The following is a 1,153,433-nucleotide window of genomic DNA, read 5'->3' as shown; positions in this document are numbered from 1 at the left end:
GGCTAGCGTCCAGGATTAAGGACAACAAAAAGTCCTTTTTCAAGTACATTGGGAGCAAGAAGAGGGCACCAGGCAATGTAGGGCTCCTGCAAACACAAACGGTAATCTTGTGGCCATGCCAGACAAGAAAGCTCATATTTTTTAACAGTTTCTTTGCCTCTGTTTTCCTGAACAGGGACCAGGATATCCCACCTACCAGAGGTAGGGACAATCTTGAGGATAACTCTATCAGGCCTTCAGTCAGTGCAGATATAGTTAGGGATCTTCTGGAAGGGCTAGACATTTTTAAATCTGCAGGTCCAGATGCCCTCCACCCAAGGGTGTTGAGGGAGCTGGCAGGGGTCATTGCAGAGCCCTTGGCCCAGCTGTATGAGCATTCGTGGTCATCTGGCCAGGTGCCGGGGGGATTGGAAACTGGCTAATGTGGTCCCAATTTTCAAGAAGGGGAAGAAGGAGGACCCAAGTAACTATAGGCCTGTAAGCCTCACCTCAGTGCTCGGGAAGATCTTGGAAAGAATCATCAAGGAGCACATCTGTGGCGGGCCTGCAGGGGAGATCATGCTCAGGGGCAATCAGCATGGGTTCATCAAAGGCAGGTCTTGCCTGACCAACCTTATTGCCTTTTATGACCAAGTAACTAAATCCTTGGATGATGGTGTTGCCGTGGACGTAGTCTTTCTCGACTTTAAGAAGGCCTTTGACACTATCTCTCACCCCATTCTCATCAATAAATTAAGCAACCGTGGCATTGATGTCTGCACAGTTGGATGGGTTAAAAATTGGCTGATGGGGCGCACCCAGACAGTAGTGGTGGACAGGTTGTACTCAAACTGGTGAGATGTGAACAGTGGGGTACCCTAGAGCTCAGTCCTTGGGCCGCACTGTTTAACATCTTCATCAGCGACTTGGACAAGGGAGTGAAAAGCACACTGTCCAAGTTTGCTGATGACACTAAGATGTGGGGCAAGGTGGACACGCTTGAAGGGAGAGAGAGGCTGCAACTAGATTTAGACAGACTACAGAAGTGGGCAGACAAGAATAGGATGGGGTTCAACATAGATAAATGTAGGGTGCTGCACCTTGGGAGAAGGAATCCACAGCATACATACAGGCTGGGGAGTTCCCTTCTTGAAAGCAGAGAGGTGGAAAGGGATCTTGGAGTCATTATTGACTCCAAGATGAACATGAGCTGCCAATGCCAGACTGCAGCCAGCAAGGCCAGTCATATCTTGTCATGCATCCAAAGGTGCATGTCAAGCTGGTCCAGAGAGGTGATACTCCCCCTCTATGTGACTTTGGTCAGGTTGCAGTTGGAGTACTGCGTCCAGTACTGGGTGCCACACTTCAAAAGGGATGTGGCCAGCTTGAAGAGGGTTCAGAAGAGGGCCACCTGCTTGGTGAGAGGGCAGCAGGACAGGCCCTACGAGGAGAGACTGAAGGACCTGAACCTGTTCAGCCTCAGCAAGAGGAGGCTGAGGGGGGACCTGGTGGCTGCCTACAAACTCATCAGGGGGGATCAACAGCAAATAGGCAGAGCCCTTTTCTCCCCAGCACCACCTGGGGTGACAAGGAACAATGGTAATAAGCTGATGGAGAATAGGTTTAGGTTAGAGATCAGAAGGCAATATTTACAGTTAGGGTGGCTAAAATCTGGAACCAACTGCCCAGGGAAGTGGTCCTCGCCCCTACCTTGGGCAAATTCAAGAGGAGGTTGGACGATCACCTGTCTGGGGTCTTGTGAACCCAGCATTCATTCCTGTCTGTGGCAGGGGCTCAGGCTAGATGATCTGTTCAGGTCCCTCCTGACCCTAGCGACTATGAAACTATGAATTCAGGAATTACATATCCTGAATGAATGATTTAATCACTAAGCTGCTGGATAAAAGCACAAGCCCTATCTCCTCATTCTCCAGGTGTATTTTTAAAGACAACTCTGCCCTTACCCTTGCTTGGGGTTTAGTTTTTTTGGGGGGGTTAAGAAAAGGTATAGGCATCTAACTCCAGAAAGTTCAGGGCTGTTTCCCCCAAGGAGAGGAAGGAAGTATAACTTACAGTAAGTAACTGAACCGTGGAGTCATGGGGTTTTAAAATCTACCCTCAACATTTCCTGTTCAATAGCTTAGGCAGCTCCCTGTTCTGTCCGCTAGCTTTTGTGGATCTCAAGACTCCACTACACCTTACATTTATGCTGTAATTAACATGTTAATCACAGCATATATGGCATGGTAGACCCATATGCACCCAATTTCAGGCACCATAAAAGGGTCTATAATGTAAACATTTTTATAGCTCATTTCTGTGCTCCCTTATATTTAACATGTGGTCAGGGCTGACAATCAGTCCCGAGGCCAGGACCATACCAGGGTCTGAACTGGCCCTCATGCATTGCCATCCCAGGACTGATAGTCACACCAACAGCCATGATAGTCAGCTGCAAGTGCAGGTGGGGGAGAGTGTCTGAAGGGCTTTACCTGGTGGAGACTAAAACCTGTGCCCTCTACCTGTGCCAGAGGCTACCAAGCCTCTGATCTCAGGGGGACCAGAGGCTTCTGGCAGGGTTTAAAGTACTGCAACAGAAGCCCTTTGGCTGCTTTCACCTGGAGCCTGTGATCCCAAGGCAGAGTTGCCCAGTGCAGGGTTTTGACAATCAGCTGATCGTTGGCCACAGCCCTGACAAGTCTTAAACCAGACCCATGGCAGTTTGGGCTGGGGCCAACAATCACCTAGTATAGAAAGAGCCTGGGATTATGATCTTGGGTTCTCCCTGCACTGGCAAGTAGTAATGGCATGGTTGGGATCTGATTCTTAACCCCAAAATTACACTGCTTGCTATGCATATATGGCATGGCAAGAGGCACAGTTGTTAGGATCAGGGAGGAGATCCCATCATGCCATTAAATGAATGTGTGCTGGGGCCTCAGAAAACTCTCCCCATGCACTGTAGAGAGACTTTAAGGGCCCTTCTACACACCCAGGTAAAGGCACAATGGGATCTAATGTGCAACCCACACAGTCATACCTCCTGCCATGCCACATGGCAAGAGGCATGATTGAGGGATTGTGCATTAGACCCTATCACACTTTCTTGCCAGTGCAGGGGAAGGCCAATCCCAGGCTCCCCCTGCACCAGCAAGAAGCTAGCTCCCAGAGCTGAGAGCCCCCTCAGCTGAGGGGGCACACCATATGCTCCTGTTGTGAGAGACTGCAGCTGCTGTGATCTCCCAGCTGTGGGGCACCCCACACACCTCCAGCACCTTGCAGCTGCTGCAATTTCCCAGCCGTGGGAACAGTCCACTGGGATCTCCCAGTCCTAGGGGTGCATGGGGCACCCCCAGTAAGTAGTAAGGGTATGGTGGGATCTAATCCCTAATCCCAAAATTGTGCCTTCTGCCTTGCACATGTGGAAGGATTTGGCCCTGAATTAGAGTCTCAGCTTCTCCCAGCAAAGGAAAAGACAGGAATATACAATAAGAATATTAATTTTAACAGGAAACTCAGATTGGCAATAGCTTTTCTATATAAACAATTAATGGTATCAAGGGACTAGTCATTCATTGCCCAGAAGGAGAAAAAAAGAAAAAAAACAAACAAAATGCAAGAGTCTTTAAGGTCCCTTATTCTCAAGAATGCTCTTCACTGTTGAACACAGAACATTTGCTTTCTGCTTCAGCAAAAATCAAGTACAGAAAATATCTTTCCTTTCCAACGTTCTGAAGCTGTAAATATCTAACAGGTCCCAAGGGCCCAAGCTCCTTGCATGACCTCTTCTACCCATGTTCTGTTCACATTTTTAAAGACTGTATTGCAAAAAAGATGATAGCTACCTCAGCATGGTTCAGTTAAGTCCTGGGGGTCTCCATACATGGTTGATCCCAGTGCCAGTTACATACATATTATAAGAACTGCAGGGTCAAGCCCTGTCAAAGTCCTACTTGAGCTGTGCCTTGTACATACTCACCAGTCAGCTCTGTCTAGGCTCACATGCTAGAGCCAGAATCTTCTAAACTCCCCTACACCTTGGCAGGCTTCAGCCAGTCTTCAGTTTCCAGGTGTAGACTTTGTCTAGTGCCTGCTCTAGGGACTGCAGGCAGACAAGGTTTCTTGGGTGAATCTGATATCTTTTATTAGACCAACCCAAATGGTTGAAGAATAGTTATTAAGCAAGCTTTCGGGTTCAAAAACCCTTCGTCAGGCTAAGGACGCTGCAGCAGTTGCTGCGTGCTCTTCCTGGATGGAATGAAAAGTAAAGAAGCCAGGGGCTGGGCTGGGGAGTCAGTTGCCAGGCAGATTGTAATGTATCAAAAATCCAATGTCTGTGTTTAGTCCCTGATCTCTAGTATCCAGCAGGTTGATGAAATGGAGCTCATAGGCTCATCTCTGGGATGTGTTGTGTAAATTTCCCTTGAGGATCAGGACTGAGAGATCGGAGAGAGAGTGGCCCTCCTGTGAGAAATGTGCCCCCACCGGTAATTGGGTGTTTCTGTCTTTGATGGATTTCCGGTGTGCGTTCATTCTGGTGCGCAGTTGTTGTTTGGTCTCTCCTACATATCTTCCATCAGGGCATTTGGTGCATTGGATGAGGTATATTACATTTCTGGAGGTGCAGCTGTAAGATCCTGGGATGCTGATGCCTCTGTTGTGGGGTGTAGTAATAGTGGGGGTGGTGGAGATGTGGGGGCAGGTTTTGCATTTCTTGTCCCGGCACGGTCTGGATCCTTTTGGTGTGTTCTGGGGCTGAGGAAGTTTGCTTCTGGTGATGAGGTTGGTGAGGTTCGGTGCTTGTCTGAAGGCTAGGATGGGTGGCTCTGGGAAGATTTTTTTAAGAATAGGGTCTTTTTCTAATATGGGTTGCAATTTTTTGAGGATTTTCTGTACAGGTTCAAGGGATGGGTGATAGGTCATAACCAGCGGTGTGCGATTTGTGGGTGTTTTTCTTCTGTACTGCAGCAGGTCTTCACGTGGTATCCAGGTGGCTCTTTCAAACGTGCGATCTACCTCTCTGGACAAGTGTCCTTGCTGGGTGAAAGCCTTTTTCATATTGGTGAGGTGGCGATCCCGGGTGCTCTCTTCAGTACAGATGCGGTGGTATCTGAGGGCTTGGCTGTATATCACAGCTTTTTTGGTGTGTTTCGGGTGATTGCTGGTTCTGTGCAGATATGTGTGTTGGTCTGTGGGTTTCTTGTATACTGTGGTCTGTATTTTACCCTTCTGGATACTGATCATTGTGTCTAAAAAGGAGATGTTGGTGCTGGAGTATTCTAAAGAAAGTCGGATGGAGGGATGGTGACTGTTGAATTTCTGGTGGAACTCAATTAGAGATTCCTGGTTCTCACTCCAAATGATGATGTCATCGATATATCCAGGAAGAGCAGGCAGCAACTGCTGCAGCGTCCTTAGCCTGACGAAGGGTTTTTGAACCCGAAAGCTTGCTTAATAACTATTCTCCAACCATTAGGGTTGGTCTAATAAAAGATATCAAATTCACCCAAGGAACCTTGTCTGCCTATGTCCTTAGACCAACATGGCTACAACCTAAACCCCTGCAACTAGGGAATGCAAGCTTTCATGAGTGACTGGTGCCTCCTGAGTCAGAGAGGCACTTCCCCCCCTCAGTGAACAGTCAGCAACGGGGGGAGGGGGTCCCCCATGGCTGGTCCCACAGGCCGGGGGAATCTGCTGACGTGGGGAAGGGCCCCCACGGCCAATCCTACCCACCAGGGGGTAGTTCCCCCATGGCCGATCCCGCCAACCTGCAACTGGCAGCAGCATGCCGCTGGCACTTCTGGGTCGGCGGGATCAGATCCTGGGGGACCACTTCTCCTGGTGCACTCCCCGGCCAGTGCTCTCGCCTGCCCCCCCCTGCCCGGGAACACTGCTGTCAGGGGGTGCACCAGTGCTCTCAGGGGGTGCACATGCACCCCTGTGCACACTGTATGTGTTGCCACTGCAAGCTTTGAACCGATTCCTATTCCACCCAGTACCAGTGCTGAATCTACTAAGTCTCCCCAGTTACTGAAGTGCACCTTCCCAAGAGCCCTTCCCATAGGAGCACTGTAGTTTATAGTTTAACCTTTGAGGGGTATGTAATGGAAGCAATGCGGGGAATGTTCAGAGGAGTTCCTAAACTGGTCACATGTTACTACTCTGAGACAAATCACAGGAGATAGATGGATCTAAGCAAAAATAATAAACAGCTGCACAAAAAAAAATCCTCGCTCAAGTGTTTTTACCTCTGCAACAAACCTTTTGAAACAGGTCTGTATTTTGGGTTAGGTCCGTCCTTTTTCAGGTTGCAGATCCTCTCCTGGGACCTCATTCCTCTTACCTGCTTTCTACCTAGTCCTGCTTTCTTGTTTGAAAACTACCTACTAAGAGTAGATTTTGTCCTTCTCATATTGTATCTCTCACATGTGTCACCCTCTTTCTTCTTTGTCAGTCTCAAAGCCCCTCGTGTCAGATCACCTGGTTACCAGCAACATGAAAGCCAAACTGGAAAATCTGGTATTTGCAACTTTGGCTGTGCTGTCTGGTATATCATGGTATCATTAGGACAAACTCTAGTCATATAGCTAACTATCTACTCTTAACTATCTTCTCTGGGAAGAGGGGGTTTTTGGCTCTACAGTACGATTTGTCCCACGGTGCAAGAATTTTCAGGGAAGAATTTTAATTGTATAGCTGACAGATACCCATATTCTGATATTTTAAAGAAAAGTAACATTTTATGCCAGAGAATAAAATATACTCAAACAATCTGCCACAAAAGAGGCCATTTTAAGAATATGATCTTATTTTACACTTGAGTACTCTTGAGTTGGTCCAAAAAAAGTCCCACTGGAACATATTTCTCCACAAAAACTAGCTAAGTCTCATTATGTCTCTTTTTTTTTTGCCTATACAAAGATGAGATGCAAATGTGTGCACATCCTATAATATTTCCATCTAAGTGCCGGCTAAGCAGTCACTGAATAAAAAGAACAAGAACCCTAATGTGAGTCAGCCAACTGAATCTAGCATTTCTATTCCTTTTCATTTCAAGGCAACCTGCCTTTTTTGGCTTCAATTCTTCGTCAGTTTTCCCTTTAAAAACTCTTGTCATATCTCTTTCTACCTGGGGCTAGACAAAACTGCCACCAGGACTAATTTGGAAGAGATTAAACTTCACGTCATACTGGTGACTAGGTCTGAGGAAATGTGCACGCCCAGTGTTATTGAGGAGATTGGTACAGCCTTGATGATCTGTGGTCTAAGTCACTCAATAATCAATTTAGAGTAACATTCCTTCTGCTTTAAAAATTAAAATTCACAAAATTCAGCAGACATTGCTCTATAATAGTACATGTTATCTTGGCTTGTTGCTCAGCTGCTGTGAATTGGCCTAGTCTGTTGATGTGAATGGAATCAGGCAGATTTAAACCAACTGAGGTTCTGGCCCGAATGTCTGCAATTGGCTAATTAGAGCTCACCTTACAGAAGGAGCATTTTGTGCCATTTTACATACAAAGATAAATAACTATGTATTCTTAAGGACTTTGATTTGTTTTCCTTGCAGACAGGGAGTAAATCCAGAGACAATAACTCCTTATCGTTCTGTATCAGTCACTCCAAATCTATTTTTTATAGAGCTTATCATTTCTCTGACGCTTGAATTCAAAATAAAATCTGTCTCAAGCTATATTCCATTTAATTAAGCACACATGTAGCAGATTCAGGGCTATCTGTTTCCAAATACCAAGAAATGGTCACTTCTTGCAAACTCCGATGACTATCTATATATTAATTAAAGCACGTGTCATATGTATATTGTCTTTATGACTTAAAGGCTATATATTTTCCCCATGTTTTCAAACCTCTAAAAACAAGTGTAAATAGTAATTCTTATTAATTGCAGTAACACCTGCACTGATATGGTCAAATCTGGTCAACAGCAGGTTCCCCTGCTGTTTTACTCAGCCAGCAACATGCTCTTGTCTCCGGCAGATGCTTCTGTTTTGTATTTCTTTTAGGCAGACAGTAACTTTATGGACTTTTTGAAGTTCTTTTCAGGAATTAGTGTCCTTCTGTCTAATAAGCACTGTTATCCTAGAACAAAGCAATGAAAAGATCAGGAATCTGAAATCCAGTCTCTAAAATTTCTGGCAGTATTTATAATTGTTTTCATATAAACACACAAAGCTTCTTTCAGGTGTAGTTGGCAGGAACAAGGACTTGATTAAAATAAGTCTGGGACCCCCTTAAAACTAGGAAACATTTCCAAGCTAAGCACTCACGCAGAAATTTTTGGCTCACTAAATACTTTATCTGTACACCCTCAATAGGCAACACTTGCCTACTCACAAGCATTGAGTTTGTACAAAACAAGGAGCACTACAATAGGAGGAAAGGGAATACATCATAGACATGGGGAAAAAAACAGCAATAAATATATCTAAATTAATTATAAGTAGAGCATTCCCCGACAGCAATTTTGGCAGCAGTCTGTTAACTAATTCAGTTCATAGAAACAGGACTGGAAGGAACCTCCCCTGGGTCATCAAGTCCAACCACTTGCTATCACAGGTGACAACTTCATGTGATCCCTCTCGCAAAATAATCAAGCACTGTCTTCAAACTAGTTAAATTTATTCCACTCCCCGAGCAGTCATTCTCTGTTATGTAGAATAATGTTTTAATGAATTGTAGAAACCAGGATGTGGACCCTACACATTCAGAAAGACGCAAACAGTAACCACCATTAAAATAACACTTTCTGGAAGAAGTTTCCTAGTCTTTTCCCATTCCAGAAGCAAATAATGTAGCATCTTGAAAACTGTTTTGGTTGCTGACAACCATAGTGGTTTTATACCTGTGACAAACTTAGAAAGTTCTGTAGTCTAAGTCTCAAGAGCTGGATTCAGCAGGTCACCTCATGTATAATAAAAGTTGTAGGTAATTTCTTCTTGGAAAAAGACATTGGATAGATAAGGATTGCTTTTCAGAGGTGCTGAATGCCCATAGCTGAAGTCAGAAAAGACTACGAGCGCTGAAATTCAGGTCTTTGGAAACTGTAAAGCCCACTCCCAGAGCTCCTTATTTTCACCGTTCTTTCTGATATAGACTGGAATGTTCCAAATTACGATATTGTTGGAAAGTCAAAGTGGCCCTTTCATGCTTGCAGGCTTTTAAGTAGGTCTTTATGAAGCTTTCTTGCTTGACTTTATTTTTCCTTCATTTTTTTTAAATCTTATATTTCTCTTTTTAGACCACTAGAACCTGTGCTGACTGAATAGTATATTGTTTGTGAATGATCCTACTGAACGGGCTAAATGGCATCCTGAACACACAGCCAATTGGAAGAAGCAGCATCACCTGCCTGAGCATCCTGGGGGAAGAAATGTGTCACTTAATTAACACATTTTCTCAACATCACCATGAAAGAAAAAAGGGTATGGAGGTCAACTGGATAATCCAGGATTGCTCTCAGTATTCTGAAATGCTTATGGAGTTTAGTAATTCACTATGCAGAATATGTTAAGATTAAGAAACTACTTTTTACTTTAGGGTGATTTGGTTGTAGGGAGTTTATGTTTGTCTTATTTTCATCTTGGAATATACAGGTATTATAAATTTTTTTAGGCTAGCTGTGTATCTTAATAAAAAATCAAGACTAATAGATTTATCTAGGTTCTACAAAAGACATGCCATCATGGCAAATTCAAAGTGCATAGAAAAATGAATATGAGCAGTGCAATTAAAAGACAGCATTCTTAGAATTGTTAATTGTATGGTAATTGGAAGTCAAAGCAGAGTCTGTTTAAAAATCCAAGACATCTATTAGGAGTCCACAAACCAACAGCATGTCAACAAAAATTAGAAAAGAAGGCCAGATTTTAATTGTAAATGGGATACTACTCATCAGCAGTTTGGTTTCCCATGTGTAAGTCAGAGATAGTTGTTTGGCATTTTACATTTTACTCTTAGCTTAAAAAAAAAGAAGCACAACTGGCCTGTGTGTGGGCAGGTTTCTATTAGTTAGTAGTTAATGTACATTGAAACCAGGTCATATAAAAACATATCAGGCCAAATTTCCAACATGTGGCCTCTGACTAGGTGAATCCAAATGTAATAATCATTTCAATGCAGATAGTATGCAGTAATGATGGATGCTGAAGCAATGTTGTGTATATTTATTACAATCGCTTTTTCCTACACCTCAGCTTTATTCCTTTTTGAAATGCAGGCCAGCATTCTGGCTTTTCAGGATGTTTTACAAAGCATTACATTGAGCTAAACATTGGGGCTAATGTATATAAAACTTTTAAATGTTGACCCCCAGGTAATACTTCCTGGCCAACTTTCTTTTCTATTCAATGAAGTTTGTGCACAGCGAATTTAAAAGCACCAGCCCATGAAGACACTTATTTAGTACAAGGTGTGTACTGAGGAGCTGACTAATGCAGAGCTCCACTGTAAAACATCAGCATCTACATGTGCAATGCTGTTAGGGGAGAGTAAACTAATTTACTCCACCTCAGGATTGTATTTTTATATACAAGTACTATCCTGCAGCAGAGTACTTTACTCCACAGCAATACACATGTAGACAGGGACCAGGCTGGCTGGGGCACAAAAGTACTTCAGTGTGGCAGCTGCCTACCAGCTAGCCGCACACTGCAGCACTTTTGTGACCCAGCCAGCCCCTCTGCAGCATGTTGATCTGGGTCACAGCAGCCCCTAGCTGGCAAGCTGACCATCCCAAGCTCTTTGCCAGTCAGGGACGCTCCAACCCAGTTCAACGTGCTGCAGTCCTGGGTGCATATATAAATGTGACGTCCAGGAGCAATAAACTCTGGCATGATATAGAACTAGAATTTACTACTTCACATTAATAGCACATGTAGATGTGCCCACCAAGGGCTTGTCTACAAGGGCAGGTTACCACAAAGTATTCTAGGACATAAATTAAGTAGCTACTCCATACTAACTTCCTGTATGGACACAGTGCAGAGGAGCTTGAAGGCAGCTTAGTCCCTTTAGAAAGTAGCTATATAGCATGACAGTGCCAGATCAGGATTGGTTTTGAAAGTGAGGTGAGCTACCTTGCACTTACTGCATGCTAAGGTATCCACATGGTAGTTAGGGCGGAGCAGCTTATGTACTGTAAATTCGCATCTGCCTTCCTCAGCAGCAACTGCTGCACATTGACACTTCCCAAATATGAGGTAGCTTGCTCCCCTTTGAACAAACTTTGCACATTAGTGCCAAGCACCTAACATGTTGTAAATTCACATATACCCAATGCTAGCAGAGGAATTTGGCTCAAACCAAAGTACCCAGCTTGGTGAAGATGAGCTTAGAGAGATACAAATAAGGGAAACTGCAAAAGATGAACTTTCCACTCAAGAGCAGATGAATTAATCTAATCTCACCATTATAGACACCGCTACAGAAATATCTTTTAGACCTTACAGAAGAGGTAGAAGACAGCTACCCATTTCCTGTCTCTACAACTGCTTTGGCAATCTTCTATTACGCAGAAATGTATCCTTTACAGGTGAGTGGTCTGACACTAATTTGTGAGTAGTCCCACTGAACAAAGTGATGTGCATGCCAAACACTCTCAGCAGAAAAGGGGAGCATATTGCTGCACCACCCCCAGAACCTCCTGGTGAAGCCCATCCTCATCTACACCACAAACAAGTATTAAGCATGATAATTTCTTCCTTGGGGTTGGGCAGTTTAGAACACCAACTCTACAGACTCAACAGAGGACAGAAGCTAGGACAGGTATTTAGAACTCCGTTCTCATTCTTAGGAAGAAATTCCTTAGCAGGGCTCTCTTAGGCTATTAAATGAATAGAAGAAGATAAGCTACCTCACATTTATCATGGGGTAACTGTGTTCACACATGCAGTTCCTGTGGAGTAGACAATGTGCTGTAAGTTCACATCCTATCTTATCTCATGATAACTCCCATACTCTTAGATGTATGTAGACAGAGAGCCCATCTAGATCATCCAGTTCCTGCAAGCTTCACACCCCACAGGTATCAGGGGTAAGGATTCCATAAACAAAAATTTAACTAGAAACACAGGGCACATCTACATGAGACACTTTACTGCGCAGTAGCATAGTTTACTGCACAGTAAGTGCCCGTGTCTACACGTGTGCATGCTTACTGTGCAGTAAATGACACTACTTGTGAGTAAATTTGCTACCTGCAAATGCAAGTAGCAAATTTACTTGTGAGTAGTTACTGTACAATAATGCATGTGTAGACACCAATCAGGAGCAGATTTGCTCCCATGCCTCTGCACTGGGTACCACAGGCAGCTGCCCAGGCCCAGCAGCATGGGGATAGTCACACAGAGGCCCAGAGAGCTGGCATGGGAGCCCCAATGGCCTCGTTATTGCCCATGCCAGTGCCTACCACCCGTCCCCAACTGCTCACAGGAGGAGACTGGCATCCACGTGACACTGTGGGGCAAGGTGGAGGTGCAGCACTAGTTTGCATTGGGCAGGCACTCCAACACCCGTGTGTATGAGAGGCTGTCAAGCCAGATATGGCAGCACAGGGACAACTGCTTGGCACAGCAATGCCACATAAAACTCAAGGCCTTGTGGACACAGTGGGTCACCATCACTGACAACAATTGTCAGTTGGGGAGTGCCTACGAGTCCATGCCCTTCATGTGGCAACTGACAGAGATCCTTGTGCCCTGGAACTCAGGTCACAGTTGTGCTGCCTGCCTGAGCAGCATGGGCTGCCTGTCTGAGCCCCCACCCTGGCCTGGCACCCCCAGTGACGTGTCCCTGGAGGAGGGTCCCTCTGGGCACCAGCAGCTAATCCCACTGAGCTCCCTACCTGCAGCCTCCACCAACAGCTTGGGGAGCCTGGGCCAGCAACTGCCCCAACAGCTCAGCAGCCACAGCCCCAACCATGAGGTGTGGCCAACCATGTCAGCACTGGCCACCAGCAGTGCCAGCTCCTCTGTGGGGGTGGCCTCTGCCCAGGCACGTCGCACCCTGTCATCCGAAGGGTCCACCTGGAGCCACACATCATTGCCGCTAGCTGGCACCAAGCGGAGCTGGCAGGCACACCAGCCCCAACCAGAGGCTACACTGGGTGGGAGGGGGCACTCTACCCCTGCCACTGCCCCTGCCCCTGCCCCCTGCTCTTGTCCCGCTTCCCACCTAGCCCAGCTGTACTCTCCTGGGCCCTGGGTTCCCTCCTCACAGCACATGGAGAGGTGAGAGACAGTGCAAAACTTTATTGAGAAGTCCATGCCCCTGCAGCTGCTCAGGCCCTGCCATGCCCCTGCCACGCCCCTGCAACTGCAGGCGACCGCAGTCCTCTCATGCACTGAGGAATGTGTCAGTGCCAGCTGTGATGTCCTCCTTGGCTGTGGAGGGGAGAGGGGGAGAAGGGGCAGAGACATGTATCGCAACCACAGGTAGCCCTCTAGGGGGTGGTGGAGGTTGGAGGGCAGCCTGGGCTTGCCCCCCATGCCAAAGCTCAGGGTCCCATGCCAGTTGTACAGATACACCCGGGGCACCATGGTGATCAGCGGCAGCGGGCTGTAGTGGGTTGGGTACCCCTCAATCCGTGCAAACAGATCCTTGTGCAGCACCCAGGACATGCGCAGCAGGGGCATGCTCAGGGCACAGTGCTGATGTGGAGGGAGCTAGCCCCAGGGTGCCTCCCTGGAGAGCCCCCCTGCAGGGAGGGTGGGGGCGCAGGTAGCTCCTTGTCCTAGTTGTCTGGGAGCTCCACACCCCCCAAGCCTGGGCACCATGGGCTGTGCAGCAGCACAGCAGAATGGCTGGTCTGCAGGAGGAGAAGTGGGCAGCAGAGTCTGGAGCTATGGCATTAGATGCTGCTAGGAGCCTGGCCTTTCTTTTTCTGGGAACGAGATGGAATCAGGCTGGCTGCAGCCAGCACCCAGCAGCTTACCTGCCCAGGGGAGAGAGGGGGCATGGGGGGTTTGGCTAGCAGCTGCCTGGCCTCGGGCCCACCTGGCTGACTTACCAGGGTCCCTTGGTACCTGTACATGCCCGACCCCCAATCTGAGGCCTGATTGAAGGCTGGGGGTCATGCACGTGGAGCACCATGTGCCCCAACACATTCTGGAGGGCACCATACATCTCCAGGATGGCCTCCCAGACAGTGGCTTTACCCATCCCAAAGAGACAGAGGTGGCGAGGAGAAAGCTGCCATGTGCTGCTCCTGCACTGTACATGGTGCTCCTGGCCAGAGAAGTGGCTGGCCAGTGAGCAGAGAGCAGGGCTGGCTTTTCAAGATGGCTGCTGGCAGTTCCCCTGGCAGGGGCCCATTGCAGGGCCAGCTAAGAGCAGCAAATCTTCTGCCATGTTCCTACACGTATAGATGCCTGCCCAGGAGCATTTACTCGCAAGTAGTTTACTTGAAGGTATACTGACCTTGGACCAACTGCATGTGTAGACGCTCCCACATTGTTCCTAAAATGGATTTATAATTGCTACAACTTGGATTAAGAATTGCAAACTTTTTTCGTGTGCAAATTACTTATTCATTCAAATTTCAGTTGGTTGTACAAATCTATCACTCCATTTATCTACTTATACTGCACCCACCATCACAGTATCTGAGTGACTTGCTCATGTCCCTTCATATAGTCACTATTTATAAACACGTGTACCACTGGACTTTGTTCCCATGGATATTTCAGTAATTACTGTTTTTCAAACAAATACCCATGTTAACAGTAGTATATATTAACAGTAGCATTTATGCATGTATAGAAATGTTAATTATACTCAACTGCTGCTATTCATCATTTCTGTTATGGTTCACTCATCCCATCACGAGGCTTTGTGACCAGTTAAACAGCACAAAGGGTGACTAGTACCTCGTTCTGGTGGCATGGACACTCAGGTGAGTGTCTGGATGTTCAGAGGTCAAGAATTCAAGGCCATAGCAGAAATGTTCACAGTGTAGCCATGTCAGATTCCAACAAATCTGCAAATTCTGCTAAATACCTTGTCACAGAGACACAAGAAAGGATGGAAGGGTAACTAGTCAAAATGAAGAGTTTTTAACAGCCCTTAGATATCAAAAATCTGCAGAGCGCTCTCTGGCAAAACTAGGCAATTGTCCATAACTGGGGTTCTTAGATACTCCTGCGACACAAACAAGAACTTAAACCCGGCGGGCTTTAAACTAGGCTCGTCGGGGGGAGGGGAGTACGAGGGCAGGGGAAGCTGTGGACCACCAAACCATGTGGCACCCACAAGGACAGCCCAGCCTGAAGAAGGAGAACATTGGGAACCTGAAAGCCATGGGGAGGCCAGCACTACAGAACAGGTAAGGAACAAGAAGGTAAGAAACAATGGGCCCCATGGGACTGGGAGCGGGGGGGCAGCAAAGGCACCAGTCGCAGGGCTCAAGTGCCTATATACTAATGCTAGGAGCATGGGGAACAAGCAGGATGAACTAGCGCTCCTGCTTGCACTAAACACCTATGACTTAGTGGGGCTAACAGAGACCTGGTGGGATTCATCCCATGACTGGGCGGTACATATTGAGGGCTATAGATTGTATAGAAAGGACAGGTCGGGGAAGAAAGGGGGGGGGGGGTTGCACTTTATGTCAGTGAGCAATACACATCAACCCTCATCAAGACAGAATCCGAGGTTGAGGAAGTAGAAGGATTGTGGGTTAGGCTACATGGGGGGCAAGGAGAAAGGGATTTGGTGGTAGGGGTCTGTTACAGACCCCCACACCAAGGGGAAGAAATAGATGCGGGGCTCCTGAGGCAACTCTCGGAGACCATAAAAGCTAAAGAGGCGGTAGTCATGGGGGACCTAAACTACCCGGACATCTGCTGGGAGACGCAGACAGCAAGGTCCCATCGCTCACGCAGGTTTCTAACTTGTGTACAGGACCTCCACCTGACACAGGAGGTACACGGTCCCACTAGGGGGAATGCCATACTGGATCTGGTATTGGCAACGGGAGATGACATGATAGGGGACCTCCAGATCGGTAGCTATCTGGGAGACAGTGATCACCTTATAATAGAATTCAACATAAGACGTCGAGTGGGTAAGGTAACTAGTAGGGTGAAAGTGCTAGACTTTAGGAAAGCTGATCTCATTGCACTCAGGCGATTAGTCAAGGAAGCACTGCAGAGTAGGAGTTTTGATGGTATGGGTGCCCAAGAAGGGTGGCTGTGCCTAAAGGAAACGATCCTTGGGCACAAAGCAAGACGATCCCCGAGCGAGGCAAAAGAGGGAAAGGGGCCAGGAGGCTTCCATGGCTGACCAGAGAAATCCAGGGCAGCCTAAGGGCCAAAAGGGGAGCACATAAAAAGTGGAAACAGGGTGAGATCACTAAAGATGAATATACCTCCTCTGCTCGTGCTTGTAGGGAGGCAGTTAGGCGGGCCAAAGCTACCATGGAGCTGAGGATGGCAACCCAAGTAAAAGACAACAAGAAATTGTTTTTTAGATATATTGGGAGTAAAAGGAAGGCCCAGGGAGGAATAGGACCGCTGCTAAATGGGCAGAAACAATTGGTGACAGATAGGGGGGACAAGGCTGAACTCCTCAACGAGTTCTTTGCCTCAGTGTTCCTAAGCGAGGGGCACGACAAGTCTCTCACTGGGGTTGTAGAGAGGCAGCAGCAAGGCGCCAGACTTCCATGCGTAGATCCTGAGGTGGTGCAGAGTCACTTGGAAGAACTGGATGCCTTTAAGTCGGCAGGCCCGGATGGGCTCCATCCGAGGGTGCTGAAGGCACTGGCCGACGTCATTGCAGAGCCACTGGCGGGAATATTCGAATGCTCGTGGCGCACGGGCCAAGTCCCGGAGGACTGGAAAAGGGCTAACGTGGTCCCCATTTTCAAAAAGGGGAGGAAGGAGGACCCGGGCAACTATAGGCCGGTCAGTCTCACCTCCATCCTTGGTAATGTATTTGAAAAAATTATCAAGGCTCACATTTGTGAGAGCCCGGCAGGACAAATTATGCTGAGGGGAAACCAGCACGGGTTTGTGGCGGGCAGATCGTGCCTGACCAACCTAGTCTCTTTCTATGACCAGGTTACGAAACGCCTGGACACAGGAGGAGGGGTGGATGTCGTATACTTAGACTTCAGGAAGGCCTTCGATACGGTATCCCACCCCATACTGGTGAACAAGTTAAGAGGCTGTGATGTGGATGACTGCACAGTCCGGTGGGTGGCAAATTGGCTAGAGGGTCGCAACCAAAGAGTCGTGGTAGATGGGTCGGTCTCGACCTGGAAGGGTGTGGGCAGTGGGGTCCCGCAGGGTTCGGTCCTTGGACCGATACTCTTTAATGTCTTCATCAGCGACTTGGACGAGGGAGTCAAATGTACTCTGTCCAAGTTTGCAGATGACACAAAGCTATGGGGAGAAGTGGACACGCCGGAGGGCAGGGAACTGCTGCAAGCAGACCTGGATAGGTTGGACAAGCGGGCAGAAAACAACAGGATGCAGTTCAACAAGGAGAAATGCAAAGTGCTGCACCTAGGGAGGAAAAATGTCCAGCACACCTACAGCCTAGGGAATGACCTGCTGGGTGGCACAGAGGTGGAAAGGGATCTTGGAGTCCTAGTGGACTCCAAGATGAACATGAGCCGGCAGTGTGACGAAGCCATCAGAAAAGCCAATGGCACTTTATCGTGCATCAGCAGATGCACGACAAATAGGTCCAGGGAGGTGATACTTCCCCTCTATAGGGCGTTGGTCAGACCGCAGTTGGAGTACTGCGTGCAATTCTGGGCGCCACACTTCAAGAAGGATGCGGATAACCTGGAGAGGGTACAGCGAAGGGCAACTCGTATGGTCAAGGGCCTGCAGACCAAGCCCTATGAGGAGAGACTAGAGAAACTGGACCTTTTCAGCCTCCGCAAGAGAAGGTTGAGAGGCGACCTTGTGGCTGCCTATAAGTTCATCACGGGGGCACAGAAGGGAATTGGTGAGGATTTATTCACCAAGGCGCCCCCGGGGGTTACAAGAAACAATGGCCACAAGCTAGTAGACAGCAGATTTAGACTGGACATAAGGAAGAACTTCTTCACAGTTCGAGTGGCCAAGGTCTGGAACGGGCTCCCAAGGGAGGTGGTGCTCTCCCCTACCCTGGGGGTCTTCAAGAGGAGGTTAGACGAGTATCTAGCTGGGGTCATCTAGACCCAGCACTCTTTCCTGCTTATGCAGGGGGTTGGACTTGATGATCTATTGAGGTCCCTTCCGACCCTAACACCTAACATCTATGAATTTATGAAAGAACAACAACAGAAATCAAGATTGGCTTGTGAATAAGTTTGCAAATGGAATAGCTGATTCAAAATGCATAATTGTACCAGCTACACTATTCTGCTGCTAACTTGGTCTTTTTCGTGAAATATTATGATCTGCTCTTTCATGTGTATTTTCTTAATAAAATGAATTATAGAGAAGTGAACACAAATTTTCAAATATTTGGGGAAAAGGATCAAAGTGAAATACGAATTTTAAATCTGATAAACCAAAGCCAACATGTTCAAAGATGAATGCCTAATATTACACTCATGTTTTTATTTAAATGTCTTGTTATGTGATCTGATTTGTACAGGTGTTGAATATCCTGCAGCAACCAGCCGAAATCAATAGGAACTACTGGCTGCCCAGTACCTTTGAAAATACCTCACTTATTCACATGTACAAAAATTGGGTTACAAGCCAAATGTTTAGGTCCTATTTTCAAAATCCTATCCTGAATAAACCTCTAGAAACTAACTGTGATCTAACTGTAAGCAGTGCAAAATGCCAAACCCCAAACAGATTCCTGGATTCCAATGTGAAAACAAGAAGAAAGAACAAAATAACATTTAAACCAATGGAAAGAGCTGATTCTGACAAATAAGATTAATGGAAGCCACTACAGTAATAGCACACTTCAGTCCATGCAGTCATTAAAATGAGAGGCTGTAAGGAAATGTTGTGATCTTGCTAATTAAAAGTACAGTAGGAGTCACAAAAGAAAAGTCTGTTTGCATTAAGAAGGCATTATTTATAATGATGCCCAGGCCACATAAAGCCAGAATAGAGCATGGGCAGGGCAGAATGCAGTAAGAGACATCTGATGATTTGTGTGTACATCTTTCTTCAAAATATATGAAACTAAGACACCACCTGTTTGCTTAGTAGTGATCAGAATCTATGAATTAATTTAAAAGGTGACTTTCAAAAATATTTAGTAGGAGGAAATATCATTGAAAGAGAGCTTAAATCTTACAGAGCTGTTATCTCTGCAGCATGAAACTTGCATGGCCTCCACAGTTATCCAAAGTGGCAAATGTTTCCCAGAATTCTTAGGGAAAGCTGACATACTGAACTAATCTTTAATTTATTGATGTCCTACTTCTCTGAGAGATGTAGTATATCAATAAATGGCTTTAGTTAAGAAGCTAAGGTCTAAGAAGCAATGGTAGGAGCCTGCAAAAGTACATCAAGGCTTACAAAAAATAAAATCAGGAGCTTGTGGGAGAAAATTGATGTCTGGGAAGGACAGAAAGAACAAACAAACAGCTCAAACTTTTAAGATCCACAAGAACAATTTTCTGCAAAAGAGCAGTGCTGGGTATCTTAATAACTCATACTTTCTGAATGCTTGATCAATCATCATGCTATTCCTAGAATATTACTATGAATTAATTAGTGGCCACCATTAAGAAAAACATCCACTGCTAGAAGGCAGAATAGAAAATAACCTCATTGTCTTCGACAAAATGTAGCCTGGGCAAGTGATGACCTTTTCTTGGCAGCTGCTGTTGGGCTTAAAATCCTTTGATCCAACTCAATAGATGACAGTGCTTTGCTTAGCACCTTGTTTGACTTGGTAACAGGCTCAGGAGAAAGGGCAAAAACCAAGAACAAATCTGAGTTCATGGATATGAGCTCAAAGGTCAATATTTGTTCTTTCACTACTTTCCCCATCATTTTTTTTCCAAAAATGAATGAAAATGCAAATAACAAGGAAGTGCATCCACAGCAATGGTAGGGATAAACAAGCGCTAGGGTGACAACGACTACACATCTGCCTACACATGATGTAGATCTTTGTATGTGTAACCCGCTAGTAAGCATGTGTTACAGGCTTCCCTCTGCAGAACAGGAGACATCAGGAAGCAATGGACAATGAGACATGCACTTACTGTTGTTGCACTGCATTCTTCATTGTCCACTGCTTCCTGACACCATGCAAGTGAACCAGGTTCCCAAAGTCATGCATAGTGTAGCTCAAAAATATATCCTCTTATTCACTAGCAGTGGAGGAATGACCCTCTTCTAAGGAATATGTCCCGCATGGATGCATGTGGTTCAGAAAATAGAATCAGCCAGGAAACCACTGGAACAAAGAAATCTGCAAAAATTTACTCTCCACAGGACATGCAAACACTGTAATATCTATGGATTAACCCCTTCAGGCACAGTACAATACTTCCATGAAAATTGGAAAGAGCAGTGGTGGAAGGCAGACCACCAAATAAAAGGTGAAAAAAGTCTCTAGTTACAAGACAAGGTTTTCAAGAGTCATTCCTTCGTCCTATGGAAAGATCATTAAAAATTCTCCAGTGGGCAGTTTCCCAACCAAAAAAATGCTGATTTTATAAATTTAACATGTTCCTATGAGAAATGTGGGAAAGAATGTATTTGTCCCCCCCTAGAAGAAAGACTACAATAACAGACTAAAAACATCCTTTCTCTCAGTGCTGTATTAAAATGCTAAACTTTTCATTTTATACATTTTTTATAAGCCTAAAAACAAAATTAAAAACTAGATAAAGTAACCTGGATTTAATCTGGCTTTTAGGGAACAAAAAAGAAACTTTCAGTACCTGATCAGTGCCTGAAAAGTAAGGAGGATATTTATATTAAACGTTACTAGTTAGAACCTTTCTTGTTCAGGTTTTATCAGGGCTCTAATTCTAAGTCAAAGAGAATTTCAAGGAAACTCATATTCTGCTGTTTTTCTAAAGATATGTTTTTAAACCCCAGATTCCTTCGATTATCAAATGCTTCTTCTGCCCCCTCCTTCCAACCTCTGATATGTTGTCAGTGTTTCTATCTGATTCTATTTACAGACATCACTCCCTAAACTGTAAGTCTGTGTTGAGATTTCTCAGTACAGCCTCAAAGCCAAAAGTCTTTACATAACCTGGAAACAGAAGAAAGGTAGCTGTGAGTGACTGAATGAAAGAGAAAAAATGTGATTGTGAGTGCTGAGTATTTCACGTGTACAGGGAGAAGGGGTTCGTACCATTATTTGCTTTTTTATAATTAAATTATTTTCGTTTTATTAAGTTTGTTGTTTTTTTCTTCTTGTTAAGAATAATTAAGCCATGTCTATCTTCATTTTCCAGGATGAATTTGTAGAGGACTGGAGAGTTAGTAGGGTTATCAAAAGTACCAAGAAGTGTAGCTTGAGTAATCAAGAGGGTGAGATTTTTTAACTACTTAAAATTCTTGTTAACACTTACTTGCTATAGCTCAAATGCCCAGTAAAACACTGGGAGAAAAGATTTCTTTGTTAAATATTCAAAATTCTACAATTTCAGTCACCTACTAAAATCTCCAAGTGTTCTTCATTGGTCTTCCAAGCAGATGTCCAGAAAAATGAGAAAGAGTCAGGTTTATACTAATGGTATTTCTATAGTTAAAAAATAAACAGAAAAAATTAGAGGATTGAGAAAAAAAAACAAGGTATTTTTATTGTATTCTTTATCATTCAAAAAGAAGGATGTGACACTTTCTATTCCATTTTACATGATATTTTTAATGATGTCAGAGTATTTTCCTTCTTCTTCCCCTAATTTTTAATCAGACTTTACTTTCAAAAAGTCTCAGTCTGAACTTTTCCAAGTCTAATTTACTTAGAGGTGAACTGTTGGAATAGTCTGAGGAAAATTATTCACTGTTTCGACATTTCACTCATAGACTATAATGGGGAAGCACAAAACTGCCTATAACTTTGTCATTTCTTGCCTGATTTGGATGAAACGTGCAGGGATGTTAGCCTCTGCTGAAGCCACCAAGCCTGGCAAGTTTCAAGGAGATAGGTGGAGGAGTTTCTGGGAAACTGCACCTCAGGCTGCTGACAAGCAAAACTCATGTCACACGTGTGTTAAGGCACAGCAGGGTGAAAACTGCAGGGATGGTAGCCCCTGCTGAGGCCACAAAGCCTGCCAGGTTTCAAGGAGATAGGTAGAGGAGTTTCTGGGAAACCTCAGGCTGCTGACAAGCAAAACTCGTGACATGTGTGACTGTGTGTGTTTTCCATCCCTCCCCCAAGAGCACTGGGATTGGAAGGGACCTCAGGGAAGGATGACAGTCACCGGCCAGCTACACAGTCAATGAGAGCAGTCCTTCCCCCACTCTTCCCCCTCCCTCTCCTTACTTTCTGTTTCCCTGCAAGCAAGCCCAGCTTGAGCTTCAAAACTCAAAACATTTTGAAACGTTTTGACTGCCCTTATTTCATGTTGAGGCTGTTTCAAAGCCCTTTATTTTGATTCCGGTTTTGTGCTCAAAACAAGTCAAAACAGTGTTGAAGCGAAACAGCCAGCAAAATTTCTCACAGCCCTAGTAGGCAGGCAGGACAGTTCACATTTGCTGCTGTGCCCCTGTCATCTGGCACAGAAAACTGGCCCTGGTTCTCTTTAGGAAAGCTGATGTCCAGAGGATACATTTTTTTTACCCAATTTTTTCCTTGAATCAATGTATACTTCAAAGACGGAGTTAACACTGACCTCTTTATATATCTGTAGTGGAGCCAAATAAAAAACAAATATCACGACAATGATAGGTAGGAAGGACCATGGGCCTACTGTATGCAAAAAATAACAAAACAGATGGAAGCTTTGTTTAAAGTGTTCTTGCTATGCTCATTTTATTTCACCTGTGAACTAGTTAACAACCGGTATCTGTGGCTTAGCAGTTCATTGCTGGAGGTGAGGTAGATAAGATGGAAATGGTACACAATCTGAAAGTAAATTTAAAATTAAGTTAGCAATGATAATACTTTTCATTCTACTATGTTCTTTTTAATCCAAGTGCTTTACAAACAACTAACACCTTAGCTGCTGAGTGACATATTATTTTTTCTGATTTCCAAATGAACAAATTGAAGTACCAAAAGCTTAATCACTGTCTTAATTGAATGAAGGCAGCCAGTGGCAAAAAGGGGACCACAGAACTCCAGGTCTAAGCCCAGCCCACTGTTCAGTAAGTCTGGGGTTTTCACTCCCTTTTTATTTCCACACTGGAAACTGGTGCACAGAAATGCTGTCTGCTAATGGACTTTAGCTTACATCAGTGATTCTCAGCCAGAGTACATGGCTTTCAAGGGTGCCACAGTGTGCCACACAATGTGTGATGTGGAGATAGGATTTACAAAATAAACCTAAAGGCCTCATCCAGATGAGCATGGACATATGGTATTTGGCACCACAGGTGTTCTGTGCACTGCTACTTTGCAGCATGGGGTGGTTTTTTTGACCCCAGAAGATCCCAGGGTCAAAAAAATGCACACTGGGAAAAAAAGTGGGCCAGCACACGTGGCAGCAGCACATGCTGCCCAAATCCAGAACCTGGCTGGCTGGATCCATGCTCTGGCTGCTTGTCAGTCTCACTGCTGCAAGAGTGCTGCGGCTGCAGATCCCCGAGGCCCCCAGGACCCAGGTAAGCCTCCTGGGGCCAACACAGTTGCTGAGCCCAGCCTCTTCTACCCCATCCGTGGTAACCTGCCAGACGCCAGAGCATGTGTGGCACAGGCTTTCCCCAGGGACAAGTAGCAGCAGGACACCTTGTGTTGCTGCTACTTGTCCCCAGGGAAACACACGTTCCTGCTTGCCTGGACACAGCCAAAGACTACAAATAGAAATCCACAATGTTAAAAGCATCCCTTCCTCTTGTGGAGTTTCTAAGTTCTTGCAACAAAAAAAATGCTCTCTTCTTCTTCTATAGTGAAAAAAATAAGTGACAACAAAAAGCTGGTATTCTCCGAGGTGGCCTTGAGTGGGGCCTTGAATCTAAAAAGTTTGAGAACCACTGACTTAAGTGATAGTGGTCTGGGCTGCTATACCAACTACCCCAGGATTCAAACCTAGGATTCAAACCCAGCCATTCACTTGGGATGGGGATCGTCACAAAATGTTTGCAAATAATTATTTTTTTTTCCCACCTTCGTGACTAAAGCAAAAAATCAAAAAGAGAATGTTTAAGTTCTCTTACTAAACTGACACCATAGTCCTAGATTGATTTGGTAGAATAAAACATTTAATTTTTATTCTTGCACCCCCATTGAGCCCAGGGACCCCCAGGAGCCCCCAGCAGACCCCGACCCAGACCCCCAACACAGCCAGATGTAGGCGGGGCCACAACAGAGAGGGAGGGAGGGACCCCAACCCCAACCCAGTCAGCTCTGGGGCAGCTGAGTGGGAGCCGAGGAGGGACATGTGCTCCCCCTATCTCCTACTTTGTCCAGCCTCCAGGGAGCCATGCGACTGGAGCCTCACAAACAGGCATGCTTCTGGGCCCAGCGTGGGAGTTTAGCATGGGAGTTTAGAACAGGAGGGCAAGTGGGAGGGCCCAAGCCCCTGCCAGTGAGCCCCCTAGGGTAGGTAGGCACAGTAGTAGCCAGACTAGCACCAGTACAATGCGGATGGGTACTTGCTGCACCCCCAGGGTCCCCTCAGAGTCTGAGGCCTCCCCCTCTGGCACTTCTGAAGTCTCCACCCAGACGGAACCTATGGTTCTGGGCTCCACTCAGATGGAGCCTCTGGCTCTTGGCTGTGGGGGCTGCCTGGCACGATTCCAGTCATGTGGGACCGGGAGCATGGCCACCTCCCCTTATCAGGTCTGCTCCACTTCAGAGTCTCTGGGGCACCAGATAGACGAGCTCCAGGCGGGATGGTGAACAGGAGATGGACTCCTACTACCAGGCCCTTCACCCCCTGGAGGCGGAGGGTAGACCAAGGTCACCTTCCAGGACAAGGGAGGACTCAGCGATCTCCCATACTGTCCAGCAAGAGAGTTGGACCAAGGTGGTCAGTGGCCCTAAGGGCTGCAGCACCAAGGTGACCACCCCTCTGGAGCTTTGCAACAGGTACGAACCTCTTGCAGCCCCAGTAGATCCTGCAGAGTTGCCAACTCCTGCAGGCAATGCAGGCTGACCCATAGCTGCCACCCCTGCTCTCCCTAAGGCCACTCAGAGTGGTTGTTGTGGGAGTCCCCCCCCGAGGGGGACTGAGGGCGCAATCTGCCACCCCAACCCCTTAGCCCAGGAGGTCTGCTACTTCCCAGGAGCCCATATCCAGGACATGGCGGAGAAGATCCCAAAACTCATCCAGCCCACACACCACTACCCTATATTTCTTATCCATGTGGGCACTAATGACACGGCTCAGAGCAATCCCAGCTGGGTCATGATGTGCTACAGGGCTTTGTGAGCGGGGCTTAAGAGGTAGAGGGTGCAGGTGGTGTTTTCCTCAATCCTCCCAGTTTTGGGCTATGGGCTGAGGAGGGAGAGGAGGATCAAGGTAGTCAACCAAAGACTGCGGTGCTGATGTCATCGTGAAGGCTTCAGCTTCCATGATCATAGTCTGCTCTTTGGTGAGGGAAGCAGTGGTCTGCTGGGGAGAGACAACCTCCACCTCACTGCACTGGGGAGAAGGCTCTTCTCAGCCAGACTGGCTGACCTGCTCAACTGGGCTTTAAACTAAGCCCAACGGGGGATGGGTGGATAACCACCAATGCAAGCCCACTAGGCAACTACTGCATACCTGCAGGGAGAGGATCAGGGAAGCCAAGGCTGCAACCAAATTCCATCTGGCTTCACATATAAAGGATAATAAAAAGTCATTTTTCAGATATGTAGGGAGTCAGAAAAGAAGCAAGGGTAACACTGGACCCCCGTTAAACCAAACGGGGCAGCTGATAACCAACACCCAGGAAAAAGCCAACCTGCTTAATGGGTACTTCGCATCAGTCTTTCATCAGCCCGAAGGGACCACCCAGCCTAGCATGACACAGGACGGCCAGGGTGAAGGTGTATTTATACCCAACACTGGTGTAGACCTTGTAAAGAAACACCTTGAGAGGCTGAACACCTTCAAGTCAGCTGGTCCTGATAGATTACACCCTAGAGTACTCAAGAAGCTGGCAAGTGTCATAGCCCAAACATTGGCAAAAATATTCAAAAACTCGTGGCACTCAGGTGAAGTACCTGAAGACTGGAAGAAGGCCAATGTGGTACCCATCTTCAAGAAAGGGTGGAAAGTACATCCCAGAAATTACAGGCCAATCAGCTTGACCTCAATCCCTGGTAAGATTTTGGAGAAAATTATCAAAGAGACCCTTCTTGACAACATCCTCACGGACAGCCAGCACAGGTTTGTCACGGGTATGTCTTGCCTGACCAATCTCATCTCCTTCTATGACCAGGTGACATATCACCTGGGCAAGGGAGAAGAGATTAACATCATATATCTGGACTTTAAAAAAGCCTTCGATCTGGTGTCCCATGAACTCCTCCTGGAAAAATTGGCCAACTGTGGCCTCAGCTATACCACAGTCCGATGGCTAAGAAATTAGCTTCAAGGTCAGACCCAGAGAGTAGTAGTCAACGTTAGCAAATCATGATGGCGCTCTGTGAACAGTGGTGTCCCCCAAGGCTCTGTCCTTGGACAGGTTCTCTTCAACATCTTTATCAATGATGTGGACACTGGTGTCAGAAGTGCACTGGCTAAGTTCACCAATGACACTAAACTTTGGGGCATAGCATCTACACCTGAGGATAGGCTAGTTATCCAGGCTGACTTGGATAAACTTAGTAAGTGGGCAGATACAAACCTGATGACATTCAATATCGATAAACGTAAGGTACTGCACCTCGGGGGAAAAAGACCTGCAGCATGGTTATAGGCTCGGTGGTGCTACATTTGCTAGCACCACGACTGAAAGAGACTTTGGGGTCATAACTGACCACAAGATGAACACGAGCCACCAATGCGATGTCACAACTGGTAAAGCAAACCAAACTCTGGCTCGCATCCATAGATGCTTCTCAAGTAAATCCCAGGATGTCATCATCCTGCTGTACTCACTCTTGGTGAGGCCGCAGCTGGAGTACTGCATCCAATTCTGGGATCCATAATTCAAGAAGGTTGTGAAGAAGCTTGAGAGAGTCCAGAGGAGAGCCACATGCATGATGAGAGGACAAGAGAATAGGCCTTATGAAGAGAGGCTGAGAGCCATTGGACTCTTCAGCCTGGAGAAGTGCAGGCTCAGGGGGGACCTGGTGGCTGCCTATAAGTACATAAAGGGTGTGTATCAGGATCTGGGGGCATGTCTGTTCACCAGAGCGCCCCAAGGGATAACAAGGACCAACGGTCATAAACTCCTTCAAGACCATTTTAGGCTGGACATAAGGAAAAATGTCTTTACTGTCCGAGCCCCCAAGGTCTGGAATAGACTCCATCCAGAAGTGGTGTAGGCACATACTCTGGACACCTTCAAGAAACTTTTGGATGCTTATCTTGCTGGGATCCTTTGACCCTAGCTGACTTCCTGCCCTTGAGGCAGAGGGCTGGACTTGATGATTTTCGAGGTCCCTTCGAACCCTCACCTCTATGAATCTATTAATTTTACTCTAAATGAAACATTTCATTTTATTTTGGGTTTTTGACTTTTAATTTTTTACTATGAATTAAAATAATTTTTGCTTTAAAATAGAAAACCTTTTATTTTAAAAACCCTGGACCAATATACACTTTTAATTTTTTTTAGCTAGGACTATTCACAGAATTTGATCTAAATTTACAAATAGTTTCAGTCAACCCCAAATTGCCTTTTTCTTCGTAAATAAACTATTCAACCAAAAATATTCCCATATCTACTTGTAACATGGCAATCAGGACTACATTTTAATTGGGAATCTGAAAAACAAAAGCTTTTCCCAAACCTTCTCAATACAAGAGTCATCAGAAAAAAACAATACCAGGATGATCTACAATAGACATACAGCAAGTACCTGCGGGAAATCTTATTAAAGAGCTGATTTAATAGGTGATGCATAACAGCACCTTCTCTGGGGAACTAGGAGAATTTCCTTAAAGAAAAAGAAAATTCTAAACAATCTTAAGAACATATAGGTGTCCTCATTAAAAAAATGAAAATTGCAGTATTTAAGTGACCAGTTCTGGTGCTTTTTATATGGAGGAGAAAGAGAGGATTGTTTTTTAGAAGACAGTTATTCAATACTTCTTATGCGAACAGTTTGCTGTTCCAGAGGAAATCTTTGGAGAGAAGAATGGATGCAGAAAGACCAACAACAGAGGTACTAGCAGCAACAGGCTCCTTACATCTAGTTGACAGGTTTTGGCAAAGCGAAAGACCAACTGGGGTTAGAGTGTCATCAGCTATTTCTGTATATTTATTTATTTATTTATTTTATTTTTGCATTTTAAATAAAGTGAGGGAATAACAGTGCCTGGTTATATACTACAGGGTGCATTCTTATTATTGTCTAGGCAGTTTTGTGCCCACAACTCAAGCTAGCAATTAACAAGAGCAGTTAAATTCCCCTTCCCCACTACACGCTCCAATTCTGCTCTTCTGCAAGAGACACTCTTATGGAGAGGTGAGTGTTATTTAGGAGGGGAGGGTTTCCCAGGGAGAGAAAAGATCACTTTGACCTCCCAAATGACCAGCATTGACTGACCTCCTATTGACCTTGCTGCAGTTGTAGACCTACTGCTTAAGAACACAAAGTCACCCTTGAAAATGATACCACTTGAATGCTTTGCTTGGGGAACATGGAGTGGGGGGCCTTGTGGAAAAATCAGTGCTTGTCAGGTTGTAACATTTTTACTAACTTGCTGGAACATAGAGATTGAAGAAACCAAGTGTGGGGGGGAGGGGAGAGGGACATCTAGGCTGGGGTTTTGTTTCCATTGTCAACATACCTAGTCTCTATTGTGAGCTTTTGCATTATTTTATTCCAAAACCAAGACTGAAACTGTGGAGAAACTAGGGAATGGTTCACTCATTGCAGGCACTCAACAAAATATAAGGGTTTTTTAAATAATTTTTTTGCAATGGAGTTTACCGAATTACATGTCTTTGTTAAACAAAGTCTGGACAGAAAGAGAGTATGAGCACAACTCATAGGATATAAGACAAATTCATTCATTCATTGAAGCCAAAGGAGCTCTATCAGGATGAATTTGGTCCTGTGTGACTTAAGTCTAAATTGTTCCCTTCCACAACTATACACCAGTATTCCCTGACCATCTCTCTTTAAACACCTGTTCTTGAGATATTGTTTTATAATACCTTTGAGTTGTCCCCTACCTCTTCATTTCACACCCCCACGGTTCCCCTTTTTGATAGCCAGGGACAAAGTGAGACAAATGTACTGCGTATACAATGCCCAGGAAATAGTTTCTATAGCAACAGTAACTACATTAAAGCATTTTGAACTTTCTTCCTACTCATGATATTTAGAGACTGTAGATGTTGAGAACAAACAAACTCTGTTCCCTTTATACAGCATTCTGCCCAGATAAAGCAACTATGTGCTAAGGCAAATTCTACTCATTCACACCATTGTAAATCCAGAGTGTATGTACTGCTGGTAGAAGATTTACTCCAGGTTGACAGCTGCACAACTCAGAGTAGAATTTAGTCTGTTGCTTCTGCATTACAATACATCAAACCATAGTTAGACTTTTGTTAGGACAATACTTCTTCACACTGCCAAGGACAGCTGCTATTTACGCTACTGTAACAAAGATGCAGTGCAAAAAGATACTGCAAATATTATAGTCAAATTTGTTGGAGGAGGTGGAAGACTGCTTTGTGAGCAGAACCTACCCCATCTGCTGTCTCTCTTGTTCTCCAAGAGCCTAAATTCTTTTCAAGTACCTCAGGTCATTTCTTTGGGGTATCTGTTTTTACCACCTGCAAATGTTCACTTCCAATGTTAAGGGATGAGGGGAGAGAGAAGAATTATTAAAGGTAATAAAAAGGCATATAACTTAGAGTAATGGGAATGAAACCAATAAAATAAAGGAAAAATTTAACTGAAAAAAAAAATCAGGAAAAAAGCTTTCCAACAGTTCGATCTAATAAGCCATGAAAGAGTCCCAAAGGGAAACAGTAGAAATTGTATCATTTGGGACAGTTACGCTCAAACTTGACAAAATACCAACAGATATACAACAGGAAGCAATCCTTTCTAGCCAAGGTGGGACTGGACTAGAATGACCTAGGAAGAAAATTCCCTCTCCAGGTCTTATGAACCACTTGCTCTGTTGCTAAAAGGCTAATAGTATTAGTAAATGGACCCTGCTGCAACTCACTGAATCTTTTAAGGAAAGAGAAGGAATGGACATTTGTAGAACTTAATATATTACATGGGATTACCATTAGTTTATACTTAAATCTGTATTGTATACAAACCATGCCCGTCAAATAAACAGAAATAATACAAAAGTGTGTATTTTATGTGGCATTCACCTTCTTCAAAATCTTGCAGATGTTTGGGTCCCAGTGATATTTCTTAGAGGATGGAGTTTGCAACTGCTATAATTAAGCAATACAGTACCATTAAGTCACTTGAGAGGAAATTAGGAACTAAACTAGCGCTGTGTGCCGAAGAAGCCAAGATTGTGAGCTGAGATCTTTATTCAGTGCACGAAAGTCTGCTTCTTTCAAGTTTATTTTAAAATAGGTGTTATTCCTAATATGCACTGTCAGATGATGTAAAAAGTGAATTAAATCTGTATACAATGTTTATTTTACGTGTAAATAGGGATCCTAAATTGTGCGAAAATATGTTTTTGTCAACAGTGCTCTCAGTTTTGGTATTGCTGTATTAGTTTTTAATGGGCAGGAGAAATGTGCAGATTTGGAGTCTTTCCAGAGATTTGGCTGTATTCCACCGCATCAGCACTGAGTAAAAAAAAAGAGATGTTAGTCCTTCTTGTTGCAATAAGAATCGGATAAAGGTAATGTCACTTCACTGAGTTGTCCTGGCAAAACTGCATCTAGAGAGCAGCAGTTAGACCAAAACAATCACAGTATGATATATGGAAATGATATATGATAGGATATGAACTCCCAGTAACAAGTATGGAACACTGATACCAACGCTGCTTATAGAAGTCTGTTTCAGCAACAAATAACCCAATGGGGTCAAAGTGTTGTATCTAATGGAACAAATGACTCTCATATAGATAACACTGAATGATTAGATCTTGGATAAACTACTGTCACTAGTGCCTCACATCAGAGAGACTGCTAACCTATATGGAGATTTACAAAGCAAAGGAAAGCTGCTCTGATTGCTGTTTCTTCACCTTTGATTTCATTGTACTTTAAGAAACATGGGGTAACCCATATTCACACAGCTCTGGCTATACACTCCCCTCTGCTTCCTATCAACAGTTCAGCAACCCTGCTAGATGACCATCCTCAATTTTATTTTCTGTCTGCAACTCTTTCAAGACCTTTTGTTTTGTCTTCAGTGGCCAGTTGGTCACTTGTCAATTGATTATTTGACTCTGAAGATAAGACCATCCCCCAAAAGTCACACACTATTTTGGCAGATTCCACAAATGATTCACAGACACCAACTTGTCAAAGAGTATTGACTTCCCTCTCTTCTTTTCAGAGGAGCTGTCTTTATTCATCTCTATACAGAGATGCTGACAAGCTATTGATGTTGCACGTTTTCAATTTAGCCCTTAGACCAATCTTTCTGCACCTAAATTGCTGCTTCAATGAATTGCTCTTCTCCCCAGTCTTGACGTATGTCCCTCCTGATCTCACAGTTTGCTACTATTTGGCAGCCTGAGCAGATGAAGTTTTCTATTCTTCTTCCACTTTCTGTCCTACACATACTATGCTGCTTCTCTCCATTTGTCTAGCCTCACTCAGTTTGGAACTGGTAGGATTTATACAAATGGGATGCTATCAGTTGACCTATGAAAGGCCAGTCAGTTACTCTACTTTAACCTAAGTGGTTCTAAAGTTTCATTTTTAACCACCTACTGCCTTCTTGATAGGCTATTCATGAACATGTCAAAATAAGACAACCAGGTGTGCCTCCCTGTCTTATTGTTCCTTATTGTCTTATTATTCATTAATTGTTTATAGTATCACCAACAATCCACAATCAAGGCTGGGTTTTTTTGTGCTCAAAGCTGTACAACACATCATAAGAGAGAGAACTTGCCCTGAAACCCTTAAAACCTCAATAGATAAGACAAATGAGATAGTGTAGTAGAAAGGGGATATTGTTTCTTCCATGTTACAGAGAAAGAAGTGAGGCACAGAGAGATCAACAGATATACCAAAGGTCACAAAATAAATCTGTAGCAATGCTGGGAAGAGAAACCAAATTTCTCAGCAGCTCAATCACAACACCCTTCCTCTCATTCTAACAGGCAAAACCACGTCAACTTCAAAAGAAACTAAATTGTAAGGGGCAGTATTCCACAGTGCATGGAGAATGCAAACTACTTATGTCGTTGGCAAGGTCAAATTAATCACATCCGTTATTGGAACACCAAACACTGCTCAAAGATTTTCAAAAGACAAAGCTCTGCTTCACCTTGTACAAAGTCTCTGCAGATAAAAAAGCCTGTTTGCCAGCCTGCCTCCCTGATTCTGTTCAAGATGAGTACACAGTGTTGGTTTTATTTCACTTGGCAATTTCTGTGTTGCTATGACTTCCCTAATCTTCAGTCCATAAATCATTTGAGTAAACAATACACCAACAAGCTCAAATCCAGCAGAATTTTTTTCCAAGCCTCTTTTTTCTTTTCTTTCTGTTTTCAAACCAGAACTCAAGAGGTTCTTCTCCATAGGATGTCACCATCAAAGGAAACTTCTGGACATTTCCCAGATTGAGCCTCAAATCATATCATTAAGTGGAGATATTAAGTGAATCAAGAATAGCATCCAATGGACAGAGGAATCTTTCCTCTCTCTCCCCCTTGACCCTTAGATGATGATCCCACTATCAACTCGAGAATCTCTGTTTCCCTTCACCCTTCAAAACTCTTCCTCCTAGCAACAGAAAAACTATTGACATTTGGAAGCTTTTGGGACCACCCAAGGCTGTGTTCTGTTGAATGTAAAAACAGGTTGGGATCATAACTACAAATCAACCATCATTTTAGTTAATAATATATTTCTTAGTGGTCTCAATCTAGCCTGTATTAGATAGATAGATAGATAGATAGATAGATAGATAGATAGATAGATAATCTCCTCTTCATGGCTTTAAGTAAAACAACTACTCAATGAAAATAAGTCTTGGATTACAAAATTGTACATTAGCTTCATATCATAACTTAGAGTGAGCATAGGTGGAGGAAGAAATAAAATTGGGGGAGGGGGCTGAGCGCACCCCCCCAGCAGGTGAGTCTGTGGGGGAAGTGGGAGGGGCTGGAGCAGGCGCTGCCCAGCCAGGGTGGGGTGGGGCATGGGACAGAGCCACAGCTCATCTGGGAGACGTGGAGAGAAGAGTGGTGGCTCCCACTGCTGCATGCGCCCTGGGAAGGCACAGGGGGCACATGCCCCTGGATCTGCATTGAGCAAGGCAGGCTGCCACTGCGGGCTGGGGCCAGGGTTGCATTGGGCTCTTCCTGGTGGGTGGCGGCAGCGCTAGGAGCAGGGGTCAGTCAATTTACTCTGAACGATCATTTTATTTCCATTCACCCCACCCCTTACCTAAATTTAGCACAATACATAAAGCCACAGTATCTGGCCTGGTGGGCTTTTCACAGGCCCAGAAACCTGACAGCAGGGAAGAGGTTAGGGTTTGTCATCTTAGTCAAATTCCCTAGACTGCAGGTAATACATTTGTGTGTGTGCAAGCTGTGCATCCTGTTACAAGTCTCTGCACGTGGTTAAGTACAGTGTCAAGCTTTATACTGTGACAACTTCTGGACCATACAGGTGTACAGTAATCTGCTGGGTTATATACCATTTCAAGTGTGGTGGTCTGGTGCACTTTGAAGTTGGTACTCCATGTCTTAAGGCAGATACCTATGCAGAGACTTTCTCAATACTGGTGACCTTCTCAATATGGTGTTTAGAGGTGAGGGTACAGTCTAATGTGATTCCATGTTGGGGTACGCTCATGGGGAAGGCTGTGGTTGCCTACTCTGATATTCAGTATGCTCTTGGTTCAACAGATGTCCATGTGGAAGACTGATGATACTGATTAATTGATCCTCCTCACTGACCTCTTGCCTCTCAAACAACCACCCCTCAGCCCCCATGCCACTGACCTGGAACGAAGCAGAGGTGCCAGGCTCAGCCCCTGCTACTGCTGTTGAGGGCTTATCAGTCTGTATTACATTGAGTGGACCCATAAATCTGGATAATTGATAACGGACCCATCCCTCAAGATTGCATTGCTTTCCTGAGAGAGGCCAGAGAATTTACCTGGATCCACCTGATGCAAGCCATAACCCAAACAGACCCTGATGTACACTGAAAGCTTTTTTCAAGCCCCAAAGCCGAGGTGTAACCAACAGGCAAAACTGTGCATTTTTTGCTGGTAATCCTCCAGGTGCCATTTGGCAGAGCAACTACAAATGACCACCACTGCAGGTAAGGCACAGCAGGAAATGTGAATTCTCTCTAGCAAACTCCACCCAACTCCCTCCCTCCCTCTCTTCCCAGAGAAGGCTTCCAGGCCCTGAAATTTGGGTTTCCTAGATCTCTCAACTCCCACAGCAGGAAAATGAAACTCAGGCATCTGGGTTTCACCACCTGGGAGGCACAACACACCAGGTCATGAGGAACTGCACAGGGAAAAAGGCGGGGTAAAGGGTCCAGACAGGGGACTCACCAGAGGTTCCTCCATGTCTCCCTTGTCTGCAGACTCCATATTTGTGCGTGGCAGTCATGGAGCCCAAGACACTGGATCCAAGATAGTCACCCAGACTCCTGCAGAGCTCTGGAGATATGTGCATAGATGGTGCTGGCGACAAAGGGTACTTTCAATGTGGGGGGGCGGGGTTAGAATGGACAGGTTGATGACTGCTTGCACCTATGGTGCTGTAGCACTTGAATGAGCCACCCAGGCTCAGGAACATGCTATGAAAGTCCAAGAACAAGGTCTACAGATAGCCAGCTGCTCTCCGAGGGATGCCACACATTCTGCTGAGAGTTGCAGCAGGACCACTTGGTATCCTGCTGTGACACCCCTGAGTGGCACCAGTGCTACCTCCCAAAGGAAGACAGTTGCCCTCCCAGGCCAAAGTGGTGGAGCAGGCTGCCATCTACCCCTGGCATAGAGAGCCCTTATCCAAGGACTCCTCCCTGGAGCAACCAAGAATCCCATGGTAGGGACTGGATGGAGGTCATGGGGGAATGCTCCATACCCAGCATTGATTAGGAGATGCTGAGGTGTGGGGGAAGCCCTGGACCAGAAGATATGGTACATGGGAGCTATTGATCTGTGATCCAAGGAGCCAGGAAAGCATCTGGCTGGGCTCAGTCTGGGAAGCAGCAATGGGGAGGGAAGGGGGACCAGGCTGCCCCAAACCCAATGCCAGGGCTGACATGGACTCAGCCAGCCTTCCACAGCCAACTCGCTAGCCCCAGCTGCTGGCAGTCAGCGACATAGACACAGGGCCCCAAAGAGGTTCCAGGGCAGTCCCAGAAGTGGGTAGGAGTGCTCAGAATGAATGAGGGGCAGTCTACCAGTTCACTGGGCCGGGCCACTGAGGGCCCGGGTCCCGCTGCATGGAGAGCGGCACAGCCTCTTTGAGGATACGCAGCCCCCTGGGCTCTGGTCCAAGTTCTGAAGCAGGCAACATTCCACAGTTTGTCTTTATTATGCACACAAAAAGTTTGGCAGCTGCAACATTTAACTAAACCTAGGGTGGATGTTTTGTGTGCAACATTCCCCTCACCACCCCAAGCGTACATGTTTGTTGAGACCTGCAACTGCCCTCTCCCTCTCCCCCCTCAATGGCATAATTGCCCACTGCATCTAGGGTCTTTCCCCACTCTCTCAGTGTTAACTGAGAAGATGGTTCCAAGTTCCAGAGCAGGCAAAATTGCATGGCTTTTGTTTAATAAACACATTAAAAGTTTGGCAGTTTCAACACTGAATTAAAATAAGGCACATTTCTTCCTTGTACCACATTACCTTACACATTCCCCAGTATGTGCCCCTGGCGGGGTTGGGGAGGGAGAGGAGAAGGGAGATGGTGTGGGTTGTAGACAATGGTGCCTGGGACACAGGGGCAGAGGAACCCACGGCTGGAGACCCACAGCCCCATGCCAGGGCAGGAGCACTTAAAGCCTTCTAGCCCTACTCATCCAGGAAGGGCTCCAGGTCCACATGGGTGATGAGTTAGTCAGCTAGGGCTTTGCTGATCTGGGCAGCCTGCTGCTGTGCATGACTGGAACCACTAATAATCAGTGGGGGGTGGCGGGAGGAGGGGGGAAATACAGGCATCCTGGACACACACACACCCCCCCCCACACACACATACAAAACCCAAGCATCTGGGATATACACACACACAACCCAGGTGTCCAATACACACACACTTGGCAGGTGCAGGGTGCTCTGGGTGCAGGATGGCTGGCTGATGGCTCGTGGCCACGATAAGCTGCAGCTGCATCCGGCCCAGGTGGGCAACCATGATGTCCCCACCTGCCACAGGGGTGGTTCAGCCATTCAGCTCCACTTGAGAGTCGTTGGCAGTCCAGGAAACCCTGGGGCATGTTGGGAGGCATGCAAAAACTCCCTCCTACCTGCTAGGTTCAGGCCATGAGGCAGGTTCTAACCTCCCCTCCCTCCTCATCCCCATAAGGGCTAACGTGTGTTCTGCTTCCTTCCAACCTACCCATGGGCACCTAGAGTAAAGCTCAAAAGTTATAGTACTTCCACCGTGGGCTACTTAAATGTATACTTAGCCTCAGTTTCCTCATTCTCTAGTATTGGTTCTTAGTTCTTTTCAGCATTGCCCCAGGTCCAGTCTGTCAGTTTTAGAGAAAATTTGCTCAGACACATCCTTAAGAGATTGCTCTCTCCATTCTAGGAACAGTGAGGAATCCCCAGGATGTGACAGTTTCAAGGATGGTAATAGGATAGAGACCCACAACAAAGAAACCTTGATGTTAGAAAAGCTCCAAATCACCAGTCTCTGGTTTTGATTCTTTTATGAATATTTCCACATTGTTTATTATATTTCTGTCCTCTCTCTCTAAGGTAAAATATTTCTTTAAACTCTCCTCAAGTGTTCATGAAACTTTTATTGAGTATCCCTGGGGCAGAATCCAGTCCCTAGTTTATAAGCTCCCTCTGCCATGAATGCAGTTTCTGAGGGGGTTTCCAGTAAAAGCCTCCAGTAAAATCCAAAGTCCTCAAAGCACCTTTAAGTAAACACAGAGCAGATTTGCACCCTGACCAATGGCACTACCCCAGGGCACAATAATGGTCAGGCCAGCAGCTAGGGCTGACACCTGTCTCCCCCTCCCTGCCCGTGACCCCTTGATTGTGCCCTGGGTAAGCAAACATTATTCAAGTATTGCCAGCATTTCTTGAGTTCTCCTGGCAAAACTGTGAATTCATTCACATTGAAAGCCTTTTCATTTTTCCAGAAGAGTTACTCCACAAATTAAGGCTCCAACCCCTGCCCTGCAGTGACTGGAGGCACACAGAAACAGTCCTGGCTGCCTATACATGTGCTCATTTGCATTCTAATTAGAATGCATCAGAGCAGACTTGATTAATCTCCGTCCCTGCGCATAAACTCCTTATCCTGGTGCTGGGACTCTCTCAGCTCTGTAGCAGCACATGTGGCATCCCTCAGAAAGCAATTAATCAAGTCTGGTCCATGTTCTAATTAGAACGCTCCACCATCACCTCACCACCACGTGTATTAAGCCCCCCTCCCCAAGTTTCAAAATGGCCCTGGTAGTACTTTATCTAAACCTTGTCAAATGACCTTTAAATAAAGCATCCCACAGACATTTCCAAACTCACAGGGGCTTAATATCTGGGATGGTAAGCCATTTTAATTAGACCAGCTGAACCATTCTAATTAAAATGATCCCCCCCACCCTTGAGCACATATATAGGCAGCCTCTGTGCCTTCAGCTGGCCCCTGCTGCCCACTGAGCAGCTGGTAGCTTCCTAGAGCGCCCTTTGAGCTCCCGTAGCATAGCTTCTAGATAGATGGAGTAGCACAAAACTGCTAGATGCATGCTGATGACTTGTTGGAGTGAGATCTTGGAACTCTATCCCTTCACTGGTCCAGAGGCCGTGAAAAATATTTGCCTCTGACCTTTCTGCCATGAGAAATGTTTGCCTCTGGACCAGTGGAGGGATAGAGAACCAAGATCTCACTCCTACTATGCATTAAAAGCACTAGAACACTATCATTACAAAGCAGAAGTAGGAACAGTGAGAAAACAGCCCCTTAATGCTAACCTTACAGGTCACAATTACAAGTCATTAAAACCAGATGATTCTGCAGGTAACGAGTTCTCTCTTTTTTCCACACTTTTAAGACTGTATTGAATGCTCAATCCTGGTTGCTCATCATGATTTGGGGAAGATGTTTAATTGAAACTTTCTTTTACTGAGAGTCATGATTCTGTTTCTCTGAAAAACATCCCAGTAGAATCCTCTTTTGCATATGGTAAGTCCTCTGCTGCAGGAGACTTTGCAGCTAAGCTTATACAGAGCTCTGTGCAGCCTCTCTTAGGGAGTCAGTATAAGAGAAAATGTAAACAGAATTAGAATATTTAGATAGCAGCTGCATGCATCAATAAAATTAAGAAAGAAATTAAGATTTTGATAAAAAGGGCTGATTTTAGCCATCCCTTTCTGGAGCACTCTAATCTTTCCTTTGCAGATCTCATCCACACACTTCATGACCTCTCTCATCTGCTTCCTGCTTTCCCATTCCTGTGTCTCCCTGACAAAAGATGGTTTAAAAGCATATTGCATGTTGCTAAGTACCACGAAAATAACAATAATCATATTCATACACACTGCCCTTCAAGAAATAACAAAATAAAGTACACAATCTCTTCATAAAATAAAACATTTTTTATATTTTCAAGCAAACTGTCCAAACCGTTACAGTAGACATGTAAACCATTTAAAGCTATTTGTGTGTGTAATGAATATGGGACTTAATTCTGCTCGCCCACCAGTTTTTACTTCGGCAAAATTCTGGTGAATTGAAAAACATTACATGAGAAAATTTCAAAATCTTTACTTTCTTTTGAGTCATTTCATGTTACTTCATCAAAATCTGGATTTCTGTTTTCAAAATGATTACATTGAAAGCCATTGTGAAAAACCACAAAAAATCTTGACAGCAGGGACTGCAATGTAGGTCTCTCCTCCCCTTGACTCCAGCCGAGTGCCCTAATCAGTAGGCTACAGAGACTGCTTACCGCAGGGGTGGGCAAAATGTGGCCCGGGGCCAGATGCAGCCCTCCAGGCCATTCTGTCCAGCCCACGGGGCCCCTAAAAAATTTAGAAAATTAATGTTTATCTGCCCCTGGCTGCCTGTCATGTGGCCCTCAATGGCGTGCCAAAACTCAGTAAGTGGCCCTCTGCCCAAAACAATTGCCTGCCCCTGGCTTACTGTCTTTCTGACCCAAAGACTCCCACACTCTACTCTATCCGCACAGTGCCAGGCTATTCTACAGACTGTGGATCAGGGCACTCACCTGAGGACTGAAAGATACAAGTTGGAAGCCCTTCAAGCTGAGGAGGGCCAAGTGACTCACTTCCTGGATGAATGCTCTCCCAGCTAGACTATGATATACAAGGTAGACACCAATGCTTTTGGGTGAACGTGACCAGGACTGTCACAGGATGCTAAAGCAATCCTGCTCCTTTATCAACAGGAACAGCCTAGCTAGAGAGCCTGGAGCTGAGGCAGAGCTCCACACCTGCAGGTTGCCTGGGCAGCAGGCTAATGAGGGAATTAGCTGGCACCTGCACCCGGTCAGCTGACCGGAAGGAGGCAGCCAGTAGGAAGGGCACACTTTTGCATTCAGAATTCAGATGAAAGATCTGAAGCTGAACACTCATCTGTAGGCAGGAGGTTTCCCTCTAAAACTACCAGAATTGCCAACTTTCATGCACTGATCCTGAGTCACAGGGTAATGGTGCCTGGGTGAAGAGCTCTTGCAATGAAGCAAGAGACTCTTTCATTCCCACAGTATTTGGGGCTGGGAACATGAACAAAGTGATGTCCAAGAGGTCTGGTAACAGACTTTGGAGCAAAAATCCCCTGCCTTCTATTGTGCCAGGGATTCTTTCTCTCTTGACCAAGAGCAGCTTTTCTAGGACTCCTCGCTCTACTTTGTCTTCTGCCTGTTGCCTTCCACTCAGCCTGTATCCTGGGGTGACAAGAAAACAGCCAATAAAGTGCTGTTGAGGTCCCAGGCACTTGTACACATGACAGGGTTCTAGTCCTTAGAGTTGCATTCAATGCTCCCTAAATTGAAATGGTGAGTTTTTAATTAAAATGGTGGATTTTATTTTTCTGTCACTTTATACATGTTGTTGTCCTGGCAGCTGCAGGCGCCTGCTGAAAGCAGAAGTAGCGAGGTGCCTGAGCCTTTTTTATTTTTTTGGCAGAGCCCACCCACCTCCCCCACAGCTGGGGGGCCATGAATCTGTCAGCTTGCCCCCTGGCCACTAGAGAGGCAGGCAGGCTCCACAGAAAAAAGGGATTGGGCCCCTCACCACTGCCTCTTTCAGCAGGCTCCTGCAGCTAGCAAGACTCCTGGGGCTGCCTGGGAACAGGCTGGCTTGCCCCTGAGGCAATGTGGGGAGGCAGCAGGAGGGCAGCTGGGTGTGCTGGCAGCTGGAAAAGGTGGCAGGGATGGTGCACGGGGTGGCAGGCTCAGGGAAGATAGCATCCCACCCAGGCGGCCCTGCACCCCATGCACCATCCCCACCGCCTTCTCTGGTGGAATTATTTTGCAATGATGCAAACTCATTTTAAACCCCCAAAACTCTCATATGTGTAATGTGTGACGTCATTAAGTCACATAAAGGGAAATTTTCATCATGTGTACATCTTGACATCATCATGTGTACAAGCACCCCCAGAGAAGAAGACAAGTCCCAGGACAGTGAAAAGGAAAGATAATTAAAATACAAACTCATTTTAATGACTAAGACTGCTGATTCTCAACCAGGCAACCTGGGATGTTGTGACATCCTTTTAGGGGTGCCACAGGGTGCTGCACAATATTAGCAGTGTTATACATGAGAATTGGTTATATTAAAAATAAAGATCCTAAATATAATTACTCCACAGAATTATAACGCTTTCTGTATAGGTTAAGGCTTTTCAAGTAAGGAAAATAGTTGCTGCTGCAATAAACATATTACTTGTAAAGAACTTTGCAGCTTTTATGAATCTCTATTGAAAAATAACTAGAAAGCTTGATAAATGGAGAGACTTCCTGGTGTAATTTGGACATTCTTTGTTCATTTGTCAGCCCCATTTCAGAGATCTTGTACAGGAAAGCAACATATAGGAAAGGTGGGGACACTGGACAGGAGAAAGGCAAGCTAGAGACAATGGAATAACTGTTTCCTATCTTGAATGTGAGCAGGGGGTGTGCGGAGCCTCCATTTTAACAGTCAGGAAGAGGAGTTTATTTCTGCGGCCAGCAGAGGCTGACTTTTTAACTTGAAATTAGTATGTGCACGCATATTGTCACAGGCGTAGAAAGGAATTTTTAAAAAACCCTTAAAAAGCATGATTTGATTAAAATGAATCTCAAGGCTTAAGAAATATCTGATCTCTTGAGACCGTCTGACTCACGATTGTGATCTGTTGAGGTTGACAATACTGGAAACAAATGAGAATGCTTTTATAATTGCTGGACCAACCAAGCAAGAAGAAATCTAGCTGCAAGGGGAAAAATAACTGTGATTCAGAGAACTAACTACGTGTAGAACAGAGGATCTTAGATTCCTTAAAAGATTCTGATGGAAGCCCAAAGAATGCTTAAGAGTGGTAAGCAACCTACAGCATGAAAATGCATGCAGGGGTTTATTGTTTTTTCTACATCTGTGTACTTTCTGTGCTAGTTAAAGTGAAGAGTTTTGGAGCCCTTAAAGACTGTGGTTCTGTTTGTTTTTAATAGTCCTTGAAGAGATTAACTAAATCCAGAGTGCCCACGAAGTGGGAGTTCTGAGAAAGGATGTGCTTAAGCTACTAGCGAATCTGAGAGTCAGCGCTGGTCCTGGCTGCTAAAGCGTTGAGCCACGTAGTTCCATTTCTAGAGTCTTTGCCCAAGAGGTAAGTCACAAACCCCATCAGAGGAGATCATGGGGTGTCATAGAGATTTTCTCATTTTTGTTACACTAATGTAACATGTGTGGTCTTGTTGAAAAGTCAGTGTTGTGCTGTATCCATTTGTGTTGCTTTTATCACTATGTAGATTATATTATGCTGTCTGGATATATGTTTATGATTTTGGAAATGGTTTAGTCAAAGGAACTGAAGGATGAGTACTTAAGGAAAAGGTAGTAAGTGAAACTGCTAAGTAAGTAAGTAGCTCTTCTTGTCAGTGTTTCAGGGCAGAGAACTGCCACTCGCAATAGCCAACAGAGGGAGCCACTATTGGGATGGGTTCCAAAGGCAGTGCTTGCTTGTAATGGGAAAAATCAACCCTGCAATAGCAAAGGTATCTGAGAGCAGGGGCAGATTAACACATGGGCCCACATGGCCCCTGCCAATCCGTAGGTAAAATTCAGAGGGGACGAGCTGTGACCTGCTGCCTTGCTGCAGGCACCATGGCACTGGAGGACATGAGACACCAGGCTGAGGCTAAAGCAGAGCCAATGCATGCAGGGGCTGGTAAGGACCCCACCCCAGGCTGCAGGCAGTGCTACCTGTGCTGCCAGTTGCAGCACTGGTGCGTGGTTGGGGGCCTGGTGGCACTGCCTGGCACACACCCCTACCTGGCAGCCCTGTGGCTGGGGCAGCGTCTTCACCTCGTGCTGGGTACTCAGGCTGTGTACTGTTTGCAGCACCAGCACCAGCAAGGCTCCACAGGTGGGTGGATGGATGCAGCTCTCCAGGCAGGGCTGGGCAGGGAACCAGCGGCCCCAGCAATGACTGTCTGTGCCCAGCAGGCCCAATGTCTCTGAGATTAGGGTCAGGCTTGGGCTGACCTACTACAGCACCGACATTCATGGGTCCATGGAGCTGCAGGTGGAGAGCTATGTGGTCCACGACAGCTACTCCCAAGCCACCAAACACCACGACATCAGTGAGCCCCTGCCCCAGCCATGGCCACAGGGCCTCTCCCTCCTCCCCAGCCACACAGGGCACCCCCATGCCTCCCCTTGAACATTCGTGCTTATGATAGGGTATGGGGAGCCTCCAATTTTCTGTTTGCCTAGGGCCTCACGAAATCTTAATCTGTCACTGTCTGAGAGACATGGCCCATTAGCCAGAGGAAGGCCAGATGCCCTAGGGAGAGACATTTCTAAAAGATTCTGAGACTTATAAATAATTAGAACAATGCTGATAGGGCAGGAGGCAGGGAAGGGGAGGCTGGCTTGAAGGTATTTGGAGGGCTATCTGTGAGTTGGCCAGGGTCAGGCAGGAGTCAGGGCTGGCAGGATCAGCAGGAAGGCTGATTTCTGAAAATACTGCCAGGTGTCTCTGAAAGTAGTAGTCATACTGGGTAGTAGTCAGATGAGAGGGTACAAAACTTTACTGACCTTTTTGTTCTATCTTCAGACTTTAAGGTCAGTTGTTCTTGTATGATTCTTTTCTCCTATATATTAAACATTGTGTTGTTTTGTCACCTTACTAGTTGCTTATGGTAAGTAAAGTATGGTCTCTGGGAGAGTGATATACATTCTACAGAAAGGGGGACCTAACGTTTCTTTCACAACCCAAATGGAAACCACCAGGAGCTGGTAGAGATTTCCTTGTTGTTGCTGTGAGGTCTGGTCTAAGGGCAGTGGATCTGAGGCTTGGGGGGGATAAGGAGTTATACGAGGGCAAACCCTGATCTGTTCCTTGGGACAGGCAGCAGGACAGTGGGAAGAAACTCAGAGCTCCAGGGGTACCCATGGATGGGTTTGTGACAAGGTGTACCAGAGGGGCCAAGGAAAAAACCACTGCTGCAACCTACTCAAGAAAATGCTAGAAGCACGTGGGCCTGGGTGGGATCCAAATCCAGTGTCTAGTGAATGTCCAGCTGGGGAGTTTTAATAGAGTTGTGTAACACTGTATCAAATGCTGTATAATCTAATCACAAACACAGAGATCCAACATCCAACTGGAAGAGCCTCAGTATTTTATACAGACTTTGGATCAGGCCTCTGAATAAGAAGCTAGAAGAAAGAACACTTTGAAAACAGCTGAAAATGCTCTGAAAACTATGGGGATAAAAACTGCTTCCAGAAGCATTCCAATAGCTGAGAACTTGAACCAGGGAAGCCCAGGCCTTGAATGTTGCACTGGATTCAGTGGCACGCTACTGCTACATGAGGGACACCAAACTTGCCCTTTGTTGTCACAGTAGAAGGACATGTGCTTTCCACAAAATATGAGGCCAGTACCTGGACTGCTTTGCACAACTGCGCAGATCTATTAAAGGGCGATTTCTAGTTGGCTCTTTTAGAAAGCTACCCATGCATCCAGAATGCTTGCTGTGGCTATGGATAGCTTATAAAGTAGGAAAAGTCTACATGAACCCTCACAAATCTGTAACAGGCAAAGTCACTAACACAAAAAGTTTAATCGCATGTGGCGGGCATGCCAGTAGGAGCCTGGCTTGCTGGCTTGAAAGGGCTTCAAGCCATTGGTGGGACATTATCTCCAATCAGGTGGTGGTGGAGGAGAGGCTGCCCTGCTCCTGCTTGGGGCAAGGCAAAGAGCCTGGACCTGGGGGCGGGCTATACTTTCCTTCACCCTGATTGGTCCTCTTGCAATCGGGGGGGGGGAGGCAAAGCCTCTGAAGGGTATAAAAGAACAGCATGCCTAGCACATGGACACACTTCAAAGGATGAAGAAGAGAGCAAGACTAAGAGGAGAGCTGCCCAGCAGGGCAGAGCAGTATCCCTGAGGAGCCAGGCGGCCTCCTCGCCAGATGGGAGTGGCAAGTGGTGCGGCCCACAGCACCAGTGCACAGTTCGGTGCATGGAGCAGAGACCCTGGGAGCCGCACAAGGCCACTCGAGTGCACAACCCCTGGTATGAGTCCAGGGGCTCGGTACAGGCAACACTGCACAGTGGTTCCAAGAAGGACCAGGCTCCTGGGAGCTGCACAAGGCAGCTCGGGTCCCCAACCCCTGGTAAGTGGACAGAATCTTGGTGCATGGCGTGGTCCAAGTGGGACCCAGGCCCTGGAGCTATATGAGGTGGCTCGGGTCTCCAACCCCTGGCACAAGGACAGGAAGATTCGGTGCAGGTGGTGCTGCACAGAGGGTCTGGAAGCAGACCCAGGCCCTGGGAGCCATGTGGGGCAGCTAGGGACTACCACCCCTGCCTCCCCGCTGGCATGAGGTCAGGCATCTAAAGCTGAAGCCTCGTATGGAGGGCCCCGGTTGAAACCGAGACCCTGAAACCCTGCAAGGTGTCTCGCAGCCCCAACCCCGAGCAGAAGAGTAAAGCCCTCAGTGCACACCACGGTCCATAGGGCCACTGATGACGGTGGGCCAAGAGGGAGCCAGAAACACCTGGAGCCTCAGCAGGAGAGGTGGAAACTTGCTAGGAGAGAGATGAGGACCTGTCACTTGGCTCCCTGGAGTTGAGAGTTCCCAGGGAAGGGGATTCCTACAGGGGAAGGGGAATCCACCTGGGCCAGGGAAGCCAACCACTGAAGGGGAAGTCTAGAAGGATAGGGCTCCCCAAGTTTGAACTTTTATTTTGGGTTAAAGGATATATTGGCTGGGTTAGAGAAAGTCAGAAGGGAACCAGGGGAGCTCTCCCCCACCCCCCACCCCTTCCCCACCCCCCACAGCCACAGGAATGCAGCCAAGGCTCCACAATAGCCTGGGCCTTGGAGTTCCTAGAAGAGTTAATTATATTCAATGGTGTTGCACCTTATATTTTGTGACTGGGCACTGGGTATTGCGTGGTTTATATTTCATGTTTTATCAGTATAAATTGATAAAGTCTAAAATTATTGAGTTATATTGAAATCCTTAATCTGATATTATGAGGCTAAGTATTTGATATATATTTGTAGATTTATATTTAATACCTAAGTAGATTTAAATTTTTATAGAGTTTAAGGTTATAAAACACTTGTTGAAACTTAGGTTAGAATATTATTATAATAGTTAACTGTATCCTGAGAGAGGTGTAGAACTGTGTAAATATAGCCTATAATCCTTGTTGTTGTAAATGGTGTGTGTGTGTATTCTTTTCATCTTTTTCTTATGTATATTGTAATACTGATAAACTTGTATACAGTTAAGTTATAGAGTGTGTTGGTCTGTCTCTCTATAGGGGAAAGGGAAAACTGCATGCTGCCAGCAGTTTTCCCACACAGCACACCTACCCTGCTAGTATCTTTCTTCAGTTGAAGTAGGGAGTACACAACCAGGTACAACTGGATTATAGACACAAAAAAGTACACCAGGTAAAAATACAGTTCAAATCACAGAAGCTGTTAAAGAACAAGCCAGATGTTGGCTGGCACTTCTCAGGTGGCAAAGCACTAAAAGCACCGGTGCAGGGGACAAAGCAAGATGCATATTGCTTTTGTAATATGGAGAGTAGCCAGTGCAACATAGGTCCAGCCATTCCCCATCCTGCCTCCAACACGTCCCTTCTCCCTGGGCTCCCCTTTGGCACAGCTCTACACCAGGGATTGTAAAGAGAGAAATGAAGAGATACATATAACAGCCACATGTTTCCCTTGTACTGAAGGAGATCCCCAAGAGGCTTCTTTACAGCCCTATTCACTGCTGGAGTGGTGTAAAGGGCCTATGAGGAGGACCATGTCCATTATTGTTGCCTAGGTAACTGCAAGAAATAAATGGGGTTTAAGGATTGTATCACTGAACTGCTTTGCTGTTTCAGCTGTCTCTAACAGTCACTTGCAGCCGACTTCAGGCCTGAGAGTAACTCTACTAGAGATAATAAGAGTAAACAGGTGAAAAACTAAGTTAGGCCCTGGCTGTCCAAAAACAAAGCATTGTGCTAGAAAACTTCTATTAAATTAAATCCTCACCTGCTCCACACTTAAGACCTAACCCATATTTCTACTTCTGTGATCCTGTACTAGCCAGAAATCAAACCCTGCTGCAGCCACAGGCTGCCTCAGCTAAACAGTCCCTTCTTTCATATGGGTGGCTGGTTTTATAGTACTCAAAATTCCTTTGTATCAGAGGAAACCTTCTACCAATTATATTGACCACCAGGTTCAGTAAAAAGTAGGTATACTAGGAATGAGAAGAACTAACACTAAACTTTATTTGTGGAGCAGTAGGCAACTTCTGCAGAGCCTTTGTCTGGCTCTAGCTTAACTAATGGACTATTTCCCGATTCCCTAACCTCTGTAGTTTAAGTAGGGGACTGTCTCCAAACTAAAAATTGATTGCCACATCTTCTCTTTTACAATCATTACAAAATCAATTCACACCCATCTACAAAGGAGAGGTTACTAGCACTTTACTCTTACCACTCGCTTTCCTGTTCCTCCTTTCCTGCAGTTTTTAGCAAGCCTCTGCGAGTCTTTCAGGAGGTTTCTTTTCAGACTGACAGTGTATCAGATTCAGTTTCTGATTTCTTTTTGGTGGGAAGCTTTTTCTCCAAGTCTTGATAGACTGGAGTCCTTTTGCTGGGATCCAACTGACTTGCACTTTTGGAAGCTATGTTTCTGCACAAAGCACAACCACGTTCGTTAGCTACAGCTGCTGAGGCTGGTTTCCTCTTTCTGCATGATAGTATTTGCATTTGTGCCTGTCGGTACATTTCTTCCTACAAAGACATGCTTGCTTTCTGCATTTTGGAACAATGAGGCTTCAATGCAACCAAAAAATGTCCAAATTTGGGCTGTGATGGCCAAGAGGATCATTAGGAGGCACAAATATTGTGCCTTCTTGTACTATAAGCACACACTTAACTAGGTTCAGTTTCTCACAAACAGTCAGACTCAAAATTGGTGTCACCTCTTTGAATACTATAATGAGTTTGCATACTCTGTTTTTATATTAGTTGCTAGCAATGCATCTTCCTTTCACTTGTATATTTCTTCTGAATAGCTAGTTATTTTGATGTTTGTTGGACTCACTTGTGGGCTCAATTTTAATTTTCATGCTCTGGTAAAATATTAACCTGTGCTCCAATAGCCAATTTAAATGAAACCACCATTCCTGCTTTCACTGGCAAAATCCAGTCCTTCTCATTGATTTTGCTTGATTCAGCCGCATCTATAAAAAATATCCTCAATATATGCACTTGAGGTTTTTGAGATAGAGATCTGCAGCACCTGGCAAAATGGTTCCTCTTGTTACAGTTAAAACAGATGCAGTACAATGTCTGGGGCCATGTTGCCTTTTCAGACTTGGTACACATGTATTTGTTTGCTCTCTGTCCCTTAGCGTTCTCCTTGTCAGTGGAAAATTGCATTCTGTGAGGTGGCTTCTTCTGGCCACACTCTTGCATGCCTACTGCACAGACAACCACTTTTGGTGCATTCAGCTCTGCAGCTTGGGCCTTCACATTTTCTGCTGCACTGAAGGTTTGGACAGCCTCTTCTTAGGCTTTTGCACAAGGGAGACTTTTCCTTTCTTGTAATGCAGTGTCTGCAGTGCCACAAATAATCCTAACTCTAATCAAAGATTCTGACTCATTCCCAAATGTACAGCTCTTACTCAGTCTCTTTAGTTCAGTAACATACTGATTTATACTTTTCTCCTGTTGTCTGTTCACACATAAAAAATCTTTTAAGGGTCTCATTCTAGTTTGGCACGCAGTACTCATCAAATTTGGACAGTATAACCTTTAACTGCATATTTTGGCTTTCTAAAAAGGTAAAGATTTTATAAACAGCCAGCGCTTCCTGCCCTTCCCCTCCGTATGGAATGACTGTTTGTCATTGTTGTCTTTTGCCCCTTATGGGGGCACTCAGAGGCCACTCAAACCTTTGTCTGAACACCCTCTGGTTCTCTGTTACATTGCCTGACATCAGAAGGGCAAGTGGAGGTTGCAAAGTTTTATTCATACTATAACTGTGCTGGAAGGTCACTTACAGAGGGCCTTTGTCCTTCATATGGCTACATTGCCCCATTTTCTAAATTCTGCTTTGGTATGGACTTCAAATGCTTTCAGTTTGTTTCTCATTCACCACTTCTAACACCAGGTAACGATTACTGGGTTCAATAAATACAGGCATACTATGTATGAGAAGAACTAACAATAAACTATCTGTGGCACAACATAGCCCCTGCACACTCTTTGCCTGACTTAAACTAGTTCAGCGGAAGGACTGTCTCCCAGTTCACAATCTCTGTAGTCTAAGTAAGGGAGCATCTCCAAACTTCAACAGCGATCACCACACTATTCACTTGGGCCAGTAAAGCAGCCAGAACCAAAACTAAGAACGGAGAACCAAGAATTTTAGGGTACTGTTTTCAAAGATGCATGAGTGCCATTTTCTACCCACCTGCCAACATTCCCCATTACTAACCCATTAGCTTTCCCCTAGCAGTAGTCCTATGTAGCCACAGAAGCACCCCTGTTTACCAGGGCTAAAGACATAACTGCTTTAGCTCACCTGCTCTTCTCACACAGGTTGCTCACAAACACTGAAGGGAAAAGTGCAGGGAGGTCTTCTGCATACAGGTCCTGGCTATACTGCCTGCAGTCAGAGTCGATGATAGAAGGAGACAAGTGATGGGCACGGTTCCCAGAAGAGCTCAGTTTGAGGTTCCTATTTCTCTTCTTCTAAGAATCAATCCACCCATTTCTTGTTTGTTGAGGGTGAGCCCTCAACCCACCCCAAAACAGAGGTGTAGACATGCCCTTAGATACTCACTGACTCGCAGTGAGATTTCATGTACTAAATCCCTAATTCACTTTTGAAAATGGATCTTAGATTACTCATTAGTAGTGTGTTTGCCAGTTTCTTCCAATCTCTATGCAGTATCATTGTAAAACCTGTGGTTAGCCATCGCAGGCACTGATACTTTACTTTGCAGATCAGAAGGGCCAGAGCACTGCCAGTTTTCCACTGCACTATACTATTTAGTCTTTGTTCCAATACGAGGCCCATTGGTCCTCACAAAAAAGTAAATTCAGCCAGAGCTAGAGAAACTAAGGAGCAGATGGCAGGCTACAGTTTGCAGAGGGAAATGCAATAATTCATTCTAGTCTATAAGGAAAAATGCCGGTGTTGGCAAATAAAATTGCTGTAAACCAGGACAGTAAAGGGGGGGGGGGGGGGGGGGGGGGGGGAGAGAGAGAGTTTTATTTCTGGGTGGACCAATTTTGAAGGAACTGGAATAAAGACTTTTTAAAGATCCTTAGTGGATCCCTGCTATTGCCTGGCTGCTGCTGCACCTGGACAGACTCCCTTGTATTAAAGATAATCACTTGGCCTTCTGGAGAATGAGAGCACTAATAATGAGGCTTATAAAACCATAGAAAACTGAAATCAATCTCTCAAGTAATGGCTTTTCTAACTCTTCACTTTTGGTTCTCTCCAACTCAAAGAGCCCCTTTAAAAGTAATGTAAAAGGATATTACCTATAACTGTTTGGGCAGCAATTCCATAACTATTTTTGTCATTAAGAATTTGTCCAGATTTCATAAGATCCTTCTGCAAACCAAGCCACCTTTGTTCAGTTACCTACGTATGGCATGGTGTATGTAACTAGACAACTGGAGATTTCTGGCCATTCAGACCGAAACAGAAAGAACATGTTCCAAAATAATGAAAAGTGGATGTACTGCCCACATAGCTGAGGTCCTAGTTTTAAATGCTTACTAATATACCTCTTTTGGATGTAGCAAAATATTGTAATATTCAGAACTTAAGTCCATTTTCATTTTCTGTTACTTGACTCCTTAACACCAGGTACCATGATGGCTTAGTTGTGACATGGCATATTTCATTGCTTCTTTATGGCATACTACTGGGGTGAGTGTAAATCACCTTCCAAGAATTTTACTAGGGGGGAAGAAATTCAGGAAATACAGTCAGGATTGCATCTCTCTAAAAAGGCACCCAAGCAGTTTAAGTTATGTCCCCATAGTGGTGCCCTGCTTCCCCTTCTTGGAAGGAGGGTGAAAAGAAGTTTTTACTTGGCTGTGTGCAGCACTTAATACATTTTAAATGCGCAATAAATAAATGTTATTGATACTCTGCCATAGCTAATGGGACGCACTGAGGGGGCAGAAGGAAGCCTAGACTCCCAATTGCTGATTGTATACATATATGAACTCCTAAAAAAAAGTTGCCTGGTTCATTGGAAGGGGCTGGGGGAGGGTGTTAGGAATACTTGCATGGTTTAGCAAGGTGGAAGTGGGACTGATCTTAGGTGAGTGATACTGTCACCCACAATAGCAGACTATTCTCTTGCTGCAGTCTTGCCAACATATCCCTAACAGGGAGCCTAGGTCCTGGGAAAGCTTCTGTCCCACATCCTCACAAGGGCTTGTCTACATTATAGGGCTGCTGCAGCTTACATATGCTGCCAGAGCTATGGAGACAGAGCTCCCTGCTGGAAATGTGGCATATGACAGCAGAGATTTACTACCAGTTTAGCTACACTCCCTCCCCAAGTGACAGAAGCTCACCCAACAGAAGCTGTCTTCTCTTGGCAGTTTTGCATCCAAGCAGGGGATTTTGCTGACACAGCTGTCACAATAACTTTGCTGTGTAAATCAAACCAAATTCTCTTCATTTCTGGGTGGGCCTGGGGATTCCGGTAGCAAGAAGCAATAATGCAAGGGTAGTTCTGCAGGCCTCTAGAGAAGAGATTCCTAACTCATTCCTGAGGGAGGGCCAGCATTGAAGAGACTTCTATAGATGCATAGCCTAGCAATGAGAGCAGGACTATATGCAAATGCTAGCTCTAGCAAGGGCCTAGCTGTGCCTAAATCACATTGAAAAGTCCCCATCATCCTGAAGCCAGCATGTAACTCCATTCACTCACCCATCATGTCCGTAATGTAGCAAGGGGTGGGTGAGAGGCAGAACAGCCCTGGGTGCCAACTTAGAGGGGACACCAGAATGGCAGCTCTGCAAAGAGTCCTTGGCTCTGTTGCAACAGCAGCCCTGCACCATGACTGTAGCAGCAACAGCCAAGTTCAGGGACTCTGCATTGCTGATATTAGCAGTTGCAGCATCTGGGACAGGATCTAGGTGAACATCGCCACACCAGGAACCACTGAGGACTTTTGAGTCCACAGAACAGGTAAGACTCGACTCCCCTCCCCTCCCCTCCCCTCTCAGATTTCCAGTGCTTGGCAGCACTCCCTCTCCTCCAGCAGTATTTTGCCCAGGGCAAAGCTTGCTAGTTATGCCTCTGCACCATCCCATCGACCGGTGACCCTAGACTCAGCTCAGCCATTAAGCTGGATGCTATGGAGGGATTTCTCTTCTCTCGGAGAACTGCTGCTGCTGCAACAGCATGCTCCACTCAGTCCTTGTCATCACCAAAAGGGTAACTCCAGCATCTGTCTTCAGTCTGGAAGGGAGTCAGGGAAACAAGACTTATTCTCAAATGTAAACTTTATTTTTGTACTACAACTCTGAGGGATATCGGCAGGACTCACACTAACTGCTCTGCTTTGGTCTTCCAAGTATGAAGATCTAGCTTTTATAGGGATTTCTATGGTACTCTTTCGCAATAATATCTGAGTGCATACTGCTTTTTGGTACTCTTCTGGCTTTGCTTTCCATCCTAATTTCAGCTCTGGCACTATCTCCTCCCTCTTGTGTCTGATCAGACTAAAAATAAATGATAAGAAACCAAGACGACTCAAATCAGAAACAAAATAAATTATTTTAACTCTTTGGACCAGCTGTTCTCCTCCACCTGCATATGCAAATGACAGGAGAAGCATGATTCACAGAAGGGTAGAGAAAACTCTAGGGGGAAATTGCCATTGAGTCTAATGCTATTCAGACTGGCATAAACTCTTTCATGATGGCATTAGCACCCCTGCAGAGAGCTTGTTGTGTACAACCAGTAATGGTACAGAAGACAATGGCATCCCTGATCAAGAAGCAATAGTACCATTAGAGGAAAAATAGGATACCAGGTCCTTTGGAGAGGTATTTGCTCCACATCTGAATGCATGAGTTTGGGAGACAGTTTGTCCTGTGGATTCCAAGCCTGACTGGGTTCAGTCTAGTTCTGCAAAGCAATTTCCCCTCCTAATTCAGGGGGCAACATGGGATGGAAAAAATATGGAGGGATAGTCAGGCTCTTGGAGAAAGTCCCTCTTTTGTAGTTGCTTCTGTCAAGGGGAATAAACAGAAGAATGCCCTCGAAGAAGTCAGATGGAAATCTGCAACAGTACAGGATGCCATTTTTCCCCAAAACCCAAGCAGTTTGTCTCCCAAACAATAGCTTGCAGGTAAACTGAAAATAAAAGAAAAGCCTTGATCTTGGATCCTGTTTGCAAGAGCTGAAAACTGTTATCCCAATTGAACGTGGAGGCATATTCTGGCTTGATTTCATGCTTGCAGGTCTACTAGCTACATACATAAGAGTATGTAGCTCTTAATACAAGTGATTGTTAAAGAGCTAGTTGCTGATTCTGGAAAGTCAAGAAAAAATATTCTGCTTAGAAACAATTTTGCTCCCATAACATATTAGCTGTATTTCCCTTCTGTCATAGCTGTTTACAAGGATATTGACATATAAGCGGATATTTGTTTTGTTGAGCTCATCTTCTCTTGCTACTTATTTCCCACCTGAAATCACTAGGTGAACTATTTGCAGCAAACAATGTATTTGCCTAATTTACTGCCTTTTCCTTTTCACAAATTATCTGTGAACAGACATTGATTTTTATGACTCTGTTCATTATCAAAATTATTTGCCAAATTGTTTATGGTAATATTCAAAACTATAGATTGCTCCCCAACTATTTGCCACAACTATTGTTATTATTAATTTTGTATTGCTGTTCCTTTAATTTGTGTCAGAGGAACCTAGAGCCTTATATAAGCACTCCTTATATTGCTGCATGAATCTGAAGCTATTATTATTATTAATTTGTTTCTTTTGTTGGATCAGGACTTCCTTATGCCAGACACTGTAAACACACAGAAGGAAATGACCATACCTATCCTTATGAGTTTACAATCTAAATATAAGATTTATATAAAGGGAAACGAGTGGGTAAAGACAGACAGGACAGCACAGGAAACCAGAGGCAAAATTGGTCAGTTTGATAGATGCTAGATGAGCCAAATAATCAATTTTTTTCTTGGTAATTCAGCAAAGAGGGGTTTTAAGAAGGTTTCTGAAGAATAATGGTTTAGTTTACATAAATATGTAAACAAATAATGGTAGTGTAAGAACGATGTTGTAGCCATGATAGTCTAGAAATTATGCAAGAGGCAAGGACTTCTTAGTTGGGTATCTTTTACTGGCCCAACTATATAGTTGGGACAAAATTAGACAAGCTTTCAAGAGCAAAACATTTTCAAAGACCTGACAAAAACTGTCTTGCATGTGAAAGCTTGTCTAACTTTATTCCAGCTACATAGTTGGTCCAATAAAAGATACTGGCCTAAGAAATCCTTGCTTCTTGCATAAACAATAATAAACTAATAATGCTAATCAACATTCCTTAGACATCTCACGTGCCAATCACCTAAGGGTATTTCAGTATTGCTACCCAGGGCTGCCACCAGGCCCACCCTTTAGCCACAGACCCATAGACCACTCACATGACAAATCCTTTGACTCACACTCCCAGCAGAAATCCATCCTATCCCTACATGCTTTCCTAAGCATTCAGACCTGAAGTCAAATTTCCTCCTAGCTCCTCTTCCACAATGTGTTTGAAGGTTAGCCCAGTGCTGCAGCCCAATGTAGCATAGGAAATCACCAACTATAACACATCTGCACTTCCACTGTCCCTATTGCCTGTAATTAGTCAAGCACTGAAGGGCAGAAAAGTTGTGGGTGTGATTCCTAAAAAGGCTCCAGCTGAGCTTTCTGTTCTGATTTTTCTAAGAATCAGACCGCTCATAATTTCTCTCTCTTTCTGTGCTTCCCACATGCTGCCACAGCAAAGTAAAGTAGATGTAGATGTGGATAGGTCATGTAGCTCAGGATAGTTGAAGGCAAGCATTCAAGTCTCCCCAAAATAAAGGTGTAGATATACCTATATTCGTATGATTTTGGTTTTGTTCATCCAAAACCTTTCAAGATGACCACGTGAAAACTTCAGATATTAATAATCATGAATTAAAACACACAAATATTCATGACATCCTATTACTAACTTTTGGGACAATATTTAAAGACAGTAGAAACTGGTTACAAATACGATCAGAGAAATGAAAGCGAACATTTTTACACATACTTTTGCAATATTCATCCATCAGTCATTTTCATAGCAATGGAGATGCCACCCAAGGCTGTGGCCTGCAATTTTGGTTTAGAAAGCAAAGTGTGTGTGTTTTTATACAAAATATTGTAAGCAGCAAAGACAGAAGGAAAGGCTTGGAACTCTTTGAAAAACATTCTCCATTGTTTTATACAAGTGGCTCACAGCACTATAAAACTTAACTCACAATCATTGTTTCAGTATATAAAATCAAACTTCATCAGAATCAGGCTCATGATATGTGACTTTGGGGGTTATATAATAGGGAAGATCTCATTGATTTTTATAAAACATTAGATTCTGGAGATTTTAAAATTAGGCACTGAGGTTGACCCAGTTTGGGTGGAAAAAGCTCACAGAATCCCAGGGAAGAACACAGCCCAGGGAAAAGTCTCTGGAGATGCAGTTATTTTTAACCTTTCAGACCTGCATGACAAGGAGTGAATTCTGAAAACTACGAGTAGAAGAGAGATTTTTAGTTTAGAAATTTTAGTATCCTTTCCCCCAATATTTTGCCTTCATACAGAACTTCTAAGGCAAACTTTACTTCAGATTAATCTGGAATACTTAGAATAAATTGAAATAGCTGGTGCATACCCAGAAAAATAACATGCAAGACAAAAATAAAACTTACTTGCTGGGACATGACTTGACTAACAAATAGCTGGACAATAGGTAAAGAAAGTAAAAAAGAAAATCTAGCAATAAGAATTTTGACACCTACCAAATGTTTAAGCAAAAAATGCATTTATTATCGAATTAAGTTTGAGGACTGTCTTAAGAAATACCATTGTTTTGCAAAGAGTAAACATGCCTTATTAGATGATCCAGAAGGAATTTGAGCTGGTCCAGTACCCTGTTCAAATTGTAACAGAATTTGGTTTCAACCTACTGCACGTGTCAGCCGTTCTTAGAAATGCGACTGGGCCACTAGCTAGAGAGAAACTGTGATACTTGTCGGACAGAATTTCATATCAATGTGTATCTATTTGTGGCAGAGCAACATTATTAAATGGATTTCCGTATTTCCAACAGGGTGGAGCAACAGTGTTTGCATGAGTATCTGATTTTATCCTATTGATGCATATGTTCTTAGCTCCTATGAGGGGTACTCAAATACCTTTTGAATGCCTAGTTGTAGTACCCAATACTTATGGGGTGATATCCTCACTCTCTTTCTAGCTACACAGTGCCATACAAAATGGCTGGAGCAATTTCAATGGACTCTAAAAACTATACCTGGGGCCCCATGGGAGGAGTTTCCCCAGGACAGACTGCAAGACTGCAATAGGGATGTTTTCTGAAGACCCCTTCACAAGTCCCAGTACTTTAGTTCTCTCTCCTCTTGGACTATGAATTCTTGACTGCTACATCATAGGATTTCAGTTATGGATTTTAATGTTGCCTTTTCTGTGCTGGAGGGAAGTAACTTTGCAGGTCTTAGCTTATTTAAGCCAGTGTCCCCTCCCCAAACCATGGCTTGTAGGCAATGTATTTTTCATATGACCTTCCAACATTGCTCATGGCCACAGGAAATTAAAAGTTAAATCTGAGCTTGCCAGGAAAAGCAAACTATAGTGATGCCTGGAGCCTATTGCTCACTCAGTATTGTTGTCTAGAGGCCAACAAATTTTGGGAATTGCTGATTTAAACAGTGTTGTGACCAATTGCGGCTAGGAAACATTCATGGCTATGGAGATGGCCCTATAATAAGAGTTTCTAATCTGTACAGAAGAAATCTCAATCTCATATAACTTTGCTTAGTAAGTTAGTGGTGAGAGAGAAAATTCTATATTTGTAAGGAAATATTACTGTTTTGATATACTTGTATTGCTAAGTCCCAGGAATCCCATACCATCATGCAAGACTGTGCAAACAGGGTAAGAAACAATCCCAGCCACAGTAAGTTCAGTCTAAAATTTACACTAAATAGACAAGACAGTGGGTGGAAGCAGAAACAGCTGCATGTGGTGAAGTGACTTGCCATTTGTGACACAATAGGTCAGCATCAGAGTTAGGAAATAAGTCTCCTGTGTTGCAGGCTAGAGCCATATCAACCAAAAATCTCTGCCTTCTGTATATTAAACCAAATATTTTAACTTAAAAAAAAATCAATAAACAGTTAATGTTAACATGCATCCTGCCTCCACCTATAACCTCAAGAATTATACAAGAAAAAGTAGGCCCCCATGCATTATCTGTATAACTCTGAGGCCACATCTGACTGGTTAACTTATCGTGCACCAGAGTGGCATTCCCAAATACTCTGCACTACTACAAGCTGCTTTCTAGACTGGAACCGGTGTAACCACATCTATGCAGCATCACAGGAGGACCAACTGCCACTGTGGAGTGACGGTGCCAATTAGCTTTTCCCCATGGTAATTAGCCTGCCAGCAGTACCACAGACACAGGAACACTGCTTCCAATTTAGGAAGCAGTTCACCTGGAACATTGCACACTCGAGGATGCCACTCTGGAGAGTGGAAAGTTTACCACAAAGACATGGCATGATAAACTTGTAGGGTTGTATTTCTACTGAGAGCATAAGCTCTCGGGAGCAAGTATTGTGTCTTTTCTTGTGTTCAGTGGATCCATTTCACAGTCCGGGGTGTTCGATAGGTTCCAATTATCTCAACATTGCAATGCTTCTATTTGTGCAAAATGAATTCATCTGGTGACATTGACTAAAACAGTGACACGCTACTTCCAAGGGAGTTCAACATGCAACACAGTTTGATTTTGTTGATCTAGAACAGTATTTGAATCTGCTGTTATATTTTCTACTCATAAAGAACAACCTAGTGCTTATCATAATGAAATCACTTGACAAATAATATCTAAGTAATCTTCCCAAAGATAGGTAACAGATAGCTCTAAAGCCTATTGAAATCAATGAGACCTGCCCCTAAATGTGAAATATTGACCCTTATTTTATAGATGAGTAAATGTTTCAAAGAGGACCTAGTCCAAAATCAAAGATGGAGCTGTTGCCAGAGCCAGAATGCACATTCAAAATGAGTTTCTGATCCCCTATTCCTTGAACAGGCAACTAGACTATGCCTCTATCTATACTGAGCTGAAGAGGATTCATTCTGGTTCAGTGTCTTAGAAATTAAAATAGTGTTGGCATAATTGTCATACTTAGCTCTTACCACTTTTCACCCTAGATCTGAAGATGCAACATGCATAATAGAGAGAAAACTGCAGTTCTTTATTGTCCAATCCCATCGATAGTTAGCCTCATTCCATTAAAGATATTTAGAAGATTATACTAATACACAGCACATGACCACAAAAATGGGCTCAGGAAGATTTTATTTTGAGGCATAAAAAGCATTCTCGTCTCATTAATCTACAACTTGACATTCTATTCCTGCAAAAAAGAAAAAAGCATTTATAACCTATTAAAATCCCAAGGATGATTTTAGGGTTTTGTTTTTGTTTTGTTTTGGTTTTTTTTGTGTGGAGAAATCGGTCTTTCAGAATAGCCTGAGAGTCATGAATAAAGAAAAACTTTGCTGTGTTTATTTAGAGAATCTAACCCCTTGGAGCCAGCGTTTGCACTAATGCATTTTACATTAGTGGGCTACATCAGGAAATCCTGACTTTTGGTGCCAGGGGGGTAATTAATATCAGATCATGTTTGCAAAATGGTTGTGTTTATGTGGGAATGAGGACTAAGCGCTATCTTGTATGGTTTGAAGTATTCAACCTTGCTAAGGAGCTGGGGCTGGCTGAATAGAGGGAGGCTAAAATGAACGTATGGAAGATAGGATTTGTATGGGTAGGAAAGGCACTGCTGCTGAGGAAAGTTACTGCATTCACCAGTCCACTCTTAATTTGTAGGTAGTGACTGAACTATTTTCCCTAGAAATCTTATTTCCACAGGGGAATGATAAATAGAAACTTGAAAATGGTGCATGCTTTTTTCTTCCTGTAACTTCAGGAGTCCCATGAAGTGGCTGAATTAGCATACTGTGGTTCTTTCCTTGAGTGTCCCCTCACAGTATACTTCCTTCCACAACTGGATGTTTACTGTCCAGGTTGAATCTATGTATGCTCAAAAAACACTTGCACATAAGACATGAGCACTTGTTAGAATGTGAAAAGCAACAGGTGGTGTCACATGGCAGACCGCAACTTGTGTCACAGGTTCTGCAATCAGACCCAGGCTGAAGAGATGGCTCTCAGCAAGACATTTCCCCGACCTGAATCTCAACTTGAAATACGCGGCAGTGATGTCCAGCCTTTCAAGCACATGGGATGCAAACACTATTTCAAGTTGGCCAGGGTCCACAATCAGGAAGGATGTGAGACCGTTTAAGGCTGCCTTTTTGCCTCTTTAGATTAATAGATGTTAGGGTCAGAAGAGACCTCAACAGATCGAGTCCGACCCCCTGCCCTGGGCAGGAACGAGTGCTAGGGCCAGATGATCCAGCCAGATGCCTATCCAGCCTTCTCTTAAAGACCCCCAAGTGAAGGGAGAGCACCGCCTCCCTTGAAAGCCCATTCCAGATTTTGGCCACCTTACCATGAAGAAGTTTTTCCTGATATCTAGCTTAAATCTGCTCTGTCAGTTTGTGACCATTGTTCCTTGTTACCCCAAGACATGCCCTGGTGAACAGAGCATCTCCAATCCCTTGCTGCGTCCCCTCCTTGCTCTAGCTCCTCCTCCTTTACTCTCATACTTTCCATATTTTAAAGAAACTGAAACAAGTGCTCAAAGCAGCGCCCAGCTCAGGTCCCTAATACCAGACATTAAGTTCAAAAAGCCATTTTCAGTACATTAGCTTGTTTGAAATACAGAAGTGCTGGTTTCTTCTCTCCAGGCTGGTTTTTAGTCTCCTACCCTCCCAAGGCCATCACTGCCTATAAAGCTATCCTCCAAAGATCAACCACTGAGGGAAACATCTGCTTCTTTCCTCAGGAGCCACAACCCTGCCTCTTTCTCTTTCCACGCATGACCTATTTCCCCATGTACATACCCTACCTCCCAAATAACTCCTGCCTATCCTGGTGGGCTCCTCAGGAAAAAACTCCAGCCGTCAGACCTCCCTCTCTTTACTGCTTCTGTTCTCATGACTTCTTCCATCGCCTGCCAAATCAATTCAAGTTATTTACTGAGCCTGCCACACCCTCCAAAATGAACTGCAATATGCCAGCCCCTCAAATCAATTGCTGTCAGCCTCTGCTCTTGGGGTACTCTGCTTCTGTTGATGATACCCCACTCCCTAAACATCACTGCCTTAGAAATCCCAGGCCCTCCTGCTCCAAACATTGTGCTGCTTGACAGATCCATTTCTTCTCCCTCCCACTTCCTTCCCATGAGGACTACAAGGCTCCAAGTCTTTTGAGTGCTTTCTTGCTATCTATACCTGAATTCTTAAAGCAGTGGGGGACAACCTTTTTGGTAGGCATGCCACAAATTAGCCCCACATCCCCCAAGTACCACCTGCCCACTCCCTTTCCCTGCCCACTCAGCTGCTCTGCTTTCTGTGGCCTGCCCTGTGTCCGTCGTCTGCTCCTCCACTTTCTGCTCCCTGCCTGCTCTGCTCCTATACTTTTCTGCTCTACTTTTTGCTCCCTGCCCCATCTGCAGCTGTTGTCTGTCCCCGTCCTTGTTTGCTGCGTGCCACCCAGCAACTGCCTCTGCCACGTGTAGGCAAGGTTTTTGAGTAGATGTGATATCTTTTATTCGACTGAGTATTTGGAAAACAGTTCTTAGCAAGCGCTCGGACACAAACACCCTTCTTCAAGCATAGGGAGTCTCTGTTCTGAGACTCCAAGTCGGTCACCCCAGTCTTAAAGGAAGAGGAGCTCAGAGGCTGGGGAATGGCTGTATGTTGAATTTGTAATCATCAGGTGGATGTAATTTTCTTCTTAAAACAGCCAGTACAACTTGGACATCTGTGACATTGCAATATACAGTTGGTTAAACAAACAAGTTGTATAGGGATACCTAAATGGCCCATGAATGTCAAGTGTTCAAAATAAAAAGTAGATGACTACAGAATTCAGCATTTACGGAAGGCCAGTTTAGTAAGTGGACCTTTGATTTCTCACTCTCTCAGAAACCAGTTTCTTAATATTCAGTTCTGAGTCCACTTTAAAAACCCAAGGTTGAAAATCACCCCACTCTATAGGTCCCAAGCATTGCCTTCCATATAATTCAATCCCTAGCACATGGTTAAAAAGTAGATTGGGGAAGCTGGTAGGGATCTTCCCTGAGAGACCCTTGACACCTAAATGTACTCTGCTCTGTCCCCATCACTTTTCTCTTAACTTAAACTTCATGGTTCTTTGGTGCCAGGGGAGGATTAAAAGCAAATGGCAGTTGAATACACAGCACTAATATAGGTTTGCTGCTGTAAGGGGCAAATGTTAACTAGTCATGTGTTTAGTCCACTCCATTTCACACATATTATGAAAGCTACTTTTTACCATTGACATTAGAATGTATCAAAGAGGCTTGATCCAGAGATCAGTATTTAAAATTATGAATTGTATTAACCAAACGATCAGTGAGAAACTGATTGTGCACACTTATCATTGAAAACCAAGCATCCTTCACTGTCTCGTGGGGCACAGCTTCCGTAAAGAAAGTGATGAACATAAACCTTGTCAGAAGATATAACAAGAGCGCTGGCAATGACGACACAGAAGTCAACTTTTAAAATCATACCAGTGGGGAAAAATACTTCAAAATGAACTGCAGAATAATCAAGAGATACTGCTCTGAAAGCCGCTCAAGTGGGACCATGTGCGCATGCACGTGTGTGCACACACAGCAAACAATCAAACAAGTCCCATGTCAGGACAAGGAGAAAATTACATAAACTATGTTAATTTTAGAAAAATGCTTAATCTTTGAAAAAAATACCAAATGAATGGCTAGGTACAGCAAATGTGTGGAATCAGAATATTTGAGATGGAGAAAGATCTTTTCATTGATGTCAATCTCATCTGAGCAGCCACACCTTACACAGCATTATAGAGTTTACATCTAACACTGAACAGATGCACCAATGAATAGTAATCTACTTTTAACTCATCAGTGCACAAGCACAGTGCTAATACTGGTTGTAGATACTAATCTTAGTTGGGAGATCAATTTGCATTCCTAAAAAGCCATTCACCACCAGTCCAAGCCACACAAGATGCAGCAAGTCTGTAGTACCGCACAAACTTCTGCTCGTTCTTTAAGGTGTCATGAAGAAGTGCCAAGTCAATTAGTGATTTTCTACAGTGAAAACTAGTTCTCTGGTTGTAAGAAGTTAAGAAAACCTTGCAAGGAGTATTTACAGCTGACATACTATATAAAAAAAAAATATTGTTAATAGGAATCTCATGGCAAAAGGCAAATATTTCATCCCAGTAGAGGAAACAGTCTTGGGAGCAAACAGATAACTGCAGTTATCTACACTGTCAGATAAAAATATCAATGGAACTAAAAAGAGACGCACAGATCAGAGTTGGACACCTTGGAGATTGACATCTGATCCACATATCAATTGACAAGAAGGTATCACAACAAGTAGGGCAGTAACCAGGGTTTAGACAGATACTGAGCAAAGCTATGACACTTAGTTATTCTATACTTTGCAAAAAAGAAGCAACAGTCTGAAGGCTCTGGGCTCGGAACCAGAAAATCCAATCACCAGAGAAATCAAAGAGCAACTTACATGACTGCAAATCTAAATTTTTCACTTGGCTTAAAATTAGCTGAAAACGAGAAACTGGTGAACCCTAATTTAGCTTAATTTCATGAAGATAAAATTGGTATTTCTACTACCCAACCTGCCCCAACAAACGATCTTTTTCTACAAAGTATCTGTAATGGACCTATTCTGAGATGCCAACATACTGCTCCTGGCAACACCCTACTGCAGCAGGAAATTAGAATTTATGCAGTGTAAAATTAACTTTTAGCTGAAATGAAAATGATAAACCAAAATAAAAAAGGGCCCGTAAGGCGATTCACCTACACTGATTGCTTTCAACAAAAAATGCCAAGTCAAGTAAACACAATGCAGCATTCTAAAGATTTCTGAAACAAACTAACAGCTTTGGGTATGCCAGCAAGGGGGGGGAGAAAAGATAAAACAACACAAAAACCAACCCCTTCCTCTCCCAAAACACTGAATAAATGCATTTCTATAATATTCACAAAGTGACTGACGTACTTCCTTCATTTGTTTGGCTTTTTGAGGAATGAGTGGAGAAGCAATCACAGTAACTTAGAGCACTGAAAAAAAGAAAAATAAACTCATAAAAAAATGATCAAGTCCCAGGCATGCAAGTCACACATTCTGCTCAACCAGTCCAGTACATTTCTTGAAAAGACATGTCCTTTCCTCCTGTTTTTTGTAGGGAAGCTTGCCTGTAAGCTTAAAAAAGCAACAGCAGAAAAACAAGGGTTAGAGCTTTTCCTCTAGATTAAATTAAAAATAGGTTTTTGCATTTAAATAGTTCCAATTAGGAGCTGAAAACTGTCCTGTAACACCATCCTCAACCTAATAGCTCAGTTCAAGCAACCTTTTTAAGAGTTTTGTCTAGCAAAACACTTAAAACTCCTGCTTAACTTTGAGCATAAGTCTAATGCTACTGAAGTCAATGAAACTACTCAAATGCTTACTGGAGCAAAGCAGCTTGACATCTTGCAGAGTTGAATCCTGAAGAACTGAATACGGGGAGAGGCTGTGGCTCTGTGGCACGCCAGTCTCCTTGGGGGACTCCAGGAGGCTTTCTGTAGGACTTCTGTATCATGAGTTTAGGTGGGTTGAACCTGAGGAAGAAGCTGTTCTGTGATATGTTGCCTCTTTGAAGAGCCCAATCCAACGCCGGTTGAGGTCCACAGGCTGAGTCAATGGACAGATTTTAACAAGCATTGAATTGGGCCCCGCATGGGAGTGACTGATAGAACCATGGCCTCTTAGTGAATTTACTACCTCAATAAAGGGAAAAATAAAAAATAGCAAAAAGATTTATAATTTTCCAGGATCCCCAACAAGTGGAGACAGAAATGACCAAAGTAAAAATAATCTGAGTTATTAGCACATTTCATCAGACTAGTTTTCAGTATAATTGTACACTCAAGAAAAAAAAATTGTTCAACCCAAGTCCTGAATGCTGCCTTTGCAAAGTTTTGATGTAATATAAAGTTAAAACATTTAGTCACATCATCATCATCATCACACTTCATATTTTCTTAAGTCTGTATGTCAAATCTTTATTTTACTAAGCACTGTGGAAGTGAAAACATTTATCTATCATCATGATAAAATAAATTCTAAAAACCTATATGTGTTGCTGTGTACTTTTGGTTTTCTTTGCACATGATGGGTGTGTGATGGGGGGATGTGGTATTTGCAGGAAGTGGGTGGGAAGGAGTGTGGGGGAAGGCAGGTGGGTGCGTGGAGGGCTGTGGGTTGGTGTGGGGGTAGGTGTGGGGCAATTGCTGGGGGGACTATGGGTGTGGGGGACCGCTCAGGAGGGGTGGATCCCCACAGGGTGCAGCCCTCCCCCCCCCCCCACAGCACATGGAATGCACCCCCCCCCAGGGTCCCATGCACCCTGGAGGGCCACAGCACTGCTGTCCAGGGCCCATAACTTACCATTAGCAGCAGCAGCAGCAGGAGTGGGGTACTCTGAGCAATGGCAGCAGGACCCAGTGCAGCACACGGGAACCGCGCGCTAGGTTCTGCTAGTCCTGGGGTGTGTGTGCCGCCCGGCAGGGCTGGGTCATGGTGACAGGACCCAGAGCAGGATGCAGGGACCCTGGCAAGTGAGGACTGCATGCCGGGCTCAGCCACCCTTGGGGCCTTTCTGCTTCCTGGCCAGGCCTGGCCATGGTGGCAGGACCTGGCGCGGCACATGGGAACCGCATTCTGGTCCCAGTCGGGTCCTGCCACCCTTGGGCCCCTCTGCCACCCAGCTGGGAGGAGCAGCCCCAGGGCTAGCAGGACCCATCTGGGCGCACTACACGGTCCATACGCGTTGTGGGTCCTGCCACCATGGGAATGGCCCAGCGAGGTGGCAGAGGGGCCCCAAGGGTGGTAGGAATTGGCTGGGCCTGGCTCATGGTCCCCACATGCCACACTGGGTCCTGCCACCAAGAGCCCAGCCCCAAGGGTGGCAGGACCCGGCTGGATGTGGTGCGCGGGCCCCAAACGCTGTGCCAGGTCCTGCCTCTGCCCCACTGTGCCTTCAGGGGAGTGGCACGTGGCAGGGCTTGGGCCAGCCCCATGTGGCTTGCTAGTCCAGCTTTGCACCAGAGTGGGTCACATGGCTCTGGGAGGCACAGGTCCTATGTGTGCCTCCCGGAGCCCTGTGACCCACTCTGGCTCACTAGTCCAGCTTTGCACCGCATGGGGCTGGGTCCATACCCCACACAGCCCCAGGGCCATCCTCCCTGCCACTCCCCAAGGCCCCCCACCAGGCTCAGGCCAACACCAGAGTGTCTCTTTTGAAGAACTGACTCCCTGGCACTGTCTGCCTTGCTCCGCTCTTCTGCGGAGCGGTTTTTTTAGACCCCTGTATATCCAGAGGTCTAATTTTCTCCCTGCGCTGCAAGATTGCAGTGTGGGGAACATTTTTTCATTCCCACACATGCCTCTTGCCTCGCCTCAAAGGGGTTTGAGACGGGGAAGAAGCATGTGTGCACTCGTCTGGATGTGCCCACTGAGCCTCTGACCTTAGTGATGCGTTGTTGATTGAGTTTTACAAAGATCCATTTCATAAGATTTCCTATTGTCAGTTTAAAAGTATTACCTTTCATTTTTATTGACCATTTCCTTTGTTCTTTCACTATGTAGAAAGATGACTCAGTACATCTATAATTTTTCCTATGCTATTTATAATTTTATATACCTCTATAATAACCACTAGTATTCGCTTCCCTTCTGAATCAGTTTCAAATCTTTTTAGTATCTCGTGATACTGAAATCTTTTCTATGCTACTATAATCCATGCTTCTAGGACCACTACTATTTCTCCTATATCTTTTTTGAGTTAGGGATAATCAGCCTTTCGAGGAAAATTTTAGATGAATACATACCATTTTTTAATCATTGCTTTTCTAGCATTGTTGAGTTTTTGACCCTACTAAACACTGAGCTAAAGTTTTCACTGAACAGTCCAGAACAAGGGCTTGGGTCCTTCTTCTAACCAGTTCAATTAACTTAGAAATCAAAACAGGTTTAAAGCTGTTCATATATGTGCGTTACCTTGCATTTCTCAACTGTGAATTTCTTCTGCTATCGTTGCTGCTCATTTGCTTAGCTTTGTTGTGTTCTTCTGAAGTTCTTCAAAGTACCTAGTTTTGACTGACCTAAATAACTGTCATCTCAAATTTTGCTACCTCACTGTTGATCCTTTTTCCAGACTATATGATAAACACGTGCTAGTACAGAACACTGGTACAGCCAATATTAAACTTTACTATGTTATACATATAAGATTTATTCCTGTTGTTTTCCGCATTTGAGTTATTTTCCAATCAGTGACAGTATATCTCACCTTGAGACTAGTTTCCCTAATAGCTGCTTCTAAAGGATTTTGTCAAGAATGTTGAAAATTCAAATCCATATTAAATAGGTATTTATTCATAATATTCTTGACAGACTGAGAGAGTTTTAGTAGATTGAGGAGATATAATTTTACTTTGCAGAAGCCATGTATATCTTATTCATGTGTCACGGGTACTAACACCCCAGGTTGTGGGCCAGATACAGTGTCCAGCATCATATTATTCCCCTGTAGGTTATGGCCTTGTGCACTAGATCAGATGCTTTGGGGCTCCCAGAACTCAATCCCAGTATGCAGGACTGGGTGGTAGAGCCTGGTCCTGGTGGCAGGGGCTCTGGAATTCGATCCTGGCGCACAGGGTTATTTTTTGCCCCGGACCGCCCGAAACCCTTAATCTGGCCACAGGACCAAAAGGTAGAGTGCCTCTGATGCAAGTGATATACTATTTTAAAATCACTATTTCAACAACTTCAGGTTCATTTGGTGTGTATTCTGTAGGACTTCCCTTCTAGTCTTCAGACAGGGCAACTGATTTTGATGAGACTGCATGTAGAAGCAGCTTCTTAAATTCACTTAGAGCTGTTAGATTCATTCCATCTGGTCCTGGTGATCTGTTGGTTGTTTTTTATTCCAACAGTTTGGTCAAGTCCTCTTTTGATGCCTCAAATTCTGGTACCACCTAATCTTTATTATCTGAATCATGATGAAAAAAGTGGTTATTTTTTTCTTCAGTATCCTTAAATCTTTAGCAGGTACACCAGCTACTTAAAAATCACTTCTTATTTTGATATACTAATGTTACAGTTAAATTAGTTTAACTGGGATCCTTTCCTTTAAGGAAAAGGTGTATATGTATATAGTTTCAGCTTGTTTGTCTTGGCTTTAGATGGGACTTTGTATGTGGTAAGTGTCATCATTTTACCCACCCCAAGTGCTTAGGTTTCTTGGTTTTGTGAGTCCTTCCCTTAGCCACAAGGAACGGAAACCTATTATTTCCATGAAGGAAAATGTAATTGTAAATATAAATATTGTAATATGAGAAAATGCTTTCAAAGCATTAGTTGCTCCTCCCCTCCATCACCCTTAATTTATTTCTAAGCCCTTAAGAGACTCTTTTTATCAGGTAATTTTTTATATTTTGATATGCACTTCAAATGTCTTTCAGCCCTCTTATTTTCCAGAGTTTGTACACAATACATACCAAACTTAATGTTTCTGTTATACTCTATTCTCATCAGCTGGATTACCATTTACTGAAAGTACCTAGCTCAAATGACCTCCTGCCCTTCTATCTTGCCATTTCACCATACCGTTCCTGTCTCTCATTCTTGCTTCCTTTTTCTGTTTAGGGAGATCTGAATAATTTATATGTGTAATTTAAATGTGAATACGAACTTTTGAGGGGAGCTACCTCCCCTCAAGGGTTCCTCAGGCAAGGTACCAGAGGAATAAGGTAATTTTTGTCACCACCAATTAAAAACTTTTACGAAACAGGACCGTTATAAAACAATTAAACCTTGCAAATGTACTAGTCTCTAGGAGGGAAACCCTGGAGGAAATTCTGCTTATTAAAATTGCAATTTTAGTTTCCATTAAAAAAGAGAATAAGACAACAGAAGATAGGTTGGCAAGACAAATTATTTCTTAATGTCAGTTGAGCTTATTTCAAATGAGATAACGTATCTACACCAGGTTGGGTTCAGCACATTTTTGTCTCCTCAACTCATTTATCTAATTCAGTCATCTTGATTATAGCCTCATGGACCTGCATTTTCCGAGGAAGAATTTTGTAACAAACAACCTACACAACACGCTGATTACTGAACAGTTAATTCTAATTAACTTGGCTATGACAAGAGAATTTTGATAAAGTCCTAGAATACAAATACAGTTTGGTTATCCTGGACCAACTTCTAGAAAATAAAAACCCACAGCAGAGTCTCCAGATGAGACATCAGAGTGATAGAGATCTAATTTAAAGAAACAAATGAGAAAATTAAAATCACAAATAATTTATTCTTCCGTTAGAGTTGATGGAGTACAGTTTTAAATAGCAATGAAGTACACAGTGGTGGAAAATTGGCACAGCACCTACAAGCATTTCATTCATAATAATGCTCCTCATGCTTTATCTGTTCAAAGCTTGATGTGCATTTTCTATCAGTCAATTTAAAAAAAAAGAAAATTGCTTCCCTTTAAAAATAATGGACAAATTGAAACTTTTGCTTTTCATGTATAACAGTTGTTTTTTTTCCCTGTTAAAACATCATAGCCAACTGTGAAAAAATTATTATTTTACTCCTGGGCAAATTTAAGTTATGTCTTTCATAAAGATTGCTAAGAATTCTTGAATATGTGTATTCCTGCATAAGAGAATATCCATGAACATACTTGAACTATAGCTGCAGGACGGTCTCGAAACCAGTTTGTGTACTATGCTATTGATCAAGGTGCTGCCTCTATCGCACATGCACCACTATAAGCATTAATGCAGTTCACAACAAAATTTGGCATTTACCTCACCAACAGTTTTATATTTGATATCCTAAAACATCCCTTGGTCTCATAATTAACCAGTAAGAAAATGGACACACACAAAAAATACCCCCTTTCTAAAAGATATTAACTCCCAGTTAAGAAAGTTTAGATAGAGGTTTTACAAAAGTCTTCTAGGCTATTTTGTTACATACAAATTATTCAACTAAAGATTAAAATACAGTTATACAATACAGTTTGACCTGTTCTCAATATTAGGTTTTTAAAAATTTTTTGCATATTCAAGCCAGATAAAATTAACACTTGTCATACTCTTTGTTACTGCAATTAGAAAGGGATTACAGCCTGCTTTCTTGGAAGCTGTGACAAAACACAGATCCAATCCAAACACTTCTTGTTATCAAAAAAGTTGAAGAAAATTGTCAAACTATGTTAGAAACCATCTTTACAAAAATGATTTACTCAGAAAAATCTGAAAGCTTAAAAAATTAATCTTTTGCACAAGACTATGTTATACTTTCCTCGATTACCTTCCCATTTAGATAATTGGAATTCAAATTCATTGTACAAAACCTTCTCAGTGATGTATGGTGCACTTTGTTTTCACCTTTATCTTTATTGTACACCATATTGAGACCGACAATCAAGCATTTATTTAATTTATTTACCACGTCCTAATCCACATTAACAGCAGATTTCTGATCCTGCCCAGTGAGTAGTGTACGTCTTGCATATTCACCACATGAAAAACATAATATACAAAATATTGCTGTTGTAAAAAGTGTGCATTTCCCCCTTCCCCTTACAAAAAAATCTGTGGAAAAAATATTAAATTCCCATAACCTTCATAAACATACAAAGCTGTTCACACCTTTCAGTCTGTAACAGTCTATTTGATACACAGTTCTGAACTCACTGAAAACTGGTTATGTCAAGGTATTTTCTGTCCAATATTGCCATCTAGAGTAGAGATGTGAAATTTGAGTATCTGAGAGTCGACAGCCTTTAATAACTAGCCCATAAAGACCGTATACTGTAGAACAGCCGTTTATGCACCAGATTTTTCCAAAAGCTAGATGGAATGAGAGGTTCTCTTCACAGGGAGATGTCCACAGTGCTGAGGAGACACATGGCTGCTAAATAGATACTGGCTACTGGAATGTTAAGTACTCTCTCTCATTGCTGATAGTTTCCATACTGCCCCTACAAAAGAAATTAAAAGGACAAACAAACAAGCCATGATTAAACATGATTTTCTTCACCATCATGTAAGCCCGGGGTGTCTGTTAAACATTAGGTCTGGGGGAGAGCTCACTGCCATGGCTGCCAGAGTCCCGGAGGCCGCAGCAATAATCCCCAGAGCCAGTGTGGCTCTGGAACCCAGTAAGCTAACGTCACTTGCCTTCCCTCTGCTTCCCTGACTGAAATTGTGGTTTTAGTCACCCCTGGGGACCAAGATCAGCAGCAATGTTGGGGGAGCAGTAGCAAGTTCACCTCTACAGGTTTTAGAGCTGCACTGAAACAGCTGCTCTGGCAGCCATGGGGATTAATGTTGCTGCCACCACTCATAAGCCATCTGGTCCATGGGGAAGTACCATGGTCCAGATCCAGCCCCTAGGGTCCAACAAGTTTGACAATGCTGGTGTAAGCTAAAACAAGGTGGTCTCCAAAGAAGTTATAAAATGAAGAAACATACACATACTGGATAACATTCCTGATATCAATTCACGATGTAGTAAGTTGATACGTGTTGTTTCATCTCGAAAGTATTTAAATACTGATAGTAAATTACACAACTAATTATAAAGGTTTATGGCCTGGAACTTAGACCTGTCTAACTGGTATTCTTTGAATTGAATACGCTATGGAGAAACTTGTGAAATATCTTCTTTGCACAAAAGAACAAAATGAAAACAACATCTTCTAAATTTCCTCTCTGTGCCCCAATAAGCCAAAAGACTTAAACAGGGTAACTGAATTCACAGAAGGGTATGAAAAGCTGCTTTTTGTGCAGTAGTATATCTATCACTCCCCAACCAATGTGGAAGCCTCGTAGAATGGACTGATGCACAAGTCTCACGAATCTGTGCAAATCAAGGCGCATCCAGAGACCTGTAAAGATGGAGGCAGATAAACTGTCTGACACGAATCCTAATTTGCTGATCTGTTCCATAGAAATTGATGGAAGGCTCTTACATGGGAAGTGAGAGCAGTGGCATTAATACATGCTTCCCATGACCCATCACAATCCCCTTTGCAGTGTGGAATTGAGGATTGGCAGAGTGGACAGCACATGCCTGAGACTGATCACTCTCCACAACGCTGTTCTCTACAATCCCACGTAGCTAACGCAGCACAAAATAAATGTTGATAATGCCAACATTACCATACACCATCACTTTCTTTTACTGTAAAATGCTACCTGCCACAGATAAGGCTTTCAATGATGCTGCCAAGAGAACTGGACAGCTGCTGCTACAGAGAAGTGGGAAGGCTTTCCACAAATAGACTTCCCCTTGGAACTTTGGTTATTTTTGCCAATTGGCTATTGGCTATTTTTGGCTACTGGAAGACAAGGATCTTTCCCTCTTTCAGTTGAATAATCTGTAGGAAACTCAACAAGTTGAAATGGACTTCCCTTGCCCTTTCTTCCTTCAAAGCAACTATTTTTCTACACGTGTTACCTGCATAGCAAACTACTACTTCCCTGCACAAAAGCTATAAATGTCTCTTTTTTTTTCCTTAAGAATTCAAGCAAAAAAACCAGATGCACTTCTAAGTGCTTAAGTTGAAGGCTTTGTTGTTCCTTTTTTTCCTTCCCTTTCTAACATATTTCTAACAGAGCGCGCAATGTGTTCCCCTTGAAGGAACATAACATAATTCTAGCCCCTGTTGCTTCCATGGGAAATGTTTTTTCTTGTTGAAACTCCAAATCGCTGCTTATGAACAAACTGCAGTTGCATATATGTACCCAAGAGAGAGACTATACCCTCAAAATTCATTAATAAAACCTACTCCAGCCAGATATAGTAGTAAAATAAAAGGTACAAGAATTAGTAAGTTTTACAAAACAAAATTGTACCTGGTCATATCCATAAGGCCTCTGTTGTGGTGGCTGTGGTGGCCCAGGCTGGGTGGGCCTGTATCCCCCATACTGCTGGCCTTGCCCTTGGGGGTAATTAGGATACTGAGGTCCTGGACCACTCTGTGACGGACCTGAAAATGAAAACAAGTTGAGAAAAAGGGAAAGCAAAATGGTAAAAAGACTGAATGAACTAGAAACGCACCAAAAATATCACCATTCCTTAACGAGATTAATGAGGTCACTACCTACATCAAACAAGTACCAGAGCCCTCTTGCATTAAAACATAATTATAAACATAATTCTGAGGCAATAAGAATGTTCTCTGTGCAAAGGATACATATCTTTTAGCAAATTTTGCTAAATAATACTTTTCACATTTCAAAATGTATAGTTTTGGGGTTTTTACATAGAAGATGAACTTCAGCAACTTGAAATAAACAGTCTGAATTTTAATTATTGAATCCTTATTTTTAATCAGAGCAAAAACGCAATTACAGTGCAATTAAGGTAATCAGTTATCTGTTCTGTTCTGGTTTCATCGTGCCCGTGTGATTCTCTTCAGAACATGCCTTAACTCTAGTTAGCAGATGTCTACTGTAGGGTAAGGAGAGGGACAATCTCAACCATTCAGGTTGTTTGGAGAGCTGGGAGAGGGAAGGAAGAGAGACAGCCTACCCTATCCTTTCTCTGCTGCAATTAGGAGAAAATGCTTTTTGTTTCCCCTGGAGGCTCCCTTTTTATTACCGCTCATACAAGGTTGTCTATCATCTTTCCAGCTCATCTACCCAAAGGAAGACTGTATCTTGCTACTGACAGGCAGAGCAGAGATGCTCAAAACAAAATGTACTTCATTTCCCCCATGATGGAAAGATAGGGTGGAAGACCACAGGATTCATTACTATTCCTTATGAAATAGAGGCATTAGGGTCCTTTGTGATAGTTACATTCTGTGGTGTCTTTTCTTAAAGGCCAAGTTTGCAACTGGCAAATGAATTCTTGCTGTTACCCAGGGAAGAAGATCTATTTTTATAGAAAACTAGAGCAGATGAGAAATTAACTTGATTCAGTGCTGGCAGGTGTATATTTTTTATCTATATGCAATGAGCACTGAGATGTCATCAGATGTTACTGTTTTGGTAATTATGGACTTGTGAAGAAGTTATGATATTCAACCTTTTCCCTCTGCAAGCTGGATAGACAGTGCCCAGTCCATCTGTAGGCCAGATCTTCTTGATGGCCCTGCCCACAGATGGGTGCACTGGGCACCCTCTGCATGGCTGGATGAGGGAAGGGGAATAGCCCAGCCCTACAGGGAAAAGGGAGCATGGCTTGGCCCTGTAAGGGGAAAGGAGGTGTGGCCCATCCCCAACCCAGCTCTGCAGGGGGTGGGAAGGGAACATGGCCCAGCCCCAGCTCAGCCTTGTGAGGGGAGAGGGGGTAAGAGCCAGCCTGGAACCAGATGTGGAGGGGTTGAGGGGGTGTGGCCTGCCCCATGGCAGGAGGGATGCACAGCCTGGCTCTGACCAGGCTGTGAGAGGCTTGGAGTTTCAGAATTTGGTGGGGTAGGGAACGTGGCTTTATTAATGGCCACTGCTCCCCTGCTGCCAAATTTCCTGACTCAGGGGAAGCTCCCAGGCCAGATTCCAAGGCTTTGCAGGCTGCATTAGGCCAGTGACCTAGAAGTTGAACATACTTGATCTAGAGGAGAAAAGCTCCATGCCCCATTACCATTCTTCTCAGGCATTGAATTGATTTGAACTATTCAGTTTGAGCTCTGTGCCATACTTATAATGGGACAAAACCTTGAAGATTGATAATAATGACTGAGATCCTGATTGCAAATTAAGTAGTTTTGCAAATTAGCAAGCAGATAAATATTAATAAAGCAAGGAGACCAAATGTACTTTGTTTAGCTGACAAATGTAGCTCAGTCTTATTTATGATGATTCTTTTAGTATAATAGCAAACACTTGGTAATAGATTTCATAAAAAAAAATGATATCTTAATCTGAGACTTTGTTATCCGTTTCTGCTAAAAATCAGAAATTGAAAAGTGAACTGGTTTGGGTATGCAAATTATGGGATGTGTGGATAGGTAGTTCTATAATATTGTTTCATCCCTTTTTATAGTTCTTATATAGAACCAAGATTTTCAGAATATAAATGCAAGAAAAACCTGAGAGATTATTTATTGGCATTTTTTAACATGCATATAACAGAGAAGCCTCAATTTAGAGAAGTTTCCTATTTTAAAATCTTACTCCAGGCCTTAACACTTTATCACAACCATCAGTGTGCTAGATCTGATGTGAAGCTAGGATTTGTATATGCAATCAAAATTGTGCAAGCACTCCCACATAAAAATCAGGTATGTATCTTTCTATGTTTCTAGTCCTGAACATCCCAGCACTTCATTCCCTAACAAGGCTAAAAGAAAAAATATGGCATTGATTTTGAGAGTCACTTTTGGAAAGGATGTTTCTCTTATGATAATTGGGCAATTTGTTACATTATGCAAGTAAGAAACATTTAGAGTGGTCCACTTTGGAATGCTGTTCTGGTTCAAAGTATTAAGGGAAACCCTCCCCCCCCCCAAAAGACATAAGCTACCATGCTGAGCTTTTTGCAAGGAGCGTGTTCTTAAACACCAACAGTAAAAAACTTCTCAATGATAAAGCTAGTTTTTTTTCCATTATGGTAGTCCTGCAAAAATTAATTAATAAAAAAAGCCGGACCTTTTAAAATTTAAGTTGAATCCTGGTAAACATACTTTGGATGATATTTTGTACTAATCTTTACAGGTGCAGCACAGAAATTTCAGCCCGAGGAAGGTGGGATTAAGATGGCTTTATTCTACCTTGGTGCCATTTCCTGATTTAGGGGTTCCTTCAGGGTCCGGGAAGACCCCAGCATAATTTAGGGCAGTGATTTTCAACCAGAGTACTACAAGATCCTTTTAAGAGTGATACTGTTAGGTATGCAAACACCTACCTACACAATTCAAAAGATAAAGAGGAATCCATAGTGTCAAAACCATTCTGACCTGTTGTGATCTTTCTGAGTTCTTTGCAATGAAAGAATTGCACTATTATTATTATTATTTTTTTAAATACATAAAAAGAGTGAAAACAAAGAGCTGGTATTTTCTGAAGGGTGCCCTGAGCCTAACCTAGGGTGTCTTGAGTTAAAAAGGTTGAGAAACATTGACTTAAGGCTTGCCTACATTGCAGAGCTGTATTTCTATAGCCATGTTGGACTTTCGTAGTGGAGACCAGCACAAGGGGCTTTTCTGCTAACAGTAATATTACCACTTTAAAACATGTTCTGGGCCACGTATGTGGCACCACGCACTGCACATGCAGTCATTCCCCATGCTACTACCTTGCAGCACAAAGCTTTTTTCTGACATAGGGAGATCCTAGGGCCAAAAAAAACCCATGCCAAAAAAAGCAGGGCAGTGCACATAAGGCAGCACATGCTGCCCAAAACTGGAGCCTGGCTGGCCGGAGCCACACTGTGGCTGCCAGCCAGATTCCCAGCTGCAGAAGCACCACAGTGGTAGTTCCTGAGGCCCCCAATAAGGCTACTGGGGCCAGCACAGTTGCTGGCCCCAGCCTCCCCTACTTCACCTGGGGTAACCTGCCACACACCAGAGCACACGTAAGACAGGTGTTCCATAGGGACAAGTAGCAGCAGCACAAGGTGTGCCACTGCTACTTGTCCCCAGGGAAACAAATGTCTGCACTCATCTGGATGTGGCCCTGGATTCAATTACAGATGCCTTCTTTATGGGCTGCAACACTGCCTGAAAAGTCTGCAGCTGTGTGTGTTGCAGCCATGCTCTGCCCAAATGTCCCTAGCTCCATCTTACCAGCTGGAACCAGTCCTCCTCTTGCCCCCGCAGAAGACATCTTCTGCAGTGCCTCTGCTGGAGGAGTTCTATACCAACCATGGATGTGGCATCAAGGGCCAAATTATCTAACACCTTTTATCCAGTGCTGAGACCCATCCTGAAGTCAACATTGTGTAAATTATCTTGTCTTCAGCTACTTACCATAACCCTGCTGTTGTCCAGGATAGCCTTGCTGGCCTGGGTATTGCTGCTGTTGTGGTGGATAACCTTGCTGCTGAGGTGGTCCTTGATATGCATCTTGTTGTTGACTGTACTGAGAGTTTCCTGTAAGATGATTGCAAGAAAGTACACAATTAAAGATATCTGCTACTTTTCCTTATTGCTGCTAAGATGCACAGCCAACACCACAAGAACAAAATGAAAATGCAATCTTGATTTCAAAAGATGAACAAAACAAAGAAAACTCAAACCAAACAGAAGGAATTCGGCCAAACAAACTGCAGTTAAAGCCAATTTTGCAAGGGTGAACTGCAGCATTTTCAGCATCTCTGCCAAACGAGCATTACATTTACTGGAACATCACAGTCATAAGATCATGACTATGCTAAATAAAATAAAAAAGACAAAAATTAAAGACAGCTACAAGAGCACAGACTAGCTACACAAGATCAGCAAGCTGTTTCCTAATAGCACTATATTTATATACACACACAAAAAAATACAACTGAACCAATGAATTTATGTTTAAATTAAAAAAAAAAAAAAATTCCATTGAGGGGGGAAAAAAAATTCTCTAACAGTGTTTAGTCATTTTACTGTTGTTAGAAATGGCAAATTATGGTTATACATTTTAGGTGTTTGCAATAAATTATTTTGAATGCTTCAAGATCCCTGCAGTTTTCAAGACAGCCAGCAACTAGTATTCTACAAGAGCTTTGCATGGGTATAAGTTCTCTTGTGCAAGAATTTTTGTTCCAGTTTGGGGTGGGGAAGGAAAGGAAATGTATGTGCGTATGTGTGTGAAGGTATATAGATACCTCCTTCGTAGTAATGTTGTGAGGAATCCTCATAAGGCCTATCGTAGCCTTGTTCAGGATACGACGGTTGCTGATAACCGTAATCATTATGACCTACATCAATTCGACAAGAAACAGGAAGAAACGTTAATGGCCTCTGAGTGAAAACCCTAAAAAGTATTTCATTTTTCAGAAAAAATGAAAAAAAAAAAATCAACTGGAAATGCATAAAAATGAGTTTTCAATTTTATTAGCCAAAGATTTACCAATATGATTTCATTTCATATTGAATTAACATGTGACGGGGGAAAAAAAAAAAAAGCTTAATGCAGTAGTTTTATCAACATCACAGCAAGGGATGGTCTTAACCTTCTGATAATCCTTGTTGGGGGAAAAATACTTTATCTTTTATTCAAAAAAATGAAAGCATTTAGGCCTTTCACATGTAAATAACCTGAATTAAATTAGAATGAACAAAGGAAGCAATTATCATACTTTGTCTAACACCTGTTCTGCTGATCTCCAATTCAAAAGCATATGCTAAAAGCAGTGTGAAATATAACAAATAAAGCTCAATGAAGTTATGAATCACATTCTATATTAATTTTTTCACTGAAGTGTCAGAAAAAAAAATTCTCAAGGCTGATTCTTCCCTACAAACGGTATTCATGGGCATCTTAAGAAACTTTTCCCATAGAGAATCTTCTGTCAGTATAATCATTAGGAAAGAAACTTCATTTTCAGAGGCTGTGGGTACCTCCAGTTTAGGAACAAATACATGAAAAACATACACTACCTGTTAGCTGTTTTAAGACCCAGTATATTTCTCCTGCAGATGACTATGATCTACTATGTCATTACATCCATGTTCTACCATCTATTATGTCATACCATCCTCCTGTGAAATTAAGTCCTGAGACCAAGCCTAATATTTTGTTAGAACTTCTAAAATTTTATCCACGTGGGCAAATTGTGGAGGGAGGGGAGTGAGCATGGGGTGGGTAAGGACTTCTACAAATAAATGGTTTTCACATTTTGTTCTCCACCTGTACCTAGGCTCTTACACAGTCATTAGCACAAGTTTTGTAGAGTACTATTATATCCATTTCCGTTTACCAGTAATATCTCAAGTAAATGGAATATTAGAAAGGAATGGATGTTGTGAATTCCTCTATGCTGCTATGCAATTCTCAATGCTAATGTTCAGTTAGCTATATTAAAATGGTTATATGTAACTTGTGTTTAAGTTACACAGGTCATTCAATTAACTTGTATATTTTTGTACAGAGTAAACAATCAGGTCATGTGTATAACATAACAGATCCAAAATTAAAGCAGAAAGTTCTAGTTTAACTTAGCTTCTGAAATATCCTTGAGTAACTTTGTTTGAAAACACTACATATTAAGTCAATATGCAGTCGTTTTGAAACATGACTAAATTAGCTTATTTAAAAAAATTAAATCTTAAAAAATGAAGTACATAGTTTAATTTGGTTTATTTTCAACAAACAGCTATTCTACAATGTTCATAGGTTAGCTCCACACCTGTTTATAGAACTACTACAATATACAGTGTTCTTCATGAGACAGCATTAAGTAGAAAGCAGGGTTACCTACCACAGTACCCACAAATCAACCAGTATTCTTCTACAAATAGATTCTGTTCTCCCTATTTCTCCTCAACCTAAATGCAAAGCTAACCTCCCTTCTAGCTTATAGTTCAGCCTCCTCTACTTTTTCTTATTTCAAGTACAGTATATATATGGATCCCCAACTTCAAAGAGATAGTAAGACTGATATATGCAATTGTAACTCAAAGCCTGGTTCTGAGAGCACAGGGGAAATTCCACCAGAGGGGACTTATAGAATCAAGCCCATAAGTTAAGAATTTTTAAGAACAGGGGCCTTCATATGCCTTTGTAAAATGTTATACATACTTACAGCTTGTGCCAATAGCAGCATCAAAATGTTTGTGAAATTTGTTTTTAAAATGAAAAGAAGTGATGGGGTAAGAACAATAATAAGTTTCCATTTCTATATATACCTGATTAAAATGCTATCTCCCCATCTCTCTCTGTGCAATATTATCAAATACACCAACAGAAAGCAAATGAAACCATGGATGCTTTAATTCTGATAAACTATTCTAGATATACTGAAGAACCCACCATATTTGTAGCTAAAGAGAATAATGAGAATTCTCATTATGGAATAGGAAAAGCAATGTTATGTTGTCAAAGTAGAAGTATTACAAATGATGTACTTTGAGTGAGTTAGCCAATCTTAGTGTCTTAAACTACAGTAAACTTACTATGGTACCAATTCTCAATTTGGAAGCCTTTGAAAATGCAATCTATTAAGGTGATCAACGACTACTTTGCCCCATTCTACAGTTTTTGGGTAGCTGGCTACAGTAATATTGGGCAGGTATAGAACATGGGAAAGTTAACATTACGAGAAATTACCATCAGGGTAATATTGCTGGTTCATGCCTTCTGGAGGACCTTGTCCACCATGACTGTATTGGTCCCCATAATAGTCTTCCTGGCCTGAGTACTGCTGTGGTGGGCCTGAAAAACCACAACCAGTCAATACGTAAATATCTTGTTTGTCTTTTTTGTTATCAAGTTTGCTAATTTCTGATTTTAGTACGTGAAGTATTTCTCAGATTGAATTCCCAATCCCAACATATGTTGCATTTCAGCCAACATATGTAATCTTCTGCTTTAGTTTTCAGTTTTTGTTAATATAAATATACAGTTGCTTGACTGCAGTTGACTACATCATACATGTCAATCTATCTCAGAGTACATTTTAATAACAAGTGTACAACAGCAACAGCATTAAGATATGTATTAGAAAAATATATGCTATCTTTCTAAAAGGGCTGCAGTTAAGAAGGAAAAATAAATAAATAAAATCAGATCACGGATTATATTTTACCTTACTGTTTTGAGAAAATTTAGTGTTTGAAATAAACAGAAAATGAAAAAATAGTGCTTGAAAAAATTTAGACTCAAGTGAGTTGCTTTGTTCCTTTCTATATACATCAAGCTTTTGGGGAAATCAAACTGAATTCTACTTCATACAGTAGTATATCTGGCACACACACTTTTTGGAAACCCTTTTTATATTCAGAAAAGAGCTCGAAACAGAGGGATATACATGTTTGTATAACTCATGTTGAAACGTGTAATATTTTCTGCTAAAAGAACTATTCTTACAAGAAAAAACTGGAGACAAAAGCAACCCTGAAATGTTACTTGATAACACCAAAATATGTCAAGTGAACAAGAAATAGATTTAAAATATTTTCCAAGGTAGTTATTTAAACTAATGTAAAAACCTTGCCATACCATCTTACCTTGCTGGGGTGGCCTGTATGGAGGAATCTGTCTCTGACCCATCAAGTGATTTCCTTGGTTAACCTGGCCCATCATTCCCATTGGTGGCTGCTGTCCCTGGTAATGTTGCCCACCTCCCTGTGGCATATTGTATTGTTGGGAAGGAGGCTGCTGGTGCATCATTGGACCTGCATAAGAAAAAACAAAGCTATATATTTTCTGTAACACCTGATCTGCAATTAAAATAGTTTAAATGTGATGGTTAGATAAAAAAAAGAAACAATCTAGTTATTGAAAGCTACCCTGCCCCCTCCCCAGAAAAAGCACCTTCTGCTTTTGGATCTACAAAAATTGAACTAACTAAATTAATGACAAATTTATTCAACAGATAATGTGCAAAATGGTGAGGATCAATTTTGCAAGATTTTTTTGCTACTGAACAGTGAAAAAATTATATTTAAAAGCAGGGTGGAGGGGGGAAGGGAGAGCGAGAGCAGATTACATAGGCAGACAAAGTTCCTTGGGTGAATTTGATATCTTTTATTATTATTATTATTATTATTATTTTATTGGATGGAAGTCATTCCATCCAGGAAGAGCACACACCAACTGCTGAAGCTTCCTTAGTCTGACGAAGGGTTTTTGAACCCGAAAGCTTGCGTAATGACTATTCTCCAACCATTTGGGTTGGTCTAATAAAAGATATCAAATTCACCCAAGGAACCTTGTCTGCCTATGTCCTTAGACCAACACGGCTACAACCTAAACCCCTGCAACATAGAAGATTACATAGTTATTTTTGTTTATAATAGAAAAATCATCTTTAAATAGCAATCACAGGTGAAAACCTGATATTAATTGGAAATCTTAAGTCACTAGCAAACAAACAGAGGGAGTTAATACACATATGTTTATTCAACTTTTAACTGCGGCTTCAATGTAGGAATGTTCTGAAAATGTTCGATTTATGGCTGGATATAGGTTATCTGTAATTTATGGAAAGATGCAGTCTACAAATGTTACTTAGACTGTAAATTCATTGGGACCAGAGGCAGTATTTTTTGTTACAAGTTGAGCTCAAACAGGTTATAGTTAATCGTTGGGTGTTACCCACAATACAAATAACTATAATAAGTCTAAGAGCAAATCATTACCAACTCAGACAATTCAGTTAAGACTAACCCCAAAAAAGAAATTTAGAAATATTAAGGCATAAGACTGGCTCACAACAGCAACTAAGTAACTGTAACTTTGCTCAATGTTGTTATCAGACAAAAATCATACAATTATGATTAAACCATTTTATTCTATATCATTACATAAGAGATTGAGCCAGTTATAAAACAAAAGAAAAAAACCCCAAATACTAAATTTTCCACTTTTCATGGCATCACTATATAACAGAGTTAAGATACAAGATATGAGAAAGTTTTAAACAATATTAAAAAAGTTAAAGAGCCTATATATTATGTCACTATTACAGTATTAGGAACAAAAATATCTAACATGGCAGTAGATTTCTCAAATAATATTTTAAAGTTAATTGCATTGTCTTGTATTGCATGTTGTTTCTTTTGCCTTTTTTTTTTTTTTTTAAATGGTCAGGCATTAGAGCAAGAACAGAAAAATACCAGAATAGAAATTTAGTGGTAACAAACTAACCTCAGTAAATTAATACTGAAAATATATTAGTAGGACAAAAGGAGAGTTAAGATCACATAGGATTTGTGTATATGAGGAAGCTTACGAAAAGTAAGGTGCTCTTTAGCTAGAAGTATGAATGTAAAGCACATCAAACCCAATGTAGAATCTCCCATTCAGAAATAGAGGAAACTTAGTTCTACGTTGCTTCATTTTCCTCTAAATTTAAAAATTGGCCACTCTTGAAAAAATCTAGAACATGCTTGTGTTTTCCAGTATGACAATATCTCTGTACCAATGTTTAAACCCTGATTTAAAAGACTTAAAAATGGAAATACTGAAAATATTTTTTCACTTAACTGAAAAAGTATTTTATATTGCTGATATTTCTGAAGAACTGGATAATTGAGACTATTCTACTTCACAACTGTTATGTTTAAGGGTACTGACAAATATTATGCAGTCTTAAAAAAAACTAGTTGCCATAATATTCCTAGATCTCAGTAAAGCTTGTTAATTAACAATATTCATATTAGTCACAATACAATGTGATAAAATGTGTTGGGTCCCCATGGTGCAATGTAGAGGTTTTCTGTTTGCTTTTTAAATTAGAACTTCATTAATGCTTTGTAGAGCCACAATGAGAATTCACTTCTCTGTGTTAGCCTAACCATGTATTATGTTAATAACGGAGCACTTGGATTCTTTCCAGTTTGGTTCGAGTCACTATTAATAGGATGGAACCAAAAAGGTGAACCACTGTTTCTATCAATTTATAGTATAAAGCCATTTTTTGCTCCAGTTGTGTTTGCTTGTTTTTTTTTCCTGTTACAAAACTAAATATAAAGGTAAAACTGTATTTATTTAACATACAAGTGCATCTTATTCAACAGGGCTGTAACAAAACACTCCTTCCTCCTGCACAGAAGCAAAATGAAAACAAGAAGTTATTCTTGTTCTGTTTATTTCCTTTTATTGAATTGAATAGTATATTTAGAGCAGGGATGCTCAAGCCTTGGCGCACAGGCCAGATTTGGCCATGTTATCCAGACTGCAGGGCTTCCTACAGGTCTGAAAATTTGGCAGTGGGGGATAATTAAATTGCTGCTGCTAAATATCTGGAAACCTGGGGAGCCCCACAGGCCAGACAGCATGGCCCTGTGTACAAGACTTGTGAACAGTGAGGTGTGGTGCCCAAACTCAGAACGTCGGGCTGGGCAGGGGCAGCTCAGTGCCGGGGGGGAGCAGCCAGGGTCCAATACCAGTGCAGGGGCCTGATCCTGGCACATGAAGCCAGACAGGGGTGGTGTGGAGCCCAACCAAGCACACAGGATCAAGTGGGGTACCAAGGCCTAATCCCAATACCATGCAGGGACAGCATGGGGTGCCATAGCCCAATCCTAGAACGCAGGGCCCGATATCAGCATGCAGGGCTGGGAACTGATCTGATTGTACAGGGGCCACCTGAGGCCATGCAGGGCCCAATTTAGCCTGTGAACTGCCCCCAAACTACTTATCTGGCCTGTAGGGCAAAAAAGCTGAGGACCAATGGTTTAGAGTCCAGATGATAATTTGCCACTCTAGACTATGTATGCAACGTATGGACTTCAGCATCTTACAACAAACAAACTTCTGAGATTTTACTAAGCTTAAAATATGCATAAGGATAACTACCGACTCTTGTAGAAGACTAAAATCCCCTTTATTCCAAACAGTGGAGATGATTGAGAATTCTTGCAGGACTACTTAAGGGGCAGTTGTGTCATCCAGTACATTAAGAGCATATTCGGGGCCTATCTGATTTGTAACTGGTCTCATTCCCAATTGGAGATAAGGTGTCAGACAGAACAGACCAGGAAACTATGCCAGCGGTTTTCAGCCTGTGGTCTGCAGACCCCCGGGGGCCCACACACTTATGTCTCAGGGGTCCATGAAAAATTACTAAGATCAATCAAAAGTATATGAATCCCCAACAATTGCAATTCAAAGGGAGCCACACCTCCATTAAAAAATTTTTAGAAGTCTGCAAATGAAAAAAGGTTGAAAAATCACAGGACTATGCAGTGTAAGAAATGACCACCTATCTTTCAGGGCTCTTTCACTCATATACAGCATGCACCTTTTCCTCAAAAATCATACCCCTCCTCCCCCAAAATAGGATGCGTGATTTTCTAATCAGGAATATAAGTTCTGTCAGGAACAGAAACTTTGATTCCTGCTTTACCCAGCAGCAGCACATTTCTACTCAGGCAAGCTGAGAGTCAATGGACTTAATGGCCCATGTTCTCCACAGGTGTTAATAATCGCCTCTGCTCTTTAATAGTCTTGATGTTCTACTAATCAGGCTAACCTTTGTTTTGGCAATTTTGCTGTCTGCTAGTCACTTCTGGTCTCCCTGCCCCCTTTCACAGCATTGCAGATGGTTTTTAGCTCTTTTCAAAATTGTAGATCCAGCTATGGAAACCAGTCATCAAGTAGCAGATAGGGCAGCAGGGGCCAACCTTTATGGCAGGCTCACAAATTAAACTTCTTGCCCTCTGTGACTACCACTCCGATCCCTTTCCCATTTCTGATCAGCTGTTTTGTTTTTGCTCTCAGCCCTGTGCTCCCTACCCAATCTGCTGCTCTACTTCTTGCCCAATATGATCTCTGCTTTCTGCTGCCTGCACTATCCTTACTGCACTGCATGCCCTCTTCCCCATCTGCCATGTGCTGCCTATGCCATAAAGGCTGCCTGTCATTTGTGACATGTGCTGCAGGCTGGCAGCCCCTACTTTGGGTTAAGCAGGAAAGGGAGAGTTAGTGGGTGCATCTACACTTGCTATCAATGCACAGCAATAAACTCAAATGCATATCTCGCCAAAGTTTATTGCTCCCAGGCACATAATTTGAATGTGTGTCCAGTACCACACCATGCTGAGACAGGTCGGAACAGCCCCAGATGGCAGGAAGTTTGGGGGGGGGGGGGGGGGGAGGAGAGCAAGGGGAGGCAGGGCAGAGGGTCAGCTTGCTGGCTTGGGGCTGCTCAGACCCAGCACAATGTGTTGCAGAGGGGCTGGCTGGGGCATGAGAGTGCCTAAGTGCAGGACTAGCCAGCAGGCAGCCCCCACACTGAAGCCCCCTCATGCCCACCTAGCCCCATCAGGGTCTACACGTGTGTCGCTGTGGAGTAAAAAACTCCATTGTAGGATCGTACTTGTATTTATAAGTACTAACCTGCAGTAGAGTTAGTTTACTCCATCCTAATAGCACTGCATGTGTAGACACTGATATGTTTACTGCGGAGCTAATTAGGCAACTGCAGTAAATGTCTCATGTAGACATACCCAGTATGCTGCAGATTAGACTCTGATGCATGCAGCCATGACTGGAAATCTTTTTTTCTTCACTCTGCCTTTCACAGAACAAGATTCATGTCTTATTTGTGGGTGTGTGATGTGAGAAAATATGGTAACTACTGAATAAGCCCTGGAAAATGTCTTCATCCATAGTAATATATTAAGTTTGACTGCTGCACACTATGTTTGCTTTGTCTATACCCAGTGCTTACTAGGAACTGGTGTTATCCAATGTATCAGATTGCTAAATTGGCTGCCTTCATAGTGATATTAAATATTTTGGAAACATCAATCCCCTGCTTTTGCTAAGGTCTTTGTGAATACAACTTCACAAAGAGATTCTTGGTAGGAATACTTGGGGCTAGAGAGACTGAAGGAAAAACAACTGTGAATTAGCAATACTGTGTGTCCTCTGAAGAACATAGATCATTTTGGTGAGTTAATCTGGTGGTGACATGAGATGCACTTCTTGTAGTCTGAGATACCTAAGCCAGTCCTGAAAGGCAAGTGAATGGATGGAAGCATCAGCATATGGAACTTGAAATTTTTCTTATATTTGTTCAATTTCCTTAAGTCCATAATGTCCCTAACACATGTTTAGTTAAAAGCATCTTGGGATCTAATTCCCAGCCATAGCAATCATACTTCCTACTGTCCCACACATGCACGGCAGAAGGTGCAACTGTGAAAGCACAGATCAGATTTCAATTACACCCCTTCTACTTGCCCAGGTAGGGGAAACCATGGATCATTACTCTGAGTTCATCCTGCACTAGCAAACAGAAAGCCAGATGCCCACAGCCTGGCATGACCTGGGGTCATCCTGGGGATAGGGCAAACAATCAGTTTCTCAACCTAGTGCTGGGACAACCAAGGGCAATTTTGAGACTGGGGTGGCAGTCAGCAGAGCTATTGGTTCAGGGGATCAAAGGCTCCTGGTGGGGAGCAAGCTGAATGGCTTTCCCCACTGGGACTTTAAACCCCAGGTACAGGGTATAATGTGTTAATTGTGGCATAAGTGGCAAGGACACTACATATGCATGCAATTTAAGGCACTCTGGGTGCAAAGTTTGAAGTTCCCAAGCAGGGAAAGACCTTTGGCTCCCGCACCAGGAACCTCCGATTCCATTCTCCCTCTCCCACCTCAACAGGGCAGCCCTGGGCCTAGCTAGAGAAACTGAAGCTGCCATGCAGGCAGATGCCAACAATCAGCTGACTGTCAGCACTGACCCCGAGTCAGCCACCTAACCAGGTGGGCACCAGGACTGCCCCAGGCCAGCACCAACACTAGTGGTCACACACAGGTTGGAGACCAGGGGGCTGATTCTGACAACCAACTGATTGTCAGGCATCAGCCCCTGAGAATCCCAGTGTATGGATACGCCACACGCCATAAACTATCCATAAATAGTCTACATTATTATGTGGAACATTTTTTATGGCTGGCTTACCATTTTATGGCACCTTAAACTGGGTGCATATACAGCATACCTGCCCATTATACCATGGTTAACATGTTAGCATGCTGGCTTATAAAAATCAGCTGAATATGAACCAGCAGTGTGCCCTTGTTGCCAAAAAGGCTAATGGCATACTGAGCTGCATTGGTAGGTGTGTTGCCAGTAGGTCAAGGGAAGTGATTATTCTCCTCTATTCAGCACTGGTGATGTCACCTCTGGAGTACTGTTTTCAGTTTTGGGCCCCCACTACAAAAAGGATGTAGACAAATTGGAGTGTCCAGCAGAGGGCAACAAAAATTGGTGAGGGGGCTGAGACATGTGACTTATGAGAACAGGCCAAGGGAACTGGGCTTATTTAGTCTAAAGGAGACGGAGGGAATTTAATAGCAGCCTTCAACTACCTGAAGGGGGGTTCGAAAGGGGATGGAGCTAGACTGTTCTAAGTGGTAGCAGATGACAGAACAAGGAGCAATGGTCTCAAATTGCAGCAAGGGAAGTTTAGGTTAGATATTAGGAAGAATTTTCTCACTAGGAAGGTAGTAAAACACTGGACCAGGTTACCCAGAGAGGTGGTGGAATTTTCATCCTTGGAGGTTTTAAAGACCTGGGTAGACAAAAATTTGGCTGAAATTATCTAGTTGGAGTCCAATCCCCACTTAGAGCAGGGGGTTGGACCAGATGACCACCTGAGGTCTCTTCCAACTCTTATTTTCTATGATTCTATATTAATCATGGCATCAAAGTAACACGTAGAAGGGCCCAAAGGCAATCTCTCCTCCTGCCTCCACCTGTTGTTTTTTTTTTTTTTTTAAATGAAGAGACATGGAGGCCTTCAACATCTTTTTCTGCCTCATTTTACTCCTGAGGGAGATGACATAACACAAATATAACTGACATCTACCCATGATGAGCTGATAACTGGTGACATGATTTCCTATAAGAGCTTTTGCAGTATTGAGGAACTCCAACAAGGTCTTAATTTCTAATATCTCTTATGAGTTTAGCGGGCATCTCTATGAGTGTCCAGAAGCTCAGTCACTTGTCAAATAGGCTCAAACTCTGATATCTCTTGCAAGTCTTGCTAATGTTAAGGGGAAAATACAAAAGATTCTCCAGGAGCACTTTTTAAAAGCCCTCAATGTGGCACAGGATCAATATGCTACTTCTGACTCACTTTCACATCACACTGAATTTTAAGTTCCCAGGCTTTCAAATGTGTAAGAATTTTTAAAAGAATACATTGTATAAAATAAGAATTTGTAAGATGAACAAAGCACCTAACCCTGCCACAGCAGTCTTTAATCTAGTTTCCTCAAGGGATGCTTACTTTAATGTGCCATATAGGTAGCTACTCCAGAAAACTGGTTCTCAGAATGTAGAAGCAGGATCTTTTTTTTTTTTTTTTTTTAAAAAAAAACACATGAATGGGTCATACCTGCATTTGAGATTGTATTGCCTTTTATGCAATACCATGACAATTCCACTCAGCTGAGGTGTACAAACTAAGAACATCTGGCAGGACATTTAGAGCAATGTAACCTCAATACTGAAGATTATTCCCCTGATCTGACAGAGCTAGAATAGGATATTCAGGATATCATCCTAAACTCTTTTATCTTCCCAGTCTTTGTCTAGCTGGAGAAGGCAGAAGAGAAGCAGGGGAGTTATACTGGTTTTTTGTGATCTCCTCTATGGTTTTCCTATAATTACTACATAAATGATCAGAATGTTGAAGGAAGATTTTGTAAGTTTAAATAAATAAATTAAAAATATTACCATCAAAATCAGGAAACTTTTGTACAACTGAACAAGCCAGCTAGACATCCTGGGCTATGCTCAACTGTTAAAATTGGGCAGATGAATGTTTGATGCTTAGTGCATGAAGACTGACTCAATACTATGTAATTCTCAAACCAGCTCTTGCAGAGAGATATAGTTCAGTGTTATGATCCTCAGAAGAAACTGGGAAAAAAAAAAAAAAAAAATCAGGATTCCTAAAAAGGCTGGGCTATCATTTTTTGGCCCTTTCTTTAAGGAGTACTTTGATTCAATAGTTATCACTATAATGCAGATATGAAAAAAATCCATGCAAAGGTGAGGTGGAGTTTCCAAGTAAACACAGACTTCACAGTTGGTTGAAAATTCTGCTCGTATCAGCCTTCTTTCTTTGGAAAGTCAAAGGGTACATGCATTTTACGTTACATTTACATTGACTTAACTAGGGCTAGGGTCCATTTAATGCCAATCTGTGCAGACATTCAGGGAGGTGAGTTAACTTAGATTGAGGAATGGCTTCGCTCGATTTAGTGAATGTCTGCACACATTCACAGTGTAGCCCCAGGGCTGGGAAAGCCCAACTGCTTTTCCTATCGCCTCCTACAACCCTGTTTGGGCAATTTTTAGCTTCTTGATCCTCCCACCATGGAAGGACAACCCATGTGTGGACTCACCAACCAAACACCCTGCAGACTCACCAACACCTCCTATAGACCTGCTAGCCCCAATGCCACCCACGCCTCCCCCTATCCTGAGTTACTTACACTGGTTTCCCAGCACGCCTCCTGGCACCAACAAATGTTTATACACACTGCTCCAAATCTAAAATCATGTGGCTTAAAGTAAGCTGCATGCCTGTAGACCAGGTGCGGCAAGTTTCTGCACGTACTCAAAAAGTCTTATTAACCCCTACTGGAAAGTCATACTCCACTTAGGATATGACAAGCAACATGATTACTGTGGTATAACTCACCCTGGATTTTACTTAGCAATTGGGAGAAGATACGACCAGCTCTCCCAAGCTAGCTGCCTGAAGTATGCTCTTTTATAGTGCCCAGACAGTAAGTGGCAACTGCACTAGTCCCCAGTGAGCAAATCCAGGATGAAATTGAGTGAAGAAGCAGACACCAGTGTATAGTTACCCCTTATTTTCTGGGTAATTTTAGTTCAGAGCAGAATGCATTACAGTAGTGAAAAGATGAGCAAGCAATTGCCTGCTCCAATTTTACTCTGGAGTGAAGCCAATTTACTCCAGAGAAACCACGTCATACATCTGTGTCTTCAGTTATCACCTCAGGGGATTTCATGCAAAAAAGTAAAGATAAAAGGGTTTTGTTACACATTCACAAAACCAATCCTCATTACTCATCTTCTTCATAGGAGGTAGATTAATATTCCTTACAGGTTTCTGAGTGCTGCAACAGCTTCATAATTGAGTATCACCTGTGGAATCTTGTTCTTTAACATTCAGTTTCCTCAGCCCAAGAAGACTAAAATTCTCAGCTGTAATTGGATTGACCTTGTAAAACAATATTGTGAAGGCTTTAGATTTTCATGCACAGTACTCCATCAGCTGGTGTTTTATAAACTGTTACAAATCAAAGATTAATAGCAAATGAGCCACTACTGAACTTTCTGCCACACCTACATGTTTACACTTCTGTCCTACTAATACTATGACTCGGATAATAACTTCTTTAAAAGGAAGAGTGTGTGATGCTACACTAGTAATTACGCACAAAGCCTACGTCAAAAGAAAGGTAAAGTGTTTGACTCTCTTACAGTTTTCAGCCCTGTGTGTATGTTATGATATGTATGTTTAGTTACCTGATGTGTATTCACAAATTTTCAGTAACAGAAGTATCATATCGTTGTTTAACTAGTTTGGGAAGCTTAAATTTATAGCTTCAAAATATCATAACTTAAGTTATTATTTAACTGCTTGTTATCAGGAGTATTTTCTGCACACTTTCTAATGAGGACTTTCAAAGTTTGGTAGGTAGGGAAAAATCAATATACAGACCAAATGCTGTAGGAAGAAACATCAGCATATACTGTGAGGAAGCATGAAATATACTACTTGGAAATATGAGTCACTATTCTATAAATTTTAAGTGGATGAAATACCACTGAAGCAAAACTTAGCAGGATTCTTTCCATGCATATACTGCTAAGAACATAATTTACTTTTATTAGGAATCAAGTTTTTACAACTAAGGTATCATTTCAGCTGAAGTTCTCTAGTAAGTTTCTAAAACATCTCACAAATGCTATAAAATACACCACAGGACCTCTTGCCTAGAAGAGACAGAAAATTTACCAATTTACAGCTATAGGTATATTTGTTCTGACTTGTGACGATACATTTATCCTTTCTTAACTACCAGACTTTTTAACAACTGTGCCATTACTACTCATTAATATCAGAATCAGTTTTCTTACTTTTGCTATTCATAAACAAACAAACAAACTGGTCTGGTTGGATTCTCTTCTGCTCTATTCTGACTGGATTTTCCTTCTGCTTTGAACCTCTGACTAATAAAGAGAGAAAGTATTCCCTCATGGACAACAGACAGATGTGCGACAAAACATGAAATAGTAGCCAATGTTGTTGAGTAACACTCAATCACAATTCACACTGCTGTAAAATCATTACATGTATTAATGACCAAAGAAGAAAAGAAAATACTTTCTTTCTCAGAGTGTGAAAAGCAAACTGGTTCCAATTCAGATCTGAAAAAAGCAATTAGTTTCACTGGTTCACATTGCATTTGAATATGGCTCAGTGCTTACAAATAAACTATGAAGTCATGAAAACACAGGAGAAAATAGAACAAGATCCTTAGAGGCATACAAATAAATTAGGTTTAGAGAAGGAAACAGTATTTGCCAAAAATACCGTTTAAGGTTTATACGCGAGCCTTCTGTTTTGCAGCTCACTCCAGTTAATAGTGGAGTTGATCATTCTGTTGCATTTACCTTGGTTGGGTTGCATGTTCATATTTGGTCTTGGGCCATAGTTGCCCATAGGCTGTCCTTGGCTCATAGTCATCTGATTCTGTACTGGCATGCTCTGTGAAGATGGCACTGAGTGATTATAACCTCCCATGGACCCATGGCTACTTGAAGGCATGTTCATGGAACTGTTTGTCATGTTGAGTTGATTAGGTCCAGGTCCTTGCATAGGCATATGGTTAGGTCCTTTGGAGAGAAAAAGGATGTTACAGTAAGTACCCTGAAACACAATGCTAATTCTAATTCTTTAAACTACATTGACTAAAATATGGAGTTTTGCTCATGATTTGTTGACCTGGTTAAAACCAAGTTAGCAACTGTCATTAAGCTTATTTCCATTAGGACACTGCACTTCATCTCATACAGAAGCTAAGACTATTAAAATAAAAATTGCAAATCATCATTCAGCTTTTCTTATATCTACAGTGCATGCAAAAATTAACCCTTCCAGCACTAAGCTCACACATCCCTTAGATTTCAACAGATGACCTTCTTGATTAGTGTTACAGTAGGCGCTGTAAGAGTCTAGCTATATAGATTTTATTTTATTTAAAATAGCTAAAATAAATAATCTTTTGAAATTGATATTTAATAATGAAAAGATATTTATATAGTGTTCTACAGACCTAACGTTTATACAGTGCAAAGAGATGTATACAATAAAAACTGGTTATAAACATATTTAACATTAGGTTCTAAAAAATAAAATTTACAGTCAAAAGCACATAGCTATATTTAGAGATTACAGGAGGGGGGGAAAAAAAAGTTCACCTCTCACCATTGCTCCTTAGTGCAGACCCAAAGGATGAACAACCTGGTCACACACCCATATGGCCAGTTATAACTCTTCACCCTTTACTCCTCCCTTCCTCGCAAGACAGGCTGGAGTTTTATTGATCTCTTGATTATACCCATTCTCAATGGATATTTTAAAGAGTATGAACATGACAGCTTGATAGAACACCATCTGACCAGTTTACCTGTTATTTCAGCCAAGCAAAATTTAAGGTCCCCACCCCCCCCAATTTAAGTATTAGTTGTTCATATGCTGAATATTTCTTCTCTTTTTTATAACTGGAAACTGCCCCTGTATGAAGGCTATTTTTCTTTGCCCTTCTCTGGTAGCCACAAAATGCAACATTATTTTCTACAGTCTTTTTTAGACAGGTTATATCCCCAAAACTTTAAGAATGAAATAAGATAAACCTAAAGTGAGAAATGCAAACAGAGAGAAAATGAAGAGTCCATGAAAATGAAAAAAAAAAATTATTATTAGATAAGAAACTTGATTAAAAGGTAATGAAGTAAGAAGATATATGCAGATGATACACAGGAAGAAGAAAATATATCCTGCTACTAGTAACAAGACAGGGCAATTTTGAAAGTAAAAACCTGAACCATGTCAAGTATAAAAGGATGCAATGGTTTGGCTAATATATGTGAAAATTATATATAAGCACTATATTAGGGCAGAGTCTGCAACCTATGGCTTGCAGGCTGCATCCAGACATGAGGGTTCAGCGGCATTCAGCGGCTTTCCTAGTGTCATTGTGGGAAGCAGTAGTGGCAGCAGGTGTTCCCCCCCCGTCAGGGTGGAGAAACAGTGGTGGCAGCACCAGGTCCTAATGCCTGCCTTCCTGTCTCTAACCCAAGCTGGGTCCCACCGCTGAACTAAGGTCTTAAGAGCCAGGTCTTGGCCAAGGAACAGAAACTGTAACAGTGAAAGATCTTTGATAGATGTACTATTTGAAGTGCTTCAAAGGGTAAGGTACTCATCCTTTGAAGAGCTCCAAGATGGCTGAAGTGTTCCCTGTTATGTTTGTCTGCTCTGCAGAATGTCTCTATCCTCTGGCATCCTACAGCCCTCCACTCTCCCCCTCCCTCAGCAAAGGGAGAGATGGTGGGTAGCAGGGCAGAAAGTCAATGAGCACTCTCCTGTGCACTTGGCTGTCTTCAGGGCTAGAAAGCAAGAATCCTTGAATGCCTTTTGATATCTGGTCTCCTGGTTCAAGTGTGTGTGTTTGAGGGGGGTGCTTTAGGAGATGGGTCACTGACAGTCTGGGTGGAGGGGAGGAGACGGAAAAGGGGACAAGGGAACACAAAGGGAAGCTACAGGACTGGATAATCCCAGTGAGGTCAGAGGCTGGAAAGCACTAGTTGACAGCATGCCTTACTCCCCCCACCTCCTCCTGGAAAGCATAGATGGAGGACAGAACAACCCTGTGCCATGTCCCTTGGCTACAAACAATCTCCTGTATGCAGCTGTTGTAATTTTGAAATGCTACAGCTAGTGGGCATGGGATGGGCCTGTGGCTGAAGTGCTCCATTTTTTGAACACCTCAAGGTACAGCTGCATTCAAAGTACTTCAAATAGAATGTCAGTCCAGGGCCAACGTGAAAACATTAAGGCAGCACTTTATGTGGTGTTACAGATTACTGGCAAATCTGCAGACAAAAAGATGGAAGGAAAAAAAAAATAAGACTATGGTCAAGAATCAAAATCTTGTATTTTCTTGCATAAATTATACCTTCAAATAAGATACACACCTTGTTTCTGAAAAGCAGAATAAAGAAAATAAGGTATTTCCTTGCTTCTACAGGAGGAGCCTCAGGGCAGGGGATGTCCATAGCCAGCAGCTAGGGAGTCCCAAGAGCAGCACTGCAGTATTACTTTCACTCATCTCCCCTCAGCCGACAAAAACTGCTATTATCATACTTTCTTGCTTATAAGGCACTGAATTTTGGTGGGAAAAGGGTATGCGAGAAAATACAGTAATAAACCAAATGGAAAAGAAATGAAGATTATGGGATTATGCTTAGGGAAATTCCTCTTGACCAAAGGAAGTCTTTTGTGTGCCTGATATTTTGTTGAAAGAAAATTAAACAGCTTTTAAGTCTCCTTCATCAGGCAAACAAAAAAATTGAAAGGGTGAGGGCAGAAGACGTGTCATGCCCAGTATAGTCTCACTGCAAAACAAGTATCTAAGATAATGATAGAGAAAATAAGTGGAAAATATGGGTACAGAGGGGGTTGCTGGCACAAAGGAAAAACCACTAGAAATCCGTAAAGAATATTTTGGTAAATAGGAATATAATCAGGGAAAAAGTTAATGTAGTCTATATTGTTTTGTCTTCAGGACTGTCTAAGTTTGGAGTGGAGTAAGGAAAATGCAGAAGTAGATCTGTAGGAAAAAAGGAGGTCATCGCTTACTATAAGGATGAGGTAGCTGTCAATCTGGCAGTCAGAGCAAAACCCAGACTCAAGGATATTGTAGAAGAAACAACTGCAGGAATGACAGAAGGCTACTTTCTCATGAACATTACTGAGAGAGGGAAGAAGAGCACAGAACAGTAATTTGAGTCGGGACCTACAGAGTTTTTATTTGCTTTTCATTCAAAGAAAAAATTGTCAATACCAGATTTGAGAGAGCTGAGAAAGACAGAAACAAAGGAATTCTGGACAAGGAGCATTAAAAGGAGCTACAGGAGAAAGACAAAAAAGATAGCGAAAGAGAACCAACAGAATGAAAAAAAGAAAGTTGGCTGGCAAAAGACCGAGAAGTTGATAAAGTAAAGGGGGAGAAATAGATTATTCGCAGGTTAGAAAATGAAAAAAGTGCTGAAATGTGACAAAATAGGATCTCTTGAAGTGAGTCCCAGTATTCCCATAGGTGAGATCATGTCCCAAAATACTTCTTAAGTCTCCCTCTAGTTTGACAGTGACACAAGACTATTAAAAATGATGAGTAAGTTTGTTTAAAGAAAACTGCTCGCTTTGAGTATAACAACTCATTCAAAAACTCATGGAACAAATGCTTTAAGTATGAACTTGAGCTCTCTTCTGTCTTTTGACCCATTATGAATGGTGTGTTAGTGTGAAAGCAAAACACTTGTAACAGGGTAAGTCCAGACAAGACTAAGGTTATGCTCAGAGGAAGGGAAAGGGCATTTGGAGCTTGCTGGTAATTTACAAACATCTATTATTCAAGAAGTGCAGCTACCACTGGAGACAGTCACAGAACTTTCCACCTGGAGGCCCATATTGAAAAGGTGGTAAATATGGTTATTGTCAACTCCTTCTTATCAATATATTACACCCAATTTTCTCCAGGATTATCCATATTGCAACTAATGCAACTTCTTCAAACTGGCCTTCCTTCTAACTCAATCCAGATTTCTGCCCTAGTGTAGAAGGCAACTATATTTCCTCCATAAGGTAAAAGGAAACTGGTTATGGCTGTTTTCTCTGGCTACTAGATAACAGTGCCAAAAGATTCAGTAATACATAAAACCCTTTATTATCTACATCAGTAGGGCCAATGATTCATGGTTTATTGGTTGCCACAAGTTAGCCGCATACCCTCCTCTAGTGCCACTCTGATCCCCTTCCCCAGCCTGATTTACTGTTCTGCCTTCTGCTCCCTGCTCTATGCCACCTGCCCCATCTGCTGCTCTAGTTTCTGCTCTCTGCCCTGTGCTGTCTGCCCCTTCTGCTGCTGCTTTCTGCTCCCTGCCCTGTTTGCCTTCCCCCACAATGTGCTATAAACAGAGGCCATCCATGCCATTTGTAACACTGCAAGCTGACTTCCCATGATCCTAGACAGTAAGTGCTAAGTTAATCAACCCTTACTCAAAAGTTCTTTACCTAGAAGGGAGTGACCTACAGTGAGTCCTTAAATTTCTTCAGGACTGACCAATACAAGGTGGGTTTTTTCCATCATGATTCCTTCATTGTAGATGTTCCATCCCATAGAAAACTTCCAAAGCTCCTCAGAGTCTGTGCACTAATCATTCCAGGTAGGTCTATTCTCGATTATTTTATCACAACTCCCTTGTTTGTACATGTTCTTGACTATATACTATTTTTTGACTGATTGACTTTTTTTTTTTTTTAAGGAATTTAGTTATGGATTAAGCTTCCATTGCAAATATTGCACAGTAGGTACCCTCTGAATACATGAAACAAACACATGTATACAAAATAAAGTAAGTAACTGAAAGCACACATGCCAATGCATATAAAAGGCCTGAATTTAGGAACCTAACAACACTTGCAGACAAAAAAATTGTCACATTTCAAATTGTACAATTAATATGATAATTCTACTCTTTTTCTAAAGCATAGGAAGAGCTATTAAACTCAGGGCACAATCCTCAAGTTAGAGCTCTATCTTGTTTATCTTTATCTTCTCAAAGAATCTTAAATAGATTACAAAAGGGAAAAAGCAGACCTAAAAGAAAGTTGGAGGTGATAAGTTCAAAAATGTGTTTAATGTCTCTCCAATGGAAAACTACCCAAACAAATCTATACATTTTTCACATATTTTTATAAGCCTTCTTTTATAATTTTATGTAATTTGCATAAGATACATTTTAAATAGTGATTTTTCTCCTCTTTTTGTAGTGAAGTCACGACACTGAAATTGTGATTTTGCAATCAATTTTCTTTGAAAGTGATGATCATCATAAAAAAACTAGAGGCTGGGGGACTGAACTGTGAAAGATGATGGTATTCCCTGTTGCCATGTCTACACAGTAAACTTACCATGCCTGGCTAACATGTTCCCACACTGCACTGCTCCAGGAGGTTTGCCTCCTAAACCACAAGTAGTGTAGTACATCCACAATGAATTGAGGGCAGGGTAATAATTAGCATGGCAGTGGGCTAAAGAGCTCAGTATAGCTGTGTCCATACAGCACTGTAGATGTTTGTGGTTTTGGAGACAGCTCAGGGGAAGCAGCACAGCATTTGAGGATATTGCTGTCTAGAATAGTAAGTTTACTGCCTAAGAGTACTGCAGAGAGACCCTGGGAAAGACGGGATATTCTCCATCCAAAATACCTCTGCTCCACCCTGGGGAGCAACAGGATCTCCACTGCCAAATTCAGACTGTGTAGAAGTAGAAGACGTAACTAGATTGTGCTCCAGTTCTCTAGGGGCTGGCCAGATAGCTGGTCACAAAGTTGATGGTGTCCCCATCAGATCAATTAAACTGTATTGTAAGTGAAAGTAAGAACTTGAGAAACTACTATGTTTTTACCCTTGTGTTTCAAATTCTACGTGGTTATTTATTACGTTTGCTCTCAGCAGAGTTTGCCCATGTACTTATTTGAGAAGGGCGAGGAATCCTTTGATGACAATGTCCTTTCTCTGAAAGAATCACTACCTCAAAAAAGCCTTGGTCTGAAGAGTACTCTTGTCTCCACTGGGGGAGAAGGATTGAACTAAGGGAACGTAATTTTAAGTTGACAACTAAATTATGGGAAGTAGGTACTAGGACTTTATGAAAGGAAATTCTGGGAAACAGCATCCCTATAAAGAGGCAAGCTTTTCCAGGCTCCTTCATTCTGACTAACTGCTGAAGGGAGCAGTTATCTCTGTTGTCAGGACTGTGCAGTGTGAAATTTTATCATCTTATGTCATTGCTTTTTCTACTTCCCCAACACTGACTTTTTATGCCAGCTTGTTTTGTAATAAAAAACTGACTTTAAATTTACACCTGAAACAATGATCTTGAGGCAGTTTCTTCACAAACCTCTTAACATTCAATGTTTTCCAAGATACAGAATATAGAAAATTAGTGGAAATTTGATTATATTCTGTATAAAAGTGTTCATATTTTTAAAGCTTACCCAAGCTTGAAACACCTTGTTTAAGATATAACAATTTTATTCCTATATCATTTTTAGCTATGATGATTTTAGATTGTTTCTTTATGGAAGGATTTGTATTCATTCAGCCACAGGCCAATACCTTTCCCAATAAGCCTTCTAAAGCCAGCTGTACTGCATGGTTTCAAACAGACTAAATTTAGCCAGTTCTGTTCATCAGAAGAATGCTGTGTGTCAGCTACATCAAAGCCCAAGGGCAGCCTGATAAACACTGAATACAGGTCACGTAGCTCTGTAGCTAACAAACTCTAAGAGAGCTTGTACTCGGGGGCATTCAAAGCAGTTTTGTCATCAACAATCTAGTATCCCTTGAGCCCCCATGTCGTTTCTGTTGCTAAGCAACGCTGGTGTTAATGTCTTAGAGGAGAAAAACTTACCAGGCATCTGGCCGTTCATCTGGTTCTGCATGTGTGGTGCAGGAGGGCCCCCACCTACCATACCATCTGAAGACATGTTGTGAGAACGTGGAGGTGGGGGAGGGCCACTCTGACTCATTCCTCCAGGACCCATAGGCATATTCTGTGTGGGTGGCTGAAAGGAGACAGTTTAGTCAAACAAGAGAAGCAGTTAGTCTGACAAATATATTTATGTACATATGGTACAGCAGTTGCCTATATTGTTAGGTGGGGTATGAAGGAAAGCACTGAAAAGCATTTTGTTTCTTCTGATATGTTTAGCTACCCTTAGTAGTCATTTTAGGAAAACTTTTTCTATCTCCTTTGATTTTATTACATGCGCACAGCACTGCAGCGTCTTCCAGCATGGTTTTTAAATACCGCACCACAAATCAATGCCTCATTAAAAATCAGATTAGAAGTTTTCAGATTGCTAAAGAAGTTACCCTTTCTGCATAACCTTTTTAAGGTACAACCCCTTCATAGGAATTTAAGGCACTAGTCTTCTACAGCTGTGTTTTCAAAGCAGTATTTTTTACATCAAATGCAAACCTTCTATAATCTTTTCTATCTAACACAGTTTCTGGTACACCCATAAAGTTTGCAGCAGGAAAAAACACTTATATCAAAGTGAAAGTCTCCAAATGCTTGTGCATGGCAAAATAATTGCACCTAGATATGGTGAAAGGTTTGAGATCTCTCCCTCTGAAGCACAGACGGCCTCGTTCATAATTTTGTGCCAAACACCCCCTACAGACTAGAAGCACATTAGGGCTGGCCTCCAAAGGTCCAGAGACAGCTGCCTAGAACGGATGTTTTTGGCAAATTTCCTAATGAAACTGTGAGGAAAATAACTAAATAACCTTGAGAGTTCAAATAGGGAGAGCAAGAAAACAATGTACACAAGAGGGAATTTACCACCAGGTACTACTAAGAGGGACATATGGGAGTACAGAAACTGATGGTAGTTAGTTTCATTCTCCCCTTCAACTCTCAAAAGACCATATTCTTCCCCCAACCCTGATGCCTCAGTCAAATGCTTTCTGAGATAAAATTGTTCTCATTTTTCAGAAGAGAATACAACACAGTTGCAGCCAGGGGGTTACCCAGATGGACTGGGGGTAGGCAGACAGGTACGTGAATATATCTGCAGGGAAAAATGCACATACGATGGAATTATCCAGTAAGCTCTTTCAACATTATATTATGGCAGAGGCCACCTCCTTAAGCAGATCTTTTCTTTCCTTCCTATCTATATGGGCTCTGAGCAACAGTTAAGTTTCTTCAAAATTTCACTGGAAAATTTGTGAAAGTCCTTCTTTCTAGACAGCAGTTTCTTACAAATCACCAATGTACTCCCAGCAGGAAAAAAAAAAAAAAGCAAAAGGGAGAGAGCATCCATTATGAATGCCACTCTCCATCCCCCACAAAGATACAGAGAAGGGGATAACCTTCCATAATGGCATTACCCCACTTTCTGCAAAATAAATAGCAGGACATGGAGTGGATAAGGAATGAAAGCAGCTACCATTTTACTTGATTTGCTACTTTTATTAAAGGGGGTGGAGGGAAGGGAGGAGAAAAAAAAAAAAAAAGCCTCTCTGGGAAGCTCTTGTTTCCCTTCACTCCAGCGGGGAGCTTTGTTGACACTAATTGAACAAGAATTACCTAAAAAAGATATCAAGTATGCATCAAGACAAGAGAGTCATTGACATTATTTCCCATTTTATTTTTAATAAACTAGTTTTGGAATACATGACTAAGGACCACTGGAATTTGCACTGGCAGTGCACTGCATAGTGGCTCCTTTAATCTTACAGTTTCTGCTGTGCACCTCCTCGCCACTGGTTGGCAGAGAGGCCCAGCCAATCGCCCCCGATTAGCAGGGAGGTGAAAACTGCAGTTTTAAATATGCCATGGTTTTTGCTTCCCGCTGCTGATTGGCCAAGGGGCCATGGCAGCCCTGCTACATGCTGCGGACCAGATGGGAGGCAAAAGCCATGGTGTGTTTAAAGCTGCGGTTTTCGCCTCCTAGCCATCAAAAGCAAGTGGCAAGAGGTGGGTCCAACAGGGCCCCTCCGCCAATCAGCAGCAGGGGGTGCGCAGTGAAAACTGCAAGATTAATGAAGCCACTGCACAGCACACTTCTGGCACGAATTCCAGTCATCCCTATACATGACACATGAGGATAGTGTTCAATACCTGTGTATAAAAAGTCAAAGCATGGAGCACGACAATAGCTTAGCCTCTGCAGTCTCAGGGTAGACCCAGAACACTATACTAATTGGAATGAAATAAACTACACAAACATTTTGTTCCCAAACTTATTTCAAACATAAATCATTAGCAAACAGTGTTTAGAATGAACTATGAATGAAAAATACTAACAAGCGCTACAAGTCATAAGGCTATGTTTAAGCATGTTTAAAGGTTTTCTAAAATTCGAGGGAAAGTATTTGTAATACAGCTAAAATATAACCATAGAAGTTAACATACCTCTAAGCAAGAAGAAAACAGATAGGATGTCCAGAGGAAAAGTTTGGCTAAATCACAAGATTCTTATGATTATTTGTGCTGAACAGGGAGGGAAAATGTAAACTCAAACCAAGTTAACTCGTAGAAAAGGTCATAAACAATGAGAGAGAGAAATGCAAGGGAAATTAGAAGGTCTAAGAGAAATTCTGCAAAGAAATATTCAAAGACAATAAAAATACACTGAAAGAATTTTGTATTATATCAGTAAAAGAAACCCTGCAAGAGACTTTGTGAATCGACTGAGAATAACCAGGGAGGTAAGGGAACAGATAGGGAGAACAAGGATATAGCTTCCTTGCAAACTGATTTAGAAGTTTTCATCACGAGATTCTAGCAAAATATGCATCTTGAGAAAAGGAAAGACTCCTGGAACATGACTTAAAAGACTAGCTAAATGAAGACTAGGAAAATAAATGATATTTAAGAACAATACTGGGTTTAGAAGAATTTGTCCAAGAGTTTTGAAGGAATGCAACAATGAAGTGTCAAAGCTACTAACACGTTCAAGCTCTAATTAAAATAAACTTTTCTACCAGAAGATTGGAAGGCAAAAGCATATTTTTTAAAAGTGAGACATGAGGGCTAATACTAGGAATTACAAAGTTGAGAGTCTTACACTTCAATACTGGGTAAACTGATTTAAATAATTAAAAACAGAATTATAATATACCAAGCCAGATATAGGATAAAGACAAATTAGCAAAGCTTCTGTAAAAGGAACTCATGTCTCTCTAATCTATAAGAATTCTTTGAATGTGTCAACAAAACAGCAGATAAAAGAGGACTAGATGTCTTAGTTTATTTAAACTGACAAAGGGCCTTTGACAAAATACCTCTGCTGAGAAAACTAAACAGACCTAAGGTCCATACAGTCATAGATTAGAAATTGTTTATGGGCGTTGGCAGACATTAATTTAATCACGACTAGGATCAGATTAATATCATCCCATGATGTTGCAGAATTTCTGTCAGGTCTTAATTATGCAAATTTGGGTCCATGGGGACCTTGGGATCAAGCACTTGGTCATGTGCCCAGACATTCAAGGAGTGCTGTGGGAAAGAAAATTGGGGACCAGTCCAGGATCCCATGGTGTTCTTGCAACCTGCTGGAACAGGAAGATCCCAGCATCAAGAACCAACCCACAATGCAAAGCTGCTTGCAAGCCTGAACCTTTAAAGGGATGGTGGACACACATGATCAGGGAACCAGGCAAACATACAGGCCTGGAGGAGCCCAGCATCAGGGAACTACTCCTCAAATGTCACGGAGTGACATTCAATTAAACTGAAGGAAAAGATGAATACAACCAACAGCCGATAAGGAGAAATTCTTCCTAGTGACATAATTATACGCTATTGGATTTCTAACACTTTTTTCTGGCTTCTTTCTATCAAACATGGTAAAAGAAAAGATCACTGGGTTAATCTGGAAATATCTTTTCTACAAATAGCAGGAACAGCAGGACCTTATTAGAAGCTGGTCAACCGCTTTCCAGCCTATTTTAATAATGATCTAACCAGCAAACAAATCAATGGTAATTTTCATATTAAATCTTCTCTTAATATTAAGATATAAGTTTCTGTTTTGTAAAGGAAGATGAAAAGTAGGTCATAAAGTTTTAAAGCTTGTTTTACAAATTAGGCTCATTCATAGCAATGTGACTATCCCTGGCTACAGGTAGTAAAATACCAAACAGGAAGAACTTATTTCAAATACACATTGATGATATATTGTTAAAACACGTGATAAAAACAAACAAACCAATCCCCACCCCACCCAAAACAAAACCTTTCTTAGCAAGTAGATTGACACAACCTGAAGTCCAATGATTGACCCAGCCAAACTAAACAGATAGGATGAGAAAAATTCATGTTAATAAAAGGTTTAGACTTGAAGAAGATAAAAATAAAGGCTCCTTGGACAGGAAGTTTTATTTCAGGATTAAGTGCAGAAGAAAAAGGAAAACCTTTGCTATTTCACAATTTGAAAACTGGAATCCAATTCACTATTTTGGGGAAAATGGATCTTACAATAAATCAGGTAAGTCAAAAGGCATCCTGAACTGTGCAGTCATACCAACCAGTTCACCAATAATTTTCCAATTTCTTTCATTCCTTTGAGATCTCAGAACAACAGCAGAGACTACCTATGCCTGAAGAAGGGGGTTTGTGCCCAGAAGCTTGCAAAGAACATTTTTCTAACTACTCCTGAGGCAGGCAAAATACAGCCCGTGGGCCACATTCAGCCTGCCAAGCCATTTTATCTGGCCCGTGGGGCACCTACAAAGTTTAGAAAATTAATATTTATCTGCTCTGGGCAACCTGTCAAACATGACAGGAGCAGGGGCAGAAGGACCCAGGGGAAGCTGACAGGAGTCCGAAGAAACACCAGCCTGCCAAGTCTGACCTCCAACCCGTCCCATCCAGAAGCGTCTGCCTGCTGCAGCTTTCCCTGCATGTGGCTGCTCCAGCACCACATGGCCCCTGGCTGCACCCATGGATCACAGGAGCAAGGGCGCACTGGTACCCTGAAGCCAGGAGTGGTGTGTGCGTGTGCGCACGCGCGCGCGCACACACACACGGGAGAGGGAGAGACAGAAGTGAGGCACGCACATAGTGCGTGTGTGTTCGTAGGACAAGTCTCATAAGCACCCCCCACCATACACACACACAACCACACGCCCCCTCACAGTGCCATACACACAGACCGCACACCCACACCCCCTCACACAGCCCTGCCACTTCTCCCACACACATCCCACCACATACCCAAACCCACCCACACCCCACATATCCACACACACTCGCATGTTCCCTGACCCCATACCCACCCCCCACACCTATCTACCCCAACACATACCCACAACCCCCACAAAACCTATACCTACACCCCATGCCCCCCACGGTTTAAAAGAGTAAGGCTTCATTTTAAGCTATTGTACAATCACCTCTGTGTACAATACACAAGCACAGGTAAATCGGGACAAAAATTTTTTTTGAAATCAAATTAATGAATGTTTGAGTTGTTTGATTTTTAGAACGCAATTTAGTATTTTTTTGGTTCCGAGATGGCAAAACCCTTTGCTGAAAGGAGTACTTGCGGGGGCAAGGGGAGGGACTTCTGGTGGCAAAGGCTGGGGGCTAGAGGGTAGGACTTCTGGTCCCAAAATGGCAACTAGGGGGGCGGGGCACCTGTCAAGGGGCAGGGCTACCCATGTGGCCCTTGACAGCTTGTCAAAACTCTGTGAGTGGACCTCCGCCCAAAATCATTTCCCACCCCTGAACTACTCAGTTGGTTTAATAAAAGATATCAAAGAACCCTGCCTACCAATTTTCCAAACCGCATTTGAGGTGTTTCTTCAAGACACAAGCCAGATTCTGATACAAAGAAGAAGGAAAACTACAAAAGAGTAGAATTCCACTACAAGAAACCATCAGCCTACAAATGTTCTTTTACCAGCTCTGCTACAACTCATTTAACTTAAAACTACTATAGGGTGCTTCATGAGGCCAGGGAAGGCAATTAATTCAGCAGGAGGGCCACTTAATGAGTTTTGACAAGCTGTCGAGAACTGCAAGGGCCTCATCCCTTGACAGGTGCCCCACCCCCTAGTTGCCATCTTGGAACTGGAAATCCTGCCCCCTAACCCCATGCACAGCCCCAACTGGGCCCATCCAGCACCTGGTCTGCACTGCCACCCCCTGGACATACAGCAGGGCTGGGGCAACTACACAGCTAGACTTCCTTTCTAGGCAGCCCAGGTGGCCCCTTCTGGCTGCTGCTGCCATGGTACCAGCAGGGACCAATGCACACAGCCCTGACCCCGCATGCTCCACACCTGCTCCAGGCTTGCCTGCCCAGGCTCAGCAGTGGCAGCAATAGGAAAAAAGCTGCTGCTCAGCACAAGAGGAAAGCACTCCCTCTCCCTCCCAGTGCCAGCAGTTCCCTGTTGCAGCTGCACAGAGCCCATGTGGGGCTGCCCAGCATCTGCTCTGGGCAGCCTGGAGGCAGTGCTGACAGCACCATAAATGCAGGGCCGCCCAGTGCAGGCTCTGGGTGGCTGCAGCAGGGAACTGCCAGCAGTGGAAGGGGGAGGGGCCACTTTACCCCCAGGCACTGAGCATCAGCTCTTGTTCCCCACCACTGCTGCTGAGCCTGGGCAAGTGAGACCGGAGCAGGTGCGGAACATGCAGGGTCCAAGCTGTGAGTGTGGGTCCTCACCAGTACTGTGGGCTGGGGCCAGTGGCGGCAGCAGCTAGAAGGAGCCACCTGCCCACCCAGGCTGCCTAGAAAGGTAGACCAGCTACAGAGCCACCCCAGCCCTGCTGCATGCCCAGGGGGTGGCAGGGCTTGCCATGGCTGTACTGCGTCTGGGCCAGGGGACTGAGGGACCTACCATGGGCCAGACAAAGACCTGCTGCCGGCCAAATCCAGCCCATGGGCCATATTTTGTCCACCCCTGCCATAACAGCATACCTTCTGTTGATAGGCAAGGCCACCTGCATGGCACTTGCAATGACTGTGGATCAAAACTCAGGTGCCACGAGAACCTCCCAGGGACACCATGATGGTTGTGTGGCCACCACAGGGCCAAACTGCCCCACACACCTCTTGAAAAGATACACTGGAGCCAAACTGAAAAATGGTTGTGGCAGAAAGGCGTGCCTGCTTGCTTATTATGCAAGCAGCTGCACTGCTTCTCTTGATGTTCCTCCCAGGTTAGCTCCAACATCCCTCCTGAAAATGGAGTGCAAAGGGCAATTCTGGCTGGTGGCAGCAATATTTATTTCAGGCTGCCACTTGGAAACAAGCAATTGGAGCAAACTACCACGCACCATGATTTTCCAGAGATACACTGGAGCGGAACTGGGAAGGAGTACAACAGAAACAGTGCACTTGCCTGCATAATGCAATGCAGGAAGGTATGCCTTTCTGCTACAGCTTGTTCTCAGTTCAGCTCTGATGTGCCTCCTGGAAACAGAGGCATGCAGGACAATTCCATCTGTCCTGCATGCCTCTGTCTCCTGGAAACGGCATGCAGGGTCAGACCAGGAAAGGCTGCAGGAAGACCATGTGCTCCTGTCACACACTTTCCAATCTGGCTCCGCAAGAGGCGCACAGAGAACTTCCACTTGGCTGTAGCAGCAGTAGCACCCCAATGGCCTGCCCCTCTCCCATCTATGGCCTTATTTATCTTTTTGCCAAACCCCTGCCTCTGCCACCCTCTCAGCACTCGCACATTGGATGTGCAGCCCCGGATCTTGTCCTTGCTGGCTGGGGTCAGCAGACCCTGTCCTTTACATCCCCAAAGCTCAATATTAATAACACTATAATATAATATTATATAATATTTTAGTTTTTAAAAAGAGGTGACACTAAATTCTGAAAAGTTTTGGCAGGGTGCCTCGATTCTAAGGTTGAGAACCGCTGTACTAAGGTGTCAGAGTGGAAAAGAAAACACGCAAACAAGTAAACTTCCACGAATTGAAAAAAGTGAGATCTGTGTAAGCAGAGTTCTCTCTATTCTGCTACTCTTAAAGTAAAGCAAAACTTTTAAAAAAGTTTCAAGGAAAAAAACCCACCCATTAGTTCAGAATGTGACCTCTACATATAGTGAGACACATTTATGACATGAATGTGTCTATAAATTAAGTTTAAATTAGAAACATAACATACAATCTTGCTATTGAGAATCTTTTTACTGAAAATATCATTTGTGACCTTGGCAGCCAAAAACTCCAAAGGAAAAATGACAACCAATTTCCCGCCTGCTTTCATATTAATATTTTCTGATAACAAAAGAACTTTGATTTAGTACTTGGACAAAATGTTTAACATTTACATGGTAAATTTTTCTTCATTAAAATCATTTTAACAATCTGTCGGATTTTAATCCTAGAACACTTTTTAATGTTTGCATAGCAAATAGTCCTTTTGATGATAAAAAGTATGAAATCAGGATAGCAACTGGTTTATGATTATAATTCAAACTCTAATCTGCTGGCCTCACTACAAACATTTTAAATTGAATTTATATTGGATACTTAGACTTTCAAATACTTTTATTGCTACTGGCAAGAATACACTTCAGAGGTAACATGAGGACCACTAAGGAATCAAAGTTGGACAGGTTTGTGGGTGCTCCATGACAGTTATGTAAATTGGATAGTTCACTGCTATTCTTGCAAACTGAAGGTGTCCTCCCTGAATATTTAGTTGGGAGAAGTCAGTTGGAGTGTCTCCAAATCAGAGAACTTTTTAAATAATAACACCTCTGGTTTTAAAAACAATTGTTCAAGTTACAAGACACAGGGAAATCTACACGTGCATTTACTGCACAGCAAGTGGTTTTTATGCCAGTGTCTACACATGCAGGTGTTACAGCGCAGTAACACTGTGTGTGGACTGATTTGGGACTAAGGTTAGTCGCAAATCAGTCCATACACACAGGATTACTACACAGTAAGGCATCTATACGTGCCTTAATGCAGAGTAACAAGTCGGCATAAGTTGCCATAGTTACTGTGCATCACGGACACACATGTAGACGTGCACCTGTACTACACAGTAATTTTTGGTTACTTCACAGTAACTGTGCATGTGTAGATGTACCCACAGAGAACTTCTGATCTATAACTGTAGCTTGAGATTTCCCAGCATTTCAAAGCCAAGTTTACAGTCCAGTTTACATTGAGAAGTTTTGGTGGCACAGCCGTGACATTTAGGAAGGGGAGGGGATCCACACTTACTATCCAGTATGTTAGCAAAGGTCTTAACACAGATGCAGTTATGCCTGAAAGAGTCCTTTAACCTACACAATATTTTTTCCCTTATTTGAAGAACCAGCAATAAGGTTGGATCTCCACTAGGAGGATGTCCTGGGATAGATGCATCTGCATAGATGCACAACATAGATCTGAGCTGGCTCCGATTAACACAGGGGGGATAAATATATGGCCCCCAAGCTCCCACCGTCCGTATTGCTCTGGCTGTAGTAGCAGCCAAGGGCTCTGGGCTCTCCTTCCCTCCTCCAAGCTCTGTTGCATACCCCTGCTCTGTGGGGCAGGGCAGTGCAGCCACGCAAGAGCCAGCAGCCTGTAGTGTGCATGCTGCATGGTGCAGCAGGGGAGCCGAAGGTGAGGAATGCAGTGCAGGGGGGTGGAGGGAGGGGTGCCCATGCAAAAAGTGTGCAGTCTGCGGCCTCCTGTGTGCAGCCCCCCACAGTATAGAACACCCACTACAACAGGCCAGGTGGTGTGCGACCCAACTGCTTAGAGGTTAAACAGCCCTGACACAGATAATATGTAAAAGTGCATCACCAGGAAAATGTATTTTAAGAAAGTTTAGATACTGCATACGACTAAAAGGTTTCAAATAGATTTGCTAAAATGGAGAAGCTGCCTTTAAGTGAGCAGTCCAGAATAATCTGAGCAATTAGTGTAAATAAGGTCTTATCTACACAGGGACATTAGGTGTCAATTAGACTTAATTTACAGCGCACTAGATGCTCTGGACTAACTTTCCCTTGTGAATCCTCTTGCTGAGCACAAGGAGAGAGGCAAAATGCTCTGCTTAGCACACACCAAGAGTGGCCACAGGAGGAAGCAATACAAAATAACTGTTAATCACTATATATCACAAACAGTAATATGCTAACCTCCTAGTGCAGACAAGCCCTCCTTGAAGAATGGACAAATTAGGAAAGTGGTACACATGAAGATCAGGAGTACTGCAGACTCTTATTGCCGAAGGTTTGCGTTTTAAAAATACATAGTGGGTAGAATTCTCCACTGCTACACCAGTGTGTCTGCACTAGTCCCAGCACAAACATGCCAGCATACAATTGGTGTAAGCGCAGTACAAAAAATCAGACACAAATGGTCAACTCCAATGGGGCCATTAAATAAAAACAATAGGGATTTTGGGGGGGGGCGGGGGGGGGTTGCCTTCATAAGTTTTCAGTTCTTCAGTGCTCCCAGATTCAGTTAGTCTGCAGATAAGAGTATTTGCTGTGCTTTTGGCCGAAACATTTTCCCCTGATGCTCAGCAACAGAATTGACCCAGCTGTTTAAAAAGGGTATGTCCTCTTTTGGAAAACACTCCATTAAATGTGGACACATTTAAACAGAATGAAGTCACAGAAAATTATAGTGCTTATAGCACTTTTTGTAAGGCCAAAGATCACATATGGTCTAAAGCCTATGATATACAGAAAACTGACTAAGCGGGATGACATGCTGGCTTCAGAACAAGTACAACCAGTCATCATGGATACACAAGATACAATATGACTAGACTATATATATAGGATGGTATTCTGATGACTAAAGGGTTGGTGGTTCTAGTCATATCTAGAAACTAGTTAGTAAGCAATACTAAAAGGTCTTAAAGGTGGTCTCTCACCAGAAGGCTCTTACCCATCATGTTGCTGAACATGAATACAGTCTTTTAATATAGTCACTTCAACACGCTGTTGGGGCCAACAATACATAACAGCATTTCTATTCTTCCACAAATTTGACTATCTGCTCTAAAGAAATGTTCATGCTACCAAGCTTGGATGTCCCAGAATTCTCAAGCTTTTAGTCTCTAAGGATAAGTTACAGCAGACAGTTGACATAAAACTTGTCTCTCCATTCCCTATTTATTGGGGTCTGGACTGGATAGTGCAAGCAAAAAAAAAAAAGAGAGAGGAAGGGGAGATAATTTAAGAACCTACCAAAGTTAACTTTTCTCAGTTCTTGAATGCATACCATCTGGATACTTTCTGTATTGTACAACAGCAATTCATGAGCATACAGCTCAACTAGTGTAATTTCTCCAAGTAGGGCTGTTCCCATACATGTAGCTTGTTCAAAACACAGCAGAAACTATGCTACATTCTTTGAGTGATCCTGATGCTATACCCCATCCTATTTCTTATACTGACAAGCATTAAATCTAAATCAGCACCATTTATTCCCAAAGCATTTGCAACATCTGTCTCTGCATATTCCAAAACTGCTTCTTGGACTTTATACTCATATAAAAACAATCACCCACCATAGCATGCAAGGACATTTCAACCCCTTTCCTTTCCTTTTTAAAATGTGTACTCATTTTTGCGAGTTCTATTTTTTTCTGCTAGCACACTTTTTTGTTTGTTTTTTCACTTTTCTTGACTAAACTCTTCCAAGAGCTTCGTACATAACTTGCTTTTTTTAACAATGGCTATTTAAACTGCTCTTGAAAAGCTCTGGAAAAGAGAAAGCACAAGTACCTACCCTTGGAAATCCTGGCCTGCCTTCTAACAGACTGGATGACAGTATTCTTTTGGTGAGTGGAGCAGCCAAGAACCATCTCTTTACCCCCTATTCTCAGGTATTTGTAAAATGAATTAATAAGAGACAGTGGTTATTGGTCTAATAAAAGATATCAAATTCACCCAAGGAACCCTGTCTGCCTTAATAAGAGACAGTTGCTTAACAAAGTCTTTAAATGATAGAGCCTCTGATAGGGTAGTACCCTGCTAGGGATTTAGTGTACTTTTTCCATTTAGTTTTAAACTACATACGACAGGGGTCTGCAACCTGCAGCCCGTTGACCGGCCGTGGCCAGAACCCGGCAAGTAGAGCCCGGTGCAGCCCTGGCTCCAGCCTACAGCTGCAGCCCATGTGTACTGCCCTGGGCAAATCCACGGGCACATAACCCATCATGCCCTCCTGAGATGTGCACAGCTTCAGGAGCTCCCCCAGCCCCAACAAACTGTGGATTTGTCCCACACCCCGCCTGGGCAGCACCTACCCCTGTCCCCTCCCTCACCGCAGGGGCGGGGGGGAAGAGAGGGAGGGTTGATCTGCCCCCCCACACCCCTTCCCTCCCCCCTCTACTTCCACCACAATGGACTTGCCAGCTGGAAGCAGCTCTCCATGTTGCCCGGCTGTGCTCCTCACTGCTGGAGTGCTGTGCTGCAGCCACGTGCACACACGGGCATTTATTGGCCAAATTATCGGCCTCATTGGGCCAATTTCCAATACAGCCAATTTTCTTTATATCAGTACCAATCTGATATCAGACCGATGTATTGGTGCATCTCTACTGCCTACCTTTGACTTGTGCTCGGTCACTCCAGCCCTCCACCAGAAAATGTTGCCAACCCTACACCTCAGAGAATAAAGCATGGGGTTTAAAGCTGCTGACTGTTTCACACTGATCATGGGAAAGACCCCATCCACAATGTACGGTGTGATGTGCTACCTCAAAGCATCAGATCTCCCCACTTAAACATGGTCAGAACTGGATGCCATCTAAGATTCAATTCTTTATAATTTATTACATCTACCTAGCGATTAAAAGATAATAATTTATTAACTGGAGATTTCCTGCCAGCCCCCACCTCCATGCTTTTGGCAAAGCAGTGGTATTAATATTTATGTCCCAGTCAAATTCTTCTTATTGAAAATTCTATGCATTAAAGTATGGAAAATGCCCAGAGTAGAATTTATTCATCATTCCTGGTTCTACATAGCAATGCATTCCATTCAAGGCGTCTACAAAGCTGAAAATGAAGCCTGTCCTGCAGACAGGATATCCCATTGCCTAGAAAAATGCTATATGAATACTATATTACAGGGTATGATTATTACTTTCATAGGTGACAGAACCTTTTTTTTCCCTTTCTTTTTAAGAACAAAAACCACCATTACCTACAAGAGCCTGTACACTTATCTGGCTTCCACAGGGTTGGGGTTTTTTTGTCTAATAAATTATTTGCCTATAAAGCATTTTCTTAGTGAGATGCTGCTTGTAGTGTTCAGTAGTTTTACTTCTTGAATCAGTGACTTCAGATCCCCATTTGCTTCTGAAGGTTATGACTATCCAAGTTCTTAAACAAACCAGCCACTCTTTTGCACTGTTTCTGAAAGCAGAGACCCTGTCCTGCCATCCTTCTCCAGGCAGCACGCCCAGGCTTCATCAGACATATTACACTGAAATACAGTGGGCCCTCCAAGAAGCATTTTTTCAAGAGTTAAGTCTCTCACAATACCATTCTCAATTGTTCACTGTGTGATACAGAAAAGAAAGAGATTTTTGCGATGTTTTGGAAACCCAAATAACTATAATGAATCAAGTCACATGCAAAACACTAAAGCAACCCAAACTCTTAAAAGTGAGACAGCTAATAGAAGATAAAAATTGGGCAGTTTTAAAAGTGAGAAAGAAAGCACATTTCAGATTTTTGAAACATACACTGAAGTGAAATGCTCTACATATTCATTGAAATTTCACTGTATAAAAAGGAAAAGTTCTGTAGACATAATTACCTCCTGGGCACAGTTTGAAAAACAAAAACACTCAATACCCAACTGAGATGAAATCCTGTAGTTTGATTTCAGAACTAATCCACAAAAGAAGTTTGAGAAACAGATAGTAAAAAAAAATTAAATAAAAAAAAAAAAGTGTTCTCAGATTGTTTTAAACTGGACTGTTATCTTTTGCAATTTTTTTGCCAAGTAGCTCTGAACACAAAAAGGATGGGAGCAGGAAAAATGCATTTTTGACACATTTTGTAATACAGGTGCTATACAAGTATAAGACATGGCAGTCTCTGCAGAAAGCAGAGTCTAAAAAGAAAAACTAGAAAAAGGGTCAGGGAGGCAATATATAAGCACTGAGGCCAGGGTGGTGTGTACCCCTATTTCTAAATATTTTAAAAAATATTTTCCACATTCAACGTATACCAAAATTCCCCTTTACCCCTCATTAGGGACCCATGACAGTCTCTGCCTATTCCAAACTGCAATTCTATCCCCACTTCACCAATATATAATTGCTACAATTAAACTGGGTTAGTTCAGCACCACTTGTCCCACCCCTGCTTCTCCTCCTGTCAAACTTCTATCTGACCCTCTTGCCTCAGAAAAATGGGTTCCTATTTCTGACCCAGATTTGTCCTCACAGTCCACGTGGTCCCTTTTCTGGTGACCTTCTCTCACTTGATCCAGGACAGATCCCCCTTACCCTACCACATTCTGTGGAGTCCCAAAAGTAGAGAAAACCTGTATCTATCCAGGTGAAAGACATCAGAGTCCAAAGGTCAACTGAACAGTACTGTTCTGACTGCACTAAGGCAGTGGTCCTCAACTAGTCAGAGCCTGTGCTCTTCCTGCTGTCCTTCCCAGTCTGTTCCCATATGCCCCTCCCACAAACAGAGGTGTTCGGGGCATGTGGGACTGTCTCGCACCCCATTTCCAGGAGAAGGCAGGGTTGGACAAGGTAGGGCTCTGGCAACAGCATACATTCTGGCCATAGCCCTTTGCACTAATCCTCCAGAAGGGGCAGGGTGAGCTGCAGCAGCCCTTTAGACTGTTCAGACAGCATCATCCCACTGTCCTGGAGCAGCTGTCTGCACTGCTCAGCCAGAGAAGCTAAGTGCAGGGACACACACAGCAGGTTAAAACCACCCTCTTTCCCACCCTCCCATACCAAACGTGTGCACATGTACACACATGCACATGCAGCCCTCCCCTCCTCCAGGGCACATGGGCACAAAACCTCTGCTCCTGCCTGCTTTAGGGTTATCAGAAAACCTTAATATAGGCAGAACCGTGGTTGAGAACCAACCGCTGAGGGAAGTGGAGGCGGCACAATAGTGGTTCTCAACCAGGTGCCAAATTGAAAAATTATGGAATGTTATTGCCTTGACATTAAAGGAAGTTGTGAACCACTGCACTGAATGCTTCTATTGGAGAAGACAGTCCACAGTAGTCCTTTGCCTAGATATGTTTCTTTTTCCACACCTCCCTTGCTGGTCTACGGAAACGGAAGTCCTCGCACTACAGAAATAATTATTATGTAATAAGTGATTCAGCATGTTATGTTATGCATGCAAACATAATAGGGGAGGGTTCCAATTATTCTACTGGAGAGTGCTCAACCCCTGGCATGCAGGCCAGATCCAGCCCTCAACACTGTGTCATGCAGCCCATGGTACTCCCTGTAGACCACAACCCTGGGCATTAAATCAGGTATGGGGCCCAATCCCAGCAGGCACAGGGGCAGTGTGGGGCCCAATCCAGCCTGTGGACTGGCCTCGCATCACTCATCTGGCTCATGAGACCCAAAAGGATGCCACCATACAGGTCTCTGTAACCCATCTAAGTGAGTGTTACTCACACCTCATTCACTTCAAGCCCCATTACAGGAACACACCTTTCCTTTATCTTACACACCAACAGATAAGTGTGTGTGTGTGGAGAGGGAAGGGGGGGAAGAGAGAGAGAAGAGTAGCTCCACCTGTCCACCATCCTACTGTTTCATGTGAAGAAACAGTCTTGTTACCCTATACACACAAAAACTTATTTTCATTTTAAAATATGGAAAGGAAGCTTTAGCTCTTTTATTCATGCTCTTCAGAGCAAGAAGTATACAGGTTTCCCTCTTTGTGGGTTCTGTATGTGCAAGTTCGCTCTTATCCAATAACCCTTTTTATACCAAACATTCATTATATCAGAGGTAAATTCACTCTTATGCAATCAGCATGGTGGAAGCCCAATCAGCTGATTTGTGCAGTGTGTTCTGGGAATGATGCATACCAAAATATAGTCTCCTGTGTGAATCTCTGCTCCACACTCATCGTCGGTGATGTGTTTCTGTAGTTGCAATCCCTATGATGGCTTCTAAGCGTCCCACTAGCTTATCTCCTACCCCTCTCCCTGCTCCATCAATGAAGCGCAAGAGAATTTCACTAACACTGGAGACAAAATTAGAAAGCCTTCACCACCCTCTGTTCATACCAACTAAACATTCATCACTACCACTGTGTGTTCATGTACTGTCTGTCTGCTGCTGGCGAGTACCAAAATTGTCTTGTAAAACTGGTAGAAGTGGGTCTGGGGGTCAGTACAGTCAAGGTCTTGGAATGTATCCCTATTTGTTACATTGTAAAGTGGATTCCCTTTATGTGAATTTGGGTTAAGCACCGTTTTCCAGGAATGCATGTACAGCATAAAGCGAGTGAAACCTGTACAAGCAGCTGAATGCTTCTTCTATAAGTCCAATAAATTGTGCATCATACACTAGTGAGCAGGGGCAATGCCCCATGTCCCTGGCCAGTGGGGGACATAGTTCATGAAAGGAATTTGTCCTTACCAAAAATGTGAAGACAAAGGCTTTTATCTGGCATTAGATAACCAGATTTGAGCATCACCATTGGTCAGATGGTTAACTGCTTGAACAATATTCTAGAACTGCTATGCCTGTGGTAGCTTAATTCTTAAGAAAAATAAACCAAGTTAAATTATTGGTGTTACTGCATCAGATAATGTAACAGTTAATTACAGTACCGAATCACTGACTTGTAGCCCCCAAATCTTAGTCACATTTCAAACTAAGCAAATTTAGGCAGCCATTGTCAGTTCGCAGCAAGGATAACAAGTAGTAATAGAGTAAAAGCCAGATGACTGGTATTGAGACTGTTCACAGTGAATCACTGAATTAAGAACAACTTGCTCAGCTGTGTGCTGCAGTTTTTATACAAGTTACTGCTTCTCCAATCAGCTGGAACTCATCAACAATCCCACAATGCTATTCAGAGAACCAATACAATTTGAAGTCAAAGCTACAGAGAATCACTGGATTCCCAGGCAGCTATTGGCTAGTTCTGTATACCCCGAGGTACTTCGCTAGCCACCATCTTTATATGGGATTAGGCACCTAGTTCTGTTAGTATCTTGGTTCTACTCTATGAAGGAGAGTGAAAAATAAGTCTTGCAAATCCAACTGGTTTAAAAAAAAGGAAAAATAAATAAATAAAATGTGCATTTTGTGTGAGAAAAATTAATCCCCAGAGCCAGACAACATGGCCCTGAACACAGCCCTGGAGCACTGGGTCCAACCTGACACATGGCCCTGGACCTAGTGGGCAGTCCCCAACTCAGTCCAATCTGGCATGTGGCTTTAGAGCCAGTACACAGGGTCAGACTCAGTGTGCAGCCCTGGACCCAGCACACTGGGTTACTGCAGGCCAGTGTGCAGGGCTTGCAGCGGGTATGGCTCCCTATCTGCTACTATTCCAGGGGTGGGCAAGATGCAGCCCACAGCAAGTCCCTTGGCCCCACCTAACCTAGGCACAGGGGGCAGCCTGGGCCATGACATGCAAGGCCAGTCCTGCCGCCCCAGTTGTGCCATGGAGCAGAGGCGGCATGGCAGCCCCTGCAGCAGCAGCAGCTCACTCTGCCTGACTGCCAGTGCCAGCATCTCCACCGCCAGATCCGGCCCCACTGCCTGTACACCCCAGTCCATCCACCCTGCACCCACAGCTGGGAGTGCTGGATGGAGCAGGTGGGCGGTGTCTTTCTGGAAACTGACCTGGGCAGGGCACACTCGGCCAGGAGGATGGGCTGGGGCCGCCGGGTGCGGTGCCTGAAAGCAAGATGGGCAGTAGGGGCCAGGACTGTGGGGCAATGATAGCACAAGGCCAGGCCCAGAGCAGGGCTCTAATTTGTTCCTTGTACAGCTCTATGACAGTCACTGGTTCCAAAGGCAGAGACATGTATGGAGTTGATCACAGCTCTGCCCCAGGCCCTGGCTCTGCACTGTCACTGTCTGCCCGTGGCCCCATCTCATCTGCCCAGTCAAGTGTGCCTTGCCCACAGGGGTCCTGGCCAGTCTTGGTAGAGACCCCACCTACTTAATCTGGTACCCCCAATGGTGTATGCAGAGCAGACTGGCCCAGAGAGGATCTCCAATCCTGGCAACAGCTCACCAAAGCTCCTTAAGTGGCCCTCCAGCCCAAATAATTACCTAACCCTGTACTACTCACTTACTACATATAAAGAACCTTTTTTCTTCCCCTCCTGTCAGATTCCCTCAAAAAACAAAGTGCATACTACATATAGGGACATGTTGTACGTGTGAAAAAACAGTACTGTGTGTTCAACACTGATTTTAAGTATGCAGTGAACTATTTTCTATCCTCTGATCAAGTTACCACATAAATCAGATACTTGAAAATTTGGCCAGAATGTCACACATTTGGACACAACTGCCCGCTTCATTTTTTTTTCTTTAAAGCCACACCATGAGTTGCAATTCATTTAAAAAAAAAAAAAAAAAAAAACCCAAAAAGAAAAAAGGCTAATAAGATACTGCATGTAGCTTATTTATAAATGTAGGGAAGAAAAAGAAGATACTAGCAAGAAATTGACATTTCCTGGAAGATTTCCTATATAACTTGAGAACCACAGCTCAAACTCATCTTATCCCAATACTGTTTTTCTTGAGTAGGAACTGCCTCCAGATTTAACTGCAAATAAAGAACTGCCCACTAATGACCAGAGCAAGATGAAACTCCTCTCTACTTATGATCAGGACCAGGATATAAATTACAGAAGACCTAAACAATAAAGGAGGTAAATAAATTAATTGCATATTATGCAATGCTCAAAAAGAGCACCAATAAGTAGATTTCTTTGGACAGAAGACCATGTTCCTATAGTCCTTTTGGTTGGCAATTCTTAACCAGGGTGCTGTAGCAATCTAGGGTGCCTTAAGATCCTTTCAAGGATGCTATGCAATGTTAGCATTATTAGGTGTCCAAACATATTTCACAAGATAAACCCAAATATTTCAAATAAGACTCCATTGTGCTAAATACATTCTGACCTCCTGTAATCTGTGTGGCCCACAACAGAAAAACCACTTTCTTAGTGAAAAATAGGAGTTGACATTTTTGGCAGGATGCCTCAAGTCTAATGAAGTTGAGAGCCACTACTCTAGGTACTCAGTGAAAGAATGCTCCACCCCTGATAAGAGCAGAGCTCTCCAGAGACACCAGAATTTTAGTTTAAAAACTGATGTGATAACCTCTTGTCATAGAAGTCAAAAAGAGCATGTTGAAGCAGCTGGTTAAATTTCAACTTACATTACCAAAAATAAGGAACTTCCTAGAGTTATTCAACATTACAGACTTTTTTGTTTGGGTCTATGTTGTTATACATAAAGTTACCAAGGGAAGCAAAGAGGTGGAAGCTATTATCCCTCACCATTCTCTTTGCTTTCCCATACATTACAGCAACAGTCACTAAATGACCAGGTTATGAAAATAAAAAAAGGGGTGGTGATGGTAATTTATATCCTAAGGAGAGTTGCAAGAATATCTATTCGCAAAAGTTCCAACTAAAAACCAGTTTCAAATCAACATCAAGATTTTAAAACTGAAGCACTGAAGATCAAACAAGAACTCAAAGGTGAGCCCGTGCAAATTATCTTTGACTTCTTTATCATAATACAGTGCCATAAACTGATGATGCAGAAATTACGCAAGAGCCAGTTAGAGGCCAAATTAATTTTTGCCAACTGAGGTTGCCATAATGTCACTCTGTGGCCATGACTTCTCCCAACTCAGCACACATATATAGAAGACAGAAAACTGTTACAGGAGCTGGCTAAACCTGCAGCAGTGGAACAGTTTCACACCAAGGACACCCTTAGTTCAGGAGGTGAGAGCTTTCCATTGTGTCAGGCCAAAGGCATCTGCATGCTATTTTTAAACCACAGGACTAGTTTTAACTTGGCTTGAGAGAGAAACATAGGGGAAAAAAAAGCTGTGCAGTGAGAGCTACTGGCTCCAAGGACCTACATGAAGAGATTCCCTTATCCAAAAATTTGTGTAGTCTCCTGTTGTTTTCTCATACTATCAAAATTCCATATGGATGACTGTCTCAGTTCTAATATTACTGCAAAAGGTACTCACTGCTGGTAGTAGAGACTGCATATTTTGATTGGAGTCTGCTATAGTGGCTAGGTAGACCAAATTCGTATGCAACATCTGCTGATACCTATCAAAACAAAGCATGACAGGTTTAAAAGGAGCTAAGAGACAACAACTTTTTCATTCACGTTCTCCAAGTTTACATATACAGTAGATACTATATGGTAACTCCACTACTCCCATCAAGGTTCAAAAGATCCTGGGAATTATTTTATGAAATCGCCCATTTTCCACATTTCCATCTCTGCCACTAACCTATGTTTTGACAATTCAGAAAAAGGTTATGCCTGTACATGTTCTATGCATTCTTCTAGCACAACAGAAACAGAGGAAGATTACATTTAAGTCTCTGCTCCAGGTAAGTAAAGGAAGCTAAGCTGCATAAAAACGCATATGCATTGTTACCGCTTGACCCACTGGGTATCTACAGTGCTGTGTGAAGACATAGTGAGCCTCCTTCACACAGGGTAGCTCCGTCAGGCACAGTATACCTCAGCACAATACTGGCATATGCTCTGGAGACACACGCATGGGTACTACTTAGCATAGAACTCATTTCTCTCTTATTTGCATGCCTCAGCAGCAAGAAATGATACCTACATGCAAATCAGGATCAGGGATATCATATGCAAATGATCAGGATTTGCCACAATTTACCCCCTGTTGCTGCTGAAGTGCTCTACACTCTGGCTCTTGCCATCAGCAATAATTGTTCATGCAGTCAAGTTTTTAAGCCTCTATTTAAAGGTTACAAAGAGCCTGAAACAGTGACTTAGGTGTGCAAACAGTACTCACACTTGGAGCCACATGGACTTTGTGATTCCAATTGGGGCAATTTGGTTATCAAAAATCACTTTCCACAAAATGCATCTTTTTGTTGCAAAATGGCTGCACGTGGTACAACTAACATTGTTTTGTTTTCTCTCTCTAGAACTTCTCTCCCCCTAGCCCCGCCTTTAATACCTCCTGCTTTGTATTTTTCACAAAATAGAAGAGAATTTATAGGGTTATAATACATGATTCTGACACACTTCTACAGAACCAGGCAATAAGTGACTAAGGGTCCTGGAATCTAGATTATAGTTCAGGAGCAAAAGGAACCAAGAAACACAGACCAGGCATCTAGGCTGCCAAAAATTAAGCAGCAGTAGGAGAGACAATAAACCACTGAAGATTATTGTAAATTCCCACCTTCCCTGGCAAACAGAAAGCAAGAAAAGGTGATTTAAAGCTAAGTACCCAGCCAACATTATAATTACTGAAACCCATAAACAAGACTGTGCAGAGAACACCAGGGAGAATTATTAAATATACCTATTAATATCTGGTAGAGATATTTTCAGCTACTGCATGCACGCATTTAGCTTATAAAATGCAAATCCAACCAAAGTCCTATTATGCCTCAGTGCTCTGTTGAGAGACCTGGATCTCTTCAGGCTATACAAAAGACGGCTGAGGGGTGACCTTGTGGCCGCCTATAAATTTATCAGGAGAGGACAGCAGGGAATTGGGAATGCGTTGTTTACCAGAGCGCCTCAGGGAGTAACAGGAATAATAGGTGCAAACTAGCGGAGAGTAGATTTAGGTTAGACATTAGGAAGACATTTTTTACAATAAGGGTGGCCAGAGTCTGGAATGGGCTTCCAAGAGAGGTTGTGCTGTCACCTAACTTGGAGGTCTTAAAGAGGAGGCTTAACAATCACCTGGCAGGGGTCATCTGACCTAGGTCCTCTTTCCTGCCAGGGGCAGGGGGTCAGACACGATGATCCACTGGGTCCCTTGCGAGACTATAATCTATGAATCTACAAATGCTGCTTCCCTAGTAACCTAAAACACTGAAAATTAAAAGCACCAAATTCCTGCTAATACTACTGTTAACCTTATGTGCAGAGATACAAGCACGATCTTTTAGTGGGGCAGCACTCAAAGAACGAGCAACAGCAGCAGGAAGGAGTTGTTTGAGTGTCACTCTCCAATCAAGCAGCATTTGAAAGCAGCACAAAGTAAATGCAGAAAGTTAAGATGAAGGGGTTTGTGTTGGTACTTTCTTAACATTAATTAACTAATTCCAAATGGAAATATAACCAACTCTTCTTGGCCAAAAACAGGCTTGTCATTATGCATTCATTTATAGCAAGAAGAGGTCACATTTGGTTGGGCGTAAAAGTTTTGGATCCATTTCAAGTTTCCTCTTCCATACTCTTGTTTCTTCCCAATTTTTTCAAGTAATCTAACCCTTCTCTTCAAGATATGATTAAGACACTGAAACATATGCAAGAATCTATATATTTTTGGTTCTACACATTTTATTCCATCTAACATATGCTAATCAAATTAAAATAGAACTTCTGTCGCTTTGAAAAAGAAAAAATAAATATTAATAAGCTAAATTTAAAAAAAAAAAATCAAGAACACAGCATCATTAGGAATGTTTTTACAAACTAGTTGGCACAATTCTCTCATGGGAAGATGTGAGCACACTGGAGTTTAGTTACATCGTTGATTTTACTAATTACAAAAATACAGTCAGATTAACATCTTACTGAGAGCACTCTGAGGTCTTCCCTTTATTCTGATAGTCCATTATACACTGGATGAGATGGTTATTTTCATCCAACATCTGAAATAACAAAAACATAAACATGGAATAAGTTTAAACACTCTTTGAAAAGGAACTGAAAAAGCGATACTGACTTCCACTTCCTAACCAACATGACTGTTCAAAAAGTGCTTTTATAAAAGGGGTCTGCTACTGCATCTGTAGAACTTTCCCCTCCTCTTATCCTTCTCTCCCCACTTTCCATTTTTAGGGCTGTGTGTCAAGTCACTACTAAAGTTACAGTTGCCAAAGATTTTCTATTTGAGCATCTATTGTCTTCTTATTTTAATGTTTCAAAAGACTCCACATTTGATCTTTGCTCAGATGCTTGTTTTGGAAACTCTATGAAAAAAAAAAAAAGTCCTCTTCCCTACTAGAAAGCAATGTTGATTTAAGAACAACAACACATATAGGCAAAAAAAAAGTTAAAAAACTTACTTACAAGTAGCCCTCAACACGAAGTGCTTTTGAAAAACAAAATCAGAAATTATGAAGCATTTTATTAATAGTTGGCATAACTGGTATGATTTTTCTACCAGACTGTATATGCCTTTGGGATTGTGAGTTCGCATGTATTAATGTTTTAGTCAGAAGCTATTGTCATGAAATAGCACAGCTCCTACTTATCCACAAAAAGGACTCTTACAAGTTTCTCAATGAGTGCACACCAACTGCAGGTGCTTCCTCAGCCTGATGACGGGTGTTTAAACCCGGAAGCTTGCTAAGAAACATTTTTTTCAACTATTTCAGTTGGTCTAATAAAAGATATCAGATGTGCCCACAGAAACCTTGTCTGCCTATGTCTTTAAACCAATACGGCTACAACTTGCACCCCTCCAAAATAATGAAAGTCATAACAGCCAGCCACACGCATCTCCAGGAGAAAATTTCTCCTCCCACTGAACTTGAAATTTACCCTGAAAGGCAAAGAGAGGTGGCAATACCATGGAGCTCATTAGGCGCTTGGCTACTGCTGGAAGTTTTGCACCAATGACTCTCAAGCAGGACGTTGCAGCGCCATGGGGCACGCCACCTTAGCGCAGGAGGCGTGCAAACACGGCTCCTCACGCAGGAACGAGGGGCCACAACACAAAAGCAGCAGGTCTTCCGTTCAAAAAACAAACACTAAGTTTTTTTTCCACCCAGCCTGTCCCTGGAGAGCCGAACTTGCTGCCCCCGCGTGCTGCGGAAGCCGACGCTTGAAGCCAGATGCCCAAAAGAAGGAGTGGACACGTTCCCGGAGGAGAGGGGCCGCGGTACCCATTGAGCCGCCCGCCGGGGAAGCTGCGCGGCTCTCCTTCCCGCCGGGGGGAGCGGAGGCAGGGCCGGGCGGACGGGACAGCCTATCCCTCGGCACAAAGGCCGGGAAAGTGCGGGGCGGGGCGGCGCGGGCCGAGCCCCGGCTATGCCCACCTCCGCCCACCCGCGGGCCCCCGGGGGCAGCGCCCGACCGCGCCTCACCTTCTGGATGGCGGCTGGGGTGATCTCGCCCTTCCCCCGCTGCCTCGGGGCCGCGAACGCCACCGACATGTCGGGCCCCGCGGGCAGCTGCGGCCCCAGGCCCGGCGGATGGGGGCGGGGTGGGGGAGGCGGCAGCTCCGGCCCATGAGCTCAGCGCCACGGCAAGCGGGGGGAGGGGCGGGCTGTCGGGCCGCACCATTCGCATCCCGAAGGAGGGGGGTGAGTGCACACCCCGGCAGTGTAACGCCTCTCCTCCGCGCCCTGCAAGCAGCCTATGAGGAGGCCCCGAAGCCACAGCTCCTCCGCTACGCGCGGGGGTAGGCGGGTACCGAAGGCCGGCTTTTAAGTGCGTTATTTTGGTGGATCCATTTCCTCTCCTCGCCTCTCTTCTCCTCTTGGGACGTGGTACGTTCCTACCCGACGCTCGTCCGGCTCAGAGTAGGCGGCAAGTGGTACGGCCCGGGGGGGGCAGGATGTTCATGTGACAAGGGAAGGCGCGATGTCTCCCCCCTCCCTCCGACTTGGTTGCACCCAGGCAGGGAGCACGCGGGGGCGGGGCCTGCTGGCGCGCTCGCAGCTCCGCGCTCCTTTGACTGCTCAGAGCCCGAGCCCGATGGCGCATGCGCAGAGCCCACGCCGGGCTCCCAGCGAACCTCAGCCTCACGCGTCTGTGACGCGCGTGGGCTTCAGTTCTGTGCCACGCGGGAGAGGGCAGGAGGCATCTGCCCCACAAACCTGCCCTTCACTGGCGCCAGCTGCTGCTCCATCCCCTGCTCTTCCAGCTCCCTCCCCCGTCTGCGGCAGAGATGCCCATTCTCCAGCCATGCCACAGGTGGCTGCCCTGGGTCCAGGAGGCTGGTGCCAAAGAGGAGAAACGTGCCAAGCTGCCACGTTCTTTGAAGTCAGCTCCTGTTTGCTAGAGACAGTGGGAGACCCAGGCGCTGCCTCAGGCTCTGGCTGAGACACTACAGGCTTGCCTTACTCAGCCTGCACTGTCTCCAGGGCCAGATCCAGGCAGGTGCAGTGATGTAGCTGCATGAGCGTTGCCAAGTCCTAAATATGAAATTATCATACTGGAAGTTCAAAATTATTCTATTTGCTGAAAAACTATGGTATGCTGAAAAAGATGCAAATAAGTCTTCTTATTTACTTTATATTGCTCACTATATTATCTGCAGTGAGTGAGTGAGAACTGGGTCATCAAAGTTGAAACATTTCTTTATTTTGAGACAAGTAGTAATACAAAAGTACTAGAAGCAAATCCAGAAGTAATGGATAGAGGATTTATATATATATATAACTTTATATAAATAAATAAATATAATTACAAAAACAAACAAACCCAGAAGTCATTTAAGACTCCCTGACAGTGACTTGGGTTTTGCATATGCTGCAGCAATAAGCTGTCTCAAAAATTAGCATACGTTTTGGGGGTTCAGGTTGTTGCTGTGTTGGTCTAGGGACACAGTCAGACAAGGTTTTTTTGGTAAATCCAGTATCTTTTACCAAACCAACTTAAATACTTGGAAAAAAATCTTCTTAGCAAGCTTTCGGGTACCAACTGAATGGCTTTCTTGCATAGGTACTGGCCTCTTGCTGCTTTACCACTACATCCAGGAAGAGACCAGACCATCTGAAGATGCTTCCTCATTCTGACAAAGGGTGTGTGTGACTGAAAGCTTGCTAAGAATTTTTCCAACTATTTGAGTTGGTCTAATATATCAGATTTAACCAAAGAACCTTGTCTGCCATCATACATGTTGCAGGGTGAACACTTTTACTATTATTGATTGTACATCATACAGGGGTTGAAACTCATACAAATATGATAATTATCATACACCTGGCAACATTTCGCTGCACACACCACCCCTGGCCCCCACTTTGATTCCTGGCTCCACCCAAAGTTTAAAACCAACAGGCTGGCAGTAGCAACAGCGTTTCTCATCTGGCAATGCTAAAGGTGTCAATTGATTTCATTGCTCATTCGTATCCACCTGATTCCTTCCAAATTCTTCATCCCATTGGTGCTAAACTACCCTCTCTCCTTTGAATTGCCTTGATCTACCCATGAAGCTCACCTTTGTTCTACAACACTGCTGTCTGTTTGCTGCTCCTAGGAATGTAGCTCCTATTGCACAGCCCTGCAGACTCTTTTTAACTCATTCCAATGAAGTTATACTTGTTTTTACATCAACCTCAAACAATATCACAGCCCTTGGCCCCTAGCATATTAGTAAAACTTGTAGGTTCTTTTTACCTGAAGAAAAACATGGGTTGTTACATGTGATGATGCACCTCACAATGTGCACCTCCCTTTTCAAAATCCTAGATCTACCCACTACCTCCCAAACCCCAAGTAGGCTATGAGCCCTGGCACATGCTCAATGCCACACTACAACTGCACTGCTACTGGGTCTGTGTGCTGTTGGAAGTTACTATTGTATTCACCCAATATCCTCACTTCTTTCATGCCGGCTATGGTTCTCTCTGCTCTCAGAATGGCATTTCCTTTGCCAGGCCTCTGAATTAGTATCCTCAGTTGACCTGATGCTCATCTGGCTGGCTGGCTGTACTAGAATTGCCTTTGGTCCAATCCTTTCAGTCCAGGTCATTCTAGGGAGGTAGGATAGTGCAAGAAGATTCACTACACATTTGCCTAGGATGTTTCACTTACTGTATTTAATATTTTACTTATCACCATGTTATCTGCATTAACTTTACCTCTCTAGTTCCTCTCCTTTGCCTTCCTCACACAGTTACAGTACTATTATTATTATCCTTTCCTTAGCAATCTTTTGTTTTCATATTATAATGTAAAGTTGTAAGGATTCCATATTCATTAACAGTAACTAAACTCAATGAAAATATAGGCAAGATACTGCAGGACTGTTTTAGCATAGAAAAGAACATTCACACTCAAAGCCTACATTTAAATAATAGCACAAGATCACACAAGCAAGAAAATAAATAGCTACAATGAAAATGTGCCACATGTCTCAGAACACATAACCACAACAGGGTGTCTTCTTTATGACTTTCTTAATGTACTACAATATGCCTAGATATTGAAGGACATATGGCATATTTTCTCCTTAATTGCACATTTCTTTTCTAGTGTGAGTTAGTTACCACCTTAGCATTATTTAATTGTAATTTGGATGTGTAAATCTAGATCACCACCAAGAGTTTAAAACGTGAGTATATTTTATTCAGTTGTTTCTCCCACCTCTGCTCACCTCACTTTGAAAAGTATAGCCTCCTTATTGTTATGAAGGATTTTGATGTTTTCACATCTTTTTTTTTCTGTCCGTTACTCTATTTCCAAGATGACAAATAGCAAGGAGAAATTGTCTGTGAAGCTAACCTTGGCAGAATAGTACATATGACCTCCTGAAAAAACTACCTATTGGGATTGAGTTAATGGCAAGTGAGGAATTTTAGCCCCTTCAGGACAGGACCAAAACTCATTTAATTGAGACTACTTTACTTTTGAAGAAATCTTTCTTCACTTTACATATGAAGAAACCTATGGATTGTTTCCTACTGAGATCTTGTAATAGTACTGAAAAATGTATCCTGCTGCCTAGCTCTTGACTAAGTCCACTGTCTCTGTGTCAGCTTTATTTGAACAAAATTATCTGAATTAGAAAAGCCAGGCAAGAAGAGGGATGAAGAAAAAATCTACTTCATGACCAAGCAGGCACAGAGTTGCTGGCTAGACATTGTAACACTACCGTTTTCAAAACTGCCAGGCAAAAAAGAAATAAAAAACGGGAAAGTTTCAGGGTGCCTCCACCTGCTTTTACCTTTTTGATAGAAGGTTCCAATATCCATTATAAACTTTAGAAGGACTCTAACAAACTGTGTGTTTATCATGACTCCCCAGTAAAAGCCTGGATATATTGCTGACAATGTGCAGTGCTTATTGTACATTTACCTTGGATGGGTGAGAAGCAAGCAGAGTATCTTTAAGAGCTTGTTTTGATACTTTGGGTTTATTAGCTCTGGTTAATTTAGAAAAGTTAGTGTATTTGAAGCCCTTGCCAGGTAAGACTGTTTTCTCATCTTGACATGAAAAAAAGAAAACAGAATATTTTAAATTAACAGCATGAGCACAAAACAGCAGCAGCCAGTTCTAAGGGAGTGACAGGAATCAAAATTTGATAGCTGTGAAGGAAAATCCAAAAAAGAAGAAAGATTAATTTTGGCATAGTTTCTCCCCAAGTTTTCACTGACTGCTGTAAGCCTGATCCTGGAACTGTTTGCTGTGTCAGTGAATTCAGTTGCAATGCAGGGCCAGCACTTTGAGTTCTGCCTATTTGAAGGGGTGGGTTTTTTAACATAGTCCAAACTGTGTTTCTAAACATTTGTTTGTTAACAATATACGCAATGAAGAAACACAACCTGACTGGGGGGAAATGCCCTTTGATTGTGATTTGGTGCAACTCTTTTGGTGCTTTTTACACGGTAAAAGGGATTATATCAGGAGTAGAAAGTTGTCTTGAATTTATTGTATTCATTGGCTAGTTTCTTTTTGCCTAGTTCTTTCCATTTTGACATTTATGTTTTGCTTTGACATTTGTGTAGAATATTAATAAAGAGCAATGCTTAAAATATGAACCTATGTGTTCTGATATAAAATGAACAAGCCAAATACTATTGCACATTACAATGGTATTGGTGGCTCTATCGTCTTCCAGGGAGACTATAACAAAACCAGAAAAAATCCCTGTGATGCTAAATTTTTACTATAGTATCTGTCGTGTTAGTTGCAAGTGTTAATATTTAGAATAAAAAATGCATGCCATGTTGAACAGTCAGCATTAATGGGAGCAAACAGCACCATTGCAGAGAGAAAATCTTTCAGAGTCCTGATTTTATTCTTCAAAAGGGAATCTCAAACTAGTAGGAATGTATGCTATAAATAAAGAATAACATAAGAACGTCTGATGTAATCCTCCTTAGAGCTGAACATTATATAAGAATTCCTAGAGATTAACATTTTATTTCACAACACACAGGGAAAGTACTACAGTGCAGTGACTTCACTTGTGAGCGTCAGTAACAAATCAGAAAAGACACATAAGGGATGCCATCTACTACCAAGCATTCCTGTAGCAAAAATAGCAAAGATGTTGGTGACTTGCCTGCTCCTCTGAAAGGCAATAGGATTGTGGTGAAGAGACTTTCCTGCAGGGGTTTGTGGCCCAACATAATTTAGACCTATAGCTGAAAATAGAGGATAAACATAATCATGGGATAAGAGTGGAACAAGCATGCTATTGTTTCTTGTATTTGAATTTAGCATACTATGGTGTTATGTATTATAAGGCATAATGTGAGAGACATCCCATAAAGCATTCACTGCAAACTAGTACACTGTATTGAAACCCCAAAAGTTTGGCTGGAGGGCAGCGCAGGAAGCATAGCACTGAAGCAGCAGAGCCCTCCCAAGAATCACAATAGAAATCAGCCAACCTGGTCCTTACCTGAGGGGAAAAAAGGACCGTCAGCAATCCCTACAGATAGGTAGTAATGGTACTAGACACAGCATCAGCCACAGAAGTCCACACCACCTTTGCAGATCCCTCTTCTTCCTTCTCCCATTCTCAGTCTGATTTGATTTCCCAGTTTAACTCTAACTCTAACATGTGCATCCTTTTGGCTTTCTACTTTTCAGTTCACTTCCTTTGTTCATATTACCTTTACATTGCTTTTTCTAATCTCAGAAGTGCAATATCATGGACATTTTTACCATATGTTCTTTTGTGATAAAACTTAATTTCTATATATAGTACCAACTCAGAGTCACTGTGTATTTCATTAGCACATCTTCAAGATTATTTCTTTTGCTGTTAAATGAAAACATGCAATGAAACACAGGAGCACGAAATACAAAAATAAATCACCTCAATGTTTTTGTCAGTGTTATCATCAGTGGTGCAGTTTTTTTTCTATGGGACCTGAGTGGCAAGGAAAGCAACAATACACTGAACTCCTACAAATATGCTTTATGAGTATTACTATACTTGAAAAGAGTTTGAGAAAATCTGCTCTGTAACTAAAACCTCCAATGTGTATTTAGTAGTAGTGGAGTGATGTGGTAGCTGTGATGGTCCAGGAATTATGTGAGAAGCCAGGATTTCTGTGGATGATAAACTCTTATTGGACCAGCCACATGGCTGAGATAGACTTAAGCTTTCAAAGGTAAAGCAGTCTTTATGAGGAACATTTATTTATTATTTTCCACTCCTTAAGATCCTTTATGTCCCATGTGATTTATGTATTTAAAATGTTCAGATAATCTTGGAATTGGAAGCATTTGGATTCACCGGATACATATATACATACATACATACGTACATATATATGCATCCGGTGAATCCAAATGCTTATTGGAGGTTTATATATATAAATAAATAATAAATTAGTGTGTGTGTGTGTGTCACACATACCATACATTATATATATATATATATATATATACACACACACACACACACACACACACACACACTAATCCTATAATACATATGTGATATATGATAAAATATATAACTATACATATGTATAGATGTGTGTGTATACATACACATCTATACATATATGATAGATACACATATGTATCTATCATCTGTCATTGGTCCAATAAAAGATACCACCCTAAGAAATCCTTGCCTTGCATGATTTCTGGACCATTTCAGATACATCACTCTTACACTACTGTAGGTATGTATAAACACACACACATCTATACATATGTGTATGTATGTACGTATGTGTGTGTGTGCATCTCATCCAATGCACTAAATGCCCTGATGGAAAATACGTAGGAGAGACCAAACAACAACTGTGCACCAGAATGAACGCACACCGGAAATCCATCAAAGACAGAAACACCCAATTACCGGTGGGGGCACATTTCTCACAGGAGGGCCACTCTCTCTCCAATCTCTCAGTCCTGATCCTCAAGGGAAACTTACACAACACTTCCCAGAGACGAGCCTATGAGCTCCATTTCATCAACCTCCTGGATACTGGAGATCATGGACTAAACACAGACATTGGATTTTTGATACATTATAATCTTCCTGGCAACTGACTCCCCAGCCCAGCCCCTGGCTTCTTCACTTTTCATTCCATCCAGGAAGAGCACACACCAACTGCTGAAGCTTCCTTAGCCTGACGAAGGGTTTTTGAACTTGAAAGCTTGCTTAATAACTATTCTCCAACTATTTGGGTTGGTCTAATAAAAGATATCAAATTCACCCAAGGAACCTTGTCTGTATACATACATATACACACACGATAATATGTGATTTATTATACCCAGTGTTATTAGCATTACTATACTTGAAAAGAGTTTGGGAAAGCCTGCCCTGTATCTAAAATCTCTAACATACTTACAGACAAGGTTCTTTGGGTTAATCTGATCTCTTTTATTAGACCAGCTCAAATTTGTAGGACCAAATTTGAGCTGGTCTAATAAAAGAGATCGGATTGACCCAAAGAATCTTGTCTGGCTGCATCCTGAGACCAACACGGCTGCAGCCAACACCCCTGTAACATACACGGGTCTCTGAGCATCTCCACCTGAATGCATCTATACACAGCAATACCTAAACACACTCGTGTATTTATCACATCATAACACAATGCCATATAGATGTCTGACACATCTATCAACAGACGACATGGCATTCTATAAAGGCAATCAGGACTTGTAGTAGAGATGATATCTTTTATTAGCCCTTCAAGCTTTTTGCAAAAAAAATATTTTTTTAATTTCATTTTTAAAAAAAGATATCATCTCTACTACGAGTCCTAATTGCCTCTTCCTCTAGCCCGACACGGCTACAACCTGACTGCATTCTATATACACGCATACCTATACGCGCGCACACGCTCAGTGATGGCGCACGCGTGAGGCTGCGGCGCGCAGCCCACGCCCGCCGCGCGCCCAGTGCTGTGAGCAGGACCCCCGGGACAAGGGGAGGGGCCGATGCGGCCACGGCCGGGCCCCGCCCCGCCCTGCCCCGCCCCGCCCCTGCCGCACCACGTGCCGGCTCGGCTGGGCAGGGCTGGGAAGAGCATGGCGGCCCGCTACGATCGCGCCATCACCGTGTTCTCCCCGGACGGGCACCTCTTCCAAGTGGAGTACGCCCAGGAGGCGGTGAAGAAGGGCTCCACCGCCGTGAGTGCCCCCCAGGCGGGGAGGGTGCAGGCGGAGCCCCCTGCCTGCCCCAGCTGTGCTCTGCGAGACCCCGCTCCTGCCCCGGGGCTGAGGGGGAGCTGGCCCTGCGTTTGCCCGCACCCGGGCTGGGTGACCACCTGCCCCCTCAGACCAGCCGGGGTCTCCTCCTGGCAGTGGCAGCCACTGCTCCTCCACCTCGTGTTGACCTGGGATGCCCCACTGAGGCACAGGCTTCGGGAGAGCTGACTTTGTGTCTTGTCCCATCTACTGAAAAGAGAGGGGGGAGTGCCTCACACAAGGACCCAGGGGAAGGGTGGGTGCCTCACACAAGGGCCTTCCTTCAGGAGGTTGCCATACGGCCTCACTGGTTAGGCCACGGAGATGAGGACCTGTAGATGAGGCCAGGGAGGTCTTTTGCCAGGAGCCCAAGCCCCCCCATACATCTGAGGTAGCAGACCTCAGGCAGGGCACCTCAGCTGTGAAATGGGCAAGTGTGGCCTGTAAAGAGACGCTGGCCTCCCTCTTTTTTGGTAACGTGGCACCCAAATCCGGGCTTGGCTAATGACAACTTTGGGAGGAGAGCCTCTCTGCCTACTTCGTGGCAGCCCAGCGGGAAGTGCTGTATGCTTTCAGGGCTAAATGTAGTCACCCACAAAGGGCTCAGAGAGATCTGGCATTAAAAGAAACGTGCTGGATAGACAAATTGACTTGACTTATGATCCGAATGTTGTTGCTGGTATCAGGGTGGAAAATTTAATGGTAGACCCTGTGTTTCTCAGACGCTCCCCATGTATTGAAAGGACAACTGTGGGACATGTAGGACCATATGAGCCACATGGGAGGCACTAGGCAAAAAGGATTAATGACAATTTACTGACAAAATGAACAGCTGTGAGAAGAATCTTGAGCTAATATTTAGCATTCACTTTGTTGTAAAGCAACTGCAATATTCTCTGTCAGCGTCCCTATTTAGGTGCTTCTTGCACGAAATGTTAACTTTTGGCAGTAATGTGACAGTTTTATTTGGCAATTCTAGTTGTGGTGTTTTGTTGCTGTCAGTCTGTCTGGGACTTCTGTGTAAAACAATGCTAGCTCTTCAAATTCAGCGTAAAAGTCAAAGTGGGTCCTTTTGGGTATCGTGTCATCACCAGTAATGAAAATTTAGCTTGACTAATTGTGTCTTTGTTGATGTGGATGGTGAGTCAGACTAATCCTCAGGTCACTCTTGCACCTGTACTGCCTCTGTCTTCACTTGGAGAATTAAGTAAAGGAGCATTCAGTTATCTATAGTAGTGGTTCCCAATCTGGCATGTGTACCACCACTGGTACCCAGACAGTCTGTCAGTGGTACACGTTAACGGATATATTATAGTTACTTTATATGACAAAAATTTGCTGGTGGTACTTAAGGTTATATTATTTTAGATTGGTGGTGCGCAATCTGTCAGAGTTTGGGAACCACTGATGTATAATAGAAATAAATGCGACTGAGAGAGGTTGCCTCTCTAGTCACTTTTCCGACCACACCTGCAGTTTAACAATTAGCATAGATTTGTAGGAGAATACCTTTTTGTGACTCAAGAAGAAAAAATCCTGTTTTGAAATAGATGGTATGCTCTCCCAATCTTTAGAAAATCATGGAAAAAAATAAGGATTTGATGCTGCAAATGTTTATACCCAAGTAAGTCCCCTTGATTTCACTGACATGGTTGCAGGGGTCTGTCAGTGGAGCATTTTGCAGGACAGGGGTCTAGGCAGAATACAAAATGCAAATGGGAGATGAAGTAACTAGCATGATAAACTACCTACAGAAAACCTTTCTGACCTCATTAATTGGCTTGGAAAGCTTTCTTGGTTCCAAATTGGTTGCTAAATATGTTTTCAGGATTTTTAGAAGGTAAGATAATTGTACTGTTTGGATATACAGTGGAGGGGTAATATCCTGAGTGTATATCTTTCTTAAACATTCCAAAATTTCATTTTATACTGTAACCTTTGACTCTTCCTGTATCTGAAATGCATTTATACCAAAATGTCATAGAAAATATTGGGAGAAACTTGTCACTCGCTACACACATTACAGTTTTAACTTTAGGTGTGTCATAGTGGTAGGGGATGATAGTAGAAGGCTTGTTGCTAAATTGTGAATGTAAGATACAAGAAGTTGGGATCACTTTTCACTGCAAGGTTACCTGCTTTCCTGGACACTAGGGGAGAAGCACCCTTGCATCTAGGAAAAAGGCAGCTCAGTTCAGCTATCTTTCTGCTCTCTTCCTACCTTCTCAACAGTGAAAGAAGGCTTTATTTCTTTTCTGTTTCCATTTTCTGCTCATGGGTGTGATAGATTTTTACTTAGCAACTCTGTCTTGGAGGAGAGGAGAGAAGCTGTCCGTGTATTCTCTAAATCTAGAATCCCCAGCCTCCTTGTGTTGTTTGCTCAGTACTTTCTACTTTCTCTTCAATTCATTCTCCCCTTCATCATGGTTTGAAGCCTGTCAAAGTGCTTAGCAGAAGTTTCCTCTTCTTTTTAGCTTTCACTAATTTCTGTCATCCAGAAAAAAAGGTCCTACTAAGAGTGGAGAGAAAATACCAAGTCATAAAGAACAATAACATAAAGATAGCAACACAACTTTTATCCTCTATTAGAGACCCTCTCTCCTCTGCACCAGAGCCAGCCTTTTCTCCTATCAGTGACCTTTTAAGCAAACATAATAGCAATTTCTCCTCGTCTACCTTTAACACATAGGAGGAGTTTCTCATAAGCATCCCAAAGTATATCATTGTCTTCCTTCAACAAGGATGGCAACAGTTGGGCAGCTGGTGTGCTGAAACCACTCCCTATCACGTTGACCAGCATTACTGCTTGGAAACAACCACTTATTGTCCACCATATGTACTTGCAAGCTTTTGGGGAGGGACTATGGGACCTTGGTCAATGAGTGGCTAGTGCTAGTGCTATTGCAATACTAACATCATAATAATGTGACCTCCATAGCTTCTCACTGTGACATTAGCCACATCATACTATCTTCCCTTCTTAGATGCCTACTAGTTGGGTGCTGTCCCAGTCTATATAACAAGTCTTTGGCCTTGTCAGAGTTGTAAATTTAGGCACATAGGTAACTTTATTCTTACAGCTTGGAGCCTAAATGTAAAAAAACAAGTACCATGATATCTTATTATGTTATCAATGATGACTCAATTTTCTATGTTCTATTTAACAATTTTTTTTGTGGTTTAACAGGTTGGGATTCGAGGGCTGGACATAGTTGTCTTGGGGGTAGAGAAAAAGTCTGTTGCCAAGCTTCAGGAAGAAAGAACTGTAAGAAAGATATGTGCACTTGATGATCACGTCTGCATGGCTTTTGCAGGTATCACTTAGAAGTGATTTTGTTCTGTGGAACATCTTATTGCAGATGTAGGCTGTGTAAAGGCCTTTAAAGACTTGTGTGTACATGGGGAGGATGGTTCAGGAGATTGGTAAAAGCATACAGAGACCTTCAGTTCTTCATCACAGGTTTGAATGTAGAAAGAGGTAGTTAACCACATTAGCCTGAAGACAGGCAAAAGGCAGGACAGACTGACACCGTAGAGGCTAACTGGCTCAGAGAAGTATATGCTTTCTGTCCCAGGGGGGGACGATAAGAAAGGGGCGGGAGACTGCTCCCACGGCGTGACACACAGCGGGGACAACCCGCCACAACAACAAGAAGAAAAGCCCCGAGAACAGAGCAAATTTACCTCCCTCAGGCACAGTTGGGCCAGACAAGCCACAGAGGGGTGGAGCGCCCATGCGGTTCACCAGCCGCTTTTCTCTGTGGCTGGGCTGGTACGTCCTGATGACGCCATCAAAGAACGCTGCAGGGATAAAAGCCAGCAGCGAGAAATCAGCAGATGGTACGCAGCAGAGAGGAAGATGCGGGACCATCCCCTGGACCAGATGGAGACCTCCTGATGCCAGCAAGGAGGGGCCAGAGAAAGACCTAGCAGGAGGGGCCAGAGCCTGATTTAAAGTTGGTCCGAAGGAGGACGCCAAGGTATGGCGAAGCCAGCAAATGCAGGATGCATGATTAGGGAGGTGGTGGAGGACCCTCCCTGGAGTTTTGGTTCTTTATTTATATTTCAGTTTACCTTGAAGCCCCGGGGCCAGAGAAAAGTCCAAAGGACAGACATTGAGGGCTGAGTGGGCCAGGGCTGCTCAAATGATCCCAACGTGGCTAGGCTAGTCCCATCATCGAAGTCATCTCACCACCCCAAGCACATCCGGGCAGCAGGGAGAAAGGCTGTTGCGACCAGAGAGGGAGTGGGACACCACATCAAAGCGGAGCTGAATCGTCCATCATTCGGCAGCCCCGATAGGCTGGCACATGGCTGGGGTGTAGGGGAGGTGGAGCCCCAGGAACACGCCTAGTGACAACGCCTGTTGTGTTCCCCATGACAGAAGAGAACTCCACTACTGAACATAACACTCAAGACGTGGCAGGAGCATATTGGGGTATCTTTCGGGAGAAAGTGACCCTGCTTCACGACAGCAGGGGTTGTCTCCACAGCAGACTCCTAGCTCATGCTCCAGGGCTGTGTGGGAGAGGCTCCACAAAGTCAGATGGGCACGCTTTCATAGGTGACAGCCTACTTCCTCTGAAGAAATAATCTGCAACCTACAAATGCTTGTGCCTCTCTGAACCAGTTAGTCTTGAAAGGGCCACCCTGCCCTCTCTTCTGCCAGGTTTGAATGTCGTAACCAAAAATCACTGGAGGATTATGGGAAACATTTTAGTCATAAAAAACTCTGAATGCCTCTTGCTTGACCTTTTCCTGTGGTCCCATACATAATGCCCTCACCCCCTTCAAAAGAAGCTTGGATAGTATTTGAAATACCAGTATGAGAGTGGGAGAGACAGTACAGGGCTAGAAAAGTACTTATGTACAACTTTCCTTTACTGTATCCACCTCTGGAATTATGTTTTGGGAGTGGGGAAGAAAATTCCATAAACTGCTGTCATGGCAATCAGTGTGGTAAAAGCCTGGGAAATGAAGCTACTTCCAATATCAATTAGTTGGTTTGCATATGCTGAGAAGATCCTGCCCCCTGCTGCAGAAGAAGGCAAAAGCACCCACAGTTCTTTACCAATCTGATGTAGGAGAAAAATTCCTTCCTCACTTCAAATTTGGCAATTGATATGACCCTGAGTAGAAGAGCCAGGGACCCTATGAATGTTCTAAGTACTGGTATGAAAGTTAGCACACCCCAGTGAAAAATCCTGTCTTAGTTTTAATCAACATCTCAGTACTTCAGAGGAAGGCAACTTTCAGTAGGATTCATGAATAGGGGAAAAATTCATTCCTGACCACTGTAGGTGACCAACAAAAGCCCATGGAATTACCAGACACCTTCCTCGCTAAAAGAGAGTTACCTGTATAAACCAGTCTGGGGAGTATATATTATTGATTCTACATACCACAAGCATATTTTTGTTGAACCAAGAACTCCCTTTCATATCATACCGTCCATTTCATAAAATTATTAAGTTCAATATTAAGTTCTCAGCCTACAAACTCTTATGTGTTTTAAGCATCTGAATTACATTATCAACTGTGTTAAAATAGAAGGATTTTGCAGATTATATCTTACTTTGGGAGAAGGTATAATATACTTTGGTTGTCATTCCACCTTTGATAATTAGAGAGAGTCAGGTAGCCATGTTAAACTGAAGTTAGGTGGAAGACAGAGCAGGGTGGCACCTTATAGTCTAATTTGTTCAGAGGGGCATGAACAGATTAGACTACATCCAACTTCATCCGATGCTGAATTAAAGATATACAGTTAATTTAAATCAGTAATAGGCAAGATATTTTCAGAACTCTAAAGAAAACACTGAAGAGGGTGTTCTTCACAAATTAGTGAAAAATATTTTTCCATTTTTTTCTCCTCTTCCCTATTTGTTTACTTTGACTTTGGCCACACTTAGTGTATGGTCATTTTTAATTTTCCTTTTATAATAATTTTTATTCTGGGTAAGTCACAAAGTAAGAGGGGAGGAAAAAAACACAAGGAAAAGGTAATAGGATAGTAAAAATTGGCAGGAGACTTAGAAACTGATTTTCAACACTTTTTAAAATGAAATTTCAAGTTGACAGGAGCCTCCTTTGAAGTTCCTTAGTTTCTTTTCACTATTAATGCAAGTGTCCATTAAATCCATATTTTGTGAATTAAAAGTTTGCATAACCTGAAGTTTTACTTTAAATACTGTTTTCTGAGGTGAACTAATTTGTGTTACTTCTATTTTCAGTTTAGAGTAGATGCTTTTTATCTCTCTATGCTCCATTTCTGAGCAAATTGTTTCTCATAAAACAAAATGTTCTCTTTTTCATAACAGTATGTTGCTTCTTGAATAAAAAAGTCTTTGTTTGATAACGAAAACACCTTTTATGACATGTTTCATAATTATAATTATTCAGGTCTGACTGCTGATGCCAGAATAGTAATTAATAGAGCCCGTGTGGAGTGTCAAAGCCATAAACTTACTGTTGAGGATCCAGTCACAGTAGAGTATATAACACGCTATATAGCAACTCTAAAGCAGGTGAGCACCTTGGAGTTATGTTTTCTATTAAGACATTCAGGCAACACTTCAGGTAACACTTTTAAAAAGCAAAAAAGCTGCATCCAGAAATCTATTACACAAGAGCAGAAGTAGGAAATGTGTCACATTACCAGTAAAGAAGGGAAATAAGCCAAATTTTCTAGCACAGGACTTTTAAAGAAAAAATAATATTTGTAAGAAACAAAGTTAGTAATTTTCAGCTCTTCTGGGGAGTATCTGCAGATGTCTTTCCCTTCCTACTTTCATGTGTTAAGGAAATAGACGAGAGCTTTCCTGCTTTGTTTAGAAATAATAATGGACAAGTGTAGTGTGATGGGGAGAGAGAGATGCATATCCATATGTAGCTTTTAATCTGGCCTCACACTGATGCTGCATGATTTTTATTATTGTCCACTTAGTATTGCCCTCTAGTGTTTTCTAGTGAGTGTGGAGGACCAGGAATCTATGATCATTCCTAAAACAAGGACAGATTACAGCATTATTATATAAAGAAAATTAAGTTAAAAGCTCCATTTTGATAACATTTTTAAAATCAGTAGTGTGAAAGGCTGAACTGAAGGTAAAATTTATAAACATAGAGCCTCAATTTCAGAATACCCTTTTAAAGCTTAACGGAACAGTTATGAGCAATCTAATCAATCAAATCTGTTGGGTTGTGCCCACTGGAATCTGCTTATCACAATGCCCACTCCATGTCTATAGTGGCTTTAAGTAAAAATATTAAAAAGTTAGCTGATTAGTTTTTAATTTATATTGTCTATTATTGTCCTATTATCTAGTTGTAAATTAAACATCTACATGACTTTGGGTCTCACTAAAAGTCAAAATTTACTATTAGTTATTTCTGTACAATATCAGTAAGGTTATGCAAATGTAGAAGAGGACAGAATTTAATCCCAAATACTAGGAATTGCTTTTTTCTAATGGCAGATCAATAATGATCAAATATAGATTTAGTTGTTGTTCATAACCTTTTCAACATTTGGTTTCACATGAATCGCACAGATAATATTTTCAGTATCTAGAATGTTAAAACTGTGCAATTTGTTCTTAGCGTTACACACAGAGCAATGGACGTAGACCATTTGGTATTTCTGCCTTGATTGTGGGCTTTGATGATGATGGTAGTCCCAGACTGTACCAAACAGATCCATCTGGCACATATCATTCTTGGAAGGTAAGCTGCAGCTCAGTTAATAAATTATACTGTTATAAAACTTAGTGGAAATCTTTGCATAGTGTATTTCAGTGATTCTGATGCTACTTTTAATATCAGGGATCCACAGACTTTTGGAATCAGCAAGCAGGTTAGTTGTTTTGGCAACTGAAGTTTACTTAGCCTAAGAAGTAAAGCAGTAATGACCTTAAAGCAAAATATAAGAAAACAGACTAAAATTTCTTAAGAGCAGTAATCATATTAGTTGTATAATATGGTGAGTGGCTGTATAATGTCACTAATTTTATGAAGAGGCAATCTCTGCATAACAAATGTTGAAACCAGATTTCATTGTAAATCTCTATTTCCCTATTCTCAAACTTTAACATAAAAATGAGGAGTGGCTTGAAAATTCCCATATTTATTCTAAAAACAGCAGAAAATGTATTTTTGTAGGCAGTGAGTCAAACTTTCTGTTATAGGTCATTTAAGACTGTCATGATTTGAAATTTGAATTTTTGTTAATGTTTTTCACCCTTCTAAGATTTCTATAGGATCATAGAAAAGTAAGGCTGGAAAGGACTTCACAAGGCCATCTAGTTCAGCCCCCTGCTCAAGACAGGATCATCCCCAGCTAAACCATCCCAGCCATGTGTCCATCTAACCTACTCCTGAAAACTTCCAAAGATATAGATTCTGTGTAGTTTAATCTTGACCACTTACATTCTGACTTTCTTTGAAAGCAGATAAAGGTTGCAATTAATCATAGTTACAATTTTTGTTGTAGATAAATTTGGGTTAGTGTTGCTTACAGCTGCTGTTACTAGGAATTCTAACCCTTGACTTCAAGTGCAAGAAATGGGGAGCAAGACAGAAGGCGGTACTTCAACCTGTTCTACAAATTCTTTACCTGTAATATTCTGCTGTTGCTACTGACCTAGTCGGAACTCTGGTAGCCTTTCTGACTGAAGGTGTTGTAAGAATGTATTTGTCTGGTCTTGAGTTGCATTAAGCAGAAAGCAAAAAGAGAGAGGAAAGAGGCAAAAGAATTATATTTGGTTTGCTCACTTTATCTGATTCAGTCAAAACATATTTCAGTGTCAGGAATGTGGAGTGGATGGCTCTGGAATGGCAGGGAGCATGGATTGAAAGGAGATGCCAGTTAAGAGAGAGGCAGATCAGAGCTGGAACTCTTGGAGTGTGTCCAGATGAGCGCAGTTGGCAATATGTGGTGCCGCAAACACATCTACAGCACCATATACTGCACAGTCAGCCTCCCTTGTCACCCCTGGGGTAACTTGCCACATGCCAAAGTGTGCTTGGCACAGGCATTCCCTGGGGACAAGTAGCCGTGGCGTAAGGTGCACCACTGCTATTTGTCCCCAGGGAACCAAACATCCGCACTTGTCTGGACACGGCCTTGGACAGTGAACTAAAGGACTGAGCTGGCAGAAGGCATTGTCAGATCTAACTGCTTTTGGAGCTAACTGTGCTGATCGTGGGATACATCTCTATTAGAATCCCCACTATAGTTTGGTATCTGTTTAGTTATAAAACAAAAAAGCGTAACTCAACGTAAAGGCCTTCATTTAATGTATTTCTGTAATTTCTGTTTTTTGCTTATTTGTAGATCAGAATTTAATTGGTTTTTCTTGTAAATCCTCAGTGTGGAATTGAATTTGTTTACGCTTTCTTTCTGGTTCTGTTTTAATCCAGGATTGAAGGCATAGTTGCTTTGAGGAAAGGAAAAGGTGTGGAAAGGGTATGAGAGCGCTGTGAGGTATACTAGCACACGGTTTACAAGGTCTTTGTTCTGTTTGAGGCTATTATTAAAAAAACCCCACATAAATGTTTGGTAGAGAAAGTTGAGTAGCAGGTATTATTTTCAGATCAAGATGATGTTGCTTCCAGGTGAATATTTTTATTGATCAAATCTTTTCCATTGTTGTGTTCACTATGTAACTGGTGATTTTACAAATGTAATTCTTTGTTAATTTTCAACACATCTTAGATCATGACCTTAAAGCCTCACTGCTGCCTGCCACAGCATTTGGCTTAGTTCTGGTATATGATCACACTCATAAGTAAACAGCTTGAGATATCTGTATTCAGGAATCCTAAGCAGTGAATTGTATCCGTAGGGTAATAGATATGTGAAGTAAAAGCTATTCTTACTCTTCCCACAATGTTGGTTCTTCTTTATTTTCCTTTTGTTTTAACACTGAGGTTCTTGGCCTTGGAATTTGTGGGTAGGATTTAAGCAGCAGTCCCAACCACTCCATTTATTCTAATTTCTTAGTTTTTCTTCTTTTTTTTTTAAATGTAGGTTGCTGAGATAACTTGATGCTGTTAATGGAGCATTTTTGCTTTGGAATTTGCTGCTGTTCTTCAGCTAGGTGCCCATCCTATTTTTTTTTCAGTCTCCCTGCTGTGCTGGGACCTGCCTGTTACCTGCTTGTGATGCTCCAACGTTTTCCTCAAGGGAGGTTAATTGGATTGCAGTCCATGGTCTCTGCTCTATTCTTTAGACTCAGAAAGCAGGGCAGTCCTAAACACCATCTGTTTCTTCCCTGTCCTGTAAATCTGCTTCATGCATCCTGACTTTCCTCTCTAGTGAACTCAGACCAAAACACACGTCAGCAGGCTCATGAGATAACACAGTACTTCAAAGGAGTTGTTGCAATAGCTGGCAAAGGAGTCTGGGGTACGCATATGGATTTTAAATGGATTGAGCACTGAGCCATTTGGATTCTTGTGGTGAAACCTTGTGTGTTTACAGAATCAGGCTGTTTTATTAATGGCAATGTTGTAAACATGGCAACCTTCTGAAGATGTTTTTCTTATTTTGAGTAGTGAAAGATGCCAAACCTCGTAACTGGGAAAATGCTGACTGAGTCCTTTGTTATCAAAGTTTTATACGGAGATCAGTTGCTGGCAGTCAAGTTAAAGCTGCATATACTTCCAATGATATAGTAAGCTAACAAATTCATGACATGGGTGCAGATGCTCAAAAGCAGATGTTTAGAAGAGTTCAAGAGATTCAGTACTTAATGCAAATGGGATGACGTTACAGATATGCCACCTCCTGCATAACTTTTAACCTTTGTTCATTCTGAACATGAATGCTCCATATACAAAGCCTGTCTTTTTTATTCTCCACTACACAGGGAGGGAATACCATCTGTAGATATTTGCACTGATAGTACTCAAGCTGTGACAGGAAAAACTAACAGCTTTATCACTAAGTATCTAGCTTTTTGCACATGAGACTATTTAGGTACATCATCCAATTCACCAGCAGCAAAGAAGTTGTAAGGAGGACTGAAACGTTTTGTATTTTATTCACCTTAATCCCATTGCATTATTTTTCTCTGTTTGATGCAAAGAAATGTGAACTGAATATCAGAAGTTTCTCTTGAAATTGAATTTCTTGGCTTCCACACGGCAAAATATTGAATTGCTAAATGTGATCCTGCTTTGCAGAATACGTCTCTGACTTGCTTGGCTTTCTCAGAATACTTTTTTTCAGGGAAAACATATGACATAGATTCTCAGCCTGGTGGTCACAAGCAGATATCAAGGGGTCTTGAACATCTTGTCCCTTCAGTATTGCTAAATAAGAAGAGGACCTCAGGGAGGAGAAGCTCTTAGCATGGTGTGAAAAAGAGATTCTTATATGAAGAGTTTAGAAAACCACTGTTCTCATATATTCATATCCTCAGCTACCTCAATACCTGGCACCACTCACAATATTTTTACAGTTTCAAATTAGCAAGCTTTTATTATATTGTTTTTACTTCTTTTCTGTAAAAAACTTAATGGTCTGAGGAAGGTGTTGAAAATGTGGTATTCAACATGCAAATAGTGAAAGAACATCTTTTTTCAGCAAACATGAAAACCTAAATTGCATGTTGCATAGTAATGGTAGGGGGATTGATAAATCAAAGCTGTAATGAAGTATGATTCTTGTCTGTCTGTCTTAAACAGGCTAATGCAATTGGTCGCAATGCTAAAGCTGTGCGAGAATTTTTGGAAAAGAATTACAAAGAAGAAGCTATAGCAACTGACAGGGAAACTATCAAATTAGCAATAAGAGCTTTGCTAGAAGTAAGTGATCCAATTCAATATATACAATAAAGCTTTAGAGAAAAGCTCGTATTTCTTCACGTTATGAAAACACAAAATGTTTTGTAAACATACTTGTTTTGATGTTCTTATTGTACACTAGGTTGTGCAGTCTGGTGGAAAAAACATTGAACTTGCCATAATCAGGAGAAATCAACCACTGCAGGTATGAGTTATTGATTTAATAGGAATAAAAAGATAACTTCTGACAAAAAGTATTCTAGTTGACACCTGTGCATTTCTGCTTGATGTATGAAGTGTCCCCTAACATCTGGTGGTAAAATGTTATGTGACTTCTGTTGTGTCCCTGTAGATTGATAGTGCTGTGAGCTATAGTACCTGCTGCTAATTTATAATATACTATAAGAAACTGTGTTGGGGATTTTCAGTGGGGAAAACAGTTTTGAGGAAACCTGCAAAAGTGTGTGTGCGCGCGCGTGTGTGCATGTGCTGGGGGGAGAAAAATACTATTTTAAGTTAATTGTTGAAAAATAAAAGTAACTTTTATTATTGTACAGTTCTAGAGAACCATTTTTACAATGTAATCCTTCCTAGAAACATATCGTGACTTCTTCACAGTTGCTGTTTTCATGGAAAAGACAGACTCCTGGCTCAAAAATGTAAACTGAAAATAAGACTTATGCTGTGTTTCATTTCATTTGCAATGAACAACTCCATTTTTAATTCTTGACATACAAGCATACATAATCTTTTTCTAAAGAAACTTAAATAACTACTTGAGCTGTCTGAAATGGTACTAAGATGTAAAATTCAGTCTTTAGTCCCAAATGCCAAGGTTTCTTTGGAATATTGGAGCTTTCAGTTATTTCTGCTGTACCTTGAAGAAACGCAAATCTAGAGGCAAATCTTGGGAATGCAGTCAAAAGATTTTGACTGATTAAGATAAACGATGGCTTGTCCACTGACTAAATATATCTTCTGCAAAATGGCATTCATCATTGCAGCCTGAGTAGCTCATCCTCCTTTCTTGCAGTCAGACTCACACCGTGTAGATAAAGAGACTGCTTCATTCAGTCTCTTGCTAAATTTATATTGGTCCTTACTTGCCCACACATAACAATTAGAACAGCTGCTGCCCTTTTGAAATGTTCCCTTTGAAATCACTACAGATTTACTTGTGTCCAGAGAGAGAATCTTTGCAAAATTCTCCACAAAGTTTCTCCAGTGTTATTCTGTCATGACAGGACAGAGTATCCCCCAAAATAAACTGTGGAACATCCCTGCTAATCTCTACGATGTTTTTCTGTAGTGTTTAAGATATCCTGGAATCCATGGATGGCAAGAGCCATCCTTGGCTCCTGCTTTATTCCTATGGGATTTTAAAGAATAAATTCCCTGCACTTTGGTACTGAGTATTTGATTTGCATGGTTTCTTGGTAATATATGGTAATGATGCAAATCTCTTTTTAAAAATTGATTGGATAATTTTGGCTTTTTAAAATTGACCACTAATCCAGCAGGAAATTCTGAATACTGGAGTTTGTTTATACTAGCAACATAAATTTCATAGATTTCATAGACATTAGGGCTGGAAGGGACCTCGGAAGATCATCGAGTCCAGCCCTCTGCACAAAGGGCAGGAAGTCAGCTGGGGTCATAGGATCCCAGCAAGATAAGCATCCAGTTTGCTCTTGAAGGTGCTCAGTGAAGGCGCTTGAACCACCTCCGGCGGCAGGCTGTTCCAGACCTTGGGGGCTCGGACAGTAAAGAAATTCTTCCTTCTGTCCAGCCTGAAACGGTCTTGTAGTAGTTTATGACCATTCAACCTAGTCGTCATCCCTAGGGGCGCTCTGGTGAACAAACGTTCCCCCAGATACTGGTGGTCACCCGTGATAAATGGTTGCCCTAACTTCTGAATCCTTTTGGCTGAAGTTAAGAAAATTCTAATGTTATATGAAAAAGGAAACATGATAAAAAACCAAAAGAAATCATATAAATGGAAGTTCAAAACAAACACTTTTTCATCCTCTATGTGCGGGCCGGGCCCCGAGCCCGCCCTCGTCGCCAGGCGCGGCGGTGATTCCGATCCCATTCTGGCCACCATGGGCAAGCCGGGGGCGAACCGGGGTCGTACCGGACCCGTCTCCGGTGCACGCGGGCTGTGGCCGTCAGCCCGGACACGTGGGTTGGGAGAAACCGTGGGATGGTCTTGTGCACGCGAGTTAGAATTAGTCACGGAGGCATAACAGTTGATTGAAAAGATTGTTTACTTACACCCAAAGATGGTATTGGTGTAGGCTGGATAAGTTTCCAGGCACAGCTCCCACTTGAACCCTCGTTGGAGGACTCTGACAAAACGATTGCTCCCACGGAGTTTGCTAGGCTCCGTGGGTCCGGTCAAGTTGAATTCGAAAAGTTTCCCCGGAGCTGTTCAGGCTCCGCGGGTCCGATAAGTTTTCCCTGGAATTTGCTAGGCTCCGCAGGGTTCGAAATTATAGGAAAGGGATACGTCCAGGATTGTGCTCGGCGACAGGGAGAGGTGAGAAGCGAAAGCTCCGTAGGCTCGGTTCTATTGCCTCTCTCTGCCTGCTTAGGGGAGGCGCACCAGGTCCGCGAGGGTCGACAGCGCTTGGAGATCTTCACACAGAACATCTCTCTCTCCTCCCTCCTCCGGTGTTATTGGAGTCTTCCAACTTGGGCGGAAACTACCCAAGCCTTATGTACGGCTAGCAAGCCAATCGCTAGCCGCCACGTGTGCCTAAATTAGCAGTCGGCCAATAACATGGCGTGGACTCTAATACAAATGGCGGAAACTTCTTTGCGGCGAGCATCACTACGATGCAAAAGGAATGCACACTGCAAAGAATCTGTAATTTGGCAGGAAATCCCCCGTTGCACCAGAGCTGTCTCTAGCAGCAGAGAGCTCTACCGTGCAAAGAAAGCAACAAAAATGGCGGGAAATAATTTAGCAGTGCTGAAGCACACACACAAACAAAAAATCACAACTTTGGGTTGTGACACTCTAGTCCTGTTTTCCCTCTAGGCACAGAAAGGTGACCTCCTTTATTCCTATTCCTACTGGTCAACAAGTTTCATACTGTTCATACTACTACTATTCATACTGGTTTTCTTGTCTTATGAAAACCCTTATACCTCTCTCTTCATGTTATTAGTTTATATTGGAAGAATCCCAACCTCTCCCCTAAATCCATGTTTGATAATGGATAAGTAGCCATGTTGATTTTTTTTTTTTACCCTAAAAATACTTTTTTATAAATTTTAGAATATTTGCACCTCTATATTTTTCAGTTGTAGAACTTAGTCGTGCAAAAGACTGAGCTTCAAAAAAGAAATCTGTCATTTTATTAGTTAATTACTTTTCCCCAGTCAATATACATTTAGAAAATAGTTTCTTGGGCATTGCAGGTAGCCAAACCACAATTCTCTGCAGAAGAGAGAGGCTTTGTAGCAGGATACTGAGTGAACATAGGACTCCCCTTTGAAGATGTCATGCAGAACACATTCCAAAGCACAAGGTTTGTAAAAATGTTTTGATCTGTAGGACACTAAGCCACCCAACAGCAAATGCTGAAGTTTGAAATTCTTTGTCTCTTGGACTCAGGTTAGGGTCTATATGAAAAAATTCATACCACAAACTGCCACATAGGCGTACGCACCTGAATCATCCTTTCACGTAGATGTGACTGGCTTGCTATTTTTGAAGCATATCTACCAGTGGTGATGATGTGTGCCTACCTGACTCTTACATTGTAGCTGAGTGTTTAGAGCATTTGCCCAGGAAGTGGTAGACCTGGGTTGTAGACCTGTTTCAGCCTATGAGCGTTCAGACTCATCTTTCTGATTTCTCAGGACTATGTTCTAGCTACCAGGCCTAGTCTTCACCCTTCTGTAGAAGTTGGGCCACAAGAATCCAGAACAAGAGTAATCAAGATGGAGTCTGATTCACTAGGCCAGTGATGAGGACCTTGCTATCAGAGGGGGAAAGTCCTGGGTTCTGGTCCCTATTCCCAAGACTCCACATTTTATGATGACTACTACAAAATTCATACCAGTTGGGAATGGGGATCAGAACTCAGGATTTACACATTCTAGCACCCCCAGCCTAGCCTGTAGCCAGATGATTGTGGCATTCTCCTGGGACAAAATAAGGGTTTCAGTCCAAGCAGGCTGAAGAATCCTGTAACCTAGGACTCCCACTCTCTTGGTGACTGCTCTGGCCATTAGGCTATCATGTAAAAGCTGGGCACACCTGTCCTTCCCCCCCCCAAGGATGCTGAACATGGTGGTGCTGTTAGTGTTAATTGTCTTCACAGAATGCTGACTGAGTTGAACCTCACCAGGGACTTAAGTACATGGCTGCTTACTTAGTTTGTGACTTGCTGGTAGTGTGTGTTCATGGGTGTGTATGTTTAAAAAAACCCAAGCAAAAAAAGAAAGCCCACTGAGTTTTCTTCACAAGTGGAATTAAAAATCCTTCTATCAGAGGAGTGCTATCCTTTATTATATGAAAGATTTCTTGTGTTTTGAGCAAAGCTCTTCTTGAGCTTAATACGAGTATCAGTGTTCTTTTGATAGCTGACTGTAAATGGTGCAAGTTCTTCCAAGTGTTACTGAAGAATTGGTTCTTTGCCTACATTCATTTAACTGTCAGGCGGACCATGAAAGTTCAGAAAGACTTGATCAAGCCCTTGAACTTTGAAATGTTTTATCTTTTCTCAACACATTTTAAATAGTGCTTTAGATTCCTATGAGTGAAAAGTTTAGGATAAGTGTTTTTCTTTTGCTCCACTTCAGCATTATTGATGTTTATATGATTTCACTAATGCTCTGGTCCCCCTGTTTTCTTCCAGCTTGGACAGAGTTTGAATTTTTAATCTAAAAATAAGAGAGAGAAGATTTTTGAAGGGCAGAGAAGAGGGAAATAAAACCATATGATTGTTCTTTATTAGTTATCACAAAAAAGTAAAAAGTTAAAATCAATATGCTTTTCTTTGCAGGTCAGAGTCAGCAAATTCACCATACTTCACTCATACTTTTGATTGTTTAAAACATGGGGTTGAAAAAGGGGGAGTATAGATCCCTTTTCAGATTCAGAAAACCCATGTTTTCAAATAGTGATTTATCTTCAAACAGAATGCATGAAAACAAATTATAACTTGCCAGTTTAAGGTTGCTGGCTAGTAGTTCAGCCAGAAATGATCTATATGCATAATCAAAGACAGGGGGATAGAAAGTACAACATTTGAGAATAAGCTTTTGGCTGTAAGGCCCTATTAAAGTGGAACCCAGCAGGAGCTATCCAGGACGTGGTGCTTCTGGGGACTGAAAACACATCATCACTATTTGAAAGAGAACGTCATGCATTACACACATGAAACTGACTCATAATATTCTTTCCTGTTATCTGGGTGATATAACATTCAAAGGAAAAGGTCACCCTGTGCCATAGGCACCCCGCTTTCTAAAGAAGGGGTAGTAAACAGGGCTTTATTCTTGTATGTTCTGTTTTCTTACAGTAATAATGTACATATTTCTAACACCCCTAGTCAGTCTGAAGACTTGAGTAAATATATATAAGGAATGAAAGGAAATCTATTCCAGCTAGAGGTCTGAATGACTGACTGCTGAATTCATTTAATTACTACTGTTCAACCCAAGAAAACAAAGCCATCACACAACGTGACAATCTGCTTTAAAAAATAGTCGAGTTCCAGTGTGAACATTAGGTTATCTTTTGCAGTTGCAGTGTTAGTGAAGTTGCTCATAGTGAAGTTGCTTTTCACAATATCCGGCTTATGAATTCTTTTGGGGAAAATGGTCATCTCTAACTGTCTCAACTACTCAGGTTTAGAAACATACATCTGATGTGTGGATAGACTCAGCTCCTGTTCCTTTTGATTGAAGGTTTGTTTTTGTTTTTTAACCTTAGCAGTACTCATGCTGAGTGGTTTAGCTCTTCCTCTCAGGCCTCCTTCTCAGATTGAGGGGATAAAGGCAAAGTGCATACCCTGCTCATCAGTTCCTCTCCACCACCTGGCTGAGCTGGAGTACTCTTCAGCCATGATTGCCCATAGATTCATTGTTAACAGATGCCTCAAATCAGTTGGGCAGCACATGTTGACAGAATGCAGTTTAGCCCCTCATATGGCCCTTAAAGTAAATGTGCTCAAGCTGAGAGCAGTCGGACAGACTTTCACAGTGTTCCTACCATCCATCTGGAGAGCTTCTACTTACAAATGTTGATGGACAGTACTACATCTATGAATTCTGTAAGCAAGCAGGAGGCACCAGGTCTTCCCTATTCAACAAGGAATCTACCCAACTGTGGCATTTGCCATTTCATCCACATTTCAGGAGTTCACCTGTATGGCCTTCACAGTGAGACAATGGATTTTTTGAGTACAGTACATCACAAATGGGAGAACAAAGACTCTGCTCTCTCCCAGCTTTTTCCTGGTGTGAGGTTTTCTGAAAATAGCCTTGTTTTGTGATGAGGCAGAATACAAAGTATCCATTTTTCTACTCCAAGGCAGGCCTCAAACTGGGCTGGTTTTCCAGTGCCTTTAGGATGCTGTACTATAAGGGCCTATTATATTCCTCTACTAGTTATAAAAGTGCAATAAGACTGAGCCTGAATCATTCTGAGAGCACCAGCCTGACCTAGATCATCTGGGTTTCAGGATCTTATGCTCTTATCAGCACAGGTTTGCATTCTCCTACCTCTGCTCCCTAACCTGCTCTCTCAGAATGATGACTGAGTATACCACCAAGACCTATGGTCAATCCATCTGACCACCTGGATCCTAGATGGCTCTGACAGCTAGCGTATGTCTGGTCCATCCCCATTGGGAGCATCCTAACATATCAGGAGGGCATCTGCAACATGCACCTGCTTTTTCATTATTTTCATGGTGTCTAACATGTCATCAACTCCAAGTATCCTAGACTTTAGACTACCTTGTTGGACCCAAGGGCCCCTGATACCTCTCCTTTAAGGGTCATTTGTTTCCAGCTAAAAACTGGCTAGTTTTCTTTCATGCTGTCATGCTGAAGCTTCTAAAAACAGTGGCAAATACCTTCTAGTGCACCAAGGACCCAATTCCTCAATATGGTCTGAACCTTGTCACTAATGTCTGTACCATTTAAACCAGCAGTCAGCAATCTTTAACAAGCTGTTAAAGATTCACTGCCACTGCTACCTGTCCCCAGTCTGGGCACAGGCACAAGCAAAGCCCTCAGACTCCACAAACCGGATTTAATGGCTCCATGTGCTGTATGTTGCCAACCCCTGTTTAAGCCAGTGGCATCTTCCACTCATTCCATTATAGGTCTGTGAAAATGGTCTTCTAGTTTGGTGGACTTAATCACCACCAAGTTAGTGAGATCCAAGTCCTAATGTATAGGGCAAGCCCTTGCATCGGCAAGTCCTCTGTATAGGACCTTCTGTACCCGTCTCAGATTCCTGCCAATTCCACCTCAGCCAATACATTCTGTGATTGGTCTTTTTCCCCAAAGCCGCATGATTTAGAGACTGAGGCTGTTCTTCACAGTTTGAATGTGAAGAGGGCTCTGATATATTTTTTGCACAGGACCAAACTCTTTTGGAGGTTTCCACCCCTATTTGTGGCTATAGCCAGGAGATCCAAAAAGTCAGTTATTTCCTCCTGAAGTCTTTCCAACTGGGTTTCCAGTTATACTAGACTCAGTTACCCATTGGCTAAGGTGAACCCTTTTTCCATAATGTGAGTGTACTCTGCCAGGGCTCTGGCTACCTCTGCTGCCTCCTCCGTCATAGTCTCTGCATCAAACATTGGCAGAGTACTAACAGGGAGTGCAGACGATACTTTCACTAAGCCCTATACAGTTGTGGAGGATTCCCCAAATGATATCAGCTGTGTTAGAGCGGTACTTCAGGGAATCTGTGCCTGAAGAGACTCTGGAGTCCCATCTCCAGGTGTTTGTGGGCACTGCTTTTGGAATCACCCACAGGTGAGAATGTCTGTATGTGAGAACAGCTATTCAAAGGAGAAAGGAAAGTTACTTCCCAATAATTGGACTTCTTTTGAGAAGAATTATCCATGTGCACTTTTGAACCTTGCCTTCCTCACCCATTTCCTTCAGTCTCTCTTTGAAACTCTCCTGTGTTTCCTGTCAGTTACAGCAGCGATAGACACTCCATCCTTTACCTCGTGGAGGGAAGGGGCTGAGGTGCTCTTGTGCGCAAACTGCTAAGACAAAAATGTGTTTGGTCAAATGGCTTAGTGGCTGAGGTCACCTGTATGGGAGAATGTGTGTGTGTGGAAAATTACAGTTACTGATAACTTCCCTTTTTTACTTTAATAAAAGAAAGTGAAAAAAAACAACAAAAATCTGATTATTGATTTGTAATTCAGATAGTTTTCCAAACTTTTATAATGCATTAGTAGTACATTTTAGAATTGTAATACAGAATTGAATTTTACAGATAATACCAGAGCTATTCAACTGCTGGCCATCTTTCCCACTGCCATGTGCTGGGGGAGGACCTGGGCCCCTAGTAGCCCCCAGCCCTGCTGAAGTTGAACAGTCCTGAATTATAGGATTGCATGTGGAATCTACATTATTTACACTTATACTGTACTTTGTCCCATTCAGATTTTTAGTGCAAAGGACATCGAATCACAAGTTGCTGAAATAGAGAAAGAAAAAGAAGAATCTGAAAAGAAAAAGAAGAAAAGTATTTAAATTTCAGCGAAAAGAAGATAGCTGCTATTGAAATGTTTCTGGAGTTGTAACAGCTGCTAATTGACAGTGTTTACCATTGCTGAATAATCTTATCTATTTAATTATTGAATACATTAGTTTTCTTAAACTGTGTTACAGATGTGTTAAATCCAGTGTGCTTGTTGTATTCACTACCATGTGCATACAGGAATATATTTGCATTTTGCTGTTCCTCCAAGTTTAATGTGTATTCAGTATTCAAAGGCATTGGCACATTTCCTGTACACAAATTATCACCAAGCTATTTGGCATATCTCTGTACAAGTTATTTAAAGGTTTCAGGTTTTCTTCTTGTGTAAGTTTTTGCAAGTCTAATATTTGTTTGCTTTTACTAGCATGATACATATGTAGTCCAATAAAAATTAAGAATTAAATAAAGTTTTGATTTGTTCTGACTGGCTCTTTTGCCTACGTATTGTTACATTTGTCCAAACCCTTTGCACAGCTTGCCTTTTTTTGTCTGTCAAAGAAGCCACAGCACGTGGATTGGCACTGCTGTCTGGGTGACAAGAGACCCCTTTCCTTTGATCAGTGGTTTGTACCAGATAGGGGATGGTATTTTTCTTAGTACATTAGTACTATTTTTAACTTTTTAAAATTTGACAAATCTATCATGCCAGTACTTAATTGAGAACATGTATCTGTACCTAGGTAATCATTTAGCACTACATGCTTCTTCTCAGGTATATTTTTATTTGTACCTCTCCTGTTATTAGGCACCTTTCAGCTACCTAATTTCCTTATTCCTGCTATTTTTTATTTCCCTTCCTTTTATTCTTTATCCTATTTCCCCCTCGGTTTCTCCTTGTTTACCTTGTCCAACAGTCCTATCCCATCACTCTTGCTCCTCACTTCAAGCCCAACCAGTGAGGGTGCTCATGATTCCATCACCTTAATGTCTCAGCAAACCGTATCAGTGGCAGCACCAGGTGGCTTCTTGTATTTACTGCAGCAAGAATTATAGGTGTATTTCCAGGCAGACTTCTGCTGCTAAGGGCCAGCTGCCCTAGAGTACAGCAGTGTAAACTGTCTTGGCTCTCAGCTAAATCAAGCTTCTGATCATTATCTTTAACTCTGAATGTTCACGTGTGTTGTTTAGCTTAGGTCAGAATTTTATATAAGTGTTGGTTTAATTCTTTTCATGTTGTATTTTTAAACATTTTATCTGAAGGTAAAGTTACACTATTATGGCTGATCTATTAATTTGACGTTTATAAACTTGCATAAATTTAATACTCAGTTTGGCATCTACCAGCCTGACTGTCCAGAAGAGAAGTCCATCTGCATAAGTCAGAACAGGAAACGGAAGAAGGAGAGACAGGTGAGAGAATATTGTGACATCAGATTTGAAGTTAAAAAGCTGAGATGATATACAAATGGGTAGTTATGCATCCAGCTGGCCATATCTTTGGCATAATACCTGTTTTTCATTCTTCTCTCCATCCTCTTTTTTTCAGACTAAATGGGTGTTGTCTCTTTTGTATGGAATCTCTTTTGTTTCCAGATTTTTCTGCTCTAACTTGCTGTCTCTTTAAGCACTTCTTCCCTAAAGACCTCAGGTTCTCTGGCATGAATTTGGACTGTCACTTAAATCTGGAATGTTGGTAAATCTAGCAATGTTAATTTTTTTTCCATAAATATATACTAATTTTAGTTTCTCTAGTGAAGTTGATTCTTCAAATACATTTCAATTTCTTTATTGTTATAATTGTGTGCATACATAAAATTAAGTCAGAAGCACTGCCAAGTCCCCTTCATTTAAAAAGAAAAACTTTAAGGCAAACATTAAGCATGTCTTACTCCAACAAAAACCTTTGCTGTGCACGCTCAATCAAAATTATAAAATATAACTGTTGTAAAAGGGTCACTGTCAGATTAAAAATCTTAATTTAAATTGTGGAAAATGTTAAGTAATATGGCAAGTTACTGTCATTTTATCTATGGGGTTGTGAGAAGTAAAACCTATTGAACATGAGACTATGACATAACCTCTGAAGGCTCAATAAATGTCTCTGTGTTCCCTAGTGTCGTGGACGCTTTCTGAGATTCCCCCCCGCGAGGGGTGGCTAGTTAGGCGGGCCCTCTTAAGGTGCCTGCCACATCAGGTTGGGTACTTCGATGTGTGGAGAGGAACTAGGCACGGATGCGTATGGTTTACAAATAGATTGTTTACTTACGCCGCTGATGTATGCAGCGTAGGAAGAAGCTGGCTTTGATTGCAGTTACAAACGTAAGCAGCGGTTACAGACTAGGTAGCCGGGTCGGTTCGGTTTTGTGCACCAGGCGGGGTTACGTCAGGTACGACCGGTGACGGGGAGTTGTTGGTGGGTGATCAGTCCGCCAAGTTTACTCCGGGATGTGTACGGAGTTCTCCAACGAAGGCGGAAACTGCTCTTACCTCTGTATGTTTAGCAAGTCAATCACTAATTGCCAAGTGGGTATAATTTTAGGTCGGCCAATGGGCAGTGTTTAGAAGAAGCCAATCGTAAGTTATGTAGCAATTTTGCCCCTTGGCCTCAGCCAATGCGGCCTTGGTTTACAACAAAGGGCCGGGGCTTTACTGCGCATGTGTAGTGTAGTGCACTGCCACTGTTAACTCTTCGTGATCAGTGCATTACTGTGACATGGGCAGATGTATGCGGATTGGTCGGTCGTTTTTTATTTCCTGACACCTAGGAGACACCATGGATCATCAGCTGGGTGAGAAACAATGGAAGATGGTTTAGATTTGCAGCTTCTGAGAAAGACAGACATGAGAGCTGGCATCTACAGCAAGAGTTTCTTGTGGCTTAGTAAAGAGAAGTAAAGAGGACACCTTTAAATGAATATGAAATGAGTTAATTCATGGGTTGTTAATTATTTAATATAATAAAAGGCTTAGTCTGCCTGTCTGTCTGTCTGTAACACTTTTGCCCAACTGCACATGCGCCAATTGGCTGAGTTAAAATGGGAGCTCTGCTGGCACCGCCACCTCCTGCAGCCTCAGGTGTGGCGGCTCCCTCCTCCCCACCTTCACGCGACAAAAAAAATAAATTGGCATGAGCACTTTACAAGCAGCAGGGCCAGCTGAAGAAAGGCAGGCTCCCCTCTGCTGGCCCCACCTCTTCCTGCAGCCTCCAGTGTGGTGATTCCCTCTGCCCCACCTCCACAGAGGCAAAAAAAATAATTTTGCACAAGCACTTTTTCTCAGCTAGCCCCGCTCCTTTTAAAGTGGGAGCCCCTCTGTCATAGCAGGGTCAGACCTGAAGGCGGGGAGGAAGAGGAGCAAGGTTGGACCCAAACGGAGGGGAGGGAGAAGGAGGGGGGGACCTGAAGCAGGGTGGGGAGCGGGGTCAGACCCAAAGTGGGTGGAGGGGGTGGAGTGGGATCAGACCTGAACTGAGGCAGGGTGAGGGGCGGACCCAAAGTGGGGTGGAGTGGGGTCGGACCTGAAGCAGAGAGGAGGAAAGGAGGGACAGGGTCAGACCTAAACCAGGGGGGAAGGGGGGTGCAGGGCTGGATGTGGGGCTCCATCCCTGCCAGCTCCCCTTCCCCTGTCATTCCTGATGAGCAATTTGCTAGTATACAATAAAGTTCATTCACCAAGCATGAAGAGGAGTGAGGGTGACTAGATACTCCTGAAGCAACCTATGAAAAGCTCCTCCAATATTGATCAGCAGCTACTCTGTTGGCCAAAAAAGTGCAGTGATACAGAATTTTCAGGTGTAAACATTTGGAGGTTGTAGTATTCTGAGTGAAGGCCATAGGAGACTAGGCTTGTAACAAAAATAATATCCTTACCTAGAGTTATGGCATCATAGAGAAGTATTGCTGGAAGGGACTTCCAGAGGTCATCTAGTCCAACCCCCTGCTTTAGGCAGGATCATCCCTATTCAAACCATAACGTAAACTCTGCGTAACACATAACCCTGACACAACATAGACCTAACATCCTAACCTGCCACAGGTAAAGCAGGAGAACCACAAGAGCCAATGTCTTGCTTCTATAAAATGTTGTCAATAAATGCTCAAGAGGTCCAGGGTTAGAGGGCCATGCTCCTCCTTGCTGTAGAGGAAGACAAAAAAACCCAGTCCATACAAATCTGACCATGGGTTAAAATTCCTTCCTGATCCCAAATATGATGATCAGTCTGACCCTGAGCAGTGGGGCAAGACCCTGTAGCCAGGAACCTCCAGCTTTGGTCCAAGCAGGAGCACTGGCATACCCCAAAGTCCCAAGCCTTGGCTGTACCTAACAGCCAGTGCCTCTGGGAAGGCTTCAAAACACCCTGATGTATAAAGAAGAAAAAAAAAAGTGTGTGGGGGTGGGAGAGGAGAGAAGGACAGAGACAACCAACAAAGCCCAGAAGCATGGGAAATAGCCAGTCATAGCTACACCTAGATCATCCCTGACCAGTGGCCTTTTCTTAAACACCTTCAGTGATGGAGAGTCTGTAACTTCCCTAGGCAGTCTATTGCACTGCCTCACTGTTCTAACAGTGAGATTTTCCCAATAAACTAATTTTGCTGCAATTTCAAGCCATTTGTCCATGTCCTCTCTGCAGCAAGAGAGAAAAGATGTTTTCCTTCTTCATGGCAGCCCTTCAGGTATTTGACTGCTATCATGTCCCCTCTTAAGTGCCTTTTCTGCAAGCTGAACATGCCTAACTCCTTCAGTCTCTCCTCATATGACTTGCTTTTCAAAGCCTTTCTTATCTTTGTTGCCCACCTCTTGACCCTCTCTAACTTCCCCATGTCCTTTTGAAAATGCGGAGCTCAGAACTGCACAAACCATGCCAGAAGAGGCCTAACCAGTGCCAAGTAAAGAGGCACTATCACCTCCTGTGTCTTGTGATCCTATCCTCCTTCTGTATTGATCCTTCTGAGATCCTATACTCCTTATAAACTCTTAGGCCACTAAAATGGAAACAATGCTCCTGCTTGGAAAATGAAGGCTGGCTAATTAAATTGTTCTTTGTTATAACTGTGGCTTGACATTTTTACTAGGGCTGTGCGAAACAGCACCGTTCTGTTTCACCTTGAGTTTTAACAGTTCGACGGAACAGCGTTTCGTTTCTAATTTCATTTTGATTTGAAACAGCTGTTCCATTCCGTTCCATCGAAATGGAAAGGCTGTTTTGACACTGTTTTGAAGTTTCAATGGGGTGGGAAGTCAGCCCAGCTGTGCTGACTTCCCATCCCCAGTGCTAGATCGGGCCAGGGTCTGGGAGTCAGCCCAGCTGGGCTGCTTTCCCATCCCCTGCACTAGATTGTGCTGGGGGTGGGAGGCAGTCCAGCTGGGCTGCTTCTGCATCCCCCGCACTAGATCATGCTGGGGGCAGGAGGCAGCTCAGCTGGGCTGCTTTCCCATCCCCATGCTACATCACGCTGGGGGGATGGGGAAAGCAGCTCAGCTGGGCTGAAGCCCCCATTCCCTGCCGGATCTTGCGCTGGGGATGACTTCCCATCCCCAGCCTATGGCTGAAATGTTTAGCCTTTCAAAACATTTGAACTAGCCTCATTTTGTTTCGAGGCTACTTCGACAGCCTTTGTTTTGTTGCAATTTTGCTGTTTCAACCTCAAAATTAGTCAAAACAGTGTTGGAACAAAACAGTCAGCAAAATTTTGCATAGCCCTAATTTTTACCCATAACCATAGGAACTAAACTATCTATCCAAAGTGAAAAAAATATTCCTTTCCTGTGATTTTAAAGGAATCTATCTAGCATGTGCATTGAGCAGGAGTTTAAGGTCAGTATGGATAAGTGATAGTCTGTGTTAGGTACGTGAAAAGTTGTCTAGTATCCTCAGCTGGAGTTGTCTAGTTCAAGTAGATAATTGTGTGTCCATCTGACCAAATGAAGTGGAGTGTGTTGATTGGCAGCATGGATGAGAGCAACATCACTTCTGTATGTTCTCTCCCTCTTCTCTCCATTTGTATTTCATTCTGAATAGCCCTAGACAGCAAGATGACTATCATGTGTCTGTGTAAATGGCTGGTTGACCCAGATCTGGCAGGGCTTATTTTCTGATGCTAATTTGGAATAGCTCATATAAGTCTGTGATTTAAAGACCTCTACCCTACAACTGTGCATAAGTTCATGATGACAGCATGGTATCATCTACATGTGGCAATGTGGGACCCCCCGCCTAGCCACAGTGCTAGGTTCCCCACTTGCCTTTGGGCACGCCCCCCAACTGACTCATCTGCTATGCCTTGTTCTTACTTAATTAAGATGTTATGGAGCCTTGCAGCCAGATGATGTTACTACCTTCCAAGCCAGCAGGGAACTGAGCCGTTTATATAGGCCGCCAGCGATCTAAAATGGCTGCCTCAGTCAAGCACCTGCTGGCTGCTTGGCTCTGATCTTGAAGTGGCAGGCACCCACAGTGCTCTGCCACACACCTCCCCCCTTTAAATGGTACCAGGGGAAGGTTTCCCCAGCTGCTGCTCCAAAGCAGGCTCCCAATGGAGCCCATGAGAGCCCTCAAGTAGCGAGCACCCCAAAGGTGCTCCACCACACACCTCCCCCCTTAGAATGAGATTTGAGGGCTCTGCTTGGCTGCTTTCCCAGCTGGGCTCTGCCCCAGCCTACTGCAGCCCCTGTTATGTGGCAAGCACCCCAAAGGTGCTCCGCCACACTATGATACCAGAAAAAACATAACCACCACAACTATACTTGGGCAAAGGTGATTAGCACGTCAAATCCGCTCACTTGACAACTCCAAGCCTCTTAACCTTCACTGTAGCTTGTAAGCAGATGATGTCAATGTTATGTTGACAGGTAAGTACACTGTGGTTGTCTGTCAACAAACCCTTGATGTTTTGCTGCATAATTCAAAGTGTCAAGCCAACAGCTTGAAAGATATATGGTGACACACAACCCAATTGTCAGTGGCCCTATGACAGGGATTCAGTGAATTTGGTCTGCTGATTGGCTCATCAGTTTCTCTGGTAGGTACAAGGTACTGATGTGAAGTCCAATGTGAGCATGGATCCAAGTAATTTAAAGCAATAATACTTTCCTATTGTTTGCAGGATGCTCTGCGACAATGTTACAATTACAATCAATTATACTGGATTTTTAAATAACTTCCTGCTATGTTACCTTCTTTCCCTTATGAGCTGTATTCACTATTTTAATGTTGTATTTTGTAGTGTCTTAAGTGTCATTTTGTCTGTTATTTTTTCTCCCTCTCACATTTCTCTCACTACATTCTGTTCTTTACTTATTCTCTTAAACAATTCTCTCTCAGAAACTTATCACATACTCTTTTCTCTCTGCTTCACCTTACTGTTTCTACCTGCCTTTTCAACATTACACTTTCACTTCTGTTCATTCACATATGGGTGATGGAAATTTTACCAAACAGCTAGTAGTCAGAGGATTAATTTTAGCCAGAACTGATATTAAAATTGAGTATTCTCAAGTCTGAGACACAATGTGCAGGTGTGACAAGCTAAATCCAGCTCTCCCCTAAACTGCTGGAAGAGGAGAGCATAAGGTCAATGTTTTTTCATTCTTTTGCCTCTCCCTTCAGTTATCATCAGGAGTCTAATAACTATTCTTCTGGTTGCTGAGAAAGAAAGAAAACTGCTTTTTAATCCTCCTAAAATACCCCAGATTGCCCTGCTTGTGGGATGTTTTACACTATTTTCTCCTCTAGTCTTCTAGCTTTTCTAATGGAGTCTGCTACTCTATTCTTATCTACCCTGTCTTTGTGGGTATGTCTACACTGTAGCAGATGTGAATCTAACTTGAGTAGGCATACTGTTGCTAGCTTTACAAAGTGAAATGTCAGTAGAAATGTTACAACATGAACTGTAGTGCAGACTGCTGAAGTGAGCTGGGGAGCGCATGTATCTACTTGGATTGTTAGTCCATACAGCTGCTGCTTTATTGGTGTTAGCTAAATGAAAACTAGATGATTATGCTTACACATACTTCACTCAAACTTTCAATTGCAGTATATATACCTGTTGAGTTCTCTTCTAGAGTGATTAGCTCCACCAGTGCCTCTGCTGCTGGTTATAGCCCTCCTATGTGGCAGTAGAGTGAATTAAGTAAGGCACTGAATAGAAAAACTGAAAGGACTATTCAAATTTCATCCTAGTGCAACTTGGCAAATCTAGTAGTGGCTGGGTTAAGGAGCTATCTCCACACAAGGAAAACAGCACCACATCATCTTACACATTCAGTTCATGTTTTGTATTTTCTTTATTTTACAAGCAATAGGCTTTTTGTTGATGTTAATAGAGGCTTTGCCAGACAAATGGTTAGTTGTAGTGTCTTTATGGGTTTTGTATCCTCTTTTAATTCTTTGCATTTTTCTGGGTTTTTTGGGGGGTGGAGTTTAAATAAAAGAGCCCTCAACATCTTTTCACACACAAGAGATTCTGTCTGAAAACTGAACACACTTCTGAAAATGTGGTACTTAGCATAGTTAAAATAAGCACCCAAGATTGCCATAAAAGAAGAAAAACACTTTTCTGCAGTAATTATGTACTACACTTACCATCAGTTTTCTCTGTTGTGTACAGCAGGCATTGATTCTAGAATCACTGATTCATAGATTCATAGATGTTAGGGTCGGAAGGGACCTCAATAGATCATCGAGTCTGACCCCCTGCATAAGCAGGAAAGAGTTCTGGGTCTAGATGACCCCAGCTAGATACTCATCTAACCTCCTCTTGAAGACCCCCAGGGTAGGGGAGAGCACCACCTCCCTTGGGAGCCTGTTCCAGACCTTGGCCACTCGAACTGTGAAGAAGTTTTTCCTAATGTCCAATCTAAATCTGCTCTCTGCTAGCTTGGGGCCATTGTTTCTTGTAACCCCCGGGGGCGCCTTGGTGAATAAATCCTCACCAATTCCCTTCTGTGCCTCCGTGATGAACTTATAGGCAGCCACAAGGTCGCCTCTCAACCTTCTCTTGAGGAGGCTGAAAAGGTCCAGTTTCTCTAGTCTCTCCTCGTAGGGCTTGGTCTGCAGGCCCTTGACTATACAAGTTGCCCTTCTCTGGACCCTCTCCAGGTTATCCGCATCCTTCTTGAAGTGTGGCGCCCAGAATTGCACGCAGTACTCCAACTGCGGTCTGACCAGCGCCCGATAGAGGGGAAGTATCACCTCCTTGGACCTGTTCGTCATGCATCTGCTGATGCACGATAAAGTGCCATTGGCTTTTCTGATGGCTTCGTCACACTGCCGGCTCATGTTCATCTTGGAGTCCACTAGGACTCCAAGATCCCTTTCCACCTCTGTGCCACCCAGCAGGTCATTCCCCAGGCTGTAGGTGTGCTGGACATTTTTCCTCCCTAGGTGCAGCACTTTGCATTTCTCCTTGTTGAACTGCATCCTGTTGTTTTCTGCCCACTTGTCCAACCTATCCAGGTCTGCCTGCAGCTGTTCCCTGCCCTCCGGCGTGTCCACTTCTCCCCATAGCTTTGTGTCATCTGCAAACTTGGACAGAGTACATTTGACTCCCTCATCCAAGTCACTGATGAAGACATTAAAGAGTATCGGTCCAAGGACCGAGCCCTGCGGGACCCCACTGCCCACACCCTTCCAGGTTGAAGCCGACCCATCCACCACGACTCTCTGGGTGCGACCCTCCAGCCAATTCGCCACCCACCGGACTGTGTAGTCATCCAAGTCACAGCCTCTTAACTTGTTCACCAGTATGGGGTGGGATACTGTATCGAAGGCTTTCCTGAAGTCTAAGTATACGACATCCACCCCTCCTCCTGTGTCCAGGCGTTTCGTAACCTGGTCATAGAAAGAGACTAGATTGGTCAGGCACGATATGCCCGCCACAAACCCGTGCTGGTTTCCCCTCAGCATAATTTGCCCTGCCGGGCTCTCACAAATGTGAGCCTTGATAATTTTTTCAAAGACTTTACCAAGGATGGAGATGAGACTGACTGGCCTATAGTTGCCCGGGTCCTCCTTCCTCCCCTTTTTGAAAATGGGGACCACGTTAGCCCTTTTCCAGTCCTCCGGGACTTGGCCCATGCGCCACGAGCGTTCGAATATTCCCGCCAGTGGCTCTGCAATGATGTCGGCCAGTGCCTTCAGCACCCTCGGATGGAGCTCATCCAGGCCTGCCGACTTAAAGGCATCCAGTTCTTCCAAGTGCCTCTGCACCACCTCAGGATCTACGTATGGAAGTCTGGCGCCTTGCTGCTGCCTCTCTACAACCCCAGTGAGAGACTTGTCGTGCCCCTCACTTAGGAACACTGAGGCAAAGAACTCGTTGAGGAGTTCAGCCTTGTCCCCCCTATCTGTCACCAATTGTTTCTGCCCATTTAGCAGCGGTCCTATTCCTCCCTGGGCCTTCCTTTTACTCCCAATATATCTAAAAAACAATTTCTTGTTGTCTTTTATTTGGGTTGCCATCCTCAGCTCCATGGTAGCTTTGGCCCGTCTAACTGCCTCCCTACAAGCACGAGCAGAGGAGGTATATTCATCTTTAGTGATCTCACCCTGTTTCCACTTTTTATGTGCTCCCCTTTTGGCCCTTAGGCTGCCCTGGATTTCTCTGGTCAGCCATGGAAGCCTCCTGGCCCCTTTCCCTTTTTTGCCTCGCTCGGGGATCGTCTCGCTTTGTGCCCGAAGGATCGTTTCCTTAAGGCACAGCCACCCTTCTTGGGCTCCCATCCCTTCAAAACTCCTACTCTGCAGTGCGTCCTTGACTAATCGCCTGAGTGCAATGAGATCAGCTTTCCTAAAGTCTAGCACTTTCACCCTACTAGTTACCTTACCCACTTGACGTCTTATGTTGAATTCTATTATTAGGTGATCACTGTCTCCCAAATGGCTACCGATCTGGAGGTCCCCTATCATGTCATCCCCTGTTGCCAATACCAGATCCAGTATGGCATTCCCCCTAGTGGGACCGTGTACCTCCTGTGTCAGGTGGAGGTCCTGTACACAGGTTAGAAACCTGCGTGAGCGATGGGACCTTGCTGTCTGCATCTCCCAGCAGATGTCCGGGTAGTTTAGGTCCCCCATGACTACCGCCTCTTTAGCTTTTATGGTCTCCGAGAGTTGCCTCAGGAGCCCCGCATCTATTTCTTCCCCTTGGTGTGGGGGTCTGTAGCAGACCCCTACCACCAAATCCCTTTCTCCTTGCCCCCCATGTAGCCTAACCCACAATCCTTCTACTTCCTCAACCTTGGATTCTGTCTTGATGAGGGTTGATATATATTGCTCACTGACATAAAGTGCACCCCCCCCCCTTTCTTCCCCGACCTGTCCTTTCTGTACAATCTATAGCCCTCAATATGTACCGCCCAGTCATGGGATGAATCCCACCAGGTCTCTGTTAGCCCCACTAAGTCATAGGTGTTTAGTGCAAGCAGGAGCGCTAGTTCATCCTGCTTGTTCCCCATGCTCCTAGCATTAGTATATAGGCACTTGAGCCCTGCGACTGGTGCCTTTGCTGCTCCCCTGCTCCGAGTCCCAAGGGGCCCATTGTTTCTTACCTTCTTGTTTCTTACCTGTTCTGTAGTGCTGGTCTCCCCATAGCTTTCAGGTTTCCAATGTCCTCCTTCTTTAGGCTGGGCTGTCCTTGTGGGTGCCACATGGTTTGGTGGTCCACAGCTTTCCCTGCCCTCGTACTCCCCTCCCCCCAACGAGCCTAGTTTAAAGCCCGCCGGAGGAGATCTGCCAACCTAGTAGAAAACACACACTTACCTTTGGGGGACAGGTGAAGCCCATCCCAGCTGAGCATGTCCCTCGTCGTGATGTGCGGGTCGTTGTCCAGGATAGTTGTGATTAACATGAAACGTATATTCAGTGTCACTGAGCTTGCGTATAAAGACAGGTATGTGCATAAAAGTTCACAGGATTAGGCTCTAAGGCTGCAGAAATTTATCTGTGAACTTATCTTTACTACTTTATGGACATGCCTCATAATAGTATCCTTCTTTCTATTAAAGAGGATGGAGAAATTGAGGTTGAGAAATCATGCTTCCACTTTGAAAACTATTTGTAAAAAATCCATTGTTTGTTTTTCACTTAAAAGAAATATGCTCCATTTACAAGGGTAGAGAAGTTTTTATTTTTTCCTATAACTTCAAACTTTTTTTTCCCTTCTCAGCCTCATCAAACACAGGCCAAATTCCAGTTCTAACTCCCATCCTGCATCAAGTTCAGAATAGGTACAGAGTTCATGTTGGACTCAGGCAGACAAGGTTCCTTGGGTGAATTTGATATCTTTTATTAGACCAACCTAAATGGTTGGAGAATAGTTATTAAGCAAGCTTTCGGGTTCAAAAACCCTTTGTCAGGCTAAGGAAGCTGCAGCAGTTGGACTCAGGACACTAGTTACATCTTTGCAACTACTCTTTTTTTGTCGCTAAATTTTACTAATATCACCTGTTTCTTTTAGGACAGTGGTGTCAAACATACAGTCCATGGGACAGATCCAGCCCATGGAGCCCCATAATATGGCCCTTGATGTTGTGTCATTGACCCACGTTGCATCAGTCAGCTCTGTGCCACATTCGGGCCAGGTCCCAGGCTGCGGTGCCCATGGCACCCAACTGAGCTGGTGTCCTGGATTGGTCAGATGAGTGTTACATGCACTGCATTAGGCCAGGCACCATTGATCTGGCCTATGGGGCCAGGTAAGCTTGCCAACCCTGTTTTAGGAGCTAGGGGCCAGGTGCTGCATCAGAAGCATAATCCAGCAGAGGAAATACAACGGTAACTGTGAACACTTATTTTGATTCTGAAAACAGGCAGAAGTAAGCAAGAAGGTGTAGAGCCCAGGCCTGGAACACAATGAATCTTCTCAATTCCCATATACCTTGTGGGCTCTAGCAGATGCAGCTTGGCCAAGCAATGGTTAACTTGTTGCGGGGCTAACCCTAGCTCTACCAGAGCCTGCCAGAGGAGCACGTTTTAATGGTGATCCCTTTCCCCAAGGTTCATTAATATTTTTAAGGTTGTTGGTTGCAGCTGTGTCGGCCTAAGGACACAGGCTGACAAGGTTCTTTGGGAAGATGTGATACCTTTCATTAGACCAACTAAATAGTTGGAAAAATTGTTCTTTGCAATCTATTGGGCACAAACACCCTTTTTCAGGCACACAGAGTCTGCTGGTAACCATTTTTAATGAACAGGCCTGACTAGGCTTCTCTTGGCTTCTGAGCCCTTGTCAGAAAAATAAATATTGATTTTTTTTTAAAATAATATATTTTGTGTTCCAGGTCAAATCAGCCAAATCATATCAACTGAGCAGAACTCAGTCGTTCCAAAAACTGTAATGGTTGAGCAGGCAGAACTCAATCGTTCTAGATACAACGTATGCTGCTACAACCAGTGATCATCCTCCACCCCCGGCTCTCACCCTGAGACTTTACATGCTCCCAAACCCATTGGCAGGCATCCTAGGTGCAGGCCCAAGCCCCGCAGGTCTTGGGATTCAGGTGCCCCCAGATACTCCAGACTCCCAGACTTACATCTGGGACTTAAGATGCTCCCTAGACTTGATCTGAGCCAATGTTGAGTTCCTTGAAAGCCAAATGATATTTATTTTCTACCTAAGTGGACTTTTACTATCTTGGATTTCCCCTCAGCCTCAAGAAGGCCATGTGTGCCCGAAAGCTTGCATCATTTTCTTGATATTTTCCACTTGGTTTAATAAAAGAACCAAGAGTTTTTTAGAGTTTTGCATTCCTCTTGGAAACCCAGCGGTTTGGCCTACAACCCGCCTCCCAACTCCAGAAAAAGCATAAGGCTTCACCAACTCTCCCTTCCCCTCTGCGCCCAGCCTCCCTGCCCCAGCTTGAGGCTGGAGGGGGCACGTGGAACGCAGCCCTCTGTGACGCCACAAAGCACCGCCCTCCCCGGATTGTTGGCGCAGCCAATGGGAAGGCAGAGAGCCCCGGGAAAGCCCGGCCGCGGCCCGTGAGCCTCAGCGCGTGCGCCCGGGGGCCGCGTGGCCACATAAACATGGCAGGGGCAGCCTCACGCCGCCGGCGCTGGGGGTAGGCACGCAGCCGGCTCGGGCAGGGCAGGGCAGGGCAGGGCAGGGCAGGGCAGGGCAGGGCAGGGCGCCGCCGGAGCCGGAGCCGGAGCCGGAGCATGACGCCCGCCCGCTGCTGACTGGAGGCCGGGCCGGGTCGGCCCCACGTGTGTGCTGCCGCGGAGCCGGCAGGGCATGGATGCCCATGTGGTTTGGCAGCTGCAGCGCTGCCCGCCGCGCCGCCTCTCTCCTCCTCCTCCATGAGCACCACGGTGCGGGTCATGCCCGCGGGCGCCCCGGAGCCGGCGGCCGCCGCGAGCGGGGGGCCGTGCTCGCAGCCCGCCCCTGGCACGGCTCCCCTGGGCGGCCCGGCGGGGGCCCCGAGCGGCGCGGCCGCCCCGGTTCCCGGCAGCGCCGTGCCCGCCGCTTCCCCGCAGCCCCGCCTGGTGCCGGCGCCCGCGGGCGCGCTGGTGGCCGCCGTGCCGGCCACCCAGCCGCCCGCCGCCGGCCCCAAGCCACCCGCCGCACAGGTCGTGGCGCCCAAAGCCCCGCAGACCACCACCATCCAGCTCCCCGCCAACTTTCAGATCCCACCAGGTGAGTCTCCCGCGCTCTCGTGGGGGTGCGGGGAGGCGGCAGTGCCAAGGCACCGCTCGGGACCCTTCGCTTTGCACCCTAGGCACCTTCCATGGCTGGTGGTCCCGCCGAACTGCTTTCCTGCGCCTGGAGCTCCAGGGTCTCCTGGCTGCCAGGAAACTTTGCTGTAGTTAATGATGCCCTTAGCTTTCTCTGGAGTGTGGATAGTTCCCAAATTTGCAGCCTCCCCCATCCCCCCCCTGCCTTCTCTGCTCTTAACTTTCTTCAGAAAAAGGATGTTGCTTTGAAGGCCTAGCTACTGGACTTGCAAAGGCAAGGTGAAAGGAACGGGCAGTAATACTGTGAGTGTGACTTTCTCTCACAAGTTTGACATTCTCCTCGGGGGGACAGAGTCAAAATTTCCTTCCAGTTAGGAGGCTGCATTCCAGACCTCAGAGATCCGGGTCTGGATGCATGTGACATTCTACTGCCCTGAGCAGTAATACGATTATACCACTGATTTAATTTCAAGTGAGGTTCTCGGGCTGCTTGATTACAGTTGGAAGGCTTCTTGCTTGGGTAAGACCTCAGGGGATTCCACAGCCCTTTCAAGGTTGGTGGTAGGAGGGTTAGGAACAGGTACATCCAATATATCCTGGTGGTTCAGGGGATTCAGACACTTGGCTCCATAGAAATCAAACTACCAAGTCTGATAGTCAAAGACTTGGCATTCCAGTTTGCAAGGGCTGGCTTCTGACCCTTTAGTGTCATAGGCTGTAGCAACATTTAGACTGATGAAAGGCTGGGGCAATGTGTGTAGCATTTTCAAGCCTGAGCGTGGCTATGTCTAAGTGTGGGCAATACCACTCTAACGTCTTAGCTATTAGTGATAATATAAAAATTCTTTATGTGCTTCATTTTGTTTTTGCTAGGTTTTTCAGGTAATAAAAATGAGGTATTGGCAGGGATGAGGTGTCCGGTGCTGAAACAAATCAATAAATCTAAAGAGGAAAAAGTCACTAGGACTGGGTGGTATGCATGTGGAAGTTCATAAGGAGGAAGAGTTCATAAGTATGTGGCTAGAGTTGTCAGCAGAAAAAGTGTCCTCTTTAAATCTGCTGGTACAGCAGGGATTTGGAGAGTAGCAAATATGCTTCCTGAAAGATGCAGAGGGTGGGGTGGGATGGTGGTTCTTGGCACTGGTGACTAGCAAGCTGTACTTCAGTGCCAAGGAAACTAATTAAACACATACTAAAAATAATTATTACTATACTCCCCTGCTTAGTGTATTTGGGGGTTTTTTGGGGTCTTCTTTTGAAAATAGGGACACATCAGATTTCCATTTTCAACAAATTGTGCCTTTCTAAACTCAAATGTTCTTCAAGCATAGGGAGACATTAGTTTACCTGTGGGTTCAGGCTAAGTCAAACTTTTGGGTTTTTTTTGTTTTTTAAATCAATAGTCTTTTGGGGAGGGAAAGTACCATTATGGACAAAAGTCAGCCAAGGGACCACGATAACTGAAATAAAGTAAGAGTAAATTATAAACTTGTTTATAAGCTGAATATTGAATCTCCTTCATAGATTGAGGAAAAAAGAACCTCAAGGTTAAGGTACTGAACTGGGTATCAGGGTGCACCTACACATGCGCTTTATTGTGGGGTAGACTAATAAGCTCAGCAGTAAAGCATCACCATTTACATGTGTGCCGGTATTAGGATGCAATACATGAACTCCGCCATAAGATAGTACTGTCAAGGACAGTACTCTTACAATGGAGTGCTTGCATGTGCTGAAATGCATGTGTAGATGGTGACGGACTGGTTGGGGCACGAGGCTGCTGCAGTGCAGGGGCTGCCTTGTGCCCCAGCCAGACCTGCTGTCACCTGGAGCTCAAGCTGACCCATGCCCCCTCTCCCCCAAGGCTCCCTGCCAACCTGGGGCTGCTCTGATCCAGGTCAAAGTGCTGCAGTCCTGAGCGTATGTGAAGATCAGGTGTGGGCAAAATGCGGCCTGTGGGCCACATGGGGCCTGCCAGGCCATTCTATCTGGTCCGTGGGGCCCCTAAAAAAAATTTACAAAATTAATAGTTATCTGCCCCTGGCTGCCTGTCATGTGGCCTTTGATGGTTTGCCAAAATTCAGTAAGTGGCCCTCCGCCTGAAATAATTGCCTGCCCCTGGGGTAGATGCGGCGCTGGGAGCAGTTGACTCCTGTGTGAACTGTGCCGGAGTTTTTCTCCTCCTTAATTGCACATGCAGATGCACCCAGATATACCACAAGATTTGTATAGTACCTTGGGCAAGGCACTTCTCTAAGGTTTTCTGTAAAATAAGGTTACAGAAAACTACTTTACAAATTTGTCTAGAGTTAAATCATTAATGGCTTAGGTGCTTGGAGAACACGATGGGGCGCACAAGTGCTTGCATAGGCCATTTTTAATTTTAATCAAATATGCAGAAAGGGTGGTTACCAACAAGCAGTAATATTTGCACATGAGAGAATGAGTTTAGTCTGAATTTTTAAAAAGTTTTGTCATTTCAGAGCAATCTAAAAAAAAATGGGTGAATGGGCAGCATGATGGCAGATAACTCCAGTATTGACTGTTGTCGAGTCAGTTTGTATTGGAAGACGCAACATATGCTACAGGTGTGCTTTGGGGTTGTAGATTAACTGAGAAATAGGCTAATTTCTGGGAGAAGGATCTGGGTGCTGCTGTGGACAGGTCATTGTGCAGTGATAGTGAAACAAAAGTCTCATTTCATTCTCTTATGTCTGTATGTGACATACTTGTATTTAGCTTTAGTGTCCTTGTCCCAAAAAGCATATGTCAGAAGTAAGAGGGATTCGGAGGCATACAAAAAAATGATTGCCAAAAAAAAAATATGAAGAAAGATTGGGACTTCCAGTTGAGCTGGGAGACACAAATGGTGATAAATTGGGGCATACAAAACATGGAATAAGCTAGTTAGTTGTGCTCCTTTTTCTGAATGTCGAATATGTGTCTTTAGTGGCAGCCCCTGAATACCTTGCAGGCACTACATAACCTTTGGAGCCTTTGGACATTGCCTGTGACTACAGGGAAAAAAAGAATTAAAATTGAGTTGGTCAGGGAGAGCAAATCTGATGCTGCCCTAGCATGTTACTTATGCAGTGTTATTTTCTGTTTGGCCAGTAAAGGCAGGAAACTGCTGAGTTACTCTTGTGAGTCCTGATTTTATTCTTAAGGTTATAGAGGACTTCTTATCCACTCTCTCTTTATATCCTGGAACTCACTATCACTATAGAGACCTCAAGAGTTTGGGATTAGACATTTCTTTGGGCTAGAAGGGATTTATAAGCAGCCATGGTTTTGTTGGTGACTTCTAACTTGCACCATAAAGGTCTTAAAGACACATTTGCTATTTTCAGTTGTTTCCAGATTGCCCCTGTCAGTACAGTCTCTTCCTTGGGTCCTGGACGCATGAGGCTTTTATGCCAGTGTAAGCAATCTCTGCACCCATGTTTATTTACTTAAATGTAGAGTTCACCTGTCTGTATTGATATAATTTTCATTAAATCTGATGTTGAATTACTCTAGTGAAAAATGAGGTAAAACTGCACTGATGTAAACTGCATCAGTGCACATGCTATGTATCTGTTTTTCCTTTGGGGGGGCACTTTCCTCAAGGCTATTTATTATACCTCCTCTTCTGCCTCTATGGTAGGGAATCTCAAATGCTTATCACTTCATTGGTATTAGTGAAGTTAGCAAATGTTGGGCCACCTCCTGTCAGCTAAGGAGCAGAGTTAGATGATGCTTTAAAATGGTGGCAGTGGCCTGGTAGGGTCTCTAACACCGTTGGCTCAGTGATGCCAAGCAGATGTGTGAACAGCCAAGTTCTTGAAGGAAATGCATCCAAAATGGGTAAAGCCTATCGTGTGTGTGACCTGCTTTTTTGCCCTTGATGCACATAGAATGACTAAGCTGATCGAATCCTTGTCAGTTTCTCTGTAGTAGAGTCCGTTTGTCAAAATACTGTTTCGTCTGCTGCAGGTGAGTTTGCTGCCACCCAAGGTCTGTCCAGGCTAGTCACTGAAACCTATTGAAAAAGGTTAATGGTATTTCTCTTCTTGCCCTATGCGTTCTGGTCATGTACGCAGCACCTAAGTAGCTGTGAGACAGAAGGAATTAACACAAATACTACTTGGTGGTGTTGGTCGGTTGTTTTCTTTGGTATCCCCCTTACCTCCCTCAACCTTTAGGTCAATACATTCCTCTGGATCTCCCCATCTATCCTACTCATTGTCTCAAGATTGTAAGCTTTTTTTTTTTTTTTTTTTTTTTTTTTTTTGAATGAGCTGTACTTCTAGGCTGGGGCAACCCCCGAGCATGGCACGTGAGGCAATTTTGCTTGGCACGCCACAGCCAGCCCCAGCTCTGGGTAGCTGCTGCCAGCGACAGAGCCCGGGCTGCTCCCAGCAGGGCTTGCAGTGTCCCAGCTGCCTGCTGGGAGCAGCCTAGGCTCCCAGCTGGCACCAGCTACCCAGAGCCAGGCCTGGCTACAGCCAGGAGGCTGCAAACAGCTGTGCTGGGCTCCAGAGCCCCAGCATTAGCTCTGTACCATGCAGGTGTGCCTCAGAGCAGGCAGTGGGGGAGGGGCCTGAGGCAGCACAGCCCCGGTCTCTCCCCCGCTCCTGGCACAGAGCTGGTGATTGGGCTTTGGAGCCCGGTGTAGCTGTTCTTAGCCAGCCTGGGCTCTGGGTAGTCACAGCAAGCAGCGGGTAGGCTGCAAACGGCTACGCCGGGCTCCACAGCCCTGGCATCAGCTCCATACTGGCAGTGACTGCACATGTACCTCGGAGCAGACAGCGGGACAGCACAGCCTGCCCCTAGGTGTGTGTGTAGTTGCTGCCAGCATGGAGCTGATGCCAGGGCTCCGGAGCCCAGCACAGTTCTGGGTAGTTGCTGTCAGCCAGGAGCCCGGGCTGCTCCCAGCAGGCAGCTGGGACGCTGCAAACCCTGCTGGGAGCAGCCTGGGCTCCAGCAGCTACCCTGAGCTGGGGTAGTTGCTGATGGCCACAGAGCCTAGGCTGGGGAGCAGGGGCTTTGGGTGGGGGGCAAGGGGCACAAGCAGGGCATCCTGCCATCTACCCCTTGCCCTCATTTTGTTTTTCTGCCTTGCTGGCACTCCGACACCTTCCACAATGCCTACCTTGGAGTTGTTTGGCACTCGCGCCGAAAAACATTGCCTACCCCTGTTCTAGGCCCTCCTAATATAATATGGAGCATGGTGTTGATGCTTGGAAAAGTACTTTCTAAAGTGAAAGGAAGTAATTTAATTTCTTTTGTATTGTTTTTCGTGGGGCTTTGGTGTAGAGGCTTTTTTTTTTTTTTTTTTTTTTAAATCCTATAAAAGAGGGTTGTACTGTTCCTGTCTACCTTTCTTAATTTGTTTCTTGATGTGAAATAAAGGGCTTTTTTCCCCCCAAAAGCTACCTTTTTGTTGAATCTTCCTAACTTTTTTGTGGTCAGAACAATAGGAATGCTGAAATTTGGAGGAAATGGGGAAAGGCTAAACTTCTGTTTCATCTGTGGTAATGAAGTCTCTCTCCCCTATATAATCTTCTGTGTGCATTATGGTACACTGTGATTTTTGTTCTTGTATATAAAGGATACGGATGTGATCTACTGCTCATGACCGGACTGGTATGATGGGGCATGGCTCACACTACATGTGCCCTGTTTTTGGTAACTTTCCTTTAAAGCTGGGATGTCAAGCTTGACTGGACCATAGGGCTCCTTCTTCCCTGGGCTGTCACAGTTGTTGCTTGTCCCTTGCTTCTTATGTCTGTCCCCAGTGGGGCTCTGGACTTGGGAATTCAGTGGTGGGCCCCATCCATGAATTCCTAGACCCTCCAGGAACCCTATGACACAGGTGAAATGGCTCTGCAGGCCAGATCTGGCCGCATAGGCTGCATCTTCGATTCCCCACCCCCAGTTTAAAGTGTCTGCTACTTGTTACTGTCAGAAGGGGCTCTGAGTTAGGTGGACCTTTGGTCTGACCTACTATAGCAATTCGTAAGTTCTTATAGTTGCCACAATTAATATATCAAAATATTTCTCTCTTAATAATGAGACTAGATTAATACACTTCACAGAAGTCTGAACAACAGGATTTATTCAGGAGTCTACCTGTATGCTTTGACTAGAATAACATGCAATATTTTCCTGAAATCAACTTCATGGAAAGAATTCCTTCTTCGTGTAAGCTCTCTTCTTATGTGGCCCCACTGTTCCAAAGGATATCCAAGCAGTAAATTTCTTTCACCTACCTCAAGTCCATGAGAAGCTGTTTTTAAACTTTTCCCATTAAGATACCAGGGAAATAATCATTGGTGCATCCTTGGAGTTGGAGTGGGGGCGGGTATGGAAGTGGTGTGGAGAGTCTTCTTCAATAAATGGGGCAAATTTTATCCAACAGAGTTATAATAATAGAAATAATAGTATCCTCTAGGTACATGCTTCCATCTCCTTTGACTACCCTAGTCAGAAGTGGTAGATTTGCATTTTGATCACCCAGCTAACACTTTACTGAACTTTGACACAAGCTTTAAACTTGATGGGAGTTATGTTGGTTCATGGGCTGCTTATGGATGTAACGAGAGGCAGGTTCTCTTCTTCCTCCTTTCCGCCACCTAAACTACACTTGGCCAGGTGTACTGGCATACAGGAAAACTTTCCAGTCTGGAAGTAACAGATGGGTTATTGCATTGTGTTCTACTTGGCATGGCACCTTAAATCCACTCAAGCTTCAGCTTGTACAAAATGCCAGCTGCTACTTCAGTGAAACTTTTCTTGGATAATCTGTTATAATTGCACCTGATTCTTCAGACTATATGGATGATAAGTTACTTCTTGAATACAATTAAAGGTATGGTTTGGTTTTTGAAACGTAAGTATTTTGTGTCATGGCTTCTTATGCGTGGCTTTACTTCTTAAGTGATACCATGGCAAATGACACGAAGGCTGCTTACAGATGTTAAAATCAAAATGGGGGAAAAAAAACCCCCACCTGGTGCTTTACTTTAAACTTTGCATGATCCTGTGCCCAGCGCAGTGCATGCCCAAAAGAGGCAGCATGTTAGTTGGACCCAGCTCACCTAATGTCTGCATAGATCAGGTGCTTTAATGGGGCTTTTTTGGTGCTTATATCTAATAGCTGATTGAATCAGTTTTAGATAAAAGTGCCAAAAAGCCCCACTGAAGTGCCTGATTTATACAGACACTGCAGAGCTGGGTCAAGCTAACATGCTGCTTCTTTCAGTAAAGCGCAGTTTTGTTTAATGTCTGTAAACACCCAAAAAAATGCAGCTTAACAATACTGTCCATCCCCATCTCCGTAACCTCTTTGGTGCCAAGCAGTTTCCTCATGTATCCTGTTCAAGTATAGCATCAGCCTCTGACTACAAAATCTTGTCCTGACATACTGCTTGCTTAGGCTGTTCATTGTTTTGCTTTATGAGGCCCCTTGTGAACCTAGCCTAAGCAAACTCAGGAGTTGGTATATGTGTGCTGATATATAGGCAAGTCTGGGTTTGTCCGCCTAGGGAAATAGACCAGAACAAGTCATTCCATGGTAGGTCCACATATGGAAACAACATAAATCAATGTCTCTAAAAGAAGCTATTCCAGAATAATTTATGGTAGTTATTTTCCCCTTTGTCAAGCTTGGTATTTAAGTAGTTAATATAATCAACTTCTGACAGACTCAGTCAAGGCTCAAAAATTGTTCTCTGCTTCTACTGGACTGGCCTTAATATATGTTTTTTGTTCTGATTAAGTCTTGGATGAAATTATCTATCTTCTAAATGCCTCTGTTCTTCACCTCTGGAGTAGGGAATTAGAGGTACAAAAATTCCTGTTCTCTGACCACTTCTAAAACTTATTTGCTTTATTGTGACGAGACCTTCTGACAAAAAAACAGCACTATCCAAGATTGTTATGGGGACAGAAAGCATTTGTATAGTGTATTTGCATTAGCTGTATGCTGTTTTTAAGCTTCGTGTGCCAAATAGGTGACTTCCTTTCTAAAGCACTTAGTTGGCATAAACAAATACTGGCAGTATAAAGCAGAATGGAGTGAGATGTGGCTTGCAAATTGTATGCTTCATGGAACAGACCTTCTTCTGAAGGGAAGCACATGGCAACCTTGGTTAACAGCAGCCAGTTTAGTCAATAGAAATGTAACTGCAGCCCAAGAACCAGACTTCCTCAGCTGGTAACCTGGATTCTTGAACTTGAATGAATTTTTTCTTCAGTCACTTCCAAGTGATTTAATTGTTTAGACCCTGTTACATGAGTTTTTAGTTTCCTAGCCAGCAAACCAATCAAAGCTATCTTAAAGCAAAGAGGGGGGATGTGAGTGCTGACAAAACTGTGCAAAGGCTTGGCTGTAGAACTATACCTGGAATGGATGTCCTGACCTTTGTCAGATGCAACTTGGATCCAGGTGGAAATTTAAGTTTGGCTTGAACCCCATACTAGCTTGTGTGCCTCTAATTTTGAAGCAAAACTTTAAGAGCAGTTATTTTGTATTGGATTAAATGCAGTAGTTCTGGGCTGGAACTATAATACCAAGTACATTGTTCTTAGGGGCTTTTAAATAATTAAGATGTACTAAAATGTTTGGCTCAGCCCATACTTATATTTATGTGAAGCTGTTACATTGGTGATGAATAAAACTATGCCATACTAAATTAGCATTGCTTAGAATTTGGACAGTTACAGTTTTCATAAGGTATGGTAATACTTCTGCAAAATGTGATGGGTGTAAATAAAAAATCCAGCTAGCAACATAATGAAGATAGCTATAGCTTTCCAAGAAAAGTGGAAGTCTGTTTTCCTATACTGCATATCTAGCAGAACCAATGATTTTTATACATCCATATGGGGAAAACTGATGCTAATGTTTTACACCTGAAGAAAAGGTAGGTACTTACCAAGTGTGCCTACCCAAGACATTTACTGCACAGTTGACTAACTGCTCACTAAAAGTCTCAGCATCTACACATGCACCCCCTATTAGTCTGCATGAAACTAAGCTCTGCAGCAGAATAGGCTATAAGGGGGAATTATGAAAATGCCTATAACTTTGTCATTTCTTGCCTGATTTGGATGAAAATTGCAGGGATGGTAGCCCTGCATGAAGCCTGCCAAGTTTCAAGGATATGGATGCAGGGGTTCTTGTGAAACTGCACCTCAAACTGCTGACAAGCAAAACTCTTATCGCTTGCCGGGAGCGACAGTCTGCTGTTGTTTTGCACACAAAACTGGGGACCTGTGCCGTGCCCCCCCCCCCCCCCCCCCCCCCCCCCCCCCGGGAGGGCTGCAGGGCTGTGCTGGACTGTTCCTGGAGGTTGTGGGCCCCAACATCTGTGTGCAGGATAACAGCATGCTGCCACTGGCAGCTAGGGCCAGCACCAGCACCCATGTCTGTCTGGCACAGCCTGCACTGAGCGCTGGGAAGAACCCAGTACTAACCTTAGCCAGCAGCCTGCTGTCATCCCACACGCAGATCTGGGAGCCCATGCCCCCTGGGAGGGCTGTGCCAGACTCCTGGAGGTGGAGGATCACAGGGGGTGGGGTGGGAATTATGGACAGACACAAACACACATAGGATAATATTTTCACAGAACACTCGCCCACTTTCTGACCTCACTATCCTCATGGTAAAAGAAAAATTGCAAAACACTTTCAAAAGGTTAGCCTGAAAACAAACTTTTATAAGCTTGTTGGACACTAAGGGCATGTATACATGTACGTTGAGGCTGCTCCAATGTGGTGTTATTGCAGTGTATCGGAACAAACTTGATTAATAGAGTCTGCTGGAGCATGGTAATTACCGTGCTGCAGCGCACTGCAGCATCACAGGTGTCAGTGTCCCTGCACCAAAAAATGGCAGTGAGGGCGCTTTAACTAAAGCTCATTTGATTTAGCTTTAGTTAAATGGTGGTGGGAGCACGTTTTCAGCATGGGGCACTGATGCACGATACTCTGGGAGCTTTAATTTTAGAGTAGCTCTCAGCCATTCTAACTGGAGCCCCTCACTCCCCCCCCCCCCAAAGCATGTGTATAAATGTCCTAAGAACTGGGGGCTGAACACAGACATTGACTTCATGGCTCAAAACCTGCCTAATTCCTGTTACTCTCTCTTTACTCCATAGGCATTTAACAGCCCTCTCCCTTTTCTTAATACGCTTGATTAGTGGATGACTAAGACATCTTTTCTTCTGATATGTTCTTGTCCGTTATCCACTCCTGTCTCTTCTCTGATTTTACAGCCTTGCAGGCTGCTTTTAGCTCTAGCTATGCCTGACTTTTTTTTTTTTTAATTATTCCATGGTTGGGATAGACTTGGACAAGCTTTTGAATACTGTGCATTTTGCAGGTCTGAGGGGAAAAAAAGATATCGCCTACGAAAAGGCAAGGGTAAATCCCACTTGATGTTTGGTCAGAGGGAATTTTTCTTTTGGTGATGAGCAGGGATCCTGGTTTTATTTTCTCCACAGAAAAATGGAGAAAACCACGGATTTCCCTGCTTTTGCAGAGAGCTCTGCATGTGCAAACAGCTCTTGTGGGCTGGAGCTCAATCGGGGCAGGAAACTCCCAGCCCTGCCTGGAGAGAGAAGGGGAAGGGCAGGACCTGAGGCTCTGTCAGCCACAGCTCTGCTCAGCTCAGCCTCACTTCTCGCTCCTGGAGCCTGAGGTTAGTGGGGCTTACAGAGGGCTGGGGGCCCCGGTGGCAGGTTGTGGGTCACAGCTGGGGGGAGCTGACCCCGCCCCCACCCAAGCAGGCAGAGCAGTGGGGAATCTGGCTCCATGCTGCTTCTGCTGCAGCTGCCTGCTGTTGGTGGCAGGGAGCTGTAGACTTGGGTCCCTCACTCCATAGCCCTGGCAGCTGGGGGCTCCCTCCAGCAGGGGCTGTGGGTGGGGGCAAGAGGCAGGAGTAGGGTAGGAGGCTGTTGTGGGGGCAGTGAGAGGCACCAGCAGGGTTGGGAGGGCTCTGGGGGCAAATAAAGGGCACCATCAGGGCTGGCAGGTCATTGGGGGGGCGAGTGAGGGGCACCGGCAGGGCTGCAGGGGACTTTTAATTTTAATAATGGATTTTTGAGGTTTTTGTCAGAGTGTTTGCTTGGTTTTTTTTTATCAGAGAAAACCAGGATCCCTGGTGATGAGTTAGGCAAGGATAGGGTGTTGTTTGAAAGCCAGGACCAGGAGGTCTGGGGTTTCTTATGGTCTGGTCGTCAAGTCTTTGAAAGCTCACTGAAGTTTCCCAGCCGTGCAGTTAGTCCAATAAAAGTCATTGCCCACAAAAACCCGTGCCTCTTCCTGGGCCATCACATTACAACATCGCTTCAACACTCCAGGCTCTGATTTGAGGTTTTTCTTCTTAAATGTTCCCGGAGATCCTTGTATATTGATGTACATCTATCTAAACCCAGCCACACCATCTTTCTGTATGCTTACTATCCGAGTGTTTTTCATTTGCAGGATTTTAAAAAACCCAGACAGATCTAGCTTTTTCTCTTTCCCCCCCCCCCCCCCCCAAGCTTGAGGAATTAAGGCCGAAAAGACTGTTTACATTTTAATTTGGTATTTGATCTTAATGCTTTCTGGGTAGGCTAAACACTTCAGCCCATGCTTCTGCCCAGTTTTAAATCAAGATAAATATTTTAGAAATTCCTCATACAACCTGTGTTATCAAACATCACTTCTTACTTTAGCTAAGTATTTCTAATATTCCCTGCTGCTTTGAGTCTAATGTAGGAGACAAACATGATGCAAAACTTGGATTTTGTTAAGGGAAAGTGGGGTGACTTGAATGATTAAAAGTACAAATATTCTTTCTAGACCAGAAATGGGCAATTTTTTTGGCTGGAGGGTTCCTTAACAAGTTTTGGTGAGCTGTTGAGGGCTGCAAGAGTAGCCCCGCCTCATGGTAGGTACCCTGCCCCTGGTTGCCATCTTGGGATTAGAAGTGTTGTCCCTAACCCCTGACTGTTGCCACCAGAAGTCCCTCTTTTCTCCCCAGAAGTACACCAAAACCATGTCATCTAGTACTTCATCACTGCTGCAAGCCAAGTCCCGCTTGCTGTGATTCTTCCTTGTGGACCGCAGCCCGGGGCGAAGCGGCCTGCGTGTGGGGGTCCCCGCTCTGTCCCCCGGCACACTGATGCGGACGCATAGTGCACCGGCACACTGACACAGTTTATTTGATTAACTGGCATATTTGATTAACCGGCATCCCCCATTCCCAGGGGGTGCTGGATAACAGAGCTTTTGCTGTACTCTTTTTGGGAGGGAGGGTGGTGCTATCTTGAAACCAGTGAAAATCAAACATCTGCTATAACTTATTTTAATTTTATTTTAAAAATATACGCTATGCAAACATACAAATAGGACAAAAATATATCGGGGAGGGCAATTATTTCGGGCAGAGGGCCACTTACTGACTTTCTTGGCAAGCCATTGAGGGCCTCATGACAAGGAGCCAGGGGCAGATAAATATTTAACTTCCTAAATAATTTTTTTTTTTTTTTTTTTTTGGGGGGCCCTGCAGGCTGGATAGAAAGGCATGGCAGGCCACTTTTTGCCCACCCCTGGTGTATCTAGAAGTGATTGTATAATAACTCAAAATAATCTTACCCTCCCCCTCCCCCAGTATACAAGAGTAAGGGGGTGTGGGGGCTGTGGGGTGGGGGTGGGGTATATGGCTGGGATGTGGATGTGTATTTGGGGGGGAGGGCTCCTTGGAGTCCCTGGATCTGTATGTGGTGGCAGCAAGCAGGGCCAGCACCACCCAGCCCCATAGCGCACAGCTCCCTGCACTCCCACCCTAGTCCCTGACCTCAGGTGGCAGCAGTATGTGGGACCAGGCACGCCCAGCCCCATAATGCAGCCAGGGACTTGGGTAGGAGCTGTGCATATGGTGGCATCGTGTGGGGCCAGTCCCACCTAGCCCAGTAGCACTTCCACTCGAATCCCTGGCCAAACATTATAGCAGTGTGCAGGGCCAATCCTACCTGGCCCCATAGGTTGCAGCTCCTGTAGTGTGTGGGGCCGACCCAGCCCCATAGCACTAGGCTCCCACACTCCCAGCCCCCTACCCCCCCTGTGGGAGTCCACGGCCTGGCCCGATGCGGCCCTTACTTGAGTTTGCCTGCTTGCAGGCAGGGAGCCTGGGAGCAGCCATGGGGTGGCCAGGCAAAAGCCTCTGCCAGGCAGCGGCATCTTGTCTGCAGCACCCCCTAGCTTGGGTCTGGGGATGGGTCAGGCCAGGCTGGGGTAGGGGTTGGTTGCTTAACAAACAGCTGTACCTCCTGTATGGAGGCACTGGCTTGCAGAGGAGCAGCCCAAAGCCAGCACTTATGGAGGGGCCCCACAGGCTGGTGGGTTGACTCTGGCCCGTGGGCTGTATTTTTGCCTGTCCCTGGTCTAGACGCACAGATTTACTGGTTCAGACCCTGGAAACTTCTTTAAAAATCTTAGCAAAAAGTATGTAGCCCCTTTGCCTTATTCCCTATTTCAATCACTTCTTAAAGTAAACTTTAACAAGGTTGGCAACAAACATCTAAAACAAAAATGTTTTTCCTACTGGAATAAATTTTAAGTTATCTGTCTGTGAAAGCATTACTGTAATTCCTGCTGTTAAGTCAGTTGGGTCCAGTTCAGCTTAATCTAATTTGTATTTTATTGTTGGAACTATGAATGGAAAGCACTTTATTTTGTAGAGGACTGCTTTTATTTTCATTTTGTTAGTATTGGTCCGTAGGCTTCTGTGGCAAGTAAAAGGTTTAAAGCCTCACTTGTTAAATCATGAAATCCAAATAGTGATTTTAACTTGGCAGTGCAAGCTTAAATGTGAGAAGTTCCCTGAATGCCTCTATGTATCCTAAATCAAGGTGAATTAACTCAAGATATGAGTTGAAGTGCATTTAAGTCCCACATGAGTGCTCTTATTGGGAAATAGTGCAGTCTACACTCCAAATGTGTATTAATTTCCCTTATTTTGGGAGATACTTGTGTATGTCCAGACTCGGTTTTGAGCTGTCCTGGCCAGAACGCTGCATTCATTCTGATCAAGTTAAATCGCATTCCCAGATTAGTTTACCTGTTTTACCAGGGGAATACTGCTGGTACAGTACTTGTGTATGCACTGCATTTGGTGGTAGTCTCCCTGCAACAATCCTGTGCTGCCCCTGTTCCCTTGGAAGTCACTACTCTAGTCATAGGAGCCTGAAGCTCATGTTTTCATCATTCCACTCCTCCCTAACATTGAAAAGGCTTCACTTTACAGGGTTTATCTTACAAGTGCCTTTTCACTTGCCTCACGAGTAGAGGCATGGGACCAAGTGCTGCAGCTTTCAAGTACAGGCCAGCTGTCTGTCCCAGATGTATGAAGAAAGGTCCTGGGTGTCTTCTTCCTGTGAAGACGGAGAGAATCAGTGGAAGTCCACAGCAGGCATTCACAGGTGTGTTCAGGCATCACAAAAGGCCCCTAAGAGGCTCAACAGTGAGGAGCAGTATCTTTTTTGGGGAAGAGGAGGAAATGGTGATATTATGAGAAGGCACAGGAAATGAGCAGAAAACCTGTGCCTGCCCACTGTCATACAGAACTAGATGTAATATTGGGCAGGGGTACACATGCACCGTATGAACAGGCACCACATGACATTTGGCAAAAGGAATCCCAGACCACTGCAAGCTATTCAGTCTGCCGAGGAAGCTGACCTTGCAGGAAGCTAGGATCTCTTGCATCCTGCTGAATGCAGCTAAGGTGAGCCCCACTAAGAAGAGGAAGGGAGCTCAGGTGGGTGGTGCACTTCACATTTCTTTCCTTCTGCTCCTTCTCAAAATGGCACCCAGTCACATGTACAGAGCATGAATTAACTGCTTCTTGAAGTAGTTGCCTTATTTTGAGTATGACCTGGTGTTCATCTTAAAAGATGAGCATTTCCCAGTGCATACACAACACGCATTCCTAGTGCATGCTTTTCAGGGTGGGGGCACACAGTTTCTGGTGACCTGAATCAGTGCAGTGCAAACAAAAATAATCTGGAACAGACACCTGAGAGAACTAATGCTTGCACATAATCAGTAGCTCATCATTTGGGTTATAAATGTATAACATATATACATATGCATGTAAGTGTAAACAAGCATATAATTAAAACATCAAAATGCAGCGCCATGGAGGTTTTTAGTGGCTTCCAGTTTCTGGTAGATCATGGTATGAATAGCCATTTTTACTGTCTAGCACAATTCCAATAAAACTTCCAAGCAGGTGTTTTTTGTTTTGTTTTTAACCTTTTGCACACTTCTAGGAAGGGGCACCTTGTTTTTTGCTGTGACAAAAAGGTACCTTCCAGTACCACATCTGAAAAAGCTGGTGGCTTCCTTCCCTGAGCTTCTGCCTACCTTTCGCTGCTCATCAGAATTGTTGACGCAAGCTTAGCCAAATGTATTGCACTGTTCCTGCACTCACTATCCAGGATGATTGGCAGTTCCCTTACCTGATCCTCATAACCCAGAGACATTGAAAAGTGCCTCTGTATACTTATTATAATGGGAGCTGCTGAACTGCCCCAGAGCAAGTTTGACTTGATTTACTGTTTGAAGATCTCTATAGGGAAATCTTTAGAGTTTTGCTAGCTTTTCCACTCTTAAATGTAACAATGCCCAACTTGTGTGTTCGAAGGAAAACATACTCCCAAAGCCACTAAGATGGTACCTCCAAACCTGTGGGAAGATGGATATGTAGTTCTATTCTTGTACATCCCCCTACAATCTGTTCTGTACAGGAGGAAGTACTTGATAGCCTTAATTATCTGGATAGTTGCTTCTGCTGTAGATCTTCCATCACCACAGTACTCACCAAGAAATTACAAACTAAAGTTTCCAGCATCGTATTGCCCACATCTTCACTGTCATTTTGCCCCAGTGCTGGAAGGCTGTGGAGAGCTCAGCAATCGGTTACAGCAGGGATGTAAAGACGATCTGAAGGCTGGATCCAGCCTGCAGAGCCATATCATTTGTCCCCTGGTGCTGGCTCTGGGTCAAAAGTTGATCCTCATGCCATGAACTGTAGGCGTCAGACCACCCCTGTGCATAGGGCCTGGGATCTGCACTGCATGTTGTGCCTGCTATGGGACCCATGCTGCACATCATCACCTATCTTGGACCAGCTGGAACAGGCACTGTGTGCAGCTCATGTCCCACACCAGCTTTGAAATGGGCACTGGATCCAGCATGCAGAGGGAGGAATCCATGGTTCCAGTCTAGCTGGTGTTGCTGGCCCCATGCTGTTCATCAGGCCTGTGAACTAGTTCTGTGCCAGCCTTGACATACAGGAATGTGGCATGCTGCATTGGAAAGTTTTTAAGTTGCTTGCCTATTTATATTAGACTTGCATTAGGATCTAATTCTGCTACTAAATTCTCACATGAACCCAGAAATGCTGCTCCAGTATGTGCAGCTATTGGTGAATGCCCACCCCACCTGCTCTTCAGCATGCCGCCTCAATTGTCTCCTTTTACTGTAGTCACCATGATCATGTGGTGGTTGAAGTTCTACAAATACATATATGTTGGGCACCAAATATGTAATGAAGATGTGTGAGTGCATCAGCTGTGGTCAGCAGCCCCATTTTCCTGAAACGGATATGGCATACAAAGGAGAAACTATCAGAATGTTGAAAATAAATGTGCAAAGATTGTGGAAAGGCACAGAGGAGCACGTGCAGTTCTATAGGGAAGTTCTGGTATCCTGTGCTGTACTGCTAAGTGTCTTTACCTTATAGTAGACAAAATTCTTTGGGTAAATGTGATATCTTTTTATTAGATCAACTAAATAGCTGAAAAACAATTTCTTTGCAAGGTTTGGGGCACAAACACCCTTCTTCAGGCATAGGGAGAGTCTGCTGTTTTTTTGTATTCTGGATGGAATAGAAGCCAATATGCAAAATGCAGGTCTGTGAAACGCAAACGCATGGTAGTGAGGATCAGAGGCCACTGGAGACAATAGGTGGAGGTGTTGGCTACAAAGGACCAACTCATAGGATCATCATAAAATTCTAATTTATTGGACGGATGCAAAAGTCAAACCATAAACCTTGGTGCTGATCTCCACACGCACATACGCTAGCTAGCTATGAACACTAAGCACTGGTATCAAGATATACCTATCCCCAAGCACTGGAGTCTGCCGTCGATGGCCAGTTGAGGCTTCTTTCAGTGTGATGTTGCTTCAGGAGGGAGTCGCCGGCTCATCCTTCTGGCTGGACAGACGGGTTAGGTCAAAGAGGGTACTATTGGTGGTGGTGGTGGGGGGTCATTCTTTGCTGCCTTTTATCCCTCTCTGGCAGACTTTGGTGACTCCCCAATTCTCAGGCTTACCCAATCCGGAGGTCATTGGCCTCAAGGGACATCCTTCTTGGTAGTTGCTGGATGGCATCTGTTAGCCCCGGGGGTCACGTCTGCAGGTACGTGCAGTCTCAGGAGTCCGTTGATAAATTTTGATTCACTGCCGTGATGAATAGAGCTCTGGAAGTGGTTGATCAGGGGGTATTTCAGCCCCAAGGGTCTGTTTTCCAGCATTGATTTAGTTCAAACCAGGGCTTCTGTACCTCTAACAGTAAAGTTTCACAGAGTTCCTAGCTCTTTATCGATTCTTTCCTATCCTTGGTCTCTGATTTTGTAGGTATTAATTGCTTCTCGTTAACATGCTTATCCAGACTAGCTACTGCGTTACACAAATTCTATTTTCACTACAAGTACACCTTGTATAAAAATAATAATAATAATAATATAATAAAAGAAAAAGAGAGGAAGGAAGAAAAAGTACAAAAGGGAAATATTGCAAATGGGGCTTTTTCCATATGGAGGAGCTTCACATTTGGGGGGTGGGTGGGGCAGGCATAAAAGGTTTCTTGCTGCAGTGGTGGGGGAATGTTGACCTGGTGATGGAATGTAGCTGGTAAAATGTAGAGAGGTTATGTGGGGCCAGCAGCAGTCACTCAGCACAGCCTGGGCTGCGCTCTAGGAAGACTGGTGCTGCTGCTGCTGGCCCCAGCCTGCAGTAGCAGCCTGCTGGAACCTGGGGCGCATATCCAGAGGCCTGCGCCCCCCAGGAAGAGCTGGGGGCATCAAGCCAGGGCTAGGAGAACGTTTAGGTCTCTGAACATTCCTTGAGTTCCTGGTTCAATTCTCCACCTCTCTGCTTGCTTCTCCCAGCTCTTCCCAGGGGGCGTGGGCTCCTAGATGATGCGGGATGACAGTAGGCTTCCGCAGCCAGCTGCAGATGGCGGTGGGTCTGGGCTATTGTCCCCAGCCAGCAGCAGCTGCCTGCTGAAACCCTACATGCAGATCCAGGGACCACAGCTCCCTGGGAAAAGCTGGGGGGATGATCAGAGTGCTTGGGAATCAAACCTGAAGCTCTGGCTGACGAGTAGATCTGCTCCAGCTCTGGGACAGCACACAGTGCCTTGCCAAGGTACGCTGCACCTGTTTTGATGGAGCAGCTGCTGTGCGGGTGCCGGGGGGGGCACCCCCGCACTGTGCAGGGACCTCTGCCACAAGTGCCCAGAGGCCCCAATCACTGCTGCCAGAGCCAGTGAGTGCGGGGCTTTTTTTTTTTTTAGAGCTCTGCTCTCACTAGCTGTGAAGCATGCAGATGACACCATCCTGCTGCTGCCAGCTGGGGCTGGTGCCAGCACCAAAGTCTGCCTGGCGCAGCCTGTGCCAAGTGCCGGGAAGAACCCACTGCTGGTGCTGGCTCCAGCTGGCAACAGCAGCCTGCTGTTGTCCCACACACTGGTCCAGTGGCCTGCGCCCCCCGGGAGGGCTGCGGGGCTGTGCCAGACTCCTCCCAGGAGGAGTGGGTCCCCAGATCTCTGAGTGGGATGACAGCATACTGTCACTGCTGGCAAATGATACTAATTTTGCTTTGAACAGTTTGAGGTGCAGTTTCACAAAAACCCCTGTACCTACCTCCTTGAAACTTGTCAGGCTTCATGCCCTTAGAAGGGGCTACCATCCCTGCTGGTTTCACTTGAATGGGGCAAGAAATGACAAAGTTCTAGGCATTTTTGTGATTCTCCATTATAACCTATGGGCGAAACATCGAACAGTTTTGACAAAACAGAACAGTGCTTTGAAACAGCGAAACAAAACGCTATCCCTTCGAAATGGCAAAATGGAAGTTGAAACAGTGCTGTTTTGCACTGCCCTAGTATCCGGTAGATTTATGAAGTGAAGTTTGTAGGCTTGTCTATGAAAGGTGGTTTGTAAAACTACGATGTAGTATACACCATTGTTTATTGGGGGACTCTCAGAGACCTGCCTGTTGTGCAAGAAGTCTTTAGTTTTATATGCCAGTGGTTGAGCGGCACTGCTGTGCTGCCAAAAGCAGAATGCTTTAGGGAAAATGGCAACTTTAGCATCTGTGCATAGGCAGAAATGCTACAGAGAGCACTTACTACCCTAAATGTGGCTTCAGTTGGCTGTAGTAAGCAAACACCCTGTACTCTTGAATGAGCATCCACCGGGGGGGGGTGTTATATTTTACTCTTTCATTTATTTTAACTTTCCTGAGTGTCTATGTGTAAACAAACTCTTAATTTTAATATTATACAGAAAAACACTTAATATTTCATATTTCCAGTAGATGGTGCTATTGGGGAACACTAGTGTCATGATCCAATGTAAAATGACTTCTGGAATTTGTCCATCTTTCGAGAGAGACGGACACTTTTTTTTGTTTTATGGGTTGTGCTATACTTGAGACCTAACTTCTCAAAGTTTAAGGGATTTAATTGGCTTTGCTGTTTAGGGTTAACTGGCAGTAATTCCTCTTAGGTTGAACTGGAAAGGCTGGTGGTGGCTATAAGTGGCTTGGAGATGGAATGGACTGTTTTTGGCACTATTTTTTTTTTTTTTAAGCGTGGGTAGCTATGAAGTGGGATGTAAAAGCAGACTTGTTACAGATTTTTAGAGTTGTGGTGGTGGTGTTTTGGCAATTTTTATACAATTTGGAGAGGTTGAAAGTACACCTCTTAAATAGGTCAGGGAATACCCACATTTATTAAAATATACATATAGGTATACATTTTGAAAATGTTTGCATAATACAATTTGGCTGGTATTTCTTGGGGGGTTTTTTGGGTTTTTTTTTTTTTTCTTCAAATTTGGGCAATAAGCACTCTTGCAGTTAAACATGGGGGGAGAGGGACTTTCAAAGAAGGAGAAATTGGTGCTCAGATTTGTTTATAAAAATAACCGCTTGTCAGCCTTTGGAGTAAGATGGCACCGGTAACCTATGGCCTTCATTGCTTGGTGTACCCAAGTAAGTGTGTGTGTGTGTGTGTGTGTGTGTGTGTGTATTCACAGAGGAGAAAACAAAACTTTTAAAAGCCTCTAGGACAGTGTTTTCTGTTCCTTAGAACTGCACTGGAGACTGTTTTCCTCTGAAGGTTAGAATTGAAATGTCAGGTTTCCTGGGGAGGGCACTTCCCAGCAGGGGCTAGGCTGGACTGCGCTGCACATCGGGGGTGGGGTGCTATGGTGAATTTTGGGGTGGCTGCACATGCCCCCTCCCCCCATGCCCTTCCAGGGTGTGTGCAAGGCAGGAGCCGCCCCCTGAATGAACTGTTCACAGCTCTGTCCTGTGTCCTGCCCTGCCCCAGCTAAGCAGTGCCTGCCCCTTCCCTTCCCCCCCACACCAGACTTACCAATCCAACACTGGTCTCCAAGCTACCCAGCTGCATATCAGCATTGGATTGGTATCAGTTGATATGGCTCCTTAAATCGGTCACTGGTATCGGCCCCAAAAATCTCCATCTGTGCATCCCTACTGCCAGTGTTTCTCGTTGTTACATCCATTAAATATATATATATAATTGTATTACATATCCAGTGACATTGTGCGAAATCTTTGTGACCAGTGTGACCTAAAATGGAACCACTCCAGGATAGCCGTGCAGTTGAATCTTCACATGTACATGGAAATATTATCAATTGGCAAAAGAGCCTAAATGAACTTAGTTTTTCTGTAGTACGCATCCAAAAATGGGCAGTGGGAATTTGGGTGATAGAAAATACTTAGTATTTATAAACGTCTTTCAGTTTCTTAAATAAAACTAAGAAATATAGGACAAAGGAGGTGATGTGCTCTAATTATCCATTGGTTGCTGTTTGGATACAAAATTATTTCAGAAGAAAGTACTATAAGTACCAAATGCATGGTGTCATAATCAACTCTTTTCTTCACTGGAATTTGCCACTGGGTGATTTGAATTGTTAAAAAAATAACACGTTTTGACTGCATAGTAAGCTATAATGCTGTGCATCACTAGCAAAATAAAACATGGTACGTATAATATTGAAAGCTTGGCACACTTGCTGTGATTTCCAGGGATTCATTAACTTAAAAGATCTATTTGAGGCTAAACAAAATGAAATACAAATGCAAAAGAAAGCTCAACTGCAGTTATAACAGAGTAGGTAGAAAGCTGACTTGGCAGAAGAGTTACTTTAACATTATTTCCTGCTATGCAACTGTGCTGTGAATCTGTCCTTATCATTTAAAGGACACCTTAGGGAAGGGAATTTATTCCAGACCCACCAGTTGGCAGATATTTAGTCTGAATATTCAGCGTTCCCTACAAAAGCGCAATCTCCCTCCCAAAATACTCTGGATGTTTTCACAAAACAAAGTTATAATTATCTCGCATATTAAATGTAGTGAATAAAAGATTAATTCTAGGCATTCAGTTTTGGCACGATTTACAAAAGTACTTGAAGTAAATGCAAGACTTTAAGCTTTCTTCTTTCTGTGTAGGAACTTGTTTGTAAGTTTACATTAATTTTAATTTTAAATTGTCAAATGTAGTCCAGATCTCTGTGTAGTTATCTACCCTTGCACATAAAACTTTAAATAGTTCTGTGTTAGGGTCCTGTCAGATTACATTTATTATGTAATTGCCATTTCTGCCACCATTGACATGTTAACATGCCATATATTCAGCCAAATTATAGTGTAATAAAATGACAAACCAGCCACAAAGATGTACTGTTTTTAATGTGGAGTATCTTTGGTTCATTGATATTAGGAACATAGATTCAGTGTGTGGCATTGTGCATCCCAGGCCTGGGGCTACTGCGTGCCCCACCCCACTGATCTAATCCTCAGGATTGGTAATGGGACTCTTCCAGTAATCAGGACATAGCTGCTTCCCCTGCCCAATCTCTTTAATTGGGCAGGGGCTGGCACCATGTCCTGAACTGGGACTTGGGGCTGCTCCATTCTTCATCCTGATGCTCAGGTAAGCTCTCAGGTGGACTCGGGACAGCTGTTCCTTGCCTGGGATCAGGCACAGGTCTGGATGATGGGATGTGTAGTTTTTTTGGATGGGACATAAGTCCTCAGATCCTAATCACACCATTATTTTAACATTTGTCAGGGGCTTCTGCTTGAGTTTGGGTAGTAGTAAGCTACTTACTTCCTTTTGTCATAATTAGACCACCCAATATGATGATTTTTAGAGAAATAACCCCAGGTGCTGGATGAAAATGAGAAATTTAAAACTTTGTGCAGAAAAAGACTACTTTCATTGAAATTAAAGGTTGAACTTTCTTTGGTAGATCTTCTGCTTGCTTTTATAGAGCCTTCGGACTTGGCAGCATTTTCAAAAAGTTTTTCATGCTTGCTTTTGAGTACCATCGCCAAGACTACACAAACTCGCTTGAAATTTATTTTGTTGTAAGAGTTGACTTGCAGTTTTGTTTACTTTTATAAGGTGTTTGCATATATGACATTGGTCTACTGCATTGCAACCCAAAACAGAACTACTTGGGCATGTCTACACATTCACTAATGGGCTTTAGGCAGTACGCATTAACTCTAGTACTTCCATTGTGAAGTGCTAGAACAATGCACATTAGCTAAAGAGCACAGGGTTTTTGTGACACTTCAGGCATTTTTACAGGTGTTTCCAACACAGTGCTTTTAATTAGCCAGCCACACTAATTAAAAATGCCTGGCGCTGTGTTTGGGAGCAGGTGTATCAGTGGCGCTGCACACATCAGTCCCATTCCTCCCCCCCCTCCCCCCCCCCCCAAAATAAAATAAAATAAAAAGAGAGAGCTGTTGCATTACTGGGGACTCCAGTTGAAAATGGAACATCTTGTAGTGTTCCCTCCTTGTATGTACAAGTCCATTGTTGAATAGATCTCTGAAATCTTGATGGGATTAGCATGTATATGTGCATTGACTGTAGGTACTACCAAAGGCAGCTATCTTGTTGAATAAATGACAGTGACTTTGATACAGGAAAGCCAGGGGAGAAGTTTATACCTGCTTCAAAGAATTGAAAGCAGTTTGGACCAGTGCTATTACATATGGCCTGCAGGCTTGAATCCAGCCTGCATTTTGTAGTTACATGGCCCATATAAGGTATTTGGAATATCCAGCATCTAATCTTTTTAAAGAAAGATGGCATTTATAGTCTTGGTTTTCAGATCAAGCCTTCCAAATGTGAACAGAACATAACAGATGTTGTGATTTTCCCCCTCCAAATCTACAGACAGCCTGAAATGAGTTGGGTTTCTGGACCATCAATACATTAAATCTCAATAATAGTATGTTATGAGTGAAGTACTAGTTCATCTCTGAAAACCTGTGGAATGGGGACAGGACTTGGAGTAAAACATGCTCAGTTTGGCTAGTGGGAGTTGCTGCAGGTAAAGGAACAGAGAAGGAAGGGGAGGGAGGGAAAGGAAGTTTAAAGCTGCCTGTTTAAACACCTCTTGAGCCAGTCTGAGAACTTTAGTCTTGTTGAAGCTCTCAGAATTTCTAACTTGGCTTGGCTTTCACTGTGGCCTGTTGCAGTCTAATTTTGAAATGGGTATAAGACTTTTTTATTAACACTGAATACTCTGCTTTTATAGTGTGTAATATCCATTTATAAACATCACCTGATCAGTAGGTCCTCACTTCAATACAGATGAATTGAAGCATATGCTTGGTCTTTAAACCAAGTGCTGCTTTTATTTTCAGATTGGAAAATGCTTGGTAGATTTGGAAGCTGCATTATCTGCATAAGAAAGCTTTAACCTACTGCTACCCAACTAATTCTCATTCTTTCTTTAAACAACTCAAATGCTCTTGGAAACTTAACTCTAAGTTAATCTATACTGTATTGTATATATAGCTGAATAGTGATATTTGTCTAAACTGCATTGAATTTTGCTTTTGTTGAGTTGCACAAAGTGCAAAATTTGTGGCTTGTGGCAGGACAACCAAGTAAATATTAGTGTTGGAAGCTTGGCTTTTGTGCATTTTAACTCTCTTCACTTTTCCTCCAGGCAGGAGGATACACAATCTTAGTTTGTATTAGCAGAGTTCCTTAAACCTCTAATATTCCTTAAACCCCCTTAAATATTCTTCTAAGTACTTCTTAATGCAGTTCCTCCTCTTAATCATGTGTTCATTATTCTTGTCAACAGGAACAGTTCTCATCAGAAGTAGCAATGGTCAGCTGATGTTAGTATCTCAACAAGCAATAGCTCGAGCACAGAGCCAGACGCAAAATAATACAAGTGCAAGACCATCGATACCTACAAGCACACCTGCAGTCAGAATATGTACTGTACAGGTAACTTCTTCAGACAGATGCTTCAAAATCAGGCTGTACTTTACTATATTTCTTTTTAATGTAATATATTCAGTGTGCATACTTTGTAATGAGGAATTCATCAAACCTCATTTGAAATCTTGGTGAACACAGACTGAATGTCACAGTTGTATTTTGTTTTTTTTTCATAAAACTGTATGTTACTATATTTTGCTTTTATAGTTTAAAATGCTCTTCTTGATATGTAATACATAGCTCATGGTGAGATGACCTTTAGAACAATGAAAATTAGCATCTCCTAACAACCGGCCATATCTTCTTTTAAACACTATTTTAACTTGAAAAAATGTCCTGCAAAGATCATTGGGACTTTCTAGTTACAGTAGTTCCCAATCTTTCTGGGTTCACCCATTGTTTGGGGATCACTGTTCCCAGGGGTATAATTTTGGTAGAATTATCAAATAGTTGGAAGTACCTCTAATAAAACAAGTAAAAATAGGAGGAACCAGCTTATTATTCATAACATACCATTTGACACTTGCTATACAGACGGGGAGACATGCCTATACTGTGTTTATTGGCTTTCTTGTCTTGTGTCTTTTGTAATGCTGACTAGGTAAAATAGACTTATTTAGCATTCAGTATTCATGCTAAAGTCACATATGTTTAATTTAATTAACTTTTAAATATTACAGTGGATGAGAATTAAATGTTAATTTCCTGACATGTTTGAGATTTGATTGATTTGTTGACGTGCTATTCTTTGCATCCTATATTTTACGTATTTTATTCTTTTTACTTTTAAAGAATCCTGGCACCCAGTTACTAAAAAAAGTCATAGCAACTCCTGTGAAAACGGTATTGCAAACCACAAATTCTGTGACCTCTACTGTTCAGAGACCTGCTGTAGTACAAGTAAGTCTGTAACTGCATACATTTGCTGACACTGAGGGGTTTTTTTTTCATCTTTACTCAAAAATATTAATTATGCAAGCATGCTTTAAAAAGTTAATTTAACAGGTTATTGCTAAGCATCTTGCTAGATACAAGATTGGATCTCATATATCAGTATTGGTGGCACAAACTACTACCGTGTTTTAAAAGAAATATTTGGATGCTTATTTTGCTGGGATCCTTTGACCGTAATTGATTTCCTGCCCCTGGGGCAGGGGGCTGGACCCTATGATCTTATGAGATCCCTTCCCACCCTAATATCTGTGAAATCTATGAAAAGCTGGATTTGTGTCAAGTATGCATCTGTTCCAAGTTAATTGGGTTGCTTGATGCAGGACTGATTGATACTTCTACTATGCTGATAAATGCTGTATAAAAACCTGTAGAGAAGAGAATCTTTGTGTTAGAATTAATAGAAAATGTTTCAGTGTACAGTTTCATTTTCCACTGCAGCATGTTGTCTTTAGGATGTGTTGTTGTGTGTGTGTGTGTGTGTGTGTTTGTTTGTTTGTTTGTTTTCTCTTGGTTCCTTATTTCCTCACCTCATTCCCCATTTTTAAATAGGGTCACTTATTTTCCTGTACTTGAGGAGCAAATGTTCAAGATTAACATGCAGTGGTTAAAAGTAAGCCACTCCTTTCTATAGCTAAAATAACAATTTCTTTTTAATGACGTAGAGGTGTGGGTGAGAGAGTCATTTGGGAGGAAGTCTGGTATGTTACCCCCGGTCTTTCCCCTACACCGAAGGAACGGCATAAAAGAAATGAGGCTCTTGTAGGTAGCCTTGAGTAGCACTGTTCATTCACTCCAACTTTGCCCTTCAGCTGTGAGGAAAGGGACTTGGTAGTCCAACAGCAATAGTTAACAAATAGACTTGTGCAACTGCTACAGAAGGGCAGTTTTTTATCGGCAGCAGAAAACTGCCAGCAGATCTGTTTGATGTGGTGAAAAGAAAGTGGGATCTTCTGTCCGCAGTGAAGAAAAATAAGAATGATGAAAATGTAGATCAGTTATTTTATTTTTAATTTTCTTCTTTTTTTCCCTACAAGTAAATGTACAAGTAGAATGTTTATCTTGCTTCCAGCAAGAAATAGATATAGGGGTTTATACATCGTCTCTCTTCCTCAGTATGCACTCATTAAAAGGGTTTGCCTGTAACAATAGGGCATCTTTTCTCTAGGTTTTTTTTTGTTTTGTTTTAGTATCTTACCCCCAGAAATACTTGGTGAGGATGGACCCTAGGTCCACCACCCTTGGTGAGGATGCCTTTTATGGCACAAAGTGCTGCTAGGAGGTTCTGGTTCTGTCTGGGGTGTAGAGAGAATACTGGACACTGCATGAATTATTGACTAGGATTTAATCAGTAATCAGCCAGAAGTATTACTGCCTGAAGCATGACTGACTCCCTTAAAAAAAAATCTGTTTCCCAAAGGCTGTATTGCAATATGAGCACCACTGCAGTAAGGGGCAAATACTCTTGCCTAATTATAGTGATTCTTGGATTGGCAATAATTTTGACAGCATTGTAAAGCTGTAGACAGGAAGTTTAAAAAAAATATCGATCAAAAACAATGGGTTCAGCAGCAAAAATCAGTAAATATGGAAGGATAACATACTAAGACTTCTATAGTGGTGTGTAAACAGATTGGCCCAGTGTTCTGGGAAGTAAGTAGATTATCACCTCATTATTTTTCTCAGGTCTAACAAAAGTGGTGTCCTTATTCATTTGCTGCTATTTGTCTTTGTTCCAGCTCTAAACTAAAAAACAAAAACAAAACCCTTGACTTTTCCTCCGTCTAAAATGTGCAGGTATTTTGTCCTCTTTGTCCCTAGATGCGGTCACAAAGTATGTAATTAGCGTCATGCTGGGGTGTTTTCATTTGGATGCGGAGTGGTTGCTCTCTTGAAACCTCTTCCCAGTATGCAGGATAATGACACTTTGCTCTTCTGTGAATGTTTCTCAGACTGAGAATGAGCTTGGTGTCAGTGTAATGGAGAAAGTTGAGGGGCAGGTGAGAGAATGTAATTCCCATATATTCACTTTCACAGGACAAAGGCTAAGCCAGTTTTTCTCTCCTCTGTTTCCCCAGTTTATAAAATATTGGTCTCATCTTGACCTATAAATATGCCAGAAGTCACAAGACAGCAGCTCCAGAGCACCTTTTGTTTCAATTTGTAAATAACCCAAACACTGTAACTTGACAGTTCTGTTCTCTGTCCCCTTCCATCCTCCTCCTTTCCATCTGCTTCTGGGATTCTCTGGCCCAGTCAGCATCCCTCTGGTCATAGATCTGTTGAGCTGCATCCTTGGAAGAGCCAATGGTGGTGGCAAAGATCCTGCAGAGAGCTATTAAAGTGTACCAGCACCAGGAAGCTATGCTGAAATGCTATCTTGAAACTGCCTGCTGCTTGTCATATTAGTAGATGGATGCACCCACAACAAACAAATTGAAAAGATGGCTAAGTTGGTGTTTTTGTTGTTTTTTCTGGAAGTTTTATTGTTAGTGGGGTTATTTATTTATTTATTTATTTTTTAAGGCAGCTCTTCAAAAAAAAAAAAAAAAATCCCACTCAATAGGTTTGTGCTCAGTTTGGGTGCAGACAGATGTTTGGGGAGGGTAGATCACCCTTAAAAATGGGCACCCAATCTAACTTGGTTTGCCCAGATGCGGTCCTTACACTTGGGTCCCACAGTAGGTTGATCTAAATTCACACTGTACAGAAGTTCCAGGAAAGTTAGATCTGTCTAAAAATGACTGACATGATCAGAGTTAACCCTACCTCTAAGGTGGTCTGAGTTATTGGGTTGGTCTTTTTCCTTTTTCTTTTTTTTAAGATCAGTACAACTGTCCTGAACTTGTGTATAGCTCCCAGGGCTGGGAAAGCCCAGCCACTAGCACCAGCCCTGGGGCTGTGCTTTTTCCTACCACCTCCCTGTCACCAGGATATTTTTAGCCCTCTGGCCCCTCACCTCATCCCCAAAGTAGACAACCCTGTTTCCCCTCTTTCCCCTCACGCCATGAACCAGCCGGGCCCCAGTCCCCCAAACCTCCCATCCCACAAGTTGCTCTCGGTACCAACTTTATCAGTATTCATCCAAGCTGGTAGGTGAAGAAGTAAGTCTTAGTGAGAGGAGGGGCAGGATGGATGGGGGTTTGTTTCTTTGGGGGTGGGAAGGGAGGGGTCAGGGGGCTAAAAAGTAGCTAAGCAAATCCCCTGATCCCATTGCAAACTCCTGGACACTTTCCCTATGGTTTTATGACCCCAGCAACTCTCCCATGTACCCTGTCTTCCCCCTGTTTGTTCCCGCCCCCCATCCCAACTTATGTTATATTGAGTGGTTATTTCTAATTCCTTCTAACCTCCCCCCAACTTCCCTAGATGTCTGTATGCAGCCTGTGTATTCAGTCATTGCTGCTTGCTTCACTTTTAAGATTAGTTTCTGCTGTTTCCATTTGAACTTCAGGGCAAACGCAGCTGCAGAAGAGTAAGGTGAACTCTGTTCTAACACATCAAGTATTAAGTTCTAATTGCTGAGGAGAAATCCCTTTTATTTGAAGGTTTTGAGCTTCCCTGTAAGAAGCAGCTGCCACATGTAACTGAGGTGTGAACGGTGAGAATTTTTAGCCTGCAGAACCAATCCTGTGAACCCACACTGTTCAGTTAATACACTTTTTCTCCTTTTCTTGACCCAGTGAAAATCAGTGTGGTGATTTTTTCTTCCAAGTTGGTAGTTGCATAAAAGCATTATATCGTCCCAGTGTATTAATGTAGTTTTAATGTCAAAGGCAGGAATGTTTTGATGCACTTCTACCCTTTACTGCTAATGCAAATGTTGGTGAAGTTGTGAAGGCATTGGTAGAAAAAGAGGGGTTTTTTTGTTTGCTTTTTGTTTTTGTTTTTTATTCAGCCAGCAGCTGTAACTGCCAGTGCTACTACTATTACTGTTGTGAAGCCTTCAACTACTGGAGCATCTGTAAAGCCTCCAATTACAGGACTGCCTGCACAACCTATTTCCCAAAAGGCTGCCTCTGTCAAAGCAGAGAGCATAATGGTAGCACAGGCCAATCCTTCTACGGTAAGGCAAGAGGCAGTAGTTTAATTAAAATAACATTCTATGTATATTCAGCTGAGGTTTTAAATTAAATCAGCACCTAACTAAATCTTCCTCTAACTTCCACAACTAGGAAATGTTAGAGAATGTGAAGAAATGCAAGAATTTTCTTGCAACATTAATAAAGCTGGCATCCAGTGGAACTCAAGCCCCAGAAATGGGACAGAATGTGAAGAATCTGGTACAAAATCTGTTGGTAAGACTGCTCTATGTATCTTTTGTATCACCACGTAAGAACACATGTTATACAGAGTTATCACATTCTTCTCTTTATCACTGTCCTCCACTATTGCTACATGATAAGTTGTTTTTTTCTAATTATGCACCAGAATATTCCTAAAAACATTCTCTAGTGTTTTTACAGATTTATTTCAACAGACTTCTGCAAGCACTGTCTTAAGGGCTATTGTAACTCAGATGGATAGTTTGAAAAGAAAAGTGTGAGATAAGTGAGGAAGTGAATGGGAGCTTCATTTTGGCAACCTTTTAAATTTGAGCCCTGAAAGGCTATGTATTATGGTTTAGGCTTTAATTTTATTATGGTTTAGGCTTCACATACTTCTCTTTCCTTCTCCCTTTCTGTGTGCATGCATGTACTCTGTCAACAAAAAATTTCTGTTACTGGGTGGGATCAAGGGACTAGATCAGGGATGAGTAAAATATGGCCTGTGAAGCCCCTAAAATTTTTTTTGAAAATTTAAAAATGATCTGTCTTTGATTCCTGTCAAATGATGGGAACCAGGGGCAGTAGGACCCCGGGGAAGCCTGGCAGGCTTGTGCAACAGCAGGGCCTACCTGGCCCTGCTGCTGAACCGGAAGCCTGGGCAAGGGCTTCTGGCTTGGGACCATGTGGTGTTCCTGGTGCGGGAACCTCAGGTAAGGGGTGGGCAGGGAAGGAGCTGGTGTAGAGCGCGGGGAAAAGCGGCCCCGCCCCATGGCCAGCGCTCCCTGCTGCAGCTGCTTGCAGCCTGTGCAGGGCTATCCTGAGCAGGCACAGGCAGCCCCACACGGGCTGCGAGCGGCTGCAGTGCAGGGCGCTGGCCACAGTGTGGGTGTAGGGCCGCTTTTCACCACAGCCTACTGCGGTGCAAGCTCTGGGTGGGCAGCAGCAAACACTGCCCAGTGTGGCAAGTGAGGGGGCTGCAGCTGCTGCAGCTGTGGCACAGCCCCAGTGGGCGAGCCTGGAGCCAGCGCAGGGCTGGGTTACAAGCTGGTGCCTGCTGCCAGCCTGACCCTGTGCGGCTCCAGGCTCGCCCATCGGGGCTGTGCACGGCAGCAACAGCTGTGGGCCGCTGCCCCCCCTCCCTCCCCCATTTACCACACCGTGCAGCATTTGCTGCTGCTTCCTGCCCAGAGCTCGCATGCTGGGCAGCCCAGAGGCGGTGGTGGCGGTCTGAGTTACAAGCTGCTGCGGAGCGTGGGGAAACACGGCCCCTTCCCTGCTCCGTGGCCAGCGCCCTGCGCTGCAGCCACTCGTAGCCCGCATGGAGCTGCCTTTGACTGCTCACACCAGCCCCGCGTGGGCTGCGAATGGCTGCAGCAGGGAGCATCAGCTATGGGGTGGGCGAGGGGCCACTTCCTCCCTCCCCCCCCCCCATGTTCAGCACCAACTCCTTCCCTGCCAGCAAGCAGGGGGTTGGGGCTGTGCGCTGCCCCCTACCTGTGCCACGGGGCTGGGGGGCACTGGGAGTGAGCAGGAGGGGAGCCAGTGGGAGCACAGCACCTGCACTGGTGTCCCAGAGCAGGGTGGCAGGGGTACAGGGTCCCGGCTGGCAGGGGCTCTGGAGGCGGGCCAAGTCCCCCCTCTCCCTGCTGGTGCAGCCCAGCCTGGCTCCACAGACCCCTGCCAGCCTGTGCCCCACTCTGGGCCCCACCGGTGCTGGCCCTGGGACACTGGTCCCAAGACATTAGGACATTGGTCCCAAGATGATGACCAGAGGGCGGGGCTCCTGTCAACCCCGGACAGCTTGCCAAAACTGGGTAAGTGTCCCTCTGCCTGAAATAATTGCCTGCCCCTGGACTAGATCCAGCTGTTCATTTAAGAAGAGAGTCCTTTATAGCTTTTTTGGACAGTTGCTTCTTTGAGCCATACCCAGGGCAGTTAGGTTTTCTTTTGTTACTTCTCACATGACTTACCTATAAGAGTTAAGTATTATTTTCCTCTCTTAAGGCCTCTACTTGGCCAAAATCTACATGTAGTTTCAAGCAAGGTCCTTTACTGATGCTGTAGGGCAGACTCATGTACTGCTCAAGCATAGCTGAGTATGATGGAAGCGGAAAATGATAACCTGCCCCGGTCTACAACTTTGTAAACATGAAGACAATCAAAGGATCCTTCAGTGTTCTCTTCCTTCCCTCTCCTTTTGCTTGTGCCTCTTTGTTAGATTACAAGAGTCTGCTTCTGCTGGAAATAGAACAAGATAATACTGACATATTAAAGTTTGCAATTCAAATAGGCATTTAAAAATAATTCTTTCTACTGTTCTCCCCAAATTGTGTTTAAATGCTGCTTTGTTGCAGTCTTGCTAAAGTGTTTGTTTCCAAACACAAATAAGGTGCCAGTAAGTGAACAAGTATGGGAGAAGTAACTTTGCACAAGTAAAATCCTGTGCCAGCCTTAACTTTTATCCTATACTTCCTTTTTTAATTATGTGTTTTAGATGAAGCAATCTAAGGCAATTCTTGCAGAAACATGTAAGAAGTATTGATGCATCATACTAAACATGCAGTGTGCATCAGCAACTAATCCAAAGGAGGAAGGGTAGATTTTCAGTGCTTTGTGCTCAGCAACTAATGAGGCCAAGCCAAGCAGCTGAATAGAAGGGAAGAAAAATAAAAGAACAATAATGCATATAAATTCTTTGAGATACCATTAATCTGCACTGAACATATCTGTTCAATATAAGCTTCCTCGTACTATGCTTTTAAGATCTCTCTCAAAAATAAGCTGCAAAATATTCTACCAAGCATTTATTATAGTAAAGTTGCTTTATGAAAAATTGCTGACTTGTTTTTGACCTTTTTAAGTTGTATGTTAAATACCATTTCATCCATTACACTTGTGGAGAATACACACATTTTATATTGAAGTATAGACTATTTATTATTAGTGGTACTAAGCAGGGCCAATAACCAATATTTTCACAAATCCAAGGCAACTGGAAATTTAAGGCAACCACCCAATTATATAGAATCCAATTATGGAAAATGTATAAATTTGTTATAATTTTCCATGTATAGAACCTAATTACCGGGGGGGTGTCTTAAATGTACCCTCCCCCCTCACTGCCAGGGGTGGAGAAGAAAGGGGGTGCAGGTGGCCTAACCCTACTGCTTGCCCTCCCTGGTTCCTACCCCCTGGGCACCTGCCCTACTACCTGAACCCCATGCCTCATGCCCCTTGCTTCCACCAAGCCCCTTACCACTGCTTGGATTCCTGCCACCTCTTCTGATTGCAGGTACTTCATTTTCATGGATGCTTGATTATAAGATGAGGCATTGTATTTCCTATGTGGGAGAGGGTAGGGAAGGTACCTCATCTTGGAAGTGTGTGTGTATGTATATATATTAGCAACTTTACTAATGTTTTCATTTAAAAATCACTTGTTAAATGGATCTTGAGCAATTATTGCTCTTATAAATGTTAATTAAAACAAGGAGTTCAATGCTGTATTAAAAGAATTGGCTTTTTAATGCTGTTGTATTCTAACAGTTTGGTTAAAAGTATAGGAGTAAAAAACATCAGGGAACTATGAAAATGAACCACTTTACAATTTCCATCAACTGGGATGCTTCTACCTTTCTCCATATAACTTCCTGTATTCATAAAAGGCTCTCTTTTTCTTCCCCCCCCTCTCTCCTTAGGAAGCCAAAATTGAACCAGAAGAATTTACAAAAAAACTATACATAGAACTCAAGTCTTCTCCACAACCATACCTGGTCCCTTTCCTCAAGGTACTTTTTTGTGTAGTTATTTTTGTGAAATATTGTCAATTGCTGTTTTCCTAATAACTTTTCTTTTGCACCTTACATTCCACTTCCAATTTGACAATGGCTCAGAACAGAAGTTGCATACAAACCAGTATAAGTAGTTGGAAACCTGTTCAAATTTCTAACAACAGAACAGCTTATGTACAGAGCAGTGTACATAAGTTGCTTTCAAAATGGCCAAAACTGATTTAAGGTAAACTAGGTTCAATCTATGCAGCTTAGACTGACCTACGAAGACTGAATTGATTCAGCATAGGGCTCTATGCTTAGTTTACATATGGGCTATCTCCTCCCTTTTTTCTTTTAAACAGAAATGCTTCCACAGCTATTGGAATTCCAATACGATGTTAGTTTTCTTTTTAAAAGGTTTAAATTGTAGTGTTTGGACTCCACTGAAGCTCTGAGAACTGAAGTCAGTTCTTTCTTTATATAGGTTTCACTATCATTGGAGTACAGAGAGATGCAAAAGAAACATTAATAGTTAGATTTTTTACATAGAGATATTTATCACTTAGAATAATCTGAAGGTATTAATAACAAGAATACCATATTTACTCAATTCTAAGAGTAGGTCTCCTCCCTGCTCATCACAGGGAGCCAAGCAGGGAAGGAATGTACATGCCGTGGTGGGTGCTGCTGCTGTCATTTCTAGTTTGCCCCATGCTGTAAGAAGCATCTGTGCTGGGAACCCAGCTCCGTACCTTACACATTTCTTCTTCCCTACCTTGCTCCATTCCTCTTTCCCCTATCTTCCCATAGAAAGGGGAGGGGGGAAGGGAGCAGGGCAGGGAAGAGTGGCTCCGGGACTTTCTCTATGCCCAGATCACTGGGGAAACTGGAGGAGGTAAATAGGTGGGGTGGTAGTTGCCAGGGGGAGAAGGGATAAATCGCAAGATGCCTGTTCCTCCTGGCCCTGCTTTCCCACCTCCTGCTCTTCCCCCTTGCTTCTACTTTTTCCCATTGCGTGCCCCCTTGCTGCTGGCTTCCTACCACAGCAGTGGGGGGGCAAATCTAAAAATAATTAGAAAATTATAAATGTTATAATTTTCCATGTCTAGAATCTATGTCTAGTATCTAATTACTGGGGGGGGGGTAGTCATAAATTCAAAGTTGTCTTAGAATCGAGCAAATACAGTACTTGTTTATGTCAACTTCTAAAATGAGTCGTCTTCAGTACAGAGTGCTCTGAGGAAGAATGGTGCTTAATGTAGACTTTCACGAGAGAGCTGTGACTGTTGCTGTGGAGAGAGGAAGCCATTTTTTTTTCCTCCTACTTCTGCCACAGTAGTCCTGATGCATAGTATTGCTGTCAGAGGTTGAGGGTTATCCGTTATAATCAGTGAATAACATGGGGCTGTTAGTGTAGAGGAGCTCCATAACGCTGTGAGAGCTACCAGTTCATTCTTAAAGCCCTTACACATTCAGTTCCCAGGGAAGTAAAACCATGATCCTATGAGCAAAGAAATTGCTCTAAAATTTACTCCTTTCTTATTAAATAAAATCTGTCTGGAGTTCATGCTTTCCTCATTACAATTCTCACTTTTTTAACACTGTTTTGTTTTGTTTTTTTTCCTTCTGTTGCAACTGTCCTAAAGATTAATACTCTGTCAAATGTGATGAAGAGGCTGTACAACTGAATAAGTATTTGTAATGGAAAGCAGAATAAAGATGTTTGCTTTCTTAAACACTTCATGATTCATCTCTTGCCATTTAACTGTAGGCAGCAGCTGTGCAATTTTTATTTTATTTAAATGTTTTGCTTTTTGGCTGTTTATAATGAGCTGCCCAGCTAGGCTATCAAACTAGGCTAGCTTAGAATAAAATGTCCAGGATAACTGTACCTCCATTCTCTATCCAAATCAGGCACCATTGATTACTTTGTTTTCCCCATATTTCATTCTGCAAAGCAGAGACCTGTCTTTTTTTATATAGCAAGTACTGGATCCAGTGAAAACATGGAACACTAAAACAAAAGCAAAGAAAGACGAATCCGTTTCACCTCCTTTCCCCCCCCCCCCCCAAAAAAAAACAAAACAAAAAACCACCAAAAAAACAAAACCCCCAAACCAACAAAACAAAAAACTAGTTATCTAAAGTGGTACACAAGCATTTGGGTCCAAAGTCCTTGTGTGCATGGGAGTTGATGGACATGTGTCTGCCCATTCATGAGAGAGAGACCAAAGGCCTCAATTCAAGACCTGGGGAAGCAGAGTGAAATGATTATGCTCTAAATGAATTTATGCACAGCTTGCCACTTGTCCTACATATTGTACTACTTCACATGATCACTAGTAAGCTGTTATGCATTAATATTAATCTTGGTGGCAACCCCCACTACTACTTTTTTAGCAGGCTTGCCAGCTTCATTTCCACCGCAAGTCAGTCAGTCCCACTCTGCCCTGTAATGCTTAACGTCAAATTTCAGCACTTCTGAGCTATTCATTCCCAGTTTCTCTAAGCCAGGGATTCTAGACCTCCTGTGAAGATATTAAAGCAGAATAAAGGCCCTCCTTTATCAATTTTATGTGCCAACCCCCTCACCTCTTCCACCTTCCTTCTGTACTATCCCTGTCACCCTGATGCTCTACATGCCATGCTACCTGGGTGCAGCTGGCTGCATGGTGCAGCAGGCTCCCTGGTGCACTGTGCTAGCATCCCGCACTCTGCCTTACAGGGTCCCCGAGTACCCCTGAGCCACTGAGCTACAGGCTCCCTTGGGAATGGGAATATGTTCCCACTGTTACCAAAGTTTGGTTCATTTTGATTTGAGAATTGGGACCCTTTTTTTTTCTCTCTTTTAAAGCACTTGGAGGAGAAAGCTATAGGAACTTGAGGTTATTCTCTCTGCTCTAGCCAGTGAAGTATTTAAAAAAAATAGCCACACACCTCTGCTTATGTCTTCCTTTACAGAGTAAAGGTTTATTTTCACCCAAATTTTGCTGCTTTAACTATGTACATAGTTAAAGTTGCTACTGTCTCTAGTGTAGGTGTATATGGATTGGTATGAAAGTGTTTGCATCTGTATAGGCAGACAAGGTTCCTGGGGTGAATTTGATATCTTTTATTAGACCAACCCAAATAGTTGGAGAATAGTTATTAAGCTAGCTTTCGGGTTCAAAAACCCTTCGTCAGGCTAAGAAACCTCCTTAGCCTGACGAAGGGTTTTTGAACCCGAAAGCTAGCTTAATAACTATTCTCCAATTATTTGGGTTGGTCTGATAAAAGATATCAAATTCACCCAAGGAATCTTGTCTGCTTATGTCCTTAGACCAACACGGCTACAACCTAAACCCCTGCATCTGTATAGTTAATTGGATACACTTGCATTCTGCAGATGCAGGCATTACACTTATACTAGTAAAAGTAATTGGAAACTGGCTATACCCATAACAGAATGCATAGACTGGTTTTAAAAATGGTGGAATCTGCTCTAAGTTTTGCACCCCCCCTCCACCAAAGGGCAAACTTGTTCACTAACAACCTAAACTATGCTGCTTCCATAAAACTGTAAATGTTATTCCTCCTCAGGCTTTTTAAATGTCTGCACCAAGCCTAACTGTTCAAGGGAATAATAGTTACTGTTGCTATACTATACTTGCTGGGCTTTGGGAGTGGGGAAGGAGATCAAAAGCAGTGTAATAGTTATGGGGAATTTGCATTATTTAGATTGCAGCCCAATTATTAAATGAGAAGTAGCTGATTTTAAATTTATAGGGAAACATCATGAAGCTGGCTTATTCTATGGGGCAAGGCAGTAGATATCCTTCATCTTGCATATAATATGCTACCAATTCTCTCACTGTTCATGCCAAGCTGCTTTGTCATTTTGATAGTAACTGAATATTACTGGGCATGCCTACACGAGACATTTAATGCAGAGAAGCCAAATTCTACAGCACGTTAGAACAACAGGCAAAGCCTGAGCTAATGTGTTAATATGCAGTAGATTTAGTCTAATGCACAGTAGTGTTACTAAAAAAAAAAAAAAAAAAAATCATCTGCACTAAGGTGCAGTAGCGCTGATTGTGGTGCATTAAGTTAGTACCTGTCATTACAGGTACTAAGCTTAATGCACTGTAATTACAGCATATTAATAAACATGTAGACGTGTCTATTATGATTAATGCACTTACCGCAATTTATGAAATAAGACTGACTTGGTGAGGGTGGTGGAAATCAGTTGAAAAAGAATATAATTCTAGTTTTGTGACGGGTACCTGTAGCATTGGGCTCACCGCTATCTTTCTCCTTTTCTAGAAAAGTCTGCTTGCCTTACGGCAGCTGATGCCCAATGCTCAGAGCTTTATCCAGCAGTGCATGCAGCAGCAGTCTCCAACCCAAGAAGCTGTGTCTACCCAGATCTCTTCAGCAACAACTTCCACTGTTCCAGTGACAACATCAGCTGTGGTAATGACCTGTCCTCAGCCCACAAAATCAGTCCTTTCCTCCACAGTGGTCACAGCCTCTCAAGCTGTAAAACCAGTTCTTTCCACTGCAGTGGTGAGGACACCACCAACAACTTCACTCCAGACTGCGAAACCAGTCCTTGCTTCTGTCCCAGTGACAGCCACTCTTCAGCCTGCAAATCCAGTTTTCACCTCTACAGTAGGAACCACACCACTCACAACTATCAATGTTGTGAAGCCAGTCTTTACCTCTTCAGTCGCAACGAACTCGCTTCAGACTGTGAAGCCAACTTTAGTATCAGCGTTGAAGCCGGTCTTGGCCTCTACAGCAACAACCTCTCTTCAGTCTGTGAAGCCAGTCATTGGGACTCCTATTAGTATTAAAATTACACAACCCAACTCTCTTCTTGCTCATTCAGGCAGTACTCAGCAGGCAATTAAAGTGAAACAGCTGGTAAGATAAATTTATTTTCTAATGTCTTTCGATCAAAAAGCACAGATCATAAGCTCCAAAGGTCTTTGTTTAGGTAAGAATGTGTTCTTCCATGAGTTAATAAATTACTTAAATTTTATCTAAGATACTCTTCCACTCTGCTTGACAAATGCAATATGTATTCATTTATATGTATAAATACATATTTGTATTTCCTTTCTCAGCCTGAGGGTCATGGTTTACAGCTTTTTTAATAAGTGAGGAAAAGATCAAACATACTGGTGAAGGAAACTTTCCAATATCAAATGTAATGGGTCACAAGGCTTGGGTGTCCAGCAGTTGAAGTGAATGAGACTGCTGAATATTTGTTTTAAGATCTGATTTGGAGAAATGAGCTCTTGACTTCAAGTTCAGGGACAACTGGGGTTTCTCTTATTGCAAGGTCAAAAATAATTACTGCTGGGTTTTTTGGTTAATTTTGTGTAAATGTTTCTGGTGTTTTCCATGGTGTAGCTAAATAAATTTACAGAGACTAAAGCATAAAGTAATGAAAAGAAACTCAATTATTAAAGATGACCACATAGTAACACTATAGAGAGCTTTATTTAATCCAAACCTTGATAAACATGTGCATTAGAAATTTTGTGTCTTTGGAATATCCATGACAGTGATGTGATTTAGAGAAACTTAACAGTCTTTAGTTAAGATCCTCAAGAACATTTTAATGATCACTTCTTTTTAACAAACATGCATTCCTTGTGCTCCTTGGCACAAAAGCATTTAGGGTGGCTGGAATTTAATCAGTTTACCCATGGTTAGACAGGTAGGTATTATACTGCATTTAGTCCAGGTAATATAGCAATCACAAGAAATATAACTCTTATTCTCTTCTCTTGCAGCAAGAAGAATTCATTTTAGTTCTAAAACTCATATATTACTTACTCTGGGGGACAGACATTGTGAAACATTAGTCCTCTACAGTTCATATTGCTTTCTACAAGTTTAGATTTCCTTCCTAAAATTGGTCATGTGATATCATTGTTAGTTGAATGCTATGGATCATTTGTAAAGGTCTTTTATTCTCCAATTTCCCCTCTGTCAAAGTGGCTGATCTTCCTTTTTGTAGGACAGTGGCAAAATGGGCTAACATGCAATGTGAAAATAATGCTTTAAAAGAGCAAGTGAAACCTGCCTTGACACCCACTTTGCTTTACTCTAAAGTTAAGTCTGCTAGGGGAAAAAGTACTAAACTATGTAGTGAACTGGATGCTTATAGCATGTTGATTTTTAAATCGTAAAGTGTATTCTAGCCAACTTTCCCGGTACCATCTTAAGCCAACTTGGAAATGTTACCATTGGTATTTCAGAGGACTACATTTGAAGCTCTGATGCTAAGAAAATGTAGCCTTTGGGCTGTGTAAGGACTGAAGAGCAGCTTATGTTGGCTCTGCAGCAAGTTGATGAATCCAGAGGAAAAGCTGGCCAACTGTGCAAGTAAAAAGGAGAACTTGGCTCCTGTGCTAGGGAGATGAGAAGCAGGTGGAGCATGGTGTCCCAGAGATTTTGTCCACTGCTGCCTACCTCAACTATTCTTTCAAATGCTAAGGTTTTTTTTCTGCATAATGCCTTTAGAAATATAATACAATCCTCACCACTTGTATTGGGCTGATACTATCCTTTCTTTATCGATGATTTTTTTTTAAAAATAAAATGGGCTTGAAGAAAAGGGGTGAAATTGTTTTCCTCAGATCACCAAAGGAGTTAGTGTTACAGCCAGCACTAAATGTTGAGTTTGTTTATCCAAAACTCTTCTACCACTCCATTTCCCCCTGACTGCCCCCACCCCAGTCAATGCTTTATAGAGCAGGAATTCATTTCTCAAAATGCATGGATTCTCCTACAGTTGCAGAGGCAAGGGGAGAAACATGTCATCTCTGCAGGGATTCTGTATTCACCCTGCATTTTTTTTTTTCCCCCCTCCCAGGTCATCAGTTGTTCCATTGTCTTAACATCTTCTGTAGAAAGTGGAAAGTTTCTCCAGGTTATCTGCAGTTTTGCAGGGAGAACTCCCTGTAGACTGGGGATTCCCAAGTCTTCCTCCCCAAATGTCTGCTTAAAAAGGGCAAGCCTGGCTGGAAGGGCTTGTGGGCCATACTTTGGGAACACCTGCTTTGGACCTTGTAGTGCTTTAAGGTTTTAAAGCAAGCAGCCATTATGCCTGCCTTGGCCATCTACCCAACAAACAGGGACATGCCTTTGGGACTTAACAGTTGTGTGTGCCAGAAGGCAATGCTTTCGTAATAAAAGCAGTGGGAACCAGCTTAAAGTATAATGGGTCCTTTTCCTCTTCCTCAGCATTATTTCAGAAGAAGGCTGTTGTGTGATTGTGAATGTAAGCAAGCTTTTTTTATTAAACTATTGTGTTTAGATGCAGCAAGCTCTCCTGTTTTGGGTGGTGACTACTGAGGAAGCAGGAAGATTCCAAAGGGCTCCCTTCCACTGATTCCTTACAACTAGCTCATTAAGGTTGTTGGTATATAAAGAAGCCTCACTTAGGAGGCTTGATCTGTCTTCCCTGATGCTGCTTTGACGTCTTGCAGACTCTAGAAAAAGTTCTCCTTTACCAGCTTCTGGCTTGTAGCAGAGCCATGCCTTACCGAAGCTAGGCAGGCAAGGTTCTTTGGGTAGATGTGATTTATCTTTTATTAGACCAAATAAGTTGTTGGAAAAATGTTCTTTGCAAGCTTTCATGTGCAATCACTGTTCTTCAGTAACAGAACAGAGAACAGCAGAGATTCTCTATGCCTGAAGCTTGGACTTTGAAGTTTAATGTATAGAAAAGCCCTTCCTATCATCGGCTCTGGCAAGTGAGACCTAGTCTTTTGACATGAAGAACAAGGTTCTTGTACTCTGTGTATTCCTCCTGCTTGTCCATTGGCTTAGCAAGTTAGTATATTATATACAGGTTTCCTTCGCCAACCTCAGGGGTTGGTTCCTGAAAGTTCCCGTGGTTGGCAAAAGCGGCAGGGCTGGGGGAGCAGGGGCTGTGGGTGGGGGATGAGAGGCACCAGTAAGGCTGTGGGGGGGTGAGCGAGAGGCCCGAGCAGAGCCAGGGGGGTCGTGGGGCATTTTCTAACTGTACCTCCTCCCCCACACACTTCTCTGAAGTGTGGGTACTCAAAACCATGGTTGGCAAGGGAAACCTGTACTGTAGCACTTCTAAACTTCCTTTTTTCAGATAATCTTGCTCCACAGTACCAATAATTCTAGCTAACTATTAATAGAAATATATTCCCAGGTGCAAAAAACAGTGCGTGGTCGTGTTTACCCTATGAACCCCTAATATTTATTTACCTTCCATAGAGCTCCTAGAATGAATAGTGCAAAACACGTACCAAAATTACATATTTATTCATGCAAGTTGGAAAGGGATCATACGATCAACTGCTTTGACCTCCTTTTGTGGCACACGCCTTTTAAACTTTCCCAGCTACCCCTGTTTTAAGCTGGTAACTTTTTTGATTCAAGCATGTCTTCCAGAAATGCATCTGATCTTGATTTTGACAGCATTGCGAGATGAACCATCCACCATTTCCCCTGATAGCTTGTTCCTAACGTCTAATCATATATATCTAATGCATGCCTTCTTTCCAGTTGTTCGTGCTGGTGGCTAGGTGTTTTTGTTTGTTTTTTCCCTTCCCCTCTACACACTAAATTAAGGAGCCCTTCAGTCCCTTGCATTTTCTCCCTATGAAGGTATTGTTGTTTCTCAGTCTTCTTGCTAAACCAAATGCATTTTGAGCTGTAGGTCTTCCTGTGACTTGTGTCTTTGTTTGTCATCCTCTTCAGTTTTTTCAGTGTTTCCTTTAAAATAGCGGCACCAGGTTGTGTGCATTATTCCTATAGCTGTTTCACCAGGGTTGTACACACAAGTAAAAGGAACCTCAAACTCCTACCAGTTACTCTTCTTGTACATCCAGGGTCTCATAATCACTTTCTGCCATGACATTGTACTGGGAGCTCATGTTGGGCTTATCTCTCACCTCTTTAATCCTTTTTAGAACTGTCATTTTCCAGAACCCATAGGAACAAAGAACACAGGCTAGAACTTATTTCAGTACAGCCGTTTGGATGCAGTTGATAAGCTGAAACCATCTAAACAAGTTATCCAGATGACTGTGCTGTTGCCCTGCCCTGCCCATTTACCACTCAGCCAGTCTTGTTTCTGCACATTTTTCAAGGTTTTTAAGGCCAGGCTCGACTTTTAAAGCCCTGGCTGGAATGATCTGGCTGGGAAATGGTCCTGCTTTGAGCAGGGGGTTGGAGTAGATGACCTCTTGAGGTCCATGCCAACCCTAACTTTCCTATGATTCTATGATTTTTTTTTTTTTTTTTTATCAAGCTTTATCATGCTTTATAAAAATAAAGCAATTCAACCGCTTCAGATTCAAGTTAGTCAAAGTTGCTTGGAAGCAGTCCCTTATTTAAGCCCTCTCCTGGATGCTGGAAGATTGCAGCTGTTTCTGTTGAGGTGGTCTGTGCCTTACCTCTTCAGATCATTGCTTGTCATCTGCAGCTTCTGCTCTGCTGCTGCTTGCATTCTGTGTATCAGGGCATGAAGAAACTTCCCCTTTGCCTCATCTTGGAGCCTTGCTACTGCTAAGGAAAAAAGTTAGCTCCTTATAGAGCTAGTCCTTCTAATTGCAGTCCTTTTTTTCCACAGGGATCCTTTTGAAGTGTCTTGAATACAATATGATATATTACTTGAATCCAAGACAAGGTCCAGCTTGGGCCTGGGCTCAGGGCTGAAGACAGAGCTGAGCCACTGCCTGCACTGGTCCAGAATGGCTCATTTGCCAGGGAAGGTAGAATGCAACCAGAGGAAGAACAGGGGAGACCTGCAGCATGCCCTCATGTCTGTGCCTGTCCTTTCCTCCTTACCTTCCTTTTAGCTCACAGCTGGGCTAGAGGGAGCTGCCTCCATTTTTCCCTGGTAGGTCTAGGCTGGGGCTGGGTGGGGCTGTGGCTACTGCTGACTGCCATGGAGAAGCAGAACTGCTTCTCACAGAAGGTGAGGGAGGGGACTAGGTAGAGTGTGGGAAGGAGAAGCAGGCATAGGCACAAGGGGGCAGGGGGTTGGGGAGAGCAGGGTGTTTGGGGGCAGGCACAGGCATGGTGGGGCAATTGACCAAAAGTGATCAATTGTTGAAGCATTATCCAGGATGCTGGTGGGCAGGCAGCTGGGGACAAGCACAGGCATGGAGAGGAACATGGCAGGGTGTAAACAGGCACTGAGGAGAGTGTGTGGCAGGGTACAGGCAGCGGGGGTGGGGGCAGGCATGGTGGGGAGGACAACAGGCACAGGTAGACAAGGAGTAGGGGAGTTAGTGACAGGGTTCTGGCTCCTCACTGCCTGTTGCTGCATTCCCTGCCACAGCAAGGCAGGGCGTACACATTTAAGATGACCTGCTGCTAATTAGAATTTTCCATGTATAGAATCTAAACGTGGGGGGGGACAGGACTTTAAATTTAAGTTTACTGTATTTACCCAAATCCAAGTTATTTGGCTTAGAGTTGTTTCTATTCCTTGTTCCCATCTCTCTCTCTCTCTCTCTCATATCTGAAGTATTCCAGCTCTTGATAATCCCTGAGAGCAAGAGACAAGATTCAGGGAAAAAGCAAACAGTACTGATAGCACATGGTTTTCTGTTCCTGGTTTTTTTGGAGCTAATGCTCCCTATCTGTGGTGTAGAGTGCAGGTACTAAGTTTACTCCAGAGTTTTTAATGAACATATGACGTGTGGTTGTATACTGTTGTGTTACTCTGCTCTGGGATAAAGTTACCCCTCTGCAAGTGATGTGTGTCTGTTCCCCTAGCACAGTGGTCTCCAACTTTTTAAAGTAGGAGATCACCTTTGGCATTTAAAAGCAGCCCAAGATCTACCATGCACCCCTGCCCAGCAGGTAAGTCTGTGGGGAGGAAGAGGTGGGGGGGCAGATCAAGGCAGGGGGAGAAAAAAAGATTTGGGGGTGTGCCTCCCCAACAGGTAAGTCCCACCCAGCTGGGGCTCCACTCAACTTACCCCTGCTTGTCTCTCCAGCACTGTCCCTCACCGTGGGGGTCTTAATCTAGCCCTTGCTCCTTCCCCCACGGACTGAGCTGCTGGGCTGGGGTGCGCACGTATGCCCTTATTCATGCAGGCACTCAACCCCCCACCCCAGCCTCAGACTCCAAGAGGATCCGAGATCTACTGGTGGATCAAAATCCACTGATTGGTGACCACTGCCCTAGCAGTTTAATCTTGTGGTAGCAAACTGACATCCCTGCCACCTTGTGACCCAGTGCTGTAATAGCACCCACTGCAGGCAGCTAGCTTGGGGGAGGGTTCTGTATCTACCCCTGTGTAGGTGCGTCTGTGCAGTTGACTAATTAGCTGCACAGCAAACATCTCAGCATCTACATGTGCGCCCCTATTAGGACAAACAAAATTAATGAACTCTGCAGCAGCATAGTACTTTTAAATACAAGTATTATGTTGCTGTGGAGCTTTTCATACACAGCAGCGCAGGTGTAGACACTGACTGCTGGCTGGGGCATGAGGGTGCCTGCCAGCTAACCCCACACTGAAGCACCTTCATGCCCCAGCCAGCTCCTCTGCAACATGTTGGAGCAGCCCTGGGCTGGCAGGCTGCCCCCCAGCCTCCTCTGCCCCCAGCCTCCTGCCAGCTGGAGCTTCTGTGACCAGGCTGTATGTGCTGCAGTCCAGGCGCACATGCAGGCATGTGCATGGGAGCTTCCTGGGAGCAATAAACTGGAGCAATAAGGTCTGCAGCTTATTGCTGCCCCAATGGCATGTGTAGACATACCCTGTTAGCATGAAGTAAAGTCTAGGGTAATTACTATGTATAACTATTGTGTATCTGCACCTCCAAAACAGCTGGGAGTTTTTTTTTAGTGAAAAGGAATATTTTTTTACTCCGTTTATTTTTGTTCCCACTCCTTAACCTGGAATTATATTGTTTTCCTTGCCATGTCTATTTCTCTTCTGCCTTGCATGCTGCAGATGCATCCCAAAGGGTTTTGTTAGGCACAGTGGAGACATTATGGATGTGCTCAGAATAGGTTTTTCACAGGAGAGCAGATCCTGTAAGTCGAAGGGTGTCTTCATGAGTTCAGAAAAGTTTAGTTATCCCCTAATTAGCTGTGTCTGCAAACAAATCATTCACTTTTCACATCCTAATTGTATTTAGCTTTCTCCATGGTTAGATGGGAGTTTTCAGTTAGAGCCACTCTGAACCCTGGTGAAACACAGATGAGGTAGATGGAGAAGCCCATTCTTATTCTGCTCTGAGCAAATAAAGTTAAGTCCTGCCTTAATCTTGACTTCCAAGCTTTTTATGCTATCCTGAGTTATACTAAAGGAGGAAACAAAAAGGGGGGCTCCACAAAGATGCAGAGGAGAGATGACATGGAGTGAACCATAGGAAGCTAATGGATAGTGCTTCTACAATTGACCACTCACTTTTAGCTAGCATTCTGCTGCCATTTTTAATGCAAATGCCCTATTACCCCTCTGCACCTAAGCATTATAGCTTTATAAAATGTATTTAAAAGACTAACATTTTATTAATAAAATGTTTCCCATGTGCAAGAGCACCTCTGTTTCTGTTTGCCCTAATTTTTTTGCCAATGTCATTAATCTTGTAATGACACTGTTTAAATGCCAGGACAAGCACCTCTTCATTTTCTATAGTTTAACTTTTAAGTACCATGTGCTCCGATTTCCATTTGATAAATATCTCAAGATCAAAAAGTCAGCTTTTTGCTACAGATTCTCTAACTTAAAACACTAATAAATGTTAAGCCTGAAAACAAGTTCCAAGGTAATGGAAAAATACTGTACATGTGTTTGAGTAATTAGGAATCCAGTTTGAAGATGTTGGTACTTTTTGTGTCTTGATAGAAGAATCTCTAAAATGTAGTGCTCGATGTAGCTTTTAAATCTCATTTAACCACTATTCTCCACTATAAATTTTGCAAACCACATTCTATTGGCAAACAAACCATGAGTCACTGTATAACTAAAAATTCTTTTTGCTGCTGTTGAAACCTGTGAGCTGGTTTATTCTTGGCAGTAGACAGTGGTGTGTCTGGAAAAGATTTCTGCATTGTTTCAAGCCTTACTGCATATGGAACGTTGAAATCTTGCTAATCTTGTGTTTTCCTTCAAGTGCCAAAAGCACCAAAACAACTAGTCTGATGCAGCACACCTCTTCTATACTTTCACTGCTGTTGAAATATCAAGGGCTGATCTTTTTCTTCTTCCTTTCCTTTCCCCCCTTTGTTCTTTCTCTTTTTTTCCCCCTCTCTTTTTTACTGTTATTCCTATAGTGTAAACTCAGCATTTAATGCTTCAACCCCAAAGTATATAAACCTTTGAAACCATTTATTATAACTCTTTTCTCTTCTACATTGACTACTTTTAAATTTTAAATCTTGATCCTCAGCTGGTTTAATACTCTCTTTAAAAATGTTGGCAGTTTTTGGGTTGCATGTGTATAATGACAGTTTAAGAATTGTTTATGAAAACCTGTTCATGTTAAAAGAATTCTGACTGCCTCTTGAGTAGTTGTGTGATACTGACCCTTTTGGACTTGACAGGTGGGTTCAGTCTTCTATTGATACACTGTTAAATGAAACTGGCAACAAGGTGAAAAGCCGTTAGTGCAATGAATTTTATAGAATTCAGTGAAACTGTTCTGATTGGAAATAGCATGGTGAGAGGTCTTCTGTTCAGAGCATTTGAACTGTTTGTACAAATAAATGTTTCTAGCTACAAATTTGAACTACTAGTAGGTTTTTATTGTTGTCATAAAGACAAAAAAAAAAGTGAGGTTTCATGAGCATATTTTTTTTCGTAACTGAAAGCCAGACTTGCATGGTTTCCCTTCAACAGATTTGGTTGAATGAGCAAGTTGATTGTATTCAGTTCTCTGTATACTTGGGTTTATGTTTTTCCTACATTTGATGTTATATGTACTATTTCCAGCTAGTACAACAGACATCAGGAGGCATGGGAAAACCAGTGGCCACCCTTCCACAAACCTCTTTGCTGACTCTTCAAACACCTGCTAATAAAAGGATGCCATTAAACACACTGATTCAGTCTAACCAGTTTCCTGCAGGTAGGGTTAGACTTAAATTTATTTTTATTTATTTTATTTATTTGTAATGTGGCACTTCCTCATTATAACATTAGCAGGATGATATATTGGAGGGATGTAGGAAAACGCCTGATTGTGTTGGAATCGATCAATTCTGTTTGGTGTCTGCTTGGAATGGCTTTCTCAGCAGAAGCTTGCCAGTGTTCTAGTTGCTGCTTGGGGTTTTTTTGCTTGTTTAGAAAATATGCCATAAAAATATGACCTGATTTAAACAATGCCTTTCACTTGAAAACTTGTCTGACTCCTCTTACAACCATCCCGTTGGTCCAATAAAGGAGATCAGCCATAAAGAAGTCCTTGCCTCTTGCATAATTCATGGATAGTTACAGCTACAATATTATTTATTTTTTGGTGTGGTGGAATGCTTCCCTCTCCCTACTTTGAGTGCTCAAAGTAGACTTATCCCAGTAAACTACTGTTTCTATAAACTGCTTCTGGGTTTTGGTTCTGGAAAGTCAGGATATTGATGAGACGTTTCCAAGTACCGGTTAATGTAAACCAAAGTTTACCAAATTAGGGACTCTTTCCTGACCAGCCTGTTTCAACATCTAACCTGTGCTAGTGAGAAAGGTAGTGATTTCCTGCTTTTTTATTAAGAAGAATGTTTTAATTTCTGAGCCATGCAAAGTTTGTAGAACATATTGCTCTTTTCCAATGTCTGATTTCCAAATAGACCGAAATGGCCCATTGCTGTTCAGTTTGGAACAGACACTTGCATTTTTAAGGTATGAACTGAATTGGTAGTCACTTTTTTGTTTTGTTTTCTGTTGTGTGATGTTGATACTTTTTAGGTTCCATTGTGAAACAAATCACCCTGCCAGGAAATAAAATTCTGTCGCTTCAAGCATCTCCTGTTCAGAAAAATAAAATAAAAGAGAATGGAACAACATCCTTCAGGTAAAAATAAACAGTCGGAAGTTTGTGTGGCTCTAGGAAGCAAGTCTTCAACAAAAGGCGCAGACAGCAATAGCAATTTGGGGATTTAAGTTTAAATAAAAAATAAATATTTTAAAGAATTCTGCTGGGTTTTTTTTATCTGTAAATGCTAATGGGGGGGGGGGGGTGGGGAATCTACAATCATTTGACCTAAAAATGGATACATTTGTTCTTGATGTATGGAGAATTGTACTGTTTGTGCTGGTGTTTTTTATCATGCAGTTACTAGTGTGTTACCTGCAAGTGTGTGTGTGTGTAAATATTTTGAATGAAGGACACATGTCAGTCCTCTGCCATATGAGATCAGTATTAGATAATCTAAAGTATTGTTATTTTGCAACAAAAGCCCTAGTTGGAGTTGAACTAAAAGTTACCTCTGCTCATTTCAGACAGCCAGATATCACTAAACTAATTTGGACTGTGCTGGTAACCTGTCAATACAGTATGGAGCTCTTTAACACATTCTTTATTACCTCTTCTTATATGCTTACCCCCGTAGTGAGAGGTGAGACTCTGACTAAATCACTAATTGTAGCTCCTGGGGAAAATACCCACCCTTTAGATGGCTACAGTACTTTTAAAGGTCTAATCTGAGTAACTCATTAAATTTCAGAACTACAAAATTGGTTTTCCTTATGGAAAGTCTAATGTTGGAACAGTGGTAGGGAGAGGCAGAGACTGCAATAAGCAGGTCACTTGTGACTTTAAATCAAGCTTGAAACTAGTCTTCTGCAGAGAAAAGATCAGGACATTATGACCTATAATCTATCAGCTAAATTCTAAACTCTAGCAGAAGTTCAACATAAATGTAAATTGATACAAAAGTAAAACTCCTTACTTACAGTAACATATAGCATAAATTTTCAGAGAAAATAGCATAATGGAAGACTGTCAGTAGTCAAAACATGGAACAAACAACTAACCCTCTTGAATTCATCATTTCTTCTGCTCCTTCAAGTTCCTTATCACCAGGTCCCTGTGTTGCTTTCTATGCTGGAATTACTTTTCTAGGAATGTGCACATAAATCTCTGCTTTTCCCTGGTGTGGTTCCAAGTGGATTTCTGCTTTTCAGAATTTATTGATGCTATCAAGTGACTTAAGTCAATGGGCATTGAGCACTTAACTAACCTAGATCCCTCTGAAAATTGCAGCCTGGACTTCTACTGAAGTTTAAAATTCAGCTGGTAGAATATAACTAAACTAAACTAAACTGAGAGTGCACAGCAGAGAAAGCATTTTAAATATTTCTTTACCAGTTGAGGGAGATTCTGATTTTAAATGCTGACCAGGTCTGTCTCCTTTCTTGTTTTCCCATTTTTATTTCCTTCTCTTCCTCCTAAGAACTGAAGAGCCCTTTTCAGAACTGAATAACTTGCATGTCAACTGTTCCTCAGATCCATGTGATTTTGATTTTTTTTTTTTAATTAAATGAATTTAAGCATGGTCCACTATAAAAATAAGATGTAAGCTAAAGCTATATATGGGTATTCAGTTTCTCCTTGGGGAGCAGTGACTCTCCCAGGAGAAACCATGAATGTACAGATGTTCAGGCTTTTTCTTCCAGAACACAAATGGCTGTTCCAGGAGCAAAATAACCAGGGAAGAACCAGCGTTTTTAAAAAAACTTCCAGGAGAGTGAACCTCTGTATGTGTTTGTCAGAATTCTCCCTAAATGCCTGAGAGGAAAGGATGGACTCTACAGCTTCTTGTGTAAGCTTCATGGCCCAAATTTTGCTGTATTTACAAAACAGCTTCCTGACAGATCCCTGCATCCTTAGGGATGGCTTCACCACCATGCCTAAGGGCATTTCCAAACGAACGTGGACATTTGTTTCCCTGGGGACAAGTAGCAGTGGCACAACACCTTGTGCCACTGCTGCTTGTCCCCAGGGAACACCTATGCCATGTGTGCTCTGGCATGTGGCATAGGAAAGGCTAGGGCCAACAACTATGATGGCCTCAGCAGCTTTACCTGGGGTCCTGGAGGCTTCCCTGGGCTGCAGCTGTGGGAGGAAGCCTGTCCAGAAGCTGGTGTGCAGCTCTGGTAAACCAGACTCCAGTTTTGGGTGGTGCATGCTGCCACCATGTGTACTGCCCCACTTGGTGTGGATTATTTTGACCCCTGGATCTACTCTCTTCCACCCCCCACCCACACCTCCCCCATACACAAGGTAGCAGTGTGGGGAATGCCTACACGTTCAGTGTGGCACCGCATACCATACGTCCACGCTCATCTGGACGTGGTGTAAGAGTGCTGATAGAATTCTTGCCCATTCTTCAGGTTGCTTCATCCACTCTACCAGTCGGAATAGTTTCACTTGGATTGCCTGTTTAAGGACCCAACTTTTAGTCCAGAGTAGCAGAATGTAAATTGGGGTTAAATACTTTTTTTCAGCATTCTTACCCCTCTGCCCCCAAACTCCCTGCAACAACAGAAATTTAAATAAAAGATGGAATAAGTCAAAATCATATACACTATTCAAACACCAGAGGGTGCCAGAGGCCCACTTTTCCTTCAGTATATTCTGATTTGGAAGATAAAGCACATCCATGTTACCTGGCTTGTATTTCAGTTACTGTGAATTTTGAGCAGAGACAACTGAACTATTCCCTTTCAGCCCTCCCTCAAAGTTGTCAAGCTGATCCCCTCCTTGAATTTTAACCTCCTAATAATTGAAAAGGGTCTTTGGAAAATTAACACAATACCAGAAGTCATAATGTTCCCTGAAATAGCTGTAGAACTGTATTGCATAGAGAGATCTTTAAAGTGAAGACAAGCCAATTTCCGGTAGGAAGGCCAGGCTCGAATCATTTGAAAATATTTCTGTCTGATGACCAGAATTTATCTTATCCCAGCTAAAAATGCACTTTAAGTGAGATGATAAAAAAGTGGAGTTATGTGGAGCACCACTTGAAATGAGTTGAACAGTATGTATTTCTTTGAAAAATGAAAGGCTTGTCAGGAATTGGAAATGATTGTTGAAGTCCATACAATATCATTTAATCCTTGCTAAGCACTACTTTTGTTGTACTTCTCTTCTAGAGTTGTGTTTTGGTAAGGAAAATTTATGCTTTACTTACCTGTGTGCAAATTGGTATTTCATTAGTATTTCGCATTTATTCATCCAGGCTAGTGACCCAACGTATAATACAGTTCAGCTTCATATGGTAGAGATGAGTTTAAAATCTGTCTGTAAAGTGTAAGAATTTTAAAAAAGAAGCCTGCTTGTCCAAACCAAAGCCCTTCCAGTATATATTATTAAAAACATTGTAGAAATTTAGTGACAGAGCTGGTTTAGATTTGTAATTGAAACACTGGTAGAACTATATAGCTTTGTTTTTCAACCTGTGGTCTGCGGACCCCTGGGGGTACACAAACTATGTCTAAGGGGTTTGCAAAAGATGACTATAATTAATTTAAAAGTATGTGTATACCCACATTTACGATTCACATGGGGTCTGCACCTCCATTCAACTTTTTTTAAGAGTCTGCAAATAGAAGTTTGAAAACCACTGCTTTGTAATATGAGGAAGATTCTGTTTAATTTGGCCATTGTAGTCTCTTTCCCTTCCTTGATACTAAATTTATGAGTTGGAAGGGAAAAGGAGATAATCTTAGGCTAAATTACAATGAAAATCTACCTGAGAGATAAGCCTATTCAATGTTATCTCTTGGCTCCTGTCAGGTAGGGCTCAGTGTTAAGTTTCAGTATTTGGCTTTCTGCTGGCTTATTGCGTGTGCTGTGTTGGTGGCTACAACTGATTTCATGAACTCCTTTACTAGCTGATCCATGGAAGGAGCTGTACTACACTGGGGCATGTTGTCTCAACTGCAGCAAAAAAATTTGTGGTGATGGTAGTTTATTAGGAAGAGGAAATTGAAGTATAGTTGTGAAAATCAATTAGCACTCAATTACCATGCACCAAAGGCCAATTTGCACATTTCCTGAAAGATTAAGAATTTCATTCTGCTGATGTGTTATGAACATGTATTTCAAATGGTTCAACCACTAATGGCAAGTAGGGGAAGGAAACTTGTTTTTATATGGTGACCTCAGCTTTCAGTCATCACTGTACTCCTATAACTGTTGTGAAACTCTTGGGATTTAGCTTTTACCTTGGCGTACTGAACTAGGACAGAGGACCAGCCAAGAAGTTCAGTTAGACTGAGGAATGAATGAAACTTGATTTAAGAACCAGTCTCCATTTCCCTAAGCAAATTATATATATGTGCTTGGCTGTAAAGAGGCATAAATGAAGGGGGTGGGGAGAGACACTTAACTTAAAAAGCACAAGGAGTGTGCACACCAAAAAATAAATGGTGCATAAGCCAGTTGAAGTAGAGGAAGAATATCTAATTTTAAAAAAAAATATCCTCTGTATTTAGATTACTATTGCTACATTTTGGGATCTTGTAGCACCTCTCTTTAAAACCAGCATTGACTTTCACTCAGAAAAACTAGGGAAGAAGCTATGGTTGTCTTCCAGTCAGAAAACAGCCTAGCCCAAACAGCATGCCATTTTACCTAGAAACGTTTACCCAAGAGTATGGGCAAATAGTTGGGCCTTTTAGTGACCTTGCAGGGTGTATTGTATTCCAGTTTGAGACCACTCTGGTAATGTCCAGCCAGAAGCTTTTGTCAATTCAAAGAAGCTCCGGAAAGCACTTGAACTCATCTCAGCTGTGATGTCTTCAAAGATGGAGAGGCAGTCTCTAGAGCGTGAAGGACCAGAGTCCAAAGTACCCCAGGTTCTTATTGCAGTGCCTACACATTGCAGCAGAGAGAGGCTTTTTTTTGCCTGTTAATCCTAACTTAAATAGTAAAAGACTTTGGATTGCCTAACTGCTAAAGCTGTACAAATATTTCTTCCATAAGAATTTTTGCTGAAGGATTTATGCAGCATATTAGCTTCAGATCTTTCATAGAAAGTTTGAATAGGTTTTCTTTTTCCATCCATTTTAATTAAACATTAACTTCATTTTGACTATTCCCAGTTCAGACATTTTAAATTCTGCATGATCTGAAGCTTGGAATTGCAGCAGTATTGTATCAAAATTATGCGCAAGCTGTATTTTAGCCCTTCTCTTTTCCTGCAATATACCCTCGAGCTTAATGGTTAACCTTGATCAGCCTGGCAGTATGCATCTTGAACTTTTCAGCTCTCACATTATTTCCCTTCCTTCTCCATAATACAGTAACAGTGCCCATGGTTCTTTTTGCTTCTGGGAGGGAAAGTACAAACTTTTTGGAATACAAATGGGAGCAATGCCACAGCACTGTTAAATTTGTTAGGTATTTTACCTCGAGAACAGGAATGTCACTAATTGCAGAGTTTGTGTAGTTGCAGAAAAGGTTCATCTTGGTTATGCAGCAGTTGGCCCTGAACTGATTTGGGTGGATGAGTTGATTCAAAGAATGAAACCTGGTTTGATTGATTAATTTATTGCAATATTAAAATAAATCTTATGGTAACTGCCCTGAAAATGGAGATTTTTAACCTTAACATTGTACTATTGTGCATTGGTATGAAGAGGTATTCAGTTGTTACTCTGTAGCATTTGTTAAATAATAAGCTTCTCATCTTGGGTTCTGTTGGAACTCCTTAGTGTGTTAAGGATCTAAATGTGTTTCTAAAACCTAGCAGATGTAATGAACTGCGAGATTGGGGATAAATTATTTGGAGTAGATCTTGCAGAATGAGGAAAATCATCTACCAATAAAATTTCAGAATTGAGGGGTGATAGGAAGTTGATTTGTTCTGAATACTTCCTATAGATAGCTGTGTTCTTTTTTTTTTTCTGTCATCTTTAGCCCTTCTCATATATTAAAACAAAAATAATTTCTGTCTTGCTTGGTGTCTGTGCCCTTCAGTCAGCATAACAGGAGAGGGGGACTTGTGTTGAATTCTCAAGCTTTAGCACACTTGTTTGTTCATGATGCATCAGGTGGACTACATGTATGACTGCTTGTTTTTAACAATAGATCATATGTGTATTATCATATTTCCTCACATCCATCTTGTACTCTTTCCGAAAAAATTGGCAGCTGATTTGAGGGGGAAAAGACTGTCTGAGTGGAAAAAGGAGTCCCAGAAGAGCTGGCTTTATCTTAAAGAAACCTTACTGAAAATGTAGGAACAAACCATCCTGATGCGCAGGAAAATTAGCAAGTATGGCAGAAGACCAGCTTGGCTTGGCTTTGGGAACTCTTTCATGAGCTAAAACACAAAAAGAAAGCTTTTATAAGAAGTGGAAACTTGGACAAATGACTGGGGAGGTGTATAAGGGTATTGTTCAGGCATGCAGGAATGAAATTGGGACAGTCGAAGCCCAATTAGAGTTGCAGCTAGTAAGGGAAGAGAAGGGTAACAAAAAGGGTTTCTACAAGTATATCATCAATAAGATCAGGGAAAGTGTGAGTCCCTTACTAAGGGGGTGGTGGGGGGTGGAGGGATGCAACCTGGTGATTGAGTACTTCAGCCTCTTCTACATCCTCTAATATCTTTTTCACCTCAGTCTTCACAGGCAAGGTCAGGTCCCAGACTACTGCACCAGGCAGCACAGTTTGGGGAGAAGGTGAGCAGCCAACAGTGACAAAAGAACAGGTTAAGGACTTTTTAGAAAGCTGGATGTGTACAAGTCCATAGGGCCGGGCATGATGCACCTGAGGGTGCTGAGGAAGTTGTCTCGTGATTGCAGATTCACTGGCCATTATCTTTGAAAACTCACGGCGATTGAGAGAGGTCCTGGACAATTAGAAAAGGGCAAATATAGTGCCCATCTTTTAAGAAAGGGAGGGGGGAGGATCCAGGGAACTACAAACTAGTCAGCCTCACCTCAGTCCATGGGAAAATCATGGAGCAGGTTCCCAAGGAATCAGTTTCTAAGCACATAGAGGAAATGGTGACTAGAAACAGTCAGCATGGATTCACCAAGGACAAGTCATTCCTGGCCAACCTGATTGCCTTCTGTGATGAGATGACGGCCTCTGTGGATATGAGGAGACCAATGGATGTGATATACTTTGACTTAGCAAGGCTTTTAATACAGTCTACCACAACATGCTTGCTAAGAAAGTACAAGTCGGATGAATAGACTGTAAAGTGGATAGAAAACTGGTTGGATCATCAGGCTCAAAGGGCAGTAATCAATGGCTTGATGCCTAGTTGGCAGCCAGTATCAAGTGGAGTACCCCAGGGGTTGGTCCTGGGGCTGGTTTTGTTCAATACCTTCATCTGTGACCTGGAAGATGGCATAGAGTGCACCCTCAGGAAGTTTGCAGATGACACTAAGCTGGAGGGGAGTAGTAGATACGCTGGAGGGTAGGGCTATAATTCGGGGAGACCTCGACAAATTACATAGTTGGACGACAGGAAACCTTATGAGGTTCAACAAGGGCAAGTGCAAAGTCCTGCACTTAGCATAGAACAATCCCATGTACCAGTACAGGCTGGGGACCAGCTGGCTAAGCAGCAGCTCTGCAGAAAAGGACCTACAGGTTACAGTCAACCTAGGGGTTAGTGTCGAGTATGAGCCAACAGTGTACCTTGGTTGCAAAGAAGCCTAACGGTATACTGGCAGATCAAGGCAAGTGATTCTTCCCCTCTATTTGACACTGGTGAGGCCACATCTGGAGTACTGTGTCCAGTTTTGGGCCCCCCACTAAGGGAAGGATGTGGACAAATTGGAGAGAGTCCAGCAGAGGGCAATGAAAATGGTTAGGGGACTGGGGCACATGACTTGTGAAGAGATGCTGAGGGAACTGTGTTTATTTGGTCTGCAACAGAGAAGACTGGCAGGGGAGGGGTTGAGTATAGCCAGCTTCAGCTACCTGAAAGGAGGGGTGGGTTCCAAAGAGGATGATGCTAGACTTTTCTCTGTGGTGGCAGATGACAGAACCAGGAGCAATGGTCTCAAATTGCAGCAAGCAAAGTTTAGTTTAGATATTAGGGAAAACTTTCTCACAAGGAGGGGGTAGTGAAGTGCTGGAACAGGCTACCCAGAGGGGTGGTAGAATCTCTATCTTTGGAGGTTCTTAAGACCTGGCTAGACAAAGCTTTGGCTGGGATGATATAGTTGGGGCTGGTCCTGCTTTAAGCAGTGGGTTGGACTAGATGAGCTGCTGAGGTCCTTTCCAACTCTAATTTTCTATGATACTATGATTTATTGCTAAAACAGTCATACATGTAGTGGTAAGTTTGCATGCTTTAAGCAGAGAAATATGATAATATCAACTTCTGCAATTTGCCTCTGCTGGGAGAGAGAAAAACTAATGCTACACTTTTGTACAAGGTATGGAGCCCAGTGAGCACATAGGACTCCCTAGCTGCCGGTTATGAACACATTTATCTCCTTTTCCTCCCCACTTGCCTCTCCCACCTGCCCATGGCATACTGCAGCTGGGGAGAAGTAGGGGGGGGAGGGGGAATGATGGAATAGCCATAAAGTTTTGCTTCTCCTAGTGGCAGCTGCCTGTGGGTTGCCCCCTCCCCACCTGCAGAAAATACTGTACATGCCAATATTTTCAAGGAAACTTCTTTTTGTTTTCTCTCTCCATTCTGTCTTTCAAAAACAAGGCATGTGCTTTAATTTTGTTCAGTGTTATATGTGAGAAAATATGGTAATTCTGAAAAATTATGATAAAGGAAATATTTTTTTTTCTGGTAGAGATGAAGATGATATCAATGATGTAACTTCTATGGCTGGGGTCAACCTTAATGAGGAGAATGCATGCATCTTGGCAACAAATTCTGAACTAGTTGGTACGGTGATCCGATCTTGTGCAGACAATCCATTCCTCTCCTCAGAGGTGCTGCAAAAGAAAATTTTAAACATAGGTAAGAACAAATTACCTTTTTTTGTAATGTGCAATTGACAATCTGAGTTCAATGCTTAAATAATAACTTATTTATTTTCACAAGTGTTACTTTGAAGATGGGATTGGGTTGTATTATACCCATTGTCTTGTTCATAAAGTTGTGTTTAGTTTGCAAAGTGGGAAAAAAAGCTATGCTTCATTTCTACTTCAGCTTCTAACTAGAAAACTGGCTCTTGGTTTTGTGACTGGAAAAACATTTTGTAGAATAACCTGAAGGGGGGAAAAATAGGAACTAATTACAAACTTGGAAAAACATCACAGCTGTTCATACGCTTTTTCCCTGGGTTACTTCATCTCTTCAGGATGATAGGGCTATAACAGATAGAGAGCAGTGTGAGTTACCCATTGGGATGTGATGGTGGTTAGATCAGATTTCTACATATACAGCACCTGATGGAGAGATTAGAGTAACTGCTGCTTTTTCCCCCGAGTGTAGGGGCAACTCTCAGACTCAACTATATTGCTTATGTATGCTATAGATGTGGGCAGAATCTGCAATGTACATGATCTAGAAAAGCAGCCATGGAACTGCCTGTTCAATAAAGCATTTCTCTTTAGTAAGGAAGTGCCATTTCCTTCTCCTCTCTTGCAGCTGTGGTAAACCTTTAAAAAACCATTTTCAACACTGTCTTTTTTTGATTTACGTAGCATCTGCTGCTTGATGCAGTAGGATGCTGAGGAGGACTACTGTTTCCTTCTTCAAACCCCTTAAGCCCATTTGTGCTTTGATGAATACAAAAACTTAAAGCATGTTAAAAGAATTGGATAAGAGCATAGTAAGCCCAGTCTCTAATTTATATGCATGGATTTATATGTATTTGTGCATGTTATAGAAGTTTGATAGTCTCAGTTTGCCATGCTCTGCCATTGGCGAGTATTAGATTATATGCTGTTCAGAGTCAGGAGTGTGTATTTATGCAGCCCCTAGCTGTCTGAAGCCCCAATCCAGTTTGGGACCTTCAGATTCCATTGTGAGATTCTTTTTTTAAATTACCTTGGTTTCCTTGTTGTTCTTGTTCTTCCTAGTCTTTGCCTGGCAGCCTGCCTTAATCGAACATTAAGCTTGAACCAGTTAAGTACTGTCAGGAAATTCCAAAGTGTATATGTGCAGCCATAACTTTGTGTGTGTGTTACAATAGATTACATGGCCATGCTGTTTTTTCAAAATGGAAGAAAATACAGTGAGATTTGTTAATACGGTACCCTGAAAGATTACATATCCCTAAAAACACAGTTAGCTTAAATCCATGTAAGCAACCTGTGAGAAGTACTGAATCCAGGAGCAAAGAACACCTGGATTTCTGGTCCTTGCTCTCAAGATTATTTAGGCATTTTTAGCCAGTGCCTCGAACATAAAATTTTAGAGCTGTCTATTTAATCACAGTTAACGTGAATTGGTTGTTGCATTCATATTTTTAATATGTTAATTGCACACATGGTTTTTGAGCCAGCACCTGGGCTCTGCTCCACTGCTGCCTCCAGGCCACCCAGTGAGGCAGTGGTGGCAGTGCAGAGGACCACAGGGCAGCCCAGGCACAAGCTCTGGGTGGCTGCAACGGTGGGGGTGCACAGATTCACAGGAGCAGCTGCAGCCTGCATGCTGTGTGGAGCAGCACTGTGCTAGTAAGTCTAGAGGGGGAGGGGAGAAGAAAACAGTGGGGGAGGGTCAGATCGAGGGCCGTCACAGTGAGGGAGGGAGTAGGGCAGAGGCTGGAGTGAATGAGGCCCCAGGGCCAGGATGGTTCATGGGACAGAGCTTCAGGTGGCTCATCTGGGGAGGGGGGCAGGGCAACTCCCTGCCACTGTGTGCACCTTCGGGTTAAGCATGAGGGCATGTACCCCCTGGATTTGTGTGCAGGGTGGAGGCGGGCTGCCGGCTGGGGCTCTGCACCCTGCTGCCTTTGCCCCGGGAGCTGCATGATGCCATGTTTTGCCTCCCGCTGCCAAGTGGGCAGGGGACATAGCATGGCCAGTGTGCAGCTCCCCAGGGCAAAGGCAGCAGAGCACAGAGCCTCAACCTGCAGTGGGCAATCTGCCTCTGCCCCACACAAATTGGGGGACACATGCCCCCCCCCATGCATCCCTTGGTAGTGCATGCAGTAGTGGGAAGCTGTCCCCCTCTTACCCCTAGGTGAGCTGCCTTACTTTGTCCCTTACTGTGGGGGGCCTTGATCTGCTCCCCCACCCCTCCCCCTCCTCAGACTTGCATAGACACTGGCATGGCACTGTCCATGTCTGCCCCTTACTTCCAAGCCATAGTACCCTGCATCCTGCTAGGGTGTGCATAGACCCCCTCCTCCCCAGGCTCCAAACCCCCCACACACCCCCACAGCCCCCGCACACTGTCATAAATGCCCCCCCAACCATACAATGTACCTGCATAATTTTGAGTTTTTAGCTGTGCAATTAAAATCGTGATTAGTTGCAACTAATTTTTTTAATGGTGCAACTAATCGCAATAAAATTTTTTAACCTATTAAATTTGTAAGGAAGGACCAGAGCACCTGTGATCTCCTTTCTCAGGAGAGCAGCTTCATTACAAGGGAGTCTAGTTCCCTGAATCTTAGTCTTGCCTGCATAGTGGTCTAGCTTGAATAGGAGATGCTGAAACTGCCCCAGTCCTAGCCTTGCTTCTTGCCTGGTGGTTAGGGCACTCTCTCCTAAGGAGACCACTATGTACAAGGTGGGCACTACAACCCATGCTTCAAATGAGAAATGAGCCAACTATTTTGACTCCATGGAAGCAACTTAAGTATCCAAGTTCAGGAGTGGGTCTGGAATTGTTGTCAATCTGAAAGTCCCATAGGCAGATAATTGCAGCCTTGAGTTAAGTGTCCACACTGAAGGAAAGGGGCAGAATTTCAGACACACTTCGCATGCATTTTGTCAGCTAGCTCAAGGCCCCCCCTCTGCGTTCACCTCCCATCTTGTAAATCCCATTTGTAGGGATGCTTAACTTCCCCCTATGCTGTGTAGGGAGCTCTGGATTGTGACTTCCATACTGAAGTTCCTCTGTAAATCTGGACCTCAGTCTTAATTTCAGTGTACCTTTTCCTTAAGGTATCTTGATTTTTAAAATTATACACAAGAATTAGTTTGGGGAGAAACGCATAGTACTAGTAATCAGAATGTTTTAGAAAAAAGGAAGCACTATTTTTAGCATTTGTTCCTAACTGACTTGTAAACTCAAGGAAGTGAATATACCCTTAAATACTTAAGTACCACATAAAACACGGGGTACTTAATGACTTGAGGTGACACTACAGGAACTGTTTTGATTATATGTAAAGTAACTTCATCTCTTTGTTAGTATATGAACAGGGTGCCTATGAACCTGCATGAAAATAAAGGCAAACAAAATAGGTGATCATTTGGGGCAGTGATTCTCAAACTTTTTTTTCGCAGACCGCTTGAGAATTGCTGAGGATTTTGGCAGACCACTTAATGTTTTGTTCTACAAATCAAAGCACACAACTTGCATTTTAATATCATTAGTCTTGCCTTACAAGTCAGATATTCTCAATTTGTTCTGCAACCTTTCCGCAGACCACCTGAAATGGAGCTTGTGGACTAGTGGTGGTCCGTGGGCCACAGTTTGAGAACCTTTGATATGGGGTGCATGCTGTATAAAGTGCGGTAGCAAGGGCAAGAAAATTTAAAACACTGAAGTGCGTTGGTTATCTGTAGTTGAATTACTGTCTGCTTTAAAAGCCCCGGTTATCCCATTGTGCTGAGTGTTTGTTATCCATAGGAAGACTTCTCCATTGGCTTTCTGCAACTGAGAAGATTGTAGAGGTGACACTTTGCTTTGGGGGTAGGGTCCAAGCAAAGTTATGTAGAGTTGTCACCATTCTTGACCACAGCTATTGAAATAGCTGGCTCAGCAGACAGCAGCAATAAGAATGGCAGCCTGAAAGAATGGGTTAGAGGGGAAAGACATTCTGACCCCAAATGCATGAGAGGTAAATTTCCCAAGCTGTTACTTTAAGTGTGCTGGGTCAGTCTAGCATATGCTGTTTGGTCAGGGTTGGGTGAAAGGAGGTCCAGGTTTGCATGCCTGGAGTACACTGCAAAAAAAAAAACAAACCAAAAACCAACCAAAACTGTTCATTGAAATAAATGTCATGAGTTGTTAACAAGTGCAGTGTCAAACAGGGCAAAATGTAATTCTCTATTTTTTTTAATTACTGAAATTAACAGAATATGGCACTAATTTCTACAGTGACTATTTCTCCCTTCCGAACATGAGGCTTGATTTGTGTTCTTATTAACTTTGTCCTATAAATGACCTTGCAAGGAGAATGATTCTAGAGGCTAAGTGAAACAATGTCTATATTTTCTGAAGCTTCAGGCTAAGTTTTATTAATGTAATGTCTAAGATCTTTGAAGTTGTGACTTTACCAGGAAAATCATAATCTCCAAACCTTTATTCATAATGGGTATGACTTCCAGGGGGAACAGAATACCTGCTGTGCTAATTATTTCAATTATCAGCCACTACTAAAACATGTAATGGATTTTCTCTGCTTCCACAGGTAAAAGGCATGACATTATGGAACTTAACTCTGATGTTGTGAACTTGATCTCCCATGCTACACAGGAGAGATTACGAGGGCTCCTAGAAAAACTGACTGTAATTGCTCAGCATCGAGTGACAAACCATAAGGTAAAGGAAATCGTTAACCAAGTTTTTGCAATCAAGGTTTTCCTTCTTTGCAGCCTTCAAGGTAAACTCTTTCCATGTACAAGCGTGCGCATACAGTTCATGCATCTTTAATCTACTTCAAAAATATTTTAAAGTTCTTTCCTAATAGCCAATTACAGTTAATCCTGATGTTTATCTTTGTCGTCTTAGATATGGGCAAAACATGGTAAGCTTCAAAAATATATTCAGACGTTTAATGGAAATGATATCTTAAATGCAGTCTTAAACCTTTTCTGCACTTTTGGCATGTGCTATTATCAATATCAAAATGTTGTTTAAGTGGTTGGTAGGTCTGGGTTGACTTCAGTGGAGCCGGAATTCCACCTTCAGCATTTGCTCCTGTTACCTCTCTTAGCTCTGAAGTACTGTTGAGTGTTGTGCTGGTATCTGTTTTTTTTTTTTTCTTAAATTAGGTTTTAGACATGGGACCAGACTCTACCCCATGCTTCACTGAAGACTGGTGGTACTATAGGTGTAAATAAAGGGTGAATTAATGTGCAGGACCTTTATTACTGTGATAGGGTTGCAGGAATTAGTAAAACTAGCTTAACTTTCTTATCTTCAGTTTGTGTGTCTTTGAAGGCCTGGCAGTTAACGTAAACTGAACATATTTCACACAGAGGTATCTGGAAGATGTTTTAAACATGGCACCCCAGTGCCATTTTAGGCACTTCCCAGATTAAAATCACGTTAAGTTTAGTGGTTAATACCATAGACATCTGAGAGGAAATATTATACCCTTGGAAAAAAAAAAATTATATATAATTGCAAAGAAGAGTAGCCATTACTATACCCTCCAGAAATAGTTTTATGACTTGGGCTTCAATGTTCATTGTAAGGAATGTTTAAGGTCCTAATATTTTTGTTAAAACAAAGGAGCAAAAAGTTTGCAGAAAACCTCAGCTTGTATTTAACATGAACAAATTAACAGCTAGGAAATGTCAGCTTCCAAGGGACTATTGTGCAGTAGTTTTTAAATATGAACATTCAGGCAGTATTCCCTGTGAATGTGCTGTTTAAATTAAATAAATAAATAAATAAAAACAGCAGGCCTGAACAATTTTTGCTCCTGCATGATTCCCATACTTGCATTAGAATAAGTTTCTCTCACTGTTACAGCAGCTCTGTTTCAGTGTTGAGTATATTGGATCCTAACACAAATCTGTTTCCTGTGGTGTTTGTTTGCTATATAGTACAAATGATAAACAGTAATATACCCTGAACACCAGTGCCACAGTGACTTTCAGAAGGTTTTCTCCTTTCTCTATAGAAGAGCTATGAGAGTGCATTTTCAGTATTTGAATCTTGTATTTGTTGCCAAGTTTTTTTTTATAGGAATCTTTACAACTGCTTTTTAAAGTTGTACTTGGAAAGGAATTTAGGCAGAGTAACAGTGGACTTTGAATAATGGGGCTTTGAGTTTTTAAATACAGACATCTTTGACTCCGTGTTTCCTAGCTTGTTTAGAAGCTTGTTTCATTTAGACCCAGCACTCTTTCCTGCCTATGCAGGGGGTCGGACTTGATGATCTATTGAGGTCCCTTCCGACCCTAACATCTATGAATCTATAAGCTGTCAAGAGCTCTAATGGTGCCTGAAGTAGTCGGAGCTTGCTGCTGCAAACCAGAAAATTGACGTTAGGAAATCTAGTCCAAAGTAATTCTCAGCTAGGGCGCCATAGCATCCTGGAGTGCCTTGAGACCCATAGATTGTAAGGGCTGGAAGGGACCTTGCAAGATAGTCAGGTCTAGCCCCCCTGCACTAGGCATGGTCTGCAAATATGATTCATAAGATAAATTCAGAGATTTTCAAACAAATCCATAGTTGTAAACTTTTGTTCTTTTGCAATATAAAAACTGCTCAACTTCCTGTAGGCAAAAAAAAAAGCGGGGGGGGGCGGGACTATTAACTAAGAGCTGGCATTTTCTGAGAGGTACCTCAAATTTAGCCAGGGGGACCTTGAGTCTAAGAAGGTTGAGAACCACTGAGCTAAAGTGTATGCTCCAAATTCTCTGAAGAAAACCTCTAGAAGCCTGCATACTAGCTCTTGAAATTTCTGAATCCCTACCAAGACTTGGAGTTCTGGAAATGTTTTTGCACATTGAAGGAGAAAGACAGATTTCCACTTGTCATCTGAGCAGGAAACAACAAAGGGGATTTCTGGGCCATGGTCTTAGTGTAAAATACAGATTTCAGTCAGTCCGCTCCTGTGCCAAAGGACTGGGCCCTGGCAACTAATACGCACTGACTAGTTCAAGAGTTGTAGAAGCAAAGATGGAAAGATGATAATTCTGCATCAGACAGACTTGCTCCCATTTCTTTGGAACAAAGATTGGAATAGTTCACAGTCTTAAAGACAGCATTGGACAGAAATGCAGACCTTGGAAAAACAAGCCTTTGATCAGCCCTCGTTTTTTCCATAGGTAATGCTTTCTTATGGGGACTTGCTGCATAATACAACAGAACTTCTTGAACTGCCTTTTTTTAATAACCAAATCAGGGGTCTATTTAAACACATCTCACTTATTTAAAGAGTAATAAATTAGATGGACATCCATTTGGAGAAAAAAAAGGTAAACAGTAGGCTTATTGGGACCCCAGTGTAACTCTTTTCCTTCCTATCCCTCAAGGCATGATTTTTCTGACCTTGGATAGGTATTCATTTGCAGCATGGGAATGTATGGTTACTGTGAATGAGTTGTTTTTTCCTTGGGGGGGGGGGGGGGGCATTCACAGATCTAGATTTGCACATGCAAAAAGCCCTATATCTCAGATGTATGTCTACCTGCAGGAGGATTTGAGAAACACCCTCATATCTTTTGGATGATATTCAATTGAAAAGATTGGTTGGTATCACTGATATGGTGAAAGCACAAAGAAATCCCTTTGGGTAATAAGTCGGGCCAAAAGCAAATAACTTGCAGGATAGAGATGTAAATACTATAGAGACTGCCAATTTCCAGAGCACATGCCTAGTAGCTGCTGCTTTAATCCTGAAGGAAATGATTTCTGAAGTAAAATCTGCATTTCAGAGATCACTGTCACACAAGCCTTCCCTGTTCTATACCTCATCAGCTTATCACTTACTCAACTTTTCATTTAATAAAAACTACATTTTAAAAAATGACTGTTTTAAAACCTGCTATGGAGTTAAATTGTGAATAAAAGCAAGGCCACTGATAGTGGAGCTCCTATTTATCCTCTTTAATTTAACCCCGTTATGCCTAGTTAAAACAACATACATTATTGGATCAATTTTAATTGTGCTACAGCAGGGGTGCTCAACCCCCAGCCCTCAGGCCAGGTCCAACCTCCAGAGCCATGTCATCTGCCCCTGTGGGGCTCCCTGCAGACCCTGTAGGGCACCCTATGGGCCATGGCCCTGCATGTTAAATCAGGCATGCAGGGTGGTGTGAGGCCTGATCCCAACCAGGCATGGGACCCCTGGAACCCAATCCCAGCTAGATGGGGACTGGCCTTGTGCCATTCATCTGGCCTACTGTTGGACTCAGACTGTAATTAGCACCTAATTAGCACTGCCCAATTAACAGCTGACTCAATGGTCTGGTTCCAGGTGGGGTGATCTTTGACCCCACACTGGCTAACAAATTGACTAGGCATATCTATCACCACCCTATCAATCCAGCAACTGCTTGTACTATGACTAACTAAGGAAACTTGCACACTAATGTGTAACTGAAACTAATTAATTGGTTTATTAACAATGGGTAAATTATAAATAACTTGGACAACAGGGACAAGAAGTCACAACACTAACTAAAAACCAAGTACACAGCCAGTAGCATTATTCCTATAACTCCTAAAACCTATACCTAACTGACCTAATACCTATTTTACAATTCAGTCCCTGTAGAGGCTCAGCAAAACATTAACCTCAGAAGCATTATTGACTCGGGAATGATGTGTATGAACTTCATTAAATGAGGGGAAAACTTTATTAAACACTGGATCTCCGCTGTTCCAGATCACAGTGAGCATAGATCACACCAAGGGTGATGATCTGGTGATGGCTTACCTTTCGCTTTAGGGGAGGGAGGAGAAAGGAACCAAGGAGAGGGAGCGAGCGGGTGACACTTATGCCGGAGGGCAGAGGGCTGCCACTCGAGCATACCTGGGGAGAAAATATGTGCACCCAGGGAGAAAATCGGGGGAGCCAACGCTGACCACTGTCACTGGGAGATCGCAACCAGAAGACCAGCAGCGGTGAGGACAGGTGGAGTCTTGGAAGTACAGGTTGTTGGGGATGATGGCCAGCTCTATGGCGGCCTTGTGAAGGGTATACTCGGCTCATCGGACCTCTGCAGTTGCGGTGTAGTTCAAGGCACAACTCTGCACAGCAGTCGCCTGCACCAACGCACCAGTACACCACCAAACCACTTCCACCTTGTTCATTTACCATGCTTCTATCACCTTCTCACACACACCAGACTCGGATGGTGACGGTCTCTTTCTTGCTCACAGGACCCTCTCAGCACCCACACAGACACTGGCCAACACACTAACCCCCGACTGAGCAAAAGACGGACCCATGCCACAGGCCACACAAGGCCTTATGTATGAAAAGTGCACGTGGCCCCACTGGGCTCTGCACATGGCATACTTTTGTGCACTAGGCACTCTTTTTCAGCATCTCTTTTGCTAACTGAGCATGCTTCCAAGTAGGCGATTATCCAAAGTTCAACAAATGACCTATGTAAGTCGTGATGCATCTGTGCATATCAGCTGCTCCCAGAACCAGCCAAACAGGTGAGACTAATGCCATGCAGTGACAACACATAGGAGGTGCACGGGGATACACATGCACCCCCTGAGAGCACTGGTGTACCTTCTGACAGCAGTGTTCCCAGGCAGGGGGGGCAGGCAAGAGCACTGGTCTGTCCTGTCCTGTCTCCACACGTGGCCCCCCCCCCTCCCCCCGGCGAGAGTGCTGGCCCCAGGGAGTGTGGGCACCAGGAGAAGTGGTCCCCTGTGGTAGATCACGCTCACCTGGAAGTGCCAGCGGCACGCTGGGAAGTGCCAGGATTCTGCCCCCCCCCCCCCCCCCCCCCCCCCCCCCCCCCCGCCTTGGGCATCAGTTGCCTATGATGCCATGGACTTGGACCCAACCTTGTCTCCAGCACCAGAGCTAAAAGTGTGACCACTGCTGTGCTACAAAGAAGAACCTAGTTCTCCCAACTCTTACAAATAGTGTATGCAGATTATGAAGGAAGAAAAGCAAGCCTGTTTTAGTAGCTGTCACCTTGTTATGTGGTGGTGTGATCCTTGGGATACACGAACAAGAAGAAAATGTGAGTGAAAGGCATTCATATCCCAAAATGTCAGTCACTAAGCAAAGCAGAAGTATACAATGTGGCTGTGTGCACATCTTGTGTGCACATTATTTTTTATCTTCTTGACCTAATTCTTCCCAAGATATAGTCTTCTATGAACTTTCACTTGCAAAGTAAATTAGACTCTTCAACCTACTAGATTTCTGAGGGAGTCACAGATTAGTTATAGGAGAGCCAGTAGGTCTGACTGACTTAAGTTTGTTTTTGATAAGTCTCAGTATCTTCATTAAGGCATTTAGGTAGTCATGATGCGTTAGAATATAGTTTTCATGTATAAGGTAAAAATTTAGAGAATAGAACAGGACTAAAATACCAACTTTCAACATGGAAGGTTAATAGTAAAGTACCCAAGGCTTCCCCATGATTGTTTCCTTAATACATATGAACAATGTGAATAGAGCTGTAGAAAAACTTAGATGGATCCATATAGGTAACAAAATTAAAGGATTTTAAAGAACATCCACTGGGATCTTTGGTCTTAAATTATACAAACGTGTCTGGAAGAAATCTGTGCAAATGAGCCCAAGGTAACAAAGCTAGTTCAAATTGCTCCTACATTTTTGATGGGCTCTAATTTATAACTACATGTGAGGGAGAATTCTGGGCATCATTGAGCTATTGACAAATGTGAAACAGCAGACAAAAATGTCAAGTTAGGTTGTATCAGGGAGCGGCTACAAGCACCTTCATACTTTGTTATTAAAGCAGTAGTTCAGCCTTTTTACATATGGAAATAGCAGCATATCTCCCCCAGAATTTCATCACTTTCAGAGTCTAGAATGACCTTTTCAGCACATTATGAAATATGAGAATATGGGGAAATGGTTGCTATTTGGATTGGTGTTCCTTCTCTTATATTTTGCAGCTTATTCTGCATAAGTGACACAGCTGATCCTTTTTATAAGAAAGTTTAAAGCCCCTTCAATTTAGTTGTTGGTCTGAGCTAAACTAACGTTTCTCCTCCTGAAAGGGCCTCTTGTTTCACTTTGTTCCACTGGACCCAGGGTGCATTATGGGAACTAGTATACCAAACCACAGCTGCTTCGGTCAGAATTCCCATTTATTCACAACTGCATGATGATCAAGTAAGGAAATAAGGAGTTGCGTATAGAGTACATAGCTGCTTTTGAACTTGATGCCAGGTATGTTCCCACTGAAGGCACATATAAAGACTCCTCTCCAAACTAGCAGTTGTGGAGACACTTTAAGGGCAATGTGAAAACATCTTTCATGTATGCGTGCATGCTTGCAAAGCTAAGGTAGAATATTTGGAGTGTGTTGGATGCATGTTAACCTGTCAAGCTAAACTGCACAGATGTTTTTTGCAGTGGAAATTACTCTTTTCCCCACCCCCCCCGGCAAAAAAAACAAACCACAACTTAAACTTGCATTGGAGTGGAGAACTGTAAATATCCCATAACATAACATGCAGATGTAAGGTACAATAAAATGCACTTGTGTCATCCTAGTCTGGAAACAGTCTTGTCAACCTGATGGTTCTGTATTTTGCCTTTCAATAAATTCCAGAGCAAATTTTCTCAATTTGAAGTAATGTGCCCACTGCCCCCTTCAGACTGCCAGCAATGAAAACTCAGCCTAGGAACTGTCAACCTAGCTGTACTTTCTAACTTGTAATAGACCAGTTCATAAGCAAATCAGATTTGGTCTTCAGTAACAACTGGGCAACTATAGGCCAGTCAGTCTCACCTCCATCCTTGGTAAAGTCTTTGAAAAAATTATCAAGGCTCACATTTGTGAGAGCCCGGCAGGGCAAATTATGCTGAGGGGAAACCAGCATGGGTTTGTGGCGGGCAGATCGTGCCTGACCAATCTAGTCTCTTTCTATGACCAGGTTACGAAACGCCTGGACACAGGAGGAGGGGTGGATGTCGTATACTTAGACTTCAGGAAGGCCTTCGATACAGTATCCCACCCCATACTGGTGAACAAGCTAAGAGGCTGTGATGTGGATGACTACACAGTCCGGTGGGTGGCGAATTGGCTAGAGGGTCGCACCCAAAGAGTCGTGGTAGATGGGTCAGTCTCGACCTGGAAGGGTGTGGGCAGTGGGGTCCTGCAGGGTTCGGTCCTTGGACCGATACTCTTTAATGTCTTCATCAGTGACTTGGACGAGGGAGTCAAATGTACTCTGTCCAAGTTTGCAGATGACACAAAGCTATGGGGAGAAGTGGACACGCCGAAGGGCAGGGAACAGCTGCAGGCAGACCTGGATAGGTTGGACAAGTGGGCAGAAAACAACAGGATGCAGTTCAACAAGGAGAACTGCAAAGTGCTGCACCTAGGGAGGAAAAATGTCCAGCACACCTACAGCCTAGGGAATGACCTGCTGGGTGGCACAGAGGTGGAAAGGGATCTTGGAGTCCTAGTGGACTCCAAGATGAACATGAGCCGGCAGTGTGACGAAGCCATCAGAAAAGCCAATGGCACTTTATCATGCATCAGCAGATGCATGACGAATAGGTCCAAGGAGGTGATACTTCCCCTCTATCGGGCGCTGGTCAGACCGCAGTTGGAGTACTGCGTGCAATTCTGGGCGCCGCGCTTCAAGGAGGATGCGGATAACCTGGAGAGGGTCCAGAGAAGGGCAACTCGTATGGTCAAGGGCCTGCAGACCAAGCCCTACGAGGAGAGACTAGAGAAACTGGACCTTTTCAGCCTCCGCAAGAGAAGGTTGAGAGGCGACCTTGTGGCTGCCTATAAGTTCATCACGGGGGCACAGAAGGGAATTGGTGAGTATTTATTCACCAAGGCGCCCCCGGGGGTTACAAGAAATAATGGCCACAAGCTGCCAGAGAGCAGATTTAGATTGGACATTAGGAAGAACTTCTTCATATTTCGAGTGGCCAAGGTCTGGAACGGGCTCCCAAGGGAGGTGGTGCTCTCCCCTACCCTGGGGGTCTTCAAGAGGAGGTTAGATGAGTATCTAGCTGGGGTCATCTAGACCCAGCACTCTTTCCTGCTTATGCAGGGAGTCGGACTCGATCTATTGAGGTTCCTTCTGACCCTAACATCTATGAATCTATAAACACCTCTGCAGCCTCATAATCTTCACTGTAGTTCTGGCTTCGGCTATGTATTGGGCCCATGTGTTGCACTGATATGTGAATGAGAACAGAATCTTTCTTGCTGCCCCATAGCTGTATTGCACTGCCAACAGAAGTACATGGCAGGAAGTTTTGTCACTAAAATATGCTGAATGCCCACAAAGAGCAGATATTTGGAGTTAACGAAGTCCTTTTTCATATTTCACATGCAGAAAATACTTGCTCTTTTCCATTAAAGACCTGCTTCTTCTACAAACATTAATGGACTGAACTGGTGTAATGAATGGCAGTTCTTTGCTCTACTTAGTTATTAAATCTTCCTTTGGGCACTTCAGGTTATAGCTCATTCCTAACTGGCAAAAGAAAAGGTCTTCAGTTCAGCTTTAAAATTTACATAACTAACTTTGTCTTGTGTGGGGTTGACCTTTGTTATCCCACAGTCAATTGTTCTAAACACTTATGCAATCATTTCCATCTGGTTTTAACAGGTAACCTTTTTACTTGCCATTTTAAAGCTATATTTATACGAGGTGGATTCTAGATTGCTACTTCAAAACAAATATTAGTAGAGCAGGAGTGAGAATAGGATGCCTTCTGTAGGGATCAGTAAAAACTAAAGCAACAGAATATGGTCGACAGGAATAGAATAGGAAGGAGGAAAATGCTGGTCAAGGCTGTTTCTGGATTGCTTCCTTCAGTTGCAGACTTTGGGATTGGGACTCTCTCTCTTACATGCTTATCAGTACATCTCTGCTGTGTGAATGCAACCCCAACATGCTGCCACACCAAAACAGTCTCCTGAGGGATTTGGGGTGTGCACAGGAAGAGAGAGAGCAATTGGTTAAGTCAGAGGCTGTGGCTGGATAGGATTGAAGATTGAAATATAGGTTTTTAGGGCACTTTTTGTCGAATCTTAAAAGTAGCAGATGTGGCACAAATGCAAGATTCCTCCTGTAGAACAGATACAACTACAATGTTAAAAATGAAGCAAAATAATAAGTCCTGCTGAAATAAAGCCATGCTTGTTATGGTTCTTTGTGCCTTTCATTTCAACTCTTTGGGGATAATTCTTTTCAAAAGGCCTTATTCAAAAGATAAGGTATACCCTCTTCCTGTCCTAAAGTAATATTGTACATTACTGTGAAGTAGTTAATATACAAAGACAACTCTGAGAATATTTGCTTATCAAGACTCTTCCTCATTAACAGACAAGCTGGGCTTGGGGGCAGCCTGGGAAAGGAATGGGTGAAGGTTCCTGGATTATACATGCAAGGGACAGAAGATGAGAACAGGGCAACAGAATGAGGATTAAAATGTATGGGAATATGTGCAGTTGGTAGTGATCTAAAAAGTATGTGGCAAAAAGGAAAGGGTTATACAGAAAATAGAGAAACTGCTAAACTCAGGAACAGGAGATAGGAAGAAAAATTGCTGGCATAGAAGAAGGCAGTACAGTAATACATCTAGAATGAACAGGAAAAAAATCATTAGATCTTCTCCAGTGCTTTCTAGACAGCACATGGCTTATTTAATATTATGAATTTTGAAGAGCAGAAGTAATGAAAATTAGTCTTCTGGCCTGCACATTTTAAATTAGCTTTTACCCTTTCTAGCTAGGAAGGGTAAAAGTACACTTCATTCAGAAATCTCAGTTGGGGGGAAATGATGGCATAGGTCACTAATGCATACTAAGGAGCCTATTCTCACCTTAATGCACACAAGTCCTGTAGTTACCATGAGCAATAATGGGAATTAAGTGCATCTACTGAAGTGAAAATATATTCCTGAAACTGTAGTGAACAGTAGCTAATGTGCACTCCTGCTTTCTCAATCTAAATATGTTTTAGCTGGTTCTAGAAAAACAGGCTTCTCTTCTACACCAAGAAGGCTTAAATTCACGTTCTAGAATAACTAGCTGAAAAACTGATGCAACATTTTAAAATGTATATTGTGCCATCCATTGTGTACTTTCTCTGTGTAAGAGAGCACTCTTTGAGCAGGTGAAGGAATGGACTACAGATGTATCTTATCTTGTGAACCTTAGGTTTCCAGAAAGTTTGCCCAGGCAGAAGGCAGCCTTGTATAAGGGTTTTTTGTTGTGGGGTTTTGTTGGTTTTTTTTAGATTTGTTTCAGATTGCTTTAAAAAACAAAAACAAACCATTAGGTTTTAACTTTTTGCTATACAGTGAAAATGGGCAAATAAAGGAGCCAGATGCTGATAATGTAAAAGAAATATAGCTCAATGCAGAGGATACAAGTAAATTTATGTAGATTCTCTCATGATTTTTTTGAGAGAGAAATGAATAGGCTTTGAAAAAGACAACACAGTTTCTTCCCATTAAGTTTTTGTTTCGGAACAGGCTTTTAATGCATGTAAAGGCTAGCCCAGTTGCAACAAAAGTCTGTCTTTTTTTCAGGAGAACAGTAAGTACATAGTGACCAGTGACACCAGAGCACAGCTTAGGTTTCTTGAGAAGCTGGATCACATGGAAAAACGGAGAAAGGATGAAGAGGAACGAGAAATGTTGTTACGAGCAGCAAAGGTGAGAGAATTTTATCAGCCTTCAAAAAAAAAAAAATAGCTTTATTGAATTGCCAAGTATCCAAGGACATCTGTTTTTTTTTCTATTTCAAGCATGTCAGCCCACTGACCTTTATGTAAGAACAATGAACCATGTTAACATGGCTCACCCTTGGAAAGGTGTCTTTGGGTTTATACCTTCATATGAAAGCCTCAGAGTGCATCTATCTCCATGTCGCTATATCTTTACTACATTGTCCAGGGGTCTTGAACTGCTCTGTGGCACATCATCTAAGGAGAAGTCCAGTCAAAATCTACAGTGGCCATGAATATTCTTAAGATCTTTCAATCTTAAAACTTTACTACAGTGAATAAACAAATGCCTGTTCGGGGGTGTTCAGCCCTACTGGTAAAGATTTAAAAAAGAGAAAGAGAGAAAGACAGAGGTTTATTTAAATTCATAAACAGCTGTTTGTTTCTGGGTCTAGCTTGCTTGCTTTTCTCAATGCTTTATGCCATGCCCTTTCAAAATGTTGGTTCAAGCTGTCTTTGCCGACATGGGCATTTCTGCTGGGGAAGTGTGATGCCTTGCTGACCGTGTATATTATCCGGTCAGATTGGAGGGGTGAACCATCTCTTGCTGATGGTCTGATTGTGACCTGGCTGGATCATAAATAACAATCTTTTCCCCAAAGTATCTTGTGAATGTCGCTCCTCTATGTGACGTGTTTATCTTGGCTCCATTTGATTTTTTTTTTCTTTTGTTTAAATAAAAATCTGGAGCTGATATTCTGGAATTGCTTGGGAGGGAATGGACTCCAGCCCTACCAGGATCTCCTTGTACATACTCAAGAACAAGTTCTTCTCTGTCTCTCTGACTTTCTTTCTTCTTTTCTCTACTTCCTGTCCTTTTTAAGTATCTGCTGCTGACATGAACATCATGCCTAGACTGGACCTGACTGACAGAGTTAGCATCATTTTTAGCTTAAGCTTCCTTCAGGCTAGAACGGAGGCAGCAGGGCCAGATGAAGAGAAGGGGCGGGGGGGCCTGGTGGCAGGGGAGGGGGGAGCCAATTTAGGTTTAGGCGTTCACTCCTGGAGCTAAGAATTTCAATCACAAGAGAACTGTCATTTATTAAATATTAATAGATGCTGCGGTATTTAGATGCTTGTAATTTCTATTAAACATTTTTTCACCTTCTCTTTTGATAGAGTCGCTCCAATAAAGAAGATCCAGAGCAGCTGCGATTAAAACAGAAAGCTAAAGAGGTAGGACTTTCAAGTTACCATGCTTGCCTTTGTGTTTCAAGGGAAGGTTGGCAGTCCTCTCCTGGCAATTAGGTCAGGTTTTATTTTGCTGTTGCATACCATTTGTGGAGGCCTTGGGGAAGGACAGGAACTGCTGCAGGCAAGGGCAGTACTTCAAATGAGGTCAATGAATTAGGAGCTCTCTTTTTAACATTTTATTTTCATAGTTTAGGCCTGTCTAGAAACAGTTCTTTGTAAATGACAGCAGTGCACTTGGTAGGAATATAATGTGGGATTAGAAAAAAAAAAGAAACTTTGAGATTTAGCATCTGGGACTGTACAATAGGCTACATTTTTCCAGGGTAATTGTTCGTTTTGTAAATCTGATACTGCTTATAATTCTTTGGCTGGGAGGCGGTACTGGGATTTAGTTTTAAATGGAAAACGCCTCTGGCTTTTAATTTTCTGGGCCCAGCAGTTTTCTGTTCTGGAATGGAGCCCTTGTTTCACACAGTTCATGTTTAGCTGCAGGGGTTTTAGTTTATAGCTTAGACTGGTTAAGCTTTTACTCCCAGAGGCCTCTGCATAGCAACTGTAGAAATCAACAAATAAGTTCATTTATGTCTGCAGCCTTCTCTCAGTAGCTGACTTTTTACATTTCCCAATATCCATTTCCTGACTTTTCTAGCCTGAGAGAAAAAAGCTCCACTAATTGGAGCTTATTTTAATTGAGCCTTAATATTGGATCTCACTGGAGTTGCCCCCAGAGCTACTGGGAACAGAATGAAATGAAAGTACCTAAGGTTGAAGGGGGGTGTGTGTGTGTGTGTGTGTGTGTGTGTGTGTGTGTGTGTGTGTGTGTGTGTGTGTGTGTGTGTGTGAGAAATTTTTCACTTGACCTACAGATTCTTTTCCCTGCTGAATAAATCATCAAGCCTGTTCACATTTCTGATTAAGGATCTGACAGCAAACGATAATAAAGACAATTGAGGTGTGAGACGTGTGATACCGAGCTGAAGGAATTGGTTTCTATAGTTACTTGACTGATTTCATGCAATTTTTAAGGATCTTTGTACTAAATGAGTGGGGGTTTTTTTTTTTGGGTTTTTTTTCTGAGCAACCTTTTTCCTTAACTGTGCCTCTTGAACTATGAAATTTGTTGTTGCTTAACATTGCTGCGCTTGGCTCCTAGGTGCCAGCAGCAGCAGCAGGTTATTTATGAATGCTTTAAAGGCCCTTATTGTTTGGATTAATGTAGGAGCTGAGGCAAAACAAATGGAAATCCAGTAAAATAGTCTTAAAATCAATGCTGTGGATTTCTACCAAAGTAGAAAGAGAGATTCATGAAATAAGGCTAGGAAAAGGAGAAATTTGCCCGTCTGTGGAGTTTTTCACTTTATGCTACGAATATTGTCAGAATTAAATTTGCAAATGGGAATATTATCCAGACACTTTCCTGAACCACTAAGATCAACAGTGAATCGGTAATTGCACCTCTTATTTGAATCATTTTTCTTTTATAGATGGCTTCCATCACCCCAATACTACTGGGCAGCTATACACGAGCAGTGAGTCTGCTCTGACGTGCTTTAATTACACTGCATTGGAGCAGCCTTGATTAGTCAAATCTGTTGGACTAATTACTACATTCAAGCAGTAATTACCATGCTCCAGCATCTCATGCATCAGCATCCCCATGCTTAAAAATGGCGGTGGGAGTGCTTTACCTAAAGCTAGTTTGAGCTTTAGATAAAGTGCCCCCGCCACCATTTTTAAGTGCAGGGATGCTGATGCATGAGATGCTCTGGGTGCTTTAATTAGAGAGGCTCCAAGAGCTGCTCTAATTAAAGTGCCCTTCCCCCACTCCCAGCGCACTTGTATAAACTCCCATTTGTTTTTAGGAAGACATTTTTTCTCATGCAGCATTGCAAACCAGATGTACCTCCTAGGTATAAGACACTGACTAGTATTGCTCTATGTCCCAATCTCTATCGAACACATTTTGTGTCTGAAAATCCTAAACTACAGTAGTATTTTTAGAATGGGAAGAAGTTTGGGGGGGGGGGTTTGTACCTACTGGGTGGCACTTGGATGTTTTACTTTTGGTACTTTTTCCAAAATGACTTACTGGTAAACCAGCAAGAGGGCAAAGAAGAGTCAACATAAAGAGGAGAAAGAAGAGTCAACATGAAGAGTCAGATGCATATAAATCTGAATTTGTCCCTTTTTTTTTTTTTATACCTCTAGTTGGCAATAGTTCAAACAGCTTTTGTAGCATCTGTACTATATATCTGTCAAATGTATACATCTCACAGAATGGTCCTTTTTAATTATCTCGTCATCAAAAGAAGCCAGACATAAGTTTGCCTTCCCTCTTTGAATAATAGAGATCTTTGCATCAGCATGTGATTCTGGTTGCCTGCTGCTCTGTCATTTCAGTGCTCATTTTGAAAATGAGGTAACTAGAACTTCACACACGATTGCAGGTACAGCTTGTTAACACAGCGTAGTGTTTTTCCTAACATTTCCTTTTAATAGATTTGATTTTCAGGCTCAGAGTTTAAATGAATCCACATGCCAGGTGATCAGTTTTTATATTTCTACTCCCCTCCCTGCCCTTTTTTTTTAAACTGACACCTGAGAGACATGTGAGCTGCTTGCTTGAGTTTGCAATGTTATGTAAATACAAGTGGAATAAGAACAAAGTAAAATCCACTGGTACTTTTTGAGAGTGAAATGTCTTGGTAATTCAGCTGTAAATTAAGTTAACGAGGGTGAAAACTTGAAAAGGGTCTCAGTTCTCCCCAAGCTTGCCTTTCTGCAAGTCAGATCCTGCCCCAAACACCTAAGTGCTGAGAGGCCTGGGCCCACTAGCGGCTAGTGATATGGTCACTTCCAGGCCTGTCTTTCCAATGGGTTCTTAACAAGGACTGGTCTTTCAGCTGTTTTAGCCTGGGGGCAGTTCCCAGTTCTCTGGATTAAAGCATGTTGACTTTTTTTTATCTGTTGAGGCAGATGTGCAAGTAAAACAGTTATTGGAAGCCTTTAGCATCTCTTGAATGTTTCCCAAAATACCTGGTGCAAAGGACAAAGAGGGAGAACATAGACAGGATCTCTCCGTGGTCTTCTACAACTTAATTTTAATTCCAGTTGTTGTGGTAACAAAACCTTGAAAAGCAAGTTGACGGTGCCGGGAGAGAGCCTGAAACCACAACTTGAAGGTTTATATGGTTCGTTTCATGTTTTGAAGGGGTGTTCAGCTTTCAGAAATGTGGGAAATGCTGTCCTAATTGTTTGATGTGAAACTGTGACTTTTTAGCCTTGGAAATGGAGACAGAACAAAGCTCTATCGAGTCAAAAAGTCACACAGTCAGAATTTGCTATTTGACCAACTCAGTGGATCAGTTTGTGATGCCTAACATGAGACCCCTTCAGAGAATGTTCAGTAGTCACTGAAAACAGTCACTTTTAATGAGCAATTTTGGTTTTTCAACTTATTTTGGCAACGTGTCTTGTACCGTAACTGACGTCTGCTTACATGATGTAAACTTTATATTGCTTTTCTGTTTAATGTGCTCTTTTTTTTTTTTTGTCCCCTACGCATCATATGGGCCATGCCACACTCTCTTTAACCACCATCAGATCTTTTCTTCTTTCAATTAGTTGCTTCCCTCCTTAGATTTTCTCTCTTGCTCTCTGGGCTGCTGGTTCTATATCTACCTGTAGTCCAGCAAATTTACCAGCAGTTAGATTAAGGATCCAGGAAATCTTTAAAGTCAGGGTTGTTTTTAGCACTTTTTCATGATGGTAAACGCATTCAGGTTCAGCTGTTGCCCAACAGTTCACATCCACTGTAATCTTAAAAATGCTATAAGTGTATCGGTAGTGTAAGAGTTAGGTTGTAGCCACGATAGTCCGCAAGTTATGCGAGGCAAGAATTTGAGTGATTTTTAATTGGACCATCTATGTACTTGGGATGAGATTAGATGAGCTTTCGAATGCAGTACACCTCATCAGGGTATAACTGTATCCAAAATCTTGGGAACTGAGTGTGAGTGTGTGTTAAAGATTATAAGCGATCCCTCTTGTTTTTGTTTTTCGGTGATCTTTTTCTTGCTTGCCTCACTATCTCAAATTTGATTATGCTAATATCCACTTATTTTTCCTGTGCTTTAGCCTATCTAGGTGCAATACATATAACCCTTTATTTCCCTTCCTAGTCCCAAACCTGTATCAGCAAATTTTATCACCTGCAGAAAATGTGCATTCCTTTCTAGACAGCTGCTGGGTGTGCCTCAAGCCCACTCCTTCATCCATGCAAGAATTTTGTTTTTTCTACTATACTTACTAACCTTTTATGTTAACCTTTTGTCTAATAGCATTCCTAAGCCCAGGGAGATTGTACGTGGTATAAATTTTATTGAAACTGTTGCATCTTGCTTATGGGGCATGATCTGTTGTGGATATGGGATGCCTGTACTCTGAACCTTAACATTTTATAGGAATTTTCTGCCACACCAACTCTATTCTAGACTCAAGTCTAACGTTTTAGTACAGTTTGCAGGTATTTTTCCTTTTCCAAGTGCCATACTTTCAAGCCATTATGGTGCTGACAGCTCTCTAATGTACTTGAACATACCATTGTAAAGTAACTAGAACATTGGAAGCACAAAAACATAATATTGCATGAACAAACATTATATGTAAATTGCAAATTATAGCACACCTGTAGACTTCTCAGAAGCAAAGAGTGTGCAGTATGAACCTGCATCTAAAAATCTTCTGTTTCTTCCCTATCTCATCTTCAGTACTCTGCAAGAGTATGGTATGCTGTTTTGGAACATCTTACCTTCCTTTAAAGGGCTCTCCAGGGTTTTAAAGTATGTAAAACATCTTAACGTCTTCCGGCTTCTCTAATTTGCCCTGACCACCTGTCCCACCCTTGTTTGTGTTAACCAAAGGCCTCGATGCCATCCATAGCAATGCTTCATAGTAGGAAAGTAATTCGGAGGTTGCTAGTAAAATGAGTAACTCCTGTGTATGAGGTCTGCCGCTTCTAAGACCTGTCTTATTCTATTTCTTCCCCTTCATGTTTTTTATTCAATCCCTTTTTTTTTTTTCTTTGTTCTCTTCCCCATTACCTTGTCTTTTACCCCCAGAAGTAGTTTTCCACTTGCTTGACTATTGGTCTTCTATGCTGCTTGTTTTCTTTCTTCTCTGGATGTGCTCCCCAGTTCTTTAATTCTGTCATTTTCAGGCACTGCCTTTTCCCCCACTAATAGTTCTTGTAGGGCTGGCAAGCTAGTCAGTTGACCATTCATATAGTATCAGTTGACTGGATATTTTTTGACTGGTTAAAGATTATAGCAATCTTACAAAAAAGCTGTGTGTGTTTTCAATTATTTTTCTTAATGGAATATTAGTAGCTTTTCTGTGTATTAGTTGAACCTAATGGTAGGCTTTATGCAGTTTTTTTGACTGATCATTTGACCAGTCAATTGACCAAACTTTGACCCAACCCGAAGTTCTGTTGCTCACAAATGGCTATGGGCTCTCTCCCCTGCCACTATTCCTTGTAGCACAAACTGTGTAGAGTAGGCAGCTAGACATTGTGAGGGTCTCTGTGTGATTACCTAGGTATGAACCTTCAGAGGTAGCTGGGGACCTCTGTTATAATGGTGCATCATGCCACTTTTCCCTTTTCCCCCCACTTTTAAAATGGTATATTGTTGTCTGTTCAACTGTAGTGACCCAGTATAACTTAAAACCAATATAGACTGTGTCTGCCCACACCCTCTGTTATACCAAAAAACCAGTGGTGCCCATAGTCTCATGCAGTTGGGAAGAAAATCTTCATTTTTATAGAAGAGTACAGATCAAGAACCTTGGATGATATTGGAGAGATTCTCTCAAGACAAAGACATACTGGATGATACCGAGGGGCAGCTGAAACAAGTTACCCAAACTCCATGCCATCATTCACTCTAGTGTTCTGAAGGAATTGAAGAACAAAGTGACAGAGAAACTAACAGTATGCAAAACCTTCTGAATTTCAGCTGTCTGGAAGGAGAGTAGGAAATGTTGCATCTATCTTAAAAGTGTGAAGGGTGATCCTTTGGAGTTTTTGTGCTCTCAAAAACCTTTGTCCAAGTCCCCCATGCAAGGCTATAGAAGAAACTAAGTAGCCTCAAGCTGAGAGGGGAAGTATTGCCTTAAATTAGAAACTTGCTAAGAGTCAGAAAACAGTAGGAATAAATGATGTGTTTGGTTTTTTTTTTTCAACATGGCAAAAAGTTGATGGTGAACCTCAACGGCCAGCATTTAGTGTATTGATAGATGGTTTGAAAAAGGAGGTGAACAGCAAGGTGGCAACTTACAAATGGGTTTAGGTAAGTCTAGAAAAGACATTTGGGAGTTAACAAGAACAAGTGAATAGACAGTGTAACATTAGATGGAAATCATTTAGGTTGGAAGAGCTGCTGTTGTTGCCCATTGCTGGGTTTTGCATCAACTGATCTCTCAGGAGAGAGATCCTGACATCGTTCTGGACAGTAAAGTGCAAGTGTCAGGTAAAGGCACAACAACTGGCAAAAAAGGATTTAAATATTATTTTATTTTCATAATAATGGCCTCAGCTAGCATACTGTTATCAGTCTGGTCACTCTGTAAGAACAAAGAATGCAAATGGAGGATGTCCAGATATGGGTGCTAGATACCATGATAGGTGTGTAGAGAAGCTTCTGTATGAAAGAGAGACTGAAAGATTGTGGTGATGTGAAAGTAGTATGCAATATGAATAAGATGACAAAGGTACATATTTCAAACAATAAATCATGAATGGAATTGAAAGGCAACTGTTGTAAAATTGATGCAACAAAATACTTACAAATAATAAACCCAAGATAAGAGGCCAAACACTTTAATAGGATTCAACAAAGAATTAGATGAACCTTCTGTGTAGGAGATCTAAAGCCATATACAATAGGGCAGTGGTGGGCAAAATACAGCCTGTGGGCCAGATCTAGCCCATTAACTAATTGGGTCCAGCCTGTGGGCAGGTGCCCAACACTTCTATCCAGCCAGGGGCAGCCTGCGCTGTGCTTCTGCCTACCCCTGACCCTGGCCCCAGGCAGCTCATACAGCTGCTTAATGTGGCTGCTGCCACTATTGCCCACGTACTGCTTGGCTCCCCCTGCCTCCAGCAGCTCCTCCCCCTGCCCCTGCTGCATCACTCCAGGCAGCAGGGGAACAACAGCAGCTGCGAGGATGTGCGCCAGGCATCACATGCCCAGCCATATGCAGGGGGGGGGAAGGGGGGTTCAGGTGGGTTGGGGGGAAGCTGCAGCTGGGTGGCTCCAGCATGCAGGGATGAAGCTCCAGCTCCTGCATACTCCCCCCTGCCCCACTCCTTCCCCTCACCCCTAACCAGCTCCCAGGACCTAGCATGCAGGTAGTCCCCCCACGCACACATGTACACCCCCCCCAAACACGTACGCCCCCCCAACATACAAGAGTAAGACTTTATTTTGAGCTGTTATACAATTGTCTCTATATACATTACTTCAAAAAATAAATAGGGGCAAAAATTATTTTTTGAAATAAAATTAAAATATGTTATAGTAAATGTTTGATTCTTAGTATATGATTAGTTTTTATGTAAAGTTTGTTAAAGTTATACCTTCTGATAGATTTTGTGCACGGCCCTCAATAGCTCATCAAGAGTTAAGTGGCCCTGCAGCCAAAACAGTTGTCCATCCCTGCAATAGAGCTAGTCAATCCAGAAACTGACTGTTAGTAGAAAGAAATTCCCTCTGTGGGCTTATTTTTCCTGTTTCTTGTCCAGGATGAGGTTTCTTTTGATGGGTGGCAACATCATGTTCTGCCCTGGTAGGGCAGCTTTTCTGAAGTTTATTTAGATTGCTTGGCTGCTGAAGCTGGGCCTGTGAAATATTGTATTTTTAAATAACTGAAAATATTAAGCTGTATATGAAAGAGATGTACGCCAAATCACCACTTTCAAATGCTAATTGCTACCTTGTATTTAAAATTAACTTGCAAGGGAAAAACACAGTAGAAACTCTATTCTTGGCTAATTAAAACCAGCTAAAGGGAGGTAAAGGAAGCGGGGAGAGAATTGTTATAAGAAAAGAAGAGGAGTCCTACAACCTTACAATTTCATCTGTCCTGCATTAAATGTCTGCAGTGATAGTGTTGGGGTGTTTTGTTGCTTTTTTTTATTTTTATTGCTTAAAAAAACCCAACCCCCCCCCCCCCCCCCAAAAAAAAAAAAAACCAAACAAACTTTGTCTTGTTCAGTGGCATTTGCCCTACAGGGGAGAAAATTGCATGCTGAATAAATGGAATTTGAGGGCACCAATACTTGGTGGGTTTGCTGAGAACCAGGATAAGGTTCTAAGACAAAGTGAAATTAAGTTTTTAAAACACACAATTTTAACTTTGTGATATGTATGTTGAAAAGGAAAGTGGAAAGATGGGTATTTTTGCTCAAAAGGCCAGGAAACAAGCACAAGGAAAAATAGAAGATTTCTGAACTTTGAGTGAAGGAGAGAGGAATGACTTGCACTTACAATTTTAATTAACTTAGGAAAGGTAGAAAGAGCATGTAGACAAAGAAAAAAAACCCAGGAGAAGTGAAAACAACTTCAGCATTTAGTAAAAAAAAACCAAACAGATTAAATCTAACACAATTTAAACTTTTATTATAAGATGCAGAGCGAGATGACCATGGAAAAGGCTTTAGAAAGGAATCTGAACACCTTTTTAGTGGAAACACCTAAATGGTTGTTGTAAACAGGTTGGTATGTCTGCTGCCTTGCGGCCCCTCCTCCTTTCTACCAGCCATTCCTCCTGCAGCCTCCTGGAGGCTGCCCTGCATCAGCTCTGTGCTGCCACCTCTTCCCGCCCCCCCCCCCCCCCCACACACACACACCCCTGGGGCAGCCTGGAGGTGCCAGCGATGGCGGCATAGATAGTGCAGCCCAGCACGTTACATTTGTCATCTTGGTGGTAATTCCCCATTTTTTTGTGTGTATTAATATATTTTTTTAACCTGTTTGTCTGAGCTGTGACAGTACTTTGCCTTATTTTGTCCTTTTCATACACCTTTCCCCCCCACCCCTTCCTTTTTCCCCTAGGCCATCTCTACACATTCTTCATCCACATTAACACTTTTATTGCTCCCAAAATATCTATTGCTGCATAGCATGAAAAACCCTTGGGCGTGCATTAACTTCAGCCCTTCCCAATTTTTGCTTTTCTGCCAGTTCCTCTGTTGCTTTGAGCTGTCTCTTCTTAGGTTCTAAGATACAGCATGCTGAAATGCTCCTTTTTTTACTTGACATTAAACCCAAAGTTCGACACTTGTGCCTTACCAGATGCTTTTTCTAAATCCTTCAGAACCCAACCCAAACTGATCCTTGTCTGGCTCTTGTTCTGTATGTAGAGATGTTTATTGTGGGACTTGCTTTAGTTTCGGTAGAGATTTTGTCATGGTCTATACCTGGGTAGAACTGGGTACTTGACATGAATCGGCTTAGATGCCAGTTGTCTGCCCTTGATGAACAAGCTGCTACTTTTGTTCCCCTGTAATCCAAACCTTTGTTGTTGCTTTGGTATCTGATTTTGTTCACTGCAGACATTCTTCTTCTGTGCGTCTAAATCTTGGATAGTGCAGGAAATCTGGTTCTTGACCAGTACAATTGTTTTTTGCCTTCATGCACATTATTTCTCTTCCTTCAGGGGGTAACTTCACACCCAATGCTTATGTGCTACTTGTCTATAAGACCAAAGCATTTGCCTGTCAAAAGAATCTGATGAACAAACTATGCCTTGATGAAGCAACATGGCTTATTTTAGTAACATTAACTTGTTCACAGGTACGTGACAAACCAATTAGGGTAATTAGTTCAAAGTACAGCCTTTTAAAAATAGACTTCCTTTTTCTTCCTCTTTCAGACCACTAAGAACTGTTTTAGCCATGAAAATCCATCCTATTTCACACAGCATGAAATGCCGGCATTCTTATTTGTGTGATTTATGAAGGTATATCAAAGGTGGAAGAGCACACACCAACTACTGAAACTTCCTTAGCCTGACGAAGGGTTTTTGAACCCGAAAGCTTGCTTAATAAATATTCTCCAACTATTTGGGTTGGTCTAATAAAAGATATCAAATTCACCCAAGGAACCTTGACTGTTAATCTCAAGCACTTTTTATAAGAATAACTAAATACAATCTACAACTTCTGAGGTTTTTGTTTTAATGGGATCAGTCTAGAAGTTAAGATCCATTTTGCTGTGGTGGTAGGTGCGACTGTGGCTGGTAATCTCAACTGTTGGCACTGGATTTGGACCCAGCCCCTATACTTTTGTTCCGGGTGAGCACAACCCTCAAACCAACCACAACACCTGCCAGTTGATAATAAATGAGCTTGACACAGAGTGATAACAGACAAATAACAATACAAACAATCAAACAATTCTGTCTCTACCAATCCTAGGGCTGTCATCAGAGTCAAAGTACATCTGGTCAGGATGCAGGCTCTACTCTCAGGCTCTCTCTTAGGTGTCAGCAGTGTGGAGGTGGGATGCTGAGGCCCACAGCCCTTCTCCAGTGGGGTGCATGACAGGCTGCTGGTATGCCCTCTGTTCATGGTGGCCTTAGGGACCCTTCCCAGGGAACAGGGACAGGGACCCCTCTCAGGGAGCAAGACAGGGAGGAAGAAAAGGAAGGACGAGCAGGAACTGGGAGGGACCCTTTTTGTTAATCTCAAGTCTCTGCTTTTGTATTCTCCTTCACCCTTGATGTCTCCTAATGGCTCTTCATCCATGGCTGTCTCTGGTCTGTTGTCTCTTTGTGGTCACACATCCACGTAGCCTTCTGAGCCTTCTTCTAATTTAGTCTGTTCCCCCAAAACCAGGACTTAGCCCCCACTCTGCTCTGAGGCCTTGTAGCTGGTGTCACTTATGTCATGTTATGGGACAGTATGGGGCATACTTCCTTGGTTCCCAGGCTGTGTATCCTTGTTGTGTTAGACAGCCTGTGTGCCTTGAAGGCTGTGATCTCTTGTTATGGCATGCCCTCCCCAATTCTCAGGCTGTGTCCATTCATTGGCCTTGTGCTAGACAGTCCGTCTGTTTTCAGGGCCATGAGAAGCTGTGTGCACATCTTCCAAGCTCTTTAGTAATCCATTTAACCCTTGCTGCCCATCTTGATCCCTTATAATGCATGTTTCTATACCTATAAGCCAATTCCCAAAAAACAGACCTTTAAATACCATTTTCAAGCCAACATTGAACATGATCAAAGATGGTATCTGCCCCTGTAAACTGAGCATCACTTTCTGGCTAGCAAGACTAGCAACATGGTACCTTATTTTTTATTTTCAAAGCTACTAAAAATGGTTTTCTAATGAATAGGCAAAAGGTATTGATGCTTTGAGCAGATACCTAGTAATAGTGTGGTTAACAGATCTGATACTGCCCGGAGACCACCTCAGTGTTAATGAGTGCAAGGTAGTAACCTCAATTATGCATACACAGTGATGGGTTCTGAATTAGCTCATGAAAGAGACCTTTTTAGTCATTGTAGATCGTTCTCTAAAACATCAGCTCAATGCACAGCAGCCACCAAAAGCCTATAAAATGTTGGGTATCTTTTAAGAAGGGAATAGAAAACAAAAGGGAAAATAACGTCATGCAACTATACAAATACATGGTGCACTCATACCTTGAATGTTTTGTGGTTCCTGTCTACACATCACACAAAGGATATAGTAGAATTAGAAAAGGTATGGAGAAGGGCAGCCACAATGATCCAGGGTATGGAGAAGCTGGCATAGGAGGGGGAGATTAAAAACACTAGGACTCTTCAGTTTAGAAGGGAGGAGGCTGATGGAGGTCTATAAAATCATAGACAAAGTGAATATAGGAAACTTATTCACCAAGTCCCAAAATACTAGAACTAGGGAGTACCCTTTGAAATTAGCAGGGGATGGTTTAAAACTAACAAAAGAAAGTTTTTGTTATTTTTTTAACTTGGCACGTAGCTAGTATCTGGAACTCATTATCATAGGAGGTTGTAGAGCTAGCTAGTATAGCCAGGGTCAGAAAGGGCCCTCCTCAAATTCATGGATAATAAATCCATTAATAGCTATTAAGCTGAACAATTGGGGAAATCTTTTGGCATCTTTAAACCAATGATGGCTGGTTCTGGGGAAGTTATGATAGGATAGTTCACTCCAGATATGCTATCTTCATATGCTCTCTCTAAAGCGTTTGCTGGTACCACTGTTGGAGAATGGGATACTGGGCCAGATAGATCATTGGTCTGACCTGCCTGGTATGGCACCTCTTGTATCTTGGGGAAGTAATATTTTCTGCTCCATATCATGACTAAAGAGACTTAAATCTTAGGAATATTTGGCTTGCTTAAAAAAAAAGTGTTTTTTTATTAGTTTGGTATCTCATAGCTGAAATCTTGCTGGTCTTCTCATACAATTTAAACTTTGCTTTTTGGATATTAAAATGCCACAAAGAATGTAGTCCATATATTCTTGGACATAAGCTTTGTGTATTTTCATGAAATTAAACTTTGTAAGAGAGAAATACAGTTTCTATGAGCAGAAAAAGAAATATTTTTCTTGGTAAAGGAATTGAGTGGAGAACCGAGAGGTCACATTTAAAACCTTTCATTTTGTGTGATTACAGCTATGCTGCAAATGCCATTTCACTATAAGGAAGGGCTAAAAAATGTACCTTACTTCTTGATTTGTGCTGCAGGTTAGATTAGCTAAAATGGTTATTGTGTCACCCTTGAAATTCCTGACTGCTGCAAGACCAGACTTTAAAACTGTATTTTTATTATTAAAAAGGCCAGCAGCAACAAAGACTATTTTACAACTTCTGAGACGTTTTCCTAGCAATTTGATCTTTATATAGGTTTTTAGAAATCTTTGTAATTCTCTAGTGTGTTTAAAAAAAGAATGTGGAGGGGATGGGGGAATGTTCCTGAACATGTTCTCACTTGCTCTTTGTCTGAAGGTTTCCCCCTTTGCTGCTATTTTGAGATGTGATTGTTGTTGTTGTTGTTGTTGTGTGGGATGGCAGGAGGCAGCATTGTCTGTATCAGTGGATGAAATGGGTCAGGAAAAGAGAGGGATCTTGCCAGCTTTAGTGATTGCCACATTCACTCCATGTGGTAGTGCATCCTAGTGACCATCTCCTGATTTATAAATTGCATCAAGATTGATAATCTAAAAAACATTCTCAACCCTGAAGTAACTCATTGCCAGGGAAAAAGGATGGTGCCTGGTAGAGTGTCATCTTACAGATTTGAAATGGGATAAGAGGAGTACTGGTCAGAAAAGTTCAACTGGGCCACCAACTTTTCACCATATCATGGAGTGATGTGGCCCTTGGTCCACTTCCTGGGGATATCTGGTCATGCCAAAAGCTCCTCTACCAGCCACTAACTATACTTCTTAAGCTTGCACATGTACTTCCTAGTTTTCACCTTGCCATGACCCTATTTTAAAGAAATTGGTTTTTCCACACCTTCCACCAAAGCCGTCTTCCTCCCATAAGTGCATAGGGAATGGTAGTGCCACCTGCTGTTTCTTTTAGGAAATTCCCCACCCCATGTTTCTGTGACTTGTGCAAATGTGCATTCACATGAAGCCTGCATAGGGTCAGCATCACTTTGGCCTCCCTGACTTTTCACACCCATTTTTGAAAACTCGAGCCTTTGACTTAATGACCTGATGTTGAGAGCAGCTGTAGGCTGTTTAGTTGTACTCGCCCTTCTCCTGTGATGCTCTAGTATTGCTACTCTGTCTACCATTTCATTCTGAGACATTCTCTCTGAAGCTTTATCCATCTTCTCTGTTGACTTGTATCTGCTCAGGTAAAGATGCCACATACATACTATGCAATATAATTGCTTTGTGGATGATAGTCTGCTGGCAAGTGCACTGTGGCCTGCAAGTGAACAAAGCTATTGGAAAATGTGCCAGTAGGAATGCCTATATAATTTAGAGTTGTACAATTTAGTAAAAATTCAGCTTTGTGCCAACAAGCTTGGATATTTTTTTCAAATATTGAAACAAGGAAACTTGAACTTGGAAATCTAACTGCTGACTCTGGTGTTTTACTGCTTCTTATGAATCCAGTTGCACTTTTTCTTTTTTTTTATTTTTATTTGAATTTTTCAAGTAAGGGCTCCTAACTTACTATATTTTTTTTCAAGTTTACTTAAATGTGTCCAAATAAAGTAAAAAACCCATTAATATTAAGACTTAATAAAAAACAGCTTTGTATTAAGGCAGCTGCAGATGACGTATATCAGTTTCAAACATTGCTGGTAATTTTTATTCAAGAGGGTTAAAGCATTTTAGGAGGACAAGGTTCTTTGGGTAAATTGGATATATTTTATTAGATCAACTCAAATAGTTGGAAAGGTTGTTTGTACCTGAAAGCTTGCAAAGAAGAATCTTTCCAACTATTTGAGTTGATCTAATAGAAGATATCCGATTTACCCAAAGAACCTTGTCTGCCTATGTCCTCAGACTAACATGGCTACAACCAACACCCCTTAAGGGTTTTAAGAAGTTAATTCTCATAAGAACTCCTGGAAATGTTATTCTATACCAGTGGTGCTGAACCTTCTGGCCTGCAAGCTAGGATTGGGTTGGGGACCAGCATTGCCCTAACCCTGGTGTGCAGGAGGGGTCTTGGAAATGGGGCAGGGGGCTGGTGCCACCCCATCCCACCCTCTGTGCACCAGGCCCAGGCCCTGGGGCTCTCCATGGGAGAGCTCTTCCCAGTTCTGCGTGCTGGGATCCGGTGCAAAGGGCCTGGGGTTCTCCATGGGTCTGGAAGTTTGGTGGTAGGGGTACAGTGCCAGTGCTCTCCCGCTGCCAAATTTCTGGACCCATGGGCAGAGCCGTCCCTAGGGGCATGCGGGGCCTGGCGCATATCAGCCTGTGCAGGGTCACGGGGGGTTGGCAAGCAGCCGGAACCAGCAGCAGTTGGAGTTTAATATATATTAAACTCTAGTTTAAAAATCCTATTCAACTAAACAAATTTTGCACTACCACCCCACCCATATTTAATCACTGAATTGCTTCCATTCTGCTAAATTTTGACTTGAGGGATTTTTGCCTTTAATGAACAACTGAAAATCAGTATATACAGGAATCATGCGTGTATTCCAGGAGTCCAAATATATTTTGAAAAACAAACAAGTGAAAGGATGAAAGAGCTACACACATCCTATTAAACCTCAATTATCTGAATGTCATGGGACTCCAGGATAGTTGGATGATAAATTTTCAGAGTTACAGTGTCAAGGGGGCCTGGCCTCGATTCAGATAACTAAGCTTCAGATAATTAAAATATAAATTAACTTCAAGAAATGAATCATCCACTTCAGAATATCTTTCTGGTTGAAATAATAAAACCTGTGAAGTTGCCGAGTGTAGTATTACTGGTTCAAAGTTGAGAAACTTTATACACATAACTCTTCATCCTGTGATGCGCCAGAGATCCAGCAGATCGGAGTAGACTCAGTTAATGGAGTCTGCTCAACGCATGAGCTGATGTACACTGCGCTGTGTCGCATGCAGTTGTATAGGCAGCGAAATGCACATCACCATGCAGAAGATGGCGGTGATGCGCTTTGAACTAAAATAGCTTCCAAACACCTGGCTATTTTCTCAGCTCTGATGTGCATTTTGCTGCTTATGCAACTACATGCACCTCAATGCCAGGAGCTTTTAAAAGCACTCGGCGCTGCGTTGCAAACATGTATACAAATACCTTTAATGTTAACTGTTGGTCACTTAAGCTAGTACTAAATAATCTCAAACTTTTGATCACCTTGTTAATCACAGTTTTAAAAAATGATTAAACTCTGGTAAGTTTAGAATCCCTGGTACAATGTTGATCTTGAATGTTCTCTCGTCAGCTGTGTTGTGAGTAATTGGGGCTAGCATTTGCCAGCCTCCTAAAATGCCTAGTAACATAGTGGGTCTGACTGTTGGAATTGATGGTCTCGATAAATTCTGGAAGCCATTCTGTGGATTTTATAAATAACATAAGACTGATCAGATGTTTGAAGCTGGGTGAATATAAGTGGCCCCTCAGTATACCATATGCCATGTTTCATATCTACTTTTTTTTTTTTTTTTAATTAGATGCAACAGTTGGAGCTGGCACAGATGCAACAGAGAGAAGCCAACCTCACGGCCTTGGCAGCCATTGGACCAAGGAAGAAGAGACCACTGGATTCAAACATTGCATCTGGGCTGGAGGTGCTGAAATTGTTCATGTGTATTTGTTGTATCTTATGCTGAATTATCTTCATCCACACCTGTCAGGAAAGAGGAGGGGGAACTCCCAAAAGTCTAGTTAAACGTTTAGAGAAAAAAAAACATGAATAGCATTACATGCTAAACTAAATACAGCTACTAATGGTGTATTGGCGAGCGTGCCTGTATAACAGGAGTGTTTATATTTACCAGATTGAAGCCAAATGATGATACACAACTGCGCTTTATTTGAAGGAACTTTTTACCTGTTCAGTATTGAGAGCAGCATTTCCGGGGTTGTGACAGACTGCACAAATCCTTAACAGAGTAGCTCACCTATGAGCAATCCCACAGGGTATCAGCAGCTCAGGTGGTCCTGGGAAGGCCAAACCAGCTTCCCTAAATCAGAAGTGAGAAAGACAGGATCTGTTTTTAATTCTAATTGACCTAGACTGTGTTTCTGGCTGCCTTTTGGTTAAACTGTCATGAGCCAAGAAAATGGGTTCAAACAGCATTGCCTAATACAGGCACCCTAGTGTAAACCTGTAAATTAATTGGACTACAGCAATCCTGGTATAAAGTACAAGATGGCACATCAGCATGTGTATATTTGCATCTGTGTGTGGACTCTGATTGGTAACTATTTAATTTTTTTAAATTTCTAAATGAAATATTCATTTTGTGCCAGGATAACTATGTAGGCCAGGTAAGCTCCTTAGGGTAGAAATGGATATTGCTTTTCGTTGCCTTTTGTTGCCTTTGTGCTAGCATGAAAATTTTTATGGTGGTACAAAGGAGAACAGCAAGTAGACAGCAGATAATACTTTTTGTCATGGCCTCAGTGAAGCTGTGGTGAAAGGTTATTAATAAATTGTGCTGCTTTACAGCAGTGGATGTCTCTTTGCTTTATGGTGGGAGAGAGTACGATCAGGCTGGAGCTAGTCATACCTCCTTGAGCAGGTGCTGCAGGGGCTTGAGGGGTCTGGTCTTGCATGTCTTGAAAAGTCTTGTGTGGGATCAGGCCCCTCAAGCCTCAAGAGCACCTGCCTGACTTCCACCACTTGCAAAGATGCACCCTCAGTACTCTACCCCCTTCTAGAGACTCACCCTGGAGATCATGGGATAAGTTTCTGGAAGTGGGCAAAGTCAGGGTACCCCACTTGCAGAGACATGTCCACACTAATCTCCAGGAAGTAGAGAAGATCTCATGTGGGGTCCTGCCAATTGATCTTGAAGGACAAATGGGTGACTTGTTCCAGTGAAGTGGATCAGCTGTGCTGGGGCATCTGAGCACAGCTGATCCACTTAATTTTGTGATGTCTGTTTCTGGCCTTAATCTGACTGGTTGCGACAAGGTGCTTCTGAAGGACTCTGGATTTTTGGAAAGGAGCCTATATCTGTGCTCAACCCATGGAAAATGGAGGAAACCAGTACTCTTCTGCCAGTAATAATCATTATTATAGTGGTACTTTAAAAATGATTTGGATACAAATCTACTTGCAGATGACACCCACTCATACCCACACACATGATGGCATTTTACTATCATAAATTCATAGGATTATAAGAAAGTAGAGCTGGACAGGACCTCATGGAGTCATCTACTCCAGCCCCCAATCGAGGCAGAATTGTCCCTAATTAAACCGTGACAGAAAAGTGTCTCTCTAACCTGTCCTTGAAAACTGCCAAGGATTGAGATTCCACAATTTCTCTAGGTAGCCTGTTCCACTGTTTAACCACCCTTAGTCAGAAAGTTCCTCCTAATCTCTAACCTAAATTTCCCCTACTGAAGTTTGAGGCTATTGCTCCTAGTCCTGTCCTCTGTAATCACAGAAAAAAGCTCATCTCCATCCTCTCTGTAAATTGCCCTTCAGGTATTTGAAGACTGTTATCAGATCTGCCTTCAAATTCCTTTTCTCCACACTAAATAACCCTAGCTCTTTCAGCATAAATCTTCTTCCCCAGGCTTTTAATAACTTCTTTTGCTCTCCAAACTTTCCACATCATTCCTGAAGTGTGGGATTCAGAACTGGGTACAGTATTATTCCAAACAAGGCCTTACCAGTGCCAGATAAAGTGGAAGAATCGCCTTCCCTTGATTTGCAAGTGACACTCATATTAATACAACCTAGTATGTTGTTGGCTTTTTGTTCCAAAAAAAAAAAAAAGCATGTCTTTACTCATATTCAGCTTATGGTCTACTGTAACTCCCAGGTCCTCTGCAGTACTGCAAGCTAGCCAGTTGTTCCCAGTCTCTATTTTTGCATGCAATTATTCAGTCTCAAGTGCAGGGCTTTGTACTTGTCCTTATTGAATCTCATCTGATTGATTACAGACTGTTTCTCCAGTCTATAGGTCATTCTGGATCATGGCCCTACCCTCCAGTGTATCTGCAACTCCACCCAATTTAGTGTTGTCTGCTACAGTGGAACAAAACACACACAGCTACATAGGCAAAGCAATTCATTGTCTTTTAAGGAAACTTTTGAAGGTCCTTTTTACATTTTTGAGCAACACTTTTAAATTGAGTGATAAAGGAGAAGGTAAAGTAATTTCAACATATGAAATTAACTCTTGGTTTGTTGCTTGAATGGAATGTTTTTTAACATGTGTAGCAATAGTTGTCTTAAATCTCACTTATCTCCAAAATCAGACTTCTTACAAAACAACATGTAATTTTTCTAAGATCTTATTGATACAATATTCCATTGCACAGTAGATAGTGTGAACTCTTTCATTATGAATTTCTGTGGAGGCTTTTTTATATTAGTCTCAGGATATCTGACTAAGATTTAATGATTCTTGAGAAATCCTGTTTCAACAACTTAATAGTTGGTGTAGAATAAATAGTAAGTAGGTCTGAAAAACATTTTAATATTTCAAGAAGCAGAGTGTTCACAAAACATTTGTGATAATGTGGCAGAACATTCTAAGCAATAAACATTCCATTCTTCAGAGAGGAAGGGAGATCTTTGAAACTGCGAGGTGTAGTACAGTATAGCCTGGGGCCCAAAAGCATTTGGGCACCTTTTAAAAATCATCTTTTCAGCAACCTATCTGAGAGTTAGTTTAAAATTGCAAAATACACTTTCTGCATTTGCAACATGAAATGAGTAAGCTTTATCCTCCAGTAAACTTACATTTCAGAATTTCCCAGTATATAGCAGCCGGAATACATCTATCTATAACATTTGCATATAATCTTTCTGAAGTCTAATACCTGGACACAGAGGTTTGATGAGAAGAATAATTCTTGCATTCCAGTTACCTTATCAAATTTAATGTGAAGTGTTACCTGTACCTGATTTCCTTAACTAAGAAACTTTTTAACTAAGACTTTTAAGACTAAAACTAAGACTTCTTTAACCCTGAATGTTCAGCTTGCATCTTTTAACTCCTGCACAAAAACCATTTTGCTGCCTTATACCTGCTTTCAATCTGTATTAGAGCAGAAAATGAGAAACTATGGTGTTCAGCTTCTTTCTGTCCTCTCCTACTGTAACTCAGTCTTTGAAAAATAAATGGAAGTGTTTCAGACCATTAGTCAGTAATATAAACTAAAGCCCTGGGGTATTTGGAGAAGGAGGGGAAAAATGATTAGTTTATAAAATGTGTTGAAGACTTGAAATGCTTCAACCAGACATTGAAAGAGTTAACTTTTTTACATTCAAATTTACCTTGATCTGGCAAAGGACCTGAGTGTGTTCTTGCCACTTCAAGACCTCGATAGACTTGCCATTCAGTCTTCAGTAGACTATAATGAATCATTGTTCCTAACATAAAATAAGATAGAGGCTGGGCTGAGCAAAACAGTAACATTTCATTTCCATTTCAGATTCACCGTTTCGAAGGGACAGTGTTTCATTTTGCTGTTTTGAAGTTTTGTTCCGTTTCATTTTGCCAAAACTTTTGCTGTTTCAACACGTTTCGCCCATAGGCTATAATGGGGAATCACAAAAATGCCTATAACTTTGTCGTTTCTTGCCTAATTCAGATGAAAACAGCAGGGATGGTAGCCCCTTCTGAGACTGTGAAGCCTGTCAAGTTTCAAGGAGATAGGTATAGGGGTTTCTGGGAAACCACACCTCAAGCTGTTAAAAGCAGAAGTCTTGATGTATACGAGAGAGAGAGAAGGCAAAGCAGGATGAAAGCAGCAGGGATGCTAGTCCCTTCTGTAACATATGTTGTGCTTTCCTGCACAGTCAATGCAGACAGTCAGGGAAAACACAGATTTCTTTTCTGTGGAGAGAGAGAGAGAGAGAGAGAGAATTACAAGGAATAATAAAAAGAGGATTTTGGGAGATGAATAAATTGAAAGGGATGGATTAGGAAAGGGTATTGGGGTATTTTGGAAAGGGTTGGATCCCACATGCTAGGAACAGACTAGCAAGTAGGAAGTGACGGCCTTTCTGATGCTCTTGATGCTGCTGGCAGACACAGCTTTAGTAAGCTGACAAAGGCACAGCTGACAAAGACACTGCTCACAACTCGTTTCCAACAATGCTTTTTTGCTCCTTCTCCGTCCCTCCCCAGAGCACTGGGATTGGAAGGGACCTCAGGGAAGGATCACAGTCACTGGCCAGATACACAGTCAATATGAGAGCAGTCCTTCCCGACTTTGAAATTTTTTTAACGTTTCGAGTGCCCTTGTTTCGTTTCAAAGCTGTTTTGAAGCCCTACATTTCATTTTTGTGTTTTGAGCTCACAACATGTTGAAACACTTTCAAAACAAAACGTCCGTCAAAATTTTGCACGGCCCTAAAATCCATCTAACAAGAATGTTTGCCCCATCTCTTCCCTAATGTCCTCTTTCCCACCAATGGATCAGTACATTTGGTCAAAATGACTCTTCACCCATAAAATAACTGTCTTTTTGTTCTCTCTTGCCATATAGTTTTGCTTCCCCCCCCGGATTGGAGTTTCTTGATGGTTGTAAATGTTCCCAGTTGTAAGCCGGTCAGTCCTACATTCTTACACCATTTTGCTCTGGAAAACCTTAACTTTCTTTGAATTCTGCATTATGAAAGAATTTAAAGATGAGTCGCATGAAGCTGATAGATGCATTGACATAAATGTGTGATCCGCTATTAGAATCATTTTTTCTCTTACCACTCCATTATCTTCATACGTTGTTTTATATTTGAATTATATTGCTATCTCTTGTAGACGGGGACCTGCCCTTTTTTTGTTTGTTCCGTTCTAGTATCCAGTAAACTGTATGCTGTCATAACTATTGATGTATGCCTGTCCCTGGATTTCAGAGGGTTACAATGAAAATCAGTGAAGACTATGAAACAAAGATATGGCTAGTGTTCTGGGGCTAGAATCTAATACCAATACAATGAGAATTATTTTTCATCTCTTGTTTGTGGCTCTTGTTGAAGTAGCTTGTTTTCCCTTTATCTTGTCTGAACAATGAAGGCCAGTAATCAAAATGAGTAATTTGGGAAAGCCCTCTTGAATATCCAGTTACAAAAATGCATGCTGTTTGGTTCAATTTTCATTCCAAAGTAACCAAAAAAACCCACACATCTTTTCAGTTGTGCCCTTCTATTTTACCATAACTATATTTTCTGATTCTAGACCCTAGGTGGAGTTGGAGTTCTGTTAGAGTAGCCATAATAATAGTCCAGGAAATGTGAGATTTTGGGGGTGATAACTTTTTTTTCTTGGATCAACTGTATAATTGGAGAAGATGTTAGACAAACTGTTGGGCACATAGGGTGCCTATGCACATACAGTGAGGCTGCTCTGATGTGCAGTAATTACAACGCTGCAGCAGATTCCAGCATCATGTATCAGCGCAGGACACTGCACATGATGCTCCAGCACTTTAATTAGAGCAGCTCTTGGAGCTGCTCTAATTAAAGCTTCCCCCCATCCCCACTCCCGAAGCATGTCTATAAACACACTTGATGCTCTTTAGGCAGGAGAAGTTGGCTATACTTTTGGTCCAATACAAGATATTCTCCAAAAAATCCATGATTCCCAACTGTGGGCATTGGGATACAATAGGTGGAGCAGTCCTCGGGACTTTAACTCTTTAGGTTTTTTGTCTCGCATCCCAAAAATGGAGAAATTTTACTGAATTGGAGGATAAGCAGACTTTATAAACTTCCTTGCCATATATTTTTAATTCTCAATAAAAGAGGAAAAACACATTTTTACCTTTGTAAAGAAAACCAGAATCCTCTGAGCTTTTGTTTTTACTTTTTCAAATTTAACCATCTCTTAATGAGATTTCCCACATATGGGCATGAACATAACTCATGAACTTGAACATAAAATGTAAAGATACAACCATATTTAATTGCTGGCTCAATACAAAATGAGGACTGGCTTGTGCTTGCATATCTGTAGGATATACCTAACTTCCATGCTGATTAGAGTGCTGAGCATTAGCATATCCAAAGCAGCTTAAGTTGCAAAAAGTGAAACTGGAAAGCAATTGCTTTAAATCGAGGCTGGGCAAAATGGCAGATCCAGCTGGTAGCCTGACTCCATTTCCCAACCAGTCTGCAGAACCCTGCGCTGTCATAATCCTGGGGGCAGCGAGGCCTCCATGGAGACCAGCATGCAGGCAGGGGCTGCTGGGAAATGGTGTGTGCCACAGGCCAGACTTTGCCCACCCTTGCTTTAATTCATAACTGGGCTACTTGTGTACAGATAGGCATTCAGAGGAAATGAATCCATTTGACTCACTCGAGTACTTTACCTTCCACATTTAGGGTTTGTTGGCATGCATATTATTGATATATTTTTGCTTGCATTTCACAAGTGTAAACTCTTTAAAGTGCTGTGCCTCCTCTAAATCATCAGACAATGAAAGAGTTAACAGACCAGTGGTGCCTCAGCTGAACAGGAGAGTTGCAGTACATCACATTCATGAAAATGAGACCTGATTTTTTTTTTTTTTAATCTGCTGCAAGACCCCAGCACACCTGTGTCAGATACAGATGGAGTTTCTGTTTCAGCTGTGAATATCCTGGCAGTTGTCAGTTCAGGCCATCCTCCTGACATAAAAAATTTCCATGTAAATAGGCTAAAATATTCTAGACTGCCATTCATGTATCTGAGAAATGCAACTCCCTGGCCCATGTAGGGCTTTCTATGTACAGAGATTAACTTAATTCTTTTTTTGTGTGAAAGATATCTGCAATTTAAATGACTAATTGCACTGTAGCTTTAGGCTGAACATATTGGTAACACATAAATGTTGATGACATGTGAAGGGTCAAGAGATTTATAATTTAGTTGACAATATATTGCTTAAAATGATGTGGCAAAGAGCCAGAAAATTTCAGCTTAATAATTGTCTATTAACTAACATGACATATTTGTACAGTAGTCATTACCTCCAGGTACAGATTAAGCATCTGATGTAGCCATAGAAAGTGACGTGTGTACATGAATCTTGGGCATAATAGTGAATAAACTGACATTACATTTGCTGTAATTTGTTTCAATATGTAAAACATGTTGTTGCCTACATTTGATAGGACTTGTAGAAATGTCACCATGAAATTGAAAGAAAAATATGTAGCTGAATATTCTGTTTCATAGATCTGACAGCTTAGTGAAGCTCCTTTGTAGACTGAAGATAACATCATAAATGTACACGTTTGTTTTTCAGCTGCAAAAAAACAGCCGGAGATCTAAGCCTTTCAGACCTAGCTTGATCTACCTTTTATAGTTTATAAGTTTTTTAACAGATTTGTCTTTAAAAATTGACTTATTTTTGTTGCACCCAGTTTTTAAGAATTGTAGCTTTGTAGTCAGTACTGTGGATACAGGATTACAACTAAAGACTGACGTTTGCCAAAGTAGGGCTTCTTAGCATTGCTTTAGTCTGGTTTGTCGCTAAAGAAGCTATAAATATTTTTCACTAAATGCCCTTTGCTTTTTATGGGCTAAACTATATCCTGATCGCTTCTGTGAAAACTTTGGGGTTTTTTTCAGTCTAGCCCACTTGATTGATTGGTGTTTTTGTTTTCTATTTTTTTAAACTCAAAGGCAAAGTATTTCTCCTTTTACCTTTCTGATGCTTAACTATTTGCAGCACACCTCCCATCCTTGATGATGTAGTGAAGAGGCTTGTGAGTTACCAGTGACCTTGAGAGCAATTCCAGCTGGAGTTCTGTACTCATGGCAAAGTAAAGCGAAGCTTGCAGACTAATAGCCATTCAAAAATGAAAATAAGTTCTCAGTGGCAGAACAGGTAGATGAAGCAAGAATACTTAATAATGACTGCAAAGGCAGATGAAGGCTGCAATAGATTAGAAACTTCCAGATGTCTAAGTTTTGTTTTTTGGGTTTTTTTGTTTTTTCTTGACATCAGATTAAGGTTTCCTTCCTGTGAAGTAGTGCGGGGATGTTGTTGTGCAGCAACAACATATTAAAAGAAGACATGCACAGGCCTCTTCCATCACTGTAGGTCTGCTGTTGTAGGGTTAATGGCAACTGGGGCAGTTGCTAGTGATTTACCGGAAGCCTTTAGTCACGGACTTGCACAAAGGCAATGATTGTACAATGATAGATTTTGTACTTGGAACTGAGACAGGTGTGCAATTTGGCAGCTGGATAGATCTATTTAGGATCCATTCTGTCACCCTGTATGGGGAGCAGGCTAGAAAAAGTGCCATAAACGTAGTCTGTCTCATTTCACCTGACTGGAAAACCACATCCAGTGGGAGCACTCTATCTACAGTCCAAAGCAAGTGATGAAGTTTGTAATTTGGACTATCCTCACCCTTATGGACAACCCTAACAGTGACCAACTGGAGCAAAGGACAGCACTTGTGGCCAGAGAACTTACATAATTTAATACTGACATTGCTTCACTTAGTGAGGCCAGACATACTGGAGAGGGGCAGTTCATAGAGCATGGTCGTGGCTGCACCGTCTTTCAGAAAGGAAAAGATTAAAAGGACAAAGACATTCATGGTATTGGTTTTGCTATCAAGACCAAGTTGCACCACTGCTTTCCTCACACTCATCTCTGTAGCTACTGAGCACTTCGCAGTTTGTTTATTACATTTTACATTACATTACAATAGTTTTATTGAAAACTCTCATGCCTCTGATTTTGCTGTACAATAATTCACAACAGAATTAGTAAATATACATAAGTCTAAAGACTCTTAGAGCATACATGCTTATGCTTTATAATATCCCTGTTCCCCACTCACATTTGGAGTAAAAATTCTTGCCTTCAGGATTTGAGCAAGCAAATTCTTCACTTTTTAGAAAAGCAAATTGAGCTTTCACACAGTTATAACAAATTGTTCAAAATTTAATCTTATGAGCCGTTTATATTTAAACCTGCATAGGAATATTTATTCTGCCTTGAGCAGTTCACCTGGGGCCTGACCCAAAAACTCTCTGGTATCAGTGGGAAGATTTCTTTTGTCTTCAGTCGGCATTGGATCTGGGTCTACGTGTGTCAGCATTGCTCAGGCCTATGTTTTTACCACTGCTTAGAAGCATATGATCTACAACTCTGTAATAATAATAATATAAGTATATAAACATTACTATATTAATTTTATAATAATTGCTACTCTTCTTTCTCAAAAGAGGGGAATTTTTCTTATGCATCTTAAGTATTGAATGATTGATTCAACAAATTCTGAAAGCTTTGGAGACTTTTAACCTATACTTCAGATCTCCAGTCTCTGACTGACCCAGGTCAAGAAAAACTTTAGATCCCTAATATCTTGTGGAAATTGCTGTTGTCTTTACTGTATACCAAAGTCAGCATAGCAACCATACTCATGGCTTCTGGTTTTATTACATGGTATATTAGATGAAATTCAGTGATATGTAGAGGACTCTTAGTCCTACGAAAAGAAGGGGTAGAAAAATGCTGTCTCTTGGAAATCGTAAGAGTATATCCACACTTCAGTTCAGCAGTATGTTTTGCAGTTTTAGATGTGCATGAGCTGGTTTTAAAGTAATTATCTTGGATACTAATAGATGCAATTATCAGCAACATGAAGTTCAGTCAGGCCTAGCTGCCGGAGTAATTTAGCCAGGGTCCTGGGCAGTTTGTTGCCTGCACAGAACCCTGTGCTACTGGCAGCTATGCTCTTATCACTATCCAGGCTAGTTGCTTATGTCACTCTTGGCTGGGTGTGTGTGTGTACGTGCGCACACATACACACGTGTGTGTGTGTGTGTGTGTGTGTGTGTGTGTGTATGAATGTTGTTGTGCTCTTTCTAATATGAGAGAACCAAACAGAGTCCACACCTTAAGAACTTAATTTAAAAGCTCTTTAAATAATTCTTCTTTTTTTTTAAATAACCTGTTGTAATCCTATTTTCTGCTCCACAGGAGTTTCTCTAGAACAGGGGTGGGCAAAATACGGTCTGTGGGCCAGATTCTGCCTGTGAGCCCATTCTATTGCCCGTGGGGCCCCTAAAAAATTTAGAAAATTAATGTTCATCTGCCCTTGGTTCCTGTCAAAATGACAAGAACCAAGGCCAGTAGGACCCAGAGGAAGCCCAGCGGGCTCCCACAACAGTAGGGCCTGCCCGGCCCTGCCCCCCCAGCTAGGGCTTCTGGCCTGGGACCACATGGCTGCCCCATGCCAGAACCGCAGAGAAATGGGGAGAGGGCAGGGGAGGATCCTGGGCAGGGAAGGAGCCTGGGGAAAAGTGGCCCGGGGAAAAGCTGAGCATGGGTGGGGGGGAAGCGGCTCTTCACCCACCCTGTGGCTGGCGCCCCACACTGCAGCTGCTCGCAGCCCACATGGGGCTGCCTGTGCCTGTTCTGGACGGCCCCGCAGGCTGCAAGCAGCTGCAGCAAGGCGTGCCAGCCACGGGGCAGGGGAGGGGCCACTCCGCCCCACCCCATGCTCAGCTTTTACCCGGGCTCCTTTCCGGCACAAAGAAAGCGGCTCCTCACCCACCCTATTATCTAAATGTGCTTTGCTTATGTTCTTCCCTGTCTGCAGTAGGTGGGGATTGGAGATCACTGCTTCAGCCTGTTCCCAGGATAAAGCCCTTTGTCTGGGTACTTGGGTTTCTTCTATCCTTCTGTTTGATGGTAGTATCTGGTCTTCACAGCTAAGTAAGGCTCTTATTCTGATGAGGCATTAGGTCATATTGAGTTCTGTCATTGGCACAGAGAACCTTTAGTGTTTTTGGCAAATTCACTTAATGGATTTTTTTTTTTTTAGGTTTATTTCACTGATATAAATGTACTTATTACTGTCAGTGAAAACTTTCCATAACTTCCTCATCCTGCCTCAAACCCCTATCCACCTGAGATTTGTGCCATGCTAGCTCTTTCCCTGCACTTCGAACTGACAAAATAATTCATAATTGAGAGTGGGTGAGCCAGACTTCACTGTGCATATTTAATAAATAATATATTTATTGTATTAACTCAGATTGCCATCTGAGTTTAGCAGGAAGGAGGATTGTGTTTTCTCAGAACCCAAAGGAATTTGGTATTTAATTTGCATCAATGGCTCTGCAAATTGCATGTTTGTTCTAATATATTTCTCAGGGAAAAGGTAGCATTGCTCACTGGACTGGACATGAGAAGTCCTAGATTCTCATCCTGATTTTGGGGGTTTTTTAGGCAAGTTGCTTTAATCTGTTTCTCCATTGTAGTTTTGGCTGAAACTGTGAGTGAAGCTTTTTGGAGAGAGAGTTGCTTCTCCCCGTTGTCCTCCTCCCCTCCCCCATACATTGCCTAGCAGAAGAAGCCTTGACCTTTGCTAGGGCAATTAACAGTGTCCCCTCTGCTGTTTAGTGACACTTCAGGTCTTCTACTGTTGTGGGAGCCAAGAACCAAGTCTTCCTGAACTGAAGAAGTCTTTAGCATTAACTGTGAACTGGAATACATGCTAGATGCAGACAACTGGTGTGATTAGCCCAATGCAGCTCCTATGCGTACAGGAGCATGTAAACACAGAGTCCTTGTTGGTTTTGGTTTCTTAAATGTGTGTTTGTGCGAGTGGTTGTGCTTTTTTTTTTTTTTTTTTAAGCAAAACACTCAAGGTTAAGTGTCAGTACAAGCACTTTCACTTCTCCCATAGTTCAAAGCAAAATTAGGTCAAAGTTGATACGAGTGGGGAGGAGCAAAGACGAGAGGGAATTGGAATGATGCACGTTTGAGGATCTGCTAGGATGTTCTCTGCAGTTCGCTGATACTTCAAAGGGAGTCTGTGCTGTAGGCAACCCAGTGTATTGTGTTAGATGAATTCCCCAACAGTTTAATTCCTTTTGCCATCCTGACAGTTAACTCTTTTTAGGTTTGTATCTTGCTGGGCCCAAAAGACTGTGGAAGCCCAGTAGTGGCTTAAGTATGTGTTTTGTAGGGGTTTTGGAAAGGGGGTGGTTTGATGGGAGGGCAGGGGGCAGGGCTTAACTTTTTGGGAAGTAAACCTGGAGAATTTAATGACTAACTTGGGTATCAAACAGCTAGTCTGCAAGCCACTCTGATTCTTTTTGATAGAGTCATGTTGATGCCAGCTGCTTATTGAAATTGGAAATGTGATTTTTGCCACCTCTCTAAAATGGACTAGTATCCATAAAGGTTTTTTGCCTTCTGGAAACTGTATTATGGCATAATGTGTTCAAATAGAAGGATGCACTGGGCATGATTTCCAAGGACTCGAGGCTTTTCAGAAAGTATTATCAATTTAATTTATGCTTCAGGAGGGGAGAGCCCCACAGATGCAGACAGCTTAGGAATCCTGCTTTGTGCAACTCCTTGCAGCACTGACAGGTCTCAAACCAAACTTTGGGACTTGGTGTGGCCCACTTTTTTTCCCAAGGAAATGAACAAGATTGAGACTTTAAAAATTTTTTTAAAAGTAAGACTTCTATTCTAATAATTATTTGGAGAGCGAGAATACTTTCACCTCCATAAAGTTCCTTGAATTATAAAGGACATTGCTGTTGGGTTACCGAAAATCCCTTAGGGTCTGTTTCATTTATAACATTGCCTCAGGCCTTCTGCTGCATCCTGTTGGATTGACCTCGTTTTCAACCCTGTGCTGGCAGCTGCACTGCGGAGCGCTCTTTTTCCCTGGATCCTTCAGGGTTGTCATATGACAAACTTGAACTGTGACCCTTTTATGTCTTACCATGACAGCAGTGCCCTCTTTTTGCTACGTGGCCAGCAGTCTTCCCCACACGCACATTTGTTCCAAGCCATTTAACAAACTGAAAGTTTCAAATGATGGCATTTCATAGTTTTAAATAGTATTGACTGTACAACAAATGAAATGGTGCTGAATACTGTGTGCGTTGATAGTTGAGAATAACAGCTGCTTTTTTAGCAAACCAGGCTGTCTTATCTCTGGGTGAGGGAGTTGCATCTTAGTTGATAAATGCAAATAAATGCTCCTTAATGTTAAGTCTCTCCTTTTATAATAACTCTTGCATTCATTGCTGTAGACTGTCCTTCACTGGTTTGTTTTTGTTTTTTTTCTAATGTATATTTTTAATCAAATTTCTCTAAGCAAAGTTGACAAAATAGTTTTGCTGATTTCTTGCAAGGACTGTCTTAGGGTAAGAATTGATATAGTTAAGATTGCATCTAAGTAAGGCCATCTCCAAGTGGTATTGAGGCTAGCGGGCATTGCCTTGCTGAAGTTATGGAGACTGAGCACTTGTATTTGTACAAATTGCATTCATTACCAAGAACCCTCCAGGAGTGATAAGAGACTGGCTGGATAGTGCAGATTGGCTCCAAGATAAGTGGCCACTCTATTGTTCAGTTCCGGTAATCTTCCTTTTTTCCTAATAAGAAATCTTTGGGCATTTCTGAACGGGTGGTGGCTGTGCACACAAGCTCATGGTAATAGTCTAAATGTATAATGGCTAACCATTGTCATTTCCCTTCCAGTCAGATTTTCATACCCTCCCAAAATCTGCTGATTGACAGATAGGCAGATTAAAGGTCAGGAAGTCATTCCTTGTATATGCTGATACTTTAATTTTATATATTTGCTGCCTTGAATAATGTGGTAGGAGACCTTTTGTTTTTCAACTTTCTCAGACAAATGGCTGTGATTGGTAGTTTGTTAAAGTGCTCTAGTTTTCATTTTACCATGTTTATCATATTTTAATACTTCAGTTCAGTCTCAATGATACCTTTCTCTTTTGAGACGGCAAACTTTTGAAGAATATAAGTGCTTGTGGGTGGAAGTAAGTATTTAACCCAGAATTTACCCTACAAAATTGTGTTCCCTGTTAAGTGGCAGTGAATTTCTACTGAAACAGGGGAGGGGAGAGGCATTGCTTATAAGTACTTATTTATCAATGTCTGCATTTAATCTATGTAATCATTTGCCATCATAGTTAGCTTGACATATTTTTTTTCTTCCTGCTGTTGAAGTGACCAATTACAAGTGCCAGGCACTTCGTAAAGTAACTACTAGTAACTGAGAATGGGGTTTATGTATTGCTTATGTGTTTTTCTTGGAAATACATACTTAAGGTTGAGCAGCACCATATTCAGCGGCATCTGAAGCTTGTAGGATTTATATAATTCAGCCCATTCAGAATAAACTACTGTTTGAAAAGCAAGTACCTTACATATTTTTTTCCCCTCTGCTTCTTTAGGGCTTGAATGGAAATGGAACGGCTCTTGGATCATCTGGTTTTAGCCTTACAAAACAGCTGCTTCGTCCAAGAATAACACGTGTCTGTCTCAGGGACTTGATATTCTGCATGGAACAAGAGAGGGAGATGAAGCATTCTCTAGTCTTGTACCGTGCTTTTCTGAAGTGATGATTCAAATCTTGCATTTTGATTCTTGCTGTCTACTGCCAAAGAAAACACTGAAGCATTGTTGCACTGTCCTGAAATTCCAATTTCCGGAAGATGATCCGTTAAAAGGATAACTTTTTGTTTACAGATTAAAAATATATATATCTAATTTGGCACCTGTAGAGGGGTTTTAATAAATAGTATTTGGCTTAAACCAGTCTGTAAACCAGTGAAGACACTGAGCACACACAAATACCCAACTACCTGCATGAATTTAACTGTCTTGCAGGCTGAGGGCTTGAGACATGTACTGAGTTTATGTACGTCACATGCTTCAATACTCCAAAGTCTGCAACATCTGTTCTATGTGTAGTGCCTTCCTCTAATCCAGTCTTATTTAGGGAAACAAATAAAAAATTTATAGGCACTGTGCAGCATGACGAATGTATTTAATCATGAACCAGCAGTCAGTCAACAAGCTAGTGTATTGCCTGACTCGGCATCTCATTCAGTTTCTTGGTTTGAGAATTACTACTGAAAACTATTGTAAAGAGAACAAGGTAGAGAGAGGTGGGAGGGAGCCCTCTCTTTCTTTCTTAGTCTCTCCAGAGGAAGAAGATAATGGTGAGTATAAATGCGCAAGTTCCTGTGATGAGTTGCATGTCCACTGGGTTTGGAAAAGATGAGATTTGATGAGAGTTGGTAAGACCTGGAAAAACAAAACAAGCTAGACCTAAATGTCTCCCTTAATAGTTATCTGAAATAGCAGCAAGATTAACTAAATCTTAAAAAAGGAACAAAAATTCAAAAGTAACCTGCCTTGACTGCAAAAAAATAATTGTAAATGTGAAAAATTCTAAGATTGTACAGTAAAAAAACAAAACAACCCCCTCCCCCCCCCCCAAACCAAAACAACCTTTTAAAAAAGAGAAGTTCTTGCAAGGGGCAAAGCATTCACTTTCCTGAGAATGTAAATTTGATTACCCTGATACCTGTGCTATCATAAAGATGTGCAGAATATCATAATTTGGGATATAGGGAAAAAACTTGAATGTTAACTTGTTGAACCAGTTGCCTGATTGCTGGTCGGTGAAGGGAACCCTAGTTTCTCAAGAAGACAATAAGTCCGAAAACCTCTATGTTGGTAAAAGGGAGAGAACCCCTTCCTCCCACTATATTTCTCGCCCCATGACATAGCGCTGTATAGCATGGCTACCTGACACAACTGGTAGAGGAGGAGTGACTATATGAAATGGCTTCATGCTGAGATTTCTTTAAGAAAAAAAAACAAACCTGAGGTTATTTGGCATGCTATTTAACTTTTTAATGTGGGGAAAAAAGAATAAATTCTCCTATACCAGGACCACCGTAAACACTTACTAATACAGTGTGTCAAATCAGTTGTGGGTCTTTGTTTGTTTTTCTTTTTCTTTTTCTCTTTCTTTTTTTGGGGGGGAACAATAGCAAACAAAGTTAGTAATTGAATGCTGTAAATGTATTTATATGTACATAAAGCATATATATAAAAAGCAGTACTTTGACTCTGAAGCTATAGTTTGCAAGATATTGATGGCATCAGGCAAAATTGTTTTGTATAATTAAATGCTTAGCTTTACTTTTTATGTAAAGTGCAGCATTTTTCCATATTTGTGTACTGTATCTTATTGATCAGATGTTTAAAATTATTTTAAATACTGCATTAAAGCAATTATTTTATTAAAAATAATAAAGTGGATAATATTATTCTTGTATGCTAGGGATTATGCACTCTCATGTCAGAAATTTGATTAATGGTATAGTCTCCAGTAAGATGAGATGCAGTTCTGTCAGATGTGGTAATCAGCACAGGATGTACACAGGAAGCTGCAAGTGGCTCTTTTACATGTTGGTTTGTTAAGCATCTACCCATTGCAGTCTGTAATCATAATTAGTACTAGAAATGAGAAGGGACTCAAACAAAACAAAAAACACCTAACTATATTTGTTGACTTCCAACATGTAAGCCCTTGGTTGTGCTGTGTGACTATACCATTAATCAACAAGAAAAAGACCCCTTTTTATATCCAAACAAAAGTTGTTAACTTAGATATTGTGGTGCAGACCGTCTACATGCTTCATTAAGTGAGGGACCCATGCACTCCTTGTGCCCTATGCAGAGTGCACTAGAGCCAATAGGAGTCCTCAGTGCTTTATGGGTCAGGCCCTAAATAATATAACTATAGGCATTTTTAGGGTGAGGCAGATGAACTTCCTTGCTATCTTAAAGAAAAAAGGGGGGAGGGGGAGGGGGTTTAAAAGGTTACTGAGGGATTTCTTTTGCCTTTTCAGGGTGTAACAGGAATTTAGATGGGTGTTGTTTTGCCTGATTTCTGACGGTTCATAATTATGAAGGAAGTTGATGCTTAGGCATATGAATAATTTATCATTTAGGCTGGAAATTATACTGCATTTTTTGGGGGGATGACTTGTCTATCATATACGCAGTATACTCAGTGAACTAACTACATGCACAACCAGTAGGTTCCTTAAACAGCGACCAAGTCTTTATGCTTGCAACTTTTAAAAATTATGCAGTCCATTTCTAGATCTTGTTAATTCATGTGTGCAGTTGCTTTTTTTTTTTTAAATCTATTTGGAGTGAATAATCTGACACATCATCTGTGTGTCTATTACTGAAAGCCAATTCATATACTGGTCTAGCTCCAAAAAGCCTGCCAAAAATCTGCCAGTTATGTTTAGAGTTGTTTGGCATGCCAGCTCTAATTATTTAAGTTGTTTGTATTTTTCTTACTTCTGGCCTCAGAAGCCGAGAAGGGCTGTATATTTTATAAATTAGCACTCATGCCCACCTGTGTAGAAAGGGTATGAGGTAAAATGAGTAGTAGGCCATAAGTACCCTTGTAGAAGAAAAATCATACCTATTGAATTATAACTGTTCCCAAGTGTGAAAACTACCAAGCTGGCTGCTAACAGGGAGGGAAAAAAAGAGGAAGGGGAAGAATTCCTGAAGAGATACATTAGATTACATTTGAAATCCTTTGACACTCTTGTACATAGCAGTTGGTTGGAGGGTGAAATGCCTAATGGCAGGGCAGCTGACTTGATACTCCTACACAATGCTGAGCTGTGCAGGGAAGAGGGATTCCCTTTGAAGAATAACTGATCCTTTTGGGATTCGTAAGAAGTATGGCCGTAAACGCAGACTCTTAAAGGGGGATAGTTTGCTAACGCTGTTCTTTGCTCTGCCAAGTTAAGTTTCTTGTATTCTGGCATAAGGGCTCTGTTTTCAACTAGAGTATGCTTAGAAGTCTCTTAATAGAGGAAATAGTAGATACCAGCATGTAATCTGCAAATTATGCAGATTAGACTTCCTCTCGTTGCTAGAGAAAGATAGGCAAATAGCTTTTACTCTTCCAGTCTACTTTGAATTCTATCCAGCCATTGCCTTTCTTTTTTTAACCTCCTGATTCTCAGGGGTGCAAAATCTATTTGTAGTTCTCCCTTCCCCAACCAGGAGTTACCATCAAGGGTACAACCAAAGTGTGAACCTGTTTAGGCTTTAATTTTGTGCGTCTGTCCTATTACATCAGCTGCAGTTGCTGAAGGGTTTCAGGGTTAGGAGAACAGATTTTTCTGTTCAAGAACTGGCTCTTAATCCTCTTTTTTTCAGAGTTCAGTGTTGTTTATTCCTATAAGGCGGTAGCGATGGCTTCTTTATCACCTTGTTCCGAGTATTGTGGGAGGACGGTACATAGGCCCAGTACACTAATGTTTAGCTCACTCTTCCAACTTCAGTGCTTCCCTTCGTGCCACTCTCCAGCTGGTACAGGCCTCTCTGTCCTAGAGACAGTTTGAGCTTGTGATCTACTGGGTAGAACAGCTCTGGAAATGGACTCCCCTTGAGTGTCTACCCAGGCAATGATAGGAGACTTGTCCACATGTAAACCAAGATTGGTATCTCTAGCCTTTTCCCATGCTACACAGGAAAATGTGTTGGAAGACTGTAACTAGTCTTTATACAAACCCAGGATACCCAGTAATTAGCACAGTGTAGCTGCAGGCAAGCTCAAATTTTGCAATTCTTTCCAAGGCGGGGAAAGTGTGCCCTAAGCTAGGGCAGTCTTGGGAAGAAAGTGAGTCAGAAAGCTGTCTCTGTCTCTAGTCAGGAGCAAACCAAGCTTAGAAGAAACTTTCTCAAATCTAATTATTTCCAGAAATCATTATCCTTGGCTTGTATGTGCTTCATTTTCCTAACACTTTAAAATGTTTTATTTGCCTTCCATGTCTGAAGGCTTCTTGCTCATGGCTTTCAAGAGAGGAACTTTTATTCAAAATGCTGCTGTTCTTTCTGATAACTAGAGTTGCTTAAACCATGTAATTTGCACTGGTCCCAAGATGTATATCAACTAGAAGAAAACAGAGTAGATGCCTTCTTTGTGTGTTTGGGGGTGGGAGGAGGCACAGTCGTCCCTCTACACAATTCTAACAAGGTGAGTATCTACTCATAGTTTCTCCTCCTTCTGTCTTGGATAGTAAGAGAGCGCTATTGCCCTTACCACTGTGGGGAGGGAAGGAGGAGGAAACATTTTGCCTTTCTTTCCTCTAGATACCTAGCACTATACCCCACTGAAGGTCAAAGGATGTATTGTAAACCACTCTGCATTATATCCTATAACTGTGAAGCAGGAAGAGGTTTCTGGTTTCCACTGTAGAACATCATGGAAAGCATCTGTCTCTGGCTTACCTGCTGATTTATGCTGGTAACCCAGTGTGGCTAGCTTGCTAATTTCCCTACTTTAAAGTTGCTTGTGTCCTGCAATGACTCCACAGGCTACTCTGTGCCAAAGCAGCCTCACACCGTGAATCTCAAACTAGCTTAGAGTCAATGTTCTAAGTGTGCCTGTAACTTCATACCTCTTATGCCACACATGACAGAGAAGCACCCAGGAAGCTGTTGCCCTATGCCAGTTATCACATGGTTATTGGCAAAGACTGTGCTAATGTCTCCACCCTGATTGTGAGCAAGGTTTTGAATTCAGACCTCCTATATCCCTGGCATATCCCTTAACTACTAGGCTAGGGTGCAGTCAGGTAAGACTTGCTCCTCACTACCTTCTTTAAGGTTGTTCTATGTTTATCAATACTCAAAATAGTCCTTAAAGCAAGGACTTAAACCTGATGCTTCCACATTAGAGGCAAGCATCTGAGCCACTAGACTACAAATACAGTCTTTTGCTTTTTCCACTTTTTCTGGTTGATTAAAGAAAAATAGCTCTACAAGGAAAAAAGGTCTTTTAGGCACATGGCCTTTGCAGTTAAGAAATTCCCGTGGGATCAAAGTAGAGCTTTAAATACTTCAAGCATGTGCCCTTGTACGGCTTTCACTTTCTTTCCCCTCCTGGAGTTGCATCTGGGGATTCTAAGCAGAAGACGGTGCCTCTCTCTTTCCGGGCAAACACGCTCAGCTACTTCCATATCTCCTTTTAAGCATCTGGGCCTTAGCCCTGTCTGCTACCAGTCACCTTCCTTCTCTTGCCATCTCTTCTCCAAGTTGCATGTACTCTGTAGGCTCACCCTAGTCTGCTCAGAGCCCTGGTGGCATGCAAAACCTAGCTACCAACTGCACCTTTCCCTTCATCTCAGACCACTGTTCCCTGTGTCCAGACGGATTTTTGTATTCCAGATGAGGAGTAAAAGTCCCCATAGGAGTAAAAGAAGTTTGCAGGATAGTTACCTTCTACCATCCCAGCCATTGGCTTTCTATGTGGGAGCCTCAGGAGCACCCAAGCAGAGGCCTCAATTACTATTATACTTATGGAAACGTTACCCTAATAAGCTGCCACTCAGACTAGACAAACCCAAAGAAAGGGTAGGGAAGAAATTATTCTTAACCCTAGAGAAATTAAATGATTTCCCCAAAGCCACACATGGAGGCTATGGCAAGACTGGGGTTAGAGCTCCCAGATCCAGTGCCAGTACAGTATTTTAATTGCAAGACCATCCTTCCACTCTTACAAGCCTAAGAAGCCACAGAGGCTGTGAAGCATGTCACCCCGACCCTAATTTACTCCAGGGCTGGAGTATTAGTAGCAAGCCCCTCTATGCCGCTCCTGAGGGGCAGCAATTGGAGCAAGGCCTCCCCTTTCCTTCCCCCTAAGTGTGGTAGCAATAGCAATGGTGCCTCTCCTTACCTTGGAATAGATGGCACCCTCTTTCTACAGCAGCTGCCACATCTTTTCCTTGCAAGCAGCCCTTTTACCCATGACACAGCTGGTGGTAGCATTTTTCCTTTTGCAGTTCCCTTGGGTGCTAGAGAGCAGAGCTAGTTGGATGGATTTGCCCCACACATGCTCCGTTGCTGGTGTGTTGCTTTTTCTAAAGAGAAAGTTATGCACTGATGTGCTAAGCCAGAAAATGGGAAGGTTGTGACAATCTCCTCAGTCCTAGACTAGCTTACCAGCTTTGAGAGGCCTAACTGGGCCTATGGCCACCTAAAGTTAAATGTGGGCTAGGCAGCAATGGACTAAATCATACAATCACAGAGAAGTAGGGCTGGAGGGGGCCTCCAGAGGTCATCCAGTCTAGTTCCCTCCCTGCAGTAGGATCATTCCTAGCCAAATCATCCTATACAATCTATAAACTCTACCTAGGTCTGTGCTGTCAGTTAATGGCAGTCTTAACACCCTAACCCGTCACAGGTAAAGCAGGAGAATCATGGCGGCCAGTGTTCTGCATCCATAAGAGATTGTCAATACATGCTCAAGAAATCCCAAGTAGAGGGCCATGCCTCTCTACCCCTACCCCCCCCCCCCCCCCATACCAATCTCACTGGGGTAAAATTCCTTCCTGACCACAAATATCATGATTGGTCTGACCCTGAGCAGAGCAGAAGTGTCTGTCTGCTTCACCCCCAAATACATGGCTCACCACTGCAAGTTGCCCAATTCAGTCCTGCAGAATCAGCTCTCCTGCAAGTCCTGTCTTGTTTAATTTGTCACCAAGTCCTTCCACCACTGTTGGTCAGCTGACGGTGCCACAAAAGAGTCATAAAATTGGTGAAGTTTAACACTGATTTCTTCTCTGTGTGAACCCTGAGGATGGGGTGTGGTTTGAGAGAGGGGCTAGGATGATGGGAAGGGAAGGAAAGAGTTCTTTAGTAGGTGTGTTGTGCTGGCTGAACTTTCTGATTGCAGTCATTTTGTTGGATTTTTTTACCTAGTGTGTTCCTGCACCCATCTTTTGACCACTCCAGTGCTTTCCCTGTGTTTGAGTTCTGCTGTTTATGTTAGAAACTTAACATGGAGATTTAGAAGTAGAAAGCCTCCCTGACTCCCAAGTTTCAAAGGAAAAGGAAGAGCACAAGGAGTTCCTTTACCTGTGCTTGTTTCACTCACTCACTGCTAGGGAACAGACCAGCTCTCACCTGAGCAGTGGTTGTAATGACAGTTGTGCTACACCTATATCCCCATCTTACAGCATAGTTGCTAGCAATGCGTCTGTCTAGCTGATGGTAGGTGGTCCAGATGTTCTTCCACAGAGTCTCTGTGGAAGAACATCTGTAAGATGGGGGAGGCTGATGTGGATATAAGTATAGCACAACTGTCATTACAACCACTGCTCAGGTGAGAGCTAGTCTGTTCCCTAGCAGTGAGTGAGTGAAACAAGCCAGAGCTAGTTCTATCCAGCTCATGATAGAGGCTAGCACCCTGGCTCCACATGCATCTTGGGTTCTGTGAAAGAGTACATTTTCAGGCAGCGTGATTGGGTGGCGTGGGGCTGGGGACAAGAACGAATAAGGCAGAGGTAGGAAACCCCCAGCATGGGTGCCAGATGCTGTAGCATGCAAAGGCATTTTGCTTGGCACATGCGCCTTGGAATGAATGGCAGGGAATGGGGCAGGGCTACCCCTATGGGAGGGGGACTTTGGGGGTCCCATGGACAGTGCCATACTGGCCCTGCCACGCACTGCCAGCTCCACACTCTGGCCACTTGCCCCCGGCCCTGCACACCCCTAGGGATGGCTCTGGCCAGGGCTATGCTGACACAACAAGCATAGGGTCCCTTGCAGGTCCCCTGCCATCTGCTCCTAACACACCAACATCTTACAAGTCAAGGTTGCAGGTGTTTTTGGCACTCTACCCAAAAACATTGCTGACCCCTGGAGTAATGGCTGAGGCTGCTGCTCTACAGCATAATCCCTGTTCTTCTAATGACAAGTCTAGCCAGATAGGTAGTAACCAACTGGCACCATTGGGCAACAGCTGGTAACAACACCCAGCAACAGCTTACCAAAACTCCCTAAGTCAAGGATGGGCAATTATTTTAGCTGGAGGGTTACTTGATGAGTTTTGGTGTCCTCTTGAGGGCCACTCTTTTCTATCTCTCTCTCTCTCTCTCTTCCCCAATACCCACACAGCCCAATCACTCTGCCTGGAGCTGCAGCACACCCCAATCCTCATCCTTCCCAGAGCTGCTGCATGCCCTGATTCCCCACCCCAGCTGGAACTGTAATCTGCATCTACACCTCTGTTGCAGAGCCATGAAGTCAAATTGGCCACAGATCTCACCAATCACTATCAACACACAATTCTCATTTATCCTCAGGAATTATAGGCATGCAAAAGAAAGTGCACAAACCATTCCCCACTGTGAGATACCCAGCCTGCTTCTAGTGTTGCAGACCTCTAGGACCTGCTGAGCTGCTCTAGCAATTTTTTGCAAGACACTTATCACTACCTGAGATTTCTTGAAGTTGCATGGGCCTGGTGTGGCAGGCTGTTACCCAGGATCACCTTTTACCAGGCTACACATTTACCTAACCCAACATGTCAAACTCACCTGGCCCTGTGGCTTATCCCTCTGCCTCCATGCTGGACCCTTTGTGTTCAGGACCCATGCTGCACATAGAGCCCATTCTAGCCAGTTCAGCATCTGTGCTACACATGGCACCCGTTCCAGCCACCCTGGGATCTGTGCCACACACAGTACCCACCCCTGTCACTGGGAGCGGTGTTGCACATGCTGCACTGGGTCTGGAATGGGCATTGTGGACCCCAGAGCAGTGCACAGAAAGACTGAGGCAGGCACCGCATGTGGTGCAGACCCTGGAGTGGCCAGGGTATGCACTGCATGCAGCACAAGTCCTGGGACTTGAGCACAGTGCTGCTCCAATACATGCCACATGTGGGTCTACTCTGAAACTTAGGTACAGAACCAGGGGAAGGAAGACAGGAATTTGTGGGCTGGATCTTTCTTGTAGGCTGTATCTTTGACACCCCTGATCTAACCCAACTTCTTATCCCATTTGAGTGGCATATCTAGGATACTGGGAGCACCACAACATTACTCTGTAAATGGCACGTGAATAATTTTCCTTTCAGAGCTTCCCATTAAATTCTTCAAAGTTTTCAGGATTTAAAATAGCTTCCAGGCTGCTTGTATGAAGAAATTTTAAGTCAGGCCTCCTGGTTGCTGTATATGCCTTCAACATACCAAATCCTTCCTCCTTTCTGAAGGAGAGGAACACTTAGCTGACTCCTAACACTTGTTGCAGCCTTCCGAAAGAGCGCTGTGATTTAAAGATGAATTTAACTCCCTGACCCATCATAGACATGAGTTTGATGCTAGTTGTCTTTTTTAACAGCAACCCTTAGCCAGGTGAAATCAACTTGCGGGGTGGGGGTGAAGGGATATCTTTCCTCCACTTGTAATGTGCACAAGTCAGGGCAGAGATGCTGACTGTCTGCCCCTTCCAGGTTTTGGCTCCCCATAGCCTTGCTTCTCCAATAGAAGATCCTGCATGCAGCAGCAAGCCTGCTCTCCATGTGTTTTGCTATAGCACCCATTTTTCCATTGTGAACCTGGTCAAGCCTCTTGCCAACACATGCAACCAGCTATTGTTAAGGAATTGTTTGAGTCATCAGCTGAGCCCACACCCACACTCCCTTTTTTGGATTTTACACACAGACAATTCAGCAGAGCTAGCCTAGTTTGGATGTGCTGTACCTCCCACTTACTTCAGCATGGGATAGAGCCAGCAGCTGCCTCAGGCAATTGGAGCTCGACTAACTGGCACCACACTTGTCCCACCTGAGCTCCCTGTTCCCATTCTTACCACCCAGGCTTTTTTTCAACAACATGAGGTGGCTGGACTAAAACATGACAAGAAGCTGCCAGTGTGTATGATTTTGTTGTCTGTAGCCTACTCTTTCATTTCTAAACTCTTTTCATTGAGGACTGTTCCCTCTCTTTTCGTCCCTGCTGCCATCTTCACATGCACTACTAGGTGACACAGTGCAGGTGCAGGAGTCAGCTGCTTCTTTAACAAGCCAACAATGCCTCCTAAATTGTGCCTTTTCAATGTGTGGGATTGGGAATTCAAATTAAACCCAACCGCTGTCACTTTTGCAATGCCACAAGCTTTTAGCCAATTTTATCTGAGGGTGTATTGTGGGTTGTTTTCTTTGGGTTTGTTTTAGTTGCTTGACAAGGGGTATCTAGTGTTCAGCTTGCTGACTCTTTTCTTATTTTTAAGCACACAGTAGAAAATGTTTTGTGTATACTATATATTGCAAAGAGAGAAGATGAAAAAGAAGAGAACCTGGCTGAAATACTCAACTTTATAGGGCTGGTGTATTATAAAGCTAGTATGCACGGGCCTGAGGCCTTCCAGATAATATAATCTAATACTTTGAGCTCCCCTGATGAAAGGCACTATATATGCAAAGCGCTTTATAAACATTAATTAGTTAATGCTGCCAAACTTGCCGGTGGCAAAAGAGAAACCAAAAAAAAAAACCCCTCCCTCCCTCCCTCCGGTCCCTAACTACACAAAATTAATACTTCTGTGTGTACAAACTTGAAGCATGCTTTAATTTCAGTTTACTTTATGGTAGATGCAAGCACTGGAAAGGAATAGCTCACCTATATGCTACCTCTTCTGGCAAACTTAAGGGGAAGTAACATAGTGGCTTCTCCAATCATATAAGTGCCTTCCTTTCCTTTTTTGTGTCCTTGTGTGACAAGGTATTTAGCAGAATTCACATATTCATTGGCATCTAACAGGGCAATGCTGTGAGCGCTTCAGCTATGGCCTATATGCCTGCTGCTTTGCTGGTAAGAGACTAGAGGACTGATCCTGTGATTTAAACCACAGTGTTTTTCAACTCAACTTTAAAACTCTCATTTAAAAACCTTCTGTTTACATCTCAGTGTTGACTTGACACACGCCAGATCAATGCTTGGGATCTCAACATCGTGCTGTTAGGCAGGAGGGTGTGACACAAAATTATACATACACGCACAAGCTGCACATACAACACTATGGGTTCACACACACATGCACGTACACAAACACACACTTCAGTGGCTGTGTGTGTTAACACTAGGGGGCACCTGGGGTTACTTGTGGTCACTTGGTGCCCTGGGGTTACTTGGGGCTGAGGCGGGGGAAAAAGCAGGGGACAGAGACAGTAAAGTGGGCGGTGGAGCCAGGGGAGAGAGAGAGAGCAGGATGGCAGTGAGGGGAAGCTGTGGAGCAGGAGGTAAAGGGCAGTGGAGCAAGCCAGGGCCGGGAGGCTGTGGGGGGGGGGGGGACTGGAGAAGCTGGGAGGAGCCGGGGGAAGCTGGGAGGCAGTGGCAACAGTGAAAAGGCAAGGCAGTGGAGCAAAGTCAAGGCCGGGAGGGGAAGCTGGAGAAGCTGGGAGGCAGAGGCAACAGGGAAGAGGAGAGGCGGTGGAGCAGTGGTGAGGGGTGGTGAAATCTGGGGCTGAGAAAGTTGAACCAGGGTTTAGAGGAGAGCAAGCCGGAGTTTAACCCAGGACGGCAGTCAGAGAGATGGCTTCCTGCTGCCTCCAACCTCCAACACCCCCAAGATGGGGATTAGAGGCAACAGAGCAGCTGGGGTCAGAGGTGGCGGGAAGAAAGAAGCAACAGAGAAATGCAGCTGGGATGGAGGTCAGAGAGGGAACTGGGATGGGGGTGTTGGAGGTGGCAGAAAGGGAGCCAAGATGACAGGGAGAGAGAGAGAGAGAAAGGGGAGGAAGGTCAGAGGGGCAGAGAGCAGAGATTGGAGTAGGGCCGGGAGGTCAGTAAGACAAAAACCCAACTCGGGGTTCTAAAATAACAGTTCATTAAACAGAGAGTTGATCCTCAATGGCCAGTTGGGGTCTTCTCCAGGAAGGTGTTGTCCAGAGCGGATTGCTGGCAAGGACTCTGGGTGGATAGGTGATGTGGCATAGTGCTGGGCCAGATGGAGAGGGCGTCCCAAGGGGGTCGCACTCTACCACTCCTTATATAGGGGTGGGCTACCTGTGACTCCAACGGGAAGGACATGCCCAGGCAAGGGCCAGTCCTGTTCAGATAAGGTCATGCAGTTCCAGGTGTCCTCAGTGTCTGGTGGGATACAATGGTGGAGTTGCTGGTTTCTATTCTGTTCTTTGTTTCCATGTTGCTGGTTTCTTGGAGGGTCTTTATCTTTCAAATATTGGATTTTGTCTCTGGACCTGGGGGTAGGTCTGTGGTTTCAGGGAGAGTCAATGCAAGGTGGTGGTCTGGTTGTTAATTTGATGGTCCGGTAATTGAGTTGATGGTCCAGTCATTCAGCAGGAGCTATTTTTAGGCCTGCTACCATTATGTCTCAAGCACCCTCATGCACTCTCATTCATCAAGGAACTAATTTACATAGGAGGAGTAGGTATGAGTCACAGCTGCAACACAATTACAATAGGTTATGCCCCAGCAGGGGACACAAAATGGAGACTTGACATTACAAGATGGAAATTTAACATTACAAGATGGAGGCTTGACATTACTTTGATTAACTTACAGGAGCAGGCCTAAATCATACAATATCAATGTAAAACAATACAAATCAAAACAACCATAATAGGAATACAATATAAAACAGTAAAAATCAATACAAAAATAATAGCACACCATTTACAATATAAAAAGGGGCATGTCACAATAATGGCATACAAGAACTTAGCTTATCTATGACTACTTATAAGGAATAGAGAGGGCAGAGAAAGAGTCAGAAATGGTTGGGGAAGGGAAGGGAATGTATTTTTAAATAAAAAAAGAAAAACAGGGGCTTTTGCTACATCAGAGTCACCACCCTGTAAGCGTATAGGGTTTAGTGGGACACTTCATGAGAAGAGAGATCTTTACATTCACTTCTTGTTTTTCTTTCTGATCTATTGGGGTTTGCAAATGAGGAGGACCTGTTTTTAGTGCTGCCCAAGGCATGAGCAAAGGCGAATAGAGGGAGTAATGCACAGGTAAATAATGTGCAAAGAGTAACCTTATAGGTGCTGACAGAGCCACAGGCCCCCACTCTAACTCACAACACTTTACATAAAGCACCACGAGTCAGAGTGGTCCCTCTGACCCAACAGACCTGTTGGGTCAGGTGGGGAGGGGGTTCAAGCTCCATTTTGGAGCAGATCAACCAAGGGCCCTGCCTGCAGCATTGCTTGTGACCTTAACGGCCGAGGTGCACATGAAGCAAAAGTCTGCTGCAGAAGCTGAAGGTCAGAGCAAGAAAAAAGTGACCATGTCCTTGCTCTTTAAAAGGACAAAGGAAAATGGTTTGACAAGGCGAGCAGTGACATTTTCCCTCATAGAGGCTTTTGCCAAACATCCTGCTGGACAAATTGATAACCCTAAGTTAAGGGACTACCTCAATAAAAACATGCCAAATGCTGGATGTTTCCCATGTGCAAACAAGCTTTGCCAAGACTATCGCCGTGCAGTGTTTGCGTCTCATGTACAGTCCACAAAGTCTGCATTGATAATTTATGAATCCATCTCCATTGTGGCTGATGAAGCCACCGACCCTCAAAATCATTATGGCTAGGGACAGACATTACACATAAACCGATTTAAGTGATCAGAAACTGGTTTAAACCTGTAACAGAACAGATGTTCAATGCACATAAGCCAGTCTGAAAATGGCTGAAACTGGTTTGAGATAAACCTGGTTGAATGTAGTATCAGACTTAACCGATTTGAGTCAAACCGGTTTATGTAATGTCTGTCCCAGACTCCTTTCCGGTTTAACTTAAACCAGACTCCCCCAGGATCCTGGCATGTTCTCTGGGCTGGGCAGGGCTCTTTGCTCCACAGCAGAGCTGGTCCCTCCCTCTGCTCCCTGGCTGGAGCTCAGCAGAGACTGCAGGCATCTGCTTGGCTTCCCCCTTCTCTTCCCCAGTCCTCCCCTCACCACTCCCTGATAAGCAGGGATTCCCCCTTCCCCTCTGCCTTACACAGACACCTTGCAGTATTAGCTAGCAGACCGCATGCTGGCGACAGTCCGTGCTGTAGCAGATGGGGCAAAGGCAGAATCAACAGGTAAGCTGGTAATGTCCCTCTGTTGTTTTCTTAAAGGGGCGATAAACACTGAGTTAGGGGTGATCAACACTATCATCAATTCCCTGCTGGGCTGGTCAGAATGGTGGGGGGAACCCCTTCCTAATCAGAGCATCCTGCTGGGGCCTGGCTATGCCCCCCTCCTCAGCTCAGCACTGTGAATGGGAAGGGAAGGGAGGCCTGCTCTAGTACCCCCAGCTTCTAGCCTGAGCCACTGCAGGCATGTGCCTACATTTCTGGGATGTCTGTACAGTTACAAACTGATTCAGCCTAGCCAGGTTAGATGAACCTGCAAAGATTGAATCAACTCAGGCTCAGGCTTTTTGAATGTCTGTACCTAGTCCAGGTCTTTCACATTTTAGTTCTACCTGGGAGCTGGACAGACCAGGATCTGCGTATTTTTTAAACACAACCTCACATCAAACACAACCTCACCTCTGTCATTTTTTCTATTGTGGCTCAGGCCGTAATGAAGACTGTTGTCAACTGTGGCAAGATATCAGCATTTTCAACAACGCCATGTATATGTGCAAGACTTTCTATCATGTGCTCCGCGGACTGATGCCCAATGAAGTTCGTGTCACCCGCAGTGCGTACATTCTAAAGTAAGTGACATCTGGTGCACACAGTTCCCTGATGTGGATAGCCTGGATTCCTCCTTCAAGAAAGCCTTAAGGCACTGTCCAAACCATAAGCTCCAGGACAGGAAGTCCCTTGCCAATCAAAGTGGGGACTTACAAGTGACTGTGTCAATGCCACCAGAGCCTGCGTTCACAAGATAGAATTTGTGGTTCAGTGTGGTCTGTTACCACACCAAGAATATGCAGTACTACTGGCAATTTGTGTCTGAGAAGCTGGAAATCTCATAGCATGCACAGCATGCTTACGCTATGCGATCTCTTGGAATAGGGAGATACTCAAAATTAAATGAAATTTGTGGCTGAAAATGCCACCCAGTTTGTGGAGTTTCTAACATGTTTTGGAGGCTAGCAGGCTGTGATTTAATAAGCTGGGTTGAAGACATGGTATCACAAGAAATGTCAAGCTGTCATTGTGAAAACCAGCAGAGAAGGGACCTGTTCCAAGCAATAGCTCTGAAGTTGAACCAGTACATGTACAACCTGTCGCAACCACTGTGGTTCAGATAGCTGTCTGCCTCCTTCCTTAGTGTTGTTGTAATTTTTTACCCCAATCAGTGTCTTTGCTGAGTTTTGACCCATAGCTACTGAAATCAATCCCTGGATAGCAGAAAGAGTATGACAAGGAATGTGTTGCTTTCATGAGCTTTGTCAAAAGAGTGCCAGATGCCTGTGACTAGGACTGTGTTTTGGGAGCCTGTTTCTGATTGATTGCCACATCTGTACACACTGGCAAAACACTGCCTCACCATTCCAGCCAACTCAGTGGATGCCGAGCATGTGATCTCAACACATGGACAATAGGGCTGTGCGAAATTTTGCTGCCAGTTTTGTTTCAACGCTGTTTTGACCTGTTTCGAGGTCAAAACAGCAAAATTGAAATGGAACAGATATAGTTGAAACAGCCTCAAAACAAAATGAGGCAAGTCAAAACGTTTCACCTCTGTTTTGATGTTTTGCCCAGAGGCTATAATGAGTAAGGACAAAACAACCTATAGATTTGTCATTTCTGGCCTGATTTAGATGCAACTTGTGGACATTATAGCCCCTTCTGAGGGCATGAAGCTTGCCAAGTTTCAAGGAAATAGGTGCAGGGAGTTCTGGGAAACTGCACGTCAAAATTTTGAAAGCAAATCTTGTCATGTGTATGTGTTAAGCCACAGCAGGGTCAAAACTGAAGGTGTGCTAGCCCCTGCTGCGGCCACAAAGCCTGCCAAGTTTCAAGGAGATAGGTGAGGTGTTTGGGGGCAATTGTACCTCAAGCTGGGGACAAGCAAAACTCGTGACATGGGTGACACTGTGTGTGTGTTCAGGTGCAACAGGGTAAAAGCTGCAGGCCTGCTAGCCCCTGCTGAGGCCACAAAGCCTGCCAGCTGTCAAGGAGATAAGTGCAGGAGCTTCTGAGTTCTGGGGTCCTGCACCCCTAGCTGCTGACAGGCAAAACTCATGACATGGGTGTTTGTGCAACTAACTGTCTCTGTCTTGGGGCAGAAGGAGTTCCTGGCTCTGTATTGATTCTTTCTTCTCCTTAGTCTATGGTTTTGTAGGTGTTAATCCTTGCTCATTAACTCGTTACCCTCGCTAGCTACTGTCACAAGTTTTGCCTGTCAGCAGCTTGGGGTGCAAGGCCCCAGAACCCCCCTGCACTTATCTCCTTGACAGCTGGCAGGCTTTGTGGCTGCAGCAGGGCCTAGCAGCCAGGCCTGCAGTAGTTCCCTCCCCCACCCCCATGCCCCAACACGGACACAGTTGCATAAGCACCCATGTCACAAGATCTACCTGTCAGCAGCTAGAGGTGCAGGGCCCCAGAAGCCCCTGAACCTATCTGCTTGAAAGGTGGCAGGCTTCGTAGCCTCACCAGGAGCTAGCAGGCCTGCAGCTTTCACCCTGCTGCGCGTTCACACACACAGTGTCACCCATGTCACGAGTTTTGCTTGTCCGTAGCCTGAGGTACAGTTTCCCCCAAACCCCTGCACCTATCTCCTTGAAAATTGGCAGGCTTTGTGGCCTCAGCAGGGGCTAGCATGAATGCAGTTGTGACCCCCACTGTGGCTTAACACATACACACGACACAAGTTTTGCTTCCAAAGCTTTGGGGTGCAGTTTCCCTGAACCCCCTGCACCTATGTCCTTGAAACTTGGCAGGCTTCATGCCCTCAGAAGGGGCTACCATCCCTGCAAGTTTATCCAAATCAAGCCAGAAATGACAAATTTATAGGCTGTTTTGCCTTGCCCCATTCTATCCTATGGGCAAAACGTCGAAACAGTTTCACCGTTTCGACCCTGTTTTGACGGAACAAACCGGAACAGCTGTTTCGAATCAAAACGAATTTCAAAACAAAACACTGTTTCGTCGAAACACTGGTGGAAACGGAACGCTGCTGTTTCACCTAGCCCTAATGGACAAGTGTTTCCCCACAGACAGAGGATGTTAGCAGCAACTGCAGGGTGGAAGCTTTAACAGCTAACATGAATTGCCTGTCTCCAGGTTAGCATTCAGTATTGTTAAACTCCTTTTTACAACATGAATAATAAATATTGGTGATGGTATTAATTACAGTTCATGGTATTTATAGCTTTAATTTCATAAGGCATTTCAGTTTAGAGTTTAGTTGAATGCTTAGATTACTTAATAACACATCAATTAATGGCTTCCACAGGCTTATCAGGGTAATTATGCTGGTGATTTCAGCCCCTTGGCTAACCAGTGGTGAAGAGCAGGACAACCGGGGCCCCTCAGACAATCAGTGGTGTGTGTGTGTGGGGGCGGGGGGGTGCAACTTGCTATGAAAGACTGCAAAAATGGGGGCTGGCACCGTGATCTGGCCACAAATTTTGGACTTTTCAGCCGTGATGTAGGTAGATCCCTAGATATTGCTAATAGGAAGCACATTTCACCTCACTACATGATTGGTGCTGGTGGCCACTCATCTTCTATAAAACATTTGAGATGTTGCTTTGGATCAAAAAATCTATCTATTTTAGGCCCTGGGTGTTACAGACCCTGAATCTTTCCTTGAGTACAAAGTATCAATAGGAGTCTCAAGTCCAGAACTTCACCCAAACCCACTCAGCAGTCCGGAAAGTTAGACCAGTGTGGGGCAGATCTGAGGAGCTGTGGGAAACAATACGTTCACGGAGGCTGAGATCCTCAAAATTATTCAGATAAGTTATTTGTATAAGTGATTTCAGTGAGGATTAGGTGCCCAAAGGCCTTTAGAGATCAAGTCTGCCTATGGCCCTTCAGCCGCCAATGTGCTGAATTTGTTTATACTTCTGAAATATTGTCACTGGCTTGCTTTGACCCATTAGCTCCGTTGCAGGTGGGTATGGTGCGAGAGAAAGGGTGGGAAAAAGGAACTTGAAACAAAGGGTCATGGCTAAAAGTGGTATCACTTGTTAGTTTTGGCAAAGGCAGTTGCTGCTGGGTCAGGAATCAGGGTCTCAGATGGTGCTACATTTTTATACCAGGTGGTCTTATCGCCTATCTTCGGATACACTTGAAAATACACTATACCCATGACTTCAACCACCCGCTGATTCTAAAGAGAAGGATGAAAATTGCCCAAGGCAGGACCTTCACCTATGACTTGGCTTCTTGGCATGGCTGAAGCCTCAAAGAGGCAGCTAAGATTCTCCACCAGTAGGGTAGCCTTGGGAGAAAGAATCGGCTACTTTGGCTCCAAGCTGCATAGGCACTCATGCCACTGGAGCTTTCCTGCTTTAATTTGATTTGGCCCCTTCTAGCCAAAGATTAAGGTGGGGCGGTGGGGAAGGGTGTCTAAACACCACCTTTCTCTCCACTTTCCCCAACTGTAAGGTATGTCAGCTGAGCACAGCTCAAAACCTGGAGTTCTAAATTAGGCATCTCAAGTATTGGAACAGGTGCATGACATATTGACTATTGTCAGCCTGAAAAGGCTCTCAGCCTCACAGGTAAATCAATTCCCTACATTGCAATCAATTCTTCTCCCACCCCCAATTCTGCTCTCACCCAGCTGCACTAGAAATGCAACATAAATAACAGCCACTACACATTGAGAAAATAAATGGGTATAAAAGTCAACAGAAGGTCAAGGCTGGCAGACCAGTGGCATGCTTGGGGAGGAGTCATTCAGGCAGCTGCCCCCCTAACCATGGTTTATGGCTCTATCCATCAATGTTTGCACTTTGCAATACTCCCAAGAGGCAGTGCAAGCTTTGATGTATTGGCTAATCAATTCAGCTGTTCTAGATATGGTCATACCAGCTGTGAATGAGGGCCCCCAATCTTGTGCTTCCTTCAAAGCTGTTGCTCTGCTTGAACAGCAAAAGATATTTTGTATATTGTCATCCCCATTTTTGTCCCAGGGCACTACTCAGTTATACACAGGTAAATTGGGAAGAAAAGTGGAAGCAGCTCCCTCTCTTTGCAGCTGAGTTTTGAATGTCACCAAAGAACAGGCCTTCCAACCCTGCAGCGAGGTGACTTTCTCTACACAGAGGGCATCATTATGAATTGGCCCAACTTCAACTGTCACTAGTTGCTACATGTGTCCCTACAACTCAGTCTTCTGCTCGTACAGTGGCTGATGCTTTTCTCCTGCAACCACATACTATGATTGGTTTCTGGGGGAGTGGACGATGTTTAATCATAGAGGAATACAAGAGAATGTGGGAATTTGGAAACAAATAAGTAGTCCAGGTCCTTGTCCTCGGGATCTTAAAATCAAAAGGTGCAGGTGGGGCAATACCCCAGGTGCCAAAAGGAGGATGGGAGAGCTGCAAACATCAGGTGGCAGGTTAGGGAATGGCCAGGATGCCCAACGCACACAGAAAGGAAGCCCGGAACTGGAGCACAGTATGCTGCTGCTCACACTGCAGAGTATTTAGATTGGGAAACACAAAGACGACTGCAAGTTAAATGCGAGCACCATCTTGTGTGGGCGAGTAAAAAGGGCACAAGGCTGACAAATGTTGTGGCTAAACAGGCTCCCTCAGCTCCCTTTCCAGCCCAATAGCACCCAGAGATGTTCTGCCTGCCACCATTGGATGCTAGGTCTGCTCCCTAGCATTAATTTGGCTCCAAGCACTCTAATACTGTACTGTTATCTAGTGTCCACTCCTGGCTCCAGGTATGCTAAGTGCTGTGAAGGCAGACCCTATCAGCCTAACCCTCCCCAGTTCAATTTATGCCGCCAGCTTTGGGTGGCGGTAGATTCCTCTCTGCATTACCCTAGCTAAGTCCCCTTACAAATCTCACCCTAAGCGCCTTTTGTTTTGCCAGGGGCCCCTTCCATTAATTTTAGGCATTAATACTTATTATGTGTGAAGTAACTCTCTCTTTTTAGATAGATCATGTGTTCCTGGCAGGTAGGTTTGTGGCAGGTAGGTTTGTGGTGGAGACAGGGCTTCAGTTGCCCATCAAGGGTCTTAAAGAGTCCACGGTCTGTGGGTCAAAGGCAGATGTGACAGGTGGATCTACACAGGCACTTCCTTAAGCTGCGACTTGGTGGGCAACTGAAACTCCTTTTTTCCACAACATTCAGTCACTAATAGATGAGCTCTTGAGCTTAATGTCAGCTTCTTGCAGTACCCAAAACAAAAAGAAAATGTGTATTTTGGAAAAAAGTATGCACAGCTACAAAAAGCTCAACTACCAATATCATCCAGGGTTTCCCACTAGACATAGGCTGAACAGGCCATTGCTGCATCTGATGAACCATTAAGCATTTAATTCCACAGTGTTCATCTTCTGAGGCAGTGCTGGCCAAAGAAGCAGGCCTTCTGGTTCATGGGAAATTTCATGGGTGTTTTCAAATTCGGTTTCAGTTCAAATTGGATTGAGAGCAAACAGTTGCAAAAATTTCCCATGAATTGGAGATTCTGAAAAGTTTTATTTTTGGAACACAAAGAAAAGGTGTTTCTTTAGACAAAATATACTTCCCAGAGCCCACAGCTTGAGTGGAACTGGTAAGAATGAGGCTGTGGGAGCTCTCGGGGCCTGACACACCTGAACTGCCCTGCTATGCGGGCTGTCTCAGAGCCGTGGCTTCTAGGAGCCCATCGGAGGACTTCCAGATTCTGGCATCCTGGCCCTGCAGGTGAGAGCCTAGAAACACTGAGAACTTTACCTCCAGCTGGAAATAGAGGCAGGAAGCCTTGCTGTGGCATGGTTGCCTAGTCCAGAAACTTGGAGCTTGATCCTATAAACCAGGATCCTATCTGGCAGACTCCCTTGAGGTTGGGATCTCCAGTTTTCTGGGGGCCCTGGGTCAGTGGCAGATGTGACAGGTGGTGACAGAGTGCTGGTACCTGTAAGGTCTTCAGAAAAGACCAACTGGAGAACTGCCCTAGGGAGCTGGTGTGTAGAACCGTGAACTTCAGGATCTATGACACAATGGCAAACCCACCAACAGGCTGCCCTTGAGCTGGGCATCTGACGCTTACAGGGTCTGGACAAAAGTCAGGGAACCCGGTACCTATGTGTCCCCAGACAGGGGTCTGTCACATTGATACAGTAAATGTTTGCCAAACCTGCAGTCTTTCACATTTTGGGCTCAGTGAGTTGGCTTTTGCTGATGAAACATTGTTTTGTTGGAAAATTTCTGAAGTGAATCTACTCTGAGGTTTTGTCTAACTTTAGATAAGCAGGTTCATCAGGTACTAGTTCCAAGAGGCAAAATTATTCGCTTTACAAATCCAATACAATCCCAAACACCAAACAACAAGTGACAGTGCATGTTACAGTTAACCAAAACTATTCACGGAATACCTGAAAATCAAAGGCTACAAACTTTTGGGTTTGTGTTTTTTTAAATGCAAGATAAAAGTCAGAAATATATGTCTCATCAGTTGTATGTGAACTATGCATATATCTTTCACAAACAAATAATAAAGGGCAAAATTAAAAAAAAAACAGAAAAGGGGAGAAGGAAGAGGAAGGAACAGAAGAAGAAAAGGGGAGTGTACAAGGCCTAATATTTTAATTGCCAAAATAGTCTGAGAACCGTCCCAAACTACACTAAACTTTTCAAAGCAGGTAAGTCTGCTAAACATGCCTCTCTCCATAGATGCAATCCATGCCAACTCATCATACCTTTGAAGATATCCTACTTTTCCAATGCAGTAATATAATCCTTTAATTCCAATCTAATACAATAAGGCCCTCTGTAAGAGCACAATCTGGGAAGGATTCTGTTTGAATTTCTTAGGGATATACCCACAATACACAAGTATTTGCCAAAGGTATCAGTGCTGTGTTCCAAACCATGTTAACTTTAGTTATACTTCCCTTGCAACAAAAAATTGATAAAATTGACCGAAGCATATGGCCAAATATTATTTGCAATGTATCACATCTCTAACATGTATCTACTGACAGTATGTTTAATTTTTAAGTTCAGCAGGAGCCCAATACAGATAGAAACTGATCTTTTGTTAAATAAAACCAAGTCTCAGATCAGTTGTGGATGCTCAGATATTGTGAATTGCTGATTTCCACTGGGATTCTGTCATCTGGATACCTAGGTCTTCATTCCATCTCAGTCATACTCAGTCTGTATTAGATCTGTTATGTGATATTGTATATTCATAGAGTGATGACACAGAATGGGGAAGAGAAGCAAACATTTTAAGGCAAAAAACATTTCAAGGCAAAAAAATAATATATCTAGAGTATTTGCTGCACCTAAAGCCTTAGGTCCAAACTGATTTTCTAAGACTTGATCGCTATTCAATTGTTTTCAGAAGGTCAAATTAATCACATAACTCAGAAAATAATTTTTTTGAATCACTGACTACAGCTATAAGGAATAAGGGTGATATAAAAAGCATTAAAGGTAGGAGATAATGAACACAGGGTGCTGTCATATGCAGATGATGCCCTAATATTTGTTACAGCCTAGGAGATCAGTTTCTGCCCTCTTGTTATTTATTAAAGGCTGCAAACTTTGATTTGGAAGCTACAATAAATTTTTCCTAGCCAAATTGTTCTGGCCAAAGTCAAACATGGTTAGAGTTAGCACAATTTAAGCAGGCAAACCTTCCCAGGAGAGCTCTGCCTATTTGAAGTACATGATCAAGCTAGTAAGGAGGAACTGATTACATGAGTACCCAGTGTATACATACCTGAATAAGCTGTTACATTTTCATGTTGAATAGTCAAGGATGTTTAATTTTAATCCTGGCATTTTTTTAAAAATAACTGTACCAAATTTCTTATAAATAAAACATGCTATTGAGTGCTCAGATTGGTGTGTCCTTGCACGGAACAATAAAAAGAGAGCAGCCCTCCAGCTTTTCAGACTGTTCTAAAAGCTTGCTGGAAGTAGGTACTCAGTGCAATCCTGATCTATACACAACAATGGTAGTAGTTACATTTACTGCGAAAGCCGTGGTGCCCTCTATTCTGAGTATGTGCCATACTGGGCATGTCTATATGTGTGCTTTAATGTGCGTTAGCCTATTTTACTGCACATTAAAATGTCATGTTAAAAAGTGTGATTACTCTAATGTGCAGTAAAATAGGGCACTGTGTATTAACCATTAATTAAAAACTGTCCACGTTCATTACTGCGTATTAGGGCAACCTAATGCACATTTCTTTAGTACCTCATATTGGACGGCGCTTTTACATGTGCTTCGGTGGGGTGGGGTTTGGCACCTTCATTAGAGTGGATCTGAGGTGCTCTAATTAAAATGTCTCTGCATCTTGTGTATCAGTGTCCTTGTGCTTAAAAATGGTGGCGGGGTGCTTGAACTAAAGCTCATTCAACGAGCTTTAGTTCAAACACCCCCGCCACCATTTTTAAGTGTGATATTGTAAATGACCTTTCCTAATTGTCTGTGATGTCATCATGAAAAGAATTGATTTTTCCTTTCTTTAAGAAAGGAAAAGCAGAAATGGCTTGTTGGGAAGATGCTGGGCATTTTCAAAACCAAGAGAGGTGTTTCACAATGTAAAGGGCAAGACATTTTATCTTCCTATACGTTTTACTGTGCACCAAACTGATGAACCTCCCTAAATAATACCTAGCAATATGCATCTTCATGTTTCAACCAGATGCTATCTGTTTTACCAAAGTCATCAGCCAATGTCATAACAGAATGTGCACAGTATTTATTAGAACCAAAGCCTTTTACTGCACACTGATGAGCTTTTATGCACAAAATGTTCCCTTGTGAAGCAGAAGAGGGTGTTACTTCGATAGTTACATGAAATAACCTTAACTTTGCTTCAGGGTATTTATAACCAAAACATGCAGAATTATTACACCATAAAGTCTGCTTCGCTGGGTCTTGCTGATAAAAAAAAAAATGAGGCCATTGTAATAAAAAAAGACAGACAGACAAGAACACTAAATACAGTTCAGATCTACAGCACTATATTAGCCCGGCAATGCTTCCATTCAATTGAAATCCTGGGGGAAAAGCCAATGCTATTGAAACGCTGCAAATTAACAATAGTATTGGCCCTGTACGTCACCTCTCCAAGACAACCAACACATCAAATACCTTTGCTTCCGTGTGGAAGCAGCAAGGGGAGAAGCATGAAAGCAAAATGGATTCCCTTACTCTGCCATGCTAGAGGCAAATGCAGAAATGCTAACTTTCTGCTGTTGTAAAAGCTAAGGCAAGGTAATCTAAGGAGTTATGGAGGAAAGCAAATATTGCTCTATCAGACAAAGAACAGGACGGAAGCATTTTTAATTGATGCTAGATGAACATAAAGACATAAAGCTGGCATCAAAGAGCACGGTCATGCCAAGCACATATTTTAAAAAGTCTGGTTTACCCAGGCACGTCCCTGAAGGGCAGCATGAAGTCAGAAGCCTCCTGGTGTTTGCCTTTGGGCAAGAGCCAGTTAAACTGGTTTCATCTAGCAGATGAGCTTGTAAGCTTCAAAAATCCATGTGTTGTTCCTGCTCTAGATTTCTTACCAGCCCTATTCTGAATTTTCCCAGTATTTCCCCTTTCCTGCCCCCACCCCCAGACCTGCTTTTGGCAATCCATGCTTATTTTTCCACAAAAAAAAATCCTCACAATGAATAACAAGAGCTGCTGGACCATAGCACAGTAAAAACCAGGTGCTGGGGAAGTGCAAGACTGCTGTTAAAAAGATAAGCTGGAAACAGGGGGACTGTTCCTTGTGGGACATTTCTGTGAAAAGGAGGGGTTTAAACAGATAAAAGTGCCTGGCTCAGGAATAGTCATTGCTATATTTTTCTCACTCTTGAGATCATTTTGGATTATTTTTCTACATTGTTTTGTGGCTGGAGAATACCAATGCCGTCCCCCCCCACCAAGAAGTAAAAATGGCATACCATAGAGCATAATAGGGCTTTCCTCTGTCCTTCCCCTAACAAGGTTATAAACCCCTATGGCTACTTGGGGCTAGGGCTGTACTGATACAATTTATTATGGTAGTAGAGGGCTCCTAGTGTGGACACAGCTCATACCAGCAATACTGTGCTTGTACGGACATATCTTATTCCAACTCTGCACTCCTCCCTCCTGCCCCTAAGCAAAATGAGGCACACTGGTAAAAGTGCAGATTTGCTGGCATTACTGCATCTCCACTAGGGACTTTTGCCAACACAGCTGTGTCAGTCACAAATCACACCTTATCACCCTCCCCCGGCTGACGTTGCTCTGCTGGCAGAAGTTTGTAGCGTAGATCTGGCCTGGGATGAAAATGAACCGGGCTGGCTCCAACATGTGACCAGAACAGGCCTAGGGCAGACAATTATTAGGGGCAGTGCAACATCCAGATACTCTAGATTGGTAGTCAGACACTTTTGGTTTGCCTGGGGCAACTGAACCCTTAGGAGCTAGCCTTGGGAAGAAACTGGAAACATGTTTTCTACCTACTCCCAGTGCATTATTGTTGAACATAAACATCTCACAATGACATGGCAGGACTCTTTACAGAGCTTAACAAAAAATTCAGTCCCTGCTTGGAAAAGTTAGACAAGGATTTCCACAGATAGAAGCACTGTTTGGGTAATATATCCTTTGCCAAATGGTCTACTCCTGCTCTCAATGGCAAGCCTCTCTGCTGGAGTAGGGTCAGGTCCTGATCTGGTTAACACTGAACAACACTAACAGACAAAGAAAGTGTGTAGGCATACAGGACAAGGGTCAGAACAAATCAAAATAAGGGTCTCATTAGCCAGTGAGAAAATTATCTAAAGGGATCATACTATTAGAAGAGAAATGAGACAAAGGCTTGATGGAAAAGATGGTGAAGACGTGGGTTTTCAGGAGAGCACTTAAAAAGGGCAATGGGAGGGGCCGTCATACCAGGGATAGCAAGAGGCAAGATAATGGTCCAAAAATGAGAGCAAAAGAAAGAGCTGGAGGGGGACAGGGGGGGACAGGGGGGTGCGATGTGAAAAATGGGTATGGACAGTAAGGCAACAATGGGGGCGTGGGGACAGTAAAGAGAGGAGATGTAAACATAGATGAAGGCCTAGAAATCAGGAAGAAGAATTTCTACAGAAGGAGACCCAAAGCCAGTGAGGGCACTGAATAATTATTTCTACTGCAGAACCTTTGACTAAGTTGGAGAGGGAAGTAAGACTGAGAGGGTATATGGGAAATGTCCTCTTCTGTGCCTGGACCTGGGAGGATATATTCAGAAATATAATCTGAAACAGGGGTCTGTGGAATGACAGGTGTTTGCTAAGACATTTATGGGGCTCCCAGGCTTCTCTCCAGAGGTTGGAGCAAACTCTAGCAGCAGCAGCATCTGATAGAGGTAGTCTGAGAAAGTGGCCATTTTTCCCAAGGGGCTGCCTCTTGAAGATCTCATTTACTTCAGTGGGGATATTCAAGGGTGCTGAACATACTCTAAAAGGGAGGTTTAATCAAGGTTGTAAAAGCCTAATTTTAAGCTCCCCCCACCCATATGTTTAAAAATGTTGGCCTTTGTATTTTATTAGAGCATCCAAGGGAAGCAATACTACCTGCCCTGCTTCCTACTCCAGTACATGCATGCCCAGCACTCCGCTCCAGGGAGCTTAGCAAAAGATGCTTTAATTTCATAAAACAGATTTGGGACTCTTAAGAACAATGAAGTGAGGCAGCTGTTTGTGTTGTCCATTGTGAGCAATTTAGCTTAATGTGATGCTGAATTCATCTGTATAATACACACAGATGCTACAGCAAGGGCATAAAAACCATTCAATAAATAGCGAAGAAGTGAATATTTTCTAATTTTTAAAAAAATCACATTGACAAATGCAGGAATTTGCTACTGTACATCTGCATCAGCTATGTAACCTGACACCTAGCTATGCTAACAGTCCATTGATACCCAGCATTACATACAGATTCATAAAAAAGGGTTATGATTTGTGGGGGAGTAGTTACTGCCTGCCAAGACAATTATATACATTTTACAATAGATTGTGTATGTATGGCTGGGAACCCTGCTGTGTTAATTGTGTTTTTATTGGAAAAATATGGATCTTGGAGTGATTTTTAGAGTACTGAGAACATGGCATAAGTTCTTAAAACCACAGTATTTTTAACATGGGAAGGGTTGAAAGTAAGTAGTTAATTCTACAATTGACTGTCACTAAAACAAACAGACAAGCAAGCAAGCAAAACAAGAAAGAGTGAACAATGACAACGGATCCCAGGTCAGCAGGATTCACAAACACGTGCCTAACTTAAGCCTCGTTGAAGTCAACAGGACAATTTATGGGCTGTAAGTTAAACACATGCTTAAGCATCTTGTTGAACTGTTTTTCTCTATACCAGTAGTCTCCAACATTTTTAAGGTGAAGATCACTTTTTGAAGGAAAGGGCAATCCAGGATCTACTGCCTCCCCGGCCCAGCAGGTCAGTGGGGGTTGGGGGGCAGAGGCGGACTGAGGTGTACTGGGGCCCCGGGCAAGCACAAAATTGGAGGGCCCCTCTGCCCATGGGAGCTGGGCTGCAGGGGAGGACAGGGGCCCCTTCCCCTCCAAGTGCTGGTGGGGTAGGTTGGGTGGACCCCACCAGGCTAGGGGGCACATGCCTGCCTCTTCTCCCTGCTCCCTACCCCCACGATGGCCAAATGTACACACACATATGCACACAGGCACACGCACTCTCACTCTCTGCACATGGACATAGACAGACACACACACACTTACACTTTCCCCTCACAGGACCTTCCTCTCCCCCACTCTTGATCACATGGAGGCAGCCCTCCGCCCCCCAACTTTTCACGCAAGCCGCCTACGGCTCAGTCTTGCTGTCCACCTGGCCCCTGTTACACTAACCTGCAGGGAGCTGCTACCCAGCTGTCCCATGCAGCCATGCAGATGCAGAGGGCTGGGCTGGGCCAGGAGTGCCATGCCGTGTGTCTGTGGGCAGGCAGCGGCACTGGCAGGAGTAGCTGCGGTGGGGCTAAGATGAATTTTGGGGGGCTAAAGCCCCCAAGGCTCTCCCAGTGCTGCCGCCTACAAAGGTACAGCTTGGTACGCCTGGGGCCAGCAGCAGCAGCAATCTTCCCAGCACTGGGTGGGCAAAACATCAAAACAGCATTGAAACAGCAAAACAGTTTCAACGAAATGAAACAGAACCGTGCTTTTGAAATGAAACAAAACTCAAAACCAAACACTGTTCCATCAAAACATCTAAATAGAAGTCGAAGTGGAACTACACTGTTTCTCACAGCCCTAGTAACCACATTTTTAGATTACCAGCACTGCTGTAGACGGTAAAATCCCCATTATCCGGCACGAGCCCATGCTGGGAAGATTGGTGCTGCTGCTGGCCTCAGTCGGATGCACCAGCCTCCTGTCATCCAGCAGGCAGAGCGGGGGCCTGCTTGTACCCCCAGGAGGGCTGCAGGGCTGTGCCGGACTCCTCCTGGGGGTGTGGGCCCCTGATCTGCCTGCCGGATGCAGCATGGAGTGGTGGCAGCGCAGGGCAGCCCATGTGGAGTGGCGGCAGCAGCGCTGCCACCATGTGCGAGCTTTCCCCCACCTCCACCGCATGTCTAGCCAGTGGAGCAAGAGGGTGAAGTGGGGTGGGGGCAGCCGCCACATGCGAGCTGCCCCTCATGTCCAACCAGCTGCTTAAATTCTGGTTAACAGAGTACTCTAGCTAGTTAAATGCCGAATAGCAGCGATTTTACTGTACTAAACTGACAGGTTCTTCGGTTGGCCCAGCTGGTTTTCTAGATTATTTACCTTGCTTTTCATTCCTCAGCAATAAATAAAAGTAAATACCATAATGTTTTTTAGTTTATAACATTTCCAGGAGTGTACAATCTCTCACGTTCAAATTCGGTATTGACACCTAGCCATATGTTTCAAATTCTCAGCTACAAAATATTTTTGTAAAGTACCTAACCTGGTCTCTTGGTCTAAGGAAACATAGGAAGGGAAAAAAATGAAGATAGTTTGAGGAAGCTGTAGAACTGGACTGACACTTCAGAAATGTCCAACATCCCTTAAAGATGATCTGGGGAAGAAGAAATGTGTTTATATGCTTCAGGAGGCATGAAAATATTTTTCTACTGGTTCTTTAATTTAGAAGGAGAAGAGGACTTTCCAGTAGAAAGGAACTAATAAAATCATAAGTTTAGGGGAAAAACTGAAACTTGAGAGAGGAAGGCATTTTTAGACAGTTTGCTTGAAATGTCCTGTTTTTGTTTCCATATACTTAACTCAAACTCCCCGCAGGCACTTCAGAGAAAAATTCTGGGAACTTTGGGTGTGATGGTTAAGAAGTCCTCTTCTGAAACTCTGTACTTCCCCAAGGAGTCCCCTAACTGTTCCTTGCTCTTACTAGACTTGGTGTATGCCTGCTACTTCTAAAACTCCAAAACACAAATGGAAGCATACATTTTTGAATAGGGAAGAAAAACAGCAAAGCTTTTTGTATGCAGAAGAAGTCATGTACATTGTTTTTCCATTTATTGTTCAGGTCAGTTTTGCAGATATTCAAGATATAGCCAGCTGGTAGTCTGATTGAACACAGACTTTGTCTGTGCATCAGTCTATAAACCTTGGGAGAATAAAAAGCAAAATTTAATTTGTAAGGCAGCAGGCTTTCCCAGAAGTCACTTCTTTGCTTGACATAAGTTTAACATGGCTGACTAGCTCCTTTCATCCCAGTAGCATGTCTACCTTTCTTTTTACTTTAAAGAATGAAGGAAATCGATGCCATTTCCCCCTCATGCTCCCACACTGTGATTTAGGTCATTGGCCTTCCTCCTATTATTGTGTAGAAAGGAAAAAGTGCGTTCTTGTCTTGTACCCCCAGAAATGTCATACTTGTGCACATCTGTATCACTCACAGGCTGTTGACTCACACTTTCAGTTCAACAATTCTCTTGTCAAGATAAAAACACTAGCACCAAAGTTATTGGTGACCCTAAATGCTCAGTCCGTGATAGTGCCCTCCTTCAGCTTTTCTCCAGGCTTCTGGTTTGATTTGACATTTAAAGGGCATTTTTGCTTTGACATCTAAAGGACCTATATTGTTCCTTCCACACCCTTTGTGCTCCTCTGCTCCGAAGTTTGGTATGAATAAGAGATAATGGAATACTGGATATTGCAATGGGCTTGTCATGACCCAAAGGTCTGATTTTTTTTGTGTGTGCTTCGGCACTAAGAATTATCCCCGCGGGTATACAGCTTCATTGCACGGAGGAGTTCTGCTGCGCAGAGAACCCGCGTGCAAAGGAGTGTCCCCGCCACTTTGCAGCGATCTTTGCAGGGTGCATTTCCTTTGCAGCACAGAAATGCACGGTGCAAAGGTTTCCCGCTCGTCGTATGCAAATTCGTGCCCCGCAATTGGCTAGTTCTAAATTATTCACACATGGCGGCTAGCGATTGGTCTGCTAGCCGTATAAGAGGCTTGAGCAGTTTCCGCCCAAGCCGAAGAGGACTCCGCATCCATCTCGTGGGGACTCTGAGTGTGCGCGGCAGGGTAATAGAAACCCTGTGTGTTGCTCAGAGGAGTTTGGCGGCCTGATCCACCGCCCACCTCTTCCCGTCTTCGAACGGAGCCTACTATAAGACGTAACGACGAGTTTAATGCGCGCTTGTCCTGGACATCCGGAGTTTGTCTGCATGGAGCCTAGCAAGCTCCACGTGATTGTTCGTGTTCTGTCTGCGTGGAGCCTTGCAACCTCCACGTGTGTTCGTGTTTTTTGTTGTAACCGCAACTCAAGCAAGTTCTCAGCCTACACCACGACCATCTCGGTGTAAGTAAAATAATCTTAAAATCAACCGTTACGTGTCTGTGCCTAATTCTAGTTCGGCGCCCGCCCTCTCCGACCCGGCCTGCCCGGGCTGCTGGCCACAGCCTGCGTGCAGAGTGATGAAAGCAACCCGGGGTCAGACCCGGCGCGCACAGGGCTGAGCTTGGGGCCCCTCATCTATCAATGTTCTCAAATATGTGCTTCATTTTAAATATGTCCCGTTATACTATGTGCTCCTATTTCTCAAAAAAGCTAAGCACACCCTTAAGTGCTCTGCCAAAATTCTCGGCACCTTATGGGCCCCTTGAGTCATTTCATGTAAAGCTATGTGAGGCTTCTTTTGCCAGCTTTCTTTTTGCAACTACTTAAACAGTGCTTCAAGTAGATGTCTTGGCCAGCTTCTCTAAAGTGGTTGGGACAGCAATATTCAGACTAAGGTTACTTTGGTTACAGGCGCACATATATTCCCCCTTCCAAAAGGGGGATGTTTCAAAAGGGCAGCAGCTGTTACTTTCCAATTGTTACCAGTGGACAAGCAGGGAATGATACAATCCCACTTTAAGGCTGGATGAAACAACGCTCCTCTTTTGAAATGGCTTCAAATGTATGTGTCCGTGTAAATGTAATCTACTGCATACCAGCTGCATAGGACTGAACATTTTCTTGACATACCAAACTTTCAGGTAGAAGCAATCCTGCACAGTGTGCATTACCCTCTCTACCTTAGTACCTAGTGTTTCCTTCATTATACCCTATCTTTATTTAGAATGCAAGCTCTTTGGGGAAGGAAGAATTTAATTTACTGGTCTACAAAGTGGTTTGCATGCCTTAAGTCCTACAACACCCTAGCACAAGGTAAGGTTCTGGTCTTACACCACTGCAACACCTCATCTACGCTGGCAATAAATTCCTGAAACCTGCCTACACCGCTGCACTGGTGATTTTTACCAGGTAGCTTTTAGTGTTCTTGATGCTTGTCTGTTCAGACACCCACTTATTTGTTATCACCATGTGCTGCGGTGGGCACCATTAAAAGACTCGGCATTTATCACCAATAGCCATTTATCACAATAGATTTAACTTAAGATCAGAAAGTATTGCTTCATGTCTGTACAACACCTAACAAAGCTGGGGGCTCCTAGAATGCAGAGAATATACAGCAACATATTAAGGGGTGCTGAATACCTACTTTTCAGCAACTCTGTAACGGGCAACATCTTCCATTGTAGCCACTATTGTGTCATCACAAAAATTAAAAAAAAAAGACAGCTTAGCAAGCGTTTGAAGCTTTGCAGTAAAGGAAATAACGGGAAATTATGCTACTCCAAGGAAGAAAAGCCACAGCATTCCAGAAACATGAAATGGTAAAATACAACATTTGCCTACCTGTAGATGCAGAACTGTCTCACTTCACAACTCCTGGCCAATACAGATTCTAGCTGTTTTGTAACTGTCTCTCAAAGCAGATAATAAAAGGTCTAATACAGCACAGAAGTGGGTACAGGAAAGACATGGTTCCTCGACATTTTGATAAATGCAATTTTTTTCAGCCTAAAGACTACTATTCCACTACTATAGATATATGATCTTAGCAGCAGTCTAAACCCTTGATGGGCATATTAACATGGCTTTAAAATAATTTTATATCCAGCTTATGGCAGAGTATTACACCAGATTGATTTATGTTACAATATCTTGAAAAGTCAGCACAGTTCTGTTCAGTTTACTCAAAAAGCCAGCTGTGTTTAAAGGCATGATTGAGAAAATGGGAGCAAAACAAATGTTAGTGGATCTCATTATTCAAGTCAGTGTGTGGAACAATTTAACGCAATTAGGTTGGCTATACAAAAATGATCTGTGCTATTGAGCATACTAATTTACTCACAAAAAGTGACCCAAGTTCCTTTAAAAAAAAAAAAAGTGCTTCTCCAACAAGGAGGATGATCAATCAAAAATGAACTTGAATGCATGAGACATATGAAAACCCCAAGTTACACAGAATATATTTGATTTTTCTTAAACATTATTTCTTTGTACTTCCCCACTAGTCTTCAAAGTATTCAAAGTCCACTGCTCATGCAATATCTGGTTTCAGGCAAACTGCATGGCAGTATGCCGTAGCTGAAAAAATATGCTTGAAGTCCGCATTCACAGGCGGCTTTAACATCCTAAGGAAAACGCTTTGTTTTTGTAGCCTGAAAGTATGTCACAAACATGAATAGAATTATATGCTCACTCTCCTCACCCTCAGTCCCCTTTACCTTAGGATAAAATTATACACTTTCAATTACAGGGCCAGTTAAAATCAATACAAAGGTGGGAGAAAACAGACCATTTTTCTTATGGAAGTAACTGTTTTCATTAATTTTTCATTAGCCCTGCCTTTGTTTTGCTATCCATCACTGAAGGAGCTGGTATGCAGTAGATTACATTTAGGTTATCTTACATGCTCCCAGGATTTAGTAGATATTGCTTGATAAAGCTGCAAGCTTTATGGCTTTAACTTATGTCTATCAATAACGAATCAGAGAGTATTTTTCTGCAGTACTGTTGTCTCTGTGCCAAACTGCTTACTCTTTGAATAGATACAGTGGTTAAGGTTGTTAATGCAGTAGCCTTTAAAAGTTACTGATCCAAACACAGTACTACTGAGAGACAGGTAAGCAGAGACTGAAGGAAGGTGTCCATAAGGAGCAATTATCTTCAGCTTTTGTTTTTTATTTCACAATGTAGGGCCTGGCTTCAAACACACATCTGTGCTAGCAACTGGAACTTGAAACATTTCTGTTCATTCCTCTCTCTCTCACCAAAATTCAGTATGAATTTCCAAAACTATGCCCTTTCCCTCTTTGGTACAGAAGAGAAGCATCATAAGTAGAAAATTATGGACATTAGTGAAGGAATTGGGCCAGACAAAGAAGATGAAGTAGCTATTGAATATAGAGAGGATATTTAAGCACACTTAAGGAAGGAAGGGAAAAAATATCCAAGGGAACATGCAAGTTGAACATGCTTGTGAGAGCATTAAACAGAACAAAACCAACCATTGTTCAATTGTGGCTAATTGACTTTGGTGTCTGTAAATCTCCACTTTTATAAGTGTTGTAGCAATTCAGTGTGCCCAAAGCACTATTATTTTGCATGAATTACTGCAGGGAACTTTCAGGCTGGTGGTGCTGGGTGGGTGCCTTAGTGCCACCCACTTCTGAGTTTGAACCTGAGTGCTCACCAATGATTTGCTTAGACAAATCACTTCTCCCTACTTCAGTTTCTCCAGCTGTAAAATGAGCATACTCATCCCTCATTGGTGAGGAGCTGCTTAATTAAAAGGTTTGCACAGTGCTTTGAAGTGGAAAAGAATTATGTTGATCCAATGCTATTATTATGGAGCTGCCTAAGCACATACCTGAGCAGAATAAACAGTCCTTAAGACCTGGAGGAAGAGGCAAGTAGATTCACTACCAATTTCCCCATTGGCCTGGCAATAATGTGTTCAATGCAAGACACCAAATACAAATGTGAAGTATGCAATTTATTAGGAAATCATAAGGATTAGTGAAATAGCTGCTACAGATCTTTAGAACTAGTGTCTCATGTGCTCATTTTGAAATCAAGTGAAATTTCTTTTGGATGAATCAATCAAAGCATCACACATCCATTTATGGTCCTCACTAATCCATATGTCTCAATGGAAAGTCAGAATGAGTACAAGTAACAGTACATTAAGCTAGAGTGTTAATGGAGACCTTATGTAAAGACCTTTCTTTTTTAAGTCAAACACCCATGTCCAGGTGTGTACTTAATATGTTGCATTCCTATAAATTACAGGCTGCTTAATAATGGTGACTAGGCAAGGTCAGGCATCCCATATTACATGTTTTCCTCAGGAAAAAAATAATTCTGACAAGCTACATAATAGAGCAGAAACATAAAGACCATTTTGTATTATAGATTAGCTCATTTTTCAGTCCCAACTCAGAGTACAGAGACAAATCACATGGATCTGTTGCACCCCCTTCACCATCCATCCAAGAAGGCAAACCAAAATCTAGTCATAAGTGCAATATAAGTGACCGGAGGAACCCAACAGGGGTTTGTATGTATAGACAGATGAAACTACTACGCGTTTTTCAAGTTGGTTGAAAATGCCAGCATTCCCTGGAATGTTGTGTTTCAATTGTGCTGTGAAAGAAGAGTCTGAGTGAAACGCACTTTATTTGATCTTCATTGGTTTTCTTTTTAAAATATATACAATTTTGAACAGTTTATTAATTTGGGCCCAATTCTATCAACCTATTATGTAGTTCCTTATTCTTGGAATTAAATCCACATGGGATTAAGTGAAGCAGCAAATTATTATTCAGTGGGCGCATCTACACTGCGCAGTAGCGTTGGCAGGCCCTAACTGCATCTGAAAAAACCCGTGTGGCAATGGTACTGTGCAGTAACGCTGGTTACTGCTCAGACATTTAGTGCTTGCTTATGCATAAGCAAGTACTAAACACCTATGCAGTAACAACTTCACAGTCCACCGCTCGTGTAGACACGGCCAGTGTGAGTGATGGGGCAGAAAACAGAAGTTGGTCCCTAATAAATCACTTTCACTGTGTTGGGTTTAAATTTTGGGCCTTTTGATAACATTTTATAGTTATTTCCTGGCCAGACAGCAGAGATATTAGTCGTGTTAAACTGCCAAGAAATTTGTAAGAACATAGATTAAAAAACCCCCAAAATATACAGCATCTGTATTTCTACTTTTGAAACCAAATGTTATGTTCAAAAGCAGGACATTTTCAAGGGCTGGTATCAACATGCCATATAACATGGAAGTCAGTTGTTGGCTTCTCTGAAAACAAAGCTTTAGCAAGTTATGGTTATAAAAATGTCACAAGGAGACCCTTATACTATGGAGACTCAATCCTTCTATGTATCTAACATTTACGTTAGAAGAGGGGTGGCAATTTGAAATCAAGTACTCCAGCCTCGAATACAGCCAGCTCACCCAGTTTTGCTTTCTGAGAACTGAGTAACCAGATCAGAGAGGTAATAGCCAAAGACAACACAAAGGCTTGCTGTAAAGTATTGATTTTGGTGCTGGTGATCCCTCCAGTCCCTCAAGAAATAATAAACCACTCAAACTGAAATCTGAGAAAAATCAACTGGTCTAAGAACCCTAAGGGTTTCTTGGTTTCATTTCCACTGTAAATAAACCTCAGGCAGCAAGAATGCCTGCATACAAATACTAGTTGTCCACTTGAAATAATTCATAATATAGAATTCTTCTGTAAAGACTTGACAGATTAAAGTAAAAGATTTTTTTCTCTAAAAACTGGCCAATGGCCTGTAGAACTCCCAAGTTTTCTTAAAAATAAAAATACAAATCCCTCCTAATCTGTACTTTAAAGAGACAGTGTATTTGTTAAATCATTCACAGAAATATAAAATTAATCATCATTAAAACAGGAACCAATTTCAAAAGGTCTATTGAAAAAAAAGTGTGTCCATGAACAAGGTGTTTCTTTGTAAACTGAATTCATTTCCTTTTCAGTATAACAATGGGAGCAAGAATTACAGCGTAGATTGCTCAACTTTCATACTTTCAGAGGATCCTCTGTTGCCAGCGATGTCAGACCTAGGTTTTTGCTAGGTCTTCAGTCATATAGCTTTCACATGGAGTAAGGCAAACACAATTTGAACCCCTGCTAGCCAGCAATTGAAAACATGAGTCTATTGACCAGTGCAGCTTGAAAGACACGGTTCATCTTTCCCTAGATTCACAATGAACAGGGGAGAAATGGTACAGTGAACTATAAACTAGAATCTGGGACTAAAGGAGGAGCTTACTGGACTTAATCTTCTCCTACTTGACCATATAGACTACCAACTCAATTTCAGGAACTCACCACTTTGGAAGTTTCAAGAGTGTGTCTGTCTTTTAAACATACTGTCATTGTACAGTATAGACAGGTAGAAGTTGGGAAAGTTAGAAAGTAAGATCCACCCATGAAAGTTCTTAAGACTACGTGTAAAATCCAGGGTGAATTTTTTGAAAAGCAACAATAAAGTCACAGTTCTCTGAAAACCGGAGCCTTGCTCCCCCTCAGTTTTATTTTAAGGACATTTGTCATGTGGCAGTTCAGTCTATGTCCATAGCAGACCCTTTGATAGTCACTTTATCAAGCTGCTAGAAATGCAGAGTTGGCAGCTGGCATTCATTGCAATTTTTCCATTTGTTAGGGTGAAATAAAGCAACCACTCATGGCATAAAATGTAGTTATACTTCTAAAAATATTAAAACTATTGTATATGTAAAAATTCTCTTCCTCCAGAACAGAGCTGTTCTTACTTTAGTCCTTTTTTTGTTTCTTTTCCTGAGCATGTTTGCTATTGTATCTGTTGATCCTATTTTCTAAAGATTTTTAAAACACATTGACCCATGCAGAGGACTAATCATCAGTTTCCTCTATGAAATCTCCATTTAGTTTATTCCTGCGTATCATTTTTCATCAATCATTGCTTTGTTTATTCATGACCTCTTGCTCCATAACTACAACATAATTGCAGTGACATTTACATTCAGGGTCTTAAAATGATTTACGTCTCAATTCATAATGAATGAGCATTCAATAAAAGTGTATCTGGCTAGTCAAGGGTTTGAAAAGAGCAGGAAGTTATCTTCTGCTTCACTGAGCTGAACAGGTACACTGTACAAAGAGCCACAAAACTACCATCTAAACAACATGTGGAAGCTTGAAAAACAGCAGCAGAAATGCTTAGTAACAGAATTTACAGGATACGATAAAATTATTTTTTTGATGACCCTTATTTCTCCCATCCCGTCCCTTTGCTCACCTTTCTAGTTTCTGGGTCCATACAGAGTAGAAGGAATTCAGGTGCATGATAAGAAGTTACACTGGCCCAAAGAAATGGGCAAAGTTTCCATAATATATAGGCAGGTTTTCAGATTCAGTCTCACAATTGTTTCAAACTACCAATACCAATCCATTTTCAACCCATGGGAATATTTTAACAGGTGGCAATTATTTTCAGGAGTTATTAAACATTTATTTCCCATGGGTTCAGCTTTTTCCTTTCCTACCTCTTTGCAAATTATCAACTACAGTTTGAAAAGAAAAAATACAAGCATTTATTTTGTAAAGAGGAGCATTAGCTGTCACTCAAAACCAAGCACTTTAAATTGTATAGCTATTTCAGTTTTTCATAAATGTATACCTCCAGATCAGCATCAGTACACTTTATAACAGTCTATTCAACTCTGATTTCTGGAACTTTTCCCCACTGGTTTCATATCTGGATCATATTGGACCACAACAACATACACTGCCATGGAGATATTTAACTTCTTCCCCATTTTTTGTATAAAAAATTTTTAAAAAAATCGATTAACTATTTTGAGTTATCAGAGCTGTATTAAAAATGTTGTTACATGGAATATTTACTGTTAACACTTCTTAAATAAATAGCACTGAAATGAATGGAATTCTTGCATCACCGTGTCGATAGATGTTTTCATAGAAAGATGAATGTACAGACATATTGTGTAGTATTGCATCAAGAGGTACTTTGGAGGAAAGATAATGTGTTTGCTGGTGCATTTTATGAGATAAAAGCATCAACCTGTGAACAGTTTGTTCAGTAGTGTCATTATACAGTATGATTACTTGGCAAAATCTAATTGAGATGAATTGGGCATGCTCACAATTGGTTTCAGTGAGACTTCACGAAATAAGAATAACTTGCAGAACTACATAAGCCATAAACGAGTATTTAAGGATATTAAAAAAAAACCCCAAACAGCCTAACACAATGAGCAAAGCAAGAAATTCAGTCAGAGATACCAACTTCACGTTTCAGAAGGAGTGATGTGACTATGAATTGTTGCATTACAGTTTCCAGAACACTGACCTGGCATTAGTTTCATGACTGGTTTCCTTGCCCTGAATTTTGTTATCCTTCAAGTCTGAACAACAATCTCCCTTCAAACTTGGGCTGATCTTAAAAACAACCTACTACTGAAGGTAAGCAAGCAATATAAGGTGCACCAATAAGAGTATCTGTTTTCTTTCACTCACTCCATCATGCCTTGATATTGCAGCTTTCTCACTCTTATGCATGATCATTTACTGTTCACCTCCAGACCTGTTAGTAGCTAGTCACATAACAGAATGAGCTAAAGCCTCATGATACCAACTCCATTTTTGCTTTTGTTGCTTTAAATCAGACCCTTGTTATTTTAAACAGCGTTTATTGTATTTAATACATTATAAAATTTGAAAAATTGTAGGAAAGCAGCAGATTCAAACCAGAGCAACTCTACCAAGGATTAATTCTGGCCCCCTTTGAAAACAAAAAAACAAAAATGAAAAACATTTAAAAACAAAAAGTAACCTTTCACATCAGTGAGGGCAGACAAAAATGTGTGGCTTCTGTACAAACTATGTGTAACATATCAGCTGACTAGTTTTCCAATGCAGTGGATGGATGCTTTCTGAAGTCCTGCCCATTCACCTCTAAAAAGACAGACATAAATCTCCATATGCAAATAAACTTGAATCAAGGTGTATACATTGAAAAGTGGATGACTGTCTGGCAATGGAAAATGTACAGGAGTAATCTGTGTATGCCCCAGTGGTAATGGCTTGTTTACCATTAAGTGGGCCTCAAGAAGGCCTAGGACACTTACTGGCCATCACAGCACCAACCTCACCTACCACTTTATTTTTTTTGCATTTCCTACCTCTTGAGACACACACACACACACAGACACACATACTTACATATGTGTGTGTATGTGTGTATGTATATCTCTATATCTATATATAGATCTATATATAGATATCTATCTATAGCTATGTAGATATAGCTATAGATATCTATATACAGATAGAGATAGATACATATTATGCCTTCAGGTTATTATTACTATTCGAAATGTTCCCATATGAATTCAGGTGTGGTCTCTATAGTTGATATAAATGTGTCTTTATTCAATTTTAGTTCCAGGACTCGTTTGGTGTCCAAACTGCACATGAAATGTCCCCTTTTTTATATTTTTTTGCATAAAGAAACATGTCCATTTAGTCCAGAGGCTCTTGCTTTATTCGAATGACAGAGGGTGCACGAGACGTCCTTCTAAGTTCTCGCCTCAGTACGTATTCACTGAATTGGGAAGAGTCCACACCTCCTCCGCACGAGCCAATAATCTCGAATCCTCTTTGCTGCAACCTCTCAAGTACCTGCAAAGAGAGGGAAGACATGTAAAAAAAACCTGATGAAAGGCTGCTGATTAATTACCTGCAGCCAAACCATAAGCCAGTGGGGACCAACCTTTTTGGCAGGTGTACCACGAATTATCCCTGCACTTCTCCCAAGTGTCACTTTGACTCCCTTCCTCTGCCTGATCTGCTGCTCTGCTTCCTGCTTCCTTCCCTATTTATCGCTATGCAGCTGCATGCCACAGAAGCTACCAGAGCCACTTGTGGTACCCGTGGCACAGGCTGGGCACCCTCAGTAAATTGTGGTCCAGGTAAACAAGAAAAATGTTCCATGTCAGCTGATGCTACCAAACCACCTTAATGAGATAATTCCCTAGAGAGGGTTATGCTTTTTCTCCCCAACTTTCTAGATTTACAAAGCCACTTAAAAAAAGACTCATTGCCTGCATGAAACTGTGGGCTGAGCTCTGCTGACAGTGGCCGCAGAGCATTAGGCAAAGCACTAGAGTGAGATTGCTTTGTAACACTGAAAAAAATATGGTGTTTTTCCATATGTGTGTCCTCCTCTCTCCCCTTCCTAATAGACTGCATTCTCTGTTGCAGAGAACTTCAAAAGTGAAAAACATGCATGCAAGATCCCATAGCTGATTTGCAGTGAGAATAACCAGTGGTGATTCAGCTGCATTGGGGTAAGGTAATAATCATTGCATTTGCTGGGCAAGCAAAAGTTAACTCTGTCCTTTCTTCAAAATACAAGCCAACAGGAATGCAAATGCTTTCTGGCAGTTGTACTTTATTATCTATGGTAAAATAAAAGGCTGATTTTCTCCCAAAATTCAGGGTTTATGGAATCTTATACACTCATAATTTTGCTCATTTTTTGGAACCCTAGTGTACCTCCAGTGGGAAAGGAGAGGGTCAGGGACCCAATGAACCTCAATGTGCTCAAACTCTTTGAATATAGCCTGTGCTTAGTTAGTTAGAGGGAATGCAGTCGTGACCTTTTAAGACTGTAGATCTAGAGACTACAGATCCCAACACCAATTCCAGGAGGGTTATGCTAAGGGGGCAGAGTTCTGTTTCCACCCTGCCATTTTTATTACCTCAACTATGCCTGAACGTCTAAGTTGAATACACTCCCACCCCTGCAGCTGCACCTCTTTCCATTCATATTGCCCCTTGGGCTCCATTAGGCTGGAAGCTACCAGCAATATCTCCACCTCAGCAGCAAAAGAAACTTTACAAGGATACAGAATGATGTAGCATTAATATTTGCTTGAACAGTGGTGGTCAACCTTTTGGCCCCATGTATCAGATGAGTGATGTGGGGTTGGTCTACAGGCCAGATCCAGCGTAGTGTCAAGCATGTGAGGTTAGTCCACCAGTGTGATCCAACATATGGGGCAGTGTCATCTGGCTGAGGGACTCCCCATGGGTCTGGAAATTTGGCAGTGGGGGAGTGATGGCAGTATTGATGTTGTTGTGGCTCCCCCACCACTAAATTTCTGGACCTGTACAGAGCACTGTGGGCTAGATGACATGACCTTTTGGGCTGGATTTAGCCCGTGGGCTGCAGGTTGAGCACACTGCACTGAACATTTCTTGGACTCCACAGGAAGGAGGCTACCCTCTCCCACTTCTAGTACTTTCCCACCCCCAGAAGAAGTGTTGATTCCCCCTAACCAGTTTAAATGGGTTTTGGAGACAGAAGGCTCATTAGCAGAGTTTCTTCCTCCTCCCAACTGCTTTTGCTCCTAGCCATCCATAAGGAAGGAGGGAGATCAGAGTTCATCACTTGGCAAATGATCATAGTGCATAACAGGACCAGGAAATATGGAAACCAGGGATGGAGGGAAGCAGATGACCAGAAATGGGGCACAGACATTGCCTGTCTCATTCTGACATGCATAACCACAAGTAGGTAAATGTCTCTCTGACTGAACATGCTAATTACACAGGAGGAAGAATAAGGATGCAAAACCGTTAAAAGAGTTAAGTTTAAAACAACACAGCTGTTTTCCTTTGTTACATGAACAACTGATGTATTTAATTTCATGCTGTTTCATTAGACTTATTTCAATTTAACCACAAAAGCAAAAGCTTCACTACTCATGATCAAATGCTGGACACCAGAAGAAAAATTGAGGAGAATATGCTGCAGGGGAGGATGTCTGAGTTGTTAGGATGCTAGCCTGGGACTTGGGACCCAGGTTCCCTGCTCTGCAACTGATTCTGTGTGTGACCTTGGGGAAATCATTTAGTCCATGCCTCTTCAGTTCCTCATTCATAATTGGATATAATTGCCACTTTTCTACCTCACAGGGCTGTTGTGAAATTGAATTCATTAGAGACTGCAAGGCAGTCAGATGTTACAGTAATGAGGGCATGCAGCACTATTTAAGAATGATGATTCTCACCCTGTAGACATTCTGACCTGTACATACTCAGTTCCTTTGAAATCTTCCGCTTTTATTTATGCTCCTAAAAATAGCCATAGGTGACCTATATTAGGCAACCAATCCTGCCAATGTATGCTCTAAACTAAGGGAAAATTAACATAGCTCTCATGTTTCAGAATACAGGCCATAAAAATCTCACTCCAAGATGTAACTAGCCAGTATATCAGGGGTGTTAAGATACAGCCTGCGGAGCTGCATCATCCAGGCCCCAGCACTGTCCCTGGGTCACAGGCGGACTCATCCGCTGTACTCAGAGCCTACTTCAGGACCCACACTGCATGCAGCACCTGCATGGGGCCAGTCTGGGACACTGCCCTGCAAGCTGGAGGTGGGGAAGGCAGTCTGTGGCCCTGATCTGACCTGTTGGACCAGCCTCACACCGTTCATGCATCCTGCGGCCCAGTCCCACACCATTCATGTGGCCAGTTTAAATGGGTTCTTGAGACCATGGGGCCAGATGAGTTCAACACCCCTGCAGTATATGGTCCAACAGCTATAACGTAACCAGCTTTTCCTGGTCAATACTGCATTATTAGCACTTGGATAATATCTAGCTGACATGGGTACCTTGCAGTACTCATCTCCTGTCCAAAGCCTTTACTGGGCATGGAAGAGGGGAGGGAATTCTCTACCTTGATGCTCGAGTGATAGTGGAAAATTTCTCAGCCCTCATTTGCAATTTTTGTGTATTTTGCAAATATTTGTTCATGAGTCTAGAACATTTTAGAGGCATATATAAATCGAATCATGTGGGTGATACCACTGAAAATTCCTGAAGCAAAAAGGTACTTTAACTTCAGAATATACTTGAACATAGTGCAGTTGCTAGAAGGAAAACATTCCCTACCATCACCGATGGAAAGGATGAGGCAGACAGCATCACAACTGATCAGTTCATTATATGCTAACCATAGATTTATTAGGTTTCCTCAGTCCTTTCATAAATATATTTATTTATTTTCATAGATTTCATAGACATTAGGGCTGAAAGGGACCTCAGAAGATCGAGTCCAGCCCCCTGCCCAAGGGGCAAGAAATCAGCTGGGGTCATAGGATCCCAGCAAGATAAGCATCCACATGTCTCTTGAAGGTGTTCAGTGTAGGTGCATGAACCACCTCCAGTGGCAGGCTATTCATAGTTTCATAGTAGCTAGGGTCAGGAGGGACCTGAACAGATCATCTAGCCTGACCCCCTGCCACAGGCAGGAATGAATGCTGGGTTCACAAGACCCCAGACCTTGGGGGCTCAGATAGTGAAGAAATTCTTCCTTATATCCAGCCTGAAACGGTCTTGCTGGAGTTTATAACCGTTCAACCTTGTCATCCCTTGGGATGCTCTGGTTAACAATTGTTCCCCCAGATCCTGGTGAACACCCCTGATAAACTTGTAGGTGGCCATCAGATCACCCCTGAGCCTGCGCTTTTCCAGGCTAAAGAGTCCCATAGCTCTCAGTCTGTTGTCGTAAGGTCTGTTTTCCTGGCCTCTGATCATGCGCATGGCTCTTCTCTGCACTCTCTCAAACTTCTCCGCATCCTTTTTGAATTGTAGAACCCAACACTGGATGCAGTACTCCAGCTGCGGCCTCACCGAGGCTGAGTACAATGGGAGAATGACGTCCTGGGATTTGCTTGAGAAGCATCTATGGATGCAAGCCAGCATTTTGCTTTACTGGCCGCAGCATCACACTGAAGGCTCATATTCATCTTGTGGTCAATCACGAACCCCAAGTCCCTTTCATCCGTAGTACTAACCAGCATAGCACTGCTGAGCCTATAAGGATGCTGCAGGTTTTTCCTCCCAAATTGGAGAACCTTGCATTTTTCTGTGTTAAACACCACCAGGTTCTCATCCGCCCATTTCTTGAGCCTGTCCAGGTCAGCCTGGATCGCCCTCCTGTCCTTAGGTGTGGATGCTTTACCCCAGAGTTTGGTATTATTGGCGAACATCGGCGAAAAAGCCCAGTTAGGCTCAGAAGCGGCGAGAGATGCGCGGGTGAAAGCTCGCTGCGCCCCCGCTCCCCCGAAGCCCCCCAGAAACCCTCCAGCAGCTGCGGAGCCCCCCGCCGACCCCCAGCACAGTCGGAGTAAGCGGGGCCCGTGGAGAGAGGGGGCTAACCCCTTAGTGTGTGTGTGGGAGGAGGCGGCTGAGTGGAGCTGGGCCGGGTCAAGCCCCGCCCAGGCCCCTACTTGGCCCAGCCCCGCAGGGAGCCACGCAACCGGAGCTGCACGAACAGGCTGCGCAAACAGGCGCGCTTCTCTGCCGGCGCGTGAGTTAGCGCGCAGTTCGCGCAGGAGGGCCCAGGACCCTGCCAGCGCGCCCCCCAGGGTAGACAGTCCCAGCCGTAGCCAGCCTCCAGAGGCATGACACGGATGGGCACGTGCCACACCCCGAGGGTCCCCTCGGGCTCCGTGCCCCCCCCTCCCCCCCGGCACCTCAGAGACGGCCACCCAGATGGAGCCCCTGGTTCCAGGCTCCACGCAGACGGAGCCCCTGGCTCTCAGCTGCGGGGACTGCCTGTCCCTTTTTCAGGCTCTGGGGCCTGGGAGCATGGTGACCTCCCCTTGTGGGGTCTGCTCCCTTTTGGGGTCTCTGGCGCACCAACTGGAGGAGCTCCAGGCCACAGTCCAGAGACTGCGTGCCATCAGGGACTGCGAGCAGGAGATAGACTCCTACTGCCAGGCCCGTCTCCCCCGGGAGGCGGAGGGTAGACCACAGTCTCCCTCCACACCAAAGGAGGACTTTGGGACCTCCTGCTGTGTCCAGCCAGGGGCATGGACCAAGGTGGTCAAGGGCCCTAAGGCCTACCGCACCAAGGCCCCTCCCCCACCAGAACTGAGCAACAGGTATGCACCTCTTGCTGCCCCAGCAAAGCCTGCTGAGTTGCCGGCTCCCACAGGCAACATGGGCCCAACTGCAGCTCTCACCCCTGCTCTCCCCAAGACAAAACATAAGGTGTTTGTTGTGGGAGACTCCCTCCTGAGGGGGACGGAGGGGCCAATCTGCCACCCAGACCCCTTAGCCCGGCAAGTCTGCTGCTTCCCGGGGGCCCGCATCCGGGACATTGTGGAGAGGATCCCAAAGCTCCTCCAACCCACAGACCACCATCCCATGCTCCTTATTCATGTGGGCAACAATGACACGGCTTGGAGCACTCCCAGCCAGGTCATGAGGCGCTACAGGGATTTGGGAGTGGGGCTTAAGGGTCTGGGGGCACAGGTGGTGTTCTCGTCGATCCTCCCAGTCTCAGGCTATGGGCTGAGGAGGGAGAGGAGGATCTATGTGGTCAACCAAAGACTGCAGCGCTGGTGTCGTCAGGAAGGCTTTGGCTTTCATGACCACAGCCCGCTCTTTGGCGAGAGAGGCAGCGAGCTGCTGGGAAGAGATGGCCTCCACCTCTCTCCCCTAGGGAGGAGGCTCTTCTCAGCCAGACTGGCTGACCTACTCCACCGGGCTTTAAACTAAGCCCATTGGGGGATGGGGGGACTACCGCCACTGCTGGCCCACTGAGCAATCCTTGCAAAGCCAGCGGATCATGGCGCTTCAGGGAGCCCACCCCTGCCCCAGCTCTGGTAAAATCTGTGGGCAAGGAAGGAGCCCCCCAGGGGACACTCGCCTGCCTGTACACTAATGCCAGGAGCTTGGGGAATAAGCAGGAGGAGCTCATCCTCCTGCTCAGTGCAAACAATTACGATGTCATAGGGATCACGGAGACCTGGTGGGACTCCACCCATGACTGGACCACGGGGATAGATGGCTATACCCTGTACAGGAGGGATCGTGTAGAGAAAAGGGGCGGGGGTGTAGCTCTCTATGTTAAGGAAAGCTACGCGTCCCTGCAAGCCGATATTGGCGACCAGGGTGGACGGCTGGAGACCCTCTGGGTTAAAATCCGTGGGGAACACAGCACAGGGGACACAATGGTGGGAGTCTATTACAGACCTCCCACTCAAAGTCCTGAGCTTGACCAGGAGTTTGCCCAGGACTTGGCTGAGGCAGCTTGCTCCAGGACCATGGCTGTCATGGGTGACTTCAATTACCCAGACATCTCATGGGAGGATCGCTCAGCAAAATCTGAGCGGTCGCAGAGCTTCCTCTTGTGCGTGGATGACCTCTACCTGACTCAAGAAGTCTATGGGCCAACGAGAGGCAAAGCGCTGCTCGACCTGGTACTGGCTACTGGGGATGACCTAGTCAGCGACCTTGTGATCGATGGGAAGCTGGGTGACAGCGACCACGAGATGATCACCTTCACCATCCGCCGAAAAGCTGACAAGTTGGTCAGCAACACGGAAGTCCTTGACTTCAGGAAAGCCGACTTTGACAAGCTCAGAAGGCTTGTCAGTGAGGCCTTAAGAGACCGTGACCACAGGGAAAGGGGAGTTCAAGAAGAGTGGTTGCTCCTCAAGGGAGCGATCCTCCATGCACAAACTAAGTCTATTCCATCTCGGAGGAAAGGCAGTAAGAGGGCACAGCAGCCCCCCTGGCTCCCCAGGGACCTAGCAGACCTCCTGAGGCTAAAAAGAAAGGCCTACAAAGGATGGAGGATGGGAGTCACCTCCAAGGAGGATTATTCTGCACTGGTCTGGTCCTGTAGGGAGCAGACCAGGAAAGCCAAGGCTGCAACTGAACTCCAGCTAGCTTTGAGCATCAAGGACAATAAAAAGTCCTTTTTCAGATATGTGGGGAGCTGGAGGAAAAGCAGGGGCAACATTGGACCCGTACTGAACCAGATGGGGCAACTGACAACTGACACCCAGGAAAAAGCCAACCTATTAAATAGGTACTTTGCGTCAGTCTTTCATCAGCCCCATGGGACGCCCATGCCCGCTACAGGGCCGGGAAGTCCGGGTGAGGGTGATCCCCTGCCCTCCATTAATGCTGACTTTCTGAAGGAACATCTTGAGAAGCTGGATACCTTCAAGTCAACCGGCCCTGACAATCTTCACCCCAGGGTACTCAAGGAGCTGGCGAGCATCATAGCCCAGCCTCTAGCACAGATCTTTGAAAACTCTTGGCGCTCTGGTGTAGTGCCCGAAGACTGGAAGAAGGCCAATGTGGTGCCTATCTTCAAGAAAGGGAGGAAAGTGGATCCGGCTAACTATAGGCCCATCAGCCTGACTTCTATCCCGGGGAAGATCTCAGAAAAGTTTATTAAAGAGGCCATCCTTAATGGACTGGCCGACGTCAACATCTGAAGGGATAGCCAGCACGGGTTTGTTGCGGGTAGGTCTTGCTTGACCAATCTCATTTCCTTCTACGACCAGGTGACCTATCACCTGGACAAGGGAGATGAGATTGATGTCATATATCTTGACTTCAAAAAAGCCTTCGATCTGGTGTCCCATGATCGCCTCTTGGAGAAACTGGCCAATTGTCACCTTGGGTCCTCCACGATCCACTGGCTGGAAAATTGGCTCCGGGGTCGGACCCAGAGGGTAGTAATTGGTGGAAGTCACTCATCGTGGTGTCCTGTGACCGGTGGGGTCCCCCAAGCTTCTGTCCTTGGACCCATACTGTTCAACATCTTCATTAATGATGTGGACACTGGAGTCAGAAGCGGACTGGCCAAGTTCGCCGATGACACCAAACTTTGGGGCAAAGCATCCACACCAGAAGACAGGCAGGTGATCCAGGCTGACCTGGACAGGCTCAGCAAGTGGGTGGATGAGAATCTGATGGTGTTCAACGCCCATAAATGCAAGGTTCTCCACCTTGGGGAAAAAAAACCTGCAGCATCCTTATACGCTCGGCAGTGCTATGTTGGCTAGCACTATGCAAGAAAGAGACTTGGGGGTCATCATTGACCACAAGATGAACATGAGCCTGCAATGCAATGCGGCGGCTAGTAAAGCGACCAAAACGCTGGCTTGCATCCATACATGCTTCTCAAGCAAATCCCGGGACGTCATTCTCCCCCTGTACTCGGCCTTAGTGAGGCCACAGCTGGAGTACTGTGTCCAGTTTTGGGCTCCACAATTCAAAAAGGATGTGGAGAAGCTTGGGAGAGTCCAGAGAAGAGCCACACGCATGATCAGAGGTCAGGGAAGCAGACCCTACGATGACAGGCTGAGAGCCCCGGGGCTCTTTAGCCTGAAAAAGCGCAGGCTCAGGGGTGATCTGATGGCCACCTACAAGTTTATCAGGGGTGACCACCAGTATCTGGGGGAACGTTTGTTCACCAGAGCGCCCCAAGGGATGACGAGGTCAAATGGTCACAAACTACTTCAAGATCGTTTCAGGCTGGACATAAGGAAGAATTTCTTTACTGTCCGAGTCCCCAAGGTCTGGAACAGCCTGCCACCGGAGGTGGTTCAAGCGCCTTCATTGAACACCTTCAGGATGAAACTGGATGCTTATCTTGCTGGGATCCTATGACCCCAGCTGACTTCCTGCCCTTTGGGCAGGGGGCTGGACTTGATGATCTTCCGAGGTCCCTTCCAGCCCTAATGTCTATGAAATCTATGAAACTTGGCCAGTCCGCTTCTGACTCTAATGTCCACATCATTAATGAAGATGTTGAACAATATAGGTCCCAGGACAGAGCTTTGGGGGACCCCACTGGTCACAGGGCACCATGATGATTGACTTCCATCAACCACCACCCTCTGGGTCCAACCATGGAGCCAATTCCCCAGCCAGTGGATTGTGGTGGACCTGAGGCCGCAGTTGGCCAGTCTTGCCAAGAGGTGATCATGGGATACCAGATCAAAGGCTTTTTTGAAGTCAAGATATATGACATCAATCTCTTCTCCCTTGTCCAGGTGATAGGTCACCTGGTTGTAAAAGAAGATAAGATTGGTCAAGCACGACCTACCTACAACAAACCATGTTTGCTATCCCTTGGGATGTTGCCGTCGGCCAGTCTGTTAAGAATGGCCTCTTTAATAAACTTTTCTAAGACCTTCCCTGGGATAGAGATCAGGCTGATGGGCCTGTAGTTTGCCGGATCCACTTTCCTCCCTTTCTTGAAGATAGGCACTACGCTGGCCTTCTTCCAATCTTCGGGCAGTACACCAGAGCGCCAGTTGTTTTCGAAGATCCGTGCCAGGGGCTGGGCTATGATGCAGGACAGCTCCTTCAGTGCCCTGGGGTGTAGATTGTCAGAGCCAGCTGACATGAAGGTGTTCAGCCTCTCAAGGTGCTCCTTCATCAGGTCAGCACTGATGGAGGGCAAGGAACCACCCTCACTCGGGCCTCCCTGTCCCATGGTGGGCAGGGGTGTCCCATGGAACTGATGAAAGACCGATGCAACATACCCATTTAATAGGTTGGCTTTTTCCTGGGCGTTGGTTGTCAGTTGTCCCATCTGGTTTAGCAGGGGGCCAATGTTGCCCTTGCTTTTCCTCTGGCTCCCCACATATCTAAAAAAGGACTTTTTATTGTCCTTGATACTTGTAGCTACTTGGAGTTCAGTCACAGCCTTGGGTTTCCTGGTTCACTCCCTGAAGGTCCGGACCAGTGCGGGATATTCCTCCTTGGAGGTGGATCCCGTCCCCCATCCTTTGTAGGCCTTTCTTTTTAGCCACAGGAGGTCCGCTAGTTCTCTGGAGACCAAGGGGGGCTGCTGTGCCCTTTTGCTGCCTTTTCTCTGAGACAGAATAGCATTAGCTTGTGCATTGAGGCTTGCTCCCTTGAGGAGCAACTACTCTTCCTCAGCTTTTGACACAGAGGCCTCCAATTTCAGATATTACTGTCTCTCATTATGTATAATAAAATGGAAAAGTTATCCAGTGATAAAAGGGGGGTGGGGGCAGGAAATCAGTAATTCTCTAGAACCCTAGAAAGAAAGATGCCCAAGTCTCTCAGAAGCAGATACATCCTCATTTACATTGTTTCGGAGAGCAGAAGAAGGGATTAAATCCCACACAAATAATGTACAGCAACAAAATAATGTTTTGAATAAGCACAAGGCTGTTCCTGACCAAATGCAAAAGATTCTTGGTTAACACTGTGAAGTTTCTGTAGTTATTCAAAAAGCTTGTTTTAGCAATACTGGTTCCTTTGCAAGGAAAACAAGCAGAATTACAATTCTCCCTACAGGCTCCCAGTCTCCTGCCGTTCTTGCATAGTGAGTCCAGCTAGTGTTACAGTAAAGAGTGTCAGGACAGTCCATGGTGCACAGTGCTCAATTTATCTTTGAAATAATACAACCGTGACTTCATACCTGAACAGAGTTGAGGTGACAGTATCCATTTAGTGGAAATCTGATGACATGTGTGGAGTCGTGATTCCAGCCAGCATTGACAGAATTACACATCACATCACCAATTTCTGGAAAAACTTCTTCTATCAAGGATTTATCCCCACTCAGTGTAATCCTCTCTCCAAGATCCGGAGCTACACGTACCACCAAGCACTCGCAAGACCTTGAAAAACGGCCAGTCTCCCGATCCTGTTTCCACCTTTCCATTTCACCCAGCATGGGCTGAAGCTGAAAATACTTTGCCTCTTCGTATAACAAACTGTAGTCCTGAAAGATATACATTTTACTGTGCACATTAAATCAGATGCACAATGAACATGCAAGTAACTTCTTATTTATACATTTTTTCTAACAAAAGCTAAACTAATTCTATTTTGAAGCCTTTATACCCAGTTCCATAACTGTGTACATTACTGTTACTTAACATAAGCCATAATCAGCCTCTTAAATATACTGACTGAATCATTATTTAGAGCAAAATAGGGATTTTCCTTGTTTTAAAAAAGTGTGTATCATGGCAGGCAAGGTTCTTTAGGTAGATGTGATATCTTTTATTAGACCAACTGAGTAGTTGGAAAAATGTTCTTTGCAAGCTTTTGGGTGCAATCACCCTTCAAGCACAGTGAGTCTCTGATGTTCTGAGACTCCAAGGAATGAAAGAAGCTAAAAGTGTGACAGGATGTCAGTGAGAAAGTAAATAGGTAGAAATTAGGAAAACAAAAGATACAGCAGGGAAATGAGGGGGGAAAACAAGGGGGGAAAAAGTGAAAGGTGAGTAAAGGAGACTCTACAGTAGTAGATTTTCAAGGTAGAAAAGAGGCTGCCTATGAAAAAGTGAATAGCTGGAAATTAGGAAGACAAAGGGCAGAAAAGGAGGGGAGGACAGGGGAGAAAGGTGTGCAAGTGTAAGAGGTCAGGTCTGGCAGGTACCTGGTGAATCAGATGTCAGGCAGGTTGTAATTTGTCATAAATCCAATGTTATATTATGGGATATATATTAATATGTATTTGTGATATATGATTATGATATTATTGTGCTAGGATATTGATATGATTATGAATATGGATATATGAATATATGGAATATATATGAATTATATCCAATGAATATTATGGGACACCACAAATAGTCATATTCCACCTTTCTCAAAATCCCCCCCCCCATAGTGATGTCATAAAATAATGACCTCATTGAACAGATGGAACAGAAATTGAACCAGGATTCAAAAAATCCATCATTAGGATCTATTGTATCTTAAAGCAATACTAGCAGGCATAGTAACAGGTACAAACATGTAAATGAGAAAGTCTGCAATGGCTTTAAGAGTAAAACAATTGAGATATTTGCATAATGATTTGCATATATTACTTCATTTAAAAAATTAAGTATTTTTTAATACCTCTCATTTAGGCAACAGTATTGTTTCTGCTATGTTGCCTCAAACAATAAAGAAAATGCAATTCAAAGTGCAGCCAGTATAGAAATTATTTAGAAGTGATCGTTTGGAATTTGCCTGCTTCCACGTTTTAAATTCATTTTTTATCCCCTTATTCTTTATTGGGTTAAAAGCATGGATTTGGAAGAAAGTATGTGTATTAAGAAAAATAATCAGTGAGAAGCTGGGAAGATAGAGGAATGTAGCAACAACAAAGGAACTGCAATAACAATATCAATATTGCATTCAAATTGGGCTACAGTTTTATAATATCGCATGCATTCTAGGCATGCAATAACTGGACAGTCATTTAGTCATATTTATGACATTAGTCAACTAACATAAGCTTCTACAAGAAAGAGGGGCACCTGTTTGTTTTTAACACTTTTTTGTAGACATCTCCAAATGTAACTGGAAAGGACCCTCTGAACACGACAGTGGATGTACTGTCAAGAGTTATATTTTTAATTTCAGCACAGTTATAATACCTTTGAACTGTTCTGCAAATATGATCCGTTAATGGTATAAACAGGGCAGCTTTCTACTTTTCCAGTAATTTATACTGACCTCCAGGAGAAGCAATAAGGACAACAGGGCCTATCCAGAGCTTCAAAGAAGAAGCAGATGCAAGCTATTTTTAGACACTGATGTCACTTAGGTAGATCTATCCTAAGTGCATGGGAAGAATAAGTGTGCTGACACCAGAGGTTATTCAGGAGATTGCTGTAGCCAGCTCCTAAACTAAACCTAAGCCCATTTCACCAGTCCGGCAAATTGATTTTCCTACTACAGAGATAATTAGGGCCAGATTTTCAATGGATCTCAGTACATTATGTAGTGAACTCTAAAAATCTGTCTCTTGAAGAGAAATAAAATGTTATGAAATAATTACACCTCATCTATACATTTCCATCCCATCTTACTGCCATGTCTCTTATTGGAAACTAATCACACAATTGGCTATGCATTCAGAGGGAGGGAGGGAGGTTGACAAAGTACTGTTTGGAGCATATCTGTGGCCTCCACTTCACCCCCACACACTGGAATAAAAATGGAAAGTTTCAAGAATTTTAAAGCACTGTATCTATAGACTTGGTAACTGCAATGAAGAATTGCAATTTTCATTCAAAGAGTTCTCTTGTTTAAACAGGGAACTGGCAAAAAGAGTCTCAACTTGGCCTGATTAATGAACGTGTAATAATTTGCCCTCGATTTCTCAGCCAGAACTCAAAGAATAAGCCACCAGCCTAGTTCAGGGGATGAGGGAAGACGGAACTCTGCTCTTCAATCACAGCACACATTTTAATATTTAATTTAACTTTGCCTGGCATGATTCCTTTCTCAGTCTCCTGGTATTCACCTATGATCAGAGGTAGGGGCTTTTTTTAATCAAAAGGGGAAATATAACAATTAAGTGTGGGGAACCTCTCCAGTATATTCATGAAAATTAGTAAGAGGCAGAGAGTCTAGGTTAAAACCTGAATATCCCCCCAGTATCACCCCAACATCCCTGTCTGATATAACAGATGTTGCATCATTATGCTGTACGTTTAGAAAGGGACATATAATGTTAACACCACTCTAGAAAAGGTCAAGAATGACAAAGTTTAATTCAGCCAATCAACAAAAAGCAACTGTTGTAAATAATCAAAAAGCAACCTCCCAGTGGACTATTTTGATCACACAGCCAAGTTCTCTCTTCAGTAGAGTATCTCCAAATGCCCTTGATTCACTTGAATTCTCACCTTGAAATCATCAGGGATGAGGAGTTTTGATGTTCGTAGGAAATTCAAAATATATCTGAACATTTGCCCATCTCTATCGATGAAATAATGCTGCTTGAGACTGTCCAAAACAATAGGCTCCGTGCCATCAAAAAGCCTTCCAATTCTGGAGAGGAAAAGAGGGGAATATGTGTGGTAACCATTAACAGCAAAAGCCACTTGCTTTGTTACTCAGGAGTGTACCCAAAAAGATGGAGCTTATTCACATGAGGAGTCTCAATGGCTTCAATGGCACTATTTTTGCAGGTAAGTACAACTCAATGTAAAAGCTGCAGAATGTAGCTTTAAGGACTGCTGATATTTACAGGGACCAGTACATAATAGGAATGGAAATGTCAAGACGTTTCTATCAAAGAATAAAAAATTAAGCAAGTTGAAACAATACTGGCAGATCTGGGGATTTTACAGAAAAAGAAATTAACCCTACTGCATTTTTGTCTATTAGTATGCTCTACAGTTTATATGGAAGTTTTATCAATCCCTACCACTATGCAAAAACATTTCATATGCTTACATTTTCTGCCATGGTTTTTTTTTTCCCAAGCTCAATCTGTGCCCAAAAATGAGGGAAGCAGGGTATAGAATCTAAAATTTGAGAGTTTACACAGAGTTTTTCTGAAGGATTAATGACTGCTTGATTTGGGATCCCACAATTATAGAGCCTCACCACAATCAGTTACATTCCGCACATTCAGTGTTTTCATTGTACTGAAATAAAAGGCTCAACCACACACAGTTATGTACCAAAATCGAGTATTTTGGCGTGACATCTGCTATAGTTTAGAGAAATAAGATATGTAGATATAAATACCTTTATTCATACATCGTCTCAGTTTCTAAATCAATACAGTTAATTGTAAACAAAAGCTTTGCATAGACCGGATTCGAGTTTCTCCCTCACAGTTTAGATTAGAATATACAGTTACCACAGTGAAAACTACCAGAAAACTATATCCATGCTAAAATAATGAGAGAGAAGAACCATAATGTTCACAATCTTATATAGAAAGAAACATCATCCACCTTTATAATTTTATGTTTAAAAGTTACATTTATTCCATTTTTCAAATAATAGAGGGTGCAAACAATTGATTTTAAAAAGAATCACAACGACTAGAAAAAGGAACATACATCTCACTGACATGTAAGCAGCTAAATGAAGTTTACTTCTTTATGTTTGTCGAATGGTCACACAAAGAGCACTCTTTTTGAAGTCATCACATTTTTTTCCACAAACTTTCTGATGAATGCCTTTTAAATATATGCCTCACCATTGAAGAATTCAGGCTGTGGCTGGTTACATAATACAGACTCCTATTCACTGACTGGACAAATATGACTTAAAACCAGGCTTGTAGTGCAAATAGTGGTGATAGTAATAATTTAAAATTCACTCTCCACAGCATTTGATCTTGTGATTTTAACATTCACATGGGAACAAACAAAGAAAAATGTCAACATGTCTAAGATTATCTTTTTTAACAGGTAATTGAATGCATAGTCATAACCACCTTGCTGTGGTATTTGTCATATGCTACTTGCTATTAATAAGTATTTTAAACCTTCACTGTAGTATTATTTATCTAGCAAACTAGAAACTGGTAACAGAAAAAGAATCTGGTCTACAAAAATTTAATACTGACAAAGGTCAACAACAAAAAATAGAGCACCCAGTTTGCCTTTCAGATGCCATGTTCAGATTGTAGGGCTAACAAAAATAGCCATGTTTCACTTAGCTTGTTTGTCAACAAGGGTAACCTATAGCCCAGGGGTGGGCAATTATTTCGGCTGGAGGGCCGCTTAGCAAGTTTTGGTGAGCTGTCGAGGGGCACATGGGTAGTCCCACCCCTTGACAGTTGCTCTGCCCCCAGGCGCCCTACTGGGACCAGGCTTCCTGCCCCCTCAGCCCCTGACCTTTGCCACTGGAAGTCCCTCCCCTTGCCGAGAAGCACACCTTTTGAGAAGGAGGGTGCTGCAATAAAAAACCCCAAATCACATACAAAAAAAATAAAAAATCTGTTATATCTTATTTTAATTTTATTTTAAAATATTTTTGTACTGATTTATATGTTTGCAAAGTGTATCTAGAGGTGAATGATAGCTCAAAATACAGTCCTACTGTATTTGTGTGTGGACAGTAAGGGGGTGTATGTAGAGGGGTGTGGTTGGGAAGTGGGTGTGAGTGTGTGGCGGGGTGTGGGTATGGTGTGTGGGTGTGGAGGGGTGCAGGCTGTGAGAGGAGTGTGGGGTATGTAGTGTGGGGAGAGAAAGAGAGAGATGGGGCTGGGCCACTGGCCCCATCGCATGCAGCTCTTGCAGACTGTGTGTGAGTCTCACACGATGCAGACCCCATGCCCAGGCTCCATGCTCCTGTCGCCCCATCCTGGGTCCCTGCTGGTCACAGGGCACCAGCATGGGCTCCACACTCATGCCTGCCACCACCACTCCCCCGACATTTCCCTACTTTCTCTCCCCCATGCCTTCCCGCCACTGCTGCTGTTGCTTCCCAGCCACTACCACTCCCCCCCACTGCCACCACTTCCTGTGGCCCTCACTACTCCCCCCACCACTCCCCGTGCCACTGCCACTTTCCGCAGCCTCCTCCCCCACTGCCCCCCTGAGTGTTGCCGCTTTCAGCAGCCCCCAGCTCCCTGCGCTGCCTCTGGTTCCCACGGCCCCTGGCTGCTCCCCCTGATTCTCTCTGTGCTGCTGCCTCTTCCCACAGCCCTGCTGCTGTTCCTCCCATTACTCCCCATGCTCCTGCTGCTTCCTGCAGCCCCCCTGCCACTCCTACTTCCCTCCGCCTTTCCATCCACTGCTTCTCATGGCCCCCTGCCCACCACTTCCAGCTCTGGCTCCAGCCCACCCTGGCCAGCACCATGTAGCTCCTGGCTGCTGGACTGATCGCAGTGGTTTCCCCCCATCCTTCCATCTGATGTTATCTTACTTTCCACACAGTTGGAGGGAGATAAGGAACAGCCCCAGGGTTGTGAGGCCAGAAGCCGCAGAGGCTTCTGGCTGGGGGCTCCCCCTGGGTCCTCCCAGGCAGAGGCCTCCCCCTGGGTCCCACTGCTGCCGCATCTTTGACAGGCAGCCAGGGGCAAATAAAAATTAATTTTCTAAAATTTTTAGGAGGGCCACAGTCTGGATAGAATGGCCTGGTGGGCTGGATCTGGCTCATGGGCTGTATTTTGCTCTCCCTTACTATAGCCCAATTTTTACAGAGAATAACTTTTCAGAACCAGAGTCAACCTTTTAACAGTTTAGAAACAGTAAACCTCAATCAGATATATTCCAGTGAAAGTTAAAAGCAGTGCTGTTTTTAGACAGAATCTGAAATTTTCTAACTCCTGTCCCTCAAAAATTAAGTCAAGGAAAGGTCTGCAGCAGAGACCACTAAAGATATGCTATATCAGGGGTGGGCAAAATACAACCTGTGGGCCAGAACTGGTCTGCAGAGGGACTTTGTTTTGCCTGCGGCATGTCCCTCGGATCAGTCAGAGCCCACATACACAGCCCCACCCCTGGCCTGCCCCAGACTGCCCACCCCTGCTGCGAAGCATCAAGAGCCAGGCAGAAGCTGCTGCTGGACATGGAGTAAAAGCAGCCATCTCCCCCTCACTGCTGCCAGGTCCTTCTTGCTGCAGCCACCCAGAGCTCATGCCCAGGCTGCCCTGCAGCTCCTCTCCACTGCCACCACTGCACTGCTGGGTAGCTCAGAGGCGGAGAGGAACCACAGAGCAGCCTGGGCACAGGCTCCAGGCAGCTGCAGCAAGAAGGGCCTAGCAGCAGTGATGGTAAGGTGGCCAGTTTTCCCCTGCACCTAGCAGTAACTTCTACCCTGCTGCTGCTGCTTAGCGTGTGCGGGTAGTCCAGAGCAGGTGTGGGGCAGGCTGGGATCAGAGCTGAGTGCATCGGTTTTGGCTAGTCTGGAGCTGGTTTGCTCCAGCCAGGGCAAGTTCAGAGCTGGGTTTGGAGCTGGGGTTGTGTGGTCAGCTGCTGTTCAGCACTGGTGGTGGTGGCGAGGAGGAGCAGCAGGATGCATGGGCTCTGGGCTGTTGTGGGGCAGAGATGGGGCATTGACCAGCCCTCGACAGTACCAGAGAACTGCCTATGTGGCTCATGGGCCCAAATAATTGCCCACCTGTGTTATACATATTATCAGATGTGGTTTACATCACAGAGCTTTTCCTGCCTAGCTGTGCTGGCAAAACCCTCACCACCAATGTAACTATGCCAACAGAAGCATATTTATATTGGTTTAGCTGTGTCACCTGGGGAGATGGTTTAGCTGAACTGGGAGAAACCTACTTTCTACCAGCATACAGATTTCATAGAAATTAGGGCCAGAAGGGACCTCATAAGATCATCGGATCAGCCCCCTGCCCAAGGTGTAGGAAGTCAGCTAGGGTCAAAGGATACCAGCAAGATAAGCATCCAACTGTTTTTTAAAAGTGTCCAGAGTAGGTGCTTGTGCCATCTCTTGGGGGACTCTATTCCAGGCCTTTGGGGATTGGACAGTAAATAAGTTTTTCCTTATGTCCAGCCTAAAATGGTCTTGCAGGAGGAGTTTGTGACCCTTGGACCTTGTTATTCCTTGGGGTGCTCTGGTGAACAGGCATTCTCCCAGATCCTGATGCACACCCTTTATATACTTATAAGCTACCACCAAGTCACCCTTGCATCTCCAGGCTGAAGAGTCCCATGGCTCTCAGACTTTCTTCATAAGGCCTGCTCTCTTGCCCTCCGATCATGCATGTGGCTCTCCTCTGGACTCTCTCCAGCTTCTCCACGTCCTTTCTGAATTGTGGAGCCCAGAACTGGATGCAGTACTCCAGCTGCAGCCTCACCAAGGCCGAGTACAGCGGGAGGATGACATCCTGGGTCTTGTTTGAGAAGCATCGGTAGATGCAAGACAGAGTTTTGTTTGCTTTGCAAGCTGCAGTATCACATTGGTGGCTCATGTTTATCTTGTGGTCAGTCATGACCCCCAAGTCTCTTCCAGCCAGGGTGCTAGCAAGTGTAGCACTGCCAAGCCTATAAGTGTGATGCAGGTTTCCTCCTCTCCCCTGAGGTGAAGCACCTTGCATTTCTCTGTATTGAATACCATCAGGTTTACATCTGCCCATCTTGCAAGTCTATCAAGGTCACCCAGGATCACCAACCTATGCTCAAGTGTGGATATTTTCCCCCCAAATTTGGTTTCATCAGCAAACTTAGCCAGTCTGCTTCTGACACCAGAGTCCAGATCGTTTATAAAGATGCTAAAGAGTGCAGGTCTGAGAACGGAGCCTTGGGGGACACCACTGGTCACTGCGTGCCATGTTGATTTGGTTCCATTGACTACCACTCTCTGGGCCCTCCCTTGGAGCCAGTTCCCCAGTTATTGGAGCGTAGGGTAGTTGAGGCCACAGTTGCCCAATTTTTACATGAGGACATCATGGGACACCAGGTCAAAGACTTTTTTAAATTCCAAATATATGATATCATCTTCTTCTCCTTTGTCCAGGTGATGCGTCATAGAAGGAAATGAGATTGGTCAGGCAAGACCTACCCGCAACAAACTTGTTGCCTTCTGTTAGCCTGTCAAGAATGGTTTCTTTGATAATTTTTTCCAAGATCTTTCCAGGAACTGAGGTCAAACTGATTGGCCTGTAGTTTCCCAGATCTTCTTTCCTCCCTTTCTTGAAGATGGGCACCACATTGGCCCTCTTCCAATCTTTGGGTACTTCACCTGAGCACCACGAGTTCTCAAATATCCTTGCTAGTGGCCACGCATTGATGTCTGCCAGTCCTTTAGCACTCTTGGGTACAATCTATCCGGACCAGCTGATTTGTGGGTGTCCAGCTTCTCAAGGTATTCCTTCACAAGATCTATGCTAATGGTGGGCGTGTATTCACCCTCATCCTGGCGGTCCCACATCATGTTAGGCAGGGTGGTCCCTTTGGGCAGGTGAAAAACTGATGCGAAGTAATCATTAAGAAGATTAGCTTTTTCCTGGGTGTCGGTTATCAGCTGCCCCATTTGGTTTAGCAGGGGTCCAATGTTGCCCTTGTTTTTCTTCTGACTCCCTACATATCTAAAGGACTTTTTATTATCCTTGATTCATGTAGCCAGTTGGAGCTTGGTTACAGCCTTTCCTAGTTCGCTCCCGGACCAGTGCGGAACACTCCTTCTTAGTGGTGTTTCCTGTCTTCCATCCTTTATACGCCTCTCTTTTTAGATTTAGGAGGTCCATGATTTCCCTGTTCAGCCCAGAGGGTTGCTGAGCCCTTTTACTCCCTTTTCTATGGGTTGGGATGGACTTCCCTTGTGCTTCTAGGATTGCTTCCTTAAGGAGCAACCGCTCGTTGTGAACTCCCCTCCGTGTCAGATCATGGCCTCTCAGGGCCTCGACAACAAGCCTCCTGAGCTTATGAAAGTTGGCTTTCCTAAAGTTGAGGACTTCTACATTGCTGATGGACTTGCCAGCTTTGCAATGGATAATGAAAATGTTCTACTCTTGGTCACTGTCTCCCAGCTTCCCTTTGATTCTTAGGTCGCTGATTAGATCATCCCCTTTAGCCAGTACCTGCTCATATGCTGCACCACCACTACAGGGGCTCTGCCAACATAACTACAGCAGCAATGCCTCTATAATGAGGATAAGTGAAAACTGTCCTACTTACCCTTTTGCTTTCTAAGGTCCACAGTAAAAATATTTGTCTGTGCCTGATACCACATCTCTCAAATACCCTGCAGGTTTAAGTAATGTGTGCTTTCCCATCAGTGATAGGGTTCTATTAAACTAGCTTGTAAGGATGCCAAATAACATTTATTTTACAATTTTGTGAGTTGGACTTCCTATGTTAATAAATGGTAAAGGTTGGCTCTTATGCTGACAAACTTTAAATAAAAGATGACAGCTGTGCTGCTCTGAAAGCTACTACCCTCATTTATTGTTGGGAAGGCAGATGCATGTAAAGGCTCCTAAGCAGGCTGAGGACACCATTGTTTAGGATGTTGTGCAAACATTCACAGTATGATTTTGGTTCCCAAAAGCTCATGATTAATTCTGGCCATGGATGGGCATTTCATTTCTAGTGAGAAATATGCCCTTTTAGCACCACAAAAAAATCAAACATATAGGCATTCAAGAGGGCTTTTGTAGAAAAAAACATGGCAGTTCCACAAAAAAAAGGTTAGCTTTTTATAATCACAACTTCTCAGCAGTTCAATGACTTCCATCATCTGTAACAGCTATACAAAGTGTTGCAGGGCATGCCTCCATTCTCCAGCATCCCAGGTGCCTGTGCTCCTTGCTCTCCCTCCACCAGCAAATGCTTGGGGAGTCTGTCTGGCATCCCAAATTTTACTGTCCCAGAGAGGTGAAGTTAGGCTTGCAGATCACCATGCAGTCACGCTGCTCAGCCTTGTCTTTTTTGGTGGACAAGGTAAAGTCAATCCTGCCCAAGGAACAGGGCAGGCATCTACATCCCTTCTATGCCAAAAATATCAGTTCCTGTTACATCAGCATCTCTGCCATTCCCTACAAGCCACGCTGGAAATGGGCACTGAGCAGGGGGCTGTTTCTGACTGGTTTTGAACTAGGGAATTCTACGAGGCAAGGTTGATAGCCACTACCACAAAAATCAAAGGTACTACAGAAAATGAAGTGATTGATCAGGAACTTATGGGTGGGTAAGCTTGTGTCTAGGTCCTTCACAAGGTGGCTCTCAACTTCTACACCAGCAAGTGCCACACCAGGGGTGAATGGGAACTTCTCAGCACCGCTCCTCAAGCTGAGGCAATGTCAGAGCCATGCTGGATGGTATTGTGGCTGGGAGGTCTATTTGTCTTTGGTGTGGAGACTAACTGCTGTAATTTGTTATGGTGATAGCTGGGATGAAGGAGAGCCCCTGCAGTCTCCACTGCTGAAGCGGAGCCAGCATTGGAGCCCTGCCTCCGCCATCAGCTGTGCATGGGTTGACAAGACTGGGGAATCATGGTGCCAGCACCCACTGGATAGCCAGGGACACTTCCTGCATTGCCTCTTCCACTGTGGACTTGCATATGCCAAACTGGCTGGTGAGGCAAAGACTGTGGCCATGGCCTCAGTTATGGCTAAACATGGAATTGTGTACCAACTCATGCAGGAACTGAGGCGTTCTTAGAAGAAATGGGGAAGTCTTTGGCTCTGGGTTGTCACGAATGTGACACAACATAGACTGCTGTGCTGGACTTAAAGAAATTCTAAGTCTTCTCTGCATTAATTTCCCTGTATGACTTAGGCTCATAGGAGGATAAGGCTGGAAGGTCATCGTGTCCAGCCCCCTGCTCAACACAGGATCATTCCCGATTAAATCCTCCCAGCCAAGTGTCTAACCAACCTGCTCTTGAAAACCTTCCGGGATGGAGATTCCAGGGCTTCTCTAGGTAGCCTATTCCAAGGCTTGACCCCAATCATAGTCATAATAATAAATAAAAACGCCCTTTAACTGTAGACTTATTTTGGTTGTTTCCCCTCCCTTTATCTGAAAGTGAATCAACTCAGGACTAAGGTAACTTCCCAAAACCAAGTGGATTGGGATTCACAGGGTGAATGGGGGCAGCAGGGATCCACTGAAGGCTGGAAGTGAAACGGGTGAGCATTTTTGGCAGTGAGAACTGTGAGGAGCTGCACTGTGGCTCTGCTCCCCAGTATGAGGCTGGGGGCAGGAGTCCCTAGTGGGTGAGATTCCCTAGGTGGCCAGTCAATTTGTCCTTTCCTCTGTGCATGGCTGTTCTCAGGAACCTCCCGAGACAAGGGTCCTGCAAAGGACACTGGGATCTCTGCACACCAGTCCCCTTGCTGTGGAGTGTCAGGGGTACAGGTTCTCTCCATGCTCTATGGTGCTCTGGGCAACTGGGCACTTGAATGCCTGTATGTGTATTTCTCATTACATTTTTATATTGCTGCAAATTTCCAGAAAATTTTCTGTGCTGCATCTGAATGTCTGTCCATGCCCTCTGTTATCAAGGCAGTGCTCCCAGACAGCCTAAGGGCAAGCAGAAAAAACCCTGCAATTTTTAAAATAAGGTAGTGATTTTAAAAATTGTGTGTATGAAATTATTTACATGTGCATATAGTGTTACTATGAGAGAGAAAGAATGTAGGAAAATGATATCTTTTAACAACACATGTTTTTGTACCTTAGATTTTGAATAAAATAGTATTTGAATAAGCACTCTCTTTCACCCATAATTCAGCTTCTCTTTCTGCTTCATCTCACATTGAAATTATAATGCTTAAGTGACATCAGTCTGCTGGCTTGAAAAAGCATTGTGAAGTCATGTTTATTATAATTTTATTTCCAGAGAGACACTGGAAGATGTGGCCTCCCCTACTTCTTGACAGCCCTGGTTTAAAGCATATATTTGATGATAAGCAATGATAGCAACAACAAAAAAAATTATGACAAATATATAAAACAGATGAATGGATTTCAAAATATGAATGTACTTTGAAGTTTTAATTACAAAAGTAGTTTATAATTATATGTGGATTAGCCAAATATCAAGGGTAAAAGAATACAAAGCTGTAGTCCATTTATAAGAAAATGTTCCTATAAAATATTTAACTAAAACTAACAGGATTGAGCTCTTTGTAAATAAGGAAAAATAATATCCTTTGGGTTGAAAATATGATCTCCAAGGGACAACTAAGGCATAGGAATTTAAGTATCATATGCCATTGTCAAAAAATCACTGCTTCAGAGGCTGAAAGAATAACCAAATGCCATAATACTAAACTTCACTTATATCTGCTTTTATTTTAAGGGTTTATAAAGGGCACAACTGACCTCAAACTTGATTTTGGTGAGTAGAAAGAAGATGGCAAAATAAGAGCATGCAAGTGAGCAATCTTTTTATTGTAGGACTTTTTTTCTTTTCTATGGACACCACCCACCCCTCCAATAACACTGTTTTCACAGGCTGTATTCCTAGAATGAACATCCAGACATTAGAGCAAGGGAAGTTGACACTACTGAAAAGAATACCTGCATTTTTCAAAAATCCCCCTAGATTATCTGTCAAAAATATGCTGGGTTCACTCAAACTATTAAAAATGTATTTTCAGTTAGTTTTGTGGCTCTACAGAGAACTCAGGGGAAAAAACAAACAAATTAAAAAAAAAGCCCAACATGGTCAGTGTTTTTGTGAAAATAAAAAAGATGATTTCATAACTTTTCCAACCCATACAAGCAACGTAACATAACCTTGCTGATAAGAGTTTATTGACATCACTGAAGTATATGGGGCAAAAATTCCTCTCCTCTACACTAAGCATAAAGTATGGAGCCCTGTAAACCCTGACATGTATTAGCATACAGACACCGAATTACTTTTGTTCTAAAGTAGAATGAATCTGAAAAAATAGACTCTTGAAAGAAAATGACACTCATATTTATTAGTGAGAATATTTTATATTTAAGGGACACCATTAATTTAACAAACCCAATTGGTCAATCTGAGAACCAAAGACTATAACAAAGCCATTGTAGAAACATTTATTTTGTGCATTTTACAATGTTGTCTATAGTTATTGTCACTGTTTCTCGGGAGGAGTCAGTTCTCCCTTTGTGTATTTCACAAACAAATTTGGCAGGGGAAGGATGTGGAAAGACATCCACAAATTAGAAGAACAACTAATAAAGCAACAAAAATGGCAGGGGGAATCCACAGGAGAGCACCAGAAACTACATGCAACTGTCAAGATGGCAGGGTCCCTTGATAAAGGCTTTCCCGTTACAGGCGAAGTTACTTCTGCATACCAAAGGAACAAAAGTTGTAATCCTGTGTTTAATCACACCACAGAAGGACTGAGGTCTCACGTTCTGAGCAATGAATTAAGGTTTGTATTAGAGAATCCAAGAGGGGATGGGAAATAAAAAAGCACCCATGAAAATCATTTCTCCAAAAATTTCCCACACCATATGGTAAGGTATTATTATTACTGAATTAACAATCTGCAAATAAATTTTATTATATACAGCACACACACACACACACACACACACATATACTATAACACTTGCATATATATAAACTATATATAGTATGATATTTATGACCAGCACATGCGCAGGAAATTATAATTATTGGAATCACTACAATGAGATTAGCAGGGTTTGTCTTTTCAAAAGTACACAAATTAAAATTTTATTATGAAATTATTTTAGCCTATGCTTGTGTGTGGGAGTGTTTATTTACTGATGTTGGAAAGTACAGTAAATTATTAGCAATAGGTTTTTATTCTTGCTTAGCTTCCTTTTAGTCCATATTGTCTATTATTTCATTTCATTTTGGTTTGTTAAGTGCTCAAAGGTAATTTACATAAGAGCACATTAGAAACTAGATCCATTTCAGGATGTGCTCATCTCATGGATGTTTAATTTTAATCCATTGCATGCTTAAATAATGCTTTTTTGCACCATCTCTGGAAAGCTAATCCACCTGCGGAAGACATCAATGCTAGACTACCTAAATTTATGACACCCACACGTTTCTATTTGTTTTTCAATGTATTGCTTTCAGGGTAACAATTTGCTTTTTATCTCAATAACCCTTTATAGACTGAAAAAGGAGTTTTGTCTCAACTCTGCTCAACAATGTTACTGCATAAGCATGATACAAGGACAGAACCTTGCAGCTTTCAATAACAGGTATTTCTAAAACATCATTTTCACCCACCAGGCTTCCAGTTTTAACCCTTTGCAGTCACTAATACTCATGCTCATTCTAACTCTCTACCTCCCTGTGAGGAATTGAAGTTTTCAGGTTTATGGATCCCAGAAATCAGTGAATCCATCTATTAACATAGGACCTAACATACAAATGAACAAAAGAAGACAGAGCAATGAGGAAAACGTTTAACAAAATAAGTGGTCCAAGAGAGAAAGGGCTTATGCAGAGCCATCAAACAGCAAGCAAGAACAAGAAAGCATCATATACTACAGCTCTTCTGAGATTTAAAAGAAAATGTTACAATGAGGGAGGAATTTTTTAAAACAAGTTTAAATACTAGACTCTCAGGGGAGAGTGAGTAAGAAACCTCTTTAGAGATCTTTTGCTAAAGAGGAAAAGGGAATTGAATCAATCATACCAAGGCCATTTCAAATATGTTAGGGTTTGCTATATAGCCTGGGGAACAAAAATGAAAAACAGGAGTAAATGCAAGGGGCTACAAAATGCATAGACAAAACTGTCATAACTTTCAAGTTATAAAGTATGTAACAGATGGGGAAGATCTGAAACTATTAATAGGGTGGAATCATATATACATTAGAGACACTAAAATGAAACAAGGGATTTGCTATAACCTGCCTGATCAGAGACAGCCCCAAGAATAAGAGATGAAAGCAAATCAAACACATTACAAAATGAACTAGCAGGCATTAGCTGTAACCCACATGGACAAACTGAAAGATTTAACTGGTAGAGAATAAATTATGCAACATGTTAATAGTCATGTTAAAGGAATGCTCCTTACACTAGCGAGAGAAACACATAGAGAGCAATTCAGTACCTGGTTTTGTGTACTGAAGACAAGACTGAAAATGCAGAGGTGAGCAGCTATTTGAGCTAGCCACAAACAGAGGGCGGAGAAAAGCTAGGAGCAAATGTTAAAACACCCTAGTTACTAAATGCTTGATATGTAGGCCTCTGTTCCTTAACAGTTCATATCCATGATGTGAAGTGAGTAACTAACCTTTAAGACTGAAACTGCTAGCAGTGACCACTATGTTGTACAGGCAGTCCTCGGACTTATGATAAAATTGGTTCCTGAAAACCATGTCTTAAGTTGAAATGTTGCAACTCGGAACCTATTTTCTCATAAGAAACAATGTTATAAATGAGGAATTGGTTCCTGAACCAAGCCTCAATACCCTATTTTCACCAAAAATACCCCAGAATTTTGTACTCAATCAATTATAGATGAGTAATATAGCTACATTAATGTATTTATATTATAAATAGCAATCATATTGATTTGGAAGGACTTCTTTGAGGTGACTGCTGGACTTTTTGAAGGGCTCTTGGTTGGACTTTTTGAAGGGTTCTTGGCTGGAGTCTTCTCAGGAGTCTTGGCTGCAGGTTTTTCTGGAGTCTTGTCTGCTTTCTTAAAGAAAGCGTCTGAGGAAGTTTGGACAGATGTTCTCCACAGAGATGAGCGACACAGAGAACTTGGTCGCTGGTGTGGCGTCGCATCGGATCAAGCGCTGTGAAGTCGAAACTGACGTCATAAAGTTGAAACAGGGTGTCAATTTATAAACGTTGTAAGTGCGAAATGTTGTAACTTGAAACATTGTCGAGGACTGCCTGTATCTTTCTTTAAAGTTCAGATTCTTGATTCAGTAACATATGTCCAAGTCCAAATGTGCATGTTCAAAGTAAGCAAAGCCCAGCTACTTCAGAACTGGCAAGAGGGTCCTAATGCCCTGCCAACTGCTAGGAACCTGGCCTAACTAAAAAACAGTTTCTCTCCAGATGGCACATTTAGTTACCTTGGGTCATATGGCTCTGAAGTAGAACAAGTACAGCCAGTCTCTGTCATTATTTTTATAGTGAGGGTGAAGCAAGCATTAGACAGAGAGGTGGTAGAAGCTCCATCCTTGGAGGTTTTCAAAACCTGGCTGGACAAAGCTTTGGTTGGGATGATCTAGTTGGGTATGGTCCTGCTGCAGGGGGGTTGACTAGACCTCCTGAGGTCTCTTCCAACCCTAATTTTCTACGTTTCTGTGATTATGGTGCTTATCTTCTGCAGAGGGGCTGGGAAGTAGGGGTACAGGATTGTCTAGACAAGGACAAGCCTGAAGCTGTGCTTATATGCTTATCTTCTCACATCTTGCCTATATCCTCACACTGGGGCACCCCTCAAAAGATTTGGCAGCACCCCAGTGTGCTCCAGCACCCTGGTTGAGAATCACTGATCTAGAGGTATGTTCTAAACTTTGCACACGTATTCTTCCCCCTTCCCTTTTCAAGTTTCATGGATGGGCAAAATATGGCCCATGGGCCAGATCTGGCCTGCAGGGGGCACCCACCAGTTGATTTGATCCAGCCCACAGCTGACCCCATGGCACTCCGCATGGGGCCAAGGCCAGCCTGGGGCAGCTTGTGCTGTGCTCCAGCCCATGCTTGCTGGCCCGGTCCCATCTGGTGTACACAGCTTCTGGCAGGGCTGCTCCTGGACACAAGTGCCATGGGGGTGGAGTGGGTAGAAGGCATCTGGGAGCTGGAGCCAAAGGCCCATGTGCTGGGGCAGGAGCTGCTCAGCTGAAGCCTCCTCCCAGCCAGGAGAAGCACAGCAGGAAGAGTCACCACTGTAGGCAAGGAGAGTAGAGCAGCACCCAGGCAGCTGCAGCCACATCAGGAGCAGCCCCTCTGGAAGCTGTGCATGCTGGCTGGAACATGTCATGGTCTGGAGCCTGGCACAGGCTGCCCTGGGCAGGAGCACCAGGGGTCAGCCCCATGTGGAGCGCTGTGGGGGCTGCCGTAAACTGCACTGCCTGGGCAAGCTCTGCTGCATGTACCCCCTACCCTCGCCTCCCTTCTCTTACCCCAGCTGGCTCCTGGGACCTAGTGCCCAGGCAGTGGCCCCCCATGCACACGTGCACGCATGCCCCCCCACCTCCCTGCCCCCCACTGCACATGTCAGGGGCTTCCCTGTGATCCTGGCCTTGCCTACTTATCTTACTCTCGAACACTGCTCCTCCCCTGCTTACAGCCCCATCCCACATCGGGAGTTTTGGTGAGTTGTTGTTGGGGGTGTGGAAAAGAGGGGACATCAAAACTCCCTATATGGCCCTTGGACCCAAATAATTGCCCACCCCTGATGTACACACACTGGATCTACTGAAGGACACAGAAAGCTCCATAGGTCCTATAGTAACTCATATCCTCAAAAGTTTCTCAATTTTTAAAGGCATATCAGAACATATTTTTCAATAAAACTGTTTAAACTGATTATTTATGCAAGACTTTACCCAACTATTTTTGTAACCGAGTTTTCTTGGCTACTACTGTATTTCACAGAAATTTAAACAAATATTCTGTTTTCCTGCCAAGAGAATTTACTAAGCTTGTTTCAAATTCCACTGAGGTTTGTTATTTACAGGATAAACTGAGGGAAGCTTCCTATTAATTTAGGGCCTTGTCATATGTTACACTTAACACATGTGCTATTTAGATTATAGTAGGCATTATGACCACTTAGAAAATTTGAGTCCTGCAAGAGTCCTACGTGACTGGGACTAACAAAATGCTATCAGTCCCAGTACCCCCACTGCCCAGAAGCCAGCTCAAGAATCCAGTGTACTGGTAGGGCTGGGACCAATGCATTTCTGATCCAGAGTCTCCAGACTGTATTACCTCCATGAAGCACTAGGATAAGAACTCAACGTGTGCAAAGTACTACTATCTGGAGCTACTGCTCATTAGAAAAGTCCTAACTTTGCTATGCTACAATGGCACTTGGCACATGTTTTACTGCTTGAACACTTGGACGCAAGCATTTTAAGTACAGTTAACACGTGCTAAGTGTAACGTATAACATGGCCATTCATAGTGTCCATGTCCTTTTGCCTGGGATACAGTTATTACCAACTTATAAGGAAGTGCCTTCCAGTTACTAGAGTGGAGTGGCAACAAACTCCTTTGAGTCAGTTAGCTAATATTTTTTGCTATTTTTTGCTAGTATATGGTATAAAGGCAGTAGGGAAAGTGGAGTGTTTATTTATTGAATTACTGAAAGCCAGCAGCCAGCAAATATACAGTGCCCCGGTACTTCTGTTAGTTGAGACCATCCTTTCTGTGTATCCTAAAACATTGCTCTACTTCTGTGGTCACTGATACAATAAGCACACATTTCAGAAGTCATGTTAAGGAAAACAGAATCTCACAGCCCAGCCACTCTCATTTTAGTCTGAAAAATCCTTTTAAAAGTGTACATGAAGAATATCCATCCAGGAAGAGCACACACCAACTGCTGAAACTTCCTTAGCCTGACAAATGGTTTTTGAACCCAAAAGCTTGCTTAATAACTATTCTCCAACGATTTGGGTTGGTCTAATAAAAGATATCAAATTCACCCAAGGAACCTTGTCTGCCATGAAGAATATCTACATTTAAATAATTTCCTGTAAATGTAAATTCTACATCGGGTATGCACAGTTCAAGTTACTAAAATTGATAGTTGTAACAGATACTTCTGGTTAAACAAATATTGGGTGGGGGAGAGGAGGGGGGAGAAAGAAACATGGATGTAGTATACAAAATTCCCAAATAACAAATGTTATTAGCTTTCTGAAATCACAACAGCACAATCATTGCCTTCATACCCTCAAGAATGTTCAACCTCAAAACCCCATACCCAGCATACTACATGAAACCCTCAAATAAGAGCGCTTCATATATCCCCAACAAGAGTCTTAGTAAAATAAGTCCTAAATTCAAGAACAGTAGATAATATAGGGTGCGTCTACACGTGCTATGAATGTGCCATGATAAACTCTGGCACAGCTTGTGCTGGAGTCAGCCTCTCCTGGATGCGGCATCTTCATGTGTACCTGGGACCGTCCTGGATGCAGGTGAAAATGCTGTGCCTGGGAGCAGTTGACCTGGATCAGGGGGCTGGGGAGTCAGCCCTGGGCTCCAGGTGGCAGCAGCGGGTGGCAGAGAGGTTAGCTGGGGCATGAGGGTGCTATAGTGTGGGGCTAGCCCCTGCACTGTAGCACCCTCATGCCCCAGCCAGCCCAGGTCACAGTCTCCACGTGCATTTGATCACATGTAACTCTGCTGCAAGATATTACTTGACTGCTGCAGGATAGTATTTGTCTTGGGCAGTCCTATCATACAGCAGAGTTAATTAGTTTACTGAGCCCCAGTACAGGTGCATGTGTAACTGTAATGCTTTACTGTGAAGCTAATTAGTCAATTCTGCAGGAAAGCACCTGTGTAGATGCACCCACAAGGGTTTAGTTAGTACTTCTTGTGCACTGATGGTACTAACTCTTCCTATACTTTCAGGAACTGAGCATCACATTTTGCTAGAGTTGTGGAGTCAGGCATGCACAAAATGGCACTAACTGTCATAGAGATTTTCTGTGTGATTTTTTTTGAGGATTCATATATTTTATTAGACCAATTGCACAGTTGGAATAAAGCTGCAACAAGCTTTTGAAAGGCAAGGTATTCTTCATCAGGTCTCAGAAGCGAAGCAAGCAAACATTATGAAAGTAAAGAGCTCAGGGTAGTACTGTGAAAATGGAGAGGGGAGGAAAATTGCTGGGGTGGCAGATAAACAATTATCAGAAGAAAAGCAGCTGATTACTACCAGATCAAGACCCATCAAAAGGGAAGGGGCTCATTAATACCTGTTGTGCACAGGAAGAAATTCAGGAATCAAATACAGGCTTTCCAAAATCCTACAGTTCTGGCTAGCAGTTCCACCTAATATTTCACTGATCATTGTCTCTTCTCCCAAATAACAGAAAGGATAATGGACTTCTACAAATGTGATAAGAACACATACGCTTTATTCTTTACAAGATCTAGACTGGCGATACTCAACCAAGGGTAGTGCCTGTAGACGTGCGGGGAGGTTGCTCTGACATAATGCAATTATTTAGCGTATCAGAGCAGACTCAATTAATTGAATCAGCTAATTAGCATGCTCCAGCAGCCTCTGCATTCCATGCATCAGCATCCATGCACTTCAAAATGGTGGCAGAGGTGCTTTAATTAAAGCTCATTTGATAAGCTTTAACTAAAGCACCCCTGTTGCCATTTTGAAATGCAGGGACACCAATACAAGAGATGCTGAGGGTGCTTTAATTATAGAAGCTCTCAGAGCCACTCTAATGCCCCTCCCCCCCCCCCCCGCAACTCTGAAACACATGTAAAAACACCCCAACGTCCTTTCATAGCGACTCGGAGTACAGTGCAATATTAGCTCTGTTATGGTGCACAGACACCTACACGATTAGTCTAAAACAGCAGAACCACTGATCTACACAAACAGTTTTTGCAGTTCAAAAGGCAACAGAATTTGCAACTGGCCTCAGTGATCTGATCCACAATAGATCAGAAGCTTAATCTTAACAGTTTATTCTGTGGGGATTACTCTTTAATGGAGAAAAGGGCTACCTGTTGAATTAAGGCTAGTACTCTCAAAATGTTGCAAAAAACCCCAAACAAACAAACAAAAACCAACAACCCAGAGAAAGCATGAGTCTAAAATTATCACATTTTTAATCACAGAGCGTTCATTCTAAGTATTGGCATGGGAAGATAGTGTTATTATTCAAACTGGTTTTCATCTTGCACACAGGGCTGGCTCACTATCCTGTGGAACCTGCAGCCAAGGGGCCCCTGCGGCCGTGAACACTCCAAATCACTGCTGTAGCAAGGGGGGGGGAAGGGGGGGAGGGGGGGTTGCCACCACTCTACATTACCACTGTCGGCTTCTTTGGCTACTTGCCACCGCCGCACCACTGCCGACGGCTTCTTCAGCTGCTCACCCCCCCCATCAGCTTCTTTGTATCAGGGGGCCCCAAAACTATATCTTGCAGGGGGCCCCAAAATTGTGGGCCAGTCCTGCTTGTCCATGTCAATTAGAACAAAAAAAATTCACATTTCAGAGTAAAAAAACTGATCAACTATTTCAGGGCTGTCTAACTTACAAGCACTTGGAGGCTACACCCCCTGCAGACCACACCAGGGCACAGTCCTCCCTGGCTGCACATCCACAGACAAACACCTCCAAACCCCTCCCCCCGCACCATGCATCCCAGGCTCCCCCTCAGCTCCCCCTGCTGCTGCACTGCCCCATGCCCTGTGGGGCAGGGGCAGAAAGCAGCAATCAGAGGAGGAAGGGGAAGCTCAGAGACTTGAGCAGCTATTGCAGCTGGAGCAGTAGGACAAGTGATAGCTGGGGCCACAATTTAATCCCCGCAGGCTGCTAGTTGGACAGTCCTGAACTACTTTAATAAGAATGTGTATAACTCATCGTTGTTAAAGCTGGAACCTATTATTAAGGTTGCCTGACATTTCTCCTTACAAGACCATGTTTTCACTTGTTTATAACTTTGACAAACATTTTCATGCAGGATGTCTATGGCAGGCTGATTTTGTGGCACTTTTTTGAAGATGTCAGCCAAAATAGTTCAGTCATGTCTGAGAATGAGCTAGGGAAAATAATTTTGTTCATGTTAAAAATAAATCTTAGGATTTTTATTTTGAAATGCTGTAGTACCTGTATGGTTTGCAGAAAGGAAACTTGGGGTGGGAAGAGGGTAGAGGACAAGGGAAGTCTTTGGGTACAGACAGAAGTGCAGCTCCCTGCTGTAACTCATGGAGCTTTACAGGAAGTGCTCTAAATTACAGCGATCCCCCAGACCCAACAGATGTTTGGTATTGAGTCCTGGGAGTTGGAGGACCCAGCTGCAATTTGGTGTGGCTGTGAATGTGGCAGGAGGGGGAAGGGAGCAAAGGGAGCTCCATCTGGGGTTTTTTCTGGTGCTGAAGGGTGGGGTGGGTGGGTTGGAATACATTCTCTGATTCTGAAGCCAGTGCTGGGTTGCATCAGCAAAGCCCTGTTCCCAGCACATGCGGACATTAAGTTTTTGAAGGCGCTCTGCTTTGGGGGTTCAGATTGTAATGAGGGTTCAGACTGTTGTGAGATTGGGCCCTTTTAAAGCACTCTAAAGCTGTGCAGTTCTGTAAAGACATGGCTGTACAGTACATTCAAGGGTTCAGTCATACAACAAGCCTAACTTCTGTTTGCATGTTTTATGTCAAGATATGTCCTTTTAGTATCCTCATCATAAATGAGGCATGCCCCTGGAGGCTGGCGGGCCACGGTGACTGCCCACAGGTGGTGGCAGCGGGGGAGTGGCAGCAGCGGGAAGCAGGGAGCTCCCGCTGATGGCAGTGGCAGCAGGGGTGGCAAATGCCAGCCAGTGATTGGCAACCACCCACAGATGCCGCTGGCAGCGGTAGCCAGCAGCAATCAGCAACTGCCCGCAGATGCTGCCAGTGGTGTTGGCTGGGGGGGGGAGGATGGTGAGTTGTGGCTGCCCACAGGCGCTGCCAGCAGCAGGGATTCTCTCAGGGGGTACACCACCAATCTCAGGGGGTACACATGCACCTGCATTCACCCACTGCACGTTGCCAATGATCCTCATGAAAATGTATTCTAATTTGGCCAAGGTATAAGCCATTAACATTGTAGTTTGCTTAGAAGAGAGCAGCCAGAGCTTTGCAGCAACAGCTCAGAAGATTCCACCAGCACTGAGACATCTCGAGTCTTTCCCAGCTCCTGGAGCTGAGCCCAGTGTATATGCACCATTCCCACAACCCCAGAGCTATGGTTGCTCACTGTAACACTCACTGTAGTTACTATTCCCTATGTGCCCCAACTGGGGCTGGGCTGGGAACTAGGAAAGAGAGCAGAGAAGCATTTTCTCCTTTGCTATCAACAACTCCCCCAACTTGGCACCAAGGCCGTGTAAACCAGGAAACTTTCCAGTCCAAAAGCCAGACCTAGGTTAAAGAAAAGAAAAGATAGCAACAAGGTATCTGATGAGATTGGGACTGAATCTGGGAAGGGAGACTTAGTCTGGTGGTTAGACTAGGAACCAGTGGAAGAGAAAAGGCTGGAACGGGGTGCTGGGAAGAGTAAGAGCCAGAGAAAAGAAATGTAAATAGTGACTGGCAGCAGTCATGGCAGTGAAGACTAGGACTGAACGCTGGAATGGGAAGCAGAGTAGGTGATGGGAAGCCAGCTGATAAGAACAACACTGAAATTGGACAAAGAACAGGAGGGGAGACTGAAAGTACTGGAGAAGGAAGGACAGATCTGACAAGGAGCTGGGATGCAGGGAAAGGACAACTAAGGAAACACTTGAGGAGAGAAATTATGAGGAACAAGGGAGACTAAAATTAGATGAAGAGTCCAAGGATGGACTGATGGACTGAAGGGTACAGACAAATTGGAAAGGGAGATGAAGAAGTGACCTGGGACTTGGTGGGACAAAAAGACTGGAAGTGGGTGTGGGATAGGGAAGAAACCTGAGTAGAGACAATGGGACTTGAACATCATGTGTATAGGAGGACACCAGCACACTAAGTAAGGAGATTGGTATGAGAGGCTTGATCAGTAAGGAGGAAATGGCGACAGATAGGATGCAATTCAGCAAAGGCATCAAGCTTTTGGAAAAATTGGGCCAAATAGCCAGTGTTCACTAGAGCATACTTTACTTCAGAGCCTGCAGTGGAACCAAGGTTACCCAAAACTCACCATTCCTCAGACAGCAAATAGCTGGAAAGCTATTGGCAGAGAATAAGTCTCATCCCTTTCTAGTACTAGTCCGCATAGAAGATAACCATCTATTTACAAGGGCTACTGTTTGCTCCAGTGGCAGTCTTTGCAGCAAATCTATCCTTTCCTCTGTTACAGGGTTCCTGTGTGATGCTGGCTAAGTCACCTAACCAGACTTTTCACAAGTTGTCACTCATTAGATGGTCGTCAATTTTTGAGGACCATCTAATGAGTCCTTAGGTCCCAACTTGAAGTCTTGGAGCCTGATTTGCAGAAGTGCATGACACTTCCAGCTCCATCTAAAGCAGGGGTGGGCAAAATGCGGCCTGTGGGCTGGATGCAGTCTGTCAGACCATTCTATCTGGCCTGCAGGGCCCCTAAAAAATTTAGTAAATTAATATTCATCTGCCCCTGGCTGCCTGTCATGTGGCCCTTGATGGCTTGTCAAAACTCAATAAGCGGCCCTCTGCCCAAAATAATTGCCTGCCCCGATCTAAAGTCAGTGTTGGTTATGCTTTAAACATGCACCAAAATATGAGGTCCTAGTTTTCTTAAATTGGGCATGCAACATTAGTGGCAGCTCCCCTCACCTCACAGGATTTTGGGGCAGATAAAATGACTAAGAGTGAGACACTCAGATACTATATTGAGGAATGCACAGAAAAGCCCATGAAAAAATTAATAAATCTGTCTTCAGAGCAGGATTTAGCTAGTATGCAGCAAATCAGGCCCAGGGACACACATTGATCAATGGGAAAAGAGAAAAATATTGAATAGTTGTTTATTAATTGAGGCCCTTCCTTTCTGTACTCTAAATGAAGCAGGGTCTTGTAGAAAACTAGAAGATGTGATCACATAATTAAAGACTGTATTACAAGGAACATGCAACAAGCATCCTTAATTTTGGCATTTCTTAGCTTTTGAGCGCTGGTGACTTGACAAGCTTAATGTTCTTTAGTAGTGTGTAATTGTATTGAACAGAAATTACAATGTATATGAAAGTATATGTTTTTCTTTTATTCCTCTCTTTCCCCTCCAATACTGTACATTGAAGTGGATTTCTTACAGTCATCATCTGCCCCTCACACTAATTTTCATCTTACTGCAGGCATAGCACATTACATTGAAAGCTCCCTCCGGCAGGGCATACTTGTGTGTTTGTGTGTAACAGTGCCAACATTGTAAATATTATTGTGTAAAGAAAATGTAAGGGATATGGATCCACAGAGTCTTGTATTGCTTTAACTTCTGTTTGCATCCATTATAGTGATATCAATACAATATTATACAGACATGACTATGCCAGTGAAAAAGGTATTTATACCTCTTACTCCTATAATTTTACAAGTATATTACTATAAATGCACTGACACTAGGGGCTACACATATTTAACCAATTTAGTTAAGAGTGGACACTATTAACCAGAATAATTAAGTCAATAAAAATAATAATAATAAAAAAATCTTTGTGAAGATCAGGCCCAAGTTTCAAGGAACAAGAAATTTCCTAATTTTAGAACAGCTGTGAGCAATAATTAGCATCTAATGTACATGCTAGGCATGTTAAAGTCACACCTACATATTCTTCCAGTTAGTGTGGGATCATAAATATAGTTCTAAAAAGCACGTGGATAACAGCATTTCTGTCGATAAACATTACATGCACAAAACACTGGCTTTATTATTTATTAGATTATCTGCTGCTGCTGCGAGTGCATAATCCCTGCAGCAGTATGACACTTTGCTCTAAGAGGTTATTTATGTAAGAGTAAATGAGGAAGAAAGTTATCTTAACTAGGAAAGGAATAAAGATAAATTACAAAAGCAGTAAACACCTGATTCTGAGGTCACTTACTGGACAATGAATGAATGGCTGGGCTCTGCTGGTCACTAATCCTAAAAAGTATCATATGCCAAGTCTAACGATTACATCAAGACATCATTAAAACAGCCTGCGTATTACATTTACTGACAAAGAATGAACTGTAGTGAAGCGTCTATGCTAAATGGAACACAACATTAAACTACTTGGACACTGACATCACCAGAGTAAACAAAACAGGTTTACCAGATGACCAGATAAGGTATAACATAAACGGTGATAATTTGCTAGAAGTGCTGCAAGCTAAGAATCAGTACAATGCCTATGCCATGTACCATCTTGCTCTGCAGAGTATCTTATATTGAAACCTAACCACAGATTGTTATAAATTCCTTGATTCTAAGTGTAGGCTCTCACTTTTGTGCATGTCTAATGCATGTTTAAATTAGGGATCATGTAGAATAACAAGTTAGAAGAAACTGTTACCCAGCAACTAATAAGGATTAGTATGGATGTGCATGGGTTGAAATGGATTTGTGGGCCAGACGCTCAGCTTGTGGGAACTGGCCTAGCTTCACTGGCTTCAATGACTTACACCGGCTGAGGATATGGTTCCTAACACTACTATGTTCATAGTAGCTAGAAACTCGAAATGGCCCAATGGCCAGGATTTAATCAGAACAGCTAGATATTAATTAAGTGTAAGTTGCTTGCAGGCTAAGCTGAGACCAGCTTCTAAACAAACTGAAGGATGGCAGTCCCAGAGTAGACTTCAATTTTTATAATAATCTTTAATTGATTCCCTATTATTTTATATGAGTTTAAATTTTTTCCAGTTTTCTAAAATTTGGAATTAAGAAAACCTGAATTTGATTAGACCTTAACCAAAAATCAGAGAACAACCATTCTGTCTTTAACCTCACTATCCTCATGCTCAGGGGAAGTAATACCCACCACCTTTAAAAGGTGAATTTGGGAACAAAAATTCATAAGCTGACTGGCCGCTAAGAACCAAGGACTAAATATTGATATTGATTTATATTTTACCCAACTCTTGAATTCTTTCCACACAGGAAAGGTGAGAATGACCTCCTCCCTTTTCATAGGCCTTGATCTCTTAGTAATTAGCTTCTCAAATTGTGGATTTGCTACCCCTGAGAATTTCTGTCACCCCTCCCTCCTACTAGTTTTCACTATGCTGAGCCTAGTTCCTGCAATCAGAGATGGGAGGAAGAATTTCTTGCATTTGAAAGTTTGTCTAACTTCATCCTGACTATATAGTTGGCCCAATAAAAGATACTGCCTTAAGAAATCCTTGCCTCTCACCTATGTTACTGTTGAGAACGTATTTTATTCTACCGTGTTTTCAACAGCTGAACAGCCCATGTATATTGTTCAGTCAAATACTGAGGTCTGGAGTTACAACAGAGAAAAGCACAGGCAGAACAAAAGGAGATCCCTTATTTATTTCATACAAGATTTTACTTCATTTCAGTCCCATGCCTAGAGTTTGCAGTGGGGCTGATTGACTGAGCCATCCTGTGTAAGTGTCTATTAATTTCCTAGAGTGATCTACAAGAATCTAAATGACAGCCGTATCCTTCCCAAATGGCAGGCAGATTTGGTATATGCCTGCCATAAACCTGCGGAATTCGGGAACCGCTCCCGTTCAAATTCCTCAAACAGTTTTGAAGGTATTTCCTAATTTAACAACCCTGAGCTGGAGAGGAGCAATAGCTGCCTTGCAGAAGGACGTTGTGCTGAGCCACTGTGGATGGGCCTACTCTGAACTAGCTACTAACAGATCCGAAACAATCTGAGGTTACCAGCTTCCACAGGGCAATAGTAAAACACCTCTGCAATTTTACTGCCATCTATTTTGATGCCCAGGCAATAAAGGCAAAGACAAGTTTCTCACACAGTTCAAGGGCCTTCCTTGCACAAAAAGGCTATAGACCCCACAGACACTTCATTTCCATCAGGATGTAATCCCAGCGTTCTGTGGTCCAGAAGTGCAAGTCTGCAAGGGAGGAGGGGCAAGAAGAGATCTTTCATGAAAAACCACGTCAGAACGGTCAACACCACCAGGATGCCTCTTCTGCCTGAAACAGCAACCTGCTATATTCATCTATCTGCAAAAGGTCACCTTTTAAACACCTGGCAGCAAGCAAACTAAATAGAACATCGACTCCATTAAAAAAAAAAAAACGAACCTGACAGCTGTCAGTCCTGGTTAACAAGTGGGGCCTTATATGTAAAGAACAGCACACCATCTTGGCCCTACCAAAAAAAAAAATATCCTACAATTCCCGAAGAGGTTGTTCCAAAATCACCACAGAAACAAAGCACAGAGCAACAGTCAGAAATCAGCCCTTCATGACTGGATACAGTGCTAGCGAAGACATGTGATATGACAGTAGGTGTATGAAACTTGACTGCTCTTCTAAAGCATGATCGCATGCCATCAAGTTAGCAGTCTTGCTTTAACCTAGCTTTGATTGGTTAATTCAAGGTTAAACTGCAGCAAATAAAAGGCCTTGAAGAGCGATTGGTTCCAAACTCTAGCCAGTTTCTGTAGAGGGGAGTCTGGCTTGATTTAAGGTCATGTCAATATGGCAATGGTGCATCAATGTAGTTTGGTTTAACTGCGGTGGTTTAGCTGTAATGTCACTCAAGTGTGTTACACAGCTTTGTTGTGATCATTTAAAGGCTCTTTCCCTGTTAAGTACTGCATCCACACAACTCTGTTCTCATTCAGATTAATGCCTCTGCACTCATGGCACTAGGGACAGCCAGCCAATGGTATCATATTAAGCACTCAGCTCTACGCTTTAATTTCCCAACCCCCACATCTGCATTCTGGGATGGTGACTAGAAACTACAGGAACTGTGAGATCAAAGGGGCGTGTGCACGTGTGGAAAGCTACTGATCCCTACAATTCCTTTCATGGCAGTACCATTTTCCAACACTCAGCATAACACAGGCTGACAGATGTGGCTTTGTTATTGAATAGGGATATTGATGCTGATAGAGCCAAAGGAGCAGCAGCAGAAGGATAAAACTGAGCGTCCTCCAAAGCATGTATCCACAGTAGCTTTTTGCAGGGGAGCACAACTTCTGAGCTCAGCCAGCTAACAATGACAAGATGCAGGACTAGAGATGACCATCAGTACTGGCCGAATGACAAAAGGAACTTTTCTAGAAAAGTGAGCTGCAGCAACTACTTCTTGGAGGGAAGAAGTATGTGGTCATTACCATCTGGAAGAAATTCACTGCTCCCAAATTCTACCACTCTGTAGCTAACCAGTTTGGGGTTGGTACAACAGCTGTCTTAGGTGTTCTGGGTGATAAAAGAAAGGGGCTGTGGCATCATAGAATCATAGAAATGAAAGGCTGGAAGGGACCTCAAAAAATTGAGTCCAACACCCCTGCTATGGGCAGGAATACTGCTGAGATCAAATGATTCCAGCATGGTATCTCCTCTTGAAGACTTCCAAGGTTGGGGGCTGCACTACCTCCTTGGGAAGGCTATTCCAGATTCTGGTCACCCTTACCATAGAAAAGCTCTTCCTTACATCCAACCTGAAACCATCCTCTAACAGTTAATGGCCATTGCTCCTTGTCCCCCCCTGGCATGCCATAGTGAACAGTTTTTCTCCCAGCTCCTGATATTCATCTCCCACATATTTATAGATGGCCACCACGTACTCCCTCAGTCTTCTCTTCTCCAAGCTGAACAGTCCCAGATCTCTTAGTCTTTCCTCATAAGGTTTGTCCTCCAGGCCATTAATCATTCTTGTGGCCTTTCTCTGGATCCCTTCAAGATTCTCCATGTCTTTTTTGAAGTGCAGCACCCAGAACTGGACACAGTACTCTAGCTGGTGTCTCACCAACATTGAGTAGAGAGGAAGCATCACTTCCTTAGCCCTGCTGGTGACACATTGGCGAATCCATCCCAGTATGCTATTAGCTCTTTTGACTACATCATCGCACTGGTGGCTCATGTTCATTCTGTGATCAACCATAATTCTGACGTCCCTTTTCAGGATATAGCTGTCATTGTTTAGATCACTCTGGGAAATTAATACACACCTACACATACTCATGTTGCTGATTACTTTCCCCCAGATGAAGTCCTTTCCATTTATCCATATTGAACTGTGTCTGGTTCTACTCTGCCCACCTTTCCAGCTTGTCCAGGTCCACTTGCACCCACATTCTATCCCCTGGCGTGACTGCTTTTCCCCATAATTTACTATCATCCCCAAAAGCTGGGGGAGTGCTAGAGTACACTTCCCTTCTCTGCTGAAGCAGATAGCTGGGGCTAAACCTAGCCTACCTTGTGATGGGGGGAAAGTTTGCGTGGGAAGTGCAAAGTATCTTGGGATGCTGGGAGACAGAGTTAATTTTAATCTTGAGGGAATCTGGGACAGAAGTTCAATAAACTGATTAAACCTAAATCAGTTAAAGTCTGATACTACATTCATCCACTAGGTGCACTGTGATTTTTGGGCTGATACTGATAGCCGATTTTTAAAGAGGCATATAGGCGGATACCGATCTGATTTCTGATACCAGCCCGGCAGCTTGGGGAGCTGCATGCAACTGCCCAGTCTGGTGTGGTGGAAGGGGAGAGTGGAGTGAAGGGGTTGGGGGGGGGTGCAGATCAAGGCCCCCATGGTGAGAGAGCAGGAGGGAGTGGGGCTGGGGCACACGCTGCCCAGCTGGGGGTGGTCACGGGCCAGAGCTGCAGCTTATCCAGGGGGCGTGGGGAGCAGGGGCTCCCACTACTGAGCGCTACTCGTCCGAAAGCCACTTGTCCGCCCGCTCGTCTGGCAGCTCCTGCTGCTCGTTCAGGAGGGCATGGGGAAGATGTGCTCCCAGATCTGTGTGAGGCAGGGCAGGCTGGGAAGTGCCTCACACATCCCTGGCCCCACCCGACCTGTACAGATCCAGGGATACACGCTCCCTTTCACATGACTTCCTGGACTGGCAGTGGGAACAGTGGCAGGAGCAGCTGGACAAGTGGGCAAGCACCAGACCAGTGACTCCTGGATAAGCAGCGCACAGCAGCAGGAGCCTCCCCGCCCCATGCCCCCCAGACTAGCCACAGCTCTGTCTCATACCTGCCTCACCCCAGCTGGGCAGTGCCTGCCTCAGCCCCTGCCCCAGCTCCAGCTCCAGCCCCACTCCTCCCTCACTGCAGGGGCTTTGATCTGCCCCACTACGGCCCGCCCTTCCTCCCTCCCTCCCTTTCCACCATACCAGACTTACCAGCTGCACGTAGCTCTCGAAATTGCCAGGCTGTGTTCCTTGCTGCCTATGTGCTGCGCTGCAGCTGCACATGCATACGGGCATTTATCGGCCAAATTATCAGCCACATCAGTCCGATTTCCAATTTGATCAATTTTCTTTATATCAGTGCCAATCCAGTATCGGACTGATCTATTGGTGCATCTCTACCATCCACGTTTATCTTATACCGGTTTCGGCCACTTTGAATGGTGTTTATGTGTACTAAACTTCTGTTGTGTTACAGATTTGAACTGGTTTCTGATCACTTATAGTAGTTGATGTGTAATTTCTGTCCCTAGCTTTCCTGTTTTTCTCTCTCCAGATCATATTGCGGTTGTGTTCTGTGTTTGAACATCTCTAGTTCTGGTATTGCAGTTTTTAAATCACTGCTACATTTACTTAGTAAATATCCACCAAAAAGAAAAATACTGAGATCCATATAACAAAGAGAGGAGTTGTATTTTTCTTCAACACGCAGTTTAATGCAACAAAAGGTCATTTATTAGAAATCACAGAGTGGGCCACAAACAATGAAAACCACTTGAAAACTGATATATGCTTCCTTCCTGCAAGATAAATAAGTTTTGAGGCCCACTTGCAGCCTATGAAACACTAATCCTGAATACATGCCCTAGTCTACAAAATACAAATGCATCACTTGCTTTCAAATTATGTCCATGCCATAGTAACATTTATGATAGGATCCTTTAATATTAGTCACACATTTGCTATTTACTGATTTGAGAAGCCCACCTTTTTAACAAGTGTATTACAGAGTATATTAATAAATTTCAAACTCCTTATCAAATCTTATTTGACTGCTGCAAAGAGATGGCACTCCTCCTATTCTCTTCCCTGGAGTGCTAAAGTGAGAATACTTAGGACAAATAACAACTGGATCTCTGTACTATTGAACTTCTCTCACATCTAACCATTTCCTACAATGGGAGCAATCACTACCTTCCCCAAAACTTCATCCTCCTCAGAACTGTTTGGTACTGTTTCAGAGATTTTCTCAACGTTTAGCACAAATAAGTTGATAATTTCTGTTAATTTCAGAGGAGCAGAGAAAATTCATAAAACTAGAAAATCTATAAGCAGCAGGAGAACTGGAGATACTTGAAGACTTAGACAATTCTCAATAAGAGAAAGATATTTTAAAAGGAAATCTTAAGATTCTGTAAAGGTTGGTGGTGTTGGTCTACTTGCTTAATTGCAGGTGATTCTCAACATGCATGCACATTATCTATGTCTCTATTTTGTTCAAATCTGAGTTATCCTACTAAAAAAATAAATTTAAAAAATGATGAACTAGCAGCAGAAAGGAAATGTTGATACTGTATATGATTATCATTTCAAATTTTCAACTACTCTGTTTACTTATCCTTAAAAAGAGGGATATGAAGCTATAAAAAAAGGCCCTGGGAAAAAAATAGCGGGCTTATCTCAATGTCCTGACCACAAATTCTCAAACAGAAACTAGGACGTTGTACTGACTTATACACTGAAGATAAATATTTTCTTTAAAAAGTTTCTAATTGTTAATAAAAAGCTGGACTCCACTCTATATCAGCAGTCAAAAGCATTCAAGCTATGGTGTTGACAAAGGTCAGGAACCACCACATAATCTAACTTCACCAGAAGAGAGTTATGACTGAATCATGCTAGCCTTGTTGCAGCCTGAAATTCTATAGCAGAAGTACATCCAATTGTATCTGGCAACCCTTAGTTAAAAGACAGGCTGAATATAATTGGATGAATATTTGAAGTGTTTTATTATTCATGTAGGTAGGTAAGGCTAAGTGTTTTACAGTCGCAAGACACTCCAGGGTGTGTGTTATTGGGTAATAACCAATTAGGTATGTTGACAGCATTCTGCCTTTGGGGTCATCATGGCCAAGAATGCACATGGGTGAGTACTGTGTCAGAGCATACGCTCTGTGCCTAACGCACCATTCATTTAGGCCCAAGCCTTGACAAAAAGGAAATGGATCAGATGCACAGAAATAAGCATGTTATTTCTCATTACTCCCCAATCCCCAATAAATTCTCCTTCTAAACAGCTTTTGTAAATGACTGATAATTTATAGGAAATTAATTATGATTTAAGATCTGGTCATTTTTGTATGTATGTAAAATTTGCAGGAGAGCAACATTTTTATTATTTCTGATAATAAAGGTATTTCAGAAGGAAAGGAACTCCTAATATTGCAAAACTTCCAGAAATATAAGATTTGATACCAAACTGGAAAAGGTAAACTCTCCTGGGACAAAGCTTTTTATTCTGGGATTCTAGGAGCCCATTGTACCACTTTTAGTACCTGTGAAATACCAAGAGAACAGTCCCCTCTCACCCTTTCCTCCCCCCACATTCCTGGCTAATTGGAGTAAACTGTCATTCAAGCTGCATGTGTAAACAGTCGTCTCCCACGTTTGGATGCAGATCAAATCTGTGGACAACGACACCTGGGGTAAATCCGACATCTATTTCTAGACTCAGAACAACAAAAAAACCATAAGACCTTTTCATTCTGATTTCCCTATGAAAAAAGAGAAGAAAATCTTTAAAATTTGGTCTGTGGTCTTCTAGGTACCGATTAAAAATCTTTTTTTAGGTTACAACACATTTACGAGAACCAGAAATTCAGTGAAAATTTAACTGATGATACTGTATTAAACCTATGAAACCCCCCCAGCCAACGAAAGCTATGAAAGTTATCACATTTTTTTAATTTTTTTCTGCTTTTCTTCACCCATTTTTTAAAATATTCTTACCAATTCAACAAAAAATATGCAGTAAGGAAGATGTTGTGATTCAAAGCAATATACATACAGTGTACAAAAGAAATGTTTATAATGTTCCCAGAATTAATTTGTTTCAAACATGTCAAATATAAATGTACAATGCCCTTCGTAAACAATTGCATTGTCTTTCCACAGATCTCATTTTCCTGACTTAGCTGTGGTACTATGCTTAAGTGTAACACAGTGTTTTCTCTGAATTCTGCTGGAGAAAGTCTCCTCATTCTTTCTGTAATGTATCATCAGGATGATGATGTTTTGATGGAGTATCACACATGGGGCCCTCAAGATAATAGATTCAATGGGATATGTTTAAAAGATCATTTTTCTCTTTTGTATTGACTGCTTGCATTGCTCTAAGACAGGAAGGATTTTCATTTTTTATGTACGCTTGAAGGCCCTCAGGGCCTCCTAAACTGTTTAAAAGAAATCAATTTTCAGATGGGTAGAAGGGGACTAGCAGGACCTAATGAGTCTGGGTAGGAGTTTTGGGACTCCCTCAGACTGAATCTCAAGTTTAGGCAAGCTTAAAACTACCTCTCAGCTAAGCAGCTCTCTGGCACGGAAGTATTTTCTGCTGTTCAGAATTTGTGGTTGGTTTCTGCCACAGAAATGATATATAGTATGTAAATGGCAAACAAAAATGAGAAAAGGTTCAAGAGCACAAATAATCACCACTGGTAATGAAGATAAACAACACTGTAATTACTACTAAGCAAACTAGTGCTTAGCCCTTAGGTAGTGGCAGTAAACTATTACCCTGTGACAATGTTCTAATCTACTGATGTAACAATTAGCATATTCTCTTACATACAACACACCCTGGAATATAATACATATTCCTTGTTTTGGAAAAGCAGAACGAAGATGAAAAGATTTTTCCAGAGCAGTGGATGCATAGAGCAGTGACAGAACTGAATCTTCAGCTGACTCGCCTTCCCTTTCTGCTTAATTATAGCCGAGACCCTAGCTGCTACTGAAGACTGGTCTCCAGACAACTGGTGGATCTATGATTCTGAAAAGAGATAAAGAGCTCCAAGGCTGTGTAATAGAAGAGAGACTTGCACTATGGAGCAGGAATCAAGCAGGGTGCTCCTACCCCAGGCAGGAGAATCAACTTCCCTGCTTCATACATGTGTTCCAATGCTGGAGATAGGGAGAATGGAGGCTGATTTTTGGGCAAAAGGTGCACATTGTAAGTGGGGAAAAGGCAAAGATTATATGTAAGAGTATATGATGCATTCAGACAGCCCTGCAAATTAATTTTATAGTAGAAAAATACTTCCAGTTCAATATTACATTTTAAAAAAATTATTTTTAAAATTACAGCATAGTGAATACTCTGGGGTTTAAAGAACACATAATCCATTTTGAAGCAACGTATTTAGGGGAAACAGCATATGTTATAACCATCTATAAACCTGGACCCACACTCGCACGGTATGTGTGCTGCACAAGGTATTACAGCTTTCCTTGTTCAACTTCCAAACAAGAGAAGAGATTCTTATAAGTCAAGAGCTAGAGACTAGTGGAGAACATAAATAATATTTTAATGAAAAGAAATGGCATTTTAATATGTCATTCAGAGAGCAACAATATATGCAGTTCTAACTGGCAGACATGGCACATTTTTAGGATTAATGCTAAAACAAAAACAAAAAAAAACCCTCCTTTGTGCTCTGGTAAATAAAATGCAAACAAGTGCCTTTGCATGTTAACAGATCAATAAAGTATACTTTATTTAATGTCACTGTTTTTCACTCTTAATTATCCTTGCACTATGAAAAAAATACAAAGCAGCTACACCACCTTGTAATATCCCTTCAAAAGTAAGCAACATTAGCTTATTTAAGCATTTGATTGGGAAAACCTGAAAGCAATGGAATTGCCAATTTTTATTAATCCAGTAGAACTCCTTGGTGAAAGTGTCTCTCATGGCCCCAGCTACTTTCCTAATATTTCCACTGCTCCATTCTTAACATCCTGGTACAGCTATCTAGATCCTGGTGATCCAGAGTTAATACTTTCAGAATCCTGATCCTCAAGGGAAATTTACACAACACTTCCCAGAGACGAGCTTATGAGCTCCATTTCATCAGCCTCCTGGATACTAGAGATCATGGACTAAACATAGACATTGGATTTTTGACACATTATAATCTTCCTGGCAACTGACTCCCCAGCCCAGCCCCTGGCTTCTTTACTTTTCATTCCATCCAGGAAGAGCACACACCAACTGCTGAAACTTCCTCAGCCTGATGAAGGGTTTTTGAACCTGAAAGCTTGCTTAATAACTATTCTCCAACTATTTGGGTTGATCTAATAAAAGATATCAAATTCACCCAAGGAACCTTGTCTGCCTGTGTCCTTAGACCAACATGGCTACAACCTAAACCCCTACTTTCAGAATCAGTTCTTTAGACTATAAGACACAATGTGGATGATTTAGAAGGCTGCACCGTCCAAATCAATATTATTATTAAAACTGTAAGAGTTGCTTTACAAAAATGTTGGCTGACCCAGTCAGCTTAAAAGAAAAACTAGAACTATGAAACAAGTCAAAACAAAGGACACTCAGGGAAAAAATGGTTGAAGTGATCAGTCAATGGTCAGGAAGCATTCATGACAGAAGTACAATGTGAAGGAGGATACCGGGGTAAAAACAAACATCACATTCGAGTCTACTGCAGTTGATCCGAGTCCCAACATCAAAACCTGGGATTGACATAGCTCTTTATATACACAGCTTGTCTCTGGAATGAATGGTAATTTGAATTTAGCTGCCATTGCCCTGGGAAAAAGTACTGTATTATTTGATAATTTTCAGGTACTTAAAGCAGGATAATGGGCACATCCATTTGTAGGATCTCAGGATAAAAGGCTTTGTTTTTTTCTCCCAGGAGAAATCCAGTGTTTGTTTTTACCCTAGGAAAGCGGTTTCCAAACTCTAACAGATTGCGCACCACCAATTTAAAATGATACAACCTTAAGTACCACCAGCAAATTTTTCAGCAATTTTTTGTCATACAAAGTAATTATAATAAATCTGTTAATGTGTACTACTGATGGGTTGTCTATGTACCACTGGTGGTACCCATACCACAAATTGGGAACCACGGCCTAGGAGACCCTGAAATGAATGAAAGAAGACACAAAGCAGAATAGAAGCACCAGGCAAATGGAGCACTAAGGATATTAATTCTACACTATATCACTAGTACTCCTGGAACGGGGCACACTCAAGCATGTCACTGGTACTCCTAGAAAGGAACACCTCTCAAGCAATAGGAGTCTATTGGCATGTGACAACAAACCTGGAGATGTGGCAGTGAAGCCACACTGGTGCACTCCCCTCCTGCTGGTTCACTCTAAGGCAAGCTTGACTAGACAACCAGCTGGAGAGCCTGAATGCAAGCAAGAGCGAATGGGGCATGCTGGAATGCAACTCTCCCTGGAGCATCAGGGATGTGGTGTAACAACATATCTTAGAGAATGGGTAGCTCAAAAAGAAGGAGGAAGAGAAATGAAAACTACATTATATTTGAATTGAAAACTCTTTGTTAGAAACAATATTTTTGTTCTGTTTGTACAGCACCCTCACCAGGGCTGTCAAACTCATCTGGCCCTGTGGCTCAGAAAAGTTGAGCAGTGCCAAACCATGGGCAGATCAGGCCCATGGACCATCCCCTTCCCCATGCCTAATCCAGGTGGTGCCCATCTGGGCCAGTCTAGGATGCCAGCTCCAGCAAGTGGTGCAGCCCAGGATATGGCCCCAGCAGGTTGCCCCGATGAAGCTGATCCCAAGCTGTACAGCCCATGCTGCTCCCTGGAGCTGGTTCCCAGGTTGCAATGCTTACCAGGGCAGGGTCCTGGGTTATGCCACCTGCTGAGGTGCAGGGGGCACGGCCATGGAGGGTGGCATCAGCGGCACAGCCAAGGACCAACCCTAGTAGGCGGTGCAGCTTGGGACCTGACCCCAATAGACTACCCCGCATGCTGCCAGACCCAGGCTGCGTTACCTGCACTGTTCACTGGAGCCATGTCCTGGGCTGTGCTGGCCACACTGCTCATTGAGGGTTGCAGGGACCAGCAGCATGGGTGATACAGCCTGGGACTGGCCCCAGTGAACAATTCAGCCTGGGACTTAACCCCAGCAAGCACTGTGGGCAGCACACATTCCTGGCACTGTGTGAGGGATGGGTCTGGCACAGCAAAGGGGGTAACTCCAGGTACTCAATTATAGGGCTCTGCAGGCTGAATCCAAAGGCCACATATTTGATGCCCCCAACCAATACTATAGAGGCAGGTCCATAGCTGGGAGCCAGATCCATACCTATTAGCTAGGTGCAAGGTGTATTTACTCAAATACAAAACAAGGTCCCCCCACCCCCAGCATGGGGAAAAAAGCCCCTTGTCTTATAATTACACATAAGGAAATTCCACTAAATAGATTGTCTATCACTAAATTTCTACCAAAAGCAGCATGTATTCAGCAATAGAAACCAACTATGAAGTTGATTAAATGCAGCCAATGCTAAGCATGACTATAAAACATATGGACCACATTGGGCAAACAGGCTGATGGAAACTTTTTTTTGGCATGGCCCTTAAAAAAAAAAAAAAAAATAGGGCGGGTGTTTCCTCTTCAGGGAACTGACACTGGGCCTGGAGGTACTGCAATACTAAGCTGGTACCAGGAGGGCCAGAGCCAGCCCTGACACCCTCCCCTTGGTGCCAAACACGCTATGTTTGATCTTAACCAAAAAGGCCAAGAAGTTGATGGAAGCCTACCGCAAGGAAGTCAGTGTAGTCCATCTGAATAAGACGTATGTCTGACATATGCAGTGCCTGTTAAGTGCAGTATCCCCTCAGTGCTGACTCTCTTTCAAGTCATGGTAAGCTACAACATTATACACAGTTCACCCAGAATCCCTCTCTGGGTGATTCTCTCGGCTCTCCCTCCCTCCCTCAGCCTGGTGCTCCGATTAGTGTGGCCCTGCCCTCCATGAGGTGAAGCCACACCAGACTGCCTTGCACCTAATCTACACACAAATTTCTAGAGCATCCCAAGACTCGCAACACAAACACCTGTTTCCAGTTATCAGTGGGGGCTTTCTGGAGTATGCATACACACATATACAAACTAAGCAGTGCTGAGCTGTGGGGTCACCATGGATTGAAATGTTATAGACTCTGGTGGGGCCAAGCCCAATGAACTACGTGGTAAATTGTAAGCCTTTGGCTTTGGACTAATATCATGCACAGTTTGTACTACATATAAGTAGCTACCAAAGTGCTGCTCAAAAGCATGTTTATGGAGTACCTGTGTATATTGCAGCAGTTTAAAAAAAAAAAAAGGTAATATGCATCAATTCTGGATGAACTAAGTGCATGGAGATTGCAAATTGCTACAGCCATGTTTAATTTCATGGTTATTGTTTTCAAATTTGTTCCCCATTTCCATGTGCTCAAAGAGAGCAGAGTCTGACCGTAAGGAGAGGGGGAAGGGGTTGCCAAAGGAAAACGTTGGAGGGGAAGCAGAGAACAAGGAGCTACCTGACCCCCCCAGATTTATTTTCCCTGATGTAGCAGTGGGAAGGGGACAAATTCAAGACAAACCTCCAAGAATTAGATCAGGAAAAAGGAAAAAAAGAGTATGGAAGATGATGGGGGAAAAAAAGGCAAAACCATGGATAGAAGCCAGAGAAAGAGGGAAAGCAGCAGCAGAAGCAGGGGGAGAAGGGGACAAGAGAGCAGATAAAAACATATGGAAGTTAGTGACAGCTTCCTCAGAGTTAGAGACAGATGGAAGAGTGGGAAAGAGGCATAATGGCCCTGTCAGATGCCTGTTGTCTAGTCAAGATGCTTTCTCATTTAAATCAACTGCAAACTACCAGTCATAGGATACTGGCATGCTACAGGAATAGGTACCATTCCCTTGGCAAGAATAGAATAGTTGTGCATGAAAAATCTGCAGGTTATCTATAGCAGGGGTTGGCAACTTTTATAAGCCATGGGCGGAACACCCTGGCTCCAGTCGAGTGCGGGTCGGGTGGCTTTGGCAGCGTATCAGCAGTGAAGGGGTTTGCCTGTGCCCCAAGTAGCCAAGAGTTGTGTCTGTACTGCTGCTTCTTCTCCCAGCCTCCTGCTCCCTGACAGGGGCAGGAGCACAGTTTCCAGCTGATGGGCAACTGAGCTGGACCAGGCAACTGGAAATTGCATCTCCAGTGCTGCTACCACCCCAGCTTGCCATACCCTTACCTGCAGTGCAGGCACAGCTGAAAGACCTGACTTAATTCCCCACCAGCAGGAAGCTGTGCCTGTACTGCAGCCAGAGCCAATGAATTGGCCCACAGAGCCAGAAGGCTTTGCCTTGGCTTGCACCCATAGAGCCAAACAGCAAGGAGCTGTGCTGAGCCTGGGCAACTGGAAGATGTTTCCATATCAATATTGCTTCTTCCCTGCTCTCCCACCATCCCCACCTCCAACTCTCAGGCCAGATCCAGTCTGTAGGCTGGCCATATATTGCTGACCCTGATCTACAGGATATTGAGTAACTCCTCCCCTGCAACCCAACCCCTTGCCTTAAGAGAGTTCTCCATAGAAGTGCCCAAATGGCAAATATATCTGAATATTAATGCCAGGCAAAATGCTGATCACTGCCAGGCAGACAGATTCCAGAACCTGAAGCTGTATCCTAAAGCTCCAAACACACCCAATGGGTGGCCAAGGGTGTTGACTGCAAAGCTGAAAGCAAAGAATTTAGTTTTGCAATTATCTACATACCATATGCCAACTTGCTTAGCAAGTACAACTGCAGTTCAGAAAAGAACAATTTAGTATAAGACCTTTATATGGGCTCATATGCTAGGGCTGATGCACAGAATCCTGTGAACCTAGAGACTGAGCAATAGAAGGGATGATAATGTGAAAACAAAGCATTTTCCCTTGAGATTACTGGTATAAATCCAGCCCAGATTAGAAATGACTGGTAAACAGAATGGCTCTTTAGTGCCCTATTCAAAATTGCTGGTTCAGCTCCTACTGGTGTTATTCAACCTGCTCTTTATCTAAGTTACAGGTGCTGTCAATTTTGTTGGCTAATAGAATGAAAAGTACTATTTACTTAATTCAGACTCATGTATGAAGTTATGCTGTGCAGTAGGAATTCATGAACTGTTGCTGTATCACATGTAAATTTACTAACTGCAGTGGGGAGGAGGGAAGGGGGAGGGGAGGAAGAGAGAAGATGTGCTTTGATATGAAAGCTGTTCCAATAAGCCAGCACTTCACAACAGCAGGCCATGCCCTGCCACATTAGTGGCTGACAAGTTTGGCTTAGCCCATAGCCTCCACTGGTGAACCAAAATTTTGTCATGGAAAATTTAAGTTTGCTACAACAAAAAATTGTCAGAAATAAAAGAATGTGTCTCTATCTTGCAAATGCCTGTGCATGTATCAAACATCATTTACCTAAGAAAACTATTGATTGCAATGGGATGATCCACATGACTAAAGGTAAGCCTGCACATTTTTCCTGGATTGGATGTTAGTTCTTAAATCTTGTAAACCATAAGGATGAGATATATGAGTCTAAGTTTTCCTCTTCATCTGTTTATTTACACACAATACTCTTACAGTCTATGAGTTTGAATATACTATTACTTTATATATTTAAAACCCCCCAAAGTTTTAACACTTTGCATTTTTACACTCCAACAGATGCTATACAAAAATCCCCAAATTGCAGCTGCTTAAAGCAAGGCGTGGCAGACATTGACTTGATGGCATTTGCGACTAATACTACTAGTAACAAACCTCTGTTGGATGAGATGAACAGCCTACCTTTCTGATCACATCCCTATTTTCAGTCAGCCACTGGTCACAAAATACAGTGACTAGTTATTGGCCATGAAAGCTAACCAAGGTGTATATGGCAAACATTAGAAAAATATTCTCTTTTAAGGAGGTGACAATGAAGACTGACCTCTGGTGATCATTGATTGAGAGAAAGTAAGGTCAATACTCACCTAAAGGTATAATTAATCTTGATATTGTCAAGAACAAATTATACCACACTACTTAAAAATCTATTTTACTGAAAAATATATACTGTAAAAAGATTTCTCTCTTTTTATAGGATTAGCAATGCAATCCTTCTCTGGACTTTTGAAATATAGGAATAGGTCTAAAAGAAGTACATTATTTCTGTTTCCCTCCTATTTGTATCTGTACCTCTATCCACCAAAACAAAACCTGAGACAGCAACCAAAATCAGAGGTAGAGAAAATTAGCTCAGACATCTTAAAATGGTGGTGGATTAATGTATTTAGCACAATGGTTCAAGTAGTTTTGATGACTTACTTTATTGTCATGCTCCTGACAAAACCTGGGTATATGAGAAGGGCTAAAGTTCTTTGGATTCACAAAGTGACAGATAAGGCCAAAGTATATTTTACATATTATAGTCCTATTGATTCAAACAGCATTTATTTGTTTTTGAAAACACATACTTGCATCCTACAAGTTTGACAAGTCAGTTACTGACCCTCCCTTAGTGGCCTCTAATAACAAATCACATGTGTGCTGTCTTTCAGTCATAATCTCAAAGCACTTTTACAATTGATGTAATCTGTACAGGTTGCAGAACAGAACACAACCAGAAGAAAAAAAGGGAAAGCAACTCTGGTTCTTCATTCTCCTTCCTCCTCAACCCACAGGCCATAAGCCAAACAGGAGCTCTGGCACATAAAAAAGCATAACTGCTACAGAGAACATAAGGATCAAACTGAATCTCTGCCAAAATACAAGACAAAGTTAAAAGTATAGTTTAAGTTTTCTGTTTATTCAGGCATATGACAAAATATTGAAAAACTGTGGTTTATACTTTTATGGTATTACAGATTTTGCCAAGGTCAGATAATATGGGAAATTGAGAATGTCTAATCTTTTATAACCAAAAACACTTGCCTGTCATTTAATGTAATATTTTTGCATACAAAATTGCTGGGGAAAGACATTATCTATTGGGTTGTCATGGCAGCCAACTGACTACACATGTTCTCACCCCAGGAAGAGTCACCAAGAGTTTCACAAATACAACTATGTAGACAAACACTTCTGTTGAAGATAGCTCTGATATATGACTAAAGAGAAAATCTATATATAAAAAAGAAGAAAGAAATCTAAGCTCATGCTGCAGGAAAATGACTCTGGATATTGGCTGAAAATGGAACTCAAAGACAAATGTTCAGATCAATTAGCATATATGTCAGATTTAAAAGAGAATGCTTATTTATTTTACAACTAACTAATGATAGTTCTTTGAGGAGTATTGTCTCAAAGAATGGATGGGGTACATAACAAGATTTGATCGTTGCTATTTTTTGGGACAGGATCAATGCCAGAAATGTCCTTGTCTAGACTCACCTGACATTAGAGAATGGTTAGACTCTCTCCACCATTGTATAGTCCCTTCTCCAATCATCTAAGAGAAGCAAGATGCTATAGTAGCAGGGAAAAGGAAGGTAGTTCAGGGATTCCACATGCAAGGCTTCTGACAGTTTGCTAATGAAAATGTAGTGGGAGACTAAGAAAATACAGATTAGACAAGAGTACTGTAAGGTGGATACATAACTGGTTAGATCATCCTGCTCAAAGAGTAGTCATCAATGATCCAGTGTCTAGTTGGGAAGAGGTATCAAGTGGTCTGTCCTGGGGCAAGTACTGTATAAAATCTTCATTAACAATTTAGAGGATGGGATAGAGTGCAGGCTTAGCAAATTTGGAGATGACACCATGTTGGGTGGAGCTGCTGATACTCCAGAGGGCAGGGCCAGGATCCAGAATGACCTGGATAGGCTGGAAAAAAAATGGTCCATAATCAATCAGATAAGATTCAGCAAAGACAAGTGCAAAATCCTGCATTTGGGATGGAATAATTGTATGCATAAATGCAGACTAGGGAATGACTAGTTAGGTTGCAGTACTGCAGAGAAGGGCCTGCAGGTTACAGTAGACCATAAGCTGAATAAAAGTCAGTGTGTTCCTGTTGCCAAATACCCTAACAGCAGGTTAGGTTGTATTAATAAGACCGTCACCTGCAAATCAAGGGAACCGATTCTTCTGTTCTGGACCCCACACTTTGAGAAGGATGTGGAAAGATTTAAAAACAACAATATTATTAGAGACTTGGGGAACCCGACTTATGCTGAAACAACTGTGGTTATTTAGTCTGGAGAAGAGAACACTGAAAAGAGATCTGATAACAATCTTCAAATACCTGAAGGGCAATTGTCAAGAGGATGGAGAAAATAATGGCCTCAGTCTGCAGCAGAGGAAATTTAGGTTGTAGATTATGAGAAACTTTCTGATTATGAGGGGTCAAGCAATGGAACAGACTAACTAGAGCAGTAATGCAATCTCCATCAATGGAAATGCCAGAGGAGATTAGATGGACACTTGGCTGTGAGGGTTTAGTTAGGAATAATCCTGTGTTGAGCAGGGTATTGGAGCAGATGACTTTATGAGGTCCCTTCCAGCCCTACTTTTCTATCATCCTATAATAATTCTTCAGGAAATGGTTAATTTAGGGTCAATAGCTGTTTGCATTATGAAGCAAATGTCCACATCGATTCCAGTCTTGTTCACTACCACACAGCTGTGTTGATCTGGAGATGTGTGGTTGGCATCCTAATGAACTGCAGAACAGGTCAGCCAAAGAAGGCATTCATTTGTAAGCCTCTACCAAAAACTGAAAATAAATGAGGATGAATTCCACAAGAGGGATGCTTCCCCCTCTCCCCCCAAACAGAGACTGCTTGAGTTAAAGTAATATTAACTTTAGTATAGTTATGTGCATCTCCCTGGCTAACTCATATGTCCTTATAGAACTGGAGACTTACTTAGATACAATCTGTTTGAGACTAGTAATGAACTATTTTAGCAAACGAAGGAGAAAATCTGGGCAAGGTCCTGAAAGATTTTGTCCTATGAATGCAAAAATCAGTGCCCTAACTAGATCTACTGTGTGAGGTTTAGTTTCTACTGAGTGAAACTTGTGAAAAAAAAGCTGGGAGATGAATTAAGTGGTTCATATGCAATTCTGAAAACAGTCTTGGGTAAGAACTTGAGGTCACTATAAAACACTGCACAAGGAAGAGTGCACATCTCCTCTATACTTCTAGCTGATGCAATGGCTACTACGAAAGGAGTTTTCAGAGCTTTGAGAGGAGGTACAGGGAACAGGTTGCTAAGGGGATGATAAAGAGAAGCAACCCATCAATACTCCTCCTAGTCTACTAAAGGTCCCAGCAGGAATAAGAAATCTTTGTTCACTGGATTGTAGAAAAACACAATATGGCCCAGGATAGGAGCCTGATCTGAATTTATTGCTGCTAGAGGGACATGTATGGAACTGATATCAAATGCAGATTGTTTCAGACCTGGGAGTCCAACATTGCTGCAATTGATATCAAGGGAGATAGCTGGGGATCATGTGCCCAAACAGAAAACCTCTTCCATTTAGCTTTGCAAGCCAGCCTGGTTGAGGTTTGCCTGTTTTGGACCAGAGTATTCTGAATCTTAGCTGAATAGTATTTTGACGGATGACAGTGAGGCAATATCCAGACTATCATAAAAAAGGAAGCTGAAGGATTCTGCACAAGTAGCAGATCCAGACACAGGCATGGGTGAACCAGGAGGCTGCCCAGGTCCAGGACAGACAGGGGGCCTGAAAATGGTATTTTTTTTCTGTTGTCTGATTATTTTTATCATTATCTGTGGCAAAGGGGGGCCTGATAATAAAAGTTCCCTTGGGGCCGTGAGGAATTTAGATACAGTGCTGATGAGTAGGTGTTGGGAGGCTATTCTGAAAGGTTTTTCACATCTGAATCCCAGAACTGCCAGGCCACTGCTCGGGCTACCACAGGATATGGTGCATACAGCTTATTGTGAAACAAAAAGAAGGCAGGGATTTACTGCAAGGCAACTCCGGCCCAATCACTGCCTGCTTGCACACTTGTATCCCATAGCAATTGGAAGCCAGTAGTTTAGATTTCAGTGAAAGAGAGGATGAGTTATTATAGCTTAACTTCCACTTGCTGTAGAGTAAGAGGGGGTTGCTGCAGAAAAGCTAACCCATCCTTTTATAGACCATGGTAAATTCTTTCTATGTCTGTACCCAGGGGGATAGGCAACTTAGGAAATTAACTAGACAATCTCCAGGCCTCAACAGTCCAGAGAGATTCTAGACCAAATTTAAAGAGAATGTGCTCACTGTTAGCACAAAGCATCACATGAAGGATAGGTGTTAAATGATCAAGAAGGAGCTATGGTGCTATCTGAACATTTTTCTAAGAAAGAAAAATGTATTTATTTAGCCCATGGACATTAAGCACCCAACTAACTATTAACGACAGTTCTAAGCAATCCTCACGCAGTGCAGAGGTACACAGCAGGGGCTCTGTTTCTCTGCTGGTAAGAGCAAGAAGGAACCGGAGAATAGTTTGGCCTTTTCTGCCTTTCATATCCTCAGACTGGGGGGATAAAGAACCATTCAGGGAACAAGCACATTCAAAATAGATGCTGCTGGCTAAAAGAAACCAGCTTTGGACGGATGGGGGCAGATGAACATCAAAGCTAAGTACAGAGGTTCAAAAAACCTGAGGCAAAATTGATTCAGTCTTTGCAGTTTTTTTAAGCTGCCTACATTGAATTGGTAACAAACTGACGTTCAGTGTTTGGGTAGACAACAGGCAGAAGCCTTCACTGGCCCAGGCCAGGAGCCTGGGGGTGCTCATGTATGCCACCCCTCATGGCCAGGCTGCCTAAGGCTGCTAAACCAGCAGCCCAGGCCTGATTGGGAGCTGGGGTCTTGCCCTCCTCCCCCACAGCTGAGCTGGGTTCACCTCAGCCCCACCCCTCCCACAGCCGTCAGCCTCCGAGGAGGAGGAAGAGGGTGCAAGGGAGGCAACACCCCACCCCTCTTGCCCACACTGGCCCTCCCAGCTGGGGTCTGCTCTGAGCAGGAAAAGCACCCACTGGGGGAGACATTTTGCTCCCCCCATCACCTTCCCCAGCCCTCTGCCTGGGGGGAGTGAGGGGGGGGCAAGGGGTGGGAAATCCCTCCCAGTGCCTCCCCCACCCAGTTGGCATTTGCCAGGCGTGGATGGGACAGCACCCAACCAAGGAGGCTTTTCACCCCCCACAGCTCGAGCTCAGCTGGAATGCCCCAGCCCTGCCCCTTCCCTAGCCCCCACCACCAGGGGTCTGTCTGGTACAGGAGTAAAGCACCCACCTGGGGGGAGGCAAGAAGCTCCTGGGTGGGGGGTTTTCTCCTCCCTCCCCCCAACCTGGGCTGGGGCAGCAGGGAGCTGTAAGTTCCCCCAACACGAGTTGGAACTTGAGGAGAGGGTTGAGCTGAGCCAATCCCTGCCCAGCTTACTGGGCTGCAAAAACCCTCCACCACAGGAGCTTTTCTCCTCCCCTTGCTATACAGCTTGGGGCTAAGCAGGGCCTTGGGCATCTGTTCCCCTGCCCCCTTCCCTGCTGGGCTGACAGGCCCAGGCAGGAAGCAGGCTGGGAAGCCAATACTTTAGTGCCTCAACTCTGATAGCTGGGGGCAGGGTCAGCCTTGCTTTGATGGGGCAGACAACGCAGCCCAGGGCTGCAAAGCATCCTAGGATGTTGGGGGACTGTGAGTTAACGTGAAGTGGGAAGGGATCTGGGACAGAAGTTCCATAAACTGGTTTAACCTAAATCACGTCTAATACTACATCCAACCAGGTTTATCTTAAACTGGTTTCAGGCATTTTAAAAGCGGTTTATGTGCACTGAGCTTCTGTTCTGTTACATGTTTAAACCAATTTCCAATCACAACAGTTTGTGTGCAACTTCTGTCCCTAGCCCAAGAGTGGAATAGTCCACTTGGACAACAATTTTAAAAACAGCTCTGTTGAACAAGGTCAGTTTCATGGCTCATTTCAAAATGTTGAAGTTAGGATTATAAGCCTCCAGGACATTTACAAGATCCATGTCTTTTTTTAAAGTCACATTTTTCTTTCCTTAATAAAAACAAAAGCTAAGCAATCGCACTGGTTCTAGTTCTGGAATTTTGCCACAAAAAGCCTCTCTAGTCCATGGGACTAATTACATTTGTTTAAGATTCTAGCCCACTATTACTAGAAATTAATGTTAAATCATTGGAGAGTTCTCCCAGGTTTCCAATAAATATAAAAATAAATTGCTGCACTCGAATATGTGACATCTGACCTTGAACAAAAAAAAAATCCTCACAACACTGATTATCATCTTATCTCATTATGCCACCTGACTTCACCTGCAAACTGGTTACTAATGGTCTTTTTGAGGCTGATAATGCAATTCTTTAAAAGTTCCAGGAGTGCCTATGAAGTTCATTTTCTAAATAGTATATCCTGCATAATGCATTTATCTACTGGTTCAAGAGACAAAGGCTGGGAGAAGGGTCAGCACTGAAACAAAGGTAGTTACTCAAATGACACAAAACAAAATAGCTATTTATCTAAGGTTTTTTTCCCCCAAAACTAGTTGTGTTGTTTAATCAGATGTTTAAATTATTATACCACATACTTATGAAAACAGATAGCTGTTATTTCTGCTTCCTTGATGTATTACAATAGCTTAATTGAACTAAATTAAAAAAAGTATTAATCTTAAATTCCATCTTCCATCTACACTGTTATGTGTAACATCCTATTTCCTCCACTTACCTTCACTACCTCTATCATAAGAAGAACAGCTACATACATTAAGAGGTATAATGGGGAAAGCAAAACAAAAAGGAGTGTAAAAAAATCACTAGGCCTTCCACAACTGTAAGTATCTTGCTCTTGAGTGCATAATTCTCAAGGAGTACTCAGAGCCAGGACGGAACTCGAGAAGCTGCTGATAGGGGTAGAACAAATTCTGCAGACCAGTACAAGTGGTCTCTCTCTTTCAACTAGCAAAAATTTTAGTCCTGTCTGATGAATCAGCCCTCTTGCACAGCTTTTGGCCATGCTCTCCACTGTTCCTCTATCTCTCCCACAGGTAATGATAAGAAAGACTAATCTCAAGCAGGCTAAACTTTTGCCTCTTTCATTTTTTTTGCTCTTTACTCTTTCCCATTCTCTCCCCCCACATCCAAACAAGTACTATCAGCATTTACTATTAAAAGTGCTATTGCACTCTTTACTAAGGCAATATGCTGCTCTGTATCAGCAAGGGGAAGTGTCATTGCAGTTAAATGTATGTCTAGAACAGAATCCTAAACTAGACTGCACACCCTCTATAAGTTAGTTATAGAACTTGAATGTAAAGTTTTTGTGAACTTTTTTACCAACCACATACAATAAAAGAAGAGTTAAACTGCTAGAAGAACGTAACTGAATAATTGTTTCAGTTTTTAATTATTGGTACTGACATAGAATAGGGGTGTCAAATTTTTTGGGCTTTGTGGACCAGATCCAGACCACAGGGCTTCTCATAGTCTGCATCTGGTCTATGGGGCCTCCTACAGTGCAGGTGACATACATGAAGAAACATTAATTCCCATGGTTGCCATGACCACTGTTTCAACATGGCTCCAGAACCCAGATAGTTAGCACTGCTGTTTGCCTCCTCCCTTTTCCCTTAGCTGCCAATATCGTATCACATAATGGTGAGGCAAGGCAAGCATTAACTCCATCGGTTCTAGAACCATGACTTCACAGTGGGGATTAACACTGTTGCTGCAGAAGCCCTGGCAACTGCGATGTGATCCCAACGGGCTGAACCCAGCCAATAGATGTAGGTGGTCCAGCCCACAAGAAGCCCTGCAGGCTAGATCAGTGTTTCTCATCTCATGAGTTGTGACCCAAAAGTGGGTCGCAAGAATATAGGAATGGGTCGCAAACACACTTTTAAAAATGGATTCACCTTTAAAGGAGAAAAACAAGGGAAACTGTGGTTTTGCCCTTGCAAGCTATCAGAGTTCCAGCCTGCAAGGGCCTGATTAGGCCTGCTTGGGCCCCCCTCCCCCATACCCACCCCCTGCCCCACACACTGGGGGCCTGGGGGTCAGGACTGGCCATTGATGTTTACAAATGGGTCTCAGTACAAAAAGGTTCAGAACTATTGGGCTAGATGACCCACATCTGTGGGCTGCATCCAGCCAGAGGACCATATGCTTGACACCTGTGAACTACGTAAATAGAAGGGTGAAATGTGATGCTGGAGTGCAGTCATGTAATGAGACAGTAGTTAGTATAGGGAAATACCTAGCTCTAAGCAAAGAAGCAATGAATTGACATTGATACTGCAATAAATGCATACATGTGGCACACATGCACCATTTATATTTGTGCTTTAAACAAAAGTTATATGATAGCACCTGCATGAGACATATTACCAAATTTTCCCAAATCCAAGATGCCATTTAATTTAAGACCACCCCACAATAATTAGATTCTATATATTCTATAAATGTGTTAGCATTTTCCACATATGGAATCTAATTATTGGAGGGGTGTTTTAAATTTGTGCACCTCACTGCTGCAGTGGGGAAAACATCCTCCAGCCCCTTGCCTCCCCTATCTGCCTGCCCCCAGCCACTTGCCGCCCTCAGCTGCCTGGCCCCCTGCCTGCTCCCCAGCAGCCTCTTGCTCCCCTGCTGCCTGCTTCCCCCTGGACAATTGTTCCCCTTCCCCTCCCCATCCCTGCCATTGCTTACGCTGTGCAGACTTTTGGCTCTGACTCTGGCTCCAGCTTTGGCAAAGGGCATGGAGCATATGGTGCCTCTGGCCTTGCCTCAGCCAGGGACCAAAAGCAATGGCAGCTCTAAGCCTGGCCTTGGGCTCGGGTTAGAAGTGGAGCCACAGCAGCACTTCTGCCACTACATGGTCTCCCCAACACTTTCCCTATTGCATACCCCCTCCCCAGGTTTCACACTGCAGTTTCCCCTGCATTCCCAATACCTCTACCACCTGGTCTCCCCTGCCATCCTGGCCCTGGCCCAAGACAGGTGGTGGCTAAAGCCACAGCAACCACCTACCCTGAGCCAATATTTGAATCCAAGATGAGGGTCCCCCTGCCATGTTGAATGGAGAAAAAAACCTTCATCTTGGATAAAGTAAATACTGTATATTGTATAAAGCTGCACTGCTCTGAACATCAGTCACACAAATGTTAAGACAATTTTCTGACTTAGTGCAGTGTGACTTTATTTTTTAAGCTGACAGCTAGAATAGAAAGTTAAAAATTTTCCCATCAAGAAAATCTCTCTTACAAAGTAGAGAACAGCTTGAATCATCTATCATTTACTAAGCTGTCTGCATATGTCACCTTGTGATTTACCAGAACCGCCAACCTGTTACAAGATAACTAATAAGCTCAGAGTTACCAGTACACAGTCTGCAATAGTTTAAACACTACAAACCTTCTAATACTACTTTAAACTAATACTGTTGTACATTAAGTTATTTACAACCTTAAGTCGTAAATAGATCTTGAGTGTGTTTTCTGGGATTATACGTTGATAGTATAAAAGAGTAAATTTTACACTTAGAAATCCTGACTTTTACACATTTAAGTTTGCAGTTCTGCCATTACTTCTCCTTACTCCACGTTTAAGTCACAGAAATTTAGAACATATTAAACAGACTGAACCGAACAGGTTCAGAATGTCTTTCTTAGGGCCACCTTTATTTTAGGGCATAAACAAAGGGATCTGCAGAGATGTTGTTAGTCTTAGATATAAGGCAAGAGGAAAAAAGAAATTCTCTCTCAATTTTTATAATTTAGTTATAAATAAAATACATGTTCAGTATGTTTTCAACATTTTTAGGAGTAGAGCCCCAGGATGTCCGGGCAGAACACTGAATGAATGTATTGCCAAGTACATGAAGCACAATCTTGAAAATTACCTTGAGTCAGGATATTTAGTAAGTGTGGCCAAGCTGCTGGTATACATGTGCCCACCCACGTCAATATGAACTGGTGCATTGGATTTTGTGAGTTGTGCTGGAGTGGGGATGCCTTGATTGTTCAATGGAGATGCAGGCGATCTAGTGATCAGGGGCCTTGACATATTGGGCCGACTGTCCTGTGAAGAGACGGATTTGCGTTAGTAATTTCCTTAACAAATGAAACAAAACAAAACAAAACACCTCACAAAGATGCACGTTTAAGAGTGAATAGCATCATCTTTTGTCTCAACTTCCAATTTTAATCGTGTTAAAGCAAGGACTGATATGCAATTAAAACAAAAAAAATCTGTTAAGCTTTTAACAACTTCACTGTAGTTGCATCACAAGTTGAAACACAGAATAAAGCATTGTTATAAAAGCCACAAAAAGAAACCACATTCAACAAAACAAGTTGTTTCTGAATACTATTCATTATAGACAATTCCATACAGAAACAAATGCTCATTTTTGTATTTTTTAAGAGCTGATAAAAGCACTGTAGACAAGAATGCTAACAATATACTTAAATTCAAAAGCAGTAGGGTTTATGTTTCTTCCCAAACCCTTTGCTATACAGTTAGAATAGAGAAATACAAACCCTTAGCTCTTCCATTCTGCAAAGTCTTCTCTTGAATTTCCAATTCACATATCACGAAAACAGAAGAGGAAACACCTGGACTAGCCAACTGTTCATGTACTGTAGAACACTGGGCATCGACAGCCTTTGAGAAAGACATTTTCCATTTAAAAATTATACAGATAGTGACAGATGCCCCTGTGCGCCCCACTCAGGCTACAGTTCTGGGTAGCTTCCTAATGAAAGCAAGCAAAGTAGAAAAGCAGCAGATGCTTGCTAAAGAAACAAAAAACTTTTATTCACGCAGGAATGGATGTAATGCCAGTAAGTAGCACACATTTAATCTATGCACAAAGTAGGGTGGGGCAGGGCAAAGTGATTTGCAGAAGCCAGTGAGGCAAGCTATTTTCAAATATCTGGGATTAACATACAAACATGTTCAAGATTTGTTTTGAGACAGTTGCACTTTCTACCTAAAGAAAAGGAATATACAAGCGTGATCCTGCAAATACGCACCAAAAACTAGAAGACTTCATGAATTTGGGGATTTTTAATTTAAAGAGGTAAGCAAAGCAAAAACAAAAACAAAACAACAACACCCCCCCCCCAAAAATCAGGTAACTGCACATTGAAAAATATTTTGCCTTCTAATTGCAGGAGGTAATTGATCCCCTGTAAATGCCTTGCTACAGCATTCAATAACAAGTCTTTGGAAGTATGTGCGACAATCACAGGGTATCTGGGTTAGTGAAGTTTGTTTTTTTTTCCTATTTAAACATCATTTCTACATTTTTCATTGCTCTTGAAACAAAGATTAGGCAGCATGAACTAGGTATGTGCTGAGGTGGAATAATTTATGGGCCACTATTGCAAAATGACATTCAAGTAAACTTTGACACGAGGCATCTGTAGAATCATAAAGGAATTTAACTGATTTTCTCTTCTAAACAAAAAATAGTGAGTTTGGTTCAAAATGAATAAAAGGTAAAGAGATTGGAGAAACTCTGGTTAACAGGTATGTTAAGCAAAAAATAATATAAATTTGCAGGATATCAGTCTTACCAACAGGAACTACTTGAGGATCTGCTTTGGGGCACAACTCAAACAGGTCCAGACAAGATACTAGATACCCACGCTACACTAAACCCTAGTATCTACTATAAATCTGGTATGACATAATCAACACCCAAGATGCTACTGATCATTGGAGACTTGATTACAAGTATTGAGAAAAAGCCTAATAAAAATATATGTATAGCTGGAGAGCTGAGAAAGAATGCAAAAATGATACAAACTGGAAATAAATGAGATAATGAATAGCCACATCAGGGATGAAATACAACATTTATTAAGTACTTAAAAAAGTACATGATTTTAAAAGCAACTAGAGAGACTGAGATTAAAATTTAAAAACAAGTCCATAATGCAGAGGAAATGCACTGTGTTACCTCTCTTACGAGAATTTTTGTCTGAAAAACACAGCCCTGTTACAATTTAGCACTCTGCAGCGCCATGGAGTCTGTAATAGTTTTTCAATTGGACACATTCTATTGTATATCCTGCCTCAGGGTACTCAGGAGAAAATGAGCAGATTTGCAGGGTTAATATTGTAGTTAGACCAGGACCTCATTCAGCATAGCTATGATAGTGCAGTGTGTACTGACTGGGGTAGAAAAATGTGCACTATAACAATCACTGCGAGGATAGCAGAAAATGCACAAATGGTGGGCATTTCATACCTGCTGCTTCATTTTTCCCTCCTCAGCATTTCCTTTTTCTAAGCCACCTGAATTTATTGGGCCTGAAGAAAAAATGCCCATATGCCTGATGTTTAGCTGTTAACTAGAATAATGTTAAGCCTCCTCCAACCTGACTCACTATGCACAATTCACTGGATACATTTAATTGGCTTTAGCTTGGAGACCACTCCCAAAATTGGGCAATATTATTTGTACTACCTTTGGCTCCTACAAAACTAAGTGGGATGAGGCTCCATTTTACTAAGTCTTGAAGAACCAGCTCGGACTCTAATCAGGAACATCCCCCAAGGGTATTCTTGAGGAGTACAGTCCATAAGACAGACCGCAAGAACACTCGGACAATTGTTTAATAGGTCAGAGTTAAAAGGGAAATCAATTTGTTTACAGAAGTAACTAAAATGGGGTTGATGACCCATGACCAACTGTCATAAGCCTCCCACAAAATACACAGGGGTTAGCATAAATTTAAAAAACAAACATTAAATGAGGGGGGAAGGGCTGAAAAAGTAGTTATAACCAATGATTAATAAAGAAGAAAATATTACTGGTCAAACACAAAGTTTCAATTTGGTTTGAATGGCCCTTTCCAACATCACAAAATGTTTGTGTACCATTAAAAGATTCCAATAAATGAAATGATTAGAGCAAATTCCTAATAAACAATCAGAGCGAAGAAGCCTTAGAAACTAAATGTAAAGGCATCCAAATACTTCCAATATGCCAAAACAGTAAGTACAGAAAGGATGCAAATCTGTTAGGAACCATTCCCATTTTGTAATCTTGCATAGACTTCTGCACAGGAAGGGTTCGTTCACATCTAAAACACAGGACATGCAGAATGTGTTTTTCTATTAGTCTGATTTATAACACTGACTCCAGTAGTTACAGAGGGCAAAACACAGCTACAGCACTCTATGGGCAGCAGCAACTTGCAGAGGTTCAGTTTTCTTTTCATTCAACTCCTGTTCCTTACAGATTTTTTTTAATTAAAAAAAAAATAGAAAAAAGAAAAACTGTATTTAAATATTTCAGTTATCTGGGGTGGGTAATCTGACATGCCAATATCAGTAAAATATGTACCAGTAGCAAGGTACCCAATGGGATTCATACTTCAGTCAGCTTTCAAATGATGAACTTGGATTCTAAATCCAGAACTGCATTTGTTACTGAAATTAGGAACTCCAAAGCATTACTGAAGCCTGCTCAATGGATAAATTAAAGACATGAAAGTAAAAAAACCAACAAACAAAACAAAAAACACACCACACTTTTATATATAAAAATTCAAAATCATGATTCAGTTAATAAAGGATGTTTCAATGTTTTTTTAATCCAGTGGAAATATGTAAAACCACCTGCTTTCCTACTGATATTGTAGAATTTTTTGTTTTGTTTTTTTGGAGAAAATAAGGTGGGGGGAGGGTACGTGGAACAAACCTAGGACTGCCCTCCATTCCTCTCTGCTAGCCTACTCAATGGTAGAGATGATGTCTCCTCACTTCTGAACTGTTCCTCTAAGGCAGGGGTAGGCAACGTTTTTTGGCCAGGGTGCCAAAAAAACACAATGTCTACCTTGGAAGGTGCCAGAGTGCCGACATGCCGGAACCCAGAGCAGCTGTTTGCAGCCTCCTGGCTGCAGCCAGCCCAAGGAGCCCAGTCTGCTTGCAGCAGGGCTTGCATCCTCCCACCTGCTGGGAGCATCCTGGGCTCCATGGCTGGCAGCAGCTGCTTAGAGCCTGGGCCACCGGTGGTGTGCTGAGCAAAATGGCCTTGCATGCCATGCTCGGCACGTGTGTTGAGGCTAGCTGACCCCTTCTCTAAGGTGTTCAGAAATCCTCAGGACTGAAAAGTCTCTTTCCTAAGCAGCTGTTTGAGGAACACAGATGATAGCCCTCTTCCTCCATTTTGGGTAGTCCTCAGAATCAATTTGGATGTGTTCCAGGGAGAAATAAAAAGGGTAAAGGGATTTTCCTAGTCCAAATTGAGAATAAGCAGCAACCCTTTTGGGAGCTGGGAAAGGAGTACTGACAGGAGCTGTCTCCCAGGGAAGCACTTGAGAGCAATGTCAACATGCTAGTACATGATAAAGGAAATGCAATTGCCATCAGTGGAGCAGGGAAAGTGACTGCACGCAAAGTACTGCCAAATACACAAAGCTGAGGAACTAAAAAACAGGGATTATCTCCCCTTTAACTTTCTAGTTACAATCTTAAATTGTTTTGTAACTCAGGTGTCATTTTTACAATTACACATTTACATTTAAAACAGGGAAATTAATTTATTTTATTTAAATTAGAAATACTGCCAAATTTGAGTACAAAAAGTTGAATTAACTCCTTTGTACAGCAGTATGAGCAATAGCTGCAAAAAAATAAACAAATGGAAAAAAAAAAAAAGACTTTTTAATGCCCTCAGACAACGTGGCTAACAAGTGCCAGAACAACCTAGTCCTTGAAGTCACCTAGTTCCAGATCCAGACTCACTCTGCAGCTAGGAACTCTTGTGTCATCATGAGCTGCAGACAGACATCTAGAATCACAGTACAAGTAGGTTCAAGTAGTAAGCCTGTGTGAAGCAGCTAGTATTTGCTTTGGATTTGGCCAATTTGGGGGACCGTGATTCGATTTAGTGATTCAAATCACTGTCCTGAACTGATTTGGCCAGATCCGATTTGGAGATTTAGCCTCAGCTGAATCAGCCGAATCTCCGAATTGGCCCCATCCCCCACCCACTCTCAATGGCTGCCCCACCTGGCCCCAGCCCCCAAAAAAGCCCGCGCTCACTGACTGCTGCCATGTGGGGGAGGGGCAATTCCTGCTGCCCCCCACTACATGGGGGGCTCTGCCATGAGACCCCTGCCCGCTCCCCCAGCCCCACCCATGGCTGCCCCGCCTGCCCCAGCTCCCAGCTATTTAAAAAAAAACAAAAAACCCTGACTCACCAGCTCTTCCCAAGCAGGGGGGCAATTCCCACTGTCCCCCACTGCCCTATCCTGCCGGGGAGGAGGAGGGGCTCTGCCATGAGCCCCCAGAAGCTCCGAGGCAGCTGCAGCAGCCGGCGAGTCTGGGTTTTTCTTGTTTTGTTTTGTTTTGTTTTAAAGGGCCGGGAGCTGGGGCAGGTGGGGCAGCCATGGGGGGGGAGCTGGGAGAGTGGGTGGGGGTCAGAGGGTTCATGGCAGAGCCCCCCACACAGCATAGGCATTGGGTGGCAGTAGGGATTGCCCCCCAACCTGGTAGTAGCTGGTGAATGGGGGCTTTTTTTTAAAGAGCTAGGTGCTGGGCTGGGTGGTGCAGCCATGGGGTGAGGCTGGGAGAACTGGTGGGGTTTGGGGGGTGTTCAGGGGGGCTGGGGGAGCAGGCAGGGGGTGGGGCCTGGCAGGGGTACCCCATGGTCCTCTCCCACTCCTGCAGCCCCCCCCCGCTCCCTATTTACCTGCATGGAGTCCAGGTCCAACTCCCTGCTGCAGCCAGCAGCGGCTGCCTGAATCACCAAAGTTCTCCGAATTGATTCGGAGAGCTTTGAATCAATTTGAACCTTTTAACTGGTCCCCTGATTCAATTCAGATTTGGAGATTTGGCTGCTGAATTGGGCCAAATTGCCTCCAAATCTAATTAGCACCTGAAGCTTCGCACAGCCCTATCAAGTAGATATAAACCTATTTTGGACTACAGGTCTTGGCTTCTGGTCATTGTTAGCTTGGATTGGTACACCTCAACAATCTTGCTTGAGAACCATGGCTGCACCACAAAAGGTAACTTTTAGCCATCCTCAAGTTATAGCAGGCACACTACCACAGTTCTATCTCAAGTGAAGGTCTTTGCCTCATTTGACTCTCTCGCATCTTTCTTGACACTTGAAGTTGCAATATTCCACGTTTACGGTGTACTTTGAAAAATAAAAATCTGTCTGTTCTGGACATGGGTGTGAGTAGCATTCTCGCAGCAAATCAGATTACACCTACTCAGGGTATTATCCATTATAGATGAAAAACCTTGCATCCCACTCTGGATAATAAGCCGGCTCATGGCTTTTCCTACCAATGCTTAATCCCCCTACCTGACCCATTTTAGAGATTCAGAGACAGAGGAGTGGTCTCTCTATCAATGTTCCTGCATAAGAAAACCTATGCATTACTACATGAATATATAAAAGCACTAGACCCAGCACAGGCAACTGGCAGGGAGGGCAGGGGACGGGGCATGTACCCCCCCCCCCCCCCCGAGATTGACCCCCGACTCAGCACCGCTCAGGACAGGGCAGTTTTTTTGCTGTGCGGGTCAGCGGCATGTTGGGTGGGGGAAGGAGGGGAGTGGGCACTAAGCCATGGCACAGAAGTATAGGAATGGATATGGGGCTTTTGGCCTGCCCCCGGGCCCACCCACAAATTGTGCCCCCCCCAGACTCAGGAGGCATCAGTCACCCCTGAGACCCAGGGTACAGACAGAAGTTACATTTTTCGCACAAGCAGACCCCTCAAAGCACTTTATAGCCATACCATGACATGAGTGCATGACTGCAGAGTGCTTTTAAAGTGGCAGATTACCTGAAAAATTAAACTTCCTCAAATGAGGTATCAAATGAAGGTGCTCTTAAAAAGAGTGCCTGAGGGAACTTGCGTTCCCTAGGGTTAATTTTCCATGCGTTTCGGGCTGGGCCGATGTAGCTGACAGCCCCAGAGCTCTTGCCCTGCTGACAGCCCCAGAGCTGGGAAAGGGGACAGCTCCTCAGCTCACTGCTCACCTGTAGGCAGCCTCAATCCCTCCCCCAAGCAACCCAAAAGGTGAACTTCTGTTGGATTGTGGGGAGGCTGTGGGGGTTGAGGGCACTATCTCATGGCACTTTATGTAAAGCACCATGAGTTAGAGCAGGGGCCTGAATATCTGTCAGCACCCCCAGTGTCTAGCTGCTGCCCCAAATCAGGTATACCAGGGTAGCTCTCACCAGATATGCTTCCTATGAGAAGTTTGTTCTGAGGAATCAAGATTTCCCAATGGAAAAAAAGGAAGTTTAATTAAAAGAAAACTGTGACCGCCTCTAAATTAGTGTGAGGGTGACACTAAAATTAAGTGCCTGCAGCCCAGCACAACCAAAGGACTTACAGAAGCAACAGGATTAAAAAATATATATATTTTAACAGCAAGCATCACTATCAGCAGCACTGTTTCAGACAGGGATGATGATCCTAAAATTTATGTCACATGTTACAGGACACAGGATCAGGTACTTGCTGTCATTCCACCATCCATGCACAGGGTAAAGTGATGAGGATGAACCTGACCCAGAAGGTACTTCTTTCCTAGGACCAACTATAATTCTCCAATGGAAATTGCTGGCTGCAGCTCATAATGACACAAAAGTTCCTAGCTACAGAGTGAATCTAGACCTGAAATTAGGCTACTGCAGGAACCAGGTTGTTGTGGCACTTGTTGGCCATGTTGTCTGAGGGAATTAAAAAAAAATGGCTGTGTTTTGCAGACATTGCTCGTACTGTTTGTAATCTTGCTGTTGCTTGGTAGAGTTTTGGGCGAGATATTCTGGCAGAAAGCAGATTTACACCATATAGACTAATCAGAGTAGGTTCACCCATGAAAATTAATGCTCGCTTTCTTTCTCTCTCTCTCTCTCTCTATAAAAGCTTGTACAATATATAGGGTTTTTTGGTTGTAGCTGTGTTGGTCTAAAAACATAGGCAGACAAAGTTCTTTGCACAGATGTGATACCTTTTATTAGACCAACTAAATAGCTGGAAAAATTGTCTTTGCAAGCTTTTGGGCACAAACACCCTTCTATATAATATATACACAGTTTACTTGACTATAAAACAAGGTTTTTGCCCCCTGATCACCATGAGGAAAAAAGCCCCTCATCTCATATTCACATACAAGGATACCTCACTAAATACATTGTCTGTCATTAAACTGCTGTCAAAAATAGCACATGCTCAGTAATGGAAACCAACTAGGAACTTGATTGAATGCAGCCAACACTGAGCATAACTAAAACGTATGGCCATATTGGGCAAATATGCGGATGAGAACCTACACAATTTTTTCAATTAATATATTCTGTGTTCCAGGTCAAATCAGCCAAATCAGTTTCAAATCATATCGACTGAGTAGAACTCAACCGTTCCAAAACCCATATCAATTGAGCAGGCAGAACTCGATCATTCTAAACACCATGTATGGTGCTACAACCAGCAAGCATCCTCCTTCCCAGCCTCTTACCCTGGGACTTCAGATACTCCCAAATCCATTGCCAGAGGCCTTGGGATTCAGATGCCCCCAGAAATGACAGGCAAGCATCCGCTATCCCCGACTCTTTAGTTTAGGACTTCAGATGCTCCTTACACTTGATTTTAGCCCACAAGAGTCCAATAAGAATAGGTTAAGAGTCCAATAAGAATAGGTTAAATATAGCTCACCTGAATAAGATATACAGTAGGGCCCATTGTACCCAGTTTTCCTCAGTGCCCACTCTTTTTCAAGTCATGATGAACCATGACATTGAATACATTTCAGTTTCCTCCTCACTCCCACAGCTGAGCTGCACTATTCTTTCCCATTTCCAATGATTCCTATTTCTTTACCAGCCTTAAATGTCTGGCAAACAGGGCCCCAAACAGTTCACCCAGAAGCCCTTTGTCAGCTCTTCTCTCAGCCTGTTGCATATGATCAGAGTGGCCCTGTCCTCCATAAGGTAAAGCCAGACCAGGGTGCCCTCACCTGGATCCCAGGACTTATGATAAGAAAAGCTGGTTCCAATCTAGAGGGAGGGATGGGGGGGGTGCTAATTAGCACATGGATTTTTGGGGGGGGGGGAAGGAATACCTGGAATATATACACAGACCGAGCAATGCTGACCTTTTGGGTCACCATGGCTTGAAGTACTGTTGACTCTGCAGAGGCCCCAGACCAATGAATTATATGGTAAATTTTGAGCCTTTTAGCTTTGGAATAATATCATGCATAAATCTGTACCATATATAAGCAGGTAAAAAAGTGCTGCTTAAAAATGTGCTTATGGAGAACCAGTGCTAAAGCTTGCAACAGTTTCAGAAAAGGTAAAATGCATCAATTCTGGATGAACTAAGTCTATGGGTACTGGTAGCAATTTGCCTATATGCAACTTACTATGGGTATGTTTACTTTAAGGTCAATGTTTTCAAATTTTTCCCTCACTTCCAGATGCTCAGAGAGGGCAAGGTCTGACAGTAAAAGTGTTGGGGGGAAAAAGGTAAGGGGGGGGCGCTACAGAGGTAAGTTGTGGGAGGACAGAGGGTAAGGGGGATACCTGACCCCCCAGATGTATTATCCCTGTTATAACAGTGGGAAGGGGACAAATTCAAGGCAAACCTACAATAATTAGATTCTATACCTGGAAGCTTACAGTAAATTTATAAATTTTCCATATATAGAATCCAATAATTAGGGGGTTGTCTTATATTCAGGTAAAACGTGGGTACACACACACACACACACACACACACACACACACACACACACACACACACTTTGGCTAGTCTGTAAAGTGCAAATATACCCTGCCTTCAATTTTACTTCAGACTAACTTGACTAATTAATTGTCTCTCTGATAAGTGATGCATTCTGCCACCAGAGATTCAATACTCCCAGTATTCTCTCAACTATAGCATGGGATTTCCATTCTTCCTCCACCATCTTCCTCTGGAGCTCAAAAGTGGTTCCATCTTCTGTGTAAGTCCATATGCATCTCTATCAGCAGATCCACCCCTCTCCCTCCTATGTCTCCCATTCTGGCATTTGATGCTGATTATTAACAGCCTTCTGAGAGATTATGGGGTGGCTAAGGCGTACTTGCATCTCTCGTGAGCTAATATCAAGAGTAGTCACTGCACTGGTCTGTTCCCTGGGCTAATATGTCCTTGAATGGCATTGTGTAGTCAAGGGTGGAGGCCTGTCCAATGCACTGCAGACAAGACACCTTATGAGAGTATAGTATAGCATAACCTCCCAATGGGAGAATCTCAGCTATACATCTATTTTATGGAAATAAGGGATTTCTCTCTGGCTTGCTCTGTTGGCCTTTGAGCTAAGGGCAAGCAAGACTCTGAGGCATCCAAACCCTAAGATCTCTGGGCTTGGGGCCTGCATGTAGGATGTCTGCCATGGATTTGGGAGTATCTGAAGTGCCAGGCGGAAGAGTCGGGGATGAAGAATACTTGCCAGTGGTAACACCACATGGACTTGAACGATTTGAGTTCTGCTCAGTTGATGAAATTCGGAACTGATTTAGCTAATTCAGCCTAAGGCACAAAATTAAAGCAAACAAAAAAACTGGAGTCTGTAAAGTAAAGAAACAGGGTACTTTGTCTAATGTGTGTGGGAGAAGGGTAATAGTATGCCCTTTTTAAGCTTTTGCATCAAAGCAAGATCTATTGCAATACCATCAGCTCTAAGCCTTCCCACTGTAACTATAACTCTATTTTGGAGCAACTAAATGGTAGTGCCTCAACTCTTTTTCTCCCCACTTCTATTCAAAAAGCAAAAATCAGTTACCTGTTGTTTGGGAGCTTGAGTGTTTGTGTAGAGAACATGCATAGGATACCACAAAATGAGGAATGCTCTTATTTCAAGCTGAGATGGCACTAGGATATGTCAGCTTGCTTAGCTGAGTAAAAGGGAGAATAATAGAAATCCCTCATTTTACACCATGTCACCATTTGACTGAGAAGCAAATGCATGACTAGAGGAGACAGTCAATGACAACTGAGAGAGAAGGAAGTTCGCACTGCCCCTTTACATGCTGAAGTGAAGTGTAAGAAAAAACCCCAGCTAGACATGCACCCCACAGTCCTCTGTTTGCCAGCATTTGTCAGCTTGCAGCAATAAGGTTCTTTTGCACATAGGTCCCTGCTTTGAATCCATTTGGGATTTCATGGGGATGCCAGGGCAGGGTATAGCAAGGCCAGAAGATGTCACGCCCAGCAAAGGATATAGAGGCATCGTTATCACCGGGATATGGCAGTTTCCTGCACTCCTCAGGGAATCACAATAGCTGATACCCACCCTCTGGGTGCTGGGAACAGGAGAAATATATGCTGATTCCCATATTTAGAAGGAGAGTTACAGCCAGAATCTGCCCACCCCTGTCAAGCAGTATAGATTGGTCTGACAGAGACAGCGATACATCTCTTTTGTCCTTCCTAACTATAACAATAGTGATTAGAGCCCTTACCTGAGGATGCTCTTTTAGCTGCTGCTTCCTTAATCCCATTCCTCCAACTCTTCCTCAGAGTCCATGGCAAAGTCAGAGGGGCAGTGAAGCACCAGCTCTGCCTCATTCAAGGCTGCTGTGGCTGGATATAGGTCCTCCACAAGCTTCTCCAGCATGGCCTCATACTTCAGTTGCTGGACACAACCACATCAAACTGCTGGCATTACAGCAAGATTGCTAGGGTTTCACCAGTGGTGAATAAATGCTAGGGGTGCAGAAAACCATATGCAAGGTGTGGTCCAAGCAAAGCACAGCATGCATGCTGGGTGGGGATATCTGCCTGTCTGGAGGCAAGGATGCCTAGGCACAAGCAGCCCTGGGCAGGAATTATGGTGCTCCCAACACCTCAGGCTGTTGCTGCAGAATCCATACTGCATTCTCAAGCTTCAGCAGTACTTGCGCTTCAAAAGCCAGCCACCTCCAACACAGCTTAACTCTAGGTAGAGATTTTTGCATTTATAATTTAATTTGCAACTAGGTGAGAGACAGCATTTGAGCCAATAAGCAGTGAAGACGAGCCTTGTTTACACATACCCTCTGTAAACCCTGATTTTAGGTGCCTCTAACTTCTCCGAAGATACCTTTAAACCTTGGAAACACAAGAAACAGCAGAAGGCCAAAAATAATCATAATTTTCTTGATGTTAAAACAGATATAGCTATTTAGCTACATATCAGACTCAAAGGGCTTCCAATTCTGAGGGCTGATCTGCATAGTCTCTGTCCCCAGTGATGCTTACAACAACCAGTTTCTTTATGCCACTGATGCAGTGACCTTTACTTAAAGCTCTGTTCCACCATGCTCCCATCTGTTTATTTCCTTTCCTGACACACTTAATGCTGGGGAGTGAGAGGGGGTAAAAGAGATGGCTGAGAGGAAAGGAGTGGCTAGGTCAATGCCTGGCTTGGGCAGCTTTAAGTTGGGGAGTTCCTTAACATTTTCCTTAGAACAGGGGAACAAGATGTAGCTTGAGATTCTGGTTTAGCACCTGCCTGTCCCCTGCTTTTGTCCCCCCTCTATTTGCCCACAGGTTTTGTTTTCATAACTAAAACAAGATGACTCTGAAATTCTTCACCTTTTTCATGGATTTCCTCCTTATTCAGAGTAGTGGCAATTCTCTGCGAAGCAGTTTCATTACAGTGTCTGTAAACTGCACTAGAGTGCATATGCAAAGCTAAACTTTGCATAACTGGAGGTCGTATACCACAGCATGTACAACCAACACACTTTTGTAACCATTTTTGAGAACACAAACTGTGAATGCATTAGGCACAGGATGTCAGAGTAAAGGCCAAGGCACCCGCTGAGCCTTATCTAAAGACATCTTTAAGAAGCAGTAGGAAAGTTTCAAACCATTTATCCATTAGGATGCTTTTCTTCACTCTTAGCAGACTTTTACTCTCCAAACTGCTTTTGGAGCAGAGGTTGAAAGAAATGTTTGAGTTGCTTCCTCCATTTGATTCCTCTATGTCTTCTATATGAGCCAATACAATAGGCTTTGAGAAGTGTGTACAAATGCATTCCTATGACCTTAGCTAAGCTATTATCACCACAAAAGGCAGGTGAGGATGATTCTGTAGATACAGCAAAAGCTAGTAAAAACAGCACCTGCAATGAGATCCCATGATGAATCTCAGATGTACTGTATGAAAGTTACTTTTTAACAACACTCACTGTTAGATACTGGTGAGTCACCAGGGAATATTGTTTCTAGGATCAATAACATTCAACAACAGCTATATGGCCCTATCTACAACATTACCAGAGTTGGTACAGAAGATTTTGCCTCTACAGACTCCTAACACAAGGAAGAGTTTTCCTGTAAGTTAATTCATTTTTCTGTAAAGCTTAAAAGATCTCTTTTCTCCCCTGTCTATATTATATCTGAAATAATAAACAGGAGACAGAATTTACCTTTTCTATTTCTATACCATATGAAAGGTGGCATATCAAAGATGTATGCTTCTGCTGCTGATGGACAAGCAGCATGTTCAGTTTTAACATTAGTTTTCCTTTGTAGATACCTTTACTGGCACTAAGCAGTACCTAGATGCGTACATCCTAGGTCACTTCACTGATAACTAAGCTAACGCATGTTGTGATTCCTGATAACATACCTACAAATGTTAGGGATAAATTTGGCCTTCGGTCCTTAGATACTGGCATGATGTTGTCACTGCAGTACAAGCCACTTCCCCTGGCAAGACAGTGGACAGGGTTCCTTCCATAGCAGTAATAAAGCTTCCAAACATTACTATACTCTAGCCTTGGAGGAAAATTCCACTTCCATTGGAACCATCATGTTTATAGCAAAGGAAACTATTATCATCATTACTATTCTTATCAAGCATTTATAGGGCTCCAATTTATCAAGTTGCAGCACTTGCCTATTGGAGGATTTCTGCCTATGTCTGGGACATGTTCATCTTAATTTTTGTAAAGTCTTCATACAAGGAAAATAGGCACGACACACTTCTATCAATTTAAACAAGGAGAATAAACCCAAGGACTTTGTCCCGCGTTAATTCTCAATATTCAAAATACACTCACTTCTTAAACATGGGGTCAACATTTGAGAAATACTGGTTAAGTTATTCTTGTACTAAGTGTATAGTCTTAGACTCATGGGAATTAGTCCTCTGATGATGAGTAATACTGAAAAAACAAGAGTTGCAAAAATAATTTCAGCACCATTCTTTATTTGCATATGAGGGAAAATGAACTCTACATATAAGAAGTTATGTTTGAAGATACAGGCCTGTCCAATTTACACATACACCCACCCCTGTCTATGCAAGATGCTTTTTTGAAGAATTGGTTAACTGTCAATATGAGGGGGGGCATTTTAGTTGTCCAGTTTGAGGCACAACACAAAAAAAATACACACATGAGACTTTGCATAAGCATTTCTACTACATTTTCAATAGCACCTCTCTTTGGGAATATTCCAAAAGAAAGTCTGCCTCTTACAAAGTGAGGCTAACACCCATTGTTAAACTTCCAGAGGCACATTAGCTGTTTGTTCTCCCCCTAGCAATTTCACCCTTAGAGGTAGAAGGAGCAGTGCCAGTTACCATCTGTGCTGACAAAGCATGACTTATAATTTTACCCTGGGAAAACAGCTGAACTGGGAACTCCTGGTGTGGCATAGGCCTTGCCTTCGCAGTCCAATAGCTCTTTTGAATCAGAGAAGCTTTGAAAGGGTGGTGATGCAAAAACACAGCCTCTCCCTTTGAATCAGCCAGCCTCCTGCTTTCCTCTGCTCTTAAATTTGTTTTATTAATTTGCCTAGCAGCAGAAAGATAATACATGCCCATCGACAGACCACATTTTTTGGATGTTCTCAACCTTTAAGATCAAAAACATTTGAAAAAGGAGGTAAAAATGGTTTTAGACACTACACTTGTCCCTGAATAACCATGTTGAATTCTAATGAGACGTTTTCTTGTTGTTTCTCTTACTAAATAAACCACTGAAATAAGACAACAATTGTCTCCTGACAATGCAGGAGAGTCAATAAAACTCTCTAGATGCAAAAATTAAATGCAGAAAAACAAAACTAAATATTTCAAGCAGCAACTGGTAAAGTCTTTTCATACTGCCATGCAACTGTGGGAATCATGAGACTAGACAACCCCACAGGTATGTAAAAATAAAATAAAATAAATAATGGTTCTAATATATAGTCTAGAAGTACCTTACTCTAGGTAAAGCAGCAGCAAAAGCAGTATAATGAGTACTGTTTAGAATCACAGGATTATAGCAAAGTAGGGCTGGAAGGGACCTCACAAGATCACTTATGCCAGCCTCCTGTTCAATGCAGGATCATCCTGGACTAAACCACCAGCCAAGCAACTATCTAACCTTTTCTGGTGCAGCTACAAAACCATTCAGACTACCACGAGCAACATGACAAACTATATGTAGAGAAGTGATATTTTAAGCTGTTTTGCTATAGTTTCTGATAGCATCAGTCTGATGTTAAGTGTTGTGCAGAGGAAGGTATATGATCCTTGCCCTATGCAGCTAATAAATCTAAAGGAACAAGCAAATGGAGAACAGTGCAAGACAATAGAGCACAAGTAGCAATCAGCATCTAGTCACTTGGACAATCAAAGATTTTATTTTCCTCCCACTTTTAAAGTTCTGGTTTGACTGCCTATTTTGTAGTAACTAAATGGTAGCAACTCAATCAAATAGTTTCTTTATGTTGTCATAGTTTGAAAGCTATTTCATATTTAACAGCAAATCAATTCTCTGTTCCTTTAAAAGGAACCACGTATTAGGGTCATTGGTAATTTCTGGCTAAGTCATATGAAGGGTAAGGGAAAACTGAATTCCACTCTAGGAAGCAGAATGTGTACTTGGCAAAAAAGGAGACCATATGGCAATTGAACAAAGCATATTTATATTTGCTTTATATGATTTCATTATGTGCAGAAGACATGATGATTACTGTTTTCAGACCTGTAGAGATTTCATGGAAAAGATAGCTGACAAATGGATCATTTTTATCATACAAGCTCATTTTAGCATTTTTGCCCACCAAACCATAGCTGCATGCACAATGAGTGAACAAAGACCATTGCCACTGCTTAGCTCATAAAATTAGGATTAGCTAACTAGTGCTAGCCAGAATGGTCCCTCTGCACCTCAATAATTAACAGCATGGTGTCCTAATAAAGATATCCTGGGACGCTCTGCCCATTCTGGGCTTTTTTTTCCCCTTCAAAAAAAGAAAAAAGGCTTTTGATTGATATCATAGCATGATAAATTACACACAGCTTTTTAATGATCATAAAGAAATAGTTCTGAATAATCGTAAAGAAAAGAATTAAAGAACTATTTCTGGTTTTATGCTTGGTCTGGTTCTATGCTTCTTTGGCTTTAGCTGCCATGTGAAAGCAGGATAACTGGACAACGAAAACAGAAGATACACATTCTATATTCAGTTATTTAGGGAAGGCTGAAGAGACTGTTCAGTTTGGAGAAGCAGCAGGTAAAAAGTATATTGACTACCTTCTCCATGCTATACAATACTATCTGTGTATGGAAGGCAAGAAACAGAAATATAATAAAAAAATTAAAAGTTAAAGCAATTCACTGCCACAGTATAGACAGCAAGAATGTAGGGCAAATCACAACATGATTAAACCATTTTAAAAGTCTCAAAACACAAAGCAAAACAACAAACTGACACAGGAATAAGCAATCCAAGCAAGAAGACCAATGCCAAAAATCAAAACAACAGTTTTAACATCTCAGGGAACATACAACCTTCATAATTCAGAGCAGAAACCAACCATTTAAGTGAGAAGTGTTATGAACTAAAAACTTCTTGTATGGGTGGTGTCTCTTGAATTGCTCAATTCAGGGCTTCTTATATGTTCCACTGAAGCAGCTGACAACAACAGTTGATCATGAGATTCTGGGCTAGACTAACTACTGGTGATACAGCAAGTCCTAATGAATTGTCCTCATTTTGAACCACAACCATAAAACTAAGCTAAAGAAATATACAGAAAAGTTATCATTGATCAGTTATTAAGAAAAAACAAACCTACCATTATGTTTTAAGTACGAATAACCACATTATACAGATACAGGGATAACAGAATAAACTTTTGCCCAAACAGAGTTCTGAACTGTCTCCAGTGTCTCTGAAAGGACACACACTGCAGTATGTCAAAGGAGAGGAGAGGGAAGGGACCAGAACTGAGGTTTGATAGAAGTGTCCAGACATACCGAATAACCTCAGCTTATCGGATGCTATATAACAGGGGTGGGCAAAATACAGCTCGCGGGCTGCATCTGGCCCGCGAGGCCATTCTATCCAGCCCATGGAGCCCCTAAAAAAAAAGTGCAGAAAATTTATATTTCTCTGCCCTTGGTTCCTGTCAAAAATGACAGGAACCAAAGGCAGTAGGACCCAGGGGAAGCCCAGCAGGGTCACACAACAGCGGGGCCTGCCCAGCCCCACCCCACAGCCGGAAGCCCCTGCCACGGTTTTGGGCTTGGGATCACGTGTCTGCCCCAGCGCAGGAAGCTCAGGTAGGTGGGGGGCAGGGTGGGGACCCCAGGTAGGGAAGGAGCTTGGTGGGGGGAAGCGGCCCCTCCCCACCCACGCCTGGTGCCCTGTGCTGCAGATGCCCACAGCTTGCGTGGGGCTGCCTGTGCCTGCTCTGGACAGCCCCATGCACACTGCGAGTGCCTATGGTGTGGGGCACCGGACGTGGAGTGGGGGAGGGGCCACTTCCCCCCCCCCCCGTGCTCAGCTTTTCCCTGGGCTCCTTCCCTGTGTGGAGAAAAGCAGCCCCCCGCCTGCCCCATGGCTGGTGCTCCCTGCTGCAGGTGCTCGCAGCCCGCGTGGGGCTGTCCGGAGCAGGCACAGGCAGCCCCAGCCCGGCTGTGAGCGGCTGCAGCGCAGGGCACCAGGCTTGGGGCAGGGAGGGGCTGCTTTCTCCCCCCTACTCATGCTCAGCACCACCTTGCAACTCGGCCCTCTGCCAGGCTGGCAGTGGGGCAGGTTACAAGCTGGTGCTGAGCGTGGGGAAAAGTGGCCCCTCGCCCGCCCCATGGCCAGTGCTCCGCACTGCATCCACCTGCAGCCTGCATGAAGCTACCCGTGCCTGCTCCAGACGGCCCCATGTGGGCTGCGAGCAGCTGCAGCAGGGAGCACCAGTCACAGGGCAGGCAAGGGGCCACTTTTCCCCACGCTCAGCACCAGCTTCTTCCCTGCTGGCGAGCAGGGGGTCGGGGCTGTGTACTGCCCCCCACCTGTACTGTGGGGCTGAGGGGCACTGGGTGTGAGTGGATGGGGAGCCAGCAGGAGCATGGGACCCACACCAGTGTCCTGGGGCCAGTGCCAGTGGGGCCCAGAGCAGGGTGGCAGGAGCGTGGGGGTCCCAGCCAGCAGGGACTCTATGGAGCTGGGCCAGCTCCCCACTCCCTGCTGGTGCATCCCAGCTCGGCTCCACAGACCCTTGCCAGCCTGTGCCCCGCTTTGGGCCCCACCGGTGTTGGCCCTGGGACACTGGTCCCAAGATGGTGACCGGGGGCGGGGCACCTGTCAAGGGGTGGGGCACCTGTCATGGGGCGGGGCTACCCATGCAGCCCCCCGACAGTCTGCCAAAACTGGGTAAGCGGCCCTCCGTCCAAAATAATTGCCCACCTCTGCTATAAAAGGACTTCCAGGGAGCAGGCATTCAAACAGAAAGAACAGTTCTCAGCACAGTGCAGGAATGACTAATCCAACAAGTTAAATAATAGATTTAGGAACTTGTTTTTTCTCCATGACCTGTTCTGTTAGGGTAATGCTCTCTCTGAAAACTCACGTGTAATAGGGAACAAGTATTTAAAACATTCAGACACAATTTTTCTTTGCACTCATTCTAAAGAGTAGATACTTTGAATGAAATAAGGGGAATAGCTTGGCCTGTAATTATGCTTCTTCAAAACATGTTCCAGCATTTTCATTCTTGCTTCCAGCATGACAGAGGGCAAAGTTCCCTTTAGCAGTAAGATTTTTTTCTCCCCGCTGTCTGATATTGTGTTGGCCAGGACAAACCCGTCTTTCCCATCACCAGTCTGTTGTCAACAGCAGTTGCTACTTTCAAATGCTGAGAAGATTTAAAGACAATTTTGCTCATAGCTGAATTCAAAAAAGAGCAAAGAGCAGAGTGCCTAAGCAGTATTGCAAGGCATGTAACCAATATAACTACCAACTGCAGATAATTAGGTGGAACAGAGAAAGAGGCCAAAAAATTCCAATGGACACATGAAAAAGGAAAGAAGCCACCACAAAAAGAGCTCTGACAGTCCAGGCACGTGGAAAGGGGTAGTCATAATGCATACTTGTTATTCTCTTCACATATCTAAAAAAAGATTTCTCAAAAAAGGTTTGTGTGCATGTGTGGGTGCGTGCACACGCACACGTTTAGAAATGGCACAAGATTTTTAAAGATAGATAATCCTGAAAGTGTCAAAATTCAAATGACCTGATATACAACACACGAGTGTATCAGCAAAAAAGCCAATACCAAATGCAAACATGAGGGTTTTTATTTCTCCACTCAAGTAAACAAAGCCAGGGAGCTAACAGCTCCTATCCTGATGGGCAGGGGGGAGACAAATCTAAATTTGCAAAGCATTAACAAGAGTGAATGGACACAGTGTGAATGTTTTTTTTTTTTCCTGAGACTTGCAGCATGTATCACTGAGACTAGTAGGCTTAATGTCCAGTTAAGCAAATACGTTATTTTTTCAAGTCCAGTATACAATAGTATATATAACATTATATATTATATATAGTACTCATAGCAAACACTGTAAAAGTTTGAGATAGCTCCCTCATTTTGCCAAACTCCTCTTTCAAGCTGCAATTTTCCAGATCAAGTCTCAGTTTGGGAACAAGTTAGGGCCTTGTTAACTCTGAGCTGCTCAAATGTTGATTGGTGTTGGTGCTAGGTCTAATTTGAAGTAGTCGTACCTTAAGGTTAAAAACCTTCTCTGACTGTCCCCGACCTGCACAATTGTGACTTGCCTCTAGAGGGCTGGTGAGCAGAGGTCTGACTAGGAGCTACAGCTCTGAGTTGCAACCACAGCAGGGGTCCACAACATTTTTGGGCAGAATACCAAAAACACCTCCAACTTCAACTTGTAAGATGTTGGCGTGCTAGGGGCAGATGGCGGGGAATCCAAGAGGGGCTTGATTCTTGTTGTAGTAGAGCAACCCTGGCCCTTTCTTCGCCATCTGCCCCAAGAGGCATGTGCCAAGCAAAATGCCTTCACATGCTACACTGGCACTCTGCACTACAGGATTAGTGAGCCAGGACAGGCTTGTAACCCTGCTCTAGGTCAGGGTATCTGAGTGATGGGCTGAGGGGATAGAAACATGAAACTGGGAGATGGAGAGTTAATGGGTGAGTAATGCAATGAGAGGTAGAAAGGAAATGGGGGTGGGGGAAGGGTGATGAAATGAAGGACGTCAGCTATTAAGGATGAAGTAAAAAGAACTAAAAAAAAGAATTTACAAAGAAATAAAGAGGAAGTAAATTAAAGAAAGTCTCATGTTTTAATAAATTGGGATTTATAATTGGAGTGTGGGGGCCATGCTTCCTGAGGTGGCTGGGTGGTAGAAACAGTGAGAGAAAGTGCTACTGCCCCTGCCCTGGGAAGGAAGACCCAGGTCACAGGGACCCAATCTAGCTCCCTACCTTGTCCTGTCACCCCGCTTCCTTCCTCTCCAACCCCAATCCTGGGCCCACCTGTGCCCTGCAGTCTGGCTACCTGACATGTGTTTTGAGTGCAGTTCGTATAGGATTGCACCCCTGGGAGTGGGATGATCACAGACTCAGGGGCAGGAGGGGCACTTGGCTTGGTTTTCAGAACCATGCCCTGGGCACTAGAGTTCAAGGTTTGGAAAGTCTGTCCACAGAGCAGGAGGGTGAGGGAGGGACACTGCACCCTGGGAAGTTAGAGGACTGCAACTTGGGAAGCTCATTTGCAGGGAGTGTCCACATATTAATGAAACGCTCTGTGTAACACACAGATCAGAGGTAAACCTGCCCTGGAGTGGGGTAACTTTAAGCTGCCTAAAGTGCACTTAAAACTAGTTTCAGGTGCTAATGTATGGACAATCCAGGGGTTAAGAGCAACAGGAGCCACCTGAAAATAATGTTCAACAAAGCCCTTATTTGGAAAATTTGCTCTCAAACAGCTGAATTATTTCTATTCAAAGGATAATGAAATTGTGCCACTACAAAGAAAGGATTCAGGAACCTTGTGAATATCTCCAGACAGCTACTCAGTAGGTAGCAATAGAAAATTTGAAGTTTAGCAGCAACTCAAGTTAGGAGTGTGTTTGTTACTCAGGTGTGGCCATGATGATTTGGCTGGTTAAATTGGACTTTAAAAGTTTCTGGGTTCCCATCACCCCCTGTCATAAAGGGGAGTAGTAAAACTAAAAACAAACTACCAGCTTACCCCAGGACAAAGAATTCAGATCCTCAGATCCTATAGAGGTGCACTCCAATTGTTCCAAATTAAATACCTGTAAAAGTGTCCAAATTAACACTTCCCTGGGATAATTAAGGCTAATCTAAATTACTGCCATCCCAGCCTGTTTTGACTCCAGTCAAAACCTGGGATAGTCAACCCACAATTTAACGGATGATCCATTTTTAGCTTAAAAATCTCTCAGCTTTTGATGGCAATACCACGGATGTGCAGAAAATACCTTTCTTGATGATGATCTGTAAGGATGTGTGTATACCTCCTGCCGCATATTTGAAAGGGAATATGGAATGAGGTGTGGTTAGTGGAATTTAAAATCCAGTCACAACTGGAAATAATGGCCAGATGCCAACCAGGCTAGAACAATTCTATCATCCAAATGTGAAGGCCTGTGATTTCATTTCCTTTAAGAACTAAGCATCCAAACAGTTCCATGTACAGAGGTGTGCCCCAGGTACTATATAGTATTGCAGGTATGAGGTCCAAACTGACACTTTTTGGCTCTGACAACCTCATAACTAGCCTTGTGGAAGGAAGTCTTCAGAACTCCCTTCAAAACAGGTCTAGTGCCAGTTTCAAGATCACAGGGCCTGGTTCTCATGGGAGACTAAATCAACCTGACATCTGCTGGGAGGGCAATACAGCAGTACATAGGCAATCCAGGAAGTTTTTGGAGAGCAATGGGGACAACTTCCTGATACCAGTGTTGGAGAGACCAACTAGGGGCCATGCTCTTCTTGACCTGGTGTTCATAAACGGAAGAACTGGTAAGGAATGTAGAAGTGGATGGCAACTTGGGCAGCAGTGACAAGATGATCAAGTTCAGGATCCTAATGAAAGGAAGAAAGGAGAGCAGCAGAGTATGGACCCTGACTTACAGAGAAGCAGATTTTGACTCCCTCAAGTAACTGATGGGCAGGATCCCATCAGAGGGCACTCTGAAGGGGAAAGGAGTCCAGAAGAGCTGGTTGTATTTTAAAAAAAAAACCTTACTGAGGGCGCAGGAACAAACCATCCCGATGGGCAGGAAGACTAGCAAGTACGGCAGACGACCAGCTTGGCTTAGCAGAGAACTCTTTGGTGAGCTTAAACACAAAAAGGACGCTTACAAGAAGTGGAAACTTGGACAGATGACTAGTGAGGAATGTAAGAATATTGTTTGGGCGTGCAGGGATAAAAAAAAAAAAAAAAATCAGGAAAACCAAAGTACAATTGGAGTTGCATCTAGCAAGGGATGTGAAGGGTAACAAGAAGGGTTTCTACAAGTATGTTAGCAACAAGGGAAAGGTTAGGGAAAGTGTGGGTCCCTTACTGAATGGGGGAGGCAACCTAGGGATAGATGCTGAGGAAAACACTGAAGTACTCAATGCCTTTTTTACCACAGTTTTCATGGGCAAAGTCAGCTCTCAGACTACTTCACTTGGCAGCACAGACTGGGGAGGAGGTTAGCAGCCAACAGTGATGAAAGAACAGGCTAGGGACTACTTAGAAAATTTGGATGTGTACAGGTCCATGGGGGCTAGATGTAATGCATCTGAGGGTGCTGAGGGAGTTGGCTGATGTGATTTCAGAACCTCTGACCATTATCTTTGAAAACTAATGGTGATCGGGGGAGGAGCAGGTTCTCAAGGAATCCATTTCTAAACACTTGGAGAAGAAAGTGATCAGGAGCAGTCAGCATGGATTTACCAAGGACAAGTCATGCTTGACCAACCTGATTTCCTTCTATGATGAGATGACTGGCTCTGTGGATAAGGGAAAAACAGTGGATGTGATATACCTGAACTTTAGCAAAGCTTTTGATACAGTCTCCCATGGCAAGGGACTTCTTGCAAGCAAGCTGAGGAAGTATGGGTTAGATAAATGGACTGTAAGGTAGACAGAAAGCTGGCTGGATCATCGGGCTCAATGAGTAGTGATCAATGGCTCAAGGCCTAGTTGGCAGCCAGTAGCAAGTGGAGTGCCACAAAGGTCAGTCCTGGGACTGGTTTTGTTCAATATCTTCATTAATGATCTGAAAGATGGGATAGACTGCACCCTAAGCAAGTTTGCAGATGACACCAAGCTGTGGGACAGTAGATACCCAATTTGAGGGTAGGGCTAGGATTCAGAAAGACCTAGACAAATTGGAGGATTGAGCCAAAAGAAAGCTTCTGAGGTTCAACAAGGACAAGTGCAAAGTCCTGCACCTAGGATGGAACAATCCCATGCACCGCTACAAGTATGACACTAACTAGCTAAGCAGCATTCCTGCAGAAAAGGACCTGGGGTTACAGTGGACAATAAGCTAGATATGAATCAATAGTGCACCTTGTTGCCAAGAAGGCTAACAGCATACTGGGCTGTATTAGTAGGAGCACTACCAGCAGAGCAAGGGAAATAGTTATTCCCCTCTATTCTGCACTGGTGAGGCCGCATCTTGAGTACTGTGTCGAGTTTAGTGTGCCCCCCACCACTATAGAAAGGATGTGGACAAGTTGGAGAGAGTACAGTGGAGGGCAATGAAAATGGTTAGAGGTCTGGGGCAACATGACTGCTGAGGAGAGACTGAGGGAACTAGGCTTATTTAATCTGCAGAAGAGAAGACTGAGGAGGGGATTTGATAGCAGCCTTTAAGTACCTGAAGTGTCATTACAAAGAGGATGGAGCTAGACTGTTCTCAGTGGTGGTAGATGACAGAACAAGGAGCAATGGCCTCAAGTTGCAACAAGGGAGGTTTAGGTTGGATATTACGAAAAACTCTCTCACTAGAAGGGTGGTGAAGCACTGGAATGGGTTACCCAGAGAAATAGTAGAGTCTCCATCCTGGGAGGTAAGGCCTAGCTCAACAAAGCCATGGCTGGAATTATCTAGTAGGAAATGGTCCTGATTTCAGCAGTGGGTTGAACTCAATGATGTACTGGGGTCCCTCGATTCTGATTCTATAAATACTTAACACTTTGTAACTCTACCAAGAATACCACGTTCCTGTTAAGGCTCTCTGCTTAATCACAAACAGAAATAACCTGATAACTAGAAGTTCCTGGAGGATTTGGATAGCTAGTAAAAAGTAACTAAGAGCTGGACAGGTGCTGTTACTTTTTGACATTCATTACTACCACCTCAGGAACATCAAAAAGCATTAGACAAATGGTACTTTCAGACCACAAAACTCAAGAAAACTTTTTGAGTTGAATATATTTGAAATGCTATCAGTTATCGGCAAAATAGTTCTCTTGGAAAGGAAAACAAAGAAAAAGAATTGAACAGAACAGGTAGTGTGAATGAATTCAAACTGGAAATCAATTAGCCCAGGTGTTCTATTGATTTGGTTTAATGCAAGCTAGTTCCTTCCACCTGAATCCTGGCACTGCTTGGTGTCATTACTTTAAAAAAACCTGAGGACCCATTTTCCCTGATGCCTGGATTTTCTACCACTCTGGTGCTTGGTTATATTATTCCCATTTTGAGCTAAATTAAAAAGGAGAAGCAGGGCTTTGACTTGGTGGTAGTAATGAACGGGGTTAGCCTGGTATTGATCTGTGTAAAGAGGCCAAAAGCTAGGACTGCCAGAAGCAAAATGTGGTCAGTGAACTCTACAGTACCACACAGTGACCTCGAGCTGAATTCTTAGCTCTGATAGCAACAAAAGTAGATTTGCTTCTCAGTACAAAGAATATTTGAAGCAGCACATTAGTAGGTTAACATGTTTTCATAATGGCAAATTGGAAAGGCATTTGAGAGAAAAAGGGATGGGCATGCAGCCAAGAGCACCTGGGCCAGGGCAGACAAGAGTCCTGAACCCAAGACCTTGGATTTGAGAGACCAGAAGGCTAACTGATAAGTTATAGTAGAGAGAGTAGAACCAAACTGTGTACTATAGCTATCAAATATAGAATCTTTAAATCTATACCAGGTTTTACAACTGTATTGTAATGACCTACTACTAGCAGGATATTATGAAACAGACATCATTATTCTGAATCTTGATTAAGCACATAGCAGCGGACTTAACTTACTTTAAGTGAAGCATGTTTAAAAATGACATTTCATATTATGAAGACTGCGGTAAATCTCAAAAACCCATAGAAATCAGGGTCAGTTCTCCCAAAAAGCAAGTATACTTTAACAACTCATACTTAAAAGCAAGTTCACATATTTACAGAAAATAGGATTTCACAATAATTAGGAAACATAGACCAGACTCACCTGCATACTCTGGTTGTGGTGTGCCACTGTGCAGTGCAAAGCAGCCAAGTACACCACTACCTTTTGGTTGCCTCATTAACCAGCGTATCAAAGACAGTATCTATGGTGTAGAATGAGATGAATCTTATCTACACTGTGTTCTGCTCCCAAGCCAAGCAGATCAGTATCCGGATAGGGAACGCAAGATCTAGGTGCTAAAGGAATTGTATGAGCAACTCAGCTATTGGCATTCCAACTCTATTATGAATCAATACTCAGAAAGGATCCTGAAGAAGCCATCTGACATGAGACCAATTAGCAATGAATTGACCACTTGTGAAGACCCACAGGATCACATTTATGATTAACGCTCACATTACATAAATCTCTCTTGGTAACAATGAAATTATGGAGAATCTCATCAGTTTCATGCCAATGTTTGGTAAAGCTAACAGATGTTGGCTAACAGCTCAATTTTTAGTTCAGAACACCAGTTTTGCCCATACTACCAAATACTAGCTAATGCTCATGGAAATTCCTTAGAATTACAAATCTTAAACACCAAACCAACTCCCAGTGAAGTCAATATTATTCTCCAAAGGGATCATAACTACCCTACTGTGTGCTACCAACAACTAGAAAACGGAAGGCTTCCAACATCATGATTTTTAAAAGCATTCCAACAGGACTTACAAAGTACCATTTTTCTCTAATCTCTTTTCATATTAAATACATGCCTCTTTAGCATTCTTATTGTCAAGTAAAATACCAAACTGTTTCTTAAACCTTAATATTTTAAAAGATGTTCTCCCTCCATTATTCAGGAAGCCTCATACCAGCACTACTACTATTTAAAAGTTTTTGAAAACATGTCCACCACAGCATAGATAACCCATCTGAGATCAGCAATTTACTTTAACCCCCTTCCACAACCACACACGCAGAACTCCGATTTTGAAGAAACTTTCAAATTATACTCAAGCCAGAAAGCTGCATGACAACACCAAATGCTTTAACGTCACTTGCTTGCCCCTCCAAACCCATCCTGGTTTGATTCCATCCTTCAGTAGGGTTTTGTGGTAGCTATGATGTTACAACCAGGAACATGTGGTTGTCAAAAACAGACTGGGAACTGGCAGACTAATTTATGGAAGATTAAACTTTTTGGAGGGTTTTGTAAGTTTTTAACTGAACGTTTCTTTTGTCTTCTCCATTTGCAGAATTTAGCAGGCAAACTTGCATGTAAATAGTTATAAGTACTTGCAGGTGAGCACCCAACCACCTTCAAGGAAGACTGACCAATTCAAAATATCAAATGCCATATTTTGTTGCTATGTCAGTCACAGTCTCCTCAACAGTAAGATATCCACCACAAAGAAAAGAACAGCTCCAGTTCTGTACAGCTAGACTTACAAGTGATGTGATGCAACTTCTCAGGCTACTAAAACAGAACATGAAAGTGTGAAGGCCCTTAAGTATTTTCCTGTTTAAAAAAAATGGATTACTAAAAATATACATACACCCTTCATATAAGCAATTCTCCTATATGCTTTAAATGATACATGCCCATCTTCTGGTCAGCTTCCACACATTTCAGCTACCAAACTTGGGAAAGGGATAAGTACAGAGAAGTTTAACAAACTTTAATTACAGAAACGAACAAAGGGTGGTCAATAAGAAATGCAGGCTCCTAAGTTTTGCTTAAACCCCATGACAAATGCTGCAGAAGTGTAAATTTAACTGAATAAAAAGATGGGTCAACATTACTTGGAGTGATTCTAGTCCTCAATGTGGCAAGTTCAGAATAGAATAATTTACCTTTAAAACTGTCATCTTAATTGGACCAGTCAATTTGGAAGAGCATCTGTATGAGGACAATTTTGACGTAATGCCAAATACCACTTAGGTGAAATCCCAATCACATATTAAAGCCCAAAAATATGATATTGGAAGTTAGTATGTTTATACTGTTTGTATAGTCACTCTTCTGTTTTTTAATCTTAGATCTTTTCACATTTCCTTTCAGTATTTATATAGCCTCGTAAAACTCTACTCTAAAGCGTAAGCAGCAAGATCCATCTACCCCATACATTACATATCAATATAATCATATAATGTGAAAGGTTTATATACACCAGATGGATCTCATTAAGATTAAGTTTCTTTCTTTCTTTTTAAAGAAAGAAAGTGTGCTTCAGTTGGAATTTTGAGGAGAAAAATGACAAAAATTTCACTTATACCAAAAACTGTTTTACAAATACACTGTATTTCCAATGCAAGCCTGGTTGTGATCACCTATTTCAGAAACAAACAAAAAATTCCTATTTTTATTTTAAGTCAATTATTCTTTTATTTATTTTACACATTGAATAAAGAACAACTTTACCAACTTCTCTGGTCTAATTCTTTGTGTCCTTTACAGTAGGCCAAAGAAGCCAAACCTGCTACTAGCAAAAAAATAGACAGATAACCCCAGTGACATGTCAAAATGTTGACTCTTTCTATGTTAATATCTAAAAAAAGATATTAACATAGAAAGTTTTTGAACGAACCCTGGACACAATTTATCTATCTACAGATCTAGACTCAGAAACTAATTGATTCAGCAACCCTACACATTGAGCAACAAGAGAGAAAAGGATTTCAAACCTGCAAAGGACTTGCCAGTAAAACTGGCAATGAAGATAATGTGAGGACCAAGGATTTCTTAGGGTGGTATCTTTTGTTGGAGTAGCTGTATAGGTGGGATAGTTAGACAAGCGTTTGAATGCAATTCATTCTTCATCACTACTACCATGGAAAATATTCAAATTCTGCAAATATCTTAGATAAGCTTCTAAACCAAGTAAAGCTCTTTAGGCTTTAAACTATCACCCACTGAAACAAACACTCCTCCTGCTTGTTATGAAGACAAGCTGATTTAATGAAATAGGGAATATACCAAAACAGGGAATATTAAAAATGGTTTACTAAAATAGACAATATACCAAGTATAAAAAAGCTACCTTTTAGTTTTAATCTATGTTTTAGTTTAATTATTGTCATACTACATTCCCTTCACCCCCCATTCCCTCCCCCAGTCTCTAGTGAATGTGAGTTTAACTTGACTGCTTCTATGTTACTGTTGTGGGATGCCAATAAAAAAGGGGGGATGGACTTTTTTCTATAGCCTTAAAGTATTGACATCAAATCTGAAAAAAAAAATTCCTTTTTATTATTGTACTTATTTGTGTGAAACTACAGTAAGAAGATAACTTAAAATTGACTGTATTCAAGTCCACTTTATGGCACTTATTACTGTGAATCTCAGGATGTCCACAATTTAGGTAAGCGAGGTTAGGCAGACTGAATGAAACATGCTCTTGTCCTTAGGACTCTACTTATGTCAGACTATGGAGGGTCACTTACTATCGCTTTGGAATGGAATTTCAGCTGGAAATAATTTTTACCCAAGGCAGAAATGAAAGGCATGAAGGGAAACAAGGATCTGAGGGACCCAAAGGCCCCCATGCTGAACAAGGAGGAAAACAAAAATTAATTCCTCTACTAATAAGCAATAACTGAACAAAAATTATTATAAAAATTAAGCTAGTTATATATCTGGGACAGCGAGAATCCAGGGCAGGGAATGACTATGCATATTTTTCATCACTGACAGAGTGAGAATTTGGTAACTAGCATTATTTTTTTCTCAAATTGGGAACAGTCTGCTACCTTTGAAGGGTGTCTCACTGACAACCGGCAAGACCTTCCATGGGACAGAAAAAGCCTTTGCACGGCCAATTTCCTCACGTTGTTGTCAGCATGCCCTGACCTGAAGGAAAGGGCCTCTAGGGATGAGTGTTGTTCATTCTCAATGCCTACTTAATACTCTACCTCCCTACAGAGACTGCCAACAAGAGTGACAATTAGTGTCAGTTGCAACAGTTTGTTATGTGGATACTTGTCCACGTTAAAGGGACTAAATCTACTAACTCATTCATGTGAATCACCAAACAGCTCCCTGAATATCTGAACTTCCAGTTCACAACAGAACTGGCCTTTATTTTGTACCAAGGACTTTGAACTGAAACAGTGGGTGTCCCAGTACCAATTTTCTAGACAACACTGAGGGTAGGAACCAACGTGCATTTCAAGTGCAGCAAATCCAAATCCCAAAGCATTTCAAATTCAGGGTACTTCAGCACCATGCAAAAGTGTGGCCTCTCTTAAGGTGCTCTGAATTGGCTGTGAAGACATGCAGTAGTGGTGCTCTTCAGCCCCCTGGAATCAGGAATCCCTGCATCCTCACTGAGACCAGGTCTCTGCAGGTTTCCAAGGACAGGTGAGAACACAGGAGAACACTGAGAAATGCCAGAGGATGCAGATGTTGTAGAAAGCACTTAAAAAAAATAAAGAGCCTCATAAATGTTCTTCTTTTCTGAAGATAATTTTGAAGCACTTCTTGGCTGCAAATATTTGCATTCTCCAAAGTGCTTCGAAAAGCACATCTGTCTCTGGCCAGAGTATTCCTCTAGTGCCATTCTGCACGACTCCAAGCCTCCTGGTAACACCTTTGTCTGTCTATTTCCTAATTCTGAAAGAACTATTCTTTTTCATTTTTATGGCACTGAACATATATCGTTAGACTGTGTGTACATATATTCTAGTGAGTAAAAGTATCTCCACTTTCATAGCTTTTCACCATATCTTTTGAAATGCTTCAGCTTTTTTCAGCTAAATGACATGTTTATACTCTATCATTTGCCAAAACACAATACTACTCTTTTATAGCACTGTACACAGCATTTGCTTGTAGTAATCAAAGAACAAAAAGAGTTTTATTTACTACAGTCAATAGAAATCCATACTTCAGTAGTATGCATGTGATGGAAAGTAAGTCAACACATCTAAAATCTCTCTCTGAGGTATGGCATTTGATGGTGACAAGATTGGATTTGTAAAGATTTACTGATTAAGGGCTACAAGCTAGAGACTTCTCAGAACAGTAATAACGGCTAGGTACAAATTTTTTTAAAAGTTTATGAATTAATTATTTGGAAAAACATATAAAAAACATATAGTTGCAAATTAGAGTAGTTTAGCTTTTTTTTTTTTTTTTGACACTAGCACGATAACTCTTACAGCTACAATTTTAAAGCTATCACTTTACCCAACTGGTACCTTTTGCTTAGGTAACAATCATACCTGCATTTAAGAAATAATCAATTCTATATTTAACAAATCTACCATTGAAACATGCAAAGTTGCCAGATAACATAGGAATTGACTAAATAATGAAAATACTTGCCTTAGCATACAAAGTACCTAGACCAGAAAAGTATTTGGTCATCAAAGACAAGAAGCAGTTTAACACTAGTAATTTTGCTAAATGAAAAAATGAGAGGTGCTATATTAAGGGAGGGGCGGGCGGAGCGGGACTCACACACGCAGATAAGTCTGTCTTCCTCTTATCTCTGACCTCACTCCTGCTCTCTCGTCTCACATCCCTCCCAAGAAGAGTGACCTTAAATGTGTCCTGCTATCCAGAAGAACTAAGTTTTGATTTCAAACCAGGAAGCTGCTGGCATTCTTTTCAGCAATTTTACACAGTATCTTGATTTGAAGATTTAAGTAGATCACTAGTAATAAAGTACTTTGATCAGAAACATGCTTCCCCAGTTCTTTATGGAGTTTAAATAAAACGTCAATGAGAAATTGATTCAGACACGTTAGTTTACAAGGAATATTTCAAGTAGCTTGAGGAAATTCGTTCATTCTCCATTAGAAGTAAATATAAGTGCTACCCTTATGTGGCATAGAGATTACAATAGGGAAAAATTAGTTTCTTATCTTTCCGACACTCAGACCATACTTTATGGGGATCCACTTCTGTAATTTCACTTTTTTTCCAGGTCAGAGAAGAAACATCTTCGACGCCACATTCATAAGAGGCAGGAATGCAATATATTTAGTCTGCTTTACATCAATAGCCAAAGGAAATAAATACTCTATTTCAAGTATCAAATGAGTTTTCTTTTGGATTTTCCTCTTATGTCTCTACCTTGGGGAAAAAAAATAAATGAAAAAACACCATTTGCTCATTCTTCTTCCTCAAGCCTCATTACTTTTCTAATTCTACAACCCCTATCTACCCACCATTGCTTCAGTCCCTAACAAATATATTTTGAGTGGGGAGAGGTGATTAGTCATCCTCATCAACTCCTCTTTACTTTTAAGATCTTGAAGCAAGAAACAAGCCAACTGTCTCTCCTACTGGGAAAAGCTGACTGCAGCTGATTCCACAGTGGTTTCAAGTAAGTCAGGTGGTCTGTCACCCAGAAAGTAGTGGTCAGACCAAAGGATGGGCCTGGTTGGTGCGTCATTTCAGTCTGGTTTTTTTCTTAAATACTGCACTCCTTTTTCCTGTAGCCCCATTCCATACTCTCACAGCAGTTGTCACTCTTCCTTCTCTCTCTTCTGGCCCTCACCTTCTCATACACATCACAAAGCAGCAATGAGGTTATACAGATACTCCAAAATACAGCAATCCCACAGGACACTGGTTTTCTGTAAAAGCCAGCAAGCCCTTTTCGAAACACTACCCTCCTCCACAACTCCCCCAAATTAACTAAATTTAGAATATGAAAAAAATGAAGGGATCAGGTCACTGTCACTACTACAGAAGAGAGTGAAAGAAGATCCACAGATTTTTTTATTTGAGGGGGCAAGGAGTGGAGGGAGGATGATTAGCAAAGAGCAGCAAGGAACTCAAGGACAAAACCCCAACTTTACCTACTATATTTGTTTACATTTTGAATGTTAGTTTAAGGGAGAATTTAACTCAAGATTTGCATGAAGTCAAGGACTCCAAGGTGGTGGAATTCTACAATATTGCTGAAGGCAGAATATGGGACACATTTTCAGCTGTAATAATTCTATTCATGAGCCAGAATGGAATCAATGCTCTCAGAGCACAGCAGAAATGACAAAGGTAGAAACAGTAAAAAAAATGTCACTGAACTAAGCAGTGATGATAACCGAAGACAGAGCAGCATGTAGTACTGTAAGTTAGGTAATAAGGGGTTATTATTGTGTAGTCAGTTTTCTGACTGCAACTATGCTCATTTCAGACTCTTGCCACCCTTCTATTAAGGTTTCAGTGCACAAGTGTTAGTTGTTGACTTACAGATTTGCTACCAGGGTCGCTGACAACATAAAACCCACAATATTTGAAAGAATCATTCTGTTTGGTTTACTGTTGGCATGATATTTAAATAAATACGTTGGTGCACTAAATTAACAGCTACTAAGTTTTTCAGTGGGCATTTGATGTCTAGTACAATGTTACATCATTTGTTGGTGGACTATAACTTGTCTTTTTAGGATGATGAACTTGACCTAATGGCTTCACATCTCTGGAATTTAAAGTAACAGGCAAAAAGCTCTTGAGACTTTTCTGCCATTAACTGTGCAACAATTAATACTACATTCTTCATTCAGTACTGCAGGTCTGAGTTGCTTTTTATATTTAGGGTACTTATACCTGGAAAATCAGCACCTTACTTTCCTATAATTAGTATTTTAGCTACTCCTTTGAGGTAATATTGACCAATTAAATTAAAATATGAAACAGGGTTCTTTTTTAGCTGCCTTGCTAACAGACAAGAGAAAGAATAATTCCAGTCTCTTCCTTACCTGTGCCAAGAAATAAATAAACAGTGAAAGAATATGCTGCTAATTCCATGCACCAATGCAATCACTGACTGTAAATAAAAAACAGTAGACTCAGCAATATTTAAACAATTCAAAAGTTTAGGCTCTGATAGTTGGTAACAGAAAACAAGGGCTTATTTTGACAAATTACATGCCTGCTCATTAGAGATAATGAACATGGACTGTTCCTTAGTTGTATTTCAGCATTCTCCAATTTCTACATTTTTTAAAAAATGCGTAAGAATGAACAGAACAGTTTATGTTTAAAGTACTTTTTAATGGACACAGTCATAAAAATGGTATCAATCTAGAACCAAGACTGACTTCAGAGAGAAATATCAACATGTAAGACTGAACAATCAAATGTTTTATTTGAGGAAATATATGCTGGTTAAATTAACAAAATAAAAGATGGATACATTGTTTAAATAATGTACATCCATCCATCCAGGATACCTCAACAAAAGATGATTTGAACAATTTTCTGGAGATTAAAAAAAAAAAAAAAAGACTGCCTTACAAATATAGGGAATGCCCCCCAAAATGAGAATGAAGTCTTCAGTATAAGTTTAAAAGAAAAGTTAAGTTGAGAAGTCACATAAAGAATCCTTAGTGACAAGTGTTACAAATACCAGTTTGATTTGTCAAAACTAAGCAGGATAAAATCCAGTCTCCCCCCACCCCGCTAAATGTATTTAGTTATGCATTTTCTTGTTTAACAATGAAAGCATAGTAGTCTGTTTCATTTTTGTTTATAATTTGTTTCTAGATAATTTTACCTGCAGGCTCTTGTGTGTGGGCTGTAAATTGCAATATCTGTGTTGCAATCTCTGCTGAAGAATGTTTTGCTGCTGCAACATTGCAGAACATACTCTGTTGCTGACATCATACCCAGCATTGAACTTCACTGCAAATTGAGCATGCTTTCACATATATAATAATGTATAAGTGTTTAAAATTTTAGGGCTTGAAATAATTGTGAATTTGAAACTTCTTAAGTATTATACAGATATTTCCTACCTAACATTTGTGGATTAACTAAGAAAAGTAGAGCTCCATGTTGAGCAGGACCTCATTAACAAGAGTCACAAATTAAAAGCCAAATGCAAAGTGTGTTCACAGTTTAAGTGCTCCTTAATCTTCTTGGTTAATTTGGCACTGAAGAGCACATTCTAAAGTTTTTTATTTTTTATCATCCAAAATAATCTTTTTCAAGTCCTCCTTTCAATTTTTAAAAGTGTCTTTGGAAACAGCAGGGAAAAAAAATCAAACAATAAATTTGATGATGACTGTCTATACAGAGCTTCTAGCAGCCAGGTTTATCAAGACAAAAACAACAACACAGCATTCTTATACCAAGATCGCATTCAGTTTTTCAAACCAACTTAAAGCAATATCAAAATTTCGAATGTCATGTCTTGCTGATACTAAACAATGCACAACAGAATTTCCAAGTCAATCACAGGCAATAGATGGCTGTAGGAGATATTTGCTATCTAAGATTTTAAAGTGATGGGTATTGTAGAAAAACCTACACCTTACTGCTTTAGAGCAAAATACAAATAAATCATAAAATCCAAGAACTAAATTTTTAGACGCAACTAATGTGTATATATTCTTTACACATAGGTCATTCAATGACTTTCATTCTATATCTGGTAGGTTTGTCTATTATGATATGCCCCCATCTATATCTTCAAACTCATCTCCATAACTATCACCATTATGTTTCTTTCCAATTCTGTAATGACTGTATGGGATAATTAGAGCACTTCCACTCTACTTATACATTTCTAAATGGCATGGGGGACTTTCTTTGTTATTTAATTAAGCACGTGAAAAGTAACAATCTGCCCTTTATAAAAGAAGGTAAGGAAGGAAGTCATGTCACCCGTATTTCAAATATAGGTTAAGACTGGGAGTGAAGGAAGTTCAGTGCAACATAACCCCAGCCTCAAAATGAATGAACAAACAAATGCACACACCACAGAGATAATTCAGATGAAATTATATTCTTGTGAAAAGTACAAGCTTGACAATGCTGGAAGTAAAGTCCTCTATTTATGCACAGGTTTAATAGAAGAGTTGAATCCCTACATTGCACATCCACCCACTCCAAAACTGCTCAATAGGCCAGCCAGACCACATTCCACATACTTCCAGCCAGGAGAGGAAGATCAAAACTCTCAATGGTTCTTTACCAAGTGATGTTGGTGACCTCAGGAATGCCTGATAATTAATCCATTGATGCTTATGAGGAGGATTTCCTACTGTAGGCAATGCTTTTGATTCAACATGTGCACCTTACTCATGAAATCAAAGCCCCTATTAACAACTTTTCCCAAGCTTCCTATTTGGTAATATATCATATTACAAGGCTATAGCCTCAAATATATTTTGGCCTAATTTCAAGAACTCAACACATCCACATCATTTGGTGCACTGTTCTTAAGTCAGACAAAGCAGTGCTTTTTACCACTTTCAAAGAGATACTGTAAAATAATGGAAAATTAACACTGGCACAAAAAACAGGTCAATAAAGGTAGCTTACAGTCAGTGACTTAATGCTACTGAAAAAAAATATTGAGAAATTTTACTTGGAATTTCCTCACAAACCCTTAAGTTTTCTAACTGTGCAAGAATGAACATGCAGAGATTAAAAGTAAAGCTCTTAAAACACGTTTGAGATTTTAGATAGTTAGTTCATATGCATGTTAAAACTTTTACAAAAATTGTCTCTCCTAAGTTATAACATTTGGCACATGGAGAGAGGAGATGGAACACGTTGCACCCAGAAGCCAAAACCGCAAACTGCTCATAGACACCAGGAAGAATCCAGGGTTACAAACCAAGGAAGCCCTAAGTCCTAGGTCTTCCCTGCCACTTGCAGAATTGTACCATTCAGAACACTGCTCTCCTCCTCTCAAAAACAACTCTGCAGTGTTCCAGACTTTGGTCCATCTCCTATTATAAAGTACAAGAGAAACTTCACTCTTGTTCCCTAGTCTCCTAGTTGCTCAGTGTTGAAAAGCTACACACTTTTTTCACCATGCCATGCTAAACAAAGAGGAGACAGACTGCATCGCTAAAGGATTTATTATTTCAGGACCCCCCACAGTTCATATTAGGAAAAAAAATCCTAGAGTTATAGGGCTTCCTAGCAGGAGGAGCAAGAAAGTTACAGGAAGAGCTTCAGTTTCGTAGTTTCCCTCGAAAAGCAGCAAAGGAAATAACTCATTTCCCAATTTATGCATTTTAAGTCTTAAACCAAGAGGAATTCATCTAGGTTTATATTTAGTTTCCTTGAATTTCAGAAAGCATAAAAGGAATTTGGAAATGGTGGAAACAGCTGTGCAGTCAAATAGCTTGGACATCACAAGCAGCACCATCATGTTAGTCCAGCTCTCAGGCTAATACACCTTGCTTATTGTCAGTCAGAACTAGCTTGGGTATTTCTGTAGGGCCCTGTACAACAAGGGACACCAACAGACCCTAAGGATGCAATATAAGACACAACTGTGTTTTCATCTAAGTTGTACATTGATTCTTGACCAGCGAGTCATGGCACCCTAGGATGACTTGGTATGTTTTTAAGGATGCCACAGGGTTCCATGCAATATTAGCCCTGTTTAATGTGCAAACATGATTCACAAGTTACACCCAGAAATTTCAAGTAGGAATCCATAGTATTAAAAAACATTCTGACCTGTTGTGGTCTGAGTTCTTTGCAACAGAAGAATCACTCTATTATTTTTCTGTAATCAAAAAATGAGTCAAACTAAAAGCTGGCATTTTCCAAGGGATGCTCCAAGTCTAAGGAAGGGCATCTAGTGTTTAATGTATTAAATATTCCTTTCAAATGAACTGTGAATTTCTATTTAATTAAGATGCACCTGTCTTGATTACAAAAGTGCACAGCTGCAAATAGGTAGACATTCTTCTGTGTCTATGTATTAGGAGCACCATGTCTCATGATATTAAAAATGTAATGGAAATTCATACACTGCATCTGTACAGCATGAGCTCAACAATTATTTCTAAAATTAAAAACTGTATTCAGAAAACATCAAAGGAACTTGTCTTCATTAGGGATTAAATCCAGAGCAAGTCTGAAGGTTTCAGATTAAATTGTTTGAGTTGGCAGAGTGCAAAGAGCATGTGAATTTGTAAAAACCAGTAAAGAGCTGTTTCCCCCCCCCATATGGATAACACAAAGCCAGCCAAGGGAAAACCCCCTTGCCACCCTATTATGTTACTATTATAAAAATCCTCATTGCTTCCCCCCACCAAAAAAAAGTGTCTGAGAACAGGTTTATGGAGTATCTCCTCCATGACTTCTCACTCTTTTGCCATCGTAACTCCAACACATGTATTCTATATCAGATAAAATTCTGTTACCAAGAATTTTCCATGAAATCCAAAACACAGAATGTAAAAAAACCAAACTAACTGGCACATCAATATTTGGCAATATGCCCTTAATGATTTCTTCCCCTCCCTCTGCAACCAAAGGGTATGCATGCTTTTGAAACAGAAAAGCAAAAAAAAGGACAACTGAAAAAAAGAGATGAACAGAAGGTCTTCCAAAGTGGCTGAAAATCTAAAACATAGCTAATTAGCTCCCAGCTTCTAACACAATAGTGGGTGTACTATGGTCTGTTATCAAGTTTAGAGCCAAGGGCACAAGACAATACAACCCCATATTCAATTTAATTACAGCCCATGGCTTTTGCAGTAGTGGTGTGTTTCAAAGGGTTTAAGCACTCATTTATTTCTACACCATACAAGAAATAAGGCAGCTCCCTGTCATACAGACTCACCAATTAGACTGAACAGTTTCTGATCTCTTGCTCTCTAGGAGAGCAGCAAGCAATGAGAAGGTTTTTAAAGCACAATCTCCAAGTTCTTTAAAAAAAAAAAAAGCTTTATACTGCCTGTAACTAAGTTTGTGCCTTTTAGCTTTAAAGTTAATCATTTCCAATGCCACAGTATACTAAAAAGGAGTGCCAATGTAACACTCCAGTTATGATGCTGTTTTCATTCTTAACTGTATCAGAAAGGTCACCTCAGTTTGATTTATACAAAATCAATTTCCCTTTCTTCTTATCAAAGCCTTTTGAAGGCTTGTCCCATACAAGCCTACAAAACGTGAATATGACCAAGTGGCTTAATACATTTAGCAAAAGACTGGTCAGTGCCGCTGTACTGTAACAGCTGTATTTTAATAGTCTTGCTAAAAGAAAAAAGAATACTGCTAATATAAACTAGTTAATTCAATCTCCCTCCCATTAAATAAACACAAGTGTCCATGTAGAATAAGATTACCTGTGACTAGTTTGGCAACTGCTCCGAGATCGTGATTCAAAAGACAGAAATTTCTGAAGGTACATAAATGTTGGCCAACTTAAGAAAGATTGAAAGAAAACAAATGAACACAACAGCTATAAAGTTAAATGGAAAAAAAAACCAAGCAGAGGCTGGCAAATCTGTCAGTCTCAGTATAAGTATCACCACCATTGCCTTACCAAGTTTCTAACCTAATTTCATTTCTGTTAAAACACATTAGTCTTAGGAAACGGTCACAAGCATGTCAAACTCTGCTAACTACAAAGAAGCTAAAAGGGACAGGCAGAGAATGAGCATGCTTCTGTCTCATCGTAATATTCCTGTGTAGAACATGTCCATTTACTTACAAGTGAAATAAGAATAGAAAAGCATTGGGTGACATTCTGGGCCTGTTGAAGAGAATGGGAATTTTGCCTTTCATTTCATATTGGACAAAGGTTTCCATCAGGATTTTCTCCTCATTTTCCCCAATTTATCTGCTTCATACGCTTGACAACACTTGTTCAGTGTTTCAATGGTTCCCCTGTATAGTGTCTCACTTACTATGTGTGCTGGTCTTCTCACAAAAGGAAGACTTCTTAAAAAACAAAGAAAACCAAACACCATACAACTCCAAGAGAAACTTAGAGATAGTTTCAAATTCAGACACTGCACCTACTTTTTTTCCTCAGGTTCTGAAATGTCCACGTTTACACTGTTCTTTTTTAAAAGAAGCCAAGCAAACACTGGATTTTATGCTGAACAGTGATTAACGACTCAAAGCAAGAGTACAATATTGACTAGATCCCAGTGGACTCAGTAGCAACTGTTAGGTAAATACACTCAGACAGAAAACTAGCAGCCTACTTCCTTTCACCACTCTTGAATATTTTTGTTTAGTATCCCTTTAAAACAAGGATCCTGCCTTTGTTATTGTACTGAAACTATGCCTAATTTCTAGTCCCATTGTACAGAGCACGTACAGATACCTACCAGTGTGTGATAACCCTGACCTGGAGTTTAATACAAGTGACTGTCATCCAGTATGACAGCATCTAGCACAAGAAGACCCTGGTGGTACTATCATAGTGCAACACACATTTCAGAAGCCAGGCATCAATTTTACCATTTTATGACAATGGAATGGATTTAAGAAAATGACGCAGAAAGATTTGTGCCCAAAACTGAACCAGAAGCCAGATGCATTACTTCAATTAATTACTAACCAAGTAGATCAAGTACCATTTTTTTCTCCTCCTTTTATGAAACCTGAAATCAGAACCAGCTTCCTAGTCCTATCAACATGGCTTTCTTTTGATGGGTTTAAGATAGCAAAAAGTCACATTTCCCAGAACAGAGAACTAGTCCTGGTTTAACCCAGAAAACTTGAGCACCTCTTAAAACATCCATAATGACAAATACGAATGCTGAGAAGGCCTGAATGACTACTCGATAGATGGAATTATTTTGATATTTATGGAACTCTTCAAAAGTCCCTAGAGAATACAACCAAGTTAGAGGGCCAGCACCAGAAAAGCATTTCCTTAAGAGATGTGCATTTTTTCCCTGTGGCAGAAGCCAATCTACTTTCTTAGACCTATTTTTGGATGTTACTCCTGTACTTAGCTCAATACGTAGCAAGTCTATAAACCTCACCACCTACCACACTGCAACACTGAGCGCTTTAAAGCTTTAGCTATTGTTCATCTTTCAATAATGCAAGAGATGAGCAGCCAAATTACATCCCTCTGTCATCAAGCTGAACTGAAGTACTGTTGTCAGTGGCAGCAAAATTGCTATACTTCAGAGCAAATAAGGACCGAAGTAAAGGAGTGGCATGATGGTACAGTACTGTATGTTTAAAGTACATTGTATAATGCTCCTCTCAGGGCTGAAACCTAAAGCAACTGGCTGGATCATAATGTGTCAAGATGAACATTTAATGTACCTTACCCTGGCGCAGGAACAGGCTCCCCAGCAATTCTGCACATCAACTACTAAAAGACATCTCCAGGCTAAGAGGAAATATGGAAGCAGCAATGATAGAGATCCATAAAATTAAAAATCCTTACTCAAGCTCTTAACACATTTAAAGTTTGTAGGCAGCCTAAGTTAAATTTAGTTTGGTACTTTTGTTTCATCTTTTTATACCTTAAAGCTTAAAGTTACTAACAGTGGAAACACACACACACACACACACACACACACACACACACACACACACACACACACACACACACACACACACACACACACACACACACAGCCGGCCCTTTATTCATGGGTAGTACCCGACTAAATAATGATGGCAAAATCTATTCCTTTGCAACTAGCTTATAGTAAAAGCTCAATAGAAGCACTATGCTGCAACCTTCAAGTTATCAAGAAATCGGTAATATTTGTCAACAGTGCAATTTAGTGTCACATTGCCTGATGAGGTCTACTCAGTAATAAGGCCTGGAAAGTCTTTGTTTATGATTAAGCAATAAGGATTGAGGTCCAGGGTATTTCCTGGGGATTAATGACCAGCTGGGAGAGTGGATGGCTAGAAGCAATGCCTTGGGCCATTAACCCCAGACAGTCATTAATTTCCCCAGGAAATGCTCTGGACCTCAGTCATTACAGCTATAAAAAAGGTAGTTAAAAAGAAAAGTTTAACATTAATGCTCTATTAAAAAGAAAAGTCTTGCTTTGTAAACAGAGAAGAAAGTATCTTTCTCATTTTGTCGTGCCCCATGTGAAAAAAGTGTTATTAAAAAAAAGATATGAAAATAATGTGATTTATCGGGGGGGAGGGGAGTGGAAGAGAAGGGGAGAGGAACCTCTCCCACCTATCAGCCAAGACTTGCATCAACCAGTTTTGCAAAGAAAGCAAAAACTAATCTTTTTGCACAACTGACTCAAAAGTTTGTTTGGCTCATCAAGTGGTGAATGAAGGTGGGCATCATCACAGAATTACTTCAAAATGCGCAGTCAGATGGTTTTCCTTTATTCTACTCAATACAGACGGGGTCTAACATCTACATGCATCTAAATGCATCATTCTTCTGCATAAAACTAGCTGCATCTCAGAAGCAGTTGAAACTACTTAAAGCAGCACAGTAGCTGGGCCTCTCCTTAGGCATTGTAACACTTACATAAAATAAAAGTATCAAGCTATTAACGTTACAACGGGATAAGGCAATTCATCTTGTCAAAAGTGCACATGCTCCCCTCCATCTAGCTGTCAAGATTGGTTGTCTCATTCTGTCTTCTTCCCTTATTCACAAGCATAGTTATTTGGAATTCATTCAGAAGTTTTAAAATTTCTTTCCAAGTCATTAAGAGCCAGTGAACAAGGAAGTTTAGGGTTAAAATACAGTGAAGAGAGTTGGCTTATATCTGAAATAATGAGCCTGAACAAAAACATTATCTGCACATAATCAAGGCTCTGAGCTATTCAGAGACACCAGATACACACAGCAGGAGCTCAAACTACACTACTCCACTCAAGTGGCCAAAAACCTCTCTACCAGAAAGGAGAGGTCACAGGTATTTCAGAAAATGTAGATGCTTATAGAGGCATTCACAGAAAGGCCTTTTTTTTTCCTCTTTTTTTTCCCTTTTCAATTAGCCTTCAGGCTGGTTGATTAGCTGGCAAACTGCTTGAAAGGGTCAGTTTGTCCAAAACTGGTATTTCCACTTCGGAAACAGCTCAGGCATGTCATATACCTGTGTTCACTGAATGGTGCTCTTTTAGGCCTACAACTGAAATCACTGTTATTGCCTGACACAGGAATGTCAGAGGATTTCTGTAATCATATATGGCAGCCAACATTAAAATTGTCGCCTGAAACACAGTATTTTATGAGGCATGACATAACTGCAAAGTTTTATAGATTTGGTTGGAGTAAATTCCAAACTCCAAGTCAACAGCAAAAGGACTCTTTTAGTATGTCTTTTAATTAAATGGACTAAGGTCATTTTGCTGGAATGGTTTAAAAAGGAAATCCCAACCGGAAAGGGGATTTTGGAAAGTGGAGGGCGAGTACTGTTTTGGAGAGAGGGGGGGTTCTCTTAAGGAATACATCACAGCCTGCATCCATACACCTATCCCACCAGGCTGCCTAGCTGAAATGACACATACCTACAGAACCTGATCTCACTCCGGAGTTAAGGTACACCTAACCCAAGCAATTGGGCTGTTACTGTATATTTTGACACTATGGTAACTAATGCAACTGCACAACTAAAGCCAATTTACTTTCTTGCTGCTTTTTTTTCTCTTAAGAATGGTTGCCAGGAAACAGAGCTATTCTTAATAAACAAATACAAGATGAATGCAATTGCCACATTAACCCTCTTGTTAACTTCTGAAGTTTAAAATTACACCCTCATTACCAATGTGTAATTGAGTAGTCTCTTGGCTGTTTCCTGCATTTATGAGGTTATTTAAAGAGTTCATTAGCACATCAAGAACACCAGGCTCGCTAATGATAGCTGGAATTCTTATCTAATATTTGAGCCTGACTTGCACAACTCGCATCTACCAGTCAAAAAGGGAAAAAAGAAAAGAAAAAGCAAGGGGGGAGCCTGCAGAGTGGAGCTGCTTAATCCTACTGTTGCGGGAAGCCCCGAGTTTCATTTTGTTCTTAGCAGCGATCTGGGGCAGCAGCAGCAGCCGCCAGTCGGTCCTCCCTCTCTGCCTGGCGAGGACAGATCCCTTGCTCCAAACGTTGCAGCTAAGGAGGCAGCGCAGTTGCACTTCGCAAGCTGCATGTAGGGGCGGAGAGGAGGGAGGGGGAAGAAGGAAGTTTAGTGAGTGGCACCAGGACTCTTTCATGCCTGCACAGGGACAGGGAGCAGAGCGGAGCGGCTGGTTGCTCGGCGGGCGAGCAGAGCAGGGCGCCTGGCTGTGTAGAGAGACTTGCTTGGAGGGGAAGGGGCTGCGCTTTTCTTTTTTTTCCCTTCCCTCTCCTTTTATTATTCTTATTCTCATTCTTACTCTGGTTGCTGTTGTTATTACCTGTGTGGGGGGAACAAGAGCAGGTGAAACTACTGTGGGTGAGTTGGTGCTTCTGTGCCCATTGGCTTCGGGGAGGAGGTGAGGCAGGGGGTCGTGTTTCACTGACACCACCACCACGGAGGCAGCGGCGGCGTCCAGGGGCTCGCCGGGGCGGAGGCAGAGTCTTTTGGGGGACGAGGCGGCGGCGTCGGCCCCGGCCGGGTAGCCCGCCGCCTCGTAGAGGGCGCGCTTGGGCGGCGCGGCGGCTTCGGCCTTCACCGGCGGGGCGGCGCCGTCCGGGGGCAGGAGGTGGGCGGGCGGGGGCCGGGGCCGGGGCCGGGGCGCGCCGTTGAGGAGGGCCGGGGCAGGGGCGTAGCAGGGGGCCGGGGGCGGGTGCGGGGGGGGCCCGGGCAGCTTGGTGCCGATGCCGGCGATGCTGTTGAGGGTGGCGATGGAGACGGCGCCGATGCAGTGGTTGGTGTAGGTCTTGGAGAGCTTGGCCGCCTTGGAGAGCATCTGCATGCGGGTGCCCAGCAGGTTCTTGCCGATGGCCTTGTTCTCGTACCAGGTGGCGTCGGCCTCGCTACAGTGGTCCCGCGGGCGCTGGAAGAAGGCCTTGCACAGCGGATTGCGCTTGGCCAGGTACTTGACGAAGCTGGCGTAGGGGCAGAGCTCCGTGCCGGTCTCGTACATGCGCGGCAGGTTGTCCTCGTCGCTGCTCTCGGCGCGCTTCTTGCTCCACGACGACGAGCGCGACTTGTGGTAGGGCCCCAGCGCCTTGAAGTACACGAACTTGCGGCCATCCTCGTCCATGGCCAGCCCGAAGGAGTCCTCCTCCAGCTCGCGCTGGTTCTCGCGGCCGCGCGTGCAGAAGTACATGCAGGTCTCGAACCACACCTTGTTAAGCAGGCCGAAGGGGCTGGCGGCGCTGAAGACGCTGCAGGTGTACAGCTTGCGCAGGTCGGCGCGCGTGATGGCCTGCTTCTGCACCACGGGCCCCGCGCCCTGCTCCTCCAGCTTGCGGATCACGGCGGCCAGCGTGAGGTTGGCGGCGCGCAGCTCGGGGTCCTTGGTGAGGTCCAGCGTGCGGCAGTAGGGCGGCTCGTTGAGGTAGCGGTTGAGGGAGCTGCGGATGCTGATGAGCGACGACTTGGAGTAGAGCTGCCCGCTCTTGGAGCGCGCCTCGGCGTAGAAGGAGCGCAGCACCCGGCACAGCGCGCCCTTGTCCATGGTCTCGAAGTCCGGGCTCTGCGCCTTCTCGCTCAGGTACTCGCGGAAGATGCGCACGGCGTAGCGCGTGGCCAGCCGCGTGTTCTCGCTCAGCCGCGCCCGCTCGGGCCGCTGCAGCAGCAGGTCCGCTTCCAGCTCCGCGTCCCCGCCGGCCCCGACGCCGCTGCCGCCCGCCTCGCCGCCGCCGCCACCGCCTGCACCGCCCGCCGCCGCCGCCGCGCCCGGCCCGCCGCTGCCCTGGTCCATACTGGGCGTATGGCCCGGCTCGGGCGCCAGCTCCTCCTCCTCCTCGGCGTCCCACTCCAGACCCATCTCCTCCTCCTCCTCCTCGTCGCCGTCCAGCAGCAGCCCCCCATCGCCGTCCTCCTCCTCCTCCTCCTCCTCCTCCTCGTCCCCCGTGATCTGCACCTCCTGGATCTCGTCGTCGTCCTCGCCGTCCTCGTCCTCGCCGGCGCTGCAGTAGTGGCGCGGGCGGTGGGCGCCCCCGCGGCCCGGCGCCCGCTCCCCCGCATTGTTGCTGGGGCTCCAGTCACCGCCGCCGCCGCTGCCAGGCATTCTCGCCATATTGCCGTCTCCCTGCCAGTCCTCGGGCGGGGCGCATGCGCTATATTGGACCGCAGCGCTGGAGAGCTTTTGTGTTTAATGACCTTCAGCTACCGGGAGGCAAAGCCTGGGCTCTTAAAGGGGCCGCGCTGCTCCCAGCGGCGGCAGCCGGGACGCGCGCACCCCCCCCCCCCCGCCCGTCCCCCCGGGGGCCGCCCCGACAGCAGCCCCCATCGCACCCCCGCGGCAGGTGAGGGGCGCGGGCGGGCGGGCGCCGCGGCTCCTCCCCGGCTGCAGCGGCAGCGGCGCACGGGACTCCCCCTTCCCCGCACCGCACCGCACCGCGCCGCGCCGCGCCCGCGGGACGGACCGGCCTCCCGCCCGCTGCTCCCTACCAGACGCCGCTGCGCAGCCCGCTCCGTGCCGGGAGAGCGCGGGAAGCCGCCGGCCGCCGCGATCCGAGCCACGCGCGCGCTGCCAGCCCGGGGGCGACCGAGCTCCAGCCGCCCGCTTCACCTCTGCCTGCCCGCCTCCGTCGACCCCCCGGGCGGGGAGCAGAGCACCGCGCTCCGGCTCCGGGGCTCGCGCTCCTCCCCCCACCCGGCCTTTCCCCTCCACCCGGGGGACAAAGTGATGCGGGGAGGGAGAGTTGACCGCAGCGTCCCCCCACGCGTGAGGGAAGGAGGCTGGGGGCCGGTGGACGAGCGCTGCCAGGGCTCGGGCGCAACTGGTTTCCCAAATGCGAAGGGGCGCCGGCTCTTTATCCCGTGTTGGGGGAAGCCGGGCTGGAAGGGACCCACCCGCGGGCACCTGGTCCAGCCCCATGCCGGCACGGGACCCATGATACGCGTAGCGCTTCAGGAGTCCTTTCACAAGGGCTGGGAAGATCAGCCCCCTGCCAGCATTACCCCAGCCACCTCCTTTTCAAGACAGGTGAAGACTGAGGGGGCAACTCGGGAGAACTGACTTCATTGAAAACAGGCAACCAAAGAACCAAAACAACTCCCTCCAAAAGAAGAAAGGGCTCTATAAAAAGCAGGGATAAAGAACAGTGGTTACGCCAAAGTCAGCCTCACAGGTAAGGCTTGAAGATGGGCCAGCAGAGGTTCCTGTAGAAGGAAGGATAGCGACCTAGGTGTAGAGAATCAAGGCCCCACCTGTTCTTCATGAAGGGCCTTCTAGGTAGGCCGACACCTCGAGTCCCATCTAGAAAAGCACCTCTAGAAGTGGATGCAGCCCACCGCCCCATGCTTTGCATTCAAAGCCCTCAGCCTGACAGTCATCTCGCCTTCAACTTGCTAGCTCAGAAAACCCGGATGGGTTCTTTATAGCGCACAGTTCACCCCACGTTTGTTACTAAGGGCTGGGGTTTCTGCACCCATGACAGCAATGGAAAACAGCAGCAACACCACCTCCACGTTTTCTTAAACATGGGAAAGTTTAAGACAACAACACCTGCCAAGTTTAGATCACTTTTCATACTTTTAGACTGACTTTAAAACCCTGGTTCTGTATTAACTCACATAATACATGAGTCTCTACCGAAGGGAAATGCTCTGTGATTAGAAGGTTAGGTACTTAACCAGACTCCCTCATCTCTTCCTACAATCCTGCTCCTGCCTCTGACCTCTTCCAAGAATAAATCAGCAGCACCCAGGTGTGGTGCAACTCGGTTCATCTTTCCCCAGAACTTGATCACTCCCTTTAGTCAAACCTTGCTATTTCTCACTGCTCTCTGAACTTTAATTTTCAGTAGCGAAGTTCCTGTTACAAAGTCAGATTCAAGAGAAAGTTTTGTTTCCATTTGCCCTTCCACCTCCAATTCAGCTGACTGTTGTAGTGTTGGCTGCATCTTTTTCTCCCTCTTTTCCCCATACTATCAGAGAAAGGCAAGTTTCTTGATATAGGTTTACAAGTTTGAATAAATAAATATTAAGGCCATGTGCCAGGTCACTGCACTTAACATTAGCTCCTAATTGGAAAGCTGCTGGTCTGAGGTTACAAAGTTACCACATGTGCTTACTGACTCCGATGCACAGTTCTTTGCTGCTGAGAATTATGAAGGTTTACCTCTTAAGCATTTTAGCATAATAGCTCAAGTCATTTACACCTCACAGACCAGAGACAGTTGCTCTACAAAACCAAGCTTCCTTACAACCACTTTCGGAAGCCCATATATAACACAACACATGCACAGAGGCACGTAAAAATTAGCATGTAAAATCATGTGCAAATTGTTAATCAGATTACACCAATTTGAAATAAATAAGCAGTAGAAGACAAGACAGGGAAGTTACTTAACCACACCCAAAAAATAATTGAAAGGAGAATTGTCCTGTTACACTGATATAATTACAGAGTAATTGCACAACAGCCAAAGTAGTTTACTTTATGGTGTAATTAAGAACAGAATAGCTCCCTCTTAGGTTAATGGCATATATATTTCAGGGAGATCGATTAACTACATAGAAAGGATGCAAAAAAAAAAAGGGGGGGGGGTTGGTTTTACACTAGTGATGGCCCAATTCTTACAATATGGTAGACCCAGAAGCCAAAGCAGACAGCTACAAAATTGAGAGACTATAGTATGGGTAAGACCTGAAATATCCAGAAACATCATTTGAAAAGGAAATTCACCTTTAAAAAAATCATAAGGACTGGTGACCTAGGAGCATTCTGTTAAGGTTTCCCTCTCTTTCCCAACATTTCCATGATGCCTAAAAACATGAGTTTACTGATATTACTGTGCGCCTACAAAATTACATATTGTACAAAAATCACAAAAGATATGAAGCCTTGTTTCTAAAAAGATGACACAAGCTTGACAGCTTCTGTGCTTGGATATTCATAATAATCATCATCATTTCCTGATCACAAGAGATAAACCACCTTGAAGGACCTGGAGTTGCATATGGATTGAACAGATGGAAGGGAGGAAAGGAATTTGCAAGGAAGTTGGAGAAGCAAAAGGATATAGGGGGCAGCTTTAATATACATACCAGTACAAGCTTCATCAATTGTTGTCCATTCCATTCTAGACACCTCAGCAACTAGAGAGAGTTCTGGTAACAGCAAATGATGCACTTGGTATGGCAGAAGTATTATCGGTGGGATGAGACTAGTAATTTAGATAGGGTATCAGTTACTAAAAATCTTCTTGAAGATGGGACTTAGCCTGCACATTTGTATTACAATAGAAATGTAGATTTTATTGCTCAAGGCATTTAAACTGAGATTGGCTAAGGCAACAGAAAGTGTACTACAAAGAACTGTAATTGACAAAAAGTGTTGCCCAGGGTCACCTAATTCATATAAACCCCATCTCCACAATGCTGACCACAGCCCCAGTCCTCCAATGTACTCCGATTAAGCACAAATGTGTCCCCAGTTGTGGTGCTGAGGCTGATTTTAACCTCCGCTGCTTTTTTCCATCATAGACAAAGCCTATTAGAAGAAACACAAATTGTATTAACTGTTATATTTAACACCTTACAGCACTCTTGAAACACCTGCACAACACTATCTTAGCTGCTCTTTCTGAAATGCTGTTGAAGTATTTATAAGCTGCAGAACTAATAATCCAAATGAAATTTTTGGAATTCTGTAATACTTTTCTATTAAAAACATTCAACCCCTAATGCTTGTAGCTAAATTCCTAAATTTCTTTCCTCACAATTTTCCACTCATCTTGCTTGCTCCTATCCTAGCCTTCTCTTCACAAGAAGCTTCCCAGTGATAAGGGTCTTTTTCAGACCGTTACTCTCCTGCATTAGACCTCATACTGAGTCTTTTCTAAATTCTGAGGCTCTGTTGAGCTGAGCTCAGGCTGCTTCTCATAATCTGTGTTAGCAATCACCTGACTGCTTGATTCCTCCTGGTCATGTGTTTCATTCTGAAGATTAGTCAGGAACTAGAATTCCCAGAAGGGCCAACAGCTACAACAGGACATGTTAGACCTATTTGATTCTTTAGCAATAGGAATTTAGAGTAGAGAAAGTGTTTAAACACAGGTTAGCTGTTCATGGCTAAGACTAGGGCTGACCAGTCGATGTTTTGTATTTTTACAAAAATATCCCTGGCTACATATTTAACATTGTGTTAGTTAAAACATCCTATTTCTAAATGTAACCTTGTGTGTAGACAAGGCTGTATGGAACGCAGTAGTGTAACTAAGAGAGAGCAAGTGGGGCACTAGCTCTGGGTGCCAACTTGAGGGGCACAAAACAGTGGCCACTACTGGTAGCCAGGCTGCAGTTGCTGTCCTGTGTGCTGCTGCCTCTCAGAGCACAGGACTGCCCAGTTGTTATGCCTCTGATGGAGTGAGGCAAAAAACAAAAACATGCCTATATTGTGGAACTGCAACAAAATAAAGCCAATTGAAATTTGGAATTTGTTTCATAAGAAATGTTGACGTTAATTCTGCCTCTCCCCACCCCTGCCAATTTAACGAAAGTTTCCTATGGAGGAGAAATTCCAAAAAAAATTAGTGCTGACCAAAAGAAATAAAAAATCTGCAATTACACAGTCACTTCAAAATTGCATTGTAATGTTGTAGTCTTTTATTCTTATGCCATATTTACATTATTTCATGACTTATCAAGTGCACTAGTGTATACCAATGACACATAAAATAAAAACAGACTATTTCATGTATAATTCATTATGGGCAGCAGCCATTTAGTATGGAATGAAATAATGTATCTTCTTTCCTAGATCTAAGGGTCTCTCACCTGTTTTGCAAGCTAACACTTTCACACAACACAGGAAGAAATTCTGTTCTAGAAAATGTGTTTCTCTCAGCACTCTATCAGCTACCTTATTCAATTGGCTATTTCAGCTATGGGACTGTCATATGTCAGTAGAAGTTGTGTATTAATATGCATTATAAATAATTGGTCAAAAAACTATAATAATGTCCTTTTATAAAATTCCACAATTTTCCCAACAAAAGCTTGTTTTAAGTTTCTTTCACAGAAATTTGACAAAATCCACATGATTTTGAAGTGATTCCATTGTTACTAAAATATAATTTTTGTTGAAAAATGTTTGGACAAAACATTTGTCCTGGCTCACACTTGCTGGGAATCAGGGAGGCCAAAGCAGGATTAGAACTTAGGCTGGCGACAAAAATATAGGACAACAAAAAGTCCTTCTTCAGGTATATAGGGAGCAAAAGGAAGGTGCAGGGTAGCATAGGATCCTTACAGGACAAACTAGGGCAATTGGTGACAGAGAGTAGGGATAAAGCTGAGCTCTTCAATGAGTTCTTTGCATCTGTATTTCTAGACACATACCAAGACACATCTCTCAATTGGATCACAGGAGGGACACCAGCCCACCAACTGTTAGCGCAGACTTAGCGAAGGGGCACTTGGAGGGGCTGGATGCGTTCAAATCACCAAGGCCACTGGTTAGCAAGATTGGGGACCTCCCATCCCCCAGTTGCTGACTGGTCACTAGGGGGATAAGTGCCCCCCCCACCCCCCCGACTAAGATACCAGTCGCCCATGATTAAGGATCACATTTGTAGGAGCTCAGCAGGGGAAATAATGCTGAAAGGAAATCAGCACAGATTCATTTCAGGTAGATCCTGCCTGACTAACATTGTTTCTTTTTATAACCAGGTCACTAAATACTTAGATGCAAGAGTCCAGATAGATGTCATCTACCTAGACTTTAAGAAGGCCTTTGATACAGTATCTCATTCTGTTCTTGTAAATAAACTGACAGGCTGTGATGTAAATCAGTGCTTCTCAAACTATCTGACGTGACAGACCGGCAATTATTTTTCCAGTGGGCCAGGGACCAGTGCCCAGTTCAGCTGGTGGCAGTAACTGCATGTAACTGCGCTACACAAATGCGTGACCAGCTGTTTCTTTCTCTTTCCTCACCTTGCATGACGTGACCTCACCTGGAGTGTTGGAACTTACGAAACGTGGCACTATGACGTATCAATGTTAAGCTTCTGAAAATATATTTCTTTCTTTCCGGGCAACTCGCTGTGGACCGGCAAATATATTTCTTTCTTTCCTGGCAACTCACTGCAGACCGGCGACCGGTGGCTCGTGGACTGGCACTCGTCCACGGACCACCACTTTGAGAAGCACTGATGTAGATGATTACATGGTCAGGTGGGTGGCAAATTGGCTTAGGGATCACACCCAGAGAGTGGTGGTGGGTGGGTCAATATTGAACTGGAAAGATGTGGGCAGTGTACTCCCACAAGGCTTGGTCCTTGGACCAGTGCTATTCAGTGTCTTCATCAATGACTTGGACAAGGGTGTGGAGAGCACCCTATCCACATTCACAGATGATACCAAATTATGGGGCATAGTTAACACATCAGAGGGTAGGAAACAGATCCAGGCAAATCTGGACAGGTTGGGAAAATGAGCAGAACTAAATAGGATGCAGTTCAACAAAGACAAGTGCAAAGTGCTGCACCTGGACAAAAAGAACCACCAACACACTTACAGGCTGGGGGATGACTGTCTCAGCAGCACAGCAGCAGAAAAGGATTTTGGAGTCACAGCTGACTCCAAGATGAACATGAGTCAATGTGATGAAGTGATCAACAAGGCTAACTGCACTTTATCATGCATTAGCAGATGCATGATGAACAGGTCCAGGGAGGTGATGCTTCTCCTCTATAGAGCACTGGTCAGACCAAAGTTGGAGTACTGTGTCCAGTTTTGGGTGCTGCATTTCAAGAGGGATGCGAAGAATCTTGAGAGGGTCCAGAGGAGGGCCACTCATATGGTCAGAGGCCTGCAGGCAAGGCCCTATGAGGAGAGGTTGAGGGACCTAGATCTTTTCAGCCTTCGCAAGAGAAGGCTGAGAGGTGATTTTGTGGCTGCCTATAAATTCATCAGGGGAGGGCAGCAGGGACTAGGAGATGCTCCATTTACTAGGGCACCCCTTGAAGTAACTAGGAACAATGACCACAAATTGACAGAGAGCAGATTTAGGTTGGACATTAGAACGAACTTCTTCACAGTAAGGGTTGCCAGAATCTGCCAGAATGGGCTTTGAAGGGAGGTGGTGCTCTCCCCTACCCTGAGGGTCTTCAAGAGGAGATTGGACAAGCACCTAGCTGGGGTTGTCTGACACCAGCACTCTTTCCTGCCCAGGGCAGGGGGTCAGACTCAATGACCTACTGAGGTCCTTTCCGACCCTAACATCTATGAATCTATGAAACACCAGCTGTAAACATAAATGTTTTTTTCTCTTACCTATATAGACTGCTCTTCAGTCCAAAACCTAATTTAATACACATGCTAGTACTTCACAAACTAAAAAAAAAGTTAAAACTTTTTGACTCATTGCTATTTTGAGCAGCCAAGTAGTGGCTGCCATTTTTGCTTTTAAAACACAGAACAGCTATGCACTTGAGTGTGTCAAGCCAAATTGAGTATTATTTAATTGTTATATTCCAGTCCACAGAGCCTATTCAAAAGGCATTTGAGGTTACCAAGAAATATATTATTATTCAGTCTTTCAATTATCAATCTTCCACCTTATATTGGCCTTTGGTTCTGCGGCGTAGTTAGCTTGTTTATATTGTATGGCAGCAGTTTATATAGCTGCTATAGTGGTTGTACAGAAGCTTATACAAACCACTAGACAATTGAGTCCTCAAGTGATTTCTCATTTTCCATAAATTTAGGGAAAGAATTCTTTCTAGCTAGGTTGATAAATTCAAACTAGCCTTTAGAAGTACCTCAACAGGGGAACCATAAAGCCCATCTGTTTTGGAGGAGTGGAAGTCAAGGAAGCACAAAAATTGTGAAAAGCCAAAGAACAAGCTAGCAATTTAGAGAGGAAAGGGAGACCCCTGTGGAACCACAAACTCCTTGTTTCTATGCCTGCATAAATAAAAGTTTGCACTGTGTGGGTGCATATGTGCACGTGTGCATGAGCATACACACATGTGTTGGGTGAGGAAGGGAGGGCTGTGTACCATAGAATGCAATGTAGTGTATTGTAGTTTAATATTATACTAGAAAGGGATCTCTTGACATTTTCTTTTCTATTCATAAGCCACCAAGAAGCTTTTACTTTGGGACTTTGCATTTACTGGTATTTTGGAAACCAAAGTTAAGTTTGGGTGGTATTTATAAATATGAAGGAGTATGTGCGACAGCAGTGAACTTGTTGAATAGAATTGTTAAGTGTTTATTTTTTAAACTGTACAAATGTTTATGAAGAAGGCATAATACTGTCTTTGAGACTATTGAAATGTACTGTCAGCCTTAGTTCTTTATAATAAAGATTTTTTTTTCCTTTTCTCTCTTCCCTTTGGTGGTGCCTATCAACTTATATGAACCTTCTCAGCGCTGTTCCTGGAATTGCCACCAGAAAGACTTGCTCTGGCATGTCAAATTCTACAAATTAGGCAGTGTAGGTGCATTAGAATGTCCCTGAACTGGCACTTCACAGCTATTCTAATGCTATTTTCAGGGGTGCTTACTGGTGCACACTTAAGGTTGTTCTAAGATGGCCTCAATGGTCACTTCCTAGGATTTAGTATACACTGGGTAACCTACATGCGTAATTAATGTGAAGCAATAAACTCTGGAGTAGACTGAGTTGGAGTAAACTTCCCCCTGGCATAGCGTCTACACGTGCACCCAAGATGGCAGCAATTTGAGCCAGGGTAGAGTAAGCACAGGGGGCCAGCCCCAGGCTCTGGGTGGTGGTTCTGGATGGTAGAGGGACTGGATGGGTTATGAGGGTACTGCAAGGCCAGAGCTGTGTGGCTAGGCAGCAGGCAGGAGTCTGGTCCCCTGCTGCCTGGACTGACTGGGCATAAATCATACCTGCAGTCAGTGGCTACATGTGTGTTTTAATGCAGTAAATTACTCTGCTGTAGGATAGTACTGTCCCCAATAGTACTAATGGTAGAGTTAATTGGTTTTTTACACCCGAATACTGGCACATGTGTAGATAGTGATGCTTTACTGGGGAGCTAATTAGTCTAATCTGCAGAAAAGTGAATGTGTAGATGTACCTGCTGGAGTCTGTAGGTCCTTCTCAGCAGTGCACTGCATGGAGGAGGATGAATAAGTAGTATGTTGAAAGGTGTGTACCACTATCCCTGCAAGGTGAGGGCCTGTCTACTTGGTTAAAAATAGTGAGATTTTTTTTCTACAACCAAGTTACCTAATCTCCATCTATAATGAAGGTAGTCTTTAAGGTGCCTCCCTGACCTAACTCATTCAGAATGGTATAAGCTTTCATAAGTGATCACATACTTTGATAGAGGCTATGAATGCACTATGAAAAATCCATCGGACTAACTAGGCTGTTGCCTACAAAAACTTACGCCTTTCTAAATGAGCTAGTCTTCAAGGATACCACCCGGCCATAACTTCTGCCTGACTGCAGACTAACACAGTCTGCCTTTCTCAATACATATAGACACAGTTAACACCTCTTATGACATGCATAGAGCAGTGTCTTATCTCAGATTATTTTTGCAAAAAAAGTAGACATGGATTGTAAATTCATGTAATTTCCTTTTTATAAAGAATTATTTTGGGTTTTTTTATTACTTTTATTTTATTCAGTATTGTTTTAGCAAATCAGATATATGCTGAACTTCTGCACCTCCATTTCTTAAAGTCATCTGCTCTTGGCCAACTCTCACTGTTTTCTGGCACTGTAATAATGAAATGACACATAATGAATATTACCTTTTCATTGTGTCAGATGTTTAAATATCTCTAGTTACCTTAAGAGATTTAGACACACAGGATATAAATAGAGTGTGCATCATTGCTTATACTAGGATATAAAATATATCCTTTGGGTGAAGGGGAAAAAATCTATAACTCATACCTGTCAAGAACACAGAAGATATAAAAAGCACAGCCTCTTTTTGAGAGTGAGAATAGATTGCCGTCCATGATGCAGTGTTTTATTCATATCAAAAAGGAAAGTTTCAGACCATTACTTGGTTTTGGAAGTGTTCAGAACTGTCTGAGTAGAAAAAGACCAGAAATGTTTATATGCCATGATGATCTGGTTTATCTGGTACTTGATAGAGAGTGTCCATTGCAAGCTGAGAAATGATATTGGCAGATAGCTATTCATGTTAAGTTTCTGGTGAAATCTTTGGGATACAGTAAGAATTTTGGTATTTAGGCAGAAGCCAGAATGTGAAACAAGAGTTTTGTGGATGTAGACTGCAAATGAATTATGTATTTTACATTACTTAGGTTAAAAGCTTGAGACTGTATGAGAACTGACATAATTCTATGTGTTTAAATAAAAACAGCCTAGGGCTTCACAAAAAAAATAAAAAAATAAAAAAATAAAAAAAAAATGATACTCTGGGTGTCATTTTTTGCTTGTCCATAACTATATGAATTTATTAAAATAGTTAGATGCTAACTTCCCAATAACAGATAAGCCTAAATACAGTAGAAAGGGAAGACTTGTTAACAATTGGTACACAACAGTATTCTGATGGTATGTGACATGCATAGCATACATTAGAAAAAAAAAGGAGTTGTTTCTTTTTGTTTAATTGCAACCCTTTATCTTCATTGATGCTTATTAATTCTTATTAACAATTAATGCTTATTAACAAAACACTTGTAGTTAACTATCTTCTAATATTGATGAAGGGTTAATGGCCTGACCCAGAGCTCAAAGGCAGTGGTAGCATTTCCTCATTTGAAGATCAAACATATAGTTCAGATTTCTTAAACTTAATACTCTACTGTATGGCCCACCTCAGTGCCCCTATTTTGCACACTCCTAGGCTGCAACCATTATAGAATTATTTGACAGCAAAGGCTTCAGACTTAAAAGGCTTGTTAAAAGAAGTAGGAAACAATTACAGTTCTCCCTCCGACTTAGAAAAAAAAAGGTCACAATAAAAAGTTACAAGTTTAGTCTCTCCGTTAGCAACCTTAGAAAAGGTTTATTAAGTTACTTCTAACAAATTGGTCTAAGTTAATGCAGAATTAACCCACTGTGGAGCTCTTCTTACATATTAGTTTGCTGTTTAGTTGGGCGCTGCCAGTCACTTCCTTACATACGATTTGCATTAAAGCACCAACTGCATAGAAAAACAAGTTCTAAAATCAAAGCCTTGGTGCAGAAGGATACAAAAGTGTGAAATCCAGGTCTATTGCTTTCAATCTAGCTTTAATGATCATAAAAACCTGCTGTAGGGCAGTCCTAATCAGCTAGAAAATTATTATTGAGCCCTGGTAACTCATATATATACAGAGAGAGAGAGAGAGAGAGAGAGAGAGATGTACAGACTTCAAAATGTTCCTTGTAGAACTTACAGTTTCACAGTTGGCACAAAAACCTCAGGCAGTGTCCTGTACCTGCCTGAGAAATGTGAAGCAGTACACCATGCAGGAAAGGAAGTTCCTTAGCTTCCAGGCACCTGTAAAGAAGTTAACTTATGCTGCAATGGCCTGACATTTTATCTCGGTCTGATTCTCAAAATTGAGTACTTTTCAGGGGAATGGATAATGTGGCACTGATTAGACAAAAGAACCATAGGGTGCCTGTACACATGTGGGGAGGCTGCTCCAACATGCTGTAATTACAGCATGTTGGAGCAAACTCGATTAACTGAGTCTGCTGGAGCGAGCTAATTAGTGTGCTACAGCCAGCTTCTGCATCTTGTGTATCAGTCTCCCTTCACCTCAGAATGGCAGCAGAGGTGCTTTAACTAAAGCTTGAGCTTTGATTAAAGCACCCTGTGCCATTTTGAAGCACAGGGATGCTGATACATGAGACACTGCAAGCACTTTAATTAGAGTGGCTTTAGAGCGCCCCATCCCCGTAAAAACACATGTAAAAACACCATTTGATTTTAGGTGACAGGCATAGGCGATGTGTGCCCCTCCCCCCCCCCCCCAAGAGCGCTGGTGCCCCCCCTGACAGCAAGTGCTCCGACTGGTAGGGGGGGCTCAGAGAGTGCCAGTGCCTCCCCTGAAATTGGCTCTACCAGCAGCACGTTGGTGGCAGAAGTGCCAGCAGTCAGCAGTTCCATCACTGCCATGCCGCATGTGGAAGTGCCAGCATTTCCACTGCTGCCGTGCCACTGGGGGATCCCCTCACCCCTGGTCATTGGCTGGCTGCTGGGAGATGACCCTCCTGGTCATGCCCTGCTGATGCCCCCCCCCGGCGCCCCTCCAGACTTGGAAGGCACTAGTGATCCATGGCGATAGGTATGAATTTAACATAAGTAATAACATCTCAGTATTGGCCACGCCCATAATTTTAACATGAGTCTCATGATTTTTGTTGATTTTCTTGAAGATTTGCATGCTGGAATCAAGACTGAAAGCTGAGACTCACAATTTTATACCTTTCTAGTTCGGGCGGTTGTGGAGAAGAAAAAGCTTGAGAACTTGGAGTTCATCCTAAACCATCAAGCACACGGCAAGAACCCCACAAATCCACATTTGTTATTAAAGAGAAACCTCCTGATTTTAAATACAATGTCACTATTTTGAATTCTTGGAATTGGCAATACTGCGATTGCTATGGCCCACTTGAAACAAATTGTTAGATTGACTATTTCCTGTTGGATAGGTCTCCACATTGCAAAAAACATTTGACAACCTCTAAAGAGGGATCATAGAACAAACTAATTTCATCCTTAAAGGGACTGGATTCGCAACAGTACTCACCACCCCAAGGTTTGGAAGAACTCTGCACCTGATAAGCCTGTTAAAAGAGAGCACCTAAAGGTGCATTGAAAGTGGTCATGTTTTCAAGAATTCATCTTTCAATGGAGCAGTTTAGTGCCAAGCTGATTGCTTATTTAGATGCAAGACCATGGGCATCAACATCTTTTAGAAAGCCTAACCATCAGTTATTTCAATACACTTGCAAAGCAATGTGGGAGAAAAGTGTACTTGCTATGCCTCACCTCTGAACGAATACTTGGTCTCTACTACTATCCATCTGTCATCTTATAATTACTTTCAACTCCCCCCCCCCAAAAAAAAAACAAAAAACAAACAAAAAAAACCCCACTTGCTTTTTCACAGCATTGTAAAGTAACAGGGATGCAATATTTCGTTGTCCCAAATGGGACAACTGACGCCCAGGAAAAAGCCAACCTATTAAATGCGTATTTTATGTCAGTCTTTCATCAGTCCCATGGGACGCCCATGCCCACTACAGGACAGGGAGGTCTGGGTGAGGGAGATCCCTTGCCCTCCATCAATGCTGACCTTGTAAGGGAACACCTTGAGAGGCTGGATACCTTCAAGTCAGCCGGCCCTGACAATCTACACCCCAGGGTACTCAAGGAGCTGGCGAGCATCATAGCCCAGCCCCTGGCATGGATCTTCGAGAGCTCCTGGCACTCTTGTGCAGTGCCTGAAGACTGCAAGAAGGCCAATGTGGTGCCTATCTTCAAAAAAGGGAGGAAAGCGGATCCGGCAAACTATAGGCCCATCAGCCTGACCTGTATCCTGGGGAAGATCTTAGACAAGTTTATTAAAGAGGCCATCCTTAATGGACTGGCCGACGCCAACATCCTGAGGGATAGCCAGCACGGGTTTGTTGCGGGTAGGTCTTGCTTGACCAATCTCATTTCCTTCTACAACCAGGTGACCGATCACCTGGACAAGGGAGAAGAGATTGATGTCATATATCTTGACTTCAAAAAAGCCTTCGATCTGGTATCCCATGATCACCTCTTGGCAAAACTGGCCAATTGTGGCCTTGGGTCCACCACGATCCGCTGGCTGAGAAATTGGCTCCGTGGTTGGACCCAGAGGGTGGTGGTTGATGGAAGTCAATCATCATGGTGCCCTGTGACCAGTGGGGTCCCCCAAGGCTCTGTCCTTGGACCCATATTGTTCAACATCTTCATTAATAATGTGGGTATTGGAGTCAGAAGTGGACTGGCCAAATTCACCGATGACCCCAAACTTTGGGGCAAAGCATCCACACACCTGAAGACAGGAGGGTGATCCAGGCTGACCTGGACAGGCTCAGCAAATGGGCGGGCGAGAACCTGATGGTGCTTAATACTGAAAAATGCAAGGTTCTCCACCTTGGGAGGAAAAACCTGCAGCATCCTTATAGGCTTGGCAGGGCTACACCGACTAGTACTACGGAAGAAAGAGACTTGGGGGTCATCATTGACCACAAGATGAACATGAGCCTGCAATGCTATGCTGCGGCTAGTAAAGCGACCAAAACGCTGGCTTGCATCAATAGATGCTTCTCAAGCAAATCCCAGGACATCATTTTCTCCTTGTACTTGGCCTTGGTGAGGCCGCAGCTGGAGTACTGCGTCCAGTTTTGGGCTCCACAATTCAAAAAGGATGTGGAAAAGCTTAAGAGAGCCCAGAGAAGAGCCACATGCATGGTCAGAGGTCAGGAAAACAGACCTTACAATGACAGGCTGAGAGCCATGGGGCTCTTTAGCGTGGAAAAGCGCAGGCTCAGGGGTGAACTCATGGCCACCTATAAGTTTATCAGGGGTGACCACCGGTATCTGGGGGAATGTTTGTTCACCAGAGCACCCCAAGGGATGACAAGATTGAACGGTTATAAACTACTGCATGACCGTTTCAGGCTGGACATAAGGAAGAATTTCTTTACTGTCCGAGCCCCCAAGGTCTGGAATAGCCTGCCATCAGAGGTGGTTCAAGCACCTACATTGAACATCTTCAAGAGTAAATTGGATGCTCATCTTGCTGGGATCTTATGACCCCAGCTGACTTCCTGCCCTCCGAGTGGGGGGCTGGACTCGATGATCTTCTGAGGTCCCTTCCAGCCCTAATGTCTATGAAATCTATGAAAGTCTATTTCTATTCGTCTCTTGACATAGCACTTTATACCCTTATTTCTGCCTTTTAATTAAAATCCCAAACTTCCTTGATTTTCCTTTGTCCAGGAAGGCCTGTTTGACTTTGATCATAACAAAACACTTATTATAGCCTCAAAATTTTGCATTAGATTCATAAAGTAAGATAAAACTAACCCAAGTCTCCAAACCTAAAAATAACAAGATTCCCAAGTATTCAGATAATACACATAGCATAAAGGCAGAATTATGAGCACTTTGCTAAAAGAATCTCTCAGAGGATCTGGATTATTTTTATAATGTTTTAGAGATGGGCTAACAGCTCAACTTAAATAGGAACTAGCTTGAGTTTGTTAACTAGTCTTTCCCAAACTAGATTGCTAGAGCCAAAGCAGATTAGGTTTGGAAGGTTGGATTTTGTTTTCAGCCACTTAATTAAAACATTCAGAAATAGTCAAGTCAAGGTAAAAAGCACCTTTCTGCACTGCTGAATATAGTAACTAAATCCTAACGTCCTACTGAATTCATTAGTAATTAATATTCCATTAACCACAAATCAATGTTCACATGCCTTAGCACTTCCTGGATTTGACCCCACCAGTAATGCCACAAGACTTGAATTCTCATATTTTATTTTGGCTAGAACAAAGAAATAAAGGGCACCTCATGAGCAAGCTTGTTGTTTTTCAGTTTTCATATTACTTCTCACCTGATGGGGTTGTTGAAGCGCTGTGATGCACTAACTCTTTTTAGTAGTGCCACAGTCCAGGGACATTTCACTTGCTCACTCTTTGTAGACTCTAACATCTAGAGTTCCACAAGATGCTCTGAATCGTGGGCTAGGGTGTGGGGAGGGGAGGAAACTATTTACTAGGGATGGAAAAGACCTTCCAGGCTCAATAACAGACAATAACAGAAAAGATTCTAAACTGGCCCTTTGTGGCAGTCTACTGTGGGGATTGGGTCCTTGAATCTAGCAGCCAGCCTATTCCTTTCGAGTCCATTCCTGCCCTACAGGTACTAGGGTATCCCAAGTCTCTTGGCCAGGACTCAATGTATCAGGTCTCCAATAGGTCTTGTTTGGAGCTCTCTGTCTTTCTGTAACTGCCTGCAGTGATTCCAGGTCAATAACCCACCTTCTTCCTAGACCCGCTCTTGACCAACTATCTTCCCAATTATTGAAGATTTTTTTTCCCTTCTGCTGATCTAAAGCTGCACAATAGTCATCATTGTTTGCTTTTATCAAGTATTTGTGTACACTTCATTTTATTTATCATGTCACCAGTTCAGTGACTAGATTTCACAGATGAGTTCAAATCTAAATGCCAACATTGATAACATGCTGGGGCTATATAGGCAGACCCCATGTTAGAGATGTATGATTTTCAAAAGGGAATGAGCAGTTGCTGCTCAAAGCACTTTTTGGAATAGAAATGTATCTAATAGCCAACTTCCTTATTTTTACAAAATAGTTTTTAAAATGCATACAGAGGAGCAGGTGGATGTTAGTTTTCATTTGTTGCATGTTTTGATCATAAGCAGTATCTATAAAGGACTTAATACGATTGTAGCACAGTACGGCTTCAAGGGACCTCATAAGGTCATCTAGTCCACCCCTCTGCTCAAGGCAGGATCTTCCCTGACTAGACCATCCCAGTCAAGTGTCTGTCCAACCTGCTCTTGAAAACTTTCAAGGATGGAGATTTCACAGCTTGTCTAGATAGCCCGACTATCCCCTCATAGTCAGAAATTTCCTCCTAATTTCCAACCTAAATTTCCCCTGATGCACCTTAAGGCTATTGTTTCTAGTCCTGTCCCCTATGGTCTATAGTGACCTCTCTATAAATCATCCTTCAGGCATTTGAACAGTTATCAAATTCCCCCTCCCCCCCCAGTCTTTTCTTCTCCAGATTAAATAACTCTAGTTCTTTCAACCTTTCCTCATAAGTCATGCTTCTCAGGCTTCTAATAATTTCTGCTGCTCTCTGCTGGACTCTTTTCAATCTATCCACATCCTTCTTGAAGTGTGGGAACCAAAACTGGACACAATACTTTACCAGGGACTCACCAGTGCTGAACAGAGCAGAAGAATTGCTTCCCTTGAATTGCAAGTGAAACTCCTGTTATTTCAACCTAGTACACTGTTAGCTTTTTTTTTTTTTTTTTTTGCAAGAAGAGCGCACTGTTGGCTTATATTCAACTTATAGTTTACTGTAACCCCCAATCCTTCTCTGCAGTACTTTAAGACCAAAGTACTATCAAAGGAATTAATTTTATTAATTTTTTGACATTATTGGTTTCAAAATTATGAAGCAATACCTGTTCTTGGTATTGTTAATACCTTCCTTTTCCACCATTTTTACTGGCAGGGAGACAGGGAGAACTCGTTTGTGGCAAAGTATGGCTTTATAAAGGCTTCTAGTACACTTTTATTATACATCTTCAGATGTGCAGGTCCACGCATGCCATTTCTCTTCGATAAAAACAGTAGCCCACCCCATTCCCCCTCAGCGGTTCTTACTTTCTCCATTGGAATCACTAACACACCACAGAGAATGCATGGTGGGAAGCAGGGCTCTATCCCTTATGTCCCTTACTCCCCAAACAGGGGATTTCCACCATAGGAACAGGTGGGACAGTGGGGCACAAGTAGCTGGAGGGTGTCTGGGGTGATGAACTGTGGTTGTAACTGAGGGTTGTTAGACTGCAGTGTGTTAGGAGACCATGGACTGTATACCTTCCAACTTTCTCCTCCCCCAGCTGCTCTGTGCTGCCATAACTCCACCAGGGAAGGATAAAATGAAGGCAGTTTCTCCACCTCAGCTGTGTTGAATGGAGAGAAGGACACAACAGGGAAGAATTATGCTGGATATATGACATTTCTTCAGGGAGGTGCAACAGAGATGCAAAGTGCATTATTGTCACATGAGGTGCATGCTATGAAGCAGCCCTCTCTTGGGTCAACATCTGGTTCTACATCCAAAGCCTAAGTAAAAGAACTTTGCCTGCATTGCTGAATTGTTACCATTCCTCCCTTCCTATCATTCTCTTCAACTCCTATTTTGTTTTTTTGGCAGTGGAACTATTTTAGTCTGCTTTTGTTCATGGGACTGGGATTTGGAACTTAGATGACACTGCTACCGGGCACAGCTTGCATGATTCATGCACTTGGCATCCTGGTTAGGAGAGCAATATTGCCCCAAGAAGCTATAGATGAAAGAATTTTTGAAGCACTTCAAAACCACCTACCTCCCCCTTTATGGCAACCCATGAATATGTAAGCCCCACCAAATTCCTATCATTCATCCCACTTAAAAGAACAAAAAACCCAAACTTTTACTTTGATCTTCTACCTTTCCTTCTCTGGTACAATCTTTAATAGGTTACCTTCCAGTGCAGCAGCAGCATTCAGAATGCAGGCTGAGTTTGCCAACTTCACCTTCCCAACACCTGTCCAGTCTCTCCTCTCACACTTGCATGTGAACGCTCCCCAGAACTCCCCTGCTTCCCCAAGGTTCTTCTCATTAACTTCCCACTTGCACATCTCAGTTTCTCATTAGCTTCTCCCAACATGTTCCTTCTCCCTTTCCTTTAAACCCTGAAACATCTTGCTCTTTCTTCACTCTGTATCAGTGGCATCTACTCACTTGCAGTCTGACCCTGCCAAAAACATCTTTCAGGTGGAGATCGTGGGGAGAAAAGAAGGGGAAGGGTGGGTGAGAGAATCTGCTGAGCAGCTGCTGCTATTTTGCTCTTTTTTCTTCCGCTTTCCCCATTCTTCCCTTCTCCAGCCAACCCAGCATTAGTAAGAAAACTCTGTCATCCCACGTCATTTTGAAAGCTGGGAAAAGGAATTGACTCTTTCCTCTCCAGACACCCAGCATCTACATACACCCATAACCCTGCAATGGCCCACTACAGCCCTACTGGAGCATTGCAGTGGCTCACTGTCCACTACTTTGATAGCAAGTAACACCTCAGAAGCAGCTGAGTAGGCACTGCTCGTCTATATAGGGGTGGGAGGACAGGAAAAGGGACGCCACCTCCTCTTACTTTTAGCTCAATGATCTGAACATGTACCATGTACCAACTTTTAAGAACTTTACCTACACACATTTCAACCTGCTCAAGTCCCATAAGTTGCACAAAACTATTGCAGAGTACTAGTCAAAGACAGGACTGCCACTGCAGCTGCTCCCAAGTCCTAACTCTTTTTGATTCCATGTCACAGAACCACCGTGTGTGCGTCTACCTGCATGCAAGTCTGGTGATGGTGGTAGTGCTGCTGCTCCTGATGGAGATGAAGAAATCCAAACCTGTCATCCTTGAGCTTTCAAAAATCATGAGCCAGGCCCAAAGCAAGCAGAAGATTTTCTTTAAAAAATAATATATTTTTAAATATTAGGTTTTGGGGTTCCTTTTATTTGCTTTCTTGTTTCAAATTTTACACTGAACTCACTTTGTTTTCCAACTCCTCCCTCCTCAAACCAGGAGGTCTAGAAACTTACTTTTTAGATAAATCTCTAAATTTCTTGATTCTTGGAGCTGAAGCTTTTACAAATAAAACCCACATACCATCCCCCACAAAACAAACATCAAAGGCTTGGCAACACCGAGAACATAAGACACCTATCTGTTCCCTCCGCAGCAGTAAACTCATCTTCATAGAATTTCCTTATATTTATGATAGCGGGTCTGTGTTTTTACACCAGTGTGTGGACAAGGATCTAAATTATTGCATTTCTTTCTCTTGCAGCAAACTGGGTTAGCTTTGAGCTTGAAGGAGAAAGAATAGCAGGTTTTTAAGTACTGCTTCTGGGCCTGGCATCAGCACTTCTGTTGCCATAACGAGTCAGACATCAGAAGCAACACACTACAGGAAGCCCGCCAATACCTAGACAAACAAAAGTAGCAAAGAACAAAAAAATGGGGTGTATATGATACAGGAAGAGGGAGAAGAGAAATCCATTCTTATACATTTTGAAATGGTAACTTCAGTTTTGAAAATCAAGTCCCTACAAAACATGCTTTAGGAAGATGATAATGAAATTATGTGCTAAGCTACTTTGCCAGAGGCAAGTTTTGTTCTGTTAATTGCCAGTTACCATGTACCAAAGCCACAGTCCCCAAATGCCCCTGCACATTTCCCCATCAGGCAAGCATGTACATAAAACACATAAACAGTCATCGTCAGAATAGTAAACAATCTACAAATCCAAGGCAGATTAGCCCCCTCATTTTCAGCAACCTTGTGTTCACATGCCCCAACTACCTGCCGGTGTATCTGAAAATATAATGAGTTGCCATCATCTCATTGAACCTGCTCAGTTAGCTCCAGAATATACAATTAAAACAGAGCATCTAGTCACTCCCATCTTCTAAGCTTTGATTTTCTCCCTTGCTCAGTCTCTGGGCAGCCTGGGCCTAACAAATGATTTTTCTGAATTTGGTTCTTCTCACCTAAGTTATTCTTTTCAATAACTTCTCCTCCCCTCCCTCTCCCCCTCCCCGCTGGAAATCTCCAGTGTTGTCTTCTGCTTTGTTCTCCTCCTTTTTTGCTCTGTTCTTACACTATATCCAACTCCACATCCTTTCAGTCTCCCTTCCCTCCCTCCTTCCAGCTTCTCCCACTGGTGCTCCCTTCTCCATTTCTGCTACAAGCCATATCTATTCCTGTTTTTGCTTCTTCTGTTCTCTTCTCTCGCTTCTATTTAATAAAACAACAGACAAATTACAACACAATAATAAAATGATGCCAAGTTTTTACCATGTTCTTTTGCTGGTATGCTGTATCTTTATCCCTTCCTCTGTTTACATCCTTACATTACAGTGCTATATTTGTACAACAGCTACTACAATGGATCTTTAAGCCCTTGGGCACTACCACAATAACAATATTAACCACTTCTACTTACAATTTTGGTCCTCAAACAGGTCTCCTATCTCCCTGTATGCTGTCCATCAGTTTTAGGTGTCGTCTACACTCGTTTTACCGATATGACTATGTTGGTTAAGTGACGGAGATTTTTTTTAAACTAATATTGTTATAGCAGGATAAACCCTTTTAAGGATACACTTATACCATAAGGGTGACTTACAGTGGTCTCCTTTCTTATGGGAATAGCAGTGCTGGTCTGAGTGCTTTTAACATTGTACCATTATCAAGATGTAATGCTTTTCTAGTATAGGCATGGCTTTAGTATTTTAGATGCTTCCACCTTGAGAAGCAAGTTTCAGAAGTTATGAATGTGTTATAAAAATATATTGCATAAAACACAGAGATCAGTATTTATGATGAAAAAATAAAACAACAACAACAACAACAAAAAACAGTTCCATCTTTGTGCTAAATTCTATAAAAGCCAGGGAATGGTTAGGTCACAATGGTAGCTACACTGGTAACCTAGGCAGTGCGTAGATCCTGAATTTTGTGCAAATGCAGAACTCTGTCTGGGTACCGTGCCATTGTTTCTGAAGTCAGTTAATCATTAGCATGGATTAACTTTCATGCCCTGTGGACATATTACCAGGTTATTAATCAAATGCAAGGATGCACAGATATGCAGTGAGATTTTTAAAAGTCACTACACTTTTTAAAGACTCTGCATACCAATAAAAAGGGACTGCTTCTGGAATGTTAAGCACACAATTCCCAGTTTTGCTGTCAAGGATCAACAAAGTATTTTTACATGCAGTATCTTAATATTTTTGGCCATGTGTATAGCACATCCACAGACTGTAGGTAGAAGAGAAAAATAATAAAGCATCATGAGCCATGATTAAGTTTTGATTTGTGGCTGGATCCTCTGTCTACAGATACCACCATAATGACATGGAGTATCAGGAGTCTATCTGCACAGCAAAATTAACATCTAACTTAAGGTATATGGATAGAGCAAGTAAAAATAATAATGATGATCCAGCATGGACTGCCAAGTTTTGAACCCAGATCTCCCACATCCAACATGACTGCCCAAACCACCAGACTATTAACTATTTTGGATTCTGTTGCTTTCTAGTTTTAGCTAGGAATTCTATCCTGAAACTGAAGAACTCTTTCTGTGTGAAAGCTATATTGAAACAAGTACATTCATGAAAAAGGTTTTGGTTTTGAAGATTCCACATTTTATAATGATGATGAGTGTCATGGGAAAGCCTGAAAGGAAATTAATATTTCCTTATTCAGGAAAAGTTTTGGCATGGGACTTGTCAGTGGAGCCACATACTGAATGACATGGCTAAATATATGTGCGTTTATATACAGCTACTCCTTGGTTAACGTCGTAGTTACGTTCTCAAAAACTGCGATTTAAAGCTAAACGATGTTAAGCAAATCCAATTACGTCACAGTAGTTACCTACTAGCAGGCGGTGACCAAACGTTATAACAGAACATTGCGCGGCTTTAAACGAGTATGTTCTCTCATAGATCAACAACGTAATTATGAAACAACACTAACCAGGACGACATTAAGTGAGGAGTACCTGTACTGTGTAACTGCCCATTCAATGAATGCCATCCTGCGCACTGAATGAGGCAGAGGCCCTGAGGAAAACACAGTATGTGATAACATAATTAAAAGACTCACTTTGTTCCAAGAGCAACCTTAAAGATCTCACTTTCATACTGACACTAAGGAGGCGAAATTCAAAACCAGTACTTCTGTACTCCAGTTACTGCCCATGTCCCAGAGGACAAAATCCACCCCATGCTCAAACGGATCCTCCCACGCCAGGCAAATGCTCAGATAACTCAGTCCTTGCCTCTGACTCGTGGGCCTCCTACACATTACTTGTCTGGACAGCTGAGACTGTTGCAGGGTTCCTGAGAACAGCATACTAGTTCCACTAGATAAGTATCTGTTTCCAGAGGTGGTCATCTCTCCATCATGATGGATGAAACCAGAACATGCTTGCTAAAGTACCTTTTTCATTTCAGCTCTATCATCTGTAGTTCATGTTAAAGTCTTCAGAGCTTCATCTCACAATCCAAAGCTTCTAGACATGGGTTATGCCTAATATTACAGTGAGCACCCTGCAATCTAGGGCAGTCTGTTCTACTTGAGAGGCTCTCTCACCTTATCTGAATTCAGATTTTGAACAGACAATATGACTGCTCAGTAACTTTATATGAACTATTCTAAGTCTTTAGAGCCTCTCAACCTCCATCCATCCATCACCATGTTACACCTGCTGTTCTCCTCCTTCTGGGGAAAAGAGACTGGCTATCCTAGTAGATAGCCCCAGCAGGAAGCATATCACCCAGCACAAGTCATCCCTCAAAAATCAATATTTGACATTCATTTCTAGAGGTAGGCAATGCTACAGCTGGGCCTATTTGCCATAGAACACAAAACCAAGAGCAACCAATTCTGTTCCTAAGGCGGATTATCTGGGACACCTAAATGGATACATTCCTCTTGGACTGTTGCCAAATGTTCCCTGTGTATATTCCTGCCAATTCCTCTCATCCTCAGGGTATGGAGCAAGATCAGAAAGGATGGCCAAAGTGGCAGAAAGACATAAGCTCTGATCTTTTGTGCACAGTGCCTATAAAATGGATCCATGCAGGCAACCATTAAAAAACATGATTATGGTAACAGTTCTGTTCTAAAATATGCTATGGTTTCCTGTGTAGCATCAATGTCAATATCATTTTGACATCTGGTCTGTGGCACTCATCCATCTGTTGTAACTGAGTAGACATTTGGGCAGGGTTGGAAAGGGAGAGACAGGCTCATTTAGATGTTTGTTTCTCTCTTTCCTGAGGAGGAAGTGTGGAGTCAGTCAAGTAATAAACTAAAAGCTTGGCTTTAAAAAAAAATAGAAAAAGGATTTAAAAAAAAAAAATATATATATATAAAATAAAAATACACACACACACAAAACAGGAAATATCACAGCTGGGGCTTCTCCATGCCAAAATGCAGAGACTGTTCTTAATGCTCTTAGGAAGTATCTAGTGAATAGAATGTTGGACTGGCATTCCAGAACCCAGGTCAGACTCCTGGCCTTGCCCAAGGTCTTGTGGGTAAGCATGGATAAAACAATTAATCTCTCTTTGCCTCTGTCTCCCTATCTGTAAAACAGAGGTAAAACACACATCAATTGTTTGTCAAATGCTTTGAAATCTTCTAATGAAAACTGTTATATAGAACTTGGGATTTTTAATTGTTCTTATTGGTCAAACCAATGCATGGTCCTATATAGTGCTGTAGCAAAGGTGGGGAAGGGGTGAGCAGGGGACTGCCTTGGGCACCAAAGTGAATGGGAGCCAGCAGGCACTGCCCAGCCTTGGCAGGGCGCGGGATGGAGCCACAAGTAGCTTATTTGAGGGGGGGAAGTGGGGGCATGGGGATGGGGGAAGAGTGGCTCCAGTCACTGCACACACTTACAGGCAAGCATGGGGGGGCATGTGCCCCCCAGATCTGCATGTGGGGCAAGGGCAGGCTGCCACTGCGGGCTTTGCTCCAGGCACCAAATGTTGTTGGTACAGCACTGGTCCTACATAATACGATTGGGAAAAGGAGGTACTTAAATTAAATGTTACCAGAATTCAGACGCAAAACAGATTTCATGCATTTCATAGACAATAGGGCTAGAAGGGACCTCGGAAGATCATTGAGTCCAGCCCCCTGCCTGAAGGGCAGGAAGTCAGCTGCAGTCATAGGATCCCAGCAAGATCAGCATCCAATTTACTCTTGAAGGTGTTCGATTTAGGTGCTTGAACCACCTCCGATAGCAGGCTATTCTAGACCTTGGGGCTTGGACAGTAAGAAATTCTTCCTTATGTCCAGCCTGAAATGGTCTTGCAGTAGTTTATAACCGTTTGACCTCGTCATCCCTTGGGGCACTCTGGTGAACAAACATTCCTCCAGATACCAGTGGTCATCCCTGATTAACTTATAGGTGGCCAACAGATCACCCCAAGCCTGCGCTTTTCCACGCTAAAGAGCCCCAGGGCTCTCAGCCTGTTGTTGTAAGGTCTGTTTTCCTGACCTCTGCTCATGCGCATGGCTCTTCTCTGGACTCTCTCAAGCTTCTCCACATCCTTTTTGAATTGTGGGGCCCAAAACTGGGCGCAGTACTCCAGCTGCGGCCTCACCAAGGCCGAGTACTAGAGGAGAATGACGTCCTGGGATTTGCTTGAGAAGCATCTATGGATGCAAGCCAGCGTTTTGGTCGCTTTACTAGCCGCAGCATCGCATTGCAGGCTCATGTTCATCTTGTGGTCAATGATGACCCCCAAGTCTCTTTCTTCCGTAGTACTAGCCAGCGTAGCACTGCTGAGCCTATAAGGATGCTGCAGGTTTTCCCTCCCAAGGTGGGAGGAATTTGTATTTTTCAGTGTTAAACACCATCAGGTTCTTGTCCGACCATTTGCTGAGCCTGTCCAGGTCAGCCTGGATCACCCTCCTGTCTTCAGGTGTGGATGCTTTGCCCCAAAGTTTGGGGTCATCGGTGAATTTGGCCAGTCCACTTCTGACTCCAATGCCCACATCATTAATGAAGATGTTGAACAATATGGGTCCAAGGACAGAGCCTTGGGGGACCCCACTGGTCACAGGGCACCATGACGATTGACTTCTGTCAATTACCACCCTCTGGGTCCGACCATGGAGCCAATTCCCCAGCCAGCAGATCGCGGTGGACCCAAGGCCACAATTGGCCAGTTTTGCCAAGAGGTGATCATGGGATACCAGATCGAAGGCTTTTTTAAAGTCAAGATATATGACATCAATCTATTCTCCCTTGTCCAGGTCACCTGGCCGTAGAAGGAAATGAGATTGGTCAAGCAAGACCTACCCGCAACAAACCCATGCTGGCTATCCCTCAGGATGTTGGCGTCGGCCAGTCCATTAAGGATGGCCTCTTTAATAAACTTGTCTAAGATCTTCCCCGGGATACAGGTCAGGCTGATGGGCCTATAGTTTGCCGGATCCACTTTCCTCCCTTTTTTGAAGATAGGCACCACATTGGCCTTCTTGCAGTCTTCAGGCACTGCACAAGAGCGCCAGGAGCTCTCGAAGATCCATGCCAGGGGCTGGGCTATGATGCTTGCCAGCTCCTTGAGTACCCTGGGGTGTAGATTGTCAGGGCCAGCTGACTTGAAGGTATCTAGCCTCTCAAGGTGTTCCCTTACGAGGTCAGCATTGATGGAGGGCAAGGGATCTCCCTCACCCGGACCTCCCTGTCCCATAGTGGGCATGGGACTGATGAAAGACTGATGCAAAGTACCCATTTAATAGGCTGTCTACATGTGCAATAGGATCCTAGCTCCTGATGAACCTATAGCAAAATGTGCACAGAGAACAATTGCAGGATTTGGCCTTGCAGTTTTGCTTCTATTGCCTTCTGTTTTAAATGGTCAGTCAATATTGAGGGCCTTGCATGATTCTTTTCCGTGAAGAGTAAAAATGGATAAAACAGTTCTTGGTACAATCTGGTTTACAAACACCAAATCCTGTCTTTTTGAACATAAAAGAAAGCAACAGCTGCAGGCAACTCCTTGCTCATGATTTCCAAGCCTGTTCCTCCAAGCTCTTTTATACTCTAACAAATTCTGTTTCTCCATTTTCTCTTTGATACACAACAGTTTACCAAACAGTCCCTTTGCCCCTGCATCTGCAAATCAGAGAATCTCCAAACTAAATGTCTAAACTTCTGACAGCCCTAGCACACAGCCCATTGTATCTGTTGTTAGGAGCTATCTCATTACATAATTGGTTAGTTGCTCCTTCAATGCAGTTCTCAAGAAGGGTTGTTATCCACATCCAGCTTTCCCAGAAATATGACTGAGCTATGGATCAAAGCCTCCATGGGGGCAGCCATTAGCACCTTCTGGCTAACAAACATGGTAGGTAACTAAAGAACTTGAGTGACACTTGAGCATCTAAACACAAATTTAACTTTAAACAATTAAATCCAGTGAGATTCTGAGCACCTAGACTGAAGTAAAGAGAAGCTGAATAGGATCGGATAAATGGTGACGGGTATGTACATCAAATTCATAAAATATTTTCTCAAAACTAAAGTCAGGTACACATTCAGTTACAGAACTGCATGGTCAACAAAGAGAAGACAATAATCTAACTGTCTTCTCTCCCTCCTCCTCTCTCAGATGCATCTAACAATAGGTCCAATCATAGCACTCTATAAAAGTGTGTGTGGGAAGGAGTTTCTCCAGTCACACATTGTACCCTTCCTTTTTCTCTGGGATTCTCTGCAAGGCATAGCGTGTTGGCATTATCACAGACCGGAGATTTAACATCTAATATTCTCAGGCTATAGGAGACAAAGATACAAGCCAAATACTGGACTTTCAAAGGCAAGTTTCTGTGAAAAAGCCAATTCATAGGATCTGATGAAGTAGGCTATTGCCTACAGAAGTTCATGCCTCTCTGAACTAACATGCCACACTGTCCTGCCATCTGTGAAATACAGAAACACTTTGGGGATGAATAGAGGGCAGTAGAAGTCAGTTAACAATGAATGAAAAGGGCAGAGAGCAACATTAATTTTGGAACCCCTCCCCCAACTATGAAGTCCACTCAGGCCTTGCCCCCGCGCAATTATTTGCTTTATTTCTGTCCATTTTCCTTCCTGTTCTGTCTGTTCTCTCTTTTCCTCATCTTCCTTCTGCATTTATCCCTCCCCCCTTACATCTGTAGGCTCTTTTACAAAAATTTTAGTCTGTTCTTTGCCTCCTTAGTAACACTAATCACATTCCTTTGATGTCCAGAAGTGCCCATCTTTCAGCATCTTGCCATTCAATAGTATGATTGGGTTCACCCGAGGCAGAGCTAAAAGAATCATACTAAACTCTTGCCCTCAAATAAATCTTTAAGATGAAATTTTCTCTGAACATAGGGGTCTTTATTTTTCTACAGGAGATACTGGTACCCTCTACAGACAGTGGGAGTTTTAGGAAATCCCTCTATTATATATCTAGTTGGATATGCATTAGTATTAGTGTTTTATTTCTTTAACCTGTAAAATAGAGCCACTGTGCTCTATATAGCATGGACTCATGTATATAAAGCCCACGCTATATAGTAGAGCCAATGTGACAAAAGAGAATGCCATATCATTCTCTTATTCTGCCTCTGCGGTATAGCAAACTTCCTTGTTTTAATTTATCCTCTAAATTATCCCCCCTTTATAATGTCCTTTGGTGAGCCTGAAATATTACAGGCCACAAAAAACCCAAAAAACAATATTATGAACTCTGGTTCTTCACAAGCATTTTATAATCCTCAGATCCCACAAATATCATATTAGCTGCAAGATTAAAGGAACTTAATCTGTGCTTTAATCATATTTTATTCCTTTCTATAAACTAGAACTTTCCCTAATTCAGGCCTCCTCTCAAATTTTCTTAGCCACCCCAAAACTCTCAAGTTTTCATATAAGTGCATTTTTAAATGAAAGTATTTGCTAGTAGCAGAATAAGCTTTCTAGTAGAAGTGGGTCCACTGGGGACAATACCAGCTTCCTTATTCTAATAAAGTTTTGATGAGAAGAAAGATACTCTTTATGATGCTCTATCATTGTCGCACAAAATTCTGTTTGTACTGTGCGAGGGCAAAACGAAGCAGCCAATTTAATTTCAACGCATCATCCATTATTAGGTGTACCTTTATTATTTCTTCTCAACATGTTCGCAATATTGTCACTCTCAGATGGAAGCTTTTTCATCCTTTTAATTAATTTTAATTTGCCATCTTTGGGCCCATTCCATTTCTGTTTCTCTTTGTTTAAGCCTGAGTGACCAAGACTGACACCATTTTCCAGAGGTGACATCCTGTGCTGTGCTTCTGAAGCTTGGAGCAAAGAACCTTCAGTTAACTGCAAGGAGGGCATGGGTGGATTTAAGCCACCTTTGCACTCTCCCAATCACGAGCTGCTGCATGGCAGCCCCTAGCATTTTTTACATAGCCCTAAGGGCAGTGTAATTTACAACAGCCTCCTCTGGCTGCCCTCTAAACCAGAATACTAATCTCTGGAGCCACAAATGCTGCAGCTGTGTGCCCTTGGTGCCCCCAGCCCTGCTTTCACATACCCCCTAAGATAGGACTTCTAAGGGAAAACAGCCCATTGTGCCTGCACCACTGGATCCTTCCTCAGCCTCTTGACGGTCACAGAGGGACTGCAGCATGGATAAGGATCTCATCGTGGGTATAGACATATCATCCAACTGAATGATGGCTTTGGGGTACAGTATTTCAATATCGTTTTCTAGCCTATCCTATTCTTTATACATTTGTTCTCCAGCCCTCTGCCCCTTGAAGCAGATTTTAATCAAATTTCTCTACAATGAATCCCAAATCGCTTCCTGAATTAGCAGCTTTATAGAATCCAGAAATAGGTAACTAAAATTATTTCTCCCCAAGTGCATTACCTAACAGTCAACACTGAATTTTATCTGCTTGTTCACACAGGTTCTTCTAAAGTTTTTCAAAGCCTTCCCTGATCCTGACTAACCTAAATAATTTTGTGTCATATGTAAAATTACATCTTATCATTCAGATAATTAATAAAATATTGAACATTAATCCTAGAGCACACCCTTAGGTATTCTGTAAGTCATTTATTTTTATTTCTACTCTTTGGTTTCTGTCTCTCAAACCATTTTAAACCATGAAAAATTGTTACCTCTCACTCATGATTACCCCATTACTTGATTTCCTTAATGACTTCTTGTGAGACAGCTTATCCCAGGCTTCTTGAGATTCCCACCACATTTTATACCAAAAGTTTTGCATTTTATACAGTGTTGCTGATATGCTAGAAGAATTGTAGGTGGCTAGATAAGCATGATTTTCATTTGCAGAAGCCATAGTAAACTATCAGTAGTGTATCTTATAATGATCGGTAAGTTTATTGTATAATAAAACACCCTACCCTTTCAATCAATTCTTGTGGTTTGGCTGTGGTAATGATCCTGGTTTTTAAGAAACAGATTGTGATTTTTGCCATCCTCCAGTTCCCCAATACAGGAAGGAAGTTGATTTAAATGAGAAATGACACAATCCTTTTTAAACAATTAGAAGCCACTTCATTTTTTAATTTCTTCAAAATCTGTGGCAAATGTCATCTGCTCTGGATGACATTATTGCTTTATCATTTTGATCCTATAGTTCCTTCTCTGACACTTCAGTCTTTAGGGTAGTGTCACAACTCAAAGTTGTGAGTTTTTGTTTGTGTGTGCTTCGGCAACACTAAATTATGTTCCCGCTAAGATTGCAGCTTCCTTGCACGGTGGAGTTCTCTGCTGCGGGAGAGAACTCCGGTGCAACGGGGAATTTCCCGCCAAATTTGTAGCTTCTTTGCATGGTGCATTTCTTTTGCATCTCAGAGATGCATGGTGCAAAGGAGTTCCCGCCATTTGTATAAGAGTTTGTGCCACATTATTGGGCAACTCTAATATATGCACACGTGGCGGTTAGCGATTGGCTTGCTGGCCGTATAAAGAGCTTGGGTGGCTTCCGCCCAAGTTGGAGAGAAATCACCTGGAGAGAAATCACTTAAAGAGCGTGAAGATCTCTAAGCGCTGTGGATCCTCACGGACCCAATGCATTTCTTAAGCAGGCAACAGAGGTTTAAACAGCCTCTGGCCTCTCCCCATCGCTGAGAGCAATCCTAGACGTATCCCTTTCCTATACGCTCAATTTTCGAACCCACGGAGCCTTAACAACTCCGGGGCCTGAGAACCGAACAGAGCCCACGGAGCTTCAACAACTCTGTGGGAAAGAATTGCCGAACCCGCGGAGCCTTGCAACTCCGGGGCCAAAGAACCGAATTTGTCGTAGTCCTCCAACGAGGATTTAAGCGGAGCTGCACCTGGAAACTGTCCAGCCTACACTGCGACCATCTTGGGAGTAAGTAAATAATCTTTCAATCAACCATTACGCCTCTGTGACTAATTCTAGCTCGTGTGCGCCTTGCCGCCGCGCGGTTTCCTCCGGCCCTGCGTGCCCAGGCTGCTGGCCACAACCTGCGTGCGCAAAGACAGGCCCGGCTCGCCCCCGGCCTGCACAGGTAGATTTGTACTTCATAGACTAACTACATCAGAGTTGCATGACATAAGCTTTCACAAGCAGTGCGCTTATTTCATCAACACCGGGCACATCTACACACTTACTGCTCCACAGTTTATTGCTTCCGGGAAGGTCCTGGGCACACTATTTACACATGCACCCAGACTGCAGCACATCGATCTGGGTCACAACAGGAGGCCTGGGGGGTTAGCCTGCCAGCCTGGGGCTGTTCTGACCGGGCTCAATGTGCTGCAGAGTGGCTGGCTGGGGCACGAGGAAGCTTCAGCATGGAGCTAGCTGGCAGGCAACACCCTAGGATTGAAGCATCCTCATGCCCCAGCCAGTTGGTCAGCATCCACACGTGCGCTTCTGCATATGAAAAAAAACCTCTGCAGCAGGATAGGACTTGTATTTAAAAGTCCTACCCTGCTGTTGAGTTTATTAGTTTTGTATGTCCTAATAGGAGCACACATGTAGATGTGGAGATGTTTACTGGGCAGTTAATTAGTCAACTGTGCAGTAAATATTTTGTGTAGACACACCCAGCATCTGATCAAATAAGCCCTCTGCTAACAAAAATTTATGCTATGCATCTGATTTAGGTAGCCTGTAAGGTACAATTCTACCCTGCTTTCTGCCTAACACAACTAACTACCTTTTTCACATCAGTCTTTTGGGCCGGGGGGGGGTGGGGTGGTGATGGAAACCTTCTCATGGTCCCCCCCTGTTAAGATATAATACACTTAATACAGAAACAAATGCCATCAACCAGGAGTGCAAATGCTGTTTAGACCTCCCAGACACTCACAGTTACTGAATGACTTCAGTCTTTGGCAAGCTCAGGTTTTCATTACAGTATATAAATAAGGTATGGGGAGGATATTATCTTCCCCAAATCATCTCCAGTTAAGACTGAGGCAAAGACATTGCTTAGACTCTACCATATCTTTGTTACTTTTGGTTGAACCCTTAACTCTTGGGTAGTCAAGGAAACCCATCAGTTTCCTGGAAGATTTTTTTCTTTATTCATCTTTTATGTATTTGGCTGTTTGCTCTTGAAAATTTCTTCTTATCCTCCTAGTTCCCATCTGACATTTTCCCTGACAGTATGTTCCTTTCTTGTGGTTTTGCCAGGGCTACATTTCCTTTTCTTGGAGGTTACCTGTTTGATACTGTGTTTGTTTTTTCTCGCTTTCCTGCTTCCTTTTTGGTTTCAGGGTATGCATACCTTCTGTGATGCAATTATGGTACGCTTAAGCAGTTCCATGCTGAGGGTAAGGCTTTTAAATTTCTTCACTTCTGACTAGTTGCTTCCCTTTTACTCACCCAAACCCTTCTCTCCCTTTTAAACCCAGGGAACTTAACATTTTATAGTTTCACTACAGCACAGCATAGGTGTTAGCCATCGTGGTTCTTGTCCTACCCAAAAAGATTTTCATTTGGTTCTATTTCTCCACAGCCATTGACTATTTTTATTCCCCTTCTTAATATTGACTAGACACAGGACCCTAGAGTTTCAGATTCCATGCAAGATGCACCCATGTACAACAAACAACAAATACAGTCCTAAGCAAAGGTCTTTCCAGGACTTTGGGAGGTAGGAGGAATGACAAATTTTAAATTGGTCTGCCTACTCAACACTGAAACATATTTCACTAAGTCCACAGGCAGGAAAAGAGCTAGATGTGCTACGAGGCTGATATTTTACAGGGATTTTTACAGGGTTGTTTTCTTTACCATGAGCTTAACAAGAAAGCAGAAAAAGAGTGGGAAAAGTCCTGGTCTGAAACATCCATGTAGACATGCTTTGCTTCACTATATGATTGCCAATGCTAGGAAAAAATCATTTAAAGAGATAAAAAAAAATAAAAAATAAAAGAGATGCACAACACTAGGATCTGGAGGGAAGAAGCAAGCAGGGGGAAGGGCAGGGAAGGGAGTAAAGATCAGGAGATTTTAGAGGGAAGTTCTCATTGAACTTTATTAATACTTTAACTTAATAAAGTTCTAGTTCCAACTAGTTCCAACTGTAAAAGCAAGAGGGGGCCTAGACTGAGAAAAAAAGTCTGTAGAGAGAGATTAAACAAAGAGTTTGGATACAGAGCCTGGGGACTGACAGCTTTACTCCAACTCTGAAAAACCAAGGGCACAAAACTGCAAGTAGATCCATACAGTTGGATAGTACTTACTGACTTCAGTGAAACTCCGCAAGTGTACAGAATCTACCTTGTTGTGACCTATTTAAGTCAATGGGGAGTCCATCTGCACTGATTCAGCTGCAGGGTTGGGATCCGAGTGGGAAAGAAAGAACTAAACCTATTTGTTTTGTACTACATCCTATAGGACCCAATAGTTCACATATGCAAACCAATCTTGCATTCAAATAATGTAGGTTTAAAATATATATTTTAGGAGAACTGCAGAGAGGTCTTTCCAGGGTGCTGAGTAATTACAAAAACATATAGTTTGAACACATGCAGAAGCTGACCCTTAGCAGCCTGCTTAAAGGAGCTTGAAACTATCTGAACTACACAAAAAGAAAGAAAAACATGCCTGGAAGGGCTGAAAAAATCACTTCTGTAATAGATGACTTTTAAGTCAGAAAATGTTTGGCAGGCATAATTCTGAAGTGTTAGGGAAATGTGGGTGGTAACTGCTAGGGTGAAAGAGCAAATCGAGTCCAGTAAGATTTATAAAATGTTCACATAGGCAGTTAAAGGCTGGCACAGCCAGCTGCCCATCAAGGAAGAAAAAAGGTAAAGCACAGCTCTACACTTTGAAAATATGACAGTTTCTGATACTTTTCTTTGGCTTCCAACAGTCCAGCCTCCTCCTCTTGGTAAATCTGCAGAGAAGGTACTTGATTGTGTGCAAACCCCAACACCCAGTTTGGATACTTTTAGTCACATGTCATTCTGTTGACTTCCCCAGGCTTATATTAAGCTTCTGGCAGGACTGGTCCCCTTGTCAAAGTGAGCAGAACAATGACCAAATAAACCTGTCTGGGCCTATTTGTGTTTGGGTGCATGGGGGAGGTCTTAACTAGCCAAGACTAAATGCAGTGCCACTTAGGATTGTGTGTGGTATAGCCAATACAGATGAGGGAAGAGATGCTAAGGAACAGGGAGGGAAAGAAATAGAAAGATAAGAAGCAAGGGGGAAAAAGCACAGGTTCAGTCAGAATTGAGATTGTCACAGTTTTAGACTAAAAATATGTAGGGAACTCCTTTTGTCAGCCCGTTGAATATCATCAATCTGGTTATCCCTTCTAATGTTTTTGTGGAGCTTGGTGTTCCTGAAAAGCACAATTTACAGCAATTATAATTAGTTTATTTAAACTGGAGGCCAGCCAGCAGTCTTCCTGGCCTGATGCTGCAACATGCCAAGTTGGAAGGGGAGTGGAGGGTATTCAGCACCCCTTCAGGATTTGTGATCCTCTGTTAACGTCAGTCGGATCCTGTTTTTCCACTCACAGCAGGGCTCTATTGGGGCTTTCCAAATGCCCAGGGGTACATGAAAGTCATGAGTCTGTTTGGGCAATCCAGTTTGCTACTCACAGTTTCCACATTGAACTTCACCATAAACACCAAAGAGAAGCAACTTAATTAAATTTATCTGGAACCCAATACTGAATTAGCGTAACAAATACAAACATGCATAAAACATCCAATCAGGATCTTAAGAAGAAATTACAAACCTCAGTTCATATGCAACTGCATCTTGGAAAAACAACTTAAAAGTCTGTATTTAATAGGTTGTATTTCAATAGCACTCACTTTCCATCCAAACATCTAGAAGCAATTTTGTGTATATCAGTTAAACCTCACAATGCCGTATGCAAATATTATCCTCCCCTTTTATGGATGGGGGAAACTGAGGTACACCATCGGCAAAGCCTACATAGCAAGAAATTTGAAAATAGAACTTCTGATTCTCAATGATGTCCTTTAGCCACAATATCATCCTTAAGTCTCCTTCACGCTGATAGCTTTTGGAACTAGCTTTAAAAGATCCAGTGAGACACAGTGATGGGAGTGTTAGATAACTATACTAGATAGCTAGAGGCAACAAAAGTGATTAGGGACATATGGGGGAATTTCTAAACAAAAAGATTAAGACCAGGACTATTTTATTTGGGAAAGAAAACAGCAAGAGATGACAGACTTGAGGTATATAAAATAATGAATGGTATGAAGAAGGAAAAATAGGATGCCCTTAATAATACAGGGAGCAGAGGCCAGCTACTGGAATTTAAAAGGGCATCAGCTTCTAAGCAGATAAGAGGGTCACTCTAGCTTATTTATAAGCAACCTGTGGAACTCACAGCCGCAGAACATTGACACAAATAGCCTAATAAGGAACAAAAATAATTAAATGTGTATATGGATCTGCAGGAATAAGATTCAGAAGACTAGTCTCATATTTCAGATTATACTGATCACAAAAGGTTTTCTTTCCTTACTTTCCTGTCTCATAATGAACACAGGGTTATAGCATAAAGGAAACTATAGTCTGTACTGAAAACTGCCCCCCTCAGAAAAAGAATCACATGAGAAGTTTTTCAAAAGGAACAATATCCCTTCCTATAAGCAGACTACAGCTCTATTACTCTTCAAACTGTAGCTGTTTCTTATGCTGCTACTCTGATTGCCTGTACATTTTGGTTTGGTAGGGCACAGAGTAATGTACATTTTAAGAAACATACCAATTACCTTCTTGAGCAATGGGGAATTCTTTTCCAAACATGCAGCCCCTCTCTCACAATAATCATATCTCCTCCTGAGAAGGGTCTAGGCCTATTTATGACTCCTGATAAGATGATGACTTTCACCTGCCTTCAGCACTCCAGGTTCAATAAAAGAACTCAACTGCTTTTTCTCATATTTGTAGAGCTCCTGTCAACTCCATTTTCAAAAGAGTTACTCCCAGGAACAAGATTTTTCAAGTAAAACTTCAAATTCATTTTCACTCCATGGGTTTTAAAAAACACTGTTTCATTTACAGAAAAAAGTAGTTTGTAGAATAAAACACAGAGGTCCCCTCAATCTCTGTTTCAAGCACACTTTTGCCTTTTTCCTTCTTTCCCTGTCTTTTACTTTCTCCATTAAAAAGAAGAGGGGAGGTGAAGGATAAGGGAAGCCTATTTTTTATGTTTTAACTTTTTATTTAAAGTGAGAACTAAAAAATTCACAAGTTTAAATCCAAAATCATTAAAAATAAAAGTTCTATGTTTGACAAAAACAAACCCAACAGCTTTACTAGTGACAAGTTATTAAGATAGATATTTTTGCTATGTGTTGCATCAGAAAAGCAGCTGGGGTTACTACTAGAAAATTAATCATGCCAGTGGAAAGTCTTGATCAAAAACAGAAAGACTGGGGCTCTTGCTATTGCAGCAATAACATATTCCATTCATTAATTTAGCAAGATCCATCTTAAAACTACCTAGGAACATAGTGATTTGTTTCACCCAAAGTACTATTGGAAGACAATTTTAGAACCTCACTGTGCCAATGACTAGAACCCATATTCTAATTTTCAGCCTAAATTTATTCATGGCCATCTTATAGTTATGGTTTTGTGCCAGCACTGTCATTTAGCTTAAATAGTTGTTTTCCCTCTCTGCTATTTACACTAGATGTACATAAAGAACAATCATATTCCCTCCCTTTCTTGTGCTAGTCTCTTCTGATCTCCTCTCCTGTGATGGGATATCCACTCCCCTGATCATCTTGGTAGCCCTTCTCTGCACCTGCTCCAATATGACTTCATCTCTTTTGAGCATGTTTGGCCAGAATTGTACCCAGTATACCCAGATGAGGTCTTGCCAGTGCCTTGTACAATGGCATTAAGACCTTCGTATTCTATTGGAAATACTTCACCTGATTCATCCAAAGATTGCCTTTGCCTTATATAGGGTTGCATCATATTTGGGACTCAAGCCCATCCTGTGACTGACAAATATGTCCAGTTCTTTTCCTCCTGTGTTTTTCTAGTGATAAGTAGATGCTATTTCCATGTTTAAAGGAAATTCATATTGCTCAAATGCCCTCTAATCATCTTCCAAAAAGGTTTCTAAATTGAGCACTGAAAGCTCACACTAGCATTTGGGGGGGGGGAGGGGCACATCTCTGTTTCAAAGACAGCTTGTAATGTTCAGTTAAAGATCCTAATTCTCTTCTCAAGATGCTAATTTAATTTATTCCTATGGTGCTACTTCCTGATTTACACCAATGAAAGTAAGGTCTAATAGTCCATAGATGTTTACATTGAAGCTTAAGCTTAAGACTAAAGTGAGTGGAGAAAATGGTTAGAAGGAATGACCACCATTATAAAGACCAGCATTGAGAAATATAACTGAAAAAAATCTTGATTGTGATGGTTTTGGGCAAACTAGAATCCATTTTCCTAATGCCCTTGAGGCAGTTTTGCTGTTTCCATTTCATTTTTAAAAGCCTCCAGACCAAAAAAAAAAAAAAAAAAGCACTATTTCCCATTCAAATTTATTTAGTATGTTGGGAGGAAAGAACAAAAGGCAATGAATACTGTTGAAAACAAAGGTCCTTTGCTGTAGCAAGTACTTCAGGGTTTTTTTTCCTTTAAGATTGCCTTGAGCTACAAACATACCAACCAACCATCTATTTAGGGAGCTGCACTCCTTAAGCCTGCTGGCAACTCCTATTTATCAATGGGAGTAACTATATGAGCAATGGTCAGGAAATGGAGATTAGGTGAGCTGTTTATTCTATGTTGACTCAGAGCAGCTGAACAAGAATCAGAACCAAATTTGGGTCAGTCTGATAAGAGAGGTGTTTAATAGATTTTTTGAATAAAAGTTGTGATTAAAAGTCATGTTAGAGGACCCAAACATATTTATTAAAAATTGTATGAATATACATTGCACGTGCACAACATGCTAGTGCTTTTCACTGGGGGTTTGTTTTTTTTTAGTTTTTTTTAAAGATAATTTAGAGAAAAGAGCACTTTTACATCCGAGAAGCAATAAAATAGACGTTATTTGTGAATTGTGGAAATTGCTAAGCAGAGAAAGTTAAAATAAAATGAACATGTGTATTACATGTGGTTTTTCCCCAAACTGCAAATATAAGATTATATTCTATGAAAAGCAGGACAGCAAAATTATGTATTTTAATATACTGAGGCAAATTAAATCATGGCGTAAAACCATAGGAGTCTTTGGAATTATACCAGTGTTGAACTTTACCCTGGTTGTAAAAACAACATAAATGCAACGCAGACCAACAGAAATAGGCAATTTAAAATAAGAATGGTGTTTCTGTGAATAAAATACTAACTAAATTTGTTTGCTGGAAGGAAATCCAACTTGGCTGGACTGTAGCAGCATACAAGGGATCCAAAATAAGTAACAGCAGGCATCTTTGCAGAAATTTGCTTCTGACTGACATCTTTTTCTTTGGGAGCAGAGCAGTTGAATGCACATTGCAACTGAAACTATGGTGTACTGGACAGAGCATAATATGGGAAGCTAAGAAATTCAGCTTCAAAAAGCACCTCTGTCACTGTTACAGTGTGTGCTCCTGGGCAGATCGCAAAAATGTTCAGGGCCTGATTCTAATCTAATTTACATCATTTTTGTATAGTTCCATTGGCTTCAGTAAAATTGTCCCAAATTTACACCCTTGTAAGGCATTCTGTGCCCCTTTCCCCTATCAGGATAATGCCTAATTTACAGGAGCATTAGGGCACTGATCATCAGTCTCTTGAAATACCATAGAAGTGCTTAATATCATCATTAAGGAACCCAGTTAAATTTAGCTGCTAGCCAGTTACATGAAATGAGGAACCTGATATTGTATTTTGGTTGTGCAATGTTGTATTCAACAAAACACATGAACAGTAAACCCGTTAGTCAAAATCCATATGCATACATCCCTCCTCAAAAAATCTCTAAAAGCCATAAAAATAAAAAAAGGCAGAAGTCTCACTCCTGTCCAGCCTGGCTCATTGGAAATGCTGCCCGAGTATTAAATGAGTGACAGATAAGATATTCTCTTAATTGTGAAAGATTCTCATTTTATATCAGGCACTAAAACGAGTTGTGATGAGTTGAAATTTCCCTTCACATTACATTTTCTGCACACAAACTTCTCTTAATCCTTTCAATAAGCATTTGTATGCAGGTCAGTTACATGTAGCATTTCTTTATTGAATGAGAAGGGCAGCCTTTTTGCACACAAAAATGTAATCTTTCATTTCTGCATGAGTAAGGTTTTTAAAGAATGGAAGCTTCCATCATGCAAAGTCATCTGTTCCCAAGTTATTCCACCCTAAAACCAAATATCTCATCCAGTCTAAGAATCACTTCTGAGAAACCACACAAAGGCAACATTAACCATGAGCAACTAGTTCATATTTAAAAACCCAAAATTTGAACCATGCTGATAGGAAAAAATGGAGTCAAAAAAGATCTTAATGACAAAAATAATCTTAAATGGTCACAATAACTTATCTTTTCAAAAATGTATGTGATGACCCCTAATTTGAGGTCTCCAGAACTCAATTTGAATAAAGTCAGAGTGGCCAGTGGGATTGGACATGGAACTGGGGTCCAGATCTGATTTAAATCAAGATGCTATGGGAGCTGATGACCACGGTGGTGCAAAGCAGCAAGAGATCACAGTTTGTCCCAGCTAATCCCAGCTCTGTCATTTATGGGCTATATGGCCTCAGGCAAGTCAATGAACCTCTTTGTATCTCAGTTTCCCCATCTGTGAAATGGTGATAATACTTACATGCATTACATGGAGATGCTAAGGAATAGTTGGCATTTATCAGGTGTTTTGAATATTGCTAAATCCTTTGTTTTCTCACATGACCATCTTTAATACCCAGTTTTTAGTTCAAGCATTTCTCCTGTCCTGACCCAAGACCAAAACCCTGGGATCCTGATTCAATTTCAGTGGGAGTTTTCTTTGGAGTAAGAACTGAGCTAAAACTGCATAAAGACTTCTAGGATTCAGCTCAAATGTATCTTAGCCCCAAAAGGTATTTAGTTCCCTAGAGATTGAATACTTTTTTTAAATGGGCAAATAAAGCTCATAAAAGAAAAATCAAGGCATGGCCTTAGCGCCACTGTGTTTTGCTAAAGTTTAACTAGAAGAACATGCAAATTAACGGAGGCAGAGATGTTCAGGTGACAGTAAGAGAGATGTAAGTGTGAGGCATTGCCTCACCATGACTTCAGTTTAAAAAAAAAAATCAGAGGAAGTTGATCTCTGCAGTCACTACTCACGGCTGAGGGAATTGGGTGCGTTTCATCTGCAGAGAAGACTGAGGGGATTTAATAGCAGCCTTCAACTATCTGAAGGGGGGGTTCAAAAGAGGATGGAGCTAGACTGCTCTCGGTGGTGGCAGATGACAGAACCAGGAGCAACGGGCTCAAGTTGCAGCAGAGGAGGTTCAGGATAGATATTAGGGAAAACGCTCTCACTAAGAGGGTAGTAAAACACTGGAGCAGGTTAGCCAGAGAGGTTGAAGAAACTCCATTCTTGGAGGTTTTTAAAACCCGGCTCGACAAAGCCCTGGCTGGGATGATCTAGCTGGGGCTGGTCCTGCTTTGAGCAGAGGGTGGGACTAGACGGCCTCCCGAAGTCCCTTCCAGCCCTGCTGTTGTACGGCTCTGGGAACCAGGGAGGGCTGGAAACCGCGAGTAAACCCACTAAGAGGCAGCAGCGGCGAGGGACCTCTAGCGTGTGCCACATCCTCGCGTGCGGCGCTTCGCCCCTCACCAATAAATACGCCGAGACGGAGCAAAGAAAGAGCACCGCGGTGCCCGGGCCAGGCCGGCTCTGGCAAGAAACCCCTCCGAAGTCCCCTTCCCCGGGGTCCGCGCGGGCTCCAGCCCTCCGGCGGCTGCGCAGCCTCCCCCGGGCCCGCCCCGACGGGGCGCCCGCGCCGGCCCCGCATCGCAGCAGCGCCCCCAGCCCAGCCCCTTGCTCCGGGGAGCAGCCCGCCGCGTGGGAGGGCGCCAGCTGAGCCTGAAAAAGCGCCTGTGCAACACAGCGCTGCGGGCACCTCCATGCAGCAGAGCCCGCGCCGGCCCCGCTCACGCGAGGGGAAGCTTCGTGCTCCCGCTGCCGGCGCTGCTGCTCGAGGGACAGACACCTCGAAAGATTCCCCCCCAAAGCAGGAGGGGCACCCAAGGACCCGGCGCCGGTGCTGCTATTTGCCCCCCCCACCCCGCGGCTCCGCCTGCCGGCGAGGATGCAAAACAGGAGGCTGGCTGCGGGATCGCCTCAGCCAAGCCGCGGGGGTGGGGGGCAAGTTTGGGAGCACGGCGCTGGCCCCTTAAGCGCCCCAGCGGGGCGGGCACACGGGCCCCGGCTGCGCCCGGCAGTGCGCAGGCGGGAGCCGAGCCGAGCCGCGCAGGGGCGGAGCGGTCGCGGGAGCGCGGCTGCTCCCGTGCGCCCCCCGCCCCCTCCTCCCCCGCCGCCGGGTGCACGGTGCATCCTGCTCCCCAGCCCCGGGGCCATGCACACACACACACACACGCGCGCGCACACGCACACAATGGCGGCTCTCCTGCAGCGAGCCGGGAGGCGCAGACAATGCCCAGCCCAGCCCGGGCGATGCTCCCCGCCGCCGGGAAGCGCCCCGTGCAGCCCGGGGCAGGGCGGGGAAGGCGCCGAGCCGGGGGCGGCGGCGGCGGGAGTCTGCCCCAGCCCAGCCCGCACTCTCCCGGCGAGATGGAGGTGGGAGCCCGGCCAGCCCCGCGCGGAGAGGAGTGTGCAGCGCTCGCCCATTGCCTGGCACATGCGTACACGCGAGTTGCGCCCGGAGTCCCAGCCGTACCCTCCTTAGCAAATAATAACAATCCCAAACAGTCAGATCTTACCTGAAACATCGGAGCCACAAAGTGTCTCTCTCTCTCCCGCGCTCTCTTTTCTTTTCTTTTCTTTTTTTTGGGGCCTCCCAAAGTCCCTTTCCCTTTTTTTTCCTCCCCCCCCCCACCCCCACTTCCGAGATTTCTCTCTCCCAGCAGCGATCTGCTCTCCTCGCTACACCAGAGAGAAATGCAATAGCTTGGCTAAGGTAGACAGAACAAAATACAGAGAATAGTTGCTCCAGGGCTTTGAAACCCCTCAAGGCAAGGATCAGGATACAATTAGCTCATGTCTCTACCTCCAGTCTAAATCAATCTCCGAAAATAAAAGTTGAATTAAATTAAACCGATCGCACGGGCAGAAAATTGATCTCCTTCAAAATGTGCATATAAATACATATTCTCGTATGTAATTTTTTTTTCCAGGATTTTTTTTTTGGGGGGTGGGGGGGAGGAGGTTGGAAAAAACAGACTCGCTCCAGCCTCCAACTTGCTTTTTTACTCTCCTCTTGCACAGAAAAGCTGATTTTAATCGTTGTGATTAGTTTTGATGTAACGTTTCCGCGGGCGATTTCTGCAAATGGATGGAGTGTTTCTTTGCCAGAAGAAGGAAAAGCAGCAGATGATGATAATTATAAGGATTGTTGGTTGTTTCTTTCTTTCTCTCTTTTTTTTTATTTGTATTTAGATCTCTCTCTCCACTTTCTCAAGTTGACCTGACATTGCCATTGTACTAAGGTCGCGCAACTTGTTGATTAGGATCACCTCCCCGTTTGATCAAGGGATATGTGATAATTTGGCAAGAGAGCAACACATTTTCTGTTCCTTTGGCTATATAACTTCCCAAATGACGTGTATAAAAATAAGCACATGGAGCCTGCTTTGCCCCAATCAAGTCTGAATCAATGCCTGGGGGTGATACACAAACTCATTTCAAATGTTCAACCATGCAGAATTGCAGAAAGATTGAAGGAGTTTCACTGCATTTTTTTTAAACAGCAAAATTAAAAGAAAACAAATCCATGTAAGCAAATCCAGGAATTTACCATTGAGGTTCATGTGACATTGCTCACAAATGCTACTAACTTTCTTTCTTCAATTATCTAATTAAAAAGGAGCCGCCCAACACAGTTCCTCTTCTTGACTAGCAAGTTCCTCTGAAGAAAACTCAAGGAAAGGAGCTAAATCATTTTAAAATCCAATATTTGATTAGGCTTAATTTATTCCACCACCCTCTGAACCTCACCCTGTGGTATTTTATATATGGCTTTGTTCGATACTGCTCTCTGTGAAGGCTGTAATAATTTCCTTTTGGTTACAATGGGATATTTCGTTATAAACCCATGGGTCATCTCCCATTAGTGTCACATCCTTGCAGTATACTTTTTGAAACGGTATGTTTCTAAGCACTTCACAGTCCATTAAGTCAAAGACTTTGCTGACATTTCTTATGAAAAAGACCAGGCTGTAAGGCCAAAGCTGCCCAATAAAACCCATGAATAGAACCAGACACGTCCAGCAAATACCTGCAATGGTTTTTGTTTTGTTTTTCTAAAATATTTGATGCTTGAATAAAACCTTAGCGTAGTAGTAGTAGCAGTAGCAGTAATAGTAGTAAATCACCCTCTTCTCCCTTTGGCTATTTATTGTTGCAACCTATGAAAAATAGGGCATGACTTAATCACTTGCTTAGGAACACATTCAACCATTTTTAGTGGCAGTGGGTTGCATAGAAAGATTTTCCATTAGGAATCAGATTATTTTCAAATACTTTGTAATTACAATATGTAACACACACACATATATGGGCTACTTAATTGATTGTGGTTCCCCATTGAGGGAAAAACTTTGTTAAGAAATGCACACCACAATTCACTTCCTGGTTGCTCCCTCTCCTGCCTCCCTTGCATTTTCAAATGAATTTCCAATATCCTCTCAATTACTGATAATATCAAACAACAACAACTTCCTTTAACCTTTTACCTTCCTTTTACCTTCTTCTCTGGGGTTGTGAAATATGGTTAGTGTTAAATAATGTTTTACATGGTTAAATTTTAGTCTGAGTAGTTAAGCCATTTTCAACTACACAACATGGTGTTAATATGCTCAAAGAATTTTCTTTTTCAATTAAATGCAATAAGGCAAATTTCAAAAGTCATTCACCACATGCCATATGAAAGGGACAGCATGTAAAGTTTGACAAGACCTACATTTTGACCTAACTCTCTATTTTTATCTTCCATTGTGTCACTGCAGAATCTTTATGGTTCTTTGTATGTGTCTATTTTAAATGCTTCAATGCTCTCTTTCTAATAAATAAATAAAGCTATGCCAGCAGCCTGGCACTCATTAGCAACCTGAATAATGGGGAGAGAAAAAAATCAGTAAGGAAACAAATTTAAATTTTAAGCTTGAAGATTGCAAGCTTAAATAAGAAAAATGGGGGGGGAGGGGAAGGAACAGTATTCTTTAAAAGTTATGAAAATACCTCCACACTACTGTTATTTTACCTGCAGTGAAGAGTTTATCAAATGATGTCAGTGCTAGATAAGAAAAATGAATTTCCTTAAGAAGCAAGAGCAACATATATATTGTACCAAGAGGGCTCCTTTAGTAACACTTTCCTCTCTGAGTCAGAAAATCATGGCTTTAAATTTCACGTCAGGAGGTGAATTCCAATCCAGTGTTGACACTACAGTACACTGCAATACTGCTAGTAGAATATTAGAGAAGGGGTATGCTGCCCCCCTTTCAGGTTACGGTCCAAATTATTAGCTGATCTAATCCATAAACTCCTTGGGGCCGGGTTGGTAATTTTCTGTATGTTTGCCCAGTGCCTACTATGGTAAAATTCCAGTATGGCTCTCTCTTCTAAGGGATACCACACACACAAAAATGTAATTACAAATAAAATCTAGGTAATCCTTTAGAAGTCAATGGAGCTATCTATGGTGGTTCATAACAGGAACCATAGAGGAAAATAGAGCTTGATGTATTAAATGGCAGTCCCTTCAGCATGCCTCAAACTGGCTGTTTGAGGAAAGTTAAACATTCACTAAAAGAACAAGGGGAAGCCACAAAGTTCAAGTTATTCCCTCATACAGCATTTAAAGTCTCTGGCTATCTGTAATGCTTGTTGAGCACATAGAGCTAACTTTATCCTTGATGTGACCCTACTGGAGATTTATCAGGTATCCAGGTTGTAGCTGTATTGGTCTAGAGGAAAAAGCAATCAGGGCTCATGGTAGAGGTGATTTCTTTTATTAGACCAACAAGATTTTTGCAAAAAAAAATTCTTTAATTGCAAGCTTTTGGGCACAAACACCCTACATCAGGCATTGGAGAAAACATTGAAGAAGTTCTCCGGGGTAGAAATGAAAGTTCATGTTTCATAGGATTTCACAGAGGAGTCAATAGATGGAAAGCTCATTTGGGGAAGCAGAGCTCTGACACCTGATGAAGGGTGTTTGTGCCCAAAAGCTTGCAATGAAAGAATTTTTTTTGCAAAAATCTTGTTGGCCTAAGAAATATATCACCTTAACCATGAGCCCTGATTACTGGAGATTTGGGCCTACATGACTGACATCAGTAAAGTCACGCAAGGGATAAATTTGACGCCAACTGCCTGCCAGAAATGTCTATACAAGTTATATTGCCTGTGTTTACCTTTATTAACTTCTTTGGGGGAAGAGGAGGTACTTTGCATAAAGAGATAGTAAATAAAACCAGATTCTGTTCTATTTTATTTGGAGTTATCTTGTTTAAACAAGTTTGCACAAAACTGTATTGTGCTTGTGAATTATGAATATTTTACTTAAGCTGCATAACAACATTAATGAGCTCAAACTGAGCTCAGTTTTTGATTTCTGAATTTCTCAAACCATCACCTGCTTATAATTAGCCTCTGGAAAATTATGATAAGTTTGTTCTATATCATTATCAATATTACCAGTTTGGAAAATTGCAGCTTTTTGAAGAAAAGTCTTCTAACGGCTGTGCAGATCATATGTGTCCATTCGCTGAAGGGCATTATTTTTTACTTAACTGTGATCCTGTCTGGAAACAAGTACAGAGGCTATTCTCAGGAAGGTGCTTATGTCAGCTTGACCTTCTTTTCAAAGTGTTCCCCTACAGTTACATAACTTTCATACCTGTTGTAATCTATGATTAAAAATACTACTACTACTAATAATAATAGCAACTACATGCACAAGTAAAAGCTAGTAATAGCTGCATTAGACATTCCAGAAAAGGTTGGATTTTTTTTGGAACAAACATGTAAAGGAATTACACTAGTATTTGGGGACAGATTTGTGGACACAATTCCCTATATGCCTTATTTTCTGATGAGTGATTGAAAAATACATTTATTTATATGTTATTTGTAGTTTATCCCAATACCTTCATAGGTTTCAAGTGTTATATTTTTGCAAACTTGTTTAATTAGTATAAGTGATATTATTACATCAGGTCTTTCCCCACAGCCAAGAAAAAGAGCAGAAAAAAACTTCTGGTCAAAAGTCCATCAAAAGGAAGTAGGGGAATTAATGCAGATACACTTTTTCCAACCCAAAGCATGTATGGTCTGATACTTGAGAGCTGTATGAAGTTACAACGCAGAACGTTTGGAATTCATAGATTCATAGATTCATAGATGTTAGGGTCGGAAGGGACCTCAATAGATCATCGAGTCCGACCCACTGCATAGGCAGGAAAGAGTGCTGGGTCTAGATGACCCCAGCTAGATGCATATCCAACCTCCTCTTGAAAACCCCCAGGGTAGGGGAGAGCACCACCTCCCTTGGGAGCCTGTTCCAGACCTTGGCCACTCGAACTGTGAAGAAGTTCTTCCTAATGTCCAATCTAAATCTGCTCTCTGCTACCTTGTGGCCATTATTTCTTGTAACCCCCGGGAGCGCCTTGGTGAGTAAAGCCTCACCAATTCCCTTCTGTGCCCCCGTGATGAACTTATAGGCAGCCACAAGATCGCCTCTCAACCTTCTCTTGCGGAGGCTGAAGAGGTCCAGGTGCCCCAGTCTCTCCTCATAGGGCTTGGCCTGCAAGCCCTTAACCATACGAGTGGCCCTTCTCTGGACCCTGTCCAGGTCATCCACATCCCTCTTGAAGTGTGGCGCCCAAAACTGCACGCAGTACTCCAACTGCGGTCTGACCAGCGCCTGATAGAGGGGAAGTATCACCTCCTTGGATCTGTTCATCATGCATCTGCTGATGCACGATAAAGTGCCATTGGCTTTTCTGATGGCTTCGTCACACTGCCGACTCATGTTCATCTTGGAGTCCACTAGGACTCCAAGATCCCTTTCCACTTCCGTGCCACCCAGCAGGTCATTTCCTAGGCAGTAGGTGTGCTGGACATTTTTCCTCCCTAGGTGCAGCACTTTGCATTTCTCTTTGTTGAATTGCATTCTGTTGTTTTCTGCCCACTTGTCCAACCTGTCCAGGTCTGCTTGTAGTTGTTCCCTGCCCTCCGGCGTGTCCACTTCTCCCCATAGCTTTGTGTCATCTGCAAACTTGGACAGAGTACACTTCACTCCCTCATCCAAGTCGCTGATGAAGACATTAAAGAGTATTGGTCCAAGGACCGAGCCCTGCGGGACCCCATTGCCCACACCCTTCCAGGTCGAAGCCGATCCATCCACCACGACTCTCTGGGTGTGACCCTCTAGCCAATTTGCCACCCACCAGACTGCGTAGTCATCCAAGTCACAGCCTCTTAATTTGTTCACCAGTATGGGGTGGGATACCGTATCGAAGGCCTTCCTGAAGTCTAAGTATACGACATCCACCCCTCCTCCTGTGTCCAGGTGTTTTGTAACCTGGTCATAAAAAGAGACCAGATTAGTCAGGCATGATCTGCCTGCTACGAACCCGTGCCTGTTTCCCCTCAGCATAATTTGTCCTGCCGGGCTCTCGCATATGTGAGCCTTGATAATTTTTTCAAAGACTTTGCCAAGGATGGAGGTGAGACTGACTGGCCTATAGATGCCTGGGTCCTCCTTCCTCCCCTTCTTGAAAATGGGGACCACATTGGCCCTTTTCCAGTCCTCCAGGACTTGGCCCATGCGACACGAGTGTTCAAATATTCCCGCCAGTGGCTCTGCAATGATGTCAGCCAGTGCCTTCAGCACCCTCGGATGGAGCTCATCCAGGCCTGCCGACTTAAAGGCATCCAGTTCTTCCAAGTGACTCTGCACCATCTCAGGGTCTACGCATGGTAGTCTGGCGCCTTGCTGCTGCCTCTCTACAACCCCAGTGAGAGACTTGTCGTGCCCCTCTCTTAGGAACACTGAGGCAAAGAACTCGTTGAGGAGTTCAGCCTTGTCCCCCCTGTCCGTCACCAATTGCTTCTGCCCATTTAGCAGGGGTCCTATTCCTCCCTGGGCCTTCCTTTTACTCCCTATATATCTAAAGAACAATTTCTTGTTATCCTTTACTTGGGATGCCATCCTCAGCTCCATGGTAGCTTTGGCCCGTCTAACTGCCTCCCTACAAGCGCGAGCAGAGGAGGTATATTCGTCTTTGGTGATCTCTCCCTGTTTCCACTTTTTATGTGCTCCCCTTTTGGCCCTTAGGCTGCCCTGGATTTCTCTGGTCAGCCAGGGAAGCCTCCTGGCCCCTTTCCCTCTTTTTCCTCGCATCGGGATCGTCTCCCTTTGTGCCCGAAGGATCATTTCCTTTAGGGACAGCCACCCTTCTTGGGCTCCCATCTCTTCAAAACTCCTACTCTGCAGTGCGTCCTTGACTAATCGCCTGAGTTCATTGAAATCAGCTTTCTTAAAGTCTAGCACTTTCATCCTACTAGTTACCTTACCCACTCGACATCTTATGAAGAATGGATATAGCATCAATGCTTCATATTTGTCATATTGTGCTCTATGGTATGGCATGATAAAACCATACCTTGTATGGCAAATAAATCCAGAGAAAGAAGTGTTGTATCTCTTTATGAATTCTACCTTCATAACTTCTATCCTGTCTTGCAATTGCTCGAGTACCAACAGGTTGGGACAGCCTGCTGTCTCCCAAAGGAGGTGGCTGCATCACAGAACAAGAATCATCACAATCTCTAGCATCAAGGGTTGCTCAGTTTTCTATCTAACTTTAGCCTCCCTTCAAATTTTTTTGTGGGAGAGCATAATCTGAGCCTACAGTTTGTAGCTACTTTCATGTAGGCTATATTGCTTTGCTTTATTATACTCTGCCATACAGCAACAGACTACCTAACTTCAATGCTCCCCAGGCTACCAGGCCTTTCTACAGACCCAGTTGACAGCTGTGTCCCCTCAGCACCACAGACCACATTATCACTGGATCAGATAACATGAACTATGACATCCAGGTTTCACTGACCTGCTCCTCTCAATATCACATCCACCATCACTACTAGGAGTCCCCTTCTACTGGGTAATCCCCATGTAAAGGAGTGAATGGACACCATTTCAAAATCAGTTCCAGAAACAACTCAAAAGCCTGTGGCAGAACACTTTAATTCTTCTGGACATTCCATCACTGATTTCAGAGGAGCTATCTTGAAACAAAAGAACTTTAAAAACCAACTCGAAATTGCTTAAGAAAACATTAGAATGGGTTGTATTACCACACTTTTAACCGGGACTCTGATTCTTATCCCATTACCTGGACCAGCTGTTATCTCCAGTGTTCCTCAGGGTGTTAACTGCTTTGTTCATCTTATACCATCCAATCAACCACTCTCTGGGCACAGCTACACAAGATGCTTTACTGCACAGCAGACTAATTTGCTGCACAAATTCAGTGTATTCAGTCACATTCATTGCACATGTAGACGCATCCTCTTTCCCTCTCTTAGCAGGACCCTTCCTTGCCTACCACCTCTTTTCCTTCTGTATAAAATGCTTTCTTTCTGCCAGTCATTTCATAGACTCTGACAAACTAGGCTGTTGTCTACAAAAGCTTACTCCTCTGAGCCAGCTAGTCTCTAAAGTGCCACCCTGCCTTACCTTCTGCCTTTATCACAGAAGATGAAGCTTATTTTACTTTCTGCAGTAGATATGATTATAGAACACCTGGTCATAGTCTTCTCTGGAAAAAAAACATCAGTGTACTCAGCAAGCTCTATGCAGTTTATCATATGGATTCCTGAGGCACCAACACTCCATTAAGGACAGAGGATTTGTGATCGCAGTGAGAGAAGAGAAAAGGAAGCATCTTTCAGCTATACTCATGATGCAAGGACCTCAGAAGAATTCCATGGGAAGGTTCCCTCAGTTCATCCTCCTGCAGTGGGGTACGTTCAGAGCCCATGGATAGGCCACAATCCTATTGGCATCAATGGGAACCACAGATGCTAAGCATCTTAGAAAATCAGACAACAAAATTTAGGCACAAAAATATGAATTTAGGCACATAACTCTAAACACTCAGACTTGAACATATTGGCCATGGTGTTATTGGCTCCTATCTACATCTGCACCTTCCTAAGCCAAAGATAGAGTATCAGTTAGTACTTGAAAGAATATAATGAACCTTGGGAAATCCTTTGTACTTATGGGAACTATGCTATATAGTGATGCCATTCCCTGGCTTAAGCTATCATTTCCTCTTGAAACCCACATAGACACAAGTTATACAGTGACTTGCAAAGACGAGTTTCCTGGGAGAGAAGGCCGACAGTGCCAGGTTGACTTTGCTTCCCATCCTTAAAATGTTTTACTGTCTTGTATACTGCAGAACAGGGGGTGAGATACCACCTTAAGCATTATTTAGAAATCATGAATGCGGACGTCAAGTCACCATTCACCTTGTCTATTCCCATTATTTTCACTGAATTTCCTCACATCATCCTGTACAAAGAAGCCCTCTACTAAACTGTTTAATTCTGACCCTTTAATATTTTTATGAAGTAATTCAGATGTCTTTGTAGTTATTATAAGCCTTTTAGTGTATGATATTGTGAAGTACTAGCACAGTGGGATGTGTAAGTATCTTTGGCAATCAGGCTAATGAATCTGGGATCTGATCTGAAGCACACTGAATAAAGAACATAGTACATAACCTAAAGTGTATCTTATGTGTTAGTACAAATTGCTCTTAAAATGTTCCAGTTTAACTGCTTAGCTGTTCTAATTAAAGGCTACCCTGAGACAAAGATGGGTGAGTGTGGATCTTCCTGGGAAGTAAAATAAATATTTTATAAGTTAGATTTTACTATTCATATCCCAGTGTCTTGTAACAAGCTGCAGAAGATCTGAAGATAGTTCTATTTGCAGTATAATTTGCCTGATTCTCAGTTCATCTGATTCAGAACCACTTAGCTTTGCTTCACTGTCCTACTGCCTGAACCAGAACTGTTCATGAGAAACCCTTCCGTACAATAGAAGCACCTTTAGGGCATGATATAAATTTATGTAAGTGTATCTCTTTGTGCATCCTTTGGGTGTCAGAACCTCTCGGCTTTGCTAACCATAAAAAGTATTCTGTTATCACACCTACATACACACATATAGATTATGAACAGATTTTTTTAGTTTGTTCTTTTTATAAATAGAAATTTTTTAAAACTACCTATTCTAAAAAATGCATCATGACTGCATCATGAATCAGAAATTAGATTCAAATTGAAAATATAGCTCTCTGTATTAAAAGTTTTCCAGCAAGTGTGAGATGTTAAAGCAGTGAACACCAAGACAAGTGAATCCCAGTCAAACATATCAGACTAAATTGGGGAAAATAGCTCAGAAAAAGAAAAGAGAAGAAAGCTTAAGCTGTTAACATTTGAATTCAAACCTGGATTTGCATAGTCCTAAGTCTGGTGGTATGTAGGTTTGGGAACTTCTGCAAGGTTTGACAGCATAGAGCCAATTATTAAAATTATTAAAATTTGGATCTGGCTTTGAGATTTTGACTATCTCCAAGTTTCAGAGATTTCCAGGTTTTTGGTTTTACAGATCTCTGAAACAGAGGCAAACATGATTGGAAGGGAACTCAAGATGTTATTTAGTTCAACCCTTGCTTCCCCTCAAGATAGGATCATCGTTGTCTAAACCATCACAGAAAAAACCCTCCCAGTCACAGAGGCTAAGTACAGACATTTAGGAAGCCCACGGTGAAAATGCTCTTAATGTCGTGGTTTACTCAAAGTCCCCCCTTTAAGTTGCAGGGAAACAATATGTCAGCCCTTGTGGCGTGTGTGGGGAGGGAGGAGAGGAGGGCTTGGAGCCTGCCTGCATGGCCAGAGCACAGCAGGTAGGGGCGGCTCTCACATGCCTCTCAGCATGGCCCGTGAGCTCCATGGGCTGCCAAATACTCCTGAGTGGAACCAAACAGCTGAGCTGCCCCTAATTGGTTGGCAGGGACACATACATGATGTCAGATGCCTGGATTTTGTGTGTGTGTGTGTGTCAGATGCATATATATCCTCCCCCCACCCCAGTAGTGGTGGCCTGCAGAAGGCCATTAAGCCCTGGCTGACTAGCTCACCCATGTGGACCAGGAGCCCTCCCTGGATGAGTAGGGTTGGAGGGCTTTGAGTGCCCACACCCTGGCACTGGGCCGTGGGTATCTTGCTACCAGCTCCTCTAGCCCTGTGTCATAGGCACCACTGCCCACAATCCAGACTGCCTAGGCATCATTCCCCTTCTCTCCCTCCCCAGCACCCACAGGGGCACACAATGGGGTGTAGGGGGATGCAGTGCGAGGAAGAGATGTGCCTGAGTTTAAAATGTTGTAGCTGCAAAACTTTTAGTGCATTTATTAAACAAAAGCTGTGCAAGAACTTGGAACCTTCTTCTTAGCCAACATTGAGAGAGTGGGGAAAGACCCTGGTGCACAGGGCGGAGGGTGGGCAGAGGGAAAGGGCAGCCATGGGGCTCAACTTAACAAACACAAACTGCAGTGCTCAAAACTGCTGCCCTTGGTTTAATTAAATGTTGCAACTGCCAACATTTTGTGTGCATAATAAAGAACAACTGTGGAATGTTGCCTGCTTCAGAACTTGGACCAGAGCCCAGGGGGCTGCCATTCCTTGCAGAGGCTGTGCTGCTCCCCAGAAGTGGGACAATGTCCTGTAGTGGCCTGGCCCAGTGGGCTGATGAGACACCCTCTCACTCCCATGTTCTTTTTGGAGACCTGTGCCTATGCTGGTGACTGCCAGCAGCCAGGGTAGTGAACTGGCTCTGGAAGGATGGCTGAATCAACACTGTCCCTGGCAGCAGGTCTCAGGGAGCCTGGTCCCTGTCCCCTCCTGCAATAATGCTTGCTGGAGTGAGCCCCCTTTGGATGCTTTCCTGGCTCATTGGACCACAGATCAGCGGCTCCCATGTGCCATATATCCTGTCCCAGCCCCTACCCCCCACATGCCCCAGCATCTCCCAGTCAATGTGCAGTGTAGAACATTCCCTCATGGCTGCCATTAAGGGCCTCGTCCCCATGGGACTCTCGGGCATAATGCCTCAGGGAGGCACCTGAGGAGCTCTGGCAGCAGGGCTCTCCATACCGGGGGAGAGGTGGGGCAGTGGGTAGGCATCAGACTGCCCTACCACTCTGGCTTGAGAAGTTAATGGTCTCCCCATGGCTGCCACTCAGGGGTTTTATAGTTGGCTCCCAAGCAGTCTTTGACCCAGTGCATAAAGTTCTTATCCTAGTGCTGTGACTCTCAGCTCCATAGCAGTGCATGTGACCTCCCTCTGAGAGCGGCTGGCCATCTGTAGACCTCATTCTCAGACCTTCACAGCATGTTCCCTGTCTTGGGTAGCTCATTTAAGTGCCACAACACCACAGGTGCAAGCAGTCATGAACCCATCCATTCCAACCCCACCACTTTGAGGGTCCCTTTTGGTCCTCATATCACTGGCATTGTCTACACATGTCTCCAGCATTCTGCAGGTGTCTGGCTGACCATCTTGGATCTAGAATCTTGGGCACCAAGACTGGGCTTTCCGTGCACAAATGCGGAGCTTACAGACAAGGGAGACACCACAGGACCACTGGTGAGTCTCCTGTTCAGACCCTTTCCCCCTCCCAAGGCTGGAAGCTATGCAGCTTCTCATGACCTCATGCTGACCACAATACAGAATGCCTAAGTTCTGCCTCCTACCTGGGAAAACCTGGATGCCTGGGTTCCATCTCCCTGCTGCGGGAGCCAGGAAGGCTGGAAAACCCAAGCATCAGGGCCCAGAGGTATAAGTCTTCTCTGGTTCTCCAGGAGGAGAGGGAAGGAGGAAGTGGGGGCAGGTTTGCTAGGGAGAATTCCCTTTTCCCGCTGCATCTTACTTGAGTGGTGCTTATTCCTAACTACTCTGCGAAACAGCTCCTAGTCACCAGCGAAAATGCACAGTTTTGCCTGTTGGTTACACCTTGGCTGGGAGGCTCAAAAAAACCCTTCAGTGTATATTGGGGTCTATCTGGGTTAGGGTTTGTGTCAGGTGGATCTGGGTAAACATTTTGGCTTCTCTTAGGAAAGCAACACAACCTTGAGGGATAGGGCAGTCTGCTGTCAATTACCCAGATTTATCACCCCACTCGTAATACAAACTGATGAGCTCCCAACAATAGTAGGGGAGACTGAACTTGGCACCTCTGCTTCATTCTAGGCCAGTGGCATGAGGGTTGGGGGTGGGTGAAGGTGATTGAAAGGCACAAGGTCAACGAGGAGCATCAATAAATCAGTATCATTAGTTTTACCTGTGCCCAATCATTGAGCCAAGAGCATGCTGAATATCAGAGCAGGCAACTATATCCTTCCCCATGATTATAACCAACATACCAAGGAATCACATTAGACCACCTCCTCACCTATGAACATCACATTCAGGAGGTCAGCAAAGTCTCTGCATGGGTATCTGTCTTACGACATTTAGCCAGCATGACATGGGCTGCCAACTTCAAAGTGCTCAGAACCACTGCACTTGCAATGGCATGTACCTGAGCAGATTACTGTGCTCCTGTATGGTCCAGAAGTTGTTGCACTAAAAAGCTCGACACTGTACTTAACAGTACTCAGAGACTCATAAAAGGCTGCACAATTTGCACACATAGGCCACGTCTACACAAGATGCTACTGTGCATTTATTATTTAGTACTTGCATAAACAGTGTCTTGTAACAAGCTGCAATGTCTTGTATAAGTACTAAATAAACAAGTACTAAAGAAGCACTAAATAAATGTTCAGTAACCTGAGTTACTGTGCAGTAGCCCTGGTGAACACCTTTTTTATGATGCTACTGCATAGTAGCCTAATACTACTGTGCAGTACCATCGCATTAAGATTTTTGCCATGCGATGGTACTGCACAGTAGTATTGGGCTACTGTGCAGTCAGTGTCTTGTGTAGACATGCTCAGGCAGATGTATTCCCTTCACTCTTAGACAACAGAGCAAGTGACGTAAGAAGACAGACACTAACCTGCTGCTAGGTTTCTGGGCCCCATAAGGAGTCTGGTAGGCTGGGTACTATGATCTTGTTTGTTGCACCAACTTTAGATAAGGACTGAATAGAAATGAAATGATTGGTCAGAGTAAATTGGCTTGAAATCTATTCCTACAGGATTTTACACCAACCCCAAACTAGTCCCTCATTGGGCACAACCTTGACAGACAAGCGTGGGTCAAGCTGAACAGACTGAGGTCTGGATATGGACGCTTCAAAATAACAATGTACATGACAAGCATCTTGGACAGCCCTGTGTGAATGCAGAGTCCACTATTAGCTTGGCACTTAATTGAAAGCTGCAATCTTTACAAATGCCGAGATGGGGTAGATGGAATCAGAACATGGAATGAGTGGTGATACCAGACAGTAACTTATAGCTGGCCGGAGGGAACAAGTGGTTTGGGTTTGGAAACAGGAACTTCTCTGACTCTTATCAGTGACAGCCAGAGAAGTAAAGCTCTGGCCAAGGCTAGACCACTGCCCCTGACGGGGGTGAGCAGGGTGTCACTAAGCCCCATGGCTTAGTGGTGGAATATGATGTAATGTGAGTTGTGATGTGATCTGGCACACGTTTGTTACAGTGCTGAAAACTGATACCACCTCCATCCCAGGTTATCTGAGAATGGGATCTGCCATTTTCACAGCACTCTATGTGTCCTGACCGTCTGTTCAGTTACAGCTGTAGAGGGCTGTCTATGCACCTACCATGCAGTAAGTGCAGCTTCTGTACCTGGTTAGAGATTCCACAGACTCTCTAGTTAATCTGTTTCAGTTTTTAACTACCCTTGTAGTTTGACTGTTTCCATAACATCTAACCTAAAGAATCAAACTTGGTTCATCCATGTTGGAGGCAAGAATTCTACCATTGAATCAGTGACCTCATCACTGAACCAGTCACTAAAAGGCAACTTACAGATGTGAAGAAAGAAACCTAAGAACAGTGCTTTGCTTTAGGTTTGGTGTGCCTCTGCACTGAGCGCAGCACATGCCCAAAAGAAGCATTGCGTTATTTTGACCCAGCTTGCCCAATGTCTGTATAGATCGCATGCTTCAGCAGGGCTTTTTGGTGCTTTTATCTAATAGCTGATTGAATCAGCTATTAGATAAAAGCATCAAAAAGCCCCGCTGAAGCATGCGATCTATACAGACATTGGGTAGCAGGGTCAAACTAATACGCTTCCTCTTCTGGTAAAGCGCTGTTTTGTTTTGCTTTTTTCATGTCAGTCAGCAGCCTATTAGACATTTATTGGAGAAATTTCAGAAACAGCTTGCTGCTTCCCTAAGGTTGATTTATTGCTGATACACATCTTTAAAATGGTTCTTTTTAAGAGCTATCCATTGCATAGAATCTTCTGCTGAAGTAGGAAAGGCCCCCTCTATTATTTATTTTCCAAAAGCTCAGCCTTTATATTATATTTCTGTTTGAATGGGGAAAACTTAGCAGGTGGATCATATTTCCAGCTTCATTAAAGTTGTGTATGAGTGGCAAAAACATATCACTAACAGCTTTGCTCCTTGTTTGTAGAAACAGGGATCTATGGAAAGCAGCTCTGTCTTTCTGTTTGGAAGTGTCTGGCAAACTTCCTGTTTTTGTTGATGAATTTTCTATTTCAACCGATCTATAAACAGTGGAGTTTGCACTGGTTCCTGATTTCACATTTGTTTTACACCTCTGTAGTATTGTTGACTTCAGTGGACTTAGCAGTCTCACTGGGAACAGAATGAGGCCATACATGTTTATGGCTAAATTTATATACAGGATGAATCATGTACTAGTACAACTACAGCGAGCTTGATTCTGGATTACATATGTAAGGCACTGCTACTGCAGTTCTGGTGGTAATTCTCAAATGACTGACTAAATCACACCAATCCAGCATGCCAGATATTTCTTTTTACACCAGAAATAAACATATGTTTACAGGAAATGGTAGTATTAGTTCTTCAGCATAGTGGTCTTCCCATTAATTCATTGTCCTGTCTGTGCCAGATCACCAGGGGTATCTTTACCCATACATGGCTGGTCCTGCTACGGTGACTAGGGGATCACAAAGAGCACCACAAATTTAAAAAGGATTTCAGTTGGCTATATATGAAAATCCTTCTTTTCTTTCCCTGCCCTATACCTGTAATGACTACAGGAGTCAGGATCTTGTGCTTCAAGTGCATGAAAATAGGCACAATAATATCTTAAGGCAAAGGCTGAGTAAATCTATGGATGACAAGTGCCCCACTAGAAGAGCTCCAACACTGTGAAGAATCATACTCCCATTTCAGAGTGACCCTTTCTACTCCTGACATGCACTGGATGGATTTTGAGGGATTTCTATCTTATCAGCCAGCTTCCTGGCTCAGCTGCTTTGCTTCCCTGAGTCTCCTGGTTGCACAATGCTGGAATGACATGCCCAACAAATGCATTTAGTTAGGTGATCATCAGTATTAGGGAAGACAAACAAATTGCTATTTCAATGCTCTACATGCCAGACATAAGCTTGGGAAAAAAGTAGTACAGAAAAGTGAGCATGGCAGGGGTCTCTCGCTAGGGAATATCACCATGTTGCATGTTGTTAAGTTTACCTCTGCCCTGGATAGGTCTTGTCATGCAGGTAAAGAGTTCCCAATATGGATGCAGCTTATAGTGGCAAATATACTGTCTGTAGGTGCATCTACATGAGGCGCTGTAATGCACAGTAGCCTATTTTACTGTGCATTAACTTGTCACGGCAAAAATAGTGCTAATGCACTAATGAGTAGTAGAATTAGTCCACTGCGCATTAAGCATCTAAAAAAAACCTGTTTGGCTTTGCTACTATGCATTAGCATGGGCTAATGCACCTTGATGTAGTACCTCATGTTAGAGGTACCAAACTTAATGTGCAGTAACAAAGGTGCATTAATGAATGTGTAGATGTGTCCAGTATAGCTGATTCCCCTATCTCCCATTCGCAGAAAAGCAAGCACAGATTTGCTGGCATAATCATGTCTACAGTTGGTTTCTTGTCAGCACACACAGTAAATCAGGGTTGCAAAGAGGAATTTCTGAAAACAATCAGAAGGTATCATAAATATTGATAAACTATGCACTTTTATCTGGTTTTGCTGTGACTCAGCAGTGATTCTTCAAAATCCATAATAAAATTATTCCCCTAGCTATAGCTATGAGATCTTTATTAGCTTCTCTCCGTTTCTGAAAAAAATGACTTTTCTTCTGTAATTAATTTTGAATTTTCAGATCCCATATATATAAAAGGTTGGCGCATGTGTCAAATGTGAGCTGGACTTATTGGTTGGAAACCCACTGAAGTCAATGAGATCCTTGTAAGTGTATCTAAGCAGAATGAGGTAATCAGCCATGTTAGTCTGAAGTTAGGCAGAAAGCAGGACAGGGTAGCATTCTTCATAGTTTTTCATAGGCTGTAGCTATAGCCTTCAAAAGCTCATGCCTCTCTGAATTAGTCCATAGGGTTCCACACTGTCTACCCTTCTAAGTAGAGTGGTGCCAGTGTTTAACAGCTTACATTTTTCCAAGATAAATTTCATTTGTATTTAACTCTGACAACTGTTATCCTTAGCAACATCACTTACCATGAATAATAACAACAATTGATATGAAAGCCCCACATTTAACACCTTTCTGAGATGCAGTCAGCCTACCAGTCCTTCAAGATACTGAGTACCTCCTGGAAAATACCTTACAGGAGGGTGAATTACAAGTAAGTCTGTTCAACTCTCTGCAAGAATCAACTCCATTGAACAACTGTAAGTCCATGCTGAGACTTTGTTCATTATCCTCTGGTTGTTTATTTTCCTTACTGCTACATAGAGAGTGTATCTACATGAGATGTTTACTGCACAGTAGTCTAGTTAGCTGCAAAGTGAAAGTCTTGGCATCTACATGTGCACCCCTATTAGGCTGGATTAAACTAATATATTCCACAGCAGGATAGTACTTGTAAATGCAGCAATGCATATGCAGACACTTGAGGGGCTGGCTTGGCCACAAGGGTGTTTCAGTGCCTCACTAGCCCCACACTGAAGCGCCCTTGTGCCCCAGCCAGCCCCTCTGCATCATGTTGAGCTGGGGAGAGCAGCCCTGGACTGGCAGGCTGATCCCTGGGCCCCGCTTTCAGCTAGGGCTGCTCTGCCCCAGCTCAATGTGCTGCACTCCTGGGTACATGTACAGAAGGGTGCTCAGCAACAATAAGCTCCGGAGTGATAAGCTCTGGAGGTTATTGCTATGCATAAATAGGCATGTGTAGATATGCACAGAATATATTTTTCCTGATTCTTCAAGATGCTAAGCATCCTCATTCTCACAGAACCAGGTCAATAATCGTCCAAACACTATAAAAATATTAAATAATTAAGCCATACAATGCCCCTACAGATGGGAAAGTGCAGAAAAATTGCATTCCAGAGAAATTAGTGTTAGGCTATTCATGAAAAAGCTATATTGATCACAAAAAAAAATTAGATTCCTGATTCTCAGGCCTGTTTTTACAACACAAAAGCATACTTGTCATTTATGGTCTTCTGTAAGGAATGGTATCTACAGAAAACTCCAAATATATTATCTTAACAAGTCTATGCAGATAAGCCTGACTTAAGTTGGCAGATGAAACCTGCATATTTGTTAGCTTTCAATGAAAAATAATGTGTTAGAATATATGAAAATAAAATTTCTGTACCTTTCTCAAGTAAACCAAAATATGTTTTCTCTCATTATCCTTGGACATATGAGTCTAGTTTCTTGTAATAGCTTTTCATTCTTTTATACTCAGCTAAATTAATTGTACAGACTTGGCTTTTCATAATCTCTTTTTTGTAAGAGAGAAATAAATGTTCAATAATACTGTCACTGTTCATGAACAATACATTTTATTTTCAAATAGGCCATAGCATTTTAGTAAACAAGGAACTTTACTGCAAAGTTAACTTGGATGGATGCGTACAAAATGGAGACTTTCATAGATACAGTTCAAACGATGAGACAGTTCACTAAATAACACTGATGTAGTATAGTAATTGTGTTTACAACTACTAACCTACAGCAGAATTAATTAGTTTACTGTGGCTTAATAGGCCTGCATGTGTAGATGCTGAGATATAACTGCAAAGCTAATTAGGCAGCTTTGTAGTAACTGTTTCATGTAGATGCATCCTGTATGTACCACCATATTTTCACTGTTGATCTGAGTGAAATCAAGTCCCCACTGATATCAGTGGCAAAATCCCTACTGATATCATTTAGGCCACGTTTTCACTTTTATTTTTATTTTGATCTATAAATGGATTTTGCTGTGTAGATTTCATATTGCTCTCTTATAGCTTATTCATTTGCCATACAAAGTGTAGAATCGAGTACTACAGATTCATAGAGTCATAGATTGCAAGGGCTGGAAGGGACCTCGCAAGATCATCATGTCCAGCCCTGCTGCACTAGGCAGGAAAGACAACTGGGATCACATGACCCCAGTGAGGTGACCGTCCAGTCTCCTCTTGAAGATTTCCAGGGTAGGTGACTGCACCACCTCTGGAGGGAGATTATTCCCTAGTCTGGACACCCTAACTGTGAAGAATTTTTTTCTAGTGTTAAGCTTGAAACAGTCTTCCAGGAGTTTGTGGCCATTACTCCTCGTTTTCCCCAAGAGTACCCTGGTGAACAGTTGTTCACCGAGCCCTTGATGTATTCCCCTGATATAGCAGTAAGCTGCTACCAAGTCCTCTCTCAGCCTTCTCTTTTTTAGGCTCAGTCTTTCCTCCTATGGCTTGCCTTGCAAGACTCTGATGTGTGGCTCTTCTCTGGACTCTCTCAAGCTTTTTTATGTCCTTGTTGAAGTGCGATGCCCAGAACTGGGTGCAGTACTCCAGCTGCGGTCTCACCAATGCTGAGTAAAGCGGAAGAATCACTTCCTTGGTTTTACTTGCATCGATTGATGCATGCCAGAGTATTGTTTTCCCTGCTGGCTACAGCATCGCACTGATGGCTTATGTTCAAACTATGGTCTATTATTATCCCTAGAACCCTTTCAGTCATGGTGCTAGTAAGTTTGGTGCCACCAAGCCTGTAAGTATGTTGGGGATTGTTTGTCCCCAGGTGGAGCACTTTACACTTCTCAATGTTGAACTTCATCTGGTTCGGATCCATCCAACTTGCCAGCCTGTTTAGGTCTGCCTGTATCTGCAGCCTATTTTCAAGTGTGGCCACACTCCCCCATAATTTGGTGTTATCCACAAACTTGGCCAGTGAGCTCTTCACCCCTACATCCAAATCATTGATAAAGATGTTGAAAAGCACTGGACCCCTGAGGGACACCACTGGCCACTTCTTGCCAGGACAACACTGATCTGTTCATTAGAACTCTCTGGGTCCTACCCTGCAGCCAGCTTCCTACTCACCTAGCTGTCAAGCAGTTAAGCCTGCAATCTTCCAATTTTCCCATGAGAACATCATGAGATACCAGATCAAAGGCCTTTTGGAAGTATAGGTATACAATGTCAACCTCCTCTCTCTTATCCAGGTGGCGAGTTACCTGGCCATAGAAGGAGATGAGATTGGTAAAACAAGACCTGCCCGTGATGAAGCCACGCTGGTTGTCATTCTGAATCCTACCTTTTGCAAACCTATCACACATTGACTCCTTGATGAATTTTTCCAGCATTTTCCCTGGGATAGAAGTTAGGCTAATTGGCCTATAGTTGCCCAGGTCCTCTCTCCTCCCCTTCTTGAAGATGGGCATAACATTAGCCCTCTTCCAGTCTTCAGAGATCTCCCCCAAGCAGCACAAGTTTTGTAAGAGTTTCACCAGAGGTCCCATGATGACTTTGGCCAGCTCCTTTAGCATTCTCGGATGAAGTTCATCCGGTCCTTCTGACTTATAAATGTCTAACTTTTCTAGCTGATCATGCACCAGCTCAACATCAACAGTAGGAAAGCAGTCATTCCCACCATGCCCATTCTGTACCCTATCTAGCATGATTTTCCCCTTAGTCCAGTGAAATACCAAAGCAGAAGTAGTCATTCAGGAGTTCAGTTTTCTCCTGAGTGTTGGTAACCAGCCGTCCTGAGTTGTTAAGCAATGGCCCCACACTTTCAGTTGTTTTCCTCCTGTTCCCTAGATACCTAAAGAAGGACTGCTTATTGTCCTTGATTTCTAGCTTAAAGTCAGTTGCCGCCTTAGCCTTTCTAATCTGTTCCCTACAAGTGTGGGTTGTTGTTGTATAGTCCTCCTAGATGCTACTCATTTAAGTAAGGCACTGAAATGAGAATCTTGAATATGGATTCTGCAGCACATGTAGAGCTCATTATTGGACTGGGATGTAAGGCTATGGAAAAAAAATGCCTCCTGTAATCAAGTATTACTTGTGAATCAATGTACAATTAAGTAATCAAAGGCCTGTGTTAGATTTTTTCAGGTTAATTTACTGTGGCCACTACTGTGGTAGGCGAGTACATATTATTGCATCTTAATTCATAGATACAAAATGGCAGAGTTAAGGTTATGCCAGTAACTTTTGTATCTCCTAACTTCTAAGCAATTAACTTTGTGATTGAATATCCTACTACTTTGTATTTTCTACTGAAATCTGGGAAAAAATATAAACCATTAAACTAGAATGTTTTCCAGGATGTCAAAGCTCCATGGGTTGCAGAATTGCAGAAAAATAGGTACATTTTATAAGTTGGCAGTACTGTATTTTGTAGAAACCATCCAGTGTCGTGTCTGTGGGCACTAGTATAGTAGGTTGCTGGGATTGCTGGGACGTGAACTATTTGCTGAATATTGTGTGAAACATATTTCAGTTTTTTTAGAATATGTTTTCTTAGGCCTAATCAACTTGCAGTCTTTTCCTGCTTAGCAGTGTTGGATTACAGGGTTTTTCTTTAATTTTATTTTTTGTGCTGAGGTACATCAATCATCTGCTCCTCTGAGATGGTGCCCTTAAATAGCTGCAAGCCAATTTTAAGGGTTTTATTTCCCCTTCAGCCTGCTAAATCCCTCATAGGTTTAAAATTTGCACTTTAAACCTTTTTTTTCCAGCTATTATTATATGAAACCTAATTACACAGTGAACACTCTTACCCAGCAGAACATCTATACGCAACTCCTGTATTAAGTCATTGAATCAGTAAATTACTTAAGCGCAGGTTTAAGTCTCATTGACTGTGGTTGGAATTAAGCCCATATTTAAATGGTTTGCTGAACCAAGGCCTAAATCATGGATATTATTGTAGGATAATGTCCTGTGATAATATACAGGGTTTAGGGCCTTGGTTCAGCCTAAATGTCTAGTTATTAGGACAGTCAATAAATGAGTTATTTATTGCATTTTTGTTATAGCAAGCATTTACTTGGGTACACTTTACATGGTATTACCTGAGAGAAATTAATATTATCCAGATGTAACCAGTACACACACTGCATTTTCACAGCAGCACGTTGACTTTAAAGGACAAAGAAAAAGGAAAATCTTAGCCTGCAAGCCAAATATCAGCAATTCCGAAGTTTACAATTAGTGGAAAATATGGCCAAAAATGTATCAATGGATTGGGTTTTCAAACTATGCAAACAGGTACTAGTCAATAGCCTAAGATGGAGTAGTTAAAATGATCTGTTAGTAATAGTAATTGTCACATCAGATTTTACAGTTAGTTCCTTAACATACTGCCTACCTCAACATTATTAGATGTTTGGATCTGTAGTACTCTCCAGCACTTAGATTTGTAGCCATTAGGTGGGATTTCTAGCTTAAAAAAATCCATCTCCCTGATGTTTTGATAGTTTCTAGTTTTTTATGTTAAAATTAATTTCCCTCCCTTCTGTAGCCCACCTAAAATGGTGCATTAACCTGGTGGTTGTGTTTTGTGCAGTTCTGAGTTTTCTGAATTTTGCTGTTGATTTGTGTGAAACCAAAACTCAGGCTAAACTGTGTCAAGTTTTGCTGAAACCAAAAATTTACCAGGATGATCTGAACCCCACAAACCAGTCCAGGCTAGAACAGGCCTGATATCCTTTTTGATCTCCTTGGGCCAGCATGGCCAGCTGTTCACTGCACTTCATAGATTTCATAGACATTAGGGACTGGAAGGCACCTCACAAAACCATCAAGTCCATCCCCTCTGCCATAGGCAGGAAGTCTGCTGGGGTCAAATGATCCCAGCAAGATAAGCTTCCAAATGTTTTTTGAATGAGTCCAGAGTAGCTGCTTGTACCACCTCTGTGGGGAGTCTGCTCCAGACCCTGGACACTTGGACTTTTCCTTATGTCCAGTCTAAAGCAGCCTTCCAGAAGTTTGTGGCTGTTAGACCAGTTGTTATCCCTTGGGGGGCCCTAGTGAACTACTGTTCTCCCAGATCCCAGTGCACACCCCTTATATAATTATAGGCTGCCACCAAGTTCCCCCTGAGGCCTTCTCTTCTCCAGGCTGAACAGTCCCATGTCCCTCAGCTTCTCCTTGTAAGGCTTGCTCTCCTGGGCTTTGATCACGTGGGCAGCTCTCCTTTGGACTCTCTCAAGCTTATCCATGTCCCTTCTGAAGTGGGGGGCCCAAAACTGGACGCAGTACTCCAGCTGTGTCCTCACTAAGGTGAAGTAAAGTGGGGGGATGATGTCCCTAGTTTTCCTTCAGATGCATCGGCGGATGCATGCCAGAGTTTGGTTTGCTTTTCCAGGTACAGCATTGCATTGGTGGCTCATGTTCATCTTGTGGTCAATCAAGACCCCCAGGTTTCTTTCGGTCATGGTGCTAGCAAGGGTAGCACTGTTAAGCCTATAAGTATGATGTTGGTTTTTCCTCCCAAGGTGGAGTACCCTGCACTTCTCTATGTTGAATACTATCAGGTTTTGGTCTGCCCCCCTTGTGAGCCTGTCCAGGTCAACCTGTATCCCCAGCCTGTCCTCCAGTGTGACTACCTTCCCCCATAGTTTAGTGTCATCCACAAATTTTGTCAGTCCACATCTGATTCCCAAATCCAGATCATTAATGAAGATGTTCAAGAGTACTGGCCCGAGTACTGAGCCCTGAGGGATACCACTGGCCACCTTGAGCCATTTGCTCCCATCAACCATTATTCTTTGGGCCCCTTAGCCCATGAGGTCTGCTGCTTCCCAAGGGCTCATGTCTGGGATGTAGCTAAGAGGATCACCAAACTCATCCAGCCCTCCAACTACCACCCCATGGTCCTCATCCATGTGGGCATGAATTACATGGCTAGGAACAATCCCAGCTAGGTCATGAGTGACTACAGAGCTCTGGGGGGTGGGCTTAAGAGTCTGGGGGTGCAGGTAGTTTTTTCCTCGATCCTCCCAGTCACAGGTCATGGGCATTGGGGGGAAAGGTGCATCAAAGAAGTTAACAGAAGACTCTCGTGATGGTGCCATCGTGAGGGGTTCAGCTTCTTCAACCACAGTCTGTAGTTCAGGGAGAGAGGCAGAGGCTTGTTGGACAGGTTTCCTTAGTAAGAATTTTGATGCTTTGGAAGAGGAAATGGAATGAGTATATCACAAAATTGTTTAAAGCAGGGTGCTGCAATTATCTAGTTTGTGAGGGAAGGCTGCAGACTTTGTTCCTTTTTAAATTTTGGGATGGATCTCCTCTACACAGAGCTTTTAGCATTACTTCTGAGAGCAAAAATCTCCTATAATCTTCCAGTGGATTCTACTGTACTGCTACTATACTGTTTTATAGTGGAATCTACAACATGCTAATAACTCAGCCTTGTTGTGTCCTAAATTTTACGGCATGAAGATTGCTTGGAGGAATAACCCCTTTTGTTTGGCACATTGAAGCCCAGATTGCCATGACTGTGGCTCATGTTTTGTTCATGTCTATACATATGTATATATTTTCACTTTCCGCTGTTTTCATTTCTCTTTGAGCACTGAGGCTTGTGTATTTTACTTGTTTTAAATTTCTGTAGCAAGGGACGTCAGAAGTTCCTTTTTCTGTTTGTTCCCCCAACTGTTCTTTCAGTTTAACAAGTCAAATACAAAACACAGGGGGAATAAACATCCACATGATGGTACTGTGTGTGGTATCGCGTCATTGATTGGATATACCACATTGGAACATCACACAAAAGAGCCCGTAACCAAAAAAATTAAGTTGCCTGAAGCTCTGAGCTTTCAAATTAGGCTAAAGAGGTTCCCCTGATAACCAGCAGTGTTGAAACTTTCAGTATTATTTAGCTGCCCAAATATCAGTAACGCCTTTTCAGTCACAAAGGCCCAGAGAGCTGTAACATACGTAGGATAATCCACTGGCCCACCAACGCTTTATGATCAAATAGCCTACCTAAAAATCTTCAGTTTACCCAGCATAATTGGGAGCAAATACTGCTCTCCCTTCTTCAACACTATCTCAGTCTGTGCAGCCTATTTTGCATCAAAAGATCCATTTGAAAGTAGAGATCCCTTACAGCTAAATATTCTAAACTGACAGAAGAATTTCTAGTGGCACACCAGCCTAGAGCCATATTTTTATGAGGACATCACTTTCTATTTCTAAGCTTCAGTATGCACTCAAGCTTCCTCATTGCTAGGAGCCATGCCACATCAAGTTGCCTCCCTCCCAGCTTTTATGTTTTTTTAATGGAGTCTGGGTTTCTGCCTAAGTTATGGTTAGCTTTCTGACAAATCATCAGACACCTTAGTAACAATAATGGAGGTGTTCTGGTGTGACACAAGCAAAAAAAAAAACGTGGTAGGGAATTGCAGGACACTGGTTATGATTAAAACAAAATTCAGGACAAATTGGGTTCTTATCTAATGATTTTTTAAAGTTGAGAGGGATTTAGGAACAATTAAACATGAGCCATATGTAGTTCTTAATTGTAAGCTCTAAACTTAAAGTAGTCAAGACACATTCCTTGTCTACACTTCTTAAAGTCTGAGGGTCTAATCCTTTAAAACTCCCCATCTCATATGAGTAACATTTACTTGCATGGCTAGTTCCACTGACTCCAACAGGATTGAATGGCATGAGCAATGGTTTGTCGGATTGGCTCTTAGCTTAGGCACTCCTTGGGGCAGGGACCATGACCCCCTACATGTCTTATGAGGCACGGTGTTTGTGCATCGTGACTCCTTGCTTGTTTGAGCATGTTGCTGGCACTCGCATATACTGAAGTCATTCTTGGTTCTGGTGGGAGTATGGTATACTGGACTGTTACATTTACTAGAACAATAATCTCCCTTCCTTGGGTTCTTCTAACAGACATTAAAATTAAAATGTTTCTTTTACAGTAATGAAGCTTGCATTTCCAATGAAAAGGAATACAAAACCATGCTGCTCTTGCAGGGCAGCTAAAATTTTAAAGAAACTCTGAAGAAATTGCATAGCATTTTTCAGTCTTAAAAATTCCCAAACCATCAAAGGAGGTAGGAATTTTTATGTTAAAAGAAGAAAGACGTGCTGTTATAAGTCAGCAACTTAAATGCCTTTATCTATACAGCCTGCAAGACATCTGCAGAACATTCAGCAATTAAATATGCCCCCAGCTGAACAATAATGTTGCTGCTTGGTCTGCATATAAATTAGAATGAGTTAAAGGTGGGTGTTCGAGCTTGGCTCTGTTGTTGTCAATATCCTCCGCCTTAAGCTGCTCTTAGAACCACCCTGGAGTCTGAGAAGGGCACTTGTAAGGCTCCCTGCCTCCTCCCCACCGACAAATGCAAACAGAAGCAAAAACTTTTAGCAAGGATAACTGCCATATAGCTTACTTCTGCCTCTGCTCCTGCCAAAGATGACTGTTTGTGGGGAGTGGATGCACATTGACTAGAGACAGCACTTTCCACCTATCAGTTCCTATCAATGTAGATCAATTATGGTGGAAAATTGTCACAAGCTGATGGTTGTGTGCATGGTGTGCATTGTGAAATGAGGCAATTGCCCACAACCCCTTCCCCCAGGACTGATGTCTACTACCTCTGTTGAAACTCTGGTTGGCAGTCTCCCCAACAAGTCCAAAGAACTGTATTCTTCACCAGAAGTGGTTTAGTTTTGTCCAGATCAGGGTTGCAGCACATCTGTGGAAGAAAGGATATGTTGTTTTTCCCTCTGCTGTATCATTTCCGAGGATAAAGAGAGGACTTCAGTAGCTAAGGCTATGAATTGAATTCATATTAGAAACAATCCCTTTCATTCCTCTAGCACACTCCAGTGAGGTAGATGTATAGAGAAAACTGAGACAGACTTGTCAGATGACTTGCATCTTTGAAATGACTGTATTATCTTTTGCCTATCACATTCACTTATGAGGAGAAATGGAAATTTCATAGTTCATCGTTTCATAGTTTTTAGGGGCTGGAAGGGACCTTACAGATCATCAGGTTGAGCCCCCCTGCACTTGGGCAAGAAAGACGGCAGGGATCAGATGACCCCAGCAAGATTGGCATCAAGATGCTTTTTTGAAGATTGGCAGGGTGTTTATCTTTGATTTGAATGTATATTGTAGGGCTAATCCTCCCGCTGTACAGCAAAGGCCAAAGTCTGCTGTGAATGTGAGCACCACTCGCCTCAATCTACACCTTCATTGGGAGTCCCATGTGAATACCTGAGTGTAGAATATAGCCCTCGAAGCTATAGGGCAAAACCCTACAAGTTACTTAAAACCCTTACAGGATGCCCTGACCCAAGAGAGTAGAAGTTTATACATGTGCTTCTGCAGTGTCATCTTTCAGCCACTGCCATCCACGTATCTCCCCCAGGCAGATCTAGTTACTCTGTGACTGGAGTCCAAAGTTAATGACCTTTTTTCAGGCACACAGGATGTGTTGTCCTTTTTAAAGAAAGTTGTGGCAACAAACAGTTCCCCTTTCACTTTCATTGTCTGCTCTTCTTTTGACTGTTTGTAAAGAAGCTGAGAACCTGGCTGTGTGGAAGGAGCGCCCCTTTTCATTGTAAACGACCTCTTTGCTAAGTGCTATAATAGGAAGAAGGGATTTGTAGCTGCCCTGCAGAGCACACCCTTGCTAATCTTGCTAACTATGTAGGCTTCTGGGAAAAAGGTACAAGATTAAATTGTTGTGGTAGATATGCCAAGACATGTATAGCACTAACAAAGACAATCTGCTAGTGACTAGCACTGAAAGTGTCACCACATTTAAAGGCATTTTTATTTTACAGTTTTTATGACAGTTTTATGGCAGTTCTCAAACTATGGTACTTCCCCACTGCAGCATTTCCATTTTTTATCTCCTAAGCTATTTGAGGATGTTAACATGTAATATATGAAGGAAGAACAATAATTACATGGTAAGCTACACATAAAAAGTCATATAATCAATTGCTCTGATGTCATAAAAGTCACAGTCCACTGATCTGATGTCAGGGTGATGGATTGTGACTTTAATGCTCCAGTTATGGGCTTTAAAATATAAAAATGGAAGAAGGTGGTTATGTCAAAATACATGTCATTCTTAATGCAGCTCTAGCAGGGATAAATGGGAGGTAAGGTTACTATAATTTTTTTTTTACCAGGGAAGGGACGAGTGGATATGATTATATTCTCATTACCTTAAAATTACATTTGGACACATTTATAACAATAGTCCCAAACTGGCATACTCAAACAATATCCAGGAATGATTGTAATCGTATAGATCAGGCTATTCCTGTATGCCTTTGAAAAACAGCAAGCCAGACCGAGGACCTAGGTAGCTGAGGATTTTCTTCAATGTTTTAGTTAATAATAAGGTTACTAGAAGCTCAGTTATGCCCCAGGTTAGGGGCAGCACACTGCTGCACTGCTAACATAGCAGACTGCATGCCAGATTGTGACTCTAACACTTCTAGTTGGCTTCCTGGTTTCCCCATACTCTTCAGGGAAAATACTTTGTACTAGGTCTGCACCTGTTGCAGTGTACTTCTTATGGTCTGCTTTAACAAGCATGCTGGAGAGAGGTTGAGGTGTGGGAAGCTGAGCCAAGTTTGCCACCCACTTCCTTGAGACAAAGAGGAGGGGGCATAGTGGTAATATAGAGGCTGCTCTCTGCATAGCCAGGATTGATCTGGACAGCTAGCACAAGCGAATACTTTGCCCTTTTACCTCCATGTGGGCCTACCCAAGCCAGGTTACAATTTCACCCTACAAGGTGAGAAATGATAATATAGTCATATACATTTTCACACATCTGAAGCCTAATTGTATTACAGCAAGTCTGTATCGCCATGACTCTAGTTATAACTAGAGAAGATGGCCAAATACTGGGATTCCTCTTCTGCAGGAAATCCCAAAAAACAAAACAAAATCATTCTAAAAAGGGAGGAGGGGATAGCAAAATGTTGAAATTCCCTATGGCATTCTGAAACTTTGTGCTCAGAAAAAGTGAAAAAGAAATATTTCCAAGCCTCCCTGGAGCTCCACAGAAGCCTGCTGAAGCCTAGAGGGTATGCCGTATGCAGTATGTTGGATTTGTGACATTGCTAATGAGGAATGCCCTTAAGCACCTGCTCCCATTGACATGCACCAAACGCAGAAATGTCAAGGTAAAACCACACTAGTGTGGCCATTCTTGAGCTCTGAGCCTTTGGTGTGCTTGTAAGCAGCCATGGAGTGGCTTCACCATTGCATTTCCATGTGTTTGGCATGTGAGCAGGAATGGGTGGGTGGGGCATGCTCAAGGACCTGGATTAGATTTATTTTAAAAACTTCAACTCTGTGGGTCCCCAGCAGGTAGGCTCATGAGGAGCAGGAGACATATACAACTAGGAATGATTTCCAGTGAAAACTTACATTTTCTGGTTAGTAAACTGTTCAAAGGAAAATTCCTGATCAGCTCTAGTTGTAATAGAATTGGGTGACAAAGTTAAAAAACAGCAACTTCTCTTGCAAAGTTTCTCTTGTAAGACAGTGTCTTCATCTGGCAATCCAACACATATCCAGTTAGGTTTCAGATTTTGGCAATTTTGAGGCAGCTAAAGTGTATGGAAATGGGGCAGGGATGCAACTCCTCTTTCAGTTCCAGTTTTGGCATATTGAAAAGCCCCTGTAAATTTTTCTGGGAGGAGCCTGACCTTTTCCTTTTGAATCCCAGCAATTGGCCACTCAGCGCACAATAAACCTACTCTAATGAAGGGTAAGCATATGAGGTAGGTAATGCTGACAAAATACTCAGTAGTGAAATAGCTAACTATGCTATCCTTTGACATATAATCCTTAGGTTTCAGAGTGAATATCCAGCTGGTATAAACAGGGACAGTACATAGCATGAATGCCACATGCCTCCCAAGGTGAGGAGTGCGGGGGGCAGACAGAAAGCTCCCACAGGCAGCAGCAGTGCTGGCGGCAGCGAGAGCATGGCAGTGATGAGCGGTGAGCTCCCACAAATGCATGCAGCACTGTTGGCAGCAGGGGAGTGGCGAGCACTGATCAGTGGTCAGTGACCACCCGCAGATGCTGATGGCAGTGTTGGTGGCAGCCAGCAGCGATTGGGGACCACCCGCAGATGCTGCCGGTGGTGTTGGTGGTGAGGGGGTGGTGGTGGTGGTGAGTGGTGACCACCCACAGGTGCTGCTTATAGTGTCAGCAGTGCTTTTTGCAGGGGGTGCACCGCCAAGCTCAGGGGGTGCACGTGCACCCACTATGCATTACCAATGGTACATAGGTCCCAAAGATCAGAATTTCAGAATATCTGCTTGAAGACAGAGATCTTGCTGAATAATAAAAAAAATAAGATGGACTGCCTTGGATTATACAGGGTTCATGCTCAAGTTTTCTTTGCCACAAAGAAAGCTACAAGTAGAAAATTACTCTTCAGCTCATACCTCACCCATGAAATCATTGGATTAATGGTGTTTTGAGTAGGAAGCCCCCTGCCACTATCTCAGCAGATGTTTATGATAGACACAAAAGTTCTGCACCTGGCCAGGCTTAAGCCTGGAAAAAAAAACCTTGAGCCACTTCTATTCAAATAGTCCTGGCTGCACTTAAAAGATGTTCCTTGTCACAGTGCCAGGTAAAGATATTATCACTGTTCAACCAAGGCTGGTGTTAGCCTCTCCCTTCCCACAACCTTCTATTCTCTATTTTGTTCTCACTTGCTTACTGGCTATAAAGACCCCTCATCATAATGATCATCCTTTCAGCTCAGAAAAACAAAACCGAATACCCTCCAGGGTGTATCACGCTTGTTCTTAGGAGAGCCAGAGGGGTCACTGCAGAACAATACAAGGCTTCCACCCTGCACCAGGGACTGAGCACAATCCTTTTGCATTCCTGGCTCCTGCCAGCCTGCAAACAAAGGACTGAGTAGGCATCTCAGGCTTGGATCCTTTACTTAGTTGCCCATCGTGCTCCCCTAGGACAAAAGGAAAACACTTTCTTTTTGGGGTTTGGCACAGTGAATAATTTGAGCTTTGAATCTCTGGTATATATTGTCACCAGAACCCCGATAGAATCACTGCCCCTTATTTCTCTGCAGCCTATGTATTATATTCTGAATATTTTCCTTTCCTAGAAACGGAAGCCGAACGAGAAATCAAATAAAGGGATCCATTGCAGATGTCTGTACTAGTGCTTATTTTTCACCATCATTTTTTAAATCTCATACAGTCCTTTCTTTCAGTGTTGAAAGCAGAGTAAGAGAACTCAGATATCACACCCTCAGGCCTGAATAAAAGAATAAAAACAACACAACATTTGCATCTGTTTAACAGTCTCTGTTCTAGGAGTCCCCACACGGAAAAATGGGAAAAACCTATATCTCCAGGTTAAATGGAGCTGTTCAGAAATATATGTAGAGAGCAAAATGTAGGGAAAAATGATTGTCACAAATGACCTAAGAATTCATGGCCTTACCATAGGAAACACAAAGTCTAAAAAGGTTACATTCTCTTGCTTCTCTGCCTACCCCTGATATCAATGAACATCAGCTAAAGGTGGCTGAAGAACCAATTTCATGCATCTACTGTAGAAGGAAATGAACTGAGCCAAGGGCAAAAATAAAATTATACAAATGTTATTATAGACTAGCCTGCTTCTGTCCTAGTTTAATTCAAATTTCAGTGCTGCAGGCTTTGCTGCAGGCAGTAGCCTTCCTGAATAAATCAACATTTGCTTACATCTAAATTATTAGAGAAACATGTGACTTTGTTTATTGTATAAATTATACGCAAGGTTAAAGCATTAACTGTTCAACTGGCTTTGTGCAGCCACATAGTCTCCCCATTCCCCCCCCCCAATATTATTTTAGGGTAAGCCATGTAGGGAAATATCTTGAAACAGTACTTAACTGCAACACATTCAACAGGGACACTGTTAAAAGTAGAATTTTAGGACCTTATTTTCTTCTGCATTGTCATTTGGGAAATCATTTGCTGCTGTGCAGTGTGAAAAAGAAGTATAAAATATTGTCATTCTGACTTAGTATTTTCTCCAACTGGGTGGCTGTGAGGGCCATGCACAATGTAACGGAGGAAGGAAGCTCCTATAGAATCCAGTCACATCTACGGGAGAGAAGCAGCCCTAACAAACACTGTTTGAGACAGGAAAAGATTAGGGCCCAATCCATTTACTACTGAGAATAATGCTTACAACCAAGAGCAGCCCAATTGCTCAGTGAATTCAGCCAGTCTGCTCAGAGTAAAAGGTACACATTGGACCCCAAGAATAGCTGCTTGGCTAGCTGATGCCAGAAAGTTCCTGGTAGACACAGCTGAACCTCAGTGATGAAGAAATTCATTGTGAAACTGAGGCAACTCTCTCAACTGTTCCAGGTCTATTGATCCAGAGTGAACTCAGACAAAGAGATGCAACATGAGAAGAAGTCATGTGGTACACAGCCAGGGCTCCATCCCCATCTCTAACATAGCCGGTGTGCTGCCCCCACCCCTAACATAGTCAGGTCTCCATGGCAACAACTGATGCAGTCAGAGTCCCATTTCTCCATCTATTAGTGGTTACTCTAAACCTAGCTTATTTTCCTTCTTCCCTGTTTCCCTGTCTACATAATAGCACTTTCCTTCCCTCTAGAAAAACAATCCTGTTGCAAAAACACTACTTAACACTTCAGTAGTAGCCCTAAACAGTGCAGAATTGTAAATGGGAGCGTTTGGCATCATTACTGCAAAGTACTGTGGTCCATTTTCTTTAATAAAGAATATAACCCTGCAGAAAATGATGCCACCCCATAGGCTGGTGCTGTGCTTTTTGTTAGAAGTATATACCTCACAGAAAGTGAGCAAATCACCACCAGAAAGGTATCAGGTGCCAGTAGCTAAGGGTCTGGGATGCAGAATCTAAATATATCTTTTGCTCCTGGGTTTCTGCATTGAAATACTATCAGGATTTATCTGCAGCCAGATTGAACTGAATATTTTATTTACATTTCACTTACACTTAAAAATTAATATATACTTTCAATGCTGTAAAAGGGCCATAGAATGGAGCTGCACAGTTTTATATTCAGCAACAGGGTATCATTTCCCTATCAATAAAATAGTTGTTTGTTTTTCTGTGCTCTAGATTATTATGGAAATTTCACAGTTTCTCAGCTACAGTGAAGTCTAGTGAAATGAGCAGGCCACTTATGTTGGATTTTTTTAAGTGCCCTGATTCTTTTCTATTTATGTTAATGTTATTTCATGCTAATGGCAGACTAAATTTTGTTTTGATACTATTAAAACCTGCCTGGCTTGAGTAAAAGGAACATTTTTATAATGCTTTTTTTTTTTGGAAATGCTGTTACATACTGAAAACATCCTCAGCAAGGGGGCACTTTTGGAAAAGACTATTTCCACAGGAAGGGGCTGCTCCTCAATCCCAAACCTGATAAATGAAAAATCCCAAACCTTTAGATTTAAGTTAATTTGCTGACTTTTTTTTGTTATCTTCATTCAGTGTGAGTGATAACTTACTGTGTAATTCAGCTACGCTGCGAGGAGCTCTTCCTTCCAAGAGGAATTTAGGAAGCACATATTGTTTATAGCAGTCTGAACAAATCCCATTAAGAAATAATGGGACTGGAATGCCTATTTCAACTTTCTATGCATGTTCCCTCTCTCCCTCCCTCCCTCCCTGCCCCTTTCTGAAAATGAGCTCTTGCTTCTTCACTAGGCTAAGGTCTATTTGGTAATAACTGGTCTAAATTTCCTTGCCTGAATGTGTGCTAGAGATCTCAGTGGGCTGTGGCCACTAAGCCAACACACAGTCTTAAATGAAATAGCAGAAATTCACCTCCAGCCTGAAATGTAAACTAAAATGAACTCCATCTCCATGGCCTGAAATGTATATCAAATCCATAAAAGGGGAGTAGATGACTGAAAAGGTTCAGTGTAGAAGTGTAATTAATATTTAGGCATTTATAACTACAGAGTAAGGCTGTCTTCAGTAATCATTCAGTTTTGTGCAAAAATAATACCAAGGAAAACTACGGTTCTTGCTTCCTTGCCTGGACATAATGCACGCTGATGAGAACTGTGGCCCCATCGTAGGTAAAGATATGGGAAGAATTCTGGAGCCACGGCGTAAGAAATGCCTCTCACTGGACCCGATTCATTCTTCCTACAGCACCTCTGCATCAGCAGTGTTACACCAGGGATGAATCTGGTGGTCTGGTCTCTTTTCTTGGTAAAATTTCTGCATCTAACTCAGATAAGCCTCGTAACTGAGGTCAGCTGGGAGGCCTTGCTTAACAGAAGGCTGTAGTGAAGACATTCTCACTCTCCTGACTGACCTCCTCCAGCAGATACTTTAAATAGCCTCTCCCCAGCTGACAAAGTAAAATGCAAGCAGGCAAGCTAAAAAAACAAGATCAAAAGATTTACTATTTTTCTACATGGTTATTTCTAAAGGCAGACATCATCTGAGTGCCTCTGTTCGTCCAAAAAATGGGGCCATAGTCTCTAGGGGCAGGGGCAGAGGGTATTTCCCCACAGTCATTAAAACTGGTTTTCTAGTTTTGTTTTTTTAACCCCCTCTCCGTGGCATTTTCATCCATTGCCATGAATCATTGTGAGGATTAAACAGAGTGCTGAGTCAGCTGGGCAAAAAGTTTTGACTGAATTTGCATAAACTGGTAGTCTAGTTCTGTATTCCAGCTTATGATCAAGACACTTACTTTAGAATAAGGAAGTGAAGATATCACAGGAGTTTAAAGTCCTTCAAATGCAGAGCTCATGTACAGGGGCCTCGCAACAGGGAGCCAGAAGCTTTAAGTAGACAGTGTAGCAGGCCAAGCCTGCTGTGTGCTGCTGCAGCAGAGGAGCACAAACCGGCCATTAAGTCAAAGGAAAACCCTTGTGTGTGGCTGAGGAGCCATGTGACTGGAAGGGGTATGGCTTTGAGACATATAAAACCAGGGGCTGAGGGGAAGCAGGAGCTTGGTTCTGCATGCGGGGGGTGGGGAAGTTATTCCTGGGAGAGAAGGGTGTCAGGAAACAGGACTATAGTCACCCAACTTACCCAGGGGACCTAGAAGGAGCAACTAATGGGGAAGGTTGGCTTGGAGTGGGGCAGGGCATTGACTCTGAGTGGGGGTAAAGTTTAGTTTGGAAGCAGTTTGCTTATATTTGTGCTGCATTTAATTCTAAGACTGGAGGACCAGGTTGTGGTTATAGAGGTGGTATGGAGGCCACAGGGGCACCTGTGGGATATGCAGCTTAGAGCCTGGCCTGGGTCAGAGATCCACAGGGGGGTTGGGCAGATGAAGAGCACCCTGGCCTGGGTCAGATAAACCAAGAGGGCGAGACCAGAGGGTCAGGGGGTGCCCAGAGTCCAAGAGGGCATGATCAGGGCTGGGGCCCAGAAGCCAAGGTCTGTGGTAGTGGACATCAACTGAGGGGCACAACCAAAGTAAGAGGGCCAAGACTGGAAGGTCAAAGCCCAGACAAAGGTTTGGGGCCTGAGGGGCCAAGTGCCACATTGGGGGCTCCCTCTGAATCAATATTCAAATGCCACAATTAATACTCCTAAGGCAATTTAGTGCCTGAGGGCCAAGACGGCAACACTGATGATACATTTCTGTACTCAACCTGCAATCTCTGGCTTGGTTCAAAAGCAATAGATTCACCCAGCTTTGATCTTCTGTCAAAACTGTTTGTGTTTGCCTTCCACTAATTTGACATGGGTACCAAAAGATCCAGCTTTTGGGCTGGGTCTGGCCTGTGGGGCTCCTGGAAGGGCTGGGAATTCAGTGGCCGGGTGAGCAGGTGCAGGACCTACCACCAAATGCTGGGGTACAGAGTCCTGTTGAGGATATATGTTGGGAGCAGTGGGGTGAATTATAGCTGTGTTAACCTCTGAGCTGCTGCCCCTTACTACATTGCCACCCCAGGTCCAGACCTGGCCTGTGAGGAGCGCCCGTTGTCTGTGTCTGATGGGGGGGGGGGGGGGGGGCGCAGTCAAATTTGATACCTGCTATAAGACCTTTACATTACTGGACTTAAACCCTATGGATAGGGTGACAATGTGGAATCTGGGATACTGCTCCCTCCTGGCGCTGCAGGGAGTCAGCCCATTAATGGCCAGGTAATGACCCTTCTTTACTTCACAGGAATTAACAGTCACCTGTGAAGTAACAGTGAGTGGGTCATCCCACTAATCAAGCTACCCTATTTCAGGGCAATTTTGATGTCTGCTAGGGCTTCTTTTTTTACAGCTCCTGTTACTCTGCCTTCCTGTGCGCAGGATATTTCTTTTAATTTTCACTGGCTGCCTAGAACCAGCCTCCAAAATCCAGGACTGTCCTGGCCAAATCAGGATATATGGTCGCCCTACATATGGATGACTAGTAGTAGTGCATAAAATCAGTTCCAACCCATGCATGTGTCTTGAGCTATCTAGAGGGTTTTTTGTTTTATTTTGTTTTTTAAGTTCCAACTCCATGAGTCATGTAAGCACATCCAATCTCAGCTTTCTTTTTTCTTAAATTAAGTTTTTATTTCCTACAGTTAATGAGAAAAAGTTGAAAATATACCCCTAATACATTAAAAATAATCTTATTAATTTGGGTCCCGATTCAATATTTTTGAACACTAAGGGTTAACAGACAGTAGTATGTACCAATCTGAAGATATTTATCACTGTAGGATGTACCCACTGTGTCCCCATGATATCTCTGATGGATACTCTCAAACTTACATATGCCACCCACCTGCTTCTACTCACATGTACTATAGCTAGACGTACACTTGGTGAAGCTGCCAGTGGGTACACGGCTATGCTTCCAGATTTGGTATATGCAAGTGGATCTCGGTGGGCCTGGTGTCCTTCCACAGGCAGGCTGCTGGGTGGTACAGAGATATGCATAGAGCCTCTGACTTCACAGAGCAGTAGACCTGATCCAAAACCTCAGATTGGCACTCCAGGAAGTTCAGATCTAGATGCAAATTTTGCAGCTGGCTGGAAAGTTTATAAATAAATAAAAAGTTAAGCTATGCCAATGTTTGCTTTTCCCAATTTACATAATCAGTCAATAGTTTATTAACAACTCATTAATTAAAAACACAGCAAACCTTCCAATTAAAAACAAACCAACTGCCACACAGAAGAGAGCTGCTACTTGATAATCTTCCTGAAAACTCAATCAGGCTCAGAAAACAAACTAAAAATAAAACCAATATCCACTTAATAGACCCCAGGCACCCTTCGTTGGATAAAGAAGTCTTCAGTTTGTCCCCAGCAGTCTTGTGCAGCATTGTTGTTTGATATTACTAGCAGCTAGAATGCTTCTTAAAGACAGATGCTTTTCAGTGGTGGGTGAAATTTTGTATTTTAACAGGGCCTCAACCCCTCTGCCTTATTGTACTGACAATGTTGTGGGTGCACTGCTATGGAGATGTGAATGCTATCAGTGAGGTATCCAGGATGTGCCATTAAGTTATAGGCTCTGAGACCTCTGAATGCACCAAACTTAACTGCTTGTGCAAAAATGAACCTCTCATTAATATTGGCCATAGTTTACAATTGCAAAAGCAGGGAGTCTAAATTTTAAAACTCTTGGCTATAACTCTCAACATACCAATGGTCTCTCCTTACTCTTCAGCATGGTATTAAAAGCAGAAGGCAGTCATGGAGGTCTTTATTGTTGTACTGCAATACCGTAGCAAGGAAGTTTGGCACCCAGGGCAAGCCTGCAGTGGCATCCTGCCATTGCCCCACGCACAGATCCAGGGGGCACACGCACCCCCATGCTTGCCCAGGGTGCACGCAGTGGTGGGAGCCACCCCCCCCATCCTTGTGCCCCCCCATCCTTGTGCTTCTGCACCCCACCCCAACTGAGCAGTGCTTGTCAGCACCCTTTTGCTTCGGTGCCTGGGGCAGTCGCCCCGCTCATCCCACACCTTGCTATGGTACTGTTACACTGTATTAGTTTGCACAAATGAATGGCCACAGTGTTATCATCATTGTAAAATATTTTGTAAATTCTCGTACCATAAGAATCTTTATAAGAAATAATTAAAACTAAGGTACAGTTGTTGCAGTAAATGAACCAAGTGCATTTTGAAATATTCCATCCTCCCTCATTGTATAGTCTTTGGTGCCATACGTGCTAATCTGCAAACTTCAGTAATTCACAGTGGGTCTTCCAGTCATGAGTGAAAATTAGTGAGTGTGGGTACACACATTTGTAAACTGCTTTGAGTTCAAAATTGTTCCATGAATGTATACACACACACACACACACACACATGCGCACACATACACACACGTTTCGAATTCTCCAGAAATATAGCAGGGTGAAAGTTAATAAAGCTCTAATGTACAGTATGAATAGGTAAGCTGTCTGTTTGGGTTAGGAGCATAATGGACAATCACATGAGAGACCAGGCTTATGATGCTAACCTCACCCAGTCCAGACTTTAGGAGTATTGCAGAGGTGATATTTTCAGCCTTGAAGGGATAATGTATCATACTTGAGCACCTTGTTCACAGCAGTGCTGTAGCCTTGAAATAGACTATCATCAGTTCCTGTGGCTGATGGATTTGTGCTTCAGGGTAGCTGCACCTAGTACTGGGGGGGGGGGGGGGAGGTGGAAAGATGGGATTTAATGAGGGAAAATATTGCTTTGCAGCAGTGACTAGAATCCCCCAGGCAGAATCCCAGCAGGGTGTACCCAGATGGGAGCCGAGACAAGCACTTCTTTTGAGACTGGGAATTTCCACACAGAAAATAATAATAATAATAGTTTGCATTAACGCAGCACATTTTCTTTCAGAGATATTTACTTACAAGCTCTGTTGCTCCAGCACAGTGCAGCCATCTCTAAGGTGGAGCACAACAGGTATTTAAGCTAGCACATAAACCTTAACCTCATGTAGGGCAAGAAGAGACCTTGCTCTCCTTGACCCCCGCCCCGAACAAATGACTTTGGTGCCTCATGCAGGACCTAAGCAGAGCTTAGGCGCCTAAATCCGAAATTGAAATCCCAGAACCCCTCACCCAGCTGCTGCCTAATCCTGGAGATATCTAGCCTCCCTAGGCCCCTTACTTTCAGAACTGTTTTTTCTAAGTGCCTAGAGTTGTGCCTCTGCACATGCCCTGATCTTGACAGGGCTAAGCAGCTCCATGCCTAGTTTATGTCTAAGCCCAATCATGGATCCAGAAACCAGAGACCTTGATAACTTTGAGTACACTGTTATTATCAGAGCATACTGACAGGATCGAGGCAAGCACCTAAGAGTGCTTCTAGGTGCTAACTCATATGCACCTGGGGCTTTTATTGGATCTATCCCATGGTGAGTTGTATTGTGTCCATTTGAAACCATATGGTAAATTTATATAGGAAGGGCCTAATAGAATTTGACTGGGACAGTTGGCTAATGTGGTAAGAGAAGAACCTCTAGAGAGAGTTTAGTATCTAAAGTGGTTATATTTTTATATTATATTAAAAAATGGCACCTCCAACAAAACCATATTACCACACTGAAAAAGTGAATTAGTGCTGACACAGAGAGAAGACTGCCACCTACTGATTCATTAGTATGGCTTTCTGTAGCATCTGGATGTCCTTGAGGATTTCTAGCCATTTAGTAATCAGATTTAATCTTGCCTAGCTGTGAGACCATGGGATCATGATCCAAACCTAAGGTTGCAAGGCAAACATTATTGTGCAAGTTGTCTAATGATTAACAGGTACAGTGGCAGAGTAGTCCAGGCATCTTGCTATAGCTCCAGAGAGATAAGCCTCACTTGGGATCTCTGCCCCAGTTGGCCAAGCTGTAAATGGATGCCAGGTCAATCAGGCTGGTGGGGCATATCACCTCATGCTAGTCATATCACTCCTTTGTGGGCTGTTAGCTATAGGAACTACCGTACTTTAACCATGCCAGCACAATGAGCTGGTAGACCTGGGCACACATTTGACTTTTCTATAATGACCAGTCCACGAGCTCTGGCCTCCATTTTCCATGGTAATTAAACTGAATACTTATAACTGAACTAATGCTGTTATTTCTTCTAGATTCTCTTTATTATTAATATATGAAGAGACAGAACTAAATCAGAACTGCATCGTTCCAAAGGCCTGCAAAGCTTGGAACATCTTCTATATGATATACAGATAGATGCAGTGATAGATTAGGGGAAGTTGGGATCCTGGTTCAACTTCAGACTTTGTGACTGGCCCCATCTTCATGTTAATTGGGAGAATCTGAACTTTGGTGCTCAGGCTCATCTCTAATTGTAACAACTTTGGGAGAGGCAAGATACTGTACCTTCAAATATTGAGGCCACAGCCTCCTAACTTTGTTACATATATCTTTCTAGGTTTCTGTAAATTAACATGAAATCTTTAAATGACAGTGTAACTGATCTGCAGCAAATAGTATTTACAGGAGGGAATAAGTAGCTTGAACTACAAAAGGTGTAAACGCATTGTTTCACTCCTGTTTGAATCCAAAACTGCAGGCCCTGAAGTCCCTAATATACCCATTAAATAGATAGCCCTGGTAGGGCTTAGACATCACCCAATACATGATTCTTCCTTTAACTTCCCCTACAGGTTGGATGTTGGGATGGTAGTGTTCGTGATGAGTCAGCTGGAAGGGAAGGAGACAGATTCAAGTTGCTCAGTCCCTCAGCTGGGTATGAATGTGCTAAGTCAGGCAGCAGAACTTTCAGAATTAAGCAGAACAAAGAGCCTGTGATTTTGTCTGTCTGTAAAAAGAAGTCACAGGCTCTCTACCCTGGCAACTGGAAGTCCAAAATTCAACTGAAAGGGACAAAGACATGTTTCCTTTCCCTTTTCTTTCTTTCTTTATTCAGTTAGTTAATTTGGTCTGTGGTGGTACCTATTCTATAAGCAGAACCTAAGGTTCAGTAGGTCTGATTAAGTCAAGGCACGCTATTTACTCAACTATAAGACAAGTTTTTTTCCCCAGTCAGCATGGGGAAAAAGCTCCTCACCTTACATTTGCATACAAGGAAACCTCATTAAATCCATTGTCTATCATTAAACTTCTGCCAAAAGCAGCATGTGCTCAGTAATGGAAACCAACTATGAAGTTGATTCAATGCAGCCAATGCTGAGCATGACTATAAAACACATGGCCTACATTGGGCAAATGTACTGATTTTTTTTTTTTTATATATATTTTGTGTGTCAGGCTGAATCAGCCAAATCAGTTCCGAATTTTGTCAACTGAGTAGAGCTCAGTAATTGGGAGCTCAGTCCGTGTGGTGCTACCACTGGCAAATATCCTACCTCCCAGACTCCTCAGCCTGGGACTTCAGATACTCCCAAATCCATGGCAGGCATCCTATGTGCAAGCCCCAGCCCAGAGGCCTTGGAATTTGGATGCCCCCTAGTCTCACCAGTCCCTAGCCAAAAGGTCATAGGAGCAGGCTAAAGGGAGAGCCTGAGAGCAATCCTCCATCACCATAAATTGGGTAGCTGAGATCCTCCCATTAGGAGGCTTTGGTAGACTTTTGCAGGGGTCAGCCTGCCCACAGTGCAAAGGACAGGCCTTTACCCTCAACTACACAGAGGGTTCACCTACATAAGGCGCTTTACTGTACAATAGCATAGTTTACTGTGCAGTGAGAGTGCGTATCTACATGTGCTCATGCTTACTGCACAGTAAACATTGCTACTTATGAGTAAATTTGCTACCTGCAAATGTTGGTAGCAAATTTACTCCCAAGTAGTTATTCTGCAGTAAAGTATATATAGATGCCAACCGGAAGCAAATTTGCTTCTGTTCAGCCCTGCCACTGGAGGGCCAGCCTCAGGCTCGCCCCAGGGCTCCGGGGCTGGGAGCCTCTCCTGGCCCAGAGGTGAGCTGGCTCTATGAGTGCTCCAGTCCCAGGCCCTTAAATGCCTGTAGGCACAGTGACTCCTGGGACAAATGCAAGCATCCTGAGGCCACACCAGGCTACTGTTTCCCCTGCACAGGCGGCAGGCCAGCTGCGCCAGCCTACCTGCACCCCACGCAGCTACCAGGCCCGTGCTGTCCAGGCTGCAGTCTTTTCTAGGCTCAAGCCAGGCTTGTCAGCAGCCAGGCCCAGCTGCAGGCAACTTGTTTCCTCCGGGACCAGCTCCAGCTGCCTGCAGCCAACCTCCAGCAGCCTGTAGGTGCTGCAGGGCATTGCCTTGTCACACAAATCCTAGTCCTGCACTGTGCCCCTGTGCTGGGCACTGCAGGCAACTGCTTAGGCTCAGCAGCACAGAGACAGCAGTGCAGAGGTCTAGAGAGCCAGTATAGGAGCCCCGATGGCCTGGTTATCATCCATGCCACACCCCACCACCTGGGGCCCCAACTGGCACGTGGGGGAGACTGGCAACCTTGTGGGTGAGGCAGAGGTGCTGTGGCAGTTCACACAGGGTGGGCACACCAACACCCACATCTATGAGGGGCTGTCAGGCTGGATGTGAGAGCATGGGCATGATCAGTTGGTGCAGCAGTACTGCATCAAGGTCAAGGCTTTGTGGGCACAGTGGGTCACCATCACCAATCACAGTCATTGGCCAGGGAGTGCCCACAAGTCCATGTCCTTTATGTGACAGCTGAGATCCTTGTGCCCTGGGATGCAGGCTGCAGCCATGCTGAGGACTGCAGCATGGACAGCCTGCCCAAGCTCCTGCTCTGGCCTGGTACCCACAGTGGCAGGTTGTCAGGGGAGGGCCCCTCAGGGCACCAGTAGCTAATCCTGCCAAGCTCCCTGCCCCCAGCCTCCACCAGCACCTGTGCCTATAGCTCTGAAGCCTCAGCCCCAACCATGAGGTGCAGCCAGCCATGTCACTGCTGGCCATTAGCAGTGCTAGCTCCTCACCGGAGGGTGCGGCTGCTTAGGTGCCTGCATGCCATGCCCTGCTACCCAGTGAGTACCCCAGAAACCATATGCCATCACCACCAGGCGGGACTGAGTGGAGCTGTCAGGCATGCCAGCCCTGTCCACATAGCAAGCTCTGCACTGGGGTGAAGGGCCTCCTTCCCCGGCCCTGGCCCCTGAACCTGCCCCCAGCCCCGGGTCGCCTCCCTGCCCAGGCCAGCCATGGTCCCCTGGTCCCTGGTTTCTTCATCACAGCATGCCCCTTCATCTAGGAGGGCATGGGCCTCTCACATGTCAAGGAATGCATCAATGCGAGAGGCAATGTCCTCCTTGGATTTGGGGAGGCAGGGACATGTAGAACAGCCACAGGTAGCCCTCCAAGTGGCAGAAGAGGTTGTAGGGCAGCCTAGGCTTGTCCCCCACACCATTGAAGCTCAGGGTCTCATGCTAGGAGTGTAGGTTCACCTGCGACACCTGGGGCAGCAGGGTGATCAGCAGCAGGGCATAGTGGGCTGGGCACCCCTCAGTCTGCACAAACAGCTCCTTGCACAGTGCCTGAGACACATGCAGCAGGGGCATGCTTTGGGCACAGTGCTGATGGTGGTGGGGAGCTGGCTCCAGGGTACCTCTCCAGAAAAGCCCACTGTGGGGATAGTGGGGGCGTGGCAGCTCCTCAACCCAGTCATCTAGGAGCCCCACAACCCCCAAGCCCAGGCACCATGGGCTTGGTGGCAGCACAGAAGATCAGCTGGTCTGCAGGAGGAGAAGGGGGGACAGCAGAGTCTGGAACCACAGCAGCAAGTGCTGCCAGGAACCTGTCCTGTCCCAGCCTGGGAATGGGGTAGGGGAGGTGAGCTAACCGCAGCCAGAACACAGTAGCTTGGTGGCCCCAGGTGAGCAAGGGGGGACATGGGGCTCAGCCAGTATCTTCCTGGTCTTGGGCCTGTCAGACTTTCATAGATTCATAGATTCATAGATGTTAGGGTCGGAAGGGACCTCAATAGATCATCGAGTCCAACCCCCTGCATAAGCAGGAAAGAGTGCTGGGTCTAGATGACCCCAGCTAGATACTCATCTAACCTCCTCTTGAAGACCCCCAGGGTAGGGGAGAGCACCACCTCCCTTGGGAGCCCGTTCCAGACCCTGGCCACTCGAACTGTGAAGAAGTTCTTCCTAATGTCCAATCTAAATCTGCTCTCTGCAGTTTGTGGCCATTATTTCTTGTAACCCCCGGGGATACCTTGGTGAATAAATACTCACCAATTCCCTTCTGTGCCCCCGTGATGAACTTATAGGCAGCCACAAGGTCGCCTCTCAACCTTCTCTTGAGGAGGCTGAAAAGATCCAGTTTCTCTAGTCTCTCCTCGTAGGGCTTGGTCTGCAGGCCCTTGACCATACGAGTTGCCCTTCTCTGGACCCTCTCCAGGTTATCTGCATCCTTCTTGAAGTGTGGCGCCCAGAATTGCACGCAGTACTCCAACTGCGGTCTGACCAGCGCCCGATAGAGGGGAAGTATCACCTCCTTGGACCTATTCGTCATGCATCTGCTGATGCACGATAAAGTGCCATTGGCTTTTCTGATGGCTTCGTGACACTGCCGGCTCATGTTCATCTTGGAGTCCACTAGGACTCCAAGATCCCTTTCCACCTCTGTGCCACCCAGCAGGTCATTCCCTAGGCTGTAGGTGTGCTGGACATTTTTCCTCCCTAGGTGCAGCACTTCGCATTTCTCCTTGTTGAACTGCATCCTGTTGTTTTCTGCCCACTTGTCCAACCTATCCAGGTCTGCCTGCAGCTGTTCCCTGCCCTCCGGCGTGTCCACTTCTCCCTATAGCTTTGTGTCATCTGCAAACTTGGACAGAGTACATTTGACTCCCTCGTCCAAGTCACTGATGAAGACATTAAAGAGTATCGGTCCAAGGACCGAGCCCTGCGGGACCCCACTGCCCACACCCTTCCAGGTTGAGACCGACCCATCCACCACGACTCTTTGGGTGCGACCCTCTAGCCAATTCGCCACCCACCTGACTGTGTAGTCATCCACATCACAGCCTCTTAGCTTGTTCACCAGTATGGGGTGGGATACCGTATCGAAGGCCTTCCTGAAGTCTAAGTATACGACATCCACCCCTCTTCCTGTGTCCAGGTATTTCGTAACCTGGTCATAGAAAGAGACTAGATTGGTCAGGCACGAGCTGCCCACCACAAACCCGTGCTGGTTTCCCCTCAGCATAATTTGCCCTGCCGGGCTCTCACAAATGTGAGCCTTGATAATTTTTTCAAAGACTTTACCAAGGATGGAGGTGAGACTGACCGGCCTATAGTTGCCCGGGTCCTCCTTCCTCCCCTTTCTGAAAATGGGGACCACGTTAGCCCTTTTCCAGTCCTCCGGGACTTGGCCCGTGCGCCATGAGTGTTCGAATATTCCCGCCAGTGGCTCTGCAATGATGTCGGCCAGTGCCTTCAGCACCCTCGGGTGGAGCCCATCCGGGCCTGCCGATTTAAAGGCATCCAGTTCATCCAAATGACTCTGCACCACCTCAGGATCTACGTATGGAAGTCTGGCGCCTTGCTGCTGCCTCTCTACAACCCCAGTGAGAGACTTGTCTTGCCCCTCTCTTAGGAACACTGAGGCAAAGAACTCGTTGAGGAGTTCAGCCTCGTCTCCCCTGTCTGTCACCAATTGTTTCTGCCCATTCAGCAGTGGTCCTATTCCTTCCTGGGCCTTCCTTTTACTCCCAATATATCTAAAAAACAATTTCTTGTTGTCTTTTATTTGGGTTGCCATCCTCAGCTCCATGGTAGCTTTGGCCCGCCTAACTGCCTCCCTACAAGCATGAGTAGAGGAGGTATATTTATCTTTAGTGATCTCACCTTGTTTCCACTTTTTATGTGCTCCCCTTTTGGCCCTTAGGCTGCCCTGGATTTCTCTGGTCAGCCATGGAAGCCTTCTGGCCCCTTTCCCTTTTTTGCCTCGCTCGGGAATCGTCTTGCTTTGTGCCCGAAGGATCGTTTCCTTTAGGCACAGCCACCCTTCTTGGGCTCCCATCCCTTCAAAACTCCTACTATGCAGTGCTTCTTTGACTAATCGCCTGAGTGCATTGAGATCAGCTTTCCTAAAGTCTAGCACTTTCACCCTACTAGTTACCTTACCCACTCGACGTCTTATGGTGAATTCTATTATTAGGTGATCACTGTCTCCCAAATGGCTACCGATCTGGAGGTCCCCTATCATGTCATCTCCTGTTGCCAATACCAGATCCAGTATGGCATTCCCCCTAGTGGGACCATGCACCTCCTGTGTCAGGTGGAGGTCCTGTACACAAGTTAGAAACCTGCGTGAGCGATGGGACCTTGCTGTCTGCGTCTCCCAGCAGATGTCCGGGTAGTTTAGGTCCCCCATGACTACCGCCTCTTTAGCTTTTATGGTCTCTGAGAGTTGCCTCAGGAGCCCCGCATCTATTTCTTCCCCTTGGTGTGGGGGTCTATAGCAGACCCCTACCACCAAATCCCTTTCTCCTTGCCCCCCATGTAGCCTAACCCACAATCCTTCTACTTCCTCAACCTTGGATTCTGTCTTGATGAGGGTTGATGTATATTGGTCACTGACATAAAGTGCAACCCCCCCCCCCCTTTCTTCCCCAACCTGTCCTTTCTATACAGTCTATAGCCCTCAGTATGTACCACAATATGGTACTTGACTTACCATTGTCCCTGGGCACCCATGCACACCCGACCCCCGATCTGAGGCTGGGCAGTGCATGGGCCCTAGTACAGAGCATCTTATCTCAGAAATGTTGCAAACTCTCATAAACTGCTTCTTTCTCATGGCTGTGCAAGTCCTCCAGCAGTACACAAGGGAGGGGCCACAGTTGGCATCTGGGATGAAGGCTCTGGGTCACTGCCACCCGTGCCCAGGGCCCTGCAGATGCACCAGCTCTGCAGAAGGAGGATCCAGGATGGCACCCTTCTTTTGGACCAGCTGGTGATGGCTGCAGAGGACCATCCGGTGGATAATGACCTGGGAGATGTTGTCCTTGGTAAACTCAAGGCAGGCAGTGAGGGTGCACCAGTGTCCCTTGAAGTGGATGAAGGCGCATGTCACCAGGGCATAGGTCTGGCCCAGGTACTGGTTGAAGTGGGCCTGGCAGGGGTCCAGCTGGCCAGTGTAGGGTTGCATAACCCAGGGCAGGAGCGAGTAGGTGGGATCCCTGATGGAAAGGCAGGACCACAACGGAGCCCAGCTTCAGGTCTGGCACCCCTGGCATGAAGAGCCTGCTCTGCACCAGGGCTGGCAGAGCAGAGTTCTGAAACATAGCTGACGCTAACATTGGTGAAGGTGCCACTGTGGTCGATAATGACTGTGAGTGCCCCTCCAGCTGTAGTAGAAACAGTTGCCATGGGGCTTGCAGGTGATGGGGATGTGGGTCCCATCCAGGGCCCCAATGCACTGGGAGAATCCCAGGGCATGGAACCCAGCCACTACTGCCAGGGGGTCATGTTCTCAGAGCACCGTGTGCCCCAGCACATCCTGGAGGGCTCCGTACCCCTCCAGGACAACTTCTTTGGCAGTGGTCTTGTCTACACCAGAGATAGCTCATACAGTGGAGGCTGGCAGGCACTATAGCTTCAGCAGGGTTGGCCAGTCTGGTGTCTGTAGGGAGCGGCTGCTGCTTGGCAGTGTCCTGCCACTCCAGGTGCAGATGGAACTACTCCAGGAGGTCCAGGAAAGTGCCTCAGGTCATCCTGAGCTCCTCCAGCCACAGCTCATCAACCCAGGTCTGCTGGATGATGTGCATCTACCAGTCCTGGCTGGCCCTTAGGTGGTAGGCCTGGAGGCCCAGGAGGGTAAGGGCAGGCCCAGTGGGGGCATCCAGAAGCCCCTTGTTGGCGTTCCTTCCAGGGTCTGGCCAGCAGACCACCATGGCCACCTGCGGGAGCTCCCCACTTGGCCCGCCTCTGCCACCGACACTGCTGTGGCTGCCTGCAGGAGCTCACCTGCTGGCTGTCACCGTGCCCTCCCAGCCTCTGGGGGCATGTGGTGTTCATGCTTCTAGGGGCAGGGGCTGGAGCAGCCATGGTGAGGGAAGGCAGAGGCAGAGATGAGACAGCTGCCGCATGCTGCCCCTGTGCTGTGCATGCTGCTCCTGGCCAGGGAAGTGGCTGGCCAAGGATCAGGAAGCAGGGCTGCTTTTTCAAGATGGTCTCTGGCTGCAGGCAGCTGCTGCCAGAGCCTTGAGCTCCCCCTGGTAGCAGCAGGGGCCCATTGCAGGGCCGCAGGAAGTGGGAGCAGTTTGCTGCTAGGAGCAGGAAATCTCCTCCAGTGTCCCTGCATGTGTAGATGCCTGCCCGGGAGCATTTATTCATGAGTAGTTTACTTGCAAGAAAACTGATCCCAGGATCAAAAGCATGTGTAGATGCATCCAGAGTCATTCAAGACTGAGAAAAAGAGTATCTCCCCTGCCAGGTCAGTAAAACCACCTGGGCTGAAACCATCATCATGGTATCTCTCTTGCTGAGAACCAACCACAATGATAGGTCAAGGCATCCCATCTAAAGAAGCTATATGGTAGTGCCCATTGCACATAGTTCTCCTCAGCACTGACTCTTTTTTAAGTCATGCTGAGTCACTATATTGAATAAATTTCAACTTTTTCTTCACTCCCACAACTGAGCTTTGCCTTTCTTTCCATCTCCAACGATTCCTCTTTCTTTACCTGCCTTAAATGCCTGGCAAACATTACCATATAAGGCCCCAGACAGTTCACCTAGAATCTCCCTGTTGCCTCCTCTCTCAGCCTGTTGTACATGATCCGTGTGGCCCTATCCACCATGAGATGGAGCTGGATCAGGTTGTTTTGTGCCTCATCTTACATATAATTTTTTGGAGGGTCCCAGGACTTGTGACACGAATACCTCATTTCACTCAGAGCATAATTAGCACATGAATCCTTTATGTGGGGGATCTGGAGAAGACACACATGCTGAGCAGTGCTGAGCTATGCTGTCACCTTGGCTTGAAATGCTGTTGACTGCTGTGGCCCAGCCCAATAAACTATATAGTAAATCCTGACATTTTTGGATTTGCAGTAACATCATGCATAGTTTGTACTATATATAAGTACTATATATACTATATACTATATGCACTATATATAAGCAAAAGTATTGCTTACAGATGTGTTTACGGAACACATACACTAAAACAGCAGTTTCAAAAAAGGTAAAATGTATCAATTATGGATGAACTAAATCTAGTAGACCCCTGATTTACACGACTTTGACTTACACCTGTCTCGCGTTTATGCGATTTTTTTTTATTAGGGTCCGGACTGGAAAATGCTCCTTGAGATGCATGCCATTCGCATATATACATGAACGCTCACAAGATTCGTGTATATACGCTTCACAAGATTTGCAAGTGGAGCTGTGCTGCCATTGTGCCACCATTGTGGTAGCGGCATCTCAAGATGCGTAGGTGAGATGCTAGATGCGCCTCCTAAAGGTGATTCCACTGATAAAAGGGGGAAAAGAGCTATGACTATGGTATGTCTGGGGTACGCAACCCCTCACTATTCTATTATTTACCATGGGGAAAGTCGTCCTGACATGCGAATTCGACTTACGTGAAATTCCTCCAGAACGCAATACTCATGTAAGTTGGGAGTCTACTGTGTATGCACCGTACTATAGGCATGTTTATTTTTAAATTGGTGTTTCAAATTTGCCCCTCACTTCTACTTGCTCAGGGAGAGCTGGGTCTGACAGTAAGTGGGGGAGGGGAAGGGGCTGCAGGGGGAAGAAATTGCAGGGGCAAAGGGGCCACTTGATCTCCCCAGATTTATTTTCCCTGATGTAATGGTAGGAAGGGACAAATTGAAGTCCAACCTTCAATAATTAGATTCTATACCTGGAAAATTATTTTAAAAATATAAATTTTCCATATATCGAATCTAATTATTGGGGGTTTGTCTTATATTCAGGGTTATCTTATATTCAAGATGTACATGATACTTCAATGAGATGAGAGAAATAGGTTGGCAATATGGAAAATACCAGGCAAGTACTATATTTTATAAAGATGGATGCAGAGTAACAATAGACAGGTGACACATAAGCATAACTCAAATCCCAACAGGGCTGACTCGGGCATCAATCTTCTCAAGGCAGAAGCATTGCGTGATGTGCAGTTTCTTGTGTGGGGCTTTTTCAGATTAGGCCCAAGAAAAAAACCCCCACAGAGCCCTAGCACTTTCCAACAGAATGGAGATTTGTTTGAGTGTCTTAGGCTAAAATTGTTACTGCCTTCGGAAATGAGAGCAGCACACTGAATAAGACAAAAGTGAATTTCACTATTGTGGTGCTCTGTGTACATAACCTATTTGGGCCTTTATATATATACTTATATACACATATTCATATTCATATACATATATATACATATGCACACACATACATGTATGTATGTATGTATACAACACACACTACACTTTCTCTCTCTCTATATATAGTAGCACCCCATTTGCAAATCAATGTGCTAAAACCTCTGCTAAGATCTATAGATGAGCTTTCCAGTTCTCAGCTCTCTCATTTTACAGAATCTTCATCCTCAGCTGATCCCTCACCTCTAGGATGTCTAAAGACTGACAAACTTGAGTAGAGAGAGAGAAAGAGGGAGTGCAAATGAGTCGTTATATGCATCCTTTTTGTCTCTTAATCAGAAACCTTCCAAAAGAGACAAATGCAGGGGTTCCGCTGCATTGGGCACTATTAATGAGAGTGCTAGGGATGTTTTCTCAGCAGGTGATGAATCTGATAACAATGTAGTTTCTGAGAGCTATGCAGAGCACACTGGTGGCAGTGCTGATTATTTCCAGTGTCAGTTACCTGTTTCCCTTTAGGTATCCTGGCTCTGCAGTCCTATTGAGGATGGCAGCAATGGCACAGATTCCAATGGCTTTCTTCTTGTCAATTAAAAGGCTAATGATGTAAGTCTCAGCATAGCCAAACATGCCAGATTTTCCTCTAAGGATTTGTAGCGCACACACACAAAGGAGTTGGGTGGGGGGGGGGAGCTTTTAATCTACTAGCCATACAAAGAGTTTTGTTGGCATAAGTACAACTGTGAAAAAACAGAGTGCTTCTTGTTAGCATGTCCGTGTTTCACGCACAGTCAAGGAAGTGCTGATGAAGCAGTGATACTTGGGAAAGGGGTGGGGAAGGGATTGTTTAGCTAGTAGGAAAATTATAGAGGTACAAAAAAGCATTGCTCATGCTCTTTAAAAACTCACCCGTACCCCAAAGGCAGCCTGTAAGGTCACCTATTAATAAGAAGAATGTTATTGAGTAACAACATTTAGGAATGCAATAGGAAATCATTCCAGGTTACCTTTGCCTTCTGGTGCTGCTGCAATCCAAACAAAAACCAAGTAAGTTAAGATCGCTATCTCTATTGCTTTATACACATAAATTGGTGGTAGAAATCTGGCCGAGGTATGGTGAGTGATATCCAAATATTAACATTTTTTCTTTGTAGTATTTGAAAGAAGAGCATGCATGATTCCTAACAGATTAAGGAAAACAAGAGCGTATCCTACTCCACATAGTAGGTGCCTAAGTGTGATCCTATTCTACCCTGCTAGAGTCCCTAAAAAACTGTCAATAGAAAAGATGAGTGGGCCCTCCTCCTTCTCACCCTTTTTTGTGACTTCATTTTAAAGCTATGATAATAGTAGATTACAAAAATACATGATTTGTGTGTGTGCGTGAATCAATTTTTAGGAACTTGAACAGGGTGGAATAGGATGGCACTTAAATGCCTAAGTCTACTTAGGAGCCTAAGAGTTACAGTCAGATGTGGCCCAAAGTGCATATATAGCTTTTCAATTGCTTTAGTCAACCAGGGCGTCTGTACATCTGGTCCAGGGTGGGGAGGGGGATGCACTTTAATTAGAGCAGCTCTAAGACCTGCTGTAATTAAAGCACCTGCAGTGTCATGTGTATGCACTTCAAAATGGCAGTAGGGGTGCTTTAACTAAAGCTCTTTGAACAAGCTTTACTTAAAGCACCTCTGCCACCATTTTGAAGTGTGGGGATACTGAATAGATGTGACATGGAGGCTGCTGGAGTGCACTAAGTAGCATACTCCAGCAGACTTGATTAATCAGAGTTTGGTGGAGCAGACATCTGGCACATGTATAGGTGCCCCCAATCAGTTGCCATACAAAGCTCCATGGCCAGGCTTTTAAAAGAGCATGACATGCAAGACCTAATACTGGCTTCCACGGGATCTGCTGGGTTCCAAGTTTAACTACTTCAAACAAGAACCTAAATGGGTGCTGGGCCCTTTTTTGAAAATTTGGCTGGTGTCTACACCATGTTTCTGGCACTACCAGTTGCTCCTTGAGCACTCCCTGTACACCCACTCCCATTTTCATATGCCACGCCTGAAAACCACACTAAGGGCACTCCCTTGTGCCACTCTAAAGCTCATCAGAGCAGAGAGTTTAAGCACAGTGGTGCAGACTTACCATAATTTTGCTTCCCAGAGGTGTTCATCTGGAAGGAGAGGGAGGAAGAGCTAACTCTTTTATCCTCATGGTGAGGAAAAGACAGCTGCTGTCTGCCTCTCTCAGCCTGCTTCCCTGCTGCTATGCACAGTGGGGAATCAGCAGCCCTTGGGGCACTTCCTAAGCATCCCCCCTCAAGCTCTTATATGGTATTACCTTGGGAAAGAGTAAAAGTGAGCAGAAAGGGTAGGAAAGGAGGATGCGACCCTATGCCCCCCTACTTGCCATCCACCATTGATGCTGAGACCCTAAACAAAGACAGGAGAGGAGGCAGTAGCTGTATGTGGAGAGAAGGCAGGAACAAGGGTAGTATTCTGAAGTGGAAAGCAGCTGACAGAGGGTTGTGGGCATGGAGCTTCAGACAATAATTGGGCTGCAGCATGGAAAGAGGTGGTGGACACATGGAAGTGCTGGAAAAATATAAGGCAGAAGGTCCCTTCATTCCCACACACATGGATTATTTGTACCTTTCTGGTTGCTTCCTGACATGCTCACACATGAAAGGGTCATTCCCCTGACAGCTCAAAGATCAGAACTGACCAAAAGTCATAGGCGACTGGTAGGGGAGATATGGGTGTGTGAGGGGGAACACAGGCCCCCCCCTGACAGGGCCATCTCCTACTGCTGCTGCTGCTGGCAGCTTCTGTGGATGTCCACCAACCCTGTCCCTGCTGCTGACGCTGCCAGCAGCTTCTGCGGGTGCTTGCCAGCCCCGTCCCTGCTGTTGACACTGCCAGTGGCTTCTGAAGGTGCTAGCCACCGTCTCCCCACCGCAAACACCTTCTCTGGCACCCCTAGACTCAGGAGGCACTAATCACCCACGCCAAATGAAAATAGGATTTTAAAAGCTTAGGATTTTCAAAAGAATCTCATCCTAATTCAGTCCATCTTGTTGTTTTTCCATCTGAAAGAGCCCCACTACACATGCAGGTAAAGGCATAATGGGATCTAATGTGTGAGCCACACAATCATGTCTCTTGCCATGCCACACAGTGCATGGCAGGAGTAGTGATTGTGGATTACACATTAAATCCCATTGGACTTTATTGCTAGTTCAGGGGGAGCCTGGGATCAGGCTCCCCCTGCATTGGCAAGAAGCAAGCTCTTGCAGCTGGGAGCCCCCTGAGCTGAGGGGTTATGTGGAGGGATATGTGGTGCCCCTAGGGCTGGGAGATCATAGCCACACCACATAGCTGCTGAGATCCAGCAGGGTCCTGGCAACAGGAGGCATGCTGCTGGGACCTAATGTCTGCAGCTGTGGGATTCTAAGTCCTGGCATGGCAGCATCCCACAGCTGCCAGGACCAAGAGTCAGCAGCTGGTGGGGTGGAGAGTCCCCTCAGTTGTGGGACTTCCAGCCCTGGCAGGTCATGGTACATCACTGCAGTTGAGAGCCTGGTCATCTAACATGGTTCCCAGCCACAAGGAAAACTCTGCTACACATGCATATTAAAGCTTGATAGCAAGCAGCTATGAAGTAAGCACACATTTTCAAGATCTAACTTCTAAATCTAATGTGTGATCCACAATCGCAGTTGGAGCTTTTTATCTTGTGATAGATACTTTCCATGTGTAGCTGGTCTCAAGGTAACTGTGCAATTAATCAGTTCATTTCACAATACCTGTAATGTGTAGAGGGGGCCTAAGAAAGCTAAACTTCTGTTCACCTGGTAATGTGCACAACATATGACTTAGATGCTACCTAGCTTAATTGTTGCACTTGCAGATTGCATGGAAGTTTTCTTACTACCTGATTCTACTGATGTCTAATTTACCAGTTCAGAGCTGCACCACTTACTTCTCAACATGCATTATTGGGGAACTCCTATTATCCAACTTTAGTCTGCATTTCACAGACAGCACATCTCTTGGGCTCTCAGCTTGTGCCAGTCATCAGAACAACGGCCTTTCAACTATGGCTAGCAAAGAGATTGTTTTTTTTCCTGTTAGAGGTGGCTCTGCACCAATCATCTACATCTTTGTGCTGCCTCTAAAGACCCATTGTTGTAACAGGCTTTATGTGACAGCAGTTTGTCCACCTTCCGGCATAGGCTGACAAAAAAACACATCACACCTGTATTCAATTCCTGGCACTGGCTACATGTCAGCTCCTGGGTGATAGTAAAGGGGCTGGATGGTAGATAAACTCCTAAATATACTGCTACTAGGGTGGGTCTCTAACTCTGACCCACCATAGGAGCAATGCTCCTCTAATATTCTGCAACTCGATATATAAAGGGTGAAGCTTACATAAGCTGGAAATGGGACATGCCTACTCATGGACTCAACTCTCTTTGAACTTCACAGGTGTATGCTTAAATATAGATGTGGCTAGAGTTAAGAAGGAGCTAAGATGAATGCTATATCTCTTTGCTCAGTTTTTTTCATCAACTTAAACTATGAAATTGTCACTTCCTATCAGACTGTCTCCATGTGGCTGGGATTTTGGGCTCCTAAACAGACCAGGTGAAAGAACCTAGTCTGTTTGTGTCACTGTGAGGAGTGTGAGGCTTGAACCCTTGGGGCTATAATCAGACAGTGTGGGACATATCCAATAAGTGAGGCTTAATGTATGTCAAGCTTCAGGCAATCTCCTGAGTTTGTGAATAGGGTGTTGAAAGGGAGAGAGTTTGGAGAGGGAATTTTTCTCTTTTTCTTTTAGGTTTCATTCTATGCCAGGTAACAGATATAGCGTACAAGGGAGCAACTGCACTGACCTTCCTAGGATATGCCAGCTTTCCAATTCTACCAAATGATAGAAGAGGTCTGGTATAAGTTGTAAAAAAATGGGGGCCATGTTGAAGAAGACACATGGTTTGGAAGCAAAAATTCCAGATAATGTGCTATTCAAGAAAGCCAAGATTTAATAGAGCCTAAGAGAGGTTACTGGTGGGAATCTTCTGCACACCACCAAATCACACCACATAGCAGATAAACTATGCTTCCACAAGTAAGAAAGAGGCCAACTTTGTCAAAAGGCTGATCTTCGTTCAGGGCTAAGTGAAGGCAGGACTTGGAAGTAAAATGGTAATATTTAACATATGGAAAAAGGAGGAAATAAATATAAATGACAGCAATTAGAAGTTATGAAGGATAGAAAACTGATAAGGGAAGCTAAAAACTTCAGATCTAGCTGGACTAAGGACAACAAGGCATATGGGACTGCTGCCCTGTCCCTTCCTATCACCCAAGGAAGACTGAAACCATGCCCTGATTTTTTGGGGGTCTTTTTCTCACCCTCACAATATTTTTATTAATTCAAATTAACAGTAAACACAGTAATAAAATACAACACAATACTTTTCCCTGACCAACACTGGCTAAAAATGCCACAAGGCCACATTTCCTTTCAAATGCCATCAACAAGGCAGATCCTGGCACTGCCTGAACTAAACTTCATTTGCCACTTTATAGAAAATAACTTGCCCCTTCCCAGTAGGATCTCACGATTGAACATGACTGTTTGGCCCTAGTCTTCTGGCCCTTAAGGGGCAGACCACCATGTTACAAGATCCTTTTAAGTGAACTGAAACTAACATAGATGCTAGGAATCCCATTAGCAGATGGAGATTATAACATTTTTATTAATACTACAAAAGATTAGGATGATTAGGAAGAAGTCAACAAATATCACTGGTCTGTACCTGAAAAAATCAGGACAAACGTGCTTGCATCAGGTGAAGATAATGAAGTACTTTTCAGTCCATTAGTAATCCAAGAAAATGTTAAAAAACATGGATGAGGAAATTTCAGAACACTGGAAAAAAAACCAAGCTGTGTGGTCATGGTAACTATGAGCTGGTTAACCTAATATCAATTCTGGGCCAAGTAATGAGATAACCAACATGGGATTCAGTGAATAAAGAATGAAAGGACAGGAGAATTATAATTAGGATCAGGGAACCTATTTATTTCAAAATAGACACTGCCAAACAAACTTGATTTCATACTTTGAGATTCCTAGCTAAAGGTAACTATGGAAAATATGTAGGAGAGACCAAACAACAACTGCACACCAGAATGAACGCACACTGGAAATCTATCAAAGGCAAAAATACCCAATTACCGGTGAGGGCACATTTCTCACAAGAAAACCACTCTGTCTCCAACCTCTCATCCTGATCCTCAAAGGAAACTTACAAAACACTTCCCAGAGACGAGCCAATGAACTCCACTTCATCAACATCCTGGATACTAGAAATCATGGACTAAATATAGACATTGGATTTATGACACATTATAACCTGCCTGACATCTGACTCCACAGGAATCTCTCCACTATTCATCCCCCTTCTCTCCCCCCCCAGCCTGTCTCTCACCTAGTGACTCCTCAATCTACATCTTCACTGACTGCCTATCTTGTATGCATACCAGCCCAGCCTCTGGCTTTTTTACTTTTAAAAAGAATCCAGGAAGAGCACACATCAAGTGCAGAAACTTCCTTAGCCTGATGAAGGGTTTTTGAACCTGAAAGCTTGCTTAAAAATTGTTTTTCCATCTATTTAAGCTGGTCTAATAAAAGATATCAGATTCACCCAAAGAACCTTGTCTGCCGATGTCCTTAGACCAACACGGCTACAACCTACACCCCTGTAAGGATGTAACAAATTTTTGCATGGCACTAGATTTAGTACTGTGTGAAATCTGATAAAAACATTAATGTGATACATTATCAGTAAAGCACATGTTAAATGGACTAACAATCAGGTAAGTGATAGATCTCTAAAAGTAGTGACCATGCTCACCTGTGAGTTGTTTCTAGTGAAGTTGTAAAGAGATGGGTACTAGGCCCAATGCTATTCAACATTTTTTGTCAATGACCTGGAATTAAATATTACATCAATGCTGATGAAATGTGAGGACTGGACAAGGATTGAGTGGTCAATCTGGATTGCTTGGTAACAGAGGTCATTTAAACAGAATGTGTTTTCATTCCACTGAATACAAAGTTAGACTTCCAGGAACAGGAAATACAGGCCACATCTACACAATAGTGAGCTGCAGCCTGGAAAGCATCAACTTCAAAAAGGATCACTTTTCACAGATGATAAGAACTGAACATGCAATTCTGTGGCAAAAAGGGCAAGTGCAACTGATATATAGCAAGGGAGTATCAGACAGACAAAGCATGAGGGTATGATTTTACTTTTGTATATAGCACTGGCAAAACAGCTATTGCAATACTCCATAAAGTGTGGTGTCCATGTTTTAAAAGGATGTTGAAAAATGGAAGAGAGCAGAAAAGAGGGCTGGAGAAAATGTCTTAAGACTTAAAAGCTCTATTTCTTTATCTTATCAAAAGGAAGACTAAGAAGTGATTTGATTACAGTGTTCAAGTATCTTTGTGGGAAGTAGTATGACTTTTTAATCTATCAAAGAAAACCCCAGTAGCTGGAAACTAAAGCCCAAAACATTCAAATTGGAAACAAGGCACAGATTTTTAACAGCAAGAGTGTTTAGCCACCCACTGAAACAAAGTATGAAGGGAAGTGGTGGGATCTCCAGGTCTTGATGTCTTCAAATCATGGCTAATATTATTCAGGAGATAAGCTTGAGTCAAACACAAATACAAGCTAAGTACAGGGTGAAATTAAATAGCCCATGACATAAAGGAGTCCAGACTAGGTAACCTAATGGTTCCATTCTGGCCTTAAACTCTATGAATCTTTAAATCCATGACTGGTCATATTAACAGCTGTGAACAATAGGGAAGTATGATCTTCTGCTTTTGCCTGCAATGACAGTAGTCTTTCTCTGTGTCTGTAAAGGTACATGGACCCCCACTACACATGTAAGTAAAGGTGTCATGGGAGCTAATGTGCAATCTATACAATTACCACATGTGCATGGCAGGAGGCATGATTGTGAAATAGAATATCAGATCCCATCTCACCTTATTGCTGGTGCAGGGGGAGCCTTATCCTGGGCTCCCCTTGCACTGGCAAGAAGCAAGTTCCCATGGCAGGGAGCCCCTGGGCTCCCCCTGCACTGGCACAAGTCTCACAACCTCAGGGGTGTGTGGGGTGCCCCTGCAGCTGGGAACTAGTAGCAGCTGTGGTCTCCCAGCCATGGGGTGAATGGTGCAGGTCCATGGCTGGAAGACTGCAGCAGCTGTGGTCTCCCAGGTTGGAGGTGCACATGGGCCCCAAAAACTGGGAGCTCCAATCAGCTGATGGGGCTCCCAGCTGCAGGGGCATAGGCTACATGTGTAAATTAAACCTAAATAGAAACCAGCTATAAATGTATTACACATTTTCCCATAATAACTTTATAGTTAGTGGGACCTTTTTAAGGCACCATAATCAATTTGCACATGTAGCCAGTCTAATTTAATTGTGCAATTACCCAGGTAATTGCATCCAGCACGTAACTTGGACAGGAGGCCATGGACATTTACATCTGTATCTGTATTTTGCAGATAGGAAGAAGCGAGACAGTTAAATAATATTGGTGTTAGGTATAAAAGATGACCAGACTCTAAGTATAACAGGAAACATAATAATGTGTTCTTTTTTTGTATGCAGATCTGTGTGTCTTAGCGTGGCTATAGCACACACCTCCTAATATAGGGAATGGGGCTGAAACATCATGTGTCCTGATTTCTTCTTGGTACTGCAAGGTTTAAATTCTCAAAAGTTCCAGTGGAGGGAAACTTTAACTAACCACAGCCTTCCCTAGGCCCCTCTGAGGTGCCAAGGATTGAAGCATAGGATCCTTGAGCAAACACCCTTTGCCTGAGTCTGTTGTGATTTGGTGCTGAACAGATAACACTGCAGATGATCTTGAAGGTCAAATGAAGGTAGAAGAACTGCAGAACAACAGGCTCTGCACCCAACTGCAGTATAATTGGGAAAGAAACAGTTTCAAACTGACAGACAATGGCCTGATACCCTAACCCTCTTAGGGACAAAAAGATTCCCATCATGTAAAGGGTTAGCCCTGCTTATTCGAACTGTGCAAACAAAAGAAATGAAAAGCCCTCGTGGGATGTGATGTTCTATTAGCAGATATTACCATCCTTTCTTTTATCCACTCCTGTGCCACAAACCCTGAACATGTGCTACATGTCCTCAGGCACTCATTGGTTAATTTTCTTGTGCAGAGTAAGGCAACAAAATAGTAATAATAAATTATACAACATAGTGCAAGCAGAATAAAGATGCTCTGCACAATTTCTTTGTGGGGGCTTTTTTTTTTTGTGTTCTCTCTCAACCACATCTATAATATGAAACTGCAGGTGAAGTACAGTGCAATACACTAGTATATCTGATGAGTAAAACTAAATAATTAATTTAAACAGATTAGCAATTTAATAAGAGCAGAAGTGAGTTAAATTCAAGAACATGTTATTAATACAATCTCACTTTGTATCCTCAGCCTATTCGAAGTGGATCAGTGCACAATTTTGAGATGTCGGAATCCACTTTCTGTAAGATTATGTTGATGGCAGATGCAAATAATATGATCCTCTCTGCAAGCTGTTAAATCTCTTTTACCCTTTTAAAATGGAAATGCTGGACTTCAGGCTTGTACTGAAGTCATGAGTGAGAAACACATTATAACTAAAGGTAGTCAAGACATACCCTTTTTTGGGAAAAAATTATAAAGAAGCAGAAATTATAATTTTCTTGAGTATTTCACAGTTTTTGAAAAACTGAATGTTTTTGGCTGTTATTTAAAAAAAATCAAAAGAAAAGAAATTAAGCATAATTTAAAAATATTTCAGCAAGAAATTCTTTTGAATGAAAATGTTGATGACTTCTAACTGGAGCTTTTTTTGTAATGTGACTTAGTGAGTTGAAAAGATTTATAACTAGGCTTGAATAAGAGAGACAAGAAAAATACTGAAATCATATTTTGGAGAAAAAAGTCCCTCATTGCTACAATCTTTAATTGAGATTTTAGGGTGTGCATAGGCAGAGGTGTAATTGGATGTCCAAGACCCTTGGGTGGCAGTAGTGCACAGGGCAGTATCATTGGCTGTGCTCCCAGTGGCATGGTGATATCAGCACAGCTATCCAGCAGCACAGCTGATGCTCCTATTGCATCTCCCCCATCTAGCGTCATCATCTGGGCTGGTGCCCCAGTCACTTCCCTCATTTTGCTATAGTGTATAGGGCCCCACTTTTCACTATGTCAGTTAACTTTTTGCTAGTGGTCTTCTCTGATTTCAATGGAGTTACATAAAGCTGGAGAAACAGTGAGAAACAGTGTAGAACAGAGGTGTCAAACATATGGTCCATAGGCTGGATTCAGCCCATGGACCCTCTTTGCCTGCCCCCCTGGGCTACTAGAGTGCATCTTAAGATGGGCCTTCAGGCCCCATCAGTCATGGCTCACTGCTGCTGGACCCTGCCCTCAATGGACTCTGCATCTCCTTTGCCTCTGCTACTGCCAGACCCTCCACCAACCCCACTCCTGCCATCCCCATGCTCCTGCCACCAGTGGACCTTGCACTACCCCTTCCACCCCTAGCACCAGATCCTGTGCAGCTATTGCTGCAGCAACCCTCATGTTCCTTGGTTGCATCTAGCCCTGTGGTCTGGATCCAGCTCAGGGCCCCACATGAGTTTGACACTCCTGGTATAGAATCAATACCCATAGTCTTTAGTTGATTGCAGAATAATATTTAGGCAGCTTGCACTGAAGTAAGCATTACATCTTCCCCTTGAGGGAGAATTTTGGTCTGGTTTAGCCTTGTCAGATCTGCGTTAATAAAGCACTCAAGAAAACACATGGAACTCAGAAACTCACAATTTAAAAGAATATTGATTATCCTATTTGTGGCAAAGTTTTGTCTAAGTAAGAATGACATGATTTGGGCCCTAGTGTTGTTTACAATGTACCAGTATGTTTGAGCTTTTCTTTTTCCAATATAAATAGGTATGAATTATAAAGAAACCTATGTTACTTTGGATTTCTGATCTCTGGTATTCCCATAAAGAACATATTTTTTTCTCATGTAAGAAGCACAGAAGAAGCATTGTAGAAGTACATAGAAGGTGACCATTTCTCACTTACTCCATGTGGACAGTAGTGTAACTAGGATGGGTGACCAGGGCAGCTGGAAAAAAAAAACTTTTGATGAACCACAAAGCCATACAACTGTCATGGTGGCATGTCAGCAGCCAAATGTAGCTGCTGCCTCCATGTGTCTCAGCTGCCCTGGGCACCTGGCTACTTTGTTATGCCTCTGCATATGGAAGTTTTTAAAAATACACTGGATGAGAGCCTCAGCTCCTTTTCAACCACCATATGGTTAAACGGGCTGAAGGGGCATGTTCTGCTGGGAAGGACCAGCCCACTTCCTGGATGCCAGTAAAAAATATCAAGCACTCCAATGTTAAAGAATTATGGCCCCTATTCATGTTCCTGTAGTACTAATGCAATATTGTGAGCTATTACTGCAGGGTATTTGTTTTTTAAATAAAAAGTCTGGGCTGTGCAAAACAGCACTGTCCTGTTTTGACTTGTATTTTGATGGAACAGCATTTAATTTTGAATTTCATTTTGTTTCGAGACCACTGTTCCATTTTGTTTTGTCGAAACAGTTTCACTGTTTTGACACTGTTTTGACATTTATCCCATAGGCTATAATGGGGAAGCTCAAAACAGCCTATAACTTTGTCATTTCTAGCCTGATTTGGATGAAACATGCAGGAGTGGTAGCCCCTTCTGAGGGCATGAAGAAGCCTCAGGAGATAGGTGCAGGGGTTTTGGTGAAACTGCACCTCAGTGTCCTGAAAGCAAAGCTCATGTCATGTGTATGTGTTAAGCCACAGCACAGTCAAAACTTCAGGCACACTAGCTCTTGCTAAGGCCATGAAGCCTGCCAAGTTTCAAGGAGATAGGAGCAGGGGTTTTGGGGAAACTGCCCCTCAAGCTGTGGACAAGCAAAACTTGTGACATGGGTGACATGGTGTGTGTTAAGGCACTGCAGGGTGAAAGCTGCAGGAATCCTAGCCCCTGCTGAGGCCACAAAGCCTGCCAGCTGTCAAGGAGATAGGTGCAGGGGGAGTCTAGGTTCTGGGGCCCTGGACCTCTAGCTGCTGACAGGCAAAACTGCAACGCACAGCTCAGTAACTGACACCAAGGCAGAAAGCAGGGTAGTTCAAACAATGCTGCCTTTTATGCAGTTTTTCCATCCCTCCCCTAGAACACTGGGATTGGAAGAGACCTCAGGGAAGGGTGACAGTCACTGGCCAGCTACACAGTCAATAATGAGTGCGTAGCTGGCCAGCCCCCTTCCCCCTCCCTCTCCTTACTTTAGTTTCTGTTTCCCTGCAGGCAAGCCTAGCTTAAGCTTCAAAACTCAAAACGTTTTGAAAATTATGAAACGATTCAACTTGCCTCATTTCGTTTCGAGGCTGTTTCGAAGCTCCGTATTTCGTTTTGATTTTGCTGTTTCGAGCTCGAAACGAGTTGAAACAGCGTTGAAACAAAACTGCTGGCGAAATTTCGCATAGCCCTACTGTTCATGTGCACTGTTTCCTACAGTGTTATTTTCCATACTTGAAGGGCAGGTTTCCTTTGCTTCTTAAGTAGGAGAATAATGCACAATGTCCACCTCCAGAACTGCCAGGAATGACTGCTAGACCTATGGACTGTGTCATCCATCCCTAGGTGGCCACAATTCCCTGGATTAGGTGCTCAGAATCCACAGTGTATTTGCTTATTTGTGTATGGCCACTTGTTGGATCTGTTGCACTGGCTACTTTGTAAAGGTTTTCTTGCACAAGGAATAATTCCTCCTTAGTGTGGGTCAGCAGCTGTGGCTTGGCATGCTCACTGGACTCCATGGCATTTTCAGTAATGGAGAGTCCCATCCCTAAACATTTCTACTACTTTAAGTTCTTAAAAAAACAACCCATTTCCTTGTCTCTTTCCTTCTAACCTAGGAGTTTATATGGTCACCATTTCAATAGTCCCTGAGTTCCTTGTAAGTATTTAAAATGATAGAACAAAATGTGGGACCCACTAAGGTCACTTTATAACACCAATGGAACATAAAATGAGATTAAATGGATGCCTTCATGCTAGGGATGATTACATTACTGGATTAAAATAAAGATGGCAAAGCTGCTGACTTTATGTTGGCATATGTAGGCACGACTCTAGGAGAAGCTCAAGGAGGGGCATCACTGTGGCTGGCATTTGCCAGTTTTTGGTCAAATGGGACATGTTTAGCTGGTAAAATTACATGAGTCTTGTGGTAGCTCTAACCTATGCCAGTCTTGTGCTACCTTAGGACCATCTCCCTTTCTCCCACACTTGCAATTATAAATATTTTCCCGAATTGCAGGAGATTCTGTTTAAGTCATTTCTAGGCTGCATATTCTCTCTTCATTGGAAAACAGAGGTCTATTCTGGAGCTGCTGATTGTTCCTATTCAAAAGGAATAATTTTTGACTCCTTTAAGGCTTAAAAAGTATTATTATTTTTCTCTGTCATCTTTTCAAAATGTGTTTCAGTGAGGGTTATAGGCGTGTCTCCATCTCCTCCCCAAATGTCTTTATTAATAGCTTTCAAATATTGAAGTCCCTAGGCCATGTACAGATGCAGCTCTGGACATGCTAGGGGCTTCATGGCACTCAAGGAGATAAGACAGTTTAGTTTAACACAACACGAATGATTCCAGCCTCAAGTCCCAATCAAAGAGATTTACAGCTGTTTTAAAAAGACAGTAATGTTGACTTGACTGGTGAAGAATGCATGAAACTATACTCAATAAAAGGCCCAGTATTAACAAATAAATAAATGTTGGAAACACAAAGCATATCCCTCTTATTATTTCCTTAAAAATTTAACATAACATCCTAATTTATAATGCATTAAAATTCTGCTTTTGAAATTAAGAGTCAATAGCCCACAAGAAAGACATATCCTCTAGTTAAAGCAATTAACTAAATAGACAATGAAAAAGATCTTTTTTGTCACCATTTAGGAACAATTCAGTGCATGTTGGCCTTACTATTTTACAATGCAAAAATCCTATTCTCTAATTTTTGTTCTGGCCTCATTCCCAGCAGGCTGATTTTTTTGTGTTTATTCCGTGTAAGACCTTCCTATTCAGCACCTTGCTATTCCAACCCTAGATGGGGCACTAAATGAATACACAATAAAAGCTATTCTACTTTAAAAATGGGTGAAGGGAAATTAAAAAGGCAGTTCAACACTTTTTAACTGGTGGATCTGCATATATGCTAATGAAGTGACCATCTGCAATCTGCATCAAATAATTATAAGTTGCCTCCCCTGACTGAACTCCATGTGTTGGCACAGACTGGTGGGAGGTACACCTTCCACTATGTGCTGCTGGTGATGCTGCCTAGGGAGTGGGGAGGAGGGGGATTGGGGAAGCAGATCATGTTTACTTCTTCACTACGAGGCGCACAACCTGCTGAGTAGACAGGTGCTGGCTGTGCTGATGTCCATGGGCAATGAAGCCTGATTGTCCTAGTAGCTGACATCTATATCTAGATCTATCTGGATCTTTAAAACTGATACAACATGAAGAATGTCACTGTTTGTTACTGTATATCTGTATCTCATGGATATCCTTCAAGCACAATGCCTTGACCATGTCGGCCCTTCTTTCATCAGCTGATGGACTGTGCTGTTGCGATGGGGTATTGTTGTGAATTTTTTGGTCCTTTTATTTAGTCTCTGATTCAAATGCTCCTGGTCAAAGTTCCTATTAGAAAGTACCCTAAATATTATAACTATGCTATCTGTTGTTCCTACTTATGCTTTAAAATATTGCAAAATCCTATTCTCTTTCTTTGTGCCCATTCCTACATCCATTAAAATCAATGGAGTTTTTCTGCTAATTTTAATGAAAGCAGGAGTTGGGGAATTGATATAAAGGTCCTGAGCCTATGCTCAGTACTCAGAAATCCTAGTGAAGAGAGTAGGAATTGAAAGTGTTGTCCCTAAAAGGATCAGAGCCTAATTTAATGTTTCATATTTGTTCCATTTTCTGACTGCCTCTTTATGGTATTGAAGAGATATTGTCAACCTAGGCATGGTCTTGAGTTTAAGCTATGTAAAACAAAAAACTTTTAAAAAACAACCCCAGCAGAAGTATTCCCAAATTACTTTTCAAATTCCAATGAAAACACATTTTGCTTTATTATATATTCTTCAGCAGCATTTAAAATGCAAATAATGCTACACTAAGAATCAGAAACTGACAATAACTATAAATAGAAATAAAATGATTTTCACTGACCAAACTATAATGGCAACCATTAAATGGACAGTTCACAAAAGACATGTATAAAACAAACACTCTCTGTCTATATGGTTATTTTAGGCATTACCTGAAACAAGAGCAGGCAAAATATTTCCATTCTAGGTATCAGAGTCCATTTCAGGTAAGCATCACATTCTGTTTTGGGGTTTCTTTTACAAGTCAGCTTCATTACCACCTGAAGCCAGCATAGCTAACAAAAAGACAAACATGTTTTTATGCACTGAGGTTTGTGATGCTTGCTGAGTAATCCCAGACTGTTTTGTGTCTATGTCACACAGAGACTTTATATGTTCATTAGGAGGGAAATCTAGATGAATAGCAGAATATTTTTTTGCAAACCAATACACAAATATTCTTCCAGATCACAGCCGTCTTCTAATGATGCTGGTGTCAACACTCTGGAAACAGCATGCAAAAGTCTTGACATTCTTATAAGCACACAGGGGTTTTTCTAGAGGCATGTGTCTGTATCCATTACATGGACTCTGGTAAAGTACAGGAATTCGTAGGCATAGTAAGTATCCTGGTAATATATTGTAATAGCAGGCATCCCATTATCTATTAGGATTAAAGAAACACAATCATGTACTTTTAAAATTATAGTTTAAAAGTCTCTCTCTCTCTCTGTTCTTATATGCAAATATTCTTGATGTAGAAACAACTGCCAGATTTTTTTTACTGTTTTCATCTTGCATTTTTTTTGTAACACAATTACAATGGAATTCAGTCCAGCACCCAAGACCCCCCCAGTAGGTCTCTGGGGTTAACTTTACTCCAAAATTAAACTCTGTACTAAGGGCTGAAGTGAAGTGCAAAGCCTTGTGTCACTCCTGTTTATGCTACTTCATTTCCAGGATAAGGCATACCTGGAGCAAGTAGGCAGGGTATGCTTCACAGCAGTGCTTGTGGGAGTGCCATGGTGGCAATGTAGACATTGTTTAACAGCCAAAATTTCCATTTTGGATGGTGAAACTTAAGCACTTAAATCCATATTTAGGTACCTAAGTTAGTGCCCTGATTTACAGAGTAGTCACAGTTCCTTTTGTTTCCACTGACAGTCAAAAGTACTCAACATTTCTGAAAAAATCAGGTTCACACTACAGTGTTTTAGATGGCTCATTTTCAACTCCCAGGTTTGGAAACCTGTATCTGATTGTCCAAAGCCTCATTTTTGATTGGTCATTTGGGGCTGTTAGGTAATGTCATGCCTGTGCACCTGCTCCCAATGGTGCATAAATGTGATCTGAATACTGGGGAACAAAGGAACAAACAAATTCCTCTTCTACTTATGCTTGATGTCTGCAGGGGGAAGTTATTGAGAACAAAGGTAAAAAAAGATCGCCTGTTCTTCAACTGACATCTTAAAATAAAATTACAGGTTTTACTTGCCAAGGAAGCCAAAGCCTTTAAGCTTTGTCCTATCCCATCCTGCCCAGCTGTATCTTCCCTCCCCACCCCCACCACAGGTACGTATGTGAAAGATTTGGAGCTGGCTCCAAGTGACAGACATGTGAAAAAGGGAGCTGGCTCAGGGTGGAGTAACAGACAGTAAGGGAGGAAAAGAAGGAAAAGGTAGGGTCAGGGAAAAATGGTTTTAAATTGCACTATGCACAAAGAATTAACAGTATCTTAGACATCTGGCTCCTTTTAATAAAAAACTAATGGCTAGATTCTGCTATTCTTAGCAATGCTGGGCATTAGTTTACTTCTCCAGGAATTCAATTAAGGGCAATGGCTGAGTACAGTAATACCAAGTTTGTGGTTGGGTATCAGAATCTGTCATTACATTAGGAATCACTCACAATTCCCAGGTTTAGATGAAGTCCAGTTATATTTCCTCTCATGTTGAGGAGCACATTACTGTAGAACGAGTGATTGCAATGGGACTTCTCACAGAGTGAGGGATTACTTACCTTGAGTGAGTAGGTCTGAATCTGGTTCCTAAGTTTTATGATAAAAAATAGTTGCAAGTCACAGTTGGGCCACAGATTGCTACTAGCCAGCCCAGTGCTTCCCTCTGCTTGGGATACTGAAGCATGCACACTCTTCTGGAGTTAAGTCCCCGCCTGATTTTCCCATCTGTGAAAAAACAAAAATCCCAAACAGCCAATAGCTGTGTGGTTAAAGCACTCACTGGTGATGCATGGGTAATTCCACCTTGTTTCACAAGAAAGGACTAACCTCAAGTAGCTGTGTAACTTTAGGAGAGGGGTCAGGACTGTAAGTTATGAGTGTATGAAAGATCCTTAGCCCGGAGTTAGATTTAGGCTGGGTACAGACATTCAGGGAGGTTCGATTAAGTTAAAAATGGTCACCTGATCTAAGGTAAATTGGGATGTGGGGGTTGGGAGGATTAAGAGGGCAAGTGGAGTCTGCGGGGATGGGGGAGAACTGGGGGCTACCAGGATCTGCAGGAGGGAATGGGGGAATCAGGGGGGCAAGCTGGATCTGCAGAAGGGATCAGGTGGATTGAGGGGACATGCTGTGTCTATGGGTGGGATCATGGAGGAATTAGGGAGATGGGGGGGGCAACCATACGCAAGATCAGGAGGGAAAGTGGAGTCTACAGGGGGGTTGTTGGGGTCTTGGAGGGCTTGGTGGGATCAAGGAGGCTCACAGAATCCATAAGGGAACTGGGGGCTCCCTCTCTCATCCCCCTAGGACCAGGGGCTATATTTAGAACACCCCCCAGCCCCAGATGAACAACTCCTCTCTGCCACAGCAAACATACCCTGCCCCATCTCTCCTTTCTCTCCTCACACTGGGACTTACTACCTCAGCTCCTGGCATCAGCAAATGCTAATAAAACTGGTACTTGGAGAGGATGGTAGGATCGGGGATTTGGTGGGCTGGGGGAGTGGAGGTGAGGGGGGTAAAAATAGTCTGATGTCCAGGGGTGAGTAGAAAAAGTGTGTCCCCAGAGCTGGGGCTAGTGGCTAGGCAATGCTATTATTAGATGTCAAACTCTGCGTTTACAGCACTCTGTGAGGCACTGTGCTGAGGGCACCTATGAGTTAGTCACTGCAACACTGGGTCTAAGTTCCCTTAGTGGGTTTAAGCATTCACAGGGTTGGGCTGTAGCTAAATGGTGGTTTTGAGACCATCAGCAGTACCCAAATGGCAGACAGGTGACTCAAGAGGCAGAAAGCCACTTCTCCAGATCTAGCCATAGGCCTCATACCCACTAATGGGCAGGCTGTAGTGGATGACTGTTTTATTAGATGCTTTGGATGTCCGGCGTTATGGTTTTAGATTATATGAATCTCCTGTCCTAGGGAAGTCCTAGACATGTACCGTGAAATGTGCACAAGATAATACATCTCCGAGGTATAGTATCTTGAGTTGCATTAGTTAAGTCAACATAGCTCACAATATGGCTGCTACCATGTCAAGGAACTGTACATGTGTATGCTCTGATCTGGCTTAACTTAAGTTGACTTAGTGAAGTCGACTTATTTTAAGTCAATTTAGTATGTATGTACCCACCCAGAGATATTACACCTTCTGCCTTGAAAGGTCTCAGGAGGTTTCCAGTTTATTTTAAAATAACTTCTTATTTGGGCCATGTAAAGACCAAACAACCCCATAGCTAATAAGTCCATTTCCCAAAACAAACTGTCCTAGTTGTCCTGGTTTGTACAGCAACCGTAACTTAATATAATGCAGGTTTGGTAAAGCTGAAAAGAAAAATATGGTGGATTTGGCAATGTGGTTCTTTCCTTTTTTTCTAGCAAAATTCAGAAACATGCAACCAATATTGTAGCGAAATGTTCAGAAATAATTTTGACTCGGGAGCCCTCCTATGGCTAATCTTCTCCATGTTAGTACATCCCTTCACCCGTTGTACCAATTAGTCAAGGTGAGTGCCTCAGATTCTTGCACTGAGCTGCAATATAACATCTGGCATCTTCCAACAAATAGAAAATTAGGTTTCTGCCTCTGAGATGATATTTTTCTATGAATAGCAACCTCAATAACAGGACCATGGGGTCTTGTTGCAAATGCACTCCTGTAATAATCTCCCTTTTTTAAGTAATTTAATTTTAAGAATACTTAGGGAATGAAAATGTAAGAAAGTAAAGGCATTTATCCACATAGCAGATACAATACATGCAGTGACAGCACAAGTTGCTTTTCCTGTTTAGCCAATGTGTAGTCTTGAAGAGGCCACTTAAAATGATAGTCTGCTTCTGTACTTTTTCTCCTCTCAACCTGAAAATAAGGGTGCTACTGGAGTCAAATATGATGGGATGTAAACATCTGTCCACCATGAAATAGAACAAACCCCCCTGTTTAGTTCACAAATGCAAATAAACCACTATCAAGTGCTAACTATCGAGTCATAATTGGTTAGAATCAGTGAGCTCAAGGAGAAAGTATTACCCTTGTTACTTTGCAAAATCCCTTGATTACACCAAATATAGATAAAGGAACCAAATTACACCCTCTGAAACATCTTCCATCACCTGAATTATGTACATATGCTATTATATCCAGCAGGAAATACCAGTCCTATAATAGTTTGCAGCTGTATTCCCTGATTTTGATGTAGCTGCAGGAGCTGGCAACTTGTCTCCAGATGTCTAGTTCACTGTTTGGTATCGATTGATTTGCCTACTGTTTCTTCCTACAGTTACATAAATGTCCATTTCTCATTTGCTCTTCCTGCTATTAGAGTGTTATAAAATTTAGAAAGACCATCTTGTTATTTCATGAGCTGTCCTCATTACATACTGCTGAGAAGTGTGTTAACTAGTTCTGAGATGTTAGATCAAACTCACAGGATGCCTACATTCAGTTCAAAGGAATATTGCCAGTTGGAGCAATTGAAAATCAGATTTAGTTTTTTTCCCCCCCTTTGTTAAGAATATGCATCTCCTAAACATCTGAATTATTTAGTATAACACAGCTTCTTTCCATCCCTGGAACTTAGTATGTGTCTTTCTGCAGATGAGAAATCATTTAAATTTCTTTATCATGCACACTTCTGAATTATACAGTAATTAATACAATAGTGTTTCTGTTGTATCAAGCTCTGATTTGGTATTCTGTTTGGAAAAATTACCAAAAAAAAAAAAAAAAAAAAAAAAAAAAAAAAAAAAAAAGGATTGAGGTTGTCTTTATATATTATAGAGGAGCAACATAGAGTAATAATGATGTAGTTTTTTATTGATTTATTTTTTCTTCACAGTTAACCTATTTGAGCTTTTACCTCAGTAGGTAATCGGCATTTGCAATTCTCTGCCCCTGAATGTTCTAACAGAAAATACTTTCTTGTGATTCAGGAAAACAATTGTTTGTTGTTTGTACCCTAACTGTCTGATGAAGGCTGATCATCAGATTGATCATCTGATCCATAGCGATTCTTGCTTATGTGGAGAAACTTAATTCTGATCTCCAAATCCATGGTCAGGAAGAAACTGACCCCAGAACATGCTGGCAGGAGCACTCAATTCTTTTGCTTTCCTGAGGGATATTAAGCAAGTTGGCCTATCTCAGAAGATCAGCTTCCTGTGACTGCAGAAAGGAAAGCATGCATGATAGTTCTCAGGCTTTCAGATTTTTTTTCTTTTCTAGGCACAGGATCAAATGATTAGGAAATTTGCCAGGAACAAAATGCATGAACTCCTACCAAGGATAGCAAAGGGAACAAGAAATTAATAAAAAGGGGTCACTACTGCCTTATGACTCTACAGTTTCCCTTAATGAGGTACAGTGTTGGGTAACTGGTGTCATGTGTCATGTCATAACGCATCATGTTCATGTTAGGTTCTGTCATGTCACAGAATATAATAGGAGATGACAAGTACAATGAGACACTGTCAACCTAGGAATTTTCTTCTTTCTCTTTCCTTCTTTTTTTTTTTCTTACACTTTTTATACATATGGTTTAAAACTTGCTAAACACACAACAGAGCAAGAGGGGAATTACAGTCACTACAAAACAGAAAAGCAGGCAAGAGCAAAAGGCTGAATGCTACAAGCATTTCTCAGACTTCAAGCGGGCTCACATCTGTGGATGGAGTGGCAACAGCAGGATTTGACCCAATAATAGCACTGGAGCTACACAGACTAAATTTTGATCTCCCAGAGTTTGGCACTGTTTGGAATTTAGTCCATGCTAGAAACAGCCATGGAAATGGGGATTTAGGGGTCCATTTGAATTCTGAACTCCCTGACCATGGAAGTATTTTCAGTTATCTCTAAAGAATACATACAGAAGGCAGTTACATCCTCATCTGTGCCAGGTAGGAGCTTGGCACAGTTGAGGTTATGGGTGAGGCAGAGTGGAGGCACCTGGCAGTCATCTGGGGCCTGGGGCTGGCTGAGGACTAAACCAGTACAGCCTAGGGTATGACCACACTAGAAACCAACTGCAAGTTTTGTGTATCCATTCCAAGTGAACAGCAGCCACTACAGGGATACATTACTATTCCATAACAAAGTTACTTCTACCACAAAGCTCTGTGAGGTTTCAAACCCAGGGAAACATCCCACAATATACTGCAGGGCCTCTGTTGTGAGAATTATGGGATACCTTCTGCATGGCAATTGAATTTTTGGGTTTGTGGTAGAACAGTAATTCCAGCAATTCCTCTCGTTCCATCCTATCATGTTTTGGGGGGGGGAGATTGTGAGTCAAATAGTGCCATTTTCAAAGCGCAGCATGAAGAAAACATTGGCAAATTCTGCAATGCTTATAATGAAGAATCTAAACAAACTGGGGCAAGCATCTTTAAATTCATATGATGGCCTTCATTACTAGGGTAATAAGGATGCCTGAGGAAAAGGATGCAGAAATTGAGCAAACGTTTCTTCTAGCCCTTTCCCTGGAGCAGCTTTACTTGGTTACCACTGTTTTTAGACTCAGCCAATTAGTACTGGCCAGTGGGTCAGGAGAATGCTGTAGACCTGGGAATGACTAGCAGTGGCAGCAAAACCTCAGGGTGTCATGAAGTCACTTGCACAGACTTTTATATACACACTGCTATAGTAACAGGATGATTACATGAATATGGAACAGCATTTGCCTATCCCTTATCTAGAAGATCATCATTCTAAAAGTCTATTGGCCAGTTGTTAGCCAGTTAGCATTTGTTAACACATTAACAGATGTTGAAATGAAGGCAGGTGCTGCATCAAGAAAATGCTGCCTCCATAGGTCATAAGGATCAGTAATGTACAAATCATTTAACGGGTTTATACGGTTTGGGGTCCCACATTTTTTGCGGGGTGGGGGGGGGTCACTGATGAGACTATGTGCATATCTTCTTCCCCTCACCCAAGATTCAGTGTTTCCATCAGTGGTAGCCCCTCAATATGAGGGAAACAGTCTTCTGGTAAATAGGGAAATCATCTGTGAGTCCATAGATAACCAAGGAGGCTGATCTGAGTTCTGCATGTTCAACTGCAGATGTGGCAAATAGTTCTGGAAGGAAGAAGCAGATCCTGGGTATGTTGGGTCTCTCTTTCCCTTCAGTTTTCTTGTTTATCCACCTCCATAATGAGATGAGTTTGCTTGAAATGACTGCTGCCTTGTCATGTATCATGGTGCCATTGGGGATGATTTAGTTGAGTCTCTAACATCAATTGATATCACATTTCTTCAGATTGGCCTTCAGAGTGACCTAATATCTCTTCTTGTGCCCACCTCTAGAGCACTGACCATTAGTGGGTTGGGGGAATAGAACCTATTTGTCCAGCATCCTTATGACATGTCCTGTCCAGTGAAGCAAGTATTGTATAAATCTAGCTTCAATGCTGGCACTGTTTGCATGAGCTAGAATGCCAGCGTTCATATTTCTGTCCCCCAAATTTATATGGAGGGTTTTCTAAAGACATTGCTGATGGTGACATTGTAAAACTTTCAGATATTTCTGATATGTCATCCAATTTTCATACCCATACAACGGGGTAGGGATGACAACAGCCTGATAGATGAGAATTATAGTTTGAATCCTTATGTCATGATCATCAAAGATACAATTTAGGAGATGTCCAAAGGCAGCACATGCAAATTTAATCCAGTGTTGAATATTGTCATTTGTGTTTTCTTTTTGGGAAAATGTGGTTACCCAGCTGGGGAAATGCTGAATATTCTCCAAGCATTGCCCTCTAAGTGTAATAAGTGGAAGAGCACCTGGTTAGTTTGGAGTGCGTTGATAAAGCTGTGGTGGCTTGGTTTGACTTCAACCATTTCATATGCTTTAAAGAAGCAATCAAGAGTGACCTTGAACTCTTCATTTGAGTGGGCACACACAGAGCAATCATCAGTGTACTGAAGATAAGTAATGGAGGTATTGGTCATCTTGGATTTGGAACATAACTGGTTGATGTTAAAGAGATACTGGATGCTGACTCCGGATGGAAGTCTTTTAGCAGTAGGATACAGAATATCTGAGACGCAGATGCATAGGAGTGCTGGTACAATCACATATCCTTGCTTGGCTCTAGTGAATAGTGAGGAGGTCACATCCAAGCTATTGCTTAGGATGATTGCTGTCATGTGGTCACTTTAGAGTATATCAGCAGAAAAGGGTATTGCTCTCTGGTAAAATAAGGCCTATGGAAGGTTCCAAAATATTAATGGGTGCCATTTGGGAGACCTTTACACAATGGCAAAGGCAACTTTTGCTTCTGTAATCACCCTGGATATTATTGGTGTTGCCATCCATTCAGACATTCTGGGAGATCACCTTACCCTTTGCTTCTCTGGCTTCCGATGTCTTTTTCTGGATACTTGGAAAGAAATTGAAAAAAGAATTGTTCAACTATACCCTCAGTGTAGTTGGAAGGATGAAAGGCAGATGCTAGAGTCTGATGCCTGGAAGCTTTCTTTTCCTTTCTCATGTCCTTGCGACAAGACATTTAGCAGAATTCGCAGATTCATTTGAATCTGAGGTGGCCATGCCATAAGCGCGTCTGCTATGGTGTTATGTCTCAGCTCTGTGTTCTTGGGCAACCCTGGCACAGGACACAGCCTGTCTGACTCACAAAGGACTCACCCCCCCCACCCCCTCCTCTACATAAACGAAACTGATTAAGATGCAGTGGGAGACACACTTAAAGCCCTCCAGATAAGGGTGACAAGAGTGAAACAACTGCCCTAGGTCTCATTTGCAGCCCAGATGGAACCAGATGACCATTCATTTACATGGAAGATGGAGAACAGAACACCTGAAGCAGAGACTGCAGTGAATTCTGGGACCAGAGAAGCAGGGGAGCACTGCTTGATGGGGAATCTGTGCTCCAAATGCTAATCAACCTACATTTACACACACCCAGCTCAGCATTTATCAGACCAGTTCTAATCTGGATTTACAAAGGGCTTTCCCTTCCCCCCCTCTAAGCAGAAGTAAAGTTTAATAGGCATCTCAGGCTGTACATTCCCCGGTCCCACTATGGGAGGCCTGGTTAAACTTGATTGACTAAAACTTGGTTGCTGGGTTAAGGAATGCTGAGGCAAGAGACCTAGTCAGAGGGGGTATGGGCAACATTTGAACAATGGTAAAGGGTTCATCACAGAGTCCAGCCCATTGGAGTCTTGACCACAAGTGTTGTCATACTTTTCCTGGGACGACTGATAGAAGTCCTCCTGCCCAAAGGTTATGAACACTCCAATAATTGCCTTAAGTCTGTTAAAAGACTATAGTAAGATCTGGAAAAATCATCCTAAGCTGAGGCTTGTTCACAACAAGTAAAAATCCAAAATCCTGATGCTGCAAGCTATCTATTGTTTCTGAAGAAACCATGAGATATCCCATCAGAATATCTGCTATCCATAGGAATTTCAAGCTGGCTCCCAATTATATGGTTACTCCCTAACCTTATGTGTTTCCTGATTATCAATCAGTTTCTTGAGATGTTCCAAACCAGATAACCCCTTGTCAATAGAAAAGACAATGATTTACACTATTGAAAATGCTTTGAAGAAGCTGAACTGAGGGTATGAAATCTGTAAAAAGCAGCAGTGTGTGTACTTCAAGAAGCAAAAAATTTCTCATACCATCCGCTGCTCTTCTCGAGAGTCTGGAGGAAACATATTGTCTCCCTTCAAGGATTGTACTATGAACTTTACCTGTCAGCTTTGCAACCCGAGTACCTTGGACTGGTGAGATCCCAGCGCGCTCTCTCTCTCTTTTCTCTCTAGGCATAAATTTCTGAATCTGAACTGTATTAGTTAAGCTTGAGCTAAGTTTCCCCAAATACTTAGTGAAACCAGGGTAGTATTGTAATTGTTTGTGTTTGTTTTTCCTTTGCATGTCTATTACTATTAGTACCATTATATATTTTATATACTTAGCAATAAATAACTTTTATAGTCAAACTGATAGTAACTGGGTACTTTCCTTTTCTACTTCTCCTTCCTCACTTGCTTTGCAGCAACGCTTTTTTACCTAAGCTAAAGATCCCTGTGAAGCCCAAAAATACTGTGGGGTCTGCTCATCAAGAGGCCAAAGATTGGGACGTGCTGAGTTTGAAATACATAAGGGGATCAGCTTGTACAGGCTGATTGACCCAGTTTGATTCAGATATGACCTTATAAACTGAATGCTGGCCCATGAGGGTGTCAGCTGGACACCCAGCCGGATTCAGAGGTATTCTGTTTAACTGTGTGCTTGTGTCTGACTGCAGTTTATTGTTGATCTGATGAACTGATTCTTGGCATATGAGGGTGTCAGCCTGTCCATGCTGATCAACTCGGCTGGGTCAGGCATGTCACGTTAATCTGTGTGTGTTTGTGCTTATGACTGATTTGGTGACTGGAGGAACCCAGCCCCATTAAAACTGAGTCCTGCAAGATAGCTCAATTGGGGGTGAGGATTTGCAGAGGGGAGAGATACAGCTCCGTATAGAAACACAAGTAACACAAGAAGCACATTGACAGAATTACCAAGACCCTAGAAATGTGTCCCTAATAAATGAACACACCCCAAAGTAATGGGCAAATCTAGTAACAATGGTCTTGAACTTACAACCTCTGTGCTGTCCACCATGTGCCTTAGCAGGAAAACCTGCTATTGTTGAAACTGTAGCCCCTCCCCCCCCCCAATAGTGCCAAAATGTTGCTTTTCCCTTGATTATAGAACTCCATTTCTAGAGATTATTCCTAGTGTTGGGTGAACATGGAGAAGATCAGGCTTTTCAAAATCTCCCTTGTTTGGGGAAGACCCCAGGTCCTGTGATGGGAGACAATGGCCAGGGTGAGTTTTGTGACAATGGAAAGGGTTAAAAACTGCCAGGTGGACTGTGGGTGTTGGGGATACTATCAAAAAGAAAGTGGTGCAGAGGCAGGTTATCTATTGTTTTTGCATTTCTATAGGCTGTTCATACTTTGGAGGGTGTTATGTCCAGAAGGTCTCCCCAAAAGGCAGAGTTAGAGTCTGTTAAAAAAGCAATGGGCAAACTGGAAGAATATGTCATGCTGCTGTGAGCCAAATAATGCCCTCAGAGCTCTTGCTGGAGTGGAACCACAAGCTAACAGGCACTGCCAAGTGAATAGTATTGCAGTCCAATCTCTGAGCCAATTCAGAGCTCTATATTTGGCATTTTTGATACTTGCAGATCAATATAAAGTATATGGTGAAACATGCAGAGTTCTGCACTACCCCAAAAGAGGGAAACTTCATCCAGTACTTTAAAATCCATTTCTTATCTTTCTTTTTCTTTTTTAGACACAGGTGTGTAGTAGCATGAGTGCGTGATGTTCTCAGAACACCTCATGTTGGCTCAAAACTGAGAGGATTAACGAGCCAGATAAACAATTCTAGTGCTTTCTCCCTTTTTATATTTGCTACTGCAATAATAGCACCTTCAGTTCAAACTGTCTTTGTGTTAAGCCATGCAGTGCCACCACCTTAGCAGGGAGTGGGATTGGTAGGGGTTAATGATTAAGGAAGGGAGAGAAAGCAATAAACACCTTAGTAGGGGTGCGTGGCAAACACAGCAAGCCTATGTGATGGTTGTGTGTTTGTTTAGAGAAAAAATGGAATGAGACGTGTGTATGGTCTCAGGCCTGGCTGGTAGCATGCATGGGAGAGAGATTGACAAGGTTCTTTGGTTAGATGTGATATTTTTTATTAGACCAACTAAATAATTGGAAAAATTGTTCTTTGCAAGCTTTCAGGCACAAACACCAGTTGTGAGAGGTGTTAAAGGCCTAAGATTCAGAGAGCAATCAACATAGCAGGCCCTGACTGTGCCTGGAAATACATTGCTTATAAGTTGCTTATATCCCCCTGCACAGATGCATTAAGTCATCTAAATGGAAGCTGAACCTTTCACACTTTGGGTCTCTGTATCCCATTTGACTTCTTTGGCTGTGATTTATGGGATTCCCAGATCTCCAAGACTGTGTTTGCCTCTGGGTTTACTGGGCTGATGGGATCCTGGATTTCAGTATCAATTTCTTATTGGTCTGCACCTTGACTGACATCAGTGGTGTGTTGTCAATCAGGTCCACAAAATGCTGTAATTTAGTGGTAGAATCTCTCACAATATACAGTTCCTCTGCTCAAAGTAATTGAAGACCCTGGCAGCTCTCTAAGAAGCCTTATTATAGTTCTTTACATTCTTACAAACCAGTCAGAGCGCCTTCTCATACTGCAGCACTGGTTTGGGTACCAGTTACACCGCATCTCCTTCATTGTCCAGATAACCACATATATATTTGTGCAATGCAGCGGCTAGAGTTGAGATGGGCGTATACATGTTCCTTTCCCCAGAGGACAATGAAGTCCAGGACCTCAGCAGAGGATCGCACTGAAGCATGAAGTGTGACTGCTCAGTAATCAGGACTATGACACAAGTATGTGAATTCCCTGTAAGCTGGAATCACAAAGAACAGTGTCTGGCTGTGTGCTGGCATTTAAACAGGAAGCTGCCATCTGGTCAGAATGACCCTGGAGCAGTAGAGGGCACCCAGGTAAAAAGGGAGGATGGCAAATGTACACAATAAAACTATGTGGGACACCAACAGGAGGTCTTGGCAGATGTGCAATGGTTGCATCAGGATGGTGCTATCTCCACATCTACTTCACTGAGGATAAGTTCATCCCCATCTCAATAAACACTCCTTTAAAGCAAATAATAGAACATGTTAAGACACCAGGTGATTCTCAATAAAATTTTGTTGCAGTTGAAAGGCATTTGAACCTGAAATAAGATAACCCACAACAAATTGCAGGTGCAGACAAGCCTTTGATCAGCCAAACAATGGGTCACTCTTGCTCTTGAAAAAAACTACTGGCCAATGGCCCCAGGATGTCTGACAGAGGTAATCTCTCAGATACTCTTCAGGAATCTTCTGCGGGCTGTTAAGGGCAACTGTAAAATCCTTTTGCATTGCTTCAGAGAGGGACCAAGATCTGTCCCAAGGTTCAGTTTTTTAGAACACAGTCTAATAAACATATTTGTCATTTTAATATTAGATAAAATATTCGGCCACACCAAAATCAGAGTAGGATGCTTGAGTGTGATTTATGAATGCCCCTGAAAAAAGGACTGCAGTTTAAATTCTGATAGAAATATTCTCCTCTCAAAGTCAGAAACATCTTGTGCATTTGTGGTGAAGCCCTTACAAGATCTGGAAACATGGTCTCCTTACAAGGAAAAACAGCATTTTCCCTCTTTTGGCCACACAGATAGTAGAACTCTACTGAGAGACAAGAAGGTTAATCACTAAGATCTAGATCATAATTTTAGGAAGAGCCCTGGGAGGAGAGGAAGGTGTTTGATCTGAAGTGCCCTACAAAAAGGCCCAGCAGGCATTAGGATTTAGACAACCACCTCCGTCACAATTCTGCTCCTGCTCTTCCTTTGCTCACAGGAGTTCAAGGAACATAGAAAATGGCTTATACCAGCTGTAAATTATTAGCAGCCTCTTCCTTCTTACTTTTCTGAAAGTTCTGTTTTTTCTACAGAAGCTATACAAGTTGCACCTACCACTCATGTCAAAGTTCAAGGTACCCAGAGCATGCCACCAGACATCTAGAAAGAACTGGTGTGCCACAACCACACCAGACAATGATTTAAGTTCTGGTACCAAGAATCATCTCAAGCAATCTCCTTTGGGAGCAGCTTGCATTATTTCTTGTCTCTGCTAGATGCATGCTAGCTTCCTGTCTGTTTCTAACCCTGCCCCCAAAAAGGTCCTGACTCCTGACCACAGAAGAGCCATCACCATACAAGGAGTGGGGGGCGGTGGGGAGGCCCTCTGGGAGCTTGACAGCATTCCACTAATACACTTCAGCAATTAAAGAATCAAGTGGCTGATAATATTTTCTTTTTGTATATTTTTCAAATATACGTACAAAAAATAAATAGAACTTGAGGCAATCAGAGCAACTAATTTAGAAAAACATGTACTTATAAATAGTCTGGTTCTTGGTTTGAATTGATTGCACTGCAAAAATCACTGAACTGAGCCAGAATACCCACTTTAGAAAGATCAGTTAAATAAACCAAATCATGTCATCCCCCTCTCTCTCTTACACACACACACACACACACACACACACACACACACACACACACACGCATGCACCCTGTAAGTGTGCAAAGATATTAAAATAGCATTAATCATATAACTTAAATGCACCCAAACCAGTGAAACACATAGGTAAGAATTTTGCTTTCTCCAGAGTCTATTCTTGTATCTTGTCTAGGTAGAATTATTTTAAAGCCTGAGACAATCTCTTTCATTTTATTGCTTATACTTGATACATTTTAATCAACCAACCCTTGGGCCAAGTCTTCATCTGGTGTAATTCAGTGCAACTTTGCTGAGACTATATTGGTTTATTCTAGCTAAGAACCCACATCTTTGACCTGTCTCCCCTGGCACTATACAATGGTAAAGGATTTATATTTGTATACAAGGATGTTAGAAAGCATTATATTGATTAACCTCATTATTTTGCAATATATTAAATGTCCTGTTATAGAATGTATTATTGCTGGTAACTTTTATGTGCCAAATAGGAATCAATATTCCTCAGATGAACTGTTCTGGTGAGCCAAGAATTTTGTGTCTTAAAGGAAGGGCATACTGTCTCTCTTAGGTACTGTTGTGCTACCCCATTATACTTGTGTTTGAGATTCGCGCAATCTTTAGGGTATTTATAAAACTCAGGAGATAAGGAAGTGTTATTATTCCAATTTACACATGGGGAACTGAGGCACAGAGCTAATCGGCAACTTAACCAAGATTACACAGAAAGAATGAGCCAGAGCAGGAAGTGAAAGTGGGTCATGGTCAAGGGTAGCACTTTTGGGTAGCACATCACTGGAGGTGTTCAAGAGGAGTTTGGACAGCCACTGGTCGGGGATGATCTAGGCACCGCTATGCCTACATTCTACTATGGGTATTTCCCATGCTTCTGGGCTTTGCTGGTTGCCCCCTTCTCCCACACTTTCCTGCTATATGTGTCAAGGTGTTTAAAAGCCTTCCTGAGGCACTGGGTGTTCGCTTGCAGCCAAGGCTGGGGACTTAGACTGGGGTGTGCTAATGCTCCTGCTGGGGCCAAAGCCAGAGGTTCCTGGCTGTAGGGTCTTGCCTCTCCACTCAGGGTCAGACTGATCACTGTATATTTGGGGTCAGGAAGAAATTTTACCCCATTGGTCAGACTGGTCTGGACTGTTAACAACCTTTTATAGAAGCAGGATGTTGACTGACAGGGTTCTCCTGCTTTACATGTGGCAGGTTAGGGTGTTATGTTTTGCATTGTGCCAGGGCTGACAGTAGTTTTAGGTAGAGTTTAGATTATGGATTTGTATAGGTTGGTTTGGATAGGGATGATCCTGCCTCAGGCAGGGGGTTGGACTAGATAACCTCTGGAGATCCCTTCCAGACCTACTTCTCTATGCTTCTATCCTTCTTCTTCTCCTAGCCATGCTATAAACCTGCACATACTGGAACACACTGAAGGTGGGAGAAAAACATTCACTGGTTTTATAAAGTCTGTTTGCCTTTTACATTAAAAAGTACTTACTAAATAACATGTGGCTGTATCACATTCATCTGCAGTGTTTCCTAGGCATGAGAAATATTTGGCTAAATGGGGTTTGACTAATTAGGGAGCCAACTTACATGTCCTCTTCAATGAGGTAATGCACTGTGTTTCTGCTGAAAGAAGGTTTTATTGCAGTCTTTTGTGTCAATTAATTAATTAACAGAATGGAATTCATTTGCATCTTTCACATTAAAAGTATTAAGCCAGGTGCAAACTGACCCTCTTATAGCAAACATTTTCTTTAGGACCCTCCCCCTACAAATTCATTTAAGATTAACACCAACTTCTCTACTGCTACCTGGCAGAGGGCAAGCAAACAGCTTTCTACTTGGCTGCTACCGTGTTGAGTTTTGCCCTCCAAGTATACTGAATCTGAATTTGAACTCTTATTGGCACCTCACCTTCTGGAGTATTGCTACAATATATCTTCACTGGGAAGCTGCTTTAGTGTAATACACCCTTCTTGCTTTATAAGATGTTATAATAAAAGAGAGAGAGAAGGAAAGGCTTTGTATAACTCAAGCAAATCCCTTCCAAGAAATGAGAAAGATGCTGACAAATTTAGTTAAACTACAGTATAAAAATTATGTTGACATCAGGAGAATACATCTTGACATTAAATATGCTGTTTCTCTATAATAATATAAAATGTTTAAAGTTCATCTTTCCAAATGCAGTTTCTGTGAAAAAGATAAACAGCAGCTATGTTGCAGAAATAAATCAATCTGGCCCCCTTGAAAAATGCAACACTAATATCACAGGCTTCTGCAAGAAACCCTCATGTTTAACCCTCTTAAATATACTCATGTTGCAGTCCAGCTGAAAAAAAAACCTCTCTTTTTCTGAGGGCTAATTGAGAGCCGCAACAGATTGATCTGAGGAGCTTCAAAAAAAGGAGTTATCACATCATTGTTCCCTGTGTAGAAGCAAACTTGCTGGAGAGGCTACAGTATTGCCTAAAACTACTGGCATTAGCACCACATGGATCTGCCTAGCTCAGAGATCAGCAACATATGGCCCACAGAAATACTGGATCTCACCTGTGAAGGTGAGCTTTGCCTGTGCTCATGCCCATACCTGCACCCACAATCATATTGCTGATGCTTCTCCCTGCCTCTGCCTCCCCCAGCTGTGGCATGGATGTAGCTTTCAGCTGGAGCAGAGCTGTGCCAGGGTCAGGGAGCTTCCAGCTGCACTCAAGCTGCAGCCAGGAGGTGAGTGATTGGGGGGTGGGGAGCAGGAAAAGTAACAGCAGCAGCACAGACACAGCTTGCAGCTGTCCAACTCTGGCACAGCTACCCATTAGCTGGAAGCTGTGCTTGCTTTTCAGCCAGGGAGCCAGGGCTGGGAAAAGTGGTGGCAGCACAGGCACACCTCCCAGCTGTCTGGCCCCAGCGTGGGTGTAGGGAAAACTCCCCACCCCTGATGTGTCACCCAAGCCACCTGGTCCATATTGGACCTAAGCCAGGTTTTCTGGCCTGTGGCTTGTTAAAGGTTGCCTGTTGCTGGCCGGTACTGACCTCTCTAACTTAACTTACAAAAATAATTTTTACATGAGCCTTGTCTGTCATGTTGCCTTAGGGCGATTGCACATGTGATGTGGGTTTAGTCTTTAGGGTTGTATTCTGTGCCCCTGAAGTGGTGGGTTTTTAATTGAAACCCATCATTTAAATTTAGGGGTTTCCATCACTGTTAAGTGAAGGGTCTGATCCTTTTTTTGTTTTTGTTTTTTGGTGGAGCCTTTCTGTAGCCAGAGGGGTGAGCTGCTAGCAGGCTGAGCAGCCCCTGAGCTGCACTGGGGCCCTGGTTCTTCCCTCTGTGGTGGCACCCCCCATGGGGCTGGCCAGGTGGGCTGCTAGTGGCTCAGGTGCTGTCCCAGCTTTGGAAAGAGTTGGATCGGTCTGCTGCCTCCAAGCTGGGGCAGCACCTGGCCTGCTAGCAGCCCACCCAGTGGCTCAGGGGGTGCTGCCACTGTGGAGGAAAGGACCAGGGCTCCCTGCAGCTCAGAGGCTACTCAGCCTTCCAGCAGCTCACCCCTTAGCTGTGGACAGGCTCTGCCAAGAAAAAAAACAAGAAGGATCAGGCCCCTGCTGAAGACAGAAGCAATGAGGGGCCCTATACTTTTTTTCTGTGGACCTGCCTGTCTCTCCTGTTGCTGGGGGGCAAGCTGATTGTTAGCTACGTCAGGATGTAGTTTAGTTTGCAATGATGCAAACTCATTTAAAACCTGCATGTGTACAGCGTGATGCCATTAAGCCACACAAAGTGACATTTTCATCACACGTACATGATACTAGCATCACATGTACAAGCGCCCATAGAGACAGCCTGCATTGTTCAGTCTAGGTGAGTTATTTTAGACAAAGGAAACAATAACAACAACAACCAGAAATGGTCTCTATAGTAGAGATCCCAATGTGTATATGACTGAGTACAAACATCTTCACAGAAAATTTGCTGGCTTTAAGTTAGCAGTAAGTGACATCACTTCTTTCATGAAGTGGGTACAGTTGTGTATATATGTAGATCATCGCTCTGTGAGAGCAAATTAGTTCTTGAATTAGTTCATAGGAAGGATCCTCAAACACAGATCAGGATGCCCAATTAATTTTTAAAGGTGCTTATAGGAAAAGTATCATAAATAGCCATAATGTAAAATGGTGACTGTTTTCACACTATGCAAACAGGAAATTGAGTCTAATTGTCTCAAATGGTTTGCATACAAGGCTATCTGGCAAGGAACAAGACAACACGCTGCCAAAATTCATTGCCCTTTACAGGGATCCAGGCTGTAGCCATATTGATCTAGAGGCAAAAGGAATCAGAACTCATGGTAGAGATGATATCTTTTTATTAGAACAAGTAGATTTTTGCACAAAAATATTCTTTATGTGCAAGCTTTTGGGCACAAGCTCCATTCTTCAGGCATAGGAGAAAAGATTGTAAAAATTCTCCTAGGTAGAAATCAAAGTTCGTATTTCACAGGAGAGTTGAAGTTGTGGTAAAATATCCTGTTTGGAACAGTTCATTTTATGCAGATTAGGCTCAGAGAAAAGTTGGAATAGTCTGTTTACCTTGAAGTTGTGTGGTGGCAAGCAGAGCTGACCAGAGGAGGGTGTGGGATCCGGGGCAAATCAGCCTGTGCAGGGCCCTGCCTCTGGATGTGAGGAAGCCGACAGCAGATTTGGTGGCGTGGGGGGTGCCAAGCAGCTGGATGTGCCAGATTCGGTGGCAGAGGGGAGGAGGTCACTGTGGCCATGCCGCCCAGGTCCACAGGGCCCCCCAAAGCACGGCACCCAGTGCAGTTGCCCCGATTCCCCCCCCTGCTAGGGACGGCCCTGGTGGCAAGTAGGATGTTAAGTCATATTTCCTTCTGGTTAGGATGTTTCATATTTCACAGAAGAGTAAAACGATGGAATGCTCTTCTGGGCAGGAATTTCTTATGGGGCATGATATCTCTGTGCTCTGATAATGCAAATTACCTTGAACACAGGCAGGAGCAGGAGCAGGATCTCAGGTGGTAAAACTTTCTTCCTTCTTGTAAAATTATGAAGATTTCATTAAAAAAAAAATCAGCTAAAATTATCTATTTTCATGTGTCAGGTATCCAGGTTGTAGCCATATTGGTCTAGAGGCAAAAGGAATCAGAACTCATGGTAGAGCTGATATATTTTATTAGACCAACTAAATTTTTGCAAAAGAAATTCTTTTTTTTGTAAGCTTTTAGGCACAAGCACCCTTCTTCAGGCATAGGAGAAAAGATTGTAAAAATTCTCGTAGGTAGAAATGAAAGTTCATATTTCATAGGAGTGTTCATATTTCATACGAGAGGTGAAGGTGCTGGTACCCAAAAGCTTGCAAATAAAAAATTTTGTTTGCAAAAATCTAGTTGGTCTAATAAAACATATTGCCCATTACATTCATTTTTTTCAAAGTGAACTTGTGTTTCTTTTCACTAATTCAGCTGTTTTAGTGGAAAAAATATGTGAATTTTTCAGTAACCAAAAATATCTCCATATTTCTCATGGAGAATAATGACCAACCAGAGTCCCAGTTAACTTAATGGGAATTTTACTTTTGACTTCAAGTACACTCAGGCTGTAACTAAAGGTCATCTAGCCTGGCATCTAACAACCCCATCATGATGCTGCTGCTGTCAGATCAAAATTATCATACACCTGTGACCCGAATGCAAAAGGATCAGTGTCAAAGAACGAAATCATTCACTGGTCCATGCAAGTTAGTACCCTTTCCCTGAAACATATGTTCTCAAGTTCATTTAGCCTCCTTTAAGCTTAGGCTCGCTTTCAACTTCTTGTATCCTATACCAATGTCTAAGGAAACCCAAGGAGGAGGAGTTTGCACTTCAGAAAGAAGGAAAAAGAAATAGGAAGGTCCAAGATAAAAAAGGTATACTTTTTTCCATTTTTAGTGTATACATTAAATCAGGTTATTCTCAGGACTTGTCTATATAGGCAAGTTAATGGACAATAAACTAAACTGGTAGTACAGCCCTATAGGTATTATGTGATGAATTTCCATGTAGGCATTCTTAGAGCAGGTTGAGTGCCTCAGTCTGAAGGAGCTTACTCTGATTTCAAAGTGAAGGAAGCTACCTTGTACTACTACGTATTAAGTTTGTACCTGCTGCGCTGCTTCACATAGGTTGTCTTCTGAACAGGAAGCAGCATGTTTGTGCGGGTGGGCTAATTAGCTGTGTTGAGTGACAGGGCTAATTAGCCTACTTGGAGAGAGCAAGCGTATAGTGCAGTTGAGTGTGTTTGAGGTGAATGCCTTAAAAACATTTATATGGGGTATTAATGTGAAGTAGTTAACACACTGTACCTTGGTATGCCCTGACTTATTCTCCACTAACTTCTCCTGTAGACAAGCCATCAGATTTTGGGCTTTTCTTCCACTGGTGTATGCTCAGTTGCACTGATATATAAAGGTCTGTATCCACATGATGCAATTCCTTTCATGGATGTAACTGAGTTGCTCTGGATATCTTACTCTTGTTGGAATATTACATTAGCTCAAGCCAATATGAGTTACCATATCTACTGAGGTCAAAGAGGCAGAGATTGTAGGGAGTGGGAGGGAGGGGCAGAGGCTGTGATGACCTGAGGTCGGGGAGTGTAGGTGGTGGGGAGGCAGGAAGGCTGCAGGGGGAAGAAGTAGGGGGGCAGAGGGCAAGAAGCCCCTTAAGGTACCTGACCCACCCAGCTGCTGCTTTTCTTGCTGTAGCAGTGGGGGGGGGGACAAATTTAAACAACCATCTGATAATTAGATTCGATACCTGGAGAATTATAAGAAATGTATATATTTTCCATATGCAAAATCTAATTATTTGGGGTCATCTTAAATTCAGGGTTGACTTAGATTCAAGTAAATACAGTAATCTAATGTTCAGTCAAAATTTGCTCAGAACCAGCTTGTAGCCATTTCATTTGGTGCTAGGATTGTCCTAATGCGCATTGAGGTGATGGGAAGAAAACAAAACTTATCGGAACATTTTAAAACTCATTCTTGATGTCAGACCTCTCTATCAATCTACTTTCCATTTCAAAGATATAAAGTTCAAAACTCTTTAAGACTATACTTTTATTTAAATGTATCCTGACTTTCCCCAACAGCGTGATTATATGCAACTATATTGGCTCCCTTTCTTTAAATGGAATATCTAATCAAAATATTTTACATGTTAAAAACCTCCCAAGGATTAAAAACCTCCCAAGGATTAAAAACACCTCTTATCCATTAAAAAGGTATAAGTACAGCCACATTCACATAAATATTCACATCAAACAAATGGATTAATTAAAAGTAAATTGTCCCTCCTCTTAAGTCAGATAAACTCAAACATGGGAGCTTTGAACTGAGAAGCAGCACTGGCTATATTTAATATAATTTGACCTTAATTTGACTGCCAGCCCTTTTTATAGATAAAACCTCTTTATATGGCTGAACCATCTGACTTTGTTTTTCTAATACAAGTCATGGTGTGCATGAGGTCTTACACAGAGCTCTAAAATAAATAAATAAAGCACATTCTAAGCACACTAGCACACTATATCATCAGCAAAATGACCAATAATAATCTGATAATGGAATTGAATTCCTAACCTCTAACTTCACTTGGCTATTTTTTCCTATTTACTTTCGTAAAAAAATCTCTTTTACAGATAAAATGAAACTGAGTGTTTTGGCCTAGTAACCTTCCCCCCAAACATGCTGGTGCAGAAATGAAACATCTTTTTCTTCAAATGTTATAATTTTCCATCATTTTTTCCCTTCTGGGATCAGAGGGGTCAAAAGTGGTTCGACATGTACTGAAAATGCTATTCATTTATTTTTTAAGGGAGAAGGCAGCATATAATGCCAGGATACTAATCTGTTAGTGTTCTTTCCCATACACCCCCAAAGACACATGTCCAAATGATAATACATGTACCACATTCTCAGTTTTTCCTGTGAAATCAACAACAGGGTAGAGAGTAAATAACATGCTCAGGAAATAAAAGTGTGCAGTGGTTATTTAAGTGTTGAACACAATCCAGCACTCACTGAAGTCAGTGAGAATCTCTCTCTCAATGTCAGTAAACAGGGGATCAGGCCTTTGGGTAGTTCCTGACACTAGAGGTTAATAAAATATTAACCTATATTAATAATGAAGAAATATACACTTCTGAGGTCATATCTTAGAGGCCTTAGTCAATCACATTTACACTGTATTCTTCTGATTAAATCTTTTCTTTCCTCTAAAAGAATCATAAAAATTGCATTCAATTTATATGCAGGGTCAATGTATAATCAGCCCCCCTGAAGATGACTTGTACTTGCAGCATTTTTGTGCATGTTTTCAAAATACCAGGTCCAAGTTGTTTTTTTTTAGCACAGGTTTTATCTTAGTAATTCTAGTGCATGTAAACCTTCTGGTTCTTTCTTTGATTCTCCTATGGGATTTTGAAGCTTAATAGCAGTTCTAGGTTTTTATTTGTTCTTACCCAATTATATTCAGGGAAAAAGCTGTTTTTCCTAAAACTGAACCTGAAAATATGGGGTTGACTTATAATCAGAAAGGTATAGTAACACCCCATTCTCAAGCAGTTGATTTGGGAGCAGGGTTCCTAGTAAATCCCTCACTTTCCATATAACTGCAGGGACTACCCATTCCTGAACGAGAGGGTTTGGGATCAGAGATAATCAGCAGAAGAAAAGTGATAATTTTTATGAATATCACAACCCTTTCTGCCCTTCCATAAAATGTTCATCATATTTCTACTTCCTTGGGGACAAATATCAAGCTACCCATATAGACACGTATATGGCTATCACTGCAATATTTAAGCATCTTGAAAATATTTGTGAAATTATCCTTACCCAAGCAATATGGGAAATCAAGGTACAGGTATGCTGGAGGTGGAGGGGGAAAGATACATAGCATATTTACAACTCTATAACCTGCTTTACAGTTTTAAATGTGGAGCAGACGCATGCCATATGGCCATACACCAATGTAAACTATGCAACTCTGGGCTAAATCTATCCCAAAACCCTAGGTGTACCAATCATGTCTGCAGTTCCAGTCAGTTTTCTTTCAGGGTAGCCATTTGCTCAATGGTAATAGACTTTTTCTGTCCCTTTCCAAGCTTACAACTCAACTTCTGGTTGGTTTGTGACCACACACAATTCCACTGATAGTTCAAGTTCATCCACAATAACTGAATTTCTCTGGAACATGTGACCTTACCTATATGTGCTGTTGCCCTGTGGGGTCAGGTCAACTCTCAGGATCTCAATATTGTGCTGTTAGACAGGAGGGTGTGACACAATTGCACATATACACACACACGCACACACTACCAGCTCATGCACATACACATCCAAACCAGCCTAGGCACATGCATACCTATCACCAATTCAAGCACATACACTATACACCCCAAAAGTTAGACACAGATCACTAATTCATATATCATGCACACAATGACATATATATATACACACACACACTCACAGGTAAGTTCCTAACTTGGATGGTACAGTGTGTATGCATGTGTTTGGGGTACCTGGGATACTTGGGGGAAGGTTCAGGTGAGAGAGAGAGTTAAAGCGTAGGGAGTGAAAGTTGTCAGAACCAGGATTAGAACCGGTGGACTACAGAGAAACTGGCTGAAGAACTGAGGCTTGGGTTTACTTAAGGTAGATGGGGGCTGGAAACTCAGGCAGACAGCTGAGATATTGGGGGAGGGGGCAGATAAGTGGTTGCAAGGAGGAGACAGCCAGGAAAGAAACTAAGGCAGAAACCTGGTTGCTCAGGGGAAAAGGAAAAGGCAGTGGGGATAAGACAGTGGCAAAGAAAGAGGGGGTTTGGAGGCAGAGAGGAGCTCAGGACAGTGTTGGAGGTGGCAGTGAGCCAGAAGCAGGAGAGGGAGAAATGAGACAGAAGTTAGAGGGGCCAGGAGCAGAGATTGGAGCAGGGCCAAACCATAGTAAAGCAAAACCCAACTTAGGGGTCCAAATAGCAGTTTTATTAAACAGTTAACACACTACACAGCCCCATGAAGTTACTGGTTCACACACACACACATGCACTCACAATGGCAGCAGGAGAAAGAGACTCAGTGGAAGGGCTGGAGTCTAGGTGGGGAAGAGAAGTAGAGTCCAAGTCCTTGGTTGAAGAGGGCATGGGGGGTGATAGCTACCTATCCAGGCTGGAAAGGGGTCCTTGTCCAGTAGGTGTTGTCCAGATTGGGGTCGCCAGCAGGGCCTCTGGGTGGATAGGTGGTGTGGCATGGTGCTGGTCCAGATGGAGAGGGCGTCCCACTGGGTCTGTCTTCACTGCCCCTTTTTATAGGGGCAGACCTTGTGTGACCCTAGTGACAGGAGGCATGCCCAGGCAAGGGTCAGCCCCTGGCGTACTGAGCATGTGTGCTCCATGCAGGGATGTGCAGTTTCGGGTGTCCATAATGGTGGGGTACAATGGTAGAGTTGCTGGTTCTGCAGGGTCTTTTGTCTTTCAAATGGTGGCTTCTTGTCTCTGTTCCTGGGTGAGGTCCGTGCTTCCTGGATGAATCAATGCGAGGTGATGGCCTGGTCATTACAGGCCATTCAGTAGAGGCCTGCTACCATTTCAGTCATTCCCAATCACTCTCATTCATCCGGGAGCCAATTTACATGGGAGGGGTACATGAATCACATAGTTGCAACACAGGGGATGCCCGGGCAGAGGACACAAGATGGAGACTTGACATACAAAATGGAAACTTGACATGACTTACGCTAATTTACATATATAGGCCTAAAACAGTAATCACACAATATACAAGCACTACAAACATAATAATTATCACTTATAAAACAGTGGGTATCGATATCAAAATAGCAGGGAACTTATTTGCAAAGAGGGGAGAGAAAAATAAAACTTACTACCTAAAATAAAATGTTAAAGCTTATCCTACATCTTAGCTTACTTATAATTATCTATAGGGAATAGAGAGGGAGAGAAAAAGTCAGAAATGGTTGGGAAAGGAGAGGTAATGCATTTTAAAATAAATAAAAAAAAGAAAAACTGGGGGTTTTGCTACAGTGCCATTAGCCCAAATGGAGGTATGATACCAATTTCCTTGTCAGCAGCTCTTCTCCTTGTCCCTTCCCCTTTTCTTGCTGTTCAGGTCTGGAGTTTGCGTTAGTCTCTTTAATAGGAAAACTAATACAGTTAGGTTAAGAACCTGCTCAGAAACAGGGATCAGAAAACATTTGCTTCATTTAAAAGCTGTCAGACATCTGGAGAAGTAAACCCTGGACTTGGGCCCAAGCCTTCTCTTTTTGGTCACAAGACTCATCCCATCAGCTACACTGTAATTATATTCATGGGTGGAAGCAAGGCAGATATGCTGGAATATTGTATACAGCCGGCTTTACTCATGGATTTTTAAAACAGGGTTGTGAGTTTTTGTGCTTTTCAAACCATGCAACTGTTGCTACAAAGTCTGTACAATAGCAACTACTGTGGTTCAAGAGTCTTCTCCTCTTTGGCCCTTTGGAATAGCCTGCCTTCACTCTTCCGCCCTTTGCAAATCTCATTAAAATGTATGTTTTCTCCCCTGCCTGTAGCTCAGTAGTTTTGACAATAGTTTGTGACCTGATTTGGGTCATGAACCCCATGGTTATTATCCTCCTTGGATAGCTTCAGAGCAGACGTGGGGTTGTAAGTCACTTTGGCCAGGTGCAGACATTACACTTTTTCCAGTTTAGGTGGTTGGAAACTGGTCTGTAACTGGTTTTATTACTTACCTGTAATAAAGCAGAAGTTTGGGGCATATAGACCAATTTCAAAATGGCAGGGCAGTGGGGAGGAGCAGGGCTCATGATCTGCTGGGGTGACACAGTGCCATGGTGTACCCCACATTCCCAGCCTGTCTTGGCAGGGTACAGAGTGTCGCTCCCCTGTCTCATCTGAGCCCTGGGACCCTGCACTGCAGCAGCTCCAGGAAGGGGTCACAGGATTTCCCCACCCTGGATCCAGTGCTGAATTTCTGGCTGAAGCCACTTATTCTTCAGATGCAAGGCCATGGCTGCATCCCTCCCTCCCTGGGAACTGGAGCCCCTTGCATCTGCAGAGTAAGCAGCTTCATCTGGGAACTCAGTGCTGACTCCAGAGGCGAAAACCCTGTGAGTCCTTTCCAGAGCCACTGCGCATGGGTCCTGTCCGAGCCCCAGGACCCTCCACTACAACAGCTCCCAGAAGGGTTCACAGGATTTTGCCCCCTGGAGCCAGCACCGAAGTCCTGGCTGAAGCTGCTTACTCCGCAGATGCAAGGGGCTCCAGTTCCTGGGGAAGTTGTGGTGGGGAGCCATGCCCTTGCATCTGCGGAGTAAGCAGCTTCAGCCAGGAATTCAGTGCTGGCTTTAGGAGGCAAAAATTCTCCAAGCCCATCCTGGAGCCACTCTGGTACAGGTCCTGGGGTTTGAGACAAGAGAGGGACACTCTGTGCCCTGATGACCGGGGCTGGGAATGCGGGGTGCGCCACTGGCACCACCTCCATCCAGCAACTCACAAACCCTGCTCCTCCCCCACCTCTGTCCTTCCTGCAGTGGACCCCACACCTCTACCCTGGACAAAGCCCGGGGACTCCCATACCACCACACAGGGCAAGCATGCCTCCCTCTGCGGGCTGCCTGCAGCTGCCAGCTGTCTGACAAATGACAGGGCAGGTTGGGGAGGCATGTGCCTGGCAGCCAATCAGGGATGACACAGCTGCTCAGCTGGGCTTGGCTACCCTTAGTGATGTCCGGCATGCTGGGAGAAGTGCAGGGCCCCCTGCCAGCCTTCTGGCCTTGGCCAGTGCAGGATTTGCCTGCCTCCCCCAACCCAAGAATGAATATGAGTTCCATTTGCTACCAATCCAGTCTACACAGCATAGAGAAATCCACAGAGAATGAATCGATTCCACCTCGGGCTTTTTGACTGTCTGAACTTAGCCTTTGAAGCTGAGCTCCAAACCCAGAAGTGTGGCCCCAAAAAGACTGTGAACTGTGATAGCTATTCATTTCTTTCACCCTCTCCTATTATTTAATACCCTAGTGACTGCATTTTGTTGTATGTTGTAAATTACACATTGTAAAATGTTCTGTGATGTATGGAGTATAGTTTATTTTCATCCTAAGGGATCTCTCTGTTTTTCCATAAATAAATACAGATATTTTTGCTATTTTTATAACAAAGTAAGCTATTGCCCAGGTAAGGAAAAGTAAGGAAACCTGAATTATATTCTGCACGTGAGTCACTGCATGATCTACCTTGTGTGTCTCCATTTTCTCATTTGTAAAATAAGGATAATAAATAAATACTCATCTACCTTTTTAAAGGATTTTCAGGTTTACAGGTAGAATGTATTATGTAAATGCTTTTGAAAACCAGGTCTAACAAATCTGATTTTTTTCTGGAATAAGCAAGGTATTAGGCTGGTTTGGAGTAGAGGAGATGCCAATAGTTTACCAAACTGTGGGCTCATCTACATGTGTGCTTTAATGTGTAGTAGCCTATTTTACTACCAGGGAGGGAAGTAAATTAGGCCAAAATGAGTAAATTAGTAAATTATGTCCATAAGGGCTCCTACAGATGTGTGGGGAGCCTGATCTGACATGCTGGAAATCCAGCGCGTTGGAGCAGTCTGCTGGAGCACCGAAATTGATGTACTCCGGCATCTTTCCATGACACATGTATCAGCATCCCTGCGCATCCCCATACTGAAATTGTAGCGCAACACATTGAAATAAAACATGTTCAATGAGGTTTAGTTCAAAGTGCCCCGCTGCCATTATTTCAGCATAGGGATGCACAGAGATGGCAATACACATGATGCGTGAGTGCTTTTAAGTAGTGTGGCTCCCTAATTAAAGCACCTGGTGCTGTTTCCCAGAGCACATGTAAAAATGCCTTAAATTAGTAAATTGGGGCAGCCTCATGTGCATTTATTTAGTACCTTACATTGGCAGTACTAAATTTAATGCACATTAGGAAAAGTGCATTAAAGCATGTGTAGACGCACCCTGTGTTTGCAAGACTGCCTATGAAAACATGAAAAATTTAATAAGAAAGGTTAGTTGGACTGTAATGGTGGAAATTAGCATAGGGGACAGGGTAAGGGACAAGGAAGCTTTTCACTTTGGCAGCTACCAAAATTTCTAGTGTGTAGGTGCCTGTAACTGCTATTCGAGGCAGGAGAATTTGTTTCTACTGTTGGCCAGTCCTTCCCCCCCGCCCCCAGCCCACTTAATGCTTTCGATAGGATCCGATCCAAAACACACTAAAGTCAGTGGGAAAGTTACCACCTATCTCAATGGGTTTCAGATCAGGCTGTAATTTCCCATTTTCTACATCCATAACTGCAAGCTCTTTGAGGACAGAGAGCATGTATGCTATCAGTGTGTATGGTGTCTAGCCCAGCAGTGATTGCTAAGCCCTTCCGGCATTTCTGTAACAAGATAACTTCTAGGACACTGATCCATGATATTTCCATTTCTATAAGGCACTAATTACAAGTCTTCTCTTGCATTGTAGAATTTAGGATGCTAATTCAGGAATGCATTCCTCCCCTGCCCAGAAGCATGGTTTGCTGTATGACAATTATCTTACAATCATATATCTTAAAGCATTAAAAACACTGACAATGGGCTGCCTTGGTTTCTCCACAATAACTTTACATTAGCTTTGAGAATTTTTTGTGCTACATGAACTGTCTTCCTTCTTCCTCTTAAAAACGAGACAGGAAAAGAGGACAAATTCAGTTCCCAGGGCCATCTAAGGATCCCAGACACTGTTGCACTGCTGTTTCTTGGTTTGTGACAGGAGGAAACAGAATTTCCAACTATGGGAAGAGTGGAGGAAAATATTACCTTAGTCGCATGCAGTGGCTTGAGTTGTTACTTTCTGGGCTACTGCTCTGTTTCTTTTTAGAGAATGTGGACCAAATTTGTGACTAAATGCAAAAAGAGAGGGAGAGTAGGGAAGAGACAGCATAATTCTTTTAAAACATTTAAGGCATTTTTTCCTTCCAATGAAGCGGAAGGTGCTAGACTGAGCACCTGAACATCCTTTGACAAAGTTACAGAGAGACTGCATCATAGTCTAGGCTAGGGCAATATTTTGGAGTGCAGTGGCATAGCAGATCCACTTTAATAGAGCTCAGCTCTGAGCATGGGCAGCTTCCAACTTGTCTCATGCTGCCTCTGCTGCAGCCACAGTCACTGGTTTCCCCACTTCTCCTCCCATCCCCTACAGTGCTGCTACCACTGCTTTTCCTCATGTGGTTGCTGCCTGGGTGAAGTTCCCTGTTGTCAAATGCTGCAGAACCACTCCCGTCTTGCTCTGTGGGCCAGATAAAATGACTGTAGATTGCTGATCCCTGGTTTATCCACACCTGAACTGGCTTTTAACTAGCTACCTCAGGTACAGGTAACATTGATCAAGGACAGAAGTGCAAGAAGCAATTTAACCTAAATCAGTTAATTCTGATACTACATTCATCCAGGTTTATCTTAAACTGGTTTCAGCCATTTTGAAAGCAGTTTATGCACACTGAACTGCTGTTGTATTACAGATTTAAACCAGTTTCTGATCACTTACACCAGTTTGTGTGTCATTTCTGTTCCTAGCCAGTGTGGCTGGGACAGCATGGAGTTAAGGTAGGCTATCTGGCTAATCATGAGCTCCATGCTGCTGCAGTTACCTTGCTAACAATATGCAAGCTTGCTAGTTTAAAGTTGCATCATGTGTGTCCACATCATTTGCAGTCATGCTTTTGACAAGCAGTGTTACTTCCTTTTGCCTCAGTTGCAAAAAAACCCAATGATTGCCTCCCTGAAAAGTCTCTAATAAACTTCTAAAAATCTCCTTTTTTGGACTGATATTTACATTTGAAGATTTTTCAGCCAAAATTGTACTTCTGAAAGAACATTTAAGAATCTGAAAGAAGATATCGAGAAAGAAAATGGTTGAGCTATTTCGTTCCAGCTTTTACATCTGGAGTAGTGTATGGCAGGGGTTCTCAAACTGTGGGTTGTGACCCCCCCAGGGTGTTGCAAGCAATTAAAAGGGGGCTGCAAACTTCCCAGGGGGTATGTGCATCAGCGTGGGGAAGCAGCACGCAGTGGTAGCATGGAGTGGTGGATGGCAGCGGAGGCAGCTGCTGCGTGCAAGTTCCCCGCCCCCTGCCACTGCCATCCAGCACTCCGGGGCTCAGTATCACAAAGTCTGAGAACCCCTGGTGTATGGGATTGATCCCCCGCACACTGAGGGTAATTCCTAATAACTTCAGTTGGCCTCTGATTAGGTCCTCAAATATTCTAATATTATAAAAACCTAAGTCTGTCTGTCGGTCTGTCTGTCCATAACACTTTATTTGCACTCTGACTGGCTATTTCCATCAGCCAATCAGAGTGCTCCAAGCTTGGGGGAGCACCGCCATGATTCCAAAGCTGCACCGAGGACTAGACAGAGGGTGGGGGAGCCGAGGCCAGCAGCACTTCCATCCCACCCCCTGCAAGAGGCAGAACAGCAGCAGCATGGGGTGTTAGGTGGCAGCACTCCATCCCAGCCCCCTCCCCTCTAGTTAATATATAAAAGCCATAATTGTAGCCCAGATAATTGTTACGGATGAGATGGAGAATGGAGCTGATTGGTTAAAGAAGTTGATCCCAAGCAAGTTACAGAGGATGCACCCACAAACTGAAAGCAGAGCACTGATGAACACACATCCTGGTGTATTTGCCATGGCTTCATTTAGCAATGTAAATTATGCTGTGATTAGAAACAGGCAGACTTGCAGAGCTTACCCAGCATACCTGGTTTATTCTCAGACAGTGAGCAGGTCCAATTTTTTTGAACTGTTTAGGATAGATATGGAAAGACATAACCTAAATCAGTGTACTTTAAATCAGTAGGGTTTTACTCCCCATAATCTTGGCTTTTGATTGGGTGAGGTTACTCTGGTGAAGGGGTTGGTCCCATGCCTTGAGGCAATATCTTATAATTCAAAATGTTAATAGTTTATATTAGTTATTCCAACTTCTGCAAACCTTTTGCAGTTAGTTGAGGAAAACTCCTATGTAAAAATCCCATTACATCCTTTTTTCTGCTTTGCACTGGTGTTAGCAGCTCAGGGAAATTTTGCAAATATATGGATTATTCCAGGCATATGTAGTCATTCTTCTGTGACTTGTTCAAAAAAAGTTACCAGTTTGAATCGGTCTAGCCTTCCATATACAGGCAGTCCTTGGACTTACGACACAAATGGTTCCTGAAAACTGCATCTTAAGTCGTAACGTTGTAACTTGGAACCAATTTTCTCATAAGAAACAATGTTATAAATGGGGGATTGGTTCCTGAACCAAGGCCCAATACCCTGTTTTCACCAAAAATACCCCAGAATTTTGTACGCAATCAATTATAGATGAGTAATATAGCCACATTAATGTATTTATATTGTAAATAGCAATCATATTGATTTGGAAAGATTTCTTTGAGGTGATTTTGCTGGACTTTTTGAAGGGCTCTTGGTTGGACTTTTTGAAGGGTTCTTGGCTGGAGTCTTGTCAGGAGTCTTGGCTGCAGGTTTTTCTGGAGTCTTGTCTGCTTTCTTAAAGAAAGTGTCCGAGGAAATTTGGACAGATGTTGTCCAGGGAGATGAGTGACACAGAGAACTTGGTCACTGGCATGGTGTCGCATCGGATCAAGCATTGTAAGTCGAAACTGACATCATAAAGTTGAAACAGGGTGTCAATTTATAAATGGTGTAAGTGCGAAACATTGTAACTCGAAACGTTGTAAGTCAAGGACTGCCTGTATACAGTTTCCAGTAATTTCAAGCCACTCCAGTTTGTGAAGTGATTGAAGGAAGCCCCACTTATTAAAATGAGCATTAAAGTGAGGCAGCCTTAGAACTGGCTTTTGAAAAAGGAGACTAATGTCAAGCAAACTGCACCATGGTTTGCCAAGGGAACACCATGAAGATACAGCTACTATTGTGCTTGTGGCAACTTAAGGTTTAACATCTGAACTGTTGTGGTGCAATAGGTAACTATCATTACAAAGGGAATCTCTTTGTTTGTATCTGTAACTTGGACTGTGTCCAGAGAAACTCAGCACCTGTAACAAGATGCAGAAGTCTTGTATTTGCATTATTTCAGACACAGGATTTCTTTAATTAAATCACTGGTATCTGATAATGACTGGGGACTCAGAAAGGTATTCAACTTTCAGTTGAGAGGTAGGCAAAAGCACTCTATTAAATGAGCTCTTTCTCCTCCTGCTGGTCAGAGCCAAGAACTGTTGTTTATCATTACAAAAACAACCCCTTTTTTTCTTGCTTTGTTATAGTTTAGAGTAGCTTGTGCCATTTAGAGTCAGTAGCTCATAGATTATTTTTTCATAGTTAATATTTGGAACAAACAAGAAACCGGGAGGCTCTAAAGACTGGGAAAAATGCACTATCTAACCTGCTTTGAGAAAACTGCTTTTTAAATGAAATCATTGATCTTTGTAGGTGCAGTATGGACCTCATCACAATAGTATCTGAGTGCCAGGGGAGAAATACAATGTAAAATCATTGCACTCTAAGCCACACGCTTATGTGAAACATTAGAGTGGTGACATACACTTTATCCTCATGGTTACAACTGTAGAATTGTTCAATATAGCTTAGTGCTTTGGGGTGGTGGTGGGGGATTTCAGGTAAAATAAGCAAATGGACTATTTGTATATTTAAGCCCAGTTGGAATGTCTAACAAAAAACTAGGAAAAGAGATTTGCATCATGGAGTAAACTGCATGTGGGAGACAAGCATGAGAGTGTTAGACAAGTTTGGGGCTTCTAGGGTAGATATAGAAAGTAGAGCAAGGAAGAGGCATGAGCTATGAGTGAATACACCTGCCAACAGATTAGTTATCTTCCAATTTTACTTGTAGTAAGCAGATGCCCAACATAAATTCATTCTTATTTGTTAGGAGGTTGCTGAATGTTAGTGCACTTCATGCCTTGTAGGTCAATTTCAAATTTATTAAGTCATCCCAGTGGCATGAAGTCTGGATATTTTCTTAGTGCAGTGTCTTTATTAACTTTATATATTCTAGTCCATGAACACAGGTGGTCACAAACAGCATGAAGATAATCTCCTCTTTCAGAAGTCTCCTGGAAACAGCTGTGCATTACATATTTGGTCCAGATATGCAGGATTAAAACTAATGCTCTCTGGTTTGCAATTATTACCAAAACAGAAACATCCTCAGAAAAGTAATAGCACCTCACTTCTTTGAAGACCATACAGTGCTAATATGCTGCATAAAGATTGTCAGACTGTGTGTAACAGCGCCATCTAATGACTTCCATCATAACAGTGGTTCCTTTTAAATTTAAAATAGTATCAAATTTTCAATTAGCTTCTTTAAAGACATTTGTAAAATTTGCAAGCATGTTAGCTTTGCTAGCCCAAAATTCTCTGTACATGCACACACTGTAGGTCTGATATGAGCTAGTCAGCATATGCCTGCAGTTGTTAAATATTCAACAGCAAGTATTTAATTTATTTAATAGCTTTATACACTGAATAGATGCATTTGCATGTGTTACAGTACAATTAAGGATGTCTTAAGAGCCACGTAATTCAAATCAGGGCCAGCAAACAGGCTGAGAAAAATTAAGATTCATGAAGCATGATTGCAAAAGATGGCTTGCAAATGACTGATTCTATAAGCACAACTAGTACTTTCATGTTGTGCCATTTTACCTTCCTGTGAAATAGTGGATTTTACTCTAATTACCCCTGACCTCCTTTTTCTCAACCTACTTTCTTTTGTTGCTTCTTCTCTCAAAATTCTCACACATTCATCCAACATGACTTGGTCTCAAATCATTCCTCATATGCCACAAAAATGCATCTAGATTGTGATGATTTTAGGTTTTTACTAGTGTGATATACATTTAAATTTGAAGTTCTAACCCACTGTAGACTTCTCCACATACCAGTGATGTTTCACACATCCCCAGATTTTGGTGGTGATTTACTTGTTTGCAGTCTGAGATGCTCCTAGTGACTGAGGATTTCAAGATGACATTGCTTTAGTTGCTGGAGACTGCTCTGAGCTGCAGGCACTGATTTGCAGTTGATGTGGCCACCAATAGAGGCTGATTGAGCTCCTGACATCTGCTAGTTTAAATCAGCTTCCTCACTTGTGTGTAGCTGTGCTCAGCCAGGGAGATGGCTGGAGGTTAGAAGACGAGGTAGTTCCTTTTCTTGCCTCTTCAGTGCTATGGGGGAGTGAGAAAGAAGTTGAGCTCATGTGTTCAACTGCTTATCCTTACTCCTATAGCCCAGCTGCACTCTCTTCCCCCTTTTCACTGGCCCCACTGATAGTGGCCAGACAGGAGCAAGCATTCAAGAAATAAAGCTGGAGAAAAGCCTTGGATACAACAGGAAGAAAGCTGATGGACATAAGTGGATGTTGGGAAAACATTCCTCCCAGCAGAAATAGAAGGGAGCCCAGCCTCCATGTATATATTTGTGGTCATTGGTTTTATTTCCTAGAATGATCTAATACAAAAAGGGGGTCATCCCCAAACAGAAATCAAAACCAGGCAAGCAGCAAACCAAACCAAAATGAGAGAAAAACATTCTCAGGATTCTTTTCTGAATGTAGCTGCTTATTTTTACACTTGCAAAGTTGGCAATACAAATATTACCGTAACAGGGCCCTGAGCCTTCTAGATGATTACTACAAGTAAATCACTACCTAAATTCCCTATGGCATCCTATGGTTTACACCCATTCTTCCTAAGGTTGGTGATATCTTCATCACCTGTCTTGATTCAGCTATACAGGATGGGGCTGTGGGGAATGGAGAGAGCTTTGCACAAATACTTGGAAGCAATGGGATTAAATGAAAGAAATAGAAATAAGTGTTTTGCTATGTGCTTAGTCTCTCGTGAAATAAATTCATTCTGTAGCATATCTAATCCTCTGCCTTGTAACTCTTCACACAATAACAACTCAAGTAGTTTAGAAGCTCTTTAGGTACTCTCACAGCAAGTTCACCATTCATTGAAGTCATGCCATCAGTTAATAAGGCCACATCTCATCAGTCCTTAGATGGGAATTCAGTAGTGACTGAAGCAAATTCAAGAATTCATGCAATAGTAGCTGCTGGTAATTTCAGGTTGCTAGAAAATCCTTATCTCTTCACTGCTTTTAGATGACATTTTATAGTAGGAAAGTCCCAGGGAGAAGACAACATTAAAGAATCACATAAAGAATTGCTTTCTTCTAATGCTAATCAAAGAATACTGCCAGAATAAGGAAAACAGCTGCTCTGTTTGTCTGTCTGTGTAGCTTTCTCTGTGCCTTTTTCATGTTTTGCTTCCTGATAAGAATTTTCAGGAAACAGAAATCACATATGTATCATATGGTGTTCAGGTGCAAAACAAAGAGCTATGGTTCTGTAACACACATGCTTTATCCTGTAGCAATTGATATTTTTAGTCCCAAGAAAGGGAGAAAAAGTAAAGGAACCCAGAAGTTCAGTAACAGACTATGATATTGCTCGAATGTACTTAGTAGCCATTGAAGAAACGGTACAGAAAGGAAGTTTTACTGGGGATGGACTGTTGCAGGTCCCACGTATTCACCACGCGTGAGCTGGTCCTGACAGACCTATATAAAGAACACTAGATTTATTGCTTAATAATAGCTTTTGTTTAAATAATAAATAATTTTGTTTAATGAATAAATAATATTCCAAATACTATTTATGATGGCTTCTATGTGTACTAAGAAACTATATAGGACTCTCTCTTTGAAGCTGACTGGGAACTGGCAACTCCTACCCAGTAAGAGCAGGGTACCAAAAGCAACACTAGAAAATACACAAACTCACTTCTTCATGTCCCTCTCCTTTCTCTGGGTGCATCCCTTCAGTTTAAAGTTTTACTTTTACAGTTTTAGGAATCAGTGGCCAAGTCTACATGAGACACTGAATGCTCAGTAGCTCATTACTACTGCATAGTAGCATTGCATGGCATGAAGTGTGAGGCAACGCTGCTGTGTAGTAGTAACAAGTTATTGCACAGTCAGCATTACTTAAAGGTGTTTGGAGAGACTACTGTACAGTAACTCCTGTTACTGTGCAGTAATTTAGTACTTGTATATATAAGCACTAAATAACTGTTCAGTAACAACATGTAGACATGGCACCTGATTTTATTTTGGATTCTTTAAGTCAGAGATATTTTACGCCAAATTGTTTTAAAGTGTTTTATAGGGTTAATTATATACCCAATAGGAAATACATTTGTAGTCAAGGAAATAGGTCATGAGACCTATCTGATTTCTTTTTAACAACACATATGCCGGATATCTAAAAAGGACTTGTCATACTATTATGGCCACATAGTCATAGTCTGTCTGTGCTCAGATGTTTTAAAAGAAATTAGGATGAGTCAGTTAAGCAGAAATGTGAGAATCTCACCAATTGCCAAATCTTAATATAATTCTCAAAGCTATAGGTGAATAGATTTTTCTCACTAGAGGAGGCAAATATACTATCTGTGAGAGGGACTTTGAGAGTCACATTAGTTTGACAAGGATACTTGTTATATCCTAGATGCACACATTCCACATACTAGATGTATCTTCATTGTAAATTAGGAGTTTATTAGTTTTGCATAGTATTGATTTAGATTATATAGACTGGGGGTGCTCAATCCCCAGCCCTTGGGCCATGATATGCTGAAGAGAGTTCCCTTCAGCTGTGCTACTCTCCTTTATGATCATCATCACAGAGGTCTCTAATTTGTGAAGGGGATAATACAAATATGAATCTATAGTTCCTGGAAAAAGTGGGAGGACCAAGGATGACACATAACTGAATCTGCTATCTTTTTGGTGCCATATAATTTAGGTACTCAGAGGGTGAGTCTACATGTGTCGCTATGCCAACATTGTTACTGCGCCATGGTTTAGTACTTCCTTTTGGAAGTACTAAATCAAGGTGCAGTAACAGCCTGTACTGAGCCACATGCGTGGTACACAGCTATTTTTAGCAGCTACTTTGCTGTAGCAGTGCACTATATCGGGGGAGCACGTTGCTATAGCTAAGTAGCTGCTGGCTGCGTGTAGATGCCAGCAGATGCTATGTCGCTATAATGCATTGCTAAATTGATATACTGTTACGTGTAGATGCGCCCAGACAGTCCAACAGAGATGTAACATCAGAACAAGCAGGATACAGATCTGGGGAAATTTGGGAAGTTTGACAGCTGTCTCTCTCTCTAATCCCCATCTAGGGCTGGGGTGGGGGGGTAGGAGTGGGGAGGACCACAAAGGCTTTAAAAGAGTGGCATGTGCATTTTTCATGCTTACCTGCCCAGGAATCTGATTTGTATTGAGGGACGAGCTAAAATTGTAAAACTGTAGTGTCCCATAAGAAAAATTAGAAAGAAAGGCCCCTCAGCTCCTACTTTTCCTCCTTCACTTATTTAAGAGTGTTGTTAAGTCATGCAAATAAAGAGTGAATCATGTCATTTTGGCTCTCGTGGCAGGCCTTCAAGCAATGACAGTGTTCCTGTCTGCACACAGTTTTAGAGCAAGTACCCAAGGCACCTTCTCTTTGACCTCCCTAGTACAGTTCTCTGAACATCCATTCTCTGTTGTTGACCCCTGCTCAATATAGCTTCAGCAGGTTCCTGTTTCATGACTTTCCCTCTCCCTACTGCCTCAAGCCATCCCCAGCCTCGATTGATCCTTGACCCCTTATAGATTCATAGATTCATAGATGTTAGGGTTGGAAGGGACCTCAATAGATCATCGAGTCCGACCCCCTGCATAAGCAGGAAAGAGTGCTGGGTCTAGATGACCCCAGCTAGATACTCATCTAACCTCCTCTTGAAGACCCCCAGGGTAGGGGAGAGCACCACCTCCCTTGGGAGCCCGTTCCAGACCCTGACCACTCGAACTGTGAAGAAGTTCTTCCTAATGTCCAATCTAAATCTGCTCTCTGCTAGCTTGTGGCCATTGTTTCTTGTAACCCCCGGGGGCGCCTTGGTGAATAAATCCTCACCAATTCCCTTCTGTGCCCCCGTGATGAACTTATAGGCAGCCACAAGGTCGCCTCTCAACTTTCTCTTGCGGAGGCTGAAAAGGTCCAGTTTCTCTAGTCTCTCCTCGTAGGGCTTGGTCTGTAGGCCCTTAACCATACGGGTTGCCCTTCTCTGGACCCTCTCCAGGTTATCCACATCCTTCTTGAAGCGTGGCGCCCAGAATTGCACGTAGTACTCCAACTGCGGTCTGACCAGTGCCCGATAGAGGGGAAGTATCACCTCCTTGGACCTATTCGTCATGCATCTGCTGATGCACGATAAAGTGCCATTGGCTTTTCTGATGGCTTCGTCACACTGCCGGCTCATGTTCATGTTGGAGTCCACTAGGACTCCAAGATCCCTTTCCACCTCTGTGCCACCCAGCAGGTCATTTCCTAGGCTGTAGGTGTGCTGGACATTTTTCCTCCCTAGGTGCAGCACTTTGCATTTCTCCTTGTTGAACTGCATCCTGTTGTTTTCTGCCCACTTGTCCAACCTGTCCAGGTCTGCCTGCAGCTGTTCCCTGCCCTCCGGTGTGTGCACATCTCCCCATAGCTTTGTGTCATCTGCAAACTTGGACAGAGTACATTTGACTCCCTCGTCCAAGTCACTGATGAATACATTAAAGAGTATCGGTCCAAGGACCGAGCCCTGCGGGACCCCACTGCCCACACCCTTCCAGGTCGAAACCGACCCATCCACCACGACTCTCTGGGTGCGACCCTCCAGGCAATTCGCCACCCACCGGACTGTGTAGTCATCCACGTCACAGCCTCTTAACTTGTTCACCAGTATGGGGTGGGATACCGTATCGAAGGCTTTCCTGAAGTCTAAGTATACGACATCCACCCCTCCTCCTGTGTCCAGGTGTTTCGTAACCTGGTCATAAAAAGAGACTAGACTGGTCAGGCACGATCTGCCTGCCACGAACCCGTGCTGGTTTCCCCTCAGCATAATTTGTCCTGCCGGGCTCTCGCATATGTGAGCCTTGATAATTTTCTCAAAGACTTTGCCAAGGATGGAGGTGAGACTGACAGGTCTATAGTTGCCCGGGTCCTCCTTCCTCCCCTTTTTGAAAATGGGGACCACATTGGCCCTTTTCCAGTCCTCCGGGACTTGGCCCGTGCACCACGAGCGTTCGAATATTCCCGCCAGTGGCTCTGCAATGATGTCGGCCAGTGCCTTCAGCACCCTCGGATGGAGCCCATCTGGGCCTGCCGACTTAAAGGCATCCAGTTCTTCCAAGTGACTCTGCACCACCTCAGGATCTACGCATGGAAGTCTGGCGCCTTGCTGCTGCCTCTCTACAACCCCAGTGAGAGACTTGTCGCGTCCCTCACTTAGGAACACTGAGGCAAAGAACTCGTTGAGGAGTTCAGCCTTGTCCCCCCTGTCCGTCACCAATTGTTTCTGCCCATTTAGCAGGGGTCCTATTCCTCCCTGGGCCTTCCTTTTATTCCCTATATATCTAAAAAGCAATTTCTTGTTGTCTTTTATTTGGGTTGCCATCCTCAGCTCCATGGTAGCTTTGGCCCGTGTAACTGCCTCCCTACAAGCACGAGCAGAGGAGGTATATTCGTCTTTGGCGATCTCTCCCTGTTTCCACTTTTTATGTGCTCCCCTTTTGGCCCTTAGGCTGCCCTGGATTTCTCTGGTCAGCCAGGGAAGCCTCCTGGCCCCTTTCCCTCTTTTGCCTCGCTCGGGGATTGTCTTGCTTTGTGCCCGAAGGATCGTTTCCTTAAGGCACAGCCACCCTTCTTGGGCTCCCATCCCTTCAAAACTCCTACTCTGCAGTGCGTCCTTGACTAATCGCCTGAGTTCATTGAGATCAGCTCTCCTAAAGTCTAGCACTTTCACTCTACTAGTTACCTTACCCACTCGCAGTCTTATGGTGAATTCTATTATTAGGTGATCACTGTCCCCCAGATGGCTACCGATCTGGAGGTCTCCTACCATGTCATCCCCCGTTGCCAATACCAGATCCAGTATGGCATTCCCCCTAGTGGGACCGTGTACCTCCTGTGTCAGGTGGAGGTCCTGTACACAGGTTAGAAACCTGCGTGAGTGATGGGACCTTGCTGTCTGCATCTCCCAGCAGATGTCCGGGTAGTTTAGGTCCCCCATGACTACCGCCTCTTTAGCTTTTATGGTCTCCGAGAGTTGTCTCAGGAGCCCCGAATCTCTTTCTTCCCCTTGATGTGGGGGTCTGTAGCAGACCCCTACCACCAAATCCCTTTCTCCTTGCCCCCCATGTAGCCTAACCCACAATCCTTCTACTTCCTCATCCTTGGATTGCGTCTTGATGAGGGTTGATGTATATTGCTCACTGACAGAGCGCAACCCCTCCCCCTTTCTTCCCCACCCTGTCCTTTCTGTACAATCTATAGCCCTCACTATGTACCGCCCAGTCGTGGGATGTATCCCACCAGGTTTCTGTTAGCCCCACTAAGTCATAGGTATTTAGTGCAAGCAGGAGCGCTAGTTCATCCTGCTTGTTTCCCATGCTCCTAGCATTAGTATATAGGCACTTGAGCCCTGCGACTGGTGCCTTTGCTGCCCCCCCCGCTCCGAGTCCCAAGGGGCCCTTTGTTTCTTACTTTCTTGTTTCTTACCTGTGCCGTAGTGCTGGCCTCCCCATGGCTTTCAGGTTCCCAATGCTCTCTTTCTTCAGGCTGGGCTGTCCTTGTGGGTGCCACATGGTTTGGTGGTCCACAGCTTCCCCCGCCCTCATATTCCGCTCCCCCCAACGAGCCTAGTTTAAAGCCTGCCGGAGGAGATCTGCCAACCTAGAAGAAAACACACGCTTACCTTTGGGGGACAGGTGAAGCCCATCCCAGCTGAGCATGTCCCTCGTCGTAATGTGCGGGTCGTTGTCCATGAAGCCGAAGCCTGCCTCGAGACACCACTGCCGAAGCCGCCAGTTGGTTTCTCGGATGCAGTTCTCATGCCGTCTTCCGCGTCCTTCTTCCTTCCTCTCTCCTCCTGCCCTGAGCCCTCTCCACTGTCTGGCAGATACCTGTTTGTTTACATCAGTAGTGTAACTAGAGGGGGGTGAGTGGGGCACCAATGCCAGCTGCTGACTTAGAGGAGGTGCCATTCATATGCCTTGCCCCTACTAGTCTTTGCTGTGTCAGGGAGGCCAGGCTGGGGCAGCCTTTCACCACTCCCCTGGAGGATCTGGGTTGGAGCAGAGCAGCACCATCCCGCATGCTGGGACACCCCACCCCAGGCAGGTGAGAGCACCCTCCTTTCCCCCAGACCCCCATGCTGCTGTGTCAGTACCTCCTCCCTCCCTTCCCCTTTCCCTCCCTCACTCAGAGTTTTGCCCAGGGTGCAAAGCTCATTAGTTATGCCATTGCTTTACATCTATAATCTCCTATGCATGTGCTCGTACTCCCAGACCCAGGGTTCCTGCCTTCCCATATCCTACCTTCCAGACTGCTAGAGGATTGTCTTTATGCCCTGGCCTAGCCCCCTCTGACACTCATTCTTGTAGTTTTCTGTAAGACTATGCATACCTTTATTCCTACTCCCCTTTTCAGGTTTTTAGACGTGACTAGTAAGTTTGAATTCATCTTCAGCCTTCAAGAGGTCACAAATTGTGGAATACTGTAAAACTGAAGACATCACTGTTATTGGGAGAAAAGTCTTGCTCTCTGACTGGATTGGCAGCTTTCACTGTGAGTTGGGGAGCTCTGGGGCAGCTCTTTTAAAAGGCAGAGCCTGGGACCTGGGGCGGGATGAGGATTTTCCCTTGCAGCAAGCTCATATATTGTCAGAGCTTTCCCTGCTCTCTGTCAGTTCCCCTTATAATGAGTAAGAGCTTTCCCCAGGAAATGGCCTGTTATTGTCTTCTGCTGAGAATTGCACCAGTCCATCCTTTTCCCAACATCTCAGCAGGAAAAAAATACCAGATTTAGCTGGGACATGCTCATGGTTTCCATTTCCTGTTCTTTGCCTGGACATCTTTCCCCCTTACCAAGGTCTTGGCACTTCAGGGCCATCTCTGCTCTAAGTTTTGGAGTGGTCTCCTCCTGGGCGCCCTCTGGTCTTTTTCCTTCTACTTGTCATTCTGGTAGTTTTGATCACTGTATGGGCCCCTTTGGATGTGGAGAGAGTATATAACAGTCAAGGTCCACCGCATATTTACTGCCTGGTACTGCTGCCCAACCAGAACCTGTGACATTCGCAGCTGCTGCACCTTTCTTGCCTTCAGCATACTCTGAATTAGCATGTACTGCAAATATTTGCTACACAGATGTTCCTCTTCAGATTCTGGAGTCTGGAAGATAGATTAATAGAAAAACAGCAGATTTTAATAAATGGCCTTTCCATGAATAAACTGAAGTATTTCACTGAAGTGTTTAATATGTATGGTCAGATAGAATGAAACTTCATAAAAGACCATGTTTTTCTGTGTGTGTACCTTACTAGGCTCTAATTAAAAGGCTCTTCATTATTGTTTTTATCTGAGGGGATGTGAACACTCTTTTGAGGGCAATGTAGTTGAAATCTACAGAAGCGGCTGTATGCTTAGAAGTTCAGGTACAGGTATCAGAGCAGCTGCTGCAGCATGGAGTATAATTTTGGCTAATTGTCAAGTACTTACCAAGCTTTACAGCATAGGTTTTGCAGCCTGTACTGAGCTCTGTTGCCACAACTAGGTGGCATTGCTAATCTACACTGTACATCCCATCTCTTTTTGCTCTCCCAAGATGACACTCTGAACTTATTGAAGTCAATGAGGGCTTTGTCATTTATCATAGAATCATAGAAGTAGGGTCAGAAGGGACCTTGTAGATCTTCAAGTCCGACCAGGCAGGAGGAAAATGGGGCTCAATTGACCCCAGTCAGTAGGCATCAAGCCGCTTCTTAAAGACCCCCAGGGTAGGAGCCAGCACCACTTCCCTTGGAAGTTGGTTCCAGATCCTAACTGCCCTGACTGTGAAGTAGTTCTTACGGATGTCTAATCTAAACCTACTCTCCAACAACTTGTGGCCATTATTCCTTGTTATCCCGGGGGGCGCTAGGGGAAACAAGGTCTCCCCCAAACCCTTCTAGTCCCCCCTAGTGAGTTTATAGATGGTCACAAGGTCCCCCCTCAGCCTTCTCTTGTGAAGGCTGAATAGGTTCAGGTCCCGTAGCCTCTCATTGTAGGGTCTGCCCTGCTGTCCCCGGATCATGCAGGTGGCCCTCCTCTGGACCCTCTCAATGTTGTCCACATCCCTCTTGAAGTGGGGTGCCCAGAACTGGACACAGTACTCCAGCTGTGGCCTGACCAGTGTTGCATAGAGGAGGAGGATCACCTCCTTGGCCCTACTTGAGATGCACCTGTGGATGCACGATAAGGTCCAGTTAGCTCTGCCGACCGTGACCTCGCATTGTCGGCCCATGTTCATCTTGGAGTCAGTGATGACTCCTGTGTGGGCCTGGGGCAAGCCGGGCCTGTCTTTGCGCACGCGGACTGTGGCCAGCAGCCCAGGCACGCGGGGTCGGAGAAAACCGCGGGGCGGTATGGTACGCGTGAGCTAAAATTAGTTACGGAGGCGTAGTGGTTGATTGAAAAGATTGTTTACTTACACCAAAGATGGTCGCAGTGCAGGCAGAAAATTTGCTTGAGTTACAATTGCAGATAGAAAAGAAGAGAGGCGGACTAGAGTTCCTTCCCGTGAACACTCTTCTAGCCCATCCGGTTGGAGGCTCTAAACCGCGAGCCCGTTATCCCAACCGGAGAAAGTCCGTATGGTAAAGAGCTCTGAATACACTCACTCACACGAAGTTTGCTAGGCTCCGTGGATCCTTTTTGCGCGCAGGGAAGAAGGATACGTCGGAATTGCGCTCGGTGATGGGGAGAGGCTAGAGGCTGATCAGACCTCTGTTGCCTGCTTGAAATGCGTTGGGTCCGTGAGGATCCGCAGCACTTAGAGATCTTCACACAGCGTGAAGTCTCGTCCTCCTGGTGTTCGTGGAGTCCTCCAACTTGGGCAGAAACCACTCAAGCTTTTTATATGGCTAGCAAGCCAGTCACTAGCCGCCACGTTTGCATAACTTAGAACTAGCCAATGGTGGGGCACAAATTTGAATACGAATGGCGGGAACTCCTTGCAATGTGCATCTCTGTGCTGCAACAAAGAAATGCACCCTGCAAAGAAAGCTACAAAACGGCGGGAACTTCTTTTGCACCTGGGGTTCTCCTTTGCAGCGGAAAACTCCACCGTGCAAAGAAGCTACAATTTGGCGGGAAATAATTCAGTGGTGCCAAAGCACACACAAAACAAAAATCACAACTTTGGGTTGTGACAACTCCAAGATCCCTTTCTGCCTCCATGCTCTCAAGAAGGGAGTTTCCCATCTTATAAGTGTGCTGCTGGTTACTACTGCCCAAGTGCAGCACCCTGCACTTGTCAGTATTGAAACGCATCCTGTTTGTTAGCCCACCCCTGCAACCTATCCAGGTCTTTCTGCAGTCTTTCCCTCCCTACTTACGTGCCCACCTCACCCCAAATTTTGGTATCATCAGCAAATTTGAACAGGTTGCTTTTCCTCTGTCGTCCAAATCGCTGATAAAGAAATTGAACAGTGCGGGCCCAAGGACCGAACCCTGGGGGACTCCGCTGCCCACTTCCCCCCAGGTCGAATATGACCCATCCACCATCACCCTCTGAGTATGACCCTTCAGCCAATTTGCAATCCATCTGACTGTGTAGGCATCGATGCCATAGTCGTCTAGTTTTTTAATGAGGATGGGGTGGTCGACAGTGTCAAAGGCCTTGTTGAAGTCCAGAAAGACTACATCCACGGCGACACCTGCATCCAATGCTTTTGTGACCTGATCGTAAAAGGCAATCAGGTTGGTCTGACATGACCTGCTCCTAATGAAACTGTGCTGGTTTCCCTTAAGCATCATCCCCGATGCCGGCCCATCACAGATGTGCTCCTTGATGATCTTCTCAAAGAGTTTCCCCAGGATTGAGGCAAGACTGATGGGCCTATAGTTGCACAGGTCCTCCCTCCTCCCTTTTTTAAAGATGGGGACCACATTGGCTATCTTCCAGTCATCTGGCACCTGGCCCGAGCACCATGACTGCTCGTAAAGCCATGCCAAGGGCCCTGCAATAACCCCTGCTAGCTCCTTCAACACCTTGGGGTGGAGAGCATCTGGACCTGCTGATTGGAACATGTCCAGCCCCTCCAGAAGCACTCTAACCCGGTCCTCCTCAACCTTAGGTCTTGAGGCGTTCCCCTTGTGTCCGTCTTGAATCACGGTGGGGGAGTCCTGGTCCCTGCACAAGAAAATGGAGGTGAAGAATTTGTTAAAGAGGTCTGTCTTCTCCTCTGGCGCAACCACCAGATTGCCCAGTGTATCTTGCAGGGGCCCCACATTTCCCGGTGCCTTCTTCATCCTCGCTATATATTTGAAAAAGGACTTTTTATTATCTTTGATCTTGGACGCTAGTCCTTGCTCTATGTCTGCCTTAGCTTTCCTAACAGCCCCCCTACAGGCCCGAGCAGTGGAGGTATACTCTTCTTTGGAGATAGCCCCCCCCCTTCCACCAGATGTATGCTGCCTTTTTGGCAACCAGGCATTCCCGGACGTCCTTGGTAAGCCAGGGAGGCTTTTGGGCACTCTTGCCCCCCTTGCTTCTTGTTGGAATCATCACCCCTTGGGCCCTGAGTATCATCTCCTTAAGGAACGACCATTCATCTTCGGCATTTATGTCATTGGACTCAAGATTTTACTGCTGGTTTTTTAATTGCTCTTGGGAAAAGGCTACAGAGGCTACTTTGGAGAGGTATTCTTCCCTTCTATAGGATAATATAGATTGCACTTTCACCTTCATGCCAAGCATAAGAGTGACCTGATGTTAGAATCACAGTACAATGTGGCTGAAAGGGACCTCAGGAGTCATCTAGTCCAATCCTCTGCTTAAGGCAGGATCATCCAGCCCAGCTAAGTATTTATCTGACCTGCTCTTTAAATTTTCCCATGATGGAGATTCCACAACCACTCCAAGTAATCTGTCCCATTGATTAGCCACCCCATAGTTAGAAACTTCTTCCTAATATCCAACCTAAATTTTCCTTGTTGCAGTTTAAGATCATTTTTTTCTCTGGACAAATCCTCTAGCATCATCCTCTTTATTATCAAATCCCCCCTCAGTCTTCTTTTCAATACAGTAAATAATCCCAGTTCTTCCAGCGTTTCCTTGGAAGTTATTTTTCCTAGACATCTAATAATTTTTGTTGCTCTCTGCTGGACTCTTTCTAATTTATCCACGTCTTTCTTGAAGTGTGGCACCCAAAATTGGGCACAGTACTGTAAAATCATGTGGCACTCCTATCTATAAAGAAATGGGTATTTTAAGTCTACTGCTTTAATTATCTTTTCAATAATGGCATGTTGTTGATTCATGTTCATCTTATGTTCCATTATGTTTCATTGTGGGTTGGACTAGATGACCTCTGGAGGTCCCTTCTAGCCCTACTTCTCTATGATAAAGCAGCTAGGTCTGTAATTCGGTCTTTAATTCCCAGATCCTCTTGTTCCTCTTTTTAAAGTTGGGCACTATATTTGCTCTTTTCAAGTAATCTGCAACCTCACCTGATCACCATGAGTTCTAGTTACTTCAGGTTATTACTTAAATACTCTGGGCATCTTTACATGTGCTCTGGGGGTGGGGTGAGGAGTGCTTTACTTAGAGTGGTTCTCGGGAACCAGTCTAATTAAAACGCCTGCAGCACCTCGTGTATTCAGCATCCTGTGCTTCAAAATGGTGGCTGGGGGTGCTTTAACTAAAGCTCATTCATCAAACTTTAGTTAAAACACCCCCACTGCAATTCTGAAGTATGAAGACACTGAATACATGAGACGCCCAGGCTCCTGGAGCATGCTAATTAATAGAGTCTGCTCCAACATGCTGTAATTACACATGACTACAGGCACCCTCTAGGATCATGTGTCTTCGATGATCATGACATCAGGACACAAACTAAACTTCTCAAATACTAGGCTGCTGTCATCCCTACCCTGTTGTATGTGAGTGAAACTTGGATGACATATCAGAAACACCTGAAAGCCTTGGAATGTTACCATTAGTGATGTCTTTGGAAAATCTTCCATAACAACTGGAAGGACAGAAGAACGAATGCCAGTGTTGACTCAAACACCAGCAACAAAGCCATGTTTATACAGTATAAACTCCATTGGACAAGACATATCGTAAGGATAACTATCTCCCAGAACAAGTCCTATATTCCCAACTCACTGATGGTCACTGTTGTAGAGGTAGGCAAAAGAAGATATTCAAGGACACTGTGATGTCCAATCTGAAGAAATGTGATTTTAACATGAATACCTGGGAAACTTGAGCACTGAATTGTCCCCAGAGGCGCTATGATGTACAGCAAAGCTTTGATCATTTCGAGCAAACTCTTCTTACAGAGATGATAGAGGCAAAGGGTAAGAACTGTGACCCAACATCACCAGGATCCACTCCTTCCTCCCATAACTATTTGCCATGTTGGCCTCTTCAGTCATCTCCAGACTCACTGATGACTTCCCTATTTACTGGAAGACTACTATTTTCATGTCAGGAGACTGCCCCCTCTGATGACTCCAGGAAAAATCTCTTTTGGCTTAACTAACTTAAAAACTTCCAGCTTGTCCATGTACACTTTAACCTATTCTTTCCATACTCCAGGGTAAGTATCTCCTCCTTTATCATTGTTGCTAACTGTGTTCATCGTTTGATAATCAGTCTTATGTTATCTTTTAGCCAAATGACTCTATTGGGAATAGGAAGAGCACTATAAAGCTTGCTTGATGGAGGCATCAGAGATGGGATAAATTCTTAATGATGCCCAACATTTTATTGGTTTTTTTTTGGTTGCTGCTGCACATTGAGCTGACATTTTTAGAGAATTACCTACAATGCCTCCAAGATCTCTTTCTTGAGTTGTAACAGGTAGTTAGAACCCAGCACTGTATAGCTGAGGCTATTTTTCATCAGGTGCATTGTCTTGCTCTTGTCAACATTGGATTTCATCTGCCATTTTGTGCCCACTCACTAAACCTGGTGAGATCTTTCTGCAGCTCCTTTTGATCAACTTGGGATCTGACTACCTTGAATAATATGGTATCATCTGCAAACTTTGAGATTTTACTTGGAGTTTCGGGAATAATTAAACATAATCCAGAAGAGCAAAACTCATATTACTAAAATACCTTGATGAAATTATAGGCCCATTTTGATTTGTAGTGTGATGTCTAGATTATTTTCTTATACAGAACCACATCTCTTGTCCTGACCTCCCTGATTTTGCCTCCTGATGCTGCTTTTTTTTTTATTATGTTCTGATTTTCATTTAACTTACTTTATAATTGTCAGTGACTCTTATTTCCAATGTGGCCTCAAAATAACCACAGGAATGGATCACAAAAAAATTTCTTATTACTATGGACTATACATAGTAAAGGTTTATGCTGAAATATAACAAATGCTTTGTCCTCTTATAAAGCCCTTTGTAATGATTTGGAATGCAATTCTTAGCTTCAGGAGAAACCACTAAACTTGTATCCAATAAATATTTGTTTATTTTTTTTGTCTGGGGCTAGAAATGTAAGATAAATTCCTAATGTATTGGCTTTTCCTTCTGGCAAGTCTTGTACCCCTAATACAGTATCAGAACTGACACCAGAACCCTTCCTTTTTGGTGGTTTATTATTTGCCAAAAAACAGGAACAGTTGTCAAAATATGGCTACACCTGTAAATGACACAAAAGTGAAACGCACCTGCCTGCAGCAATGCATTCTCCCACATCTACGAATGTAGCTAACAATGATAATCCAAGTTGATAAGAACAACATAATTATTTTAATTGAAGTTGAAAAATATATTATAACAGTGAATATATTCTGACTGAAATCAAAATGAGTTTCATTAACTCATGTAGGAAAGAAGTTTCAATTCCTTAAGAATAAATCAAAACACTTTTGCCACATTGTGGACACGTACTCAAACTGGGGTATTTCCATGCATTTTATTCTTACTGAAATACTTATTCCTGGTATAGAATAGTTTTAGAAGTGTGTAGGTGAAGGTACAATAAAAATACTACAAACATAAGCTAACAGAATATTTTGGTATCATTCTTTTTAGATTTGTAAAGCATTAGAGCAATGAAATTACAAAGTGAATGCTGTAAAACTCTTGTTAACTGACTAAAACGCTCATTTTAAAGGAGCTGCTCCCAGGAAGTTCTCTTCTTCAAGACTTATATTTAGTGGGTGAATTTTGCAATCAACATCATCTGCTTTTAAAAACATCCAAGGATAGACATTACACAACTTCTCTAGGTAGCCTGTTCCAATGCTTAACCACTCTTATAGTGAGAAAATTCTTCTCAATATTTAAACCAAGTTTCCTGTTCTGCAATTTAAGATCATTGCTCCTTCCCCTGTGCCCAACAGCCACAGAAAATGTTTTTTTTCTATCCTCCTTCCCCTTCAGGTATTTGAAGACTTATCAAATCCCCCTCAGGCTTCTCTTCACTAAACTAAATAATTTCCTTCCATATGGAAAACACAAGTCAACAGAAAATCAAAACATGAATTCAACATTAAAAGAAAAAAAAGACAAACTGGTTGGCTGGTTGGTGGGGTGTATTTTTGGCATCTTTTGGTTATGGCTGGCATCTGAACAAAGCACGTGATCCTGATTTTCCCCTTTTGTAGGTTTTGATCCTTTTCCTACCGGAGGGAATTACAATTTCCCATTGTAATTTGATATTTTAAATTATGATACAAACACATAGACTTACAAAACCTAATGTAGCTCAGATTCAATATTTGCCTTGAGTCATAGACTATCTACCACAAAGAACTAAAAAAAAACCCACTGGAAATCAAACCTTCCTCAGATACAGTAGTTTTTTATAACAATAATAAGAAACAGCATAATGTCATGTTTATAACTTTAATTAATAGAATAGAATAGAAAATTCACAGCTGACAGGAGAATTTAACAGGAGCTAATAAGAAATACAAAGCAATCTGTATCTATTTCACAGACTCTACTAATGGTACTGAATAAAACTAATTCAATTAGTCTTACCTTAACTATTTCAAGTGATTCAAGAGTCAGTATGAACTTACATTAGGAAGCTTATTCTCTTGCTGCTAGGAAACTGAGGTTGCTCCCAGAGGCAATTAGTATTTATGTTTTAGTAGCCTTGTGATCTGTAGCCTTGTGACCAAGTATTGCCATCTGTCTATAAATTTAGAGATAGTCTGTTGTCACAGGACACTCTAGATGCCCAGCTCCTCTAAGAATGGGAACTGCTAGGGGAAGAGCCCTAGCATTGAATAGGGAGCCCCAGCTGGGGGGTTACCAGAGCAACCAGAATGAGCTAGCAGCACCTGCCTGTTACAGGTCAGCTGACAGGAAGGGGCAGGGCCTGGCTCACATATAAATCCCAGACCTGAGGTCAGGAAGGCAGTTCCCTGCTGGTAGTCAAGGGGGAAGAAGCCTTGCCTGAGTGAGTCCTGACTGAAGGTACAGTCTCTGATGTGGTTGAGGGATGGAATACCCCTGACGTGGCTTGAATGCTAGTAGCTAGGTGGCTTGAATTTATGTTATAGCCCAGGGGCTTGTGTTTTGTTTGTTGTTCTGACTGGTGGCTTTGGTGAGGCTATAAGGGGATGGAAGAGGCCTCATAGGGGACTCACAGTAGTGTGGGGACCCCAGCCCCAGGGAGAGGGGACACCGATTGAGAAGCCTGAGCGCCAGTGAAGGTGCAGAGTGAGACAGGGCCACAGAGGGCCCAGTGAGGACAAGGGGGCTAAATTACAACAAGGCCCGGACAAACAATGTCAGTACCATCGGTGAGTTGTGGGCTGCGATGTAGGGGAGGAAACAGAGCTGCAGATAGCGCCCCCTGGCATCGGGACAGTAAATGGGCAGCCTCCTGCTAATTAACATCAATTAATAAATTAACAACAAGGTGTGGCAGGAGAGAAGGTGGGCAGTTGGCCCAGAAACATGTGGGTGAGCCACGGTTAGATTAGCCTTGAGCAGGCACCTGTTACATCTGTATACATATATATAAAAAAACGGGGTAGGGGACAAAAACACCTATCTATAAAGCCTGTAAAAAACAAAAAAACAAAAAAAAACTGAGACATCCTTAAAAAAAATAGCCAACACAAAACTAAGTAACCAGGAGCTTGATTGAAGATCCCTGGTCAGAAAGAAGCTGGCGGCAAAGCACTGAAGGACAGACAGAGCAGAGAAGCACCACCTGGTGTTTAAGAAGGAGCACGGCACACTGCGGGAAGTATTCTCTAAGGGCTTTGTAGCCTGCAGTAGCCTATGAACCTCTGTAACCCCCTTTCCTTTCACCCATGTGTTGCTGCTGCATCCCATATCCTGCCTGTAATATTACTAGGTGACAGTAGTCCTTCTTTGGGGGATGTGCTGAGACAAAAGCATTGCTGCAGTCAAGCATGTTTGGTAGCCCAAGACTTTTTTTTTCTTTACTGATAATCTGCAAACTTTTTACTGACAACCACACTTTTTTACTGTGGTTTGTGTTAAACCCCTGAATGTGAACCTTTAAATATATTTTGAACTAAACCAATAATAATTCAGTTCCACAATACTGGACTCCTGTGGGCAGCCCTTCCCTTTGTAAGGTCATCTGCTTGCCTTTTCTGGAAGTCATAGCCATTAGCATGGGACAATCCTCATTATCTTCTTTATCTTTCCTTCCTTGGAGCACTTCAGGCTGAACGCTTTTTTGTAGGCTTTGTTGTCATGTCTCCTACCTGACCTGCTCTGGAGAGTTGTCTCCTACCCGTTCTCTTTTGATGTTGAAAGGTGCTATTATGGAAGTGATCAGATGTGGGGGGCTGATATTTGGGATGGTTTTCAGGAGAGTTACTGGAGATAAGGTGCATGGTGGATAATGCTAAAGGAAGTGGATGGCCATTTGGGGTTGCTGCCTATCTTCCTTCCTCCATTAGTCTGTCCCCTTTCCCATCCAATACCTGTGGTGTAAGTGAGGTGCAGTAAAAAGGTCATAGTCAAAAAGAACTGGAAGCATAGATGAGAAAGAGAGGCCAGTGGAACAGTCAGCATGGTTGTGATCAATTGGTGTCTCTAGCCATACTAAGGATCTATAGTCAGCAGTGCTGAGAACATTGATTATAAAAAAGGTTTGCTGGGTTACAGCAATTTGTGCCCTAGCTGAGATGCTCTGTCTAAGGTTTCCCTAGCAACAGGAATCAGAGTCCAGAGTGATGTCCCATCTTTCCTTCTATTTTCTGTGATTCAATGAAAGGAAACAAAACCCTCAACTTATTATGGTTAGTCTGAAATGCAGTGGCACATTTGATTTTCCTATCTGTCTATCTGGAGAAATATGTATTTTTATGAACTTTACTTAAGTCCCATCTTAAAGGAAGAAATTATTAAAATTATGCATTTCAGCTAAGTCAACAGTGTGTGCTAGACTCCATAACTGCTGAATAGGCATTGTTCATAGTTTACAGAAATATCACACACATTGGTACTGGCATTTTCTTTGTGTCTTCTTAAACCCATTATAGAAAGGACTACAGGTATCTCTTATCTGATAAGGGATGGGACCTGTAAACTACTTGGATAAGAGAACTGCAAAGAAAGGCCAAATTTGCTATGTATTTAATTAAATTCTATTGACAGCTGCCCAGAGCCCAGACCAGCAGCAGCTAGGCAGCTGCAAACAGTTGCATGGGGCTCCACAGCCCCAGCACCAGTTCTGTGGCTGCAGCAGCTGTGTGCGCACCTCTGGGCGTGTGGCCAGGAACAGGCTTGGAGCAGCACAACCGTAGCTTCTCCCCCACTCTCTGCCCAGAGGCACGTGTGCAGCTGCCACCACCATGGAGCTGGTGCCAGGGCTGTGGATCCTGGTACAGCTGTTTGTAACCTTCTAGCCACCTGCTACAGCTATCCAGAGCCTGGGCCAGCTGTGGAAGGAAGCTGGGAGGCTGCAAACAGATGCAATGGGCTCCGTACTATGGCCCTGTATCCCGGGCCCCGGCACTAGCTTTCTAGCGGCAGTAGCTGCACACGTGTCTCTGGGTGGACAGTGGGGGAGGAGCCAGGGTTGAGCTGCCCCAGGCCTCTTCCTGGCCATGTGCCCAGAGGTGCACACACAGCTGCCATTGCCATGAAACTGGTGCAGCCACCACCAGTGATGAGGATCAGGCCCCTTCTGGCTCCCCCATCTCTGGCAAGGCAAGGGGCCTGATCCTCATCACTGGTGGTGGCTGCACCAGTATGGCTCCATACTAGAGAAGATTGGTTGGACTAGATGACCTCTTGAGGCTCCATCCAGTCCTAAAAGAGAGCAAAGCATTTTCTATGAGTTGTCCTCAACTCAGGAATTCATCTCTTTCCCTAAGTCCAGCCAAGGTTGTACTATGCAGCTGCTGGCACACAGCAAAAAGCTCATAATTTTAGGTCCTTTCATTTCACGATGGGTTGAAGGATACGAGTTTGTTAGATGTGAGCAATTTATTTCTTGGGACTCCTAGATAAACTGGTATTTTATTTTTTGAGGATTGGTTTCAAGCAGGGGATGTGAATCCCAAAACTGTGGGTATTCATCCTTTGTTCTCATATACTACTTTTGTAGAGGCAGTTGAAGCCTGGGATTTAAACACATTCATAAACAGAGAGAGCAGAGGAAGCAGAAAACGTTAGTATTCCTCTTACTTTAGGTAAAATAAAGAATTTGTCAGAAAACTAATCTCTGCTAATCCATTTAGTAAAAGACAAATAAGCAATCTCACTATTGGCTGATGGTTTGCTTTTAACAATGAGTTTAAAATTTCTGATTCACTTGTGCAAGTAAAGGAAAGTATTTGTGGGTGGGGGGAGCAAGCAAGGAGAAAAGGAGAACTAAATTGTCTTTCTGTGTTGTTTTGTCCTGCTAAAGTAGACATGGCACATTTCAAGCTGCTTGGTGGTTGCTTTCAGCAGTGAGAATCCCCTGTGGCATTATGCCTCTAACACTCTCTTTGCCTGCTCAGACTGAGACCTAATAAGTAAAGACACTGCTACTAACAACACCAAAAAAACCCTGAAACAATGAGAAAAAAACCCTTTCACTTAATATTAAATCTTCAGGATCTCTGCTATACACTCTATTTATGTATTTATTTAACACAGGTACATCTAGCATGAACAAAGCAGGTGGTTCAAAGAAGACCTATAGATCCCTGGGAAGCCTCCTCTATTTAAAGCCCAGGACTTTATGAATAAAACCTTAGCTAACCTAAGCTACTCAACAAGTAGTTTACAAAGTCTCCAGCTGTCTAGTCTAATCACTTAGGTCCTTTAGGACTTGACCAATATTCCTGGAAAGTTTCCCTCTATCACATCATAGTACTGACCACCTTCCAGGCCTAGGAACTGTTTGCAAATTCAACATTTTCAATTTGAGGTCAGTCCCTCATTGCATACTAACTCCTAAGCAACTCAAGAAGAAACCTGCTCTAATTTCACAGGTGACTTCTACTGGACATTCCTGTTGAAAAATTTAACTGGCTTCAGCAAGTAATTAAAACTTGGAAAACAGCCATTTCCTTGTGGGTCTACTGATTCCTGGAATCCTGTCTGGGGTTCCTGAGGAAGAATCTAACAATTTGCAGGAATGAACATGTAGCCCAGGTAACTTGGGTATATACTCCCCTTCTCCAACTGAAGGGGATTGTTAGCTGGCAGGTGTGCTGTGGGGGAAACTGCAGACCGCTCAGTTTCCCTCTGTTCCTATAGAACCAGGCCAGGACAGTCAGGGGACTTAACTATATACACATTTATTTACATAAACTTATCACAAGGGAAAGGAACATGGATATAAAGACATGTACTCATATATATAACCAGTAACATGAACAATACCCTCTGGGTAAAAGACATAAAACCTTATACCAGTGCTCCAGATACAGGTAAGTATCTGATCTGAAACAGATATACCCCAAAGATGATAAACTCAATCCCGAGGGGAAACCCCAATGCCCTTGGGCTTTTCCCAAGCCCTACAAAGAAGCTGGTAACTTTAGCAGGGCCCTCCCAGTGGGACCTCCACTTTCAGGAGCCCTTAACTAACTGGGGAGGGGCTCCCCTCCCCTGTGGGAATCCTCTTTTCCTTGCAACTCATGGCTCCCAGACCTGGAGGGTGGTGCTCGTCCTCTGTGCTAGGCTGCTCTCTTGCCAGCAGTGGGCTCGGGGGGGGGGGGGGGTGTCGCTGTCCCCTGGAACAGGGCTCCACTGTGCAGGGCTTCTGGGGCCTCTGGCTTGGCCCTGTCTGCTGGCTCAGTAGCCTGATCACTGTTTGGCTCTCTAGACTCAACCTTTTACTATGGGTCAGAGGCCTGGGCTGCCTTGTGCAGCATCAGGCTTGGTCCACTCCCAGACCCTCCGTGCAGCACCTCCTGCACTGAGCTCCCAGCCTCGGTCCAGGGGTTGAGGACCTGCACCGCCCAAGCACTCCAAATGTCCTACTCCATGCACTGTCCTGTGCATGGTGTCTCTGGCCGCACACCAGAGGTTGCAGACCTGAGCCGCCTCACGCAGTTTCTAATGTCTGGATGCCGTGTGCTGGGCTGCACACCAAGAGCCTAGCTGCTGGAGCCACCTGCCATTCCCCGCTGATGGAAGTCTTCAGGGGCGCTTCTGGGCTACTGCTTCGCCCTGCTGAGCAGCTCTCCTCAGGTCTTCTAAGCCCCTCTCTTCTCTGTCCTGGATGTGTCTCCCACATGCTGAGCATGCAGCTCCTTTTGTATGCTCCAGGGCTCCGCCTCTGAAGTCTTCTGGACCTGACAGTGTTGCAGTCTTCAATTGGGTCCAGAGGCCGGGGGGGGGGGAAGAAGGGGTGGGACTCCTCTCCCCCTCCCCTCAGGAAAGGGGCATGACTTAACTTTAACTCCTCTTGCTGCTTCCTGATTGGTGGATGAGCTCCACCAATCAAAACAGCAAGATTTCAGCCTGGGACTCAACCCAAGCTCCAAAGGGCAAGCCTGCTTCAAACAAATAGAGGTTGACTGAAGGATTTTAATGGACTCTGTTGGCTTTGCTTCCAGAGCATCCCCTGGGTCTCATCACCATTACGTTTCCCAATGCTGGTTCCTGGACAGTCCAGCCCTCCTCTTACAGTGCATTGCCTGCTGAGTTGGCTGACTAATGTGATTGTGGCAGAGAAGCACTGCTTCTGAAGGTTGCAGAACCTGTTGCATGGAGGCACCGGAGAACCTGGACTCAGACCATTTAAATGCACTCCTGCTTTCTAATACTTCCAAACATAGCGCTATGGTGGGCAGAGTCCCCTTCACGTGGGCTTCAGGGCCAGTGCAGCCCCAATTCATGTCCTGGGCTGTGGGAACCTTGGAAGGAAGCAACTGCTGCTGTGGGGCCAGCAGGAGCAGAGCCAATCTACTGCCAGAGGACTGCTGTACTTTTGCGATGTCGTCAGTAGAACTACCTGAAAAATGAAGATTCCTTTCTGCAAAAAAAATTGCATTTAAAAAAAAAAAAAAAAGGATATACATTATGCTTAGGTAAGATTCAAAATCACAACATTTTGGGGGAAGGAACTTTCAGGAAAGTTCTGTTTTAGGAAAACTAAGAGAAACTGGCTTGTTAGCTGGCTGCCTGAAAGGTTCTCGTCAATCTGACTTTCTGCCTAGAGGGAAAAAGTCAAATTGACATGGGGCTTCCAGGCAGGTTATGAGAGGCTGAACACCATGGCTCTTCAACTCCCCAGCTTTCTCTCTGCCCAGCTGCGGCTCCCTGGTTTCTGCCTTGAGGTGTAAAGCACAAACCACAAGGGCCTTGAAGGCAGTGGGCTGGGGAGCTGTCATTTCAATTTTCATAACGGAAAATCCGAATTTTCTGAAACAATTTAAATTTTCTGCGGAAAATTTCAATTTTATGGAAAGGGCATTTTCCACTTGAAAATACATTCCAGCCAAACACTCCCAAGCACCTCTCACCAGCTAGCTTAATGAATGGTCTTCCCCCTTGGATTGGCTTTTTGCTCCAAGTCTTACCTTTCAGCTCCATTCATCTTTTCACTTAAGTGTCATTCTGCCCAGCCTCCACTTGACAAATCTATCCTTTCTCTATTATCTATTATCCTTACTCAGTAACCTAACTAGGGTGGGGTGATTGGGGCACCAGCCCTAAGTGCTGACTTAGAGGGGGAACCAGTATGGCCCCCTCCCCACCAGTATGGCCATGGCAGGTGCTGGGAAGGCACAGCCAGGCAGGTGCAGCCCCATGCTGCACCGTGTATCTGTGGGAGGAGGAGAGTGGAATGATGCTTCCTGCAGGAGGTTTTGTCATGGCAGGCCCAGCCCTGCTCCTGGCGGTGAGGGACCAAATCGGGCACCAGCAGCAGCCCCCAGGAAGCCCATGCCACTGCCTGTCTCTCAGTAGCCTGTACTGCTATAGTAACAGCAGCTGCCACTCGAGTAAGGAGAGCCCCAGCAGGTCAGACTCCTCTTCCTTTTCCCTCTCTCTTCCCCTCCTTTCTCTGCACCCCAGTCATCAGTGCCAGAGCAAGTGGGGGCAGGGTGGCTGGCCCGGGCACCGAAGTGAAGGGGCACCAACAGGTGCTGCCCAGTCAGGGCAGGGCATAGGATAGAACTGCAGGTGGCTCATTTGGGGGGGCGCGGGAATGCGGGGAGGGTGGCTCCTGTCACTGTGTGTATTCCCAGGCAAGCATGGGGGTGGGGTGCACCCCGGGCTGCTGCTGAAGACCTTGCCCCAGGCACCAAACTTCCTCGCCACAGTACTGCCACTGAAAGAGCTCGTGTTATGCCTCTGCCTTTACACCACTCTCTTCAGTGATTCCCTCCACTATCCAGTTGCTCCCTGTTTATCTAGCCCCTTCCCAACAGAAATGTTAAACAAAAGCCATCAGATCAAACCAGGAAAAAAATATTGAAACTAGCATGACATTCACAAACAGGCACTTACACAGCTCACCCTGCCCAGACGTTATATCCCTTTGTTTACAGCTATTTGCCCGTAAGCTCTTCAAAGCAAGGATTTTTCTCCTACTCCAGGTGTGTACAGGCCATTGTATGGTAAGGGTCTAGTCTCAACTGGGGTGTCTAGATACCACCATAATACAAATAAATACCTTCTAAGTATGGCATAGCAAGATCATTAACCCAGTTGTCTTAAGATATCTGCTACCTTATCTTGGTTGTATTGCCATTTTGCTGTCAGCTTCATAGATCTATTTCAAATAGCATTTTTGTATAATCCTTTCTCCAGAACTCACCCCCCGAGATATAATGGCTCTTCTATTTCAGATTTAGCTTTATTGTCTGTCTCACTCAGCAATGATGTATTGAGTATCTGGCTGGCATAACTTAGGCATAGTGCATCTTACAAGGGATAGAAGTACATGACTTGCAGTCCTCTTTCAGCCAATCCCTTCATGACTGTATGATTACCACAATCAAAAGCATCTCACTGTCTCCTTGCTGTCTGACACTGAGCATGTCAATTCACAATTTTTGGTTAGTGCTTAGGAATTGCCACTGCTAGCCATAACAGTCACCCTAACCAAGAAATTATCAATTTTTTACTGAAACTTAGGCTTGGCATTATTCTATTTTTATCAGTGAATGTTAATAAACATTGATTTCACCTCACACTCACAGATCGACAAAAATATTTCCGTTGTTAATAATCAAAATTTATAGAAAGGTGAAGTAAGAAAAATGATGGCTGCTGGAGTGTGTGATGACAGGAGGAGCAGTCCTACAGAACTGTGCTGACTGTAGTTTGGACTGCAACTCCCAGAAACCCCAGGGGACTGGGACAAAGGAAAAGGAAGTGACAAAGTGGACAAAGGAGCTACAGACCAGTGAGCTGCCACTCCTACAGTAGTTAATGTTATCATTAATAAATTGTCTACCCCCCATGCCCCTAATTTCACACAATCTTGAACCATTAAATAAATAAAAATGGAAATAAATGCTTTAAAATAAACCAATATTATCAGCTGAAATTATTAAAAAATAAAATCAAATTCTGCCAACCCTGCTTATAACACGAGTCACTTTATTTCTTCAGTCTTTTTTGGTAGTATTTACCATTGCTGGCAGCTTCAGGGTGCGGCTTTCTTTAGGAAGGTGAGAAATACAAATGAAAGCATTTTAACCATGGCTCACAGTTTTAGATGAACAGGTTGCTATTCTTTCTTCCTATTACCTGGGAAGCAAAATGGAGATCATCTGTATCCCCTGCTGATATCTTCAGTAAGAATTTTTAAAATGTTGATGTGCAAAATGCCTTTCTAAGCTTACTTCCTATATTTGCATTTGAATTTCTATAGTGCCAGGTAAGGTGATACCCCAACCTCCTCACCCTGGGAGCAGAACTCCAGTCTCGCAACAACACCAAGATTGACTTCCATTTCTGGGGCTAAGCTTCCCGAGAAACTTCCCTATTCCAGTGCTATAAACAACCATTTCATTTCCCTGAACATACAACCTCTCCCCTTAAACAATCTGACTGTGAGACACACCACTTTCTGCCAGCTAGCAATACACTGTTACCAGTAATTGCAAAAGCCATTAATAAAAGTGGGGGGGGAGGGGGAGCAAGACACAAAAGGGAATAAATACTGTACATAGCCTGAAGGTCTTTCCCTCCCACACACATGATTCACTGTTGTTCCTGGCCTCACATGGGAAAATGTTGTCCTGCTGAAAATGTACCTTAAAGGCAACTCTGCCTCAGAGACATCACATATGCATATTGATAACATGCACTTTGTAGTGCCTAGAGATGTTTTTAACGAGGCATGCTGAAATGTACCAACAACTTTCTCTCGACTCCTCCATGTGCCACAGATGATTTTTAAATGTGTTTCCTGGTGGTCGTTGTCCCCTGTGAGAGAGGAAAAGGAGGGCACAGACAGTATTTCCGACTGGCAGGCTCAGAGAGGAATGACTTTACATCTTCCACACTTTAACAGCTTGGCCCAGTCTAGCCAAGCCCAGTTCCCTTGAAACCCTAAAACTGGTTTTCTTTAGAAACACTACAGAACCGTAAGCAGACTTTTCACTGAAAACATTGAACAAAGACAAGGGAAAAATCCTACACTCACTTGAGACAGAATAATTGCATGCACAAATACAGACTGGGCCTCTGACCAGTCAGACTGGCAGGGCAGAGCTCTTGGAGCTTTCCCACCTGACCTTGAACCCAGGCTAATGCAACTGCCCCAGTTCTATGCAACTGGCTTTTTTTTTTTAAGGAAAAATTTTCCAAACCAAAATCAGCCAAATCAATTACAAATCTATGAGTCATTCGAGAACCATAAGTGGCCCTACTACTGGCAAACATCCTCCATCTGCACCTGGGGCTTCAGATGCTTCCAAATCCTTTGGCGGGCATCCTGTGTGCAGGCCCAAACCCAGAGACTTAGGGTTCGGATGCCCCCAAGTTTCACATGCCCTCAGCCATATGGCTGCAGGAGCAAGCTAGGGAGGAGTCTTCCATTTCCATAAAGTGAGCATAAATCCAAGGTCTTCCTACTGGAAATGAAAGTGGGAGGTTAATTATACGTTACCTCTGCCCGAGTACTAACCCTTGCCAGAAAAGCTGTTATCCCCAGTGACTAGGAAAACCTTCTTAGTGGTCATGGTGTTTCCCCTGCCAGGATTAGCTGCTGAGAGTGCCACTCAGCCTTTTTAAGCACACCTGCAGCCTCAGGTTGCTGGCACACCTTGAGAGCAGCCTCAGTCTGCTTCGGTAAGCCTTGTCTTCACTGCTCTCTCTGGTTTTTTTAGCTCCTGACTTGGCTTTGGATTTCTCTGACCCTGCTCTTAGATCTTCCCTGGGATTCAATACTGGCTCTCTGATTCCCCTTGCTCTTGACCTCAGCTTGCATACTGGACTAAATCTCTCAGGACTTTTTTACAAATGCTTCAGAGGGGATGCTTTAATTAGAGTGCCCACAGCCTCTTGTCTAATTAAAGCACCCACAGCGTCTTGTGTATCAACATCCCCATTTTTTGAAATAGTGGTGGGGGCACTTTAACTAAAGTTTGTTGAACAAGCTTTAGTTAATATACCCCCGCTGTCATTTTGAAGCACAGGGAAGCTAATACATGAGATGTGGAGGCTGGCTGGAGCATGCTAATTAGCATGCACCAGCAGACTTCTTTAATTGAGTCTGCTCCGACACACTGTAATTACAGCACATCAGATCAGCCTCCACACACTTGTACAGGCACCCTCAGATCTCTGCTGTACTGATCCAGACCCTGATAACCTGTACCCCCACCTAGTTGACCTCTTGGTTACTCTTCCGGAGCTTATCCACAGGCCCTGCTGCTTGTGTCCTGGGTGAACCCTCACACCAAGGAATGATTGGCTATGCCGCAGTACTGAAGAGAAAGACCTAGTACACCCTAAGCTGAATATGAGACAACAGTGTGCTCTTGTTGCAAAAAAAACCCCAACAGCATACTGAATTGCACTAACAGGAGTGTTATTTGCAAACCAAGGGAAGGTGGCAACCCCCGCTTAGCGCTCTTAATTGGTTCCTGAAAAACCAAGTGTTAAGCGAAACTGAAAGTATTTGATGACCCAAGATGGTGACTGCAATTGTTTTTAATGATCCAAGATGGTAACCATGAGCGGTATAGTGAAACTCACTAAGCACTTAGTGAAATCAGTTAAAAATTAAAAATGAGCGTTATAGTGAAATAGCATTAAGCAAAACAAAGTTAAGTGGAGGTTGCCTGTATATCTGGCTCTGGTGAGACCTCACTTGGAGTCTTGTGTCCAGCTTTGGGCCCCATGCTTCAAGAAGGATAAGGACAGGAAAGAGTCCAGCACAGAGCAACAAAAATGATTTCCTGGGAGGCAAGACTTATCAGGACAGGCTGAAAGAACTAGGGAAGAAGACTATGGGGAGATTTGATAACAGTCTTCAAATACCTGAAGCAGAATTACAGAGAGGATAGAGATGGACTTTTTTCTATGGCCATAAGGGATAGGACTAGGAACAATGGCCTCAAGCTGCAGCAAGGGATGTTTATGTTGGAAATTAGGGGGACCTTTCTGACTACAAGGGTGCTCGAGAGTTGGAACAGGCTGCCTAGAGAAACTGTGGAAACTCCATCCTTGGAAGTTTTCAAGAGTGGAGATTAGGAGAAGGAAGGAAAAAACATTGAGACAAAAACATTGCTTGCCTTTCAGAGCTTGGGTTGAGTCCCAGGCTTGAGATTTGGCTGTTTTGATTGGTGGAGCCCATCCACCAATCAGGAGGCAGCAAGAGGAGTTAAGTCACGCCCCTTTCCTGAGGGGAAGGGGAGAGGAGCTCCCTCTGGACCTGATTGTAGACTGCAACACTGTTAGGTCCAGAAGACTTCAGGGGTGGAGCCCTGGAGAGTATAAAAGGAGCTGCATGCCCAGCATGAGGGGGAGATATCCAGGACAGAGAAGAGAGGGGCTTAGAAGAGCTGAGGAGAGCTGCTCAGCAGGGCGAAACAGTAGCCCAGAAGTGCCCCTGAAGACTTCTATCAGCAGGGAATGGCAGACGGCTCCAGCAGCTAGGCTTTTGGTGTGAAGCATGGTGCACAGTGTCCAGACCCTGGGAGCTGCATGAGGCAGCTTGGGTCTTCAACCTGTAGCATGCAGCCAGAGACATTTTGCACAGGTTGGTGCACAGAGCAGGATCTTTGGAGCGCTTGGGTGGCTCAGGTCCCCAGCCCCTGGAACGAGGCTGGGAGCTCAGTGCAGGAGGCGCTGCATGGAGGGTCCAGGGGTGGACTGAGCCTGGTGCTGCAGAGGCGGCCTGGGCCTCCAACACACAGCAAAAGGTTGAGTCCAGGGAGCCAGATGGTACTTGAGCTACTGAGCCAGCAGACAGGGCAGAGCCAGAGGCCCCAGAAGCCCTGCATAGTGGAGCCCTGTTCCAGCGGACAACGATCCCCCCTCCCCACCTCCCACCCCAAGCCCACCACAGGCAAGAAAGCAGCTTGGTGTAGAGGATCAGGGCCACCCTCTAGGCCTGGGAGCCGTGAGTTGCAGGGAAACGAGGATTCCCACAGGGGAGGGGGAGTCCCCCCTGGTTAGTTAAGGGCTCCTGAAAGTGGTGGTCCCACTGCAAGGGCCCCTCTAAAATTACCAGCTTCCTTGAAGGGCTTGGGAAAAGTCCAAGGGCATTGGGGCTTCCCCTTGGGATTAAGTTTCTTTGAGGTTCTTGCACCCTAAGTGGTGTGATGTCATGCCTTATATTTTGTGAATTCTCATGTTTGTAAATTAGTAGATGAGTAGAGTCCTAGGGCTCTGCTGGGACCCCCTTTTGCTATTATTTCACCTGTTGTTTACTTGTATTTATTTGTGGCTTATTTATTGTTCACCTATACTTATTTATAGTTTATCTGTTGCCTATCTATGTTTATTTTGGGGTTTATCTGTTTCAGACAACCTGTGACTTACCTGTGACTTAACTGTATTTGGAGCACTGGTATAAGGTTTTATAGCATTTACCCAGATGGTATTGTTGATGTTATTTGTTTAGATATCATATATATATAATTTGTAACCCAGATACACCCAAGGGTGTGCCCTATTCTCAATCAGATGGGATGGGTAGGAAGGAGGAGGTGCTGTGAGAGGGATGCTGGAATTTTGAGTGGATCCCTCTTTCCTCCATAGAGTTAGCCCAAGCCCAAAGTTCTTAATGTTCTCAATACAATTTATTGAGTTACAAACATTTATATATAAAACTCTTTAAGATAGATAGATATAATTACAGATATAGATACAAATATCCATATAAAGATCTGTTAACTGGAGGAAGTCGGCTCTAGGGAGGGCATTTGGGTAAGTACCCGTGCCTCAGGCCCAGAAGAGGGGTGGATCCCAGGACAGTCAATCCAGCAAGTTTATACCACAAGTGGGTTAGCTAATAAGACATTCTTGCAGAGCCCATTATACAGAATTAATATACCCAACTATTTATAATACCAACAGTAACAATAGATATTGAATAGGAAACATAACTATACTAGATATTAGATGCACCCTATCTGGTTTCCAACCACTTGGTCCCTCAAATGGGAGAGGGTCTTCTCCCCCCTAGGCCCACTCCCCCCAGGGTCCCTTGCCTGGGGGCACCTCCCTTGCAGGACCCGGGTTCCCGGTAACTTGCAGTCCTTCCCCTGGGGGCTGTCGATTTGGCCTCTGGGTCCCCACACCATCTCAGGCCTCCTGGAGCCATTGGCCATGAGTTGAGGGTTCTTCCCTCTGGGCCCTTTGCCCTGTGTTAGTGACCCAGGAAGCTCTTATGGGAGCTGAGCCCTCACTGGCTCCAGTTCCCCAGCCTTACTCCAGGGGTCTTTTCCCTTCCTGGGCCCTGCGCTGGGCACCAGGGTTCTTTTAGTTTAATGCTGAGCCACACTGCAGGGTTCTGGTTATTCGGCCTAGAGCCAGGGCTAACTTGAGCAGCCTCAAGCTGCTCCCAGGGCTGACTTTCTGTGAGCCGACCTGTGCACTGTGTGGGGCCTGAGCAGCCTTGAGCTGCTCCCAGGGCCGGCTCTCCATGTGCCAATCCATGCACCATCGAGGTTCAGGCGGAGTCCCAATGATAGTCTTCTCTGGAGCGTCTCTCTCCTTGCTGCATCTGCCCAGCGTGCTGAGCATGCTGGGCTTTTATTACACTGGAGGCCCCACCCCTGAAGTCCGCCGAACCTGCAGAGCATAGTCTTCAATCAGGTCCAGGGGCTCCTCGCGTTCCCCTCCCCCTCTGAGCAGGGGTGGGGCAAGCCCCTCCCAGCTGTTACCTGATTGGTGGAAATGTTCCACCAGTCTGAAGTGTCCTTCTCCAAGCCAGGCTTGCCAGGCAAAAGCAGAGAGCCTGCCACATATTGTACATACGTTTATATCCATGTTCCTTTCCCTTGTGAAAAGTTAATGTAAATAAATGTGTATATAGTTAAGTCCCTTGACTGTCCTGGCCTGGTTCTATAGGGACAGAGGGAAACTGAGTGGTCTGCAGTTTCCCCTTCAATTGGAGAAGGAGAGCATATACTCAAGTATACCTGGGCTACATTAGCAATGACTGTAATGTACTTTGGGGATGGAATCAGAATGAAGGCAGGATGTAATCTGAACTCTGAATTTCTTTGATTTAGAATGCTTGCTTTGGGGATAATTACAACAACAATGTAATGACTTTTTTTCTCCTTATGTTACTGATACAATATACTCTTAAACTTAATGGATTTTTTTCCTGAAAATTACCTTAGTTTTTAAAAATTAAATAGTCAATACAATAATGCTATACAAGAAACCCCCAAAAACCATTGGCAAGCCATATATATTTCTAATGATTTGAAGATTGACTTTAAATCACTTTTTACAATTTAAAACATTTTAAGGCAGACTTCTTGGACCCTAAAGCAGAGAGCCATTCTTAGCCTTGCTGCAACTCTACTCAAAAGTAGGGCAGAGTAGCTAGAGTGCACCAACTAGGTAACCCAGACTTAAGGGTAATGCAAAACAGCTGAAACTGGGTCTTGGATAGCAGCTGCCTTACTGCCTTGCAGGGCTGTTTAGATGAGACTAGCAGTATATAAAATGGGTGAGAGGAACAGCCTAATCCCACTGTTTTATGGCTTTAATGGTTTCATGTTTTCCAGTTGTACTTGCCTGCTACATGATATGGCCAAGGCCTTTTAACTAATTCCTCTGATGCTGACATTGTCTGTGCTGTATCTACTGCCCTCTATCCATGGCCTGAAGGGGGTGGAAGAGGTTGAGCTTTGCACTTAGGAGTGTAGCTGACAGTAAAGGCTCCAGGGACTTAAGCATGGTTTTCCCATCTGGTACACTGCCCTGCCAGCACTGGTACTTCTTGCCCCTTCAGACAGTCCTGAAGCTTGCTTACCCCAGTCAGATGCTGTGTGTGGAAGGATAAGGCAGGAGATACAGGCCTTTCCTCTTGCCTCTGGCTTTTCTTGATTTAGCTCACTCGTGAAGAGTGCAGGGGCTCCAGCCACTACAAACATCTCAGAAAGGGACATACAACTGAAGAGCCGATGTTTCCAAAAGGTAAGACAAACAGGCAGAAATTCCTGTTGTAGTAGACGCTTGAAGAAAACCTCAATTAAGAAACAGAAATCAAACATTAATATGTCTAGTTAATTAAAGATGTTCTTTTATTAAAGAACAATGGGGTTAATAGTTAATTACTATTAACAACCACTTCTATTTAATGCTACATTTTCCAGTTGGTTATAAATTTCTTTGTAAAGATAAGCACTAGAGTGGGTCTAGAGCTTTCTCTTTGATATTTTTTCCAGACCCATAATGATAGTTAGAGGCCTCAGAACCATTGAAAACAATGTGAGTCAGGTGCCTAAATATCTTTGAACTGCGCCTTTATACCTTGGGATGGAGGATGGATTTGTGCCTGGGCAAATAATTATACTGTTTCTAGTACCCGAGCTAGCTTGTGGAGAGCTAGCTTCAGTATCTGTGCACATGGAGATACCCTCTGACACTCTGTTGGGACTTAAGATATTTAGGTTTAGGTCCTGGTTCAGGCACAGACTTTCTGCATTCTGCTGAACAAACCACATTGTCTCTCTGTTCTTGAGTTCCTTTTCCCATGTTTGCTGTGTCTGCTGAAGTTGTAAGCTTTTCAGAGGAGGGACTATCTTTTACTCCTTATGTTGGACATCTAGTGCAATGGGGCCTATAAGTGCAGTTGTAATATAGGTAATTATTACAACTAATAACAGCAATTGTTCCTCAATGATAGATATAGAATTTGTATGTGTTGTATTATATTTTACATCATATTCTGATACAGCACAATTCCACAATCCCGTCTTACCATGAAGAGTGTTTATGTATAAGTAACTCCATCATACACATTATAAAATTATGCATAAAGTTGGTGCACTCCCTAGGTTTCATTAAGAATAATTTAAAGGATGTTTTATTCAAAGGCTAAATAATATTTAAGTAGCTATTTCATTAGTTAATAATCTGATGTTTATTTCACTTGCCATGGGAAATTTCAATTCTGGCCACAGTCTTTTTTTGACTTACATATATATATATATATATATATATTCTGTAAACATAACACAACTCTCATGGAAAGTACTTATGGGAACACTAGCTGATATTAGTTCCTCTCTTTGCTTGATGACATGTGGCGTGCTTTCCCACTTCAAAATGAAAATCCATAGTTTTAAATAGGTAGTTGCTGGCACTCATTTAGCAAAGATGTGTATTTAAGATGTTACTTTCACTACTTTAGCCATAAAGGGACTTAGTACAAATCATCACTTCATCTGGGAAATTCCTGGAGGAGTGGTTAGGGAAGAAACACAAAGGCCTTGAAAGCAATGACCTACATATATAGTTTTTAGTATATTTAGCAAATTATATTACAAAGCAAGAACATACAGAGAAAAGGAGCAGAAGCAAATATATATATATTGACCAGGAATATAGTGAATCATTACAGTCAGAGAATAGATTTAAAGGGACAAGAAAGTGATCTTGTGATTCTCCTGGCAACTATGTAAATTGCTCACTGCACTACTAGTGGTCACTGTAGTATCTGCCCAATCCTCATGTTTTTTAAGTCAGTAAAGGTTGAAATGCAGTGTGTGAATGAATACATTCCACAGGCAGTAGGAAAACTAGAGCAGGTGGAGAGAGAGGCCAGCAGGCTAACTGGAGGAATAGAGAACCTCTCGTACAAGAGCAGGCTAAAAAAGCTTTTCCTAACAAAGAGTGAGGGGGAATGAAGAATGAAATGGGCAACAATTGCTCTCCATCTGGGGAATAAACATGAGGAAACAAGGTTGAAAGTCAAGGACAATGCTGGCACAAAAGCAAATGAATATGAGCTATCCATGAATGCTGGATCCATGAATTTTAGGCTAAAAATTAAAAGAATGTTTCTAACTCTATGAGAAGGTAGCCTTTGGAACAGTCTTTCAGTTGGAGCAGAGGGGGCAAGCAATCTAAGTATTTGTAAAATGGAGCTTGATAAGTAGAGAAGTGGGTTATATGCATGGATCCAGGTTTTCCATTCACCATTGAAAAATGTGATAAAATGCAGATTTTCTCATTTCAAGGAGAAAAATGCAGATTTTCTTCCTTTAAAGGAGAAAAAACACAGGAAACAGTGGGTTTCCCCTTGCAGGCTGGTAGAGTTCCAGCCTGTGAGGGGCTGGGGGGAGTGGGAGGAAGGTGATCAGGCAGGGGGTGCCATGTGCATATGCTCACACACACATACACATGGCAGCCAGGCAGCCTAGAGAGCATCTCCTGCAGCTCCCTTTAGGTAAGTCTATGGGGGGCGGGGAGGGATTGAGGACCCCAGAGTGAGGGAGGGAGGGAGTTGAGCAGGGCTGGGGCTTGAGGTTTGGGGCCAGAGTTTGGGGCTGAAGGGCCCAGGCAGGGAGTGGGACAGAACCATGGACAGCTCATCTGGGGGGCAGCTGGGGGCTGGCTCCCTGCTGCTGTGTGCACTCCCAGGCAGATGGGGGGCATGTGCCCCCCAGATTTGTGTGCAGGGTGGGGAGGCGGATGTGGACTGGCCATTCTGGGATCGGGGCTTCCCGTCCTGCCACCCTCCCTGCTTGGGCCTCTGCAGCCCAGCAGGAGGAACTCGGCACGGCACAGCAGAGCGGAATGGGGAGGCTTGGTGCTGCTTTTGGGAGCCCTGTGCCACCATGGCAATGCACTCCCTGCCTGCCTGGCAGCAGAAAGGGTGGCAGCACAGAGTTGTGCCCCCCACTGCTGCCGGGTGGGCAGGGGGGACCTCACCATGGTGACATGGGACTCCCAGCAGCAGCACCAAGCTTCCCCACCCTGCCCCATTCTGCTGCACCAGGTCCTGCCCACTGGGCCACAGGGAGAGCAGCAGGGCAGGGAGCCTTGAGCCTGCAGCAGCCAGCCTGCAGCCCCCTGCCCCCCCACCCCTTTATGCTGCTCATGTGGGAGAGAGAGCTGAGCTTCATGATCTACTCTGCCCACAGCAGCTGCCGCCTCCCATGGGCAACAGCTGGGGCTCTGGCATTGCTAGGGGCAGGGGGCTGTGGACCCAGGTCCCTGGCCCTGTAGCCCTGGTAGCTGGGGGCCCCCTCTGGCAGGGGTGGGAGGAATGGGGGGCTGTAGGTCAAGAATGAGGGGCATCTGCAGGGCTGGGGGGGGCTGTGGCTTGGGAGTGAGGGGCAATGGTATGGGCAGGGCACCAACATATCAGGGCTGCTCAGCACCACAAATCATTGAGGAGAGACAGCTACAGCTGGACCTGCATCCTGGTGAGAAAAGGGGACAGGGGGAGCTCTGATTTTCCATGATAAAAAAAATTAAACACCAAAATTTATAGCTATTTAGAATTTATTTTATTATAGTGATTGAAGCACTGGTAGGCTTCCAACTTGCTTTAAAATTGTAAATATATCAATAAAGCATTGTGTTCAATTGATATCATGGCATTTAATCTTAACCATGGAAAAATGTAGATTTTGGGGCTTTTAATCAGAGACTTTGTAATTTTTAAACAGAGAAAACCAGGATCCCTGGTTATATGGGATAGTGCTTGCATTAGTCGTGAACTGGCTCATTGATTCAGGAGGTAGTTTCCAGTCTTAAACCCCAGTATGGGAAAGAGAAGTCACATTCAGGTCAATCTTTCTAACTTCTTTCCTGTTTCATGGTGGGAATCCCCACTGGTGTATTTTCTTGCAACACTGAATTTACTGAATGAAAAATGCAAAGCATGAGAAAATAGGGAAATTGAACTAAATATGCTACTAACTTATGACATGTACTACCATATCTGTGTAAGCTTCTTGAGGGATAGGTTCTGATAATCTTGCTTTTACTATATAACTTATTCTCAGCATTGATTCAACAAATTCTCCAATGTTCAACAAATTCTGTAGTATGAAATATTGCAACATGAGTAGTAGAATTTGACTCCATTGTAACATCTTTCTCATTGTATCACGAGATCCCAACTTCTCACTGGAGTCAAGAAAGGGCAAAAATAACTGATATAATTTAAGTAGCTTTACAAGTGATTTTTTTTTAAACATCTCACTATAAAGCCTAGTTTTAGTTCATGTTTGTGGCAAATGTGTTTTCTGGTTGTTCAAAACAAATTTGCCTCCTTGAAGTAGAGCTCTTCTGTTTTAATGGTAGCAACCAGGAGCCCTAGTACTGAGTGCTTGGTGTGTTGTTATTTGAATTAAGGTCAGACTTAGGTTACATGAACAAGAAGATCAAAGCCTTGAGCTGCAACTGAAACTGCCATATCAATTGAAACAGTATTATTTGGGCTGCTTTTAATGCTGTTTTTTAAAGTCAGATAACACAGGTGAGCAAGCATGGTGGGGGTGAATTTTGAAGGTGAAGTGCCAGAGGTAAAGTACATACACAAATACATTCCACTAAGAAATTTCAGGCTGTGTGAACATGGCTCTTGGGCAACATTATGAAACTGTACCCCAGTATGACACGTCAGTATGGGAACAAGCTATGCTTAAAGCATGCAGCAAACACTAGGAGGACTACATCTTACCATCATTCAGTACCAGGTTTTATTATGACAGACTAGGAAGCAAGACTAAAGGGACTTGAGTATGTGAACTGCTGATCCAGGCTTGGTCATCAGGGCTGCACTTTTGGATAGACAAAGATTCTTCACATATACTGAGGGGATATAAACTCTCATGGGGACACATGAATGGCTAGGCTAGTTGAATATCTGGGACAGTTATGTCCAGTTTAATGAGGGAGATGGAGGAAATGGACAACTCAAACTCAAAGGCTAAGTACAGACAGTCAAAAAGTCTGAGGCTGAATTGATTCAATCTTTGCAGGTTGGTCTAAGCTACATAAATTGAACTGATAAGCAAGTGAACAGACATTCATTTTGATTCTAGAAATTCAACCACATGCCTGCAATGGCTCAGGCCAGATGCCAGGGGGTGCTAGAGCTGGCTGGAATAGACAGCTTGGGCCAAGGCTAGTCCACCCACCCTACAAGGAGCGGTTTGTGGGGGAGGTGCAAAGCAACCTGGGATGCTGGGGGACTGTGAGTTAACTTGAATCTGGAGGAGATTTGGGACAGAAGTTCAATAAACCAATTTAACTTAAATTAGTTAAGTCTGATCCATCCTGCTTTATCTTAAACCAGTTTTGGGCATTTTGAAAGTGGTTTATGTGCACTGAACTTCTTTTGTGTTACATATTTTAGCCAGTTTCCTATCACTTATACTAGTTTATTTGTAACTTCTGTCCCTAGCCAAAAAGGGATCAAATGGTGATTCTGTATATCAAGACCATTGGGGAAAACTTTTGCAAACAGGGCAAAATGGAAAATGGATCTGGGAAGAGAAAGCAGGTACAGAAATAAGACTGGGGAAGAGAAAAATCAAGATATGAGGGCAATGATTTGAAAAATAATGAAAAAAAAAGTAAGAGAAGGAGGAAAAAAAGAGATTAGCTGGAGAGGTGATATAAGAAAGCTCAGTTAAAACGAGTCAGATGAATTACACTGGGATGATAATTTCTAATGATTCATTCTTAAATCTACCAAATATGTGCCTGAATGCAATATTTTGCTCTCCCTATTACTGTAAATACTGTATCTCTATAACAGTATATGGAAGTGACAATTTTGTAAAGGATCCAGGGCAAATATTCAAGCAATTTCCATGAAGTGTACTGGCTGTATCTATTAAAAGGCAGCACCTTTTAGCTACACCAGTATTTCAGTTTTGGGGAAAGAACTAGAAGCAAGTCAGAAACATAAGTCAAATTTGGTGATATTTTTTAGCCTGCACTTTAATTTTGTCGGCTTTTTCAGCACTTACAGCACATGACAGGTTCCTTAGCACTTTAGATAAAGATACAAACCCATTTTCCAAATGTCACTTTAAAGAGAATGATGATATTCTCCTTAAATCATTTTCAAACTAATGAAAAATAAACACACATTGACTTGCCATTGTATGAAAATAGAGATAAAGCAACTGGTGTTACCATAAGGTGACACAATGTGGCTGTCATTTAAACAGAGCTGAGAAAAGCAGTCCAAGGAATGACGAATACTGATTTCTTTCCATCTGAGATTTGTAAAATGTGCATGTTGTGAAGCCAGTGGATCGGGGACTTTACGTAGCTGAACAAATGCATATTTGTTTTACCTTATGATGGCACTGATTCTTTATCTTTTTACTCCTTGGCCCTGTTATTGCTCTTGTTTGTACTTGCCTCCTACTGCTTTTCCCCCCTCTCCCATCTCATATGCAGTCTTTCTGATAGCTATAAAGTGAAAGTTTCCAAGCTTGCTCTACTCTTGAACTAAAAGTTAATATTCCTCAACACAGTTGTAATGAGTCTGGGATTTTAGAATTTCTTAGGTTTAATGTATCATAAACATACACACTGTTGATCATAGCCTGCTTTAGTCAGCAGCATGTGGGCTGGCCCAGATGTTAAATGACTCCTCCTCCTGTCCTTTCGTCATAGGATCCCAATGACCACTTTTATTTTATTGGATTTATATGCCACCCTTCCCAACAAGGGCACAGGTCAACTTACAATAGGAAACAAAATAACACATAAAGCAGGTAGAATATTAAAATAAGGTGTATAACAAAAAAAGCCCTAAACTGTATAGCAACATAGCCTTGTTTGCTAAATGCCTGCCCAAATAAAATTTTTTAGCACCTCTGGGAGATGTCCAGGCTAGAGCTCTGGTGGGTCTCAAGGAGGAGGGAATTCCAAAGCTGGGGAGTGACTACTGAGAATGACCTCTCGTGTACTTTTGCCACGTGAACTCTGTGCAATGATGGTATTTGCTACTATCTGCAGCTTCTGGGCAGTGATCAAGGACAACCTCACATACAGCATACTGAAGTAGTCTAACTTTGAGGTTACAAAGGCATGGATGATGGTCATCAGATCTGAAACTGAAATCAAGGGTCTTGGCCTTCTCACCAGATGGCGTTGGTGCTCCTAATCACTACTGCCATTTGAAGAAGAGTATTCAGGAGCACCCCAGAGCTGCAAATCTGAGTGACCAGGGGATGCTGAATCCTGTCAATGATAGGTGTCCCAATTCCACCCCACCTGGTCATGTAGTCTGCTCACCATCATTACCTCTGTCTTGTCTGGTTTCAGTTTTAATTGGTTCTTCTGCATCCAGGCACTGGGAAAGGACTGTATCTGCCCCGTCCAGGTCAAATAAGCAAGAGAGAGTCAGTGAGAGTCATAAGCCTACTGATAGTATCTCACTCAGATTGGCATACAGTCTTATCCAGTGGCCTCATGTATGCAGTGAACAGAAGTAGCAACAAAATGAAATCCTGGGGGACCCCAAAGGAAAGGTCCAGAGAGGATGATGAGCTCTCAGCCATAACTAGCACCTGGGACCTCATTGCTAGGAAAGAGCAGAACCAATACAGAGTGATCCTGGGAACACCCATCAGGTCAGGTAAACACTCCATCAGCACCTCTTGGTCAATTGTATGGTCAAAGGCTTCTGAAAGATCTAGTAAGATCAATAGGACACAATTTCTCCTGTCACCCTCCAGATGGAGGTGCTTGATTAAGGCCATAAATGCAGTTTCTGTGCTATTCCTAGGATGAAAGACAGACTGATTGGAGTCTAGGCATCTGATAAAATCCAGATGTACCTGGAACTGTTGGATGACCACATGTTCAGTGACCTGCCCCAAAAAGGGGAGGGTGGAAACAAGGTGATAGCTAGCTGGGGAGCATCAGGATAAGATCTTATGCAAGGCAACTGCAGACTTAATAACTTCCAGCATTCTGCCCTCCTGGAGGAGGCACTGACAAACTCCAGCAATGGCACCAGTTTCTCCCTGATAGTATTTACAAGCTAAAACAGGTAAGGGTCCGGTTCACAACCAGTCATGTACATCCCCTCAAACACATCCTCTGTATTAGTGGGCAACAACAATTGAAACTGGTCTATATAAACCAGACAAGATTGAGCTTCCCCAAGTCTGAACTCTGGTTCTGAAGCAAAAGTGTCAGTCTCCAAGCCAAGCTAGATACAAATGATTTTGTCTGCAAAGTAAGTGGCAAACTTGTCCATGGCTTCTGTGAGCACCCAGTGGAATTGCTCTGGGTGGTGAATGGCTTGGTTAATCTGGATTGTTTCCATCTAGAAACTGAGTCATCTCCAGTCCACTGTGATGAATTTGCCACCTGCTTTGCAGAGAAAATAACTGGCAATGGGGACATACTCTGGAGAGTTATGGAATCATGCTGGCACCATGAGTCTCTAGGGGTAGACCAGCCAACAGGGACGTACAGTGGAAAGTAGACTACAACCCCAAACAGCCTCAGCTACAGCACCTGCAGTAGATGTTCCAGGGCCAGCTATAATAAACTATGTCCCTTGAGGCTATAATATCTGACCTGGTATGAAAACTTGTCCTCACCAACATTGTGTTGATCAATTAAAAAAAATTCCCTCCCCTTAGGCTGAATGGGGGAGGAAGAAGGAGGAGGCAAGAGGAAAGGGTTAGGCTTTAATCCTATTACATTTGTGGAGTTTATTATAGCTTCTCCCCCTCTTCAGTCCTCCCGTGTTTTAAGAGGAAAATAGAAATGTCTGTGGTCAATGAGATTCAAAGTGTAAAAATAATCTGAAGATGCAGATAATTATAGGCAAAAGAAAGAGAGGACTGTAACTGCTGCCATTACACAAATAATAAATAAGAACTATAATCTGACCTGCTGCACAGAAGATCAGCAGAGGAGAAATGAACAGGTAGTTGTGACAAAGGAGACAGTCAAGTTCTTCTTGCATATATGTTAATAGGGCTATATCCACCGTTCTGACATGGTTACCAGAGTGCCATAAACTACAGAAGATTGCAGTCATAGTGGTTGTTGTTACTATGTTGATATTTATTAATTGCAATTAAAAAGGGCTGGTAAATAACTGCAGTAAGAAATATTGCAGTATCATGACTTGTAGATATTGAATGCTTTAAAACTGAACACTACATCATGGTTTAATGCCGGATACCAAATTACTAAAGTAATCTAGTCATGGCTGCCGTTGTATAGTACGATAAACTCATTGTGTTCATTGTTGACAGAGGAAGCAGCAAATATATACTTGATAATGATGTATGTAAAGGGATTTTTTTTTGAGTGAAAGCTAAAAATCTGTGCATGCAGGCACAATGTTTCTAAACTTGTGTACATGTATGTGTGCATGCTGATAACTGTATAGGATCAGATGGTCCCAGTTTGCTAGAGTAAGTGTGATAATAAATACATGTATATTCCTAGAACTAAGGGCTTGATGCCCTAGGCTCTAGATTTAAGAGTATATCCTCAAGAATTTGACTTCTTTACTGAGCAAACCTAATTGGCCAAGCTTTATCCTGTTAATTGGGAACCTAATGCATTTTAGCTCATCATTTTAATATTTTCTGTATTATCATTGGACAATACCAAATTATTCTTGCTATAGATAATTAAAACTGTTTCACTGAATTAGCATGGCTGGCCATCACAGGCCAGGTGACATCCTGCACAGAGATGTTAGCTCATTCCCCAAAGAGATTTCAATAAATCATTTCTACTTCTGGGATCATGAGCTCATCTTCACCTACTAATTAGCTATGTAAACATGTCCCTCCCCCATGGGGTATGCTTCCAACTGTATTATGACAAAGCTCTGCAGAGCACATGGAAAACATTTTGATAGAACACTGGAGCTGATGAACTGAGTCATCAGCACTAAATTATACAGCAGATATGTATAATATTGCTCGTGTTAGTCAGAACAGCAGTGTCAAACTCAGCCTCAGATGAGGGTCACTGGGCTAGTCTGTAGGCTGGATTGGGAGTAACCTCCTGTGCAATGTGCAGTGCTAGTTCCAGCCCATATACTATGCAGCACTTGCTAGCCTTGTTCCAGCAGGTCCTGCATGCATCTCAGGAGGTCTGGGACATGGGCTGCATGTAGCAGTCTTGGTCAGGCCATGCCAGAGCCAGCATACAGGGCTGGTCCAGGGAAGTGCCACATGCAACCTGTACCCTAGATCCTTCGGGCTGCTTGCAGCAGTGGGTCCAGTCCTTGCACCTGATGCAAAATGATCCCTGGGGCCAGTGCATGTTCTGTGTGGTGCGGGGGCTGGATTGGCCATGGTCACTGCATGGAGTGATATTTACAGATTTCTCCCAATTACTCAGCCACACCTGAAAAACAAACCCAGGATACAGTACAATCTGGAAGAAAGTTTTGGCCAGCTAGTATTGCCCACTGTAACTATGGCAAAAGTATCCCACTAGTAGGTTTTTCCCCAACTTCCCCTCCCTCCTTTGCTTTGGGGTAAGCAGTCCTTCTACAGTGAGGGTATACAACCTATGACCCATAGGTTGCAAGGGGTATCTCGGAGTACCTTCAGTGTCTCAGTGAGTCAGCCAGACTGCAGGTGCTTACATGGACTTCCATTGGATAATCTAGCTTGTTAAGTAGCCCTTAGCAGAGCTGCGGCATTTGAGGAGACAGCATATCATTCAAATCTGAGACATTGTGGAGAATCCAAGACATTGCGGAGAAGATCCCTGAACTCCTCCAGCCCACTGACCACTACCCTATGCTCCTTATCCATGTGGGCACAAATGACACGGCTTAGAGCACTCCCAGCTGGGTCATGAAGTGCTACAGGGATTTGGGAGCGGGGCTTAAGGGGTTGGGGGTGCAGGTGGTATTCTCATTGATCCTCCCAGTCTCAGGCTACGGGCTGAGGAGGGAAAGGAGGATTCAGGTAGTGAACCAAAGATTGCAGCACTGGTGTCACTGGGAAGGCTTTGGCTTCCATGACCACAGTCCGCTCTTTTGAGAGAGAGGCAGTGAATTGCTGGGAAGGGACGGCCTCCACCTCTGTCTTCTCAGAGAGGGGAGGAGGCTCTTCTCAGCCAGACTGGCTGACCTGCTCCATCGGGCTTTAAACTAAGCCCACTGGAGGATGGGGGGACTACTACCACTTCTGGCCTGCTGAGCAACCCTTGCAAAGCCAGCAGGCCAAGGCACTTAAGGGAGCCCACCCCTGCCCTAGCCCTAGAACAAACTGTAGGCAAGGCAAGAGCCCCCAAGGGGACACTTGCATGCATATGCACAAATGACAGGAGCTTGGGGAATAAACAGGAGAACTTGTCCTCCTGCTAAACACAAATAATTATGATGTCATAAGGATAACGGAGATCTGGTGGGACTCCACCCATGATTGGGCCATGGGTATAGATGGCTATACCCTATACAGGAGAAAGAGTGAGCTACACCTCTGCCCCTTTTGTCCACTCTATGTCAAGGAAAGCTACGCGTCCCTGCAAGCTGACATTGGCGCCCAGGGTGGAAGACTTGAGATCCTCTGGGTTAAAGTCCATGGGGAACACGGCACAGGGGACACTATGGTGGGAGTCTACTACAGACCCCCTACCCAGGGTCAAGACCTTGACCAGGAGTTCGCCAGGGAATTGGCTGAGGCCACAGGCTCCCAGTGCATGGCTGTCATGGGAGACTTCAACTACCCAGACATAAAGCTCTGCTTGACCTGGTACTGGCAACAGGGGATGACTTAATCAGCAACCTAATGATCGAAGGGAAGCTGGGTGATAGTGACCATGAGCTGATCACTTTCACCATCCACCGTAAAGCTGGCAAGTCAGTCAGTAATACAGAAGTCCTTGACTTCAGGAAAGCTGACTTCAACAAGCTAAGGAGGCTGGTCAGTGAGGCTCTAAAGGGCCACAACCCAAAGGGGAGGGAAGTCCAGGATGAGTGGCTGCTCCTCAAGGGAGCAATCCTGGATGTGCAAGCAAAGTCTATCCTGTCTCGGAGGAAGGGCAGCAAAAGAGCACAGCAGCCCCCTTGGCTCTCCGGGGAACTAGCAGACCTTCTGCGTCTTAAAAGAAAGACCTACAAAGGATGGAGGACTGGATCCACCTCCAAGGAGGAATACACTGCACTGGTCCAGACCTGCAGAGAACAAACCAGAAAAGCCAAGGCTGTGATGGAACTCCAGCTAGCTACAAATATCAAGGACAATAAAAAGTCCTTCTTTAGATATGTGGGGAGCCAGAGGAAAAGCAAGGGCAACACTGGACCCCTGCTAAACCAGATCGGACAACTGACAACCGATGCCCACGAAAAAGCCAACTTGCTAAATGCATACTTTGCATCAGTTTTTCACCAGTCACATGGGATGCTTATGCCCATTATGGGACAGGGAGGCCTGGGTGAGCGAGATTCCTTATCCTCCATCAATGCTGACCTCATGAAGGAACACCTTGAGAGGCAGGATACCTTCAAGTCAGCCAGCCCTGACAATCTACACCCCAGGGTACTCAAGGAACTGGCTAGCATCATAGCTCAGCCCCGGCATGGATCTTTGAGAATTCCTGGTGCTCTGGTGAAGTGCCTGAATATTGGAAGAAGGCCAATGTGGTGCCCATCTTCAAGAAAGGGAGGAAAGTGGATCCAGCAAACTATAGGCCCATCAGCCTGACCTCTATCCCAGGGAAGGTCTTGGAAAAGATTATCAAAGAGGCCATCCTTAACATACTGGCTGACAGCAACTTCCTGAGGGATAGCCAGCATGGGTTTGTTGTGGGTAGGTTTTGCTTGACCAATCTCATTTCCTTTTACGACCAGGTGACCTATCACCTAGACAAGGGAGAAAAGATTGATGTCATATATTTTGACTTTAAAAAAGCCTTTGATCTGGTATTCCATGATCACCTCTTGGCAAATGGCTAACTGCGGCCTCGGCCACACCATGATCCGCTGGCTGGGGAATTGGCTCTGTGGTAGGACCCAGGAGACAGAAGTCAATCGTTGTGGTGCGCTGTGACCAGTGGGGTCCCCCAAGGTTCTGTCCTAGGGCCTATACTATTCAACATCTTCACTAATGATGTAGACCAATTGGTGTCAGAAGCGGACTGGCCAAGTTCACCGACGACACCAAACTCTGAGGTAAAGCATCCACACCTGAGGACAGGCGGTGATCCAGGCAGACTTTGACAGGCTCAGGAAATGGGCAGATGAGAACCTGATGGTGTTCAACACTGAAAAATGCAAGGTTCTCCACCTTGGGAGGAAAAACCTGCAGCATGTTTATAGGCTCAGCAGTGCTACGCTGGTTAGCACTATGGACAAAAGGGACTTGTGGGTCATGATTGACCACAAGATGAACATAAGCCTTGAATGTGATGCTGCAGCTAGTAAAGCGAGCAAAATGCTTGCTTGCTTCCATAGATGCTTCTCAAGCAAATCCCAGGATGCCATTCTCCCATTGTACTCAGCCTTGGTGAGGCCACAGCTAGAGTACTGCATATAGTTTTGGGCTCCACAATTCAAAAAGGATGTGGAAAAGCTTGAGAGAGTGCAGAGGAGAGCCATGCACATGATCAGAGGTCAGGAAAATAGACCTTAGGAAGACAGGCTGAGAGCCCTGGGACTCTTCAGCATGGAAAATTGCAGGCTCAGAGGTGATCTGGTGGCCACCTATAAGTTTATCAGGGTTGTTCACCAGGGGAATGTTAGTTCACCAGAGCGCTCCAAGGGGTGACAAGGTCGAATGGTCACAAACTCCTCCATGACCATTTCAGGCTAGGCATAAGGAAGAACTTCTTTATTGTCCGAGCCCCCAAGGTTTGGAATAGACTGCTGCCGGAGGTGTTTCAAGCACCTACTTTAAATACCTTCACGAGACTTTTGGATGTTTATCTTGCTGGGATCCTATGATCCCTGCTGACTTCCTACCCCTGATGATCTTCCAAGGTCCCTTCCAGTCCTAGTGTCTATGAATCTATGAAATAAACAGATTTTTAGGCTAAACTCTCAGTTACCCAATTCTATAGTCATTGAAAGGTAACGTCAACATAAGCATAGCAGTGCTGCTAACACTTCTGTTTTTATTACAAGTCTTGCAATATCTGGTGTGTAACTTAAACTCTCAGATTCTGGAGTTGTACACATTTTCCAGCCCACGTGACTCCAGAGAAAAATGTAAAAGTAGCTGTAAGGCTCAAGTACCAGTTGATGAATTAAAAGACTCCTAAATGTATGTAAAATCTCTTGTTTTTTATGATAATCCAAAAATGTTAAGTCACCTACATCATGATTTCTGAATCATGGGATTTTGGCCAATACTTCACAAAGAAACTCTATTACCATTATCAAACACTCTGTCTGTAGCAAAACCCCCAGTTTTTCTTTTTTAATACATACATACATACATACATACATACATATATATATGATAGGTATGCATTCCCTCCCCTTCCCCAATTATTTCTGTCTTTTCTTTTTCTCCCTCTCTATTCCCTATAGACAAGCATAAGCGAATTCAGACTTAGGATAAGCTTTAACATATTTATTTTGGTAGCAAGTTTTTGGTTTTGGATATCCACTATTTCATACAGTGTTATTATTAGGTTTGTATTGATTCTTACTGTTGTATATTGTATTATTATCATTTGCATATTGATTTTTATTGTTTCATATGGATATTGTATGGTTTAGGCCTGCATTTGTAAGTGAACCAAAGTAATGTCAAGTTTCCATTTTGTATGTCAAGTCTCCATCTTGTGTCCTCTGCCCGGGCATCCCCTGTGTTGTAACTGTATGAGTCATGTACCCCTCCCATGTAAATTGGTTCCTGGATGAATGACAGTGATTGGGAATGACTGAAATACAATGGTAGCAGGCCTCTACTGAATGACCTGTAATGACCAGGCCATCACCTCGCATTGATTCATCCAGGAAGCACGGACCTCACCCAGGAACAGAGCCAAGACCCCAGCATTTGAAAGACAAAAGACCCTGCAGAACCAGCAACTCTACCATTGTACCCCACCATTACAGACACCCGAAACTGCACATCCCTGCATGGAGCACACATGCTCAGTATGCCAGAGGCTGACCCTTGCCTGGGCATGCCTCCTGTCACTAGGTCACACAAGGTCTGCCCCTATAAAAAGGGGTAGTGAAGACAGACCTAGTGGGATGCCCTCTCCATCTGGACCAGCACCATGCCACACCACCTATCCACCCAGAGGCCCTGCCGGCAACCCCGATCTGGACAACACCTACTGGACAAGGACCCCTTTCCAGCCTGGATAGGTAGCTATCACCCCCACCCCCTCTTCATCCAAGGACTTGGACTCTGCTTCTCTTTCCCATCTGGACTCCAGCCCTTCCACTGAGTCTCTTTCTCCTGCTGCCAGTGTGTGTGTGTGTGTGTGTGTGTGTGTGTGTGTACCAGTACCTTCATGGGGCTGTGTAGTGTGTTAACTGTTTAATAAAACTGTTATTTGGACCCGTAAGTTGGGTTTTGCTTTACTATGGTTTGGCCCTGCTCCAATCTCTGCTCCTGGCCCCTCTAACTTCTGTCTCATTTCTCCCTCTCCTGCTTCTGGCTCACTGCCACCTCCAACACTGTCCTGAGCTCCTCTCTGCCTCCAAACCCCCTCTTTCTTTGCCACTGTCTTATCCCCACTGCCTTTTCCTTTTCCCCTGAGCAACCAGGTTTCTGCCTCAGTTTCTTTCCTGGCTGTCTCCTCCTTGTCACCACTTATCTGCCCCCCTAATATCTCAGCTGTCTGCCTCAGTTTCCAGCCCCAGCCTACCTTAAGTAAACCCAAGCCTCAGTTCCTCAGCCAGTTTCTTTGTAGTCCACCGGTTCTAATCCCGTTCTGGCAACTTTCACTCCCTACACTTTAACTCTCTCTCGCTCACCTGAACCTTCCCCCAAGTATCCCAGGTATGCCAAGCACACACATACACACACTGTACCATCCAAGTTAGGAACTTACCTGAGTGTATGCTTAGGTGGGTTGTATGTGTGTGAACTGGTGAGTGTGTGTGTGTGTGTATATATATATGGCATTGTGTGAATGATATATGAATTAGTGATCTGTGTCTAACTTTTGGGGTATATAGTGTATGTGCTTAAATTGGTGATAAGTATGCATGTGCCTAGGCTGCTTTGGATGTGTATGTGCATGAGCTGGTAGTGTGCGTGTGTATGCACCTAATTGATTTGTGTGTTCATATATGTGCAATTGTGTCATACCCTCCTGTCTAACAGTGCAATATTGAGATCCTGAGAGTTGGCCTGACCCCATAGGGCAACATGTCTACCCTGCCTCTTTAATTTTGTCCCTTACTCACCAATCAGGCCACCTCCTTTTTTTGACAATGGTTGAATCTCATGTACAAATTTCTAGTGGTCATACACACAGGTTGCTACATGGCCATATCTCCCAGCCATCAGATACTGGAATGCAGCAGCTTGCAGTCAGGGTTTGAATTATACTTTAAATCTTGTGGGGGGGTCTGCCAAAAAAATTAAACTGGTTCATTGATTAACAAGTCCACCTAAGTGAAGGAGCAATCCAATTGGAGACCCTCCCCCTGGTTATGATTTTTAACTCTTACGGGGGGGGAGGGGGGACTCTCATCTCTTAGGGGTGGGGAACGGAACTCCGTCCCTCCAAAGCTGTCCCTTAATTTGCACCCTGCTTGCAGCGAGGGTCATGTCCCACTCCATCATGTGCATTCTCTTTTTCCCTATCCTTAACCAGATAAGAACAACAGCAGGATAAGAACAATTAATAGGAGACAGGGGAAGATTTCTTAATAGACCTCTACCCAGATAGAAAGGCCCATCCTCTAAATAATGAGGCATCTGGGCTTTCCTCCACAGTCCTGTTGGTGATATGTTGTTCCACAGTAATAAATTACATTTCTTTTCAAGGTGACTGTGCCTTCCGACTCACCTGTGGGTCTGTAGAGAAAAAAAACACAGAAGGAGGGAGGGCCTGTTTAAATATGCCTCTCCTATGTCCGTACCATTCATTCTTTGTATTACTAATATTTATAACTAGAGAGAGGTATTTAACCAGGTTAGTTTGAAGTCAGGCATTGCAGAGATGCACCTTATAGACTAATGGAATTGGAAATGTATACGGTTTCATGAGTCAGCATCTGATGAAGTGAGCTCAGGCTCATGGAAGCTTATGCATCTGTGATTCAGTGGGCACATCTACACGTGCCCCTGATTGCGCAGTACCCATTGGTACTGAGCAGTCCTGGTGGTGCATGGGTTGTTTTTGACCCTACTGTGCAGTAGCAATGAGCTACTGTGTAGTAGTTCATTACTACTTTGCAGTAGCAGCGGTATCACGGTTAGTGCCTGCGGAAGTTATGTCGCTGTAGCGATGAGCTACGTTGCTGTAGCTCATCACTACAGTGATATAGTGTTTTGTGTAAATGCACCCAGTTAGTCTACGTGTACCTCTACCCTGCCTTCTCACCAATATTTGATATTTTCTGCCTAGTTCTGGCCATGTCATGATAAAAACAGAATTTTAAAAGTGACTTCTTCTTCAGTGTCATTGTATTATCAAGGAATGACAGTGCCAGAGAGATTTGGAGGAGCAAAGGGAAATTTAGGATTTAAAAAAATGTCCCTTTGATTGTTGTTAATCTGAGGAGATGATTTGGTGAAACCTACCTGGAGCTGTCATAGACGGTCTGAACTGGCTGGGTCTTTGGAGGGGAGTCCACTTCTCAGTCTGCTTTGACTGACAGGTCTGGTTCTGCTGTCAAGGAGCTGTGGCCACAGAGAAAGGATGTTATGAATCTGTAGGTTTTCCCTGTGATAAAGACCTGTTTCAATAAACTCCAAATGTCCTGTGTCCTTTGAGGTTGGTTTTAATAGCTCTATTTTTTTGCTGGGTATATGAAGCAGCAGCTTAAACCCAATCACATGAGAAGTGTTGGGGTGTATTTGCAGGGTGAGACCTGCATATACAAGTGCAGAATAAAGCAACAGGAACGTATCACCTTGATAGCTCTTCTTTTCCAGGGTTATTTACTTTAAAAAAATATTTTAAATCCTTTACTTGTAGAGCAATTGTTTTGTGCTACATGCAGCTGTTCCAGTGCATAAGAAGAAGGAATGTACTAATGATCTGAAAGGAGAATAGGAGCCAGGGTACCTGGGTTTTTTTCCTTGACACATCTGCTAATCATCAGGACATCTTGGGCAAATCTCATGGGCCTGTGTTCCTCAAGATAATTATGTGCAAAATAATTTTGTAAAATTATTACAGCACTCCGTTAATTCAGGTTTGGAAAGTGCTTTTTTGATTCTCTGATAAATGGGTTACACCAGGGGCTAGCAAGCTTTTACAAGCCATGGACCAGAACAACCTGGCTCTGGTCCAATGTGGGTCAGGTGTCTTCAGCAGCACATCAGGAGTGGGAAGCGAGGAGTTTTCCCTGTGCCATCACTGGAGCCACACAGCTGGAAGCTGCACCTCTGTTGCCACTACTTCTCCCAGAGGGGAGTGACACTGGGGCTGGGGCTGGGAGGAACAGTAGCAGCAGGGAAGAAGCTTCCAGCTCCCTGGTATTGGCACAACACTCCTCTGTCTGGAAGCTGTGCTCACACACAGTTGGGGAAGGGGGACAGGTGTGTGGAGAGAAGCAGCAATAGTGTAAGCAGAACTGCAGGCTCTTTGTCCTGGTGCAGATCCATGCTATTCAGCCTCACTATGGGCACAGGCACAACCTCAGGCACAGGCAAAGCCCTGCAGTTCCACAGGTTGAATCCAGCCTACAGGCTGAATGTTGCCCACAGCTGGTATAGACAAGTCTTACCCAACCTTTCATCCCTGCAAGCTGGATGAGTGGTGCGGGGTCAGTTTGTGGACCAGATCTGGCCAGGTCAAGGGCATTTCAGATATGGCCCCCGCCCTGTGCAGCAGATCAGGCCACAGCCCCATGTATGTTGGCCCAGTGTCTTGGCCCTGCACTCTGGATTGGGTCTGCTGCCTCAGCCCTGGCTCCATGTGTGCCAGCCAGATCCCACCATGTTATCTGACTCACATGGCCTCGACATTTGGCTGTGTTAATTGCTACCACTCTCCTGCTACCAAATTTCTGGACTCTGTGGGTCAGGTCACACAGCTCCAGGAGTTGGATCTGGCCTGTGGGTTGAGCACCCTGGTGCAGACTGTAGGGTGAACAGAAAAACATCAGGCTCCAAGAACTCTTTCACAGAGCTTAGGAATGACCTTCTACCTTGGAGTTCTTACTCTATATTAATATCCTCTTACAACATGCCTGTGTCCTCTCTGGGAACCAGAGGGCCAAGAATTCAATGCATTCAACTCAGTTCTACAAATAGAACTACATAAACACAACACCTTAATTATTTTTAGGGTACTCTGAATTCTGCATTTGTGTGGTTCAGGAGTGTGGAGCAGAACCAGCTCTTGCAACTAAACTTGATCCAGAATCTAGATTTTCATGTTGTGAAGTTTACACTAGTTCCTCATTTTCTAGTTTAGCTCAGACCAGTTTAACTGAGTTAGTAATCAGTGCTCATCATCAATGTTCATATATCCCTGGATAGAAAATGCTCATGCTTACCTTGCAGTCCCAAATCCATTTCAGCTACCAAAACCTCTAGTTTTCTCTGTATTAACTACTTCTGTGATGAAGTTATATCATCAGTACAAAAACTATTGGCCCCTAAAACATTGAAAACATAAAGGCAGCATAAAATAAAATCATTTTAATATAACACTACATTTTTATTATTCTGCTTTCATGTTTATTATTTTAAAGGTGTAGGTTCAGTTTCCAAGTAATTTTTTCTCTGTTAAACTGAGGAGTAACAGAATCTAAGGTTGTAAAGGCAGAATATAATCTTTAGAAAAGTGATTGCATCTTCATTATTTATATGGGAAGTTAACAAGTAAATCAAAAGCAAGAAAAGAAAAAGTTAAATTTCTCTTCAGAAACTCAGGAGTTTGCAACTTCAGGGTTACAATCCAAATTTGGGTTGGGGGGGGTGGTGGTGGAGGGAGGGGGATGCATTTCTGAAGGAAAAGCTAGCAATGAATAATATATACCAGAAAGCATAACCTGATTTTGCAACACAAGAATATTTGTCAGTAGAAAAGCTCATCCACAGATCACATTCTTTGAGAGGAAAGAAGAGAGAGAGTTATTACCGTGGTAAGCTATAAGTTAAGACTGTGCCATTTAATTCTGTAAATGCATTTGAGGAAGCAACTTGTAGGAAAGATGGCATGTAAAATGAAGTTGTGAGGAACTAAAAGGGTAACAAATATAAAAAAATAAACAACTTCCCAATAATCCTGTATACAGGGTCATGTTTCTCTAGCAAGAGATCATTTTGCTCTGACCTTTTCTAAAGCACTCAGACACAATGGTGATAGCTCCTACATAAAAACCTTAGATGTTGTGAAGCTGTATCCAATCAAGGGATACTGATTCAATCTTACAAACGCTGGTACTAAATTAAGTTGGATAGAAACTATTTACCCAAGGAGAAATCAATCCATGGTAGGAAATTTTCAATGGTAGCTTTTGAAATTACTAGGGTAGGGGACAGATCCAAATGGAGTTTATGACCCCATATGTTAAAGCTTTCCCTGTTTTAGTTTCTAGGCTTTTTCAAGAAATGTTTGTAGGGCACAAAGCTCTACACTCACATTTTTGTCTTCAGGCTAGAGAAGCTTCTGCCTTTATGCCATAGCAATGTATAGCTCCAGTAAGTTTGAACTTCTCTGGATAGCTGTGGAAGGGGAAAAAAAGCCCAAAACAAAATTGTATTTGAAACAGTTGTGTTTGATTGCATGCATCTTACAAGTGCAGCTGGTCTGAATCAGCTCTGAAAGGATGTTGTGCAGCTGTTTCTCTGGAGCAGTCAGTACCTTTGGGGAAACAGAGCAGACCCAACATCTATGTACATCTCCCTGATCTCTGGAGTTCATTTTGTCCCTGCTCTGTCATGTTTAATCATCAAACATTAGGCTTTATTTTACTGTATATTCATTGATGTATGCTTAAAAGTTACTAGGCCAATCTACCATTGTACTGATTTTCCTATCAACATTTTGCTTCCAAATTAGAGCCCTGGAACTTGCCACAAAAAAAAATCATCTAATTCTTACAAAACTGCTCTGGGGCATTTCTCATTCTATGCCAATACCAAAAAACCTGGGTCCAAATCTTCAGATGTAAATCAGCACAGCTCCAGTGAGGCCAATAAAGGTACATCCTCTGATCATTAATGTGCTGGTTCTGTTAGGATTAATCTGCACAGGATAAATACATACCAGCATGTCAGTCTGGAAAGATTACTTAATGGTGAGCCTGACGTGCATCCTGGCTATAGGTATGGTATAGGAATTGGAACAGAATAGATTCCATCAGAATGACAAATAATAAGGGACTTTTAAGTAACCAAATGGATTGACTTCCTGAGATTTGCTGCTATAAGGCAAATGGAGCATTCACACAGCATAGAGAATGCTACTGAATAGCAAGGTATACAGAATAAGTATTTAATCATAATGTAAAATGAAATGGTTCCTGATTTCCTAACAGTGGTATAATATTATAGACTTGAAAGTGCTAATAACTCAAGTTTCAAAATGATTTAAATAATAATAGTGAATTTTAAAATGGGTCAAGCATGAAAAAATGTACACGTCAAGTGATTCTTTAAAGAAAATAAGGGCTTATGCAATGCAGAGAGGAATGCGTCAAGACAGCAATTTACTGGAACTGTGAAAACACTTAGCAATTCTTTTCAGTTTGGATTGGGGTAATGGAAATTAGAATTCTAGTACTTTTGTCGTAAAACCCTTGTTGAGACAGGAATGTCCCTCTGATGAGGTCGTCTTTTTTTTTTAGTCAGAACATGGACCCAAGACCACAACCTTGATAACTATCTGAAAGCAACCCTCCACTAGCTTGTTGTAAACTGTCTCGTTGCAGCTCTACCAACTAGCCAACCAACCAAGTTCCACTGTGTTTGGGCCCCTCTTAGTACTTGAAAATAAAAAAATTAGAACTTAAGATCCCAGTGGAGCATGCAACAACCTGAAATTTATGCAACTTTTCTGCATACAGAATGTCCATGTGTTTACTTGATTCCAACCACCTGAAATACAGTAAAGAGAACAGACCTTGAGAATTTGATTAACAGTTTGGACAACAGTTCCACTTTTACATAACGAGAAGCTAAGCATTGTGTGAATCAGTGATACCCAACCTTTTTGTCTTGTGGGCCAAAGAATGGAGCCAGGTCAGTCCACAGACCACATCTGGTTTGTGGGCCCTATGTGGCACATGGGGTGAGGCTGGGACCCAATCCCAGTGTACAGCAAAAGCACAGAACCCAATTCCAGCACATGGCAATAACCCACCCAAAGCGCGACACAGGTGCACAGGGTCAGGGCCCAGTTCAGCCAACCCAGCCATGGCTGAGGCAGCCATACAGGGCTTGGAAATTTTGTAGTGGGAGAGCAGTGGTAATATTAGTTGCCACCACTTTTCCACTGCCAAATTTCCAGACTCATGGGGACATACACGGGCTGGATGACATGGTTCTGTGGACATGGTCTGGCCCTTGGGCTGAGAGTTGACCAACACTGGTGTAAATGACTGATGACATTGCATAGCTTATTTAGACTGCTTTGTGGGGCAGGCCATATCCATGTGGGTTTGAACTGAGGGAGTGAGGACCTACATGTATCTCAATATTCTTCCTAATCCAACACTGATGTCTGCTCACTGTTAGATGTGTCAGGTTATTTGCTTTTACTTGTTCTGAAGAAACATTTTGAATTTTTTGTATAAACTGTGGACATATCTCTGTATATAGTGTATAGTGATATACTATAAAATCATTATCAATAATAATATATAATACATATAAAACATTGTGAATTTCAGACTTTATGAATTGCAGGCCAAAAGGGAAATAGAGAGAAAAAGTTACAAACAGGCAGCCACTCCACATAGCTAGAGCACTGTGTCAGAGCAGTTTTAAGTTTCTTGCTATGGATCCAGAGATGAGAGTTTAAGTCTTACTCCAGATCCGTACTATAGGCTGCTCCTAGTTGATGGGTACTTGGGCATACAATAAATAAAACAATGAGCCTTCTAGTTGGGTGCCTGTAATAAATGGTAAGATTAGAAAAGAAAGAGGTTCATACTCACTCCTTGCTCCTTGTGATTTTAACTAAATTATTTTACTTGCATACGTAACTATTGTTTTTCTAGTTGGCATAGAAAAGTAAAAAAACATTAACAGCCAAGATAACAGTTAGCAATCTGATATGAGCAAGTGGGTTTACAGCATAAGAAACATAATGCAATCTGCTCTTGATAAGCAAGTTTCAAAAGGAAAGTTCATAATAACATTGACTTTGAATGACATTTTGATTTTGAAAAATAGGATTATGAAGAAATGAGGAACAAAAATTACCATGCCTTTGCACCATTGAGTATACAGTTCTATGAACTACCACCTGGAAAAGCTATCTGATAAACTTTCCACATTTGGCTGTCATTTCTGTAAGCCCCTCAGCAAATTTACCAAACAACCCCAATGGTAAGACCCTGGGAGACCCTGGGAGTCTGAAGGGACTTAGGCCTGTGTCTTCTGCCTCCCTGAAGAGTGCCCTCTAGAATAGGGCAGGGATACTCAACCTCAGGCCATGGGTCAGAATCCAGCCTGATGAGCCACATTATCCAGGTCCCATAGCTCCCCATGGGTCTGGAAATTTGGAAGTGGGGAAGTGGTGGCAGTGTTAATTTCTGCTCTCCTGCTGCCCAAAATCTTACGTTTCCTAGTTACCAAACAATGCATTTACATTTTAAGCAGACAATAGTTTATTTACAATAACAATACAAAATACAGCAAAATGTTATATATTAAAGTTTAAAATTCTTTAGTACAGCTTTGATATTGCAGTGATTAACATTTTAATAATAAAAAACTTGGTGGAAACATCCATGCATTCTCCATTTTTTCTGAATTGCAGTGACTGTACCACTCTGACTTGGCTAGTATAAACTAATAATAAATCCTGTATGCATATTTTCAAGGATATTTATTCAACATGTCCTTGATAAACTCAGATGCACACACTGGGCATGTCTAGACGAGCACAGCTTTGCGGTATGTGGCATCGCAAACACATCTGCAGCGCCACATACTGCATAGTCAGGTCTTCTCTGTGCTGCAAGGGCATGCTGCCCATGCATGCATTGCTCTGCTTCCCCACCCCCCTCCACAGGTTTTTTTGACCCTTGGATATCCAGGGGTCAAAAAAACCCACAGAAAAAAAAAATGGAGCAGCGCACGCACGGGCAGCAAGGACTGCTGAAAAGCAGAGCTGGTCCGCCCAGAGTTATGCTGTAGCTGCCAGCTAGGACCCGCCTGGCAGGATCACCACCACTGCAGCCCTGGGAGGCCTCTAGCGCCCAGGTAAGGCTGCTGGAGCCAGCCCAGTGCTGGACCTAGCCTCCTCTACCACCTGCTGGGGTAACTTGCCACGAGCCAAAGTGTGCGTGACACAGGTGTTCCCCAGGGACAAGTAGCTATGGCACAAGGTGCACCACTGCTACTTGTCCCCATGGAACCAAATGTCTGTGTTTGTCTGGACGCCACTTTGGTGGCGAGTGATATAAATTTGATTCTAAATTGGTATTTCTGATGTCCTAAGAGAAGATCCAGAATATGATTTCTTTTATATTTGATTCCTACTTTTTAACATTGTGCTGTGTATAATATCTGGCATATATTTTCAGAGGCTGCTGACAAAACATTGCAAAGCATAACTGCTACATCTTTGTAACCAGCATTTAAAACGTGGAAATCCCTGTAATTTATTACAGTGATAATTGGCATTTTACCCAACTGCTAAAGCAAAGTACTGCTAACCACAAACAAAACATATCACAGAAAACTCATGTACTAACACATGTACTAGATGCAAGCAGATGATGTGATATGCAAAGTTTGGCCTATACCTACTGAGGTCAATTATAGCTCCCTGTACTTCAATAGCAGAAGGAATATAGTACATCAAATGCTGCAGGATATACATATTTATGAGAACAGTTATAATTGGGGTCATGAACCATTTAGGATTCTTGCATTTTAAAAGATATTTGTTTGCTTAAATTTAATCCACTTCTCACCTTTTAGTTCTGATTGACAGCAATTAAATATTTTGAATACCTTGGCCCTGATGTGAATATACTGAAGGAAACAACTCCTTCATTGACAGAGCAGATGTAAGAGTCCATCTGGTTGATTGTTTCCATTTCTAAATTTTGAGGATACTGGGGTCATAATGACCAATGGGTATAGTTATTGTCATATCCACTCACCAACATGAACAAATAAGATTGACATTGTAAAACTTAGGTTACCAAGTTATATTACCAGGTGCATGCAACTTATAGCCAACAAAATATAAAGTACAAGAGTATTATTAAAACAATACTAAAATACAAACCAGATCATGAGAAAAAGTCATGTTAGTCTATAGTGTTTAACCAAAAGGTACATACTACATGCTAATGACACCACAGAAAACAATTTATAAGAACATATATTCCTTCAGGTTGAGGCTAAGACAACTTCTTAAAGTGATTGATCTGTGGCATTCCCTTTGTTTAATGATGATCTCTCCATGTGGTGCTGTAGAATAGACTGTAATGAGAAATATTCCTGGAGTTTGCTTTAGAGGTGGGTCATAAAGCTCAAGTCAAACGCACCTGCTTTCAAAGTAATATATCTTGCCGAAAGGATCTCTCTCAACCTTTAATCTTGAAAAACACATACAAAATACAGTTTGTATGAGAGAACGATATCAAATACTAAAATGACACTTCATTGCTTCCATGATAGTCAACAGCAAACCTCTCAAAGAGTCTTCCTCAGTGAGACTACAAGCTGACCCACTGTATCTCACTTTTCTTACCATACCCCCTTAAGTCTACAGACACCGGGTGGCAATATCCCTCACCAGATTACACTGTATTTGCTTTGGCTTCCCTTTCTCCCTGCCTTCTTTGTTCAGCAATCTGTCTTATCACTGTCTCTTTCTTTGTGTGAAGAAGTCTCCGGAGACAGGCACTGAGTGTTTGCCACCCTTCATTAATAGTGTTTCATGAAAAAAAAAAGTCTTTTAATTGACTTGGCTAGTTTTATATTCATCTCGGCAATAGAATCTGACTGTAGATAGTTGGGGAAGGTACACATTTAATTCCTTTTGTCTAAAAGGGCCGTAAATACAAAATAACATAATCACAGTCTTGTATTTGAATAATATGATGCCCTACAAACTTTACAAATCATGAGTTACTAGAGCGTGCTTAGTACAAAAATTAAATGCAAAAAAAGTATTTTAAAGTCTACAAATGTGATAATAACTTTCTCCATTTAGCTTGCAGCTGAAACCATGCAAAATGTTTTGCAAAGTCCAAAAAAAAATTAGTCCAAAAAGCAGAACAAAACTAGGGCAGAAAAAGTGCTCAAGTTTTAAATTTTTCACACTGAATTTGTTTAAGGTAAAATCCAGTCTTGTACAGAGAGACAGTATATGTCTTAGCCATCAGACCTTGTACTTCCCACTGAACAAAAGCAGATTTCTGTCCTACTATATGCCAGCACTAAAAATGTCATGCATGCTCTTACTTACATTTATATTCATGAATGTTGATGCTGTGATTGTTTCCTATGTACAGTTAATAAAATATATTTCTCTTTCCTATAGGGGTGAAAGCTATCATAAAGGGGACATGAGAACAGAAAAACAAATATACCAGTATTGCCCTTCCGCAGTGATGCACAGCTTTGAGTTTACTAGTGGTCTATTACTCCATCACTGTATCTATCTAATACATTAGAACAAACTCATTTAATATGTCAAAGAATAGACCAGCCTACTACAATTTACAACCTTTGCTGATTCATTTTCCTCCGGTGTTTATGTAAGCATCAATGACTTTTCATGTTTTAGATTACAAAACACATATAATTATGGTAATAACATAGTACTCTAACAGCACTGTAATGGCATATCACAAAAAAATCCAAGCAATTGGTTAGGAACAAAGCAGTGTGTTGGTTAGGAAGAGCTCTAAAAAACTTTTTGGTTGGGTTAGCTATATCTGTTGAAATGCTTCCATAGAGGAAAGATTGGTTATCTTTATGTGTGTAGAAACATCGGGACATCCCTTTTCACATTCTTTTATAAAGCATCTCACTTTCTTTTCTTATTAAGAAATAAGACTAATGGCGAAAACGTTACTATAGACATGATAGAATAAAACTATATGAACAGTGGAACACTCTTAATGCTGTTCAACTAAAGAGAGACCAGTTAACAACAGTCAAAGCCAAAGTAGTCATATTTATATTATCCTTTATCAAAAATATTTCCCAATCAGTATTTCAATATAGTTACCCAGAGTTAAAATAAAACCTCATCTACTTTGCTAATAAATAAAAAATAGTCTCCTTGTAAGCAAAGTGGGTAAGTCATTTAAACATTTAGGTTATATAAATTAGCACAGAAATGTTTATTTGAACAAGAGCACTGAAAACAGATACGCCTTCCTTTCTTCTGATATCTTTTACTTGAGTTACTGAGTAACACGTGAGCTTTCATGTTTTCCGAATGACCTTGATAGACTGGCAACCCTAAATGATCAATAGCTAAACCTCAAAAGAACCTTTCACCAGATGGACAGCTATACTAACTTGTATACAATCTATGAAAATGTTTTGCAGCTCAAATCAGAATTTCAATTTCACTATTTCTGGTCATAAGCAGAGAAGAAAGCAGTGTTTTTATATACTGTGGATACCTAATGAGTAAAAAAAGGTAGGATGACTGATCGGTACCTATTTTCTACCAATCAACAATATAGTGTTTCAGAAGTAGGTTTTAAAGAAATGATGAGAGGGGATACACAAGAAAAAAACTAACACTTCCTTTTTTTTAAATTTGGATGAATCTGTTAAATACTGTACACTGGCATTTTTAGCACTGAACCTTGCAAAAACTGCTTAATGGTAAGATATTCTAATCAGGGTTGACAACAGCCAATTAAGTGTCAGAAGAACAATCTGATAAATATGTCTGTATGTCTATAGGCATTTGCAGATAAGTCTTAACTGTCAATCTGAATGTTAAATATCTTTATTTCCATCTCACTATTGATTAACTTATTAAAGGGAAATGCTTTCATCTCTCTTTTAAATTGATTTTAGGGATATTCCAAAAAAAGGGGGGGGAAAAGAATATTTCTGAATTTGGAATAATTGGTGGGGACCCCTTAAATAAAGTAAACCTTTAATATTCAAACTGAGAAGTATGGCTCGCTAAAACAACTACCTAACTACCTAGCTGCTTTCATCACCATACCGTTTAAGGTGTCGTATATACTTGCTTTACAGTAAATCTGTCTCTCTAATGGGTGGAAGGATATCTGTGGACATGCTACAAGGCTGTTCTCTGCTTTCAGTGCTCCTTGCTAGTCATACTGAAGACAGCACCTCACTGGACGGATCACCTCTCTTCTTGCCTTCACCTCTTTCAATGTCAATCACATGAACGATGCCAGGCTTCAGGATCAAATCATCAGTTTCTATTTGACTCCGACTATCTTCCACCTCCACATATTTCCCTTTAGACTGTTGGGTAGCCTTACTGAAGACATCTTTAAAACGATGCTTGAGTTCAACATCTGGACAGTAGACATATTCATAAAGGGCACCTGCAAGGACTGCTCCTATTATAGGTCCTAACCAATACACCTACAGAGAGAGGGAAAAATGCAACAGTACATGTTGAAAAAAAATGGATTTCAGAGAAAAATGCCTCTACTTTAGACTTTAAAATAATCAGTGTCCACCAAACCACTTGCCTGGAGCTCTTAACCATCCTTACCATGCACATGCATTTACTTAGGTACTCCTGTGGCTTTTCCTAGCACATCTGATGAACTTTCCCTCCCAATGGACTTACAAGATGGAGAGGTGCTATTATTCCCAGTTGTACTAATGGAGGTGTGTCTGAGCTGCAAACTTACCAAGCCAAGCTGTAGTACCTAAAATACATTACTGCAATGTGCAGGTTGTCTCCTGAGCTGGAAGCAATGCAGCTATACTTCTGCAGTGATGCGTCTGGGCTAATAAGTTCCAGTGAGTCAATGTTCATTAGCTCAAACAGAGCCATGCAAACCTAGCTACATGCTTTCTGGTTTAGAAACTAGCACTTTTAGAGTGATGCTGGTTTTAGCATGTTTTAGTAGACCACCACTTCGCAGAGTAAAGACTCATCCTCAAGTCCTCAGTGTCTCTGTTCACAGGCTCACAAGTCCTTTTCCTTTCTCTGAAAAGGGGAAAATATACACAAAATCCCACCTAGACATCCTGAATGGTACCATCTGTAGATTTAACAGCTCAGACCCTCCTCTTAAACTCTTTGTGCTTTCATGATAAAGCCTAGAAAACCATGGTGAGCACAGAACAACAGGATATGGAGAAGCTACTAAATATCTTTAATTTTAGGAATGTTAGTGATGTAGATCCACCATTTCCCTTGTTCTTTTAAAAAGAGAGACCCAAACATTAAGTTACTGGACTACTGGAGCAGATTGGCTGGTACATAGGCCAAGGATACTGGGACTCAGAAAGGTCACAAAAAATGCCTCTTTCCACCTACAACCTTTATGTCTCCAAACACCTCTGTGCAATATTCCTCTACCAGTGGACAATATCTTGTACATTATTCCTTACCTACTCCTCAGTGATGACTAGTGGTAGTTGATACTGATACTGGTGGTCCCAGGAAGCGTTGCCGGGCTTCTTGATATGGAGGTTACTTGTGCCTCATGCCATTCCCTTGAGCCATCTGTCTCTGTTAATGACAACTGACTAGCTTTTCTTTCAGGGAGCAGAAGGTCTATAACCTGATGCTGAATTTTGCCCAGTGAGGCAACATGCAAGTTCTTTATCAGCCAAGTCCTGATGTTTTCCACATTTCAAATGCTTGGGACCAGTACAACTATGCCCATAAATTTTTCTCTATGGAGAGAGAAAAGGCCCCTTGTGCAGTCACTTGCCCCTATGCCAAACAAGTGTGGGATGCCACTGTCCTGATGTGGTAATTTTTTTTACACTTTGCACAGGTGAGAATGATGGCCCAAGGGGCAGTGCAGTAAAGATTTAGGCCTCTTTATCTTCAACAACAGAGCAGTTTTGTGCGATTTTAGCTGGTGTGTATGTACCCTGTCATGAGGCAGCCCCTAAATGGCTTTTTGTTTGCTGAATTGTCAGTTAAGAACCTCATTTTATTTGCACTGCTTGCAAGGAAGCACAAAGAGAATAAAACTCTAAGCAGCAAATTGGTTTGCTTTTTGCATTTCTACTCAAGATGATGAGGTGTTTGTGAGGAAAAGAAACCTTTTGAAGCATATGCAGAAATAATTCTATTTTTAGGATCATCTTTTCAGGAGAATGTAAATCCATAATTTTGAAATCATAGAATGCTTTATGTACCCGGCTTCTGTGCAGACACAACAGGCAGTTAGGTACGTAATTATTCTTGGATATGCAAATATAGTGCACACACATACATCTCTGGTGTGTGGTCCTTAATATGACTCTCAGTAGTCCTGTAAAATAAGTGCCTCTGCTAATAGCTGGGGACCATCTCTTTTGCAATAGTTAGGACAGAAGTTACACTCTTTTAAAATGTTGCTACACAAAACCTGATATGCATATATACAATTGACAGGTTTTTACCTTGTTTTGACTCATTCAGAATTGAAAAATGTCAGTAGTTTTTAATAACAAGAAACCACTGACTAGAAACAGAGAAAATCTCTTTCACTAGGATGCAGGAACAAAGTTACTGCCATGGGTGTTTGCAGGATTGGAGCCTGATCCCCCTCTAGCTGAAGATAATGGACATACAATTATCAACTCCAGTAGGAGCAGTATAGGACCCACAACTTCAGATTAAGAATAAACTCTCTCTTTCCAGGCGATTTTCTTAAAGATAATGCTAGAATATTTTTAATATTGAATATTAAACTGGACTAGTTTATGGTACGGTAGCACAGAGAGTTCTAGTTTTACAATTGGCACGTGTGCTATGCAGAAATAAGTATTTGAAATTGCTGGGTTGGAACAGACATGTAACTTTTTGCTAGTGTGGAAGGTGTCTGGTAATCTCATGCTTCTGAGCTTTGGCTGTCATCTGAGGCACGGAAGAATTTTTTTTCTATTCGTGGATGTTACTAGCTTCTGGGTTTGTTTTTTTACCTTCTTTTGAAGCATCAGGACATTAGCCACACTCAAGGCTGGGGGCATTTTGACTGGGGTGGTGGTGGTGGGGCACTAATCAGTGCTTAGAAAACCCTTAGTTTCCAAGCTCTTGCTCTTCCACTAACATCATACTGAATGACAATCTGGGTCAAGAATAAGTTTTTCCTTGGGTTACAGTGACATAGACTGTGGGTTTTGCCTTCTTTTCTAAGCTGGGCCATGGTCTTTTCCTAGGATCTCCTGAGCATACATTAACCAACTGCAGTAGCAGGGCACTGGAAGTGCCCTCACCTTCTCTGCTTTTACCTATGGCATGGTGTTGCAGGCTGTTGGTGTTTCAGGTGTCAGTTTGTATTTGTGTGTGAGGGCCTGCAGCGGTAAGTTTGGGGATTCCTTGAGTAAAGGACTGTCTACAAAGGCAGGTGACAGGGCTCTGTGGTCCTGTTCTAGGTTCCTAAGCATCTGTAAACATGCTTTAAGTTTAATTAGGTGAAGCTACACATTATCCATTTCCCTCTATCAAATATTGAGTTTTTGATAAACCCTTGTAAAGAATGAGTTAGCTGGTTATGGCATCATCATCATCAATGATGATCTCTTAATTAAAACAGCACCCATACCTGTACCCCGAATTGAGCTGACGTTGGCTAATCAAAATAGGTAATATCTGGTCTGTCTCTTTAAAAGGCCAGACTGCAAACACCTTATCTCACCTTGGTGAGCAATTTAGTCACTCAGGGTTCCTATACACGTGCATGGTGCTGGCTTCAACATGCTGGAAATCCAGCTTGTCGGAGCAGACTTGATTAATCGAGTCTGCTGGAGTGTGGAAATTACCGCGCTCCAGCAGACTCTAGTGTCATGTGTATCAGCGTCCCTGTGCTGAAAAAGGGCGGCAAGGCACTTTGAACTAAAGCTTGTTTGATGAGTTTTAGTTCAAAGTCCCCTGCCACCATTTTCAGTGCAGAGGATGCTGATACACATGATGCGCAGGTGCTTTTAATTAGCACAGCTTGCTAATTAAAGAGCCCCCTCATGCCTTCCAGAGCACATGTAAAATGCCCTCAGGTAGTCTCACTGAAAGCAGCTCAAAGAGGGTCATCTCCCTTATTTTGTATGTCTGGCATGATTTGTTTTAGGACTAGGAGAAACATGACACCTGTGGGAATCCCTTTCTCTCTCCAGTAGCAACTACCTTAAAAAAATAACCTCCCAGTCTACAATACACTACAACTATTCATCCCATCCTGAATAGAAAGAGAACAACATTAAGATGTTGACTTTAGACAAAGTACAGATAAATATGGTAAAGCACACAGCAGGGTCAGTGCCCGCCTTTCTCATTAATGGTCTGTGTGGAATGTGCTATGAAGAACAAGAAAAACGTTGAGAGGAATTAAAGAAATGCTTGGTGGCTATTCATTGTAATGTTAAATGAAACATAAATGTAGGGTTACCCATTGGTTTTCCCATTTTCCCATAATAACAGCGGGTCCAAATGATCGAGCAGGGTTCATACTGGCACCAGTGTAGTTGATCTATAAAAATATAAAAAGTTAAATGTTATTATTATTAGAAGATTAATATTCAGCCAATGCTAGTCACTACTGTCATTTGCTGCAATGTAGGAATCTCTAGTTTTGTATTGCTGTTCATCACTGTAGTATTAGGGGCATTATCATCCTCCAGTCCACTTACCATTCTGCTCATACAACTAACAAAAGCATCACATAAATAGGCAGATAAGTCCTAGACTAACGTCCTCTTTGGAAAGCCTCCCTGTTGATTTCACTGAGCTCTGGGTTGGATCCACAGCAGCTGCAAAGGCTGCAGGCTCTCTTGCCTAGTTCTGGAGTGGGGATGCTGGAAAATCTCTATTACTGAGAAGCCATTCACTTACTGCAAATAAGTGTCCAATTGCAACAGAAAATCCAATTGCTAAAGCTACTGAACCAGTGACGTCTTTTCGTTTTGAATCACAGCTGGCAAAAATAGTAAAAACCAGCTGGAATGTAATTATCAACTCCACCAGGAGTCCATGGCCAGCGGAGAGATTGCCATGTACCTGGGAAAAAAAAAGAAACAGAGATGAAGCAAATGTGAGTCTGCAATTCAAACAGGCACTCAAATTTTAATTGTTTTGTGATTAAGACAGTTTAAAATGGTGCACAATGATGAAACACCATTGCACTTTATAGAGGTTTGAATTAATTTTCCACACTTTTTATTCTGACAGCTATAGAAAATTCCTGTTAGACTGATGAAGAAAGTTCTACGTTATTCCACTAAGAACTTCAAAGTTAAACTGCAGAGCACAGTTGACTTTTACACAGGGATTTGCAAATGCTGCACTTAAACTTGCACAATTTTCTTCTTGGGAGCACTGTAATATACTATTCAATTATAAATTCATTAATTAGCCCCAGCTTAATTAATTTAAATTTCAATTAAAAATTAAGCAGTATGCGGCTCAAGTGCATTTTAATAAGTCCTGCAACAGGGCTAACTGATGGCATTCCTTATTAGTTTAGAACAAAGCTGAAATCTAAGGCACAATCTATTTCAAAAGTGTGTCATTTTAAATTGATATTTTTTTCAATCACCATTATAAAGACATAGAATTAATTTCCTACACAATTCATCTTAAAGTTGTATTTCATGCATGTATTATTTAAATTGTGTATGTAAATTAGCATTACCTGTTGTCATCAGATTTGGGGAAGTTCTAAAAAGAAAACTTCTGTAAAATAATAGCTATGAACTTGTCCTAATGAGAACTTAAAACAATCTAGGAGTTATAAATAAGCCAGCAATAACCTTAAAGCATCACTATGCAACAGTAACTGTATTGTCTAATTATTCTGCTTTAAGAGTAGGAGCAAAAGTTGTTACCATAGTAACTCCCAAGCCTCCCACCACATCTCGGGGTGTGACAAGGTAGAGAAGTCCTGCCCCTGCAATAGCACCCAGGCACTGGGCAACAATGTAGAAGACAGACTTGGCAAGGCTGATCTTCCTAGTGCAGACCATAGCAACAGTCACAGCAGGGTTAATATGGCCTCCACTGATGTGTCCAAAACACTGCACCATAGTTGCAATGCTGAGTCCAAAGCAGAGGGAAATAAGGACCATGTCTACAGGTAGAGGCTTTTCAGATCCACCCCAGTTGATTGTAGAGCCAAGGCTGAGGAGGACAAAAATTAGCATGGCCAAAAATTCTGCTGAAACAGCTTTCCAGAAAGGCTGAGTCCAGACTCCTTTAAATGCCACCATGATGGTCTCACACTTACACAGACGTCCACACTTGCTGAAAAGAAAAACAAATCTGTATCAGAAGACACCAAATCAGCCTCAAGTTTTGCAGAACAGCATCGTTATCTGGCAGACTTTCTGAGGGCAGCAGCAATGTCAAGCATTCTGAGAGGTCCAACACCAGAATTATGCATTGTGAGACAAGCTACCCTTGAAAACATCGGTAATATTTGAGGACCTTTTCCCACAGAGGTAGGCAAATTCCAGCATGTGTGCCAGTGTGGCAGGTGAAGGCATTTTGCTTGCCACACACCCCTGGGCAGACGGTGGAGGACCCACGAGAGTCCAATCCTTGTTGTGGCAGTGCAGCTCTGGCCCCTTTCATGCCATCCACCTTGAGATGCATATACATCCACCGCTGGCAATGAGGTGGGCCAGGCTCTACAGACCCCCGTGCAGCTGCTTGTAGCCTCTCCACTGCATGGTACAAGCAACCCGGGGTCCATGGCAGGTGGCAGGGGCCTGCCCAGAGCCTGATCCAGTTATGGCAGGCAGCCAGGAGGTGCATGCACCCCTCAGGGTGCATGGCGGGGAAGGAACTGAGGCTGCGCTGCCACAACAAAGATCAGGCCCCTGGTGGCTCCCCCACTGTCTGCCCCTGGCAGGCCAACATCTTACAAGTTGAGGTTGCGGGTGTTTTTGGCACTCTCCCCAAAAGCATTGCTAACCCCTGTCTCAGCATATTTCACTCTGCAGGACAATACCCCCATGTGTTTGATAAGGGAAGTCTAGGGAAAATCGGGACTTTTACAAAGTAAACCCAATAGTTCAGTAATGCCAAGCTCTCAGCTAACATCCTCATTGTGATTTCCCTGGAACTGCTTTTATAAGAGAAAGTCTTTTTGTTTTGTTATTGATTCAAAACCATATTTAAAAATGTATGTATGCGCAGACAATAATCTCTTCACCCTGGAGATGGTGTAGAAATGAATTCAGCCACAAGGACATAAAATATCCTAAATTTTGTTCCCTGAATCAAACATTCAGTAGTTAAGCTGGTTTTTTTTGGCTGTACTTTTAAGATGAGAAGGGAGATACAGTGATTTAATTGTATGGGTGGGGGGGTCGAGAGCTCTGTGCAAGAAGAAAGAAGTGTTTTGGTTTCAACTCTGCACCTGCTCTGATATTTATTAGCTACCCTGCTTTCAGGAGTAATTACATTTTTGTTAAATGCCCAGAGACCCAAGAAAGTGGGTCACCATAGAAAAGTAATTTGTAGTATTAATAAATTAGGCGAATCAACCAAAAGGGGAGATTTTTATGCATTTCCAAGAAAAGAAAACAAGACTGGCAAAAAAGAAAAGAAAAAGGGAAAAGTTAAAAAGACTGGTTAAAGAGAAAAAATGTAAAAGAAAAACATAGTGAACAGCTACAGCTTACAACAGCAGCTTACAGCAGCATTTTAAGTGGAAGGATGGAGAAGTGTAATAACTGGTTATGTGAGGAAGCTGAGCTACACACCAAACACAACTTACATCTGAAGAAATGTGTTGAATGAAGTATCTTCACAAGAGTGCATATGGCCCTTTCAAGTTACCATGAACACAAAAGCCCAGAACTTCCTTATCTCCTTTCTGACCCTGTTTTGCCGTGCAATCTTGGACAGATCATTTAAGCACTGCCTCAGTTTCCCAACATCTGAGATAAGAACAGTAATCACCTCACGTATCTCCTTTGGCCAATATGAAACTTAATCAATTGCCTAATATTTGTGAAATGATGCGAGACCTTTGGGTAAAGGTTGCCCTGTTAGTTATGGGCCAAAACTGACATTTCAGACTGGACTGCTTAAAAAATTTCACTACCCAGATATAAACACTGCCTCTAGAGTTTTGGTTTTAGGTAAGACTCTGGATGAAAAGATTTAAAAATCTAGGGCTAACCCTTTAATTTCTAAATGGCGCTATCTTCACAAGATTACAGCTTCAGACTATGGAAATCTTGCAACAACAGCCACACTGTTAAAATAGCCACATTTAAAATAGCCACATTTTACAAAAAACTGTTTATATAAATTTGGGCCCAAATTTGAATCTTAACCCTGATTCTCACATTAAGCCAAACTCGATCATTATTCTAGGTCTAATGCAGATCCAGCTAAAAAGGACCTTGCCAGCAGCAACTTACACTAGCAGACTGAGGGTAGGACAGAGACAGGAACTGCCTAACTATGACTCTGGATCCGCTCTTGCATCAGTGTGCAATGTTAGGCCATGCACAACCTCTCAGTGCCTCATTTTCCTCCTCTCTAAATAGGTACAAAAATATGTTCTCACCTTATCAAGGATATTATAGCCCACTGGGGACCAACGTTTTGATCAGTCCCTTGTCCACCCTTAGTGCTCCACCAATTCCCTTCCCCTTCCCAATCTGATGCTCTGCTTTCTGCTTCCTTCCCTGTTACTGTGGTGCTTGTCCCCTCCTTGATCTGTCATATTGCACACACACACACACAGGCTGCCTGTGACAGTTATGGCGTGCATGCTACAGGTTGGTCACTTCAATTATAACCTACCCTTTGTATTAGCAGAATGCAGGGGAGGAGAAAGGACCCCTCTTCCTTGTACCTCTTTGCCACTTTCCACTGTGTCTAGCAAGTAGGGAGCAGCAGGATCTGCAAAGTGCTCACATTCTCCTACCTTTCTATAAACTGACTGATGTGGACAAGCAAATGTGCCTGTTGGCATACTTTCATTGGCACATAAGAAAACTTGTGTGTCATGTATCAGCTTGGTGTAGTGTACCCCACTTTGAAGCTGTGGAGACGGATACTGGGAAACTAGAGACTCTAACACTAGGCATCACAGTTTTTCCTGGGCTGTCTTGTATAGTGGGCACAGTAATCCTGCCTGGCTTATTTAAATATGTTTACCTTAAAAATGCAAAAATTGCTATATAAGAGCCAGGTATTATTATCAAAGCATAACATAATGAATAGTGAGAAGCTGTTTTCCAAGAGAAGGCGAACTCCTATCCTGCTAATCCTAAGAGCGCAATGATTTATTCCAAATGTTTGATTCTCTCTGCACACAGCTCTTTTAGCATCCTGCAGGCATGGGTGTGCCAGCATGGCTATAAAGCTGTAATTGTACACTCTTAACTGCTGAGAAGATTGGTCTAGAGCAGGGGTGCTCAATCTTCTACCCTGTCCCAGGCTGGATGAATGGTGCAGGCCTGGTTTGCAGGCCAGATCCTGGGCCAGGGTTGGTGTGCGGGTACAATTCCATTCATTGGCTTAACCCTGTGTGGTGGTCTGATCCTTGTACGATGACTGGCCATACACTGCTTAATTCCACATGCTGGATCTGGCCACAGAGTGATTCCATGCACCGGCCCTACCATGGACTGGTGTGATCTAGCATGCAGGGCCATATCATTGGCTTGCAGGGCTCTGCATGGGTCTAGAAACTTGGTAACAGGAGAGTAGCAGTTAAAGATGCCACTGTTCCCCTGTTGCCAAGATTCCAGACTTATGGGGAACCCCACCACCGGATGACACCACCCTGAGGGCTGGATGTTCAGCACCTCTGGTCTAGAGGACAGTGTAGTGAACTGGAAATCAGAAGACAAGGGCCCATGAGGTTTAGGTCTCAGTCTTCCACTGATCTGCTGTGTGACCCTGAGCAAATCACTTCATACCTCTGTGCTTGTGTTTCCCCTATGTCCTTTAGCTGTTAGAACTATTTAGATGATAAACTGTTTGGGACACAGACTTCTCTATGCTGCTAGGCACTGTATGAGCATGTAGTTAGAGTTGCAATTTTGATTATGGCCTATAAACAGTGTGAATTAAGAGGGAGCTCTGGAGGGAGGGGGGGGGGGTCTGTGCCCTGTTGTCAGATTTGAAAATCGTAACCTGGGGGGCCTCCAATTGGATTGCTCCTTCACTTAGGTGGACTTGTTCATGAATGAACTGTTTTGGGGGTTTTTTTGCAGACCCCCCTGTAAGAGTCAAAGTATAATTCAAACCCTGCCTATAAACATTATTGTAAAAGAAATAATAAAGTCCACTTTTTAAAACTTTGCCTAATATTACTTCAACAAATGAAATGAGCCGCACATAGTTAATGCAAGCTTGCTACAAACAATGCCATGCACTTCAATTGCTCAAATTCTTTAGGAATAATAGGTGTATTAGCAAAGGCATCTCTGTAGCAAGCTGGAGCATTTTCAGCTCTGCTTTGGTACAGCTGTTTGTAGCTCAAATACTCATTACTCACTTAGATGCATACTTATGTCAGCTGTTTGGCAATAGGCTTTTCTAATAAATTTTGGTTTGTTTTCAAACTGATGCACTTACCAAACACGTGGTACTTAGAGTACCACATGCTTGTGGTACTTCTGTGGGGTGAGCGTGGGGCAGCAGAGAGGTGCAATGCTGAGCTTTTAACTGCACAGGTAGAGAATAAAGAAGTATTTGGGGTGGGAAACGCTTCCAGGGCGGCAGTTAGAAAGAAATACTGGGAGAAACACTGCTGTTCACCAGCCCTCCTCATGGACAACAGCAGCGGGATCCCAGGCACCTCCAAGGAAGCTCTTTTTCACACAGCGCATCCTTCAGGTGTGCAACTGTGGAAGTCGATGCTTTAGCCAGATCTAAAGAGGGACTGGACATGGGCTTGGAGGAGCGGGGCAGTGGGAGCGAGGGGCATAGCCTCTGAATCGCAGGGTCTGGGACTCTGGACCCCAGAACCCGTGATTCAGAGGCCATGCCCCTCATTCCCCTGCTCCCACTGCCTCTCTCCTCCAAGCCCGTGTCCATAGGTGACTGGTAGCTGGTGCACGTGCCCCGCTGATGGGGCCGGTGCCCTCCCTGACAGCCAACACTGATGCTGTTGGTAGGGCTGTTCCCCCCTGACAGGGTCAGTGGCTTCTGCAGGTGTGCCCCCAGGTTCAGGAGGCACCAGGCACTCATGCCCATGTCCAGTCCCTCTCCCAGACTCTGGAGGCTGCAAGTGGGAGAGGAACAGTCAGGGCTGGCCCACGGGTAATTGGTGCTCTAGGTGAACTGTGAACCTTGGTGCCCAAAGGGTAGGAGTCGCGAGTCTAGCGATCTTTCCTCTGAGACCTTTTTAGAGGTCTTTCTCCCCTTACTGAACCACAGGTCTTAGACCAAGGTGGAGCCCTAGCCGGCTAGGGCTGTTATTGAGAATGATGTTCCTGTTATTTTGTTCTGCATAACATTTTGGCGCCCCCCCCGCAACAAATTTTGGCACCATGCTATGCAACCGCCTAGTTTGCCTAATGGTTGGACTGGCCCTGAGAACAGGGTGGGGGGGATAAACCCCCTGCTCAGTCCCGCTTGGGCCAGCAGAGCTGGAGGGGCCCAGGGTGTGACCCCGTCCGGGGCAGCTCTTCTGGGGCAAGGGGGCCCCAGCAGGTGGCTTGCTCGAGGCGCAGCCCTGCATCACGCTTGCCCGTCACCCCACTTGGGGTTGATGCCCTCGGCCAGTACTCCTCCCTGCCCCCGGTGAGCTGCACTCACGGGCCAGGGGCTGCTCCGCGGCTTGGCTCGGGCAGGACGGGGCCGGGGGACCGGGACCGGGACCGGACACTCAGTCCTTGGCCGGGCGGAGAGGGGGACGGGGCTCCAGCTGCAAGGAGAGACCTCGCCTCGGATCCACCTCCACAGCGGGCGTTTAACCCGCTGCTGCCCAGCCCCGGATGGGGGGGGAAGGGGGGAACCAGTGAAAGCAGCCCCCGGGCCCCCAAGCCCCTACCCCAGGCGGGGGCACCGCCACCAGCCGCCAGCCCCGCGCACGTGCGGCCGCAGCGCGGAGCCCCCGGGCCGGGCCCCACTTACCCCGCAGCCCCGCCGCTCATCCCTCCGGCCCCGCGCCGCGCCGCGCCGCGCCGCGCCCGCCGGCCAGTGCGCGCCCAGCCTCCCGGCTCCCGCCTGCCGGGCGGATCGCGCTCCTGGGCGGGGGCGGGGGGGCGCTAGACCTGAGCTACGACCGAGGGGCGATTCGATACCAGCTCCCAAATACCTGCGTGGGGAGGAAGGGGAGGCTGCAGGGCAGGACGGGGCGTTTCTCTAGGGGCCAGGACGAGGAGCAACGGCTTCAGCTGGCAGCAGGGGGAACAGGTGGGAGAGCAGGAGGAGGAACTTCCCGCGGGGCGGCCGGGCGGGCGCTGCCATCGCCACCCCGCGCGGGAGCCCCCACGGGCTGGCTGCGCGGGGACAGCCGGGTCCCGCCGGGAGCAGGGGCTGGAGCCGAGGCCGCGGGAGTCCCTCCCGTCCTTCCAGCCCTGCGCTCCTGGGATCTAAGTTACCCCACCATATACCCGGCACTGCTATGTCTGGGATAGTTATTCTTTATACATATGTACATTATACACACACACACACACACATGTGCATGCACACACACATATATACGTGTGTATACACATATATATATATACAGACGTGCATCTATATATACACGCACATGCACACATACATATATTCATATACATATACATATATACACGTGTACACACACATACACACATGTGCATATATATACATATACACATCTATACACACACACACATACACACACATATACAAACATGCATATATATATATACACACACACACATGCACATACACACACCCATATACACCCCGCCATATACACATACACACGCATATACACACCCCCATACACACCCCCACACTATAATCCAAGCTGCTTGGTGATACTTGTTCACCCCAGAGACCAACAGCAGCCAAGCAGAGACCACCCTGCAGCCAAGGTGCCACAGTGGGCTGGAGGGAAGGAAATAAGGGAAAGGGAACTCTGCATTTCCTACCTGGTGACAGATACTGTTAGAGTCAGACTTGAAGACTGCTGCTTCTAGACCAGTGGGTCTGGTCTTTTTAGACTCAAGGCACCGCACCATAGATTCAAGATGCCATGCCATAGACTCAAGGCAGCCCTCCATAGACTAAAGGCACCGCACCTTAGACTTAAAACACTGTACAGTAGAGTAGGCTCAAGACACTTTGGTGAATTGAGAGGCACTTTTCAAACAGTAACTTATTTATTACAGGGAGTATCTCCTTGTAGAGGGGAACGGCAATAGGGGTGGGGAAACTACCAGGCCAGGACTAGTGTCTGCATAGTGGGATCTAGAATTTTGAAAAGCGGGGTGCATGCGGAGAGGTGCATCATCACACATTACCCAACACATATTTTTCTCCAGGTAAAAAGAAACTAGAAGCTTTACAAATATGCTAGGGGCCCAGGCCTAGATTATTCAGTTTTAGATCAAAGCAAAAACAAATATAACATCTTTGGAATGAGTTAAAAAGAGTCTGCAGGGGTGTGAAATAGGAGCTTCATTACCAGGAGCAGCAAACAAACAGCAGAATTACAGAAGAAAGGCTACCTTGATTAGTGGAGCATCAAGATCCTGACAAAGGAGAGAGGGTCATTAACACCTGTGGAATGAAGGGATTAGAAGGGATCAGGTAGGTTATAATGAGTCATAAAGTCAAGTAACTCCCTCAGCACTGTCTGACTTGAAATGCTGCTGTCACTGCCAGGAGGTTGGTTTTAAGCTTTGGGGGAATTAGGAATCAAAGTGGGAGGTGTGTGCATGTGTACCAGTGCACCTCTCCTGGATCTGCCCCTGACTGTGAGCCTGCACTTACTTCCTCACATCTGGTTTATCTCCTCACATCTCGCAGCACCCTTCAAAGGGTTCTGAGGCAACCCCAGGGTGTCTTGGCACCCTGGTTGAAAATCACTGTTTTAGAAAGTGGCGGCCATCCAGTGTTCTGGGAACTGCCAAGTAAACTTTTTTGGCTAACAGGTACTGGGATTGATGTATAAGTTCCTTCAGTACATTGCCAGACTAGAGTGGCTGCAAAGTGTTGGCCAGAGATTTGGACACCAGCAAACACAGTTCAGGTTACTGAGTTCACTAAAGTTTGGTCCATGGTGGGATCACGATGAAGCTCAAACCAGTAAAAACTGATGAAATTAGACATTGAGCTGCTGAGAAATTCGGTTTGCTTCTACCTTAGGACGGAACCAATGAAGCTACAAGACCTCCCCCCTCTTCCCTTCCCCAAAATAACCCTCCCAAAACAACCCCTCCCCCCCAGGTTTCCCTCCACACCACCCAACCAAAAGTGACCCTCCCTCCCCTGCAAATTAATACTAAAATCAGGGCATGCTAATTGCTAATTTTATTCTAGGAAGATTATTTTTGCAGGAGCATGTATAGAAACAGAGACTTCAACAAACCAGGTTAAAAATGTATCAAAGTGCCAAGCAAGTGCTTTCCAGGGGCTTTTGACCTTTGAATGCATTATATATAGAATCTCTCCCTTTTTAAAATTTGAAATGTTATTAAATTTTAAAGCAGGTTAAAATGACATGCACAGGAATTAAAGTATCCGTACATACATTCATTATTAGAGATGTAGAAAGATTCAAAATTAGTTATGTTATTCTTGCCAGATTACACTGGATTGAACAGTTCCTCTGACTATTAGAGAGACTGAGAGCTGAAGAGGAGTTTGGCAAGGTACAGAAGCATGAATAGATTCTTAACTGGAGTGCCTTCCCTTTGGCCAGGAGATAGATGGTCCTTGTGACCCTGGACCATACATATATATATATACCAGTGCAAAGTAAGCATAATGTAACACTGTCAATCACAATCCCCTGGTGTAAAGGATTTTGTATGGTACATATTAAGAGAGAATCTTATTGTCATATTCAGAGTTTGTGGTTAGCATGAGAGGATGTTTCCTTGTTTTATTCCCTGTTTCTACCTCTCCTAAAGCCCTGCTATAAGGGACCCAAAAAAAAGAAGTGTGAAAGACATTGGCTCTTCAAAAACAAAGAAAAATTGACTGGTTTCTTTCTCGAGTTCATTGTTTCAAGGCATGTGCTTCGCTTCTTTGTAACACAGTCAGCAAGCAGCATGGCTGGGACTGCATGGCTCCATTTTTGTCAGTGCACTGGGGAAGGCCTTTTCAGGTCATGCCATTCACAACCTTTTAGAGTGACTCCAGAAACTTATCATCCTCCTAGCCTCACATTAGCACATAATCCTATGTTACATACACAACACTATCTTCTTAAATGTCAGATCTTCAGCAGGCTTCTCAGGCTGCAGGGAATTAGGACTCTGGGTTCCTTCACCCAAGGGTATATTCTTTGCATACTGTCTTCTATCCACAGTCCTTTCTGGGCGTGTGGATACAGGGAGCCCCTAATGAAATCCTTACTCTGTGGTGTCTTGGATCCTCTGTATGGAGTTCCTATGTCCTTCCCCATTTGCATTCAGGACCATCTGCACTCACTGAAAGGAAGGAGGAAGGGCAGAGATTTAATTTCATGACACATCTATACAACTTTATTACTTGAAGTTCTCCAACCTTTCCTCTTCCATTACTGTATGGAAGATATTTTCTAGCTTTTTCAACAGTTGAAATTCAACCTATTACCTGTAGAGTTAACTATATCACAAAAACCCAAGTCGTGACTAACAGTCTTATTGGCACTTCCATCACAGAGATCAAGAAAAGAACAGGTACAGAGACTGAATTATCCTTTCATTTTCAAAGATGTTATTCTTGATTAGGTTTGAGATGGTATGAATTAGCTTGCACAATCTCTTCCCACAATGCACCTTCTCTGTGGCTGAACTGAAGGCTTCACTTTAAGGACAGTGTAACTAGCAATTTTCACAAATACAAAATTTACTTGGCAAAACTAAGAGTTGCTCTATGCTGCATACATCTGATTTCTTTGATCTGCAGATCAAATTGTTTCCATAAGCTTCTAGACTGGAGCAAAGATGAGAATTACACAATAATCAGAAAGAAAGTTTGGGGATCATAAGAGAAAGCCTCTCTGCCACTACTATTACTGCTTCTACAGTTCCTTCAGGAACATTAACCCAAGGCTCAGTTAGACTTATAAGATTTTCTTGTTGCTTCTATCGTTCATGCAGCAACATGATGTTCTTATAAAAGTATACATAAAAAGTACAAAAATAGTGTTGGTGCCAACTCCACTTTAGGGAAACAGTTGATGCAGTTGAGCCTTAGAGTGCCTCTTCTTTCTCTGCTGAACAAAACATTAAAATGCCTGTCATTTAATTTAAAATGCATGTCATTTTCAGAGACAGTTTGAATGGAGAATCTTGGATGGTGTCATGGGTAGAAAGCCACTGCACATTGAGATGAGATACATTCATGTAGTAAAGTTCAGGTCCAGATTCCCCACGTTTAGGAGTGCTTGTATTTGGGATTTGATAGGGATAGGGTTAAACCACAAAGGGGGCAAGGGACTGGAATTACCTCACAAGTATGATACTTTATACATAGCTAATTCCAGCTGAAGTGATCTTGTAGAAGGTTTCAAGCTCATAAAACCAGATACTGATACTTTCTGTGCACAACCCCATTAATTTCTGTGGGAATATTTAAGGAGTCAAGTACTATTCAGCATGGACAAGTGTGGCAGATCTGGCCAAGAGGGTTTCTGAGATAAGAATGAGGGGGTGAGAGAATGGAGTGGGAATAGACTGGGCATTAAAGTAGAGTAAGCTGTCGAATAACGTTATTAATTGAACTCAACTCCTGTGTGCTTGTGGGAACACTGGTAACCTCCCAAAACACCAGTGAAATATGTGACAGCTGAAAATTATGTCTGTGTGATAAAGGTTCTTGTTGAAGGCTCTGTAAAGATTAGACCAAGTGTTTTTTCTGTCATTTGTTCAGATATTAAGCTATATGTTGTTGTTAGAGCCTAATTAAAGTCAAAGATGTAGTGAGGCCTTGTATGTAGTATGAGGCCTAATAAATTTAGCAAAGCCTTGTAGAAGAGGTAGTAGGCCCTGTAGCGTAGTAAAAATTAACCTTATCAAAAGAATGCAAGGCTTGTACTGCTATTGGTCAGTCCTAAAGAAAGTTTGCAGTGGGAGAATCTGGATGGCTGTAAGTTATTAGCCTAGCTCAGAAGTTATAAATTGGCTGGCACATCTGGAAATCATTTAGAAGGAAGATGCAGCTTTGTAAACGAAGCTCCTGATTTAATATTAGCTGCTGGCCTGGATTCAGTGGGCCCGTGGATCTTGAGGAGCCCAAGGACTGAATACCAGGGTCCTTCCCGGTAACCCTTGGTAACCCTTGGACAGCGCTGATCGAGCTTTGCAGAAGAGAAACTTGTTGTACATCAGGCATCAGAGGGGACTGCCAATAAATTGCCAACGCAAATTATTATTGTCTGTCCTTGTTTTGTTATTTACACATAGTTGTGTGTTTGTTAAGTCAATAAACCTTTCTTACCTTTCTACCCCCGACCACACTCTCAATCCTGAACCCTCCGCAGGCGGCTGGGACAAAATACACAGCTGAAAAAGAGATTACATTTGAAAGTAAAATAACAGAATTAAGAAAAGTAGTTTTCCAGGTTCTCACACGTAGCTAGAGATTTCCTCATTTAAAAAATAGTTACAACTGTGCACAGATCTTTATCGGAAGGAATGAACCTATGCTGCAGAAACAAAGTGGGTGTGTGCAGTTGACTGAAGTTTGTTCCTCTGTCTCCTGTACACAGCATACTTAAAGAGCAACCTGTGTTTTCTTCTTGGCAGTTTCATCCCCCTCCCTCTTGCTGAGGAAAGACTTCCGGTGGGCCACATATTCTTTAGCTTACAATTTTGTTATTGATTGTGAGCGCCCCAGATAATCCTGTTCTCAGTTGGCTCTTTTAGAACTAGTCAATATTCTTATCCATCACAAGCTGCATCAAAAATGAAAGCACTAAAAATGGAAGCTTGTTTTAACCATAGCTTTCACCACTTGTGGATGGGCACCTCAGCAGGAATGGCTCTCAGGTGGCTCTTTTGAGTGATGAGCACATTGGCTAAAATTGTCCAGATCACTTAAGGGAATTAGGAGCCCAGTAGTTCTATTTTCAAAATGAAACTTCACTTCCTAGGTGCAAGACCGTTTGGGAACTCAGATTTAAATGCTGCTAATATTTTTATCTGTTATTCTACAAGAAAAGTAATGACACTTCTCAAAACTCATCTAGTTCTTCACAGGAAAATGTCAATCTATTTTCACATTAAAATTGAAAAGAACATATTGAGGCTAAAGACCACATTCCCCCTAAAAACTTGATGCATCTGATCTATCTACCTTAGGTACTATCCTGGCCCCTGTTACCAAGTCTGTATATGTATCTAGCTGTTATGACAAGTAACTGCTCAGATGCTTATTACCTATATTATAAACAGTTTAATGTTGTGCATTTGGCAGTGGTAGCTGATAACATATAATCAATTTTGCTGTTGGTCAGTACTTCCAGTCTCATGCTAGCCTGTCATTCCTCATTTGCACTGCTGTGGGTGCTTCTTGTTCTACCAATTTTTTTTTTTCAACTAGCCAGTTTTGTCACATTCAGGTGGATAAAACCCTCATATTTATCCTAGCTTAGTTATTATCACCTAAGCACAACCTAGATGCAAATTAAGATGGTCTTACTTAAAAATCAGTGGTTTTGCTCAGGTTACTGTGGTAGGATGCATCTGATTGCAACTGTCAGTCAAGGAACTGTGAAGCACCTCAATCACACCGCAAAGAAATGTCTGCTGATAACAGAAAGAGATAAAGGCTACAGCTTTGTCTACTGAAGTAAACAGTTTTACCCTTTACTTAAATCTCATTGCATTTTTATGAAGCTTAAATTACTACAATTTTCCTGCAGTGTAATCTTTTTGCTTAGGTAGGTCAGTTTGTCGTGCCTTGGTATCAGGCTGGTCCTGATTTGGCTTCAGGGGTATGTTCTCCTGACATTTAGATCAAGAATTCCCTGGGAAATCAGTCAAGAGATGTTGACATTGCTTCTGGCCATGTTCCAAATGGTTTAGTTTTACCCTCCTTCTTTATTTATTGTGGAGTCTATCTATACATAAATTGCACACCAAGTCCTATGCTAGGGAAGCAGGAAAGGGAGAGAGAGACTAAATGACTATTCATTCAAGTGATTCATTCAAGATTTTATTAGAGGCTTCACAAGAAACCCTATGGATGGATGACTGGTTAGCTTCCCTAGTCCTTATCTATTACCTATCTAATGTGACAGCTTGGAGACTGGTTGTTCTGTCAACTAAGTAAGAGTTAACAGCAGTAGAAAAAAACAAAATTGAAAATGAGGTAGGATTGGAATCAGCTGGAGGGCTGCTGGGCAGGACAGACTTTTTTTCCCTTTCATTTCTCTCTCTCATTTTTAACATTATTTGAAAAATAAAAGTGCAAAATAAACACTGTATTCTGTGTTCAGACCTAGCCAGAATCTCCTGCAGTTGCTCACAGAAGAAAATCCACCGCAGTTGTTGCCATAAAATGGTGTGGGGGACTCAGTGGGATTTAAATGGTGTATCATTACTGAGGTAAGAGGCAAATTGAAATTTAGTTACGGAAACAAACGCTTTTTTGGGGGGAGTGTAGTTGTCCACTTCATATGCAACAGCAGCTTTCCTATTCTGCAATTCTTTCCTACCCTTTTGAATAATGAGGTGCATAGAAATAATGGTTTGCACATCTCAAAGAGAAAAGATGTAGACATTTGTCTAAGTGGATGCAGCCAATGGGTCATTTCTTAGGCTTGTACCCAGAGGTGGATCCAGCCAGGATTTGATAAAGGGGGATGCAGCACTCCAGAGGTGGCTGCACTCCCTGCTCCCACCCTTCTCCCCCTGGTCCCCATGACTACAGGAGGCAAGCCCTCAGCAGCTGGTCCTGCAACTCTAAGCCCCAAGGAAGGTAAGCATTACCCCCACTCCCTTCCCTTCTGTGTTCAGACATAAAACCCCCCATCCCTTCCCTCACCATTCCCCCTCCCCACCCACTCCTGTCTGTCACTGGCAGGTGCTATCCTAGGAGTGAGATGAGCACCTGCCTTTTCTAGCTGGGCTGCACCAGGGCTGCACATGTGGGGACTGTGGCAGCAGCGCCAGTGACCAGGAGGCATGTTTCCCCTGCCTGTCCTTGGGCTGGCAGGGAACACACAGGGGGAACAGGCAGGGACAAGGAGTGCACCTGCCCACTATTGCCGCTGTTTCAATGCTGGGCTATGCAGCCCTGCTGGAGTAGGCAGAAGCTCCCATTTCTGCCCCCCCCAGCTGCAGGCTGGGGAGGGAGGGACATTAGAGGAAAAGGGTGGGGGCATGCCTTTGAACATGGAGCGGGGAAACACTTACCTTCTTTGAAACTTAGATCTCTGTCTGCTGCTCCGGTGGCATGGTCAAAAAGCAGGGTGCTGGAGTGCTATTGTACCCCCTCTGGATCTGCCCCTGCTTATGTTCATGGTCCTTACAGTTATTACAATGAGGACCACATTTTAAAAGGGAAATCCCACGGCTCATGAGTGAACAAGTGCATGCAATTGTGGGCTTACATTTCCAAGGCCAGAGGTTCCAGTTGCATGCACAAAGCAGATGGCTGCACATGCAAAAGGTAATTTTGTTCCCTCACTACCCATTTGCTCCTGCATTTATTCAACTTTCACTAGTTCTCTCTGTAAGTGGGTAAATAGCTACACACACACAATTGTAATAGATTCAGAGATTTTAAGGCCAGAAGGGACCATTAGATCATCTAGTCTGAACTCCTATATATCACAGGCCATTGAATTCCACACAGTTGCATCTCCATAGAGCGCAGTAACATACGTTTGGATGAATCATATCTTCCGGAAAGGCATTGAGTCCTGATTTGAAGACATCAAGAGATGGGGAATCCACCACTGTCTGTGGTACTTTGTTCCAGTGGTTAATCACCTTTGCTGTTAAAAATGTGTGTGCTATTTCTCATTTGAATTTGTCTGGCTTCAGCTTCCAGCCAGTGGTTCTTGTTATACCTTTCTCTGCTACATTGAAGAGACTTTTAGCATCCAGTATTTTTTTCCCATGTGGGTACTTACACGTTGTTATCAAGCCATCTCTCAATCTTCTTTTTGATAGGCTAAACTGACAGAGCTCTTCAAGGCTCTCACTACAAGACATTTTCTTAAATATTCTTTTTACTGCTTTTCTGTTCTCCTTCATTTTTTCATCATTCAGTTGAAAATGTGGACGCTAAACTATACACAGTATTGCTCTGCTCACCACACTCCCCTGTTTGTACGTCCAAGGGTCATGTTAGACCTTTTATCACAGCATTTCACTGGTAGCTCCTACTCAGGAGATTGTCTATAAAACTTCCTAAATCCTTTTAGGAGTCACTGCTGCCTAGGGTACAGCTCCCATCCTGTAAGTATGTTCTGCACTCCTTGTTTCTAGACATTTAATTTTGTTTCCTGGTGTGAATGTAAGTCTTGTTTGAATGGGCCCAAGTTATAGAACAATCTGACTACACTGTTGTCAGGAATATTGATCACCAGAGGCATAACAAGCAGTTTTTATGCTCTGAGCAGTGGTATTGGGCCTCCAAGTTGACACCTAGGGCTAGCGTGCTGCATGTCCACACTTAGTTCTGCTGCTGATAACCACACTGTTTGTCTTGGTGCAAGTCATGAATTTAATCAGCTATAATTTTAGATTGACTTTCAGATCATTGATGAAAGTGTTGAGGTAGCTTGCACAGCCTCTGACACCAACAAGTCAAATAATGCCAGTGGAACTCCACCAAAATTGCCCTTTAGAGGATGATTCCCCATTAGTTACTTTCGGACATGTCAGCCAGTTCTTAATCAATTTAACATGTGCTATATTGATAGTTTTTTGATCAGAATGTTGTACAGCATTAAGTCAATCACCTTCCAGAAGTTTAAGTATCTACACAACTACCTACTACCAAAAATTTGTGATCTCAAAGAATGAAAGCAGAGTGGTTTGACAAGACGTATTTGTAGAAAGATGGGACAAAGATCTTATGCCTGAAAATTGTCCCTATGTTCTCATGTTCTCACCCACAAGAAGAAATTGCTATAAAGCATTTAGGTATATCTATATTTGATTTGCTTAAATCAATACAGCAAATAAGTTACAGATCTTATCCGGTACCCAGATTTTTTGACCCCCAAGACCTCTGCTGCAATCATATGACCATCCCTTTATAGATTAAAAAAAGATTAAAATCTGCATATAGATAAGTTTTATATAGCTGCACTATAAATTTATATTGTACAGAATATACCAATATGTCTTTTATACTTGGAAAAGCTTGTTTTATTTCAGACTGTCTTTTGTTGGTTACAAAAGAAACTGTCCTCCTAACAATATGTATTTTATGTTTTCCTCCCAAATTTGATACTTTAGAGGCCACATCTACACGAGTGGCAGACTGTGCAGTAGGGCTGTGCAAAATTTTGCCAGCGGTTTTGATTTGACACTGTTTCGACTCATTTCGAGCTTGAAACAGCAAAATTGAATCTAAATGAAGGGCTTTGAAACAGGCTTGAAACAAAATGAGGCTAGTCAAAATGCGTTGAAAGTTTTGAAATGTTTGGAGTTTTGAAGCAGCCAGCAGCCAGGTGGTGGGAGACAGGGAGCACCAGGGCTGTGCTCCCAGTGGCTCCACAGCCCCATGTGGCTCAGTTGGGAGTGCAGCGCTGGCTCTCTCTGCCTCCCACAGCTGGGCTGCAGGAAGCAGATCACAATGCAGGAGAAAAGAACTCAGCCCAGCTGGGCTGTTTCCATCCCCAGCACTACGATGGGGCTAGGCTGAACCTGGGGCGGCAGCACCCGGCTTCCCTCCCTCATCTGGCAGGCAGATCGGGGGCCTGTAGCCCAGGGAGGACTGGCATAGCCCCTGCAGCCCTCCCGGGGTTGTGGGCCCCCATCCGCCTGCTGGATGAGAGGGGCTGTTTTGAGCTTCCCTGTTATAGCATATGGGCGAAACGTCAAAACAGTGCCACTGTTTCAACGAAACGGAATGGAATAGCGGTTTTGAATTGAAATTAAATTTGAAGTGAAACGCTGTTTCATCGAAACTTCAGAACTCAAGTTGAAATGGAACAGTGCCTTTTTGCACAGCCCTACTGTGCAGTTGTTATGCTGCAGTCATTTACCACTTGCTTAACCAAGTGGCAAATGACTGCGCAGTAACCAGGATTACTGCTGTACTGTCACTGCACAATTTTTTGTTAGATGCTACTGCACAGTAGCAACAAGCTATTGTACAGTAGTGTTGCCATCATGGTTCATGCCCAGCGACAGTACGGTGCCATAGCAATGAGCTCATTGCTACTGTGCCAGCAGTAGCTCATTGCTATGGTGCTGTAGCATCTCATGTAGATGCACCCACAAAGAATTATACCCAATGCCTTACAAGTAGTTAAAATGCCAGCCATTTTATGTAAAGATCTGAATCTTAGTTAGTTTTCTCTGAGCTAACTGGATAGTGGAGTCTGACAATGACATTTTACAAGTTAAGCTTTTTTGTTACACGACATTCTGCAGAAATGCAAAAACAGATAACACCTTTTCTCCTGAAATGCTTTGGAGAACAATAGTTTCATTTCTGACAGCATTTCATGTTCCTTTCATGCAAAAACAATGTAGATCAGATCTAATAGGTTGTGACAGAGGCCGCATTTACAAGAAACTGGTATATTTTATCGAGTTAATAAGAATTTAAGGTCAGAAGGGACCATTACAACCATTCATTTTGGTCTCTGTTGTAACACAGACAGAAGAATTTCACTTATGATTCCTATGCCTAACTGATGAATTTGAGAGTAGAAAAGAGTATGTATGCATACCTTAGAATTTTACTTAAGAAGGACATCTGATTTTGATTGGCAAGTTGTTTCATTGCTTAAATTATCTTTGTTAACACTGCCTCCTATTTCCAATGTGGACTTCAGTTCCAGATATTGGATCATTATGCTTTTTCCTGTTAAATTAAATAATCCTCTAATCCAGGGGTCTCCACCTCCTACCCCCTGGATCTGGACTCTGGAGCTCCTGGTGGGCTGCATCTAGAACCAACAGCAGGACACACAGTGGTAGTGGTGGGGCAAGTGGTATCAAGAGAGATCTAGGAGTTAATGCAGCCTTGGCTGCATACTGCTGACACACATCCCCAATGCGACTTCATACCCCAGATTTTGGCAGCAGGCCCCACCATTCCCTCTTCCCCCCTCACTCTATCTGCCCCCTCTAGGAGTCCCACAGGCCTTGTGATATGACTGTAAGGTGGATCTGGCCCATGGGCCATATATTTGACAGTCCTTGTCTAGCCTATTAACTATGCTTGTCCTAGAGCCACTGTTCATTGAATGGTAGAGAAAGGAATCAATAAAATGGGAAATCAGTGTTTTACAGGTTTTATTAAATGTGTATCTGGTTTTTCTCTTTTTAAAGAACATTTTCCAGATTGACCCTGCAATTGGCATTTTCTTTAGGGATATTAGAAAAAAAAGAGCTATACAGTAAATAAAGTGTTTTAAATATGTACCCCCAAATGCCCCCAAACAGGCAATATTCTGGAGTCCATTGGTAAAAATAGTTTTTTGTTCATTTTTTAAACTAGGGAATGTATTACAGACTGATGAATTTTGAGGCACTTTTCCATGGTGTGTAACTATAGACTCAGCAGCCTTTGCTTTCCTTCCACTACCATAGTTGGATGGGTACATCCAAAGCCCTGTTATCAACTCCTGTTTGAAGTGAATTTATTTAGGGAGAATTGTTTTGGTGAAAGCAGGTAGTGCATTAAAGCAGTGGAAACAGAAGCCCCAGATATGGCTAATCCTATCTTTTACCTCAAGGCTAAGAAGAGCTTGATCCCTGATTAAATAGACCTACCTTTATTGAGAGCTACTCCAGGAAGAGATGAAAATCTCCAAGGGATTTCCTTTTGCACATGGATATTCCGGACACATATATGCTAGACACCTATAATTCTTTATTGCTGGACAGTGTAAACCATGTGTCTGCTTACTTGATTGGCAAAAGGAAAGTTTTCACCACTGTTAGCAATGCAGAACTAACACATCTATGGAAGAGTAAGTAAGATTCTTTTCAGCTACACGCATCATCAACACAATTATCAGTGAAGCTCTGATTGTGGAATCTTTATTGCTGGTGGTGAAAGAAGCACCAGAAAAACATCTGGTCTGTTTTTCTGAATTTGCAGAGCTGGCAATCAGAAAAAAATATTTCTGACTTGTAACCTGAGCAGATTTGACAGGGAAGTCACTGAGAAGGATTGAATACACAACTCCACAAAGTTATTTTTGCAGATGGTTTGCTGACTGTGACTTAGCTTTAACAAATGTCCTGAAAACACCTCAATAGGTCTGTCCCTTTGAATACAGGCTGCTCTCTCTGAAAATGAATCTTAAGGAGTTTAGCGAACACTGTGCCTTAACTGTGCCGTCAGTCTCGAGCAGCCCATTAAATTCTTCAGTTGTTAATGTATTTTGTTTCTTAGAAACTCTTAGAACTACTTCATTTCAAGGAAATAAATAAGAAAATAGTGCAGAAGAATAGAATCATAAAAACCCTTTTCTAATTCTTGTTAATAGGATTTGACAGTTTGAACCATGTCTCATTGATTTGACTGTTACAAGAAAAAATGAATCTGGGTGCAGCTGTGACAAACAATTTGCTGAGTAATTGGGCAGCTTCTCTGTACCATTTAATTCTGTTTTAACATAAATAGAGTAGACACTTCCCAGAAACCCCTTGCTGAGAGATACCTATGACATAGAGGAATTACCAGCAGAGATAATGCATAGGTCCCATAATTACTGGCACAAGGAACATGTTAGAGGTGGGGAAGGTGCAAACAGTTAAGGACACAGTGGGCACATGCAGTAATCTGTTTTAGTTAATGTACATTAAATCTAGTACTTCCACTATGAGGTACTAAGAAAATGTGCATTAGTCTGTCTTAATATGCATTAATTAAAGAGCATGGTTTAAGTGACGCTTAATGTGCATTAGCTTATTTTAATGTGCATTAACTAAATAGCATGTGGCACCTATACATGAGCAGCAAAGGTGTTCCAATGTGTTGTAATTACAGTGCATTGGAGCTGCTTTAATTAAGCACCCTAGCCCTAACCCCTCCCACTCCCAGAGCATGTGTATAAACACCTGTGGTTTTTTAGTGGCGCTTTAATGTGCATTAAAATAGGCTAATATGCATTAAAGTGCACTTGTAGACATGCCCACAGTATCTGTACCATGATGAGTTGTGGTTATCTTCAGCTGATGAGTATGCCTTGGGGATCTGGGGGGCTGTAACACAGTCCCCGTACCAGGGCAAGGCAGAGCACCATTACCAACTACCTTGGCTGCACTCAGCAGATGCTGGATGTAACAGAGAATAAGACCCATTGGAAAGTGTCATGGAATAAACAATACTAAGTGAAGTAAGTTACCTGATAATGCCATGCACATATAACTTACCTTTCTTCTTGAGTACATGCCACTGTAGATTTCACCACTGGGTATCAGCCTCAGTTCCTTTTTATTGCCCGTGGAAGCAAGATGGATCCTGGCAAACAGTTGAGTTACAAATTCATAATTTAGGCTAAACATTTCTACATCTCTCTTCTGGCTTTATGGCTAGATCCAGTGAATGTGTAGAAAGAGATGTGAGAAGCAAGAATTCTTGTGGGTGATATCTTTTATTAGACCAACTGCATGGTTGGGACAGGTATAGACAATATAAAGTTTTACACTACCCTTCCTCAAGTACCTGAGACCTGAGGAAAGGTACCGTGGTACCTGAAAGCTTGTCTATATTTGTCTCAACCATGCAGTCAATTGAATAAAAGATACCAACCCCTAGAATTCTTGATTCTCACATATTTCCTTGACCATTACAACAACAACATCACTTCACTGGAAAGGATACTTGTTTCTGTACCTGTTTGGCTTGTTCCATCTCTGATCATGACTTCTATCATGAACAAATGAGAGCGGTCACCTGAACCACCTGTAACCGACATTGTGTCAGCAGGGAGCTCCCACTTGTTTGCCATAGAAGACAATACCTGATGTCTAAACTTCCAGTGGCCTGAGCCAGATCTAGCATGAGCCAAGGCTCCTTAACACATGCCTTTGTCCTTCTCAAGACAATGTATGCTTTCCTACCAATTTCTTTGATAACTAGAATCCAAAATTGGATGAATCAAGTTCTTAGTCATTATGATAACATCTTGGACCCAAGCATATTGAGCAAGACCATTCTGGCTGTTAGGCTTGTTACAGTTTCAAGGGGATCATCTATTTACCTTATTTGTTTGGATAAGATGTTCCTTACCTCAACATTCACATGCCACTTTCACGTACATTCATCTTTGCATAACTTGGAGTATCAAAATTCCTGTGAGGACTCTTTCAGTCTTCTGTGGCCTCTGTCCTGCAGTGAGAGATACTATTTTTAGGTGAGACATCCGTGCTGCCCATCTAAACATCATGGATACTTCCTTTAAAACAATCAAAGTGACAATCAGGATGATTAAAATGTTAAGAATATTTTAACCTGCTATCAACTGGTTGTCAAGCCTTTCTCCAAATGTCAAGGCACAATCCATCAGGGGACAGAAATGGACCAGTGTGTGGGACTGGCAAGACAGCCAGATGGAGGTATTTGGTAAATATTATGCACCTGACATAACAGCTAAGTCAAATGTTAAGTTTGGGAATACACCAGTGTCTGATAGAGTAATTCAGCTGAAACGCCTCTTCCTCACCCATTACCCAGAGAAGATACTGCTTGTCCACCACCCACAATGGGACACAGGCTGAAAGAAGAAACAGTTTACCCTAATTGTGGTTCTTTAAGATACAGCCATTAATGTGGATTGTGTTACCCATTCCTTGTTTCTGCTTTTCAGAGTCCTCAGGCTTTGAAATATGAAGAAGCCAAGATAGGTTTATGGTGCTCTACTTTTTATCTAGTAGTATAAGGAGGCAGAAGGTGCTAGTGTAGGCCCAACACACTGCTCTTCAGGAAACTTTGGCCTCCTGTGTAGGAGATGCTGTCAGGTCCATGTGCTCTCAGTATCTTAAAGAACCATGAGATGCTGTAGGGTTAAGTACTAGTTCTTTTTACTGGCAAAGGAAAGAACTCTGCATTCCATTTACTTTAAAGTATTTTCAGGCAGCATGCACAGGAGAAAGAATATAGAAGCTTATAAGACCCCATTTTGGCTGAAAAAGGTGCACTTTCATTCATCATTCAATTGAGGGGTCTGGAATAGAACATCAGGCAGGAGAAGAAATAAACACTTGACTTTCAGGTGAATGTCATTTGTTTGAAAACTGAAGAATTTAAGCCATATAAAGAAAGCTGAAGAAAACCTAAGATTTTCAAGAGCGCTACACTCCAGAGATTTTGGACAATTGGAAGATGTGGGAGGCTTTTTAAGCATTTCAATGGAAAGTGTCTTGCAGCAATAGAACGTTCTTGTTGAAAAAGAGACATTTCCATATTACTTCCTTGTATGTGGGTGATATTGAAAAGCCTGGACCATTTCAGAGGTTTGGGAACACTAGCAATTTGCTAGGGTTTTGTGACAGGTCCAAAAAAAGGAAAACAAATGCTTCTGGGAAACCCTATAATTGTTCAGTTTCTGTGGTTTTGTTACTGAGCCAAAACAAGGGATGAAGGCATTATACCAGTACAAAGCCCAACTACAGCAGATTTTATAGGACAAGTTTCCAGCTTCTCTCATTCAACATGTGCCCAGCTCTGCAACTAGTACAGCAGGGAGAATAAAAGCAGCTTCCAGTGAAAAAGATACTGGTGGGAGAGCTTGTCTTTGGAAAATTGTAATAAATGGAAGGAATACATCTGTGCTCCCAAAAGAAAAGATACCCTGAAAATGATAGAGAAAATATCTTGAAATACTGTGAAATACTTTCTCCCCCCTTCTTAATTGGCTTGCTAATAAAGGAACTGGCTTGGACACAATAGCCTGAAACATGGTTGCCTTGCAGGAATGTTTCTATGCCCTCTCATGAGAACAAATGGGGGATTGAAGTTGTACTTACTTTTTTTCTTAATTCTTTAATACTATAGAAACAATTTTTAAAATCTGGAGACCTAGGATCATGCTCCTAAATATAGATTTAGGCACCTCAGTAAAAGTGGTCAGATGTTCAGATATGCCGAGTATCTGCAGCTCCTACTGATTTTAGTTGCAGCAGGGACTGTTCAGCGCTAAAAAAAGTCATGTAAGTCCACTTCTTTTAAGGCAGCATGTGGATTTACATTCAACTAAGTTTAGAAATTTGGTCCTGAATAACACTTTTCATTTAAAGTAGAACAGGAAATTGTTGTAAACCAAAATTCCATTAAGTTACTAGATACAAGGAATGCAATATCAGGTCTGTTTGTGTGACAGGTAATAGCCTGGAAATGGCTAAAGAGATCTGGGAGGGCATTTAGCTATCAGGAGCAAGGGAGAAAGAGTGAGATTAATTTTTGTACAACCTTGATTTTTTAAAAGGCCTTATTTTGCCCTGCTGCCCTACAAGTTTGTCAGGGTCACTCCTGAAGACCATAAATCTCACCCTTCCTGAGAACTGAATTTATCTTGGATATACAAGATTTACATCAGTAGGGCAGTAAGTTTCTTAGGGTATCTCTTTCAGCCACAATTGATGTTTCCCTTCGCCTTCCAAGATACTCCTCCTCACTCCTCCCCCCAGTCAAAGTAATAGGCAAAAATGACTAGTGCTGTCTGAAATTCAGGAAGGCAGGTAGGGAATGGGGGGGGGGGGGGGGGGGGGGGAGGAAGAGGAAAGAAAGAGGGTGTTACAGATTGCTGCAGCATAGTTTCATAGTAGCTAGGGTCAGGAGGGACCTGAACAGATCATCTAGCCTGACCCCCTGCCACAGACAGGAATGAATGCTGGGTTCACAAGACCCCAGACAGGTGATCATCCAACCTCCCCTTGAATTTGCCCAAGGTAGGGGCGAGGACCACTTCCCTGGGAAGTTGGTTCCAGATTTTGGCCACCCTAACTGTAAAATATTGCCTTCTGATCTCTAACCTAAACCTATTCTCCATCAGCTTATTACCTCTGCTCCTTGTCACCCCAGGTGGTGCTGGGGAGAAAAGGGCTCTGCCTATTTGCTGTTGATTTCCCCTGATGAGTTTGTAGGCAGTTACCAGGTCCCCTCTCAGCCTCCTCTTGCTGAGGCTGAACAGGTTCAGGTCTCTCAGTCTCTCCTTGTAGGACCTGTCCTGCTGCCCTCTCACCAAGCAGGTGGCCCTCCTCTGAACCCTCTCCAGGCTGGCCACATCCCTTTTGAAGTGCGGTGCCCAGTACTGGACGCAATACTCCAACTGCAGCCTGACTGAAGTCGCATAGAGGGGGAGTATCACCTCTCTGGACCAGCTTGAGATGTGTCTTTTGATGCATGACAAGGTATGGCTGGCCTTGCTGGCTGCGGTCTGGCATTGGTGGCTCATGTTCATCTTGGAGTCGATAATGACTCCGAGATCCCTTTCCACCTCTGTGCTTTCAAGAGGGGAACTCCCCAGCCTGCATGTATGCTGTGGATTCCTTCTCCCAAGGTGCAGCACCCTGCATTTATCTACATTGAACCCCATCCTATTCTCATCTGCCTACTTTTGTAGTCTGTCTAAATCTAGTTGCAGCCTCTCTTTCCCTTCAAGTGTGTCCACTTTGCCCCACATCTTAGTGTCATCAACAAACTTGGACAGCGTGCTTTTCACCCCCTTGTCCAAGTCGCCGATGAAGATGTTAAAAAGTGCGGACCCGAGGACCGAGCCCTGGGGTACCCCACTGCTCACATCTCGCCAGGTTGAGTACAAAACCTATCCACCACTACTCTCTGGGTGCGCCCCATCAGCCAATATTTTACCCATCCAACTGTGTAGGCATTAATGCCACAGTCACTTAATTTATTGATGAGGATGGGATAAGAGACAGTGTCAAAGGCCTTCTTAAAGTCGAGAAAGACTACGTCCATAGTGACACCATCATCCAAGGATTTAGTTACTTGATCATAAAAGGCAATTAAGTTGGTCAGACAGGACCTGCCTTTGATGAACCCATGCTGATTGCCCCTGAGCATGATTTCCCCTGCAGGCCCCCCACAGATACGCTCCTTGATGATTCTCTCCAAGATCTTCCCGAGCACCAAGGTGAGGTTTACAGGCCTATAGTTACTTGGTTTCTCCTTCCTCCCTTTTTTGAAAATTGGGACCACATTAGCCAGTTTCCAATCCCCCCGGCACCTGGCCAGATGACCACGAATGCTCATACAGCCGGGCCAAGGGCTCCGCGATGACCGCTGCCTGCTCCCTCAACACCCTTGGGTGGAGGGCATCTGGACCTGCAGATTTAAAAATGTCTAGCCCTTCCAGGAGATCCCTAACTACATCTGCACTGACTGAAGGCCTGACAGAGCTATCCCCAAGATTGTCCCTACCTCTGGTAGGTGGGATGTCCTGGTCCCTGTTCAAGAAAACAGAGGCAAAGAAACTGTTAAAAATATCAGCTTTCTTGTCTGGCGTAGCCACAAGATTACCGTTTGCATTTTGCAGGGGCCCTACATTGCCTGGTGCCCTCGTCTTGCTCCCAATGTACTTGAAAAAGGACTTTTTGTTGTCCTTAATCCTGGACGCTAGCCTGAGCTCCATCTCTGCCTTGGCCTTCCTAATAGCCCTCCTACACTCCCAGGCTGAGGAGGAGTACTCCTCCTTGGTGATAGCTCCTCCCTTCCACTGGTTGTACGCCCCCCTTTTAGTACTCAGGCATTGCTGAATGCCCTTGCTGAGCCAAGGGGGTCTTTGAGCACTCTTACCCTGCTTGCTTCTCTCAGGGACTGTTATCCTTTGGGCCTGGAGGATCGCCCCCTTAAGGTATGACCATCCCTCGTGGACTCCCATCTCCTCTACCTTCTGGGCCCTCAGTACCTCCCCCACTAGTCTCCTAAGCTCATTGAAGTTGGCCCTTCTGAAGTCAAGGGCTTTAGCCTTGGTGTAAGCCCTTGATACCCTGCGTTGGATAGTGAAATCCAGCAGGTGATGATCACTATTGCCCAGGGGGTCAAGGATCTGCAGTCCCCTCACCAGGTCATCCCCTGTGGCCAGGACCAGGTCCAGCAAGGCGTTACCCCTAGTGGGGCTGTGCACTTCCTGGATAAGTTGAAGGTCCTGTAATACAGCCAGGAACCTATGTGAGCAGTCAGACCTGGCTGTCTGCTCCTCCCAGCAAATGTCTGGGTAGTTTAGGTCACCCATGACAATAACATCCCTTGACCTAACCACCTCCATAAGCTGACTGGAGAAGTCCTGGTCCAGCTCTTCCCCCGGTTGGGTGGTCTGTAATAGACACCCACCGTAAGGTCCCTTTCACCACGCCCCCCTTGTAGTTTGACCCATAGTGTCTCTGCCCGACCCTCCTCTAACCCGAAGCTAATCCTTGATGATGTGAGGTGCTCTTTGACATAGAGCGCAACCCCTGCATCTTTCCTTTCTGTCCTGTCTCTTCTATATAGGGTGTATCCCCGAACACCCGCTGCCCAGTTGTAGGTAGGGTCCCACCAGGTTTTTGTGAGCCCTACTAAGTCTGGGTTCTTACTCGCAATCAGGAGGCACAGTTCCTCCTGCTTACACCCCATGCTACGAGCATGTGTAGAGGCACCTGATGCCTCCTGGGGGTGCACATGCCTCCCTCCCACTCCCAGAACTGTTGTGGCCCCCTACTCCCAGGACACTGATGCTTACCTCAGCTTCCCTTCCTCTTGTTACCCTGCGTGCTGGTGAAGCATCCTCTCTACTCGAAGCAGCCCCTTCCCCCAGCAAAGCTAGTTTAAAGCCCACCGTATGAGATCAGCCAACCTAGAAGAAAAGATACGTCTGCCCTTAGGGGAGAGGTGAAGCCCATCCCACCCAGCATGCCCTCCTTACAAAAACATGGGCCGTTGTCAAAAAACCTGAAGCCTGCCTGCATAAGCTCTTAAAAATCTGACAGGCTCTTGGCTCCTACAGTCCCTCATGTTCAATGGTGATATTAAAGAGAACAGCAGATCACCACTAGCTAAAACGTCACAGTTCATACATCCTTCAAATTACAGCCCCATATCTTCACCTTCATCACTTCAACCTGGGCAAGCAAACAACGCAAAAAATAGGATGCAAGCTGGAAAATCCTGTGCGAGAGTCCAGATTCATTTGGGATAGACTAGAGTAACTCACAACATGCCAGGCTCCAGCTGATAAGACACTTACAGCACCACACAATATATTAGACATGTGCATATATATGCACATATCAAGATATGCACATATATATGCTCTACCAAACTCTCTCCTCTTCTCTCTGTAATGTTTGCTTCTGATGTGCTTCTCTAGAATTTGATATTAGAGCATCGCTATGTATGGAATATTCACTGAAATGAAACAAGTTATTAGCGACTGGAATAAAACTAAGATGAGATTTTGCATTGCTGCTCCATCAGTTGCAGGTTAGACACAAGGGCTGGAGCAGTGTAAACATGCCCTTCTCCCATGCTAGACAACCTGGCTGTCATTTGACGTTGAATCAGTTCTTGGCCAAACTTTAAAAATTCATGCTGTTTTGAAACAGAGCTCTGATTCTTGGAACTGCCAACTGCACAAAATGGAAGCAAAACAATTCAGTGAATTATTTGAACCAATTGGAAAGTGCTCAATTTTCTCCAAAACCTTCCAAATAAGATCTGAAGCAAGGTTTCTCCTATCCTGAGTAGAATACTCAATGTAGTTTAAAGGCAGTATAATTATACCTAGCTGTTAAGCAGTTCTCATCATTCACAGAGTTTGAAGCACATTACAAAAGAGTTCAGTATCATTATTCCCACTTTACAGACAGGGAAACTGAAATGCAGACAAAGAAGTGATTTGCCATGGGTAACACAGCATGTCAGTCACAGAACTAGAAATAGGACTCTGTTCTCTCAAGTTCCAATCTAGTGCTTTGTCTACCTATGCTTTTTTACCCAATGCACAAAACCTGTCTAATTCAGTGCCACAAGACTTGGAACTCTCTCTCTATCTTTTTTTTTAAAGGTAGGATTTTTTAGGGTGATATTTTTTATTGGACCAATACAAATATCACCTTAAGAAATCCTTGACTCTCACATAGTTTCTGGATCATCATGGCTACAACATCACTCTTACACTACCAAAGACAGGATTAGAAATTCATATGAACAATGAGAACATCTCTAATTCAATTAGATAAACTAAAAGAGATAAGATCTAAACCTGCATCTTTTGCAGTATAGGTTAACCATTATCTGAGTTAGAAAGATATTTCCCCTGTTCAGCCCATATTCTTTAACTTTCATGATCTTGCAGTGTCCTCTGAAACAAACGGTTAGATTTTGCCTATTAGACAGTGAGGCCAGATTCGTTTATTAATTTTTAAAGTATCACAGCAGGGTACAGAACTGATGACAGTTAAAAATATGTGCACTAACATGACAGTTAAAAATATGTGCTTTAAGTGTTGTTAGTCTGCAAGCCCAGGACATTTATTTAAAATACTTTATATAAAAACATGCATACACCTAGCTTCTTAGTGCACTGATCCTGGGAGGGAGGGCTATGGGGTGCGCTACAGCCACCCCCAAATTTACCGTAGCCCCCTTCCCAGCATTGCTGCCACCTGCCCTGAATGCAGCCACAGCCCAGCACCCCCGCTGGGAAGAGGCTGGAGTAGCCCCCAGCCCTGAACCTGCAGCAGGCAGCCCGCCCTTGCCCTGCACGTAGATCTGGGGGGCACATGCCCCCCGTGCCTCCACCAGAGATGTGAGCAGCAGTGGGGAGCCACCCCCTCTCCCTGCTCCTGGACAGCTGCCCGTGACTCTGCCCCATGCCTCGCCTTGGCTGGGCAGTGCCTGCCCTGCCCCTGTCCCACTTCCTCCCTCACCATGGGGGCCTTGACATGCCCATTCCCACCACTTCCCCTGCATAGACTTACTGGCCAAATGCTGCTCTCCAAGGTGCATGAGGTGAGGAATGCAGCCAGGCATGTTGTGGCTGCACATATGAACATGGCATTTATCGATGACATTAACAGCTACACTGGTCAAAGAAAGCCGATTGCTGATAATGTCAATTTTCCTTTTATGGGTGCCAATCCGATATGGACCAATATACTGGTGCACCTCTATTTCCTAGAGTTCTATTAGTTTCATTTCAGACTTCAAAAGTGTCATTTTCTCAATTGGCCATCTTCAGCAACCATGCTACTACCATGCTATAGGGCCAAATCAGCACCAGAAAGATTAGCGCCTTCTGGGGAATTTACAGCAAAGCATCTGCACAAGGAACATAAATAAAGGCATGAGCACACACAGCTGCATGATGTAGTTTTATTTGCCAAGTGAGTGTTGATGCTTTTAAAACAAGGCATACTTATTTTCCTCATTTAGCTCAAATAAACTTCTACATTTAGCTCAAATAAACTGCTAAATTGCTTCAGGAGAGAGGCAATACTGTCTAGTGAATAGAAAAGGAGAATGTAGCTAAGTTCTAATCCAGCATTTAGATAGTTTTACTGTAATACCTTCACCTAGTCAATCACATAGGTGGTGGGAAGGGGTGCTAATGGGGTTTGTCCCCCCCAAATGCAGCAGTAGGGTGACAAGGCAGCCTGGATGCGGTGTTCCAGTGGCTGCAGCAGGGATGGGGAGGGGCACGCATGCAGTGGTGAAGGAGGGAATTGGGCTGGGGTTAGGAGACAGACAGGCACTGCACAGCCAGGGCAGGGGCCTGAGCCCTGAGCGGTTCATCCAGGGGCCATATGTCTCCAGACCTGTGTGGGGCAGGGCAGGGCAGGGCAGGGCAGGCTGCCACCGCATGCTGGGGTCAGGGCTGTGCTGGGCTCTTCCCGGCAGGTGGGGCTGAGCTGGGCAGCACTTGGAGCGGGTGGCAGCGGCACTAGGAGGGAGACTATGGCAGGGGGTGCTGCAGCCATTCCAAAATTCATTCTAGCCCCCTCAACCCCCCTCTCAGTGCCACCACTGCCCACCCCAAGCACAATGCAACCCAGCCCTTGCTGGGAAGAGCCTAGCACAGCCCCAGCCCCAGCCTGCAGCAGCAGCCTGCCCTGCCCTGCCCTGATCCGGAAGCACATGCTCCCCCATGCCCTCCCAGGGTGCGTGTAGCGGTGGGCACCACTTCCCCAGGCGAGCTGTGGCTCTGTCTCATGCCCGCCCCAGCTGGGCAGTGCCTGCCCCAGCCCCACACCTTCCCCCTCATGTGGCCCTTTCCCCTCCCCCACCCCTTCCCCCACAGACTTACCTGCTGGGGGGGAGGGGTGTGCATGTGTGCTCAGCCCCACAACATTTTTTTCCTTCCTCTGCTTATGGTCATTTAACTACTCTGTAACTGAGTTTACGGTCCTGGGTATGACTGTAAACTACATCCAACTGGAGGGCTTGGTGGCAACAAAGTAGTGTTACCCATGGGGGGTAGCTCCTACAATATACCACAATGTTGCAACCCCAGATTAAGGCGAGTATAGGATTCCCCAATACCCTAGCCCCCACTGCCTTGTGGGTATTCTTTGATTGGAGTAAGGCTAAGGGACATCACCATGACAGAAACCCACCCTTGCTGAAGCATTAGGCAGTCAGCACCAGCTCAAAACTGTTGCTGTCTGGCAGAAGCTACAGTGACTGACTGTACTCCTCTCCTGGGGCCTTTGAACTCTTTCTCAATGGTCTAAATGGGGATTTGTAGGTCTAGGGCAGCCTCCAGTCCTCCATACTCTTGCCTAGGTGTACATGTTGAAGACCTTTGTGTGATACTTGCAGGACTCTGTAAGGGGGATAAGGAACCTGAGACAACAGCCAAGGTATCAAAGCAGCCCTATTCAGGGATGGCCTACTTGCCTCTCTTGAAGAAGGGACCAAAAAAGCCATGTCCCAATCCAATCTATCCTGACCAAAATGAAATAAGTGACTAGTATGTTGGAATGTTTGGACTCTGACTCTTGGATTTGATTTGGACTCTGATTTATGGAAACAGGAATATTAAACTAAGAATCTGCTATACTCAGAACTGTCCTGGCTGCATTAGAAACTTGGCTTTCAGATACAGGTTCTATCCAAGAGAATGTTTACACCATATTCTGGCAAGGGAAGAGAGCAGGGGAAGGAGAGAGTGGGGAGTAGGTGTTGCTATTAGAAACAGCTTACTGTCTTCCCGTGAAAGCCCCATTGCTGTATCTATTTGACTCATGGCACTCAGAATACAAACACAGAATGGCTTTATGACATTGTTTAGTGTCTATGCACCTACCCTGCAAGCTAGTGATGAAGACAAGAACATTTTCTACCAACAACTTGAGGAAGAGATTAAGAAAACTCACAGATATGAGACTATTATAATACTCAGAGACTTCAATGAAAGAGTTAGATATAGTTTTGAGAATTGGCCTGGTATTCTAGGCAAACAGAATTGGTAATTGTCACAACCCAAAGTTGTGATTTTTTGTTTGTGTGTGCTTCGGCACTGCTAAATTATTTTCCCGCTACATTGCAGCTTCTTTGCACGGTGGAGTTTTCTGCCACAGAGGAGAACCCCGGTGCAACGGAGAATTTCCCGCCAATTTGAAGCTTTCTTTGCATGGTGCATTTCTTTTTGCATCTAAGAAATGCTCGGTGCAAGGAGTTCCCGCCATTTGTATGAGAATTTGTGCCACATTATTGGCCAGTTCTAAAATATGCACACGTGGCGGCTAGCGATTGGCTTGCTAGCCGTATAAAGAGCTTGGGTGGTTTCCGCCCAAGTCGCAGTGAGAGAGAGAAAGAAAACCTTCGCCTCGCGTGAAGATCTCTAAGCGCTGCGGATCCTTACGGACCCAACGCATTTCATAAAAGGCAATAGAGGCCTGAACAGCCTCTAGCCTCTTCCCGTCGCCGATAGATTCCTAGACGTATCCCTTCCTGCACGAGAAACTACCGAACCCACGGAGCTTCAACAACTCCGTGGGAAAGAACGAACTTGTCGTAGTCCTCTAACGAGGATTTAAGCGGAGCTGTGCCTGGAAACTGTCCAGCCTACACCACAACCATCTTTGGTGTAAGTAAACAATCTTTAAATCAACCACTATGCATCCGTGACTAATTCTAGCTCGCCCCCGGTCTTCTCCGACCCCGTGTGCCCGGGCTGCTGGCCACAGCCTGCGTGCGCAAAGACGGGCCCGGCTCACCCCCGGCCCGCACATGGCGATGAGGATGGGATCAGGAGAGGACATGTTAGAGCTAGAATTGGTTAAGAACTGCCCTTGGCGCGATAGCCAACGCCAAGTGAAAAGTTTTGAAGAACTGGAGGCGCATATCGCTTACCACCAGGCGGGCGGAACGGGTGAGAGATTTGTAAGTGGACGCCTGTCGCTGAAGGGAGAAGAGGGAGTCTCCGAAGATGGAGCCCCGAGAGAGAGGCATTCGGGTGTATAATGAGAGATGAGCGGGTCCTGTTCAGGCCCCTCAATAGTATGTCCCTCGCGAAAGTTAACCCGGCGGGCGAAGCGAACCCGACCTTCACCCGGGAGTGTGCCCGATGCCTACGTTATGCTCGGGAGAGTGAAGAACTGGTGCCAATTGGCCGGTTCCCTCCCCTCATGGCGGCTAGATTAAGAGGTCACGAGCTTCCATCCGAGCTCCGCGAAAATCTGGAGACAGAGGAACGCGCCGCAGATGAGAGGGTGGCCCCGTGGTACGACAAGGGGGGAGAGTTAAGTGCAACTTTTTGTATGATTACTAATTTAATGCACAAGAATTTAAGTTTAAAAGCCCAGCTGCAGATGGCTATTCAAGTGGTCAAAGAAGCAGCTGAGAGAAAGGAGCCTGAAACGCCAGCCCAAGATGGTGCTGAGCAAGAGGGAGACCGCGTGGAAGAACCAGAAAAGAAGGGTGGAGCTTCGGAAGAACCCACAAGAGTTCAGTCAGCGACTCCGCCCATCGACGCAGCGTCGTCTCCGGCAACCCCGCCTAGCGACGCCCCTACCGACCACGCCTTCCTGCCGATGAAGGAAAGAGTCAAGTGGAGGAGTGCATCCGTCCCTCCTGCCTGAAGCAGCAACAGCAGCAGTGACTCCCGCGGCAGCAGTTCAGCCTATAACAACATCAACTCCTGAAAGAGCAGCTTGTCCTACAGCCATGGTCAACCAAGCAACTGATGAGCGAGATGCCGTCACCAGTCGCATTCGTGCTTGGACAGAGTTACAACAGCTATACAAAGAATCTGAAATGGAGTCTGACGAGGCTATAGTCTCATGGCTGGACCTTATGGCCCTAGAGTTTAAACATAACTAACAGTAATCTTCTTTGTCAGTTGTCACGACTGCGTATCCTGATGGAGCCAGGATTGTCTCTTGATCGGGACTGTCGACACCCGACTGGACTTCAAGGCACCAGACGTCGTGAATCCGATCTTCCACCACTGCCACTGAGAACCCTAGAGGAGCGATACACGTTTGGATTTCTCCTACAGCGTTCTGGACTCAACAAGCGGCAGCTTCGGATTTTAGGGGACGCAGGCCAATGGCAATTGGCCTATGAGCTAGGTTTCCGTTATTTAGAGGAACCATATGATGGATCCTCAACGATTTCGTCCAATTAAGAATATAAGCCATTAAAATTTTGTAAATCTGTTGAAGATGTGTTAACTTACTTTTTTTGAGAGTTTTTTGTTTACAGATCCGAGATTCAGAGCCTGTGGTGAAGAGGAGCCCTGAGAGGGATGACATCACCGAAAGAAGTGAGGGCCTGACATACGACTTCGCCATGATGCCCACTGAAGCCCTGATCATGCAGTTTTGTTATGAATCAGATTATGTGTTTGTGTTGATTATTGTTTCTTGATTATTATGTAACTCAATCCCAGGACAGCAAATTTTATGTCTGTTTATTTGTTTGTTTGCTTATCTGTTCGTTTGATGACTCACGACAAAGTTCTAGATCACTAGAATGATAAGTGCATAGCATAATTTAGCTATGCCCTCAGCAAGCGGGGAGAACCCCGGTGCAACGGAGAATTTCCTGCCAATTTGAAGCTTTCTTTGCATGGTGCATTTCTTTTTGCATCTAAGAAATGCTCGGTGCAAGGAGTTCCCGCCATTTGTATGAGAATTTGTGCCACATTATTGGCCAGTTCTAAAATATGCACGTAGCAGCTAGCGATTGGCTTGCTAGCCGTATAAAGAGCTTGGGTGGTTTCCGCCCAAGTCGGAGTGAGAGAGGCCTGAACAGCCTCTAGCCTCTTCCCGTCGCCGATAGATTCCTAGACGTATCCCTTCCTGCACGAGAAACTACCGAACCCACGGAGCTTCAACAACTCCGTGGGAAAGAACGAACTTGTCATAGTCCTCTAACGAGGATTTAAGCAGAGCTGTGCCTGGAAACTGTCCAGCCTACACCACAACCATCTTTGGTGTAAGTAAACAATCTTTAAATCAACCACTACGCGTCCGTGACTAATTCTAGCTCACCCCCGGTCTTCTCCGACCCCGCGTGCCCGGGCTGCTGGCCACAGCCCGTGTGCACAAAGACGGGCCCGGATCACCCCCGGCCCGCACAGTAATATGAATGAAAATGGCCAGTGCTAGAACTCTGTGCAATGCTAGAACTCTGTGCAAGTCAAAATCTATGCATTACCCACACTTATTTTGCTGGGAAAATCATAAGACAGACATCATGGAAGCATCCAAGATCAGGACTATGGCATCAATTAGATCTAGTAGTGATCAGGTACAACCACCTGAAATAAATCGTGCACACAAGGTCTTATCACAGTGCTGACTACGACACTGACTATGCCTTAGTTTGCTGCAAAGTCAGAATCAACGCCAAAAAGATCCACTGTAGCAAAACTATGAGTCATCTTCAGATTTACATCAGCCAAACTAAAGATGTAGAAAGATGCAGACTATTCAATGAAGAGGTTGTGAAAGCAAGCTTACCTAACAACTTAGCCACTGAGTTTGGCAATAAGTGCAAGAAAAATGCACACTGGTTTGAAGAGAACTCTGAAACTCTTCTACCACTGGTTGAGAACAAAAGGACAGTGCTAACCATTTACAAAAATCTCCCAACACGGTAACCCCCCAAAATTTGAGAAAGGCTTAAAAAGAAATGCAAAAGGAGGCTAGGAAGTGTGCACAAGATCTTTGGCTGATGCTCTGTGATGATCAGGGATCTGGGTTTTCCGTTTCCCTCAGAAAAACGGAGTAAACTGTGGATTTTGTCTTTTACCAGAGGCAAATGTGGATTTCTCATTTTACCAGAGAAACCCATAGATTTTGCCATTTTGCAATAAGCTCCCTGCAGGCGGAGAGAGTTCCAGCCTGCAGGGAGCTGGAAGGGTGCGGGAGGAAGGCAGAAAGACAGGGGGCACCATGTGAATAAACATGCATGTGGCCCCAGGCAGCCTGCAGAGCAGCTCCAGCAGGCAAGTGCAGGGGGAGAGGGGGATTGGGCCGCTGTGGGCAGCTGTAGGGCCCGAGTTGGGGGGGCCACGGGTGGCTCATCTGGGGAAGGGGAAGGGCCAGTTCCCCATTGCTGCATGCAAACCCAGGGGACAATGGGGACCTGTGCCCCCCAGATCTGTACCTGGGGCAGGTGCAGGCTATGGGCTTAAGCTCCTGCCCTGCTTCCCTCCCCCAAGGCCTCTCCAGCCCAGCGGGGAAGGATGGAAGCAGGGAAGCAGAGCCACTGTTCCCTGCCACCCTGCTTCCCTCTCCTGAGACCCAGTGTGGCAGGGAGTGGAGGAGCCACACAGAAAATCTCTTTGCTGCTGCTCGCCCCCCCGACTATCCCGGCAACATGCCTCCTGTGTGCAGGGCTGCAGTGAGGGTAGTGGCATGGGGCTGTGCCCCTTAAAGCAATGGCAGGTACTGGAGGTGTGTCGCCAGGACAGCAGGGGATGGTGGGGGTGGTGTGCAGCTAGCAGCAGCAAGGAATCCCCACCTGGCTCTGTTATCCCCAGCCACGCTGGGTTGCACCCGCTTGGCTGGGGAGGCTTCAGGGGAAGGAAGCAGGGTGGGAGCTCAAGCCCACAGCTTGCACCTGCCCCAAGTATAGATCGGGGGGGGTGCAGGTCCCTCCTGCCCCCTGGGAATGTATGCAGCAGCGGGGAGCTGCCCTGCCCAAGCCTGCAGCAGGGCGGGGAGTGGGGCCAGGGGCTGCGGACCTGGGTCTGTAGCCCTGGCAGCTGGGGGCCCCCTCCAGCAGGGCTGGGGGAGTAGGGTCTGTGGGTGGGTGACAAGGGGCACCAGCGGGGCTGTGGGTGGGGAGTGAGGGACACCAGCAGGGCCATGGGACTGAGGGGGAGGCTTTAATGGATTTTAATAATGGATTTAGGGTATTTTAGCAGAGAATTTTGTTTTTTTTTTTAATCAGGGAAAACCAGGATCCCTGGTGATGATATTCAGAAAGATGCAGTAGATGCAGGTGATAGCCACAGACTGTACAAAGGCATCTGGTCTAAGGACACACATTACACATAAACCAGTTTAAGTGATCAGAAACTGGTTTAAACCTGTAACAGAACATAAGTTCAGTGTACATAAACCAGTTTAAAAATGGCTGAAACTGGTTTGAGATAAACCTGGTTGAATGTAGTATCAGACTTAACTGATTGAGCTCAAACTGGTTTCTGCAATTTCTGTCCCAGACTGCTTCCTGGTTTAAGTTAAATCAGAGTCCCCCAGCATCGTAGCATGCTCTCTGGGTTGGGCTCCCTGCTGGAGCAGGGACAGGCAGGGGCCACTGGCCCTGGAAGGGAGCAGGCTCCCTCCACTGTCCCACCAGCATGACCTACATTTTTCCACTGGCTGCTCCAGAGGCGGAGGCCTGGAGTGAACTGACCAGGGAGGGGGTTGAATTCCTCTCTTCCTGTCCCATGGACCCAAGCCAGGGTCTTCCAGGCATTCCTCGCTTGCTGCTGCAGTGGGGTTATTTTCCCCTCCAACCCCTCGAGACTGCAGCAGGGTCTGCTCACCCCAACTGCTGCTGCTGTCAATTGTTTCCTGTGCAAGGCTGTGGCAGGATAAGCCCTCTCCTGCCCCCTTCTCCAGATGCCAGAGGGTGGGGGGAATAACCCCCCTCCCTGTTTGCCTAAGGAGTCTTGCTGGCCGTGCCCTGGCCCTGCCTCTGGAACAGCGAGGGGGCAGTGCCCTGATGGGGCAGCAGACCCTGTCCTGATGTCTGGGGAGCGTAAGCTTCTTCCCAGCGGGGGTAGTGGGGGTGGTGAGTGGGGATCAGAGCTACCATAGACTGCAGTGAGCAGTGGCACTGGTGCTTGGAGGGGGCCATAGCTCCCTAAGTCCCCCTAGTACTGCCACTGCTACTGCTCACCCCACACAGTCTGCAGCAACTTTCCCCACTCGCAGTGCCCCCCCCCACCAGGAAGAGGTTCGGGTTCCAGGACACTGCAACAGGGGCTGCAGCCCCTGTCAGTGTTGCTCCCCACTTGCCACTTCAGGGGTGGGGGCAGTGGCGTACTGTGGGTCTCTGGTGCCAATTCTTGCATTTGCTTCACACTGGAGCCCACCTAGGTTCTTGTGGGGACCTCCTCTTCACCCCTTTTCTAGTTCCCTGTGGTCCTCTGGGAACTAAACAAGGATTAGGCCACTCCAGCTCTCAAAACAAACAAAAAAGATGCATTCCCTTTCCCTGGGACGGTAAGGCACCCTCTTTAAGGCTGTGATCCTCTCAGGCCTTTCTTGGGTACCCTTCAGCCTATTCCTACTATCTTCTTAGTGTCTCTCTCCCCACAAGAGGGACTTTCCCAATCTGGCCATTGTTCTCCCCCCTTTTCCTCTCTTCTGGTATCTGTTTTATCAGCCCTGGTTGGCTGCTAATTAGTCTGCCCAGGTGTCCCTCATTATCAAGCTGGCCCTGGGACTGTTTCCACTCCTCGTGCTTGTTAATCCCCTTAGTAACATGGGATGCAGGTTTACTAACCTGCCCAATTTTCAGGATTCTATCCCTTATACCCTGCCCCTGCCACACCCCCCAAACTGTTGAACATAATTCACTCACTACATCAAAATATGAAGGCAACTGTAGTGTATAAAAACAAAAAATTAAATGCCTTTGCCATCAATAACAGGGTGAAACAGGAGAGTGTTTTAGCTCCATGCTCTTTAACATCTACTTTCAATTCCTTCTTTCTCATGCATTCAAAGATGCAAAGATGGATTTATCTGTGAACCAGACTAGATGGAAGCTTGTTCAACATTGCAAGGTTTAGAGCAAAATCGAAGGTGAAAGAACTGGTTCTGAGAGATTTGCTGTTTGTGAATGATGTGGCCTTGGTTTCCCACAATGAATCTTCCTTGCAAAAAATCTCTTGGGAAGATTTCTGAATCATGCAAGAGCTCTGGGATGGCAATAAGTCTCAAGAAGACTGTGATTATGTACCAAGGGGTGAAAGAATCAATACTTGACATCACTCTGAAAAGTAAATCTCTTGGCATTGTTGACCGCTTTTACTACTTGGGTTCTATGATTAGCAGGAATCTTGACCTTCAGACTGAACTGGCTAACGGAATTGGAAAAGTTGCTAAGAATTTTGGGCTATTCCAGAAACGTACATGGAATAACAACAAGCTATCATCTAAGGTGAAAATGCGAAACTACGAGACTTGCGTGCTATCATCCCTGCTTTATGGTTCAGAAACATGGTTAGGCACATCAGGAGACTGAACGGGTTCTTTGCAAGATGCCTACACAGGATCCTGAAAATAAAGAGGGAAGACAGAATGCCAAACACAGACGTGCAGGAATGACACACGTCGCAACCACTATTAAGAAGAGGAAGTTGCAATGGATCAGCCATGTCAGAAGAATGGGAGAAGGCTGTTTCCCCAATAATATGTTGTACCAGCAAGTTTTGAGATGGCTCAGTCTAGAAAGTAGTTTTGCCTTCTATGGTGGTACCATGACGTGAGCAAAAATGATATGAAGTTGTTCAGCATCAATGTTCCAGCTCTGTCAAGGCATGTACTCAAAAGAAGGGCTTCAAAGATGTCAAGGCCAACTTGAAAAAAATGCAACATCAACCTTAGCTTGTGGGAGACTATGGCCCAGGACCTCCCCAAATGGGGAAAGAATCTACTGCAAGGATCTCAGTACTTTGAAACCTTATGATGACAACAGGAGATGGAAAAATGGGAGCAGCAGAAACAGCGTGCTAGGGAATGAATCAAGAACCCAGAGCCACTCACCTTGCACAGAAGCATGTACCTGAGCTGCAACAGAGTCTGTCAGTCCCAGATAAGCCTCCTCAGGCATCTTCAGATTCACAGGCAAGAAAGTCATGGAAGACAGTCATCCTCAACAGTAAGGGATTGCTGATGAGAAAGCTGGGAAGAGTATGCAGAATCCCATCTAATCTGAAGGGAATATTTGGCACTGGGTGCAGCACAACATGAAGCAGCTTTGATATAGAGGATGGAAGTTTACAAAGAAGGAACCAACATGCTGTAAACTTGGACTGTAACTGAGAAAACACATGGATCTATGAAACTTGTAACAAGCTGCCTCACTCCTGAATTGGGCTGGTCAGACACAAGCGGGTTCTTCAGGCACCTGATTAGACCTCTTATGCATACAGCAGGATGCAGAGGATCAAGTGATGCTTACCTAAGTTTAATTGGTTGGTGTTTGGAAAATCTTTTGCTAGGGGTGCACCAATAAAGATTTTTTGGGCCGATACAGATGGCCGATTTTTAACGAGTCATATCGGCTGATACCAACTGATTGCCAATATGTGGCTTGGCAGCCTGGTGAGCAGCATCCAGCTGGTAAGTCTGTTGTGGGGAAAGGGGGGAGGGAAGGGGCGTGGGGGGTGCAGATTGAGGTCCCCGCAGTGAGGGAGGGAGTGGAGCTGGGGCAGGGACAGGTGCTGCATAGCCAGGGCAGGGCGCGGGACCTAGCTGAGGCTTATCTGGGGGTGTGGTGACTCCTGCCACTGCACGCACCCCAGGAGGGCATAGGGGGCATGCCCCCCAAATCTGTGCATTGGGCAAGGGTGGGTTTGCCTCCCCACTTCCCCCAGATGAGCTGCTCATGGCTCCATCCTGCGCTCTGCCACGGCTGGGCAGCATCCCCATTCCCTCCCTCACTGTGGAGGCCTTAATCTGCCCCCCCCCCATCTTTCCTTACAACAGACTCACCAATGGGATGCTGCACTCCTGCCCACCTGCATGCTGTGTTGTAGCTGCACGCACACAAGGGGCATTTATTGGCAACGTTATCAGCCACATCAGCCAAAAAAGCCGATTGCCGATAATGACAATTTTCCTTATATTGGTGTCGATATGATAGGGGACCAATGTATCGATGCACCTCTATCTTTTGCTGTTCCCCTAGTTTAACTGATTTGTGCTTAAAAACTGCTTTGATATCCTCAAATAAGGGAATGTTTGAAACTGCAAAGATTATTATTGCAGAGTTTGTATCAAGTTACCAAATATTAGTTACAGGGCAGAGAAGACTTCAAAGGTCAAACAAAAAATTGTACTGAAAGTTGTGAAAGTGCCTTAATGTAGCTCTTTAAAACAGGCTTCACATGTAGAAGCTAATTCTCAATGTAGGTCTAATTGTATTACTGTATGTTGCAATGCACATTTTAATTTCTCTGCCAAATGTACTTCATATAATTTTCTGAGAAGCAGCAACATTTGGATGCTTTACACAGATTGTATTAGAGGACTTTCAATTTATGATTTTGCTTACTGATCTTTCAAAACATCAGCTAAATTACAACACAGGCTTACAACTTTGACCTTTTAAAAATTATTTTTAAAATAGAGGTTATCTTTTACACTGCAAATTATGCCTTTATCTATTATAATCCCACAAGTCAAATATCACAGTCCCTCTTCAATTATGCTAAACTCTTATGTTAATTTTAATTCATGTAACTTAATTTCTGGCAAAGCAGGATGGTGATTTTCAAAATGTGGTTAATGAGGCAAAATACAATCTAGATTCTGCTACTGAGATCATCTGAATCCCTTAGGTCCTTGGAGATGACTGTGGAGAGCCTCTTCCTTACAACAGTCAGGGTTAGATTTTCAAAAAATGAAGTTTAAGTGCAGTTAGAGGCTCTGAAGACTGAAGTTGAGCACGCAAATAAGTTAAATTACTTTTACAAGATCAGTTGAATAACAGTGAAGCTGACCACGCACACACACATTTTAAAGACATTAGTTACGGCCACCTGCTCTAAATCACAAGTGCAAAATGCACAACATTTGCACTACTTAGGGAGGCAGCGTGTGTCTACAGGGTCACATGGATCAATGTGATTTTTGCTCTCTTTTTCACTAGTTAAATAATTTCTGACAGTTCCTTTTCTTTCTTGATTCAAACAATGAATTTAATGAAAGAAGTTACTAGCTACAGCAGGGGTGGGCAATTATTTTGGGTGGAGGGCCATTTACTGAGTTTTGGTAAGCCATCAAGGGCCCCATGACAGGCAGCCAGGGACAGATAAATATTAATTTTCTAAATTTTTAGGGGTCCTGCAGGCTGGATGGAATGGCCTGGTGGGCCGCATCCAGCCTCCGGGCTGCATTTTGCTCACCCCTGAGCTACAGTCTGGTTTTTCTATGAAACCAAGATGCTTTTTTAACATTAAATATGTTTTCCTCAAATCTCTTTCAATGACTATGCCATTCAAATAAATTGATTATTGGTTTGTATGTTTTAATAGCAAAGGAAAAAAAACAAAAACAACTCCCCCTCTCTCACACTTACATATGGCAAAAAAGAGTGTTTTGGATTTAATAATACAAAAAATGCTGCCTCATGTATGAGTTAAGGTTGCTGTGCCTATGCCAAACAAAAAAATAACAAGACAAGGAGAAGAAAATATAAGGATGTCCACAGATCATTGTTTGATCACTTCTAATTTAATAGCTCCCAGCTATTTTAAGGTTTTACAGAAACAGCACTTAAAGGAAATTCACAGATGATGTGGATGGGTTGTGAACCTCATCTTCTTCTACGACCAGGTTAATCACCACCCGGATAAGGGAGATGAGGCCAACATCATTTACTTAAACTTTAGGAAGGCCTTTGATTTGTGTCCCATGAGGCTCTCAAGGTAAAACTAGGGGACTATAGGCTCAACAATTCAATGATCAGATGGGTGGGAAACTGGCTGTGGGATTGGACCCAGAGAATACTAACAGATGGATCTGTGTTGGCCTGGCAGAAGGTAGCCAGTAGGGTCCCCCAGGGTTTGGTACTTGGACCACTGCTTTTCAACATCTTCATCAATGATCTGGATGTGGGGGTGAAAAGCACACTGGCAAAGTTCACGGATGACACTAAGCTCTAGGGAAATGCAGCCACAGATCAGGGTAGGCTGATGATCCAGGTGGACCTAGACAGATTAGTTAGATGGGCAGACCAGAACCAGATGCTTTTCAACACTGAGAAATGTAAAGTCTCCATTTGGGGAGGAAAAATCCACAACAAATTTACAGGCTCGGTGGTGCTATGCTAGCTAGCACCACATCCAAAAGGGACCTGGGGGTCATAATTGACCATAAAATGAATATGAGCCACCAGTGTGATGCTACAGTTAGCAGAGCCAACAATATGATGCAATGGATACAGAGCAACCAACTGATGCATCTCAAGCAAAACTAAGGAAGTTGTTCTCCCACTCTACTAGGCATTGGTGAGGCTGCAGCTGGAGTACTGCGTCCAATTTTGAGTGCCACACTTCAAGAAGGATATGAAGAAGCTTGAGGGAGTCCAGAGAAGAGACACTGATATGATTAGAGGCCTGAAGATCAAGCTATATGAGGAAAGGCTGACAGATATGGGACAGTTCAGCCTAGAAAGGAGAAGCCTTCAGGGTGGATTTGGTGGCAGCTTCCAGATATATCAGGGGAGAGCATCAGGGGCTAGATGAACAACTATTTACCTAAGCATCCCAGGGGAGAACCAGGAGCAATGGTCATAAATTACCAAAAGAAGGTTTCTGACTGGATATAAGGAAAAACTTCTTCACAGTTCATGTGATGAGACTCTGGAATAGATTCCCAGCAGGGGTGGTGCAGGCACCTACCCTAGAGATCTCCAAAAGGAGACTGGATGCACACCTTGCTGGGATTATTTAACCCCAGCAGTCTTTCCTGCCCAGAGCAGGGGGGCTGGATCCAATGATCTCACGAGGTCCCTTCCAGCCCTAAACATCTGTGAATCTGTGAAAACATGCTAGGATATATAATCAATACAGAAAACATAAAAGCTTTGTTTTCACTCGGGATAAAGATGTATTCAATAACTCAGACTAACAGTTTGTAGTTTCCACACCAGTTAGGAGATAGAATTGTACAGAGGTGACACTTACATTGGCTTAGAAGCTTAGACCAGGTTACAATGCTAGGAAGGGTTAACTTCCAAAAGTATCTAAAATTTAAAGATTATCTAATTTGTTGATGCAGGCAGTAGAGACAAGATTGTGCATCAAAATGTATAGTGTACTAGACTGTTCATGGGAGATGCCTAAAATAACTAAGTACCTAAGAGTTGGTTAAACTGTTCCTGCCAAACAAGATAAGGCAGGAATGTAATAAACAAATAAAATGAATGATGTATCAAAATGTAGAATGTGAAAAATGTAGTTATTGGAAAAGATGCAAACTTGGTACTTAATTAGTATTGTGATTGGGTAGTAAATGCATATTTGGAAAATTATCTTGGGTTGAAGAACTTCCTGCATAACTTCTTAGGTAAATCCTGGGTTTAGGTCTGTCAGTGGAAGATGGAAATAAAGCCAAAGAGGAGGGGTGTGTCTTCCATCCCACTGGTGGGGACTTTGACATTGAAATTGGTCTCCAACCCAACTATGGATGGATATCCATTCTGGCACAAGGAGTCAGCATGTGGCTGATTGCACGTAAGATGAAGGATGTTTTGTCTTATCACCAGACAGTTAGTCTGCCTGTGCAGTCAGTTACATGTTTTTGCCTTACGAAGAACAGGCCTGGGCTGTGCTGTCTATTCCAGCAGAGAAGGGTTGGGGAGGTGGGGGACTGCTCCCCCCCCCATGACAAACCCCAGTTGGGGTCTGGGGCTAGGGGGTCGGGGTTAAACCAACCTTCCCTCGAGTATAGAGCTGCCCTGCCCTGCTAAACTTACTGCTGGTTGTGACTGTGGACTATAAATCCCAGAGGCATCTGGAAGCAGGAACAGGAAGTGATGAGCAACCCTGCAGAGTCCTCCTGCTGTGACTCTGGACTGCAAATTCCAGAGACCTCAGGGACAGCAGGAAGAGGAAGCTAACAGAGCCCATGCTGGCTATGTGCCAGAGAGCCATAGCCAGCATGTGCCCCCCTGGCCTGAGTCACTACAGGTATGTGGCTGCAAAAAGTAAGGGTCTGTTCACTTGTTAGTCAGTTTAATCTCTGCAGTTTCGACTAACCTGCATAGACTGAATCAATTCAGCCATGGTCTTTTTGACTGTCTGTACTTAGCCTTAGTGACTGTACCTGTGGCAGGACTGGGGTCTCATGATTTGAGCAAGGAACCTGGAAAGTTACTTCATTAGTGAACAGTAATTAAGAATGAAGTCACTTACCTGTATTTTTCTCCTGTAGAACTGTGTCCTATTTTTCACTTCCTCATTCCAGAAACTGGAGGACATTACCCATTTTACAAAAATAATTTAAAAATATTGTCTTAGTTTTAAAACAGATTTTATAAGGAATTTTTGTTTTGCTTTTGCAGAAGTTTCCTCTTCTGGAACCTACAGGACACCTATTGAATAATACTTCAAAAACAACCATCTGCCTCACGGATGGTGGCTATGGCCCCTTCTCCCCCCTGCTTCCCTCCATCATGTCATGGGTCATGTATTGGTTGCAAAAGGAGACAGAAGGGGCAACTGAATCAAAAGTCAGGGAGTGGTAGGTACTGTGCTGGAGGGGCCTGTAGTGATGAGATAGTCCCAACAGAACTTTGATCGAGGTTACAAATGATGCATAAACAAAAGGTTCATGTTCACCATGCCAACAGTTTGCAGGGGGCTTGGCTGTAGAATACGGCTCTGTCTGTGAAGGTTGATGCAACTGCAGCAGTCAAGGAATTGAAATTGCCTCCAGAGTACAGCTCTAAAGATATTCCCATCTGTGCTTTTGACCAGACCTGAGGTGCAAGATTGCATCACAGATCAAACAGTGCATTTCTATTTAAATTAAAATATCAGCATAATTCTCTTTTGTTGTGTGTTTGCACAGCATCTAGCACAGTGGGGTTCTGATGCATGACTGGACTCATATATGCTATGATAATACAAAAAGAGTAGGTGATCAATCAGTACATTGCTACAACTGACAATATTACATGTCTTAGAAAATTAGCCAATGATTTTTATTAATATATCACACACAGTAAAAAAATACATTCAAAATACTTTTGACACATCATTTCTAAAGAGACAAAAAACCCCCCTAAAAATAAACATGCTTCTTTGAATGTTTTTCATACCATTACAGGAACATTACGTGCAACAGCTAGCTGTACTATTGCTTCCATAACATTACCTGTAATGTTAAAAGTAGCTTTTTTCCAGGCATGTTAGTGCAATTTAAATTGTTTACAAGGTCTATTTTGTGCCCTTCCTCCTTAATTTTACCTCAGTTGGAGTCACTTCAGTTTATGAAATCTAGACCGTCAAAGTAACGCCACTTAGCAGTTTCTTTTCTTCCACTCAGAGCCTTATGGTAATATTTCAGTACTTGGTTTGAGGCCAAAATGATTAAATGTCTGTTAGAATTTTGAAATCAGTCTGTGCTATACAAATGGTGCTGTATAATTAAACATTATATAATCTAAGTAATAAAATTCATAGGTCAGCTGTCTTTCTCTACTAGACAGCTCTTTGAAGTACTGTCTCACAACTTCTGCATTTGTTCTCTCATCAGAGGAATGTCTGTCTTTGAAATGAGGAAACTTCAACTCTGCTGGAGCACCTATCAGCTGCAAAAGGTAATTGGCATCTTCCTCTAGAGTTTCAAATTTTCCTATGAAGTCATAGTTGATGAGGCAGGGATAGCAGAGCTTACATATTTGCTCCCAATGAATGTCCATTCCTACTGGGCGATGGGAATCTAATAAATACTGGATAAATTCTTTGAACTTAACTCCTGATCCTGTTTTCAATGCCTCTTCATGTGCATTAATTCTATATTTCTTAATAATTGCCTTGCCAAATACTGGGTGGTAGTAGCTGTTGGGGTGTTCAAATTTATCCCTGAATGCAGACACCAATCTTTCCATGGGATCACGTACAAAGATAATCTTGGTGTAGTTATTTAAGCGTGTGTATATTCCTTTCAAGTCATAACTGTCTAGTTTCCTTAGATGTTTCCCATAGTGCACGGCATCATGTGAAATATTGTATGTTGAAGAAGCAAGTCCATTGAGCACCATCAGAATCCTTTTCCAGTTGGAACAGCCTGCTTTAGGTACTTCACAGTATAAGATTTTGTGTCTATCTTCCACGTATATTCTAGATACCATATGCACAAGATGGGTCCTGAGTCTGTTCTCACTGTTGTATTTTTTACAGAAGTTGATAAGAAAAGATCGACGTTTCTCTTGAGCCTCATCTGCATCTTTCCATCTGTCATCTTTGATCAAACTCTTGTTTAAAGGTTGGAGTGGTAGTGGTAAATACGCCTTCTTAAAGGGGTTAAAAACCAATCTGGTCATTTTCTGTTGTTCAGGGAACTGGCTGCCCTCTGTGATGGCTGTCTTTGGCTTGTATTGGCTGGCAGAAGCATTCTGTTTTTTGGGTGCTGTGGTAAGATCCTCTGGATGCTGATACTTGAAATCCTGTAAACATTAAAAGAATGAAAACTGAAAGCACGTTAACGATTTGGCTTTGCCCATCCCATGTTTTAACTGTAGCAAAAGAAGTGAAGTGAAGTGAAGTGAAGTGAAGTGAAGTGAAGTGTTAAATACACATTTAGTTCTTTCTGAAGAAAAAACCCTCGTAGGTACACTATCTGATTAATAAATTGGGTTAACAAACATGAGAAATATATCCTTTTAAATTTGATACTGCATAAACAGTACATCTTCCTAAAGTCTTGAGTAAATCGAACAAATATCAATCAATATTCAGAAGAGCTGCATATACAGAGGTTGGTGTACCTGCCCAACCCCTGCTGCCTTTAATTTCTGAAGGGAAAATCAGTTAGAAAGAAAAAGGTTCCAAATAGATAAGGCTGAGAAGAAACAGACTTGTGGGAAAATGACAACAGGGAAATATTTGAGAACAAAAAAATTATGTAAATATGTAAAAATACTTTTTGTTGCTCTTCTAAATTGCTTTTCCCTCCCATTGAGCTGTGTGTCCCATAGTGGATAGCACTGTAGAGGCTATTAAATGCCAATATAAGCTCTATGAGGAACAGTCTGCTTGCAGTAAGTGTTCATTGCTATAAGCTATACTTAAGAATGGGAATGGAGGGCAGATAATTTTCAAAGCATATATGGCACTATACCCAGGAACATGAGACTGCTTAAGCAGTGAATAGTGCATAGTAGAAAGACTGTGAATACCGTTTTGAAATTGAGTCTATAAAAATGCAAAAATTTCCAAGACAGTGCATTCTTCTTTGCAGTATGATCAATGAGGAAGATATTTCCAGTGACAGAAAGAAAACTGAGGAATCATTCAGTTCTGTACTGCTTCAAACTGTACAAATTTAGAGAGTGTTAAAGGCCTCTTATCTTCTGTTTTTCTGTATTTCTCTTTTTGCCAGCTGAAAACCATGGTATTCAGCTCAGTGAATCTGAAGGCTCTTTTAGTGACTGGCAGAAGACCAAGCTGGCAACTACAGAAGTTACAGGAGGGTAGCTGATTGCTTCAGTTTTGTCTTCCTCATTTTAACCCATTTTTAAAACATATTCAGATATGATAAAAATGAACACGCTTAGGGATTGAGACTAATATTTTGCCCAACAATGAAGAGGGTTCAAGAGCTTAGTGTCCTGTAACTGCAGAAAATGGAGTCCTGATAACAAAGCAGCGAATAACTGTAATCTCAACTAACAATTAGATGCCACACTGTCATGATAGACAGAAACTGCAATTATGCTGGAATACAGTGTCCCTTCAGGATACCAAGGAAACAAGTGCTTTGTTTTTGATAGGAAAATCTAGACTGTAAAGGTTGCAATTTTATATTGGAAATGGTTGGGGGAGGGGAACAGCTGGTAATTGCTGCAAGTAGATAAGGTTATGGTTGATCCTAATATAACTGTAAATCTGGGGCCAGCAAAATACTTAACCAGCTGCTTGGGGAACTTTATGGGTAAAAGATGCACACATTGTAAAAAATATGGTGCTTTGAGCCAAATAAAGTCAGTAAGGGGACTCTTGTCTTAGTGTATGTGCATAGATGTATCTGGATTGATATGCCTATGCTTCTGCATGAAACAGAATCTAACATCTGATGGTTTCAATGCACTGTTAAAAAAAACAAAAAACCTTTAATAACAGAACAAGAAATCAAGACTCATAACTCCTCTTTCAACGTGGGTAAAGCTCCTAACATTCTAGGAGAGAAATCAGGGAATTTGGATTACTTGGATGACACTGAAAATCTATCACAAAGCAGATCTATTGATAGAAAAAATGTAGGGGCTGCTTAGTGAAAGATAATATGGGAAACTGTTTTTAAAATGGAGAGTTGGCTTGGTTCCATCAAATCAGGGGAAAATATATACTTCTTGAAGTGAATATGACAAGTCCTGTCCACATGATACATTTGGAACCCAGAATCAACCTCAAAGTTATTCCCAAGTATAATCTAAAGTGGCTCAATGAAAGGATAGTATTTCAACTTGATTAGTGCAGAAACTGAGCGTACAAATATGAGAACCGATGCTGATGCATTTGTGACAGGAACAAATGCTCTTCTGGAGTAGGATGGGTCGAACCACTCAGACAAGCCTCAGGTAATACTTCACAAGAACTTGCACACAGCAGGAATCGCTTCAAAGTGGTCCCCTCTAAGCAAACTGAAGGGAAAATCAGTTAGAAAGAAAAAGGTTCCAAATAGATAAGGCTGAGAAGAAACGGACTTGTGGGAAAATGACAACAGGGAAATATTTGAGAACAAAAAAATTATGTAAATATGTAAAAATACTGTTTGTTGCTCTTCTAAATTGCTTTTCCCTCCCATTGAGCTGTATGTCCCATCATGGATAGCACTGTAGAGGCTATTAAATGCTAATATAAGCTCTATGAGGAACAGTCTGCTTGCAGTAAGTGCTCATTGCTATAAGCTATACTTAAGAATGGGAATGGAGGGCAGATAATTTTCAAAGCATATATGGCTGTTAAGCTCCTAACTGCCAGAAAAGTCTCCTCTGGAACTCATAAAAGAGATTAACAGCCTTTGCATATATACCTACCTGAGTAATGAGCTTGACTAATTGGCAAGAAGAATAGGTAGTCTTAAATGAGATGAATCAGAAGATAATCAAGTCCTGTGTTTAAAGAGGGAAGTTTACATGAAATGGGTTTCTTTTTTGAATTGTGAAATATTTGTATGCAGGCAAATGATGTTATCTATCAATGCTCTAGAAGTCTAGCTTCTTTGTCCTCAGCTGGATATTCACAAGTCTGCAGGCCCAGACGGAATGCACCCGAGGGTCTTGAAAGAGCTGGCAGACATCATTGCATCCCCCTTGGCAGGGATATCTGAAAAATCGTGGCACTCAGGTGAGGTCCTGTATGACTGGAAAAGAGCCAACGTGGTCCCTATCTACAAGAAAGGGAAGAGGTATGACCTGGGGAACTATAGACCAATCAGTCTGACGTCCATCCCTGGAAAAATCCTGGAGAAAATTCTCAAGGGATCCATCAACACCAGACAAATGGAAGGCAAGATTCTGAATACCAGGCAACATGGCTTTGTGACTGGCAGGTCTTGCCTGACGAACCTCATCTCCTTCTATGACCAGGTAATATGTGCCCTGGACAAGGGAGATGATGTAGACATCATATATCTGGACTTCAAGAAGGCCTTTGACCTAGTTCCCCAGGATGTCCTCATGGTTAAGCTGGGGAACTGTGGCCTTGATCATCATACAGTGCAATGGCTAGGCAACTGGCTACGGGGTCAAACCCAAAGAGTACTAGTTGAAGGGAGCAAATCAATGTGGCACAGGGCTACCAGTGGAGTCCCTTAGGGCTCCGTACTTGGGCCAGTACTCTTTAACATTTTCATCAATGATCTAGATTTCGGAGTCAGATGTGAACTGGCCAAGTTCGTAGACAATACCAAATTATGGGACAGGGCCATCACACTGCAGAACAGGCTGGGAAGACAGGCTGACTTGGACACACTCTCAAGGTGGGCTGACCAAAACCAGATGGCCTTCAATGCAGAGAAGTGCAAGGTGCTGCACCTTGGTAGGAAGAACCCTCAGCATACTTACAGGTTCAGCAGTGTGACAGCTGAAATTATGTCTGTGTGATAAAGGTTATTGCTGAAGGCTCTATGAAGACTGGATCAAGTGTTTTTCTGTCATTTGTTTAGATATTAAGTTATATGTTATTGCTAAGAGCCTAAAGTTTAAGATGTAGTAAGGCCTTGTATGAAGTAAGACCTAGTAGATTTAGCAAAGCCTTGAAGTAGTAAGGCCATGTGGCATAGTTAAAATTAACCTTATCAAAAGAATGCAAGGCTTGTACTGCTATTGGTCAGTCTAAGGACAGTTGAAGTAAAAAGAATCTGAATGGCTGTAAGTTATCAGCACAGCTCAGAAGTTACAAATTGGCTGGCACATCTGGAAATCATTCAGAAGGCAGATACAGCTCTGCGAAAGGGACTAATTAGCTGTTGACCTGGATCAGTGGGCCCATGGATCTCGAGGAACCCAAGGACTAAATACCAGGGTTCTTCCTGGTACCTCTCGGACAGCGCTGATTGGGGACACCTGACTTTGCTGAGCTTTGCAGAAGAGAAACTTGTCATACATCAGGCATCAGAGGGGACTGCCAATAAGTTGCTGACGCAAATTATTAATGTCTGTCTGTTGTTTTGTTATCTGTGCATAGTTGTATTTTTGTTGTCAATAAAACTTTCTTACCTTTCTATCCTCAACCACAGTCTCAATCCCGAACCCTCCGCAGGTGGCTGGGACAGGCAGTGCTATGCTCACTAGCATCATGACCAAAAGGGACTTGGGGGTCTTGATTGACCATAAGATGAATATGAGCCACCAATGTGATGCAGTAGTGGGCAAAGCTAACCAAACCCTGGCATGCATCCACCAGTGCATCTCAAGCAAAACCAGGGAAGTCATCCTCCTGCTTTATTCAGCCCTGGTGAGACCACAGCTGGGGTACTGCGTCCAGTATTGGGCCCCCCACTTCAGGAAGGATGTGGAGAAGCTTGAGAGAGTCCAGAGGAGAGCCACTCATATGATCCAAGGCCTGGAGGGAAGGCCATACAAGGAGAGGCTGAGGGATTTGGGATTCTTCAGTCTGGTTAAGAGAAGGCTTGGGGGGACTTGGTGGTAGCCTACAACTTCATAAAAGGGGTACATCAGGACCTGGGAGAACACCTGTTCACCAGAGCTCTCCAAGGGATAACAAGGTCTAATGGCCATAAACTCCAGGAAGGCCAATTCAGACTGGATATAAGAAAAAAAATTCTTTATTGTGCGTCTGTCCAGGGTCTGGAACAAACTCCCCCCAGAGGTACCTATTCTGAACTCCTTGAGGAGCCCCCAGGGGCACCTATTCTGAACTCCTTCAAAAAACTGCTGGATTAATTTCTTGCTAGGGTCACTTGATCCCAGCTGACTTCCTGCCTATGGCAGGGGGGCTGGACCCGATGATCTCATGAGGTCCCTTTCAGCCCCTAATGTCTATGAAATCTATGAAACATAGCTAACTATGCTGACTGAGACACAGCCTAGCTAAATGTTCTTAAGCTCTTTTTGGCTAAGTACAGACATTTGGGGGCATTAGGGGGAGGTTAAATCAACTCAAAATGGATGCCCGATATCAAGTAAATCAGGATGGGGAGGCTGGCTTTGCGGCTGAGGGTCTAGCAAGCTGGAGGGGATTGAGGGTCCACCTGGGAATGTGGGGGAAGGCATGATCCATGGATGGTGTAGGAGGGCAGGAGCAGCTCGTGACAGGGGGAGGCACGACCCATGGGTGAGGTAGGGGGACAGGGATGACCCACAGGGTGGGGCAGAAATGATCTGTAAGGGGTGGGAGGGCAGACATGACCCATGGATGCGGGGGGGGGGAAGTGTGACCTGCAAGTGAGGTAGGGGGGAGAAGTGAGCCACAGGACGGGTGGGGTGACTCCTCCCAGTGAACCTACATGCCCAACCATCCTGCCCCTCCCTGCACTGGGACTTACTTGCTTGGCTCCAGCAGTGGTGAACACTGATAAAAATGGCTGCACCTGGTGCAGCTTGTGGGGTGGGGGTTGAGAGGGCTGGCTGGTGGAAGGAGGGGGGAGAAAGGGGCCAGGTGGGGGTTAAAAAATAGACCAGTGAAGGGGGAGAGGGGTGTGAAAGGAGCAGCCCTGGGGCTGCGCAGGGGAAGTGAACAGAAGTTCCATGCATAGGTTTGACCAAAATAGAAGAAGCCTGATACTACATAGATCCAGGTTTATCTTAAATGGGGTTCTGCAATTTTTGGACTGGTTTGTGTGCACAGAACTTCTGTACAATTACTGATTTAAACTGATTGCCGGTCATGAGACCAGGCCTGTAAGTGTAAGGTCGGCACTGGGATGAGCTAAGTTTAAACTACGTGTAGCAGGGCACTAAGGTGCGTGCTACTTGGGGAGCTGGGATAACTCCTCAGGTGCCGGTTCCTGAGGCAACTAGAGGGAACTGATGACCCACACCTGCCTAGCCAGCTGACAAGAAGGGGCAGGGCCTGACTCCTATATAAATCACAGGCAGGAGGCCAGAAGGCAGTTCCCTGCTGGCAGACAAAGGGGAAGGAGCTCTGCCTGAGCGAGGAGAGGGAAGAGCCCTGATTGCATCAGCTGTTGGAGACTGGTAAATGATGGAGCACCCTAGGGGTGGCTGGATTAATGTTATAGCCAGACAGCTGGAGCTTGTGTTGTAGCCCAGGGGCTTGTTTTGTTTGCTGTTTGTAACCAGTGGTCTGGGTAAGGCTAAGAGGGGATGGAGGGGGACTCATAGCAGTGTGGGGACCTCAGCGCCAGTGAGGGTGCTGCATTTGGGGTACACTGACCCCAGCCCCAGAGAGTGGGGGCACTTGAGAAGCCCTAGAGAGTGGGGGCAGCGAGAAGCCCCAGTGAGAGGGGGCTGTGATTGCCGAACACCAGAGTGGGCGCAGAGAGAGAGAGAGACAGGACCACGGAGAGCCCGAGTGCCAGAGAGGGCGCGGAGAAAGACAGGGCCGCGGAGAGCCCGAGCACCGGAGAGGGCGCGGAGAGAGAGAGACAGGGCCGCGGAGAGCCCGAGCACCGGAGAGGGCACGGAGAGAGACCGAACAACATCAGTTACATCTGCGAGGCTTGGGGCGTGGTACAAGGGTGGTTGGAACCACGTATAGCCCATAAGGCTAGGGTGTACAGAACACCCAATACAGGAGACGAACTAGTGATAACAGGAGACCCGTGGACAAGAGGACGAAAGGCAGCCTCCCTATAAAATACATATGACATCAAAGTCGTGGCAGGAGATGATTTGAGGGTGCTTGTCGGCAACTTGGCACAGTAAAGGAGGTGGCAGAGGAGAGCACGGTGACCCTGACCATCCTCCTGTTAATGGTTATACACTGTATAACCATTTTGAACCCGATTTAACTTCCTGAATGTCTGTACTTAGCCTTCATGTTTAGAAGAGTCAAAGAGGCTTAAAGGAAATGAGGCAGTTACTAGCTGGCTGGCTATTGGGTGGAACTCGAATTCTTTTGGGAGTGATTAGTGACTTTGAATGCCTGTTTTTGATACCATAAACATGTGAACACTCAGCACAGAAAGTACTGAGCACTAGCCTTTCATGGAGCTTATCCCTTTCATTTTTATCGAGTTGTGCACATAAAAATTGAGGGTCCTGAAAGCATAGGCCACTTTGAAAAAATGTGGCCACTATAAATCTGCATTTATAAAATGTTATAAAGTCCATCATCCTTCATGTGCTGTTACTTTTATTAACGCCTAGCTTACAAACTTGTCAGTTATTAGCAAGCAGATAATCCCCAGCCCATTAGAATCGTAGGACCGGAAGGGACCTGTAAGATCATCAGGTCCAGTCACCTGCCATGGGCAGGAAGTTATTAGGCTCAAAGGAGTTCAATGAGGTGCTTGTCCAGCCTTCTCTTAAACACCTCCAAGGATGGCTACTGCACCACCTCTGCTGGGAGTGTGTTCCAGACTCTAGATACCCTTATGGAAAATAAGTGGTCCATCTTTAATTTTTCTTCAATTAGCTTGTGGCCATTGGTCCTCATCGTCCCAAGGGGTGCCTTTCTGAAGAGTTGCTCTCCCAGATCTTGGTGTTCACACTTGACATACTTGTAGGCAGCTATCAAGTCACCTCCCAGTCTTCCCTTGTTCAGACTGAACAAACTCAGCTCCCAGAGTCTCTCATATGACCTGTCCTCCATGCCCCTAATCATAGGGGTGGCCCTTCTCTGCACTCTTTTGAGCTTGTCCACATCTTTCCTGAAGTGCAGTGCCCAGAACTGGACACAGTACTCCAGCTGTGGCCTCAGCAATACCAAATAGAGGGGAAGGGGCACCTCTCTGGATCTGTTTGCAACACATCAGCTAATAAACACCAGAGTTTTATTTGCCCTGCTGGCGACTTTATCACACTGTTGGTTCATATTCATCTTCTGGTCGATTGTCACCCCCAGGTACCTTTCAGATGCAGTGCTTGTGGCAGAATACCACCTCTGCCTCTCCCCAAAAAGGTTCATCAGGTCTTCTCTCTTTTGCCCCTTCCTCACTAGAAGGCCTCTCTCTTTCATCATCTCTCTCAAGTCGTCCACAGTCATGTGGTCATACTTGTCAGCCATCCTAGCTATCTATACTGTTCAATTGACCCAATACCAAATTAGAGATTGTTTGCTCAAGGGTTTTCAGTGACTCTATTCCCTTCCCCAAATTATGCCTTCAGTACAGCAGGTTTTCATATTCTGCTTCTTCCACCACGTGTGGCGGGCCAGTAGGGGGTGCTCCTGCACTGAGCCACCCACATCACTGCACCCGACTACCTTCCAGGCTCTGAGTGCCTCCCTGGGGGTGCCTCACGTCTGGCCAACTCCCTTCCTGGAGCACACCCGCTAGCCTGGGGGTCGTGCTGCCACCAGCCAGGGTCTGGTCTGATCCTGGCACTGTGCCCCCTGGGAAACACAGCCCTAGTAATCCTTGAGGGCACTTGACCCACTTCAAGATCTTGGCATGCTTCCCTCAGTCAGATGTACAAATAATGGTCTCCCTTAGTCAGCTGAACCAAGGGGACCCCAAGGCATAATCTAGACCCACTCCCAATACGTCTCCCATGCTAGGTACAAAGGAGAACTTTACTGGTTACAAGGAGTAGGTTTGGAATTGGGTATAGGGTTGAGCAATATCATAGAAATCCTATAGAGCAAACAGGGTGGCTGGGTAGCCTTTGATCATGTATCTGAGTTACTGCAAACTATATGTCTAATTAGATCTCAGGTAGCTTACTCACGAGTATCATCCAGAGACAGGTGAAGATTCCCTCTGGAGGCAGGCAGTTCATTGATCATGAGTTTCAAGAGAAAGCAAGTTTCAGACAGGCCTGCTCTTTTCTGAGTTTTCATCATGGCTACTGCCCCTCCTCCTGGGCAGTCCTTAACTTAACTTATATAGAACTTATGACCTCATTTACCTGGTTCAATGGAGACTAGCACCTGTTGGCTGCCAGCCAACCAATTTGAAATGCATCACTGGTTGCTGGGCAGACTGGCAGGGTCTCTAGCCCCCTCCCAGTCAGGTTGGCATTGCTTAGAACAATAGGGAGTGTAAGCCCCTCACCTAGGTATGTGATGCCAGTCACATAGGCAGAGGGAGCAGGTTTCCCCCCTCCCTCAGGAATGTATCCAACTCAGGTTACCTAAAGAGATGGGATGTCTGCCTTCTGCAGGGCCCATATTACCCAATTTGTCACAGAGCAGAGTTTTTGGGGAAAGACAGAGGTGGCCTTCTGCCACAACCCCAGTACTGCTGGGAGCCCACAGCTGAGGGGACTCCCAGTTGCAGGGGAGACTCTGCTACACATGTGAATTAAAGCTTGATAGCAACCTTCACAGTTATGGTGAAGGTTCTTCCTGCCCAGGTGAAGGACCTGGCACTTGTCCCTACTGAACCTCATCTACTACCTCATTCTCTTGTCCCTGTTGAGCCTCATCCCACCTCATTCAATAACTATATCCATTTACAGCAACTCTGGAGCAAGACATTGAGACATGAAAGCTACAGCCAAACTTTCTGAGGCAAAAACCAGGGTACAGGGATGGCCATGTAGAATATCCTGAAGATCAGAGAAGTTTATACTTTAGTAGTATGGTGAAGGAAATGAGTTCTAGGATCCATAGAGAGAAACAAGTCTGTTTTTGAGATATTTTTACAGGTCTTGTAATAGGGTGTGCACAACTTGTCTGACAATTAAAATTCAGTGAAGCGTTGCATCTTAAGACAGCAATTATGCATGTGTCTCATTATTCACTTGTAGTATTTGACACATTTTAAAAGAAAGTTGCTAAATGGCCATGAATCTAATTTCTGAGGTAATTCAGAACAGTATATTAACCTTTGCTTGCCTTCAGTTAACTAGGGAAAGAGATCTATATAAAAAATAGTTTTAATACAAAGGGAAGAGAATTGGACATAGTGAGAGTTTTGGCAACCTTCCATTCAGTGAATGACCTGAACCAAGGGCATCTAGGGTGCAATTATTCCAATCTTTCATTGTTTGATATAGCCTATTTCTCACTCATTCACAAATAAAAAAGAAAAAGATTTCTCCTTACTACAGCAATAAGCTGTAAACACCCTCATACATCCACATTGATACTGTCCTTCCCCACAGTACCTTTACAAGACACTGAGGTGGAAGAGACAGACAAATGCCAATAATGGTTAATACTCATCCAATTATGTTATGTGGTAGTTTTACAATACACTGGTGGGATCTCAGCTAAACTGTTCTCAATTATAGCATTCTGCCATGCAAAAAGATAATGATGTATTGGGAAGGACAATATTCCAGAGCTGATTTACAAAAATTTAATGATCTGTAATGCAGACAGTGCTGTGCCTCCTAAATGCTTTAGTGTTGGATCTTGATTTACGAATGGGAATAGTAAAAATGAAGTGAGTCCATCAGAAAATGTGGATCTGAAATAGAGGGAAAAAAGATTTTGTTTTGTGTTCTTCTGCATATTTAAATTACTATATTTTAAGGATCAATGAGATGGATTCAGTTTTCAACATGTAGGTATATCATCACACTCTCTTCTTCCGACAATCTTTTATCATTAACTTCCTCTCACAAACTAACTGCATGAGAAACTTTGGAGTAAACTGTACTGTAAGTCAGTGGGGTTTGCACTTACTTATGGCAGGGTTGAGCTTAGTTCCTATCTCTGGTGCAAATAAAGAGACAATCTATCAGTGATACCATACCAAACAGCCAATAGACATGCTTTGCGAATAACTCTCTCGGTTATTCTTCTGCACTGATGATTACATTCCATCACTTATACTCAAAGTGGGTTAGAGTATATCTCCCAAAATGAAACCGATGAAAAACAAGTTTTCATAATAGATACTTCTTTGCACTTGTGACCAAATCTATTTCTGATGCAGCTTGTGTCCAACAGACTCTAATTTCCTGTAATGCCATTCTGAGGATTCAGACAGGGGAAAAAAAACGAAGTAGCGAGGCTATACAGTGCATGTTCATATAATATTACTACAGTGCTATTACAGAGAAAATTAAAAAAGGTGATGTGTCAAAAGTAGGAGCCACAGTATTTCCCCAAACTTTTGATGCCTGGGACACACTTTTGTTCTGGATTAATATGGGCTGCATACTTCACTCTGACACCTGAAAAGGGTTTCATTTCATATATATATAAGTACAAATTTGAAAATAAATAACTTATTCCATTACCCTGCCAGGACAAATCGCGCCATTATTGAGATGTACTGTTAAAAAAATAACTCAATGAATTTTCTGAATTTTGCAGCACCCCAGCTGAAAAATCACTGAGATGGATCTAAATTCAGAAAAGACATAGAGAGGGCCTTGAGGCTAAAAAAGGTTAAGAATCATTGGTCTATCTGGTGCCACTTAAGGGCAATGCAGGCAGGATCTCATCCTGCTGCACTCTATTCTGTCTGCCTGGCTTCCCCCCTGCTCTATTCCCCTACCACTCCCTGCTCAAGCAGGGATTCCCCCCTTCCCCTCTCCCATAGCACGGACTGTAGCCAGCATGTGTAATGCTAGCTAATGCTGAGAGGTGTCTGTGTAAGGCAGACAGGACAGTGTCTGCTTAGGGCTTTTTGGAGCTAATCAACAGGTCAGCTGGTAATGTCCCTCCATTCTTTCCTTGGGGAAAGCTGTTTAAGAAGAGCTTGAACTACTAAGACAGGCTTTTGTTTTCTTGATGGGGTGCTAAACACTGTATTATCAACTCCCTGAGGGCTCCCTCACTAGTCAACAGCAGCGGGGAGGGGGGCTTTCCCTAATCAGAGCATCCTGCTGAGGCCTGGCCACACACCTCCTCAGTTCAGCACTGTGGAAGGGAAGGGAGGGCAGCTCTAGCACCCCCCCAGCTTCTAGCCTGAGCCACTGCAGGCATGTGTCTAGATTTTCTCAGTCCAGAGGGAATGTCTGTGCACTTGCAAACTGGTTCAGCCTAGCCAGGTTAGACTAATCTGCAAAGATTGAATCAATTCAGGCTCAGGCTTCTTGAATGTCTGTTCCTACCCCTCACTTGGAAGTGTGGAAGGTACGCTTCCATTGCCTCTCCCAGCAGTTGGGATTCATTGCTATAAATACAGTGTTGGAAAACTAAAGGATAGGAATTTTACTTCTGATCCAGCTTTTCAGTCCTATGGTACAAGATAAAGTTAAATGCTATCAATGTTCAATTAAGGGCTTAAAATGCAAAGGTAATTCTTTTCTTTAAAGAAATATATAAAAAGTCACTTGAAAATGCTTCTAATGTGAGGGCAAGTTGGTGCAAAGTGTTAGTACATTACTGTCTACCTGGCTCCTAGATCACATAGAGGTCCCAGTTAAAAATCAGGTTGGTAGTTATAGCCCACTCCTCATTTGTTTAAATTGTAAAATAGTAATTGTGCCCAACTCCATGCTATCTCCTCAACAGAGGCCTATGATTGTGCCAGAGGGCTCAGGATTAAGAGGCATTAGCAGAGGTATGTAGAACGGGGGTTGCACAATCCTGTTTCCAACATGCCAGATCAAAGCCAGGACAATTACAGTCTTAATTTCATAAGCATAAAATCACCTAAATATATAAAGTAAAAGTCTGCAAAAAGTAGTGACTATTCACAGTCTTCTCATACTAGGACAATATTTGCCTGGAATAATTGGGTACAATTATCCTGAGAGTACCAGAGCCAGTAAGTAAATACACTTCAGTTTTCCTCCTGTCATCAAAAGTATGTAATCCTAAATTAGTGAGCTGAACAGATTCCTAAGAGCTCTCAAAAGAGAGACTGCCAAATCTGCAAAGGAAGACTCATATGTGAAAGGTAAAATTTTTCTATTTTTCAGCTTCTCATTAACTTCACCTATTTAGACTCCATTGGGTGCTCAGCTTACTCATTCTAAAATGACTAAATGTTTTAATTTAACCACTTAACCTCTAACACAAGCCCTTATTCTAACATTCTAACCTCTACCATTAGCCATTATTGCTCATTATAATACTACTCTAACATGTAACAGATATTATGGTGATAGGCACCAATACAAAACCCTAAGATAGATTTGGGATGAACATATTTAAGACACATGACTTCTGTAACAGTCTACCCAAACCTATCTAAGCTGTCTCCTGTGCTGTTCATATATTGCCTGTGGGTGGTACAATTTGTTTTTAATTCAGATACTTCTACCAGTGTTCAGTTTATGGACAGTTCCAGGACTATGTCTGGTTTTGGAGTAATGAGCTGGCTTTTATAAAATATACAGAGTGCAATAATCATAACCTGTATTACCACAGGCATTTTGGAAAGCTCTCCAAGTATCATACTACCATATTTACACAAATTCAAGATTGTGTTGAATTTAAGAGAACCCTCCAATATTCAGATTCTAGACATGGAAAATGTATAAATTTGTTCTAAGTTTCCCATATCTAGAATTTAATTTTTGGAGGGTTGTCTTAAATTCAACCTCCCTTCACAACTGCTACAGCAAGGCAAACAGCGGCAGGGGGCAGGGGAGTCAAGTGGCCTGTGCCCTGCCACAACTCCCCGCCGACTTCTGCCTCCCCTCCACTGGTGCCTGTATGCTCTGTACTTGCCCTTGTGGTGCTGGTACCCTCTTCCCACCTGTTCTCCCCCTGCCCCAGGGCCTATCCCCCTTGCCACTTGGTGCCTCTCCTGTCTGCCCTCCTGTGCTTTTGAGCCCTGATGCTTGCCCTTCCCCACAGTACCTGCATCTTGAGCACAGGTCCACTTACCCTGCCCCCCACCTCCCTTTTGCTGCCTGCCCCCGCTCTCAGAGGCAGGTGGAGGTGGGAGAGGAGGACAGCAACTAAGGCTCCAACTCCACACCCTGATTCAGGGTCAGAGCTGTTGATTCTCCCTGATGGTACTCAAATCTAAGACAAGCAGCTTTCCCCTCCATGTTGAATGTTTTAGATTTGAGTAAATATGGTATCTGCAAATCTATTTTCCCTCTTGATCAAAATCTACATGTATTTTTCACATGAAGTCATATCCCATAGGCCTTACTCAGGCCTATTCCTGCATAGGGCAGGAATGGATACCTCTGTTCTGTTCAGGTTTTAAAACAGACCAATTACTGTAGTACTAAGTACCTACAAGACATAAGCACAGGAAAAAAAAAACAACAACAAATGAGGTGTGAGCTCTGATCAGAGTTATATTCAGTCAGAAGAATAAATTCATGGTGGGATAAAAGCCTCCAGTAATTAAAAAAAAAAAAAAATACTTTGAGCAAGACTTAAGTAGCACTGTGTGTCTACAGAACACCAGATGCTGGCTACAGGGGCAGACAGCTAATGAAAGTGTCACTTATTCAGAAAACTACAACTGGTAAATTTTAATTAATGAATAAGAACCATTTAAAATCTTTCTTTGTAAAACACAGTTCAAGAATGGGTGAATGGGTGGCTATTCCCCTCAAATCTGTAAGCAGAAATTAATGAAAAATAGGATTGAAAGAAAGATTAGGAGAAGGGGGGTTCACTTAGGCTAGGGACAGACATACAGCTGGCGGGAGCCTGAAATGACTGAACCAATTTGCAAGTGAATAGACATTCACTTTTGATTTCAGAAATGCAGCCACATGCCTGAAGTGGCTCAGGCTAGAAGCCGGGGAGCGCTAGAGCGGCCCTCTCTTCCCTTTGGCAGCAGCCCCTTTCCCCCTGCTCCTGCTCAGGCAGTGGGGGGCCTGGCTAGAGATGGCCAGCATGGACCTGCTATCTGCCCAGGGCTGGGGCTGTGAGGCTGAGGTGAGCTGGCCTGTGGGTGCTGCTGAGGGCAGAGGTGGAGGGGCAAGCCTATGCTCTGCTGTGGGGGCTGAACCCTACTCAGCGGGCTGTAGCTTGGGCTAAAGCAATGGGGGCTGTGGCCAGACTGCTCCCAGCTCCCCATGCCAGGCTGGGCAGGGCTGTCATGGAACTGCAGCTGTCTGGGAACTGCCTTCCCAGCAGTTACGGTTCTGTGATAGCCCTGCCCAGTTGCATGGATGGGGCTGGCCAGGTAGCAGGCTGCCCAGGTGGCTTGGAGGTGCTGGCAGGCCCCAAGCCCAGCAGCCACCCACCGCTGCTACACTCCCTGCCCTGTGCAGCATCCAGCAGCAGCAGCAGCCACATCACAAGCAGCAGGCTGGCTGGGGCTGGGCGGGATGTTCTGCCCCCCTCACCTCCAGCTGTCGCTGCCATAGCCACTGCTGCAGCTGCTCCTGCTTTGCCACCCTAGGTGGTGGATGGGAAGCTTCATCCCAGCGGCTTCTGCCCAGGGCATAGAGCTCTGGATTCAGCTCTGGCTGCTTTCCACCAGCTGTGCCCACCTGCAGGTGCTGCTCATTGCACCAGACAGGTGGAGCGGGTGGAAGGCAGCCAAGAGCTGGAGCCGCTGGAGGTGAGAGGAAGCTAGCTTGGTCTGGCAGGGCTGTTCTGCTCCCTCAACTCCAACTGCGGCTACTACTTTTGCCATCCCATGCAGCACGACTCAGGGTGGGAGAAGCTTCAGCCCCCATTTCCAGCCTGTGAACGGAGCTCTGGATACAGCTGCAGCTGCCTTCCATCCCCTCCACCCACCCAGTGTGATAAGCAGCTCCTGCGGGTGGGCATAGTGAGTAGAAGGCATCTGGAGCTGGAGCTCCATGCCCTGGGCACAAGTCACTGGGATGAAGCTTCCCACCAGCCCATCTAGCGAAGCATGGCGCAGCAGGGGCAGGAGCAGAGGTAGCAGCAGCAACCGCCGTGGAGGGGCAGCTGGAGGCAAGGGGGGCAGAACAGCATACAACATAAAAGCCAGCTCATTACTCAAAGACCAGACATAGTCCTGGAACTGTTGGGAAGCATGTGGACCTGATAAGGTATAAGAGAAGAATACCATCAGACACCTCACTGTAGCCCCTGACATTATATACAGATTGCATAAAGCCACTTGTACTAATGAAATGAGACACTCTGCACAAGCCAATTCAACAGGATGATTTGTGTGGTCAGTAACTTGGATGAAGGGAATTCATCTCTAATTTTACTTGCCAATTCTTGTTCATATCTGGAATTAATTCCCTTTGTTTTTGCCCTTAAAGTAAAAATATTTGGTTTCCCCTTAAGAAGCTCAAAATGTGAAGGGTAAGGAATTACATCAAGATGAAGTCTAGTGGAAAAATATCCCAATTTAATGTGCTGCGGTTACTGTAAACTACCAAGGCTATGTGTATCTGTGTAACCAATTTAAAAATTCATGGAGACAACTGTAAGTAGGTATTTAGCTTTTTCTTAAAATGAACATCTTCAGCTCATTAGAAACACGTTGAAGGGCCACTGAGTTCAGTGTTAATGCCAGATATGCTATGTATCTGCATTCAGCAGACAGCATGAGCAGAACTAGATCCTGAGCTGATGAGAATTGGCATGAGTCTGTTGACTTATAAACAAGCACCATTAAAGTCAATTGAGCCATGCCAATTTTCCTCATTCAAGACAAACAGAGGTTGTATTTGTCCTGAAATAACCATTTTATCCTGGGACAAAGTGTAATTATTCAGGCGTTCATGTCCAGTGTCCTGGGATAAATTCTAAAAAGGGTTACCAGGATAAGAAGCATTAACAGTTTATCCTGGGACATTCCACTGTATTGAACAGTTACCCTGGGATTGAACCAGTGGCAGAGAAGCAGTGCACAGCAGTGCATTCAGCTGCTCATTAATTCCTGATTAGCAGGGTGATGTGTGTACACACCAGTCCTAGGATATTTCTGTTCTGTAATAAACACAGGCACAATTTGTCCAGGGACAAATGCAATGCCTGTTTCTAGCCCAGCTCTTTTAGGAAAGGGCTGGTTTATGCTACAAAGCTCTCTGTGGTGGTAGAAACCTTTTTAGTAAGTGCTTACACCACCTCTGCTGAGCAGAGAAAAGGTTCTGTTGGCAGAATGTGCACATAGACACTCCTGTGACTTATGCTAGAAGGTGATGTGTTTCTAGGGTGTACTTTGCACTGTGGTGGCACGGCTGCTGTAGTGGAGCCATGAAACAGCCAGAATGCATGGATAGGTCCATGGTTTGATAACTTTATGGTAACAGCTACTGTCTGCCCATAGAAGTTCCAGCAGCAGAGGCAGATGTGTGTAGACAAGGCCTAACTAACTGAAATGCTTCTTGAATAGAAACTAATTTAAACACATTTAAAAAAAAAAAAGATTTTTGAGAGACTTCTATTGTGAGCCATTCTACACTTGCTCCCACAAATATCCTCCCCTGTCTCCTCCCCATGCCTTTATTTTGAGCATGACTGATTTAGTATTTTTTCAATATTGTTTATATTTTGAACATTGTTTTCACATCTCCATTGACAGACAAATTCAGGGGACCTGAAATGGGAGACTGAGTCTCTCTGGTCTAGGTTAGTTATTTTAACACAACATAGGGACACTAGGGAAAGGCCATTCACCAGCTTTCATTGGCATGTTTAAAAGAAGCTGGCGTTTCCGATCAAGAGGGAAAAGTGATCATTCTGCAGTTAAGACTGAAACTCAAAATATCTGGGCTTAAAGCTGCAAAACTTGGGCAAGCCACTGATCCCCTATACTTCTCTTACCTGTGCGGGCCGGGCCCCGATCCCGCCCTCGTTGCCATGTGCGGCGGTGATTCCGATCCCATTCTTGCTGCCATGGGCGAGCCAGGGGCGAACTGGGGTCGTACCGGACCCGTCTTCGTTGCACACGGGCTGTGGCCAGCAGCCCGGGCACGCGGGGCTGGAGAGAACCGTGGGGCGGTTTAGCGCACGCGAGTTAGAATTAATTACGGAGGCGTAATGGTTGATTGAAAAGATTGTTTACTTACACCCAAAGATGGTATTGGTGTAGGCTGGACAGGTTTCCAGGCACAGCTCCCGCTTGAATCCTCATTGGAGGACTCTGACAAATTGATTGCTCCCACGGAGTTTGCTAGGCTCCGTGGGTCCGGTTAAGTTGGGTTCGAAAAGTTTCCCCGGAGTTACTTAGGCTCCGTGGGTCTGAAGTTACAGGAAAGGGATACGTCTAGGATTGCGCTTGGTGATGGGGAGAGGCGAGAAGCGAAAGCTCTGTAGGTTCGGTTCTATTGCCTCTATTGCCTGCTTAGGGGAGGCGCGTCGGGTCCGCGAGGGTCCGCAGCGCTTGGAGATCTTCACACAGAATCTCTCTCGTCCTCCCACCTCCGGCTTGGGCGGAAACTACCCAAGCCTTTTGTACGGCTAGCAAGCCAATTGCTAGCCGCCACGTGTGCCTATATTAGGAATGGGCCAATAACGTGGCGCAAATCCTAATACAAATGGCGGGAACTTCTTTACAGCGTGTATCACTACGATGCAAAAGAAATGCACACTGCAAAAAAGCTGTAATCTGGCGGGAAATCCCCCGTTGCACCAGAGTTCTCTCTTGCAGCAGAGAACTCTACCGTGCAAAGAAAGCAACAAATTGGCGGGAAATAATTTAGCGATGCCGAAGTGCGCACACAAACAAAAAATAACAACTTTGGGTTGTGACATTACCTACAGGTTAACAGGGGTGATTCTCCCTATTTCAAGCCAGTGTTGAGAGGTACTCGGGTACTGTGGTGGTAGAGTCTGGATAAACAGAAGTTTATTCACATTGTAGGAGGTTGATGGCGTGCCACCTGGAACTGAGTTGTCTCCCTATAAATGGTACTGTTTTGCCTTTCCAAAAAATCACCTTCCACACCTTTGATGTTATGGGAGATGGATGTTGAAACACTCTTGGGGAAACAAAAATGTTAGGGGCTCACAGAATCGGCCGGTCTTTGCTGGGCTCCACTATCCCCATCCCCTGCCCTAACCACTGCAGATGTTCCAGGAGCATTGGTACTGGCCTCTGATGTTGATACTCTGGTCTCGGTCTTAGGGATCACTGATAGGAATCTCTCTTCTCCTTCAGCTGCTTGCCCCGTTCTTACCTGCATGGGTCCCAAGTCAGCCACCTTTGTTTCTAGTACCACCCTTACCTTCACGGTCAGGACAGACTCACTCCCTCTTGGAGAGTAAACTTGTCCATGTCTTCGCTTTGTTCAAGGTTCTCATAGTGGTTAACTTCACCCCCCCAGGATGGGACTCACTGGCCGAGCAGTTTCCTCCATTCCTGTGCCACCTCTCCCTTGCAGAGCAGCCTCCTTGCTGGATCTGTCCAGGTAAGTCAAGGAACTGGGGTTTTTCTTTGAGCTCTGGGGTCGGTCCTCTATTCCTGTGTTCTCTTCTACATTCTTTCTCTTCTCTCCTCTCCTGCCGCCTGCTGAATGCCCTCTCGGCATCCCTTAAATTTCCCTTTTGCCCAGCTGTGTCTGCAATGGCAGCTTCCCCTTTGCTGCCTGCCTGACCCAGCTGTTTCCTCCCCCCCCCCCCTTTGGTGTAGTTTTTCTTTCTCCTTTTGACTGCACCTTTCTCCTTCTCCTGGGCTCAAGCCCCAGCAGTTGGATTTGACACTGCATCCTTTGATCTGCTGTGGCCCCAGCTGGTTTCTTTAATTGCTCAGAGTGTGGCATTTCTCTTCCCCAGGCTCACCATTGTTTTTCTTGCCTCTCCAGGTAAGTTTTTTTTTTTTTTTCATTTTTCTCTATCATTTCTGTGACAGGGTGTTTCAGTCACCCTGTCACACACATCAAAATATAATAGTATAGGGACAGGAGGTGGTAAGGGGGACTTACGGTACTTGCAAATGTGCGGAATAATTTTGTCTGAAAAGACAGGGGAAAAATAAATAAAAAAAGGAAGCTGACATGTTGCTGTCTCATTTCAAAGTGACATTTTCATTTTGAAAACTGCAAAAAAATTATATTAAAAGGGTTTAAAAACCACAAATGAAACACCTAACTTTAGAGAAACCATTTTTTGCTTCTGGTTGACAATATTTTTCCCAATTTTTCATTTCAGGCAGTGACCCCCCTCTCCCCCCCAATAAAATAAAAATCTCTCTGATTGTCCCTGTGATGGGCGCTGGTTTTGTGGGCAGGAGCTGGCCACTGTCTATGGAATAGGCACCAGTTGCAGGGAGATGTGGGGAGTCATGTTGTCACCACCCTGTTATCCCAGTCTCGGTCTCACCCGCTTGCCCATCCCATTCCCAGATGTCACTCCCTGCTTGCCTGCAACTCCATCCCACCTGCCCAGCTAAGCACACCCTGCCTGTGGGGGTCCCACCAGTTTCTATGGTGACCCAGCCTGCCTGCCCACTTGCCCACTCCATCCAGAGTCCCTGGTGATTGGTGCACGAGGGATGGGTCAGGGTGCCTAGGCAGCGGGGTCAGGTCTAGCAGTGGTACTGGAGACACTGGTAGGGGCAACCAGAGTGTGGGGCAAGAGCAAGTTGCTATTGTGGGGGCTGCTGGGAAACTGAGTCTGGCCACCATGCTGACCCACTCCTGCCACCCCACCACCCAGTGTCACAGACTACAGCTTCTGGCATGCTAGAGAGCTGCATGTGTAGATAGGATAGGCTGTGCTCTGTGCCAGGTAGTGCCTCTGTGCCTGGGGGCAGTGGGCCTGGCTGCATGTGCCACAGCCTCGGCTACTCCTTGAGCCCAGGCCAGGCAGGGCTGAGGGACCTGCCACGGGCCAGACAGTCACCTGTCAGACTGAATTTGGCTTATGGGCTGTATTTTGCCTGCCCCTCCTTTACAGCCTTAATAAAGTTCTAAAACAGGTGGGTATGTAATAGTGCCTTACAAAAATGACATATAACAATCTGGGTAGGCCTGTTATCTGTAATTTAATATTCTTTTGCTATTATTAATATTTCTTGGCCAAACATTTCAGTTATTAGACAACAATGTGAGGTGGTGATACTACAAAAAGTAACACATTGCTAAAAAATAAAGAGCATCTTAGAATCAAGAGTACACTCTCTTGCCTTTCTCTATGATTACTACAGAAAATATTTCATAGATTTCATAGATATTAGGGCTGGAAGGGACCTCGGAAGATCATCGAGTCCAGCCCCCTGCACAAAGGGCAGGAAGTCAGCTGGGGTCATAGGATCCCAGCAAGATAAGCATCCAGTTTGCTCTTGAAGGTGTTCAATGTAGGCGCTTGAACCACCTCTGGTGGCAGGCTGTTCCAGACCTTGGGGGCTTGGACAGTAAAGAAATTCTTCCTTATGTCCAGCCTGAAACGGTCTTGTAGTAGTTTATGACCATTCGACCTAGTCATCATCCCTTGGGGCACTCTGGTGAACAAACTTTCCCCCAGATACTGGTGGTCACCCCGATAAACTTATAGGTGGCCATCAGATCACCCCTGAGCCTGTGCTTTTCCAGGCTAAAGAGCCCCATGGCTCTCAGCCTGCCATCGTCTGCTTCCCTGACCTCTGATCATGCGCGTGGCTCTTCTCTGGACTCTCTCAAGCTTCTCCACATCCTTTTTGAATTGTGGAGCCCAAAACTGGACGCAGTACTCCAGCTGCGGCCTCACTAAGGCTGAGTACAAGGGGAGAATGACATCCCGGGATTTGCTTGAGAAGCATCTATGGATGCAAGCCAGCGTTTTGGTTGCTTTACTAGCCGCAGCATCGCATTGCAGGCTCATGTTCATCTTGTGGTCAATGATGACCCCCAAGTCTCTTTCTTCCTTAGTGCTAGCCAACATAGCACTGCCGAGCCTATAAGGATGCTGCGGGTTTTTCTTCCCAAGGTGGAGAACCTTGCATTTAACGGCGTTGAACACCATCAGATTCTCGTCCGCCCACTTGCTGAGCCTGTCCAGGTCAGCCTGGATCACCCACCTGTCCTCTGGTGTGGATGCTTTGCCCCAAAGTTTGGTGTCATCGGCGAACTTGGCCAGTCCGCTTCTGACTCCAGTGTCCACATCATTAATGAAGATGTTGAACAGTATGGGTCCAAGGACAGAGCCTTGGGGGACCCCACTGGTCACAGGACACCATGATGAGTGACTTCCATCAATTACTACCCTCTGGGTCCGACCACAGAGCCAATTTTCCAGCCAGTGGATCGTGGAGGACCCAAGGCGACAATTGGCCAGTTTCTCCAAGAGGTGATCATGGGAAACCAGATCAAAGGCTTTTTTGAAGTCAAGATATATGACATCAATCTCTTCTCCCTTGTCCAGGTGATAGGTCACCTGGTCGTAGAAGGAAATGAGATTGGTCAAGCAAGACCTACCCGCAACAAACCCGTGCTGGCTATCCCTTAAGATGTTGGCATTGGCCAGTCCATTAAGGATGGCCTCTTTAATAAACTTTTCTACGATCTTCCCTGGGATAGAAGTCAGGCTAATGGGCCTATAGTTAGCCGGATCCACTTTCCTCCCTTTCTTGAAGATAGGCACCACATTGGCCTTCTTCCAGTCTTCGGGCACTACACCAGAGCACCAGGAGTTTTCAAAGATCCGTGCTAGAGGCTGGGCTATGATGCTCACCAGCTCCTTGAGTACCCTGGGGTGAAGATTGTCAGGGCTGGCTGACTTGAAGTTATCCAGCTTCTCAAGATGTTCCTTCACAAAGTCAGCATTAATGGAGGGCAGGGGATCACCCTCACCCGGACTTCCCTGTCCCATAGCGGGCACGGGCGTCCCATGGGGCTGATGAAAGACCGATGCAAAGTACCTATGTAATAGGTTGGCTTTTTCCTGGGCGTCAGTTGTCAGTTGCCCCATCTGGTTCAGCAGGGGTCCATCGTTGCCCCTGCTTTTCCTCCGGCTCCCCACATATCTGAAAAAGGACTTTTTATTGTCCTTGATGCTCAAAGCTAGCTGGAGTTCAGTTGCAGCCTTGGCTTTCCTGGTCTGCTCCCTACAGGACCGGACCAGTGCAGAATAATCCTCCTTGGAGGTGACTCCCATCCTCCATCCTTTGTAGGCCTTTCTTTTTAGCCTCAGGAGGTCTGCTAGGTCCCTGGAGAGCCAGGGGGGCTGCTGTGCCCTCTTGCTGCCTTTCCTCCGAGATGGAATAGACTTAGTTTGTGCATTGAGGATCGCTCCCTTGAGGAGCAACCACTCTTCTTGAACTCCCCTCTCCCCGTGGTCATGGTCCCTTAGGGCCTCACTGACAAGCCTCCTGAGCTTGTCAAAGTCGGCTTTCCTGAAGTCAAGGACTTCCGTGTTGCTGACTGACTTGCCAGCTTTTCGGCGGATGGTGAAAGTGATCAGCTCGTGGTCGCTGTCACCCAGCTTCCCATCGATCACTAGGTCATCGACTAGGTCATCCCCAGTAGCCAGTACCAGGTCGAGCAGTGCTTTGCCTCTCGTTGGCCCATAGACTTCTGGAGTCAGGTAGAGGTCATCCACGCACGAGAAGAAGCTTTGTGACCGCTCAGATTTTGCTGAGCGATCCTCCCACGAGATGTCTGGGTAACTGAAGTCACCCATGACAACCATGGTCCTGGAGCATGCGGCCTCAGCCAGTTCCCAGGCAAACTCCTGGTCAAGCTCAGGACTTTGGGTGGGAGGTCTGTAGTAGACTCCCACCATTGTGTCCCCTGTGCTGTGTTCCCCACGGATTTTAACCCAGAGGGTCTCCAGTCGTCCACCCTGGTCGCCAATATCGGCTTGCAGGGACGCGTAGCTTTCCTTAACATAGAGAGCCCCTTTTATCTACGCGATCCCTCCTGTACAGGGTATAGCCATCTATACCCGTGGTCCAGTCATGGGTGGAGTCCCACCAGGTCTCCGTTATCCCTATGACATCATAATTATTTGCATTGAGCAGGAGGATGGGCTCCTCCTGCTTATTCCCCAAGCTCCTGGCATTTGTGTACAGGCAGGCAAGTGCCCCCTGCGGGGCTCCTTCCTTGCCCACAGATTTTACCAGGGCTGGGGCAGGGGTGGGCTCCCTTAAGTGCCTTGAACTGCTGGCTTTGCAAGGATTGCTCAGCGGGCCAGCAGTGGCGGTAGTCCCCCCCATCCCCCAGCGGGCTTAGTTTAAAGCCCAGTGGAGCAGGTCAGCCAGTTTGGCTGAGAAGAGCCTCCTCCCTAGGGGAGAGTGGAGGCCATCTCTTCCCAGCAGCTTGCTGCCTCTCTCGCCAAAGAGCGGGCTGTGGTCATGAAAGCCAAAGTCTTCCCGACGACACCAGCACTGCAGTCTTTGGTTGATCACATAGATCCTCCTCTCCCTCCTCAGCCCATAGCCTGAGACTGGGAGGATCGACAAGAACACCACCTGTGCCCCCAGACCCTTTAGCCCCGCTCCCAAATCCCTGTAGCGCCTCATGACCCAGCTGGGAGCGCTCCGAGCCGTGTCATTGGTGCCCACATGAATGAGGAGCATGGGATAGTGGGTTGGAGGAGCTTTGGGATCCTCTCCGCAATGTCCCGGATGCGGGCCCCCGGGAAGCAGCAGACTTCCCGGGCTAGGGGGTCGGGGTGGCAGATTGCCCCCTCAGAAGGGAGTCTCCCACAACAAACACCTTATGTTTTGTCTTGGGGAGAGCAGGGGCGGTAGTTGCAGTTGGGCCCATGTTGCCTGTGGGAGCTGGCAACTCAGCAGGCTCTGCTGGAGCGGCAAGAGGTGTGTACCTGTTGCTCAGCTCTGGCGGGGCAGAGGCCTTGGTGCGGTAGGCCTTAGGGCCCTTGACCACCTTGGTCCATGCCCCTGGCTGGACAGAGTGGGAGGTCCCGGAGTCCTCCTTTGGCCTGGAGGGAGACTGTGGTCTACCGTCCACCTCCCGGGGCAGAAGGGCCTGGCAGTAGGAGTCTATCTCCTGCTCGCAGTCCCTGATGGCACGCAGTCTCTGGACTGTGGCCTGGAGCTCCTCCAGTTGGTGCGCCAGAGACCCCAAAAGGGAGCAGACCCCACAAGGGGAGGTCGCCATGCTCCCAGGCCCCAGAGCCTGAAAAAGGGACAGGCAGCCCCCGCAGCCGAGAGCCAGGGGCTCCATCTGCGTGGAGGCCAGAACCAAGGGCTTCGTCTGGGTGGCAATCTCTGAGGTGCCGGGGGGGGGCACGGAGCCCAAGGGGACCCTCGGGGTGTGGCACGTGCCCATCCGTGGCATGCCTCTGGTAGGCTGGCTATGGCTGGGACTGTCTACCCTGGGGGGTGCGCAGGCAGGGTCCTGGGCCCTCCTGTGCGCCCTCCTGTGCGAACTCCGTGCTAACTCACGCGCTGGCAGAGAAGCGCACCTGTTTGCGCAGCCTGTTCCCGCGGCTCCGGTCGCATGGCTCCCTGCGGGGCTGGGCCAAGTAGGCGCCTGGGCAGGGCTTGACCTGGCCCGGCTCCATTCAGCTGCCTCCTCCCACTCACTAAGGGGTTAGCCCTTTCTCTCCATGGGCCCCGCTTACCCTGGCTGTGCTGGGGGTCGGCGGGGGGCTCCGCGGCTGCTGGAGGGTTTCTGGGGGGCTTCGGGGGATTGGGGGTGCAGCGGGCTTTCACCTGTGCGCCTCTCGCCGCTCCCAAGCCTAACTGGGGCTTTTCCCTGTTGGCGGGCCCTTTTAAACTGCGTGCATGTGCAGTTGGCCTGCTGTCAAGGAAGCTGCTCTTTGGGCAAAAGGGGGCACTGCCCAGGATTTGGGGGACCCTGCCCTACTGGAGGGGGACAGGTGAGTGCCCCCCCACCTCTCTCTCTCCCTGGGGGGCTGGGCCAAGTAGGGGCCTGGGCAGGGCTTGACCCGGCCTGGCTCCACTCAGCCGCCTCCTCCCACTCACTAAGGGGTTAGCCCCCTCTCTCCATGGGCCCCGCCATGAAATATAAAGATTATTTGTGGTAAGCCTGCTCTTCTTATTCAGTAACACAAACAAGTTTTTGCATATTATCATGGTACCATTCTAATTCCCACAAATTACTGTTCAGTAGTTCACACTGAAATAAGTACAATAGTCCAATAATTTTGCATGTGATTTTAGTTTAATAAATTTTCATTTCAGACACACTAATCAGTCAATACATTTTATTAGTGCTTCCCATCAAATCTGCATTCATAGAATCATAGAAAATTAGGGTTGGAAGAGACCTCAGGAAACCATCTAGTTCAACCCCTTGCTCAAAGCAGAACCAGTCCCAACTAGACCATCCCAGCCAAAGCTCTGTCTAGTTGGATCTTAAAAACCTCCAAGGATGGAGATTCCACAGCCTCTCTGGGTAACTTGTTCCAATGTTTTAATACCTTCCTAATATGAAAGTTTTTCTGAAGATCTAACCTAAACTTCCCTTGCCGTAACTTGAGATCATTGCTCCTTATTCTATCATTTGCCATTACTGAGAACAGTCTAGTTCCTCTTTGGAACCATCCTTCAGATAGTTGAAGGCTGCTATTAAATTCCCCCTCACTCTTCTCTTCTGCAGACTAAATAAGTCCTGGTCCCTCAGCCTTACCTCACAAGTCATGTGCCCCAGCACTCTAACCATTTCTATTGCCCTCCACTGGACTCTCTCTAATTTGTCTACATCCTTCACGTAGCAAGGGGTCCCAAACTGGACACAGTACTCCAGAGGAGGCCTTACCTGTGCTGAACAGAGGGGTATGAACACTTCCTTTGATCTTCTGTCAGTGCTCCTACCAAAGCAGCCCAGTTTACCATTTGCCTTCTTCTCAACAAGGACTTGTCAATAGATACGCAAGATGTGTGGGACAGAGCTAAGACTAGAACTCTGATTTCCAGTCCTGTTCCTGGACCATTGTAATTTATCTAGAAAACATTTGTTGAGAACATTGAAGACATGTAGGTGCGGATCTCCGTGAATCGCACCATCCCAGGCTGAGAGAGCCAGATGTGTCCTTACATTGTCATCACGAACGAAAAGGCCAAGAAGATTGTGATCATGGACGTCACCATCCCATTTGGGAACTGGCGCAAGGCTTCACTGACGCCTGGGCTCACAAGCGGGAGAAGTATACTCTGCTGGTCAACATCCTGAGGGGCCATGGCTATGATGTGATGGTCGATGCGCTCATCATGGGAACACTTAGAGCATGGGATCCCAGCAACGAGAGCGTCCTGCATGCCTGCTGTATCTCCCGCCGCTATGCCAAGCTGATGCACTGGCTCATGGTGTCCGACATGATCCACTGGTCCCGTGACATCTATGTGAAGCACATCATGGGCCACCACCAAAACACCAACCCTGCCAGGCTGACTGCCACTGGACTGGACCCATAGGGGACCACCTGAACCTCCCTCTGCACCTGATGGACTTTGAGAAGAATCTTCAAAAACGGACCACCCCGCTCCACCCAAAGAGGACCCCCATGATGAGACTCTACATGGACTGAGAAACTTTCTCCAACCTACTCCTTTCACCATTGCAGACCATTGTATGGGTTTGTGTGTATCTATCTTCTTTCTCTCTCAGCATCATGAATTCCATCCCTCCCGTTCATAGTTTCATAGTTGGTAGGGTCGAAAGGGACCTGAGCAGATCATCAAGTCCAACCCCCTGTCACGGGCAGGAAAGAATGCTGGGGTCAAATGATCCCGGCTAGGTGATTATCTAGCCTCCTTTTGAAGACCCAAAGGGTAGAAGTGAGCACCTGAATCTACTCTCGGTCAACTATGGCCGTTAATCCTCGTTACTCTTGGTAGTGCTTGGGGGAACAGGGACTCTTCCATAGCCTGCTGGTCCCCCTTGGCCAGTTTGTACATGGCCACCAGATCCCCTCTCGGCCTTCTCTTGTGGAGGCTGAACAGGTTCAGGTCCCATAGTCTCCGCTCATAGGGCCTGCCTTGCTGCCCCCTGATCATGTGAGTGGCCCTCCTCTGGACCCTCTCGATGTTGTCCACATCCCTCCTGAAGTGTGGCGCCAAGAACTGGATGCAGTACTCCAACTGTGGCCTGACCAGTGTTGTATAGAGGGGAAGGATCACCTCCTTGGACCTGCTCATGCATCTGTGGATGCATGACAAGGTGGGGTTAGCCTTCCTGACCGTGTCCCCACATTGGCGGCCCATGTTCATTTTGGAATCAATAATGATACCAAGATTCTTTTCTGCCTCTGTGCTGACTAGAAGGGAGTTCCCCAGCCTGTAGGTGTGCTGCTGGTTCTTCCTCCCCAGGTACAGTACCTTGCACTTGTCAGTACTGAATCCCATCCTGTTCTCATCTGCCCACCCCTGTAACCTGTCTAGATTTAGTTGCAGCCTGTCCCTCTCCTCCTGCATGCCCACTTCTCCCCACAATTTAGTGTCATCCGCGAATTTGAACAAGGTGCTTTTCATCCTCTTGTCCAGGTCACTGATGAAGATGTTGAACAGTATGGGCCCGAGGACCGAGCCCTGGGGAACTGCACTGCCCAAATCCCTCCAGGTCAAAAAAGACCCATCCACCACCACTCTCTAGGTGCAGCCCTCCAGCCAATTTGTGACCCATCTGACTGTGTAGGCATCAACGTCACAGTCACCTAATTTCTTAATGACAATGGGGTGAAAGCCAGTGTCAAAGGCCTTCCTAAAGTCCAGAAAGACTATGTCCACCGCGACACCTATGTCCAAGGATTTTGTGACCTGGTCATAGAAGGTCATCAGGTTGGTCTGGCAGGATTTGCTCTAATGAACCCATGCTGGTTGCCCCTAAGCATGATCTCCCCTGCTGGTCCCACCCCCTTCCCTACCCCCAGGCTTAGTTGGCTAACATTGTATTTTCTGTAACCTAGTTGCATTCCCCTCCTCACCTCCATCCCTCTTATGTTAGTCTCTTGCTTGGGAGCTCTGTATTTCTGTACTGGCTTTTTGTCATCTTTTTGGTTCATAACTGTTAACACCTACTAATAAAATTAATTCTGCCCAGGTAAACATGTGCTAAGTATTAACATTGCTGTTAAATACACATATGAATTTTCCAGTCCACATATGAGTTTTCCAGTCTAAGACCTTATGTAACCAGAAATCAGTTCTGATTCTGCAGCAGTATAGAATTTTGTTTTGCATGATTTTAATTAAAGATAAAGCCATATAACATTTACTGAAATGAAAATGGGGTTAAAGAAAAAAAATGTGTGTACTTTGCAACCTCTGGAGAACTTGTCTATTTCAAACCAGTTTGGAAGTAGTTGAACGTATATTAATATTCTTTATTTGAATCTAGTTTTCATTTGATCCCCTGCTTTACTGTTTCTAAAAGAAGAGTATATTTAGTTTATAAAGGAAGATAAGTATGTTTACTTGCAGACAAGAATGGCTTCTGTTTATCAGCTAGAGATCCCTATGGAATCTACCACAACCTCTGCTAATGTGGAAAATATTGCTGTGTTTGCAGAAATTCAGAAATACATTATATGTTTTTTTTCTTCAAAAGAGGCACAGGCTTTCCCCCCCAATTTTTACAACATTTTGTTACTCTTACAGCTTTAATTTTATACTGTTGCTCATAGCCTAAGAGTTGCTAGAGGAGTTGCCAGTAACAAAAAAAATGTTGATGCCTGATTCAAAATGTATTGGGCCTAGTATCAGGCTGTTTCACCATTCAGTATGCACAATGCACCCGGTTTTCAAAAATGGATGTCTTAATAGGCTATCCAGATCTCACCTTTAGATATTCAGAAGAGTATTTGGCACATTCATCATAGGAAAAATGTCTATATGATTGAAGAGATTTGAGTTTTAGATATATTTTTAAGGGGCTACAACAAAAACCTAAGTAGAATAAAGATACCTGAATCCAAAATTGCAATTCTGACAACCCCACTTCACTGCTGCCTAACCCCACAGCAAATAAGTTCAATATATAGCTCTGGTTTTGACAGGAAATTGCCCCCGCTACCTATAGTCCCCCTTCCCCCCCAATACCTATAGTTCTGTTTTTGCATGCACACAGAAATATTTCAATCGTGACTGAGCTTAGCAGCTCATCTTCCATCTCAAAGCTAAGACCCATATGCTGGGTGTTCCTTCATCCATCCCACCCAAGAGGCGTGATTCAGAGTGTACTTATCAGATTGGTCCCCACAAAATGCAAGGCTGTTGAAGCTTTCTTTTGAAAGAGTGGTGATGGAACCCTTTTATCCAATAATGCACTAGATGGGGTTCTTGCTTCATGGGAAATCCATGCTTGCTTCCTTTCTCTACCAAAAGAACATTTCCCATTTCCATGAAGAATGCACTAACTATACAATATAGGCTACTCTGGGGTGATGGCACTATCGACTCATCTACTTCATAGAAGTGAGCCAGAGAGAAGAGAGAGGGAATGATTCTTAGTCTAGTGGTACCAGTAGGGGGTTGGGCTCAAGTCTCTGTTCCCATGATTACATATACTTTTCATCCAATGACTATATCAAGTAAAACATGTAAACAGTCCTTGAAACAGTGACTAGAACACAGTGATACCTCTTCAAGGGAAATCCCTGAACCACCAGGCTATCAAGTCATGTTACATTTGTTCTTTTGCTCAATGAATTTTGTATGTTTTATGAAACGTGGAACTCTCTTGAGAGGTAGAATAAAGAGAAATGAATTAATTGACACCAGGCCTCCCTCATTGTGGATGAGTACTTTAACTGCTGAACTGTCATGAAAAGGCTCCCAATCACCTCCATTTTAAAGAGCAAGGGCATAGGTGTCTACTTTTGGCTTTAGTAATCTTCATCCAAGGAGTTAGCCTACCAAAGGTAGACTAAAGTTGAGTACAAACATTTGGGCCAGCCTAGCTCAAGCGTGAGCACTCTTTCTGCAGAGCTCTATCCATGCTTTTGTGTCCTCTTTATGAACCTGTTAGTGCATAGCTCAGGGCATATCTGTTGCTTCTTTGGTCTGACATGTTTCAGGATCCATTCCCACACAACTGTGTCAAGTGCAAGATAAATTGTTTGTTCACGGGGGGAAATTATGGGAAGGACTTTGTAAGACTATGATCACTCTATTAATCTGTGTGGTATCTTCAATGCAAGTGTGGTTGATTTCAGCTTGAGCTAATACATAGCTGGAGCTTGAACCCAAACTCTACTGGAGTGAGTAAATACAGGTCCAAAGTATAAACAGACACATGGTTGAGGGCTGTGTGTGGAAGGCAGGAAGATTTGGGCAAGAATGTGTGTAAGAACATGTGATAACCATGCAGGCATATCCTAAAAGGCAAAAGGTAGAACACAGAGGTCTAGAAGTTCAAAGATTTCAACAGGCAGTCTGTAAAGAGTTGCTTAGTCATGATTGTTACCACTGTTTAAAAACAACAATAAAATAATACAACCCAAACCAAACCGAACTCAGGCCTGAACAACTAAGTTGGTAGAAGTCTCTTTTAATTTTTCCCAGTATTACTTAATGCACACCTTGATGAACATGGACACCAGGAATCAATTAGTTCAGAGTAAAGCACAAAAGAGTAGAATACACAATATTTCTAGACTCACTGCTCAAGTTCTGGAAGGAAAGTGTAGCTTGCAATGCTACAAAAAGAATGAAAAAGACGATGAAAAGTGATGGCTCCATGATGAAAAGCTAGCATTCTGGTGGTGAAGAAATAATTTAAACAATTTAGAAGCCAAAATTTAGCAAGCAATGAAAGAGAGGAGACAGGGGTTAAAGGAGACCGACCTCCAGTTCCTGGCTGCATCAGCACCTACCCTGCAACATTGGCTTCCTCTGGAAGTGGCACCAACAACATGGCTGCTGTAGCCATGGTGGAGAGATGGTGTAGAATCCAAGGTGGGGGGGAAGGAGAAGCACACCCTGACTTCATTCTAGTGTCCTCCCACCTTAGGCAGCATTTGGATCTTATGCCCTACTCACCCACCCATAGTTATGCCACTGGAGGATGGTGCCTTGATTATGCATTTGTACTGTATTTCATACAACTATATTTCAAGACCAGAAAGTTTAATACAAAACATCCATGACTATATTACACAGGACTTATTGGGGTATAAAGGCCCTGCCACATGTTCCAATGAATGCTGGGCAGAAACCAGCTATAGAGTTGTTATATATTTTCAAGCAATAACTTTGTAGCTGGTTGGCTCTTTTTATAGCTAGATAGTCATTTTATGGTGTGATAATTACTTTGCACATATAGCTGATCTAAATTTATTGCTCAATTTTTACAAATAAAAATGAATATCTCATACTAAACCCACTTTGTTATAAAGAACATACTGGGCATGTCTACACATGCATTTATGCCATCTTAAATTTACTGTGCAGTAAGTGGGAATAATTCTGTTAATTGTGTGATAATTGCTTTGCACTCGTGGCTAGCCTTACTTTACATGAGTGGCCCATCTAAATTTATTGTGCAGTTAGCCAGCTAATTGTGTAATGTATGCAACATGTAGCTGGGGCCTAAGAGAGGTAAGAATTTAGACTAAATTAAAATTAAAATGATCTGATGAAGTGAGCTTTGGTTCACAAAAGCTCATGCTATATATTTCTGATTTAGTTAGTCTATAAGGTGCAAATCTACTGTGCCTTTTGTTTAAAATCAGTCACTATTTAGTCAAAATGTAAGTGAACAGGGATCACGAAGAACTCTTTGGCAGGTCCTCAGCCACTGTTCTACCACGTGCCACCATTCCAGGCTCTTGTCTGAATCTGATTCTAATTTAATTTCATCACACATTAGCATTCCACAGAATCAGTTCTCCCTCACTAAGCCTTCTGGGCTAGATAATCAGGAAGTTTATATCACTGCTGCTTCATTGCCTTCAAGGGAATTTACATTAATTTATCTCAGGTGTGGATCTGATCCATGCATGTAAATTCCTTTACATCATCCCAAAACCTAAAACAGCCTTTCTGCAAAGGTTATGCCATGATAATCTATGCTATTTAAAACCATATTATTAGAGTGATCCTTCTTCAAATGAAGCACATACTCCATTCACAAGGATATCCTATGTTGTTTCAGAGCAACTAAAATTTGATTGCTTTCTAATTTAAATCTTCTTTAGTTAATTTTTGGAAATATTCAAAGGGAATTATCAAGGAATGGGGTGTCAGGAATTCCAGTGCTGATTTAAAATGGAACTATAGCTTTAGTCCCAAACCAATGTTTTACAATAGTATTTGACTACAACCTAACTATATCAACAGAATGCAATTCCATTGTAACATTTGATGTTCTTAAGTTAATTGCTGTGGCAAAGTGGGTATCTCCGCTAGCTGCAGCTAGCCCCCACACCTGCCTCTGGGCATGCCGCCCACCATGCCTTGTTGGAATAATAATATGCTGTTAAATAAGGCGGGAGGCTGCCCATTACTGCACCCCCATATTTGGGAGTGTCCGTGGCTCCGTAACCCCCCTCTCCTCCCCACCCAAGCCTTGCAGATAGCATCCAGATGTTACAGTACCCCCGGCCTACAGCCAGAGCATGATTAGGCCACACTGTCAGGCCTCAGTCACACGTATTCATACCGCCTGCATCTCACTCGGGCCTCACTCACTCCACCCTCTCTCACAGGGTCTTTTTCTCGTGTCGACAAACTTATGCTGCCTTGTTCCCTATTGGAGCGGGCACCCTTTGGCCATAGGCTTTGCTAGTCTCAGATGTACCGTCTGTTGGGCCTCTCCTGTGACCCTCACAGGGGTAGTGGCGAGCCAATTACCTAACCGGGTCTAAGCATACTCAGGCCCCTTCCAGGGTAACACAAAGTGTGTATATGTACTGGGCCCTCAGCCCTCTGGTTCTTTGCCCCCTCTACTCGGGGCTCCACACCGCCCCCTTTACTTGAGGTCTCAGGGCTTCCCTCCTCGGATGGGCTCAGGTGGCCATAGCTGTGCTTGGCCCCCTCAACCTCTGTTGTCACCTGACCCACCCAAAGTTGGGAGCTGGGGATAAGGTGCCCCGACCCGCCTTTCACTGGGGTGGTAACTGGCCTGGCATTTCCTTGGGGCTCCCACGCCACTGAGAGCCCCACCAGGCCACCCACTCTCAGCAGGGTGCAGTTTTAGGTCATGCCCAGGACCAGGAGCCTCCTGACCATCCCCTACAGCTCCTGCCCTTGCCTCCAGATGATACCAGCAGCCTTGCACCAGGCGATGTTGTTGCCTGGCCTTCCTGCAGCAAAATGCCCTGTTTATATGAGCAGCACTGAATCCAAAATGGCTCCCCTCATCAGGCACCTTCCAGCTGCTGGCTGCAGGCCCTTAAAGTGGCAGGCACAAACAGTGCCCTGCCACAATTGCAGAAAGAAAAAAAGCAATTGCAGTGGATGGAGGCAGTACTACATTATTATTGTGTATCATCTACTCAACAGCAATCAAGGATTAGGTACAGGAACATGAAGTAAGGGACCTAAAGCATTCTTTGCATTTATTTCAAATAAAGTTTATATAAACACATTTCATTTACAAATAAAAATGAATATATCATACTAAACCCACTTTGTCATAAAGAACATACTGGGTATGTCTAGAAGTGCATTTATGCCATCTTAAATTTACTGCGCAGTAAGTGGGAATAGGGCATCTACACATGCAAGTGATGTGGGACTAAATTTAGACTCAGGTCAGAGCAGCCCGCTATGTGCCCCTGTGGTCCCTGGGGGGAGCTCCAGGCTCTGGCCACATGGCTGCCAGCACCTGGGACTAACTCTAGTTCCAAGTAGACGCTATACCCAGCTACCAGCACTTGGGACTAACTTTAGTCCTAAACTGAAGCCAGGAGAGGCAGCCAGCCAGGAGACCTGGGGCTGAGCTCAGGCTTGCCCCCTAGTAGATTGGCAGATCCAGCAGGGAGGCCCCCTGCGTTACTGTGCAGTAATGCATCTACATGTGCATGATGCAGGTATCAAATTTACACTCAAGTCAGCATAAGTCACCATATTTACTGCACAGTACAGGCATGCACATGTAATTTGGGTTTCTGTGCAGTAAATGCGCACATGTAGGCGTGCTCACTGAGAGAGAGGTCCTTGGTCAGTTGTCTAATGTAGCCCTCTGTAAATGATGCAACAAATTATATTTTAAAATAAATCCACACCATATTATTCAACGTAAAATTCTGAAATATTAGCCTGAAACATGTCATGCATAAACACAACTGCCTTTGAAAATAAAAGTTAATTAGATTCATACAGAGATTACACATTCAGTCTATTACTTTTCTGACAAAGCAATTCTATGGTTATACAGAAACCAAAAGATTCTGCTCAGTTTTAAGTAGGGCTAGAAGGGACCTAATAAGATCATCTAGTCCACCTTCCTGCTCAAAGTTTAGTATCTCTGAGGAAGCAGTCAATGTGATAAGGGGAGAATATTCAAATGGCTATCATACAAGAAATGGCCTTCCATTCTTTCACCCTTACACACTGAACAGGTGTTATGAATTCTTCTGTTCAGGTTATTCCTTCAATATGCATACATCATGCATGACCAATGTGAGTTCTCATCCAGTCCCTGTTTTTAGTTATATTATCCTCCCCTGACTCTTAAAAAAGGTGAAGTCCTTTTATATCCATCAGAACAATTCTTTTTTAAAAACACTGGGTGACTGGGCATGGCATTTAACTTGGCAGAGTGTCACACCTACATTTTTTTAGATAGGTCACAAGCAAAGATTCAGAAAATTAAAAACAAGCAAAATAGAACAACCCGCCCCTCCTCCTCTCCCATGCACATGTGCACACGCACACACATGCACACACACTTAAGTAGACCAGGGGATAGAGTAGCAAGCATTCTTTACTAAACTGGGAAAGGTCAATCCACAATATATCTTGTGAAATAAGCGTAAACTTCTTATACAGCTGTGGGAGCCAAACTTTTTCGAAGGGGTGCCACAAATCAGTCCTCCTAACTGACTACTACTCCAATCCCCTTCCCCTGCCCAATGTGTTGCTTTGCTTTCTGCTCCTAGCCCAGTGCTCCCTGCTCAATCTGCTACTTTGCTTTCTGCTCCTTGAACAATTTGCCACTGTGCTCCTTGCTCTCTCCCTGATCTGCAGTGTGCCACCCACAGATGCTTCTCATGCCACTTGTGGCACCTATGCCACAGGTTGGCCATCCTTACTATACAGGAACTTTGAATTTACTGAAATGTTCTAAGAAAAGTGTGTATAATCCCAATGCCGTAAGAGGGGTGTTTGTGCCTAAAAGCTTGCAAAAAAACTTTTTTCCAACTATTTAATTGAGCTAATAAAAGATATCACATCTACCCAAAGAACCTATCTACACTGCATATTTAGCCCTGATGATGAACATTCATGTTTGAATTAGCCATGAATTGGAGGACTGCAGCCAGAATACATGAATTCAAATGATTCTTTCCCAAACATTGTGGGTTTGCACTACATCATAGTGAAGTAGACTACTCTCATGCCCCCTACTTGAGCTGCAGCTGCTCCTTTTCTTGCCACCAACTGCTGTTGATTCCCCTGGCCAGCAGCAATCAGCAGTGTGAGAAGGAGTGGTAGTGACTTGGGAATATGGGGAAGGGGGTTGGGGAGGCACTGCTGATTGCTTCTGTGAGCTGCATATAGCCCGCTAGGAACCTTTTGCATGCCCCACGTTTCGGGAAACACTGACTTTGTTCTTTAAAATGTGCCCTGGTTATGCAAATTTCTGCAGGCTCTGACTGAATAACAGCACTTAGGCAGAGAACAGGAATCTGTAGTTATTTACGCAAAAAAAGAGAACAATTATACAAATAAGATTCTTTTAGCATTCAAGAAAAAGTGAATACTTAAGAATAAATAACTACAGCACTCCTGCACTCTGACTGGCCAAGACAATTGTTTTTCATTATAGTTTCACACCCTTTTTCTGAAGTGGAAAGAGTATATGTAATGCTAAAAGGTTTTCTCTTCAAATAACACTTTTTTCTTATTGATAATAAAAGCAGATAACAGCAAAGTAGAGAGCCAGTTTATTTCATAACTCAGATAAGAACTCCTAGCATGATGGTGCCACAAGTAATGTCACAGCTCAGCAAAGCAACAGTCAAACCTTGCAGATGTACTGTAATTATTAGAGCCAAAACAGCAAATTATAATGCACCATTTATCATTTACATACAGCACAGTAATACAATGTCAGCACAAGTGTTTCACACCAATTTTTAGGAAGCTGTGCTGTCAAACTGGTACAACTATCATTTATAAAAAGCCCCTAGCTTAGCATTTTCAAATCCGGTCCCAGGGACAAATTGTTTGTTGGCTCTATTCACATCACAGGGCAAAGTGACAAACTGGCACACAAAGTTCTTCACATTATAGACAATGGATTTAAAAAGAAGGGATTATTTCAACTCTTAATTCAGTGCACAGGAAGAGCTGGGAGGGATACCTCAATAACATCTGCATGCCTTATGCTCTGCTTTAGTCTGTCCTATGGGTTTTTTCCTTTTCATAACTGTTAAAATTCTTTAAAAGCACAAGAAAAAAAAGTAGAGTAACAAAAAGTGTGTAAAAATGACAAAATACCTGATTAATTATATGCTGTTGTAATTTTTCTCCAGACACTGAAAGAGAAAAAAAATAGAAGTAATTAGCTTTAACATATTTTAATGAATAAAACGATCATATACATAACAACAAAAATGATGCAGTCAACAAAAAACACAATATGATTAAATAACAAAGTACAAAAGAGTATAACAGGCTTCAAAAGGAATATATTAAAATAGAAATTTAGCCAAAGCCATAATATTTGTGGAATGGAACAAATACTGTCATATACAAATTAAGAGGACTAAGGAACAATTTAAACGATAGCCAATCAAAAACAGTAAGGCTAACATGAGGCAAAATAAGTATGCTAGAGATCAGAATCACTAATCCACTATGAAATAATCAGACAAATGAAAAAGGGAATTACAGGGCATGTCTACATGTGCTTTTATGTGTGCCTAAACTTAATGCACATTTGCCTAATGTGCATTAAGGTGATGTAGGCACACGTCTACACATGCTTGCGCTAAGGCGCATTAATGTGGTATGCAAACTGCTGTGTCGACATACACAGCCTTAGCACATCTACACATGCGTTAAGGTACTTTAGCTATTTGTGCCAAAATTTGATACCTGCAAAAGGAGGTATCAAATTTAGGCACAAATAGCCTAAAATAGCCATATTTAAGGTGCATTAAGGGTGCACACGTGTAGACTCATGTCCTTAATGCACCTTAAAAATGGTTAATGCACCTTAAATTGGCATGTGTAGATGCTCCTAAAGAAAAGTTACATATATATTAAGTGATCTGCTCTGGGTAATGGGAAAGACAGGTACTCCAAACTAATATCTGAAGTTAATGGAAGTGATTGGCACAGCTAGTACCCAGACTGTCAATAAATAATTTCAACACAGTATTGGAACTATGGCCCCGGATTCCCATAATTAACTAGTAACAGAGATGTCAAAGCTTGGATGGAAATAAAAAATAAGGAAGCAAACCTACTAATAATTATATAATTTAATTTAAATCAATATGAATGGAAGATGGTCATATTATGTCCAATTTTATGAAGAATTGATACACACGTATTTTATGTTGGAATGGAATCTCATATAGATATCACAGGCAATAACGCACCATTAGGCCAACCCAGATGGTGACTGGGTTGCAATGGAATGGCCAGTCACATAGGGAAATATTTTTCTACAAAGCACAGGGTTCTTGACCAGTTATATCCAGCCACCCAAGCCCCATGGTGCACTCTTGGAATCTATAATTTTCTGGGATGTGTGCTCAAGCATGATGCATGGATGTTCGAGTCTACCGAACTAGAACCTCTGAAACATGGCTCCAGTGTAGCAAACTCAAGCAACACTTATTTGGAAAAGTATTATTTTTCCATTAAAATAGAGACATACTCAGTTAAATCAAGAGTACAGTATCATTTCAAAATCTACACTAAATTGTGTTGATGCCATGTCAAAGGACAGTTTATTGTAAGGTTTTATTATAAATAATTACAGGGATGTGTTAGAGGCATTTGGTGGATGGCATAAGAAGATGTGTCCAGATAAAGAAAAAGATAAATTTTACATTATGAAAAGAAAACAAGATGAAAACAAATTAGATGTCAAAAACTTTCTAAAAAGGTACAGATGCAAAACAAAGCAGGCCTGCTAGGCAATACAAAAATGAGAAGTTCAAAATGAAGACAACAAAATTTCAAAGTTGCAGGATTACTCCTACAGGATATAGTGGCAAAGAGATCATTAATATTTAGACCAGATTCAAACAGATATGAATAACAGTGGCACCTATAGCTACACTAAGATAAGTTGTATACATAGCCAAAGTTAATCATCAGGGCCAGGTACAGACATTACACTTTTACCGATATAAGTGATTGGAAACCAGACTATACCCATAAGAGAACAGAAATTCAGCACATATAGACTGGTTTAAAAATGGCAAAACTTAGTCTAAGACTTGCCCCCCCATCCACCAAAGGGTAAATACATGTTCTGTTTGCTACTGGTCTAAACTATGCTGCTTATAGAGAACCGCATAACTTAGATAGATTCCACCTTGGGCTTTTTGACTGTCTGTACTTAGCCCAGGTGGCTTGTTTAAGAAATTCTACCCTATCATAATACTGCACAACCTTACTAATTGAATTATAGTTTTGTGTGCTTATTCGGCTTTTGTCTGAACCATTCTGAGAGTGGTATTGGAGATAATGGTCTAGGCCACCCAATACTGGTACTTTACCATAGTATTGGAGTTTGTATTTCTATCAAGAATGACATACCTTTTGAAAATGAAATCTATTTTTACCATTTAGGAAGAGTAATTGTATTTTGGTACATGCTATTATATAATCAGTAGTCTGTAGCAATAAGTCTACAGAGTGACCACAGCAATTACATACACTCCTTCTGCAACTGGAGGTCATCCATAACCACTGGAGACAGTCAAGAACTCCCACTCATACATCTAGGTCTACTAGCAGTTGGAACTATCTAGAAGAATTGCAATAGAACTTGTTTCACAATTTATCAGCATGGCTCTTTAACCGGCCTGGGAACATAATACTAAATTATAGTTGTATAACTGAGGTACGTGGCTGTTGTGGGGGTGACTGGGCAGCAGCCCTAGGTACTCCTTTGAGCAGAGGAGTACAAAAATAGCTGCTGCTTCAGTGGCAGCTGGCTGCACCACCACCATCACACCTCCATGCATTGTGGCTACCCAGAGCATGGAACTGCCATGCTATATCTCTGCTAAATGATGATGCACTCATTTCCTCCTTCAAGAGCTGTCATGGAAATACTGATCCTCTCTTTAAATTAGTGTCTCTGTACTAGCATATAGAAGTATAAACAATGTAGATTTTTGAAAACTGGGTAATAACTGTACATTTTCAAATTGAACACAAGTATCTTATTATTACTAAGAGAAATGAGCTTCCCTATTGATCCATTACAATGATTTCTTCATAAGGAGAAAAACTGAAGATAATCTACTACTTTAGGCTATATCATAAGGTTGCTTCTTAATTATAATTATTTCCTGCATGCTGGTTTAGTATTTTTGTTTGCTACATGTAAAACAGGATACATTTTAGTTGCAAGAGTAAAAAAAAAATATATATAATTTAGAGATTTAGAGTAAGTTATTCCCATGTGCATTGAGATCATATTTGGGAGCAAGGGAATTACATTTTGGTGCTAGTTTTTAACCAAATAAAAGTTCTGGTAATGGAAGATTAAAGAAGTGTGTGCTCTAACATTCCTTAATGATATACAAGTTGCTAGAAAAGTACGGCATTTGAAATCTCTGCTTAGATCAACACTATTTTGCTCAAAGGTTTGTGGACTTTGAATACTGATGCTTTCCTGTTTCACAGTACATTTGTTTTAAGGCTATTTTGATTCACTTTAAAGGAATTTTAATAACTTTCTGTTGACAGCATGGACAGCTGGTCTTGAGAATTAGTGAAAATTCACTTACTGACTGAGGAAGGAAGTGACATCAATGAGTTTTTAAAGTCAGCCCAGAGGGAAAAGTGAGTTGTGTTGAGTAACCTTTCATTTCATTGTATTTACAGTGATGCCTTGAGATGCAAATTGTATTATCAATGAAACCTATTATCTCTACCTAAAATAAGTAAAAAGATGAAATGTAAAGTGTGGTGGCATATCGCCGCCACAGGCATGAGAAGAGGCAAGTGAGGGCTGCGGGGCATACGAAACCCCAGAACAGAACCCCGGAAGGGGTGACTTACCTCCGGGAAACCCAGCGGTGCTGGAGTCAGGACCGTGGTGGCAGCTGCAGCTGCAGCCGCACAAGCCGGCATTACGCCAGTTATTTAAGCAGCTGTTCCTAGTGAGGAAGGCAGCCAGACCAATCGCAGTGGCCGACATGGATGCTGAGGGAAAGTTTAAAAACCCCAACAGCACCCGTGGGGGAGCCAGAGAGAGGGAGAGACAGCAGGCAGCATACTTGGCGTGCTGAGGCTCCTGCCGGAGAGAGGCACGAGGTAGATCGTGCAGTACCGGCGCAGGAGACAGGGGAAACCTCAGAGCCTCGGGCAGAGGCAAGAAAGGGGAAAACCCCTGGTTCTCAACCGAGAGTGAACACGAAGAGACTAGTACTCCCTTTGGGAGATGGGGAGCACGGGGAAGGTCGAAACTCCCTGCGGACACCAGGACGTCCCCTAGGAGAAGTAGAGCAGTGGATGGGCACGGGATCCCCTGGAAGTCGCTGGGGAAGGGAAGGCAGCTCCGTGACTCTCTCTGCCCCAGGGGAATACTATTTCTAAGAAGCTAGGAAGGAAAGACACAAAGAAATACAGGGAGAGCCGAAAGAGAGAGAGAGAAAAGAGGATGGGCTGGCAGAGCGGTGCAGCGAGTCCGTGTTCTTGCATTTGTGAATCCGATGGCGGACAACCCCGCCGAGGACCGAAGATCACCATCAGACTGGCACAGGATCGGTTGGTGAGTGGACGGGGTGTAGGGGTAGCGGAGCCCCGTGGAACAACACACGTGACAGCTGTGAATATACCCGTGTCGGGGAACCCCTCTGAGAAGAACTCCACTAGAACCCTCTCATAAGAATTTACCAGCAAAGTCGTGGTGGGCGAGATGAAGGGAGGGGCTACCTTAACAACGGGTGACACCAGACGTAAGACCTCCATCATTACAGTGGTGCGTTGGCCGGGAATCTCGCTTCGGCACTAACGGGACAGAGATCCCAGCCCAGGTAGGACTCAAGATGCAACCATCGGCAATAGCCCATGCCGAGTTGCTTACTCAGGCCATCCAAGCTATCGGGTAGGTGCTGGAGGTACAATAATTGCAGGGAGCCCATCAACAAGAATGGATGCAGCGTAACGCTGCTCTATTCAAGATGCCCCGTATGACAAAGGATGATGACCCAGAAGCCTACACAGAGGCCTTTGAAAGGACGGCCATACGGACGCAGCTGGAGTGGAGCCAGTGGGGTCACCAGTTAGGGGCACTGGTGATTGATCGCGCCCAAGCCGCTTACTGGGCCTTGTCACGGGAAGAGGCCCGAGATTACGAGGCTGTCAAAGCTGCAATCCTCTATCGGCTAGAAATCTCACCCGAAAGCTACAGGCAGGCTTTCCGGGCCTGGAAGCCGAGAGAAGCTAGGCAACCCAGGGGCTTGCTGCAGTCCTTATGAGATTCCCTCTGGAAATGGTTGCCCATAGGCAAATTTGACTGGGAGGGGGTTGTGCCCGCCTCTGCTCCAAAAGGCGTTCCCGAGCCGCTTTTGCTTGGGTGGCTGACTGGGTTTGCCCCGGTCCTGCAAGAGGGCCCCAGAGGGTGCCTCGGATGCCGTTGGCAGACCCCCAAGACTTGCCTGCCATGACTTTGAATGGACCTTCAGTGGTGGGGGTCCCCTTCGACGCAGCCTGCAGGGCTGTCACGCCTTCGATGGGCACTCACAGGGCTCCAACCTCCCCTACGCCCCAGCCAAAGGCCACCTTCTGCCGCGGATCTCTCAGCTTCTTTTTACTGGCCCCACCTTGTCTCTTCCCCAGTCCCCTACCAGCTTGACTCGGTGACCTAAGCTGGGCTCTGGTCTGAGGGCTACAAGACCCGAGGTCCCGTTGCTCCCACGGGCTCTCTCTCCGGCTTCCCTGCTGGCTCTCTCACCGGTTCCTTCACCGGCTTCCCTGCCGGCTCTTTTGTCGGCTTCCCTGCCGGCTCTCTCACCGGTTCCTTCACCGGCTTCCCTGCCGGCTCTTTCGTCGGCTCCACAGCTGGTTCCCTCCCCAGCCTTCCTATTCGCTCTCTCGTCGGCTCCGCAGCTGGAGTCTTTGTAGCTGCGGCTCTCGCCACTTTCGCCGCTTCCCTCGCTGCAGCAGCTTTCCCTGCCTGAGGCAGACAAACCCCGCAGGTGCACGCTCCCAACCTCGTGTTTCCCTGCAGGCTCCGTGGTCTTCCGCTGCCTCCTTCCTGTGCCCCCAGGGCCGCACTTTATTCCCGCTGGGTGGCGTCTCTCGCTGATATCACCTGGTCTCAGCTGGATATGAGCGCACCTAATGAAACGCGCAGGTGGTTTCCCAGCGTGTGCTCCCCTGCTACCCCCGGCTCCTGCAAGTATAAGTATGGGCTCTCTTTCTCTTTGGTTTTGGGCTGGGGTTTCCCCATAGCCCTGGCGTCCCTGGGACAGGGGTATTAGACCAGATATTGCTGGAGCAGTTCCTCTGGGACTTAGAGGAGGACACCCAGAGGTGGGTGCGGAGGCACCAACCGCAGACCAGCGAGGAAGCATTATGCTTGGCAGAGGCTTTCACTAACTTGGAAAAGGAAAGGGGAAGTGGACGAGGCCTACGGGTCTCGAAGGAGAACTTAACGAGTGAAGGAAGCGACAGTCGGGTCCGAGAAAAGGGTCCCTGAAGGTGGTGGTATGTTGTCATTGTGGAAGGATGGGCCACATCTCCCGGGACTGTGGGGAGAGGCTAAGCGAGCTGAGCCGCAGACCAATGGGGTACCCTCCAACTCGAGAGAAGGGCAAGGAAATGGAAAAGGGTGAACCCATGGACGGCAACTTTGGGTTCACGAACCAGAAAGGAGGGTGGAATCACCCTGTAGTCACAGCCTGGATAGGAGGCAAGGCTGTTTGGGCAACGTTAGATACAGGATGTTCTCAATCCTTACTCCGGGCCGATCTCGCCCCACAGACGAGGAGGGAGGATGCTGGTCCCATCAATATGACCTGTATATTAGGTGGGGAGATGACATTTCGCAGCTGTTATGTGCCGATCTGGGTAATGGAGTTCTGCGGGGAGTTGTGGGTGGGACTGGCCCCAACCTTGGCATGTGAGATGATTTTAGGAAGAGAATGGGAGCCATTCTACACCATGTTGGAAAGAGTGCAAGCCACCGAAGAGGAAAGGAAGCGACTTAGAAAGGGAGAAGGCTGGGCGGGTGAGAGCCCCAACCCTTCCAGCCAGGAATCCTGGGGCAACATTAACCTGGAGTCCCTAGTGAGTGCAGCCCAGTTCCATTGGGCTCAACAGGAGGACCACGAACTCCAACAGTTGAAGATCGAGGATCCCAAAGAGGGAATGTCCCGGAGGCTTTGAGGTAATGGGCGGCTTGCTGTATTGGGTGCAATGGGGTGAGGGGGGCACGTTGGAGGGGAGGCAGTTGGTAGTCCCGACTCCACTTCGATACCCCATATGGAGATTGGCCCATGATTCCCCAATTGGTGGTCATTTGGGACACACTAAGACCCGGGTTAGGCTGACCCAGGAATTCTTCTGGCCCCGCTTGCACGAGGATGTGGACAGGTGGGGGGCGGCATGCCCTGAGTGCCAGAGAGCCCAAGAGTGGAGGACACCTAGACCACCTTTAAGACCTATGCCAATAATAGAAACTCCATTTTCCAGAATCATACTGGATATAGTAGTTCCTCTCCCGAAGTCACATAACGGGTACCAATACATCTTGGTTTTGGTGGACTATGCCACCCGGTTCCCAGACGCAGTTCCACTGAGGTCGATTACAGCAACAAAAGTGGCGGAAGAACTGCTCAGGTGGATAGCATGGGTGGGCATACCCCGAGAAATACTTACAGATCAGGGGACCAATTTTATGTCTGGCGTGATGAAGGCCCTTTGTAAAACCCTTGGCATCACACAGCTGAAAACCTTGGTTTATCATCCCCAAATGAATGGCCTGGTGGAGAGGCTGAATGGCACCATTAAGCGATTGCTCAGGCATTGTTCACAAGAGGATCCCTGATGGTGGGACACTCTTCTGACACCCTTGTTATTCGCTCTGTGGGACGCCCCTCAAGAGTCAACGCGATACTCACCGTTCCACTTAGTGTACAGCCACAGTCCCAGGGGTTTGTTACAGGTTGTCAGGGAGGAATGAGAATAGCCGATGGGACTAGAAGTGTCTGCAGAAAGATACTGCCAGGAGCTGCAGGCTCGTATCCAGAAGGCTCAGCAGATCGCAGGCTAAAATGTGAGGAATGCACAAGAGCGACAGGAAACCCAGCATAATAAAAGGGTGAAAGCACACACCTTCCAGCCCAGGGACAAGGTTCTGGTATCAATACCTACCACCTTAAGCAAGCAACTCGTGATGTGGCAAGGACCATTTTCGGTAGTAAGGCAAGTGTGGCCGGTTGATTATGAAGTACTCAAACCGGGCCATCACTGGGAGCACCAAGTCTACCACGTAAATGTGCTGAAGGAGTGGAAAACCCCACAGGGATGGATGGCATGAGAAAATATAGCGGAAGAGGATCTAGGACCCCTCTACCCTGGATTGAGCCGATCCACACAGGAAGAAGCTGTGCAAGTAAGTAAAGAACTGAACGGTCAACAGAGACAAGAATTGTTAGCCTTAATAGAAAAGTTCCGAGAGGTGTTCCAAGAAGCCCCAGGGCAGGTGACAAGTATTCAGCACGAGATAAGAACGCTCCCAGGCACACTGGTCAGAGAGAGGTGGCGACCGATACCCCAGCGGTGGCAACAGGAAATACAATAAGAGATATCATGGATGCAGGAGCAGGGGATTATTTGACCCTCACATAGCCCATGGCGTAGCCCTATTGTGCCAGTGGCAAAGCCTGATGGATCACTTCGCTTATGCATAGATTTTAGAAAACTAAATGCCCTGACAACCTTTGATGCCTTCCCGATGCCGTATGTGACCAACCTCATTGAGAGGATTGGCGAAGTACGATATATATCAACTCTTGACCTGGCAAAAGGATATTGGCAGATTCCCTTACACCTGACAGATTGTGCCAAGACTACATTTGGGACACCTTGGGGCCTATTTCAGTTCGTAAGAATGCCCTTTGGCCTCAATGGAGCAGCCGCCACCTTCCAGAGGCTAATGGATACCTTGCTGGCGCCGCATGCAGCATATGCAGTGGCCTATATAGATGACTATCATCATATTTACCCCTGGTTGGAAACAATACCTCAGAGCCCTGAGGGCTGTCCTAGAAGAGCTCCAAGCAGCGGGACTAACCGCCAATCCCAGGAAGTGCAAACTAGTGGAAAAGGAGATGGCCTACTTGGGGTTTCGGGTTGGGCAAGGGATGATACGACCCCTTACCGATAAGATCAAAGCCATAAAACAATTCCCGGAACCACGGACACGCAGGCAACTACGTTCCTTTTTGGGACTCATTAATTATTACCACCGGTTTATACCACACTTTGCAAGCATTTCTGCACCACTCACGGACGCGCTGGCTGGAGTCGCCACAACAAACCTGAAGTGGACCCCAGGGATGAGAAGAAGCTTCTGCAGCTTGAAGGAGGCAATGCATCACGATGTTATGATGCAAACACCTAATTTTAATGCTTCTTTTATTTTGCAGATGGACACATCAGGACGTGCACTGGGGGCAGTTTTATTGCAGAAGGGGAAAAATGACGAACGCCCGATTGCCTTTGCCAGCTGGAAGCTCAGCCATACTGAGACAAGGTATGCGACGGTTGAAAGGGAATGCCTGGCAATACGATGGGCCATAGAGCATTTCAAATACTACCTTATGGGGAGAGATTTCATAGTGGTGATGGATCATGCTCCCTTACAGTGGTTAACAAAGAAACAAAGCACGAATGCCAGAATTACTTGCTGGGCACTGGCATTATAACCTTTCAAATTTACAGTGATACGTTGTCCAGGCAAGGATAATTTTGTGGCCGAATTTTTATCCAGATGGGAGGATCCCGACCAGCTGGAGGAAGAACCGGATTACAGTCATGGTGAAGAACACCAAACTGTAAAAGAGGCTGCACACAGCAACCAGATGCCACAAGGCGACTTAAGGGGAGAGGTCTGTGGCGGTGCGTTGCTGCCACAGGCACGAGAAGAGGCAAGTGAGGGCTGCGGGGCATACAAAACCCTGGAACAGAACCCCGGAGGGGGTGACTTACCTCCGGGAAACCTGGCAGTGCCGGAGCCGGGACCGCAGCGGCAGCTGCAGCCACAGCTGCAGCCGCACGAGCCAGCATTACGCCAGTTATTTAAGCAGCTGTTCCCAGTGAGGGAGGCAGCCAGGCCAATCGCAGCGGCCGATATGGCTGCTGTGGGAAAGTTTAAAAACCCCAACAGCACCCGCGGGGGGGGGGGGGAGCCAGAGAAAGGGAGAGACAGCAGGCAGCACGCTTGGTGTGCTGAGGCTCCTGCCGGAGACAGGCACAAGGTAGATCATGCAGTACCGGCGCGGGAGACAGGGGAAACCTCGGCGCCTCAGGCAGAGGCAAGAAAGGGGAAACCCCTGGTTCTCAACCGAGAGTGAACAGGGAGAGACCAGTACTCCCTTTGGGAGACGGGGAGCATGGGGAAGGTTGAAACTGCCTGCAGACACCAGGATGTCCCCTAGGAGAAGTAGAGCAGTGGACGGGCACGGGATCCCTTTGAAGTCGCTGGGGAAGGGAAGGCAGCTCTGTGACCCTCTCTGCCCCAGGGGAATACTATTTCTAAAGAAGCTAGGGAGGAAAGACACAAAGAAATACAGGGAGAGCCAAAAGATAGAGAGAGAAAAGAGGACGGGCTGGTGAAGCAGTGCAGCTGAGTCCGCGTTCCTGCATTTGTGAATCCAACGGCGGGCAACCCCTCCGAGGACCGAAGATCGCCATCAGACCAGCACAGGATCGGTTGGCGAGTGGACGGGGTGTAGGGTTGGCGGAGCCCCATGGAACAACACACGTGACAACTGTGAGTATACCCATGTCGGGGAACCCCTCTGAGAACTCCACTAGAACCCTCTCATAAGAATTTACCGGCAAAGTCGTGGCAGGCGAGACAAGGGGAGGGGCTACCTTAATGACAGGTGACACCAGACATAAGACCTCCGTCATCACATAAAGAAAGATTACAGAGGGAATCAATGGCATAATCCATAGCTCTCCCTTTTGCTGATTTAAATACAAGGGTTCTACAATAGCAGTAATTACTGCAAAGAAGTAAGATCAGCAAAGAGGATGCAAGCTTAGTTGAGCAGAAGTTGACTATCTACTTCAGAAGACTGGCGATCAAGCTCCAAGTAACAAGGAATGAGTGAGAACACGTATAACACTCAAACCATTCCAAGAATGTCACTGGTTCACAACTGTCCTGGGTTAGAGGTAACTGTACATATGCTGCTAAGGGTTCTAAGTAGAATCACCTCCTTTTAGTCATGCCATGCCATTCAACCACCACCTGAGGGTGGTATAGTGTACCCAACCCAATTGAAATTTTCTGCTCCCCTTTTTTACTAACAGTAGTGAATTCAACAAAGACCCATTCCTGCACTTTATTGAAAGCTATAGTATGGTGGTACCCTGACTGGAAATATCTAGGGTGTGTGTGTATGGGCGGGAGGGGGGAGACAGGGGGAGTTGTTTTGACTCTGCATCTAGGTTTGTGAGACCTGGGTGCTCTGGAGATGCCAAAGCTTCTAAAGAACTTGTTCCCTCAAGCCACTAATCAATTTACCTCTGTACTTGGAAACTAACTGGGGTGCAGTGCTTCCTGCCTGATTTGGCGTGGGAAGTAGGGGTAGCTAGGGGCAGGCTACCTGACCCCTTCTTCTGTGTGCATGGGCAGATGGGAGGACATCAAGCAGCAGCTTCCTGCTGCCTTTAAAGAGCAGATCAATTCCCTTCCATTGGTGGCAACAGAGTCCGTGGGAAGTCCTCAAGGACCCTCAACAGAAGGAAATTGAGCAGCTCTTTAAAGTGCAGAAGAGCTGCCCCCATAGGTCCCAGCTGTGGTCATCTGCAGGCAATAGGGGTTGGGGCAGTAGAGTTACGGCTGTGTACTTGAACAGCCAGTTGTCATGTGTGGGTTGGAGTGACAGGGAGTGAGTAGCAGTGTAGTGTGAGATGCCTGGAGGACCAACCAGACTTTAGCCATAGAAAGCTTGGTTTCCGCATACAACACTGAACCATGGAGACCTGCTTCAAAATAATACCTGCTTATCCAAGTATACTTCTGAAATGGTTTGGGGGTTGTAACTGTTGTGAACTAGCTTGCATGTCTGGACCCTTGTGGTCTAAACCATGTTTAAACCAGTCTAAGTGTTATGTCTGTTCACACTCAAATTGACTACTGTAGCCTCTGTTTAGTCACAAACTGGTGGCTGTCCTCAGCAGAAAACAATCACATGGATTTGGCACCATCAGCAGTCTCTGTTCAGAAGAGGTGAATGTGCATGAAAACCTAGAGGCTATAGCAAAGGTGTTACAAATTAGGACTGAAATACCTTGCGTATCTGGAAGGTTGCAACATTTGTGTTTCAGATCAATACTTACCACCTTTTAGCTTGAGCACCACTATTAAAACCAAAACATCATTTTTTTTGTTATTACCCAAGACCCCCCACTCAAACTCAGCAGCACATTCTTTTTAGAACCAGTTGAAATAGCCTCATTTCTCTTTTCTATATTTTCTTTAGATCATCTTAAAGATTAAAAAGTATGTTTCTTCAAAATCAACACATTTACATAAATCAACCTTGTCTAATTTAGCTACAAGTTCAAATCATTTTAAGACAGAAGTCTTGTACCTACAAGACAGAACTATACAGAGTACTGTGATACTTTGATAATTTTTTTTGTTTTTTGTACAAGTAAAGAGTTGTGCAATTAGGGCAGAAGAAAGTCTTATTATTGACATTAGTCCAAACCTTGTTTATTTTGCCTTTCTTCAAGTTACTTTTCCATTGATTAGATTGTTAGGTGTATTTATATATATTTTATAAGTATATATTTATATGTGCTTCTATAAGCATACATAAACTGGAACCAACTTTAAAATAGTTATTAGCCGCTCTTGGGACTAAGTCTGAGTTCAGGGAAAAGCGATAGGAGTTTTCTTCAGTTGAACAGGAATTTGACCTCTGGATTTCATGCTGCTGGGACAGTTCTGGTTTTTACCAAAAAATCTTGATACACCTCCCCCCCCATAATATACTTCAAATAAAATGTTGTTTTTTTTTATTCTCATGATGCTAAATCACTGGAATCAATTTTTATTCTATCACCATTTTGAAAATGTTGGTTTTTACATGTGATGGTTGCAGACAGCATTACTGGCTTTAGTAAACCTTTTACCCAGCTCAGCAAGCCTTCACGGAAAGCAGGAGAGATGAACTCCAAATACAAAAGCACAGGAAACTGTAAGTCATGGGCAAGATTTCCAAATGTCAACTTTTGATTCCAACCCCACAACTAGTTCAAGAACATAGCCGCAACATGAGATGAGCTGAATTAGCACCTGGGATACTAACATGTTTAACTACATCTCTCTAGTGTAGTTCAAAGCAATGATCCTCTACATTTTAGGTTATATGCCAACATAGCTAAGCCATCTTCCTGATGAGATTCTGCCTTAAATTAATTTTGGACCATTTGGACCAGCTAAATGTTCCTAACTGGCTCAGCAGCGTTATCCAAACAGCTTGAGATAATGCAAGCAAATTAGAAGCTTATCAAATACATACATTTGACATATCCATTCCTGCTGAAACTTAACTAGCTACAAATCCAGTGGAATTGTGATTAAACATCGTTACTACCAATTGGAGAAATGCACCTATTCTATACTTGTCTTACATGGATTCCTTGCTAAATAACTGTAAGGCTATATTTTTCCGGCACAAACAATCCTTCTAGCTGGTTTTGGATGCTCCAAAAAAGCAATCTTCCTGTATAAGCCTCTGGTTACTTAAACTAAAAAGAAATATATTCAGGGACCACTCTTCTCCTAGAGTCCTCTAGGTTTTCATGCACAAAATAACATACTGATGATAGTTTTCAGGGTGTTTCTTTAATACTGACATTTACTTAAATGAAGGCTTTTGAAGCCTAAACTGTTTTATAATTAACTGATAGTAGGGACATGACCAAGTCATACTTATTGCTGTCATGATGAACTCTTTAACATTTACACTTCAAACATTTTTATCCATGCAACCTCAACACAGAATTATTTACACTATTTTGCCTTTTCTCCACACAGAGGAAAAAAAAAGTGACATTTGTGCAGTTTTTCAGATTAATATGGCATTATTCCTTTTGATAAGCTACTTCCAGCTCAAATGTAATTAAGATCACCAGTTAAAAGGGATGAAGTTAGGAAATATTTGTTCTGTTGAAGGATACTCATAACAGCTGGATACTGTTTCTTGCGTTCAGATATATTAGCAGATACATTAAGACTTCTGACAGCCTGTTTCCTTCCTAACAGCATAATAGCAGGGTAAAAATGGTTCCATTTCTAAAAGATGAAGACCATGGCTTTATTTAATGAGAAAGTAAGATCCTATAAATATATGTATCTGGTGCTTTGCATGATTCTCCTGATCCTTTTGTACAATTTTTTAAATAACTGAGTTTTGAATGCCTGCTTAAAGTTTGAACACCGAAGTCAACTGGTCAATCTACTTCTGAACAACAATATTAAGTAAGTAGGTGATGATGGTGAGAAATGTTTGGTGACTGACCTCTCCAGGCAATCCCTCTACAGGCTCAGGTTTTCACACACTGTCTGAACTACTGAGACAACCATTTTGGCATGAGTGTCAGAAATGAAGCCCTGCAAACTCCGCAAGTGCCGCTCTGATATCCTTCCCTTGCCCAAACCAGCAGTCTACTCTCTGCTCCCTGCCCTGTGCTACTCACCTGATCTGTTGCTCTCCGTTTTGCTTCTTGATTGTGCTCCCTATCCAATCTGCTGCCCTGCTTTTCACTCCCTGCCTTATGTGTCACTGTGCTGCTTGTCTCCTGTGTAGCTGTGTGCTATACATAGAGGCTGCTCATGCTACTTGTGGACATGCATGCTGAAGGTTGGCCACCCCTGGTCTGGAAAAAGGGAGGGATAAGTTTTGGAACTTTGCACCTGAGAAACTGCATGACTCCTTCTGCCATGTTTCTACTTGTGATGTTCCAGATGAACCTTATTTATTTAAAGGATGGGTTAGCAATAAATGCATCCCCTATGAGGGAACCTCAGCTTTTAGACAGGGTTTGGTCTTGCTATTAAATGCAAGTCAAATCTATGTAAATAAGCTGGAGTGGAAATAGTCTTTTGAAGAAATCACATTTGTGGTGGGGAAGGGAAATTGGTGTTATAAGATCAGAAATGAGTACCTCTACTTAAAGAAGTATAGAAAGCATATCAACAGGTTGTGATCAACTCTGTTATCATCACTGGTCTGTAAACCACCCAGAGCTGCTTCTGAAAAGCTAGAATAGCAAGCTAGAATAGTTCCTGGAAACAACAGCTCTTGCAGCTTCCCTCAACTTGGTCCTTTGCCTAAGGAGGAAATGTGCAGAGATCTATTTTCCAGATTGGTAACAGGTGCAAATTCAAACCTGGTACTTCATAAATTCATAGATGCTAGTGTCTGAAGGGACCTCAACAGATCAAGTCTGACCCCCTGCATAGGCAGGAAAGAGTGCTGGGGTCAGATGACCCCAGTCAGATGCCTATCCAGCCTTCTCCTAAAGACCCCCAAGGTAGGGGAGAGTACCACTTCCCTTGGAAGCCCATTCCAAATTTTGGCCATCCTTACCATGAAGAGTTTTTTCCTGATATCTGTCCTAAATATGCTCTGTCAGTTTGTGTCCATTGTTCCTTGTTACCCCAAGAGGTGCCCTGGTGAACAGAGCATCTCCGATCCCTTGCTGTGTCCCCCTAATGAATCTGTAGGAGGCCACAAGATCACCTCTCAGCCTTCTCTTGCGGAGGCTGAAGAGGTCCAGGTCCTTCAGTCTCTCCTCATATGGCTTGTCCTATAAGCCCTTAGGTATACGAGTGGCCTCTTGAGTCTATCAACATTCTTCCTGAAGTACAGTGCCCAAAACTGGACACAGTACTCCAACTGCAGTCTGACCAATGCCGCAGAGAGGGGAAGTATCACCTCTTTGGTTCTATTTGTCACGCATCCGCTGATGCATGATAAAGTCATCCCATGACCTGGTGGGATTCATCCCATGACCTGGTGGGATTCATCCCATGACTGGGCGGTACATATTGAGGGCTATAGATTGTATAGAAAGGACAGGTCGGGGAAGAAAGGGGGGGGGGGGTTGCACTTTATGTCAGTGAGCAATATACATCAACCCTCATCAAGACAGAATCCGAGGTTGAGGAAGTAGAAGGATTGTGGGTTAGGCTACATGGGGGGCAAGGAGAAAGGGATTTGGTGGTAGGGGTCTGTTACAGACCCCCACACCAAGGGGAAGAAATAGATGCGGGGCTCCTGAGGCAACTCTCGGAGACCATAAAAGCTAAAGAGGCGGTAGTCATGGGGGACCTAAACTACCCGGACATCTGCTGGGAGACGCAGACAGCAAGGTCCCATCGCTCACGCAGGTTTCTAACTTGTGTACAGGACCTCCACCTGACACAGGAGGTGTATGGTCCCACTAGGGGGAATGCCATACTGGATCTGGTATTGGCAACGGGAGATGACATGATAGGGGACCTCCAGATCGGTAGCTATCTGGGAGACAGTGATCACCTTATAAGAGAATTCAACATAAGACGGCGAGTGGGTAAGGTAACTAGTAGGGTAAAAGTGCTAGACTTTAGGAAAGCTGATCTCATTGCACTCAGGCGATTAGTCAAGGAAGCACTGCAGAGTAGGAGTTTTGATGGGATGGGTGCCCAAGAAGGGTGGCTGTGCCTAAAGGAAACGATCCTTTGGGCACAAAGCAAGACGATCCCCGAGCGAGGCAAAAGAGGGAAAGGGGCCAGGAGGCTTCCATGGCTGACCAGAGAAATCCAGGGCAGCCTAAGGGCCAAAAGGGGAGCACATAAAAAGTGGAAACAGGGTGAGATCACTAAAGATGAATATACCTCCTCTGCTCGTGCTTGTAGGGAGGCAGTTAGGCGGGCCAAAGCTACCATGGAGCTGAGGATGGCAACCCAAGTAAAGGACAACAAGAAATTGTTTTTTAGATATATAGGGAGTAAAAGGAAGGCCCAGGGAGGAATAGGACCCCTGCTAAATGGGCAGAAGCAATTGGTGACAGATAGGGGGGACAAGGCTGAACTCCTCAACGAGTTCTTTGCCTCAGTGTTCCTAAGCGAGGGGCACGACAAGTCTCTCACTGGGGTTGTAGAGAGGCAGCAGTAAGGCGCCAGACTTCCATGTGTAGATCCTGAGGTGGTGCAGAGTCACTTGGAAGAACTGGATGCCTTTAAGTCGGCAGGCCCGGATGGGCTCCATCCGAGGGTGCTGAAGGCACTGGCCGACGTCATTGCAGAGCCACTGGCGGGAATATTCAAATGCTCGTGGCGCACAGGCCAAGTCCCGGAGGACTGGAAAAGGGCTAAAGTGGTCCCCATTTTCAAAAAGGGGAGGAAGGAGGACCCGGGCAACTATAGGCCGGTCAGTCTCACCTCCATCCTTGGTAAAGTATTTGAAAAAATTATCAAGGCTCACATTTGTGAGAGCCCGGCAGGACAAATTATGCTGAGGGGAAACCAGCATGGGTTTGTGGCGGGCAGATCGTGCCTGACCAACCTAGTCTCTTTCTATGACCAGGTTACGAAACGCCTGGACACAGGAGGAGGGGTGGATGTTGTATACTTGGACTTCAGGAAGGCCTTCGATACGGTATCCCACCCCATACTGGTGAACAAATTAAGAGGCTGTGATGTGGATGACTGCACAGTCCGGTGGGTGGCGAATTGGCTAGAGGGTTGCACCCAAAGAGTCGTGGTAGATGGGTCGGTCTCGACCTGGAAGGGTGTGGGCAGCGGGGTCCTGCAGGGTTCGGTCCTTGGACCGATACTCTTTAATGTCTTCATCAGCGACTTGTACGTGGGAGTGAAATGTGCTCTGTCCAAGTTTGCAGATGACACAAAGCTATGGGGAGAAGTGGACACGCCGGAGGGCAGGGAACAGCTGCAGGCAGACCTGGATAGGCTGGACAAATGGGCAGAAAACAACAGGATGCAGTTCAACAAGGAGAAATGCAAAGTGCTGCACCTAGGGAGGAAAAATGTCCAGCACACCTACAGCCTAGGGAATGACCTGCTGGGTGGCACAAAGGTGGAAAGGGATCTTGGAGTCCTAGTGGACTCCAAGTTGAACATGAGCCGGCAGTGTGACGAAGCCATCAGAAAAGCCAATGGCACTTTATCGTGCATCAGCAGATGCATGACAAATAGGTCCAGGGAGGTAATACTTCCTCTCTATAGGGCGTTGGTCAGACCGCAGTTGGAGTACTGCGTGCAATTCTGGGCGCCACACTTCAAGAAGGATGCGGATAACCTGGAGAGGGTACAGCGAAGGGCAACTCATATGGTCAAGGGCCTGCAGACCAAGCCCTACGAGGAGAGACTAGAGAAACTGGACCTTTTCAGCCTCCGCAAGAGAAGGTTGAGAGGCGACCTTGTGGCTGCCTATAAGTTCATCACGGGGGTACAGAAGGGAATTGGTGAGGATTTATTCACCAAGGCGCCCCTGGGGGTTACAAGAAACAATGGCCACAAGCTAGCAGAGAGCAGATTTAGACTGGACATTAGGAAGAACTTCTTCACAGTTCGAGTGGCCAAGGTCTGGAACGGGCTCCCAAGGGAGGTGGTGCTCTCCCCTACCCTGGGGGTCTTCAAAAGGAGGTTAGACGAGTATCTAGCTGGGGTCATCTAGACCCAGCACTCTTTCCTGCTTATGCAGGGGGTCGGACTTGATGATCTATTGAGGTCCCTTCCGACCCTAACATCTATGAATCTATGAAAGTGCGGTGAGCTTTGCTGATGATTTTGTCTCTGATGACTCATGCTCATTTTGGAGTCCACTATGACTTTGAGATCCCTTTCCGCTTCTGTGCAGCTGAGAGGATCACTTCCCAGCCAGTAGGTGTGCTGGATATTTTTGAGCCCTAGGTACAGCACTCTGCACTTGTCCTTGTACTGAATCCTATTGTGTACTGCCCACTTTTCTAACCTGTTCAGGTCTGCCTGCAATTGTTCCCTATCCTCCAGAGTGTGCACTTCACCCCACAATTTAGTATCGTCCGCAAACTTGGACAGAGTACAGTTCACATCCACATCTAAGTCACTGATGAAGATATTAAAGAGTACAGGTCCAAAGACCAAACCCTGTGGGACCCCACTACCCACCTCCTTCTAGGTCAATACCGACCTGTCTACTACCACTCTGGGTGTGACTGCTAACCCAATTTGCCACCCGCCGAACCGTGTAAACATCTGTCACAGCCTCTTCATTTATTTATGAGAATGTTATCTTACTCTCTCTCTTCTGAAAAGGCTTGTATCTTGGCATAAGAAGAAATCTAAAACATTCTAAATGCTTCTGAGAATGTGAATCATAATTATGTATAGGTATCTCTATGTAGAAAGCCCCTTTAAGTTCAGGTGTCATTCACATCTTTTTTGGAACACGAGCTTCAAATGCTACAGACTGCCTATTTGTAATACTGTCTTAAAACAGGGGTTTTCAACCTTTTTGGATTAGTGTACCCCGGTGGAGCAGTGTACCCCTGGCAGCCAGACACAGAGCAGGAGAGGGGGGGGTGGCACGTGTGGCTGAGTGCTGAGATGCAGTAGCTGCCGTGTGTGAGCTTCCCCCTCCCCCTGTGTCTGGCTGGGCAGGTGGCGCCTGTGCAGCAGCACGAGATGGTGCTTGATGGCGTTCCATGTCTGCCTGCCCACGCATACCTCTTAGGGCTTTCTCAAGTACCCTGAGGGTATGTGTACCCCCGGTTGACAACCCCTATCTTAAAATATAGTTTAATGTATTTCTGAACCTCTGTGCTAATCACGCAAGTGAATGATTACAGGGCCAACAATGTATTAATCACATCTTTACAGTATTGCATAATCCTTCTCAGCTGTCATGACGCCAACTCACAAGTGGCGGTTAGACATAAAAAGAACCCCAAGTTGATACTGATTGAACCAAATGAAGGAAAGCTGGCCATTTCAGAGTATTTGAATTCTCACAGCATTCCAATGTCTCCCTGGCTAATTTTTGGTGATTACTTTTGATATGAAAACAGACCTTTAATTGTCAGCCTCTAATAAGGGTACAGAACTGTTCCCTGGGAGGTTCAAAGGGCCCTGGGAACCTAAATGTTTATAAAAGCTCAGAGGTCTTGTGTTGATCCATGTGTAGAGTCAGCCTCCATTTAACAAAATAATTACAAACAAAATTTAAAAAAAAGGAGAAAAACTAAGTTGTTCTTCAGGGTTTGGTGAAGGCACTGTGGTGTTAATGGGATTTTGGGGCCTTCATTCATTAATTCCTTTGTCCATAAAATAAAAAAGAAAGAAAAGAAAAAAAAAACTAAAATTCCACTTTAAAAAAGTGGGCCCAGTTCTGCATTTACTCGTACTGTAATCCTATTTAAGTCAAGCATAATTCATTGGGTATAAATCAGTGCAGAATTTGGCCCTCTACTACCCTGTTAGCACTACAAAATATTTATGAAGTATAATTTTCTCTGAAAATGTATTTCAGTATTTGTAATTGTAGCAACAGTGTGGTAGTAGTTATTCATTTTTTACTAGAAAACTTTCTGACATCCCCCCCACCCCATTCTATTTCTTCATCATAATTCATTTAAGGACTTGCCATCTTAGACACTGAGAAGTGCTACATGTGTATTTTTTAACATTAGTGCCATATGGATAAGATGTTCAATCTCCAATAGAAACTTATGTTAATTTCCCATGTCTGTTAGGTACTCACACCATATCTGACAGATCACAAGACAGTAATTTGCTTAAATTCTGTTTTATGTTCACTAACTCAGGAAGTTCTGAAATTTGGTTTTGATTTTTATAAATACCTCATCACTTTTTTTAGCTTTCTCTTCACTTCAGGATATCCAATACAGCAGGCCATAGTATTTTGGGCAGGCAAGGATCAATTAGTCATAATTTAACAGGCATGCAGTTTCCTTCAAACACTTTCAGTGCACACCACTTCCTAAGACAGAGATTTTTACAGACACCAACCCTCATATTTGCAATTGTGAGGGCCATCTCTGTTTGCATCTGAGAGCTCACAGAACATCCATCCTTCCATTTGTGATGTCTAAATTTCCCATGGCACTTGATGTCATGACTGCTTACATGGAAGGGTTACCCACTCTGCTAAAATATCTTCAGACTATGCTTAAGTGTTTAACTTAAATGTTTTAACACTACAATCTACATAACTACATAGATAAGAGGCACTGTGCTTACAGAACCCATACAGAAACAAGGTCTTGGACCTGCATAGCTATCTTATCAACACATGGGGCTCTTGCCTGGGGCCACTGAAACATTCCATTTTTGGGCTGGAACATTCCATTATTTTTCCTTTTTTTCAGTTCCTCCCATCTCTGCCCACATTAAACACACACCTGAGAGGAAGAACATGACTTCCTTTTGAAATCTGCAGCTGCAGTTTCTCAGTCACATTAGACATGCTGAGGGAGCCACAGAGCCATGATGTGCAATTTGGCATCTCTTGGGGTAGCTCAAACACTGTTCCTTTCACTTCCAGGAAAAAGAACTGAAATCCAGCTCTAAAACATGCCAACCCAAAACACCTTTAATTAGATTGTCTTGGAAATGGTCCCCAGATATGTGGCATATTACCCTGCAGTAAAGGAAAGCTTCTACAGGGGTTTCTTTCTGGCTTACCTGGTAGAAAAACTGCAACATCCAAGCTAGCCTAGAATGGCTTTCTCATTTGACTCAGTGAAGTATGTGCATTCATGATGCATGCACAGGGAGGTTCAGTTCTGGATGGTAAAATCCAGTAGCTTAGCACTAGTTACATAGTACAGTCCCAGAGTAGGAGCTCCAAAGGAAGTGTGGTCTAAGGCATTATTAAATGCTTCAGAAATGAAACACGTTCAATTGTCAACATGACACGAGGCCATAAAATGAACAGCAGTGAGGAGGGCAAATGCACTTTCAACTTACTAGTCATTCGGAGTCATGATTATACAAATGTTCTCTTCTGATTTGCTACTGGCACATCCCTATACTTAGTGTACAGGCAGATGTTACACTTAGGTCGACATAACTAGGGTTAAGTCAGTCCAATTGCTGAACTTTTTTTATATGTTCAGGTATTTTAGATTAGGCGAAAAATGACTGGTTCCATCTAACTGAATGTTTGTATGTGTTTGGAGCACAGCCCCAGGGCTGGGAAGGCCCAGATGCTTATCTCAGCCCCAGAGTTGTGCTTTTTCTACCTGCCCACCCTCTCCTCTCCTTCCCCACCACCCCAAGTGGGCTATTTTTACCCCTCTAACCCTTCCCATGCTCAGACAGGCAACTAGGTCTGCCCCTCACCAGTCCCCCCTCAAACCTGTCCACCTCTCCCTTCACCCAGACTTACTTAGATTGTTTTCAGCATAGCTCCTGGCACTAGGGAATATATGCACAAGTAGGGAGCTGATGTACAATCACACAGCTTAAAGTAAACTACATGGTCATAGATTGGGACCTGCAAACATGTGCATGTGCCCTAAGGGCCAAACTCTGTCACCTAAACTGTGTAATACTTTGGCTATAAATAGCTTCACTGTAATTAGTTAATAGAAGACAGCACTAAACTCAGACCAAGTATGGAGTGAAGAATCTGGTCTTTCCTTACAGAATAAGACACCATTCAGAGTAACACACTATTCAATACTAAAACAAGTGACAGCACCTGTTACTTAATCCTGGCTGAAAAATATGGGGGAAGGTAGTAGTTTGAAGTAGATGTTAAAAATGGGTTAAGTAAAAAATAGTCTCTAAAGGGGCTAATTTGTAGTGAGATAACTAGAGAAGAAAAGCAGAGCCAAACAAAGCTGGAACATAACCTTTCCTAATGCATAGTTTTGAATTAAGATTGGTTAAGTACAATAGAAAAACCTAGAGCAATCAGTTGCTGCAGGGAGTACAAATTTATCCACATTTTGTATAACTGGAATATGACCTTTTGCTACCAAGACTTGTGCTTGCATTCCGCTGCAGTTATTGGAAATCATTTGTAAAAGGTCACTCATGGACAGGAATATAATATGAGTTTGAGATGTGCAGGGGATCCAGTTAGTGCTGTTTTGTCTTACCTGAGTCAAAAGGAATTTGAGAAAAACACAATTATGGCAAATTTGGTTCTGAAATTGATTTGACTAGTAAAGGAAGATCATATTAATGAGCAACTGATATTTTTCAAAATCAAATGCTTTATTACTATCACATATAGAATGTTGATGTTTCTCTGCAATATGAGCATCATCTTATTTGCTTGCCATAAACTGAATCAATTTTGTTTCAATACAATGCTTTAAAGCTTCTTATTTCTCCCCATAATTTCCATACCCTAGGTAACAACAGAAGTATTAAAGCTAATTTTTGCCACTGGCATTATACAAGTGTGAATATCATGAGTAAAAATGATATATTTATGCACATAAAATGTGTCGGTGTGTGTCTATGTATATAGTCATACTCCCTTTTTGTTTCTGTGATTTTTTGCCATGTTGAGGGATGGGTGATTTTATAAGAGATATCATAAGAAATGGTCCCTTCTAAATTCACAGAAAAGCCTCAATGAGCAAATGGTGCAAGAGCTAACATTTTGGGAATGCAAGTGATGCAAGCATTTAATACAGAACTGACCCTCCACATTCATAGTACATTTCATCAGGACAGTTCTCAAAAACCACAGAAAAGGAAAGAGATGAGTTGTAGAAAAAAAAATCTCAAAATATTAGCATAACTTTTAGGGGTAAAAGTAAAGAGCAAAATACAAGAAAATACATGGAGGCCAGGTACAGAAGTTACACTTACTGTGTAGTAGGTGTGCAGAAAGCACTCTACAGCCATAACTGAACAAACAGTCAGGCTAGGGACAGACATTCAAAAAGCCTGAACCTGAATTGATTCAATCATTGCAGGTTAGTCTAACTTGGCTAGGCTGAGTCAGTTTTGTAACCAGACAGATATCCCAGAAATGCAGGCACATGCCTGCAGTGGCTCAGGCTAGAAGCAGGCGGGGGGGACGCTAGAGCAGCCCTCCCTTCCCGTGCATAGGACTGAGCTGAGTGGGGCACGACCAGGCCCCAGCAGGACACTGTGATTAGGAAGGGGTTCCCCACCTTGGTAATGGAGCATTTATCAGCCCTGTTATCAGCATTCAACACCCCATCAGAAAACAAAGCCTTGTTCCTTACAAGCTCTTCTTAAACAGCTTTTTCCAAAGGAAAATACATACCAGCCTCTGGCTTCTTTACTATTCATTCCATCCAGGAAGAGCACACACCAACTGCTTCTGTACCTGCTTCCTCAGCCTGATGAAAGGTTTTTAAACCCAAAAGCTTGCTAAGAACATTTTTTCCAACTATTTAGTTGGTTTAATAAAAGATATCAGATTTACTCAAAGAACCTTGTCTGCCTTTTCCAAAGGAAGGAATGCAGGGATATTACTATCTGAGCTGTTGATTACCTCCAAAAGGCCCTAAGCAGACACTGTCCTATCTGCCTTACAGAGCATTAGCTAGCATACCACATGCTGGCTAGTCTGTGCTGTGGGAGAGAGGAGGAAGGGATCTCTGTTTAAGCAGTGAGTGGTGGTAGTGGGGGGAGGGGGGAGGCACGGAGAAGCCAGCAGACCCTGCTGTGCCTGCAAGTCTCTGCCGAGCTCCAGCCAGGGAGCAGTGGGCAGGGGGCAGCCCTGCTGTGGAGCAGAGAGCCCTGCCCAGCCAAGAGAGCATGCTGGGGGTGTCTGGATTAGCTTAAACCAGCAGTGCATAAACTGGTTTGAGCCAAATCAGTTAAGTCTGATACTACACTCAATCAGGTTCATCTCAAACTGGTTTCAGCCATTCTCAAACTGGTTTATGTGCATTGAACATGTTCTGTTACAGGTTTAACCCAGTTTCTATTCACTTAAGTCAGTTTGTGTAATGTCTGTCCATAGCCTCAGGGCACATAAAGCACTGTAAAAATGGTGGATCCTGCTCTAAGATAACCCTGGATGGATGTGGTATCAGACCTCAGTGCTGTAGGTTAGGGCACCATAACAAACATCTGTACCAGATCCCACTGCTTGCAGCAGGTTGCATTCTGCTGACATCCTATGGAGCATTGCAACACCCTGCTCACCCTACCTCCCAGAGAGGTGATTTAGACTTTGCCAGAGCTCATGTGGGCATGAGCCCCCCCCATCCCTCCTTCGGGCTCTCAGTGACCTAAGGTGGTGAAGCCCCCATTTTCAACTGCCACCCTCTCCGGCCAGCAATGACCAATGTCTGTTCAGCATGTGGATTCCATCTACCCTTTCTGTGTTTTTGTAAAATTGCACCTTTGCTTAAGCACTGTGCTGTTTGCTGGACACTGCATTCACATAGGGCGCTGTTCGTGATGTTCATCTTGTACAGTGTGGTTCTGTCTGTTCAGGTTGATCCATGCTTTTTTTGTCAAGGTTGTGCTCAATGAGGCACTCATTTGATGTTGGTATAAAAACACTGTAGGAATAGATTTTAGAACAGATTACTCTGAATGATCATTTAATTTCCATTCAGCCTACCCCTTGTCTAAAATTAGGACAATATAAGGTCACAGTACCCATTCTGCCTGGCTCTCCACAAGCCCATAAACCTGGCAGCAGGGGAGCAGTTAGGGTCTGTCGCTTTATCACTTGGTCTAATATCTGAGAGTGCAGAAAGTACATCTCCTGAGTTTTTTAGTGTGACAACTTCCAGACCATACACAAACACAGTAGTGTGGTGTTGTGAAATAAAAGGATGTCTAAAGCCAACACCAAAGGATAGCCTGTACTTACTGGCTGGCATTGCACCACCTAATATCAGAAGAAAGGTAGTGAGCAAAAAAAAAAAGGTTGCAACAGAGGGAAGGTCCCAGGCGTCCACTCTATGATCACATAGAAGTAATGAAATGGCTTAAAACATGAATGTTTTGTGACCCGTGCTGCACCACTGGACACAATGGCTGACAGGGCAAGACAGTGATTATAGAAGGAAAGATTATGTGCAATCAGGTGCTCTGAAATGGACCTGGAACCCCAGGGAGACCTTTCAAGAGAGGTGGATCTAGACGGGCCAATATGGCGATGCCTGAATTGCCAGTGCATGCAAACTAGAAAATCAAAAACAAACGTGACAAGAAATGGGGCTACATTAATGTCATGAATCTATTTGAGCATGGTGAAGTTAAGACTATAGAGCACATGTTTGTTTGTCATTTCCTGGGCCAGACTTGTACAAAGGGGGGCCTCACTGAAACAATGGAAAGAGCCAATGCCTGTACACAATTCTGAAAAAAGCATCTAGTTTATGACAAGGACTCAAAAAGAAGTAGTAATCTGCAGGGCATATACCATTGCAAGTGCAGTGGTTCTGAGTACTTTAAAATTGTCACACCATGTCAAGCTGGTTAAACATCTTAAGGCAGCTACCCGTGCAGATACGTTACTGCTGACCTTCTGAATGTGATGTTTATAGGTGAGGGAATGGTCTAATGCAGGGCCAGGCAATTATTTTGGTTACTGGCGCTGCATATGGCCTTACTGCGCTGCAGCGCCTTACTGGCGCTGGGGTCCCCACGCTGCTGTGGGTCCATGAGGCCTCCTCCAACCCCTAATAGCCTCACCCAAACCACCGGTGTAACAAACAGCAACACAAACTTGAGCCTCCTGGCTATAACTTAAACATAAGCCGCCTGGCTATAACAACACTTGGCCTACTGGGGTTCTTCATCCCATAGCCATGTCATGTGCTGCTCTTTCAGCAGACTTCTCCTCTCTTCTGCAGCAGAGAGCTCCTTCTTCTTGGGCTGCTGGCAGGGAACTGCTTCTGGCTTCCTGTCTGTGATTTATATAGGAGCCAGGCCCTGCCCCTTTCAGTCAGCTGACCTCCTGGTTGCCCTGGCAACCCACAGCTGGGCTCCTTATACCCTACTACTCTTTCTCTAGCAGTTTCTGCTCTTTAGGAGCAGGACACCTAAGTGCCCTGTGACAGTGACCATGACAAGCCACTGATGCATTAGGTCCAGGTGGGAGGCTGTGATATTCCTGCCAGCCAATCAGGGGTGGATTGGCCATTTGTCTCCACTTGGGAGTCTTCAGCAGCCCGTGAAGCCCACAAGGCATGGTGGGAGGTGTGCAAGAGCACCCCCCGCCCGGGCTTAGGCCATCTAAGCAGGCTCTGAGCCTCAACCCCTCAATAAGGGCTGTGTGTTCTGATACCTCCCAACCTAACCATGGGTGCTTAGAGTAAAGCTCAAAAGTTCGAGTGCTTCCATCGTGAGCTTCTTGAACACCTGTACTTAGCCACAGCATTTAATAACTTTTGTAAATTTATGTGGTCTGCAACTTCTCTATAAAGATAAACCTACACAGCTTGAGCTCTTACGCAATAGTAAGTTTACTTTTTGAAGTTACAAAAACGTGTAAGCAGACCAGTATGAATGGGGAAAATCACACTTGATTTTCAGTATCAGTACTATCTATTCTATTAACTAACTGAGACTACTAGCTTAGGTATCACCGTAGATTACAACTGGATCACTGCTAATTCTTGCTACTGGTGCCTGTTGCTCAAAAAACCCCAAGTTTAGAACAGGCATTGTTTTAAAATTGCTTGAGCTAATTGTAATTGTCTCCTTTACATCAGGCCTTACTGCAAGTTAAACAGCCTGCATCCTGAGATTTAGTGCCTTACAAATCTGTTCTTATAACTGGATTCTGTTCTGGCAGGAGTCTTTTGCTTACTTTAGAATCCCAGTGGCATCTCATTTATGAGTGCCATTATTCCTGTGTCAGTTCAGGTATTGGCAGTACTCAGGAGTGGGAAACACTAGGGGCAATGAAGCAAGTTCAGCTGGAGAAATCATTAAAAGAAGTTGCATGCTTCTTTGCAAACATGTTAGGGGTTTCCTTTTAATTAAACAAAGGCATAAAATAACAGCAATAAGAAGCCTAGAAACATTGCAAGATACTGCAACAGCAAAAAAAACAGTGCCTGAGTAATGGCATTGAAAGACTATAAATAGGTGCTTTCAGGTACTCTCTATGTAATATGTAAGAGGCAAATAGTCAAATCAGTCTTTATAACCACACCTGCAAATTTGGCACATAAAGGCATTTCCATACACCCACCTACCTACACAATGACACTGCTGCTTACAAAGAAGCATGTGCACACAATGAAAACCTGGCATTTAGGTACAATTTACATACAGAAAATGTGCAGGTGCAGTTTTATAGCAACCTACTAGAAAAATGTGACCATAACTGCACATGTCAACTACTATTTACATAAACCTTTAGAAAACAAGTTTAGTCATCTTTATATTTACCATTGTGAGACATAAACATGTCACACACAAGAAGACAACCTAAAATATTATGGTGGAAGTCACAGCTGTATTAATGAATTTAGCTGATTTAATAAACAATTTGAGTTAATACTGCTTGGTAATATGTAGTTGCATGTTAAATAGCTCTGGAAAGTACCATGCTTGAGATACAGCACCTAGAGAGGGCTATTTTAAATATGCCTTTCACAAGGGTAGAAAAGGAATTCTGAAAAGTCCTTAATGACCAAATGACTAAATTAAAATATTTTTAATATGGCTAAAAAGAACATGATACTTATTCTTCCCTGATGAGCTATATTCTTTTCTATTACATTAAAAAACAATCATGCATGCTTGGCATGAATCAGCATATGAATTACTGACCAAGTTAGTGTCAACAAGCACTAAGTGACATATTCAGAATATAATACCATTACACACAAGGAAATTACTATTTTTTATTGAATTGAACACTTGGGAATGGACATTACTCTTGCTTTGGACACAAGGACATAGTCAATATTGCTTCTAAACATCAATAAAACTTGACACATTGTCAGACTTATTATTGACAATCTCAGGGGCAAAAACTTTATATTTATAATTCCATAGATAAAAAAGGAAAGGGAAATAAAGCTCACTACTGCTATTTATTTATATTTGGTTGCAATTCTGAATCTAAAAGCCCAATTAAAGGATCTGTGGAAAGAGCCCACAAAGAAAGCTGAAAAATTCTCTGTTGACTGAAGAATATTTTAGATTAAAGCTAAAGCCATACCTATTGCTTTTAATTTACAATTTAAATCATGAAAATTAATTGCAGGACTGGACTTCCTTCCTTCCTAGACCGTTGAAAAACAAATATAATATTAAGGTGTTGGATAACTGCATGCTCTGTTATTTCTATATCTTGAACATGAAGAATACACTAGAGATATTTCTCAATTTTGGATTGTTTTAAATATAAAAGTAGGATCCAAATACTGCAAGACCCAAAAAAGAAGATACTCAAAACACTCATTTTACATTTTAATGTTTATGACATAAGTGCACAGTATTTTCAAAAGGACTACGAATGAGATGTAAAACTACAGAGCCTAACGGAGAATTGAAAAAGCCTAGTGTTTCATACTCCTTATGTTATTATTAATCCAGTCTATTACCACGATGTTTATAATTTCTTGCATTCAACACTACCTTACTTCCCTCTGGATTACAGATAACTAGCTCCCAAGACCACAGAGAAAGACAAACACCTCTGCTAATTATGGTATAGTGCAAGAAACACAACAATATTATTATTGGAAGAAGTGGACACTGAACTAAGAGAGGCAAGAGTAAGACAGACAAACACAAGGACAACTTAAAATGATGAATATTCATAATTAATTCTACAGGAAATTATTTATAGCTCCTGAAAACTAAAGTGATTCCTCATGACACAACATGGATTGATTACCATTCACTGGGGGATGGAGAAGAAATATCACTTGTACCTGGGCACATAATGACAGCAGGGACCTATAATGTCTGGGCAAGGGTTAGTACATTCTGACCTTCCAACTGTTCAAACAGTGAAAGCATCTTCAGTTTAAGCATTGCTTTGGACATAGTACAGTCAAAACACTTTTTCATAGAGATGTCCTATGTGACTAACATGCCCCCAAAATAGCAAAATTAGTGTATTTTTTCAGGGAAAATAAATGCTGTACAGCAAGATTTATAAAATAAACAAGCAGCCCCAAACTAATGTCTTTGGATCACAGGGGCCTGCAACGCCATGCTAAGTGGTTGCCAGTAGGGCTGTGCAAAACACCTGTGTTTCGTTTTGGTTTCAGCATTCTGATGGGACAGCAATTCATTTCGGTGTTTCAAATCGCTGTTTCACTTTGTTTTGGCTAAAACTGTTTAGAGTTTCAACACTGTTTCAATGCTGTTTCAGTCTTTTGGCCATAGGCTATCATGGGAAATGACTAAAATGCCTATAACTTTGTCATTTCATGCCTGATTCTGATGAAAACAGCAGGCATGGTAGCCCCTGCTGATGCCATGAAGCCTGCCATGTTTCAAGGAGATAGGTGCAGGGGTTTCTGGGAAACTTCACCTCAAGGTGCTGACAAGCAAAACTCAAGTCACGTGTGTGTGTTAAAGGTGCAGCGGGGTGAAAACAGCAGGCATGGTAGCCCCTGCTGAGGCCATGAAGCCTGCCAGTGCTCTGGGTGACCTCATTCACCTTGGGAATATGCCCAACTGTGTGCCCACTTTTTCCTCATTGTTCCAGGGTGGCCTGCCTCTGCTGCGGAGGGATGGGGGCTTTCGAGAGAGAGGGGGACTTTTTTTTTGGGCACGCTCCCACTGGTGCCAGGCTGAGGAGGAGCAAGGGCAAGTGGGCAGTGCCTGTGGAGATACATCAGCATCCCTGTGGTGCTCACGCATTTTGCTCCCTGGCTCTGGCTGGTTTTGGCTCGGCAGTGCAGGCAGGTACCATATGCGGGATCAGTGGCACTGCATGGAAGGTGCACATGCACCCCCTGAGAGTGCTGGTGCAACCCCTCACAGCCAGTGTTCCCTGCTTAGGCAGCGGGAGCAGGCGGGAGTGCTAGTGCCCCCCTGAGAGTGCTGGCCAGGGAGTGGGGGTGCCAGGAGAAATGCCACTGGCACTTCTGGGCATGTCTCTGGCCCTTCCGGGTGCGCCACTAACACTTACAGGCCGTGTTCCCTCTTAGAGCCAGCTTAGAGGGAACGCTGCTTCTAGGTTGGTGTACACGACTGGCCACAGGAGCCCCACCTCCAGTTGGTGCGATCAGGCTGCATGGGGACCCCCCCTCAGTCGCTGACTGGCTGCTGGGGGGCAAGTGGTTTCCCTGACTCAGAAGGCACCAGTTGCCCATGTGTGGGATCATCTGCCACCTCAAAATGATCCCAGACCATTCTACCCCCTTCTGGGGTGTGAGTGGGGCTCCTGCCTTAACCCCCTCCTCAGCAGGCAGAGGCACAACAAAAGAAGGAGCTGAGCTACCTGCCCCCACTGCCTCCTCTGCAGTCCCTTCTGGAGAAGGAGACCTGGCTCTACGGGATCTTTGGGGGATATGGAACACAAATGCTGCTTCCCCCTCCTACCCCAGAATTTCTTGTGCTATCAAGCTGAGGTCCCCTACTTCAAGATTGAGCTCCTTTAAGACTGGGAGTGTGAGGCTCATGCTGGGACCTGCAATTGGGGTGGAGGAGACTATGCTGCTGCTTGTTGTCATGTTGCTGGTGCTGGGGTTTATTATCACAGCTGGTGTCAGAGCGGGCGCAGCTGCAGGCACTGCTGTGACCTCCTTGTTCCCAATACCAGTAGAAGCCTCATTGCTGGTTGAAAAGAGGCTGCATCTCAGTTTGGGCAGCAGGGAACTGACACCTCTGCCGCTGCCCCCTCTTGCTCCCTGACTTGGCAGCACTGGCCTTTCCAGCATGCTTCATATTTTCCTGTGCTGGAAAAGGTGTCAGACTGTGTGTAGTGTGTGTATATGTAGGTGTCTGTGTGTGTAATCTGTCTAATCTAGGCTATGCTTTCCTGAATAATGCCCAGCAATCACACTGTTAGGCAAAACATAGATTTATTTTTCTTCAGGTAAAAAAAAAAAGAAGAATTTCAAAGGAATGGATATAGGAAAAAAAAGAAATGATATAGGGATAACAATACTTGTATTGAAGTTAGGCTAGTACAGCTAAAATGTCAGTATAAGCTGTATCCTATCCAGTCCTTTGCAAGTAGAAGACATGCTCCCTAGCTAGACAGTAGCAACTAGGAAGCAGTCAGAGTCAGTGCCTTTCAGATGCTGCTCTCTGGCAAGAGACAGGCTGACAAAGGCTGACAGCTTAGGCACTCACAGGTTTATATGCTGTTTTAAAACTTTTTAAGTCCCTCCCCCAGAGCACTGGGATTAGAAGGGAAGGAGCGGGAGGGTAGGATGAGGGAGAAAAGAAGCCAAAGGTAAGAAGGGAGACTCTACTTTGGCTTCCCCCCCACCCCACACACATTTCACCCCTCCCTTCCCTTCTCTATGTTTTGTTTTCCTAATTTCCACCTATTTATATTCTCACTGACATCCTGTCACACTTCTAAGCTTATTTCATTCCTTGGAGTTTCAGAACAGCAGAGACTCCTTATGTTTGAAGAAGGATAAACCCAAAGAACTTTGCCTGCCTGTAATGGATCATGACTCTTCAGAGAATTGAAGGGATCACTTTAATAGTAGGGAAACTAAAGAGAAACCCATAGTTTAAATGATTAGTTTGACTGAACACTTTTAAACGACATGCACAACCAACTACGCTGGAGAAAAGGGCATGGTGGTGTTTCTAACATGCAATTCTTCTGCAGGATGGGTGTGCATATCTGAGTAAGTGGGGATAAAAGGCACTTTAAAATCATGGCTATGATACTCTTGACCTTTGGACAGGCCAAGGATTACAGTGGCTTCCAATATATGTAGTAATAGCCCAATTCTTCATAGCTTCAAGGGACCATTTTGGCAACCATGGAATCCTTGCAGAATAAGGGCACATGGCCATAAACCATTTCTCTCTGACTGCCTGAGGTAGTTACATGGCCCCTATGACCATAGTAACTGAGAATACCATAATCTTTTAAGCAGGGGTTGACTCCCCAGCCCAGCCTCTGGCTTCTTTACTTTTCATTCCATCCTGGAAGAGCACACACCAACTGCTGAAACTTCCTTAGCCTGACGAAGGGTTTTTGAACCCGAAAGCTTGCTTAATGACTATTCTCCAACTATTTGGATTGGTCTAATAAAAGATATCAAATTCACCCAAGGAACCTTGTTTGCCTATAATCTTTTAATGTATTTATGCTCAACACACCCTGTAAGATAAAGATGTGCTATTATCCATATTTTACAGATAGCAGCTGAGGCACACCATTGCAAAAAATGACTCAGTTGCCACTTTAAGGCTGCCTGCAGATGTTAAAACAAACAAACAAAAACCATATTATTGGAAGTAGCAGCATATTACTGCAACCCAGCTTTGCAGTGTCTGTAAAGATCAGGTACTTCAGTAGGGCTTTTTGGTGCTTTTAGCTAAAGCTGATTCAGTCAGCTATTAGATTAAAGTGACAAAGAAAGCCCCACTGAAGTGCCCAATCTTTACAGATGTTGGACAAGCCAGCTTGAAGTAATGTGCTGCCTGTTCTGAGCATGTGTGTGGCTCGGTGCAGGAATGCACCGAGTTTAAATAAAGCACTTTGGGGTTTTTTTTGTTTTGTTTTACAACTGCAAGTACCCTAAATGCCTATGTTTAGATACTCTCCAAAGCCTGTGAAAACAGATGCCAACTCTGAGGGGAAGATAAAGTCCTTAGGTTCACCAGTAAACTTTTCTAGGTTCCTAAAGTTTTGCTTCCAGGCATGTCCAGACCATGCCCAGGCCTAAAACTTTGACTGTACTGAGCAGCCAGGCAACTAGCTTATTTTTAAGCCAGGTCAGGTTACACAAAATAGGTTTCACTCTGCTTATCTTACCGTCAGGGTTCAAGGCATTCTCAGAGTACACCTAATAGAACTGGGCCTTTCACAAAGGCAGACAGTAGCTGCTTATCATGCAGAGATAAGTGGTTAGAGCACAGAGCATGTATATGAAACTTAAAGCCACATTTCCCTCATCTCAGGAGAGCAGTATCATTAATAAAGCATTCTCCATCCCATTTGTTGAAGGTATTCCACTCTACCTATATTAAATTATTCATTGGCCAGAGAAAGGAGGACTCTGCAGGCTAATGATAAAGGTATTCTCCTGAAAGGAGGACAACTAGAGGTCCTAGACCCTGAAATAATGTTTAAATATTCTATAATAAATACTAGGCTGAGGCCATGTCTACACAAGATGCTTTACTGAGCAGTAGACTAATCTACCATGCAGTAAAGTATCATCATCTACACATGTAGGCACTTACTGCACAGTAAATTAGTACTGCACAGTAAATATAGGTAAATTGTGCAGTAAAGCCAAATACATTTAATTTCACTTGTAGATGCACCCTGTAGCACCTGAGTCCTTTTGTAGTCCTAGTTCCAAGTGATTTGCCAAAAGATCAGGTAGAAAGCCCATGGCAGAGGGGGGACCTGATCAACAATTCTCCAGGTCCCGTGCTAGCACCTGAATACCCTTCCTGTCACCCATAGACAAGGAATGATGATGATGCAGAGGTTTCAATATTCAATACCACCTGAGAAATCTTTACTCCCCTATGTTTCTAATGCACAATGGACCATCTGATCTGCAGAGCTTCAAATTTTGAACCACATGAGCTGTGAAAAACAGCCAAGAATATAGCCAGGATATAGTCCCACATTCTTTAAATAATAAGATTTTTAAGGACTAAATTGGATAAGAGTTTAGTTCATGAAACAGACATTCCCTTTAAAACAGTCATTATAGTGAACTCCCATTGTGTTTAATTACAGTGTACCGATAGATTTCATAATATTACCTTTGACTTAATTATGCTTTGTAAATAAAAATAATCTTATCTAAGAGATTTCCTTCTCCTAGCAATTTATTTTTGTGGTAAATGAGATTTAGCATTACATTTGTTTTTTAAAATGGAAAACAGCCCAGCAAAATATTGAACTAAGTATTTTAGTTGTCTCATATAAGCCCATCAGAGACTGTCAGGTTTCAACTTCATACAAAAAAGGGTATTCTTACCTATGCACTAAACACCACTTCAGCAACCAAATTTTACTTCTTACACAGTACTTTTTTCATCAACTACTCCTCTTACCACACTTTACCTCCATAGGTCTAAAAACACTTTCCAACAGCATAATTTTACAGATGAAGAAACTGAGGCACAGATAAGTTAATTGAGCTGCCCAGTGTCACCCAGAAAACCACAAAGGAACAGAGGTATGCAGAATAGCAGGCTAGTATGCTTCATTACTACAAGAATTTTCACACTGTAATGTATTTGATATATGCCATTCAATTCTGTATTTCTTTTAGCTTGGACAATGCAGCTAGATCCATTGGTTTCATGCCTGCTCATGGCTGGCTTCTAATACATTGTATTTCTCAGGTTCTACATTCTTAATTATACAAGAGAATGTCTGTAAATGAGTATTTTCATACATATTTTTAAAGATTTTTTAAAAAGAACTTCATTTTAAAATTACATTTAACTGTGCAACCACCCACCTAATGCCAGTATCAGTACGTTAGTGCCCTATTTCACAGAGGCAGGGTACAGTGCAGAGAAGTGGAAGAAAACATCTTTGCCATATATCCCATGATTCAGCAATCTGAAGTCTCACTGCAGTCATACAAGCACTTAGCACATGTGTCAATGTAGAATAGAGCTGATTACTCTATAGTGACCAAAGCCACTAAAAGGTCTGCAAGGAAAAATTGTGTGTGCATATTACATATATAGATTATAATATAATCATATCATGAATGGAAAACCAGACAAACTGATGGCATAGCTCAGCAGCTTTACCAGTTAGCCTGAACAATTCTTTCAGCAACCTCCATCTACCTGATTTGGCTGTATTTTGAATTCCAGACCCTGTAACCCACAGGAGAGTAATTCAAACATTTGATTGGGCCAGTGAGTGAGACACTGACTGGAATTCTTCCAAACCTCATGATGAAATGCAGTTTACGGATTTTGTATTTTCAAACTGCAATATTTTATCAGTTGCTTGAGTAGTGGAAAAGTGATAAAGTAAGGCAAGCTCAGCCTCCAAATTTCCCCTTCTCTTACTCTGAGCTCTGGGTACATTACCATATTTCTCATAAATGATTTCATTTGTTTCACACTGAAAAAGCATAGATAAGGTGGACTCTGGGTATTTTATTTTGCATTCAGAATCTTACTATGGATCTAACATGCATGGCTTACCAATGCTTCTTCCTTTGTACAGAAGTTTAAACTTGTGAAGTTAGTACAATGCTAACTGCTTGTAGTTGCACTGACGAGTCTCACTGTGTTACTGAACACAAATTATGAGGTCAAAATGCACTAAAAACATGAAAGAAACACAGGGAAAGGCATGCGGAGAGGCAGATTTAAAATACTGTAACTGTATAAATAGATTCTACACTAAAGGCCAGCATGCATGACAATGCATTCATTACCTGTGATAGCCCTATAGTATAAAAACCAGTGGGGGCTGACCTTTTTGGCAGATGTGCCATAAATGAGCCCTACCCTCCTCTCTCAGTGCCACTCTGATCCCCTTCCCCTGCCTAATCAGCTGTTCTACTTTCTACCTTCTGTCCTGTGCTCCCTGCTCTATCTGCTTCTCTGTTTTCTATTCCCTGCTATATTTGCCACTGTGCTGCCTACCCTCTTCTGTCTGTTGCCTGCCATATAGAGCCTGCCCATGCCACTTGTGGCATGCATGACACGTTGGCCACCCATGGTACAAATGACAGGAAAATGCAGTATCTCACAGTGATTATGCCTCAGCTGCCCCACTTCCAGCCCTTACATGTTAAACAGTCCTTCTACTATTCCTTGTATTGTAAGGGTAAAGAGAGAGGAAAAACCCAAATGGCCACAAGCATTAGGGACAAAACATACAGAAAAACTAGTACAAGCAATTGGAAACTGGTTCAAATCTGTAACACAACAGCACTAGAGACAGACATTCAAAAAGCCTGAGCCTTAATTGATTCAATCTTTGCAGGTTAGTCTAACCTGGCTAGGCTAAATCACTTTGTAACTGTACAGACATCCCAGACATGTAGGTACATGCCTGCAATGGCTCAGGCTAGAAGCTGGGGGGTGCTAGAGCAGCCCTCCCTTTCCTTCCATATAGATCATGCACTTCATTGGTGAAGGGCAAAATCTATACAGACGTTCGGCAAGCTGGGTCAAACTGACATGCCTCTTCTGGGCATGTGCTGAGCTTTTTGTGGGGGTGCACTGAGCTGAAAGTAAAACACTGGTTTTGTTTTCATATCTGTAAGCACCCAGACTTAATTGATTTAAGTTAAACTGGTTTATTGAACATCTGTCTCAGATCCCCTCCAGATTCAAGTTAACTCACAGTCACCCAGCATCCCAGGATGCTTTACACCTCTCCCACAACCCTGCCCTCACAGGGTGGGCAGCCTAGCCTTGGCCCAAGCTCTCTGCTCCAGCTGAGCAGGGAATCGTGCTCTAGTGCTCCCCAGCTTCTGGCCTGGGCCACTGCAGGCATGTGGCTGTATTTCCGGAATCAAAAGTGAATGTCTATTCACTTGCTTATTGGTTCAAACCTGCGAAAATTGAACTGATTCAGCCTTGGGCTTTTTCATTGTCTGCACTTAGTTAGCCAAGGCATTCAGACATTTTAAGCTCACTTTTTAAAATGGACTAGACTTTTTGTAAGAGTGTCTCTTCAATGAACAAAACAGTAAAAACAACCGCTACCACCACAAGAAGAAAAAATTGGGATGGGGGGAGCAAAAGGGAGGAGGAATCAATACACATTTGCCATCATGCTTCTCAGGCAAGTGTCAGTCTGAATCTTAGGAGGACTGTTTGACTGATGGAAAGTAGAACAGAAATGTTAACAGACATGTTAACAGACATACTGTACAGTGATACTAGTGCATACCACAATGACGAAAGTATTTGTAAACCAATACTTGTATTTTGCAGACTTCAGCATTAAAAAGACATGTCAGTTCATAACTCCAGAATGCCTTTTTCACTCTCCATGATTGGCAGTAACAGGCAGGGAAAGTACAGCAAAATCCACCAACAGAACATCTCTCAGTTTACTTCCCACCCTTTTGTGGATTGTTTACTCAGAGCTAGGGTTATAGAAAGGGGCGGGATGGGGGTGGCGGTTGGGGAATAACTTCACAAATATATCTTTTGCTGGGCATGCCTCTAATAATCAGCATCTACTACATCACCATTGGCACACTGCAATAAGGTGAGGCTCTAACAAAAAGCCTAAAACAGAGCCTGGTTTATATTTAAATTTCATTAGCCTGTGATAGTATTAACACATGTGTAATGGTACTCATGTCACTATTCCCACTGACTACTGAGATGCTAAACAACACGCACATGCAAGATCAGGACCTTAATTTAGTAGTCATTTTTTCACAAATTATCTTTTACATACATTTTCCCCACTCTAAATTTTAATTTTTCCCACTCAGAAATCACTCACATTTTTCTAAAATCTGTTTGGGAGTGCAAGAGGGGAATTGCCATCTTCACCTTATTAGGCTATTCCCAATAACCACTTTTTAGATTACACACACATATAACACATATTTTTAAAAATTCTTTTGAGATATTGGTAGCTTATAAATGAATATCTGTAGCTTTTGTTATATAAATATGACATGAAGACACTGTATGATGCTCCTTATTAAGCTTTCTTTCCACAAGAAAATGGCTTACAGTTGATCTCAGTTCCTGTTCTTGTTTTGTATGCCTGCATGTTTCCATGTCTAGATATTCATTCATTTGATCCAAAATAAAAACCAACACTTCTGTTTCAAAATGTGATCTGTTTTGAAGAACGGAGCTTTGTCAAGAAAACTAAAGCTGATTTTGCATGGCTAAGAGCCCCCTAGTGACAGAATCCAACTCTAGATACCTTTTATAATAGTTTACAAACCATATATAGGAAACTGTTCCTAGACTCCATAAAACAGTCAGTAAATTTACATCCGCTTTATTTCTCAACATCACAGATAAAATTCAGAGAAAAACTTCTTTATAGCTAAATCAATGTGCTTATCAACTAAGAGCCTTATTTGGAGCATAACTGCAAATTTTTCCCTCAGTCTCTCTCATATGAGTAGTATCATTGAAGTCAATGATAACATTCAGGTGACTAAGATTTTCCTTTGTTTAGTATTTTTAATAGCATATTATCAAGGTACACTTTTGTATTCACAAATTGTTGTTACTTATGGATAGCTATGGATCAATGATGTTCAGTGCACATAAACCAGTTTGAGCATGGCTGAGACCAGTTTGAGATAAACTTGCTTGAATGTAGCATCAGAATTAACTGATTTGGCTCAAACCAGTTTATGCAATGTTTGTCCCAGACCCCTTGCTGGTTTAGGGTAAACCAGACACCCCCAGCATCCTGGCATGCTCTCTGGGCTCAGCAGGGCTCTCTGCTCCACAGCAGGGCTGGCCCTTCCCCTCTGCTCCCTGGCAGCAGCTCTGGCAGAAACTTGCAGGCTGCTTCACCCTTCCCCTCACCACTTCCTGATAAGCAGGAATTCCCCTCTGCCTTGCTGGGGAGGTGTCTGTGTATTATTTAGCAGACCACATTCTGGCTATGGTTGGTGCTGAATCAACAGGTAGAATAACAGGCAGAATCAACAAGTAGCTGGTAATGTCCCTCTGTTGTTTTCTTAATTGGGCGATAAACATTGTTATCAGTTCCCTGTTGGGCTAATCAGAGCTCCAGCTGAAGCCTGACCACACCCCCCTCAGCTCTATGCTGTGGAAGGAAGGGAGGGCTGCTCTAGCACATCCCCCACTCCCCTGGCTTCTAGCCTGAGCCACTGCAGGCATGTGCGTGCATTTCTGGAATGTCTGTCTAGTTACAAAACTAATTTAGCCTAGCCAGGTTAGACTAACCTGGAAAGACTGAATCAATTCAGGCTCAGGCTTTTTGAATGTCTGTCCCTAGTCTTAGAAACTTGAGAACATAATGTATTTTGAAAAACATACCTTTTTCTGTACCCCACCCTCACTTGATAACCATGAATTCATAGAATCTTAGAAAATCATAGAAAATTAGGGCTGGAAGGGACCTCAGGAGGTCATCTAGTCCAACTTCTTGCTCAAAGCAGGACCATCCTCAACTAGAACATCCCAGCCAAAGCTTTGGCTAGCCAGGTCTTAAAAACCTCCAAGGATGTAGATGCTACCACCTCTCTGGGTAACCTGTTCCAGCGTTTTATTATCTTCCTAGTGAAAAAAACCGTCCTAATACCTAAATTTCCCTTGCTGCAACCTGAGACCATTGATCCTTGTTCCGTCTGTTCTACTATTTTTCAAATGAAACGACAACTACAATACGTTTATTTTGTTTCCTTCATTGTTTCTGTACTAGCATAACCAATGATGTCAGCAAGAATAGGCATAGTTCTTTTGACTGTGTGTTAATTTAAAGATGACAAGAGCAGCCAAAACTGCTCATACCTTGCTCCAGAACATCACTTTCAGGAGTTAAATACAAGTGTTTTGGCAGCAAATTACCTAGGGTCCAAAACAGAGAGGACAGTTCATATGAAATTATGGCATATTAAGCTGGATAAAAAAATGTGTCCAATGACAGAGCTGTATTCCCATGTGTACTCTACATAAACACACACAGGTGTATGCCCCTTTGAATGATTTTCCTATAGAAACAATCATTACATGCTCTGAAATGAGTTTGACTTATCAAGTTGCGTCTTAAATGGCAAAATCATAGTGTCACTACAGTTTTATTCTTCAATTTTAGCACAGTATTTGCATGACATTCCCTGTTCATTTTCAAAATGTAGCTAAATTGAGCAAGACAATTACATTCTATATGTAATAGGAAAAGACTAAAAGAGGAAAATAGTTATCTGGACAGGAATTAATTGACCTTTAATATTTTCTCAGTCATTACAGACTGATCCAGTGGCTTCCTCGGCTAATAAAAGTGGACAAGAAGCATGCTTAAACTGTGTTCAAGAGGTATGAAGCACTTCAATTCAGTGTTCAAGGAAATTTCTTTAGAACATGTTAAAATGAACTCAAGATTCTACAGAAACCATGCTCATAAAACAACAAAGCTAGGATAGTTGAAATTACCATAAATAAAACATGGCATTTCAGTTTATATTAAATGACACTTCTCAGAAACTCCACCTCCATGCAGTGATTCACAAAGCTGCAAGACACACACAATTCATTAAATCTACTGAAGTGTACTTGTTCTTCCTGGCATTATTCATAATTGAAACATTTCAATTTTAGTTAACAGAAAAGAGAAAACTAATTTAAAAGTAAAACAAGGAAATTAGCTCTGTGTTTCTGGATTACAATCCCACAGTGCCTTCAACTAGCCATATTTAGCCTCAGGGGGTTTAATTAAAAGGAGGCAGTCTAGCCCACTTAAACAGAAAACTGTTTAAAGACACAGATCTCTGAAATACTTTTCCAACTGCACTGTACAAAACTATAAGTAGAAATATAGCAAAAATAGTTCAATTGAGTAATTTATATACTACATTTGACCCTTAATAATTCTGTGTTCTTTTCTTCCTGAGATGATTCACTGGAAGTTTAGGGCCTGGTCCAAAGTCCTTTGACATCGATAGAAGATCTAGCCCCGTGACTTTCGTGGGAAATGCAGTCCCTCTCATGGAGTTGTGCTAGGCCTTCCTAAAGTGGGAAATGCACTCCCTCTCACGGAGTTGTGCTAGGTCTTCCTCCTCCATACTGTACCATTGCGGCCAATGCAGAAACCTTTCCAGCATGCAGGGCAAATGAAGGCTCTTGTGCACCTACTCCAACAATGAGCTCTCTGCATATTTCTATCACAGACTTTACAGGCTCAGGTGAACCTTGCCTAGGTCCACGACAGGGTGAATTTCACCTCTAGGGGATATTGGATTATTGCACTGGATTTGGACTAATGAACAAGGCCTTACATTTTTAATCTAAATTTCTGCCTGAATTAGGGATACATAGATCAGAGGTTTTGAACTGGTTTCATCACTGCTATACACTGGATTTGTTCTGCTTGCAGGGAACAAACATGGGCAGACCTAATTTTCTGTATTCTTAACCTGACTTAGTGCTTACATCACAGGAGTTGAGGGTCAGTAACCGCCAATGTTTTACTGGGCAGCATCTTATAAATCTAACTTGTGTCCCTGTTTTCCTGGCTACAAAACAAGCATAGGATATATCCACCTTTGGGAAGCATTTTGAGATCTCAGAGTGCCACATAAGGGAAAATAGTGATTGCTCTTCTATTGCTACACAGGACAATCAAATGCTGTGTTCTGTTACTGTTGAATCATCTGAGGTCCATTCTACTTCATAACACCAAATACAAAAGCTAACTATTATAACGGGCTGTAGTTTTTTAAACACAATTGTGTATTATTTGCTATCATTCCTCCCATTTAAAACCAATACATTTAGTAGGGTTGAATGAATCAAAAGTTCCACCTGAAGATGCCAAATTTAATAAAAGTCTGGTCTTCCTTCTATGTTTTCTTTCCTCCATTCTTTAATACCTTGGTAACTTCAATAGATAAGCATAAAGACTGTATGCATTTTTCTACATGTTTCATGAAGAAGCTACTTTACCTAGAAGTGGGTCAGAAATAATTTAGTGTTCATGCCATTTTAGTTAGAGAGACTAGTAAAACAATGGCAACCATAGAAAAAAGATTTCAGTTACTGAGTTTTAAAAATGTGGATAAAAATGTGAACATCTGATAGTTCAGTATCATTAACTCTACAGTGAAAATAAGCAGAGTACTTCTGATTATTACTATACACTTTCTGGTGGAAAAATACATTCTATAAAACAAAATGACCAAAATATAATCATCTCCAAATTAGAGATAAACTGTAATGTATAAGTTGAATATATTACCTTACTACTTACTACACAAGAAGTGAGACATAAATAAACTCTAGGACACAGAGAAAAACCTTCATCCGTAAATCACATCCTGAACCTAGACAAAATTAACCTTGCAATAGGTTTCACATATTCTAACCTTAAACGATGATTATTTCAATTGACCCAAGACAGGATGGAATTGTTAAAGATAAGTGTCATTACTCTAACAGACCAGCAAGGGGAGTAGTTACACTTTGAGACGTTTCTATGTTCAGCAACAATGAACTATACATAAGCGCAAAAACTTATACAAATATGAATGCTTGACTGTATACAAAACCGAAAGGACAATTATTTTAAGGTAAGAAAGAGGAATTAGAAATTCTGGGCTTTAAAAAGATTGTTTTGTTCCTGAATGAAAGGTAAAAAACCACACCCACATATATTCTAAGCCCATTACATTCCCATAGAAACTACATGGTATCAAATAAATGAGATAAAGCCCTTTAGATAGTTATTCCCCACCCCCCCAGCCAAACAGTAATCATAAAACTCCCCAGGAACAAGGTTAAAATTGTAAATAAATGTCTGGAACACGTGCTGCTGATAAGCAGCCTGTGTGAGAAATTCACAAGCTTGTTTTAATTTGGCAGCTACTAAGGATAGCAGAAGGTAAACTTTTGAAAAAAGGAGAACAGGATTTTCATTTCCAGATTCCCTAGGTGAGGGCAGAAATGTGAGCTGGTACTTTCTTAAAAGAGGGTACTTGATAATTGCCACTAACTGACCTTCAAAGCAGGTTTGACTCATATTACGGCAATTTAAATTTCAGGGGGTTGCTGAAGGAGGGATGGAGTATGTCATTCATTTAGCTTCCACGTGCACTGACACTGACACACACGCACACTTACTATATTATCAGAATTAAGATGTCTTTTCTTTTCCAAATGACAATACTCAAAAAGAATAAAAGCTTTCTTGCATTAACAAAAATCTCATCACTAGTACAAACACTCCTTGCAGATAATATATTAGGAATATACTAATTATGTTACTATATCGTATTTTCCCTTGACACTTTACCTTTAATGGACTTACATTTTAATATCCTCTTATTAAAATGATCATAATTCAATTAATGGTAATTTAAATGAAGTAGGATAGATAAGTTGCTTTATGTTAATGTGAGAACAGTTTCCTTGAGAAAGTCTATTCTAAGTTCCCTATGCATTCAGATAGCAAGGTGTGAAAATGGCTGTAAAGATAGTGACATAAACCTTAGGTCATTACCAGATGGCAGCAGACTCAACAACTCTTCCTGAAATTAATGAAAAGGTTGTATCCTAAATTAAAACCATACGCTGACTTCCTGGCTCTAGGAAATTAAATTGTAACCTCTGTGGGAATCCCCCATAATATGACGCTACTAATGCATGTCATGTTGGAATACACAAACAGCATATATTTATAAAAATTAAAATGAGAAAAACCCAAATTCTGTGTGGGTCATGGTGTACTCTTAACTGTCCCATGATCTCAATCCTTACCCTACATAGATTTCACTTATGAGCCAAATTTGTTCCACGGTTGGGCAGATGCATACTTTGCAGTTCTTTGCAACTGCATACTTCAGCCCAGTAAAGCCTACAGCTTAGGTCTTGCTCCATTGGTTCCACATCCCTACCACCAGTCCATTTGTCACAGCTAATTATGCTCCACCAGAAGCATTTGGTCTGCTAAAGTTAAGTTCACACTGTGGCAACTCACCTTCAAGTTCTATAATTTACAAAGAAACATCTCCCTTTCTTCTTTTTGCTCTCAAGCAGTAGAAATTTATTAATAGTCTGGTCTGTTGAACAGAAAGTTCAGGTCTTACATCTATAGTCTAAAGTTTACATGAAAGATATTATTAGCTGTCTTCCCACTTACAAGCTGCTTCAATGGGAAACAATTTTCCCATTCTGGGAAAAAAAACATTGGGGATTTTGAAAATACTTTATTTTAATTCAAAAACCTGAAAGTTATTGTAAATGTCAAACCCCCCCAAAATGCTTCAGGCTAATCAAAGGATTTAGATATATTTTAAATAAATATAATTTCCATTTCAAAATATCATTTCTTAAAATTTTGAAATGAACAATCTGTTCAAACAAAAATAATGGAACTTTTCATTTAGAAGATGTCAAACAGGGCATTTTGACAACTTAAAAACTTTTTTACAATTTTTTTTAAAAACGGAAAATTAATCCAAACAGATCTTTTTCCACACAAAGTTCTGATTTTTTTAAATCAAAGGTTTTTTGGATGGAAAGTTATTTTAGGAATAAAATTCCTGAGTCTTAGGCTATCCTGTTTATATTTGCACTTCAATTATGGAGTTATCGGACAAGAAGTTTTGCCACAAGATGCACCTCGCCCAAGTCTCTCTGTTCTAATCCCCAAACTAACTCATATTAAAAGAAGACCAAAAACCAATGGAAATATCACTGATAAATGCAATAGAAGGTGGATTTGATTGAAAGTTATCAGTTAAAACTTTCTAAAGTTTTAATATTTTTTACATTAATAATACAGTAATCATTGTTATTTATATACTTATAAAAGAGTATAACATTGCCTGAGATATTTTTTCAGTTCTTAGATGGTGTTTTAGCACCAGATGAATCAGAGGTCTAATATTACTTTATCACTACCTACTTTAATATTCGTGATATTCCCATTTTGGCTCCCTAATTTACATCTTGTTCTCATTTCGTAGCTCACAATGAATTATAGTAAGTCAGTATGTCTAATGGCTTCCTGATAAACAGTCTTGGTATTATTTTTAAACATTTATAATATAGAGTTGCTAGAGGCACACCGTGTGACAGATGTTATAGAATCATGGAATATATGAAGACTATTAATTTTATAAGTGTTATATGTATCCTTATGGGCTTGTTAGTGATTGCGTTGCTGCCTAAATGGATAAGAAAAGATTGCTTCTATCAGAAACTATACACAAGTTGTGGTTGAGGGGGATAATTAATGCAAATTGGCAATATCAGAACAAAAGCAGGTTAATGATTACTTTCAAGTACAAGAGATTGAACTCAGTGGCCTAGGAAGAACCTTTCATTCTTATATTCCTAAGTCTTTTGAAGTTTCAGCCTTTGGGGCAAAAAACACAGATTAAATGAGGTCAAACCAAGGGCCTTAGTAGATAGAAAGTTTGCAAATGTCTAAAAATAACAACACCTGATCTAGGAAGAGAGACACCATGTCAGGCATTTTGGAATGGATAGGTATGAGACTGTGACCAAAGGAAACAGGCCTTGAATGAAGAAACAACTTATGCTAGATTGCTTCATGTTCAAGATGGGTGATTTACCTGCAAGCTAGGAATACTTGTAAATGGCTTATCAATCAAGTTGCAATACATTTTTTCTTTTTTTCCTGAAAAGCTTTTATTCCACAGAAAAAGTACTTTGCCTCATGAAGTTATTGCCCAACCCCATTACTTCTCCAGAGAAAACAGAAGGTTAAGCAATGGAAGTTAAGCTTAAATCAGGCCTGCTGAGAAGATCACACCAAATGACAGGGGTCTGCAGCTTAAGTACCCAGTCAGGAGGAAGAGAATTGTGGAATGGTTGGAGACCATGGAGTGCCTCTGGGAGACAAGCAGAAGATTGAATCAAAAGTCCAATGGATTCAGGAAATGTGAGCTAATTAGGGTTAGGGTCCTAGTGTACTAGGCTCTGTACAAACACCTAAAATGACATAGCCCTTGTTTCAGATCATTAAGAAGCGGATTATTTTCCCACTGAGAATTCTGATCTGTCATTTTCTAATTTCACAATGAGAAGGATTTATAGATTTCATAGACATTAGGGCTGGAGGGACCTCGTAAGATCATTGGGTCCAGCCCCCTGCCCAAGAGGCAGAAAGTCAGCTAGGGTCAAACGATCCCAGCAAGATAAGCATCCAAATGTTTCGTAAAACTGTCCAGAGTAGGTGCTTACACCACCTTCGGGCGGGAGGAGGGAGTTTGTGACCATTGGACCTTGTCATCCCTTGGGGTGCTCTGGTGAACAGATGTCCCCCCAGATCCTGATGCATACCCCTTATGTACTTGTAGGCTGCCACCAAGTTACCCCTGAGCCTGCACTTCTCCAGGCTGAAGGGTCTTATAGCTCACAGTGTCTCTTCATAAGGCCTGTCCTCTTGCCTTCTGATCATGCATGTGGCTCTCCTCTGGGCTCTGTCAGGCTTCTCCACATCCTTCCTAAATTGTGAAGCCCAGAATTGGATGCAGTACTCCAGCTGTGGCCTCACTAAGGCCGAGTACAGCAGGAGGATGACATCCTGGGTCTTGTTCGAGATACACGGGTAGATGCAAACCAGTTTTGTTTGCTTTGACTGCCGCAGTATCGCATTGGTGGCTCATGTTCATCTTGTGGTCAATCATGACTCCCAAGTCTCTTTCGGTCATGGTGCTGGTGAGCGTAGCACTGCCAAGTCTATAAGTGTAACATGGGTTCCCCTCCAGGCTAGAGCTCCTTGCATTTCTCCGTATTGAATACCATCAAGTTTTCATCCACCCACCTTGCAAATCTATTGAGGTTTAGCCATTTTCTGAGTTAAATCTTGAACTGGATAATTTTTTTTAAGTTTCAATATGCTAAATAACCAATAGTACCTGCAACCAGTTTTTATAGTATGCTATTTCCATTTGATTTCTCTGATTCTTGCTGGTAGTCTTTTATTCATAAGTTCTCTCTTAACATCAAGCTAACAAAATAATATATCACTCTGTATATTACCATATTTACTTGAATACAAGACAACCCCAATAATTAAATTCTATACATGCAAAATTTATAAATTTGTTATAATTTTCCAGGTGTAGAATCTAATTATCAGTGTTGCCTTGAATTCACCCCATTCCCCAGTAGCCTTCCTGCCTCCCCACCTTACTGTCAGATCCTATTCAGGTTCTGTTCTATCTCCAAGCACAATGTGAAAGTGAGCTGTGTATCACAGTAAAGGGGTATAAGGGACAGAGAGGAGGTCAGAAAATGCAGAAAGAAACAGGAGACTGCGGTGGGTCTGACTGTAGTACCACCCAATCTGACTCCTGCAAATTTCAGTACAGGTACTCGATAAACACTTCCGAGCACCGCTTTTTTTGTCTACTTATACATGGTACAACCTGACATATTAGAATAGAGCCAAAATTTGCATGACTTACATATTTCATTGGTCTCGACCCCTGCAGAGTCAAGAGGGTATCAAGCCATGGTGACTCCACATACCAGCCTTGCTCAGTATGCGTGTTTACTTCAGATACCTTCCACAAAGGAACCATGTGCTAATTAGCACCCTCATTTACTGACTGAAACTGGTGTTCTTATCAAGTCCTGGGGCACTCCAAAAATGTAGATGCAGATGAGGCACAGGGCTGCCTGGTCCATCTCCACCCCATAGATGATAGGGCCACACTAATCACTTGCAGAAGGACGAGACAGGGCCAACAAAGCCACCATGGAAGTTTAGTGATGTTTTCCAGACATTTAAGACTTGTGAAGAAACAAGAATCATTGGAAGTGGGAAAAAAGGCACTGCTCAGCTGCGGGAGTAAAAAGGAAATTTGATACACTGGTTCACCATGACTTGAAAAAGAGTTGGCACTAATGGGGCTGAGCTCAAGGGCACTATCTTATTCATCTGGGCTGTATTAACTTAGCTTTGGGGTATTGTCTATGCTTATCTAGGGGAAATATTATGATCACCACAGTGGCTTCCTAGTTGCACCTGGGGAAGACTACTTCCCTGGCATGAGATAGTACCTGTGTAGGTAATGCATAGTTAACCTTGGCTTTATGCCCACTTTATGGAAATGGGAGACTCCTTCCCAGCTTGCTCCTGAGGCCTTATGGCTAAGGGCAAGTGAAACTTGGGGGCATCTGAACCCCAAGCCTCTGGGCTTGGGCCTGCAAGTAGGATGCCTGCCAAAGGATTTGGGAACATCTGAAGCCCTAGGTGGGGGTGGAGGATGTTTGCCAGTAGTAGGTCCACTTTTGGTTCTGGACTAACTCCAGGATTTGGAATTGATTTGGCGAATTTGGCTAGGAATACAAAAAATGTTAAAAAATAAAATAAAGGGTCATGTGTTTTATGGGCATGCTCAGCATACACTGCATTTAATCAACTTCATAGCTGGTTTCCATGACTGAGCACAATCTGCTTCTAGTACCAGTTTAATGATAGCCAATGCATTTAGTGGGTAGCTTTGCTGGTATGCAAATATAAGATGAGGGGCTTCCCCCCCGCCCCCCACCATGCTGGTTGGGGAAAAAAACTTTGTCTTACATTCAAGCAAATATGGTATATTGTAGGGACTATTATAATTTAATTCTGCATTGTAGCTTTCTTGGAAGGTTAGGATGTTTCTTCAGTTAACAAAAATGATAAATTATGGGGATCAATTTGTAAAGTGCTAAGCACTCAATCCCCTTGACATCAGTAAGAGTTCAGAACTTTCAGTGTGCTGCTGATAACCCTATCAGTTATATTCTACCAACAGAGATGCACTGTGTTAGACCCCAACTCCATGCGGCGCCCAATGACTAGGGAGACGACAATCCAATCGCTCATGGGTCCTGTTACTCATTAGCAGACAAGGAGCAAATGCTACTTGCACACATTGCTTGCAACAGCTTTATTTAGAATGGAGACAGCTTCAGGCGAGCTCCCTCACAGACACCCAGTCTATGAGCACGGGGAGCAGCAACGAACAATAGTTTTTCCACATTTATACACTTTGGTTTATACTTATTAACATTCATTCTACCTCTGTACCTCTTTTTGTTCCACCCATTTCTCCTCCAATCTCAAGTTCTGCCTCTTCATGGTTTGCTTCATTAGCATGGATTTGCCTATGCATTTTACTCATGTCTTTTTGCTACAAGCACATGTCTAAGACCTTGACTTCTCTTCTTTGGTCAATGGGCGGACTTTGACTAAAACCTGGAAGCTTCTGGAGGCTTCTTTACCAATCAACATTCACCTTTTTGCATATGTTCATCTCGGATTCTGTTACCAATTGCGTGTTGTTTTTCACATTCCAGTCTGTTTTTAGTCTCATGTTGTACCATCTCCATTCTTCAGACCCCTGTATCTTAGCTTGTTGTTTCCTGTAGCTGGTTCACAGCGCACAGACTCATTTGCTGCTTTTTCTTAGAAAATGGTTGACACAGTTAAGATGGTTACTTAGCATAAGCAAATGGCTGTCTTAGCAAAAGCATTAATAAGAAAAATCTGTTTATCTAAGTGTCTTGCAATATTACTTTTAATATATCAATCTGCCTTGTGGTCAGCAGCTTTGCTAGGTCACAGGTCATGCCTTTATTCATCTGCAAATCCAGTGCTCCCCAATATCCAAATATTGTCACCCTAACACACTGGATTAACACTAGTGAAAGCAAACATGAAATTAGGGTCTTAAATAATCAAGGTTTACATTACATTTTTCAAGTTATAAAGTCAACAACTAGACAATTGCTTTCAGTGGGGCCAACTAAATAAGTGATGCTTCATGACTGAAAGGGTAAAAGTTCATGGTACTCATTGCAGAAAGCAAAATAGTTTTGTACAGTCTTAATAGTTTTCCAGTGCACCAAACTAATTTACAAGTTAGCTCCTCACAGGCCATCACAATGATTCATAATTAGGGCCACTCACCACTTTGTCATGATGGCTGGGAGATGAAAACCATGGTTTTAAACATGCTGCAGTTTTGCCTTCTGTCTGGTCAGCAGCAAGTGGCAGGAAGCAAAAACAACAGCATGTATTTAAATCTGCAGTTTTTGCCTCCTGGCCATCAGGAGCAAGTGGTGAGCAGCTGGGCCAATTGGGCCCCTGCACCAATCAGTGGCAGAGGGGGTGTGTTGGGGGAACTCCAAGACTCTGTAAGCTGGGTCCATGATTTAAACTAGGCCCTATTCATAATGTATTTGCTATGCATATTTATTGTAAGAGTATCTTCCTTCTTTTCTCTGAATACAAAAAAGAAAAATCACTTTATATTTTTGCACTGATTTCCCCAATTTACCTTCCAATTTTTTTTCAGTCCATTAGTGTTAAGGTTGCTCCAAGTTAAACTGTAGAGGGCTTGATGGGGAAAATATTGTTTTGATTTTGCAGTCCTAGTTAAGATTTCTTAAAATATGTAGCATCATTGCAACATATGAAATGCAATGCAATAGTAATTACAAGGTGTGCTAGAAAAATATTCAGCAATTCTATAGCTAAGAAATAATTGTACCATTTCTCAGAAGCGCAGTGCTATTGATTCCTTATCATTTGCATTCACAATGTGTATATTTTACTTCAGCAGATATGTAAATGGACATAATAACAAGAATTTGTTAGTAAAAGTAATACATTTGTTTCATTTTATTTAGTAATGGATTAATCTAGAAATTCTCTGAAGGATTGCTCTCTCATTTTCTATGTAGTTGATAAGGTTTATTCCCCAGAATGCATATCTCTGGTTAATTAGTTATTGCAATCCTCCTCTTAATTTTCAGAATTGAGTATAACTAGCATCACTGGTACATGAAAAAGTGTAATATAAAAATGATTTTTTTTTATAAATAATTTTAAAATGAAACTGACATTCAAAAACATTCAGAATATCTTTAAAATAAAAATTGTTTCAGTTTTTTCTGGAAATTTATTGAAAGCAGTTTTTCAAAATGTGTCAATTTTGACAAGCATTAATTTTCATATAAAACGTTTCAGTGAAAATGTTTTGATAATTTCCAATCCATGGGAAGATTAATAGTGTTAAGTGAAATTATACTGTAGCTATTCTGCTCTACAGTTTGAGCACTGGTTATTTAACTTACAGGTTTTTCCCATTTGTTTTTTATATACAGTTGAATGCTTTTACTATAACCGTTGGAAGCAAATAAAAATTCTAGACATCAAAAGAATAAGTCCTTATTCAGGCACAATGGGATTTTTCCCTTTCACAACATGTTTGTTAGTTAGTGGACTTAGAGGGTAGGAAAAAGGAGGGCCAGACTTCAGACACTGGTGGGAAGGGCCAGACCTCCGGGCCAAGAAACAGTTTTGTGGAAAATAAAGAGGATATACCGCTGGGTTAGATTAACATTTTCTAAACATGGAGCCTATCTTTACCAGTGTTAGGATCTGACTGAAGACATTAAAGAACATAAAGACATAGCAGTTATCTAGTCTGTTTCCCTTCATTTTATGGTGTTTTCCCCAGTCCAGCCAAAACATCCCAAGCAACATAATTTTTGATGACTTCCTATGGGAAGCTGTTCAAGAGGCCCAGTATCTCTTACTGTCTGGATAGTTTTCCTTTCTTAATCTCTTATTAGTTTCTAGCTGCATACCTCTTGGTTTAATCTTAATATATCCCTTTCCACTGTTCAGAATTATGTCCTCCGTTAGACTGCAGTTTCAAATTAGCACTTGAGTATGCCTATACTGAGTTCATTGCAAGATCAGTGCCTTTATCATCTCTAAGTCAAACTGTGTGGGAAACAGCTATATTTTCTCAGTGAACTCCTCCTGGTACTAATCATTTGTGTAACACTTTGCTGAACTCCTTCTAATTTGTCTCTATGTTCCTGGTACCCAACTAAATATTCCAGGTCCTCCAATTCACCCAGTAGGGGATCTAATCTGCTATTCTCTACAACTCCCTGTGGCGCTCTCAGTATCACTAGTTTGTTTCTTCTTCCTATCACATAGATGTTTCTAGTTATTATTCTCCAGTATTATTAGGTCTGAACCTTTCCACGATGAATCTTGTTTTGTTATTTTCTGTCCATGTTTAATCTCACTAGGTGCCAATGCATTATTTATCTGCCTTAGTAGTGCTTGCAATAAAGAGAGGGAACTAAGAGAATGTTCCAGAGCTGTATTAATGATGATATTAAATAATAAAAACTTGGGCTTCATTCTGATTCCTCCATTAACCCACTTCTCCCATCTCAGTTTGTTACAATTTCTTTGCTTTCAACTAATATATGGCCCATACACCAGTGTTCTATCCATATCACCCTGAATGAGTTTTTCATGCAAGTATCAAATGCTTCACTAAAATGCAAACTTTATTACATCACTTTCTCTTCATCCATTAATTTTATAATCCTATCAAATGTAGAGCTATCTAGCTAGATTTATCCATTATAAACCTATACAGTTTATTGTGTAGGGCAGAGATCTCAAACTCATTCAGCTCCATCGGCCAGATGAGTGATGTGGTAGCCACCCTGGCAGCTCTGGGACTACACTGCATATGGCACCTGTTCCAAGCAGTGCAGGACAAGTGGTGCACATGGTGCCTGCAAGCACCATGTGCAGTGCAGCTCCCAAACTGGCTGGAGCAAGCACCTTGTGCAGCACACGTCCCAGAGCAGGAGCCACGTGGGGTGCAGTCTGGCTGGGGTGGCCACCATGTGCAATGTGGCTGCCATTCCAGCTGGAGTGCATCATGTGCGGTGCCTGTTCCAACCACTCCAGGATCCATGTTGCATGCAGTGCAGGTTCATCACTAGCTGGAGATATGCTAGGGGAGGGGGAGGAGGTCTGCATTCAGGATCTGACCTGCAGACCAGCCCTGTACCATGGGCAAAGCTGTGCTCCATGTAGGTCTCATCAGGCCCAGGGGAGGTAATGGGGAGCTGGATAGTGGGGCTCTGTAGACTGGACCTGGCCTGTGGGCCATATGTTTGGCACCCCCGGCTTAGGGTTTAATTACTGCTGCTGGGTAGAACAACAGTTTCCTTTCTTTTAATCTACCACTACTGGAATCAGAATTGACCTGTTCTGAACTACATAAAACTTCCTAAAAAATGTGGGAAAATAATACATTTTCACCCAGTTTGTCTGGTTGCAACAAGCTGAAAAGTCTCTAAGAAGAAACAAAAAGAAAGATAGCCTTATGAATATCAAAAAGGCTGCCATGGGAGCAATAGTGTTCACACAGAGGTGATCTTATGGGTTAGAAACAGGAATGGCAGTTACATGGGTCACAGTGGGGCTTTGCAAAGAGTCAGCTGCAAGACTGAAACCTCTATTTGTAAGCTTGAACTTATTTCATTTATGTCTCTTGGCCAGCATTAATTCATATTTAAAAAAAAAGAATTCAGATTTTAAAAACAAGTTGTTCTAATGCCCCTAAAATCGTTTTTACTGTAGATTTGTACTTTTCCTTTTGGTACTTTCAGAATAGATTTTCCTCCCCTCTTTTTCTTTTTTAATTTCAGCTTTGTTAGCCAGTTATAAATGTCTTCACCCACTTTGTGCACAAATGGTGAACAGGTGTGAAAAACAACCTTTTACTGAATGCCAAAAACCAGTGGCTAACTAACAGCCACAACACTAGAGTTTGTGCCCTAAGGTACTGAGGCTTTTTGTTCTTTTAACAGGCATTTAGATTTATCCACACACTTAGAGATCTATCTATATTTTCCACAGACAGATGAAATAGGTGGTTGAAACAGTTTATATTTATACCATGCTCCACAAGTCCTCCTGGACTTTAAATGAACTAGCTGAGGCTTATTGAATGCAGTTTGACCACACGTTACTGTATTTCTGAGTGTGGTGGGGGGGAGGGGGTTTAATATATATAAAAGCAATAACGATAGCTCAGCAGCCAGGAAAAATGTTATTGCCAAAGAGTCCAGGGCAGTATGAATCCACTGCCAGACAATGTGACACTGCTCCTCAGATGGTCATGGGACAACAAAGATTAAGATCCAAATGTTACAGCTGAATACCTAACAGATGTGCCTAGCCCTCCAGTTCCAGATCAAAACAATATTATATAGCTGAAAAGTTCTTCTCTTAAAAGTGGTGTTGGAAGTGTGATGCTATCTTGCTCTAGCTACGAAACACTGTAGCAAGAATAACTGTTGGGGAATGCTTAGATTTAGGTAGCAAAAAGAAAAAAATGAACACAGCTGGAGAAAGAAAAAAAAAGACTGAAGACAGATATTCCCCTTTTACACTTTGAACTGATCAAAGACAGACAGATCTAGGGGAAAATACACACAAATAAGGGTAAAAGGCCTGGCAGGGGAGACCAAAGACAAGACAACCAAATAAAGGCTGAAGAACAAAGAGGAAGAATATAATGTAACAGAGGTTAGGCAGAGATGTTTGGGGAGGTTAGAGCATGTAAAAAATGGCCACCCAATAAAGCTAGTTCATCCATGTGTGGACTCCACACTTAGATCCCTTGCTAGGTCAATCTAAGTGTGAATTGTATAGATGTTCAGGAAGGTTACATGGGTCTGAAAATGGGATAAGTGGGGGAGGAGGGTATTCATTGGAGAGGAAGGTCAGGGGGCTAAACATATCCTCTGGTCCTGGGGAATAGAAACCCCTCCCCCCCCCCTTGCAGACTCTGCTAGTTCCCCTGATCCTGCCAACCCCACCCCCATCCCCACCAACCCTCCATGGACCCTGCTAGCATTCCCAATCCCTCTAAGCACCCCAAAGACCCCACTTGCCCACCTGATCCTGCCAAACACTCCCAGTACCACCAATCCCCAGTGCGGAGTCTACTGGCTCCCCTTCCCTCAATACCTCCTGCAGACTCTGTTTGCCCTCCTGATTACTCCCCCCCCCCCGCAGACCCTGTTTGAACCCCCAACCCCCCATCCCAATTTAGTTTAGATCAGATGATCACGTTGACTCAATTTAATGTCCCCCTAACCTCTCCAAATGTCTTTATGTACCCAGAAACATCAAACATATCCAGCTGAGGGTGAAAAAAATCTAAGGAACTGCAAGAAGTGTGAGCAAAAATAATCAAGCTAAATTTAGAGGCAAGGACACATCTACATGCCTCTGGACTACATTACTGAAGCATAGTATGGAGGCATGCTACATCCTAAAATGGATGCGATGTAAATGCCTTACTGACACTAGGCACATGCCAATAAAGTCAGTCTCAACCCTGCTTACTGTCGTATATTCAGTGCCACTGTTGGGGGCTACATTTTATCCATTTTGGGGTGTTACACACAAAGTGGGCTAGCTCACTTCACATTTTACTCTCCAATTGTTCCTGGAATCCCGTCCAGGGAGACACTACTGGCATTTTGAAGAGGTACAAAAAAAATGAGTTGCTCTGGGTTCTGTTCCCTAAAAATGGGACACTGGTCAGGACTGCTGGGGCTTAAGAAAAGACACTTCCTGGTTTATGGAACAGATTCACATCTATAAATGGAAAATGCTGGGATCCTGAGGGCATTTGTTTAGGCTGTTTATGCATGAGCAGGGCCAGGGGGCTGTGGAGGAGGGAGTGAGGGGCATGAGCAGGGCTAGGAGGGGGCTGGGGGGGGGGGTTGGAGTAGGGAGCACCAGTAGGCCTGGGGGGAGCTGGGGAGGGAGTGAGAGGCCTTTCATTTTAATCACAGATTTTAGGGTTTTTATTGAGAGTTTCCAATTTTTTATCAGGGAAAACCAGGATCCCTGGTGATCAGATTTGTAAACGAAGCACTGGGGTCTTGGATACAGGTGGTTCTTACCATTATAAAGCACAGTAACACTTTGTAACAATACAAAAAATGAAGTGCTAGGGGGTGTGCACAGCTCCCTGGCTGAAGCACTATCAATTAATCTCTAAGGCACACTCTCTAGCCAGTGTGTGATTGGGGATGTCGCTCTTTTGCTCCCCAACTCCCACCTCTAGGGGTGTCTGCCAGTGAGTGGGATCACTGTCAGCCAGCTTCTTCCCTTTTGGCAGTCATCAGCTGGAAACTGCCAGTGACCCTAGTGCCAAGAACAGCCCCCAGATATGCACTGGGGTGATGGGGCAGGAGGGGATATGAAGGAGAGCTCTTCTTCCCCTTACCCACTCCTCCTCACTATCTGCTGCCTGGTGGGGTGGCAGAGGTTGGTGAGAAGAGCTACTCTCCTGTGACCCACTCCATGATACCTGACACATGCTGGGGAAGGGAGAGCCAGTACTTCAAAAGCATTAGTGGCTGAGGCAGCACCTCAGCTGCAGTCATGTGATGGGAGCACTGGCAAGCTGGTGTTCTTCAGTAGTAGCAGCATGGGCCCAGTACGGCTCTATGAGAGCTTGCTGTGGCTGGGCAATCTGCTTGGAACCTGCCACTTTCCCTTCCACTGGCCTGGAACTGCTGCAGGCAGGGTGTGCTCAGCCAGGGAGGGCTGGGATCACAGGACAGAGACTGAGGGGCTAGATCCTAGGGCAGAGCCACGATCAACTCCCTGCATGTCCCTGCTACCGGTACCAGTTCTGCGGGAAGAGCTGTGTGGGGAGTGGATTGCAGCTCTGCCCTGGGTCCAGGCACCAGCCCCATGCTCTTACTGCCCCGTGATCCTGGCCCCATCCACTCTCCCCACTCCTGAACAGTGCTCCCCACCCATCCCATCTACTTGGCCCCATCCCATCTACTTGGCTGAGTGCACCCCACCCACAGAGGTCCCAGGCTGGTCTCAGTGGAGGCCTTGCCCACCTGCTCTGTCTGCTGCCTGCAATGGTAGGTGCAGGGCAGGTGGGCTGGAGTGCTCGAGCAGTGAGGGCAAGGCCAGTGGCAGCAGCAGAGATACTGGTAGCAGCAGCTGGGCAGAGTGAGCCACCACTGTGGGGGCTTCTAGGAAACAGTCTAGTCGCTGCACCACCCCTGGCCCACTACACACCTAGAAGTAGTGGGACTGGCCGCAAGGGCTACAACCCAGGCTGCTCCCTGTGCCTGGGCTAGGTGGGGCTAAAGGACCCAAAGCGGACCCCCCTCCCTCCCCCAGCAAAGAATCCCTTGGTAGGCCGAATATGGCCCGTGGGCCATATGTTGCCCACCCCTGGTCTACATGCTACAAAATGTCATGCTACAGAAAAGTTACTCTTTAAATGTAGGGGATCCAACATTGTGGCTTGCATATGTGAACACTCATTGCACTGCAGCACTATAAATGTAACCTGAGACACCTAGTGCAAAGGTGAATGTGTAGAACACTGTTTATTTCAGGATCAGGGAAATGTGTGCAAATGTTTTTGTCGGCAAATTAGGTAGGAGAGACAGAAAGGGTGAAACAAAAGAATAAACACTCACTTTGCTCTCTCCTCTTCCTCCTTACCCTCTGCTTCTTCATCTTCTTTTCTCAAATATGCTCAGGACATGTTATTGCAAAGAACAGAGGAGCTGGGAAAGTAAAAAGCCACTGCAAGCTTCATATCTCTCTACTAGACCCAGCACAAATGCTCTGCAATTTCTGAAGCATGGGCTCCTCAAACTTTCCCAGGTTAGGCACTCAAAAATGGGGTTATCCAAATATCACAGGTAACCTCTGAAAACATGAGCCGCAAACATGTGGCACAATTTCCTTTCTCTCCCAAAAACATAAGCATGTTTTCTCTTCCAGATTGGCTGACTGGAACTCACCCTTCTGCTAGCTAGCAAAAACCCAGACGTGGTTGGACTTACAGAAACCTGGTGGGATTCTACCCACAACTGGGCAGTAGACATTGAGGACTATAGGCTATAGAGACGGGATAGAGTAGGGAAAAAAGGGGGGTGTAGTGCTCTATGTTAAAGAGCAGTACATGTCCTCAATGATCAGGGTGGGTTGAGAAGAGGGGCAAACTGAGGTGCTCTGGGTTAGAATGCAAGGGGGTGGGGTGGGGAAAGGGACTTGATAGTGGGCGTCTACTACAGATCGCTTCAGCAGGGGGATGAACTGGACCTGGAATTTTCAGGTCAGCTCACAAAGGCTGTAAGGACAAGGGACGTGGTTGTCACGGGTGACCTAAACTACCCAGACATCTGCTGGGAGGATCAGTCAGCCAGGTCTGACTGCTCATGTAGGTTTTTAGCCTGCATACTGGACCTCCACCTAACCCAGGAGGTACATAATCCTACCAGAGGAAATGCCTTGCTGGACTTGGTCCTTGCCACAGGCGATGACCTTGTGAGGAATCTGTGGATGCTCAACTACCTAGGCGTTAATGACCACTGTCTGCTGAAATTTACTATCTGGCGCAGGGTGGTGAAAGCAAGCAGTAAGGCAAAAGTCCTTGACTTCAAGAGGGCCAACTTCAATGAGCTAAGGAGATTAGTAAGAAAGACACTGGAGACTTGGAAAAAGCTGATCTCTTCAATGAGTTCTTTGCCTCCATATTTCTGAGCTGGGACCGGGACAACTCCCCCACAAGGATTATGGACAGGGTCAGGGGACACGATGCCATGGCTAGGGTCCAGGATGATCTAGTTAGGGAACTTTTGGAGGGGCTGGACATGTTTAAATCAGCAGGTCCAGATGCTCTTCAGCCAAGGGTACTGAGGGAATTGGCGGAGGTCATAGCAGGGCCCCTGGCATGGCTGTATGAGCACTTGTGGTGCTCTGGCCAGGTTCCAGAGGACTGGAAAAGGGCCAATGTGGTCCCCATTTACAAGAAGGGGAGAAAGGAGGACCCAGGTAACTACAGGCCAGTTAGTCTCACCTCGGTCCTTGGGAAGACCTTTGAGAAAATTATCAAGGAGCACATCTGAGGGGGCCCAACATGGGAGGTAATGTTCAGGGGCAACCAACATGGATTCACTGCAGGCAGATATGGCCTGACTAAACTTGTTTCCTTTTACTACTAGGTCACCAAGTCCTTGGATGCAGACATTTAGGTGGATGTCGTATATCTGGACTTCAAGAAAGCCTTTGACACTGTTTCTCACCCCATTCTCATAAAACAGCTAGGCAACTGCGGCATTGATGGCTACAGTCAGATAGGTGGCAAATTGGCTTGATGGTTGTACCCAGAGAGTGGTGGTGGATGGGTCATTTTTGACCTGGAGGGATGTGGGCAGTGGAGTTCCCCAAGGCTCGGTCCTCGGGCCTGTGCTATTCAACATCTTTATCAGTGACTTGGAGGTGGGCATAGAAAGCACGCTGTCCAAATTCACTGATGACACATAGATGTGAATCCAACTAGATCTAGACAGGTTACAGAGGTGGGCAGATGAGAATAGGATAGAATTCAACGCAGACAAGTGCAAGGTGCTGATCTAGGGAGAAGGAACCTGCAACATACCTATAGGCTGGGGAACACCCTTCTCAACAACACAGTGACTGAAAGGGATCTTGGAGTCATTGTTGACTCCAGGATGGACATGAGTCGCCAATGCGAGGAAGCTGTCAGTAAGGCTCACCGCACCTTGTTGTACATATACAGATGCATCACAAGCAGGTTCAGGGAGGTGATCCTTCCCCTCTATGCGGTACTGGTCAGGCCACAGTTGGAGTACTGCGTCCAGTTCTGGGTGCCGCACTTCAAGAGGGATGTCGCTAGCCTTGAGAGGGTCCAGAGGAGGGCCACTCGCATGGCCAGGCCCTATGAAGATAGACTAAAGGGCCTGAATCTATTCAGCCTCCACAAAAAAAAGACTGAGAGGGGATCTGGTGGCCGTCTATATATACTCACCAGGGGGAACCAGTGGAAAATAGGTGAGGCTCTGTTCCCCGGGGCACCACCTGGAATAACAAGGAATAATGGCCACAAATTCATTGAGAGTAGGTTCAGGCTTGATATCAGGAGGCATTACTTTATGGTTAGGGCTGCCAGGCTCTAGAATGGGCTCCCAAGAGAGGTGGTACTCTCCCCTACCTTGGGGGTCTTCAAGAGGAGGTTGGATAGCTATCTGGCTAGGGTATTATGAGCCCAGCACTCATTCCTGCCCAGGGCAGGGGGTAGGACTTGATGATCTGTTCAGGTCCCTTCTGAACCTAGAAACTACGAATTATTTCTTCATTAGTGGGTACTCAAACAAACCCCAACAAACACCACCCAAAGCCCAAAAGAGACTTCTGTTATATTGTATCCTACTTCACCCAGTACAGTTGCATCTACCTATTTGAATCCAAGAAGTCACGTAGGAAAACTGCATGGAAATATTTTCATACCCGCATTTAGTCAGTATGAGGCAACCTGTCAGTTTTTCCTGCGCTCACCATTTATCATTTCAGATTTATTTTGCTTGCATAAACACACAGGATTCCAATACTATGTTAAACAATGAAATCTTGCATATTGCAAAACAGTAATGCACAGCTATTTTGTTACGTGTACTCCATCTTAAACTTGACTGATTGGAAAATGTGGTTTGTTTGAAAACAATGATTTCTGACCTTATTTAATTTAAGGGATATGGTAAAGTCTCTCTCCTGTGGTGCATGGAAACTATGATGTAAAAGAAAACTGACTGCAGTTTTGTCTTTTTTTGTTTGGTTTTTAAAAAAGTAAAATTTATTATCGTATTCTCATGCTGCTACCTATCCTGGAAGGCAGGTGGAGAGTAAAGAAGGGTAAATAGTTTTGGTACATAGTTTATTCACTGAAAAATGCAATTCTAGGTAGATCAAACTATTAAATAATTCGTTCTGAATTCTGCAGATGGTTTCAGCTTTTAAAAAACCTTGATTTTTAAAGTCAAAATATCTTGCTTTGATAGTTTTTAAATAAAATACTTATTATTTCAAAGTTATATTTTACTTTTAAAGATTTATGTAAGATTATTCTTAAAGGTAAAATGCATGAAAATTTTGTTTGGGGTTGAACAAGACATGATGTATGACCCATTTTTTTTTGTTTTGCTGCATTAAAAAGTGGTCCCAAAATTAACAAAAAAAAATCCATTAATAGAGACAAATGGAGTCACAAGTTAAGATATGGAGAGATTGTGTTTGCAGTGAAACTGGATGAATAACAGGGGCTTACTCTTTTCCCAACCGAGTTAACAGCTAAATTTCTAGCCATTTCAGTGAAACCAGCATAAGACCACAGGAGTGAGGAAAAATCCCTCATTTGTTTCTACAGTAAAGTTTCATTTTCTCTCTTTCTAGATTGGAAAAATAATAGAACTTTGTGTGAAAAAGTAGGTAATTCTCCGAAAAGACAAAACAAAACTGATATCTTTATTACCTTATCTTTAATACTTCACTAATCAATATTCAGTAATATATTTATTGTACTATAATAAATTATAATACTCAAGATACAATACTTAAGATACAAGATAAATAATTATACTACTTTTAAAGTACTTTATAATAATTACTTATTATATTTCAGTAATGACCTACCATTCAAGCAGGAGGCTGCATATGTGTACCAGAAGCCTCAGTGGCTTCCAATCTCACATTAATATAGGTACAAGGAGTACCATGGGGTCACATCTGCTAACTTTATTTAGTTTTTCTACATTAGCTCTCTGCATACTTAGCTAAGCAAATGGTTCAACAGCTGACCCACAGGGCATTACGGCTAGGGACAGAAGTTGCATATAAACTGGTTTATGTGATTAGAAACTGATTTGAACCTGTAACAGAACAGAAGATAAGCACACATAAACCAGTTTCAAACTGCCTGAAACTGGTTTAAGATAAACCTGGTTAAATGTAATATCAGACTTAACTGATTTGGGTTAAACTGGTTTATGGAACTATCTTCCCAGATCTCTTCCTGGTTCAAGTTAAAACAGCCCCCGCCCCCCTCCTCCCAGGATGCTTTGCAGCCCTGGGCTGGGCTGTGCTGTCTGCTCAAGTACAGTAGGGTTGGCCCCACCCCTCTGTTCTGGGGCTGGCTGACAAGGGGAATAGGAGTGGGAAACCTGGCTGAGGACACAGCCTAGCCTGCCTGAAGAGGTAGAGCAGCCCCTGCCAGGCATTTCCCCTGCTGGAGTGGAGGAGGCAGGGATGTGGGCCAGCAGGCTCAGGTGGAGGGGAGGAAGTGGGGTTTATCCCCCTCTATGGCCCACAAGATCCCAGACTTCTGTCCCCCTGCCACACTTCTGTCCCCCGCCCCCCCAACCCCACTTCCTGCTCCAGCAGAGAGCAGGGGGTGTGATAGTGGAGTATGGCAGGGAAGCAGGGATTACCAGCTGGGGTCCCACTGGCAGCTGCTGCCCAGGGCCAGTGTCTGGCCACACTCCCCACCTCTTGAATTACCCTAGCTGGGGTCCCATGCCAGTGGGAAAGGGGAGGGAGGGGGTTTTAATCCTTCCTCCTCTCCCCCACTTCACCTCAGGCTGCTGCCAGGGCTGGCTTCTGGCCATGCCCCCCCGATGCTGCTCCAGTGGCAAGTGGGGGAGCGGGGAGAAGCCAGGTAGACTTCAGCTGGGTTCCTGTGCTAGTGGGAGAGTGGGGGAGGGGCGTATAATCCCCCTCCCTACTCTGCCTCAGGCTGTCACCCAGGGCCGGCATCTGTCCACACACTGACACTTGGGTACAAGCCTGGCAAGGGCTGCTTCCCCCTTCTCCCTCCAAGCACACTCCCCAATCCTACTCAGTGGCCTACTGGGGTCTGGCCATGCCCACCCCCTGGTTCAGCTTTCCTCCAGCCTTCTGGCCACTGCAGAGGGGAAAGGAGGACTTGCTCTAGCACCCCCACAGTTCCTAGCCTGAGCCAGTGAAGGCACTACAATCTAAAAACATAAAAAAGAAAAAAGAAAAAAATATCACAAACAAGTCTACTTATTCCAAAGGAAAGATACCCAAGGTACCATGAACCAGTTTCCTCATTTAACATAGCAATCCTCTTACCTTATGAAAGAACTGCCATTAAAAACTATATTACAATAAACATGAACTGCAACCCTATCATGAAAATTAAGATTTCTTATTAACAGAAGAAAACTTTTCCCTTCTATTTTATTAGTAAAAAGTTTAAAATAATTCTTATACACACAGGACCATAATAAAAAAAGGAGGACTAGACCAATTACTAATCTGTAGTTTAGTGGATGAAAATAGAACAAGATGGGTACAAGGTATATTATCAACAGTTCACCTTGTAAAGTATTTTCCCCATAGCTTTTATGAATTAAATATAATAAACTGAAAGTGTCACCTTGGCACTGCACAGCAAATAAAAATATATGCAGTCCTGTAAATTGGAAATATTCACTATGGGTTTCACAGAGAAGGTAGCGTGCTATCAGTATAATTAAACAATTAATTAAAAAAAAGCTTCTGCAGCTTTTGTACTGAAGTCTTCAGTACAAACACTTGTGCTTTTGCATTGCAATAGCTTATTTCTGCAGATGATTATGCAAGAAAACTATGTTTCATTAGAAGGGCACTGCCAATGCCAATTTCTGATATAAATTATATTGTTTAAGACGACTCTCCAACAATTAGATTCTATAGATGAACAAATTCATTATAATTTTTCATGTACGGGTTCTAATTCTTGGATGGCCATCTTAAATTTGTCTCCACCACTGCAGTGGGGAAAGCAGTACCAGGGGAGCAAGGGGCAAAGAAAGCAGTGGAAGAGGAACAAGCTACAGGGAGGCAAGTAGCATGGGGGACAGGCAATAAGACTCTGGCCCCTTACCTGCCCCCCCCACCTTGACCCTCCCTGCCACTTGTCCCCTTACCACCTATAGCCCCCCATGCTACTGTGCGCCACACTGCTGGCTACCTCTCTACCAGCTCCCCCACTACCCTGGGTCCCACACCACCATGTGCCTCTGTGCTGAGTTCTGAATTGCTTTGTACCTCATTGAATGGATTCCTGATGCCTCTTCTTATGGCAGATACTGCATTTTTACTTGATATTCAATTCTAAGACTAGGCTTTCTTTTCCCCCATGTTGAATTTGGATAAAAAAGCTTGTCTTGGAATCAAGTAAACGCATGATAATGCATTTCATTTTAGCATTGATGGTACAGTAATTATTGTTGACTGTTTCTGATTCTTCACAAATGGAAAAGCATGGATGCTAAATCAGTAATAATAACCAATCATGGGAAGCAAGGATATTTATACTCCCTCTCATCGTGTCATCTATTAATGAAAAGAAAAAAAAAAAGTCTTTATGCATCTTGTTTTGCACTTTGAGACAGTTTCCACACATTAAATACATCCATTATTTTCTTTTCCTATTGTAACAAAGACAACTAAAGGATCTTATCACATTACCTGCTCTCTTTTACTGCCCTGCCAATCTCCCACAAACCAATTCTGAATTTGTTTTCATTTTCAGACATTCATCTACATACGCTTGGGTGAAAGGTATTATTAATCATATCCTGTTGCTAGGATACATGGGGATGTTCATTTAAGCTTAATGTTTCCCTTTGTTAAAAAGTACTATAAGGAACACACAGGTTCGTGACGAGAAAAATGCATTCCATAAACTACATTTTGAAATCAAAACCCTCAAATAATAGAATATGCATTAATAAGATGAATTTAGAAAGAAAAAGAAAATTTAATCTTCAGCTTGGATAGCACAGTTTTATTTGGAAAGTGGACTTCCTGGATCATTGGAAGAAATGTTCAATGGTACCTAAAAATTCAGGAGAAATGTACAGCCTTATGGAAACACTGGGAAAGTTAAGAAGGTGCTATTAATACAGTGACATCCATATTAAAAATATTGTATACCATAAGCTTCAAACAATACCCATTGAAAGTAATGGAAATATTTCATTATATACCAACTTGTTAATCTGATAATTAAAAGTCTACGAGATTCTAATTTATATAGATATGTATAACTTATACGTAAACTGTTACGTGGCCTGTATAAGCAAACGTCTTACAGATAAGGCAATTTGTCATTTTCACTGAGTTAGAAAGTCACAATAAACCAAAGATCCACAAAGTCTTTAATTTTTAGTAAGCCAACTCAGATAAAACTAATAATCACTTTATCTAGGCTAGGTTCAGGCCTTATATATTTCCCCACCTGATTTAACACCATGCCTTTTCCCCCCTAGGGCTTGTTCACATACAGAATTAAGGTGAATAGCTTAAATCTGCAAATCTAATGTACCTAAGCTGATATGCACTCTTCAAACTGGGTTGACTTGTTCAGGGTGCAAACTTGCTTGATTGTTCAGCTTTCTCATCCTGGACACACTTTTTGCTACACCTAGGCAATGTCCAGATATCTTCATCTATTTGTGACCTGTGGTTGCTTATGTCACTCTTTACTTAAGCAGCAGATGACCCACAAACGTTTTTAAGGGAGAACTCCTTGTTGCTTTGAGCTCTAGATGTTATTACACTAAGAGGAAGATAAAGGGACTTAAATCTATCAAGATACTAAAAAGCCCTATTCATGATTTCCACAGCGTCTCTTCCTACTGGTCACCCTCACTCACTTTTTCCTAGACTGAGTGCTATGGGCATGTGTAGATGAAACAGGGGCCCTAAACTGAAGCAGTGGTTTTTAAAAAACACCACTTCAATTTAGGCCTGATTAAACCCCCATGTTGTGCACCTCCCCCCCACTTACCTGCCTCTCCAACAGCGGGGAGGGGAGGGTAAGCTGCCAGTGGACAGAGGGGTCCCTGGGCTGTGGGGGAGGGGAGGGGTGGTGCTACCTTCCGTGGCAGCAGCAGACCCCCTCAGGTGGCACCTGCCTGCAGGCACCCAACTTGGGTGGTCCTGGGGGGCACTGCAGCCACAGAGGGAAGCACTGGGACCCCACACAACTCAGGCGGTCAGGCAGGTGAGGGGAGGGGGAAGAGCAGGCTTCCTCTTTTCTTGGGCAGAGCCTGCTTTCCTGGACTGCTGCCAGGCTGCCTGCAGAGCCATGGAGCTGCATGAGTCCGCTGCTTTGCTCCGCAGCTTTGGGGCAGCAAACTAAAACTTCTTAAAGGAGTTTAAGTTTGCTGCGCCTCAAGTCATTTAAGGCGCATTATACCACTGAATTTCCTACGCTGGCTGGAATTAATGCACAATACTCTGCTGACGCATGCAAACACAGACACCATTAAAGCAGTGCAAAATCATTTAGCCCACTTTAAAGTGTCGTTTACACACCTCTTGTTTTGTTTACACACAACACAGCCCCCACATCTCCACAACAGACTTTTCCCACTTTCCCAAGAGACTCCTGGCATTTTTACTGACATACTGAAATGTTGGGACTGCTCATACAACTAAGGGTCCTGCTTCCACCTAGCAGTAGCTCACACGGATTCAGATGACCATTCTGTGTTACCAGAATAATCTTGCACATGTGCATTTCTAAACCCAATGGATTGACATCCATTGCAATTCAGGAAGATAAGAGCACTTTTCATCTCTGAAAAACCTATTTTAGATAACCGCCAGTAAAGACAGCAAAACACTATTAATACAAATAAGTATTTAAATACATATGTGACAGAAAGGGTAATCTGGACATTTGAATTTTACATGGACACAGGTATCCTAACTTATTATCCACTTGTCAAGACATTTTATAGATTCATAGATTTTAACTAATAGATTCTGTTGGATATGAAGAATGATATATTTTAGTTTTATTGAAAGATCACCTTCTGATATGAATAGGGTTGTTCAACTAAAGTAGAGAGCACCTTGATACTCCAAAAACATGCTCTTTTTGAGGTCTGCTATGAAGTAATTGACAAGATCTTCCTGCATCTTTCCATGCTCCTGCTGCTACAGATCTTTCCCTAAAATTTCAAGTACTTTATGCTTGACACCTTGTCTAACATCTCTCCCAACTATAAAGCTGGTCCAATAAAAGATATTACCAAATAAACCTTGCTTCTCAGCTTGGACGTCAGCACTGAGATTAAAGAAAGGGTACATTGCAATGTACTGAAAACAGTCTTGACCTTTTACAAAATAGAGAAGCCAAAATTACTTGAATGGATCAGCACATTTGTACTGAATTATTTTGACTCCTCCATCAAATAATAGATTGGAGCTATTTTCTAATTAATTGCATTCTTTATTTAAATCTGTAAATGTAAAAAGTTTAGAGGGGACAAAGACTATTGCTGCATATTGAAGCCTAGCTGAGAAAAGTACAAAGAATTTGGTGCAGTGTCTGCAATAAAGTGCACCTAAGCTTTTTACTGAAGCTCTTGTAAGAGTGCTGCTTTCACTTTCTTTTTTTCCTCTCCATTTTAAGACTGCATTAAAAAAGGTAAAAATTTTAGAACAAGGGAAATTAAGCTTTTACATATCAAGTCACTTTTTAAGATGGTTTTGTGCTGCTCAGTTACTTCAGAAGCCTCAGTAAATCATATTATTTTGACATGATATTAGAGTCTCCTTTCTAAGATTAATAAAGCCTATTTATTTCAAGTGGGTGGGGCCAATATATCAATGAAACTGACAGATTTTGGGGGCCTGGCACCAATTCTTACATTAGTTAACTAGAAGCCAGCCTTCATATTCACAGTTATGATATGAACCTGTGATATGGTTAAGATTACATTTTCAGTGGGGCTAAGATTGTGACTATTGTGCCATCACTGCAGGATGGCTGTGGTTGAAAGTAAAGTGACATTTCACATTATGTTGGAAATTGTTATACAAGCTTGTTGAGGTATAATTTGAAGTCCTACTGGGTAGATTTTGTCTGGGTACAATACATTCAGCCATAATACTTTAACATAGGAGAGGAGTATGTTGGGAAGCTTATATTGTCCACTAAAAAGTCAGGTTCTCAGACACAAGCAGATAGTTTATGGGAGGTATCACATGTATTATGATGGTGGGATTCTTCTTGGGGAGTCTGCATCTTTATTGAAAATATGGTTTTGTCCAAGAAGCAAGGGTGCCTGGCAGGAATAGTACTTACTGGTAAGCCACTTTCAAAAATTCTAGTAAAAAAAAAATCCTACACTAATTAAAACAAGAGGATGGCCCAGAAATGCAACTGCTGTACTAAGTTTGAGTGCTAAATGGGCCACAATAGAGCTCAAGGAGAAAAAGGAAGAAGATTAACACTATAGCACAATATGGGATTCATTTAAATAGTTTTAATAAGACTGTACCTTGCTGCATTCCTTAGGCCACCTCTACATGTGCAAGTAAAGGCGCAACGGGATGTAATGAGCAATTCACATAATCACACCTTCTGGCATGCCATACATGCATGGTAGGAGACAACTGTGGGATCATGCATTAGAGTCCATCATGCCTTATTGCTGGGATCAAGCTCCTCTGCTTTGGCAATATGACAGCTGAAATTATATCTGTGTGATAAAGGTGCTTGCTGAAGGCTCTATGAAGATTAAACTAAGTGTTTTTTTGTATTTGTTTAGATATTAAGCTATATAGATTCATAGATGTTAGGGTCGGAAGGGACCTCAATAGATCATCGAGTCTGACCCCCTGCATAGGCAGGAAAGAGTGCTGGGTCTAGATGACCCCATATGTTGTTGCTAAAAGCCTAATTAAAGATTAAAATGTATTGAGGCCTTGTATAAAGTAAGGCCTAGTAAATTTAGCAAAGCCGTGAAGTAGTAAGGCTTTGTGGTGTAGTTAAAATTACCCTATCAAAGGAATGCAAGGCTTGTACTGCTAATTGGTCAGTATAAGGACAGTTGAAGTAAAAGGAATCTGAGTGGTCGTTTGTTATCAGTAACATTCAAAAGCTTTAAATTGGCTAGAATATCTGGAAACCATTCAAAAGGAAGATACAGCTCTGTAAAAAGGATTAGTTAGCTGTTGCCTGGATCAGTGGGCCCGTGGACCTTGAGGAGCCCAAGGACTGCATTCCAGGGTCCTTCCCGGTACCCCTCGAACAGTGTTGTTCAGGGACGCCTGACTTCGCTGAACTTTGTGGAAAGAGAAGCTTGCTGTGTATCAGGCATCAAAGGGGACTGCCGATAAGTTGCTGACGCGAATTGCTTTGGTCTGTTATTGTTTGTTTTGTTACTACACGTAGTTGTGTTTTTGTTAAATCAATAAATCTTTCTTACCTTTCTACCCTCGACCATACTCTCAATCCTGAACCCTCTGCAGGTGGCTGGGACATAAATTGGCATCATGAACAGGATTGAGAGGCTCTTCTCTGGAGAGAAAGGTCAGAATGGAGGGAGTTGCGTGGGCCCCGTTAGTAGCTTTGCTTAAGGAGGTGACAGGGATGGAGAATCCCTGGTGGGATAAGGATAGGTTGAGACCTGCCTGGAGTGACCCAGGAACTGTACCCAATCATTGGGCTAGGTTTGCTACTGCTGCTTGGGTAAGCCCGAGAAGGGGTGCCTGTCGTGGCTGCTGGCAACATGCCTGAGGTTAGGGGACGAAGAAAATACCCAGCTCCGGGAAGAGGTCACCCAGCTGAGTAAGGAGTTAAAAGATGTGAGAAATTCCAACAGCATGGCGTGCAAGGCTGTGCGAGCTATACAGAGCTGCTTGGAAACAGTAAAACGGAAGAAAGGAAAAATTATGATCCCGCGCGTGGCCGCTCCCCTCCAGAAGAAAGTGCAGTTAGCACAGGCTGTGGAGTGATCCTCCCACAAGTATCTGTATAGAGATAAACCAAAAGTTAAGCTCTGGGAAGATCAAAGGGAGGAAATTGATGGAGAGGAGGAGATTTCTGATGAGCCTGGTACTGAAACACCCCTGTATGTTCCTGCCCAGAGAGAGGAACCTAGCCAGGGCTCCCCCTGCTGAGGGAGAAACTCAGCCAAGTTTTTCCCATGGTGATAACTCATTCAACGCCACAAGGAGAGAATCCCCAAACAGAGCTGCATTCCTTTATCTGTGCAAAGATTTAAAATATTCAAAAGCAGCATGAATTCAACGCAGGAGAACCAGTAATAAACTGGCTAGTTCAAATGTATAGTGAAGGGGCATTTGCAATGTCAGTGAATAGAGCTAAAGCAGCCCAAATGGTTCTGTGCCCTGAGCTCCAGTTAAATCAGTTTGCAAGAAGTGATGAAAATATTACTTTGTTTTCTGCTGCACTCCAAGCCACTGCAGCCAGTTATGGTAATATAGAAGAAGAGTTTAACCCTGCCTCTTGGGCATGGGGCAATTTAAAAGAGGCTGTCTGCTGCTTGTATCTCTTTTATCACTAACTAAAATCATTCGTACAGCGGTTTGGACTCACATGCCATATGCAGAAGTTGTGACAGCACTGCTGTGGAGGAGGTTTTGCTGGCAACCACCAACAGAGTGCACCTCGGCCTTGTTGGCCTTGGAGCCAGATGCAGTGAATCATCCAGTAAGAGATGCGAACCAGCAATTAGTGTGGCTTCTACTCATTTTGCAGAAGCCAAGGCTTACCAAGCCAATGAAAACTGCCAAGGCCATGGCAGTGGCCTCAGTGAAAGATAAACCCCCTGACCCCCCCGAATTGTTGAGAAAAGCTGGGAAAGGCTGGCTCAAGACTCCTCAGGCAAAAATGTGGAAAGACTTGTTAGCTGCCTGTTTCAATGAAGTGCAAATCAGTAGACTACCCATCAATGCCTTGCAAGGGCTGAGGGCTAAACACTGTACCAAAGGGGCAAGACCAAAAGCAGAGCCTTCTGCACCACCAACTGTGTCACCAGAGAGATTCTCTGCCCTGAGAGCAAAACTGTCAACATTTTCCCAGGCACACATGGGGCCGCCAGCTTTTACCCTGCCTGATCACATGGCCTAGGGAGTCCAGCCATCCCAACCCCCCAAAAAAGGAGCCACTACCCCAAAGGGGTAGTAGCAGGCTGAGGACCAGTATCTAAAGTTAATACTGGCCCCTTAATTTGAATACCTGTACAGATTCAATTAAAGTAAAAGTGAAAAGTCAATTGATATACTATTAAACACGGGTGCCCAGATTTGCATTTTGGATTCCACAGATTGGAAGGGGGAGAAAGAAACTCCTTATCAAGTAATTAGAGTTGGAGGCACCAGACAACCAGGACATCTAATCCAAGCAACCTTCATGTTACCTAATGGCTCTAAGGTAACAGTGGCCACAGTAATACTTAAAGGGGGACCAAGCTTACTGGGACTTCACGTACTAAGAGAACAGTGGTTTGCCCTTGAACAAGAAAATTGGCAGTTTGAGTGCACAGTGTCTCACCGAGAACCAGAAGAAACAGCTATAGCAGCTGTAACTCAATGTAGATAATCCCACTAACCCTGCCTCCCATGAAAGGAGTACACAGACTCCAGTATCGAACTCTCCCCAAGGCCACACAACCTATCCAGTGTATTATAAGCCAGCAGATAAAGGATGAGACTACTATTCGAACGCACTCTCCGTATAACAATCCAGTGTGTCCAGTGCAGAAGCCAAATGTAGGGTGGCAGCTGACTATTGACTCTCGAGCTTTGAATGCTAATACTGACCCCTTGATAGCTGCCATCCCATCACTACCAGCCTTGACAGAAAACATCCAGAGTTAGGGGTGGTGACCCGGGAAAGCTCCAGGCAGAAGATCAGGTAGTAGTGAAGCATCCTCAAGGAGATATATGGGAGGGGACACTATTAGCAAAAGGTATGCATAATACATGGTGGGTATTTAAGTCAAATTTATCTAACGGGAGCCAAGCTCCTTGTTGTCTTGTTCCTACAGACTGGATCTGACCACAAGTGCAGCCATACCCATTTCTAATTGAGCCTGCCACTGAAGATGAGTCCTGCTCTTTCACCGGTCTGAATCGACTGGTATCATAAAGTGGTGGACTGTTATGAATGTTATCTTTTTATTAATGCCTTATTGTGTTTCCTGGGTAGGGCATGTCTACTATCCTTCTTATTACCCAGATATTAATGAACTTGCTTCTGAAGACCTCAGAGAGTAGCCCGACACTGAAGAGCATCCCCCAGAAACGCGTTCAGATGGCCTTCACATGGTCCAGCTACAGTATCCATACTGGAAGAAACCCGCCACCCTGGAGCAAGTGAAGTCCTGGTCTCTGAGTAGAAGAAACAGGATAGTTGACTGGCAAGGTGGTAACTGTCAGTCCACCTGTGGCACTAGTTATTTATCTTGGGTTCATTCCCTACCTGAAGGCTAGAATGGCTAACTGTGGGAGGGGAGGTGATTGTTGTAGCTCTGCTCGTTTGGGAATTTGTTGTTACATACTTCCTAAGGGGAACCCCGTTGAGCTCAATGTCCCTGAGTTTGTGTCCCCAATAGTGCATTCTGCATCTGTTCAGCCTCTCGAGCTACTGCGTTTATGGGAGAATCTACCCCCTCCCATCCCTATGGCTGACAACACTCTCCAGCGATGGTGTGAGGCCCACCAGGTGGGAGAGTGCATTACAGGTTGAAACAAAGTTATTACATGGTTTGTAAACCATACCTATACAGAGATGTGGTAGAATGGTACCCACTTTAATACAACCAAAAATTGGCTGTATCCGCAAGCCTCCAACACTTATCCTCATCCTTTTATACCAGTAAAGTTCCTAAAGCAAATTAGTGCTATGATTCTGCCAGAGCAGTGCTGTTTCATTAACCCGATACAGCACTGTCCCCATGAGCGACAGGGGCAGCTTTTTCGCTTTCTGGAAAGTGAAGCATGGTTACAGGCTCCCAGAGAAGGAAGGATAAATGTGATCTGTGAGAAAACGGGGTGTTCACTACTATCTCTGGCCGTTCCCCCATGGGAGGCCCCAACACCACCCGTGTATAACTCCACACCCTGGCGGAGGTTACAAGTTAAAATCCCAACCCACCTAACATGACCTGCATATATGAGTTACCTAATGTGTCATATGTAACAATAGGGCAACGTGTTTGTTGGGAAGGACCAAGTTGTTTGCTGCATAAAAATGATACCACCTGGACCTTATACAATTCGTGTTGCTTAGGAGCTAAAAGTGGAGCCGTTGCTTACTGCAATTAAGTAACCATACTATTGCCCTAAAATGGCCAAACATTTTCTCTGAGCCTATACCTCTCAACTTTACGATACCTACTTCATGGGTATCAAATGTAGACACGCAGCTAGAAAACTGAAATGAAGTAAAAAAATAAGCTGCAAAGCCTTGAGACAAAAGCTCGGCAAGGCACTCATTTGGCTCTCCTTGCTCGAGAGGGTGGGCAAATCATCAGTCTAGCTGTCAACGTGCCCGAGCCTTGTAAATGGTATGATATAATCTGTACTATTCGTGTGTCACCAAGTGTCACCTCAACTACATAGCTAACCATCTTGAGCATCATAGTATTCTGCATTGCCCTAGTGGCAACAGCTAAATGGTGTTTTAATCGTTGTTGTTGTGAATCTGTTCATGCTATGCAGGCTAAATTTATAAATCCATCCCCATTTCCCGATGTAGCGCATATGGCTTTAGCATTTTAACTGTAGCTATCATAGTGCTTCAGCAAGCAAGGGGTGGAGTGTGACAGCTAAAATTATGTCTGTGTGATAAAGGTGCTTGCTGAAGGCTCTATGTTGAACTAAGTGTTTTTCTGTATTTGTTTAGATATTAAGCTATATGTTGTTGCTAAAAGCCTAATTAAAGATTAAAATGTATTGAGGCCTTGTATAAAGTAAGGCCTAGTGAATTTAGCAAAGCCTTGAAGTAGTAAGGCCTTGTGGTATAGTTAAAATTACCTTATCAAAGGAATGCAAGGCTTGTACTGCTAATCGGTCAGTATAAGGACAGTTGAAGTAAAAGGAATCTGAGTGGTCGTTCGTTATCGGTATCATTCAAAAGCTTTAAATTGGCTAGAATATCTGGAAACCATTCAGAAGGAAGATGCAGCTCTGTAAAAAGAATTAGTTAGCTGTTGCCTGGATCAGTGGGCCCGTGAACCTCGAGGAACCGAAGGACTGCATTCCAGGGTCCTTCCTGGTACCCCTCGGACAGTGTTGTTCAGGGATGCCTGACTTCGTTGAACTTTGCGGAAAGAGAAGCTTGCTGTGTATCAGACATCAAAGGGGACTGCTGATAAGTTGCCGATGCAAATTGCTTTTGTCTGTCGTTGTTTGTTTTGTTACTACGCGTAGTTGTGTTTTTGTTAAGTCAATAAATCTTTCTTACCTTTCTACCCCCGACCATACTCTCAATCCTGAACCCTCCGCAGGTGGCTGGGACAGGCAAGAAGCAAGTTCTCAAGGCTGGGCACCCCCTCAGGTGAGGGGCTCTGTAACAAGGGACTATTACCTTATTCCTAAACCTGGGGAAAAAGACAGACAGAGGGGTAGGGGTCAGAGTGGTTCAAGAGAGAGAGGAAGAGAGAGAATCTCATGTTAGGAAGCTTAAGAGTCAGTCGCTTTAAGAAAGGAGCAGCAAGAGATGCAAAGTGTCATAAATTAAGTGATTAGTGGCTTATTAACAGGTGAATGGAGGCAAATTGTGGAAAGAAGGAAAGAATTCCTGAATATTTAAACCTGGACTGGAAGGGGGAGGAAGGGAAGAGTATTCATGTGGGATGAGAGGCAGTGACCGTGGAGGAAGGAGTGAGACACTGTAGTTTGGGGCTCCAGAAGCTGAAGCACTACAACCCAGATGCTGAGAATGAAGGAGAGATTGCCTAGCAGGGCGCAACAGGCCACTGGTGACATTTGAATACTCTGAGAGAGGCAGCAGGCAGAAAGGGAAGCACCCTTATTTTCCTTTTTTGTTTGTGTGCTGTGTTGTATCCAAAGGGGAAAGGAATTTCTCTTACTAAGCACATGCTTCTTTTTTTGTTTGTTTGTTTATGCTAAAGTTGTTCTGGCAGTATGGAAGTAACTATAAAAAGGAGAGGAGGAAGTCACAGGGTGCCTACGGGCATGCTATTAGACCCTGCCACAGGGCAGGAAGGCTAGGTTTGGTGAGCTTGGCTACCTAGAGTTGAGAGCAGGCAGCAAGAGTGGAGCCCAGGAACTGGGGCCAGAATGGTGGGCCTGAGTTAGGCAGCCCAGCCAGAGAACAGAGAGTCAAGGCCAGGGACGCCAAAACCTTAACAAAATTTACAGAAGTTGGAGGGTCCAAAAGACAGGAAAGTGAAAGGTATTCCCCCAAGGAACCTGGTGGACAATACACCCAGCACAAGGCTACCCTTCCTGTTACTAGCCTCCCAAACTTACAACTGAAAAAGGCCAAGATGTGGTGGGTGAGACAGGGGCCAGGGGGACTGTGAGCGGGTGACTCCAACAGGCAGGGCACTGCCGAGACAGGGCAGGCAGATTGCCTGTTACCTGTCACAGGTTTCCAGACAAAGGGGCACCCCATGCACCCTCCATGGCTGGGAAACTGCCACAGCAATGATCCCTCTATTCCGGGAGTTTCATGCATGCCAGGGCAGGGGATCACTGCAGCAGGGACCCCCCAACCCCACACACTCCAGAGGTTCCACAGACCTCCAAGGCTGGCAGATCTTACCTGTGCCCTGTGGCTTCCAGGACCCAGCTGGGTCCAGGCATTGAGAGGCACACTGCAAGGGCACATGGCAGAGTTGTAGGACTCTGAATCCTGTGTGGTAGCCAGAACCAGAGGGGTTACTATCATAAGCAATAAATATATGCTCTTGGAGACATCCAGGCAATTGTGTAGCAGTTAAGATTAGCTAATGCAAAGCTTGCAAATTTGCAATCTGCAAGTGGAATTTGTCACAATGAAACCAAAGTGTTGAATATAACTGTTTGCACTGATCATGAGACTGACTAGGCCCCCAAAATAAGCAAACTACAAGATTAGCTGATTTAACAGGTTTTTTAAAGGTCAGCCGTAACAAAATCTGACCACCTAATATAATTAGCACATTCCAAGGAATAAGAAACCAAGGGGTTGAGCTTGGGCAGAGTAATGCTAATTTCAGACCTCAAAGTAATGTGTTGTAATTTGCTAATTGAGTGAACCTGAGTTCGGGTGGTAACCTTTCATGATAATTTCTAATACCTTTTGATCCCATAGGGTAACAGCTATAGGGCAAGATTGTGAGTGGCTAAAAAGCCAACAGATTATCATAAGATAAGGCATAAAGGAACGTGCATGTCAAGTGACGAGTTAGAAGGACGGGACAGAAGGACCATCGCTGTACCAAGTCTGGACCCCGGACTCCTAGTGTTAGCGAGGACTGGATCTTGACTAAGGGACCTTCCCAGTGACCCCTCGGACAGTGTTGACTGGGGATACCTGACTTCGCTGGAACAACTTGGCATGTACCTGGCATAGAGGGACTGCCAATAAGTTGCCAGCTCCATGTGGGAACTCTTTGTCATTCTATCTGTTGTTATCATTCACCATTAGCTCTTTATTACTGTACTATCTGTTTGTCACATTAACCTTTATGTTAACTGTTGTATGCTAAGCTATAAGTAAATTTGCTTTTACTTCACTCCCAACTTGCCTCCTTGATCCCGAACTCAGCACCCTAACGGCTGATACACTCACAGCGCCTAGTAGGCCTGTGACAGTCCTGGCAGCTGTACAGTGCTGCCAAGACCCAGAGTTCACAGCTGCTGGGGCTGAGTCCCCTGCAGTTGTGGGAATCGTAGCCTTGGCTGGACAAGCAGCCAATAGGGGGTGCTCCTATGCTGAGCCACCCACCTCACTGTACCAGACTACCTTCCAGGCTCTGTGTGCCTCCCTGGGGGCACCTCACGTCTAGCTGACCCCCTTCCTGGAGCACACCCGCTAGCCTGGGGTAGTGCCACCACCAGCCAGGGTCTGGACTGATCCTGGCACTGTGCCCCCTGGGAAAAAAAAAGGCCTAGTAGTCCTTGAGGGTACTCAACCCACTTGAAGATCTTGGTGTGCTTCCCTGAGTTTGAAGCAGAAAAGGTGGTCTTCCTTAGTCAGCCGCACCAAGGGGACCCCAAGGCATAATCTAGACCCACTACCAATAAGTCTCCCATGCTAGGTACAAAGGAGAACTTTACTGGTTACAAGGAGTAGGTTTGGAACAGGGCACAGGGTAAAGCAATATTAGAGAAATCCTATAGAGCAAACAGGGTGGCTGGGTAGCCTTTGATCATGTATCTGAGTTACTGCAAGCTATATGTCTAGTTAGATCTCAGGTAGCTTACTCATGAGTATCATCCAGAGACAGGTGAAGATTCCTTCTGGAGGCAGGCAGTTCATTGATCATGAGTTTCAAGAGAGAGAGCAAGTTTCAGATGGTCCCGCTCTTTTCTCTCTGAGTTTTCATCATGGCTACTGCCCCTCCTCCTGGGCAGTCCTTAACTTATATAGACCTTATGACCTCATTTACCTGGTCCAATGGAGACTAGCACCTGTTGGCTGCTAGCCAACCATTTGAAATGCATCACTGGTTGCTGAGCAGACTGGCAGGGTCTCTAGCCCCCTCCCAGTCAGGTTGGCATTGCTTAGAACAATAGGGAGCATAAGTCCCTCACCCAGGTATGTGATGCCAATCAAGAGGCAGAGGGAGCAGGTTTCCCCTCTCCCTCAGGAATGTATCCAACTCAGGTTACCTAAAGAGATGGGATGTCTGTCCTCTGCAGGGCCCATATTACCCAAATTGTCACAGAGCAGAGTTTTTGGGGAAAGACAGAGTGGCCTTCTGTCACAACCCCAGTATTGCTGGGAGCCCACAGCTGAGGGGGCTCCCAGTTGCAGGGGAGACTGCTACACATGTGAATTTAACGCTTAATAGCAACCAGCTATAAAGTTAGTATGCACTTTTGAGGTCTAACTTTACAGCTGGTTGGAGATCTTTTTTGTGTGATAGCTACTTTGAATATCTAGCTGGTGTCAAGGTAACTATGCAATTAACTAGCTAATTGTGCAATACCTGTAGAGTATAGATGGGGCCTTAGTGGAGTCAAGGAGCTAGCAGAAGTCTTCCCAGACAAGACTGGGAATGGAGTATTATGAAGATTTGGAATATACTGACACTAGTTACAGAAGTAGAAAATATTATCTTCTGCAGAGGTCAAAAGACTTCTACCTGTATGCAAGTTAGCCATTTAAAGTTAGTTTAGTTATCGCAGCGCAACATTACAGCGCACTTCTTTGCATGGAAATACTCTTGGTTTCTCAAATAATCTTACATCTAGTTGACATTTTGCATATGCATTTATATAAAAGTTGGAATTAGAAGCTCTTAAGTGTACATCAGCCATAAAGGCATTGTTTTGTAAGTAAAAAAGTATGCTGCATACAATAATATATATAGGTACTATTAGTTATACTCACAATTATTTCTAAATCTATAGTAGGTGGGGATCTAAATCTAGAATCTTCCAATATTTTATTAATTTTATCAAGTATTTTTACATACCTATCTACTGACAGTGTACTATAAATCTATGCCCATCACTGCTGGTGAAGATTTGAATATGTAGCATTGGTAAAATGAGTGTTCTAGCTAGCTGTTCTCTCAATGAAGATCCATCCAGGTGGATATGTTGCAAGTAAATTGTACTGACACAACACTATAACATTTTTTTGAAATTCATTCAAGGAAAAAGAGGTTCAAGTTCATTTAAAAGATTAAGCATTTCTTCAGAGAGCAAAACACCTAGATCAAAACTGACATTGCTTTAAATTTACAGGGCTATACTTTCTGGTTTGGTAGTTCTGCCTTAATAATGCTCTGCAGTAGCAATGCCACGTTGCAGCCTGACTTATTTTCCTCCTCCCTACTTTAGATTTATAGAAATAAAAAAAATCTTTCCTCAGACCAGGTATAATAAAATAAAGAAGTTCAACTCTAAAGTCAGGACTGCCATTTTCAATAGAAGAACAGTACCCAAAATAACCTTCTTCTACATTCTGCTTTTTTTGTTTTGTTATGCTTTAAATGGAGTAAGGAGATATTGTGGTAGGGTCATAAATCTGGATTTCTCAGACATGTATTAGTGGTTATTCTCTGAAACAGTTGTGTGTGGCATAGTGTCATGTTTATACCCAATACCATGTTGAAGATGCAAGTCCAAAAGTCTAGTGGCCTCAATCAAGAACTAAAATTTAAAAAAATCTTGTAAAATGAGTGAAAGAACAATGGGAACTGTTTAGTTAGACAGGCAAATTCACTACAGAGCATGGTATATTGGTGAATATGGTATTTTGGTGAACTCAGAGTTGCATTGGCACTAGTAAGGAATAATCTGTCCATAAGGTAAGCTTCTTCCTAACTGTAAGTACTTGGCTGGTGACCTCAAGAAGGAATGCATATATTCCTAATATTTGTTACCCTACACCTAATATTTGTTACACTACACCTAATAGATGTAGGTGTTCTAATCTATATAAGCATTTCAGCCTTTCTGAATAGCCCCCTAGGCTCTTGGTCTTGATTAATTGTGGCAGTGAGTTTCAGTTTCATTGTGTTGTAAAAAAGTACTCTTCCTTTCATCAGTTAAGTTTGTCATCTTTCAGTTTCACTGAATGGCCTTTTGTCCGTGTATTATGAGAAAAGAAAAACAAGATTACCTCATTTATCTTCTCTATACCAATCGTTATTTTACATCCCTTTTCAATTTCCTCACTTGTTCATTTCCTTTCTTGACAGGCCCTGTCTTTTCAATCTCTATTTACAAGTGAATCTCATCTGTCCCAGAGATGAGAGGCTTTTGTGTCTCTCTTGACAAGCACATTCAGTTGGGACATGGCCTCTCAGGCAGAAACCTTTAATATCTCACACCCTCCAGTGCTATGATGTTCAACAAGACTAGGAACGGACATCACACATAAGCCGGTTTAAGAAATCAGATACTGGTTTAAACCTGTAACAGAACAGATGCTCAGTGCACATAAACTAGTTTGAAAATGGCTGAAACCGGTTTGAGATAAGCCTGGTTGAATGTAGGATCAGACTTAACTGATTTGACTTAAACCGGTTTATGCAATGTCTGTCCCAGATCCCCTGCTGGTTTAAATTAAATCAGAGTGCACCAGCATCCTGGCATGCTCTCTGGGCTGGGTGGAGCTCTCTGCTCCATAGCAGAACTGGCCCCTTCCCTCCACTCCCTGGCCAGAGCTCCGGCAGAGACTTGCAGGCACAGCAGGGTCTGCTGGCTTCCCCGTGCCCCACTCCCTGCACCTCCTCACCACACACTGCTTAAGCAAGGATCCGTTCCTCCTCTCTCCCACAGCACAGACCATAACGAGCATGTTATATGCTAGTTTATGCTGTGAAAATCTCCAGCAGAGACTGCCGACATAGCAGGATCTGCCTGGCTTCCCCCTGCCCTACCTGCCCCCGTCGCTGCTCAAGCAGAAAATCAACCCCTCCCCACTTATCTCCCACAGCACAGACCCCAGGCCCACAGACCCTAGGCACATGGTATACTAGCTAATGCTGAGAGGTGTCTGTGTGCGTCTCTCTCCAATTTTACTGAGGCAGGCAGACAGAACAGTGACTACTTAGGGCTTGGAGTTAATCTACAGGTCAGCCAATAAACTGTTTAAGAAGTTTGAAGTAATGGAGAGAGGCTATTGTTTTGCTAATTGGGTGATAAGGAAGTTTATCAGCCTCCAGCTGGTTTTCTCACCTGTCAGTTTGCTGCAGACAATATGACGAAACAGGAGGATGGACTGAAAAGCTCTGTTTCATCAACAGATGCATGCATTGCACACCGCCCTCCCCCCCGCCCCTTGCCTCAGAGTGCTAGCAGGGGGTTGGGAGCTGGCAACACTCCCACCCCTTGAGCAGCAAGTGGAGAAAAGCCTGGGACCATGCTGGCAGACCTTCCTAATGAAAGAGTCCTGCCGGGGCCTGGCCATGCCCCCCTGAGCTCAGCTCTGTGCAAGGGAAGGGAGGACTGCTCTAGCACCCCCTGGCTTCTAGCCTGAGCCACTACAGGTGTAGCAGGGAAACTGAGTTATGCTAAGGATTTTAGCTATAGTTCAGGCCTTCCCAGAACTAAGCAACAAAATTGAACTTAGTGCCTTCTGTGGCACTGGGATATGTGAGTGCTGTGACTGGGCACTGGGCAAGCAAGAGACAACAGTTTCCCTGTAAGGAACGTGGCTGGCACAGTGCCAGGGGATTGGTGCACTATATAAGGAATGCTTGGCACAGAGCCAGAGGATTGGACAATTTGGGATGAAAGAGTGATGGACAAACAAGGGAATACGTGTGTTCTGTGTTGCCACCCTGGGGAGACAGGAGCAGCCTTGGACTTCTTGTCTGAACAACAAAGAATCCAGAAACTAATATGCCACACACCTAGCAGAGGATCTGAGGCTGGTATCACTGAAGGTCACTGCTGAAGGAACCACTTTCCAGGTCGTATTGCAATGAAGAATACTTGTAAGAAGCATAGGGGTGACTATTAAAAGTTCACTTGATGCCAAATCGGATGAAGGGCTGTGTCAATCTTTGGTGGTCTGTGGTAAAAGGCATCCTAGGGGCAACAACAGACATGTGCCTGAATTTCCTCAGTCCAGAGAGAATGTCTGTCCAATTTCAAACCGGTTCAGCCTAGTCAGGTTAGACTAACCTGAAAATACTGAATCAATTCAGGCTCAGGTTTTTGAATGTCTGTCCCTAGCCCAAGTCTCTCATAATGTCCTTCAGGCACATTCACTCAAACTTAGAAAACACCAAGTGGCTTGTCATCCCTTAGGGTTGCCCTACAGCACCCACTAAATCCTGAGAAAGAGAACTCAAACTTCCAAAGAGAATCTAGAATTTAAAGGATTTAACTATTCCTGGGCCCTCCATATTCCCTGGGGCACTACTTCTCACCTTCTACCCCTCTTCTTGTCTTGTCCTGATTCCTAACATGTGATGTCTTGACCCTTTCACTGGCTTCCTTTCCCCTGCAGCTATAGTCCTTATTGATGGTATGCCATTCCAACTTCCTCCCAAGAAAAAGGACCACACACTCCCTCTTTACTGGCTTATATTGAGCCTCCTTAATTACATCTTTTCCCTGCTCATGGACAGGTTAATAGGCCTGTGCGAATAGGCAGCTATTTGATTTGGCTTTGGATTCAGCCACTTTGGGTGCCAGCAACCCGATCCGGATCAGTTTCCTGCTTTGATTTGGCCGAAGAAGCTCCAAAGCTTTGGAGCTGCTTCGGAGATCCGGCCATAGGGTACAATGTGGAATCAATGAAATATCTATAACTTTGTTGTTTTCTGTCTGATTTGGACAAAGCTTGCAGAGGTGGTAGCCACTGCTGAGAGTATGAAGCCTGCCAAATTTCAAGATGGTAGGTATAGGGGTTTGGGAGGCACTTCACCCCAAATTCTTGAAAACAAAACTCATATCATGTGTATGTGTTACACCACAGGGGGGTGAAAACTGCAGGGGTGGTTGCCCCTGGTGAGGCCACAAAACCTGCCAATTTTCAGGAAGATAGATGCAGGGGTTTGAGGGGAACTGCATCCCAAATTCTTGAAAGCAAAACTCATGTCACGTGTATGTGTAACACCATAGGGGGCTGAAAACTGCAGGGTGGTGGCTGAAGGACCTGGGGTGGACTTGGAGGAGGCTCCTTGCACTACATGTGGCAGCGCTCCCCGGGCCCCGGCGCTGGCCTCTGCCGGGGCCTGCCACCCTCAGCCGACTCAGACAGCCCTGCTGGGCCAACCGAGCCCTTCCCAGAGGGAATGCCTGTTCACCAGAGCACCCCAAAGGATGACAAGATCCAACGGTCACAACCTCCTGCAAGACCATTTTAGGCTGGACATACAGAAAAACTTCTTTACTGTCTGAGCCTTCAAGGCCTGGAATAGACTCTCCCCAGAGGTGGTGCAAGCACCTACTCTGGACACTTTTAGAAACATTTGGATGCTTATCTTGCTGGATCCTTTGACCCTAGCTGACTTCCTGCCCTTTTGGCAGGGGGCTGGACCCGATGATCGTATGAGGTCCCTTCCAGCCCTAATGTCTATGAATTAAAATTAAATCTATGAATATCTGGCATGGGTGACATGTTAGAGACAGGAGTGCAGCATGTATTTCTATACTGATTTCAGGTAGTCCCATAGTTGGATTGCTATAAATTATGCAGGTCTCCATGACTGACTATATTATCCCGTGAACTTTTCAAGCCACCAGAGTGGCTCAGAATCAGGCAGGTATGAAGGTGGCCTGAAGCCAACTTAAACTACTGTACCCCCTTCTGGACAAGAAACTTTGTATGGTGTCTTTCAGAACCACTGAATCTCATCTAGTATCTTCCTTATGCAGTGGCTGGTAACATAGACTACAGTTATTGATATATTCAGAATAGCATCCATATAGATTGTAGTTTATCATTTGGCCCTCTGTACTTAGAAATACTCTATTAGATTTTCTAAAACTTCTCAGGCTTAGTTACAAAGGTAAGGAAGCTGCACTTAATCTGTCCTCCCTACAAGTACTCTGCAATGCTTCTGTGATGTTAAGCTTTCTAGGCAGGGGATACCTTCCATTTTCTTGAACAGAAATCTAATCTCAGCCTGCGGCCTCCAATGGCTCAACTGCAGCTTCACATCATTTCTGCATTGCCTGTCTGGAAACATTTTAGGTAGGACAGAATTCAACCCTTCTGTACAGGCTTTTCCTTGCTCCAAAAATTCTGATGTATTTTAATTTCTTCTCTTAACTGCAAATCCTCACCCACATTAAAATCTTTCTAACTGTTTTTTGGCATGAAACTGAAACTTCTGAAAGAAACTTCTTAAATAATGTACCAGAAAGTCACTAAACTTAAGTCTCTCTCCTAATTACTTTGGTACCAATATATACAATGACCACATGCCCTTTTCCTCAGTACTCAGTTTTCTACACAATTTTACTATTTGACCTTATACGTAAAATTGTTCTCATAGTAACCACAATAATTTCTAATTACCAATGACCCCTTTACTATTGTCTATGAACATTTCTCTGTGATATCCCCATTTCTGATAGTGCCCCCCTCAAAATCTGACAAACAAGCCTTCTCTTTGTTTTTTTTTTCTGGAAGGTGGTCCCAGCTAATTAATTTCATCCTTACACCCTACTCTATCTTTTTTTCCCCTCAAGTGGAAGATCAGGATAGTCAGTTATGAAAAGGAGCTGTTTCATAATAGCCCTACATGTTTTCTCTACAAGATAATTCAAACTTCCTCTGGTCCTCAACTTCAGAAAATCTGACTTTAAGATGCCTTTTTGGGTCTTTGAATCCCAAACTAGTTGCATCAGGAATGTAGCAGCTAAACTGAACTGGGTAACCATAATAAAAAAAAACAACATAAACACCCATGATTAAGCAGCAGAAGACTGGAACAAGTCCCTTCCACGTGACATAATAAATGTAAAACAATTTCTCTCTCAAGAGTGCAACATAAGCATACAAATCATATGACGTCTTGAATCCCAGCAGCGTTAGATTTCAATTACTGTTAATTGCAAAACATGAAGGTCATTGTATGGATTATACATCTTCAGACTGTTTATTAAAATAGCACAGATGACTAGCTGAGTCACATCTGCAATACTATTTCTCTCTTGCTACTCTCTCATTTGGTAGACTTTCAGACTGACAGTAGATAGTTTCTTGTAATACTCTGTGGCAGTCCTCTAATACATTAATATAAGGTATACCAGAGAAAGAGCAAATGTGCGTAACTTTTCTAAAAAAAGTATTAGCTTAATAACAGTATTGGAGATAGGTTGGAAGTTAAGTCAAAATTCAAAATATAGGCCCTAATCCTAATTGTGCATGCTGTACAAACTGCAGGGCTAAGTACAAAAAAGCCTGAGGTGGAATCGATTCAAACTACATGGGTTTCTCTATTGGGAGAGAACAGAGCAGTAGACGTCTGTGATGCCGAAGGCCAGAAGTGAGGGGGCGTTCCTGCACACCTCCCGGCATACCAGACATTGCTGGGGGCTGCTGAGCCTAGCCATGCCAGGGCCATTCTTGATTGGATGTGGGGCATGTCTCCAACCCCTGCTGTCACCATACACCCTCTTTGCACCAGACCCTAGGCTTTCAGAGTGGGTCTTGGTACATTTGGCAGCTGAGCCAGTGACAGCAGCATTAGGGAACCCAGAGCTGGGGGGGTGGTGGGTGGGAGGGAGGGGAACTGAGGCTTCAGCTCTGTCAGACCACAGCCCCTCTGCCCAATCTCAGCTCCTAGCTGGAGCAGGCAGAGGAGGGCATGGGAAGACAATATAGACACTTCCCTCAGGATCTACCCAGCCTCAGCTGGGCCAGCATGCAGTCTGGAGCTCGGGGGGAGGGGTGGGGGGGGCTGGTGAGGGGAACCAGATGCTTCCCTCAGGGCTGCACAGCCCCAGCTCAGGCAGCTGGCAGCCTCTGGTAGGTATCTGAGAGAAGCCAAGATAGATGCTTCCCCCAGGTTTTCCCCAGCCCCAGCTCAGCCAGCAGGTACCCTCAGGGTCTGCACAGCCCTGGCTGGGCCACGAGGCAGCCAGAGCTGGTGGGAGGAGCCAAAAGAAACCCTGAGAGAAATGCCTGTATTGGCTCCCCAGCTCCCCTGACCCCCACCTGCTCCAGGCTGCACGCTGCCTGGAGCTGGGAGCTACAGCTGGAGGAGTTATGTAGGCAGCTCTGTCATAGCCTGTGGGCAGGGCACGCTAGCCACAGGGTTGGAACAGCAGAGTGTGAACCATGTTCCAGCAGGCCACCCTGCAAAGGGAGGTTGGGGGGGGGTGCATAGCATCCTGGGATGCTGGGGGACTGCAAGGTAACTTGAGTTGGGAAGAATGCAGGACAGAAGTTCAATAGACCAGTTTAACCTAAATCAGTTAATCATTCGTAGATTCTATGAATCTATGAAACTGGGTTCAACCATTTTAAAACTGGTTTGTATGCACTGAACTTCTGTTCTGTTACAGATTTAAACCTGTTTCTGATTACTTATCCCAGTTTGTGTGTAATGTCTGTCCCCAGCTCAGGAGACAACAGCCATGTTTACTAACACCTGCTCTAAGATATTGTATAAATGCCGCTAGAAACGAAAAGGACCAGGTGAAACTATGACCCTGGGCTGACTCCCAAAACATTTGCCTTGCAGTTTTCTTCTAAGTCAAATAAGTTTTAATTGCTATAGTACAACGGATCCATAAAGATAGAAAACAAAGAAGTAAAAGCTTATATGAATGAGTAACCTAAAAGAGTCTCCAACTCTACTCGTATTACTTCAATCCATCAAAGTAAAACAACACAAAATAAGCTTTAAGATTAAGAAAATAGGCCTTTTGTACCATGGTTTATATATCCCCCCAGGAAGAAAATGGTGTAATAGATTTCCCATAAGAATAAAATACTCCGTACTCTGGCATGTATAAAGGGATACAATAAGTTTTAAAGTTAATTTTCAGATGGTTCAAATCACTCTTGTAAAATTTTTCAGAAGCAACCCAATTCAAATGGTAAGTCAACAGGATTTGAAGCTGTTTGAATTTTTTTGCCATTTCTGAATTTTTTTTCTTCAATATTTTTTTTAAATCCCAAATTTAAAAATGTGGAAGTAATTCGCATAGTAAGTTGGAGTGGATAAGGTTTTTGGGCTAAGCACGTTAAGCACAACACTTTAATTATATTCTCTCTCAGACACTCTCATGTCCAAATTATTGTGAGAAATTACTACACAGTGATTCAACATCAAGTTTTAGATTACAGTACTATGCAGTGGTATTAAACGTAATTTAACAGCCACTATTTCTTGATGGACCTGCTTTACCTGAAGTCACTGAACATTCTACTACTTTCACTGAAACCTATTAGAAAAGGCTCCTTTCTTCTTTCATGTCAGCCAACTAACCACTAAACTTCCAGCAGCTTAATCTTTTAATATTCTGAGTGCTCTTTTGTATTTTCACCCCCTCCAGATAATTTAGTATTTATAAAAAAAACAACCCCCACAAAACCAACAAACAACAAAAAGGCTGTAATTTCTCATCAGAAAGAACAAACTACTTTTCCTTTCCAAAATATTCCAACTCCTACACCCCTATGGTGCCTTGAAAGTTACAATTTGGTAAAAGTTCACAGTGACAGTGAAACTATACAGCTCTCGGTAGGAAATAGACAAGGCTTTTTCTTGTGAAAAGCATCATAACTTAATGAATTATAGAAGCCCAAAAAACTAAGACCTCACTTCTATATAAATGGCCCTCTGTATAATTTGAAACTAGGAGCATACAAAATGACAGAAAATGGCTATGGTCATTTTGCCCTAAAGGCACTGTGCTCTGAAAAGCAGAGGCGGAACCATGAAAAAGAAAAAAAAATACATTTTTTCATTTTTCAGCTTAGCTTTTTCCAAAAAAGTTGCCCTCTTCTTCCCACTACAGAACGCTATTATATATTCAAATATAGAAATTACATTATACATAAAGTAATTTATTTTATTGGACCCACCATAGGCAAATGTACAACAATATAGTTGGTGGAATAAGAGAGGTTGTTAAAGGAGACCTGAGGCAGGTCAGTCTGTGCCTGAAAGCTTGTCAAACCTCTCTCCCAACTATACAGTTGATTTAATACAAGATATTACAAAAAAAACCCCTATCCTTGCATTATAAATAAAACAACTGTATAAAAATATCAATTCTGACTCCAAATGCAGTAAGCAGTAATCCATTTACTACAGTGACTTAGAAAAAGTCTGGGATTAAAAACTTTATTAAAAATATTCAAATCCTTTTTTAATTACCTCATTAAGATACTATTTCAATTTTTATTTTTTATAAATCAGCAAGGTAATTTCTTTCACATTTCATTTGTTCCAGAAAAATGGTGCTCAGTTTTCTGGCCATGCAAGCGGATGAGTGGCGTGGAGTTTGTCTATGGGCAGGATCCAGCATCTGTCTGAGTGTGTGATTTGGCATGCCAGTGTGATTCAGTGCACCAGATCCAGCCATGGCGTAACCCTAGATAGTACCAGCACAATCTGGCACATACGGTCATGTCATCCTGCCCATAGGGCTCCCCATGGGTCTAGAAATCTGGTGGGAGGGGGAGTGCTGAAAACGTTAACTGCCATGGCTCTGGAATTCTGCTCCCTTGGTGCCAAATTTACAGACCTGTAAGAACACCCATGAGAAATGACATGTCCCTGCAGGCCACATTAAGTCTGCAGACCAGAGGTTACATATTACTGTTCCAGGAAGTACAAATCTTTAAAAGATTCTAAAGCATTTTCTTAGAATGGGGTGCAGTATAGGTTTGTCTCTTTCTACGTTTACTTCTCCAACAAGAATTTCTGGAGTAGATACAGAAAATGCAGGAAGTGGCTAGCTTTTGAATGGGAATGTCAGGGCCACGAGGTGCTCTTTCAAGACATCAGCAAACTGAATGGGTGGCGTTTGAAGGGGTGGTCTGTTCAGTGTGCCCCATTATGTCTGATGATAGCATTATTAGGCGTGGTTCAAAGAAGCATGAGCCCTAGGTGGGGAATAAAGGGTGTGGGAGGGAGAAGGAGTAGCGGGGGAAACAGAATGGATAAAAGCTGCACTGCTATTCCAGCAGCTATAGGCTCAAATTGTGTGGAGTGGGGCAAGAAGCCAGGCAATAAGGCAGGGATGCTCTAGGGTCCTAGTGCATACATGCTGGAGAAGAAAAGCAGAAATTGATCAAAGGCCCCCCACTGCCAAATTAAGGATTTTTTCTTTGCTCATGTTGTCATTCGTCAGGAGGCTTAAATCCTTGGCTACAGGACATCTTTTCCCATAGCTCCCAGGACCCTAGTGCCCCTTGCATCCACTGCTTGGGTTCTGGGTATCACCCAAACTTGTAGCTTCCCATGGCACAAACCCTACCCAGATGTGCTTCTGACACTTTCTCCCCACAACCCGCTCTGCCCAGGTCAAAGGAGCTTGCTAAGCATTTGATAGCAGGGACCTTGGACAACTTTAGTTCCCTCCTTTCTGTGGTTGTCAGCCTTCAAAGTGGGCAGTCACACAAATTGATCAGTTGTGTTATTTGATCCAATGAAGGAAGAGTACTACAAAACCCTTGGCAGAACAGTCATCTCAAGCCTGGTGTTAAGTTCAGCAGAAGTTGTGACAGAATCTGGAAATTAGCATGCCCACTGGGTTTGAGTCTTAATATAGATGGCATCCTGCTTTTAAACTAGATCTATACATGTATCTATGGTATATAAATCTTAGATGTATTTATAATGAGATTAATGTTAGCACATTGACTATGACACTTCTCAACAAAAGACCATGGTAAAAGCAACAAAGTCACTCTCAGTAATGAAAGTCAAGGCACTGTAGCAACACTCTACTTAGAAATTTGAACGTCCACACAGGAGATGACTCTTAGTCACTACTAGAATCACTGGAGTAAGCTAAATGTCTTTTCCCTAAACAAAATTAGCTACATACTGTGTCTAGTACCTGGACTGAAATTTGAGTGATAGAAAATCTAAGATTCTTGTAATGGATTGATTATCTTCTTTGATATAAGGTCAGACACACCTGTCCCCTTGGGACAACAGTCTTATTTTGATATGTGATCTTGGAGGTCACAGGAACCAGCATATTTCACTAGGCTTAAAAGAAAAAATATACAAGTGTCAATTATTGATGCTTGTCACACTTATATTTCCTTGGCTATTGATACAGTGCCTCCTAAATGTCATTTTCCTTTATTTATCTTCAAAAGTCACTAGAGTTTGCTTATAAACCATGGAGAAAAATAAGTGGAGAACCACCGGTGAATAATTTATAACAATATTTGACCTGAAGTCTTTTGCTATGACTGTTCAAGAGATAAAAGGATGGTTTAGCGACAGTCAAACAATGAAATACCAGTGCACATGTTTAAAGAGGAAGCTTGAGATGCTTGTTGCAGACAGTTCCTAAGCCCTGGGAGGTAGTCTTCTGGCAGGTAGTGTGTTCTGGTTTTATTTAATGAAGCTTACATGTACTAGAGAGTTTCCCCTACTCATTAGAGATAATACAGAAACAGAGAAAATCCTGACATCCTGCCTCAGGGAAAGAGGAAGACAAAGAAAGTGTCAGGCTCAGAAGCAAAAGCTGAATTATAGGTATTATTTTGGATTCTGGGCAGATCTAGAAAATGTGTTTTGATATAGACTATGTACTGGATTGAAGCTCATATGTGGTACCTGCAATGAAGTCCAGCATAGAATTAGCAACACTGCCAGGAAGATACTTATTCCACACCTTGCTTTGGACTTTGGTCTATGCTATGGATAGCTATCAGATTACAAATTTAGAGCCAAATGTGTAGAAAACAGACACAAACTCACAAACTTGTGTTGTAATCCCAAATCTAAGTACAGAGAGTCAAAAAGCCTGAGCCAACATAGATTCAATCTACACAGCTTTCTCTAAGCTGTGTAAATTGGACCGTTAATGAAAATAATACATATTCACGCATCAGTTGGCCAAAGCAGGCAGTTGCCTGTAGTGGCCAAGGCCAGAAGGTAGGGGGCACCCAGAAGCTCCTCTGGGCTGCAAACACCCCAGCCCTGCCTCTTCACCAGTCCCTGGCTCTCAGCTGGGGGGGGGAGGGAGGAATGGACACCCACCCTGGCCCTTTCCCCTCTATCTGGGGTCTGCACAGAAGGTAGTGGGGAAAGTCTCGAGGCAGGGTCTCTCCCCCGTAGCATGGCTCTGCTGAGCTGCAAATGTCCCAGCCTCATCCCCTTGCCAGCCCCCAACCTGTCAGCCATCAGGAGGATTTGGGGGGGGAGGGAAACAGACCTCTGTTAACTTTATGGATCCCTGGGGTCTGCACAGTGTGTGTGTGGGGGGGGTGAGCCCCAGAGGCTGACAGGTGGGGGGCTGGTGAGCAGCAGGGCTGGAGACATTTGCAGTCCAGCAGAGCTCTGCTGGGGGAAGCCACCACCTCAGGGGCTTACCTCCTGTGTAGACCCCAGGTGGGGGGGCCCAAGGAGGTGTCTATTTCCCAGCCACCTGTGCCCACAAGGTGGATGTGGTAGCTAGTGAGGGGACAGGGCTGAGGCATTGGCAGCACAGTGGAGCTGCACTGTGGGGGAGACAGACCCTGCCTCCCATTCTCCCCTGCCCTTGCCTACCCCCCACAGCTGAGAGGCAGGGGGGGATGCAGCAAGGGGGTGGGACTGGAGTGGTAGAGCTGCACTGCAGGGGGGAGAAAGTCCCTGCCTCAGGGGGCTTTCCCCATCCCTGCTGTGCAGACCCCAGCTTGGGGAGTAGGAAGGGACACTGAGACCTAATTTGTGTCAGGAGGGGATCTGGGACAAAAGTTCAGTAGACCGGTTTAACCTCAGTTAACTCTGATACTACATCCACACAGGTCTATCTTGAACCAGCTTGGACCATACTGAAACTGGTTTATGTGCACTGAACTTCTGTTCTGTTACAGGTTTAAACCAGTTTTTGATCACTTATACCTTTTACTGTGCAATGTCTCTCCTTCACCAAAGTGTTGAAAGTACACTTATCCAAATGTTTATACAGAAAAAAGTATTAAGGGGAAAGCTTATATTACAGCTCAAGTCAATAAATTTTGCTTTGCCTAAGCCATGAGATTTCCAGAGAAGCCACTGAGCGTCCATTTTAAGCACTGCTTCCAAGATAGTGGGTAAGAAAACAAATTTATTTTCATAGAATTAAGCTATTTAGGGACATCTCTGTAACACAGATCTATGATGAGAAAAAGAATATATATCATGCCTATGAAAACACTTGATTAATTGCCTCATCTCTATACATATTCTAAATAACATGCATAACCTGAGAGAAAGGCAACTGTACAAAGGAAAATAAATTCATCTTAAAAACATATTGTAAAACTAAAAGCCTTTCTTCTGCTTTCTTAACTTGTTTTTACTAAGCATATTCTTGTCTTTTTTCAAAAAGATAAAACCTGTTCATCCTCTGTAGACCTACAAGTACAATGATATCTTGCAAATATCTAAAAGCATACTAGGAAACAAATACAGATTGTGAGATGACCATTCACGTTGCAGGATCCTTTGAGCATTTGAACCATACATTCATATTAAGATAAAGAAGAGTCCCACCCACTACTATTGTATGAACCATTACATTTTTCTTCAGGCTGCTAGAAGAAAAATGGAAAATTAAATAGTTGCTTGAGTGTATATTTGTAAGCTTGTTTGAACTGAAATGAGAGGCCATTAATCTGTGTGTTGTAAAATGTGTGTGTATTTATGTTAAAAATTAAGCTGGAACTGAATTCCATGAGTTAATAATTTGCGGTTTTTTGGTTTTTTGTTTCTTTTCTTGTCAATACAGCTCAAATGAAATGGTTTTGGTTTTCTCTTCTACAACTATTTTCATGTTATGTTTTTTATTAATATAAAGTCTACATTGAAATGGGACATCTTGATTTTGACACAATTGATTGTTTTGCTTTTCTGACTTCCTACAACATAAAAGAAAAGATTTTGCTCAAAACTGGCATGAAAACAAATTTTGGAATGACAAAGTCTTCCATAAAACATCTATTTTTGAGGCCTTTCTTCACAAGTGATAGGGTGACAGAACCCAGTAATAATACTTAGTAACTAAGAGTTGCTACAGACATGCTTGGCAGTATTCATGAGGTAAGCTAACAAGCAGAGACACTTGCAGAAGTCAAGGAAACAATTCAATAATCTTATTAATTTCTAGTGTTTATTTTGATTCTAGTTTTGTTTGCGTCAAAGAGATATCCTTAGATGACCACAAATAAAAATGATTTTTTAACTTTTCGTTGCTGGAGTATGTATGACTGGGTGCATCTACACGTGCAATTCATTCAAAGTAATAAATTTTGGTGCATATTGTGCTGGAGTTTATTGCTCCCAGGAGCTGCATTTGCACATACCCCTGGGACCGCGGGATGTTAAGCCAGATCCAATCTGCTTCAACCTGGCTCAACATACTGCAGAGGGGCTGGCTGGAGCACGGGGGTGCTCCAGTGCAGGGCTATCCGGCAGGCAGTATCTCTACCGAAGCATCCTCACACCCTGGCTAGCCTCATCAGTGTCTACAAGTACATTGCTACACACTAAGAAACTCCACAGTAGGACAGTACTTGTATTTCCATTGGTGGAGTTGATTAGTTTACTGCAGCCTAATAGGACTGCACATGTAGACACTGAAATATTTAATGTGGACCCAATTAGGCAGCTCTGCAGTAAACGTCTCATACAGACACTTCAAGCATGTACATCATTGAGTAGAACTGTTTGACAATACAGTTTTCCTGAGAAAACTGGCTGAAATCTGTTTTGACAAATTTTCAGTGAAACACATGCTAACCTGCATCAAAAGCTGCCCACTTTCCTATGAGACAGACATTTAACATGTAAACTGTAAGGAGAAGGGGAGGAAAACCTTCTTTATACCTAAATTATTGGTTAGCCAAAGGGGATAAAGATTTGTATGATGACCCAGGTTATTACAATAGCACTGAAACATCTTCTATATACATCCATTTTGGGGTAAGAGGAGGTTTTAATATTTGTAATACTGACATGGCTTTTTCTTTGGATTTATAGTTTATCAATTCAACAAATTAAACAAGGAATTTTAATTATCCTGTTTTGGTCCTTTTTGAACAAAAGGCTTGGATACTGAATTGGCTTCCATAACTTTTTTTATTTGAATAACTCAGAATTATAATATATACTTTCCTAGGCATAAGGAATAAGGAATCATTTATTGGATGTGAATTTAAAGGATTTTAATTTAATTTTAATATATTTATTTATGTTATGCTTGTATAGTTTTGTTTAGCATTTAGGTGTAACAATGCAATGGTTAATGGTTAAGGGAACAGTAATTAAGGGGACACCTTATCTTATTTTTCTCACAAGTCCAATAGGCTTAATTTTTATCCCAATATACCACAGTACTTGGTTGCTCAAGAGAAAGAATTAAGATAAAATATGTCATCAATGTAAAAAAATATATTTCTATAGTATGCTAGAATACAATAGCTGTTATTTGCTATATACCTACCAGATGTATATAACTAGGCTAAAATATTTTAATATGATCAAATACTCTTTTACTGGGGTTATAGCAACCTCATGAATAATGAAAGAAGAACTTGACTGCTAACGCTAAAGATCTTAGCATCTCTCAACTTGATTTAAGGCTTTGAGATACTGCAAACAAAAACAAAAATAAATATCCTATTTACAAGATAAATATTGAAAAAGAAACTTTCTCATTTTTATTACCATAAATCACAAGGCACACTTCATCTAAAGAGCCTAAGAATCATCTAGGTCAGGACTGTCCAACTTCTAAACAGCCAGGGGCTCCCCCTGCCCCTCAGCTGCAGTGCTCACACCCCTCCCTAGCTGCAGTGCACCTGTGCAAGTGCAGCTCTCGTCCCCATAGTAATGAGTAATGCAATAGTGTAGTAATGCACAGTAATGCAATGTGTACTATGCAATCCCAGCTTTGCTGAGCTCCCTGTATTGTGCCATGCTGTACCATGCAGCCATTTCCCACAGGGCAGGCACAGAACACAGAGGACGAAGGAGGAGCCTGGAGACTGCCTGCTGCTGCAGCCAATGATAGGGGAAATGGTAATAAAGAAAGTGGAAGCTGGGTAGGAACCTGGGGGATGCAACTTAACCCCTTGCAGGCCACCAGTTGGCCAGCTCTGATCTAAGTAATATGTTCTAGCATTATAGGATCCAAGTACCAGACAAAACCTGGAAAATAGGGATTTGGGAAGTGGGAATTACCCCCCTTCTTCTAGGTCAGGGATTGAGCCCCAAACAGTTAAACCATTTATCCAAGGACACAAGAAGACTATGGCACAGTCAGGAATCCTGATCCAGCACTTTTCAATCCAGCCAGGCTTTTGTTTTCTTTCCTCCGTAAAGGGAAAGAAATAGCTCTGGCAATAAAAATCAGATGCAAGGAGCAAATAAATACCTATACAAATTTCTTTTCAGTATTTTTCCAGTTTGCCAGATCAAGAAGCCACACAGAACCTGTCCTTTGGGGCAGACATGCTCTTTTAAAAACCACTGAGAAGCTTTAGGTTTAGAGAGAGGAAAAGAAATGAATACTTTGGGTAATCAGCACCTCCTCCATTTTCTGTGCCCATCCATATTGGCTAGGGACAGAAGTTGCACATAAATCGGTTTAAGTGATCACAAACTGATTTAAACCTGTAACAGAACAGAAGTTCAGTGCATGTAAACCAGTTTCAAAATAGCTAAAACTGGTTTAAGATAAACCTTGTTGAAGGTAGTATCAGACTTAACTGATATGGGTCAGACTGGTTTATGAAACTTCTGTCCCAGACCCCTTCCTGGTTTAAGTTAAATCACAGTCCCTCAGCATCTCAGCATGCTTTCTAGCCTTGTGCTGGGCTGTGCTGTCTGTTCCAGTGGAGAAGGGCTGGGGAGGCAGGGACTGCCCCCCCACACAGGCAAACCCCAGCTGGGACCAGGGAGGGGGGTTACACTCACCTTCCCCTGAGTACAGACCTGCCTTGCTGCTAAACTATCTGAAACTTACTGCTGGCTGTGACTATGGACCACAGATCACAGAGGCACCTGGAAACAGGAAAAGGAAGTGATAAGCAACCCTGAAGAGTCCTGCTGCTGCAAGTCTGGACTGCAAATCACAGAGACCTCAGGGACATCAGAAAGAAGAAACAAACCCACAGTCCATGCAGGCTACAGACATGTTTTAGCGCCCCCTGGCTTCTGGTCTGAACCACTGCAGGCATGTGCATGTGGCTGTATTTCCTAAATCAGAAGCAACCTTGCGTCTAGTTGTTTCTCAGTTTAACATCTGCAGTTTAGACTAAGCTGCAAAGGCTGAATCGATTCAGCCTCAGGCTGTTTGACTGTCTGTACTTAGCCATTATCTTTGTGCCCCTTGCATCAATTTTGCATTATTCTGTGCTATGTCCCTAAAGAGCATTTAGGCCTTAGTAATTAGCTTTACATCTATTCATAAAGAAATATGATTAAAACCCGAGTAGTAAACCCCGCAAAAAGAAATGCTGAACTAACTGTGCAGCTATGAAAGAACATGGTGAATCTTTACAATATGTAACTAAACAACATGACTCTTTTATGTTCTTGGCTGCTTTCTATTTGAACACCTCAGAAGCCTTTTTCACTACTTCTTTCAAGCACAGAACATACTGCATTGTAACTTCCATTGAGATTTTTCTTTTGCTCCATCCAAGTGACTGTCATACTCAAAGTCATATTCACATCTTTCTAAGCTAGTCTTCATGCACAATGAGGGATTTTTTTTCAACACCCTGTGATTTGATGTGAAAATTCCTTCCCAGTCACATGTCAGCACAGTGGTTTATTTAACAGGATATTGCAAACTTTGTTTGTATCCTCAGGAAGAAAAAAAAAGAGGCATATCCATCTATATTTATATTCTGATCCAGATTTAAAAGCAGTCTATCTATATCTACCATTGGAGGACTGGATGCTACATACAAAACCAAATATCAGAATAGATACAGGCAACAGCATAACAATGATACAATACCAGAAAATGGCTGAGAAAATTCAGCCATTTTAGTAGTGACTGCTGTATCATGTACAACACCAAACGAAAAAACAAACAAACACATTAGGACATTTTATCGTTCAAATCAAGAAATGTCTCAAACTCCTCTAGCTACAAATGAGCTCTGAAAGTGGTGCTATTTGTTTAAGGCATCAAGATTGGGAGAACACTCCACTGAGTTGACACTAACTTAATTTCTATATATAACTGCAACTACGGACTGACATTTTGCAATTTAAGGGGTAGGAAATTCAAATTTACACTGGCTCTTCTACTGTCAGGCAAGAAAACCATATAAAACTCAGAAACTTACAGTTTCATCTCCTACCTGTCAGTGTATCTATAAAAGGCAAGTGTTTGTGTCACTTTCTGCTATTACACTTTACATTATACATAAAAAGGTGTGATGTTCTGCCTCCTTTGAAATGCAGTTTTGTATTCAGCACTGAGCCATATTGTTCTAGTATGGTAACTTTTATTAAATAACCTACCAATTTAGAAATGGGACTCAGAAGGGTTACCATGTTATTTCACTGTAATGCTCTAAAGAAAGATTACTAAAGATTTATTAAATGATATATTTGAGTTTATTCAGAAGAGAATCCCAGTCATTTTAAAAGTTAAACTTTTGCATTTCTACTTGGACAGCTATCAAAAACACACAAAGATCTCTGCATTTTTCCCCCTATCATCTGTCCATAGGAACAGAAACAAAAAAACCCAAGAAACCCAAGTGAGTACTACTACCATGAAAGCTGATATAGATAGTGGCATATATTTAATGGTTCCTTTGTTAGCCTCCATCTCCAGTTGACCCTAAAGGTAATAAAAATAAGATACAAATCAAACTATGGTAACTCTTATTCCAAATCTATACAATAAAACATTTTCCCTGTCACGGTCAACTCCATTTCTACTCATTATATAAACAATATTATAAATGCAAGCAAAATAATGTAAAGTAAATACACATTTCTGACTACTGGAGAGCTTGTATGAAATGTCATGGTCTTATCCCTTGCTTTTTCCTCTTTAAAATATAGTACTGAAAGAAACTGAAAAATACTACCTGACTCCCCCAAAACATCTAATCATATTACTATCTGATTCACCTTATTGGTCTCATGTAGTACAACAACACTTTCCTGGTAATATGATTCAAAATAAAGCATGCTAATCTTGCACTTATAGAAATAAGTGCTCCTCGCCTTGATCCCTGAAAACTCCATCAGACCTCTGACCTATCCAGGTAACAAACTTTCTCTTTGGAAGGTTGTTTATTTGTAAAAGTGGCAACTTAAATCCCAGAAAAGTTGAGTACAGTTAATAGATCCTCCTCTTTAAAGTAATTAGAAAACAGAATGTTCTACTCTTTAGTCTTCAACATATAAATAGCAAAGGTGATACAATCAATCATGTCCAGTCTATTACCTTTTGGCCAAGTATGGACACTAAGCTTTTAAGTGATTGAAAACTGGTCTATACCTGTAACAGAACAGAAGTTAGGTGCACACAGACTGATTTAAAATGGCAGAACCCAGTCTAAGATTTGCTCCCCCCAGCAAAGGACAAATATGTTTTCTGTTCACTACCAATCTAAACGCTGCTTACAGAAAACCATGCAACTTAGATTGATTCTGTCTCAGGCTTTTTGAATATCTGCACCTAGCCCTTGTGTTTGCTACATACAATGGTATGAAGGTATCAAGAAACAGCAGAGTAGAGGGGCCTTTCTGCTGAGGGATGCACAAACTGCCTGATGTTACACTTAAAAACTATATTATTCATCTCTAATACGCAAGAGAGAGAAAACATTTTGTAGCCTTCAGAGACCAGGTATAACATGTACTTTGGTGACAACCACTTTCAGAGGGTAAAGAAACATGAAGAAAATCCCCCATTAGATCTTCCAGTCACTCTGTCTATCACTGAAGGTTTGTTTGCTACAGCTCATTTTTATTACTGTATCAAATCTGCCTCCAAGTTGTTTAAGCTACTTACATTCTATGAGTTCAAAACTAAAACTCCACCTTACTGCCATGCTGCTACTTTTCAGTCCAGGTAGACTCACTTTTTAAGGGACACTCAACTGTTTCAGTTTTTAAACCTCCTTCAACAACTTCTTTCCTTACCCTTGGCATTTACCTCAAACAAATATATTTAGACAAAGTTAGCATTTACCTACATATGACCATTAATTCAATTATACATAATTAGACCTTTGGCTTTGTCCTCATTGGCTATTAAATTCCTGCAATTTATAATCTTTTGCTCTTCTGTGAATGCTCAAATTGGTCAAATATTCTCCGACAATATGATACTCAGGAACATGAAGACACTAAATTAGGTGTATAACTGCATTCAAGAAGCACAGGGAGAATTACTACAGGAAAATATGCTTCTGGGGTCCATAAAGGGCTGGAAGCAGGGGAGGTCATGGCCACCAAGGGGCTTGTGGGGGGTAGGAGGCCTGTGGGATGGAGGGTGTAGGCTGAGGGGGTAGGAGGGGCATTTGAAGTTTGGGGCTGTGACTGTGATGGGGGCTGTGGGGCTGAAATGGGGGTTGGAGCAAGGGGGAATGTGAGTGAGAGGGGCTAGGGGCATGACTGCAGTAAGCTTTGAGTTCTCAGTGGGATGTAAGTGGGGTAGTGAGGGGTCAGAGGGGCTGAGGGGTGATGTGGATGAGTCTATGCAGGGTGCAGTGGGTTCATGGGGACAGTGAGAGGGCATGGTAGGACTCAGTTGGGTATGAGGGGGATGGTGGTTCTAATGGGCCTTGAGGCTGAATGTGGGGGATATGTGGGATAACAGAGGACAATAGAGCCAGGGGCATCTGAGGTACTAGCAATGCATAGATCAGTGAGGGCTGATGGCATGATTTGGGGCCATGGCAGAATGTGTGGGGAACTCATGTGTTAGGGTGCAGAGCTGTACTGTATTCCCCTGGTGTCAGGTATGTGCCCTACAATGGAGCTGGCAGTCAGCTCCCCTCCCACCCAACTCAGTTACATTTGTTTTTGCTTTCATCTTGAACAGAATACTATATCCCTAGGCCTGTAGCATATTAGAAAAGCTTCTAGTTTCTTTTTAATTGGAGAAAAATATGTGTTGTGTTGTGTTGTGAGAGGATGCACTACACCACCTGCAGCCCCCTTTTCAAGATCCTAGATTAGCCTATGACTCCAATTAAATCCAAAACTTGTTCTAGCAACAAGCCTCTGGAAGTTACAGTTCTCTTGTGTGCAACAAAGGCATGCGTTTAGCAGCCAAATTCTCTAAAGAGTCTCAGCTGCTCCATCTCTAAACTGTTCCTACTCACTAACATGAACACCTCTGTGGTATTAAAATGGTCTTGTTGGTTTTTAACAGATAAGGAATGAAGGAAATGGATACTACTTGATATTAAGATCTCTAGTTTTGGATACTATTTCTCAGACTATTTAGTATTATATGCTACTTTGTATGTTCACAGCAGATCTCTTAATCATTACAGCTGGGAATGCTCAGCACTTCTGCAATTCCAAGTCCCAGGTATCAAAAGTTAGGTACTCAGAACAAACAATGAATGCACAATTAGTGGTCATCTGTGAAATTTCACTTTTTTACACCAGTTAGCCAGAACTGTAAATTTTTTACTGTGGCATTGTATAGGATTCGGAATACTATACCGTCTGTTCACATAACCCTTCTGCCTTATTCAATGTACACCTTCAAACTTCTGCAACAAGAGATATGGGATGCCAAGTTAACAGTCTCTTTTGGTGTATCACCCTTAATTCATTCTGTGAGCACTATTCAATGGTCTTATGCATCAAATAAGCAGACATCCTTTGAAAAAAAAGATTTAATTGCATGAGTTTAATTGCAAGAGTTTTAATTACGTGATCACATACTATCATAATTACAACTTGTTTGATTTCTTTATTGATAAAACCATTTGCTCAGAAAATGCAATTCATCAACTCCAAAAACTGTTTCCATGAAACTGGTTAAACTTGCTGAAATTTCATCAGCTTATAGTTGGAAGGGCATGCTTGGCTTCCTGATGAGTTTTTAGGTAGTTTGGTTCCCAAGCCTTGTAGCTCCACAGGGTTCTTCTGAGGCCAGCTTTGGAAGCCAGTTAGCCCAGGAAGCCCTAATTAATTTACTTAATGACAGGTACCTATGGAGACACCATGACCAAGTCCAAATATATGCAAGTGATAGTAACATAAAGGATCAAGAAAGGAATTATTTAAAATGGAGCAGGCTGGTATAAAATTATTGGAAATAATCTAATAAGTGTAATAAGCAGGGATCTGGGTTTTCCTTTTCCGAAGGAAAAAAACCAACAAAAAAGTTTTCCCCTTTACCCAAGGAAAATGTGGATTTATCATTTTAATGGAGAACTTGCAGATTTTCCACTTTCACAAAGAGCTCTCTGTGGGCTGGGGGGGCAGGGGGAGCAGGAGGAGGGCAGTCAGACAGGGGGCACCATAGCCATGTATATGCTCATGGCCACCAGGACCCGGAGAGCAGCTTCCATGGGTAAGTTGGTGGGGGGTGGGGATTGAGGCCCCTATAGAGAGAGGGAGGGAATGAGTTGGGCAGGGCTGGGCCTGGGGCTGTTGCCCAGCCAGACAGTGAGTAGGGTTTGGAGTCTGGGGCTGCAATGTGCGGCTACATGGTCCTGATGGGGAGTGCAATGGGGCTGTGGGTGGTTCATCTGGCAGGTGGGGATGGCTCCCCACTGCTGCACATACTCCTGGGAGGCAGGGGTGACTCATGCCTCCCTGATTTGTTCGTGGGGTGGGGGCAAGTGTGGGCTGCCTGCTACAGGCTTGGGCTCCTTTCTCTGCTGCCCTTCCCCAGGGCCTTTGCAGCCCAGTGGGTGCAACCTGGAGCTGCAAAGCAGAGCAGGACTGTGTGGGGAAGATCCTTGCTACTGCAAGCTCTGTGCTGCAATAGTGAGGCATCCCCTGTCTGTGCTGCCACCCCCGCTGCTGCTGACTGGGCAGGGGACACCTTGCCAAGGCAGGGCAAAGCTTGCAGCAGTGCGGAGCTTCTCTGCGTGGCCCTGCTGTGCCCTATAGTGCTGGGTCACACCCCCTAGGCTGTGGAGGTCCTGCAAGAGGGCAGTAGGGTGGGAAGCACAAGCCTGCAGAGGGTAGACAGTGCCCACCCCCATCCCATGCACAGATCTGGGGGGCACGGGACACCCTTGCCCCCTGGAAGTGCGTGCAGTGGTGGGGAGCCCACCCTACCCCCACAGCAGGTAGGCAGCAGGCAGCGGGAGGGTGGACCTGGGCTCTGCATTCTGCTCTGCTGCAGCAGCCGCCACCTCCTGCAGGGAGCTGCGGACCCAGGTCCCTGGCCCCATATCCCTGGAAGCTAGGGGTCCCCTGCTGCAGGGATGGGGAGGGGTGGGCAAAGGGCACCAGCAGGGCTGGAGGCCAGTGCAGGAGAGTGAAGGGAACTGGCAGGGCTGGGAGGCTGTGGCTTTGGAGGGGCCTAGACCTGTGCTCTGTGAGCTAAGGGGGTAGGGAAAGCTTTGATTTTCCATGATAAAAAACCCAAAATCAAATATCAAAATGTATAGGTATTTAGAATTTATTTTATTATAGTGATTGAGGCAGCTTCCAAGATGCTTTAAAACTGTAAAGCTATTAAGAAAACATTGTGTTCAACTGATACCTATATATATAGTGGCCTTTCATTTTAATCACAAATTTTAGGGTTTTAATCAGAGAATTTGTGATTTTTTTATCTAATTTTTTTTTTTTACCAGAGAAAACCAGGATCCTTGGTATTTGTCATATTGAATGAAATAGTTTGAATGTTTGTAAAGGTTGCCCATTAGCCAGTTTCAGGAAGAAGATAAGATTTATCTCCTTATCTAGTTCATTGTTTTGGGGACTACGTGCAAAAGGTCCTGACTTTGCTTAAAGTCTTAATTTAAATTTCATCTTTAGAAATCTTTTACAAAAAGAGCAAATATCCTGAATTCCAAGAGATCAAACCCTAAGGCCTTTTAACCAGATTGGTAAGAAAAGGGCATTTGCAGTGATATGGAAGTTTCCCAAAGGTAATTTAAAATGCTCAACAAAGGCAAAAGAATCTGTTGAGTAAGATCCGAGCCCAAATTTGGGAGCAGTGACATATTGAGTAGGAAGAGCCCACTGACGGCAGCTCACTCAATAAAAACTGTAACTTACTGTCCCAGTTTGGAGGTGGCTATACTTGTAGACCAACGAAGGAAAAATCGCAAGTATAAGCCCGGGTCAGACTGATTACCTGAACCACCCTCTCCGTGAACACGAATTTCTTAGTTCACGTTGAAGCCGCGGAGCACCTGAAAGGGACTGAAGGAAGGGGACTTAGTCCTATCACTGCTGAAGCCAGCCTATTGAATCGTATTCCTGAGGCGAGCCCATTTCATTGAACCGTACTACTGAGGCCAACCCATTAAATCGTACTACTGAGGAATGAAAACATATTTTGGTATTTAGCTTCTTGGAATTCTAGGATTGTAAGTATAATATGAAAAATAATAGTATTGATTCAAATTTAAATTTTAGTTGTAATTGTAGTTGTTTTTATAACACTAATTCTTATAGTATTGTTTGGGAAGGAAGTGCATTTGGAGCATTGTTTCTGATATATGTAATTATTGTGTTTTTAATGTTTGTGGTGTTTCTTAAAGCTAAGCAGTGTTATATACGTAGCAAAGAGTTTTAAAATAAAATTGTGTTGTATAAATTAAGTGTGTAATCATTGTGAAATCGTGCAATCAGCTAACTACTCCCCCAGCCAGTGCATCAAAACGAATCAGTAAATTGTGTGGGATCTTCTCTATTCCATAACCCACTAGAGACAGTAATAACTAGGATGCTCAATAGCAGTTTCTTTTCTCGTAACGCTCATATTTTCTGGAAGTGACAGAAATTAGTTTTAGAGGACTAACTACCAAAAATCACAGTGCTTTCTACTCTTGAAAAGAAAGACTATTCACTTCTCTCCGCTTTTTGGAGCCTCTCCATTTTTTCATTCCCCCCACCCCCCAAAATGATCTATAGCACAATAATGTTTTAACTTAATAACTCAGGATGCAGATTATTTGATCCGACTGATTTATACTTTTTCAAACAAAGATAAAGAAGGAAGAAGAACAAACTGAGCTTCAGTAAACCAGATACAGTCCTTTAGATTCAGAGATGTTAGGGTCGGAAGGGACCTCAATAGATCATCGAGTCCAACCCCCTGCATAGGCAGGAAAGAGTGCTGGGCTCAGATGACCCCAGCTAGATGCCTATCTAACCTCCTCTTGAAGACCCCCAGGGTAGGGGAGAGCACCACCTCCCTTGGGAGCCCATTCCAGACCTTGGCCACTAACTGTGAAGAAGTTCTTCCTAATGTCCAGTCTAAATCTGCTCTCTGCTAGCTTATGGCCATTATTTCTTGTAACCCCCAGCGTTGCCTTGGTGAGTAAAACCTCACCAATTCCCTTCTGTGCCCCCATGATGAGCTTATAGGCAGCCACAAGATCGCCTCTCAACCTTCTCTTGCAGAGGCTGAAGAGGTCCAGGTGCCCTAGTCTCTCCTCATAGGGCTTGGCCTGCAAGCCCTTAACCATACGTGTGGCCCTTCTCTAGACCCTCTCCAGGTTATCCGCATCCCTCTTGAAGTGCGGCGCCCAAAATTGCATGCAGTATTCCAACTGCGGTCTGACCAGCGTCCGATAGAGGGGAAGTATCACCTCTTTGGATCTATTCGTCATGCATCTGCTGATGCATGATAAAGTGCCATTAGCTTTTCTGATGACTTTGTCACACTGACGACTCATGTTCATCTTGGAGTCCACTAGGACTCCAAGATCCCTTTCCGCTTCCGTGTCTCCAAGCAGGTAATTTCCTAGGCAGTAGGTATGCTGGACATTTTTCCTCCCTAGGTGTAGCACTTTGCATTTCTCCTTGTTGAATTGCATTCTGTTGTTTTCCGCACATATGTCCAACCTCTCCAGGTCTGCTTGTAGTTGTTCCCTGCCCTCTGGTGTGTCCACTTCTCCACACAGTTTTGTGTCATCCGCAAACTTGGACAGAGTACACTTCACTCCTCGTCCAAGTCACTGATGAAGACATTGAAGAGTATCGGTCCAAGGACCGAGCCCTGCGGGACCCCACTGCCCACACTCTTCCAGGTCAATACCGACCCATCCACTACAACTCTCTAGGTATGACCCTCTAGCCAATTCGCCACCCACTGGACTGTGTAGTCATCCAAGTCACAGCCTCTTAACTTGTTCACCAGTATGGGGTGGGATACCATATCGAAGGCCTTCCTGAAGTCTACGTAGACGACGTCAACCCCTACTCCTGCGTCCAGGTATTTTGTAACCTGGTCATAAAAAGAGACTATGTGTATAGATGTTAACATTTGACTGTCTAAAGGTAGAAGTGTTCCACCTCAGCCTGTGGGCTAGATCTGGCTCGCGGTGCTGAATCATCCAGCCTGAGGGGCTTCCCACAGGTCTGGAACTGGCACTGCTACCCTGCTCCCGAATCTCCAGAGCCATGGGGAGCCCCAAGCCCCATGCACTGAGTCCTGTACCTGATTCCAGCATGCAAGATTACATGGGGGTGGCCCTGGGCCCAAGAACCCAATTCTGGGGCTCAGCCACTGGGACTCAGTCCTGGGGGATGAGGAAGGGGCCAGGAGGGGGCAGCACTGGGCCCCCAAGATCCAATCCTGGTGTGCAGGGAGTGGGAGGGGTTGATACTAGCCCCACCCTGGCCAGTTTCCAAGCTGAATGCACAGGGCAAGGAGGTGGCAATGTTTGGTCCCAGGGCCTGATCCAGCCTGCAGATGGGCCCCGCACTCCTTGTCTGGCCCACAGGGTCAAGAAGTTGAGCACCACTGGCCTAAAGCATTCTGTCTCTTGGTCACATATTAGTTGTTGCCCTTGGACAAAAGATATTGTGCCATCAGTTGTACACTTAGATGCAGTCATTGTTCTGATCCAGAAGCAATATCTAATTACATGCCAAAAGGATAGTAAGAGTTCTGAGACCAGTTTCAAGTTTCCCCACTGCTAATGAGAAATGGAGATTGTAATTGAACCGGTATGCCTTCTGCCCATCTAACTATAAAACTCAGACTCTGAGCAAAATTTCAATTTTACAAACTCTGAGCAAAATTTCAATTTTACAATTTGACTGAAAGATCATTTTGAGGAAAGTTGGTGAGTTTGGGATGAATAATGCGGGCACTGAATATGAGACCTACTAAAATAAAGACCATCTCCCAAGAAACACTATTTTTGGAAATGCAGACTAGCATACACAAATGTTATTTAAAAATATTTAGAAGTTCAGGGTTAAGTTGTAGTTTTTGAGACAGCATACTACTCATTTGTACTTGGGCATCTCTCTATTGAACTGGTCAGCTTTTGCTTTACGCTGCCTCCCAACTGTGATTCAAAGTGTATTTTACTTGAATAATCATCCGAACTGGATCGTATTTACACAGGCTTAGGTAACTCGAGAAAAAGCTGGCCCTACCTGCCTAGATAGATTGTCCTTGTATCTACTTGATCAGTCAACTTCATCAAGTAGGACGATTTGGGTTAAACCCAATGACCCAAATCCAAGATGACATTGAGTTTGAGAGGACCCCCTTCCCTCCCCATAATTAGATTCTATACGTGGAAAATTATATATTTATTATAATTTTTCATATACAGAATCTAATTATGGGAGGGCCATCTTAAATGAAAGCAGGGAAAGCAGTGATGAGGGACAAGCGGTTGGGGAAAGCAGCTATAGCATGGGAGCAGGTAATAGAGAGGCAAGCAGCAGTGGGAGAGGCAAGCAGCCTGACCCCCTGCACCCCTTGTCCTCTATCCCGCCCCTCCGCCTCTGACCCCAACACTGTGCCTCTGTCCCCCTCACAGCCTCTCCCCACACTTGCAGCCCCAGCTACCTGTCCCCTGGACACTTCCCCTACCTCTGCCCTCCCTTCTGCTGCCATCACCAGTTGATTCAGGAGCAGGGGGTGACCCAGAGCCACTCTTGCAGGAAACAGCTGTGCAAAGCCTGACTCAGTCAGGGACAGCAGCTCCCTGCCTGCCCCCGCTCCCCACTCTGTTTCCCCTGCTGGCAGGGAGCAGGTGCTGGAAGAAAACCTGCATGCTGCCACTCCTGTACCCAGTTGAGTCAGGCTCCCTGCAGCACCGGGCAGGACTGACTCTGGGGCTTCCCCTGCACCTGGATCAGCTGAGAACACCACTGCTCACCACAGCTCCTGGCTAAAGCAGTCCCATGCTCAATTCTAAGACAAGGCTTTGCTTTCCCCTTGTTGTGTGGAGTGGGGAGGGAGAAGGGGAGACTGAGTATGTACAGCGTATTGTACAATCAAATGCATCTTCTAGATGCTGAATTCTACCAAGAAGAAATTTCTGCTCAAAGACCAAAATAATCTGCACTGTTTCTATTTTACTAGTAATGCCTATATTTATCTAGATAAGCAAACAAGAACCCGTACGCTCATTTTAAAAATATTTGTTGAAGTAGTGTAAGAAAAAAAAAAGGGGTGGGGGGAGGAGGTAAAAGTGCTTAAATAAAAGTGATTTCTTCATCATAGGACAAAGCAATTATCATCATATTTTAAATGTGATTTCATATTAACAGTTCGGATGATTATTCATCAAATAAATTTCATATTAATTTTTGCCATTAAATGTTTTGTACTGGTCCAGATATTTCATTAAAATAAAGAAGTCTGTCTACTATCAAATAGCTAGCATGCATTTCCCCTCTACTTGCCTCCTCAACCTCCTGTTTTCCTTGCTTTGTTAATTTTCAACACTAAGGGTAGAATTTTTCACTTAATTTTTGAGAGGCCAGGATACTTATGGATGATATCTTTCATTGGACCAACAGCATAGTTATGAAAGACTTAGACAAGTTTTCAAGTGTGGTGCATTTCTTTTTCAGGTCTGAGGTAAAAGCAGGCACAACAGTAAGAGGGTAGCTTCTCTTCACTGTGATCTTAACATATTACAAAGATCAAACCTCTAGACTTTCTTCTCCCAACCCCCATCAATAACAGCTGCTTGGATTCTGGTGACTATCCATATCCTTTAAGAGTACTAATCTGAAGCTGTGCCATTCCCTGTAAAAGCTGATCCTCCCATGGAGTTTGTGTAGCCTACATGTCACTCTATTTTAATCTACACTGAAATGCAGCCAACAGTAGTCAAAAGTCACCGAGTGACTGACTTTAATAAGAGTATGAGAGCTGAGGGAAATCTATCTTAATATGACTAACAACTCTCCACAGAAGGCACTAATACTTACAATGAATAACATTCTTAGCATAAAATCTGCTACTTCTGTCCTGTCTTAGACCAAGAAATTAAAACCTATATCAGAATTTAAAGTTTGACAGCTCAAATACAGTAGCTTGTTAATATATTACCACTGGTTGTTCTAAGTCAAAATACACTTTAATTTTTACACCACACTCTTTCCTCTTGAAACTCAACATGTGTAATCATAACAAGTGCCCTTTAGGCCTGTTATGCATTATTTTTCTTTAAATTTAAAACTTTTATGTATTTATTTTTTTTATTTTTTAACAACAAGGAGTTTGCAATAGTGAATTGGCTTCCCCTCCTGCCCAGCTCACCCTATATTATCTGACTGTTCTTTTAACAAATTTAAACAAATAAGTCTTTATGAGGAAAGTTTATTTAGCATTTTTAAGGACATTTCCTTCCTTCACCATCCTGCTACAAATACTGCTATGCATCAAACAACTACATATTTTTTTACATTGATAAAAAATAGTGGTTCTAGCAATTGTAGCTGAAAGCAACATACCATGCTGTCCTTGGAGGAATCAGAATAATAAAAACAAAATCCCAAACTACACCTCTCCCACAAAAACATTCAAGAGAGATTTGTGCACCTTACACATGATGCCATGACTTGAAATGACCCCAGATCTCACTGGGGGTTGGTTATATTTAAGTAGATGTTCATAAGTAATTTGAGGAGTGTAACTTTTTACAGTACATCTGCAGTAGAAAGTATTGCTGTCACAGTTAAATCATTTCCCTGCAGAACTATGGAAACATGCATACATGGTGCATACTGCTAGATCAGGGCTGTTCAACTAGGGGCATGAGGGGGTTAAATTGCAACCTGCCCTCAAGGCCCCAGTCCAGCCACTGCTTTTCCCATTGCTCAGGCTGCAGAGTCTCTGGGCTCCTCTACCATCTTCTGGCTGCTGCTTCTCCCCCCCTCTGCCCCAGAAGACTTGGCAGAGTTGACTCATGGAAATGCTGAGGGTGAGCCTGGGGTGTGCAATGTATAGGGGCTAGGAAAAGGTCACAAGGGGTTACAAGCATGCAGTGCAGTGTATGGGGGGGGGGAGGAGGGAGTGCTTGCACAGATGAGCTGTGCAGTGGTGTTGCTGGGGAGGCATACATGTGTTGTTCACCCCGGAGGGGCCATGGCTCACCCTGGTGTAATTCATGGGACAATGTGGCCCTCAGCCACTTGGAAGTTGGACAACCCTGTGCCAGATTATCATCATCCATTTGGTTCCAATCATATTAAGTATTAACATAATTTGTCATCTCCCCTTCATCATTCTCCTGACGTGTACTCCCAGTGAAAATTTTGGCTTAATATTAACCCTAGACTCTACCTTAGCGGCTTTGAGGATCCAATCTGATTTAACAAGACATGTAGAAGCAGGTGTTTAAGCATATATCAAAATCTAGGATTATTAAGCCATTATCTAGTATGCTCTAGGGCTGTGAAATTCTTTGCCAAGAGAAATTAATCTCCATATCTTCTCATTTACTCCAAAAGCTTACTCTTCCAATATTTAGAACTTTCTTGGGAAAGTGTAAATGAAAATTAAGTGGCAGTTAATAAAGGATGAGGAACTACAATGTAAAAGTCACAAGTGCACCCAGCAGGGCACAGTGTAATCAATGAAGTGTGTAACTCTGGGGCTGTAAAAGGCCATACACTTAACTGGAGCATGCACTTAACCAAACTTACTCTGAACAATGCTCATTACGTGCACAGCACTGCCAAGCTGTTATACTGACAGCTCCAAAACTGACTAGCTCCTGTCATTTATAGGGCTTCAAATAGCAGTTGCTATTTGACAGATGCTTCCTCTTCACCAATACTATGCTGCTAACAGAAGTACACTTATAGTACAAAGTAGGGGATGAAAGATGCTGTGTACTTATGCAGTTGTATACCCTTAATTGATATGCAGATAAAGCAAGAAATAAGCAACAAATTGAGACTGATACTGTGTTAAGCAGTTATGTAAATTATGCACTTCTCCAATATGCATAAAATAGAGTGTACTGAATTTAGTGTCCCCTAAGAAGATTAAGATTGTTGGACAAACTGAAGAACCATCTCCCAACTACTGATGCTGTTACAACGGGACTGACCACCAAACAGAGGGGATTATTCAAGGGTTAGTCTGCAGAAGAGAAGAATGGGGTGCAGGGGAAGGGGGGATTTGAAAGCAGACTTTAACTACCTGCAGGTTGGTTACAAAGAGAATGGAGCTAGAACTAGACTGTTCTCAGTGGTGGCAGATGGCAGAACAAGAAGCAACCGTCTCAAGTTGAAGCAAGGGAGGTTTAGGTGGGATATTAGGAAAAACCGTCACTAGAAGGGCGGTGAAGCACTGGAACAGGTTACCTAGAGAGATGGTAGAATATCCAACCCTGGAGGTTTTTAAAGGCCCAGCTTGACAAAGCTTTGGCTGGAATGATGTAATTGGGGATGGTTTTGCTTTGAGAAGAGGGGTGTATGAGATGACCTCCTGAGGTCCCTTCCAAACTTAATTTGTTATGATTCTGTATTTCTATGTGAAAAAACTGTGATTTTAAAGACTGTAATGAAGGCTGAAGCAGCAGTTCTGACACTGTGTGGTTACAGTAGACATGTGTTCCATTTCATCCTCCCATGACAAGCAAACAAGACATCAGAATATTTCTGGCTCATATCAGCATTTGACCAGAATAGTTAAGGAAGCCAATGAAGCCCCTTTGGGCTTTTGGCCCATCTTATGGAATGATGACCACAAATTATTCTTTGCATTTGGTCAAGCCAAGTCAGATCTCAAGTAGAGGAACGAGCTCTCTCAGGGAAAGGATGGAGTGTTTCCCGGTCGGCTTGAGTGTTGTTATGGCCGGGCAGCATCTATTTAAGTTATAGCCAGAGGGCTTGTGTTTATGTTGCTGTTTAAAGACCGGTGGTTTGGGTGAGGCTATCAGGGGTTGGAGGAGGCCTCAGGGGACTCACAGTGGAGTGTGAGGGCGCAGCATTCGGGATGCATAGACCCCCAGCCCCAGAGAGGGGCAATTGAGAAGGCCCCAGAGAGGGGACACTACTGAGAAGCCCCAGTGTGGGCCCGGAGAGCCCCAGGAGAGGGCAGGATTATTGAGAAGCCCCAGTGTGGGCACGGAGAGCCCCAGGAGAGCGTAGCATTATTGAGAAGCGGGCACTGTGAGCCCCAGGAGGGGGGCAGCCTGACTGAGAAGCCCCAGTGTGGGCATGGTGAACCCCAGGAAAAGGGGCATTCTGACTGAGAAGCCCCAGTGTGGGCACAGTGAGTCCCAGGAAGGGGGCAGCCTGACTGAGAAGCCCCAGTGTGGGCATGGTGAGCCCCAGGAAAAGGGGCAGCATTATTCAGAAGCCCCAGTGTGGGCATGGTGAGCACCAGGAAAGGGGGCAGCCTGACTGAGAAGCCCCAGTGTGGGCACGGTGAGCTCCAGGAAGGGGGCAGCCTGACTGAGAAGCCCCAGTGTGGGCACGGAGAGCCCCAGGAGAGGGCAGCATTATTGAAAAGCCCCAGTGTGGGCATGGAGAGCCCCAGGAGCGGGGACAGCACCACCGAGAAGCCCCAGTGTGGGCACGGTGAGCCACAGAGAGGGCGCAGCACTACTGAGGAGCCCCACAGAGAGGGCTGCGTTACTGAGAAGGCCCAAGAGAAGGGTGCGGAAAGAGAGAGAGAGAGACGGGACTGCGGGGAGTCCGAGTGCCAGAGAGGGCATGAGAGAGAGAGGGACAGAATAACATCCGTTACATCTGTGAGGCTTGGGGCGTGATATTGGGGTGGTAGGAGCCACGCATAGCCTATAAGGCTTGGGTGCATGGTACAACCGTGACAGGAGAACCGTGGCCAAGAGGACAGAAGGCAGCCTCCCTATAAAAATATATAAGACCAAAGACGTGGTCTTATATATTTAACCCTTCTCAAATAAGGTATTAGATGAAGGTGGTCTACTTTAGGGCACCTAGAGAACTTGTTTTCTCTAGGCTAGGGACAGAAGTTACACGTAACCTGGTGCAAGTGATTGGAAACCGTTTCAAATCTTTAATACAACAGAAGTTCATTGCATATAAACTGCTTTCAAAATGGCCAAAACTGGTTAAAGATAAACTGGATGGATGTAGTATCAGACTTAACTGATTTAGTTTAAATTGGTTTACTGAACTTCTGTCCCAGATTCTTTCCAGATTCAAGTTAATTCAGTCTCACAGCATCCGAGGATGCTTTGAACCTCCCCTGAAAACACCCCCTCTCAGGGCAGGTGGGCTAGCCTTGGTCAAAGCTGTCTGGTCCAGCCAACCAGGGAGGCACGGTCTAGTGCCCCCTGCCTTCTCGCCTGAGCCACTGCAGGCATGTGGCTGCATTTCTGGAATCAAAAGAAAATGTCTGTTCACTTGCCTCTCAATTTAATCTATGCAATGTAGACTAACCAGAGAACATGGATTCGATTCAGCCTCAGGATTTTTGATGGTCTTTACTTAGCCCTAAGGTTAATTTTTCATGTGTTGCAGGCTGGGCTGATGCAGCCTAGCCTCACCCCTGGGGCTGCTAGTGGGGGGAAGGGGAGTGGGAGAGAGGGAGCAGCCCTGAACTGCCAGCTGGGGTGTGCTGCCTGGCTGGAGTTGGAGGTGGAGGGTGGACTGGAGCCCCCCCCGCCACCTTGTGCCCTCTGTCCCCCCTGCTACCCTAGGTGAGGCATTGCAGGGAGGCAGCCTGGGCCTGTGAGGTGAGGGGACTCTGTTCCACCCCTCCCCCCCATGCAGCCAAGCCAAAGGAGAGAGGGGGAAAGAAGCAGCATGAGCTGCTGGCTTGCCTGGCCTGGGCTGGAGAGAAGGGATAAGGAATGGAGCCCCCTCACCTCATGGGCCTGGCCTAGCTTCCACAGTACCTCATCAGGGATAGCTGGGGAGAGGGGTTGTGAGGCAAGGGGGGCTCCATTCCACCACACCCCAGGTCCAGCAAAACAGCAAACCCCAGTTGGCAGCTCCAGTGGGGAAGGGGGGCAGGGCTGGGGAGAGGGGCTTTTGAAGTGTCCTGCCTGCTGACAAGGGCCAGTGCAGGCAGGCTCCAGCCCCCACAATGGGCCACGTAGGGAGCCCCAAGCCCTATGTGGTAGATTGGGGGAGAGTGGGGGGTTGGATCCTGCCTTTGTATAAACACCATGATTTAGAGCAGGGGTTTTCAACCTTTTTGCATCATTGTACCCCCTGGTGGCCAGATGTAAAGCAGTATACCCCCAGCTGCCAAGTGTGGGGGGGAAGGGGGGTGACAAGTGGCCGGATGCGGAGTGGTAGTAGCCACTGCCAGGTGGGCAGTGCCTGAGCAGCAGTGCAGGATGCTGCATGGCAATGCTCCATCCCTGCCCGTCCACATGTACCCCATAGGGCTATCTCAAGCATCCCATGAGTTAGAGCATGGTTAAGGTACATCTATCAGCACCCGATGGGGCAAGAAAGGACACATTTAGGGATTCTGGAGAGCATAAAGGTATTCTAGAATCACAGAGACTGCTACAGTCACGAACAGTAAGGCAGTGAAACTCACTGCAGCATGATGCAAAAAGAAGTGCTAAACGGTTGAGCCTTGCAAGAAGTATAAGCTACAGTCAAGAGAACAAGGAGCCACTGGATTCTCTTTCAAATGCAGGTTGGGAGGAATCGTATGGGTGACAGCAGCAGTGAAAACAGAGTTATGCAATTCAAGGTCAAAACTCCTTTCTAACTTTAGAGACTGTTCATTGCTGTGAGCATCCTAAAAGCACTGGGAAGCCAGCAAAGACAGAATTCAGGAACACATCTAACAAAGAGGTTTGTTGGGGAATGCAGCTGCCATACTGATTTTGTACCCCTTTCTCCTTGACCACTCTAGTTATTTTTTGCTGCGGAGTAGCTCTAACAGCTCATTGAAAGTTGCAGTATTCCTGAGGAAGGGGACCAGGTGGTATAAAAAGAAAGCTTAAAGCCAGTTTTTCACTCTTTACTTCCATAACACTGAGGAACAGTTAAGAAGAACAGAGACTCTGGACTCAAGTTTCTTCCCAGGTAATGCAACCTGAAATCAACACCACAAAATTAATTTTTTATGAAGACACAGATCACCACTGGAAGAGCTAAGCAGGTCAAGGTGACCTCTTCACCCTACAGATGCCATAATTTAAAGTTGTACTCTCCATGTTCCATTTGTATTAGATCAACTTTTCTGCAGCCTACAGAAATAGCACATGCGGGCACACACACACACACTTTCTTTAAAGCTGCAATTGCTGCCATTAAATAGCTCTGCTTGAAACAAAATATTTCATGTACCTTCTTGAACAGTGAGAATTATCTACAAGAAGGGAGACAGAAAATTCGGTAGGCCAGGATGAAAGAAAAAGCTATGTTAAATTGTTGGTGTTCTGAGTGAAACTGTACTGTCAATAAATTTCCTTCAAGAATTCAGTCTCAATATCATTTTTTATGAAACATACACGTTGTTCTAAATCAGAGGCACAGGAGGAAAAAAAAGTATATAATGAAGTAGGAGAACAAAAGGCACATTTACACAAGGAATGAAAGCTGCATGAGATGACAAAGTCAACGGAGAACAACTGTTTAATGTTTCAATGACTCTTCAATATCTTTAAATCTTTAAGATCTTCCTTTTGCAAAAGACCAGCTTTTAACCAAAAGTCTGAATGTTTCTTATAATAATATTTATTTTTAAGTTTAGCTACAGGAATAAGATAGGAAAGTGAAGGCAATACTCAGACTTCAGCTCTGTGATCAGAATAAAGTACCACTCAGTGAAGACAAACTCTGAGAAAGGGCTCAGACTGAAATCTGTACTGTCTGCAAGTGTTTTGATAATCGCCGTATTATTGTTCCTTATGGACGCTGGCTAATAGGAAGATGGAGGATTAGGAGAGCACAGCTGTTCCTACAGAGCCTGCTTTTCCTGAAGGTGTATACTGTAAATTCCAGACAGGATCATGCAGACAGAAAGCTATGTTGTCACTATGAATGCAAAGTCCTTTGTGATAAAATCTGTCATTCATCACTTCAGTACAAGCCTGAAGAGATATCATATGGGTCTGAACGACAGCAGTGATAGTTAATGGGTTTAGTCTCTGAGGGAAGCCACGCAGTAGGTAATCAGTTTGGTTTGTAAGAATTTGATTGGAAGTCATGGAGATCATAACAAACTATTACATAAAATGGATAATACTTCATATGTGACAAAAATGCAAAGCTGGGATCTGAGCAGTCACACATTTTGTATTAATCACCAACTAAACCAAGGGGACAAATTCCATCCTACTTTGCATCCATTCAGCCCTTTCTACTTCACTGGCTTGTATGTAAATAGTTACAGACCTATTCAAATTGCAATTTCACAGATTTCGCGAAATCAGGCAATCTGCAAACAAGTAGATTCTTAATATTAAATCTGCTTTGGTGACCAATTGGCTGAGAGGGTTGCCTGTTATATGGCCCCACCAGTCACCACCAATCAGTGATGAGGGGTGGTGCATGACAAACAGCCCTCTCAGCCAATCAGTGGCAAGGGGCATGGCCATATGATGAACAGCCCTCTTCACCAATCAGGTGGAGGGTGGTGCTACTGGGGCCCCGAAGCTGATCAGACGCATGGGGTGGCTACCATGGTAAGCCTGTGAAAATGGTGGCCAGCCCCAAGATCTGCCAACTAAATCAGCCAGCCACTGCCTTGATTTTGGTAGGCCAATGTATATAATTGAAGGTTTTAGCCACAGTGCATATAAAGTGATAGCTATAAAGCAATGTTACACAAAAATCATAGAAGTCACTACACTGTATAAATGAATTTTAGAAAGGTTCACAAAAAGATGGTGAAAAGTAGATTCTTAATATTAAATCTGCTTTGGTAACTTAATCATCTTAAGTAGCAGAATTGATAAAAGACCTTTGGAGGTCATAGTAACACATGGTAGTAGTTTCTCAGTATCTTTTCTAAGAGTAGTAGCATTCACTACAATAAAACAAACAAACAAACAAACAAAACAAAAACGGAGGTATGGCAATGCACCTGGGAAGCTGGGACAGGTGCATCTCATGGGGGAAATAGTGACTTCCAGCTGCCACCAGTGCACTTGTGTGGCTATGGTGGCAGCATGTTTTTCCCCATCCCTTCCCCCTCAACTTCCTGCCACAATTCCGTACCCAGAGCAGGTTCCCTGGTTTCCCCACCCTAGTTATGCTACTGGAAATAAATGCCATAATAAAAAGTAGAGGTGCACCGATACATCTATGTCGTATTGGACTGGAATTGATAGGAGGAAAATTGAGAGTACTAGCAATCGGCCTTTTTGTCTGATGTGGCTGATAAATGCCACATGCATGCACGTAGCCACAGCATGCACAGGGCCAGGGGTGCAATCTGGCAGCATGGAGAACAGCCAGGTCTGACTCATAAGTCTGTTGTGGGGGAAGGGGTGAGGAGGCAGGGAAGGGACATGGGCAGGGGGGTGGGAGGCAGATCAAGGCCCTCGCGGTGAGGGAGGGAGGGAGGAAGTGGGAGTGGGGCTGGGACAAAGGCAGGTGCTGCCCAGCTGGGGCAGAGTGGAGAGCTGGATGGAGCCACAGCATGTCCGGGGGGCACAGGGGGGAGCCAGCTGCCACCACTGCATGCACCCTAGGAGGGCAAGGGGGCATGTACCCCTGGATTTGCGTGCAGGCTGAGGGCAGGCTGCTGCTGCAGCCTGGGGGCCGGGGATGCGCCAGGCTCTTCCTGGGAGGGGGCTGGGCCAGGCTGTGCTTGGGATGGGCAGTAGTGGTGCTGAAAGCGAGGGCTGGGAGGGCTGCAACCACCCCAAAATTTGCCATAGCCTCTGTTCCCAGCGCCACTGCCCCACACCAAAAAGAATCCAGTGCAGCCCTGGCCCCAGCCTGCAGCAGAAGCCAGCCCTTGCCCTACACACAGATCCAGGGGCAGACGCCCCCGTGCCCTCCCAGGGTGCACATAGCAGTGGGAGCCACCTCCCCCCTCCCTAGATGAGTTGCAGCACTGTCCTGTGCCCTGCCCCAGCTGCCCAAGGGCCAGCCCCACTCCCTCCCTCACTGCGGGGGCCTCAATCTGCCTCTCCCCATGCCCCTTCCCCCACAACAGATTTACCAGCCAGACCTGGCTGCTTTCCATGCTGTGGGGCTGCATATTAGAATCAGATCATCATCAGCTGATATGGCTCATTAAAAATTGGCCATCAGTATCGGCCCAAAAAATCTCTATTGGTGCACACCTAATAAAAAGGAAAAGGATTCTATGTGGTTGCCTGTAATAGAAGAAACAGGACTCAATGGTCCCCATTATATCATATTTTAGTGCAGAGGCTGGGTACCATTTGCCACTGCAGGTCATCAGTTGTGACCAAGACCTCAGCCACAGGCCATGAGCCTCTGCCTGTTGGAACATTTAAGCTCCCTCAGCTTACCCTCACTGCTGATTCAAGTAGCCAGTGGTGCTGGAAGCAGTTAAGTTTAGCAGGAAAAAGAGCAGGGGAGCTGGGTGGAAGGACTAGACAGAACACAGCAGGCAATAGGACCTTGGGGATGCCCACTCTGGTGCCCAGATGGAATGTGCTGCTGATCCCTTGTACTGCCATGGGCTAGATACAATTACTTTGGGGCCTGGATATAGCCCATGGGCCATGGATTGCAGACCACTGCCTTAAAAACCAAGAGGCACTAAATGTTTACCTAAAAACATTCGCTTTCCTGGCAGAAATGTTAATCCTTATTTTACAGGTGACAATTCATTCAAGGTAATACAAGCAGCCTCAAATTTTAAGGTAAATTCAAGGTAGGTCTTCTTTATCCCAGGCCCAAACCACAAGTCATTCTTCTACTTTTAAAATGCCAATATAATGAGTAATTCATTGGACTGGACCCCAGAGTCAACAGCATTTCAAGCCACAGTTACCCCACAGCTCAGCACTGTTCAGTATGTGTGTATACTCCAGATACCTCCCCGCCCCCTCCAAAGGATTCCTGTGCTAGCACCCACTCATGACTGGAACTGGGTGTTCTTGTCACAAGTCCTGGGATGGTCCAAAAATGTATATGCAAATGAGGTGCAGGGCAACCTAGTCCAGCTTTACCTGATAGAGGGTAGGGCCACACTAATCATATGTGCCAGGCTGAGAGAGGGGGCGACAGAGGGATTCTGGATGAACTGTATACTGTTGTCGCTACCATGTCCTGGAAAACAGTCAGTAGTGAGGGGGACTGCGCTTAATAAGTGCTACCACATGTCTTATTCAGATGGGTGACATTAACCTATTCTCGTGGTAGGTTCCTAATGTGGGCCATGTGTTTTACAGTCAGGTGCAGTGTTGGCTGCATTTAATCAACTTCACAGTTAATTTCCATTGCTGAGCACATACTGCTTTTGGCAGCAGTTTAATGATAGACAATGTATTTAATGAAGTTTCCCTGTATGTGTTTATAAGACGAAGGGCTTTTTTTTTCCTATACCAATTGGGGGGAAAAATGTCATCTTGTATTCAAGTAAATATTGTAATCATTACTTGTTCCTCATCCTCCATGCTGCACTCTTGCAGTCAGACCTGCCCCATTTTCCACTGTACACACACACACACACACACACACCTGTGAAACTGCTAGAAATGCAAGGTACTTGAGTAGCTTTCTATGGTCATCGTTGTCAATCCCTCTATTCGAGGATGATCTTTACCATGGTTCATTGGTGGGTCTTGAGTTGACTTGAGCATACAATCCTTGAGCCACAGATCTGTCTGCAGAAGTTGCAGGTCTTTCCACAGGGGAAGTAGACTGCTGGCCTACTTTCTCCTTTCCCTTCTGCTATCTCTTCTCTGCTTTGAGGGCAAGAGACTCTCTCTCAAAACTGGCTGTTACTTGGTTGAAGTAGTGGTGCCATTGGTGTCAGTCAGCAGCCAGCTCCTCCCACCTCTTGCTGTCAGCCTTCATCAGCATTTGTTTTCTTAAGATATCCTGATAGTGTTTCCTCTGGGCACTGCAAGATCTTAGGCCATTACTAAGCTGAGAGTAGAGCACTTGTTTTGGGAGTCAAGAGTCAGGAACCTGCAAAAGATGTCTAATCCAGTGATGTTAGAGCTTAAGGATCACTGACTCAATGCTGCCAAAGCTGGCTTCAGCAAGGATGCTGGTGTTTGTGTGATGATCTTCCCATTTAATATGGAGAATTTTCTGGAGGAATCTAGGGAAAGTTCTTTTAAAGTTGCAGTGGAAGGCAGCGACTACAGGAAGTCCTAAAGCAATCAGACCCCAGAAGGAAGCAGGTGCCCTTAGCCACCTGTCCTATCCTGCCCCTCCAACACACACACACACACACACACACACACACACACACACACACACACACACACCCCCCTTCATCAGAAAATGCTAGTTATATCAAACTGACACTTTAAAACATGCACCAGTCTTCTGGTACTTAGCAAGTACATTTGTAACAGAAATGTGCCTAATGTTCGCCAGTCACAGGCGACTCCATTCTGAGAGGAACAGAGGGGCCCATCAGTCGCCTTGATCCCATGACACGTGAGGTCTCCTGTCTGCGCGGAGCTTAGATTTGGGATGTGACAGAGATGATCCCGGACCTTATCTGGCCCACCAATTATTACCCCATGGTCCTAATCCATGTAGGCACTAACAATGCGGCCAGGAACAGTCCAGATCACCTCATGAAGGACTACAAGGCTCTGGGGGCCAAGCACAGGTAGTCTTCTCATCTGTTCTCCCAGTGAGCAGATGTGGACGACGCCATGAGACCTGCATCAGGGAGGTCAACTTGCTGCTCCGGAGATGGTGTTACAAGGTGGACTTCGGTTTTTTGGACCATGACCCATACTTCCAAAGAAGAGACATGCTCGGGTGGGATGGGCTTCATCTCTTCCCCAAAAGTAAGCATATGCTCCCTTTCAGGTTGGCTGATCTCCTCCGGCGGGCTTTAAACTAGGTTCGTCGGGGAAAAGGAAGATGAGGATGGAGGGATCCATGGAACACTGAACCATGAGATACCCACAAGATCAGCCCAGGTAAGTATCAAAGAACCTATTAGACAGCAGTATAAGGGGGTTCCAGGGGCAGCCACCAGGGGAATTAAGTGTATATATACAAATACCAGGAGCATGGGTAACAAGCAAGAGGATCTAAAACTCTTGCTTGCAAGCAATAACTTTGACCTAGTGGGACTAACTGAAACCTGGTGGGACTCTACTCATGACTGGGTGGTAGGAATAGAGGGTGATAGGTTGTACAGGAAAGATAGGGGAGGGAAAAAAGGAGGAGGTGTTGCTCTCTGTGTCAAAGAACAGTACACATCTTCCTTAATCAAACTGGGATCAGAGGATGGACAAGCGGAGACTCTGTGGGTTAGGATCCAAAGGGGTCAGGGGGAAAGGGACCTGGTTGGGGGGGGGGGGGGGGTCTACTACAGGCCTCTGCACCAGGAGGACAAGGTAGACGAGGACTTTTCTAGGCAGCTCTCAGAGGCTGTGTGATCTAGAAGCATGGTAATCATGGGAGGCCTTAACTATCCAAATGTATGCTGGGAGGAACAGTCCGCTTGGTCTAACCACTCATGCAGGTTCTTAACCTGTATTCAGGACCTCCACCTAACACAGGACATGTTAGGAGTCCTACCAGGAGTAACGTCTTGCTCGACTTGGTGTTGGCCACAGGGGTTGACTTGGTGGGGGACCTGCAGATTCAAGGCAACTTAGGGGCCAGCAATCACCAAATGATAAAATTCACAACCCAAAGAAGGACAGGCACTATACCTAGCAGGTCACAGGTGCTAAACTTTAAAAAGGCTGACTTTAATAGGCTCAGGGGATTGGTTAGCAGGGCACTAGGAACCAAAAGCCTAGATGCTTTGCGGGTCCAGGATGGGTGGTCATTCCTCAAGGATACCATTCTTTGGGTTCAGAGTGAGACAATCCCATGGCAGAGGAAAGGGGGCAAAGTAGCCAGGAAGCCCCTTTGGCTAACCAGGGCCATCCAGAATACCTTAAGGACAAAAAAAGAAGCATACAGGAAATGGAAGCAGGGGGTAGCTAGCAAGAAGGAGTACACTTCCTTGGCCCACACCTGCAGGGAGTCAGTCAGGAAGGCCAAGGCAGCTCTAGAACTCAGGCCAGTGGCAGGGATTAAGGACAATAAAAAGTCCTTCTTTAGGTATGTTGAGAGCAAAAAGAAGGTGAAGGGTAGCATAGGACCCCTACAGGACAGCCAGGGGGGGCTTAGTGATGGATAGCAGGGACAAGGCAAGGGTCTTCAATGAATTTTTTGCTGCTGTCTTCTTAAATAGGAATCTAGATGGACCCTCAACATGCATCATGGACACCAACAAGGGGAACATCTGTCATGGTAAAGGGACACTTGGAGGGACTGGACGTGTTCAGATCACCAGGACCAGAGGGACTCCACCCATAGGTAATGAAGTAAGTAGCGAGTGTCATAGCCGAACCACTGGCAAGGTTATATGAGCACTCATGCTGCTTGGGTCAGGTCCCAGAGAATTGGAAGAGGGCCAATGTCATCCCAATCTTTAAGAAGGGGAGGAAGGAGGACCCGGGGAACTATAGACCAGTCAGCCTTACCTCTATCACTGGGAAAATCCTTGAAAAAATTAAAGGAACACATCTGTGGGAGCCCGCTGGCCAATGAGATGCAGAGGGGTAACTAACATGGGTTTATAGCAGGCAGGTCCTGCCTGACCAACCTAATTTCTTTTTATGATAAGGCCACCAAATGTTTAGACGCAGGAGTTGAGGTGGATGCTATCTATCTGGACTTCAAGAAGGCCTTTGACATGGTATCCCATACCATCCTTAAAAATAAACTGAGGAGATTTGCATTGGATGATTATACAGTAGACTGAGTAGCAAGCTGGCTCAAGGGTCGCACTCAGAGAGTGGTGGTGGATCAGTCGGCGTCAACCTGGAAAGATGTGTGCAGTGGAGTCCCTCAGGGCTCAGTTCTGGGGCTGGTTCTGTTCAACATCTTCATCACTGATCTGGATGGTGGGGTGGAAAGCACCCTGTCCAAATTTGTGGATGACACAAAAATATGGGGTGAGGCTAACAACCTGGAGAGGAGGAAACAGATCCAGGCTGACCTAGAGAGGTTGGGTATGTGGGCAGAGTGCAAGTGCAACAGGATGCAATTCAATAAGGACAAATGCAAGGTGCTGCATCTAAGGAGAAAGAACTGCCGTCATACCTATAGGCTGGGGGGGTGACCTGCTTAGCACCACTGAGGCAGAAAGAGATCTTGGAGTCACTGTTGACTCTAGGATGAACATGAGTCATCAATGTGATGAAGTAGTTGGCCGAGCCAATTGCACCTTGTCATGCATCTGTAGGTGCTTCACAAACAGGTTCAGGAAGGTGATTTTCCCTCCCTATGTGACACTGGTTAAGCCACAGCTGGACTACTGTGTCCAGTTCTGGACGTGGCAATTCAAATGGGATGTGGACAACCTGGAGAGGGTCCAAAGAAGAGCCACTCATCTGATTGGAGGCCTGCAGGAATGGCCCTATGAGGAAAGGCTAAGGGACCTTAACCTCTTCAGCCTCTCCAAGAGAAGGCTGAGAGGGGACCTTGTGGCGGCATACAAATTAATAAGGGGAGAGCAACATGAAATAGGCAGTGATCTGTTCACCAGGGCACCCCCTGAAACAACAAGGAACAATGGCCATAAGCTACTGGAGAGAAGGTTTAGACTGGACATTAGAAAAAAGTTCTTCACGATCAGGGTTGCCAGGATCTGGAATGGGTTTCCAAGGGAGGTGATGCTCACCCCATCCTTGGGGGTCTTCAAGAGGAGACTGGACAGGTGCCTGGCTGGGATCACATGATCCCAGGTTTGGTGACACTTTGCCTGCCGGGGCAGGGAGTCGAACTTGATGGCCCACTAAGGTCCCTTCCAACCCTAGAATCTATGAATCTGCCTCCCCAGCAGTTTGACAGAGTTGTTTAATTTAAGAGTAGTTCAAAGATTCCTTTGATGGAGTGGGAAACCTAGCTCCTGGTTACAAAATAGGGACCCTGGGAGTAAAGGTGCTACGTCCCGGGATAGCTCAGAGACTGTTATCAATTTAATCTTCATTATTCAGAACAAACTTTTTTCTCAGAACAAAAATTTCAGTATTCTTTGTCCTGGGACAACTATTGCAAAAAAAATTGTAATATGCCATAAGTGTACATCTCCCAGAAGTAAACTTGAGTGTGCAGGTATTCAGTTTCTCCCAGAACAAAAATAGCAGTTCTGGGAAAAAATAACCCATCTCCAACTTCATAGAGGTCACTCCTGGGAGAGCTTTTCCTGGGAAGATGAATGCCTGAACATTTCTATGCTGCTTGACTCATAACAGGAAGCAGGAGTTGAGAACTGGGAAAATGCTCCCTGTGCCTTCCTGAGAGTAGGATCAACCCCTATCTTGGGAGGAGTCATCAAGTGGCAGGGAGAGGCTCGCAAGCCTTCTTCATACTGGGGTCATCCCAGTCTGGAGGAAGATGCAGGGGCAGTTGCTCCTGCCCCTTCCAAACACTGTGTGGGAAGGGGAGAAGCAGGCACCTACTGCTCCCTGGCTGCTCCCCAGACTGTAGTCCCTGGTCTGAGTAGGAAGTGGGGGTTCCTAGGTTCCCAGAGTGCAGCAGCAGTCACTCCTGTTCCCTGGTCCAAGGAGGGGATGATTTTCTCTACTCCAATCCCCACTTGGGATGGGAAGATTGCAGCAGCTGCTGCTCCACACATTTTACCCAGAGTTGGATCATACTGTCATCTTGGGATAGCATGAGGAGCAGGAGAGTGGTAGTGGTTGTAGGTTGAATCCCTGTTTGCTCCCTCCCCTGGAAACATTTCTAATAGTGGAACATTTCCACCACTATAAATGAATGCCTGTTCATGGCACAAGAAAAGCACTGCCTGGAATCTTTCAGCTACTGTTAACTGAGAATTACAATAGTCAAACATGTAATATTACTGGAAATTGATCATCTACTGCACTAACTGCAAAAGCAACTCTGTTTTTGTTCCAGAAACAAAGAAATTAGACCATACATATTATATCTGGCCATTTTGCAATATGCAGCATGGTCACTTCATATATAAAACAATCACCAAGAGCTTCAAATATAACTGCAAAGAACCTTTGACTGCTTTGATTTCCAAATAACATGCACTGTTATGCTTCTCATGTTTAATTAAGGAAAATGATTTGAAGATGTTATAATGTTTCTATATATGCTCCAGATTCAACTCTAGTGAAATACATTATACTGAGGACAATGAAGCTGGCGCACAACCATCTGAGAAAAAAAATAATCCTGATTTCTCTAATATTCTGGTCCTGATCCACAGTAAATGCAAAAAAAAAACAAAAAAAAACACCAATCCAGCAAGAAATGCAAAACTTTTCTATATGCATAAAAGATATAGTTATCTAACAATTCAATTATTTGTCACCCCACAACTGTGACAAAACTGTAGGGTGCCTACTTTAGAGATACTTGTCCAAATGAGGCAAGAGAAATACTTGATACCGCTTCAGCATATCTAAGAAGTGTTGTACAGAACTAGAGGCAGGGTGTTTCTTTCAATTCAGCCCTCATGTCAAAGAATAACTATGCAGAAATCTATCTATGAGAGATGATCAGCAGCAAAAACTTCTGAGTTCATGGATCTCATTTAACTTATATTGAATAAACATAGAGGATAGTAAGGACTTTGGATTATTTCTTCCTTCCTGTGGTTTTAAAAAGAATATCTGAGAAAATTAAAATCAATATTTTTGACCAACTTGTGGAATACTCTTTCACAGGTACCAAAGATTTGAAAAAGAACCACTATTTATATAGACATTTATAATGTATGCTTCATTCTAGCAAAGAAACAGAAAATAAGGAGTTATTCAGGACTGAAGCCAACTAGTTGCTGTTTAGAGTTAGAAAGAAACCCCTGCAAGATGCAATATGGGGATTTTGCACTTCTTTTTAGTACAGCATATTGATGTTGATTCATTAGGTCTGATCCACTAGGGAAAAATGGAAAAGAAAGCTAATTGTTAATATTACATTTTGACAAAATATCTATTTTTCCCATAAATATTTTACTTTTTAAAATGTAGAAAAGTACAGAGTAGAAAAGTACTTTCCAACTCTCCCTATTGTAAGCATCCCTTTAAAGAGGAAAAGCTAGCTCTATTTTAATCTATATACTAGAATTCTTCTGCTTAAACCTAGTTCTCTCTCTGGGACATTTTCCAAGAAGACTATAAACTCCCTCCAAGGAGTATTTACTGATCCTACTAAATCCTCTTCCTCTTGTGCTTCAAGCCAATTACTGGGTAGATAAATTATGCACAGTGGGCAGTATCTTTTGACCACAAGGATATACTCTGAATATATCCTGAAAGGCAGCCTCATTAGCAATGAGGAATTTCAAATCAGTAACTGAAGGATGGCTACCATCACACACTGTATAAACATTTCAGTCTTGTTAAGTTTGTAAAGTAGACACAGACTGGTTGAAAATGGCAACACAAGATTCCTACTACCGAAGCATTTCAAGTTGACTAAAGAGTTGCTCAAATTAGTCATTGTGAATAATATAAATTACAAAGCTGTGACCTTTACCTCCTTATTTACTAATGCCAGTTCCAACAAATGCCAGTGGCAGCAAATTTATTAGTTAAGTATTAACTGAATAGTTTCTGGGCAAATTTAACACTAAGGATTATTCATGGACTCTTTGCTTGGCTAGCTCCGATGAGCCACTGGTCATATAAGTTACACAATACTGTTTCTGCACTCCAATGGGATATGGTTCATTTAAAAATAAAACAAACACCCCTCCCTCCCCCCCCCCCCCCAAGTCCAGTTAATGAGAAATGCAAAGTATTAGGTATGTGTCCGTGACTGCTTTGGAGCCTCAAAACAAAAGAAGAGATAGTCACACCATATATGTAGGTCTAGTCAGGATAGGTATGTAAACAGCTTATGGGGACTTGAACAAAGACCCGGACTGGAATACCAGAGTCTATGAAATGTGAGAGGCCACCCGCAAGGATGTGCTGAACAGAGCTGCACAAGGAAAAGTAATTCCATTTAAAGAAAGGAGGAGGTTGGTATTCTGAAGATAGTTTAATTCAGTTGTGTAAAGAGAATGAAGAAATTCTACTTTCTTCACAAAAGGGAACAGAAGATTCCAGGTACATTCAGGGTAAGGAAGAAAGGGAAAAGGAGTTGCTGTTCAGCTAGGGGGCTGGGCAGAGAAGCAGTCTAGTTTCCAGCAGAATATTGTTGAAATGAACCATCTTGACACATTTTTGAGTCAGCAAATTCCACCAGAAAAATATTTCAGCTTTAGATTTGGTCAGCTATATGCTAAGCCCGGACAATGATGGAGAAAAGAAAGTCACCTGCAGGGCATCTGTGCCCACAGCTAAAGGATACAGCCTCTGTCCACCACCCTAGTACTCTACAAGAGAAAAAGACAGAAGGTGCAAAGAGAAGCAATGGGTTCACAAAATCACTGAGGAGGGAAGCATTGGGTGGACCTTTTTGCTCTAGGATCCATAAGTTATTCTGGAGCCCACAGCACATTCATGACTATGAACACTTGCTAAGCAGGAATGACAATGCCACAAAAAAGGCTAATAATTCACAACATTTGTTCACTAAAGCTTATCAGGGAAAAGAAGAATAGGCCAAATCCTGCCATCTTTACTCACACAACAGTTATACCAACTCCAAATAGAAGGTCACATTTGGACACTTGTATAACATCCTGACTGAGGAAAATCTTGCCCACACAAGGCATGAAGCATTGTAGAGAACCCTTCAAGCACTGATGTCTCAGCATCCACATCTGCTTCTTTCTACTGTAAGGGGGGTGGTTGAGAACACCCATAACCCATGTCTTCATACTCTCCAGCTACAAAACCAATCCAACAAACCTACTAAGTGTTTGCAGACTGAGGCTGAAAAGCTATAAGTGGTCATTGCTTCCAAGGTTCCCTGCAGCTTCAAATCTTCCTCTTCTGGTATACACAGGTGACAGAAAGCATGAACTTGACACCTGAAATGGCACAGAGAAGACTGAAGTTGCACAGAGATGGGGGAAAGGGGAGCCAAGGACTCAGAACAAAGTTTGAGTTGAAGGCTGAGGCCACTGAGCTCACATAAGAACTGCAATTTACTGGGTCAGACATCCTGCACATTATCCTGTATCACACAGCACCAGAGAGTGGATTGTGAAAGAAATGTGAACGGGTATGGCCAGGGTTCCCCCCCTCACTGTTCCTCTCCTACTTCTTCATCAAATAGTTGAAAAAGGAAGAATAGGATTTAAGCCCAGCTAAGCTATACCCAAAGATGTGAATGATAGTGATAGTGTAAAAAATTAAATGAATGAGTGAGAGAAAAAGCTATGCTTGGGGAAGACAAGGACAAAAGAAAGAAACTAATAAAGGCAAATATATGATTCATAACACACTTGAAACTCAATGGCATAAAGGGCTACCAATGGGGGTGGTGGAGAGGGAAAGAGAAAGAGATCTATAATATGTGCACCAGATAAAATACTGGATACTTTAAATTAACATTACACTCTTTACTTAACTTGTTTCTCAACTTAAGTTACAAGAATGGAACATTTATACTAGAACACATATGCCAAGTTCAGTAGCTGCCCCTGAGATTTGGTTTACGAAACTTCAAATAAGATGTACTAGAATAATGGGAGTTCAATGATGCAAACACAATTTTTCCTTAATTCAAACCCAGCCAAACTTTAAATCACATAGAAGCTGAATGCAGACATGCCAGTTGTACATTTTGAGCAGGGCACCTCAGAGGCTAAGAACAGTTCTGCCTATAGCAAACAACTGTCCCTGAAGGCTGTTAAGACTGACAGTTCAGAAGCATGCACAAGGCATGCTTCCCATTTCTTAACAGTACATCAAATCACACTCTCAACCATTTGCAAATTAAAACCCTCACTGTCTTACAGCTGCATGCTCCCACTATCATGATTAAAGCAGCACATAAAATCCTTGTAAAGATAGTTGTCAACTGGGGACCTTCCAAAACTATGACCTACTTCTTTCCCAAAAAGCCACAGGTGTGCAACACACTGTGAAATAGAGGGGTGGGGGGAAATGCACACAAGCTGAAGAAAATGCTCAGTATCTATAACAGTAATTTCAAATTGCAGTGATTGTATGCAAATATTCCTTGCAGTTATACTTCATATCAACATTTAAGAGCATATATTTAGAAAAGAGGCCTAAGAGGGGCATAAAGGAGTTACAGGTGTTTAAAATGTAGACTATGCCAAATTGGCAGAGGGAAGGGACTAAAACAGGGAAAGAAAACCTAAAACTCCCTCTTAAAAAAAAGGTGGGGGGTGGGGGGGGGGGGGGGAAATCACTCAAATTCAATTCAGAGGAAGCCAAAACCTCTTTTAGACCCAACTGATTTGATGCAATGGTGGCACTCCTGATGCAATGGGACATTTCAATCTGCATCACATTTAATCATACTTAACACTTGAGTTATTTTTACACGGGTTCTGTATTTTGATACTCAAATATTCTCACTGGCAAACGAAAGCGAGGAGGAATATTTCTTATTCAGAGTATGCAAAAGATTTGAGAAAAAGTATAACCCAAGAATGCTATTAAGATGTGCAAGGCGCAGAGAATTTGTTTTCAGTTTAATATGGAAATACATCACACTAATTTCTGCTCCCTCTTTCGGAGACTCAATAAGAATAAATGCACTACTATGGGAGCTCTGGAAGGAGAGGGAAAAAAAAGTCAGCCTAAAAACTAGGAAAGATGCAGTGAATGTGAAACCATAACACTGAACAAAAAAACCGAGTAAATTCAGGTTAATCCACGTTTCTGATCTATCTTTTTGGTTTCTAGTAATAATGCAAGAGGGACTTATTGATAGAAGCATTGCTTTCAATAAAATATTTATTTTGTGTTCTATAGCTCTGTAGCAGGGTCTGGGGTTAGCTTAGCACTGCCAGGCTCAAATCAGTCCTTGAACAGCCTCTCTCTGGGCTCAACAGCACAGGCTGTAGTGCCCTAGGTTCTTCCACTCCACAGGGTTCAGCCAAAAGCATAAGCAGTCCAAAATACACGTGCCTTTAACCTGGCCCCAGCAACCCAATCTTTCTCTGGGCCCAGCAATACAAGCTTCAAAGCCCTGGGTTGATCAGCACCACAGAGCTTCATAGAAAATCCAAGGTGAACACCCACAAGCATGGGTTAGTTCTCACGCTATAGTCTTCCTTCTTACTTGAAGGAGTCTTCCCTCTCCACACAGACTTTTCTCCCTTCGGGTCCTCTTCATGTCCCTTTATTTCCAGTCAACTTACCTTCATTATTAGCTACTTGCTTGAGCCAGCTGTGGCCCCCTTAGGCAGGTAGCTTGTTACCAGCTGGCTAATTGATCCAGGCCTGGATTACAACTCCTAAACAGAGGACAGGCTAGAACAATCCGATCACAGAAGCATAAACCACTTAATTATTTGGAAACCTTTCTATAGTAAGTCAGTTGTGTTTCTCTTCATATTAATTTTAAGAAAAATCTGTAAGCATCACAAAACAGCATATCATGCAAATATGCTCAGCTTAGTCAAAAGAATCATTATACTTTTTCGAGGTCAGCATCAGGCCCTAAACGACCATATAAACAACACTCAACCTGAAATTGCACAGGAGAGGAGCAGATCAGGTACTGTAGTCCCAGTTTCATTTAGCCTTATTCTGTTCTGACATCTAGTTTGCTTTTCAGTGGGCATATCTATGCAAGACGTTTACTGTGGAATTGACTAATTAGCTCTGCAGTAAAGCATCACCATCTACATATGTGGTGCTATTGGGCTGAAGTGAACTAATTAACTCTGCCATAGGATAGTGCTGCCAGACACAAGTACTGTCTTATGGCAAAGTAATGTACACCACATTGCATGTGTAGACACTGATAGGGCTGGCTGGGGGTTAAGGGAGCTTCAGTGTGGGGGCTACCTGCTGGCTAGCCCCTCACTGTAGCATCCTTATACCCCAGCCAGCCCATCTGCAGCACGCTGAACTGGGCTAGAGCAGCCCCAGGCTTGGCAGGCTGACTGCCCAAGGCTCCCTGCCAGCCAGTGCTGTGCCACCCTGGTTCAATGTGCTGTGGTCCCAGGCACACGTGATCAATAAACTTTCATGCAAACTGTGCCCGAGTTTATTGTGTTGCATTAATTGAATGTCTAGACGCACCCAGTGTCTAGCAAACTATACTGAAGTCGGTATGGACAAAATGAACCAACTATATTTTATCATAGAAGCCTAAGAAAAAACAGAAGCCAGACTGCAGAACCAAAAGGAAAGTACGAGGATTATGTAGTCTGGAGAAGAAAGGACTCTGGGAGGGATTTGGTAACAGTCTTCAAATATCTGAAGGTGGAAACAGACTATTCTCTCTAACTATCAGGAACAGGACTAGGAGCAACAGCCTCAAACTGCAGAGGAGGACATTTAAGTTGAAGATTAAGAAGCACTTTCTTTCTATGAGGATGATTAAGAATTGGAACAGGCTTTCTAAAGTGGTTGTGGAATCTCCATCCCTGGAATTTTTCAAGAACAGTTTGAACAGACACTAGACTGGGATCGCTTAGTCAGAGATAATTCTACTTTGAGCAGGTAGCTAGACTAGATGCCCTCCTGAGGTTCCTTCCAGCCCTACTCTTCTATGATTCTAAGGCTTTTAGAAAAAGTGTGTGTCTCAGTATGCGGTTTTAGTATTATTGAGAGATTTTGTATTATAGTGAAAAAAGAACTAAAAACTTGTGCAAAATAAAGTCTCAATATACCCTTAGAGTTATAAAAATGTAGAAGTTTGTTAAATCCATCATCTATTTGTCTAAAAAAGACACCAAACGATTAACTCTGCAATAAGATTTGTTGCTTTGAAGAAGTCCATCTTTATGGTATATTAAAATAATTTTTCTGAAAGATTCTTTTGCCCTGTCCCCAAAGAAAGCAAGACACAAAATACTGTAAATAGAATTATATTAAGACTCTAGTTGGCATTGCATGCACAAAATACATTATTGTAAACCTGAGACTTGTAAATGATGCTGACATGATACGATTAGGTAGCTTGGAGCATTTTTTTTGGTTTTGTGACTTATATTTATCAATGTTTATATTACAGTATAGCAATAAAAATTAATCTTTAACATTTCAAACCCAGTGTCTCTTCCAAAAATATCCAACACAAAGTATCTTATGCCCTTACAAAAATCATTCATTAATGCAACCCATTAAAGTAATATAGGCAATGCAATTTATAAAGTAACAGTTTTACCTGTATGCTGTTCTTCAATCCAAGCCTGCAAGTACATGAAGAGGAGTATACCAGCAACTCCAAACACCAGTACAGACAAAAAAACCTGTCTTAGGTTCATGACCCTATCAGAGAGCTGCATTTCAGCTGCTTTCAGAAGACTGCATGATTTGCTTTACACAGGTTTTCAGTTGAGCTGTATCCTCTTCAGTATCCTTTCCTTTAGACAGCAACCTGGAATGGAGAGAGCTAGTTCTTACATTGTTCTTTCTGATCACCGTTGTAAATATATACATACTATCTTTATTTACATACCACATACACCTTTTCCAAAAAATTAGTCAGCCAAAAGTTGGAATGCATGTTTTAAATTAGGAAGCTGATTCCACAATGGAACAGATGCATGGGGGTGTTATAATGGCTATGAAAGGGCTGCTTTGCCTTCCTGAGCATGTACAGGAAGCAGAGTCAAGCTCTTGGCACTACTCATCCTCCACTTCTAGCTCCAAAGCTGAAGCTTTAACTCTGTTACGGCTTCTGCTGAATAGCCCAAAGCTGCTGTTAATATAGGAGCAGCTGTGATGGGGTTAAAGCTTAAGCTTTGGAGCTGGAAGAGAAGGATGAATGACACTGAAAATGAAGACTCTGTCCCTGTTCTACATGGCCTCCTTTCAGCCAGGACTCCGGGGAAAAAATAAAATTTCTTTCATTCTGCTTTCCTAAAACAAGGTGGGTGGGATGTGAGAAAAATATGGTGCTTCTTATGTAACCTGTTATCTGAAACACTTGAGTTTATATCCATAGTCCTAACAATCTTTTTGTAACAGTGCCACTTGACTTAACGAGTCTCCAGCAAACAGTGTTTTCCCTTGCCCCTTTCATTTTACAGAAAGTTTGAATATTTGCACTCTTTGAAAGTTCAATATAGAGACACTAGGGGATAAAATTAAATTCAACCACAGAACCAGAGGCCAAGACAGGAGGATATTGATAACCCAGCTGGCAGAAGGTGATGGCAGATGGTAGAGAGAAGTGTAATGGTCACAGCTCTTCCCGATTAGTCCTAGAAAATACCAGGTACTACTGAAGCCATGTAATTGAGAACTTGAGACTCATCTTGGGCCCACTCCCATTAAGGCTCTGTAACTTAATGAAAGAAAAATGCAAAGCACTCCACAGCAAGTAAAAGGGATGAAGTTACCTTGCACAGCTATTCTGTCCATAGTACCCACAATGCAACCTCAATGCACTAGCCCACTCACCTGCACCAGAGTTCATCCGCAAATATTTAGATGACTGAGGTCACGTTTGGCCTTTGCTGAATTAGTGAGTACACAGAGTTAAGTAAAAAAGCTTGAGGTAAGGTGAGCTAATGTGGTTTTTTTCTTTTTTTGCTAGCCACTTCAAACTCATTTCTAGAACAAGGTTGCACGGGAAACTAATGAAGAGCCCAATTCCTGCCACTAACTTCAGTGGACGCATGGTCAAGTCCACAGCCTGGCTGAAATATTATTTCATGTGTAGCACAGAGCCCAAGGAGAAGGAAATCATTTTATTTAACACCCTTCACCTGCCACTCAAAAAAGCCACAGGATGTTAAGAGTTTATAAAAAAAAAAATCAGAATACAAAAGGTCTTGTAGAATATAAAATAAAGTAAAGCTTCTTAAAAATGAATTAGAATGAGCTGGATTTTGAAGGCATTGAAGGCAATCCAGCACAATGCAGAGAGTACCTGTCAAATTAGATTGCACAGCAAATAAAAATATTCAGAAATTCAGTATAATGAGGCCCTTGTAAACGGACATCTGATAGAAGTAAAAATGAAGCATAAGCTTTGAGAGGAAGAGAAAACAATCTACAATATTTTGAGAGCTCTTCTACAGGGATAAGTCTAGAAATACAATTGCATATGTTCATGCAAGAAGAGTAGGAATGTAACAAGTTATATAGGAAAGTTTGTATTTTTTAGTGAAAGGCAGCATTTCAGGTGCTTCCTAAGAAAACAAGATTAGTATGTCTTACATTTTAATAACTCAGTGCTTTCAGATAGTCAAAAGTTGTGTGTGAGAGACACACATACAAACTTTGAAAATTAAACATGAGCTCCCATAATCAAATAGTTATTGCATGAACCATGTATACTTGTCCAGTCCAAAATGTGGTTGGTGAACATGAAATGCTGTTCAGAATTTTTACATGCAATGTCATGTATAATTTTTTCCCAATTCTGTGCTGTTAAAAGCCACATCCTTTATAATGTGAAAACTGTTTGCACACCTGGTGCTATAAATTTAAGCTACAGTGCTTGGGATGTTGTATTTACCATTTTATCTATTATGCAGAAGGCACGCATATAAACACTACGATGGCTAACAACCATTTGAAATTTATGCATCTGAAATTCTCTTTGTATGGGTCATGAAATAACTAGTTCACACAAGAAACACTAAAGGAAGTCAAATTTTATGTGCATGTGTGTGTGCGCACACGTGCATGTATCTATTTCTAGCCTCATTATATACAGAACTAGCATCTACGTAAAGGAAGCTTTGTTTCTTGTTGGTTAGTGCTGTGTGACATTGCCTGGTTGCAATAAATTGCTCTTTCCTTCACCTAATGCTTAACTCATTTTTTAGCATCAACTGCCTCTTGAGTGATGGTGAAAGAGCTCTGTGCACCTGTTGGCCAGTGATTTTCCACCTTCAGTCTTCCTTTTCATTTCAGATAAAATGGAAACAAACCTACTTCACAACTGCCATGTATGTGAGCTTTGGCTACTGAAGCAAATGTGCTGTTAATATGTCCCTAGGATTCATTCTGATAGAAGCACAGAAGCTTTCCTGCTTCATTGATAGTTCAGGCTTCTTTCTGGTTATCTGAACCGTGACTACTATCCTTTCTCCCAAGGCAAAAATATAAGAAGAAAAAGAACAGCAATGATGTTTGCATAACAGGATGTTGATATAAACATGAATAAGAAACTAAAAACCAAATGAGTAATAGTTTGATGCTCAGCAAGTCTGAATGAATATGGGTAAGAAATAAGTATTGGAGTTACCAGAAAATGGACAACAGACTTTCTTTTGGTAAAGCTATATGGAATATATAGCATCTGATGAAGTAGGCTGTTGCCTACACAATCTTATGCTTTTCTGAACTAGTTAGTTGTCCTGCCTCCTTTCCAACTTCAGAATAAGATGGCTAACCATCTCTTAGTGCCTTTAGAATGAATAAAATATTTGAGTGAGCAAGAGATTCCTTAGTAGGTGTTACAGGTAAGACTATGCCTTCAATGTCTATTGATTCTAAAAGGTCTGTATGGACAGCAGTCTGAACATAGCAGGAAAAAGGTCCTTATAATATTAAAACCAATACCAGGTAATTTTGCTTATTACTAAAAAAATAAACATCTATTAAATTTGGGGCAATTTTTCACCTGTGGATTCAATCCAGGCTCTTTTGTTTGAGGAAAGACTCAAAAGGCACTCTTCTGTAGTTTTTTATTATGGAAGAAAACTTGAAGAAAAAAAAAATACCACATGCAAATTAGTGTTAGGTATCGTGTGGAGGCTAACAATATACCCAAGTAAAAGGAACAGTATTGATTGAAGTCAACAAAATAATCTCTGTATGAAAAGCTTATTTATCAGCATGCATTGTTTTAAATATTTGTATTGTGTGTGTTTATAGCCTTACTTTTAGGCCTACTTTTAAAACTAATTGATTTTAGTACATTGAGATTATGTGAACATTAATACAAAACCCTATAGCTACTCAGCTATATTACAAAACTTTTAAACTTTCAAGACTGAATAATTATTGCAATATAGTTAACACAATGATTTGTAATCCACACATGAAAATTAAGAGGGGCATTAACAAAGAGTCTGCATCCAAAAATCAATTGCTGGAATTTAAAAAAACAGCCACAGTAGGATTGTGACAAATTATTTCCCTTTAGCATTAAAAGCGGCAGAGAGCAGAATGTTTGCCCATGGAGAGTAGTAAATTTGCCTGAATCCTAACAAAGCCAAAAAAAGAGAGCGGGGGAACTGAGCCACTGGCATGACAGCCTGTGTCCCATTCCACCTATAAGCTCTCTTCCTCCTATTCCCATAGCATGGCTCCATTGGAAATACGCTATGGGGACTTCTCCATTTAAATGGCTCCATGTCATCTTGGCAGATGATGCTATGTCCAAAAACTAGTGGAGCTTGAGGGGATAGATGGTCCTGTGTATCATTCCATGAGCTTCACTTTTTCCTTAGTTTAAAATATTTTTATCCCCTTCTCAAGCACATGCCTCATGTTGCACTAAAAGGGACTTTTGAAGTCCTCCCACCACAAGATTCTCCTGAAAAACAAAAATTGGTAGTCAATTAAAAGAAAGATGAAAACCATGCACAGGTACTTTCTCTGTAGTCAATGCATTGGTTGTATAGAAATGGCTACAGATGTCTATCTGATATCACCTACCACACCTTACATATCCATATGTATGAGTGAGCAGAGGAAAGGTTATTTATTAAAAGACCAAAGAGCAGAGATAATACAAGTAGGCCTGTGTAAAGCAGCAAGTATTCACTTTGGATTCGGCTGATTAAGAAGTACAGTAATTCAATTCAGCTATTCAAATCACTGTCCCGATTTGATTTGGCCGAATCCAAAGATTCGATGCCGATTAAGAGATTTGGCCATAGACTAAACAGGCAACAGTCCTCACCACACTGGACACAGCTGCCTCCAGCTGGTAAGTCTGTTGTGGTGGGCAGAGGGGGAGGGAAGTGGTGTGTGGAGGGGCACAGATCAACATCCCCACCGCAATGGAGGGATTGGGGCTGGGACAAGCTGCCCAGCCAGGACCAGGACGTGGGACTCGGGGAGGGGGGCTCCTACCATGGCGCGCCACCAGTCCAGGAGGGCATGGGAACAGGTGTGTGCCCCCGGATCTGTGTGAGCCGGGCTGGACTGAGCTACGCTCCGGATGGGCGGCAGAAGGTACTAGGAGTGAGGACTATGCCCTCCTGCTGTCACCCAACCTCTCCACACATCTTGGACAAGCCATGGCTTCGCCCCAGCTGAGCAAACAGCAGCAGGGCATGACGGCAGGCTCGTGCACCCAGACCGGGGAGGGGCCAGCGGCAGGGGCTATGGGGAATTTTAGGGTAGCTGCAGCCACCCCATAACCCACACTCCACTGTGTCCTGTGGGACAGGCAGAGCCAGGGCTATACTCTGGGCTGTGGCTGGGGCTAGCTGCCCAGAGTGCATCCCTGGCTCCACTCATGGAGCGCAGCCCAGCCCAGCCAGGCCCGCACAGATCCGGGGGCATATATCCGCTCCCATGCCCTCCCAGACTGACAGCACATGGCAGTGCACAATGGTGGGAGCCCCCCTCCCCAAGTCCTGCGCTCCCCTGTCCCAGCTGGGCAGCTTGTTCCAGCCCCAGTCCCAATCCCAATCCCTCCCTCGCTGTGGGGGTGTTGATCTGTACCCCCCCACGCCACTTCCCTCCCCCCTCCACCCACCACAACAGACTTACCAGCTGGAGACAGCTTTGCGCAGCGTGGTGAGGACTGCTGCCTGTTTAGTCTATGGCCAAATCTCCAAATCAGCACAAAATCTTCATATTTGGCTGAATCAAATTGGGACAGTGATTTGAATCACCAAATTGAATCACTGTCCCTCCGAATCAGGTGAATCTGAAGCGAATACATGACACTTTGCACAGGCCTACTTGTGGTATCTCTGCTCTTTGGCCTTTTAATGAATAACCTTTCCCTTGCTTGCCCACACACATGGATGTGTAGGGTGTGGTAGGAGATATCAGATGGGCATCTGTGGCCACCTCAGATACAGTCAATGCACTGACTACAGAGAAAGTACCTGTGCATGTTTTTGATCTTTCTGGTAATTGATTATTAATTTTTGTTTTTCAGGAGAATCTTGAGGTGGTGGGAGGACTTCAAAAGTCCCTTTAGTGCAACATGAGGCATGTGCTAAGAAGGGGATAGAAATATTTTGAGCTCAGGAAAACGTGAAGCTCTCTGAATTGGTGCCGAATCTTTTCCAAATCGATCCAGAGGCTTCCAGTTTGATTCGGACCTTTTAATTGGTCTCCCAATTCGATTCAGGTTCAGAGATTCGGATCCTGAATCAGGCCGAATCTCCTCCGAATTGAATCAGCTACTAAAAGCTTCACAAAGCCCTAACCACAAGCACTTAGACAATGCCTTTCTGAACCAGTTAGTTGTCCTGCCTCTTTTTAAGCCACTTGATTCTCCAAGGTGTTCCAACCATACTTATTTTTCCCTTTCTCTCTATTTTTCCTGAAGAAGAATATATTTTGTGGTGGCTTAACTACAGTACTGAGGCAGGACTGAGAAAGTCTGTTGAGCTGCATGGAGAAATGTCCAGTGATCCAGATAAATTCCATCTCTAGAAGGATGGAAGTAGAAGTGTGGGGAAAATCTACTCCCTTGCTTTTTCAGGTAAGGACATCCCAAGACATTGCTACTAAACCTGAAACACAGGCCTCCAGGATCAGTTTCCTCCTGTTCCTGTAGCCCCACATACAGGAGCTGCTAGCTGTCTCTCAAAACAACTTCAAGTGTGGGATCATCCCAACACACCCACAACAGATGTACAGCATTCACTATGACCAGGACTTAACCCGAGCACTGTGGGATAGGCACAACATCCACGAAGCTGCAAAATCCATAGCAAGTGAAGTGGCTTGATCAAAACAGAATATCTGATTTTCATGCAAGTCAAAACAGTAACATCCTGCAGTGCAATATAGATGCAAACCAGCTGTGTAACTGTCCCTAGGATTAGTCTTGACAGAGGGACAGGAGCTTTCCTGCTTCATTGATAGTTTAGGTCTCTTTTTGGATATCTGACCATGACTACAATCCCCTCTTCCAATGCAAAAAGAAAAGAAAAAGAACAGCAATGATGTTTGCATAACAGGATGTTGATATAAATGTGAAAAATATGAATAAGAAACTACAAAACAAATGAGTAACAGTTTAAGGCTCAGCACCATATTATATGGGAGCCCACCCCAGCCCCAGCCCTGGTAAAATCTGTGGGCAAGGAAGGAGCCCCCCAGGGGGCACTTGCCTGCCTGTACACTAATGCCAGGAGCTTGCGGAATAAGCAGGAGGAGCTCATCCTCCTGCTCAGTGCAAACAATTACGATGTCATAGGGATCACGGAGACCTGGTGGGACTCCACCCATGACTGGACCACGGGGACAGATGGCTATACCCTGTACAGGAGGGATCGTGTAGAGAAAAGGGGCGGGGGTGTAGCTCTCTATGTTAAGGAAAGCTACGCGTCCCTGCAAGCCGATATTGGTGACCAGGGTGGATGGCTGGAGACCCTCTGGGTTAAAATCCGTGGGGAACACGGCACAGGGGACACAATGGTGGGAGTCTATTACAGACCTCCCACCCAAAGTCCTGAGCTAGACCAGGAGTTTGCCCAGGAACTGGCTGAGGCAGCTTGCTCCAGGACCATGGTTGTCATGGGTGACTTCAATTACCCAGACATCTCGTGGGAGGATTGCTCAGCAAAATCTGAGCGGTCACAAAGCTTCCTCTCGTGCGTGGATGACCTCTACCTGACTCAAGAAGTCTATGGGCCAACGAGAGGCAAAGCGCTGCTCGACCTGGTGCTGGCTACTGGGGAGGACCTAGTTGGCGACCTAGCGATCGATGGGAAGCTGGGTGACAGCGACCACGAGCTGATCACCTTCACCACCCGCCGAAAAGCTGGCAAGTCAGTCAGCAACACGCAAGTCCTTGACTTCAGGAAAGCCGACTTTGACAAGCTCAGGAGGCTTGTCAGTGAGGCCCTAAGGGACTGTGACCACAGGGAGAGGGGAGTTCAAGAAGAGTGGTTGCTCCTCAAGGGAGTGATCCTCAATGCACAAACTAAGTCTATTCCATCTCGGAGGAAAGGCAGCAAGAGGGCACAGCAGCCCCCCTGGCTCTCCAGGGACCTAGCAGACCTCCTGAGGCTAAAAAGAAAGGCCTACAAAGGATGGAGGATGGGAGTCACCTCCAAGGAGGATTATTCTGCACTGGTCCGGTCCTGTAGGGAGCAGACCAGGAAAGCCAAGGCTGCAACTGAACTCCAGCTAGCTTTGAGCATCAAGGACAATAAAAAGTCCTTTTTCAGATATGTGGGGAGCCGGAGGAAAAGCAGGGGCAACGTTGGACCCCTGCTGAACCAGATGGGGCAACTGACAACTGACGCCCAGGAAAAAGCCAACCTATTAAATAGGTACTTTGCGTCGGTCTTTCATCAGCCCCATGGGACGCCCGTGCCTGCTACAGGGCTGGGAAGTCCGGGTGAGGGTGATCCCCTGCCCTCCATTAATGCTGACTTTGTGAAGGAACATCTTGAGAAGCTGGATACCTTCAAGTCAGCCGGCCCTGACAATCTTCACCCCAGGGTACTCAAGGAGCTGGCGAGCATCATAGCCCAGCCTCTAGTGCGGATCTTTGAAAACTCTTGGCGCTCTGGTGTAGTGCCCGAAGACTGGAAGAAGGCCAACGTGGTGCCTATCTTCAAGAAAGGGAGGAAAGTGGATCCGGCTAACTATAGGCCCATCAGCCTGACTTCTATCCCGGGGAAGATCTTAGAAAAGTTTATTAAGGAGGCCATCCTTAATGGACTGGCCGACGCCAACATCTTAAGGGATAGCCAGCACGGGTTTGTTGCGGGTAGGTCTTGCTTGACCAATCTCATTTCCTTCTACGACCAGGTGACCTATCACCTGGACAAGGGAGATGAGATTGATGTCATATATCTTGACTTCAAAAAAGCCTTCGATCTGGTGTCTCATGATCGTCTCTTGGAGAAACTGGCCAATTGTCGCCTTGGGTCCCCCACGATCCACTGGCTGGAAAATTGGCTCCGGGGTCGGACCCAGAGGGTAGTAATTGATGGAAGTCACTCATCGTGGTGTCCTGTGACCAGTGGGGTCCCCCAGGGCTCTGTCCTTGGACCCATACTGTTCAACATCTTCATTAATGATGTGGACACTGGAGTCAGAAGCGGACTGGCCAAGTTCGCTGATGACACCAAACTTTGGGGCAAAGCATCCACACCAGAAGACAGGCTGACCTGGACAGGCTCAGCAAGTGGGCGGATGAGAATCTGATGGTGTTCAACGCCGATAAATGCAAGGTTCTCCACCTTGGGAAAAAAAACCCGCAGCATCCTTATAGGCTCGGCAGTGCTATGTTGGTTAGCACTATGGAAGAAAGAGACTTGGGGGTCATCATTGACCACAAGATGAACATGAGCCTGCAATGCGATGCTGCGGCTAGTAAAGCGACCAAAACGCTGGCTTGCATCCATAGATGCTTCTCAAGCAAATCCCGAGACGTCATTCTCCCCCTGTACTCGGCCTTAGTGAGGCCGCAGCTGGAGTACTGCGTCCAGTTTTGGGCTCCACAATTCAAAAAGGATGTGGAGAAGCTTGAGAGAGTCCAGAGAAGAGCCACACGCATGATCAGAGGTCAGGGAAGCAGACCCTACGATGACAGGCTGAGAGCCCTGGGACTCTTTAGCCTGGAAAAGCGCAGGCTCAGGGGTGATCTGATGGCCACCTACAAGTTTATCAGGGGTGACCACCAGTATCTAGGGGAACGTTTGTTCACCAGAGCGCCCCAAGGGATGACGAGGACGAATGGTCACAAACTACTACAAGATCGTTTCAGGCTGGACATAAGGAAGAATTTCTTTACTGTCCGAGCCCCCAAGGTCTGGAACAGCCTGCCACCGGAGGTTGTTCAAGCGCCTTCATTGAACACCTTCAAGATGAAACTGGATGCTTATCTTGCTGGGATCCTATGACCCCAGCTGACTTCCTGCCCTTTGGGCGGGGGGCTGGACTCGATCTTCCGAGGTCCCTTCCAGCCCTAATGCCTATGAAACTATGAAATATATATGAGAGAGAGAGCGAGAGAGAGAGAGCGAGCGCACATGAACTATGTTTTTCACCTTCCTGAAGCGTAGACTTTAAGAACAATGCCAAAAATCATGAGAGCTGGTAACACTGCAGTAGAACTAGAAAAGAAGAACCAACCCATTCTTACCAGGCCATAGGCGCCCCCTCTACTCTCCACACAGCCTTATGGGTTCAGAACAAATACCTAACTAGGGCCCATTCTATCAATCTTACCTATACAACAATCTTATGAAGTTAGAAAAGCCTGTGATACTGATGGGACTTTGCATATAGTCACAGATGCTTTTTGTTAGGTCCCAAGTGAGAGTAGATTGAAAATTATTGTTCTGCATAAAGCAAAAATGGGAGGCTTCTTTCAAGCTTCTACTCAATATGAATTATGAGGCCCTGTCTATACCACATAAATGTTTGTAAAAATACACTAACAGGGCATTTATACACATGCTCCAGGAGAGAGAGAGAGAGAGAGAGAGAGAGAGTGTGTGTGTGTGTGTGTGTGTGCTTTAATTAATACGCCTCTGAGTGCTGCCCTAATTGAAGCACCTAAAACATCTCATGTATCAGCATCCCTGTGCTGAAAAATGGGAGCGGGGGCACTAACTAAAGCTCACTGATTAATCGAGTCTTTGCTGCTCGTGCATAGGTGCCTATAGAATCTAAATGTCATTTATCTTGACTTCCAACACTACAGTGAACAGGCTGTCTACACTAGGGCTCCCTCTTACCAAAATTTGAATCAATGCTAGCAATGGCAAGAAAAAAGTTTGAGAAAAAGTTCTCCAGCATAGTTTGGGAATAGAGGGGAAAAGGCTGTTTAAAAAAGACCCAAAGTTCACGAGGGTCCTTGGTTGTCAGGATAGAAATAACCTGCAATTCAGCTGCGGATATTTTTTCTTCTCAGTTCAGATAAACTTGAATATTTTAGAATTAGTTCTGGTATACAATCTTGAAGACATTTTTCAACAAGACAACATGAAAGGCAGTGATTTTTTAAAGTATACAAGTACATGGTAAACACTGAAGTCAGAAATATGCAACAAGGCAGATTGACATCTCAATGGCTCTTCAGATTGTGATAGAGCTGCACCAGAGTAACTGAAAGCATGATTTAGCCTGCAATAATATAAAACGAGTAAAGAATCCAATGCAACTTTCATGTATCCCAGGATGATTACGCAAGGTTGGCAACTAGAGAAGAAACTGTTTATTTGGAGTTTGAAAAAAAAATAGTGAAACCTTTAAATGAAAGTTTATATACACATTTCATAAAGTAGAGCCACATTAAACAAACAAACCAACCAACCAACCAACCAACCAACCAACCAACCAACCAAAAAAAACCCCAACAGAATTCTACTACTAACCTTAATACAACCCCCTGCACCCTAGAATTGAAGGAATATCAAAGCTTCAGGAACAAACAAGAAATTCCAAATACTGACATTATCAAAGCAACCTCAAATCAGCCAACTTGCATAGTTTGCATTTTTCTATTCCTCTTACCCTTATTACACTGCAAACAATTATGCTGTTATAATATTATGCTTTCTTAGTAATACACTTCCTATGATGAGAGATCCTATGGGAGGGATGCGGGTACAGAAAACAGACAGTGTATTCCTATTTACCCTTCTAGTATTTGATTCTATCATCTTAATCTACCACAGCTACTGAACTCTCTCCCCGCTTAAGCAATTAAGGAATTCACTTTAATGAAGGACTTGACATAAACAAGAGCCACTTCAGGAGATGATGACCAGGTTTTTTTTGGTTCATTCATTTTCTCCAGGGATGATCTAATGTGAAAATGAAAAGTAGGAGACTGCAGAAGTTGCTGGTGCTGAGTACACATAGAAATGAAGCTACTTCCTCCTCCTGTCCCTCAAGAATAAACCCTATTTAACTTTGCATAACATGAAAGTAATCTCAGCCAGGAGCTGTCAGACACTTACAGTTTAATTTCAAGCTATAATGGTAGTAGTTTTTCTTGAGTTACTTGAGAAGTGCTGCATTTGTATTGCCGACAGACAAATGTGCATGTGAGGACCCCAAACAAGTGTAATTTCATACACATAAGTAATTAAAAAGGTGAAGGATAATGTTCCAAAAAAGGGTAACGTTCCAAACGAAAGCAAACACCTTTGAAATACAACAGGACGTAACAGAACATTTCTGTTTTGGAATTCCACTCATTACTCCATTTTCTGGCAGATACAATAACCGTATACTATCATCTCATTTCAAAAAGAGAAGAAAGATTATTCTTCTCATCTTCTAGTAGCTTACAAAACTCACAAGCAGTTTCTGTAAACCTGTGGAGCAAAACTTGTTCTCATTTTACTAGGGCTGTTCTAATTTACAGGCCAAGACACAATAAGGAAGTTTAACAGAAAAAAAGACAACTAAAGGAATAAGAGAAAGTGAAAGAGCGAGAACATGCACTTAAACTAGTGGCCCCAATCTTGCTTTAAATCAGCCCCACTAAATTTGGTTAACTATCCCAAGTTAAGTAGATGTGTGTTTGCAGGGTTTGAGTTTACATGAATAACTTGCTGATTCTGACACGCCTTTTAGTAGGATGTGGCTTTTTTGTTGTTGTCTAAAATATCAGCAAGAGCGAGACTGCAAATGATTACATAAGAGAGACAGCAAGCCACAAAAAAGAAGGTTTTTTTTTTTATAATTTGACTAAATTCAAATAAGGAACTTGATTTATTGATGGCGGCAAATCAAAGTGGTATTAGTGTGCCAAAAGAACTTGCATTTTGTCCCAATCATTCACTGTGCTCTTGGAGGCATACACGTAACACTACCTAATCTCACTTTCAAGTCATGGCCTGAATTCTAAAAATTCTGTTGTGCAATGATACCTGGAAAGAAGAGATCAGCCAACAGACATCAAGTTACTACGTTTCTACATGGTTTACGTTTGTAGAGCAAAGGCAAGGAAGCTAGAGTCTTAAGAAATTAAAGGGACTCTGGAAAGTCCTTAAGAAAGGAAGGTTGCTCAGAAGGTCGCCGAATAGTCATCTCGTGCACACACTGGGCTCCTACTCTGTAAAGAGGAGAAGTGTCTGCTTGGTTTCTTCTACAAAATCCCCATGAATGTTTCTTTACCAATGGGACCTGGCCATTTGGGTTCCTGTCACAGGCATAATATATAGTCACATCATGAGTACTTATTTGCCTTGATATGCAAATACATCTCTGTATCACTGCAGACTCATAGACACGAGGGTTAGAAGGGACCTCAGGAAGTCACCTAGTTCAGTGGTTCTCAACCTTTTCTGTACCAGGATTCATTTGTAAACATCAAAGGCCAGTCCCAACCTGCTGCCCCCCATCCCCAGGCCCCATCCCCTCAGTGTGTAGGGCAGGGGGTGGGTGTGTGGAGAAGTGGGGGGGAGTCAAGCCGCTGCCAGCCTGCACGGAAGAAGCCACAGTTTCCCACATTTTTCTCCTCTAAAGGAGAATCCATTTTTAAAGTTTGTTCACGACCCTTTTACCATAAACGACGTGTGCCCACAGAGGCTGTGGGGGCATGGCGACCACCTGCAGGCGGTGGTGGCCGCCAGCATGGAGCTCCCACAGGTGGCCGTGGTGGTGGAGGGGGTGGCAGGGGGTGGTGGCCAGTAGCAATCAGCGACTGTCTGCAAACACTACTGGTGCTGTTGGCAGTGGGGGGGGATGGCAAGTGGCAACCACCCACAGGCACCACCAGCAGCGCTGGCCTTTCAGGGGGTGCACCGCCAATCTCAGGGGGTGCGCCCCCTCCACGTCACCAATGCCTTTCACATACTCTTGCGACCCACTTTTGGGCCACGACCCACGGGCTGACAAATGCAGATCCAGGCCAGCCCCTGCTCAAAGCACGACCAGTGCCAGCTCAAGCATCCCAGCCCTCACCCACCCCATGGGAAGGGATGAAACTACTTGGGCAGCAAACGCCCGGGGAGGGAAGGGAGAGAACCTGCGCGGATGAGCCCCAAAAGGTTCCCGTCACCTCGCCCCTCACGAGGAGACCTCCGGGTCCTCTGCAGGCTCCCGCAGCGGCAAGTTGGCCCCAGGTCTCGGAGCTCCCCCTCGTGCCACGCGGCTCCGGCTGCTGGAGGGAGCCAGGAAGTTACTCGCTGCAAAGCCCCGGGGGAGTCCGAGTCCGAGCCCTGGCTCCCATCTCCGCACCCGGCCGCTCCGGGTCGGGGCTCAGGCAGCGCCGTAAGCGCCTCAACCCCGCGGCGCGCCAAGTAACTTGGAGACGGCGGCCGGGGCGGGGCGGGGAGCTGGGACCGCAGCCCGGCACCGGCAGCTCTGCCGCAGCGCCCCGCGCCCCACCTGCTCCGCGCCCGCCAGCCCTTACCTGTGGTCGGCATCGGCAGCCCCCGCGCAAACTTCCCTGCGGCTGCCGGAGCCTCCGGCGCCTTCCCCTGCTGCAGCCCGCCTCGCAAGCCAGCCGCCGGGGGAAGGCGGCGCCCCGCCCCGCCCCGCTGCGCTCTGGCGGCTTCCCCCGGCGCACAGGGCGCTCCCTTCCCTTTCCTTCCCCGCCCGGCGGGAGAAGCCTGCTACGCGCCCCCGGGGGGGTTCAATACACCCCCAGTCCCAAGCTCCCCTTTCCCTCGGGGGCGCAGGCACCGCTCCCGCCCCCGCGGCGGGGGATCCCTGCCTGAGCCTGCTCTTCCTGAACAGCAGCCTCCTGGGAGCATGGATGTGGGGAGAAGTTGTACTCCGAAACTTTTGGCCTGCCAGGGAGCCTCTCAGTCAGGGCTTCTGCACCTTAGGCTCCAGGCGCCCCTCCATGGACTTGAGGCCCCCGCCCTGGAAATGGCCAGGTCCTACTTCTCACTCTTTTAGCCACTAGGGAAAATACCAGAGCGGCTCTTGTGTTGCAGAGATCACGGCGGGGCAGAATGGCTTCAGCCCTCCCCGTGCCTGTGGACAGCGATCTGGGTTTACCTCGTGGCTGCCGAGTGTGGACACATGGGGGGATGTAGGGTGGCCTTCGTAGAGCGCGGTCCGGTTGTCCTGTATTGGTATGGAAACTGACACCTTTATGTCCTCTATTTTCCACCTTCAAGAGACAAATAGAGGACATAAAGGCATCCAGTTTCCTATCAATAGAGGACAGAGGAGCAGAAAACTGGGATATCTTCTATGATGGCCACCCTCAGGACGTGTGGTGCTGCAGACCTGTCCATACACCACACCCGCAGGCGTTTCCTGCTTTGCTACCTCGCCCCCGAAGGTCCTGGAGTCAAAAAAAACCCCACAACAAAAAAAAGCAGGGCGGGATATGTGGTGGTAGTCCGCGTCACCTAAAACTGGAGCCTGGCTGGCCAGAGCCACGCTCCAGCTGCCAACCAGGCTCCCACCTACAGGAGCACTGCAGCTGCAGCTCCCCAAGGCCCACAGGAGACCAGATAAGGCACAGCTGCTCGCCCCAGCTTCCCCTACCCCACCCAGAGTAACCTGTCACACCTCAGAGTGCGCATGGCATGGGCATTCCCCAGGGATAAGTAGCAGTGGTGCAAGGTGTGCTGCTCTACTTGTCCCAGGAGAAACAAAGGTCCACACTCGTCTGGATGCAGTTCTTGAACCCTGTTAACCTTAAGATCCATTTCAAGGATCTGGCATAAGGCACCCTAATTGAGACTCACTGCCTTAAATGGATCAGCAAAGAGCTCCAGACCAAAAACCCCATTTATTCAGACAGCCCTCTCCTGTGTGAAGTGGAGAATGTCTAATACTGGGCAAGATGAACCTAAGGGTTGACCCAGTACCTGGCACTTCTAGTTCTTATGCCTGTCTGAACCCAGTAGTGCTACATGCACTCATGGGAGCCTGCCCCTGAAGATTGAATAGTAAAAATTAGGGCCCAGATTGCGAAAGCACAATGTTCCACCAGCCCTTAATTAAAATTTGCCTGCAAAATCCACATAAACATTTAAAGAGCTTCTCCCTTCCTCCATCACTTAAAACATTAAACACATTAAGGAGTTTTGTTTACTTTAAAATCAATTAAACAAGCCTAGTGCAGCTTCCCTACAATATCAAAGGAATGTGTATGAGCTCTGCCCTATGAAAGTCGTAGTAAACAATAAAAAGAATAAGCTACTGTGGAAGGCATAGAAGTAACAGGATGGTATTGCTAGTTACAAACTGTATTTGCTGTTGCACATAATAGAAGTCATTGCAATTTCTGCAGTAAACACAAACAAACAATGTGAAAATACCTTAATAATGAACATTTATTTAGCACTTTACATGTTCAAAGTGCTTTCCAAAGATTATCTAACTAATCCCAAAACACAGGCAAATATTTATTTATTATTCCTACTTGACAGACAAGCAATTTTGCCCAAATTTCCTTAAGTAACTTGCACTACATTGTTAGAGCAAGGATCTATTTTCCAGACCTGTGTCCAACCATTTGTTTCCTTTTTCTCTCTCTTGAGGCATTCCTTGCAGAACTGTGTATTTATCTGGCACTTAGTTCTTAACCACACATTGACTCATGGTCCTGTCACTTATTTACTTTCACAAAACAACCAGAAGCACTAGTTCAGAGCAATTAATAACTAAACTCAATTTACATTTCCTGCAGGATTAACTATACAGAATACAGTTATCCAAAACACAGCTTAGTCAGAACACATAGGCAAAGAAGAGTCGTGGGCTCTTTCATGGCCAAAAGCAGCCAAGACCTTGGTTTGGTGTAGTGTAGTTCCTTCTGGGTTTCCTATTTAAGTACTAATTCATTGTGATCCTACTTAGTATATGCTGTGTGAACAGATACAAGCAGAGCATGTGACAGAATGACCTCTCAACTTCCACAGTCACTCCTCCTGTCTCCTAGCACGGAGAACTTAGTTGCGGTTCATTATAGAGGCTGGCGGCTGAAAGAAAAGACCCAGAGAATTCTTTGACCCTGAAGCAAAATCTCCTTTTGTTTTTTTTAAGCAAACAAATATGACTCCCCGCTTCTGAAATCCTGCAATCATAGCTCGAAGACACACATAACAGTTAGTAAGTTCAACATTAATGGGCTTCTATAAAAGATATCTGTATAAGTTTTCTGTGGTTTTCCTACTGCTGAGAGCTTTTCTCTCCCTAATTAAATTGACTGCTACCTGGTTAGGATAGCCGTGCTCCTTATCAAAAATTATAGCAGAAGATTTATACTAGATTTCTATTGGTTCCATTTGGTCAGCTAAATTTTGGAGCAAAGCAACAGACCTATTAAACTATTGTTCCTAGGACAATGCTGACTAGTTGAAATATTCTAATGGAGCTTGCTGAAACTCCTAATAAGGCTATTTTGAATACTGTTACTTCCATTTTGCAGGACAAATTGGAAACAGATCTTACTTTGGCCAGATCTACTCAGAAGCTACATATCAGAACCCATCATCTGATTAAAATCTATATAAAGTGTGTGTGAGATCAGGTGCTTTTATCTTTTCAAAGAAAAAGGAAAGATACTAAATGCCTTGTAACAAAGGCAAATATTGTTTAACAACTTTAAAAAAAAGTGTTCGTAGCTGACATATAGCTGTTCCCTTAAGCCAACAAAACAAAAGGTATATTTGAACTAGAGTCTGAGGAATCTTCCTGAGATTAAAATTTTATCACAGTGGTGAAGTTAGATCCTGGGGCTAATATGCAGGAAGTGTGCTTGCCTTGTAAATGCAACGAGAAACCTTTTGGCCAAGTACAGACCTTACACTTTTACCAGGATAAGTGACTGGAAATCAGTCTATACCTGTAACAGAATAGAAGTTCAGCACACACAGACTGGTTTAAAAGTGGTAGAACCCAGTCTAAGATTTGCCTCCCTCACCAAACAGCAATGTGTGTTCTGTTCCCTACAGACCTAAACTATGCCATTTTCAGAAGACCCCATAACTTAAATTGATTCTGCGTCAGTCTTTTTGAATATCTATGCCTAGCCTTTGAGGCTTGGCACATGGCAAAAGAAAAACAATGTAGACAAGGGTGGTAGCAGACTGCTGGATTGGTGCAACTTCCATATCTCAAAACAGTTTCTTGCTAGCATGGTGGCTCTTCCAGTCTTCTTGTAGATGGTAGATAAATGGTTAAAAGAAAATGTCATCTTTTGAAAGCAGTAATGACAGTTGTTGGCTATGTTTTCTCAAGGTAAATAATATGAGAAATTATGGCGTTGTCAGAGAAGAAAGGTGCAAGTCATGAGTTGATAGTAAAGCCTACCAAACTTACAGATGCTATTATTTAAACTAAATGATCTGTTATTTTGCAATAAAACCAATCCAAGTCTATTGAAGACTACTCAACTGGTGAACTGCCAGCATAAATGAAAGAAGATAGGTAAAGATAATCATAGCTATTCTTTCTTATCACTGGTTCTGCAAAGCTAGCAGGCATGCCGAACAGATGTTTCTTCTATACAGACTTTCCCCCACCAAATCTTAAGTAGTTATAGGACATGTGACTGCTTTAACAAACCACTATCCCTAATTGGGTCTTCTGTTGTCTCAGCCTTCCATATACCCCAGGTTTCAATTTGGCAGTTTTCAGCAAAATGGGCTTATTCACTTACACAAGCATAAAAATGGGCACATGTACGCAAGATGTTTACTGAGGAGCTGACTAATTAGTGCGTGTGTGCTATTCGGCTACAGTAAATTAATTAACTCCACCATAGGATAGCACTGCCAGACACAAGTACTATCTTGTAGTGGAGTTATTTAGTCTGCCACAATGCACATATAGATGCTGATGACGCTAGCAGGGATACAAAGGTACTACAGTATGGGGACTGCCTGATGCACTGTAGCACCCTCAGGCAGCCCCTTTGCAGCGTGTTGATCTGGGCACCAATGCAATTTACTTCAGTGAACACTAGTGCTTCTTGAATTTTACATCAACCTCAAATCCATGTTGAACTGCATGTGCACATCCCCAATGTGGTATTGGCTAGAGAAACCTTTAGTGATGAAACACATTTTGATGAAACTCAGAAGTCATGCCTTCCGATCCCCTGAGACAAAAGCAGTAACAAACATTTTGGGTTGTTGAGTTAATTTATAGCTGGTTCAATTATAATATAATACTACTTGCAATATTTTAAAAATGTGTTTGCTACTGATTTGTAAGTGTATATGTAGCAGGATGAGAGGTGAGTACTCCCTACTGCTTGATTCTGTAAGTTGAATATACAGTCTACTTCTGCCCTGCAATCTTTTAACTATGATAATCTCTTCCTGTGTATACACCTGATGCAGTAACTCACTAAGGCAGAGCTCATAATTGCTTCCCTGGGTGTTAGTACCAGTATTTCCCCTAGCACCAAGTGTTATTCACTTAGGGGAAATTTCTGAACTCTCCCATCCCAGTACTCTATCTCCATTCCTTTTATGCAGCCTAAAATCTGGCCCTTCACGAAAGCTTCTCATGAAGAAACTTCTCCTGTTAGGAGCTGTGCAGTAGGGCTGTGCAAAGCTCCGGTCCCTGATTTGATTTGGCAGAGATTTGGCCTGATTTGGTGGCCGAATCACTGAATCTGAATCGAATCAGGAGACCCTTTAATCTCTCCAAATCAAATTGGAACCCTCTGAATCAATTCAGAGAGATTCAGAAAGATTTGGCGATTCAGACATAGATACAGCTTTAAATGTTTTTTCTACATACCTCAAGGTACCAGGCAGCTCGTGAATGCTGCAATGTTGGGGCTAATGAAGTGTCCCACAGGAGCACCGGGGGCTCCCAAGCGTGCTTGGAAGCAGACCTGGAAATGGACTGGAAGTGCTTCCAGGTCCACTGGGGAGTGTGCAGGAGGCTCCCCCCATGCCTGCCTAGCTCAGCGACTGATGCCTCCTGGGTCTGGGGAGGCACCCAGGGTCCCCCCATGGCCAATCGCAGAGCTGGGGGAGATGCAAGGGGGCTCCCCAGCATGCTCCCTAGCTGACCCAGAAGTGGACCGGAATTACTTCTGGTCCACTTCTGGGTTCGCCATCGAGCATGCAGGGGGCCCCACCATGCTTCTGTGGGACACTCCATCCAGCCCAGCATCGCAGCATTCATGAGCTGCACCTATTACCTCAAGGTATGTAGAAAATATATTTAAAGCTGTGCCTATGTCTGAATCGCTGATTCTCCAAATCAGCATCAAATCTTCAGATTCAGCCAAATCAAATTGGGGACAGTGATTCGAATCAATGAATCAAATCACTGTCCCCAATTCAGGCTGAATCCAAATCAAATATGGCCCGTTTTGCACACCCCTACTGTCCCAGTCTGATCCACAGATCTAGGAGCTCCTTCAGTTATCCAACCTGGACTAGCTTCCTATTGATAGCAGCCTTTATTATAACCACAGGAGAAGAACATGAAGTGATCAAACCTTTTCCTTAAAAACACAAATGCCTGGGCTTCCTTCACAGCTCACTTTTGTCTTTGCCTATGTGGATTTCACATTCCTATCTCAAGAACCCATTTTTTGCATCAGAAACATTATAGCAAGTTGGTGGTTTTCAAGAGAAGCTAATTCACTGTGTAAGCATACTTAGAGCAGTGATTCTCAGCCAGGTTGCTTTGGCACCCTGGGCTACTTTGAGGTCTTTTCAATGGTTCCACAGGGTGCCATGCAATGTTAGCGCTGGGAGGTGTGCAGACTTGATTGATAAAATAAATACAGAGTTTTCGAAAAAGGAATCCATGGTGTTAAAAACATTCTGATGTGTTGTGGTCTTTCTGATTTATTTTAACAGAAAAATTACTCTTGTATTTATCTATAGTAAAAAAATAAGACTGAAAACTATGTGCTGGCATTTTCTGAGGGGTGCCGTGAGTCTAAAAAGGCTGAGAACTACTGATTTAGGGTATATCTACATAGCCTCCTTCCTGACCTTGGGTCTTCTATCAACAAAATAAGCCTTGCTATTTATTCCACTCCTACCGCACGCACCAGAGATTGACAATTTAGGCAGAGTAGATGCCTGGGAATGTCCATGACCACACACCCTGGAGCCATGCAAAGGCTCTCTGAAGTGCAGCTAGGATTGCCCCAAGCCAGTCAGTGGTGTTTCCAAGCTGTGTACTCTCTCTAATTGCAGATCTTTAGTGAAAAATGGGAGTGAGTGAATAGATCTTACATTGTCAGCAGTGGACCTGGGGTCAGGAGGGAAGCCATATATGGTTCTATTCTCTTGGTTGCGAGGCTAATATTTGTATCTATAAAGCATTACTGTAGCACTGGTACATTTGGTTACTTCTTGCTAGGCCCTGATAATGTTTCAGCATTAAAAAAAATTGGCGTAATTCTAATTTTGAAGTTCTTAAAGGCTCTCTCATAGATTCATAGATGTTAGGGTCGGAAGGGACCTCAATAGATCATCAAGTCCGACCCCCTGCATAAGCAGGAAAGAGTGCTGGGTCTAGATGACCCCAGCTAGATACTCGTCTAACCTCCTCTTGAAGACCCCCAGGGTAGGGGAGAGCACCACCTCCCTTGGGAGCCCGTTCCAGACCTTGGCCACTCGAACTGTGAAGAAGTTCTTCCTAATGTCCAGTCTAAATCTGCTCTCTGCTAGCTTGTGGCCATTGTTTCTTGTAACCCCCGGGGGCACCTTGGTGAATAAATCCTCACCAATTCCCTTCTGTACCCCCGTGATGAACTTATAGGCAGCCACAAGGTCGCCTCTCAACCTTCTCTTGCGGAGGCTGAAAAGGTCCAGTTTCTCTAGTCTCTCCTCGTAGGGCTTGGTCTGCAGGCCCTTGACCATATGAGTTGCCCTTCGCTGTACCCTCTCCAGGTTATCCGCATCCTTCTTGAAGTGTGGCGCCCAGAATTGCACGCAGTACTCCAACTGCGGTCTGACCAACGCCCTATAGAGAGGAAGTATCACCTCCCTGGACCTATTTGTCATGCATCTGCTGATGCACGATAAAGTGCCATTGGCTTTTCTGATGGCTTCGTCACACTGCTGGCTCATGTTCATCTTGGAGTCCACTAGGACTCCAAGATCCCTTTCCACCTTTGTGCCACCCAGCAGGTCATTCCCTAGGCTGTAGGTGTGCTGGACATTTTTCCTCCCTAGGTGCAGCACTTTGCATTTCTCCTTGTTGAACTGCATCCTGTTGTTTTCTGCCCACTTGTCCAGCCTATCCAGGTCTGCCTGCAGCTGTTCCCTGCCCTCCGGCGTGTCCACTTCTCCCCATAGCTTTGTGTCATCTGCAAACTTGGACAGAGTACATTTCACTCCCACGTCCAAGTCGCTGATGAAGACATTAAAGAGTATCGGTCCAAGGACCGAACCCTGCGGGACCCCGCTGCCCACACCCTTCCAGGTCGAGACCGACCCATCTACCACGACTCTTTGGGTGCAACCCTCTAGCCAATTTGCCACCCACCGGACTGTGCAGTCATCCACATCACAGCCTCTTAATTTGTTCACCAGTATGGGGTGGGATACCGTATCAAAGGCCTTCCTGAAGTCCAAGTATACGACATCCACCCCTCCTCCTGTGTCCAGGCGTTTCGTAACCTGGTCATAGAAAGAGACTAGGTTGGTCAGGCACGATCTGCCCGCCACAAACCCATGCTGGTTTCCCCTCAGCATAATTTGTCCTGCCGGGCTCTCACAAATGTGAGCCTTGATAATTTTTTCAAATACTTTACCAAGGATGGAGGTGAGACTGACCGGCCTACAGTTGCCCGGGTCCTCCTTCCTCCCCTTTTTGAAAATGGGGACCACGTTAGCCCTTTTCCAGTCCTCCGGGACTTGGCCCTTGCGCCATGAGCATTCGAATATTCCTGCCAGTGGCTCTGCAATGACGTCGGCCAGTGCCTTCAGCACCCTCGGATGGAGCCCATCCGGGCCTGCCGACTTAAAGGCATCCAGTTCTTCCAAGTGACTCTGCACCACCTCAGGATCTACGCATGGAAGTCTGGCGCCTTGCTGCTGCCTCTCTACAACCCCAGTGAGAGACTTGTCGTGCCCCTCGCTTAGGAACACTGAGGCAAAGAACTCGTTGAGGAGTTCAGCCTTGTCCCCCCTATCTGTCACCAATTGCTTCTGCCCATTTATCGGGGTCCTATTCCTCCCTGGGCCTTCCTTTTACTCCCAATATATCTAAAAAACAATTTCTTGTTGTCTTTTACTTGGGATGCCATCCTCAGCTCCATGGTAGCTTTGGCCCGCCTAACTGCCTCCCTACAAGCACGAGCAGAGGAGGTATATTCATCTTTAGTGATCTCACCCTGTTTCCACTTTTTATGTGCTCCCCTTTTGGCCCTTAGGCTGCCCTGGATTTCTCTGGTCAGCCATGGAAGCCTCCTGGCCCCTTTCCCTCTTTTGCCTCGCTCGGGGATCGTCTTGCTTTGTGCCCAAAGGTTCGTTTCCTTTAGGCACAGCCACCCTTCTTGGGCACCCATCCCATCAAAACTCCTACTCTGCAGTGCTTCCTTGACTAATCGCCTGAGTGCAATGAGATCAGCTTTCCTAAAGTCTAGCACTTTTACCCTACTAGTTACCTTACCCACTCGCCGTCTTATGTTGAATTCTCTTATAAGGTGATCACTGTCTCCCAGATAGCTACCGATCTGGAGGTCCCCTATCATGTCATCATCCCGTTGACAATACCAGACCCAGTATGGCATTCCCCCTAGTGGGACCATACACCTCCTGTGTCAGGTGGAGGTCCTGTACACAGGTTAGAAACCTGCATGAGCGATGGGACCTTGCTGTCTGCGTCTCCCAGCAGATGTCCGGGTAGTTTAGGTCCCCCATGACTACCGCCTCTTTAGCTTTTATGGTCTCCGAGAGTTGCCTCAGGAGCCCCGCATCTATTTCTTCCCCTTGGTGTGGGGGTCTGTAACAGACCCCTACCACCAAATCCCTTTCTCCTTGCCCCCCATGTAGCCTAACCCACAATCCTTCTACTTCCTCAGCCTCGGATTCTGTCTTGATGAGGGTGGATGTGTATTGCTCACTGACATAAAGTGCAACCCCCCCCCCCTTTCTTCCCCAACCTGTCCTTTCTATACAATCTATAGCCCTCAATATGTACAGCAAGAACTGTTCTTGTCTCTTTAGTCACAAATATTACATGACTCAGTTGAGGCACTGTTCCTTAGCTGCTGTGTTCAAAATAGCTAAAAAACAAAGCAATTTAAACTTAAGCATTTTTTAAAGTTTTCCATGAAAACCTGTGAATCTAGACTAGCCTAACTGAATACAGTTTCCTTAGGAGGCCCCAGGGGGCTGGTCACCAGTTTTTGTTCTTTAGGTTGGTACATCTGTGACTTCACAATCCTAGAAGGCTCTTCTTGGGAGGAGAAATCACAGTTCAGTGCCTTGTGCAAGAAGGCCAGTGAAAATTTCAGTCTCATTAAGACCTAAAGTTTCCCCAAAACACAGTATTGCAAAGAGAATTCCCCATTGATTTAAAAGCGCAGAATGCAGCTTGTAACAGGTCATGGCTGGGCCCAGCCGAGCATGCCTGTTAGTGATCTCTGGCAGGAAGTTATGGCCCCACCTCCAGACTCATCTGCCACAACTTGATGTTAAAATGTAGAATCCTGTAGCTGGGGTGTGGGAACACCTGCTGTACCATTGCTGTCTTTGCGACAACCAGTCTGATGTTCGTGTACCCTGTCCCCTTGTGTGTGATAGTCCAAAAGGAACGGCCCAGTCTACTCTGCTGATGGACACTGTCCTGAGTGAGACCACAGGGCCTATTGGGAGCTCTTCCACCCCTATACTCCCTCCACAAACCTCCATGTCTTTAAGTCAGTCACTGGGCCCTGGGTCAGGCTGCAAACACTTCAAACTGCACCTGATCTCCCAGCTTGCGTCGGAGTGCTTTCTTAAGGAATGAATCCCAGTCTTCCTGCTCAGGATCCCTAAGAGACCATTTTGAATAAATAAACAAAAATGTGGGCAGAATTGCTGCCTCTCGCCAGTTCTCAGTGCTCGCTTCTCAGCTTCTCATCCGGGGCCTCTCACTCTCCCTCTTGTCCTGCTCTTATGGCTGCCTCCACGGTGCTCCAGCTAGCCAGGGCCAGATACTTCCAGCGTGGCTGCATTCCTGGCTCCTGCAGGTGAGGGGAGACCTTCTAGCTGGTGAAAGCCCACAGTGGGGCCAGAACTCCCAGGCTTCCCTAGTATCCTGCACAGGGCTTCCCTCATGATGTCAATGGGGTCCTTCCCCACTTTCCAGTGGGGCTGGCAACAAGAATGGGCCAATCCACTCCTTGCCCTGGAAGGAGACAAGCTCCACTCTGGGCTGGTTTGGGCTGTGTTGTGACAGGGCTGGGAGAGGTGGCAGCAGCCCCTTCCCCTTGGTTCAGAGGGAAAAGAACCCACTCTGTGCTGGCTCAGGTAGTGAACCCATAAGACCAGAAGGCTCTGGTGCTCAGTCCAGTAAGGGGGAGGGTACAAGCAAGCTTGTTCCCTTCCCTTTTCCTTTACCCTGCTATACAGCTCTCCAAACTTCTTCTAAAACTGGAAACCAGCAGCTTTACCAGGGCAACTTGCAAAAGTGTGCTCTGAAGAGCAATGCTTCATCTCCAGAAGACTACAAAGTTAAAGAATTGAGGTTCTTATTCAAATAAAAGGGGCTTTTTTGACACAGGGCACAGGTAAACCACAATGAACCTAGGGTCACCAAAAATTCTTTGGCTTGTTGGCCAGTTGAAACCAAGACCTTATTTGTTTCCCTTAAAGGCCAGGTACATAAATTATCCTTAGTGCATGGTAAGTGTGCAGAAAGAGGTCTACAGACATGATTGAACAGAAGGTCAGGACACATAGCACTCTGTAAAAATGGTGGATTCTGCTCTAAGATAATCCTGGATGGATATGGTATCAGACTTCAATGCTATGGGTAAGAAAGCCATAATGGACTTCAGTACCAGAATTGTAATTGCATTACAACTCAGAGTAGGTCACATTCTGCTGACATCCCATGGAGCACTGTAGCACTCTGCTCACCCCTCCTCACAGGATGGTAGTTTATCCAAGGCCAGAGTTTGTCTCCTCTGCCAGAGTGCTGGGCCAGCCCCACCCCCAGGATCTCAGTGACCCAAGGTGGCACCCTCCCCCTCTGTTCCTTCTCATGAACTATGAGCCACTGTCTGCTATTATCATTCAGTGTGCAAATTCCATACACCTCACCTAGGCATTTATAAAGTGGCTTTTGATTAAGTGCTGTGCTGTCTGTTGGACATTGCATTCAAGCAGGGGGCTGTCTAACATGTTCATCATGTACAGAGATGTTTTGAAGCGTCCGTATGCAGATCTCACCCTGTTCAGCTTGACCCATGCTTCTCTGTCAAGATTGTGACCAATGGAGGACTTCTTCGGTATTGGTATAAAATGCTTGTAGGAATAAATTTTAGACCGGATTACTCTGAATGCTAATTTCATTTCTATTCAGTCCACCCCTTATCTAAATTTAGTGCAATACACAGGGCCACAGACACAGCCTGCCAGGCTGTCCATGGGCCCAGAAACCTGGCAGCAGGGGAGCAGTTAGGGTCTGTCTTCCATTGTCACTTGGTCTGATATCTGAGAATGCAGGGAGTACATTGGTGTGCGTGCAAGTTGTGCAGCTTGTTATGACTCTCTGCACACTATTAAGTACAGTGTCGAGCTTTTCATTGTGACAACTTCTTGACCATATAGAAATACAGTAATTTGTTTAGGAATATATCATTGCAAGTGCGATGGTTCTGAGCACTTTGAAGTGGGTGGTCCATGTTTCATAGATTCATAGATGTTAGGGTCGGAAGGGACTTCAATAGATCATTGAGTCCGACTCCCTGCATAAGCAGGAAAGAGTGCTAGGTCTAGATGACCCCAGCTAGATACTCATCCAACCTCCTCTTGAAGACCCCCAAGGTAGGGGAGAGCACCACCTCCCTTGGGAGCCCGTTCCAGACCTTGGCCACTCGAACTGTGAAGAAGTTCTTCCTAATGTCCAATCTAAATCTGCTCTCTGCTAGCTTGTGGCCATTATTTCTTGTAACCCCCGGGGGTGCCTTGGTGAATAAATACTCACCAATTCCCTTCTGTGCCCCCGTGATGAACTTATAGGCAGCCACAAGGTCGCCTCTCAACCTTCTCTTGCGGAGGCTGAAAAGGTCCAGTTTCTCTAGTCTCTCCTCGTAGGGCTTGGTCTGCAGGCCCTTAACCATACGAGTGGCCCTTCTCTGGACCCTCTCCAGGTTATCCGCATCCTTCTTGAAGCGTGGCGCCCAGAATTGCACGCAGTACTCCAACTGCGGTCTGACCAGTGCCCGATAGAGGGGAAGTATCACCTCCTTGGACCTATTCGTCATGTATCTGCTGATGCACGATAAAGTGCCATTGGCTTTTTTGATGGCTTCGTCACACTGCTGACTCATGTTCATCTTAGAGTCCACTAGGACTCCAAGATCCCTTTCCACTTCCGTGTCACCCAGCAGGTCATTTCCTAGGCGGTAGGTGTGCTGGACATTTTTCCTCCCTAGGTGCAGCATTTTGCATTTCTCCTTGTTGAACTGCATTCTGTTGTTTTCTGCCCACTTGTCCAACCTGTCCAGGTCTGCCTGCAGCTGTTCCCTGCCCTCCGGCGTGTCCACTTCTCCCCATAGCTTTGTGTCATCTGCAAACTTGGACAGAGTACATTTCACTCCCTCGTCCAAGTCGCTGATGAAGACATTAAAGAGTATCGGTCCAAGGACCGAGCCCTGCGGGACCCCACTGCCCACACCCTTCCAGGTCGAAACTGACCCATCCACCACGACTCTCTGGGTGCGACCCTCCAGCCAATTCGCCACCCACCGGACTGTGCAGTCATCCAAGTCACAGCCTCTTAACTTGTTCACCAGTATGGGGTGGGATACCGTATCGAAGGCCTTCCTGAAGTCTAAGTATACGACATCCACCCCTCCTCCTGTGTCCAGGCGTTTTGTAACCTGGTCATAAAAAGAGACTAGATTGGTCAGGCATGATCTGCCTGCCATGAACCCGTGCTGGTTTCCCCTCAGCATAATTTGTCCTGCCGGGCTCTCACAAATGTGAGCCTTGATAATTTTTTCAAAGACTTTGCCAAGGATGGAGGTGAGACTGACTGGCCTATAGTTGCCCAGGTCCTCCTTCCTCCCCTTCTTGAAAATGGGAACCACATTGGTCCTTTTCCAGTCCTCCGGGACTTGGCCCGTGCGCCACGAGCGTTCAAATATTCCTGCCAGTGGCTCTGCAATGATGTTGGCCGGTGCCTTCAGCACCCTCGGATGGAGCTCATCCGGGCCTGCCGACTTAGAGGCATCCAGTTCTTCTAAGTGACTCTGCACCATCTCAGGGTCTACGCATGGAAGTCTGGCGTCTTGCTGCTGCCTCTCTACAACCCCAGTGAGAGACTTGTCTTGCCCCTCACTTAGGAACACTGAGGCAAAGAACTCGTTGAGGAGTTCAGCCTTGTCCCCTCTGTCCGTCACCAATTGTTTCTGTCCATTTAGCAGGGGTCCTATTCCTCCCTGGGCCTTCCTTTTACTCGCTATATATCTAAAAAACAATTTCTTGTTGTCTTTTACTTGGGTTGCCATCCTCAGCTCCATGGTAGCTTTGGCCCGTCTAACTGCCTCCCTACAAGCACGAGCAGAGGAGGTATATTCGTCTTTGGTGATCTCTCCCTGTTTCCACTTTTTATGTGCTCCCCTTTTGGCCCTTAGGGTGCCCTGGATTTCTCTGGTCAGCCAGGGAAGCCTCCTGGCCCCTTTCCCTCTTTTGCCTCGCACGGGGATCATCTTGCTTTGTGCCCGAAGGATCGTTTCCTTAAGGCACAGCCACCCTTCTTGGGCTCCCATCACTTCAAAACTCCTACTCTGCAGTGCGTCCTTGACTAATCGCCTGAGTTCATTGAGATCAGCTTTCCTAAAGTCTAGCACTTTCACCCTACTAGTTACCTTACCCACTCGACATCTTATGGTGAATTCTATTATTAGGTGATCACTTTCCCCCAGATGACTACCGATCTGTAGGTCTCCTACCATGTCATCCCCCGTTGCCAATACCAGATCCAGTATGGCATTCCCCTTAGTGGGACCGTGTACCTCCTGTGTCAGGTGGAGGTCCTGTACACAGGTTAGAAACCTGCATGAGCAGTGGGACTTTGCTGTCTGTGACTCCCAGCAGATGTCCGGGTAGTTTAGGTCCCCCATGACTACCGCCTCTTTAGCTTTTATGGTCTCCGAGAGTTGCCTCAGGAGCCCCGAATCTCTTTCTTCCCCTTGATGTGGGGGTCTGTAGCAGACCCCTACCACCAAATCCCTTTCTCCTTGCCCCCCATGTAGCCTAGCCCACAATCCTTCTACTTCCTCATCCTTGGATTCCGTCTTGATGAGGGTCGATGTATATTGCTCATTGACATAGAGCGCAACCCGTCCCCCTTTTTTCCCCACCCTGTCCTTTCTGTACAATCTATAGCCCTCAATATATACCGCCCAGTCGTGGGATGAATCCCACCAGGTTTCCATTAGCCCCACTAAGTCATAGGTGTTTAGTGCAAGCAGGAGCGCTAGTTCATCCTGCTTGTTTCCCATGCTCCTAGCATTAGTATATAGGCACTTGAGCCCTGCAACTGGTGCCTTTGCTGCCCCCCCGCTCCGAGTCCCAAGGGGCCCTTTGTTTCTTACCTTCTCATTTCTTACCTGTGCCGCAGTGCTCGCCTCCCCATGGCTTTCAGGTTCCCAATGCTCTCTTTCTTCAGGCTGGGCTGTCCTTGTGGGTGCCACATGGTTTGGTGGTCCACAGCTTCCCCCGCCCTCATCTTCCCCTCCCCCCGATGAGCCTAGTTTAAAGCCTGCCGGAGGAGATCCGCCAACCTAGAAGAAAACACACGCTTACCTTTGGGGGACAGGTGAAGCCCATCCCAGCTGAACATGTCCCTTGTTGTAATGTGCGGGTCGTTGTCCAGGAAGCTGAAGCCTGCCTCGAGACACCACTGCCGAAGCCGCCAGTTGGTCTCTCAGTTATGCTGGTTGAACATCTTAAGGTAGATAGCCTTGCAGAGACTTTGCTGCCAGCCTTCTGAATGTGATGTTTACAGGGGAGGGAACAGACTAATATGACTCCTTGGTATGCTCTTGGGGTGTAATGTGGTTGCCTGCTCTGATATTCAGCGTGCTTTTGGCTTGATGATTGTCCATATGGAAGACTGATGATGCTGATTTATTGTTACTCTCCACTGACTTTGTGCCTTTCAAATACTCCCTCCCACCCCAACTCCTGCACCACTAGCTTGGAATGAAGCTGAGGCACCAGGTTTGTTACCCCCTACTGTTGTTGGGGGCTCAGTCTGCGTTACATTGAGTGGGACCATACATCTGATAAATTGACAACTGGCTGCCTATTTCTCAGCTTTCCTTAGAGAGGCCAGAGTGTTGATGTGGAACCACTTAATACAAACTAGCACCCAAGCAGACACCAAAAGGCAATGAAAACTTTTTTAAGCCTAACAGCCAAGATGTAACCAACAGTTGCAACTATTGGTTTATGCTGGTGTACCGCTGGGTGCCATCACCACAGTGTGATTTGGCAGAGCATTTACATATAAAGCACTGCTGCAGGTAAGACTTAATGGAAAGGGGAAAAATTCCCCCTAGCAATCCCCTACCCTCATTCCCTCCCTCTCCTGCTGGAGAACCGGAGAAGGTGCATCTTTTTGGGCCCAGACGTTTGGGTTCCCAGGCATCCCAGCTCTCACAGCAGGGAGATGGAACCAAGGTATCTGGGTTTTCCCAGATGGGAGGTGGAATGCAGGTGTTTCACAGCATGGTTAGTGCCAGGTTGTGAGCAGCTGTGCAGCTTCTAGCCCCACCACAGGTCCCTCCATGTCTCCCTTGTTTGCAGACTCTGCATTTGTGTGTGGAAAGCCTGGAGGCTGAGATGTTGGATCCAGTATAGTCAGTCAGACTCTTGCAGAGCACATGAAATGTGTGCGTAGACAGCACTGGTGAAACGAGGACCAAATGGGACCCTTGGTGTGGGTCCCATTTGGTTGGTGATTGCTTACACCTGCATTGCTGCGGCACTTGAACACAATGCCCAGGAATGTGTTGCAAAGGTCCAACAATGAGGTCTCCAGATGGCCACCCACTCTTTGGGGGAGGCCATCCATGCTGCTGCAGAGCGGGGAGTTTTGCAGTGCCAGGATAAGGAGTTTATGCACAGGGTCAAAGACTGCTTGGATTCCAGCTATGACATCCCTGAGTGGTGTCAGCAGTGCCTCCCATGGAGAGGTGATAGCCCTCTTGGGCTGGAGTGTTGGGAAAGGCAGACACCCAGCCCCCCATGGCACAGTGATCCACATGCACACACAGAGAACCCAGGCATCCGACACACATACAGCTGGTGGGAGCAAGGTGCTCACACACACACACACACACACACACACACACACACACACACACACACACACACAACCCAGGCATCCGACACACATACAGCTGGTGGGAGCAAGGTGCTCTGGGTGGCCATGGATGGGACAGCTGGCTGCTGGTGGTTATGATGTCCTGTGGCATCCAGTGAGACTGATACAGAGCAACCAGCACTGCTGGCCACAACTCCTGAGTGTCCCTCCTTGCTTGGGTGAGCAGGCTGGGAAACAAAGGCATGTGCAAGTCACAACAGCAGGGGGGTGGGGGCATGGTGGCCGATATCCAGCAGCCAATGGGGGTGGCTCAGCTGTTTGGCTCCATTCAGGAGTCTTTGACAGCTCAGGGAGCCTGCAGGGCATGCAGGGAGGTGTGCAAGAGCCCCGCTATCTGTTGGGCTCAGCCTGTGCAGGCAGGCTCTGAGCCCCATCCCATTGAAGGGATACTATCTGTTCTGTTTGCTCATGACCTAACCTTGGGCACTTAAGAGTAAAGCTCGAAAATTAGAGCGGTTCTGCCTCAGGCTTCTTGAATGCCTGTACTTAGCCAAAAAATTCAAAACAAGGACTGATTTCTTGCATCTCATGAGGAAAACTGAGCATTGCCGTGGTTTCCAAGTCTGTCTGGATTCTGGGAGAGAGAAATGTTTTGTCTTTGTTCTCCAAAAAGTACTTTATCATTTTGCTTCCCAGTAACTTCCCTATAAGACAGGGGTGGGCAGGATGCGGCTCACCAGGGCATTGTATCCAGCCTGCAGGGCCCCTAAAAAATTTAGAAAATTAATATTTATCTGCCCCTGGCTGCCTGTCCTGTGGCCCTAGATGGCTTGCCAAAACTCAGTAAGAAGCCCTCTGCCCAAAATAATTGCCCACCCCTGCTATAAGATATGGTGTGTTGTTGTGGTACACATTACAAAGATGCCGTTTCTTTAGGGCCTCAGCTACTAGTGTTTTAGCATGCACAAACGGTTAAACCATGACCTTATGAACTGTTTGGATTAAATGCTTTAAAAGCATTCAGGAAAACCTTAGCAGAAACATTCTTCATGCTTGCCTTTTTAGTTTGATTGAAGAGATGCTCTAACAAATCATTTCTACTGTGTATGTGGAGTCTGCATTTCACAGCTATGACTGACTGCACTTAAGCATTATGTAGATTTTTAAAAAATCTGTAGAGCTGTTTTATTATCTTTTACACAATAAACATTCAGAGAAGCAAAGTCTGCATATTGCCCTTTGATCATTACATATCCCCAGAATGTCAGGGAAACGTAATTCTGTCTCTTCAACAGCACTGCTGATTCCACATCTATTGATGAGCAGACTGTATAGATAGATGTGGAAACAAAAAATATGTGGTATGTGGAAGACAGGGTGCCTACAAAGTGACTCCAATCTGGTGAAATAAGGCACTGCACCATTAAATATGAAATCCTTGTGTTAGTGTTCCACTTCCATCATAAACCCTGTAAGTACTAGGAATGAAAGGAGGGCAAAAATATGAAGGTATGACAGCCCAACAGTTGCCCTGAAGTCAAACATAAAACTCTGAGCTCCTCTGAAGAGGTCTGAATTCAATAAAAGATTATATCTTTTTTTACTTTTACAGCATCACTTTGTATATTGAATGTTTCCATTGTTTATTAGGAGAAATGGAAAAACATATTGAACCTAGACAAACCTCTTGGGTTCGAAAATATAACAAATTAGCATGCTGAAAATAAAGTAGTGCAGAAAATTGGCTGGGGATTAGAATAAAGACTAGGTAGACTGAGAAACAAAGAACGTTTTAAAGAAAAGACACAGAGAAAAAATCCCTAATGAAAAGCCCAACAGTGGGCCTGATTTGCCTTGCCAGTTGGAGAATCTCAGACATGAGGGAAAGTAGGTATAAATACTGTTCTATAATTTGTGGAAGGAACAGCAAAAGATGCAAATCATGGAGAATCAGGTGGAGTATGTGTGTTATATGTAGGATATATGCTTGTGCCAGCCTAAGTTTTTTGATGTTTTCTAATGACACCCAATTCACAGTGCAGGTTTCTCTCTAAGTAGAAATCAACATGTAAACATGAATGGTTATTGGTGGAAAACCAAAAGGAAACCATTAATACTCAATTTCTGCCTATTTCCTAGAAGCTTGTAACAGCTGAGTTACTACAATTGAGCTTTAGACCAGGATACTGCCCTGAGATGATACTGATTGTTCTGATCATCTTGTTTTGGCTAGGAACAATAAACTAATGGCTATGCTAACATGGCAGTGTTTGACAGAGTTGATGGTGATGTGTTGCTAGTTCTTCTGAGATCTGGCTGGGATTGTTAGGCTTACACCTTGATGCCTCCATTGTGTGGAGCTCCAGGTGAACTAGATAGACATTTACACACAAGATTTTAATGGCAATTAACTTGAATTAAAATAACTGTTCAGAGAGAAAGTGTTAGTTCGGATGCTTCACTGGTACTTAATACCAGACAACGGGCTTGTTCATCTGTGAGGTTCACTGTGAGACAAGATGCTCAAGTCAGAATAAAAGTGGTTGTCTAATTTTGGCCTAACAGTGGGGACAGTGGAGACCTTTGAAAAGGGCAGCAGCTGGTATATTCTAATTGTTTTTTGTGAACAAGTTGAAAAATTCAGATGCAGAAAAATTTGCTCCAACTTTGACATTCTTTCATCCAAGTTTAAAACTGGAGTTCTTTTGCTACGTTTGATTGTTCTCAGCTCATTCACACATAACAATTAGAATATACCAGCTGCTCTTTTAAAAGAGCTCCAAGTCTTAGTGTGTCCACATCCTAAGTGCCTATATATGGGCATTTTTGTATCCCCAGAAGTGATCTACTTTAAGATGGTTGGCACTTAAGGACAGCCTAAGTCCTACTGCAATACAGAACAAAGCTGGGGTATGTCACAAACATCACCTGTCACCAGAATGACTCCAGCCACTACATTCCCACAGATTGCAACTAAATGTACCAGCACTGCTGAGTTCAGCATAAAGCGCAGCAGCCACAGCACTGTCACACAAAAGAAAAATAGTAATAGTTGGCAATAGTTGCATGATGTCAAGTGCAGTGATTCTCAACCAGGACCCTGTGGCACCTTGAGGTACCTTGAGAGCCTTTCAAGGGTGCCACAGGGTCATAGAGCGTTAGCACTCTTAGGTTTGAAAACATGAATTATAGGCTAAACCCAGCGTTTTCAAATACAAATCCATAGTTGTGGTCTTTCTGAGTTCTCTACAACAGAAAAACAGCTCTATTATTTTTTGTAGTAAAAAAAGAGTGAAAACTGAGAGTTGGTATTCTCCAATGGGTGTCTCGAGTCTACAAGGGTTGAGAGTCACTGACTTAATGCTTAGAACATTTACTTGATATCTAGCTTACCTGAAGGGATTTGAACTTGCATCTCCCAGGAGAAAGCCCTAACTGTCAGGCTATTAAATTATCTCTAGGGGAAAGGCAACTTTGGCCCTTCTTGTTTAAGAATCGGAGTGAACAACCAACCAAGAGTGGAGAAGTCATGAGGCTAGGTGGAGAATGGGCAACAGGGAACCTGATTCTGTAGCCCAATGAGGCAGAATCTCCTCTTAGAAAGGGCTGTCCTTGCTTCTGGACCTACCTATATTGGTTTAGGAGTTTCATGAAATGTTCAAGACAGGATACAGAAGCATCTCTGCTGTTTTGTAATACTTACTTGGATCCCTAATTGAAACAGAAAAGCAGATAAAGGAAATAGAGTTGTTTTTATTTTAATAAGTTTTCATAGTTTTGTAATTGTGGTGCTGTTTGCCTTTTTTCTAAACCAAATATTTAGGTCTACAATGGACAACGGAGAAAAGCTTTACAATTATTGTAGCAAATATTGACACACATTCCTTGATACATTTCCTTTTAAACACAAATATGATTTGTTATGATGAACAGAGTAAGCTGAGCAGTAAGCAGAGAGCAGTGGCACTGGGATAAGTAGCTCAGGTGTGGGACTGCCTTGAAGAGCCTTTTCTTTGTGTTAGTGACTTAGTTTCATGTTTTCATGGTAGCTAGGGTCAGAAGGGACCTGAACAGTTCATCTAGCCTGACTCCCTGCCACAGGCAGGAATGAATGCTGGGTTCACAAGACCAAAGACAGGTGATCATCCAACCTCCCCTTGAATTTGCCCAAGGTAGGGGTGAGGACCACTTCCCTGGGAAGTTGGTTCCAGATTTTGGCCACCCTAACTGTAAAATATTGCCTTCTGATCTCTAACCTAAACCTATTCTCCACCAGCTTATTGCCATTGTTCTTTGTCACCCCAGGTGGTGCTGGGGAAAAAAGGGCTCTACCAATTTGCTGTTGATCCCCCTTGATGAGTTTATAGGTAGCCACCAGGTCCCAATGCAGCCTCCTCTTGCTGAGGCTGAACAGGTTCAGGTCCTTCAGTCTCTCCTCGTAGGTCCTGTCCTGCTACCCTCTCACCAAGCGGGTATCCCTCCTCTGAACCCTCTCCAGGCTGGCCACATCCCTTTTGAAGTGTGGCGCCCAGTACTGGATACAGTACTCCAACTGCAGCCTGACCAAAGTCACATAGAGGGGAAGTATCACCTCTCTGGAGTGGCTTGAGATGCATCTTTGGATGCATGACAAGGTATGGCTGGCCTGGCTGGCTGCGGTCTGGCATTGGCGGCTCATGTTCATCTTGGAGTCAATAATGACTCCAAGATCCTGTTCTGCCTCCGTACTTTCAAGAAGGGAACTCCCCAGCCTGTATGTATGCTGTGGATTCCTTCTCCCAAGGTGCAGCACCCTGCATTTGTCTACATTGAACCCCATCCTATTCTCGTCTGCCCACTTTTGTAGTCTGTCTAAATCTAGTTGCAGCCTCTCTCTCCCTTCAAGTATGTCCACCTCGCTCCACATCTTGGTGTCATCAGCAAATTTGGACAGCGTGCTTTCGACCCCCTCTTTCAAGTCACTGATGAAGATGTTAAAGAGTGCGGGCCCAAGGACCGAGCCCTGGGGTACCCCACTGCTCACATCTCGCCAGGTTGAGTACAACTCATCCACCACTACTCTCTGGGTGTGCCCCATCAGCCAATTTTTTACCCATCCAACTGTGTAGGCATCAATGCCACAGTCACTTAATTTATTGATGAGGATGGGGTGAGAGACAGTGTTAAAGGCCTTCTTAAAGTCTAGAAAGACAACGTCCACAGTGACGCCATCATCCAAGGATTTAGTAACTTGGTCATAAAAGGCAATCAGGTTGGTCAGGCAGGACCTGCCTTTGATGAACCCATGCTGATGGCCCCTGAGCATGATCTCCCCTGCAGGCCCCCCCACAGATGTGCTCCTTGATGATTCTCTCCAAGATCTTCCCGAGTACTGAGGTGAGGCTTATGGGCCTATAGTTACTTGGGTCCTCCTTCCTCCCCTTCTTGAAAATTGAGACCACATTAGCCAATTTCCAAACCCCCGGCACCTGGCCATATGACCACGAATACACATACAGTCAGGCCAAGGGCTCCACAATGACCCCTGTCAGCTCCCTCAACACCCTTGGGTGGAGGGCATCTGGACCTGCAGATTTAAAAATGTCTAGCTCTTCCAGAAGATCCTAACTACATCTGTGATGACTGAAGGCTTGATACAGCTATCCCCAAGATTGTCCCTACCTTTGGTAGGTGGGATGTCCCAGTCCCTGTTCAAGAAAACAGAGGCAAAGAAACTGTTAGAAATATCAGCTTTCTTGTCTGGCGTGGCCACAAGATTACCATTTGTGTCTTGCAGGGCCCTACATTGCCTGGTGCCCTCTTCTTGCTCCCAATGTACTTGAAAAAGGACTTTTTGTTGTCCTTAATCCTGGACACTAGCCTGAGTTCCATCTCTACCTTTGCCTTGCTAATAGCCCTCCTACACTCCTGGGCCGAGGAGGAGTACTCCTCCTTGGTGATAGCTCCTCCCTTCCACTTTAGGTGGCTGATGGCTGCTAGAGTGTTTGCCTGCTGCCTGGTGTGTGTTTGGGTTTTTTTCCACCAGTCTTGCGTGATTGCTTCCCACTTTTTTTCTCCTTCTCTCTTTCTTTCCTCTCTGTTGCTCTTTGTTCTTTTCTTCCTTCTTCTGGAGTGACTGAGTGACAGGGCTTGCTCTAGTGGGGGCTAGCTTAGGTAATTGAGGGGTGGAGCTAGGATAGGCAGCCTTATAAAAAGGCAGCCCCTACCAAACTGGGGGAGCACTGAAGAGAGTGCAGCAAATGGGGAAGGAGTTTGTCTAGGGAGTTCATCCCTGTCACCCCAGGAGGGAACCAGGAAGCACGAGACTGTGCTTGCACTTGTGCTTGTGCATATGCATGCATGTGTGCGTGAATGGGTGGGAGCGTGGGCAAGGACCCTAGTATGGGTGGTTGGTGTGCAGGATTTTGTGGTGCCTTTTCTTCCTCCCCCTTCCTTCCCTCTGTTTTTTAATCCTTACAGCATAAGTGTGCTCCAAGGAGCAAAGGAGACACAAGTGGAATCTGGGCCAGCTGTTGTGACCTGCATAGGATGTACCATGCTTGTGTTCCTCCCAGAGGGTCAGGAGCACATTTTCTGCACCAACTGTAAGCTGACGTCTTCCTGGAGGAGAAGATTTACAGATTGGAAGCACATGTATCCATGCTGCATTGCATTCATGACCAGATTACTTGGACAAGAGTTGTGAGAGGCTGATACTGGAAGGGGAAATAAGGAGAAACATAAAACTACTCGAAGGAGGGCCCCCAGGATTGAGGAGGTGAAGAGGAGCAGACTGAAGTCAGCAACTGCTTTCAAGCCCCTGTAGTAGAACTGCTGAAGAAGAAGCAGAGGAGAGGATATCTGCAGGCATGAGGCAGAGGAGGCAGTAGCCTAGAAAGCAGCAAGTGGAAGAGACTCCAAGACTCCTGGAGCCCCTGGGGCAGCAAGGGGCTTCAGGATCTTTCAGGGGCTTCAGAGGTTTTCAGGGGGGCCAGCAGGGGAGATCATGCTCAGGGGAAATCAGCATGGGTTCATCAAAGGCAGGTCCTGCCTGACCAACCTGATTGCCTTTTATGACCAGGTGACTAAATCCTTGGATGATGGTGTTGCCGTGGATGTAGTCTTTCTAGACTTTAAGAAGGCCTTTAACACTGTCTCTCACCCCATCCTCATCAATAAATTAAGTGACTGTGGCATTGATGCCTACACAGTTGGATGGGTAAAAAATTGGCTGATGGGGCACACCCAGAGAGTAGTGGTGGATGGGTTGTACTCAACCTGGCGAGATGTAAGCAGTGGGGTACCCCAGGGCTTGGTCCTTGGGCCCGCACTGTTTAACATCTTCATCAGCGACTTGGACGAGGGGGTCAAAAGCATGCTGTCCAAGTTTGCTGATGACACTAAGATGTGGGGCAAGGTGGGCACATTTGAAGGGAGAGAGAGGCTGCAACTAGATTTAGACAGACTACAAAAGTGGGCAGACAAGAATAGGATGGGGTTCAATGTAGACAAATGCAGGGTGCTGCACCTTTGGAGAAGGAATCCACAGCCTACATACAGGCTGGGGAGTTCCCTTCTTGAAAGCAGAGAGGTGAGCCACCAATGCCAGACCGCAGCCAGCCAGGCCAGCCATACCTTGTCATGCATCCAAAGATGCATCTCAAGCCACTCCAGAGAGGTGATACTTCCCCTCTATGTGACTTTGGTCAGGCCACAGTTGGAGTACTCCAGTACTGGGCACTGCACTTCAAAAGGGATGTGGCCAGCCTGGAGAGGGTTTAGAGGAAGGCCACCCACTTGGTGAGAGGGCAGCAGGACAGGCCCTACAAGGAGAGACTGAAGGACCTGAACCTTTTCAGCCTCAGCAAGAGGAGGCTGAAGGGGGACGTAGTGGCTGCCTACAAGCTTATCAGGGGAGATCAACAGCAAATTGGTAGAGCCCTTTTCTCCCCAGCACCACCTGGGATGACAAAGAACAACGGTAATAAGCTGGTGGAGAATAGGTTTAGGTTAGAGATCAGAAGGCAATATTTTACAGTTAGGGTGGCCAAAATCTGGAACCAACTTCCCAGGGAAGTGGTCCTCACCCCTACCTTGGGCAAATTCAAGAGGAGGTTAGATGATCACCTGTCTGGGGTCTTGTGAACCCAGCATTCATTCCTGCCTGAGGCAGGGAGTCAGGCTAGATGATCTGTTCAGGTCCCTCCTGACCCTAGCTACTGTGAAAGTATGACCATTGCACCAAGAATGAATAGAAGTGCCTTGGTGGGTGGTGACTCCCTTCTGTGGGGAACAGAGGCACCAATTTATCATGCAGATTTGGGGGCCCAGGAGATGTGCTGCCTGCCTGGATCCTGAATTCAGGACATCACAGAGTCTGACAAAGCTTTGGACCCCTACCCCTTCCAACTTGTCCATGTAGGCACCAATGATAATGCCAGGAATGACACTGAGCAGATCAGAGGCAAATAAGAGGCTCTTGGCAGGAGGATTAAGGAGCTTGGAATATAAATACTGTTCTCACTGACCCTTCCTCACTGGGCTATATTGGAAGGCAAGAGTCCAAGGCAGAGACTGCCATATCCTGGTAGTAAACATGTGGCTGAGACTGTGGTGTTGACATGAAGGCTTTGGCTTCTTCAACAATGGGTGGATGTTCTTGGGAGTAGGCCTACTATCAAGAGATAGATCTATCTGACATGAATGGGAAAAAGCATCTTTGGGCATCATCTGGCCAAACTAGTAAGGAAGACTTTAAACTAGGTTTCATGGGGGATGATCAAAACCCTCCAGCAACAGAGCAGGCAGTCCAGAGGGCAAAGGGCTCAAAGAAGAAACTCAAGTCCAGGTAAGGGCTAGAGAGCTACAGGACTGCAACAAGTGGCACAAAAAGGAAGTGAGGTCAAAGTACAAAATACATCTGATGCATGTATACAAATATGAGAAGTCTGGGGAATAAATGAGATGAGTTGGAAGCTGCAGCCTGTGAAAAGAACTATGATCTGGTTGGAATCACTGAGAGCTGCTGGGACAGCTCTTATACCTGAAATATGAACATCAAAGGTTACACTCTGTTTTGGAAGGATAGGGTTGGGAGAAAAGGTGGTGGCATTGCCTTATATATCAGAAATACATACACTAGTTTCCTGGTTCAGGAGGAAGAAGATGTTAAAGCAGAATGCATTTGGGTGAACATGAAAAGTGAAAGATGTGGTACCTATACAATGATGGAGATTAGGGCACCTAATCAGAAAGTTGAGGTGGATGAGGCACTCTTCAATCTATCCAAAAGCTATGGGATGGTACTGATGGGAGACTTCAGTTTTCTAGGCATCTGCTGGAAGAACAATGTCAAGCTGATTCCTAACTTGTGTGGAGGACAACTTTCTTTTCCAGAAAGTAGAGGATGCAACTAGGAGATTATCTATCTTAGAACTTGTCCTGACCAACAACAAAGAACTGGTGGAAGATGTGAAGGTGATGGGTAACTTGGGAGGAAGCAATCATGATATACTAGCATTCCAGATCCTGAGACAGAAAGCATGAGGTCAGCAAAATTGGGACACTAGGTTTAAAAAAGGCAGATTTCATCTGACTCAAGGAGCTAGTAAGTAGGCCTGTGCAAAGCAGCAAGTATTCGATTCAGATTTGGCCAATTCAGAGGAACAATGATTTGAGTCACTGTCCCAATTTGATTCAGCCAAATCGGATTCAGAGATGTGGCTGCCGAAACGGCCAATTCAATGATTTGGCCATAGGCTATAATGGGGAATCACTAAAATACCTATAACTTTGTCATTTTTTTTCATATTTGGATCAAAACAGCAGGGATGGTAGCCCTGTCTGAGGGCATGAAGCCTGCCAGGTTTCAAGGAGATAGTTGCAGGGGCTTCTGTGAAAGTGCACCTCAAACTGTCAAAAGCAGAACTCATGTCACTTGTGTGTGTAAACTGGGTTTCTGGTTGTAGCCACGTTGGTCTAAGGAACAGGCAGGAAAGGTCCTTTGAGTAGAGGTGATATGTTTTATTAGACCAGCTGAATAGCTGGAGAAATATATCTTAACAAGCTTTCAGCTTTAAAAACCTTTTGTCAGGCTGAGGAAACATCTGCAGTTGGTGTGTGCACTCTTCGTGGATAGAATGAATAGTAAAGAAGCCAGAGGCTGGTAGGCAGGCAAGAAATCCAGTCAGTGAAAATGTAAATTGAGGCGTTAGGGGGTGAGACCAGGTGGGGGGGGGGGGAGGGAAGAAGAGGGATGTAGCAGGTAAAAGTGGAGAGGTACCTGGGGAATCAGATGTCAGGCAGGTTATAGTGTGTCATAAATTCAATGTCTATATTGAGTCCATGAGTTTTTGTATCAAGGAGGTTGATGAAGTGAAATTCATAGGCTCGTCTGTGAAAAGTATTTTGTAAATTCAAGCAAGCACCAAACCTCACTAACCTCATCACCATAAACAAACTTCCTACAGCCCAAAACACACCAAATGGATCCAGACCATGCCATGACAAGAAATGCAAAACTTGCCAACGTATCTCCAGTACCCCCACAATTACTATACCCTGTAACAGAAGTATCACCATTCCTGGATCTTACAGCTGCACCTCCAGAAACTTTATATATCTCATCCAGTGCACCAAATGCCCTGACGGAAAATATGTAGGAGAGACCAAACAACAATTGCACACCAGAATGAATGCACACCGGACATCTATTAAAGCCAAGAACACCCAATTACCCATGGGAACACATTTCTCACAAGAAACCCGCTCTCTCTCCAATCTCTCAGTCTTGATCCTCAAAGGGAATTTACAAAACACTTTTCACAATGAGCCTATGAGCTTCACTGGTTCATAGGGGAGAGCTAGGCATGATCTCCACTATGGGCGACTGGTGCCTCCTGAGTCAGGGGGGATGCTTGCCCCCCCAGTGGCTAGGCAGCAACCAGGAAGGTCCCGCTGAGGCTGATTGCATTGACCTGGAAGAGCCAGTGGCATGCCCAGAAGTGTCAGTGGTGCTTCTCCTGGTGCTCCCATTCCTCAACCGGTACTCTCAAGGGCAGGGGCAGGGGTACCAGCACTCCTGCCTGCCCCCCCACCCATCACCTAAGCAGAGAACGATGGCTGTCAGGGAGTGCACCAGTGCTCTCAGGGGGTGCACGTGCATCCCTGTGCACCCCCCCACGTGTTGCCACTAATTTCCACCCTGGCTGCTCCTGATGCCTGAGGTGAAGTGTAAAGCTACCTGGAGCCCTGCCTTCTGCAGTTCCTCCCTCAAGTACTCCTGCATACCTCATACAGGGAAGGCACCACCATCTTGCTAAAGGTGGTGCGTGCAGGCACTTGGTAGATGGGGCCACGAGTGCCATGAGCCACCTGAACCCTGGATACTCAACAAAGGAGAAGGGCTGGCCATCCAGAGCAAGTGTCTCCCCAATGCTTTGGGTGGCCTCGTTCATCTTGGGAATGCGCCTTACTTTGTCCCTGCCTTTCCCCCACTGGTCCAGGGTGGCCTGCCTCTGCTTCTTGGGGATGGGGGCTTTGGAGCAAGAGGGGCACTTCTTTTTGGGCACACTCCCACTGGTGCCAGGCTGAGGATTAACAAAGGCAAGAGAGTGCTGCCTCCTGAGATACAGCAGTATCATGGTGGTGGTGAAATGTTCCTTGTCCTTGCCCTAGCTGATCTGCTTTCAGCAGTTCTGGCAGGTAGCATACCTGGGATCATCTGCCACCTCAAAATAATCCCACACTACACTACTCACCCACTTTTGGGTTGCGGGTGGGAATCCTGCCTTATCCCCCTCTTCAGCAGGTAGAGGCACAACAACAGGAGGAGCTGAGCCACCTGCCCCCAAAACCTCCTCCTAGGTGCCTTTTGGAGTAGGGGAACTTTGAGGAGTGTGGAGCACAAACTCAGATTCCCCCTCCTTCCCTAGAATTTCCTTGGCTATGGCACTCAGCTCCCTGGCTTCCAGATCCAACTCCTCCTCTGGCACTGGAAGGCTCATGCTGGCAACTGAATCTATTCAGAGGCTTTGATTTGATTCAGAGCTTTTAATGGGTCTCTCTATTTGATTCAGATTCAAATTCAATTGGCTACTGAAGCTTTGCACAGCCCTACTAATAATGTCATGGGAGGATAGATTGAAGGATATAGATGTCCAGGAGGACTGGGAGCTTCTAAGGGGCATAGCATTGGAAGCCCAATAAGAAACTGTCCCAACAGAATGGGAGCACAAGAAGAATGGCAAGATACCAATGTGGCTACACAAGGAGCTTCTAAAATGCCTCATGTGCAAAAAGAAAGCATATAGGCAACGGAAGAATGTGCAGGTCACCAAGTATACATACCAGGAAACAGGAGGAAACTGCAGGGACAAAATCAGAGGGCAAAAATAAAGTGCAAACTGCAAAGAACCTTCTGGCAAAGAAGGTTAAGGATAACAAGAAGAGGTTCTGTAAGTATGCTGGCCAGAAAAGAAGGACCAAGGAACCTGCAGGTCCTCTGTTATCAAGCCACAGGGAGCTCTTAACTGAAGATACAAAGAAGGTGGAGCTACTCAACAGCTATTTGCCTCAGTCTTCATAAAAAAATGAGATGCAGCTTGACACCTAAAAGGGATTATCTGGATAAGGAAGGGAGCAATTTAAGAGAGAAGATAACAAAAGAGATGGTCAGAGAGCTTTTGTTGGGTCTGAATAAATTCAAGTCAGCAGAGCTGGATGAGCTTCATCCCAGGGTCCTGAAGGAACTGGCAGAGGAGATCTCAAAGCCCTTGGCAATGATCTTCATGAAGTTGTGGGTGATAAGCCAGGTACCAGAGGACAGGAAAAGGGCCAACATAGTGCACCTTTTTAAAAAAGGCTAGAAGGAGGACCAGGGAACTACAGACCTGTTAGTCTCACTTCAATACCAAGGAAGTTATGGAAGCAGATTCTAAGGAAGGCCATTTGCAAGAATCTGGAAAAGGAAAGGTTGATCATAAACAGCCACCATGGATTTATGAAAAACAAATCACGTCAAACAGACCTGATCTCCTTCTTTGACAAAGTAACTACTAGGTGGATGAAGGGAATGCTGTGGATCTAGTGTATCTGGACTTCAGCAAGGCTTTTGATAAGGTCCAGCATGAGCTTCTCACAAACAAGAATGTAGACTGGATAAAATTACTACAAGGTGGATAGATAACTGGCTCAATAGCTATAAGCAAAAGGTAATTATTAACAGGTCAGAATGGCAGGAGGCTTCGAGTGGAGTCCCACAGGGATCTGTCCTGGGCCCAGTGCTATTTAACATGTTTATTAATGATTTGGATGTGGGCATAAAAGGTTTCTTGAGCAAGTTTGCAGATCACATGAAACTAGGAAGGATTGTGAACACATTGGAGGATGCAAGGGCAATTGAAAAGGATCTTGACTGATCCTTTGGAATAGGAAATGTGAACTAGAGCCAACAGGATGAAGTTCAATGTGGACAAATGCAAGGTGCTACACTTTGGGAGCAATGAAATAGAGAACACCTGGCTGGATCACAACTCTGTGCAAAAGGACTTGTGGGTCTTGGTAGATCACAGTTTCAATAAGAGCCTGCAGTGTGATACACCCAAAAGGATTTTGACCAACTGGAAATGTGAGCTAGAGCCAACAGGATGAAGTTCATTGTGGACAAATGCCATGTGGACAAAAAGGTGAATGCAGTTTTGGGCGTCATCAATAGAAGCATTAGGTGCAAGAGCTCAGGGGTGATAGTGCCTCTGTACTCAGCACCGGTTAGACCTCATCAGGAGTACTGCATGCAGTTCTGGGCTCCACATTTTAATAAGGACATGGATAAATTAGAGTGGGTCCAAGAGGAAGGCAACAAAGATGACCAAGAGCTTGGAAGGCAAGTCATATGAGGAGAGGCTGAAGGAGCTAGGCATTTTCAGCTTGCAGAAAAGGAGCTTAAGAGGGTAAGTGACAGCAGTCTTCAAATACTTGATGGGTTGCCATAAAGAAAAGGGAAAACACCTTTTTTCTCTTGCTGCAGAGAGGAGGACACAGACAATGGTTTGAAGTTGAAGCAAAGTAAGTTTAGATTGGATATCTGGAAAAAACTTTTTCACTGGGAGCATAGTGAGGCAATAGAATAGACTGCCTGGGGAAGTTGTGAATTCTCTATCACTGGAGTTCTTCCAAAAGAGTTTGGACAGCCACTGGCTGGGGATGATTTAGGCGTAGCTATGCCTATTTTTTTACCATAGGTATTTTCCATGATTCTGGGCTTTGCTGCTCATTCCTGTGCACTCCCCACCATTTTTTTTCCTGCTGCATGTGTTTGGGTGTTTTTAAGCCTCCCCAGAAGCATTGGGTGTTGGCTACAGCTAAGGCTGGGGACTTTAACTGAGGTGTGCCCATTCTCCTGCTAGGAGCAAAGCCAGAGGTTCCTGGCTAGAAGGTCATGCCCCTCTGCTCAGAGTCAGATCAATTGCCATATTTGGGGTCAGAAAGGAATTTTACCCCATGGTCAGATTGGTATGGACTGTGGGTTTTCTTGCCTTCCTCTGCAGTGGGGGGCATTGCCCTTTACCTGGAACCTCTTGAGCATATATTGACATTTAATAGAAGCAGAACATTGGTTGCCATGGTTCCCCTGCTTTACCTGTGGCAGGTTAGGTGTTTGGTCTATATTGTATCAGGTTTGAGGGTAGTCTTATATAGAGTTGAGATTATGGTTGCATGGGTTGGTTTGGATAGAGATGATCCTGCCTCAGGCAGGGGGACTAGATGACCTCTGGAGGTCCTTTCCAGCCATACTTCTCTATAACTCCATGACTACAGCCCTACTGGATTCACGGCAGAAGTGGGCTGTGTTGCGGCTCTGTTAATCTTGCAAGTTCCCCCGCGCACCCCTCCTGCTGCTGACTGGCAAAGGGGCTGTGCTTGGGACTCAATACTGATCATCAGGGAAGGAAAAACCTTGGTTTTAAACAAAGCGCCATTTTTGCCTCCCTGCTGCTGAGGCCCCCCGGTAGCCCTGCTGCTTGCTGGTGACTGGTGGGGAGGCAAAAATAGCTCCACGTTTTAAATCACTGTTTTCACTTCCTTGCTGATCAGGAGTGAGCCACAAGTGGGGCCCCTCCAACAATCAGTAGGGGGTGGGGAGTGAGGGAGGAGGGGAACTTGCAAGGAACTGCAGTGCAGCCCACTTCCACTGTGAAAGTGATAGGGCTCTATCTATGACTCAAAATGCACAACCAGTAACAATTGTAGCATACTGTGATCAAAAAGTTGCTAGTTATATATTAGAAATAAACCCAAACTGTAGAAGCTTTTGGCCCCTTTTTAGCTTGAATGACCTTAGCCTGATGTTTTAGACACCCTTTTCAACTACAGTGATCTCCCATTTGATTAAAATACAACATACTCTTTTTTTCTTTTTCTTCTTTTTTTAAACACAGCTAAACACTTTTGTGATTTTGCAAATGTATTCTGCTGGTTTGTTTGTTTGTTTTTAAATGTGCAGTTCATCCTAAAAGAGCATCACTTATGAAACTCTATTGTAACTTCAAACAGTGCATTAAAGTAACAGGATTTTTATTGACTTCTGTTCTCTTTCACTGACATCAGATTTGTATTATGTACATTCCTAACACTGGTTTCTCATCATTTACAGCTCACATAAGTACAAAGGACTCTGAAGTTTTGTTTTCAATAAGTTCTTTCAGTATTTGATGTGAAAAGATTCTTTAATATCATGTGTTTAAAGGGAAAGAAATAGTTGTGTGCCTTTTCAGACTCCCCATCTTATAAAATATTGACTACTTAATAAAATACACATAGAAAAATTATTAGAGGGTACTATTTGTAAACTGCTGTGAGCACACAAGATGTAGAATCGAAAATTCATCCCCTTCTTGAAAAATTCTTTTTTATTAACAGAAAAATTCTTAACAGCACAATAAAACTCATTTTAAATCATCTCATTAAGTCTGGACTGCCCAAGGGGTGCTTACCTCACAACTTCTACCAGCTAGCATCTTTTCTCCCTAGACAACCACTGCCACTTTCATTCTTTGCAGGTGGTGATACAAGCCACCTGCCTCAGTGAAACGGTGCATTCAACTTTGTATTCTGCCAGAAGCTTCAAAACATACCACCAACCTGGGGCATGCTTCCAGCCTATTCACCACCAACAGTCAGAAAAAGATGCAATTTTAATGAAAACCATATTAGCATGCAGAACTAAACAGTATTTCATAAACTGGAGAAAGATGTTTGTGCCCAGAATGTCTTTCTTGAACCCAAATCATCTCAACCCCTGGAAAGTGACTTTTCAGCCTTTAAAACAATCATGACAGTAATGCAGCTAGGACAGGGTAAGGTGTGCCTTGGAAAACATTAGCACTCTTGTTTCAGTGGGCAAACTGGCTCAGTTCTTCCTGGGCACAGGGTGTAGAGACTGTGGAAATTATTGCTGGTCTGCTATTGGCAGCAGATTGAGCTTAAAATATTTAACTGCCATAGGTGCTTATGTTTTGGAGTTGAGGGACCAGGGTTGTAACCCTAGCTCTTCAAAAATGAATGTAAAACTGTATACTAAATTTACCTGAATCCAAGATTACTTCAAATTTAAGACACCCCTCCAATAATTAGATTCTATACATTATATTTTACTAGATGCCCCATGCAGAGTTGCTTGAATGAAAATCCAGTGATCCAATTTTTGCTTGAGATCACATTGTATTGCACTTCAACAGCTTCACAACACTTCTGCATATACAAAATCCTGAAACATACCACATTTTCTTACTGTAAAAGCTTTACAACACTTCTGTTTACACAACATTCCTGGTTTTGTTACTCAAGTCAGCAGTCACTGCAAATCGGATGTTTTCTGAGAGATTCTGGAAGCAGCTACATATAGTTGTCCATGGGTGAAGACAGGATCCCAAAGGAACACTCCTACTCTTTTTAATGTTTGCCCCTGGGCTTTATTGATGCTCATGATGAATGCCACCTGCACAGGGAACTGTCGACGTGTCCATGTGAATGGAAATGTGTCGTCAGATGGCTTCAGTGCTATCCGAGGAATTAGTACTGTTCTTTCTGATCCAACAATTTTTGCCTCAAGTAGTCTGCTGTTGATGACGGATTGTACCAATAGCTTGCACAGACCATCCTTAAGGGCAAGGTTTTGCAGAAGCACAATGAGCATCCCAGGCTTAAGGTGGAGCCGATGTGGAGGCAAACTTGACACCTCCATGTAATTCAGGTACTCAATTGGCACAGCCATAGCACTGTCATCTTCTGAAAGAGCATCTGCGCTTGTACAAATCCATTCTTGGCCTTGAAATTTTGCCACAATAGCGTTGTTGATCTCCTGTACAATGAAGTAATGTGGCACCAAAATAGCTCTTTCATACATCCATCCTGGATTTTGATAATTATCCAATAGATTTGGAAATGTGCATTCTATCATTGCTGAGAGATCCAGAGGCATGCAGAGCTCAGGGGGCAGGATAATGATTTTGTCAATATTTGGAACTTGGCCATTTCCCAGATCCAAAAGCCATTGAGCGGATTTTGCACTTTGTGCATCAAAACCTTCCTTATGTATTTGCATATTCTCACAAAGTTGGAAAATCTGGAAGTGGTTCCACAACTCAGATCACTTTAAGCATGCCTCTACTATTTGTGGCTGTGAGGCATTTTTCACAACAGGCAGGATTTGCCGAAAATCACTCCCAAGCACTATCACCTTGCCACCAAAAGGTAAATTGCTGTGCAGTAAATCTTGCAGAGTCCATTCTACAGCCTCCAGCATGTACCGATGAGCCATTCGTGCTTCATCCCAGATGATGATAGCTGCTTCTTGAATCAGCTCAGCAAGGTCAGACTGTGCTGATATGCTGCAGGTGCTGGTTTTCAACACATTCAGAGTTACCTTGAACCTTGAGTGCACAGTCCTGCCTCCCATAAGCATGGTAGTAGCAATTCCATTGGATGCCACAGCCAGTGCAATCTTCCTTTCCCTGCACATTGCTGAAAGAATTGTGTTGAACCAGAATGTTTTTCCTGTACCACCATGTGCATCAACAAATGCACAAAGTGGCTCTTGATTCTCCACTACCTTCAAGATTGCATACGCCATTTGTCGCTGAGGTGGAAGCATACATGGCAGTGAATCTTGAGCAATTTGGCATTGCTCCTGCCGGTTCTAGTACAGCTCCCCTGCTAATGCATTTGTCAGCTGCTGAGTGGGGATGTCTTCCAAGAATGAGGCTGCTGAGTGGGGATGTCTTCCAAGGCATGAGAATACGTGTGCCCCGTGCAGCGTTGCCCCATGCAGCATCTTCCCAGAGCAAGGCATGAGAATACAAATACGTAAGGGTCTCTCACTCAACTCCCTCTCTGAACAATTTCATCTATCACGGTAAGGCTTCATACTTACTAATGGAGGCAGTATGCGTAATAGTATAGATTATAAATTTCCATGTATAGAATCTAATTATTGGAGGATTGTCTTAAATTTGTCCTCCCCCACTACATTGGTGAGGGAAAGCAGTGGCAGGTGAAAGCATAGGAGGGGAGGCAGGCAGCCTGTCACAGAATCATGGAAAATTTGGCTTGGAAGGGACTTCAGGAAGTCATCTAATCCAACCCCCTGCTCAGAGCAGGAGCATCCCCAACTAGATCATCCCAGCTAAGGCTTTGTCTACCTGGGTCTTAAAAACCTCCATGAATGGAGATTCTATAGCTTCACTGAGAAACCTGTTCCAGTGCTTTACTACTCTCTTCGTGAGAGAGGTTTTCCTAAGATCTAACCTAAACTTCCCTTGCCACAACTTGAGACCGTTGTTCCTTGTTCTGTCATCTGCCACCACTGAGAACAGTGCAGCTCCATCCTTTTTGGAACCAGCCTTCAGGTAGCTGAAGGCTGCTGTTAAATCCCCTCTATCTTCTCTTCTCCAGGCTAAATAAGACCAATTCCCTTAGCCTCTCTTCACAAGTTATGTGCCCCAGCCCTGTAACCATTTCTAGTGCCCTCCACTGGACTCTCTCCAATTTGTCCACATTCTTTCTGTAGTGGGGCCTCCAAACTGGACACAGTACTCTAAATGTTGGCTCACCAATGCTCAATAGAGGGGGAGGAGAATCACTTCCCTTGATCTCTTGGCAACTCTCCTACTAATGCAGCACCGTATGCCATTATTAGCCTTCTTTGCAACAAGGGCACAGTGCTGGCTCATATTCAGCTTATTGTCCACTGTAACCCCCGGTCCTTTTCTGCAGAGCTTAAGCCAGTCAGCCCCCAGCCTGTACTGGTGCATGGGATTGTTCCATCCTAAATGCAGAACTTTGCACTTTTACTTACTGAACCTCATGAGATTTCTTTTGGCCCAATCCTCCAATTTATTCTTAGATTCATAGATGTTTGGGTCAGAGGGGACTTTAGCAGATGATTGAGTCTGACTCCCTGCCATGGGCAGGAAAGAGTACTGGGGTCAGAAAACCCCAGCCAGGTATATGTCTAGCCTCCTCTTAAAGACCTCCAAGGTAGGGGAGAGCACCACCTCCCTTGGAAGCCCATTCCAGATTTTGGTAACCCTTACTGTAAAGAAGTTCTTCTTGATGTCTAACCTAAATCTGCTCTCTGTCAGTTTGTGGCCATTGTTCCTAGTTACTCCAAGGGGTGCCCTGGTAAATAAAGCATCTCCTATTTCTTGCTGTCCCCCCTGATGAATTTATAGGTGGCCACAAGGTCACCTCTCAGCCTTCACTTGTGGAGGCTGAAGAGATCCAAGGCCCTCAATCTCTTCTCATAGGGCTTTCCCTGCAGGTCCCTAACCATATGAGTGGCCCTCCTCTGAACCCTCTCAAGGTTGACCAGATCCCTCTTGAAGTGTGATGCCCAAAACTGGACACAGTACTCCAACTGCAACCTGACCAATGCCACATAAAGGGGAAGTATCACCTCCTTGGACCTGTTTGTCATGCACCTGCTAATACATAATAAAGTGTGGTTAGCTTTACTGATCACTTTATCACATTGATAACTCATGTTCATCTTGGAATCAACAGTGACTCCAAGATCCCTTTCTATTGCTGTGCTGCTGAGAAGGCCCAGCTTCATAGATTTCATAGAAGTAGGGTTGGAAGGGACCTTGTAGATCTTCAAGTCCGATCCCCTGCCTGGGCAGGAGGAAAACTGGGCTCAAATGACCCCAGCCAGGTAGGCATCGAGCCGCTTCTTAAAGACCCCCAGGGTAGGAGCCAGCACCACTTCTCTTGGAAGTTGGTTCCAGATCCTAGCCACCCTGACTGTGAAGTAGTTCTTACGGATGTCTAATCTAAACGTACTCTCCAACAACTTGTGGCTGTTATTCCTTGTTATCCCGGGGGGCGCTAGGGGAAACAAGGTCTCCCCCAAACCCTTCTGGTCCCCCCTAGTGAGTTTATAGATGGTCACCAGGTCCCCCCTCAGCCTTCTCTTGTGAAGGCTGAACAGGTTCAGGTCCTGTAGCCTCTCATTGTAGGGTCTGCCCTGCTGTCCCCGGATCATACAGGTGGCCCTCCTCTGGACCCTCTCAATGTTGTCTACATCCCTCTTGAAGGGGGGTGCCCAGAACTGGACACAGTACTCCAGCTGTGGCCTGACCAGTGTCGCGTAGATGGGGAGGATCACCTCCTTGGCCCTGCTTGAGATGCACCTGTGGATGCACCTGTGGATGCACGATAAGGTCCGGTTAGCCCTGCCGACTGTGACCTCGCATTGTCGGCCCATGTTCATCTTGGAGTCAATAATGACTCCAAGATCCCTTTCTGCCTCCGTGCGCTCAAGAAGGGAGTTTCCCATCTTATAAGTGTGCTGCTGGTTACTACTGCCCAAGTGCAGCACCCTGAACTTGTCCGTATTGAAATGCATCCTGTTTTTGTTAGCCCACCCCTGCAACCTATCCAGGTCTTGCTGCAGTCTTTCTTCCCCTACTAGCGTGCCCACCTCACCCCAAATGTTGGTATCATCAGCAAATTTAAACAGGTTGCTTTTCACCCCATCATCCAAATCACTGATAAAGAAATTGAACAGTGTGGGCCCAAGGACCGAGCCCTGGGGGACTCTGCTGCCCACTTCCCCCCAGGTCGAATATGATCCGTCCACCACCACCCTCTGAGTATGACCCTTCAGCCAATTTGCAATCCATCTGACTGTGTAGGCATCAATGCCACCGTTGCCTAGTTTTTTAATGAGGATGGGGTGGGAGACAGTGTCAAAGGCCTTGCTGAAGTCCAGAAAGACTACATCCACGGCGACACCTGCATCCAATGCTTTTGTAACCTGATCGTAAAAGGCAATCAGGTTGGTCTGACATGACCTGCCCCTAATGAAACCGTGCTGGTTGCCTTTGAGCATCATGCCCGATGCCGGCCCATCATAGATGTACTCCTTGACAATCTTCTCAAAGAGTTTCCCCAGCATTGAGGTAAGCTTGTAAGTGTGCTGGTAATTCTTTCTCCCTAGGTACAGCACTTTGCATTTGTCCTTATTGAACTACATCCTATTTTGTTCCACCCACTTTTTCAACCTGTCCAGATCCATCATTCCCTACCCTCTGGTGTGTTAACTTTACCCCATAATTTGGTATCATCAGCAAATATGAAGAGGGTACTTTCCACACCCTCATCCAAGTCACTGATGAAGACATTGAACAGCACCAGTCCAAAGACTGAGTCTTGTGAGACTCCCCTGCCCACATCTTTCCAGGTCAATACTGAGCCATCCACCACCACTCTCTGGATGCGACCCCCTAAGCCAATTTGCCAGCCACCTGACTGTGTAATTATCTATGTCACAGTCCGCTAGTTTATCTATAAGAATATAATGAGATACCATATCAAAGACCTTCTTAAAATCCAAGTAGATGACATCCACCTTGATTCCTGTATCTAAGCATTTTGTGACGTGGTCATACAAAGAAACAAGGTTAGTCAGGCAGGATCTACCTGCTATGAATCCATTCTGGTTGCCCTTTAGCATTGCTTTCCCTGCTAGACCCCCACAAATGTGATCTCTGATAATTTTTCCAAAGGTTTTCCCAAGGATTGATTAACTGGTCTATAGTTACCCAGATCCTCCTTCCTCCCTTTCTTGAAAATAGGGACCATATTGGCCCTTTTCCAGTCTTCTTGGACCTGACCTGAGCACCAAGTGTGCTCAAACAGCCATGCCAGTAGCTCTGCTATGACACTGGCCAATTCCTTCAGAACCCTTGGATGAAGATCATCCAGGCTTGCTGCCTTAAACACATTCAGCCCCTCCAAATGTCTCTTCACTAAGTTGGTGCTAACAGTTGGTGATCTGGTTCCCTCTCTATGCCTGTCTATGATCCAATTGGGAGATTTGTCCTGACCTGAGTTCAGGAATACAGCAGCAAAAAACTCATTGAAGAGCTCAGCTTTGTCCCCCCATCTGTCACTAATTGCCCTAGTTTGTCTTGTAGGGGGCGTATGCTACCCTGTGCCTTCTTTTTGCTCCCTATATACCTGAAGAAGGATTTTTTGTTGCTTTAATTTTTGTTGCCAATCTAAGTTCCATTTCTGCTTTGGCTTTTCTCACTGCCTCCCTGGAAGTGCAGGCCAAGTAGGTATACTCTGCTTTGGTAGGTACCCCCTGCTGCCACAGCCTATATGCTAGGGCTGTGCAAAGCTTTAGTCACCAATTCAATTTGGAGGAGATTCGGCCCAATTTGGGGGCTGAAGGTCTGAATCTGAATTAAATCAAGAGACCCATTAAAAGCTCTGAATTGATTTGAAGCATCTGAATCAATTTGCAAAAGATTCAGAGATTTGGATCAGCTGGGGAAAAGCAGGCACAGCCGGGCATCTACAGGTTCTCCCATGGCTCCTCTGGCTGTGCCTGCCTCTCCCTGGGTGGGGGACATTAGTAATGCGTAGGGGGTGCATGTGGATGCACATACAGTCCCTGAGTCTGGCAGTGCACCTCCTGTGATTGGCCACCACCGATGCTGCAGACAGTACCTGTGGGCAGTCGCTGCTTGCCACCCCCCCCACCCTCCTGCTGCCAACACCACTGGCAGCTTCTGTGGGTGGTCATCATCCATTGGTTGACACCCACCACCCCCTATCCTCCACTGCTGATACCGCCACAGCTGCCATGCCCCTACCACTACCACCATCACTACCACCATCACCTGAGGGCTGTCACTGTGCCCCCCCAGCCTCTGGGGACAGGCATCATTCATGGTGGAGGGAGCCATGGGCAAAGCCCCTTTGGCTGCCCTGCCTGGCCCCAGCTTCCCAACACTTAAAAAAAAAAAAGTCCCGCACTCACCAGCTGCAGCAGTCACCTGGAGCCCAGTGGCACCCAGTGCCTGTGGCCCCAGCTCCCAGACAGCGTGTAGCACCCTGCTGAGCTGCACTGCACCTGCACCATGAGGCAGCTGCCGTGCAGGTGCCAGGCGGGGGTGGGGGGGTGTGATACTTGCTTCTGCCATGGGGGGCCCTGATCACCACTGCTGCAGCTAGTGACTGCAGGGAATTTTTTTTTATGTGCTGGGAGGCTGGGGCTGGGTAGGGCATCCATGGGGGCTTCTTCTGTGGCTCCCCCAGCCCAGGGAGAGGCAGGTATGGCTGTAGGAGCTGCAGGAGAACCTGTAGCCACCCAGCTGTGACTGCCTCTCTCCACCTGATCCGAATCATCGAATCTTTCCAAATCAGCACTGAATCTTTTGAAGCCAATTCAGCTGAATTAATTCAGGATAGTGCTCAAAATCTCCAAATCAAATCACTGTCCTCTGAATCAGCCAGATCTGAATCGTAATCAAATACTTTCCTATTCACACAGGCTTACTATATGCCTCGATTCTTGACCCCAGACTTTCCTGGATTTTCCTGTTCAGCCAAGAGGGTTTTTTGGCCCTTTTGCCCCCTTTCCTGTGAAAGGGGATTGTATCCTGTGCTCATAGGATTGTTACCTTTAGGAATGACCACTCTTCCTGGACTCGCATCTCACCAATTCTCCTGTTTTTCAGCGCTTCGCTAACTAATCTCCTGAACACACTGAAGTTAGCTTTTCTGAAGTCTAGCACTTCTGCCCTACTGGTTATCTTTCCCACCCTACCCCAGATAGTGAATTCAATCAAGTGATGGTCACTTTCCCCTAGGTTACCTTGTGTCAGTATATCCCCCACCAGGTCATCCCCTGTAGCCAGCACCAAGTCCAGTAAGGTGCTTTCCCTAGTGGGGACCGTATAACTCCTGTGTTAGGTGAAGTTCCTGTATGCAGGTTAAGAACCTAGGTTAATGGTTAGATCTACCTGACTGCTGCTTCCAGCAGATATCAGGGTAGTTTAGGTCACCCATGACAACCATGTCCCTTGGCCATATGGTCTCTGAGAGTTGTCTGGAGAAATCCAGGTCCAACTCCTCCTCCTGATGTGGCGGCCTGTAGTAGATCCCCACTACCAAGTCCCTTCTTCTTTGTAACAGGGTTCCTGCTAGGAGCCCTGGCACTTGGGAAAATCCCAGACAGCTGGGGGAGGACTCCCCACATCACATAAAATTGGCCAATGGGACGCTGCTTCCAGGGATAAAGGAAGGGGGAGATCCCAAAGAAAATGCCTTCGGGCACCAACGCATGGAAGAGGGGGCTATGTGAGACCCCAGAGGTAGAGGACCAGGTGGAGGGATCTGAGGCCCAGAGAGGCACTGAGATTGAGGGATCACGAAGATGGCAGGTCGGCAACACCATCAATTACTTACAGAGGAACTCCAGCAGCTGTGGTGAGTCTGGGGAAAAGCTGGGGCTCTGCGCTGGGATGAGGTGAGGTGTCCCTAAGTAGAAAAGGGGTCACAGGTCAAGACCTGGGAGGGGAAACTGGCAAGAACCCCGGAGCTTGGGGGATGACTGTTCCAGGTCCCGTGGCATCAGCTTTGATGGTGAGGGAACTCCCAGAGCCGCGCCGTAACAAACCACAGAGAGAGACTGTGAGACGCCCGTAACAAGCCGCTAATTAGGTAATTAGCAGCAAAAAGCTGAGGCACGGGCATGGGGACCCCTTATCCCCCTTGAACTCAGAAGTGAATGAGCCAGGTTTGTCAATTGTTAATACATACTGAGGGGAAGCAGCTGGGGACGCTCCCCACACAAGTAGCCGGCGTGGAATGAAAAGCCCCGGATGTGCAGACTGCTAATAAGGTAATTAGCACCACAGAACACTGGCTGGCAGTTACCTTGAGGATTTTGAAGCTGGAGATGCCCTCCTGAGCCCAGGGGTGATTCAGGGGACAAGGTGAACAGGCTGCCACCTACAATCCAGGCCGCTGTAAAAAAAAAGATAAGAAAAGCAAATAAAATACCTAGAATCAAGTAACGGGTTGGGAGTAGTCATTCTGCGGGTACCAATTAACATCCCATCAATCTCTTTTCTCCCCTAATAAGATTCAAGTCATGGCAGGCGAGAACCAGAGGAACGGGCAGTATCCTACTAACATGATAACACTCTCCAACCTCCTTGCATTCTGACCCGCAATACCTCAATTTGCCCCTCCTCTGATCCCATTTTGATTATGGAGGATGTATATTGCTCCTTCACGTAGAGTGCAACACCTTTCCCTTTTCTGTCTATTCTATCTTGTCTGCACAGCTTATAGCCTTCAATGCTTACCGCCCAATCATGGGTAGGGTCCCACCAAGTTTCAGTCAGCTCAACTAAATCAAAGTTTTTGTTTCCAAGCAGGAGTGTGAGTACCTCCTGCTTGTTCCCCATGCTTCTAGCATTAGTATAGAGACATTTGAGCCCCCTGATGGGTGTTTTTGGTGCTCCCTTGTCCTGATGACCATTGGGCCCCTTAGTACTTATGTGGGCTGTTTCAGGGCATTTCTCATGGTCTGTTGATCCTAGGTTCTCACTGTCATCTACATCCCCATCCCCCAGTTAACCTAGTTTAAAGCCCTGCTTAGGAGATCAGCCAACCTGTAAGAGAACAGTCTCATACCTTTTCAAGAGATGTCTCTATCTGAATTTATTGAGGTCACTCTGAATCCTAGTCCTGCTCTCCAGTTTATCTACTACTCTCTTTAGTTTGGTGTCATCTGCAAACTTGCTGAGGATGTACTCCATCCCATCTTCCAGGGTATGGATGAAGATGTTGAAAAAAATGGCCCCCAGACTGACCCCTGGGGCACTCCATTTGACACTAGCTGCCAGCTAGACCTTGATTACTACTCTCTGAGCCCAACGATCCAGCCAGTTTTCTATCCACCTTACAGTTCGTTCATCCAAACCATACTTCTTTAGCTTGCTTGCAAAAATGTTATGGGAGACAATATCAAAAGCCTTGCTAAAGTCAGGGTGAACATCCACTGGTCTTCCCATATCCACAAAGCCAGTCATCTCATCATCCAGTCATCTCTGTCCCCAGTCCTCAGCTGTCATGCTCATGAAACTTGCCTTCCCCAGTGACTGCATTCCCCAGTACCTGCCTCCCTGTACCATGCTTCCTGCACCCTGGGGTCTGCCCTCCTGGCCACTTCCATCCCAGCAGCTTGTTCCCCTCCACCCCATCACCCACCAGTTCTTACCCTATATAGGGGATGTGGCTTCATCTCTGGCCCAGGGCACAGAGCATGCAGTGTTTCTGGTCCTCATGAGGTAGCAGTAGTTGTGGCAACTCCATCTCTGGCCCCAGATCAGGGTCAGGGCTGCAGCCAGTGCCACAGCAACTCCCTTGACACTGCACGGTCTCCCGCATGCTCCTTCTGGGCCACACAAAGTGTGGTCTCCCCTGTACCTCCTCCATCCTCCCCACTCTGTATAATCTCCCCCACAGTCACACCCTTCAACAGTATGCCATTTTCCCTGGGTCAACGCTGGAGCTGTGGCTGCAGCAGCCATCTGCCCCAGGCTATACTCAATTCCAAGAGGAGGTTGATAATAATCAAACTTTGCATTAGAGGTGCACTGATATATTGGTCCATATTGTATTGGCACCAATAAAAGGAAAATTGATGCTATCACCAATTGGCTTTTTTTGGCTAATGAGGCCAATAATGTCGCCAATAAATGCTGCATGCATGTGCACAGTGGTAGCACACGTGGCCAGGAGTGCAGCCTGGCAGCTTGGAGAGCAGCATTGGGCCAGGAAGTCAGTGGGGGGGAAGGGGAATGGGGGAGGGAAGGGGTGTTGGGGGCGTGACTGTGGCCCCCACAGTGAGGGATGGAGTGAGGCTGGGGCAGGGGCAGGTTCTGCCCAGCCAAGGCAGGACGAGGTGTGAGATGGAGCCATGAGCAGCTCGCCCCGGAGACTGGCTGCACTCTGTGGGCTCTGGCCAGGGGCTACAGTAGCCTCTTCACTGGCCTCTTCCCCCTGCACTGGCCTCTTCCTGGCAGGGGCCTGGTCTGGGGTTGCACTCAGGATGGGTGGGGGTGGGGCGGGTGGCAGCTGCACTGTGGGGCTACAGTGAATTTTTGGGTGGCTGTAGTGCAACTGGATCTCCCCCCACCAGCACTGCCACTGCCTGCCCCACCCCCATAGTGGGTAGCCCACCCTTACCTCATGCACAAATCCAGGGGCACATGGGGGTGCCACCCACTACTCCCTGGATGAGCCACCCATGGCTCCATCCCATGCCCTGTCCCACCCATCCCTGGAAAGACAGTGCCTGCCCCTGACCCAGCCCCACTCCCCCCCTTACTATGGGGGCCTCAATCTGCTCCCCCACGCCCCTTCCTCCTCACAGATTTACTGGCCAGGTGCTGATCTCCAAGCTGCCAGACTACATATTGGCAATCGGATTGGTATTGGCTGATATGGCTTGTCAATCAGCCATCAGTATTGGCCAAAAGTAATCTTTATTGGTGCACCCCTACTTTGCATACAGCTCTTGCATTCTAACAACATCTCTGGGAGCTGTCTGTGAAAGATCAACATCAAGAAAATGACAGCTGTACATAAATTATCTTCAAGTATACAACTATGACCTGTGTACACCAATTCTGCTATAGTAACTTCAGTTGTTATTTGTAACAAAATAAACACAGACAGGAGTGTACTTTTTCATTAACAACACTGTTCCCTGATTACTTGAATTTCCTTCCAATTGAGATATGAAGCACCCTGCATACCAAGGGAGCTAGCATTATTTTTTTTCCAGAGCTTGAGATGTATTGTTAATTACTGATCTGAGATTTAAAGATTTTGACATCTCTAACTTTAATTTCTATATAAGTGCCTTCAAGTGCTTATTGATGTATGTTATTCACAAATTTTGAACAGAATGCAACTCACTACAGTAGCTGTAGTTTTCAGTTAAATAAGAGTTTGTTAATAACAAACAAGTTAAACTGAATGTTTTGGAATAGATGTGTTCCAACATGCTCCTTATTCTTCTCTTTCAGAGCCTTGCAGTTTTAATTTTCTGTGGTATAGAATTGCAAGAACTTTGGCCAGACTAAAAGCTGAGAGTGCTATCAGTGGCTGTATTCTGGCCTCTTTGGCCCCTGCTACATGTTATGTATATTACACAATTAACTGGTGAATCTCACAGTAAATTTCCACTGGCCACACATGAAAAGGTCACAAGGGCAAAGTAATTATCACATAATTAACTGATTTATTACGCCATACATTTAGATCAACCACATGTGCAAAGTAATTATCCACCACAAAAAATGACAATTCAACTATAAAAAGAGTCAACTAGCTAACAAGTTAGTGCTTGAAAACATGTAACAACTCTATAGCTGGTTTCCATCCAGTTTTAATTTGAACATGTGGCCAGGTCCCTTAAGAAACAGAGGCCATGTCTACATAAGATGCTACTGCACAGTCATTACTGTGCATTGATTTAGTACTTGTATAAAGATGTACTAAATAAATGGACAGTAACCTGAGTTACTGTGCAGTAGCATCTGCGAATGCTGTTTTTCGTCACAATACTCCACAGTGGCCTAATACTACAGTGAAGTAGTGTTGCATCATGGTTTTTGCCACGTGACACTACCATGCAGTCAGCATCTTGTGTTGATGCACCCAGCCAGGCCTAACCCCTATATACTGCAAGCAGTTTGAGAGACAGAATAATTCATGTAATTGCTGTGGAGAGGCTGAAGTGATGGCAGGTACATGGTACCATGGAATTATATGATTCTTGACAGCCCTTCTCAGCATGACTAATTGCTCATTTACTTTTTCCATGCCATTGACTGGGAATAGAGCATAGGACTCTTAAATTCTATAGTTATTCAGAAATGCCTTTTTACTCTTTTCCATCCCTAAATCAAGGAAGAAAAGAACAGCTCCACAGGAAGACAAGTAGCAGCAACTAGCCAAGCATAAGTTATCTATTAAGCTTGAATTTAGCCATTCTTCTAAAGGAAGTGACGTGAGACCAATCATTCTTCCCTGCAAGTGATTGGAAAGGACAAAATGAGATACAGTATCAGGTATTACAATTATTTTCTACATTTTAGCTCTACTTCCTCATTCAGTCATTCAGAACAGTCAAGAAATTCTACAACTGCATATCGGAAGGATACACAGTAGGGGAAGAATAGTTCATCCGTAAACAACTAAGGCCTAATTCTATTTTCAGTTCCTCCAGTACAAATGCAAAGAAATTCCATTGAAGCTGTTGGGGAAGCCCTAGATTTATCTGGTTTAGCAGAACCTCAAGTAAGAAACTGGAGCTGCCTGAAGAAAACACTGATTTTGACATAGGGTTAAGGTACACAAAAACATTGCAGGAGCCTGAGGAAGAAAATTAGTGTGTGAACATGAAACTGGAGGAGGGAATGAATACATTAATTATCAGACCAAGGAAAATAATGTTGAAGCATGTTAAAAGACAATTAAAAACTGAAAATGCACTTGGAGTCCAATAACCTTGGAGAATGCAAAGAGATGGTAATGGTGGTTGCTGTCACTTAAAGGCAATTATTGGAGATCATATAAATTGTTGGGGTTTTTTTAAACAGGATAGTTGCTGTACTTTAGGAAGCAGTCATTAATAGTGAAATTAAATATCTGAATTAATTCAGGAACGTGCTCTAATAAAACATGAAGGAAATAATAAGAGGCAAGCTATTTATACATCTTCCCTGTCTTGCACATAAATGTGATAAAAGTTTGGGACAAATGTGGCTTTTTTACTGCACTTTGAACACCTCTAACTTAATTTTATAAGACACAAGCACAGGCAGTTGAAGAGTTTCAGTGCTGAATAGATTGCAGAAGGCCACAAAAGGTATTTACAGTAGATTACAGAAATGGTTTGTTCTCCTTGTCAAGTTTGCTACTATTAACGTCAACGTAAAAAGCTCCAATGACTTCAGTGAACCAGGATCTGACTCATGTATTGAAGTGCACACAGGGAGATGTTGAGTGATAAGTATATTCTAAATGGTAGGCATAGCCCCACTAATTTTTAAAAAAAGGTTAATAACTGAATTCCTCTAAATCTTGTGGTGCTGTAATGTAGGCCATGTTTCAGCACTAAAATTTCTGACCACCGTTAAGACAACTTTATTAAAGAGAAATCATCAGAGCAAAACTTTAAACTTACCTCAAACAGCACAGATTTAATTCATCTGCCTGAAAAAATATATTTGTATGAAAGACTCTCTTAATGTGTAATTTGTAAAAAATATAATAGGTTCCTTCCCAGTTTTACAGACTGCAGCCATTGCATTTTATGATTTCTACCAAAATATATATTGATCTCCCTGTCTTAGGAATCAGCAACTTTCCTTGTTGATTGAATTCTAATTACTCACTTCATAGTTACATTGATTTTAACATTCTTCAGGACAGTTTTGTACCAGGCTAGTTTCAAATTACACTTAATTAATTTATCATGACTATCAATATAAAAACTGATATTCCAAAGTAACTTCAAGAGAATGAATTGCTTTTTCTCTCTATTACATGGGTCAAATCCTGCTCTGGCTTTTACCCCATGCTGCTGAACTCACATAGGATAGAAAGTTGGCCTCACGCCACCTCTTTGGAGAAAGGAACAGGAATGTGCTGCTGACTTATTTTGTTCAAAGTCAGTGATTAATATTCATCTCAAAACGAAATGTACTGCATAGGCTCTCAAGTAATTAAGAGCTTTATAGTGTTAAAGAATTATTATGTTTTTGTAGCCTTTTCTCTCACACAATCCTTTTCTAGGCCATACCTTGAAATCAATAACATCTTTCATGATTAAAGAAAGAATAGGTGCAGTGCTACCTGCACAGTTCCCAAATAAAAAATCATATGCACAATGTTTGTTATTTTGGTGTTGCATACTATTTTTGGTATGAGGTAAATAGACATTCCAGTGCTGCTTCATATAACAGCAATGTAACATTCTAGCATGGCAAAGACCAGCAACAAAGGGGTTTAAAATCCTATAGTTAAAACCTCTTTTGAGCCCAGGAGGTTAGCTGGCATTTGGGGCTTCGCATGCTTATTTCTTACTCCCTAGGAAGGGAAATTAATTATACAAGTCAGGTATTTTGTTGGACAAATCCCATTTATTTATACATATATATGAAGTCCCATTTTTTCTGAACACAGTAGGAAAAACAGCAGGTAGTTTCAGTGCTTAGTAATTCATGTTTGCCTTTCAAGTGAGTACTGTGATTCTCTTAGTTTCTGCCTCAGACATACTCAACTGCAACCAAATAGCCCTGTAGTCCCTACTTTGTAGTTAATCTCAGTGAACTCCCCTCAGGTCACATGGCTTAATTTCTGATACTGGACATTTGCCTTGGGTATTAGTTTCCCTTTTTTTACAGTTATCTTCAGATAAAGGGGTATTTATTTAACTGATCTCTTTCCTTTAGACTGAAAGAAAAATAACGATGACCAGTTGACTAATGCAAACTTCTTACAGCAGATTTGAGACAAAGGACCATCATCAACATTTATCTTCTTGATGAACATTATCTTATTGTCACACTAGAGCTAGATGCAAAACTGAGCAGGTCATACATCTGCACAGTTCTCCATTAAAATTACAGCTGAAGGTTATAAAACTTTTAAGGTCAACTTTTTAAGCTACCATCTGGCACCTATTTAATGATTGCTGAGAACATCTGCCACTACTAAGCTTGCTTTAGACAAATGAGTGAATATGACTTTCTGTTTTAAAGCTAGAACTTAACACCAGGGACCCACCCGTATGCCTCAGTTGAGATGCTTCTTGATAGTGCTTAGAGGGCAGAATCTAACCCAAGCTGGCGGTCAGCGAACATCATTATTAGTCTTTATCTGGTAGCCTTAGTTCATTCCTTAGCAGGCAAAATATCCCCATTACAAAACCCTATCAACAAATGACAGCACTATGAATAGTCTTATTATACAGATTATGGATAACGAGAAAAAGCAAAACAAAGGATTGACCAGAACCTTAATGTTAACAAAATTGAAACATAATAATGGACCTATATATAGCCTGGCCTATGTCAGCACTAAAAACTAGTCTGAAGTTTTTAGATAAAACCTTTTCTTTAAAAAATATTGAAGAATCAAAATCCAAAACATTCCACAAAAATGTAGGTGTGTCATGGGCAGCCATGTCTGGGGCTACTCAAGGATCATGGTGCTGACCATGGGTAGGAGGGGTGAGCAGAATCCAGAGACAAGCTGAGTCTGGAAACCAGGAGGTCAGTCCAAGAGCAGGGTCTAGGAACAAGCCAGCTGGGGAAGCCCGGAGATGAAGTAGAGAGCAAGCGGGGTAAGGAAGCCTGGAGATCAAGCACAAACCAGAAGGAACACAAAAGCAGTCCAGGATGACACTGAGCCCTGTTACCTAGACACACTCCATTCCTTCTCAAGAGGAAGTAGAGGGGAAGTAGAGGGGGGAAATAGAGGGTTAGGTGACCCCAGACAGCCACTTTTGTGCCAGGGGATGGGCAGAGGGCAGAGCCCTGGCTAGCTTTGCCCAGTTCTAGTTATCAGCTGGAGGATGGAAGCCCAGGATAAGTAGTTCTGCTGGTCAGTTTTAGGCCCCAGGATCAAGGCTGCAGTCTGACAAGGGGCCAGTTTTGAAGAGGACAGAGTTAGAGAACATATGCAATAGCCTAGTGTTCAGGACATTTATTTGGGATACAGCAGTATGAGGTTTAAACCCCTGCTCTGCCCAGTTTTGCTGAATGCCTGGGAGTACAAAGCTATCATGTCAACTTCTCTCTCCCTTTGGATGCAGGGATATTTAATTATTTATACAAAGTGGAACAGCTCCAAATACAGAATGAGAGAGATCCAGGCTGAGTAGCCAGTGGGTTCATAGTTGGGGAATTAGGAAAAATCCTTCATCGCATGGGACTGTTGAGAAGCTTTGTATTTGGGAGGGGTTGGGGGCTAGCAGGAAATAAGGAAACACCAGGGTTAGGAAGAGCCTGTTTTGCCATTACCTTAGATTTTTTGTTGTTGTGAGCAATCAAGGAGTCTGCAGGGTAAAAACTGAGTCCTCTGTTTCTGATGCCAAATCAAATGATTCATTTTAGAGTATTTGACCAAGACAGACATACATTTAATAAATATAATTTGGTGATAGTGCACTCCCAAACTAAATTATTTGCATATTTCTTTAAACTAAAAGCAGTCATAACAATAGCAAATCGACGTTTGTGAGGAAACTCAGTTAAGTGTTAAGAGCTAATAATATACTCTTCAGTAGTAACTGTAAAATTCTTTGTTTCCCTTTGCAAACACATTATTAAGAACATCAAAAGATGAGTATCTATTATTCTTCTTCCCTATATGAAATAAAAAGATATTGATTTCTACTTGAAAATCCCCAATATATAAACACAGTATCTTAAGGCTTAGAAGAACTATGTGCTTTTATTTCTACTATCTTCTGAAAACCCTTCAAGGAAAGATCTTAGACTTAATGCCTTTCAGACGAAAATTGTCTCTCTGGAAAATAAAGATAGCCATGAACTAACAGTATAGAAGGCTCTATTCTCACATATACAGTTCTACCTCTGTCTTGTAACTTGAAGAACTAAAAGACACTAAAAGACTAGAAGACTAAAAGAAACACTTTACCCTGTCATTTCAGTGAAGTTACCTCATGACTGAGCCTGGATTTCAAACATGGAAAGAGAGTCTGATCCTTGCTTCTTGTGTAGTTGTTTACATTTTTTTGCCTGTTTTTCAAATCTCTGTTTAAAACTTGAACAGACATTTAAGGTTTTCTCTTGCTGCTCATCATCACTTCATGCATCCATAGAAAAAAGAAAATCTTACTGTGGTCTAAAACACTACTGTCCTTTTCTTTTCCATACATGCGAATTTCTGATATTCCAGGTTCACCAGGGACTTGTGGCAGGACACCATGACACAAGGCTGCAACATGTCTAGCCTTTCTGGAAGTATGAAATACTAAACGTTTTGCATATTAGCAAACGTCTTAAATGTTCAGATGCTTTTCCAAAACATGTTTTATGCTCTGAACCTTTCAGACCAGTTACTGGCTGGGTGATTCTATCTATTTAAACATATAGAGAGCACCATTCTCATCTCTAGCTGCTTACGGGCTAGTGGAATTGAGAGAAAATTTAGATCAAATTTGTTGAAATGTTTTAGATAGTAGAAATATCTTCTTTGCAACTCATTTTGCTATGGCTGTCTTTTACTCCATATGGAATACAAGTCTGGACTTAAGTACCGTCTTTAGACGTTCCATCCCTTTAGCAAGCAGAAACGCTCAGTCTTAACAAACACAGTCCAAAAAGCTTACTTTCTCATAATTCTCTTTTTATCTCCTAATCAGCCACTCTTATTGTCTTTTCCCTCAGCACCAGTGCAATGAGAAAGAAGTTGTACTAGAGTTAATAGCTATTCATGTAGGGTTAGGGCATGTCTCTGCATCCTGTTAGGGCATCCTACTAAGATGCTATGACTAGAAATGCGTGGTTTATTTATTGTTATTCAGGGTATTATGAAGAAGATGCATGGTGCAATTCTTAGACCACCAGAGAAATTTTGATTCAAAATGGCCACAATAAATAGCTGTTAAAAGAACATATCCCACAATTTATATTAAATAAAAGTCTATTTGGGCCTAATACTTTGGGGGATTTGTCCATGAGCAATTCATTAGTAAACAGAGGAGCTTTTAGCTTTACCTCTCTTCTAAACATGCAGTACACCAGGGGAACGTACAAGAGTTACGTTTAGATCAAGGTTAGGTTGATCTAAATGCCTGGCCATGTAGGTATCTGTTGGCACTAGGTTTAGGACTCAGACGCCTTGTTCCAGGGAGACCCAAATCCCTCAGGCCAACCACAACCTTTACATTTGATAATAGGAAAATTTATTGATAACAGTGATAACAGAAAAGAATAAAACAAACAGTTCTATAGCTACCAATCCTAGGGCACACGAGCTTCTCTCGGAGGTTCTCTCTTGAATGCCACATGTCAGCAGCCTGGAGAGGCGGATGAAATGGGCTGGTGGTATGACCTCTGTCCATGTGCCTTGGGTTCCCCTCCAAGCACAGGGACCTTTGTTGCTCTGCTTTTATATTCTTTTCCCCTCCTGATGACTCTTTATCTGTGACTAATGCTTACTGAAACAACCAGTGTGCTCCGCATAAACAGAAGCAATGCCATGCCAGCGGGGACTGAGGAGCCAGAGTGGGGGGGGAGAGGGGCTCATTCCCCTCTTTTATGGCAGTGCCATCCCACCATCCCCCAGCAGGACCAAAGCAGAGGGGTGAAGACAGAGGCACTGGCCTCACTCCCCTCCCCAGCCCTGCTCCTTGGAGGCAGAGGGGGATGAAGCAGGGGGAGAAATGGGCCTGGACTTGATGCAGTGTGGAGGAGGAGGAAGCAGGGGGGAACGGGGCTGGATGAGAAGCGTGGGGCAGGGACAGAGCCCGCCCCTCTCCTGTGACAGAGGGGACTAAGGGGCCAGAGTAGCCAGCAGCACTGGCCTCACCCCCACACCCCTGGCCCCTCACTCCCCACTGTAATGGCAGCACCATCCCTGCTATCTCCCTCTACCTCCAAGGAGGCAGATGGGGGCAGTAGGATTGGCCTGGGATGGCAGAATGCTGCCATAATGGTGGGGATGGAAGGGACAGAGAGTGGGGGCAAGGCCTGTGGCACTGGCCTTGCCCCCCCACCAGACCCGCTCCTTGGAGGCGACAGTACAGAGTGCTGGTGGTGCAGCACTTGCCTTGCCTCCCACTCTGGCCTCACCACTGCCACCGCCGGGCCCCCAACAAAAGCCAGCAGGGAGCGGGAGGCGGCGGGGAGGAGGAGATAGGGGGAAGTGGAAAGTTGTGGTGGACAGTGTCTGCGCACTGCCACTGCTAGGTCCTGAGAATGTCTGAGAGGGAGGGAGGCTGGGAGCCAAGGGGGAGGGGGTTGCATGAGTCTGGATGCACAGCAGAGGCAGTGTGAGGTGCTGGATGGTGGCTGCGGCTACCACGTGCAAGCTTCCCTCCCTCCCCTGTGCCTAGGAGCCGGTGGTGCCATGGAGCAGAGTGGTGGGGGCCCAGGGGGGCAGGACGCACATGGGACCAGGCAGAGTGGTGGCAGCGCAGGGCAGTGGGTGGCAGTGCTCCGTCCCTGTTTACCACCCCAACCCCATCATTCTTGATGGGCAATTGGCTACTGCATATATATTTACCAACAAGCCAATTCCCAAAAGCAAACCTCTAAATACCATATTCTAGCCATCAGCATTCACAGGGTTTAAATTGCCCAAAAAATGAGTGAACTAATTTTAGATGAACCCCAGTTAACATAATCTAAAATGGGATCATCTGATTTAGTGAATGCCTGAACATAGTCACAGTATAGACCCAGGGCTGGAAAAGCCAAGCCACTCACCATAACTTCAGAGATGTACTGTTCCTACACATCTTGACCCTCACTGGACTATTTTTAGCCCTCTGACTAGCCCTCCATGCAACCCTCCTTTTGCAGACCCACCAATCCTGCCCTGTACCCACCAGTTCCCCTGAATCCACCAATCCCCAACCCAACCCCCCAACACATACCTGCCAGTTCTTCTCCCTGCCTTAAATTACTTACCTCAGGCTGCCCACACTGCTCCCATCTGTGGTGAATGCCTGCATGCATCACTTCTGGTTTAGATTTAGGCTGCTTAAAGCAAGCTGCTTAAACCTAACCCAGGTTCCACTAATGCTTGTTTACACACTGGAACAGCATTTCATGGCACAATTTTTGTTGCTATCTACCTCAGGAATAAATTATACTATCTGGAAGAACATAGAAACCTTTTACATACTTGAAAACTGTTATGTTGCCACTCAATCTTCTCTTTGTGAGAGACCTGGGGTTATTACGCTAAATATTTCCTTCCAGGTCATGTTTTCTAGATATTTGGTCATTTTGTTTCCTTTCTTTCAGATTCTCTCCAATTGGTCTTCATCTTTCTTGGAGTTTGGAATGCTTAGACCCTTTTCTGTGGAACTGCTACGCAGCCAGTCATTCCTCCTTTTGTCTTTGTGCAGTTGATTATTCATACCTGCTTAATGCTCGTTCTTATTGAATTAAATCCTATTTCAAAACATTTCTCCAATTTGTCAGATCATTTTGATTTCTAAATTATCTTCCAACATGTTGGTATTATATGAAGGTTTAATAAGTGTACTATTCCATCATCCCAGTCCTTATCATAATTTTGAATAGTATTAGACCCCATATTATGAAATGCCATTTGATACATCCTTCCAGCTTGGCAATGAGTCACTGGGCATGTCTACACATTGCCCTAGGGTGACTTTGTTAATGTGCCATGCTTTAGTACTTCCTTTTGGAAGTACTAAAGCATGGCGCAGTAACCACCTGTAGTGAGGCGTACATGCAGCACATGGTTATGTTTAGTAGCTACTTTGCTATAGCGGTGCGCTATAACGGGGGAGTGTGCCGCTACGGCGAAGTAGCTGCTGGTAACATGTAGACACCTGTAGATGCAATGTCACCATAGTGTGTCACTGTGGTGATGTAGCATCATATGTAGATGTGCTTACTGACAACTATTTTCCAAGTGAAGTTTTCTGGCACCCACATTACATTTAGGCCAAATTACTCTGGCTTGTTTATGAGAACGTCATGTGAGTCGGTATCAAAAGCCTTATTAAAGTCAAGATCTATTATGTATACTGCTTCTTTCCCTATCCACATGGCCTGTTACCCTGTCATAGCAGGAAATATGGCTGGTTTGACATGATTTGTTCTTGACAAATTTATGTTGGCTGCTACTTATCACCTTGTTATATTTTACATACTTGCTAATTGATCGCCTGCAAGTTTTTTCCAATATCTTTCTAGATATTGAAATTTTGCTCACTGGTCCATAGTTTTCTGGGTCCTACTTTTTCCTACTTTAAAAGATAGGCACTATATTAGCCATTTTCCAGTCTTCTGGAACGTCACCCATCCTCTAAGAATTAGGTAACTGCTTGATAACTGCTAAGATGATTGTTTTAGCCAGCTCCCTAAGTACAGTACAGTAAATTTTATCAGGCCCAACCAATTTAAAAACATCTAACTTGTTCCTGCACTCCAAAACACATTCTGTCTCTCTTCTGGTCTAACTTGGTGATTATCTTAATCAAAATTTGAAAAAAGGCATTTCAATATTTCAGCTTTTTGGCATCATTTGTTATTTACTTTCCATCCCATTGAACAGTGGACAGACTTTTTCTGTGATCTTCCAAACTACTGATGTACTTATATACAATGTTTTCTTGAAGCCCTTTAAGTGTCTTGCTAGTTGTATCTTATTTGTTGCCCTGGCCTTTGATTTGTTCCTACATGTTTGTGCTATTTTTTATACTTATCTATAATACTGGTGATTTGATACGTTTTTTACTTAATGGGTTAAAATTTGTAGTGTCAAATATCTAGACTGATCAACTATTTTCCTTGATCTTCCTACAATTACTATTATGATTATTTATTTTTCTTCCAGCATCTAGTCACTATAATTTTTAATTAGCTGTGGTCGTATGTTACCAGCTCTGTACAGTCAGGCTTAGTTTTTAAAGCTTGTTTCATAAAGTTAGCAAGTTTGTGACCCCTGATGCTATTTTCCTTCTTTGTTAGTAAAACTCCATCTATGTTCAACAGTTCTCCTTCTCACTTTATTATGCTATGGTCAATAGCACATAGCTTAACAGGCCCCAAACTTTTGGGAGTCAAAGCAGGACTTTCCTGTGAGAAACTTTCAAATTTTCATTGTTTGGAACAGATCCTTGATATTTGGGAAAAGGGATACTCATTGGCCATTGAAATCTGTCTCCTTTGCCCTATAACATTCTGTTCTGATTTTGCTCCATTATATAATTTAAAATTGCCATGTCCTTTTCCTGCTTTGGGCTCCTGACCAGTGTTCCCTCTAAGCTGTGTTGTGTGTATGGCCGTGCAGGCATGCCTGGCAGCGTGGCATGAGCACACCTGTGCAGCTGTGCACACCACGTAGCTTAGAGGAAACGCTGCTCCTGACCAACATTACACATAAGACATGATTAATTGATTAATCTTTTCTTAAATAATGACGTGGGCCCATATTCATTCAGCTAATGGTGTAATAAAATGACGACTAAGCCATAAAGTTATTATACATATTTTGTGTAATGACTTTGTGACAGTTCCTATCACATCTTTTATTGGATGTGTGGCCAGTGCTCCCAGCCTCCAGAACACACCAGAGCCCTTCAAGACATCCATGTGCTCAAGAGGATGGAAGTTCTGGTCAGCTGATCAACACTCTCAGCTAGGACAGCACAGAGAGCTAAGCTTGCTACTTGATGGTGCAGGGGGAACTTGGGATCATGATACTGGTTTCCCCTGCACTGTTAATATGCCACGATAGGATCTGATGCTTATGCTCAGAGTGCACATGTATCATGGCAGGGAATGCAATTCTTAGGATCACATATCAGATTCCATCACACTTTTACTTTAACATCTGTCAGCAACCTTGCAATGTTTGAGATTATTTTGGCATATTTCATAATAAGAACTAAACATTAGGGGTGTGCAAAACGGGCCATATTCGATTCAGAGTCAGATTCAGTTTGAATCAGGGACAGTGATTCGAGTCATTGATTCGGATCACTGTCCCCAATTGGATTCGGCCAAATCTGACTCTGAAGATTCAATGCTGATTCAGAGAATCAGCAATTTGGCCATAGGCTCAGCTATAAATCTTTTTTCTATATACCTCAAGGTACCAGACGTGGCTTATGAATACTGCAATGGTGGGGTGGATGGAGTGTCCCATAGGAGTACTTCTGGTCCACTTCTGGGTCTGACACTGAGCGCACAGGGCAGTCCTCCTGCGGCCCCTGGCTTGGCAATCAGCTGTGGGGGGACCCCTGGGTGCCTCCCCAGACTCAGGAGGCACCAGCTGCCTATCTGGGTGGGTACAGGGGGGCCCCCAGCGCACTCACTGGTGGACCCAGAAGTGGACTGGAAGTGCTTCAGGTCCACTTTCAGGTTTGTTGCCTAGCGTGCTGGGGACCTCCCCACACTCCTGTGGGACACTTCATCTGCCCCACCATCTCAGCATTAACAAGCTGCCTGGTACCTTGAGGTACACAGAAAAAACATTTAAAGTAGTGTCTATGTCCAAATCATCAAATCTTTCTGAATCTCTCCAATTTGATTCGGAGGGTTCCGATTTGATTCAGAGAAGTTAAAGGGTCACCTGATTTGATTCAGATTCGGAGATTCAGCCACCGAATCTGGCTGAATCTCTGCTGAATCGAATCAGCAACCAAAGCTGCACACCGCCTTACTAAACATACAAACATTCTAAAGCCGGTCTTGAACCATCACTTGGGCTAGGGACTGACATTACATATAAACTGGTTTAAGTGACCAGAAACTGGTTTAAACTTGTAACAGAAAAGATGTTCAGTGCACATAAACCAGTTTGAAAATGGCTGAAACTGGTTTGAGGTAAACCTGGTTGAATGCAGTATCAGACTTAACTGATTTGGGTCAAACTGATTTATGCAATATCTGTTGCAGACTCCTTCCTGGTTTAAGTTAAACCAGACTCCCCCAGCATCCTGGCATGCTCTCTGGACTGGGAGAAGCTCTCTGCTCCACAGCAGGGCTGCCCCCTCCCCTCTTCTCCCTGGCTGCAGCCTTCAGCAGAAACTGCAGGCATTTCCCTGATCTCCCCCTCCCCTCACCACTCCTTGCTAAGCAGGGATTCCCTCCTCCCCTTTGCCTTACACAGACACCTGTCAGCATTGGCTAGCATACCACATGCTGGCCACGGTCTGTGCTGTGTTTGCTTAGGGATTTTTGGAGCTAATCAACAGGCCAGGTGGTAATGTCCCTCCATTCCTTCCTTGGAACAAATTGTTTAAGAAGAGCTTGAACTAATGTTTTCTGATGGGGTAATAAATGCTGATAACAGAGCTGATAAAAGCTCTGTTATCAACGATGGGGGGGGGGGAACCCCTCCTTAATTGGAGAGTCCTGCTGGGGCCTGGCCATGCCCCACCTCAGTGCAGTGCTGTGGAAGGGAAGGGAGGGCTGCTGTAGTGCCCCCTGGCTTCTAGCCTAAGCCACTGCAGGCATGTGCCTGCATTTCTGGGATGTCTGTATGGTTACAAACCAGTTTAACCTAACCAGGTTAGACTAACCTGCAAACTAACCTGCAAAGATTGAACCAGGCTTTTTGAATGTCTGTCCCAACTCAATCCAGCAGCTGATGCTATACTGGACATGTCAGTGAGCAACCATAGCAGTTATACTAGAGAGAAGGGAAGCTGTGTTCTTCAACCCTTGAACCTGAGAAATGGAGCCAATTACCTGTAACCTTTTCTGGGGTCACCACATGATATTTGTGATCTTGCCCATCATAAAAAACAATGAAACCAAATCTTGTTTGCTCCTCTACTAGGGCTGCCATATAAGTCTACTACTTTTCCAGTTCCATGATGAACTTGTATGTTTGAGGACAGACATGAGCCAGTTTCATCACAACTATCCTCTGGGAGCAGCACATTGAACCAGTAACCCCAGTGAGATGTTGTCATGTATACAATTAGTCCTGTAGTGGAAGTGGCAGAAAGTATTGAAAGTTAAGGTAACACAGCTACCAATGTATGATGGGTAGTTAGATTTACACATCACAGCATTTGTTTTTTCTTTTTGTAAAATCCTACTTTCTCCCAAAATATAAGTAAAAGAAAAAAAGTTGTCTTTAAAAAAATTCTATGTGAATTGTAAGTGGAACACTCAAAAGGTAAGAGCTGCCTGATTTCTGGTTGCCCATGCAACCTTAATTTAACTGCTTTCTAAAGTTGTATATTACGTGATCATGTATACTTTTTTTCTCATTGGAACCTAGTTGAATCCAGTGCCCAGGATGGATACACAAGGAGGCATAATTAAGGATGCCTGGACAACGACAAGTAAATCTATCACTTTCTAAATTTGCAAGCCAGTGTTCCTTTGAATTTTGTATGTGTTTTAAAATAATGCGGTGATAACATTATAGAAAAACATTGGTACTTCAAAATCCAATGCTGCCATATGGACCACCAGTGAAAAGGCTAGTAAATGTAAGTACTGTAGTCACACTGGCAGAGTTTTGGACTACCTATGTATGAAAAACAACCTTTTGGCTTGTTCATTCCCTTTCTGCATGCTGTTCCAAAAATGCATGCATAATTGTCAGGCATTTGAATAAAGCATAGCTGAGCCCCTGTACAGTAAGACTGAAGAGTTTTTTCTCTGAGGCCATAATGGGATGGGTTAATCTTAAATTTGTCAAAACCAAAGAATTATGTAGTGTCATTATCTATCCCATATGAAATCTGCATCATGAAAGTGAAGCAAAGTGCTTTAATGCCACATAGGCAATGACTCATTCTATTGTCCCCCATTTCCCTGACCATTGCAGCCATTTGGTGTTCTTTTATCGATCTTGTGACCATTTCTATCCTTTTTCCATAACAATCTCAATAAACTGAAGTCTGAATATTTCCTAATGTATTTCCCAGTATTATTTCATGTACATCAGACCTAGAATGTATCTATTCAAGATAAATGGCCATCACTTAAAGGAGTCAATGAAATTTCAAAGTCCCTACAAGCTGCAGCATATATGTTTTTCCATTATAATACTGAGATGCAGACCAATTGAAGAGAGTGTAAGGGAGAGGGAATAAAATATTCCCTGTTAGTTGCCTGAAGGAAAATGGATACCATTTGGCTAACTTTATGAGATGACAGTTTATGTTTTGGTGTATGTGATTGTTTAGTTCACTGTAATTTGTGTCTGGGAAGTTCCTCAAATTCTCTGATCTATTGCAAAAGTAACAGTAAATGACTGCAGTCTATGCAATTGTGTAGTCTTAGAATAACTCAGTTTGTGATCATTTTTCACATTTTCTACTACATTTGGGAGTGACAATAATGTTACATGCAGAGAAGGATGTTAGTGTGTTGAAAAGAGTAGGTACTGCAACCATAACTATAATAAAAATGTGGTATATGAGTACTTGGAGAAAAATTGAGCAACAGGAGACAAACACCAGACACCTGGATATACCCAACTCCAAATGTATTGAGGATGAATTGCAAGGTACACTTTCTATTCCAATGGATGGCCACCACTAGTAGGACTTCTCTAATCAGATGTAATCCCTCAGCATATATGCAAATAGGAACCTGGACAACACTTACAGGAGCATGTGTAGATCAAGGGGTTGCCATGCAGGAAGGGCACACTATTCTGCTTTTCAAAGAATTTCTTTTTTAAAGAGGTTTTATGAAGAATTATAGCAGTGCTCTGGCAGACTGCACATGGTCCCCAACTGTAGGTTGCACAGCCCTGCACTAGACAGTTAAATGAGCGGTCTTTCACAATATTTCAGAATTGCATCCTGAAATATTACCAGGCTTGTTAAGAAGCCACAACTGTCCCTTATTTTATAGTTCCTTATGTTAAGCTTGAAATGGAATGGTAAGATATACTGAGGAGATTATGTTGGAAAAAGATGAACCAACATTTCTGTTTGAAACACTGAGATGTGTTGATCAAGGAAGATTTTAGGGATGTATTCATCTAGTAAAAATAGAGAAATTACTACAGTACAGATATCAGCAACAAAAGCTGTCTGATTATTAGGAAAACAATCACATCTGTTACTCCCTCACTGAATCCCTGAATTTAATACGAAATGTCATAACTGACTGTGAGCACTGCTTTGCTGCTGGGGTGGGAGGAGGAGAGGAGGAAATATTTCTCACTGATTTCTAGTGACCCCCTGTGGTCAGCTAAAGCATGCAGTATTCATGAGGAAAGCTCCAGTTTTCCTTGTTGGAGGCAAATGACCATTGAAGCAAGCAGTTCTAATAGCTATGTATGGGATATTTTAATGGACACATATAAAGAATAAGTCTCATATAGTAGTTTTCAGAAGATAGTAAGCTACTAGTCAGAAGATCAGTTAATTTGTTATGGGAAGATAATAGTCTTATATGAGTAATATAATGTACCTCCACTGTACATAATGAGGCTGTAATTTTGTCAGCTGTGTTCTGGTAACATCTTAAACCAAAAGAATGAATAGCAAGTAATTTACTCATGTCACCAAAACCACAGGATGAAATTAGAGCCCTAATTTATGCACTCTTTAAGAGCACGTGAACATTAAATATAATTCTCAGTTTGAAAGAATCCTCTGCCTGAATCTACAGGCTTGGATTACTGACAATCATCTCCACTTGCAACAGCTACATGCTCTTTCTCTATGCCAATACTAATTCTAGAAGAGGAAGATGATGCTTTAACACTGCTCACCTCTGCAGGAGTGTCAACTTTAACATACTACTGGGTGTTTATGACCAGAGAGATTTAGTTTATCAGAAGTCCTTGTAGACAAATGCATATTCACCTGAGGGGTCTGAAACAGATAAAAACATATACATCAGTTAGAGGATGGGAACTAGTTTGGAAAACTGGTCTAAAATTCAAGCTTAGCTAGTCCATGAAAAATAAGGACATTTATTACTTTGCTTTAGTCATTTCTGTTGTTGGTTAAAGTGAGAGGAAAGTCCTTTTCCTGACTCCTTTTCCCATTAGTGGAGAAAGAAATACCTGATAGGGAGGCATATTTTTATAAGGTATCTCCACTGCTCAGTCATCTGTGACAGGGTGCCATAAGGGTTCACTATTAAAGCAGAGTTCCCAGTGAAAGTAGCTTCTTGTCAAGCAAAGTTCCCTACTAGTATTTATGGAGCCCCAGCCAGTTCCAAACCCTTCACTGGACTAGAAATTTGCAAACCTGATGTGAATGAAAGTCTATGCCTTTTGTCCTCTTTCCTTTCTTTAACTTATTTGCAGTTGCCAACTGGTGTGATATCAAATTGTACCAGCTCAAGGAATTTATAATTTCTGAAAATTCAGTAGCTTACATTTTCTTTAAATTATATAAACATAATGAAAATAAATGGAATATTGCCAGAAAGAAACAGTTAAGACCGATAGAAAAAGTACGAAGCATTCAGAAATGCCTAAAAGATAACACTGAATACCCACTTTAAGTACTGCTAACTTAAAAACATGCTGTTTTCTTATTTAGTTTGAAAATAATGATATTTATATGCAAATAAGTTACTAATGTCTAAGGGTACTTTAGAAAAGTGGCCTAGCAGAGCACTTGCACTTAAGACTCCTTTAAGTTGTTTCAAATGTGTCATTTTTTTAAATTATAGCCATGGTATATATCACAAAGAGCATTTCCTTTTTTTTTTTTTTTTTTTTTTTTTTTTTTTTTTTTTTTTTACCTCACTGACATTTCTGTGTGCTGGCCTGATGGTGCTACACAAAGTAGAGCTCATAGAGGGGCTTTATATTAATCTCCTTTCCTACCAGTTTTTGGACTGATTTGTTTTTTTACATCCCATTGCTCAAAGAGCAGAACCACCGTTAAGCTTTTCATTTACACTATTCTACAATTTGGTTAGACAAGATATACATGAGGTCCCTATAACTTAGATAAGATTATATGAACTCACAGGCCATGCTCCTGTCTCTTCCCTAGAATGCTCCCAAATATCTCTTCCACGTTGGTTCACACAGGAATAGTCCTGAATTTCCATTCTAATGTAGAAGGCAGGACAGGTTGGCACCTTAGGATGCCTGTAGACATGTTGTGAGGCTGCTCTGACATACTGTAATTACAGCGCATTGGAGAAGACTTGATTAATTGAATCTGCTGGAGTGCAATAATTACTGAGGTCCAGCCAGCCTCCGTGTCTCATGTATCAGTGTCCCCACGCTTCAAAATGGAGGTGGGGGGGTGCTTGAACTAAAGCTCATCAAATGAGGTTTAGTTCAAGCATCCCCACCACCATTTTGAAGTGCGGGGGTGCTGATACACAAGATGCTACAGCACTTTAATTAGAGCGGCTTTCAGAGCTACTCTAATTAAAGTGATCCCCACACCCTCAGAGCACATGTAAAAGTTCCCTTAGGGCCCTTTCACAACACATGATAAAGCAGTGAAGTCAACTTCAGCTCATGCTATATATGTATATATCTACATTGGTTAGTCTGTAAAGCCATTTTTACACATTTTCTGGGGGTGGAGAGGGGCACTTTAATTAGAGAGACTCGGAGAGCCGCTGTAATTAAAGTGCCTGCAGTGGCTTGTGTATCACTGTCCCTATGCTTCAAAATGGCAGCAGGGGTGCTTTAACTATAGTTCATTGAATGATCTTTTGTTAAAGCACCTCCACTGCCACTTTGAAGCATGGGGACACTGATACATGAGACACAGAGGCTGGCTGGACAGCACTAATTAGCCCACTCCAGCAGACTCAATTAATTGAGTCTGCTCCGGTATTCTGTGATTACAGAGCATTGAAACAGCCTCCCTGAATGTGTACAGGCACCCTAAGGTGCAAATCTACTCTGCCTTTTTCCTTAGGGACTAACAGTCTATGTGTGATTTAGTGTTTGTCCCATGAGAAAGCCTTTTGTCCTAGCAATCTAGTACCAGCCCCACTTTAAATACCTATTAAGTAGGCAAGATAAAGTGTACTGACACTTCCTCTCTTCTCACCTGTGCTATGTAAGTCTGTAAATTAATAAAAGCTCATTCAAGTTGATTGGCAAGCATTCCAGAGACAAGCCTGTAAGGCTGTATGCTCTCCCTGGCCACCTACTGGCAGAGGAGCAGCCTAGCAAGGTGGTAGAAACTCCATCCTTGGAGGTTTTTAAGGCCTGGCTCAACAAAGCCCTGGCCTAGTTGAGAAAGGTCCTGCTTTGAGCAAGTAGTTGGACTGGGTGAACTCCTGAGGTCCTTTCTAACCCTAATTTCCTATGATTCTATGATAGGCAATTAGCTGTGTTAGTCTGAAGTCAACAGTGTCTTACTTCATCTGTTGTTCCGAAGGCCCTGCAGAATTTTTACACAAGAAGGGAGTGATTAGAATGGAAAGGATAGAGAATGGAGAGGAGAAAAAAGGGGCACCCCTGGGAGAGACAAGGTATGTGGGAGAAAGAAAAATGAAGCAGTTAACTCATTGAGAGATGTAAGGGTTATAAAAGTGAATCCAGTAGGACTGTGCAAAGCTTCGGATCATGACTCAGATTCGGAAATGATTCAGATGATTCAGAGGCTGAATCTACAAATCCAAATTGAATCTCTGGAAGCTTTAGGCTTTCTGAATCGATTCGGAGCTTCCAAATCAATTTGGAAGAGATTTGGCCATAGGGTATAATGGGAAATCAATGAAATATCTATAACTTTGTTGTCTTTTGGCTGATTCAGATTATACTTGCAGAAAAGGTAGCCTCTGCTAAGAGCATGAGGTGTACCAAGTTTCAAGGAGATAGGTGCAGGGGGTCTGGAAAACAGCACCTCAAACTGCTGACAAGCAAAGCTCATGTCATATGTGTGTATTAAGCCACAGTGGGGTCAGAACTGCAGGGCTGGTAGCCCCTGTGGAGGCCACAAAGTCTGCCAAGTTGCAAGGAGATAGGTGCAGGGGCTTGGGGGAAACTGTACCTCAAGCTGCGGACAAGCAAAACTTGTGACAAGGGTGACACTGTGTGTGTTAGGGTGCAGCAGGGTGAAAGCTGCAGGCCTGCTAGCCCCTGCTGAGGGCACAATGCCTGCCAGCTGTCAAGGAGATAGGTGCAGGGCTTCTGGGTCCTGGGGCCCTGCACCTCTAGCTGCTGACAGGCAAAACTCATGCCATGGGTGTTTGTGCAACTGTCTCTCTATTGGGGCATTGGGGGGGGGGGAGGGGGGCGAAGGGAAACTACTGCAGGCCTGGCTGCTAAGCTACTGTGTTACCAATCAATCATGATTCACTCAGGGACCAGCTCAATACATAGTAGCTAGCTACTAGATAATGAGTTAATGAGCAAGGATTAACACCTAGAAAACCACAGATTAAGGAGAGGAATGAATGAATACAGAGCTGGGAACTGCTTCTGGCCCAAGACAGAGACAGTCAGTTGCACAAGCACCCATGTCATGATTCGGCCATTATACTCTGGCCGAATCTCCAAATCGACTCCAAAACTTCCGAAGCGATTTGGCCAAATCGAATTGGGAAAATGATTCAGATCTCTGAATCGAATCTCTGGCCTCTGAATTCGCTGAATCTGAATGGAATAGTTCCCTATTTGCACAGGCCTAGAATCCAGGGTAATCGGATAAGAATCTATAGCTATGGTTTTGATTGGGGTAGGCAAACTTTTCCAGCTGTGGGCCAGAATGACCCACCCTGAGTTAGGGAAAGATGGACAATAAGACCCAACTGACACTACCTCCTGTCTAATGGCACAGAGAAAGTGCCCATATCCATCCTTTTATCCCTGTGGCAGCATGGGGAAAGTGCCCACAGAACGGGTCCACCACTATGGAGTGCCACTGAAGCTCCACATCTGTGGGCCAGGTCCAATGGTTCCAGGGTCAGGATTTGGCCCACAGGCCATAGATTTAGAACAATTAAAACAATCCAGTCTGTGGATGACTTCTTGTTCCACAATTTCCCATTCAAATTTGGTTTTTAAAGCTATGTTGGTGAGGAGCAGCAATGCAATCTGGAAGGGCTGTGCTACTACTCTTTTGTCCTGCATTTTGACTCGGATCAATCAGATCTGATTCAAATGAAACATCTGTTCACAGCCTAAGCCTGCCTCACCTTCTTCCTGACTTCAAACTAACAAGCTAACTACCTCTCTGCTCACTCTAATTTAGGTAGGGAATAAAAGCTACTGTTTACCTTATGTGCAACTGCCTTCCTTTTACTCAGTGGTAGCTTTTAGCTTTGTATGCATTTTCAGGCACATTTCAGCCAGACAACGGAACATTTATAATGCATTTTTCTTGAATTTGAAGACTTCAAGAAAACAAGCAGGTTTATACATGGACAGCAAGCTATTTGGGAAACACTTTTTCATAACATGATAATACAAAATCTTACAGTCATTCTATTATTTTGAGGAGAGCATCAGCAGGGTGTCACACAAGTTAGTCCTCAAGGTCAGGCCAAATGGAAAGGTTGAGAGCTATAATGAGAGATGGTCTCAGCTACTGCAACCAAGTGTAAGATGTTGTAGCCATGATGGTCCAGAAATTATATGAGGGGCAAGGATTTCTTAGGGTGATATCTTTTATTGGACCAACTATGTAGTTGGGATAAAGTTAGACAAGCTTTAGAATGTAAGACATTCTTTGTAGGGTAACCCACACATTAAGGCCTTCTTGTTAGCAAGCCCTAAAACTTTTTTAAAAGCTTTACCAGAAAAGGGTTCTTAAAAACTCAAGAATTTATACTTCAACTCAAGTACCAGCATCTTGATAAATGGCTTACTTACTAAACAGAACTTTCCTCCAAATGGAAACAAGACAAAGATGTCTGCTTTCACCACTTCTGTTTGTCCTAGCAATAAAGCCACTTTGCAGAAGAAAAGAGTGTGAATAAGCATATTGAAGAGCCCATAACAAACTGCAAACCATAAAGTTACTGTTTACATAGAAGATGTACATCTGCAGCTGAAACAAGCTATATGCCTAAAAATTGCATTTTCCAGTTTTAGCCAAATATCAGGCCACAAAATGAATATTCAGAAGATAATTACTGTCTACACCAATGAGAAAAGAAATCACAGAGCAGCTCAGAACCTCCTGTCAGACCTCTTTACTGTTTACAAAAGTAAAGGGCAAGTTCCTTCTCGTGTGCAAATTGTTACGTTCTCATTAAAGACAACGCTGATCTGCAACCACTGAGGACCTGACCTGGAATATTTAGGCACGTGAGTAATCAGCTGAATGGGCTGTTCAGCTGTAATTCCCTCTGCTCACAAGAAAAAAGAAAAAAAATACATTTGAATTAAGAATAAAATTTCTATATGTTGGGTAAGCAGACACCATACTTACTTACTATCTATCTATCTATCTATCTATCTATCTATCTATCTATCTATCTATCTATCTATCTATCTATCTATCTATCTTTGAATGAATGAATGAATGAATGAATGAATGAATGAACAGCCTGGTTTCAATGTGCATTTTTACATCATTTATGTGTACCCTCTAAAGTTGTATTAGGTCTCCTTTGAAAGGAAAGGAAAATACTTTTGATAACATTCCTGTGCATCTTTAAAAATCCTGGGATCAAAAAGAAAATGTTTGAGTCACTTTCAGAACAGAGAGGCATTGGGTTTCCCTACTTTGAGTAGCAAGCCTGTAGGGAGAGCAGCCTAAAATAAAGATTCTCATTAGATTGACTGGTGGAAAGACCTGGCCCAGTCTAAATCTTCCTGTACCTTACCACAGATTGATACTAAGGAACCCATTGTTAAGAAGCATCTTTTACTTCAAGCCTTGATACAGATGGGACCAGGGCTAATATGCATGGTAATCCCATTCAAAACCATAACCAATACCCACTGGAATTCATCAGAATCTTCCAAATTTGACCTAGGAGAAGTAATTAATAGGGAAAGTAGCCTAATCACTGGACTATATAGTCAGTCAACTTTTGTGGACCAGAAAAAATCCCCTCTGACAAGAGCTTAATCAAACACAGACTGTTTTTATGAAAACTTTCAGTTTTGACAAATTAGCATTTTCTAACTAAAAATATTTCATCAACAATTCTCAGTCAGCTCTACCACCGAACCCTCCACTGGAGTAAAAAAGGCAGCAATGCACTGAAGTACTATCAGTCACAGGATTTGGCTTACAAGGGTTTTAGAAACACTTACACAACTCTCCAAGTCATCACAAGCCTACAGCAGTAATCTATATATTTTTATCAGAACATTTTAAAAATACTGCTCTATTGTCTGAAATAATAGCCATCAACCATTACCTATTTCAATGCATTTTATACACAAAAGCATTATTTTCTACACCAATTGTGCATCAAGATACATCTGGACATTTCTGAGCGAGGGGAGAATTTTCTTTTCAAACTGTTTTAGAAATCTGAACCGATGCAAGTCCATGCAACCCTCGAAATGAATGCAAATTATCATCTACTGCAGAACATGAACATACACTCTTCAGAAGATGCTCATCTTGAACTTCTCAGCTTTTATGCGAAAACACAATTTCCATCCGATCAACTTCGGTGCCATCTATATTAAGACAGTATTTTTAGTTCAAGAATGATTAATCACTGACAGACTGAGGTGTTTGTTTTCAGTGTCTGCATTTTCTAACACTTGGGTGTGGCATGGAAAAACACAGTTATGCACTGGATTAAAAGAGCAATTACTGAAAAATTTAAACTCAATGGCTGTGTCCAGGCGAGCATGGCAGTGCGGTATGTGGCACTGCAGATACTTCTGCAGCACCATGTACTGCTCATTCAGCTGTTCTTCACATTGCAAGGGAGCAGTGCAGGGTTTTTTTTGACTCTTGGATATCCAGGGGTCAAAAAAACTGATAAAAAAAAAAAAAGCAGAGCACGCAGGGGCCCCACTCAAAACTGGAGCTTGGCTGGCCAGATCCATGCCCTGGTTGCCGGCCAGGCTCCAAGTGGCAGGATCGCCACTGCTGCAGCCCCAGGGGGCCCTCCAGGACCCCACAAAAGTTGCAGGGGCCAGCCCAATGCTGGCCCCAGCCTCCCCTATCCTACAGGGAGTAACCTGCCCCATGTCAAAGGGTGCAGGGCACAGGCAGTCCCTGGGAACAACTAGCTGCAGCATAAGGTATGCCACTCCTGGCTGATCCAAGGAACCAAACGTCCATGCTCACGTGAATGTGGCCAATGTCATGATGCCAACAAAATGCTTGACCATGATGAGGCAGTTGCTATACTATGGCTGATGCTTATTAGATGAATACCTGTTTCCCTGGAGTCCTCCTGTGTACTTGTATCCATCTGTTGTCTTTTGTCATTCTTGATTTTGGCCTTCAGGTATTACCACAAAACAGAGTTTTATTATTAATTATTGGGTTTAGGAACCCATTGACCAGGACCTTTTAGTACTAAGTGCTGTAGAAATACAGGAAAAAAGACCTGATAAGAATACATTCAATAGAACATACTTACTGTAAAAGAGAAATTCAATTTTATATTTTTATTAGACAAAGAATTTGATCAAGGGACTGTGTATTCGAACACAAAGTGGCTCTAACTGTAGTCCATTAACCATTAGCAGTCTTGGAGCCCTCGTGATTTCGGCCAGAACTGACATGGTAGTGACTGTTTTTTCTCCTCATTTGCAGATATTATACTGCATGAGAAGACAGCCATAAACTGCATTAAATACCTGCTTACTATTTACTTTTCCATGTTAGCAATTACTGTAATGACCGCAGGGATCTTTTTAATTGCAAATGGGAGAGGTGGCCTGTCTGCTGCTGAGTGGGAGGGAAGATGAACATCAGACAAACACTATTGAAATGTGGACTGTGTTATGAAAAGGTTTCTGAATCTTTATGAGTCAGAGTTAACTCTTAACTTTTGAGGGCTTGATTATTCAGTGCCAAAATTGAGCAAACACTAAGTTTGGTTGCCTTTTTAAATGAGATGTTTACATAAATCAGGATAATTTACCAGTGAAGATAGATGCAGAGCATATATTGGCTTGGAGAAAAAGAGAATTCCTCATGAATGTGTAACTGGTTTTAATATTCAGAGCAATTAAGCAACCTGACAGTGAACCTCTCCTTGAAACCTGAGCTCTCTGAATGGGAACACTCCTCTTCCTTTGAGACAGTATTGCGGAGAATAGAGATACTGCAGCAGGAACAGAAAGCATGAAAATATTGGAGAAGTTTGATTTAGGACTGTCAGTTAGGGCCTTGTTACACATTCATTTTAGGCAGCTCCTGGAGCTCTTAACCCCAGATTGTCCATACATTAACCCCTGAAACTAGTTTTAAGCACACTTTAAGATTTTATGCTGTAAGCTGCACAAATGTTAGTCAGCTCAGTGTTGTTCAGTTTAGTGAAGCAGTTGCACCATATGGCAAAAAATCATCTCTGATGGTCCTTCATCTGTCCTAGAAACTTGGAGAGTAGGGGCAGGACCAGGAGCCAGGGGCAGGACCAGCTCCCTGCTCCTGGCTGGCAGAGTGAGTGCCACAGTCCCAGAGCATCCGACAGCTGTGGTGCCTCCCGTTGCCTGGACAGCCTCACTGCTCCTACAGGGCAGAGCAACAGCTGCAGCCCTGGAGTGCTTGGTAGCTGCGATACTTCCAGCCCCTGCCTGCATCGCCTCCTGGCAGGAGCAGCAAGCAATCTGGGCAGCAGCTGGAGGCAGAACTGTTGCCAGGCATTCCAGGGTTGCGACCAGCAGAGGGGCAGAGGCACCGTGCCCAGCCCTGCTGTACCCTGGTGTTCCTGCTAGCCCTGACTCAGGAGGGGCTACTGCAACCTGGGATACTGAAAGACTTCAACTTGGGAAGAACAGCTGTTTGGAATGGCCACACCTTAATAGAACAGGAGCAACATTATGGGGATTAGAGATAATCCTGCTCTGGAGTGACATAACTTTAAGACAAATAACAAATGCTTTAAACCACTTAAAGGTGTTAACGAGCAGCCAATCCAGGGGTTAAAAAGTCCAGAAACTGCCTGAAATGATCATGTAGCAAGGCCCTTAGGCAGCTTAAAATTATGCCACTCAACGCCACTCTGATCCATGTTACCCAGCCAGCTCATGTTCCATTAATGTGTGGTTATTCCCCACAGATGAGCTGCACAAGCTGCAGTCCTACAGCATCCCAAGATGCAGAGCCTCTCCCCTCCCCTCCTGTTCTGTTTGGACAAACTTTCCATCCCCTGAACTCTGCTGCCTGAAGGGAGGTGGGGGTGCTGGCAATCCAACTCCCCCTCCCTCCCATGGACCTTCACACCTCCATGCATATAGCCTGCAGACCAGATGCCAGCAAGCAAGGGTACAGGGTATGAATAGGTCTGGGAGTGGGATTTGTGGGGACAGCGGCGGAAACAAGGTAGAAGGCCAGACTGGGTCCCCATGAGCTGAAGCTTCCTTCCTAGGGCAGGGGCAGTAGCTACTTCAAAACTACCTTCTCTCACCACTCCCAGCTACCCCAGGAAGCACGATGAACATGCCCCACACCCCAATCCTAATCTCAATCCCAATTTATTAAAATATGAGACTGGCTTTAATTTATTTCCTCTTTATTTCTTTAAGAATACTTTTAGTTGATCTTTCAGTGACTGACTTCCTTCATTTAACCACCCACCCACCATCCCCATTTCCTTTCCACCTCCCATTTCATTACCCATCCCCATCCCATTAACTTTCTACCTTCCAGCTTCATGTTCCTGCCCCTCCAACCTATACCTCCAACACATTTGCAACCTGGAGCAGGGATAGAAGCCTGTCCTGGCTCACCAGCCCTCTAGGAGCCACTCACAGCTGTGGCTTAGTTAAGCCCCTGCTTGCCAACCCCGTAAGTCACAGCTGTGCAGGTGGGGGACAGTCAGAGACGGTTTTTGGCCTTAAGGTGTCTCTGCTCCAAAATTGAGCTAGCACTAACGGCAATCAATGTTTGAGCAGCTTAAAGAGTAACATGTAGCAAGGCCCTTAGAAGGACAAAAGAATCTCTGCTGTGATGTTTTCAGCTAGCACTTTTCATATGTGTGAGGTGCTCAAAAAGGCACTATCCAGCTTCATCTTCTGGGGCTAAATCCTACTGTCTTTCCAGAAATCAACAGCACAATGAATGTAAGCAGGGTAATCAGGTCTGACCCTAAGTGGAAGATAAGGATAGGTCTGTTGCCAATCTCTGCAAGCTCAATTTTCTTAGGAAACTTCTTAGTTTTGTTGTTCTATGTCCAGCCAACAGCTTCAGGGACAAAAAGCTGAATTCAGGATAGGGTGAAGTAAATCTTCCCTGACACCTCTGTCAGGACTAGTTCTTTCAGTAGAAGGACATGACTACTGATCTCTCCCTGCTGAAGCTGCATAAGAAATCACTCAGTATGGTCAGATTTGATGACCAAAACCACACAGATAACTAGCTTTAGTTAAAGAACTTTAGGGAGTACTCAGCTATCAGAGAGCTGTTGTAAGTATACGGCTGAAGTTGTCAGTGTAGGTATTCTCATGCCCAAATTTCAGTTTTCCAAAACCCAAAACAGAAAATCAAGACCTCTCACATCTACCTGAGGGTCTCTTATTCTGCCTGAAGACACAATATAATTTTGAATCCCTTTTAATGGAGAAGTCACTCTGCTTCTTTCCTTTCTGAAAATCTGTTCTATTTTACTGCTGTCATATGCCTGTGAAATTCTATCCTCCTTTCACCACAAAAGTGGAGGTGCTCACTGTTTTTAATGGAGAGTCAAGTGCTCACTCTATGTAGCATACAATAAACTTTGGAGTTCTTTTAATAAAAAAGCAGAACATGTAGTGCGGTATTACACCTCAGAATTATAACAGTTTTAATTCTATTTTTTTAATGTCATCTGACAAGTTCCATCATGACAGCCTACACATTTTATGCAAATCTAGCTCTGCCTTCCACAGGTGTAGAGGCATTGAATTTGGTGTCCTTCCATTGCATGTGGTTAGAGCAGACCTATAGATTGGATCAGATTAGTTGGTGTGCAGGATGTGGGAGAACCTGGTGAAATATGTGCCCTCTTCCCCCCAAGATGGATCTATATAATAGGCTTTACATTAGATTACCATACTCTAGGTATTAGGATTGAATAACCCCTAAGTGGCTGTTTGTTCTACATTCTTGGGGGCTGCTGATTTTTATTTATTGGTTTGCTCTAATGTGGTATGTGCTAAAGTTGCCTAGATAGAGTCTTCAATAAGTATTTTATATTTTTTTCTATCCGTCTAAATGACAAAGTAAATACTGTATGCTTGATTAGTCATTGTAGTGGGAGTGCTGTTTTAAGCTGTTGCTGTATTTGAGTGAGCCAAACTCTGATGCTAAGGTAGAACTCCAAACTCCAAGAATATTATTGCTATCTACTATTTGTATCACAATAGCATGTAGCCCAGTTAGGATCAGAGGCCATATACTCTAGGCACTACACAATGCTTACTGAGAGACATTCTTTATCCCAGCCACCTTCACCTAATATGAATAACAAATGAAGCTGAAAGGTATTCTGCAGTTCATCAGGAAAGTGCCATGAGCGTTTGTACTTTGTGGATTGTGTGTGAAGTGGAATCTTGAGCTGTCTGTATCAGGAGCTCTCATCTGATCTCAAAAGCATGACTAAGAAAAATAAAAAGAGGTAAGAAGATGAAGGTAAAGTCAGTTACAAAGCTGCATGTTGGATAGAAAGCTACATGGGGAGTAAAAACAAAATCATAAAATGACAGGAGACAAATGCAGTGGGAGTTAGGGAAAGATGAAAGAAGAGGAAATTGGATAACAATAGTGATCAGAAGCAATAAAGGAAAAGAGAAATAATGACAAGAAAGAAAGAAATAGGATCAGAGGTGAATGATGAAAGCAATGGAAATGTGGATGAGTAGTTGCTATCAGAACTACAGAAAGCCATTTTATTTTGGATAACACTATCAGAAGTCAGGAAATTAAAAAAAAATATGGTCCCTCTTGGAGGAAGGTAAATTTTTCAAAAACCCGTAAGTGGCTTAGCAGCTCACTTTCCATTTTCAAACCAACTTTATACTTTTCAGTGTCAAAAACATTTTAAAAAAATCTGATCCTAAGAATCCTAATAGGCACCTCTTGGGAATGTAAAAGGGTGTAAACACCATAAGTTAGGTGCCTAGTTCATTTTGAAAAAACCCACAAAATCTCTACCTGTATCTAACTACCACAGAAGATCTAAACAGTCTAGTGCAAAGGAAAGCACAATGGTGAGTATATGTGGAATTAAACATCAGCAACATTATACTGAAAAGCAGTGAGCCAACATCTGAATCATGGCAGATGACTGGATGATGGTGTCATCTTGGTACCAGGAGTTGCTACAACTTGAGCTAGAGAGCCAGGCATTCAAATAGACCCAAATCTTTTGTGGATAAGAGGAACATGATAGATACATAGGGTTAGATATAGAGGAACATGTGAGATACAATAAATGTTTGTGCTTCTAATGCTGACCATGCTTGCCATTCACTCATGTGGTACAGGTCTACCAGAACTAGAGGCATACCTGAGTACTTTGTGCCCTGCTTGGTACAGATACTTGGCACAGAGGGCAGCTGCAATGGTTGCAATGCTGGTGGTGGTGGCAGCAGTAGCTGCGATAGCAGCTAGTATTTTTACATCCACCATGACTCATTGGTTGGGCCTGATGTCCTGGTTGCCCTCCTTTAGCTACATGACTGAAATGAGATTGGTTGCAGTGGCTGTGTCTACACAAGAAGCTGTGTCTACATGAGCCATTTAGTACCTGTATAAATGGTTTAGACCACTGTTGCTGCAGCCAATCTCACTGCCAGGTACTTTAGACTGGTACTCGCTGGCTGCATCTACACAAGATGCTGACTGCACAGTAGCCCGATACTACTGTGCAGTAACGTCGTGTGGCAAAAACCTGAGCAATCATAATCAATTTATGATGAACATTTTAAGCTATTTATGATGAAAAACATACTTCTCCAAGATGTGGTATAGGATTTGGTAAGTCTCAAGGAATTTGTGGTACAAGAAAGTCATATGCTTCTATGGCTAAGATTAAATTTAAAAGATTGACATCAACACATTGATTTCATAGATAAATGGGCTTGAACAAGATTTATCTGAATGCAGAGAGAGACCTAAGGAAACTGTCAGAATAGTAGAGCTGGTGGAGAAAGTAATTCTGTTTTGGGGAGGATTTCTATATTTTGAAAAATTGGTTTTTGTTCTACAACAAAATGAAACCAAAAATTTCAAAATGAGTTGTGAATGGAGCCTTAGTGCAGGGGCAGTCCAGACTGAGGCTGTGGGCTCTGGAAGATCTGAGTTCTCAGCCCTGGGACTAGGGCTGGATGATGACATGCTGAGGCCCTAAGATATGTCTAGTTTAAGAGGCCCCATATGATAAAAATAATCCACAAAAATGGATTTTCATGAAATTTTAAGATGTATTATTGTAATTTCTGCACAAATTTATGAGCTCAATATGAATAATAACTGTGGAGCCATATATATATATATACATACACGTGTATATATATATATATATATATATATGTATATGTACATATATATGTATGTATATATATGTACACATATATATAGATATATATAGATAGATATATCTATTTATATATATATCTATATATTTTTTTTTGTCATATTAGAATGAAAATGTCCAGGTTTTTTTTCTTATTTAGAAGCCCCTCGTATGAGGGGCTTCTAAATAAGAAGGCCCTAAACTGTAGCTTAAGTAGCTTAAGACTAAATCTGGCACTGCCTGGGACAGTGTGCATGACTGCCTGTTACAAGGCTGGAAGCCAAGGAACTGGCCAGACCTGGCAGGGAAAAGGCAAGTTTTTAAACCCTGCTTTTTAAACACTAATTCTAGTAGAACTTGGTGTAATTAAACTCTCTCTGAAGTACTCCAATTGCACCAAATTCTAATGGGTGAAACATTGTTTAGACCACTCTGTCAGATTTTTTACTGGAAAAAAAATCCATTTACAATATAATGGTAGTAGATAGATCTTTTCCTTTCAAATTTAGATACCCAGGAGAACTACCCAAAAGTCAGCCGTCTGTTGCTACAGTAAATGAAATAAATACTAAAATTCACATTCAGTCCTGGGGCAACTTACTCCTTGGGGCAACTGTCATTCATTTCAGAGATAAATGTGGTTCTCTTGCATTTGCCTTGCTTGCCAACTGGGAAACAGCCTCATACAATTCCCTACACCAACATCCAATGACTAAAATAATATAGGAGAAGTCAATAGAGCTCCAGAATATACTGTAGCAGCTATAATGATCACCTAGAAATAATGAGAATAGTCAACATGTGATCATTGCCAACTAAACTCCTTCTTATTAGGATACTTTCCAAAAGGCTGCTTTGTTCTATTATTAATTGGTGGCTTGATATAACTTCAAGCACAGGTCAGAACCTGGGGCAGATACAAACTGTTCCTGAAGTATCAAGAAGTTTGAAATAGTAATGTTGCCAGGTAATTCCTCTACCAGGAAGGGCATTTTATTTAAAACACACTCAGTTTGGCACAAACAGCTCATCGTGAACACTGGTTAAAGCCTCACTTCTACAGAAATTTCTGCCACTGAACTCTAAGCACCTTTTAACTGGCACCCCCATCACAGCCCTGTCTCTGAATGAAAGACACCTCCATTATAAGCCCCACCTATTCTAAAAACACTGGCTAGAAAGTGGGTTCATTTATTTGGAATCCTAAAAGGATGCCCAAATGCCATGGTTCATCAGCATAAATAATTAACCGCAGAAGGACATGTAAAATTCATAGCTGCAAATCATTAAACAAAGTAGGCTGAAAAAAAACCCTTAAACATGTAGTGATATTAATCATTTAGCCAGAGATTCAGCTTAGAGCTTTTCTCTTGTTTTATTAATTTTTTTTTAAAAACCCTATTCATCATCAGATGTTGCTCTCCAAACTCACACAATGCATTCCACATGAGAGGCACTGAGCTGGAGGGTTAGCCTCTTGCAGTATTAATTAACATCATGAAGCAGTGTGAATGATACTAGACAAATTTTTTTTTTTTTTTAAGAGAGCTCTTTGTATTTAATAAATTGGGGATGAAAATGGGTCAAAAGAACAAAAATGGCATTTTTCTAACTCTTCACTCCTAGATGTTCCTTTGCAAGAAAACCTTTTTCTCCCTCCCTGCTTCCCATTCTCCCTCCCACCTTGATTTTCTGCATTTCCAAACCCGCACAACAACACCCCCACTCCCCTGCAAGAACTCCGGACTTCAAAAGCAAAAATGGATTACTCCAAAAACCCAGAAGCTTCTTTGTTAAACACTGAGCTGGAAGTAGACAAAGTGCTTCTATGGGAAGGCAGAACTCAGAGACATAGTTAGCTTGGCAATCAGAGAGCTTTTGAGCTACATTGCCCATTTTGTTGATTAAAGTTTGCCCTGAAGTCACCCAATAAGTCTGCATTGTCCAACTTATGGCCTGCAGAACAATTTCATTCAAATGATCTGTGTCACATCTCAGTAATGTTTCTTATTGTCCCCTGCTTGTCTGACATCTCTTCTCATTCTTTCTTTTTTGCCTGAAAACCTACAATAGGCTGAGCCCCAAACCAGAATCTGTTATGTGATGCCATACTTGTGACAGGTAGGAAGATATTTTAGAACACAGCAGCTAAAAGTACAGAGATGAGATGCACTGTACTCATAAGAAATATCTTTACTAGTTGGAGATATGAATACTTTACTCCACTGGTGTTCTGTATCATACCATCTGAATGAAGGGTAGATATTTGGAATTTGACTTATTCTTTCTCTTGTATGAACTGTCTCTTCTATGAACTGTAATGCAGGAGGTTCAAATCCAATTCTGCAAAGCTTTACTCATATAAAAAATTCTTTAACACAGGAATTGTCCCCTTGATGGCAATGGGTTTGTTCCCATGACAAAGCATGTGTGACTTGCCAATTGCATCTCACTCAAGTGAGCTGACTATAGGTAGCAATAAAGATATAGGGTTTCACCAATGGTTCCACCATATGTGATTCTGGCTATGAACCAGAAACTATGCAGCCACTTTTGAGATGCCAGCAAGCAAACACTTTGCAAGTGATCAGTGTGATCAAGCCATCTTGTGTGTAAGGACAGGTAACAGGAGTTATTAACAATAGAAGGACCTCTGCAAAGCATGTGCCAGCATATACTGTATTTATCTGAATATAAGACAACCCCCCAATAAGTAGATTCTATACGTGGAAAATTTATATATTTGTTATAATTTTCCAAGTATAGAATCTAACTATTGGAAGTTTTCCTTGAATTTCTCCCCCTTCCACTGCTACAGCATGGAAAACAAATGGGGGGGGGAGGGGCAGATAGCCCCATGCCCTGTGCCCCCCAGCTTCTCTCCCCTGCAGCCCCTTCCCCCACTCCTGCTTGTCAGACCCTCCTCTTCCTAAGCTCATGACAGTGAGGGGCAAATATGAAAACACTGATCTTGAAATAAACATACCTGTAATAAGTTGCATATACACAAATTACTACAAGTACCCATATACTTTACCTTTCTTGAAACTGCAGTAAGTTTTGGCACAAGGACTCTATAAACACATTTTTAAGCAGCACTTTTGTACCTGCTTATACATAGCTCATCATTTACCATATTATTCATTGGGCTGGGCCCCAACAGAATGAACAGCATTTCAAGGCAAGGCAAACCCACAGCTCAGCACTCCTCAGTCTGTGTGTATACTCCAGATACGCCCACAAAGGGTTTATGTGCTAATTAGCCCTCTACTCATGACTGGAACTGGGTGTTTTTGACATGAGTCCTGGGATCTTCCAAAAATGTATGTGCAGATGAGGTGCAGGGCAAACTGATCTGGCTTCATCTCTTGGAGGGTGGGCCAACACCGATCATATGTGACACGCTGAGAAAGGGGGCAACAGAAGGATTCTAGGTGAACTGTTTGGGGCCCTGGTTGGTGACGTTTGCCAGACATGTCATGTTTGCCAGACAATTAAGGCTAGTGAAGAAACGTGAATCATTGGAGATGGGAAAGAAAGGTGCAGCTCAGCTGTGGGAGGGAAGAAGCTGAAATGTATTCAATGTAACGGCTCACATGACTCGGAAAGAGAGTCAGGGCTGAGGGGTACTGTGTGCAATGGGCACTACCATATATATTATTCAGATGAGCTGCACTAACCTTTTCTTGTGGTAGGTTGTCATCAGTATCTTGTCCTTTTTGCTAAGATCAAGCATTTTTGGCACCAAGCAAAGGATGTTGGGGCTGGCTCTGGGCCTTTTGGTGTTGGCCTGGTATTGTACTATGTGCATGCCTGGTGCCAGTTCCTTGTGGAGGGAACACCCATCCATTATTTTTAAGGGACAAAAAAAATAACTTTCCACCAGTATGTTTGCCCATTGTGGGCCATGTGTTTTACAGTCATGCTCAGTGTTGACTGCATTAAATCAACTTCATTGCTGGTTCCATTAGTGAGCACATGTTGCTTGACAGTAGTTTAATGATAGACAATGTATTTAGTGAGGTTTCCTTGTATGGGAATATAAAATGAGGGGCTTTTCCTTTTATGCTGATTAGGCAGAAAAAAATCTCATACTTAAGTCTTGCATTCAACCAAATATGGTATCAATATTCTCAGCCAGAAGTCCACATTCTATAACACTGAATAGTAATTCTTGCTTACCTACTGTGCACAAGTGCAAAGAAAAAAGCAAAGATGAAGAGGTAGGTCACCTTCATTATTTCCATTTCTTGTAGGAAAAGTGAAATCATAATATACCTACAACTTATATTTCTTGTCATTAAAGTGAGGTCTCTTTTTCACTGACAAACCAAACAGAAATCATATTCTGGTGATGTGGAATATTAGACAGTTCCCTAAGGGAATTATGGAAACATTTAAAAAGAAGGTTGGGGGAATAAGGGATTTTCTAGGAAAATTACTCAATCCTTTTCTTTAAAAAAAGATTACATAGAAAATTCAACTGTCCTCTGTAGAGGTTCTGCGCTTGGGTTGAGAAGTCAATGTAAACTGTAAAGAAGATTTTTAGTTCTGCTTAATATGTAAATTATAATGCTAACCTTAATTATATGGGGGCTACCAATGTCTCCCTAGTCACTTCCAAGATAAGTAAGCAGGTGTCGAACTGAGACATCTGTCTATGTTGTCTGCTTCAATATTACTACTTTCTCTTTTCAGCTTCCCATTCATCTAGTCCACCTGTTGGGCCTTGCCAAGTATATCTGGACAAGTGTAAATTCTGAAATTGTAGCTAGGTAAAAATAACGAGACTGTTAGTTCTCTAAGTGTGTTACCTATGTAATAGCATCATAAGTTGTGCTTAAGTGCCAAAAACAGCAGTTGTATGGCTGGGTAAGTACCATTTTGGTGTGTAAAATGAAATAGGATTCTGTCCATGAAGCCTGCATTTCCATTAGGAGAAACTGCATCCTGTGCCAAAAATATAATTTAAATCACTTAGTATAAAATTAAAAAAACAATGAACATTTAAAAAATCTTTTTCTGCATTACCACTGATGGTTCACAATACTGGTGCTCTACCCTGCCTTGCATAATGGAAATCCTTGATAAATACCATATGTTAGGGCTGTGCAAAGCTTTGGATCATGATTCAGATTCGGAGATGATTCGGGTGATTTGGAGGCTGAATCTATTAATCCAAATTGAATTGCTGGAAGCTATAAGCTTTCCAAATTGATTCGGAGCTTTGGGCACATGAATGTGCATGTAGGTGTGCCCTCTATAGAATAAACAATTCCTAGATAATGTTGGAAAGTATGTCCTTTTTTCTCTCTCTCTTTTTAACCACTGAATAGTTACTATAAATCAGCCTAGATTTTCTTTTACACTTGGAATTCTAGTGCTAGCACTGGAACTTTTCCAGTGGCACTGGGAATATGAGATGTGACTATGTAATAGACATATATGGTAGGCCTTTGCGAATAGGGAACTATTCGATTCAGATTCAGCCAATTTGGATGCCAGAGATTCAATTCAGAGATCTGAATAGCTTTTCTGATTCGATTTGGCTGTCTCGCTTCGGAAGATTTGGAGCTGATTTGGAGATTCGGTCATAGAGTATAATGAGGAATCAATGAAATATCTATAACTTTGTTGTATTTTGGCTGATTCAGATGAAACTTGTAGAGATGGTAGCCTCTGCTGAGAGCATAATACATACCATGTTTCAAGGTGATAGATGCAGGGGTTTCTGGGAAACTGCACCTCAAAGTTCTGAAAGCAAAACTCATGTCACGTGTGTGTGTTAAGACACAGAAGGGTGAAAACTGCAGGGATGGTAGCTCTTGCTGAGGCTACAAAGTCTGCCAAGTTTTGAGGAGATCTGTCAGGGAGTTCTGGGAAACTGCACCTCAAACTTCTGACAATCAAAACTCATGACATAGGTGACAATGTGTGTTTGTTAAGGCACAATGGGATGAAAACGGCAGAGATGGTAGCTCTTGTTGAGGCCACAAAGCCTGCAAAGTTTCAAGGAGATATGTGCATGGGTTTGGGGGAAACTGTACCTCAAGCTGCAGACGAGCAAAACTCGTGACATAGGTGACAGTGTGTGTGTGGTAAGGCATAGGGGGGTAAAAACTGCAGGCATGCTAGCCCCTGCTGAGACCACAAAGCCTTCCAGCTGTCAAGGAGATTGGTACAGGGGTTCTGGGCCCTGTACCTCTAGCTGCTGACAGGCAAAACTCGTGTCATTGGTGCTTGTGCAACTGTGTCTGTCCTGGGGCACGGGGGAGGGGGGAGAAACTACTGCAGGCCTGGCTGCTAAGCTACTGTGTTACCAATCAATCATGACTCAGGGACCAGCTCAGTACACAGTAGCTAGCGAGGATAATGAGTTAATGAGCAAGGATTAACACTTACAAAACCACAGACTAAGGGGAGGAAAGAATCAATACAGAGCCAGGAACTGCTTATGTCCCAAGACAGAGACAGTCAGTTGCACAAGTGCCCATGTCACAAGTTTTGCCTGTCAGCAGCTAGAGATCCAGGTGTCCTGTCCCCCAAGACAGACACAGTTGCACAAGCACCCACAACATGAGGTGCAGGGCCCCAGAACCCAGAAGCCCCTGCACCTATCTCCTTGAAAGCCAGCAGGCTTTGTGGCCACAGCAGGGGCAAGCATGCCTGCAGTTTTCACACCCCTGTACCTTAACACACACACGGTGTCACCTATGTCATGAGTTTTGCTTGTCAGCAGTTTGAGGTGTAGTTTCCCAGAACCCCTTGACCTATCTCCTTGAACCTTGGTAGGCTTTGTGGTCTCAGCAAGAGCTACCATCCCCGCAGTTTTGACCCCACTGTGGCTTAATACACACACGTGACATGAGTTTTGCTTGTCAGCAGTTTGAGGTGGTTTCCCAGAATCCCCTGCACCTATTGTCTTTAAACTTGGCACACATCATGCACTCATCAGAGGCTACCATCTCTGCAAGTTTCATCTGAATCAGCCAAAACAAAACAAAGTTATAGATATTTCATTGATTCCCCATTATACTCTATGGCTGAATGTCCAAATCGGCTCTGAATCTTCCAAAATGAGTCGGCCGAATTGAATCACAAAAACTATTCGCATCTCTGAATCAAATCTCTGGCTTCTGAATCAGCCAAATCTGAATCCAAATCAAATAGTTCCCTATTTGCACAGGCCTACCATATATGTCTATTATATAGTCACATCTCATATTCCCAGTGCCCCTGGAAAAGTTCCAGTGCTAGCACTTGAATTCCAAGTGCAGAAGAAAATCTAAGCTGATTTATAGTAACTACCAAGTGGTTAAAAAAGAGAGAGAGAAAAAAGGACATACTTCCCAACATTATCTAGGAGTTGTTTATTCTATAGAGGGCACACCTACATGTATATGCATGTGCCCTTGCTGCTGTGCATTAAGCTTAGTGCCTCTAATGTGAGGTACTACATTAAGGCACATTAGCCCATGCTAATGAACAGTAGCAAAGGCAAAAGCTTTTTTTCCCTGATACTCAATGTGCAAAAGACTAATTCTATTGTGCATTAGTGCATTAGCATGATTTTTGCCGTGACACACTAATGTGCAGTAGAACAGCTAGTGCGCATGACGGTGTCTCGTGTAGACACGCCAGGAATGAAATAAAAGTAGGTTCTAACTGTGGGAAACACTACTGATATGCTTCTTACTCAATACAAAAAAGTGTAAAATCCCTTTACATTTTCAATTTCACTTCATTAATTGCTTACAGTTACAAAAGTAGGTAGTAATTTAGGGCACTGCAGGTTTGGAATCCCAATTTGAAGCATTTTTAGAAGTAACTAGGTTTTCAAAAGTGATGAGCAAAGGCCCTCTGAAATTTGCTGCATTTCTTAAAATCTCATAGGTAGTAATCTAAGTAAGGCAAAGGACTGATATAATCTATAATGCCCATTCTAGTCTGGTAAAACAATTGAATGAATATTTTTATTTCGGATTTTATTTAGCATAGGTTTTTTGGTTTAATTAAACCAAATAACTCTTGTTAAAAGGAAACAAATTCTAATTTCACTGAGGCAGATGACAAAACTTCATTAATGTCAAAAGATTCAGGGTTTGATGTTTCCCATAAGGTAGTTTGAATCTTTGCAAACCTGAAATGTATTTCTAGGAGAATTAGCAGATGTTTTCAAAATAACAATGAGTAGTGATACTTGAACTGTTGTTCTGAGTGGTTATTTAAATCTTTCCTTCTAACTTCAATTTTTTTCCCCAGCTGAACTGAAACATACCGTGGTTAAATACTGTCACCCTTCATGGCCAAGGGACTACTCTGAATTCTAAGCCATCATCTATGCTTCTACCTCTGGCAAATGATTTTATTGGCAGTGACCTCTCTGATGGCTTCTGGCAAAGTGAAACCTTTCAAGCCTTTTCCATATGATTTTTTACAGTGAACTTCAAAGAGAAATTAGATACTAATCATCTCCTATAGGACTTTTTGATTTTTTAGTAATGATAGTTTGAAAAATCTTAGACAATAACTCAGGGGACAGTACTTCCACTCAAATAGTATTGTTTGGCTGAATCATCTAGTTGCAGCAGCTACACGAACAAGAAAGACTATGCCTTAGAAAGTGGTTGTTAAGCTGGCAGTTAGAGAGATATTATCATACAGTTTAAATGTAAGGTTTAAGCCAAGTTATCTTAAAAATGATAAGTATCTGTCTTTTAGTTTAGAATGTAAACTTTGTGGGAGATGGACTACTTTTCAAATTGCCATGTTATATTAATAAAGAATGTTTCACCTGATAACTGCAACAGCAGCAGCAATCTCATGAGGTATTATCCTAGAAGTCTAGTGATTTATTATTTATCACTGGCTATGAGTGCCCTACTATACATTTGCTTTGCTGTCATAGAAACTGTCAGGTAGCCAATTAAGTACAAATTAAAGTGACAATATCAAATTAAACACAGCATATTTAAAAAATAATATGCCTGCTACTAAAACTGCCTAAAATAAGATATAAAAAGCCTTTCATAATCTTGTTTGCATTTATCTTAAGACAAAGGACAGAGCTAAGCCATAAATATACAAAGCAAACAAAATATACAAAAGGTAAATCTCTGTAGAAACTAGATGCATAATGGGTCATTTGAAGGCTGGCCTTTATACATACACCTGATAGATTTCATTAACTTTTGTAGACCCTCACTGCAGGGACAGCCAAACAGCCATTTATGGCTGAATAGTCACAATAATCCTTGTAGGCTCTGTATTCCTCTAACTGATCATGAAAATGGTTAGGCCTGGGCAAGTGTGGATCCAGGGGGAGAGGGTGGAACCAGGGGTATCCACTGGTACCCTTGCACCCCTTCCCATCTATGATTCCTGGTCCATCCAAAGTTTAAAGCCAACTCTTTAGCAGTGGCAGGAACACTTCTATTCAGGCAGCACTGAGGAAGTAAACTGACTGACTCATTAAAATTTGCTTTATTCTTTCTACATTCTTCATTCCTCAGCTGCTAAAGACCCTCTCTCCTTTTAAATCATCTGTAATGGTTCCACTACTCCAGCTATCCTTATTTCTGCAATTCTGCTGCCTCTTAGCTGCTCCTAGTAACCCAGCTCCCATCTCACAGCTCTGCAGACTGTTTTTTTAACTCTAGCTAAAAATGTTAACTCGGGTATGGATTTATGAACTCAGGTGAAAATGAGTTTAGGTGTGGAAATCACTTTCAATGAAGCACTGGAGGCGCTATCTAGATGTTCAAGAAGGTTTGATTTAGTTTTATGAATCTGAAAGAGAGACGCACATTATGACTCTAGGACTAATGAAACAACATCTTTGGATTATTTTTGTTTGCTTTGTTCTGTTTTTATATGTAATATATGATATAGAAAATTTAGGCAGACAAGGTTCTTTGGGTAAATCCAATATCTTACTACTAGACCAACTCAGAAATTTTCACTGCTAGAAAAAGCACCTATTTATGGCCTTTGTATTTGACAGATTCCTCTTTCCTCCACACTTTGATGAGGTCAGATAGATGAGAGCTGCTAAGGGATGTAAGGAGAAAGAGGTGCCGCAGACAGGACTTTTTATTCCATTTCAACATTACCATACTTTGTTGTTGTTTTAAAGCAAATACAATTTCAACCCCCCCAAAATTATGTGCTGAAGTGATGTTGTTGCCAGGAAATGTGCCAGAAGCAAGGATTTTTGTGGGTGATTATATGCAGGTTCAAACTGGAAGAATGCACTACATTTGAAAGCATTTGCCTAATCTATTTGACTAAGTTTATCCCAACCACACAGTTAGTCCAGATTATACCCACAAAAATGCTCAAACATGAAGTAAAAAATTCATTCTTTAGTAGGAAGTGGATGGAAGGACGAGGAGCCCTCAATTTATTGTGAAGAACAGTCTGACACAGTGCTAAACCACACAGATACAGGAGATTACTTTTCTTCGAAACTAAAGATAATATATTTTACTTAGCATTTAGTAGTTGCCCTGATGTGAATTTAAAAATAAAAGTATGCAGTGTTATATGCCACTAGTAATACAGCATATCTTTAGCAACTTCCAGCTGAGAGTGTTTAAATTCTTACATACTCCTGTCAGTATTTTATCCTCATCTTAAACATGGGAGGACAGAGACACAGAAAATTTCTTCAGGTTTTAACTTGACTTTAAAAGTATAGCTCGATTTCAGCTATACTAGCAATTCAGTTGTGTCTAGCATCACTCCAGCTGTATCTGTTACAATACCCATTGTTAGCAACTAGTATTTTGGGCTCAGATCAGGTTTTAGTGTCAGGTCAATGCATGTTTATAGTCTGTAGTGGGTTGCTGTTGTTTCTGTCCTGGTTAGCATGCATGCACTGCGCAGATGCATTTCTGGAATGCTTGTTTTAATGTAAGGTTCAATCATCTTGTCTTGTTTTAAACCTATTTTAACGAATGGTCTTGCTCCTTTTCAGTAGTACTTTATACCAAAATGCCAAGTATGCATGTCAATATGAGTTCCCCCCTGTAACAGCATGCTAAAACTTAGGAAGTTATAATGAAGTTCTCCTCATTTCCAGAGGGATCTCTCAGTATCTCATTAGTCACTTCCAGTGGGACATAACATGTTTTGCTTCAAATGACTCACACTTTGTGGGCTCTCTTGTTAGACGCTTCAAACATGCATGGTGCTAAATTTATTGAAGGAGGTAAAGTGAGAAATCCTAATAACTATATGGATTTTTCAAAGATCTAAACCTATTGGACTCACCTTGTGCAAGACACTAAACCTACAATTTGCCTCTGATTTGGAAGTGCTTTGTATCTACGCTTTAAAATATCTTATCATATATGGAAGTATCAAAGCTTCTAAGATCCAAGCAAAATCTGAAAACTTTTAACTTGTTTCTCTATAATGAACTAGCCAGTGAGTTTGTTACTTTTTTTATTTATACAGTCATGTTCCCATTTGATTGAATGTCATTGTTACTGTTTTTCTTATGGCTAAATGTATAGTTCAACACTGTGCCCTTATATTCACTGTATTTCATTTAAAATGTATTTTATTACTCTTGTTGAATTTACTTTCAACAATCTTTTTGTTCAAATGTTAACTGGTTTAACTTGGCTAGTACAGGGTTAGGTCACATACTTTTTCCAGTGTTATATGTTTTGGTTACCTGTTAATCTATTTTGAAAGCTAAAATGTAAAAAACATAAATTTAACTAATGCAACACCTGTTTCATTGTCAGCTTCAGTACTAAGAACAGTCATCTGTGGCTTTGTTCTTACATGATGTCAAATATCCGCAGTCAGATCACCTCTTTCTTTCAATTTGTGAAGCATGTCACTTGACATTACCTTTACTGAATATTTTGTTTACTTGGTGTCTAGAAAAAGTTCTGCCTACTCTGACACTGCCTTCTGAAGTATTTATCTTCCTTTCACATAGACGTCAGGCTACACTGTATTATCTTTTTAAGGTGTCCTCTCCCTGCTGCTGTTCCCTCTCTCCTTGTAAACTATTTATTTAATAGGAAATTTATATTGCAATAGTATCTGTATACCCATTCTGTCACTGACTAGGCTGAAACTAAAAATACTGTAAATGATACTTCTCTGCAAATGTACAAACTAATAAAGTTGTGTTACATTTAACAATAGGGCATGCATAAACCAAGTTGAATACAGCAGACCATAATGTTGTCATCAGACTTTGAGCCAAATTCATCATGTGATAGTAAGTTATTGGGTATCAGAATTATGCAAATATATCATCTGATTATTATTATCTCAAATGTATACATAATCTCAATATAATTCCCAAATGTTAATATTACCTCAACATTTATTGTTTCTAGAAATAATAAACTACCAGATTCTCTGGTACTTACTTATGTTGACTAGTACCTTAAACTCTACTGTAGGGGTGTGCAAAGTGGGCCCTATTCGAATTGGATTCAGATTTGGTCTGAATCAGGGACAGTGATTTGATCTGGTGATTCAGATTACTGTCCCTGATTCGATTTGGTCGAATCCGAATCTGAAGATTTGATGCTGATCCAGAGAATCAGCGATTTGAACATAGACACAGCTTTAAAAATTTCTTCTACGTATCTTTGTAGCAGAAAGCCCCCTTTTCCCCTTGCCTGCATTTCCTTTCCCCTCTTTGGATATGTTTTGCCTCTTCTACCTTATCTTCCTTCCTCTTTCTTTCACTTTAAGATAAGGAATTATGTTTGAAAGTTTGTATGTGTGCATTTTGTATCTCCCCTTGTATTTTGGTATTTTTATCTATTTGTTGTCGGGACCCAGGGCAGCCAGCCAGCAGCTCTCCCTGACTCCCACCCGGGCAGATAAGGGTCCGGGGCCTTAGAAGGCAGTCAGGCGGGTATTTGTGACGCTTGGAGTGGAATTAATTAGGCGGACGCTTATCGGTTGTAAAGCAAGATTGTTTATTTACGACAAGGTGGTGTAAGATGGAGGTCAGAGATATTTAGTTAGTTACAGCTTAGAGATCGTCGTTCAGTCATTTTGTAGATATATATATACGGGCCGGCGGTCGGTTTATCGGGCATGCGGGGCAAGGGTATGTCAGGGAGGTCGCGGCGGGAAGACGCTGACAACTGATCAAATTGTCAGATTTATTCTAAGGTGTGGGCAGAGTTGTCTTCGACTTTGCGAAAAATGTAAGCGGGTTTTGTTTGTATGATAGCCAATTGTTTTTCGCCACGTCATAAATCTAATTAGAATCACCAAGTATCTAGCGGTCTTTGCTAGGGTGTTATCATAGGGTTATTCTCTGGTTTTTTTGACCAATTATAATGATTTATATAAAGCAAAGAAGGCAAAAGTTTTTATCTCTGTTAGTGGCACAGCAATAAATTTTTTTTTGACATGCGCAGAAAAAAGCGGTTACTATCATTATTGTTAACCCTTAGTTAACCTAGTGCAGAAAAAACTGTTTTAAATGGTTATTACTTGTTTGTGACATGGGCACTACTTAATTTGGTTGTGACATGCCCCCTTGCCCATGGCACAGCAAGTAACATCATGTTTATGTATAGACCATTTTGTTTATTATTGTTAGTGTTTGGCAAGCGGGTATATATAAAAGCAAAAAGCATGGTTAATTTTGTTTTGAGATATTGTAGAATCCAACAGCTAAAACACACAAATATAGCAATTGATAACAAAAGCATAATGAAGGGTATTAATAAGTTGAGGAACCATGATCACGTGTTTCACCCAAACCAACGGAAGAGGTCTGATAGCCAACCTTGGCCTATATCCGAGAGTCGGTTTGGTGTTTTTTGTAATTTTCTTTATTTTTTTGTTTAGGACTGTTGAAACGCATCAACCTTGTCATGTATCACTATTTGGTTTTTTTTTTAATGATTTGACACTTCCTGTTCTCCATCCACCTACGACATATAATAAGCCTTTATATTTGTTTTTTGTGTTCTCTCGTGTTTTAGTTAAGAAACCAAACTAAAAAGGCAAAATTTTTTCTTTTTTCTCTCTCTCATTTAATTCTTTTGTCTATATTCGACCTTTCTGCGACATCCCCCAAACCTTCAGATTATTAATGCTGTTCTTTTTTAATAATTTAGAGTTTTTTACTCAAAACATTATGATTTGGCTTTACTGTGTAAAGTCTCGAACAGGCTTTAAAACAAAACAAAACAAAACAAATATGTATAAGATCATTAACAGGAAAAGAAAACCATAAAATGAATCGTTAGTTGTGTTTTTGGCCTATAATGACAGAAGGTTTAGGACCGATTTGGAGGTTTTGAAGTCAGCTCTGTTTGCCGAGAAATCTGTTGGTAACAGCAGGAATAGAGCGACGACCCTGCTTGCGACATATGAGCAGGTGGTCACTGTGTCGTCGACTCAGGTGTGCTGTAGGTTGGTGCTCGGTGATTTTTGTGATCGGGCAGTTATAGATTGCTTCTTTGTTATCGCTGGGCCTGTAAGGGGACAAAACAAACAAACAGACAAACAAACAAAGAAAAGGGTGGCCATATTCGGTGAACAGCATGGCGGCGAGTTAGCCAGTTGTAATGAGCTATGATGAGCGATCAGGTTTGATCGCCTTCTAGGAGCACAGAGTAGGAGCCAGGATATTGCTCAGGTTTGTAGATGATTTTTTTGTGTACTTGCAGATGTGGTTGACGATGGTGTGGTATTTAGGGGTGAGCTTTGGCTTTTATGGTTGGGGCTTTTGAAGCACTAGTTCATAGATGCCCCCTTCAAGTAGTTGTTTGTTGGGGCAGGCTGCGGTGTTATCCGGAGTGCGCTGTTAGGCATGGATGCCTCCGGGGCCCGGACCGGTTGGCGGGATCGGTTGAGATTGGTAGTCTAGTATATGTGCCAGTTGTCGTTGTTTCGCATCTCCTAGGACGTGTAGCCGTTGTTTGGTAAGCGTGAAGTGGTTTAGGAGGAACCCAAACATGGCTCTTTTTTCTGGTGTCCTCTGGGGTGGCAGTCTTGATTCCTTTCGTAAGTTGAATTGGGAATGTCTTGGCTTTTGATGTTCGACTGGATATGTAGTAAGATAGCTTAGGGCAACAGCTGAGTTTGCGGTTGCTGACTTTATAAGGGCTTGCAGTCGTGGAAGCTGACTTAAAAGATTTTTTGCTGGCTGAGTAACGAGCAGGTTGAGGAGAAGGCGAAGGTTGATGGTATCCTCTTCTCCATAAATCTTCATGTATGCTTTGATGACGTCAAGGGTGGTGGTGGTGGTTGCACCCTCTGGGTTGGTTATTTGTTTGGTTATTGTTATGGGATGAGCGGCAGCTGTAGTTGTTACTGTGTTTGATGGGAGGATCGGATTTTCACTCGTTGCCCCCTCCCTGTGGTACGGAGGTGGGGCCGTTGGGAGCGACGTCATCTCAGGGGGCGGGGTAGCTGGGTGGCGTCCCACCTGTTCTTCTGTGGCTCCGCCCTTCTTTTTCAGGTTCTCCGGGCAGCTCATATTTTTTTTGGTGCCATTTTTTGGTGGCAACAGAGGGTTTTGGCACGCTGTCATTTCCGCAGCAGCTTTGTTGACCGTAGCTAACTGGGTTTTTAAGTTTGTATTTTCACGCAGTAGGAGTGACACTACATTAATCATCTTTCTTTTGTCCCACTCGGAGCTTGCCCACTCCTTTCCAACTCCCTCCTCTCCTCTCAGCGAGAAGTAGCCGCTGACGCATCCTGTCTCTGCTCTACTCGCTTGGTGATAAGTGATGTGGGCCCATAATTTATCTGCGTTATTTACATGGCGCCCCCCACTACACCAGGGGCAGTTCTTAATTAATTCCACCAACACATTTCCCCTTGATCCTGTTCGTGACGCCATGTCGGGACCCAGGGCAGCCGGCCAGCAGCTCTCCCTGACTCCCACCCAGGCAGAAAAGGGTCCGGGGCCTTAGAAGGCCGTCAGGCGGGTATTTGTGATGCTTGGAGTGGAATTAATTAGGCGGACGCTTATCGGTTGTAAAGCAAGATTGTTTATTTACGTCAAGGTGGTGTAAGATGGAGGTCAGAGATATTTAGTTAGTTACAGCTTAGAGATCGTCATTCAGTCATTTTGTAGATATATATATACGGGCCGGCGGTCGGCTTATCGGGCATGCAGGGCAAGGGTATGTCAGGGAGGTCGCGGCGGGAAGACTCTGACAACTGATCAAATTGTCAGATTTATTCTAAGGTGTGGGCAGAGTTGTCTTCGACTTTGCGAAAAATGTAAGCGGGTTTTGTTTGTATGATAGCCAATTGTTTTTCGCCACGTCATAAATCTAATTAGAATCGCCAATTATCTAGCGGTCTTCGCTAGGGTGTTATCATAGGGTTATTCTCTGTTTTTTTTAACCAATTATAATGATTTATATAAAACAAAAAAGACAAAAGTTTTTATCTCTGTTAGTGACACAACACATTTTTTTTGACATGCGCAAAAAAAAGCGGTTACTATCATTATTGTTAACCCTTAGTTAACCTAATACAAAAAAAAATTGTTTTAAATAGTTATTACTTGTTTATAACATAAACACTACTTAATTTGGTTGTGACATTTGTGTGCCATGGCATTACTCTTGTAGCTTATATTTTAGACTCCTCACCTTTTAACTAAATGTGTTTAGTTTCAGAAGTAAGTTATACATTGTAACAATGTTAACAAGGGCAAGAATCAAACTGCTGCTTCCCTGTATCAGGTGGGCCCCTGAAAGAGCAAGTGAATCAGTGATTGAATGCATAACACAGTAGCAGGCGGTAATTAGCACCTAGGGAAACCACTGATCAACCAATGGAAGAAATCAATAAGAGACAATGTAGCAACTGGGAATTCTCTAAACGTCACTGTTCAAGGGCTAGAAGCCTTGGTCTGAATTAATCAATGCCGGGGACCAACTTTTGGGCTGAATATCTCCAGATTGACTGCTTCCAGAGCCCTATTCAAAATTCATCAACAGACTCCCAAACCTGCACGTACATGTGGACAACCCCTGGGGCTGACAGATACCATCCAGTAGCCACCGAGGGGGAAGTCTCACGAGGGTCAATGACCCCTGAATTGGGCAAACCTGAAAACTGGGGAGTCACCAAAGTCTGCCAAGGACAGATAAAAAGCAGTGAAAAGTGACCCTCAGGGGCGCCCTCTTGATCTCCAACTTGACCAGCACCCAGCCTGTCCAGCCAGAAGGACCAGCTGGCGACCCCCTTCTGGAGGATAACACCACGTTGGAAGAAGCCTCGACTGGCCATCGACGGCAGACTCCAGTGCCTGTGGGATAGGTATACCCGACTCTTGTAACTTGCTACTGTGTGTGTGCATGTGTGTGGGGACCAGCCCCAAGGTTTATGATTTGAATTCATTACAGTGTTTCAATCCACCTAAGAAACCAGAATTTTAAGGATCCCAAGTTGGACATTTCTAGCCAATACTTTGAGATACCAGCGCAGCTTGTGAACACTGCAATGCTGGGGCAGATGGTGCACGGAGTGTGGGGGGGCACTCTATGTGCTCGGCAGAGAACCTGGAAGTGGACTGGAAATACTTCCACTTCCGGGTCCACCCAGGAGCATATTGGGTGGCCCCCCCATACCTGCTCAGCTCAGCAATTGACTGCGGGGGGACCCCCTGCATGCTCCCTGGTGGACACTTCCAGGTCTGCTGCCAAGCCCGCTGGGGAGTCCCCCATGCTTCTGTGGAATAATCCATGAACCTCAGTCTCACAGTATTCATGAGCTGCCAGCTACCTAGAGGTATGTAGAAAAAAAGATTTAAAGCTATCTCTATCCAAAGCTCTGAATCTTTTTGAATCTCTCCGAATCAATTCAAAGGGTTCCAATTTGATTCAGAGAGATTAAAGGGTCCTCTGATTTGATTCGGAGATTCAGCCACTGAATCAAGCCAAATCTCCGCTGAATCAAATCAGGGACTGAAGCTTTGCATAGCTCTACTATACTGCCTTCAAATAGTAGCCTAAAATTAAAAATAAGACACAATTATCCATATACTTCTACAGGCACCGAGGATTCAGTTGTGGGTGTGCTAGAGCAATGTTCTCAACCTTTGATAGACTCAAGGCCCCCCTTAAAAAATGCCACTTTTTTTACTACAGAACAATACTGAAGCAATTCTTCTATTGCAAAGAACTCAGAAAGACAACAACAACTCAGAATGTTTTCGACCGTATGGATTCCTATTTAAAATCTCTGGGTTTATCTTGTGAATCAGGTCTGTACACCTAACACTGCTAACACTGTGTCATCCCATGGCACTCTTTAAAGGATCTCAAGGCACCTCAGGGTTCTGTGGCACCCTGTTTGAGAATCACTGTGCTAGAGTCTCTCATTCTGTCATTTTGGACATGTCTCTATATAGATAAAATATCACATGACAGAATACCTCAATGATGCACCTGTGGTACTTGCACTGCATCCTGAAGCAGATGTAACACTGGCACATGAGAGAAGCAATGCTTGTGCATATTGGTATATACCTAGTGCTGCTCTACAGGAGTCCAATTACTTCCTCCTTTGGATTGTAGTGCATGTGAAGCAGGCACTTTACTCAGGTACATATGAGCTTTGTTGGGATGTAGACGAGGAAGAGGGGGAGAGACTAGTTTAAATGAAATACAAATCAAAAGGTCATTACTGTCTTTCTTAGATTTCTGAAATTATGTTCAAGGTTGGGAGATATCTATTACCATAGTGGACTGTGCTTCTCCATAGTAAAATATCTGTTTTTTTTTCTTATGTTAAGTTCCATTAATCCTTCAGAGACCATGTGTTAATGTCACATCACTGTGGATATTTTCTACCGCTGGAACAAAAAACCTGTGTTAAAAATATTATTTACATTATGTTACAGTTATTAAATGAACAACTTAAATACCAGACCACATTTTTGCATCCCTAATTTTCAACACTAGGTGTCACTAGTATACTCTTAACTTACTCTATGGAACTGTCTTTTCTATGTTCAGCCAGACTATGCATAGAATATTTATATCAGTGTTTCAGTATTCCCTATAAGAGGCTCTATTGAATTAAGCTATGTAAGGGGAGGGAAACTGTCCTTTAGATGCTTAAAGGTGTGTGTGCATGTGTGTTTAATAATAAGTATTCAAGTGGAATGAAATCAATATAAAATATACTGTGAAGTATATTTTTGCACAAACAATTCAATGTGCTGTGAACATTTTGTTGGTCCAGGCTTGTCATAACTGTAAAACACAACCATATGAAAACCATCAATTTTATGTATTTTGGGTCACTGTGCACAAAATGAAGTGGAAGAAATGTACTCATCTTCTGACATGTACTTTCTTCTAGGAAACAATTTTGTTGACCATGCATGCATACTTACTAGTACTTCGGAGAACACCGAGTATCTGTAATATATAAGACAAGAATGAGTAATAAACAAGAATAAAGCCCTTGGCAATAGAGTAATCATGTAAAATATTGCTGGCAGTCTATAAAAAGTGACCTTGATCATGAAATAATGTCTGAATAATAGTCTTGGTTATTTTTCCATCCTGTGGGCACATTTTAACTGTTCTTTCTGTTAAGCCTTATATAACACACTCTATATCATGATATAGGTTCAACTTCAGAGGACAATGTTTTTTGCTCCACAGCAGATGGATGGATTGTAGCAGTTGAGCAGGAGAAATACCTTACAGAGGACTGGAGGGCTGCTGTATAAGAACTTTTACCCTTGTTTTGTTAAAAGATTGGGGTGCTCTCCTTTTCAAGACCTACTGCATAAGCTGGCAGCATACTTATGCATTGCATGGAGTGCAGTTTCTGGCTATATACCCAATATAGCTGGCCAAACTACTGTGGCTTGCCAGCTGCTCCACAGCCTAATACTTAGAACAGGGTAAAGTCAGTTTGGCATCCATGTGGCCCACAATAAGTTCTCTAGTCTCCTTTTCTCTGTTGCGCATGTTGTTTTGCCTATAATATACTATGTGCATGCAAAAAGGGTGAAACACCTTTCAGTCAATACGCCTCACCTTGGATGGGCCAAGATAGGTGGCACAGCCACTGTTTCATAAATTGACTGACAAATACCCTTTGTGTTATTAAACTAAATAAGGCTGTGTGAAGCTTTGGTCACGTATTCAATTTGGCAGAGATTTGGCCTGATTTGGTGGCCAAATCTCTGAATCCGAATTGAATCAGGAGACCCTTTAATCTCTCTGAATTGAATCAGAACCTTCTGAATCGATTCAGAGAGATTTGGAAAGAGCTGGAGATTTGGACATAGACACAGCTTTAAATGCTTTTTTTCTACATACCTCAAGGAACAAGGTGGCTTGTGAATGCTGTGATGGTGGGGCAGATGGAGTGTCCCACAGAAGCGTGGGGGGCTCCCCAGTGCACTCAGCAGCAGACCAGGAAGTGGACCATAAGCATGTCTGGTCTACTTCTAGGTCTGTTGGGGAGCATGCAAGGGGCCCCTCCATGCCCCTCCGGCTCGGTGACTGGTGCCTTCTGGGTCTGGGAGGGGGCACATGGGACCCCCCCCCATGGCCGATCCCTGAGCCAAGGGGGACATGGGGGGGGGGCTGGCCCCCGTGCACTCCCCAGCGGACCCGGAAGTACTTGTTTTGCTGCTGGGCACATGCTCCCAACCCCCTGCAGTCAGCCACAGGGATGGGGCAGGGGGAAGTACTGCCAGTCCACTTCTGGATTCACTGCCGATCATGCAGGCCCCCCCCCCTGCACTCCTGTGGGATGCTCCATCTGCCCCAGCATCACAACATTCATGAGCCATGCCTGGTACCTCAAGGTATGTAGAAAAAACATTTAAAGCTGCATCTGCGGCCGAATTGCTGATTCTCCCAATCAGCATCAAATTTTTAGACTTGGATTTGGCTGAATTGAATCGGGGACAGTGATCTGAATCAACGAATTGAATCACTGTCCCTAATTCAGGCCGAATCTGAATCGAATAGGGCCCATTTTGCACACCCCTACTAAATTGCCCTTAAAAATTAGATATGTAATTAAAATATAGCCAACATTAGCCTTCCTTTCCCCCCAAGAAATAGTCCCACTGGAACTAAGAAAATTGTTACCTATTACTGATTAGAGGACCTGTAATGAGTTTATATTTAAAACTGATCTGGTGCCTGTTTAATACATTGCACCCCTGCCAGGTTAGGAGTAGTAAAGAGGGGATGAGTCTCTTCTTCAGCTTAAGAAGAAATTTCCTTGATGGTAGAGTCCAGATGATTTACTATGCCCCAGTCATCAGATTGGATTCAATAGGAGAAGTACTGACACCTTGGCCAGGTACAAACATCGCACCTAACCTGGTGTACGTAATCAGAAACTGATCTGTACCTGTTAGAGAACAGAAGTTTAGGGTAAACAGACTGGTTTAAAAATGGCAGAACCCAATCCAAGATAAACCTGGATCAAGAAAGGGGGAGGGGTTGCGCTCTATGTCAATGAGCAATATACATCGACCCTTATCAAGACGGAATCAAAGGAGGAGAAAGTAGAAAGATTGTGGGTTAGGCTACATGGGGGGCAAGGAGAAAGGGATTTGGTGGTAGGGGTCTGCTACAGACCCCCACACCAAGGGGAAGAACTAGATTTGGGGCTCCTGAGGCAGCTCTCAGAGACCATAAAAGCTAAGGAGGCGGTAGTCACGGGGGACCTAAACTACCCAGACATCTGTTGGGAGACGCAGACAGCAAAGTCCCACCGTTCATGCAGGTTCCTATCCTGTGTACAGGACCTCCACCTGACGCAGGAAGTACATGGTCCCACTAAGGGGAATGCCTTACTGGACCTGGTATTGGCAATGGGGAATGACATGGTAGGAGACCTACAGATCAGTGGTCAGCTGGGGGACAGTGATCACCAAATAATAGAATTCATCATAAGACGTCGAGTGGGTAAGGTAACTAGTAGGGTGAAATTGCTAGACTTTAGGAAAGCTGATTTCAATGAACTCAGGCGATTAGTCAAGGACGCACTGCAGAGTAGGAGTTTTGAAGAGATGGGAGCCCAGGAAGGGTGGCTGTGCCTTAAGGAAATGATCCTTCAGGCACAGAGGGAGACGATCCCAATACGAGGAAAAAGAGGGAAAGGGGCCAGAAAGCTTCCCTGGCTGACCAGAGAAATCCAGAGCAGCCTACGGGCTAAAAGGGGAGCACATAAAAAGTGGAAACAGGGAGAGATTACCAAAGAGGAGTATACCTCCTCTGCTCACGCTTGTAAGGAGGCAGTTAGACAGGCCAAAGCTACCAGGGAGCTGAGGATGGCATCCCAAGTTAAGGATAACAATAAATTGTTTTTCAGCTATATAGGGAGTAAAAGGAAGGACCAGGGTGGAATAGGACCCCTACTAAATGGGCAGAAGCAATTGGTGACAGACAGGGGGGACAAGGCTGAACTCCTCAACGAGTTCTTTGCCTCAGTGTTCCTAAGCGAGGGCAAGACAAGGCTCTCACTGGGATTGTAGAGAGGCAGCAGCAGGGTGCCAGACTACCATGCGTAGACCCTGAGATGGTGCAGAGTCACTTGGAGGAACTGGATGCCTTTAAGTTGGCAGGCCTGGATGAGCTCCATCCGAGGGTGCTGAAGGCACTGGCTGACATCATTGCACAGCCACTGGCGGGAATATTTGAACACTCGTGGCACACGGGCCAGGTCCCGGCGGACTGGAAAAGGGCCAATGTGGTCCCCATTTTCAAGAAGGGGAGGAAGGAGGACCCAGGCAACTATAGGCCAGTCAGTCTCACCTCCATCCTAGGCAAAGTCTTTGAAAAAATTATCAAGGCTCACATTTGTGAGAGCCCGGCAGGAAAAATTATGCTGAGGGGAAACCAGCACGGGCTCATAGCAGGTAGATCATGCCTGACTAATCTAGTCTCTTTTTATGACCAGGTTACAAAACGCCTGGATGCAGGAGAAGGGGTTGACATCATATACTTAGACTTCAGGAAGGCCTTCGATACGGTATCCCACACCACACTGGTGAACAAGTTAAGAGGCTGTGATTTAGCCTCTTAACTTGTTCACCAGTTCTAGCCAATTCTCCACCCACGGCCCAGTGGGTGGAGAATTAGCTAGAGGGTTGCACCCAGAGAGTCGTAGTGGATGGGTTGGTATCGACATAGAAGGGTGTGGACAGTGGAGTCCCACAGGGCTCGGTCCTAGGACCGATACTCTTCAATGTCTTCATCAGCGACTTGGATGAGGGAGTGAAGTGTACTCTGTCCAAGTTTGCGGATGACACAAAAATGTGGGGAGAAGTAGACACGCTGGCGGGCAGGGAACAACTACAAGCAGACCTGGACAGGTTGGACAAATGGGCAGAAAACAACAGAATGCAATTCAACAAGGAGAAATGCAAAGTGCTGCACCTAGGGAGGAAAAATGTCCAGCATACCTACACTGCCTAGGAAATGACCTGCTTGGTGGAACGGAAGCGGAAAGGGATCTTCGAGTCCTAGTTGACTCCAAGATGAACATGAGTCGGCAGTGTGACGAAGCCATCAGAAAAGCTAATGGCACTTTATCGTGCATCAACAGATGCATGACGAACAGATCCAAGGAGGTGATACTTCCCCTCTATCGGGCGCTGGTCAGACCGCAGTTGGAATACTGAGTTCAATTTTGGGTGCTGCACTTCAACAGAGATGTGGATAACCTGGAGAGGGTCCAGAGAAGGTCCACTCGTATGATTAAGGGCTTGCAGGCCAAGCCCTATGAGGAGAGACTGGGGCACCTTGACCTCTTCAGCCTCCGCAAGAGAAGGTTGAGAGGCGACCTTGTGGCTGCCTATAAGTTCATCACGGGGGCACAGAAGGGAATTGGTGAGGTTTTATTCACCAAGGCGCCCCTGGGGGTTACAAGAAATAATGGCCACAAGCTAGCAGAGAGCAGATTTAGACTAGACATTAGGAAGAACTTCTTCACAGTTAGAGTGGCCAAGGTCTGGAACAGGCTCCCAAGGGAGGTGGTGCTCTCCCCTACCCTGGGGGTCTTCAAGAGGAGGTTAGATAGGCATCTAGCTGGGGTCATCTGAGCCCAGCACTCTTTCCTGCTTATGCAGGGGGTCGGACTCGATGATCTATTGAGGTCCCTTCCGACCCTAGAATCTATGAATCTATGAATGTGGTGTTGGATTTAGTCAGTTTAGGTTAGACTGGTGCATCAAACTTCTGTAGACCCCTATTGATTCATGTTAGATTGCTGTCTGCCAGCATCCCAGGATCCTTTGCAGGCCCCTGCTAGCCCCTTCTTGCAGGGAGCTGCATAAGAGTTCCACTGTGCTTGGCTGCTCTAGCTGAGCATTCAGCAAGCCCTGCCCCAGGCTGCTACAGAGTTGAGCTAGCACAGAATCTCTCCCCACTTCTGTCTAGCACAGAATCTCTCCCCACCCCTACCTACTTGCAGCTAACAGCTGGCTAGATGAAGTACACAGGACATGGGACTGGGGAGAGATTATGTTGTAGCTCGACTCTCTGACAGTCAGAGCTGGTCCATGTAACAGAAGCTTCAGTCCCATTCCCCACCATCCCTGCAGACCACTGCAGGGGGTTGGGAGCATGTGCCCTGCAGCCAATCGAGAGTGGCCTGGCACAAGGCTATTCTTGGCAGTCTCCGGCACACTGGGAGGCATGCAGGAGCACCTGTAACCTGCTGGCCTCAGACGGTGCAGGCATCCTGTGTGCGTTCCCCACATAAAAGGGCAAATTTGTGTTTTGTTCACTCCCGTACTAATCTAGTCCACTTAGAGAAACCTGCATAAGTGAGTTTGAATCCACCTTGGGCTTTTTGAATGTCTGTACCTAGTCCTAGTCCACCTATGCTCTATGGGTTGCAGATTTGGGGTCTCAGGTTACTTTTACATCTGTAAAACTATAAGAGCAGAGTCTAAGCTATTCTATTCTCTCTAGGCAGGAAATTAAAAGGAGTAAAAATAAACGATGCCATTTAAGATAAAGCTATCCAACTGTGAAATTTGTAATAAATTATCTCTTTACCAGTTGTTCACTCTTTCAGTATTCTTTCATTATGGATAGGAATTCCATACAAACTGCAAACTCAATTTACACAAAAATCAATGGAGTTATTTTATTTAAAATATTAACAATATATAGAATGCCAATTAATGCTATATCTGTGTTATCATTTATGGGTATGGCTAAGAAGAAAATATTACATTTTGTTGATTTTTATAGTTTTGTCTACCTTCTGTATGTAATGCTTATTTAATCCTTCCCCCCCTCCCCCGCCCCCCGAAGGAATAATCCACCTTCTACTCAAGAAAGAATATGTTGTGATTGTCAAATGCTTGAAAATTCTTCATCCCACTCCCTTTCCTAATTTAGTGATTTTCACCAAGGACTCTTTAGGTTGTCATGTGTTGATGTAACTAAAAAAGTAATAGATGAGATTTTCAAATGTAACTTTTAATGAAGATAATGCCCATATAGTCATATTTCAGAACAACTCATCTTTCAGACTGCTATTTGTTTACTGATTGTGCAGAGTATTTTTGGTCTTCATATCATTCTGTATCATACATTCAGTAACATTAGTGTCTCTACATCTCACACAACAAAGAGATATTAGCCAAAATTGGTGAAGAGAAAATTTTCTTTAAAACCCCAATGGAAAGTTTCAAAGTGAGACTCTCTTCTGCCTTTTGCATTGACAAATTTATTCCAATGACTTCCAAATGTTCTGTTACCACAGCAGCATAATCAAGAGAATACTGTTAAAACCAAATATTTACTATTTTCTCTATACAAGTACATTTTATAGGTCCCCGTTAAATTAGTGTTGCACTGATTCACCTGTAACATATTGACAGTTTTTATTTGGTTAGTAGAAATAAAATAATGTTGCTCGTAGTTACAATGGAGTGAATAATTGGCTATTAATTTATCCAATTAATTTTAACATTACTCATTAATGCTTTGCTCTACTTAAAACAGGAATTTTGAAATGGACTTCAACAGGGACAGAATTTCACCTATGGCTACTTGAATTTCTCTACCAACTAATCACACCCATTTTGCATCAAGCCTGCATCATTGCTCACACATGATCAATCACATACAGGGCCATGCATCTTACAATTTGCTGATAAATGAACTTAAGAACAACGGTCGTACATACCATCTGAGGAATGTACCAGGTTTTGGCTGTACTGTCCTACATTCTTTTCTCAGCTACTATGGGAGGTTGTACTAATTGTTACATCCCAGATTTCTTGACAAGACTCCAGATGTTCTGATGCACTCCAGTACCTTCTACAGAACTTTAGATTTGCAGATTTTAACTCTTACTCCTCTTGGCCTGTCTTATGGCCTTCAGGGGTTAGCCCATTAATGCCCAGCAAGTTCTTGCTCTTCTTCTTTTCAGACCCATGGTCATGATGCTTCTTTCACTGGCTTCTCATTTTCTCCTGAGTTGTTCCCTCACACACTGCTTGTCAACCATCTTGACCTTGCACTTATAAACAGGCAACTCCTTAGCCCATACTGCTTAGCTTCTTCAGCATGAAATGTTCTATTGTTTCCAGCTATGATACTATTAAAAAAGAGCTTAAGTGATCCTTACATTAAGGTGCTTCACATACCCATTAGCTTAACCAGGTTGTGTTTGATCTAGAGATCAAAGACCCACTCAAATAACAGCCATTAACTACTGCCAGATTAACAATACAATTTGAAATTGACTTTTAACATTCTGAATATATATGCTAAAAAGTTTGTTTCTTATGAGTACATAGGTGGAGGGAGAAAAAAGTATTTGGGGAGGCTGAGCACACCCTCCCCCCTCCCGCTCAGCAGGTAAGTCTGTGGGGGAAAGGGTGGGGGAGATGGAAGAGCTCTAGGGGGAGCAGATTGAGGCTGCTCCCTGTGGTGAGGGAGGGAGTGGGGCAGGGGCTGAGGTAAATGGGGCCCCAGGGTTGGGGCGGGTCATGAGAGGGTTGGAGCTTGGGCGGCTCATCCAGGGGAATTGGGGGGCGGGGGGGCTTCCAAGGCTGTATGCACCCTGGGGGAGGCCTGGTGGGGTATGTGCCACCCCAATCTGTGGACAGGGCAGAGGCAAGCTGCCAGTGTTCACTGGGCTCTGTGACCCATTACTGCTGCCTCTGGAGCCACGTGACACCAGATCCGTCCCACAGCTGGGTGGGCAGGGGACACAGTGCAGCCAAGTGGCAGCAGGCACATGGTGTTGTGCAGCTCTGGAGGCAGCAGCAGTGACAGTGGGGTGCACAGCCCAGAGCACAGTGGCAGCCTGCTTTCACCCCACTCACAGATCAGGGGGAGCACCTGCCCCCCCAGGCCTCACCTGGGGTGCACAGTGGCAGGAGCCCCCCATGACCTTGGATGAGCCTCCTGGACTCTGAGCATCCCATACCCCAGCCCAGCCTGGCTGGGGCCCCATTCACCCCAGCCCCTGCCCCACTCCCTCCCTCAATCTGGGGGCCTCCAAGCCCCTTCCCCTTTACAAAGTAGACCAATAGTTGCTTTTCAGTTCTAGGCAGTGATCCACATACTGGGATGTGATCCTGGCTGCATGCATGCCCCTCGCCACCCCTGCTGCAACCATCTGGAGCCCATTGCCAGGCTGCCCCGTGGCCCTACCCAGTAGCCTGCATTTGGGGGAGCTAAGCCCTGTTAGCCCCAGCCTTCTGCCACCTATGCATGAATATTCACATAAGTAAATACCAGGAGCTTGAAAGGTTTTCAAACAAAGCAGAATTAAAATTTTGCTTTTTAGTATCAGCATTCATAGAAAGAAAAACCAACCCTTTCCTGTATTCATTTAGCTCTACTACCTAATCAAGAGTGAATGGTTTTTGTGGCATTTTATAACAATCATGTGTTCTGTCTCCAACATACTGGACCCCACCAGAATTTTTTTAGCCACAGCATTTTGTGTTCCAAACTCATCTGCCTTGCTTGACTCTCCTTTAGGGTTTCATGGCATCAGAACTTCTGTCTTTTTGTTACATACAACAGAATTTCATAGCATTGAGAAAGTAGGTTGTTGCCTATGAAAGCTCATACCTTTTTGAACTAGTTAGTATCTAATGCTGCCTATACATGAGCATGAAGTATTGTAATTACGGTATGTCAGAGCAGACTCAATTAATTAAGTCTACTCGAGCATGGTATTTACCATGCTCCAGCCAGCCTCTGTGTCTCATGTAACAACATTCCTGTGCTTCAGAATGCTGATAGGGATGCTTTATCTATAGGTTGTTGAATAAGCTTTTGATAAAGCACCCCCACCACCATTTTGAAGCGTGGGGATGCTGATACATGAGATGTTCTAGGTGCTTTAATTACAGCAGCTCTTGAAGTCCTGTCCCCACCCCCCCACAGAGCACATATGTAGATGCCTTAAGGCTGCTGACAGAGGAGGAAAAAAATAAACCCTTATCGAAAGAATCAGTGTGTTAGTTTGACCTGGCTCTTGAGCATCTATATAGCTCAGGCACACCAGCGGGGCTTTTTGATACTTTTATCTAAAGTTGATTCAATCAGTTATTAGGAAAAAACACCAAAAAAGCCCTACTAAGCACCTGATCTATACTGATGTTGAGCAAGCCAAGTTCCAATGACGCAATGCCCCTTCTGAGCATGTGCTGGGTTTGGCACAGGGGGTGTATGGAGTATAAGTAAAGTGCCTTTTTATTATTTATTTATTTATGTCTGCAAGCAGCTTAAGGTCCCAACCTGCCCCACCTTCTGCCAGATTTCAGACTAACATAGCTAACCATCTTTCTATAAAAGAGTGTTACACTTAGTCTATGGAATTTCAATTAGGGATGACATAGCAAGAATTATTTAGATTTTCCTATAGCTACTAACGTGGCAGTAAGAAATCAGATTTTGTGAAAATAAACTATTTCTTTGCCATTAGATATATGTTGTTTCATAATTTCCCTATAGGAATTCCATTCTTAAAATTTTTTATGGAGTAATACAACAGTGATATTGCAGAAGTGTTGGTTAAAGTGAATCTAAGCTTGATATGCAACATAAGGCCTTACTATGAAGATAAATCTTTCTGGGCTATCATCTTTTTGTTCTCACATTTCACTGAAATAAGTTAACTGACTTGAGTTAGGAAAAGCCTCAAGGGCTCTCAGTATTTCCAAGCTATGAATTTTCAGCCACTTATTTATTGCTATATCATCAGTCTTCATCAGGATGCAGTAAATACCTTTCTGGAGGTCAGTATCTTGGATTTAGTTCAATTGTTATTTTTAGCAGTAATAGAAACTAAAGTAAATCACTCCCCTTATGAGCTTCAGAGGCTTGGCTTGTTCTAGCAGAATATTTTTTAAATGCCTCCACTTAAAGATATGGAGAATGAATAAAAAATTAGTAGCCCTCCTTTGACTTCCAGCTGATTATTCTCTGAAATTCATGTTTTCAGAGTATTTTTCTAATTTTTTCATCTCCCAAACCTCTATCTCCAATATTCTGATATCAGAAAATTTCCTCTAGCTGATCTGCTTAGGACCTTCAGTTCAGTTCATTTAGATTTTTAATTCCCCTGAAGCACTCAGTTCACACCTTCCAGTTTTTCTTCAAGTTATTTCAGCATCTTTACTTAACTTCCATCTTGCCCCTCAGTACCTCACCAATCCCAAAATGTTATTCTGGCTTCCTTCTTTCCCCTTTATCTGTTTCCTCACCTCAAAGATATTGGTAGAAAAGAAGGGATCACAAAACATTCCCCAACTACAAGTCTGTCCACTTCTCATGCGGCTGTGCCATATTTCAGTCAAGAAGCGTTAGTGCATTTCTTGATTCATTTTACCTTAGGCATCTATCCTGTGTTCAACTGTGGGGCAGCTGCTGCGCAGGTGCCAGGCAGGGGGGGCAATCCCCACTGCCCACCCACTACCCTATGCTGCATGGGGGGGGGGGGGGCTCTGCCACGAGCCCCCAGTTGCCGCTACTGGAGCTGGTGAGTGCGGGGCTTTTTTTTTTTTTAAGGGCCGGAGACTGGGTCTGGGCCGAAGATGGGACCAGGCAGGGCAGCCATGTGGGCTTCTCCCACAGCTCCTTCAGCTGTACCTGCCTCTGCCCCAGTGAAGGGAGCCATGGGGGCTATGCCCTGCTGCTTCTTGCCCAGCTGGCATGGGGAGTGGGGCGCGATGCAGAAGCAGCTTGCCCCAGGTGGCAGCAGGGCATAGCCCCCACTCCCAGCACTGCTGCACCTGCATCAGCCCTGGGGGCTTTGTGCTGCTGCCACTTGCCAGCTGGTGTTGGAGTTGTGGGATGTGGGTGTGGCAGCGCTGAGAGTGGGGGCTATGCCCTGCTACCACTTGCCCCTTCTGCCTGGAGCGAGCTGCACCCACATCCCACCTCCCCACCATGCTCTGGCTGGGTAAGCAGCAGCAGGGCAGAGCCCCCACTCCCAGCGCTACTGTGCCCACATCCCACACCCCCTGCCCCCCTCCCCAAGCAATGTGCCTCCACCCCGGCTGGGCAGCTTGTCCCAGCCTCAGCACCAATCCCTTCCTCCTCCATGCCCCTTCCCTCCCTGCTCCCCCAGCCCCAACAGACTTGTCAGCTGCTTGTTTATTCTATGGTCAAATCTCTGAATTAGCTGAATCTTTTCTAAATTCTTTCCAAATCAATTTGGATGCTTTGAATCAATTTGGAGCTTTTACTCGGTCTACCAATTCTATTTGGATTTGGAGACTTGGCCCCCGAGTTGGGCCGAATTTCCTCTAAATTGAATCAGCTACCAAAGCTTCACACAGCCCTAGTGCCTACCTTTCACAGGGTGGAAGATCAGAAGGGACCACTGCTACAGACATCTAGTCTGATCTTCTGTATGAGACAAGCTATAGGAATGTCCTGAATTAACTCATTTGAACAAGATTAATTTTTTTAGAAAAGCCTTAATTTTAAAGAGTCCTTATGATGGAGAAATCACCACAATGTTAGAAAAATCATTCCAATAATTATTCATTCTTCCTGTTAAAATCATTGTTCCTGTGAAAAACATGTGCATTTCATTTTTAGTTAGCCTAGTTTAGTTTCTATTTCCAGCCACTAGATTTTATAATATCTGTCTCTGGAACACTAAAGAGCCCTCTATTATCAAATTTCAGTTCTTCGCATGAGTACTTAAATCTGAGCCATTTACCCTTTTAACTGCATCTTTGTTAAACACGTTGAGCTCTTTGACAGACAAGGTAGATGTGATATCTTTTATTAGACTAACTAAACAGTTGGAAAAAATTGTTCTTTGCAAGCTTTTGGGCACAAACACCCTTCTTCAGGCATAGGGAAAGTTTGTTGAGCTCTTTGTGTCTTTAATTATAAATTATATTCGAATCATTCCATAAGAAAGTTATTTCCAGCTTTTTTAACATCCTGTTTAAAAAGCTGACATGCACAGACCTGAAGTTCCTGAACTAGGCACACCAAGATCACTTCAATGAATGACTTCAAATTAAGCTTTAAAGCATCTTTTGTTTGCTTACCTCAGTTTACAAAGCAATCCAGATCATTCTGTACCAGTGGCCTTTCCTCTTTAATATTTACTGTACCCATAACCTTTGTTTTATCTGCCTAATAGTGATTTTGTATTTCCTAGGTCACTGTTAAAAACAAAGCATGTTGTAGCTTCAAAACAAGATCCCTGTAGATCTCACTTCCAAAATATCCAATCAGTGATAGTTCCCTCTTTATAGTTAGTCACTGAGTTTATAGTTAGTCACATCTATAATTTAAGTTTCAAATGCATTTAATGTTCCATTTTAATTTTGTGTCATCTTGGTTTCTTAATCAAAATGTTGTGAAATGTTTCACAGGACAATAAAATAAATAAGCAGACAAATGTATGACCTTTAGCAGCCAAATGTATAATCCTATTAACACCTTCTCCCTCTCCCCTCAAAAAATAAAAACAAAAAACCAAACGAAAACCAAGGGTGTCATCCAGTTTTCTCACTACTTGAACGTTCTTTAAGATATGGGTTATTTTTCCCCTGAGAAAGCCTCAGATCTTCGTTTCTTCAGCATACAGTTTTTCTTCTGATCAGGATGTGATTTTGACCTTCATAGTCAGTTTTGAATTTGTTCTTTAAAATGGATATTGAGACATTTCCTTTTATATCCTTGAGAGCTCTTTGGTTAGGTGGCCCATACCAGCTTTATCAACTGATCAAAATCTTCCACTAGATTACATGGACTGAATGACTGAGTATAGATATTCAAAACCCAGAGGCAGAATTTATATAAGTTATGAAAGTTTTCTAGTTTTCTGTAAGTGGCATAGTTTTCATTGGAAGTGAATAGAACACGCATTCATCCTTTGGTTGGTGGGGGGAGACGGAGTTGGGGTACATAGGCTGTTATCTTAGGCAGGGTTCTGCCATTTTAGACCAGTCTGTCTATGCCAAAATTCTGTTCTGTTATAAGTTCAGACCAGTTTTTGATCACTTATACTGGTAAAAGTGTAATATTTTTACCTGGCCAATTAGTTTGGTCATATTTTCCAACATAATGATTACATTGCCCAGCTAGCTAGACATAGTTACATGGCAATGACTATTGAGAATCCAGTAACCTAACCCTGACTAATTTATTTATTTCTTTGATTTTTATGCTATCCTCCCCAAAAAGGCTCAGGGTGACTTAAAATAAAAAGTCATAAAAGCAGAAAAAAATAGAATAAAACAATATGAAAAAAATTCTTCAAGGAATTCCAAAGTTTTGTAACACACACACACACACACACACACACACACACACACACACACACACACACACATGCACGTGCATGGTCTTCCACTGATTCCCCAGTTCTAGAAGAATTCAGTTCTTTGAAGTCAGTTAAAGAGGAGCATGAATTAAACATGATTTCACAACAATAAAATAAGAATTCCCCATATTCACCAAAACAAAAAATCATTACCAAAAATCATCATTAACAGTTCAGAGAGCTTTTTGGCCAGCTTATTTAAAACTCTTGGATGCAGATTATCTGGAGCTACTGATTTAAAAATGTCTACTAAGTAGATGCTATTTAACTTGGACCTTTATTACTGTTGGAAAACAAAGTATTTAATTATTATCGTACATGATTACACCTTTGTACATTTTTCAATATTCGGCACAGATATGCTTAAACACTTCCATCTTTTTGTCATTATTAACTATTCTACCATTTCCATATAGTAATGGGCTAATACAATTATGATGATGTCTGTTAGTTTTAGTATATCTGAACTCCTTTTTGTCTTTAACATTGCTGATTACTCCTGTACCTTCTAACTTTCCTTATTTATTTTTTTTAGCTTCTGATTTAGTCACTGGTATCAACATCCTCTTTTAACAATTTTAATAGGTTTTTTTCATTTTTCTTCTAAGTCAAGTGTGTGTTTTTTTACATCAATGAGGCTTTCTTCAACAAGTGTGGGATTGCAGGTTTAAATGTGTACTTCAACTGGTCCAAGTATTCATATTTTTTCTGATTACAGTTTCTCTCAATTGATTTAGCTCCCAATGTTTTCAGCTTTTTTTAAAGCATCAAATTGATATATTTCTGGTTTGGGCTTTATTCTGTTTGCACATGAAAAATGTTGTGTGGCAAAGTCACGATCCTCAATAACTAAGCTACAATTTTAGCCCTATGATCAATTCCAGTTTGTATTTTAAGATTAGGTTTTAAAATTGCCTATGTTAATATAATGCTTTTTAATGTAGGAAATTCTCCCCTATAAGATTTAGAAATTCTAAGGACAAATTATTGCTGCCAGCATATGACTTTCAATGAATTCACATGAAACCCCCATTATCATGTCACTTTATCTATACATTTTAAATAGGTACTTAAGGAACAGGTCAACCTGTTGTTTATTCTGATCTAGTAGTCTGCAACTGCCGCCAACTAGAAACCCGTCTTGTGCTTATGTGTTAGAACAGTGACCCATAAACATTAAAGATCATTCCTTCCTGATTTTTCAATGACTTTGCTTCCCCTCTTCTCCCAAACCAAACTCAAGCTCCTTCCCACCTCTGATGTACTTTCTTGGTTGCCCCTGCCAAGATCTCTGGTTTCCTTTTTCCTCCATGTAGCACTTGTGCTTCCCCCCGCTGGGTACTTCTGAAATGCCCTTTGTAATGATGACTTGAGCAATTATTTTTTTTCTTACAACAAAACCAAACTGGTTCTCTGTTTTACTTGCAACTCTTATTGGTGACTCTGAGAGCCCTGACTGCATTTCTCACCAGCATGCACATATACCTGTGCCCACAAAAGTACTCCAGAACAGGAAGCTGCTCTGGAATTTTCTTTGCAGCCAGTTCTCAGAGCAAGGGCTCAAGACCAGGCACTTGGAACAAATCCAGAACAAATCCAGAACAGCCTGACTGGTAAACTTGTGAATCTGGAGTGCATGAGCAGACTTAAGGGGGTGAATTGTGGGTAGAGCTGTAGGGCTCAGCTCCTGTCCTTCCCATGTCCTGCGATTTACACGGTATAGACAAGCCTAGAGTTTTCTCTGAATCAGGTTTTAAGAGGTTTGATTTGCAACAAAATCAATCCCTGCTGATCATTCTTGGAATTTTAGATGCAATGGAGTGCTGCATTTCAGAGTTGCTGTATTACAGATGGAGAAAAGCCATCAACTTGAGTGTTAGACCTGATTTCATTTTGTCAGTCATACTAAAGAGGAATATACATGTGGAGCATTGAAAAGCAATCAATAGGTTTTCTTTTTGAAGAATAAAAGAGGCTTTAAATCTTTCACAGGGATTATTTGTGCTAATATGATTAATAATAGATTTGAAATATTAATTCAATATATTCGTTTGGTACAAATGAAATTAAGGGATTTTAACACAATGCTGTTAATTACACATTGTTATTAAAATAAGAGAAAATTAATGAGGGTTTTTTCAAATCATGAAAATGCATTAAATATTAATACAAAGGATATATACTAAACTCCTCTTTATGAGAAGAATGAAGAATAACTGGACTTGCCTACGAAGTGTCCCAGATGGCTGAATGGGTGAAATTAATAGTTGACAGGTGGAGAGGACAATTCTCCACACTGTGATATGCTTCCTACTCTCTGAATGACAGCCAGGCAGAATGAGAAAACCGGAAATAATGAGAGGTTCTTTGCTGCATTAAGCTCCTGATAAACCAACAAAGCATCTGCAGCAGTAAGATGTTTGCCTTCCCTTTCTCCAGCAAAATTCAGATTTGGGAGTACATTTAAAAATATCTGTCAATTTATAAAATTTGCACCTTGATTTAGCCCCTTAGTTTGGAGGATCTTGCAGGCTGTAAGTATTTTTAAATGCCTTTAGTAAAATTGCCCTGATGCATGCTGGATAGTATTTTGATCCCAACACTAGATTCACGTCACTTCAGTTCCCCTTGATCTGGGTAGGCACTCTTTTTGGCCTTCAGTCTTATTCCCTGGGGATATTTTTTTTCTATTCTCAGTGTGTTCTCTCTTCTGGAATTGGAAATCTATGTTCCAGAAGCTCAGGCCCCCAAATTCCCCATGCATACCTTCCCCAGAGCTCCACCCACAGGAATACTCTGCCTTGGAGTTTGTCCTGTCAGGGATAGGTAATAGTTGAAGAACATAATGCATTTTGCAGAAGAATTTCCTAACTAATCAAATCAACCACTTCAACTTTAGATCAGTGGCTCCCATTCTTTTCATCAGTCTCTAAGGACCTTGTTATACCTTATGCTGTGAGCTGCAGAAATGTTGATCATGCATTCAGTTTGAGTGGGACATCTATGTGGAGTGGCCAGACCTTAATGGAACAGGCACCGGGACCATGAGATAATCCTGCCGTGGAGTGGTGTAACTTTGAGCCACATGATGAGTGGCTTTAAAACACTTTAAGGTGTTAATGTCAATCCAGGGGTTAATAGCTCCAGGAGCTGCCCAAAATTACTGTATAACAAAGCCCTAAATTGCTGCCCAGCCCTGCCTTCTGCCATGCTTTTCATGTGGCAATTCACAATACAATCCATTCTCAAGTGACAGAATTGAATTTCTATAGGGTTCACAACTCCAGTTCTAACTGTGGTGACTCTGTATGGAGTCACATCCCCTAGTTTGGAAACCAGTGTTTTGATAGGACGAGAGCGATGCAGATGCAGGCAACCCCCCCCCCCCCCCAAAAAAAAACAAAAAAACATTTAAACACAAATCTCTGCCTCAGCTTTCTCACCAGCATTCTTAGCCTTCTCCTGAGTTGCACTCTTCTGGTGCAACCTGTATAATTTTAGCTCAAAATGGAGGCTAAAGAGCCAAGGTCAGGACACAGGATAGTCTTATAAATCAAAATGGTGCTCAGAAAACTCAATGTTGATTGTAATTTACTGTTGATACATGCAGACATAATTTCAGCCATATGGTAATTCATCACTATGTTATACATGTACTAGATAGGAATCATTTCACCTAATTAAATCCAACCACCTCTAGAGTGGAATGTGGCAGATGTTGGATGGCACGCCACCTGTCCCACTCTTCAAGACAGGAAATGAGGAACAACATTATAAACTGAAACTACAGGGAGAATGTTAGTAAAGAGCAGGTGATTTTCCAAAATGGAATTTGGCACATTCTATGGTGTGCCAAGCATTTGGGAATTTTATTTTATTTTTTGGAGGGAATGGGAAACATATTAGTCTATCGTAAGGGAAAAGGATAAATAGTGTGAAAAAGAGGGAGATGCATACACAGATCCCTAGCAATTTTGTTACTAAATTTAAAAACACTACTGTGAGCCACACCCAGTATGCTCACTCACATTGTTTCTTTCCTAGATTTGAAAGTGTACCTCTATACAATATATCATTCAAAACAAAACACTTGGCATGTTTGCTAATAGTTTCAAAAGTTGAGGAGCTAATTTCAGTGGTGTCAGCAAAGCCCCTCATACCATCTTCTCTAGTTTTTACTAGTTTTCTTAGAAATACTTTAACACCCTCTTTCATTTATCAAAGATCTTAAAGAATCACAATGCATCTAGATGAGAGGCTAAGCCAATACTTGTTATTACATCAGACCCGGTGGCCTCATGGATTTCTGTAGTATTTAAGCTTTTAATAATAGACTCCTATATCCCATCATCAAGGATTTGGAAAAAAGTCTTAGGAAAATTAACTGAATACCTTTCTCTTGGATGAAACTACAGAAAATTTACAGCATTTTCTCTAAAACATATAAACTGCTCCAGTCACTTTAATGGGGTATTAATTATATGACCCAATGGTGACATTTCACTGCTGTCTGATTTAGCAAAAGCACCTATCCATTCTGCAATTCTGGGTGGAATTTAAATAAAGCTCCAACCTTTCATTTTTCAACCCAGCCTGACTCCAGAGGGTGCTAAAGTGACCACAACTACAATATGATTAACTTGTGGATGTCTAGATAAAAGGGGCTGTCTAGTCATTTGAGTCATTTGTGTAGATTAGCATATTGGTGAAGCCCATCAATGCGGCTTCATTCTAGTGGAAAGTTAACAACGCTCCTAATAACCCAATACTGAAATGACAGCCTTAATTTATCCTATCCTGAAAGGACTGAGGACTGAGAGAAAAAGTAAAACAAAGATCACGCCTAGTATAACTCTTAGGAGAAACTAGCCAATAGCCCATCAAGAATGACCAGGGGGGTAGGGATAGAGCACTGCCATCGACCAGTCTGTGCTGCCGCCACTTTGCCTCTGCCCCATGTGCCCCTCTGTCTGGCTTTGTGCACCCCTGTACCCCCACCGCTCCACCCCATGGTGATGCTGCCTCCCAGGTATGGGGGAGAGGGGAAGCTTGCATGCGGAGGCTGCAGCTGCCACCCAGCGCCCTGCGTGGCCACTGTGTGTCCAACCATGTGAAACCCCCTCCCTCCCTCCTGACTGTTCTCAGGGCCTAGCAGTGGTGGGGCACTGCCACCGTGCCCCCCACTTCCCATTTCTCTCTCCCACTCATCCCCAACACCTCCCCCTCTCTGCCAGATTTTGTCCCAGCAGTAGCAAGGCCAGAGTAGAGGGCTAAGCCAGTACTGTGCTATCAGCATCCTGCGCTGCCACTTCCCAGAAGCAGGGGTGAGGGAAGCTTGCCCCACCATCCCCTTCATCCAGCACCCCATGTCACCACGGCCTCCAAGGAGCAGGGCCCTCCAGATCCATCAGCTATTTTGCTGCCCGCTGCACTGCTGCCACTGCCTCCTGTCTGGAATGCTCTTGGAGCACTTTGATTGGTTGTTTTAAACAACCAATCACAGTGCAAATAAAAGGTTATGGACAGACAGACAAACATACTAAGGCTTTTATAATATTAGAATATTAGAAAGAACCTATAATGCTACCCACAGAGGGCTAGATCTACAGCTTCACTGACTTCGCTAGAAACCACCTACCTTAATTTAGGATGTGTCCCTTAATGTAGTGTTACTTAGAGGTAAATACCAGTACATATCCTTCTGAAAAACTTTATTGCAAACTCTGTTTTATTTTAAAATCTCATTGGATCTCTGAACAACAAACAGCTTGGGTTGTTTTACATTTGCAGTATTCTTCTATTCTCTTGCTTTTATTTCTTTCTTTTAAAGGATAACTGGCCAAGCGGCCATGTGGCACTGTGCATATGAATCAGCCCTCACCCACACTTTTGGCTCATAGAATCCTCCAGAGAGACAAATCCTACACTGATTAATGCTGTGTAGCAGTCCATGGAGCATCCAATTCCTTCAGACGCTGACCTGACTACAGCAGTAATAGGCTTTGACAGGTAGCTATCCTGACTTGAAAAGCAGCATTACCCACACTGATTGTTTTTATTGGGTAATTATTACTTTTTAATTTGGATCCAACAAATATTTCCTGATGTTTGAGCAAAACATTGTTAAATGTTGATGCTACCCACACCATGGTGCGTTCTTCTTTCCATAAACCGAGCAAACTGACTGCTCCTTGTTGCCATTTACAGATTTATTGGGGTATGGATTACACATATTAAACACAGTCACCAGGCCACAAAGGTTCCACCACAATCTGCCTACAAGCTAACATCATTAAGAAGCAGACTTCATATATCTTCATGACTTCTAAGTTGATCTTTCCCATTTCACTGACTAATGAATTGAAACACACAGTGTTCTTCAACATTGCACGCTTTTGATTTACAGCACACACAAAGCACTCAGATGCTGATGAATTCCAAACTGCACTAGCACCTGGCTGACCATAAGGAGTCCCTAGAAGGAATACAATTATTATATTACATAATCATAAATAATAAACATTGTAGGCCAAATTCTGTCTGCAGTTACATATGTAGAATGCCATGGGAGGCAGCTTGATTTGATGGGGCAGGATCCTACATTGATGTAAAGCAATGCCCTGTGATTCCTACCAGCTGATATTCAAGCATTGTGTTTTTGATCTTGTTTATTTATTTTAGAACACATTTCTAGGAGTCATCACTGTTGGAGATACCTCAAAGGCCTCTCCAATACAAAGGAAAAAAGAGTCCAAAAGAAGGCGAGTTCTGCAGCTCTGTACAGAACATACATTACTCACAATCTCTCCCAGAGCTGACCTTGCTAGGACTGAAGCAGCAGCAGCCCTTGTCAATCCCTCTGTCACATGAAGTTTTGTGGACAGTAGCTGCTTCCAAACAGAACTCCTTTCACAATACACAAATCCCTTCATGCAGGACTCACAGCAACAACATGATTTCCTTCCTCTTTCTTCCTTTTCCTACCTAGAACACACTAACCTTCTGTAATGGCAAGACTAGAATCAAGTCAAATTAAGATGCCTTTTGGCCATATGGCAGCCAGGCAACTTGGCTGCTAGTTCACTTCACTATGGGTGCTCTATTTGGTTCACATGCAAATAATTCTATGCAAATAATAAATAATAATACACCCATTCCATCTGAGGACTTCAGAGCACTTTCTTAATATTCACAAATTTAGCTTTCCAATGACCCTCTGAGATACATACCTACATATATATATATATGATACACATGATGTGTATGACACACACACACACAAGCGCGCGCGTGTGCACACACACACACACACACACACACACCATTCCCACTTTACAAATAGAAGAGTTAGGGCACAAAGGCCAACCTTTTTGGGATGTTGAGGAGGAAAAGCTAAAAACTAGGCTGTGATGTTTATATTACACATATGTTTTCTCTTCACAAATGTTCATGTATGTTCAATCTTACTGAAATAAGATTTGTGTTGTCTTTCTCCTCCTCTCACTCCACTGCCCAACTCTGGATGGAAGCTGTAGTTAGACTGAAGAAGTGCAGGGAAAACTTGCCTGACTGCCTGGTGTGAGCCAGGCACAATCACACAAGAAGAAACTGTGGAAGGAGCCCTGGGTTGGCCCACCTGCTTGCTAGACAGAGCAGCTGATGGGAGCAAGCTGCTCTCTGAAAGTAAAATATATGGGTGCTTATACATGTGATGCCATTACCATGTACACATGATGAAAATGTCACTTTGTGTGACTTAAGAGCATCACACTGTACAAGTGCAAGAGTTTTGGGGGTTTAAAATGAGTTTGCATCATTGCAAACTAAACTACATCCTGATGTAGTTTGCAATTTTGCAAATTGCAATGATGCAGCTGTCAGCTTGCCCCTCAGTCGCAGGAGAGGTGAGCAGACTCCACCAAAAAAAACACAAAAAGGATCAGGCCCCTTGCTGCTTCTGCCTTCAGCAGGCTCCTGTGGCTGGGAGAACAGCTGGGGCTGCCTGGGAAAAGACTGGCTTGCACCAGGGGCAGTGCAGGAAGGTGACAGGAGGGTGGCTGGGTTTGCTGGTGGCCAGAGAAGGCATCAGGGATGATGCATGGGGCACTGGAAACCCCAATGCAGCATGGGGCAGGCTTGGGGAAGTGTTGGATCAGGTGCCTCTGAGCTGGGGCAGCACCTGGCCCACTAGCAACCTGCCTGGGTGGTTCCAGGGGGCACCACGGCTGTGGAGGGAAGGACTGGGGCTTCCCGCAGCTCAGGGGCCACTTGACCCACCCATAGCTTGCCCCTGGTCATAGGCAGGCTCCGGCCCTGACAAAAAAAAAAAAAGGATTGTGCCCCTCACTGTAACATGACAAAAAAACTGAAATGTTTTAGTCCTCAGGTTTTATTCTGTGCCCCACCATTTCAATTTAGGCGGCACAGAATAAAACCTTAAGGACGGACTAAATCCCTGTCATGTGTACAAGCGCTCTATGACGCCATCCTAAGAGCCCAGGGAAAGTAGGAGCTAAATTGTGACTCTGGATCATTCTTCATTTTCTAGTCTGCTCCGGAAGTAGGGAAGTTACGCACTAAAAGCTAGTCGTAGGCATTTAAAAGGGGATATGACTTGCTTTTAATAAATATGTTTTTACAAGTGTGACCCTAGTAATAATACACAAATGTACACGTTGTTATCCCTTTTGACCTTAGTAGCTAGCCAAAATTCAGGGTCTTGTAAGGTTATTTCATCTAGGAGAAATAGGGGAGACTCTAGTATCTCTGCTACAATGTTGTTTGTTTACAAGAAAATGCTAGGCCTTGCTTCTTTGAGTAAAAACCAAAGCACGAGGGAATTGCCAAGGACCACACCTCAGAGGTGTAACTAACATTTCTGCTGCCCTGGGGCAGGAAGCAAGGGGCCACCAAGTTGCTGCTGTTGCCACACCAACTGGTACTGCCACTGAGTAGGCAGCCGGGGGCCACCATTCTGGCCTCCCCTCTAAACTGGTGCCCATCACTGGTGCCTTATACTCCTATCAAATCACTTTCAGTCAGCAACCCAACACACAAATCTAGTCATTAGCTGTCTTCCAGGATCACAAAGAGTGTTAGTCAAATTTTCCCCAACAAACACGCTACTTTCCCAAAACAGTATCTGACTGAAGCCATCCACCAAGTACAGCAGCCAGAAATGTTTTTAAGCAGCAGGCCAGACTGACCTAGTTTGGGTTAGAGGCAGGTGAGTAGGCCCTACAACACAGCCACCACTGCTGCTGCTTTTTTCTGTGGCAGCATGGGTAAAGCATCTGTTTCTGCTGCTGCTTTCCCTCACAGTGGCATGCGCAGAGCTCCCACTACTGCTGCTTTCCTCTGCAGTGGCACGGGAAAGTGCCTCTGCCAAGGCGCACACCTCCAAATGCTGTCATATCCATAGGTCAGATTTACTGGTTGTGCTGCTCTAGAGCAGGGGTGCTCCACCCTTGGCCTGCAGGCCAGATCCAGCCAGTAAAACCATGTTATCTGGCCTGTGGAGCCCTGCAGGGTTCTGAAAATTTGGTGGCAGGGAAGCAGTTGTAATTAACATTGCCACTGCTCCCCTGACACTACATTTCCAAGCCTTGCCTGCCAGAATCAAGCCTATGCAGCAGTTCTGGCCCATGGATTGACCTGGCACCAATCATCCAGCCCAATGAGGCAAAAAGCATGCACACCAATGTTCAAAAGCTTTCAAATTCCTGAGAAGCCTTGCATTTGCTTTTGCTTTGTGTGGACGTTTTTCTCTTGCAGCAATTTTAAATAAAGAGTAGCAGCTAAACCTTGCAGTTTCAGTGAGGCATAACCCAAACTATAACAATGTTTTTCAGAACATTACATATAAGTGGGTGTTTCATCAAAGTTTTATTTGAGGAAAGAGCAAAAGAAAAGCACTGATGTGACTCTTACTTTTTTCTTCCAACATGGAACACAACTCAATAGAGAGAGAAATTTTGTAGGAAATTTCCAAGGTACCTGTAGAAAATCTGAGGAAAAGACCATCTCTTTCAAAAGTGCATGAGAGCAGAAAGAAAGAGAATGTTCAGGGTGTTGGGGAAAATGTAGAAAATGGTGGGGAAGGCAACTTAAATGATTAATCTCTTCTTAAATTCCCATGAAAGTTTCACTGGGAAGGATTTCCAGGTTGAGGAAAGTGAGGAATGGGGGGGGAGGGCCATTAAGGACATGTCTGTATCACCTTCCTTCAGAGCTCAGAACCACCACTGCAAATTGATCCTTGCTCACTGACTTCCATGCCGTTAACACTCAAGTGCGGAAATTAGACAGAGCAGATGTGCTGAGTCCAGGGACCCCAGCATCACTCCCTGGCTCTGTATTAGAAGAGGCTGTAAGTGGGGCCTCTGTGTGTGCTTGGTACCCTGCTAAGCTACCTCTCTCAAACTGAGAGATTGGAAAGGGAATGGTTGTCTTGTAAGTTCTGATCCTCAAAGGGAACTTACAAAACACCTTTCATAGATAAGCCTACAAACTTCACTTCATAAATCTACTGGATACAAAAAATCATGGACTTAATATAGACATTGGATTTATGACACATTACAACCTGCCTGACATCTGACACCTGCCTCAAGCTGACCACTTGGATTCCTTCCACATTTCTCTTCCTATCTTCTACCCATTGTCTTCCAAATCTCACTCATTTGCATTTTCACAGACTCCTTGTTTACTTTAGCTCAGGGGTGGGCAAAATATGGCCTGTGGGCCAGATCCAGCCAGCAAGGCCATTCTATCCAGCCCATGGAGCCCCTAAAAAATATAGAAAATTAATATTGATCTGTCCTTGGCTCCTGTCAAAAATGACAGAAACCAGGGGCAGTAGGACCCAGGGGAAGCCTGGCAGGCTCCCGCAATAGCAGGGCCCACCTGGCCCCGCCCCCCCAGCTAGAAGCCCCAATAGAGGCTTCTGGCCTGGGACCACATGGGTGCCCCAGCACAGGAAGCTCAGATAAGGTAGGGAGGAGGGCAGGGGAGGACCCCAGGGAAAAGTGGCCCCTTCCCCGTCCGTCACTCCCTGCTGCAGCTGCTTGCAGCCTGCGTGGGGCTGTCCTGAGCAGGCACAGGCATCCTCATGCAGGCTGCAAGCAGCTACAGTGCAGGGTGCTGGCCATGGGAGGGTGACGGGCTGCTTTTCCCTGGGCTCAGCACCAGCTTCTAACCCACCCCACTGCCGGCCTGGGCCCTGTGCTGACTCTATGCTCACCCATCGGGGCTGAGCCATGGTGGCAGCAGCTGTGGCCCCCCCACTTGCCACACTGGGCAGTGTTTGCCACCACCACCTCTGGGCTGCTCAGTGCGCAAGCTCCGGGTGGGCAGAAGCAGCAAATGCTGCCCAGCATGGCAAACCGGGAGAGGGCCGCAGCTGCTGCCGCCGCGGTGTAGGCCCGACCAGCGAGCCTGGAGCTGGTGCGGAGTCCAGGCTGGCAGCAGGGGGTCTGAGTGTGTGGTGGGGAAGTAGGGAGCACAGGCCATGGGGCGGGGGAGGGGCTGCTTTTTCCCCACACACCACACCAGCTCCTTCCCTGCTGGTGAGCACAGGGTCGGGGCTGCACGCTGCCCCCTGCCTGTACTACGGGGCTGGGGGGCACTGGGAGTGAGTGGGAGCACAGGGACCACACCAGTGTCCCAGGACCAGTGCCAGTGGGACCCAGAACAGGGCAGCAGGGGTACAGGGTCCCAGCTGGCAGGGGCTCTATGGAGCCAGGCCAGTTCCCCTCTCTCCCTGCTGGTGCAGCCCAGCCCAGCTCCACAGACCCCTGCCAGCCTGCCCCCGCTCTGGGCCTCACCGGTGCTAACCCTGAGACATTGGTCCCAAGACATTGGAACATTGGTCCCAAGATGGTGACCAGGGGGCAGGGCACCTGTCAAGGGGTGGGGCTATCCATGTGGCCCTTGACAGCTTGCCAAAACTGGGTAAGTGCCCCTCCACCCAAAATAATTGCCTGCCCCTGCTTTAGCTTCTTTTCTGCCTTGGAGAACATATAACAGCAGCAGTCTCTCTCAATGCCTGAAGAGGGTGTTCATGCCCGAAAGCTTGCAAATAACATTTTTTCAACTATCAGTTGGTCTAATAAAAGATATCACATCTACCCAAAGAACCTTGTCTGCCTATGTCCTTAGATGAACATGGCTACAACCAATAACCCTAACTGACAGATGAACATTTAAATCATCCATATTATGCCTTGACACAAAATGAGCAAGGAATGTAGCTGCTGAATGACAGTGGTAAGACTAAAACTTTTTTGACTGCTGGATACTCCATTAACTTAAAGGGAGTTACACCCCGATTTAAAAAGCAATGTGATTATGAGCAGAGCTGAGCCCTGAGCTCTTTACTAAAGAAGGAAGTGTTCAAAGCTACATAGAGAGGGAAAATGTAATGTATTAAATAAACAAAAACATGGGAAATGTATAAGGATGTATTTATAGGATCTATTTTAGCTAAATTCTAACCTAAAGTTTACATGGCTGATAATTTTGGCCACTTCATCCCCAAGCCCACAAATCTTTCTGTAAGTGCTTTACTGAACATGTGAGCAATGGAATAAGTTAATGAGATTACTCATATACATACATTTAGACATTTAGGTAGACATTCACAGAATTAGGACTTTATTTTGGATTAAAAAGGCACTTAAAACTGCTATAGTTTCTATGCTTATTGTAGTGTTGTTGTAGCCATGGTGGTCCACAGAATATGTGAAATACAAGGTTTGTATGGTAATATCTTTAATTGGACCAAGTATACAGTTGGTAGAGGCATTAGACAAGATTTTGGGCACAAAAGACCCTTAGCAGAAACAGCTTTGTTAAATTCCTGAAAGAACAATTCCTATTGTTTAACCCCATTAGACAAATCATAGTGGTCATGTAAGAAGGGACTTGGACAGCAAGCCTACAGAGCAAAGAAGTTAGCAGTAGTAGTTCTAGATCAAGTAAAGAACAATTGAGATAACCTAATTATGGAAAAGAATAAGAGCAGTGAATGGTCAAAAGCCACTATTACTTTTGGATCAGAGAAGTTATCACAGGGAGTAGGTACATTGTAATGAGCCACTAGTTTCCTATATTTTTTATTTCCATTTATTGGAATATATAATTATTTCTGGTTTAAGTTGATTATTTTTAGAGTAGGTAGAGGAGGTGGTTTCTCGGTTTTTTTCTGATTTCTTTTTGAATTGTTGTATAATGTATTTTGAGTTGCTTATGAAATGTGACGTACAAGGAGTTGGATGAACTGGGATTATTTACTCTGAATAAGAGAAGACTGAGTAGGGATAGATATATGAAGTCTGTGTCATGGGATGGGGTCCTCAATGATGGCTGTGTTACCCCTAGGGCCCCTTGACCGTGCCAATTCAGCTCACTGGGAACCCTCTATCCTTGCCCGCCATGTCTTGATGCAATTGTAATGAGTAGGGAGGCTGCTTTTAAGCTTACTGGGGCACGGTCCTGATAGATTCATAGATTCACAGATGTTAGGGTCGGAAGGGACCTCAATAGATCATTGAGTCCGACCCCCTGCATAAGCAGGAAAGAGTGCTGGGTCTAGATGACCCCAGCTAGATACTCATCTAACCTCCTCTTGAAGACCCCCAGGGTAGGGGAGAGCACCACCTCCCTTGGGAGCCCGTTCCAGACCTTGGCCACTCGAACTGTGAAGAAGTTCTTCCTAATGTCCAGTCTAAATCTGCTCTCTGCTAGCTTGTGGCCATTGTTTCTTGTAACCCCCGGGGGCGCCTTGGTGAATAAATACTCACCAATTCCCTTCTGTGCCCCCGTGATGAACTTATAGGCAGCCACAAGGTCGCCTCTCAACCTTCTCTTGCGGAGGCTGAAAAGGTCCAGTTTCTCTAGTCTCTCCTCGTAGGGCTTGGTCTGCAGGCCCTTGACCATACAAGTGGCCCTTCTCTGGACCCTCTCCAGGTTATCTGCATCCTTCTTGAAGTGTGGTGCCCAGAATTGCACGCAGTACTCCAACTGCGGTCTGACCAGCACCCTATAGAGGGGAAGTATCACCTCCCTGGACCTATTCGTCATGCATCTGCTGATGCACGATAAAGTGCCATTGGCTTTTCTGATGGCTTCGTCACACTGCCGGCTCATGTTCATCTTGGAGTCCACTAGGACTCCAAGATCCCTTTCCACCTCTGTGCCACCCAGCAGGTCATTCCCTAGGCTGTAGGTGTGCTGGACATTTTTCCTCCCTTTCTGAATAGATATTCAGGAACATTTTTCCTCCCTTCCTGATAGACTTCCCTGAACCCAGTGGGTACCGGACCCCTTGTGGGTCCCCTTTCAAAATAGATGTCCCAGGACACCCCAGCCTTATGGGCTATGTGCATGGCTCCAACCACCCCTTTACCATGCCCCAAGCCTTGCAGATGGTACCGACATTGTCTTATCTAGACCTTGCTGCGATTTGGGCCCCTTTGTCCTCCCTGGGCTCTCCACAGCCCTGTCTCATTTTGCACCCTCGCTGGCAGCAGGCTCTCCGCAGCCCTGTCTCTGTGCCCCTCGTGCAGCGCCCTCACTGGCGCTGGGGTCTGTGCGCCCCAAATGCTGCACCCTCTCTGCAACAGGGTCTGTGCCCCCCCCAAATGCTGTGCCCTCTCTGGCGCCGGGGTCCCCACACTGTAGTGGGCCCCCAATGAGGCCTCCTCCTTCCCCAAATAGCCTCACCCAAACCACCGGTGTTATATACAGCAAACATAAGCCCCTGCGCTATAACATAATACAGAAGACCAGGGTGTGCTCTACCCCTTTAAAAGCATCAAACTTTGTCCCTGGCACTAAGTGTCTAGTAGGCAAGGGTACCTGCGAAGCTCATGGAGCCCCATTAGCCCTAGGTGCAGCATATCAGGCAGTTGCTGTGTCACTAAGCACTTCCTCCCCGGAGGCTCCTTCCCCTCTGACTGTTAGCAGGGAACTACTCTCCCTAGTTCCAGCTTGGGGTTTATATAGGTCCAGGGCCCTGCCCCTTCTGGTCAGCTGACCATGTGCAGGTGCAGGCTAATTTGCCCTCTGGTTTGTTGCCCTGGTAACCTGCACCTGGGCTTCTGTCTTTCTCTTTGGGCTTTCTCCCCAGGCAGTTTCTGCTCTTCTAGGAGTGGGCACCTTAGTGCCCTATGACTGTCTGTTATAAAAAAAGTAGGAATAAAGAGGCTCTTCTTTGTGTAAATGGCTGAGAAGACAAGAAGTGAATTCATAAATTGCAACAAAGGAAATTCAGATTGGATATTAAGGAATTTTTTCTAACTATGAGGGTGGTAAATATTGGAATACATTACCTAGACAAGTTGGGGAATCTCCATCACTGGAAAACTTTAAAAGCAGGTTAGACAAACTTGCCTGGGATAGTTTACACAAAGCTAATCTTGCCTCTTGAGGTTCTGTTTAGGCCTATAATGATATGATCCTGCAATGTCATGGATAGATATGGTGACTGGTCAGATATTTCAACAGTACAGGAAGCCTTATGTCTTCCCCTCCCCACAAAAAATGTTGAAAGGTTAAGAGAAAATCCATTTCTTTTCATTTTTCTACCAATAAAATACCTGGAAAAGTCCTTTGGCTTTTGCAAAAGTTTTTAAAAATACAGTTTTGTTAGTATTTGTAGACAGTGAAAGAAGAGGCTGGAGAATGGGAAGAATATAAAAAGCCAGAACTGTAACATAAAGGAGGTAGTTACACTGGCTGCAATCAAAATTAGATCATTTTTCAAAACTGTTAGGTGTGAATGCAAGCTGCCTCTGGGCACCTTTAATTTATGTGACTGCTACTTACACAGAAAATAAGGCATTTTGATACTATCCTTAATAGCATTACAGGGGTAATATGTTTCACAGGGGTGAAATGGTCCTAAACAATACTCTATCTCCAATATATATGGGATAGTAAAACCTTTATTTTTAATATCTGGCACACACAATGTCTCCCACCTTGGCTAGAGCATATTTGTTAAGCTGAACGGAGGTGAATAATGGAAAAAAGTTACTTGGAAACATTTTGGTAAATTAAAAACCAAATTTCTAACCCACCACAATCACACCCTTTCAGACATTTCCCCCCAAAATCAATATTCGTGGAAAATGGATTTTTAGCTCACAGCTAGAATTCAGGATGAAGTTAATTGGATTTCAGGTACAAGCAGAAGCATTGTAGCCATTTTGGACTTTTATAGTGAAGTCTGGAATGGAGGGTAGGTAACACGGAGAGAGGGAACACAAAAAGGAATAGGTAGAGAAATGGAAAAACAGAGATCCAGACAGAAAGCCCACTTTTTCTCTAGGAGAGCCTTCTTCAACATGGTTGAAGGGAACAAGCTCTCTGCAAAGACCGTGAAAGGGAGAAGAACCATCATGCCAAGGAGCTCCATTCCAAATTGGGCAGTTCAAGAGACTTACAGGTTCATTTGCAGGCTTAGCAAAGGGGTAAGTTGACTCCTAGAGGAGAGAAACTTTATCTCCTTAATAGCAGCTGGCACAATATCTGCCAGAGAAGAAACAGCAACAGAGATACCACTTGACACAAAGTTCCATGCAGGATCCTATATTTGTGGCATTGGACCATGTAGTCTTCCTTCAGGGCTGCTCATCCACATAAGTCTGCTCAGAGAGAAGGAACAAGAAGCAGTAGGGGAAACAAATCCCTAAAACAAGGGGACTCACTGAGAATGAGATACTTGATACATTTGAATAAAAAGTGGTAACAGGGATCCCCTGCCCCTGTTTCTAGGTCTCCAACAGGGAGTAAAGGGCTGAGGACCCAGCAGATAATGAGCTTATTGATGACATTGGACCCTGGGATGGAAGGAACAATCAGGAGACTGGAAGAAAGGGTGCTGAGTCATATCAGCTCCCTCCCACGCAGGAAGAGACTCAGCAGACTGTGGGGTAGGAAACTCCAGTGCAAGGCAGAGGCAGGAGGCAAGCCATTTGGTGCCTAAGGAGGACTGGAGAGCAATAAGTGTAGCAGAAAGCCCCCTTTTCCTCTTGCCTGCATTTTCTCTCCCCTCTTTGAATATGTTTTTCCTCTTCTACCCTTTCTTCCTTCCTCTTTCTTTCACTTTAAGATAAGGAATTGTGTTTTAAAATTTGTATGTGTGCATTTTGTATCTCCCCGTGTATTTTGGTATTTTTATCTATTTGTGTGCCATGGCATTACTTCTGTAGCTTATATTTTATATTCCTCACCTTTCAACTAAATGCGTTTAGTTTCAGAAGTAAGTTATACATTGTAACAATGTTAACAAGGGCAGGAGTCAAACTGCCGCTTCCCTGTATCAGGTGGGCCCCTGAAAGAGCGAGTGAATCAGTGATTGAATGCGTAACACAGTAGAAGGCAGAAATTAACACCTAGGAAAAACGCAGATCAACCAATGGAAGAAATAAATAGAAGACAATGGAGCAACCGGGAAATCTCTAAACGTCACTGTTCAAGGGCTAGAAGCCTTGGTCTGAGTTAATCAACGCCGGGGACCAACTTTTGGGATAAATATCTCTAGATCGACCGCTCCCAGAGCCCTATTCAAAATTCATCAATGGACTCCCAAACCTGCACGTACATGCAGACGACCCCTGGGGCTGACAGATGCCATCCAGTAGCCACCGAGGGGGAAGTCCCACAAGGGCCAATGACCTCTGGATTGGGCAAACCTGAAAACTGGGGAGTCACCAAAGTCTGCCAAGGACAGATAAAAAGCAGTGAAAAGTGACCCTCAGGGGCGCCCTCTTGATCTCCAACTTGACCAGCACCCGGCCTGTCCAGCCAGAAGGACCAGCCAGCGACCCCCTTCTGGAGGATAACACCATGCTGGAAGAAGCCTCGACTGGCCATCGACAGCAGACTCCAGTGCCTGTGGGATAGGTATACCTGACTCTTGTAGCTTGCTATTGTGTGTGTGTGTGTGTGTGTGTGTGCGTGTGTGTGTGTGTGTGTGTGGGTACCAGCCCCAAGGTTTATGATTTAACTTCATTACAGTGCTTCAATCTGCCTAATAAACCAGAATTTTAAGGATCCCGAGTTGGACATTTATAGCCAACATAAGGATGCAGGCAGGGAAACATCTAGCTGATAGAAAAAGTAATAGCTTGGGGTTAAAGGGATTTTTCTTTCCTATCTAGCAGGCTGATTTTATATTTTGCAATTGGAGGCTTGCAATTTGACAATTGGAGGCTTGGATTGTGATTGTGAGGGGATGGAAGAGGCCAAAGACAGGAGTACTAGAGATTGCCCTTCAGTAGTAAGTGCCTGCAGTTAGCCCCTTGAGGGTCAGTGACAGGGGTTGTGACAACACAGGTGTGCTCCAGCCACGAGAGCTGTTAGGAAGGACCAAAGACAGGGGCTTGCATAGTAGACTCAGTCAGAGGGCAAGGCCAGAGAGCAAAAGGGGGGAGGGGTCAGGTTATGGTCAAGCGAGACCCCTACAAGACTCCAAAAATTTCTAAAGGCACCTCCTTTAAGAAGCAGTAGTGTAAAGGGAAAAGGATGCCCAGGCATAACAGGGCAGATGGGTAGGTCCACTCACCTCACAAGGTAGCTGTAGACCCATGGAGACTCCTCCCATAAGAACAAACTCAACATCAAAGGCATGACAGGCAAGTAAGGAGAGTTGAAGGCATGTTGGAAGGACATTGGCAAGCATGTGGACCCCCCAGCCTTCTTAGGGAGGTTACAGAAGACTAAAGGTTTGAGTTGTCAGCCTTGTCTGTTAGCCTTCCTTCTAATCCATGTGGATTTTGCAGATTCAAACCAAGGATGACACAAAGATGACAGAAAAAGGTACCATCATTATTTCTAAAAATTATTTTCAGGGTGCTTTCCTGAAAGTACTTTATTACCAACAGCTCTTCTAACACAAAATATTGCCATCCTGTTCTTCTTCCAAGGTACCAGCAAATTCATATTCTCCCACTTGAACAGTTAGATTTAACCAATCAGGGAGCAGAAATAATGCAGTGGGAGTAGGTTGACCAATGCAGCAGTAGCAACAAATATCAAAGCAAGTGGTAAAAGCAAATCTCGAGCAGACTTCTGTTAGGATGAAACACTGGTTCAATTATTTTGAGCAAATGTGTTTAGCAGTCTGTTGGCAAAAAAAAAAAAAATACAAATAATCTATGGCAAAATTAACTGAATAAATGGCTCGCTACAAAGAGTGCAATCTCTATTTATGGTAAAAGGAAGGTCACATTGTGTATTTATCTTTAACTCTGTGTGACTGCCATTTAATATCTACAGCATCATCAAGCTATCATTATTTTGATTTTCTACAACTGCAAACCTTTCCTGTGATGAGGCCCAAGTTATATGGAAGAAGCAGAAAAAAAATTACTGCAGAAAACTGAGTTTGATTTGAGATGAAAGATCAATTTGGGAAAAATGTCCCCCACTTCTCCAATTGTTGAATTTAATCTAAAGCAAGCACAGCGTGCAGATAGTAAACATAATATCTTCCTAATTACATTAAATTACATCTCTGGAGTTGCTCTGTCCTGTTGTCAAAGGCTGGGAAGTGGCTTTTAGTGATGAATGTGAACCTCAATGGGACATTCTGTATCATCATTTAGCTCTCAGCAAATGTAGCTGAAATCAGTTGCATAAGTGTAATTAGGTGCTGAAAAATAATTACCTTGGCCTTACCATTAGAAATTTCTTGCTTGTATCCCCTTGTGATCTATGAACAAATTACTTTATTAGGAAATCATTAGAGCTTAATTTGTCTCTATATACTACAGACATCAATATTCATTTCTCATAATGGAACCGCACATTCTTACCATAAATTTATATGAACCCACTGTCAGTTATCAGTTTGGAGCTGTTACCAACCTTAATGAAGAGAGTATTTTTACATACTAAATAGGTATTCTTATGCATCAGCTATCAGTACAAAGCCAAAAGGCTAGGTATTTAATTGTTAAGGCATAAACAAAGGTATTATTTGCATTTTTATAATCCTGCATACTTAAAGAGACATATTTTCAGCTAGGCTGAGGCCTTGCATTTCAGTGCTAATACAACAGTCAGACTGCCAATATACTGGGACCAAAATAACAGTTAAATTTGTGCCCACAATTAGTCTTGCAGGAGCAAAATGTACCTTCAGAATGAAGGACATCCTTCTGATAATTTACCTCATTTTCTTTGAGTGCCTACCTTTCCCCTGAGTCATAAACCTGACTTTTTTTTACAACTCTACATTTTTATTTTAGTATTCAATTATATCAAACAACTATGGATTTATTAGCCTTTCAGAGTAGTTATGAGAGAAAAACATGCTGAGTCAAAAATCAGGTCATGTCTTGCTTGTAGTTCACAGCCAAGTTTACACAGTCAAATCTTGAAATCTTTACTTCTGAAACAATTGAAAGCTTTCACTGAAGCCAACCACTGAATGACTGAATGAAATGGCAGGCTCACACACACACACACACACTCTGTCATGTTTTTATATATAGTTCATATATATGTAATTAATTCTTATGTGAGATAGAAAAAATGACTTCTGTATGTTTTGCACATTATGAACATTTGAGAAAGATTTAATCAAAGAAGTGATCAATATATATAACTTCATATAAAATTCCTATAGAGACACTTATGACTTTTAAAAAACATTGATGATAAATTTCTCAGCTTGCTCCTTTTATAGAAAATTGTACCACAGGTCTGTTGCCATGGCAGGATCCATAGGTCCATATGGAGGAGCCTCGGCACTCATCAGGACATGGCTATTTTACAGCAATATTAAGACTAAACATACCCACATGGTTACATGGCAGGAATCAGCTGAAAGCAACAGAAAAGCGTTGCAACCTGCAAAGCCCCTGAACAGACATTATCTGTGGCACTGAAGTTGTTAAAGGAGTGACTAGACAATAAGCAATTGAGAAAGATTTCTTCACCCACAAAGAACAAAGTGCTAAAGTCATCAATATAAGTAGTGTAAATCAACTGAATAGGCAGCTAGAAAATGACAGCTACCTATATTATGAGAGTTAAGATGAGAAGATAAAATATAGGTGGATTATTTATCTTCTGGGTTTATAAGGCTCTGTTTGATGGACCATAAGGGTCCTGCCTTAGACTTAACGGGCCAAATTCATCCCTGGTGGAACTCTGTCAAGTTCAATTGAATTTCATCAGAATGATTTGGGGCCAATAGAGTTATTAACGCTAGAGGTAGTAGTTGGAAGAGCTTCACTTTTAGAGCTGCCATGCCTCAGAAAACACATTAATATTCCAAGGCCAGAAACTATGTATTCAAACTCATAGAAAGCAGCAGAAAGAAACAAGTAGCATAGAAACAAATGGTGAACTGCTGTAGCTTTTCTTCTGCTAGCACACCCTCATCACAAACAATAAGCCTAGTTCATTTATCCTTGCAACCTGCTGCATCCAGTTAACAGAACTCATTGTAGTACCCTGGATTATTCTACATTTATTGACCTCAGCAAGCAGCGTGGCAGCACCTTTTAAGGATGAGCAGTATTCTAATCCAGGTGAGGTACATTTTACCTCTATATTTTCTCTCTGAATAACTCAAGTATCTGTTTTTTACAATTATCTTTTATAGAGAGAAGTGTTTAGCCATGTTAGTCTCAAGTCAGGCAGAAAGCAGGGCAGGACTAATATGGCTAACTACTACTTTCTACTCCTGAATGCCACTGCGGTCATGTAATTGAAATGGACTAAATCAATCTACAAATGAGTTTTTAAGGTCCCACCCTGCCCTGCCTTTTGCTAGTTATCTTTTGGTAGCTCTTACAGCAATATTAAGACTAAACATACCCACATGGTTATATGGCAGGAGTTGAGTTTTCAAGGCCATTAACAGTACATTTTGGGATGAGACCCCAGTCATCAATCAAGATCAAAAACATGAGCTGAAGGTAATATTCAGACTTCCTTTCAGTCTCTAAGAAGATGATTGCCTTCAAACTTACCTCACTTCTAGTTGGCTCACAGGAATATACCCCATACTTCATAATTACAATTCACTTTAAGGAAAACATAATTTATTTGATATAAATCTATAAAATCATTGAAAAATAAATTGCAAAGAATTTCATATGGCAGTCTTAAGTTACCATCAACTTCTGATTAGGCAGAAGGAAATTTTTAAGGATAGGGAATGGAGAGCAGTTAGAGATAAAGACTAGAATAAAAAGATTATACAACCCAAATTTAGCTAGGTCTACCTGCTCCTTCAGTTTCATCTGCCTATTTCCCCCATTCTAGGTCAATCACTTTTTCCATTCTTTATTAATTTGAGATTGGAATGAAAAGTAAAGTAATCTCAGAGTGTGTAGGCCCTTACCTGCTAAGTAAACCTTTTATATGAGTGACTCAGATTTCTTTAATTCTCTTGAATTATAATGGTTTGGTTCATGAATTACTAGGCATTAGTGTAGTGACTATACATTAACATATTGGGCTAGTCTTTATTCCATGGCACTAACTAATGACATCAGTTTGTTAGTTCTCTGCTCTAGCCATCTTCTTCATACCACACAGTTTTACAGACACCATATACACTGCAACATGGGATGCTTAGAAGACTGACCAGATCTGTGTCTCAGAACACTTGGACTAGGTACAGACATTCAGAAAGTCTAAGGTGGAGTTAGTCTAAGTTAAATGGTTTTCTGTAAGTGGCAAAATTTAGATTGGTAGTGAACAGAACACACATTCACCCTTTGGTTGGGGAGGCCGGGGGGCAGGCAAGTCTTAGACTGGGTTCTGACATTTTTAAACTAATCTATGTGTGCCAAACTTCTGGTTTGTTATGTGTATAGATCAAATTTGTGTGCTGAATTTCTGTTCTGTTATGGGGATAGACCAGCTTTTCATCACTTATACTGGTAAAATCATAATGTCTGTACCTGGCCTTGGTGTCCATACATAACATTGAATTGATTCACAGTGAATTAGTTCAAGATAGTGTAGTATGAATTTTTGCATATTAGATGATTTCATATATATTAGTTTAAAAATTTAGATTATGCTTAAATGATAATAGTATTGAACTGATAAACTTCTATGATTGTATTAGCTTTATTTTTGTCTTTTATGAACAACTAAAACTCCATTTTGTGCTTGTTTCCTGCTTGACATGAGTAAATGAACTTTGTATGCCTTGTGTATGTGAGAGTCTGTGTGAGAGGGTGAATGGTGAAAGAACGGGAATTTTTGCATGAAAGCAAAAGAAAATTTAATTGTTTGTGTTAGCAACAAGGCACCAATGTATGTGTTACCAGACAGTAAACTAATTAATGGATGGCTGAAGAACTCGTCTGTGATCAGGTGCAAAAGGAGATAGTGAGAAGAAGAAATTCTGCATATCCTGCCATTTGATCTACACAATGCCTCAAAGCTGAGATAGCAACTCTAAGATACCAACTTTACTGAACTGACCTCAAGTTGAGATAACCAGAAGGTGGATAAGAAACAACCTCTAATTAAAAACTGAGAATGGAAAAACCCCAATGCTGAACAAAGACTTGAAATCGTTATAAAAGTGAGATGCAGACAAGGCATGATGGGGAATCCACTTTTTGCAACCTCCTGCTGACCCCCGCTCCTATCACCCTCAATGAGCCTGGGCTGGTCACACAGTGCTAACACTGAGCAACCTCTGCTGGTAACTATAACATCTTACTGCAGTGGTTTTGTCTGTTTGTCTGTCTATGTCTGTTTGTCTGTATGCTTGTGTATGTCTGTTAGTATGACTGGTGTGTCCAAGCTTATGTATCTGCTTCATGTAAACACAGCATTTTGCCTTATCCCTCTTTATAAGGTCTCGCTTTTGATTTGAGCAATTGGCAATTTAATAACAATAGTACTTGCACAAATAAAGCCCTCTCTTTCTGCCTCTAGCAGACATACTTGTCATTTGAATGTTCAAGAAAAGGATGAGTTTAGTTATGTAAGAGCTTCCTATACACTGAAACCTTGGAAGGTTTAAGCACCTTGGACAGAAAAAATTCTGGTCCAACTGAAGTTCTGCCTAGGAGGTCTTTGTTTCCTTTGGTTACAGACTGCTGATTGTTTTCTTGTGTCTTGTTTCTCTCTTCTCAGTTTCCCAACAATAAATAGGAAGACTTTACACTGGACCTAATTATTTGTAAACCTGTTTCTCAACCAAAACATAGGAATAATTTCCCCCCATTCTTTTCTCTGAGGTCCTCTTTCCAACATATATTTTAATGTAATTAGATATATAATTTCTCTAAAAGAATCTGCAACAATTCTAAACAAAAATGAAAGAATAGTAAATAATCATCTTCGTCTCCAATTTTGAGCAATTTGGAATAAAAGTCAGATAGGAACAAAATGCTGCAAAATAAGGTTTTTGGGGGATTTTTCTTGGTAAAACAATTAGAGGACTTCTGAGAATTTATTTTCACTTTTTCTTACTATGATATAGGTACAGAGATAGAGCAGTTATGGTGACTTGTTATGAAGCCAGAGACAAATTTAAACTGAGCTCCAGAATCATGTTGGAGGCTATCCCTTTGTATAACGTTTTGGAGAGAGATAGGGAGAAGGAGGATGAGGAGAGATACTGTATCACATAAAATGCGAACAAATACTAAAATTTTAATTGTATTCAGTTACTGAGGCATACACACACATAGAAAGACACAGAGATTTTTCTTGTTGTACATACTAAAAAGATGGATGAATTAGTCTCCTAGGATACAGGCCTACAAACACTTGTTCAAACTGAACCCTAAACCATCTTCAGCAGTTCAAGAACATCTAATCATTGCTCTTAAATTAAATTATTTTTATGCCAGCCTTATGTAGGAGGTAGAAACATCTTGTGAGAAAGGTTATGATATGCTTTTTCTTGATTTATCAGAGATGAGAAATAACAGTAAAAGAAAGAATGATGTTGTCATGAAAGTTTTACCTTCATTATGCAATTTCAAGGTTGTCTGGATAAAATATTCTAGGCATAGTTCAAAAACTACTTAAATATGTCCTAACTTTCTGCACTGGAATAGTCCCATAGAAGCACACAGAACTACTCCCATGGTCAGAATTAGGCACATGCTTACATACCTTGCTCAATCAAGGACACATCCTTTCTAGGTGTACTTACTGGTAAAGATAAGTCATCCACCCATCAGCATATTAATTATGCTATCCCAGCTTCTTCCATAATAAAACCAACCCAAAAATTCCAACAAAGTGGTACAACAGCTTTCACCTGTACGGCTTTGCTTCACCATTGCTAGTTTGCTATAAATAAATCAAAATAGTCAGTTACTTCCACTACATACTACTAACTATAAACATAGAAAAGTCAAGAGAATAACTGGAAACATTTGATAGGAAGAGCTGTAGAGAGTATAAGAGTTGACCAAAGCCCATCAATTTAGAGTATGCCCATGATGAAAGGCCTGAATGCTTCTACAGAAATAAAAATCTCTCTCCATTTATGAGGCTGGATCTAGAGCTCAAAGAACATTGCAAGAATTCAATGAGGCTTCATACATGTTTTAATACACACTTCTGTGTTCATACTTCTGTACCTTTGTTTTTTTGACAACATTTATGTGATCAAGTTCTAGTGGGATGAACACTCATAGAGACTACAATGTAAAGCTTTTTGTTCCATTGTATTTGGAAAATAAATTGAAGACTTGGACTGGTGAATAGGTTTAAAAGTGTTTACTTAACTGCAGCCTTAGCTTGTTACTTCTGGCTTTCACCATGTTGAACAAAAGCAAGTATTTATAGGACAAAGAATTTAGAAAAAATATTCCAATATATTCTAGGGTATCCCTGTTCAGACCTGAGCCATAATTCAAATACTACTGAATTCAAGAGAATTTTTCCCTTGATTTTGATGGCCTTCAAATCAGGCTTTAGCTTGCAAAGCAATCACTTCACTTGCATTCAAGTCCCTCCTATGAACTTTACTTCTTCTACGATTCCTGTAAGAGAGAAATACAATAATACATGGTAGAGTAGGTCAAGGGAACAGTTAGAACAACACTTGTTTTTAAAATGCAATTTTATGTGTAAAGCAAGGGGATTTTGATAGGATTTTGTTTTGGAAGAAAAATAAAATAGAATTTATTAGAAAAATAAATCCTACCAATGTAAAACATCCCATTGTACAAATATTCATTTTGAATTTTTTAAAATTCCCTTATGGTTTGTATTATAAAATAGAATTGAAGTACGTTTTGACTGATGTGAAATGAACTTATCCTCAATAAGTTCATTTCCAGAGGATTTTACATTTTTCAATTTTTGTTCCAATCAGAATGAAGTCAGACTTCAAGCTCTCAAAATCCTTCATGCAAAGAAACTCCCATCTCTAAATAGTCTAATGTACATGCATTCAAAGATGAAGCTTGACTCTAGCTTTTCACCTCTCTTTTGTGCTTCAAAGTGCAGAGTATGTTGTCAGCATTACAAATATTAAATAACAAAAAAAAAAAATTAAAGAGAGAGAGTCTTCTAGCATGTCCAGAAACATTTTTATAGGTATAATGTAACCCTAGCTTAGGAAATAAACATGTTCCAATATTTTTTTCACTAAAACTAAAATTTTTATTGGTTGTGTGCACAACCAGTGTGTGGTATGAAATGTATCACACTACCCTAGCTAGTGGGAGGGCTGGCTGAATATCAGTTTCCATTAGTAATGGATGTGTCATTCCAGGAAATTTAATATTCAGGGCAATTACTCCTTTAAAATGCTTTAAGGAAACTATCCCAAAGTGTAGTTCTGTACGTCATTCTCTAGAAGCAGATCACTGTGAATGATGTTGGATAGGACTGAGCTTGATCCCACACTAAAAGGGGGCAGCCTTGAGTATCTGCAGAATACTACTTGAGGCAATACAGAGCTATGTTTGAGGAGGTGCCTCTAGAGTAGAGTACAGCTCATACCACAACATACCCTCAGGTTATATACCTTCTGTAAGCAGTAGCCCAACAGGCATTTTAAAATTGTACACAGAGAGCGTAGTCTGCACAATTTCTGAATTAGTGCTCTGCCTGCTTCATTTGTTAAGATCACATCTTGGTGACTAAACACGTTATTATATGGTATAAGTAAAACATCTTGTGTTATGTCAAAGTAGTGAATGCTGCCCTCTATATAAAAAATATAGTTTTTCAGCACTAAGAAAATTGATGAACCAGTCTTCTGTAATATTCATAGTCTGCAGAACCACAAGTTGGCATTTCACCACATACGTGATCATTTGCTCTATGCAGTATATATTTAAAAAAAAGAGTTGTGGAAGCAATAGCCACACACTTCTCTCTATGGGCACTGTAAAATACAAAAACAGATAAGATGAATTATTGATAGCATTTATATCTTTTGGGCTTCTGCAAAATGGTATGAGTAACCATTATAGTGTTGTTTTCAGTTAATATTGTCTACAAAGATGTGGAGGGAAGATACAATTTATCTGTGGTTTGAATTAGCATCTGATAAGTCAAAAAGCCACGTTGGCTTTTACAGAAGCCATTAAAATATTTCTTCTGGATATGCCCACTCTATTTTTGGTACCTTATTCTGTTACATGAAGAATTACTTAATGCCATAGACAACATAACAAAAAGGTACCACATATCAGCAAAGAAGATGACACAATGCAAAACTACATGAAGTGCCCTTTTTAATCTTATGCCACCCAGAAAATATTAGGAAGTGCTTCCCAGGACACCCAGTAACAGCTGAGACAGCAGAGATTTAATCTAACATAAAGCAATTGGACAGAAACTGGGTTTCTTCTCTGCTGTGCTGTGAGATGTCACAAACTCCTATTTTATAACTCAGCCATAAACATTTGCTCCAGGCTGAAAACATAGCATATACCATTTCACTGAGGGAGCAATTTTTTGTTCAAACAAATTAAAAAATATCAGTTTACTCATTTTACAATTTATGAGTGCCAACATCCCCTCTGCCCTCTTTGCCCATAACTCATTTGGGATTTGATTTATCAAAATTAATTTGGCAAATGATTAGTTCATAACAAAGAGAAATCACTTCTGCAATCATTTTGGGAAAGATGTAGAGGAATTAAAGCAGCTGCACAAACTTTGAGAAATATCTAAAATGCATGCAGAATATCTGCTCTCCTATGGAGTTTTAGTCTGAGTCGTCAGTGCACATAAATGCAATTAGTAGCTCTAAACATAGATCTGCCTGAGAGACTGGAGTCTCTTTTCAGAGGCAGCATTTTCTTTCATCAGTCTTTTGAGGATATTTGTTTTAATTTTAGCATTAGTGACTAGCAACGTCTGGCATTTTAATGAGCATTTGCCTAAGTTTTAGAAGAAGGACTAACAATGGGAACATTCTCCACAAATCAAGCTTACAGATATGTGATGAGATGCACAAAAAAAGGAGTTTTTGCTGAGGAAGCCTTTCCTTTGCATCTCATAAAGTTCCCACGAAAGAATTTGCTTACAGGTCATGAGGGGTGAGGAGTACTTCTGTGGTAATCTATTTTCCATTTCCAATTGATGGTGCTACTGCCCATGACAACCATATCACTGAAGAACATATATGAGCAATTAGTAGTTCTGATGTTCTTGAAAGCCTGCTTAAAGTGACATGAGATAAGGAAGGAAGCACAGCAGCAAAACTTAGCCCTTTCTTTCCAAGGAAGAAGTAAAAAGAAGAGAGTAGCAGATACCATGCATGATTTTCTGGCCTTGAAACACTATAGAGTCCATGAAGGTCTGCAAGGCTTTTGACACTGGTGTCCCACAACATTATGTATAAGATAAGAAAATACAAACAAGATGAAAGTACAGGTTTCCCTCGTCAACCATGGTTTGGCCAACTACGGTTTTGAGTATTTACACTTAATATTCTATATACTGTTTTGACTACCATGGCATACAGTTTTAAGTAACTACAGTTTTCCACAGCTACCTAGAGAAGTTATGGAATCACCATCCTTGGAAATTTCCAAGATCAGGTTGGATAGTTATTTGTCTGGGATGGTTCAATTAGGGATAAACCTGCTTTGAGCAGGGGGCTGGACTAGATGACCTTCTGAGGTCCCTTCTAGTTCTACTTTTCTATGACCTAAAGATCCTACAATCAATTTATTTGGGTCCAAGCTCTGAAATTCATGAAGAGGTGTGGCTGTTCTCTGGAAGATGCTTCTCTGGAAGATGCATCTTTCCTAGTAGTTATTTTTATTAGGCAAGATGAGTCCAGGTAGCTTGGTAAAAGAGCAGCTGTTGCTCAGTATTGTAGCATGCATCCTGCTGAATCCAAGGCATAGGGAATAAGGACTGCTTCTGCCAGGTCTACATCATCCCTCATATCGTTGTCATCTACAGATATAAGCCTACAGATCTTAGTGTGGGATGGTAAGTTATAGCCTTCGAGCCTCAGTTAATTATTATAAGCAGGTCTCTTACCTCTCATTTTAACATAGGTTTGTGTACTCACTGAGAATGGAAGCTCACCCCCACTAGTATGACTCTTGCCTGCACAGTACCCCATTTCAGCTTCTCTAGTAATACACTGTAATTTAGGAAGGAAACAAGCTGTGGGATGTAGCTTCTCTAGCTCCACCCTCAGCAACTCATCCTGACAGACAAGATTTCAAATGCTGGGAAAGGGAAGGAGTGGACCCCTTTTTCCATTCTGTTTCTTCCATTTGCTCTACCCCTGCCCTTGTTCTGTAAAGGAGAAGGAGCACTGGGGTTGCTGCATTGCACAAGAACTCCACTGACACCTCAATGTTAAGTAAGCTAAAAACAGCTGTGAAGCCTGCAAATGCTGATACAGATGATGGACAGAAAACTTCAGTGGTGTCTCCTTTGTTTGTTATAGTCTTTGAATTTTTGCTGATCATAATCGGTTTCACACTCTGACTGCAACTAAAAGGGATTATTTCCTTTGCACTGGAATTTAAGGATGATCGTATTTGTTCAGAGGATAGAGGAATCCAAATTAGAATATGCTACTGGGGCATAATAAATTTACAGTAATTGCAAGCTAGTGTTCCTTAATTCTTCAGACACCATCATCTTGAAATATTCTGATCCTCTCATAGTTAGCTCATTTACGTTTTTGTCCTTATTGAATTAACTGTTGTCTTTTCTTTCATGCTGTCTCCTGAGGGAATCCCCTTTTAAATCTTTTCAGTTTAATTCCATTAATTGGCATATTGTCTGGCATATTGTTTCCCCTTCTGGGTCCTGAACTTATGTTCCTCTCAGTTCTTAAACTCCTTTGCTATATTTTTGCAGCTTTGACTGACAAGTTGCTTGATCTGCAGACAAAGCATGTGCTTTCTTATCTCTCACTTCCAGGCTAATGTTTAACAATGTATTCACACTTTATCAGTCCATTTATTAAGCTAGGGTGAGCCTTCTCCCAGGTCTGAAGCCATCTCAAAAATCAATACTAATCAATTATTTTTTCTAGGCTACATTAAAATATTATTAATGATTATAATTAAAAATAAATTATTTAAAGTTGGATTCCTTTAATGACAGATTAACAGACCTTGCTTTTTGCCCTTCACTAGGAACTTTCACAGGACTCTCTCTGTATTGAATCCTTTTCCGGCTAAGCTAATAAAGACTCAATAACAAATGCCTGCAGCCTTTCAGGGCAAGAAGAGCCAAGAACAAAAGTTGTGTGTTCAGCATCATAACTTCCTTACTTATAGGAGCAAATTAATACGTGTGTGACATGAAAAAACCTGTAGCTTAGTTTAAACATTATTTCAGTAATAAGACAAATGGGTTGAAAATCAGAGCTAGTATCATTCATAGTTCATAGTTGTCTTTATGGCCATAATAAACTGAATTAATGACACATTGAAAAGATTGTTACTGCTTTGTTTTGCAAGACACCAATAAACAACTAATATCTTTTTGTGTAAATTACATTGGAGCTATATTATCAAAGGATCCTGTCCTGTGAGAAGCATGGAGTTCACTACATTTAAAAAAATGGGATAGGACAACAACAAAGCAGTGGGTCACGTCAACCCAACATGTTCCCCACTTCATCTTCTCCTGAACAAACCCAGGATCCTCATCATACCGACATATTACTGCAGGACCTCTACAGGGGTTTGTGACTTGCTGTTTTTTCCAGTGGGAGCAGTTGTGTCTAGACACGTTCTCCTCAGAACCCAGGTAGGTAATGATATGAGAGTCCATACTGCTCCCAATGTACAAGTTTACTCCATAATTACCACCCTTCCCTGGAAAATTTACACTGCGTAAAGGGGACTGCATGACTCCTACGAGAATCAGTATAGTGAGAATTCCCCACTTTGCAACTCCCAGCAGCAAGCTGCAGGAGTCATTAAGCAACAAGGGCCAAACTCCAGTATTTTCTCAGATGAGCTCTTATTGCACACACTTGCTGCTGACCCAAGAAAGCAGCAATTCCTTGATCAGTAAAAGTTAATGTCTTCGGTGATTGGTGACAGCATAAATTGTCACTGGGTAACTTTTAAATGGGAATTTGCCCTTGAAAAATCTTGTAGCTTTGGCTCATAGTTACATATGTCCAGCAAATGTGATAAGAAGAAATCACATAAATCTTCACTTTTTGAAGAACTTTATGATTGGAAATTGTAAATAACCCAGCAGGCTTAGCTGACCAAATACCTTCTAAATTCTTTGTTCACAGTGCCCAGAGAGAAATAGCTAGATTAGAAAAGCAAACATTTCTAGAGAGCACCATGAGCTTCTCAGCCTCATCAAAATCTCTTGTTCTGCATTTAAACTTGGATAGCAATGACACCGCCTAAATAAATGATCACAGGCAATGAGGCTGTGCCTCTCCTTTAACACATTCTATTTAGCTGGCATTTTCCTCCTCTTACTTTGCCCACTAAAATACCAATTTATAATAATCCTAGGGAGGCAAGTACTGACACAGACCTGATATTAATTTTAAATGGGGAGGCAATCAGGCAGCAGTTAAGAAAGAAAAAGACAGGGGAATCCAGTTCCTCCTCTAGGGCTGTTTCAGGGTGAGAAAGAACGTGTTTTTATTATTTTTTAAAGCTAGGAACATAAGACTGAAAGGGACATTCTGAGTCATCTAGTCTTCCCCCTTGCCACTACAGGCGGTTCACTTAATTGTTTTCATAAAATGATTAAGCTCTATTTTAAAACTAGTTGGATTATTTCCCCTTCTAATTTGCAATGAAAATTAATTTGTACCCAGACTATATGCACTTGTTTGTGTGCTAACATAATCCTGTATCTTAAATTATTCTTTTAATGAATGGTGTTTAAAAATTGAATCCTCATGGATTTATAAGAAACAATTTTATTCTCTTCTCAGTCTTTGTTTTGCTTAGCTAAACCACCAAGCCTACCTGTCTCTGCTATGATAGGCTATTCCATGAACATCTGAATAGCCCTTACCTGCCCAAGACCTAGCTTGAATTCACCTTTCTTCAACAGCAGAGACTGGAATTGTAGAGTGTTGTAGGTGAGATCTCTCCAGTGCCTTGTGTGATAGCATTCATACTTCCCCAGCTTTACTAGAAGCAACAGCATCACAATAGTGGGTGATTGGGGCACCAGCATAAAGAAGATGTGTGAACAGCAACCTTGCCCTAACACTCAGGGTGCAGACCCTAGCTCTTATACCTCCAACTGGAAATGACTTGGTCAAAAAATCCTAGGAGTTTTACCCTGTATAATTTGTTTAAATTCCACAGTGTGGTCTGCTGGGGAGACAGGGAGGTGGAATTAGCTTTGGCAACAACCACAGTCCCATTCCCTCCCCAAATCCTCCCCCAGAGTAGAAGGGAGCATTGGGCTTGTGGTATATGTTAGGGGAGGGAAGAGAGCACTTCTCTGTGTAAAAGACAAGGAAGAGGAAGGAAGAAACACAGAAACACAGAAAACTATAGTTTAAAGGGACCTCAGGAGGTCATCTGGTCCAACAGAAATGAGAGACAGGCACAGCCCCCTTCCCTCCCCCCCAATTGCCCAGATTTGTTACATCTGGCAAGGGATGTCAATGCCTCCCTTTGGGAAGGCAACGTAATGAAGGCTCTTAAGTCTGCAACTGTCCAGCCCCTGCAGAGGAAGCCATCACTTTATACCAAGTTCTCATGCAGTTATGGCCTTATCGCCAGCCCCCCCCTCCTTGAATAGTTGCCTCACGGCTCTAGGCAGATTGAGCTGCCATGTTTCTTGGACCCCTGAGAGTCTGGTTTTCATTGTAAATATAGCACTGAGACTGCAGTAATGGTCATTGTTGAGGATCTTCACCTGGAGACTGACAAGCAAAATTATACCCTTCAACCTCTGATACGACTTGACTATGAGATGCTAACAAAATGTTTAGATGTGACCTGAAGAATATTATCAGTATGGCTCTAAATTGGGTCTGTTCTTTCCTGGCAATAGGTGAGTGCTTGGCCTCTCCTCACAGGAGGTGAGAGGCTTCATACCAGCTATGAACCGATGTCCCAGAGGAGTTTTCCATCTATTGACTCCTCTATGAAATCCTATGAAATATGAACTTTCAGTTCTCCCCAAGATAATTTTAACAATCTTTTCTCCAATGCCTGATGAAGGATGTTTACGCCCGAAAGCTTGCAATTAAAGAATAATTTTGGAAAAATCTTGTTGGTTTAATAAAAGGACTCTACTATGAGTCCTGATTGCCTTGGCCTCTCCTCAGGTCTTTCCTGGGTTGGGGGAGGCGGGTAGTGCCATCTCAATGGTCAATGTGTACACAAAGCCAGTGGGCAACATTACATAGACACTGAGTAATCTGCCATGAGTACAGTGATAACATACATCCCTACCTCATTACTTCTGACTGGCCATGGAGGCTCAATTCTTTCCAAATGCTTGGCTGCAGTTAGGGACCACTTATCCAGACCACTTGTTCCATATGTATAGTCTGTAATCAGTGATGGCCAACCTTCCAGGCAGGCAGGCCACAAGTAAAGTCCTACCTCCTGCCTAAGTACTGCTCTGATCCCTGTCCCCATGGGCATACCTGACAGAGTTTGGACTCTACAGAAACAGAAGAAGGGGAGAGGAGGGGTGGCTTGCTTCTGTTTTGAGTCTTGTGGCAAGGGGTTTGTGACACGGCTGACAGGTTTAACTGTCAAGAGTCCGGTTAAGCCTTCCCTGGACCTACAACAGCCGCCTTGGTTATGGCAAGCACATGCACAAAGTTCAGAATTTGGTGACAGCTGCAGGGCTAGGAAAGGGGTTAACCTTTTCTTGGTGATAACAGCTGACACTTCCTCTCCTAGCCGCATCCTGCCTTCTGGCTCTGCTTCACATGGACAAAAGCAGAGTCAAGCTTCCCTTCCAGTGCCTCCTTGTGCTGAATGTGTGGGACTCACATGCTCTGTACACAGCAACTGCCTGTGGCATGTGCGCTGATGTTTGTCCATCCCTTGTCTAAATGTTACCCTTGCTCATACCTAAAATAGCTACCACAATAACAGAGCGCAATCAAGAAAGTCAGCAGGGCACCTAAAATAAAGGTATGTTTGCTGAAAATGAAAAGATCCACTTACCCCAACGCATTACAGACCTGGCTAATTAGGGAATGGGACAAACCAATCTACCAGAGGTAGTAAAATGGTCTGTGGGCAGGCAATTAGCTGATCCCCTTATGGGTTTTAAACCACAATACACAATCACAGTGACAGTATGAGAGAAATTAACACATCAAATTCAGACATCACACAGAGGCCTTGGACAGCTTTTATGCAGCTGTAACTATTTTGGGGGAGATGCCATGTTAAACAAAATAGGTAATAAGCACTAATGGATATGCAATAATATCAATGGAGCTTATTCCTTTTCCTTTTGAGGATGAAGCTTACCTGAGAAAATGACATGTCCAATCTGTGTAAATGGTACACTAGTGTGCTGCAGTTAACTATAATAGTATTGTTAATGAACTATAACTTTTGTCTTCAGACAAGGCCTCAGAAAAAGGCTCATTCATTTTGGAGCTCCTCCACCTGAAAACAGTTTAAGAAGATCTGGGACTCTGGAGTTTGAGTCTGGAATTGAACCTGAGGAATGCATTTGTTTACCTGCTTAGATGCACCTATATTTGGATAGATTACAGGTTTTTGGACTTTGTTCATTTTCTGTTGCCAAAGTCCTCCTTTTCAAGGCTTGGGAGAATTGGTTTTATATTAAGGCAACTGATGCCACTGACAAAAAATAAATTTATTGCAAGTGAATAGGAAAGAAAAAAAACAAACACTTTCACAGTTTTTCTCCTTTATTAAAAATGTCAGACCTAAATTATTAACATTTAAAGATTTAAAAATATTTAGCTGATTATTTATAAGCCTGTATTTGACAGGAGCTCAATACTGTCATTATGTTTTGCTTTGGGCAGAAGTGTACTCCAGTCTTGTAATGAAGTCTGTTCAGACAGGTACCTGTCATCTGTCAGAAGTCAAGCAAAAATTTCATGAAATTCTCAAAATATCTTTCAACTTAGACAAGTAGTAACATATTTCAGATATTTTTCAAGTCTAAATATCCAACAGGATTTATTATGGTCTGGTCTGATAATCAACAGCTTGTGAGCTAGTTTGACTCACCAAGCAACTACATTTGGCCCAAGGAATCAAAAAGTTGGTAATAATTCTTTGGCAAGGGGAAGCAGCCCTGCCTCAGAATATTTTCTCTGCAGTACCAGCCCTTCCCACTGTCTTGTGACTACTTACTACAGCAATACTTCTCTTGCTACCAAATTTATTGCTGGTAGGATTCAATGGCATTGGGAACTGGTAGCAAGGGTAAAGACTGGCAGGACTAGAGGATGAAGTAGAGGGGAAACAGAGGGGTGAAAGAACAGCTCTTGGCACAGAGCAGAGAAGGCTGGGCAGCAGGGGCAGCTCAGACTAGCAGTAGCAGCAGTAATGGCAGTCAGGTCTCAAGTGGCAGCCACTCTTGGACCCAGCTACTTTATTTTAGCCCACAGCTCCTTCAAGGTTGCCAACTCCCATACTATGGTATGTTTGTTGTAATCCACTCCATATAGGGCAACAACAAAGATTATTTCTTATGGGGGTAACAGACTATTTCAGGGGTGCTCAAACCCCAGACCACAGGCCAGATTTGGCCCCCAGGACTGGATCATCTTGCCATAGGGAAACTTTGAAACCTTTTTGGAAGCTTTGAAAACTTAAACTTTTGGACCCATGCGGAGAACTGTGGACTGGAAAGTATACTGTACACTGGATCAGGTGTGCAGGATGGTGTGAGGCCTTATCCAGATGTGCAGCCCAGTTTGGGGCATGGCACAGGGCTCATTCATCCCCTGGGCCAGCCCCACACCACTCATCTGGCCTACAGGGCCAGAAGACTGAGCTCCCACTGGGCTATTTGGTTTCAGAAAAGAAAACATCATAACTTTAGCATGCTTACTTTTTAAGCAAGCACTTCATAAGGAGTTTTAGCTTGCACAAGTGAAATGAGCCTAATGGAAACAAGCAAACAAACAAAATGCTGCCTTGCCAAAAGATCCACAAACTGAAGTGAAAATGGGCCAATACATGATAGATTATAATTGCTCACAAGGAGACAGCATTATGGTCTTGTGTCAAGAAATAGCTAATTACTAAGTGCCCAAGGAAAGGGAGCCTGACATTAATGTAAATTAATGACAGTAGCAACTAATGTGAACATTTCTAAATATATTAAATATTTGTGCTTTGATTGGTAAATAATCTTCATTTAAAAAAAAGAGGCTAACTCATATTAACTGCAATGCCTTCTACATAGGTTACAGCTCCTGCTGAATAATTCTTTCTTTTAAAATGCTAGACCATGTCAGATGCTTAGAAAGGTTGGTAATAAAAACCAATGAATACAAATAAGGGGGCTAAAATAAGTCCCTGCTAAAAGTGTGGCATTTTTGCTGCCTGATTTTGTCAGTAATGTAGAGGAATTAAAAAGTATTGAATGAGAAGTTCACAACCTTTATTAAGGTTGTTATAGCAAACCATCATCAGAGACAACATCATGGTATTTGAACATCCTGAGGATCTAAGGACTGTAGGTGATAACTGATAATTACATGAAATACACAGATGCAATTAATCTAATGGAGCATACTATATGATATACCAAATAAAAAAAAAAGAAAGAAAGAAAAGCCTGGCTGATTTGTTAAATAACTTTTCAAAGACAAACCAATATAAAGAATCTAGATAAAATTAGCCATATTCCGTTGCATAGGCAGAATGTCTATGAAGAGGGACAGCCACATTGTATGCTACTTGCAACTTCACTCCAGCTAGGATAATCTTGGAGAGAAAACTAAGCTAACCAGGAAGATTCAGACAACCCCTGTTGACAGAATTACCATGGAGTTCCAATCAGAACTTAAACCAGTTCTACTGACTCCCTTCCTTCCCAGGTGAAACCCTGCAGCAGGACTATAGGTTCAGATACATTTTACATTTGTCAGGATGCACATGGCCCAGCAACTATGATTACAAATAACCAGGGAACTTGGTTTTCTCTGATAAAAAAAATCCCCAATTTTTGGTTTAAAAAAAGCAACCCAAAATCTGCATTTTTCTGTTATTAAAATGAAATACCACTTATGTATATATGTATATACAGTGGTGTTTCATTTTAATCACTTAAAAATGTGGATTTTGGGTTACTTGTTTAAAACCAAAAATTGGGGATTTTTTTTTAAATCAGAGAAAACCAGGATCCCTGCAAATCACACTGGCAGTTACTACTAATATTAAAGTTTTCTACAGCCCTTAAAATATTTCAGTCTGCTGAATTCTGATAAGAGTCTAAGGGCTTTGAAGAGTCATGGCTTTCACAGCCTAAATTGGTAGAGAATGGGAAAATAAATCTACAATATTAGTAGTTAAGTATCCCTCCCTGATAATTGTAACATTAGTAACGCTTCAGGATAAGATTAGTAATGCTTGGGGGGACTGAAAAATAAAGGATCAATGCCATGAGGTGCTGAACACTTCCCAATGAATTGCAGATCCCATTCAACTCATTCACATCAACAGGAGTTAGAGAAATTTGCAGGAGTGCTCAAGACACTGCAGGATCAGACCCTCAGCTTTCTCAAATACACGCAACCTAGAGTGGACAAGGATGGATGAAAGGAAGGGCACAAAAAAGAATCTCATCCCAGGCCATAACAGGCACTTAGACACACTCCAACACCATTCAGTTATCTGACACGACTGACATTATTTGTATTAAACACAGAGAAAGAGGTGTGTCAGCTGAGGTGTACTCACAAAGTTGAGAGCCGGTGTAGCATGCATGTGGCTGCACTTTTCTCATAACTAATGGTATTTACCCTTACTTTGAAGAAAGGCAAAATAATCTCAAATTTTCAAGGTGAAAAGTACCTAGGAACCCAGTTTTTCAATATTGGAACTAAATGTCACAGTGGTCTTCAGTAAATGCTTATGGCCATGTTCAGTCCTGCTCTTACCAAGCAACTTCAAATCATATTGTACACAACAATCCTGGAAACATTTCCTCAGGTAGCTGCACCTGTTACAACCAGTAGATTTAGCATTACATAATAAATATTTGCTAAGGGGAAACTGGTAGAAGAAACAATAATGAATTAAACTCAGATTCTCTGAGAAATACCAGGGCATGCCTATATCCCAAGAAAATTTATAACTATTTACTTCAGTAAATGGGAGCCTTTCAAGTCAGGCAGGAATGGAAAAAAAAAAACAACCCCATTTAATAACTGCCACTTGCAATTCAGAGAGAATTGATTTACAGGTTTAAAAGCATTTCCCAAATCCAGAAGTTGCAATAATATCCAAATCAATGTCCTCCAAATGTCTGTATGAGCCAAACAAAGCCCCATCAATTGAACAACCAAACCACTTTCATATTAATCAGTAGAAACTTGATAAATTCCACTGATGTAGAAAATTAGCACCTTTGCATGTTTCCCAGATTTTGATTTCATTCTGGATTCTTGGCCATGAATTATAACAGCTGCCTTCCTGACTGTAGCTATTTCAGCTGAAATCCATTATTTCTTGTAGAATTATGAGCCTTGTTAGTGAAATGCCAGCTATTTCCATTCCAGCTTCTGCACTGCAGTCAATCTATTATTAACATTGGGCTCATTAAAAAAATGGAAGAATCAGATGTGTGTCTTTGGGGTGGGGGGCTCTGAAGCTTCTGTTGAAACAAATAAGCTCTCTGTGCCGCTTCCAATTGACACAGCTGTCATGTAAGCATTTGCTGCTGCTGCACAGCTTGGGGATTCTAGGCTACAAGGCCTTGTAGCCATATGTAAACAATACAACACTGATGACAGGTTTACAACACTGGAGACAACATGTGCAGCTGTTAGCCACTGGTTTCTACTCTGATACAAATGTTTTTACTGCACATTGGCAGACAGACGTAGCAGCACAGAGAAGCAGCAGTAGTAGCTGATGACAAACTTTGCCTATTCAAGCATCATTGCACCACCTTTTCCTTAATGCCACATACAGGAATAAGTTTCCTTAAAGCCACATACAGGAATAAGTTCTGTGACAAATTTCCAGGGATCTCTCTATCCCACTCCAGGTAACATTTTAGAAAAGGACCTTCCTCCACCATAGCAGAGACCATGCAGTATTGCTGACAGAATCATTTCTGCAAGGCACTGCTGAAAGGTTGTCTCTGGTAAGGCAGACAAACCCCATGCTTGGCCAGGACAGGAAGGAAATAGCATTTTCTGGCAACAGGAACTGAAGTACGATGCATCTCAGACTGTCTGCCTGCGCCAAGTGCGGAGAAACATATCTCATACTGGAGAGAATAAAAAGCATGGTCGAGTGGGGGGAAGGGGATGCAGGTTTTAAATCTTTCCTGCTCTGACAAAGAAACTTTGTATCTGGAGTTGCCAGAACCTTGAATCATCAGAGTAGTGATAAAGAAAGAACCCTAGGAGAAGTCAAGACAGAGTATAAAGGCTCTGCGTGAACTTGATTTTGTTATTGTTAATTAATAACCCCAGGGAACAAACAAATTTTGACCCCTCCACAAAGCAGAGCAATGCTTCCCAAACTTTTGATACTTGGGCACACTTTTTTGTGTGTGTATTAAAATTGATAGTACACTTCTCTGAATGTTGCAGCACCACAGGTGAAAACAATCACTGAAGTTATATCTAAATTCATAAAAGAGAGGGGGGGAAGGGCAGGGGCTTGAGGCTAAAACAAAAAGAACCTGAGAATCACTGATGTAATTGGTACCGCTTAAGGATGGCCAGGGCAAGACCTAACCCTATTGTGCTCTTTTCTTTTCAATATCTGCCCCCTCCCAACCTTCAGCCTGTGCCTCAGGAGACAAGGGCAACCTCCACTGTTGAGGTTTCTCCTGCAGGGTCTTGCACACCAGTGACCGTCCTCGCATCCTCACCTGCCAGCCCCAGGAACATGGGAGAAGTGGAGAGGATGTTTTGGGCTGCAAATCAGAACTCAGCCTCTGAGTCAGACCTTAAATGCTGGAGGCTGTTAGTGAGAGGAACAGTGAAAAGCACCCCTGGTCATATTTAGTTCACTCTCCCTTTCAGCTTCCACGGTCTGCCACTATGGGTGCTGACAGATATGCAGACCCCTGCTCAAACTCATGGCGCTTTACATGAAGTGCTATACATTAGAGTGCCCCCGCTCCACCCATTAGGTGTTTGCCTATTGGGTCTGGGGGTGGGAATTGAACCTGCCTGCAGGAAAGCAACCAACCAAGGAGTGGCCCCCCACCCCTAGCTCTGGGGTTGTCAGCAGGAAGGGAGGGGGGAGGTGGAGTGAGTTGCCAGCTGGGGCTTGCCTGCCTGAGCTGCAGGAGGGAGTTGGGAGGGGGGGGTGAGGTGATGTGAGGGGGGCTCCAATCCATCCACCCCCCAGCCCCCATCCTGCGCTTCAGGCCAGGCAAACCCCAGGTGTCAGCTCCCTTCACCTCCCTCCTCCCCATCTCCTGACAGCCCCAGAGCTGGGGGTGGGGGCAGGACTGGAAAGAGGGGTCACTGCTTTGTTGTCTTCTCTCCTGTAGGCAGGCTCGATTTCTGCTCCCCCCCCCATAGGCAAACATCTATTTGGTTGGGTGAATGGGAGGCTCTAAGTCATGGCACTTTACATAAAGTGCCATGAGTTTGATCAGGGGCCTGCACATCTGTCAGCACCCATAGTAGCAGACAATGGATGCTGAAAGGGAGAGTGAACTAAGTATGACCAGGGTTGCTTTTCACTGTTCCTCTTGCTAACAGCCTCTAGCATTTAAGGTCTGATTTAGAGGCTGAGTTCTGATTTGCAGCCCAAAACATCCTCTCAACTCCTCCCATGTTCCTGGAGTTGGCAGGTGGGGCTGTGAGGGTGGCCACTGGTCTGGGCAAACCTCAGCCCACAGCTCACTCCCCCTCCCTTTTGGCTGGCAGCCCCAGGGGTGGGGCTGGGCTGCATCAGCATGACAAATTAACCCTAGGGAACACAAGTTCCCTAAGGTACCGTAAAGTAGAGCACTTTCATCTGATACCTCATTTGAGAAGAGTTAATTGTTTGCATGATCAGCCACTTCAAAAGCACTTCGTAGCTGTGCATGTGTGTTATGCCATGGCTGTAGAGCATTTTTAGGGGGTTGATCATGCAAAAAATGTAACTTTGATATGGGCCCATAATAGTGATAAGCTTTTCTTTCAGAGAGTTAAGCCACTGTGGTTTAGCTAACACAATCAGTATGAAGCACAAGCAACTGATGTATAGTGAAACTCTGTCTCCTTTTACACAATTGTAAACGTGTTTTTTAAGCTATACCCTGAGTCAGCAGCTGTTACAACCTCCTTCCTACTGATGTCCTTTCTTTCTTTACAAGCAAATCCTGGGACTCCTATCCCACCTTACAAGACCAGAGGTTTGTTCCCATTTCACTTCATCCTCAGACCTATCTCCACTGAACTCTTGAAGACTTTCTTTATCAAAACCTCCAGGAAGGGATCTAGTACAGGTCAGTTTTCTAGATGCCTCTCATGAAGACTACGCAGAAGGCAAACAGCAAGACTACTGAGTTTGGGGACAAAAGTGGTTTTGTACCTCCAATTCTGCATACACCAAGGACTTAGTGTAAGTCATAGCATCCCTATTTCTGATATCCTCTGCTGGATATCCTCAGCCCACCACAGCCACTTTGCTCTCATTCCTTCCCAAGCCCAGGAATAACATACCCATATACTGAAAGCAGCATGGGATACAGTACTGAGACACTGAAAGCTTCACAGACAGTGTTCCTTCATAGGTGAAATCCTCTGCAAATTGCATATGGAGACCAAATACCAGAATTTAGTTTATTACTAAATAATGTAGTTTTTTAAAGATATCAGGAGGCCCTGTCACTTTAAAGATTTAGGATAGTAATTAAGTTGGTCTTTACACCACCTGGTTAGTTGAAGAATGCATGGGTATATGGGAATGACATTTTGAAGCCCTTTCTGCTCTTGTTTGGCTGTGTGTTATAAAAATCACTTGTAATTTAAGTGCTATCCTGGAGCTTTGAAGTACTGAAGTACTTTCTTCCTTCTATTTTTCCTTTCAACAAGCAAATCTCAACCTCAGATTATTTTAAGATACAATTTAGCACTCACTTGATTCATTTCCTATGCTTGGAAACAGTAGTTAAAATTAAGACTCAAGACACTTTGATTAGAATAAATGGCAAATTGAGCACAAGAGGAAATTAGGATACTGTGGATAGAATGAAGGCAGGATAATTAAAAGTAGATAATGTAATATTAGTGACTCTAGTGACTAAAGATTAAAAAGATATTTTATGTTGGCATACATCTTACAAGAGTGGCAAACTATCAACAAATTGATATTTTTATCCAACATCTCAAAATCAGATATGGTATCTAGAGCATCTTTGAACATAATTCTGCATCCACGGCCCTTCTAATTAAATTAGCCCTTCCCTTCTTTTCAGCCCATTTCCTAGACATCACCATTAACCTTGAGTTCTCCTGTCTTACATGCCTGAACATCCACTCATAGTACCTCTGCGTATTCCACATTGCTCATTTGCAATACAACCCAGACTTCAGCTCAACTGGAAATTTTTAACGTTTTCATCTCTCTTTCTTGATGACTGAACGCACGTCTATGGCCTTCCCAAAGTTGACTCTACAATGTTCAGTAAACAAAAGAGAAAATAGAGGGCTCAGACTATATTGTTAAAATATGTTCTTTCAAAGAAAATGTAGTTTCAATTGTAAACTGAAATACTTAAAAGTATGTTTGTTTCAACATAAATCCAGTAGAAAATGTGAAATGAACCTTACTTTTTTTAGAAAAGTTGAAATTCTAGTTTAAAATGGTATATTTTATGGGTTTCCCAATCATATGTTAACATTTTAGTACTCACATATATTTTCCCTACCATCAGCATTCTAATTATCCCCTTTTAGGATATGATGTGATCCTGTATGCCTTCAATAGCATAACTGAGGGCATGGGGTATGGTAAGCAGGGCACCAGAGGAGGTGCTGGAATAGTGCTCTCTGCCCCTGCTGGTTTCCAATGGAGCAGTCCTGCACCACTTGGCTGGATGAACCATGTGCCAAGACACCTTGGGCAGGTAAGACCATCCTACCCCCTCACCTTCCAGCTGTCCTGTACTTGGCACCCTCCCACAATGTGGGGAAGCAAAGAAGGAGATATGCTATCAGCTCAGTAGCCTTTGTCATGTCTTAAAATGGCACATCACCAGCCAGATCCCCTAAAACTCATGTGAGTGAATGAGAACTAGGGATGTAAATATCATTAAAAAAAATCTATTTAACACCCTCTAAATTATATTAATTTAAACAGTTAACCAATAACACAGCAGCTTTGACATGCCCCCTTTGATGGGGCAAGGTGGGGGAAGGAGGTGGTGGCAAGCCCCACCAGACAATAGAGCCCATGTAAAGGTAGGAGCAGCAGGTAAAGGGCTTTCCTAGTCCACTGCAGCTCCTGGCATGCTGGGAGGGAGGGAGCACCTATGAGTGAGCAGCTAACTGCTTAACTGAGGAGTCATTAGACCACCCACTGTTTTCCTCTTTAACTTCATAGGCTATGGGTATTAGACCCCTCACCCCCGTCCTTCACTCCCTCCCTCCCATCTGCCCTACTATCTTCCTGTTCCTGCTACTACCTTCCTGTTCCTGAGGCACCATGCCACTTCCCTTCCCCTTCCGGACTGTGCCACATGCTAATCATTAATCAGTAATGCATTATCGGTATATAGATACTTATTGTTTAAATGTTTAATCTTTCATATCCCTAATGAAAACCCAGCCAAGTTGGGGGCAACCAAGAAAAGGGAGCCTATAGAGCATTAGGTTTTCCACTTGCAGAACAAAATATGTACACTCTTGGGATCAAAACTCATTTCACCTAATTAGGCGCTTAAGTGCAAGCCTACTCTACCCTGCTCATGTCCCTGAAAAAACATAAAATATAGTCTTCCTCTGCTGCTTTTTGTGATTTAGGGTTCAGGTTAAGATGTTGGTATGTTACAAAAGCAGACATGGTACCACTTTTTCAAAAACTCTAGCAAGAATGCAAAGGGATCTCATTCATTTGCCTCATAAATGAAATAGGATCTGGTTCTTAGATTATAGGGATTTACATAAAATAAATCCATACCACAGACTTAAAACCTCCATGAGACAGGCAGCAGACAGTTCATTTTTCTTAGGTCATCTACACAGGCAGGTAAAGGACTGATAGGATCTAATGAGTGATCCACACAATCACATCTACTGCCAAGTCACACATGGTTGGCAAGAGGTGCGACTGTGAGATTGTACATTAGATCCCAGTGCACCTTATTGCTAATGCAGGGGGAGCTCAATCCTAGGCTTCCCCTACACTGGCAACAAGCAAGCTCCCAGGCTCAGGAGTGCAAGAAACCCCTAGGCCTGGGGATTGTGCCTGCTGTAGTCTCCCAGGCTTGGGGCTGCCATAATCCCCAGGGCTCAGAGATTTCACATTAGGCATGATGCTCCCCTGCAGCTGGGAGCTCTGAGAGCTGACTGGTCTGGCAGCTGTAGGGGAGAACCTGCTACACATGCAAATTAACCCTCAATAGCAACCACCTATAAAGTTAGTACACATTTTTGAGTTATAACTTTAGAACTGGTTGGAGCTTTTTATCATGAGATAAGTACTTGGCATGTGTAGCTGATCATAAAGTAGTTGCACAATTAACCAATTAATTGTGCAATACCTGTAACATGTAAATTATTTAATGCTCTCCCAGCTCTATTTCTTAACAGAGGGGAAGGCAAGCAGGCTTCTTCTATTTAAAGTTTAAAGAGACTATTGTAACATATTGTGTATATCTATGACTCAACACCCCCCACTGAATGACTTAAATATGTTTTGAACAAGAGTAGGGAGGCAGGGGTTGACATAAACTGCCAGAAACTGAGCCAAACATAGTAATCTACCTTAGATATAAAATGAGTGAAGGTAGCTTAATTTTATTGAGATAAAATTGGATAATAAATGCAATGTCTTCTCCATAAAGTAAAGCAATTTCATCAGGATGGCCAGGGATCACCAAGAGTTTAAGAAAACAGTCTCAAATCCATCTATGATAAACTTTTAAAATGTCATTTTCTAGCATTTCTCCCACCTGCTCATAGGGAAATTGAAACAACCAGGCCTTTGTGCTGTTAAAATCTTTCCCAGTTCCTGAACAACTGGGTGCTTTTCCTCACTAAGGCAATAGGGGCACCTATACATGTGCCAGGCATCTGCTCTGATGCATGCTAATTAGTATGCGTTGGAGCAGCATGTTAATTAATGCACTCCAGCACCTCCCATGTCACATCTATTCAGAGTCTGCATGCTTCAAAATGGGAACGGGGGCACTTGAACTAAAGCTCATCGAATGAGCTTTAGTTCAAGCACCCCTGCCCCCATTTTGAAGCGCAGGATGCTGAGTATGTGTGGTGCTGTGGGCGCTTTAATTAGAGCAGCTCTGAGCCACTGTAAGTAAAGCGCCTCCCACCCTGGAGCACATGTATGGATCCCTAGGTGCAGATCCTATGCAGAGAAGACATCAAATAGCATTTCCATCATGATCACAGCTGTGATCTATTTTAACTTACAGAGGCGGGTTTTTTCCCCTGTGCCTTGACCTGCAAGCTAAACTAAGCTGCCTGAACAGGGTGGTCATTAGTCTACTACAAACACATGCTAAGTTCAAGGGAGTCTACCACCAGCTAAAATACCCTTTTTGAAGATGGTCCATGACTTCCATAAAACACAAACTGAGTATACACATAAGGAAATGTAAATAGGACTATAAAATTATGTACGATTACTACTTTACATCCCTTCCTACACCCCAACAGAGGCTTTCCAGGATCTTTAAGAAAAACAGCATACAGAGTAAGGGCCAGCATAAACATACTGACATCCAGAAAACATGCATAAATGCATTCCCTGAGGAAATGTATATTCCATGGGGCTTTGTGAGGAAGAGGTTCTAGTACCAACCACACACAACGTTGATAATATTCTGGAAAGCTGGAAGACACTTGGAATAGGGAGATCAAAATTAGTAAAGACTGGAACATCCAGTAATATTACCAGAACTCTAGCAATTTCCCTGCTTTCCTCAAGGAACATTGATATATGAAGCTTATTGTAAAACAGGGCAGGCAGGCAGCCTGTCAGCTTGGCCTGATTTGCAATTTACACCTTAGAAAAAGCAATATTCCGTTTTTCCTTTTCTGTTCCTGTTAATCGATGTTACTTATTCCAGTCCACGGCTGTCACTTTTGCACTAAGAATGGAAATTGTGATTCCGATGTGCTAAGTTGCATTCTCTTATAATGAATCTCTTAACAAAAGAGGACCACTAAATTATATCAACAGTTTTACAAAAAATTGTTCCCAGATTAGAATTAGCCTAGCTTGCTGAACTGTCTTTTGGGGACTACAGATGAGTTCTGAATACTGACATGGTCATCTGTCAGTATGGATCGATCTAAATCAAAGTGATTAAAATCACAATTTGATTGAAATTGGAAAGCAGGAAACCTTGCTTTAAACACTTTTTTTTTTATCCCTATACATTTTTTCCCTAAAGAAAGGTTGATAATCATTAACAATGTTCACTTTCATCTAAATGTAGCCTAACACTGGGTACATTTGCTTACCTATAAACTATAGATATAAAAATATATAAAGTGTGTGTATATATGTGTGCATGCACATGTGCATACACACTTATTTAAGCAATGATACAGCTCAACATATATTCATACTCTTCATTTTCACATGTTTATTATGATACAATATGGAAAATATTTTATTTGGCATATTATAATTAACATTTTACTCATGATTTGTATCAGGATGCATTCAGATGGAAATTGGTATTCAGTTAAAAGGTATGAAGCACTTTATCCTAAGCCCAGATTTTAATTTTATCTGTTGTACTTATGTGAATTTAAATGCCTGTCTGATTCCGTTCACTTTGTTCAAACTCCTGAAAATCCACATTGCATACGCTTTTGTAATACACCAAGTCACCAAAAGCCAAACAAACAAACAAAAAAACCAAACAAACCAGAAAGAGATGGTGAATCCAGGCATCTTTTGTATTGACAATTTCTCCGGTGCTCAAACAGGGTGAAATGGATACTCACCCAAGTACATAAACACACTTAGGGGCCTCATTTGTTGAACAGAATGTGGCCCTACATTTATCTAAAATGTGCTCTATTTAAAATTAATGCTTCATTTGTTTAATAAATAAATTACTATGCTTAATGAATGGAACTGTTTGTTTCTGGGCAACTACATTGTTCAAGAACTTGGAATTAGTAGATTTCAACCCTTTCCAATCTCTAAACACAAAATGCAGTGTAAAAGGAATATAACATTTCTCTCTCTCTCTCTCTCTCTCTCTCTCTCTCTCTATATATATATAGTCAGCCCCCACCAGTTCAGCAGTCTGACCATCTTGGTTACAAATAGCTATAAACTGATTCAAAATATAAGAATTAGAATAGTTTTAGGCCCTTTCATGAGTTTTCATAATTTTAAGTAGGTAGTTTTCAAGTAAAAAACCCCTTTATTTAAGTTTAAAATAATAATAAAAAAGATTTTTATCCCATCTTATCCTGGGCATTCATGGTTAGCCTGACAAAGCCTGAACCTTTATCCTGCTTTATTAAAAACCAGTTAAGTCTAATGCATGAGTTAAAAGACTCAGCCTTTTGCACACCTGGTACTAAGATGAGCCACAGAACACAATGAAGAGCAAAAAAATTATCCTTTATACTTAAAGTCAGCTGTTTTGGCTTATACATGGAACTGTACCTGTATTACCTTATGTCACTGAAACAGATCATTTCAAAATGTGCAGAGTTTAGTATAAGCAAACAGGAATAGATTATTCCTGTTGAGGAGTTGGCATCCCTATGCTAGTACTTTACATCAAATCCAGAGTTAAAGATTTTTGGAGCCAGTAGGAATTCATTTGGTTCATCCAGTTTCACCTCCTGTACAATAAAGGATATCACCTAGCTGTTCCTGTAATAAAGTCAATAACTTTATAACTGTATTTTACAAAGACCTCTATTCTTGGTTTATAGGGATCTATCATCTACAAGTTCAGCTCATAATGTAAAACACAAGTAAAATGAGTTTCATGCTGCTAGGCTAGCCTCATTTTTGGGCGCATAAAATTGATACAGTCAGATCACTCAACATAAAATTGCCAGCTTTTTTGCAAGGAAAAAGTAGGGACGGTAAGATTATATATTGGTTCTTTGGCAGAGCTACATGAGGAAGATTAGGTGAATTAATCATGAGGTTAGGTAACCACTAAAAAATAAATTATATCCCACTATATCTGTCTCACTATATACATTCTATCCCAACTATTTATATTAGGTTCACAGGCAAATAAGTTTAATTTCTTGTTTAAAACATGTCACAAATCCAGATTAAAATAGATGCATTATGAGCTCATTCCTATCACCTGGAGGCATCTTATTACAAATGTTAGAATCCAAATTTGCATTAAAAATCTTTAGTCCTCATGCAAAAGCATCTTGCTTATAGCCCTGAAGGACTCAAACAGTGTTATTATACTGAAGGAAGGAACACATGGAAGGAAGAGTGCCTGGTTGGATTCTCTTCTTTTCTAGCATGTCTTGAGGACTGAAAACCAGGGAACCCAGCCTTTAGGTTTTGTGGGCCCTGTGCTACCACTATCTTGCAAATGGATCTCATGACATTGACCCTGCCATTCCCACCAAAATGTGGAAAGAGGGCTCTAGTATAGATGTCAAACTGCACTCAGATTGACTTAACACGCCTCTGTTTATAGTAAGTAGTGCAGCAGGATGTGTTTGAAGCAATACTCATTGGCAGCACCCCTCTCTGGGAACAAAAGCCTCTCAGACAGAGAAATATTCTTGTTGTTCAAAGAGTATCTGAAGGCAGCTAAACTTTTCTTCGTGGTGTTGAATGCCTGGATATTCTGCATAGTCCTACCAAATGGAGCAGGAGCCTGCTGAGTGCTCCTTGTCAGGAATTCTTCATGGTTTAGCTACTGCCTTACTTAATCTACAGCTCAGCTACTGCATCACCTAATCCTCAGATCAGTACTTTGGGAGCATAAGTAGAAATGCCAGTGCTAATACGAGGGATTTTTCATCACTCATTCTACCTGGTTCTCCAAGAGCAAGCAGAGATCTGCAAAGAGAAAGAGGACCAAGTAATAAAGAAGTCAAGTCAAATCTAAGAAAGCTTATGATATTGAAAAACATCTTCTATGTTATTCACCTAATTCCACCCCCCCACCCATCACAAGGACTAGAGTAAGTTTTAATATTAAAATCTAAGATAAGTCAAACTGTTAAGTAGTTTTGTGACAGCTGAACTCATGTCAAGATAGGGAATTTCATAAAGTTGGCTTTCCATACCACAGAAGAGTACTTTGGGAACTGGAAGCCACTGGATGCCATTTCAGGGCTGTACAATACCTAGCATCCCTGGTCTAATTTTATATCTATTGCAGAAGAGAGGCCAGATTCTTAGAGAATACTGCTTAAAGTTGCACCTGTAAAATGTGAGTGTTCACACCTGTTGTGCATTAAATGCACATTTCTGTGTTCCAGCTGGCATACAAACATGAAAAAAGCTTAACCAGGTATATGAAGTGTATATAGTTAGTAATTTTGTATGCACACAGGAGCCTTAATGTGCCCATTTGGCACATTTCTTGGTAGAAAGAGAAGCAGAAAGTGCTTACTTCTGAAGGATACTCTCTCTCTCTCTCTCGACCTCTCTCTCTCCCCATCCCTCGCTTTCTTATACACTGCCCCCTCCTTTCTGTTAGTATAGGCAGGTCAAATGCTTAGGTCCTGAATTTTTGTTTTGGACATTCAGTGCATTCAGTGCAATTTTATAAACTCTGTATTTAAAACTTTTTCTTTTTTTTTAAAATCATGTTATGTAAGTAGTATTTACAGTTTAAACAGGACCACTAATACAGGAGAGGAGCGAAACTGGAGTTTTCCTAGGGTTTCTCAGGTTTTGGGATGCTGTTTGGGGAATCCTTTCTGTGGTCTCTGTTTACTGTAACCTGCTCAGAGCCTCTTGGATAGAGCAGGATATAAATATCTCATTATTGTAACAATAACATAACCGCTTCTAACCAGGCTATAACCCTAACCTACTGTGCACAGAATTGTGTGCCCTTTCTGTACCTGATCAGCAGAGGATATAGATTTCTTACAGCCCTCAAAAGGACTTATTGTCTAGATGACTAGATGACCTCCTGAGATCCCTCCCAACCCAAATGTTCTATGATTCTATGACTTGCTTCTTCAGCTCAGGCTGTAGCACCTCACACTTTCTTTTAGCTTGAGATCTCCAGTTCAATTTGTGATAATAGCCAAGGTGACAATCATTTCATGGGCACATCTTAAGCCAGCTGTGGATGGGATTGTATCTCTGTAAGCTTTATCATGATTTAATCATCTCGTCTCAGCCAGTCATCGGTCATTGGTTTTACACCAAGCACACTGCTATGATGCTTTTAAATACAGGTTCTCCGTCTAATGGTAGGGACAACTCTCTAAAGAATAGAGGTGGTGCAGTTTAATGCCAAGCTGTCATAACTTCCAGCTTTGCTCCTCAAACAGCTGGTTACTGTCAGAGATAGGGTACAGTATTAGATACAGTATATCACAATTCCTGTTTTACTAAATGATCAAAGCAATTATTTGTGTAAACAGACAGAAATACCTGTTCTTTTGAGGGTTGTTTCAAGTAGGATATGATAAGTTTTAATGATGGAAGTTTAAAATAGAAGTTTCAGGAGTATACATCCTTTGTTACAAATTAAGGCACCTCTGTAACACTTGTATCCCATCCATTATTCCAGCCTCTACTCCCCACTGTATTCCTGTCCAAGGAGTTCTAATGGTATCAGACTGAAGCAAAAAATAAATTATTTGACTTCTCCCCAGCCCTTGACTGAAAAGGTTGTGCTTTATTCCTGTCTCCTACTTTTTTGGTCTGTGTAAGTGTTAAAAGAGCACTAAATGCTACGCAGCATGACAGAGACTGATACCAAAGCCTAAGAGGGATGGTAGGGATATCTGGGGAGGAGGAAACTTCTAGGATCATTAGTAATAGGGCTGGGAGGGGCCTCAACATCTAGTCCACCCTCCTGATCAAGGCAGGATCATTCCCAAATAAACCATCCCAACCAAGTGCCTTTCTAACCTGGTCAAGAAGGGAGATCCCACAACTTCTCTAGATAGAGTGTTCCAATGCTTGGTCACCTCCTCAGCCCCAACCTAAAATTTCCCCCGCTGCAGTTTGAGTCCATTGCTCCAACACTGTTCCCTACTGCAACAGAGAAAAGCCCATATCCATCCTCGTTGTAATTGTCCTTTAGGTATTTGAAGATCTATCAAATCACCCACTAACTCTGTCAGCCTTTCCTCATAAATCTTGCTTTCTACATGCACATAGCCAGGGGGCACTGAGAAAACTGGACTGACTACATTTGCTGCTTAGCATAGGACCCCACAAACTTCTGTCAAGGGGCTATTTACAAGGAGAAAACAAGTAAGCAAATTTAGCATTTACATTAATTATTAAGGGGAAAACTTAATTTCAGGCCACTTTCATGGATTAAAAAAATTAAGTGGTAAAGTGGATATCTATCTATAGATATAGATAGATAGATTGATAGATCTTTGCTTTGCCCAAGGCAGATTTAAATTTTTGCTTTGGGCAAGGTAGTAAGTCACTTTTGGAATGACACAATTATGTTTTCTTTTTAAGTGTTACCATTCCTCTTTATCTCTCTTTATGAAAAGTGACCTTTAGTGACACAGCTATTTTCTTGGCCAATGTAATGTGTCATGCAAAATTTCATGCCTATTATGTTGGGTCTATTTGATTTGAAGTTAAGAGTAGCCAGAAACCTTGCAGAGATGTAGATCATAGCTTTTATCATCACTGTAAATTTCTTTAGACATTACTGGAGAATTAGGGCTCCTGGTATGACATTTTGAATTATTAATCATGTCTTGCATTTTATTGAAATTGTGATCATTTCTAGTTATTAATGGAGAGCCAAATCCCACAATCCGTACTTAAACACACTTGCAAAGAAATTGATCAAAATTTTGTTTAGGTAAGAAATGCAGCATTTTCCCCTGATAACAGGCCAATAATTGATACTAGTATGAATACAACTGCATTGATCTGCTTACTGTAGCAGGTTTGAGACAGGTCCATTTGACATAGATCAACATGAAAGTACAAGATCTGGGCATTTATCTCATGGGACTTACTGCCACTTGAGTCAATAGAGTAACATCATAATATAGCTGCTGAGGAAAGCAGCTGGCAAGATTTCAATTCATAGACTTGGAAATGAAGCACCCTTCACCTTCTTTATGCTTCCTGCAAGTTTATGTGCTAAGAAAGTGAACCCTATCAGTATAACAATTTGTCATAGAGGAAACCTTTTGCACACAGTCAAAAATGGACGTTTAAAAAGGTATTTCATGGTTAGGCCGTTTGTGCTGTTGTTTATGTGGTATCATACAAAATGTATTAAAGACTTTAAAGCTTAAACATCAGATTTTTCAAAATTAGAAGTTGCAGTTAAGGCAGCCTGTGAAACCTGTATCAGGGGTGACTGGTGCCCGAGTCTGGGGGGGGTACAATTTGTGGGTGGACCCAGGGGTGGGCCAAAAGCCCCATATCCACTCCTATATTTCTGTGCCGCAGCTTAGTGCCCCCCTCCCTCATGTGGCAAAAAAATTACCCCATCCTGAGCAGTGCTGAGTCAGAGGCCAATCCTGGGGGGGGCAGGGGGTTGTGGTATGTGCCCCTGCTACCAGTCACCTGTGACCTGTATTCAGTGGTCGCTGATTCAATTCAGGGGAGATTCGGCCTGATTTGGCATCCGAATCTCCAAATCTGAATCAAATCAGAAGACCCTTTAATCTCTCTGAATCGAGTCAGAACCCTCCGAATCAATTCAGAGAGATTCGATGATTCAGACATAGGCGCAGCTTTAAATGTTTTTTCTACATACCTCAAGGTACCAGGCAGCTTGTGAACGCTGAGATGGTAGGGACAGATGGACCATTCTGTGGGAGCGCAGGGGGAGGGGGGGCCCCCAGTGCACTTGGCAGTGGACCCAGAAGTGGAAGTTGTTTTGAAGCTGTTTCCAAGTGTTTTGTTTTGTTTTGATTTCACTGTTTCAAGCTCAAAATGCATCAAAACAGCTTTGAAACAAAACATGCGGTGAAATTTTGCACAGCCCTACTGTGCTTCTCTTCTGCACATACTTAGAAGGCTGTATACTGTCTGCATAGGTTACCTGCAGAAAGTTACCTGTGCACACATCTAACATCAGGCACACTTATCACAAGCAGGTTGGGGATGGGGGGAGGGGTGAAAACAAAAGCAGAAGAACCCTTTATAGTCAAGTAATCTAGTGCTTAGAGGACTTGCCTAGGGAAGTAGGAGGCCTGGGCTCTTCACCCCTCTCACTCAGATAAGGCTTAAATCTGTATTTCTTGCTTCCCAGAGTGCCCAAACCACCATGACATGTGCAACAGACACTGACTGAGTCCTCCAGCCTTCCTCTTGAGGACTGAAAGTGAAGGTAGCTTAGGGAGTGTGAGACTTAGTGAGATGGATGGTATCCTGGAGGGGAGAAGGCCATGGATTATAGCTATTGCCTCCAATAGTTTTACTGCACCTTGCACTTAATATTCATTAGATAAAATGAATAAACAGCAGTAGGATAATTTCTTCCCCCTTGGCAGCAAGGAACCTCAGGGTCCTCTTCCCTTCAATACAATATCCATCTCACTAAGCCACACTAACTAGCTTACCATTCAGCTAATGGCCTCTCTCTCCCTGCCTCTTAGAAGTCCAGTGGGTGGAAACAGAACCCAAATCATGTGTATGGACCAAAAAATAAAATCATAATTTGTGGCACATACGTAACCATGGAGGTGGGTACAGGTAAGATAGGATTTGGCCCTAAATATTTAGAACTAGGGGCTGAATTTGGACCATGATAAACCAATAAAAGACTGCAATAAAAGGCCAACTGGAAAACCCCATCCTAATTAATGACAATAGGACCAGGCTCTTAACACAACCAAAACAAGAGAAGGAATCAGCAAATAAGGGGAGCATGGGCAAGCAGTGGGAAGATGAAGAGAAATTTAAGCATCTACTTCTGCCTCTGTTGGCATTTCTTTTATTAGCACATTCAACTTTGTAGGAGTGCGTTTTGAGAAATTTAAAGGAAGAATAGGAGAAGGCAGGATGGATGGTTTTAGGGACATCAAGTAAAATGAAAAGGCTGCAAAACTCAAAAATTGCCTCTGCAAAACTTGGCTGGAAATGTAGGCCCCATTCTCATTAAATGGCAGTGAGGCTGCTTTCATGCATCAGGTCATGCAGATGACTATTATATGGCTGAACTGAGCTATTATAACAACATTTTCATAATGTCTGCATTCTGTGGTTGCATTTTGGACCAAAAACACCATCAAAATGACTTCTCATTGCATTCCTAATTGTCATCTTTCAGGTTCATCCTGCCTGGTTCTAGGGTTATAAAACAGAAGAGGTCTACCAACCAGCTATCCTGTATTGGTTGTTAAAAATTGGGGTGTGTTTGTGATAAAACTCATATTCTGAGTTAAAATGTTGCCTGGTACTTATTTTAACCAACCCACTTGATTCCTTTTCCTTTTTTAAATATTGGGGAGCAGTATATAACTGCTTGTACATCAAGTTAGGACTTGATATATAAAAAAACCTATTACAATACAATTAAGAGATGTTCATTAGGGCTGTACAAAGCTTCAGGTGCTGATTCAATTTGGAGAAGATTCGGCCTGATTCAGTGGCTGAATCTCCAAATCTGAATCAAATAAGGGGACCAATAAAAAGGTCTGAATCAGTTCAAAGCTCTCCAAATTTTCAGAAAAGATTCGGAGAGCTTTGATGATTTGAGCAGTCCCCACCTGCTGTAGCAGGGAGCTGGAACTGGGCCGGACTCCATGCCGGTAAGTAGGGGGCAGGGAAGGGGGGGGGCTGAAGGAGGGGGAAGGGGACCATGGAGGGACCCCTGCCAGTCCCCATCCCTTGCCTGCTCCCATGAGTGCCCCCTGACCCCCACCTATTCCCCCAGCCCTCCCCATATCTGCCTCTCCTGTCCCAGCTTCTGGTGCTTTAAAAAAAAGCCCTGACTCACCGGGTGCTGCCAGGCAGGGGGGTGATCCCCGCTGCCTCCCACTGCTCCATGCTGCATGGGAGGCTCTGCCACAAGCCCCTTGACCCCTCCCCACTGTTCCAGTGCCCCCCCATGGCTGCCCCAACTCTGGCCCTTTGAGAAAAAACAAAAACAACACCCCCCCTAGACTCACTGGCTCCTGCAGCAGCCTCGGGGCTTTGTGGGAACTCCTGGAAGAGCCCCCCATGTGATGTGAGGCAGTTGGGGGCAGTGGGGATTGCCGCCCCAGGCAGGAACTGGTGAGTCTGGTCAGGGGTTTCTTAAAGGGCCAGAGCAGCGGTGGGTAGGGCAGCCATGGAGGGGATGAGACAGTGGTGGGGGACAGGGGGACTCATGCAGAGCCCCCAGTGCAGCATGGAGCAGTGGGAGGCAGCGGGAATTGTCTCCCCTCCCTCTCGCCCAGCAGCACCTGGTGAGTTGGGGCCTTTTTTTCCAAAGTGCCAGGAGCTGGGGCGAGCGGGGCAGCCATTGTCTGGGCTGAGAGCACAGGCAGGGGATGGGCCTGTGTGATTCAAAGATTCAGCAGCAGCCAGATCTCTGAATCAGATTCAGCTGAATTGATTCGGGACAGTAATTCAAATCACCTAATCGAATCACTGTCCCCCGAATTGCCCGAATCCAAAGTGAATATTAGCCGCTTTGCATAGGCCTAATGTTCATAATACAGTTGGAATGAGAAACACTTTTGAGTTATGATTCAGAAGGATCTATATATATAAAGATCGTTTAGACTGGTATAGATAGATCACACACATATTTATACAGTATGCATATATTTATATTACCTTATTGTATACCATAATAGGCATTCATAATATACAAGTATAAATATATAAATGTAAGAGGAATATAAATAAAAATATATAACCCTCATTAACAGGATGCTCAGATATGCTAATCATTCTGTTTATCAACAAAGCAATTTGCATATTCAAAGTAGACATTTATTGAGCCTACGTGCTAACCTTTGTCTGGCAAATTAAATTACGACTGTGAAAGTGTAAGCCTCGTCTGGCTACAGGCTAAATACTGTTGCTCAAAGACTGCTTTTAAGAGCCCCCTGTGAAAGATCTTGTCTTGGAAAACTCCAAAGCTTTCTAAAAGCTGACACTATGTTTGGACTAATACAAACATTTTTTTTTTTTAAAGGAATAGCTATAACTTTGTGGGGCAGACATTAAAATAACCCTTATCCACTAGATAAACCAGCTACTTGTGAAGAAAGATGAACAGCTGGTCACAGTGTTCTAGTAGACACTAGATTAATTGAACTCTAGTTACCAGTAGCAGAAAACAAAAGGTTTATGAACTGAAAAAAGATGAACAAGTGCTCTGCCATTACAGATTGCAATACTGTATCACCAAGCATTATAGATAGAAACATCATCAGTTGCAAATCATTTGAAATATGTGTTAGCAATGACTGAGCTGTACTCATAATTTATTTAAGATTGAATACTGCCATCAGTAAGGAATGTATAGATCCAGTTTTCAAACTTATGCTATACTCAAATCATCTCTCTCACAGATGAAGCACATAGAATACCATGGAGATAAAGAAACACAACTGCAGCTTCTCAGTAGAAACACATTGTAGGTGAAATTAAAAAAAAAAATTAAGCTAGGTAGAAAATCCTGATGGAACTTGTTGCTAGAATTTGCGTATTTGTCAAAATCAACATTTTGTACTATATTTATCTGACTTTTTCTGGCATGAGAGACTGGGAATATAGAAATGAAGGAAGTTAATTTATATCTTAATTGTGACAAATATCAACTGAAAAGGAACAGATTTTTTTTTCTGTACCAGTTTATGGTTACTTAGATTCATTTGAAAACCTCTCCCTTATTACTGACTACGAGTAGAGTGTAAATATAACCACTGTTGAATTCTGTAGGAGTCACTGGAAGGTCACCTTTCACACAGTAAACTTAAAACCTTTTACTCACCCTGAAGATTTCAGAGATATATAGGACAGGCACACTGAAGTGTTCAAGCTAAGAGAGGGAGGGAAAATTTACTTTGGGGCTAGGGACAAACATTACACATAAACTGGTTTAAGTGATTAGAAACTGGTTTAAACCTGTAATGGAACAGATGTTTAGTGCACATAAACCAGTTGGAAAATGGCTGAAACTGGTTTGAGGTAAATCTGGTTGAATGTAGTATCAGACTTAACTGATTTGGCTCCAACCAGTTTATGCAATGTCTGTTCCAGACCCCTTGCTGGTTTAAGATAAACCAGACACCCCCAGCATCCTGGCATGCTCTCTGGGCTTGGCAGGGCTCTCTGTTCCACAGCAGAGCTGGCCCCTCCCTCTGCTCCCTGGCTGCAGCTCCAGCACAGACTGCAGGCTGCTCCCCCGCCACCACCACCACTCTGTGCTAAACAAGAATTCCCCCCCCCCCCGCCTTGCTGGGGAGGTGTCTGTGTATTAGCTAGTAGACCACATGCTGGCTATGGTATGTGCTGAATCAACAGGCAGAATCAACAGGTAGCTGGAAATGTCCCTCTGTTGTTTTCTTAATGGGGTGATAAACACTGAGTTAGGGGAGACAAACACTGTTATCAATTTCCTGCTGGGCTAATCAAAGCACCCTGTCAAGGTCTGGCCATGCCCCCCCTCAGCTCAGTGCTGTGCAAGGGACCAGAGGGCTGCTCTAGCACCCCCCAGCTTCTGGCCTGAGCCACTGCAGGCATGTGCCTGCATGTCTGGGATGTCTGTGCAGTTATAAACCAGTTCAACCTAGCCAGGTTAAACTAACATAAAGATTGAATCAATTCAGGCTCAGGATTTTTGAATGTCTGTCCCTAGCCCTAGTGGGGAAGCTAGAAAAAATGAAAAACACTGAACAGTGAGAGGATATGTTTGTCTTTAGCTCCCTGTCTTTCACATAGGTTTTGGAGGTGGCATATGTCTGTGTTTAAAACTCTTTATTCCCTTACTCCCCAAATATAAAAAAGCAGCCTGACTTGGCTGTCTGGCAGATGCACCAAAAAGCTGACAGCACAGTGCATTATTTACTTGCAACCTGTAAATCATTGCTCTACTGTGTTAGTCAGAGAATTATTGAAACCAAGGGAAAAAGGGGAAAATAGTACAAAACTGAATCATAGTCCTCCAAACACCCTTTTTATCATCAGATTTACAAGCAACAAAACATTAGGACAAACAAGGATCAGTCCCATGGGACACCAGTAAAGTAAGGAATGATTCTTGGCTTCCCCTGTAAGCACAAATAGTGCTCTTGATGTTTCTCTCCAGAACCCTAACAAACATAAGAAGAAAAAAAACATGCTAAACTAAAGCTATATTACTGCTAAAGTCACAGGACCATAGGTGTAAGGTCACCACTTTCAAACATATCAGTACCAGTGATCCAAAGATCTTGAAGTAGTTTACAAACATAGACTAATTAAATGCCCTTCCAAAATCCGTATTTTTCCTAACACGGGGAGTTTCCCCAAGATTACACATTACATAAATAGCTGAACTGGGAGCAGACTAGTCCCTCTGTACTAAGCAACTCCTCCCTGAGCTTAAATCACTTCTTGCAGACACTATTTTTATTAGCTCTTCAAAACTGAAGTGCAGGGGTTAACATGTGCAGCTACTTACTACATGGAGATTTTTCAGCTAAGTTTTATGAAAAATTAAAGTATGGCCTTGTGATTATGCAATTGCATTGGAAGCCTAGAGATGGGGGTTCCATTTCTAATGCTACCTTATGTTTCATTTGTGTTTCCAGGCAAGTCAGTCATCCCATTTCACCTTCTGAATAATGAAGTTATTAACAGTCCCTTAAGTCACAAAGCTTATACGTGGATAAGAATCAGTTCCCAGATTCATATTATTTGAGAAGCAGTAAAGTATTTCATCACTGAAATATACCTTGCATACAAAAAAACCAGGAATCAACTGTCCCTAGGTTTATCTTCCACCTCATCTTACCACTGAAATGCTGCCTAAAGAATACGTATCCTTTTAAGCAAAAATACCCCAAATATGAAGCAAGTATGTGTGCGGGTAGGAGTAGGTGTAGTTGACCTACACGTCATTGTACAGTGACATTGCTGTGGCACCATGGAAGTACTAAAGCACAGTGCAATACAGGTGGTTACTGAGCCATGTGCATGGCACAGGGTTAGATTTTGGCACTACATCACTGTAGCGACACGCTATACTGGGAGAGTGTGCTGCTATAGCAATGTAGCTGCCAATTGTGTATAGACCCACAGGATCGCTATGTCACTGTAGCATGTCATGTGGCAATGTAGTGTGTCACTGTTGGGCAACATGTAGACATGCCCTCAGACTGGCTGATATCTTCTGTTTCTTGAAGAGGAGCCAGCCTAAGACACAGCTTGATACCCTAAACTACTGACTGTTTCAACAACTACTGTTGCAGTGCTGATTTCTATCAGAAGGACAGTGGCACTAAGTAGAGAAGAGTACTTAGCTATACCTGTCTGACACCAGGCAGAAAATAGGGTACATTCACACCTTCTAGACTAACTAAATCCAGGATGTGTATCAGTGAGGCTGGGCTCACAGAAATTCATGCTATATATCTCTGACTTGGTCTAAGAAGTGCAATCCTACCCTGCCTTCTGCATTACTTTACGAGTCACTTCTGGGAGCTGTTCTGCAACTGTGATCCCTCCAATAGCTCAAGACCTTCATTAGGTTACCATCAACAACTCCTACAACAGTAATATGACAGATTTAAGTAAGCAATATTGATAATAAAGCCCAGGTTCATTTATCAGCAGCCACCTTTCTTGCCTTATGTTTTTTCTACACACGGCATTACCTACTTATATATAAAGCTTATACAAAGGATATCTTCTTTTCCTTCTTTGGCAATCCCTTGCAGTCAAGGATGATTGTCTTCCATGATTGTCTTATTTGTAGGTCTGAAGATGGCTGATGAGGCCTACCCAGGATCAACAGACTCTACTTCAGCTCGGACACGTGCTCAGACACCCACAAGTGGGTGGCACTGGATTCTTGATTTGGTTTGTGACACGCTGTTTCTGATGCTTCCACTTTTCCATCTTCCATTGTTGTTGTGAAATTTCAAAGTACTGAGATCCCTGCAGCAGGCTCTTCCTTCATTTGGGGCAGTCCTGGAAGATAATCTGTAAATTGACATCGATGTTGCATTTTTTAAAATTGGCTTTGAGGACATCCCAAGCCAAATTAATATAAAGAATGTATTTCTTAGGGAACATTTATTTTCAGTCATATTGGCAATTTTATTATGTCATTTAATTTGTCATTTATTACAACACTTGCACATGTACAGATACTCTCAATGTCCTTTTAATTTCCAGCATCCTCCATGGTAACAGCATATTCCAGCTCCTTAGTGCTCAGATGGTAATGTTATCCTGTATTTATAAAAAATATTTGTCCCATGTGCCACATCAATCATTAGCAAGGACAGACCCAAATTTCTTGTGCTTACGCCCAGGTCGAGTAGCCAGTAAGTGGTACTGAGGTGAAGAATGCTGCTAAAAAGGTCGCAGGGTAGCAGCCTTCTCACTCCAGTCCTGACCCAGTTGTGCACCGGCACTGTTCTGTTCTAATTTCAGGTGGATAATACTAGTACTCTACCTCCTCTCATCCCACATCCCATTTATGCCCTACACTCCAAATCCTGTTTTTCAGGGTACTCAAGGTATTTGGGTGAGGCAAGTAAGTGCTTCTTTCTTTCATGCCCTAGAACAGGTGGGGCCAACCTGGGTCATGTGTCACAAGTGGCAGGGGCAGCCTTTGTATGGCATGTGGCAATTCAGGGAGAGGGCAGGCTGCACAACAGCAAGTAGAGCAAGAAGCAGAAAGCAAAGTGGGAGATCAGACAGGATGCATAGAGTAGCAAGCAGAAAGCAGAGGGAAAGGATTGGAGTGGACAGGGAAGGTGCACAGTATATTTGTGGCACACCTGCCAAAGAGGTTGTCCCTTGCCCCCCCCCCCCCAAGAAAAACTATTCCCTGTCCTGAAATAGCTGCCATCAATTACAATACAGCCCATTTGACAGGCAGAAGAGCAATTAGAGCCAAGACAAAAAGCTGTGCCAATGGATTTGCCAGGACAGAAACAAATGGTCAGTGACCTACTATAACCCAGATGAACCTCAGTAGTAACTTGATGGTAGTAACTTGATCCCCACAGTGGGTAGCTCTATATATTGAGACAGCTGTACTTCCATGCCAGTCAGGCTTTCTGTAGCTTTATTCCAGACAACTAGGGCATACCCCAACAAGCAGGAATATGCATTTCCCTGGGGACAACTAGCAGTGGCACATATTTATGCAGGCACATTGCTGCATGCATGCTCTGGCACTCAGCAAACTGACCCAGGTAGGGTAAGGCATCTGGGGTCCTGGGGCCCTCCCAGGGCTGCAACAGTGGTGATCTAGGCATGCAGAGCCTATTCAGTAGCCAGAGCATGACCCTGGCCTGTCAGGCTTTGGTTTTGGGTGGCAAAAGCGCTGCCCCACTTTTTTCTGGCACAGGTTTTTAAGATACTGAGATTTCCTGGTATCTAATTTTGCTGCCATGCTGCAAATATGCAGTGCAGTAAGTGGAATCATGGGCATTGCTTATGTTTCATGGCACCTCAAAAGGTTATGTGGTGCTGCAAACCACACGTTCCCACTCATGGGTACGCAGCCCTAGAGTAATTTCACTTTTACCTAAATTCCAACAAGAAACATAGTGCAAAATAGTGCACTTTTACATGCCGAAAATAGAGGTGGGACAGACAAATGTGATACAGTACTATTGATATAAGTTGGTAGTACAATTAGAAGTACAAAACAATTTTAGTGTATGATTACAGAGATCCCAGTTAAAAATATAGGGAACAATCAGGTTGTTTGTGCAGAGTGCCAAGACTTAGACAAAAGGGAGAAAGGGAAAATTGACTACTGCTTCCTGAACACGTTTCCTTCTTTTTCTATAACCCGTGTAAACTATGTACTGAGTACAATGGCAGTACTTTCAGAAAGCTACCTTTCAAAATGTTAAATAAGCCTGGAGAAATACATGCACAGCATACTGCTGTAGCATTAGACTGATGGCCCCAACTACAAGCCAGCCTTCTGAACAGCCTGAATTTTAAAGGGATTCAGGTCTTAGCTTGGAACTGGGCTCTCTATAAATGGGGCTACTCAAACTGCATGAATTCCTGAAGCTAAGAAAATTCTCATCTGCATGTTATCCTTCAGGATGAATCTCTTCCTTTCTACTGTGTTCATGAAAGAAGAGAAAATTCAACAGTGTAGCTGAGTTTGCAGGGGTTGGCAGTGTATGGAGAACAGGTAGCTCCACCAGAGACTCCAACCCCTTTCAGACACAAACAACTCCAAACTTTTCACCACACCCACTACTACATGCACACGATTGTTACCCTTGCTTCTGGAAGAGCTGCTCAGTGGACTACACCTGTCAGGCTCACACAGAAGAAATTCCAGTGATAAGCCCACAGTAAAAACCGAGACAGACAGACAGACTTCAGTATACACAGTCATTTTAGCAGGCTCTGTGGAGAGCTAGCCTGTATTAGCTTCTGTCCCACACTAATCCTGAAACATTTCAGAGTATCACGATGTACAAGTCTTCAACACTATCACCACAGCAGGATCAGGGAAATACGCTTGTTCTTGTTGACAGCTATCAGCTCTATTGAACTATAGGGCAAAGATTCCTGCTGGTTTGGGAACACTAGTGTAAAACACTGATTTTTACAGGTGTTCAAATCTTGTGTGTCAATGGATCTGGCAACAAACTGTTCAGACAAGGAAAATAAACCCTATTTATAGTTGTGAGAAATAGAGAGATTTGTGGCCTCAAGGTTTCAGAGCCCCAATTTGATGGCAGATTTGAAACGACAGCTGGTAACCCACAAAGAAAAATAGCAAGTTGTCATCCCCACTGACAGTACTGGGCGAGCTATACAGCTTACTGAAGAGCTTTTTAAATATTTAAAAGGTAATTACACCTTATTAATGGCTAACGTGGTTGAATAAACTACAAAAATCAAGTATAAAAGGAAAAATACCACTGTTACATTAATATTTTGATATCCAGTGTATTTTTTCAGTTGTATGGCCAAGCAATCAAGTTCAGGATAACAGCCTTCTCCCAGGGTTTTCAGCTGGGTTTCTTCCTCCCACTTCTGTTGTCCTCAACATGTCCGTGTAATTTTCCCTTTTGCTCTTTTTTGGTTTTGGAAACCTAGTCTAGCTGTTAGCATAATGTTCCCACACACAGATGACCTTTTATATCATTAAAATGCTAGCTGTTCACTTAAACTGTTATTCAACCCAGTGTTCAAAGTAACAAGACAGTGGATCAAAACTAAGAAAGAGATGATCTCTACATGCTACATGGTTTTTAACTTTTTTTTTCTTTTCTTACAGGCTCTGTTGGAGGATTAAGATGTGAACTTCATTGCTCAGTAATTTTAAGGGTCATGTCAGCACTCATTTTTTTCTGTTTTGATCATTTAAACCATCTTTAATTTTTTCCCTAATGGATACAATATATGACATGAAACAATCACAGTTTCCATAACGTTTTTCTGTGCCTGTGGGTGAATGGCTGATACCTGTTTAAATGGCAGTTAAAAAGCCCTTGGAGTAATACTGTCTAGTCAAAAAGACATACAACCTCAATTGCACAAGATTAAAAAAAAATCAAGATAATGTCTGCTCCTCCTGTTAAGTTTCTCAGTTTGAAATTGAGAATGTATATTTCAAGCAGTTTGATAGATTAGTGGTAGAAACATTAGAAATATTTCAGTCAGACTTTAAATTAAGAACTTCTAACTGGTGGTCAGATAAAATGTAAGAATTGTAGTGTGGGGAGCAAAAAAAAAAAAAAGCCCCTGCAAAAAGCATTGTGGTACATGCCACAGGAGAGTGTGCTGGCAGACACAGAGGCTCAGTCCTCCAGGGAGATGCTCTGGCCACTGACCAGAGTGTCTCCCTTCCTCGAGTTCTTCCCCTGCTCCTTGAGCACACCAGGAGCTGGGAGGAGCAGGGAAACAGCTGTTTTCCCCAAAGTGGTGCATTTTGCCCTGCACCAAACCCCATGTTCAGGGGTACATGCAGTAGCAAAAAGCAGTGGCACAAATTTGCACCACTGTTATTTTTGCCGTGGCAAACTCATGCTCCTGCATGAGTAGAAATCAATGGTTCAATGTCTAGTTGGCAGCTGGTATCAAGTGGAATGCCCCAGGGGTTAGTCCTTGGGCCAGCTTTATTCAATGTCTTCAAAAACAACCTGGGATGGAGTGCACCCCCAACAAGTTTGCAGATGACACCATGCTAGGTACAGCAGTAGATATGCTGGAGGGTAGGGCAAAGATTCAGGGCTGGGGACTGACTGGCTAAGCAGCAGCTCTGAAGAAAAGGACCTGGTAGTTACAGTAGACAATAAACATGAGCCAACAGTGTGGCCTTGTTGCTAAGAGGACTAACAGCATACTGAGCTGTGTTAGTAGGAGTGTTGCCAGCAGACTGAGGGAAGTAATTCTTCCCCCTCTGGCACCGGTGAAGCCACATCTGGAGTGCTGTGTCCATTTTTGGGCCCCCCACTACAGAAATAAAAAATGTGGACAAATTGGAGAGAGTCCAGCAGACTGTCCAGGGCAACAAAACGGTTAGGGGGCTAGGGCACATGACTTCTATGAAAAGGCTGAGGAAACCAAGCTTATTTAGTCAGGAGAATAGAAGACTGAGAGGGTTTTAATAACAGTCTTCAAATACCTGAAGGGTGGTTCCAAAAAGGATGGAACTGGACTGTTCTCAGTGGTGGCAGATGACAAAAAGTTTACTTGAGACGTGGAATCTCCATCCTTGCAGGTTTTTAAGACCTGGCTAGAAAAGCGTTGGCTGGGATGATCTACTTGGATGGTCCTGCTTGAGCAGGGAATTGGACTAGATGGCCTCCTGAGGTCCCTTCCAACCTTAAATTTTCTATGGGTATATGCAGGGACTAGAGGTGCATTGGTCCAATATCAGATTGGTACCTTATAAAGAAAACTGGCTGTATCAGATGTTGGCCTGATGGAGCCAATAATTTGGCTGATAAATGCCTGTGCTGCACGCAGCTGCAACACAGCACTTGGGCAGCGAGGAGCACAGCCAGCAGCATGGAGAGCTGCCTCCAGCTGGTAAGTCCAGTGTGGTGGAAGGGGAGGGGGGAGGGAAGGAACATGGGGGCACAGATCAACACCCCACGTAGTGAAGGAGGGGGCAGGGGCAGGTGCTGCTCAGACAGGGGGGGAGGGCAGATCCATAGCTTGTGAGGAGGAGGGGGCTCCTGCCACTGCTTACACCCCAGATGGGCATGCTGGGGGGGGGGAGGGCATGTGTCCCTGAATCTGCATGGGGCGCAGAGGGGCAGGCTGCAGCCAGGATTGCATGGGGCTCTTCTTGGCAGATGCTAGGCTCAGAGCAGGCACTGGCAGTGCTGGGAGGATGCTGCATCCACCCCAAATTAGGCTGTGGATTCACTCCCAGCACTGCCACCACAAGTCACCCGGTGCAGCCCTGGCTCTTCCCAGCGTATGGGTGGAGGCAGGGAATTTAGTCGTGGCTGTGCTGGGCAGCTGGTGGTGGCGGCACTGGGAGTGGAGCCTCAGTAAAATTTGGGTTGGATGCAGCATCCTCCCAGCACCACCAGGCCTGCTCTGAGCCCAGCCCCCACTGAGAAGAGACCCACACAGCCCCGGCTGCAGCCCACCCTGCTCCACGCAGATTCAGGGGGCACACGCCCCCCCATGCCTTCCCAGGGTGCAAGCAGTGGTGGGAGCTGCCTCCCCCCCCCATTAGCTGTGGCTCTGCTCCCCCCCACCCTGCCCTACCTGGGAAGCAACTGCCCCTGTCCCTGCCCCCTCCCTCACCATGGAAGGTGTTGATTTGCCTCCCCAATGACCCTTCCCTTGCCCCTTCCCTTCCACCATACCAGACTCACCAGCTGGAGGCAGCTGTATCAGAAATTGGCCAATATGCCTCCTTAAATATTGGCTTTTGGTATCAGCCCCAAAAGCCTCTATTGGTGCACACCTAGTAGGGACCATTGTAATTCAGGCTCTGGCAGGGGAAAAAGTGGGCTGCCTGAAGGTTCACCAGAACCAATTTTAGGTGGTTTTCAGGGCAGACTCTCCCACATCTCTAATTGGCTGATGGAGCCCGCCATGTGTCCAATTATCATTGAACAGCAACACACTGGCTGTTCTTCAGCTGTTTTAAGGAAGTAAAGCTCATCTTTTCAGCTTGCACTGTGGAAAATGCTGAAATCATAGAATCACAGAAATTTAGGGCTGGAAAAGATATCAAGAAGTCATCTAGTCCAGGGGTTCCCAATCCCCAGGCCATGGTGCGCTGGCTGCTGGTCTGCAGCATGGATGGCTGCCAGACAGGAAGTGGCCATGGCCTGGCAAACCGTGGCCCCCCCCCCCCCCCCAGGGCTGGGTGGGGAGGCTGCAGCTCTTTCTGCAGGGGCCATGGCAGCGCAGAGTTTGGCACACCTTCCCACCCAGGGGGTGGGGGTATCTTTACCTGTCTTTCAGCCAGAAATTCCAGCCATGGCTGGCTGTGACAGCTGGGCCACAGTTTGGTGGGCCACGGCCACTTCCAAGCCATGATTTGCCTGGCTGCAGCATAAAAACTTTGAGAACCCCTGATGTAGTCTAATCCCCTGCTCAAAGAAGGGCCAGCCCCAACTATATCATCCCAGCCAAGACTTTGCTTAGCTGACTGGATGTGGGGTGAGGGGCTTCCCTCAGCCCAGCACAGGGTCTCCTGAGCCCTGCTTTGCTACTGTGCAGGAGAGGAGGGGAATTTCCCTTTTCCCTTCTTTGCATGGAGTGGGGCTTGGGAGACACATACCAGGTGCTTACCCCCACAGCCAGGCATGAGGTGTAAGGTGCCCCCACCACAAGGGCTTCCCTCCTACCTGGCATGGATTTCCCAAGCCCTGCTCTACCTCACTGCCCTAAGAAGGGGAGGTGGAAATTCCCTTCCACTCTCACATGGAAGCAAAACAAAATGGGACTCAGAAGAGCTGTGCCAAGCAGGTGGAAGCACAATTCTTGAAAACTCCAACTGTGACAGTTCTGTGTTTCCTATTATCATACAACACCCTATGAAATCCACATTGGAACACATGATGAAAGAGGGAAGAATTAACCTAATGCTAACAGCCCATTTAAAGACATTACTTCAAATAGCTTGAACTTAACATGCACAGTTAAATCAAGTAGAAGAAAATTTGGTCTTAATGACATTTTCCCAATTATTTTAGCAAGAAAGAGGAAGCCCAACAAGAACATTGAAATGGTCCATCAGGATATTCTTGGGTAAACTGACTGCCAGTTCTTCAGGGGATTAAAATGTAATGTGAGAAGAGTCCTTGCATGGTAGATGCATTGCTAGACAACTGGTTGAAGAACTGCAGAAGATGAGGTCGCATCACTCTGTCCTACCTTGCAACTCCACAGCTTCCCAGAATATGGCCCTACAAATGAGACGTGGCATCTCAGTCAAGCTTTCCTGTAGAGCCTGCTCTCTGAAATGGCTAGAAAGACAAATATTGATATGATTTCATAGACATTAAGGCTGGAAGGGACCTCGGAAGATCACTGACTCCAGCCCCCTGCCCGAAGTCAGGGGCAGGAAGTCAGCTGGGGTCATAGGATCCCAGCAAGATAAGCATCCAAATTTCTCTTGAAGGCATTCAATGTAGGTGCTTGAAACACCTCTGGTGGCAGGCTGTTCCAGACCTTGGGGCTCGGACAGTGAAGAAATTCTTCCTATGTCCAGCCTGCAATGGTTTTGCAGGAGTTTATAACCATTCAACCTTGTCATCCCTTGGAGTGCTCTGGTGAAAAATCATTCCCCCAGATCCTGGTGAACACCCCTGATAAACATATAGGTGGCCACCAGATCACGCCTGAGCCTGCACTTTTTCAGGCTAAAGAGTCCTATAGCTGTCATCATAAGGTCTGTTTTCCTGACCTCTGATCATGCGCATGGCTCTTCTCTGGACTCTCTCAAGCTTCTCCACATCCTTTTTGAATTGTAGAGCCCAAAACTGGATGCAGTACTCCAGCTGCGGCCTCACCAACACTGAGTACAATGGGAGAATGACGTCCTGAGATTTGCTTGAGAAGCATCTATGGATGCAAGCCAGCATTTTGCTCGCTTTACTAGCCACAGCATCACATTGAAGGCTCATATTCATCTTGTGGTCAACCATGACCCCCAAGTCCCTTTCATCCGTAGTGCTAGCCAGCGTAGCACTGCCAAGTTTATAAAGATGCTGCAGGTTTTTCCTCCCAAGGTGGAGGACCTTGCATTTTTTGGTGTTAAACACCATCAGGTTCTCATCCACCCATTTCCTGAGCCTGTCAAGGTCAGCCTGGATCGCCCTCCTGTCCTCAGGTATAGATGCTTTACCCGAGTTTGGTGTCATCGGCGAACTTGGTCAGTCCACTTTTGACTCCAATGTCCACATCATTAATGAAGATGTTGAACAATATAGGTCAAAGGACGGAGCCTTGATGGACCTCACTGGTCACAGGACACCACGACGATTGACTTCCGTCAACTGCCACCCTCTGCGTTCATTCCTGCTTTGTTGCAAATACTAACAAAGGATATCACTCAGATTAGCCAGGCACCTGTTTCTAGATGCTCATCCTGTTCCTTGAAGGCCATTATGAGATTCAGAAAACAGTCCCTCTGGCTGCCAGCAGAAAAAATATATATTATTATTATTTTTGAGGGAGAGATTAATTTGGTGTAAGATAAAACTATGGAACATAAAGACCAATGACAACAATGTAAGTCACTTAGTTTTTCTTCAGATCCAGAGAAAGTAGTTCAAGGTAGCTTAATGTATGCCTCCTCTCATTAGCTGATCATCCTGAACCCTGATATTGCTACCTGCCTTGCCTTAGGGTTTGCAGAAAGAAAAGGCAGCTTTAGCTTCCAAAATTCAAGCAACTAATTCTGTATTTCTTTTGCACCCAGAGTTCCACTCAAGTCAAACAAAGCCAATGGTAATTTTGGCCACTTGCACAAGTTAGATCCATGCTTTGTAAGCTTACTTTTGTAAACAAACAGCTATTCACTCTATCCATTCCACTCTAGCCTGTAAATTAATGCTTCCAAATTTGATTTATTAGCTATTATTAAAAGGTGCTAACAGAAAACAACTGCTAAAATTAAGATTACCAGCATAATAAGCAAGACACATTAAAAGGGACATGCTAACTCTGAAATACTAGCTATTGGCCACTGCTGGAAGCAGTTTATTAAACAATACAAAACAGTAGCATCATCCTATACATTAGAATTCCTATAAAAAACTTTTACTTTGAAGCTCTGTCTACTCATGCATTCAGCTACTATCATACTGAAATCTGGACATTTTTTTATAGACACTGATGAAATCTTTTAAGAGTAGGGCAAGTTGTCTACTTTCATCCCCTGCAAATATTGAGTGTTTTATGAATGAGCACAGTTAACTTTCAAGTCTAGTCATAAGAGCTCAAGCGTTCACTGCTAAGAAATGGTCCTATTGTTTAAGGATCTCACTTGGAGAGATGATTTTTTTCTAAGTTAGCCTTACAGTTCCTTTGTTCAGTGACATGCCATTTATCCTAATTATATCAAGGCTTCTTGTACCTTTCCTCCCTCACCATAGTGCTTACTTTCTTTAAAATGCACAAAAAAGATCAAATGGATATTTTGAGGTCCTCTTGCTTCTTTCCCCTGAAAAGATATTCTGTACTAATTAATTCCTTCTTTAGTTCTCAGGCTTTCCTTCATCCTTAAACTCATTTGATCAAACCCCTGAGTTAAATCTTTTTCCCTTCTGAGTACTGACAGTTCTCCAAATGGTTTTCTGGGCCTGGACTAGAGAGCTCCTTTCCTCTCTAAGGCATTTTATTGTATCCCTTCCTCCTCCAAGTGCCTCTCTCCCTCTTCTAACATTTTGACAATAATTCAAGTGGTCATAAATCCTTGCCTCCTTCTCAGTCTGGGGAAAATCCAGAATACACAAAGTTTGAAGACATCAACAAATAATGCAGACTTCTAGACAGAAAGAGAACTCAGATGGGATTCTGAGAGAAGGAATTCTCTGTTGGGTGTCAACCTTGGACTGACTAGTGGAGGGATTGTTTACTTTAAATCTTAAATGTTGGCATTTGAATAGTAAATCTCTGAATGTTGGCATATGGAGCAAATTGGCATTACAGCTGCACATTCTTATGTGTTTAATGCATCAAACTAGTGTATTCTGTACATCTATTAGTAATAGATATTTCTTTATTTTAAAATAAAATTTTAGTGATATTAAAGTGTATGTGCCATTTAAGTGACATAAACCATCAATCCACAGATCCAGTCCATGTTACTGAATGAAGAACACCCAAGCTCTTTTAGAAGTTTACAGGCAAATTCAACTATAAGTTTTAAAACACTAGAAGCAAATACAAAAGCAAATACAAAATTTCATAAATTTTCACTTACAGGCCATTCATTGACTTGACAGGGATTGAATTCAGTTTCTTAACCAATATTATGAAGAGGCCAAACTATTTCTCCACAAAGTGGTTTAAAAAATTAAAAAAGGAAAAAGACTCATGGACTGAAATCTTATGAATCAAATTTAAATACAGAATGAAGTTTAGTGTTTGAGATAGAAAGTTTAATACTGAAATAAAAGTAAGCTGTATGATAGTGAGGCGGTCAGCAATGTAATTTTCCATAGGTGCTATCATAGTTCAGTTACTATAATGAAACTTCCAGAGACTGGCTGAATCCTTTTAATAATCCTGGTTATTTTCTTCTGATAAGAAAATAATTGGTGTTGCTTATGTTGTCAATTGACAATGAATTGCTAGAATCTGCAGTCTAGTTCCTAAGCACTGTTCTGTTTTGTTTTCTATTCTTGGTTGGATGCCCCCTTTAACCTTATCAAAGCAGTTAAATTTCTTCAACCTATCAAGCTGAGCCATGTCAGCATCTTAAAGATAGCTGTTGCTGACATGGCTGAACAAAACTGAATTGATCTTACAACCCCCAGGACATTCCACACAGCATGAATGCTCTGTACCACCACCACATGCTTGATTTAAAGTTCAGACCCTTCTAGCTCATTGTCGGTAAGACAAAAATGTACTATGCCACTAATATTATTTGAAAATCTTTCTGTTGCCATAAATGCTGTTACAGTAACTTCCAATGCTATTGTGGATGGATGGAAGATGAAGTGCTGTGGGGGTTCCTTTATTTATTTATTTTTTTTGATCAACTTCCCACTGGGATTTGTATGCTCACTTGAGAATGCAGTGATGGAAACATATAAGAATTAAATAAGTACACTTTAGGTTGGTTCACAAGTCCTCTAGTGCAATGTAACAAGTGGGCGTCCCAGGGCTGGGTGAGTTATTGGCCCACCTACTTTTCTCAGGGCTAACCACCCGCCTGTCTCACCTGCCAATCCTTTGATGGAACCAATTGAAAATTGTTACTTAGGCGGGAGGCTGCCCATTTAATTGCCCTGATGCTGAGGGCGTGTACACGGCTCTGAACCTTCCCTTATACTGTGTCCCATGCATCGCAGATGGCATCCATAGCCTAACACCTGGCCGATTGCTTATTTGGCCTAACATTCAGCCTATAGTGTAGTCTACCCTGGGGTCTCCCTCCATTGTCCCTACACTGGGATCCACACTCCCGTGCCTCACTTTGGGACTGTCACTCCTGTGCCCTCATACTGGCAGTCACAATCCCTATGTCCTCATGTCAGGACTCTCAATCCCTGTGACCTCATATTGGGCTTGCAGCCACACCCCCGTGGTGCTCCCAGCCCCTTCTTTTGCATCAGGCTCCCTGCCTGACTCTGGATCCTCTTGGTCCCTGCATGTCCCCACACTGGGGCCTCATCCCCTGCCCAACACTGGGCCTCAATCCCCTTACCCCCATAGCCTCATACCCAGCTCCTTCTTGGGGCTCAGAATCCCACCCCCCGAAGCCTCACACCTGACTCCCTTTATGAACCTCAGATCTCACAGTGGACCTGAGCTCCATCTCAGATCCCTTTACATAACCTGGACCCTGCCTCAGGCTCCACACTGTAAACCTTGCTTTGTCTTTGGGGTGTGCTCCCCTAGCCTTTCCCCTTCACAGGGTAACCCACGAGGCAGCAGGGGCTGAGGCTTTCTGGCACCCATACTTGCCCTTCACTGGGGAGACACAGGTGTGGCATTTCCTGAGGACTGCCCCACCACCGGCAGGCCCACCACACCATTCAGCCCCAGCAGGGTGTAGTTTTAGGTCATGCCCCAGGACCAGGAGCCTCTACCATCCCCATAGCTCCTGCCCTGTAGCTCTAAGATGTTAGATGAGCATCAGCTCCAGCTGGGTGGTGTTCTTCTCCTAGCTGCTTGCAGCAAACTGCTGGCTCTGCTGCTCAGGGCCTGTTTTTATCAGGAAAAACTGAGCCCTGTTCCCAATCAGGCAGTCTCCTACTGGTCATGTGCCTGATTGGGAGTGCAGCTACCTGCAGGCTGCTCTGTTGCTTGCCCACATCCCTTTGAGTAACGGAGCACAACTTGCGCTCTGTTACATGCAACCATGCCTCTATTTATTCAACTTGGTGAGTAACATCTTGAAGATTAAGAATTACGTATACAAGTAACTAAAATTTGCACGTGTACAAATCAAGCATTCTCAATTTCTTTTATATGGAAGAATCTATTTATGCAACATTCTGATTCTGGCTTATAATGCATAAAAAGAAAATGTCCTCAAGTAAGGAACATGGAATGGATATCAAGTTTTGCAAATCCATGCATGGTTTCTCAGAACAGTGCTCATCTCACATGAGACCAGATAATCAAGAATTCAGAACTAGAAAAACAGGAACTGGTGGGTACTGTGGCCTTTTATTAAATGAATGTCTGTGTACACAGTGGATGTGTCTACGCGTGCTATTAATCTGAAGTAGGCTTTCTAAGCAGTAAACATACTGCTCAGTAAACTTACCAGGAGAGCACATCAACACATGCTCCCTCTTGGGAACAGATTTGCTCCCACCCTTCTCTGCCCCCCTGAAGCAGCCAGAGGCTGGCAGGAAGCATGGGGCCCTGTACACACTGGGAGGGGTCCTGATATGCTCAGAATGGGAGAGCTCTGAAGCAGCACCTGTGCCCAGTGGGGCTTCCCCATGCAGTCTGAGGCTGGCCACAACCTTTCCTGTTCTAGGCCAGGTCCTAGCCAGCCCCAGGCTGGGTGGGAAACTCTCCTGGTGCAGAGAGCTCCTGGCCTTGGATCCATGATTGGAGTGGGGGCTAGGAGATTGCTTCCTGCCTCTGAGAGATGCCTGCTGCTGCAGTGGGCTCTGAGCTCAAAGCCAGGCTGGGACAATGTCCTTCTACCTCCAGCAGTTCTTGGCTCTGCAATTGGAACAGGGGCTGAGAGTTTGCACCCTGCCTGTGGGAGCTGCCTGATGCTGGGGCAGTAAGACATTGTCCCAGCCAGCTTCCATGCTCAGAGCCCACCCCAGTCAGCTGTCTACATGTTGATGGCTAGAAACTGATATTTAGGAATTGGCTTGTAGGTAAAGTAGATTGACTTTTATTAGTAGATGTTTAGTTATATTAGAACAATGCTCCAGCGCAACGGCAAGGGTTAATTGGTTTCAAAAAGCCTGTTTGTCACAAAGTTACCTTTGAGGCCCCTGTGTCTGGCACAGACACAGACTGGGAAATTGAAGACATGTACCACACTGTTCCATAATATGAGTTAAGGGACTCTGCTGTGTTGGCTAGGTCACAGTGCCCAGCTGCAGAGCCCTTGGGATTTCTGGTTTTGGTGGATGGACCAAATTAGGAGACCAGTAAATGCCCAAATTAAGATGTGTGCATCTGATAAGCCTGTTGGAACAAAGGAATAGGCTGACAGAACAGAGCGTGGACAGAATGGTGATAACAGGGAGATCAATCAATGATGACCAGGAATTAAGAGTCTTTAGAGGGGGTAAAGGATACAAAAGGAGGGATTTCAGAGCAGCAAAGGGCCCTTGAGCGGGGAACCTGAGGCCACCATGGACAGAGGGCATACCACCATCCCATATCGCTCACCCCACTGGGGAAGGGTGGACTTTGGCTTTTGGCCTCCAGGCTGCTGACATTTGACATTCAAGAGAAAATGACAGGGTAAAGCTCATATACTGGTCAGACGTGCCTTTCCTTTATGACAGCCCTAGGACTGGTAGATATAGAATTGGGAAGGTTATTTTGTTTGCCTTGCCTGCATTATTCTTATCTGGTGTATTCTTATCACTGTGTATCAATAAAATGTGCCTATTATTGAATGGAGAAGTTGTGTTCTGTTTGAGGGTCCACCCAGAACAAGGCATTGGGTCATAAATCCAGTGCCAACACACGTGGGTTACTGCACAGTCACTACAGAATAGTTATTTTGCTACCTGCATTTGCAGACCCCTCCAGATGTTTTCTCCTGCTGTAGCAGAGGAAGAGAAACAAATTCAAGGCAAACCTCCAATACTTAGATTCTATATCTGGAAAATTATAACAAATTTATAAATTTTCCATATATAGAATTCAAGTATTGGGGTGCCATCTGATAATCAGGGTAATCTTCTATTTAAGTAAATATGGTAGTTAGCCATGTTAGTTTAAATTCATGCAGAGGGTAGGATATATTTCACACATGCACATTATTATATTACAAGCTTTTATAGGCTAAAGTTTACTTAATCAGATGCGGTAAAAAGAAAAGGTGAAGAGGGAGCAGCATATAAGGAAAGAGAGCTCTGAATCTAGAAGCTGAAAGGTGAGGTGGGCGGAAATACTGGAAGAAACAAACAAGCAAATAACCCATAGGGACAAAGGAGTCACAAAAGCTAATCTAGGTAATGGGATATGCATTCATAGTTCCCATTTAAACCATATTTAATGTAATTCAATCTGTGGACGATTTCTTGCTTCAAGCTTTCATTATTTGGACAGTTCCCATTCCAATTGGGAACAGTCTTTTGCTTCAACCTAAAGGGCTTCTCTGAAAAAGTCCATTTGTGGCAACAGGGAGGTCAGATACATCAACTCAGAAGAGTCATGATAATGCTCTGGACCACCCCAAAATATTACTCAAACACACATGTATGCTTTGGTGCTGAGAGCATCCCACAACGTCATTTCCAAGGCTTGCACAATTGCAGAAAAGGACAAAGGACTTGTTCCCTGAACTCTGTGCTACTGCAACAAACATACTGCAACAAACCTTATGCTGTAAGCTGCACAAATGTTAATAGGCTTACTGGAGCAGTCACACCCTAAGATGAAAAAATACATCTCTGGGGGTGTGTCTACATGTACAATTAATGCACCTGAATTTTTTGTGAAAAAAATTAAGTCTCATTAAGGCACTTCTTGGTTCACGTCTACATGTGTCCCCCATCAGGAACAGTTTAGTCTAGGTATGCTCCTGCCTCCCTGCCCTGTTCTGCCTCCCTGAAGTAGCCATATGGACCTCCAGGCTCTCCCTGGTGCCAGCCTTGGGGTGGCAGGGGCATGAGGGTCAGGCCTGGGCTCTGGGGAGAAGTGGAGCTGTCCAGGAGTTGGGGACAGCTCTCAGCCATGCGGAACTCAGGATTGCAGTCTGGTGTGGTGGTACTGGCTTGGCATGATGCCCCATGACTGAGTATGGGGTTAAGCAGTGCTGGGACCAGGATGGGGAAGGAAACACGTGGGGAAGCAGCGCTGGGACTGTGGGAGAGAGATGAGGGTGAAACAGCACCAGGGACCAGCACTGTATTTGTTGGTCTAGGAAATGGTGCATTAGCCAAATTTACTGCGCAGTAAGTCCTGTGCTGCTTACCCCCATGCTGTCACGTGTAGATGCTGATGCTTTACTGTGCATTAGATTAGTCTAATGTGTAGGAAAGTGTCTTGTATAGATGCATCCTGGCAGTCCTTCACCTGCACAGATGTGACTTGCCACTAGAGACTTGGTGAGCAGGAGAAGGATATAAAAAGGAGTCCAATACTACTGTTCTCCTGAGCTGACCCATCCTATGCTGCTGCTGGCTGGCTGTGCACCACCTGAGCTCTAAAGGGTCAGATCCTTTTTTCTCTGGAGCTTGCCCCCCACCCCCATTGCCACTGGCAGGAGCAGCAAACTGGTCTGGATGGCAACAGGACCATTGCTGCTGGGCACTCTGGGGCTGTGGTGATCACTCTGCCCAACATCCCCGGGAACTGAGGAGCCATGCCCAGTCCTGCTGTATCCCAGTGTGTTCACTTGCCCTGACTTAGGATGGGCCACTCCATTCTGGGATGCTGGAGGACCACTCTCTGCAGCTGTTCTGCCCAAGTTGAAGTCCTCCAGAATCCCAGAATGGAGTGGCCCATCCTAAATCCTCTCATCCACTTAATTTTGCTCCTGTGCAGTTAAGGTGGATGAGAGCAAATCATCCACCTTAACAGGATCAAAACAGGACCATTGCTGATGAACAGCAAACTAGTTTGGATGGCAACAGGACCATTGCTGCTGGATGAAAGCAAATCCTGCCCTAGAGTGGTGTAACTTTAAGCCAAATAGCAAGTGCTTTAAGTGGATGAGACTTAAAGGTGCTAACATGCAGCCAATCCAGGATTAAGAGCTCCCCAAGATGCCTAAACTTAACATGTAACAAGGCCTAAAGTTTTAGTGCTGTAAACATCAATAGAAATATCAGAGAACAGCATGTTCTAGCCATGCACCAAGTAAAACATCAGTTTTAGGTGTGCTGTGGAAATAGTGAAGCTCCTGACCCTAGCCACTCATGCCAAGAGCAATCCTCAATGTCAAGTTTTAAAGCTGACTTTGTACCATTACAGTAATATAAAGAGTGCTTAAAACTGAAAAATGTGATCCCAGATCTACAAAAAACTTGCTTGTCACTACCCTTGAGTCAACATCTATGAATTATTATTCACCATGTCTTTGGGCTTTGAATTTCAAAGGAATATTTTAGAACCATTGTCCATAAGTGGAGGCCTTATCATTGCTGGGGACCAGTAAGACAATTATTTAAAGGGTTTTTCTCCACTATCAACTCATCTCTCCAGCACAATACAAAAGAGTAATGATGTACAGAAAAGTTAAAATGAGCTTGGGATTTTCCTCTGAAGTGATAGCTCTGATTCTGTCATGACAACTACTGGGTGCATCTACATAAGGCGCTACTGCGCAATCGTTACTGTGCATTTAGTACTTGTATTAGCAAGTACTATGTGTCCATTGTGTAACAAAGACAGATATGGAAGAACCTGGGCCTGAGATGATAATCATAATGTCATGATCTTATTATCAGTAAAATGAGCAAATGACTTGGTGCATCTTGTTCATCTATCAAATCATGACACAATGCATCAGTTAGTTTATTTGAATTTGATTTCTAAAATATTCTGAATGTCATGTATTTTAAGAGATATTAATACTTTGATTAAAATGCATTTTATTTTAGTTTATTGCTCAAGTTTGTGTTTAATGATACAGCCATCTCTGCATAGTTTGTTCAGATCCAAGAAATAGAAGGGAGCATTCAGGAAGACATTTGAACAGAGCTGTATTAAACTTGGGTGGATGCAAACAGTTTTGAAAGTAATTTTATTCATACCACACAGATGGGATTATTCCAGAGCCTGCTTGTGGAAAGTTTATATTAAATAAGAAGTACATTGAGGCAATAAGATTACATTCTGTCCCTCCTTTACTCACTCAACCAGAGCTAGCAGCTAGTCAAAAGTGGTGATAGTTTGTAAAGTAATTTTATCTATGTCTGAAAAGATAGTGATTTCCATAGTAGTTGCTTGTTGGGGAGTTTAGATTAGAGGCAATAATATTACATGCTCTATCCGTCTTTTGTTTGCTCAACCATAAGGCTGAGCTATAAAATAACCCACAATCTAAAATCACTGCCAAAATGGTTTGTGCCAAGCTTTTTCCTGTGACACAGGAGTTAATCAAAACCACTAGAAAGAATACAAAAGCCAAGCCAAGTAAAAAAAGGCAACAGGGTACTAAAATAAAGGATATTTCATACATCAGGGACCAGGCAAACAAAATAAAATGCACAGCATTCAAAAAAATGTATCATTTCTTCTGAAAATTAGAGGCAACAAGATTTTGGATAAAATAGTTTATGCCTCAGGAAAGATTCAGGAATTCTCTCCCTTCTACAGTCTGAGGCATAACCAGGGGAATTGGCTTTGGTTGAAGCAGCAGCAAGGGTGCTACTAAAGGATTAACTCCTTGCATAGGGACTCCAAAGCTGCTACTATGGTATCCCCTTCAAAATCAGAGCCCGAGACTGGTGCTCTGATCACCCACCCCTGTTCAGGCTGCTATCCACAACCCTTTCATAAAACTATAGGAATGCACAGATTAGGAGGGGAAACTCTTGCAGACAGGAAGAAATGGCACCTGGACATCAGATCTTGCTTAAAACACACCTCCTTAAACAGACTGATCCCTCTGAGTATGAGTTATTTGTTCCTGGCTGTGATAGCTTCTATTTCATGATTTTTGAGTGTCAGGATAAGATATGGGTACATGGGAGACCTAAATACAGCACAGGTTCTTAAGGAGCCCGGATGTCACTGCATGAAAAGGAGCAAGGCAGGAAGGCTTTGTGTGCTGCAAACAATGGGCTCCACTAGAAGGTATAAAATGATCTTGCAGTTAACTTGAAGTTAACTACCCTTCATTTAGGCAACTAGTTGAGTATAGGATGAAGTAGCCATGTCTGTTCATCTTTTCATACTAAAGCTACTGTATCAGGCTCCTCAAATATGGTTTCATACCCATTCACAATGAGCCAATGGAATTCTTACCTGCTATGGCCTTTAAAAAAAAAAGCCCAACATTTTTCTCATGTCATTAATTACCATATTTATTTGAATACTGTATAAGATGAGCTCCCCCACTTAGCATGGGGAAAAAAGCAGGGGATGGGAAGTGAGGAAGGGCAGAAGTGCGCAGAGCAGAGGACAAGGAGGCCACCTGACACCCACCCCTCCAGCCACTGCTGTCCCTCCTGTAGCAATGGGTAGTGGGGGTGGGATTCAAGACAACCCTGCAATACTTAGAATTTATACCTGGGACATTACAACAAATTTATTAACTGTCCATATATAGATACTAATTACTGGGGTGGGAGTGGGGGTGTCATCTTATTTTCAGGGTCATTTTACATGCAAGTAAACATGGTATATGATTAACAGAAGGAACAATAGAGCCAGTTTCATCTGAGCCAAATACATTCTGTCACTGTGGTATCAGCTTGGATACCTTAGCACTACACTACTTTTCAATATCTGGAAGTATGTGAAACAATCAGGAGACAGCACATAGGCATTTTCAACTATCTAGTCTATTAACTCATTAAGTATAGGGTTATGTAGCTAGAGAAACAGCAACAAAAAGTTTGTGGTACCACTTTATTTGAACAAGTTAATAACTGGTTGTGCAGTACTTTAAGTACTTTATGCAGTTTTACTGGGTTATTTTACTGGATATGTTCTGAAAGTTTGATTATATTTTCTAGTGCACTGCTATGGGTGAAGAGATCAAAGGAGGACAGTATATAGTAGCCTCTATGTCCTGAAGTAAAATTATGATTCAGTTATTAGCTCTGCTACTCAGTAGCATACATGGACTAATGCAGCATCTATCCACTTTGCCTTATCTATTGTGACAAGCCTCCAGGGGGCTAAACCACATGAAATTCATTTCACATCTCATTCACTGAGTACTTGGGATTTGAAAATACCTTTCTGCTTTTCTAGGTTTCAATAATCTAGCCTGCACAAACTCATTGCCTTCAAGAAGTAAGAAAGAAAAACTTCTCTATAGAGATTTTTTTTTTAAATGTCTATGGATGCCACAGGAGATCTGGTAGGCTTCGTTTTTAGGTGCTACCGATACTTGTACTCATGACAAGGCAGACTTACAAGAGGATCATAGCATTTCAAAACAGTAGAAATAGGTTTATTTATATACAAGACAGCATGTCTCATAAAATGATATCAAAGCTTCTTTAGGCTTTAAACAGAACCAAAGTCCTCTCTCATATGTTCCCTAAAAGTCCATACTACCTTTACAGAATTGTTTAGCCATTTGATGTTTTTAATGTTTACTTGAAAGTGAGTTTTGGAAGTTTCTTTCTTAATATTATTTCACATATTTGAATGAAGCCTAGTAGAGAGAGAAGAAAAGATTAGATAGTTTGAGATCTACATAAGAAAATGGAAGAGTGTTATGGCATCAAAATATGTCCTTCCTTAGTCCCCATGAAAAGCTGGTCAAGGACTTTAAAAGCAGCCCACATTCACAGAAAGACTTTAGCACATAAGAGGAATCAAGGTAAATCTTAAGAGTTTATGGTCGAGTCCAGGTTTTGTGATCTTTAAAACATGCTGCATCACCCCATCAGTTCTTGAAGTCTGTAAGTAAGAGCAAACAGCAGCAACACTCATCCCCTGGGCTCTGGAGCTATGTGCAAGAGGGGATCTGGGCAGACCCTGTACTGACCAGTTGGTGAGCTCATCCAGTAGGAGCCATGCTGACCTGCCCATGAGCTTAGAGGGCTCACTGGCATCCAGGATTTTGGAAAGGGCTATGTGGCCACATTCTTTTTGATTGATCATTGTATGTATGCCATGGTTAAAGGGAATGTGGCCACACCCCTGTTGCTGCAACCTCAGATCTGCCACTGTCCTCAGAAATGAGTAGAACATCCACTCAACCGAGACTATTCAAGGTTGGTTGAAACCATTTGGATAACTAATATTTTGTTACTCCTAACCCAGCTGCACACATTCACTTTGTCACAAATAGCACATGAATATGACTAACTTCACTCTCCAAATCTCACTTACTACACTGTCCTTGCATCCCTTCTAGTATTTTACCTTGGAAGCCCTATCCCTCCAGGTAAGGCTCTTCAAGTCAATACAATGCACATGGGGGGAAATTACTGAAGCTACCAAATGGTGATATGAGGTAGAAGAGCAACAATGAAGTCATTTTCCTGAGCATTATATTCCATGTACAAATTTTATAACCTGGTAGAGCTAGGGAGAAGCAGAACATCTGTTTATTGGGAAATTGTAACATTTTCCAAAAATATTTGTTCCAAAAATCAGAAAGCATTGCTAAGCTTTTGAAACAGCCTCTGAAACTTAGATTTAGATGCAGCTGAATTGATTTCTGAAATATGCTTCAAAATCCAAGTAGTTAAGGACTGTTATCTGTATATTGATATATCATATATATTATATATTTATGTACATTGTCACGGCGGGGTCCTCGTGGAGGGCCGTGATCTGCTCGAGGCCCTCTCACCGCGCTACTTCGGCCCGAGGGCACCCTCCATTCTCGCCCGCCACGTCTTGCTGGAATACGTAATAGGGAGGCTGCCTTGTGTTTCCTCGGGCACGTAAGCTCCTGGACCCCTTGTGGGTCGCCCCGTACGATGGGTGCTACTCAAGCACCCCAGCCTTATGGGCTGTGCGTGGCTCCTACCAGCCCCTAATACCACGCCCCAAGCCTCGCAGATGTAATAGACGTTGTTAGGTCTGTACACCCGCTTCCCAGGCCTCCTCTAAAGCGTAGCCCACTCTGGGCTCTCTCTCTCACACCCAGCCTCTCACTGGGACTCTCCTAATGGTGCGGTCCTGCTCAGGGACTCCCTAGCGGGCCCCGGCCCTTTCGGCCAACCGCACGGGTACCCTCTCTGACCCCGGCTCACCGCGCTGCTACTCCTGGTCTTCTCGGGGGCAACCGCAGCGCCCTGCCTCGGTCTGAGGGGTGTTGCCGCACTAGCCTACGGCCGGGCTCGCTATGCCCGTCTCGGGCTCCCCAATATGGTCCCTCTCGGGCTCCTCAATATCGCCCCGCTCTAGGGCATGCCCACCTCAGGCTCTTCACTATCGCCCCTCTCCAGGGCTGCTCAGTAATTGCCCCTCTCCAGGGCTGCTCAGTATGGTGCTCCCCCTCTTTGGGGCTCGCTGTGCCCCCCCGGGCTTCACAATGAAATCGCCCCTCGCTCTGGGGCTGGGGTCTATGTACCCCGCACGCAATCCGGGGTCTATGTCCCCGTCTGCAACCTACTGGTTGCACCTGCGACCCACTGGCCACGCTCCTCACCGCCAGTTGCTCCCGCACTAGCGTGCAAGCTGCACCTTCACTGGCACTGTGAAATTAATGTGCCCTCTTGGCACTAGGGCACCCCACACTCTCTGGGGTCCCTACGATTGAGGCCTCCTCCAACCCCTACAGCCTCACCCAAGCCTCTGGGTGTAATATCACAATGTCAAAGCAAACCCACAAGCCCCTAAACTGTAACACAAATGCAAGCTCAAGCCGTCTGGCTCTAACTCAAACCCGAAGCCCTATGGCCATAACAACATTACTCCATATGACCATGGTACTTGCTGCTAAACTCCTTTCCACATCCTCACTCCCAGAGCTCCTGCCTCCCAGGCTGCTAGCAGAGAACTGCTAGCCTGGCTTCAGCCCCGGGCTTTACAAAGGCCAGGCCCTGCCCCCTTCTGGCCAGCTGCTTCTGATTAGTTGCCCCAGCAACTTGCAGCTGTGCTCATTAGGCACTGCCAGGGCTCCCTGGCAGTTTCTCCTCTCCAGGAGCTGAGCACCAAGGTGTCCTGCAACATACATTATATTTCAAAAACTAGCTTAACTACCTAAAGTAAAACACCACCATCACCATAAAACACTAATTTTGCCTTAAAGATATGTTTACTCTTAACACACACCTGAAATGTGTCTATTTTGAATTTTTTTTTCAAATACAAAGCCATTTGATCTAATCTTTAAACCTGCTTGTATCTATATACTGATTTTTCTCATCCCTTTGATAAATGAGATACCTTTAATATCAGGCTTTACTGGTATATGTCCAGATTTTTGTTGACCACCCTGTGTGCCATCTACAACCCCCAGAACCAGCTATACAGCTGAACAGTAGCAATCTATTTTGCTTGATATTTATCAATTTTGCTATCAAACAATCATTGCTAGCAGTCCTTCTGCTCATGGCTGGTTGTTCCAACAACTCATGTATTACAACAGTATGGCACTGATGGATTCAAACAATAATAAAATCCTGGACTTTTTTTAAAGACCATTCTCTCTCAACAAGTGCCACTTTTTTGTGTATAAAATGGCATTGCCTGCTCAATCCTTAAAATCTCTCTGTTCAACCACACGCATTTTATTCTCGATTGCTTCCAAGTCTCTGGTAGGTCTGGAAAACATTCTTTATTCATTAGCCTGTTTGCATCCTTAGATTATAATCTCTACCCTGCAATGATTTTCTTTAGCATATTCTACCACTTGTAAACAAGCACATAAGTAAGGTACTGCATAAGTCATAAATCATAGCAACAGCAATGCTCCCATTTTCCTGAGCCTATGAGCTAATTTCCTGAGCGTATTCCTGAGCCTATGAACTACTACGGTACTGCATGAATCATAAATCATAGCAACAGCAATGCTCTCGTATTCCTGAGCCTATGAACTAATTTAAACTATTGGTTTCTCCTCTTAAAAACCCCTTCCCTTACAGTTCAACAATATCTATCTTAAAGAAAGGTTACTGAAAAAACATGTTTTTTGGAGGGAGGGGGGTTGTTTTGGTTTTTTGTTGTTGTTGGTTTTTTACACACACAATATATTGTCCTGTAAAATGATAAGGAAATTAAGTCAACTTGTTTAAGTGGCAATGACGTGCAACTCTGTGACATAATCAGCAAAAAATCTAAGCGGCTGAGGAGATGAAAAGTTAAGAGACATCATCATAAATAGTGCAATGCTCATGTAACAAATATTATTATTATCAAATACCGAGATGCATATTTCTTCACAATATAACAATCTAATCTTTTATACTTTGAAAATGCTGGATATAGTTGTTATCTGCTTGCGACATTAAATATTCTATATCAAATGGTACTTTCAAATAGTAAAAATATCTGTTCACAGTTTTTTTCCCCAGTGCTTAAACTAAGGCTTGCGCATAATTGAATAGCAATGTGTATAGTAACATAATTGGCCAATGTCACAAAGTGCACTCCATGGAGTGCTAACTTAGGCTCACTGCTGCCTTGTCTGGTCTGAGAGTCCCCTGAAGCCAGCCAAGGCTTGACTTGCAAGCCCAGGCTTCCCCCTTGCTGTAGACACCGGCCTTAAGGTCTCTTTCTTACCTTCCCTTCTTCTCCACAGCCCAGACACAAGGAGTGAACATTCAGTTCTGCTCCTAAGAGAGGGACATCACCTCTTGTTGAAAAGCCCATTGCAACCCACAGTTCCAAATAGCACAGCAGACAATCTCTTCAGTAAAGCCATTTATTGAGGCAAAGGCTATCCAGATAGAGGTTCTCTGTCCTCTCCAAAGGCAATCAGTCCCTTTTTTCCCCCAATCCAGACCACACAGCTATGAAAACCCACAAAGATGCTCAGCTTCTCCACTTCCAGTCTCTCCAGCTGCCAAAAGTTACTTCACCTCCAGCAGTCCCCAAACTCTTCTGACCAGGAGCTGCCAAGCTGGTTTTTTCAAACCTGCTCTCTCTCCCAAGTCTGTTTAATATAATTTGGACACCTCCTGGGTGTCAGGCATCTCAGCTTTGATGGTGAGTCAACAAAATCATTCAAGGCTGTTGATGCAAAAGGTCCATTTTGCCTCCTCCTGAATAGTCAGACCCTGGCTATTAACCCTTCTTTCTCTTGCACAGGCTGATGAGGTATACAATATCATATCAACCTAAGCACAGTTAACACAAAAGTACCACAATACAACTCATAGTCCATTACATCCATAAAATGTATGCAGATTTTCATTTGAGGCAGGTTAACTTAGTAATATATACATATATAACTTGTTATTTTTTGAGATTATTAGTGAGTGAATAGTAGGGCTGTGTGAGTCTTTGGATCCCGCTTCAGATCCAGAGCTGCTTTGGATGCTTCAGCGTCCGAAGCGACGCTTCTGGATTAAAGTGGGATCCCAGCAACAGTATCCGGAGCAGGTCGGGGGCATTCAAAGTACTTTGGATCCACTTCAGATGCTTCTGACCCACTTCGGCCATTATGAGGCAATTTGAAGAGTTAAGGGGAGCGGGGGAGGGATGGAGAGTGGGAGGAGGGGGAGGAAGGAGGAGCAGAGGGGTGGGGGGGGGGTGGAGACTGATGTCTGTAGGTAGCCAGCGAGAAGGATTTCTCCTTGGCTACCTTTCCAATAGCAGCGTCTGTGGGGTGGGACTAAAAAAAGGCTGGAAACAGCGGTTTTATGCTTTCTCTGCCTTTTGCAGCTCGTTCCCTGTCAGCGGCTGTGAGAGAGAGGAATGCTGTGACTGATATCTGCCTGCTCCTTTTTCGTGTTATGAAAGAGTGGTTAGGATTTAGCTTAGCTTATGTTAGTTTAGTTTAGCTATTCTATTGAATTAGTAGTAGTATTACAATTCAATTTATTTCTTTGAATTATTTTTTTGGAAACTTGTTTTGGAAACTTCGCAAAAAGAAAGTTGTGTTTTCCCAGCCAGTGTTATCTATCACTGTACAGGGAGGCACAGATTGCCTGCACGCACGCATGCACGCATACACAGACCCAGAATATAGAAAAAAAATCACAGCAGAAGAAGACAGACAGATATTTACAGAAGAACAAGACACAGATAATATATTGAGACACAGGAAGACACACAAACAATTGTATTCAGAGCACAAGACAGACAATATCGTGAGAGCCACAGAGAAGACCGAAATAATTTCATTCACAGCACAAGATAGACAATATCATGAGAGTCACAAAGAAGACACACAAATAATGTCATTCACAGCATAAGATAGACACAGATATTCACAGGAGAACAAGACAGACAGATATATAAAAGGATTCACACACACACACACACACACACACACACACACAGACTTTTCGCAGCACAGGCAAGATCAATATGAAGCGTGCTGGAAAGGTAGGTGCCAGGTCTTCTGGCAGGGGAGGGAGAGAGGGTATGGGGAGAGCTAGAGCTGCAAGCTCCCACCGTCCCAAACACAGATGAATTCTATTCCCGAGCAGCCATGACATCAGTGCTGCCAGTGGAAGCCAGGTGGTGGGCTCAGTGTCTGCACCTGATGTCCCTGTACCTGCACCACCTCCGCTCAGTCCAGAAGTGGGCACCAGCAGTGGAATCACTGCCTCTTCCACCCCAATTTCAGCTCTCAGCATGAGCCTCCCACTACCAGAGGAGGAGCTGGAGTTGGAACCAGGGATGCTGAGTGCCCTGGCTCAAGCAATTCTGGGGACTGAGGGGGAATCAGAGTTTGTGTTCCACACCCCTCAAGTTTTCCCTAGACCCAGGTCTCCTCTGGAAAGCAGCACCTCGGAGGAGGCTGAGGTTGTGGAGGCAAGTGGCTCAGCTGAGGCAGCTCCTCCTGCTGTTCAGCCTGCTGAGAAGGGGGAAAAGGCAGGATTGTCACCCTCAACCCAGAAGCGAGGGAGTATTGTAGTGTGGGATCATTTTGAGGTGGCAGATGATCCCAGGTTTGCCATCTGCCAGCACTGCCAAAGGCACATGAGCTGTGGCAAGGACATGAGACACTTCTCTGCCACAGCCATGCTGCTGCATCTGAGGAGGCACCACCCCCTTGCCCTTCTTCCTGCTGCTCAGCACCAGTGCGAGTGTACCAAAAGGGAAGTTCCTCACTCGTTCCAAAGCCCCCTTAGCCCCAAAGCAGAGGCAGGCCACCCTGGACCAGTGGGGGAAAGGTGGACAGAAAGGGGGGCACGTTCCCAAGGTGCGCGAGATCACCCAGAGCACTTGCTTGATGCTTGATCTGGATAGCCAGCTAGTTGAACGACCAGGGTTCAGATGGTTCATAGCACTTCTGGCCCCATTTTACAAAGTGCCCACATGCACCACCTTTAGCAGAGCGGTGGTGCCCTCCCTGCGTGAGGCATGCAGGAAATACTTGAGGGAGGAGCAGCACAAGGCAGGGCCACAGGTAGCCTTGCACTTCACCTCCGACATCTGGAGCAGCCGGGGTGGCGATCATGCCTACCTCTCCCGCATGGGGAACTGGTGTGCTCAGTCAGGCCATTGGTGGGCTCTACTGCAAGCCGAGGTGCTGGATGAGTCCCACCCAGCAAGGGAGATCATAGGGGCCATGAACGTCATGGTGCAGGGGTGGCTTGTTGGGCAGGCCGAGCTCACCCGTGGGTTCATGGTCACTGACAATGGGGTCAATATGGTGAAGGCTGTCCATGATGCCAACTTTGTTGGAATCTTCTGTGTGTCACACAGGCTGCACCTCATAGTGAGGGATGCCTTGGAGGGGGACAGGGCTGCTGGTGGCAGCGCCACCACCAGTACTGCTACAAGCCAGCTGATTTTGAAATGCAGGAAGGTGGCAGACTACTTCCACCGCAGCATCAAGGGGAACAAGATGCTGTGGGAGAAACAGGCAGAGCTCAGCATCCCGCAGCACAGAATGAACATCCTGAATTATACAGGATGTGCAGACTCTGTGGAACTCCACATACCTGATGCTCAAGAGGCTGGTGGAGCAACAGAAGTCCATCCATGAGATGGCTTTGCTTGGGGAGATAGGAATCAGAGCTCCCCTGAACAGAGCTGAATGGGGTACCATCTCCCAGATGTTGGTGGTCCTCAAGCCCTTCCTTGAGGTCATCAAGACCTTTGGTGCTGGCAATACCCTCCTCAGCCAGGTGATCCCCCTAGTGAGGGAACTGGAGAACCAAATGGAGAAGTTCCAGGGGATCGATGTTCCTGGCTGGGGCAGGCTGCTGTCACCAGATGTGCAGGCACTGGTGAGGCGGCTGAAGGAAGGCATCAGGAGACGGCTGGATCCCTTGAGGTCCAGTATGGTCCACATGATGGTGGGCATGTGTGACCTGAGGGTGAAGGGGAGCATGTGCACTGGCAGCCCCAAAACCCTTGATCACTGGACGCAGGTGCTGGTGAACAAAGTCAGGGAGGCTAAAATGCATAGGTGAGGGGATGTGGAAGAGGGGGATCTACTTTCCTGTGTCAGCACTTCCAACACCAGCACTGGTGCCAGCATCAGCCAGTCTCCTCCACACCAGCCACTGCCAATGTGGGCCATGGGCATGGCTTCAATGTTGGGGTCCAAATGCACCAGACCCCAGCCTCAGGCAGGTAGCATCAAGGCTTCAGTGGCTACCTATCTCACTGAGGATGTGGAGCCACTGGACTGGGACCCCTTGGCTTACCGGGCAAGCCGTTGCCAGATGTGGCAGGATCTGGCCATGGTTGCCCAGCAACACCTGTCCTGTCCACCGACCAGTGTTCCAAGTGAGAGGGTGTTCAGCATTGCTGGGGATGTTGTCACACCCCACTGCACCTGCTTGGATCCTACATTGGTGGAGCAGCTGGTGTTCCTAAAGGTGAACCCCCCGCTGCTGGGGTTCCCCAAGCTCCACCTGCAGAATGCCACCCTCCTCACTCTGTCTGCACCAATTTCCTTTTCTGAGGTTTTGAAAAGCCAAGTAGTGCCCTGCTCTCAGTTGGAGGGGGCACTAACTACATCACCAGCCAGCAGGGGAAGAACATGTCCCTGCTGAGCTCATTCCCATGCCAGGACGGACTTGGAGGTATGGGATTGGGGCTATGGGGAAGGAGGAGGCCCCAGGTCCTGGGCATGACCACTAAAAGTGCACCCTGCCAGGGTAGAGAGGCTGGTGGTACTGCTAGCAGCACAGCAGCCCTGTAAATGCCAGGACCAATGATCCCCTGGTGAAAGGTGGGTAGGAGACACCATAAGCTCCATCTAATGCATGCAGGCACAAAGTCCTGGCTGGGGAATGCCCAGACCTGTCACGTCTTTGACAGGCCTGACGCTTGCTAGTTGCAGCGCAGCTGTGAGGCTCCCGGTGAGCTCAGCTTAGCTGCCCGGGATGCCAGCTTTAGGGTTGAAAAGCCCTTTGTCAGGCTGAGGAAGTACCTGTAGTTGGTGCTGGATGGAAGGAATGGTAAAGAAGCCAGAGGCTGGCCTGGTCCACAATGCAGGCAAGAAAGCCAGTCAGTGAAAATGGAAATGGAGGCGTCGGGGGGGAGGGATAGGCTGGGGTGGGGGGTAGGGGGGGAAAGGGGATGTAGCAGCACAGGTAAAAGTGCAGAGGTGCCTGGGGTGTCAGATGTCCAGCAGGTCGCAGTGTGCCAGAACTCCACTGTGTATATGGAGTCCATGAGTTTCTGTGCCTACTACCTAGGAGGCTGATGAAGTGCAGTTCATAGGCCCAGCTCTGACAAATGGTTTGCATTGTAATGTGTTCCCTCTCAGGATCAGGCCTGACAGACTGGAGGCAGAATATTTTTTTGGTGAGGAATGTGCCCCCACAGGGTTTGTTGTCTTTGATAGATTCTGGTGTGCAGTTTGTGGGGGGTACTGGAGATAGTTGGCAGGTTTTGTGTTTTGAGCTGTAGGAAGTTGGCTTCAGCTCTGGTGATGAGGTTAGGTGCTTGTTTGAATGTACAAACCACTTTTCAGAGCTGGGCCTATGAACTGCACTTCATCAGCTTCCTACGTAGTAGGTACAGTAACTCATGGACTCCATATACACAGTGGAGTTCTGGCACACTGCGACCTGCTGGACATCTGACACCCCAGGCACCTCTGCACTTTTACCTGTGCTGCTACATCCCCTTTCCCCTCCTACCCCCCACCCCAGCCTGTCCCTCCCCCCCCGACACCTCCATTTCCATTTTCACTGACTGGCTTTCTTGCCTGCATTGTTTGCCAGGCCAGCCTCTGGCTTCTTTACTATTCCTTCCATCCAGGACCAACTGCAGGCACTTCCTCAGCCTGACAAAGGGGTTTTCAACCCTAAAGCTTCCAAAGATACATTTTTTTAAGTACTCCTTTTTTCATAATACACACATAGACATAAAAACACAAGATAAGCCATCACACACCATGAATAACATCATATGTCCAACACAACACAACATCTTTACTTCTTGCTGTCAATTCCTTTATAAAATGACAGGCTCTGTGGCAGTTCTGTGTGGGTACCTTTGTTGCTGCCAACTGATGCTACTGGTGTTGAGCTAGCTAAGTTATTGTACCTGTTGTCATGTAAAGCCGAGGACCAGGCGTGAGGCTGTAGGGGAGGAGGAGGCCTCAGTGGGGCACACTGCTGTGTTGTTCAGAGGCCCCAGTGCCAGCAAGGGTGTACCTTAACACACACACAATGTCACCCACACACATCACAAGTTTTGCCTGTCAGGAGCTTGGGGTGCAGGGCCCCAAATGACAGACTCCCCCAGCGAGACACACAGCTGGCAGGCTTCGTGGCCTGGCAGAGCCCAGCACTCACTCAGGCCTGCTCTAGGATGCACACACACAACTGGCAGGCTTTGTGGCCTCAGTAAGAGCTACCACCCCTGCAGTTTTCAGCCCCCTGTGGTGTAACACACAGCCATGACATAAGTTTGGCTTTCAAGAATTTGGGGTACAGTTCCCCCCAAACCTCTGCACCGATCTTCTTGAAACTTAGCAGGCTTCACGCTCTTAGAAGAAGCTACAATCTCTGCAAGTGTCATCCAAATCATACAAAAAACAACAACATTATAGAACTTTCATTGATTCCCCATTATACCCTATGGCCAGATACCTGAGGTGGCTGTGTAGATCATCAGGTCCAGTCCCCCTGCACTAGGCAGGAAAAGACAACTGGGGTCAAGTGACCCCAGCAAGGTGACTGTCTGGTCTCCTTTTGAATATTTCCAGGGTAGGTGACTACACCACCAGTGGAGGGAGTTTATTCCACAGTCTGGACACCCTGTGAGGAGTTTTTCCTGGAATTGAGCCTGAAGTGACCTTCCAGGAGTTTGTATCCATTGGTTCTTGTCTTCACCAGGGGTGCCCTGGTGAACAGCTGTTCACTGAGTTCTTGATGTACTCCCCTGATGTAGCAGTAAGCCGCTACCAAGTCCCCTCTCAGCCTTCTCTTCTGTAGGCTAAAGAGGCCCAAGTCCCTCAGTCTCTCCTCGTACCACTTGTTTTGCAAGTCCCTGATCATATGGGTGGCTCTTCTCTGGACCCTCTCAAGTCTTTCCACATCCTTGTGGAAGTGCAGCACCCAGAACTGGATGCTCCAGCTGCAGTCTCACCAGTGTGGAGTACAGTGGGAGTATCAATTTCTTAGTTTTGCATGAGATACAACAGTTAATGCATGCCAGTGTGTTGTTTGCCCTGCTTGTCACAGCATTGGGCTGCCGGCTTATGTTCATGCAATGGTTGATCACTACCCCGAGGTCGCTTTCAGCTATGGCACAAGTCAAATTGTCGCCACTGAGCCTGTAGGTATGTTGGGGATGATTTGCCCCCAGATGGAGCACCTTACTCTTCTGAGTGTTAAACTTCATCTGGTTCCAGTCCACTCAGCTCTCCAGCCTGTCCAGGTCTGCTCCTGGCATTGGTGTACAGGCAGCTGAGGCTCCCATCTGACACCCTCGATTTCCTGAGACACTGTGGTAGAACTGTTCCATTAGCATTTTCAAAAACAGTTATCTTAGTGTCCTCCATGTGGTAGCTTTCCTGCGTGCCAGTTCCCAGGCATGCTCCACTTGAAGTTTCCTCATCCCCCAGCCAAGTCAGTTTAAAGCCCTGTCTAGTACATCAGTCATCTACTAATGAGATCTGAGCTCACCAGATGATCAGCACAAGTTGTGGCTAGAGCCTCTGCTGTAATGCAGGGTTAGCCTGGGGAGAAGTGCTGTTGTCACCACTCATCCCTCCTCTTTGCCCTTCTCTGCTGCTGGGGGAGGAGGCGGGGGGTGGGGATGGAGAAGCAAGGGGAAAGGTTGCCCAAATAGTGGCATGCTCATCCTGGGCTCCAGAACTGTGCAAATCTACTGGTGAGCTCTACAGCTCAATCTACTGGTGAGCTCAGAGAGCTAGCAACTAGGGCTGTACGAAACTTCAGTAGCTGATTTGATTCGGAGGAGATCCGGCCCGAGGTGGCGACCAAATCTCCAAATCTGGAACAAATAGGGAGACCTATTAAAAGGTCCAAATTGATTCGGAAGCCTCCAAATTGATTCGGAAAAGATTTGGCAAGATTCAGAGATTTGGAAGGCGGACATGCAGGAAACAGAAAATGGGGGAGGGGAGGGAGACTGCTCTGATCTTGACTCTGTAGCTGGCCAGTGACTGTGATTTTTCTCTGAGTTCCCTTCCAATCACAGTGCTCTGGGGGAGGGACAAAGAAACAACATATAAGGTTCTGCGTGAAGTGATCTGTGCCTTTTGTGAGCTGTCTCCCTTGGACCAGCAGCATCTGAAAGGCTCTGGCTTGCTATCTAGTTTCTTGCTAGCTACTAGCCAGCTAGTCTCTCTTCTTCTGTGTTTTCCCTGACAGTGTGTTATCACTATGCACTACAGGAAAGCACAGCATATATTACAGACACACATTTTGCAGCACACCAAGCATTATGAAGCATGCTGGAAAGGCAGGTGCCAGATCTTCTGGCAGGGGAGGGAGAGGGGAGGGGGAGCTGCAAGTCCCTCCCCCATACCCTGCAACATAGACGCACCCTCTTTCCTGGCAGCAAGGAGTTCTCTGCTGCTAGTGGGAGCAAGGAGGTGGGAACAGTGTCTGTACCTGTACCACCTTCACTAACACCAGCAATAACCACCAGTACCAACATGACAGTCTCTACCCCAATTTCAGTTCCAAGCATGAGCCTTCCACTGCCAGAATTGGAGCTGGATCTGGAAGCAGTGGAGCTGAGTGCCATAGAAAAGGAAAATCTGATTTTGTGTTCCACACTACTCAAAGTTCTGCTAGAGGCAGGTCTCTTCAGAGGAGGTTGTGGGGGCAGGTGGTTCAGCTTCTCCTGTTGTTGTGCTTGTGCCTGGTGAGGAGGAGGAGAAGGCAGGATCCCAACCTACAATCCAGAAGTGGGTGGGTAGTGTAGTGTGGAATCATTTTGAGGTGGGAGATGATCTCAGGTATGCTACCTGCCAGCACTGCCAGAAGCAGATCAGCCAGGGCAAGTTTGAGAAACACTTTACCACCACAGCGATGCTGCTACATCTCAGGAGGCAGCACCCCCTTACCCTTGTTCCACCTCAGCCTGTCACCAGTGGGAGCATGCCCAAAAAGACATCCCCCTTTCACTTCAAAGCTCCCATCATCAAGAAGCAGAAGTAGGCCACCCTAGACCAGGGGGGAAAGGTGGAACATGTTCCCAAGGTGAGTGAGGTCACCCAGAGCATTGAGGAGATGCTTGCTCTGGATGGACAGCCCTTCTCTTTAGTTGAGCATCCAGGGTTTAGGCGGCTCATGGCGCTAGTGACCCCATCCTACCAAGTGCCTGCACACACCACCTTTAGCAGAACGGTGTTACCCTCCTTGTATGAGGCATGCAGGGAGTACTTGATGGAGGAGCTGCAGAAGACAGGGCTGCAGGTAGCTTTGCACTTCATCTCGAACATCTGGAGCAGCCAGGGTGGAGATCCTTTTGAATCTGGTGAGCCTACCTCTCCCTCACAGGGCACGGGTGTGGTCAGTCAGGCTGTTGGTGGGCTCTCCTTCAAGCAGAGGTGAAGGATGAGTCCTACATGGCAAGGGAGATCGTGGTGGCCATGAACCACATGGTGCAGGGGTGGCTTGTTGGACAAGGTGAGCCTGCCTGCGGGTTCATGGTCACCGACAACAGGGCCAATATGGAGAAGGCGGTGTGTGATGCCAACTTTGTTGGCATCCGCTGTGTGGCACATAAGTTGCACCACATTGTCAGGGATGCCTTGGAGGGGAACAGGGCTCCTGGTGATGGTGTCATTACTACCACTACCAGCCAGCTCATTTCAAAATGTAGGAAGGTGGTGGGCTACTTCCACTGGAGCATCAAGGGGGGTAAGATGCTACAGGACAAACAGGCAGAGCTGAGCATCCTGCAGCACAAAATCATGCAGGATGTGGAGACTCAGTGGAACTCCACATACCTGATGCTTAAAAGGCTGGTCGAGCAACAGGTCATCCATGAGATGGCCTTGCTCAGAGAGATTGGGATTAGCACCCCCCTTAACAGAACTGGGTGGGATACCATCTCCCAGATCTTGGTGGTTCTCAAGCTGTTCCTTGAGGCCACCAAGAGCCTCAGTGCTCAAATGGAGAAGTTCCAGGGGATCAATGTTCCTGGCTGGGACAAGCCGCTTTCACCAGAGGTTCAGGCACTGGTGAAGTGGCTGAAGGAGTGCATCAAAAAATGGCTGGATCCATTGTAGTCCAGTACGGTCTACATGCTGGTGGGCATGTGTGACCCGAGGATGAAGGGGAGCATCTGTAATTGCAAAACCCTTGATCACTGGATGGAGGTGCTGGTGAACAGAATCAGGGAGGCAGAAGGGCAGAGGCGGGGTGATGTGGAAGAGGGAGATCCACTGTCTCGTGCCAGCACTCCAAGCACCAGCCAATCTCCTCAACCACAGCCACTGCCAATGAGGACCAAGGGCATGGCTTCAGTGTTGGGGTCCAGAGGGACTATACCCCACCATCAAGCAGGTAAAAGTGGAGGGGTACTGTAACAGGTGGCTGCTCGGGGCCGGGCTAAAATGTGGCCCGCATACCTGCTCCTGGGGCAACCGCCCGCCTTCTCTCCTGCCACGCCTTACTGTTAATTAATTAATTGATGTTAATTAGCGGGAGGCTGCCTTTGTACTGCCCCGCTGCCAGGGGGTGCTATCTGCGGCTCCGGTTCCTCCCCTACACCGCAGTCCACACCTCGCCGATGGAATAGCCGTTGTCTCAGCCTTATCACAATCGGGCTCCTCTTTATCCTCTCTGGGCCTTCCTTCCAGTGATCAACAGTGCTGCTCCCTCTCTGGGTCCTCCACGTCCACACCGGGACTTCTCAGTCGCTGCCCCTTCTCTGGGGCTTTCAGCAATGCTGCCCCCTCTTCGGGGCTCCCCGTGCCCGCACTGGGCTCCTCCGTAAGGCTGTACTCCTCAGTAACACTGACCCTCTCTGGGGCCTTCTCCGTAATGCTGCCCCCTCTTTGGGCCTTCTCAAGTGTTGCCCTCTCCTCTGGGGCTCGACACGCTCGCCCTAGGGCTTCTCAATAGAGCCCCCACTCTCTGGGGCTCGCCACGCCTGCACGGGGGCTTCTCAACAGTGCCCCCTCGCTGGGGCTCGCCATGCCCGCACTGGGGCTTCTTAAATGCTCCTCTCTGGGGCTGGGGTCTATGTACCCCGTATGCTGCGCCCTTACTGGTGCTGGGGTCCCCACGCTACTGTGGGTTCCCTATGAGGCCTCCTCCAACCCCTAATAGCCTCACCCAAACCACTGGTGTAACAACAAAACGAAGCAGAAACTCGAGCCTCTTGGCTATAACCTAAACATAAGCTGCCTGGCTATAACAACATTGCCCAAGCATCTTACAGCTGCCATAAACTGTACCTGCGGTCAGGCTTCTTCTCGCATCCTGGCTTAGGGAGCTCCTGCCTTTCTGGCTGCTGGCAGGGAACCGCCTCTGGCCTCCTGTCTATGCTTTATATAGGAGCCAGGCCCTGCCCCTTTCAGTCAGCTGACCTCCTGGTTGCCCTGGCAACCCACAGCTGGGATCCTTATTCCCTGCTAGGGCTCTTTCCCTGGCAGTTTCCCCTCTCTAGGAGCAGGGCATCTCCGTACTCTGTGACACGTACCCAGGGAGTCAGATGTTAGACAGGTTATAATGTGTCATAAATCCAATGTCTATCTTGAGTCCATGAGCTTTTGTATATAGGTGGTCGATGAAGTGAAGTTCATAGGCTTGTCTGTGAAAAGTGGTTTGTAAATTCAAACAAGCACTGAATCAAATCACTGTCCCTCTGAACTGATCAAATTCGAACTGAATACTTGCCACTTCTCACAGGTCTATTAACAACACATACTGAGACCCAGCACTGGCTGCAAGTGATTCTCTCAGTTCATTGGCATGTCAGGAGTGTACTGACATGCCAGTGAACTGAGAGAATCACTGTGCATGCACCACACAGCTGAAAGTCACATGGCCACACCTCTCCCACAGCCATCTTGGATCTGCCCATGGGTACCATCTCAGGGGTCAGCAGTGGAGTGAGGAGACCTCAGATAGTTGTAAATTACTTGAGTACCAGAATTATAGTAGTTACCTGGATATTTTACTTTGCTGAGAAAAGATACATTAACATAACATGGCTAGACTCAGAGTACTCCTAACTACCTCAGAAACAAATCCACAAGTATATTAGTTCTTTGGAAATACCCTGCCAGATTAATAAAAGTTCCAACACTGGTTTCTTGATGATAATACTATAAGTGATCACTAGATTTCCATTCCCAGTTCACTATTTGAAGTAGCTTGCTTAGTACTGTGTGTCAAACAAGCAGGTGTAGATATGTATTGACCAGCTGAACTGAACATTACAGTTTTTTTCCTTTTTGTGATATGACATTATTCTCTACGTGCATTTTGTGAAATGACCCAATGCTTACATGAAAGCTAAAAAACAGAAAAACAAGGTTTGAGATGTCTACCTGCAGGAAGAAAGTGTGTTGTCAGAATTATTTCAAATGCTTTAAAGCACACTTTTATTCCCAATCTAGGAACAAAAAGCCAAGACCTAGTGTGTTCTTGAATCAGCATTCCTGATATGTACTTTATGTAAGCTGGAGAAGTGCAGGCTAGGATAGGTTCATTTCCAATTTAGCAATACATGTCAAGATCACCCTGTGTAAGACCTGTGCTATGCAACAAATTTAAAGGTCCTCTCAAGGAGTGTTGACGCTGTTTTTCCGATACACTGACTCCTTCACTCAGATCTGTCATGGTACAGTGCATTGAAGAAATTCTGCCTGGTAACATTTTTCATTTTGATGTTACTCATGTTTTGCAGACCTGGATATATGCAGGCAATGCTGCCTGGTTAGAGAAACTTCGTTAAGGCTGCACATCAGTTGTTGAAATTAAATCGCTTGTATCTAATACTATATTTATTTATACAGTAATTATTAAGTGTCTGAGATAAAAGCCTTTAGATATAATACTTCCTCCAAATGCCTTTCTCTATATATACACACAGGCATAGTTTCATACCAAAAGCCTTTAATTATGCTAGTATGTTAAGAGTCACAATCAGAGCCAAAACAAATGAATACACCATTAATGTTTAATATGCAATTAGGAGTTTGTAAGCTTTGTGCACTTGTGTTTCTGATTCTCAGGCATTTTAAACTTAAGGCCCCCTTCATGCCAGCTCTTAAACCACCAACACTAAGTTTAAATGAAGGCATCTCGTAACTAACCCATGCCAATCACTTTTTGGTTTCTCTTTCTGCATGACTTTTGCTATCAAGTCTCAAAGACCTACATGCAATACCTCATGGGACATTTTCCTCACTAAGAGCACAATTGACAAGGATAACTGAGATAGTACTCTCATGGAACACAGAACCCACTCTCCACATGCAGTAAGATGAGTGTGAATCAAGCTGCTTGCAGAACATGAAAGCCTGACTTACTAAACTTTCTGTATAGTAAACAAACATCATAATGGACGGTGAGAAATAATGTAAATTGTATTAGTTTCTTGCTAAAGATGTATATTTTTAAGCTGTATTAATGCAGCAGCTAGAACAATGGTACCATAATTTTGGTCAACCATCAACATATTTTAAACACACTATACCCTTATCAGACAGCTTACTATGGCCTTGTTTATCACTGTTTGGCTACAATGGAAACTACTGTCTATTACTACTTGTCTAGAAACTTAGATATACTTTAGATAAAACTGATAACTATCAGTCTTAGCACTAGTGTCCTCTGTCCAAGGAATTTCTAACAGCTAGAGAGAAAAAAAGACAGTTGAACGTCTGAATTATGTATAGGCTCATGAAATAGATTAACAGAATAGTAACAAGGGGAAGGCAATATTGTGACCCCCTACATAATGCCATGTCACCATGATATAAACTGCTCTTTTCAGACAAGGGAAGCAGCATGCTCATGGAACAGCTGGTCCAGATAGCTCAAAGATCAATTTAAGACCCTTGAAACATATTAATCTTCTGAAAACATAGATAATCTTTTTCCTTGCAATGCTTTTGCCAAAACTGTTAGAATGGTGCACACATCTGTACTCTGAAGTAACAGAGAGAGACAGAGTTTGGAACAAGATCATGTCCCTTTTCAATTTTCCCCAAGTCCTTCAAACCCTTCAACTTACAAGTGATAGCTAAAATATTCATTGGATAGATGACAGGCTCTGCAGGGTATTTTTGGCTTCTGTTGCCCAAGTATTCATGACTTCTATTGGCAATAAACAGACGTATTACCCTGTTTCAGATACATCACACCCAGGTAGCCTCAATACCAGATATTAAGGCCAAATTGTATGGTTGAAATAGAGAAGGATTACTCACTCAATTGACATTTCACTTAAAAAAATAACATACGCTGTGTAGAAAAAATGGTGTCATTTTTTTTTAGATGTTCTGTCATGGCCAGCATATCATTTGTATTGCACAAGACAACCAGTTCCATTTAACTGAAACTGTGTATTGGGTTTCTCACCAATTCCTGGAATAGTGGAAAGACATGAAGAATGTATGGAAAAAGCAAATGAATTAGCAAAAAGAGGGTACTCATTTGACCTCCGGGCCTTTTTTTTTTTTTTGGATTCTTTGGATATATTAAGGAAAGATAATACAGGGTTAAAATTTGAGAAATGCCATGCAAACCATGACATCTGTCATGTAAACCATGTAATCTGTTGAAATCTTCGTGGATTAGCTTTGAGGTCTATACATGAGTGCAGAAGCTGCTCCAACACACTGTAATTACAGTGCATCAAAGTGGACTCAATTAATTGAGTCTGCTGGGGCATGGTAATTTCCACACTCCAGCAGCCTCTCACATCTTGTGTATCAGCATCCCCACACTTCAAAATGGTGGTGGGGGTGCTTCAACTAAACCTCATTCAATTAACTGTATTTGAAGTGCCCCCACTGCCGTTTTGAAGCGTAGGGACACTGATACATGAGGCACTGCAGCGCCAGAGCCACTTTAATTAAAGAACCTCCCCTCCCCCCCGGAACATCTGTAAAAGTGCCCCCTGGGTTTAACAACATCCAAAATGGAAATGATGGAGATCACAGGTAATTCTGCTTCCAGGTTGGGAGATGTCAGTTTAACCGTGAGAGTGGGTTCAGACACATTTGCTGATTGGTTGGCAAATGTACATTACTAATTTCACTCATTTATAGGTGACCGTATCTTTGCTTAAAAACTAGTAATGTAGTGTAAAATGTGAAAACAAGTTACCAATGTGCCAGGGGTCTTTACTTGAAACAAAAAATATTTGACAACAGAAAACCTGTTTTCTGCATTGCTCCATTTGTCCTTCCAAAGAGAAATTAAACCACAGGAGGCAGGCAGAGATCACTCAAGACTTATACACAGAGATTTTCACCTAAAATTCATTCCTAGGCTTTAACACTAACACTTTTGCTGCTCAGGTTGCTCCAGCAACCTCAAACCAAGCTCCAGGCAGGAAACCATTAAAGACAGGCCAACAACAAGGACTAGATTAAGAGTACGCCCAGATCCAGTCCTTGAACTTAGATGTCACAAGTCCAGGAGCCAAAAAAGAGCCTGCTTTGGCAGCCCTAACTGCAAACCCTTCCCCAAGCTGTCAATAGGCATGTGGCACACACTTGGCCTACCACTGTCCTTACAGCTCTTTCAAACTCCTGTTAACTTAGCACGAGCACCCTGCCAGTCCCAACAACTCATGAAGCTCCACACCCTTCACCAGTCTTTAGAGCTAATACTTAGGGTACCTTAGGCAGCTCCAGGAGCCTCAAAATACAGCTGAAAGGCTGGGGGGTAGGAGACTACTTTGAGCCCAGTGAAAAATACTCATTTAGCAAGTTCCTAAATCTAGTCCTAGGTGCTAGATCCCCACGTGCTACCATTCATATAGGAGAAAACAGAAACCTACTTAGAGCGGCCCTGTTCCTAAAACACTTACCAAGCTATAGGGTATAAGCATCCATCTCTTCTACAACTGTGCCAAGGACCCCTTTCTATCTGGGCCCTCAATCACATCTGTACAGTCTACCTGTTCTGTCCCTCAGCAGGTCCCCCATCCTTGCCATGTCTTTAAAAGTAACACTTCAGATAGCTCAGGAAATTCCAAAAGCCCCTTAAGCAATAATTCTCAGCCAGGGTGCCACAGCACTCCAAGGTGCCTTGAGATCCTTTCAGTAGTGCTAGAGGATGTCATTCAGTGTTAGGACCGTTAGGTGTACAAACACGGATCACAAGGTAAACTCATAAATTTCAAATCATGGTCTTGTTGAGTTCTCTGCAACCAAAAAAAAAGGACTTTTACTTTTTTGTCATCAAAAGGATGAAAGCTGAGAGCTGGCACTTTCGAACAGGTGCCTTAAGTCTGAAAAGTTAAGAACCACTGGTTTCAAGCCAGGCTCCCTAGAAGCCTGAGCACAACAAGTCTAGCTTGAAGAGCCCCCAACACAGTCCTTGAAGGAACTCCAAAATCTGAAGCTGTTGCAATTCCCACAGGAGCCAAAAAAAAAGCCCCCAAAACATACTCCCAAAGTGCAGGATGTAAACATCCAAATGGCCTGCCTCTATACTCAAAAGTCATTCCTCCCTGTGCATTCAGCACCCTGGCCATTACCAACACTGCCAAAAAAGTGGGGGGAAAATAAACGTCTTCATCCATCTTTTATATGAGCACTTACACTATAGGAGCTGCCTGAGCTAGCTTCAAAACAGCCCCAGGTGGGTGACCCCTACATACCCAAACCCAAGTAACTAGCTCATTTGGAGAGCCCCCAAACATAATCTTTGAACCTAGCTGCAAGATTCCCAGCTGCTCCCACAGGAGCATAAAGCATCCTTATTGTGGCAACTTTGCATGTTAAACCCTCCCCACAAAACTTAGGGACTTAAGCATCCCCCTTACATATATTCTCATTGCACCCCTTCCTAGCTGTACCCTTACTTTATCTTTAGCAAATTGCCAGACCCAAATCCCTTCCCATATCTTTAACAGTTCTTGAACTAGCTCAGACAGCTCCAACAGCCTTAAGCCAGCCACAGGCTGGAGACTCCTATAAGGCTACCCCAGGCAGCCTTACCCCCCACAAACCTTCCCCAGGCAGCAGGACATAACTATGTATCTGACCTACCACTGTCCTCATGACCCCTTATTATATATGTCCTTCATTTAGCTTGGGTCCATCAACACAGCCCCTAATGTATTCCACATCTTTATCTTAGGCTAGCTTGTCAGCTACAGCAGCCTCCATGCGAGTCTCAAGCTGCAGACTCCTAGGAGCTCAACCAAAACAACTAGTCTGGAGACCCCCTGAATTCAAGTCTTGAACTTATGTGCCACATGCCTATTGACTACCACCCCCATAGGAAGAAAAATAAGCCTTTCTATGGCAGACCTACCCCCAACATTCAGGACATAGGCATGCACCTGGCCCACCACTGCTCCTTCCTACATCAGCTCTCAGCTTAGATTCAGTCATCTGCCAGCTCCATTAATTAATACAGCTCCAAACCTTTCCCCATCTTCAACACTAACACTTAAGCTAGCTCTGGAAGCTTCAGTAGTCTCAAACAAGCCCCAGGCAGGAGACTTCTCTAGGTTTGGAAAGTCCCCAAACCCATCCTTTAATCTAGATGCCAAATCCCCAGCTCCCGCAAACCCCACAGGAGGAAAAGGCAGGCTGCCTATTGGAGCCCTGGCCTCCAAACCTTAGTTTACTGCAAGACATCAGCATCCACCAAGCATGACACTGTCCCTTCCTATCTAGGCCCTAGATTTAGCTTGGATACCCTAGCAACCCCAAGCATTGACATAGCCCAAAGCCATTGCCCAGCTTTTAACAAGAGCATGAATTTGAGCACAGGCAGTTCCAAAAGCCACTAGGCAGCATAAGATGATAGACCAGTAGAAGCCACCCCTCATTGGTTTTCTAGCCTGGTGTGCACTCACCCCAATTCTCAAAGACGCTGCAAGACCCCACACTGCTGTAACTCCTATAGGAGCTAAAGGAAACCCCCTTTTGCAGCTATACTCCCAAAAGTCTTTTCCAAAGTCAGAGATAGGCACCTACCTGGCAGTACATTGCTGCTGTCACAGGAGCAAAAGGAAGCTTTATGGCAGTCTTCCCCCAGAACACTCCCAAGGGGCCAGGCATAAGTATCCACCTGGCCTGCCTGTGTCCTCAAAATCCCTTCCTGCCTGAGCCTTTCACTTGGCTTGAGCACCCTGCCATGAACATAGCCACAAAATCGTTCCTAGTCTTTTACTGGAAAATTTAAGTTCATTAAGGGAGTTCCTGAAATTTCAAAGCAAGCCCCAAGCAGGATCCCCCCCCCCACCCTCTCCCCCAGAAAGCTTGACTGCAAGAACTTGCTTGAAGAGACCCCAGACCCAATCCCTGAAGTTAGCATTGAAATCAACATCTGCAACAACTCCTACAGGAACAAAAGCTTGTCTCCTATCTATGGCTGTCCTACCCCCAAAAATGAGAGGCATAAGCATCCACCTGGCCTCCACTGTCTTGAGAATTCCTTCCCATCTTTGCCCTCAACTCAAGTTCCCTGCCAGACCTCAACAATGGCTCAGCCCCAAACCCTTCCCCAGTATTTAGCACTAAATCAAGCAGCTTCAGCAGCTGAAATACAAGCCCAGGTTGGTGAAGAAGCCTACCCACAGAGACTGCTTGGGGACTCCCCAAACCCCATCTTTAAACCTAGCTCTGCGACCTGCTAGTCCCAAACATGGGCAGAACTCAAAAACCTTCCTTGCCCTGTAACACAATTACTTATCAGCTGACAGCTCTATCACCTTGCACCCCAACTGCAGATATGAGACCCATTTGAAATATGAAGCTGCAAAAGCTATCTTGGAGATACCCCAATCCCAATGTTGGAACAAGATTCTTGAGTACAGCAATCCCCACAGAAGCCAATGGAAGCTTACCTCTAGCAGCCATAACCCCACCAAATCCTCATCCAAATTTGAGAGAGTAAACATCCTCCTGGCTTACCACTGTCCTCACAACCCTGTAACTTAGTGTGGGCACCCTCTTAACCCCAATGGTAAGTACATTGCCAAACCCTTTCCCATCTTCACACATGAACCCCTAAAGCTAGTTCTGCAACATCAAGCAGCCTCCAACCCAGTTGCAAGGAGACCTAGGAGCCCAACCAGAAAGATTAGCTTTATGAGTAATGTCAGATAAAGCACTTTGTAAAATGAAGACTACAAAAAAAGAAGAAGAAAGGCTCTGTAGCTAACTGGGTGGTATCCTAACAAGGGAGAGAATAATTAAAGCAGAAACCAAGCCTTTTTTTTTTTTTTTTAATGTGACAGACTGACTGGTGGGCTCACCGGCAGCCCAGATTGTTGGCTTGAACCCGAATAGCTCAAACCCCATTGGAGGAGGCATTCTTCCTTCCCCACCAATCAGGGGAAGGCAGGAGGAAGACTGCCCCATCCTGACCCAGGGGTGAGGTAAAAGAGAGGGCCTGAGGGAGAACTAACACCTTGGGCTTCCATATTGGTCTGTTCCCAATCTGGGGTGCAGCCTTCAGAGGGAATAAAAGCTCACGTGCTGAGCACATGGGCAGCTTTCAGTGAGGGACGACAAAGGTGAGGTTGGAGAAGAGCTGGTGGAGCTGACCAGCAGGGTGGAGCAGTTGCCCCAGTAGTACCCAGAAGACACCTCCGCTGAGCAGAGAGCAGCTGTGGAGGGAACTGTGGTATCAGTGCACATATTGGTACATGGAGGGTCTGGGAGCAGACGGGACTTCAGTGGCTGCAAGAGGCAGCACAAGTCCCCAGCCCTGCGTGAGGCAGGAGCCCTCGGTGCACGGATCGGTGTATAGGGCTTGTAGAGCTGAAGGGACTGCCATGGTGGTCTGAGCAGACAGCAGCAAGCAGCTGCATCCCAGCCCCACCGTGGAGGGAACTGTGGTGTCAGTGCACAGATAGGTGCATGGAGGTTCCAGGAGCAGATGGGACCCCGGCTGTTGCACGAGGCAGCGTGGGTCCCCAACCCTGCACGAGGCAGGAGCTGGGCCACTGATGCACAGATTGGTGAACAGGGCAGTAGAGTTGATGGGACGTTGTGGCTGTATGAGACAGCATGGGTCCCCATTCCCGCCCTAGGCAAGTGCCCCTTCAGTGCACAGGGCAGTGCATGGGGCTGAGAGCTGAGCGGAGCAGAGAAGAGCGGAGCTGACAGGACAATGGGGACTGCATGAGGCAGGTGCCCCTTCGGCTCACAGGGCAGTGCATGGGGCTGAGAGAGGGCTGACAGGCCCCAGTGGCTGCATGAGGCAGCTCAGGCCTTGTTGCTGTGACCAGTGACCGGATGGGTTGACCACCCAAGCGAGGGAGGATGCCTCGCCTCCAACCCACAGTTAGAGATGAGCCCAACCCTCCAAAAGCTGCTGGGAGTCATGAGTTACCTGGGAAGGGGATTCCTACAGGGGAGGAGGGGCCTTCAACACTGCAAATGATCAATGGGAAGCCCCTGAGGAGAGGTGACAATTCACCCTTGGGCTCAGAGAAGAGGCTAGGGCCTCTGTTTGTTATGGGTGGTTTTCATGGTTATAGGCCGCTTCTAGTTGAGTGACCTAAGAGAGGGTAATGATGTCTTTTTAGGTAACGGGATCCTTTCCTGGGTGCCGCTTCTTCTTTGGGGACAGCTGCTGTGCCATTGGTATGGTCTGAGTCCTTATGCCATTGGGATTCTTGTTGTAACCCTGCGTCCTTACTGTTGTATTAGGGGAGGATTGCCTGTGTAAACCTATATCTGTAAATAAGATTTGTATATAGATATATAGATATATGTATGTAAGTTCATGGTTATAAGTTTTATATTATGTTGTATTATTAAACCTGTAAATAGTTAAATATCATTGGGTATCCTTGGTCCCTACTCTGCTCTGTAGGAAAAGGAGGTGAGCCAGCCTACAGCTAGGCAGCCATGCTCCCACAGCATACACACACCTGCTGACATCCCTTCAGTTGGAGAGTAAGTACCTTCCATGCACCACCTGGGTTACATAAATAAGTTTCATACACTTCCCAAAACCTTAACACATCAGGGAGCTCCTTTAAAAAATGAATTTACCTTCCTTAAGTAGCACATGAAAGTCTGAATTAATAAAAGTTACACCAGATGAAATGCTAGAACTATTGAATCCCTTCCTAATTATAAGGCCTCAAGCTCATAGGCTACTCAGGTGAATTTTATCAATTTTAATTTAATGAAATAGCCCCCATCTTGCGCAAGGTCTATGATCACATATTGGATTCCAGAGAACTTCCCCAAACCTTCTATAATTCAGACATCACCATGTCAAAGGCAGACGGTACAAGTTACATGCCAATATCTTTGTTAAATATATATTTCAAAATCCTATTAAAAAAAAAACAACTTTAGCCAAAAGATTAACCTATTACTGACCTGTTAATATATCCAGGTCAAATTGACGTTATCCGTGGCATATTTGGATTGGGCAACATCAGAAGAACCATTAATGCAATACACCAAGCTAAGAACACAAAATAATGGCAATTGTTTTATTAGATGCAAAGAGGACATTTGAATATTCTTTTTTGAGGCAAAAGTAAAAATGGGTTTATTGGGAATTGTTATTTGTCTTTCTGCCTTTTACGGAGAACCACAAATGACAGATTTAACAAAAAATGTCACTGAACCTATTCTGTTAGTGAAGTGCAAGACAGGGTTGCTCACTCTCCACTGATGCTTAATCTAGCCTTTGAACTACTAAGTAAAGTATCAGAGCACAAAAGATAAATGGGAGTTCATCTGAGAATAATGGAGTATAAGTTTGCATTAGAAAAATTATATGCTAACATAATACATATATAGATATATAAGTATATCAATCTATACAATATATAGATTGTATATCAAGTATATCAATCTATACAATATAGAAGCATATTATCTGTGTGTAGACCCTTCCCCAGTATGTATGTCTGTATGTATATACACCAACCAAGCACATCATTATGCAGACTTTTAAGAACTATTGAAGCCTATGGAAACCTGTCAGGATAGAGAATCAATTATTTTAAGTCCACTGTATCGATTTTTGCAAATACATACAGTGGTGAGAAATTGAGAACATAATCCCATTTAAAGTAGACAACACTGAAATCAAGTACCTGTGAACTACAAGCACAAATGCCCCAAGTCCTTATACAAAGAAAACTTTTTGTACTTCTCATTGAACAAGTTAGAAAAGAAGTATATTATTAGCAAAACTCCTAATAAGTTGGATGGACACAACCAACATCCTGAAAATTTTATACATAATATACACCTTTCCCCTAAAACTGATTGTAATATTCTTTAAACTGGTCAAAAAAAGAAGTTGACAACTTCATGTGACAAAATATAAAAAAGCCTAGAATCAATAGGAACTAGAGCTGAAGAACAGCAGAGGGGAGGACTTGCTGCACCTGATATTAGAAAAAATAGCCACATTTAGAACTAAACACTCATTTTGTTGCTATGGAAAAATATACTGCTATACCCTGTCTAAGTTCAGTGATCTTAGATGACATTAAATTGAACAGCAAATTTGAAGATCATTCCTTTGCAGGAAATGCTGTTTATCTAGATAGAAGTTTAAAAGGTGGTATGAAAATACAAAAGGTCCCTTGCCTTTTGCCCCTGTTAAAAAATCAGAAGCTTATGAATATTATTTTAGTGGTTAATTTATTTAGACCATTGGAGCAAAGGAAAAGCTTTATGGCATAATTTTCAATAAAATATTTTTGATGCATTAAGTCAGCGGTTTCCAATTTTTCAAGTCAGAGATCACTTCTGGAATTTAAAAGGAACCCAAGATCTACACCCCTGCCCCTCCCAGCAGGTAAGTCTGTGGGGAGGGTAGGAGGGGCAGACTGAAACAGAGGGAGAAAAAAATATTTGGGGGTGCATGCCTCCAGCATGCAAGTCTGTGGGGGAAGGGGCGCGGGAGGGAAAGGTCCATGGGGCGGCAGGGCAGATCAAGGCCCCAGCCTTAACCCCACTCCCTCTCTCACCACTGGGGCCTCGAACTGCCCTGCCCCTCCAACAGCAGTAAGGGAGGGAGCAGGGCTGAAACAGGGGCAGGCCCTGCACAGCACGCAGCCCAGGAGGGCATGGGGGGGGCATGCATGCCCCTGGAATTGTGTGGGGTGGGCTGCAGCTGCTGGCTGGGGCTGAGCTGGGCTGTTCCCAGCAGAGGCTGGGGCCACACTGTGGATGGGCTGGGCGGCAGCAGCACTAGGATAGGGTTGGGGGGGCTACAGCAAATTTTGGGGTAGCTGCAGCCCCACAGAGCCCTGCTTTCAGTGCTGTTGCCTAGTCCAACTGCAGTGCAGCCCCAACCTCTGCTGGAAACATCCTAGCACCAGTTGGCAGCTGCAGCCAACCCCACTCCCTCTCATGCAATTCTGGGGACACATGCCTCCCCGTGCCTTTCCAGGCCGTGCGCCCCACCCTCCCCATGCCTCCCAGATGAGCGGCTTATGGTTCCATCCCACCCCGGCTGTGCAGGGCTTGCCCCTGCTCTTGCCCCACTCCCTCTCAACACTGCTGCAACTGCCTGCACTGCCCCACTGTTTTTTTGGGGGGGGGACATGACCTCTGATTTATGCTCCCACTTCAGGCTGGCCCAGGAGTGGCCCGACACCATGTGAGTCTGGTCACCAGGCAGGCAGGGGACAAGGCTCAGCCCAGGGAAGGATGCATGTGGCATCCGGCTGCTCCCAGGCCACCTGCAGTGGGTCTCGGGGCACAAAACTCAACCCACAGCGGCAGCCACCTCCGCTGGACATAGATGGGGGGGCATGTGCCCCCCCAGGGGCCTCTGCCAGTGTACACACAGTGGCAGGACCTACCCCCTCCCCACCCCCACCCCTGGACAAGCTGCCTAGGCTTGATCTTCCCACCACCCGCCTGGCCATGGCCCCACTTACCAGGCTGCTTCTGCACTCTGTTCCTCACTGTGGGGACCTCAGTCTGGCTCTGGCCTCTTCACTTCACCCACCAACTGACCTGCTGGTCTTAGGGGGGCGGGGGGGCATACACACACATGCATGCGCACTTAACCCCCCCAGGCCAGGATCAACTGCAAGAAGCTCCAAGATCCACTGGTTGATCCTGATTGACTGGTTGGTGACCACTGCGATCAATTAAATTTTGAGTAATAGATAAATTTCAATATATTCAACTGTGAAGTTTTGCAATTTAACAAGAAAAACTATTTTATTCAGTCTCTAACCATGATTGAAAGGACACTATTTACTGAATTCTGCCTTAGTTGAACCCTGCAACAAGAACATTTCCAAAGCTACATACACTAAGACCTGGTAGAGAGGTTTAAGTACAGAACTCAAAAGTAGAAATCAAAATAATGGATAGACACCCATATTCCGATGCCTCCTTTTAGGCAAGGAGAGAAACATTGGTCAAATCATTGCACCAAAATCGCATTCCATCTAGACTCAACAAAACATCCAAATGATACTCTAGTCTAAGCTATTTTGGAAGGGCCATATGCAAAATGGTACCTCCATAGCTAAGTGGTGGAACAGCACTCTGGACAAGGTTTCTTGTAATTTATATATAAAAAAACTTTCACACTAATAACTGGCTCAAGGCTCCCCACTTTCACACTAAATTTTCCTTTTCCAGATACTTCTGAAGCTTCTTCTAAGGTACTACTGCAAGTCTCTATGCATCCACCTCACCTCAGTAGCTGTCAATGTACTAGCCAGAGCAGGGAAACAGGCAACTCTGCCAAACATGTGAGAAAGGAAAAGCAGGTTACATATTCACCATGGAGAAAGCCATCTTCCCCACTAAAAAAATGATTTTTATGCCATTTGGTTGACATGTTAGTCCTCTATTTCAACAGGCCCACATAAGTAAGGCACCACAGTTATACTGCAATATAGACTGCATCTTACAAGCCAGCATGCTCCACTAACCGGCATGCCAGCTTGTAAGATAAAGTGAAACTAGAAGTGCGTACTGTGACACTTCCGGTTTCTCCAAGCCCCCACAGCCCGGGCCGTGGGAGGGGCGGAGGGATGCCCCAGATGCAGCAGGAGAAGCGGCGGTCAGGGCCACTCGATTAACCACCATATTTAGTTATACAGCATCCCCCATTCCTGGGGGATGCCAGATAACAGAACTTTTACTGTATAAAGCACAACTGAAACCAGAACATGAAAGAAACAGGAGATGTAGGCCTGTCCTTCTGAACAACAGCTAATGAAAAGTGACTTAACTAACAAGATTTACATAGACAATCATAGCTTGTAACCCAAAGCATGTATTTATTGTCTTGCTCTCTCTAATGTTTCTAATATGGTTATATGATTGTGTTAATAAAAATAAAACTAATTTAAAAACCCAGACTGCTACCCACAGGAGTAAAAGGAGGCCTACTTGTGGCAATCCCTTATTCCTTAAACTTAACTTGTTGTAGGACATCAAAACTCACAATGTCTCGTCTTTGGAGACCATTTCCTACCTCTACACTCAACCTAGGTGGGGCACCCTGGAGCCCCAGTGAACACATCCCCAAAACATTTCCACAGTACCCTATATTAATTACTATTAGAGCACAAGTAAGTCCACCTTTGGCATTTACACTCCTTCAACCCTCACATACTGCAGCCTATAAGCATCCATCTGAATCACCATTGTCCTCAAGAACCCTACTTTCTTATGAGCTCAGCATGGCTTGGGGATCTTGCCAGCTACAATGATCAAGACTGCCAGAAACTCTTCCCCAGCCTCTAACACTTAAGCTAGGCCAGGTGGCTCCAGTTGTCTCAGATACAGCCCCAGCCCTAGGCAGGAAACTTCCCAGCTTCACAGCACAATATTGTGCCTCTAGACCAGTGGTTTTCAACCGGTCATCTGCAGATGCCTGAGGGTCTGCAGACTATGTCTAAGGGGTCCATGAAAGATAAGGGATCCTGGTTATCCCTGATAAAAAAAAATAGCAAATTCTCTGATAAACCCCCCAAAATCTGTGATGAAAATGAAAGGCCCCTTACACCACCCCCACACAGCACCTGGGTCCCAAGCCCCATGCACCACCCAGCATGGCAGCAGCCCCAGCCCCAGCCCTGCCTAACTCCTTCCCTCCTTCCCTATAGGGGTCTCAATCCCCCCTCCCACTTACCTGCAGGAGCTGCTCTCCAGGCTGCCTGGTGGCCACGTACATGCATCCTCTGTCTGACCAGCCTCCTCCTGGTCCCTCCCAGCCCCTTGCAGGCTGGAAGTTTGCCAGCCTGTGGAAAGCTCTTTGCAAAACCACAAAATCCGAGGGTTTCTATGGCAAAACGAGAAATCTATGTTTTCCTTTGGCAAAGGGGGAAATCCATAGTTTTCTCCATTTTTTCTGTGGGAAATAGAAAACCTGGATCCCTGAAGATACATGTGATCAATCAAAAGTATGTGAATACCCACACTTACAGTTCAAAGGGGTCTGCACTTCCATTTGAATTTTTAGGAATCTGCAAATGAAAAAAAGTTGAAAAGTTCTAAAGTGGTTTTGGCTATAAAGCCAATGTTCACAATCAGGTGCAAGATCACTCAGTGCTGCAATTCCCACTGGAGCAAAAGAGAGCGTATGTCTGCAGTCAGGGCAAGCCTTTGTGGACAGTTGCCATTGGACGGCTTCAGTTTGCTCCTGTGGAATTTGCAGCAGCTGTTGATCTGAAAGCTCCAAGGATGGGTATCTCCAAGCTAGTTTTGTGCTCAGTCTTCTAGGGGTCTCTTGGCTAGGGCTGGGTATGAGGCTTTTGGAGTTTCCTGAGCTAAAGTTGAAGAGTGAGGAAAGGTTTGGGGCTGTGTTGATGGCTGGGCCTGGCAAGGTGCTCAAGCTAAGATAAGGGCATAGGCAGGAAGGGGTCATGAGGACAGTGGTAGTGCAAGTGGATGACTGCCCTGCAGCCTGGGGAAAAATTTGGGGTGTTGGGTAGATTGACTTCTTAAGGGGTTCATCTTCTGAGTCGGGTTTGAGGCTGCTAGCTTTAAATGTTAATGCTAAGGACTGTGGAAGATTTTGGGGCTGTGTTGATGGTTGGAGCTGGGAGATTGCTGAAGCTAGGATGAGGGGACAGCTAGGAAGGGGCCATGAAGTAAGTGGCAGGCTAGGTGTATGCTTATGTCCCACACACTGGGGGACATAAGCATGGTTTCAGGGGTACAGCTGCTATAAGTAGGCTCAGTTCAGCTGCTGTTGGGGTTGCAACAGCTAGAATCTTGAGTCTAGGTTCAAGTTTGGGGTTTGTGAGGCGCTCGGCAATTTTACGTGGTCTGGCTTTTAGGCATCACTAACTTTGGACTGGGTTTGAGGTTGTTGGAGCTGCCTAGGCAAGCTTAGTACTGTTCTTGAAGACTAGGGATGGCTTTTTGGGCTGTGTTGATTCATGGGGCTCCTAGTGACTCCAATCTAATTTAAGGGCACAGATACAAAGTAGTTTTTAGGCCAAGCATATCTTCCATGCTGGGGGGATGCCCCCACCTAGCTAGGCTTCTTTGTTGTTCTTGAGTTTCTGCAGGTGGGCATTTTACAGATAGGGTCAAAGATTGGGATTGGGGTCTCAAATGTGGACACACTTTTGTGAATATAAATTCTCAGGCCAATTTATTTTGCTTACCATGCGGCTTATACCATTGCACTTGTATACTGATGAAATTCTCTCCAGTGGCTGTGATCCTAGAACTGAAATGGGAGAAAATGGAGCATGTACAGTACCTACAAACCTTGGTAACTGCAGTGTTAAAAAAATGAGAGATCAGTGGTAAAATGATATGCCTTCTCATGGGATGTACTAATCCCACTTGGAAGAATTAACCGACTCCACTCAATTGCTCTTTTGAGACTTGTAAATAATGTGAACAACGCACAGTTAAGTGATAAATTCTGTATGTGATCAGACACGGTGTCATTTACTCTATGAGGTGTTTCATAATGAAAATTCTAATCAGTAAGGAAAATCCATTTGCACTATTACAGTATTACACTGTAGGAAAAACAGTATTCTGATAGGTTGCATAAGCTTTTCAAGAGAGGAACCATCTTTGGTCAGCATTTGTACGCTGCTGAACACTATGGGATTCTGGTACCTGATTGAGGCTCTTAGGCTTAGGCACTATGGTGATAATATAAATCATAAATAATATTATTTAATGGTTTTACTGTAAGACATGGCTTTTATTCCTAGCTTAGTCATTGCCTGAGTAACAGACATATGTAGGTCTCAGTCCCCTGACTTTTACAACAAGGACAAGAATATTTACCCACATGAAAAATTCTTAAGAGCCCTGTTCTGCCATGCTTACTCACTTGGAGGAGTGACTTACTCTGTGAGCAGTTACGTGATGTCAGTAATGCTAGTTGCATAGTAAAACACTAGTCAATGTTAGCAGGGATGACAGAGAAGATCCTGAATAATGGAAGACTATCATTATTGCTTATCGGTTCAATTGTCTTTTGACAACCTCAGATATGTGCATCACTGCATAAGAGCATGTAAAGTAGATTCAGGCACACGCTCAGGACTGCATTTCAAGAGGAAGAAAAGAACAAAAGGGGGCAGATAATCTCATTCTATAAAGAAGATAAAAACAGCCTGCTTAAAACAATGTAGCACTATCAGCCTTAAATAACTGGTGGTAACACCCAATTTAACAAGCACTGCTTCCTACTGGGAGTTTAATTACTCTTCAGAATACATTCAATACAAAATTTTACAAGCTGCTTGCTTTAACTGAATATCAATGCATTACATTCTAGCCATTGAGTTACAACCAGTTACATGGTGGCCAAGTTTTGTTCTGCTTCATTTATTACATGTTATGAAGATTTAATGAGTGAATTTGCATATCTGGAAGCAATTTATATATACACAAATTTAAAATGAGTGAGATAGCCTGCTCTGAACTGCTGCAGGGGTAGAATGCAACCCGACTGCAAGACCATGCTATTCTTACCATGCCCTCACTGGTGCTGCAACCCACCTAGGTTTGTCCGTAGCACTTTTTGAGGAGACTCATGATGAGTAGAGCTGCTCCTTGATTTCTTCTCACTGAATTGTGAGATAACTTCTTTGACAGTATGGGCACAAATGAAAGGGGAGGAGATGTTACAAGGTATTTAGAGGAAACTCTGTCCTCAGACAGTTTAGAATCATAGAGAATTAGGGTTGGAAAGTGTTACTACTAGGATACTTTTTGCCAAAGCCCTCCAAGGATTGACACAGCCCCTCATCTGATTTCGTATCAAGTGAACTTGAATAGCAATACCTAATCTTTATTACAGGTTTCCTCCCCATAATATGACCTGGCAAGAGGTTTCTTCAGATGTTACAACAGCAACCTTCGGTGGTACCAGCCTCAGATCCTCTGCTGGATGTGTGGGGTGTTAGTTTCTGGATTCCTCGTTCTTCAAACAAGAATTCCAAGGTTGCTTCTGTCTCCCCAGGGTAGCAACACAGAACACACGTGTTCCTTTGTTTGTCCATCGCTTTTGTAATTTTTATCATCCCAAATTGTCCAATCCTCTGGCTCTGTGCCAAACATTCCTTATATGATGCACCAATCCCCTGGCACTATGCCAGCCACATTCCTTATAGGGAAACTGTTGTGCCTTGCTCACCCAGTGCCCAATCACAGCATTCACATCTCCCGGTGCCACAGCAGGGGCATTGTTCAATTTTGTTGCTTATTTCCAGGAAGGCCTGGACTATGGCTAAAAGCCTTAGCATAACTCCGTTTACTCTCTACAGAAGGGATCTCAGGAAGTCATCTAATCTAACCCTCTGCTCAAAGCAGGACCAACCCCAACTAGATCACACAACCAAGGCTTTGTCCACACAGGTCTTAAAAACCTCCAAGGATGGAGAGTCCACAACCTCTCTGGGTAACTTGTTTCAGTGCTTTAATGCCCTCCTTGTGAGTGTATTTCCTAATACCTAACCTAAACTTCCCCTGCTGCAACTTGCTCCTTATTCTTTCATCTGCCACCACTGAGAACAGTCTAGCTCCATCCTCTTTTGAACCACCCTGCAGGTAGTTGAAGGCTGTTATTAAATCCCCTCTCAGTCTTCTCTTCTGTAGACTAAGTAAACCCAGTTCCCTCAGTCTCTCCTGATAAGTCATGTGCCCCAGCCCCTTACCATTTTCATTGCCCTCTGCTGGACTCCAGTTTAACTAAATCCTTTCTGTAGCGGGGGGCCCAAAATGGGAATCTGTAGTCTAGATGTAGCTTCACCAGTGTCAAATAGAAGGGAACAATCACTTCCCTCAATCTGATGGCAATGCTGCTACTGATGAGACCCAGTATGCCATTAGTCTTCTTTGCAAGAAAGGCACACTGTTGGCTTATATTAGCTTATTGTCCACTGTAACCCCGAGGGCCTCTTCTATAAAGTTGCTGCTTAGCCTGTTAGTCCCCAGCTTGTACCAGTGCATGGGATTGTTCTGTGCAAATGTTTGCACTTCTCCTTTATTGACCCTCATGAGATTTCTTTTGGTTCAATCCTCCAATTTGTTGAGGACTCTCTGAATCCTAACCCTACCCTCAAGCGTATCTGCTACTTCCCCCAGCTTGCTGTCATCTGCAAACTTTCTGAGACTGCGCTCCATCCCATCTTCCAGGTCATTGATGAAGGTATGGAATAAAACTAGTGTAAGGACAGACCCCTGGGGTATTCCACTTAATATTAGCTGCCAACTAGACATCAAACCATTGATTATTACTCTCCGAGTCTGATGATCCACCCAGTTTTCTATCCACGTTATAGTTCATTAATCCAATCCATACTTCCTTAGCTTGTTTGTGAGAGTGTTTTGGGAGACCATATCAAAATCTTTGCAAAAGTCAAGATATATCACTTCCACTGCTCTCCCTGCATTCACAGAGCTAGTCATCTTGTCATAGAAGGCAATCAGGTTGCTTAGGCATGACTTACCCTTGGTGAATCTGTGCTGACTATTCCTAAACACCTACTCTTCCAAATGCTTAGAAATGAATTCCTTGAAGACCTGCTCCATGATTTTTCCAGAGACTAACCAGTCCATAGTTCCCCAAATTCTCCGTCTTCCCTTTAAAGATAAGCACTGTATTTCCCCTTTTCCAGTCATCCAGGATCTCTCCCAGTCACCATAAGTTTTCAAACATAATGACTAGAGGCTTTGCAGTCACATAGGCCTACTTCCTCAGCACCCTCAGGTGCATTGAATCTGGTCCCATAGACTTGTATCTTTGTTGCAGAATAGTGAGGTATTAAGCTCAGTGAATCTCAGGTGGGCTTTAGACCCTATAAGCCTAGTGTGCATCCAGCCAGCTCAGGAAGAAAGCACTTAACTCAAACCAGGAGTTCATGTGTGGATGGACAACACCCAAATAAGAACCCAACTGCAGCAAAGAATCATCATGCCTCATGCTGTTGGCCTCATCAATATTTCCTTTAGCTCCTGCTGGAGATTTTGGGGCTTAAGTAGCTAGGATTTTAGGAAGAGGATGTAACTCAGGTGCAGTTACACAAATGCTTCATTACTGCTACTGAACTGAAATATTACAATCCAGTCATGGTGGAGGAACAAACAAACAGTGTCATGAGATATTTGGCTTTTGATAGATTTTTCTATAGCCTTAGGAAAATACAGAAGACAGTATCACTGCAGCTCAGCTATTCAACAGTACAACTGACATGTGGGAAGTATATTTGTATAGCTGATGATTCAGGTGTTTGACTAATAGATAGGATTAATGAGATATATTCAGCATCAAGATACTTTCCTAAACAAACAAACAAACAAGCAAACAAACAAAACTGTGGGAAATGTATGCTCCTACCCATGCCTTAAACTTCTTCAGCATGTGCATTATCATAATATTCCAATTATAAGTCATCCATGCATATAAGCCAATTCTTCATTTTCTGGTTCAATTTTTAGGGAAAAACAGCCTTTTTCTCCTAAATTTAAAATCAGTAGTTACAGACAGATCTTGAACTGCTACTGCCCTTGCAAAATCCCCTAGGAGATCAAACAACTAAATAAAAAACCCAAAGAATTAAACACACTATAATAAAATAAAAATGGTACTGAAAAAGTTTGACTGGGGATTTTTACTGCATGCATAAAAATACTGCAAAATCAAAAATCATGACTCTGAGGGTCTGATTATAGGTCAACCCTACATGTGTATTTTTATGGTTCATTTGGGAGGGGAAAGAAGGGTAGCCTTATAATGAAAACAAAACTTGAATCAAAGGATTAGCCTTAGCTAATGAACAGCTCACTTATGGGAACTTCACTCTTACCTTCACCCATAATATAGTTCACAGCAAGATGTGAAAACTTCTAGTGGAAGAATACAGTTCATCAGAGTTCACTTTCAGGGGCTGTAATCCTATATTCAGGTATAACTGTGTACGTGTTCTGTGTGACAACCTTGCCACCATATTTGTTTGCATATTTCTATTGATATGCATGGTCAGATTACTTAGAACTACATCCTTTACCTGTATATTCCACTCATAAGAAACTTTGTTTGTTTTGACTCTGCTAACATGTTTCATCTGCATTTTAACAGCTTAAATATAAGGGGCCAGGTTAGGTGGGTTGTGTGTGCACTGGTTCCCTTCAAAATTGTAAAGTTCATAAAGTTTATAAGTTTATGCTTTTATAGCATATGTGTATGCTATAAAAGAAAACTGTAAAGTATGCTGGGGGACTGTGATTTAACTTGAACCAGGAAGGGGTCTGGGACAGAAGTTTCATAAATCAGTTAAGTCTGATACTACATTCAACCAGGTTTACCTTAAACCAATTTCAGCCATTTTGAAACTGGTTTATGTGCACTGAACTTCTGTTCAGTTACAGGTTTTAACCAGTTCCTGATCACTTATACTAGTTTATGTGTAACTTCTGTCCCTAGCCTAGGGGTTTCCCAAGATAATTTGTTCATTCTGTTTTGCCTTGACTTTTAGTAAATCCAGTTATAGTTCTAGTAATACTTGTGAGATGGGAGTCTGTTCACAATGGAATACCCAAGTAGGTTTTATTTTCCAGGTTTCCAGGTGGGGGCTTAAGCCAAGACAGAAAAGTTGTGTGAAGCCTCTAAAATTGATCTCAGCCCTCGTTACTGCCATCCGGGGCCTTGCAGAATGGTTACACAAGTAAAAGTGGGATCTGGGCAGGACAGGCAAAGCTCCTACAAATTGTTTCAAGTTGCACGTATTCTTTTTTCAGGTAGGTTATTTGCACACCATAGATATGTATGAAACAACTCTTGTTATCTAAAGCAGTCTGAAATGGAATCAGTATGAACAGCCCTGGAACACTTTATTTTCTCCCCCTTTTGGTTATAAGATGCTAGAAAATGTTAAGTCAAGTAGAGCAGAGAGAAAAAAATTCAGAGGTTTTACATATGGGCTCTGCTGGTTTATGTAAATCCTGATTTTGTTCCTGTCAGGTTGCACCTGGAAAATTATGACGTTATGGCAGCATACAGAGATTCTACCTAGATTCAATATTCTCTCCTACCTTGAGTGATTAGATCAGATTATATATTTTTGTTTCTTCAAGACAGCTCTGTTGCATTAATGATTACTTCCAGGCAAACACCCAGTGGGTCTGTTTTCCTAACCATGACACACTGGGTCTGTTCCAAACATGAAAACACCAATATTGATTTTGAAATGGAACTACCTAGCCCAAAGAGCATTGGCTGCCACCATACATATTAATAAATGTTTTACTTTAAAAAATGTCACATCTGACAAGTTAAGCAGGGGCAGAGAAACTATGGATGCCCCAAATGTGAAGCACTGTCTAATTCTCCTCTGGCTACAAGCCACTGGCTGCAATACAGAACTCCCTGTAATTGATACATGGGCAATGCATCCTTACGTATTTTATACTTCTTCACTCCATATGGCTCTTCCCATGTTAGATCAACTTAAAAGATGAAATCCAGGACTGCAAAAGATGATGAACAGATCACAAACTGATAAAATTTGGGTTTGAAATCCTGCCAAGCGCCTTATTAGAGAATGAAAACAAAATTAACATGTATGCCTTCGTAACTTTTGCCAGCAAAGCAGCACTGCAACTACATGTGATAGCTGAAAACCCACTGCTACCACCTAGTGGTGATGTATCAGCATTTCTCATGTTTTCTGTTTGTGCTGTCTATATTGTGAACAAGCCACAGGTGGTGTATGCAAAGGAGGATTTAAAAGACCAGTTGTGCTTTAGGGGGTGATTAGAAAAAAATAGACAGGAGCACTGAAAAGAAGTAACTGGAGTTAAAGTGGATAACTGTTATGTAGTTTTTTTACAATTAAGAGTACATTATTGGCATTTCGGCATATAAAAACCACTACAACTTCAGTAGGAACAATTTTTTGTGTCCATAGACGAGGTGTCTGACATTGGGTATGAATGCTGCTTACCATTTTAATGCAAGATGTCTAGCATGAAAATGCTTTAAGCAGTCATGTGTGGATGAAAGATAAGTAGAAGCAGGCTAGCATTTGGTAAACATTTTAAGTTCATGTTATTTATTTCAATTTGTTTACAAAGTTGTTGTTTCCAACTTATTTCCAGAAATCCACCAGCCTATAGTCAGTCAGTCGTTAAAATCATTACATCCCACCAGAAAGCTAGAGAGAAATATTAAATTCTGTAAACACGTTGAGCCAATGAGAAATATGAAAAAGCAATGCTATGCCTCACTTTATGATGTCCATGTGTTAGTTGATTACTTTGGGAACCTTTTTCTTTTTGAATCTACTGTCAATATAATTTTTTGCTTTATTAGGAACTTACTCAAAAATATAGCACCTGAAACTGTGTGTGTGTGTGTGTGTGTGTGTGTGTGTGGAGTACACACATGTATGCTGTACAGTGCTTATGCAGAGAGTGGTCATGATGATAAAGTCAATATTCATTCCTTTTTACCACACAGAGAATATTCAGGCGCTCAAATATGATGATAGTAGAAGAGCAATTTTAGATCAGAATGACTGTAACAAGAACTAACTGTATTATCTCATACTGCATTGTGGAAAATATAGGTAAACAGATTTTTTTTTCCTTGTGGCAACTGCAGACACATATACTGTTTTTTCCTGGACTGTTCAACCAGAAAATAAATTAGTGAAGCTTTCTTTTTCACTTAAATACCCTACTGTTTTATTTTGATTTCTCTGATTTTTCTTCAGAGATGCCTCTTTGCTAAGCAAACTATAATTTGCACATTACTGCTCAGGGAAGGAGCCAGAGGTCAAAGGATGGATTCTCTGTGAAAGACATATTCATTGTGATTTTCCAGGTGACCAGTAGCATTCAGACACCTAAATTACACTGCTTTCCAAATTGACTGTCTTATCAGAGATAATTAAAACCTACAGCTTCTGAATGTCAACATTTTGGCCAGGAGGCTGTTCCCAAGACAATTCAAGATGCAGTATAACTTTAAATGTTTATCTATTGGAAACAAGCCATGGCTGAGAAGCTTCTGCTTATCAGAACTCCTTGTTATTACCAGTTTTTATAGTATTTTTTTCATTACCACAGACTTTGTTCTGTTTAGTTTCGGGAATTTTTGTTTTTTTCATAGTGCTCTTGAGGAGAAAAGTAAGGAAATAATGGAGGATGGGAGCAAGATAAGTGTATTGAGATTAGTGGTTGATTATTTTGTAATGGCTAGGGGTCTGCTTGATTTTTCACTGATAACAAGCAATATTGCATTACTCTCTCATCCAGAGGACTTAGATGCAGAATAATTTCCCTTTTGGTCTTCATACTACTCTGGGTATGGTGGAAGCTGCAACCAGCTGTACCCAAACAGAGCCTGCAGTCCCTGCCCCCTCTCGGGCGGGACCCTCGGCCCCAGCGTCCACTCAGAGCCCTCAGCTCCCTGTGGAGGCTGCCTAGCAAGACTTCAGGCAGCTGGGTTTGGGGACATTGCTACCCCGCCCTTGTGGGGTGTGCTCAATGGTGGAGGACCTGGAGTGCCAGATTAGGGAACTCCAAGCAACAGTCCAATGGCTGCACTCCATTAAGGATGTGGAGCAGGAGCCGGACTCTTACTTTCAGGCTCTCCACCCAATGGCTCATGACAGAGTGGCGGAACCAAGGAACTGCCATGAAATCCAGCCTGGGGTTGCCTGGATGATGGTTGTCTCTGGCCCAAAGAGTTGCAGCACCAGGGTTACGGCTCCCCTGGAACTGCACAACTGCTTTGCACCTCTTGCCTCAATGGAGCCAGCCATTCTGCTGGCTCCAGCATGTGAGGATGCAGGGCCACTGGCACCTGTGCTTTATCGTGGTAAGTGACTCCCTCCTTAGGGGGACAGGGAGCGATCTGTCACCTTGACCCCCTGGCCCATGAGGTCTGCTGCCTGCCTGGAGCTCACGTCCAGGATGTGACAGAGAGGATCCCCAAACTCATCCGGCCCTCCGACCACCATCCCATGCTCCTCATCCATGTGGGTACAAAGGACATGGCACAGAGACGTCCGGGCCGGGTCATGCATGACTACAGGGCTCTGGAAGCTGGGCTCAAGGGTCTGGGGGCACAGATCATTTTCTTTTCCATCCTCCCTGTCACAGGACATGGGCTCTGGAGGGATAAGTGCATCAGCGAGGTGAATAGAAGGCACCAGCGATGGTGCCATCACGAGGGGTTTGGCTTCCTTGACCACGGTCTGCACTTCACAGAGAGCAGACTGTTGGGAAGGGATGGCCTCCACATCACTTGGAAAGGGAAGAAGCTCTTCTCAGCCAGAATGGCTGACCTTCTTCACAAGGCTTTAAACTGAGACCACTGGGGGACAGACGGTCTACTAACAGTTCTAGCTCAGGTCATGTCAGCCGCACTACCAATAACTTGGGTAGCCTATGGGCTCCTGCTCTGGTGACAGCTCGAGGAAAGGTCCCATGGCAGAATTAACTGCCTGTACACAAATGCCAGGAGCTTGGGAAACAAGCATGAGGAACTGGCCCTTCTCCTATGTGATAATGACTACAACCTTGTAGGAATTAGAGACCTGGTGGGACTCCACATATGATTGGTCAGTGGCAGTAGAGGGTTACACCTTATATAGGAGAGACAGTGTGGGTAAGAGGGGTGGGGGTGTTGTTCTCTACATCAAAAATCAGCTCACCTCCCTGCAGATTGAGCTTCCAAACCAGGAAGGGTGTCTTGAGACCCTATAGGTCAAGATGCAAGGAGAATATGGGGAGGGTGACTTATTTGTAGGAGTCTACTATAGACCCCACCACCAAGAGAAAGACTTAGATTGGCAATTCAAAAGGGAACTGGTCGAAGCCATGTGCTCCTGATGCTTGATTGTCATGGGGGACTTCAACTTCCCTGACATCTCTTGGGATGAGCACACGGCCAAATCTGACAAGTCACATAGCTTTCTCACATGCATCAATGACCTCTACCAACCTCAGGAGGTCTATGGGCCGACTAGGGGAAAGGCACTGCCGGATCTGGTCCTGGCCACGGTGGGAGGACCTGATGAGCGATCTGCAGATTGAGGGGGAGCTTGGTGACAGCAACCATGAATTGGTCACCTTTTTAGTTCACCGAAGAGCAAGCAAACCCCTCAGTAAAACAGAAGTCCTTAACTTTGGGAAAGCCAACTTCTGCAAACTGAGAGAACTGGTTAGTTAGGTAATCAATTGGTGGCCATACCCCCCCAAGAAAAGGGAGTGCATGAGGAATGGTCCTTGCTCAAAAACAATCCTTGAAGCATGGGTCAAAGCCATCTTTTCTTGCAAGAAATGCAGTCAATGGGCAAGAAAGCCCCCATGGCTGAATAAGGAGCTGTTGGACCTCATTAAGCTCGAAAGAGTAGACTACACTAGCTGAAAAACAAGAAGCATTACCAAAGAGGATTACTCTGCACTCACCCACACCTGCAGAGAGCGGTCGAGAAAAGCCAAGGCAGAAACCAAACTTAGGCTAGCTACAGAGATCAAGGACAACAAAAAGTCCTTCTTCAGATATGTGGGAAGTAGAAAAAAGAACAAGGATAGTATTGGGCCCCTGAGAGATCCAACAGGGCAACTGACATCAGATGCCCAAGAAAAGGCCAATCTCCTAAATGACTTCTTTGCATCGGTTTTTCACCCTCCCACAAGGATCATAGTGCTAGGAATGGCACAAACCAATTCAGGAGCAGGTGAGGGGCCTAAAATCCATGTGGATCAGGTGAAAGAACACCTTGAGAAACTGGACATTCACAAGTCCATGGGCCCAGATGGAATGCATCCAAGGGTCTTGAAAGAGCTGGCAGACATCACTGCATCCTCCTTGGCAGGGATATTTGAAAAATTGTGGTGCTCGGGCGAGGTCCTGGATGACTGGAAAAGAGCCAACGTGGTTCCTGTCTACAAGAAAGGGAGGAGGGATGACCTGAGGAACTATAGACCAATCAGTCTGACGTCCATCCCTGGAAAAATCCTGGGGAAAATTGTCAAGGGATCCATCAATGCTTCATTAACAGAAGGCAAGCTTCTGAATGTCAGACAGCATGGCTTTGTGCCTGGCAGGTCTTTCCTGATCAGCCTCATCTCCTTCTGTGACCAGGTAACATATGCCCTGGACAAGAGAAAGTATGTGGATGGCATATATCTGGACTTCAAGAAGGCCTTTGACCTAGTTCCCCATGATGTCCTCATGGTTAAGCTGGGAAACTGTGGCCTTGATCATCATACGGTCCGATGGGTAGGCAACTGGCTACAGGGTCAGACCCAAAGAATACTAGTTGAGGGGAGTAAATCAACATGGCACAGGGTTACCAGTAGAGTTCCTCAGGGCTCTGTACTCTGGGCAGTACTCTAACATTTTCATCAATGATCTAGATTCGGGAGTCAGATGTGAACTGGCCAAGTTTGCGCATGATACCAAATTATGGGGGAGGGCCATCAAGCCACAGGACAGGCTGGGGATACAGGCCGACTTGGACATACTCTCAAGGTGGGCCAAACAAAACTGAATGGCCTTTAATGCAGAGAAGTGCAAGGTGCTGTTCCTTGGTATGAAGAACCCTCAGCATACTTACAGGCTCAGCAGTGCTATGCTCACTAGCACCATGACTGAAATGGACTTGGGGGTCTTGATTGACAACAAGATGAATATGAGCCATCAATATGATGCAGTAGTGGGCAAAGCTAACCAAACTCTGGCGTGCATCCAACTGATGCATCTCAAGCAAAACCAGGGAAGTCGTCCTCCCACTTTACTCGGCCCTGGCGAGACCGGAGCTGGAATACTGCATCCAGTATTGCACCCCCCCACTTCAGGAAGGATGTGGAGAAGCTTGAGAGAGTCCAGAGGAGAGCCACTCGTATGATCCAAGGCCTGGAGGGAAGGTCATACAAGGAGAGGCTGGGGGACTTGGGACTCTTCAGTCTGGAGAAGAGAAGGCTCAGGGGGGACTTGTTGGCAGCCTACAACTTCATAAGAGGGGTACATCAGGACCTGGGAGAACACCTGTTTACCAGAGCTCCCCAAGGGATAACAAGGTCTAATGGCCATAAACTCCAGGAAGGCTGATTCAATCTGGATATAAGAAAAAAGTTTTTTACAGTACGTGTGTCCAGGGTCTCGAACTAACTCCCCCCAGAGGTGGTGCAAGCACCTACTCTGAACTCCTTCAAAAAACTGCTGGTTTTATTTCTTGCTGGGTTCACTTGATCCCAGCTGACTTCCTGCCTATGGCAGGGGGGCTGGACCTGATGATCTCATGAGATCCCTTCTGGCCCCTAATATTTATGAAATCTATGAAAGCTCTTCACCCTTTTGCCTGGGCATGTCTACACGTGCATTAACACACTTTAGTTAATGCACATTAAATCTAATACCTACATTACAAGGGCACCTATACACAACAGTGGAGGCTGCTCCAATGTGCTTGAATTCCACAGTGCACTTTAGCATTTTTGTTGATTTGGGAGCTCTTGGCCATCAGAGATGTTACCAGGGATCACTGCTTGGAAGTAGCTCCCATCAATCCCCAGGCAGTGTCTGATGCTCACATTATAGCACTGAAGTCTCCATACTGTGCACTGGAGCCACTTTGGTCCACTTAGTGGTTTCTTCGTGATGCTTTCTCATCAGATTGTACATCCTCCTTCGGGCCAAGGATGAACTGGTAGAATCTCTCCATTCCGAAGAGCACAGCCAGAAGTTCTTTTTCTATCTGAACATATTTTGTTTCTGTATCAGTCAGGGCCCAGGTTTCAAATGCTATGGGTTTCTGGTCCTGCATTCATGATACATCTAGGCCTCCTCCTGAGGCATTGCATTATAGCTGTAGTTGCTCTGCTGAGTTGCAATACTTTAAGGCTGGTTCCTTGCTTATGAGTTTCTTTTGTCCTTTCAAAATACTAGTGCCATGCTACCTCCTTATGCATTAGTTATCTCAAAGGTTTGTAAGTCTATAAGAAATATGTACAAAACATAGGACGGTATTTGCTATGTCTATAAATCTCTGGTTCCTTTAACATCCTGTGGTCTGGGCATTTCTTTATAATGGCTCTCAATTTCTCAGGGTCAGGCCAGAGCCCTGTTACAGTCAGGTTTAAGTGAAGGAAACCTTAGTTCTTTCCAGCTTCAGCTTGTCTGAGTTCAAGTTTATATTGTGCTCCCTGTATCTGTTTAGGAGATGTTACAGCTTAGCATCATGGTCCTGCATAGCCTCTTCCTTGCTATCTCCATCCCCCACACTCAGGGCATTATCTGCTACAATCAGGATTTCTAAAAGTTCCTCTAGCCTCATTTCAGTTTGCACTGGAACACCTCTGGGGTGGAACTGATGCCATGGGCATTTGTACCCAACAGTACTGGACAAACAGTGTTGCAAAGGTGTTCACATGGCTTGAGGACTTACCTAGCTCAATATGCCAGAACCCATTTTTTGTGTCACAAACCATTAACACTTTTGCCCTGGATAGTTCAGGCGGCATGACCTCAAGAGTGGTCAATGGATAATGGTTTCTTTTCAAAGCCCTGTTCAGAGGTTTTGGATCTACAGAAATCTAGTTGGTCAGATGTTTTTCTTACCGGCAACAAGCTGCTGAGCTAGTGAGGGATAATTTTCTCTGATTTAATAATGGCCCTTTTTCGTAGGCTTCTTAGTTCCTCTTCGAGTGGCTCCATCAGAGCTATTACTCTGCATTTTGGCAGTTGTACAAACTATACTTGTGGGTCTATTTCTAACTTGAGCTTTCCCTCTAGGTGCCCATCTTCCTCAAATTCATTTTGGTACTCACGTAAAATATCTGCCAAGGACCATGCTATCACTTGTGAAGGATATTCTGTTATTGCACTCAGATCAGGTCCATGGCTTGTGCTGCTTTACTGCCTAACAGTGGATGATATTGTTTGGAATGTCCAGGCACTATTATATTTCTGTTCTGTAAATTTTGTATTGATAGTCTGAATTTATCCACTAGCTGTACAGTTGTTTTGTTGATCATGACTAATATCCACTCGCATTTCTCCAATATAATATCACTGTGGAGTAGTTCTGCAGGAATTACATTGCAACTGGCTCCACAATCAAGCTGGCATCTGATTGGGTGCTGCTCCACTAGCATAATTGCAAATTACTATAGCACCTAGGGCGTTATATGTTGGACTGCTCTTGAAAGTCATGTCCCCACAGTGGGCTATGTAATGGCACATTGGTGATGCATAGGGGGTGCATGTGCACCCCCTGAGATTGGTTGTGCCCCTTCTGAGAGAAGCCCCAGCAGCATTTCCAGCCACAGGCTGCTGCAGCAAGGGGGAGGGACAGTCCGGGCTCACAGCCGGCAGGTAGGTAAGGTTTCTTCCTTTAGTTTCTGGGCTTCACAGTGAATGGAGCCCTGGCCGGGCCAGGTTGTGGGACAAGCAGAGCCCAGTGGCTCCTGCAGTGTCGCAGCACTGGGGAGCCAAGGGGGACATATGCCCAGCCAATCTTTCCATGGGGCAAGGGCGGGCTGCAGCTGTGAGGTGAGCTGGGCTCTGCCTGCTCTGCACCTCGCTGCAGCCTTTGAAAGCGGTGCAGCACAGAGCCATGTACCTTGCTGCCTGGCCTGCCCAGTGGCAGGACACACACGGTGCACTGTTTTCAGAGACTGCAGTGAAGCACGGAGAAGCTCACCTCGCAGCTGCAGTGCACCCTTGTCCTGTGCAAAGATTGGGGGGTGGGGGGGCATGTGCCTCCCTTGGCTCCCTGGCAATGTGATTCTGCAGGAGCCACCAGGCTCTTCCTGGGAATGACTTAGATGGGGAGGGGTGGGGGTCCCGGGGTCTCCGTCTCCTCCAGCCCAGCGGTGCAGCTGAGGCTGGCCCTGCTCCAGCTCTGGCCCCCTACCCTGGGTGGTGCAGGGCTGAGGCCAGACTGGAACTGGTGTGGGGAGGTAGACAGGGCCAGTGCAGGGCTGGGGCTTGGTGGACGCCGACACCAAGTAATGACTCCTGGCATGGGGCAAGGGGCAGCTGCATAGGTGCAGTGGAACCCAGCCCAGAGCCTGATCTCTTCCCGGTGCCAGCCGCAGCCTCGCTCCCTCCCCCTTATGGCCCTTTCCCTTACCCCCACCCCTTACCCCATATACTTTCATGCATGGGGGGCATGCACATGCATGTGCACACACTGAGCTTCCCCTAAAAAATGTTTATTCCTCCACCCCCAGCCAGCGATTCGCCCCTGGGGGACTGCCCCCCCTAGTTGGCGATCAGTCATTGGTGCCCCCCCAGTATTAGAAGGCACCAGTCACCCATGTACTGGCAACCTCAGGCCCCTACCAGACAGACTCACAGAGACATGCCATTGAAAGGGGCCGGGGGTGGGGGGGGAGGTTCCTATTATTTTCTTTTTCCATTTTGTTTGTTTTTGTTACAAGGAAAGATGTAACAACCTGCAGGTTGGAACACAAGATGGAGTGAGGATAATTTGCAGGGTAACACAAGGAATATCTATGTGCTTGGAGGATTTCACACTAGCTTTTAGCATACACTGCACCTCCTGGCTGCAAGAAGCAGCATGGAGCGCATGGCTCTTCTAATTATGATCCAAGTTTTTGCAGTCCAAATGGAGTCCCTTTTACTATTGCACATAGCTCTGTACATGAAACGGGTGTTAGCCAAAACTTGAAACCTGGACAGTGTGAGTCTAAGGAATGAAGAATGCTTATTTCTAGATTTTTTTATGCTCTTCCTTTTTTTTTTCACCCCCTTCTCTTCCAGCCAAATCTTTTTTGGAAGTGGCAAAACCAAGAATTAACACCAGTGTCCTGGTTCTCTGCCCTGTGCCCTGAACTTCACCTGCAATTTATTTACATTCTTACTATAAGCATTTGCTTATCAAAAACAAAGCAAAATAATTTTCCTCAAAGCTTGTCCCCCTCCACACACCAAAAAAAAAAAAAAAAAAATTGAAGTTGCTACTCCTTGGAGAGTTAATGTAATCAAAAGGGAAGAAGGTAAGAACTTATTTTAAGAACTTTTTTTCTAAATGTGAAATTATGATAGAATGTTTAGGATAATGAACATATATAAAAATATGGAACATTAATAAATAATAAGCACATGAAGTGTTAACAGTGCTTGAGCACACATTCTTAAATATCCATTAACTATTGCTTAATTGATAATAAATTATGATGGGCCATGTAAGATCCACCTGAATACCAAATGTATTTCTTATGATAGGTACTTAGGCAAGAATTGCAGAATGAATTCACAACTGCAAGACAAAAATGTCTAGCCATAAAATGATGAGTCAGAAAACCATCTATAAACCAACCTTTATTAATTCATCATCATGATCGATGCAAAAAAACCTAATGTGACAGAAGGTAATGTTCTGTGTAAAGCAAACAAGCAAAGCAAGCAAACAAGCCAGTGCCACCCCTGGTTTGCAATAACCTAGTACCCCTATGGTAGACCTCAAACATAGAAATCTCTTTTCCCCTAACACACGCACACACATGCAACATCCAAAGCAAACAGAAGTTACAATCAGAAAAAAAAGTGACCTTTAATGAGGAAATAGGTAAATTAGTTGATATGCAGGCCTATTCTGTAGAAGAAAGAACAAAACAGGAAGACAACCTGTGAATTAGCCCCTGAAGGTTCAATGGATAGGATCCTAATTTTCACTTTCCATACAAGGTCTGTGTTTGCAGTTACATTTTGTATGTAATGTTTCTAGTTGGCCAGTAGAGGCCGCCACACACTTCATAAACTTATCAGACCTATATGGCCAATTAGCATATTAATTTTAAAAGAAAATTCAGATGGGAACTAGAAGCTGAATCCTCATCAGTCCCAGGATGTTTTTCTGTTCTTTCAACATGATCATCTGCTTCAGTAGCCCAGCTTTGTCTAACAGACCTTTTTTCCATCTCTCCTCCAAATCAAATTCTAAGCATATATTAGAGCTTGAGGGTTAACTTGGCTAACACATGACAGGACAAGCTGACAGCCTGAATGACTGGTGTAATTTTCAATAGCACATGCTCATCAACCCACTGACTGCTACCCTCACATTTGTCAAACAGCTCATCAAATTTTCTGCAGCCTTTCTCAATTCACAAAGATACAGTATGGTGGGTCTTGTCTCAGTGGCAGACACGACTGTTTCACAAGGGTGGCTTAATGTATGTGATTTCTTTTTTTTTCTTCTTTAGACAATCTGTTGGAAGAAAATCCAATGCCAAAATTATACACTAAATTCTGCCGTCAGAAATGGCCAATACTAAGAAATCCCCCTTTTCAGATGCTTTCACTTTCTTAAAGGTCTCCTGAGTTGCTGTGCTGTAACTGGGCACTAATGGGTAGTGTTTTACAGTTATGTTCATATTCACAGGGATATCAGTGGGGCGTTTGAACATGCACATTGTGTTTCTGTGCCAGGCATAACCCAGGACTTACCTTTTGTGTCAACACTGCCAGGTTTGCAGTGAAACCAATGGCCAAATGCAAAAAGTTTAACAAAAACACAATGGCAATTCTGGGACCAATAGAATGAATATTTTTCAAGTTCACCCCCAAGTTGTGGAGGCCACTAAGCCAACAGGCAGAACTGTACTTGTGCAGTTGTTAACAAATGCAGCCAAGAAGAAGGAATTCCTTCTGTTGTGTCTTGAACTGCTCTAACACTGGGTCATTGTCTAAGTCCTGCCCAGATGCCAACATGCTGGCATGTTTGGGATTTCTTGCTGATGAATACAGTGCTGTCAACGTACTCAGCTGTCCACATTCAACTAACAATGTAAAAATGCAGATGTGCCCAAAAGTCAAATAGAGAGCAAGACATCAATTAAATCCCTCTGAAAGAATTTCAGTAGCCGTGAGAAACTTTGTGATCTATTAAACACTCTTTCAGGAGTTACATGTAAGTATCCTGACAAGGTTCCTTGGGTGAATTTGATATCTTTTATTAGACCAACCCAAATGGTTGGAGAATAGTTATTAAGCAAGCTTTCGGGTTCAAAAACCCTTCGTCAGGCTAAGGACGCTGCAGCAGTTGCTGCGTGCTCTTCCTGGATGGAATGAAAAGTAAAGAAGCCAGGGGCTGGGCTGGGGAGTCAGTTGCCAGGCAAATTGTAATGTATCAAAAATCCAATGTCTTTGTTTAGTCCCTGATCTCTAGTATCCAGCAGGTTGATGAAATGGAGCTCATAGGCTCGTCTCTGGGAAGTGTTGTGTAAATTTCCCTTGAGGATCAGGACTGAGAGTTTGGAGGGAGAGTGGCCCTCCTGTGAGAAATGTGCCCCCACCGGTAATTGGGTGTTTCTGTCTTTGATGGATTTACAGTGTGTGTTCATTCTGGTGCGCAGTTGTTGTCTGGTCTCTCCTACATATCTTCCATCAGGACATTTGGTGCATTGGATGAGGTATACTACGTTCCTGGAGGTGCAGCTGTAAGATCCTGGGATGCTGATGGCTCTGTTGTGGGGTGTAGTAATAGTGGAGGTAGTGGAGATGTGGGGGCAGGTTTTGCATTTCTTGTCATGGCACGGTCTGGATCCTTTTGGTGTGTTCTGGGGCTGAGAAAGTTTGCTTCTTGTGATGAGGTTGGCGAGGTTTGGTGCTTGTCTGAAGGCTAGGATGGGTGGCTCTGGGAAGATTTTTTTAAGAATAGGGTCTTTTTCTAATATGGGTTGCAATTTTTTGAGGATTTTCCGTACAGGTTCAAGGGATGGGTGATAGGTCATAACCAGCGGTGTGCGATTTGTGGGTGTTTTTCTTCTGTACTGCAGCAGTTCTTCATGTGGTATCCAGGTGGCTCTTTCAAATGTGCGATCTACCTCTCTGAAGGAGTGTCCTTGCTGGGTGAAAGCCTTTTTAAGATTGGTGAGGTGGCAATCCCAGGTGTTCTCTTCAGTACAGATGTGGTGGTATCTGAGGGCTTGGCTGTATATCACAGCTTTTTTGGTGTGTTTTGGGTGATTGCTGGTTCTGTGCAGATATGTGTGTTGGTCTGTGGGTTTCTTGTATACTGTGGTCTGTATTTTACCCTTCTGGACACTGATCATTGTGTCTAAAAAGGGGATGTTGGTGCTGGAGTATTCTAAAGAAAGTCGGATGGAGGGATGGTGACTGTTGAATTTCTGGTGGAACTCAATTAGAGATTCCTGGTTCTCACTCCAAATGATGAAGATGTCATCGATATATCATAAGCACAGCAAGGGTTTGATGGTGCAGTTCTTGAGGAAGTCTTCTTCCAGGTGGCTCATAAAAAGGTTGGCATACTGTGGGGCCATTTTAGTGCCCATAGCTGTTCCCATCGTCTGGAGGAAGTGTTGATTATTAAAAGTGAAATTGTTGTGTGTGAGGGTGAAGTGTATAAGCTCAGTGATATCTTTGGGTCTGTATTCTGGGTTGTAATCTTGTTCCCGTAGATATGTAAGGCAGGCATGGATGCCATCCTGGTGTGGGATGTTGGTGTATAGGCTGGTAACGTCCATGGTGGCTAGGAGTGTGTTGCTGGGAAGGTGGTCTATGTTTTTAAGTTTCCGTAGCAAGTCTGTGGTGTCTTGGACAAAACTTGCTCTGTGGGTGACAAGCGGTTTTAGGATGGATTCAACAAAACCTGATATTTCTTCAGTTAGGGTCCCATGGTTGGATATGATAGATCTGCCAGGGTTCCCTTGTTTGTGAATTTTAGGGAGCATGTAAAAAGTCCCCGGGTTAGGTAGTGGGGGGATCAAGGTCTGTAGTTTTTCTTGTAATCTCAGTGGAAATGATTTGATGGTATTGTTGAGTTTTTTGGTGAAAAGGGGAGTAGGATCTTCTTGTAGTTCTTTGTAGTAGGTGGTGTCAGAGAGCTGTCTGTTGGCTTCCTTTATGTAATCCTCACGGTTTAGGATGACTATGGCTCCTCCTTTATCTGCTGGTTTTATTACTATTTGGTGGTTAGATCTTAGAGATTCTATGGCCTCCTGTTACTTGAAATACATAGTGGCTGCATCTTCGCAAGACACTTACTGCACAGTAGCTCATTACTACCGAGCAGTAGCTTATTACTACTGCCAGTGGCAATGCATAGGGTATGCACATGCACCCCCTGAGAGCACCAGTGCATCCCCTGACTGGCCATGTTCGCTGCTTAGATGATGGGCAGGGAGGCAGGAGGGAGTACCAGTGCCCCCCCTGTGATTGCCAGCTGGGGAGTGGAGGGCTGGAAATAGCCGCAGAGATCAGAGACTCCCCGCCCCCTGGTCAGCAAGATCGGCCAAGGGGAGATGTCTCCCCGTCCCCAGTCGCTGACTGGTCACTAGAGGACACATGCCCCCCCTGACTAAGGTGGCACCAGTCACCCATGACTACTGCACAGTAGCATCTCCAGGCACAAACCGTGTAATAGAAATGTAAAGGCACAAACCGATGTAATGCTACTGCACAGTAGTAACAAGTTACTGTAGAGTAAGCATCACTAGGCAACTGCGCTGGGACACTACTGTGCAGTAACCAGTAATACTGGTTACTGTACAGTCATTTAGTATCAAGTTATGCAAACACTAAACGACTGCGCAGTAACAACAGCACAGTGGGCAGCTCAAGTTGATGTGGACACTATGTTATAATATGCAACGAATGTTATACAAAACAACGTAAAGCTATTATATTAGAATAGCTAGATAGGAAGTAGAGAACTAAAGAGGAGAGGGATTGATAAAGACGGCTGGCTGTTCATTAATTCTGTTCTATATAGAATAATTATGAAGCTAAGGCTAAAACCACTTGTACCATACATATCTATATAGGGAGCAGGGAGAATATGGAAGATTTATTATTTTGAACCATGTACTGAACATCAAAAATATTCTCTTGTCCTTAGACAAAAAAGTAATGATTTTTTGTTCAGAATGACATTTTGTTTTCAATGATGAAGAACACCCCCCCCCCCCCAAAAAAAACCCCCAAAAAATAACCTCTCAGAAAGCTTGTTCTGATGTAAATTATACTTTTGTGCTTGTAATTACACTGATTTCTGTGGAATTATACCTGATCCATACTGAAATAGAAATATGAGTCAAGTCTCTTAATGCTAGTATATAGTGTGTGTGTCTGTTCCCTCCATCAAGGTGACATCCATATACAAGATGTTAGCTACCAGCACAAAAAACAAAGGTGAATTTCTTTATTGAAAGCTGCTGACCAGACAGCTTGAATACAAGGACCAAAGCATACAAAGGATACAAGTTGCACTGATGGCATGTTTTTTAATGAGAGATTATTCTCAGGATATAGGGGTCTAAAAACATATCAATGTTGTGAACCCTGAGATGCTGCTCTAGCAGTTGTTGAATATATGAGAAGTTTTAAAATGTATCAGATTTAGCACCACAGTTTTGATCATTACATGCAATAATACTGGTCAAAACTGTAAGTGTGTTAATTTCTCCTGATAGAATTGTGAAGGTTACTCTCTAAATGTTTACATTACAGATCAAGTTACAAAATAACCTTTGTCTGGAGCAGCTATGCTAGAATAAGCACAAAGAGCACTTACTCTATTTCAGGAACCCAAATAAACTATAGCAGTACCAAGCCTTTAGGATCAAAGCAAATAAGACTGAAGGGATCTGCTGGATCAGGGCCTAGTCCCCTGATCTGCAAATGATCATGTAATACAATATATTTAATAACATATTCAAACTACATAAAAAAAATTTCCACCCCTAATTATTCCCGGTGTTCCAGAATCTCACTGTTGAAATGGCTAATTTCTAATTTTCAGAGTGAATTTATTCATAACCACAGCTAGTTTTATAATAATTTGTCTTGTGTCAACATTGTCCTTTAGCTTAAACACCTTACTTTCCCTCCTCTGAATTCATTTCCTTGATGTCATTTACTATACATAACTATGGTGTCCTTTTAATCTTCATTTTGATAGGCTCAATGTGCTAAGCTGTTCCTAGTCTCTTATATCCCTGGCCATCTCAGTAGCACTTCTCTGCAGCTACAGCTTAAATTCATCTTTCTTAAACATGGGTAAGCAAAACTATGTCAGTATTCTAGATGCAGTGTCACCACAACTTCATCTGTTGGCACTAGTGTTGCCTGCTCCTCCTGGAAATCTCATCCAATATTTCCTAGAAGCATATTTGCCTTTTTCATGGCCATATCTCCTTAGTGGTTCAGTCATTCTGTGATCAACTAATACCCCAGGTCTGTCTTCATCAGTGACAAACTCCCAACTTATACCATAAATTCTCATTGTTAGTCCCCAAGTGTATAACCTCACATTTTATGCATTGTCTTATCCTATTTTTAATACTCCAGGGCACTTTTATATGTGCTCCAGGGATGAGGTGGGGGGCACTTTAATTAGAAAGACTCTCATTAAAGTGCCTCAGCATCTCATGTATCAGTCTCCCCATGCTTCAAAATGGTGGCAGGGACACTTGAACTGAAGCTCATTCAATGAGCTTCAGTTCAAGTGCCCCTGCCACCATTTTGAAGTGTAGCGATGCTGGTACACAAGATGTGGAGGCTGACTGAAGCAAGGTAATTGAATCTGTTCCGATGCGCTATAATTACTGCAAATTTTGCATATCACTAAGGTCAGACAAATGGGCCTGTTACTTAGATCACTTTCTTCCTATTATGTTAAATAAAACATTCACTGTTCTCAGGTTGGACAGTATCACCTCAACCTGAGATTCTAAAAACCTTAGCTACCTGACTTGCAATCTCATGTTCCAGCTGTCAAAGTATTTTGAGGTGGAAATTATCCAGTCAACCTGCCTGAATGCATCAAACTCCTTGGATTTTGTTTCCATATTTGAACCAGTAATTTTTGTTTCTGTATCCTCATTTCCATTTACCATCATGCCTTTCATTGCAAAGTCCTTATTGAAAATATGTGAAGTATTTGCTGTGTACTTGAGCTAAACTTGGAATATCTTTAATCTCAACCTCACTGTCATTGAATAGTGTCCCAGTTTTTTCTGTTACCTTTTAATTTATGCAGCTGGAGAACTTTTTACTTTTTATTTTAATTGCTTGTGCAATGTGTACTTAGCTTGATGTTTGACAATTGTCACTTTATCTTTATACTTTCTAATATCCAAGATTTAACTATTGCTCCTAGTCAGTTGACACTATGCCTTAGGCATAGTGGAATAAAATCTATAAATAATTTTAAAAAAAAATCACACCTCATAGAGGACTAAAGCTTTTAAGCATAAACCAGCCTTTCCATATCAAGATGATTGGCATCTTATCAACACAAATTAAGAGGAAAATCAAAGAAGTGTTAATTAACTAGCAATAGCATCAATTAAAATATAATGTATGGACATGAAGCTCCCCTCCTCCCCCAACAATATTTTATTTACCATTTAACTCTAACTGTGACTTAGAAAAACAAGAAAAAATGTTGTGTCTATCTTCTATATGCCAAAGGCAGGTTAATGTACATCACAGGAATAAAATAGACCAGGAAAAATTCTGGATAAAGTACTGGTGCCCACAGTACTCTAAATAGGTTTCAGAAAACAATATATGGACCTTAGTTACCACAGTATCTCAGTCAAGATCTCAAAAAGCATGACATGAGCTTAAAATCATGAGTTTTTTTAATTGTATTTCTGATTCTGAAAGATGGGTTGACTTCATCTTTTACAACTAAGACAACTAGACTGGGTCTTTCATGCCTTTTAAAAACCTTTCCAGCAGCAGGACATTGACAATGCACTGGTTCCCCTGCTTTACTTGCACCAGTTTAGGGTACTGTTGATGTTTTGAGGCCAAGTGCTTTGTAGTTATGTAGTAGGGTTGTTTATATATGTAACCCTTCTGCCAGGCACTGGTCAGCAACAAGATGGCCTGGGTTCACAGTTTGGGTGCCAAATGAATTGTACCAGTGGCTCGAGCCCCCACCCAGAAGTCTGGGAGTATTAAATGGAGCCCAGGTGTACATGGGTTTGTACTCCCCTGTCCCAGTGAGGGAATTATTGGCAGGGCAGTGTGCTGTGGAGGGTTACAGCAGCCCAGCGGCCACTTCCATCCCCTATAGAGTCATACTTATTGGTTAAGTATAGTCAATCAATTACTTAACTATATACAAATTTATTATTACAACAAAACCATTAAAGGGTAAGGACATAGATTATATATATATATGTACAAATTTACAAAACAATAAACCCTATACCATATATTATATATAATATATGTAATATACAGTACAGTCGCATCATACATACATTTAACTTGCGCAAATTCAACTATACACGGGGTGGGAGGGATGGCGGGGCTTGAGTTTGCAGCGGTGGCAGGAGGTCTTGGCAGCGTGGTGGTGGCCCGGTGGCACGCAGCCATCCCCCCCCCCGTGGTGCGCCACTGCCGCCAGCCACACAGCTCCAAGCACAGCTCCGTGGCGGCGGCGGGAGGTTTTGGAGGCAGAGGCAGTCGCCACTAGTTAAATTGCTGACGATTTGACTATACGCGATTTTCGCCGTACGCGGTGACCTCAGAACCTAACCCCTGCATAAGACGCGACATGCCTGTATATAATATACCACCAAATTATTACACAAAATTCAAATGAACAATAAAACAACCCAGCACACAGGATATTGATCAGGCAACCTTATAACTCTATTCATATACAAACTATTACTTCAGCTTATTCACATAAACTATAAGGCACAGTCTACAAATATGACAAGCAATCCTTAGATGACCTGGGTGCCTTCCAGGGCAGGGGCCCCACTCCCAAGGTACCGCTACAGGAAAGGAGGGAGGGGGAAAGAAAAGGAGAGGGAGACCCCAAAGACTCCTAAATCCCTCCCTATCAACCAGGAGCAGCCCATGTGGTGCCCCTTCATAACCCTGGGGGTCCCTCTCCTGTGAGGACCCTCTCTCCAGGGTTACTTACTACACAGTCCCAGAGATTTGCCTCCCATTCTCCATGTTGAGCACTGTTTCTCGCTGGGCTTTCCTGCTGCCTGACTCTGCTGCTGCCGGCCTGGCTGAAGGCCACATGCACCTCTGTGTGTTGTGGGTGCTTTGCCTTGTGCTAGGAGTTGGAGGCCTGGGCAGCCTTGTGCAACACCAGGGCTCATTCTGCTTCTGGATCATCTGTGCAGTGTCATGTGCACTGAGCTGCTGCCCCATGCCAACAGCTGTAGACCCGAGCCACCTTAAGTGGCTCTAAGGGTCTCTCACCCTCCATGCAGCGCCTCCTGCACCGAGCTCCCAGTCTCACGCAGAGGTTGGGGACCTAAGCTGCCCAAGTCGCTCCAAAGATCCTGCTCCATGCACTGGCCTGTGCACCATGTCTCTGACTGCACACCAAAGGTTGTGGACCCAAGCCACCTCACACAGCTCCCAGGGTCCAGAGGACAAAAGAAGGGGCGGGGGGAAGATAAATGCAGAAAAGAACAAAATATACAGCAACCAAAGGCTCATACTCTGCCATACAGATCATAAGTGCTTGCGAGTGTTACATGTAGTTTTAGGAATTGGTTAATCCTGGAGCACTTATATGGGATGGTTTGCATAGGTATGATCCTACCTTGAGCAAGGGTTTTGGACTAAATGATCTCCTGAGGTCCTTTCCAGTCTTAAACACATACCATCTTTTTAAAATAAATGACAGCTGTGATTTTCCTGTACTCTCTCCATTCCAGTAACATTTGAAAAACTAAACAAAACTGGAATATTTTGCAAGACTTGCTATAAAAGAAAAATCCATTAGAACTGGCAGCACAGTTCTGTATTAATTCACATGAACACAGGACTATTCAAGTAAACTGTTAAGAAGTGTTTGGTCAGTTCTTAACTTGTCTTGAAAATGTTCATATAATAAATAGTTGTCAAACATGAAATCCATGGAGAATAATGACCTCAATTCAAGCCTAATGTAGACACATTGACTCAACAGGAGGTTTCACTATGGATGCAGCTGGAATGAGCTAAGAAAAAGTATCATTAAATATTGTATCATTAAAATATGCTCAGTTAGCATAATCCAAATCTTTTAAAATTATAAAAATAAATATGTTTAAGTCCTGATGGTACTCTTAAAGCTATAATAACAAGTTAGCTAAAAAATAAAACATTTTTTGTAGAAAATTTTCAAAGATACTACTGCTTTAGAGGATATTTGGTAACAGTATTTTGAAAAAAGCCTAACTTTTTCCAAAACCCCTTTTTTGAAAACTGAAAATTATTTGAAATATTCAAACCCACTCACTGAAATTTTATCAACAGAATCCAATTATTTTATAAAAGTCTTTAACTTTGAGGTTTCTGGAGCCCTGGCTGACTTTAAAAATGGAAATTTGCTACCAAAATGATCATTTCCCACAAAAGTATATGGGCAAAGAAAATTGTTATCCAAAAAGTTGGGTGAAAAAAGGTTTGTTACCTTTTAATCAAGTAGAAAGACGGCAGGTATTAGAACTGAAGAAAGAGAAAGAAAATACCAAAAAAATACGTAAGCCCCAGAATTTATCTCTAAGTCTCCTGATTTTTTCCATGCTATATCTGATATTTGATGTAATCACCTCTGATTTTTATCTGGTCTTTAACTGTATATATAAAGAAGCATGAAACAGCTTCCCTGGTATATCTAACAGATGAGCAACTGCAGACCCCAGACTTAAAATGCAACAATTCCTCTCTCCCTGTGCCTCCACTCTCGGCAGTTCAAACAACATGCGGGTTAAATATGGATGAAGTCATGACTTCCCTTTGGGGAATAATTCTTCTCCAGGCTTCTACAAAGGTGGTGCTAGTAGGTATAGATTTTTTTAATCAACTTTCACTTGATAAGGGATTTGCCAGCAGCCTCTCCTCAGTCATCCCATTGGGTCTTGGGCTATCCCAGTTATTTATCTAGACCTTTAAGTCAAGGTAGAGGAGAACAGACACTGCTATTTTGCTAATATATCTGTCAAAAGAAAATATGACTGTATTTACCCAAATCCAAGACAACTTTAAATTTGAGACAACTTGACAACAATTAGATTCTATTCATGGAAAAATATATGCTCATTCTCATTTCCATGTATAAAATTTAATTATTGTCAAATTGTCTTAAATTTGCCACCTCCACCATTACTGTGGTAGGCAGACTCCTGCCCCTTGTGTTCCCCTCACTGACTTTTCCCCAGCCATGTGTCTGTGCCCCGCAGCACCTGCCCCCCTGCACTGAATGTTAAATAGGGAAGGGGACAGGAACAACTTATTTTTGGATTGAAATAAGTACAGGAATTGATCCAAAATATATAAAGTCTTCAGTAGACTGAGCTGACAATGAGAATGTCTGACATAATTGTGTGAATTACAGGACAGGGCGTTCATCAGCTTGTCAAAAGGAAACTGGGTTCTCCATGGCAAAAGAAGAGTCAATGGATAATTTTCCACAAGGTTGAAAAGAAAACACCTGTACAGTTCTAGAGAAAGTTTACTTAAAAGCAAAAAGAACCCCTCTTCCAAAAGTGGTCCTTTTTTATAAAGAATCTGTTTTATTAAAGATAGTATCTTATGTTGATACTCTAAGACACCCAAGCCTATAAATTCAAAGCATGGAAATAAGGTAGAAGAACATCCACCAATGCTAGAGTGCATGACAATGTTATGATGCAATGTGAAACTATTCAACAGATATATTTGTTCATATATCATCACACAGGAAACTGGATTACATATTTTAGTGAAAATGGGTTCATTTGGGGGAAAAGAAATATCTCTGCACCCTTAGGACAAAGAAATCTACAATGTCCACATTCTCAGTTAAATAATGTGCTTGTAATAAGGACAATAAAAGCCACATATGTAAAATTCAATTGAATAAAATGATAGTTTTAAAATTAGCTTACTCAACACTCAATAGTTCTTTCAAGTAGTGCTACCTGCCACCAGTGAAACTCGTGTTTTTCTCACCTCAAAGAATATGCTCATGTGTTTTGATTACTTTTTTCCTGCCAGAAAGTCAAGTTTTGCTATAACATTTTCAACTGAAAAACCAAAGGGTGCCTATAGATGTGCTCAGGAGACTATAGGTTTCCAGAGAGTTGCTGTAATTAAAATGCCTCACTGTCATGTGTATTAAACGTCCAATATTTCAAAATGGCCACTAGGGCGCTTTAACAAAAGCTCATCTGATGAGTTTTAGTTAAAACACCGCCATGGTGATTTCAAAATGCGGGACACTTAATACACATGACAGTGAGGCACGCTGGAGAGTTCTGATTAGATTTAATTGAGTCTCCTTCAATGCGTTCTAATCAGAACATGTCAGAGCACACCTATACACACCCAAAGATTTCAATGCAGAAGTGCTGCAGTAGCATCTTGTGGAATGCAATTTGGGAGTGTTATACTCCATTCCCTTCTAGGAGCTAGTGTACCGTGGAATTCCCTGATGTGGTGATGACAGGGCTGTTGAGCTCTGGGGGCCACACACCCTGTAGGCCTCATCACAGTACACACTGTGCCTTGTTCCAGTGGGGGTCATGGATCCTTAGGCTGCACACCACATGGATGCTGTCCTCCTTCCAACCCTGTGTAGTACTGTGCATCCACACCTCGCCTCCACTGCACTGCACACCATGAGACCCAGCCTCACCCTGAGCACCCTGTGTTATGCTATACCTTTGTATCATGCTCTAGGGTTAGTTCTGAATGTGAAAGCTGGAGGAGGGAGGGGAAGCCTGGAGACTTGTCTGCTGTTGTATCTGGAGTGATAGGGGGAGTCATGGCTGGGAGCCATCAAGGCCCCTTCCAGCCCCTAACATCTATGAAACTTAACCCCTTGGACACTCCTGCAATAAGGGAAGATGCTTAGTTGGGGAGTGTACCTGTACCAAAAAATGGGCACATGAGACATCTGAATTACAATTCTCATGAGAGAACCATAAAAGTGCTTCTGAATCTAGCTCCTTGTTTAGTCGGGAAAAGCTTTCAGGTTTTGGAAGGTCTTTCTAAAACAAAAAAACAAACACAAAAAACAAAAACAAAACAAAAAAACCCCCCAAAACAACCATGAAAACCAATTTTTCTGCTGAATGCAGGCACTTTTCACAAATAGTTTGTTTAGTCAAAAACTGAATTATCTATAAAAACAGTTTTCACAGAAAACTTTCAACCAAGCATAAATTATCATTGGTTTATTGGTTATGTAACCCTATGATATCTCATGATTTCCATAATAATAATACATAGAGGCTGAATAAAAGGACAAAGCATAGACATTAATATGATTCTGTGCATAGGCAATTACATTTGTTCCTCAATAGCTCTTATCGTAAGCATCCAATTTAAGAGAGGAATGATAGAAGGCATCTTATAGCAGTATCATTTACTATCCTAAAATCCCCTAGGCAAGTCAGCTGTGTCAAAAGTCACTGAAAGGTAAAGGAATATTAACATGCATGTCTCATCTGTTCAAAGCCATAAGTTTATCCATCAGTGATGCTCTGGCTGCATCTGTGCTTTACCCAGATTGAAGCTTGATTGGAAAGCATCCGGAATATTGGCAGAGGTCAGATGCTGTAAATGTTAGTTTACAGCCTCCTGTTAGGTTACAAACAACATGAAGCAGGAAATGGAGAGATTATTTGTATTAAGGAATGATTTCTTAATCACAGACTGGGACCATTCATAAAAAAAAAAAGTAGAACAGAAGCTTCAATAGAAAACATGAGGGTTTTAATAAGCATGAATAACATCATGTTTAATAATTAAGATTTGCCAAATTCTAGCTACAGTTTTGGATTTCCTTCATTAAGGTGGGAGGGCCTGAGGGTAGTTTTAGGAAGCATCAAAACAGTGGCATTTAACTTTTGGTTGCTCTTAGATTTCTGAAAGTAAAGCCATATGGGAGTTGTAGGCAAATTTTCCTACATGTAGGGAGTTGCTGCAAATTTTCCAAGAGCCAGTCAGATGATAACCCTGGGACTTGACAAAAAAAAAAAAGTCTGTCAAGAGAACACCATCCCCTAATACCAGATTAATGTATCGCTATTTGTCAGGATTTCTAAATGCTCATTTATGACTTGATTGAACCTAAACTCCAAGTCTTAAAACTATGCCTATGTCTCAGCATATTGGTCTCTATTTATTACAAATCTCTGGTGAATCAGACTTCTGCACTTCAGAATTTTGACATAAATCTAAGGTGTACAAACCTTACTAGTGGCTTTGTAGGTATGACTCTTGAAAAAGTAATGGATCCAAGTCAGTCATCTCCAACTTTTGTGCTTAGAAAAGCCCTAAAAACAATTAGCTTTAATGTTTTTCCAAGGTTTGTTAACCTTGCTTGCTCAACAGCTGCTCTCCTTTCATTATAAGACTGAAAAGGAGCTGTAATGGCTTCACTGTTGCCAGATTTTGGGGAGCAAGCATTCTATACACTTCAGACCAATTTCCCTCTGTGAAGGATGATTGGCAAATGTTGGTAGTCTGAGGACATTTACATCTCACCAATGATGAATGCCACAGACGTACAGTAAATAGGGCTGCTGCGAAATTTAATGGCTGCTTTAGATGCTTCAGTTCTTATTAGAAAAGGTCACCCATTGTCCTAGCTCACATGATTAATGTGAGCTCTTGTATCTTTATGGGATATTTCTGCAATGTGTGCTTTGTAAGTGACTGTTTGTTCCTCATTTCAATCTATACCAAGGTTTTAATACTCAACAGGAATTTAGATTTGTTGTTGAATACAAGCATTTTTCCAGCAGGCTTGTGTAAGCTGCCCTGCTGGGAGAAGGCTTACGTCTGGGGATTTAAAGAACACTTGTAGCCCACTTTAATACAATTTGCCCCAGCAGGTTTGCTGAAATTCATGTGTGCAGCACCATTTTAAATAAACAAATTACTCAATCCACACAACACTTCTTTATAAGCATTCTGTGCATTTGAAACAGGATTTATTATGTTGTTGTTATTTTCCTGAGGTTTGGGCAGCATAGTGCCATCCCTGTAAATTGGAGTCATTAACATACTCTCATTTCTCCCTCTGTTGGTAGGAAAAACAAAAAGAACACATTTAGCTCCCTGAAGGTGAGTCTCAGGAATAAGGCATCACAAGTGTTGCAGGAGAGGTCCTTCTTCAAAGGGAAGACACTAGTGCATTTACATAAGGTCCCTGAGAGGTTTGCCTAGGACCAGTGCATGAGATCACTTCAGGACCTCTCCGTTAGTCTGCCACAGTGCAGATTGTGGCATGGGCACTGTTGTTAATACTGTGTTCCAATTTCCATTTCTCAGGTTCTACAGTGAGCAGCCATGTACACCTTAACAAAAATATAAGTCCTATATTCAGTTACAGCCAAAAGGTGGAGGTGAAAGGGAAGCTCATACGATATTAAAGCAATGGAACTGCAAAATTGTGCACCATGTTTTACTGAGTTCTCTAAACTGTTTCATTGCTTCTTAAGGTAATCAATGCATTTCCACATTATTAACATGACCTATCTAATTCATTACCATGCCTCTTATGACAAGTTGTAACAACAATGCCTTTTCATTAGTTTATCTCTCTTCACATTCTTATAGGTAGAAAGAGTACACTAAATGAAAAAGTCCAAATGATAGATGAACACAAATAAATTAAGAGGCTATGACATAGATGTTTACAAAGTCTAGTGGGTGGTAAATTGGCTAAGCAGTCGCACCCAGAGAGTGGTAGTAGACGGGTCAGTATCGACCTGGAAGGATGCGAGTAGTGGGGTTCCGCAGGGTTTGGTCCTTGGACTCTTCAATATCTTCATCAGTGACTTGGATGTGGGTGTGAAGTGTACCCTGTCCAAGTTTGTCACAGTAAGGGTGGCCAAAATTTGGAATGGGCTTCCAAGGGAGTTGGTGCTCTCCTCTACTTGGGGTCTTTAAGAGAAGGCTGGATAGGGATCTGGCTGGGGTAATCTGATCCCAGCACTCTTTCCTGCGTAGGCAGGGGGTTGGACTAGATGATTTGTTGAGGTCCCTTCCGACCTTAGCATCTATGAATCTATGAACATGTATACAGAAGATATAATGCTGTATTTGCAAGTGTTTCACTAATAATATACCTAGATCTCAAAGGTAAATGGACCAACACTATGCCAACCCAACATAAAAAGGTATCATATTCACTCAAAGAACCTTGTCTGCTTATGTCTTGAGACCAACACGGCTACAACCTACACCCCTGCCAGCCCAATGTCACTTATGGGCAATTGCTCCTAAATTACTAAGAGGGATGTCAAACCCCATAACGTTTCTAAAAGGCAGAAATCTATTATGTGGCAGTTTTTAGACAATTCTGAAATAAAATAGAAGCACAAAATCACATGTCAATTTCTGGATCTCAAATGTAGTTTTCCTTGTCTTCAATATTGAGCTTTCAAGACTCAGAGCACCTGGAGAAACTACTTCATTTTATTTTCCTTTTACTGGCATAACTCCACATACAGATCAGCACAAGCATTAGAATACAAGACGAATGTCTTTCTTTAGTTGAAAGCTTTTACCTAATATTCTGCAAGTTATTACAAAACATACCTTCCATTAAAATGAGATCAGCTCACATCAACGCACCACACTACTGAATATGGATAGCATTTATTTACCACAATTTAAACATATTAAGAACTTGTCAGAATCAAATCAATTCTTGGTTAAGTAAGGGACATTAATAATTGCCAGTTGATGAAACTAATATGGATTTTATTTTAAACAGAAGGAGAATTAAATTATTTTTCATCCTTGTCACTTTTATGGAGTTATCCAGAGAATGAATTATTGATTATAGGTACAGGATGAGTGAATAGATTGTAGATGTTTAGGCACTTGTCAAATCAAGAAGTAAAAATGAACTGAATGCAAAATTATGACAAAAATGGGTTAGGTGATTTAGCAGCTAAGCAGGCTTCCTTGCCTGCTAAGAATGTGATAAGACCATTCTCAAAATCATCCAAAATAAAATACAACCCCCACCTTCCAAAAGCATTAACTCAATGGCAAGAACATTATAGAATGGATTTCCCCCATCTTCCAAACTATTGCTAAGTAAATTTGCTGAAGCTTCTATTTTTTGTCCACTAGGTTGCTGTACAGGAGAATTGTGGCCCTGTTGTGCGAGGCACTGGACAAACAGAGAACAAGTCTCTGCCCCAAAGGACTTGCAATCTAACTGGAGAAGATAAAACTGGGATGAGATGTCCAAAGGACACATATACATAAATAACAGAACTGGTCATTAGCCTTTTTGTCCTCTAATACTACAATGTTTTGATGTGTAGGTTTGTATATCAGGGCTAGTTCTCAGTATCAGTCAGTGTAACTACTGATATCAGTGGAACTATGTCTGTTTGCATCAACTGAAGATCTGACTGTTGGCTTGGGTGCAAGAGGTTTTTGTGTATAAAGAGCTACAAATAATTTCCTTATGAATATATATATATTTTTAAGGGCCTATAGAAAGCCTCTTTTTTGACTGTAATGATTTTTCTTTGCGAGAAATCTTTCCAGCTGATTTCGTTCCCCAGATTTGCTTAATTGTAAATGATTCTTAAAGTCAATAGTGCAACACGTCAGTTTTGTATCAAATAATAACGCTCAAAGAAGTCATTGTTTCATGTCAGAATTTGATGGTCGAGTTTTCTTGCTCCAGGGTACTGTATTCATAATACTGTACTGTAAAAAGAGCTTTTGATCACTGTATATGCTAAAAGTTCTTAATATTGACATTTGTCTTGAATTTTTTCATGGGGCTTCAGAGAATGACATAGAAACTGCTGCTTGAGAAGTTATACCTGTATTGATTGAATATTTACGGTTATTTACAGTTCCTTGGTCCTGGGTATGGCTATAAACTGCATCTGACTGGAGAGTCTGGTGGCAAAGTGGTGGGGCTACTTGTGGCAAGGTCATACCACAATGTTACAACCTCCAGAGTAAGGTGAGTATAGGGCACCTCAAAACCCTAGTCCCCACTGCCTCGCTGGTACTTCTTGACTGGAGAAAGGCTAAGGGGCATCATCCCGACAGAGAAAAGCACCCTCATTGAGGGCAATGGAAATGGCTAGGGGCTGGGACACATGACTTATGAGAAGAGGCTGAGGGAACTGAGAGGCTGAAGTTTATTTAGGTTCGAGAAGAGAAGACCAAGAGGTCTTCAACTATCTGATGTTTGGTTCCAAAGAGGATAAAGCTAGACTGTTCTCAGTGATGGCAGATGACAGAACAAGGAGCAATGGTCTCAAGTTGGAGCAAGTGAAGTTTAGGTTAGTTATTAGGAAAAACTCTCACTAGGAGGGGAGTAAAACACTGGACCAGGCTACACAGAGAAGTTGTGGACTTTCCATCCTTGGAGGTTTTTAAGACCCAGGTGGACAAAGACTTGGCTGGGATGATCTAATTGGGGAATGGTCCTGCTTTGAGCAGGGGGTTAGACCAGATTACCTCCCGAGGTCTCTTCCAACCCTCATTTTCTTTGATTGTATAATTCTATGATTAGACAGTCAGGAGCGATTCTTATCTGTTGCTCTTTGGCAGAAGCTACAACCATCAAGGCACTGAATGTCTAGACTCAGTCTGACCTTTGGATTCTGCCTCAATGGTTTAAAGGGAGGATGGTAGGTCTTGGGCAGCCTCCACTCCTCCACACTCTTGCCTAGGTATATGCATAGTGGCTAAATAAGGAGTAGATGAGGCCAGATGAGAGCTGAGAAGGAAGATGTACATTTTGGGGCTGTCTCTGCAGCCCATATACTCAGCATATATTGTCTTTTCCTAGGTTTGAGTACAGACACTCAGTTCCCACTGAGAAAATTGTTATTTCCCCAGTAGAAACGAAGTTCAGGCTTCTTCTCTCACAGCAAAGCTGGCCTCTTAAGAGGAAAAATAACCAAGCAACAACCAGGGTGAAATCACTCTGAGGAGAGTTTCTCCTTGGAGACTGAACATCTATACACTTTCCCCAAGCTTAGCTTCTCCTGGGAATGGTATTGGAGCCAGGGGAAAGGCTCCCTTCCTTCCTGAGACTGGAGTCACCCTGATCTTGAAGGTGTTGAGGGAAGCTGCTCCCTTCCTCCCATAGACTGGGAAGTGAGAGGACCAGCAGCACAGTGGTCTGCTTCTTTCCCCAAACCCAGTAGCACCCAGCTCTTGGAAGATGCAAGGTATTGCCAGCTTCCCCATTGCCACCCTTGCCACTCAACTTAGCAGCAATTAAAAGCTGGGGATGTGGTTTGGGAACCCTGTTTCCAGCCCCTGGCTTTTAAACGGCTATCCCACTACTCTGCTAGGAAGTGGACAGCAAAGGGAGCCAGAAGCTGGGTTAGGAAAGGTTTGCCCAGGCACTGCTCCCAGCCTCTGGCTTTTAAATAGATTCCCTTGCTGCACAGCTGAGTGGCAGGGGGCAAGGAGAAGATGGACATACTGGGACCTGGATATGCAAAGGCACTAACCCAGTCTGATGCCTGACCCCTCCAACTTCCCATTTCTGCTTGTGCCACCCAGTTGACTTGGAACAACACTATGCATGGCAGGCTGTTGTACCTGTGCCACAGGGCTCCTGAAGCCTTGTTGATGGAGCTGACTGCTCCCCTCCTCTCCTTCCACTCCTCCAGGTCATCCCAGAAGAGTGCAAGGAGCAGGGGGCTATTCTGCAGGGGGAGAATTGAGAGGATTCCTACCAAGCTGTTTGGTGAAATAGGGGTTTAAGAACAAAATAATTGCCATTTACTGAATCAGACCTGAGGTCCATCTTGCCCAGTCTCCTGGGTCACACAGTGACAGACAGTGGATGCTGAAAGGGAGGGTGAACTGGGTATGACCAGAGTTGTTGTTTTTCCCAAATGTTGTTCTCTCAGTTGCCGCCTCTGGCATTTAAGGTTTCGGAAGTTCTAATTCAGAGGCTATAACCTGAACTCCTGTGCTCCATAGCTACTGATTCCCCTTTTCTCCAAGAATTTGTCTCATCCCTTCTTTGAATCTGGCTAAACTGTCAGCTTCCACATCTTGTGGCAGTGAGTTCCACACCTTAATTACATGATGTGTGAAAAATAACTTCCTTTTGTTTGTTTTAAACTTACCACCTAATAGTTTCATTTTATAAGCCCTAGTTCTTGTATTGTGAGAGAGAATAAATAATAGATCCCTATTTTATATCTCTTCACCACCTAGTATTTTGTAAATCCCTACCATGTTCCCTCTCAAATGTCTCTTCTAAATTCAATAGTCCTAACCTCTTTAGTTTCTCCTTATGTAGAACCCCCATCCCTGACACTAATTATCCTTGTTGCTCTTCTCTAGCTCTTCTATATCCTTTTTGAGATGTGGGAACTAGAACTGGGTACAGCGGGTACATCTACACAAGATGCTTAACTTCACAATAGCATAGTTTACTGCAAAGTAAGTGTGTGCACATGCTTATTTTTTTTTATTGTGTGCACATGCTTATTATTTATTTACAGTAAACCTCTCTAATCCCAAGTAATTTTTCTACTTGCAAATGCAAGTAAGTAGCAAATTTTCTCGGGATTAGTAACGGCACTGTAGCACTCATGTAGAAACCTGACTGGGAGCAAAATCTGCTCCCGGTCAGCTGTTTACCAGGGGGTAGGAGACAGCTACCTGCCCCTGGGAGCTGTCTGCTTCTGGGGTGGGCTCCAGCATAGAAGAATAGGCAGGGACTATGTCCCCCTATCCCAGCAGCAGGGATCTCTAAGCACCCTGCTCCAAGATCACGGTCAGGGACCAGGGGTTGGGGGATCCTTATCTCCCAGCCCCCACTTCACTATTGAAATCAGGGAGTAGGTGGCCAGGAGCAAAGGGTCTCCCAGCCTGACCCCTGAGACCATTGAGCTCAGGCTGGGAGATAAGCATCTCTCAGCAGTGGTCCCCTGGCCTGGAGACGAGTTCTGCGAGTGTAGATTTGGGGGGAGGAGGGGTGGAGGGGGACTTGAATTTCAGGGAACAAGCTTCTCAACCCCCACTCTGTGTGCCCAGGTGGGGACAGTGTCCCCCCTGCCCTGGCAGCAGGGAGCTTCCAGCTCCTGCTCCCCACTACTGCCTACTCTTACCAAGCGTTCATATTCCTGTAAGCCTGCTGTAGACTGTACAGATATATTCTGGGGTCCCAGTTGTACACCAGTCCAACCCATAACAGCAGATCTTCTCTTCAAGTTACATTGTTCACAGGTGTTTTTTGCAGTTCAGCTTTTACTCTGCTACCCCTTAGCTTACCTGTAATCACTTACATAGCGTAAGAACCTCATTTCTTGCCACCTGTTATACTTACTTACACATCTATCACTATTATGTTTGCAGTGCACAAATGAATTGCAGGAATTTTTGTTCTATCATTTCACTGAGGTCACATCTTAATGAGCTCAGAAAATGAATGAGTAGAAAGAGTGAATTATTTACATTCAAAGGAGCCTGTTCTTTGAGTTATTGAGAGCTGCTGCGCCTTATGCCTTTAGAAAGTTAATGGCCTTTTTGCTTCCCAAAACAACAGTGGAAGTGGAATAGCTGCACAGAGACCCCTTTGTCATTTGTATTCTGTTCAACATTCAGCACTGAGCCACTCCAGCATGTGGTTCAATGTCTTTGCAAATATAAAAGCAAGTTGCTTTCTTTCTGCCCACCTCATAAATCACCACTGCTGCTGATGTTTTTAAAACCTCCATCTACTACTATCAGTAGCAACCATTGCTCCTAGGGTCAGACAGAGTCTCTTTTGAATTAATATCGACTCATCCATGATTGGAACCTACTCAGTGAGTGTCATGACTAGCAAGACAGACCTTCCAGGCAAGCACATGGAGGAGATCATTAATACAACGTAAGCTCTGTCTTTAAAAACAAAGATATACAATCTGATCCAATTAATCAATTTATGAGTGAATCTTGAATCTAGGTGGAGTCTGCATATATTGCCATGAAATTGTAATTTTCTTACAGCTATTTACAGTAATGAAATAAGAATAGTAATAACAAAGAAACCAATATACACCACCCTTCTGCCTACTCTTCCCTGTTTAACTCATCTGACATTTTATAGCATTGTGTAACAAGAGGAAGAGAATAAACAGGTGTCCTTCTCCCAAAACTGCTCCACATTGTTTCTGTTACAATTTTTTTCAGATTCAAGAGTTGCTCTATTGTTCAATGATTTGGAGGAAAAGCCAGACAAGAATAGAGGTCGCTAAGTGAAGGATATTCTGTGTCATAGCCCTTTAACGGGAGTGCCACATGGGTTATGCGGGAAGGGACTAAGAGGAAATGATTGGTAGAGGAAGATGTGATCTTCAGTGTATGGTCTGATAATTTTTAGATTTAAAGTAAAATGACCACTTTGTTAATGGGCTGAGTTCTTCCTCTCTAAACAGACCTACCTTGCTGTTTCAGCTGGCGGGCTTTCTGAGGTGGTGCCAGGGTTTAAGTTGTTGCAGTCCATTTTAGCACATTTACAAAAAAAATGAGTAGATGGATGTGACAGTGTCCATCCCTGGGCCTGTCTAAAGTAAGCCTGACCCCCTCTCTCTCTGGGCTACCCACCCATGTTTCTCATCTGCCACGCCTTAATGGAACAATAGTTATGATGTTAGTCAGGTGGAAGGCTGCCTATTTACTACCCCAACACTAGGGGTCACTATCCACCACTACAGACCTCCCCTACATGGTGGCCCATACCTCACAGATGGTATATAGATGTTGAGCAGCGCTTTATGGTTCTGGGTTTGCTCACTCCCAGTCGGGTCACCCCCTGGCACTTCAGCCCCTGGTGCTAGGGTTGGTTTACCCTCTGGCACCATGCCTCCCGGGCACTGGGCGTCTGCTCACTCCTGTCACTGCGCCTTCTGGTGCTGGGGCTCTGCACAGTAGTGTGGCCCCAATTTAACCCCCACCCTTCTGGTACTTGGTGTTCCTGTAGACTCTGGTCTTAAAGAAACAGCCCTGCCTCCTAGTAACAGGGCTAGGGTTCCCTGTTACAATGGAGAAAAGGAAAGTAAAAATAAATTTAAGTCACAGTGCAACACAGATCCTTTTCCTTAAATTTTGGCATGTGAAAAGTGCAGCACTATCAAGGGACATGGCTACAAAGGGCTCAGCCCAACTTTGTGCTGTAAATATTCAGTTTCTGTCCTGTGATGGAGCTCCCACTTGCTATCATTAGACCACTACTCACAGAGCAGCAGATTGATTATTTGAGAACTGTATTTGAATGAAACAGAATGGAGTATGAATAGAACTCAAAGTTGGATAGAAAAAAAATGTATGTGCATGCCATGCAGGTCTTGCATGAAGAAGTTGCAGACCAGAGTTAAGGAATAGAAAAGCAGGAGCTGAAACATGGAGTCAGGCAAGCTTTAAACTGGAGATCAAGTGATACTAAAACTTTTCTAACTATTTTTTTACTTCTCTCTTTTGCCTTCTAAGCTTGGCTATTTCCTCTAAACCATATGCTTCATTCCTTCAGTGCATGTATCAGATTTTCCTGAAAAGGAGGACATTTTTCTAATGGGCACTCAGCACCAGCCTTCAAGCTGTATCTTAGAGTTCATCTGTCCCTTGAGCACAGGCAGAAAAGGATGGTGATTAGAACTGTACATAATTTGGCAATTATATATAGCTGAAGATAATTTAGTAATTATTTTGCATGGGGTCAAACCAAAGGCACTTTTTTCTCTTATTTTCTTTTTTCTTTTTACCTTGTCTTTGACTGCAATCAAGTTATAAAATTAAATGAACAAAACACTCAAATTCAAACTCAAAGTAAAATGGCTATATTTCTCTTAGTTGACTACTTCTGTGTGTGCTTGACATAAGTTTTACATAGTCTCAGTCAGATACCAGGAACTAGACTGGGAATGGACTTACTGTAAAAATATAGTTAACTTGCTGGTTGATATGGTCTGTCTTTCAAATTTGCCAGGTGAGTTTGTATATTGGTTTTATGCATTTAGTTTTATTCATACTTTATAGATTTTATACTGTTGCTATAAGGGTGCTAAATTAAGCAAGATGTAACTCAGCTGATAAACTGGGTGTCTTGAGGACTGGGTTATGTACAGGAGCCACAGCTGCCTATGCCCCCTGCATCGCCTCCAGCCTGTAGTCACAGTGGGGCTGGTTTTGCTTTGCCTCAAGATAGCCAGGGCATGGGGTTTGCTCTGCCCTTGGCCAGAACACTGGAGTGTGACCTGAGTGTTGGAGTGTCTTCGGTGTAGGAGCAATGTATGCTGGGATGCCAGAGGTCAGCTGAGGGGAACATTTATAAATAGCGGGACCATTGGGTGGATCCAGAGGGGTTGCTATGGCACAGTTGCACCCCCCTTTTTGGACCATGTTGCCAGCAGCCAATGACTTTTAAGTCCCTGAATTAGGTAAGAATTCCTTCCCACTTCTTTATGCTCAGTAGCACATTCCCTCCCCTCCCATTCCTCCCCTCTCCTGCTGATCACTGCTGTTGTCCCTGGCTGACTTGGAGGCAGGGAATGCTCCATAGTCATTCCTGCTCTGCTCTAGCTGGGCTGCATGGGCAGCTGAGCTCAGATGGAAACAGTAGTGGCAGTGGACAGTTTCCTCCTCCCCTTGCAGTCCCCCAGGTTATGGGGGACTCCCCTGCTGGAGAAACCTTCCTGCTGCTGCTCCTATTGCTCCTGTTCCTGGTTAAGCCTTGTTTCCTGTGCAGCTTGGCTGGAGCAAGGGCAGGAGCAGTAATCAACCTTCACCCCCCTGTCCCCATCAGTCATGAACAGCAGCAGCAATAGGCACTGCTGTAAGTGGGGAATGGGCAGGGAGGGGAAGTCTCAATGAGCAGAGAGAGGCAGGGAGGGGGTTCTGAAATTGAGAGGAGGGAGATCTTGTCTGATCTGGGGACTTTAAAATAGCATGGTCTACCTGCCTCAGGCAGGGGGAGGATGAGAGCATGGAGTGCAGCCACCTCTGAAGCACTGATTGCTGCTTCTGCATCCATCTTCACAGAATCCCGGATATGTACCTGCAAACCATACAAGCATTCATTAAACTGGTCTAAGCCCTATCAGCCTAGACTTAAACACTGTCAGATGAAGCTTTAATTTCTACCGTGCATGCCATTTTTAGACCAGATTAAGTGCTGTCAATACTTGTACACCTAGTATTTCTATGAGATTAAACATGATTTTATTGACACAAATGTAATGCTTTTATGAAACTCCCAAAAATGATGTTGGCTCCAGCTACATAATCTACAATGGCTAGTTACAGAAATGCAGTTAAAGCAAGATTGCAACCTAGTAAAACTTTATAAAGTTTGTTTAGTCACATGGATGATAACCAAGCCTCACACCTTCATTGCATAGCCTTATCTTGTCTATGCCAATGCAGTAGCCCCAGGCTTAAAACCATAATGCTTAGGGAACTGTAACTTTTAAAGAATGTTGCAACACAACACAAGCCATATGGAGTATCACAAAGAGATCAAACTTGTTTTCTGACTTCTATGCTCAAAATTCCCATAGAATTTTGGATCAAGTTCCCAATCAGTTTGGATTTTCAAGGTACTCCATTGTCTGGGTCCAGGACACCTTAAAAAACCAGGGTGAGAGGAGGAGGGCTAGCATTTTAAAATTCCAGGGTGAAGAAGGAGCAATGGTCTCAAGTTGCAGCAAGGGAAGTTTAGGTTAGACATTAGGGATAGTTTTCTCATCAGGAGGGTAGTAAAGCACTGGAATAAGTTACCAAGAGAGGTTGTGGAATCTTCATTCTTGGAGATTTTTAAGATCTGGCTAGACAAAGCCTTGGCTGGGATGATATAGGAGGGGATGGTCTTGATTTGAGCAGGTGGTTGAACTAGATGACCTCCTGAGGTCCTTTCCGACTCTAATTTTCTGTTATTTTCTTAGAACATGGTTGACAATTTTGATAGCACAGCAGAGCTGCAGTAGAAGGGAGAACTTCTTATGTGCAGGAGGGAATATTTTCAGAGACCAATATTAAAAACTGGAATGAAATATGTACATCTCACCATCTTCTGCTCCAAGGTCAAGGCATCTTTCCTTGACCCTGTGTTCTCTTGATATAAATATGCAGTAATGCATATATTTAAAGAAAAAAAAGATGATCAAAAAACCAACCCAACCTTGACCATCAAATCAAAATGAGTCATGCCATTGTATTTGCTTTTCTCCAAGAAGAATATAGGGGCATAGAACAGGAAGGGGACAGTCATCAAGTCCAGTCCAATGAAATTGAAAGTAGGCATAGAATGGATCCCGTAGAAAAGAGTCCACAAGGATATCTATTCTGCCTTCACACACACCAGAGTCCACAATGTACCTTCTAACACTGTCAAGCAAACACAGGACCCTTAGGTAGGAGAACAGATGTGGCAAGTGTTAGCCATGTTGCTTAATGCATTATTGGAAGGTACTCAGGTACTACTGTGATGAGCACTGGCTAAAAATCCATGTAGAATAGAATGAAACAATGATCTGACACACAAAGTATATCGTGTTTTCTCAGATATCAGGTATGTAGGGTTACCTCATTTCTGACTTTCCAACACTGACTCTTGTTCCTTAAAAGTATATATATCTCTTGGTTAACTTTTGGGTATAGTATTTTTAAGCTCTCTTCATTTTTTTACTGGTCTTTGAGATACCTTATAAGTTAGGCAAACAGGAATTTAAAAGCAGCTTGAAATGCCATTAAGTTAGGCATAACCCAAATGAGGGGTGTCAAACTCATCCAGAGCCCTGGAGTGGCGATTACAGTGTACTTGGCACCCCTGGCTTAAGTGTATAGCACCATTGTCTTGTAAAGTAATATCACTGCAACATGACACAATATTGAAGCACAACATTTTATCATCCAGAATAAAGATGCCATTTAAAAGTCAGCCAAGGCCATGAGAGGAGTTAAATTCAGTTGTTTCAAGTGAGAGGTATTCCACTCCCTTGATTAATATCTTGATTTTCTTTTACCCCTCCCTCTGGCCATTTTGGTCCAGTTGGCTTACTGAGCATAGATTGATATGACATGGCAAAATACGGCTGTTCTGTCCTTTACTTGCTTGTTTTTAAAATCTGTTCACTGGATTGTAAACCTTGTCTACTTTGCTCTGGTTTAACTCCCTCTTTGTAGTACACCAGCGCTCAATATTGTTTAGAGATGTGCATGGAAGATAAGGAAAGATGCCAATGAGCCCTGTTTTCTCCTGCTTCTTTTTTAAAGTAAGCTTATTAGTTCTGAAGAGAAAGCCTTTTATGTTTTGTCTCAAGCAAGAAAACAACTGAGCAAGAGTTAGGTCACATCAGCATAAAGATCAGATAAAATGTGGCCAGTGAGTCTAAACAAACTATAAAGTAATCACCACTAATAACTAGTTATTCACTTTATTATAGTTGAACCACTGATTTTTTTTTTTCATTTTATAATACTAAGACAAAAGATTGCTGCTGGAAATCATAGGGAAGAAGAAAATAAGGATAACACATACATTGCCAACTAACAGTACTGAAAACAAGTTTGAAAACGCTGCTGATTTTTTCATTACTCAACAGTGCAATGTAATTAGTTTGTAACAGAGTTTTAGGGCTTGGCTACCTGGTTCATTTTCAGTGTTTCGCTTCTGTTGAAAAAAGTCAACATGGTGCCCTACAAATACCATACCACAGCAACAGAATGAGCACTAATGTGAATAGATTTTACTTGCCCAAATCTGCCCAATCCAAAACTAAGCAGAACCAATCCCTGAGCAGAATCTGATTTAATGCTTCCCAGTACTGTATGCAGCAGTGCCCCCCCGACACCAAAAGTGATAGGCTTATTTCCAGTCTGAAAGTATTTGACGGTTTACTTATTCCTTCCTCTTCATGCACTTATTGGGACTACTGTTAATAGAACTGAGGACTGGAAAAAGCAGGAATAATAAATACCCATATACTTGTGTCCATGTATGTTTATTAGGGCTGTACAAAATTCCGCTGGGTATTTCATTTCAAAGCTGTTTTGATGCATTTTGAGCTTAAAACAGTGACATCGAAATAAAACAAAAGTCTTCAAAACAGCTTTGAAACAAAACAAGGGTACTTGAAACATTTCAAAAGTTTCAAAACATTTTGAGTTTTGAAGCTGGGCTTACCTGGCTGCAACGCTGGTCCCAGGTGGCAGCGGCAGGGGCAGCCTCCTGTCATCCCACAGATCAAGGGGCTTGCACCCCTGGGAGGGCTGCAGGGCTGCACCGAACTCCTCTGAGGGGTGTCAGCCCCCGGATTTGTGTGGTGGATGACAGGAGGCTGCCGTTCCAGGAAGTATCGGGGCTTTTGGTTTGTTCAATCTGGGGTGCAGTTTCCCAGAAACCTCTGCACCTATTTCCTTGAAACTTGGCAGGCTTCATGCCCTCAGAAGGGGCTACTATCCCTGCAATTTCCTGCAATTTCCATCCAAGTCAGGCAAGAAATGACAATGTTTGAGGCATTTTCATTATTCCCCATTATAGCCTATGGGTAAAACATCAAAACGTTTTGCCATTTCAAAGGGACAGCATTTTGTTTCATTGAAACGAAATGAAACAATGAAATGAAACTATGCCCCTTTGAAATGGTGAAACGGACATTGAAACAAAACAATGGAGTTTTGCACAGCCCTAACGTTTATGAGCTGAGAAATGTATTTCAGACTCATCTGTACCAGACTTCATTGCCAGCTGATATATCGAAGCTGTATAAATTTTAGCCTCATATATTTATGACCTTGTTAAGTCTTTTAACTTATTAGGTGAACACAGGACTAGATCCAAAGTCTGCTTTCCATTTACTTCAGTAGGCCTTTGGATCCAGCCCATTATATAAAATGTTATGTGGCTTTGGCATGAAGAAATGAACTGCATGCACTACTAGCTTTTTTGGCCTTATCTTCTTACTGATGCTGCAGTAAAGCTAGGTGGTGGTATATTTTTCATGTATCATGCCCAAGTCCAAATTTTCTGTCAAGCAGTCTGTATTATACACTCCACTAGCTGATCAAGGATGTTTGAAGGTATCTGTGCAATGTAACTGAGATTAATATTAAACTATAAAACTAAATACCAAATAGCAGGTGCAAGTACAAAATATAACACACCAAAACTTTTATTTATTTCATTGTTAAATACTAAGATTTGGGAATTATTGCTGTGTAAGTTTACAAAGTGAAACTCCTACAAAAGAAATGCAACTATGGGCTCAGATGCAACAAGATCAGCATGGCTAGGGAGAAATATAATAATTTTTGCCCATATAAGCACTTCCTTTTTGAGCTAACTTAACATCATCATCAATACAAGGTGAGGAGGTGGTTGAAACCATTCTTTCAGCTTCCTAAAGACTGCTGACTGCATGGATGATAGACAATCAATCAATACGCCCCAGGGTCGATCCTTTTTACAACTGAATCACTTGTTAGATTAAATTAATAAGGTGGAAATCATTGACTTCCTTCATGACCTTTGATTACAAGCACCTCATAAGATATAGGTTGCTATTTTGTTGTATAATGTATCTGAGCACATTGTGACATCAGGAAGGAATAAGACAAGATGGCATTAAAAAGAACCCCCAAAACAGGAACTCTAATGTTGTCAGAAATGTCCCTCAGCTTTGCCTGCCTCCCTAACTCAGGTGCAATTCAGCACTGTCTATCATAAGAAAACTTTGCTGCAACAACCATTTCCCCAGGCACTTTCAAACAACAACTTCTTCATCATCCAACCTTTCTATACGGTTTGTTCCCAATATTCTGCACAGGCCACTGCTTCTGGTATTGGTGCTGCCAGATCTTGTGGGGTGCATTAGGGTGCTACAGGGCACCTCAGGAGATGATCCATGGTTTGCAACTACAACCCAGCTAATATGCAAATTACACTCCAAAAAATACTGGGTTACTAAAATGGAAGGCGTGAGCCCCAGGGGTATAATGCATTACAAATTGCATGGACTTTAGCCAGAGCTACTAGTGTTTGGCACCGTGTAGAAAGAGCCTCTAACTGTGATTTTTATCTATATATTTTTTCATAATTTTAACTGTATGCTACTATATGATAAAATGCCTTGCAATGCAAAAGTTGATTCATGCAAGCAGACCCATGCACTAGGAATACCACTGATGTTATTTTAAATATGACAGCCTCATTACATCACTTCAAAATCTGGTTCTTCATAGGTCCAAGGGTCCAGCTGCCAGGCATAATTAGCAGCAGGAATTACATTCTAAAAAATATTAGCTCAACTATAGCTAATAATATATGGACTTTAAATGGAACACACTGAATGGCAAACAGTGGTGTTTGTTTATTTAACCGCATATTTAACACCAGGTGGTATGCAGAAAGGTAACCCCTCTCCAAACGAAGGGATGGTTAGCGGGTGCAAGTATGCTGTGGGATGCATGGCTGCCTAATTGTATGCAGCTCCCCTCCTCTTCCTACAGACCAGAGAGTCAGGATACTCACTGAATCTTAACTATGTACAGGGTTAATATTAATAAAGAATTTACAACTTACAACACTTATATACAAATCTATCTATCTATAGATATAGGTATAGATATAGATATATTTCAAGTTATGAACTCATCCAAACACAATCTAATTAACTCTATACCCATGCATAAGCCTGGTTGCCTGTGGCCTTTGGGTTAGATTGCAGCCCTGCCCCTCCTTCAGTGCCCTACAGGCTCGAGGGGGAGGGGGCCCTTAAGGATAAAACAGGGTTTAGTTGACAGACCGGTTACAAAACAACTGGCAGTAATGGGTAAATAGTGAAATATTCACATAAGGGGTTACATCACATACAATACATTTGCATAAAACACTTCATATAATAAATGTCAATACCAGGCAGCTTATAACACTCTCCCAATAGATGTGCAGGGTTACCCCAGGGATCCCAACAACATAGAGGAGGGAAAAGAACAGAATGCAACTGTGGCACATGAAGAAATGACAACCTGGTGGAGTACCCAGAGCACCCTTGACTCTGCTCAGGCTACTCAGCTGGCAGGGTCCTAACCCAGGGATTTCCCCCTGGCAAGCCAGAGCCCTGGACTCCTATCTTTGCCCCAGGACAAATTATCCCTCTCCTGTCAGGGGCTTCCTCTCTGTCTTCCACAGCATGGTGGGCCCTCTTCCCCTGTGGGGATCCTTTGCTCAGGGGGACTCACAACTCCCTGCAGTCTGATGGGGCTTGACTCCTCTCTAAGGGGGTGAGGCATCTCATCCCTCTGCGAGGGGGCCCCAGCTGCCTCATGAGGCTCTCCTAGACTGTTGGCCTATTCTCTACCCCGTGCACCACCCTGTGCACCAATGGCCCTGTGTCCTGCCTTGTGCAGGGTTGGAGATCCATGCTCTGTGGTCTCATCAGCTCCTGAATCGTCTGTGAACTGTTCTGTGCACTGGGCTCTCCAGTCCTGTGCACCAATCCATACACTGAGGGCTTCTGCCCCTACCCTGTGCAGGGTTGAGGACCCACGCTGACTCATGCAAGTGCCAGGGTCCTATACACTCCCGGATTCTCTGTGCACTGGCCTGTGCACCAGCTCTCCAGCCCTGTCTACCAGTCCATATGCCAAGGGCTTCTGCCCCATGTGGGGTTGGAGATCTGAGCCGCCTCATGCAGCTGCTGGGGTCCAGTTCACTCCCAGACTCTCTGTGCACCGATCTCTGTGGCAGGGCTGGGATTCAGCCATTTGCTGCTACCATCTAGCAAAGACATCTTCTGTGTGCTTCTGGGGCAACTGCTTCACCCAGCTGGTCAGCTACACCAGCCCTTCATCAGCCTTTTTCATTGTCCCTCATCAAAGCTGCCCATGTGCTAGTCACGCTGGCTTTTTATTCCTTTTGGAGGCTCTGCCCCCAGATTGAGAATGGACCAATCGGGGAGTTTGAGGGGTTAGTTTCCTTTCAGGTCCTCTTTCTCACCTTGCCCTTGGGTCAGGGTGGGGCTTCCTTCTTCCTGCCATTCCCTGATTGGTGGAAAAGAAAAGCTGCCTCCACCAATGGGAACCCAAGCCCTTCAGCCTCATGCTAACAATCCAGGCTGCCAGTGAGTCTGACAGTCAGCCTGCCACGCACATATAACAATAGTAGAAAAATATATTATTGGTACAATAAGCCTAAGTTTGCCAAGGCTTTATTGCTTATGCTCATCTTAGAGTTGCACAGTTAAAATAAAGTTGGCATTCTTCTTGCTGTGCATAATAATGTTAATATTTAGAAAGGGCCAACTCTGTTCTGAACATAAATGGGATGGAAGAATAGAAAGTTTCTGCTTTTACTATTAATGTTTTGGTTCAGGCTGTAACAGGGGCTCAGGCAAGAGCCCTGCTACTGAAATGGGGCAGAAGGATTGACCCGGTGATTGCCCCACCAGGTGAGGGGAATCACACACCCGGGGCAGGGCCCCGCTATGGCCGGTATATATCCAGCAGTGGGACATGCAGTTTGTCTTCAGGCACAAGAAGACAGGCGAAGGGTGAGTAGAACTCTGAAAATGAGAAAGACTAGGAGTCTGCCCTGTGATTGAGGAGAACGCTGAGGCCACGTGGATCAGGATGGCATGACCACTCAGCTAGGGCAGGCTACATACCTGGGGAAGCTCCACGGCTCCAGTGAGTGCAGGAAAGAGCCAGGGCTTCGTGGAACACCTTGGCGAGGGAATCCCAGGGAAGGGAGTCACAACAGGTGGACAGGAGGAGCCCACATAAGCACTCATTCCTCGGGACAATTGACCATGCCAAAAGCGGTGGCAAGGGAGGTGGCAGAGCAGCCAGGACCACTCCCAGCATGAAGCAGATGAGAAAGACATGGAGAACGTGTCTCGCTAACGAGGCCATTAGCTATAGACACCGTTATCTCTAGAATGTATCTGTGAGCCATCCGGTGCCTAATCACCTTATCTGTGGCCTGGACTCTCCTCGCTAATGAAGTAATTAGCAAGGCTATTGTTACTATTTAACACCCTGCTGAGGGAATAAAGCAACATTGTGAAAGTTACCAACCAGGTGACGTTAGTGATTCCTAACCCAGACCAATCATTGAACACTCTTCTTTTACTTTCTATCTAAGTCATGGCCGGCGAGTCTGGAGGAGGTCAGGGCCCACCTGTTCATACAGACAACTTATTTGAGTATGTCAAAATGGCTGCAACTACAGTTTTCTTTAGGGATCACATGCTGTTACTAGAGCAGTTGTGGCAGGTGAGTCTGGAGGAGATCAGAGCTACGATAGCCCAGGCATTTGCAAAACTGGTGCATTGGCCAGGAACCAACTGCCCGACCCTGAGGCATTATGGAGTCCATGGACACCCAGGTCCCGACTGACTGGCAGCAGGTGCATAGTATTACTCTACATCTCCTGCAGGGAAACAAGCCCAGCTGGAGGAGATCATCAGGGTACGTACTCAGGAAGCAGAGGCTCAGATCCAGCTCTTCTTTCACCAACAGGATTTGTGTGAAAAAATTGAGGCACAGCAGATGTCATTAGGGAGAGAAGAAGATGGATCCAGGATGCCCCAAATGTCCCCAGAAGGCGATGTGGAGGCCTACTTAGAAGACTTTAAAAGGCTGGCCACAGTGGCAAAGTGGGACTGCAGCAGTTGGACAGCACGGATTGAGCCCCTTCTTATTGGATCAGCACAAGCTGCCTACCGCACCCTTAACACAGCTGAGGCCAGAGATTATTGGGAGGTGAAAGAGGCAATACTGTACCAATTGGAGATCTCCCTGAAACCTATCACCAAAAGTTCCGTGCTCAAAAGGGACCAGAGGCGGCCCGCCCCCGCCTACTGGCACAGACGCTAAGGGATTTCATAGTTTCATAGCTGGTAGGGTCGGAAGGGACCTGAGCAGATCATCAAGTCCGACCCCCTGCCATGGCAGGAAAAAGTACTGGGGTCAAACGACCCCAGCAAGATGTTCATCTAACCTCCTCTTAAAGACCCCCAGGGTAGGAGCCAGCACCACTTTGCTTGGAAGTTGGTTTCAGATCCTAGCCGCCCTGACAGTGAAGTAGTGCTTCCTGATGTCTAGTCTGAATCTACCCTCTGCCAGCTTGTGACCGTTATTTCTAGTCACTCCTGGTAGTGCTTGGGGGAACAGGGGCTCCCCCACTGCCTGCTGGTCCCCTCTGACTAGTTTGTAACAGGCCACTAGATCCCCACTCAGCCTTCTCTTGTGGAGGCTGAACAGGTTCAGGTCCCTTAGCCTCTCCTCGTACAGCCCGCCCTGCTGGCCCCTGATCATGCGAGTGGCCCTCCTCTGGACCCGCTCCAAGTTGTCCACATCCCTCCTGAAGTGCGGCACCCAGAACTAGATGCAGTACTCCAACTGCGGCCTGACCAATGCCGCATAGAGGGGGAGCATCACCTCCTTGGATCTGTTTGAGATGCATCTGTGGATGCATGACAAGGTGTGGTTGGGCCTTCCTGACCGCATCCCCACACTGCCGGCCCATGTTCATTTTGGCATCAATAATGATTCCAAGATCCTTTTCTGCCTCTGCACTGATGAGAAGGGAGTTCCCCAGCCTGTACGTATGCTGCTGGTTCTTCCTCCCCAGGTGCACCACCTTGCACTTGTCAGTGTTGAAACCCATCCTGTTCTCATCCGCCCACCCCTGTAACCTGTCCAGGTCCAATTGCAGCCTATTCCTCCCTTCTAGCGCGCCCACTTCTCCCCACATCTTAGTGTCATCAGCAAATTTGAATAGGGTGCTTTTTACCCCCTCGTCCAAGTCACTGATGAAGATGTTGAACAGTGCGGGTCCAAGGACCAAGCCCTGAGGGACCCCACTGTCCACATCCCTCCAGGTCAAAAATGACCCATCCACCACCACTGTCTGGGTGCAGCCCTCCAGCCAGTTAGCAACCCATTTGACTGTGTAGGTGTTGATGCCACAGTCCCCTAGTTTTTTAATGAGAATGGGGTGAGAGACATTGTCGAAGGCTTCCTGAAGTCCTGAAAGACTACGTCCACTGCTACCCCTGCATCTAAGGATTTGGTGACCTGGTCATAGAAGGCCACCAGGTTGGTCTGCAGGACCTGCCTCTAATGAACCCATGTTGGTTGCCCCTAAGCATAACCTCCCCTGCTGGCCCCTCATGGATATGCACCAGGATAATTCTCTCAAAAAGCTAACCCAGGATCGAGGTAAGACTAACTGGCCTATAGTTTCCTGGGTCCTCCTTCCTCCCTTTTTTGAAAATGGGAACCACATTGGCCCTTTTCCAGTCATCTGGCACCACACCAGAGCACCACGAGTGCTCATAAAGCCATGCCAGAGGTCCCGCAATGACCTCTGCTAATTCCCTCAGCACTCTGGGGTGGAGATCGTCAGGACCAGCTCATTTAAATACATCCAGTCCCTCCACAAGTTCCCAGACTAGATCCTCGCTGACCCTAGGCCTGGGTATGCCTTCCCTGGGGCCTGAGTGAGTCCTGGTGGGTGGGCTGATCCGGTCCCTGCTCAGGAAAATGGAGGCAAAGAAATTGTTAAATAGGTTAGCTTTGCTGTCTGGTGTGATGACCAGATTTCCTAGCATGGCTTGCAGAGGCCCCATGTTACCCGGTATCTTCTTTTTGCCCCCTATTTAAAAAAGGACTTCTTGTTGTCCTTGATCCGGGTAGCTAGTCCCAGTTCCATAACCGCCTTAGCCTTCCTGACCGCCCCCCTGCAGCCCTGAGCAACCAAGGTATAGTCCTTCCTGGTGATGGCCCCTCCCTTCCATTGGGTGTATGCCTCCCTTTTAGCTAGGAGACATTCCTGTATGCTTTTGGTGAGCCATGGGAGCTTTTGTGCCCTCTTGCCCCCTTTGATCCATGTTGGGATTACCTCCTTTGTGCTTGGAGGATCATCTCCTTAAGGAATGACCACTCTTCTTGGACACCCAACTCCCCTCCCCTCCAGGACCTCAGTACCTCTCCGACTATTCTCCTTACCTCATTGAAGTCCACCCGCCTGAAGTCCAGGGCTGCTGCCTTGCTGCAGACTTTTGCCAGCTTGTGCTGGATGGTAAATTCCAGCAGGTGATGATCGCTGTAGCCCAGATGGTCGAGCACCCGCAGCCCCCTCACGAGGTTGTTGCCTGTGGCCAGCACCAGGTACAAAAGGGCGTCTCCCCTGGTGGGGCTATGCACCTCTTGGGTTAGATGGAGGTCCTGTATTTTGGCTAGGAACCTACGTGAGCAGTCAGACCTGGCTGACTGCTCTTCCCAGCAGATGTCTGGAAAGTTCAGGTCACCCATGATGACCACGTCTTTTGACCTAACTACCTCTGTGAGCTGACTTCAGAATTCCTGATCTAGCTCTTCCCCTTGGTTAGGTGGTCTGTAGTAGACCCCCACCGTTAAGTCCCTTTCCCCTCGACTTCCTTGTATTCTAACCCAAAGCACTTCAGTGTGCCCCTCATCTGACCTTGTGCTACTTGATGAGGATGTGTATTCCTCCTTGATGTAGAGCACCACTCCCCAACCTTTCCTCCCTGTCCTGTCCCTCCTGTACAGCCTATAGCCCTTTATATTCACTGCCCAGTCATGTGTTGGGTCCCACCACGTTTCTGTAAGCCCCACTATGTCTGGCTTGGTGTCAGCTAGTAGGAGGCTAAGTTCCTCCTGCTTGTTCCCCATACTATGAGCATTTGTGTAGAGGCATTTGAGGCCTCCTGAAGATGTGCGCACTGGCCCCCTAATCTCAGTACTGCCTGGGCCCCTGTTGCTTACCTGGGTATTTGTTCTGCTCGTCGTTGGTCTAGGCTGGGCTGTTCTTGTGGGTGTTGCTTGGTTTAGTGGTCCAAGGCTTCCTCTGCCCTCATCTTCCCCTTCCCCTGACAAGCCTAGTTTAAAGCCCACCGGAGGAAATCCACCAACCTAGAAGAGAACACACGCTTACCTTTGGGGGACAGGTGAAGCCCATCCCACCCAAGCATGTCTCTCATCGTGATGTGAGGGTCGTTATCTAGAAAGCCGAAGCCTGCCTCGAGACACCATTCCTGAAGCCACCAGTTGATCTTTCTGATGCAGGTCTCATGTTGTCTTCCATGTCCGCTCACTGATAGGGCAGAGGAGAATACCACCTGTGCCCCTATCTCCCTCAGCACGCCCCCCCCAGAGTGTGGTAGTCCATCATCAGGTGATCAGGGCTTCTCCTGGCTGCATCATTAGTACCCACATGGATTAGGACCATGGGGTAGTAATCGGCGGACTCGACCAGGGCCCCTCCTTCCTTCTCCTGCAGGGTCGCCAGGGCCTTGTACCTGTTCTCCAGCTGGACTGGAGGAACTGGTACTGCTTTGCTGAGAGCAGTCCTGGTTCTGGATGTGATCATCTGCCACTCTGCAGTGGAAGTCACCTCCTGGGGTGCTTCTTCCTTGGGTGCATGGCCCTGCAGGGAAAGGAAATAACCATCAATTTCATCCTCTGCCTCCCTGATTCCCCTCAGCCTGCTAACCTCCTCCTGGAGCTCCCTTACCTGTGCCTCCAGGGCCGTAAAATGGGCACCTGCAGGACAGGTGTGGGGGCCCCCAATCTCTGCACCCCAGCCCTGCTGGGCATCCCACACAGGCCAGGGGGCAGGGGGACACCAGCTCCCTCATGGGCTCTGTCTGGGTGGAGGCCTCTGACAAGCCCTGGGTAGGCACACCCCCTGGGCAGGGGCCCTAGCAGCACTTCACATCGACACCATTGTATAAGTTGCTGTTTATTTAGAGTTTTGTGTGGTACCTTCGCCCTACCCTTGCAGGAGTTTCCCTTCTGGCCCTTCCTGCCTGCCCGCTGGCACGCTCTTACAGAGTGCGCCTGTTTGCATGCTCTGTTCACGTGGCGCGGCATGGCTCTCTACTGGCTCAGCTAAAAGGGATCCAGGGGGCTTCCCCTCTGGATCTGGCTCAGCTGTGCTGGGTCCCTCTGCCCCACTTACCTTTGGGGGGATCAGCTGTTGCTGCCCCCGCTGCTGGTTCTGCTGTTGCTGCATCCGCCTCTGCCTCGGGTCAGGTAAGGGGGCACACGTGTGTGCGGGATGCATGTGTGCCTAGATCCCTTCTCTTCTCCCTGCTCCTGGCTCCCAAGACCTGTACCCTCCAAGAAGTAGCAGATCTAATAGTCCTGGTGCAGTTTCTGACAGACCTTGGCAGTAGCTGTCAGTGGTGGGTTCAGCACTTCCAACCCAAGACAGTAGAAGCAGCTCTGTGGCTCACTGAGGATTATGCTGCCACTGAGGGGGATGGAGATACCCACAGAAGAGATTGTCCAGGGATCCCAATGACTGGACCCCACCAGGTGGACCTAGCCAGTCCTGATGGAGTGAAGGAGTGCTGAGTTCGGGGTGGGAAGCCCGGACCTGGGACTCTAGGTAGGTAGTGTGCTACAGGTATGGGGAGAGAAGGCACATATCCTGATTTTGCCCATAGAGACCCCAGGCTGAAGCATCCATTGATAACATTCATGATGCAAAGATGGACTGCAGCTTTGGTTGGCATAAGAGGCCGGGCTGCCAGAACAAGCACGTGGTCGAAGTTAGGGTGTGGGACACTATCATCCCCGCTGTCATCAACACTGGGTGCTTACAATTGATGATATGAGCAGACCTCTTCCTGTCCCATTTGGGGAGTCCTGAGAGCCCAGTGAGCATGATTTGTATCCATGGGGCCTCATACACCTATGAGCATACAGCTCACAGTGCTGGGTCACACAGAGGAGATTGCAGTGGGCTTAGCCAAAACTCTCCCTTACCCCATGCTCCTAGGGGTGGATTGGCTTTATCTGGAGGATGTGGTCACCTAGGTCCTGACCAAAAGAGGAGATGAGTGTGAAAGGAACCCAGGGGCAGCTTGCTTCAGGACTCCGGAGGAGGACAAAAGAGAAAACCTAGATATGGAACAGCTCATAGGCAACGGGTACTTCTGGGACAAACAAAGACAAGAAGCTCTGTTTCAGAACATCTGGCAGTCCCAACTGGCCAAGGACAAAGGGGAAACAGTGGACCCTGGGAGAGTGAGACAGAGCCCACGGTTTGAGGTAAGGGGAGGGGGGAGGAATCCTCTATCAGGTGGAGGACCAGGAAAATGGGGAGGAGAGGTGCCAGATTCAAGTTCCCCAAAAGTACTGGGAGATCCTGCTGTGGGTCACCCACACACTCCAAATGGGGGGGCACCTGGGTTGGGACAAAACAGAGGTATATCTGAAAAGGCGAGTCTTCTGGCCTGGCCTCTACAAGATGGTGGAGAAGTTCTGTGCGAATGTCCCAAGTGCCAGAGGAAAGGAGGGGTGAAACTGGCTACGGTGTCTATGCCCCTGGCTGGGCATCCCTTTGATTGAATTGCCCTAGATGTGGCGGGACCATTTCCATGAAGCCAAGCAAGGCACCAATTCATCTTGGTGATTATTGACTATGCCACATGCTTCCCTGAAGCAGTTCCCCCTAAGGTAAGTAACAGCTACCGCAATAGAAGGGACCATCCTGAAGTGGATTGTGTGGGTTGGTATTCCCAGGGAAATCCTTACTGATCAGGGGAAGAACTTTATGTCCAGGGTCCTAAAGGGGATTTGCCAGACCCTAAAGATTAAGCAACTCTGAACTTTCATTTACCATCCTCAGACAGGTAGTTTAGTAGAGCGCTTTAACTGCACCCTGAAGGGGATGATTTGAGCCTGCATCCAGGGAGATCCACAGAGATGAGATACCATGATATCCCCACTACTTTTCTCCATCAGGGAGGCACCTCAGGCCTCCACAGGGTATGCCCCATTTGAGTTGGTGTATGGCAACAACCCCTGAGGACTACTATACATTGTATAAGAAGAGTGGAGAAAAGAAGCCAGAGACCCAGCCCAGCCTTGAGCAGCAATCGACTTTTGGGAATGACAGAGGAAAGCTCAAGAGATAGCTCAGAAGAATCTGAACTGAAGTCAGGAGAAGCAGAAGCAACATTATGATATGCAGATTACCATGAGAGAGCTTCAGGTAGGTGACTGGGTGTTGGTGCTGCTTCCTAACAACTCCCACAAGCTCTTAGCCCAGTGGTAGGGGCCATTTCAGGTGACAAGGTACACAGGTCCAGTGAACTATGAGTTCCTCCGGATGGAGCCCACCTGGAGATGGCAGATTTATCACATCAATTTGTTACATAGGTGGCGCCAATGCAAGGGGTGGTTGATGAGAGAGCCAGGGGGTCTCAAAGAAGGGGAAGAAGTCGTGATACCCCTGGGTTCGACAGTCCTCCCGGGTGGACCCAGAGCTGATGACCAATTAAGCCCTGAACAGTGGGAGAATTTGAGGACTCTAATAAAAGAGTTCCAAGACATTTTTAGAGAAGTAAGAGGAGAAGCCCAGGGCGTCAAACACCAGATCCTAACCCCACCAGGGTGAATAATACACAACCAGTGGAGAAGCCTGCCTCATCACCTCTGGCCAGCAGTCAAGCAGGAGATAGACCAAATGAGAAAGCTAGGAATTACTGACGAATCTTGGAGCCCATGGAGGAGCCCGATAGTGGTAGTCCTGAAGGCAGATCGCTCAATTCACCTGTGCATTGACTATCACAGGCTGAATGAGGTCACAGCATTTGACGTTTTCCCTATGCTGCAAGTGGATGACATGCTGGAGAGAGAAGCCAAGCCTGATATATATCCACCCTGGATCTGACCAAGGGCTATTGGGAGATCCCCATGGCCACAGCAGACAAAGAAAAGACGGCCTTCAGAACTCCATGGGGCCTGTTACAATTCAAATGAATACTGTTTGGGCTACATGGGGTGGCCGCCTCCTTCCAGCAGCTGATGGAACAGGTACTAGGCCCCCATCAAGAGTATGCTGCTGCGTACATCAATGACATTATTGTCTTCTCACAGGACCGGGAAACCCACCACCAGCACTTATGGAAGGTCCTGGAAGAACTCAGATGGATAGGGCTAATGGCCAATCCCCAGAAATGTGCACTACAGAAGAATGAAACACAGTACCTGGGCTTTATAGTAGGACAAGGTAGCATAAAGCCAGTGGTAGACAAAGTGGCAGCCATACGATAACACCCCTCGCCATGGACACACAAACAACTGCAATCATTTCTTGGCTTCACCAATTACTACCGGCGATTCATCCAGGGTTCTCAGAAAAAGCAGCACCCCTAATAGAGCTGACTAAGGGTCACCAGAACTCGGTTAGGTAGAATCCAGGAGCCCTCCACACTTTTGAACAACTTGAAAAGGCCTTGTGTCAACATCCAGTATTATATACCCCGAATTTCCAGAAAACATTCTTTTTGCAAATGGATGCATCCAGCATCACCTTAGGGGCAATTCTCTTTCAGGAGGAAGGGGATGATGAAAGGCCCATAGCCTTCACCAGCAGGAAGCTAACCCCAGCAGAGACCCTCTATTTAACGATCAAGTGAGAGTGTTTAGCCATCCAGTGCAGAGTAGAGCTTTACCATTATTACCTTATGGGGTGGAAGTTTGTGCTGATCACAGATCATGCCCCTCTGTGCTGGCTGTGGACACGACTGCTCAGCTGGGGCAGGTTACATACCTGGGGAAGCTCCACAGCTCCACTGAGTGCAGGGAAGAGCTGGGGCTTCATGGAACAGCTTGGCAAGGGAATCCCGGGGAAGGGAGTCACACCAGGACAATGGGCAGGCAGGAGGAGCCTGCATAAGCACTCAGTCCCTCAGGACAAGCGACCATGATGAAAGTGGTGGCAAGGGAGGTGGCGGAGCAGCCAGGACCGCTCCCAGCATGAAGCAGATGAGAAAGACATGGAGAACGTGTCTCGCTAACGAGGGCATTAGTTATAGACACTGTTATCTCTAGAATGTATCTGTGAGCCATCCGGTGCCTAATCACCTTATCTGTGGCCTAGACTCTCCTTGCTAATGAAGTAATTAGCAAGGCTATTGTTACTATTTAACACCCTGCTGGGGGAATAAAGCAACATTGGGAAAGTTACCAACCGGGTGACGTTAGTGACTCCTAACCCAGACCAATCACTGAACACTCTTCTTTTACTTCCTATCTAAGTCATGGCAGGCGAGTCTGGAGGAGGTCAGGGCCCACCTGTTCACACAGACAACTTATTGGAGTATGTCATAATGGCTGCAACTGCAGTTTTGTTTAGGGATCACATGCTGCTACTAGAGCAGACGGCTGTTCAGACCTCCATGTGAGAGATGGCACAATCCACAGAAGTCACTGGTCCCTGACCCGCTTAACTCCCCAAAAGCATTTCCCTTGTTTGTAGAATGTGTATCCTGCAAGCAGATCAACTTAGAAAACTACTTTCCTAAAAGAAATGAACAGCTCAGAGGGTCTGGAGCATCAAGGATGGCTGCTGCATAGGGAAACAGAAGAGGCAGAGCAAAGGAGAAGGGCAAAACTGCCCCATTGACCAGAAAGGACTTTGAGTTTCTCTCAGAAATCAAAGCTTTAAAGCCCTCTATAGAGACACAGTTTGATAAAAGCAGAAATAACAGAAATTTAGAGCAGGGTCACAGACATCAAGATAAAGATGGAGAAAACCTGGAATCAGCAGTAAACCTTTGAGATATGATTGGGGGGGGGGGGGGGACGAAACTTGCAGAGAAAATTGAAATTATAGAAAGTTGTGTGAGAACTGATATTTTGCGAGTTCAGCAACAACACTCTGAACCGTGCTGTGTTGAACTAACAGTCATTTATTATTATGACTCTCTGGAATCATATCCAGGGTGGATCTTAACAGTTGCATCAGTAGATGTAGGCAGATCTTATACCTGTTCTCCCTCTGACTTGACCCCATTCAGTCCTGTGGAGGGAGAGGAACCAAGAATTTCTCTCACTCCTCATGGCAGAGAACATGGAGTCCTAGTGCTGCAAAACTGCCACAAAGCAACTGAACCCTACATTGCTGAACATGAGGGCTTTGGCCTTAAAGGGACAATGCAAGGAAAACACAATAAGACACAACACCCCTTCCCCCTAGACAGAATAGTCAGCCAACATTTGGGGGGACTGCACTTCCGCTGTGGTCTTCCCATAGAACTGGGCTCAGTGACGGGTTCAGTGGATGATGGCTCTGTTAGCCTGTCTGGAGCCTCAAATGTGATGCTTCCTTCTGATGGTGATGGCAAAGGGTTTTTATTGATGGAAACAGGTAGGCAGTTCCCTAGTTAATCCATGGCTGTTGGTGGTAGACTGGTGCTTGGAGATTGCTCGGGTGTGGGGTCATCAGTAGGAGAACACCCACACAGCTGGTTCCACATAATGGCTCCAAACTTGTCTGTTGTCAGTCTGGACTGTATATGATACGGGTCCTGTGGCACTTACAATTTTAGATTGAACCCACTGTGGGTCTGTCCCATAGTCCCAAGCAAACAGTCTCTCATGGAATTAAAAGACGTAAGGTACCAGATGCCAATGTGGAGTCCAACTCCTTTTCTTTCCAAAACTGCAGGTCTCTCACAAGGTCTGGGTTAACATGGTTAAGGCATGTCTTTCGACATGCCCATAAGAAGCTCTGATGAGCTTCATAAGAAGCTCTGATGAGCTGGACCCTGTTGCAGGGCAAGGAATTACATGCTGAGCAAACAGAAATCTGGCCAGTCTGATAGGCCAGTCTCCTACAAAAATCCTTTTCAGTGCATCTTTTGTTGTCTGCGCCATTCTCTCAGCTGGGCCATTGGCCTGTGGCCTGCAAGGTGCAATGGTAACAGTTCAAATGAGGCTGTGGCTGGCAAAATCTTGGAACTCTGCTGAAGTGAATGCACTGTCATTATCAGAAATGATAGTACTGGGCACCCCATGGGTTGCAAACAGCTGATGGAGAGCTGTTATAGTGGCAGATGATGTAAGAGTTGAGACAGTAATCACTTCAAGCCATTTTGAGTACAAGTCAACAACAATTAAGAAGTTCTTACCTGGAAAAGGGCCAGCCAAATCAATGTGGATGTGTGACCAGAGTTCCTTTGTCATTTCCCAAGGGAATACTGGTGCCTTCGGTGGATTATGATGGGTTGCTTGATAAGTGCTGCACTCCCTCCCTTCACAACACTTTCTATGTCATTGTGCATACCCGGCCACCATACATAACTTCTAGCCAGCACTTCAATTCTCACAATGCCTAGGTGTGCTGCGTGCAGCGTTGTCAGTATGATTTGGCATCCTGCTTCTGGAATTACGACATGATTTCCCCACAAGAAGCAACCCTTGTGTGCAGACAGCTCATGCTGACATGATGAAAATGGCCTGAATTCCTCAGCCAATTTGTCTGCAGACCAGCCCCTCCACACCCAGTTGAGGACATGGGCAAGGATAGGGTCTTTTGCAGTCATCCTTGCTATCTGATCAGCTTGAAGAGAGGCTTCTGGCATGGATTCCAGCATGAGGACTTCCGTTGACGGAGGAGTAGCACATCAGTTATTTGTAGTGGTAGGCAGCTCAATGCATCAGCATTTGGAATTGTTTTCCCAGGTTTGTACACGAGTGTATAGTCATATACATTTAGCATGATGCTCCAGCGTTGCATACGGGGAGACAAAATAGGAGGAGTTGGTTTGTCCATAGTAAAAATTCCAAGAAGGGGTTTGTGGTCCGTTCAGATTTTGAATTTGCAGCCATAAATGTAATTGTGAAATTTTTTAACTCCTGCAATAATTGCCAATGCTTCTTTATCAATCTGTGCATAATTCCTCTTGGTTGAAGTCATTGTTCTTGAGTAAAAAGCAATGGGTGCATCCATGCCATCAGGCAATGTGTGACTGAGGACAGCGCTGACACCAAATGGTGAGGCATCAAAAGTAATGGACAGTGGCTTCTGCTCATCATAGTGAACAAGGACAGACTCTGATGTCAGCAACTTCTTGATGCCCTGGAAGGCTTTGTTGTGCTGGCAAGTCCACTTCCACTGAGCTCCTTTATCCAGTAAGTGATGAAGGGGCTCTGCTATGGTGGCTTTGTCTTTCAAGAAGACGTGATAAAAGTTGAGAAGTCCTAAGAATGCTTGAAGATCCTGGCGCAGACAAGGTTCCTTGGGTGAATCTGATATCTTTTATTAGACCAACCCAAATAGTTGGAGAATAGTTATTAAGCAAGCTTTCGGGTTCAAAAACCCTTCGTCAGGCTAAGGAAGTTGCAGCAGTTGGTGTGTGCTCTTCCTGGATGGAATGAAAAGTAAAGAAGCCAGGGGCTGGGCTGGGGAGTCAGTTGCCAGGCAGATTATAATGTGTCAAAAATCCAATGTCTATATTTAGTCCATGATTTTTAGTATCCAGGAGGCTGATGAAATGGAGCTCATAGGCTCGTCTCTGGGAAGTGTTGTGTAAGTTTCCCTTGAGGATCAGGACCGAGAGATTGGAGGGAGAGTGGTTTTCTTGTGAGAAATGTGCAAACCACTCTCTCTCCAATCTCTCAGTTCTGATCCTCAGAGGAAACTTACACAACACTTCCCAGAGACGAGCCTATGAGCTCCATTTCATCAGCCTCCTGGATACTAAAAATCATGGACTAAATATAGACATTGGATTTTTGACACATTATAATCTGCCTGGCAACTGACTCCCCAGCCCAACCCCTGGCTTCTTTACTTTTCATTCCATCCAGGAAGAGCACACACCAACTGCTGAAACTTCCTTAGCCTGACGAAGGGTTTTTGAACCCGAAAGCTTGCTTAATAACTATTCTCCAACTATTTGGGTTGGTCTAATAAAAGATATCAGATTCACCCAAGGAACCTTGTCTGCCTATGTCCTTAGACCAACACAGCTACAACCTACACCCCTGAAGATCTTGTCTGCATTTTGGTATAGGGGTATCATGTTTTGCTTTAACCTTGTCTTCAACTGGGTGAATGCCAGAAGCATCAATCTGATATCCCAGAAAATTGATACTGGAAAATCCCAGTTGACATTTCTCTCTTTTTTTCCCTGATACCTGCTTTATCGAATCTCTGTAAAACTTCTCTGAGTCTCTCAGTGAGTTTCTCTCTAGACGGCCCCATGATCAACACATCATCAAAGTATGGAGCAACCCTGGGAATTCCTGCTAGCATTTTCTCCATGAACCGCTGGAAAATTCCTGGTACCACAGAAACTCCAAACTGGAGGCGCTTGACATGAAATGCTCCCTGGTGTGTAATTATTGTTTGGGCCTCAGCAGCCTTGTCATCCACTATGAATTGCTCATAGGCTTGAGCAAGGTCAAGTTTGGCACAAACCTTCCTTCGTGCAAGAACAGACAGTAACTGGTTAATGGCAGGCACTGGGTGCGGGTCCTGCTTAAGTGCTTTATTAACAGTGCACTTGTAATCCCCACAGATGCAAACACTGCTGTTAGGTTTTAAAACAGGAACAATTGGTGTGGCCCATCTTGTATGTACAATTGGCTTGAGGACCCCTTGCGCGATAAGCCGATTTAATTCCGCATCAATTTTTGGCCGCAGTTTGAAAGGTACATTCCGAGGCTTCATAAGGATAGGGGCTATCACAGGATCCATTTGGAACGTCACAGGTGGACCAGAGTAAGTTCCTAATTCCTCAGAGAATACCTGGGAAAACTCCCTTGCAAACCTTTCCAGACTTTCTGTGCAGAGACTGTGTATGCCTTGAATACTGATTCCCAATAAGGATTTGAAAGAAAACATAGGACCCTGTACTCCATTGTAGTCACACAGGCGACACTCAGGTTTCACTAACTTGGGGATAGAGTGCCGAAACAACTGGAAGAATGTGTTTTCATCTATGAGAGATACTCCCAAGCCAAAGTCCACTTCCATTAGCATTGGTGGACTCTCAAACTAGGGTAATCTGCATAAGAAGCAGTGTCAGGAATAGGTAAAAATCCCTTTGAAATCAGTAGGAAGACTGTAACTAACTCCTGTGGTATTTGGTTCTATTAGCATAGTTGGTGTCCATTAGCATAATTTTAGGCATGCACTAGTCCTGCAGCCTATGTTAGCCCAGGGTGAAGAGGTTCTGACATGATGCTATGGAAGAAGAGAAACCAGACCCCATGCATGGTAACCACATCAGTACAGAATTGTAAGACAGTAAGATATTCCTAGACACTGGGGTGGGAATGTTCAAGAGCATTAAACAGTTGTTGTGAGATTATGGCATGTTTGTGTGAGGGCTGGGAGCGGTCTGAGGCCCATTTTTTTTCGCACGGCGGGCTGTGGCCAGCAGCCTGGACACGCCGGGTCGGGGAAGGCAGGCGGCACGCTAGAATTAGGCACGGACGCTTAATGGTTGTTTAAGATTGTTTACTTACACCATAGATGGTTGCGGTGCAGGCTGGAAAACTTCCAGGAATACTTCGCTTAAATCCCAGTTTAAGGACTCGGACAGAGCTCTGGATTCACTCACATGAAGTTTGTTAGGCTCTGTGGAACTTGTGTGCGCAGGGAAAGGGTACGTCAAGGATTTTGCTCGGCGACGGGGAGAGGCAAGAGGCTGATCAGACCCCTGATGCCTTCTTGATATTCACGCTGGGTCCAATAGGCTCCGCAGCGCTTCGAGATCTTCACGAGACGTGAAGTCTCCTCCTCCTGATGTTCGTGGAGTCCTCCAACTTGGGCAGAAACGACTCAAGCCTCTTATACGGCTAGCAAGCCAATCGCTAGCCGCCACGTAGGAATAATTTAGAACTGGCCAATAGTGGGGCACAAATTTAAATACAAATGGCGGGAACTCCTTGCAACGTGCATTTCTGTGCTGCAATGAAGAAATGCACCCTGCAAAGAAAGCTACAAACGGTGGGAAAATAATTTAGCAGTGCCAAAGCACACACAAACAAAAAAAATCACACCCTTGTGTTGTGACAGTTTGGAGGGTTTCAGTCCATCTCTTCAGTCTGACTTCTGGAAGATTGTTTCAACCAGCTGTCTTCATGTTGGCGATGGTCTGTGAGATGCTTGAGGTAGATGTCTCTCAACCATCAGATGTATCAGATTCAAAGTGGCACCTCATCAGTTTCTAGTAGTGGCAGGGTACACTGCAGGCTTGCAGAATGCTTTCATTGCTTGGGTCCCATGCTCCAAGTCTCCCAACAGTCAACATCTGCACTAACACGTTGTCCCCTTTCTCTCTCAGGGTATTAGCCAGAGGTTTGCATTTGGTGAAATTTCAGTGAAAGCATCTGGACCAGGATAGTCACATTGATCACCAGGATCTTTTTTTTTTTGTCCTCTTACAACAGCATCTGGACACAGCTGGCTGTCAACCTGAGGCAGTATGGTCCACGTTTACCATCCTGACTGACATCAAGATGGAATTAACTGGGCAATCTTGTATGGCATTGTGGTGAAGTTATCAGGTTCTTGTGTGGGGCCTGCAGTTGCACAGGATGTGGAGCAGGGTTTTACCCTCATAGCCACCCCTCCAACCAACACTTCTTGTCTCTGTGGTCATAGCAAATGTGAGGCAGTTGAGACAGGACCAGTAGATGAAGCACCAGTCTAAGAAGCACATGAAGTTCACCCAGATGATGAAGTGGTAAAGAATAAAGGGCATAGAAAGAGGCTCATTTGACAATCCAAGAGGGAAGGAGACTGAACTGAGTAAATAATGAAGGTGGTAATACTTGGGCAAGAATGTATAAAAGAATACACCGAAACAAAGTGTAGGTATATTAAGTAGACCAGCTATAATCTATTACAAAGAGGTGAAGGCAGTCCCAGCTAATACATATTCATCAGCCTTGTAAGCCAGTGTCTCTAGCCAGATTGTTTGAATATTAAATTATGTAAACATAAATTGATAATACAGATGATAAATTCTAAGAGTTGCTGCATATTATTTCCTTTGTAAGTGGGTGGTAAATCCAAACTACTAAAGTGTTGGAGTTTGTTTCTATATTTGCCCAAATAAATATTTGGCTGAAAAAAAGTTTAGAAAAAGAAAATGTTATTAAAATACATAAATATAAGGGGGATTATGAGTTTCATCGATCTTCTCCTTGTGGTCAGGATTCGTTTTGTTGTTGCTGTTGAGATTATAAATGTGCCTTTCCATGATACCTACAGGGCTAGAACCAAATACCACTGGAGTCAGTTTTAGTCTTCCTACTAATTTCAAAGGGATTTCTACCTATTCCTGACACTGCTTCTTATGCAGATTACCCTAGTTTGAGAGTAAGAACCCTGTCTTTGCCCATCTGCTCATCCATATAGACAAAAGGGAATTTTCATAGATACTTGGAAGGGGAGGCTTCTGTGCACTGCATTAAAATCCTAGCAAATGCCCACCAAGCATACACAGAGGTATTCTTAACTCTACTTTTAAAATCCTCCAGCCACAGAACTGTAATAAGCCTCAATGAGTGCTGTGCCAAGGTCAAGTTTCAGCTGCAACTGTTCTGCAATGTCTTTGTATTAAGCGACATAAATAGAATATTTTTATAATAGATCAAACTTTTCACTCTCACGTTGTAGGGATTTTTTTTTCAAAGTTACACCTTATGTATATCACTCATTTTTCTGAGCCAAGAATGGATACCTTCAGCTGAAAAAGCAAACATTTAAGCAATAAGAGGTTTTTAAAAAGGATATAATAATGGTTTTGCTCTAAGGTAGAAGATATTAGAACATTATTCTGACATAAAAAATATCTCAGTTCCTCAACTGACTTATTATCCTGTGCTTTAATAGGAGCAATTTAGAAAATGTCCTTCATTTGTTAAGTTACTTCCTTTAGCAGGATCCCTGAACACTTTGTAGACATATATAGCAATCACTTCATGCAACACTCAAACGCAGCCCAGGAATGTAGCAGCTGTTTTACAAGTGCACAAAAACATTAACACAACAGGTCTGCAAGCCAAGTTTTAGGCAAAGCTTAATCAAAACTATGAAATTATAAACCCACTAAAGGGCTTGAAAGAATGTTTTGTAACTGGAGTAGGAAACCATGAGCACCAGCAGCAGCAGCACAACATGCTTTTTAACAGGTAAGAGTCAGAACTGGCTTAAGGAGATTAGGTTGATTAACAGAGGATTTAACATCCCAACCAGTTCGTTTTAGTAAGATTTCATAAGGAGAAACTTGAACGAGTTGCATCTGTTTTGTAAACTGTTTACTGCTTATTCTAAATGCTAAGTACTTCCAACTGGCATATCCAACTCCCTGATACTTTGCCTGGTAATAGGTAATATCTTGGTATTGGAGTGTACATGAACAGAAGCTCAGTTGTAGAGAAGACAGAAATAGATCGCATATTTGACCCAGCTTCCCCCCATATTTCCCTCACACATCCCTTTCTTGTGTCTTCATGCTGTGCCACTTCGTGGATACCATTGTTTTCCCTTTCTTTCCCTCTGTTCCTCAGCTTGTCCCTTACTGGATTTCTCATTTAATGGCAACTACCGTGATTCAGATTGGCACATACTTCTGTGTGCCCCTGACTTGCATGCTTGCAAGCTCCATGTGCTTGCATTTTTCCTCATGCCCAGACTAGGTGTGTGTACCTGAAACAGGAAAAAAAAAAATATCTTGGTATTGGAGTGTTCATGAATGGAAGCTGAACTGTACAGAAGACAGGAATCACTTGAAAATGTGGCCCTGCAAAGCTCTCAAACAGACTCCTTAATGTTTTGGCAGAGTTCATAAATGTCATGGCTAATTTGGTGGGGTTTGAATTTCTTTCTGAACTTTTTTCAGTCATAATTTTCAAAGGTTAGTTTGGTTACTATGGATCATTTGTAATCTTTACTACCACAGTTCTCTGCATCATTAGGCATAAAAGGTGAAGCACAGTTTAACAGCCCTAAGACTAATATTTACCTGCAAGCAAAGGGCAATTATTAACAGGTCTATGTCAGAATGGCAGAAGGTTTTGAGTGGAGTCCCACAGAGGTCTGTCCTGGGCCTGGTGCTGTTCAAGGTGTTTATTAATGATTTGGATGCTGGCACAGAAAGCTTCTTGAGCATGTTAGCAGATGACACAAAACTGGGAAGGATTGTAAACATTAAAGAATATGAGCACAATTCAGAAGGATCATGACAGATTGGTAGCTGGGCTAGAGCTAACAGGATGAAATTCCCTGTGGACAACTGCAAGATACAACACGTCAGGAGAAATAATCAAAACCACGAACATAAAATAAGTGACACCTGGCTAGATGGCAGCACTATGGAAAAGAACTTGGGGGTCTTGGTAGAGCACAAGCTCAATGAGTTCGCAGTACGATGTAGCCACACAAAAGGTGAATGTGGGTTTGGGATGTATCAATAGAAGTATTAGGTGCAAAACATGTGAGGTAATAGTGCCTCTCTGCTTGACAGTCGTTAAGCCTCATCTGGAGCACTGTGTGCAGTTCTGGGCTCCATATTTTAAAAAGGAAGTGGAGAAATTAGAGAGGGTTCAGAGGCTGGGAACCAAGGTGATCAAGAAGTTGGAAGGCAAGTCATATGAAGAGAGGCTGAATAAGCTCAGCATGTTCAGTTTGCAGAAAAAGAATTTAAGAGGGGGCATGGTAGCAGTCTTCAAAAATCTGAAGGACTGTCATAAAGAAGAGGGAAAGCACCTTTTCTCTCTTGCTGCAGAGAGGAGGATATGGATCAATGGCTTGAAGTTGCAGCAAAGTAAGTTTAGATTTGGATATCTGGAAAAACTTCTTCACTGTTAGACTGCCTAGGGAAGTTGTGGACTCTCCGTCACTGGAGGTGTTCAAGAAGAGGTTGGACAGCCACTGGCTGGGGATGATCTAGGTATAGCTATGCCCATGTTCTACCAGGGTATTTCTCATCCTTCTGGCCCTTACTGGTTACTCCCTCTCCCCCTTTCACCTCTCGTCCATCTTTTTCTACTACATGTGTCAGGGTGTTTTTAAGCCTTCCCGGAGGCATTGGGTGTTAGGTATAGTCAAGGCTGGGTACTTTGACTGGGTTGTGCCAATGCTCCTTCTGGAACCAAAACTGGAGGTTTCTTGGCTAGAGGTTCTTTCCTCTCCACTCAGGGTCAGATCAATCACCATAATTGGGGTATGGATTTGTATGGATTGTCGGGGTTTTTTGCCTTCCTCTGTAATTGGGGGGGGGGGGGGCATGGCCCTCTACGTGGAACCTCTTCAGCATATATTGACAACATTTAACATATGCAGGCCATTGGCTGCCATGGTTCTCTTGATTTACTTGTGGCAGGTTAGGGTGTTAGGTCTATGTTGATGGTAGTCTTATGTAGAGTTTACATAATGGTTTGGATAGGATGATCCTGCCTCAGGCAGGGGGGTTGGACTATATGACTTCTGGAGGTCCCTTCCAGCCCTACTTCTCTATGATTCTCTACAGTTATTTTGGGTGTAACTTCTGTATCATAATGAAAAAAACAATTTCTATTGCTATGACATGTGATAGACCAGAAATTCAAATTCTGGTTAGCAAACATGCCACAAGCTTGAGAGATTGGTCTTGTACACTCATTAACTGAAGGTCTCTTTCATGTTGTCCCTTCATGCTTACTGAGTTTAGATTACTGTTATTAATAACCACTGTGATCTGGCTGAATCAGTTTATTTGTTGACTTCAGTACCTAAATTCACTGGCTATGCTTTGTGCTCTATGCCGCTTACTTAAAAAAATCCCTAAATAATGTATTAGTGTGTAATATGCCTATGCAATATCTCTTGTAATGTGTTTTCCTTTTTTAATTAAGTTGCACTGGTATTAAAACTACAGCCATATGCCAAGCTGTGAATAGAATAGTAGTCAAGATATGTATCAAAAGCACATTGTTTTTTCTTTTTCATTCAGGATTATGTCACTGTGTTTTCAAGTGATGGATCTATCAGCATTTACCGTCAAATTAAAACATACAACCTCTTCTCTATTAGATATGAGAGCCCCTGTAGTAAATATACTGCCTTTGGATATGAAGTTTACTAAGCTAAATATGATTGCTCAGTCTCATCAGGGATTAGATAAAATACTGCCACATTTCCAGATATAGAAACATTTGTCTCTTAATTGACTAGTTAGCACCATAATTATGCATTACAGATATTTATTACAGCCTAGTATTAAGGTAAGTAAATAGTAACTGTTCTCCTCAATAGCTTTACAAAAAGGCATGTGGTTTCATTAGCCAAATGCAGACAACTCAGTTGCAACCACATATAGCTTGACTGCCTGCTGGGAATGATATAACATTATGCATGTGATAAGTGTCAAAGGGATGAGGACTGTGACTTGGGAACCATCAAAGCCCTGTTGACTCCAAACCTCTTTACTTTGCCTATGAAACTGAACCTTGTCTTGATCATGACAGTACCTGTTTAGGATTACTTACCATGTTTAAACATTTCTATTTTGCCTTTTAATCTTATACAGAATGCTGCACACTTTTAATCTCCTTAGTGTGTCACTCTCTTTTTCAGGCATGTTGAGAGCTTGACTGACTACAGATACATGCCTCAGGAATGTTAAGTTCCAAAAAACTGTTCCTTGGAGAGGTTTTTTATTCATAAATGACCTTCTTAGTGAGACCACGGTGGAATTAGGAATTGGTTGGGGAAATAATTGAACAGCTTTCTTAATTTTCCAACCAGAAGAGGTTTTTAAAAAACGTGTCTGCTTCCATAGAGCTCAAATCTACAAACCTTAAGTAGGCAAAGGTCAGACTGAAGTCAGTGAAACTCATAGCTGCACAAGGAATGTCTGTCAAGACTGGGACCCAGTAGAATAATAGTTCCAGAAGATTTTAGATTAGTACACCCGCATGCCTTGTCCTGTGTTCTGAACTCATTCATACTGGTGTAACCCCTGAGCAGTGACTGATCAACTACTAAACTGTTGCGAACCAGCGTGATATCACAACCTGGCTTGTTGTAATCAGTCCATGCTACGTGCCTTATGTTTTATAAACTATGTGCTGTCCAAGGAAAGTTTTTTTCTGGATGCAAGTCCCATCAGTATGTTAAGACAATTTGTGAGTGCCATGGAACAGCCAAATGGTTGGCCTTATAAACAAGTGAATTTGAATGCGGTTTTACAGTTACATTCTACAATGACATTTTATTTTGTGTCAGTACAAGTGAACCTCAAATTTTAGCTCAATTTCAATTAGTTTCCCAAGTTAGACTTCTCATCTCACACTTCTGGAATTTCATGTATAATACTGTAGTGTGAACTCAGCCAATTCTCATTTCCTTAGTTTTTAACCCCACCTCCCAATTTTGAAGAGGCATTCTAATTCATAGTCTTCAATCAGCTTTTTATTTGTGGTCATGGAACATCAAGCTTGAAGGTGGGAAGGTAGAAGAAAATTCTGAGCCATGGCTAATGGCTAGTCTTCCTATTGGATGAGAAGTAACCACAACTATCCCAGGAAACTGCAAAAACAGTTGGGACTCAAGGTGCCTTCCCCTATATTACCCAGAGAATATACCTAGAAAAGGTTCCGTAGTTCACCCCTCTGTGATATGAAATTAGATACATCCCTCACTGTAGCACAATAGGGTCCAGGTATAAGAGATGCTTAGCAGCGTAAATAGCAGTAGGTACCTAGGGCACCAACCCTGAGTCCTGCTGATCTAGAGAGGCATCCCCTCTTTGTGCAACTGCCCTTGAGTACAAAGACATAAATAGTAAGGTTTGTATCCTGGAGCAACCCCCTTCTCCCATTTTCTGCCAAATTCCCCCTCATCAGTCAGTGGTGATAGGAATCAGGAGTGCATTTCCCTTTTCTGCACATTCCTCTATCCCTGAACTGTGCCTGCTCAGCCCTTCCTGATCTGTTTCTCTCACCTCCTTACTGTAGCCATCACTTCTCTCACTGCTGATTTCACCTCTTAAAGCAAGTCAGCAGCAATGGGAATTGGCGGCAAAGGTAAAGGGTGCCAGGTGAGGAGCATGACAGTAAGAGGTCAGACCTTCGCACACAGCAGAAAGGGCTGGGGAGTTAGCAGCTGGTTTAGGCACTGAAGCAAAACAGTTCAAGGGGAGCAGGAATAGTGAGACTAGCCTAGTATTCAAACCTTACTAGTTACACTTCTGGCATTGCCATGATTTCAAGAGACCCAATTTTTTTCTTGGGTTGCTTAAGATTTATTTAACTATCTTTAGCAAGCTAGGAAGCAAGGAATTATGCCAGAGAAGCTTGCTACAATACAGTTCTTTCAGGCCAGGCTGCAGGATAATTTAGCCCCCTAGGGACAGTTAATTATTAGTTTTAATAAGGAAATATATCAGGACTAGGGATGAATAAATTGGCTTGGATGGGATAGGATTTATCATGGAAAAAAGGGCAAAAAGGTTTTAAAGAAATTGATTTGGTATGAAGCTAAGCAAATAATTTACAATAAAACTGATTACTGAATGTTAGGGTCTTTTTCCGCTCGTTAAACTGATTTTCGTTTTATTTCTTGTCCAAACCAATCTAAAAGTCTTGGAGTTTGACCTGGACTAATCATGAATTTTTAGAGATTAAAGCTTTTTGCTTTGAGATTGGTTTAGTTAATCATTATTAGGCATGTGGTAGTGTTGATATTACCACACTGGATGCAGCCCCAGCACTTGTGTTTACAGAACTTAAAGGTTGGTTTGTGAAAATATCTGAAAATGAATTGTAGGAATTGGTTTTCCACAAACATTTCCATGAGTAAACCGCTATCATTTGAACATGAAAACAAAAGGGTTGGGAGTAAATAATAGTGCCATTAAGCTAATCCAATGTTATAATAAGACAAAAAAATATAAGTTTATGATGGTTCCTAGGCAGGGAGTGTTTTCCTGTCCCACCCAACTTTGAGATTTCAGAATCTCCTTTTTCTGGATTTGGATGGCTCTAAGACAATGGTTTCAACCTTTTGGCCCTGTTGGCTAGATGAGGGGTGCAGGTCTAGTCCATGGGCTGGATTGGGTCCCTATGACAGGATCAGACCCAATGCCACCTCTGTCTGGTCCAATACGCACTAATCGGAACTCAGGACTCCACACCACCTCTGCCCGGCCCCCACACACAAGGGTCAGGCCCCAAGGGTCAATGCTGTGTCTGCCCAGCCCTGTATACCATGATTGGGTCCCAGGACCTGATGCTACCTACACCCAGCCTCTGAGCATGGGGATCAGGCCCCAGAGCTCCATACCACCCATGCCAGGCCCTGCATGCC

The 1,153,433-nt window shown here is 43.6% G+C and overlaps 6 protein-coding genes and 3 long non-coding RNA genes across 25 annotated transcripts; 5 read left to right on the top strand and 4 right to left on the bottom strand.

The window, feature by feature from the left end:
* Window positions 1-41,587: 41,587 nt before the first annotated feature.
* LOC109283130 (uncharacterized) lies at window positions 41,588-46,493 on the top strand. The gene is made up of 3 exons (XR_002090197.2): window positions 41,588-42,061; window positions 42,192-42,346; window positions 44,331-46,493. It is a non-coding gene; the product is annotated as an uncharacterized LOC109283130 (long non-coding RNA).
* A 22,628-nt stretch (window positions 46,494-69,121) lies between these two features.
* SS18 (SS18 subunit of BAF chromatin remodeling complex) lies at window positions 69,122-123,715 on the bottom strand. Of its 4 annotated transcripts, none has more exons than XM_006271950.3 (11): window positions 123,566-123,715; window positions 122,049-122,125; window positions 119,488-119,572; window positions 99,200-99,353; window positions 92,115-92,336; window positions 80,941-81,108; window positions 80,042-80,146; window positions 77,598-77,690; window positions 76,762-76,884; window positions 72,704-72,837; window positions 69,122-70,824 (listed from the first exon to the last, which is right to left on the bottom strand). In XM_006271950.3, the coding sequence occupies exons 1-11, from the start codon at window positions 123,632-123,634 to the stop codon at window positions 70,798-70,800; spliced, it is 1,257 nt and encodes a 418-aa protein (XP_006272012.1). In that variant the 5' UTR covers window positions 123,635-123,715; the 3' UTR covers window positions 69,122-70,797. The 4 variants fall into 4 exon arrangements, with proteins under 4 accessions (XP_006272012.1, XP_019342889.1, XP_006272014.1 ...); XM_019487344.2 differs by lacking the exon at window positions 123,566-123,715 and adding an exon at window positions 123,049-123,357; XM_006271952.3 differs by lacking the exon at window positions 77,598-77,690 and having other exon boundaries at window positions 123,566-123,712.
* A 7,898-nt stretch (window positions 123,716-131,613) lies between these two features.
* PSMA8 (proteasome 20S subunit alpha 8) lies at window positions 131,614-152,793 on the top strand. Of its 2 annotated transcripts, XR_009460742.1 has the most exons (8): window positions 131,614-131,762; window positions 135,007-135,133; window positions 138,222-138,346; window positions 139,422-139,544; window positions 143,511-143,630; window positions 143,752-143,814; window positions 147,036-147,145; window positions 152,265-152,351. XR_009460742.1 is itself a non-coding variant. In XM_006271949.4 (7 exons), exons 1-7 carry the CDS (start codon window positions 131,661-131,663, stop codon window positions 152,352-152,354), a joined length of 750 nt encoding a protein of 249 aa, XP_006272011.1. In that variant the 5' UTR covers window positions 131,615-131,660; the 3' UTR covers window positions 152,355-152,793. The 2 variants fall into 2 exon arrangements, 1 of the variants encoding a protein (XP_006272011.1); XM_006271949.4 differs by lacking the exon at window positions 147,036-147,145 and having other exon boundaries at window positions 131,615-131,762; window positions 152,265-152,793.
* Window positions 152,794-166,283: 13,490 nt separating this feature from the next.
* On the top strand, window positions 166,284-272,901 carry TAF4B (TATA-box binding protein associated factor 4b). Of its 3 annotated transcripts, XM_059724155.1 has the most exons (16): window positions 166,284-166,940; window positions 191,461-191,609; window positions 192,396-192,503; window positions 196,453-196,620; window positions 196,730-196,852; window positions 200,521-200,610; window positions 204,904-205,506; window positions 214,536-214,671; window positions 215,502-215,607; window positions 224,316-224,485; window positions 229,062-229,192; window positions 240,066-240,191; window positions 241,382-241,438; window positions 257,631-257,747; window positions 271,609-271,662; window positions 272,328-272,372. In XM_059724155.1, the coding sequence occupies exons 1-15, from the start codon at window positions 166,604-166,606 to the stop codon at window positions 271,642-271,644; spliced, it is 2,457 nt and encodes an 818-aa protein (XP_059580138.1). In that variant the 5' UTR covers window positions 166,284-166,603; the 3' UTR covers window positions 271,645-271,662; window positions 272,328-272,372. The 3 variants fall into 3 exon arrangements, with proteins under 3 accessions (XP_059580138.1, XP_059580140.1, XP_019342569.2); XM_059724157.1 differs by lacking the exons at window positions 271,609-271,662; window positions 272,328-272,372 and adding an exon at window positions 262,639-268,510; XM_019487024.2 differs by lacking the exon at window positions 271,609-271,662 and having other exon boundaries at window positions 166,285-166,940; window positions 272,328-272,901.
* Window positions 272,902-307,182: 34,281 nt separating this feature from the next.
* On the bottom strand, window positions 307,183-463,410 carry KCTD1 (potassium channel tetramerization domain containing 1). 8 transcript variants are annotated; one of them, XM_014595239.3, is made up of 6 exons: window positions 463,286-463,410; window positions 376,616-376,739; window positions 375,976-376,154; window positions 326,752-326,896; window positions 323,532-323,837; window positions 307,183-312,928 (listed from the first exon to the last, which is right to left on the bottom strand). In XM_014595239.3, the coding sequence occupies exons 2-6, from the start codon at window positions 376,628-376,630 to the stop codon at window positions 312,770-312,772; spliced, it is 804 nt and encodes a 267-aa protein (XP_014450725.1). In that variant the 5' UTR covers window positions 376,631-376,739; window positions 463,286-463,410; the 3' UTR covers window positions 307,183-312,769. The 8 variants fall into 8 exon arrangements, with proteins under 8 accessions (XP_014450725.1, XP_059580133.1, XP_019342932.1 ...); XM_059724150.1 differs by lacking the exon at window positions 463,286-463,410 and adding an exon at window positions 424,567-426,123; XM_019487387.2 differs by lacking the exon at window positions 463,286-463,410 and adding an exon at window positions 387,571-388,606.
* On the top strand, window positions 418,862-676,651 carry LOC132249327 (uncharacterized). Its single transcript, XR_009460740.1, has 4 exons — window positions 418,862-418,967; window positions 675,920-675,983; window positions 676,359-676,462; window positions 676,567-676,651. It is a non-coding gene; the product is annotated as an uncharacterized LOC132249327 (long non-coding RNA).
* On the bottom strand, window positions 619,210-650,473 carry AQP4 (aquaporin 4). Of its 2 annotated transcripts, XM_059724154.1 has the most exons (8): window positions 650,390-650,473; window positions 641,307-641,371; window positions 639,240-639,313; window positions 629,588-630,002; window positions 628,596-628,760; window positions 628,153-628,233; window positions 623,953-624,178; window positions 619,210-621,180 (listed from the first exon to the last, which is right to left on the bottom strand). In XM_059724154.1, the coding sequence occupies exons 3-8, from the start codon at window positions 639,302-639,304 to the stop codon at window positions 621,176-621,178; spliced, it is 957 nt and encodes a 318-aa protein (XP_059580137.1). In that variant the 5' UTR covers window positions 639,305-639,313; window positions 641,307-641,371; window positions 650,390-650,473; the 3' UTR covers window positions 619,210-621,175. The 2 variants fall into 2 exon arrangements, with proteins under 2 accessions (XP_059580137.1, XP_019342972.1); XM_019487427.2 differs by having other exon boundaries at window positions 619,210-624,178.
* On the bottom strand, window positions 675,340-860,447 carry CHST9 (carbohydrate sulfotransferase 9). 3 transcript variants are annotated; one of them, XM_014595251.3, is made up of 4 exons: window positions 860,310-860,447; window positions 845,985-846,197; window positions 714,242-714,279; window positions 675,340-676,832 (listed from the first exon to the last, which is right to left on the bottom strand). In XM_014595251.3, exons 2-4 carry the CDS (start codon window positions 846,103-846,105, stop codon window positions 675,789-675,791), a joined length of 1,203 nt encoding a protein of 400 aa, XP_014450737.1. In that variant the 5' UTR covers window positions 846,106-846,197; window positions 860,310-860,447; the 3' UTR covers window positions 675,340-675,788. The 3 variants fall into 3 exon arrangements, with proteins under 3 accessions (XP_014450737.1, XP_019342954.1, XP_059580136.1); XM_019487409.2 differs by lacking the exon at window positions 860,310-860,447 and adding an exon at window positions 859,956-860,078; XM_059724153.1 differs by lacking the exon at window positions 860,310-860,447 and adding an exon at window positions 846,279-846,585.
* Window positions 694,827-707,347, top strand: LOC132249328 (uncharacterized). The gene is made up of 2 exons (XR_009460741.1): window positions 694,827-696,140; window positions 703,236-707,347. It is a non-coding gene; the product is annotated as an uncharacterized LOC132249328 (long non-coding RNA).
* Window positions 860,448-1,153,433: the final 292,986 nt, after the last annotated feature.

Source organism: Alligator mississippiensis, chromosome 3, assembly GCF_030867095.1.
Source record: "Alligator mississippiensis isolate rAllMis1 chromosome 3, rAllMis1, whole genome shotgun sequence".
Classification (NCBI taxonomy): Eukaryota; Metazoa; Chordata; order Crocodylia; family Alligatoridae; genus Alligator; species Alligator mississippiensis.
Note: the sequence above shows the minus strand (reverse complement) of the source record. Positions and strands in the feature narration are given on the sequence as shown.

Bases quoted from the DNA above. Each gene is read 5' to 3' on its own strand.
- KCTD1 (XM_059724148.1), bottom strand. From the start codon at position 421,588: ATGGCGAGAATGCCTGGCAGCGGCGGCGGCGGTGACTGGAGCCCCAGC. The intron at 376,155-419,815 runs GTAATAACAACA...GTCTCTTCACAG, and splicing joins CTCTTGTTCCCCCCACACAG to GACAGTCGGCCCAATATGTC. The intron at 312,929-323,531 runs GTATGAAGTCAC...CTCTCTTTGCAG, and splicing joins GTCACCTCAACTCTGTTCAG to GTACTTGAGAGGTTGCAGCA.
- SS18 (XM_006271950.3), bottom strand. From the start codon at position 123,634: ATGTCGGTGGCGTTCGCGGCCCCGAGGCAGCGGGGGAAGGGCGAGATC. The intron at 92,337-99,199 runs GTAAGTTTTTCT...TTCTCTCCAAAG, and splicing joins GATGAACGGCCAGATGCCTG to GACCTAACCATATGCCTATG. The intron at 72,838-76,761 runs GTAAGTAGCTGA...TTTCATTTTCAG, and splicing joins TGGACAACAGCAGGGTTATG to GTCCGTCACAGAGTGGTCCA.
- AQP4 (XM_019487427.2), bottom strand. From the start codon at position 639,304: ATGGTCCTGAATGCAAATGGGGAAGGACATAGGAACTCCATACAGAGG. The intron at 630,003-639,239 runs GTAAGGATTTCA...TTTTCTTTTCAG, and splicing joins AGGATCCAAGACACCACAGA to CAAGTGTGGACGTCTGTGTA. The intron at 628,234-628,595 runs GTAAGTGAATGG...ATATTTTTATAG, and splicing joins CAATTGGACACTTATTTGCA to ATCAACTACACTGGTGCCAG.
- TAF4B (XM_019487024.2), top strand. From the start codon at position 166,604: ATGAGCACCACGGTGCGGGTCATGCCCGCGGGCGCCCCGGAGCCGGCG. The intron at 196,621-196,729 runs GTAAGGCAAGAG...TTCCACAACTAG, and splicing joins CACAGGCCAATCCTTCTACG to GAAATGTTAGAGAATGTGAA. The intron at 240,192-241,381 runs GTGAGAGAATTT...CTCTTTTGATAG, and splicing joins TGTTGTTACGAGCAGCAAAG to AGTCGCTCCAATAAAGAAGA.
- CHST9 (XM_014595251.3), bottom strand. From the start codon at position 846,105: ATGCAGCTCTCTGATAGGGTCATGAACCTAAGACAGGTTTTTTTGTCT. The intron at 714,280-845,984 runs GTAAAACTGTTA...TTTCTCTTTCAG, and splicing joins GATTGAAGAACAGCATACAG to TGTCTGGAGAAAAATTACAA. The intron at 676,833-714,241 runs GTATTTTGTCAT...TAATGTTTACAG, and splicing joins AACAGCATATAATTAATCAG to GATTTCAAGTATCAGCATCC.
- PSMA8 (XM_006271949.4), top strand. From the start codon at position 131,661: ATGGCGGCCCGCTACGATCGCGCCATCACCGTGTTCTCCCCGGACGGG. The intron at 135,134-138,221 runs GTATCACTTAGA...ATAATTATTCAG, and splicing joins CGTCTGCATGGCTTTTGCAG to GTCTGACTGCTGATGCCAGA. The intron at 139,545-143,510 runs GTAAGCTGCAGC...TGTCTTAAACAG, and splicing joins GCACATATCATTCTTGGAAG to GCTAATGCAATTGGTCGCAA.